Source organism: Ambystoma mexicanum, chromosome 11 (assembly GCF_040938575.1).
Source record: "Ambystoma mexicanum isolate Mex_15411 chromosome 11, UKY_AmexF1_1, whole genome shotgun sequence".
NCBI classification, from domain to species: domain Eukaryota; kingdom Metazoa; phylum Chordata; class Amphibia; order Caudata; family Ambystomatidae; genus Ambystoma; species Ambystoma mexicanum.
Window position 1 is genome coordinate 1,006,715,880 of NC_090934.1, and position 1,153,433 is coordinate 1,007,869,312.

At 46.1% G+C, this 1,153,433-nt stretch overlaps 1 protein-coding gene and 2 non-coding genes across 3 annotated transcripts; 2 read left to right on the forward strand and 1 right to left on the reverse strand.

The window, feature by feature from the left end:
• Window positions 1–204,497: 204,497 nt before the first annotated feature.
• On the reverse strand, window positions 204,498–957,428 carry ADAMTS7 (ADAM metallopeptidase with thrombospondin type 1 motif 7). Its single transcript, XM_069624204.1, has 24 exons — window positions 956,396–957,428; window positions 809,933–810,294; window positions 738,471–738,681; window positions 688,472–688,668; window positions 677,291–677,374; window positions 675,588–675,712; window positions 631,778–631,927; window positions 573,750–573,893; window positions 531,811–531,955; window positions 530,001–530,093; window positions 521,218–521,363; window positions 492,178–492,347; window positions 471,006–471,139; window positions 438,779–438,899; window positions 422,302–422,546; window positions 402,667–402,808; window positions 363,372–363,498; window positions 340,835–341,048; window positions 304,372–306,138; window positions 303,891–304,043; window positions 302,361–302,534; window positions 295,531–295,677; window positions 260,173–260,332; window positions 204,498–206,773 (listed from the first exon to the last, which is right to left on the reverse strand). Exons 1-24 carry the CDS (start codon window positions 956,487–956,489, stop codon window positions 206,610–206,612), a joined length of 5,469 nt encoding a protein of 1,822 aa, XP_069480305.1. The 5' UTR covers window positions 956,490–957,428; the 3' UTR covers window positions 204,498–206,609.
• A 6,785-nt stretch (window positions 957,429–964,213) lies between these two features.
• On the forward strand, window positions 964,214–964,375 carry LOC138505300 (U1 spliceosomal RNA). Its single transcript, XR_011280114.1, has one exon. It is a non-coding gene; the product is annotated as a U1 spliceosomal RNA (small nuclear RNA).
• A 67,086-nt stretch (window positions 964,376–1,031,461) lies between these two features.
• TRNAK-CUU (transfer RNA lysine (anticodon CUU)) lies at window positions 1,031,462–1,031,534 on the forward strand. Its single transcript has one exon. It is a non-coding gene; the product is annotated as a tRNA-Lys (tRNA).
• The last annotated feature ends 121,899 nt before the right edge of the window (window positions 1,031,535–1,153,433 follow it).

The window sequence follows — 1,153,433 nt, forward strand, 5'->3', positions numbered from 1 at the left end:
TTTCAAAAGGTTTGTTGCCCCCTTTCCCTCCCCTCTGAGGCAGCTGTGTGGTGCATAGATGATAACGGATATGTGTCTTAATGCAAACTTCAATGGGTGATCTCCCTGGGTTTATCATTGAGGGTGCACAGCATGAGTACCATCATGAACTTCATTGTTCCCCAAGAATTTTACCTGCACACACCAAAGAGCAGAAAGCAGCATAACACATGGCCGTTGTCATTTAACACTTTTTAAAGACGTCTATCTTTGGCCTGCAAATATGTTTTTTAAAATGGCACAGCCTTCAGCTTGCGAACACTGATGCTTCCATAGAGAGTATGTGCATACCATGAGCCCCATCTTGTGACTTCATTCTATGGCAAAATCTTAGATAAAGCAATGAAGGGAGGTGGCAAATGGCAGCCTATTATCATGGGGCAGATGCACAGGCCTCTGCATAGCAGAACAATGAAAGGCGGCTAGTTAATGAGCATCAAACCTAAATAACACTTAAGAAGAGCTATTCATTTTGCTCAAACCCAAACCCTGGGTGATTATTTTACAGAATGAGGGTGATTTGCTCACTGATTAAATTCTTTACATACACATTTAGGAAGTACTTTTATTTACAAACTTCAGCCAGAGAGATTAATTTACAGTAGTCTTCCAACATTGTATCAAGGGTCTCCACTACTTCCTTATCTGGAAATCGTTTAGTCGCCAGATTCCTTACTGCCACAAGTTGTCTTATTGTAAAGTATCTACGATCTGAAATGCTTCTTGGAAGATACGCCGCCACTGTGATCTTCCCTAAATCAACCCGCACGACAAAGACATGGAGAATGAGTTTTGTGCTGCAAAGTAAAATAAGAATTTTTTCTTTACAGGCTGTAGAGACTGTCAGGTTTCCCTTGTATACAATGCATTAAAAAAAGATTGCTAACATAGTTGAACTATTCTCTTTTTTCCTGGTTGTGCTTGATCTATCTAGTTGGCCTTTATTATTGCATGAAAGTCCCCTGACACAACTACCACAATTGGAGCCCACATCCTCTTGAGTGTCTTTCAACAGGATGGTCGGCAAGTAAACATTAAGGAGGTAATTTTAAAGCCTCCCGTAATTCGGAGGCGGGGACCATTTACGTTTGCAACTTTGCTTAAACAGATCCTTGCCGCTGATATTTTCTCATTTGCATGGCAGAGTGATAAAAGGTGTTCTATACGCTTGTATGCCGCTCTTTTGCATTCCGCCCAAGCAAAAATCAGGCTCTCCAAGCATAACTCTGTCTATCCCCTCCCAGAGCCTACCTGCTAGCTGAATATAAACAACCCTAGGCATTCTTAACTGAAGCTGTCCTAGCACCCAGCCCAAGACCTCTTCTTCCGGTATTTTATAAAGTAGGTTCTCCTAAACATAAGCTTCTCGTTCCGCCTATAGACCCTCCAGACCTTGAAGTCGCAACCTCTGACTTCCTAGCACACACCCGTAGGTACTCCACCTCTACATCAGGTTCCACTACCTCACAAAGCAATATAGACTAGGCAGCCAGAACCTTCCCATGCGGGGAGGGAAGACCCATGGGACTTGGGTAGGTGAATGATCGAGGGGATTAGGGTGCAGTCTCTCTAGAGGACTGGGTACTCCTGGAGACTGCCAACGTCATGAACAGCGAGCTTGATTTCCTTAGGTGACTAGGCATTATCCACACCATGCTTGAAGCCAACTCCGTATGTTCTACTGAACAAAAAAAGAGGAAGTACTCTGGTGGTAGCTGTGTCTTATCTTACATATGTGCATGTGATTTCCATGTCGACTGTATGCTAGCAATCAAGGCAGGTATCCTGCATATAACACACAGCAGAGCCCTCAACTATACACAGTTGTCTTGGGGATGGACACACTGCTTACTTCATCCTCGCCCTCTTTCATGCTGCAGCCCATAGAATACAGCGGAGTCCCATGGAAAAATCTGGTCCAGTTGTCACACAGCCATTGACACCGCTCTCTTCCTTAGGCCTTTGCAATATGCATTGCGTGACTATATATGATTGCTTTGAACCTAGTTCACTCTCTGCTTTTCGATTTTGGAAATAAATGTACTCGCGCATTATACAGTTCTTCTGAAGGGCGTTCACCAACCACAGCGTAACAAGGCCATACAAATGGCAGTAAGCGCTACACAAATATCAAATAACATAACCTAACAAATGAAGTAAACGCTGCCTGCTATGTACGCACCACAGGCAACATTTACAATGTATTCTATAGAATCTGCCTGTTTTTTGCTGGTGTAAAATGCAGGCGGAATCAATAGTATTTTTTCCAGCATTAAAATCCATGCTAGGGCAAATGCTGAAGTATATGTATTGCAGAGAGGAAGGGTGAGGTTGAATCATAAGTTACGATCTGCCCCTCTTCTCTGCCATTTAAATTAATCAAAATGTGGCGTGGTGTGAGTGAGAGGCATAAAGGCCTTACACACGGCTTTTGCGCCTTTCATTTACATTACACCACAAAGCAGAATGATCTCCTAACTGTCCACCTAATGGAACCACAAGGCCATGAAAATCAACCTTGTGGGTCTATTTTCTCCACTGTGACCATAAATGAGTGACTTTTTTTAGTAAAATCAAAACTTCCCTGGATCCTCTTGAGAAACTAGAATTCCAGACTTAGCCATTGGGTGCCAGGAACCTACAACAAGTATCCAGGTGGTTCTCTTGAAGCAGAACTACATTTGGTTTATGCCTCCTAATATATTGCAAAACAGCCCCTCTCTTTGCTTTGATTGACATTCCACACGATACACTATGCTGTCAAATTCTCGGATATATGCAGCCAATCATTACCACAATTGTTTTACATTCTTTCTGAAGTTATTCCTCATAAGAACATGTATGCAAGATAACCTATACAATCTTTAAAATAACCAACCTTCATCCCCCACCAAATTACAAGCATCCGTCGCTCCTTGAGTTAACCTTTAAAAAGCATATACCATTGTGAAATTCAATTTGTCAGAATTGTATTAATCCCACTTCTCAAGGTCTTTTTGCGTTTGCCAACTTCTGTATTGCAGTTGTTCTCACGTTCCTTTTTTCCTTTGGGCTTGCACTATCAGCCTAAGGGGGCCATCCCTGTCCTGTCATACCAACTATTATGAATTGTATTATATGCTTAATCTTCTTTGTTCTATATCCTACATCAGTGAAATCCCTCTTCCACCGGCTGGGTGTGAGGCACGCCCCGTCTGCATGCAATGATATAGTTGGAACAGACACTCATGTAAATCCCCTCACCAGACATCAAGACCATCATACACAGAATTAGAAGTTTGGCTCTTCAGGTATTGCCTGCATATCGCAACTGAATAAATGGGGGTGCGAGGGGAGGCTAATCCAGGGACTTGAAATGCATCTTGCGATTGTTTCATCGGTTCTAGCTCCCCCCAACTTAAGCCATGTCCATCTTCCTGGGAGACTGCTTGGCTTTTCATCCACTTGGCCTCCTAGTGCCTCTTTCTATGCTTTCTGTTGCAGACTTTTCTCCTAATCTTGTGCTTCCACCATTGGAGTCCTGTCCTTCACCTCAGTTGTGCCATCATCTGAGATGACAAAGAGTCTTGCTCCCAGATTTCTCTGGTGTTGTTTTCCAGTTTGGTGCCATTCTTATATTTCTGGACACATTTGTGTAACATGTCAAGCATTTTCTTGTATTGTATACACAGGGGTGGATAGCCCTACTTTCCAGCCCTCATGGACTTCCTGTGTTCTGTGAATATTCATGTCTTTCCCTCAAGCAACACCCTTAAATTTGCTGGGAAGAGGAGCATGCGTTTCACTTTTGTTCCTTTCAGTTAATGTTTTGCCTCCTTGAAGGAGGGTCTATGGTGTTGCACTTGGAGCTGCTCTCATTCCCTTGTCTGAGTATCCCTGCTCATCTGGCCACTTGGAGACTTGCCTCCATGTCCCTATAGTTAAAAAGATTTATGATCATTGCGCTGGGTGGTGCTTCCGATGGAGGGGGGAGGCTTGGCCAGGACAAAATGTGCCCTTTCAATAGAAAAGAATTTCATGAACCTAGAATTTCATCAAATTCTAAACTTCGGTGCACAACTGGGTACTTCTATTCCTACTAGGCAATTAAAGTCAAAGTAGTTCAAATTGTTTTGTGTGATTTCTGGGGCTCCAGGTAAAGAAACTCTCGCTACTAAATCAAAAGAGCTGAAAACATAACACTACAATCGCCTCAGAAACAACTGAGGTGGCAACCTGCTCACTCTAAACGAGGATTTTCACCTCTTCTCAACAATAGTAAATACTGATTAAAGTATTTGTTGACTCTATAAATGAAATAAAAGTACAGACAGGTTAGAACAAGAGTTATTTTTATGTTATGTGTATATATCATACATTGCATGCCATTTGGGCATCAAACACAAAATTCAATGAATTACATCATTCATTTCCACCTTCTTCAAAGGTATGGCTAAATAAGGACATTCAATAAAAAAATAAAAAATGAACTTGAACATAATCCAGTAACATTTCTGTATTGATCTGACAATATTTACATTCTATTGCATTGGGTACAGTTGGTCAATACATAACACTACGTGTTTCGGGGTCCTATGCACCCTTCTTCAGGTGTAGATGTTACTGTTTATTTTCATTTCTGTTGAAGAGAAAGATATAAAGAAATATCACTATTGTATATTTCTCATAATAAACACCTTTGCTCTTATCAAGGTAATCGAATCCCTTCACTAACCTTGCTGCACAGAACCAGCTCACATCCTTCAGGGTGGTAGTTGACAAAATTCTATCTACACATGTCACCAGGATCTGAAAAAAATGATCCATATTGTCTAGAAAATGTTTTGGTTGTGATTGGAAGTATAATCAAACAATCCCAAGTTTCTGCGTATCTGAAACAATTCCCGGATAAGCAGATCAGGGATAAATTTACTAGACTATGATTAAATCAACTACCAACACGGGAACTCATGGCAAATAATAGGCAAATCTCAAAAGAGGAAGCTTTTTGTCAATTCTGTGAGAACAAACCGATGCTCGAAACGATCCATCACATCATGACTTGCCCTGCGTTAGCTGAAAAAAGAAACTGGTTTCGAGAAATGATATCAACACCTGGGCTCGAACTCAATTGCCAGGACAGATGGAATCTAATACTCTCAGGGAATAATAGGAGTCTAACTACTGTTATAATTCAATTTTGGAATCACATAATCATGATGAAGAGGACACAATCATCTGAAAGGGTGGACTAACAGTTGTATTCTATATAGTAAGGAAACGAAATAAGAAAGTTGGGAGAGTATGGTTAATGAAATAATGCGTGTGTTAAAATGTACTTTTTTTATTATTGAGAATTTTGGAATTGTATGACTATGGATGAATGCAAAGTTTTGAATAAAACTATAACATTAAAAAAAATATATATATATCACCTACTTGTTGTAGAATGGTAAACCTGTTCACTTGATAACCTCTGTGTCTGTTTTGTAGAAACAAGCTGCTTTTCTTGCATGGTTGATCTGCAACAAGTTACAAAGCCAACCCCCAAGAAAAGGTCATATACAAAGAAGGAACTCCTAATTTAACCAACAGGAATTCCTCAACGGTTTTGTACTCCTAGTTCTTAACCAGGCTCAAATATTTTCAAAAAACCGAGGTCTGGGAAACGGGAACACGACTGCAGATGCAGCCTCCCATCCCGGACCGCGATTATATTCACCTCCTTGCAATACCACGTGATCATGATTGTGATCATGTGCCCTGCCGATCTACAAAAATGATTCGAAATTAAAAAACTCGCCTTGTTCGTCCGCTCCTTGTTAGGATAGCCCATATATTAACTTGTACATAGTCTATATTCCTGACAAAAAGATAGAATTAATCGTTGTTGTTTTCCACGTCATGTCATGTGTTCGAGTCGTGGTCATGTGACATTTGCACTCGTAAATTACTCACTGTTGTTCAAGGGAAAACTGCGCCTCAATAACTATTTTTTAGCCCATGGAATGCGGGTGAGCTCAATTAAAACCATTTGTGTTTGATGCCCAAATGGCATAAAATTAATGATAGATACACATAACATAAAAATAACCCTTGTTCTAACTTGTCTGTACTTTTATTTCATTTATAGAGTCGACAAATACATTTAATCAGTATTTACTGTTGTTGAGAAGAGGCAAAATTCCTAGTTTAGAGTGACCAGATTGCCACCTCAGTTGTTTGAGGTGATTGTAGTCCTAGAATTTCATCAGCCACATAGACTAAGCTGTACAGGGAACCATTTCTCTATGAATTGGTCTGCCACTCTGCCTTTCTCTCCTTCCGGAAGACCCAGGATACAGAAATTGCATCCTCTTGGCCTACACATCACGTCTTCCATTCTAGCATCAGTTATTCCTAAGGCTCCTACGAGCTCCTCTTAGGACTTTTATTCCAGTCAGTGTCTTCCAATTCTGATATGGGGCACCCTTCACTAACCAAATGCAACTAAATGCAGCTCTACTGTGATTGGAGACCCATCTACTCTAGGTCTGCCAATTTGATTTTCAAGAGTGAGCCAAGATTCCTGCTCCACCCCTAACATGACAATGATTGAGGGCTTTCAGTGTTGGTTGTGGTAATCCTCTGTATAGGTGAATCTCCTGCCAGTCATCGCCTCCTGGACCCCTTTTGCACCTGTGTCTCTTGGTAAAGGTAAATGTGTCCATATTGGGACAGGGGAAGGCAGTTAAGCCAGCGACAAGCCATCAACCAGCAGCAACCAAAGGTAAGTGTAGCATTGGTGGGGAGTAGAGCAATTACTCCGTAAAACCCTACAACTCAACATTACCCTAACTCAGAATTGTGAATGTTAACAGTGCCGCATTCAGTTAGAATTGTGAACATTATCCAGCGCCTGACGCAGTCAGGATTGTGAATGTTAGCAGTGCCGCACCTGTTTTAGAATTGTGAACATTAGCGCCAGACCCAGACAGGATTGTGAATGTTAGCAGTGCCGCACTTGGTTTAGAATTGTGAACATTAGCCTGCCCCAAACCCATACTAGATAGTGAATATTAGCAATGCTGCACTTAGCTAGAATTGTGAACATTAGTCTGCACCAGACCCAGACGTTCACTATATATTATGTCATCGAGATCAATACGGAGATGAGCTTCCTGAGTCATGCTTTTACTACTGTGGGACTTAGTCTGCATCTGATCTAATATCTTCCTTCACAGGTGCTTGATCCATTGCACCTCATTCACACTTAGATGAAATCATGAGCATTAGCCTGAGTCACATCTGGATAGAAATGTGAATGTTAGCATGTCCAAAGGATGCAGAGTGACGGTGGGCACCACGTTGTTTGTCAAACTTGTTATTTTTAACACTCAAAATCATATGTATTTTGAGTTTTTATGGTAGCTTTAGCCTGGAGCAACCAGTCAAAAAGGTCCTATGGCATCAGGACCCAAAAATTGCACAAAAGGAATAAATAAGGTGACTCCACCCTATTATAACTGGTGCTCTCAGTTGGCCCCCGGAAGAGCTGCACAAATATGTGATATTCTTTGATATGGTACTTTTATGACTCAAAGACAATTACTTGCAAAAAACTACGCCCATAGGATCCCATGGGGCCATTGTGGTCCCCATTGCTGTGCCTGCAACTTGTAGGTAGTATGCATCTTTGTATCGGAAATATGAATTGTTGCCTATGAATTCTAAGAGTGCCATAATGAATTCCTTCTGTGCTGGTATGTCTCCTTCTCGTAAGAGTATCCATTCTACTGCCTCTCTGCCCAAATCGTGAGGAATCGAAATGTAGACACTCTTGACGTCTATGGCGAAACAGATGTTGTTGGTATCAAATGGTATAGCTTTCAGATATTGTAAGAAGTGTGTAGAGTCTTTGATGTAGGTGCTGGTTTTTTGAATCAGAGGTTGCATGGAATAATCAATATATTTCCCGAGTGGTTCCAAAATGCTATTCATTCCCGCTACAATGGGCCTTCCTTGTGGTTTCTGCATGTCCTTATGCACTTTAGGGAGAATATAAAAGTGCGGTATCCGTGGGTGTGAGTATGTCAAGAATTTTTTAGTGTTGTGATTGATCCACTCAAGTTCTTCTGCTTTTTCTAAAATTTTCTCTAGGTTGCATTTGATTTCCTCTGTTGGATCTGTACCAAGTAGGGCATAGGTGTTAGTATCACTGAGTTGTCTTACGCATTCTTGCTTTTAATCGCTGGTGTGAGGAGCGCAAGGCCCCCCCCTTTATCAGCGGACCTTATGGTTATGGATTCATCTCCATATAAGTTCTTAATCAGTTTAAGCTCGTGTGGTTTCATGTTCCAGTTTTTCAGGTGTTTAAATCTGATTTTCTCAAGGTCTCTTGTCACTTGTTTCTGATAAATGTCCACTGATAGTACCGTGATTGGCGGAATGAAATTGCTCTTCCCCCTGAATTTCTTAAGATCTAAAATATCTGTGTCTCGAGGATGCTCTTGCTCAAGTTCACTGAAAAACACCTTAAGTTTCATCTTCCAAATGACCTTTACTCACACGCTCCACCCTTTCCTGGCAGGAGCTGTGGTAACAACATCACGATCAAAGACGTTTTTACACGATCAAAGACGTTTTTCGCGCAACAGAAGGTACACCATTACTTTGATTAGGTCTACCCACTATATGATTTTGAGGAATAGCAGCCATGTTGACATAGATTTTCCCCTCTCTCCTATATTTGCATATTGGGACATATTCGTGGATATGGAAATTATGGGTATGTGATTTACATTACTATTGCACATGCATTGCATTGACTGTAACCTTAGTTTCGATTAACGCTTGTTGATGAAAGTGAAGGGTTGGCCAATCAGAATACAAAATCTATCATATATGTACAGCACTGAAGATGGTTTATGACCGAAATGCATTGGCACATGTACATTTAAAAGCCTACCATTATTATTGTTTTGCCTCATGCTACAGGAGTACTATCTAAAGTACCAATACAGGAATGTGAATAAAACAATTCCTATTATCAACTTAAACAATCCCATTGTTTTTCCAGAGGGACTTTTCATGTAAAAGTCCTGTATGGGATCCCATGGGTGTAATTTTTTGCAAGTAATTGTCTGAGTCATAAAATTACCATATCAAAGAGTATCACATATTTGTGCAGCTCTTCCAGTGGCCAACTGAGAGCACCAGTTATAATAGGGTGGAGTCACCTTATTTATTCCTTTTGTGCAATGTTAGCATGCCCCACACCTAGACGGAATTATGAATGCCGGCATGCCCCACACATGGATCGAATGGTGTGTCAGCATGCGCCACACCTAGATGAAATAGCAAACAGCCTGAATCACTTCTAGACAGAAATGGGAATGTAAATGTTTACATGTCCCACACGTGTATCTGTTTTCGTGTTTCCCATGCTCTTGATATATATCCGTATCTCCCCTCCTGTCGCTGTAAACCCAGCCCCCGTCTCTGTGTGTCCCTGCCATACTGTCCACGTGGCTGGTCTCGGGCACTTTAAAGATAACCATCATATCACATCACTACGCTTACTCTCTACTATACACCAGCCTACAACTGGAACACAGCTATACCCCTGATAAATTCAGACTAGCTGTTTACATACGAATACAACCCCATGAACACCTCATTACCCTAATAAAACGCAGCTAGCCAAGCACATTCCGGCCTTGTTGCTCACATATGCATCCCTCAGGTCTAACGCAGCCAGAGCCCAGTCTGGGTGTCCACCCACCAGACTGCACATATCCAACTGATATATTCAGCACCACACCTAACACTAGGATGAAGCTACCATCCAGCAATTGCACCTGCTGCACACATAACTGGTGCACCCCCGCACCCTACGACACTATCTCTCTACTGAGCAGAACTACGGTTCCCGAGGGCGTTCAACCTACCAGCACTTTGAGATCATGTCAATGATATATAGAGCGCTATATGAATGCCAAGTAACATAACGGAACCTAGTATGAGTCCAAAAAATGGTAACGGATGGGTCATACAAGAGGACATTACATTAACCTCTCGCTCATGCTCTTCATCATCTGCTTTGTTTGACGCTGGTCTCGTCCTACCTCACTCCTAGTTACCTCACTTGTACTCTGTTCCGATTACTCTGCTTTCCTTTTCATATTCTGTCTTTTTCCTTTCTTTACCAACATCTCATTTTCCCATTAGTTCCTATTTCTATTCCGCTTTTGCCATTTCTCCCCTTTTCGCACTCCAAATTTTTTATTCAGACCACTCCCCACATCTTTTATTTGTATTCGTTTTCTGCTTCTTTTACCACTTACCTTTAACTATTGTATTAAGATGTGTTTCGCACTTACGTCTGCTAGGTCTGGCCGATTTTCATGGTTGGGGGAGGTTGTGGGGCTGTCGGGCTAGATCGTGTGAGGGCACTGAGATGCAAGCTTTTAGTTCCCTTCTTAGGGTGTTAGGTACTACATACATTGTCAATTGTTGAATTTAAAATGGGATGCCCAGTGCCATGCAAGGATAGTGTAAATCCATCACCTGGGATGTATCGGAACTGAAACACACTGCGTTATCGAGTGATGTCCTAAGGGTGCCCATGCAGTAGATTTCTAGTTAGCTGCAGGATTTACCAAGGTGGACACGAGTGCACCGAATTGGGGGTGTTTGCAGGAAAAAGATGTGGAAGGGGAGGCAACCTGAATAGGGTTAGGGTTAACAAGAACGCACCGAGGTGGTTTCCTTGAGGGAGAAACTGAGCTCATCGCAGGCTGGACAATTGGCACCAGATCAAGGGTGACCCAGAAAGGAAGATCTGACGGAAGATCTGGGTCTAGGGAACACAAAAGAACAGGCCTAATATTCCGGAACAATGGCCATGATGGCATTGTGTTTACTGTTGTTGGACGTGAAGGAAGGTACCTGCCGATGTGGCAATGAAGCACAACTGATATTATGCTGATCCAAAGTATACTTTGTATTGTGGTATGAATATTATTGAGGATCACAGCAGTAAATCTGTCAATTTCTGACTGAAGATGATGGTGAAATGTGGGTCGTGCCCACCCAATAAGGCTCACATAAAAAATATGGGTTAGGGTTGCCAGGGTGCGGAGTAATTCTGCTGTGGGACCGATTTCAGGGGCAAGGTGCTTTCATGACATCCATGAGGGGTTCATAGTTGGGCTGTTGGATTTTTTTGTTGTCTTGTGGTTGGGGCAGCCAGGGATCCACATTTGTGGGGTGGTGTAGTTTGTGGGGGTCAATGGCTGTTGGATTCAGGTCAGATAGATGTGGAGGTTTCAACTTTGCACTAAATTTATATATCCTGAGAGGGCGGGAAGTGAAAGAGAATGGAAAAGATGCTTGTATCTTTTATGAATTTTCTATTCATTTTACCTATGAAGGTTTTCTTGTTTAAACCAAATATATGAATAAAAAAGAATAATACAAGATAACAAAGGTCAAGCACAGAGGAGATATAGAAAGCTACCCTGGATCACAATGTGGAAAGCTGCCTTCACAAAAGAGACTTGCATATGCGGGTAGAGGCAAAGGAATGGGAGGAGAAAGGCGACAGTTGAGAAAAGTAAGGTGGTGGAGTGAAAGAGTGTGTGAGAATTTAGGGGTGCTTCCCTCTTATTCGTTTACGGGGGATTGGACTCACTTTGGGAAAAGCATATGTAAAATATAATACAACATTGAGCCAATTACCCCTCTCTAAATCCAAATTATTTTGGTTAGTGCACCAACTTTCCACCTTATCACTACAAAAATTGTAATCAGGTCCTACAGACTGTCTCCAAACCATTCATATAAAAAACATATTGTATTCATATTTCATATAGCAAACATAAAATCAATTAAGACTACTCGTGTACACATTTACACAGACAAAATTGTACAATAATTCTACATCAAAATATTGAGAGAAATATTTACAGACAGTGGGGTTTAGTAATAAGGACTAAGGTCCTTTTGCAAAATCGCAATATAGGAATAATGGAAAAACAGATATGAATAACTTCAATTCTTAGAATGGTATTCTGTTCTCATTACGTCACACAGTTTTCATATACAGAGATCCTCTAGTGTGGTCTCCTTTGTCTAAGGCTTGATATTTTATGACTGTTCGATGGTCTACATGTGTTTTGGCTTTTATATGCTAAATTAGACACCAACTCTAGTGCCTTTTTTTCGATGTTATAGCTGTCTTCAGGACACAGATTTCTTATAGAATTGCGAATCATTCACAAGAAACCCCTCAAGAAAAGTTGTCTCATATGAACTGCAATGCAAAACCTAAAAACTAATTAAAAACTCCTTTAAAAGGAAAGGAGAGTCACATTTATGTAGCTATTGTGTTGTCCATCTATGTTGGGCACTAACCTGTCTTTTGCAAAACATTCGGATTTGAACTTCTTTTTCAATCAAAGTTGCAATTTCTTTGATAAAGTGGGGAACTTCTTAATTTAACTTACAACAAGTAATGAATATGTTTTACTCTCCTTATTTATCATGGATGTTCAATACCGGCTACCAAATTGTAGTCATCCTTTCGAGGGGATTGGGTCCTCCAACGTATTCCATATCTATGACATGTAATCACCACAGCTGTGCTGCTTCGGAAACATTTTTCTGTGTCCTGCGTCGATGACGTCGATGCGCCGTCGTCGAGGACCTCCTCCGACATCCGACGTCATCCGATGTGATAAGTAGGACGCACGACGCCCGTAGCCTCAGTTCCGTTTTTTCCGCGAACGTGTTGCTTCGTGAATCTCGGTTAACGCCTCGACTCTTTGGAGTTCTGTTCTTCTCGGTTCTTCGAACCTGTTCGTTTTGTGAAAATCCTTCATGTGAAGATGTCTTCTACTTCGTCTTCGACCCCGCGTCCGGGTTTCAAGAAGTGCGGGGAGTGTGGGTCCAAGATGTCGGTGACGGACTCGCACGACGCCTGCCTCTGGTGCCTCGGGGAGGCCCACGACACGGATGACTGTATCGACTGCCAGTCGCTCGCGTCCAGAGCCTTAAGCAAGCGTAAGAAGTTGTTGTCGGTAGGTTGGGTGTCCAAGCCCCGGAAGTCGAAGTCTGCGGGGCTTTCGACGGATGATTCGAGGGGTGACTCTCCGCGTCGTTGTCGGAAGTCTCGTGGGTCTCCTTCTAGGAGTCGGTCTCGCCACTCCTCAGCCTCTTCGAGGCATTCTCGGAAGCGCCGACACCGGTCGTCTTCCAGGTCCTCTTCGGAGGACTCTGCCCGGCACGTCGCTTACCCCACCAGCCGTGCGACGCCGGAGGAATGGGCTGAGGAAGTCGTCGAAGCCGTTGACGCTCAGGTCGTCGAGGGACACGCTCGGGGCTCCGGCTTCGAGGGCTGTGTCGACGCCGACGATGCTGGCGGCGCTGCATCTGACGTCGATTTCCTCGACGCCGATCCTCTCGGCGCCAATGCCTGTTCTCTTGACGTCGGCGCCGATTCGCTCGACGCCTTTCGTGTCGGAGGTACCCCGTGGCACGGGGGAACCCCCTAGGAAGGCTCTGGTTAAGTGCAAGCACTCTCGGGTGCCTTCTTTTCGCCACCTGGAATATATTTCAGAGGCGGATGAGGATTCTGATGGCCTGGTTCCTAGTCAGGTTCCAGATGAAATTGTCTCGGGCCATAGTCAGTTTGACGATTTGAGGCAGTCACTGCATGATGCCAGTGGACTGGTCACCTCTCCGGAGGTGGAGTTTTGTAGGCCTGAGCCTGGCTCTCATGCCGATTCCTCGTACCGGCGCCTTATGGCTAGGGTTTCTGAGTACTTGGGATGGTCTGCTCCCCCAGGGGAGTTTGTGCAGGATGATCTGACGGACATCCTTGATGTTGGTCCCCCCAACTGACCTGGTACTGCCGTTCCATATGGCTTTACAGAGAAGGGTGGCGGCGGCTTGGACTGCTCCAGAGAGTCTCCCGGCGGTGGGCAGATCCTTGTCGCGAAAATACCGTCCAGCCAGTAGCGACCCCTGCTACTTGACCAGGCACCCCACTCCGGAGAGTTTGGTGGTGCAGGTGGCCACGGCCCCGGCAAAGCAGGCGTCGTACCCTACCATCCCTCCTGATAGGGACGACAAACGTTTTGATGGCTGGGCGAAGAAAGTGTTTTCTTCTGGTGGTATGGCGCTTCAGGCGGCCAACTCCATTTGTGCCTTGTCTCATTTCACACACATTCTGTGGAACTGTGTTGCGTTAGCGGCTGAACATATTCCCGAAGGGGACGAACGGGATGGTTTCCTTGCTATGGTCCAGGATGGTAAGGATGCCATGTGTGAGTCCGTTAAGTCGGGTTTGGACTTAGCTGAATGCGTCAGTAGGTCCATGGCGGCGAGCACCGTGATACGCAGGTTTGCGTGGTTGCGGAAGTCGGGGTTTGCTCCTGATGTGCAGTCCCGGCTCCTCAACATGCCCTTTGACGGTGAACACCTTTTTGGCAGCAAGGCTGACGAGAGCCTTGAGAGGTTGCAGACCTCAAAAGCTGCAGCGAAGTCGTTGGGCGCTGCAGTTCGCCAACCTCCGCCTTTTCGTCCTAGGGGACAGCAGTGGAGGGGTGGTTCCTTTCGCTATTACTCGTCCTTCAGTAAAGCGAGAGGAGCTGGCAGTCAAAAAGGCCAACGCAGGGGTACCAGAGGTGGACGACAGGGTACCCGTGGTGCCAAGGCCGCTCGGGCAGTTGCCTCTTTGCCCTCAGGTAACGCTGCAGCCGCTCCCACTCAGTCATGAGGCCATGTCCCATGGTTTGCCGGTTGGGGGAAGGCTGGCGCAGCATCTTGTAGAGTGGCAAGCCATTACTTCAGATGTGTGGGTTCTGGAGATCATAACCCACGGCTACTGTCTTCCCTTTCGGCACAGGCCTTGCGACAATCCACCGGGGAACCTCTCTTTGCAGAGTCCGGATCCACTCCTTGCGCAGGAAATTCAAGCCCTGCTGGAGAAAGGCGCCATAGAACTGGTGCCTGTAGCGGAGAGGAACAAGTGATGGTATTCCCCTTATTTTTTGATTTCGAAGAAAGACGGGGGATTGAGACCCATCATGGACTTGCGCGGTTTGAACAAACTCCTCAGGAAGGACAAGTTCAAGATGGTTACTCTCTCTCAAGTCCTCCAGGCCCTTCAGCTTCAGGACTGGTTGGTGTCACTCGACCTCAAGGATGCTTACTTCCATGTGCCGATCCATCCCAAGCACAAGAAGTACCTGAGGTTCGCGGTTGGTGACTCGCACTTTCAGTTTCGGGTCCTGCCGTTCGGATTGACCTCCGCCCCGAGGGTTTTCACCAAGCTCATGGTGGTGGTGGCAGCGCATCTCAGGCAAGGGGGGATTCACGTCTACCCCTACCTGGACGATTGGTTGATCAGGGGGAGCTCTCCCGAGCAAGTGCTGGATCATCTGTCCGTCACCTGCCACTCCCTTCACAGGCTGGGCTTCTCCCTCAATTTAAAGAAGTCCCATTTGACGCCAACACAGCGGCTCCAGTACATCGGAGCAGTGCTCGACACTTTCCTGGGGCAGTGTTTTCCTCCCCAGGTGAGGGCTCTTCACATTCAGCAGATGGTGCACAAGTTTCAGCATGCCCAGACGCTCCCAGCGTTCGAGTTCTTGAGGTTGCTCGGCCTCATGGCATCCTGCATTCTTCTGGTGCCAGAGGCTCGCCTGCGGATGAGATCTTTGCAGTGGGCACTCAAGACGCAATGGTCGCAGTCCTCCGGTAGGATGTCGGACCCGGTTCAGGTGCCGCCCTCGGTCGCCCGGGACCTTCTGTGGTGGGCCGTCGAAGGCAACTTGATGAAGGGGGCTCCATTTTGGCTTCCCTGGCCGGAGGTGACGATCGTTACGGATGCATCCCTCACGGGATGGGGAGCTCATGCCAACGGGCTGACAGTCAGCGGTCGTTGGTCTCCGTCGGAGTCCAGACTCCATATCAATCTGTTGGAGCTGAGGGCCGTCGGGCTAGCCCTGAAGGCTTTTCTGCCGACTGTGCGAGGAAAGAGTGTCCTGATCCTGACGGACAACACAGTGGCCATGCACTACCTCAACAAAAAGGGGAGGGCAGGGTCACTTCCTCTGTGCAGGGAGGCGATGCAGCTCGAGTTCTGGGCCATCCAGCAGGACGTTTCGATCTCGGCAGTTCATCTGGCCGGAGACGAAAACGTGACGGCGGACGCTCTGAGCAGGCAGAGCGCGATCTCTCACAAGTGGGAGTTGGCTCAGGAGATTCTCCTGGAGTTCTTCGCCCTTTGGGGGACCCCTCAAGTGGATCTCTTTGCCTCCAGTGTCAACCGGAAGTGCGAAAGGTTTTGCTCGCGGGAATTTCCTCCAAAAGGAGCCTTAGGAGACGCGTTTGTGTTGGAGTGGTCATTCCCGCTGCTGTACGCGTTTCCTCCAGTCCCGGTCATCCCGCAAGTGCTGCAGAGGTTACGGAAGTTCGGTTCCCGGATGATCCTCATTGCTCCGGCGTGGGCTCGGAGGACGTGGTACCCGGACCTTCTCGACTTGTCCATCTGCCCTCCACGTCGACTTCCCTACCGAGACGAACTGCTCTCACGGGAGGGGGGTCAGGTTCTCCATCCAGAGGTCAGATCCCTCAACCTTCACGCTTGGCTTCTGAAAGGTTGAGGTATAAGGATTGGGACCTCCCTGAAGACGTGATGGAGGTGTTGCTTTCGGCCCGAAGGCCAGCAACAAAGTCTCTGTACCGTTGCCGTTGGCGTAAGTTCTGCAACTGGTGCAGAGTTCAGAATGTGGATCCTTTTGCATGTGACATCCCCATGGTTCTGTCCTTTTTACTTTCTTTGGCCCACAGGGGCTTGCAAGTGGGTACCATTAAAGGTTACCTGGCAGCGCTGTCCATCTTTAAGCGCTCGTCTGAAGAGTGTTTTTACTTTAAAATCCCTTTAATTTCACAGTTTCTGAAAGGGCTCACTAATGTGTTCCCTCCGTCACCTTTCCTGGTGCCCGGTTGGGATTTAAACCTTGTTCTTAAGTTTCTTATGGGTGCTCCGTTTGAGCCTTTACATTCTTGGCCTTTGAGGCTGTTAACTCTGAAAACTGTTTTTAGTTGCGGTTACTTCCGCTCGCAGAGTGAGTGAGTTACAGGCACTTTCAGTGAAGCCACCCTTCACTGTATTTCACAAGGACAGGGTTGTCCTTAGAGTTCGTCCTTCTTTTCTTCCGAAGGTAGTGACGGAATTTCATTTGGCCCAGAAGGTTGTTCTTCCGGCATTCTATCCTCCTCCGCATCCCAGTAAGGAAGAGGAGAGGCTCCATAGGCTTGATCCCAGGAGAGCTTTAAGCTTTTATGTTTCACGCATGTCCCGGGTCAGAGTGGACGATCAACTCTTTATTGGTTACGCTGGAAAGCGTTTGGGGCAAGCTGTGACGAAACAGACTTTGTCTCGCTGGATTATTTTAGCCATCTCGGAGTGTTACCGCTTGGCGGGTAAGGACCCACCGGCTGGCTTGCGGGCCCATTCTACCAGGGGTGTGGCTGCATCTACTGCCCTGCAGAGGGGTGTTCCTATTCGCAACATCTGTGATGCAGCCACCTGGGCTTCAGTACATACATTTGTACGTCACTATTCCCTCGATTCCATCCGAGGACAGGATCTGGCCTTTGGCAAGGCGGTCCTTTGCTCTGCTATTTGATTGGCTATTCTAAATTTTGATTCTAAATTCTTTCCCTCCTCCTTGCTCTGGTACTGCTTTGGGAGTCTGTCATAGATATGGAATACGTCGGAGGACCCAATCCCCTCGAAGAACAAGTTACTTTCTTACCTGGTAACGTTCTTTCGATGGGATGGTCCGACGACGTATTCCATATCGCTCCCGCCCTGCCTTCCCCGCTGCAGAATTTCTTTTGCGATTGCAGCTTACGTTCCGCAAGGCTTTGTGTCTGACTGGCAGTTGACTAATGTCACACGTTCTGGGGGAAAAAACTACAACTGAGGCTACGGGCGTCGTGCGTCCTACTTATCACATCGGATGACGTCGGAGGAGGTCCTCGACGACGGCGCATCGACGTCATGGACGCAGACGCCGAAAAAAGTTTCCGAAGCAGCACAGCTGTGGTGATTACATGTCATAGATATGGAATACGTCGTCGGACCATCCCATCGAAAGAACGTTACCAGGTAAGAAAGTAACTTGTTCTACTATATTAACTTGAAATCACAAGGCTGTATTACTTGTTTTCTTATCTTGTTCATTTCCCCCGTGCCGTATAATTATGCTGGTAGTTGAACATCATGCCTGTTTTCCTTTATTGGATAGGTGTTCTATCTGTAGAATTCAGAAGGAGAAATTATCTTACTCCATATCCATATGTTAAGTATGTAAAACAGTTTTATCTTCACTTGGTTCTTTTCTACTAAGGATTATTGCACACGTATTTTATAAAAACCGCATTCATGCTAGTATGATTCAGGGTCCTATTCAGTAGACTTTTTCATCAAAATATGTCATACAGAGTATTTGACAAAAAATTCCTTTACTTTGGTGATTTTTTCGTAGTTTCTCCTACGTTTGTATCCGCTTCCGTCAGAGACACTGTTTAAGATATGGATAAATAATCCTCCAGGAGGCAGAAAGCAAAATGTCTAGGTCACAGAGATGGCAGGGTTTGGTAGGTGCTCGGATTAGGAAGAGTGATTCTAATAACTAATGATCCGGCTGCTTTTTTGGACATAGCATGGTGGTTGCGTACTTCTGCCATCACCTTGTATGGTGGCAATGGGGGCATGCTCCAATAGTAGAAGAGTTTAATATTTACCAATGTTGGACTTCAAGCTAATCTTTTATGGAAAAAATGTCTGTGGCATGAACAGAACTTGATTGCTTACAGAGGTTTCTCGAATTTTATCACATTTTGCATTTTTCCTAATTGTGTAGAGTAGCCTCAACTTGCTTATAGCCCATCTGTGTTAGTCAGCCATATCTCGCACTACCTATTTTGTTTAAAACCTCTCTCCTATTAACTAATATCATATGTCTACATGCAGTTAGCCCAATTGTGCCAGCTTGCCAAATTCTGCTTTTAGCCTAATTGTGGTAGGTAGCAATGTTCTGCTGTTAGCCCAATTGTGTCATGTAGCCACACTTTGCATTTAGCAATTGCAAGGAATCACCCACACGTAGATAGATTTGTGAAGTGTAGCCCTGCAGCACATTTAGATAGATTGCGGAGATTAGCCATGCAGCATTTTTAGATACATTTGTTGAAGATTAGCCATGTGCCATTAGGGGATGTATTAGTATAGGGGGGATGTTAGGGGAGCTACAGGGAGAGTCCTCCCGAATTTCAAGTTCGAAATTCGAATAAAACAATATTGGGCATTTTCTGTCTCCATATTTTCTATTGGATCCTTTCATGGACAACCATTAAGAATATTTGGGGAGTGGTTCAGATGGACTTGTCTTTTTTGTTTAAGGTGTGTACCCATTTTACTGGAAAATGGTCTCTCATATTCGCGCTTTTTCTCGGCTGAGAAGTAGCAAGGAGATGGTTCAAGATGAACATACCCCTCTCTATGCTCCAAAATATATTTTAGGGAGTTTACTGGGGATATCTTACATTTGCTATGAGGGAAGAATTGGTCAAGGCACAGGCCTCTAGGCGCAGGCTTGCCTTATAAAGTCAGAGTTTTGGGGTTCCTCAGCCTTCAATCATACCTCTGTGGGCCGTAATTAAGTGCCAAGGACAGCCACCTGAACTAACCTTCCAGATGACATGGGCCACAAGAGGACTGTTGTACTTCGATATTTCTAAAAGAAACTGTGTAATGACCCCTGTGACGGCAGCACTTGAGTGAGTAAAAAGGTTTCTTGGGTGCCTAACGGGACTCACTGACTCTATGCACTGCTTGAACACTTCAGACTCAAAGAAAGGCAAAGGCTGCCTCTTTTCATGGCCACCTCCACTGTGCTTGCTTTGGGGTCCCCACTGCTCTGACGCCCCCCTAGCACGGTAAGCGACAGCACCCATGATTTTGACCTATGAAAGGTGGGCCTATTCCCTGGTCCATTCTGCGTTCATATTTTCCCATCCCCTTAGCATCTTGTCCTGAGAGAAATGCTATGGTTCGAACTGTAGGGGTGTCTGAAGTTGATTGGGGAGCACCAGGCATGGCCACAGAGCCGCCTGTGGGTCTGTGGCTCACGTTTCCCTGGGACACGAAGCTGCACCAGGATCCGCCGCTCTTTGACACATGGGAGATCACTCTGTGTTGTTGGGCCGTCTCTAAGGGATTTGCCACGGCGCTAGCACGAGTGAGGTCCTACATGTGGCAAACGCGCCCTAATGTAACCTCACCTATGGCGTCATAAATCCTAGCACTGGCAGCGGGGCACGCATGCGCCTTTTTTGGCGCTCAACCTCCAAGGTGGAAGCTGGGCCCCCTTCCATTGTATTTTCCGTTTATTTTCCACCATGCAGAAGGAGGATAAAGAGCCTCCGGATCTGCAACGTGTCTAGTGCAGCCAGGAAGGGGGTCGTAGGTTCTTAAATAACGTAACTGGAAAAGCAGAGAGTAATTTGATCCTATGCTGAATATTTTTGCAGCAACCCTGGAAAGCTGCATACTACATCTGCACGACTCTACAGTGGCCAGAGATTCCATCCTGCAGAAGACAGTGGGGGCGCGGGGGGGGGCGGGAGGGCAGGAGGGGGTGTCTTATGTCTTTGGAGGTTCCCTAACCAATTCCTGTACAGCGACCTCACATAATGCAGTGGTTGGTGTAAACCTTAAAGCCACCAGCGAGAGCAGCAGCGGATGGGCCCAATGGGAAATTCAGAGATTTGCATGGGACAGGCCGGGCTGGGGTAGAGTCAGCCTATTATGCATCTTTAAAAACCCACCCAACTTAGTTTCAAAACCACTGACTTTGGATGCAAGGACTAGGTTTTAGTGCAATGTAAAATCTGGACAGGCTTTGTGACATGGAGGCTGTCGGTTATACTGTGCCCTGGAGCGGAACCTAGTCTAGATCATGGCGTTCAAGCGCCTGCTGTGGAGCAGGAACTCTCCCTTTTATTGTGGTGCTGGGAAGAGCCTGGTCATTATGCGCAACCCGTGATGCAGGATCTACACCGGCGCTACTGCTCTAGGAACCGCTTCTTCATCCTGCACAAACCCCAGCGTTGGTGCAAAAACTATTGGTCTACTGATGCACTAGCCATTCTGATGGCTCGCGCTCATTGTGCCCCTCGGACTTAGTGACGATACTGCCCTTCTTGGTTTTCTGTCCAAAATATAGGAGGATTCCAGGCACCTTGGCGCTAATGCCCTTTTTTTTGTGAGATACGCACTTTGGAGTGACAAGTACTGGAATCGGGATTGTTTACAAAATTTGCGAGTTTCCTTCATGAAAACCTTTTTTGTAATGGGATGTGACAACTACCCCCACTCTTCTCTTTTTCCCAATTTTTCTTAGCTTTCTCTGTTGACATTTGTCAGTCTACGTTTATGCTATAATCTCCAAGTTAGGGGGCATTAACAATCAAGCTCGAACGTGAGCAAAGCGAGGGCCTTAATGTGGGCCCTGTCGCCATGCCCTTACCTGTAATGTCTCCTACTAAGAGGGTTATAGCATCAAGCACCCCGGCATGTTTTCTAAGGTGCTAAACTTTTTTTTCTTTAAATTGTAAAAATGCTGCAGTTGCTGTTTCTCAACTTAAAAAAAAAACAACAAAAAAAACGAAATGCTCACCATGGATGCAGGGAAACGGGAAATACAGTCCCTTCTCCTTTCCAATGTCTGCCCTTGTCGTCGTAGACGATAGGGGCAAGACTGAGGCGGAGAGAAAATTGTTGGCAATGTGGGCACAGTTGAACGACGGGGTGATGCGGGCAACAGTTGTCAAGTTTATGGGGAGGCTGGGCAAGCGTAGGCTTTTGCCCCAGGATGCAAGATGGTGGCCTGCTTCTTTTTGATGGGCTCGGAAGACGTGCAATACCATAAAAGCCTGCCTTCGAAGCTCCTTGATTTTCAGGGAGGTACCATTATGTCACCTCCCGGGTGCTTAATATATATAGATGCGGAAAGTTGACTTTATTTTATTGGGCAGTGCCATTTTTTTCTTCGAATTTGTACTTTATGGAACATTTAAACCACTTATAACATGTAACGCAAACAACGGGGGTCCAGGAACTCACTTGAGCCCCTTAGGGCAACCAGAACATTGAACAGCATGAAATAATTCCCCACACTGTCCTATACCCTCCTCCCCCCTGGTACTTCCCCCTCCAACATAACATAGCTTTGTCCCACCAGACACATGCCACATCTAGATTTCGAGTCTGATTTCCGCATTTAGTCCCTCCAGTCACATTAACACATCAATATTTCAAATCTTTAATTTAACATTTCCTCCTAGGTGAGCCCCTCATTAAAGTCTGTGAACTGGTATCCTTGGCTCATGGTGAGCTCCTTTATTACATCCATTAATTCCCACATTCCCGCTCCTCGCCATCCCCCGGTCAGGGCTGTAAAGTCTTCAGAGCTGGGCTCATATATTTCTCAGTGAATTCAGCCCATTCCATCTTAAAAGGACCAGCTTGGCCATGGAGCCCTCTGTAATTCTTTCCATAATGTACGAATTCCTGGAGATATTGCTCCATTCACTTTTACCCGGGGGGGGAGAGGGTCTTGTTCTTCCTTTTGGTCGCTATAAATGCCCGTGCAGCTAGCAGCAGAGCTGCGCCATTTTAGGGAGCCTCGTATAGTCCCCTTCCGCCCCTTCGATACCAAATAGGATCATAAGGGGCTATCCCGTCTCTTTTATCCAACCAAGGACCTTGTCCCAAAAAATGTGCACCCTTGGGCAGTCCCACCACATATACCAGTAATCGCCGTTCCTGTCACATCCCTTACTGTACTTGGGACTTGTATTTGGGAACGTTCTAGAAAGTCTGACCGAGTCATAGTGCCATCTATTAAGTAGCTTGATGGAGTGGGGTTTATATTGGCAAGAGATTGATGTCTGCGCTACACCCCTACACAGTCTATCCCAGAGGGTGGTATTAATGTTGGTTCCAAAGTCCTGTTCCCATCGTCCCCTTAGTTTTTTTGATGGATCCCCTACTCCTACCGACCAGGGCCCCATACATAGCCAAGATCAACCCCCTAATTTCTGTCCTTTTGTCTAATAGCGATTCAAAGGGTGTGAGTTACCTTTGTATCTTTTCCCTCAGGTTCGCCCCTCTAAGGGCCCCTTTAGCTGTTAGTAAGTGAATACTGATAGCTTGCCTATGTCCAATGCCTCCTCCAAATCGGTTATGGCAATGAAGTTGCCGAATCCCCCCCACCCCTCCAGAGTTGACCTATCTTTTCCAGCCCTGCTTCAAACCATTTCTGGAACCTTTCAGGGTTCGGTATCATGTCCTGCACCGTTGGGACCCAGAGATGTCCCAATGAGGAGGGCCATGTGGTGAGCCCCTTCATGTCCGCCCCTTGTCGCCAGATGTCCCACAAAGTACCAAAAATAGGGTAAATAGGGTGGTCAAGAATCCTCGTCGGGATTCTGTTTCTTGGGATCCATAACCATTCGCCCAGTCTAGCTGGGTGCAGTTGTAGGTTATCCAGCACAATCCACTGCAGGCCACGCTGAGATCTAAGATGGGGTATGAGTACTTTAATCTGAGCAGCCTGATAGTAGAGCTTCATGACTGGGAGGCTGACTTCCCCCTTTCTCTTTGGGCAATACCAATGTCGCACTGGGGATACTTGCCTTTTTCTCCAGCATTGGATCTTTCATGGATTCACATGCTTAGAATATTCCCCGTCGTCAGACTGGGACCCCTCGGTACACATATATATCCTTTTCCCATAGGAAAACTTCCGACACTTTTGTGTCCTATCTACGTCCTTTTAGGACCCGCCTACGCATGCTCCGAAGGCCGTCCCAGTATAAGAGGCCCACCCCCGCGGTTCCCCTTCAGATTTCAACCGTCTCCAAAGTAGTGGGATCTCCTCGTGTTGTCTTACTATTTTGTACTAGGTTGCCTTATTGGATTTCGAGTACGATATGTCCTCTGTATCAGGAAAAGCGCTGTTCCGTCCATGCGCGACGTGCGGCTTGAAAAAGGTTTATGAGGGGGACGGACATATGGATTGTATATATTGCCTCCACCCTCACATTCGGCGGATGCCTGCGACATATGCAAGGGGTTTTCTCAAAAAACCCTCAAAGACCGGAACCGACGCCTGGTGGCATGGCTGAATGAGGGTGCGGGGGCATACCCCCCCTCGGAGGTAGGCTCCACACAGTCGGCAAAAACATCACGCCGCGCGGCCTCGTCGGAACCACCGGCGAAGAAATCTAGATAGTCGCAAAAAGAGTCGTCTGGAACTCACTCCACTACAGACTCCTCGTCAAAGAAGTCATCCTCATCAAAAAAGCATGAGAAGGAAAGGAAATCCTCCTCTGGCGATCATCACAGATCGACCATGAGTCGAGAGTCTAGTAAAAGCGGGCACAGTGTGGAGAAGGCGGGACCGCCAAAACCACCTGCGAAGCCTGCGTCGTCGACGGCGATCCAGCCGGCCGCCTTCCCGCCACTAGCGCAAGGGGCATCCTCCGTCCCGTCGACAATGGCGTCGACGAGAGCCTCGCCGACGGGGGCCCTACACGAGGCCTGGAGGCCTGAAGTCCTCGACCCTACCCCCCCAGAGGCTTTGCTACAAGAGCAAGCTATGTTGCTGTCCTCGGAGCACGAGAGCGAGAGAGTGGCTGGCCCAGCAGACCTAGGGCTACGAGCGGCTGCCAAGTCGTCGACGAGGGCATCCGTTACACCGGTATCTGCCCCTCTCCTCAATCCTCAAGCGGTTTTGTCGTTGGATATCCTGTCCTCGCTTCAGTCCTTGCTACGGTCGTTGGACCAGCGACTTCCCCAGGTCAGCCTGCCACAGTCACCCGTCGACGAGCCGGGCCCGTCCCCTCAACCGCCGCACCCACGCACGCCAATCTCAACACTGGCGCAGGAGGAAGGTGAGCTGCCAGATTCGGAGTCGGACAGGGGAGCCAAGTCAGAGGTCTCTTTATCCCCCTCCAGGGATCCTACCTGGGAGTCAGAGGTGGAGTTAGAAAACCCCAGAAGCCCAGCTCACCCGTCCCCTCCGGACGACATTGCGTCATTCCATTCGATGATTGAGAAGGCATGCAAAGAATTTGGTCTGTCCCAGGAAGAACAGAAAAAGGACTGTTTTTTGTTCGACCACATGGGCAAGAGAAGGAGGTCGGTGTTCTCGATACCGATACTTGACCATGTATGGAAAGAGGGGTTGCAGACAATGAGACACCCATTCTCAGAACCAGCAGTGAAAGGACGCCTAGAAAAAAAGTTTAAGGCTCCAGAGTCTACACCCAAGTGTTTATCCTCTCAACCGACACCAGACTCGGTGGTGTCGGCGGCGGCAGCGAGGAAGGCAAAGGCACAGCACAAGTGCACGACTCCACCCGAGAATGAAGCGAGACACCAAGATGCCTTTGGCAAGAAAGTGCTCTCCGTGGGAGCGACCACAGTAAAGGCCGCAAACTCTCTGGCAATTGTGGCCAGATACGATAGGGAGATGTGGCACAGGCTGGCTCCGCTGCTTGATCATCTTCCAGAAGAACAGAGGAAGGCGGCGATGCTACTGGTCCGAGAGGGTGAGGAAGCCTCAAATCACGCAATAAACATCGCAGTGGATCTTGCTGAGTCTGGCTTCAAGCAAGTCAATAATGGGGTCGTATTACGTCGACAGTCATGGCTGAAGTGTACCTACTTCAGGCCAGAGGTACAATACAAGGTCTTAGATATGCCCTTTGAGGGAGACCTTCTCTTCGGTGAGAAGGTGGACGAGGCCCTGAAAGGGATGAAAGAAGATTCGGACACAGCACGTTCTTTGGGTGCCCTCCAGAGTGGCAGGAGCTACAAGTCCTTCGCCCCTTTAGAGGGGCTTCAGGAAATTCAAGATTCTCTTCTGGAGACAGATCCTTTGCCAGATCGGCTTACCCCTCCCAGGGGTACTCACAATCGGCTAACCGTCGACGAAACTTCCAGTCTTCCAGAAAACGACCATCATACCCATCGTCGGCGAGAGACAAGCAAACTAAAGATCAGCAGTGACGTTCCACAACCCGTTCTGGGGGGAAGAGTTTCAGCGTATGTCGACGAATGGGAAAGGATAACGACGGACCAATCGGTGTTAGACACTATAAGACACGGACACTCTCTTCAATTCAAACACAGCCCTCCGCAAATTCCACCTGCGTTCACCGCTCAGTCCCATATGAAGGCACTGCAACAAGAGGTTACACTCATTTTAGCGAAGGGAGTGATAGAATTAGTTCCAACATCACAGAGAGGCCAATGAGTCTACTCAAGATACTTCGTCGTAAAAAAGCCGAACGGCAAATGGCGTCCCATTCTAGACTTATGCGATCTCAACAAGTCCTTAAAGAGCCTGAAATTCAAGATGCTCACTCTGCAGGAAGTGATCCGCGCAGTTCAAAAGGGAGATTTCCTGGCGTCCCTGGATTTACAGGACGCGTATTTCCATATTCCAATGTGTCGGAAACACAGGAAATTCCTAGTTTTGTAATAGGGCGAACCCACTACCAATTCACGGTTCTTCCTTTCGGGCTCAAAACCTCCCCCAGAACGTTCACAAAATGCCTGGCTCCAGTGGCTGCCTGGCTAAGGAAGCAAAGCCACCATGTATACCCATACCTCGACGACTGGCTGGTAAGGGGATCCTCCCCAGCGTCGACCAACACAAGTCTACAAGCCACCATGCAGCTTCTACAACGGCTAGGATTCGTCAAACTTCGAGAAATCCTCTCTGCGGCCATCGAGAATGCTGGTATTCTTGGGGGCACAGTTCGAGACTCAGCTAGGGCTGGTGAAACCTTCTCTCGACAGGACCTCGACTCATTCAACAGGCGGCCTGGCTACGGCGAAACACCAGGATCTCAGTGAGAAAGTATGTTTCGGTCCTAGGGGCCATGGCATCCTGCATCCATCTGGTGAGAAACTGTCGACTCTTCATGAGGCCAGTCCAAGAATTCCTCGCAGACCGATGGACACAGGCTCAGGCATCGTGGTCGGACAGGATAACCGTCGACGACGACAAGCTACTTCGGACCCTTCAGTGGTGGCAGAGTTCCCACAATCTGAACAAAGGTGTGCCCCTACAGGAGCCGGAGTTCCAGAGCACCATAGTTACGGATGCGTCCCTAACCGGATGGGGAGCGCACATGGGTGCTCTCCAAACGCAAGGTCGCTGGTCTCCAACGGAGTCACTCCTACACATAAACGTACTGGAACTCAGAGCGGTACGATGGGCCTTGAAGGCGTTCCTACCACACATCAAGAGGTCGCGAGTGCGAATACTGACCGACAATACAACAACCATGTTTTATCTGAGGAAACAAGGTGGGACACGATCAAGGACTCTCTCCATAGAAGCCCAGAAAACATGGCATTGGGCATCGAAGCACGAAATCTCCCTCGTGGCTCATCACCTTCCAGGAGTGAGGAACTGCCAAGCCGACTCCCTCAGCAGAAACATGGCCCAGATACACGAGTGGGAAATGGACACGGGTCACTTGAAGAATGTGTTCGAGAAATGGGGCCACCCCCCTCTGGACGCCTTCGCGACCAAAGAAAACAAGAAATGCGAGAAATTTGCAAGCAGGTGGCCCCAAGAGGATTCGGTGGGGGAGGCGTTCTCCTTCCCATGGACGGACATGTTCCTCTATGCTTTTCCTCCGTTTCCCCTCATACGGAAAACAATACAGTGGATACGCAGATACAATTGCCGGGTGATTCTAGTGACACCTTACTGGCCGAGGCAACCGTGGTTCTCAAACCTCCTCCATCTATCGCTGGAACATCCCATAGCGTTTCCGAAAGTCCCGTACCTTCTATCCCGGGACAGAGGCACGGTGTGGCATCAGGACCCGGACAGTCTCAACCTTACGTCCTGGCTCCTGACTTCTCGGAATTCGGGGCTTTAGACATTTCAGAGGAGTGCCAAGAAATTCTGCAGGCGGCTAGAGCCCCTTCCACTAACAAATCCTACTCCTATAAGTGGCGGAGATTCTGTGAATGGTGTAGAAGACAGCGGGACCTACAATCGTTGTTGGTGACGCCGGAACAAGTTCTACCTTACCTGCTCCTCTTAGCAAAAAAGGGATTGTCCCCCTCATCGATAAAGGTACACCTGGCAGCCATCTCGAGGTTCACAAGGAAGGGGCAGTCGCCTCCGCTATTCAGTGACAGACTGGTGAAACACTTCATGCGGGGTTTATTTCGAGCTTTTCCCCCGGTGAAACGTTTTCCCCCGGCGTGGAGCCTCAACACAGTGTTGGCAGATTTGATGAAACCGCCTTTCGAACCTATGGCCACGTCCGACATGAAATTCATTTTGTGGAAGTTGGCATTCCTGATAGCTATCACATCAGCCAGACGTATCTCGGAACTACAAGCGCTGGTCGTGGACCCGCCCTACCTAAGATTCTTTAAGGACAAGGTAGTCCTGGCGACTAACCCTACGTTCGTCCCTAAGGTTCCGACGGTATATCACAAACACTCATCCGTGGTTCTGCCTACTTTCTTCGCCACTCCATCGTCAGCAGCAGAAAAAACTCTTCATACCCTGGACGTTAAGAGGGCTCTGAAATTCTACCTACATCGCACACAAGACATCAGGGCTACTCGGCAACTGTTCGTCGACGAGAGGTAAAGCAATCTCGAAACAGGGATTGGCCAGATGGGTCTCGTCGACGATTGCTTTTTGTCACTCTAAGGCCGGGAGGCCACTGCAAAGACATCCTAGAGCCCATTCTACAAGGTCGATGTCATCCTCAACAGCGTTATGGGCCGGAATTCCACTGACGGACATATGCCAAGCTGCGGCATGGTCAGTGCCCCACACGTTTACCCGCCACTATTGCCTTGCCAGGCAGCATGCGGATGAGGCGCAGATGGGAAGAGCTGTCCTGCGCCATCTGTTTCAGTAAGGTAAGCTCCACGTTGTGGAGAGTGTTTTCTACCTTTGATGACAGTATACTTTCAGTGGGAAAGGTTATATGAGTAAGCTTATTACGGCTGCGCATATGTGTTGAGTAGTAGGGTGAGGGTATGTTACATTGCATTCTCACCACCGTCTCAAGTGTTACTGCTATACAATCTATTCTAAGCATGTGAATCCATGAAAGATCCAATGCTGGAGAAGGGAATAGTTTCTTACCTGTAACTCCATTTCTCCAGCATTGGTATCTTTCATGGATTCACATGCGCCCGCCAAGCCTCCCCGGGACTGCAATGTATGTGATGGATAAGTTTAACCCTTCCTACTTTGGAGGGGCCGAAATCTGAAGGGGAACCGTGGGGGCGGGCCTCTTATACTGGGACGGCCTGCGGAGCATGCGTAGGCGGGTCCTAAAAGGACGTAGATAGGACACAAAAGTGTCGGAAGTTTTCCTATAGGAAAAGGCTATATATGTGTACCGAGGGGTCCCAGTCTGACGACGGGGAATATTCTAAGCATGGTAATCCATGAAAGATACCAATGCTGGAGAAATGGAGTTACAGGTAAGAAACTATTCCCTTCCCCTGCCTCAGAAACCATGAAATGGAGTACCGAATCTCTCTGAAGAACAGCTCTGGGATGTGAATAGGAAGCATCTGGAACACAGAGTACTCTGGGGAGAACCACCATTTTGAGTCCTTTGAGGTGCCCCAGCCAAGAGATTGTTCGCTTTCCCCACCTTCGGAAGTTCCCCTTTATTTTATTCACCAAGCAGGGTTGGGGGAGAGTTCGCCTCAAATAGTTCCCCACAAGTTGCGACATCTATGCCCAAATATTTCAGTGTCCAGACTTATCTGCATCCCCAGCGGTGTGAACCTGTCTATGTCCCCGTCCCTTTTCTTATCTAGGGGGAAAAGTACTGATTTAGCCCTATTAATTTTCAATCCTGCCGTACGGCCGTACTGCTTGATTAAAGAGAGCGCTACAGGTATCAATTGCAGTGGGTCCCTAACGTGCAGGAGTATATTATCCGCATATGAGGCAGTTTTGTATTCCACCACCCTGACCTGGAATCCCGCCACCCCAGGGTCAGCCCTAGTTTTTTGGGCTAGTGGTTCTATAGAAAGTGCAAACAGTGTCGGGGATAGGGGGCAGCCCTGCCTCGTTCCTCTCCCCAGTTTAAACCAACGGGAGTATCCTCAGTTCACCATAATACTTGCACCGGGAGATGAATAGAGGCCCATTCTACCCCGTAGGAGTCCCTCCCCCCCCAACTTCCCCATTCCAAATTTGACTAGGACTGCCTTAAAGTCCCACTCGACCTTATTAAACGCTTTCTCAGTGTCAACTGTCAAAAGGGATGGGTCCGCCGCCATGTCTTGGGATGCATGGATCATGTGAAGGGTCTTTCGCATTGTGTCCGCCCCCGTCGTCCCTTAATGAATCCCACTTGGTGTGGGTCATTTAGTCCCGGCATATAGCCTTCCAGTCTGGTCGCCAAGATCTGAGTGTATATTTTCGCATCTATGTTCAGTACGGAAATCGGGTGGTAGAAAGTGCATCCCCGGGGATCCCTTCCTTCCTTATGTATTACTGTGATGAGTGCCCTCCTGAATGATTCCGGGGCCTTTCTTGTATTCAGTATTTCATTAAACAATTCCGTCATGAATGGTGAGAAGGCGGAGAGAAATTACTTATAAAACCCTGCCGTAAATCTGTCCTCCCCCAGAGCCTTTCCCAGTGGTAATCTACCCGCTGCTCTCCTGACTTCTTCCTCAGTTATGGGAGTGTCAAGTGCCTCAGAATCGGCAGGGGAGAGTTTGGGTAGGTGAATCTCTCCAAGGTTCCTATCAAGGTCGTCTGTCTCATAAAAGGTTGCAAAGGCTTCTGCAATCCCTCCACCAGGCGAGTCAGTGGGCCTCATTACAAGTCGGGCGGTAGGTGATACCGGACACCGGTAAGGAGACCGGTCCCGGTAATCCCCTACCGCCCGATTCCGAGGTCCCCTAACGGGAACTGCAAGGGACATGTGGTTGGACCACACGTCCCTTACGGGTCCCGTTAGGGGACCAGGCTGCTAATTACGGGCCTATTAGCAGGCCCGTTAATAGCGCCTTCCCCATTCCCATTGAGCCCTATCGGGGCTCAAATGGGAATGGGGTTTGGTTGATGCAATGGGGACTTACTGGTCCTGCCAGGGTCGGACTAGACCGGTAAGTCCCCATTGCACCACACTGAACTCGGCCCCGTTATTGGTGGCAGTCATGGCGCAAATAGCGCCATGACTACCACCAATCTCGGAATGAGGCCCAGTATCTCTCTTCGCCCCCTCAATTTCTGTAACCCACCTTTCGGCCCATTGCCCCCTGAGCCTGGCTGCCGGTAATGTGTCCGGTTTATCCCCCTTCTCATATAACTTTTGTTTCAAGTACTGGAGGTTTCGGATTATCTTCCCCTCTTCCAGTAGACGTAATTCCTCCCTTTTCCCCTTTGTTGCCGTTAAGTGTTCCTCCCGTCTCCCTGACTGCTCATGTGCTGTTTTGTCCAGTCGTTGAATTTCTTCTCACAGCCTACCTTTGATTAATGCCTATTCCCTCTTTCTCCTTGCTCCTTCTCTAATTAGAATCCCTCTCCAAGTGGCCTTTCCAGCCACCCAGACAATATCTTGTGCGACCTTGCCTGTATGATTTGCTTTGGAGTATTCTCTGATTTCCTTACCCAACTCGGTGTGAAATACGGGGCCCTTCCACAGTGATTCGGTACACCTCCACTTCATCCCCTTGGGGATCAATTCCAACCATTGGCGTTCCACTGTGACCATATCGTGGTCAGACCTCTCCTCACAATTCCCTAGATATATAAATGTAGTCTATTCTGGTATATGTACCATGTGGGGGTGAATACAAAGTATATCCCCTTTCACGGTGTTGGAAGTGTCTCCATATATCTCTCAGCCCATACACCTCAAGTGCTTCCTGGAATTCCCAGTGTCCGGTCCAGACCGGTCCTGGTCCGTATCCTGTAATGTCTGTCTGTCTAATTCTTTATCTGCCCATATCTTGTAGTCCCCACCGATGATGTGACCTGTGCTCGCAACCAGTATTTTCTCAAATGCATTTTTCAGAAATCTTAGCTGACCCTGGTTTGGGGCATAGACCGTAGTAATCTAGAACCACACTCCTCTTATGTTACCCTAGACCACAAGGGCTGACCCTCCACATACGACCAGACCCTGGTACATTCCATTCTAAGCAATCTACTTACCAGGGTCCCCATTCCTGCCTTTCACAATGGACCCGAACCCCAGGATTGACTGCCTACCAGCCCAGTTGGGATCCTCCTCTCCTCCTCCCTAGCGATCTAGTCTCCTGCAGGAACAGGATGTCTAGCCCCGACCTCTGTAACTTCCTTGCTACTAATGACTTCTTCGTAGGCGAGTTAAACCCTTTACATTAAGGGTGCCCAATTTCAACGTGCCACCCTGGAGAACCACTTGTGCCATGGCCATCACGTTATCCCTGTTCGGAGGTTCGATACTTGCCACCCCCAAGGGATGCGGACTTCAGTGTAGACTGTGCTATGTGATTCTGAGCTAAGGAGTAGAGCCTGTACCAATGGTTCCCCCCCCCACCATCCCATACTCCTCCTCATCTGCCCCTCCACATCTGGCGTCTGGTCCCTCCCAGTCAAAGGCACCAGGTTAGAACCGAACCACCTAGGCTCCTGTTCTCGTCAAACTGCTTACCCCAGATTGCCCCCCCCCCTTCCTCACCACCCCTGCCAACTACTTGGAAGAACAACCCTTATCTTCCACCATATGAAAGACCCCTTCAAACCACCATTCGGAAGAAAACAACCTTTGATATGATACAAATAACCTGCAATCATGGGCCCCTGATGGGGGCCCCTTCCAATTTTGAACCCCCTCCCTAGATCGTCGCTCATCAGTCTTCAATCACCAAGTCTTGGGCCCTGGTGGTGTGCCCAGCTTCCTGTACTTTCTGGAGCTCGTAATAAGTCTCCTTTGTGGACCCTTCAATTGCTGGTGACCCTCCTCAGTGTTTTCCCTTTTACAGAGTCTCCTCGGCACCCGTAAGCTCCCTGGTGACCCGGTTTATGTCCTCCGCCATGGAGAGCCTGTATTTGTGAGCCTCAAGTTCAAAGAAAGGAGCGAACAGGAACCCCCACCTACATCTCGCCCGTTTCTCATTGAGCCACTTGGTGAGGGGTGAGCAAAGCCGTCTCTTCATGAGGCTAAGCGAGGAGAGATCCTGGAAGACTTTGATCTTTGCGGAACCATATAGCACTGTTTCCTTTGATCTTGCCCTTTCAAGGATATTTAGCCTATCACTGTAGTTATGGAAGCGAGCTAGGACCGATCTCGGACCTCCGGTTGTGCCACCTGCCCTGTGGATCCTTTCAATCTTTAGCCTCGTCCACCGTATCATTGCCACAGGGTTCAATGATACAGGGTTCTCCTCAGGTCAGTCTCGGTCTTCCCTTCTCTTTCCGGAATCCCAAGAATTCATTCGTAATTTCGCCTTTCACAATTTTCGAGGTCGTTCATTTTGAGTAGTATCTCCTCTCGACCTCCGAAAGACATACGTCCACCTGGGTCTCTAGGGTGTCCAGGGAGGACTGATTTTGCTATACCTCCTCCAGTCTTAATTCCATCTTATCCTTTTATCCTTTGGGTGATTTTATCCACTCTTCCATCAATGTCCGCTCTAATATTCCTGATCTCCTCCAGAAGTGCTGCAACGTCTTTTTTTGATCGCAGCTGATTCTTCCTCTCCCCGCGACATGGTGCTCTGTTTGTCTGGGCCTCTGCGTTCATCCTCAGTGTGTATTGAAAATTGACTAGTTTAGCCCTTGCGTCTATGCGCCACTGCCCCTCACCGTTTTAGCGCTTGGGTGCAAGCAATATCTCCAAAACCGAGACCTATCCTCTTTCCCCTTATGATGGGAAGACCACCCAGGCATCAGTGGTTTTAGGGAGACCTATCCAGAGTTTAGGCCCAGGCACTTATAGCAGGTGCAAAGATTGGGGAGGTCACACTTTGTCCTTCCAGAGGTGCAGCCTACTCCTCTAATCTCGTGTCGTAGGGTTGCTCACCCCAGCGCGACACACCTGTGCCGCCCGGTATCCTACCCACAGTCCTCGTCTGCGTGGGCTCCTCCAACTGACTTTTGCGTGAGGGAGGTGGGCATAATCCCCTATTGAGGGGGCTTTTAGGGAGAATTCTCAAAAATGTGCTAATTCCCTGTACCATAGAGACCCCCAGCAACTTTGCTGGATTTTGAGGACTTGATTTTTTTAACCTGGAGAGTGCGAGACCCTTTTTCCCATTCTCTCATGTATATTATTGTGATTTTATACACTGTTTCTTTTTGGTTATGGAGTCCAACCACAACTCCATAGACATTATCTTCTACAAGATTCACACCTTCAGTGCAGTGCCACAAGGAAGTCTTTCAGATTTCCCAAGGTTTGAACATCTTCTCTGGGATCAACTACTGTTTCCCAGAGCAGTGGATTGAATTTGACTTCGCTTAGTCCTATAAAATTCTAGGCCCAGCACACCCTATCTTACAATAGAGTGCTGAGGGGTTACTTAGTATCCCCTGTGTCTAGTTGCTCATGTAGAATTCATGTTACCCTTTCCTCTCACAATGGCTGGTGGCAGTGGTTTTGCAATGAACTACCATGAATTACCCCGACCGTGAACTGTTCGCAGCTCCGGTAATGTTAAATCGCGGGAGCCATGCTTTTCAAAATGGCGCTGAGCCTCCTTTGTTAAAATGGCCCGTCTTCTTTTTTTGCCATTTCTTTGTGGAAATGTCCTTCTCAAGTTTTTCTCTGCGCGCCAAACCAGGTTTGGTCTCTTTTGTTCATTCGCCTTTGGCGGGCTTCAGGACGGAAACCCGCCTCTGGCTCCAGAGTGTCTGGGGTAGGCAGGAAGTGAGGGAGGTGCCCGAAACTCCCTGTGCTTAGTCTCCTAGGATACCCAAATGCACTCTGTGATGATTGGCTGGTTGACTGTCCGGCAAGGAGAGCCACCCTGCTGGGTGAGTGGCAGCTAGGCTGGAATGAATGGGAGAGAATTGAATAAAAGGCGAGTCTCTTGGCTTGGGAGGGAGTCGATCACTGGATGAAGGAACCGAAGAAGAGCTTGAAGAGGACGGCTGATGCAACTCCCTGACCGTTGGTTTGCCTGGTGAAGCCCTGTTGCAGGTCTGAATCGCCAAGTCTGCATCGACAGAGAAGCCCTGCAAGGACGACTTCTCCCTTTGAGTTGGTGGGACCAATCGACTCCCAAGTAAGCCACCTGGACACCCATCTCGGAGCTGGTTGCATTTCCTCAGAGTGCTGCAGGAAACTGTAGAGCCAGGGAGGGGGAACACCAGATTGTGTGCGTTGCTTGTAAGCTGGCCCAAAAGCTTTTGGAAGATCCTCCGGACTCCAACGAAGCAGGACTGACAAAGCCTGACCCCCAACCCCCTCTGTTGAGTGCGGGACCTCAGATGTGAGGAAAGTCCACCTTGACAGCCAGGAACCATGCTTATTGCTATTAGCTGTACCGCAAGGAGCTGAAATGCAAAACAGCCACTGAAAGTAAAGTTTGCCGGTTGCCAGCTTTGACAGTGCCAATACAATGCAGGAGTCCCCCGAAGTCTTCCCTCTTGTCCCCACGACTGAGGCACAGGAACAGTGAGATCTGCAGAGCTGTACAGGAACAGAAGTCTTCAGCTGCATCTTTTTCTTCTTTACTAAGGTACTGTAAAACTAGCCTAATAGAACTTACCTCTTACTGTGGAATTGCTTGTAACTTCTGCAACTCACAAGTCTAATCAGCTTGTGACCCTACATTTGGTTCTTCTTTTTATCAAAGACTCCTAAGAACTTGTGCAAAGACTTTTCCATTTTCTTACCTGAAGTGCTGCATCCTATACAAAGGCTTAGCCTATTGAATTGAATGACTCTTCTCTGAAAGTATTTGCCCTGCTTAAGAATATTTGTAATTTCTTGTGTTCTAATAACCTTTGCATTTTACAAACTATTGGAAATATTCTGTATGCCAACAGTAAGGTATTAATGTCCCCAGCACCCTTGTTACTGAAGTCACCTGTGGGTGTAGGTTGTGTCTGTGGGCCATCTCAAAAGGGCCTTGTCTGATCCAGAAACTCAGATTGTACAGTATTGAAGTATATTTGTGTGTTACTATTATTCTATTTTTTCCTTCTAAAGAAGGCTTTATAACTGACTGATAAATTGTTTATGCAAGAAACGTTGAGTGTAAGAGTTTATTTGAATACCTGTAACTGTGAATCTTTGTGTAACTCCACTACAGCTCACATTTCCCCTCTTGAGATAAGCCTGGCTGCTCAACACGCTACCAAAACTGTTTAGTACAAGCTTATACCAAAGGTTGGGTTGCCTATACCTAGTGTTCCCAGAGGGTACTGCATTCAAACTTTGCCTAACAGGGGCCCACCCACACCTCCCTTTGCTTCCTCTGTCCTCTTGCCACTCCAGGTGTCCCCAGAATATCCAAACACTCTCTGGAGACTCTTCGTCTTCCCTATCGGTGAGGCCCCTGTCCTGGGGCCCTATGGTGACAGGGCCCCCGCACAGCTTTAAGTAACCCCCCCTCACGTTGCAGGTCGTGGTCAGGACCAGCTGTCACACCTCCCATAGGTCCTGCATGTCCATGTGCAGCAATATGGGGGAAGGTTGGCCTGTCGCTGGCGCTGTGGGCTCACGTGAGGCCCTGAGGTGCAGTTGGTCCATAGTCCCCTTGACACTGGTGGGGTGTTGCGTGGGTCTCCATGAGACTGACTTTTTCTGGGCATGATACCTGGGAGGAGTCCTCAGTGCACCATCCAGGCTTTGGGAAAAGAGTTCAGACTCCTACGAGTGCCGCACTGCCCCTGTACGGTCTCCTCTTGGGTCGCGGTCAATCTGCCAGGGACCCGGGCACTCCCAGGCACAAATAGGCAGGCTCAACAGGTCTGGCCGTGAGGCGGGAGGGGCTCCCACTCCCCCCTGTACTTTATAGCCGGCCAATAAGGGGGTCCAAAGCACCCCCATGTGTCCGAGCATGGACTCTTGAAGGCTAAGTAGCTGGGGGGGAGGGGCTATCGCCCCCTCCTCTCGTCACTGCAGTCCGCACGTCGGGAAACGCCTCCGCACCACTGGGCGGAAGGCCACTCTCCGCCAATCTGCTCCTTACCGCTCCTCCACGGGCACCGGATGATACAGGGGACCACACCAGGCTCGCCGACCCTCGTGACAGCTGGGCCAGTGCACCTCTCGTCGCAATCTGTGCTCCGCGGCCCGAGCTGGATGGAGCACTGTAGTTTCGATACGGCTGTGACATAGCCGTTTTCAGGTTTCCCTGAGCGTTTCTCTTCCGTACTTCGGTCCACCTGCGTGGGGGGTGTTCACCACATGACAGGTCTCAGCAGGCCCCTGGAGGAGGTGGGCAAAAAGTGGGGGCTAACTGGACTTTTCCGGGCCCAGGACAAGAGCATGGCCATGTTGCACCAACTATTATAGATTTCACCTTTTATAACAAAACATTCCCCTACCACCTGTGACCGGAACAAATACAAATAAAACTCAAGAACTTGCTCAGTTTCTTCGTAGAAGAATGTTACTCCTCAGAGATTTTGGAAACCAACACCGCCAAGGACAGAACAGGCTGGACAAACCACACAACACGGGAGAGCCATCAAGGAAATCTTGGAAACGGCTTGCTTCAGATCACCACCAATTCTACTGCTAAATACTCCTCGTGCATCTATGACCTTCTCCCTGAGGACAAAAGAGGCTTACTATTCACCAAACCACAGAGTTTGCCGTGAGAGAAAATTACCTGCCAAAAGACAAATTGGCTTCTCGCCAACAGCTATGCATTTAGAGATCAGAAACCGTTATAGCCAAAAAGCTCCTTGCATCTAACAAATAGTCACACCCAGAAAGAAGTGTTCAAGATTATCCACAAATTCAGAAACACTGCAGCCTGTAACAGCACTGACACCATCTCAAAAGCTCTGGGACTACATTGCAGCACACTTTAGTTACACAATTCAACAAACCCAACTCAACCTAGACAGGAAAGGACCTTGAAATCGCGTATCCCAGCATTGACTGCCTTTTGTCTCTTCTCACCTCCGTAATTCCGAAGCATGGTCAATGCCAACAATCCAGCATGCTCTCCATTAGACCTGTGTCCTCCGTTCTACAAATCAATAAAAGAGCAACCCGGTCTAGCACCCAACCCCTCCTCTGTGCTTCCTACTAACAAGGCTTCATCTCTAGCACATTCAAAACCAGCTTTGACTAGGCTTTCCTTAAAAGAACCTGATGAATCACAATGACCCAGCAAACTATGGCCTATACCATTCGCCACTATATCGTTGGGAAGTTTATTTCCCAGCAGCTATGTGAACACCTTGAAATCAACAGCTTCCCCCACAAGTCATAACACGGATTCAGACCAATAAGAGGAACATACTCCACACTATTCTCTACATTGGATATCCTGAAAAATAATGCAGATGTCACCTCCTCTAGTGCGCGCATTCTACTGAATGTGTTCTGTAAAAGAGTCCAATAAGATGTATTGCTATAGGATACAGTCGCAGGAAGTCACTGCGCTGGCAGACTCTGCCTCTCACCTTGACAGCCATCTTCAGTAACGATCATTTTCAGCAACTCAGCATCCAGTTTTCTAGATTTCCTTGGGTAGAAGGCAAGGATGTTATGGATCTCCCTCCCTAACTGCTATCGTTAGCTGATTTACACTAGTAACAAACAGAAATCCTCTTCTTTACACACTTTAGGGAGTTAAAGACTCACACTTTCTCAACCCTGTGAAGATTCCATATCTGTCCTCCCTTTATGCACTCTGCACCTCAACATCTTCACCTGCACCAGCTCTCCATGGACAACCTCTCCCCAGTATTCTTTTCTTCACCCTTAGCATGTTCTATGCTCACCGACAATGGTTTAACACAGTTGAGGCGATCATGTCATACCTGTGGCCTGTGCTTCATTTGCCTCATCCCCTGCTCCACCCTCAGCATTCTGTCACTCTCCTTTCTTTGCCCAGCCATGGTGGGCACACGCGACTGTGACTCTTCCGCCCTCTGATCAATTTAACCCCATCCCATTCTCAGCAATTGCTTCTTTCTTACCAGTGCTACACACACATTTGCCATGTGTACGGCTTCCATCAGACACTGAATCACCCTTTCCACCATGCCATTAGTTTGGGGATAATATAGAGCAGTCCATTTGTGCTTTATTCCACATGGTCCCCATCCATCTCCCTACTTAGAAGCTGGGTACCATTGTCCGAATAATGGCCAGGGATTTCTCTCGTCCAAACACCTCCTCCAAGAATTATATTATTACTCTAGTGTTGTCTTCTCTCACTATTTTGACCTTCACCCATTGCGAGTACAAGTCCACTAGCACCGCATTGAAGACACCTTTGCTGCCACCCACATTTAAGGGGGCCCATTCATTGGAACATATTCACACACAACTTCAGCACCTCTAGCTGTATCGATGGTTGCTCCTGTGCCCTATGCTCCGAAGCAGAGTTATCGCACTCCACCCACTGCTGGAGGTTGCTTTCCACACACTCATCAAACCCAGGCCATGAGTAGACGGCCTTCGACATGGCCTTCATCCTTGTTATCTCATAAAGAAATGATACTCTGGGAGACAATTAGATAAACAAATGCAATGTAATACTTCCACAGAAGAGTGAAAGTCACAATGTGTATAAAGATTACAATATAATTGCTCAGAGAAAAGGAATGCTGAATGCGATCTTTATCACGGTCTCATTTTTTAATAAAGCTCTTCAATTTCACACTCAAAGATTGGAAATATAAAAAAAACCTAAAGGTCACCAGTGTGTGTGATCACATCCCATCACTAAATATAAAACTTATTACACACAATTACACAAACGTGTAACCAGCAGGGTACATTGAAAAAAATTCAATAGAATTCTTCAATGTGGCCTGTAATTCTTAAGGCCCTTTTGCAATTTTTCACGATCTCAAACACCAACTAGTTTCGGCCGTGCCTTCTGTAGGGCTGCCTTACTCTGGGTGTAACACAAATACATTTTCCACATATCAGGGTCACTTCTGTAATTGATTTCTGTCGGTTTTTCATCCTAGTTATGCCAGTGTCCTATGTGTGCAATCCTAATGAACTTTTCTCTTAATACGCACAGCACCACAGCCCTTCCAGCCTGGTACAGTAGACCGTTCTTCACATTCAACTCGCCCCTAATTTCCCGGAAACCTTGTCTGCCCCTCAGTCATGGATAATCACCTAAGCCACCATTTGCCCAGATTTTGGGTGACTGGGACCACACTACCTCCAACTCTCTCTTCCTAAACATCTCCCTTCTCAAGGTCTCTGCTCATCCACCTCCAACACTCTGAAGGTCAGTCACTTTTCCAAGCACAGAGTTTGGGCAGATCTCTTTCTTCGTCTGGGGCCTCCCCCTGGAACAGGTTCCCTGCCTCTCTCAAACTTGAGCAGAACCACCTCCGGTTCTGGAAGCAACTCAAGACCTTCCTCTTCGCTTCCACTTTCTCTCTTCCTCTCCCCTGCTGAGGACCCGTCTGCACCACGCAGTGGTCACCTGGCCACCCTCTGAACTTGGGCCCAGGTCCTGCCTGTCCAGTTGCACCTCACACTGCCTCTTGGCTCCCCCAGCACTTGTGGTCTGTATCTGTATCCCTACAGTCCCTTCTCTATGCACTTATAAGCCACCCGTTGGCTGCACTTTGTGATTACCTGCACTTATCCATCTCCCCCGCCCCACCTCTCCCCTGCACTTGTGCGATCTGAATGACACAAAGCCTAGTAAGATTGTTTTGTCTTCCCTCTGTTTCCCCCTCCTTGTCTTTCTGCACCTAGAAACACTTGTGTACAGGCAGGTTATGAATGCCAAATTATATCATATATATATAGTCATTTTGGCACTCACCTACTTTTTGTGTCCTATGACGCCATTGTGGGTAACATATACGTGCTTGGTCCACTCATCCTCTACTTGTTCACCTGTTAAGGGTAAGCTAGACAAATGGTACATGGACAAATGATTCCTCCCTGTTAGAATTTCAACCACAAAAAATGACATTGTAACCATGGCATCCAGCCCACTAGGCACCTATACACGTTGTCAATCCCTTTGCACTCGAAGATGTTTTTTTAATGGTTTGTCTGCCCGCAGCACAAAACTACTTTGCCACACAAATGTCGTACACTTCATGGTCCAAAAAGCACCCCAGAGCCACTTTCTCCATCACATGGTAATTTTACTCCAGCCACTTCAACATTAAGGATGCATGCGTTTTTAGAACCTCCTTTCTGTCTCACCATCTTTGGGATAGCCACCTCTAACCCTGCGTCACTAGCATCTGCTTGTCCATTGGGTATTGAACTGCCCCAAAGGGGTGGCCAGGTCAACCTCCCTCTTGATCCTTTCAAATTCTCTCACATGCGGTTCCCCACACAAAGTCAGACTTTGTCTTTAGTACGGCCCTCATATTTTATACAGTTTCTGGGAAGTTTGTGACACATTTTGGTAACGTTTTACCATCCCCCGAAACAGCCAGAGCTCTCCCTTAGATGTCAATGGTTTTACATTATATATGGCATCTACAAGCTCAGTGTTTGAACTCGCCCCTTCTGCCGAGGTGTTGTCCAAGGTATTCCAACACATTGCTTCTGAATGTGCACGCCTCCATCCTCAAACTAAGTCCCCTCTCCTGCAAAATCCTCTGTACGCTGCCCAGTGTTGCATTTCGTTCTTTCATGGTCCTACTGCTAACCAGAATGTCATCCTGAAAGCAATGCACATTGTCAGAATCCCAGAAGAGTTTGTATATTGCCATCTAGAAGACAACTAGTGGACACCAGCCCAAAGGGCATCCTCTTAAATTGGAAAACCCCTTTGCCGATAGGGCTTGCAAATCCCGGCGTAGATTTACCTGGTGGTAGGTGGGCAGCAAGTCCAGCATAGAAAATACTTTGCACAATCTACGCAGCTTACCAACGCCCTCCGAGAATACAGTAGGTATATGCTTCTAAATCCTGAACGCCTTTACGTATGGGAGCCACGTGTAACACCTCCACGGTTTTGAGGTCAATACATATACGGAGATTTTTCTGTGTCTTCCATCCCAGCAGTGCGGCATTCTTCTTCGTGGAATTGACTTTTGCAGTGGCCTCCTGACCATTGAACTCTGGGTTGGCCGAAAAGAACCCAAAGAGCTCAATTCTTCTCAATATTGCACCTGCCCGACACATGTCGGGTGGTACCAAAAGTTACATTTTTTCCCTTTAACACCTTCTCCCCTACCTAACGATGCATGATGGTGATCTTTACCCATGACTTCTTCATCATTAAGACCTCCCAACCGTTGATGCATATACCTGTCATGGGACTCTCATCATCATTCTCATCCCGTCCTGCAACATTTATTGGCAGCACATCCGTCTCCATACAGTCTTCCTGATCCAATGTGATGGCAGAAATTGGCATTCATTCACAACCCTCACAATATTGATGGGGGTTTTCCCCTGCACAAATCTTGTAATAATTTGGCGAACTGGCCCCACCTCTTGCATTTGTTTCCTGACCCCCTTCCTAGACACGTGTTTGCACAGGCATGGTGCATCTCCCACAATATAAGTACACTCAGTCCCCCACATCAGTTCTAGCGGCTGCTGTTCCTTCCCTGCTTTTTTCCATTTTTGTGTTCCTCACGTCGGGTAGTATACACTGCGTTGTTGACTTCTTTGACATGTTCTTTGTCTCAATCCTTTTCCATACTCAGGCTGGCAACCTTTTTGCCATTCTTTCCACTTCCTCCGAGCTAGAACCCTCCTTTAGCCACAACTCCTCCCGGACTTGGTCATTGTAGCACCGTACCGGGATTTGAACTTGTATATGTTCATCAAGTTTGTGCGAAAAAGTTGCATGGCAATGTGTTAAGGTTCCTTAGAGTGGTGATATCCTTCACTGTGTCACTTGTCTCCTATCACTGGGTGGCAAAATTGTATAATTCTAGAATCGTTCTCGTCATTGGGTTTAAGTGTAGAGAAACGTCTTCTAAATTACTTTGATCTCATTCAAAGCATCTATTACGCTTTCCTCTTTAGCGAGGTCTGGTAGTGTTTCATAGATACCGTGGCCCTCTCAGCCCAGACAGTGCATAAGTAAAGCTACTTTCCTATCGACTCCAAAACCACTTCTATATGTCACTTTAAGGTAATGTATGATATGGCATTTATAACGCCTGTACACAAGAGTTTCTAGGCGCGACAAGACAAGGAGGGGGTAACAAGGGAGGACCAAATAACGATCTTACTAGACCTTGTCATTCAGATCGTGCCAATGTGGGGAAGAGGCAAGGGGAGGGGTGCCGGGGGGAGGCGAAGGGGGAAGTGCAGTTAATTCCCAAGTGCAACCAGCAGGTGGCTCATAAGTGCAAAGAGAAGGGACTGTAGGGTTGCAAGGGCAACTGGACATGCAGGAGCCTGGGCCCGTTTTCAGAGGGTGACCAGTGCACGGATCAGTCGGGTGCATCAGCAGGGAAGAGGAAGAGAGAAAGTGGAAGCGAATCCGGAACCAGAGGTGGCTCTGCTCAAGTTTGAGAGAGGCAGGGAGGCTGTTCCAGAGGGAGGCCCCAGCCGAGGAGATAGATCTGCCCCCAACTCTTTGCTTGGAGAAGCGCCTGACCCTCAGAGAGTTGGAGGTGGATGATCGGAGAATTCAAAAAAAGGAAGATGTTTTGGAAGAGAAAGTGGCAGGTAGATCATTTTTCCATTGAGCCCACTTAACCTTTGGCATCTGTGGTGAGGGCATAAACACTGCAGGTGCAGGCACATTCTGCATGTTCCCAATAAGAAATAATAAGCCCCACCGAAGACACAAGGAGAATGGGGTGTGCCTTACACTCAATTAATCTCCATGGTATGTATCCTTTTTGTTTATGCTGCATCCCTCTTCCAATCTGCTCCATCGGGAGTTAACGCTCTCCACTAGTTGCCACAGTGATTGAATGAACTAGCATGGGAGGCTGTTGTATTAACACCACAATGGTAGTGCAGTTCTTCAAACCGGCAACTAGCCCAACACAGTGCATCAGCCGAGGAATACAGGAGATGTGACTCATTTAGGTCAATCTCCTGGCATCCTTTTAACTAAACTGGAACAGCGGGAACTCTCACCAGCAGAGAGAACAACCAAATACTCCATCTACAGACTAACAAGCTTGAACCCAAAGGTTTCCTCTCCCTTAACAATTCCGCTGCCGCCTCTAACGATTCACATCTACATCGCACTCCATTTTACAGTAGTCGCACAATCAACCCTTGCACTTGGCAGAAACCTGCCTACAATTACACTGCATTAAAGGAGCAACATCGCCACTCGCCTCTCTAGCCCTATCCCACACCCCTCTCGCATCCAGCCATTAACTGGGCCCTCACAGTGCTGACTTCAAGTGACTTACCTTAGGCTCTCATTTCTGGGTGAAACGCACATTCAAGTTTGTTCAGCCACCAGCTACCTGGAATCACACGGACACTCACAACTCGAGTACTTCAAGCCTACAAACATCAATACAGGGTTTGCATCTTTTCTCGCAGAGCCACCCACTGCGAGGCTGCTAAAAAGCACACGTGCACCATAGAAGGGCACTTTACTAGACTGCTAGAACTCCCTCCCCCCCCTCATTCTCTTTTGATAGACTTTCCTTGGCAGGGTGTGTCTAACCCTCACACAACCTCCGAGTGCTTTTCCTTGGAAAATGCTGCCTCGGCCCAACGTCTTCAGCCCACCCGGTTTGATGCACAAAGCTTCCTGATTTCTCTTCCCCCTTAATGATGTCTTCTGCTCCAGTCTTGTACAGAATATTAGCAAATATAATTTCTGGTGAAGAGCAGTACATATCGAGGTACATGTCATGGTTACCTTTTGAGCTTAAATTGGAGTGAGCACCAATAGGTGTAAAGCCGATCCTGTGGTACAGAGTTGGACTGGGCCATAGGGAACTCTGGAGATTTCCGTTAGGCCTCTGTACCCTGGGCCTCTTTTGTGTGGTAAACTATTTTATTTCCACATTGAGCCGCTTTGAACATTATTTCCAGGTCCTCTTTTGGTTCCAAGTCCACCCCTGGTGGTACAGGGAATACTAGGAGTGCCAAGAGAAGTGTTTTTGGGGGTGGCCATTTTGGCTACTTCCTTGTAGAGACAGCCTGCTACCATGAAGCTAATAGCAGTTTGTGCATGGACAGTCCCTTGATGGTGGGATTCACTGGGAAGACTGACAATGTTTAATGGCTCCCCTGCCGTGAGTGTCAGGAAAAAGGGTCAGTCAAACTCCACACCTAGATGCGTTGAAATGCAAGCCTGTGGTCCGCAAGCTCTCCTCTTACCCCATGTCCAGGCACCCGGAACAAAACACATGCAAGCAAGCAGGGAAATGACAGCTATTTTATATCACCACTATAGCAAATCGAGATACCCCAAAAGACACACTGAAGAAGTCATAGGGCAATCCAAATTTGGGACCAACTGCCTGCCACAAAAATGCTGGGCCTCCAGCCAATGAAACATTGACTGACCCCATGTAATGTATGCTGCACTATCCAGGGCAATTTCTTTCTTCCAGTATTCTAAAGGAAGATATCCACATTATTAATGCTAATACAAACTGTGATCTTTATTTTTTTGATTGAGTGCTCTTGGCTAATCATAACCTTAGGCACATACATAATTGTTATAATTGTTCTTTTATAACGTGCTTAATTCCAGCTAGTGGTGTCTAATCACGGGATCGTGCTGTAACCCTTGCTAAGGAGGCGTTTCCCTTTAGCCCACTGTGATAGTTTCTTTAATAGTAATGATGCAAATAACTGAACTAGAATCAAGCATGGCGAGAAGTCTGTAGTTGGAGGGATCCTCTCTGTCGCCCCTCTTGTGCACCAGACTCGGGATGGATTCCCTCCAACTATTAGGTATAAGGCCATTTTCCATGAGTCGTCGGAATAACTGGCCTAATTGGTGTGCCCAAAATTCGGGATTTGCCTTTAAAACCACATTTGCAATAGTATCAGGACCTGGGGCCCTGGATGACTTCAGTTTATATATCAATACTAGAATGTCATTGGTTCCATGTGATAATATCCCTGCAAAAAATGTTGGCATACAAGAATGGCGCTGTTTTTTTGCTGCGATATTACCCCATGAAACCTGCGTGAGACACCCCCATATTTTTTTAAAGGGAGCGGGGGACACCCCCTCTCCCATTTACCCGACAAATTATCCCCATAAATAATGTCATCTATGCCGTTTCCTGGCTACTATATGTATAGCAACATTATTTATGGGATAATATTACCTGATACAATATCATCCACGTCCCAGTTTGGGATGGACTCCACAAAGAGGTCATTAGATGGTAAATCAATTTGTTGAGTGTCATCCCAATATAAGGAGGATAGATGTTCCAGCCATGCCTCTTCTGAAACAACATTTATTTCAAGGGCACTTGCATTACATAGGTGTTGTCTGTAGTATGCCCAAAATGGCTTGTCATTGGATTTTTAGAGGCTAAACATGAACTTCTAACTGCCAATATGCTTTGAATGCCTCTTCCATCTAAGTCAGATTTTGTTCTTAGTACCAAGGGCGGTGAGGGATTGATCTTTCATCATCATAAACCTTTATTCAGCATTCTGCCATTAGGTACAAAAACACATCACATAAAAGCAGAAAGATGTTTTTTGTTTACAATCCCATTAAATTGCATACATCTTAAGAGTGTTTCAAGTGCAAGAGTGGTCAATTAATTATGTAGATATAAAACAGTAATTCAAATAAAAAACAAGCAGACCAAAGTGCTAGTGCAAAAAGAGTACAAAATCGGGTTCATACCCTATTTTTCAGTTTTTCACTTCTTTTTAGCCATGATCGATATATGCGCGTTGAAATGAAGCAAACAACATTCAGATTCTCCATCATCTTACAGAAGTGTAGGGCTTCATTGATCATACGTATTCCATACAAGTTGAACATCTGTTTCAAATACATTCTTCTATATTTGTCATAACACTCGCACACTATTAAAAAGTGACATTTTCCGGTGCAATAACACAAGTTGGACAGGTGACCCCCTGAGAGTTAGCCCACTTGCTACTGTACAATCTTACTGGTAAAGAGCCTAACCTAAACCTAATAAATAAGGCTTGAGCATACAGTGTGGAAAGAATATTGTGAGCAAGTAAACTTTATTGATCAGATTTCTCCATTAGCATCCATCACTAAAAACATCATAGCAAAGTTATACAAAATTTAAAATCACTTCAAAACACAATGTTAAGACAATTCTCCCCACTTCCATTTAAATCTAAAACTTTCTTCGATCGTCTTATCATAGCCTTTGTCACATAGGTACCCAAGTTAAAAATAAAGTCAAGATCTGGGCAATTGCAAATGAAATAATATGCCACTTTGCATTCCCTTATGTGATTTTCCAAGAAGGGCCTTAACAGATCTACCACCTACATATTAGCAAAAAATGCTGAAGATTCTCCCCACTTTTACCCACACATACAGTTTTTCAATGGTGCTTCCAGTCCCCGATTGGTGCAGGCTTTTAGTGGTAACATGTTTAAATGCACTAATAAGATAGAGCGCCTATAGTTAGGCGAGGCGATACTACACACACTGCCCCCCCTGCTCGGCATTAAATCTCATAGCCGAAAACAGATTGAGAGCCTAAGGCCTGAACCATGTTCCATTGCTGAGTCAGGTCCCTACTAAGTATCCCCTCTTTAACCTTTAATTTTAACTCTGTCAGGCTCAGGTCTCTTGCTGAGGTCCGGAACTCGATCCCTGCTGTCAAAAGTATGTTAAAACCCTCCCGTAACCGCTTAAACCTTAAACGGAGGCCCGAACCTGCCATCTCTGGTAACTGGTACTGAATTTATCGTGTTTCGGGGTTACCTGCAGAACCTTTGAAAAGAAGGCTCCTTGTCTCAGTTTAGGCTGCGTAGCTATTCTTGTGATCCCCAGCTCCGAACGCAGAGCGCAATTTGGGGTTCCCATTGGGAGACCCATCGGCCTTTTCACAATTCTATTTTGGACAACCTCCAACTTCTCGCAGTCAGAACTCCCCCAGATTTCACTATCATACAGTAGCACATGCCCCACTTTACACATGTAGACCTCTATCGCCTTGCCCACAATGCGCCCACTGGATTTGTGTTAGAATCTAATTAACCCATTTAACCTGGACCTAGCCTTTAGACGTACTGAAAGCAAATGCTTACCCCACTTCCAATTATTGTCAAAGGTCAGCCCCAGATAACAAAATAAGTCCACAACCTCGATTTTCTCACCGTTGAGATACCATGAATAATCTACCTTCTTCCTGCTATTACTAAAAACTACAGTCTTTGTTTTATCCCTATTCAGGGTTAACTTATTAGCCTTAAAATACTCTGCGGCATAATCAAGACCAGCTTGTATCCCTGCTGGGTCAGATCAATCAGAGCTGTGTCATCAGCATATAGCAGTGTCTCAAACAACCTGCCCCCGCCCCCAAACGGGGCGGATTTGTCCTAGAACTGGCTTCTCTGGGGTTAAAGTCGGCTAAAAAGGAACAGCAACGGAGCCAGGGAGCAACCATGTTTAACTCCTTTGTTTGTTGGGAATTCCTCTATTAGCCGACCTTGGATGTTTACCCTTACAGCGGCAGTAGTATCTTGGTAACTGCATAGAATGGCCTGCGGTCGTTTTAGAGGTACATTCAGGTCCCTAGATTTCTGCCATAAAATTCACTGTTAATTTTGTCAAACGCCTTCTCAAGGTCCAAAAAAGCCACATAAAGCCTTCCCCATCTTATTGAACAATACTTCTCAAATACAATATGTAAAACCAAGCAGTGGTCCATAGTTGAAAATCCACTACGGAATCCTTCTGGGGAGGAAGAAAACACTGCATTACTCTCTGGCCACTCTTCGACTCTCCTCTTTATGTATTTACTAAAGATCTTACTGGGGATATCCAGAAGTGAGATTAGGCGGTAACAGTGGGGGTCGTTAGATGTGCCCTTCTTAAAAATGGGGACATTATAGCTTTTTTCCAAGAACTGGGGTCCACATTAGAGTTTGCAGTAGCATTAAGAAGTGTTCCTAAAATAGTGGGCCCACCAAACAGGACTCCACTTCAAGAAGTCTGACTGAAGACCACCGATACACTCCAGGATCTCCCCCTGTGTAAAGACTATAGGCTCCCCCCCCCCCCATCACCAGGTCACAATGCGGGAGAACACCCTTGTTAGGGAGAATTCTCATTTCTTTGCTAATTCCCTTCTATCTTCGAGACCCCCCAGCTCTTTTTCTGCACTTTAGGACTTTTATTTTTATCCTCGAGTGAGTGAGACCTCTTTCTCACGCTCATGTATTTTGGACTCTGTGTTTCTTTTAGTTTTGGAGTCTGACAAACTCCATACACATCACCTTCTTGTATTGTGACACCCAGCACCCTCAGTGCAGTGTCGCAGAAAGTCCTTTTGTTTTCTCTTAAGGTTTAAACACCTTCTCTTGTATAAACTATTGTTTCCAAGAGTAGTAAATTGAAATTGACTTTACTTACTTTTTTTCTCTTTGTAGATCCAGCACACACCATTTTATGTGTAGTGCTGGGGGGGTTACTTAGTATCCCCTTTGTCTACTTTTGCATGTAACATTATGTTGCCCTCACTACAATTAATGGCAGGTGGCAGTGGTTTAGCTTTCCTACCATTGTGCGTTTTTACCGCAGGCTGAATCCTCGCCTGCAGTATTGCCCCCATCGGTGCCCATTTTGTCAAAATGTTCCCAGTCTTTTTATTTTTGCTATTTCTTGCTTGTGAGGTCTTTCTTGGGTTTTACTCTGTGCGTCAAACCAGGTTTGGTCCCTTTTGTTTATTTTGTCTTTGGCGGGATTCATGCGTAAAGCCAGTCTCTGGCTCCAGCGTGTCTGGCAGGGCAGGTAGCGAGGGAGGTTCCCGAAACTCCCTGTGCTTAGTCTCCTTGGTTACAGGAATGCACCAAAAGGTGATTGGCTGGTTGGCTGTCCTTGGAGGCCAGCCCTCCTGCTGTGAGTGACAGCTAGGCTGCGAATGAATGGGAGAAACCTGCATATAAGGTGAGGTAGTTTTCAAGGAAGGCAGAGTCGACCACTAGACGAAGGAACTAAAAAAATAAACTGGAAGAGAAGCTTGCTGCACCTACTGGGCCGTTGGTTTGCCCAGTGAAGCCCTACTGCAGTGCTGAAGCTTCAAATTTCGTATTGACAGGAGAATCCCGGAACGGAAGACGTCTTCCCTTGAGTTGGTGGGACCAACTGACCCCAAGACTAACTTGACTGGAACCCCTCTCTCTGCTTGCTGTACTTCTTTGCTGCTGCTGGACCTGAGTGCCAGGGGACAGGAACACCAGGAACGAGTGCATCGTCTTTAAGCCAGATCCGAGCTCCCGGAAGATCATAAGGATTCCCTCAAAGCAGGATGACCCAAGCCTGAGCCACCTCAACAGAGTGCTGGACCCCAGAAGCAAGGGGAGCCCACACGATGTCCAAGAACTGTGGTGATGCTATTTGCGAGTAGCTTAAACCGCAAAGTGCCGCTGATCAGGAGTAAGCCCATTGCTGCCGCCGACCTTCAAACCTTACTGTAGGAGTCCCCAGATGTCCTCCCTCTTGTCCCCACTCCTGAGGCCCAGGAACAACAGGATATGCAGGACTACAACAGAAACAGAAGTCAGCTGGACCTTTCTTCAGATCTAAGGTACTGTCTAACTAGGGGTACTTAACTCTTGTGTGTAGCTTGTTTGCTCTCACTGGAGACTTGCATTTGCTGCCCTTTGCAGAGTTGCTTGCATCTTTGCTTTTCACAAGCTCCCAGCTTGTGGCCCAACAGTGATTATTTTTTTTACAAACTCTCTATATATAACATTGTGCAAGACTTTTATGCTATCTTCAAGAAGTGGCTCAGCTCACGTACACTTGGTTCAATTGACGTTGACTGTCCTGGCTCCCTCCAGACTCCTCTGCCCATTTAGCTTTGTGTTTATCTGTCCCTCCAAAAAGTCATACATAAGTTACTTGTATAGCTGGAAAAGGGTTAACCTATACTTCATTGGGGGATTGCAATGTACTTACCTGTTCAGAGAAACTTGTTAACCATTGTTTCCTTCCCTAACCTTTTCCTTTTTTCCACAACCTCAGTATTGCATTGTGTTAAAAGTTATATATCAATGTCCACAGTGTGCTAGCAATTGAAGTCACCTCGGGGTGTAGGAAGTGTGTGTGTGTGTGTTCTACTTAACTGAAACTGAAGGAGTGTATTTTTTAAGTGTATTATATTTCTGCATAGCGCTCTTTATAAAGAAGGCTTATTTTAAAACTGACTGTTAAATTAAAAAATAATTATTTTAATAAGAAACCTAGAGTAGAAATGCTATTTGAATACTTGTCACTGTGAATCTCTAGGTTGTACCCCTACAGCTCACATTGAGAAGTCTGGCTGCTCAGTCACTCTACCAACTTGTGTAGCACAGACCTATACCAAAGGTTGGGTTATCTATTGCCAAGAGGACAAGGCTGGTGTAGTCTCCCACAGGGTTACTACATACATGTTTGCCTAACAACCCTCCCCTCCCACTTCTCATAAGATGTTTAGTGTAGTGCGACCCCCACTTGTCACCTGAGAAGCAGCAAGAATCATCCTTATTTGGAGTGTCAAACCCTCTACTAACTAAGCTCCAAAAGAGCTTATAGTTATTATTTGAAACCGCTTGCTCTAACCTTTCCCACTGTTTCTTAGTTTTCAACAGCTTTCTATAATCTGATTTAAGAGCATATAATTGACCGGAGGTCATGTCTCCACGTTTCGTTGCTCCATTTATCTTCCATTTCAGGGCCCTGCAGTCTTGATTGAACCAAACTGCACCCCCACAGTTTGACCTCTCATGCTGATTCCTACACAGGAGCAGTTTCCTGCATTCACCAACAGTTAGCCTCTGTAGTTCTTTGAGGCTTTTAATACATACTATGCCATCCAATCCGGTGTAATAGAACTCTAGCAACTTATCTACAACCCTGGGTACCCTCAGAGTCCTCTCCCAGTGATCCTGCCTTATACACTGTAGGCGCTGGCAAGTCCTCTTGCCGTTTTCCTCCCCCAAAGCAAGGGCCTGTCCAGAAAACTACATAGCCATAAACAGAGGGAAATGGTCACTGTCCAGGCGGGCTACCAGCTGAAATCCGATAATACTTGCAAAGATATAGCCGTCTAACATATAACAGACCCATGTTTGCCCAGACTACAGGTACGCTTTGAGGGAGAGAGATCTCTTTTGCATCTCCCATTTAACTCAACCAAGTGGTATTCCTTCAAAAAAGCACATAACTCTTTACCAAGGCTGTCTTCTCTTGTATTCAACTGACATCTAGCCGGTATCCCATGCTCTTATTCCAGTTATGAGCAGCGTTTTCCAGTGTAATGCCACAAGTTGGACAGATGGCACCCTGAGAGTTAGCCCACTTGCTACTGTACAATCTTACTGGTAAAGATCCTACCCTGAACCTAATAAATAATGTACTTTTGCATCCAAATAATCGTCACCGCCGGAAAGCACACCACACAAAGCCAACAACCTGTCTCTCCTTTAAACTAGAAGCAACCCCTTGACTAGTTCCTTCGCATTGTTTGGAAATAGTGCAGGATAATCCCAATAAACCCTCAAATCAAGTGCTAACAACCAATTTTTCACATGTAAAATCCAGGGTACAGATAAGCTACCCCCTACAAACATCACCGCTTTAAGGGCTTCTCTATACTTAGCAGGTTCAGGGATTCTCCACACCCTTAGCCAGCAAAAGAATGGCCTTGCCTCAGCCTCCTCACCAATAAAATTCATGCCACATTCTAATCTGGCTGCCGCTGTAGGTGTGCTTGGGGGGGATTGACAACAGACTTTTAGGGGAACTTATTTTCTGTAGTGGTCAGGGGTGTGGAATTTGCATAGCCCCATATCTCTGCTCCATAAATGGGCGCAGCCTTGGCTTGCACTTGATAAACCCAGAATGTGGGCTTAAGAGGGCCCCCATCATGCTTAAAGTTAAACTTTTTGACAGCACCACTAGTTCTTTCCAGGTTAATTTGGGCCTTCAGGAGTTGCTTCAACCAACTGGCTTTCCAAGTCCGGCGTAGCCAAAAGTTGTATGCCAATCACATTGTTGTACTCGAAGAGTTCGTTATTTGCCTAGTCTGGCCTGCTGATTCCTGTAGTACCAAGCAAAGCTTCAGTAAGGAATTATTGTTGTCAATAGGAGGGGAGCCCAGAAAACTCTAGTCAGGTTCTCCATCCATGTCAGATAATGGTCATGCAGGAGTTTCCGAAGCAGTTACTGTTTTATTTGTATTATTACCAGATAAGCTGCTGACAAGTAGGCATTTTTTAAAAGTGTCATTTTTGCGCTTTCATCTATGTTGCCGACCGAAGCATCCTGATTAGTTGCCAAAGTTATTTGTGCAGTTTCAGCTACATTATTGGCTAAAACTTCTTTCCTGGGTGCCGGGTTGATGTTTATTGGCAAAGACCGAATCACCGAACTGTGCAGCTTTTTCGTTGCCTTTGGCCTGGCACTACCCATGCTATATTTGGATACTTTCTGTTTTTTTCATTTCAGTTGGGCTGCGACGGATTCGGAGATATGAAAAGTTCAATTTATTTAAACAATCACTTAACAACTCACTGTATTTGCCGCTGGCCGCCATAAATCTCAAAGGAGAAGTCCGGAATCCAAGTAGGCCAAGCACGGCCCAACTGCTCGGCTTGCCCGCTGGAACACTGAAACACAAAGCGCACACCGCACGCTCTGCGCCTGTGTGGGTTTTTTAAAGGCAGTCTCCTGTCGCGGTAAGTGGAAAGTGTAGAAAAGCTGTAACCCAGCCTCAGATGTCCTTCAAAACCAGTAGGGCTCTCAGCAGCACAGCAACACTGAAACACACAGCGCACATATATGCTTTATATGCTCCAAAATATTGCATCCGAAATTACTGGGGGCGTTAGGGAGGTCAAATGGTGGTTATGCAGGGCACCGAACCACCTGCTTCACTGTGCTCTAATCCATATGTAACACAAGAGGAACTGTTCCCATCAGGAATTGTTATAATAGATACATCAAAGAATAATTGTCATAGTAAGATGCAAGGTGGAAGTAAATCCAATTATTTAGATATTAAGGCACTTGGCATAATACATCGTCTCTCCAGTTCCTATTAGAGTTGGAGCTCCCCCTCTAGTGTTACTCTTACCCATATGTGCAGGCCTAGCTCCCTTTCTAGCCCACACAAAAGCTGGTATGCGCAGAGGCTTGCTCTTGGCAGAGGGTCCACTGAGCTTCCCTCCCTCACTATCTGTCTGCCTTCCAAGATAGCAATGGGGTGAATAGTGTTTGATCCTAGTACAGTTTCTTGTCTGTTCTCAGAGTTGTGGCTGATGTCAGATTATGGTTGATGTCTCTGTTCCAGTTGGTGGTGTTGATGATTGACTCTGGTTGTGTTTGGGCCTGACTGTGTTTTGGCTAATGGCTAATTCTCTGTTCTAGTGGTGGTAGTTATTGTCAGATTCTGATGGAGTTCTGTGTGCCTTTTGTGGCAGATATCTGATATCAGCTGAGGTTGTTTGTTCCCGTAGCAGTGGTTTGTCTGATTCTTGATGGTCTCTCTGTTCCAACAGTTGTGCATGATATCCCACTCAGAGTAAGGTCCAGTTCCAGAAATTGTGACTTATGTCTGATTTTGGCTGAGGGCTTATTCTTTTCGTAGTGGCTGGTGTCTCAATAAACTGATAGTTATCTCTGTTTAAGTGGTGGGGATTGGTGTCTCGTTCTGGGTGAAGTCTTTGTTCCGCAAGAAGTAGCTGATGTCTGTTTGAGGACTCTGCTTCAGGAGTGGTTACTGGTGTATCATTCTGCTTGAGGTCTATGCTCTAGTAGTAATGATTGATGTCTGACTCTGGTTGGGGTTGCGTCTCTACTAGTTGTGGCGGATGTCTGATTCGTGTTAACATCTTTGCTTTAGTACTGTGACTGATGTCCGGGTCTGGTTGAGGTCTCAGCTAAAATAGTGGTGGCTGATGTCTGATTCAGATTGAGGTTTCTGCTCCATTCACGGGGGCTAATATCTGAATGTGGTTGAAATCTGAGAGTCAGTAATGGAGACTGTTCTCTGATTTAGAGGGAGATCTGAGCTCTGGTAGTAATTTCCAATGTCTGTATCTGTTTGAAGTCTCTCGATCAGTAGTAGTGACTGATGTCTGACTGGTTGAGATGCCACTACAAAAGTGGAGGCTGGTGTCTGATTCTGCCTGATGTCTCTGCACGCGATGCTGTGACTAATGTCTGATTCTGCTCTAGTAGCTAGTGGTGGTTCTGATTCTGGTGGAAGACCCTGCTCCAGTACTGGTGACTGACGTCTAATTCTGGTAAATGTCCCTGCTCCAGTAATGGCGACTATGACTGATTTTCTGTGGGGTATCCACTCCAGTAGTTGGTAATGTCTGACTCTGCTTGAGATATCTGCTCCGTTTATGGCGTTTGATGAGTAATACTGTTGAGTGCTGCAGGTAAAGCCACCTGTCAGAGGCATCATAAGAGAAGGCGAATGTAGTTCATGCCAAATGGAGGGCCGGTAGACTCATTTCCTACCTTTTGAAGGCTCGCCCTCTGCATGAACCATCAAGAGCTGGCGTGGGCGTCTCGCGTTGCTGGCCTCTCGCCATTACTAGGACATTATGGGACTCTCAGGGTCTGGAATTACACTTTGTTTCTCCGGATCTCTCTGCTTAAAAATGGGAATGAACACACTGCCCGCTTCATTTCCTCCTCACGTCCGCCACCTTAGAGATGTGACGTCAATGGAATTTAGCTAGGAGAGCGGGGAAGGAGATTTAAAGGATTAAATCCTTCTGAAACCAGAACAAGCGTGCGGCGTGCGATGCGTTTGGCTGTGAAAAGTTAATTTTGAACACTAGCCTGAAGGGGGCAGCAGAGGACCGCCGAATCGCCCTTCTGGATGGTACCATGTGTACAGTCCCTTTTGTTGTGCCACATGGCACATAGTCCTCCCGTGAATTCTACCGAATACCTGAGAAGGGGCTCCTGTAAGCTTCACAAGATTTGAGGCTGTGGTACCTCTGTCCAGCCACCAGGGGGCCACCTGGACTAATTGTGTAATTTATCACAGAGTCACAGGCTTGGGTAGCTTTTAAACTGCAGAGGTCGGGCAGCTGGTGTTCCGAGTCTGTATTGCTTTACTACCCAAGAACGGTTGTGGCACCGAGGATACACTCTGGTAACTTGACCAGAGCCTGGGCCATGTACCACATACTGGACAGCTGCTGCCATTTTTGGCCACTGGATTCTAAATTCAGCTTCGAGATGACAAGGGGTGAATTCTTGGAAGGAGCACGTTCTCGCAGAAAGCCGAGTTAGCGGACACGCACAATGAGGCCGAAGAGGCACCAGTGAGGTGGTTCACAAGAAAACCAACACCTTTCATATTTGGCCGCTTTTTTTCTCACACATTTCGTACAAAACAATTCAGTAAACCAATAGTACCGACTATACAGGAACGCCACATTTCGATCAAATAATTTGTGGAGTCATTGTACACATAACATGTTCATCCAATGAAATAGAGCACATGTGGATGAATGTTTCATGTAATTATATGATGCTAGGCCCATACCAATATTCACCTACTAGAGTGGAATTCAGCCAGCCTGTTTAGCATAAAGGTGCTTGATCGAACCTGGGGCTGGGCCGAGTTCGGTCAATTTCAGCAACATTTGGTATCCGTGTGTCTGCTGTCCACGACCAGACAAGTATATTACATTTTGAGAATTTAGGTCTTTATCGGGGATCCCACAACATCAGTCTTGACATGGTATGGGTGCTCTTAAGCGCAGAAACCACGCATAACAAACTGGCAATCCTAGGCATACATCTCCCTCACCACCCCACCCAATTGGAGGCAGTCCAGTCTCTTATTGGGTGGTGCTCTAACAAAAAGAAAAATTAAGGTTTGCGGTAAATACGCTGAATTGCTGCCAATCTCGTTTACCGCTACTGCCACATGGTCCCGTACATTTACCACAGGACTTCGAGTGGTGAAAGCGCAGCGTAAATCCCCATCTTTGGTATCCATAGGACTCAGTGGGGATTTTGGTGGGATTACCGCAAGCGGTAATTGCGTCACGGTGATTCCACAGATTATTATTATTTTTCTTAAGGTAACGTGGAGGATTCACCTTCAGCAGCTTTTCCCTGGAAGTGAATCCTCCACTTTAACGTCAAAATTGGAATTCAGCGGTGCGGTAAAAATGGTGGTAATTTATGTGTCAGTAGCAGAATTATCACCACTTTTTTACTGCATCCCCAAACTTGTAATGAGGCCTAAAGTCGCTACCAACTTCTCTCCCCCGGTTTGAGTAGGGGTCCTGGTGATGCACACTTAATGTGACTTTGGGACCTTTGGTGGTTCTCCCTTCGTCGCCTGTGCTACCTCTCCATTTACTCAAGGATGACGCAGATAGCAGTGCGTTTATCCATCCACTCTTTCTGATTCTACAAAGGAAACCAACAAAGCCGTTGTTATGGATACTCTCTCTCTTTCTGGGTCTCTTCACTGCTGTCACTCAACCTTTTGAGGCTAACTCCTCTTGGTTACAAGGCATCTTACTTCCAATGGAGCTCTCCCTCCGTCCAACGGGTGGATCGAACTCTCGAGTAGATAAACCACTCCTGTCGAAGGTCCAAGCTTTGCCGACGTAAAGTTGGCAGTGTCTCCTAGAGATGGCGAAAGCCAGGAGGGTTTTTAGGTGTTTGCCCCAAATTTACATAGTGTCCGTGTCTCAGGGGCTGGATCCTATTGCACACCCTCCTTTTTTTTTTTTTATTTCCTCTGGATTGACTGCCACTTATGCCAAGAGGCCTATGTATAGGTTTCAACACGGCCATAGGGCTATCTTTTGGCTAACCTCCTCACCACTCCACCATGAGCCCCTACCTCCTCGCACTTCTCCCAGACAGTTGGAGAATGGCAGTGTCTCATTGTATGACTCGTACCGAGCATATACCTCAGGAGACCTAACCACCCCCTCCCCCCCCAGTCCCCCACCACCACCTGGTCTCACGTCTAGCCACTTCTCCTCTCTTCACCTGTCATCCCCCTTGCTCCTTGATATTCTTATCCTCCAGGCTCCTCTGTACTCTCAGTTCTCTCCGTATGTTCTCCTCTTCCAACCTTTGTGCTTTCTTTCCCCCTCAATGTTCTCCAATCTCCTGTATTCACAACTCACTTTGTTCTCCTTTACCAACCTCCTCTGTTCTTCCCCCCTCTCTCTCTCTCCATGTCCTCCATCTCCAACCTCTTTGCTTTCCTCACCTTATTGATATTCTCCTTCTTAAACCTCCTCTGTACTTTCAACCCTCTTGTAATGTTCTCTTCCTCCAACCTCTATGCTTTTGCTGGCTCTCATGATGTTCTCCCCCTCCAATCTGTGCACTCTCAACCTCCACCGTTTCCTCACTTCTCGCTGCACTTTCACCTTCTCCATCACATATTTCACCATTTCCAACTCCTCCTGGCTGCACCTTCAGCTCTTTCCACTCATCCTGCACCTTCAGTTCTCTCCACTCCTCCATCTCCCCCTGAACCTTCAGCTCTTTCCAGCCCTGCATCCCCTCTTAGAACCTCTGCACTCACACCTTCAGCTCCCTGCACTCCTCCGCATCCTCCTGCACAGTTCTCTCTCGGAGCTCATCCACTTCTCTATGCCTTGCCACTTTGCTGCACAAAACACTCACACTGTTTCCGAACACGTACATGCTTTTATAGGACCCTGCTCCCTTCCCCCTGGGTTGGAGGAATGTTTCAGAGATTGCTGCTGTGTCTTGTAATTTACCTTGCTCAGGGATTGGCTAGCCCGTAAACATCCAACAAGATCAGGTTTGTGTAACAGCATGAAGCCACAGTCATCTGCAGTGCGCACCAAGCCTTTAAAATGCTGGCCCAGCATCTTTGAATTGTCAGTCACTCACATGCATGTGCTCCGGAGTGCTTACTTGAAAGTCCCTGCACAAGCCTGCCAGATCAGTGTCTTCTCCATGTCCCCCTGATTAATTGGCTCTGCAACTGTGACTCTATAGCTTATAGTTGGGAGATTAGGAACTTTGTTTCTCCTGGGGATTCTAGGTGATGTGGGTCTGCCTTAGCCATGCCCACCGTTGTCTTCTCTACAGATGGAGCTTGATATAAAGGCAGGCGGCGTACCCTACCATCCCTCCGGTTAGGGATGACAAGCGCTTTGTCGGTTAGGCCCGGAAGGTATTTTCTGCTGGGAACATGGCTCTGAAATCGGCCAACTCCACGTGTGCCTTGGCAAGGTTTTCAAACTCTCTGTGGAACTGTTTCTTTGGTGGCTGAGCATATTACCGAGGGGGGAAGAAAGGGATGGGTTCCTAGCTCTCGTGCAGGATGGCAAGGATGCCATGAGTGAATCCCTTCAGTCAGGTTTGGATACGGCCGACGGTGTTAGCCGATCCATGGCTGCGAGCACCGTTATACACAGAGTTGCGTGGTTGCGGAAGTCAGGGTTTGCTCCAGGTGTGCAGACCCGTCTTCTCAACATGCCCTTTGATGACGTACATTTGTTTGGCAGCAAGGCTGTCTAGAGCCTTGAGAGGTTGCAGACCTCAAAGGCTGCAGCAAAATCTTTAAGCGCTGCGATGCGTAAACCTCCACCTTTTCGTCCTAGGGGACAGCAGTGGAGGGAAGGTTCCTTTCGTTACTACTCCTCCTTTGGTAGAACGACAGGGGCCGCCAGTCAAAGGGGCCAGCGAAAAAGTACCCATGGTGGTCGGGAAATCGTGGTGCCAAAGCCACTCGGGCAGCTTCCCCTTACCTTCGGGCACTGCTGCAGCTGCTTCCAAACAGTCATGAGGCCATGTCCCATGGTTCGCCGGTTGGGGGCAGACTGTCTCAGAATCTCGAAGAATGGCGTGCCATTACTTCAGATGTGTGGGTCCTGGATACCATTGCCCACTGCTACCGCCGTCCCTTCCTTCAGCGGCCTCACGACCATCCACCGGGGAAACTCGGGGGATTGAGACCCATCATGGACTTGCATTGGTTGAACAAGCTTCTCAGGAAGGACAAGTTGAAGGTGGTTACTCTTTCTCAAGTCCTCCAGGTCCTTCAACTTCAGGATTGGTTGGTGTCTCTAGATCTCAAGGATGCTTATTTTCATGTGCCGATTGTTTTGCGGCTGGCGACTCGCACTTTCATTTTCGGGTCCTGTCGTTCAGATTGACCTCCGCCCGAGGGTCTTCACCAAGCTAATGGTGGTAGTGGCAGCGTACCTCAGGCGAGGAGGGGGGGATTCACGTCTACCTCTACCTGGACGACTGGCTGATCGGGATGCGCTCTCCCGAGCTGGCGTTGGATCATCTCAGTGACACCTGCCGCACCCTCCACAGGCTGGGCTTCTCCCTGAATTTCAAGAAGTCGCATCTGACACCTTCCGAACAGCTCCAGTACATCAGGGCTGTTTTAGACACGTCCTTGGGGGAAGTGCTTGCCTCCCAAGGTAAGGCTCATCACATTGTGCAGATGGTGGACAAGTTTCAACCTGCCCAGAGTCTCCCGGCTTTCAAATTCTTAAGGTTGCTCAGACTCATGGCCTCCTGCATTTTTCTGGTGGAAGAGGCCCGGCTGCGGATGAGATCCCTGCAGTGGGCTCTCAAGATGCAGCGGTCTCAATTCTGCGGCAAGATGTCGGCTCCTGTTCAGATTCCACTCCTGGTCTCCCAGGATCTTCTGTGGTGGGCCAACAAAGGGAACCTGATGAAGGGGGAACAGTTTTGGAAACCGTGGCTGGAGGTGACGGTAGTGATGGATGCTTCCCTCACAGGATGGGGCGCTCATGCCAACAACTTGACCGTCATCGGTCGTTGGTCTCCATCGGAGTCCAGACTCCACATCAATCTGTTAGAGCTGAGGGCCATCAGGCTAGCCCTGAAGGCTTTTCTGCCCTCTGTACGGGGGAAAAGTGTCCTGATTATGACGGACAACACAGTGGCCATACATTACCTCAACGAAAAGGGGGGGGTGGTAGGGTCACTTCCGTTGTGCAGAGAAGCAATGCAGCTTGGGTTCTGGGCCATCCAGCAGGAAATTGCTATCTAAGCAGTTCATCTGGCCGGAGATGAAAATGTGGCAGCGGACGCGCTGAGCAGGCAGAGCACGGTCTCCCAAGAGTGGGAGTTGGCTCCGGAAGTCTTTCAGGAGATCCGCGCCCTTTGGGGAGCCCCACAAGTGGATCCCTTCACCACCAGTGTCAACTGGAAGTGTGAGATATTCTGCTCAAGGGAATTTCCTCCAAGAGGAGCCTTACGAGACGCGTTTGTGGTGGATTGGTCATTCCCACTGCTGTACGCGTTTCCTCCAGTCCCGGTCATTCCTCAAGTGTTGCAGAGGTTATGGAGGTTCGGTTCCCACATAATCCTCATTGCTCCGGGTTGGGCCAAGAGAGCATGGTACCCGGACATTCTAGAATTGTCCATCTGTCCTCCACACCGTCTTCCCCACCGAGAGGATCTGCTCTCGCGTGAGGGGGGGGGGTCAGGTTCTCCATCCAGAGGTCAGGAATCTCAACCTTCATGCTTGGTATCTGAAAGGTTGAGGTATTAGGATTGGGACCTCCCGGATGACCTGATGGAGGTGTTGCTTTCGGCCAGGCGGCCTGCAACAAAATCCCTGTGCCATTGGTGTAAGTTCTGCGACTGGTGCAGGGATCACAATGTTGATCCTTTTCAGTGCTCCATTCCTATGGTTTTGTCTTTCTTGCTTTCTTTGGCCCACAGGGGCCTTGAAGTGGGTACGATTAAAGGTTACCTGGCGGCGCTGTCTATCTTTAAGCGCTCGTCTGAAGAATGTTCTTATTTTAAGATTCCTTTGATTTCCCAGTTTCTGAAAGGACTGACTAATGTATTTCCGCCATAACTCTTCCAGGTGCCAGTTTGGGATTTGAATTTGGTTTTGAAGTTTCTCATGGGTGCTCCGTTTGAACCTTTGCACTCTTGTCCTTTGAGATTACTGTCCTTGAAGACTGCATTCTTGGTTACAGTTAATTCAGCTTGCAGAGTGAGTGAATTTCAGGCAGTTTCATCGAAGCCACCTTTTACTGTGTTTCGCAAGGATAGGGTTGTATTGAGAGTACGTCCCTCTTTTCTCCCTAAGGTAGTCTCTGAATATCATTTGAGTCAAAAGGTGGTTCTTCCCTCTTTCTACCCTCCTCATCCTGGTAAGGAAGAGGAGCGTCTCCATAGGTTGGATCCTAGAAGAGCTCTTAGCTTTTACATTTCTGGGATGTCCAGGGTCAGAGTGGACGATCAACACTTTGTAGGATATGCTGGACACCGATTGGGCCAGGCTGTTACCAAACAGACCTTATCTAGGTGGATTATCCTTACCATTACAGAGTGTTACCGGTTGGCAGGTAAAGACCCTCCTGATGGGTTGAGAGCTCATTCCACTAGGGGCGTGGCTACTTCCACCACCCTCCAGCGTGGTGTTCCTATTAGGAATATTTGTGATGCCGCTACTTGGGCTTCAATCCATACATTTGCAAAACATTATTCCCTGGATACAATCCATGGTCAGGATATGGCCTTTGGGAAGGTGGTTCTTTTTTTCCACAATCTAATTGGGTACTCTAAATTCTTTTCCCTCCTCCATTTACTGGTACTGCTTTGGGAGTCTGTCAAAGATGTGGAATGCGTTGGAGGACACAATCCATTCGAAGAACAAGTTACTTACAAACTGGTAACGTTCTTTCGACTGGATATTCCTCCAACGCATTCCACATCGCCCTCCCAGCCTGCATCTCAGGAGAATTTCCTATGCGATTGCAGCTTCCATTTTCCGCAAGGCTAAGTGCAGCCCAGCAGGCATCAGACTGGTTCCACACGTTCTGGGGGAAAAAACCTAAACTGAGGCTACAAGCGCCGTGCTTCATATTTATAACATCCTGTGATGTCGCCCTCGACGGAGGCCTTCGAGGGACATGGACCCGACGCCATCGACGCAGGACGCCCTCTGCCGAAAAATTTCCGAAGTGCACAGCTGTGGACATTACATGTCAAAGATGTGGAATGCGTTGGAGGAACATCCAGTTGAAAGAATGTTACCAGTTGGTAAGTAACTTGTTTGTCTTGGCTTCCGGTGGACTGGAGGCCTCTGGCGCTCACCTGACCATAGAGGCCAATATGTGCCTATCCTTTCCCCAGGGGCTGGGTTACACCAGTGGAAATCTGTAGAGATCCCTATAAGCCTCTCCCCTTTTCCAGCATGGTTTTGTTTACGGTCTCTAATGGTTTCTCTGGCATGCAGTGGGGTCTGGAAGTTAATTTGTCTTTCCTGTGATGGCTTGTTTGCTTTTCTGGTGTGCTGGACATTGTTTGGTTATGGTGAAGGTTCATAGTCCGTGTTAGTTGCATTGTTTCCATTTTCCCATTCAATTTAGTTGTTTCGCCATAGTTGCAGTGAATGTTGGTTCTATTGATGAGAAAAAGCAAAAAGAGAACAATGGCCAGCAACATTAATGTGGTGTTAAGCCCCCGTTCCAAGGGCTGGCTCCGGACCATTAGCCCCTGTTCCAGCATTTGGAACGGGGGCTTAAGGCCATTAGCACCCGGGGTTACCAAAGCGATAACATGGGGTGCTAAATAATGTATTTGCAGTCGTTGAATGGGAAGCCTTGCGTATCACGTTCAATGCCTGAAATTACTGTCTTAAGATGGCCACCATGGAAAGGGAAGGTGGTCCTCCTTACGGAACCCCTCTTCCCTTTCCATGGTGGCCTGCCACTGCCGAAATATGGTAAGTAGGGGGGTGGGAAAGAAAGAAAAAAAAAAAACAATGGGACGAGGGTGGGGGAAGATGGCGGCGGGGGATCCAGCCATCAGGCGGCATGGAACACAGGCTGAGTTTGCCCGTTTCAGCCCATGTCCCTAGCCACTTGATTGGCTGGCTCCCCCCACCAGGGTGCTAATAGATCTTGTACAACAGAGGGAGGTACCAGGCTTAACATACATGCAATAGCTGGGGGGATGGCATTTCTTAGCCCCCAATTCTCTCTCCCCGCCTCTGAAACAGGGCTGCTTCTGGCTTATGTCAAGGTAGCCCCCCGGTCCCAACTTGCGATTGGTCCCAGGTCCCTTTGACAGGATCAGGCCCCTGACTCTTTCACAAGCTACATACAGAAGTCTTCATGTTCATGTACACCCAAGTAGTTACTTGAAACACAAAGACTTTCTAATATGCATATCTGCTGTACAATTTCATTCCATAAACAATGTTTCTGCTGCCAATTTACATGCAGGTGTTTGCAGCTACAGAGCTATACACAGTATTTCCACTGTAGAAGGGCATTCTAACTGAATTCATCCTCTCTACTGCACATGCACACCCAAATGTATCTTCCGCACACAACCTCCTCACGATGCACCCAAACCCAGAGTTAATTAACAGCCAGACAGAATCTTTTTGACAGTGCATGCACATACAGAAAGTTACCAGCCACATAGGTTTGCAAAACATATGCACACCAGCCACCAACACACAAGGCATTGTGACAAATCTTTGGATGTCGTCCCTTCTCCCTTAGGAGGGAGCCCCTTCCCATGAGGCCAGGGAGGTGACGCCGCTACCTGATCGTACCACTTGGGGGGTGATAGCGGGAGGACCTCATGGGGAGGGATCCCTCTGTGGGACTAGGAAAGACCATCCAGGGGAACGTGGTACACTCCACAACACCTCCCCCACCAACCTCATACGGTTGTCCTGTGTATATATGTCGAGTAGCGAATATACGAAGTACTGGGACGAAGAAGAACCTAGTCTACCCTAGGGAGATTACTAGGATGTGTACTGGGATGAGGAGAAGGTGCAGGGACATGAAGAGCACACCCCACAACTACACTGAACGTTCTAGTGATTCCCAAATGCTGATTGGAACAAAAAGAGAAGAAAGGGAAGAATGACTTGAAACCATGAGAGAAGCTCCTCCCTGGACAGAAAGAAGAGGCTGGTGAAAGTTTGCCAGGCAGGCAGAAAGGTTCACAAACGGTCTGACGTGTAAAGACCATACGGGCGAGAGAAGCCAAGAATGTCTAGGTGCGCACAGCCGAGATACCGCCCGGTCGAAGGAAGACACAGAAGGACTGCAAGGGCTCTGGGGCCATAGCAGCATGTCTGAAGACCAGAGAACCCCACAGCAGTTGAGAACAGAGCTTGAGGAAGCCTCTATCGAACGGTACCGAAGCAACAGAAACCCTGAAGGTATCGGGGCTAATGGGGAGATTGAAAAGGGTACCAGGAGGTGCTGGCACCTGCTGGAACTACCATACGGGGGTACCGGGAAAGACCCTGGGGAAAGAACTAAGTCCCCTAATCCCAGACCAGAAAGACAAGAGCCACAGGTCTGGGACCTGCACCCTTATAGGAAGAGCATCACAATCACTCTTCCTCATCGTATTACCTGGCAAGGAAGTACACCAAGATTGCCAACACAGGTCTGGGACCCACACCCTCATAGGTAGAGCATTCACATCCACTCTTCACGTCGCATTATCTGGCAAGGAAGTAAACCAAGTCTGCCAACATGGGTCTGGGACCCGAATCTAAAATAAGAAACCTGAGACAGGCCAGCGGAAGGGAGACATTCCCCCAACTATAGTAAGACTTCTGAGGAAGGTCAGGGGAAGGGAGTCATTCCCCCTTACACTATGAGACTGAAAAACCCATAGTAAAGAAATAACTTTGGACTAGGACGAATATTGCAATTTGTACTGGAGCTTTACCCTTTGAGTTTGACTGAACTTTAATGTTGTTGACATCTCAACCTGGAACTTTGTTTTGATACCTTGGAAAGGGATCGAGACCCGGGGCAGGGAGCCATTCCCTCAGGTAAAGGTCCCACACACAGTTGGAGCTGGGATCCATTGTCCAGAAGAAAAGTTATTCTTCTGGGCCAAGATCTCTTTAGTTTATTTACAAGTGTAAGGTACAGAAGCAGGGTTTTGATACAGGACGTTGGACTTTTAATTTACATGGACATCCTGACATCCTGGACTGAATCCTTAGTACTTTTGGTTGAGGCAGGGAAACCCTGCTTAGAGTTAGGGAAAGGAAGGTTTTCTCGTTTAATTACTCTATAATAAAAGTTTATGCCAACAACCATGCCAACCAGTCTCCTCCTTCTACACCCTTCGACTATGCACATGCAAGGAGCTACCACACTAACAAACAAAATATCCACTGCACTTTTACATATACAAATTTGCCAACCCACACACCAACCATTCAGCATGCACATTGAAAAAACTACACACAAACTCACTGCTGCACATGCACATCAGAACAGTCAGCAGCCTGAAACAACCTTTCCTCTAAATGCGTGCACCAAAGGAATAACCAACCACCTCCAATGATCCCACTGAACATTCATTCTTTCTCAATCTGCACAACCTTTCCTATTTCCTGTCTCAGTCATGGATGTCATTATCCCACCCAATCTCACTCATAGGTTTGGACCCTGAAGGGAGATATATATATTTTATTGGGCCTGGGGTAGAGGCCCAGTAGTTAAGTTGCTAAACCCATAGGAAGACAACTTTTTGGCTGGCTTATAACTTTGCTCCCCCTGGACGAATCCTCACCAAACTTTGCAAAAAGTATATGGCCCGCTCTGAATATTTTTGCAAAGTTTAGTGAGGTTTAGTCAAGGGGGAGCAAAGTTATAGGGGGGTCCCAACATTTTTTGTTCCATAGACATAATGGGAAAAAACTTTGCTCACGCCTACAGCCCAAACGAAACGACGGATTTTCACCAAACTTGCGGCAGCAGCGGCGGCTTGGTCCCGAAAGCGTGTAAATTTGGTATAGATCCGTCCAGTAGTTTTCTTTAAAATGGGTTAAACACAAGTCAATAAAATTAGTGATATCTGTGTCCGGTGCGTGGACCCGTTTCCCTGTTCGGTCCGAGGTAGTAATCTGATTGGCCAATCGGGCGACTTGAAGTCCGCGGACATCGGGCACGTCCGCTGACTGAATGGAGAGAAACGTGAAATGCGTCAGTTTTCCTGAAACGGCCGCCATGTTGGATTCGCAGACTTTTGCCGGTGTCCGCGGGCACTGCGGCGAGAAAAAAATAAAAAATAAATGCATCATTGCACTTGTCAAACTCAAAAAACCATCTCTGTGGAGGTGGGGGGCATGAGATTGGGCTGGGATATGGACATAAGAAGCCATAAAACTGGTGATTTTCATGCCCGAAAGTCCGCGAACACTCCAGATGTCCTGGGACAGTCCTATAGTTTCTGCGGACACTGCAAATGTCCTAGGACATCTGTGCCCATTTCTGCATTATAGGATTGGTGAAAAGCAGTTTTTGGATGGCTTATAACTTTGGCGCCACTCAATGAAACTGCATGTAATTTTATTCTCAACCTAATTCTGAATGGTTTTGCAAAGTTTGGTGGGATTCAGTTAAGAGGGGGCCGAATTAGAGGGGGGTTCCCAAAATAATGTAAAGGCTTATAAAGGTGGTGCCATTTGACGAATCTGCCCAAATGTTGGCAAAACTATTTTGGATCTAGATATAGATGGTTTTGCAAAGTTTGGTGGGATTCTTTCAAGCGGGGGAAAAATTAGAGGTGGGTCCCAAAATAATGTAAAGGCTTATAAATGTGGTGCTATTTGACCAACCTACACAAAAGTTTGCAAAAAGATTTCAGATCTAGATATAAATGTTTTTCTAAAGTTTGGTGGGATTTTCTCAAGAGGGGGCGAAATTAGAGGGAGTCTCAACATTTTTAGATGGCTTATAAGTTTGTTGCCGTTTGACAAATGTGGACAAATGTTTTGAGAAAGATTATAGACCCAACCTTCAATGTTTGTGTAAAAGACTAAATGGATTTTGTCAAGTGGGGGCTAAGTTATTTGACTATTGTATGTACATACATTTTGACACTTTTGAAAAAATAAAACGTGGGCGGATTTCAAGCACACACGTGTAAGGAGCATTGGCAAGGACATTAAAGCATGGTTTTGCCAATGTGCCCGTGTTTTATTTTTTGACAAGTGTCATGATGTAGGTACAAAAAATAGTGTTATACCTTCGGTGACTCAGGTATAGCCTGTGGCCATGGTCTGTGGCCAGATTATCCGGGTCATGGTATTCGGTCATGACACAGACAATCTGGCTACTGGCCATGACCACGAGGGACAAAAAAAATGGTGTTAAAGAGGGACCGGCTATGTGGTAGAGTTATTCGAAGGTAGGATCAGTTTGAAATCGAAATAAAATGTGCTTGTGGTAATATGGTCATAGGGTTCTGCAGGCTGCCATGGAAAGGGAAGAGGGGCTATGTATGGAGCCCCGCCTTCTCTTTCCATGGTGGCTGTCTTGGAAACGGCGTCCCGCTGGAGAAAAAAAAAATCTGTTTTAGCATCCCGGGTTCACGCTTTGGGAACCAGGGGTCGTGATGGCCTTTATCCCCCATTGCAGGGGCTGCAATGCAGGATAATGGTCCGGAGCCCTCATGTATTTATTTATAACGCGCCGAAGTCCACAGACATCAGGGTGCTCATGACACAATTCGCTTGGGCTGATAACTTGGGCTGCTGGGCCATTATTCCCCTGTTCCGGTCCCTGGAACAGGGGCTAACCGGCTTCACTCGGGCCTGTAACTATGGGCCCTGGGGCATTACCTGACTCGGTAATGGCCCAGCGGCTCGGGACATAATGCTTAAATATAGTACCTTTTAGAATTTTTAGTTCCTGACTGTCAGTGAAGAAAACCACCTGGCCTAGATATGTCAGTGAACAAAAAAAAGAGGGAGCCAGACATGTGATGTCATCAGTGACATTGTTGTATTTGATGTCATGGGTGTTAGTCTTAGCAGTGCACAGTGGTGGCACGAGTTATGGTTGCTTAGCTTACCATAACTGGCGAATATCTGGGTTTTTGCAGTTTTACTTGTATCCATAATATGGATATGTTGTTATTAGTGCAAAGTAACTATAATGTCCCTGTAACACGGTTATTCACTGAATTGTATAGGTTTTTATTAGCACAACTTAATCATAGCATACTTTTAACAAAGTTTTTTCATTGAATATATATATATATATATATATATATATATATATATATATATATATATATATATATATATATATACAATGCTGTGTTTAAATGGTTTCTGACTCCAATATATGCCACTCACTGCCCAGCACAGCCCAAAATACACAAGCACCAAGTGCGAAAACATAACTTTTATTGTTGATAAAATGTCATCAGATAAAACATTTAAAGTCAGCACAGACTTATGAATAAGTTGCAGGGTTTCACAACTGCTATTATGATGCCACGCGTTCCATCCCAACTCGGGGACTTCGTTAGGCTTTTCTTACAATCTCCAGTTAACGGGCTACCTTTATTTCTACAAACAAGAAAATCATTATCTCCGATCATGTGACTCATTAAAATACCCATCAATCTGGGTTACACGGGGCGGCCATCTTGTTCTGGTCAATCCTGCCCATGAATTGCTCTGTTTGTATTGTAAAATATCCTTGAACATTCCAATACTTAAACATTCCTGTTACAATATTTTCTTGTTTGTTTTTCATTTAACATTGTTACTTTTGCCCAATGGATAAAATATCCTCACTAAAATCATTTACCATTGCAGTGAATCCTGCACGGCCACGGGTAAAACCTTGCAACTTGTTGAGGCCAAGAATTTGAACGGCAGCAATCATTTTTCACATTCTGTGTAACAATGCTTTACTGCACCTGAAATATCACAGCAAAATATATGTAAAGATTCGTATACAGCATATTGTTTTCCAATAATTAGTAACTTTCAAAGTCACTGTGTGCAAGAATATGACCTCATCAACTAACACTTCATAGCACTGTTGCAATGGTCACAATAACGATGTAGCCCTAGTGGGCCATCCCAGCTTGTAAACAGTAACTGATCAATAAAGTGACTCTGTGCAAAGTGCTATACTCTTGTAATTTCCATTGCTGTAATATAGGCAAGCTCTAACAGTGGAATGCGGGTAAAGGTACGGGAATGAGCCTACCAATGTCATTTAAAGTGCATCTGTGCAGCATAATAACTGGCGTTCAAATACACTGCTAAAAAGCAAAATTTTGCAATCTCAGGGCTATTAGCACCATGACTGTTAGTCAGAAGCTAAAGTGACTGTGTTCAAGTTGTAATGATTTAAGGATGTCAATGTGCCAAAGTGCAGGTAAGTACCTAATATTAATTTTCAAGCCTTTTCAAGCATTCCTCCATCTTTTGCATAACCAGCATTCCCAGACCATTGCAATGGCAACTAGAGAGACTGTACAAATAAGCAATTGTTCGATCAATACAGAGCAAGTCGGATGACTCAGTTTCATGTTTACATGAAAGGCCACCGTGCCTTTAACTCATTATTTAGATTCTAAATCAATCTTCCAAAAGATGTACTGCTAGCTCTTCCCCAGCATTGTGTCCCTTAGAATTTTTAGTATTGAAAGTGATAATTAGTCTCTACTCCAATTTTCTCAACCTTCGCTCCTATTCCCACTTCTTTTATGTATCGGGATATGAGCTAATGCAAAGAACCTGATACCAGTTGCATCATTTGCATGCTTTTCAGAAAAGTGTACAACCAATGGATAGTCTATATCCTGATTTAGAATAGCTCTATAATGAATGTTGCAATATTAAGTTGGCAAATAGTGGATCTAGCTAAACTAAAATCACGTCTATGCGTACAAAAGCATAGCCTGATAAAACAGAGGAAACAAAAATATCGCAATTGGCTCAAGAGTTTCTCTTATCAGAGAGACCAAGAGCGTGGAGAAGAGATGCTGGGTCTAATGAAACTAAATAACACAAGAGAAATATGGAATATTCTAAATAGAGGCTGCATTAATCAAGCTGCTACTCTGGCAAATGGAGTAGCTGAAAGTGACTGGCTGCGACACTTTAACAAAGTGTTCTCTGGGGTTGAGATGACATCGAAGATAGGAAAACAACAATGTCATACTAACTGGGATACTAAGGAGGACAGTGAAGACATTTGCACTGCCATTGCGAAGCTGAAGAATTCAAGAGCGGATGGCACTAATGTGATGCTGAAAAAACATAAACATGCGTGGTTTATATTTATCGAACAGTTGTTTTGGATAATAGCAGAAAGTCGAAAAGTGCCAACATCTTGGACAACGGCAATAACAGTACCAATCTATAAGAAGGGCAATCGGGACGATCCTGCCAACTATCGACCGATTGCCCTTCTGGATACAATCGGCAAGGTATTCGCGACATTTTTGCAAAAAAAACTATCAGCCTGGGCGCTGACAACGGCAAAATTGGATAAAAGACAAACAGGATTCACCAAGGGAGTTGGTACAGACATCAATCTAGCCCTGGTGAACCTATTGAAGTTAGAAGCCTTACAGAAGAAGGACCATTTATTTGTAGCCTTTATTGACATGCAACAGGCTTTTGATACTATAAACCGAGGAAAACTATGGCTGAAATTGGAAAAACTGAAATGTCCTGAGACCTTGCTGCAACCAATAAAAGCACTGCATGAAAAAACATCAATTAGAATTAGACTAAACGAAAGAGGTGTCTTGTCAAAAGAAATCCTTACCAGTAAAGGGGTTAAGCAAGGATGTCCATTGGCTGCCACTCTGTTTAAGCTATACATAGCCGACATTCAACTTGATTTAGCAACTGTGAAATGCTTTCCACCGAAAGTCAATGGGCAACAAATAAGCTATGCAATGTATGCTGATGACTTGCTATTGGTTGATCGGACCAAGATAGGTCTACAGCGGCTACTGGCGAAAGTAGAAAGGTATATGGCAGAAAATGATCTATTAATAAATGTGAAAAAAACAAAAATTATGAAATTTGGACACGCAACAGGTTCAAAAAACAAAAACTTGAAGTGGGAAGTATATGAAGAACACCTTGAAGAAGTCACAGAAATTCGCTATCTGGGAATAACAGTGAATACCTCAATATGTGAACGGAGTTGGGTAGAAGACATTTATCGCCGAACTCGAGGTCTCTCTTTACAAGGTGCAAGAATTCAGACGCTTTATGGAAAATTCTCTTTAATACCAATACGAACATTTTATGTGCAGAAAGTAATTCCAGCAATTACATTCGGGACAGAATCAGGATGGAACATCGACCAAAAGATATGGCCACAATTGGAAGGCCTCTTCTGGAGGCGAGCCCTGAGACTACCCAAATATCTATCAATGACAATACTACGTCATGAATTAGCTCTGGAAAGCTTACACGGAACAGTGATATGGAAATCCATGTCATTATTTAGAAAGATGGTGATCTCAAATCCTGAACCGGCGTTCCAAATACTGGCACCAAGCAGTGATCAACCGCATAAAGGCTTACTCCTGGAATGGTCGGAAAAAGTGAAAGCCATCATGCGAACTGCCGAGATTACGTTAGAAACGTTAGTAGACCGCCCTCAAATTGCACGAAAAAAGCTGAAAGAGTGGCTTTGGATTGAAAATCTTGATAACTATGGAAACATGTCCACAGCTCTGGATCTGGGATTAACGACGAATAAAGTCGACAACATGCCAAAATACCTTCAACAATTTCCTTCACGGCATCACAGAGACAGTTTTCTTCGTCTTCGAACAAACATATACAAATCAAAACATATGATGGCAATGCGTCACTTGGACAACGTAACAGAAAATAGCTGCAGACATTGTACATTGTACCCAGAGACAACAAAACATTTAGTAACTGAATGTGTGGCATTAATGGAGGCAAGAAGGGTACACTTGAGTGAATTTCAGCCTGAAACAAACACAATGGCTGAGTTTTGGTCTCGCATTTTGGGTGGAACCTCGGTTCACTTAACTTGTTCGATAATTAATTTCCTAGACAAAGTCACAAAATGAAGAATAAGGAATTAGGAAAGATGGTTCAAAGACAGCAGTAAGAAACGTGAATGAAAATAATGAAACAAAAAAAATTGTAATAAAATTTTGAAATAAACTAGATGTTACAAAAAAAAAAAATAGTGGATCCTGTGTACATCAGATTACAAGGACAATCGCATAAACTGCAAATTTCGTTAGACAATTGATTTTCTGTTTGATTTTCCAAATCTTTTCCAGATTGGCCCATATATGACCATATCTCTATTCTCTGAATATTTATAAATTTTTCAATGAATGCATTTAGTAAAGCCATTCTTATGATTCTCATTATCTAGCCAATTCTCTGTATGACTTCTTGAGTAAACCATACTAGGGGCTATTGGGTCTTTTAATGACTTAGCCTTAGAGTAAGTGATCAATGGCCTGTCACGAATGGTCCCACCTATATCTTCATCTGCACATAAGATTGACCAATGTTTTTGTAAAATGTGTCCGATCTCCTTGGCTTGTTTACTGTAAGTAGCGATAAATCTAATTTGCTCTGTTACTTTGTTCTTTGGTTGTTTCACTTTCAACAGATCTTTCCTTTCTCTTGGAACAGTTTGTTGTTTGTTGTATGCTTTAATTATGTTATTTTCAGTATAGCCACTTTCAAGAAAGCGTACACCCATTTTATTAGCTTCCATCGGAAACTCTAGGTCAATTGAGCAGTTACGTTTTGCTCTGATCATTTCTGCATAAGGTATACTAGCCTTCGACTTTTCAGGATGATGGCTTTTACCATGGACAATCAAATTCAAATACACTGATTTCCTATAGAGTTTGCTTTCTATTTTGTTTTCTCTCACATTCAGTTCTACATCTAGACAAACCAGTTGCTCTTTGCTACTGACACAGGTTAATCTAAGATTCATGCCATTTGTGTTGAGTATATTGTAATAATGATTCTTGGCTCCCATTCCACACTAGGAACAGGTCATCTATATAGCTATACCAGCATATTACCTGATTCACAAACTGATCCTTCTATTCAGACCAGGCCATGGTTTGTTCCCACAACTCCATCTACAGGTTAGAATATGTGGGGCCTATACATGAGCCCATAGCTGTTCCACATCTTTGTCTGAACAATTTGTTGTCAAAGAGTAACGCATTATGTTCTAAACAAAACTCCGACAATGTCCTATCATATGATTCTATTGTCTAAAACTCACAGACCTAGTGTTGAGAAACATTTTGCAAGCCAATAAACCATTCTTGTGTTGGATGGATGTGTATAATGAGGTAACATCTAATGACACTAACCAATAACTGGCATTCAATTTGAATATCCTGTATTTTGACAAGTAGATCTGTGGTCTCTCACAAAAGAGTTAAGGTCTCTGACAAATGTCTGTAGAAACACATCTAGATATTTCAACACATTTTCTAATAGTGAACATTTAGATGAGACAATAGGCCTCCCTGGTGGCGTCAGCATATCTTTATGGATCTTGGGTATGAAGTACATGATAGGAGTAGTGGGATGATCCTTTTTCATAAATAGTACCTCTTCACTCTCCAAAAGATTCTTGCTCTTAAAGAAATCGAACAGATCATCCAATTCCATTTTGATTTCTTTCAAATATTCCATGTCTTTCTTCTCATAACGGGTTTCGTCTTGGAGTTGTTGTAGGCTTCCACCATATATGTGTTGGAATGATTTTAATGATTTTCTTATGTGTAGAAATAAAGGTAGCCCGTTAGCTGGAGGCTGGAAGAAAAGCCTCACGAAGTCCCAGAGTTGGAATGGAACGCATGGCATCATAATAGCAGTCGTGGAACCCTGCAACTAATTCAGAAGTCTGTGCTGACTTTAAATGTTTTATCTGATGACATTTTATCATCAATAAAAGTTATGTTTTAGCACTGTTTATCCGGGATCGAGTGCTTGTGTATTTTGGGCTGTGCTGGACAGTGAGTGGCATATATTGGAGTCATGCACCCTTTAAACACAGCATGATGTGCATTTAACAACGTTTTTCCCTTAACCGACTAGCACCTGCTTGAGCAGACATGAGCAGCACAGTGAGGGAAAATTTGGAGATATATATACACCCACACACACCCCCCCACAAATGCAACTCCTCCATCACACACAGGCATGATTCCACCAGTTTAGCACTCACAAACAACCTTTCCCCACCAACATGTATTCCTGAAGGGCAGTTGACTGTCAAGTTGATGTCCATACACCAGAAGGGGCCACAAATCAGCATGGCCGCCTTATAAACAAGTTTTGGTTAAAAATAAATAAAAGGAATAGGCAATGGCAAAGTCTGAAGGCAAGAACAGACCGGGTGGAGGGAGTGGGCAATTCCACAGACGATGGAGCTTCAACTTCCAGGGCAGGTGCAAGAGTTTTGCCATCCTAGGAAAATTGTCAGATAGAAGCCCCTTTTCCAAACCTTCCGTAATAAACCTGTACTCCCATCCCATCCCCTTTTGTTGCCGATTTCCACAACCCATCCCTAACCCATTTTTCCTGTCTTCGGCTGTGGATCACAGTGGACAGTCCCCATCTTCCTTTTCATTCACATTGAGATGTTTCAGAGAAGTCAAATTAAAACCTCTGTGTTTCGTGACTGCAGAAAAAGATGTGTGTGTGTATATATTTTACCTGATTAAAGGCTCTTGTCATAACAGACCATTTGTAATGCTTCTGGAGCACCGCATACATGCATTAAATCAATATATTATTTAGCTGGAAGATTAGTTTAGCAATTAAGCTCTTGTTTCAGGCATGGGCCCAAGTTCACCCTGCTTTGGGTACATAAAACCTATGTTTCAGACTTTAGTAGTGTCAGGAATCTGGCATCAAGGAATGCTATATCAAAAAGCCCTGATATTAATAATGCGCTTTAACGAAAAAAAAACACTGCATGCAATAGTTGAAACAAACGTATCGAATTTCCAGCAGCAATTCAACTCTTGCATGGTCTTTTTCTGGGTGCAATGGTAAATAGCCACGACGGCAATTGTCTGGAGGCAGTGTATACTTCAGTACCTTTTTTATTAACTGCACTGGAGCAAAAATAGCACAGCACCGCTGATGGAACTGGCATGATAGTTTTCTATGAGACAATGCACAAACTAAATAACCGAATATGCATACCTAATTGGAACATAAGTAGGACCACACCCAGCAGCAAACAAATCACTGATTTTTTTTCGAAATGTATACCCTTCTACTTCCCTCTATATCTGATTTAAACATCTCTACTAAACCCCCTGTTGACACCTTTTCCCCACAATCTCTATGCAGATACTGTGAGGAATTGCCTTTTGGCGAGGGTGTAGAATCCTTGGCTTTTTTATTTTTATTAGTGAATAAAATGATGTGGTTAATTCCATCTCAGAAAGGGCAATTTGCTAACCAGGTCGCCCTTTCATAAGCTCCATGCCAAAGCATAGTGTACACCTATGCCATGCTGAATCAGTAGCCCGGCTGCAGCACCTGTTTTCCAGTGGTACAGAGCAGATTCCGGTCACAGGTGCCCTCTTTATTGCTACGGTGACAGGCAAGTCACTACAGCACATGGGCTACATTTATGTATTCCACCATCTTGCTTTTCTCTCTCTTCTGCCTGCCTTCCTATCCTTTCCACTTCCTTTAGAACAAAAAACTTTGGGTGTTATGTCAGAAGGCAAAGACCACTTATCTCAAGAACAGGGATTGGACTCCTTAAAGAAGACCTGCTTGCGTTCAATCACCTATGGGCTTTTGCCTTTAGAAGAAGGGGCCCCACACTCCTTCTTTGATTCATCTCTGGACTTCAAACCTTCATGAAGAATTTATTGGCCCCTCTGGGGGAGCAGTCCTATCCAGAATTCTCCTGCTTTGTGGTGAAGTCAGGTGCTCCAAAGCAGAGACAAGCTCTGCCCTTTACCACCCCCATGCACATTGGGTTGACCTTCTGCTGGAGCAGTGCCTGCATCTCTGCCATCCACAATGCTGCCCAGGACTTCACTGTGCTGAAGGACCCTGGAAGGTGTCTGCTAGCCTCCCCTGTGTTTGGTAACCTGAGAATGGCTACTTTTGCCCCTGAGACTCTGCATTGGGACCCGCAGCACCTGAGAGGTAAGACAGCCAGGATCCCTGCAATTCTGTCATCAAACCACTGCAAACCGTTATTTGTGCCTATTCAACCCCCAATCAAACCACAGGACCCTCTGCTGCTGCCTTTGGCACTACCTGACCTTCAAACCATTGTGCTGCATGTACAAACCAGTCCACCCTGCACTGCGCCAGCAAAAGCATGTTGTTGCCTCAGCTTGAACAAAGAAGCATCTCTGCAGCTGCACTGCTTGAACCGCCATCCATTTTGTGCCAATTCAGTCGACCATTGATCAGACCCTGGTGCTCTTTCAGAATTTATATCTTTGTGCACTGCATTGAACTGGCTCGCCCTGCGCATCTTGCCATCAGCTCGCCCACCATCGAACATCGACCCCTGAACGAAAACCTGGTGGTGTCCACGATCTGCAAAGCTTGAGGATTGCGTTGAACCACTGAGACCTTCAGTTCAACCCCAACTCGACATCTGCTTGCTGCCTGGACTACCTCGACTGTTGCATTTGAGCTGAATGGAACATCTGCACAGCACATAGAAGCCTGTTCATTGCTGTCGAAGTGCTGTTGAACAGCAAAGGAATTATTGACTGGTAACTGCCCGCCCGGTCCATTTTGGACTCTAGAGACTGGCTAGATCACTTTCTATATTGTGTAGAATCGCAACGAAGAACACGCGGGAGTAGTCCATCCAGGAATTAAGTACCTTTTAACAAGGGATGAGAGATTCACAAGAACTGCAGTTGGAATCGTTTTTGTGAGAAACCAGAAGTACCCCTAATTGCCCCGACGAACTTATAGAAAAGCCTATTTATTGGCATATATTGAATATATCTACATTTACAGTGAAGATGTTTAGCGAACAGTAATCCTACTGAGTTACCATGGATCACTCACCAGAGCATTGATGTGTCATCACAGGTGATCAGGAGAGAGGAGAAGAGGTGGGCAGTACTATCAGTTCTGATTTCCTTTTATATTGGTTTATTCATGTGTGTTTCTTTATACACTGTTGCTTATATGTGGAGCTACCAGGTTGAAAATAGCCCAATGACACTGGGGCTATGTGCAAACTAATCAACCGAAAAAACAGAGTGGAATCCACCCCGCAAGATCCAGTGATCTTGCTTTGCTCGTTATCAGAAGCTAAATTCATTCCTTTTCAATTCAATGAAAGTCTTCCTTGTGCTTTTAATCGAATTATTCTTTTGTTCAGTACTCTAGAATTTCAGCATTAAAGGTAATAAAAATCCCAAAATACTCCTCAGTTTTTTTTATAAGTAAATTGTGTTTTAATCACACAATATTGTAGGCAAAAAGAAATTTCAAATCCTTAAAGTATAAGCTACTGCCAATGCATTTCGGTGCCTCGCACCATCTTCAGGGCTTAGCTTATTTATGAACTCCGTCTTGTTTTCAAAACGTGTATGTTGGGAGACCCTCCCTTCATTCTACGTCTGTCACCTAGCCTCGTTGATCGCAACCCGATCAACGAGGCGAGGTGACAGACGTAGAATGATTTGGAATTTATTTTCGCCTACAATATTGTATGATTTAAAACACAATTTACTTATAAAAAAACTTCGAGGAGTATTTTGTGATTTTTTTTTTTACCTTTAATGCTGAAATTCTAGAGTACTGAACAAAAGAATAATTCGAGTAAATGCACAAGGAAGACTTTCATTGAATTGAAAAGGAATGAAGTTAGCTTCTGATAAGGAGCATAGCGAGAGCACTGGATATCACAGGTGACCAGGAACATTTTTACATGCCTATAAAACGATCTCAGCCCCTGAGAAATGTGCAGTATTTGGTGACACGCTTGGGACAGAAATATGTAGGGCGACTAAAAATGCAGACCATTGCATTGATACGTGACTGTATTTATATGTCCAAGAATAGATAGATGCAAATCAATATTTGGGATTAGATTAAGCGCGTGCAATAGAAATGTGTATTCTTTGTAAAGACAAAATGTTGTTTCTCTGATTTTAAATTGGTCTGTAATTGTTTAATACAGAACAAGATTCGTTGTATAATAAAGAATTGTGGTTTTTATGGAAAAGTATTTGATTAAGTAGGTCCATTATTTCAGGACACCTTAATGTTATCGTGGGAACGAGCACTGTTGAACTCCAAATCTGTATGATTCTTTCTTTTATTTTGATGCTGTAGGACACTTTAATCCCATTCGCTACAAAACCTATCCTTTTCAAAGAGCATTGTTTTTTTTTAAGCTTTTCCCCCTGCCTCTTTACCCAGAGTTCTACATCTTGCTGTCTTTTTCGGAGTGTTCTTTCTACAGGGGTGGGTGTTTGTGGTGTTTTCTATTTAGTTATTTAATTTGGTGTGTTTAAAGTATATATATATATATATATATATATATATATATTTTTTTTTTTTATACAACCTTGATTGGACTTTTTGACTTTGCCGTTTGGGTTGCTAATGTTTCACATTCACACCCTCTTGAGAGTATAGCCTTCCCTCGGCCCACATTAAAAGAAAAGGCAAAGGAGATATAGCTCTTAACTGTCCCCGTTTTACGTTTGATTGTAGAAGGGTGAGGACTGCGTATGCGCTTTAGCCACTAAGCATCCTTGTACTCCTGCAGCGCATGAGTCAATTCGTCACAAACACTCCATATATCACGCTCACAATCACTAGACCGCATGCTCTTAAATACATCCATAAAGCTATGCACAATCAACATAATTATAAACGTACAGATAAAGTAGCTACATGAGGCATACAAACAATGCACAAGTATATACACATAGATACAAATATACATATGCTGAAACACACATATGTATGTGTCTATGCGTAAAAACACAGACCTCAAAATGTGTACACAAATGTATACACCCGTATAGGACTGTGCCGGGATAAAACTGAAAGGCAGTGAGGGACTCACTGCTGCAATTAAAAAGTGCTGTGAATGTATCAAGCAATAAACATGTTTGCATTACAAGTGAACCAGTATGATCCATCTAATCTAACGATATAATAAAAGGCCAGATGTATGTTTGTCCTGTATGTTTGTCCAATGCAGTAGCTTCACCTGTTTTCACCCGCTAGAAGGAGCTTTTCGACTTACGATATATAGTGGTCCTACTGTGTCAATAAAAACCTGAACTTTATCCGGTGTACACAGGCCTGTACACTAGTTGTAGATAAAGGCCAGATAGTACACATCTACAGTATACTCTACACAGTCCTCCCGACTTCAAAGCTTTTTGGTAGAACATATGATGTTATTGTACTACTTGCACTTGGGAGGTGTGGGAGAGGGTGAGGGGCAGGCTTTGAAGAGCAAATCAGTCCCACTCACGTGAAATAGCAACTTCAGGGCCCACCTATCCAGGCCTGTGAAGCAACCCTACAGGCGTGTCCCTCCCTTCCAAATCAAGGACTTTGTTGAGGGTTGGGGCAGGGGATTGTGAAACAAGGGGGGTTGAAAAGAAAGGGAAGAAATGATGCTTCATCTATTGGAAGCCTATCATGGCTCCATAGGCAGTGCGACTGAATCGCGTTAAGGAGCTTGATGCACGCTCTCGGTGTGTATATATATATATATATGCATTATAGGAAAGAAGGTTGGACGTATTGCATGTATTGTTCCTCTCACCTTCACCCCTTGCACTTCTCTTCCTCCCCCTCTTTATGTTCAGTAGTTGCACGTTCTAAATCGTCTCACGATCTAGTCAGAATGTTTTGTTAGTCATCCCTGCTACCCCCTCATGCTTTAGCACTTGCACTTCAGAATGGTTCAAGACCTTTTAAGGAACATTTTTGTTTTTATTTTGTACCCTTTTCCATCTTCCCTTCCCCTCCTTGTCTTGATGCACCCCGAAACACAATTGTTGCGGTATAGTATGCATTACAACTGACCAATAAACCATTGAATGCTGTAGCCAGGGATGATAATTGCACATAAGTCTGGAAGATTATTGCTCAGAACTGCAGTGTGATAAAATGAGACATAGGGATGAAATCATATGTTGTGGCAAAGAAATGGGTGGATTACAACTACATTGAGATTGGTACTAGTGGAACAGGGACTGCGAACCTGGCACCTGCACTGGATATTAATACAGACGAATCATTTGTATTGATTGGAAAGAAGTAGAGTTTCATATTAAGCCCCAGAGCCGGAGGAAGAGTCCTGGATCAGATGGTGTTCTGGCCGATTTTTAGAAACATGAGCCAAAACTCTATTTTTCCTTACTAACTTTGGCTTTCATGCAGTTATACACACAGGTAATTCCACAGCGTCATGGAATCATATCCATAGATGCTGATAGTTCGCATATATAAAAAAAGTGATCAGGCACCTTTGGAGCCATAGCATCTAAATGATTTGGGAGGATTATTTGTTTGTGATTTATGGAATGGGTGCATGGGAACTATGTACTCTCCCAGACTCGACTATGGTTTCAGCACAAGCTGGGTTCGGATTACCAGTGCACGAATCTCCAACAAATTTGCTTTGAGGAAGTACATGGGAAATGTGCACACATTTTCACAGATTAAAGATAGAACAGTGGCTTTTGATCATCTGGATAAAACACTATCATGGCATACTTTCCTGCAAATTGGTGTAACAAAAAATCTTTTTGCATTCCCAACACCATATTTGAATTCTAGCGTGCATGTTGGATTTGGCTTTGGAGGAGAGCTAATGGAGGTCTTCGCAGTTGGAAAGTTGATGCCACAGGGCCGTATCCCGGTGCCATCGCTCTTTAATATATATACTAATTTACTTCACGGATGATGTTCCTGGCTATTATTAAAAAAAAAAATGACCCATGTTAATCTTTGCTCAGAATTTAGTCCTCCTTGCCAGGAACCCATTAGCTCTTCAGAAAGTAGTTATTGCATACTATTGGGTAACCCACTTACTGATGTTTTACCTCTATTTGTGGACCCCCAACTTTTTGCTTTTTGTTTCAGCCTCCGGTCCAGTGCTTTTCACAAGCTAATGCATGTCACATGTGTGGGTACCCAGGATGTGGGCTGGGACTGCGTGGTCCCAATCCATACTACTGGTGCCAAGATGTCTGGTGTGCACAAGAGCTGCAGTGGTCCCTGATTGGCCCACTGCTAGCATGCATGAGTGGGGCAGATGTCCTCATTGGACAGCTGGGGTGCAGGCACTCTCTGGACTTTAGGATATGAGGTGGGGCTCTGAGTGCAGACCCGGAGGGTAGCCTGAGGTCCAAATTGGCCTCTAGATGGAGCCAAGTATCCTAAGAAGCGAAGCAGATCCAAGGACTGTCCAGAACCATGCAGAGAAGGTTTGGCACCCTGAGCCCGCTGTTGTCTCGTTAGCGCCCTTCTTTTCGCTTGATCTCCGAAGAAGTGCAAAGATGTTTCAACCCTTTTTTGAGTGGTGGGAACAATCGCTCTCAACGTCTCCTTGGTGCCCTGCAAACAAGTCTTCTTGGAAGTGTCCCTGGGCCCTCTAGTGAATTGACCAGCTTGTCCCTTGGCACCTGTGCTAGAGCATTGATGCATTGAGTTTCGGCTCGAGGTTTGGGAGAACCCTAGGTTGCACTGCAAGGCAGCAGCTTGCCAAATCTTGTTGTCCCTACTGCTTTGGGCCGCGAGAGAGAAGCGTGCATCATTCCACGAGACTTGGGTGCGCCTGCATCACTATGCGACAATGGTGGTCACTGCTGGCGCCTTTCCCCACCTTTCTTCAAGTGTTCTGAAGCCAGCTGCATTGGTGTTTTCTTTGTCCTGCATTCATAATGAGAGATACAGCTCCTGATGTAAATCTGACCCTCATCCGCACCCGCAGCGCCTGTGCACTTTGAAACATAAGCAAGGAGGGGAATTCTTAGTCCATGCCAAGTTTGAGCCTGGAGTGAGCTAAGGACGGTGAGTAATCATACCACTTACCGTTGGCCACTGGTTCATTCATACTGTTTTTATGCACAAAGGATCCCTTGTGGTCCTTGTCTTGACTGGGGTGGCTCTTCCTATAGTCATCCCAGAGTTGGGCACAGCTTTGTTCTCTGTAGCAGACCCATCTCTGACTCTTGGAACCAAATTCTTCACTCTCTAGTTTCCTCTTTAACTTTTCCTTCCCATTCGCGCCTACAAACACTTGTGTACAGGTGTGTTATGAATGCCACATCATATATCATGTCATTGAAGTTTGTCACTTGTGAGCTTTACGCATCGGCGGGCGCTTTACGCACAAACTTAACCATTGAGCAGAAGGCTCCAATCTTCCTAGGACTGGACTTCTTATGTTAGGGATATCCATTTCTGGAGTTGGCCTTGGTGTTAAAGTTTGTGTGTTTTACGTCCTTGCAGGTTTTGTTGGGAATCCACACTTCACTGCATTGACCAAAAAGTGACAGTACATATATTTTGCCTAGTGTGTGTTTAAGTAGTAGTATTACTGTGTTCTTCATTATTCACCTGTGTTTATTCTGGGCCTAATAAATTATATATTTTTGATATACTACTGTCTAAGAGTAATTGTGTCCTACTGTGTGTGCTCTTCCAAGACCTCAGATCACTGCCGCTACTCCTGAGATTTAGCCTTGACTGCTCTCCAAGCCACCTTGAATTGTCTTGGCTAACTTTGCAGAAGTGTTCCCTGTTTCATCTGTTCACCAGAGCAGGGTTCAGAAATCCATTCTAACACCTACACAGATAGTTTGAAGAATAAGGGGCTGATAATAGACAGTAAAAAATCAAATTACATGGTAATTTCCAAATGTCAAATAAAATGCAGGCATACAAGTGCTGATATTCAGACAATTTGCAATTTGCCATCGTTTTGATTATCTGGGGATCATAAAAAATAATTTAAACTGGGATCTTCATGTTAAAAAACAAGAATGTAAGATGAAGCAGATGAATAATGGCATGTATAGGTTTTCTAAACATATGCGAAACCACAGCATTGATCGTATGTGAATATGGTGAGTAAGGCTAAAAGCCTTGTGGCGGGTCATAACGGCGCCTTTATCTGGGGTTTTTCTGATCCGTCACCATTGCAACGGGTGCATCGTCTGTCAGATATTGGGGATCTCAGGTTCTACTTCAATGTTCATTAGCCAAACTGAGCTTGGTGCGGCATATATATAGCTGACTTGTCCTTGCAGCTTTGATTCTTTGGTGCATGGTATGGGAAAATCAGGCAGCTGGTCTTCCCACATGCTCTAGCAATGAACAGCTATCACATTCTTTATATTGAAAAATCACACTGGCTAAAATGTTTCAAGAGCATACAATCGCAGCTGTAGTCTGGCCTAGTTGGTTTGAGAAGCCTGAATTAATTCTGGGGAGTGACAGATTCTGTTAAGGGTTTATTTGTTGTATACACCGCGCCACAGATTCTCTCCAGGGCTTATTTTTAGGATACACCGCACCACAGATTCTCTTTAGGGCTTATTTATAGGATACAGTGCGCCACCGATTCTCTCCAGGGCTTATTTTTAGGATACACAGCACCACAGATTCTCTTAAGGGCTTATTTATAGGATACACTGCGCCACAGATTCTCTCCAGGGCTTATTTTTAGGATACACAGCACCACAGATTCTCTTAAGGGCTTATTTATAGGATACACTGCGCCACAGATTCTCTCCAGGGCTTATTTTTAGGATACACCGCACCACAGATTCTCTTAAGGGCTTATTTATAGGATACACTGCGCCACAGATTCTCTCCAGGGCTTATTTTTAGGATACACCGCACCACAGATTCTCTTAAGGGCTTATTTATAGGATACAACGCTACAATTAGATAAGATTTGGATTGTGGAAGAACCATAGCTTGGAGGCATTTGTCTGTTTTCCTTCTATGGGTGCAGCCAATTATTGCAGTGGGTACCCCATTATAAGCATAGGAGGCTACTAATACAGTGTAGACCGGATCTGCTTCCATTAAGGGGGATTAGCCCTAAACAGAAGATTGAGAATGGGGTTGGACTCCAGCGCCCACCGAAGAACCGGGAAATGGCAACAACTGTACATTTTCTGATTTTTGTGAGATCTCAAGAATACTGTAAGAAGTAACATTTTTAGAATGTGTTTTAATAATGGAATTTTGTTATTCAAAACTCTCAAATATGATTCAAATTGTTTTTGAACCCACCTGCCTACTTATATTGGCCACATGTTTAACCACAGCCTTGGCCATTATGCAATCGATGGGAATGCTGGCACCAAATGAGCAATTCATGGGAGTTTACACATTGTTTTAAAGTATTTATTGCATTGTTATGGTGAACGATCAGCGTCATTATTATTGTGCGTTTATAGACTGATATTCCAGGAAATGTATTTCTTCTTTACATGTTCTGTCATTGCAGTGCAGATGAAAACATTGGGCCAGCTCTCAAAAACGAAGTGGTGAAAAAAGTGCAGATGATGCGTTTTCTTTTATTTGCTTTAGTTTCAGGCATGTGCGCCTTGTTCTCTACGGTGACCTGGACAGCAGCGCAAAAAATGGCGCTGGCCTGTCCCTTTGGACATCGTGTAATGTGTGACTGTCTCCCAGTATCCACATTAGTGCTGGGAACACATTTCACCGTGACAAGTCCTCAAAGGGCCTGCCACTGTGAAATGCTAGAAAAAAGCATTTTTATCCCTGTGCATTGAATGGAAATGCAAGCATGCGTCACCTTAAAAATAAACGCATGACACAGTCATGCAACGTGCACTCCCAACGGCTGTTCCAAATAGGCGCAGCCGCGAAGGTATTGATTTCTGAGCATAACATTTTACATCGCATAATTGAATACATGATTTGCTTTAAAGCGCACAAACACACCCCATAATTTTAAAATACTCAAAAGGGGTTAAGAGGCCATTCAAATGTGCGCTTCCATGATGCACAGATTCAAACGCCCTATCAGAGTAGAGCGTAAGAGCATTTTTTGAGAATGAGACCCATGTTTCCTGAGGTATAGCTGCCTCTTGGCCCTCCTAGCCTGATGGGGGCGCTGTGGTATTGCCTATTAGATTCTTCAGTTATGCCCCACCCCCCTTCTCTCTATGCCTGCGACCATTGGTGGGTAGATTGGTGAGAGACAGGGTCAGCAGTTGAACGCAGCCTGTTTCAAAGTCCATCAAGAGGGTGGGATGGGCTCGGTTAGCAAGGCTAGGTTCATGGAACCATGCCAGGATTTTCCAATGATTAAAAAAACATTCCGCTTATTCTGGGCTTGGCTAGACTCAATAAGCTGCACATACGCTCTGCATGCCCAGTGGATAAACAGCTGAAATCATGACTGGAATCTGGAGGGAAAAAAAGCCCAAGTGTTGGGCACACCCTCAAAGTTCAAAAGAAGTTCATTAGAAAGAAGATGAAAACAAATGTATGTTTAATCGGTCTATAAATTCATATGCAATATTTTAAGGAAGATTAAAACGATCACCTCTTTTTTTGGACCATTGTACCTTCTGGATGACCATTCCATGCCATTTCTCTCCTCAAAGGAATTCACCTAAGCAATAATGTACATTCCGAGGACAATTACAAGTTAATGAGGGCCAAGGGATGATACCACCTGGCAATGGCCAGACAAGGAGGGGCATAATTGCTTTTAGAGCATTCCATCCAAAGGCGGTGGAATGCTCTGTTTGAAAGAAGGCAGAAAACAAACAAAGAAACATTTCTTTATAGAAATCACAGGAAAGCAATGGATGTTTAGTGCAAACATGAATACACAATGTAACATTGATAACAGAGCAGCGGACATGGGTCCGTGACAATGGGGTGAATGTGACTTGAAAACCGGATGTTGCAGGTAAAGGTAGAAGCATAAACCAGAGAGGGCAGGACAGAATGATACAGGACCGGGATGGTGGAGGAAGTGCTAAATTAAGGAGGGAGGGGTGATGGAAAAGTGCTGTAGGGTTGTCCCTGAGGGCAGGGAGAGAGGGAAGCAGAGTGATGGAGTAACACATAGTTCTTGGAAATAGGTTCTTAAGAAAGGAGCAGGGCTTTGAGGTTGGATTTAAATAGTGGTAAAGTTGGAGTAGTACCGAAAGGGAGAGGAAGAGCATTCCACAGTAGGGGAGCAAGGAGTGGGAGAGAGCGGAAACGAGGGAGGACAGGGGGCTCGAGTAGTGGCAAGGAAGTGAGCCGAGCCGAGGATGATCGTAACGAGCGACGGAGCGATTAGGCAGTGAGATGAGCAGATATGTACGGTGGGGCAAGTCCATAGATAGTTTTGAAGATAAGTTGTTTATACTTAGCTCTTTGTTTCATAGATAGCCAGACAATCTGGTGACAGGCAGAGGAGGTAGTGGGACAGCGAAAAAGGTTGTAAAGTGTGCAGGCTGCAAAGTTGAGCACTTTGTCCAGAGGTGAAAAAGCATAATTTGGAAGGCAATAGGGGAGACTGGCACAGAAGTCAGACCTAGAAAGGGCTAAGGAGGAGATTAGCTGTTTGCCAGTATTGAAAGGAAGATGACGGCTTTTTCTGATATTAAGAAGGTTGAGTCTGGCTGCAGTGGCAGATTTGGAGAAGAGGTTGTGAGATGGGTCGAAGATGACCCCCTCAGGGGCCCCCGTAACCCCCTCGATGTGGGGGACCCCCGTGCTGAGGGGGGGCCACACAGCCTCTCCCAGCAACATCGCTGCTCAGTCAGAGCCACCCTTACAGCGATACCATAATAACCCAGGCTGAGGAGAAAGGAGGGGCCCCCTCAGCTGGGTGGTTATGGTGCCTTTGGGTGCCACAGCCCCTGAGCACGGCCATCCGTGCACAGAATGGGAGTGCTAATGTAAGCTGCTGGGCTGTTGCGGCAGGGGACAGAAACACACAGCAACAGCAGGCTGTGCCCTGGGCTGGTGAACACTACTGTCAGCTTGCACATTGTTGAGTTGCGTGTAGCCCTGCCTTCCTGCCCCGACGGACGAGCCATCAGGAGAGGCAGAGCTGCACCCTGACACCACACGGTCTGTTGGTCAGACACTGAGATGGAGTGTTGGATCGAAGGACTGGAACATAAGATATTTATGTAAAGTAAGTAACAAGGATGTGAAAGCCAAGCCAATCCCTGCTTGTACCATGGTGTGTCAGTGCATACCTTTTACTTCTGTGAGTATATGCTTGTGACGTGCGTACACGCCGACTGTGCGGCCTGCTGTACTCAGAGACCCCCAACCGGCCCATAGAGTTGGGTTTGCTCAGAAGCACTTTAAGACCAGATAGCAGCACCCATGAGATGGATGGGGTGCAGATTTATTACTCCAACACCAATCAATAAGGATAACTCAAACGGTTTGGCAAAGGGAGTCTGTTTAATGACAAGTACAGAAAACGGGGCGTTATGGATATCAGCAGTGAAGCGATCTTCTCACTTCAACTCCGACGAACTTCATAAAAATTGTAACATTTATACTGAAAACTCATCATTGAAGTGTAACACTCAAATGTTAACATGCAATTCTATTGGTTAGGAAAAGGTAACTTTACTATAGGTACTGTATCTGTATATGGTAACGGAGAGAGGGGATTGGATAAACACTGTCAGGTGGGTATCTAAGCCCTTCCTTTCAAAATGGCTACTGCAGACGTCACTAAAAGTATGACGTCCTATTGGTTCTACGAACTATAGGACCCTAGATTACTTGGTCCATTGTGATTAGGTTGGCATCGACCCCATGCATACTTTTCCACTTTGCTTAGCAGCATGCTAAATGGTCGGGCAGGTGCAGGGTGCCCCTCTGTTACCCGGCCTTCCCCCAATTATTGTTACCATCAATCATAACTTTAGTTGCCATGTGTCAATTAGTTCACTGTGGTTAGCCTCGAGACTGCATCTTCTGTCTGGAAAAAGTTCTGATATCTTCATCTGGCCTGGTGCCATGCGTAGGTGTGAACTCTCGTCTCTTCGCTCTCGGCTGCTCAAGTGGTTCACACACTGTGATTTTGCTTCTTTCTCCATCAATTAGTGTATTTGATTTTCGTTTCACCCACCACCTGCCTTCAGTTTCTTATCTCGACCTTTCAGAGGCAGAATATTCGGTTCTTAGTTTCAATTAAATGTAGCTACTGTTTGTCTTCTCTGTTGATATGATCTTGGCTCTCCTGGCACGAATTGCCTCTGCTGAGTTTCGTTTCAGCCATCTCGTCCCGATTTTTGTTAAATATGAAGCTTTTCTCGTATGGTCTTTAGTAACCTGGGTTGATTCTGCTTCTTGTGCAAAGTAGAAATATACTTATACTAAGGTGCTTCATTTGAGGTAGATTATGTATAATGGCGCTTGTCGCACTATTCTTCTACTAAGCATAGCAAGCGGCACTGTTATCTTAGCTTTCTTGTGGTTCCAAGCATATTTACAGGCGTACACTTGGTCAATATCTTCATTTTGCTTTCAACTTAAGTTTCTTGCATTTTGACATCGTCTTTTCACTTTAGGTTCACAATATCTTTGTTCATGGCATTTCGTCTCTTTTATTGTTCTCTGGTCATCATTTCTTCTATCTGGGAGTCAGTCTGGGCCCTTGTGACGTCACCATTCGTCTTCCATTAAGGCCTTTCTGGTTTCTTCAGGGACTGCATTCAGGCGGTCTTGATTTTGTTTCATTTGTTGATATGGTCTTCTCAATGGATACCTTACTGTCCATGGTTTCCTTGGTATGGGTACTTCAATTGGTGCTGTTCTTCTAATAGGTACTGGGCAGAACCCTACTGCATCTTTCTGCTGGTTTATTGGCTCATCATACGTCGCATATCTCGGTGTGAACGTTCCTGGTACTTCAGACTGGGCGACTGTAGTGCAGGCTTTATTTGAGACCTCTACACTCCCCCCTCTGGGCGATTCATCAACCACTTTCACCTCCTTCTTTGGATCCATTTTACTTGGTTCTTCTGTATTCAATTTTACTTCGTCGCCTGGGTTCATTTCTTCTTCATCTTCTGGGTCTATACAAATGGTCTGAAGAAGTGTCTCTTTGGAGTCCATATCTTTATGACTCCTTTCAGACTTCCTGCTGTCCTTACATGTTTGTCTTTATTCCATGTCATCAGTTGCCATTGTGCATTTGGGCTGCAGTAAACCCATCTTCCCACATCATTTCAATGCTTCATGGGATAGAGAAACTTTGCTCCCTCAGGTACAAGACTGCTAGATTTCACAAAGTCTCTTATTTCTTCATCAGTCAGGTCTTTTGGGCTTCCATCCTGGCTTGACGTCAATCATGATCTTCATTCCTACGGCTTTCTTCGCATTTTTCTGGAACCGAGAGATTATTATCTTGATAATACAGAATCCTAGCAATATCATCACTAATATGGCGCCCAGGAACTTGAATGCATCTGCCATCAATTGTGGAATCACTAAGAATAGTGATCCAAACCAATTATCATCATCAACTTTGTCAGTTTCATCAATCATTTGATTCTGAAGTTTTGTCAGCATACCTATAGCTTCTGTTAAGGTTCCATTCTCCCCGTAGTGAGATGGTATAAATGTGCAACATGATTCTACGATTTTTGCACAAATACATCCATCCATAGCTGTGATCATGTCAAGTACATATCTGTTCTGGAGAGTCATCAGTCGGATGGCTCTTAACTCTTCTTTGATTGCGTTGAATACCTTTATGGTTGTGTTGATGGTTTGCAGTAACTCCCATCTGGTTATCTGCAACCATTTAGTATTTGCTCCAACTTGAAATCTTGACATAAAAATTGTTGTGAACACTGACGAGGTGAGGCTAAACTGTCTGTGTTCATATGGGATTGCATGAAAGGCTTCTTCAGATTTGGCAGAGAAGTAATTTTCCCTCTTCAGTCGAGTCATCAATTCCACAGATCTCTTCTTTCGCAGGTGAGCATCTGCTTTCGGGAAACTGTCAATATTCAAATCGCTTTTTGGGATCACCAACGCTAGAACATGGACATTTACTATTGTGCATATACCTCCCCAATTTCTCGGCAGTCTGATGTATGCTTTGGATCCGCATGCCCAATAATGATCCATAATAACTGCAGTTCCGTGCAACGTTCCTGGGGCATCAAAGATTCGTCCACAGTTCTGATTCTCTCCCATCTTTCTTGTGCCATTGTTCCTGAAGCACAATTTTGAGCTTTTCATTGGTACTATCTGCAAGGGTCCTCCTCTGGCATCGCCCACACCAGCAGTTTTGCAAGCTTTGGCCACAATGACTTGCATATTTGTGAATTTTCAATTGATTCTTTGCAGGCTCAGGGGACCATCCATGCCCTGCAAATCACCACTCCTTTCTCCCATTCGTCTGGAGAAAGCATTGTTCCCCAAATCTGCATTTGGCCTCTGTTTTTCCAATTTCAAGCCTCTTCTGGAGTTTTTCCTTGGACATTTAGCTTCTGGTCTGCTTCTCTTCTGATTTCTGCTCCTTTAACTCCAGGTTTTTCATATCTGATCACAATGTGTTTTCTTTCCACTGTTTCCTGTCTTTATGTCCTGGACATAATCGTCTTCATTTGTATCGGTTGCTTCATTTGCCCGTTTCAGTGAGGCATCACTACCCATGAACTGGCCTCTAGTTTTGCACATGGCTATGTGTGAAATACAGTGTGCTGTCTGGACATCAATTTCTACAGCTACAAAGTTCTTGGACTTCCCCATGCTGTACAGTAGGAGTGCACAAACAAAGCATTCCCCTTCTGAACTTTGTCTTCCCACTTCATGTGCTGGTACCAAATGTTGTTTCCCAAATGTGCTGTGCTGTCCAAGTAATCGTTTAGATCACTCATCTCCATGCATGCTTCTCTTGATTCTTAAGGTCTTCCTGTAGTTTGCTATAACTACACCTCTGAATGCATCTGTATAGCTTCTTCTTGCTGGAGGATTCTCAGGTACCCTGGTCCATGGTGCAGGCCTCCTCATCTATACCATTTGAGTAGATAAAGGTCTAGCAGCTCTTTCCTTGTCCTCGTCTATCTTTTTCTTTCTGGTTAGAAATGCCCATATCCACGCTGGCATTGGTCCTGTATATGGTTGTTGTGTGGAACTTGCACTTGTCCCTTTCACTCGAACATATGGGTTTGTCCATGCTCTCTCTGCTGGTTGATTCTGACTCTTCTTGTTTCTTCAGGGGTTCAACTTCTTCCATTTGTCTTTTTACTTCGCTTGTAGTGGGATTTCTCATAGTCGTCAGTCTTCTTCTCCCATGGTTTGGATTCTGGTTCTGTAGTCATTGACGCTAGGCCTGGTCTATTTGCATTCAATGTTTGCATGCGTGTGTTGTCAGTAACCTTTTCACATTCATACTTTGCCGACCCTGTCTCCGGCTTTTCAATTTGCTTATTACCACAAGTGTGTGTGTGTCATTGCTAATCACATCCATCTCAAGTTCATTCATTCCACCATCAGATCTTCTAGGGACTGGGATGACTATGTAGGGTCTGGGTGCCTTTGTAGGTTTCATGCGCACATCATTAGGTGGGTGCACTGGAATCGGAACGCTCTGTACACCAAAAAAAAACACAGTTCTAATCGTTAATGACAGTAAGACAATGATGAATATAATACCTAGATACATTATGCCTCTATAGGTCAGGTGGCAGCATTTACTTCCAGAAAAACATGGACGTCTTTCCTCCTGAGGGAGGACTAGATTACTGTTCTGGATCCCCATCTCGATCATTCACCAAATGTTAACCTTTTAATATACTCCTTTAACAATATTGTCTTTTGGGTTCTGTACTGAGAGTTGCAGGTATTACACAATTGTCCCCCCTCTTATAAATAATAAATTGTCTATTATCTCGGGGTAAAGTTCTTTTACTAGGCTATGGGAAGTGTCAAAATCAAGCGATAATTCAGCAAGTCTCTTTACTGTGCATGTTCAAAATATATCAGCTCCCAGTCTACGCCTCCTAATCTGCTTCATTCCAGAAGACCTGCTGTGTCCTTGTCAGTTCAAAAAGAAAATAAATAAAATCTTTGACACTGCTCTGATCTGTCCCTCGGCAGAAAGTTTAAAATCTTCTCAAATAGTTCTGCTGATGGTTGGAGAGTTCGATCTGCATCACAATACCATGCAGGAGCATGCCCATCTGTGCAGAATTTGCTGGATCTCTGATGAATGTGAGGATGTCTAAACCTACAGGTGTCCCCACTAGCTCTGGAAAATCAGTGATTAAACGAAAGAAAACATTGCTGTCCAACCTGCTGTCTTCTGGTGACAAGGACATTTGTCCTGTCTTGCTGAGGTTCAGGACTGTATGCTTTCGCTTCACTTATGAACAATGTCTGCACTTCCCATTTGCGTGGAGTGCAACTAAGATCACAATGTTATTTAGGAGTCTGCTCAGACGTTCTGTATTTGCTGGATTATTTAGGAGTCTGCTCAGACATTCTGTATTTGCTGGATCTCGAAGAAACGTGAGGACGTCTGTCGTTCTCCCGACAAGATTTGGACAGTTTTTGATTAGGCGAAAGAACAATACGTTGACAAGCTCATCAACTTCCCTCTTTGTTTGGGACATTTGTCTTTTCCTCGCTGTACTCCGGAAGTAGGAGGAACTGCTCAGCAATCGCATTAAGCAGTCTCCTTATAGTCTTCATATTCAGGATCTTGAAGAAAGTCGGTGACACTTGTGAGCCTCCCCACCAGTGACGGGTATGATCTTAGCACTAGATCGAAGTATGTCACCACATCTTTGGTGATGCTGCTACTGTGGGACACCATAGGTAATTCCGAACAAGGTCTCTGTGTGGAAGGAATCAGGGTACTGTGTTTTCTTCCAATTTGTGTGTCCTCGATCAAAATTTGGCATATTATTTCCTAGTCAAGGCTTCAGTGTGCCTCAGTCCAAAGTCAACAGATTATGTTGTGACTTCCATGTGCAATTTTCTTCTTCACCTTGCAACTAGGATGCACAGTGTGTCCGTTTTGCATGTCCTTATCCTCTTTTTTTGTTTAGAGGAATGTCCAAAGTGAAACCACAACTATTTCACAAAAAGTTCTTTGTTTTTATTTTGCTGCTTACTCATGCGTCCTCTTTCTTCGTCATGGATTGCGTCTGCATGTGCTGTGGTTCTTCCCCGTCGCTCGTAGTCTCCTCGCGCTGCGGTGCAGGCAGGGGGCCTTCTCTGATGTAGAGCTTGATATCGCCCAGAAAAATCCAAGCTCTTCTGCCTTGTAGTTTTACAGCAGAAGGAGTGCAGCCTTCCACTGTAAAGGGACCATTAAACCTTGGCTCGTCCCACCTTTTCCTCGTATGGTTCTTTACAAGGACGGTATCTCCAGGAAAAACGGATGGTACACAAAGTCCTTGAGCTGTGCCTGTAGTAGTATCTCCTTCTGTGTTCTGTGCTGCCCTGCACCCTTTTTGTCGTCGCTGCAGCTGGTCTGAAATTACAGTAAGGCAAGATATCATGCAATTCAGGTAATTTTGCATTTCAGACCCTAAAATTTCTCCTGTCGAATAGGCCTCACATTTAGCTCTGCACGGGGTGTCAGGCGAGTGCGCATTGTTCTTCCTGTGGCCATTTCGTGCGGCGTAAGATGATTGTCAGAACCAGGTTGGTTTCTGAGTGCATACAGTGCCAAAGGAAGGCAGTGCAACCATCCCTTTCTTAGAGTAAGCTTCAACTTGGCTATCCTTTCCTTTAACAGGCCATTGAGCTTCTCACATACCTCATTACCTTACGGATGATACGCCGACGAGAACTTGTGCTTTATACCAAGCAGCAAGCTAATCTGCTCGACAATCTCATTTACAAAGTAAGCTCCATTATCTGATCTCATGACTTCACATACCCCCCCACCTGGGAAAAACCTCCCTCACTAAAAATGTGGCCTTGGCCGCACAGCTAGAGACTGGGTGTGTACGTGGACCTGCTTCTATCCACCTAGAGAATGGACACACCACAACAATTGGGTATCTGTACCCGTTACATACTTTAATCATGTCGACGTAATCGACATGCAAGTGCTGAAAAGGCCCATTTGGCCTTGGGATGACTCCTCTCATTACCTTTAATGTGTGCCCAGCTGTGAACTGCTGGCAGATTACACAGTTCACCATAAAAAATGCAACTTGCTTGGTTAAGTTCGGTATGAACCAGTCTTCTGCGAGCATTGCCGCTAGATTCTCTTTTGTCATGTGTGCTGGATAATGTAGCTGCTCCAGCGCTGATTTTAACAGAGCTATAGTCATTACTGGTTTACCAGTGCTGTCTTGTCACCACAAGTTGTCAGAGGGGTTTAAAGAACACCCTTGCTGCTTCCAAAGATGTTTCTCTTACTGTGGTGCCTCCCCTTGGAGTTCCATCAACTGTGTTTGCCCCAAATTATTATAACTTTCAAGTGCAATCCATGCAACCATCATTCTCTCATTTGTGTGGGTGACCTCCACTTCCATGATCGTCTCACTCTTGATGCCATACGTTTGGATTCTGTGTCTGCTGCTTGATTTCCGCGTGAGATAAAATCTGTCCCTTTCGTGTGGGTGGCGCATTTCACTACTGCTTTGTCCACTGGGAGCTATAGTGCCTTGATCAGCCTGTCTAATAAGGCTGCGTGCTGCACTGGCGTGCCGTCTGCTCAGAGGTAGCCCCTCCTTTTCCAGTGTGCTAGGCCTGGGTGCACGGTTGACGTCACATAGGCAGAGTCACTGTACACAGTTACTTCCTGGTCTGCGTGATTCTCAATGGCGAGTATCAACGCCAATAATTCTGCATCCTGTGCTGAGTAATGAGATGGTATTTGTGTGCTAAGGAGTACTCGAAATTCCCAATTTGCGGTGTGTTTCATTACAGCGACGCCTGTGTATCTTTGCCCATCGTTTTGATCGATTCTTGAAGAACCGTCAATCAAGACACTTTCTCCTTCTGCCAAAGTATTTTCTTTTACTCTGGGGATTTCATCATAGAATTCTTCATAGTTTGCACAGTCATGTATTTGTCTCTCCTTCAGTGACTGGCTCAGCTATAAACATAGCTGGGTTTACTATCTTGCATCTGACTATTTTAATCGATGGATTCGATATGATCACTTCATAAGCAGAAGCTCTCCACTAGATGTTAGCGGGCCTTTTGGTTTTTCTAGGATAGCAAATGGTGAGTGCTCGACGTACAACGTCATGGAGCATCCCATTACAATGGTAGTAGCCTTCCCAATGGCGAACGCTGCGGCAGCCAAACTTTGTTCGCAGAGGAAATGGCCTCTCATCACAAGGTCCAAATTTCCACTATAGTATGCCAGGGGCTTGTACCCCAATGTGGTTCTCTGAGTGAGCACTGTCGTCATAACGCTGCCATTCGTGTGTGAGAACAAGAAGAATTCCTCTGCATAATTGGGGATTTCTAAAACTGGTGCTGTGCAAATTGCTCTTTTGAGTTCAGCAAATCCTTTTTGCATGGTCTCGGACCATTCAATCATTTCTTTCGCACCTTGGCCAAGCAAAGGCTTGGTGTAAGAGCTGTATTCGAAGACCCATGCCCTGACCTAGTTGCACAGGCCTAAGAAGCTCTGCATCTGTTTTATCGTGTGTAGCTTAGCCGTGTTCAGTATGGCTTCAGCCCTTTCTGGGGTCACTCTTTTCCCCTCATGCGAGATCAGCTGGCCTATGTACAGCACTTCTTTTTGACAATATTGTGATTTTACATTGTCAACTTTATATCCTTTCCCAGCCAGTATCGTCAATAGCTGAACAGAATCGTGTCTGTATTGCTCCTCTGTCGTGCTGCAAATTAAGATATCATCCACATATTACAGTACAACACTTTCTAATGCAATATTGCTTAGGTCCATCTGCAGGACTCTGTTAAAAAAAGGAGACTCAACGTACCCCTGGGGTAGCCTCATGCTTTTCAGACACATCTGTCTGAATGTGAATGACCTAAGATCTTATGAGTCACAGTGCAGCGGGATTGAGAAAAATGCATTTTTCAAATCAATCACATTGAAATATTTTACCTCAACAGGTATATTACATAGAATTGTAGCCTGGTTCGGGACTAGAGGGAACTCGGCCTCAACAATATCATTTATTGGGCATAAATGCTGAATTATCCTCCAAGACCCTCCCTTTGATTTCTTGATCGGATAAACCACAGTATTGCATGACGATTCTGACGTCATGAAGATGCCCTGTTCTATCATAGCCGAAATTGTCTTATAAATTCCTTCATCTGTCTCCCTAGACATGGGGTATTGTCGTGCTCTTGGAAGAATTGCTCCTGGCTTCAGTTTGATTCTCACCTCTCCAACTCCTTTCAGTAAGCCTACGTCCTAGGGGCCTGTAGTCCATACTGAGACAGGCACTTGGGCCATGTCGTCATCAAAATATTCAGGACGGTTCTGTGCCAACATCATTCACTGAGGCACTTCCCTTTTGATCATCCTCACCCAAAAGGTGAGACTCACCTCCACTGTTCTCTCCCATATCTGCTTGCTCTTCAAACAGATCATCATCAGTGACGTCAGTCAATCGGCATCCTTCTTCAATGGCAATTACTGCGCACCATTGTCGGCCTTCATCATAACCGTCAATTAAAGCCATTTTCCCTCGTACTGCAGCTGTGTGTATCACCAAGGGAAATACTTGTCCCTTTTCCTCGTGCATAGGTATTCCTGGTCTGAATAGAAATTCATCTGTGGTCCTCATGGTTTTCTCAGCAAGGCCTGGCAGCTCTGCCATTAGCACACGTATGCCATATGCGAATATTTCAGGCTCCAACGGCACAGCCCTCATGGCTGTGTGTCCTGCGAATGCTCTAATCATTTTTCATATGTTTGAATAATGCATTCCTGGAGTTGAACATACTATGCCCTCCTCCGTGAACGAGATTGTCATATTTAACTTTGTCATTAGATCTCAACCCAAAATGTTTACTGGGGTCTGACGTGAATATAATAAAGGCACATTAATTTCACATTCTCCTATAGAGACTGGAAGTTTGTTTGTGAAGGGAACACGACTTGTCGCTACTGTGAAACTCAGAGTATTTATGGCATCGCCGGACAAGGAAAATTTACCTTCACGTATGCACGAACGTGTTGCGCCCGTTTCAACTAAGAAGCAATATTCTTTATCCCCTATAACAACATCCAACCTAGGTTCCCAGTGAGGGTCTGGTGTCACTGATAGGATAGAACACATCAGGGATCCCAGTGAGCTGTCCTAGTACATGTATAGTTTTGGCCCACCTTGTGCCGATGGATTTCCCCCATTCTTAGTGTTACTTCACATTCCAGGGTTCATGGTTTGCCCTGTGCTCATCTGTGACAATTGCATCAGTGACTGTTGGGATTGCCCTTGTGGAAAACTTACTACATTTTGAGGTTGTGGGTTTTGCTGTGCTCTTGGCGTTTGCTGTTGCACCATGTGATTCTGTGCAACTCCCTGTTGTAAAACCGCAGGTGGATTCACCATGCCTGCTCCTATTCCTTGGCCATTTTGCATCGCGCCTTGATTTCTGCATGTGCGTGCTAAATGCCCTGTCATCCCACACAACCAACATACTGGCGGTGGTCGGATCACTTGCCCATTTCACATATCTTGATTGCCATTTTGCATATTTTGAAAACCTCTTTGATTCATTTGGAAACCTCCCTGATTACTCTGCCAACCTCTTCCTCTAAATCCTCTCCCTCTGGGGTAAAACCTTGTGTTGCCCTGATTATTCTGCTGTAGATTATTCACCTGTTGCATGCTCGACCCGTCTGTGCCAGTTATCATTGCTCCTTCGAGAGCATATTTTGATAACTTCTTCTGTACTAATTTTGCCTCTTCACCCTTTCATGCAGCTTCCTTTTTGCGATTCTTTTCTTGCAGCAGCCTGCAATAGTGTGTGATGGTCAACTGTATTTCTGACCATGGCTTGGCCTCGATTCCTACCAATTTCTTAAGCTGTTTCTGTACCGGTTCTGGCAGCCCTTGGCACAATATATGGTAAAACACTGGTATAGATTTCCCCCAAGATTCCCGAGTCTTGAGTACCCACGCATCTTGATAATTCTGGATTTAAATCAATGGATCATCCGACTCCTTCATTTTCCGTGACATGATAGTTCCCATATCGGAAGTATCTGGGTATAGCACTCGTAATGCTTTCCATACCGCAGCTTTGCACTTGTTAAATGGAGCCTCGTCATGCGCAGTATTAACTGTGGTCACACCAGGGTAACCTGCCCGTGTCCACACTTCGTCTGCTCTCTCACCAAGTATGGCGAATAAGAGACCTTTGATATCCCCTTTATCTAGCGTGTTCTCTACCGTCATTTTTTCTAGCTTGTGTATCAATTTTCCGGCTCCCTATGTCAGTATTGGAAGCTTATTTTTCACATTTTCTCGATCCATGTGTGGCCAGGGAATATATTGTGGTCTTGCCCCTCCTTTCTCGAGCAACGGGAATTGGGATGCATAGCCCTCTCTCTTCTCTCATTGTTCTCCTGTCTATCGCTGTGGTGATATTTCCACATCGCCGTCTGCCTGGCAATGTCCTAAGCCTGCTCACATAGGGTGGTGGTGACACCACCCCCTCTGACCGTGAGATGCTTCTTCGTGTCGTCTGATAGTGTGGTTGACTCTGATGCCCTCGGTACAGACTCACTAGTGTCTGACCATCTTATCCCCTTTTCCCTCAAAAATCGCCTTTCGCATCTCCTCTCTTCCTCTTTTTCTTCATGCTCCTCTCTTTCGGTGTCAGACATTCTGTCCCCAGCTCGTGCAACGTCTTGCGTCCTCTTTGTTCCTGCTTATTTCTAATCTATCTAGGGATAGTTCCCTATTCCCACTGCCTCGGGAGACCTCCTCAGTGTCGTAAAGCTGAGTGCTCTCCAGGCGCTCATCTTCCCCCTCCCCTTGGTGTTCTTGTTCTAGCCCCATTTCGCCATATATTCTATTGATCGTTTCTCTGATGCTTCTGGTGTCGAAGTCATCCTTGATATTCGCCCTAGACGTGCCTGGTACTGGATCGTACTCAGGAAAGAATTCTTCTATGTCTTCCCAATCTACTACTGGATTGGGTTTTTTAACCTCTCTCTCTCCAGATATTCGAGATTGCGTGCTCTGTCTTCGCTTACGTTCTACATCATCATCAAACTCTCTGCGCTTTCTTGCCTCTTCTCTGACCCTATCTTCTTCCTCTTTCTTCACGTCTCTTCATTCCTTTGCCCTTTGGATTTCCTCATCCCTTCGTCTCTTTATTCTTTTCTCTCGTATTCTTTGCTCTTCCTCTAATTTACGCTGCTCCTGTCTGTCTTGCTCATTGGTTGCTCTCTGTTTGTGATCGAGTTGTCTTTCTTGCTCTTCATGATATAACTGTTCTTGTCTTTGTCTATCTTTTTCCCTTATTCTTTCATCTCTCAATCCTTTCTCCTTCTCCTTTCTCTGTACATCTAATCTCTCCTTTTGGTTTGCACCGTCCATGCTTTTGCCATTGAATTTCAATAAACTCTGCACTCCCATCCATTCGTTCTTTGCGAATGCTATCTTATCAGTTCTATCCTCGCTTCCTTTCCATCTTTTACCTTCTCTCTCCTTGTCGAGAGATGCATTTGCCTGTCTTGTCTCTTCTCTCTTCTCTCATCATCGCATCTCTCCTTGTCCCTTGGGACTGTGGAGGTGATATCCTTATCTTTACCTTTACCTTGATTTTCATCACTACTTTGCGTACGTGACTCATACGCTGGGTTGCTATACCCTGTGGCTGCTTTAAATTCTCCCAGTGGATATAACCCTTCGTCCTCATTGCCCTCAATCTTTATTTCAGACGCGGCGGGTGGCACTGTGGGCGTCTCACCCCCCTCTGTGCATACATCAAGTATCCAATCTATTGGCGGCTCCTCTTCCTTCTCTTGTTCATACATTTTCCAAAGCTCTAGAATAGCTAGGCGTTTGTCTAACTTTTTGCCTGTGTATGTGGTGTGCTAATATGTCGTCATATGCTGCAAAACAGCTTTAGATAAGGACATGCCCTGCGGCCAAGGCATACACATCTTATGGGCGGTTCCTTTAACCCATTCTGTACTGTATTTTTTCAGCTTAGGCGCATGTTTTGGCAACTTTTTGCACAAGTGCGCTAACAGGGCTATGCCTTCCATTTAAAATTTTGTTCACTTTCGTTTTACTGTGACGCTTTAATGGTTTTGTATTATTTAAAAAATTCCAACAATATGTGCGAGCACCGACACCGCAAGCTCCTATCCCGTTTTTTCCACAACATTTTTTCTGTTTTTACTCAATCAATTTGCATACCACAATATCTCAATAATTTAATCACAAAAATCTTATGTCTGTTCCTTCAACACAATTATTTACTTATGTCACAACAAACAACACATAGAACAGAAGTTTAACTGACTAGATGAACTCCAGCTGGTCACATATATCTCTGCCTCTAGTGTTACTCCGACATGGAGTTTAAACTTCTCCCTTTCACTGCGCCTTTAATCGCTGTGGTAGCCTATTCGTTCCCCTTTATTTGGGACTCTGGATACAAGTTTCTTCTATCCGCTTGTATAAAAAGTGTAGGAATATAAGGCTAATCCTCTCTCTCCTCTGGTGTCCTCCCCGGTACCCTCTCTCTTCTCTGGTGTTCTCCCGGTATCCTCTCTCTGTCTACTTAGTTATTCTTGTTATTATTCCGTTCCCCATATATGTTTATACATTCTTCTCTACTTCTGACTATATTTTGTTTTCCCCTCTCCCTCTATTACCTTTTCCCTTACTTGTTTCTAAGGCATGCACTTTTGCCAAAGCATTAGTCTTTTTCACTCACCGTTCACGTGTTTCCTCTCTGGATCCTCGGGATCACCATCTTCGTCACCGCCTTCTTCAGCTTTTGCCCCGCTCAGCTGCCCGTAGGAATGGGAAGGGGATGTGTGGGGGGGAAGCAAGGGTCCCTTCAGACCTCATTCTGTAGAATTCATTTTTTACACTACCACTGTCTACGGGGAGCTTCACAGTCTACTCAGCCGAATGGCAAAGGACTTGTGATATTGCAGAGGACCTTTATGTCATAACTGCAGAGTTACTTTGTCGACGGTCAATGGGTGTCTTATTCTAATCGATAATTGATAACCACCCGATCTCTGCTACCAAGTGTACTCCGAGACCCCCAACCGCCCATAGAGTCAGGGTTTCTTAGAAGCACTTTAAGACAAGGTAGCAGCACCCGTGCGATGGATGGGGTGCAGATTTATTACTCCAACACCAATCAATAAGGGTAACTCAAACGGTTTGGCAAAGGGAGTCGGTTTACAAGTACAGGGAGACAAGTACAGAAAACGGGGAGTTATGGATATCAGCAGTGATGCCATCTTCCTTCTCGCTTCAACTACGACGAACTTTGTAAAAATTGTAACATTTATACTGAAAACTCGTCATCATTGATGTGTAACACTCAAGTTAACATGCAATTCTATTGGTTAGGAAAAGGTAACTTTACTATAGGTACTATATCTGCTTATGGTAATGGCGTGAGGGGATTGGATAAACTGTCATGTGGTCATCTAAGCCCTTCATTTCAAAATGGCTACTGCAGACATCACTAAAAGTACAACGTCCTATTGGTTCTACTAACTATAGGACCCTAGATTACTTGGTCCATTGTGATTGGGTTGGCATCAACCCCATGCATCCTTTTCCACTTTGCTTAGCAGCACGCAGAATGTTCAGCCAGGTGCAGGGTGCCCCTCTGTTACCCGGCCTTCCTCCAATTATTGTTACCATCAATCATAACTTTAGTGACCATGTGTCAATGTGATGCTCACCTGGACCCCACCGGGGTGTCGATCGGACCCGGACAGCTGCCATCTCCTTCAACGTGATGCGTAGTGCAGAGATGACTGTCTGGACTGGCCCGCCTAGTCTTGTCTGCTGGACCCGAAGAAGTATTTTCCTGCAAGTGGAGACAGGGATTAACCACATGTCGGTTTTAGTGATGGCCTCCCAACTGTTCTCGCTCTCCCCCACTAATCACCTCCGATATCCCCTTAGTAACCTCACCTTATGTTCGTAGAAGATGAGCTCTCCATCCTGCGTGTCTTGCAGGGGCGCGTAGATACCAGTTACTTCACTAGTTTGAAGTTGTTGGGAGAGTTCCGGTAAGTATTGACTCTGAAGTCCCTGGCGGGATTGGTAAGTATCAAGTTCAAAGAGTTCAATGTGCCCGATGTTCACTCCTGTCCCCTTCCTTCCTTAAATTGCAACTGAGTTTGTGAGAAGAAGGTCTTGTAGCTGCTGCTGACGTTCAAAAGAGTTTGTGTTACCCAATGCTGTCCGGTAACTATTGCATGCGTTAACGTGTTGTTTTTCTCCCTCTTTACAGATGCGGCATATGAAAATGTGGAGAGTTATGGAATAATACCACCGGTGGTAAATCAGGTAAGTCTATGGTGGTAGGAGGTTGTATTTGTTGATTCCCTTGGCTCACCTTGTTTTTTCTTGTGTCCCCTAGGTGCCGGATTACGGCGAAGAAATGATGGAGACCGTGCCGGATCGAAAGATGCTGTGAGAACTGGTGAGTATGGCGCCGTGCTGGAGCTGGCGAAGCGACGCGTGCAGGAATGATGTACTTTCCAGGTCCGGAGATGAAATGGTTCTGGAATTTGGTGAGGAATTTGAAATAAGTTCGTTTTCTAGCCTTGTCCTTTTCTTCTTCTTTATTCTAGGATCTCCGGATTCGAGGCGGGCGTGGCAGAAGACTGGATGCTGGCTGCAGGCACGCGGGCGTGGCAGAAGACTGGATGCTGGCTGCAGGCACGGTGAGTGTCACGCTGCTGGATGCAGAATAACACGAAGCAGGTGCTGCTGTTCAGGTGTGGTTTAAATAGCCTAGGGAATACAATGGAGAGAGCCCAAATTCCACAAGTGTGGAGTCCTATCTTGTTTTTGGGACTTAAGACTACACAAGACTCAAAGATAGGACTTGGGCCTTTATCAACAGTTATCCATTCATCTGAATGCCATCAATTAGTTCAAAAAGTACACATTTTAATAGAAATTACAAAATTGTCTAAAATAGATGATTAGACCCTCTAAAAAGATACATATGTATCATATTAACATCATGCACAATCAATTCTAAAAAATCTTAGAGATACTGACGTTACTGATCTCTAATTAAATCCCTGTTGTGTAGTTCTCTCCTGAAGAAAGTCCCAAGACCCACATGGAGGACTGAAACATGTTGAGAATTTTTTTGTCAGTCTAATTAATTAAACTGTCTGAGTGAATTGAATATTCCAGTGAAAGGATGTTCTAATTCTAATAATGGAATAGGATTAGAATAGAAAAGATAACGATGAATCATAATCGTAATTCTGATCTAGAAGAACTACACAACAGGGATTTCTATTAAAATGTGTACTTTTTGAACTAATTGATGGCATTCAGATGAATGGATAACTGTTGATAAAGGACCAAGTCCTATCTTTTCGAGTCTTGTGTGGTTTAAATAGCCTCCAAAGTAGTTCCAGGTAAGAAGTTCCCTAGAGCCACGCCAGAGTAAAAAATAGTCCCTGTAACAAAATAGTCCCATCCAGGCATCATGTAGGCTTGGACTCATTTGCAGCATGGTCTGCATCAGGTAAGTAAAGTCTATGAGCCTGGCGCCTATGACGCCAGGACTGATTTTTATGATGAGCCTGGCGCCTATGGCGCCAGGACTGAACCCAGACAGCCCCTAGCCGGGGCTACTGAGGTTTAAACAAATGTCTGAATGCCTGCTCCCGGAGCTGAGGGCCTTGGTCCTGATGTCCGGGGGTAGGCATCATGACAGTCAATTAGTTCACTGTGGTTAGCCTCGAGACTGCATCTTCTGTCTGGAAAAAGTTCTGATATCTTTATCTGGCCTGGTGCCATGCGTAGGTGTGAACTCTCGTCTCTTCGCTCTTGGCTGGTCACGTGGTTCAGATACTGTGATTTTGCTTCTTCTTCCATCAATTAGTGTATTTGATTTTCGTTTCACCCACCACCTGCCTTCAGTTTCTTATCTCTACCTTTCAGAGGCAGGCTTTTCTGTTCTTATTTTCAATTAAATGTATCTACTGTTCGTCTTCTCTGTTGATATGACCTTGGCTCTCCTGGCATGAATTGCCTCTGCTGAGCTTAATTTCAGCCATCTCGTCTCGATTTTTGTTAAATATGAAGCTTTTCCCGTATGGCCTCTAGTAACCTGGATTGATTCTGCTTCTTGTGCAAATTAGAAATATACTTATACTAAGGTGCTTTGTTTGAGGTAGATTATGTGTAATGGCGCTTGCCGCACTATTCTTCTACTAAGCATAGGATGCCGGACTGTTTTCTTTGCTTTCTTGCGGTTCCAAGCATATTTACAGGCGTAAACCTGATCAATATCTACATTTTGCTTACAACTTAAGTTTCTTGCATTTTGACATTGTCTTTTCACTTTAGGTTCACGATATCTTTGTTCATGGTGTTTCGTCTCTTTTGTTATTCTCTGGTTGTCATTTCTTCTATCTGGGAGTCGGTCTGGGCCCTCGTGAGGTCACCATTTGTCTTCCATTAGGGACTTTTTGGTTTCTTCAGGGACAGTATTCAGGCGGTCTTCATTTTGCTTCATTTGTTGATATGGTTTTCTCAATGGGTACCTTACTGTCCATGGTTTCCTTGGTATGGGTTCTTCAATAGGTGCTGTTCTTCTAATAGGTACTGGGCAGAACCCTACTGCACCTCTCTCCTGGTTTATTTGCTTATCATACATCGCATATCTCGGTGTGAACGTTCCTGGTACTTCAAAAGGGGCGACTGGAGTGCAGGCTTTATTTGGGACCTCCTCTACACTGCATTGGGCCATAAATATGCCTGAGGCGACATGTACTGCAAAGCCATCTGGGGAGAAAACTCAACAATAACATGGTTTAATTACACACAAGAGATGCTTTTGATCAGGACGGTTACTGTAAGAATAGTTGTGAGAAGATAATGCCACTATGTCTTAGCCTGAGTCACCCTTTCGTACTGGGACAGAATTAACCGAGTCACAATAGCCCAAAAGTCTAACAAGGCGGTTCAATGATTACATTGAATACATTACAAACAAGTCCCCCCAAAAAAATCTCGCAGCCATCTAGCGACAGACTGATTATTTGAAATGTCCTTAAATGTAGAGTTGTTTTTTGTGTGTTGCTTATAATTTGGGTGGGAAGTTAGAAGCAGAGCCTGTGCCTTAGTGTACTGCATGTAGTGTGTCATGATGCACCACCAGGAATAATAGGGGTACGTCGGACTGCAGGAGACAGTCCTAGCGAAGTCTCCAAGCCATATAAACACTGTGTGGTCTCTGTCTGTGTGCTCCACGCTCATAGCCGCGCGCACCAATGTAATGCATATCAAAGAGCGTCTTGAAATTGAAGTCCTGCAAATCCATCACACCCAGAAAATTAGATTTGTCGACATTTGTCCTGAAACAGATTGCTGCTCCATAACAGCAAAGGTCTCAACATTGATTCACAGTTTAACACAGCAATTTACATGTGGGAAAAGGTTTGGACATTATGGTGCCTAAATAAAACGTGATAATTTGACGTCCACGGTTTGGTAACAGCAATGAAGCCTAAATTCTGAGGATCTAGCTTTTGGAGTAGGGAAAATTCTGACTGCTGTACACTCACAGGCACCAAGATTGGCCTGATCCGATGTCACCCATGTCATGAATATCTTTATTTGCACAACTACCTCCTCCTCCTCTCCTTCCTCTTTCTCTACATATGTTCCTCTGCTCTTCCCTTACGTGTTTCACCTCATCTGCTCCTCCACTCTGACATGTCATTCCACTCTGCTCCGTTTCTCCTTCTGATTGTACTCCAAACGTCTTCTGACCCCCACACGTCCCCACTCTATATATCGCTAGGTTTTGAAATTGGCCTTTATAATAGCTGTGTCTTTAAATGAAATGACAGTGTATTGATTCTTTTGATCTTTTCATGTCAGGTGCAGAGTATGACATCTGTAGGAAATCCCCCTTTCTTGATTGACTGTGATAGGAATGTTGTTTCAAATGGTGTTTTTAATGCACTCTATTTTGCCACCAGGATGGGTGTCTCCTATGAGAGGACTATAGGGAAGTTGAAAGAAGAAAAATAACATTTAGTTTCTGCACGCACCATAAAGGGGTTGTTGTACAATTTAATGTGATTTGAGTACTGGGTATATTTATGCACATGCCTTACTTCATGCATGCAGCTGATTCTCTTGGGAACAATGATTTCCCTGGCTTCTGCTCTGCAGAGGGTGTGTGCCTTCCTTCCCCTGGTGACAGGAAGGGAATGGGCTGTGTGGATGCCCTTTGTTGGTAGGAAGGTGGCAGTGTGCACATGAGGGTTCCATTGTCCCAGAAGCTGACTGTGGTGGCCCAATCCATGGGAGAGCCTTGTTCAACATGGTGATTGCTTAATGTAAGGTAGAGACAGGGAAAGAGACTAGGGGAGGAGGGCATGAGAGACACTTGGCTGTTCCTGAGGTTGCTCACCAGGTAAGACTGAAATAGTCTCCAAATTTCGTTGGTACTCCGGGCCCTCTCTCCTCCAGGCTGAGAGATGGCCCCACATTATTCTTTCTGATCTGCTGATGGACCGCATAGTTCTCCCTGTTCTGGAGGGGATCTAGTCCATTTCATCATGGGGGTCTTTTTGCTTCATATTTCAATGCATTTATTTTAGGGGGCAAGCACGCCATCCCCCACTTCTGCCCCCACCTGTCCCCCATCTCCCACACCCTTAAATCACGTTTTAATCCCTAATCCACCCACCACTAAAAAGTGCAGTGAAAAATGCAGCAAAAGGACTGTCTCACCAAATGCAGTGAAGCGGCCATGATGAGGTGGTACCGTTCTGGAGAGTAAACTGAGGGAAAGGGAGAAACACTGTCCGTGGAATAGGCTGGGCATGAACATCTGGAGGAAATGTGGCACACAGGGCAGATGATGAATGACTGGACCAAAGGTTAAATGAGAAATCAAGGTGTAGCCTGCTAGGCTTCCTGCTTAGCCATACAAGCTGCTTTTACTAGAAATGGTGGAAGAAAAGAAATGGAGTCGAGCAGAGGGAGGGTGGAGTGTATGGTCGACAGCGATCCAAATGCGGATTAGCCTGACTCCCTTCATTTTAATATGCCAGCTCCTTGACCTCATACAGAGACCCCTCAGCAACTGGGTCCCTGTCTTGATCCGAGGCTATATCTCCCACAGAGGTTGAAACCATCCATCAGGCTTGACACCAGTCCCCATATGCAGCATTGCGCCTTAAACAATGTGCATTTCAGTGGGTTTATACCATGAACGGCTTCAGGAAACAGATCTCTGCCTACATTTGTCCTAGAACCAGATGTGCTGCAGCAATAAATTCACAGCTGGAAACGGAGTGGGGGATTCAACTCAAACAATCATTGGCAGTGCCAACAGTGTGGGATTTTGTGTAGCATTTTGTGTAGGCCTGAAATAGTACCCCATTTCGTCAGTGCCTGGCAAATGTCTAACTGACCATTAATGGTACCAGCTACAAAATGGTATGAGTACCTAGACATATAACGGTGCCTGGCAAAGGCCCATCTATTACCTATTCACATGAAAAGACATTTGGTGAAGCCAATGCTTGTTTTAACAGGACTTCCATGAAGAACAAGCACGCTGCTTATAAATCAAGTAGCTTAAGGCTCCCTACTAAGTTAAAGACATTTTTATTACACCAGAAGCACATGTACAGTTCCAATTGAACCTTTAACTCCCAGATAACATGTTTGAAATAACCCAGTCAGGCACTATGAGCACACCGTTTGATGTTACTGCTAGATAACGCTAGCTCACAGAGACACTAGGAGGATGTGTTTGGAGGGGTGTAGAGGCAGAAAGTGGGTGGGAGTGGCCATAGACCTTATCATGACCAAGTGCAGGGAATGAGTGGGTAAATAAACACACACCTACCAGCTCTGTGTCCCTCCCCATATCCCAGCTAGATGTATTAAAATTCAATAGTTTTGGCTTTTAGATGTCCCTTTATAATTGGCTATAAACTAGCACCACCTAATAGCAAAAAATAAAAATGGAGGATTACATTTATATAGCTTGCTGCTGTACACATTGAATCTTTGCAAAGCGAATTGGCCAGGTTGTGTAAATGTAGAGGGCCTTTTTTTAAAAATAAAGTTCCACACAACAAAAAAAGGTTATCCTTTACATTTGCAAACAAGGTTTATTGGCTTTACCAATGCTTGCTATATATATTTGGTACTGAAGTGAGTTCCCAAAGCTTCCATGTCGTCCTGATTGCCAAGCTCTCCATTTGCCCTGCAGTCTTATTCTTGATGTAATCATTTTGTTTTCTGACCAACACCAATAGTACAAGCTCCATAAATCGGTCAGATCACATCTGCATGCCCATGAAGACCTGCTTGAATTAAACACTTTCATTCTGACAAGAATTTTCAAAAGTTGCTTTAACAGGCGTGATTAGCCATCCCACGCCCAGCTGTCCCTCACCCTGTGTGTACTAACTCCACAGTAAATATCTCCACCACACAAGCATTTGTTTAGCTTTGTCTAATTTATTGGTATGAAAGCATTGTGTTATTAATGCATTGTGCTGCTTGCACATCTTTTTCACAAAATGCTTTTGTGAAACAATGACTTAAAACAATGATGTGCACAGCCGTATATTTACAGCAGTGTTTTTCATCTGTCTCTCTATAGCCTTCAAGGTACAGAGCGAGGCAGCGATGACACTTACTGTATTGAACAGGAGGAGTGTGACTGAGTCTGTGACCAACTCCTTGCAGGAAGTATAGTTCAAGGTAAGACTAATTGACAAAAATGTAAAGACGAAGGTGTTCACATTGTCTAATGTGAGGCTAAATTCCCTCTCCTTGCACTCCTCCTTTCACTACTCCCTCCCACTGCTCTTGCTTCTCTTGCACTACTCTTTTCCCCTGCTCTTCTCATTTACCTTGGAATGTGGAAAACATTTTGCTCATGCACTGGCTTAGCAGGGGTCCCACAGACACTCCCAGTGCTTTGGCAGCTGGATTGCAGTGGTCACTATATATAACAGTGACAGTAAAATGAAAAACCAGGAATTAAAGAGCCACGTTTTTTCCATTGATACTTTGACACGGGTAAAATAACTGTTTAAGGTATATTTTGCTATTGTACATTTAATATTGCTTCTGATTAATACTGCACTCTTCCTTTTGAATGTTGACAACTTGGCATGTATTATAGGCATGAATAATTTCACATATTTCTCCTTACCTAGGCCAACAAAGATCCAGAATAGAGGAGATGGCTTACAAGGGGCACCACACGCACTATTTAAATTAACTACAATCATTTACACATTCACAAAGTAAGAACATTAGTAAACTAAGGAAGTATTTAAGTGGTGCTCAGAAGCGACTTAAAGATAGTGATGAAACTCGTAAGAGCACACAGCCAAAAAGGGAATCTATATTTAAGCCTAGTAGCAGTGTTCATGCATTGTGTTGTGCAGAGCAACAACCACAGATGCTACTGCCATCAGAACAACCATTGTGCTGCGGTCTAAACATAGCTGCTTTGCCTCCAGTACTTACTGCTATATTGCCCACAGTTGAAGTGCCAGTAGAACAACCAACCTGCTCTGACAAAAACTTAGCTGCTTTGCCTTCTCTTGATACTGCTTCATTTCCTGCTGTTGAAGTGCCAACATCCTGCTCTGGCCAAATGTGAGCTGCTTTGCCTCCAGTAAATGCTGCTATTTTGCCTACAGGTGAAGTGCCAGCAGACCAACCATCCTGATCTGACCAAAACCTACCTGCTTTGCCTTCTGAAAATACTGCTTCATTGCCTACTGTTGAAGTGTCAACAGAAACCCATCCTGCTCTGGCCAAGATGTGCCTGCTTTGATTTCTGTAAACACAGATACGTCAGTGATGTTCATAGATCCATTAACTGTTGATGAATATGGAGGGACTAAGACAGTGAGTGTAATGGAATCTGACAGTGACGATTAAATTATTTAATCGACGAGCAAACATCTCGATAGCTTGAACCATAATCCTGCTTTAAAGAAATTAATTCTTAAAAAATGGTCCCTGAAACCAACAGGACCCTTCCCAAGAAATTTAAAGAAGGTGTTTTTCAAATGAATACTATTACACATTAACAAAGGCAGGGAAAAGGGTACCCCGAAATTTGCTATGCTACTCGGTTAAATTGGATTGCACACATTGTGATTCTTGTTGGCTGTCTAGTGACAGAAGACTTTCTTCCCAACAACAATCATGAGCTGTCGGAATAAAAGATTGGCAAGGTATTCCTAGGAAAATTAAAGAACATGAAATGACAATCCCATTTAGGGGCTTGAGTTGTTTGACATGTGGAAAAATGATAACACAGTTGACACAAATTTGCAATCTGAATACCGAGAACAGGTTAGCTTTTGGACTAAAATTGAGAATTATTGATGTCACCCTCACATTGGCTACATGTAATCTAGCTTTCAGAGGACACAGGAAAAATAGGAGAGGCTGATAGTGGTACTTCTTGTCAATCGTGGAGCTGTTAAGCAAGTATGACCCAGCTCCTAATCAACTAATTGAAAAAGACACAAGAATAAAATATCTAAGCCCAAACATCCAAAATTAACTAATCGAATTGCTTTCACATAAAGTACAAAATGAAATAGTTGCCGAAATTAAAGATGCACAATTTTGCTCCAACATCATGGAGAAAAGACAGGCCATAAAAAAACAAGACCAGCTAAGTCAGGTTTTCAGGTACATTACAGTCATCCATGATGAGAATGAAAAACGAATTGAGGTGAAAATCAATGAATGTTTTCACAATATAAAAGATCAAAGCGCAGAAGGCCTTACAGTAGAAATTCTAAAAATTATTTAAAATAAAGGACTGTCAATCGAAAAAATGTAGAAGCCCAGCAGATGATGGGGCTAGCACTATGAGTGCGATATACTCAGGTGTCCAAACTAGGATACACTCCAGAGAGCCAAATGCAGTCTATGAAACTGCACTGTTCATAATTTAAACTTAGTATTAAATGATGCATGAATATTTCTGAAATTAGAACTTTTTATGATGTTGTACAGTGAGATTATACGTTCTTCAGTGACAGCATCAAACAGTGGGAACTTCTTACCAATTCAAGGGAAGTATCTTCATCTTCAAATCCCACGTTGAAATAATTGTCCAACATGCTGGGCATCAAGACATGATGCTCTTCATGCCATATGTTTTCGCTTTCTGGATGTGCTGAAAGAACTGGCTAAAATAATTCTACTGACTAAAAAGATAGATGAATGTACCAAAGGTACTGTGCTTAAATGCATGGAGACTTTTGAGATTGTTGTTATGGTTGTAGAACAAAGCAAAGTTTTAGAAAATTTGAACATAGTTTCAAAATTGCTACAATATAAGGATGTGGACTTTTTGCAAGCAGCTGGTATGTTGAAGAGCACAACAACTTTTGTAAGTCTCAGAGGACAGTTGGACGATATTAAAAGCACTGCCTGTTCTTGTGCAACTGCTTGGGGAATTGAACTAAAATTTACTGAAAAAAGAATCCGTACACAAAAAAACATTTTGACTAATTGTGCGAAAACAAACAATTATCCAACCCTGAAGATAATTTTAGGTTATCAGTATTTTACACCAATATTGCTATTATTGTAACAGTTGCAGAAAAAATCAGGTATAGATACCATTGTTCAAAGATTTAATTTCATGACTCAATCGAAAATTCTTAAAGCAACTGATGATTTGTTTTTTAAATCGGCAGAATCCCTTGCTGCTCAATACAAGGATGACTTAACCTGAAACTTCCCATTGCAACTTCTAAAATTCAGGACAGCACTGAAATGGCAAATCAAAAACATTTCAGGGGGAACAATGAGAGATTTGGCCGATCTTTTATTCTTGAAAAATAGTGCAATTCTGGGTTTTGGATGTTGCAATAGCCATTAAACGTTTCCTAACCAATCCAGTAACTGTTGCTACTGCGGAACAATCATTTTGTAAGCTAAAATTAATAAAAAATCACCTTAGAAGTTCCATGATACAGGAGAGACTGACAGGACTGTCTATTTTGAGTATAGAGAGTGAAAGAGAAAGAAAAGTAGATGTTAGAGCTAATGGAGGAGTTTGCACAAAGAAAGTCAAGGAGACAAGTTTATTCCAACAGAGTACAAGAGTTTCAAAGAAAGGTGCAAGCAACCTTTACATTCTAATCCAAGGATCCAATAATCTACCATCAGCTACTTGTGTTATTCAAGTTAACAGATAAACATAACTTTTCCTTCTTGATTGCAAGTGGGGTAAACTGCTTAATAAAATTCATCTTTTATGTGGTCATAAAAATGCAGGGTTACCCAGAGAAAAAACATGTTAAGCAAACTTAAGTAGCGGAAAAGTAAAACAAAAAAGTCATTTTCAAACTTGGAAAGCTTAAAGTGTGCTTGACTAACAACATGAAAGGGCTTAACGAACTACGGCATGACAACAGTGCTTGACTAACGGTACAAAAGGCGTTTTTTGCTCTAATACTCTACAACTTTAATTTACCAGCAAATCAGTCATCAATATGTAGTTCAGTGTGAGGGCAACACAGTGATTGGTGTAGTCCAGTTTGTCAGCCAGCCAAACAGTCATCAGTCCAGTGAACCAGCCAACAGCTAAGCAGTCAGTCTGTGGTCCAGTTCGCCAGCCAAGCAGCCACCACGCTCTAGTCCAGTGTGCCAGCCAAGCAGTCATAATTTTTCCAGCCAGCCAGTCATCAGTCCACGTTTGCCAGATGAGCAGTCATCTGTTAGGTTTGACAGCTAAGAAGCCACAAGTCTGTAGTACAGTATGGCAGCAAAGCAGTAATTGGTGTAGTCCAGGTTGTCTGCCAATCAAGCAGTCAACAGTCCAGTTGTCCAGCCAAGCAGTCGGCCGTCAAATGTGCCAGCCAAGCTGACAAAAGTCTGAAGTCCAGGTTGCTAACCAAGAAGTCAACAGTCCAGTGTACCAGCCAACAGCCAAGCAGTCATTAGTCTGTGGTCTAGTATGCCACCCAAGCACTCATAATATTTTCCAGCCTGTCAGTCATCAGTCCACGTTTGCCAGGCAAGCAGCCATGAGTCTTTAGTCCAATGTGACAGCAAAGCAGTAATTGGTGCAGTCCAGTTTGTCTACCAGTCAAACCGTCCACACACTTGTTTGTCACGCTCTGAAACACTTGTGTACGAGCATGCTATAATATCAATATCAACAGTCAAGTCTTCCAGTCAAGGAGTCAACAGTCAAGTTTGCCAGCCAAGCAGTCAGTCTGCAGTCCAGTGTGACATCCAAGCGTTTCATAGATATGAGGTATTCATTATTCGTAATGTTCCTTATTTTTCCAAAGATGTCTTTTACAAGTGACGTTGAAATTACTTTAATTAGCAGTTTTGTTTTTAGCAACTGTACACTTAGCATTTTTAACAATGAAGTAGCACATCTGATTATTTGTTAGGAAAAATATTGAAAAGCAGTTCAGATACATAATTACTTTCAAATGATAGGGTAGTTTGCTAGATGGTTAAATGCATGATGTGTATGTTGCTATTAAGGCACTTTATTTAATTCTTGTTTCTTTCCTCAAGTAATAGTTTTGGACTCCAGGTACAAGGATCTGTCACTGCAACACTGTTAATTGAATGGACTTTATTCACTAAATCGATGCACTGTCACACTGTCTAGCCTGGTGAGACTATGTTGCTCTTTCTTTACCCTACTCAGTTACCTTTTCTGTCTCCAATTGATGTTTATGCACTATCGATTGGCATGCTCACATGCCTTTTCTTTGTATTTATATGTGCATATACATATGTCATTAAGATTATTTTATTTTTGGAAACCTGCAATTCCAAATTTCCAATACCTGATTTAGGATAATGACTTTATTGTATTACTGACAAGCAGAAGCACATATTTTATAATATTTGACTCCGATCAAAATACTCTGATTTGTGGCTTGTTCTCTTTCACTCCTTTATGTATATTTGCTTAGTGTGTCGTAGGATAACCTAAGTATTGCATTATATTCTGACTGTGCTATGTATTAGATGCAATACACTGTACATTAATTGGTAGCAATGTTTACAAAATAAAAATAAGTGACAACGTTGTACATGAGTGCAGATGCTCGTCAAGATATGAGTGAGACAAATGGCTGAGTGGAGCATAAATATACGAGAGGGGCAAATGTGTATGGGCGGGGAATATGGTGGTGGGCATGGTCTATATTGGTGGGCCAGGCATAACTATGTTGGGGGGACCCCACATTTTGTGTTACGCCACTGACACCAAGGCGATGAGCAAAAGTAGAATAAGGAAGGTAGTCGGGATCGAAGAGAAGGAGGGGAGTGGAAGAGATGGTCTCTTTGGGTGGGAAGTAGATAACTTCAGTCTTAGTGGAGTTGAGCATGAGCGAGTGAGGCGGCATCCAATATTTGATGGGGGAGAGATATGTTTGAAATTATTGACTACAGCTCTTTGGATAAGGAAGGAAAGGAGAAGAAGAGGTGACAGGACAAGCCGTAAGAGGAGATCAGGGTGCCAAGAGCTGAAGTATTGAGAGGGAATAGAAACATACCAAGGCAGACCCTTGGGGAACCCCAACAGTAAAGGTGGTGAATGGGGATGTAAGGCTGTTCCAGGATAACTGCAAGTGTCTAGGGGCAAGGTATGAAGCAAACCAAGCAATGGCCTTATCCATGATGCCAACGAGAGAGATGTAGAGCGAAGGTCAGAATGGTCAACCGTATCAAAGGCAGCAGAGAGGTCGAGAAGAATAAGAATACATAAACAGTTCGCATGGCATGTGGATGGGGATAGCGTTTCTGCCATTGAGGAGAGTTGTCTCAGTAGAATGTAGAGGTCAGAAACCAGATTGAAGAGGGTCCCAGAGGTGGTGAGTATCCAGTAACTCAGTGAGTCAATTGAAAACTACTCGCTTTGTATGTTAGAGGAGAGACAGATCAAAAGTTGGCAGGACAGTTGGGATCGAGGCCAGGTTTCTTAAGGCGGTGGATGACAGTAGCTGACTCATAGGATGAGGGAAAATAAGCAATAATGGGTACTTACATACAAGTAGCAGGTGTAAGGAAGGCATGGTATCAAACAGTAAGACGGACACAAGTGATCACAGTTCAAGGGTGTTTATTGAATTTCAACTGGGTTTGAAAACCACCTATTTAATCCTACATCTAAAGATGGGAACTAGCTACAGCCATCAAATAATAACGCAGTCCTAGTGGTGTTTTGTCAAAATAAAAGGGCCTATACTAATGAACCTATTGCCAATCCTTACTTCTAAATACAAATAGTGTGTAAAACAATATTATGCAAAAGTGTTCAAGAAATGATATGTCAGGATATTCAAGCCGTTAGCTTCCATTGCCCATGTTTTCATAACGGGAGAAAGCGGCACACTCAAGCTTAGCGCACTCTCTGGTTTCTCTTGCACAAGGGTGCAGTTAAAGACTTCAACATCAGGATCTTCTGTGCCAAAGTCTCTTTGTCATTCAAAAACTCTTATTTCAGAGGGCCTGATGCCACACAACAAAACAGTACAGTTCCTTTCTTCTTAGTATTTTCACTTCTACAACTTCTAGTGTGATTTACTGTTCACCCTGAGTCCCCTCCGAGGGTCTCAGGTCTCCCTCTGCTGGGCTCGGACCAAATTCACGTACTTTTACAAACTTTCTCGATTTCATCCAATTCAAAGGCTTTTGATTATGCGCAGGATTTTGCTCGACTCATCGCAGGACCACTTCGATTCACATTTATTCGTTCACTTTCAGTTGATCTCCCTATGCCAAACTCGGATCAAATCTATCTACTTTTAGCTATTTTTTTCTTGTTTGCTTTTTAGGCGCTTATACAATTGGAACATACTGTTTCAAAGCGCCCATAGGGCAGGGAGGGAAGGAGAGTGGGAAATATATGAACCTACTATGCCTTGTGAGTATTCAGAATGTGCAAGCGCAGAAAGGAAGAGGGGGTAAGTGTTGGGGAGTCCGAGCCCATGGGTGAGCCAAGGACGAAGTGCTACACGGCCTGGGCCACGCGAGGTGTAAGTGCAAGTCTCCAGAGCAGAGGGCGTGCTGTGAAAAGACAGGAGCTTGTAAGTATTTGTGTGGGAGGTCAAGGCACTGAAGACGCATAAGGGCGAAGGACAGAGATTCAGCAACTGTGGGATTAGCAGAGGAGAGGAGGAGGAAAAGAGAAGTCTTACGGAGCTTCTGGAATTTGAGATGATCCTGCTCAAGGCGCAAGGGGTGGCTATTCCAAAGGAGGGAGCCTGCAGAGAAAAGTGAGCAACCTCCTGCCCTCTGTTTAGCAAAACACTTTACACACAGAGTTGGTGCCAGAGGAGAGAAGTGGTCTCGAGGGAGAGTATTTAGTAAGATGAAGTTGAAGATAGTGTGTTCGCCGGGCCCAAACAGCCTTGTGGATGATGCAGAGGGATTTGAATTTAATCCGTGCAGCAACCGGGAGCCAGTGAATATTTAGGGCAGGAGAAATGCGGTCCCTAGGCTTAAGGCCAAGGATAAGTCTTGCTGCTGTATTCTGGATAAGCTCCAGGGGTCACAGTGTGGAAGAAGATTTAGGAGAAGACTCTTAAAGTAGTCAAGTCTAGAGAGAACCAGGGCTTGAATCACATTGAGCCTCTGAGGGAAAGTGAGAAAAGGGTAGAATTCCCTTGAGAAGGAAGAGCTGATAGTTAGACTTCTTGGCAATGCCCTGAGTGTGAGGGAGGAAGGAAAGCGAGGAGACGAACATGACTCAAAGGTTCCTAGCTTCAGTTGAAGGCGCAGGGGCGAGCCCAAGGAGGAAGGCCAGAGTAAAGGAAAGGAGGAGGTAGCTGGATACCTTACAGAGACCTTCGATTGAGCACCCACGCGGTACAGGACCACTCTGTCAAAGGTATTATAACTTGCTTTAAATTTCAATCACTCATCAGCAGTTTAACTTCACTTGCGTCTCTTATCACACACGTATTACCAATGTTCGATCCAGCGCTTGCCGTACCATATTGCTGCTTGCAACCTTGGCTTCAATGCAGAACGGTCTTGTAACAGTCTCTCCAACTCACTGGCTGTGTTGCTTTCACTGTAGCGGCTTTGTTCTTGGAGCCAACAATGGTACCACGGTGACTGGTATTTCTCCTAGCCTTGATTATTGACATGGGAGGGCACCGGGCATCTCCGATGCACAATGCAGAATTCTTCAGCCTGGTTTCCTGGTTTTAGGCTTTCTCTAAAGGTTTTGGGAAAGTAACGATTCCTTCTCGAAAAGGTCGAGGGAATTTCGCTCCTTGGGATCCCCTTTGGTTTTGTCGCCTTTCCTCTCTTGCTCGACTGCCGTCTCAAAACTGCTGTTTCCTCGTGTGCTTTGCCACGCTCAGAGTGTGCTCTTGTGCTCTGCCTTTTATCCGCCTTTTATCCGTGTGGGGAGGTGTAATAGAAATCAGGTGTGAGTGACAGCCCGCTATAATGACTGGCCTCGCCTGACCATAGTATTGGGTCCTAAATATCCTACCGGATAGGATGGGATAAAGGTATTACAGGGAAGGGGATACCGCGTCTCACCATCCGGTGTCCCACTCCCACTCCCCGAAGACCCCTCCCCAGGTGATTCTCTGCACTGGTTGGTCCACCCTTAGGAACTGGATCCAAAAGCGATGGCAGTGTCATGGCCACCTGGATGACATCCCCAGGGACTAGTGGGTGAGACACCTTCTGGTTTCTCAAACAGGACACAGCAAAACAAAGGCTCATAGGGAAGAGGCTGACGAAAGAAGGCTGCAAGATTGTCCTTTACTTCACCATCCTTAACTGAAGACGTCCACATGGAACTACTAAACTATGTGACAGGGCAAAGTCACCTTAAGATGACCGCTGCTTTAGGCTCCAGAACCCTGTTCACATGATCTGCCAACAGTACCACCAACTGGTGGTTAGAATCGAGGCAGGTCTGTGGGGAACAGGTTTCATGGTAGCAGCACTTTAAATAGAAAAAAGTGCAAGTACTCGTAGATCTAGGATTTAAGCCCCGGTTAGGTCCAAAAAATGCTCTTGTGCTGGGGTCCTGTCGGGTCTCCTTGAGCCATTTTTATTAATGTTACTCTGTCTCCTCATACATTTGCATAATTCCCCATTTGTCACACTTTATATTTGTCTCATTCTTTATTTTGATCACTTCTTATTTGTCTCTCCCTCCACTTACCCTGTCACGCACTCCAATCACGCCTACACCCTCTTTCACTCTCTGTGTAAATTACTTTTTTCCAAGCTCGAGCCTTGGAAGCATGGCACGCAAACATCACAGTAAGTGATTTCAAACAAAATCGAAGTATACTCAACTCATTTGCTTGAATTATAATTGACAGCCTAATAGAGCCACCCCTCAATATCTGTCAATCACAGACTGGTTATGCCCTCTTTTGGCTTCAGTATTGTGATGTACAAAGGTTGGCTGGCTTTGAGAGCAAGGTATGTGGGAAAGACAATGAATAGTAAATGATTAACCATAAACTATGGGTGAACGAGCGAGCTCATAGAGGAAAGCCACCCCTAAACGCTTGCAATCAAATCCTGCTGAGGGACACAGGGTGGCTGCATCCCCCTTACAATTACATGTTAGCAGTTCCCCCATGCAATTTTTATAGTTTCAACCACGAAGCACAACTACATGAAAGACAGGTGGACCTGGACTCCATGCATTATTCTCACTTTGTTGTGCAATCATAAAGGCCTCATGCCATGTACCTGCATGGTGTGAGGCATTTACAGGAGTTCCTGTGGAATCCGCCAGCTTTGGCCAGCCGCTAAAGGCTGGTGGATTCCACAGAAATCAATTGCAGAGATCACTGACTCCAAAGGCCTCGGTACTCATTAGAGGCAACACAAGTGCTAAACTTGTTTGAGGTTTCTTGGGACATGCCCATCTCTCATCAGAAGATGCAACCCAGCAGTATAAACCACTGTCTAAGACCTCATTCACCAGTGCACATTGTCATTACTTGTGATTGCTGATATCTTTGACCACGTCCTCACTTCATCCATCAGGTCCTGCCTGCTAGTCAAGATGGCCGCTCCAGCTGTGCTCAGATGGTCTTGGCGCACTCACCTTCAAGAGATACCTTGGTTTTTCCTGAAGGCTTGTTATAGATGTGAGGTGGTCTCTGGCAACCAATAGAAGTTCCTGTGTGACATCAGAGAGTCCAAGACCTGACGGTTTGCAAGGCAAACCTCTTTCTGCACCCAAACCGATGGACATGCCAATAGTGCTTCACAAATGATCAGTCCAGCTAGGCCAAGTCTAGATAAAGGTCTCAACCGGTTATTCAGAAATTGCTGCCATGAATGAATTGGTGACTGCTTTGAGGAAAAGGTAGATGAAAATCCCAGGGGTCGGGGGATGAAAGCTAGTTCATCATTCTCAGTCCACGGTTTTGATCTAGTCCACAGGGATGCCCATTTCCAAATAATGATGCACTCTATCAAATGTAATGCCTCCTACATTGCCCTCATTTTACCTTCCGAGTTGCTGAACGACCATTCTAACTTCATATTCATTATACCACACCTGGGGGGAAATGCATTAACCTGGGCCAGCCCATTATTCAGTTCAGACAATTTCATTCTAATAGGTTATGGCCGATTAAGCGCCTTGATTAAGAAAAGGTTTTCTATGTATTCCTCCTCGCAAGCAAAGGAACTGGCAAGGCTGACTCTGAAACACTGTGCCGTGGATATGCTTCCCTATCTTGCGCAGGTCCAGAGATTAGTTACGGAACTACACTGGTCCAAAAATGATCAGGTGATGTTTTTTCAACATGGACTCAGGGATGAAATTCAGGATGTCTTCAGTACACGTGCACTAATTAAGCTCTTTTTGATATGGCCCTTCACATTGATCAGTGATTCCAGGACCACTGGTCTGAATGAAAGAAACCCAAAAGAGTAGACCTTTGTGTCCTTTCCTGATCAGTGCACCAAAGCCCATTAAGACTGAAGTTGCAGACGTACCTAAACCCATGGAGACAGGTCGACCCTGTGGTCCTCTTCATTCAGAAGAATGGAATAAGAGCTGCTTGAAAGGATTATGCATGCACTGTGGAAACAAGAGCTGCTTTGTATAAGACTGTCCTTTATAGAGTTCGGGAAACCCCAACGCTCCGAGATATTGGGGAACTCCTCTGTTAGCGCATCTAATGCTATTTTCTGTTCCCCGTGTAGCTCTTTTTTGGTTTCCCCATCTTCACACATCTACGTACCTGTTAAATTCGTAGGAGGCACTGCTCCGAAAGTTGCTGCCTTTTTTTAATGTGGGACAACCAGCAACTAGATGGATTTACAGTTCGCCAGGAAACACTTGATACCCATGTTTCTGAAACCTCATACTGTGTCAATCTTTAACGTAGATGGTTCCCCCTGACCCCTGGGGACATCACGCATGTAAACATTGCTTTGCAAGTGCACACGCAAGGCCATCAGGCGTTCATCCATTTTGAAGTCAGCAATGCTTCTCATCTACAAGTGGTGCTGGGGATGGCTTGGTTATTCCATCACAGTCCCAGCATTGACTGGGCTAGATGATAAGTGCATTTTTCATCTCAACATTGTCAGCTAGTCTGCCAGACCCTTGCGTTCGTCAGCGCTGGTGGCCCGGCACACCCAGCCGTGTTTGCCGCTCTGAGTGAGATTCTGCCCGAGTAACAAGCATTCGTGGATGTGTTCTCGTCAACGCAAGCTGAGAAGCCACCTCCGCACTGCCCCTGCAGCTGCCTGATAAACGTCACACTGGTGGAGATTCCCAGTGGACAAATCTTCTTTATTTATTTTGACATTTATAGAGCGCACTTTACCCAGAGGCAACTGGGCCCTTATTTACGTAGAATTGGTGGTTACAAACATGAAAGGTTTACACAGAGAAGAGTGCAGTTGGTTCCAGACATAAATGGCGCTTGTCTGTAGAAGAAGTTGCTCTAAAACGTACGAGCTCTAATCCCTGCAGAAGGGGTTAATGCGACCTTCAGTCTCGCTTGCTGGAGCCCATATTAAGAAGACATCAAGAACCAGTATCCGCTGCTGCTCAATCGAGTCCTCTTCGAGCAAGTTCAAGGTGGATTTGCGAAGATCATACAATCTGGTAATGATCCAAAAAGGAGCAGAGTGGAAGGCCACACTCAGGATCAATTACAGCCACTTTGAATACACTGCCATGCTTTCTGGCCTCTCTAACGCCTTCCAACATTTTCTCACTAATGTGTTCTTTGACATAGGTAAAGGTTATGGAACTGTGCATCTCAATTACTCATCTATTCCCAGAAAAGACAAGACAATGTCCACCACGTACAAGAAGTACTGCATTCATTATGAAAATAAGTACCAGTTCCTCATGAAAAGGTGGCGTTCTTTTGCTACCTGCTCACCCCAAAGATGGAGCACAGGAAGGTGCAAGGCATCCTGGAGTGGCAGACACCGTCTAATCTTATAGAACTACAGCGATTCCTAGGATTCACCAACTTTTAATGGTGATTTATCGAAGGCTTCTCTTGGCTGGTGAAACCCCAAGTCTGCTCCCTTTCTTTGGTAGGATGGCACCTCAGTCTTGATACAAACTGGTGCTAGGCACCCATGTGTAGTAGAAGCGGATGCATCCAGTGGAGCAGCGGGACACGCGCTGTCTGCTACTGCCCCATCTGCTGCAGTAGGAGATGGCAATAGAGCAGTTCTTTCATTCCATGGCCTTCCATTCACAAAAACTCACCTCATCAGAGTGTATTGACCTCCTCTACAATTGTGAATTCCTAGCCATTATAGATGGATTCCCATAATGGCAACATCTATTGGAGGGCGCTTTGCACTTGTGTACGTACTTATGGATCCCAGCAACCTGACTTTCCTGAAGGAGACCAGATGCCTCAGACCCAGGTACTCTCTATGAATGCTGCTTTTCACTTGCTTCAACCACACTGTGCCTTATTTTGCCAGCTGAACACAATTGAAAGCTGATGCTTTGCCCAGTACCAGCCCCAACTCCACGACCCCTTTGGGCGCTCTGTATATTCTGCAGCCTCTTCCAGTGACCACCATCAGCGCTTTGTCAGGATTGGAAAATATAAACCTCATGGGGTCGCTTCAAGCCCCCAAAGTAATCAAGCTTGTGATGCAGCACCCAGAGTTGCAAACCACTCCTGAATGCGCACTTCACTTGCAGGATCCCCCATGTGTTCCTCTGCCAGAGAAGCGTTGCTTGGTGGCCACCCTGGACAATCGAAGAGAAGGAGTTGGTGCAATGGTCGTTCTGAAGGTCCCACATGGTGAAATATATTGAAACCTATGTGCAAGAATGCACGATGTGTGTTGAATTTAAGCGTCCCCAGAAACGCACCCCTCTTGGTGAGAGGCAATAATGGACACAACCCAGAAGGGGAATGAGGCCCGGACCAAGTGCGGGTGAGATCAAAACGAGCTTTAGAAATATATCAATATAGGTCATGCAAAGGACTCTTCAAACTCCGAGAGCACTCTGACAATAGCAAAGGCAGTCAGTTATATTACAAATACACGTCATGCATGAGGTAAGCTATAGGGGCCACAGACTCTTAGGGACTGGGTGGTGATGGCTAGGTGGTATACAATGTATACAGTTGCTTCTCCAGGATTGGCGGACGTTGGTGCTGCGCCACGTGGGGTGGGAGGTCAGCTGGGCTCATCGGGGTGGAGATTCGGGCCGGACATGCCTTGTACCAACGATTGATAACTAAACTAACATTTGCCCATTTGGCCACACATTCCCACCCATTCGTCACACTTCATGTGTCCTGTTGATTTGCAACTCTTTTTTTAATTTTTTTTTTAATTATTGATTTATAATATACACAATATATACAACATATCAGCAACAGTAATATTACAGAAAGTACACAAAAATAAGTACATAAATAAGTAAGAACCAACTCTTGTAAGCGCCGACCTTAGATCAGTACATGTCCAGGAACATTGATATGTGATCTGGAGTGTCTCAATACATCAGTTTGTAGGATACCTTAGGTTCAAACAATCCGGTCTCATGGGCATAGTCGGGGGCATGGGCGGGGGTGCTTGACTAACCTGCCTTGGCAATTTCAGCGAGGGATGGTATTACGATCTGTTGGTACATGTGTGAGCGCCCCCCTTTCTAGGGTCATTACCTCGGCGTCGATGGAGGTACTACTGGCCCGTGGGGGGGCATGTGATTGGTGCCTGAAAGGCGGTGGGATTTAGGACCAGGTAGCTCGTAAGTCATGGAGTCAGGCTGTGGCGGCCCCTGACACGGGGGAGGCGGGCGGATACTTGAAATGGGTCCAGTAGGATCGGGAGGGAAGGCAACGCTGTGCTGTTTGAACACCGGCTATCTCGAAAGGGCCTGGCCAAGAGGAGGGGGAAATGGCCTTGCAGCTCTGTGCGTGGCATCTTTCACAAGGCAGTTTACTGTTGTATGGGTGAGGGGCGACTAACAACACATGGGGTTTCTAAAAGCGCTCATATGCATTTGCATTAAAATGGAATACTAGCTGGGGATCATACTTTTTTACATAGCATTTCACATCTACAGTTGACATACGAACATGAGGTAGTATCAGGCAGGTGTGTGTATAAAGAGAGCAACACATGTTATTGTTTACTGTTATCAGCTGTCCAGTCTTTGTACATCTCTTCATTATATACAATATCGGTTGCATATTTTTCTCTTTACCCATTCTCCTTTACATTAGCAGCGAACGTTAGTCAACAAGGCACATATTACATAAATGGTTTCTACATGTTGCAAGGGGTTTCGGGATGGGTATGGGTGTGAGGCGCCACGCCGTCTATAGTTGGGGTGCTTGGTGCAGGGTCAGGGCCTGCAGGGTTTGGGCTGGTCTCAGTTACATCCTAATGTTCCCGTTCATGGCAGGGGCAAAGCTGTACTGTGGAAGGTTAACAGCTACAGTGTTTTATTTTGTTTGCTCGCATCTGGTGACTTGTGATAAAGAGTCCTCAGCGGATCTGCCATGCAGGGGGAGTTGGGGGAAGTGTGGGCCTCTGTGAGCGCGGTCGAGTGGGGGTCACTCTGCAGCGTTCAGTGTACAGGGTTGCTCTGCCTTGGGTTAGATCTGCACATTTCTAACAAGATGGGGATGGCTTAATACAAGATGGCGTCTGTGCTCTGCCACAAAACGTGGTGGTGCAGCCTCACGTGTCGGTCTGCAGCCGCCCTGCCGCCTGGGCCCGCAGACGAGTCATGAGTCTTCACCAGGGTGGGACATGCAGTGGGAGGGGCGGGTCCTATCGACCTACCCTTCCCTACAGTGTCAAACAGAAGGAAAACTGGCACTTACTTGCTAGCCTCTTACAACTCTTGGCAGTAACCATGCACTTTCTACCTAAGTAGCCCAAACACACATGCACAGTTTTCTGGGCAGTAGTCGACACATAATCTAACATGGAGCACTTTATCCTGCTAATAGTTCTCCTGCCTGCTGAAGACCTGGCTCCTCTGTTCATATACCACATTGCCTACCTCGATGGGTTACCCGACAGGGTGATGTTGCATCCAAACCCTCAGTTCAAAGCCAGGTTTTGGAACACTCTGGCCAGCCGATTAGGTTTTCAAGTTAATTGTTCCACGGCTTTCCATCCTCAGATGAATGGCCAAACAGAATTAGTTAACTAAATGATAGAACAGTAACTCTGGTGTCTTATATCTCATGTCCAATACAACTGGAGTGAACTCCTTCCACTGGCTGAAGTTGCCTAGAACAATCATTATCGCGTATCCATTGGACTGTCTCCATTCTGCAGCCTGAGAGGTTGCAACCTTTGCATATTGCCTATCCCACTGACAAGAACCCGCCCTGTTCCAGCAGCAAAATAACTAGCCAGAAAGGTGGTATCTGTATACCATACAGCCCAACACGCACCACAACAGGCCGAAGACATTTACAAACATGTGGATGATCACCAACGATGACCGGTTCCTGCATATGCAGTTCGCAATCGTGTTTGGCTCTCGGCCAAGAATATTTAGATCCTGCAATGCCGCAGCAAGCTCAAGCCCCACTTTGTCAGTCCCTTTAGCATTCTGGTAGCAGAACACTGCTTCACCCCTAACATTGGTGAATACATCCTGTGTTTCATGTGTCCATCCTCAAGCCTGCACATCCTGCACACCTGCGCACAGGCATCTGATATTACAGTTGATTCCCACAGGCGAGGGCGCAAGCTTGAATACCTGCTTTGTTGGAAAGGTTTAGACCGAAAAAATGAGTCCTGGGAATCTGCCCCTCCTGATCTGTCCCTGTAACTCTGACAGCTCTTTCGACAGTTTCACTCCTGGCACCCTGTAAACCCCGGTCCTTTGGGGTTGGGATGGAGGTGCAGCCAGGAATGAGCTTAGGTTTATGACTCCACAGGCCTCGGTGCTCATTACAGGCATCCCAAGAGTTCATTTTGTCTGAGGTTTCTCTGCACATGCCCAGCTCACAAAAGAAGCAGCCCACCTGTGAAAACTGCTGTCTATGACAACAGGCTTCATGCCCAGGCCCTTCACCTCACAATATAATTTGTCATTGGTGTCTCGGGTGCCGTGATCCCAGCCAGGCCTTGTCCACCCGTGCCAATCGTTATGATTCATACCTTCTGATATCGACAACGTTGGCCATCAATCGTCGGATTTGCTCTGCCAGTGTTGGCCACCTGTAGGACCCTCCACCTTGGTGAGTTTGCGGGAGCCTGAGCATCTGGCCAGTGGAGCGGAACTGGACTAGCCTGAGCACTGATTACATTTCACCTCTTGCAGCCCCACTGGTTTTGCACTGCACAGCTATCCATCCCACCCCTTCCTGCCACTAGGCCGCACTCTTGAGGGAAGGCACCCGTTGCTGTCCTGCCCAGATCGTCCCAGTCCACTCATTATTTACAGGGGGAGTGTTCTCGAGGTGAAAGGATCTGTACCAATTGCCATCAGTCCTTGGGAGACACTAAAGTCCAAAGCCTGACAATTTTTCTCATTGAGCCTTAATTCTATGTATAACCTAATCGTGGTTGACCCCGACAGCTCCCTTTTTATGATTGCTAAATTATATCCCCAGATCAGTGCTTTGAGTGGGATGAGAAATTGAGGAGTGGCCCTTAGTCATGAAAAATAAATTGTCAGGATCCATCCCTGTACTCCACGGGGCATACGTCCCTAGCGGCTTCCATGGTGGCTCACTTAACACTACCAATGATTACTTCACCTAACAGTCCCTACCTCTCCAAACAGAAACGGTGCGCATGACCTCAGTGCCTGTTTCTTTGCAACAGTCTCAATTCGATAACACTAAGACTTGCTTCCAGTCAACGTGCACCGGTTAGTGTTTCTGTACGCTCAACTGATTCCACTGTCCATTCCTGTGTTTTGTTCTTCGTTCCTCCTTGTCTGTCTCCCGTCTTGTCCTTATTAAGTTTTCTTTATCCAAGTTGTCGAACCGGACCAATGCCCGACTTTCTTTCGGAAAGCCCTACCTGCACCGTGCCAATGGTGCCTTACTGAAGCCTCTGCCCTGCAGCCTCTCCCAGTTCCACCTCTCTCACACCTGGGAGCCAGTGCTCCACTTCATACTTGCCCTTTCTTCCTTTGCTCACTTGGGGGTTGGACTCATTGCTATAAATTGGGATGTACCTTCCTATTAAGGTTACCTCTTGTAACCGGTCTCCCCCCTCACACGACCACATTGTATCAGCAGTTTGACCACTTACCTCTTGTACAGACCTATCTCCAGCTTTCCCCTTCAGCGCCCCCCCCCCTGCTATAACTCACCTGTGGGACTTGGACCCTCTACGCGGGAATTTGGTTTTTCTCCCTGGGACTTTCTATGTGGGGCATTTTCACTTCTGCATGCTCGTGCTACCAGGGCAGACCACTTTGTGGATTACCACAGGTTGAGAATCCCCCCGTCTCTCTCACCTCTAGCAGACTATTTGTTCATAATTGTCTGCGCTCCGTCGGGACGAGAGTCCCTACATGTGGACACTGGAGATTAGACCAGGACGAGGACTGAATAAGTTTCTCTTACTATAATCCTTTCCCCAGGTTCGTGTTCTCCCTATCTCTCTCTCTCTCACGTTTCCAATCTGCTTCCAAATACAATCTTGTATGAAAGGGTGAAAAATCTATGAAAATGTAATGTAATCAATCAGTAGTAAACAGATAATCTATTAAAATAGGAAATAAAAGATAGACAATCAAATCATACTAGTTCAGTCCATGTTTAAATCCATATATGATAGCTCACGGCGTTAAGGGGGCCTCTCCAAAAATATGTTGCTGTCCTGCAGGCACAAATGTTCCATCTCCAGTAAGATAGCTCATGTGGTTAATGTTCCGCCTGTAATATTCTATATCACACAGGGCACAGCTCCAAAATAGCAGAAGGCATTATGTGATACTTCAGCCCTCCCCTAAAACAGAAAATAAATCTACTCTAATGCACTGCTCAGAAGGTGAATGCCGATGGGTTGCAGCCAGACATGTTTTCCATTTAGCCTGGGGAATGGATCCTGCTATGCCCCTAAACATGGACAGACTCCCACTCCTCTCTTGGAATGCCGCTGCCTCTGTGTCTCTCTGCAGGGCTAATCGATGCATGGACACCAAAAGAGGCCCTGGAAATCCTATCAGAGTAGCCCCATGATACGCATTTTGAGCAGGCCCACCCCTCTTCCCATTAAAAAAAATGGAAAAAAGCTAGGTAACCACACACGAGAGAGCTACGATGCAGAGGCCCACTGGGAAATCTCCTGAGTTCCCTGTAGGCCAGTCCACCTCTGCTGGAGCCAGGAAGTGGAGTCAGGAAGTGGGGGTATAGACAGTCTGGCTATGGTCCTGCCTCCAAATCGAATTGAAATGCCTTTCCTGTACTCGTCCCTATGGGACCCTGACACATGTAACTCCCTGACAGAGATTTTGTATTTGTCCCCCAGTCCAGTTAGCCCTGCCAAATGGAATAGTTCGTTGTCCCACTGTACCTGGTTAGTTCGGGTAAAGTCTATAGACCGACATTTTAGACATGTCCCTGATAATAGCCAAATTCGCTAGAAATTAATATTGAGGTTCACGGATTAAAAGTAAAATATGAATTGTGTAGTCAGGACATTTAATTTCACATTCCTGGCAAAAGCAAATGTCTTGTACTTGTTAAGGTCAGAGATGTGTGTTGTACTAATATATGGGTTGAAAAGGCAGGATTCGACTTTAGTTCCAACCCCATAGTGGCAGTGACAGCGTGTTGGCTGAATTCCCTATTATGATGTGAGGGGGGTGAGCTGCTAGAGACCGGGTTTGTCTGACTGCTACCCGCTGTTCTTCCCAATGGGTATGGAGGGATCCCCTAGGTTTGCTACCCCCACCGAGGCACATTACTCCACCATCAAAGGTGTTTGAGAATCCTCAACCAGGGATTTTCAGAACTCTACCCTCAGGCCAATTTAACATCTCCGGAAGGCTGTTATCAGGGACCTGGGAAATCTCATCTCACAAGCCTTAAAAAGTAAATCTCCGAAAAGAACTGCTGCACAAAACCGTGCTTGGAGTCAGTAAACATCCAACATGATCGTGCGTTCAACAACCCCAATACAGAGTTCATGGACGGAGCAGATAACGGTTCCAAAACATACTTGGTGTTCGAGGCAGGGGAATCAAGTAACCGCGACCCAAGGTGTACAGACTATGTCCCAACCGGGGAACCAGGTTTCTGCGAAATTCCCACATTGTGGGAAAAAGTTCATGTTTGTCAACCCTTGGATTACAGTGTTTCAATGAGCACAGGCCAGGCACGAGCTAAATCACTCCTCACAGAACTTTAGGCCATAAAACCACGCCAGATAACCTAGCTGACTTCAATTGTACTAAGACACACTACATTTGTCCACCCCTGCTCTCAGACAGTCTCAAATATGAAAGGAAAGCTATATCCACTTTACAACATTAAACATTTATTTTATTTGATGGTTTGTAGGAGAGAAAACAAATTGGTAGAGAAGGGGACTGAAGCACATGGAGATCGTCATTTTCAACAGCTTGGCATTTGACGAGATCTCCTTCATTTCAACTTCTTTCCAATAGTTTCCCTTTAATATAGGAACAGTGGTGGAGACACGTGTGGGCATCCACCTGGAGCCCGATGTGCCCCCCATCCTCTTGCAGGGCTGGCGCTCTGAATTAGCGACAGTCCTTATTAAAAAAACACTGTGTGTGCCGCGCTGCACCACACAGGACGCACACCACTCACTGGTTTTTTCATATATAACTGCCATGGGTTTCCCCCCCACCCCTCCAGTGCCAAGGCCTTTTTTTGGTGATTTTGATATTTCACCAATCAATGCCTTCTAACGTTTTCTGTTTCATTAACCCCTTAAGTGTCAAGGACGAGGTATCTCGTCCTTAGCAACAGGGAGGTAATCCCAAGGACGAGATACCTTGCCCATGGCACTTAAGGTATCGGCGCTGGCTGGCTTGTGAGCGCCAGCCAGCCCTGATATTTAAAAAATCTGTGTAGCGTGCCATGCTGTGTAGCGCACCATTCACAGGGTTGCCATGGCAACCATGTTGGTGTTGTGGCACCCATGGTGGCAGGCCGCTCCAGGGATTCAAATCCACGAGCATGCTGCTTGTCATGTCCCTGCCTGCCCCGGCCAGCAGAAGAACTAACTAAGGTAAGTGTTGTTACGTATATGCGTTTATGTATTTATGGATGCATGTTTATATAAGTATTTGAAATATATGTTTTTGAACATACATACATTTCAATTTGAAATGTATGTATGTGTATGCTTGAATGTTTACATGTGTCTCTGAATGTAATGCACTGTGTATGTGTGCGCGCGCAGGAGTAGTCGAGTGAGTAACTGTGTGTGTATGCATGCGTATATTGGTTTCACTGTGTGTCTGGGCATGTGTGTGTTCATGTGTTTTATAGCATCTCTGCAAAGATAAGCTCTATGGTATGTATAAATGCACCACTTCGGGGGACATCTGCCACAGGCATGGATATCCATCCACTCACAGTAGAATGCAGCCACCAACTATGACAGAATTCGGGCTAGCTGGACAGTTAATGTTTTTAAGCCTACTCACACCTGACTACTCCTCAACAAACCTACGACAAATTTGAGCATGCTGGACACATAGCGAGTCTCTAGCACTCGCAGCATTTCCTCACTCCTTTCAGCACCCATCCACATGCCTGTCTTCACGGGTTGCTTTCAACCAGAGCCTGGCCAGCACTGCTAAGCCTTATTTGGCCAAATGCCCACACACATTCTCACCCTACTCTGTGACCCCCAACACTCTGGACTTCGGCCCCCAAGGGCATTCCCATCGCCAGTGCATTGAGACTATAATGATGGTAAACGGCGCTATATAAATGACAACTACAATAAAGTACACTAAAGCAAGCATGTAAAGTGGTACCACCTGGCTAGACTGGCATTTTATGAACAGACATTATAGCCCTTTCTTACTGTGGCATAAATTGTATTTTTCTGGGCATCTATGATGAACCAAGCATGATAGGAGTTATTATGTTATTACCTGGCTAGAATGGCATTTTGTTGCAGCCAGTCTAGCCATTTCGTATTGTGGTATGGCATTGTATTCTGGGCATCTATGATAAAGTAAGCATGATAAGTGTCTGCATGTGTCTATACTGGACTACTTTGTGCAGCCAGTCTGGACGTGTTTTCTTAATGTGGAATGGTACTTGTAAAGGCAAAGCCAACAGGAGTATGTTCTTATGTGGGGATATTGTCATGTATTGACACAGCCAGTGTGGACGTGTTTTCTTATAGTATGACCCAGGAAATTATAGACAGATATCGTTACTTGATGCAGATAGTAACGTTTTTGCCACCCTACTTTTAAAACTTCCAGAAGGGTGGGCGATCGAAACTTGCCATCTTCAGAAGTGGCAAATGTGCTTTCATAACAAATAAGTACATCTTTGAATGGTATGGTGGTGAATTGTGTTCAACCTATGGTCTGCACCAAGAAATATAGTTCTGTCTTTATAGCGACAATTGATCTCTCAGTGGCCTTCAACGCAGTAAATCAAAATTTATTAATGGCAGAAACTGTGGAAATGGGAGCTTCCGGAGGGTCTTTTGACACTTATCATTGGTCTCCATGATCAGACTACAGTACAGGCCAGGCTAAATGATGACGGAGGTCTATAGTCTAAAATGCCAACATCAATGGTGTGAGACAGGGCTTGGGTACTTGCACTCTGTCTTTTTAATTTATAAATGTCCAATATTGGTGACCTTTTAGATCCAGCTGCCCTTGCTTCGCCTAAGATCAGCGATTTTAAAATAATTTGGTTGTTATGCTGATGAATTTTTATTGTTCGATTGCATTGAGATTGGCGTTCAGCGCATTTTAACAGCTTTGAATGGATTTGCAACTGATCACTCATTGAAGATAAATACAGCCAAAACAAAAGTAATGCAATGCACTTTAACAAAGAAAATTGGTACCTTTTCTTGGTCAATTCAAGGCCAAAAGGTGAAAGATTTTATTTACCCCAGTTTTCCAATTGTTCCTCAACCGGAAAAGATTCCAATCAGAAAGTGATTGAATAATCGTATTAGAGCCCTATCGAGTCAGACAATGTGAGTGGATGCTCGGTATGGGAAATTTTCATTAATTCCTATTCTAAAATGATATGAAGGAAGGGTTTTGCCTAAGATCCTATATGGAATTGAGATTTTTTATTTTCAGGTTTACGAAAATCTGGCAAAAATGGAAGGGAATTTCTGGCAAAAATGTTATTAACATTGAGAAATCAATTCCCCTAACTCTAATCCAGGTGGAGAGCATCTGATATCATTATATGCGGATGATATGCTCCTTTATTTGCGTTACCCAGAGGAAAACCTACAGTACGTGCTAGAGGTAATAGAACGGTACGCTATCCTCTCGAGCATATCGGTGAACCCTGGAAAGTCCAGTCTGTTCCCTTTGGGCAGATATAGGAATGTCCCGGTGCAGAGGCTGCCTGTCCTGCCAATACCATGACAGCCCGTGACATTTAGGTATTTGGGAATAAACATTTACCACAAGGTTGAGGCAGAACACAAGCACAACACGGAAAAGGCGATAGAGGGGATCAAGAACAGCATGGTATTTTGGTCCAGATTGCCCCTGACCATGATGGGGAGGGCGGCCTTGCTCAAGGTGGTGGTCCTACCTAGGCTTTTGCACTTCTTCGTAAACGTCCCGTTTCTGATACCTAGGAGCCTATTCGCGAAACTTCATAGCGTGTGCAGGGGTTTTGTGTGGGGCAGCTCTAGGAATAGGGTTGCTCTGTGGAAGCTCCAGAACCCATGTGACAGGGGGGGGGGGATAGGCCTGCCTAATTTTGCACTCTATTACCTGGCGGGGCAGCTGCAGTACGTGGCCAGGTGGCTCTCGGCTGAAGACTTGGCGGAAGCCAGGCTCCTGCGTGGAGACACAGCCCCATACTTTCTGATGGAAGTGGTGTAGTTGTGCAGAGACAAACTGGTGGGCAAGGAGCGGCTACTGAGGCTGGGCTGGGAGATCTGGCACAGGACATGGAAGATTGGGGGGGACTCTGAGCCGTACTCCCAGCAGGCCCCTTTGGCGGCGCTGTGCGGGAGCGACCCTCAACTACTTGAATCGGCCCGCAGATACTGGGAACAGGTAGGCTTAGCCACCCTCGGGGACATATGGCAGGAAGGGGAGGCAGTGGACTTTCAGAGGTTTTAGGAAGAGACAGGAGTACATGGTGGCCAATATATAACCTACACTAGGCTTGTGAGAAAGAGTAGAGAAAGATGGCCTGAGACAGTGCTAGCGGAAGACCCAGACCTCTCCCTGGAAACCATGTATGATGTATCAGAGGGCGGGCACGAAATATCGAGGATATATGAGCTCCTGCGAGTAAGGGCAGGGAAGGAGTTGCTCCAATTGAGACAAGATTGGGAGGAGGAGGTGGGAGGACCCATGACGGATGGGCAGTGGGAACGGGCCCAGAGGTACCACAAAAAGGTGTCCCGAAACGTGAGATTCCAACAGCTTCAATTGTATGTTACCCACAGGGCTTATTTAACCCCCGGGAAGATTGCAAAGTTTGGGGGACCAGCTACGCAGCAATGCCCCAGGTGTGGAGAGGTGAATGCGGGACTGCTACACATGTTTTGGGCTTGCCCGGAGGTGCATAAATTTTGGGACGAGGTCAAGACGAAACTGTCTCGTGGGGGGCTGGTGCTGGATGTGGAATCGGCCTGGGCATGCATGCTTGGGCTTTTTCCTAGACCCCGGCATTTGAAACACATAAGCAAGATGAAGGACCTGGCTTATGTTTTGGCCAAACGTAAGATTGCCATGGGCTGGAAGGCGGCCCACAGACCTAGGGTGGAGTTATGGTGGACGGACCTCTAGAGGTGGGCGGAAGCTGAATCTGTAGTCCGGTTTGAAGCGGTCACCAGGGGGGGCAAGGAGGAAGTAGGGCCCTTGCTGGCCTGGCGGCAACTGGTGGCCTCGTTGGCAAACCCTCACCAGGGTGACAACGAAACAGAGGACCCGGATGATGACTGCCTAAGTATTGTGCTACCCAATGATGCTCCCGTAAACGACATGCGAGAACCGGCTCTAGTTTAAGGGGGGAGGGGGGAGTTGGGGAGTTTTGATGAAAATGTGCTGGAATATGATGCTTTCTATGTTTTGAAACAGTTGTAGTGTGTTTGTTTGATTTTAAAATAAAAATAAAAACATTTTTTAAAAAAAACTCTAATCCAGTATGAACAGGGTATTAATTCACTTTTTTAGAGTGGAGTGGCGTCTATTAACCATTTTTAGAAATGCTATCTGCCTGGTTGCTGATTCTATATATTGTGATTTGGAAAAACTGGTGAGAGCCAAAAAATCAAAATATTTAAGTAAATTGGCCAGTTACTGTATATGTATACTGAATGACTTGGAAATGACAAATGAGGATCTGGTTGCAAATCCATTGAAGATGCAAAAAGTGATGTATATACGTGATTGGATCGTAATTCCGGAGAAAATGCATACCTATAAAACTCCAGGTCACCTATCGAGGGAAGATGAGAATCGTGGTATTTTGGCACCCTAGTTATCGATTTATCCAAACCGTTCTGTAAGAAGATTTTTTGTGAAATTTCATTGGAACCTCTGGTATGGTTTTTGTGTTAATGCAGCAATAGAAGACTTGAAACATCTAGTCATTGATTGCCCTGCATAAATGGGCAAAAGCACTAATTACTTTAAAGAATTCTTACGAATGTCCTATCAATTATCGAATTAAGAATATTGGACTGATTGCCTGGCTGGAAGGACTTCTTCAATTGTTTTAGCTGTTTTTGGTTTTGTTGAAAGTTTGGATCGAACTGAATGTGTTCTTGAATACGCTGCTATTTTGATTAATTAATTGTGATTTTATTGTTCTGCTGTTTTATTAGTATGATAAATTATCTTAAGTATCTATAAATATAACTCATTTGTATTATTCTCTTTTGTACATGATGTATTTGTTAAAGGCTAATTGGCCATATAACAACAAAAACCTATATATAGCATGATTACTGGCATTATATGCAAAGCAAACAGGAGTAGGTTCTTGTATAGGAGTTCTGGCATATATTGGTGCAGCCAGCATGGAAATGTATGGGCACAGCCAGTGTGAAAATGTTTTTATACTGGCATATGTTGTGGATGGAGACATTATGAAAAAGTGTTGGGAAATGCTTGTGTGTACTGTTGGTGACTTTCAAACTGTCTGCAATTTTTACACAGAAAGTGTGCTGTATAATTCATCATTTTAACCTAATGTCTCTGACTTGGTCGCTTGCGATAATTTGAGGAACCATTTATATCCCTTCACTGAAAACATTCACCACCCGCAAAGGTTTGCTTACCCATAAACTGTTCAGAAATCTTGGTGCCCAAAGTACCTGTTGGGTGACATTGGAAAGGCAATCATAACAATACAACGGCTTTTCAAATGGGTTGTATAATAGCCAAAAAATGTATTTTGCTTAAGTGGAAATCGGCAGGAGCGTCTACAATACAACAGTGGCTAAAGGAAATAACATTTGTGAATGATAATGAAGAGAGATATGTCCAAACCGTTACACCATCCTGTAGACCCAAGGATATCTGGGGTCCGTTCCGAACATATATGAATAAGTATCAAGAATAGATATTGTGTAAAGTATATAGAAAATGTAAGTTGACTACACTGAGACCGTTGACATCAATGTGAATCATATTGAAATGACTCAATGAGAACTGAAAAACAAAACGAGTTGGAGGTAATGATGTACAGTTAGAAAATGCTTTGTAAAATGCGATGAGTACCCTGTAACCCACTGCAAATCTTAAAAAAAGGTTCAAATAAAAAAAATTAAAATCTTGGTGCCCCTTCAGGAGCTATTCACCCCTTCCCCCGGCACCAAATGCTGCCTCCACCACTGTATAGGGCTTCATTTTGGTATTCAGTTTATTATCAAGCAGTTCCACTTTTTCAGGCAAGAAACTAATATAGATGGGGAAAGGTATTAGCCCAGGATCACACAATTCTGGACAAGCGCAGACATTTGGATTAGTAATATTGCCATTCTTTCACCCAAGTGATGGGCACAACCTGGCACTGTCTTTGCTCCCTCAACGGCAACACCGTAAGGGAGATCAAATGACCCTTGACCCAAAGCATGGGCCAGTGCACAATGCTTTTTAGCAATATCTATTGAAAACTAGTGGCTGTTGCATGTTAATAAACAGGGAATGACAATGGCGACCAAAATCCCAATTATCAGACTAATTTAAATATTATGATTTTAATTGCTACATGGAAATGATGTCCATGATTCTAACTACGATTTTGCCACTAAACCACACCTCTTCTAACAAGTCATTTTGTGGAAATATTGTGCAGCATAGTGAGTGGTATAGAGTTTGTTTCTGAGCACTCATAAATATGACCGATTAAAGGGAGATTAAGTGATTTGTTCAGGATCAAACAGTGTTGGTCAAATGATGAAGCCAGGATTGATACCTGGATCCTGTGCCAAAAAGGACAACTTTGCTACTAGGCTGCAGATGTCCACTATCTGCTCCTTTCACATCGTTCAGATTTATTTTCGTAAATTAATATCCAGTTTATTTCTTTGCATCCCCACATTTGGCAGATAAGGACATTGCAATACAGCTAGTTAAATCGATCTACCCAAGACCACACAATTGTGATCAAGTGGGGATGCCATTGGCCGCACCTAATATTTTCTGTTCCAGAATCTGTGGTTTAGCCTCTAGACCACACCCCTTGTGTTATAGGTAATACTTTTAGATGCTTTAAGTGCTTTATAGTTGTATGAATTATATGTGTAAGCTCCCTCGCGTTTGGCAGATAAGCAAGTAGAAGCACATTGAGATAACATTATTTGCCCAAATGTTTTGGTCAAATTGAGAAGCCAAGTTAGAAACCAGATTTCTTCTTTTAAAATCAACATCTTATCCACTAGACCTTTTCTTCACCTTTGTTTAACAACTTCTATTTTACTCTGACCCCTCCATTCCTGTCTGAGCCCCCTGTAAGCAACGGTCTCTTTTGTCTATGGTTGGAGGCAGCCTTACAGAAAAGGGGTTTATATCGGCCACATGTACTTCCTAGAAATCGGCAAATACTCTGAAAAGATCAAAATAGGGAGTAAAAATACTCCCAGACAAAAATTGGAAAGAGAGACAACTGCTGATGTCACCCAAAAAGCTCCATGGATATGTTTTGGACCAGAAGCACATGTGGTGCCAAAGGAAGAAACTACTACTATAGCTGACTCATCTGAAGAGGTAAACATGCATCCTTAAATATGCTTGGTGCACAGAAATATTCATTACAAAAACATTTCTTTTGCAACTTTTAAAAGGCAGCTTTTAGGATGTTTGTTTTGGCCTAAGAATTCTGAGCTTTGTCATTTAGGAAAGAGTTAGCCCAGAGGCTAAGAGACTTGATAAGCTTAGATTGGAATTATTTTTTGGCCATCTTTAGATCTCTTGTTGTGAATTAGAATTGGGTGTCTCCAGCACCACAGAGAATTTGAATAAGTCTTACGAATATGATTTTTAATTTGAATAATATCACAATGGCATCGTCAGGTGTGAGGACATCACCTACACCATCCTACTTTTATGTTATGATTTCCTTTACACCTTTGTTAAACTTGTCCATTATTATTTTTATTTTAGATATAACCCCTAGAGCATTTGCCTTTCCTGACCCTGTTTTAACAAATCTTTAAATTAAGCTTGACCAGCAACGCCTATTTGACTCCTGTGTATCACTTCTCATCATCCTACAAAACCATTTTTACCGTCCATCTATGATAAGGCAAGCATGATAAATAAAATGTTACTCACCGCAGTGACTTAAATACTCAGTCCAAAGTCCCCTTTCCTCTATACTGTATGGGGTACCGGACCTTTTTGGCTGCGAAATAATGAGTGCCCCCTTTAAATTTTGATATAGCGCACAGAGGTGTGGACACTGGTGTGAGCACGCAGCCTAGCTCCACCCTCCATCACCTCTCCTCAGTTCCCTTTTTACATGTCGGGCGCTATAACACTTGGCTTCAGACATTTAAGTGCATGGTCGACATATGGGGATGGAAGGTGGGTCGTATGGAGGAAATGGGACTTTGGACTATCAGTATTTTAGTCACTATGGCGAGTAACATTTTATTACTCGTACGTCCCATACCCTCCATCCTGTATGCTTGAACCCACCATACCTTTAGAACTGGGAGGAGGCAATGTGTGCCTCGTTAGAAGCAAATAGGTTCTTTAGCACAGCTTGCCCAAATGCTGCATCTGCTCTGGAGCTGGTGTCCAAGGAATAGTGTTTGCTGGAAGCGGACAGGGTTGCCCAGGATGCCACTTTGCTGATGATATCCCATGATGCATGTCTCTAAAATGCCACTGCAGTTGCTTTTGCCCTTACTGCATACACGTGAATTCCTTTAGTGACGACCTTTTGCGCTTTATCCACCTCTACAACGGCAGACATCATCCAGCTAGCGATAGGCGCCTTTGACCCATGTGAACCAGGCAAGGCGCCCCAGAAGCTTAAAAATAGAGCTTCTAATTTTCTGATTGACGTTGTACGTGGGAAGTAGACTTTAAGCACTGTGAGGGGTCAGAAATGAGAGGCGGACACAAAGTTGTAATATTCTCAACATCAGACATCTTTATGTCCAAAACATACTAATCTGACCTTCACAATAGAAATGATCAACTAAGGGTGTGAGGAAATATCTTTAATTTATGCTTGGAAAAAAGTGTTCATAATCAAAACAAATAAATAAATCCATCAGAAGACGTTTTCTCCAAGGAGAGAACCTTGGATCCAGAGGGTGGTTCCCTTCCCCTGGATATTTAGGTAGGTTGGCGAAAGTTCTCTTTCAAGGAACAATTTCTTGGGATGGCAAACGTATATTTCAAGCAACAGTTCCTTTAAGATGGCAAACGTGTTTATTTCAGACAATAGTTTGTTTAAGCTGGTAAAAGTCTCTTTCAGACAATAGTTCCTTTAGGATGGCAAAAGTGTCTCTTTCAAACATTAGTTCTTTAAGGATGGCAAAAGTGTCTTTGGTATACTTCTTTACCATATGCTTTGTAAAATAAGTTTCTTTGATGGACCTCATGTTATACTCCCCTGCCAGGAAACCACTAGTAGACTATTCAGATGCCCTGATATAATCCCCTGCCAGGTATATTGCCACAAACCTTGAGTGGATTACTTGGTATACTTTCCTGCTAGGAATCCTCTTTTTGGGTCATGCAAATCCCCTGGTATACTTCTCTGCCAGGTATCTTCCCTCCATTTGTTCACTGCTTGGTGTGTTCCTTTCACCAGGACTACTTCTCAGATTCAATGTCTTTTAACACAACACAGTTGTATTACTTCACTGTGTTTCAGTTTGCTCGAGGTATGACTTGCTCCAACCTTCCCCATATTGACATCTCATATATGGAGACTTGTTCAGGTTCTGCTTTTGTCATTCATTTGCTTGGTATTCAGATATTCTTATCTGTTTTGTTGGCTTACATGCCTGTCGGTATTCCCTGGGGCCCCCTATGGCTTTGGGTGGAATCACCAGTGTTTCGTAGCATTCCTGATTCATGGCACATCGTTGTGATGAAGCTTCCTTTCTGGGACAGCCTCAGTTGCTCTCCAGGCCTTCCTCTGGCTCTCTCTGTAGCTTCCAGCTCACCTGCCGGCTTCTGTCTGGGACTGAGATCAAAGACTGCTCCCTTTCAGCACGACTGTAGTTACAGTAGCTCTGCTGCTGATGCCAGTGTTCTGACAGTCCTGCAGCTGTGCCTGCAGCTTCTCTCATGGTCTCGTGCCTTGCTGGTAAATAGCTCCGGTAATTGCGAGCTGCCTTCTGGAATTGTCTGCCTTCTCGATTTTCTCTGGGATCCTTTTCCAGACTGCCTCCTTCTCCTGCTCTTTCTGCAGTTCGATTGCGAACAGCATCTTTAAATGTCCTGTGCACTCATGGTATTTGAAAACAACTAGCACGCATGTTCAGATTTGAGTTTTCTTCAATCTGCATGAACTCGCTCCTCTTCCTCGTCCCAGTACTTGAGGTTTTATGGGAGCTGGAATTCACAGAATTCCTAAGATTTCTACAGTGATAGTGTTTATTTTTATATGTTTATAACGCACCAAAGCTCGCAAGCATCAGGGCGTGGACAAAGACACATGGACTGGTTGAGGCACAAACAGGAAAAGAGGGAAAACAAGTGTCAGATGAGCGGAGGAGAAACAGTTGCTCAAGGGCTATTTGAAGAGGATAGTTTTTAGCTGTTTCCTGAAAATTTGGAGGTTGCTTTCAAGTCTAATGTGGCGAGGTAGCTCATTCCAGCTCGAAGTGGCTTTTGTAGGGAAAGCTCTGCCCAGTCCCATAGCTTTTTTCTAAGGGGGCCAGAATCCAACAGTCCCTGGTTTTCTGATCTAAGGCTACAATTTGGTTCATACCATTTAAATTCTTGTTTGAGGTAAGCAGGGGCCATTCCGTATTGGCAACTATGGACCAGTGTCAGGGATTTGAATGTGATACGTTCCTTCATTGCTAACCAGTAGGTGTTTTCTGTCACTTGTTATATGTTCTCGTCTGGATTTGCCTGAGATGGACCTAACAGCATTGTTTTGTATTGTTTGACAATGCTTGATGCATTTACTGCTGGCTCCCGAGAGCAGGGCATTTCCATAGTCGAGACATGACAGAATGGTGGCCTGAGCTATCGTGGCACTATTCTGTTTACTCAGCAGTAGCCTAATGAGGCACATTCTTAAGAAAACATTGGAAACAGTTAGGTTTGTGTTATCTGTTGTGAGAAACCTGAGGGTATTCTCACTCCTACTCCCCTTGGATCCTTTGCTCAGGTGGCCAGGAAAAGACCATCACTCTTGGATCCCGATCCAGGGGGTGGAGAAGCGAGGCAGGATCACCTGGTTGGAGGGTCCCTGGGGATTGGGAGTGGGGTACACAGACGAGACATGACATCCCCCTTTTCCTGTTGAAGAGAAACCTAACCCTCCCCCGACCTTTATGCAATACCATAAAGCTGTTCCCCCTCATTTTCCAACATGTGACACTTGACAATACTGAGACAAGGATGAGGCAACTAAGAGTAGTAAACACTATACCAGTTCACCACTCTAGTACTGGGACGAAGAAGATGCCTGCAAAGGGTTGTAAGAGTCAGGCATTTCCCCTTAATCAAAGTCAGGCAGACCCAATTGAGAGAGCACACCTGCAACCTGTTAATTGTTTGGAGGTGTATAAAATGAGACGGTGAACACCAAAGAGAGCAACGGGGAGGCCAGTGGCAGTGAGTCCAGCAAGGGACCCTTGATACAGGGAGGCAGCCGTGGTGGGACTGTAGAAGGAGCCAGGAAGCCAGCATATATCCCAGAGGACTTGCGGTACCTAGAAGAAGTGGGCTGTGTCATTGCAGCAGGTCTGGGAACCTCTGTGATGCTGAGCGAGCAGTATGAGCTGCGAGAACGTCAGGAGAAGAAAGGACGCCGCCTGCATTCGGGAAGCATTCAAGTTGCCGGCGTGCAGAAGGAAACACCCGGCAGATGAGCAGGGCTCGTATCGGTGGGCTTCCCGACTCCAGAAGTGCCGAGGAAGCAGTGGGAACGTCCGAGAGGAGCCACCTGAAGCCGGTGAGTATCGGAGAGGACGCCCAAACACCGGGGCACTCCTATGGTACCGAAATTAAGTAATGGTCTGCGAAATTAAACAAAGTTAAAGCATATTAAATGCCGAACTAAATGGAAACTTGAAATTAATTAAAAGAAATGCCCATTGAATATTGAACTAAATGGGAACTTCAAAATTAAGAAAACACGTACATATTCAGAACATATTGAATAACGAATTGATTGAAAGCTAGAAAATAAAAATATTGAATATTAAATGGAATAAAACCTTGTAGGCAATGCCCATAACTGAGAACTGCCCAGGTGCCCATGTGAAAGTTAATGACAGAAAAGGGTGCAAGTGGGAGAGAACGCCACAAAAGGTGTATTAGGAGCAAAATACCCCCAAAGCGAATTTTTATTAGTGAATGCAGTGCAGCAAGGCCAAAGTCTGGCAAGAGGTGTGTAACTCGTGATGGCAGACATATGAGGCTGACCAGGGGAAGCCAGAGGAGTGTAATACAGCACATAAAGCCAAGAGAGAATTTAAGATAATGCTGAGAAATTGCTCTATAACATTAAACATGCATATGCTACATGTTTAGTCCCTTTGTTTCCTTGCACTGTTTTCAAATCTAATTCTATTGTTCCCGCCCTGTGAATTTCATAGGGCTATACTTGTAGGTCCAATTCAGAGGCTACTGCCACACTACATATGCGTCAGATATTCTGATTGTGGTTATCCCAATTTGAGATGTGTTGAAGGATTCACAATTGCTATAAGTTTATTGGTTAAAGTACCATAAAATAAATATTTCAATTGTGGGATCTATCCCAAGCGGTGTTCCGAGCATTATCTTAAATTCTCTGTAACTGAATAGGAAGGCTAGGGGTACTTCCATATGATGATACAGCCGCAAATAACATACCTTTCTTAATTTAGCGTCACAGTGCAGACTACCAAGGTTACACCCCATTCTTTAATTTAACCACAAAGTCACGAGTCAGATGAAGAGGAGCTAACTGAAGGTGATTTGGTGCACAGGAGGCAATGCCAAAGAACCTGTGTGGGCTGAAGAGCCCAGGGATCCTGGTTGCGCGACCTGTGATGGGTAGGCCGTGTGGTCTGACAACTGCGCCTAGACCAGTGAGCCCTGAATGCTGGAAACTACATGGTGAAATGAAACAATGAGAGCACTGTAAGGGAACGGGTGAGGCAAGCCAGAAGAAGGGTCACATGGACCCTGAGTTGTGTGAACCTTTAGAAGAGACTGAACAGGTATAAGTGGTGATGATAAAGTGTTGGGCAAGGGAACCCTGAGATTTGGAAACCACGTATGTTGCCTTAAGAATTAAGCCTCAAGACCTTTTGTTTTTGAACTGTGTTGCTTTGAACTTGGTGAAGGGAGCCCTGAGGAGTGTTTGGAAATGTATTGCCTTGAACTGTTGAAAGGTAATCTTGAGACGTTTTTGCAGAACTTCTACACTTTGGGACGGGAGCTGAAAGAGAGCTGGGAGCTGGAAGAAACTCAGAACTTTAAGTTAAACACTATTTCTTTTATTATTGACATCCCTACACATTGTTTGGCTTTAGTTGTGAGGCAAGTATAGGTTTTGGACACAGACTTTCAAGTTGAACTCTTTGGCTCAGACTTTCCTTATTTTCATTCAGCTAGGGACATCTTACCTTAGCACAGGGCAAGATCGGCCTTCTACCATCCTGACATTTGATTTAATAAAGTAATTTATTTTTAACTTTAAGTCTGTTATCTGTGCCTTGCTTCATGATGTCTTCACTCTGTGTGAGGTATGAATGGTATCTTGACTAGACTGATTTGCAGGAAGGGGTTTCTGGGTTTTATAATGAGAGGGATTTATTTGGGGACAACAAGTCATCAAGCACTTAGAATTTATGAGGTCTTCTCTAGTAAGGGAAGAATACTGCGTCCCTCCTGATGGGGTCACCACCTTTCCCCCAACAGCCGTCCCCTACTATGTGATCCTCCCTCATAATACCACCCCCAGGGTCAGGACCAAGTAGCGGCTACCATCCCCTGCCACATAGGAAGAGACTGGTAAACCCATTTCTTGATTTATGTGGAATGGAGAAACAACTTTAGGCAGGAATTTAGGGTGAGTTTGCAGGACTACCTTATCCCTGTGGAAAACTGTGAACGGCTCAGATGCCAAAAAAGTCTGAATCTCACATACTCTAGGCGCTGAAGTTAACGCTAGTAACAATACTGTTGAACATGACCCATTTATTATTTATGGAAGCCATAGGCTCAAAGGGCGTATGTGCTAGGGCTGCTAAAACCATGTTTAAATCCCACACTGGTGGAGGACGGTGTACTGGCAGTAACAACTGCAGTGAAGGTGTCATCATTTGAATTCTTGTAGGCACCTATAGCTGCTAAATACGTGCAACACGTGTCCACCTGAACTCCTGCCTGGGCTAGATGTGCTGCAAACGACAGAATATCATTTACAGGACATGTGAGAGGATCTATTCCTTTATCTTCTGCCGAGAAATAAAATCCTGCCCATTTGCTCTTGTATTGGGCTTGAGTGAACTTCTTTGCGCAGTGAATGATGTGTACATTTCTGAGTGATAACTCTAACCACCCTAGCTTTAGTTAATCAGAAGTCAGGCCGACAAGGCTAGGACTTCCGGTCCTGGATAAATGACTGCTCCTTGGTGTCGCTTGAGGAACCCCTGTGATTGAATCGACAATGTGAGGGGACCTTGACTGGCTAGCTGCAATAGGTCTGAAAACCAGACCTGAGATGGTCAACGAAGAGCTATTAGAATCATTTTGCACCCCTTGCATGGCCTGAACTTGCTAATTAACCTCTGGAGCAGTGCAGTCAGTGGAAAGGCATAACAAAGGAGATTGTCCCAGTTGATTTGGAATGAATCTGCCAAGGAGTTGGACCCCTGTCCCGCCCATTACACAAATAGGCGGAATTTGGCATTGTACTCTGATGCAAAGAGGTCCACCTGCGGATGGCCCCATCTCCTGAAGAGTGGTATGAGGGAATTCATCTGGAGTTCCTACTTGTATGTGTTCCCGCCCAATCTGTCTGCCTCGGAATTGCTGTCCCCGGACAGGTGTACAGCTTTGAGCGGGATGTTGAGACAATGCCCATTCCCAGATTTCAACCGTCATCATGCATAGAATTGTGGACCTGGTGCCCCTTGCTTGTTTATATAATACATTGAGGTTGAACTGTCCGTCCTCACTAGGACTGATTTACCCTGCATTAGAGGGAGGAATTACTTCAGGGGTAACCTTTGAATTTGTGCTCCAACACACTTATGTGAAGCAGATAGTCTGCCCTGCCTCATAGATCATGTGTGGAATTGTTGTTCAGGGTGACTCCCCAGTCCTGCAGGGAGGAATCTGTGGTCACAACCACAGGCGGCTCAGGGAGTGATAGATGGGGTACCCACCATTACATTGTTGTTGTCTGTCTAACCACCAGTGATGATCTTGATGGAGACAGATCGAAACAGAAAGCTTGTCTGACAGTGATCATGTTTCCAGATCCCAATGAGATGAGAGATGCAGTTGAATCCTCCTCATTTTCAGCCTGGCATGCGGAATGGTTAAAAACGCATGACACCATGAGCCCCAGTAGATGTTGAAATGTTGAAACCACCATGCTGATGTTATACCCCTGTTCAGGAAATGTAGGGCAGCTTTCTTTGAAGTCTAATAATCTCTCCGCTGTGGTGAACAAGCGCTCCCGTAACATGTTCCACCATATTCTTAGGAAGAGAATATTCGGAATTGTCGAGAGCTACGATTTCTTCAGATTGAGTGAGAACCCCAACTGATGAAAGACATCTCCACAGAGAGCACAGGATTCTTGTCAGAATTGTCCCTGATAAGCCAATCGTTGAGGTAAGGATAGAGGTGATGTCCTTCGTTCCTCAGAAGGACTGCTATTGTGTTAATCAGTTTCGCGAACACGCACAGGGCTGAATTGAGTCCAAATGGGAGCGCCCTGTACTGAAAGTGTTGGCCCATTACCATACATGGTAGATATTACCTGTGAGGTTGATATATGGGAACATGTGGGTATGCATCCTTCAAGTCCAGGGAGCACATCTAATCTCCTGCACAGAGGCAATATGGGCTGGCGTTACCATTACCATCTTGAATGGCTCCAGAGGAAGGAAGCGGTTGAGGAAGGAAAGATCCAGCACTACACGCAGACCAGCTTGATTGTTTTTGGGAATTGCAAAAATTCTGGTGTATAAGCCATTGCCCCTGTCTGGGGCTGGTACAGGCTCTACTGCTCGATCTTTCCAGAGTTGCAATAGTTCTTACAGCAGTGCCGAAGATCCAACCTGTAAGAGCAGAGAAGAGGGAGGATGAACCTGGAGGGGCAGTTTGAATCCTGAAGAAACTATTCATAGGATCCAAAGATTCTTGAAATAGTGATGCCATCTGTTTAAAAAGAGTCAGTCTTCCCCCAACTGGAGAGTTGTGGACCCTGACCTGGATATAATTGTTTTTGGGGCTCTGAGGCTGAGGGAGTGGAGGGGGAGTGGAAACCTCCTTGGTCGTTGAACGCTGTTCTTTCTCCTGTGTAAACTCAGAGAGCTATCAGGATGATGCGCTCTGCGATCTTGGAAACCCTCGAATCCTCAAAAATCTCTAGGCTTTTGCTCTGATCTGTTTTGCGCCTACATTAATGTTTTTGTGACTGGCTTGGTGAGGATAGCCAGTGACTTTGCCGTTGGCATGCAGGTTTTCTTTTCTGAAAGCTCTTTGTCTGTTGAGGAATTAAATAACTCCAACCTCTCAAATGGTAAGTCTGTAATCCTTTCCTGTACATCTGTGTCAAACTTTGTGGTGTGCATCCATGCAGTTCCATGCGTATCAACACCCAAGCATATACGATTACATGTGATTGTAACCAATAACAAAACAACAAATACATTTTTAACGAACCAAAAATCTCAACAACAAAAAAAAGAACAAATTAATTTTCTTTGTTTTTCGGGGGTACCCCTCAAACCCCACCTTTTTTTCTTTTTATTAATACTTTTCCCCACCCCCAAAACTACTATTCCCATTCCCAACTACATATGTATAGTTTTCAACAATTTGTTAGTTTTTATTAGACTTTTTTGGTTCGTTAACAATTCCATTTGTTTTGTATTAGATAAAATCACTGCATACCAGCATATACCCCTACTGGCAGTGTCTGTGTGCTACTGTGGATTCTAGGCGATCCTCTCGGTCCAGCTGTAAATCATGCACAAAATCGCCTATTTCTCTCCATAAGGTCTGATTTGCCGCTGCTAACATTGCATCTGTGATAGTTTGTCTGAGGTGCAGTGCCGGATTGAGGTACACCTTTCTTCCAAAAGCTTCTAAGGGTTTGTTCTCTTTAGTTAAGTATTTTAAAGAGGATGAAATTGCCGATGAACTGGAGGGTTTGTAGTTAAGCGAAGCCGCTGCATCTACAGAGGAGTACGGTTGCGGGTGGGCTGACAGCAACACTGAATCACGTTCCAACTGTCTAAAGCACACCTCCAATCTCTTATTGGTTTGTGTACTGCATTGCAACTTTTCCCACAATGTTTTGGCCAACATGACATCCTTTTGTAGAGGAATGCCGCATCTATTCGAAGCCCTTAATGATAACATTTCTGATGGTACACCAGTTTCTCCTTGAGCTGGCTCTGACTGAGGGCCCCCTAAAACTCTCTCAACCCCACCAAGCGATCATTGAATAATTTGGCTGAAGCTGAAGTCTCCTCTTTGTCATCCCCATCATCATCATCTAAATTTGTAGAACAAGGTTCTTGCCCCACATCCTGGCCACCATGTAACGCACCCGTTTGAGATGTCTGTTACGGGGTCCTGAACTAGCACTGGTAAAGGCGGTGGAGGTGGCGGTGGGGGAGGAGAGGGAAGAGGTGGTGGGGCAATGGAGGAGGCGGGGTTTGCTGAGGTATCTTCTGTAAAAGAGGCACCAGAAGTCAAGCCTGCAATAGAGTATGTTGCGGTACCTGTGGATACACCGGAACTGGAGGCTGTTGAGGTAGCATTTGAGGAATAACCTCTTAGATAAGCCCCTTAAGAATCCTAGACATTTGATGGGATTTCATTAAAGGTAGAAACCTTTTAAAAAAACTGTTCTCGCAGGCTGCCTGATTAGATCACGGACTGATTGGTGATGTGTGTTCTTCTGAGGAGCTGGGTCTTCCATGCTGCATACTGAAAGGATCACTTTGAGTCCTGGTGGGTTCACTTACATGGGGCAACTGGATAGGATATCCTTGAGGCTGTCAAGTATAGGTATATCCCCGAGGAGACCAGCCCTCTCTTGGCACCGAAGGGCCCCCATATGTGTAAGGGGATGACGGCTCCCTCCCCGCCTGAGTCACCCATTCTGAGGGTGATGTGGTGCGCGACAGACCTCTGCGCCTGAGCTGCCTAGTATGCATAGCCACCATTTTGTGTCCTTGCACGGGTACTTCAGGAATGCACGGGAAACTGGAGTCCAGCACAGTGTCCTTAGTGGTAGGCCTCTGCAGGCGCTTGGGTTGTTATTGCCAAGTTAGAGCAGACCTTGGAGGATACTTGTAGAGCGATCGCGAGAGCCCCGCTCTCGTGAGACCTCGCCAGCAAACACAGCTCCGCTTCCGCGCGCTACGCGCGCATTACGGGACGAGCGGAAGACGCGATCAGAGGCGTCTACCCAGCTCCTCCGAGCACGGGACTTCAAAGCTCGATTTATGCAGCCTGAGGAATCCTGACCCTCAGCACAGTTGGGCCCGTTGGCCTTTAGTAATGTTGGCACCTTGTGCCTCTTCAATTCGTTATTGAATTACAGCATCAATAAACCACTGGTGCAACTCAAGCACGGCTCCTGTCTTCACTTAAGGTGGGCGATTTACTACATAAATTGGCGACGAGGATCATCACCAGAACCTACACAGAAGCATGCAAGGAGCCACGCCACCGCCACCCTTTTTGCAAACGCCAGGTAGGCCTGCCATTCCATGGCCACAATGGCAACCCCTGTTCATGACATACGTGGAGGCTATGGGGGGAGCAGGGTTTTCGGCGGCAAGACGCAGGGCCATGTTACTCAATGCCCTAGGAGTGGAGGGGCAAAGAATATTCGAGGGCCTTACCCCGATTCCTGTAGACGATGACAATGAGGATGTGTTCAAGGAGGCGGTCAGGAGAATCATTAAGAGGTCCGCCAGCAAAGAGAACACAGTGCTCCACAGAATGCGGTTTTACACTCGGAAACAAGAACAATCTGAACCCGTCGATGACTACGTCACCAAATTGAGGGAACTAGCAGCCTTGTGTAACTTCGGCACCAATGCAGAAAACCGCATATGCGACATGTTGGTCGTACACACTAACAGTCGTAAAGTCCAAGATAAATTTATCATCGAAAAGGAGCTACAGTTAGAGAAAGCTATCGAGATCGCCAGGGCGGTAGAAGAAACGGTGGGAAGAAGAAAAGAATTTGCAGGGGCCCAGGGTCCCGCGGAAATACAAGCGGTGGGCTTCCACATAAAAAAAGAAAAGTCGACAGCGGACATGAGAGAGGCGAGAGGTTACAAGAGAGAACCCCTCAAGTGCCACAGGTGCACCAGCACGAAGCACCTGGCGTTTGACCGGGAGTGCCCAGCTAGAGACAAGGAGTGCTCCATCTGCAAGCGCATTGGGCACTTCTCCATAGTGTGTCGATGGAGAAACAAGAAGGTCACCAGTTTCACCACAGATCGAACGATGGTAAGAGAATCCTCCTCAGAAGATGAAGGAAGACCCACAGTCATTATGGTGAACAGCACACGGGCCAGGAGAGAGAAGCCCCATTGCCTCATCAAAATCGATGGAAACGAGACAAGGGTCATGGCAGACTCTGGGTCAGATCTCACCATTTTACCCCTCCGCACTTACAAAGAAATGGTGGGTAAGGAGAAAGTGCAAGTTCTCACCACGCGACACAAGCCCACGGTGTTTGGAGGGGCGTCAGTTGAACTGTTAGGCTATATCAATGGAAAAGTCGAATTCAAAGGGAGAGAAACCATCACCCGAGTATATTTCAGTCACGAAGGTCCAGCGGTTTTGGGCTGGGACGACCAGGACAAGTTAAAAATCAAACTAGATCCCAGTACAGAAGATCAAGTCCTGTCTGTCAGTGCAAAGAACGGATCAATTGTCAAGAGCGATTATCCAACACTTTTCTCGGAGGAGCCGGGGCACATCAAAAATTTTCTTCACAAAATTGTGCTCAAAAGAAATGCTGTCCCTGTCAAACACAGGGTGAGACCAGTACCAGCCACAGCAAGAGACACCCTCAAACAACAGCTGGACAAAATGAAAATGGGAGGGGTAATAGAAGAAATTGAAGCGTCCGAATGGCTGAGCCCAGTAGTCCTCATAAAGAAACCCCAATCTCAAGAATTAAGGGTGTGCATAGACCTGCGCAGTTTAAACCTAGAAGTCATTACGGACAACTACCCGCTCCCAAGCATAAATGAACTCATTTTACTAATGAAAGAAGCCAAAATATTCTCTAAACTAGACATGAGAAACGCATACCACCAAATACAGCTGCACGATGAATCAAAACCCCTTACGGCATTCATCACTCCTTTTGGTACATACCAATTCACCAAAATGCCTTTCGGGCTGTCGTCAGCTGCATCTGCATTCCAACGCATGATGGATGTCCTGCTACGGAAAGTTAAAAATGTGGTATATTTCCAGGATGACATCCTGGTGTATGCAGGAGATGAACAGACACACAATGCCACACTCATATTAGTTCTCAACAAGTTACAAGAAGCAGGAGTGCGCCTACGCTACGAAAAATGTTCGTTCGGGGTGAAAGAAGTCGAATACTTAGGGTACAAGATATCGGAAAAAGGGATCAGTCCCAAACAGAACCTCATGCAAGCCATCACCAAAGCTCCGGAACCCACCACTAAAGAAGAAGTGAGGTCATTTCTAGGATTTGCCGAATACTATGCGAAATTCATACCCAGGTTTTCAGAAATCACTACACCCCTCCGTGATCTGCTCAAGAAAGGGTCAGAATTCACGTGGCGAGAGCCTCAGAAGAAGGCGACAGAAACCATAAAACAGCACATAGTGAAAGCCCCATGTCTCCAACCGTTTAACCCAAAGTGGGAAACTGTAATCACCACAGACGCCAGTGCGTACGGACTAGGGGCAGTGCTAACGCAGAAGAGAGGGGACACCGAACATGTAGTGGCCTTTGCCTCAAAGGCACTATCAGTGGCGGAACAGAACTATTCCACCATTGAAAAAGAAATGCTAGCATGCGCATGGGCCGTCGAACATTTCCGAACATACGTGTGGGGCACAAAGTTTAAGCTGGTTACAGATCACAAGCCGCTCATTCACATGCTCAGCCCAGGAGGCACCAAAGCTTCCACGCCCAGACTGGCCCGCATCGCAGCTAAACTACAGGAGTACACATTCGAAATCCAGCACATCTCAAGTTGGAAAAACTCACAAGCCGACTGCATGTCGAGACTGCCAGAGGGCAAAGAGGAGGCTACCACGTTCCTACAAGGGGAATGCATAGTCGCGTCCATCACAGACCTATCGGCACCAGGGTACCTGGAACTCAGTGAAAGGCATTGGGAAGAAGAAGACGAGAAAGACCCCACCATGGCAAAGATTCGCGGATGGATCAGGGAAGGGTGGCCCAATGAAAAAACGCTGCCCGAAGGCATGAGACCGTATTGGAAAGTGCAAGATGAGTTGTCGGAAACAGAGGGGATAATCATAAAGACAGACCAAATCATCCCCCCCACAGGAATGAGACGCACAATCCTCTGTAGGGCCCATGCGGGACATTTGGGGAACACGATGACACGCCGCAGGGTGAGAGAAGCCTACTGGTGGCCGTCTATGGATCAAGAAATTCGCGCTATGATAGAACGCTGCCACGAATGCCTCAATAGCGACAAAAGACTTAAGGTTCGCCAGGCACCCGTCATACCCACAGAGATACCAGAAGCGTTATGGTCCAAAGTGGGCATCGACTTCATAGTGCCCCTGGAGGCGATGGCGACAGAACACAGATACGGCATAGTACTTGTCGACTATCTATCCAAGTGGGTGGAAGCTGAGTTTGTACCAAACATAACTACTGAGACAGTCATAGAAGTACTCACAGAAATTTTTCAAAGGGAAGGCCTCCCCAAGGAAGTCGTCACAGACAATGGTGTACAATTAGTTTCCAAAGACATGGAAGAATTTTTAAAAAGGAACCATATTAAAAAAAAGAAAGCGGCCCTATATCACCCTCAAGCCAATGGACTCGTCGAGAGGGTGAACAGGTTCATAAAGGGCGCCATCCAACTGGCCATGGCTTCCGGTATGGACCCGCTCAAAACCACCAAAGAGGCCATAGCGGCCCACAGGCTCACGCCAAACGGTATTACACAAATATCCCCGTTCAAAATGTTGAGAGGGAGGAGTGCTACATCTACGCTCATTCCACCATGGCTGTCGAAAGTAAGGGAAGATGAAGCCGTGAACATGGCTGAAGTAGTATGGCGCATTGAGAAAAACAAGTCACGCATGAAATCGTGGAGCGACGAAAGAAGGCGGACAAAGCGAGTGCCCAGCATAGGAAAAGGAGACTGGGTGAAAATAAAACTACCAAGAAAAGATCAAACCACAGGATCCCGGTACAGTCAGCCCATAAAAGTAACTCACAAAGGGACAAATCATGTCCGCACAGAAGACGGGCGCGCGTGGAACTTTGAAAGAGTAGCATTATACCAGCGGAGGCAAGAAAAGGCGAGAACCCCAGAGACACCACGCGTGGAAGCCGAAAAGGATTACGGGGGAACCGACGAACGAGAACCCGAAGGAAACGACGGAGAAAGAGAAGAAACCGAGACAGAACCAGAAGAACCCAACCTAAACCCAGAACCTGAGCAGCAGGGACCTTGCCCTGGAACCGGTGAGAGACCCAGAAGGGAACACAGAAGACCGGTGAGATACAATGACTATGTATTACAATGAACTTGTTCTGTATTGAAAAAGGGAGGCGAGAGACCTCGCCAGCAAACACAGCTCCGCCCCCGCGCGCTACGCACGCATTATGGGACGAGCGGAAGACGCGATCAGAGGCGTCTACCCGGCTCCTCCGAGCACGGGACTTCAAAGCTCGATTTATGCAGCCTGAGGAATCCTGACCCTCAGCACAGTTGGGCCCGTTGGCCTTTAGTAATGTTGGCACCTTGTGCCTCTTCAATTCGTTATTGAATTACAGCATCAATAAACCACTGGTGCAACTCAAGCACGGCTCCTGTCTTCACTTAAGGTGGGCGATTTACTACAATACTCTGTTAGGTTTTTTGCCCTCAGTCGAGCGATTGGTAGTCTGGCTCCCAATGCGTTTAGACCCCCCCCCCCAGGCTTACGCCCGGGTAAAGAGCCTATGGGGTGTACAAGGTGCGTGTGGTAGTAGAACTCTTATGCCCCTCAGTGCCAGGCTCGGGAGGACCACTGGATCCCTCAGCACGAATGCTGTTAGCTCTTGGAGCCTCAGGCCTGACACCGGTAGAAGGATCTGTGTGACCCCTCCCAGCTGAAGAACTAGGGGTGCTTTGAGAATAAATTACTTGCCTTTTCCTGCGATCTGAAAGAATTGTTCATGAAGACCTTGATGTGTTTGGGCAGTGACCTGGCGAAAATCACCCTCCACCTGGTTAACCTGTTTTTCAGTGACCTAGGCCTGAGAGCACCGCAGGCTGCACATGCATCCCACCAGTGATTGACTCGCAGGCACTCCATGCAGAGTGTTTGAGGGTCTGATACCAGGAAGGAGCGGTCGCACAAGGCACACCTGGTAATGTCTCCTGCGGCCGACGTGTGCCGGGGGAGGCAATGAACCGGAGGGCGATGAAGAAATGAAAAGGAAAAAAAAAGCTTGGGGAAACTGTGACATAGCAAAAACCCCACTCGCACTGTCACTGCAAAGTCTGTTCCCATCCGTGCTGAAAAGGGAGTGAGGAGAAGCGCTAGAGGGTGGGGTTAGTAGGCGTGCTCATGCCCGCAACCACAACTCTGTGCGCTATATCAAAATTTAAAGGGGAAGCTAATTTTCTTTTGCTGCTAAAAAGGTCTGGTTCCGTCCCCCTACAGGGTGGAGAAAAGGGGACTGGAAGTAAGAGTAGTGTTGATATGTGGCTATCCTGGCATTTTGCTGCAGCCACTCTAGCCATTTTTAAATTTGGAATTGCATTTTTTTACTGGAATCTATTTTAAAGCAAGCATGAGAAGTGTTAATGTGACTAGATTAGGATTTGGTGCAGCTAGTCTAGCTATATTATCTTACTCTGGCATGACATTTTTTTTAATGGGCATCTATGATAAAGCAAGCTTGATAAAGACTATTATGTGTCTAGACTGGCATACATTGGTGCAGCCAGTTTGGACATGTTTTCTTATTGTGGCATTACAGGTTTAATGGCAAAGCCAACAGGAGTATGTTCTTATGTGGAGGTACTGCAAATATTGGCAGAGACAGCTTGTTCATGTTTTCTTATATGACCACTATTTGCATTAAGTGAAAAGCAAACATGAGTATGTTCTTGTATGCAAATTCTGATATATATTGGTGCAATCAGCTTGGAAATATATGGGCACAGCTAGCGTGAAAATGTATTTTATACTGGCATATATTTGGGGGAAAGGTATCCTAAAAGTGCACTTGTAAATGCTCCTGTGCACTGTTGGTACCTTGCATCTTTTGGAATGTATGAGTTACCCGTCCCTCCTGGAATAGGTCCACTTATCCCTTCCCCCACCCTTCGCACTTCCTGTCTGCGCACTTACACAAACTGAATGCACCCAACCCAGTAAGTTCGTTGGCTGTCTGCCCTGCCCCTCCGTCTTCCCTTGTCCCCCCCCCACCCCTAGCATTGTGCACCTTAAACACTTGTGTTAGTGGCACATTATAAAACGACCAACCAACTTAACAATTCCCCTACCCCGATTTACTTCCCTTATGTCAATGTCTACTGTGTTCATTCTAGCAAGAAATGTTCTCTAGTATGTCTGTTGAATTGTTACGTGCCTCCAGCTACCTCCCCCTTCCCTCCTACCTTTACTGCTCATCACGAACTTGCATATTGTGAGTTTGTTGTGCATGTACCCCCTCTCTTTCCCCATCCCTGCTTTCCCCCACTATCTGTCAACGCACTTGAATTAGCTGACATGCTGTCAGGCCTAGTATGCTTATTATTATTATTGTATATAATTCGGAAATTTCCAAGGCCTTATGAATGATTGTATCCAATGTACCCCTCCCGTCTTGGAGCACTTTGAAGCCCTCGTTTTGTGTCTAAGCGCTTTATAAATCAACAATACCAATACCCTTCAAAACCGATTGCAAACTGGCTTTTCACCCAATTTGTCACATAACGTGCACTGTATAATGCACCGTTTCAACTAATTATTCCCAAAAATGTCTCTGGGTGAACCCCCCCCCCCCGAACCCACCTTTTGTAGGTGTGGGCTTCAAGGCTACGATGGGTCACTCTTGTATATTTGTGTCAAATATTTACGCCCCTCTAATTATAACATTGGTACCAGTGGCCAGGTACTGCCCCCTTGTTTCTACGCTAGGTGAGAGATTTAAGCTTTGATTAAAAACCATACTTGCATCCTTCACCTGGTGCAGTGCGCGGCATTCTCCTGCAGCAGTAGCGTCATCTTTGTGGGCATTACATATGCATGGTAGTCCAGGCTGGCGCGGAGAATGGTGATGCCGCTCCTTTGTTTCGGAGCTTGGGGGGAGCCCCCTTATCATGGCCCGCAGCAGGGACCTCAAATTTTGTGCTGCACCACTGCTCAACGATGGTGTGAATACATAAACTGGGAGAATTCCACAAAGGGCGGCTTTGCTGAGAAACCGGTGGGGCTAGAGAGAAGTTTGTCATAAGCCGCGCAGTAGCAATTCCTGTAGGGTAGTTGAATAATTCTCAAGGCTAGAGAGAGCCTCGGGAAGGCCAGTGTGGTTTGGGTGCTGTGTCAGCAACATTTCGGACACAGGCTTTGGCCGGTATTTAAAATGTCCTACGTACAAATTCAGCTTGTCTGGGGTATACATGCAGGAAAAGGCTATTGGAGATTAGACGCAGTGCTTCAATGCCTGGAGGAGGACTTTGTTCTTGCATTGTTTGTATTCAGACCCTCTTGCTTTGAACCATGGTTTTCTGCTGCTGTCTGCTGTTTTCCAGAACCTTCTCCAGTTCCAGTGCTTTTACTCTCTGCCCTGCAGCCATGCACTTTTCTTTTCAGCCCTGTGCTTTTTCTCTGCAGCTCCATCTGCTCCTTTACCTCAAGCCCAGGACCCTCTGTCTTTAGCCACTTGCTCTATCTGCAGCACCTTTCTCTGTCTTCAATGTACTTCATTCCAGTCCAGAATATTAGACCGTATCTTTCATAATTACGAGGTCCTTGAGGGTCCAGGGGATTTGTCTGTAATTTCCTTGATTCTGTTCCAGTGTTGCCATTTGGCCGTGAGTTCAGACTGTGGTTTCCTTACTACAAGTCATTAGTTCAGTCCGCAGTTATTTAGTTCCAGTCCATAGTTTCCAATCTACACTTCCAGCCCTCAGTACCCGTTTTACCCTGCAGTGTTCATGCGTATGCTCACCATTTTCTGTCTTGAACCTTGTTTACTTTAACTTCCTGTTCTTTACCTAGAGATTTTTGTGAAGGTTTATATTATTGTTTTTGTCCTCACTTGTGCTTCTGTAATTCCTTGTTCCAGAGTTTGGCTGCTGCGTTTTCCAGCAGATAATCTTTATTCCTTTTTTTGTCGTACCTCCAATATTGTTGTATCTTCAATAGACCAGTTGAGGCAGGATGTCTGCAACTTCTCAATGCTGAACAGATTATTAAAATTAGAACTAGAAACTAAGCTATTGAAACTAGAATGTTTTATCTTGGAAAATTAATATGCTTTTAGCTCATAACGGAGACTCTGAATTAGCCTATGGACTTATAAATTCTAAAGATGAATTATGGACTATATATGCCTGTTTTAATTAAAGAAAATTGTAAATTCAATGAAATATGTTGGTTTCGCCTTGCAAAGGTTTAATGATTATATGTCTCTGTTTAAGTTGTAATTTTCTAATTTCTGATGAACAAAAAAAAGTTCGTTAGCTTCGTTTTTGTAAAGGTTTAAAATAAACCAAACCAATAAATAAAAAAAATGTAAAAAATTAGAACAATAGATACATCGGCTTTGGACACATGTCTCGTGCCTGAATGCGGAATTGCAATGGCCCGTCCTTCTTGCTTGGTAAAGTATCACTCAGCTGCATATATTGAATGAAAGGACCATGCAATTTACAAACAACTGCAAATAAGATCTTGCTTAGGTTAAATATTACTTAGCTGCTCAGTCTGAATGAAGGGATTATGTAATCCGCAAACAATTGCTGGTCAGATCATACAAGACCTCTCATTGATCCCCAACTTTTGAACTCAGATGGCTAGGGACATTAGACTAGGAACAAGTTCCCATTTCCAAGATGGCTGCTAAGCAGTCTCAAAAACGGACTGAACAAACACGCAGCCTAATTTGTCTCTAGGATGTGCGTGGTCATTGTGCAATATAGAGCGCCCAGGAGCACATTCTAACAAATCCACATTGAAGAGGCATTGTTCGACAAAGCCAGAAGCCCTCAGTCAAGCACAGCGGGAGAACCATAAACGGTAAGAGAACGAATACTCTATATTGGAGTCCCCACCCCCGGCCTCCCATTGGATTGATTGCCGCTATAGTCGGCTCAACGATTACATTGGGTGACAGACTGCAGCGAGCAATAGCCCTGCAGGAGTGGAGAGAGAGTACATTCTTTCAAATGGCAAAAGCATTACCATTTGACAAGGAGACCCCCCCTTCACTTACCAGGTTTTTAATCGTTCCAATAAACGTAGTGGGAATTAGTTCACTGGGCACGTTAGAACGGTATTGACCCACTTTGGGTTGTCAATACTTCGGTGGGACAGAGGCAAAGTTAAAAAGCCTGCCATGGCACAGCTGAAGATTGTTTAGATTTCTGGTGATCCACCCAGAAGAACTGGGTTGAGCAAGATGATTTTTGCCTTTTTGCAGGATTGGTTCAGACCAAATGGGTCATCATTGAAGCAAACCAGAGGGAAGATGACATTTGTAGATGTGGTGATTCCTCTCTGTGCCACAGAGACGCCTGTGATAACCCGTCGGAAACTAAATAAGGTTTCAAAATTTGTCATTTTTGCAACAGGCATCTCCGTTACAGGGGGAACAGGCATTGGGGGTGAGGGGAATAGTCCGCTCCAGGCTGGAATTCAAGTTGCCCCTCAAGGCCCTTATGTTAAGGTAAAGTCTATGTGATTATGGATGAGGAGATGAGAGGTGTTGGGGTGTTCAAGTGGCTCCGCCACATGGAATTTCGGTTGCAATGTGCAATATAGAAAAATTCTTGGATTGAAATTAACAAATTAAAATGGTTTCATACAGTTTTTGAAGTGAAAATGTTTGTTTGTTTCAAGGATTTGAAAACTTCCCTGCAAACCGAAGTTACATGTCCTGAAGATGGCTGGTGTATGTAATGCAGATAGATTAGCCAGCCGAAACTCGAGTCGATGATTTTGAAATTCCTTATGGACTCAAATGTGCGACAGTTTCTCCAAATGGAATAATGCTCACTTTTGTATCAAAACTTGGAATGATGCCGGCCATTAAGAACAAGGATGGTGCATTAATGTTTTGGATAGCACTTTGCACTTTAGGCCATTGTTATTGACCTTATTTTTAGATGTTTGATCTTGGTGCAGTATGAATTAAGTAGAGAGAGAATGACATATGTGGTTTGATTGCGTGATTTTAGGTTTACAGGGTTATGCATTTGTATGTACAATTTAATATTCAAGGGTGATTATTTGCACAACTTAGATGAAATGTGTTCAGAAAAATATATGATTTTATGTATTAACACATTTATGAATAAATAATTTTGTAACAAACTGGGACCCGATCACATTTGTGTATCTGGTCCGTAATATAAAATAGGGGTCAATTGCTAAGAGGGGATGTTATTGTGGATTTGGTTGTTTAGCTATATACCGTCAGCAACATAAAGATTTTTTGGCTAGACGTGTTTTTTGTGTATGCAACTTACTCAGAATGCTGGAATTTCACCTGACATTGTTGGAACCCTTGCTACTGTTCTGGATACACCCCAATTGAGAAACAACTATGGTTGTCTTAGTTACTAGTGCCTGCCATTTTCTTTTCACTGCCTTTGCCGCTAGTCTATACTAGCCTCTCATGTCTACAGTACTCTCTGCTTACTGCCTCTTGTATACTATTCTCTCTTCAGCTTTATCAGTCGCCCTCCAGTCCCTGACACTGTTGACCTTCTCCACAATCTGGGATTGAACATTTGAAAATGATCTCGGCTCCTACAGAAAAGTCAGTTATGAAAAAGGTAAATTAAAACACTCAGTCACGTGAGAACCAAATAGTTATAATATATGAAATGCCCCTTAATCTGGAGCTTAATGGCCCTCTAGTCTCCCCTTCAGAATACCCTCCGCTGGGCCCAATAACAATTTCACTTCCTGGGCTTGCTCGTCTTTCCTCTCACTATGATCTCCTTCTTTGTGCTCATATCCTGGCACCTGCTTGACACTTGGCGGGTTGCTCTTACGTACCTGCTCAGCCCCCCCACTGGCCCAGCACATAAATGGTGTATTGGGGGTACAACGTCCTTTCATCAACAGCAATTTTTTCGATGGGGTTTTTAACAAATGTTTTTTGCTGATAAAAACGCACCGAAAAATATATGGGGGAAGGGCATATAAAGGTTTGGGGGGGGGTCATGAATAGTAAAAAAAAAAAATGGTAGTGGAGGGGGACTTTGGGAGGAACCCCCCAAAAATGTTTTTTCAGCAAACAAGTTTCATTTAAAAAAAAGTCAAAAATAGCTGTCGATGAAATGACGTAGAAGTAGAACGTATTGCGGCACCTTCCCTTTCTGTTTCCACCTGTCTGGGTGTCTCTCCTGAACTACTTCTTCATTACCTGTTCCCAGATCTTTCGCCCTGGAGTTTTCCTCTCCTCCTTGCTCACTATCCCCTCCCTGGCGTCTCTTTCGGTGGCTAGCTTTCACGGGTTGGGGTGCACCTTTCTTCCTTCTTATTGGATTCTTAACCACTTACCCCCCTTTATCTTTCTCCTCTTTTGACCCCAGGTGCTCTGCTTCCTTGGTTCCTGTCCGGCCCCTGTGACTTCCCTTCTGCTTCTTCTGGGTGCTCTCTCTCCCAGACCCATGTGCTGTCTCTCTTCCTGACCTCTGTGGTATCCCTCTTCCCAACCTCTTTTGTAGCTCTCTTCCCCAACCTATCATGAACATTGTGCTACAACTTCTGGATATATCTCTCCCCAACCTCTGGGTATATCTCGCCTCTGAACCTCTAGGTATCTACCTCCCCAACTCCTGAGATATCTCTCTTCCCTATCTCTGGGATATAATTCTCTCCAACCTATGGGGTCTCTCTCTCTCTCTCTCTCTCTCTCTCTCCCTCCCTCTCCCTCTCTCTCTCTTTCTCGTCTGTGGTATCTCTCTCTCTCTTGTCTGTGGTATCTCTCTCTCGTCTGTGGTATCTCTCTCTCTCGTCTGTGGTATCTCTCTCTCTCGTCTGTGGTATCTCTCTCTCTCTTTCTCTCTCTCTCTCTTTCTCTCTCTCTCTCTCTCATCTGTGGTATCTCTCTCTCGTCTGTAGTATCTCTCTGGCAAACCTCTAGTATAGCTCCCTACCCAATCCAACCTCTGGGGTATCTCCCTCTGGGGCATCTGCCTTCCCATTCTCTGGGCTATGTGCTGCCCGAAGCTCAGGGTTACCTCTCTGGGGTACCTCTCTCCTCCACCTTCCTCTTTTGTTCTTTCTCTCTTCCATCTTGCTCCCAAGCCACCTTCTCTGCTCTCCTCCAACTGACTTTCCGCACTCTCTATCACTACCTCTCTTCTCCACCAGCCACCACCAAAGTACTCCTCCAACATGCCTCTTCTCCTTTGCTCCACTCACCCCAACTGCCACACACTGTGGGCTTCTCATAAGCTCCCCACACTGCCACCTATGGTTGGTCATAGGACAATTGGTTGCACTGTGCAGAGTTCTGCCCCAGGATCTGTGATTAGTCCAAGTTTCCTCCTGGGCAATGGTTCTTGCCAGTTTATTATTCTAGCCCTGCCCCCTTTCTCTCTGTGAACCGAGGCTTCTTCTCATTGGTCTGCCATCTTGGATCTTCAGAACAGAAGAGAGTTCTTGTGGCTCCTGAGTGCTCTTATCTGCAGCTTCCAGAAGCTGCACGGCAATGCATGGGAAACGGGTACTTTTAGATTCGTGTGAATCAACACTCACAAATTCTGAGTGTGGGGCTCACTAGCTACCAATCTCTGTTCTGTTGCATGGGTGTCTGAGCGGGTATTCCTCCCATGTTTCTTTGCAACTCTTCCAGCATATGTAACCTTCTTAAGGGGGGCATATTGCCTATGCTGTTCTTGTGACAAGTCCTTGCCAATCCCACAAGTTAATTAGACATGGGGCTCCTCCTATGCTGCACCCAGATCCTGCATCACATTGTGGGTGGCTGCACTTCGCATCCTTGGTGACCATAACCCCAAGATCTAAAGCAAGATGGGGTACTTTGTCACATATCTCCACCATAGTCCATGTCCCCATCCTAGTAGGGATCATTTTAAGGTTTTCGAAGAACAATTGTTGAGGCAATTTGACTGTCTCCCTGGAGTCCCCAATCCACTCTCATGTGATCCTAAATCTCCCTGTCCAGCAGGCCATTACTGCCATAGGTTCATGCTTCCATTTTTTTCTCCCTAGTGCTCCTCCTGTAGTTGTTTTAGCCAGAACCATTCATTTAACTGCAGACAATCCGACCTGATGATGACCTATTCAGGTAGCTTGGCAATCACTGTTAGCTCAGTGTTGAAGTGCCCCTCATTAATCTGGAAAAGAAGGCAGGCTGTGGGCTAAACTCCCTGATCTCCATGGGCATGAGTCACTGGGTCCATTTTACCTGGGAGTAACTGTACATAATGTATCGATACAGCCCTCATTGTTGTTTGCGGACTTCCTGAATCGAGGATGACTGGCTCAGGTTTCACCCTCCTTTACCCTGTGTTAAAGAAGCCTGAATCCCATGTTTCCTAGGTCTTCATAGGGCTCTCTAGTCAGCCACTGTTCCTCTTCTTCCTCTCCCTGCTGTAAGGAAACACAATAACTAGTATCCTTTGGTTTTGGGGGAAGGAGCATAGGGCAGCTCCTTGTCAAGTGTTTTATGCCCTGCAAGCACAGCTTTTGACAGGTTGCCAGAAGGCCTGGCTTCTTCTGCTGTTGTGAACGTGTCAACGGGCTTGGGTAGAGGTTGAATCTAGTGGCTGGCATGGATCATGTTCTTGGAGGAAACCATGTGGCTCTTGTCTCGCAGAAAGCTTAGTAGGAGGGTGTCTTTTGGCCACTGTCACAAGTCCTACCTGCTTCCACTGCGGGTCTTTCTAATAGGTGTTTGAATGATGGCATTGAAGCATGGTGTACAGAATTGTTAGACCTGCCTTTTGTAGGCTTACCAGTAAGGAAGCTATAAATTGTTCCAGACCAACTTGCCTTTCACCTCCTTTTTTTTTTGATTAGCTGCCCTATCAGTATGTATATGATTCACTAGCACATTTGACAAGTTGTTTCTTGGGACAGCAATCACACCACTCTATTTGATATTCCTTGATGATCGCCAGCCTCTCAAGTATCCTGTCTCGTATGGTCTCTTAAGGTCTTTGCCTGTCAGCATTGATTCCCTGTAGTGCTGATTGGGGCTCTCCTTCTACCATTTGGCTACTTTGGGAATTGGCTCCAAATTGCGGAAGAAATCCTCTAGGTGTTCGCCTGTGGCAAACTTCTGCAACAGTGTTATAGTTAGTAGGGGGCTTGGTAGCCACAGTTATAAACTGTTTGAGGTTGACCAGGTCTCTCACCCCCAGTCTGTCAGGATGTTCTACGGAGAGATTTGTTCTCAGTGTAGCTATTGTCAGGCTTCAGCATCTATCACTGCCACATGGTCTACCAATGGCAAAATGTTCTTACAGAGATTATGAAGCCTCCCTCTCTTCCGCAGAATAATTAATGCTGACCTTCTGGGTTAGGATACCGGCAAACTGAAATAATGATACTGCCACTCGTTCTGGTGATATTACAAGTGCTGGTGTCGGTGCTAAATACCCATTCTATAGAGTCGCATCGGACTCCATCGGGGAGATTTGTCGGCATTACTGGCATCAGTAATACTGGTGCCGGTAATACCGGCTATTTTTGATGGTAAGGTGCAGGAATTACCTCTTAGCTGGCAGCAATTCTAGCATCTCATCGGTGAACTTGTAGTTGGCCAGTGCAGAAACGTGCCGGCATATGGTAATTCCAGCATGTTAATTCTGCACCGGTAACCTTGTAATGAGGCCCATATACTTAGATGAAGTTTAAAGGGGAATTGATTTTTAACTACAGGCAGCCCAAATCCCTGTAAAACTTTGTAAAAAACTTCAGAAATATTTCTCATACTTCTGCAAAAATTCCATTGTTACAGAAGTGAAGTCTGCTGGATCTGTAAAAATTTCAGACTGCAAATGATTTCTAAGCTATGGAGTTAACTTTGAAAGTCTGTAGCCATAAGAAATCTGCATCTTCTGCTGAAAAATCTGCCCCACAGATTTGGCCTGTCTCTATTTAAAATTAACAAAAACAAAAGTTTCACCTCAACGGGGGGTGTGGGCAGCCGCCGACAAGATGTCTGCTTAACTACTCCGGTCTTCCTGGCAAATCATGATAACTTTTTAATGGACCTTATTTTTGCAGACTAATGTTATTAAAATGAGTGACAGATATGACTTCTATCCCAAAGAATTAGTTTCAGCATGAATTTCATTGCGTTGTTGCCGAGATCTACTTGAACTCCATGAACGGAATACTGTACGGTTATCTGCACAGAGAAACTCTGTTGATCCTCACTTGCAGGTGCGGTTATAGAACAGTGATTCTCCATCGTGGATTGCCAAGTGAAAGGTGTTAAGGGTACCTCCAGCAGCATAAGAGGTGAGGAACGGCTAATATTGGGCTTGATGCTGCTTCTTTTTGTTCTGCAGTGATGTGATGTAGGCCCTGCCTCTCTGAGGTCATTATACGGCATATGTCTTATGCGAGGCTGCTGCCTGTTGTTATTGCGGTGAGGCCTACTCTAGACCGACACCTAAAATCCATAGTCATTGCTACAGCCACTTTTCTTGATTTTACTACTGATTCTCGATTTCTTTGCTGCACCTTAATGCCTCTTCATTGAGTGTCTGGATTTACACATAATTAGTGATGGCTACTTCCAAAGAACAGTGAAAGCCCATATCTACTCTTGAAGTATCCACGTTAAATATTGGCATGGTAAAAATATTAATGCAACTATATAACTTACAAGCGTCTCTCTTCATGTTAGACACTCGCTCTCTGTCCATTTAAGATGACATTCGTACCTTTAAAAATGAAATTAAAGTTATGTCAGGAAGTCTGAATGAGGCAGAAGAATGCATTTCCTTTGCAGAGAATAGAATTGAAGGTATGGAACACATGCAGCAAAGGCTATTATATTTGGAGAATGAAGTTCTAAACAAGGAAGATGGAAATCGAAGGGACAATGTTCAGATAGACGGAATTCCTGAAAATGCAGCACCAAATGATGTAATAAAATTTCTTTCTGCCTGGATTCCTCAGGCTTTAGGTATTTCCTTCTCACCACCCCTTGAGCTTCACAGAGCCCATAGAATAAGACCTTTTTTCTCTGGCAATAATTCAACTCCTGGACCTTTAATAGCATGGCTTTTACGACATCAACAAGTTTGTCAAGTTCTTATGGCTGCCAAAAAACAATCTCCTTTATTATTCAACGGGCATAAAGTATATATCTCACCTGACTTTTCCAAAGCTACGCAAGACAAGAGGAAACTTTTTCTGGAATTAAGACCTGCTTTACAAAATCTGAGTATCACATATGATCTTCTAGATCCTGCCAGAATGATAATTACCACCCCAAATGGCTCTACCAAAGAATATCTTGAACCTGATGATCTTAAAAAGCTTATCCAAACACTTGAAACATCTTCCATGGAGACATCACCCATTGTAACTTCTCTTGCTGTGCCCTGTTCTAATCGAGACGATCCCCTGGATGGTCATTGATCTTTCAAGCTCAATTCAAATCAAGGAAATATGACATTCCACAAAACAGATCTGACCTAAATGCCTCTACCAAATCTTTGGATGTACATGATAGACCCACAGAAACATATCGATCTCCAATCAAATCAGGAGAGCCAACACTCCCTTCTATTCAAAGTTAATCTCATATATTGAATATTTCATTCTAGTTATGGCTTCTATTTAACATCTTTCCTTCTGTATATATTGACCTCTATCTCATTGTCCGACACCTTCGAAGTTGTGGTGGCCTCTCTTGCTCTTACTAATGGCTGTCCCAAGAAATGTCCTTACTCTTTTATCTTCTTTATTTAACTTGCTTCTATTCCTTTTTATATTATTTGAATACCACTACCTTTAACATTCTCACATCTATATTCCCACCTCATGTGCGTCTCTGGTATATAATTAAAATCTCACAACATAGTTGTCCCTTATGGTTGTCATTCACAAGAACGTCTGTGTATTAAATTCAATGTTTCAATTGCATTCATAGTAGTTATGTTCTTACATCATATGTTTGAATAACCTATTGAACGGCAAAAGGTTTTATGTCATTTGTCAAGAAGTAAAGTTGATATCTCTTGCATCCAAGAAACCCATTTAGATTCAGAAACTAAGAATAATGCCTTTAAGATTATGGATTGGTCATATATTCTTCTCACCATCCATCGGGGAAAAGAAGGCGGAGTTGCTATTTTAATCAACAAACAGATTTCCTTTCAATTAATTCATGAAGAAAATGATTATTCTGGACATTGGACTATTATTGAAGCTATTGTCAATGATATATACCCATTATGATTGTCAACATCTATGCCCCTACTACCTCAAACCCAGGCTTTTGGTGTAGTTTTAAAGCAAAACATTATCTAAAGGGATTTCGAATGTATTATTTTATGTGGTGATAATAATCAAATTTGTGATGTTACTTTAGATCGGAAGTCTAACACTAAGTTTATTAACTCTAAATCTCACAAAAAATGTTTACATTTTAAACATGTTCTAAATCTTTTTGACTCCTGGCATTTTTGCTCCCCAGACCTAAATAAGTTCACCTCTTTTCCCCTCCACACAAATCCTTCTCAAGATTAGATTAGATTTTTGTGAATGCATCCATAGTATCTGCAATTCAAAATTCTGCAATAGGCCCCATTATTATTTTTGACCATGCCCCAGTTTTTACATCCCTTGAATGGATTTTGCAACCTAACTTTTTCTCTAGATGGAGATTTAATTAATTTCCCTTAAAAGATCACTCTTCCATTAATCTCTAATGAGTTACTTCACACCATCAAATTACTAGAAATATCTGGGGGGTAGCAACAGATTTGGTCGCCTGAGCGTGGAGCTGCGACCCCAGTAAAATCGTGAGTTAAATAAATCCTGCTTTCTGCTGTGATATTGCTGACTGGAGACTGCCACGGCTAGCGAATCCATCAGGGCAGGTCCACACCAATTTCTGGAGGGATCGGAGACCGTGTCGTGGTGAGGAGGTATTGTCCCGTGAACGCATGGGCCGACAGCTCGCGACCTCCCGGCTTTCTGGTGGCCTGCTGGTGGCGGGCACTGAGTGGCTCGGTGGGCTCCGATTGCCGGACCGGGTTGCTGATAGTACCCAGAAAGGTAGATTACCCTCTTCTATCCCGTGCTGTCGTCAGCGAGGGCCGGGAGACTCCTGCTGCACTCCTGATGACCAGGCCCCTGATCGCCTGCCGCAGAGGCTCGGATTGCAGATCCTTTTACCCCAGGGGTGGGCTGGGTGGTTGAGTGTCGCTGGCGCCCTGATCTTTGGTTCTCTGCGTTTCTTGAAGCTGCCGGGAGCGCTATTATTAGGGCATGAGAATGCTTCTCCTGTACAACAGTGATTTATCCATTACCATTGCTGATATAGCGGCTTGGTCCTGCAGTGGTCTGCATTAGGGATCCTGCTGCTACTCACATGCGCTTACATTATCAGTGCGGACTCCCCATTCCAAGGAAGGAGATTTTATTGTTGGGCCTTCTGCTCTGCCAGGTGTTGTTCACCTCCCATTGTGTGTAGGGGGTGACACCTTACACCTACATGTTTTTTCAGTGCACCAATGCATACCTGTGGGGTGCAAGTTGGAAATCCTGGAAGGGGAGTGCTGATCTGGTGGTAAGCTTGATTCGTGGTTGGCTGGACCGGAAGGCGTGAGTTGCTGTTACTGCCCATGAATTATTCTGGAATGGCCTAGTTATTGATGTGTCTGGTGTGGGGGTGTACCCTTGCGGTGGCACACCTCACTCTGGAAATGACAAAGGGGGCTCTGAAAAAGGGTGGCATGATGGATTCCTTTGCAAGCACCCCTGACAGAGAGGCAAATGCTGCCCTGCTGCAGAGGGCCCCTACATGCAGGGTGGTGACAGCTGCTGGTATGAAACCTATGATGGCGGCGATGCAGTTTGGCTTTGCCTCAGTTCACACTAAATTGGACTATATTGTTGCCAATGTCAGCTCCCTTAAGGCTAAAATGGATAAAGAGAGTGGGGACATCACTGAGAATGAAACACGGATTGGGAACCTTGAGGATACAGTTGAATCCCAGGATCAACTACGGAAGGGGGTCAAAAAGGAGCTTATTTCTGTCAGGGTGAAGTGTGAAGACTTGCAATCGCTCTCCCACCGTAATAATATTTGCGTTGTTGTTGGAGTGCTTGGGAGTACAGCGAGGGGGGGGCCTATGGAGCAATTTGTAAAGGATCTTCTGAAGTCCGTGTTTGGGGATATTAACTTTTCTGCACAGTTTCTGGTGGAGCGTGCTCACCGGGCGCTGGTGCCTGCTCCAAAAGAAAGGGGGGCCGACACGTACAATTATTGCACAGCTATTGAATTATCGAGACAGAGATCAACTATTGCGCCTATCCAGTGAAAGGGGCTTGCTTCAATCTGACTGCAGTATGATTCACATTTATACAGACTTTTCTGCTGGGGTTGAGGCAGCCAGGAGATCATATGACCCGGTTAAGCGGCTGCTACGTAAGTGGCAGATGCAATATGGTATCCTTTTTCCGTCAAAGCTGTATATACTACATGGTGGCAGGGCACATTTCTTTGAGACTCCAGGGGACGCTATGCAGCATATTGAGGCATCTATTCCTCCTTCCGGACGGCCGGCTTCGAACAATACTGTACTGTTAATTGATTCTCCACTGGCGAGATCTACTGAGGGGAGCTGAGCTCTAGTCATTATGCGGCTGCAGTTTCTACCTGTATGTTTCAGGATTTACGATTGTGTTATTGCTTTGGTTGTTGAAGGCCCTGCTTATTCACTGTTCAATGGCCTGCAAATGTATACTGACTCCAAACCGGGTAGTTCATGCATTTTGTGTTGAGTTGCTGCTGAGTTGCTTGCATTGTATTCCTTGAATGTTCATAAAGGGTTGGTTGAGGGGTGACACGGTCTGGTTTGTGAAGACTGTGAGAGTGGGGGAGGGGTGGCGACGGTGGAGGTGTTAATCTAAAAGGTTTGACAGACGCAATGACTATTATGTGGCAACATGAGGTGCTCTGGGGGATGAGATGGGCCTAGGCAAATGTTTGGCAGGTCATGACAACACTGGGACGGTGGACCCTGTCAGCTTTTCACGTGAAATGTACAGAGGTGAATAACCCGATCAAGGCAAGGAAGTTACTGGCCTACATTACCAGACATCAGCCTAAGATCCTTATGTTGTAGGATACTCATGCTTTGGGGAATGCTCATGAGGCGTTTGCCCCGAGGTGGGGTCACCAAAGATATTACACTAATTATTCCTCTCAGTCTAGGGGCGTAATCACCCTTATACATTGCTCGATTCGGTTTCAGGTCATGGACAATAGCATTGACCCAATGGGCTGATATATGATAGTGTGGGGAAAGATCTATGGTAGGGATGTGGGCTTAAATGATACCTATGGGCCCAATATTGAGGACCCAGGTTTTTTATAGCTAAGTTTTTGATATGCTAGTGAGCAATGCCGACATCCCCCTCGTTTGGGGGGGGGGGTGACTTCAACACAATACTGCCTGATATCCTTATATCCTTGATGGATCCTCCACAGCCCCCGTGCAGGGGCTGCCATAACGAAGGCGCTTATCCAAATTATGCACCAGCTACAGCTTTCTGATGTCTGGGTCCCAATGAGAGAGAGTACACCTTCTATTCCACTGTGCACAACATGATGTCTAGAATAGATTATTGGCTTCTGTCATCTGTACTGGTCCCTAATGTGCAATGGTGTGAACATTTACCACATAGGCTATCAGATCACTCCGTGGTTGCGCTGTCTATAGTTCTGGAGTGGCAGCCACAGCCTTGTTTTATTGAGGATGTCATTGTCCATGCTGCTAGACCCTGGGCTGGCAGTCGCCCTTCAAGATAAAATTGATGACTTCTTTAGAATTAACGCAGGTTCTGTGCCCTTGAAATCTACGGTGTGGTAAACATTTAAAGTATCGATTCAGGGTGAATTGTCAATGTCAGTGGGGACTCTTACATCTGTTAGGGTTGGACTGAGTGAGTGGTCGAACGGCAGCTGAGGCAACTGGCAAACTAATATGACTTGACGAAGAAAAGAGTGTTATTGAAGTGATGAAGGGGAATATGATTGTATTGAAGTTTTAGTAACTGGCAGATAGGGAAGTGAGGTATATGGCCAAGCCAATCAAAGCTCGGACATACGGGGAGGCTAGAGACCTGGGAGATCATTGGCCAAAGCGGTGAGAGCAGAGAGTAATGTGCAATCTATTACTGGCATTCGTGGCCCAACCAGTGAGGTGGGTGTCACCAATAATGGTATAAATAGTGTTTAAAGATTACTATGCGGCATTGTATGCCAATGCAGATGCATGCCCTGAGGTGTCCTTGGAGGAATATCTATCCAATGTCACCCTCTGAGCTTCCCCAGGAGGCCAGACTAGTGCTAGATAATCCAGTGATGGTTGAAGTGTGTGAGACTATATCAGCACTGGCATCTGGTAAGGCGCCTGGGCCAGATGGGCTTGGTGTTTGAATTATGCAAGGTATTCAAATTGACTTTAGCCCCTAGACTACTTCAGGTGTGGGAGGAGGCGTTGGAAGTTGGGGAGTGAACAGCCTGACTTAGAGAAGCCATCATTACTGTTTTGTTAAAGCCCAATAAGCCTCCCACTGATGTTGCTACATATAGGCCACTGTCTTTGATTAATGTGGACGCAAAGGTTTTTGCTAAAATACTTGCCACCCGTCTGCTCCCATAAATAACCAAGCTGGTGCACCCAGACAAGTCCGGGTTTATCCCGAGTAGGTCCACAACACTGAATTTTAGGCAGCTTTTCTGCATTGTGTCTCAAATTAACCAGCATTCCAGGGCTCCAGCGGCCTCCCTTGACTCTGAGAAAGCTTTTCAGTGTTGTGGATATATTTATTCAAAGTTCTGCAGCGATATCAGTTTGGTCATTATTTCATTAATTGTGTATGGCTGGTCTATTCTGTGCCTATGGCTAGGATTTGCGCAAATAATATATTGCAGGTTTTGCAGTTAGGTAGAGGTACACGGCAGGGATGTCTGCTCTCCCCTTTGCTTTTTGCACTCGCCGTAGAAACCCAGGCAGCGTGTATTAGAACACTACATGGACATGGGGGTACCCGCATATCGGGCCGTCCTCATATCATCTCGTTATATGCTGATGATATGCTCCTTTTATGTCCGGGACCTGGAGGTTAATTTGGACACCATAATGGACATTGTCCATGAATTCACCAGATACTCTGGGAATGAGTCAACAGATACAAGTCGAAGCTCTTGCCACTCACTGATGCCACGACTGCTCCGACAGACTTACAGGATTTCAAGTGGGTGCTCTCATGATTTAAGTGTCTGGGTAAAATGGTCTCCAGGTCGCCGCAATCTCTATACTATGATTATCACACAGGATATCTGCAGTTACTTGGCTCCAAATTGAAGGTATGGTCCAGACTCCCTTTTTCATTGTACTATAGACTTTCTCTGCTCAAGAAGATTGTGCTTAAAGTACTATATTATTTTAGCAATGTTCTCATTTGGCTGGGGAGGGAGTTTTTAACATGATTGAGATCACTTGCATTAAGAGTTCCTTGGTGGGGGTGGGCAGCTAGGATAAGCTGGGAACAACTTGTTGAGCCATATGAGCGTGGATGGCTGGCAGTGCCAGACATCAAGCTTCAGTATCTTGTGGCAGAGGCACATTTTGCTGGGTAGTAGTTCTCCCTGATGGTTAAGGTAGTCCACCTACCGCTGGAGCAGTATGGGGCGGTGCCTACAGATATCCAATTGGTAATTTTCAGTGATCGGTATGTAGATTCCTGTTCATTTGACCCTGTGCACACTGCGGTAAATGCATGAGCTACACTATTTCGCAGGCTAGCACTCACCACTCCTTACATTAGGCGGGTGCCTTCATGGAACTACCCATAACTTCCTCAAAATATGATGCAGAAATACATAGGGGGTGGGGTCGAGAAGAACAATTGACAATTGGTGACCTGTTTCCTGATGGTAGATTTGTGGCAGTAAATGACTTTCTGTCCAAATTAGGTGACGGCTTTCTAAAAGTACTGCAATATTACTGGATAAGGGCGGCCGCTCAGCGGTCGTGGCCATCCTTCCCACAAGAATGCGAAATACATGAATGAATCATGGTAATAACTGATGGGGGAGAAAACAGATGCACGATTTCCAAACTTTATAACTTGTCACAAGCTGGGCAGGGTTGCAAAAACAGCGCACGTCAGAAATGGGAGCGAGGCACTGAATTTACAGATATACAGGGGAGGAGGTGTTGTCTTTTGACTTAAGAATTATCTATGAATGCAGGTTATTGGCTGATGCAGTTCAAAATACTTAATCAACTGCACTACACGCCTGACAAAATATCTAAGTTTTCTCCTGATATAGATGCTGCGTGTACGAAATGTGGATTGACTCCTGATAACTAGTTCCGTATGTTTTGGGACTGTCCACCTGTCAACTTATATTGGTATAATGTGGCCGAAATGCTGAGTAACATTGTGGGGGTTCCCCCCACTATGTCCCGATTTTAAAATACTTGTTGGTGGACATCGGAAAAAGTCACAAGAAGGTTTTTTAACCTTGCCTGCATTGTTGCTAAAAAGTGTATCCTTCAACATTGGAAATCGGTATTGGCCCCAACCTGTGGCGAATGACTTGGTCTATACCAACGAGATTGGAGGACTTTACTGCCACAGTAACCCTGGCTTGCTGACCTAAGGACATTTGTGCTTAATTCTGCATGTACCTGGCTCGTGAGGAGAATCAAGACATTGATCAGTAGGGAGTTTCTGGGTGGATCAATATACCTGAGTTTCATCGTAAAGAATGGTATAATGTGTAAATCACTGTTGATATGGTTATCTATACTGATTCCACTCAAGTCGTGTTGCTGCTTGTGTGTACCTCCATATGTCAATGTCATGCTGTCATGCGTGCCCGACGCATGCGGACCTAATTGCCTCGGCTCCCGGCGGCCGCTACAATTATCCTGCAAGAACTCCCGTTAAAGTGTATTATTCCCACCCTGGCTGTGCCTCGGGGGTAGCGGATGCAGTAGAGAACCAGTGCCCGCAAACCCGAAGAAAATCAGAGTAGGAGACGCGAGATCCTTCCCAAAGTCGGCAGACGGACGAGGCGCGGCTGTTGAGGCCCTGACGCAGCGTCCGCCCCCTCCACGACACGGCGTGCACGGGGAACCCTCCTTGAGAAGGCACACAGAGACAACTCGACTCCAAGAACCGGCGCCCTGTAGATACCGCTGGAGACCCACAGCGATCTCCTCTGTCGACCCGACACTGGCAGTGGACGAATGCTCAAGGCGCTTCTCCTGGCCCGTCAGCGAAATGAGCGGATGAGGCTCCGCGGCTGACTGCCTGCGGCTCGGGCCTACGCTGCCGGTCTTTTTCCCCCCTCCCCCCAATCAGCAGGACAGCGACACCGGGGTCGAGCTGCAGCAGGACAAGGAGAATCGGGGGCTGCGCTCCCCCGTGGCCGGAGATACGCTGCCAACGAACTATATTAAGGCGCAGCCAGCATACGGACACACGATGGGCCCCTGCGCTGCGTGAGCACACCCGCGTAGCATACACTAGCCCTTTTCCAAACCCTACACCCACCCCTTGGGTGAACACTTGAAGCGGCTGTGCCCACACTGCACGGGGCCGATCAACCGCGACATGGGGAAGGAAAAGACCAAGCGACAAACACTGCAAAGCAAAATGGACCTCTACAACATGGAGGCCCCTCCACGCCGCGGACCTCAGCCCCCAGAAAACGAAGGGGCCGGCGACGAGCCTCAGGACCCCCCAATTTCCTTGACGGACCTCATGAGAGCGATTGGGGAATCGAGGAGATCGCTGGAACTTAAAATAGGTAGCATATCCACCGAGGTGTCCCTCATACGCCAAGACCTCCGCAATCTATCGGCCAGGGTTGGTGAGGCGGAACAGAGAGTGTCGGACAAAGAAGATACGGTGCACCGCTTGGAGCAACAACTTGCCGCGATCACCCAAAAAATTGCCCAACTGGAATACCGTGCTGAGGACAGCGAAGCGAGAGCGCGGCGCAATAACCTCAGGATCCTCCGAATACCGGAGAAGGAGGAAGGCCCCAGCGCTGAACTGTTCCTGGAGGATTGGCTAACTCATGTCTTCGCCCCCAAAAAACTGTCCAAAGTCTTCTCCATAGAAAGGGCGCACAGAGTCCCCACCAGCCCACCTACCCCGGGCGCCCCGCCTAGAACGATAATTGCACGCCTGCTGAACTACCGTGATCGAGATGCAATCCTACAAATGGCAAGGGCCTCCGGCCTGATCACATACAACGGCTATAGGGTCGGGTTCTACCCCGACTACACCAAGGAAGTCCAAAAGGCCCGCCAATCTTTTGACTCGGTCAAGAAGAAACTTCAGTCGCTTTCTATCAAATATGCTTTATTTTTCCCGGCATCGCTCAAAGTCCACCATGAGGGCACCACTCATCTATTTTACACTCCCAAAGAAGCATGGGACTGGCTGGAAACCCTAGTTCTCTCGGATTCCAGAACAAGGCGCACACCACCGGGCCCACCCACACAGAGGCCCCGACCCGAGCGGCTCTCGCCCCCTCGATCTCCGGCCAACGCAGACAACGACACGACGGGGACCCCCACGGAAAAGGGGTAAGGCCCACGCAGTGGGGGAGACTAAGCTGCAACGTATTAACATGGAAGCGCTCACCTAGCGGCCGCCGCTTCTAATGCGACACGGGTGCTATCGCAGTCAGGGTTATCCCGAGGAAGTTTACCAAGTTATAAGTTTAATGTTTGGGCGACAGGTGCTCCCAGTTTTGGGGGGGGGCGTTTGGGGGACCTAAGGAACCATGGGACAAGAAGGCTTGAAGCCGACAAACGTAGGCAAGGAAAACAAACACTGTCTTTGGCCAGGACCATGGACGCCATTATCAGCCACTCAGCAGGCACCTCAATGCGAGACAACCCTCGGATGTCTCCCCTGGAAGGAAACCGCCATATGTCCCCAGAAAATGCGCAATTGCCACTGATCCTTCTAGATGTCCCAACAAGAAGACTCGCGCAGATAGATTGAATTCCAACAAGGTAACCATACTGTCCTGGAACGTCAATGGCCTTGGCTCCAGCATAAAGTGAAGATTGGTGCTCCAGTACCTAAACACTCGCCAGACATTGCCCTCCTAAATGAAATGCACTTGATAGGCACAAATTCCAACTTTTTCAAAAGGTCCAATTATCCGCATACCTACCATGCCGGATTCACGAAAGGTGCCAGGGGCACGATGATACTTGTTCACAAACGAGTTCCCCTCCAGGTAAGGAAGATCTACACCGACCCCCGAGGCCGATATGTACTGTTGCTAGCCGATATCTGGGGCGAGAAATGGGGCCTCGCAGCAATCTATGCCCCCCCCCACGCTGGCGAAAGAACTACTCTCCGAACTACAGAGCTTGCTCCTGGAAGAAGAGGCCGATACGTGGGTGATTGGGGGGGACTTTAATGAAGTAATGGACGCCACAGTCGCTAGATCCTATAGGAGACCTGGAACCCGCCCCACCTCCACACCGCTCGCCGCGTTCGCCGAGGCCTTGGGACTGACGGACACATGGCGTTCGCTTCATAATAACGAGGCTGGCTTTTCCTTCTATTCGGGCGTCCACAAATCGTTCTCCAGGATCGATTATGCCTTTATCCCCCGCAACATAAATCACAGGCTTCTCGACGCTGAATTCCTTGCAAGAGCAATTTCGGACCACTCTCCGCTCCTCCTAACCATGAAAAACTCCTTCCGCCAACCAGACCGTAACTGGCGCCTAAACGCATACCATCTCCGCCTCCCTGAAATCACTGAGGAGCTTGAAAAAAAGACCACAGAATATTTCGAACTCAATGAAGGCTCCGTGGACTGCCCAATCTCGATATGGGAGGCGTGCAAGACGGTCCTCCGGGGAGGAAGCTATCTCAGCGGTTTCCGCCTATCAACAACATCAAGTCCAGAAGGTCAGAGAAGCGGAAACACGTGTCCTGGAGTGTGAACAGCAAGTCCTAGTACACGGCACCCAAGAAGCAAAAGAGGCGATGCTCACGGCGCAAGACGCCCTTAGCAACCTATCTCTAGATAATGCACGAACGGCCCACCAATTGGTTCGAAGCCAAATATATGAACGGGGTGACAAAGCTAACAAGACTCTGGCCTGGTTAGAGAGATGCGAACAAAGCAGGGGACATGTACGGGCCATTAGATCTCCAGATGCAACACTGCTGACAGAAGACTCTGACATTGTCGAGACATTCGCCGACTACTACAAAAATCTCTACACCCCACCCACTGAGAACCCAGCCAGTTGAACCTTCACGCTACCTCGACCGAATCGAGGTTCCGATACTCCCACAGCACCAATCAGATCTCCTGAATGCTGACATCACCGACACCGAGGTGCAAGAGGCGCTGGCACAGCTCCAGTCCGGGAAAACTCCAGGGCCCAACGGGTTCCCAACGGAAACGTGGAAATGCCTCGGTGGCACACTATCTACCCACATGCACTGCATGTTCCTACGCAGCAGAGAGCTAGGAGCACTCCCCCCAGACCTCAGGAAGGCATGCATTGTAGTCATACACAAGCCTGGAAAACCCCCGGAGGAATGTGCCTCCTACCGCCCGATATCCCTGATCAACAGCGAGGCCAAGGTCCTCGCCAGAACACTTGCCAATAGACTACTGCAGGTGATTGAGACCCTCGTCCACCCGGACCAATGTGGATTCATGCCCAATAAATCGACCTGAATGAACTTACGTAGAGTCCAACTGGCGCTGAGCAGAGCGAAAGAAATACCAGCCCCACTCGCCCTCCTGGCGGTGGACTTTGAAAAGGCGTTTGACTCCGTGGGGTGGGAAGCTCTGTGGGCGATCATGGCTAGGATGAACCTGGGGCAGACATTTATATCATGGGTAAAACTTCTTTATGCATCCCCGGAAGCCACGGTGAGGGTGAATGGCAGGTCTTCCAAATCATTCCCCTTGGGTAGGGGCACGAGGCAGGGATGCCCGCTATCCCCACTTCTCTTCCTCCTGGCCATTGAACCGCTAGCAATTGAGCTTAGAGCCAATACCAACTGGACCGGTTTCGTTTGGCCGGAAGGGGGAGAGGACTGCCTTTCGCCTTATGCGGATGACCTTCTCATATACCTCAGTAACCCGTGCATCTCATGCCCGGCTGTCTCCCTCATTCTCAGGGAATATCAGAATTTTGCAGGCCTAAAGGTTAATGAAACCAAAACCATCATCTTCCCGATTCAGGGGGGCGAGTCTGCGATCCCGGAGACCTGCACATACCATGTCACTATTAAGGAATTTAAATACCTGGGTATACGGCTTAACCCGACACTCGAGGAATATTCCCGACTTAATTTACAACCGGTAATTGAGCGGTTCACCAGAGACACCCCCCATTGGCAATCACTTCCCCTATCGCTAATGGGTAGAGCCGCGCTATTCAAAATGATGACCCTCCCCAGGCTGTTGTATGTCCTTCAGAACGCCCCATTCCTCATCCCCTGAGAAACCTTCGCATTCATTGACAAGTACCTACGCACACTGCTATGGGGCGGGAAATAATCCCGGATCATCCTTGACACGCTCCAGAGATCAGTATGGGAGGGAGGCATCGGTTTGCCCTGCATACACACCTATTACCTTGCGATACAGATAGGAGTGGTAAACGACTGGATGCACGCAGACCCCACATTGCCACACATCCGTATCGAACTGGAGATCATGGCCCCGTTGACACTGCTGCAAATCCTGTACGCCACCCATGCCCAACTCCCGGCGCTGCCCAAAATGAGCCACCATATACGTCGCGCCTGGCGAGACGTACACAAACTAATCGGCTGGAAAGGACAGCCAACGCTATCACAACCCATTTGGCACAATGCGCTCCTCCCGGAAATAGTGAGAATGGGCTCCTTTGACCACTGGCATGCAAAAGGAATACACACACTGGCACAGGTGATACAAGGGGGTCGACTCCTGGGCTTTGAGACCATCCGAGAACAATTCGACCTGGCACCCATTGACCGATTTCGGCACGCGCAACTAGTCCACGCTATCCGCACCCAATTCCCTAATACGACAATCATACCCCCCTGATCCCCCATCGAGACCAATATCCTCCCGCAACGCATCTCCTCTAAGGTCACCTCCACTCTTTACCAGGCCCTCAACTCCTTCGGGGCTACACAGCTAGACGGGCTCAAAGCAAAGTGGGAAAGGGACGTATGTCACCTCAAACCTGAAGATTGGGTTGATGCATTAATGTCTCCTAGAGAAATTTGTATGGAATCCAAGCTTAGGCTAATACAGTTGAGAATCCTCCATCGCTCATACCACTCACATGCTGTAATGGCCAGATGGGGTGGACTAGAAGACGGGAAATGCGTTCGATGCAAAAATGAACCTGCCACCTTCTACCACATGATATGGGACTGTCGGGTGTTACAGGCCTTCTGGGAGGACTGTATTAGTACAATCTCCGCCGCCCTGGCGACACCAATCCCCAGGGATCCCAAAATGGTTCTTAGGCATCTGGGGTGAAGTAGACCTGTCAAAATATGGGAAAATGTTTCTGGCAATCGCATTGGGGGCAGGCAATAGACTTATTGCAGCTCATTGGGGATCTGCCGACCCACTGTGCCTGAACCGTTGGAGTAACGACCTGGACAGGTGCGCAGCTTCAGAGCGCCGGATTTATAACGCACGGGGCTGCCCCCGTAAATTTGAAAAAATATGGGGTAAATGGCTAGATGCTCACTGAGATCTGCTGGTGGGGATAGATTAATATAACTGTTAGCATTGGTTACCTGCCTTGTTTTGTTATTGTCGCACGGTCCTCGGCCTTATGGGCTTCTTCTAACTGTCATTAATGCTATGCTGCCTTCATCCTATGTATGCCGATGATCCATGTTTGTTTTTCTATGTTGTGTTGCTCAAACTCAATAAACAGAGTTATAAAAAAAAAAGTCATGCTGTCTGTCTTATTGAAAATAAAGTAAAACTGCTGAGCTTTAATCAAGTCTATGGAAAAAGGACGAACATACTCGTCCTTAGCACTTAAGGGGTTAAAAAAAACAATGACTAGAAACATCTTACTTTAAACACCCCACTGAAAATATATCCGAACAATTCATGGCTAAACGCATTGAATTCAATAAGATCAGTTTGGAAAAGGCTTGCAACTCCTTACTTTAGATTACAGTAAGGCTCCAAAAAAGCTTGCAAATTATTAGCCTCTTATCTCAAAAAGAAAAAAATATTATTACATCCATTACCGACACTTCGGGCAGAAGAGTCAGAAATAATAATCAAATTAACAACTTGTTTGACTTTTATTCTGAACTTTACTCATCTGATGCTACCATTGATCCCCCTCTCCCCTGCTGAATACCTGTCTGAAACTGCACTGGTTACCTGGCCACCCTTTCTGATCTCGGGCGCAGGCCCCGCCAGTTGCACACCTGCACTGCCTCCATGGCAACGGTTTTCTGTATCCCTACAGTTCCCCTACCAGCACTTATGTCTGCACTTTCCTTGCACTTGCCACCAGCTGGCCGTTTTTATTTATCTTATTTATTCTACTATCCCATGTACTGCACTTTCCCCTCCCCCTTCCCCCTTCCCCCTCGCACTTTTCCCTTTCCCTTTTCCCCCTTCCCATGCACTTGCGTGATCTGAATGACACCTGGCCTAATAAGATCGTTGTCTGTCTTCCCTTTGTTCCCCTGTCGCGCCTTGAAACACTTGTGTATAGGCGCGTTATAAATGCCATATCATATCAATATTGATACATTTCTTCTGGACTATAAAATAAATGATCAAAGAACCAACAGACCTATGATAACCGCATTTCTCGACAAGAAATTCAAAAGGCCATCAGCGACCTTAAAATAGGTAACGTCCCTCCTAGATGGTTATCCAATTGATTTTTTTTATCTTTCCATTTCTAAACTTTCATCTCCTAAACTTCTCGAATTATAGGACCATTTCTTCACTAGAGATCAGAGTTACTGCACTCGGTGTAGCATTACTAATCTTATTTCCCAAAGCGGATAAAGATCCCTGATTAGTTAAAAATTACCATCCCATTTCCCTAATTAATAATGACTCAAATATTCTGGCAAATTATAGCGCACAGATTAGAACATGTAACCTTATTAATGTTGACCAATCAAGTTTAATTAAAGGACGATTTGCTTCCACAAACACAAGATTACTCTTCAATGTCCATTCTCACACACAGAAGTCACCAGATCACCTTATTATCCTTACCTTAGATGCTGAAAAAGCTTTTGATGGTCTTTCTTGGCCATTTTTGTTTGAATCTTTAAGATGGCATGGATTTAGTCGATTGTTTCTTTAATTCGTTAAAATTCTTTACTCTTCACCTACTACACGACTTTTCATCAACAATACATTTTTGCAATCCTTCCCTGTTCGAAGAGGTACACGACAAGGATGCCCTCTTTCCCCTATCTTTTTAATTTTAGCCCTTGAACCTCTGCGACAAAGTATTAAAGGAAAAGATTATAGGAATCCCCATAAATAACAATACAATTAAACTTTCATCTTATGCAGATGATATCCTACTTTATGAATATAATCCTTGTACATCCATTCCAAATCTTATGAACACAATAAATGGTTTTTCAAAGTATCTGGGTACAAATTAAATCTTGATACAGCTGAAATTCTACCATTGACTAATATGCGCTCAGTATCTGATATTCCTTTATTTCGTATGAAATGGTGCCCTTCATCTATCAAATACCTGGGGATTCGTATTTCAAAAGATATTAATTCCACTATTTCTATTAATGATAAAATAATAATGAATAAAGTTAATGTCCTAATCACTCAATGGTCTCCTTTATTTCTCACCTTGTGACATCATTTGGACGCCATTAAATGACTATCAGACCTAGTGTCATATGGTACCTCTCCCTGTTTCTTTGCCCACTTCCTTCTTTAAAAAACTTGAGTCTACTCTCCAAATTTCTATGGAATAATAAGACTCCTAAAATTGCTTTTAATAAACTTCAATTTTCCACAAATAATGGTGTAGTGAAATGTCCAGATTTGCCAACGTATCACGGAGCCTTTATAGTACACATTGTTATTTTTTTAAATAATGAATCTCAGTTGATTAATGCTCCTACATGGGTTAAAAGCAAAGCTCATTTAATAGATCCACTCAACCTATTCCACTTTCTTCAAGCTACATATCTTGGCTGGGTATGAAAAAATACCCCTTGTTACATATTCTGAAAAATGCTTGGATCAGTATACTAGACTCATCTCATTATATAGCTGATTTGAATGACATTCCTATGGTTTAATAAACAGTTCCCATTTAGACCAAAATCTTCCTTGCTCCAAAGATGATACTCTGCTGGTGTCATGTAGAGGGCTAATATACAGAATTTCAGGTGGTAGTCCCTTGAAGAATGAACCCCCCTCCCACTCCCGGAGACTCTGCCGCCCTCTGCCTGATAGACAAGGATCAGAGAGATGCAGAGACCCCAGGGAAGCCCTCTGGGGTAGAAACCCCTGCTGCCAGGAATTGAGATGGTAGCACCCGTAGGTGGTCTTCTAGGCATACTGGAAACTGGTTGTAGAATCTTCAGAGATGGACTGCCTCAACGTGTCTAACAATGAGAAAGGAGAGGTAAGTAATCAGAAAGTTTACTACGACCGAGACACTAGGAATGGAAAGTACCTTTTCAGAGTGAACGGGGGAAAGTTGGTTCTCAGCGATTCCAGGAGATGGACGCGTTTCCTACAGTGCAAAGGGAGTGTAGTAGCATAGGATAAGCAGCAGTTTGTAAGAATGTGAATAAGGAACAATCCGGTTTCAACTTGCCTACCACATTGTATGAGAATGGAGGAGCAAATGGTGGATTTGATCGCTGTGGTACGTGGGAGCAAACTCTCAAGCGGAGATGGCTCCCAGGCTGTCGGAGATTCTGTGAGACGATGATTGGCTGGAATAATGATCAAAGAGGTAAGCATGACAGTGGCGGTCGATGGGAATACCGAGAGAGATACAATGTCGTCCTACCATGCTCTGGCGAGGGAGCAGACGGAAGGAAAGTAAGGTTGAAGTCGATGGCTTGTATGCGCGAAGGATGGACGGAGGAGACAGCCTTTGAAGAATCAGAGTTGAAAAGGGGCGATCTGGGTTGCAGGAGTAGCTGTGGGTTCTGACAGAGTCTAGAGCGAATGATCTGTGAAGACAGAAGAGTTTAGAGCAAGGACGGGTAAAGTAGCTTGGCGTGAGAAGTCCCTAGAATGCGTACTTACGAAGTGCCATTAACTGGAGTAGCGATGCAGAGAGCCTCAGTACCGGGCTGTTAATATTCCGCCTCTGGAGGCGGCAGGGCAGGGGCCTGACTGCAGGCAGGCACGGCGAGCCCGGACAAGGGAAAACTGAGCAACCTGGAAGCCATGTTGGTATGGGCTAGCAAAATAGTATACCGGTATCTCCCGCAGCACCACCAAACCAGCGTTGGTAGTGAGATGTGACAGTATGCCACCCTCCCAGAGCTGAACAACCCGGCTTACCGGGATTAAGCCAATAAAACATGCGAATCAGATGAGGCACGTGGACCCCCGAAGCAGGTTCCCACAATCTGTCAGCTGGAGAATAGCCCTTCCAATCAACCAAAAACTGGAGGCGACCCCTGAAGTATCAGGAGTTGCAAATACCGGACACCTTATATTCAGGACCCGATGGAGTAACCACAGGAGGTGGGCGAGAAGCCGTTCTTTGTTGGAAGCGATAAGGGACATCCGGCTTGTCCTGGGAAAGGTGGAAGACTGGACGAATACGGGACCATGAAGGAGGGAGCTGTAGATGGACAGCCGCCGACCCTACCAACTGTAGGATCAAAATAACGAGGAGACAACTTGGAGGGAACGAGATGCTGAGGCAAGAAACGAGAGGACAGCCAGACAGTCTCTAACTGCCAAGACCGGAGCAGGTGCCCTTTTCATATCCGCATAGCGCTTGACACAGTCTTGAGTCATCTGAAGCGCCAAGTGGGCAGACTGATGGCCTCGTTGTATGTCTGCCAGTTAAGCGTCAATGTCCGGAATCAGGGTGGATGAAGGCAATGTGGTTGGGAAGTAGGAGGGATGGAACCCATAAGTGCAGTAAAAAGGACTTGATCGTAAAACGGAATGAGGCGCGTTATTGTATGCAAATTCAGCCTGGGGCAAAAGTTCTACCTAGTTGTCTTGGGCTGCTGAAATGAAGCACCTCGGGTATCCTTCCAGGGTCTGATTAGGCCCTTCAGTTTGCCCATTTGTCTGTGGGGAAAAACCTGAGCTTAGGGCCCGCTGAAGGTCTAGGAGGGAGCACAGTTTCTGCCAATATCGTGAGGTGTATTGCGGTCCCGAATTCGAGATGGTAGTAACCGGTAACCCATGTCGTGAAAAGAAGGATTTGATGAAAATCCGGGCCATTTTGGCTGCGGTCTGGACCCCAGGTAAGGATACAAATTGAGCCATCTTGGGGAAAATAGTTGATAGTGACCATTATAGCGGTGTGTTTTTCTGAAAGAGGGGAGGTCCATTATGAAATCTGTGGGGATTACTTGCCACGGCCTAACGGGAATCGGCATACGAGAAAGAAGACCCAAAGGGAAGGAACGCAGGGATTTAGACTGCAGACAAGTAGAACAAGCGGAGACGTAATCATGGACTTCTGAAGCCAAGGATGGCCGCGAGTGTCTCTTTGAGTTCTATGGTATTTGACACCCCTCTGTGGCCGGCAGCATGAGAGTCATGGCACATGTGCATGACTTCCGTTTGAAGAGTCGTGGTAGGGATTAGTACTCGGTGCCCATAGAAATAGTAACCCTGCTCAAAAGTCAGATTGTGGTTTTGCAGGAGTTCGAGCCAGTCGGCCTGATGCTCCTGAGAAGACTGCTTGATTTTCTGTAGAAAATCAGTAATTACATGGAGAAATATTGCCTTTGGGAATATCTTTTCAGAATGAAACCTGGCGGTTGGAAGATCCTTTCAGGATAGAGCATCTGCCCGAAGGTTCTGTCTTCCAGGCAAAAAAGTGAACAGTATGTTGTATGGGGAAAAGAAATGGGCCCACTGAGCTTGTCGGCTGTTGATGGTTTGGGTGTACTGGAGTACCGTCAAATTTTGATGGTCAGTCCGGACTTTGATGGGGAATTAAGATCCTACTAAGAGATGCCTCCATTCTTCGAACGCCTTCTTGATAGCCAGTAGCTCTTTCTCTAGAACGGAGTTATTTAATTCTGACGAGTTTAATGTTTTGGACATATAAGCTACCGAAGATTCCAAACCGGAGTCGTTTTCCTGTAACAGGATGGCTCCAAGAGCGTGATGAGAGGTGTCAGTTTTGAGTATAAACTTCTTTCTTTGGTCCGGGGTAATTAGAATCAGGGCTGAAGTAAAAAGGCGTTTCAGATGTTCGAAGAATGTCTGATCCCGAGAATCCCACAGGAAGGGAGTTTCTTTCTTGAGAAGTCTTGTGAGGGGAAGAATGATTTCTGAGAACCTAGGAATTCATTTCCTGTAGAAATTGGCAAAGCCAATAGAAATTGGCGAAGCCGACAAAACCTTAGATCACTTTGACGGAAAAAGGAGACGGCCAATCCAGTACTGCAGAGATTTTGGAGGGGTCCATTGAAATCCCTTGAGCAGACAACACGTACCCAAAATATGTTACACGTGATTGGTGGCACTCGCACTTTCCAGCTTTGCAGTACAGTTGATTGGCTTGAAGCCGGTCCAATACATGGTGGATGTGTTCGGTCTCGCTGGTGGAGAATATCGGGATATCATTCAGGTAGATCACCACAAAATGAAGCAGCACATCCGCAAATAGATGGTCCAGGAACCTCTGGAATATAGCAGGGGCGTTGGAGAGCCCCTGCTATATTCAAAATGTCCAAAGGGTGTCCTAAAGGCTGTCTTCCATTAGTCACCGGGTGCAATCCTTATTAAATGATAAGCCTCTCAAAGGCCCATAGATGGTGGCTCCATTTACTGCTTCAAGGATGTCTAGAATTAAAGGAATAGGGTATCTATCGGGTACAGTGATCTCGTTGAGTCCTCGATAGTCAATGCATGGGCACAGTTCTTCTGTATTCTTTTTAGGGTTAAAAACAAGGATGCACCTGCCGCGAGGTGGATGCAGATATTAGCCCATTTTATAGGTTGGTTTGTAGGTATTCTTTGAGCAGGGCCTTCTCTTTCTGTGAGAGCATATACATTCTACCAAAGGGTGCCTGTTGCTCAGGGATTAGCTCGATGTGGCAATCGTCTCTCTGATGGGGAGGAAGAGCTGAAAACTGAGGGAGTGAAAAAACCATAGCATATTGAGAGTAGCATTCAGGGATTCTGCTTAGATGGCTTAATATCGTGGAGGAGGCAACATGAGATTCTGGAGGAGCCGTGTGGAGGCCAACCGAGCCATGGGAAGCCAGAAGATGGTTCCCGCTGTCCAATTGATGTATGGGTTATGTTGGCGGAGCCAGGGCAACCCCAATATAATGACGACATGGGCGACCTTAATAATGTCAAAGCTGATAAGCTCTTCATGGGATGCGATTTTACATGTAAGAGGTTGGGTTTGTTCCCGATGGGGCCACATACAAGGGGACTGCCGTCTACCCCTGGAACTGATATCGAGATTAGTTTGGGGATGCTTTCAATACCCTTATCCAAAGTCAACTGATCGTCAATGAAGTTACCGACGGCACCACAATCCATTACGGCTGGAATATTCTGAATCTCTGTCGTTCAGAAGCAGTGACAAGAGTACGAGTTGTGATTGTCGCTCTCTACCAAGATGGTGGGCAGGAGCCCACTATTAGTCCTACGACCAATGCCTCCAGGACAAAGCTGATGTACATGATACAAGTTCGTTCTAAAGGCTAAGGCTGCTGTTGTAGTTGCTTACAGCTACCTCTCTGAAGCCTTGGCAGCAGGCCTCAACCTTGATCCCTGCCCAGAATCCACCGCCCATTTAGTGCATTTCACCATTTTTTGGCCCAAAAACATGTGCTGCAACTGTGAAATGGCTGCTGCATCTGGCTTGTATACCGTAGCCTAGCAACAGTATTGACGCGCCGCGATCACTCATTGGATCAGAATATCCTGATCACGTGACCGGTACTACCGATAGGCAGAAGCCGGCCACGCATCGGAAAGGTCGGCATGTAAGGCCATCACCGGTCCGTGCCTCCTGCATTGTGATCATCGCTCTCTACCAAGAGTGTGGGCAGGAGCCCCCTCTTCGTCCTCTGACCGATGCCTCCAGTTCAAAGCTGATCTACACGACATGAGTTTGTTCTACAGGGTAAGGCTCCCGTTGTAGTTGCTCATAGCTACCTATGTGAAGCCTTGGCATCAGGCCCCAACCTTGATCCCTACCCAGAATCTGCCGCCCATTCTGTGCATTTCACCATTTTTTGGCCCGAAAACACGTGCTGCAACCGTGAAATGGCCACCACATCTGGCATTTGTACTGTCGCCTAGCAACAGTATTGACAAGCCGCGATCCCTCATTGGATCAGAATATCCTTATGACCGGAACTACCGGTAGGCGGAAGCCGGCCATGCATCGGAAAGGCCGCATTTAAGGCCATCACCTATCTCCTTGTTGAGCCTCAGCGGGATCGAGCGGTCGCCCGTAGCCCTGTGTGGCCTGCTGTGAGGCTGCCTTCCAAGCTATGTGAAAACAGCAGGTGTCCACAACCTTTGTGGAACACTCCCGTCCCTTGCACACCCTGTAGTTGAAAACACAACCAAATTCTCTTGCGTAATTTCGAAAATAAAACTTTATAAAGGGATGATTTCGTCATCCATGAATTTTGTACCCCAGTTAGGGTTAATTTAGACAAACAATAATTAAACGTTCAATTTGTATCAGTTCATAACCAACATATATAACATAAAGTAAACCGATTTTTACAGTACATGGTACAAGAAGTAACAATTTTTTATAGTCCAGACAACCAAAAACTTTCATTTACAATTCATGTGGCTTATAGTAGACAATTTGTACTTGATTTTAACTCCTAATCCAATGTTCACAGTAATATGTGATATGTTACATGCATCTTAGTAGACAGTCAAAAGTCTTCAAAGTACAGTATGCTTTACGCGTTTCGGGGGTACAAAATTCATGGATGACGAAATCATCCCTTTATAAAGTTTTATTTTCGAAATTACGCAAGAGAATTTGGTTGTGTTTTCAAATACAGGGTGTGCAAGGGACGGGAGTGTTCCACAAAGGTTGTGGACACCTGCTGTTTTCACATAGTTTGGTACAACCCAGTGTCAGGGCTGATATTCTCCCCTGCACCCCGCTAAGCATCTTAATACTTTTACCTAATTTAAGCAAAAGGTGTGCACTAGGCAAAATTGTTTGAGGCTGCCTTCCAAGCCCCGTTGGGCTTCAGTAAGCTTCCAATATTTTTACTGTTTTGTTTTGTTGGCGCTCTGTGCGCATTGTGCTGCCCCCTGCCCCCTCCCTCCACCTCACTTCCTGGTCCTCCTCTCCCCTCTCCCTTCCCGCCTCCCTGATCGCCCACACCCCCCACTCCCCTTCCTCTCCTCCTGCCTTAAATCCCACCTCCCTGAGCAGCCCCTCTGCCCGGCAGCCCCCTCGGCTAAGGGCCCCTTAGGCAAAGGGCGGCTCCTACGGCTGCGGCTCCCAGTGTGTCTGCAGGTGTCCGCAGGGGACGCCAGGCACCGGTCCGCCATTCTTTCTGGTTAGCTCCACCTGCTCGCCCACCAACCTTCCCCACTTCAGTGTTTACCGTCAATTGTGGTAAACTAGGGCTTTTTCTCCCCTCGCAGGACTCTCAAACTTAGGTGGCCTCTACACTGGGTACCTAATTCGTATTTACTGTTGCTCTGTAATTGGTCAACTAGGGCTTTTTCTTCCCTCGCAGGATTCTCAAACTTAGGTGGCCTCTACACTGGGTACCTAATTTGTATTTACTGTTGCTCTGTAATTGGTCAACTAGGGCTTTTTCTTCCCTCGCAGGACTCTCAAACTTAGGTGGCCTCTACACTGGGTACCTAATTCGTATTACTGTTACTGTTGCTCTGTAATTCTGGTAAACTAGGGCTTGCCGCTTCATTCCTGTCCGCTTGCTCTCGTCTGTCTTCCACCCCCCCCCCCCCGACTCCCTCCTTATTCCATGGTGCTCTCTATCTCTCCTTCTCTAACTGCTTCTCAATTGACTATCCTGCTCTCCTCACTAAATCTGGTAGGAAAAAGTTTAAAAAGGATATCCTGGTCTCCAACCCAGGCCTCTCTATCGTTGACACCTACACCAGTGCCTCTTCCAAGGAAACTCTTACTGACATCCTCTTTTTCGTGCCTTCCCCTGACCAATGGACCCTTCATATGGTCTCTGTGCTCTCTCCCTTCTCCTCTTCTCCCATTAATGGTGGCACCCGTTGGGATGTCCTCTTGGCCCCCTTCCGCTCCTCTAAGGCCATCATTAATGTCTACGCTAATGGGACCGTCTTGGTCCAAGGCCCTCACGCCATCCTCCACCTCTTTGATAGACACTTCCCGCGCCTCATCAACTTCCTTTCCTCACCTGCTGTCCCCTCTTCCCTGTCCTCGGCTACCTTGCCTCCACCCTCTCACCCTGCCCTCTCTCTGGCTCCATCTTCTTCACCTCCACGGGGCGTACCTCTGATCTGTACCCCTCCCCGGAAGTCTTTCAAGGATGGCAACCTTCTCCACATTGCCACTCTCAACTCTCGCTCTGCCGTCAAACATTCCTCTGATATCGGTCGCCTTCTTGAGGAACTGGACCTTGACATCCTCGGTCTCACTGAGACATGGTTCACTGCCAGCTCTTTCACCAGCTTTGACACACTCCTACCTGACGGTTACAAGATCCTCTCCTTGCCCAGGCCCAACCGTGCTGGGGGTGTGTGGCCCTTATCTTCCCTGAGTGGATTCCTGTCACTGCCACTCCTGCACAGACCTACTCCTCCTTTGAATGCCTTGTCTGCCGACTCTCTCTCTCTCTCTCATAGCCATTCCCCTACCGTGGCTACTATCTATCGGCCACCTGGTCTAATTTACGCCTTCCTCTCTGAGTGGGCTGACCTCTCCTCCTCACTCCTGTCCTCAACCTCTCAACTCCTCTTTCTTGGAGACTTCAATATTCACCTTGATGCCTCCTGTCCTCCCTCTGGACTCTTTCGCAACCTCTGCGACTCTCTCTCACTCTCTATTCTCCCGTCTGGGCCGACCCATTCTGCAGGGCACACTCTTGATGCTCTGATCTCTTCTGACCTTCCCCTCTCTGTCCCTCTCTCCACTCCTCTTTCCTGGAGTGATCACTTTCTCCTATCCTCCCACCTCACCTTCCCTACCCCACAGGCAAAGCCACCCTCATCACTGCCACCCACCTTCGCGGTCATCCGACCCTTGAAGACCGTGTCAATTGAGGCTTTCGCTACCACCTACTCGCCCCCTCCTCCCCCTTCGGCTGACTCCCACCCTGACACAGCCCTCTCCACTCTCCACTCTGTTATATCTGATACCCTTGATATCCTTGCCCCTGTCATGAGGATCCGCATGAAGCCCAAAGCCAAATGTAACTCCTGGTATGACTCATATTTCGTCACCCTTAAACGCAAGTGCAGGGTGGCAGAGAGGAAATGGCGTGCTTCATGTTTATCCTCTGACAAACTGGCCTGCCGCCTGCTCCAAAGGCAATACCGGCTCTCCGTTCTCACTAAGAAGAGAGCCCTTATCCAAGCCCACATCTCTGCGGCATCTAACAATTCGGCCAAACTCTTTAAAATCTGCAAGGAGCTGGCCAACCCTGCTGCAGTCTCCACCTCTCCTGTGCCCTCCCAGGCCCTCTGCATGGCACTGGCCTCTCACTTAATTTCAAAAACTCGGGACATCCTGTCCTCACTCTCCTCCTATCACCTCCCCCCCTCTATTCCCTGCTCTCCCTCTGGCCCTTCTGCAGCCACCCCTCCTCCCTCCTTCTCTGCCTTTCCCCTTTTTTCTGCTGACGAGGTTTCGAGACAAGTCCGATCTATGAAAGTCTCGTCAAAACAGGTCCACCCCTGTTCCTCCAAAACTATCCAGGACCACATCGACTCCCTGGCCCCTGCCCTGGCTGACTTCTGCAATCACTCCTTCGCCTCTGGAGTCATCCCATCCCCCCTCAAGTACTCCCTTGTGCACCCCCTTCTTAAGAAACCCTCTTCCGACCCCTCCTGCCCAGCTAACTATTGCCCAATCTCTATCACTCTCTTCCTGGGCAAGCTCCTGGAGAAACTGGCCATCTCCCAGCTTAATCTCCATGCTGAATCTGTTGGTAGTCTTCATGACCATCAGTCTGGCTTCAGAGCTGCCAGAAGCACGGAAACTGCTCTCCTGAACATCCGTGAGGACCTGCTCTCTAACCTTGACTCTAACACCCCTTGTGTTCTCATTTTGCTCGACCTCTCTTCTGCCTTTGACACTGTCAACCACACCATCCTGCTCAACCGTCTCCGTGATAACCTGGGTATCACTGGTCAGGCTCTGGCGTGACTGACCTCCTTCCTCTCCAATCGTCCCTCCCAGGTCCAACTGGGTTCCTTCCTCTCTGACATCTTTTTTCTCTACCTGTGGTGTCCCCCAGGGATCTAACCTCGCCCCCTGGCTGTTCAACCAGTATCTGGCTCTTCTTGCTCACCGCATCGCCGCTCTCTGTCCCAACTTTTAGTGCTACGCGGACGATACCCAGCTCATTTTCAGGCTACCCTCGGCCTCCTCTTCCCCTTCCCTCATCTCTGACTGTCTCTCTGCTATCCAGGAATGGTGTGCCGACAACGACCTCTGCCTTAATGCCAGTAAGACTGAGATTCTACTTATCGGCACACCCACTCCCTCCTTCCCTGCAGCTCTCTGGCCTGTCTCCCTTGGCCCTCTTTCTACGCCTACCTGCAAGGCAAAAAACCTTGGGGTCATCTTCGACTCCACACTCTCTTTACTCACATATCTGACGTCTCTAAGAAGTCACACTACCAGCTACACCTCCTCAGAGGTATCCTTCCTTTCTTCTCCTTCCCCCAGAAGCTCACTGTCTCCAGAGCCCTGGTTCTCTCGAAGCTGGACTACTTTAACAGTCTCTATCTTAATCTTCCTGCCTCTACTCTCCGCCCTTTGCAACTCATCCAGAACAGGACTGCGAGACTTGTCCTTGGCCCCAAGCCCAGGGACCATATCTCTCCAGGACTGAAATCACTACACCGGCTCCCAGTGGCTGCGAGGATTAAGTTGAAAACCCTCTGCATTGTCCACAAGGCCTTCTGGGGCCTTGGGCCAAAATACCTTCAACTCTCTCTCTTCTGAAATATCTTCCTTCTCAAGCTCTTCGCTCATCCACCTCCAACTACCTCAGGGTCAGCCGCTTCTCCAAGCAACGAGCTGGGGGTAGATCTCTCTCCGCAGCAGGGGCCTCCCTCTGGAACAGCCTTCCTGCCTCCCTGAAACTTGAGGAGAACCATCTCCGGTTCCGGAAGCACCTCAAAACCTTCCTCTTTGCCTCCGCTTTCTCTCCCTCTCTCCCCTGCTAAAATCACTGAACCTGCACTGAATCTGCTACTGGGCCACTCACCGATCTCGGTCCTTGGCCCAGCCACTCTTCCCTGCACTGCCTACCTGCACTACAGGACTGTCTCTGTATCCTACAGCCCCTTCTCCTGGCACTTACCTTGCACTTGCCACCAGCTGGCCCTATTATTTATCTTGTATTCTACTAACCATGTACAGCACTTTCCCCCCCTCTCCCCTTCCCCTTTTCCCAGTCCCCTGTACCCTTGCACTTGCGCGATCTGAATGACACCTGGCCTAGTAGGATTGTTGTCTGTCTCCCCTTGTCCCCCCCCCTGCCTCCTCGCGCCTTGAAACACTTGTGTATAGGCGCGTTACAAATGCCATATCATATCGGTGCCTGTCGGTGCCATAGGGGCCAGGGGCCATAGACTATGCTCCACCTACGTGAAAGTCCTACATCAGCCTGCAGGATTCAAGGGCAAGCTTCTCCATCGCCCCCTACCAAGCCATCACCTTTACTGCGTGCCCACCCACACTACTCCGCCCCTGCTTCCCACGGAATTCGCCCACTGCACAACTTCGTGTCTCGTAGATGCGCACTTGCTATTCTCCTTACTTTGTCACAATTGGCTGATACACTGCGCTACTCCGAACTCTCTCAGCGCCCTGCACTGAACTCGGCCTCTGCAAGTGACCCTTGCCAGCAAAGTTCACATCACATGATGCAGCCTAGGCTCCAGATAGCCTGTACTGTAAGGTTGTAGACACCTCCTCATGGGCTATAATCATGTGTGCTAAATGTTGTGCTTACCACCATCTTATTTGCTATTGTGACTTCTATTTACTACTACTGTATTCGTCCTACAACTGCCTATGTCCTCTGCTATTATGATTGCCAAAACTACGGTATAGACTAAATACTCTAGTTATTACACTGATACTGTATCTCCCCACTGGTACCGTGTTCGCCAATAACTGCACGCCCCACTGATACTGTAATTGCCATCTAATATTATATCCATCTAATATTGTATTGCCTACCATTTTTATCTCATCACCGCACCGCTACTGTGATAGTCTTCCATTTTGTATGTACCCACTGTGCACACCCCACTACTACTGTGAGAGCCTCCCAGTATTGTACTGCCTACTATTTTGTATCTCATCACTGGACCGCTACAGTAATAGCCTTCTAATACTGTATTGCCTTCCATTTTGTATCCTATCACTGCACCTATTGTGCATGCCTCACACCCTTGACCATGCTGCCTAAGGCTCACAGGCACCCCCACTCACTCTTACTTGCCTCCCACCTCTCAACATATCTGCGCACACGCCTAACGGCACTAACCTGGCTCCCCATTGCAACCTCTGGTACCGCCCTCCTTGCCCTCCTCCACACTGCCCCCCCTATTGCTCATGCTCACCAATCAAACTCTCCACTCCTGGGATCCGCCTGTGCACACTAGCACCTCCACCAAGGCCTACTCGTCACATGCTATGTACACATACAGTCCCTTCCTGGTGCCTCCCCGCCTCAACAGTGACTGCTTCATCCCCCACTTCTCACCCAGCCCACCCTAGGTTTCACGACTCAGGGCCCGCACGCTACCCTTACAGCACCCTAACCTCCCCTTACTCCCCACTACCAGGAGCCTCAAGTTAGGCAATCGTTCATCTCCTACAAACACCTTTACTACTCCGGCATCTCATCTACGGACTCATTCCACCATTCTGCAGCCACCAAACCCACCCGCACCACGAATACATTAACAACCATCCCCACTACAGCCATGCCCAATACACGCCCTGCCAAGAAAAGCATTCCACTTCCCCCACTCAAATGTGCACTGCTAAATGTTTGCTCCCTCCCCGCTCACGCCCTCGAAATCAACAATCTCTTAACTAGCCATGACCTAGACATACTCGCCTTAACGGAAACAAGGTTGTAGGTCATAGGATCGACGGGTCAAAGGATCGAATTTCTTTTTTCTTACTTTTTTTTGGGGGGGGGGGGGTCCCCCCTGACCCCTATTTTTGTGGTTAAAAAAACTTTTTTCACCTAAATGAAACCCCCCCAAAAAATATATAATTAAAAGAAAAATGTGATCCTTTGACTCGTCGATCCTTTTATGTTGATTCTTTGACCCCTCGATCCTTTGAATTCGATCCTTTGACCGGACACCGCTGCACAAAGCATCTGGCCCAGCCATTACTCTAGCCCTACTTTCCGGATACACCATCCTCAGACAAGATAGACCACTCTGGTTAGAAGGAGTAGCTCTAATCATTAGAGAGGCTCTATCTCTGAGACTAAATAATCGCAGATGGGAAGGCAATACTGACATCTTATCTGCTAAATGATCCCAGTCCCTTAACTGCACCATCAATATCCGCATTTTATATCGGCTGCTTGGCCTTCCCTCTGACTTCCAAGGACACCTAATCCATCTACTTGGAGACGATATTAAAAACTCCACTAAAACTATTCTTCTTGGTGACATGAACTTAGGTTTCAACAACCACAAAGATAAAGCTGCCCTCGCCCTAGCCAAAGAACTCAATGACCTAGGCTTCACCCAGAAGGCCGCACCCTGGATTGGGTTGCAGATCACCACTGCTATTGCACCATCACATCCAAGGTGGCCTACCCGTGGACTGCCAACAATTGCATTCAATTCACTATCCCCACTGCCCCAGCCACATAAAAAAACATCTATGCGCCTCCTGCACAGGTAAGAAGCGCTAAAAATATCAACAAGGAGAACCTTCATCCTTTCCTAGAAGTCCCTGAACTCGCGCTCCCTTTCTCTAATGACCCCAACACTTTGGCTGTCATCTACACGGACACTCTCACCAAAGCTATTGAAGCTATAGCCCCCATCGAATGCAAAAAGGAGAAATAAATCTATGCACTCCAACTCCTGGTTCAGTGATGAACTACAGGCTCTATGTTCAAGCAAACGAGAGGCATGAAACAATTGGCAAGCTGACCATAGTGATAGGACCAAGGAAAGCTTCAAACAGATTTCCACCCAGTACAAGGAGGCCATCACTACAGCTAAAGCGAACTCTTTCAACTCCCGGATCACCAAAGCCAACTCACAAACTAAACAAATGTTTGCAATGTTCAATGAACTCATCTCCCCACCCGCTAGCCCAGATGAGATCATCAAAGATGATGCCTGGTTTTCAAGTAAACAAACCGCACTGCTCAGTAAAATCGGCCTGCTCCAAATTAAAATCTAGGAACACTACAAAGCCTTACTCCACCACATCCAGCCCACCCAGCCAGCCCTCAACACCTCGAATTCCAATGGTCCTCTATTCCCCTTCCGTGACATCACAGAATCAGAAGTCATCAACCTCCTCCAGAACCTCAAACCGTCTATGTGCAAAGGTGACATTTGTCCACCCAATATCATCAAAGAACGTGCAGACTCCCTTTCCCCTCTCCTAACAGCATTCATCAAAGCATCATTCAAAAGGGGTATCGTCCCGGCTTGCCTCAAAGAAACCTGGGTACGACCCCCGCCTAAAAAAAACCTACTTTAGACCCTGCCTTGCCCAATAACTACTGGCCCATAACCACTGTCCCTTTCCTCTTAGAAATTTTGGATAAAGCAGCCCCCACCCAGATTCAACACTTCTATTCTAGGGATTAGACAATCTGGTTTCCGTAAAAGGCACAGCACAGAAACCGCACTGGTAGACCTTAAAAACCAAATCTCTCAAATCATGGACAAAGACAAGCCACCACTCATTATACTCCTGGATCTCTCGGCTGCCTTCGATCTGGTCGATCACAAAATCCTTACATCACATCTTACCCAAGAAGCCGCCTCCTGGATCACATCATTCCTGGTAGGCAGAGCTATGAAGGTTTTCTCTAACCAGGCTAGCGCTGCTCCCACCACCATTCATTGTGGAGTCCCCCAGGGTTCATGCACAGCCCCCACGCTATACAATCTGTTAACCAAACCACTCTTCGATAAATTGAATGCACTTGGTATAGCATATACTAATTATGCTGACAACACACAAGTACTCCTACCATTCTCTGGCTCATATGATCAAGACGCCAAAGCTTTGCATCAAATCTACGCTACCATCCAAGACTGGATGGCGGCCAATGGCCTTTGTCTTAACGGAGAAAAGACTGAGATTATCAATCTCGGATCTAAAACGACTTTGGCCAAACTAGGCCAGCAACACCAACACAGTAACTTCAGTATAGACAGCAATATCATCCCCGTATCTTCCTCCGTCAAGACTTTAGGGGTCTACTTAGACTCTACCCTATCTATGAATAGGCAGGTTAGTGCCATCACCTCGGCCTCTGCTCACACCACCAAACTCATAAATGCGGTTAAACCCTACCTATCCAAACAAAACTGTCTGTCAATAGCTAGAGCCACCATTGGGGCTAAATTGGACTATTGCAATGCTCTCCTAGCAGGTACGTCGGCAAAAAATATAAAAAGACTCCAAATCACACAAAATAATGCTCTTAGAGCAGTACTGGGCATTCCCAAAAGAGATCACATCACTCAAGCCAGGCAGGCAGCACACTGACTCCCCATAAGAGATCGTATAATCTTCAAAATCCTTACTCTCACGCACAAATGCCTGTCCCTCACAGCCTCGCCATACCTATCGGAAACCATTGCGAGAACCAACTCTGCACGCCCCACATGATCTTGCTACTCTAACCAACTACACATCCCGCTGATTAACAGGGCCAAAGCAGGCGGGATTGGATTCCCATACCAAGCACCTAAACTTTGGAATGCACTACCACCAGCTCTGAGTGGAGACCTCCCTCACAGCCTTGAGGAAAATGCTAAAAACATCACTTTTCAACTGAACACACTCTGAATACGCTCTTCCCTATCTCACCTCTCCCCTCATTGCTATCCCACTGTAAGTACCCATTGTACTATGTAACTAATTCATTCTGCTTGTAACAGTGCCACTATTCCTCCTGGCTGCTGCGTGCTTTATAAATGTGAATAAATAAATACGACAACCATGCGGTTTTCAGTTATTCCGGCGTTCTGAGATAGTAGTGTTGAGCTTGGGGAACCCAAAACGTGGTCCGGAGTTGCGGTTCCCTTTACGACCGGGTTGGGAAGTTTCCCAACCTCAGAGGTTTGTTCCATCTTGGTGGGGCCACAGGACATTCCCTGACCAAATGTTCAGAGGAACCGCAGTACATACACAGTCCTTGTGTGCGTCTGTGGTCCCTTTCTTCTGGGAGAGAGGACCTCTACCCATCCCAAGCTGCATTGGTTCTTCGGCAGGGACGGCCCTGGGGGGCATCACAGGACCCTCGGATTGTGACCAAAATGGTCTTCCTCTTCTGCATTCGTGTTTGTGTTCCTGGAGACGGTGGTCCAGTTGCATTGTAAGGATGATCATATCTGCCAGGTTTGCTGGTCTGGGAACCCGAGAGACCTCATCTTTAAGGCTTTTGGTGAGGCCGCGTCTAAACAGGGTCAATAAGGCATCATCCAGCCAAGCTGTCTCTGCTGACAGCTGCTTACATTTCGTAACATAAGTCAGAAGATCCTGAGATCCTTGCCTAAAGTCTAGAAGTCTTTCCTGGGAGGAGACTGTCTACTGAACATAGCTCTAAACTATTAACAAAGGCAGGGAAAGAATCTAGTAAGATATTGTTTGCCGTCGCAAGAGGTGTTGCCCAGGCCAATGCTGCCCCAACAAGATTTGAAACCAAAAACTTGACCTTATCCCTATCTGTGCGGAAATATGTGGCTTTAAAAGTGAACTGTATGGTACAGCTTTCCAGAAACTCTAGGTTTATGAGGGTTTCCGTCATACTTCCCACTGAGTAATGAAGACGGAGCGAGTTCGGGGCCCAGGGTCACTCACGCTACTTGTTGACGAAGGTAGGCCTTTTCTTGTTTGAGGTTTTGTACCTCGTGAGTCAGGGACTGCATAGCAGACATCACTTGCTGCATCTGATCAATATTTTCAATTTCTTCAGGGTCGCTATCTGTCATGTAGAGGGCTACTATTCAGAATTTCACTAACCTGGATCAGATGGCAGTCCCATGAAGAATGGAAAACCCCCCTGGAGACTCTGCCGCCTTCCGCCTGATAGACAGGGATCAGAGAGATGCCGAGACCCCAGAGAAGCCCTGTGGGGTAGAAAACCCTGATGAGAGGAATTGAGAGTGTAGCGCCCGTGGGTGGTCTTCTAGGCGTACTGAAAATTAGCTGTAGAATCTTCAGGCATGGACTGCCTCAACGTGTCTAACAATGAGAAAGGAGAGGTAAGTAATTGGAAGGTTTACTAAGACCGAGACACTAAGAATGGGAAGTACCTTTCAGAGTGAACGGGGGAAAGTTGGTTCTGAGCGGTTCCATGAGATGGACGTGTTTCCTACAGTGCAAAGGGAGCGGATTAGCAGAGGATAAGCAGCAGTTTGAAAGAATGTGAAGAAGGAACAATCCGGTCTCAGCTCGCCTACCAGATTGTACGAGAATGTAGGAGCAAATGGTGGATTCGATCCCTGCGGTACGCGGAAGCAAACGCTCACGCGGAGACGGCTCCCGGGCTGTCGGAGATTTTGTGAGACAATGTTTGGCTGGAATAATGATCAAAGAGGTAAGCGCGACAGGTGTGGTCGATGGGAATACCGAGAGAGATACAATGATGTCCTACCGACCTCTGGCGAGGGAGGAGACGGAAGGTAAGGTTGAAGTTGGTTGCTTGTATGCGCAAAGGATGGAATGAGACCGCCTTTGAAGAATCGGAGTTGAAAAGGGGCGATCTGGGATGCGGGAGCAGTTGTGGGTTCTGACAGTCTAGAGTGAATGGTCTGTGAAGACAGAGTTTAGAGCAAGGAAGGGTAAAGTACCTTGGCATGAGAATACGTACTTACGAAGCACCATTAACTGGAGCAACGATGCGGAGAGCCTGTTGATATTCCACCACTGGAGGCAGCAGGGGCAGGGCCTGCCCGCAGGCAGGCACAGTGAGTTGGGACAAGGGTAAATGGAGCAACCTGGAAGCCATCTTGGTATGGGCTAGTGAAATATTATACTGGAATATCTCACGGTGCCACCAAGACCAGTGCTGGTAGTGAGATGTGACAGCTGGTATATTTCAATTTAACCACATATTTAATAATTTGGTTGCCATTCCATTTCCCCAATTATGCTTATATTTTAATCTTTGAGATTCCGATCTTAACATTTATACCACACTTATCAATCTCATATCAAAAACCTTACCTATTGGATCTCACAAAGCATCCTTTAAATGTATAACGTTATTGATTAACTCTCCTCATACCAATGCAGCTAAATTGTTTTCAATACCAATACCCCAGTTAGAATATCAAACATTTTCAACAATGCCTCTAATCTTTGTTGGTCATGATAATCCTCTCATACAGATTTTGTTCATTCCATATTCAAATGTAAATGTGTATTTGCCTTTTGGGGAAAGGTATGGAATTGCTCACAACTTATGTTTAGTTTTCAAGAACCATTAACCTTATGTAATTTAATGATTGGTATCATATTTAATCCTTACATGGATACTTTATCATCTCCTGATCTATTTATTTCTTTCATTTACATTGAATTCCACCTTATTGTCTCAAACTGGAAATCTACTAATACACTACCCTACGATATGTGGTGGATTTCCATAAGCTCCTTCCACAGAATTTAAAAAATGCATGCTTTCTCCAATGAAAATATACCTAAATGTATTCACAAATGAGACGTGTTTACAACATACTTGGGTAAAAATCAAAAACCTTTGTTGTAACTTATCATATGACAACTTTTACCTTCTTTCTCCCCCATTGTCTCTTAGTTCGGTTTGTGTGTGTCCCCCGTTTGTCTTATTATATGCAGCAATTGCCTTGAGTATCTTCTTTCAAAAAGTCAATTGATTCACATTAACTTATTATTTTATATTCTAGTTCCTTTTGATGTGTTCGGATATTTCATATTTTTTACTTGTATAATTTAGTTGTGACCTCGTTGTATATTCTGAGATGTCATCTCTATTAAAATGTTAAAATTATGTTCAGAAATAAAGGTTCAACTCAAGTACAAAATAGAGCATCTTGTCCTCGGGTTGGAATACAGGCAAATAAACAATGCAATGTGTTTTCCATTGGTTGGAGCAAGTCGGAAATAAGAACCAAGTAGACTCAATGTTCGGGTACCCCACCTGGAAATCCGTGGGGGTGGGGAGGCGGTAGTCTTTTTACATACAGACAGTTGTACCTCTCCTTCTCAACAGTCCACTTGTCATAGTCTTTTCTCTTACTTACTTAAGATGACATGCATCAATGGCCCTTCCTGGTTACACTGCAGATGACAGTCTACTTCTCCGAATGTTATAAATGCCACGGACGATCCTGTTGGCTTTTGTCCTGCTCTTAGTTGGTTGGCTGGGATGTTGGAGGGAGGGTCCTCTCTGGCTCTGAACCTGGGGCTAACTGGCCACTCTAGAGACTCCCCTGCAGACTGCCATCCTCCAGGCCCCTTACCAATCCCCCTTCCTGTGTTTGCTTTCATTTCCTCTCACTATGATCTCCTTCCTTGTGCTCAACTCTCGGAACCTACTGAACACTCTGCAGGCTGCTCATCTCCCCTCCTGCCCCCTCTGGTCTGCCAGATGATGGGAATATTATGGGACATTTCCTCTGTCTATTTGGGTTTCTCTCCTGACAGTCTTCTTTAATATCTACAGGGTCTTTCATCTTGGGGTCCTGCTCCCCCTTCATCCTCCTTGCTCACAGTCCCCTCTGTAAGATATTCCCCCCCTTTAATATTTGCTTTCATTGGCCTTACCAGTTCCCTTGCACTGCAGCATCTTTCTCCCCACCCTTAGTGGATAATTTCCCCCTTATCTTTCTCCTGGTCCTTCTGCTGGGGCTCTCCCTTCTTGGTTCCAACACTTACCCTGGGGGCTACTCTTCTCCCGACTTCGGGGGGGACACTCTCTCCCGACCTCGGATGCTTCTCTCTCTCTCTCTTCTGGCGGGTTTTGTTCTTCAGCCTCTGGGGTAACTCTCTTCTCGACCTCTGCGGTATCTCTCTCCCACAATCTGTTCTTCTTCCCCTCTTCATTCTTGCTTCCAAGCTACCTTCTCTGCTCTCACTCAACTGAACTCCTACTCCTTGATCTGTCACCTCCACCATTCTCTACAAGCCACCTCCAAAGCACTCTTTTCCTCCTCCTACATGCTCCTTGTCACAGCTTGCTCCAAACCTCCACACTACCCAATTTCTCTATGCACTTCTTTATAGCTGGTCAGATGGCACAGTGAGCTGAGAGATTGTTCTGACGTCTGTGCACAGCCTGCTGGATGCAAGTTCAAATCCCGTCAGAGGCAACTCGGCCTTTCATCCGTCTGAGGTTGATAAATAGTACCACGCTGTGGGATGATAATAATATCAACTGTTCTTTCAGTGCTTAGATATCTGCAGATTAGAAGCGTTATATAAAGCTAGATATTATCGTTATTATAAGCTCCCAATCCTGATGGGTTTGGTCTCAGGACTATGGAGTACAGGTGTGCAGGGTCCAGCCGTGGGACCTGTAATTTGGTTTAGGTTTCCACCAGAATGATGTTCCCTGACAGTTTTTATTGCTGGCCCTGTCCTCTTTCTGCAGACCAACGCTTTTTCTCGGTGGTCTGCCATCTTGGATCTTCAGACTTCTCAGGTACCTGGAGAGAGAGTCTGACGGATGGTGGGTGGGATCTTAGCGTTCTCTGTAACTTGCTTGGACAGCGTGGTGATGTATGGGCAATAAGGGCTTTTGTTTTGACTCACAAACAAGTTGGTTTTGGTGTGGGCTCGTGAGATACTACCAGGTGTTAGTGCCTTTTAGTATCTCTGCTCTGTCAGGCAGTGGTCTGGGTTGGTATTCCTCCACCGTTTCTCTGCAACTTTCCTGGAACCCTTAACCATCTTAAAGTGGCCAGTTGGCTATGCTGCGTTTGTGACAAGTCGCTGGCAATTGCACAAGTGGGGATGGAGTTGGCCTCTAGACCGGCAACCGCTAGTGGGTGGGACAGATAGCCCTGTTGGTCACCCCATCGCCAGAGTGTAGAAAAAGGGCACTTTATAACTAATTTTGCTTCAGCCACTGGATGATGACCTAAGGGTTGGTGTATGAGAAGTGGTACTGATGGGCTAGTTGTTATGTTTAAAGTTTAAATCTCTTGTCAAGAAAGCGAAGTTATGAGGAAGTTTAAAGTCGACTTCCAATTTCTGCATTCTGGAAGCTCTATTCACTATTCAGTACATTTCTGTAATAAAAATGAACTGCAGAGGTATTTGGAGGAGTTATCAAGCCCAAGAAAGAGGCTTTTATTAAAATGCATCTGGGGCATTTGAATTAAATTCTGCTGGGGTGCTTTGGAGTATGTTCCAAAACATGAAAGACATTGCCGACTTTGCTCTGTAAAACTGGAAACAATTAAACCTGTTCTATTTACTTATTGTGAAATGCAATTTGAACAGAGAAGATTGGTTGGGCATATGTGTAAAGAGTCTGACCCTATTATCATGGAAAGGCCCTCTTAAATATGTTTTCAATGTAGTGACGAACACAGTATTTATTTCGTTGGTTACATTTTTTCAGCCATTTCAGGTTACCTTTTCATAGCAGATAGCCTTTTGAAATGCTGCGTGTTTCCCTTCCTTAAATTGCGTGGGCCTCATTACGGGTTTGGTGGTGCAGTAATAAAGTGGTGTTAACGCCATGACTGCCACGTTTTTTGTTGTTGCAGTAACGCAATTACTGCGGGTTTTATTACTCCCCCAAATTTAGAGTTTGACCTTGAAGTGGAGGATTTACCTTCAGCAAGATGGAGGCAAAACCTCCACTTTAAGGCAAAAAAAAAAATCTGCGGGTTCTGCACCACTAAACTTCCCCATGTAGTCCTATGGATTCGAAAAATGGGGACTAAAACCACTGTGCCACGACTCGTAATGCTGTGGTAAGCCCACGTGACCGAGTGGTGGTAACAATAAATGAATTTGGTAGTAAAATGGCAGATTTACCACTAAACTCGTAATGATGCCTGTGTTTTACATTTTCTCTTGCTCCTTTTTTTTTTTTAAAGGATGAATTTGTGGCGTATGTTTTATCTTGTATACTTGCCATTTTTTTACAGGTATTTTTAGTCCAATATGTATATAGTGTTTATGTTGTTTGTATGGGATTGTTATCCCGATATCAAACATGTTTATAATCAATTGAATTAACTGAGTGTGCTACTACACAAAGTTGCTATATGTGAACATATTGTCATACTGTCCATCCTGGAAACAGACAGTATCAAACAGCACGTGAATCTATGTAAGAATAATAGTTTGGGAAACACCATACTCAGCCCGAGCAATCTCCACAGATGCCCACCACATTGTGCAGGCTAGTCTGCAGGGATGCAAATGTGTTTGGCCTCACTAGTCTCACATGGACACACACGTGGCATGACCAGTCACTTCATATGCAGATGTTTAACCAGGCTAGACTCGAAGCCATGTTTAAGGTAGCTAGTCTTGATAGCTCCATCTTGTCACTGCAGGCAGTAATCTCTTTGCCCCCCCCCAACACAGTAATTCATACTACTCCTTCAAAGTGCTCCACAACAGGAATAACTACGGTTTCATCAGAGAGTGCCAGAGCAAAGGAATCCCTAGTTCCTTCAGAATAATCCATGTAACCCTCTTGGAGTGCAAAAGAAAAGGGATTATTTCCAAACTGCTGTGGATCACCTACCCTGAGAACACTCAACGTTACTCACTCGTCCTCCATACTTCCGCCAATGGTCTCTGCTCTGTTATTGGGCGTCTTTAAGCCCTTCATTATGTGATGCTTAATAAAAAAAGTTATCCCTGATTACCAGTTTGCTGGTATGCTGGTGGAATTACCGCCAGGATACTGGTAAATGGTAATAGAGTTACCGGCACTTAGTCCAGCTGTATTACTGCTGGATTATGAGTGCTGGTGACAGCGGTAAACCCCCTTTCCAAGGAGTCCCTTTGGGCTCCATGGGGATTTGCCAGTATTACTGGCACCAGCAATACAGGTGCCGGTAAGACTGGCAATTTGCACCGGGAAGGTGCCGGAATTACCTCCAGCACTTAGCTAGAGGTAATTCTGCCACCTCACTGGCAAACTAGTAGCTGGCCAGTGCGGATATGTGGGGGTATGCAGTAATACCGGCACGTTGATTCTGCACTGGCCAACTTGTAATGAGGACCAATCTTATTCACGCATGGAGCTCCGGTCTGCATCTAGCTTTTCCACTTCAAACAAACATGCACACCTACCAGTTCAAGCAGTAGACAATGTTGAGCCGAGGAACGAAACAAAGCAACATTTCATTGAGTCACTGTTTAATTTAAAGCGCTGATGAGCACACCAAGTAAAAAAAAAAACACATTAAAAAAAATAAACAAAAATACCTGTATCCTGTTCCTTGGCAGGAAAGGGAGAGCACCAAAATGTCAAAGGGTTATGGGGTAGGGACAATCATTGACGCAGATTAATAAGGAGAGGGAGGCATAGGAGGGATCGCTTGGACGGAATGAGGAGGAGTTGTAGGGTGGAGAATATCTGTCACTGAGAAAATCTACATCTGGTATGAAAGGCAGAAGCAGGGCACACTATACATATATCTAGCCTTCTTTTGGTGACATGCAGGAGGATGGGCATGTGTCCCAGTGGTTATCCGGGAGGGTGTACTCCAGAAGTGTGCAGTGAGATCCATCGCAGCAGCATACCAGCCAGGTTTTCATGGACTCTCACACAGGCACCAGCAGAACATTTCCTGCAGAAATCACCACCATCTCCCAACTTTTCTGGGCTACTGAAGGTCCGTGATCAACGGGTCACCCCATACAATTGTGAGATCATATTTACATATTTAGCTAAAAATGAATACAACTGCATCCCTGTTGTGGAGCAGGGCATCCTGTGGGTGATATCACAATGTAATACCTGAAAACATTATCCTGCACCACCCCGGGATTCTAGCACCATAGTTGTGGGGGGAGGTGGGTGGTGAATCAAACTAATCACTTGAAAAGAGAAAGGTGGTTTTACAGTCATGTGTGGAGCAAAAGCACCACATTCTTTGTGAAGAAAACCTGAAACAGGCAAAGTGGAGGGAATCCATTTATTTGGGATGCTCTAACACACTGGTCTGCAACCTGTGGCTATCCGGATATTTTACTATCCTGGCTTGGGCTGATTGGAGTTGTAGTACAAAACACCTGGAGAGCCAAAGGTTGCAGAGCCCTGCTCTAACGCATGCATTGGGGAAGGAGAATTATCCTGACTTTCTAATCAGTGGTGGGCTGGCTTTTGGAGAAATTGAGAAATCTTTCTGATTGGCTGGTGCCTTTGGCACGTAACTGACAGAAACCCACACCTAATACCCTTCTACAGGTGCTGAGCTATCACGAGCCTGTTGGGTCAATAACTCTGCACCAGATATTTCCTGACAGGCTGGCCTGTTTCTGCTCATAGAGAGCTTATGATGGCATTCAAGGGCAAAGAAGCCCAGCTCGCCTTGGACAATGCAGCACCCAGTGCACGTGGGTTCAATCCCAGAAAAAGGCTAAACATCAAGTATCTGATCCCAAAATAAAGCCACAACCACAGCAGTGCATAGCGCAAAGAGCATATCCCTTAAAAGGAGAATTGTGATAGACTGTATGTAGCCTTCAATATGATTTAGTCATTAATGGTGTGAAAGGGGCGAGGGTTTGCAGGGGAGATCAACCTATTTCTAAAGCATTCATGATAAATGGTTTCACAGACATACAATGTTGGGCCTGAAGCAACTAATGCTGGCCTGCCAGCACTCTGAGAGGCCCACTCACACCGTCAGCCAGGCGTGGTCTTTTGCAGCCTCCACAAAATGAGAAGTGGGTCTGGACTTTCGGCACCAAGAGCAAACCATTTATAAACGAATTAAGTCTTCTGGAATTGGAACGTGAAGTAGTGCATGGGGTCAGTAACGAGGAAAGATTAACAGAAGCACGGCAGCTGCAACCGGCAGGAATACATATGGAAGAAATAAAGAGAGTCCAGCTCAAGATAGGGAGAGGATTAATAAGAAGACCTGGAGCTGCCACTCAATGGTATTGCTTGCTGTGCCAACTGGGAATGATCATGTGTTCACTTCAGGAAAATGTTTGCAAGATGTACTGTAAAGCCGGCATGTGCTGGTCAACAGCAGCAAAAGTTTAGAATATTTCCCGGAAACTTGCTGGTTTCAGACCCCAAAACTCTTCAGTGGGATGTTGGTGGTGATAGGGGAGCATGTCTTAAATGTAGGGGGGGCCCCTTCTTCCAGGCTGGAAGGTACGTTTTTTCCTCTCCACGGTATGATCTTGGAATGGGAATGTCTGGCTGAGGAGTTCAGGATGGGGCATGCACGTCGGGCAGGTCACTGATCAGCACAGGGCCCCCAGGATGGGGACCTCACCTGCGCGAAGCTCGCTCGTTTCCTCGATCGCGAATGCCTGGTCCGTGCGTTTGGCAGGTACGACAGCACTGCACTTTGACAGTCGGCAAGTGGCACCTCCCCAGAAGTCGTAGAGTTTGGCAGAAGCTGAAGGTAAGTCGGTCTCTCTCGCAGATGAAGCCTGCACGGAACACAGGAGAAGCAATTGTTAGGATTCGTATCATGGAGAACCTGTGTTACGTTACATTATGTACTGGTATTTCTAATGGCCTCTTGGCACTGGAATGCACTCTGTTGATACATATCTTGACTATTAAAGCTAAAAGCTGTAGTGTTTCATACCCTTGGGTCACAACTGTGTGAAACTATTTTATCCATGCACCTTGGAAGAAGGAAAAGTCCACCCCTTTCCACCAGCCCACCCTCGAATGTAAGAAACATTATGGAAGCCCTTGTATTCTTCAAACCTGTTTCCCTAGAATCCCATGTTTGTCCAGCCTACATGAATGTAACCTAATCAGAGGTAAGTGATTAGTTAAAGACAGGAACATTCATGTTTTTTCATTTTTCATTCAGGTGCAAAAGAATCGATAGGAGCACAGGAAAGGTGTGCAGCCTGTAGGGTGGGTCCCAAATCAGCAGGGGAGGTGGGAAGAAATGAGTGCAGGAAGGAGAGAGTGCAGCTAGAAGGTGGTGGATTAAGTCAAGTAAGGAGAGAACGCTGCCTCTCATTCTGAACATTTTGGAAGAGAAGAGCCAAAGATGTCTGCTGAGAGGGGAGAGGAGACAGTGTGGATGGGGGAGATTGGGAAGTGGCTAGGAGTGGTGGTAACATGGCTCCCTAGACTGGAGCGTAGGAGAATGCTTGCATGGATGGGAGTGAAGAGATGAGGTATGCCACCACCAGAGATGAAAAAATGTATATGATTCACCAAAGTTATTAAAGTCTGAACCCAGAAAGGTGAAGTCATTAGGGGTTCCTGGTGCTCTCCAGCACAAGGCAAACGGGCAGGCTAGGTGGAGAAAATGCTACCTCCTTTCCATGCCTCTTCAATTCCTTGCCGAAGCTGCCCTCTGCAGGCCTACTGCATATGGCAAACTTAAGTGTCTACATTTTTTTAAAATTAATTTGTGTAAAGGTGTTCTCTAATAGCAAGAACCCTACTCTGTACCATACCTGAATTGTTTTAATGCCCTATACTGTTCTTCGTTTACTCGTTGCACTGTGAAACAATTTCTGCTAGGAGTTGTTGCTACGCAAGGCCACAATAAAATATAAACAACTCTGCACTCGTATATAAAATGAGCCTTCAGGTACACAAGTACACATTACACAGGACTTTGACGTCAGCTCCCCCTCCCCCCACCCCCCACAGTACAGTGGAATGTGTGACTTGAGGCAGGAGCTGCAACTATAGTGAAGCACAGGAAGCTGAATGCAGCATGTTCTAGGCATCAGACTCACAGTGGAGACCAGAGTGCAGAGAAATGCCACAAAATGCAAAAATACAGGTGGGGAGGGGAGGTAGGGGTCACAGAAGGCAGATGGGAACTCTCGAATTCGGATATAAACTTCATAAAAGCAGACAAAGCATAACATGCACTGTATTAAAATACTTTACATTACATGACAGTCTAAAAAAGAGAATAGAAAATGCATGGATTAACACATTATTTACACCTGGTAATTTTATTTCTGATGGATGTTCCTCCCATGGATTCCTCATTTTAGAAATATTCTCCTGCTGTGCAGAACTCTCAAGAGACTTTTTCCAGCAGGGGGTGGTGAGCAGACTGGTGTCGAGGGCCTTCGAGTTGACAGCTTCGGACCGGATATGATGTTGGTACAAATAGCACATGTGGTGTCCCATGACCTCAGTTGTGATTTTTTCCCCATGCACATCTGCATTAGGTATTAAAGACAACATAATGGACGTTTAAGTGTTGAAGGAGAGCGTCATCGTAGAACCATAGGGGGAAACTCCTTAACCGTGAGGTAGGCTGGGAGGGCGATGAGGAATCCGTGGAAGGAACATCCATCAGAAAGAACATTACCACGGGTAAGTCATTTATTTGTTCGTCTAACGGATGTGTCCTCCCATGGATTCATTATCTTAGATAGGCTTGCATAGCAGTAAGTTATCCTGGAGGAGGGAAGGAGCTGACTGCATGGTTACTATGTCACCGATTGTTGAAGGACAGCTGTGCCAAAAAGAGACTCATTGGCGGAAAAGGTATCCAGGCAATAGTGTTTTGCGAATGTATTGATGGAAGCCCACGTCGCAGCACTCCTCTTTGTAGAGTAGAAGTAGCTGGCACACCCCTAGTAGAGTTTGTCCTGAAGTAGGCAGGGCTCTGCGTACCCGCTCTATTGTAACATTTGCAAACACAAAGCACAATCCATTTGGAGATGGTCCATTTTGTTACCCTCTTGCTCATCTTCAGGCCGGTGTAACCAATGAAAAGTTGGCCTTAAACGCTCATTTGGTTTGTCCTTACGATGTAAAAACTCAGAGCCCTTTTGGTGTCAAGTCTATGCAGTCTCTCTTCCTCCTTAGATGGATGAGGAGGTGGATAGAAAGTTGGTAAAAAAATTGTGACAAATGAAACTCTAAAACAATCTTCTGAAGGAACGAAGGATGCATCCTAAGAGCCACCTTGTCTTTGGTAAAGACTGTAAAAGATGGCTTACAAGACAGGGCGTGAAATTCGCTTACTCTTCCAGCTGAGGAAATAGCGCCCAAGAAGGCTGTCTTCCATATACTTACAAGTCTCAGAGGTCACAAATGCAATGGCTCAAATGGAGAAGCCGTAAGAAATGTCAACATCAGGTTAAAGTTCCATGCCGGCACCAAAACGAGGGTCAGAGCCAAGGGGTTTGTTAGGCCTTTTAAAAATGTAACCACCAAGGGGCTTGTGAAATATGACCACTGCTCTGGCATGCACTTAAAGATAGAGCACAGCTATGGTGGTGACCAGACCTGTCTGGTGCAACGGGTTCCGTCCGCAGGGTCGTTGTGTGGCAGTCCGGAAAGGATGCCAGTACTATGCAACCAGCAACCTTATTTCTGGACTGCACACTTGTAATGAGGCCCCCTGTCTTGCTAAATGAGTACCAACTTCGGTTGGGATGACAAATGCATGTAAATATGTTCTATGTACAGCACTTAGGTGTAATCACTATATAAAAAACAAATTATCATTAAATGAAGAAGAAAAGACAACACCTTAGAGATGTCGCATAGAAAAGGTTCCACATCTTGTGCTCTACGCCAGCGACGGAACTTTCTTTCGACGGCAGCGGTACAACGCATTTGCTGCCGGCCTTCAGTATGAAAGCAACACCTCGATCACATCTTTGGAAGGTCCCAATCCTTGTACCTTAGCCTTTGTGAAGCCAGGTTTGCAGGTTGTGCATGTGCATACTAGGGCGGAAGATCCACTCCCCTCTCCTAAGATAGAAGGTCTGGTCTCTGGGGAAACTATGTATAGGACAGATGGCCACATCCAGACAGTCAGAGTACCATGTCCTCCTGGCCCGGTCCGGGGCAATCAATCATGGTTGCTCCAAACCTCTTCAACCTCCTGAACACTTGAGGAATGATTGAAATCGGTGGCAACACATATAGGAGCTGCACGTTCCAGTCCACCACAAATGCGTCCCTCCGTGCCCCTCTCAGGGGAAACTCCATGGAGCAGAAAAGCGTACACTTCCTGTTCACGCTGGATGCAAACAGATCCACTTGTGGGGATCCCAGGAGAGTGAAGCCCTCTAGAAGGACTTCCTGGCATAGCCCCCATTTGTGGTAGACTGAGCTCTGCCTGTTCAAGCCGCAGACACTGTGGTATTCTCCTTCCTGGTGAGGTGAATTGCAGACAAGGAGATCCTGTTCTGTAATGCCCAGAACCAGAGCTGCATCGCCTCTCTGCACATTGGGAGTGACCCTGCACCGTCTCGATTTCTGATATAGTGCATGGCCACTGGGTGGTTTGTCATGATCAGGACAGTCTTCCCCTGCATGCAAGGCAAAAAGGCCATCAGCGCTAGTCTGATTTCCATCAGCTCCAACAGGTTTATGTGAAGTTTTGTCTCCACCAGGGTCCACAACTGGCTCAGCAACAGCCTGTTCAGGTGAGCGCCTCTCAAAGACGCTTCCGTTAATATGGTCGCTTCTGGCTATGGTTGCCAAAATGGTTCTCCCACTATCATGTTCTTTCTGTAAATCCATCACAGGAGATCTTGAGCGTCTCTGCTTGGGACTTGAATCAAGTCTGTCATACTGCAAGAGAACTACGACCATTGAGATCTGAGGACCCATTGGTGCAATCTCATTCTCAATTGGGCCTCTGGCACCAGAAAGATGCAGGATGCCATGAGACCGAGCAACAGTAAGAGGTCTAGGGCTGGCAGGTATTTGGTGTTCTGGAATCTGGTGGCCATCTGCTGTATGTTTATAGCCCCGCCCTTGGGAGGGAAAGCCTTGCCCGAGGGCGAATCCAGGACAGCTCTGATAAATGGAAGTGTTTTAGAAGGTGTCAGCTGAGACTTCTTTAAATTGATGGAGAAGCCCAGTCTGTGAAGGAGGCGACAGGTGCAATTGAGGTGATCCAGGACTGACCATGCCCTAATTAACCAATCGTCCAGGTAGAGAACGACGTGAATCCCCCCCCTTTCCAGAGACTGGCTGCCACTACCACCAACAATCTGGTGAAAACACTCAGGCAGAGGTAAGCCTTAAAGGCAGAACACGAAACTGGTAGTGTGTATTGCATATGACGAAGCTCAGGTACTTCCTGTGCCTTGGATGAACCGGCACATGAAAGTAAGAATCCTGTAAAGCAAGTGATACCAACCAATCCTGAACCTCCAGTACCTGGAGGATCTACGACAGTGTTAACATCTTGAACTTGTTCTTCCTGAGGAACTTGTTCAAGCGCCTCAGGTCCAAGATGAGTCGCAGACCTCTGTCCTTTTTTGGGACCAAAATAAAAGTGGGCATCACCCCCTATTCTTCTCCTTTATTGGTACCTGCTCTATGGCACACTTCTCCATAATAAAGGAACCCTTTTTCAGGAGTAGTGTGTCTGGAACAGGAGATGATATGGAAAGAGAGGGGCAGTCTGGCGGATGCTTTAAAAGGGGAGGAGGCATCCCTGAGAAATCACCTGTTGTGCCCAAGCATCTGTAGTAATATTGCACCATTGTTGAAAATGGTTTGATAGACACCCCCATATTAGTGTGGTGCAGCACAGCGCCCTCAAAGAGGTTTTGCTGCAGGGGCCACACTGAAGGGGACAGGCGCACAAGTGGCTTATGTCTTACTGCCTCTACCTCTTGAAGATCGAGAGAAACATCTCTCCTTGGTGGGAGTTGGCTTGTTTTCCCTTTTGTCTGTAATTATAATACCAAAAGGGTTTGACCTTCCACTATGAGGAGTAGGCAGCCTTACTGCAGCTCCTAGAGACTTAGCTGCGGCCTTAGAGGCCTGTAGCTTCTCCAAGGTATAGTCTGCCTTGGGTGTTATAGGTCAAAGTTTTGACTCAAAAGGGTCAAATTTTGTAAAATGTATTTTGGGGGGGGGGTCACCCCCCTCCCCCAAACCCGTTTATGGTGTAAAAACACCTTTTTTTACCTATACTAAAGCAAAAAAGAAATATATACATTTGAAAAAAATGTGATCCTTTTGTTTTCGGTCGAATTGACTTGACCCTTTTGTCATTCGACCCTTTTGTCATTCGACCCTTTTGAGTCGAAACTTTGACCGGACACCGCTTTGGTTCCAAACAAGTGTGATCCGTCAAAAGGCATATCAAGCAATTGTGCCTGCACATCCTGCCCAAAGCCTGATTTTCTCAGCCAGGCGAATCTTCCTCATGACAAAACTCCTCCCTCATTTCCCCCTCAGGGATGTGCTCTGCCACCTCACCCACCCCAGACCATAGCATGCAGTTGGCAAGTGAACAAGAGGTGGTTTGTGCCTTAAGTGCCATTCTGCCTGTGACAAAGACTTTTTTGGCAAGAGTGTCAAACCATTTATCGTTCCTGTCTGGGGTAAAGAACGGTAAGCACTTGCCTTAGTGCCAACAGTAGTTGCTTGCACCACCAGACTGTCATGTGGCGGATGTCTGGTGAGGAACTCCGGGTAGGAGGAGACTGGCCTGTATTTCCTAGTAAAATCCTTAAGGAGTGCCTGCCCCGAGCATAGAGTTTTCCATAGCTCCAAGAGAGGATTTGTAATAGTATTGTGCAAAGGAAGGACAGGTTCAAAATTAGTGCCTTTGTCCAGAATGTCTCTAAGGTCCCGTTTTTCTAATTCACTTGCTGGAGGGCCCCAGCCTAAGGCATCAGGCACCTTTGCCATCATATTTCTGTATGCCACACTAGGGTGGGCTTGAGGATCTCCTTGAGGAAAATCCACCTCATGGGAGGTATCTAGACCACTTGTGTCATGCAATATGGAGGCTAGATCAGCCAGTGTATTTTCTTCTATGTGAAACTCCTCAGGCTGTCGTGAAAGACCTGTATGCTGGAAGCCAAAGGAAAATGGGTCATCATCTTCGTCGAGGATGCCTTGGAATGAAGACATGAAATCTCTCTCGACTTTGGTGCAAACCTAGAAGTCGAGGGGTCTTCAACTATCGACGCTGATTAGTCCTTCGAGGCCGTAGCCGACGGAGCATCAAAGAATGCAGCAGCTAACAATGACATTGGTGGCGTTGATAATTCTCGAATCCTTGTAGAGGATTTCCAGGCTTTTCGTTGCATGAGGATGTTGGTGAACCGAGTCCCTGCTGGCTTTTTCGGTGGGGTAGTTTCGATGGACTTCTTCCCAGAGTAAGAGAGAACGAGCAGATCCACTTTCTCAAAGGCCTGCATCATTTTGAAATAAAAACTCTTCTGACTTTTCTGCCGAAGCAGTTTAAAAGGTGTAGTGTACCTGTTTCTCCAGTGATTAGTCCATGGACGAGTGCCTCATCCTTCTCTTATAATACAATTTCTGTGGTGGTTGGTTAATGACAATTTAGCACTTTTGAAAACGCAAAGGTTTTGGAGTAGGCATGGTCGACAAAGAATAGAAAAAATGCAAAAGAATTTTTTTTCCAAAAAATGTGCTAAAGATTTCTCAGAGACAAATCAATGTGTTCCTGAGTAGCGTGCTGGGCATGCAGAAAAAGGAACTGAGGTCATGGGGCGCTGTTTGTGCTATTTGTACCAACGTCAATGTCACATCCGGTACTAAAGCTGATGACTCAAAGACCCTTGATGCCAGGTTGTGCAGCGCCCCCTGCTGCGAAAAATGATTGAGATTTCTGTGAGGCAGGAGAATATATCTAAAATGAGGAATCTGTGGGAGGACACAATCCATTAGAAATAGAAGTCCCAAACTGGTACTACACTTAAATTATTATTTGATTGATTATCGATTATGTCAATGATCCTATTAAAAATACAAAGTGCCAGTAGGCAAAATTGCAAAGAACAGGGATAGATCGTCAAAGCACATTCAGAGATACCATATAATCTCAAATGATATGAAAAGAAGGATCCATGCAGGCACGGTTCCTATAGGTTTAAGACTATATGCGTTTACAGTGGTACATTGTTAAAATATTTATGTAGAACCCCCACCCCGCCCCATGAGTTAGTTAACAGGAGCACAGCACCTTCTTTTTTTCTTTTGATACTGGTTTTATTAAAAGTAAACCTTTCACATTTCAACACGTTACAACATAAAAACAAGCAATCAAAAAGTGAAATAAACATACACATTCATATATACATTCTGCGATTCATTATTCAGATTAAAATCTTGCCATAACCTACGTAATTTCTTCCAATCTCCTGAGTGTCTCTACCAAAAAGCTGTGTAAGGCAATTATAAGTGAGACACTATCACCCCACATCAAATGTGCCCAGAAGGGCTGACCTATATCACTTGAATGAGTGAGTGCTACTAAGCTAAAATGTTTAGCTCTAGTGTATTTTAACTGGGTACAGTGTAGGTCCAGGTGCTTCAAGGTTTCGCAAACATACCCAGCATCACAGTCTACAGTGTAATCTGGAATCTGCCTTCAATTTCCATGCACCCACTCGCTCTGTGTGAAGTTGGTTCACACGAAAGCGTATGTACAGTGCTTGTAGTCTGTATCAGGAAACAAATATACAAATTTAGGAAGGTCCTCACATTTTCTTGGAAACCTTGCATATTCACTATATGATTTGTGGCGAGATAAATCATTGACTGTCTTTTTATTTTTGTGACAGGGGGCCTATGAATCAATTCCTCTTCCGAGGAGTCTAGGGTCTCCAATATATCCACATACTTTGCTTTAAACTTATTTAGTGATGTTAAGAATGGGTTCATTAGCAATACGCCCTGGTCCTCATATAAGGAGTTGTTTGGAGGGGAGATCATTTTTGAGTAATTTGACAAGTGCCTCCATTGTATCCTCGCCTGGATAGTAATCAAGCCCAGCTCCTGCCGGATTGATCAGTTAGGGATGGAGTTGGAGAGACCTAGGGTCTCTTTCCATATCACCCCTGAATTGTGTTTAAGTAAGGGCCCAAGTTAAAGGTTCACAAATCTAGCCCATATAAAATAGAAGGCTCCACTTTTGCCAATTAATACTTGATAACAGGCAGGAGAGAATATTTACAGAGACTGGACATCAGTATTCTCATCTGACAGATTAGGAGCCTAGATTTTTCTCTAAGGCGGGTCCTACTTACTGTCATAGAACGAGTATTTGTGGGTTTGTAGACCAAGCAACTTATAGATGCCACCCTCTCCAGAATCTGTTCTCCCACCTTCCATACCATTACTTTAGGTTTACATTTGTTGGAAAACATGATAATCTTAGATTTCTCTCCATTGACCATGAGATTGTTCCTGATGGAATAGGTGAAGAATAGATTTAATTCACTACGGAGATCCATGGGGGATTGATCGCAAAAGATTAGATCATCAGCAAATATTAAGCTGTTTATTTGTGTAGATGTGCAACATAGTAAAAAGTATTTGATAGTCTCTGGGAATTTAAGGAGTTTAAGGTCATATTTGTTAATAAGAAACATCAGTGGTAGCTGTCATAATCAGAGTTTCATACTCAACATCCTAGCCGAGTGGGAAGTAACACTATCCATATATGGTTCAAAAGGGAGCTGGACAGTAGCCCAAGATGTAAAAGTTACTCAGTACAGTGACTACGCACTCCTAGTCCATGGTCCCCTCCTCTCCTCACTGAGGAATGTCCTCACATGGGGAGGACAGCAGTGCCTTATTTCAGCATTAAAAAAAAAGAAATTGTTGCAGACGTGGAGCTCTGCCATTTATTCACCAATGCCAACACACCCCAGTCTGTGACGAACTGCCTAGGCTGGGACACACCTAGAATAAGAAGAAATGATTGCCACAAGGAAGGCTGTTTTCCGGGAGACTAAATTCATGTCTACAGAAGCCATGGATTTAAATGGGCTCTGCATAAGTGCATTTAGAACAACATGTAAATCCCTGGGGAGGATGAGGGGCTGAACAGACAGGTGTAATTGCACAAGGCACTCAACATTCCTCTTGATGACTGTGTTAGCAAAGGAGAGATCTGACTTATTATAATTGTGATAGGCTGCAAGTGCCACCAAGTCAGTCCTGTAGGTATCTGATATGACTCCTGAATGGGCCAGATGTTCAATAAAAGACGACCGTTGATCTGGAATAGCCTCAAGAGGACTACAGTGGTGTTCAATGAACCAGTGACAGAACCTGAGCAGTTTGCTGCAGTACTGAGTTCTAGTAGAATCCTCCCTTGCCGCCTTTAAAACCCATGAAGGGGTTAGTAAGCTGTCAGGCAGGGATCGGGACGGTTGTCAGCTCGAGATGGGAGGCATAGCTGGCTGCAAGTAAAAGCAGACGTAACCCAGAGGGAGAAAGTGGCAGTTGGGAGGGAACCAGTCCCTGCCCCTTCTTTCTGTGCCTGCCTGCTTGACGCCAATGCCACTGTATCTTGCCAAATACTGCAAATGCACAATGCTTGCCAGTCTGCCGCTATCTCCCCAAGGAAAATGCAAGATCTGGCAGACGAGTGAGCAATCAACCAGGGGAGAGAGAACCAGTGACCTCCAGGCTGTGGAAGACATCAGCAAGCAGAACAATCCGAGCTGGCTATGCACATGGAACGCCACTGGCACATGCACCCAAGCGATCTGTATCACTTAGCAGCAGAGAGGGACGGAAGCCAGCAGTTGGCCTAGGGAACCAGGTGAGGGAGGTTGCCAATGAAGCGGGATGGGAGAGAACAAAAGGGGGACCAGGAAAGAGGAGGGTGTGGGTTATTCAGCTAAGGTCGAGGAAGGAGAAAGAGGAAGACCAGCTGGAGGTACAATAGTGGAGAAGGGCGTGGAGAAGAATTGTTGAAGGATTTTGCAAGTTGAGGTGTTGATTAGTGTGAGAAAGGTGTACTGGGTTGTGAGTGTGCATGGAAGGTGCAAGAGTGAGACTGGTCTAGTGGCGAGTGCATGGTAAGGTGAGTGGAAGAGTGATATGAAAAGGGGGAAAGGGGTAGTGGATGAGTGGAGAGAAGGGGAGAGTAGTAGCGTGGGTAGAGGGGTAGTAGAGTAGAGGGAGGGGTATTAGTAGAGTGGAGCGAGGAGGAGTAGTAGTGTGGAGAGAGCATATTAGTAGAGAGAAGAGAAAGGTAGTAGTAGAACCGAGAGAAGGGTGGTGAGAGGGGTAGTTGTGCAGAGAGCAGAGTAGTAGGGGAGCAGCAAAGGGTAGATGTAGTGAGCTGTAGTGGGACAGAGTAAGATCAGAGGGTTGGGGTAGACAGTAGAGAGGAAAGGGGAGCAGAACATCCGAGGGAGAGAGAAGGGGAGATGGAGTGGAGAAGGAGGGACGAGGAATGAAGGAGAACAGGGACATAGATGGAAAGACATAGGGAGAAGAGAAGGAGGGTGTGGAAGTTAGGGACCAGGGGGGCCTGAGTGTTTCATCTCTGCATAACATTTCCAGTTAGTACAATAAAAGGTGTTAAAACTGCTTTTTCATGCGATTTCAAAATTGGACCCACAAAGTGCTGAAATGTTGTTTATTTATGCTGAACAGTCCGGAGAAAAACCTGGAGTCTTTCTAGGAAGGATGGATTTCCTCAAACACCCTCATGGAATGGAGGTTGTAAAACTCCTTCAAAAGGATCTCGCTGCCCACTAGTGATAAGAGGATGAACAGGAGGGGTCAAATGAACTGGTAGATGAACTCATGACAACTTCTGAAAGTATCCAAGTTTGCTAAACAGTTGCCTCCTATCTAGGACATGAAAAGACATGACACTCTCTAACCTGAACTCTAACCCTCCGTCTGTTCTGATCTTCCTTGATCTTTCTTTTGCCTTTGACACAAGCAACCACTCCATCTTCATAAACCGTCTGCATGATACTCTAGGCATCAGGGACAGGGCACTGGCGTGGCTTACCTCCTTCCTTTCAAACAGACCTTCTCAAGTGCAAATGGATCCTTTTCTCTCCTTCACCACACACTCTACCTGTGGCGTCCCTCGGGGCTCTATCCTATCGCAATGGCCCTTCAACATCTACATCTAGCTCCTCCTCCTCCCTCATACGTCATACCTGACTGCTATTCAGGCATGGTGCTATGCCAACAAGCCTTAATGCCAGTAAGACAGAGATCCTTCTCATTGGGACGCCTGCTCCTTGTTTCCCCCCCACTCTCTGGTCTGACTCTTTGGGCCCCCTCCCCTTACCCACCTGTGAGGCAAAAAAACATGGGATCATATTTGACTCTTCTCTCACTTTCTGCCCACATATCCCGGATCTTGCCAAGAAGTCCAACTTTCAGCTCCACCTTCTCAGGGGCATTCTACCTTTCCTCGCCTTCCCCCAGAAGCTCAACGTCTCCAGGACCTTGGTGCTCTTTAGGCTAGACCACTGCAACAGCTTCTTCCTCAATCTGCCTCTTTTCTCCATTCACCCCTTCAACTAACCCATAATAGGACTGCAAGACTTATCCTTGGCCTCAAGCCCGGGGTTTGCATCTCTCCAGCCCTACATGATCTACACTGGCTCTTTGGGACCGCAAGGATCAAATTCAAGACCTGCTGCATCATCCACAAGGCTGTCTGGGGACTGGGACCTCTTTACATCCAGCTCTCCCTCCCTAAATACCTCCCGGCCAGAGTCCTTCAATCCTCTGGCTCCAACTCTCTGTTCAACTCTCAGAGGTCAAATGTTTCTCCAAGCAGAGAGTGGGAGGTAGATCCCTTTCCTCGGCTGGCTCCTCCCTCTGGAACGACCCCCCTCATCCCCTAAGACTTGAGCCAGATCTTCTTAAATTATGGAAACTTCTCAAGACTATCCTTTTGTCTTCTTCCTTCTCTCTCCCCGTCCAATGCTAACTCTCCCTCTGTGACTGGGGCCTGGTCCCTTCAGAGGCATACAGGGACCAGACCACCCCCTACCAGTCCTCCCAGCATCCTTCGCTAGCACTTGCCCTCGGGCTCCCTTCCCCAGACTAGCCCAACTTGGTCCTCCCTGAAAGGGATCTAAACCTGTCGGCTCTAGAGGAACCTTGAAAGGTGTCAGATCGTTATTTGGTCAAGCAGACCAGACACTTAGCTGTCTGGCTAGAAGTCGTCTTCTTATTCAAATCTTCATCTGTTGAAGGAGGGAAAAGTTCCAGGCCATCAAAGGGTAATTCCAAGATCTTTTTCTGCCTGTCCTGGCTGAACTCAGCAGTCCCAATCAAAGCCTTTCTTCTTGCATTGGTTGTCAGGCAGGCACATAACCCTGGAAGTGATGTTAATGTGATGAATGGTAGACTCCATAATATCAGTCCCTATTAGCTCTGCTTCTGCCAATCCTAACCTAAAAGCAAACAGTTTTTCAGGTGGGAAGTAGCTCAAAAGAAATCTGCACTCTCCTATGACATTTGGCTAATAGCCGCTAGCATTACATATGCATTAGCCTAGCATAAGTGGAGAGATTTGGGCTGGTAAACTTTTCACATTAGCCTGTCAAACAGATTTCCCTCTTTATTAAGAGAGTTGGAAGTGTATGTAGTTGTGGATTTGTTCCATACTGTAGCTGCAGCAACCACCCACGATTGGGCCTGAGCATGAGATGCCAGGCAGAGCTGTAATGTAAATCAACCAGCTCAGTGACCAGTTGGACAGAGTACAGTTTTGCCCAAATCTTCTGAGTTCCCACCACAATGGCTTGAATATGGATTTCAGATATGAATTGCATTTTGGAAGAAACAGAAGTCAGAACATCCTCCTATGAAGCGGGTACCACAGGCACTACCAGGCCCATGAATTCCAAAAGGGACTCCATATGCTCACGGAAAGCCCAAACTGATGCTGGAGACTATGTGATCTAAGTCATCTTAATCATCTTGAACATGAGACGGATCATCGCCTTGAGCCACAGGTGGAACAGTGCTGAAGGCCCTGTTGGCATGGGTGCCATCAACGAACGAACAACTGGCGGAAGAGGAGGGGGTGAAGGTGGCTGCAGGAGGAACCACTGGAGGTGGTGAGGGTGGCAGAGGATCCTCTGCTTTCACTGGCTAAGTCTGAACAGGAACATTCGTAACTATTGAGGATTGGACCTCTCTAATGAGGCCACTGAAATAATGTTTCATGGCACTTGGTGTAATACTTTTCTGGAATATACAAAAGAACAAATAGCCTACTCCCTAATGTTGAGGCTGTTCAGTGCAGACGTGGATTTAGAAGGCCACTGCTCTCATATGTCCACATATGTCCCCCCCCCCTTGATATATGAGCTCCTGAAGGTCTGAAGTAGCCATCTGTGACCAATCCACTCCCAAGCGTACAGGGACTCTCACCTGCTCCAGGGGCCAGAGGGGGGGCAAATTCAGAAACACCACTAGATCTGGCCTACCTATGAGCTATAGTCGCTAAAGATCTGCCCACCACTGGATGCACAAATCTGATCTGCATCACATATGGACAAAATACAATGGTGCTGAAATGGCTGTAGTGTTCCAAGAGACTGATTCCTCAGCCTTGCCGGGAACCTCGGGGCAAACCCTGGTGAGGGGGCAAAGGATCTCAGTGACAATATCCCTGGTGTTCGCCCCTTTCTTTGCCATACTGTGCTGAAACACAGCCTCGACAGGCGACCTGGTGACAGACTCTGGGGAGCCCTCGACAAAGAGGGCAGCATTATCTTGGCAAGGGGGAACTTCAGAGGCAACAGTACTTTGGTGGCCAGCCAAGCTAAGTATGTGAGGGACCCTCCCAGACCCAGCACCCCTTTGAAAGGTGTCACTAGGCAGGGGTGCTGTGGAGAAAAGGGAAGAACTTACCTTAAATCTTTTCCTCAACTTGACCTCGATTAATGACTTGACTCTCTGAGGTGGGGGATTCTTGAAAAAGATTTTTTTCAGTGCCGTTTACATTCCTGGCTATGGTGGAGATGGTTGGTTTCTGTCTAAAAGGTCTTGCGTTCTTGGAGGCAGCCCTAAAAGAGGGATGCAGCTTGAGAGCATAGAATGTAGAGTTTAAGGGTAGAGACATGCACACACCAGGGTTTCAGACCAGAGCAGAGCATCGAAGCGATGACCAGTGAGTCACCATGAAATGCTGCTCATTAGCTGTGAGCTCCGAGGCTATTGGTAAGGCTGCATCAGCGCATTATCTGTCTTGACAATGTTGAGATCAGGACAACACGATGTGTGATGCCGGCATGGCATCAAGAGAGGCACAGACTCAAATGTAACCGTTCGAAAATCTTTATTTGTAAGCTTTGTTGGGTTGGTGGAATGCCTAACTGGCCCTAACTCTAAAGGGATGGTTCCCTCAACCGATGCTTCTAAGGGCTGTCGATGTCCGTGAGTCCAAAACCAAAGTCTGCCTGTGTCTAAACCTATACTTTCCTCACTCTTAGACAAAACGTATTCAGGGACCTTCTTAGAGGTAAAATGGTGGTTAAAAAGAAAATGTAAACCACAGCTGGTTCCAGGTAGTCGTACCCATAGGTGTAGTTCTGCCAGTTCAAAAAGAGTTAAACTCAAAACGGTTGCATTTGTATTTTGTATTTGTATTTATTTTATTTATATAGCGCACCAGGCCCAAGGGAAACCGGGCGCATCACTTAGTTACAGGCATGGTAAGATAAAGCATTTGATTAGAATATACATAATATACAAATAATACAGGAAATATACAATGTGCAAGAGCAGGTAATAGCAGTAAGTCGGTGACGCTGTTATGACTCTGGGCGCCATAAAATAGGAGTCACAGCAAGTCTTGGGCAGACAGCCAAGCTGACGCTTTGCGCTTGAAGGCCGAGAAGGAGGTTTCAGCTCTAAGTGGATTGGGTAGCGAATTCCAAAGCTTAGCTGCTAGGACTGGGAAGCTGTGTCCTCCAGATCTTTGAAGGTTGAAGCGCGGGATAGAGAGGCAGTTAGTTTGGGCACTTCTGAGTGGTCTCGCAGTGGTGTGTAGTGCAAATCTACTGGCTAGGTATCTAGGGGCTTGATTGGCAAGGCTTTTGTAAATAATAATAATTTGGCATTTATATAGCGCTACGAACCCTCAGGTATCTGAGCGCTGCTTATTATTACCCACGGTGTGTGGTGCTCATTTATCGACCTCGGAAGGATGAAAGGCTGAGTTTGGCCTTGCCGGGATTCGAACCTGCGTTAGCAAGCTCTGCACGGGTGTCAAAGCGAGCCCTCTACTCGCTGTGCCACTTGACCGGCTATGTGTGTGAGCGCGAGTGCTTTGAGGGAGACTTTTTGGAGATTTAGAGCCAGCGAAGACTTCGTCTAGGGTCAGGAATGTGAAGGTTCCTAGGAATATTGAGTGCCGCACTGATGGCGTTATTTTGGATGATTTGTAGTTTTTTTAATATTGCATTGGTTGGTACCCAGATAGAGGGCATTGCAATAATCAATTTTGGATAGGACCAGGGCCCTGGCTAGTGTGGTGCAGTTGGCTGGTGAGAGGAAGGGGCGGCAAGCTGTGATGAGCTTGCAGGTGTATGATGCCGACGATGATACTGCGTTGGTTTGTCTGGATAGGGAGAGAGTGGAATCGATGTATATACCAAGCGTTTTTGTATCCTTAGCCACTTTGATGGTGTTGCCATCAATGGTGAAGAATTTAAATGATGAGTCAAGTTTGCTAAGTCTTTGGTGGGAGCCAAGGATGATGAGCTCCGTCTTATTGTCATTTAAGCGCAATTCATGCTGCGTCATCCAGGCCTGGATGACTCGATGGCTAGTGAGTCGGTTTTGTGGTCACCTGTGATGGGGATAAGTATCTGGGTGTCATCGGCGTAGTTGGTATACGTGACACCCAGAAGATCCAAGATGTCAAAAAGGGGTTTTGTAAACACATTGTAGAGTGTCGGGGATACATATGATCCTTGAAGGACTCCACAAGTGACTGGGGAAGGTTCTGCGGTGGCGGCGGGGGAGAAAACTCTCATTGATCTGTTATCCAGGAAGGAGGTGATCCAGGCTGTCGCTTTGTCCGAGAAGTGGGCGATAGTTTTAAGGTGGCGGCATAGGATTTGGTGATTTACTAAATCGGAGGCCGCGGCGAGATCTCAGAGGAGTAGGAGGGCCAGTTTGCCCTTATCTTTGAGATCTTCAATCTGGGTTTTACGGTCAAGGAGAGCAGTGTCAGTGCCGTATCGCGGGCGGAGACCAGAGTGCCTCAGTCCCAAAAGATTATTGGTTTTTAGATAATCTTGGATCCGCAGGTATGCAGCATGATCAAGAATTTTCTAAGAGGAAAGGGACAGTGGTGATTGGTTGGTAGTTGGTGGGTATGTTGGCGTCCAGGGTAGATTTTTACAGGAGAGTAATAACCCAGGCATCCTTGAGGTTTTCCGGGACAATCCTAGTGCTGAAGGAGGAGTTTAGGAGTGTGGTGAGGAAGGGCGCTAAATTATGAGCGGCCTCCTTAAGGATGGCAGCAGGCCACGGGTCCCCCTGACAATTGGAAGGTTTAAGGTTATTGATGATTTGTTCAACTTCAATGATAGAGAGAGGTGAGAAGCTGAAAGGTTTCAAGGATTCAGTGTCGGATTGATATTAACCAGGGGGGGTTGTGTTGCAGGCTGGGCTGCAAACAATTTTTTTTATCATTGGTTTTAGTTTGGAGAGTGACGATTTTTCCAAGGAGGGCCTTTTGAATGTTAGCACATCAAGTGCTGTCTTTGGAGCAGATATCAGGGGGAGTGGCAGGGGATTCTAGCTCCTTTAAGATTCTAAATAACTCCTTGGTGTTAGATTGGGCAAGTTCAATGCATTTATTGTACGTCTCTTTTTTTGCCGTGAGTATGGCTTCTTTGTAATTTAGTGTAGCTAAGGCGATACTAGCTTTGTTGGCTTCCGTTGGATTGCTTTTCCATCATGCTTCAAGGGTCCTTTTTTCCTTGCGTGTGGTTCTCAGCTGTGGTGTGAACCAGGAGTTGAGTTGGGCCCGAGGTTTAGGTTTTCTTAGTTTGGAGGGCACGATAAGATCAAGCGCTTTCAGCATTGTCTGATTGTACGTGTCTACCAAGACTGTAGGGTCAGAGCAGGAGGATGAGATATCATTGAGAGTGGGGAGGATAAGTGGCAGTAGTTTGGCGCAAGTTATATTACACTTATTTCTAGTGGCGGTGGCGGGCGCTATATTAGGAGTGGAACGGATGATTTTAGTGGGGATGCTGAAGGTGATAAGGTGGTGGTCGGTCCATGCGCATGGTTGAATGGATTCGACATTAGTGTCACAATTTAAGTCAGCTATCAAGTTGAGAGTCCTGCCCTTGGAATGAGTTGGCATAGTGACCTGTTGTGTGAAACCTAAGTTAAGTAGCAGGTTGTTGACATCCTGGGCAGAGGCGTCATTGGGGTCTTGGTAGCCTAGATTGAAATCACCTGATACAATGATTTGAGACTTGGTCTTAGTATTGTCAGCGAGGATGTGGGAGAGGTCCTCAGCAAACGTAGATAGTGGGCCAGGAGGTCTGTATATGATATGGAGTGTAATGGTCCCTTTGGGGGTAATGGCTAACTTGGCTGTGAGTAATTTTGCTTAGGTGATTTGGCAGGGAGTGGTCAGGCGGAGATTAATTGAGGTTTTGTGGATAATGGTAACACTGCCTCCTTTAGTTTGGTCCGTGTTACGGTTGCATCTAATGATCGTGTAGCCTTCGGGGATAGCTAGGGAGAGCAGAGGTCCCGAGGCAGCGTGGAGCCAGGTTTCAGTAATTGCTATGAAGTCCATGTCATGAGAAGTGATAAGGTCAGCCATGTCGAGCACATGAGCCGTGAGTGATCCAGTGTTGATCAAAGCAGCCTTAAGACCAATTGTGGGGCTGTGCGGTAAGGTACTCGAGTCAGACGTAATGTCCAGTATGAGTAAGGGTGCATGAGGGTGAGCAGAGGCTGTAGGCACGAAGCAAGATGGTTTGGTTGGCAAGTTAGAGTTAGTGGGACGTTGGGAGGAATGGGGGAGTCTAGCTCCTAATCTAAGATTTCTGGCGGACTAGGAGCAAGGTTGGTTAGGAGTGGGCTTCATGGCAAAGTGTTCAAGCCAGAGGGACGGCGAGTTAAGGTAAGGGTTGGCAGGAGGGTCGACCATAGTCGCTGAGATAAGGTGTTGCTGCTGTGTGCTACCCGAGGTGCCATAGAGGCATAGCTCGTGTGAGGTGGGAAGCATGTTAGGTATATGTTGTGATGCACAGGCGAAGAGAAGGTGGATGTGTAGGCAGGTCTGTGGTGGGGCTGCAGTGGGGTTGTTATAACAGTGTGATAGTGGTCCCAGTAATGCTGATAGTTTAAGGGTGAGACATAATGCAAGGTAAATACAGTCAAAGGTAGAACTCTGGGCCAGCATAGTGGCTGGTATATAAGGTTTGCAGAGTCAAGTCTGCCGTAGCAGTGGATGTTAGATAGTACTACATCAATAGATTAGCTGTGGGACTAGGTTGAGTCTTCCTAATTACAGCAAAATTCACAGTAGTGTGTGTATATCAATCCCAGAAGGGCAAGCTCTAAGCTGTATCCTAGTCTGGTTGTGGGTGCGCTAAGTTTGGGTACCGGTAAATGCAGCAACCTAGTCTTGGACTAGGAGCGCACCTAGATTCGAATCTCATAAATATAGCAAAAATTCACAGTTGTGACTATGTAACAATCCGATGTAAAGGTAAACTCTAGACCACTTACTAGACTGGCTAAAGGGTGCGCCTAGATACAATTATCAGTGGATGTAGCAGGAGGCATAATTGAGTCTATGCATAGTAGTCGCGAAAATGTGGCAGATCTTATGATGGTGGCGATGAGCGAGTTGATCGTCGGTGGATGAAGGCGCGAAGGTTGAACGGTGGTCTATCCACGGAGGGTGGAGTGTTTCTGGGCTGATTGGCAGCCTGTCCCGGACAGATGCAGACAGACCCTGGCCTTAGGGGTATGCAGGCCGGCTGATGCCTTCCGGTCAGTTTGCTACCAACAAATGCTGTGGGGTGGCCAATCAGGCGGATCGACTCGGTTGCTAGGCAGCAGGATGCCTAGTTGCAACGTTGGGGCTGCGTAGATGCGGTGGCGGCCATTTTGGCACTTTTTGTGATATTCGGCGGTAGTAATGGGTCAGAAAAGTAGAAGGCAGCTGGGACAGGCACACATTGCTGCCTGGCACATGAGGGCATGAGATTACCCACAATGAGGTTAATCTCGTCGTCATTGTCGGCACAAGGAAGGTGCATTATTCGCGGGTGGCATCAGTGATGTGTAAGGCTGCAGATGGAGGTAGAGGACAGGCTCCTGCCCTCCTCGTTGGGGGCACATTCTGTTCTTTGGTCGTGCACCCTTGCAACTTCCTTTCTTTGTGTCGTGCCTCTTGCACTATCCCTTTTCAACCTGCTGGTCTTTCGTACTCCCTTTTCCTACTTTCGGGTCGCTTGCACCCTTTCTCATTACTTTCTGTCAATCTAATTCACTTTTTCAATCTGTTGAGTGACTCACACCCTTCTTTCCTGTTTCAGGTTGCTCGCACCATTGCTTTGTTTTCTTTTCACTTGTTTTCAATATTTCACTTATTTTCAATCTGTCAGGACACTTGCACCCCCGTTTCCTGTTTCGGGTTGCTTGCACCCTCACCTTACTGTCTTTCGCATTGCACCCCTTGTGCACTCGACTTTTTCCATGCTTTCATTTCTTTGCCGCTTACCGCTTTACTTTCTTCCTTCAAGCTGCCGCTCCAGCCATCATCACGCACCTGGGTAACTCTCATTCGCCTAGCGAGAATCACCCAGACAGCACAGCGCTGGCAAGCTGCTCCCCGGGATATGAGAGGATAAAGAGAGGGAGCAATGAGCTGAAAGTCATGGCTGCGAGCACGGCGCTGCCGTGTTGAGAAGGAGCACCATTCTAACAGCCATGCAGCCAATGCAGTGAGCCCAGAGGAATGGCTACGATTTCCCTCATTGGCCAATTTACGGCTATACGGATTTACTGAGCCATAGCAGCTTGTATAGCCCAAAGTTGGTCAATGGGGGAGTGCCATGTCACTCCCCCAGGACAAGAATAATGATTTTGGGTCATGTATTATGTTAGGATTGCATATTATAACACCTAACAGGTTTGCAGCTTTGCAGGCATTCAGACCCCGTATCATCACCATCCCCACCACTGACTAACCCAAATACTTATGAAGACATTGTCCTGCCCAAATATTCCATGTCTATTTCTTATCCTAGTGCTGCGTTGAATCCAATGTATGGAAGTAGAACTACTGATTTGCCAACTTCATCATCTCAAGTAGTGGCTTTGTGGAAGTGTTGAAACTTGTGTCCACAACAGTTAATCTTGATGTGGACAGTTATTGATTTGCTTAAAAATTCATTGGATGCGGCTCAAGATGCGATTAGGAGTCTCAGAACTGAGGTTAAGCGGCTGAAGGATAGGAAGGTAGAACAAGTGCTTCTGGCCAATGGTTCTTTTACGATAGACAGGGTGGTGCGAGAGGAAAATTCATCTGGAGAACAGCGTAAAGAAGGATCCATTTTAAAATCATTGCACCAGATCAAAAACCTTACTCTGACGAAGGATGTTTTCCAACGAAGGCCCCCAAAGCAGAGTACTACAAGCCAACCACCAGCTCCAGGTGTACTTCCTGCCACTCTTCATGGACTGGCATCACTATAGTATTTGGTAGCTTTGGAAATCTTGCAACAGCAGAGGGTGCCGTGCGTTGTCGAGTCAATGTCCCTCGGCAGCTTCCATTCCCACGCTCGGACGTTGGTATAAATAGCATGCACTGTGCCTGTTGCCTCAGTTCTAGCTTTTTCCCCCGTTCGCACAGCCGACTTGAAGCTACATAACCCTCATGGGCGTTGAAAGAGAGAGAAGTATATATAAACAAAATTCACCCACAGTCAGAGGTGTAGGTTTGGGGGGGGGGGGTGATGAGGAATCAGTGGGAGGAACATTCAGAAGAAAGAACATTACCAGGGGTAAGTAATTTGTTTGTCCAATAGATTGTGAGCTCCTAATGATTCCTCATCTTTGAAAGACTCCCATAGCAGTAAGAAGGAGGTGGGTCAAAAGGATTTTGTTACTGGTTTATGTTGTGCAAAAGAGCTTTCCCATACCTAGCGTCTTGACCCGACAAGGTATACAGGCAGTAATATTTTGACTGTGTATGAAGACCAAGTTGCAGCATTACAGATGTCCTGCACCGGCACACCTCTTTGCAGTGCCGAAGTGGTTGTTACACCTCTGGTAGAATGTGCCCTTACAATTCCAGGGCCATCTTTCCCAGCAAAAGATTAACATTTGGAAATGCGCAGAATGATCCAGCATGACAAGATCTGTTTAGTCACACCTCGACCCAGTCTGTGTCTGGTGTAACCAACAAAACGTTGATTGTCTTGCCTGACATTTGCTATCCTGACAATATAAAAATTTAAAGCCCTTTTTGGATCCAGTCTATGTAACCTCTCTTCCTCTTTGGAAGGAGGAGGAAGCGGATAGAATGTCAGAAAGGTAATCTGTTGTGTCAGGCGATATTCCGACACCACCTTGGGAAGGAAAGGGGGGCAAACCTCTTCTCCTTGAAAAATGAGGGGCAAAAAGAGAGGCAAACCTTCTCCTTGAAAGGAGTTTTACAGGAAAGAGCCTGTAGCTCACTCACTCTATGAGCTGAAGTGATGGCCACCAGGAAAATTGTCTTGAATGTCAATAATCTGAGTGGACAGGAAAGGGGAGGCTCAAATGGAGCTCCCATTAAAAATGTCAATACAAAGTTCAGATCCCAAGCCAGGGCTATAAAAGGAACCAGTGGAAAAATATTTGTCAGCCGCTTAGGAAACTGTACGACGATGGGTATCTTAAAATAAGAGCCTTGCTCTGGCGTGCGTTTGAAGATGGATAACGCTGCCAGTAGCCCTTGGCAGTAGCCACCAGCAGCCCATGATGGCCCAGGTGTGGCAGAAAAAGCACTGTGGGAGTATCACAAGCGAAAGTATCAATATCTTTTGCTCTACACAGCTGCAAAACATATTCCAATGGCAGCGTTATAGTGCTGTTGTTGCTGGTCTTCTGCCCAAAAGCAACGCCTCCATTACGTCTTCCAGGAGGTCCCAGTCTTTGTAACTTAACCTCAGAAAGCAAGTGTGAAGGTTCAGAGTTCTGATTTCTGGGTGAAGAAGACGGCCCCCCTCTTGGGAGAGCAGGTCTGCTCTCTAGGGAAGACGGAGTGGAGGGCAGATGGACATGTCCAGGAGTTCTGGGTATCACGTCCTCCTGGCCTAATACAGAGCAATCAGCATCATGGACTTCCTGAACTTCCTGATGACATGAGGAATGGCAGGGACTGGAGGGAATGTGTAAATATCTAATTTAGAGGGCAAAGATCTTCCTGAGCTAACTCCCACTCGTGGGAGATCATGCTCTGAATGCTCAGAGCATCCGCAGCCGTGTTCTCTTCTCCGGCTAGGTGAACAGCCGACAAAGGGATTCCGTTTTGTAGTGTTCAAACCCACATCTGCGTTGCCTCCCTGCACAGAGGTAGTGACCCTACACCACCTCTTTTGTTGCAGTAATTCATGCCCACTGTGTTGTCCATCATTATGAGGACATTCTTCCACTGTACGGATGGCAAAAATACCATTGGCGCCAGTCTGATTGCCCTCACTGCTAAAAGGTTTATGTGAAATCTGGATTCTGAGGGGGATCAAAGACCGCTGATCATAAGATTGCTCATGTGGGCTCCCCAGCCAGAGAGGGAAGAATCTATCATCATATTCTCTTTGCAAGCCCACCACAGGAGACCGTGGATGAAATTGCTCGGAACCTGAAGAAGGTCCGTCATCCTGCCTGAGATCTGTGACCATTGGGATCTGAGGGCCCACTCGAGGGACATCATCCTTAGACGAGCCTCTGGCACCAGGAAAATGCAGAATGCAATGAGGCCCAAAAACTTCAGAAAATCGAAAGCCGCTAGATGTAGGGCACTTTGAAATCTTTCCACCATCTGCAAGTTATGTTGAGCCCTCAACTCGATCCCCACCACCACCAACTAAATGAAGACCCTTTGGGTGCAGGTCAGCCCAAAAGGCAGTCTCGAAACTGAAAATGAAAACTGCCAATGGCGAATTCCAGGTACTTGATGTGCTTGGAATGTATAGGCACATGAAAGCAAGCACCCTGAATATCGAGTGACACCATTCAATCTTAAAGTTGAAGGGCCTGGAAAATCTGCGAAAGAGTGACCATCTTGAGTCTTTCCTGACAAACTTGTTCAAGCATCTCAGGTCCAAGATGGGTTGCAGTCCTGTCTTTCTTGGGAACCATAAGATGAGTGGAGTACCAACCCTGGGTATTGCTCCGCTACAGGTACCCTTTCCACTGCACCTTTCTTCGGCAGGGAGAGAGCCTCCTGCAGAAGGAGCGGGTCTGGTCCCCGAAGAGATTGCTCGCTCAGGGGACAATCTAGGGGCCTTTTTTTTTTAATGGGAGACAGTACCCAAGACCTACTGTCTGCAGCCCCCAAACATCCAAAGTAATGCTATGCCATTCTTTGAGATGCTGGGTTAGCCTGCCTCCCACCAGAGACCTGTGAGTGAAGCACTCAAAGTGATTTTGGAGCTGTGGCACAGAGTAATGAGGAAATGACTGGCTGGGCTGTTCTTCCTCCACAGCCTCTGGTACCATGTGGAAACCTCCTTTGGCATCTTTGGGCAGTCTGGCCTCTACTTTTCTGTCCAAATGACAAGTAGAAATTAAAAGAATGCCCTGTTCAAATCTGGGAAGACGGTGTTTATGTTGGGGTTTGACGGATGGCTGCACCCAAGGATTTTGCAGCTACCTTAGAAGCTTGCAGCTTCTCTAGGCTTTTGTCAGCCTTTGCCCCAAAGAGGTCTGACACACAGAAGGACATGTCCAAAAGTCTCGATTGGACATCAGTATCAAATCCCGATTTGCGCAGCCATGCAAATCTTCATGCCCTGCACAAATCACCAAAGACGCTGCCAGAGACACCTCACCCTTCATCACAAAGCTCATTAACTTATCCTTCTCCTCAGGACTATCCCCAGCAACCTCAAAGAGTCTTGGGTTCTCCCCCCTTCTCAAAAAACCGTCCTTAGACCCTTCAACACCCACAAACTACAGACCCATCACCACTGTCCCCTTCCTGCTTAAAATACTAGATAAGATAGCCTAACTTCAAATACAACAATACTTAGAAAAAAATCACCTCCTGGGAATCCGGCAGTCGGGCTTCAGACCACAACACAGGACTGAGACAGTCCTCATTGACCTCAAGGCTCAAACTGATACTCTCAGAGACAATGGGAAGATGGCCTTACTACTTCTATTTGACCTTTCAGCGGCATTTGATTTAGTAGACCACAAAATACTCTGTAACCACCTCGACTCGGCAGCCCACTTTTTGCAAGAGGCCATCGGCTGGATTCAATCCTTCCTCAGCAACAGGTCCATGCGCGTCTTCTCTACCACAGCTTCCGCTGACCCTATCCCCATCACCTGTGGGGTTCCCTAGGACTCATACATCTCCCCCATTCTGTACAATGTGTTCACGAAGCACCTTTTCGATGATCTTGGTATCACCTACATTAATTATGCTGATGATACCCAGATCCTCATCCCGTTGGCGGGAGATTGCGACAAGGATTTGGTCTTGGTGAACAAGGTGTACCTCATCATCCAGGCATGGATGGCCTCTCACAGTCTATGCCTGAATGATGACAAGACAGAGCTCATCATCTTGGGCACCACCCTTAACTTCAACAAACTTGATCACAAATACTCAAGCTTCATCATAGACAGTAACCCGATTAATGTAGCCAAGGAAGTTAAAACGCTAGGATTTTACCTTGACGCCACCCTTTCCTTCCACAAACAGGTCATCAGTTCTATGGCCTCTTCCACAGCCTGCACCTGCAAATTATTTAGAGCAGCCAAACCCTTCCTCTCAACCCACAGCTACATCACTCTAGCCAGAGCCCTCATCCTATCTAAATTGGATTATTGTAATGCCTTATATGTCGGAGCCGACAAATATATTACAAACAAAATCCAAATCTTGCAAAACAATACTCTAAGAGCAGCTCTGAGCATCTCCAAAAAAGAACATATCTCCAATACCAGGAGAGCCAACAACTGGCTCACTACTACCGACAAAATCATGCTGAAGGTAGCCTCACTTAGGCATAAATGCTTCAATAATTCAGCCCCAGGCTACCTTGTAGACAGATTCAAGAGGTACACCCCCAACCGATCGACCAGAACAGAAAACTCCAAACTCCTCACAGTGCCCAGATTCAAACAATACAAAACTGGAGGGAATAGCTTCCAGGTGAAAGCGGCCGAACACTGGAACTCCATACCGCCCACTTTAAGGACAGCCCAAACCTAACCTCGTTTCAGGCACAATTATATCCATTGGATAAAGGAAAATTACTGGTAACCTCCTGATCCACGCCTCCTTATGTATATTTTGTCAATTGTTGTTAATGCACCCGCCTTGTTCCTGTACCTATATTACCTTTGTATAAACTTTGTAAATTTTGTACAGCAATGTAACCAAGCTGAGAATATCCTTGTTGCTCATGCGCCCTGATACCCTTGGGTCTGGCGCGCACTACAAATGAATAAAACAAACAAACTTGCTGCCATAGAACGACCAACAGTCAGAAGCATCCAGTCCTGATTGTAGAGCTTGACGTGCGTCCCTACCCTCCAGAATGTTCATAAAGCCATCTCTCATTTCGCCCTCCGGTTTATCAGCAGCTTGAGAGACTACAACCCACAAAGTGTAGGTGCGTTTGGCTAATGCGAAAGGTGCTTTAATGGCCTTAAGCGCCGTACTCCCAGCAGAGAACACCCTTTTCCCCAAAACATCATATATTTAATCATCCCTATCAAGTGGGATGGTTGGATAGGCAGGTGCTTTGGATGTAGAAATAGCTGCTTGTACCACCAAGCTCTCAGGGTTAGGGTGCCTGGAGAGAATATACGGATCAATAGCCGATGGATTAAATTTCCTTATGAGCTCCTGGTTGACAGCAGGAGTGGCATCTGGCTTCTGCCAATTCTCCAGGATATTGTTCCTCAGTGTAAAGTGCAAAGGCAGAACAGGTTATTTGGGGGGTCCCTTGTCCTGGATATCTGTGGGATCATCCTGTGCTAGATCCTTTGCATGATGCCCTCAACCCAAATAGTCTGTGACCTTATTCATCACTGATCTGTACTCCACAGTGGGAAGCACAGCCGAGTCTGGAGCAGCAAATTCCAACCCACTAGCTTCCTTAAGGCAAGTAGCCAAGACCTCAATTTGACATTCCTCTGAAATTAGTTCCTCTGGGACTTTGGGCGTGTCAAAACTTGCAAATTCAAAGGGTAAACAGTCTTCTTTTTTTTCCTCCTCCTCTAAAATCAACCCATGGGTTTAAAACATGGAAGGTGGGTCGTAGGATGACAATGATGACTTCTATGTCGAAGGCCTCAACACTGAGATTTTTATTTGATAGTGAAGAAGTGGAAGCCTTTGTCTTCAATGCTTCTTGTGTGGTCGACACTGTTGACGCCACTCGAGTAGGCATCTCAGGCTAGTGACCCGGGAACTTGGTCGCACGAATCAGGGCCTTCGACAACTCCCTGTCAGCTTTATGAGGCGAAGTGGGGTCGGTAGCCTTTTTTGGCTCTTTCGAGATAACAGGAGGGCCGCCTTTGAAAAAACGTCCATCATTTTGATGGAACTCTTCCCAATCTGCTGCTGAGGCAGACTTGTCTGGGAAACATACCTTTTTTCTGTCGGGTGAGAAATCCAATGATCAAGAACGATGGCGTCTTGTCATGGATTTTCTTTGAGAAGACGCAGATGAAGAGTGATGTGCATCGCTCCTTGACCTCTACTCCTTTGAATGCTTAGAGGGTTTTTTAGACCCCTGAGGGGACTTATCTCTCAAACTCCTGTCTTCGGAAGACTTCCTCTTCGAAAGAGTAGAGGACAGGGATTTTGACACCGACTGACCTAACGGGGGTTTTGACTTCCTCTCGTTCAAGGCCTTGCTAGTCATGGACTGACGAGAACCGCGGTCATCAACCTTGTGCTCTTCACCGAGACACCATTTGTACATTCTGTGCAGATCTGTGATGGACATCTTCGAGTCACAGTCCGCACACCTCTTGAAACCTGTCTTCGGAGTAGACATACTCAAAGAATTTAGAGCAATGTAATAGAAAAGAATCACTGAGGCGAGTCGAACCGTTACGAAGCATGCTGTGCATGCGGAAAAACAGAACTGGGGCAATGGGCACACTGCGTGCTATTTATACCAATGTTGATGTCACATACTAATGTGGGAATGGAAGCTGCAAGGGACAACAACTTGACGACGCATGGTGCCCTCTTCTGCTGTCGAAAAATGTCCTATGCTGCAAGCAGGATATCAGTATATCAAAGATGAGGAATCCGTGGGAGGACAAAATTGATTAGGAAGATTAAATTGTATTGCAATATGCACTGGGAAACATCAGATCCTGCTTATAGAGGCAAAACATCTTACTGGCTGAAACAACCCTGGAAAGGGGGCAATCTATGTAAGATTTCGTTTAGGTTGCATACTTCTTGCAGTTATGGTGGGGAGATGGTTTCGTATTAAGAGCAATAATTTCCGTCCTTTTGGTATTTCATCTGAAACAATTATTTATTGTGCGATTTAGTTTTACATTAAAACATTTCACACACACAACCAATTTGAAAAGCATACTTCATGTTTTGTGCCCCATTTATTCCAATCTAAGGACGGAGTGGTTGAAGCCCCTAATTAAGGATGCCATAATAAGGCACCTCATTGATGCCTTGGTGTGGGCTCGTAGCATCATTTGAGAAGCAGTAATGCTTTCAGTTGCGCAATTTATTTGGAGAGCATTACTATGTAGGAGACGGAGGATGTTAGAAAAGGGGAAGGGGAAGTGGAATGACAACAATATGATTATGGAATGTTGAATTTAGAATGTTGATTGGGAGACTACTGTTATTTTTTAAGTTTTTATAAATGTTGTACTACTTATTGTTTTAATATTGTAATAGCAATATTGCTGAACAAATACAATGTTACTTGATTTGAATAAGGCCTCTCTGTACACTAAATTACTTAGCAACGATTTCTGGGAAAATGCATCGCACACAACAGAAAGATCTCACTTGTGGTCCAGGGCCAAACACTGGAGCCAAAAAACCTAAGGATATTGTCCGGTCCTGATTGCTCTTGTCCACGGAAGCTGCTGAACCCCATAGTCCCCCAGAAAAGTGTGGTCAACAACTGACTTGAAGAACAGCTGAAATCGCAACTTCACCAGGGGAAATGGGAAGTGGGGAAATAAAAAAGAACACAGATTTTGGTCTTCAGATAAGGCACCAATCTGCAGGAGGCGAAAGAACAAAAAAAAATACAATCATTCATCAACGCCTTACTCCCACCACCTATCCCTAGTAAACATTTATACCTGAACAGTTATCCTCAGCGAAGAGCTTAGAGGACTTGATAATAGTTCATAACCCTTTTGAAAGAACTCTGTAGTTTATTTAAAACTGTGGTTGAATTCTTGAAGAAATGCTACTCCCAATTTGCACTCAGGCTGCGAGAAATAACGCTTATTCTTGGCTGCTTTTCGCGACTGCGCGCAGAACATGAACTTCTCTGAGCTGGAAATGGGTAGTCAAACACTACTAGACTCGTTCTGCGCATGCGTGTTAACCATTTGTCAGTCTATAGAAAACAGATAACTATACTCTTTGACCGCTTATGCGCATGCGCGCTTAATGTCTGTTAAACAAGTCAGACGAGGTGAAACGTAGGGTACGGATTGTGTAATAGCACATGCGCACTATACTTGCTCTAGTGTTACGTTGAGTCTGTATTACCTCCACTCTTCCTCGTCCCAGTACTTACTTCATGAGGCCCCTGCCTCCAACACAGGACCTTCTTCTATTTCTTTAAATTCCTATAACTCCTCCCCCACATCCACGTCACTCAGTTTAATTTTTCCTGCCTCCGGCAGGTTGGACTTTTTCTTCCCGGTGCGGGGCACTGGGGAGCACCAATTGCTGGCCCCCTGGGGGGGGATGTGTGGCGGGGCCCTCGGCTCCCTCAGGTGCGGCGCTGCTCCTGGGCCACCTGCGGGGCTTGCGGTCACAGTTGAGCGGGATTGCCTCGCTCGGTTCTTTGCTGGGCTCCGGACCGCAGCGTGAGCATTGTGTCCCGGGTCCTGCATGGCCCGGGGGAAGGTAAGGAGAGGGGAGGACTGGGCTTGATGTTTTTCCCCTCTCCTCCTGTTTTGGCCATCTTGATTCGACAGGCCTTTTCCTCGTGCTCTGTGTACACATCTTTATTGGAAATGATGGCAAGCACTTGGCAGTATGGGCTAGCCTTCCCTTTTGTTGTGTGGCCTCTCTGCTTCTTGTCGTGGGGTGACAGTGGCAGAGAGTCTTTGAAAGTACGGGGGCTCTGTTCTGTCGCAGGCATGTCACATACCACCCGCTCCTCAGACACACACAGCACAGGATGCACCGGATGTTAGCTGCATTCTCTGGGGGAAGGTAAGGAGAGGGGAGGACTGTGCTTGATATTTTTCCCCTCTCCTGCTGGTATGGCCATCTTGACTCCTTCAACATGCCGTTTCCTCGTGCTTTGTGTACACATCTTTGTTGGAAATGATGGCAAGCACTTGGCAGTATGGGCTAGCCTTCCCTTTTGTTGTGTGGCCTCTCTGCTTCTTGTCGTGGGGTGACAGTGGCAGAGAGTCTTTGAAAGTGCGGGGGCTCTGTTCTGTCGCAGGCATGTCACATACCACCCGCTCCTCAGACACACACAGCACAGGATGCACCGGATGTTAGCTGCATTCTCTGGGGGGAAGGTAAGGAGAGGGGAGGACTGTGCTTGATATTTTTCCCTCTCCTGCTGGTATGGCCATCTTGACTCCTTCAACATGCCGTTTCCTCGTGCTCTGTATACACATCTTTATTGGAAATAATGGCAAGCACTTGGCAGTATGGCCTAGCCTTCCCTTTTTGTTGTGAGGCCTCTCTGCTTCTTGTCGTGGGGTGACAGTGGCAGAGAGTCTTTGAAAGTGCTGGGGCTCTGTTCTGTCACAGGCATGTCACATACTACCCGCTCCTCAGACACACGCAGCCCAGGATGCACCGGATGGTGGCTGCATTCTTTGTGTGCAGCCTGTGAAAACAGTGCATATTTGGACGCATCTGCAAGCGGCCTGAAGGGTACCGGCCTGGCATAGTCTACACTTTGGGTTTGAGTCTCTGCGGTGCTGACTCAGCATTTCATCCTTCCTAGACCGACGCATTGGAACAATTTAGAGCTTGGGCTACCAGCTACTGGATACAGGGCTCAAGCCACCTCTCAGTAATGTGGCGAGTTAGTGGTGTGTTTGCGTCTGTGCTAGCTATGGACGCAGACTCCTTGTCCTCTTCCTCTGAACTGCACCAGGGAAGGTCAAAGGAGATGATTTTCTTTTCCCTTGTCCGGCATGGAATTATAGAAAAGGCATCATGGAAGTAATGGCCATTCAGAGGGTTCCCAGTGTCTCTTCTTTTAGGGCCTAGGTCCTCCGGTTCTGACGTGTTGCTTTCACGCCTCCTCTCAGACTTGTGGGAAGTGATATGGCACATGGTGGCACATGTCTGTGCTTAGAAGGGTTCTCAGAGCCCCTGGTGCCGGTGGAGGGGGATGTCACTTCAGTGGGTTTTTCCAGTGTAGGAATACCACAGGTGGGGGGTTGCCTTTGATGTCTGCTATCCGGGATGGATTGCTTTGCCCTGCTTTGTGACAGTACTCTGCCCTTTTGACACCAGCCTGGTGGCTCCTCTGTCGGCTGGGGGGGCCCTGGTCTGCTGGACTTCTGGGCTGTCCTGTATCTTCCTTTTGATAAGTCGGATCTTTTTGTGGGCTGACAAGCATGCTGTTATATTGTGGCACAGGCATGCTTCAACGTCCTGTGATTTTCCTCTGGTGCAAGTGCAGTGACTGGCGGTTTTCCCTGGCTCCTCGTCTCTATCTTCTCTGAGGTGTATGGGACCGGTGGGGTTCGGCTTCCTGGGTAATGGGCTCCTTCCGGAGGGGGGTATCGGTTGCAGTTCTTGTCTCCTCCTGTCCAGGTTTGCATGGTTAGGACTTTGGTACCCAGCTCACGGTCCAAGTAGTTACCGTCTTGCCCGTTCCTCTCCCTGTTCAGGGTCAAGTTTTCTACTTGCGGGTGTTCCTGGTCCCTATGCCTTCTAGGATGTGTCAACTGCTTATGGGTCTCAAGACCCTGCACTGCTTGTCCGGACGTCTGGGGAGAGTGTACTCTGGATGTTGTGCAGGGGGGGCGCTTGCTGGCTGGTCTGCGCTGGGTTCTCAGAAGGCAGTGTGTCTCGGCTCGCCTGTTGCTGAAGTTACGGGGCACGTGGCGTCTTGCGTTTTTCGGTTCCTTGAGCCTGTCTTCGGTTATGTTCCCTGGTGTCTTATACTCTCTCCCACTGGTTTCCGACGTCTCGGCTTTCGTAGTTGTGTTTTCGATGTCCCCAGCGCTGCGAGTCTACCCGCTGTGGTAGCGGGGGGTTTCAGGTCTACAGGCTGAGGTGTGCATGGTCCATCCTCCTGTGGCCTCTCTTACTACCAACGCCAGCAGAAAGGGTCTACATTGGGGGGTCCTCTCAGCTCAAGGGTTGTGTGATCTGGGGAGAGCCGGCGATCATCCAATTGGCAAGAGTTGTGCCATTGTCCAAGCTCTGGTGTACTACAAGGAGTTGCTGGACGGTCGGCGGTTTTGATCTGATCGGACAATACGACGGCCTTGGCATATGTCAACTGCAAAAGGGGTTCCAGCTGTTCCTTGCATGCTCTGGCAGCGCTGATAGGCACCTGGGAGAAATCTCATCTGGTGTCTCTGGTGGCCTCACGTATCAGAAGGGTGGACAATGTTCAAGCGGATCTTCTCAGATGCTGGTTTTCACTCCCCAGCGGAACGGGTCCTGTTGGCCCAGGTCTTTGCAGTGACTTGTGTCAGATTAGGGTCCCCGGTTCTAGACCTGTTTGCATCCCCGGCCTCAGCAGAAGTTCGCCTCTTCTGCTCTCGGTTTCAGGCGGGGGGATTGGGGAATGGATGCCCTCTCTGTACAGTGGCCTTGGGGTTTTCCTTTATGCCTTTCCACCTATTCCCCTTCTGCCCCGCATGGTTTGGCGCATCAGAGTGTCCAGGGTGACTGTGTTGTTGTTAGCTCAGTTCTCGTCCCGCCGGAGTTGGCGCCCCTCTCTGTTGGAGGTTCGGTCCTAGGAACCTTGGCTGATTCCAAGGTGGCCGTGTCCCCTTCAAGGGGATCTGCGGTTGGAATTCCACTGGATGCAATGGGCAGTGTGGCTATTGCTCAGTCTAGGTTGACATCTCAGGGGTTCTCAGATCCTGTAGTTGAGTACATAATGGATGCTCTTAGACCCTCCACTCTGAAGGTGTTCTGATAAAGGGCTTCCCCCTTGGGATCTCCCTCTTGTATTACGGTTCCTTCAAGGGCCTCCTTTTGAGCCCTTTTCCGAGATTGATATCAAACATCTTACACTGAAATCTGCTTTTCTTATTGCCTTCGCTTCTGCCCGTAGGCTTGGGGAGATTGTGGCGCTCTTATGTCACCCTCCTTTCCTGAGGGTGCTGCCAGACTCTGTGCTGCTGAGGTGTGGTCCGAAGTTCCTCCCTTAAGTTGTATCTCGGTTTTCATACCTCTCAGGATCTGGTTCTCCCTGACTTCTTTTATGATCCGAGAATGCATGAGGAGGTGGCTTAACATTATGTCCGGCGGGACGTGTTGGAGTATTTGGCTAGGTTTGCTTTTTCCCACCAATCTGATAGTCTTCTGATTGCTTGTGGTCCGGCTGGGGCTGGGCAAAACGCATCTGTGGTTTCCATTTTCCGATGGTTCCGGGTTGTGATCCCAGTGCCTATATGGCTTTTGGCCTGCCTGTGCCTGCGCACGATCAGGGGCGGTCCCCCAGGGGTTTGGCGGCTTCCTGGGCCAATGCAAGGAGGGTTTTTCTCTGCAAGAGATTTGTATGGCTGCCGCCTTGGCTGGTCTAGGGATTTCCATCAACCGGTATGGGTTGAGTTTCTCCCACTCGGGGGGTTGGTCCCTTTGTGGTTGGAGTTTTATCTGTGGGGATGTGAATTAAGAGTTATTGTGGGTGTGTTTGCTGCACTGTTTTTAGCTCTGTTTCTCATTGGGACCTTTTCCCCGTTGCTGCTTTGGTATACCTCATGAAGTAAGTACTGGGACGAGGAAGAGTGGACGTGGAGGTAATGCTCTGATTACTTACCGGTAATCTTCATTACTCCTAGTCCTACTCTTCCTCGTCACAGTACTGACGACCCTCCTCACCCTCCCTGCGGGGAAGGTCCCATGCTCTGGCTTGGTAATATGAAACTGAGTGACGTGGATGTGGGGGAGGAGTTATAGGAATTTAAAGAAATAGAAGAAGGTCCTGTGTCGGAGGCAGGGGCCTCATGAAGTAAGTACTGTGACGAGGAAGAGTAGGACTAGGAGTAATGAAGATTACCGGTAAGTAATCAGAGCATTCCTCGGCATCCAACTCAGCCTCATCCCGGCAGTTTCGTGAAACAAAGAAGTGTCTTTTACTCGGACTTGCCTAACTGACTGGATTTAAAGGCAACACGGAAACGTGACTTCTGTCAGAACGCACGCATTCATTTGCTGCAAGCCGGGCTTTGAAACAAATTAATTCCTGACTTCTCAAACATGTACTTCCCAAATTCTTCCTGCGGCGGTTTTCAATAAAAAAGAACTTTACGTAGAATTTGTAACTAAATACGCAAAATTATAAAGATATATATATATATACATCCCCCTCCACCATATATGCTGAAAAAAGCTGGATCCAGTCCTTTATATGTGCATTAATTTGCAGAAGAAGGGCTTTTGACAAACAAATGAAATGATAAAAAGCAAATAAAAGATGCTTGGAAAAAGACCGGAAATTGGAGGTAACGATGAAAATACTGCAGGGACTGGCCCCCGTAGCACTGTAAATGAAAATGTACCGATAAGTGTCTATTATTCTATGCTTAATGGCCTAGTGAAGCCTATGGAACAAAACGACTGCTCTACGGACTATCACATATATTGTCTTTTATACAGTACACATCAAAACCATAGTGGTCGTAAAGTGCTGAGACATGTCCATGTGGAGGCCAATTGTGACTCCGCCCAGGGTGACAGCAGACTGGCCTGTTGGGTAAAATGAAAACTGGGCCAAGAAGAGCTGGAAAGGAGAAGAGTGGGAAATTTCAGGGAGACAGAAACGTACAGACTTACCTCACAACATGTAGGGAAAGGAAAACAGAAGGGTGAGTGATAGTCATCATTGTATGGATGTACAGTTTTCAGTGTTTTGAGCAGAAGAAAATGTAATCCAAATAAAGGGACAAAAGCTCCCTTATTGGCTGGCAGACGCTTCATGGAGGCCATTACTAGCGTGGTGACGTTATTAGTTAAGTCATGTTGTGGATGTGTGATGGCCTGTAGGTCTGCTCAAGAGTTCTTGCAAGTTGTGGGAGCTGCTAGCCAGATAATCATATTGGATCCCATCCTGCTGATGGCCGGGGTGGAGGCAGGGAGGGTCTGCTAAAGCCAAGCCCATCGACCGGAGTGTCGGAACCAGGAATTGTCTGTGTGCAGAATGAGTGGTGGGGGATGCAAAAGGAGTTTGAAAAGAAGGATCACCCGCGCCCGAGCCATACCAGGCTGGCCTCCGGTGGAGAAGAGAGAACAAGTGTTACCCTACTTGATATTTTTATGGTGCCTACTTCCATTGTTACGGCCTCAAAGTGCTCTGCCATTGAAATGGCCTCAAAGTGCTATGGGAAGAATGACCCTTCGGCAGACCAAAGTCTGAAAAAACAAGAGAAAAATAGAAGAGAAATACACTGCATGTGACTAATATGTAGAATTTAAGTGACTGTTCAATTACTAGCAGAGATGACAAGTTTAGAGACATGAGGCTATCCATACAACGTAGATGATTTGGGCACAGAGGGGATTGCTATGTCAGTGACTATCTGAGAGCTGGATCATATTATCTGTGGTACTTGGCTGTATTCTATGGGTCGCCGGGGAATAGGCTATTATATTTGAGTCTATCCATCCCCAGGGCACCAACTATCTACAATTGGGAGTGCCGCTATACTTAACATGCTGAATAACATGCAGGCACATGCAAAATACATGCATATTTGCCAGACATGTTGAAGCGGGGTGTGTGGAACTTGTCCCCCATAAGAAAATGCCAATAGAAATGCAGTGAAATGGGCACTGCGGTGTAACGTCCCAGATCTTTATGTTACTATGGTTTGCGGCAATGGCGCACTTTGTTGCTTGTACAGCGCTTTATGCTGCAATAAGGCCAGCTCACAGGACCGAGGAGCAGGCAGGGAATCTTTCAGGTTGCGGGCCAACAAGGAACACCAGCGTGCCTCGAGAACAGTACCGAGTGGCTCCTCAGCCAGCCAACAAGCCAAAGTGGAGCGAATGGGTGTGGAACAGTAATGACTGTGCTCCAAAACGGACTCACAGGCAAGAGAAATGCTGGTCTAGGCAGCATGAACAGCTGGGAACTCTTTTAATAGAAACATATGGGAGGAGTTGGGTATTAGAAACGCAAATTTGCTGTTAGCAACTCCCTGAAAAATGGGCAAGATTGACCATATTTTCCCCTTTCAGGGTACAAAGTTTTTATACTGTGCCAAACCACCACCGCGCTAGTCTGAAAGCACCCAAGCTTGCCCTTTTGGGCAACATCTTAAAGGATACTGTGTGATGTCCTTCGCTTATCATTGGTCAGGCCTATAGGCCTGTCACAGTGCCTGGGTGCTATTATGTATCAGGGTAAGACAGCAACACTGAGAACTATGACGTCTGTGCCTAGTACTCGCTTCCATGGCAACTAACAAGCCAGATATACTAAAAAAAGAGTATTCACCATTTTTACACGATTGTTCAAGTCCAAAACAAAAGAAGTTAAGAACAGTTGGCGTCTCGTGGCCATAAACTAATCTCATTGGTGCAAGGACTGTGATGAGGAAGAGGGTCGGTTGGTGGCAATGTCCCCCCTGCTTCAGAGATGATGCACTACCACAGCAAGTCTGCCTTCAGAAGAGTCAGACAGCTCACATTTCCTCACAGGCCATTCCTCAGACCTCAGGCACTGTTGCCTCATCAGTGATTCCAAGGAATGTCTAGGGGAGAATCCTGCATGGCTCGTAGTGCCGGTGGCTTGCACTGTCAATTGGTTACAAGACCGTGTTACTAATTCGCAGTGTCTTAGAATTCAGGACTGTACCGATGACCAGCAATGCCGCAGTCTTCAAATGTCCTGTTAAGGAATTAGAATGCGTGGTCCTTGACCAAAACTAAAACCTCCAAAGACCAGTGAAACCCATATTCTAACTGGCCTTAGTGATCGCATCAATGGCAGGTGCACCTCTCCCTGCAGCTTTTGTGATGTAAACGCAACTCCCTGGTTTCTAGAAACAGGAATGCCACGTCCTCTCCCGGGAGCTTTTTAATAAGCCTGTAAAGTCAGCAGACTGAAGTTTACTTATTGAGGACATTCCTGACCCTGCTGCTCCTTCTCACTTGCCCAGCTCTCACCCCTCACAGACCGTCTGTGTAGGAACATTATCTGCCAACTAATGCGCCGAATTCCACGACCTCACCAGACTCCACCTCCACACCCTCCGACCCCGGCATCCTGACAGCCGCTTCGGAAGAAATATGCGCGCGCAGCCTTCGCCCTGGTCTCCTGTCCTTAGAACTTTGCGCGCGCAGCCTTCGCCCTGACGCCCTGGTCTCCTATCCTTAGAACTTTTCTAGAAATGCTAATAACGTGCATGCGTTGGTTGAGCCTATAAACCTGTCTTAGCCCCCCCCCACCTCCCCAACACCCCTCCAGGCTCAGACAGGCTCCCACGACCCCCCTCACCTGCTTCTTCGCAAGCACCTGCATTGCATGGAGGTAGTTTGGGGGGGGGGGGGGGGCTGTCCATGCACGCAGCGATGAAGCTCAAAGAACCGTCCAGCCCCAGGGGTCTGGGGAACTTCAAATGACCTCCCAGGGGAGCAGACGTAACAACTTCTCCCGCCCCCTCCACAAAGGCTCCAGGGGAGCAACGACGTTCTCTTCAAGACGGCGCCTTCCCTGCTCCGTTCCTTCTTGACCCATCACGATAACCCATACAGTCGGGGCATGTCGCAAGCAGTGCTACACATGGACGTGCAAACACACACGTTTCTTGTGACAAACAGCACTGTGCTGCAGAGCTTTGTCCATCTCATTAGAATTGTGTTGATCCCCGTCCATGTTTGTAAACGGAACACATAGTTAAACCTCTACGAAATGTGAACTGCGCAGCATATTGGCCGGATGTCACGTAATGCCCACGTTACATACCTGTGAAAAACACCCAGGAGAATGTGATGCAAGGCCCCCATTTGATCGGTCCGTTCTAGTCGACAACTAACCTTTTAAGCTTCGAAGGGGCCAGTCTTCCAGGGAGTGGGTCGCCAAGAACAGATAGTCTGGGGGTTACTCCAAAAGTATGCTCTGCATTTAAAACCCGTGATGGATGTATTGCCTGGGTTTTATATATACAAAATGAACAAAGCAAAGCACAACGGCATTGGCTTCTGGTCAGTCATTTGGGCATCTTGGCACGAAAGCAATGCGTTCAGAAAAGACACATAGACAAACTTTCTCACACAGATCTGAACTAAAGTAGTCCCCCATGGTGTTTTCTGTGCTCGCCAGAAAGAAGCCCTGAAGAAAAGTCACTTCCCTCCTGACGGTCTTATCAGGACATTGCTAACCACCAAGAAGAGGGGCTCGGTATTTCATAAGCATGGAGTCTATGGCCTGGCATTTTCTGTTTTGGCATCTTGGTTGGGTGACCCACTGCATTATGGGTTTTCCAGCATTTAAAGTGGTGGCTCAGAATAATGGAAACAGGCCAGAAGCTGTCAGGTCAGGACAGCCTGACCTAGCACAAAAAGATGTTGGTTATACTAACACGGCCATACAGTCTCAGATCCAGCTGGAGGGTTCTGGGCTTGTGCAAGCCGGCTTGTATACATTAGCCATACATAACCACTGCATCTAAAATGTGAAGGCACACTCCAGCCTCCCCTATTCTAGTTTGCGGGTTACCCGTTGTCTCTCCCACCATAACCACAACAGGGTCTCATGGTCCACCTAGTCTTTCCCTGCTCTCAGGCCTCATACAGGAAAGCGGTCCTAGGAAGAAAGAGATACTAACTCTCCATTGCATGTCTGCCATGACAGCGCGTTTTCCAAGACAAGATCAGCCAAATCGGTGATCCTACCATCGAAAGATGAAAGCATTCTGAAGCTTAGGTGATTACTCAATGTTAGTCCCTTGGGGAGTAGCGCCATCCAATCAAGAGGCTTGGAACACGGATGTGAATCACTGGTAAAAGCGTGCGTTCCATGCATTTCTCCGGTGCCCTCCCACCCCCGAGCCACCTTTCCAATCCTTGCCCTGCAGCCCCCCACCCTCTAACTAGCCCCCGCCATCCCCGTTCCACTCACTTACCTGCCTGCCTTTTACTCCTGCAATGGCAGTACGCCCCGGCTGATCAGCATTGAAAATAGAAGGACAACAATAATTTGCACAACATTCAGACCCAATTTTCATCAAAGAAAAAACTGCCAAAGTAGGGGAACCAAACGGTAGTTAATACTTTATAAGAACATAAAGGGCTGTTCGTAGGTAGCTCACAGGGCTGGCCTTAGCGGCGGCAGAGCCCCGGGTAGTGAAAAAAAATGTGGTACCCATGGTCAATGCCGAGAGGAGGGGGCACCACTTTTTTCTACTCCCTGCTACCCCGCAGGAGAAGGGAGTTGAACTCTGGTATAGGGTGCAGATGTTATTAAATGTGCCCCGCTCCTGCGCTGGAAAGCCTGGCGTCAGCACAAGAGTGGGGCGCATTTAATTTCCCTAGGGTGCCTGCCGTGCCATCTCACAACATGCAAGCTTTGGGGAGACCTTGAAAGACTCCCCGGAGCTGGCCCGGCGGGGGGCTAATTGGTCCCCAGGTAGTCGCCTGGGCGGCCCTGCCCTAAGGCCAGCCCTGGTAGCTCACACAGGAATATGAAGCTGCACTTCATGATAAGCAATACATGTTGGGTTCATGCCTTTAAAGAATGGGAAATGTCAATTTATCAGAAAATATATATCACCAATTACACCTATTGTTGTGAGACCTATCATGGCTTACCAAAAAACAGCCACGTTCTTCTACTAGGAACCTGCCCCTTCATTAAAGCCCTTTCCATTCCCTGAGCACCTCCTTTTCTGCTTTTCTCTAAAAACTCTCCTCTTTAAATGCAACCATATTACCACCTCCCTCCATATTCTTCCCCTAGTTTTCTAACTTCCATTAGGACTCCTGCTCCCTCTTTCTTCTCACTCTGGTCACCTTCTATGCAATCTCCCCCTTCTTCATCTGAAGCCAAAAACCTTGGCGTCATCTTTGAGTCCTCTCTTTCCTTCCCTCCTCTACTGGACCATGTCAAGAAGGCCCACTGTCAACTCTATCTCCTCAAAGGAATCCTTCCTTTCCTCACTTTTCCCCAGAAGATCAATGTCTTAGGTTTGTCTACTGCAATAGCCTCCTCCTTAATCTACCCTCTTCCTCCCCTCCAGCTAATCCAGAATAGGGCTGCAAGATTTATCCTTGGGCTCAAGCCCAGGGACTTCATCTCCCCAGCCCTAAAAACTCTCCACCGACTCCCAGTTGCTGCAAGGATCAAATTCAAATCCCTCTGCATCATCCATAGGGCTGTCTGGGGCCAGGGACCACGCTTTCTATAACTGGCTCTCACTAAATACACTCCCTCCAGATCTTTACGTTCCACCGGCACCAACTCTCTGCGTGCCAAGCAATTTGCTAAACAGCGAGCTGGTGGAAAATCTCTTTCCTCGGCTGGCTCCCTGCTATGGAACAGCCTCCCCCTTCCTCTTTGTCTTGAGCCATATCTCCTCAAATTTCGGAGGCTCCTCAAGACTTTCCTTTCCGCCTCCTCCTCCCCACCCTCCCACCATTGCTAAAACCCATGGTCGGTGAGATTGGTGACCAGGGCCCTTATGTGCCCACCTGTGTCCTGGCCTCCCACCCCCAATTGCCTTCAGCCTCCGCCCACTCCCAGCACTTGCCTTAAGACGCCCACTGGCCTGTGCTGTCACAGGCCTGCACCTATATATTGGCAGTTGACCACTCTCACCAAGTGAACTCTGCCAGTCACTTAACAGTTTGCAATTTAGTCCATAGCACTGCCCTCCTTGTTACTCCTAGCACTTACCTCCCCCAGGCCTGCACCAGCGCACCCCTTTTCCTCATCCCTCTCTCTGCACTTGCAGGCTCTGAATGCTCACAAGGCCTAGTAGGACCGCCTCTCTCTTTCATTGTTATCACAGGAAAGTGTTTGTCAGTCGATATTGCAAATGCCAATTATAACTACTCTTAGCGAACAGTACATTCTAAAACAAGACAGAGGAAGCCACACAGGCCCACAGTAGGTGTACTGTGCATGCCGATTTGAAAACCATGCTGCCAATGAGGGGTACAGGACAGTCAGGATGTTGGCACGTGCAGGGGTGTTGCTAGGTCTGGAAAAGATCCGGGGCTATGCTAATGTTGGGGCTGTCAGGACTCGGGGCTAGCTAGCCTTTTGGTTGAAGCCCCTGAGATTCTATCCGGGGCTACAACCAAAAGACCCGGGGCTACAGCCCCCTAAGCCACCCCCTAGCAACGCCTCTGGGCACGTGTCTCCGGCTGGTGCTGCAATAGAGGCTTTTAATGCAGAGGGTCTTGCAGCTGCAATTTCTTTTTTCACTTCAGAGATCTAGGACTGCATGTGCTACAGTGCATGGGCCATATTGACAAACACTACACAGAACATACACACCATGAGCTTCTTAATGCAGTTGGAAAGGCATATCCCATACTGTACACAGAAACAACCCACACTTCTCGACCGGCCTGGGGACAAATACCTAAGGAGACATGTCCGATCCCATCCCCTGTGTTGGAACACATACCTAATATTGTTTTCACCTTCACTGTTGCAGATGTCCTGGGTCAGAACCGTAACAAATGCCCAGGACCTGACAGAATATATATTGATCGTTTTACAGGAAATTTTGAGGTCTGCACCCCGCTTCTCCTAAATGTCTTTAATGCACAAGCTCATTCTCACTGGTTACAAATTAGTTGGAAACATGCAGTCATAGTTCATACAACAACACATTTTGGCTGATACTCAAATGGGTTTTAGGGAAGGGCTTGGAACTCCCAACCAAGCTTGACTTATTTTGCTTCTAACATTAAAATATTCGATTTTAAAATGGGAATTTATTTATTTGGCCTTTATGGGTTTGCCGACAGCCTTTGGTTTGGTTGCCCGGGAACGACTGTTACTTGTGGAATAGGGAATACCTGGGGTCTTTTAAAATGGCTAATTGTGCTGCATTCTAATTCAGAAGCAGTTGTAAGACAACTGCACCACATTGCACCACAGCATTCCACACTAATAATGACCCGCGACAAGGTTGCGTGCCCCTATACTTTTTAATCTGCATACGAAGGACATTCAGAATTTCTCAGCAGAATCAACCACAGGTGTTCCCTGCATAGGAAAATGAAGATTACTTCTGTTATGCTATGCAGCTAATGTTGTTCTTTTATCCTGAACCCCTAGAGCATTACACAATTCAATACATATCTATTTTTTTAATCAATGATAGGAAATGTTATGAATGCTCATAAATCTGCTGCTTTAATTATAGAGAATGGTGAAACACGAAATGATTACTAACCATACTCTTAGCATGAAGTCACCTTTCCTACATACTAATGGGACGTCCCACGGAACAGGGCAGTGGATCGGAGACTACTGCATAGCAGCATTTTATAGAAGTTTCTCGCAAGGGTGCTCATGCCAAACCCCAGCATGGCCTGCCAACAGTCAGTCCTGTGGTAACTTGGTAACTTATTAGCGGGGATGGTAGGAGGGCACATGGAGGAAAAGGGACTTCAGACTAAGAGTACAATTGCCACTACAGTGAGTAACCTTTTCATGCTCTTATGTCATGTGCAACCTGGCGTGCAGAACCACCGGCACGCAGGAAGCCATTAGGTCCAGCAGTCTTTCAAACTTTATTGCTGGCAGCTGACCACTTTCCAGAAATTATTTTTTACACAGCGTGTATATATTCCTGATTCTCTCTTAATGGGGTAAACTCTCCCTTGAGAGGAGTCCCAAATCAGGCCTACGTACTGCAATCTTTGCTTGGCAATCCGCGTCGATTTCTCTTGATTCACAGTCAGGCCCAATGCAAATGCCAGTTGTAGGACATACTGGACTGAGCATAGTGCTCTGCACCTATCAGCCAGTCGGGTAAATATGGGTAAATCTGTATCCCATTGACGCAGAAGTGTGTCATCAATGCACCCAAGACCTCGATAAACACCCTTAGTGCTTAATGCAGCCCAAAGGGCAAAACCTTGCACTGGTAATGTGTGCTCAGTGTTGAAAAACAGAGATTTCCTGTGCCCCTTTCACATCGGGATGTGCATGTATGCATCCTCTAGGTTTTATTACTGATAAGGTCCATTGGTCCGATGCTATCTGCCTCAAAGATGTTAAATGGAGGCTGACCTGATCACCTACTAATGTGTGATGCTGTTGGACCTGAAACGTTGAAAATCTTTTTTTCTGACTATCTTACAGTGGTACCTAAAAATCCCTTGCCAATCCAAGGGCGTTCTCTTGTCTGTGATCCAGATATTGGGTGATGCCTTTCCCGGCCCTGGGTTCGGGCTTAGAACCCTCTAAACCCACATGTCGATCTTGATGCCTTGCTCTGGAAGGTGGTCTTGTTGTTGGCTTGGAGATGGCAAACGGGCTTTATGCTGTGAGGGTATGGACCTTCTTCTCACACTCCTCATGGGTGCTCTAGTGGAATAGGGAGCCCCCATCAAAGGGTAATGCCTTGAATTTGTCCTGCATTTCTGGCAGAAGCTTTGTGCTTCCCAGACACGCCATTTCGCGCAAGTCTAGGCCAATGCACATACCTTGTGCCGTTGTGTCGACCTGCTCTGCCACTGATTGCAACAGGTCCTGTATCACCTATGTGGTATCACATAAACCTGCGACGAATTGATATTTCCTCTCATCTTTGAGGTCCCCTGCAAAGTCCCCCATTTCTTTCACAATTTATTGTTGCAAGCCGCTAGAATTGCCACCCAGTTTGCTTATCTGAGGGGGAGTGCACTATTCTGGTATGCTATCCTTCCTGCAATGTCCAAAGCCCTTTCTTCTTTGCCCTGTGGTGCAATGGGTACACTGCTCGACCCTGTTTTCGATCCTCACTGTGTTTTCCCATGCGCCAGCACTGCAGACACCACAGCTGAAAGTGCTGACAGAGTCATGGATCTACATAGCTTCTCACTGGCCTGCCTGTACCTGGCGTCTAACTCTTTGTCTATTGGGGCTACAATGTGTGGTTTCCCCAAATGTTCCTGGCTTCTGCCACCATGTCTGGATGCATTGCTATACCTGATTTATCTGGCTTTTTGTATAGTACATCTGCTAGCCCCGGTTTCCAACTGCGCCTCCGGGATTAGTAGCATCAAAGTACTCCATTCTATCAGTTAACTTGTTATGAAAATGTCAGACAGATTGGATGCTTTCATCATGATCATCATCCTCACATGTACCAGTGAGTAGTGCAGATCTGTGGAATACAAAGCTGTGGATGCACCTGTTGCTGTTGGCACAGAAGTTTTGCTGGTGGTGGCTGGTGCTTTTGAAACGGATCCGCCATTGTTTAAAAACTCGCTTGAGGTGGGGCTCAGTGCATCAACATTGGCTCTCTTGCACCTGCACTTGCTGATTTCTGCAACCACTCAATCAGGTGGCTGTCCTAGTGAGGCGCAAGTCTGTTTTTTTTTATGGTTTGGCCTTTCCCGCTTTTCTAACATGCTGGCCTGTGCCCTCACCTTTGGCCAATCTGTGTTGCTAGCTGTATCCTAGTGAAGCCGGTGGGTCTGGATGGCTCTAAAGCCTACTTTTCACTCTGACTTCCAGTCCTTTGTGTCGGTCCCTGCATCGATGCAGGGAATGCAAGTGTTCACACGGAACCGTAGTGGGGTGTGCCCTCCCGTGAATTCTGTCGCAACATCAGGGATATTTCTTCACCTGTGCCAATGCTTTTTGGCTGTCTTGTTGGTCCGATGCAGGGTGCAGCATTAGTCCCTTTATGGGATGTCCAGTCCTAGCCCGGTGCGCTCTGACAATGGGGGGGGTTTCTGGTTCCAACCCAGACAGGATCTCCACTGCATGTGGTGCCCTTTCTGGAAATGTTTTACTTACCTTCTGTGACGAATCGCAGGATTCAGTCACTTCTCCCCAGGGGCGAGCCTTTTCTTGTGAGGCTAGGAAGGTGAGCCTGCTACACAAAACCCTCCCTTGGGGTAGAGGCAAGGCGGACCTCACCAGGGGATACTCCTCCTTGGGGACAAGGACTCCAGTTCCGTAGAGGAACTCCCTAAATTACTCACTCTTAGACCCTCAATAAACACCAAGTCTTCAGACAGGCAAAAATGATCAAGCCACTGTTTGTTACTGTGATATAAGACCCAAGATTCAACCTGAAGAAATGCATTGTAATAATACTGTGAAGAAGAAGATTGAGCGAGTGATACAGATCACTCAACTGTCAGAAAATGGCAATACTGTGAAGAAGAATGAGCGGGTGATGAAGAGCACTCAGCTGAAAGAGAAAGCGGACTATAATCCTGGGGATTGACCAGCCATGTGTCATAAAAAGTGAAGAAGGAACATTCTCAGAGAGTAGAGAAACACAGGAGTTTCAAACCAGCAGTGTTGTGCAGATTGATCGAAACCAGGAAGTCCTGCGTGCTGAGGAGGGATCCAGCTGGCGTGAGAGGGGAAACACCATGAGAGCTGGAAGCAGCATAGAACAGGGAGAGGAAACGCCAAAGAAGAGATCCAGGAGTGGTGGACTGTGCAGTGTGGTAACTGAGCCGAGACAGCTACGACCTTCACACCGCGGAGTGGATGCCGAGAAGCTGAGAGAATCGCAGAGAAGGCAGAAGTCGTCCTGACAACAAGAGGAGGAATCCCTGTCCTGCAATCAGGCCCAGTGATGCCAAATCCCAGAAGAGAAGGTAACGGGGACGGCAGGAGACCCTGGAAGGAGGATGAATATAACAAGTACCCGAATCATACTCGTCCCAATAATATTGACGTAAGAAAGTCAAAGGCCCACTCCTGAGGCCCCTGTCTGTGCCTGTCCGGGCCGAGGAGGGCTTGAAGGCTCCCACCCTTTGTCCCCTTCTTCATTCTATGAAGTGGCCTCCTGATGTACAGCCTGCTACCACCACAACCTTGGGTCCCTTCCCCTCTAGGCTCTCTGTAGATACACCAGTGAATGATGGCTGAACTTTTCCATTGCCTCCTCCAGTAACATCTTTGAACCAAAACTATGTCTACCTCATTTTGCCTTGCTTGCCTCACCTGCTCTACTCCTTCTTTCAGTGCGGTCTTTGTGACCTTTCTGAAATTCGATTTTAGGTGTGTTCTAACATCTTTGCACCCCTTTTTTAATTGAATTTTGTGTCCTTTCTGAAATTCAAATTTTGTTATATTTCTTAACATCCTGCATTGCATTGTGTGTCCTATTTGGAACTACTAGGCTACCTGGTGAGTTGATGCTAGAACTGTGCTGTGCAGCCACTCCTCTTTCCTCAACTATCCTCTGTTGTTCCTATGACACTCACCATCTCCTCTATCTTCTCTAACTGCTACACTATCTCCTATCGTCCCCTTCTCACGAAGTATGGAAGAAAAAAGCATTACAAAGACATCCTGACCACAAACCCTGGCCTACCCATCGCAGACACCTATGTCAGCACAATTTCCAGACTGTTCTTTACTGATATCATCTCCTCTGTCCTCTAACCAGATCTATGGACTCCTCATCTCATCTCTACACACTCGCCTTACACATCCTCTCCCATTAATGGTGGCATCAAGTGGGAAGTCCTCTTGGCAGGCTTTGCATCATCCAGGTGCTTCATTAATGTCTATCAAACTGGCACTATCTTTGTTCAGGGTCCTCAACCCAACCTCCTTCTCATTGACCGGACCTTCAGTCCCTCATCAACTTCCTTCCCACATCTGCTACTTCTTCCTCTACTCTCTCTGTCCCCCCTCCTCCGACTGGTGTACCATGCCCCTGTACACCTCCTCGGAAAACCTTCAAAGGTGGAGACCTCTTGCAACACTTAATGCTCGTTCTGCCATCAAACACTCTGCCGACATCTGCCTCCTTCTTGATGACATTGACCTCAATATCCTCGCTCTTACCGAGAAGTGGTTCAATGCCAGCTCAGTCACTGCTTTTGATTCCCTTATACCCAATGGCTGTAAGATCATCTCCAAACCTCGCCCTAACCGTGCTGGTGGTGGAGTTGCTCTGATCTTCCCCAAGTGGGTCCTTTCTTCCCTCATACCCACCCAGGCCTACTCTTCCTTTGAGAGCTTGGTATGCAAGCTGGTCACCTCACCTTCCTCCTCTCTGGCCATTGCCACTATCCACAGGCCTCCCGTTTTCTACCACCCTGTTCCTCTATGAATGGGCTGATTTCTCCTCCTCTCTCCTTTCAACCACTTCTAAACTCCTTCTTTTGGTCGATTTCAACATCCACCTTGACTCCTCAATCACAGCATCCACTCTCTTCCGTGATCTTTGCACCTCGCTCTCCCTCTCCATCCTCCCCTCTGGTCCTACCCAATCGGCTAGGCACACTCTTGATGCCTTCATCCACACTGATCTTTCCCTCTCCTCCCCCGCTGATCACCCCACTCTCCTGGTCAGACCACTCTCTCCTCTCATCTCACCTGGGTCGTCTCGACCCACTGACTGCACCTCCCCCAGCCCTGCCAACCTCGTTCACTAACATCTATCTGATGAAACAAGTGTTAGCTGCTGCCTTTGCATCTACCTTCACTCCCCTCTCGCCCTACCACAGACTCTACTTCTGACTCTGCTCTCAGCAACCTTCATCTTGCCATTACTAATACCCTTGACATTCTTTCCCCAGTCATGAGGATCCGCCTGAAACATGTATCCAAGCGTAACACCTGGTACGATTCCAAACTTGCAGCACTGAAACGCAAGTTCAGGGATGCGGAATGGAAGTGGCAGACCTCAGGCTCACCCTCTGATAAAGTGGCCTGTCGCCTGCTCCACAGGTAACACAGACTCTATCCATGCCAAGAAAAGGGCCCACATTCAGGCTTGCATCTCTGGTGAATTTAACAACACGGCTGAACTCTTTAAAATCTGCAGGCAACTAGCCAACCCTTTCGCATTCTCCTCCTCACCTCTTCCCTCTGAGGCCCTCTGCAATGTATTGGCCTCACACTTCACTGCAAAAACTCAGTACATCCTAAGCAGCCTTGCGTCCCTCTCCCCTCACCCCACCCTCTTGCCTCCTATGGCCCCCGTCCCCACTCTACCTTTCTCTCCTGTCACACCTGATGAAGTCACAAGATGTGTCCGCTCCATGAAGGTCTCCTCCAAATAGGTCTCTCCCTGCTCTTCCAGAACCATTAAGGAGAACTCTGGCTCTCTAGCCCCTGCACTTGCTGATTTCTGCAATCACGCTTTTGCTACTGGATCTTCCCCTCCTCCCTCAAGCACTCCCTTGCGCGCCCCCTTCTGAAAACATCTTCTGCAGACCCGCTTGTCCAGCCAATTACTGCCCCATATCTGTCACCCCCTTCCTTGGGAAACTCTTGGAGAAACTGGGCTTCCCCCAATTTACCCAGCACACTGAACACATTGGTTGCCTCCACTACCATCAATCTGGATTCCAAGCATCCAGAGGCATGGAAACTGCTCTTCTGAACACTCATGAGGAACTTCTCACATCGCTTGACTCAAACTCTACAACGGTTCTCATTTTACTTGAACTCTCCTCTGCATTTGATATGGTCAACCACTCCATCCTTATAAAACGGCTCCACGATACCCTAGGTATCCTGAAACGGGCACTAGATTGGCTGACCTCTTTCCTCAGTAACCATCAGTCTCAGGTCATTCTGGGATCCTTCTCCTACCCCACCCCTATCTCCACCTGCTGCGTCCTTCAGGGCTCCAACCTTTCTGTGAGGCTTTTTAATAACTATCTTTCCCCGCTTGCACACCTCATTTCCACCTTCTCCCCAAAATTCCAGTGTCATGCGATGATGACACACAGCTCTTCTTCACACTTCCTTCTGATCCTCGTCTCACTTCATCTATCATTCCCGACTGTCTATCTGCCATCCAGTCCTGGTGTTCTTCCAATGACCTCTGCCTCAATGCCAGCACGACTGAGATCTTTCCTATCGGGACTCCTGCTCCCTCTTTCTCTCCCTCACTCTGGCCATCCTCCATGGGCTCTCCTCCCTCTCCTTCATCTGAAGCCAGAAACATTGGAGTCATCTTCAATTCCTCTCTCTCCTTCATCTCTCACATTCAGGACCTAGCCAAGAAGTCCCACTTTCAACTCCACCTCCCCAAAGGAACAAAGGAATTCTTCCTTTTTTCACTTTCCCCCGGAAGCTCAATGTCTTTAGAGCTCTGGTCTTCTGTAGGCTAGACTACTGCAATAGCCTTTTCCTTAATCTTCCCTCTTCCTCTCTACAACCCCTCCAGCTAATCCAGAATAGGGCTGCAAGACTTATCCTTGACCTCAAGCCCAGGGACCGCATCTCTTCAGCGCAAAAAACTCTCCACTGGCACCTGGTTGCTGCAAGGATGAAATTCAAATCCCTCTGCATCATCCACAAGGTTGTCTGGGGCCGGGGACCACGCTATATGCAACTTGCTCTCACTAAATACCCTCGCTCCAGATTTTTACGTTCCTCCGGCACCAACTCTCTGTGTGTTAAACACTTCGCTAAACAGCAAACTGGTGGACGATCTTTTTCCTCAGCCGGTTCTCTCATATGAAACAGCCTCCCCCTTCCTCTTCGTCTTGAGCCAGACCTCCTCAAGTTCCGGAAGCTCCTCAAGACTTTCCTTTTCACCTCCTCCTCCTCTTCCTCCCTCCTCTGCTAAACCTCACTGCTGCTGGGACTTGTGACCAGGGTCCCTCTGTGTCCTCCTGGGTCCTGGCCTCCCATACCCAATCGCCTACAGTCTCTATCCCTCCAAGCATTTTGCCTTGGCACCCACTGGCCTGTGCCATGACACGCTTGCACTTACCTATTTATTGGTGATATATCACTCCACCTAGGTACTTAGAGCTGCTCACTCCGTAGCACTTCCCCCTGATACATTTAGCACTTACCCCCTAGTCCTCCACACCTTCACTCTCTCTGCGCTTGCGCATTCTCAATGCTCACAAAGCCTTGTAGGTCTGCCTCTATCTTACAGAGTTATATCTAATTTTAATCCCATGTCCCCTCCCTGTTGCACTGTGGGCGCTTTGAAACGCCATTTACTTGTTTTATAAGTGCCTTACAAATGCACAATAATAAATACATAAAGTACAGATCACTATTGGCACAATCACACCCACCCCAGTAATAATGAGAAATGGAGTTCAAAAGTGAATCACTATTGACAATTGAACTTGTCCCAGTAATATTGATATGAGCAAGTCAAGTGTGGATCATCAATGGCTTAATCCTGTTCGTATCAGTAAGTGGGAAGGGAGGACCAGGTTGGGCTAGTCAGGCAAGTACTAAGTGCCAGGGGAAAGAGGGAAAGGGAGGAGGAGTGCTGTAGGAAGGGGGGACCAGGTTGGGCTGGTCCGGGACAGGGAGCCCGAGGGCAAGTGCTGGAGAAAGGACGCAGGGACTGGTGGGGGTTGGTCTGGCCCCTGTACGACTATAAAAATACCAGTCCCCAGTCGTAGCAGCAGAGGGGGAGGGTTAGCAGGGGTGGGGGAGAGGGAAGGAAGAGGAGAAAGGAAAGTCTTGAGAAGTTTCCGTAAATCAGTCGAAATCCCTGTGGAGTCCTGTGGACCCCAGAAATTGGGACCAACACGGCCGTTAGACCATGCCGAATCCTGCAGTTAACCTGAGTGGCTAAAGGTCTTCACAGTAATGAAGTTTGTCACAAATCCCGCCACCCTGTACAGATGTACCCCTCCTCTGTGCCCCTCTGTATCCTACCACCCGCTGTATATTTATTCTGTTGTTACCTCTGAAAAGTGCTCCGTTATTTTTCTGTATAGTTGTATACCTCTGTAAAGCGCTCCGTGCTTCTATAAGCTAGGTCCGCGCTCAATACATACTATACTAATAATAAAAACATCTAACTAGGGGTACCCAGTCAATTCATCGTAAACATTACAGAGTGGTACATTTCACCGCAGACTATAACACCAAAATATATCAAGGGTAGTGGGTTAAGGGGTTAAACTGGGCCAGGACGGGGTTGGGGTGGCATTATAAGTGTTGAAAATCAAGGGGCTTGGGGGGACTGCAATGGCATGTAGCACTCTTAATGTCCTCGGCAAAATCACATGTAATCGTAACGAGGCCCTTAGTGTGTATAACCACCATGTTAAGCACTGCAGTTAAGTGAAGTGGTGGCTCCACCATTTCAGGCATGCTGGCATCCTGTGACAACATTACCAGCGTTAATAAGGTAACAGGATTACTACATGTCATTGGGTACACCATGCCCCAGCCCTGGGCTTTAATTTCTAAGCCAATTACATTCTGGGATTTGAAGTCTTGGTGACTACAACCGAATCAAATGGGCTACAGTAGAAGGAAAGCCTGACTGTCATTTGTCTCAGGTGACATGAGGTCATTTGATAACCTGATCTGTTAATAAAGGAAAGCTGGCCCCCATCCCCTGCTTTGACAGGCACTAATGTTGAATGAATGCAGTCCGTCTTTTAAAGAGCTGTGGTCAAGTGCGCTGCCTTGTACTGAAAGTCACACACTGCCAAACCCTCGTCAATGGGCTCAGAGCTGTGCTTTTCACCGTCTGTAGCCATTACCTCATCATTCTCTCACCTAGTTCCCGCCATTATTTCACGGCCTCGCCCTAGGCAGAACTCCCCCACTCCCCCTCCACCCCCCCCCCCAATCACCCCACACACACACACCACCTCTGTTCAAGGAGGCGTTGGGGCACGCACGTCTCATCTCACCAGCTCGGATGTGTTTTGGGATTTTCTTGAAGAAAATATCGTGGTCCAGACACAGCGACGGAAGGACTACGGTGGCAGGGCGGGCAGGTCAGTGCAGGCTGTATGGAAACTCACTCTCCTTGAAACTACTTGCCCAAGACAGTAGCCGAGGGCGTTCGGGCATTTCGGGCCGTAGGCTCATTCACTGTCAGTACAAGACAGAAGCCATGGCCTCAAGGGCACAGCTTCAGTGCCAGACAGCAGGAGTGGCGGCCCGGGGTCGCACTCTCTCCCACAGACATTGCATTCTTTCTTTACACGAAGCGGCAGACAGAAGGCTTCTGTTTTCTCAGACACTCGCTCACGAGGTAGCAGTGATTAATGTCTGGGGGCGACCGACCTGTCTTATCACAGGTGTCAACAACAGAAGAGCGTGTGGAACAAGAAAGGGTATTTGCACAGCGTTCTTTTGTGCCAACGCAAACCATCGGAGCTCTCACAATTCTGACAGAAGCAGAACGAATAGGCATGAAGTATTAGGTGGGCTAAAGCCATACTTTGTCAGGAAAATGGCAGGCCTCTAGGATGAAAGCGAACCTAACTGTTTGCAAGTATTACACAAGGAGACGTTGGGGCAGGCTGATTTTTAGTGAACTCTATAGATTTCTCAGTAGGCTAGGCTAGTAGGAGTCGGGCTGATTAATTAAAATACAGGCATGGCTGATATGGGACTGACTGTTCCCCATCCCTACCGCCTTCCACCACTCCCCTAGTGTTACAAAAAGCCAGTCCACAACAGTGAGGAAAGAATTTACTAGGGGGAAATAATTAGTTGTAGTTCTCCAGTTTTGGTATCTTTCATAGAGTTACAGGATTTGATATATTCCTGTTGTTGGGCTGGAAATCATCAGTGCAAGACAATACCTCAGTGAGCTTGAAATACTTTAATATGTAGCCTATCCAACTCATTGTTTACCTATTTGCTTTAACCAAAGAGGAACAGTCTTTAGACGCTACCCTCATATTCATATCGCTGCATGAAGCACCCATACCAGCTTCGATGGCACAAAGTGCCAGTCCATATAAGACGACAACGCCTGAGAACTACACTTTCAGTAATGCGACCGATTCTCTTCCAGCATTGTATCTTTCACAGATTTGCGTGGGTTGAGTAGATTGCCATGGGTCGAAAGGTAGACACTTGCCATCAAATCTGCCTCACCGGAGCATCAACATGAGCACCACTTGACCCACTGTACGAAAAGTGTGTGGTGTTCTCCATATTGTGCCAGTTAAATCTAGCTTTTCTGCGTCTGGTAGAATGTGCAAAGGATGCACATATTTGCATTTGACTGGCAGGAGTTTATACAGAGGAGGCTGGGGTTGCTTATGCTGCCTAGCAACATGCTCCGTCCTGTCCGGGGGACATCCCAAGAGTATGGAGGAAAGGAGACAGGACGTAAGAGTATCTAGAGTAAAGGAACAGATTGTCTCTCTGCAACATGCAGTCCTTAATCAGCCCCTGCTTGTTGAACTACAGTCCACCAGCATGTCTTCAAAGTGCTGCCAACTCCCCAACATAGTGGAGGAGTATCCCACTCTAGCTGTTGGTCAAACAGTACTGATACCTTATTATAAGCAGATATGGAGTTGTTCACACACCTGTTGTGCCCATAGTGAGCCATGACATCCGCAGTCAACATCATCAGACCCTCCCGACTCCTCCCCCACCACTATCCCCCTCTAGCTCCAGTGACGGGTGCTTCTTACTTGATTCTGTGTGTTCACAGTCCTGAGGATTGCACTTTTGTGTGTTCTCCGGCCATGCCTCATGGTCACAAAGGCTGTTGTCCTCCTCTGTTTCCCCAGTTTTAGTGTTGACACACTTCACAAGGCGTCGCTGGATGCCACCACCACATGATGCTGTGCACTGTAAAAAACAGGACAGGTAAAAAGAGTTAGCCAGAAACATGGCACAGTTTCTTGACTATAAGTTACAGTACACTGGAAGACTGGAAGATAGTGCACTGGTCGTGGGTCCAAAGGTGCCCTGCACAGATACTCACGCTAGAGAGAGCAAGGTGCTTGTCAGGGCTGGCTGGAGTAGTAATCAGGAAGAGTTTGTACATAGAATTAACATTGTGGTTGTGTAAAGACCGGTGGGGGGGTCTGTACTTCTGCTCTCTATATGGTAGAGGAGAGGCACAGAGGACCCCAGCCAAGATTCTCTATTATGGTAGCAATGGGCGAGCAATCAAGGCCTAGCTTCTCAGGAGGTGATGCAGGCTGGTCCTTAAGTACAGTGTATCCCCAAGCCCCCACAAAGGAATGTCCACACACTGTATTACTGAAAACACAGTCTTTATATAATTAATATTCAAGGGTTATGTACACTTATCACAATAACGCACTTTGTGCTCAGGAAAATCAATAATGGTAAATATCTACAATTCTAAAGTGGTACCACTAATATTAGACCTCATTAAAGTGCATTCACAATACTGTAAAAATGGCACACAGATCAATAAGAAGGAAACCAGCAATAGAGAGAGGAGAGATAACAGAGGGTTGAAAACAATAGGCAGAATACTGGCCCTAGCTACTGGACACAGTTCTGTGTGGAGATCCCCCCACCTGGGCAACCTGTAAAATAAAGAGATATATCCCAAGCCCAGTCCATATATTGTTCAATAGTCTTATTCTCTCCTACAATGTTTTTACCCCCCCAATGTACCTGGTGGAGTCGAGTTCTTCGAAGAGGCGTCGACAGATCCTTCTTGAATGACCCCCTTTAAAGCAGGAGTCACGGATCGTCGAGAGGCGTCGAGAAACGTCGAAGACCTCGGGGTTCGGCGACGGGGAATCGACGGCCCTTCTTGAATGCCTTCCCTTTCAAGCGGGAGGCACGGGGCGTCGAACGTCCGTCGACAAACGGGGTAGAACGATGTCGAAGAGGCGGCAGCTTCGTCCGAGCGGTGCTCGTCGGGGCGTCGGCGTCCTGCAAGGCGGAGGTGTGCGGGGCACCTCGATGACAATAGTTCTGGACCGCAAAGATTGTAGAGACGGGAGCCCAGCAAGGGCGTCGAGTCGCTCGAGTCTTTGGGGTCGTGAGGTGGCGGGAAACCCACCGGCGGATTCTCCTCGGCGCGTTGGTCGTCCTCGACTTTCTCCGGCAGGACAAAAGCGGTCGACGGTGCGGACGAGGGAGTCCTTCGAGTCAAATGTTCTTAGGCAAGGAGCGGACGGCTCCGGTCGTCGGCGGCACGGCGTCAAGTGGTTCCCCCGGCTGGGCAACACAACTTCGACGGGCCTCCAGCGGTTGCACAGACCTGCGAACCCTGGTCGACGGCAATGGACTTCGACAGCGTCGATGTCCGGGTGCTTTACTTCGGTCTCCTCGGCAGTCCCCTTCTCCGGTCGGCAGCCTTTCGATGGTCTGGCGTCCAGGGAGCTTCGGCGAAGATTCAGCGGTGCTCGATGGTCCCTCGGAGCACGGGAAGAGGGCGCCTTACCAGGTCCTCTCTCGGGTCAGTCCTCGACGATTTCGACAACCTTCAGTTCCGTCGAAGCAAATGCCACAGCAAGTCTTCTTCTTCCAGCTGGACGTCGAGGATCAGCAAATCCAGTTACTCTTGAGTGGAGACTCAGCTTCTGAATGCTTCTGAACAATTTCCAGTGGTGAGAGGTCCCCAGATATACTATTCTGTCTCTCATCCACACTGCTGGCACACACACAGCAGCCAATCACACAGAAGGGCATTCATGCAGTCAGTCAGCCAATCAGGCACACAGTGCATTCAGGCCACACTCCTCCCTTTCAGACACTCACAACAAGGAATGTGGATTGGGACAAGTACCCAGCCATTCAACACTACACACTGCATTCAGGCCAGTTTCGGGCAGGGCTGTCTCAGTCTTTGTCTCACATGCCAGAAACCAGACAACCACAACAAGAAGTGTATATTGGTCACACACTCCATTCACCCAGGTCCCACCCACAGGAGGTACCCATAACATACAGTCACTGGGAAGGCTCCAGTCAGTCTAGCTGGGCCTTCACAACAACACCATATATGGAACTTCCACCCAACAGCCAGCCAGGGGGAAGGGACAGAGCCAGGGCTTCCCAGGACTTTGGGAAAAACAAGACAACAGGCAATAGAAAGCAAGAGGCCACAGGGGCCATCTTGTTTCTATCAGGAATCAACTGATCCCAATGGCAGGGCCTGGGTATCCCAAAATGGAGGACACCCAGAGCACCTGTCAAGTTTAGCATGGAGCTGCCACCAGCCCATACCCTGCTCTGTGGGCCACCCACAGGTGCCCAAAAACATACACTAGGGGCACAGGGTTGTGCCCCTACCCATGGGTGCCATAAGGGTATCCCATGGGTCTGTTCACCAAACCAAAAGAGAGCTGCACGTCCAGGAGTCCCTCATGGACTCCTGGGCAGAAAACATGACAGAACACACGGTAAAAACAGAAAAAGGACAAGGATTCAGAGGCCCTGTCCCTCAGATGCATTTCCGGCATCACAGGTTGCCCAAGTCAAGATGGAGAGAAAGAAACCTAATCTGATTGGTTGAAGGAACAATAGTATGTTTGGTTTGTCTGATTGGTGGATAGGATAATGGGTTGGATTCTTGGGAGGTGAGCAAGATTCTAAACTGCCTTTCATCCATAGTAATTCAGTGGCTGGTTGTACATTAGTTAAGCTCCTTAAGTAAGGCCTTTCAGAGTTCAGAAGATTTACCAAAGAAGTAAGAAAATCGTTTGCTGGGCCAGAGTGAACTAGAAGACATCTGGTGGGATCGTTCTTTTTAAAAGCTAAAAGATTTTCACAGTGAACTTTCATCTTTCATAAGAAAACTTAAAGAGTTAACGAGTTTTAAAGTTTACTGAGTGAAAAGACGTTTTACAGTTTTATTACTATAAGGAAACACGTCTGAAGACTGTGCGCTCAAGTTTTAAAGTTGTTTACTGCATGAAAAGTGTTTTAAGACTGTTTTAACGCATGTGCGAGTCCACGTGACGTCAGTAACGTTGTTATGGGAGCGCGCGGGTATTCTGAGCGATAGAGCGCTTGTCCAAATGAATAGCACGAGTGGTTTTTGAGCGCGTGCACGTTTTTAACGTGAGAGACGTTGCGTAAGAAAGCGTGTGTTGGGTTGCGATAGAGCGCGAGTCCATTTTTTAACTAAGCGCAAGTTGTTTTGAACGCGTGTACATTTTTTATGTGAGTGGCGTTGCGTATAACCGCGTGTGTTCGGTAGCGATAGAGCGCGATCCATTTGACTTAGCGCGAGTTGTTTTTTTAGCGCGCATACACTTGTTTTCATGCGTGCGTGTATTTGTTAATATGCGCGTGTGAATTTTATACGCAAGGACAATTTTTCACGTCTTGTGATTTTGCGTGTTTATCGCAAACGCGTGTCAAGAAAGAAACTATGCGTTCGTATGTGTAAAAAAGAAAAGGTTCACACGCAGAAGGAGAGCAGCATTCAAGAAAGTTTGAGTTTCTATTTATTGTAATTTTTATGCAAAAGGAATTCAATTCTTCAACGAAAGACTGCATTTCACAAAAGCATTTAAAACTCAAACTTCATAGAGTTAAATGAACTTAAAAATCAAAGCAGAATATCTAAGTCTGTAAGGTGCTTGCAAGGGTCATTACTTTAGGATTCTAAAGAGACTTGAATGGCTTGAGACTATATGCACTAAGCATGATAATTGTTTACAAGATATTCCATACAGATAATTAACCTCTAAGTCTTATACAGAGGGTTAAGAGGTAAAGAAGTTAGAGTTTATTTTAAAATAATTTTAGAAAATAAGTTTATATTAATATATAAGTAACCAAGTGTATTTGTTTACTACAGATACGAGAGCCTACCAGAAGGTTGCAGGGCTGCAGTGTCTCCGTTATTTTCTCCAAATTCCCCTTTCCCTTTCTTGGGGTTCTCAGCTCAGCTTTTATTTAAGGGTTGAGAGGTGAACTCCTGGTGAGGGTCTGTGGGGCCAGCATCAGCTCCTGTGGAATTCAGTTAAGCCGGACCCTGACAGTGCTGGGTACACAGTTCCCTGCTAGTGCACAAGTAGACAAGAAGCTCCCACCACACCAAAGCACACTGGACATGTGCTGGGTCACACAGTGCTCTTCAGCAGTAAAGATGTCGACTGGAAAGGTGCAGTGTTACACCTTGCTTGTCACAACTTTGCATCTCTGCATCTCTGCCCATGGGTGTAAATTTAGGGGGGACAACGGTGTCTGTCCCCCCCAACTTTCGTGCACATCATTTTGTCCCCTTCTTTTGGCAGGGGCCCCTTTTCTTTAGATGTCATATCCCCAACATTTTCAGCAAAGTTACTCCATTGTATCTGCCTCAGGGTGGCCGTGTCTGCAGGAATCTGCGTGATATTTCTGTCATGGAAAAATCTGCGACGGAAATGTTTGCATGGGAAATGTACGCACTACAAATGTTCGTACATTTCCCATGCAAACATCCAATAGAAAACCATACATACATAGACCCCCACCCACACTCCCAACATACCCCCACCAACCTACTTACCTTTCCTACCTTTGCGCTGTGTCCCTGCAGTGCCAGTTCCCTTTCACTTCCGTGATCGGGAACCGGCGCTGCAGGGTCTTTTTCTTTTTTTCTTTTTTTTTGGGCAGCTGCAGGAGTGTCCCCCGCAACCCCTGCTCACTATACTATACTGTATAGTATACTGTATAGTATAGTGAGCGAGACGTTGCAGCGGACACCCCCGCAGCCCCCGGCTTTTCTTTTTCCTTTTTTTTCCTTCTGGCAGGGGGTGGGGGGGTGTCCCCCGCAACCCCCGCTCATTGTAGTGAGCGGGTTGGTAACACCCCCCTAGCCCCATACCGACCCCACCAAAACACCTAAACACATACCACGAAAAGTTCAAACTTTTGGTAGTTAGAACTTTTCGTGGTGTGCGTTTTAAGTCTTTTGGTGGGGTCAGTAATTATTATCCTGACACTTCGTCTGAAACCATCTGCAGAGATGAGCCTGAATCATAATTGAACCTGCCCTTGCGCAAATCTGTATTTCCTGAAACATGGACTGCCATTCTCATAGTGCACCTGCAAGATATCTGGAAAACCTGGCAGCCTAATCCAGAAATTCTCTTGGTTTCTGAATTGCATGACACTGGTTTCAAGGTGAATAGAAGGAGACAGACACATTTCAATAGAATGCAACACTTGGAGTCCCTTAGTATCTGGCAAATGTTCTACAGTGTCTCCCGCTGGTATGCAGTGATTTAAACAAATAGAAAATAACGAATAATATTAATGTGTAAACATTTATGACGAAAAAATTACAGAATTTTGTTAAATATATATAGGGGGAGTGGGGTAAAGGGTTAAAACGGGTGGGGAGGGGGTTTGAGTGGGATTATAAATGAAGGAAAATGGGGGCTGGCAGGGGGAACCCCCCCCCCAAATTAAAAATAAAAATAAAATAAATCGATATTGTTTTCCTTATAAATGTTTAGACATTAATGTTATTCGTTATTTTCTATTCGTTAAAATCACATGTAACCTCCCCAGCTGAACCTCTGTGCATTCCTTTGTAAAGAGATTGGCTCCTGTACGCCAGGAGGCAATCTGTGCCACTTCCTTTGTCTTGTCTGACCTGTAGTCCATAGTGTATTACATGCAACAGAGCGTTGACTGCTGTTTCCACAGAAGTCATCCACTGTATGTTCTAGGATGGTGTCAGTACACTACCTGTGTGTGCCTTAGGCTCCAGACACATAAGCCATTCTTGCTGCCCCACTTCCATGGGATTGCAGGGTATCAGTTAGAGTAACCGGCACAGAGGCATTGAGCTTCCCTTATTTCTGTGGGCAATCTCAAGTCTGCAAGTCTGACCAGCGTGCACCCCTAGCGGGATTCCACATTGTTCCCATCCCTTCTAGGTCACTGTCTTGATCTGCTTCTTCTGTTCCATTGTTCTTATTTACCGTGTCTGCCCTTCCTTCTTGTTCACCCTCCTGCTGCTGTATGTCAGTGCCTGCCCCTTTACATCTGTGTGTAACAGTTTGCAAACCTTAGCCAGGGGGCCTCTGTGCACTTCATGGTAATGTTCTGCACAAATAGAGAAAGGCCCAGACCAGATTGACTGCACATGTACAGAGTTAGGCATTAAACGGGGGAACTATACCAACGCTCAAGGATGAGAGACGCAGGACAGAAGACTGCACATGTACTCAGTCTGACGAAAGCCCCTCCGGGTATACATGCAACGCCCTAAATGCTGGCAAATTGTAATCAGGCCCTGGGCTCTCAGGGGCAAGTTAGACAGACGATAGATATCCCTGTGTACACACTTCTCATGGACAGCCACAGTGGGGTTCCTTAAGATCCCGAGTGGCTTGGAGCTCTGAAAGAGGAGTGGTGGAATGAGTCCATCAGCAGACCCAGCACCCAAGATGGCTGGTCAGAACGGATCTATGGGATTATGAAGCATGCATGCAGGAAGAAATACATTATTAACAAAGTGAATATGAAGAGACCATTGTGACAAAATGTATTTTTAATATTAAATGTGTAATTGCGAAGAATCAATTCTTGATAAATTCCAAAATAAAGAAACCAGTTATTTATGTTTATTTTCACAACAAATTAATCGTCTACAATTTTTTTTCTTTTGGAGCCCTGTTTCCTTCAATTTTTTTTATTTTTTAAACCTTTGCCTTGAAAATGAGCTTTCATTTATCTATGAGAATCCCTCAATGCCACAATTACAAAATGTGAAGGTTCATGTGCATGCTTATATCTGTTATAAAGTCGTGAAGGCCTATCAGGGACCAGGGAGCAACCGAGATTGCCTTCAAGACCATCCCACCAATCACCCCATCGTGTCTCGCACATGAAGGAAACGTGGGCAGGATAAGTCAAGCCAGGACAGATAAACCTAATACAGTCCGTCCAGTATGCAAACACATATGAGTAAAGGAGACTACCTGTAATGGCTCCAGAGCCAGGGGAAATCTACTGGCAAAGGCTGGAAAAATTCCAATGGGCCCATAAAGCAGTCACTCCAACGGCACAAGTACATAGCCCTGCAAGGCTGCCAATTCTCTTAAAGGACGCAGGATGGGAAGATCAGTGGAATCTGCGAGTTTCCCTGTACAAACCCTCTCAATATAAATGTAAATCTAAATCCTATGAAAGCATAAACAACTCACTTTACATAACCAAAAAACACTTTGTAGAGATCAAAAAGTAAATTCATGAGTGTTTACAAATCTGTCAACATCACAAATTAATGAAGACAAATTTGTCTTAGATTTACATTTATATAGAATAAATTGTGTCTATAATAATTATGTTTAAACCTTTTTAATTTGTTTGGTTTAAGTGAATTGTTCTTGTTGGTATTTTTATGTTAACACTTGGTCCCTTAAAGAGTTTAAGAAAAGGGAAACTAATGTTTGGATATCCAATTAAGGGATACCACCAGTAGTACAAATTAAGATTTAACTTGGCTCTACAAATTAGTTTTTTTGCAGCTCTTGGAAATATTAGTTTTGCATCTATATTATATAGTAGCAGTGTGGTCTGATGCTGTACCTAATCCATTTAAATTCTTCAAACATGAATGGAAATGAACATTAAAAGAAAAGGCTAAAACATTAGAGGATTTTCTTAATGCAGGAAGTGAGATCATAATGATGCGAAGATTCTCAGATTCCCAGATTCCTGCAGGTGTTATTGGTAATTACTGAATGCAGAAATCGGAAGTTCAAACCTGCAAGGCTCACAATGAGCACCTAGGACTTAATAATACTTCAGGGTGATAGGTGCTGACAGGAGATTGGGGAGAACTACATTAATCTCGTTGGAAGTAGCTGGCTGTTTCATAGTGGGAAACCCACAAATATCTGAGAGATGTCCACAGTAGTCCTCCATTTTTCAGGAATTTCCAAGTGCCCGTATTGTAGGTAGTCAAGAGCCAGGTTGCCAAATGAAGAGAGGCTATATCATTATGTACAACCTGACTTGTATCTATGGAACACAAAAGAAGATGGACCATGATTCTTTTGGAAGGTCTCACGGACAGTTGCAGCAGGTCAGAATGGCACTCCTGCCAGGGCCAAGCCAGAACTATCAAAATTATCGAGCAAGGGTGAGCTCTGAGTTTCTGCATTAACCACGACTGAAGGTGAATCAGGGGAAAACATATTGAACCCTGATGAATCGGAGTATATGAAAACACATCTCTTTTTGGACTTGCGTTTAAAGAATCTGAGACGCAAAGAGTAGGTATTACTTGTTCTCTCACATTGAAAAGCGATGCACATTTGTCTTCTCTATAGAACAGTGATGCAGAAAATAAGATCCAGTTCCAGCTGCCATTCATGAAAGCAGAAGTGTTGTGGCTTAATGCTTCTGGTAAAGTATTCCTTACCCATGATAGATCTACTCGGAAATCAAATCGATCCTTCCCATAACATTCAAGTGTCTATAAAAGGTTGAAAGATTTATCCAAGTTTTTCTTAATTAGTGTTCCCACCAGGTGCTGTTCCCTGTTGCGATTGGACATTCTGTGAGGTATACTAACCAGTACAGCTCACAGATGAAAGCCTATGTCATACCGATGCACATGGATCAGCAGGCGGAGCTCTCAGTGTGGCGTTCCCTTCATGACAGGAGCGCTACACTAAAAGCAGCCACGCCACCCATACCACTTGCCTCCTCACTCCCCAATTACGCCAGTGCTGCACCCCACAGACGTGGCCCAGGCACTAGAAATCCCTCTCCAAAACTATGCCTTAACTTTCGGGTAATGGCCCGTGCCCCTGACCTTCGTAATCTTCACCGGACCGCACCTGGCAGACGCGGCCCAGCCTCTCTTCCTAAAGGTGACTCCATTGCTTTATCGGGTCACACCCGGCAGACGCAGCCTAGCTATTTACAGAGCCCTGCCCCTTCCTCATACCTGCTCACTGGGGTATTTTGGTTGAAATATCTGTACTTGCTGGTCAAAAGCCTGCAAATGTTCAAATAGATCATAAAACCTATAATAAATTACTTTTTTTGTTTTGTTACTTCACTATGATTTTTCTTACTCCCAGAACAGCCCTCAGGGTACGTCTATAAAGCTTAATTAGCACCCTGGGTGGGTGGCGCAGCCAATCAGATTCCTTGGTTCGCGGGCTGATAGGCCCAAGCTCAGCCCGCTTTCCATGGAGCCTGTTGGCTGCCTCCCTTGCTCCGCTGTGCCATCTTATAGACACCCACACTTTCCCTTTTTTTAAAAAATGTTTATTAATCCCATCCCCACTTACCTGATTGTGGTGGCGGCACCACCGCCTGCCGCCACTGCAACAGCTTCCCTGAATCTTGGTTTTCCGGCCGCCATGGCGGTCATCTTGGCAAAGTATTTTCATTCATTGAGCGGGCTGCGCGTGGGGTTCCATTCAATGAATGAAAATATATTTTTTAGCACCATGGGTTACCACTTTGGTAACCTGGGGTGCCAATGGCTAACTGTGGTAGCAACATCAGCAATGGCAAGCGCTTCAGTATATTTGCAGAAAGAATCCAGCATAGCAGAAACCTCTTGAAGGATGGTACCAGCGCCTCCATATGCTGTCCACTCCCCAAAACCATTTTCCATTGTAAGTCGAAACATTCTTGGACCGACCTCATCCTAAAACAACAATGCCCAAATGCAACGAGACATGACCACTAGCAAGATATTGAACTGACAGGCTAAACATTTGCAAAGATTTTAAAATGTGTTTACCATTGCCAACATGGAGAGTCAAAAGCCCCTGATATGTCGGTGACTTAAACAGCCAGCCATGCAAATAGACTATCCATCTACTCCTCTTCTGAGGTGCAATGGTGCTCGAGCTTGGCAGCTGGTGGACATCCATGGTGCAATTCGCACTCAATGCACGCACTTTGAACTGAGCGTGTTTGTCACTGCGTCAACCACAACAATCCCTAGGAACATAACATACCTTGTGAACTGGAATCTGGAGGTAAGCAACTTCTAAATTGAGGGACACCTGATAATCACATTCTTCCAGGCTGGGAATCGTGGATTATAAGTATCACCATTTTTAAACTTGGAAACTTTTTTAAGTCTCTGAGATCCAGGATGGAATTCAATTATACCACATTTTTGTGAATCAGAAAACAGGTGCCATATAATCTCTGGTTTCTCTTGGGCAGCAGTAATAATTGTTCTATATCATTGTTTTGAAACAGCCAGAAAACTCTTCCAAGAGGATTCCAGTGTAATTTTGTTTTTTGACCTTTAAAGTGGAGGCATGGGGGGTTCTGACTGGATAACTCAGGCATGTGCCCCTTTTGCAGGATGTCTAAAAGCTATTTTAAAGTGGTAATGCCCTCACATGATGACAGATGGTTTGAGATCATGCATCACTTTGTGGGATAAAGGCAGAAATGTTAGCAATGGTGTAGTCAATTGTGTTTTGGAATATTGGAAGAGGATGATCCTCCCTTCCCTCAAATATGTTATGTGCATTTTTGACCTCTCTGATGGTATCTTGACAAGTACCCTTGGGTTTGTTTATAGAAATTGTACCAGGTGAATTTTGTTATTTATTGAGCATTTGTTAGACGCCTATGCAACAGAATAGTGTTTCCAGACGCCACAAGGCAAAGTGGGCAAGGAACAAGAGGAGTAAATAACAGTGGCAAAATAGTAAATATACAATTGTAGTCCTTCTAGGCCTTGTGACATTTGGACGTGCAAGTGTAGTGCGTGGAGGGGTACGAGATAAGGAACAGAGGGGTTGGGAAGGGAGAAAGGTATGGACAAGAACTGGTGGGAGCCTGGGAGAGAAGTGCCAAGGGGAACCTGAGGAGGAGGTCACTGGCTAAGTGCTAGGGCAGGGGAATCCCAGGCTGGGATGTACAGCCGCCAAGCAGGGGGCCTGCAAGGGCAGTGCCGATGGAGAAGGAGGATGATGGTGTCGACTAGGTAGAAGAGGGCCTGGTAACCTGTGAGATTCATGAAGGACCAGGCCACCAGTCTCAGCGGCGGTGGGGTGATTAGCAGGGGAAGGAAAGAGGTAGAGAGAAGTAGAGTTTTGAGAAGTTTCCGGAACTTAAGGCGATCTGGCTCAAGTCTGAGAGGGGCAGGGTGGCTGTTCCAAAGGGAGGCACCTGCCGAAAAGAGAGACCTGCCCCCCATTCTCACATGGAGAAGCGTTTGACAAGCAGAGAGTTGGAGTTAGAGGAGCGGAGGGCTTTAGCAGGGCAGTATTTAGGGAGGGAAAGTTGGAGATAGCATGGTCACAGGCCCCAGAAAGCCTTGCGGATGATGCAGAGGTTCTTGAATTCGATCTTTGTGGCCACCAGTAGCCAGTGTAGAGATTTTAGGGCTGAACGGTGCATGGGCTTGAGGCCAAGGATAAGTCTTGCAGCCCTATTCTGGATTAGCTGAAGGGGGCATAGGGAGGCTGGGAGAGATGAGAGAGCCGAGCTGAAGATGACACCAAGGTTTTTGGCCTCACAGGATGGTGATGGTATACGGCCCAAGGAGGGTGGCCAGAGGGTAATAGGGAAACAGAGCTCAGGTGTCCCACTGAGGAGGATCTCTGTCTTACTGGCATCAAAACAGAGATCATTAGCCGCACACCATTCCTGGATGGTGGTAAGACAATCAGGGATGAGAGAGGAGGAAGAGGAGGCAGCAGATGGAAGTTTGAAGAACAGCTGTGTGTCATCAGCATAGCACTGGAAATGCAAAGAGAAGGAGAAGATCTGCAAGCTACTTGTAAGCTTTTGCACTTTTGAAACCGGATGTATTAAGCCTCCGGTATGTAAGTAAACTTATACTACACATTACCAAAATTGAAAATTCAAACTTTTGTATAACCACTTTCTTACAGGGGAAGCTGCCCTTTGAAGCCCACTCGCTAGAATTCCGTGAAATCAGACATTGGTATTTCTGTGAAATCAGAACAAAGACGCATCTTTTTATGAATTCCGTCATATGAAACATCACATGAATCATTGTCATTTACACACTGATTCGCCCACTTTTTCTCTGCCCCTGATGAATTTCCTCGGAGTAAACCCTTGTTAGAAAAGAAACATGTTGTGCTTGTTTTAACCATTGTTGAAATCTATCTTGTGTGAATGAATGAATAATTTCTCTTGAATGTGTACGAGTGGTATGGATCTTAATGAGTGGGATAATAATCAACCAACTAATAACGTAGTATGATTATATTGTACAGGCTATTGAGCCATCTAGATTCCTGTTCTTTTGGGTACCATGTGTGGAATTTCACTACTATGGCCCAATACAGTGATGTTATATCCAATGTGCATGTTTAATCTTGTTTTACTAGATTTCCCTTCTCCTCTGATTAATTCCACGAGAGGGTAATCTCATTTGTTGATGCACCAAATGTATTTAATGCTGTTGTGTTTGAATATTAATTAAAATGTGTAATACATTTTCGATCCTTTAATTAATTTTTCTGTTACCGTCTATCTTTGATGGAATCCCCATAATTTGAGGATGAAGGTTGGCTTGTGAAGGCTCTGTCCTGGTAAGACAGCAGTTAACGTTAGAGTCACATGCCTTTTTCGTTGTTTGACAAGGGTTCCGCCCTTTATGTGAGGGTTTGCGTGTGACTCGCTCTTTTTCCTCAACCTCCCTGTGTTCTGTCGCTATTCGAGTACGGCCGACAGGCCGTGAGGTTCGTTCAGCTCACTGTTGAACCCCCAATTTGGTTTCAGGAGGCACACTGACTACCAATCCTCTTTTTTCACTGCTGTACGAGAAAACTCTTTTTCCGCAGACTTAAATTTGTAGGGTGTATTGACAATGCTATCTTCTGTACGACACAAGCTCTAGCGCCTACACCGGAGGATACCACGCTCACCCAATACCCCTAATCATTCGGGCTCCAATATGGCCCTTGAAAGGTGCAGAAGTTATGATGATAAATATGTGGCAGACTTATTGGAAAAAGCCTTGCTCCTAAATGGGACCTCTGATACCACAATTAACATCACAAGATGGGACGATTTAACTAATCTGAAAAAACGCCTAATAAGAACGGAGCTGCATGGTTCCATAATGCTGGAATACTTACAGAAAGGTACCCTACCACAAGGCTTAGTAGTACGTAACAAGCCTAGGCTCTTTTTAGATAACCCTTACTTCGTGCTGCAATGGAGTTACATTGCCAATAAATGGGGCCGAGATTGGCTAATCCTTATTATCGACACAGCCAGCGAGATGACCAAGAAGATTCTGGTTGATCTCAACACCCTGGAAGAGGAGATTAAAAGGGCAGTTCCATTAGAACTTTATGAGAAACAACTTGACAATCTAATGACTGAAATGCTGATATTTAAAGAAGACTCACTCAAAGAGCGTGTACGAAGAATGAATAAATATCTTGTGAACTTTAGTCACGAAAAAGCATTCCCCTACACCCAAGAGAATTACCAATTCGAACGGCAAGCAACAGTCTCCACTCCTGGTAATACACCAGGACAAAGTAAAGTGGCATTTGCAAATACCTCATTTAGCTCCAGTGATGGCAGCACACATGCTCCCAACAACCGTGGTAGATCTAACTGATGCAAACAGAATAGAGGTAATAACCCTAGAGGCAAGAACAACACTAACGAGGGCATACAAGGGGCAATCCTACTAATAGGGGCAATGGCCAACCTTTTTTAGAAAGGAGCCCAGAGGCCTGGGATCTAGAACTGAGAGTGACAACGAGGAGTATGCAGGCATTGTGGTAAACCTCTCCACATATATTCCAACCCATATCGAAATGAGACTACTTGAAAGGGGAATGGGCTTTGTTTCTACCAACCTACATAACCCATTACAATTCCGATAAGAATTTCATCAACTAATGAGGAAGATCCACCTACACCAGTTTTTTTCCCTACGACACAGAACCTTCTGAATCAGGTCTCCAAAATAAATCTAACTTCTGTGCGCCTAGCGGCACACGCAGCTCGGAGGCAAAGGTTTTCGAACATAGGGTACTCAAAGATTTTGAGAAACTGGAGCAGTCCAATATGAAAACAACCTTCCACAATACGAGCACCGCTGAAAATATAGCGATGAAAAATCTCCTTAACAATCAGGAAATAATCATCCGTAAAGCGGATAAAGGCGGTGCAGTGGTACTTCTGAATCGGGAGGATTACATATTGGAATGCAATAGGCAATTGCTGGATTTATCATGCTACCTGCCTCTTGAAGAAGATCCAACGTCAAGATTAGCGAAGAACATCTCTAATAAAATCATTAAAGCTAAAGAGAGAGAGTGGATAACAGACGAAGAAGCAGACTTTTTGGTCAAGGATAAACCCCTAATTGCACAATTTTATGTGCTACCTAAAATTCACAAATCTATGAATAAACCACCAGGAAGACCGATTGTGTCTGGGGTCAACTCTGTTCTTGAACCGCTGTCTCGCTTTGCCGATAAGTTTCTCCAACCACTAGTCAAGAAAATGGCTTCATATGTTCAGGACATGACACAAGTCATCGTGGAAATAGAAGGGATGCCCTTTGATTCACAATCCGAAGTACTCCTGAGCTTGGATGTGGTGGCGCTTTACACCAACATACCGAAACAGGCCTCATTGGAGATGCTCGAGGAAAAACTTCTAAAAGACCATGTTGTCATCAAGACTCCCATCTCATTCATCCTCCGGTGTGCGGAGATGGCCTTGACTGAAAACTATTTCCACTTTAATGGCACTTTCTACAAACAAATCCAGGGTACGGCCATGGGTGCTACACTAGCGCCAAGTGTAGCTAATCTTTATATGGAACTTTTTGAAACCAGCACATTTATGACCAACTCCAACCCCTTCTGGGAGAACATTAGGTTGTGGCGTTGCTACATTGATGACATTTTTGTCATTTGGAAGGGCACCATAGAATGATTAGACGAGTCCCTAGGTTGGATTAATCAACAGAATACCTTTCTGAAATTCACCTCCTCCTATAACAAACAGACGATTGATTTTCTGGACATTGCGATCCTTGCAGATGACTATACTAAAGAACTGCTTGTTAAACCATATAATAAACCAACCGATAAGAACTTGGTGTTACACTACGGGACCTTTCATCCGAAACACGTACGGGACAACTTACCTCTGGGCCAGTTCCTTAGGCTGAAGAGAAACAGCTCAAGAAGAGTTGACTTTAAAAAGGAAGCTAACGACATGCAAACTCGCCTAGTGAAGCGAGGTTAACCAAGCAAAACAGTAAATATTGCCCGGAAGAGAGCGGAGAATAACAACAGAGAATCGCTCCTTCAGTACAAACAGCAGAGATCAGACAGAACAGGACAGGACCGGCTGGTATTTGTCAACACCTATAGTCAGATGTCAAATATAATTAAAACATTTTTAAAAATGATCGGGAGACATTGGAATATCCTGGAGAAAGGTCCAAACCCGATTGCAAGACCAATCATAGCGTTCAAAAGGAGTCGAAACCTTAAGGAACAAATAACCAGAAATTATGTGTCATTAAGACCAACAGCCCCCCCTGTCCCCCCACGTTAACACAACTTTGGGGCCTCCAGACAATAACTGGTTATTTCCCGTGTGGTTCCTGCCAATGCTGTGCTTTCACAAAAAAGAGTTCAACCATAGACATCGGTTTAAAAACTCCATGGTTACAGAAAACATTGACCAACTGCAACACCAACTGGGTAATTATGTAATATGGTGCCCATGCAAAAAAAAATATATAGGCAAAACTGAAAGGAAAGTGAAGGTACGCATAGGCGAACATCGCAGCTGCTTGAAGAACCGTACCAAAAATGCCCCTTTGGTAGACCACTGGATAGAGAACTCACATCAGACATGGGACTTATCCTGGTCTGTCATCTACAAACTAAAACCCAGCAGTGATGTCAATCGTGATAGGATTGCCCTTTCTAAAAAAGAGCGAGAATTAATCTTTTTAACAATAAAGTATGTCAGTAGGGCTAAATGAAAGACTCGATTGGGTGCTATTGACTGCACCTGCAATTTGTCTAGGCCTACCTGATGATATTTGATGACAACTGGATAAGGGTTCGCCACTTATGTGAACAAGACAGTGCAACAGATGGACTCAAAGTGACTTAATATCCGCACATCGTGAATTCCATTACCTAGGTTTATTTTGGATTCTGGCAATTGCTCTGCCTACAGCTCACGGTGCGTGATATGATCACCCTAGCTTCCTTTGGGAGTCGGGTTTGGGAATTGGAATACGCTCTGTTGATAGCCTCCGAATTGAAGCACGAATAAGAAGGGTTAATACCCATGGCAACGGCGAGAGAGCCTTCGTCATACTACACCGAACGTTCACGTGATCCCCACGCATACCGAGGAACGTACGGGCTCTTGACTGATTGGCGGTCAAGTAATCACGTGACAATGCTTAAATAAGACGCATCCCCCATGATTGGAACGGACTCGGTGTTGGACCGAGATCAGAATTGCCGAGTGAGACGGCGCTAACAGTCGAACCACTGAAGGCTGGAAACCGGAGACAGTTAATACAGGTGAGCTTGCTAATAAGGACCCAGCACTTAACGTTCATACGCGCTCGTAACGTTGTCGAATTGTATGAGGGACGTGGATTCACTACGTATAAAGGAGGTTTTTATATGTTGTGTGGTGGTCATTCCCTACCCCGGTTGAGGCGAGATACGGAACACTTCCCATTCCTTATGGACTACTCTAAGCAGCACTGGGTTAAGGTACGCACCTACGCTAGGGGAACTTCGTAGACACACGGGGTGCGATGCTTGCTACCGTAATGGACACTCATCCTCCCATGTCCAACCGTATCCCTCACTTGCACTCATGCATTAAGCATTCGGGTATGCACTTTCATGTGAGGCGCTGCTAATACGGCTCGTGCAACATCATCTGAATTCGTTTTGGGGTAACACCGATCCGTTTTTCTCATCGTAGACCCGGTGAAGTGACCCATTTGTTTCGATAGCTTGAAACAGAGGCATTCCAATGACCTGGTACAAGCTACACACTGGATCGATACAGTAAACACGAGCCAGTGACTTTGATCAGTTTTCAAGACAGCACAATCAATATAACCCGGGTAAGATTCTGGAAGTGGTGAAGCAGCTATACCAAATGTCACAGTATCACAACATGCGTATGTATGGCACCTATTTACCAGCTCATTTTAGCTAACTGTTCCGACATTTTCCTTAGAGTTGGCACAGTGCATACACCCCACGTTGTTTAATCCTCCTGAGGACGTTGAACCATATGGATTAATGATCCACCACTGCTGGACATGGGGAGTTGGTGATCTACCACTGGATGAAACACAGATTCCTCTACTAAAATGTAAGTTCCGGACGCAGTTTCTTTCCTGTGGAACCCCCACCATTAGCCTGCCACGACAGCTAGAGCTGGATAAAAAGGGAGGTGGGACCTGGAATTAAGTAGACGATTACTGGTACAATTGAGAGACGAGGCCTACGATGCAGTTTTTCCCAATACTATTGAATAAGGTGCCCCTCATTATAATTAACTCTTTGATATGAACAGTCAGTAAGCGATTTATACACCTCATCGCCAATGACTTGCCACTATGAATGGGCCTGTGTTGTGGCATTCTCTGTGTTTTCCCTGACACTAACCTATGAGAGGTGTGACCGGGGTTATAGAGCAGACTGAATGTCTGTCACCAATAACCCCATAGTCTTTCACCTGGAGAGTGATACCTGCTGTTGTTAAGTTGCTGGATCTGTCATGCCGTCCAGATTGGGCTGTGAGTGACATTGATACACCTCAATCAGTAGCTTTGATCTGAGGCTTCGGAGCCATGATTGCCTTTTTGAAACCTATCATGAATATTAATAATTTGATCTGCAAGCTACTTGTAAGCTTTTGCACTTTTGCCACCGGATGCATTAAGCCTCCGGTATGTGAGTAAACTTATACTACACATTACCAAAATCGAAAATTAAAACTTTTCTCTTGTATAACCGCTTTCTTACAGGGGAAGCTGCCCTTTGGAGCCCACTCGCTAGAATTCCATGAAATCAGACATTGGTATTTCTGTGAAATCAGAACAAAGACGTATCTTCTGATGAATTCCGTCATATGAAACATCACATGAATCATTGTCATTTATGCACTGATTCCCCCACTTTTTCTCTGCCCCTGATGAATTTCCTCAGAGTAAACCCATGTTAGGAAAGAAACATGTTGGGTTTGTTTTAACCATTGTTGAAATCCATCTTGTTTGAATGAATTAATAATTTCTCTTGAATGTGTACGAGTGGTATGGATGTTAATGAGTGGGATAATAATCAACCAACTAATAATGTTGTACGATTATACTGTACTGGCTATTGAACCACCTAGATTCCTGTTCTTTTGGGTTCCATGTGTGGAATTTCACTACTATGGCCCAATACAGTGATGTTATATCCAATGTGTATGTTTAATCTTGTTTTACTAGATTTCCCTTCTCCCCTGATTAATTCCACAAGAGGGTAATCTCATTTGCTGATGCACCAAATGTATTTAATGCTGTTGTGTTTGAATATTAATTAAAATATGTAATACATTTTAGACCCTTTAATTAATTTTTCTGTTATCGTCTATCTTTGATGAAATCCCCATAATTTGAGGATGAAGATTGGCTTCTGAAGGCTCTGTCCTGGTAAGACAGCGGTTAACGTTAGAGTCACATGCCTTTTTCGTTGTTTGACAAGGGTTCTGCCCTTTATGTGAGGGTTTGCGTGTGACTCGCTCTTTTCCCTCAACCTCCCTGTGTTCTGTTGCTATTCGGAGGTCAGGTGAGCAACAGGTAAAGAGTGAGGTGGGGCAGGAGAAAGGGCCCGGTTGCAACTGGGAAGGGTGGTTAGTGAGGAAAGAGGTCAGCCCTTCCAGTGCCCGGGCCGTGATGCTGAGGGTATCACAGAGCCATTTTATGAGGATAGAGTGGTTGACCATGTCAAAGGCTGATGAGAGATTGAGGAGAATGAGAACAGCAGGAGAGTTAGAGTCCAGATTTGTGAGCAAGTCTTCACTGGTGTTCAGCAGAGCAGCTTCCATGCCTCTGGATGCCTGAAATCATGGAGGCACCCAACAAGTTGAGTATGAACGATCAATTGGGGGAGGACCAACTTTTCCAAGGGTTTGCCCAGGAAGGGGTTGGTGGAGATAGGGTGATAGTTAGCCGGGCAGGAGGGGTCAGCAGATTACTTGTTTAGGAGAGGGTGCACAAGGGAGTGCTGAAGGGATAGAGGGAAAGAAGTGGTGAAGGAGTGGTTATAGAAGCCGGCCAGGGCCGGGCGAGAGAGGAGATGTTGTTTGCAATGGTTCTAGAAGAACAGGGGAGCACATGTTTCGAAGAGATCTTCATAGAGCGGACACCTTTAGAAACCTCATCAGGTGCTATGGGCAGGAGGGAGGAGAGTGCAGGGGTGGAGGGAGGGGACCCAAGGGAGGCAGGGGAGAAGGAGCAGGAGTGGAGATGGGGGTGGTGGTGAGTGAGTTCAGCATGTCCTGAGCTTTAGTTGTGAAATGGGAGACCAAAGTGGTGCAGAGAGCCTGGGAAGGAAGGAGAGAGGATGAGACTGCAGTTGGATTGGCAAATTTCTTGTAGATTTTGAAAAGTTGATCCGTGTTTTTAGTGGCTCCAGAGATGCAAGCTTGGATGTGGTCCCGCTTCTTAGAGCGGATAGAGAAATGATATTGCCTTTGGAGCAGGCGACAAGCCAGTTTGTCAGAGGATGAACCCGAGGTCTGCCACTCCCGTTCAGCAACTCTGCACATACGTTTCACAGAGGCTAGATCGTAGTCATACCATCCATTGCACTTGGAGGCAGGCTTTAGGTGGATCCTCGTGACAGGAGCGAGGATGACAAGGGTGTTGGAGATGGAGAGGTGAAGGTTAGCAAGGACAGTGTCAGAGGGAGAGTCAGAAGCGGGGTCGGATGGGAAATTAAAGCAGTGGCAAAAGCAGCGACTCACACTCGCTTCATCGGAGAGGAGGCAGTGGTCAGACCAGGAGAGGGGGGTGGTGACCGGGTTAGAGATAGGGATGTCACCATAGATGAAGGCATACAGAGTGTGTCCGGCTGAGTGGGTCGGTCTGGAAGGAAGAATAGTAAGAGAGAGAGTCACAGAGATCACAGAACCGTGAAGTAGCTGAATCAGGTGATTCAAAGTTAAAATTGAAGTTACAAGGAGGAGGAGTTTGGAAGTTGGGGTCAAGAAGTAGAAGAATAGGTTGTGAATCTTGGGCCATTATCTTGCCATTGCAATAGACATGAATGATGCACCTAGAGGATGAGAAGTATGCCAAGAGTACTTCCCTTCTAGTGCCACCATTTATGGGTGAAGAGGCGAAAGGGGAGAGGGGAGAGACCATGTGGGGAGTCCAAAGGTCAGGGGATGGGACAGAAAAGAGGATGTCAGTGATAGTCTGCCTGGAAGTGGCCTTGACATAGTTGTCAGCAATAGGTAAGCCTGGTTTAGAGGCCAGGAGAGCTTTTAAAAGCTTTTTTCTTCCACGCTGAGCGAGAGGGATAAGATAGGTGATAGAGTAGCAGTTAGAATAGATGGGGATATAGAGAGCACCATGCGAGTGGTGGTAGAGTGGGAGAGACGGACAGGGGAGCTGCACAGTGCACAGATAAACTCATTAAGTCTTGGGAGGATAGCTCAGGGGCAATGTGTTCACCTTTGAAGCAAGACGACACAGAGCACCACAGGTTTGATCCCCGGGACCGCGCTTAGAAACCTCTGGGTATTAAGCATGTTGTAAATAACCTATCATATCATATCATACCAGGCAGTCTAGGTACTCTGTCCATGCTGAAGCCGGGACTGGGTTTACTAGGTCTCCCCTTACTTTCACCAGTTGTTGCCAGATGCCTCTATTTTTTTGTTGCATAGAACCACTAACATTTGCTGCCACTGGATGATCTTTTTGTGTGCTCTCCTTCTTGCTAACCCTTTCTTAGATGTATTTTTGCATTTTTTTGTGAGATATTCCATGGTTTCAAATGGGTCACCAGACTTCTGTATTTGTCTGATGGTGCTATGTAATTCCTGTTTCTACTCTTGTACTCCTTTGTCATATAGGTTTTTGTGTTTATATTTGTGTACTACCACTCTCGTAGTACCCACAGATCCAGACTCAGTGACCAACGCACTCAAACGATCACTCATTTCAGGAACACTGTTCCTGGTGAAATCTTGTAGCTCATGCCTGTAGAGCGGTAGGGTAGCCCTCGTGGCCCTATCGATGTTCTTTTGGGACCAACCTAACCGGTTTTTACTGTGGTTTACATTCACCCCACCTCCAGCAGTTTGCCTCGAACCACATGTACCCATATTCAAGGTCCGAGTGGTTGCTGTACGGTGTACTCTTGACCTGCAGGGTCCCCACTCTCTCTGCACACACATCACTTACAAAAAGGTAATCTAGGGTCGATGTTTTATTTTTCATGGACCCGATACAATTTCCCAGGCAATCCCCCACAGTTCTGCCATTTAGCATGGTGAGTCTCCATTCATGAAGGAACGCTACCCACTTTTCCACCTTAGCGTCCCCCCTACCCTTGATCACACTCACAGGGGGCACTGACTTGAACCCCCCCCACATCTGCCTGCATCTCTACAGTGTGCATTTAGATCACCTCCAATTATTACAAGATAATTTACCTTTGTGGTAAACCAGTCAAAACATACTGTATCAATTGTTACAGACGTGGATTGCAGGTCGGCAAGACCGGGGGTGTTGGAGGAGGGCACATATATGTCGACAAGAAACATGGTTAAACAAGGTTTCCCTTTTCCCACCTCCACCTCAATAGCCAAGACACTGGGCCTCATCACGAGTCTGGCGGTAAGCCTTAAATGCGGCAGTAGCGCTATAACCGCCACATTTAAGGGTCCGCCAGTTCATGACCTTGGCGGATTTCCCCCCAGCTATGAGCTGGGGGGAAATCTGTGGCAAATTTGCCAATTTTCGGCGCGTTTCCCACCGGCGGGAAATCCGCCGGCGGTAATAGCACAAATTTTCCCCCATTGGGCCCAATGGGGAATGAGGAATTCCCGAATGGGCCCAATGGAGAACAGGCAATAACCTTTCCGCCAAACCTGCGATCCGGCGCTAATAGCGCCGGGGGTCTCCACCAGTAGGTTTTCCCTTACACCAATAAGTAGGCCGCCATACGGGCGGCCCGAGGTGCCCATTTCTGCCAACCCCTGGTACCATGTATCCCTCTAACTGTATGGGCTTGGTTAACCATGTCTCCTGCAAAAATAGAACATTATACCCGCAGAGTAAGTTTAGCGAGTCGTTTTGGCCCAAGAAGTGGTTACATCCGCGGGTATTGCAGGATGCCAACTTCATAGTTCATGTGCTCTCCATCAGATTTTTCATCAGGAATTGTTTAAACCCCTCCCAGCCCTGAGCGTCTTCTGTTCTGTTGGCCTATTTAAGAGACCATTGTTGTTTTAAGAACTATAAAGGGGCATTTTTATTTTGAAAGCACATGCAAAGCAGCAATTAGCTGCCTACTATCTGTCCCTTCCTCCAGCACAATTAAACATATTGCACAAAACCGTTTCAGCTATTTGCCTATTTCCACGTGTTTAAATTTCACAAGCCAAAAAGCGTTGAAGTAAAATGTAACATTTTCCTCACATTATATAAGAAGCCTGCAAGTGAGCCATGAATATTTACCAAGGATGTGACGAGTGAGGTTGTCATCCTGGAGACTGGAGGGGATATTTTCTCTGGTTCTGGCCCTGTAATGATTTTCAGGGCACAAGTCGATACATGTGGGTGGACAGCATCCGCCCACTTTTTTCAATGGGTAGACGCAACCCTGGTTCTGTGTTTTTGAGGCCAGCATTAAAAAAAAATGTGCTTGTTCAAGTGTTCAGCTACTAGGATTTCACACCAGGTTGTCATGTTTCCAATGCAGACGCTTGCCCACAAGAACACATACAAGTGCCATTAAAGCGCACATCCCATGTTTGGATTTTGTTTTCTTTGGAATATTTCATTATAAATTGTTGGGCTTAAAAGGTGGGCACCTTTTATACTTTTCTAGTGTAGTTATGTTGAAATTCTCTCTGATTACCATGTTTTCGCTGCTGCCCACATAGGTAGTGGCATTATCTTGTGATGTCACTTCCTGTGATGTTATCACATGCAAATTAAGGGGCCCACACTTAATTTACTGCACTTGGCCCCGCAAATCCTAGCGCCGCCCCTGCATACATCACCCACTCTAAATTAAAAAATATATCTGGATATCAGTAATCCAGTCCTAAATTTTCCAGACTCGCAGTATTTGTTTTAAACGACAATCAGAGCCTTACCAATCCAAGAAAAGTGTAGTGTCGTCCTAAAGTGACGGACAGTATTTCCCAAACTATGCTAATCAAGTCATGTGCATTTTCCAGTCTCTAAGAGGCTAATTTGCATCAGCGCGTAACGTCAATGGAAGACGTAAAAGCCTTTTACAGACTGCAGGACTGAACCAAAAGCGACAGCAGAAAACACATTATAAAAATATTACGAGCGCCGGTGGACATATGATTTACGTTACAGGCCAATCCCAGTGGAAATACACAACGTTACAACTTTTAAAGAAAAACACATATAGTTCCTGATCCAACCAGTAGATGGCAGTATGTCAATCTGCAACAAATGCCTGCTGAATTTTGAGACATGACAGCACCTGAGCACCCGCCATAAAACCTGCTCCGCTCTGGTGAACTCCGTTAATAAGTGAACGTGGATCAGGTCACATTTTCTGGATTTGGAACAGGAACGCTGTTAAATAAGTGAGGCCTTTTGTGTTGGAGAGAAGACTTTCCCTAAACCCGAAGGCCGTCCTACAGACCCAAGCCAGAACTTATTTCGTGTTTGAATCTTTTTCAGTCTAAAGTTGAGGGTCGTTCCATGACATCCGAACAGCTTGTAAAGAGGGGCGTCCCTGCCTCGTTGGATGGGAATTGCGCAGTTGTTCTAAGTTCATATGTGCAGGTTGACGACTTTCGTTCGGTATATTATGCAACCGTAAGATATTAATTAGGAGGCACGTGGGACCTGTCCCATATTTTATACGAGATGCCATTGCGCGAAGGTAACCAATACATCGATTGTGAGTTGGGGGTGTGGAACTCCTTTGGCACAACTAAAACAGTTAGCATTGTCCATGGGTTAAACTCAAACTGTGCACGGGAACTTGTCTTTTTTGGTATAAGAGTTGGCACTCTCAACCAATTACAAATGGCAAACATGCCTCCGGCGGTGTGAGATGTGATTGTACACAGTTTACTATGTGCGCAGCAGCGGTCTCGTGTGCTATGAAATGTGACATTGCAGTGGTTCTACGTACATTGGTTGCTTGAGAATTGTGCTCGGTCGCTGGATAACATTGGTATATGTGTCTTGCGCTGTGATATGTGATTGCAAAGTTAGTAGCAGAGGCCAGTGTGCACTGTTTCCAATAGGCATTTGCCCACGGTGCATATGCAAATGTGTAGAGCAGGCCCAAGAAGGAAGTTATGTGTGCCAGTAAAATGGTTTCACAGAGGCATATTTCCCCAGGTTCATAGGATGGGATTTTTTTTCTCTCCAACCAACAGGCAGAACTTTTTTTGTATTAAGTAAAAGAAATAAGGACGTTTAGAAATCCTAAGGGTAAAAACAAGAACATTGTACTTTGCTTTCACCCATAATTCAAGGCTGAAAGGCACACACTGATTTCTAGCAACAAAGAAATAGCAGCACCATGTTCATCAAGAGGGAATTCGAGCGAGTTGCTTACGAATGTGAGTAGGCGGCCCTCGTTGGAGAAAGCAAAACAAAGAAAAACATCAAAATAACGTTTGAATCCTTACTGCTTTAGCCAATTGAGTCACATGAACGGGACGACCTTTACTGAGTGGCATCAGAGCGGGCACTGCAGTCAATTCAGCCTAACGGTCGGAAGCAAGGATTTAGAAGCCCTTCTTCTAGCCTTCAGCTCCTCCCATGAGTGGAAGCTATTGTATGACCAGGGCAGAGCTGTGTGGGTGGAGGGTAGATTGTCTGACAGTACGGGCTAAGAGCACTGAGCATGCATACAATAGTAAGTGTTACACATCAGTCCCCTCAGTCCTAGGAGTGGGGCATATCCAATGCACAATTCACAGGGAGGAGGACATGAATTGCCTTCAAGCTCGAGGACACAAGCAGGTTTGACAGGATTTGGAAGAGGATCTGGAACTTTGGTTCGCAAACCAGCCCAAAGGGACACTTTCTCCGCTACTGTCTTGCTGATGCACGGCCCCCACCCTTCCTCTCTTTTTCAGTTTTCATTATGCCCCATTAACCCCCAATGGCACCCCTCCCTCGTAGGTACATTTTACCTCCACTACGCCCTTTAATTCTGCACTCCATCCTCAGGCCGGACAGAGTATTTCCTCACACAGCTGAAGCATCAGCTAAATGCGCCAACTAACGATCCCGCTCGCTTGCTGAGGCAGGTACGTCTTCTTTGGGACCAGCATGGGCTCTGAGGGATGAAGAGCGCGTTCCGCTACAATCTGTCTGTTGCTGTTACTCTATTGCCTGCTCGATATACCACCCATTTCTCTCCCTAACCCATTCTGATGTGCCTTGTTGTACTTGTATTGCATGAACTTGCAATACAAACCTTTACAATTAATTTAAAAATTAAAGGAATGTCCACAAGCCAAGCCTAAACAAAAAAACCTCTCAACAGGGTGTGGCCAAATTGATGGCTTCCCATGACGTGGCCAAAATGGAAGTCAGCCGCAGCTAGCTTACAGAGTGTAATGCTTGCAGACAGCACATGGAGTTAGCAGTCTCCAGGAATATGGAATTTGTGTCTTGCAGACAACCTGCTTGATTTGGTCTTCTTCCTTCACACTCACTCTTTCCTATCCCTCCTGTTAGTTATTCTCTTCTCCTCCTTGAACTCTACTCACTCCTTCTGCTAACTCTCCTGTCCCTCAGACCTCTCACTTCTTCTGGCCCTCTCCTCCACCCTTAGATGTTAATACTTACTCACTTCTTTCACTACTTTCCCTCCTGCTCCACAACTACAGCCTACTCAACTCTACTATTCCACACTCCACTCTACTACTCCCTCATACTACCACTCCACCCTCCAACTGCTACTACTCAAACCCCTCCCTACGCTCAAGTACCAAACACTTCAGAGTCACTCCTTGCAATAAGTCTCCAAACCACACTAGCTACACAAACAAGCACACTCATACAGCAATGCTGCTTTCACTGACTAGCCAATGCCTCACATTTTCTCTAAATCTCTCCGTAGTCTGACGCTACTTCCTCCCTCCTGCTGCTTGGTCTGTTGGTCGTCCACCTCCTCTCCTCTGAGCTCACCCGGATAACCCACACTTTCTTCTTCCCTTGATTTCGGTTTATCTCATTCCTGTCTGGGGATTAGGCCGCTGTCCCTTGTAGAGAGGTCTCCACTGAATAAAGATGCCAACTTGAGGATACAAGATGGGGGGGGGGTGGTGCAGCCTGCGCACAGCAGTTTTTAAAAAACACACACGTGCAAGCAAAAGGTGTACTATTTTCCGAAATAAAGCATCATGATTTGTAAACCTACAGATGTTAAGAATATGAACTGTTGATAGGAGTTTGATAAGCTAATGCAATATGAACTGTGGTGTTTTATGAAAAGTAGGCACATTAAAAAGCTGAATTGTGACTAAAACCAACTTTAAATGAAGCCAGCTCTGAATTCTGACATATAGGAATCCTTTCAACTCACAAAGACTCCCAACTCCCAGCATAAAGCAAGGGAGCACAGATCTTCCTTTCCCAAGCTAATCAACTCTTTGAAGCCTAGCCATTTCAGATAAGGTTCATCCTGCAAACAGGCAAAGCAAACCAGACCAGCTATAAGGTTTAAGAGTCCTGTTTTATTACTTGCCCCTTGTGTGTGTTTGGGGTGAACATTTTAAAAAAGAAGTTACATTCAGATGAATCAATGGTTCTGCTAAGTATCACTCGATTAACGCCATCTCACAGGTCTTCCTGAATGAAAGAATGTAACACTTGACATGACTACAGGTCTGCAAATCTCTCAAGGCGAGGCAGAAGTAAGGCTTTTATCATCAGCCAGACCCTGAGCCATACATACCATATGAGCCAGGCCCGAATCAACAAGAGAAGATTTCCAGCCCTGAATCAATAGAAAATTACCATTTTTATAGTCTGGAAAATCTACAATTGTAATGCAATCTTTTTGTATGAACAAAAATGCCATTTATATTTACATTGAATTGTTTATAATGCTTGTATCTCTGGAACCGGACCTCTTAGAGAGCTCATTTAGGTGTTGACACGTTCAGCTGAAAATCTTCAATTAGATGGTCAGAAAATGATTTTTTAAAGGTAGTTTGATTATGCAAATTAGGCGCATTTGTTTTTTGTCACAGCGAAATGGCGCACACCAGTGTGTCATCTAGGCTAACATTCACAATGACAAGCTCACTATATTGAGATGGAACAATGATTTGTACAAAAAAGTATTTATATGTTTATTGAGCATTTGTTAGGCATCTATACAACAAAATGTTGTTTCCAGGCACCGCAAGATAAAGTGGGGAGGGAGCAAGGGGAGTAATTAACAGTGGCAAAAAAATGTGAGTATACATTTGTGGTCCTACTAGGCCTTGTGACATTCAGAAGTGCAAGTGCAGTGAAGAGAAGTGCAGGAGATAGGGTGGGGAAAGGGGGAGGGTGCAAGGTATGGAAAAGTGCTGATGGGAGCCCAGGAGGAAAGTGCTGAGGGGAGCCATGGGAGGAGGCCACTGGCTAAGTGCTACGGTGGAGGAATCCCAAGGGTGTGATGCACAGCCGCCAGGCAGGGGGCCCACAAGGTCAGTGCTGAGCGGGAGGGGGGGTGCTGTTGCTGATTGGGTAGAGGGCCTGGTAACCTGTGAGATTCATGAAGGACCCGGCCACCAGTCTCAGCAGCAGTGGGGTGATTAGCACGGAAGGGAGAGAGGGAAGGAGGTAGAGAAAAGCAGAGTTTGGAGAAGTTTCCAGAACTGAAGGAGGACCGGTTCAAGTCTGAGAGGGGCAGGGAAGCTGTTCCAAAGAGAGGCCCCAGCCAAAGAGAGAGACCTGCCCCCCACTCTCTGCTTGGAGAAGCGTTTGACAAGCAGATAGTTGGAGTTAGAGGAGCGGAGGACTCTAGCAGGGAGGTATTTGGGGAGGGAAAGTTGGTGATAGTGTGGTCCCAGACAGCCTTGTGGATGTTGCAAAGGGCCTTGAATTGTTCCTCATGACCACTGGGAGCCAGTGGAGAGATTTTAGGGCTGGAGAGATATGGTCCCTGGGCTTGAGGTCAAGAGTAAGTCTTGCAGCTCTATTCTGGATTAGCTGAAGTGGGCGTGGGGAGAAAAGGGGGAGATTCAGGAAGAGGCTGTTGCAGTAGTCCAGCCAAGAGAGGACCAGAGTGAGATAATGTGTTGAGGAGAGTGGATAATGCAGAGAGAGTGAGTGGCTGATAGAGACGAGAGAGAGTGAGAGAGTGTGATGCAGAGAGAGTGTGGTGCGGTTGTTATCAGCTCCCAAGACATCTTTGGGAGGTTGAACGATGTGTTTGAATGCTTGCTTGGTGTACTTTTAAAATCCATAAACAAGCAGGTTCTGCAGAACATCCTGTACAGTAAAGACGGAGAGATGCATTTATTTTAATTTGAACTCTGCCCGGGGTCAAATAGTAACCGTGGAGTACTCATTAAATTTTTGTGCCTCACATTGCATTGTTTTGATGTGTGACCTCTAATTTCAGTCCTAGCGCTCTGTGTAAAAGAAAGCTCAATACAGCTCTTTGCGGTTTTTTTCAGTTTTCTTAAATGTACATTTCAGTTATCCTGAGAGAGTTGAAAACTTCGCCAATGCACTTAAAAGCAACAAGAACATATGGTATCCCACTAACATGGGGACCTTTGGTGATTCTATACACAACACAGAAATCTTTAGAAAGATTCTGTACCAGCACAATTAATTTGCACAATTAATACTTTGATGCATCTCTTTCCATCAAAGGTGAACATCTTCTGCCTTTATGTTAGGGACCTAGTGCCACCAGTGAGGGTGTTGCCCCTGCACCCTGCTGCTTTGCCGTGCAAACCCCACAGACATGAGCAGTCCTGCAGCCTCTGACAGGTGAACACCAATGTTAAGTCAGCATTGTTTTGTTACCATTTCACAAGTAGTTCCTAGTCATACAGGCTTGACAGTGACATACTTTCCAAAATACTGTAATCAGCTGAAAATCATAGCTTAAAATTAGCACAACTTTGTTCACACGAAAGAGTTTGCAGCAGTCACCGACAGTCACGTGGGTCTTTTTTCCCTTGCTATTGATGGCATATCTGCTGGAAAGGAGGAGTCAACCTACAAAACCTGAGAGAGAGCGCGGAGCGACGCAGAGTCACTGGCAATTACACTGGGCTTGTTTCCCTTGCTATTACTGGCATACCTGTTGCAAAGCAGGAGTCAACCTACAAAAAGCCACAGTGCGAGCGTGGAGCGCTGCAGAGTTTGCAGCTGAGTTTGGAGCAGTCACTGGCAGTCAACTGCAAAAAGATGCTGGGGGGGCAGCTGGAGGGTGAACATATTTACACAACTTTGCACCCACTTTGTGACTGGGAGCCCTTCTTTACTTGTGCTCCAATAACTGAACATTACATTACATATGTACTATCTAAGGAATAGGCAGCACAGGAATGTACCCACTGGGAACCCTATGGTGGACATTACGGCAGCGCCTCTAATCTTCACTAATAAAAGAGACAGGCTAAGTCTCTCTATGGGTACGCCCCTCCCACTTTTGTCCCTATACAAATTGGTGATTCTCAACCGTTAGCAGGAAGATGAAGAAAAAGCTGAGAACATGAATAGCTGATCATTTCTTGTCCTTTTCTAAAAATGGTGAAGAGATGGTGCAATCTCAAGAGAGTGACCTGTGGGACTTACCGGCCACCATTGAAAAGCAGATTATGGGGCAGTAGAATTGTGACATGGAAGAGGATAATAAAAGGAATAGAGACAATTATTTACCACCTTTTAGTTCCTCAATTCCAAATATACCACTGATCTTCTCAGGATAGGGCCTCTCCAAATATGGCACAGTGGTAGAAGAGTCTTATTTAAGCCAGATGGAATATAACTCCCGTGCCACTTGTGTGGATACCGGAGTGGAGAAAGCGCCCTCCTGGTTCGACTTTCATGAAGTGTTCTCCACTATGGTGCTAGTATGCAAGGGAACTTAAAGGACCATCAGAGCACTTAAATAATATCTACACGCGAATGGGGAATTTGGAAAAGCTTTGGAGGCTGGATGCAGATAAAGTCATTTCTCAAAAAGCACCCACCAGAATGAATGTGGGAAATATTCCGACAAGAAATGAGCAGACAAAGACCACGAAGGGACTGCAAAGCGAGCATGCCAGAACAGATGTGGCATGTACTGCAGAAGGAGATGAGCAGGTAAAAAGCCCAGAAGGGGAATTCTAGTACAACAGGTAAACCTGCAGAAAAGTCTTCTAGTAAGAAGGGAAAAGGCAGTAAAAACAAGAATAAAGGAAAAATCTTGTGTGGCGAAAACATCCAGGAAATGTATGCGAACGATCGAGCACAACGACAAGGTAAACCCCAGTCATGGAAAAACCAGCTGGCCGGGAGGGTTAATAGGACAAAGGAACGAAGGGAAGATCTGTTGCAAAATGAAGAGATGCAGGAGACTAATGTTTCAACCTTGACAGTGGGCAATATACAGTTATATAAGACATTGGGAAATACGCTACATATTACGGCCACATTGCTGGTTGCGCCTAAAATCGAGAGACTGACAGAAAAAGGTGTGGGGATTGAGGGTGGAATTGGGAAAATGTTTGACTATAACTTGGATTTGTGGAGTGGGAGGCAGTTGTAAGATATGTTCCCAAAAAAGTAAATGAATCTGATCCCCCAGCGAGAAAGGTACATTTTAGGGAGGTGGAATGTCAGAAAAGTGGTATCCAAGGACAGCTGGTGTATTGGAGGTAAGTGGGGGGGTGCATATGAATCTGGCCACACGATTGTTATTGAAGAAGTATGAGGATGCGGAATGAGTGTCTAGGCAAAGAACCTCTAAATTGTTGTTAGAATATCTTTCTGAAAGAGGTGGACCAGGGATCTTAAATAGGTCCAGGGTATTGTGCCATTTCCATGAAATTCCTAATTTTAGACTTGTATATATGGAGCTTGTGGAGTTCATTGAGCGAGGTAGAAATGATCGTGTAAGGTTAGATATTCTGTCAAGAATAGTACATAAAATTCTTCTTAAAGGGGCTGATACTGTGTGTCAACTAGGATAAGACTTATCTTCTTATGCAGATCCAGGAAAGGATACTCTGGTAGGGAATGGTGTAAGAATGTAAGGCTGCGAGGATAATAAGAAAGAGAGTGGAAAACCCAGTAATCAAGCTATTATAGGCTTAGAGGGGTTGGGAGAGTGGGAGAAAAGATTTAGCGCCAATAATATAAATGATTGGAGGTGGATGGCTCTGACTCTGAAGGAATCGATTAACCTGCTGAAAGAAATGAAGCAGCAGCTTTAGTATGAGGGATGGGTTGAGAGGCATTTCGTGGAATGTACGTGATTATGGTAAATTAGTGAACAATCAAGACTTATGCATATATTTGAGAACTTATACTCTCCTCTTTCTCCAAGATATATGGTAGGTTTTTCCCCCTGTATTTGATGGGTAACAAATAGGGTTCCAGTCTGCCCTCCAAGGGACTCGAGGGTGTCTGTCTGGAGGAAGTATTATTGCGATTCAAAATGGCATTGGGTATGAAAAAATCCTTAATGTCTGTAGAGGCCTCGATAAAGGACATATTTAATACATATCAAAGTACGACTACCACCTTAATGCAGTGGGTGGAAAGAGATGGGGGGCAAAGTCACCATACTCATAGGTATGATAAGGAAGTACAGGAACGGGAAAAGGCCTCTAGAAAGCAGATAGGAAAAATCAAGTTCAGTGGACTTGATGCCATAACTAGGTGTACCTCTATCAAATGGGAAAGACAGAGACTCTGCAATTGGCTTAAAACCCCACAGGTATCAGCTCATGCAGCAGGAGGGGGAGATGATGCTGGATATCATAGTGGGGAGGAAGGATGTGCATTTCTGGGAGCTTGTAAATGGGGGAGAAAATAGACAATAAGAGGTACAGACTAACCCAATCCCTGAGGAAACATGGGTGTGACTTTTTACTGAGCTATACAGGAGGGATGAAGGTAATGGAGTCCGTTTGATATTGGAAGTGTGGAGGTGTTTTGGACTTTGGATTTTACTATAGAGGATATTGAGAGAATAATTAGGAGGAGCAGAGGGTCCTGTGCATCAGGACCAAACTATCTGTCTAATAAGGTCTTTAAACAATACCCAGAGATGTGGGTTAGTAGCCTCTATATGTTATTTAAGGATATTATACACACAAGAGAAAGCCCTGACACATGGTAAAATGCATTTGTCATCCCAATTTTTAAAAAGGTTAACAGGAACTCTCCTACACATTTCTGACCCAATATTTAATCGATTTGGATTGTAAAATATTCACTGTTATTATTTTGGAAAAAGTAAAAGGTTGGGAAAAGGATAATGGGGTTTTAAATATTTACAACCGGTTTTAGAAGGCATATGGGGACAGACTGCAACGTTTTTTAAATTAAATGTTTGCAGGACCTGGTCTGGTCTGAAAACGCAAGACCTATCTATGCAACCTCACTGGAACAGAGTTCTGCCTTTGATTTAGTTGACAGAAAGCGTCTGTGGCCTAACTGCAAAAGTGGGGATTGCCAAATTGCTTGTTTACTATATTAATCTATTTACACTCGGAAACATCCATTCAGATTTGTTTAAATAATGCAGGAGACATGTCCAGGAGGGTTGAGACCAGGTCAGGTCTGTGGCCGAGATGTGTATTGGCTTCATGGCTTTTTAATCTGTATGTCGCTGATGTGGTTGACCCTTTGGTGAAAGCTACCTTTATAGTCCCAAGAGTGGAGGAAATCAAGGTGTGATAGTTTTATTCTCCTAGATAGAATGGCAATTGGACTACAACGAATGTTACAAGTCTTAGAAAGGTTCACTAGATAGAATAAATAAAAAATCAACTGATCTAAAACAAATATTATGACATTTTGTCAAAGGGATAAGAAAACTGCATTTGCATGGTATGGTGATAAGGAGTGCCTTGAGTTTGCAAAAAGTAGTATGGTGTACTTGGGGATTCCAATTGTGGCTAATCCTAGTAAAATCTTTTAGAGGGAGATATTAAAAAGAAAGCCTGTTTATTGGTGGCACGGATGAGGAGTCTAAATAAGCGATTTGGGAAATGTCCACTAGCCCCACTAATAACATTTTATAGTGGAAAAGTGGTGCCGAAATTACTCTATAGTTTGGAGGAACGTCCCATATGGCTGGTAGATGAGCGTGACTCCTATGAATCTTTAGTTTGTAAAAAATTCTTGTACTTTCTTTCTAAGTGTGTACCGTTAGTAGCCATACAACATGAACTTGGGATCAATCACTAAGAAGCAGAGTCATATGGAAACATCTGTCCCTTTTACTAAAGTTTTTATGTACAGGATGACACCCTTTGTATGCCTATGTAGGTAATGAAGTGGTTAAGCCCAGCTCTGTGGGTAGAGAGTTTGGAAATCACTATGTTGAACAATTGAACACCTTAGATCTTACAAAGGACATTCTGGTCACAGATCTTGTAAGAGTTAAACGGGCAATGGTATTGAATTATTGGATTACTACATGAGAAGCCATGGGGAAATATAACTTGTACTCTCAACTGAGTAAAATTCATAAAAGAGCTGGGGTTGCAGAAACACATGTGCTAAAATGTTAGAATTACGAATATCAAAATAATTGTATGCGATTTCGCTTCAATGTTTCAGGAATTAATGACATTTTATCTATTGGAAATAACTATCCGATTGAATTGGTGTATTGTAGATTCTGCAAGGATATTAGGGAAGGAGGATTTAAAGCAACTTTGCTAGAATGTCCGGCACTAATGCCCCAATGTATAGAAACCTTTTGTAATTTTGTGAAAAACCTGACCTCGATTGAGGTGGACATATTCTGGCTAGGAATGCTGGGGGGAGCAGGGGGTTGGGGGGGGGTGCTGACACAGTAAGGGTGGAGAACAATTTCTTTGATTCTTGCAATCGAGAGATTTTTAAAAAAGATGTTTATTATGCTAATTGTACTGAGACTTTGGGCCTCATTAGGACCCAGGCGGAGTGGGTTTCCGCCAGCGCTAATCGCGGCGGACCCGTCCGCCGTACTACGAGTTCCCTTAGCGCCATGGAGGTTTTCTCTGCCTGGTTTTACCAGGCGGAGAAAACCATGGCGCTACGGGACCTCGTTGTTAATTACGCCACCGTATTTTACGGTGGCGTAATTAACTCCTTCCCCACTCCCATTATACCCTATGGGGCAAGAATGGGAATGGGGAAGGGCAGAATGGGGATTGGGGATTTACCGCTCCGCCGAGGTCGGAATGGGGCGGTAAATCCGCCAACCCCCATGGCGCTATCGACGGCTTTCCGCCGTGCTTCGCGGTGCATTTAGCACCGCGAAATCCGCCTGGGTCCTAATGAGGCCCTTTGTGTTTTGTTCCCGTTTTAATTTGAGATTCTATATTGTTTTATTCCTGTTTTAACCTTGGACTAATATCCTTTTTTGGTCAAAGCATACAATGGTAATTAAATAATGGGAATTGTTGGAAATGATTGTTTTGTATTTTGTAAAGGTCTTGTTTTAAACCAAAACAATAAAATTGATAAAAGAAACAATATAAAAATATTGTACAGACACACTTTTGTTCAGTAACCCTGTGCATGTTACTCTGAAAACTATATCCACTTAATTTTACACAGCACACTTCCGGCACTCTGAATAAACCCCTTTTAGCATATGACTGGTACTAAATAAAAACAAATTACAAATACCTTGAATCTAGAGTCTCACCTGTCCCCAAGAGCCGACGACCCATTTGGTGCACGGATGTGTGTGGCATGGCCTTGTGTTGTTTGGTCGAATATTCTCTTCACAGCGACCAAACTCTGGACAGGTGACAAGTCGCTCCTGTGCCCCTCCACCACATGCTTCTGAGCACTTTGAAGAGACAAGGGATACAGCATAAGACAAGGGAACTGTTAGGGTATAGCACAGTGTTAAGAAAAATCAGATTCCGATCACAACAATTGCTAACTCCATTTCAGAACCATCAGTTAGATATTACCTACTTACGTACAGTAGTGGGTTTACATTCCGAAATCTTCATTGGATGCTCAAATGTATTTGTTCTAAAATAAAGTTCTTACAGTCACAAAGTTAGGGAGGACCTCTATTCATAAGCATAGTTTGTGTGTATGAACCCTAAGAGAGGTCCCAGCAAATATGTTGCTGAGGCTGCAGGCCAAGAGCTATGTGCTCAGTGTGTCCATCCAAGGAGTTCATAGAAGTAGCCTGTGGACCAGACACATTCAGTCAATATTTCATTCATGAAACCTCCTAATTTATTTATCACAAATAGACTGATTGTTTACTTGCCACGAACAGAAAGTGAATGTTTTACTGGGAATGCCTAAAGTGTCAATAGACTAATTCTAAGGCATGACACTGAGCCTCCTATGCAGAATAATTGTCTTTAATATTCATAGCAGCAAGAAAAAAACAAAATAACTACTGTTCCTATCATTCATGGTTCTTGTACTTCATCCACCTCTCCTTTTACTGTGCAGTCTGTTCCTATAAGTATCTCTGCAGCTCTCACATCACTCTTTTCTTGCTGCTTCCTATAGAGATACGTATTGCTCTTTCATCTGTTTTTATGCTCTTGATTTGATTTCACATATAAGAGGTAGCATTAAGCGCTTTATAAAAGAACAATTATGATTGTAGTGGGGGGCTTGCATGGAGCAGTGCTGCATCGGCTCGTTTGGTAGTTGCCATATTCCTACCACCAGACTACTTGTTCAGGGTTCGTTGCATATCCGCGTGTGCTCCCCCCACTAGCAAACATCTCTTTTATGAAGGATGCTCTTTAGGTCTCCTCTTCTGTCGCTCACAGCGACAACAGCGGTTGTGGCTGCTTCTGAGGAAGGGACCTTGCCAAAGGTCTGTGTTTCTCATAAAAATAGAACTCTGCCTCACAGAGTGGGCCTTCAATATTTCAGCCTTAAAGAGACTCAGTGATGTCCAGGGGTGCACCTAAGCTAAAATTTCGGGAGGTGGGGCCTAGGATTAACAATTCAAATGTTGGGAGTTGTTCTGACTTCAGCAACTGCAGGGGAGGGGAAAACATACTTGTGTGCCTTTGTTTTTTCAGCTGAAAGCCGGATCAGAGTACACTGGCAACAGATGCCTTTCTTCAAGCCTGGTTTGCCAGCATGATATATGTATTTTCCCCCTTTTCTCTGATCTCCAGGTCCTTCTTCAGGTCCAGACACAAGGGGCATGTCTGGTACTGGTCATGCCCTTAAAGCTTGCCCAGGCCTGGTATCCACTAATCCTGGAACTACAATGGACGTTCCATTCATGCTTCCCTCTCTCACCGGAACGGTTAACCTCTGCCGCTGTAACGCTCACCTGATTCCCACAGAGGCGCTGGTCCCGGCTGAACTGTTATACTCTCTTCAATTGAGAAGCGTAGAGCTCGGATGACTCTCTGGACCGGGCTTCCTCTTATTGACCGTCTGGCTTGCAGGGTAAGGTTTCTGCAGGCGGAAGAAAAAAGGGTTAATGACCGTTTGGCTGGACTTCCTCCTCCCTAATCGCCAACTCTCCGAAAGCCCAATGTCCTGGTGAGCTCTCACCTTAGGCGTATAAATGCTGGGCTCTCCATCCTGCGACTTATGCAGGGGTGCGTGGGTTCCAGTTACGTCACTGGAGGTCCTCAAAGTCTTTTGTGGCCTTAGAAGTGGCACAGGTGCTGAGATGCCAAAAGGTGATGCCGCCGTTACTGCACGAGCGGATGCCAGTAGGTATAAAGAGTTTATAGTCTTGAACAGATGGGCACCTTTAATGAAGTCTTTGCATTGTCTTTTTCAGGTGCCTGGATGCTGAGGGCGTGTTCACTGAGAGCGCGACACGTGCGGTTGTACGTAGGTATGGGAATTTCAATGACACCTCAATAATGTCCCCTGTTTTCTGTTTTCAGGTCTTGAGATGTTGCGGGCGTTGTTCGTCCGTTGCCGTTGCACGTGCGAAGTACGTGAGTATAATGATCTGTGACCTTATTATAGCACCTCTAACAATGTTCTTTTCTTATTTGCAGGTGTCGGGACCTTGCAGGCGTTTTCCCAGTCGCAGATGCACGTGGGGAAACACCTAAGTGTTAGGCTTTCTTGCAGTCTTTAATGGCACTTAAATAATGTCTTTTCTTGTTTTCAGGTGCCGGGCTGCTGCGGTTGAAGAGACCGTAATACGCGCACAAAAGCAGGTAAGAAAAGTAAATGCGGCCGCCTTCACCCGATTCCTACTTAACAATGTTCTTTGTCTTTACAGGTGCCGTTAGGCTGCTGAAGAGAAGGCCGCGAAGAATCCGTGATAGCACAGATGGATCAGGTAGGCGAGCGCAGCTGCGAACGTGTTGCAACTTGCTAACCTTATGTTTCTTTGCAGGTTCTGCCGGTGTCTGGATTCCTGGATGGTAAGTATAGTTCTCGTGTCTTCCTTCCACAGGTTGCTGAGCTGAGGCTAGAGATTTCACTGGAATGCTGGAGCTGACTCGGTGAGCGTCCTGCTGCAGATGCAGAATAACGCGAAGCACGTTTTCCCAATCGGGTGTGGTTTAAATAGTGTTGGAGTGATTGGGTGTCTTTTTCCTCAGCCTCGCCCTGGTAAAAGAGTTCCTGTGTTCCAGAGCTAAGGAGTGGCACCAGCCCCACCCAGGTAAGAAAGTAGTCCCAGTTCAGGGAATAGTTCCTCCCAGCAGAAGGCTGGGGACTTCATCCTGCCAGCATTTGCAAAGGTGAGTATGCAGCATGGTCTGCTACAGGTAAGTCCACCCAAGCACCTTTGCAAGAATTATGAGCCCGGCGCCCCTGGCGCCGGGACTGAGGTTCCTTATGAGCCTGGCGCCAGAGGGCCCCAATAGGGGTTTGCTGGAGCCGGGGACGAGGGTCGTGAGCCTGCTTCTGGGGATGCTGGGCTTGACTTGGCTTCTCGGGAGCAGTGCTCATGACAGCCGCTCTGCCATTTCCAAGTCTCATGAACTGGTGGATGGTTTCCCGATGGGAGAGCATTCATTAGTCTTTATACTACTAAAGGTCGTGCAGATGGGTACTCCCCCTTCAGCACAGTATTCTAGGCTCTGGGACATTAATCTGAAGCTTACCTTTTTTGAGAAATTGCCTTAAAACGCTAGGTTTTCTTTGAAACGGTTGTCAGCTAAGTTGGTAAGACTGATGTGTTTAGTCACTTTCCGTCAAGTTGCGGATGTCCAGGCATTAGAGCTTAAACGTTGAGTATTCACTATTTCTGGGACCTCCTTTTGCTTGTATAAACATGTATTTTATTTATTTATTATTATAAACATACTCAGACTGGTTGTAGGGTGATTGATACAGAGGTTTGCATGAGAGAGCCTGTAACTTACTAACCCTGCGGGCTGATGTTAAAGCCACAAGAACGCCAGTTTTAAGTGTTAAAAGCATTAAAGGACAGGAAAGTAGAGGCTCAAAAGGTATACAAGTTAGGAATTTCAACACAAGATTCAAATCCCAAGCAGGGATATGAAATGGTACTGGAGGGTACACGTTGGTGAGCCCTTTCAAAAATTGGATAATCAATGGAATCTTGAAATAGGAAACATCTTCTGAGGAGCGCTTAAAAATGGAAAGCGCTGCCAGGTATCCCTTTATTGTTCCAACCTGGAGCCCCAGATTGGTCAAATGTAGCAGAAAAGAAAGCACCATAGGAGTGCCACATTGAAAAGGGTCCACATTCTTATCCCTGCACCAGTTACTGAATTTATTCCAACGACTCAGGTACAAGGATTTAGTTGCTGCCTTCTGGCTGAAAGCAAAATCTCTATTATGTCGCCCGCGAGGTCCCAATCCTTATATCTCAACCTCTCAGAAACCATGCGTGAAGGTTTAGTGTCTTGACCTCTGGATGGAGAACCCAAGCTTCCTCTTCCGAGAGAAGATCCTCTCTTTGTGGAAGACGTATTGGAGTGCAGATGGACCTGTCCAGAAGGTCTGGGTACCACATCCTCCTTGACCAATCCAGGGCAATTAGGATCATGGTTTTCCCGAACTTTCTCAACCTCCTGATTACGTGAGGATTCATGGGGACTGGAGGAAACGTGTAGAGAAGTGGAAACTCCCAGTCCACCACAAACCTGTCTCCTAGAGCTCCTCTCGGCGGAAATTCCCTTGAGCAGTACAGTTCGCACTTCCAGTTGGCACCAATCGCGAACAGATCCACCTGAGGGGTTCCCCAAAGGGTGAAGATCTCTTGAAGGTCTTCCTGAGCTAGTTCCCACTCGTGGGAGACTGTGATCTGCCTGCTCAGAGTGTCCGCAGCTGTGTTCTGCTCTCCGGCTAGGTGAACCGCCGACAGAAAGATTCCTTCTTGTATTGCCCAGAACCAGAGCTGCATTGCCTCTCGGCACAGTGGTAGTGACCCTGAACCTACTCTCTTGTTGAGATAGTACATGGCCACTGTGTTGTCCGTCATTATCAGGACATTTCTTCCCCGTACAGAGGGCAGGAAGGCCTTCAGCGCTCGTCTGATTGCCCTCAGCTCCAAAAGGTTGATGTGTTATCTTAAGCCATGGCTGCCAAAAAGATTCTCCTTTGAGGATATTGTTATTGCAAGCCCACCATGGAAGGTCCTGGGCAACTGTGCTCGTAACTTGCAGAAGATCAGACATATTCCCTGAGAATTGGGACCACTGAGTCCTGAGGGCCCATTGAAGGGATCTCATCCTCAATCGCGCCTCTGGCACCAGAAAAATGCAGGATGCCATGAGACCGAGCAACCGCAGAAAATCGAAGGCCGGCAGGTGCTGGGCATTCTGGAACTTTGTTACCATCTGCATAATGTGATGAGCTCACACCTCGGGAGGCGAGGCTTTCCCCGAGTTAGTATCCAGGACTGCTCCAATAAACTGGAGTCTTTGGAATGGTATCATATGAGACTTCTTGTAATTGAGGGAGAAGCCCAGTCTGTGTAGGGAGTGGCAGGTGATTGAGAGATGTTCCTGAGCTTGTTCGGGGGAACGCACCCTGATCAATCAATCGTCCAGGTAGCGGTAGACATGAATCCCTCCTCTCCTGAGACTCGCTGCCACAACCGCCATCAGTTTGGTGAAAACCCTCAGGGCGGAAGTCAGCCCAAATGCAGAACTCGAAACTGATAGTGAGAACCTCCAACCACAAACCTCAGGTACTTTTTGTGCTTCATATGGATTGGCACATGAAAGTAAGCATCCTGAAGGTCCAATGATCCCAACCAACCTTGCAGTTGGAGAGCCTGAAGGATCTGAGAAAGGGTTACCATCTTGAACTTGTCCTTCCTGGGGAACTTGTTCAAATTCCTTAAATCCAAGATCGGTCTCAATCCTCCGTCCTTGTTTGGAATGAGAAAGTAAGGGGAATACCAGCCCTTGTTCCTCTCTGCTACAGGTACATGTTCTATTGCACCTTCTTCTAGCAGGGTTAGGATGTCCTGCAACAGGAGCGGATCGGGAATTTTGACAGAGTTGGTTCCTGGTGGATGGTTCTAAGGACTTTTTAGGAGGGAAGACAGTAACCTTGAGCTACTGTTTCCAGTGCTCAAGCATCTGACGTAATGCCCTGCCATTCATTCAGATGCTGAGAGAATCTGCCTCCCACCGGGCTCTTGTGTGACAAGGTCTCAGAGTGATTTGGAGGCGGCTGCAGGAGCGTCTGAGGGCAAAGATGTTGCTTCTGAGGCTGATTTCGCAACTCTTCCTCGTCCACCACGAGGGAAATTTCTTTTAGCTTTCTGTGCGACTTGTCCTCTTCCTCTACCAAATGAGGAATAGTATTGAAAAGAACAACCTCTCCAGGAAGATGAGCCCATATCTAGTCTATCTAGACTATTTGCACCCTACTTTTTGACAGATTGGTTATTTGCCACGTGTTCTTTTATTCTTTTCCTTTTTTTGCACCATTGATGCAATGTTTTTAAATAGAATGTGTATTTGGTATGCATGGTTGGCTATGTATGAAACTATGAATATTATACTGCACATTATTCATGTTTATTTATGAAGTAGAGTGGTGGGTGGGATTAGGAGTGCCAGCCTTTCGCCGATCCCCTTCACTCGGCGCAAGTTCTTTCCTCTTGGTTCCCACTTTCCGGCACTGACCCTATATTGGGTCTACACGTAGTATATAATAGCACTTTATTCAGCACTTTAGCCAGTAGTGCTCTGTCTCTATCATCAAAGTTTAAAATGTTCTTATGAAATGAATTTGATATAATGTGACTTTCTGACGATTATGACACTAGAAACTATAACCGCTCAACAAAAAGCGTGCTGCAGAACAGTGCAGTTTCAGTTTTGCTGGGTACTGGAGAGTTTTTTGTGTCTGTAACTCCTAACTGCTGTACAGTGTGACTGTGGTGTAGATCGGCATTGTACACTATATTTAGAATGTAAATTGTATGGACATAGTTATTACACAGATAATTTGCAGTGCAATTAGCCTAACTGTGGTTTTTCTGGGTACTGCAGTTTATCTGTGGGACTGCTGCACATATCTAGGCATTGACCAGAATTTGAAGTATAAATACAGTGTGACTAAAGTATGGCTCACCTCCCTCCAGGATGAGGTGTACCAGTCCATACAGGGCTTGGGCTGGCAGGTGGTCTGCGAGGGAGGTTTGAATAGCATCGCCTGGCAGTGGAAGGGACGAAGAAGCCGCTCATCTCGAGTATCTACACAGGTCACTTCGCGCAGCATTGTCCCTCCACCACAGTTCTTGGAGCACTGAAAAAAAGAAGGTGTCATGTGAGTGAAATAAGGTGTTAAACTGCATCTGTCATGGACAGCCATACTTTCAAAACTATCCCAAATGTCTGACACTTTGCCCCAAATTATACAGACATACAGCAACATGCCCTTTACCCCTATAATCCACAAGTGAGCCCTTTATTCCCAGAAATGACGAGGTATAAAGACATACTAACACAGCGAGACATGGACAAGGACATTGGGCTCTGTTTAGGGAAGAGAGAGATAACTGAGGGCTTGATTAAGGAAGATGGAAGCTTTAGGACCTATTGAGAAGAGAGAGAGTAGACAAGAGGTGCAGCGTTCATCACACACTAAGAATGACCCAGCAGCCATGGGTGGATGAAACTCTGTCCTATGCACAGCTCTCAAAAGCGACTACAGTAAGCAATGGAGGCTGATCGCTGCACTTAATTCTCTTTCATCCCGGGAAACTTGCAAGTTTGCAACTCCCATGACACATCAAGAATGATGCAAGGTTATTTCCTTGTTGGCATGTTCCACTGGAATCACTTTCACATTGTGAATACGCTACTTTGGAACCGTGGGACTACCACAGCGCGCATAAGTATGCATCATAATGCAAACTCATTCCCCTGACACCCGTGCAAAAGGAGAAGACATTTATTTCCTCGCACTTCAGGGATTGTGAAGTGCTGTAACTTTGTTTTGCTGAAGAGAGAGACTTCCCTTACTGCACTGGAGTTATGGGCCAGGCTAGGGAATTTGAAGGGCTCTCTGAAAGCCTCCACCTTCTGGGAAGGAGTTTCTTTAAGTGTCATGGGCAGCCCCCTCTCCCTGCTCTTGTCAGAAATAAGTGAAGATATGGTGATGGGAATATTCAGGCACCAGGCACTGCCCCATCCATGGTCCAGCCTGTCAGCAGGGGTGGGGTGGGGGCCAGTGTTTTGTGTCATACTCATGCTGCAGAGTTAATGGGTGGGTGAGACGTTTTGGGACTGTCAGCTCAGGCTTACTGTCCATCAGCAGGGTTAGAAAAGGACTGAATACCCGTGTGACTGCCTCCTACCATAGAGCGGCGATAAAGGTGGGGTGGGGAGTTTGACTACCCTACCTCTATTACCAAGGTCAGGGAAGGGAATTTGTCACAGCATTTACACTATGTTGAAACATGACAATAACTTACAATGTTTTTGAAGTGTTCTCCATTCTCATCACAAATAAAGAAACATATTTCCCCAAAAATATTTAAGAGACAACTTTCTGTTCCACCTCAGGTGTACAAAAGTGCACTCTAGACAGCAGGTGTGTGTTAAGCAGAGTCTGTCGCTAGCTTATGAGATATGTATTCAATGAGATGTCAGCGCTTGCCTTGGTCCAGTTTCCAACACGCCAGAAAGAACAAGGTCTCAGGTAGCATCGCCGAGCTGGCACAGGCTTGTTGGCAACATCACAGTGACTGTCCTTCCCAGTGGTGCACTTCACTGTCCGCCATATTGCACCCAAGCCACAGGTGGTAGAGCACTACAACAGAAGAAGCAAAAGAGATGAGAGATCAGTGCTAGCAACATGGGAATAGACCCACCATAAGTCAATGCATCTTCCAATCGTCCAATAAAACACTCCATGCTAACAATCACAAAAAACATCTTTTTCTTTATCAGAAGAGACACTTACGGCTGATCTGCCCAAAGGTCATGAAGCAAATAGCGTCCCTTATTTAGTACCTAAGTGAATGCTGTACCGTGACTGCTGACAGGGTGCAACTGATGCACCAAAGTGTACATGCACATACATTTGCACACTCACATATAGACAGTTAGATGTAAACAAACACTGCTGACAGACTTGCCTTTGTCCAGTTTCCGACTTCCCATTGGGCTTTATTTGTGGGAGGCTTTCTTCCAGCTGTGGGAGCTGGTGATGAGAGTCCTGTACCTTCCTCTTTCAGAGTGTCAGCTGTCATTGGCCATGGTATATGGGGCTCGACATTGGTGGACGTTTTAGGGGAGCCATTACCTGGTAGCAAATCATGGCTTATCTCATTGTTTTTCAAATCAGAAGCATTCCTTGGCAGTGGGATGTCTTCCAAATGATAACTGATTTGTACCTCATTAGAGTCTGTCCAGGTGGTGGTAACAATCTGAGAAGTGTATGAAGGTGAAGTCTTTAACGTCGGGGCTAGTGTCTGTGCAAAGTTGCTCCAATCAGAGGAAGAATCTGCACGTGGACCTGCAGAGTTGTGATTGATTGCATTCCGTGACAGTGAAGATCTACTGCCAGGAAATGGGGTCTGGTGTCTGGAGAAAGCAGTTGATGCAATGGGTGGGAGGCTTGTGGCAGCCACTGAGACATCAGGAATCTGCCTGTGAGAATTGTCCTGGTCACCTCCACTCTCAGTCAGGACACGCTCAGTTGCATCAGTGCCTTCTGCTGGGAGATGTTCTGAATATTGTACAGTGGATAGTTTAGCTCCACCTTGTGGGTGTGAAGTTGGAGGAAGAAAAAGCTCAGGTTGTGCGGTCTGAAAGGCTTGGTCAAATGTGACTTTGTGTTCTTGCTCCTCTTCCAGCCAGCGAGAAGAGTCATTCTTGAAGGAACTACCACCAGCGGTAGCATTGATTGATTGGTTGGTACCATTATTGTCTTGAGAATCAGGAACCGTTTCATGGATGCCGACGTTACTCTTATGCCCAACCCTCTCCAGATCCTCCTCCTTGGTTTCTCCTAGGTACACATCACTTCCTGTGTTGCTCTTATCAACGGGTGGAAGCACTGTGGGATGTGACACATATGGAAGTGTAGCTGTAGCTTCCGTGTGCTTGTTAAATACTTCTGGGATCCTCTGGGTGCCTTGGAGTTCTTTACTGGCTGACCTTTCAGAGCCGTTTAACAGGGAGTTATTTTCACCAAACAGTGGAAAATCCTCAGAAAGCTCCTTGTCAGAGCCCTCTTCTGAGCCTTTGAGGTAGGGCATGGGGGAGGTAGCTTTGAAGATGCTTACACCATCTTTTTCAGTCGTGAATAAGGCACTTTCCTTGCTTTGCATTTCCAGGTTGGTCCGATTGGCACCCATCATGCCAATGGCATCACTAGTTTTGTTTGATGTAGTGGGAGGAGTTGAAGTATGTTCCTTTTTGAGGTTCACAAGAACAGGGTCCGCCTCAGTCTTCACTGTAGGTTCATAACTCTCAGTACTGACCCTGTTTTTCTCGGCAGGTGGGTCATAGGACAGATCCTCATGAAAGTTAATGAAGTTGTAATCATAGTAAAAGTCATCCACAAAGATATTGCTGTTACTTCGCCCCCCATTCTTTTTATTATGTACCGACATGAAGCCATCTTCAGGGATGGCATTCTCGCCATGGTGTTTGGGACCGTTTGGAATGCCCTTTGGTATTGGGCGTTCAGGGACATGGTCAATCTCATTGAAAATTTCACGGCTGGATGCTCCACTGCCCAGCCAGTCTGGCCTGGGGGTCAAGGGTCGTTTTGGACATTGTGGTAAGCTGCACGTGGTCTCCGACTCTGGTCTCTCAGAAACATTGCATGCAGCTCCGGTGTTGTTTTTGCAGTAAACGGGGCGTCTTTTCAATCCACTGCCACAAGTTGCTGAGCACTAGACAAATGAAAATGGGGAGAGGAGAGATGAGTGGCTTCAAGTATGTTTTAAAAGGAGTACACAAGATCATAAATTGGACACACAAGACTGCATTTCAAAACCCACCAATCAAAACCATTAATACTAGGAGAGCAAGCAATTATATAAGTCAGGCTATTGAAGGTGAGTAGAAAAAGGCTGGTAGGAAAAGGCCATCTGACCTTGTGTAGATCCACACCAGAGACTATGAGGCAGTGGAAGGCGCGAGGAGAGGCTGTGGGTCTCTGAGAGGTATGAGATGGCTACTTTTGAAATACATGAAGTCTTAGGGTACGTGTGCATAATCAGAAGTGCTTTGTATGCTGTGCCGTTGCTTGTTGGAAGCTCTTTACTATACTTAGTTTCAGTACTTTCCACAGGCTTGAGACAAATCCTTTTAACAGGCTGGCAATCGCATCCAACCCCCCACCCTCCACACTTAAGGTGTATAAAGGAAAGGTGTCTTCCACAATAACAATGAAAGTTCCTCAGCATTGGTATCTTTTATAGTTTCATATGCTTGGGCTTTAATACCCCACACCAGGGGAAAAGATGCGTCCTTGCCGGATGTCGATTGATTATTCAAAGCTTGTGATTCTATGAAAGAACCAATGCTGGAGAAAGGAAATAACATTTTCTCATCTTATTACTGCCAATCTCTCTGTTCATTCGTAGAAAGAGGGGGAACAGAGGTTTTAGTTGGCATTTTACAATGGACCCGCAGGTATGTCATTGGGAGGAGGTGGAAGGAGCACAGGACTAAGAAAAGCAGCAGTGCACAGTGGCTGAAGGCGGCCAATCTTAATAGGCTTGGGATGGGTCAGCAAAACACTGCACAGGATATGGGGACAGCACATGGCTCAAGGGGGTACTATGATGGCTCAGGAAGGGTCAGCATACAGGCTCGGGGTTAGCACACAGGAACGGTATAGAGAACATGCTCGATAAGGAGTTTGCACTTAGACTCACATAAGGGACATGCAGGCTCAGAAGAGGGACAGCACACAGGCTTAAGAAAGGTGTCAGCAGACAGGCTCAAGAAGTGGGCAGTGCGAAGGCTTGGCAAGAGTATCAGTTTACAGGTTCAGGAAGGGGGTCAGCACAGAAGGTAGTTAAGGTAGACAGCACTTTGCACATTTGGTGCATCTTCAGCACTGTAGCAGAACCATCAAATGCCAATGAACCACACATGCCAATGACCAACTCCCCTTATCCCTCACCAGTCTTCTTATACTCTCATTGGGTGTGGTGGTGGTAAAGTCTCTGAAGAAGGTCTACTTTGTGGCATGTCAACAAAGGCTTCAGGGAGAGTTCTGGGTAGAATAATCCCAGTCAGTGGCTCTGGTGTTGTTACAACCCTAATGGACCCTTGCATCTCTAGCCCTGTACACACATTATATGAAATACCTTCCTACCATAAATACATACTGAAGTAAGAAGGAAAAGATATTTACGTGTAATCCAAGTACTCCAACATGGGGATCTTCATTGATTTATTTTTTTAAACTTATTTTTATATTGCTTTTATAAGTAGAGTCTCATGCAAAAACACCAGTTGAAATACACTTTTTGACCTTACTTACATGACCTGCCCCCCCCCCACCACCCTTCGGAAAACAAAGTCCCTGCACACTGTGTGATACATGTTACCCAAAGGCATTCACAACCAGTTAACCATTGTGCAGTAATTTTAGTCTTTGCAGGCATACAGGAATAATGTAGTCATCTTTCAGAAACCATAGGACCACTTCCCAATCCATCCGGAACCCTGCATGATGCAACAACAGCGAATATGTTACCCATTCAAGGGTGACAAAATCCCAAATCTTCCTTATCCAGTCATGTTCAGATGGTACCCACTTCAGATTTCAACCATTCCGCAACCAATAGCCAAGCGGCTGCTAACAATATCGCAATCGTCTTAGCCTTCGCTTTAGAAAATCGAATAGCTTCTGGATCCTGCATCCCAAGTAGGGAGAACAGAAGAGAGTTTTGTAAAGGAACATAAAAGTATTCTCTTAAGATTACTCTTTACCATGTCCCAGAAGGCCTGTAGCTTAGGGCAAGACCACCAAATATGCAACCAATCTCCCTGTGTGTTACATCCCCTCAACAGTTTGGTGAAGTTTGTGGAAACATTGTGTGTATTTTAGTAGGCATATAATGCCATTGAAGCATCATTTTGCACTGTGCCTCCCTAATCTGGATGTGTTGGCTTTTTTGGGGGATATTTCTCCACATCCATTCCTATTGTTGTTGTGAAATGGTTTTATCTATTAAAGTTCCCCACTTACTGACGTATGGACGATCCACTAACGGTGCCCCTTCCACAACCAATTTATAAAGTGAGGAAATACGATTCCTGCTGCCTGATTGTGATAAGAGATACTTCTCAAAGGGGGTAAATTGCCTTGTCACCATTATTATCATGTGTATGCCCATTACCCACTGACCTAATAGATAGTATCTGAAACACTCTTTTTCTGTGAGTTGAAAGGATTGCTTGCAGTCTTTAAATGACCTAACATTGGACACTTTGCACCTATCCCCAAGTCTTTTGATATCTGCCTCTCACCATGCGGCAAACTCTAACCCCTCTAAACTAGGGGTAAACTGTGGATTCTGGAATAGCGGTGTGAACTGTGAGTGAAATGAGCAGCTGCCATATCTCTTGACCAGTCTATACCAAACCACCCCCACCAGCCGTGCCATAACACTGCAGGCCATATTCACTGTCTGTCTCAGGAATCCATAGGACTTATTCTAGAGGTCTGCCAACTACTGCTCTGTCCATTCTAGTCCATGCCCTCATTAGGCGTATGTCAGTCCAGAAAAACTGTTTTGGCATTTCTGTATACAAGCACGTTTCCGGACCGGCATACTCCATGTTTGCCTGGGGGGGTTTGACTTAACCTACATCCAGCCAAGAGCTGGAGGTAAATCAGGCCACCACTGGCAAAATACCGGCAATTCCCCTCATGGAGTCTTAGGACTCCATGGAATGGGGAATGACTGCCGCTGCCGGCATCTGTAATATCCCGGTAATACCGGGATATCAGGCAACGGTAGGTCAGTTTCCCAGTATCGCACCGGAATTACCAGTGGGATACCGGGAAACTTCTAATGAACCCCTATGTCTCCGTCATGTCTGTTGCAAACCATTCCCTAATGACCCTAATTTGCGCAATATCATCATATAACCTGAAGCTTGGGAAAGCGAATCCACATTTGTTTCTCAGGGCCATCAGGACTAGATGGGAAACTCTGGGTCTTTTACACCTGTGAGGAATCTGAGGGCGTCCTCACTTCTTTCCCCAACATATCCTCCTCCTAGGTGGCCAGGGAAAGGCTGTCATTATCGGATCCTGACCCTGCAGTGGATATGCGAGGGCAGAACACCTGGGTGGAGGAGACTTAGGGATTGTGGGTGAGACACCCTTGGATGAGACCCGGTATTCCCAATTTCCCTTTTCTGATGAATCCAACATCCCCCAGGCTTTTATAGGTTGTTCCCAGTCCCTTCCCTATCTTCGTCATGACTTGGCTCCCATTCAACACAACTTTGGTACTGGGACGAGGAAGAGACCTGCTAGAGTCATACATTACATACACGAACACCACTCTGGTACTGGGACGAGGAAGATGCAACAAAGACTGACAACAGACTGCAGAACTCACTCTGTGCAGTCTAGTTGTCAAGGATCTATTCCAGCTGGCGGGATATATAAAATCCAGTGCAGGGAGCCATGAGAGGAACGTGAAGGAGAGGGACTTGTATGCAAGTGCAGTCATGTGGAAATGCTGTGAGAAGTCCAGAGAAGCTGGAGAGGGACGCAGAGCAAGCCAGGTGGAAAGCAGTCTGATGCAAGAGAGCTCTGTAGAGGAAAGCTGGAGCTTCCGTCTGAACCGGAAAAGCAGCTGGAGAGACGGGGGAAAAGCTGGAGAAGCACAGCCGAGCTATCGGTAGCGTAGCAGAGGATGGTGGTGTCACAGAAGCAGTAAGGTGCATCAGCGAGACTGGCAGGCGAGAGGGAACTGTCTGAGGAGCCGTGGGATGTCCGGCAGGATGGAGAATGCCTCCAAGAGACGCGACACGAGTTGCAGCCCCACACCAATCGTCGGACACGTCAAGCAACTCCAGCGATTCTTTCCAGGAGCGCTGAAAGTACTGGGGCGTACCAACACGGGTTTCATTGGGGAGGTTTACAATATATGGCAGGCGGCTAAAGGAAAGAAACTGTAATTACGTGAACTCCCTCATTTAAGTACATTTGAAACAAATACCGAATAAGTGCAACAAGCAAGTAATGAACTGATGAAGCCAGAGAAAAGATTAATACCAATAAAGAGAATTGGAGGAAGCTGAGATGGAAAAACAAATCAACCATACGTGAATGTTTGGGATAAGCAATGCTAAGAGTCAAGAGAGCATTGTCAAGAGTTTAGCATATTGCTCAATATGGGAAGACGTGAAAGATTGAGAACAGTGAACCTATATATATATAAGGAAATACTGACAACCAAAGCATCAAAGGTTTTGGTCAAAAGAGCTGAAACCGTGTACACAAGTTTCCTAGCAGGAGAGTGTACTTTGAAAGTTATGGTGGCTCATGCAAAAGGACTTTAAACAGAGCTTCCTAGCAGGAGGGTGCACTGGGAAGCGTGTGTTGATTATTGAAAGTGGAAGCTAACAAAACAGTGAACAGTGATGAAAGAAGAAACAAAGCTTCAAGAGCAAGTGCCCCCCAAAAGAAGGAACTGGCTATCTTCTTCAGCTCTTTACAAAAGGCATTTGGGATTGGTATAGGAAGGGCCTGGAAATGGTACAGAAGCTTAGAAAGAATCAACATCTTGATGGTCGCCATACGTCACAGCCATGAAATCATAAGGTGGGTCCTTTTTAACAGTTCGTAAGAGCTGAGGGAGATTCGCCTCACAGAATGTCCATAGTTTATTCGCAAATGTAACTGCCAGATAACATATTCCCTTGGATGCCCATGCAAAAGGTGTTTCTGCCTTTGCTACATGGATATCCGGGCCTCTGAGATTTAAATTAAGAATTTCTGATTTTTTTGGTTGACTTTCTGACATGATACTGAAAAACTGTTAGCTCCCTCTGTACTCAGGGAATGTAGTAGGTCTATGAGAGCCAACAGCATGTTATCGGTGAAAGCCATGATCTTATGTTATTCCCCCCAAAGGGAATACACCTAAAATCCTTGGTTTCTCTAACACAAGACATAAACTGCTCCAGGAGCAAAGCAAGCAATAGGATGAGACAGGGCAGCCCTGTTTAGTACCCCTTGTGGGACAGGCATGGTATCAAGAGATACACAGACTCAAATGTAACAGTTTAAAAAACCTTTATTGTCATACTTTGTGGGGTTGGTGTAATGCCTACCTGGCCCTAACTCCAAGGGGTTTGTTCCCTCAACTGATGCTTCTAAGGGCCGTCAATGTCTGGAAGTCCAAAACCAAAGTTCATCTGTATTTTGTATTTGTATTTTATTTGTGGTTTATAAAGCACCTTCATCCAAAGCGCTGAACATTTTAAAACAGAATACGGTACAAAAAAAACTGGTTAAACAGTAAGACCATCAAATCCAGATTGCAATCATTCCTGGATGTTGAATAAGGTGAGTTTTCAAGGGAGCACGAAAGAGAGAGTAAACAGTAATAGATTACGGAGAGTGGAAGAGCATTCCAGATGAGAGGATCAAGAAGTTGAAAAGAGTGAAAGCGAGACTGGGCACATGGTGGACGAGGAACCACAAGTCTAAAGAGAGAGGAAGACCGAAGAGGACGGGTCGGTGTATAGAAAGACAGAAGCACAGAGAGGTAGACAGGTGCACGCCCATGGAGGGATTTTAAGACAAGGCAAAGAAAGTGAAATTTGACATGAGAATGGAAGTGAAGCCAACCAAGTGTAGCAACAGAGAAGGAAGTAGAGTCTTGATAGCGAAGAAAAGAAAGTAAACGAATAGAAGAGTTAAAGACTGGTATTCCAAGCTCTGCTCTTGCCCCACTAAAGACAAAGAGAGTAGTGTAACAATAAAAGAGCCGAGAGAAGATCAGTGAGGAAATTAGAAGTTTAGATGCCTGGAAAGGGCGAGCTTTACGGATATTATGAAGGTGAAAACGACATGAACAGGAGGTGAGAGAAATGTGATGAGAGATGGAAAGATTGGAATCAAAGTGGAGACCAAGATTACGAGCAGTAGTAGAGATTGGAAGATTAGAGTGAGGGAAGGATATAAGCGGGGGTGGAGGATGGGCGGGGAAGAGTGTTGGCAGGGAAGAACAGAACCTTTATCTGCATTAAAAGTGAGAAAGTGAGAAGACATCCAAGATGTAATTGCGGTGAGACAGGCTGTGAGGGTACAGTGAATTTCGGGAGTAAAGGAAGAGAAAGATAGAAAAGCTGAGTATCATCTGTGTAGAAGTTATGGGAAAGACCAAAGGAGGACATAATAGCCGCGAGTTGTGAGGTGTACAATGAGAAGAGGAAAGGGCCTATAACTGACTCTTGGGGTACCCCATCGTCAAGAGGAGAGGATGTAGAGGTTTTACCTGCCCATGAAACAGAGGAGGTTAGAAAGATAAGATCTAAACCAAGATGGAACAGAACGCTTAAGACCAAAAGAGGAAAGTGAAGCAAAAAGCAAAGAGTGATCCATGGTGTCAAATGCAGCAGATAAATCAAGAAGAATGAGAAAGGAATTGTGTTAAGAATATCAAGCTGAGAGAAGGGAATTGAGGACAGAAATCAGGGCAGCTTCAGAAAAGGGGAGAGGACGGAAGCCAGATTGAAATTGAGGAAGAAGAGAGAGATCAGTGACAAAAGATGAGATCTGAGAATACACAAGACGCTCGAGGAGCTTAGAGAGATAGGATAAAAGAGAGATAGGGCAGAAATTGGAGATGATCAGGGGATTTGCTGTGGGTTTTTTAAAGATGGGAATGATAGTTGCATGTTTAAAGGAGCCAGGAAAGACAGACGTCGAGAGGTAGGTGTTAAAGCAAGAGACAAGATAAGGTATTAGAAGAGGATAGACCTTAGGTATGAGAACCGAGGGAATTGGATCAGTAGGAGTAGCAGTAGGATGGGCTTTGTTAAGTAGAAGAACATCAGTGTTAGAAATGGGAGCGAAGTGAGAGTTAGAAACAGAAGGAATAGGAAATGAGGGAGGTGATGAGCCTAAAGGAAGGGAGGCTTCAATATTTTGACCAAGAGAGAGAATCTTTGATGAGAGGAAATGGGCAAGTCAAGAGCGGACACAGTAGAGTTAAAAGAGTGGTCAGGTGCGGGAGGAGAGAGAAGGCGTGCAAGGGTTTGAAAAAGATGCCTAGGGTGGACAGATTGAGTGTGAAGGAGATCAGAAAAGTAGACATGTTTAGCACAAAGTAGACAGTCATCATAAAGAGTATGATAGGAGAAGTAAGAGGAATGATCAGGTCCAGATTTAGATTTGAGCCACTGCCGTTGAAGTTGGCAGAGAAAGCTTTGCATAAAGCGAAGGTGAGAGGAAAGCCAAGGTTGAGAGGGATTTTGTTTAGGTTGGAAAGCAGAGTATTTGTATGTGGGATGTGGGTATTGCCATATTTTTTTTTATCTGGTAATTGCCTTTCAATGGGAAGGTTACACGTTAAAAACAAAAGAGCTGTGAAGGCAATTACCCCTCCGTCAATTCAATTTATTGAGGTTTGTGAACCAACTGATTCCTGAAAACTTTCAAATTTTGTAGACAGGTCATTCAAACTAACTCCACACCATTATAAAACAAATTTCATTTGACAGAAATCTAAAAAGCAGTAAGACAACTGCTGGTATTTATATTTATCACAAACTCGTAAACGATTTATATATATCTCAAACAGGCTTTTGTCACAAAAGGTTTACTTCAAAGAAGTAGGGTTAGTAAGTGATCACACAGTCCTCTCACAGACTCAATTAACCTTCTGTAACCTTCTAATTCTGTAACCCGTGTATAAGCTTGAAGCGCCCAGTTACCCAAGGGTTCGGTGCGCGGTACAAATAAAGAAACTAAACTAAACTAGAGGATTGTGAATCGGAACAATAACTACACAGATCATAATAACTTCTTATTTTATCAAATATGATTCTGTTGTTATTCAATCACGTTATTTTCATCTTCGGAGATTCGGAACTATGATCTCCGTCAATTAGGCTTGGTACTTTTGGCCTATTGGATTGTCAACATATGTTTCGGCTGTTCTAAGATACAAGAGGCACTATCCCTAGTGCCCTTTCTATTGTTGTAGCCGTCATCAGGACATAACAATTTCTTTCAAGATTTGTAGTCAATTCACAGGAACCTCTTATTTTGAAAGGATGTTTCACACCCTCTACAATGCAAAAACATGGATACAAACCAATTAAAAACAAACTAAAAAACGGAATGGCGAAGAGTCATATTATTTAGCTAGTGATGTTGGGCAGTAACCTGTTCGTTCAAGAACAAGTTGAATCTGAGCATCGTGGACTCATTTAAGATTTCTTGATGAGGTCTAGGCTTCTTATTTTTGCCTAAAACGTTTTAATTGATGTATGTTAATCATCTCATTTTTCAATAATTGCGATTATCACTATTTACTTTTAATACATCGTACTGACCAGACAAAAAGGTGGTTGTACAATCATTTTTGTTTAATTTATTATTCTTGTATCATGGATTTATCCAGCGACAGAGTGGAGCAGCTGTCAATAGAAGTCGCTTGTGAAGCAACAAAGAACTTCTTTCAATTGTGGATAGCGCAAAATGCGCAGCCACTGCATGAAATTGCTTAGAGTCTTTCTCTTCAATGAAGGCATATTAAATGTGTTCCGGATTCACAAACTGAAGTGAAGACATAATTCCTAGTGCTCTCTTTATCCGCCCAGCATTTTAATGTGTTAAACTCTAGTTTTCAGTGACAGTTTTGAGAATCAAATATTATTTTGACACTGATAAACTTGGACACTTATTTTTTAGCGCCAGTAGAATCCATTGGGCCTCATTACGAGGTGGGAGGTAAGGGATTACTGGCACCAGTAAGGGCACCGGTGCCGGTAATTCCTTACCTCCCTGCTACAAGTTCCCTTTGCGGGTCCTTCCTTAACGCCTGGTTTTTGCAGGCGTTAAGGACGGGACCTGCAAAGGAACTCTAGAGCTAATAACGGTACCGCAAATTGCGGTACCATTATTAGCGCCTTCCCCATTCCCATTGAGCCCTATGGGGGCTCAAATGGGTGCAGTCACAGTGCAGGGCAAGATAACATTAGGTGCAGTCACAGAGCAGGACAAGATAACATTGGGTGCAGTCACAGTGCAGGTCAAGATAACATTAGGAGCAGTCACAGTGCAGGGCAAGATAACATTAGGAGCAGGCACAGTGCAAGGCAAGATAACATTGGGTGCAGTCACAGTGCAAGGCAAGATAACATTGGGTGCAGTCACGGTGCAGAGCAAGATAACATTAGGTGCAGTCAGAGTGCAGGGCAAGATAACATTAGGCGCAGGCACAGTGCAGGACAGGATAACATTAGGAGCAGGCACACTGCATGGTGGCAGCATATCTGTGGGAGGGTGCTATTGTCAGATTCTGCATTCAGAGGCATTACGTGGAGGTCGGCTGCGAGGGGGCATAGTCCTGGTCCTTTCCAGCGCATGTGGGCGGTGTGGGAGATGGGCTCTTCCTGGACCGGAAGTGCGTGGGGGCATTGTTGCTGGTGGACAAGGTGGAGGCAGGAGATGGGGGAGTACAGGGTTGCGGGAGCCAGAGCGAAAGGGGGTGCGGAAGGGCGTGTGATGTTTGCCGCTGGGGGTGCCGGCTGGCGGAGAGTCATAATGCGCCGGGCATTGTGGCTGAAGTAAGCCGTAGTTGTAGCGGGTAGCCTTGCACGAAGGAGGGAGTGAGGGGGATCCCTTTGAATGTGCGAACATTGGCAGGCATTTCTAACCGTAGTGTTAGGTGTAGCACTACGCATGTATTCAGGTACGGTATCAGAGGTCTTACCTCCCTTCAGCAGCTTGGAGCAGCGAAGAGGGATGACGGCCTTTCCTCCTGGCCTTCCCTACGCGGCTTTGCCTCGCGGCGAGCCTCCTCTCCCTTTAAAGCAGGAGAGGGGGTCGCAGCGAGGTGTGGGGGCCAATCTGGCTTCCCTGGAGCTGGTGTTGTGGCGGTTGCCGTGATCACGGGAACGGCGGCCATTTTATGAATGAAATGGGCCTCGTGGCTCGTTATGGATTTCAAAACAGCTGATTCCTTCGGCATCGGGGGAACGGAGCGCGCAAAATGGCCCCTGGGGTGTCACAAGCTCAGCTGGAATTTTGGATAGTTGAGTGCACTACACCTTGGTGCGTCTGTGGGGCTCAGCAGCTCCTGCGTTGACTCGAAGTTTGGTCATGACAACCTTTTTATGGCACTGTTTCACACGTATGCTCTTCCGTAGGTTGCTTTTACATGGGCACTTTCCGTTTGGCTGTCATCTGCTTATTTACTTTGCACATAAAGTTTTGCTCAACTCAGTACTTAATATGCTTAATTTTAAGTTAGCAGAACCTTCCGTCTTGACTGAAAAAATGAAAGGCAGTTTAGAAGACAGGAAGGACAGAATTCCAAGTTCATAGGGTGAGCCAATCAGTTCTCGGCTGTCCTCTGCCATGTAAACCTGGTACAGCATCAGGCCTCTGAACATTTTAGTCAAAGCCAAAACCAATATGAATTAATATCCACCTAAAACCTAACTTGCGCCTGTTTACACTCCTTAACCAGATCCTTGTGCACTGCTGGCACTGAGCAGGGTCTCTTCCAAAGCTCTAGCAAAGGATCTTTGATGAAAGTATGAAAGCGCAGAACAAGTTCCACCTGTGGCCTTCAGTCAAGGATGTTTGAAAGGTCATATTCTGTTATCTACTTAGTAGGGTACCCTAGCCCAAGGCATCAGAGAACTTAGCCATCATCCTTCTATAAGCAACATTAGAATTGGCATAGGCATCCGGCTGTCGGAACTCCACCCCTGCAGAGGTGCCCCGGCCACTACATTCTTTGAGATTTATGGCCAATTTAGTTAGCCTGTCCTGTCTTGTTTGAAATCCCACTGGGGCCCGAGTCGATGCTAATGGCTTGAAACCAAACAGAATTGGGTCGCTGTCTTTGTCAAAGATACTTCAAAAATAACCCAGAAAACCCTTCCTGGACTGTTGAGTCTCCCTTGACACAGACCATTCTGGTTGGTCACTAGAATGGCCACTTACCCAATTCCACCCAATCCACAGGAAGAGAGAGATAGTCCAGGAATCTGTACGGCCATCACCATTTATGACCAGTATGAATGCTGCCATTGTGGGATCACAAAGAGCCTACATAGTCGGAAGGGCCATTTTATGCCTACTCCGTTGTCACTCTGAACAAAGGAAGCCCCAAACACAAAAAGGCAGAGAACAAGATTTCATTTAAAAAAAAAAAAAACAATTGGTACCCCAATAGGTACCAAAAATGTATATTAGCCTACCACTGCCTTAAAATGGCTTGCACCCCTGGTAAAGCCAAAACTAAAGAGTAGCTGCTGCCAACCTACTCACTAAAACCTAGGCAGGCAGCTAGAATCACTCTATGACAAGTGAAAAGAATAGATGAGCATTTCTTGATCTGTATATTTTTGCAGAACAACACAAATCGCTATTAGAACCGTTTTGTACACTGCCAGGCAAAAATATCAATTCTTCATTTCATGCATTTTCACCCACACAGTCTCAACTTATATTTACACATTGAGCAATTTCTAAGGTTGAAAAGAAACTGTACCCTGATAAAAGACTTACATTAAAGGGCCATGATCAGTGTGACAACTCCGCATCATGCCCATTTACTGACAGCAAAGGATTTTGAACATAATTGCTTTAGGTGGAACTTTAATGTATATACGAATTGAGTACTAATGTTATCTTTGGCATAACATTCCTGTGTGAACTGCTGCACATTGGTAAAACCTGTGCGCAAGTAGGCAGAAAACCTCAGAAAATCTCTTCTGTTTACGGAACTGTTTTGCAGACAAGTAGTAGGGCACTTTATAGAATGTGAGCACACTGAGAACAGTCTGTTCTGGTTTGGTAGTCAGCAGATAACTCCAACTCTCAGAGGAGTGGTCATGGAAAAAATCCTTAATTAAACTGGAACAGAGATGGATATCTTTGAATACAGTAAATGGCAAATTAAGTTTTACACACGTGTTTGGAGTGGAACAGGCTGATTGTAGCCGGATTCAGCATAGTCACCCATATGTAGGTCACAGCACTGCGTAAACAATTGGCAAAAGATCTACATTTTGTGTAGCTATTCAAAAAACAGTAATATACAGCGATCCTGAAGGTGGTGAGCGTTCTTGTTTAAGATTATTGACTCGTACAAGGTTACTATTTTGCCCCAGTGAAGAAATCAATGCATGTAGCTCCTAATATTATCCTGGCTGTCCCCTTTTAGTTCAGGATTGCGACCAAGTATTTCCATTATGGAATGTGAAGAATCACAATTGCTCCATTCAGCACAACAGAATAACATGTTTAGCACTTAACAGATTGATTTGGGTTGTACAAAAAAAGAACGGTGAGTAATGAAGTAAGGATAATAACTTTCTGTTTGAAGTTCGAATTTATTTTAATTGTTTCTATAACTTTTCCTTGCAAACAAATGATGCTCAGTGCCATTAATGATTCAAGATTGATTCAAGAATACAGGGTATCTCTTTTTACTTTAGTGTGGTGTTCAAATATGCAGATCATGTCTAGTTCTTCTATGGCAGCCATTTACACACAATATGGCACCTATGCACTTTGATAAATGACAGGTATAGCTTTGCCACAGTTATTTAGGTGTGCAAGGAATGGAGGAAGCTATGATGTTTTTCCACAGGCCGTAACAACATTTTTGCTTGAGACCCCTATGAGCCCTCTTCCAATCCGGGGGACACCTCTGCAACCTCCATTTGCTCCACCGCCCTCTGCCCTGGTTCCCTTATCCTTTGTTCTGTGGGAGGGGTGGGGGGTCGCCCTTGCAGCCCCAGTCTGCTGGCCCACTCTTCTTCTGGTCCCATTTACCTCTCTCCCCCACTGGCATCCTTAAAGAGTCCCCCCACAGTACTACCTCACCCTCCTCCTTACCTGAAACCCAGGCAGCCGCCACTTCCTGGTACCTCCTCCCGTATGCACGGTGAGCTCATGTGCTCATTCCCTACAGTCCGCCGTCCAGATTTGTCAGAGAACCCTGTTTAAGAAATTGTTGAGAGCACACACAAAGAAATATTTTGACCCATCAGGGAGACATTCGATTGCTGCAAACCTAAAATCATGAATTGGTAAGCAATTTCATGTTTTATGTGCCGGGTGAACAAGGTGGTATGCCAAGGGTGTGTTTCGGGATCTTTTTTATTTTCAATCTACATAAACAAATTAGAAACTTTGATCCAGTAAACAGATTGAGATGGCCCGATCATCGATGGGAACAAAATTGGGACCTTACTCTATGCGGACGATGTGGCCCACATTTCTAAAACACCTGCTGACATCAAAAAGCAAGTCAACATTTTGAGCCAATTCAGCAAGGAATTCCAATTGGATATGAAAAATACCAAGACACGGTTGATGGTGTGTCAACAAATATGCACTAGGAAAATGATAGCACATTTTATGCTCAACAATTAAAAGATTTGCTTAGTCGATTTGTTCAGCTGTTTAGGGATACGGATTTCCGGTAATGGGGAATGGAACAATCAACTGAAACTAAGCGGATGTATTCTTAGGCAAAGGGCTGGGACAACTAGCTCACTAGTGTATACATTTGGGGGTAACACCACTCTTCCTGCTTCTGAAGTGTATAAAGCAACAGTGCGTCCAGCAACACTGTATGGATCAGAGCTATGAGGCGTGAGTTTGGCTTAGCTGAACTTTTTTAAGACTAGAGAATAGCGATCCCAGCATCAGCCCCAATCATTCCAATATATTTTGAAGTGGTGTTTTGTCCAATTATATATGAGGTCTACCTGAAAGCAATACTTTTTGGGGTATATGTGAATTTAAATGGTGAGTTAGCGCCGCATAAAGAAAAACATTAGGGTCTGTTACCAATGACCTTATGGGCAGTAATTGGAAATAGCTCAAATGTATTAAATACGTGATGACTGAACTTGGCTTGGGCCACTATTGGGGTGGTCCTGGCAGTACAGATAAATAAACAACAGTTTAGTGGCTTTTTATGATTGAGCCCTACTTCACTTCACCAACCATAGGGATCTTGGTGTTAAAAAAAACTTTAATGCTGGAATGTTGAAAATGATTTATCATGGAATAAAAACTCCAAATGGGCACATGGTAGCTCTGTGTCTTGCCTGTTTCATGGTAACGTATATTAAACTGTTATCGGTTTTATGTTTTTCTACACTGCATACATTAACCAAAGGGAACATGTATTCTACCACAGCTTAGGTATCGGGGAGGGGACTTATCGAAGAAGCCACAAACTTCCTCGAAGCATGCAACACCAAAGAAATATGCACTGCCTTTACACACTTTCGCCATACTGCCTTTGTAATTAGAAAGCTAGCATGCCATAGCTGACCTGGCCCTGTTACTATGAGACAGATTTGCGCCTAGTCACTTTCTAATTGCAGTGGCCTCCGTTGCACATGAGTTTTTAATATAATTATATGTTCTAGTGAAATGTTATGTATATTTTTTAATTGTGCTTTTATTTTGATTATGAGTGTGCTACAGTTGAAGCAGTTTCGGCTTCCATAAACTCTGTTTGCACCTAGTCACTTTATACTTGTTAAACATTTTTTTATTTTTAATCTGCTATAGTTTTAGTGTATTTAAAAAATGTTTAAAGCCTGGAAGTCTGGAGAGAGAGAACTTCCACTTTGTAGGAATTTAGTATCGAGCAGCATAGAGCCACCCGGTGTGGTACAGGTGTGAGACAACTGGTTATGCTTTCCGTGATGGAGGGGGTGAAGGAGGGAAGGGATAAAAAGATGTGGGTGTCACAGGCAAATAAGTGGTATTGAAAGCCAAAGGATGGGATAGGTTTAAACAGGTAAGATGTATACAGTGTGCAAATGAGTGTCTCTAGGGCTGATCCAAATGAGAGTGGAGTGGGGAGGAGTATTCAGAGTTTACGAGAAGAAGAGGAGCAGTTGGATAGGTAGGAGGCAATCCAGTCAAGAGCAGTGCCATTGAAGCAGAGGGAGGGGAGGGTGTGAAGGGGGAGGGAGGATCTTCCATGTCAAAGGCAGCTGAGAAATTGAGCAGGATGAGGGTGGGGGAGAGGTGCGAGAGGTGAGCAGTTGACAGAAAGTTGGAGACATGGACAGGAGCATAAGGTTAGGTGTTTATTCTGAAATCCTGATTGGAGGGGTTTAGAGTGTCTAAGCCTTGTGGTAGTTCACTAAGTGGTGAAAACGACACACTTTAGGATTTTGGATTTGTGGGGGAGGAGAGAGAGACAGGTTTATAGAGAGAGGGGTTGTTAGGATCAGCAGTGGGTTTCTTCAGTATGGGATTGACGCTGGCTATTTTATAGCAGGAAGGGAAGATACCTGTGGAGATGGATGGGTGGAAGAGGCAGACGAGGTGAGAGGTGGTGATGTGTGCCAGTTCTTTAATAATTTGTGGTTTGAAGAGGCCAATGGGAGCTAATGGATGAAGGATAGATTAGCTGGGCGGAGGATGTGTAGAAGTTTAGGGGTACAGGTGGGAGAGGAGTGGGGTAGTGAGGAAAGGGTGGGCGTGGGTTGTCTTGTTTCTTTGTATCTTGATGGAAAAGTAAGATGCAAAGTCTGCATCTGAGAAAGATGAGGACAGGACCTTATTCTTGCAAGGGGGGAAGCATGGCCTGGATGGTCGGGCATAGTCTAGCTGGGCGGAGGACGTGTAGAAGTTCAGGGGTACAGGTGGGAGAGGAGTGGGGTAGTGAGGAAAGGGTGGGCGTGGGTTGTCTTGTTTCTTTGTATCTTGATGGAGAAGTAAGATGCAAAGTCTTCATCTGAGAAAGATGAGGATAGGACCTTATTCTTGCAAGGGGGGAAGCATGGCCTGGATGGTCGGGCATAGTCTATGGCAAATAGAGAGTCTTTGCAGCAGGTAAGGAGATTAGCAGATCGATCTTTACCAAATGGAGTAGGTGGAGGTGAATGGTTGTTGTCCTTAGCTGATGGCTGGCTAGAGAGATGCATTCTCAGCATGGAAGGGGGAAAAGGAGCAGGCAGGGAGGAGCAGTCAAAGGAGATAGCCTGAGCATTGTTGAATTTGGTGAAGGTCAGTTCAAAAGGAGGGAGGGCTTCTTGACCTGGTTGAGATGGGGGGAATAGAGTTATGTTTGCATATATTTTGGTAACTGCAGAAAGGGAGGGAGACAAGGGGGAAGGAGGATTGTGAAGTGGATAAGTGAGTGGCCCGTGGGTTAGGGGATTAGAGAGAGAGCAGAGGAGTTAAAAGCGTAGGATAGAAAGATTAGATTCCTAGGGTGTGAGTAGGAAGATAATTCATCTAATCAGGGAGTGATCAGAGAGAGTGGAGTTCAGTTGCAGGATATAGGCTTTTGTCATGTTGGAGAGATCTAAGTTACCCATTATGACAACAGACATACCGGCAGGAAGTGTTTCAAGTAGAAGATTAAAATCAGAGAACAATAGGTTGTGGGTTCCAGGTAGGTGGTAGATGAAGGTAATAAGAAGGGTGAGGGGAAGAAGTTGGTCAGAGATGTGTTTCAATGCTGAGGGAGTAAAGTCAAAGGAGGTGGACGGCGAGTCTTTGCTGATCACTAGGCCAATGTCACTGCTGTTTTTGTACTTCAAGGGGAGTGTGAGAAGGTTGCAAGTCAGTTTGGAGGGCAGTGGGAAAGTGAGTGTTGGGGATGATCCATATTTCGGTGGCCCCATTCACAGAGAGTTCAGGTGCATAGGAGTCAAAGTGGTTATTGAGGAGAGATGCTTTATTGCAGAGGGACTGCGCATTCTGGAGGCCCAGACTATGGTTAGCATGAGGGTAGGGGTGCAGAGAGGGGAGCGGTGGAGGTTGTTGAGAAGGTCAGATTGCGAAGGGGCATGAGGTTGCAGCAGTTATGTGCTGCTTGGAGGTGGCAATAGAGGATAGAGAGGGAGAAAGACAGTGGGTCAGAAGTAGGAGAGGGATAGAAGATTAGAGTAGAAAGAGACCACATGAGAGGGATAGAGCGAGAACAGTGAAGATAAGTAAGATACATAGGGTAGATGGGAGCCTGGTGGAGCAGGGATGTAGGGGAGGACATGAGGGAGGGTGAGAAAAGGTCAAAGTAACATGTATTTGAGCTTCTGAAGGAGCCTTGTGGGGGCAGGAGGTGTAGGAGATGTCTAGATGTGATTGTTGTGTGTGTGTGTGTGTGTGTGTTGGTGTTGATTTGAACTAAAACTTGGCTATTCCTTGACTAGATTTATTTCCAGTAGACAATGCCTCTCCAAGTCAAGATGCTGAGAGTAGCATCTAGAATGGATTGGTTCAGCATTTCTAGTCAGGTGGTTTGGAACATAGGTTGTGCCTTTCATCAGAGTGAATCCAAACATCAGGTCCCAATTTGAAGGCTTTGACAGGTTAGCTACTGGGAATAAACAGATAACCAGACTCACATATAAAGGTTTACACAGCTTTTTTCAAGGACTGGGAATAGTTTGGGGCCAAAACCACAAACATGTGGATGAAGAAAACTAAAACGTCCATCAAGGATCATGGGCCGACCCACTACAGGGGCAACTTCCCCGTCCAGTATCTATCTCTCTCTCTCTCTCTCTCTCTCTCTCTCTTCCTCTCTCTCTTCCTCTCTCTCTTCCTCGCTCTCTCTCTCTCTCTCTCTCTCGCTCTCTCTCTCTCTCTCTCTCTCTCTCTCTGCCATGGAAATTCAGTTACAGTGGTCTCATCCTTGCTCTCCAAGGAAGTTTCCATTTGGTTCCAGTGTGGACTTTAGGGAGTACCTGAACCATATTCAGGAAAAGTCCAGAACCATTTTTTCTGGGCCAGTGAAAGGGAGTGTTACAGTTTCTCGTGGAGTGGGCACAGGCTCGGGCTGGCATGATGGACTCCTAGGGATGCTGATTTTGTTAATGGGATTCTCCAGTTTTCCTGGTTCTGGTCAACTTTGCCCCAGTCACCGCTCTACAATAAGCTTCCTCCTCACCACTTCACCACAGCTCATTCCTTCTCCCCCTCTAATGCATTCCTAGGGCCGGTTGGGTACCCTCATACCCCCTCAAGCTGTCTGGGCACCTTGCTTTCCCTAATGCCGCTTTCTACTGTGCAGCTCTCCCTGTCTCCCCACTCTCCCACCATCACCCTTTGATATCTCTTCTCCTCCAACTCTAGATGTTCTTCTACACCTACCTCTGTACCACAACACCCACCTCTGTATCACTCTCCTCCTCAACCTCCAGGGATCTCCTCCAACCACCTCTTTAGTCTCTCCTCCATTTCTCTCATCAGTTCCCTCACAAATTATGTGTCTCTTTATTCAGGTTTCCAATCTATCTCTCTATCTATCTATTCAATTCTTATATAGCGCCATTCGGCCAAGGTGCTCACATGACAGAGACAACAAGAAACATAAAAAAGGGAATTGCATAGAGGTAGGGACAGACGGAGAAAGAATGTAACTGTTACGACTGTTCTGTGTAACCGAACTGCCGCACACTTAGAGAAATCAATACCGGGAACAGCTATGGCTCAACCCGAAATCGGGACTTTCAATATGGAGGATCTGGAGACGGTAAGCCGCGCTCTAGTTGTTTTCACTCCTCACACCGCGGGACTAGCCCCGCCTCCAAGCTTCCGGAATGGTACTTCCGGCAACAGGATCCTCTGCACTACGCGTTGCTTCTCTACTCAGAGTCGCGCTGCGCATCGTAAGTTTTCGCTATCCTTCGCTAAACTTCCTACCTGAAGTAATTCCGCAGCTACCTCCCCGAGGATCATTCTTCTCTCACCTAACTTCTTTTCTTCTTACCCTTCCGTTTTCTTGGACTCATCAGAATTCAAAGTCTTCTCGAGCACAGCGGATAAACGGAAGTTCACCTACCTGTGTTTCCGACTGTCCTCTCCGGTAGTGTCTTTGTTTCTATCAAACTTTCGTTCATCAAGTCTCTCACTAGGATTCCCTCCTTGATCTAACGTTTCTATTTTATCCATATCAGCCTTTCAGTATCTTTGAGCCACAAGCCTTTCACCTGGCTCTGAACAATCTTTTCCTTGGGCTGTCACCATCCGGTCTAATACCAACCTTACCTCCGACTGACTAGAACTCCTCAGTAGAACATAGGCTTTTCAGGGTAAGATCCTTTCTCTTTCCCTACCACTTTACTTACTCCATTTGATATCTTACTCATCTAGATTCTATTCTTCTCTATCAGAAACCACCTTGACAAGATTCCGGAATTCAGCTCAACTAGTGTTTCCCCTCCACCACTCCACCAGCTGCTACAGGAATCCACGCTCTCTAGCAGCTCCTCACGGGGTTTTTCCCTTCGGGGTTTCCCCTGGGGATTTCACCTCAATCTAGCCTTGGGCTGGATTGGGGAGGAGTTTTCAGGTAATTCCCTCTAGCTTCTAGTTTCAAGAATCCCGATCACCACAGAGGTAAGTGTTATTCTCATTTGCCGAAAGATAATTTGTGGCAAGCAATCTTATTTGTATAAAGTTATTACAGTAAGCAACGCCCAGTTGACCTAGAATTCTCTTATCTTCGGCATTTGAGAAAGACGACTTCTGTGATGGATCAACAAATTCAGCAGCTCATAGCTGCAGTACAATCTCTGACTTCAGAGGTACAGAGTCTGAAACAAGAAAACGCCAATCTTCGACAGGCTCAGCATCAGTCTCAGCAACAAACTGCCCAGTTGGCTTCCCAACAGGCAGCAACTAGCAGGGTTCCGCATTGCTCAGAAGTTCCACCTGGTCCCTTACCAGGGGGTCAGTTTGATGGTAATCCACATAAGATAAAGGAATTCCTTGATGCTTGTTCAGTACAATTCGCCTTTAAGGCAGCCTTCTTCCCTACTGATCGTGACAAGGTAGGATATATGATTTCACAGATGGTGGGACCGGCCCTAGCCTGGGCTACTCCCTTGGTCACAACCAATAATGCCATATTAGATTCTCATTCTGCCTTCTGCAATAGCATAAGATCTATGTTTGGTAGGCAGGAGATTCGGATAGCAGCCCAGGAACAACTTCTAGACCTCAGACAGGGAAATCTGGACATTCTGACTTATATTACTAGATTTAAACAGATTGCTAGTGAATCTACTTGGTCGGATGATGCACAGGTTACGTTATTCCGTAGAGGCCTGTCTGAGGATCTCAAGGATGAGGTATCTAGGGTTCCACGTCCCACGTCATTAACAGAATTCATCGCTTTAGTAATGCAAGTGGACTACAGGATAAAAGAGAGGAACAGTGAAAGACGTAAAGGGAAACCCTCTACTCGTACATATCCCTCTACTCCTGTAACACACAGAGGAAACACTAATGAGGAACATATGCAATTAGGATCAGCTAGTCGAGGACCTTTATCTCCTGAGGAAAGATCACGCAGACGGACTCAGGGATTGTGCATGTATTGTGGTTCAAATTCTCACACTGTTCAGGAGTGCCCTATTACTCCTCCGAGACGATCGGGAAACGCCAGTTCCCGGTCGTAGGAGGAACCGCGTTCCGGGATTCTAAAGTTTCTTTAGGTTCCTCTTTAAACATGCCAGTCTTACAAGGTAACCAGCATTCTCACACACTAATGTTTGTATTACATATTACCCTCTCATTTGACAATCAGAAGATGACAGAGATTCCGGCTTTAGTGGACAGTGGCGCTGCTGGTAATTTCATTGATGAAATTTGGGCTAAACAACATCATCTACCCTTGTTTCATAAAGGTGAAGCCATTCCTGTTGAAAGTGTAGATGGTAGCCCTTTAACATCCGGACCTATCATTAACCAAACCGGGTCTTTAATCATGTCAGTTCTTACTCACGAGGAAGTTATTACCTTAGATGTTATACGAACTGCTCATTACCCTATCATTTTAGGATTACCTTGGCTACGAATGCATAATCCTTACATAAATTGGACGGCAGGTTCTCTCTTCCTGGGATCAGAGTTCTGTCTCAATAATTGTTTGGGGAAAGATAACAGGACTGTTCATTCAAGACCAGAGGAAGACAGACAGGTCTCTATTGTGGGGTCTGTCATTGGCCTTCCTGCGGAGTATCATACATTTTCGGATGTTTTTTCCTCCTCAGAATATTCCTTGCTTCCCCCTCATCGCAGAGATGATTGTGTAATCGATCTTATTCCAGACCAACCGTTACCCTTCGGAAGGATGTATATTCTCTCTTCGTCTGAGAAGATTGCCCTAAGGGAATACTTAGATCTAAATCTAAAGAATGGACTTATAACTGAATCTACGTCTCCAGCGGCGGCTTCATTATTCTTTGTACCCAAGAAGAATTCTTCGGAACTCCGACCCTGCATAGACTTTAGAGGGTTGAACAAGATCACCATTCCAGACCGATACCCGATGCCTTTGATTCCAGATATTTTAGAGGCTGTTAAGGGAGCTCTCATTTATACAAAACTGGATTTAAAGGGAGCTTACCATCTAATCAGGATCAAGAAAGGAGATGAATGGAAGACCGCCTTTCGCACCCCTTTCGGTCATTTTCAATACCAAGTCATGCCATTCGGGTTGTCCAATGCCCCAGCTATTTTCCAGCGATTTATGGATCATCTTTTTTCGGATTTACTATTACACTCTGTTATCGTTTATCTAGACGATATTCTGATCTTTTCAAAAAACATTTCTGAACATCAGTTCCAGGTCCAAGAAGTTTTACACCGACTCCAGAACAATCACCTGTTTTGCAATCTGGAAAAATGCTCTTTTCATCAGCCCCAGGTGACTTACCTGGGTTATATTCTTTCGGCAAAAGGTATTGCAATGGATCCAGACAAGATAATGGCAGTTCAAAATTGGGCTAACCCTCGATCAATCAAGGAAATTCAACGTTTTGTTGGATTTTCTAATTTTTATCGTCGGTTTATCCCCAACTTCTCGGCTCTTACTCAGCCTTTAACCAACCTTCTAAAGAAAGGAGTTCCGTATGTCTGGAATGAGAAGACGCAAAAAGCTTTTGATACTTTGAAGAAGAGATTTACTTCGGCACCCATTCTCATGACTCCTGATCAATCTCGCCGTTTCATTCTCGAAACTGATGCTTCCCAATATGCCTTAGGAGCGGTTCTCCTTCAAGAGGATGACCAAGGTTTAGAACGCCCTATCGCATATCTATCGAAGACTCTCTCTCCGGCAGAATTAAACTACACCGTTCTTGAGAAAGAGTTATTGGCGATTAAGAGGGCTTTTGAGGAGTGGAGACATTTGCTGTTGGGAGCTCAGTTTCCTGTAGAGGTCCGTACAGACCATCAAAACCTAAGGATCCTCCAATACGCTCAGACATGCAACAGCCGACAGGCTAGATGGGCTCACTTTTTCTCCCCTTTCAGAATAATCTTTTCATTTATACCTGGGAGATGTAATTTACAAGCCGATGCCTTGTCACGTAAAGAGATCACTCTTCAATCTTCAGTCAAACCTGAACCGATTTTTCCTCGCTGTGTTCTAAATCTCAAAAAGAAATACAAACCAACGGATTTTTTAAAACGCCTGGAACACAGCTCTGTTCCCTCCATTTTGAAGAGCTTAACTAAGAAAGAGTTGAGTTTCTTGTCCAAAAAGGAAGGGTGTTTTTTCCATGGGAAACAGGTTTTTGTACCTACCAAGGCCTTACAGAAGGAAGTTCTAAATATGTGCCACGACTCTAAATCTGCAGGACATAGAGGTAATGCCAACACCCGTGAATTAGTCTCCCGATATTTTTGGTGGCCGTTAATGCGAAAAGACATTTTAACATACGTAAGATCTTGCCCGGTCTGCCTGCAAAATAAGAGTCCTAGACACTCACCTTTTGGAACTTTGGTCAGAATGCCAATACCCACTCGACCGTGGGAAATCATTTCAACAGACTTTATTGTGGATCTGCCCATTTCCGAAGGATGTTCAACTATAATGGTTGTAATTGATTCATTTACCAAACTGGCTCATTTTCTTCCCTTCTCTGGCCTCCCTTCGGCAGCTCAAATGGCACGAACTTTCATTTCCCGAATTTTTTCTCTTCATGGATTACCTGAGACTATCATCTCCGATAGAGGCTCTCAATACACATCAAAATACTGGAAACAGGTCTGTCAAATTTTGGGTATCACCCGGGCCTTGAGCTCAGGGTATCACCCACAGACCAACGGTCAAACTGAGAGATTAAATCAGACCTTGGAAGCATACTTACGAAGCTACATCTCAGCAGCCCACGACAACTGGTTTAGTCTACTACCAATCGCTGAATATGCCTATAACAATGCGTATCATTCAGCAATTAAGACCTCTCCTTTCTTTTGTTCTTATGGATTTCATCCTGCCTCTTTCCCGGACAAAAGATCTTTGGATGACAAATGTCCAGACGTGAAGTCTCTCTTGGAAGGGATACATCGGGGTCAACAGGTTGCCTCTCAGGCTCTTAAATCTACTCAGGAAAGAACAAAGAAGATGGCAGATCGCCTTAGATCTAAGGCACCCGTAATACGACCTGGAGATCTGGTTTGGTTATCTTCCCGTTTTCTACCCAGACACCTTAGGCCTTCCAAATTCTCTCCTAAATTCATGGGGCCTTTTCGGGTGATCTCGGCCATAGGGGCCGCAGCCTTCAAGCTGAAGTTACCCAAGACATGGACTCGGATACATCCAGTTTTTCACGTTTCTCAGCTGAAGCAAGACATTCGAAGTATTTTCCATCCCATGGTTTTTTCTCGTCCACCACCTATTCTACACCAGTCTGATGCGGAATACGAAGTTTCAGAGTTATGTGACTCTCGCTTTCACCGTGGGAAACTTCAGTATTTGGTAGACTGGAAGGGTTACGCCCCTTCAGACCGGACTTGGGAATCAAAATCCAGTATCCATGCTCCTAAACTAATCAAGAGCTTTCACAAGAGACATCCTGGTAAACCAGGGGATAATGACTTTAAGAGGGGGCATACTGTTACGACTGTTCTGTGTAACCGAACTGCCGCACACTTAGAGAAATCAATACCGGGAACAGCTATGGCTCAACCCGAAATCGGGACTTTCAATATGGAGGATCTGGAGACGGTAAGCCGCGCTCTAGTTGTTTTCACTCCTCACACCGCGGGACTAGCCCCGCCTCCAAGCTTCCGGAATGGTACTTCCGGCAACAGGATCCTCTGCACTACGCGTTGCTTCTCTACTCAGAGTCGCGCTGCGCATCGTAAGTTTTCGCTATCCTTCGCTAAACTTCCTACCTGAAGTAATTCCGCAGCTACCTCCCCGAGGATCATTCTTCTCTCACCTAACTTCTTTTCTTCTTACCCTTCCGTTTTCTTGGACTCATCAGAATTCAAAGTCTTCTCGAGCACAGCGGATAAACGGAAGTTCACCTACCTGTGTTTCCGACTGTCCTCTCCGGTAGTGTCTTTGTTTCTATCAAACTTTCGTTCATCAAGTCTCTCACTAGGATTCCCTCCTTGATCTAACGTTTCTATTTTATCCATATCAGCCTTTCAGTATCTTTGAGCCACAAGCCTTTCACCTGGCTCTGAACAATCTTTTCCTTGGGCTGTCACCATCCGGTCTAATACCAACCTTACCTCCGACTGACTAGAACTCCTCAGTAGAACATAGGCTTTTCAGGGTAAGATCCTTTCTCTTTCCCTACCACTTTACTTACTCCATTTGATATCTTACTCATCTAGATTCTATTCTTCTCTATCAGAAACCACCTTGACAAGATTCCGGAATTCAGCTCAACTAGTGTTTCCCCTCCACCACTCCACCAGCTGCTACAGGAATCCACGCTCTCTAGCAGCTCCTCACGGGGTTTTTCCCTTCGGGGTTTCCCCTGGGGATTTCACCTCAATCTAGCCTTGGGCTGGATTGGGGAGGAGTTTTCAGGTAATTCCCTCTAGCTTCTAGTTTCAAGAATCCCGATCACCACAGAGGTAAGTGTTATTCTCATTTGCCGAAAGATAATTTGTGGCAAGCAATCTTATTTGTATAAAGTTATTACAGTAACCTGTATTCATATCAAAGAGGGAGGTTTTTAACAGTTATTTTAACTGGGCACTCGAAACACATCCCTTAAGGACGGAAGGGAGTGGGTTCCAAAGAATCCGTGCCCAGGCATGGGGGTCTTCTTTGACTCCCACTTTTATTTTAAAAAACATGTTCTATACCTTAAGTCCTGCTGCTCTTATTTTATTCACTTGCTGTGGCAGATTCGTCCCTACCTTTCCGAGTCTGATGGGGTTACAGTTGCGGCAGCTATTAACACTAAATTAGAATCTAATTTAGTGTTAATAATTGCCGCAATCGTAGCCTCTCTTTGGGGAAAGTGTAGACTTGGAATAAGGTGCTTGGGAGTTTTAGTTCACTGGTAGGGCCTCTAGTGTGTGCTGGACAGCAACCTCAGAACTATGACTGCCAGTTTAGAGTTCCTAACTCCCTCATTGTGTTTAGGTTTCTGATATAGGCATTGGCTAGTAGGTTGCGCTAATGGTTGCTCTTCCAGGTCTGAGGTTGCGGTTTGGAGCTGGTTGACTGCCTCCTGGATTTGTTGGCTTAGTTTATGTCCCTCTTGTTGCAGATTTAAGACCCGTTTCTGCACTGCGCAAAGGGAGCAGAGCATGCAGCCGGTGCTTGTTCCGCTGGATCGCTGCTCCTTGATCCCCTTACATGGGTCCGCCTCTTTGTCCCATTGGTTCTTCTGAGGCACAGGGGAGAGTTGGAATGATCCTCTTTGTCGATGAGTGGAGACCCTATCTCCAGGGCAGCTCTTAAAAGGGCCAGTGGCAAGGCCAAGAGCCCTGTGAATGTCCCATGTCATGACCACTAGCCAGGGGTCTTCTTCACAATCTCCACAAGAGCATACCTTTTTTTAAGAAGAGCTTTTCAGCTGTTCTTAATAAGAGGACAGCTATCTGAGGAACACAAGTCTGTATTACCGGTGGGGCAAAGTGTTCAGGAATACAGCTTCAAAACACTAGAAGTTTGAGTGAATGTCGTATTGTGAACACTTCACTCCTTGATTAGTTTTCCCCATAAAGGGATTCTGTCCGATGAGGAAGACAAGCCTAAGAGGATATTTGATTAGATCTGGTGTGTTAAATCATAACCATGCATGCTCCAAGCATTCACATTGCGCTCTGAGATTTGGAATACAAAATCAGAGTCTGCCCATCTGTACGACCACAGGATTGTGAAGCTGCTTTCTGAAGCTGGAGTAGTGTCTCATCCTCCATGCAGCTCATGCTATGCTATGGAGTGTTGCAAAGATGTGGCTCTCATAGTAGAATCTCCCCCCATCCCCCTCGGTCCATACTAAGGGAATTGAGTTTGGAGAACTACATGAAGGAGTCTTTATTTTCACATTAGTATCCAGGCAGCATTCTCACCTTCAAGCGGCAGAATTGGGAGGGATATGTTAAACAAAGGAAATAGTAATAAAGACTCAGATTTACAAGCAATAGAACCCAATAGATATGAACAAGAGAAAGATTTAACAGTAGAACCATTTGCCTAAATCAGGATTATCTTGAGAAGCAGGACCAGATGAAGGATATAAAATAAAAAGACTAGCCAGTGTAAATAAATGTAGTGGTCAATTAGTTAGTTTAGGGATAGTTCGCTACGTTAGAGGAGCAATCTGAAAGTTGCAACCGAAAAGATCTTAAGGAGGCTTCAGTAGTCTATATGTTGTTGTCAGGTCCCAGCTTACCTGGCATGCGGAGATTGAAGATGAACCCCTACTGGACTTTACAGACTGAGGATCTTTAAAATCAACTTTAGACTGGACACCATGCTCCCTGCGCTTCAACAACTGTACACCACGCTCCCCACACTCCTTGATCTCATTTAGACACTTCTTCTTTCATCTGCCGTCAGCCGCACTGCACGTGTTTACCGGCTTACTACTACTGATTTAATCACGCACCCGACGAAGTGTTGACAAGGATGCTCACAATACACAGGTCACGCTCCAAAGAATTGCCAAAGACGCTCTTTAATATGCCGAATAAATGTTATGCGAACAAGACAACGTTGTGTATCTTACTCTAAAGGCTTGCGTGCCGTGCGACAGAGCTTTCTCTGTTCTACCAAAAATGCTGCACTAGGACATGATAAAATATAAATGTTCACTGCTAGTCGCAACAAACAAAACTATATTTACAAGTCTTTCAGGAAATAATGTTACGGTCTGGCATCAAGATAAACAGTTGCATGTCAAAAGTGCAAACCACACAATTCCTTTTATCAAGATGAGTCAAATACACTTAAGTTCTCAGCTTTCATTAGTTTTAAATTCTATGTGAAAAATAAAGACTCCTTTAAATTCTCAAACGCTGAGACAAGTCCTCTGACTGACTTCTAGGAATTTTCTTGAGGAGCTGCAGTTACTGTGACCTTCGTAGTTGAATTAATGGATGAAATGCAGTTTAGAATCCCTGAGATGGTTCCAAACAGCCCCAAGCTGCTCCTTTGCCAATCACTGAGAATTCCTATCCTCACCACCTTGGAATGGGACAATATGCTTGTCCTATTAAGCTTTAGTTAAGGAAAAACAATCCAAGACTCTTGCACACTTTTCAAATATTCCAAGTACTACACGTGATCATACACAAAGAACTTCTCTTCCCCAGACTCAACACATCTTATTAGAGGGCATTGACCTGCCAAGGATTTCCTAAAACGCTTCCAGCGAAGCAGCCGAGGTATTCAGCTACTAGGAAGGAGGAGAAAGTAGCATTGCAATTAGAGATGGAAATAGAAAAAGCACATGCAGATTGAATGCCTTCTTGTGTCTTGCAGATCTCTGGTGACAGAAGCAGTGTCCGTTTTGTTATTCTGTCCCAATCCCCTTTCCCCAATGGGTGGTGAAAGTGTAGCAGGATAAACGTATAAATGAGTGGTAAGTAAAGAGTGGTGATGAACGCAGCTCTAAGCAGATAATGCATTAATTAAGTAAAATTGCACTTACACAGCTGGAGATGTGTGGTACATTTGGTAGATGGGGCGAATAGAGCAGGGAATGGGTCTACTGTCCTCCCACCAACTAAATGTGAGTGTAAGGAGTTGGATAAACAATATCTAAATAGTTATTCACTAAATGTATATAAAGCGACACCATTACATACTCTGTATTTATATGCAAATCAACTTGGCTGGAATTCCATGGATCAGAGCCAGAGCTCATGCTTTAATTTGGATAAGTGATTTTCTTTAGATCTGGAATGAGAGTGGACATTTGATGGTGCTTTTGAGTAACCTAAAGCACTGCAGTAGAATCAATATGGTGTTGAAGTTAATTACTGTCCACACCAGACTGTCCAATTGGATTGCATTGGTTGGCTTGAAATTCTGCCTGTCCTGATGAAGGCCACCTAAAAGTAACTAATGGGACAGAGCAGTTATCTTCACTGTTTAAGTCCGAAATGCAGTGTGTGGATTTTTCTTTGTATATTGTGTTTGTTTTAGTAGATGAATGAGGCACTTTTGAGGCACACATGAATGTGTTTGTTCCTCTGTGAAATTAGGAAATCAAGTATTTGAGTACCAGTTACTGCTTTTGTTTATGTGCAAATGATGAAATACCACTGGAACAGTACCCATAATTAGCTTTTTTTAATCATATGTTCAATTTGTTTTTTCACAATTACACATTCTAACCCCACATTTGCGACATAAACAGCACGAGAGATGTGTAAACATTTGAATGCAAGGTGTACTCATTTTGGGAGTTTAATAATAAACCGATCTATGTAACCAAGAGGGACTGATCCGTGATTCCATCATGCCTAGAATGACTTGTTTCAAAGGAATCTAGAAAAAGAAAGCTTTTTGAGAATGTATAACTTACTTTGCAATGAATTATAAGTGTTGCTTTCACATCGGATGTTGAAAGACACTTAGAACATTGCCCCAGTCCTGGCTTTTGGGCTTTGTGTATATTTCTCTGTGGTACCTGGTATATCAAAGCTGTGTACCAGGTGTCCCATATGTTGTTGACTTCCCACAGTTGTGACTGACCACACATTCACAACTCATATGGGGTCCCTCAGGGATCATCCCTGTCCTCGTTGTTGTTTAACATTTATAAAAAGTGATTGTTTAGGGTCAAAAGTTCGTTTGGCATCATAGTATATAATTATGCTGATGACACACATATTGTGATTAAACCCACCTTGCACCGTAAATACCGGACTATGTTGTTTTCACAATGTTTATTCAATTAGCAGTAAGCAAATGGATAAATCTATAAACCTACTATAATTGAACAGTTCAAAGACAGAGATTCCGGTTATCGGAAAGTACAACATTAAGTGGCTAAATAAGATCTGGCCACCTCTATTGGGGGAAGCACCAGAACCCCCCCCCCTCCTTCTACAGTGGTGTAGAACCTGCGGTGGTTGTCTATGCTGAACTCACGCTGCACCCACAGATGATAGACTTTTTTGATTTGAAAACACAGAAAACTATATTCCCTTACCTGATATTTCCAGAAAGTATTCAGGCAGTACTTGCACTATATGTATGTCCTTATAGGGTTGCCTAAATACCAGATGGCTAGACTATATTGATTACAAAATGTGACAGTATGCCTTCAACTCCTGATCACATTTTGGGTGCATTGCAGTCCACGCACCGGTCGCAGTTTACAGTTCGAGCCAACTTTATTTTATTTATTGGACATTTGTATGGTGCCTATACACAAGTGTTTCCAGGCGCACAAGACAAAGCAATGGGGACAGGAGGGTGACATAGGAAAAAGAAACAATAGTAACAAAGTACAACAATAACAACAGTGACGGTTATAGTGGTCTTGTGACAATCCTACTGTGCAAGTGCGAATAACAAAGGTACAAAAGTGCAGGGGCGGTGGGCTAGGAGAAGTGTGGGATTAGGGGGCCCAGAGGGTATGGGCAGGCACTCAGGAGGGTGGGCCCGAGGGCAAGTGCCAGGGGAAAAGGGTATAGGAAGGGAAAACAATTGCAATGGACAAAGTGGACCAGATTCAGGCTAGTCCGGGGAAGGGGGCCCGAGGGCAAGTACTTGGGGGGGGGGGGGGAGAGACTGGTCAGAGAAGGTCTGGCCCCTGTTTGATTCAGAAGGGACCAAACACCAGTCGCAGCAGATGGATAATTAGCAAGGGAGGAGCAAGGAGAAAAGGAAGGTCTTGAGCAGTTTCTGGGAACTGAAGAAGATACAGCTCAAGTCTGAGGGGGGCATGGGGCCATTCCAGAGGGAGAAGCCTGACAAGGAAAGGGATCTACCTCCCACTCTCTTCTTGGGGAAATGCCTGACCTGCAGAGAGTTAGAGCTAGAGTACCAAAGAAGACTAGCAGGGTGGAATTTGGGGAGAGAAAGCTGGATGTAGACAGGTCCCACGACCCAGACTATCTTGTGGATGATACAAAGGGCCTTGAATTTGAACCTTGCAGTCACCGGGAGCCAGTGGAGAGATTTTAGGGCTGGAGAGATGTGGACCCTGGTCTTGAGGCCAAGGATAAGTCTTGCAGCCCCATTCTGGATTAGTTCAAGGGGGCGAAAGGAGAAAAGAGGCTGATTGAGGAAGAGGCTGTTGCAGTAGTCCAGTCGAGAGAGTCCCAGATCTCTGGAGACGTTGAGTTTCTGGGGAAAGTTGAGGAAAGGGAGAATGCCTCTGATGAGGTGAAGCTGAAAGTTGTACTTCTTGGCAAGGTCCATGATGTGTGGAGAGAAAGAGAGAGCGGAATCAAAGATGACCATAAGGTTTGTTGCCTCACAGGAGGGTGAGGGGAGGGGGCCCAAGGATGGTGGCCAGAGAGAGTGGAGGGAAACAAGGAGCAGGCATCCCAATGAGAAGGATCTCTGTCTTGCTGGCATTAAGGCAGAGAACCATGCCGGGGTAGCAGTCATGCATTCAGGTGTGAGAGAGGAACAGGAGGAGGTAGCAGATGGAAACTTAAAGGAAAGTTGTGTGTCATCAGCATAACAATGGAAGTGAGGAGAGTAGGTGGAGATCAAGTAGGCCAGAGGTGCTAGGTAGATCTTGATGAGCCATGGCGATAGGATAGAGCCCTGAGGGATGCCACAGGTAGAGAGTGAGGTGGAGGAGAGGAAAGGACCCAATTGAATTTGGGAGAGACGGTCTGAAAGGAAAGAGGGAAGCCACACCAGTGACCAGTCCATGATGCCTAGTATATCATGGAGGCGATTTATGAGGATGGAGTGCTGACCGTGTCAAAGGCAGAAGAAAGATCAAGGAGGATCAGAACAGAGGGGGGGGAGTTAGAGTCCAGGTTAGAGAGCAGGTTTTCACAGGTGTTCGGGAGAGCAGTTTCCGTGCTCTGGATGCTCTGAAATCAGACTGGTGGTCGTGGAGGCAGCTAGCTGATTCAGTACGGTGGGTCAGTTTGGGGATGACCAGCATCTCCAAGAGTTTGCGGAAGAAAGGAGTATGACTAGAGTCAGTCATAGGGTGGGAGAATGTTTCTCACATGAGAGAGTCTAGATGCTTTTAGAGGCAGAGTGTTTGTGAATTGGTGCTACAAATTGTTTCCTTAACTATAGTAAATCCAGGAACCTGGACCTTTCCCAAGCCAAGATGGTGAATTCAGTTCTGGAAAGTGATTGGAGGAAGGACGGTGTGGGGTAGTTTGGAATCTTTAGGGTGATTCTAAACTGCCTTTCATCCTAGATCTTTCCAAGAGAGGTCGCAGCACTCACAGCTGCAGAGGAAAAAATTAAATGGAAAAATGTTGAGTTGCTGAGTTCAGGGGATACGAGAGAAGAATCAGAAAACTGAGCTAAGTGAAATTAAAACTCTTCACATGGAAATGGCAGTCTGTAAATATTGTTTTTTAGGGAAGCACAAAAGCCAGTAGTTATCCTATTATATTCATTCGTAAGTCTTAAGCAAAACTTGTTGAGAGACTAAATAAAAGCGGAACATTTCTGAAGTAATTTATGAACCTTAAACTTGTTACGGCAGCACGAGAGGAAGGCGTCAGTAATTTCTTCAGGAAGTACAGTGAAGAGAGCGAGATGTTAAGAGGAAAGGATCGTGTCACGCATCAGTGTGTCATTTCGAGCGGCATTTCCCTGGCAACCAGAAGGCGTTGGGCAGTAAACTGCAACGTAACTCAGCGCTCGTTCGCACTGAGTCTCCTACAGGAGAATTTAAGGGTGGTAACTAACAAAAGTGCAGGTTTGCATTGACATAAGTGTGGGCAGCGCAGTAACTAACAAAACTGAAGGATTGCATTGACATAAGCGCGGGAAGCGCAGTGACTAAAGACAAAAGGATGGATTGCATTGACACAGTCTCAGTCAGAGCAGTGACAGTTAACAGAGAAGACAAGAATTATTGGTGATAAGGAACACTGTGAACCTGTTATGGAAGAGAATTCTCAGCAACAAAAGTACTGGGAGTGAATTATTTTCTTCGCCTTCAAGCATTAAGTGGAGGCAACCAGGTACTGAGAAAAACAAGGATAAAGATATTTTTAAGCCAGCATAGTTTTAAACGAGAACACTAATAGTCTTCCCTATGTTGTTGTAGATTCTGATATTCCCATCTTTGAAGACTGAGGTAGCAGGAGAGGGTGAACAATCCTGAATCAGAGAGCTGGGAGCAGAGAAGTTGGAGGTTTATTATGTTATCCCTATCCCCTTTCCTTCCAGGGGTGTCCATCCTGCTGTGAGTTAATACTGAGGGTGGATAGTTCTGGAGGGGTTAGTGGGGCATTCAGCGTTCATCTTCAACCGCCACAGGACAGGTAAATCGGGACCTCACACCTACCAGACCGAGACATCAGGTCTGTTCTCATATTTGTCCTCAATGATCTTAGTAAAATCTTTCACAAAAATGAAGTCCATGCCTTTATTTTGTTGTATGTAACTCTGCATGGCTTTCGACATTATTAACCATAACCACTGAATCCCATTTTCTGTCTCGTATCCACTGATGCTGTTGGCTGAGTGCTCGTCTAGCTCTCCCTCTTCCTCTCAGAAAATATCTCAATACGTTTCTCTACCGCTCTCAGCTGCCCTCTGCGACACCTCACGGCTGCTCCTTTTTCCCTTTACTTTCAATCTCCATCAGCATCTCCTTTTCTTTCTAATCAGATTTTTGCGCCTTAATTCTACTCCTATGCAAATGATGCCAAATTTCTTTCCAAATTGGATAACAACTCCTTTTCCACCACATATATCTTCTTCCGATACAAGGAAGCAATCTGTTCCTGGATAAAGACCCCTTTGCTAAAACTGAACAGAGATGAGATGGAAGTCCTGGTGATCAAACACTGTGTCAACTGCTGAGCCCCTCATTCTGGCCCCTTCTGTATGGAGCCTGCTACTTTTCCAGAAATGAGAAATCCTGGTTTGTGACTCTATGACAGTCTGTTACTGACTCACAAAGGCCAACCAGGTTGTCAGCTCATGTATCTTCCACTTCCCCAACTGAAAAGAGTTCTGCAGTATCTAATGTTGTCTGGCAAAGTTAGCATCATCAACATCTATGTCATTAGCCTCTAGCATGGCGCCTCCACGCCTCTCATCCATGAGGTCCAGAGAACCACTGCCCATCTGCTGCTCCAACTCTGTAAATGTGACCAACGCTTCCATGCATTCGCAACCGTGTATTAGCTTCCAGTGATACAAAAAATATGAATAGAAACCCCTGCCTCGTTTGCAGTGCCATCTATCATGTGGGCCCCTGTTCCCAATTTGGGCACTTCCGCCTGAATCCTCCATTAGCCCTGGTCTAATCTCCTACAAAACCTGCTGCTGGCTGAGCCTTCTCCACCAAACACCTAACCCCTGCCTCTCTAGCAGCACATCAGAGCCATTGATAATCACCTGGCTTTCTGCAAGTCCGTTAAAACTGTACTCTTTAATGTGTAATCATTCTATTGTACCACCTCATTTTGCCTCTTAGCACTATAAGACCAGTTTTGTAATTTATGTTTGTACTTTACACATTCACCAAATAATAAAATTAAATAAAGTATTTAACCAACGATGACTATAGAGCATAATAGACGGCCACAAGGTCCCTGAAATCATTTGCCTGGAGTCCAAGAGCCCATTAGCGTTTCATCTATCCTCTTGGGGGGGTCCGGTGGGTGTGTGTGTGTGTGTATGTGTTACCAGTACAGCAATGCCAGGGGTTGATGAAATTCAGAGAGAGGATGAATTACCATTTGTTTATTGGGTTCCATAGCCAGAACATAGTGAATGGTGGAGGGCAAACACATGGCAATTGGCAGATTTGAAAGCGCATTAATGCGGAAATGTGTTGTCAGGGCTTTGGTTAGCAGTTAGCGCTCTATGATCAGTTTTCTGGAGAGTAGCGAGCATTCTTTCACCAACACATAACAGAAAGGGAGTCCCTCTGGGTCCAATGCCTTGCGTGTATCAGTGTGGTGGACTCTACAGGAACCTCTCACTTATGCACAATCCATTCACTCCCTTTGCACACTCCTTACATGTGTCTTACCTCAGACCAGTTTCCAGCTCCCCAGTCTGATGGGCATGGGGTTTCACGGTTGCAGGGGGCACTGGATTCCGGCTTGGGCAAGTGCTGACACTCGGTGGCTGGTAGGGCTCTCTGCTCATCCAGCCCGACGCTCTGGATGCAGAGGGCGGCTCTCTGCACGATACCCGTCTCCCCACATGTAGTGGAACATGCCTGCCATTCGCCGACCCACCACCTGCGCAGGAATACAAAGGCAGAATCAGACAGCCACATTTACTAGAAGAACTGGTGCCCCTCCCCCTTGATATTGAGAAGGGGCAGAATGTAAGAACTGGAATGTGCTGGGCCCCTACAGACACATGGGGATGTTCAAACTGGGAGTGCAGGTGATCACGCTGAGACTGGGCATGTGTAGACTGGAAGCAGAGGCGTTGCTAGGGGGGGGCTAAGGGGGCTATAGCCCCTGGTCTTTTGGTTGTAGCCCCGGATAGAATCTCAGGAGCTACAGCCAAAAGGCTAGCTAGCCCCGGACCTTTTCCAGACCTAGCAACACCCCTGACTGGAAGTACTACATCCCCTTCAAAAAATTTGATGCAAATGCATCAAGTCACGCTTCCCGGGTCACGATACTGCCCACTGGGAAATCCTTGGGCAGCATTGCCTTCATTTCTTCCTATCTGTGAGTTCACAGAAGTGGACAATCAAAGGAAAATCAGTCTAACCTCACCCCGGACGGAGCAGTGTGGCCCGAACGTACCCTCTTCCCAATCTAAGCTCTACGAACACACACATATATGCCAGTATGCCCTGTTCAATCAGGGATATACTAGTTCAGTCCTACTTTTAACTTTTCGTTCTAGGATTTTTAGTCTTGGGTTTATTATGGGGAAATCCAATATAACAATTCCCAGAATAAGATGCTAAAATCAGGATTACATTAGCATCTCTCAGAATGAGGCAGCCTCTGTGCATGTGTAACGCCCAGCCCAAATGGGCCCTGTCAGTTGGGGGTTATATATTGGTAGAGAAATAAATAACAGGACACCGTTTGTTATAATAACATCTCTATAAACTGTGCATGTGTTTGACATTGGATTTACCTGACTGTATGGCGTTCCCCACCATGGGGGACACAGGGAACACCTGACTGTGGGACACTGGGCAGGACTTCCCTGCCCAGAACTATAGACTTACCTGGGTAATGCTTTGGGGAAGAAGAGAACCATTGGAGAGTGACAGTTAAAAGAAGGAGAGCCAGGAGAAAGGCAGCGACATCAGAGAAGAGTGCAAAAAGGACTGAAAGGAATGAGAGAGCTGCCTTCCATGGGGTGTTGCAGCCTTGAGTAGCCCCCAAGGGCCTCTTGGAGGGGGGCCGGGCAGCGTATGTCAGCTGCAGCCAGGTGCCTGGCATGAAAAGGCGCGAACTGAAGCCCCAGGCCGCCTTGGTAATTGAAAAGGCCCGCGCCTGGGGGCGCATGTGCGGGGCAGTCCCGAAGACGCGAGCATGATCTGGGAGGCAGTGGCCCACCTGGTGGCCAACCCGGGCAGGCCAGAATGTGCGGTGCGGCCAGGGTGAAGATAACGCTGCAGTCCAGGGCCGCGCTTGGCGGCGACCCGAACCGGAGCGTGGCCTGACAGCAACAGGCTGCCCGGGGGCCATTCCTGGCAGCCCGGAGATTAGAGAAGTCCTGGCCCACATGCACGGTCGGTGTGGCCAGTCTGAAAATCATGGCCATGCGGGTAAGTCCACCCGCCCCATGGCCAGGCGGGGCTGGGTTGTGAAGAAGAAGAAGCCCCAATGAAAACGGAATCACCAGCACTGCAGGGGGGGGCTTGCACGCTACCTGCTCTTCCCCGGGGCCAGACGGGAAGAGCGGTGAAAGACTTAAGAGAAGCTGGGCTTGCATCACTTCTGGTACGGCTGGGGCTTTGCGCGGGATGCCGGCAGTGAAGGAAGGCCCCGTCTGGGTGGGCAGGACCTGGGCGGGGCCCAAGTTAGACCTCTCTGCCTGCCTGCAATGAAAGCACCACCATGGAGGAAATAGATTAAAGGACTTTCAGAGCCCTGAGACTTCTCCTACTCTGGAAGTGTACCACCACAGAGGAAAATGAAGAGCTCACAAAGCCCTCTTCAATAGAAGCACCACCACAAAGGAAAATTGGAATATTGGCTCATAAAGTCCTGTCAAGGACTCCGGGCTGCCACAGCCCAATGACATTAAAACCGCCACCACGAGCCGGTGGCACAATCAGTGAAAACCTGGAGTTGCAGTGCAACTGGAAAGCAGGGATAATCCCGAAATTCTGGTCAGCCGGGGCCGTGCTAGAAGGGACCCAAAAATGGTGGCCGCCTAGTGCCGGAGAAAGAGGAGGGTCGTGGCAAGGGCTCGCCGGCACCAGAAGCGAGCAGAGTGGTGGAAGGGCAGGAGAGGCAGCGCGCCTGGACCTGACCCGGGCTGATATCGAGGGTGAGGCCAGGTGCAGAGTGCCCTGTGACAGTGGGGAGGCTCCTTGCCTCCCCATCCAGCAGAGCTGCTTCCCCAATCGGGGACACAGGTACAAGAGAGCCTGCAGTGAGGCCACCAACAGCAGTGGTGGGCTGTGTATCGCCCTGCCGTCAGAAGGAGAGAGCCGGATCGTGTGGCTCTGGGGGGGGGGTAGAGAGAGAGCTATGGGATTGGATCCAAGCCTGAGGCAGACAGGAGTTAAAGTGAGCAGTAGCACAGCCTGAACAGGGCTGCCGGCTCCACGAACAACATGGAGACATTGCTGTGAGAAGGCAGCCACCAATAATCCTGTAAAGAAAGCAAGACCACATTGGCCCGAGGGGCCCCACTAGACACATCAAAGATTTAATAAACAGCAGACAATTGGCAGTGACACTGAGGAAGACAGCCACATGGTCGGAGGCACTGCACACAGCGCCCTGATGCAATAATCAGCTTGCGGGCTGGACAGACCACCATTCCGGGAGCCTGTGTGGAGGAGGAGGATAGAGCCCTCTCATAGCACACCACATCTGGGACACAGCCCAGGGCAGAAGCACTCCCACGGGTACCAGGAGAGGGAGAACTGGTCTTGGGTGATTGAGTGCCCCTCCACCCACCCCAACCCTGGCCACCAGGGGCAGGAGTCTCACACTACCAGTGGTGGCAGCTGTTGAGTGGGAGAAGGTGGATCTAAGTGCCAGGAGTGTGGATGGCACCCCCTGGCTACTGTGGCACAGCACTGAGGCGGCAACTGACAGCCATGTAAAAACCTACAGAGATGACCAAAGACAAGGTGAGGAAGCCTGGCAACCAGACCAAAATGAATGCCTACACCACAGTGGGCGCGGCAGGGGGGAGGAGTAGGAGGCAGGATGAAACGATGATACAGCGAGCCCAACACAGGATATCCTGAGGGCAATCCAGGAGGCAAATAGGAAAGATGCGGTGGGCATAGGTGTAGGGCACCTCCGGCATGACCTCCAGAATATGTCCACCAGAGTTCAGGAAGTTGAATAGCGCATTTAGGCGGCCGAGGGCACCATCACACCATTATAGAGAGACACCCAAGCTCTGCTAAAGAGAACGGTGCTCTTGGAAAGCCAGATGTAGGACACAGACGGGCAATCCCGCTTACGCCTGAGTGGCCTACCGGAGAAGGCAGAGGGCGCTTCAATGGAACTGTTGCTGGAGAAGTGGATTCAGGAGTGGATGGGGCCTCAGGGACTGTCACAGTTTTTCTCAATTGGGCACGCACACAGGGTCCCCGGGCGGGAGCCTCCCCTGGGGGCTCCACTAAGACAAGTGATTGCCAAACTGTTAAATTATCCTGACAGGGACGTCATCATCCAGGTGGTGCGCAGGAAGGGCCCACTGGACTACAACGGAGCAGCAGTAATGGCGGTGTACCCAGACATTACTAAAGAAGTCAAAAAAGTCAGGCAATCCTTTGCTGCAGTGAGGAGGAAACTCAGAGAGAAAGGTGTAAAGTATGCAATGATGTACCCTGCCACCAGCCGCGTCTGCGGCACATAGGGGTGCGCTTTTTCACCATGCCCTCTGAAGCCTGAGACTGGGCTGAAACACTTACCTGTCAACCAGAAGATCGACCGCAGCGGGCGGTGCCAGGCAAGGCTTGAGCAGGGCACCCCAGAACGGGGACCCCAGGAGGCATAGGACCCACGGGCAATCGCTGACTGACAACAAATAAGAAGCAACCTGCCGGAGGACTGGGAAACATGGCCTGCAAGTACTGTATTGTCATGCTGTTTGCTGGGTACATAGCAGTAAAGTATCCGACGTATTTGACATTAATACAACGACTGTTCAACAAGCAATAGGTAAACTGAAGAGATCTCATGCCCCGGGACCAGACGGCCTGACAAATGTTCTCTTGCAAGAAAACATTACACAATGGACGGAAATCCTGACAGCTCTATTTAAGCGAATAATAAAAAATCAAGAAATCCTGTTGTCGTGGAAAAAAGCAATTGTAATACCAATTTTCAAAAAAGATCTGAGATCTAGTCCTACGAACTATCGACCAATTGCTTTACTCGATGTTACAGGGAAGTTATTTGCTACCTTCATCTGTAAAGCACTCAGTCAATGGAGTATAGAATCCAACAATCGTGACATCTGGCAAAGCGGCTTCGTACGAGGCCTGGGAACAACATTACATCTTTTTATATTAAACATCTTAAAAGCCCATACCCAACGAAATAAAGGCAAAAAAATATATGCTGCCTTTATCGATCTAACTGAAGCGTTTGACCGAGTCAGCTAAAATTGAGGAAATGTCCACAGGCAATTGTTAAAAAAAAAAATTCAAGAACTGTTTTTGAACACCTCGATTCAAGTTCGCCTTGATCGGGATGGGACATTAACAAAACCCATACAAACCAACAAGGGCTTAAAACAAGGCTGATCTGTTTGAATTTTTTTTATAGCAGATATTGAATATGCATTCCAACACATTAGATGCATCCCCCAAAAAATTGGAAGCACTTTCATGAATCGGCTTTTATATGTGGACTACATTGTCCTATTAGATCAAACTTATGTAGGATTGCAAAGGCAACTGAATGCATTCCATCATTATGTGCAATCCAATGGGCTCCAAATTAATCCGACCAAATCCAGAATAATGATCTTTGGCGAGAAAATCATCACCTCTAGAAATAAAATTAATAAGTGGACAATCAATGATGAGAACATCCCACAAGTAACTGTGTTCATCTACCTTGGGGTATGTTTGAACACAAGCCAGAGCGATAAACCAAGACTTGACCAACTAATAAACAAAGCTATTAATCTAGCTAGTCATGGCAGGATTCTATTAAAACGGTATTGTGAATTCTCGCTCAGACCATTGATCGTTTTTTACCGCTCAAAAGTCATACCCATACTTACTTATGGTGCAGAGACAGTTTTCACATTTCATGAGTACAACTGGACAGTCGTGGAAGGACTTTTTAGGAAACGAGTGCTCCGTCTGCCTTTAGGAATGCCAATCCAAGCTTTACGCATGGAACTGGGCCTCACGTCTCTCCAAGCAATCATCTTATGAAAATCCTTGGCCTTGTACCAGAAATGTGTTGACTCGCCAAAAAAAAGTGGATTCATATCTATAAACATAGTTTTAACATCTAATCAAGAACCCACTTTACAAGAATGGCATTGAATATGTCTGGAAACTTTGATCGACTGAACGAAACTCAAGATACATTGTGTAACAACCCAGACAAAGTTAAGAAGAAGCATAATACTAGAGACTGGATCAAAACACAGAATGATCGACAAAAACTGACAAAACATGGCAGACCGTTTGTGGATTGTCAGGTTGCTGAATACAATCCCAAAGTATCTAGAAACTTTCACGAATGCTCTATTCAGAGACCAATATCTAAGATTCTGGTTGAATCTCTTCCCTGCTCGTGACATTATCAATGCAAGATCCATAATTAATCAGCAATGCAGATTATGTCACTCACCCAAAAATAAAGAATCACTGAAACATTTAGTCTTGTACTGTCCAGCAGTGAATAATACAAGATATCAACTAATGTCGGAAATGACTGCTAGCTATGCTAACAAATCTGCTGTAGAATGGTGGCTGATTTTGCTCAAAGACAACATCTATGTATTAGCCTAGCTTTGGTGAAATTTCTGTTGGCTATTTTCAAGAAAATTAATGATGATTGCATTCATTGATAGATACTGATATTTTCATGAGTGCTGTCTGAATATGCATTAGGTCTACAATTAACATCGAAGTCTTCATGTATGATTTAAAACTAGCAAAGTCAAGCATTTTTGTGTATGATCGGGACGTTTTTCTGTTTGTTTTTCTATTTGTTTTAAGGCAAAAGGTTTGTAATTACTAAACCAAATAAAAGCCTTATAACATTTTTTTTTAATTAAAAAGTAAAGTATCAAGTCTGACAAAGGCTGGAGTGTGAGAGTAGGGGTAGAGTGACTAACAGGCGCAGCCCCCCAAATCAGATACCATCTTCTGCTGTTGAGGGGTGGCTCAGTAATAAAATGAGGGACCGACAGATGCTTCTATTTTGGGAGACGTATAGGGTGTGATGGGGGAAGTTCACAAAGAGGGTCGTGGGTGGTTGGGGACTGTTGGGGGGGAGTTACGAGTTTACAGCACAATGTGGTATGACCGCTAAAATGTTACGGCACAATGTGGTATGACCGCTAATAAGTTGAGTCCATGGGTTGCCCTGTCCAGTGACCCCTGGAGGTCGCACAGTAAACAGGATAGGGGCGGAACACAGATCGCTAAGATGCCTGACGTGGAACGTCAAAGGCATGCTCAATAAAATCAAGAGGAGCTTGGTAATGCGCAACATCAGAGACCAGAAGGCGGAAAGAGTCCTACTGCAGGAAACGCACCTGATGGGAACAATATGCTGGTGCCTTGGGAAAGGACAGGATCATGCGGTGGAACACTGAGGCTTTCAGAGACTCCTGGGGGGTGGCAATAATGGTGCATAAATCTGTACCCCTACAAGTCAGTAAAGTGCTCAGGAATGGAGGGGGGGCGGTATGTGGGAATCATGGCGAACCTGTGGAGAGAAACAGTCTTAATTATAAGTATTTATACACCTCCACCACTACAAGCCGCCCTCTTGGAGGAGATACCAACACTCCTAGTGACATATGGGACGGAGATTACAGTGGTGGGTGGCGACTTTAAAGATGTCTTAGAATAGGGGCCTAAACAGATGGTCCTGGGGAGTAATTCTCCAGGAGTGGGGGGGGGGACACGTACCAAGTTGGCATAATTCCTAGCGGCGGAGGGGCTGCGAGACATGTGGAAGGATTTACACCCGACCAGATACACTTTTCCTACCACTCCAGGGCTCATGATTCCCGGTTGAGGCTAGATGACATGCTGTTGCCCTGCATTACACTACACAGGGTGGTGAAGGCGCAGTATTTGCCATGGGGCTATAAGACCACACCCCACTCTTCATCCGATTAGAAGGGAAAGCGAGAGCCGGGAGGGTGGAATGGAGATGGAACACATATCATTTGGGGAATGAGATGATTAGGGAGAATATCTGGGAAGGATCTGAGGAGTACTTCACCCTGAACACAGATATGGTGGCTAGTAGTGGAAAGCTATGGGAAGCATATAAAACAGTGATAAGGGGGGGTCGGGCGATGCGCAATAGGGAAACACATAATGGGGAGGCGGGCCAAATCACAGGAAAAAGAGGAGGAGGTGGAAGACGCAGAGAGGTGCGATGCTCGCACGCCACCGGTGAAAACCAAACGGGAACTCGCGAAGGCAGAAAGGGAATATAAGGAGGTGGCAACGGATAAAGCCTGACAGGCTCACCTGGTCAAGCGGGTTCAGGTGTATTACTTAGGGGACAAGGGGGACGCATGCTCGCATTGGCTGGAGAGGAGGTTATTACTCTGATGAATCATTATTAAACAATGAAGGGGAAAACTGAATCGGGGCAAGGGGCTGGTATGCAGAAAGGGGATGTGTTTGCCTGTTTAAAAAAGTTAACAAGGTTTTATATAAAAGCCCACAAGGGTAACAAGACTCCCCCTCCGGTAAACTGTGCCTTATTTAAGATCTGGAACTCAGTATTGTGGTCCAACTCCTGAATGAATAACCTTTTCATTTCCAGGTTGATCAGCGCCACACAAGAGCAGCAGGTCTGGGACGGTGTAGGAGTGTCGGTGTGATCCGATTCTGGGCAGAAGTATTTTCAATCCTGTGCTCTGGGCCAAAAAAACAAAACAGAGGCCACACATACACAGACAGTGCGACTCAATAGAGGGGAGACGATAGACAAACAGGAAAGGGCATGGGAGTTGGCGTCCGTAGGGAGAAACCTGCGGTGTTCTGTTCTGTGGCCTGCACACCTGGCTTCCATTGAGGCCCCGCCCACTAGCCCGCAGACTAACTCCTGACTACCTCCCGTGAGGTGAGAAGGGCACGGGAGTTGGCGTCCACAGGGAGTTGGGAGCTGCCAGCTCTTCGACGATTTCCCAGGATTGTTTTATTGCTTATTGTTTATTGCCGAGTCACTGAATAAGCTGTGTTGCCCCTGGAAATCTGCACAGGTGATAAGCAGATCTATCAAGTATCCAAGCAGTATCCTCGCACAGGTGAGTGACATAGGCCGTTTTTTAAAAATAAATAAAACTAATTGCTAAAACAAGAAGGAATCAAGGTGAATGGAACTTTCGTGCTGATACTGACATTCCTCTGGCCCTAAGCAATATTTGATTTCTGCAGGGCATCTGAGTATACCAAAAAAAAACAAAAAAAACAAAGGGTGCCTTTTGCTCACTTTTTTCCTCAGCATTATGGTGTTTATGTTTATTTTGTTTATATAGCGCTTTAAGCCAAAGCGCTTTACAATATAACAAGATACAATAATGGTAGAAGCAAGTTAGCAATCATGATACAAACAACAATTTAATATGTAGAAAAGTTTCCTTGGAAGTGTAGGTAAGGGAACGGAGAGAAGGAAGGGAGAGGAGGTAGAAAGGAAGAGGAGCAGTAAAGTCAGATATGAGATATAAGGTCAAGTGGATGTGAGAAGGCAGGAGAATGGAAGGTATGAGGGCCAGTGAGATGGAGGGGAGAGATGGAAGAAGGTCAAGGGGGGGACCCTAATGGCAACCTTAATCCCTTCTGTTACTTATACCGCACTGGAACGTACTTACGGTACCTCTGCCCAAACGAAAACTGCTGTGAAGAAAAATAATTGCAGTACTGGCGTCGACCCCACCTACCTCGATGTTATGTCCTGCCGAGATCATCTCCCTTAATTCAATTGGGCACCAGGAAGAAGCTTACACCCTCATTGGTGAAATAAAGCAATTCCTGTGCTCATCTAATGTTCCCGTTAGTTTGGACCCGTGGGTGAGGAGTAACTCTTTGGATAACACTGAGCCCTGTTGTATCCGCCCTGTGTCCCGCAACGCGGTGACGCAGGGCGTCTAAATAAAAGCCCCGCCCCCGCGGATGGGAGGCAGTTCCGGGCCGAGATACTAACGAGGTGTGGCGTGTCTTATTTCGCTCCTGCCGGAGCTGCGCCACTTCGTCGTACTTCCGAGGCCTCCGACGTTCTGTCTCCCCAGGCGCCGCAGCGCGGAGCCAGAACGCGCCAAGAGGAGGTCGAAACCATCCGACCACCAGGTGGGACACCAGGTGGTCATGCTGTGAAACCCGACAAAGTCCAAACTGGACTCCCGCTATGAGTCTCTCCCATGGACTGTCAGTGAGAAACAGGGGACCATGATAACTGTACAAAGAGGACACTGACAGGTGACGCGAAATGCGTTGTGGTTCAAGGCTGTGCCACGCAACCTATGGACCTATGGAGAATGTCTCCAAGAAGATGAAGACCCACAGCCGAACGAAGGAGAACCCGATCACCCTCAGGAAGAAGATGAAGTGAGTGACAGAACGTGGGATCAGTGGAGCGAACCCGACATGGGTGAGCCAGACATGGAAGGTGAGACACCCAATGAGACAGTGGGGCCCAGCTCCAGGGGTGGGAGATATGGTTTGAGAACCGTCACGAAGCCGCCAGCTCGGCTCAAAGACTATGTGTGGTAGTCAGCCCCATGAGAGGGGGAGGCCCCTTATTTGTAGCTGAAGTATTTGCAGAGATGTATGACATGTTTTGTTTGATGTTGAGTTAAGTAAAAATAAAGGAGGAATGTTGTATCCACCCTGCATCTCGCAACGCAGTGACGAAGGGCGTCTAAATAAAAGCCCCGCCCCCGCAGATGGGAGGCAGTTCCGGGCCGAGATACTAACGAGGTGTGCTGTGTCTTATTTCGCTCCTGCAGGAGCTGCGCCACTGTGGCCTACTTCCGAGGCCTCCGACGTTCTGTCTCCCCAGGCGCCGCAGCGTGGAGCCAGAACGTAACAAGCCCCTTATTACAATTGACAGGCCTATGTGCCTTCCCATGTGCAAGCCCAGTGACCCTGGACAAATGGGAAGTGCCGACCATTAGCCTTTCACCAATACTCTTGATGCACTGTCTGCTGTTGCTACACCCCCCAGTCAGTGCATACTTGCGCGGCCCCATCCATTTCCGGGTGCGGATCATGTTATGATAAAAACAGGGACATCTCCCATTGTAATTTCAATTAGGAAACATCTCCATTATATACACAATTTGTATTTCTTTTTATTTATTGTGCATTGATCAATACACTGATCTTTTACACATTTAAAATAAAGTATTCATATAAACATACAGTAACACCATTTCTCAATATAAAAACAAAACTCAAATTTGTCTATACATTTAATAGTTATCATAAAATTCTTGATTAAGACACTCTCGCTATTTTAGAGTGATACTTAATTCATCTAGCATCCTATTAGATCTCAGCAGATAAAAATATCTAATTTCCCATATTCATTGTATTCCAGACTTCCTGAGGACTGACTACATAAAAAAAACGACTTGGATATCGTGCATTTGTCATATATATGAGCTATCTGTGCACCACAGAGCAGTAATGGGACGGGTCTTACCAGCTGTAGGGAAGGCGGCTGTTAAGTTGTCAGCCCTCGGCCTGCGCGCGCGGGGGCTGGCAGAATACTGGTAGGCCGCACGGCCTGTTGCGCAGCTCCAGCGGGAGCCGAAGGATTACACACCCACACCGGTTGCTGGTCGGCCCCGGAACTGCCTCCCGAACGCGGGGGCGGGGCTTTTATTTAGGACGCCCTGCGTCACCGCGTAGCGGGACGCAGGGCGGAACTTAACATTCCTCCTTTATTATAAAACAAACAAAACATCACGCTAACTGCCAAACAACGGCGAAAGTCCAACATGAACTTACAGTCTTCAACACCCAGCTACCCTGCCATTGGGGTTCATGGCACCAGGGCACTAGTTACCACACATAGTCACTTAGCTTGGCTGGCGGTCTCGTCGTTGTTCTCAGCCTGTATCGCCCTTCTCGGGGAGCACTCCCCCTTGCTTCATTCTCTGGTTCACCTTCGCTGTTCGGGCCCTCGAGGCCGGGTGCATCCACCGGCTCCCAGGTTCCATCCCCCGCTCCTATCTCCTCAGGGATGGCCTCCGGCTCTTCTTCGCTGGGATGAGTGTCCTCGCCTTCCCGATGGCCCTCCTTATCGGTCCACAGGGTACGGGGTATGGCCTTGAACCATGACGCATTCCTCGTCACTTGACGGCGTCCTCGTGTCACAGTTACCATGGTTCCATGCCGGTTACTGACGGTCCATGGAAGTTCCTCGTACCTGGTGTCAAGTTTTGACTTGGAGGGGTTTCGTAGCATGATGACCTGGTCACCCACTTGATGATGGGACGGCCTCGCTCTCCGCTTGCCACTCATGTGTGCGTTAGCATCCCTTCTCCTTCTTTCTGTGCGTTCCTCGTTGACCGCGTCCGGGGTCCTGCTTGGGTGATGCGGGATCGAAGATCTAATGACGGTGCCGAACATGAGGTCCGCTGGTGGTATGCCGGTTGTGCTGTGGGGCGTGACCCGGTAGTTCCGGAGGAATCGGAAGAGGTCAACCTTCCAGGGGCTGGCGTTAGCCTTGGACACCCTGAGCACCTTGTTGATAGTTCTCATAAACCTTTCTACGTCCCCATTTGCCTGGGGGTGTCTTGGTGTGATATGATGATATTTAACATTGAGGTCCTGTAGATACTTTTTGAAATCCTCTCCCGTAAACGGTGGCCCGTTGTCGCTTTTGATTGAGATCGGTAGCCCGTGAGTTGCGAACATTTTTTCTAGGGCCGGAATGACCACTTCAGCTGCTGTGGATTCAACTATCTCAACTTCCGGGTATCGGGAGTGATCATCGACGGCCACCAACAGGTGGAGGCCCTCTCGTAGCTTGCAAAAGTCAATGCTGATGGCCTCCCAGCGAGAGCGGCCACGTTCTGCTGATAGGATAGGTTCCGGGTCTGGCGGGGCCCCCGTTATCTGACAGGATAGGCACGTGCTAACGAGTGTCTCGACCCGCTCCTCGATCTGGGGAAACCATACTCGGTGCCGAATACGGGCTTTTGTCCTTACCAGTCCTTGGTGTCCTTCATGCGCTAGGGCCACTATCCTGTCTTGTATTTTGAGAGGGATTACGATGCGGTTTCCTCGTAGTATCAGTCCACCTTCCGTGATTGACAAGTCTTGCCGTACTGTGAATATGCCGGACAAAAACCCTTTTGCTTCCGCTGTTCTGTTGTGCGTGTGTCTCATGAAGGTCTTCCAGTCACCGGAGAGGATGGCATCCTTCACTAAGTCACAACACGGGTCCTTGAGCGTTTCCACCTCGATTTCCTCGATGCTCACCGCCTTGGGTCTCATTGCGTGCACCACTTGACATATGTGTTCCTCCGTCTCTGCAGCTACTTGGATCTCTTGTTGGGTGGCCTCTCGCGGATGCCTGGAGAGAAAATCCGCCGGGTTTCCGCTGCCCGGTTGGTAGATGAGATCAAAGTCATATTGCTGGAGGTGTAATAACCACTTGGTGATTCGTGCCGGAGGGTGTGCTGACGTCCCCATGAAAATGGGTAGTAGGGGCTTGTGGTCCGTGATCGTCGTGAACCGACGCCCATATAAGTAGAGGTGAAAATGCCGGCACCCCCACAGCACAGCAATGGCCTCCTTTTCGATGTGTGAGTACCTTTGTTCGGTCTCTGTGAGGGCTCTCGATGCATATGCTATCGGTCTCTTTTCCCCTTCCTTCGTGACTTGCATTAGGATGGCTCCGAGCCCCACAGGGCTTGCATCCACGAACAGTTCTGTGGGCAGCTCGGTGCTATAGTAGGCCATCTTGGTGTCGGCGGAGAGGGAGTCCTTGATGCTTTCGAACGAGTCCTGGCATGTCTGCCCCCACTCCCACTTGACGTTGGCCTTGGTGAGTTCCCGCAACGGCTCAGATAGTGTGGCCAGGTTTCGGATGAACCTCCCGCAGTAGGCGGCCATGCCTAAGAAACTGCGCACTTCTGTGGGGGTCATCGGTGGGCTTGCCGCCTGAATGTCTGCGACCTTCTGCGGGTCAGGGGAGATGCCTGTGCTGCCGAACTTGTACCCGAAAAAGGTGATCTCCGATTTGAGGAACTCACACTTCTCCCGGTGTATTGTGAGCCCAGCATCTTGTAGTCTGCCCAGTAAAGCGTGAAGCCTCTTGATATGTGTTTCTTTGTCGGGGGCGTGAATCAGAATATCATCGCTCATGTTGAGGACGCCAGGGATGCCTCGGATGACCTCCTGGATGGTTTGCTGGAATACCTCAGCAGCAGACGATATTCCGAAACTTAGGCGTTTTGTATCTCCGCAGCCCCAAGTGCGTTGAGAACGTTGTAATGTAGCGAGAGTCTCTATGGAGTTTGAGTTGATGATACCCCGCCTTGAGATCAATCTTTGAGAATATACACGACCCTGTGAGGTCAGCCACGATCTCGTCGATCGTTGGGGTTATGTGGCGTTCTCTTTTAATGGCAGTGTTAGGGAGACGCATGTCTATGCAGATCCGCACCTTTCCAGGCTGCTTAGGCTTTCGTGTCACCACCATTGGAGAGACCCACGGTGTGGGCCCTGTGACCTCCTCAATGATGCCCGCTTCTTCCAGTGCCTTGAGTTCCTGCTCCACTTGTTCTCTCATGTGGAATGGCGTTCTCCGGTGCCTAACGGCTTTCGGCTGCACTGTTTCATCAATATGAAGTTTGATGGTTTTGCCTTTTAAACAGCCTATTCCCTCTTGCAAGTCAGGGTATTGGTTCAGCATCTGCTCCACCTCCTTGTCTTCGTTGACATGGCAGATGAATTGGACCACTCCCAGGTCCTCCGCTGCGTCCCCACTCAGGAGGCTCTCAACACCTGCCTTCACGACATAGATCTTGGACCATAGTCTGTTTTTTCCGTGTTCCAGCGTAGTGCGGAACCTGCCAATCACCGGCAAGGGCTTTCGACTGCCGTATGCATACAACAGAGTGTCTGTGCTTTTCAGCTCTGGTGGAGGACTTAGAGTCAGGAAGATGCTTTCGGGCATGACGTTCACCGAGGCGCCTGTGTCGATGGTCATGAGAATGCACTGGTTTTGGATGGTGACCATGCATTTGCGCCTTCGGACGGCTTTTCCTCGTGGTCCCCGACCTTGGCACAGTGCAGACACCAGGTATACCTTCCTCCCTTTTCTCTCGATGTCCTTGGTGGGGTCCTGCTGCATCGCCGAGACATCATCCCCTTCATTCTCCGTGGAAGAACTGGCCACTGCGACCCTTCTGGCGCTGGCTTGCTTCTTTTTCTTGGTCGCGTTCTTCTCCGGCGGGTTTTGCGGGGGCTGTATTGGGGTGTCCGCTGATCGACATACCTTTGCGTAATGATCCTTCCGGCCACATGCTCCACATGTGGTGCCTTGAGCAGGACAGTTGCGACGGCCATGTCGTGGGCCACCGCACCAGCCGCACTCTGTGGGCCCCGGAATGCGCGGTTGCCACCTGTTTTGGCCGTAACCTCCACCGTTGTCGTCTCTCGAGGATTGTCTGTTGGTGATCCGGGCCACCATAGCTGTGTTGAGAGCAGGTTGCAGCCTGTGTAGCGTGGCCTCCATGTTGGCCGCTCTGGTGTGGGCCAGTTCCCTCTGACGTCCTAGTTCAAGGATCCGTGGTGGGGAATACCCTTTTCGCTAAGTATCAGGCGCCTTAACTTTTCCGAGTGTATCCCGTTGATGATTTGCCTCCTGATCTCCCTCTCCACGTTCGTGAACTCGCAGGACATGGCTAGCTTTCTCAGACGGGTGTGGTATGCATCAAGGGTCTCCTCCGATGCCTGTAAGGTGGTGCAGAAGAGAAACGTCTCATAGTCTGGGTTTAGTTGAGGGAGAAAATGATCCGTGAGGGCATCTTTCGCGCTTCGGTATGCATCCTGGCCATCATCAACGTTCAGGGAGTTGAAAATGCGCAGTACCTCGTCACCCACGCTGAGTAGTAGGTGTGCCTTCAGTTTCCTGGGCGCCGTAATCTCTTTGCACTCCATCGCCATCTCAAATTTCTGAATCCACAGCTGCCATCTGGGTCCGCTTGATGATGGATCCGTGAATGGGTCAAACGGCTGGACCAGTGTCGACGAAACCCCGTGTGTGCGAGGTGGAGGTGACGTCATGGATAGGTTCGCCGCAATTCTGGACGGCGTGGTGGGCCCAGGCGTGGATGTGCCGGCCGCCATGTTGGCGTGGATCTGATTAGAGTTGTCGTGAGTTCTTCCGACGGCTACCAACGCCGCGACGTCGGGCCTACCTTGGAGGTGCTGCCGTTCCCAGGCGCTGTGTTACAGTTCAGGGCCTGGCGCTCCCGTCACACTGTGTTGCTGCCCTCTGGTGTTGGATGCCAGATGCCACCGGGTTCTCCAGTGCCCAGAGGAAGAGCTTTGGTCATGGTGGATGTGGCGAAAAACGGAGTGGCAGAGAGAAGGAATCGAGGAAAAAAAAAAAAAATTTTTTTTTTTTTTTTTTTTTGGGGTGGGGGGTCACGTGTGTGATTCCACCCCCACCGGGTGTCCAAAAATTTCGCCGCGATGACTGTATGACGTTAGGGTGCCTTCAAAGCACCGAGCGTGTAGTGGAGTTCATCTCGCCTCGTCGCCATTGTTAAGTTGTCAGCCCTCGGCCTGCGCGCGCGGGGGCTGGCAGAATACTGGTAGGCCGCACGGCCTGTTGCGCAGCTCCAGCGGGAGCCGAAGGATTACACACCCACACCGGTTGCTGGTCGGCCCCGGAACTGCCTCCCGAACGCGGGGGCGGGGCTTTTATTTAGGACGCCCTGCGTCACCGCGTAGCGGGACGCAGGGCGGAACTTAACAGCGGCACACAAAAATCATTGTAAATTGCCCATCCGCCCACCCCCGACCAGACCCCCCCACGCCCTCCGCCGCCCCGCGTATTCAGCTGGCGATGGCTGAGTATGTGCACGGGTACGGTAAAAGCAGGGGATGCTGGGGGGGAAGCTTGCATGTGGGCGGCTGCCGCTCAGGCCTATTATGCTGCCGGTTCTTTGGCGGCCTGCCCTCCCGCTCGCCGGGCAATGTCATTCCTTTTAAAGATTTATTTACAGCGCAGCTGAAATGTCTGCACCCGCGTCCCCTGATCTGAACCCATGGCTGAAGTGCTTAGGAAGGGTGGGGTGAGAGGTGACGAGGGGCTTGCAGGAAGGGGGGACGGCGGCACATATTTGTGAAGAACGCTCGCAGCAACCTGTTTGGTCGTGGTGGAAGCCCCAGAAGCATGGCCTGAACTGAACGTGTGCAGGCGTGGACTGACCTATAGGGAACTCTGGAGATTTCCTGGTAGGCCTCTGCACCCTGAACCTCTTTTGTGATGTATTTACAAACGTTCCCATAGGAAAAGGGTTGGGCTTGCAGAAAATGTGTAATATGGGGCCACTTTGAAAATCATTTCCTGGGCCTCTTTTGGGTCCCAGTCCACCCCTGAACGTGTGTACCCTGTAGTATAGTACACCCCTGAATAAACCGGAGTAGAAACTCCGACACTGACAGCAAAACGTGCTAATAATGACTGGTGATGCGATCAGCTCTGGCTTCGTCTCCCGGTATTAACTTCCCCCTCCCTCTTCCTCCAGCCCCTGTACAACAGCAAGCCACAGGAGTAAAAGATAAACAGAAAGACTACTCCCTGCTGGTGCCTCGTGTCATCTGGGTGGCTGCTGCTTGCTCTGACCGCATGCGTCTATTGTCCCCTTCTTGGGAGCACTGTACAGTGGACACCCCCACAGTACAACAGAACTCCAATTGCATGTTTTTTGGTAGTGGAACTCTCAAGAGCCCCTTAGCATATATCTTTCAGGGAGAAGGGGCCTTTGTTGTGTGTTCCCACGGGAGTGCCGGTGTATAATAGTCAGTGGTCTGTCTGTCTGCTCTCACTGCTTGTGTGGGAATATCTACTGCAACATGCTTGACGGCCTCTGCCTTATTTAATAGTCTACCCTTAGTCCCAGTTGCCTGCTTTGACTGTCTGTGTCTGCTTAGGTTGCATGCTTGCTCTTCTGTGTGTGCAGACGCCTACACCTGCGTGTGAGTGCCATGGCTGTTTGTGGAGCAGCCTCCCTGAATGCCTTTAGCGAAACTGAAGGTTTATGGATGGAAGGTTTTGAAATACTCATAACCACTGGAATTGCTCGGGGCAATCCTCCAGGCCATCGTTTTTCAGCCTGCCATTCCATTACATAAGGGGAAAGACCATATGCAAAAAAGGCTTGGACCCACCCCGAAAGAGGCAATCCTCCTGGCCCCCTTTGACTCTTCTAAGGTAATCATTAATGGCTAACTGAATGGCACCATCTTGGTCCAAGGCCCTCAGGCCAACCTCATCCTCTTTGACAGACGCTTCCCACGCCTCATCAATTTCCTTTCATTTCCTGCTGTCCCCTCTCTCCCTTCCCTGGCTTCCTTGCCCCCCCCCCTGCCTTCCCCTTAGCTACCTTGCCCCCCCTTCCTCATCTCCTACCCCCCTCAGGCTCCATCTACTCCTCCTTCTACACCTCCGCAGGGCGTACCTCTGATCTGTACCCCTCCCCGGAAGTCCTTCAGGGTTGGCAACCTTCTCCATATTGCCACTCTCAGCTCTCGCTCTGCCGTCAAACACTCCTCTGACATCTGCCACCTCCTGGAAGAACTTGACCTCAATGTCCTTGGTCTCACCGAGACATGGTTCACGGCCAGCTCTGTCACGAGTTTTGACACTCTCCTCCCTGACGGCTACATGATCCTCTCCGCCCCCGATCCACCCGGTTCGGAGGGGGTGTTGCCTTAATCTTCCCGAAGTGGATTCCTGCCTCTGTCATTCCTATGCAGACCTACTCCTCCTTAGAATTACTTGTCTGCAGGCTTTCTCTCTCTCCTGGCCACTCCCTTACGGTGGCTACTATCTATCGGCCACCTGGTCATATCACCTCCTTCCTCTCTGAGTGGGCGGACCTCTCCTCCTCCCTCCTGGCCTCAACCACTAAACTCCTCCTTCTTGGTGACCTCAATATTCTTCTGAATTAATCCTGTTCCTCCTCTGGACTCTTTTGTGACCTCTGCTATTCTCTCTCTTTCCCTCTATTCTCCCCTCTGGCCTGACCCACTCTGCAGGGCACACGTTAGATGTTCTTATCTCCTCTGATCTCCCCCTCGCCATCCTTCTGACCACTCCTCTCGCCTGGAGTGATCACTCCCTCCTTTCCTGCCATCTCTCCTCTCTACCCCTCAGGCCAAGCCAACTTCAACACTGCTTCCTACTTTCTCAGTCATCCGACCCATGAAACGTGTGTCAGTTGAGGCTTTCAGCGCTACTTTCTCTCGCCCTGACACAGCCCTTTCATTGTTCTAGTCTTCTATCTCTGACACTCTGGATGCTCTTGCCCCTGTCATGAGGATCGGCTCGAAGCCCAAAGCCAAGTGCAACACTTGGTATGACTCCAACCAAGCAACCCTTAAACGTGAGTGCAGGGTGGCTCAGAGGAAATGGCGGGCTTCTTGTACATCCTCTGACAAACTGGCCTGCCGCCTGCTCCAAAGGCAATGCCGGATCGTTGTCCAAACTAAGAAGAGAGCCCACATCCAAGCCCACATCTCAGCGGCATCTAAAAACTCGGCCGAACTCTTTAAAATCTGCAAGGAATTTGCCAACCCTGCTGCAATCTCTACCTCTCCTGTCGCCTCCCAGGCTCTTTGCACAGCCCTTGCCTCTCATTTCATCTAAAAAACCCAGGACATCCTGTACACCCTCTCGTCCTTTCCTCCTCGTCCCCCTTCTCTATCTGCTAACGCTGACCACCCTGCTGCTGACCCTTCTCCCCTTTTCTCATCCTTTCCTCTGTTCTCCCCTGACGGGGTTTCTACACAAGTTGGATCTATGAAAGTCTCATCAAAACAGGTTCTTGCCTGTTCGTCTAAAACCATCAAGGACCACATTGACACCCTGGCTCCTGTGCTGGCCGACTTCTTCAACCTCTACTTCGCCTCTGGAACCTTCCCCTCCCCTCTGAAGCACTCTCTTGTGCACCCTATTGTAAAAAAAAAACACAGCCGAACCCGTCATGTCCGGCTAAACATCACCCAATCTCCATCACTCCTTTCCTGGGCAAAATCCTGGAAAAGCTGGCCATCTCCCAGTTTAATCTTCATACCGATTCCGTTGGTTGTCTCCATGACCATCAGTCTGGCTTTAAAGCTGCCAGAAGCATGGAAACTGCTCTCCTGAACATCCAGGAAGACCTGCTCTCCAACCGCGACTCTAACGTCCCTTCTGTCCTCATCCTACTCGATCTCTCTTCTGCCTTTGACACGGTCAACCATGCCATCCTGCTCTACCTTCTCCGTGATAACCTGGGTATCACTGATTAGGCCCTGGAATAGCTGAGCTCTTTCCTCTCTGATCGACCCTCCCAGGTCCAACTTGGGTCCTTCCTTTCATCTATCTCACTCTCTACCTGTGGTGTTCCCCAGGGGTCTTCTCTCCCTGGCTGTCCAACCAATGCCTGGCACCCCTTGCCCGCCTCATTGCTGCGCTCTGTTCCAATTTTCAGTGCTATGCGTATGACATTCAACTTGTTTTCAGGCTTCCCTCTGCCATCTCTACGCCTTCTCTCATCTTAGACTATCTGCTATCCAGGAGTGGTGTGCCGCCAATGATCTCTGTCTTAATGCCAGTAGGACTGAGATTCTCCTCATCGACACATCTGCTCCCTCATTTCCTGTCACTCTCTGGCCTGCCTCCCTTGGCCTGTCTCCCACCTGTGAGGTTAAGAACCTCTGTCATTTTCGACTCCACACTCTCCTTTTCTCCTCACATCTCTGATGTCACTAAGAAATCCAACTACCAACTGCACCTCCTCAGAGGTATTCTTCCTTTCCTCTCCATCCCCCAGAAGCTCACTGTCTCTAGAGCTCTGGTTCTCTCCAGGCTGGACTATTGTAACAGCTTTTTTCCAGATCATTGTTTTGTCCTCCCTTGTTCCTCTCCCTTGCCTCTCCCTTTCAGATGCTCTGAAACACCTGTGTATGAGCGCGATACAAATAAAATATCATATCAAATCATTATTGCTGGTCCTGGGCCACGTCCCTTTTGCAGGAGACCACACACAACCCCAGGCATGTTTCAGCCTCATTGGGCATTATCACAGGGGCATAGCTTGGATTCCTAGGCACAGCACTCTCACACCTGCCTCTGGGCATCCCCATTCCACATGAGGTGACATTAGAAAAACTGAAGGTTGATGGTGCAAAGGTTTTAAATTAATCATAACCACTGTCATTTCTCTGGGCAACCCTCCTGACCATCACGTTTCAGCCTGCCATGCCATTAACTGCTGTGACTTGCTTGTACTTGCATTGCTGTGTTATTTGCAGCACGGTCTGTTTGGAGCCCGCAATGGGCACAGTACACAGGCCTTAGCCAGAAAAGAAATACATTGGAAGTGAAAAATGAGTAGTTGAGATGGGGGGACAAAGGGGTAACAACCAGACATGTTCACATATTATTCCTTAAATATCGTCAAGCGTGATTTGCATCACAAGATAGGTGAGTTTCAGATGTTACTGGAATCTTTGACTGTGTGTTGAAATGACAACTGTGCTGCATGAGTACAGGGATGGTTTTGTGACTAGTGTCCAAAGTGTGTACAAAGCCTCACACTAATACAAATCCAGCAGTGATCTGAATCATGAAGACAAACATGGCACAATATATTAGTTTGCTCTTGAAAGCAACAAATGTCCTGTGATTCCGTACCTGTCTGCAGGAAGTTGGGAGTAGGTATGATGTTTGGGGATCCCCAGCAAGACCCAAGATGTTGGCACCCTTCTGTGGATTGTAACTCTGGCATGGGCTATGCAAACTCTGTACCTTCCTTTGTCTGCCCACTTCAAAGAGTCTCTTGTAATCAACACTGTCAGGTTGATCATGTAGTAGCGCAGGGTGATGATAAGAGAACATGTGGGATAGACTTGGTCCGCGGTAAAAAGAAGTTTAGTATGACACTTGCTAATGATCTGATGGCCTCTGTCAAAATACCTATCTCTGAATGTTATTACTCTCATGACTGGAACAAATGCCACGCCAATTTTCAGCTCTTATGTGAGGATAAGGCCACACAATTTCCTAATAAAGCCTTGAAACAACATAATCCTTGGTTTTCAGATCATCTTAGCTATGTATCGTAAAAAGGAAGAGATCCAAATGTGAGGCTACTCTTACATTAGAAAAAGTGTCCCTTCGTGATTATACAAAAGCCATTTTCAATGCTAGATCACCCTTCTTTACTAATAAAATCAAATAGAATCAGTTCTGTTTTTAATAAACCTAATGAACTACTAAGAGTGATTTCCTCTTTTAACAATTCTGGATGCTTAGTAAACTCACTTGAGCCTTCTATTCAAGCTACCAATAACGAGAATGATTTTTTTTTGGGATAAGACTATAGATTTGCATACAAATATTAGGATAAGTCAGTGGTCCCTCCAAGTTATATTGGAACTTACAATGAGTCCTCCTGTAATGCCTTTCTAGTTTCAACCCATTATGGAAGAGTCGGCCCTCGCCCTTTCTCGGGCATTGAAAACCACTTTTAAGGAGGAAGACTCTCTTCCTGCACTTATTGCTTGTAAAGATGCAAAACCCTTTGGCAATTTACCCCAAACTCCTTATCCCTAAACCTTTCCTTACCACTACCTTTAAATCAACCCTTAACTAAGTAAGACCTTAGCCTCACCCTGATGCTAGCCCAAGAGTAAATAAAGCTAAACCTAAGCTTGATGATGTGGAGATACATACAAAGAAAAAGCAAGAGGAATGTCTGAAGAATTGAATGTAGAAGAGGTAAATGGCATAGTTTTTGGGTGAAGTAAAGGGGGATACTATCACCAGTATGGCATAGGCTCTGAGGGAGACAGGCGTTTGATGGCACTGAGATTTCAGCTGATGGTCAGATGGCACAGGCTCCAAGAAATTGCTGGTTCCATGTATGTCCATCTCACCATGGTTGTCTGCCCAGTACAGCATAAGCATTCAAGGTTGCATGGTGCTGGTGTGGCTTACCTGGCAGGGCAGGGCTCCTGGCTGCAGATCCGCTGCTGGTCATCAGGCCGGCTGCGTGAGTCGCAGTACCGCTCTTCTACGATACCTGAGAGCTTTTCCACACATAGCACAACCTGCCTCTGTACACCTATGAAGGGACAGAGAAACACAAAGCCAGTTTCACTCCTGCATCTCTGAGGACAACACCTATCTTACATGTATGTGCATTACTGTACATAGCTACTACTCCCACCCGGCTCACTTACAGCTCCAAATTGGTGCCCGCCCCAGCAGGAACAGATGTGTACCACTGACTTGCAGCTTCATACCTGCAGTGTAACCTCTGTGCCACAAGCCTGCAATGCGTTCATTAGCCAACCAATGATTCCTGTGACTCTGGGAAAACAAATTAACTCTCTGATGAGAATACCAGGGATGATATTGATGACACCTGTGTAAGGATGTACTTGCACTCATGCCAGAATATAATAACTCATATGCGGCCATACTGATGACGCAGTTCCCAGAATTGTAATCATACCCATCTGAGGCCCTTATTGCAATACTCTCAATATGTTAATTCAACCCATCCCAGGATGCTTATCACATTCATCTCAGGATGGCAAGCACACCCATGCCGAATGGTAATCACACCAATCTCACCATTCTTACCACACAAACTCACGAATGACAATCATATTGTTGCGCTACATTATTGGGTCTTATAAAGCTTTGACTTCTGACATTTTCATGGTCTCTTGGTGCTTAAGGACCTGTTAGAGGTAGGTTGGGAAATTAGTGAGGGTGGAGAGAAGCTAGCTAAATAGCTGTTGCTGCACTGTTAAAGTGTGCAGAAGGAAAGGAAGCAGATTGTGTGCAGGTAAGCATTTAAATGTTTTTGGAGGTGTGTTGTATGGGCATACCTAGGGATGGGTATTTTTGCTATCAAGTGTGAGTTTGCACAGGGACCTAGTTGAGTTCATGCATGAAGTTATTTCCTTTGATGTTATGGTCCATGGTGTTTGTCATGGACAGTGTCATTTTAATAGTGGTGTAGAGGAATTTGGTGTGAGCTAGGGAGGGAGACTGGAAGGTTAGCCGGTAGACTGGGCTGCCTTTGGCAATGCCCCTGGTAACTTCCATCTATCTGGTCCACTAGCGCATCTTCGAGTGCATAATAAATAGCACAGAATAAGACAATTGTGTAACAGCTACCCCCTAGCATGTTTAAACTTTGCAGACGGGCATTAGCATAACATTGCATGCAGAATAGTATACCACTTCGACAGAATATAGAAGAGGGGCAAGGCTATGTTTTAAAACATAATGAATTGTGTTTATTTTATGTAATATCTGTGATGTATTTTAGATATGTCATGAGGTGGAGTGTTGTATTTGTATTTTTGGATGTCTTTTTATTATTATGTGTGTAGATGATAAAGTGTAAGATTTTATTTTTTGAAACCATATGCGCAATAAGAAAAAAGAATATAGAAGATTAACTCTTACTGTAACCTGCCCGCGTGGTAATTCTGCAAATGGGATATGCGTGGTTGTGATGTGGTAATATTGCAACGACCACTTGCGCCACACCACACAGATTTAAGATATTGTAATATTTTAAAAAATCGGTACATAGTAACTTTACTAGACAGCCAACACGTGTTTCGACCTTATTCAACAAGGTCTTCCTAAGGGCAATTTGTAATTCGTGTTCCTTAATTTGCTAGCTCTCTGGTGTTAATATACAGACATTGGCCCTCATTACAACTCAGGCGTTAAGGGTTAACGCCACCGTTAACCCTTAACGCCTGATTCCCACCTTAACGCCTGCTTTTTGCAGGCGTTAAGTTCCATGGTGCTAAGGCACCTTGGTGCTAATTACGGCACCGTAATTTACGGTGCCGTAATTAGCGCCTTCCCCACTCCCATTATGCCCTATGGGGCAAAAATGGGAATGGGGAAGGGAAAATGGGAAATGGGGATTTACCGCCCCACTCACCTTGTAATGGGGCGGTAAATCCACCATCCACCATGGTGTAAACGTAGTTTACACCATGGTGGTAAAGTTGGTGCACTTAGCACCTCAGTTGTAATGAGGGCCATTAACTCCTACCTAGTTACCTCATTGCACACATATGTTAATGCAAATTCTGATCCAGACTTAGTTCAAGCTCCAGAAATCTCTGGTCTTAATATACAAACATTATATCCTTCCTAGTAACCTCTTTGATTACATATGTTAGTGCAAAATGGTATCCAGGCTTAATTCAAACTCCAGAAAATCTGTTGCAAAGGGTTAATTAGACCCTGCTACCTCATAGGTGTATTCGTTGCGGCGTTCTGCGTGTCAAAAGAGTATCTTTTGATTTCTTTGTTGTGATATGGTTGGGATGTGGTGTGTGGTGGGCTATTTGAGTTGCTAGTGGGTGGTGCATGTCCAGCTGCATTCTATCATTGCTCCATGTAAGGCTGAGTGGCACTGCTGTAGAAATGACTGTGTGGCAAACTCACATTTATAGAGCTGTTTCAGTGGGAGAAGGAGACTTTGGGGGCAGGAGAAGCCACCCAATATGTAATACAACTACTAGAAATCTCTCAGTGTTTCCATGCTTCTTGAAACACAGGCAGATTGTAGGAAACTCCTTCCCGCAAAACTCAAATATCCTACAAAGACCCAATAAATTGTTTCAATGTTACACCCCCTTCGGATTTCAGGAAGTGAATTGTGAGGTACAGGCAGACAGGGGTCTGGAGTCAGATCATTCCCAGAGAGGAAGCCACAAGGGCCGATTCAGTGGCAGGCAAAGACCCTCGTCTAACAAATACAATATCTAGAAGGGAGCTATGCCGTTGCTTTAAGTGGAAGCACCAGCCACACACCCCAGAGAAGAGAGACAAGGTACCACACAACCGAAAGGAGGAAAACAAAATGACTTTCGATCCACTGTACACACATGACCAGTGCCTTCACCCTCACTACGACTGAACAATGCAGTAGAGGCCACCACCCTTTCGCTCCCCAATTCAGTAGCAGGGCTTGCACATGGAAAATACTGATTTTCTACGTAAAATAATTACTTAAAGGGAAAATACATTTCCCTGAAAACTACAATTCAAAAAGGAAGCAGGTAGACCCCAACAATTCGAAATGACCCATTCTGAAACCATTTGAATTTCAAAGAAGGGAAAATAGCTCCTGACCAAACAAACTCTTCAAGCACATGGACAGTTTCCAAGATGGCGACTGGCCCTTTTAAAATATATTTGATATTTGAGATATTTACAACACGCGACCTGAGATCACAATGTAACATTACAGGTTGACACACCAGCCACAGCAGCTGAACTAAGAAATATCTCCCCCAATATAACCTAGAAAGCCTCCCTCCCAATCAGATCACTCTAGGAAACCATCATACAGCTCCAACCAATCAGAGCAGATACCCATAGAAAAGGAAGCATAAAAGAGGCTCTGTTTTCTGAATGTGGGAGCAGGGAATAAGAAATGCAGTAGTAAGCATTCAATACAGTTCCCAGTGAACGTACAGGAGAGCTCAGAGTAGCCAAAGGCACCTGGACAGACTAAGGAGACAAAAGAGGACTCTATATGTATCCCTTACAGAGTTAGAGCCTTAGAGGGGAGCCAGACCCTGGGGGAAAACCAGCCTCTGGAACGGAGCGAGTTAAGCTCAGGAAGGAGATTAGATCATGGAAGAGAGACAGTCCCAAAAGAAAACCAGACCTTGAGAGGGAGACAGAGCCATAGGACACAAAACTCTGGAAGAGAGGAACAGGCAGGGGGCCAGAGTCACAATAAGAAACACACAAGCCTGCTGGGGGCTATACTGCATCCCCTGGCCCGAGGCAGAAACATTGGGGTTATACATTTCCTAGGTTTTGTGATCGGGTTCCAAGGATTGGAGATGGACTCATGCAAAATGAAAGCAGTACTTGATTGGCCAAGCCCAATTTATGTGAAGGATGTTCAGATCTTTCTGGATTGCCACATTTCTACTGGCAGCTTAATGAGAGGTTTTCACAATAGGTCACTCCAATCCCCAAGATGTTAACGAAGGGGCCAAAGTTTGCTTGAACATCAGAGGGAGAATAGGTGTTTCAGCTTTTTAAGGGACCTTATTCATTTGCATCCAGATGTAGATCAACAATTTTTTGTGGCTACAGCTGTTTCTATTCTGGCATTCGGAGCAATCTTGTTTAAGCGATATCTGCCTTCTGGGCAGTTGCATCCAGGAGCTTTTTATTCAAAGTAGCTGTCTTACCCACACAATTTAGAATTGTGAGTTGTTGTCAATTAAATCAGCATTCCAGGACTAGAGGCACTACTTATTTGGGGCCAGGCATGCATTGATGGTATTGACAAACCAAAGGAATCTGTTGTGCGACCTGGAAGAACCTTGACCTTTAGACAGCTTTTTTTGTCTTTGCTTGAATCACCTTTAAGTCTCGGTTGATGGGAAAAGCAAATGGGGTTTCCTGGAATTCTCTGGCAATGAAAAGATCGATTTTGCCCAACCTGGACACCTCATTGCGGAATAATGAGTCTTGGATGGGGGAACAAGCTTAGAGGGAATTTGGAGCCAGAAGGTCAAACAGCAACTGTCACCCTGTGGTTGCAACTCTGGCCCAATAAAGACCCTATCAGTCATATTAAGCAGGGGCTTCCGTACACTGATTCAGGGCTCTACCTACCTTCCAAGGAGGACGGATTACAGCCCCGAAGGAAAGCCATGAATCCCCTCTAGCTGGACATTAAGGATATTGCAAAACCTTGGAAGTCCTTCTGCAAAATGTTTGGTGGGAAAACATGTGGGTAGATGTTTTTAAATTTGTGAAAACCTGCAAGGTAAGTGCTCAAGCCAAGCCTGAAAGAATGAAGCCCACGGGATTGTAGGATATTCTCCCTACTCCAAAGCGACCCTGGCACACCCTGTCAATAGAATGTATTGCTGATCCCCCTAAAGACAAGGGATGTTCTTCAATGTTGGTGGCCGTGGATGTGCTAACGAAGGCCAGACATTTTATTTAAATTAAGGGACCTGTCAAGGCTACCAGTTTAGAGGGTGCCCGAAAAGACAATTGGTACAAGCTAAAAAACGAGCTCGGAACACCAACCGGGACACCCTCCTCCAATCGGAACGGGAGGCTACCCCAGCAGCAGAAAACCACTTGACATGTGTTGTTACCTTTGTCACCCATACCTCACAAATAAAGAAGATTATCAATAAACATTGGCACATAGCTCATTTGAATCTACCGGATGAACAGCCTCCGAGGTTCGTATATAAACGTGCTAAGAACATTAAAGAACATCTTGTGCACTCACTTTACCAACACGACACAGCCGGCAGTGGCTCCCGGACCCTCCACCCTCTATAAGGTCATCACCCATGTGGGAACTGTGTCGCCTACCAGTTCACCAAAAAGATGAAAACCTTCCCTATTGGTGGACGCCAATGGACCCTCAGGGACCTCACTAATTGCAAAAGCCAGAATGCTATTTACTGCATCGAATGCCCATGTGGCCTTCGATATATAGGTCAAACCACCAGGGCAGTTAACATTTGAATCTCAGAACACCGATCCAAAATCAGATGTAAAAATCTAACAGCACCCCTAGTGGAACACAACCTGGCATTCAACCACACCCCCAACGACATCTTTTGGTGGGTGGTGGAAAAAATCAAGGGTGGCCCTGACATCCAACATAGCCTCCTCAGGAAGGAATCAAGGTGGATTCATCGTCTTGATATCTACCACCATGGTCTAAATGAGATTTTTCAGCCCCTTTTCTAGTCTATACGTCTATGAGGGCGTCCGCATACCCTAACCCTTCAGTCTACCCCTACCAGCTGATTCACACTGAGCACCCTGGCAGGCCCCCTCATAACTTGATACATCAGCACCAAGCCTCACTATTTTGGGACACATGCCTCCAGTTCAGTGACCAACAGACCCAACTGCACCCTCTGATGTTTGCTAACACAAGAGTGCACACAACGCACACTGCCTGTCTGTCATGGCTGGTCTGAAGTTTTGCTCAGCCACAAGCATGCAGCACACACACAAGGTTGTATCTAGCCAACCATCTTGTGCCTCTTCCCATTAATTGTTTGTTTTTTACTTCTGAAAACCGACCTGCTCCTGAGTTTATACCGGCACAGGCCCCATGGTTCTTTACAATCCGCACTGTGGACACTCTTCTATCGAGTATACCACGAGTCCCCATGGCAACGCAGGCATCACCACAACCTCAAGAGCGCGCGCATGCACTGACAGACGGCCGTCCCGCCTACCAGTGCTGGATTGGTTGCCGCGTCACCCCTAGCGGAACCACGCATGCGCGGTCTCCAGGGACGACGGACCATAAAAACTGCTGAAGCCGCCCACGCTCACAGTCTTTCTACAGACGCGCACGCCGGCAAGCATACCCCTCATGAGAGGCACTCACGTGTGTATACACCAGGTAAATCCAACCCGTACACTCGATCAGCTGTGATTCTTGGTCACAATGTCCTGTACTGGGCCACAACTGTGAAGCGGTTACTTCTTTTCGCTGGCCTCACTTATTTGTCATTCCAGCTAACAGTTTTTCATGTCTGGATGCGAGTAGAACCCACTAATATGCGGCACATTTTCATCCATACGTGCACCTATTCGCATGCTTACCCTGTAACCAGTGGTGTTCTGTTCGCATGTTACCGGGTTCGCTATCTATCACGAGGTAACACTACCAGGGTATTCGTCCTGTTTGTGCAGTCACAGATATCGACCCTGATGATCTCTCTAGCCAATAGTCCTCTTGTTTTGGGAACGCAACCCCATTTCACACATTGCGGTAACTCACATCTGATTTATCTTTCTACTTGAACCACTGGTCGCTTATTATTTCGGCCCTCTTCTCCTCACCCTTTTGTCCCCTCTTTTGATTTTTCTAGGAGCCAATACCCAGCACCCACTACGACTTCTGGGGAACAGCATTGGCAGCGAGCCATCACATGACACAGCAGGCACATTGATCCAGCTAGCAGGTACTAATTAGTTATGTCTTCCTTCTGCTTGCCTGTTGTCTTGAACACAAATCAGCACTACTGCAAACACCCTCTCCCACTGGGTGTTTTGGTTAACGGGTATCCAGCAGCCCTTCCCACAACTTTGCATTCTTTTTCCCCACACAGAATTCCTTGTGCTCCAAATAACCGTCCAGGTTCCCACCACTTACCTGGGACCCGAGTGATGATCCATGCTGTCCAGCACCAAGCCTCTTAATGACCGACATCCGAGTACTTGGGATACTTGCGCTGCCACTAATAAGATGACTAGTGCCTCTTCAGTATTCTTTGCTGATACTTGCCTTGCCTTTGATAGTAGTATTAGCCTGCCATGCCTCTGGCAGAGGCACCAGCCTTGCAATAACTGCCCTAGACTATGCGTGCCTTATAACTTGTCACTGTACACCTTGCCTTGTTAGTAGCACTCCATGCCTCTGAGAGTTCGACAGCAGCTTTGGCCTATGTGCCCCGCCTTGTAATAGCTGCATCTAACTATCACACTCAGTATACGTGTGCTGTACTCCTGACTACTGCTTTCAGCCCACTTGTGCCGCATCTGCACTAGATAACTGTGCATTAGATTACCAGCACTAGACAACGGACTAGATCATTCTCACCATAATCTTACCTGCATGTTGATTTTCAAACTAGATATGCTGCCAGACTTAGTTTCTATGACCCACTACTTTGTCTGCCTACTCAGATATTAAACTAACAAGCCCTTCACTTAGACATAGGGCACCCTACACATTATATAATGTACCTCATACTGTCCAACCTAGTACATCTGAACACCTTAATTATACTACTGGGATTATTCATCATGCCACCTCTTACTAGTACAACAATACAACAACCTATGACACAATGCAACATAGCCGAGAGAAATGCAAGACTACGAGCACGATTACCTAGAATCTTTGATCCTCTTATCAAATATGAAACTAACAATAATCGAACTATAATGACCACGGAACCGACTCCTAAACTTAGCTCTCATAACTACAAAAGGTATAACAAGTTTCAAATAAATAGAGACAAAAACCTCACCCCCACAGCATTAATAAACCTTACTTCATCCCCACCTACAAACTCCATACCCAAACTTAAAGGAGCCTTAATAAACGCTAGATCCCAAGTCGCCCATGCCATAGAAATGTCTGAAGTCATCACCACTGAAGACTACGACTTCCTAGCCATAACAGAAACATGGCTGCACGAGGCTTCAGGCCCAGCACTATCCTTAGCTGTCCCTGACAACTACACTATCCTCAGAACCAATAGATGTGGAGCCCGAGGTGGCGGACTAGCCATCATCGCCAAAATCAAGCTTGATATGAGACTTACTCCCTCACCAACTATTGAATCTTGCAAGATAATGTCTACTAAAACTCCCATAGCTAACTCTCAAACTCTTAACCTCCACTTGATATATAGACCTCCTGGTCCTATCAAGACCTTCATAGAAGACTTATCTACCATCCTCTCAGAAAACCTCAAAGGCACCACCCAAGCGATACTACTCGGTGACCTTAATATTGGCTTCAATGATATCAATGACCCACAAGCCATAGCAGCATCCAACATCCTGACGGAACTGGGATACACCCAAAGAGTGCTTGAGCCTACGCATATCAAAGGGAGAACCCTAGATTGGATTGCTGACCATAACTGTAAAATCTCCACCCCCACTATCTCACCTCAAATATGGACAGATCACCATTTAATCTCATTTTCCTTGGACACTACAACCCCTAACCTGCAACAACCTTGTGCACCACCTGCACTTACCAGAAACAAAAAAAATATGACACTATAGAAACTACTTCCCGGTATCCTGCCCACGCTGAACGCTCTACCTAACAACCTAAACCCAAATGACTTAGTGGAAGAATTTAATAACATCATGAACAAAACCCTTGATGACATCGCTCCACTCAAGCTGAGAAACAGTAAACCACAGAGCCACCTGAATAACTGGTTCACCCCGCTCCTAAAAAATCTTAGATTAGAAAAAAGGAAATGGGAAAATACGTGGAAAGCTCACCCCACTCCGGAAAATAAACTGAAATTAATTAACATTTCATCTCAATATAAAAAAGAAATCATCTCAGCCAAACAAGAGACCTATAACAACAGAATTACACAAGCCAATTCAAGTACAAAAGAATTGTTCTCCATACTTCGAGAACTGGAAAATCCTATAACGCCCCAAGATAACTGCATTAAAAATAAAAAATGGTGCTCCGAAATTCAGCATGCATTATCTAACAAAGTCCTAAACCTCCAAAAGAAAATAGAACTAAAACGAGAGACCTTAGCCTCTGCCACACTACTCTCCACCAAAATACTTTCCAACCCTAAACCAACCACCCAATTCCACTTCTCCAAAGTCTCTATATTAGAGGTGGAGAAAGTAATACTTGGTCTAAAACCGTCCAACTGCAAAGGAGATCTTTGCCCAGCACAACTCCTCAAAGATGCCGCACGAGACCTAGCACCTTTCATCACAAAGCTGATTAATGCCTCATTCACCTCGGGCACCATCCCAAGCAATCTAAAAGAGTCCTGGGTGCTCCCTCTCCTTAAAAAGGCAACATTAGACCTGGCTATACACACTAATTACAGACCGATTACTACTGTACCGTTCCTCTTGAAGATTCTGGATAAGGTGGCATACATCCAAATTCAGAACTTCTTGGAACAAAACCAACTACTAGGCTCCCGTCAATCCGGCTTCCGTCCACTGCACGGTACAGAAACGGCATTGATTGACCTAAAAGCCCAAATAGACAAAGTACGAGACTCTGGAAAACCAGCTCTTCTCCTGCTATTAGACTTAACTGCTGCATTTGACCTAGTGGATCATAAAGTCTTGTGTGACCACTTAGACACAGCAGCACACTTCTCCACTGAGGCTATAGCTTGGATCCAATCATTCCTTAGTGACCGTACTATGAGGGTCTTTTCACCTACAGCAGCTGCAGACCCCATCCCCATCACCTGCGGCGTGCCACAGGGATCCTGTGTTTCACCAAAGCTATACAACGTTTTCACTAAGCCCCTGTTTGATGATTTGGACCATCTAGGTATCACGTATACTAACTACGCTGACAATACCCAGATCCTCCTCCCACTTACAGGGGACTATGAAAAGGACTTAGCTCTAGTGAACAAAATTTACAGCATCGTTCAGGCATGGATGGCAACCCACGGCTTATGCCTGAACAATGATAAAACTGAACTTCTTATCCTAGGAACCACTTCCCTCATTAATAAACTAAGCACAAACTACTCCTCCTTCGTCATCGATGGAAATTGCATACAAGTAGCCAAAGAAGTAAAAACGTTAGGTATTTACCTCGACTCCACCTTATCATTCTCCAAACAGGTAAACTCCCTAGCCTCATCAACAGCTTACACATGTAAACTAATCAGAGCAGGTAAACAATTCCTATGCCAGCACAGTTGCTTAACATTAGCCAGAGCCCTAATCATCTCCAAACTAGACTACTGCAATGCTTTGTACATAGGAGCCACCAAATCTACTATGAACAAAATTCAGATACAGCAAAACAATGCCCTCCGAGCTGCATTGAACATTCCCAAGAGAGAACACATCTCAGAAACTAGAAGGAAGTACAAATGGCTCCCCACCCACGAGAAAATTAGACTCAAACCGCATCTCTCACATACAAATCACTTCATAATAAAGCCCCACAATATTTAAAGGACAGATTCACCAGAGCACATTCCACAGAACAAACCAGACTAGCCAGCACCCACCGCCTCCAAGTACCCCGATTTAAACTTGCCACCATAGGAGGAGCTAACTTCCCAGTCAAAGTGGCCCAATTATGGAATGAACTACCCATCACTGTGAGGCTAGAACAATCTTTCTCCAAATTCAGGCGAAATGTGATCAACTGGTTGACGACAACAAATGCTAAATGAATGTATGAATTGGTTCCTACTTGACTGCTACCTGTACTACATGCCTGTAACCAATGACTAATGTAACCTGTAACCTATAACTTATTGTAACTTGTAACCGTTCTCTAAGCTATACACTTTCTTATCTTTTGCGCCCTTATACCCCAGGGTCGGTGCGCATAATAAATTCTAAACAAACAAATAGCACCGGCAGGTAAGACACCAGTCTGGAACTGCGAGAATTGATCCACAAATACAATACCCAGTAATTAATGGCATACCATAACCTTACTCTCTGGAGTTCTCTGTACTTCCCACAGGGTCCCCCACATGGAGCCCTGATGAAGGTGGAAGTGGTTTACTCCAACACCGCTGAAACGTGAAGCAAACTGGGAACACCTGATCAAGTCTGTTCCCGGTTTTACAGACCCTGTTTAGTCAGTCTCTGCCACGTCGACAAAGATATCTTTTATCCTATGACCCTGGAACATTTACTGTTCAAATTGAAATTACATCCTCATAGAACATTTACTGTTCAATTGAAATTACTTCCTAATTAAGGAGCCTTAGAAACTCAGCTGACTTACCAGTGCAGGAGATCCACTGAACCTTTAGCCTGCACCCGAGCAACAATTGCTAAATCTATAGTGCGAGTTCATAGGCACTTTGCTCTTCCTTCATTTAATACAAAGTACTTTTGTATTCTAGCACATGTCGAAGTCACAATCGGTACCTGTAAAAGTGCATGCACACTACCTGTGTCAATGAAATAATAATTGATACCTATACTTAATTTTGTATATTATGGCATGTTTTTTTTCACTGTATTTTTCATGAAGTCACTGCAAACTGCTAATTTTCATTTGTATGTTTTAATCTTTAGTATGTCTTTGTCTTATTTGTTTATCACATGTCTCATATGATTAGAAAATAAACAATTGTCTCCTAACACTTTAATATACTAACACAGCGAGTGGTTATTACCTACAGATTCATTCCTTGGATCTTTTAATTATGAGAGCAATCTTTAAAAAAAATGTGGACAGACCTAAAACTCTGTATCTGTCCCCTCGCTCCCCCCCCCCCCAATATCTGGTTTTGCTTGAAATGTTTACTAGCAAGGGTACAAATAATTGTTTACAAGGCTACCAGCACAGGAATTTTAAAAGAACATGGTGCACCTACATAGTCTTCCTTCCTAGGTGATGTCCGATACAGAGTCACAGTTTGTCTTGAGTTTTTGGCAAGCTTTTACAAGGTGCTGGATATTGAGTTGCTCTCACCACGAGATATCATCCCCAAGCCAAAGGACAGACCGAGAGTGTTAATCAAGAGCTGGAAAAATATCTCTGGTATTAACTCAAGGCAGTAGAGAGGTCGATAGATCTAATCTGGCTATAAGAATTTTGTTATAGTAATTCTATCAAGGATTCCACCACTGTGTTGCCTTTTTTGCAACCTAGGGTTTCATCCACACTTTTTAAGGTAGCCAGCAGGAGAGGAGGCTTACAATCCAGAGGTTGGATGATGGGGGGGTGAGAATATGCAGAGAGCAGTAAAAGCCTTAAAACAGAGTAAGAGAGCTTATAAAAAATGTGCTGACCAGTCCAGGCGACCAGTCCAGGCTTCCAGCACCCAATTATCAGGCAGAGAAACTCACCTGATTGTCTACTAAGCAAATAAAGCTGAAAGGAAAAATAAATATTTCATGTTAAATAAGCCCTTTTTCAAATTTAAAAGGTAGTAACTCTAGTAACTATTGCGTGGAAGTTACCTTCAAGTTTAAAGATCCAACTGACTTTTCATATGAGCCTTTGACACCTTGCCTGGAGGAGGCTAGGTTAGAAGAAAATCCCTCTCAGATAGTTTCAGAAGACATAAATGAGAACATGAAATGCAGGCATTTTGAATTCTAGGAATAGCAAGTGCACACTACATTGTTTAATTGATTTTAAGCGGTATGGTTCTGAGGGGAGGTCTCAGCAGGTTGTAAAAGATGTTCATGCTCCCTGTTTAGTAGCTAAGTTTCATAGCTTGCAACCTCTCCAACCCTGGCCCTGGGACAGGGCCTTGCAGAGAGGGTACCATCTGGTTCTCCAGGATCAGAAAGTACAGGGTCAGATTGTGGTATTCCATAACGTGGGAGGCTGTTTTACTGGTGGAATAAGACGAGGTATAGTTATCCCATGGGTGAGAGTGGAAGGCAGAAACTAATTACAGGCTAGGTTGAGTTGGTATATGTGTTTTCCTTGACCAATATTTCTAAAGCAAGGAAGATTATGCTGTTCCATTCCAAGATGGACGAAAGGAATACAGGAACTAACCATTAGTGTAACCTTTTCCAACATTCCAAAACTGTGTTTCATTTGGATATTCAAGACCAGTAGGTCCTAGCTTTCATGGCTCCACAGAGTACCTGAAAATCCTTGGGAAGTACAATTGCTACATAGTATTTGAGGAATGTTAAGAGACGATGGGCCTCATTAGACGTTTGGCGGTATTCCAGTGGTAAATCTTCTGGAATGACCCGGTGTAGTGGTTGGTTTCTGACCCCACCCAAATGTCTTTATATCTACTTACACATAATCTGACTGCTTGAACAGTTCATACTCCAGGTTTGCTCAATGTCTCTGTATTCTCTGCCTTAGGTACCAGTCTGTGTTTTGTTGGGTTGGCCTGTAAATTCTAAGCCCTGTATAATATTGTCCTTCACCCCTTTTTGGAGTGTCTGTTCATTCTGCTTGCTTGGGAGGCTTTTTCAGTACACCTGGCCTTTGGTCCTGCTTCCCACACCCTGCATTGGTGTTAACATTCTCACACCCAATCCTGAGCTCTCCTGTCTTGTAGCCCACCTTAGGTTTTCTTCTCTCTCATCCCACTTTGTGCTGTTTTGTCTTTCACCCCAACTTGGAGTATCTGTCAGGGTCCCATACTATTCATGGTTGAAACATTCTGTCTGGCAAGGTGGATTGTCTAAGAATTAGATTGCTCCTTGGGGAAAGTTTAATGGTTCGTGGTATTAACATGTGTCAGTGGAAATTCCTTAATGCATACTTCAGGAGGGCTCTGTTTCCCAAGGGCAAGATGGAGGTTCTGTGCAGCAGCATTGATTGGCTGTGGTTGGGTGTGAGGTAGCTTGGAATTCTTTTTACAATTCTAAACTGCCTTTCATTCAAGATACCAACAGATCAGGTCATAACTTAAGTAGCTCCAGTTTTTTCAAGTTTATCCAACAGAAGAAATCTACATCAGATGTGGTGAATTTATTTAAGAACTGAATTCCAGAGAAGATTTAACAATACTCTGAAGATCAATGAAAAGCTGCAGTAAGATCAACTACAGAAAAAGAAAGCTAAGTGAACCTTTATCCACAGTGTTCAATGTTACAGTGTACATTTTGATCCAGTGAAATTCTTGCTAATGAACTGAATTGCAAGTGAAAGACTTTGTAAATACAGTTTCTTGAATAAGGTAGAGCGCCAGCAGGCAAAGAGTTAATTCAGCACAGCACGTTGCCGTGCGTTCATTTACTAAGGTAAGCGAACGGAAAAGAAGCATCACTTTGTTCGTACTAATGTGCTAAAAATGGTAATATTGCATGCGTTACTAATGTAGATACGTTTTCGGGTTCACTGAAGTACACGCGAGGAGTTTTTTCCATCGGACCGGTTAGAGTAAAGGACCTGCAGTTTTGTAGACACTTTGGATGACATTTTCTTAGTCAAGCCTATCCTGTCTCCCTGGACATTTTGGGAACAATTCATAAAAAAGTGAAAAAGATATTAAGAAAACAGAAAAATGCTGGTTTCAGCCTACTCGTAACCGCTCTCCCATTCGCTATTGCGCAGCGTATGACCACAATGATGACATCACTGGTGGCACCACTAATTACATCATACAAGACATCCCTGATGGCGTCACTAATTACATCATGCATGACACCAATGATGTCACCGGATTGTTGAATTACATTTTGAAATATGGTAACTCTTTTTTAACCTAACATATGTATACATATTTCATACTTACACAGTACAATGTATTCTGCCCTTGTTTCTTTGAATTTAACACATGGTATACATTTATGTAGCATAAAAAATTGATTTTTTTCATATTAACAAAACTTCAAACTCTTAGATTATATATTATCAAAATGCACATAGGCACAAACTTTCTTTCGTATGTGATTATTTTATTTAAAACTTGTCATTTAGAAAAGAATGTGTTAATTTAATGTTATTACAGTGAGGAGAATTGTAAATTTGAATGTGAACATTGACTTTTTTCATAACACTTACTATTAAACATGTTTCTACTTCTATCTATTCTAATTTTTTTGACTACTACAGATATTAATTATATTATGTTTGAAATACCTGAAATAGATTTACCAGAATCAGGGCATTTCCCTGCAGAAACATTGTAATTGTTTACTGATACATGAAATACAAACCATTTGTATAACATTAAATATTTTTATTTTAAAGTTTATAAATTGATATGAATATGCTGCATGTAATCATTTCATACTTTTGTATCAGTGTATTGTTCCATGTCATGTTGTTATTATTGTTAAGTGTAATACAATAAAATATGTATGAAAAGAGGTCTACAAAAATAATAGAACTTATTTAATCAGTAAGGTCACATTTGATGTAATTATTGATCTCATCGCTGATATCATGTATGATGTCACCAGTGAACTCTTTGTGATGTCATCATTATGGTCATAAACTGCGCAACAGGAGGAACATAGTTAATGTGGACTTGCTTAAAAATGCGATTGCTCAATTTCAGGGGTTTTGTTGCACTAAATCCGATCACCTTAACTCTCTCTTAACCTAAAATCAACCCCATCAGGGTAAAATGGTTACAACAAAGTAGCAACCATATTACACAAAGGAAAAGCCTGCACCAGCCTAGCCAAATGACTAACAGAGAGGAGGTACCTCGGGGCACTCTGTGGTACTCTGTGGTACCCCTCTCTTAGGAGTCATAAGGACACGAGAGGAGAACAAAAAAAGGACTTGCTCAATCAGGCTTTGGATTAAGCTTGACTAAAAGGAAACAAACCACCCTAAACTCAAAGCCCAGAAAAAGGTACAGGGGCTACCACATCAGGTAGAACATGTGCTTTCCATATAAAAGGGTACAACCTGAAGTAGATTCCGGAAGAACAAACCTAGGGGAGTTGACAGCACACACGACCTAACAGTGCAAATTAGAACTGAATACAACAGGGATACCTTTCTACGTCATAACCTTTGGTTTCTGTACAGGTGGGCTCAACATGCAAACTTAATGGACTCAATTAGCACATGAAAGTAGAATGCACACATGTAAGGGTTGACTCAGGATGCCCTTCCACTGGCAAGGGGAAACCAAAAGACAGTGCAGTATAAGACAATGGAGTTTGGCATTAGTTCGGCAGTATCCCCGCCAAACTATGCACATGGCACAGTAATCGGTTTCTGTATAGTGCAACCTTTCCGGAAGGAACATATCTTTCTGGGATTTGCTTTCTACATTTGTGGTTATGCCTGATTGGATGTTATATTCACACCATAGGGCCCTGGGCCTCAGTTGACAATGGTTCAGTAGTCTATGCCTAGCTGGGCTATGCTCAGAACCTAGGCACTCTATTGACATCATATTATGCTTTATGTTCCTACCCGTGGCCTTTGGCGTCTGGGTGTGGGGTTACGTCCACAGCATGGGCACGCCATGCTTAGTATTATTGAGTCTGCCGTGGAGGGAAAATCAGTTTTCCGAGCTCTTGTCAGACAATCCGCACTTGTTAATGTGAGAGGCTTTAAACACGCGGCACTGGCTGCCGTTCTGTCTTGAGGAGAATGCGCAGCTGGGACAATGGCAGCTTTGTACAGAGTGGACTGGTGCTGCTGGCATCATGTTCCACACAGGGATTCCCACAGGCTCTCCGCCTCTCCCTCTCCCAATCCCCCACTTTCGCCTCAGTCCTTTATCCCACCTAACTTCCCTTGCTTCATTCAGTCTTTCGCTGTGCTCTTCCCACCCCTCCTCCCCTTCCTTGCCTCACCCTCCCCACCCCATTTCCTTCCCTCTTACCCTCACTCCTTCTCCCTCAACATCTCTCAGTGATCTACTAACTCCCATTCTCCCCTGAGCTCACCCTCCCATCCTTCCTAATCTCCCCCTCATGTTCTATCACTCCCTTTTTATCCTTTCTATCTCCGGACTCCCCTGATCTCTTCTTTTACTTTCCCTCTTTTCTGCAATCTCTCACTCTATCCATTTGCCTCCCCCCAACCCACTCGATTTCTCAACTCTCACTTCTTCCTTCCATCGCCATCGGAGCCCTGCACCTCCCTTTTGCCCTGATCTTTCCACTTTCTTCCTTGGCGCCACCCTTTTCCACCCTAGCTCCCCCAAACGGCTCCCTCTCCCTTCCACCTCTTATTGAAAGAAGACTTCTCTCCTTCTCCTCCCCTCACTGTTTCCATGCTTTCCCGTCAACTCATTAAGTTCAAATAATCTTTACTGACATGACATGTCATATATGTGTTGACTACTCATAGAATTGTCTCGGGCAGATAGCTTAGGGGCAACGTCCTCACTTTGAAACAAGACGTCACGGAGCAGCACAGGTTCGATCCCCACTTAGAAACCTCTGGGCGTTCATTGCGTTATAAATAACCTTTCATTGGCCCTCATTACGACCCAGGCGGTAAGCGGAAAATGATGCCGGTAAATTAATACCGGCATCGTTTTCCGCTAGGTCCGATTATGACCCGCGAAAGTGCAATTAGCGACATCGTAGTTTACGGTGCCGCTAACAGCACCAAGGTCACGCCCGCGCGACCCACCATGCTGTAAATACCGGCATGGTGCAAAGCTACGCAGATCACAAACCAAGCGGACATGCCCCTAACGCCATCGCCAAGGCCGTTAAGTACCTTACCGCCATGGCGCTAATTCCGCCATCACGAACCAACCGTAAATGGCCATGTGCAGTGTTCCCAGCTGCCACAGGTGCACAGAATCAGCACAGGTGGAGGCAATACAGACTCTCCCAGTGCAAAAAGAGCACACCCCACCCCTACCAGCCCCAGTCACACTCCACAATGATACCAATAGGACTAGCAATGTTGGGGCTGGAGGACCTGATAGCAATGCGAGTGCTACAACTGCAACAACAACAACAACAGGCTGCACAGAGGAGACGCAGGAGGAGAAGGAGGGCAAGGCAGGGCCAGCAAGCCCCACCAGCACAGCCAGTGGCACCACGCAGGCAGCCCCCAATCCCACGCATCATAGCCAGACCATTCAACCTCACCGCAGAGCAGATCCACACCCTGTACCGACTGGACCGGGACACCATCACCAACATTGTGCACATGATACACAACGACATTGTCAGCATGATAGAAACACCCACCGCCATCCCGCCCCTACTGAAGGTAGTGTCCGTGCTCCACTTCCTGGCCACAGGCACCTACCAGCACATAGTGGGCCACTTGCATGGCATATCCCAACCATTATTCTCACGTACACTGATCCAAGTGCTCGATGCCCTCCTCAAGCACACAGACGACCACATCTCATTGCCACGGTCTGCCTAGGAGATTGCCAACACCAAAGTGGGTTTCCATGCACTAGCTGGCATACCTGGTTGCAGTGGTGCCATCGACTGCACCCATGTTGAATTGGTGGTCCCACATGCCATGGAGGTACCATACCGCAACCGTAAACTATTTCTCTCAATCAACATGCAAATGGTCTGCGACTCCAACAGGATCTTCACACATTGTTGTGCCCGATTCCCCGGATCAACCCATGATTCAATGGTCCTTCGGAACTCCACAATATCACGCTACCTGGAGCGACATGCAGGCCCAAGATCCTGCCTACTTGGTGAGTCTAATGTCATGAGCATGGAAATGCGAAGTGTGTAGGTGATCGACATACCAATGCATATTTCACCTGGCAGAAAGGGGGGGGGTGATGCATACGTCACATGGCTGCGACTAGCAGTAGCCAGATCATACCCTGAGGCAGCACTCACGTCATCTGACAACTGTATACATGATGCCTGATCTAATCAGCCCCAACATGTGAATGAAAGTGTACCCCAACCATGACACAACCATCTGCAAGTGCATTGTACGAAATGTGACCACATTGACTCCAAAGGAACGCACCTACATGCACGTCACCAAACACCATCAACTGAAAGGCCTGTCCCCCATAACTGCGCACAAAGGAGGCACATGTCGGACAGGAACATCAATGCACCACTACACAGACAGCAAGACCCACAAACTGTCCCCATTGACACCAGTATTGTTCCCTGGGGTCATAATGAGCCAGACAGCAATGTTGCAATCATGTGAGCTTTGACCTCACAGGACACGTGCCAGGTCACATAAAATAACGGCCTGAACGGACACAGTGGATGGGCACTCACAAGGCAATTGTCCCCCCTGCATTGTGTCTTGGCATGCAAAACAGTACATGAGAGCCATGAACATATACCGGTTGCATAGTGTGAATCCATTAGCACAACTAAATTTGGTGCAAAGTAACAGTTGAATGCAAGGCATGGTGGCGCGTCATGTTCAGAAAGCAATCTCATTCCTGACACATACATTGTTGCCCATTTACAGGTGATGCAGGCTATCCCCTGAAGAGGTGGCTCCTTACACCAGTCCGGAACCCACAGAACCAGCATGAGGAGGACTTCAACCGTGCCCATGCACGTACCCGTGTGGTGATAGAGCAGGCCTTTGGCCTACTGAAGGCACGTTTCCGCTGCCTCAGCAGGTCTGGCGGGGCACTCCTGTACCGCCATGAGAAGGTTGCGAAAATCGTCATGGCATGTGTCATGCTACACAATATGTGCGTCAGATGTAACGTGCCTCTGCCCCCTGACGCAGAACTGCAACCACCTGATGATGAGGATGATGAGGGTGGGGATGGGGGCAGCACCTCAAGGAGGCAGCGATGCACAGGAGGGGCGTGAAATGCGTCAGAATCTCATTGACCAATACTTCTAGCACACACAGCGTGTGCGTGTAACATGTGGACAGCACTTGGGGCACTGTGTGTGTCTGGTATATGCACACTGTAGACTGTACAACAATAAAGCACACATACACAATGAGCAATGTCCACACATTTGGTTTGTGATAAACGAAAAAGTGTATTGTGCTTCTGAAAAGTTATGACACACCCAATCCCCCTTTCCCCTCCCCCCTGAACACCCCAACACACCCAATCCCGCCTCCCCCCTGAACACCCCAACACACCCAATCCCCCCTCCCCCCTGAACACCCCAACACACCCAATCCCCCCTCCCCCCTGAACACCCCAACACACCCAATCCGCCCTCCCCCTCCTCCCAGAAATCCCTGCAAAGGAGTGCCAGTGCCGTGGTGAAGTGGGTAATGTTTCAGTGGTCCACTGGGCGGGCACTATTGCCAGCCCCCTGTCCCGGAACCTGGGGCCCCCCTGCCTGTACTCCTCCGGGTCCTGGATGACCTGCGGACGGGGCTGGATGGGGCCGAACTTGCAGCTGAGGAGGTACCGGCCTGCTCGGTACGCCGTGTGTCCATGATTGTCCGTATCAGTTCACTAATCATATTCCGCACTGCGGCTAGTTCTGTGCATATGTTCGTGCTTGCTGATTGGATGGCTGCCTTGATGCTCTCAGCACACCTCTCCATGCCTGAACTGGCACCTCCACAATCAGCAACATGCTGCGTTAGGAGTGACGCCAGTTGTTCTTGCCTCGCAGATATTTGGTCCAGCACCTGGCTGAAATCAGGCACAATAGAGGTTGCAATTGCAGGCCCAATAGGACTACTCCTCTCTTCCCCTAATCCCACTGGGCTTGGAGTGGCTGGCCATGATTCTCCAGGTGATTGCCCCTGTGTGTCCTGTTCATGCAGGCTACATGGGGACAGGTGTGGGGAGGTAAGTTGGGTGTTGGGGGGACCTTCCATGTCATCATCCACATTCGCCACATCGCTGTCAGAACAGGCTGCGATGTCTGCAGTCTCCCCGACTGTACTGCTCCCCGCAGACACAATCCCCTCAGTGGGCAGCAGTGGTTGTGGGTCTGCCGTGGGTGCTATCATGTCCCTTTCCTCGGGGGGAATTGCTGCTCTGGGCTGTTCGGCGACAGGAATTTTGGCCTGCTGTGGGTTGGCCATGGGTCCAGCAGAGGTGGATGGTTGGTGGCCTCTTCCCTCTGTCCTGGGCTTCTTGGCTGGGGTGGTGCCACTCTCGTCCCTGCCGGTGTCCGAGTGTGAGCCTGTGGTGGAGCAGAGGAGGGAAAGTGTTATTGAGGTTCAGCGGACATTGAGCAGGCATTGTGATGAGTGCCATGGTTTAGATGGATAGATGGTGGACTTTGTAGGCCGTGACATACAGGTTGTCTCCCTTTTGGAGTGTACATGCTGCATGTCTGAAGGGTGTGGGTCTTCTGCTGATGTGTTGCGTTTGCCATATGGGGCGACATTGTGATTCCCATGTAAGTGTGATTCAGGGTGTTTTGCAAGGCTGAATTGGAGGCACCTACCTGTGTCTCCTGATGTCGGGGCTCCTCTCTCCATTCTGCCGACGCCCTCAATGCACTCTATGCCGATCAATGAGGCACATGTCTCCTCCCATGGCTGCATCTTCAGTGGGGAGTCAGCTCCACCGCCAGTTGCCAGTCTCAGGTTGCGGTTTGCTGACAGTATGCCCCTTACTCGGAGCCGGAGGTCATCCCACCTTTTGCGGCACTGTCTGGCGGTGCGTGGGGTGGTACCTACGGCACTGACGCGTTGTGCCACGAGTTCCCATACTGCTTTTTTCCGGGCTATGGCTGGTCTCGTCATCTCTGATGAGAAGACGATGTCTGCCTTCTCCTGCAGCGTTTCTGCCAGCATAGTTAGTTCTTCGCGACTGAAGCGGTCCTGCCGCTGCCTGTCGCAGGCTTTTTTAACAACTTTTGGCATGGTTAGGTGAGGAAATGGGTGGGTAATGGGATTCACAGGCTTTCAGGGTCGAATGTAGTGTGGTTGGGTAGGATGGCAATGGATTGTGTTTTAAAGATGGCCGCTGTGCTCTTTCCCGTTCCGCCGCGATGACGCTACTTCCGGTTCCGCTTATTTATGGTGCCCGCTAATTACGGTGCCCGCTAATTACGGGGCCCGCTGATTACGGTCGGCGCAATGATGGGTGGCGGTAGGTCACCCAGCGCGGTGTTGGATGCCGGTAAGGGCTGTTTACGCCATGGCGTAGTTTACATTACCGCCATGGCGTAATGCTCGTGCGCGATGGGTCGGAATATGGCGCTCTTTACGCCATCGGTCCATGCCGTAAACGATGATTACGCCATGGCGGTAATGTCGCATACTTACCGCCAGGGTCGTAATGAGGGCCATTGTCAACTACGTTCGTATCTAGCCTGACTTGTGTGAAACATATCTTGCAAACCGTGCTAAAGTCTGTCATTATCCACTTTCAAAATGTTTCATCTTCTCTGCAGGTGTGTAGTGTAAGTATATTTCTCTCATATTTCTGTATCCTTGACTGAACAGAAGGATGTTATTGTTGTTTTATAAGTCAACCTGCTGCATAGAATATATACCTGAAAGCGCTAGTCACAGAAAACGAATCAAAAACAAACAATGTAATGTGGCGAAGGCTAATTAAGAGGAGCGAGTACAGTGCATATCAGCAGGGGGGGACTGGCCTATAGGGAACTCTGGTGATTTCCTGGTGGGCCTCTGCACCCTGGGCCTCTGTTGTGTGATAGTTCCAAATTGTCTCATAGGAAAAGCATTGGGTTTGCTGAAAATGTGTAATATGGGTCCACTTTGAACATTATTTCCAGGGCCTATTTTAGTTCCCAGTCCACCCCTGCATATCAGGGTCAGATATTAGGGGGCACAGTACCAGGCGGGGGGTAGCAGTTGAACCTCAAAATAAAAGAGGGGCAGTGCAGGATGCAGTCATGGGACAAAGAGATGACATTTCTGATACATGGTTCAAGGAAAGTGAACGGGCTACACAAATGATAAAACGAAAACACACAAGAGCCCAAATCAGGGATATCAGTGAAATTTAGAAAAAAATAATCGAATGGATCAATGATCGAATTTGTTTGACTGAAAAACGAAAATTACTTTTTGTTTTTTAACTTTAAAAAAAAAAAATGCAGAGAGCAGGCGTTAAAGCACCAACCCGCTAAGGGACCTCGTAGTACGGCGGTAAGGGTTAACGGTCACCGTTGCCATTAACGGTGACCGTTAACCCTTACCGCCGTCCGTGTAATGAGGCCCAATGTCTTTTGGGACAGTTTTCGGGGCAGTGGGGGCATTGGTGGCAGGGACCCTTCCACTTGTATGTTGTTTCTTAAACCAGGTAGGGCTGACTCTGGTGTCAGAAGCGGCTCTGAGTGTTCTGCCTGGGTGGTAGGGCTTCGGGAAGGTGATGACGTGTGTTGGGCTATACCAGTATAGGTTTCTGTCAACTAAACAAACTGATTTGACGGACATTTGATTCTTGATTCTCTTGGCAGCCTTTTGAAGGTTGTGGGTTGTAAAGAATTGGACCCTGGGGTTTAAGCCCTAGTATCATATTGCCTGCTCTATCTTGAATGAGCTGACGTTGCCTTGTGGATGACTTGTTGAGTCACAGGTAAAGGCTGTTGCATTAGTTGAGATTGAAAAAAACAGGGCTCTAGTCAGCTCGACTTTAGTGGCTATCTATAGGAGTGGAGTGATCTTTTTTTAACATGTGGGGTTGAGGACGATGTTTCTTGATAACTTCATTAATGTGAGGGATGCAGAAGCGGGCAATATCTGGGAGCCATGAATTTTATCAATCTTTGTGAGCATCTGCGATGTCACAAACCCAGAAAGATTGACCACATGAATGGGTGTTTTGAGGGAAAGGGTATTAAAAAAAAATAAATAAAAAGTTTCTTTATTTCCGGTGTTGTGGCAGTGGTTGTCTGCCATCCAGTCTTGAACTGCGATAAGGCAGTCTGTGATTGGGGAGTAGTCAGTTCAATCACGTGTTAAGTTGAAAGCGATTTGTGAGACATTGGCATAGAATTGAAATTTGTCAGAAAAGGGTACTATTAAGTCAGCAAGGGGCTTCATTTATGCACTGAATAACCATTGTGGTAGGGTGGAGCATTGGAGAATTCCTCTATCCAATCTTGAGTTGTGGAGATTGGAGGACTGAAAGTTCGACTTCAGCTGTTCTCCCTTTGAGGAAGGATGTGAACCGTTTACTGGCTGATTCCTTAATGCCCATAGTGGTATGGGGAATATGCAATAGTTATGCATAGTCTACCAAGTCGTAGGGGGCTACAGATCTAGGAGGATCGGTACTATGCATTTATTGTGTGAAGGGCTTTGGCTATGTATCATGAGTGGTGTATGAGCTTCTGAGGGCTCTGAAACTTGAACGTAATGTGATTCAATCTTTTTGATGGTATGCAGTCAGTGCGTGGACCTAATACACCGATGTTAGCCCGGCTCGACTGAGTCTTGTCTTCTGTGGTTTACCATGTGCTAGTGGGAGACGATAAAGAAAATAAAAACAAACACACAAGGTTAATTGTTGAATTAATTTAGTTATTTTGTGTGTACTTTTAATGTACATGTAGACTGTGCTTCAGGCATGTATGTCTAGCTAATCTTTTTCAGTATGATGCTTGTGTTCAAGACCAGGTTGTTGTATTGTTGCCCTGTCAGGCTGCTCCATGGTCCCCCTCTGTGGGGGAGGCCTGGGACATTAAGAACAATGGGCATCTGAATGGTTGCCGCCGAGAGGCCTGGGTCAGTGTAATAGCCCAGGAATGTCTGAAGAAAAACGTTGAGAGAGCGCCAAAGAAATGAGAAACACTGGTCCCCTGGGGTGCTACTGCCGTGGGCGGTCCCATCAAGGCCCTAAGGAGAGAGGACTGTGATGCTGATAGGAGGAAGCCTTTCCACAGACACATTCCCAGGCTGCCATGTCTTTCAAGTCGTCTGAGTGAAGCGGGCAAAGTGCAGGACAAAGACTGATATGTTTTGGATATTTCTCATCTGTGAAAGATAGTGAGCTAAAGAATCTGGGTAAGGCTCTCGTAACCGGGACTAATGTCTGACAGAGGGACCCCCAGGATCCCCCTTGCATTTTGCATAATTTAAGTAACTTTGGGTCTCACCATAAGTCACTAGGGGAATCTAGACGTGGACCCCTTGCTCACTATTCGGAGAGAGGCACAGCTCCACCCTACTGATGAGGTCCAACCAGACCGAAACACGTGTCTGGGGTTGCTGTTGGTACTCTTGTTCAGAGGAGAATTGCCTAGCATTTTGGTGCTGGACTACCACAGGGCAGGACAACGACTGATATGTTTTGGATATTTCTCCTCTGTGCAAGATAGTGAGCTAAATGATCTGGGTGAGGCTCTCGTAACCGGGGCTAATGTCCGGCAGAGGGACTCCCAGGATCCCCCTTGTGTTTTGGAAGTGTCTTGAGTACAGAGGCAGGGAGGATGTCGTCTGCATACAACATGGCCTTAGGGGTTGTGTGCAGAGGCGTAGACAGGGTAGGGCCTGAGAGGGCAAGGCCCACCCAAAATCTGTAAATGCCCACTCAGCAGTGCTGTGTGGGTATTTACAGATGTTAATGTCACTGCAGTGGGACCACCTAACTTAGGAGCTTCAGGCCCCACTTGCTAGACACTCCTGGCTATGCCTCTGGTTGTGTGAGGGGTCAGAAATGAGAGGCAGACACAAAGTTGTAATGTTCTCATGGTCAGACATTTTACTTAGCACAAAATGGGTTGGAATAACACCTTTTTAGCCCTATCCTAAAGAAAGAGGTTCCCTGCTTAGGAAAATAAAACTAAGACTCAGTCTGTGTCAAGTAGTTAGTAACTTAGAAACCGTACATGTGTCCGAAACATTCTAAACTGACCCTCACACTAGAAACAAACAATTAAGGATTCAAGGAAATGTCTCGGACTTATGCTCAGTGTAAAGTGTTCATAATCAAAACATAAAGATACATCCAAAAAGTGTTTTCCAAAGAAAAACCCTTGGATCCAGGGGGTGGTTCTCTTCCCCATGGTTGTTAGGTAGGATGGCAAAGTGTCTCTTTTAAACAATAGTTCCTCTATATCACAAGAGTGTCTCTTTATTCAACAATTCCTCAAGACTTTTACTTTGGATTCAGAAGGTTCTTGTTCAAATAATACATTCCAAAACAGTCTTTCTTTAACGTTTTTTGTAACTTTGAAGGATTGTCTGGTGTACTCCTGCAACAGAAGTCCTCTCATGGGTTTTCAGGTTTCCTGGTATACTCCTCTGCCAGGTATTTTCTCAAAATATTCAGAGTTCTTTTACAGATTCAAATGCTTGGTATATTTGACTGTCAGGACTTCTTTTATGGACTTCTTAGATCCCCTGGTGTACTCTCCTGTCAGGTATCTTGCCACAATGGTAAAGTCTTTGAACAACTTTAGTGGATTGCCTGGTATACTCCCATGCCAGGAATCATGCTCTGGGGTTTTACAGATCCCCTGGTATACTTCCCCTCCAGGTATCTTCCCCCTCAAATATGAACTGCTTGGTGTCTTCTCTTTACCAGGACTTCTTATTGGTTTCACTGTTCTTTTCAATATACCACATTAGCATCTGCTTTGTTCTGTTCAATATATTTAATTAGGGTATCACTTGTTTCAATTCTCCCCCACATTGACATCTCATGTATAGGGGTTTGTTAAATTTTCGTTGTTTCAGTTTCTCGTGTTTGTATTAAAATCTTTTTCCTTTCAGGCATCAATTTAACATTAGGTTTTGTCTGTGTTTAAATTGCCTTTGAGCATTTCCACAGTATCAATCTTACGTAATTCATTCACTTAATTGCATGTGGGTTGGTACGCCCTGGGGTCTTCAATGGCTCTGCGAAGACTCACTGGTTGTTCGGGGCATCTCTGACTTATGGCGTGCCTCTGCGATGAAGCTTCCTCCCTGGGTTGGCTTCTGTCACGATGTAGACGTCTTCCCAGTGTTTCCTGAGGTTCTGTGTTCACTTGTCGGCTTCCCTCTGTTGCCTGGACCGGAAAATGCTGTTTCCCGGCATGACTGTACCTCCAGGAGCTCTGCTGTATCTCTTGGTGCTCCCACGTCTTTCAGGAATGTCTGCTGCACCTCTCCTTCCTTCACGTCACACCAGTACGGGTGACTTGCGTTAGCAAGCTGCCGCATGGATGTGGCCATCTTCTCTCTGTCGGTTTTCTCCTGCACGGTTCTCTCCCGTACTACCTTGCTTGATATTGCAGATGCAGTTTTTAAAGGTTCGGGGCACTTCAGAACAACTAGTCTGCACGTTAGCCTTTGGGCTTGGCTTGGTTTGCATCAACTCTTCCCTCAACTTCTTTGTCTCAGTACTTGAGGCTTTATAGGAGTTGAAGTCCATAGATGTAATTGGATTTCTAAATGTTGTTCAAGAATCTCACAAGGAATTGCCAGAAACAAAAGATGTTTTATGTGTGTTGTGAATGTTTGAGGTGTACATAGAGTTTTGATTCAATTGACAGTATGCCATTAGATGTTTGGGTATCATAGGATTTTCTTTAGGAGATAAGGGGAGAAAACCACGTCTCGTCCGATGGAGTCATCCCTTCTCCCTGGTAGTTGTCCCCTCCCATGTGATCCTCCCTCATATAACCACCCCCAATGTCAGGATCAGGTAGCGGCTGCGGTCACCTGGCCACATGGGAAGAGGCTGCAGTCGGGGAATCGGTGATGAGTCCACTGGATTCATCACAGTTGCTAGAATGGCATTGATTTCACAAGATGGGATGTGTAATGTGCTGTCAGTTGTAGCATTGGTGTTTATGTGTTGGCGGATCAAGCTGATCTTATAGATGAAGAAAAAGTTGATGGCAGTGGAGTTCTCGATGGAGTGCGGTACCGGTGGGTGGGGCAGAGGCTTGAGTCAGTGCTTGATAGCTTTGAAGAGGGCTCTGCTTTCATTGTTGGCCTTGGCTATGGTGATTTGGTAGTGGTTGGCCCTGGCAGTAGTAATCAGTCATCTGCGTGTAGCACAGAATCCTGTGATAAGGGCGAGGTTGGATGCGCTGCATGATTTTTGCCAAGTCTTCTCTTGTTTTCTGATGGTTCGTTTGTTGAAGTTGAGTTCTTGAGTGTAGTAGGGTGCAGAAGATTTAGGCTTGAGGGTGCGTTGTTTCACTGGGGCAAGGTGGTTGATGTTGGTTGTGAGGGTGGTGTTGAGTTCTTGTAGGAGCGAGTCGCAGTACTAGTTAGACAGAGGTAAATCAGCCCACGTGAAGTGGAGTTTGGTGAGGTCTTCCATGACAGCCTCCACTGGGAAGTTCTTGAATGATCTGCGTACTTGTTTGCAGGGTTAATGATGGGCTTGCTTGACTGGTGTGGTGTGACTAATGTCAAAGGGGATTGCCAGATGGTCTGACCAGTCGACTTAGCAGTGGAGATCTTCTTTCATTGACATGGATGCTGGGTTGCCAGGGATGTTGAAGTAGCCAAGGAAGAAGTTGTTGGGATGCGTCAGAGACATGGTGGTGGCCAAGTCTGCAAAGTCTTCTATGAAGGAGGTGTTGGGTTTGGGTGGTCTGTAGATGAGGTGAAAAGTGACTGTGTCCGTTGGGGAGAGGAGGAAGTGGCAGGAAATGTTTTCGAAAAAGCTTTTTTCAATGGCTTGGCGATCTTCAGACAGTATTCTACTTAGCAGAACATCCTGCGGCTCAGAGTGAAATGTTGCATTTCACCTTATCCTTCCTTCCTTCCCTCTCCTGATACGAGTAGAAGAGTGTTCTATTTTCAAGACCCATCGCCTCTGTTACATTGCTCTGCACGCCACAAATCTTTCCTTCACGTTCATCTTTTAATTTTGCTTTATTTTCTGAATGCCCAGACTCTTTTGAAGATGTTTTAGAAGACTAGAAAGAAGAAGGTTAACTGAGAACTCTGCGTAGAGCAGTACTAACTGGTGGGACCAAGAATTTATTTTGAATGGTCTATTTTAAAGATAAGATTTTTTAAGCAATTTACCAAGAGAATGATATAGGAGTTATATCCTTCACTGTACAGGTGGGATTCAATGGAGAGCAGTATCCTAGTGCTCTGCTCAGAATTCCCTTTTAGAGTTTAGAGATTTAATGCAACAAGGGGACCAGTGAAGGGGAACAAGTCTGCCACGTGGAAGCTTTACTCTCTATTACGCACTGTAGCATCTGGCATGACCAACTTTTTTGCTTCGCCACATTCGGGCCGGAAGCTCAATCGTGAGAGCTTCTTCGGTATTCAAGTGTTCCTGAGCGGTGTGGAAAAAAAGGAACATATCACGTGAACACACTTATTTGATTAAAAGAGCTTTAGCCATGGTTGTGCATTCGTCGACTAGAGTGTGCCATGTCGTCTTAAAACATGGATGTTAAAAGCCAGGAAGCAAGGACCTAGATGATTTAAGAATTTGCACAAGCATGTACTGTAATTACAGGCAAGTTGTTCCTGGGAGAATTGTCCGAACGTTTGAACTTCAGAACTCAGAGGCACTGCCACAGAGCATCCCTTGACCAGCATGTACCTTCAGGAAGGCCCTGCAAACCTGGTTATTCGCTCCAGCAACCTGACAAACTCTCCCCATTTCACGCTTACCTTCATGACACCTAAGCCGTGACAATGTCAGTGTTTCTGCAGTACACCCTACAGAGCAAGGTAAGGTATCATTTTGGAGAAGACCAGTTGAGCCGATTACACAGCTACATCAGAAGCAAAGCTCCAACTGAGGCTCAAGGTACGTAGTTATGCACCACTTTGGTGGACAGCAGCCACAGGCACGGATGCCCACCGCACACATTTGTCTCCATACACCAGACTAAAACACAAAGCACAACATCTCTGCCATGAGAATGCAGCTATGTCCTACAACAAGATATTCAGTCCAGCTGGACACATAATGAGTCTCTGGTACTTGCATACTCTCCTGACCACCTGCCAGCACCCATTCACATGCCAGACCATCATGGGTAGCTTACTGGGACTCGGCAATTCCATCCATTTCCCTATTTTGGCCAAATGCACACACGCATTGTAATCCTTTTGACAATTTTCCCATACCTCGGACTTCGGTCCCCCAGAGGGCTTTCCCCCCACAAGGGCATTGATGATAAAGGTGCTATATAAATGCCAAACTACTACTACTACTACAACTACATATAGTAAGACATTTTAGGAAACAACTTCAATGAACTACTGTAGAGAATTGGAAACAAAGACCCCAGCATTGTAAATACTAACACGATTTAATAACAGTTCAACTCCAATAGATTGGGTGTGGTTCCACTCAGGGTTATCTCTTCAAAACACCAGAGCTGTTTCTCAGCTTTTAGCAGGGGCAACAAGGTAAAGAAACTTTACAGGGGCTGAATGGGATATGGGTAGGAGTAGTACAGTTGGGTGATAGTTAACAGAACTGTGTATGTTTTGCAGATTACTGACCTGAGCAGAAGAAATTTGAGAAGGTGCGAGAGAGAAAGTGAGAGTGTGACAGGTGAAGAGGGCAGGATCTGGTGTTATTTTATTCACTTCCACTTTTCCCTGTGAATGTCATGGATGCAACTGACGATAAGGGAGCTACAGGCAGGATGTTTATGGGGTGCCTGTGTAGTCTAGCAGCTTCAGCTGGACATAGCCAACTGACATCCTTCCCCTACAGGCCTGAACTGCAGACAGCCTTAGATTGACTTCCAGGTAATTGGGATTAATCCTGTGCACTGCTTCCATCTAGCGGGAAGCTGTGGACAGTGGAATTAGTGCATATACACATTTCAGACGGGACATAACCACAGGGTTGAGTACCACGAAAATAGTACTCAACCCTCCTAAAAGGTACGTGACTATGCTAGTGGTAGAATAGATTTTATGATGCGTGTAGTTATTAATGAAAGATTATTTAGGATGGGTGTATACTTGAAGAGGATACTTTATGATGGGCATCCTCTGATTTAGGGTTTCCTATGTCTTCCCTGATGCTCTCCTTAGGGTATGATGTAGAGGAGGAGGCGGGGTCCTCCTGAACCAGAATTTCCTTGTCTGCAGTGGCAAGGGGACATATCTGCTGCCAGGATTTTTGTCGTCCTTATGCAGAATATGGAAAGGAAGTGTCATCAGGTGTTTTGTTTTCACCTCTTGATCCCACAACCCTGACCATGGTGTTCCCTTCTAGACCGGCTATCAAGACTCCCACAGAGACTTTCTAACTCTTGCTACTCTATTTAAAGGTTAGTGTTCTAATGGGAGTTTGGATGGTGTCTTGCACCTACTCTGTTGGATTCAGCCTAGTTCGGTCACCCACTCGCCACTTCTCTGCTGTTCTTCCTACCACTCACTCGACTTACACCTCCCACCAGTCCTCCATCCCTTAGATGTTTCACTCCCCTTACTCCTTGCCTCCACTCTTTGCTATTAACACTCATCCCATTCTAGCGTACTACTCATGCCCACTAATACTGCTCTTCTCCTCCCACTACTACTCTCCTCCTCTCACTACTACTCTCTTCCCACCACTACTCACCTTCTCCCATTACTACTCTCCCCTCCTCTTCCTCCCACTACTACTCTCCTCCTACCAATGCCACTCAACACACTCCTTTCATCCAGTATCGTCAACTTCACATTCACTCATTACACTCATTTTGTCTACTCACTTGCCGCACAAACACGCACACTCAAACTGCAGAACCACATTCACTCCTCAGCCAGTACCTCAACTGATTTAACAATATCCTCCACAATACACTATTCTTTTCTTCCTCCTGCTGGTTTCTTGGTCGTACTCCACCTCTGACCTCACCCCCCAAAAAAAACTTTCTGCTTCCTATCCCCTATTTAAGTAACCCTCCCTCAGTGGGTATTGACCTCCATTCACTAACCACTTTGTACCCTTCTTCCCCCTGGAGCATGTATTTTCAGGAAGAAGTATTGAAAAGTAAGCTAAACCCAATGTCTCAGCGCATGCTCGGCACGCAATGACAATGGCAGCTTAGCTAGTTCAATTATGAGTTTGTGTTTCGAGGTCCATTCCAATGGAATGTTTTGTTAGGTTTGAGGCAAGGCCCTCCTTCTCTGTCACCCCCCTCTCTGTCCCTGGTGGTCTGATGGAACCTTGCCAGCGGACTGAACTGTGCTCGCAACAAGGGTTCCTGTCAGGTTTTCACATTTTGTACCTCACATTGGCAAGGGTTCTATGAGAATTGGTTATTTCAAATATTTTTCCAGGAAAGTTAGAAAGGGAGGTTTGTTAAAATATTAAATAAAACCTGGTTAGAGAGTAGAAAACTTCATGTGTAAGTTTGATCTATTTCCCTTAACTAACTTTCATTTAGAAAGATGAAATGCTCCCAAGCCAAGATGGTGGAACACTTTCCCAGCAGTGATTGGTTTAGTTTACTGCAGCCAGCATAGTGTTGTCATTTGGAATGTTCTTGACAGTTCTAAACTGCCTTTTATTAAAGTTTCTACCAGAGTAGGTCATGTTATAGTTGCTCCAGTAAATAAAGTTTAAGTTTTCATTTAAAAAGGTTGTAGATAACTTATATTTTAGTTTTCACTACATCTAGCATAGTACTAAATTTAGGTGAAGACTACAGTAGAAGAAAGAAACAAATTCTAAGTGACTCTGATGCTGTGCAGCTGATTCAGTCCTCCAGCTAAAGACAAAACTAAGTGAACTTTTCGATCGTCAGAAATAATTGTATATTGGATTCAAGTGTATTTATTTTTTCTTTTTAGTCTTTTCAACTGGAACTGTAAATTTTGTGAATTGGATTTTAACTTTTTAAGATTGCTTAAACGCGATTTAGTGTATTTAATACTATTAACAAGGCGCGCAGTTCTAATTCGCCGAAGTATTAACATAGAATGTTTTAGAAGAACTAATTTAATTTTTTACGAACGCGAGTCGTGTTCATTTGCCCGCTCGTACCGTGTGTTATTTTTAATGCGCGCAATTAGAGAAAAGGACCTTATGACGTCGTACGTGCGTCACGGCCATCTTGGATTTCGTTTTTTTTTTTTTTTTTAATTTACTTGTATGTAATCAAGGGAAAAATGATTTTTACAAGAAGTTGTTAATTACAGTTGATGTACGTCAGAGAGTGCGTAAAGGTAAGTCTCAAGGTATTAAATTCAAAGGTGTTCTCAAAATTGAACAGGGAGAAAATCCTCTGTAATTAGAAAAATGTCCATTGAAAATCCAAGACCGGCCGGTCGCTTTAAGTTACGACGCCGAGTTTGATGAAGGCTGCTTCCAATATTTTGGCCGTGACTACCGCCCATCGGGACTTTTCGCCAGATATCAAGCGGCACCACCATGTGTGCTCATCAATCAGGACCGAGTCAAGCCACAGCGGAGTCAAAAACGGAGTGCGAATTTGATTCAAAGACGGGCAGTTTAGGAGAAGATGGCGAATGTTCTCAACAGAATCAGGGTCTTCACACAGTCTGCATGTAATTGAGCTGGCCAGCCGTCTTCTCCCTAGGATTTCTCGAGTATGGAGCAAGTTTAAACGTGCCCTTAAAAATGTTGAGCGCAGTTTTTTGTCTGGGAATCTCAGACAGTACGCCACAGGAAGTTTCAATTTATTATAGGTTGGTGGAAGGTGGTTTAGGCACTTGATGGAAGCAGCTTTGTCAATGGTGGTAATCCAATCCTGCAGTTTCAGTTTTTCACTTACTCTTTGCGGGTTCGTTATCAAGTCATTGAGTGAACATTGCAGGTCTTCCAGTTTGGTTTTTTGAAGGTGTGCCCATTTTTGGACCGTCTTGGTGTTAGTTGATTCCAATTCCTGCCCAATAATTTTAAAGATTGGCAAGCTGTCTTTAATTAAGGTTTTCTTAAATAGGGCAAGTGCGGCCCCACTGACGGTGGCGCTTAGCGACAGAAGGCCCAACTCTCGTCTGATCGCTTCAATAGGAATTGCATTCGGAAGGCCTAAAAGAGATTTCCATATATAGGCCTCTAGTTTTCGCCATAGTTGGGGTGGTATGGTGAACATGGCATCCATGCCATAGGTCAGTGCGGGGACCATTTTTCCCTTGTAGAAATTAATGGCCGGCACTAATGAGAATTTGACATACTTCCTGTCAAGTGCTCGTAGTTGGGAAGTCAGTTGTTTAGTTTTAGCCCAGAGATGTTGCTGCATTTTGAGTTCTTGAGGCGACCCATCTATGAACACACCTAGATATTTAAATTGTTGGACCACTTCGATTCTAGTTTCGCACACTGACCAAGATCGGGTGGTTTTCGGAGGGTGGCGAGAAGAGGACAGCACCATAATTTTGGTTTTAGTCTGGTTTATTTGGAGATTGTTGGTGGTCATGTAGGTTGCCAGATTGTCCAACTGCCGTTGAAGGCCGATCGGAGTTTGATCGAACAGGATCATATCGTCGGCGTAAAGCAGACGGGACAGGGGGGAATTGCCGAACTTCGGAGGGAAGCTGCGCACCAGAACTTCCGAGTCTTTATAGTCCCCCAAAAAAGCCACGAAGAGTGCCGGAGCCAGGGGACAGCCTTGTTTAACTCCTCTATGCGCTTGGATATCTCTAGACAGGGCCCCCTGTTTATTCAGTCGGACGTTGAGTGACGTATTGGTGTGAAGGGCTATTATTGGCTGTAGTACGGCAGGTGGACACTTCCAGTTTTCCAGCTTTCTCCACAATCTTGGTCGGTCAACTTTGTCGAAAGCCTGAGAAAGGTCGATGAAAGCCGCGTACACAGTATGGGCGCCCTGCTTTATTTTGGCTTTTAGGATTGTGAGTATGAGAATGTTCAGTGCGGTGCTGCCATTTTTCTTGAAGCCTAGTTGGTAGGGATCACTGCAGGGGGCTGCTTTCTCCCAGCGGTGGAAGTGATCCAAGAGAAGAGTGGCAAACAGTTTGCCCATAATCTCCAATAGGGCAATCGTTTTTTCTTCGTTGCAAGTGCGTCACATCAGTCGAAGGACTTTTGAACTGAAGACTTTTCTTTTTAGAAGCAGAGTATACCGATTTTGAGTTTCATACTACAATTTTGATTATTACCATCATCTCATATAGCATCAGGTACTTAATATTAAGAAAGACTATTTTCTAAGTAAAACCAAAAATTTTAAGACTAGGATAGTAATAGTGATAACATTCTTTGGTGTTTATTTTTAAGGGCATTCATTCATGGTTCTTGTGGAAGAGTTTACTTGAAAGAACTTCTGAAGAAAAAATTGTTCTTTTAAAAGAAAAGATTTTTTGACATTACAAATCGCAAAGAAAAGAGTTGCAGAAGTCTACCATCAATATAGCCACATAACAACTTACGGAAATAAAACAGCCTAACAGCAATTCAAGCTTAGGCTAAAGGTAATAGAATTTAGTAGATTAGGAAGTTTAGTCATTTGTAGAGAGTTAGAAAATGTATTAAAAGGTTGCATTCTATTTTCGGAACTCAACTGAAATATAATTACAAGGTAATTCCAGTGAGGACATACTGAAATGCCAGCAGTAGGAGTTCCAGAGAGTTCCAGAATTGTTGTCTCTCTCTCTCTCTCTCTCCAATTCCCCTTTCCCCTTGGGTTTGCCTGTCCAGTAGTTTTATAGTTACTGAATTGTTGGGCAGGCAGGCTAAGGGGGTTTAGAGGACCAGCTTCACTCCTGCAGGATCCTTCAGCAACAGCGCCCTGACAGTTCCATGCTACCTTTGTGTGTGGCTGCAGAGGTGGTGTATCTCTGTCGGGTAGGTGGGCTCAGCGAAGGAAATGGGCGAGAACAAGATGGAACGGTGCTCTGGCAAAAAATGTCTTGCCGGAGCGCTGCTCTGTCCGCAGACCCAGGGACTAGTTACTGCATGCACAAGCAGACAGCTTTCAGAAGACTCGGAAAGGAGACTGAATACAGAAACTGCCAAAGCCCCACATACCATGTTGCAGCTGCCCAAACTAGCATATAGGTACTGCAATTATTTTTGTTAGTACTGTGACCAATCAAAACCACAGAGCCCATCTTTCATTATTCGCTCAAAAGGGTTTATTACTGAATCACTATAAGACATGTTTCAAATTGAAAATTGTGGTCACTCTTATGTTTCCATAATGAGAGCTACTGTGTTGCATGTCCTGGCTTGGGGCCTGACCCTCAGCCCCACCCCTCCCCCCCCACTGACCGCCCCTCCAAGGGGGCAATATTTCCCCCAAGTATGTTATTTCAATTTCCAGCACTGGGTGCGCTTCTGTGCTCGGGTCTCTGGTTGGCTGTGGCAGCTCTTTTCAGCTTCTCTTCACTATTCAGAGAGTGAGGCTCTGGTGTTGGATCGTCAGCCTGGCTTTCTCTGTTTTTCTTCGAACTTGCTCTGGGGCTTTCTGAAAATATAGAAAAACACTGGCGGTATCTGAATCAGGGGCCAAAGTAGGAGATAAGGAGCTGCAAACCCACAGACTGGTATGGGGAAGAAGAATTGGGCCCCTCTCTGTTGGCACCATCCACTTCAGGGGTAGGATTGGCTCTGGATTCGTAGCTGGTAGGTCTCCCGCTTGTACCAGAGAGGACAGCCTGCTTCGTCCCTTTGACAAGTCCAGGCTACTGGCCTCATCACACAGGTCCTTCCGCCCTTAACTGAGATCTCTGTCTTTTACCCATGACCTTTTGTGCTTTGGTCCCAGTATCTCATCTGTGGCACGTCACAGAAATCTCTGCTGGGTTCTTGGTACTTTGCCTGTGACAGGCTATTGTGTTCTTTTTGACATCACGGTCTGACCTGGAATATCCTGGGGAGCTCTGGTCTGAGGCTAGTCTCCCACATCTAACATGGCGATTACAGCAGAGGTTCCAGTCTCTCACCTACAACAGGTCAGGGTTCTTCGGAATGTGGTACCTGTCTCTCACTTGCGACTGGTGACATTGCTTTACTCTTATCAGCTACAAATGTGCACCTCAGAAGGCCCTGTCTTCCACCTGTGACAAGATAGGGTCCTGTTAACTAAGTACCTTTTATCCAACCATGGCAGGTTGGGGAGCTCTACGATAAGATCCTTTTTGCGTGAAAGATTAGGCTGCCCTCAGTTGAGAACCTTTGTTCTCATGTGACAGGTGTGACAAGGAACGCTGATGGGATTTAGGGGTGCTTAGCAGGATGACCCTAAAACACTGTCACCTCTGCATCACCTTCCCCTTATAGCATGGAACAGACACATGGCTCTCCTAACAGCAACCACCCCAACCTAGGTCACCCATGATGGTTCCATAGGGCAGTCCACAATCCCCTGTTTTCCTGAAGGAATACCTGACTGGATCAGGAAACCAAGACCACAGTCACAGGGGCGGGAGAACTGTGTGGCAGAAAGGGACAACCCACAGAGGTGCTCTATAAGACCCAGTGTGAAAACCACAGGGGAACCCACACCCTAAGCCCCAGGAAGGCATATATGGCCACTGGAGCCCAGAAAGTTGAGCAAGAAGAGAGAAGCTTCTATGTTTGCAGCAGGAGCAGCAAGGAAGTAGGCAGGGGGAAGTCAGCTTATAGCAGCTGTCCCAGTGAGACCCACCCCCAAGCAGGCACAGGAAGGAGGGACCAACAGCCAATCGGAACAGAGACCTCCCATGCAGACACAGCAGCAGACTGTTACTCTGGAAGCCAGACCTGGGGAGGGGTTAAGACTATATCAAAAAGAGCATCTCTGAACACAGTCTCTCAGCATTTGTAGAAGCAGGAGGATGGTGTTGGAGGAGAGCAGAAGAGTAGAGAGCCTGGGGCGGATTTCAGAGCAGGAGACTGGAAGAGGAGTGCAAGAAGGGGGGTGGTAAGGAGGAAGAGGTTTAGTGATTACCTCAATAATATCTCTGGAAAATGAACAGTGTGCTATATCCCTGGAAAGGGTGCATGGACCATTTCCCTCATGGGCGAGCAGGGCACCATATCCCTAGGGGGGGTTGCAGGAGAGGTATTGTATGAGATTGGCGAACAATTGAAGGTGGAAGGTGATACAATATCAGAGGAAGTGGCAGGGTGTTTGTTGGAAGAGTTAGGAAGATCTAGTCAAGAGGTGCAGGAGATGCTGGAGTTCTTTGGAAGTGAAAAGGAGAAAGGTGGACGTTTGTTGGTGAAGTAGAAGGGGTTAAGAAGGAACTAAAGGGATTGCTGGTGGAGGTGAGAAGCATCAAGAAGGAGGTTGAGAAGTTAAGAGGGGAGGTAGGAGGAGACTCCGCAGGAGGTGGAGATACAGCAGAAGGGGGGATATTATGAGCAAATGAGTGGAAAAGGTATCTGGATAGGACGTGGGAATCAAGGAGGTGGTAGATTGTCAGGCGGTGGAAGGAAGAGGAATTAGGAACAGAGGTTACTTTAAGGAAGGACCGGAACAGCAGAGGAAAGAGTGGGGAGAAGTTAAGGAAGGAAGCAGAGTTGAAAAGAAGCGTCATAAGAAGTTCAAAGAGGTTGATGGACAGAGGAAGGAGGTGATATCTGGGAAGTATGAGGACGAGGTGAAAAATCAGAATGGGAGTAGGTATTTTGAGAGGAGCCTGGGAAACATTAGTGCGGGGAAGAGGGGGTTAAAAGATTGTTGGAGGCAAGGAGGAAGGAACCTGGAAGGGAGCCAAGAGAGAGAACTGAACATCAGAGTGAGGAACAAGTGAGTAAGAAGAAGAGTGAGGAACATGTTGGAGGAGATCTGGAAAACAGGAGAAGTGAACACCTGGTTGTGAAGAAGAGCAGAAAGGATCAGAGAGGAGAACGAGTAGTTTTGAAGTTTGTGATTAAGGTGGAGGACAGAGGAGGGACAAGAAGTGCCAGAGAAAAGGTGGGACCTGAAGTGGCCAGGGTGTAGTTAGAGAAGAGACTGTGATTTGAAGGGACAGATCCTAAGGTGGAAGGAGGTACGAGAGTTAGGTGTGGTAGTGAGGATGGTAGAATTGGTCCACTTGTTAGAGTGGGCACTGCAGACCACTCCCTCGGCATTGCTGGACTAGAAACCTTGCTCAGTAAGAAGCCCACCATTGCCAGCAAAGGGGCAGAAGGAGCAACCCTCCCAACCAAAAGAGCACTCCCCTGAAATCAGGTATCATAGTGTTCCTAGCTGATGTCCCTGTCTCTCAACTCTGACAGGACATGGTGCTCTGGATTTCTAGACATTAACCTTAGAATGTGACTTCTGTCTTCCTCTCTGACAGTTTCCTCTCTGACAGTTTGCAATGCTCTTGCCTGAGATCACTATTCCTCACCAGTAACAGGACACTGGCCCCTTAGGGTCAGTGCAATGTCTCTCTCACCTGTTCCGCAGGTAGCAGTGCACTTGGTCCAAGATCCGTATCGCCAGGAGAAGTCTGGAGGCGGAATCTCATTGTCGTCATCCAGCTCCCTGTGAATAATATACTCAAACCGAACTCCTGGATTTGTCTCCTGAAACAGCAGCTGCAACGACACAACTCATGCAAGTTAATCCACAGCACAGCTATGTCTGTTCTCAGTAGTCTGGCCAATAAATCCACAGCATACCCATACAGACCTACAACAACAGTTATCCAGTGAGGGTACTGTCACCAGATCCATAAGATTTTAATAATGACCCAGCCACAGAGTAGAATCCCAGAATTAGACGATTGAAACAATTTTCCTTTTACACTTTTTAAAATGCGAGTCATCACCCTACAAAATGAGAGTGGGTCCTCAGCAACATTGTGACTGAGAAGGCATCGTCTTGGTACATGCAAAAGCAAGCTTTAAAGAAAAAAGGGGGCTGTGCAGGTTACAAATGAATCTGTGGATAATTAGTATAACAGGTAGGTAACTTTACTTCTCCATCAGTTCCTGAAATCACTGAACCATTGATACCCTACAAAAAAATCTCATGCTTCCATTACTTCATGTCAACACTGATAAGATTAATGTTGGCTTTGGTACTTGAGCCTAAACCTCTTCGACTTGGCCAAATTTAGGCTTCAATCAAGCCACAGTCCTTTCCTAAAAAATATTCCCTCCTACTTCTAAGTTGCTGTAGCTTTCAGTTACCTTGCAATACTTTTTTCTTTATGTTGCATAGGAAGAGTTTGGCGCCATGTTAGTCCAGTTTTAAAATCAAACAAAATCCAAGTTTTGATACCTTCTATTGGACTAACTGAAAATGTTATGCTGAGATGGTAGTTCCATTATCTTTCAAAGTCCCAGAGACCTCCCCATCGGATAGTGGTCACACGACATATGAGCAAACAAAGAAATACAATCAATGGTAATACACAGAAATGGCCTGCTTCTAAACAAAGAGTAAATCCATGTAAGAATCCCCTTGGTTGTCACATATCAGCCATAAATAACACACATGATAGAATTATAATGACTTAAAACCAATATTTAATAGAGACGAGAAGCTGAGGGACATTTTCAAGGAACCCCCGTTAACTGCACTGGATCAGCTATAACACCTCTACCTAACCAAACATTAGAGACAACACTGACTTACCGCCCCCTCAACGCCCTACCACGGGGTCCTTGAAGTGCTGATGGCTCTGTACTCTGAAACAGGAGGAGGGTCGGACTGCTCAGCTCTCCTTTTGTTTCCGAGTAAATAGCCATCACCCAGCGGGAGGAGCCCAGAGGCTTCATGCTGGGTGATGGCTTTTTACTCAAACAAAAGGAGGGCTGGGCACTCCAGCCCGCCTCCTGTTTCAGAGTACAGAGCCATCAGGCAGCCCGGACTGCACGGTTGCACCTGCTGCATGCAGGTGTCCGCACTTCAGTTTAGAAAAAAAGAAAAGGCGATACCTTTTCTTTTCTTCTAATCTGAAGTGCTGACACCTGCAGGCAGCTCGTGTAACCGTACAGCCGCTACACGGGCTGTCTCAGGTGTCTGCATGGCTGGGGCTTGTCGGGGGTGTGCCCCGGAAGGGCCCCAGCTCGGGTGCTTTTTCTGGAGACTGCCGTGGCTTGGCCCCGGCTGGCCACGGCCCACTTAAAGCACTGAGTAGGAGTGCAAGATCTCCGAATTCACAAAGAAATTATTTCATTTATTGCTGAAGTAGGAGCACTTGTACTCCGACTTCACACAAAAATGAAATCATTCAAAAATAAATGTTTCAGTTGCAGCGCCCAGCAGCGCTCCGGCCACACTGAGCATGGCAGGAACCAGGAAGCCCTCCTCGCTCCCTGGTTCCTGTCTGCATGATGGAAGCTGGAGCACAGGAACCGCTGCCACAGCAGAGTGAATTAATTCCTCAAGGAAGACAGATTCTGGTCCGAAGCAGGAATTACATTTGTAATTGTGTGTGCGCGCATGTGTGCTGCATGCTTGATGTACGTATGTGTGTATGTGCACGTGCACGCATGCAAGGGTGTATTATGTAATGTGTCAGTGTATGATGTATGGGTGACGGTGTGCACATGTGAATGAGTGAGCGAATGGTGTCTGAATGGTTGGGCGCATGTTTTTGTGCAGTGCCGGCGCCCAGGGGACGATTCTGGTGTTTCAGGGAATGAGTGGATGGGTACACTACTATGGGCCTCATTAGGACCCAGGCGGTAAGGGGTTTACGGCGGCGTAAACAGCGCCGACCCTTACCGCCTGATTCCGAAGTCCCTTAGCGCCATGGAGGATTTAACACCTGCTTTTAGCAGGTGTTAAAATCCATGGCGCTAAGGGTAATTACGCCACCGTAATTTACGGTGGCGTAATTAACGCCTTCCCCACTCCCATTATGCCCTATGGGGCAAGAATGGGGAAGGGTAAATGGGGATTGGGGACTTACCGCCCCGCCAACCTCGGAATGGGGCGGTAAGTCCGCCAACCACCATGGCGTAAACGTAGTTTACGCCATGGTGGTAAAGGTACGACCCAGGCGGTAACTTACCGCCTGGGTCGTAATGAGGCCCTATGTTTTTTAATGGGCATCCATCGATGATAAAGCAAGCATGCTATCTGTTCTGTAGCTACAATACCATTTTAGTGGAGCCAGTTTAGCTATTATCATAATGTGGCATGACATTTATTATTGGTCATATTTATTGTTTAAGAAAGCAAACATGATAAGTGCTATAACCTGGCTAGATTGGAATTTGGGTGCAGCCAATCTAGCCATTTCTTACAGTGAAATGGAATTGTTTACTGGGCATCTATGGTAAAGCAAACATGATGTGTTATTACACGGCTAGCCTGGCATTTTGGTGCAGCCAGTCTAGCTATTTCTTACTAAGGCACGTCATTTATTTCTGAGCACCTGTGATAAAGTAAGCATAAGTATTATTATGTTGCTAGACTGGCATTTAGGTCCAGCAAGTTTAGTAATGTTTTCTTAATGTGTGGCAGGGCACTTTTAATGGCAAAGCCAACAGGTTATGTCCTTATGTGGGAATACTGGCATATATTGGCAGAGCCAGTCTGGACATGTTTTCTTATACTATCATTACTGGCATGATGCATATAGCAAACAAGAGTATGTTCTTATATGGGAATACCAGCATATATTGGTCCGCCTTTATGGACATGTATGGGCACAGCCAGCATCAACATATTTTTATACTGGAATATATTGTGCGTAAAGGCATCATGAAAATGCATTGGGAAATGCTCCTGTGCACTGCTGGTGAGTTTCATCTATTGGATTTTTGGATTGGAGTTACCTTTACAAAACCAATGGCAAACAGTCTCGTTTTTTACAAATATTTTCACAGAAAGAGTTTCTGTATAATGCACCAGTTTAACGCATTATTCTGAAAAGATGTGGGGGTTGAGAGACAACCCTCCCCCACTCCCACCCCGAGTCCCTTTGGTTAGTTTGGGCTTTGTCGCTACACTTGGTCGCTCTGGTATATTTGTGGGAAATGATTACGCCCCACCAAGTAAAAAATTCACCATCCGGCACTGGATGAGTTGCTGGTGAGTGAATGGGTATGAAAGTGTGCATGCAAGGCTGGGGCCCAGGCAAGGGACATTGGAGAATGGAGGTTTTATTACACGCACGTTTACTGCTATTCTTGGGCAAAGTCAACATGATGAATGTTATTACTTGGAGGAGGGTTGGGGGGGGGGGTTATAGCACAACAGGCAGACTGGACATTTTTTTTCAGTAGCATGGCAGTTCTACTCACATAAGGGCCAAAGTCAATATGATGTGTGCTCTTACATGGGGGAATGGGGGCACTTGTGCAGCCATCTAGTAAATGTTTTCTTACTGTGGCATTGCATGTTTTACTGGGGCTAAGGATAAAGTCAACATGATAAGTGTTCTTAGATGGTGGATAGAGGAATTTGTTCGGCCAAACCAGGAAATGGTTCCTTACTGCAGCACTGCCTGTTTTACTGGCATTGAGGGCAAAGTCACCATCAAGCATATTCTTATATGGTGGTGCGGAGGTTGGGAAAGTATTTGTGCAGCAGCAATAACATATTTTCTTCCTGTGGCAGGAGATATTTACTGGCATTAAGGGCAAAGCCAACAAGAGAATTTTTCGAACATGGAAAAGCTGGCATCTACTGACAGAGCCAGCATGAGCATGTTTTCTTATGGTATAATTTCTATTCGTTATGCTACTGGTAAATCACAGAGTTGGCTAGGACATGTGGGTGTCAGAACTCAGGAGCCATGCACAGCCCCTCTTGATTTCTACATTGGGTGAATCATTTAAAGTTTGATTTAAACACATACTTGCATCTTGCATGTAGTGCAGTGCATCATGTGTCCCTGCTGCAGCATGATGACCATGTGCATTGCGTATATGTGTGGCGGTCTAGGCCGGTACAGTGTGGCACGGCCTGTGCTTTCATTGCTGAGTTTGAGGGACCCCCTCAGCATGGCTAGCAGGGGGACCCCCACATTTTGAGATACATGTGACATATGAGATACAATGAGAAGATACAAGTGACATAAATTGCTAGTTGCCTAATGTGGTATACCTCATCCAATGCAAGAAATGTCCATAAGGAAAGTATGTTGGTAAGACTTGCAAGGAACTAAGTGAAAGAATCATGCTGCATAGACACACCCTCTTGAGCCGCATAAACACCAGTTGGCCAACACTTTACACAGGATGGATTCACACTGCAGGACCTGTCAGTGATGGTACTGAAAGGTGGCATCCCAAATACCACACAAAGAAGAACATGGGAGCTCAGTTTTTTGAAGATTTCCAACTTGAAAAATGCTGGTGTGAACATAGACACAGGATTTATGGCACAGTATGGCTTACTTTGAGCCTCTGACCCTCAAGGCAACCACATCGGCAGTACTAGATGATGACCTGCGGTTACCACCCCTCACGTATGACTGTTGGACACAATGTTTAAGAACACTGAATGAGTAAGGACACAGGCATCTTGTATGGTGATTTTGGATGTCTGAGCAGAAATGATTGGTACCCATTATTGAACCGAAGGCATGCCCAGCCAACAGTAGAAATGTCGCCTAAGAATGGCAACGTATCTTTATATCTTTCACATTGTATGCCAGTCAGTAAGGCACTGTCAATCATGAGGCACAACTAGGGTACATTTGGACATGGCACCTTTTAAGCTTATGGGCGATTTCTGTATTGTTTCCATCATATGCATACACAAAGGCCTAATTAACCTGGGTAAGCTACTATGCAACCCTAGAACAGCATGGAGGCCGCAAAAACATGCACTAACCTCTGACAATGGGCTTCATTACGAGTAGGGCGGTAAGGGATACCGGGCACCCTTACCGCCCTACTACGAGGTCCCTTAGCGGGTCGCTCCAGTACCGCCTGGTCTGACCAGGCGTTATGGATGGGACCCGTTAAGGGACCTTGAAGCTAATAATGCTACCGCAATTTGCGGTACCATTATTAGCACCTTCCCCATTCCCATTGAGCCCTATGGGGGCTCAAATGGGAATGGGGAATGGCTTTTTCAATGGGGACTTACCGGTCCCGCCAGGGTCGGACTACACCGGTAAGTCCCCATTGAACGAGACCGGTGCCGAACACGTTACTGGTGGCAGTCATGGTGCAAATAGTACCATGACTACCACCAATCTCGTAATGAGGCTCAATGTTTTAGTCCCAGCACGCTGGTGCACTGTGTTTTTGTTAGTTTGGTTGTGCATTACACTCACTGCAACCAATTGTTTGGCTGTGGCTGCCATTAAGATGTTAATACACAGTGGGCATCATTACGATCCAGGCGCTAAGTGTTTAACGGCGCCGTAAAAGGCTGCAGCGCCGTTAAACACTTAGCGCCTAATTACGAGGTCCCTTTGCGGGACCCGACCTTAACGGCTGGTTTTTCCAGCCGTTAAAGTAGGGACCCGCAAAGGGACCTTGGTGCTAATTACGGTACAGCAATTTGCGGTACTGTAATTAACGCCTTCCCCATTCCCATTGAGCCCAGGGGGCAAAAATGGGAATGGGGAAGGGCCATGGTGGCATGGGGAATTACCGCCCCACCAACCTCGGAATGGGGTGGTAATTCCCCATTCTGCCATGGCGGACACCGGCATGGACCATGGTGCTATAAGCACCATGGTTCTCCGCCTGGGTCGTAATGAGGCCCATTGTATTTTGAAAAACACAAGGCTGTTTAAAACATTGGAAACTTAAAATCACTTCACATGTGAAAAACCTTACACTTTGCAGGGTACGTGTGAAAAAGCATAATCTTTTCTTCTCGAACTATGGTACTTCGAATCCAAAATTTTGGAATTTCTCTGCAAAAGCATCACTGTTTTTTCATACTGGGTTCCACTTATTACAATCTTCGCGCGTAGGTGTTTGGACACATTAAGGATCACATGCAAAACAAAACATCGGGTGAATAGCCAGGCTATGCTTGAAATGCTATTTCTGAGCGATGAGAACTGCTTTGCAGTAATGGAGTTTATGTCTGTTCCTTTCTAACCTTATGGACCTTTGGATAACGGGGCCAGGCATGACTGAATTCCTTGCATATTTTCTTCCTGCAGCCAACAGAATTAAAAGCTGGAGAATCCTGTGTACTTTTTTTCTTCTTTCTATATAAAATCAATGACCAGCTGTGTGTGTGATTTTGTTTGTTTGTTCATTTGTCGTGTGGCCACCATCCAATGAAGAGGGCCCTGGAACTTCGAAAGCTATTGGAAACTACCGCCTCAGCGTAATTTTTTTAGTTAGTCCAATAAAAGGTGTCTTTAACTTGATTTTTATAATGTCTGAAGCCAAGCCAGGGAACAGCATAATTTCGTGGCATCTTACTCCATGAAACACTTTGCCTCCACCGCTGATAAAACTCTCTATTGATCCCTCGTGTCCAATACTTGGAAGATTAGCATTGGGCCCTCTCGGACCCCTGCCCAGCCATGTGCAGTTGAAAGTAAATCTGAAGTATCCTTTAATATATAGCTGTCCTTCCAATGTGTTTATGTCCAACACTGCACGAGGCACAGTGACACAAAGAAGGCTAAATAGGCATCCCAGCCTCTCTTGGGAGACAAGGGGCCTCATTCCGAGGTTGGAGGTAGCCATGGCGCTATTAGCGCCATGGCTACCTTACTGCATACCTTACTGCATACCTTACTGCATACCGGGTCCGGGTTCCCTGAATGGGGAATTACCGGGCCATTCCAACCTTGGAGGATCCGGTATTTCCCCATTCAGGGAACCCATCCCCATTCCCATTCGAGCCCCCATAGGGCCCGTTGTTAGCATGCTGGTCCTTTAGCGGCTCCCACTAAGGGCGCCTGGTAAAACCAGTCGCCCTTAGCGGGACCCGCTAAAGAACCTCGTAATGCGGCGGTAAGGAGTTACCGGCACCGGCACCCTTACCAGTGGCGTTAACCCCTTACCGCCCACCTCGCAATGAGGCCCAAAGTACCCTAGCCTTGCTGGAGGTAATAGTGCTCTATACATGTTCTCTTCCTTTTGTGAGAGCTTTGTTCTCTTTGATTAGGACACATACTTTATTCAACACCAATATTATTTGTAACATTGCCATTGCAACATGCAGTATAGGCCAAGCTAGAGGAGCAGCAGGCATAAGTCAGTATGGCAGGGAGTCTGTGTTTGTAACATGGTGGATGCAATGGAGAGGTCGTAACAACAGGAAAGGCCCAGATGTAGGTAGGTCATAGATGGCAGAGTGGAGGCAAAATAGAACTGTGAGCAGAGAACAGAGAAGGGAGCCCTTTTAGCATCTAGAGATTGTCTGGAGCTCTATGATAAAAAGGGGACTAAGGTCTAGGTAAACTCACTGGTTGTGCCATGACATGCGGTGCAATAGCAGCTGGATATCCCGGCAAGGGTAAAGGCCTGTTTTCAGGACATAGCAATTTCCGAGAACTTGCCACCATCAATTCTGCTGTGGATCAGATGCAAACCTTGATCGGAGTATGTTTGGGCTTTGGCAATGGCCAGTAGTGCAGCTGGATCCCAAAGACACGAGAACTGGCTAGGATTAAAAAGTGCCACGACCACAGTTATTAGTTAGGTTGCATTTAATGAAAGCAGTCTGGTTTCTCGGCATGAAGTGCACGGCTTCACTATCATTGGGGTCGGGAGCACTGCCAACCTAAACTTTGCTCGTCATAAATCAAAACGTTTATCAACTTTTGCGAGTGTCCATTAATCTGAATAGCTAATATTGGCATGAGACAATTCTAGGTAGGTAAAAATCCATTACGCTGTGACGGGGTCAGGGGCTTGATGCCTCCCAACCTGGGGTAGGCGGCCTACAAAGGCAGTTGTCACTCCACACTGGATAGCTATTCATCATATTTGAAGGCAGAAGACCTGAGGCCATGAGGCAAGGAGGAGAACTCCAAACATCCCTAGAGTAAGACCCCCTCCCCCAAAACCCCTGTCCCCAAACTGGGCATTCACAGCCAGCCAATTATTGACACGCTACAGGTTGGATAGGAATACAATAATGGAAGTCCTGTGCCTCAGAGAGGGGAAGCTGGAAAACCAAATCAGCCTAAACACAACCAGAACCTCTGAGTAGAAGATGGCGTCCATGATACAATGCTTTGCCACAAACATATTACAGCACTCAGTGGGCATGTTCCATGGTATGTCACAAACCACGTTAAGAGTGCTCAACAAGGCATCATGTGCCCTCAGTAGCCATGCCTCAGCACACATAGCAGTGCCTACAATGATGAAAGGTATCAATGCCAGGGCGATTCTAGGACATGGAACAACTGTCCAACATGATCAGTGCCATGGACTGCACACGTCCCATTTCTACCAGCCCATGGCCAAAAACTGGTGTACAGGAACCGCAAGATGAAACATACTCTCAATGTGCAGATGATCCGTGACACCAAGCTGGCCATCTAGCACTACTCTGCACGTTCAACCCCATGATGTCATGATCTAGAGAAACAGCTCCCTTCCCACCTAAATGCCCGCCCACAGGGAGCAAAGGACCTAGCTATTGGGTATATGCGGCAACCTCCATGAGGAACCTCATTGGCACATGTACACGTATGCAGCAGGAATGCTGGTGTCCTGAAGGGGGATGGAAATGCCATTCTCTTGAGAAGGAGGGGGAATGGGAATGCTGGGGTCTTGAAAGGGGAAAAATGCAGTTCTCTTGAGGAGGAGGGGGGATGGGAATGCTGGAGTCCTCAAAGGGGGGAAATGCTGTTCTCTTGAAGAGGAGGGGGAATGGGAATGCTGGGGTCCTGAAAGGGGGATGGGAATGCTGGTGTCCTGAAAGGGGGAGAATGCTGTTCTCTAGAAGAGGAGGGGGAGGAGGGTGGGAATGCTGTGGTCCTGAAAGGGGCAAAATGGCGTTCTCTTGAGGCAGAGGGGTGGGAATGCCGGGGTCCTGAAAGGGGCAACATGCCGTTCTCTTGACGAAGAGGGGGAATGGGAATACTGTGGTCCTGAAAAGGGGAACATGGCGTTCTCTTGAGGAGGAAGAGGGATGGGAATGCTGGGGGCCTGAAAGGGGGAATAGGCCGTTCTCTTGAAGAGGAGGGGGGAATGGGAATGCTGGCATCCTGAAGTTGGTGGTTTGGCATACAGTCTCACATCCTCATTCAGACCCTCTTGTGCAGAGTAAGGCTAGCGACCCCTCATGTGTGGCATGAATCATAGAACGACGTAAACCAGTGAAACCCTATGGGCCATTGTACTAGTGTTATCATAGGTGATACTGGGTATCCTCTTTTGCCATGGCAAATGCCACCATATCACAACCCACAAATTGGACAGAGGAGACGATACAATGTAGCAAATATCTGCACAAGATCTACTACTGAGAGGGCCTTTAGACTCCTGAAAGCAAGATTCCGGTGCCTGCTTCGCACCAGCGGAGCTCTGATCTACAGACTTGAAAAGGTGGGGGACATCATCATTGCATGGTGCCGATTGCATAACTGTGCATAAGCAGACATGTGCCAGTGCCTTCTCATGATAACTAGCAGCCTGACAGCAAAGAGGAAGCCCAAGAGAAATGGCCGCAACCGGATGAATGAGATGCTTGCATAGCCAGGCATCACTTGGTTGGGAGTTTCGTTTGAGATCTTGCACCATTGCTCTCTTGCCTATGGCATGGTTCCTCAGGTTAGGCTTAGGCAATGTGTTGTGCATGCAATCTTGACACCCAGGCATGGGGTGCCTCCATTGGTAAATCTGACTTTCAAAACACCACTGATGTCGGTCAGATTTGTGAACACATACCACCCCGAACTGGCTGTGTATTCTGGCAGTATAGAACCTTGACTCTACCATGCAATGGATGTGTATGGCTATTAACAATGCATTAACAGTGCAATTAGAATAGAGTAAACATTCCTGAGATGCACTTCCATGCACATACAGTGGTGTTTTGAAAGTCAGATTTACCCATGGAGGCACCCATTGCCAGGGTGTCATTATTGCACCCATTACAAATTGACCATTCCTTTGTGAGCAACATTCCTTGCACGTCCCCCAACTCTGTTCTGCTCATTTTACAGCCTCTGAGTCGCAGAGCAGGAGCGGGAAGGTAGATGCTTTAAAATAAAACAGAGGTGGCTGTCTTTGCTCTATTGCAGATATATTGACTCTATTTGAAATATTTTGTAGAGTCTTCTTTTAAACCTCTATTCTTTCTGTAACACCGGTTGAAGTCTTGATGGTCGTATTGCAGCTCACAAATCATAAATATGTGCCAATTCAAGCTTTATAATAAATTATTTTTTAAAGAAGTCATAACTGCGATGAAATGTCTACTGCTCTGCAGGAGTGAAGGGGTGAGTAGTGGCTAAAGTGCCAAATGAACCCCAAACTACTACTAAACCAGCAGTGATCCCAATCAAACAGGTGATCCAGCAACAGCCCGACAGGTATATCTCCTTTACCACTTTGGTCCTTTGCACTGACGGTAGCCTATAATATTCAGTAAGAGTGCAAGCTGTTACAAATGTCAAAAGTACTTGAAAGAGTGGGGTCTTATCAGTCACCAGGGCTCTAAGTTGGGCCAGGGGGACAGGACCAATGCAAATACCTAGATTACTTTTCTTGGGCCTCAACAGCCTTGGGCCCTTCTTGGTGATTTTCTGCAGTCACGGTTCCAGTTGTGAGTCAGTGCCAAGGTGGGTTCGAGATGGTGCTCTCTGTGGATCAAGTTGGCATTTCGAGATGGGCTGAATCGATGGCTCCCAACAGGTCGAGTTGGCAGTCTGGTCTGGTCCAGATGATGCTTCTGGTTGGTTGAGTCAACATTCAGATTCATGAGTCGATGACTTCCAGTGGGTTGAGTTGTCTTTCGAGTCGAGATGATGCTTCTGTGCGCTTTACTGGGTTGAGTCAGTGTTAAAACAGTTCAAAGAAGCAGATAAACAGTTCAAAGTTCCTTGAGTGCCAAAGGCAGCACTGCAAATCCTCTAATGGCTCAAAGTGAGTAGAGTGTGGTCAATCCTGCTCTAAAGTTTCTTATGATTATAAACAGGGTTTGGGGGTATCCAGTCAATTTATTGAAAACATTACAAAGCGGTACATAACAGAGCGGCCAATAACACCGAAAAACATCGAAAATATTAAATAAATATATAAATGGAAGTGGTGTAAGTGGTTAAAATGGGTCGGGATGGGGTTGGGGTGCCATTAAAAGGTTAGAAAATTAGGAGACTTGGGGCGAACCCCACAAATTGCCCGCAATGAAATGTATCACTCTGTAATTGTGGTCGGTAAAATCACACACAACCGATTTGGACTACTTCTGGTCTTCAGAATTGCTAGGAGTACCAGTCCAGGATCTTCAGTGAAAAAGCAAATCCCTTGTTTATGCACTTCCACTCCAGGAAGTATTTCTGGCAACTAAAGGATGTCCTTCACCTCCAGTGAGCAGGATTCTGGTTCCAGTGTACAGACAGAAGAGAGGCCTTGGTCTACAGCAGTTTCATCCCAAATGTGCCCCTGATGTGGGTAGGGTGAAGAGATTCCCTCTTCCCTGGTGCCTCCTGTCTTCAACAGCAGCTTGGATGGCATGAAATGTGAACAAACAGGCATTGAGGTGGTTGTATCTCCTTATTCCCTAGCATTCTTAATCTCTGATCTCATCACATGGTTCTGGGTGGAGGTTACAAAATCTCTATCCACCGGCGCCATCTTGTATCTCATACAACTGTGCTCCTGAGCTGAAGGGTCCGTGCCCTCAGTTCAACTGGCATATCCAGATTGTCAATTTCAACTGATATCGAGGCTTGCATGCAACAAATATGCTTTGTGGATGTTTTATCTTGAGTGAAAACCCCAGGTTGTGTCCTTGTTCTGAACAGTTCCCTGCTACACCAGGTTACACCTGTTGTCAAATTGAAAAATTACGGGATTCACCTGTGTGTAGACATTTTCAACCATTATTTTGATCAGCACCATTTTACAACCATAAACAGGACAATGACCTGTGCTAGAATGCAATACCCTTTACTCTGACACACGGAAGACCGAGCTATCACTATTTCAGTCCCTCAAGATGGATTGCAAGATTTGTGACAGGATAGGATCAAACAAATGGTCGCATTCCTCAAAAGCCTTCAGTGGCTCAGGAGAAAAGACAGAATTCAAATCGAAAACTTAACACTGATTAATTAAAGTCTTGTTTCATAATCCCCTCAATGAAGAAAACCACATCTAATCAGCCCGCGACTCCAAAATTAAACCTTAAAACGTTTGGTGGGAAAAAATGACTTTTACTTGTTGCCAAGCCTGGAAAAAATGCAGCTGAACTGCGAAAAAAACTTTTTGCGCTTACATTTTAGCAAAACACCTATATCTTTTATATCCTTCCTTGATTACGGAGTCCTTCAGCACTTGTATACCGCAGCGTTTTGGCATTCAATAAATGGCAGACATAAATAAACCCTGTTTGAGTTTGACAATCAGTGTTTTTCTTCGTTATGTAAAGGAGAGACAGATAAAATGGCTTAGAAAGTGGGGAATTAAAAATTTTGAAGACTGGTCTAGACAATGCTCTTCAAACTGGGGGGCCCAAAGGATGTCTGGGGGGCACAAGACGCTTTAAAAGGGATTAAGATGACAGTTTTGAATATAAAACAGGATTAAGGTGGCAGCTTTTAATAGAAAATATGAGCAGCAGAAAATATGCTACTAGTTTAAAGAGCTTTAATACCACTGGTCTAGAATGATGCATAGCTTGTGGGAAGTTACTCATACCCTTTGATGAAACTGCAAGGACCCCCTTGCTCGAGAAAATCATGGCACAGCCAGGTAAATCCATGACCCTTCTAGGTAAATCCAGGAAACAGCTCAGTAAATGCACAGCCCAACTAAGAAGCACTGCAGCTGCAAGATACAGACACACCATCCTTTGAAGGGGCCATGTAGTAGGCAAGGTGGTGTCATCATTCACTCCTGGCATACCCACAAATGAAGCCGCGTTGTTCTCCAGTAATAAAGGATTCTCTCCAAGTGGTCACATTGTGCATGAACAACGGAAATGTGTCAACATTATATGACATAAATGCTGTGCAATTTGGGAATCACCTCGTGATACATCCGACAGATAGCGTGGGAATGACGTCAGTATGTTCCGTTGAATATTTTGGGAATTACAGGATTCATTTTCCAATATTTTCCACAGACGATTTGTGTAAAAACAGGTCTCTCAGAGACTATGGGCCTCATTACGACCCAGGCGGAAAACCATGGTGCTAACAGCACCATGGTCCATGCCGGTATCCGCCATGGAGAAAGGGGGAATTACCACCCCATTACAAGGTTGGCGGTGTGGTAATTCCCCTTCCTCCATGGCCCTTCCCCATTCCCATTTTTGCCCCTTAGGGCTCAATGGGAATGGGGAAGGCGCTAAGTACGGTACCGCAAATTGCGGTACCGTACTTAGCACCAGGGTCCCTTTGCGGGTCCCTACTTTAACGGCTGGTCTAGACCAGCCGTTAAGGTCGGGTCCCGCAAAGGGACCTCGTAATCAGGCGCTAATGGGTTAACGGCACCGCAGCCTTTTATGGTGCCATTAACCAGTTAGCGCCAGGGTCGTAATGAGGCCCTATGTTTTTAATGTTGCGTGGGATTTTAAGCACATGCATTGTATGTCGTGTGTCCTTTTATAAATCACTGCAGGAGACAGGTCTTTTTTGCAAAAAACATCCATAAAAATAAAGAAAAAACAAAGCAGAGCTTGTCTACATCTGCATCCTTGAAGTGCTATCATAAAGAAAAATGGGGAAAATCTCGAGAAAAGGCCCCCTGAAGCATCAATACATTGCCAGGCCGCACCCGACCTGGGCCTATCTCCGGGATAGGCCCCCTGAACCATCAATACATTGCCAGGCCGCACCTGACCTGGGCCTTTCTCCGGAAGAGGCCCCCTGAACCATCAATACATTGCCAGGCCGCACCTGACCTGGGCCTTTCTCCGGAAGAGGCCCCCTGAAGCATCAATACGTTGCCAGGCCGCACCCGACCTAGGCCTATCTCTGGAAGAGGCCCCCTGAACCATCAATACATTGCCCGGCCGCACCGACCTGGGCCTATCTCCGGGAGAGGCCCTCTGAACCAGCAATACATTGCCAGGCCGCGCCCGACCTGGGCCTATCTCCGGAAGAGATCCCCTGAACCATCAATTCATTGCCAGGCCGCACCGGCCTGGGCCTATCTCCGGAAGAGGCCCCCTGAACCAGCAATACATTGCCAGGCCGTACCGACCTGGGCCTATCTCCGGAAGAGGCCCCCTGAAGCATCAATACATTGCCCGGCCGCACCGGCCTGGGCCTATCTCCCGAAGAGGCCCCCTGAACCATCAATACATTGCCAGGCCGCACCGGCCTGGGCCTATCTCCGGAAGAGGCCCCCTGAAGCATCAATACATTGCCAGGCCGCACCCGACATGGGCCTATCTCCGGAAGAGACCGTCTGAACCATCAATACATTGCCAGGCCACACCGACCTGGGCCTATCTCCGGAAGAGACCGTCTGAACCATCAATACATTGCCAGGCCACACCGACCTGGGCCTATCTCCGGAAGAGGCCCCCTGAACCATCAATACATTGCCCGGCCGCACCGACCTGGGCCTATCTCCGGGAGAGGCCCTCTGAACCAGCAATACATTGCCAGGCCGCACCCGACCTGGGCCTATCTCCGGAAGAGATCCCCTGAACCATCAATTCATTGCCAGGCCGCACCGGCCTGGGCCTATCTCCGGAAGAGGCCCCCTGAACCAGCAATACATTGCCAGGCCGTACCGACCTGGGCCTATCTCCGGAAGAGGCCCCCTGAAGCATCAATACATTGCCAGGCCGCACCCGACATGGGCCTATCTCCGGAAGAGACCGTCTGAACCATCAATACATTGCCAGGCCACACCGACTTGGGCCTATCGCTGGAAGAGGCCCCCTGAAGCATCAATACATTGCCAGGCCGCACCGACCTGGGCCTATCTCCGGAAGAGGCCCCCTGAACCAGCCATACATTGCCAGGCCGCACCCGACCTGGGCCCATTTACCCTGGTTAACTTTGTATACACTTTGCACAAGAGAATAATCATCAACGGGAAACTAAAGAATGTTAGCAAACAGGATTTATTAAATATTTGGTTAATTTAACTAGGGTTTTATAACACACTACATGTACATTGGATGCTTCGGATTGCACGTAAAGCCTACCTACACAGACACGCCCCATTAAAAACCTTGAGGTAATGTGAAGCGAAAGTGAGGAGGGCCAGGGTGGCTCCACTGTGCATGAAAAGGGAAACCTGTCAAATACATTTTAAGCTAAAGTAAATTCAGGATAATTTCGCAGAATGAACGTGAAGCGCCCAGTTAAGGAAGTTGCACGAGAGTATTTCTCATCATAATGCAGGGCATTTACATATGGTAACAAATGTGACATGATTTTTTTATTTTTTTTTATAAAGACTACAGTTCTGTCCAAACTGCCATAGATGGCAGATGGGCACTATACAAGACCGCTTTATTTATACGACATTTCTAGTAAATTTACATTGCCACAAATATTCCTAATTCAAAACACCTCTAACTTTGTAAAGAAGGCACCAATCTTCCTGGAATTCCTAATTTCACAAGCATTTGCAACCACCCAATAATATCCAATAATATCCATGACAACAGATGACTCCATTTTTTCTAAACATAAGAAACTATGGAGTTATTTATGCTCAACGCAAGGAAACCAATGTGTTTAATTAATTCATCTTTCATAAGTCTGCTAAATACCAGAGATCAGTCTCTCTTTGCTTTGTCTTGCTTCCAAGACAAACGCATTGCCCCTGAGCTATGCTCCTGAAACATAACTATCAGTTTAAAAGCAACCATCAAATAAAGTATTCTTTTACCAATGTGCTCACAATCGGTGAACACAATGTTTAGAGTTAAAAGAAAATGCACCATGTGAGTGGGAGGAGGGCGTCTGTTAACTATGCTTTCGCTACTGACAGGGACAACTATGTGTGTGTCTGACTCTACTATGACCGTTCCCCTCTCTCCCCCAGACCTGCAACCACTCCCACAGCGAAGGCACCAGCTGTCTGTCAGGTATCTCCTAATGTCCAGAGCCAGCGGACGTTTCTTTCTTCTTTTTCACCACCTCTCCAGGTCCAGCAGTCTCTCGTCTCGCTGGTGCAGCTCAAGGGTGAGGATTGCAGCCTGCGGATAAGGCCCACCCGGCCTGGTGTCATCAGACCCTCCAGCACCGTCCTATCAGGAGCCAGTCCATTGTCTCCGGCAGTTTCCGGAAAGCATGTGGGCTTTGGCCTGATAACGGCTCCTTATCAGGGCCTGCAGCCATTGCTGCCCAAGGAGGTCAGTACACGAGACGCCCCAGTTCCTAGACTTCACTTGGAGTGTCAGACGTTGAGCAAGCGATGTGGCACTTAGCAATGTATGAATCCACTGCTATGGGGCGCCAGGGATAGAGATTAGGGCGGGAATGTGGAAAAAAAGAGAACTATGAACAATACTGCTCTGGAGGAGCAAGGTGCTGGGCAAACTAGGCGAATGGCCTAGCCACGGGGATGGAGCAGAGTCTGGCAATAGGAGCAGCCATAGGAACCCTGGTGGCTTTACAGTATTAGGGAACTGCCTACATGCATTCTAATTATAATCATGATAATAAATATTTCTACAACACACACAGCAATGTGAATAGTGTCTAGATACTTACATAAAGGAAAGGTTACTCACTGTAGGAACTATTGTACTCCAAGTCCAATGTCCCCTTTCCCCCATACTTATGGGTGTCTGTGGATCAGGGACGGTACCGGAGCCATAGCAGGTCCAAGTGCACTTCCCCTTTAAGAATTTTGCAAGCGGGACTGGTCCACTTGTGTAACGTGACCATGCCCGATTCCTTGCCTCACGCACTCCTTCTCCTCAGTCCCTGAAACGTTAAGAGGACTGGTGAGTAACTTTTCCTTACTCCTACATCCTGTCCTCTTTCCTCCATACTTATAGCAGAGTATAAAGCACTACTCTAACCCAGGGAGGATGCAATTTACATTCTTGCTACGATATTCTTTAGGACAGCTTCTCTGAATTGGGCGTCAGGCCCAGATTTGGAGTCCAGTGCGTAATGTTTACAGAAAGCTGAAGTGGAGGCCCATGTCGCTGCTTTGTAAATGGCCCCCAAGGCACAAATGACTAGGAGAAAGGAGCGTGGGCGGCAGGGAATGAATATACGTGGTCGCACTATGTGCATTTGCCTCGCCTCTGCTCTCGAAATTCTTAAAGGTAAGCGCTCTATGGCTCCGGTCCTCAGTCCACTCCGCAGAAACTTGCATAAGTAAGGAGGAAAGGGGACGGGACGTAGGAGTATACACGCCATTATTGCATCGTTCAACGGTACTCATATTATTGAAAGTGGAAGGGTGAAAGGCTGAGTCGACACTGGTGGGATATGGGTGTGTGTGCCAAATCCACCAAGCAATGTTAACAAATTAATGGTAATATATACCTGGCATCCCAAATATGCAATAACAAGTCCACTGGTCATTGACTCCTTCTGCCCACATGAAGTTGTCAAAGCAGGACGTGAGTCCTTCCCCTCCCTCTTTACTTCTATGGCTGCCATCTGACTTTCATGGGGTGTGGAGAGAAGTCAGTGTCAGTGCACAGTCAGACACCCCCTCGTATTTTAATTTATGACTAAACAAGCTTGGGTTGCAGGTAAGCTTTGATATTCAGGCTTATCATTCATCGTAAGAACCCTCTGGCAATTTTCCTACCAGACGAATAGTGTCCCACAGTACATTCTTTCTTGCATGGTCTAAGGAACAATGATGGTGTATAATATGTCCCATCAATGGCTGCAAAGTAAGTATCTACTTAGAAGAATCAGACATTTTCTCACTCAATCTCCTTTCCCTAAGCCTCTTGGGTCTTGGCAGCTTCTGCAAAACCCACATCTTCTGTGACTGGAAACCTAGTTTTCATCACGTTCCCAAGCATGGCACCAGTGACAAAAAGTTTGGACAATTTAGAGTGAATTCTTGGGAACGTTTTGTTTTCTGACAGAGCAACACTGTGGGTGAAAGAAACACAGTGGGCCTCATTACGACCCTGGCGTTAAGGGTTTAACGGCGCCGTAAAAGGTGTCAGCGCCGTTAAAACCTTAACGCCTGATTACGAGGTCCCTTTGCGAACCCCGACCTTAACGGCTGGTTTTACCAGCCGTTAAAGTAGGGTGCCGCAAAGGGACCTTGGTGCTAAGTACGGTGCCGCAATTTGCGGCACCGTACTTAGCGCCTTCCCCATTCTCATTGAGCCCTATGGGGCAAAAATGGGAATGGGGAAGGGCCCATGGGGAATTACCGCCCCGCCAACCTTGGAATGGGGCGGTAATTCTGCCATTCACCATGGCGGACCTCGGCATGGACCATGGTGCTAATAGCACCATGGTTTAGCGCTGGGGTCATAATGAGGCCCAGTGAATGTTCCAGTGTTAGGACAATGGCTTAATTACAGGTTTGTCGCAAATACTGATACCGCCACTCAGTCCGGCGATATATTACCACCGGATTACGAGTGCCGATGTCAGTGGTAAACCCCAATTCCATGGAGTCCTATTGGACTCCATGAGGGGATTTGCCAGTATTTCCAGCATGGGTAATACCAGCAATGTTTGCCGGTGAGGTGCCAGAATTATCTCCAGCTCTAACCTGGTGGTAATTCTGGCACCTCACCAGCAAAGTTGTAGTTGGCCGCTGCAGAAACGTGCTGGCATACGTTAATACCGGCACGTTAATTCCGCACCGGCCAACTTGTAAAAAGCCCAAATGTCTGGGAGAAATATGGCTGCTCAGATTGAATGAGGTGGTGATTGTTACACAGAGAATACTGAATGCTGTGATATTAGTGGGGTAAAATCGTTCTTCTCTTAGAATGGTTGAAATGCTGAATTTTACATCTTTGGCAGGTGAGAGTGACATATGCTCCAACTGTGAGAAACAAATCAATTTTGGCGTGGCCTAAGAAAGACCAGTTATGGAACATCTTGTACCTGGATCCAGACTGGCTCCTGGGTGGGACCGCGGGATGTGAGGTTTTCCAGGTCTCCCTGACGATCGTAGGTGAAGGTGGTTCCCGCCACTTTGTAGTCTCCATTCCACTGGATGATCCAACCACCATTCAAAAAGTACTTCTCTGGATCTTCACCTCTCAGCGCAAGAAAATTCCCAGACTCGGCCACTTCTTCAATACGGATCTCTCGAGCACCAGATGGGATCAATCCAATGTCAACATACCCTGCAGGCAACATCAAACTATTTACATCGAGCAACTGTTCCACCACCACAGGGGTGAAATACTGTATTTATGTGTATGGCTGCCCATCCTATGTCCTAGGTTTGAGTTATAGTGGAGAACGTGTAGAGGAAATTAAGGAAGAGGGCAAAGAAAGTGGACATGGACATGAAATATACATTTAAAATTAAGAAAGTGTGTGGAGGGAACACTCAAATTCACCCTCAGGTTTAGAGTTCACGAGAATAACATGGAGGGTGAAACAACATGTGCCCTCCTTTTTGACACCAATGCCAGCAATGTATATGACTTTACCTTCCAAACAGCATTTGAAGGAACCATTATTGAATTCAACGTGTCTGCTAATTCCTATCTCACTTGCCATATGTGTAAAGTTCTTATTCCAGGCAAGAGAAAGAATGATGAGGAAAAGAGAAGGGAAAGAAACTGCAAGAGACACCGAGGGACAGATAGATGCTAGGTATAGTGAAGAAAAACAAAAGAGAAAAAATGGTAGAGGAGGAAAAGAAAGAAAATAGATGATAATGTAAAGAAATAGGACACCAGGATATAGGACCTGGGAGAGAGGTGAGAAGAAAGGGAGAAGGAGAAAAGGAGTTAAGATCACATACTCAGCAGAGATATACAACAGGGAACACCAAAGAGAAGGAAGACAGCTGGCAAAAAAATAAGTGGAAGAAAAAAGAAAGATGAGAATGGGGGAAAAAGAGAAAGCTAGAGTGACTAAAAAGGAAGGGTGAAAAGGGGCAAGAGGAAAATAGTGGGGAAATATAGAGAGAAGAAAGTAGGAGGAGAAAACCAACATTAGGGAGAGCAAGGGGTGCAAAACGGTAACAAAATTAGGAAGGGTGTGGCAGAATAGCAGCGTACAAGAGGTACTGTGCAGTATTATTGTGTATGCAAGGACCTGGTGGAAGCCAAACATTTGATACGAGGAAGATAACATGTATTAATCAGCTCAGACTAAAGCTACACCCAAGGGTTACAGTTGAGCAAATTATTACAAGGAAAACAGATCTCTTATGATCCCGCTACTTACCTGAAAAGAAAATAAACATGCAATAGGTGTTTCTTGCAAGTGCTACAATCGATAGCGTATCATGTCATAGAAACTTAAGTGATGCTTAGTCCTAAACCACCCAAAGAATCGGTAAATCTAACATTAGTGAGTAAATATGCGTACGTAAAAAAAACTGCATGTGAACCATTTTTCAATTTGCCAATTTATTTTGTGATTTAGCTTATTCAACATTTCTCATATATGATCCAAGCATCAAAACACTCGCTAAACAAGGTTAACAGCATTACATCAATAAATACCTCAATAAAAACCCATGATGCACTGAGAATATCCATTCACAGCTTCCCCTCATGTTACAATTTCCAAAATATTTACACAGAACTGAAGAAAGCAATACAAGCGTGATGAGAACAATACAAGCGTGATTATTCCTCGTCATGAATTCTCCCCACATCCAATCCGTGAGCAAATTCTGCTCCCATCCTATTGCTATACCAGCCTCCATCCTCAGAGCCCCTAGAGCTTTGCACTGACACGGGAGCTGTCTTACTGATTCCAATACACCCTCCCCACACACGCGACATTCCCTGCTTGTTCTTGGAATCTGACGCCAAGCCCCCTCAATTTCCCAAGTTCTAACCACATTGCACTTCATCTTTAAGTAATCCCATACGTTTTCTTTTCAAGAAACTCTTCATATTCACGTATAGTTTTAGATCAAACCTGAGGGATTTTTAGTTGTGGGATACAAGGGGTGTGCGTGGGAGTTACAGGGCGCACTGGAAACCTCCATTTGTAGGGTGGAGCCTCTTGTAGGTGAGATCTCCTGATGGTATTGTAGTTATTTGTGTTGGGCAACATTTGCAAAGCCAAGCAATCTAGTAAGTGAAGTTGGTGTTGGAGTGAGCATTGACATATTAGCGGTGACTGCTGGGCTTGTACTTTTCCCTTGAGCTGCTGTATTATTTTGCACCCCATCCACTCTCCATATTTAAATCAGGCCAACGCGCTATAGCAAAACATAACTGGCACCGCAGCATTGATTGCAGTGATTGAAAAACACATTGCCTTCACACCATCATCCAGACAGCCGGTGGTCGACGAGGTGAGACATACAAGCAAAGCTGCTATAGAGGTTCTGCTAAGCTCTAGTGAATTTCTGCTTCTTCTCCTCTGCTGATCTGTACACAGGATTTGGAAGGTGTGGTGAGTACCTCCAACCACTTAACTATCAAGACCAATAACACAAAAGAGGTGATGGCTGGAAGGTTTAGAATTCATCTTAACCTCCGACATTGCTCTGGGCAACCCTCCAGGCCCTCAGTTCTTCGACAGTCATGCCATTACAGAAAGGGAAAACCCATACGCAAATCAGGCTTGGTCCCACCCCAAAAGACCAGTGACATTAAACTAAGGAAGCCTCATCATCATCGACATAATGGTTCCAAAACAAACACGGTGACCTGATACCAATCGAACAGTGAAGTCCCTAGGAACATTACTAATTACTTTCTACTTATCTGTGAGACTGATGACAACTCAGCCTCCAAATGTATTACGGATTTTGCAGAACATTACATGACATGTCTGGGGGCCTAAGCTGATGGATTAACTTGTGCAGCATGTAACACTTAGGGGGCCCAACAGTAATCAGATGGTTGTTGATGCACAGCACAAGGAAGACATTAATAACTCATTAGAGCATTCCCCCGAAGCTCTTCTAGATATAAATGTAGAATGCAAGGGAAATGGGGTTGCAGTAATAAAAGACCCTGTGCTGGGGGTATCAAGTACAACATAGTGCATCACACAAGTTTTGATTTGCTTGACAAAAAGCCTATTAATAACCACACAATTGCCTCATGTGAATTCAACTGCATCTGACTCCGAGTTGAAGGCTAGTGGTGTAGAATTGGGCTTAACAAATGGTAATTCAGTAGATCTTCTGAACCATTTGGGCCTCATTACGAGTTAGGCAGAAATTCAGAGGTAAATTTGCCCAAAAATTGCCCTAAGGAATTACTGTTACTGCCACTTGGTCAGGCGGATTTGTTCCACCTGATTACAAGTGGTGGTGGCAGTGTTATTCCCCATTTATTTTGGGTCCATTGGACCCAAAAGGGCTGTTTTTGCAGAATTACTGCTGCAGTCATTCCGCCAATTCTGCCGATTTGTCGGTGTTCAGTGGGAAAATGTACCTCCAGGGTTTCCCTGTAGGTAAATCCTCCACTCACCCAACCTCATAATTTGGCATAGTAGTAAAATTAGTGGCAACAGTTAACGTCAATTTTACCACTTACCGCCTAACTCATAATGAGGATGTTTGTCTTTATTACGAAATTGAAAAAAATAGCCCAATGATTCAAGAAGACGTTATTGCTATTTATAAACATGATCAAAGACATGAATTAGCTTCATGGTACTGAGGATGCTAGTGTACCTCAAACAAAACTGCACGTATTAGACTTTTACCATCAACGGTCAAATTATGTTACTTGGTGTATAAAGAATCTGTTCCACATGCTAAAAAATGAAATGCTTTTAGCTGATTGTGGCAATAAATGTAATATTATAAATAAGTTTGAGAGGCATAATGCTACTGAAGATTGCTATGACTGTGGACAAAATGATGAGGCGAATATAAGAGGTTGTGAAAAGAAGAGTAACTCTGTAGATGGAGTGTGTGGGGTTTAACATGAGGCTTTACAGGAGAGGTGTAACATCACATACATCTAGTTGTTCATTAGAAATCAAAAATAACGATAATGAAACAAAAGAAATTCGGTCAAATGTGATACATTTCTTTCACAGACAAGGAAACATAGGAAGAAAAAGAAGGCATGTTTGTGTGTAAAAAGGTGCAGAGAAATTCTGTTTCTACCGATACTTCACAAATTGTGAATAATGAAGGCAGATGTTATATAATTAATACCCAACAAACTGAACAAGGCTCTAAAATTATGTGGCAAAAAGAAATCCCATTTGGAAGAAAAGGATATTCAGACTTTTTTATTGGTAATTGACAATAAACGTAATAATAGTAATTCGAGTGATATAAATTAAGCGAATAGTTAGGATCTAAGAGAACCTGATCATTCAATACAGTATAATGATTTACAAAAATCTTCTCACACACATTGAAGGAATGTAACCATGAAGAGGTTAAAAGAGGAATGAACGCTAGAGGAAAAAAATAAGTGGAAAATAAGTGGAAACAGTGAACAAAAAACCACGTCTGTGTGAATTGAACAGCCCTGTAGCAATGGGAATGATTGATTGTTAGTTAATAACAATACATTTCAGGGTACGTCAAATAGCATCACAGAGGAAGCCAATTGTATTATTAGGGACTGTGATATCATTAGTAATACTAGTGTTAAATGGAATGGCAATGTGAACATGACAGGGAATTCTAAAAATAACATCAGACATAATTATGATCACAGTGCTTTGACATTAAATGGTCTATTTTTAAAGAAAGTTACGAAAGTTTAAAATTCAAAGCTTTTTCTGCTCCGCATCTGAACACAATTGGAGAGGTCTTGTATAGTATAACTACTGCATACGATCCTCCAATGATGGTTAATACATACTGAGCATATAGCTACTTTTGATTGATGTATTGGAAGGTGTTGCATTAAGAACATCTGTAATACATTTCTGCTACAGGGCCTGCAATAAATTATGCTATCTGACATTCTGAAGCATTACATAAACTAGGATGTGACTGTCAGGCTATGCATATGGATCATATGAATTGGTATAAACAGGTATGTAATGACGTTGGCAATAACTATCAACCATATGGCCCTGAAGAATGTACTCAACTCAGAATAACACAGATGTCCGGAGTGAGTGTTTAACTCACTGAACTATCTTACTGGCCCACCATCAAAGAGATGTACAGATTTTGTAATCAACAGTCTAGTATTTTATCATTACTTATCAGGGGATGCTCTGCACTGAATAGTCTAGTACGTACGTACTGATTAAGCACCACCAAATAATCAAGAGAGGGAGGAGCTGAGAGGACAGTTTTAGTGGAACGATCACAGTAAGCTCTGAAAGGCCTGATGGTAGACGTGGCACTTCGAGCTTGTCAAGGGAATCAGAGGTTGATATATGTGTTTCCTGTCGGGGTATTTGGAATTCAACCTCATTTCTCTGCAGTAGAAGGAATGACGAAGTAAGAGCATCTGAAGGAGATGCCTTAGAAAGGAGCTCAAAAGCTGAAGAAGCTCACAAAGTAGCCCTTCTATCCACCTAGGAATCTACCAGGGTGGCATTAGGCCGGATAACAATCACTGATATTATCATCATCATCAACCTCAAATAGTATCACAGGAACATGGTAATCATGTTTTCAGTTGGAGGTACATTTCAAGAGAGAAGACTGCCTCTGGGTTGAATATCTGTTTGCTGATGGCACCAACTATGATTATATCTGTGTCATATACAATGGCAACAAGCCCTTTACATCTTCTCTTGTACTTAGGGCCTGATTCATGGAAGTGTTTTATAATGGCGCAATCCCATAGGAAAACGTTCCATGAATCAGGCCCTAAATGTTTTTGTGACACCAAGGCAGTCAATGCGTAGGCGCAATTGATATTTGAGCTGTTTACTATAGAGAAAGAATGGGTTGTGTGTTGCACAGTAACGTCATCTTAAGGTATATCAGTCATTCCAGAAGTGTAATTGGAATATAGAGGTTTTTAACTGGGTCCTTTTATACAAAGGGGCACTCTCCAAAATAAATTCCTGGATTGGTCTACTCATTGCTGAGGCTTTACATCGACTGTGAATAATCCCTTGGATGGGATCTCTGCTTGTGAAATTTGTTCAAGAACTTTCGTCTCTGCTGCCCGAAGGCTGTAGGCCTTGATTTCCTACAATGACTGAAAACCTGTGTTTCATTTTTGTGTAGTCACACTAAATGCAGAGATTGAAGAGTGGAGCCATGGTCTGGCTAAACTACAAAAGAAGGCCTGAAACTTTGATGAGCCGAAAGGAAAAGCAGAAACAGATTTTGGTGGGACAATCCGAAAAATTGTAACCAAGTTCAATGAATGATTTTTTTTTTAAAGGGGGGCCAACATAATGTCTTTTCGGGGTCACAGTGTTCCCCCTGGGACCAAGGACACCAAAACTGTGTTTTGTATTTCAGACTTTATTATTAGGGGATTAGACACTGGGATGGCCAACCCAAAGAGAAATGGGATCTTCTCAAACCAACAAAAGGTCAGGGTGCCCTTCTCCAAAGCTGATCGAGTCACTTTCACCTTTGAGATCTTTTTACTGTCTGATATTCTTCTGTGGGATGCAAAGCCCCCAGGTCTCACTGGCCTTAGAAAGGAGTGTCCCACTTAGTAAAATCCTGGAGGGGTTTCCTCCCACCTTTCCTGGTATTGTGGCCTTAAGCATGACCTGAACACTCTTTCTTGGGTTCAACTAGATGTAGGCTTACCGGGATCCCGTACAAGACTCGCTATGGTGTTCATTCTCGTGAGTAGAAGTGTTTGTGGGTGTAGCTGCGAGGGAGAGGTAGAGAGGGGTTCCTGGGGTGTGGTCTTCCCGCGACTCCCTCCTGTTTTCTCTTTCCTCACCTGTCTTAACTTACAATATTCTGCCTGACCCATCTCATTCTTCCTCCAATCGACTGGCTGTGCATAGGGACGAACTGGCCTGACAGAATGTCATGCTATTTCTATTTAAAGGACTGTTCTCTGTCTTCAGCTTAGTCCTACAATTACCTCTTAATGTTCCACCTTCAACCTCCCCTGTACTAATTTTGCTACAACCTCTAACTTGGGTTGTCTCGTCCTCGACCACCGTATCAATCTCTCTCCATAATGTTACCGCCTATGTTTCACTCCAGCTTCTGATTGTCTCACCTTTCCTTTTCTTTTGTCTCACTGGAATGATGTCACTCTATGACCATGCCCCGCTTTGGGTGGAACTTTTGTTTCCACAACGTCAGTCAGGGCTCTAGAGATGGAAGCTCCCAGAAGATATAGTTCAGGACCAGGTCCTGGGGAACATAGCCAGGGCAAATATGATGGAATACTTCTCTCGCAATAACTTCCCCAAGACATCGAGGGAAACCCTTTGGGAAGCCTTTAAGGCGGTAACCAGGGGACACTACATAGCACTAAAAGCAAAAAGGGATAAAAAGAACCGCCAATGGAAAGCAGACCTAGAGGAGAAACTAACAGCAGTTCAAAAGGAAATGGTCCAGACACATTCGACCAAATTAAAAAAAGCCCTGAGGCACGTCCAGGGTCAGATGGCAACCACCCGCTCTAAAAGAGCAGAGAGTAACCTATTACATTTAAGACACTGGTATTATCTTAAAGCAAAAAAAGCAGACAGACTCCTGGCCAGACAACTAAAAGAAAAACAAAACAGGCAAACAGTAAAGGGACTGATAGATGGCAAGGGACAAACAATGACCCGAACAGTAGACATCAGAAACACATTGAGGGAGTTCTACCAGAACCTTTACCACTCTGACCGCACCAACGGGGAGGACCAGGAATGATACCTAAATACCATCTTACTTCCGACTATTTCGAGAGAAGAAAACACTACTTAGACGGGGCAGTAACAGAAGAGGAAGTAAAGAAAGCAATTTGTGAACTACCCAGGAATAAAGCCCCAGGCCTCGACGGACATATTGCAATATTCTACAAGACATATATAGAGATTCTAGCCCCAATTCTTACAGACCTCTTCAATTCCTTCAAAGAAAAAGGCAACATAACCCAGTCCATGAATGAGGCAAAATTGTTAATTTTCCACAAACGGGAAAGAATCTGGAGCTAACAAGCTCCTACCACCCGATAGCACTAATCAATTTAGATGCCAAGTTCTACACAAAAATATTAGCCAGTAGACTTTCGGGTCCTCCCGAAACTAATCCACCAAGATCAGTCGGGATTTGTCCCGAATAGACAGACCCACGACAATATTAGGAGAATAATCCACCTGATAGAAAAAATCGGGATCGCTCACTCACCGGCCATTTCATTAGCCCTTGACATGGAGAAAGCATTTGACCACGTCGAGTGGTCGCTTCTCTTCCGCATACTGGGGAAAATAGGTATGGGGGAATCCTTCATTGACATGATACGGGCAAACTACGTCTCCCCTAGTGTTGTGATAGCAGTAAATGGAAGGTTGTCTGACAGGGTATGGATCGAGAGAGGGACAAAACAGGGATGCCCTCTCTGCCCGCATTCAATATGCAATCTTTCTGGAGCCCCTACTGTCGCAAATAAGGGAATCACAGGCCCTGAAAGACATAGACATGGCAGGCAACCAGCACAAAGTGGTAAAATATGTGGATGACATGCTAGTGGCTCTGGGAGACCCAGAGAGGACTCTCCCACTCCTATTACAAGTGATGCCCCAGGAGGATAGCTCAGCGGCAACATGCTCGCCTTGGAAACAAGATGACACAAATCAACACAGGTTCGATCCCAGGGTCCACGCTTAGAAACCCCTGGTTATTAAGCGTGTTATAAATATGCAACTAAGACATATTCCTGTAACAGCGCCTCGATGCCCCCGGGCTGTGTGAGCGCTTTAAAAAAGCAAATAAATAAAAATAAAAATAAAAAATAACTAGCGACATATGGAGCACTGTCTGGACTCAAAGTCAACAGACAAAAATCAGAAATACTTATACTAGCAGGAGATAGAGAGTCTATCCACAGACAAGCCTCAGCACTACAACTGAAGGTGGCAGACAGAGGGGTAACATATTTCGGAATAACACTGACCGAAACGATAGACAAACTCTATGTGGAAAACTTCCCCCGACAATTAGAGAAGATCAAACAAGACATAGAGAGGTGGAACCCCTTGTCAACCTCATGGTGGGGCAGGATCACAGCGTGAAAATTATTATCCTCCCCCGAGTTCTGTACACATTTCAAGCCTTACCTATTAGAATCCTGGCATCATACTTCAAATCCCTGTCCAAAAAAATAATGGCAAACATTTGGGGGAAAAAGACCTCCTGGGTGGCCAGAGCAGTCCTTACAGCATTGAGACAGATAGGAGGCTGTGCCCTCCCACACTTCCGCAGGTACTATGAGGTGTCACAATTTTGGGTCCTGAAAGAATGGATCCCGGGAACATCACAGAAAATATGGGTTTCCCAAGACAGAGCAGTAGCAACCACACACCTCTGTCACTTGCTATGGAGAGGGAAACAATACAGACACCCAAACCTTCACATCAGCGAGGTAATGAAGGCAACACTAGGAGTATGGGCTAAAGCCACAAAAGATGAGATATTGACAAAAGACCCTTTCCCCCTTTATCTCAATGTTCAACAATCCAGAATTCCCCCCAGTTATGGAAAAGGGTTCATATGAGAAATGGGAGGCGGCTGGATGTAACAAGATAGGAGACATGTATCAGACCCAAGAAATCAGATCCATTTAGGAATGCGAGGCTCAGATGGACTTGAACACCAAGGATAGATATAAATATGAACAGCTGCATCACTGGCTGCAGTCTCCACGGATAAAACAGGTTGCGACAAAGCAACTAACTCCATTTGAGACCTATTTTATGACACACACAGGCACAAAAAATGAGCTTCAGACACATACAGGTTTTTGAACACGCAATTAGAAGAGATCACATGGCAATATATGAAAAGGTGGGAATAAACCCTCAGTGGCACATACTCGAGGGGATACTGGAAACACTTATGGGGGGCAATTCCCAAACTTACTAGAGCAATCCAGATTAGGGAAATGTGGACAAAGATCATAATACAATGGCACTACAGCCCAGAAAGGCTTCACAAAATGTACAGAGCAACCTCAAACGCATGCTGGAGGGAATGCAGAAGAGTGGGGGACTGGAGGCATATGTGGTGTGACTGCCCGACCATCCAGCAATTCTGGGGAGAAGTCAAGACACAAATGCAACAGATATTCATGGGAGCGGGGTCTGGGGGGGAAGAGGTTTGGATGTGTGGGCTCTGGGACCCCCGAGAGAAAGGGGCACAGCCCTTAATTACTTACAGAGTGATTACATGGAGCAATGGTGCCCTCATAAAATAAGGATTCTCGATTTGTTCAATTAAGGGAAAAAAGAACACTTGCCAAAAAAGACTAGAGATTTTCATGGAGATTCCTTCCGGAGAGGGCGGGGGGGGGCAAAAGTGGGGAAGAGGAGTTTATGGTATTTCCTGTTGTAGTCTGATAAAAACCCAATAAAACATATTAAAAAATGCTTTATGTCTCACCACCTCTTCATGAACCCCAAGTCTTCCTATCCCTTCTCGAATATCACTGCAGAGCCTTGCTGTATACCTTCTCCTGGCCTATCACCCTTTACTGGCATACCCTCAGTCTATATCCCCTTATCTTTCACCACCCCTCATTTTCTCTCTCACTCTCATGTTGTTGCCTCATCCTTCACATCCTTAGCTTTCACGTCTTCCTGTCCTCTCCCATTCTCTAGTGTTATACCCTCCTTCTTTACCCCCTTAGCTTTCAGCATGCTGTCCTGTCCACTCTACCCCTCTGCTATTAGGCCCTCCTTTGTCACCGCCTTAGCTTTCACCACCTCTTCCTCTCCTCTCACCCTCTGATGTTATACCTTCCTCCTACACCTCCTTATCTCAACACCTCCTCTCTCCATTCTCCACTGCTGCCAATTGTAAAGTCACCTCTGTCTTTTCAGCCTATTCTCTCTCTAGTACTCTGTAGTCTCCAGTCATCTCCAAACACACGCCTGCTCCTCCTGCAACCTACTCTGAGCAACAGGGGCTAAGTGCTTTTACACTGTGTCCCACCTCCCCCACCCCTGGGTGGCATTTCTAATATCTAATTATCACCTTTGATTGGTAACTGGGTGAACACTGGGAGCAGTTGTTCTCACTTAGTGCCTTTTGGGCTGCTTTGGGCTCAAGGGGATGGAACAAGTCTATAAAAGGGCTGTCTGCCATCTTGAATAATAGTTTTCACCCTGTGGCCCTCCCTGGCGCTGTTTACGCTGACCTGAGAAGGCTTCCTAATTTACAGCATGTAAATCAGAAGCTGGAAACATCCTGGGTAAGTGTGAGAAACATGAAGGTGTCTCACCCACTGTCCCCGGGGATCTGTCACCCAGGTGGCCAGGACAAGCCTATCGCTTTTGGATCCAGTTCCTGGGGGTGGACCAGTGCGGGAGGATCACCTGGATGAGGGGGTCCTCGCGGAGTGCAAGTGGGACACCGGAGGGTGAGACGCTGTATCCCCTTTCTTGTAACACCTTTTCTCCATCCTACCCGGTAGGAAACCTAGGAACTCAACCCCACCCCTTTCCTGACACGAACACTGTTTCACAGCCAGCTCACTGTGAGAGAAAAAGGACTAACACCTGAGCCATATACCTGACATGTCCCAACACAAGGGTGAGGCAGAGGCAGGCAATTACTGATAATTACACACATCTGACTTCCATCACACTTCCCCACACAGATAAAAGGGGCAGCACGAAAGCACACTCTGAGCAAGGCAAAACACACGAGGAAGTAGCAGTTCCCAGATGGCAGTTTAATACGGGGAGAAAAACGGCAAGACCAAAAAGGGTTGCAAGGAGGAAATTGCGCTTGTCCTTTTCAGAGGAAGAAAACCACTACTTTCACAAGCCCTTGAGTATAAGAAATATAATACCGGGAATTAAAGCTGAAGAAAGATGCATTGTGTGTCAAAGGTACCTGGCGCTCTCATGCATCGAGGTGGGAAGGAGCGATTGTCGCCATGGTACTGTGCTTGGCTCCTACAACAAAGCTGCTCCAGTAAAGTCAGCACAGCCGGTGAGTCGGGGAGACTGATAGCAGACCGGTCTGTGTTAGAACAAAGGTTTCAAGCCGCAACATTGTATGAAGAAATCTGAAAAGCACAGAGTGTAAGGCGAATGGGATGAGCGACGTGAATATAATTGAATATCCAAGGAGTGACTGAACTTTTAAAACCAAGGTAGATGCTATATACAGAGTGGTCCGGTGACACGTAGGTACTCATTCGAAGGTCTCTGTTAGGCATCTAACGGAGGGTGTAAAATTGTGAACTGTGGAATCAAAGTGGTCCTGCATTGGGTCAAGCCAAACCCTGTACAAATTCGAAAGTCTTCGATAGCTAATACGAACTGTAATTGACCCAAGCCCGGCTGAGGGAGACTCATTGTGTAAAAGGGATCTGAGCCCAGCTGAGGGGGATCCAGTGTGAACCATAAGTCACCTGAGAAAATATATTCTATAAGCAATAGAGAAGGGGATCTGAGCTCGGAAAGGGGATCCAAGCTAAGGATTTTGGTAAAAAAAGGGATGTGAGCACGGCTGAGGGGGATCCAGGGTGAAGAGTGAATCGCCCTACTTGAATACTTGGAAAGGAACTTTTTCATTTGTTTGATACATCAGGCCCTCTGGATGCAGAAACTTTTAATAATTTAAGAGACTTTATTTGATGTTCGTAGCTTGCTCATATCTTAGATTTAGGTTTATATAGACGTTTATCACAGCCTTGATAAAGTTCAATAAACACCCTTGAACTGTGGTCACTTGTGTCTGTCTTACTTTGATACCAGGCCTTCCTTACATAAGCTTCATTAACACTATATTTCACAGATCCCCCTTGAAAGTGTGGGGAAATTAAAACATTGCATCCCCGGCATGAGACTCTCGACTTGAAACAATGCTTTGACAACTGAATCCCACAGTCAGTGAACCTTCTGCATTTGGGAAGTCGCAAACTGGAAACCCTGGTTCACTGTGTGCCCCACAACCCTAGTGAAATGAATACTTTGAAGTCTGGAGTGAAGCTACAACTGTAACAAAACACTTGCTAGAATCATCCTGTGGAAAGAAACTTTTCCCCATAAAGGGAAAGTTGTCTATTTCACTTGTTACTCATAGGGAGCTTTACACACTCTCAATAGGGGAAGAGTTGAGACAATACTGCTGGATATCTCAAGGGGCTGTAACACAATCTACACTTCCAGAGTTGGTTTGTCTAACTAGTATGATGGGGTGTGAAATGGCTAGACCCCTAAGACTGTCCTGTAAGGGACCTCTGTGATTGTTTCCTGCCATGTGATGGGGACCAAGCTAGGGTGGCTAGGGGATTCTCCCCACACCACCCCATGCCCAACATCCACTGGCTCAGGTGGAACCCAGCCTGTGAGTCACAAGCTTCATTGTCCCCGGATCCAAACAGGGGACTTTATCACACGAGTTAATAAAAGATGTGTGAAAAAGTCCTTGTTTTATAAAGATTTTTATAAAAAATGACGAGGGCTGCATCAGAAGTGAACATTATGAGTGGAACCTGTCAGTGGTGCTATACAGTATGTTCCAATCTAGTACATAGAGTGTTCTATTTTGAAAAACCTTTCTAGTGGTGCAGAAGATATTCAACTCTCTGTCCCCCAGGCTAAGCCCATACCAGCACTGCCACCACCCTTCTCGGTCATCCGGCCCATTAAGCGTGTGCCAGGGGACCCCTTTGATGCTACTTTCTCTCCTCCTCCTATGCCTGCAGCTGATTCACAAAGTGACACAGCTCTCTCTAACCTGCATCTTTCCATCTCCAACATTCCGGACGTCCTTGCCCCTGTCATGAGAATCCATCTGAAGACTACCTCCATGTGCAACTCTTGATATGACTTCAACCTTGCCGCCCTGAAACATAAGTGCAGGGTGGCTGAGAGGAAGTGGAGGGCATCTGGCGCATCCTCTGACAAACTGGCCTGTCGCCTGCCCCAAAGGCAATACAGACTCTCTGTCCTGTCCAAGAAGAGAGTACATATCTAAGCCCACATCTCTGCGGCCTCTAACAACATGGCAGAACTCTTTAAAATCTGCAAGGAGCTGACCAGTCCTTCTGCAGTCTCAACCTCTCCTGTTCCCTGCAAGACCCTGTGTGTACGCTCTGGCTTCTCACTTCACCACTAAAATGCAGGAAAGCCTGCCCTCTCTCTCCTCTTCCTCTCCCTCTCTCAGCCCTCCTCTGGCCGCCTCTCCCTCTACTCCTCCTTTCTTCTCTTTCTCTCCTACAACACCTGATGAGGTTTCTAGACAAGTCCGATCTATGAAAGTGTTGTCCAAACAGGTCCTCTCCTGCTCATCCAGAACCTTCAAGAACCACAATGACACCCTTGCTTCAGCCTTGGCCAATTTCTGGAATCACTCTTTTGCCACTGTAACTTTCCCCTCTCTCCTCAAGCACTCCCTTGTGCACCCCCTCCTTAAAAAGCCTTCTGCTGATCCTAACTGTCCGGCAAACTATTGCCCGATCTCTATCACTCCTTTCCTGGGCAAACCCCTGGAAAAGCTGGCCATCTCCCAGTTTACTCTCCACACTGAATCTGTTGGATGTTTCCATGACCATCAGTCTGGCTTCAGAGCAGCCAGAGGCACAGAAACTGCTCTCCTGAACACCCGTGAAGATCTGCTCACTAATCTTGATTCAAGCCTACCTTCTGTACTCATCCTCCTAGACCTTTGCTCTGCTTTTGACACAGTCAATCACTCCATCCTGATCAGTCGACTCCATGAGAACCTGGGCATCACGGATCAGGCCCTGGAGTGGTTGATCTCCTTCCTCCTGGACTGGCCCTCCCAGGTCCAACTTGGGTCCTTTCTCTCCACCACCCCTCTCTCCACATGTGGTGTTCCCCAGGGCTCTAAGCTCTCACCCTGGCTCTTCAACGTCTACCTGGCCCCTTTAGCCCACCTGATCTCTATCTTCTCCTCTAACTTTCAGTGTTATGCAGATGACACTCAGCTCTCTTTCAGACTCCTGTCAGCCTCCTGTCCTCCTTCGCTCATTCCCAACTGTTTATCCACGATTCAGGATTGGTGCACCTGCTATGATCTCTGCCTTAATGCCAGTAACACAGAGATCATTCTCACTGGGACGAGACCCCTGCTCCCACTTTCCCTCTCTCACGCTGGCCACCTTGCCTGGGCCTTCTTCCTTCGCCTTCCTGTGAGGCAAAAAACCCTGGTGTCATCTTCGACTCCATTTGCTCCTTCTCTCCTCACTTCACAAACCCTGCCAAGAAGACCCACTACCAGCTGCACCTCCTCAGAGGTATTCTTACTTTTCTCACGTTCCACCAGAAGCTCACTGTCTCTAGAGCCCTGGGTCTCTTTAGGCCGGACTACTGCACCAGCCTCTTTCTCAATCTGCCTCCCTCTACTCTCCGCCCTCTGCATGCAACTAATCCAGAACAGGACTGCGAGACTTGTCCTTGGCCTCAAGCCCAGGGATTCTATCTCTCATGCCCTGAAGTCTCTCCACTGGCTCCCAGTGGCAGCAAGGATCAAGTTCAAGACTCATTGTCCACAAGGCTTTCTGTGGCCTGGGCCCAAACTACATCCAACTCTCTCTTCCAAAATATCTTCCATCTCGAGCCCTTTGTTCAGCTATCTCTCAAACTCTCTGAGGGTCAGACGCTTCTCCAGGCAGAAAGTAGGGGGTAGATTTCACTCCTCTGTAGGTGCCTCCCTCTGGAACGGCCTCCTTGCCCTTCTCAAACTTGAGCCAGACTGCCTGAAGTTCCATAAGCAGCTCAATACCTTCCTTTTCTCCTCTGCTTTCTCTCTTTCTCTCCCCTGCAGGCCTACCTGTCTGCTGTGCTACCCTCAGAGTCTCACCGGGTACCAGGATCCTCCATGATCAGACTCCCCTGCACTGCCTCTGGGCCTACTGCGCACTTAAAGGCTGTAACTGTAACTCTACAGTCCCCTGCCTCTTTGCACTTACCCAGAGCCGCACTGCCCTGGCTGCACTTACCCAGAACAATACTGCCCTGATTGCACTTCCCCCTTCCCTCTCCCTGGCACTTCCCCCTTCTCCCTCCCCCTGCATTTTGCGTTGTCACACTTGCACGATCAGAATGACACAAGGCCTAGTAAGATCGTTTGGCTTCTCCTCCCTCTTGTGTACACACACAAACAAATGACATATAATATCATATCATACCTACAACGGTCAAATTGTTTGGGATGAAAAAAGACACAGTCAGGCAAGGTAAGCAGGGAGCCAAGAGAGCTAGTTAAATAGAACAGACAGCAGTAGTTGAGCAGGAGATAAGGAGTTACGATGGGGAGCGGGGGAGATGGGGAAATCAGAGGACGTTGGAATGAGTCATTATACACAGAATCAACAGTCACACTTACCTAGCCCCTCACTCTCTTCAAACGTTTTCTTTATAGTATGGCAGGTAGAAGCATTCCCTTGACAGACCCCACAACGATCCTCCACAGCATTGGAGTCAATCTCATAATCACAGCCAACATTCTGAAAGACAATGACAAACTCAGTGCACATGAAATATTAAGCACCATACCAACTAAATGAACCCGGTGGTAATTTGTCATAGAACTTACTCTAAAAGCAACACTTATCTCCCCCCCTTCCCCAGGAGATTACATGACATAAGCAGCATTCACAGCCTGGTCGTCCCAGACACTAATTGTAGCACTTTCCTTTCCATGGGCTTTGTGACTCTATCAACACTCTGGTGCTGGCCAGCAGGTGCCACTAAAAGAGCAGCACTGGGATTCCCCTTTTCAAGGGGTTCTATTAGAGCAGTAGTTGAGCAGGACTTAAGGAGCTAAGCTGGGGAGTGCAGGAGGTGGGGAAATCAGAGGAAGTTGGAATGAGTCATTATAGACAGAAACAACAGTCACACTTACCTAGCCTCTCACTCTCTTCAAATATTGTCTTTATAGTGTCCCTCAAACCTTGATAAAAGAAATGTTGGACAGTATCCCAAATGCATGGACTGATAGTATCTTATCATTGAAGCAGCCCTTATCCTCATTTGTGAAAAAGTCTTGTGCCTATCCTGGACCAGAGTCTCTGCCTCCTCTGGGGACCAACCAACCCTACAGGTTGGATAATGTTTAGAACAGTGCTTTCCTATTCTCCCACAGAGACTGTTACATCACCAGTCGTAATTACACTGGTCCAAAGGAGTCGCTGAAAGAGCAGCAACTGGCTCATCCATTACAGGTGCTGATACATTGGCAACTCGCAGACAAGGCCAGAATGTGTCCTTATGAGAACCGTACTTGGCTCTCTCTCCTGAAGGTGCATTACTGCAGCAGTGCTCGCAACACCAGCTAGCAGTGTCAATTTGGACAATTTGAAAAGAGTCTATACATGCAAGATACTTTCCTTGATTGTTAATCAGTACATTGAAGTGTATAAGGCTTACCTAGTGAAGGATCTCCATTTTAAAGATTATATATCTATCTGATGCAAACTAGTGAAAAATGAAAGACCATGTATACTTTGAAGGAACTGCATTGATGTAGTTGTATAACCATTGAGAAACCAAATGTGGCAGGAATAAGCACTGGAAATAAGAATCAGAAAATGATATGCCCACATTTCACCGAATTTGTGAAGATTGATACCTCTCTTTGCCCAATGTAACCATTTCATGCCTTGAAAAATCCCTCGTGGGTGAAACACTTGTCTGCACAGACAGTAGCAAGAAGACCAAGAAGACACTTGTGCTTGTGTCCCTTTTGGGCTAAAAATATAAACAAAGTTGTATCTTGGACTAATAGTAAAATAATACATATTTTACTGGCATACAATGTACATGTGTCACTTTATAGGTGATAAATATCCTGGGGTGGTGTGGGGACAATAGACTTTCTATCCAACTATCCGGATACAGGGTTGGACTGGGGCATAACATTGTCTCGGGCACCAATGAAAAAGTGGCCCACAGTTGGAAATGGCAGTTCATTCCTTTTATGACAGATAATAGTACCCAAGGGGGAGTTTACTTAATAAAATGTGATGCAAATTGTGCATTTTAAAGATAATTATTCATCAACACTGATCCAAACGACTAGCCGCATAGTAAAGTAACTCATCAAACTGCCACACATTTGCCAAAAAAGTGACCCACTTTGACAAAAAGATTGACCCACACAAGCATTTTGTGTGTGTCGTAAGTGTGTGTGTTGTAAGAGCATGTGTCAAAAGTGTATGAGTGGGTGTCATAAGAGTGGGCCATGTAAGAAAGTATGTTGTAAGAGCGTGTATCGTAAGAGTGGGTGTCACAAGAGTGGGTGCCGTAAGAGTGTGTGCATAGGACTGTGTGTTGTAACAGCACGTGTCTTAATGCATGCGGCATAACAGCGTGTGAGTGATCGCAAATGTCTGTGTTGTAAGTGTATGTGTGGTAACTGCGTGTCGTACAAATGTGTGTCATAAGTGTCTGTATGTCATAAGGCCAAGTGTTGTAGGATCATGTGGTGTGAAAGAGTGCTTTGTAAGTGTTCATGGCATAAGTGTCTGTTTGTGTTGTTTGTGGTGTCTGCGTGTGTCGTAAGAATGTGTGGTGTAAGGGAATGTGTCAGAAGGGTGTGTGCCTTTAGAGCATGTGTCGTAAGAGTGTTTGTCATAACAGTGTATATCGTAAGAGTGTGTGCCGTAAGTTTGTGTCGTAAGTGTGTGTGGTGTAAGGTATATAAGGGTTTGGTGAGTAAGCGTCTGGCATGTGAGTGTATAGTGTTTACGTATGATATGATAAGTCATTTATAATGCGCCTGTACACAAGTGTTTCTAAGCGTGACAAGACAAGGAGGGGAAATGGAAGGAGCACAAACAACAATCTTAGTAGGCCTTGTGTCATTCAGATCGTGCAAGTGCAGGGAAGAGGGGAGGGGAGAAGTGCAGGTGACTCAATAAGTGCTGCCAGAGGGTGGCTCTTATGCACAAAGAGAAGGGACTGTAAGGTTACAGATACAGACCCTTAAGTGCTGAGGGAGCCCGGAGGCAGTGCGAGGGCAAATGGACATGCAGGAGGCTGGGCCCGAGTTCAGGGATGGCCAGGTGACCAGTGTGCAGAACTATCGTTGAAATTAGTAGGGGAGTGGAATAGAGAAAGCAGAAGTGAAAAGGAAGGTCTCGAGTTGCTTCCCAAACCGGAGGTGGTTCTGCTCAAGTTTGAGAGAGGCAGGGAGGCTGTTCCAGAGGGAGGCCCCACCCGAGCAAAGAGATCTGCCCCCATTCTATGCTTTGAAAAGCGTCTGACCCTTAGATAATTGGAGGTGGATGAGCAGAGAGCTTGAGAAGGAAGATGTTTAGGAAGAGAAAGTTGGAGGTAGTGCGGTCCCAGGCCCATGAAAGCCTTGTGGACGATGCAAAGGGTCTTGAATTTCATCCTTGCAGCCACATGGAGCCAGTGCAGAGATTCCGGAGCTGGAGAGATACGATCCCTGGGCTTGAGGCCAAGGAAAAGTCTTGCGGTTCTGTTCTGGATGAGTTGTAAAGATCGAAGAGTAGAGGCAGATTTAGAAAGAGGCTGTTGTGATAGTCCAGCCTGCAGAGGAGCAGAGCTCTAGAGACAGTGAGCTTCAGGGGGAAAGTGAGAAAAGGCAGAATACCTCTGAGGAGGTGCAGCTGAAAGTGTGACTTCTTAAAGACGTCGGAGATGTGAGGAGAGAAGGATAGGGTGGAGTCGAAGATGACCCTGAGGTTCTTAGCCTCACAGGAAGGAGCAGGAAGAGGGTCCAGGGTGGGCGGCCAGAGAGAGAGAGGAAAGGAGGGAGCAGGTGTCCCGATGAGGAGGCGCTTGGTCTTACTGGCATTAAGGCAGAGATCATTGGCCGCACACCATTCCTGAATTGCAGCCAGACATTCTGGTATGAGAGAATGAGCAGAGGTGGCTGAGGGGAGCCTGAAGGAGAGATGGGTGTCATCTGCATACCACTGAAAGTTAGAACAGAATGTAGCAATGCAGTGGGCCAGAGGTGCCAGGTAGTGGTTGAATAGCCAGGGAGAAAGGTTAGACCCCTGGGTAACACCACAAGTAGAGAGAGAGACAGAAGGGAGAAAAGACCACAGTTGAACCTGGGAGGGTTGGTCAGTAAGAAAGGAGGACAGGGCCTGACCAGTGATACCCGGGTTATCAAGGAGGTGATTGAGCAGGATGGCATGGTTGGTTGCCCCGAGCAATGCCAGTGGTTAAGATTCAGTCTAAACCTTCCAGCCATCACCTCTTTGTTTTTGCTTTGTCACCCCGAGTGGGACGGGTATGCCCAGACGTGGGTCCCGTGCCTTCTGGGCCTAGAGACCCAAGCTACTCCTCACTGATGAGCCCCAACAAGGGTGAAACATGTTTGGGGATGCTTGTGGTCTCGTGCAGAAGGGATGTGACCTAGCAGTTCGGGCTGGACTGCCCCTTTTGGGGTGGGGCCAAGCCTGATTTGCATATGGTCTTTCCCCTTCTGTAATGGCTTGGCAGGCGAAGAACGATGGTCTGGAGGGTTGCCCCGAGCAATGCCAGTGGTTAAGATTCAGTCTAAACCTTCCAGCCATCACCTCTTTGTTTTTGCAGTAAGAAAGGAGGACAGGGCCTGACCAGTGATACCCGGGTTATCAAGGAGGTGATTGAGCAGGATGGCATGGTTGATAGTGTCAAAAGCAGAGGATAGATCATGGAGAATGAGGACAGAAGGAAGATTAGAATCAAGATTAGAGAGCAAGTCTTCACTGTTGTTCAGGATAGCAGTTTCCTTGGTTCTGGCAGCTCTGAAGCCAGACTGGTGGTCGTGGAGACAACCAACAGATTCAGTATGCCGATTAAGCTCGGAGATGACCAGCTTTTCCAGGAGTTTGCCAAGGAAAGGGGTGATGGAGATCGGCCGATAGTTAGCCGAGTGGAAAGATCGTCAAAGGGCTTCTTAAGAAGGGGGTGCACAAGGGAGTTCTTAAGGGGAGAAGGGAAGGTTCCAGTGGCAAAGGAGGGACTGCAGAAATCGGCTAAGGCTGGAGAAAGGGTGTCGATGTGCTCCTTGATGGTTCTGGAATAGCACAGGAGAATCTGCTTTGACCAGACTTTCATAGATCAGACTTGTCTAGAAACATCGTCAGGGGTGAGCAGGGGAAAGGAGGAGAAAGGAGGGGAAGTGGCCAAAGACGGGCCAGGGGTGGCAGAGGAGGGGTGGCAGAGGAGGAGGAAGAGAAGTTAGAGGAAGAGAGAGTGGACAGGATGTCCTGTGTTTTAGTGGTGAAAAGTCAGAGGACAGTATTGATGGTCACATAAATGATGAGAAGCCAGGGGCGTGCAGAGGGCCTGGGAGGGAACAGGAGAAGTAAAGACTGCAGCAGGATTGGCCAGCTCTTTGCAGATTTTAAAAAGTTTGTCTGAGTTGTTAGATGCCGCAGAGACGTGGACTTGGATGTAGGCTCTCTTCTTATAGAAGACAGAGAGTCTGTACTGCCTTTGAAGCAGTCGGCAGGCCTGTTTGTCAGAGGTTGCGCTTGATGCCCTCCACTTCCGCTCAACCGCCCTACACTTGTGTTTAAGGGTAATAAGGTCGGAACCGTACCAAGAGTTGCACTTGTAAGTGGGCTTCAAGATGAAGGTTAGAGGGGGGGGACTGCAGAGTGAGTCGGGCCAGAGTGAAGAATAGAGAGAGAGAGAGAGAGTGAGAGAGAGAGAGAGGTGAAGGGGTTACGAAAGAGTACCAATGAGGGGTTGGTGGCATTCAGGTGGTTGTTCAGGTCCCAGAGGAGGAGCAATTGAGAGGTAGAGGCAAGGAAGGAGGAGGAAAGGTCAGCCCTCTCAGAGAGGAGGAGAGCGACCTGGCCAGGCGACCTGGCGATAGTGGCCTCAGTGAGAGAGAGGCCAGGAGAAATAGAGAGCCTGCAGACCAGGCATTCAGAGGAGGAGTAGTCCTGCGTAGGAATGACAGAAGCAGGGATCCACTCTGGGAAAATCAAAGCTACACCCCGCTGTGAGGGTTAGTTCTTGGTTCAGAGACGATCTTGTAGCCATCAGGAAGGAAAGTGTCAAAACTTGTGACAGAGCTGGCCGTGAACCAAGTTGCAGTGGGACCGAGTACATGCAAATCAACCTCTTCCAGAAAACGGCAGATGTCAGAGGAGTGTATGACAGCAGAGCGAGAGCTGAGTAGCAGCGATGTGGAACAGGTTGCCACCTTTGAAGGACCGGAGGGTTAAAGGCCAGAGGTGCGCCCTGCAGAAGTGTTGGAGGTACCCGAGGATTGGCAGAGGAGGAAGGAAGAGAAGGCAGGGTAGTCTAAGAGGAAGAAGAGAGTGCCAGTGTGTTTGATACAAAGTGATGAAATGCACATGCCCTATACACCTCCTATACATATAAAATCTCACATTGAAGTCAATTTCGACTTTGATGTGCGTTTGTATTGGTACAAATACTTATAAGAGGTGTTCAGTTCATACGTGTACACAATGTACATCTCCTGCGCAATGCTTCTTGACCCCACTGCTGTCACAAAGTTATCCTTGTTGATCAGAGTCTTCTGTCACAAGCTTACTGGTGCTATACCTTTGTAATAAGAGAGCCTTCTCTTTTTCATTGTAATGCCCTCGTCTATAAGTAAATGCAAGCTCATAATCTACAATAAACAAGCAGCACTAAGGTTTTCTTGAAAGCAAAGCTCTAGTAGAATGAAAAAAAAGGAAAGCCCAATGATCAATGTACTCATTCACGATATGTCTAGCCTCAAATAGATAATGCCTCTATCATAAAAAGCTGCCCCAATTGCCAGGAGTTCCTTATCTATCATGGTGTAGCTTATATCAGCGCTCTAGCGTCTTTTAGAAAAATGCAACTAAATGCAATTGATGTCTATCCATGTGCCTTTTAGAAAGTGCACCTTCTACCACCATATTCGAAGTGCTTGCTTGCACAAAGGTTAAGCAATGTTAAGGTGAAGCAGGATTGCTTATGAAATGTACCTTTTCTGTAAGTCTGCAGCCACCTCTTCGTCTCCTGCAACCACACAAATGTTGTTCCTTTCTTTAGCAGACGTGTGATGGGGGAAACCAGCTTAGAGAAGTCCTTGATGAGCCTGTGATAAAAATTGGCAAACCCCCAAAAAATCGAAATTTCTTTCACGCAAGCATTCCCCTTGACAGCTCTCTTTGGGTGTCCATCTAAAGGCCTGAAAGAATGGCGACAGACCCAAAAAACCCCACCTCTTTCATGAGAATCAGAATTTTCCCCAGCTTCGCCTGCACCTGATGAACTCTAAATTTGCAAACGACAGTGTTGACTTGTCCCTGATGTTATTCCTCACTGTAGGAATGTATAATAATATTGTCTATAAATGCTACAATGAAGATGTCAATAGGTTCTTGGGCGAAAGGAGTGTTACAGAGGCCGAACTGGATCAGAGTGCTCGTAGAACCCACATTTTGATTAAAAGGCACTCTTCTACTTATTGCCCTCTTGCACTCTAAAGAAATGTTGCACCTCCTCAAATCTAACTTGTTGAATAGAATTGCACTTTTCGGATGATCTAGCATCATAGAAATGAGCGGTGAGAGGTACCGGTTCTTTACCGTAATCTTATTAATTGCCATATAATTGATGCAGTTCCTCAGTTCTCATTCTGTTTTGAAACAAAGAAAGCAGAATGGCTGCCGGATTGTGGGAGTGCATAATACAATCTTTTCCCGGGTTTTCCACTATGCAGTCAAATCTGGTGCTAAACTCAATCCCACTGAGAATTCAGCTGGCCAGTTCTGCTGTATTTCCTACCTTACGCAAGTTTCAGAGGCAAAGGATGAGGTCAAATCCACAGTGCGTGACTCTCAATCAACCTTTGGATTATGCATGGTCCACCAAGATATCCCAAGAATCAATTTCAGATGATTGGCATCAATCAATTCAAATCTCGTTTTCTCCCAATGCTTCTCTGCACAGATTAACTCCAGAACCCTTTTGTGATGGGTTATAGACCTTGATGTCAACTGTGTTGCATCCCTCTTCCTTCACCTGTTCCACTTGGGTGTTTATCCCAAGAGGGATCGCTAATCATTTGGCAAAACCCCAATCACTGAAGTTCCCTGTGGTCCCTGAATCAATCACAGCAGACCATTGTTTGTACCAACATGTTTTCACAACATGTCAGCATACATTAAAAAATATATGCATGGCTAAGGTCTAAAAGGTGTTAGCAACCTGTTTTTGTTAGAAGACACTGAGAGATGAAACTCCCATTCTCTGGGGTCTTCACGGACATCCATTCAAACAGTAACCCTCTTTACTACAATATAGACACAGCTTGTTTTTCCTTCTCTCTCTTGTCATTAGACAGTGTTCCTCTCACCTTAGTCTTACTTCGGGACTCATCTTTGCCCAATTCTGTTCCTTCTGGTTCCCATTAAGGCCCGTCAGATCTAAATTGAAATGCATTCCCACTACATTCCTCCTACTCTCACCCCTTCATTCACTATCTGAAATGTATTTGAGTGACCAATTCAAACAAGGCATCAGTGGAAGTGGAAATGTCTACTACCATGGCCAAAGCATCCTTCAACTCATCCCTCTGACCCCTGTAAAACTTGGAAGCCCTTTTCTGCAATTCCCATTCACTTCCAGAACTACGTGGTTGAAATGGGCTACACATCCCATTTGGCCTTTATTGGTCTTGTAGGTCTCTCCACATTGTTTCCTACATTAGTGACTTATAACGAACTTGACCAGAGTTTTATCTCTGACGACGCAAAGGCTCAACCTTTCAATTTGTTGAACCTTTTCAAAGATGCATCACCTTTGTATGACATGTATCTGCTTGACTGAAGTGAGCTGGTTAGACTTGCTGAAATAGCTAGAAATACATTTTCTTAGGATAGTCGAACATGAAATTGTACACGTTAACAATTGTGCCCAACTTCTTGTTAGCTTGTCGGGTAGGATGGAAGATTACAAGAAATGGGTTACAGAGCCTAATATGCGAAAGTGTATAACCCACTTTCGATATGGCACATTGTCAATTGGTAAGACTTGCTCACTGGTAGAAATCAGCAGAAACAATTCACGTACGTCCATTTTGTTTGGCATGTGAAGAAACAGATTTTTATTTAATGTTTTTTTGCCCTAGGTATGCGAAAATTTGCATTCAAACTCTAGCTCCTTTGATGAAAACTTTACGGCTCATTACATTAAACTAATTGAGGAACAAACAGTGGTATGGGCCCCTCAAAATTATGAATTGTATGCTATTAGGATTAGGACAAAGGTAATGGGGAATGCGTGTATTTTCTTCTTTTTCATTTTTAAGTATTGCAGTATATTTAATGATTTTAAATTCATTGATAGTGGGTCAGAGTGCAATGTGTTTATATATGTATGTATGACATGCTTTAATGGGAATATTTCCTGAAATAAACTCTAAAATTGTCTTTTCTGTACTGTCAGAATTCCAGTAATTCACTGTCCAGCACTTAAAATAGTTACCTACAATCAGACATGCTTTTCGTTTTGGTTTTTAATAACTCTAAAACATTTTAGAAAAACAGGATCTCTTAAGTAACTAAATGTATCAACATGAAACTGCATCTCCTGTAAGATAGAACATTTCAACCGCATTAGCCTCTGAGGTGGGAATGGCCTCGCCTGCAATGAAAATGAAGGCTATATTGTGACACAAAAGCCTTCTAACAAAAAGAAAGGGTTGAGACTTAGGGCTCTTTTCCCTTACTGTCAAGGTGCGCCCATGGGACTCCCACGTACCTGTGGAACTGGGTTTCCTGCAGTCCAGGTTACTCCCGATACTGGCGCTCAATCCGGTCCTGACGTAGTATGGTTAGAAAGGTAAACCCCCCGTCCCTAGTCTGAGAACTGAACTGAGCCAGAAACCAGCAGTCCACTTCCAACACCAGAGGAAAAGTACCACCCATGTATTTAACGTGACAGTGCTAGTGTGGATGTGGGCGTCCTAGCCAAAAGTATGAAGGTAACAGGGCAGGCGAGAATTCAGAATAACAAGAAGGTAGAATAGGAAAAGAATCAGGGCATAGAATAGAGTGAAAGGTCCAAAGGAGCAGAACACAACAAGAGGGAGAAGGGAAGAGGTAGTCAGGGAGGCAAGGAGCAATTGCAAAGGATAGATACTGAAAAGTTGGAACAGGGACAGTTGTGATAAGCTGATAGATAGCATCGTCTGATTTCCTTAAATGCCCTTGCATCAGAGCGAGGCTTTGTGACCTGGCCTGAAAAACATGGCAACCACAACAAGCCATGTGTACCGTGCATGTACCGAAATGGTCTGCCGGTCTCCACGCATGTGTGCGACACGCAAGATGGCGGCCCCCAAGAGAAGGCCCAGAGCCACGCTCCAAATGATCCCAGGGAAGGCGATCCCGGAGGCGCCAGCAGGCCCTCTATGACAGGTAAACACGCCGCGCAAGTAAAACGGCACCATGATACTAACCTGCCCTTCTTGAATACTTGACCCAAAAGCCCTTTAATAGGTCAGTGGAGAGGGCGACCTCCTGGGTAGTTGGGTATGGGAAACCTGTAGATAGCTTACTCTCCTATTCAAACCCTGTATCTGGCCCCCCAATGCACGATTCTCCACTGGAGAATCTGTAACCTCACTCTGAAGGTCTAATAGCATTTGCCTCAACAATGTCAAAGAAAATCTTTTGACATCCAGAACTGCTTGGGTAGTTTTGAAAATCATGGGACTTTCAAACTGTTAGTTTCTACAGTTCTTCAGATTTCCACTGGAGCTGTTTGCCCCACAGATTCCTAGAAGCCAAATGCCACAGCTCTTCAACTAAAGAATTCTGAAGACATTACACCCAGATAAAATAACAAAAACAGCATCCTCTTGATTTTTGTTGGGCACTAAAAGACAAAAGGGAAAACCTATGTTACTCTACTCTCTTATCTTTCACCTCTTTTTTGCTCCAACATTTCTCCTGGTGTAGTAACCACCTGCAAACGTTCATGTGTAAGCCTGAAGACTTTTCCAAAATGTTCTGTTAGGTTGGATAGTCTTTTTCTGAATGTTGCAGTCTGTTACTCACAGTTCTGATTCTTCTGACTAGAAACTACATCCACTGGTAATGCCAAATGTATTTTTCTTTCAGCTTATTTCCTTTTATACCTTTGTTTCCTAAACAGATCTGGATACTTCTATCTGGATCTAACTCCTACCAAACCTCCAGCCTACCTATCATAACTTACCTAATTAAATGCTATTTCTTAACTAAAATCTTCTAATTCTCCTAGTGGTTCTTTACGCTCTGGTACTTCTCTTCCAAGTCTTGGTTTTCTGTTTACTCTTGTTTGCCCTCTTGTTTTGTACATGTTCTTGGAGTTAAAATGAATGCCTAAATAATTAAGGATGCCAACTTTTTGATAAAATACAATTATCAACACCGAAATATAAAGATGTTACACTTAGCTAAATTAATTTCCATGCCTTAGGAGGTAAAACTATCTTTATATCCAGTCATAAATGTCTCTAGTGCCAAAGATGTATGTGCAAAAAGCACAATAGCATTTGCATAGACAAGGCATTGAATGTGCCTATTGTTAGCATATTGAACCCCTAATGATACTTTTATTAAATACTTTTTTAAGTTTTTCAGATACAGATTAAATAAAAGTGGTACATTCGCCGAACTAAATGGAAAAGCGTTTGGGTTTGAACACCATTTCGGGTATAGGTTTTGTTAACTTAGAATGCTCAATAATTGTTCACCAATTCCCATAAATGACAGTTTCCCACAACACTGTTCTGTCTACAAATGCTAATGAGAGGTCCATAAAAGCTAAAACAACTTTCCTCCACCAGCGATCCGAGTGCAGCGTGTTGCTGCTTGTCACCCACTCCTCCAGCCCATCCTTGCTGCTTTTGGTGGGGCCTCGCTCTCTGTCTGACTGTTCGTGAAATTGGGTTTCCTTGAAATCCTGAGCTGCCGATTTTTATGTTCTCCTTCACCGAAGGTAGCCCCCTATCCCTTCAATGTCTCAGCTTCATTATTGGCACGCCTTATTGTAGTTTCTTTATTGTTTGGGTGTATGCGGATGGAGCCCTCACACTGGAACCCGCCATCATCTTGGAATCTCTGGCATTTTCTTATTTACAAGAAAAATTGAGTAATATTATTAGATTCTTTCAATTTCTAGTCATGTGAGTCAATTCATTCCCTGTGGATTGTTATGAATATATTACACACTCAGTTCTTTTTTGATAATCTTTTAGAAATCAATGGATTATACTCTCTTATTGTCTGAAATATAGACATAATGCTAGGTAGGAATCGAATTGTAAAATATATTATTTCTGTAGCAATGCTAATATTATTATGCGTCCACATAGAAATAATAACTATAATACCCATGAGGTCTGTAGTTCTATAATCACGCAGAGAAGCGTACGGTGTTAAGCTTTCCCTTTCATGGAGGAAGCCAATTGAATATTAGTACGTCTCCACATAGGAAAAGAAACTACAATATCAGTTGGGTTTGAAGTTCTACAGTCACGTGGTCTGGGATACGGATTGAACTTATCTCCCTATATATATATATATTTGTGGTCATGTTTGTGTGTGTTCAAAATATTCAGCATACTTCCCAACATGCTACAAACCTGAAATAAATTTGGCATGTGGTAGGTTCCATGGTGTAGACAGAGTAGCAAATATAAAATATACCTTTTCCTGATTTATTTATTTTTTAAGCAGTCTGCAATGCTTAGCCCTTCCATATGGCTCTTCGCACCGTAGTTCTGCCGTTTTTCTATGTTCATTGTTCCTAAAGTTCACCAGTTCATGAAAACTTCAGCAATTCATTGTTCCTAAACTTTCCACACTATCAGCATTCTAGCTGACATTAGCGGCCCTCACTTTTGAAATCATGCGGGTGACACAAAACGGTCCTTGTGTAGTAATGCAGGTGACAGGAAAAGGTGCATGTCTCTTCAAAAGTGTCCACAATGATGATGCCCTTCACATCGTATCAATTTTCTCATGATAATTACAGAAACTTAATTTCCCACAGAAGTTGCTGAATGTATGCCATCTTAACAGTACGAAGCTTACATGCTTCAGTCATACACGTACGGGTATGGCACTTCAAGCTTACATGCTTCAGCCCTACATGTACTGCACTTATGTTGAGGTCGCTGCTGCCTCGGCTGTAAATCGTGACACCAATAAAATAATGTTGCTGCGCAATCTCAACACTCCAACTCAAAGTAACGGAAAGCGATTTACGGGATTCATGCTTTTCTCATGGTCAGCTTTATGTAGCTTGCTCCAGAGTTGGAAACAGACAATTTGTTCACCCTAGCTCCTATAGGAAAGACTAGCAATATTATCTACAAAGAAGCATTTGTTTAGTTCATTAAATAAACCTCAAACTAGGCCTGAAATAGGAATTATCGTGTGAAGCATGGTTACACCGGCTAGTTCCATATATGGAGAATGCAATTTGGCCACCGTTCTCCATTATGAACTCAGAGAGGTGACACGAAGGAATGTGTTAAATCATAGGCACATAGAGGCAGATCTGCCTATGTGAATAATGGTTCTAAACGTCATGTAGCCATCCTAAAGCCAGTTTTGCAGGGTTTTTTTAGCCAAAGGAAAGACTTGACTAACAATGAGAAAAGATGGTGGAGAATGATGCCACAGCTTGATATTTGCTTAAGCAGGAGAGATTTCTTCATCTGTGCTAACATAAGGTGAGCAGTAGTTGAGTTTTGGTGAATAATAATCTATGATGTTTACTGAGTCACACCCTTAATTAGCATACCATCTTTTGGTTATTTACAGTATTGATGAAGTAAGAGCCCATTCAGAGGGCTCCGAACTAATGATATTAAAATTGGAAACTAGATCAGGTAGGATATGAAGTTTTCATCCCTCCACCTAAATACATGAATACATTATACAATTATGTGTGTATATATAATGGTGTAAATTTGCTCTTTTTGATATTTCTTCAGCCTCTATGACAAATGGATTTTGAAGGCAGCTCGTTACAGACATAGAGCACAAGGAAAATCTAAGAATGCAAAAGTATCTTGATTTAGTAAACGCCATGATGAAAGTCCAGGGCATTTAGTGCTACAAAAAGAACAGAAACCTGTGCATGTTGTTTTTTTTTTTCTTTTTGTTCAGAAAATAAATACCTATGCGTCTTTGGTGAACTAATGGCTATTCCGTTTGTCAGTAATTTGTTATGTGTAGATGGTTAATATTTGGAAATTCTATGAACAATGTTGATCAACTATGTGTCTGTAGATTAAATAATATGTTGATGAACGACAATATTTTTGTATGACATTTTAGATTAAGTTTTCAACAGATATATGTCAAGTATTTTTGTATAGTGTGTCTGTGACAATAATACATTTGATTTGTTTGTATACATACTTTCAAATGTTTGACAATCTCTCAAATGCATGGTTTTGAATGACTATAAATATAAAGCTAGATTTATTAAGAGGTGTATATAACAAGGCAAGCTGTATAATTCTGCATTTAAAAAAAATATATCTACTAGTGATTTTTGTCTGTGTATACCATTGGTTTAAAACCGGTGGCCCTTCCTTAATGTATTCTTCTGTTATATATTCAGTACTTTACGTAGCTGCTTTATCAGCTTTACTGTGAAGTGGATATCAATAGTGATAGAGTTAACCCAAAAACTAGGGATGAAGTCACGTATCTATGCTTTTAAAACTGCTTTTGTGGCTGTTCTGCGGGTGGAGTATGCCTCAATGCATTCCGAAAAGCCACCGACTATAGCAAATCTTTAATTCAGACGTTCCACTTTGGGCATTTGAATAAAATCACACTGATGAAGTGCAAATGGGGTCCAAGGTGCAGGGTGTGGCCCATGCTCTACATTTGTTCTCGTCACAATATGTTGATGCTGTCTGTTAGGAAAAATATCTCTTAGCAACTTTCCCTCCACAGTTTCTATAGATCCCCTTATCATTTTGCTTTGCTTTTTAACCTGTTTTGACTTTTTGAGGTGAAATAAAGCATCCAACTTCACTTCCCATGCCCTTTGCTCAGTTGTTATGGGGAAACTGAACAGTTGAACAAGTTACTTTCTTACCTGGTAACGTTCGTTCGATGGGATGGTCCGACAACGTATTCCATATCTATGACAGGTAATGTCCGCAGCAAAGCTGCGGACATTACCTGTCATAGATATGGAATACGTCGGAGGACCCAATCCCCTCGAATTACCTTTCATATTTTTGTAATTGTTTAACCTTGCCCACAGCATCTTACAATGCAGTGCAATGGGGATACTGTTGTATCACCCTAGCTTTTTACACTTGGAATTTTTGGTTACTTTTATATGTGCCTAAAGACAAGCTCGTGGAAGCAGATATATTTTTACGATTTTTGTTTTATTTCTAGTGTGCACATTCAAGTTTACCACATATGGCTACTAAATGTGGCTAGTGCCCTAAAAAGGCACCCAAGATTTTTGCTTGTTCTTTGGCCATATTGTAGTTTCGGCTTCTTCCTGCCTTGCCAGGTCAGGAAATTTCATATAAGGTCCTGCACATGCCTGGGCAAGAGGATGGTTTCATGTGCTGCCTTTGTGTGTGTGTGTGTGTGTGTGTGTGGCCCAGGAAGGGGGTGGGACTGTCGGGTCCCATTCCACATCTATGGTGAAATGAGTGAGATGAGTGAAACCAATAATTGTCCCTGATTGGACAACTACTGGCTGTTTGACCATTGTAGGGCTTGGACTTGCTTTCAGGCTGGATTTTGGATAAGAAGAGGACTCTTTCAGCCCTTTCTTCAGATCAGCATTGGAGCCAAGAATCCCTCTTAGAAGAACAGCCAACTTAAAATCAAAGAAGACTCCTCAAGAGGCATGGCATCCCTTTGTGTTCCTGGCCTGGTGAAGCCCTGTAGAACTACCTGATCTCTGAAAACCCTGAGCAGTGCGTCAGCCCTTTGACTAGAGGGACCAACTAGTCTCGATGCCTTCTCAACGATCCAGCTGTCCTAAGCCTTCAGAAGTATCCCTGGACAACCTGGTGGACAGACCAGCTCTCTAGTGGGCGACACACTAGAAGCATCACCGTTCCGCGTTTGCACCAGGAACTTTGGTGGTCGCCAGTTTATAGTACAACTCACCTTGCAACATAAGAAGCTTCTTCAACCGCGACTGGAAGGACACCTGTCACCATCTGTGTGTGGTGGCTTTCACAGGAACTCACCTTCCCCCACCCAGTGAAGTGTCCTGAAGAGGCCTGCATCTGTGAATCTTGCATTTCTTCCTCACCAAGGTTTGCATCTTGCATCTTCACCCAACCAGAAGAATCTTTGCAGGGACGGTCGCAACAGTTGCCAGCTATAGCGGGCTGGAGACCCGTGTCACATTGCTACTCCATGGAAGGCGCTGCCCCCCTGAATGCTGTGGGCCTTACCCACTCTCCAGCAGCGGCTGATAATCTTGATGAGAGGGGTCTGGGTCCGCCACGACTGGTCCAAGTGGGATCTGCAGTGGAATGCGGTGAGGAGTGACAACTAAAGTATCTAGTGCTGGGAGGCATCTTGGCCCTCTATAATTCTTACAGCGCTGCCAAACAGGCGTGGTCGGGCCTGGCTCTGTTGAGGTGCTCTGTCTCTGATGTAAGTTGCATGAGAGATGTCCATGGCCCAGTGATCAGTGCATTGGGCACTATTTCTACTGCTGCACGTTTGCAGCACTGAGGAGTGGGGGGCTCCATCTGGGTAACTGTGCATGGCCCTGGATACATCAGGTCATAGGGAACGTTGTGCACGCAGTGTCTGTACCAAGACAAGTGCCTGGGGGTTATAATACAAGGCAGAAACACTGAACAGCACAGTGGCACATGTGGAGTAGTCCTTGCTGATACTTTAGGGCCGAAATATAAAGCTGCAACATCTCCCTGCTACTTTTAGCCTCCCACAAGTCATGACCAGAGGTGCAGGAGGGGGGAAGAAAGCTGGAGCAAAGGATATGTTTACAAAATCAACCCCCCGGAGGGAGGGTGATGCAGCATGTTATAGTGCAGTTGCCCCAGAACAGTCATGGAGAATCTCCCCCTCTGAACTACAGCAAATGTTAGACACCATGACTAAAGGGTTTGCTACTGTGAATGAAAAATTAGATGACATCACGATCAATGTTACCACCATCAGAGCGCAGCTCGCTAAGGAAGTCCAACGGATTAATGAAGCAGAGGAACGTATTGATGCAACTGAAGACATGGTACATAACCTACAATCTGCAGTAAACGCTTTGACAAGGGACATGTGTAGTGTCAAAGCCAAGTGCGGCGACCTTGAATCCTGCTCCCGGAGGAACAATGTAAGAATAGGAGGACGCCCTCACTGGGAACATGGAACAGGCGTTAGAGCAGTTGCTTAGAAAATTGCTTAGTGAGCCACAACTGTTGCCGTTTTCTGCAGTTGTGGGCTACATTGACCCACTGAACAGAATTTCACCAAAAACAAGCTGTATTTGCGCAGAAACAGCAAAATGATTGCGCTGGCTCCTGTGAGCACCATGGCCTTAAAAATGCATTTTGAAGCAACAAAAAGAAGGCTACACCATCTTGCCAAGCACATATTGGCCGGGATGGAACAAGGGGACACACTGAGGGAGCTTGCTAGTGTGTTCTTACATGTACAAAAGAAATAGAGTGAAAAGGCAGCACTGCTTTGCTGACAGCCCAAAATCCCCATTAAAAAGGAAACTTTTTCACCTTTTAAAATAATGCTGCTGACGCTATTTTCATTGGCTGTTCCTTAAACCACTATGATTAATAAGGCCCTGCCATGCCCAGTATATCTCATTGTGCTTCAGCAAAACCAGGCATGATTTCTAATTGACAGGCCTGTCAAACCAACTCTGTGAAAAATCAACAAAGGAACTCCACTGTTACCCGCACAGGAAAACGCGTTCATTTTCTTCACAAAGTATCAAAGATCAGTAGTTCAAAGGAACTCCAGCTATCTGGGCCATGTCAATTTCAACGCATCTGTGCTTCAAACAAAACTCATTCATACAAGAAATAACCATGGCTGCAGAACAGTGTGGGAATCTGATGGAGATGCAAAACCGAATTTAAAAAGAAATACCAGCTTTTCACAAAACATGTAAAAATGGGCTTTGCAGACTAAATGAGAACAATGCCTGTTTTAAAAAGTAAACTGTTGAATGAAAGCATGCCATTACCTAGCAATGTGAAGGTGTTTGCTGCTGGTGAAAATACACACATGGGCTATTTTATGCAACAGGCTTGTTTTAATTCAGGACCTAATATGAGAAAATAAAGGTTTTAAACCACCTTGGCTAGATTTGCAAGCTCTCAAAAACAGGTGATTCCAGCTGGTAGAGCTAAGGCTTCTCTCAAATAAAGGGAACCACCATAAACTCTCTCAGTGGTTACTAACACCCCAGTGATAATTATTAGGTTGGACAGAATCTAGTGTAGGCTGAACCCACTGACAATGGAATTTCCAGGACAAGGATATGTGAAAAGAAAGTTACACGTCTTTGTGATTTCTACAGGAGGCTTCAGAAGAGATCGCCATGAGCACCTGCCCTTCAGGGGGGTAGCTTGGAAGCTAATCCCAAATATGGGGGACAAAGGACTGCCATTTGTTCCCGAAGACTATTTATAAATAAAAATGTAAAGACTTTTATCTCTGCAGCAAGACTTTGTAAAAATGTAGAGATTTCGCAGTTTAAAAGTGATTTTATGGGCTTTCATTTAAGACATGGTAGAATTCACTGACACATTGGGGACAGAAACGATAAAGAATCAGGGATTACAAGGAAAGTATCCATGATGCCAATGCAAATGTTTATACTTACATCCCTTATGATAATCCACACATGTGTACAAAGTTATCGAAATTTAGGCCAAATCTTTCATACTCAAAATTACTGAAAGGTATTTGAAGGGCGAAACAATGTCTCACAGATTGCAGAGTTGGAGTGCTATGCTCTACACAAAATATGTAACCTGTGTATATAATTTGCTAAGAGATTTCAACTGTATAAATGTACCATTTGTGGCAAAATTGGATTTTAGCTAAAATTACTGTGGGAGATTTTTGAACATTGTAAACTCACGTCATAAATCTGCCCTTCTGCTTGGAAATCCAACCAGTTGAGAGCAAGGCGGAAACTAGCACTCCTGACCAATCCCGTGGGTTAGAGGTGTGCTTAGCTAGGCCTGCCAATCCATTTACTTTGATGATGTCACTATGCATTATAAATAAGAGTCCCTGACAAGTCTCTAGACACACACTCTTCCAGATTTTCCTGCGCCAGCGTTCCTGTTCCATTCATCATGCTGAGTCCAAATTCCAACTAAAAGTCCTAAGCATTGCTGACTCTTCCAGCCAGGCCTCAATTCTAAAATCCCAAATAACCAGGAGAAAGCTGTGGTATTCTTTGGGAAGGATCCTGATACCACTAATGGCTGCCCACTAACTGCTGCCCACTAACTGCATCTAGTGGTACCTGTGTCATCCAGTGATCAGAATTACCATCCGGTGACCCGACCTTGCCCAGCTGTCTTTTCCCCAGCTGTCCTTTGCCAGGCGCGCTGCCGTGTGACGACCAGAACCTGTTGACGGTCCAAAAATCCCAAACGAAAAGTGGACTATAAGTATAATCCCTACCCCATAGAAATCCATAGTCTACCTTGTCTTACATTTGTCCTTATTCCACTCTCTAAGCCATCATATCCTGATCCCGATAACTTGTTGAAAGTGTTAGAATTATCCTTGCATCCTGTCCTTAATTTTCAAGTACTAGGGGCATCTCTTTTCAACTTAATCGTGTGTAATCCTAAACCATTAGTCATATTTTGAGTGATCGGACTGGTTTCTGCCAGGGTTGGGCGCTGGGGTGACAGGGTTTAACTTGCGAATCAGCCTTGGATCTTACTGTTTCCATCTTTGGTGGTGTAGCCTGAATACTCTAGTTTAAAGTAAAACTGTTCTTGACACAACTGATTTCCTTTCCTATTTCAGAGCTTCTTTTTGCTCAAAGAAGCACCTTTTTATATCTTGCATAACTCATCCAGTTTCATAGCTAGAGACCTATTTTCACATCTATAGTGTCCCTGAGATAAACCTCTATCCAGAGGCCCAAAAACCGCCTCACGCATTATTTCACCCATTTTTTAAAGAAACCGTTTGAGTAAATTTACACGGAAATTGAAAGGAAATGCAACTTTTACACGTGTCATTTGGCTGCAATCCTTTTTAAACTTTTCGACTCCGTTTTTCAATTGTATGCTCTTGGTAATCCATTGCCGGTGATTGTTAGTATCTATGCATTGTTGCTTTAATGAGAAATTGTATTTACCTTAAAGTTTTAACCGCACATTAATTATTTATTTGTCCATTTCCGAGTGTCATTTCATAACATTGCAAGGGGTTTAAAATCCGTTTTCCACTCTTATTTGGTGAGGGAAGATCGGATTTTGATTCCATTTTCAGCTTCTTATTCCCGATTACCTGCTGTGTCTTTCTATCCATTCAGAATTGAGTATTTGTGGGTTGAGGGAACATTGCAGGAGGAAATCGTTCCTAAATCAAAAATTGCACCTATTCCCTGGTGTTTTGTATATGTTCCACTAGAAGGTTAAATCAAGTGCATTGCTTACATTCTGATTGTAACTATCAACCCATTGGTGATTACTGCCCCATATTAAAAATTGTATAATTTATTTTGAATTTTAAAATAAATAAATATATACTGTATTTTACCAACCAGCCTTGTTCATGGTCCATTGTGTCCCGGTGCATTTGAAAAGGGGGTGTGATACGAGTTGTGTACCATCTTGAATTGAATCTGCATAAAATAAGGAGAAAAGCATCTCAGTTGTGCGCTACATACTAGGCCGAGACCAAGGTGTGTGTTGCCTGATTGAAATCCTTAACAAATTCGAGAGGGCGCACAGAGCACTGACACAAAAGCCGAAGCCGGGTGACTTCCCAAGACCAATAATAGCAAAAATATTGAGCTATCGCGACAGAGACATACTCTTGAAGCTGCCAAGAGACAAGTAACAGCTCTGGCTGGGCTCTCAAGTGATCCGGATCTTTCCTGATGCTTCTGTGGCAGTTCAGCAAGAGCGTCATCAGTTCTTGGGGGGTCAAAAAGATGCTGCGGGAACGCAATATTCAAAACGCAATGCTATTCCCGGTTAGACTGAGTTTTCAATTCCAGGGAAAAGTGTATTTTTTCACGGTTTCGGAGCAGGCGATAAAGTTTATCGAGGCCAAAATACTTATTCAGCAACCACCTATCGAGGCCCCACAGAAGACTTGGCTGCAACGTGAGACTATCACCACCTAATGTTTCGTGGGATGGCAGTAATTAAGAATGTGTTGATGGCATTGAGTTGACTTATTAATGTTAATGTGTAATGTATATCCTATTAGAAACGTGAAGGGAAGTGCCTAGAGCAGTGACGGTGTGCCCCCGTTGCAAATGCATTTTGGTTGTTACAGTTGGGAATCAGCCTTGATGTTGAGACTGCACAGTTGTGGGTTATGGTGGATCAGGAGGACATGCTTTACACTGCTACTTGGGGGGAGGCAGTGAGGGAGGACGGGGAGGAGATGGGGGAATCTCGAGGGCGTACATTTATAAAAGCTTGGTGTCGTATACAATGTGCAAAACGGATTAGGGAGCACAGAGCATGTCAGTTGGCTGTTGGGCCAGTGCAAGGCTCGACCCAGACTAAATTATTGAGTTGGAACGCCTGGGAGCTGGTTAATTGCATGAAGACTTGGAAAATCATTGCTCAAGCCAATAGGTTGGGCGCTACTATACTTTTCTTACAGGAAGCTCATAGTCGAGTCAGTTGCTCAGCAGGTTGCCCAGTCTTGGGGTGGGCAGCAATATTACACGTCATATTCCACCAGGGCACGGGGGTGATGATATTGATTCACAGAATGCTTCCATTATCCTGCCAAGTCCTGACTGTAGATGAGAGAGGCAGGTATGTGCTTGTGCATGGACTGCTTTGTAAGAGAGAAGTAGTCCTGTTAAATTGCTATGGTCCCAACATAGACGACCTATATTTTTATGTGTAGTTGACAAACCTTTTGCTGGGATTCCCGAGGGTGGCGATTTTAACACCATTATGGACACGTCCGTGGATAGGTCGACCACTGTTCCCCGGTACTTGACGAAGGCGGCACAGATTCTCTGATCCGGGTTGAGGGATCTGAATATTGTAGAGGTCTGGCGAATATGGCATGGCGCACAGAGCGGGGATTCACTTATTATTCTGCAGTCCATAATATGCACTCCTGCATAGTTATGTGGTTTCTCTCTGATTTTCTGCTCCCTGAGGTTGTGGACTGCATCACATACCCTAAAACTTTCTCAGATCACTCCCTTTTAATGCTGGTTGTTAGTTGGTCTGCGGAGGGTCGCCCCAGGCATACATGGTGCTTCAAACTCGAGGCATTGAGAGACCCTGCCTTTACATAGGGATTGCAGGATACTGTTGATGTTTTTTTCTCGCAGAATGTGGGGTCGACCGCATCGACAGTGGTGTTATGGCAGGTATTTAAAACCTAAGTGCGGGGGTGGCGATGTCGACTGAACATGGTGATCTCAGAGAGCTTCGGCGGGATATGGCGGTGGCTGAGGCACAAATGAAGGACCCCCAAGACCATTACGCTAGAGATCCCACTCCTTAGGTGCTTTCGGAGACCAAATGTGAGTTAAGTAAATTCAGATACCTCGCTCACAGAGAGGTGAAATTCTTAGACAGGCCTGTCATGGCACGCTGATATGGGGAAGAGGATAGACCATAAAGTTTCCTGGACCAGTTGATCCATAGGAAAGTGAGCAGGGGACCGATTACACATATTGACACCAAAGCTGGAAATAGGGTCTGTTCTTAGAAGGGTATAAATGATACGTCTGCTCGTTTTATGAAAGTTTGTACTGGCCCAAGGGTGAGGTATCTGAGGCTGACATCAGGAAATATCCTGGCGCAATCCCCACTTTATTTTTATCTACAGAGGCTTCAGAGACACTGGAGGTCCCTTGGTTTGTGGAGGAAGTAAAAAAAGCAATTAAGGATTTCCCCTCCGCCAAGGCACCTGTCCCTGATGGGCTAGGGGCAGAGTTCTATAAAGAGTTCCATGATATTCTGGTCCTGCATTTGCTTCAGATGTGGGAGAAGGCACTGGCTAGAGCAACCCTACTGGAGACGGTGCCCGAAGCCGTGATCACGGTTATACTGAATCCGGGTAAGGAGGTTGGTGCATGAGCATCATATTGCCTCCTGTCATTAATCAATGTTGATGCCAAGATATTCGCCAAAGTGATAGTGAACTGACTGCAGCCTTTGATGCCTTACCTCATCCATAATGACCAATCAAGGTTTATACCTGGCAGGGCCACAGCACTGAGCCTTCGATTTTACAACGTGATGGTGCAGGTGCCCCCTGACTCTGATGCGGTAACCATATCCTTAGATATGAAAAATGCATTTGATACGGTATACTGTCCTTATTTGTTCACAGTACTGGAAAACGCGGGGTTTGGGCCTTCTTTCTTGTCGTGGGTGTGTCTGCTGTATAAGGACCCAATAGCTAGAGTCCTCACTAATGGGACGATATCATCGCCCATTAAATTGGGAGGCAGCCACCCGGCAGGGGTGTCCGCTGTCTCCCCTTCTGTTCACACTTGTTCACAGTGTGAAAAAGTGTGAACAAGCTGATTTGGTCTGATCTCAACATGCTAGGTGTGGGCTATGATTGGGCGGTATGCCAAAGGTGATCTCATTATATGCTTTGTTTGAGGGCTGCATCTCAACAAGGATAAATTCGAGGTTTTTGCGTTGGCTACATCTGGACAGAGACAGTGAGAAGGGCATGGGCTGCATGTGGTGAATAACTCTTTCAGATATTTCGGTATTATGGTGCACAAATCGGCGAAGGAGACAACAGCTCTGAATTATACAGCATACATGAAACAGTTGGGCCTAAGCAGGCACGTTGGGGAAACGTGCTGATGTCACTGATGGGACACCTCTCAATAGTGAAAAAGCTGGTACTCCCGAAGGTATTATATTTGTCTATGGACCACACAAAATCTTGCAATGATCAGTAAACTTGAGCGTATCCTGTTAAAAAGGCTACTAAGACTACTGCAGCGCACCTCTATTGACATGATTTTCCTCGAGTTCAACGTGCTACCCAAAGCCTAAAAAAAAAAAGAAAAGTGGATCCTGCGGTGTCGGATCCCACCCGCGTAGGAAGGACGGATCTGATGCCGCAAAGTTAGAAGATGAGTGGACGGCAAAAAAAGGTAAGTAGGGGGGTGGGTGGGGGAGTGTATGGGAATGGGTGTTTTTTTTTTGTTTGGGAGGATTTGGCTGCGGCAAAATAGCCTAGGTGGCCGAACTGACCACGGTCAATTCAGGCACGAACAATTGTGCCATGGCCAAACGGATACATCCCTCGCCAACGCTAGGCTGCTCCATTTCAAGGAGCTGGAGTGCTGCTGGTGTTACCACTTTGGGGTACATGTATGTGCAAGGCAAATGTGTTGACTGGAAAGAATTTAAAAGTTATGTTGGGGCGTCCCCAGTACAGAGGCTACATTATTGGTGTATTCTAACTCCGTTTATGTTATGGTGGCCCGAGTACCCATGTGAGCCTGAAATAAGCCTGGCTGAATCGCATACACATGAAACTGTGGTGGCAGGTTCCATAATGCAGGTGTTAGTGCTGTATGATCGATTGTTGTGTACAGTATTGCATTAGGGCCAAGATATCATAAGAAAATAGAAGCGCCACCTCTGTATGGTATTTACAGACGAACAGTGGGCTGCGATATGCGGGCTGCCCAATAGAATCTCCTATAATTCTAAATTCCGATTGTTTCGGTGCATGGTTCTGAACAAATTGCATTATACTCCAGCGAGGATCCGGCAGTTTGGAAGCAAGAGCTCAGGCAGATGCCCCAGGTACATGGGCGAGGAGGCCAATTTGTTACACATGTTTTATGCCTGCCCTCGTCTGCAATCCTACTGGGATAGGGTGTGTGACATTTTGATGGAAGTGACAGGCCATTCAGAGTCATTCTCTCAAGTGGCAATACTGCTGGGCATCACAGAGCCAATGGTTGAGGAGGGGCGTAGGTTTCTCAATCAGGGATTTTTATTAGCTAAGAGACAGATTTTGTTCAACTGGAAACAACCTGGCGCCCCCAAGTGTAGGACTAGTTAAATGACCTTAAAGGGGCGAATGACAGGGAGGAGTTATATGGAACACTGGTTCATCCCCTAAGTAGACCCAAGACCCAAAGACAACTGGTTGAACTCTCGCTGCAATCTCTCTGATAATTCAATGTCTGCGTTTGGGTTGTCTCCCACTGCAGGTGTTTCTACTTTATAATATTATCTGTGTAATGTGGATTGTGATGGTTGTAGGTCAAAGGATCCAAAAAAAAGGGTTGACAGGACAAAGGATTGACACCAAAAGATCGACAGGACAAAGGATCGAATTTTCTTTTTTTTTTGGGGTGGGGGGTCCTCCCCAACCCCCTTTTTTTTGCTAAAAATCACTTTTTTTCAAAAACGAAAACCTAAAAAAAAAATATATGATTAAAAAAAAAATGCGATCCTTTGTCCTGTCGACCCTTTGGTGTCGATCCTTTGACTAGACACCGATTGTGATATCGCCGCTCTTGAGGTCATTGTGCTGCATTGTTCTCTATGTTGGCACCAAGCTAATGAAAAGTTATTTTTTTTGAAAGCTTGTCCAAGACACCTAGTGCCCTCAGGAAAGGATTGCAATCACAGCCACATGCCATGGAAAGAGAGAAGGGATGTGAGTGTGGATCAAGACATATCCTTGAACACAAACTCACCTGTTTTTCGTGAGAAATTGAAACACTGGAGCAAACGAACAATGGGAGCAGTGTGTAGAGCAATGTCAGAATCCGGCGGGCGCAATAACAGAGCCATCTGATTTCAAGATGGAGCATACCCTTTTCAATCCTTGGCATACAGAACCACCAACTGACAATCAGTAATTAAACACTAGTGGCTACATATGGGGAGGGGATTGGACATGCAACCGTCACCAAAACTCATTGTAAGGCCAATAAATGATTCTAGGCATCTTCAGTGCAGCCCTTAGTGCTCCAATTACTAGCAGGACTGAAGTATAAAAGGGAGTCAAGTCAAGTTAAGCCAGAGTGGGGGGAATATGGAGACAAGGTAGCAGCAAAGAGTCATGCATAAGGAGAGAGAGAGCAAGTAGAGTGGAGACAAGAGAAGGAAAAGGGAAAGGAAGGCATTGGAGGAGGGACAGAGTAGATCAAGGAGGAGGGCAGAAAAGCACAAGCGAAGGAGTAATGAGTAGGAGAGGACTGTTGAAGACAGAGGAAATTGGTGGAGGTTGGTAGTGAGGCCAGGAGAACGATACCATTGCTGGGCAAGCCAAGCAGGAAAACAGCTGAAAACCGTTCTGAAAGGCATAAGGCAAAACCACTGAGGCCAGAGCTGAGGAGCAGCCCTTGTATTAGGGCTTGAAGTGTTGAGCTACTTGTGGACCTGACCCTCAAGTCTTGTTGGGGCAAAGCCTAAAGACCTAAGCAAAGCTGGAGCCATAATCTGGGTTCTGGTGGAGCCAGAAAGACCAAACCCTGACTACGAGCGGTCATAAACTAGAACATTTGGACTCAGGACCAAGGTCCTTATCGCAGGCTGCTTCTTTACTTGTTTGGTGTCTCTTTGAACATGTGTACTGCTATTGGAGAGCGGGGTTTAAGGCCTTACTCTCACCAAAGGTTTTCTATAATAGACCCTTTATTCTGCATTAACTGTGTACAAGTTCTTTGTTGAGCCCTCTGTCTGTGACACTCTAATGAAGCTAATTGCATGCATCACCTTAGAGAAACCGATTTTGGTCTGAAAAAAGAACGAGTACTTGAGGCTTTTCTAGGAACTTAAAATGCAGTATTGCTTTGTGCAACAAACGTACACAGACAAAAATAGTGTTTAGGACTGTTACAAAGTAGAGAATCGGAATTTGCCAACCTGCATTTCAGAAACATTGCTTATTTATTAATGTATCAAACGATTAGAAATATGAAGTGTAAACAAGTGTGAACTTGACATTATTGTATGTTACAAACCTCTAGGAAATCAGACCCAAAGTACAATTTTTGTAGTAACATCTGTTTTTCAACCACATCGAATGGGACCTTGGTCCTGAATAGATTCACATATTTATGTATATATTATTCATGGTTCCAAGTAACTAACTGACAGCCGTAATTCTACAATAAATGTGGTATTCTAGCAAGTTGTAGGTTTCCCAATGCTACGAGCTAACACACTCTCCACATGTAAAATCACACTTATAATATAAATTGCTGGAATAATACTAATAATTTCCTTGATAAGATTAGTACTATAACAACTTTTTGCGCGTATGGTACATATATGAAATAGCTTACCAACTGAGACATTAACATTTTGAAGGAATAACAGTGTTGCAGGCCTACCAATCTAACAGACTTTTTGACTGACATTTCTGTACAGTTTGCAGCTTATCTGAAATTGAGATTTATCTATATAATTATGAAGGAATGTGGTACATTAACTAATCGTTTTAGAATGCCCATGTAGTGTAAGTTTAACAAAACCTAACCTAAGTAGTCTTTCAGCCACTTTGAGACAAAAAATACAATAAATATAAAATCCGGTCCTTTAAAAATATTCTCTGCTTTTTTCTATCAACTTTATAACTGTATGCAGTACGATTAGACATGATCACGTCTAACTCTATTGTACCACGTAGCAACATTGAATAAAAAGGGAGACTTGTTTCACTGTGTTTGCACATTATGGCTGCCCAATGAGGAACAGACTTCCCACTGATCTGGCATGAGTATTGGCTGAGCTTGCAGCATAAATGGCTCTGCTTACTTCCGGAGGAGTGGCCCGATTATTCTAATGTACCCGCTGGGGATCAGTGGAATAAGCTTTGCCCCTCCATTTCACGATGGCTCGGAAGGACAGCACACTGCTGCAAGCTCATCCCTGTGGTTACACTGAGAAGGAGAGAGGAGATGCAGGCGATGGCACAGGGAGTCCCTTGTCGCTCTGAGGCGGGCACCTGATGTCAAGCTTAGTTAGGCCTTTCCATTTACTTTGCTGAAGGCAAAGGAAGACTGAAGCATTTGCTTCTTCCCATGTGCATTGCAGGAGCGGTATAGAGAAGGGGATCTCAGATGAGGGACTGAGTGAGACATTTGTGAGGCAAGTTATTGTGAGTTACCCTTAAACGTAGAGGCCGAGCAAGTCGGTTTTGAGCACCTGCCAACAGAGAAAGTTTAATGCAGCTCGAAAGATGGTTTCACAGTTGGTGGTGAGCTCCCAGTTATGATATTGCTTACTGTCAGGTCTGTGGCAGGGAACACATGTCAAATGATCAGACAAGCACATAATTCTAAGCTTAACATATTTACTAGGCATGGCTTACAGTGTGGGAGTAAAATAGTAAACAGTGCAATTGAAATATCAGGATTGATTCGTTGACAAGGACTAACTAAAGGTTCAGTGAAACAAAATGTTTGAAAAAAGAATGACTCCTCCAGTCTCAGGTAGTTACTAAGGTTCCCTTCCCAGGAAACTGTTTTTTAACAAGAGAAAATCCAACAACAAAGTCTCTTGGTTCAGGATTTACTGTCTTCTAGGTTCTTTGGCAACTCCAGGAGAGTATTGGTTTCATGGCGCTGTCTCCCATTTCTTTCTCCTTCTCTTTGGTGACCTGGTTTTACTGGTCTACTGTCGGTTGTCTTTCTCTGTGATCCCCACTGTTTGACCCTCGAGATGGTTTCTTTCAGTGGACTCGTCAGTCTCTCATAGCAAGGAAAAAAGAGCCTGGGTAGTGAGCATGGCACCTCGGCAAACTACTCTGCATAGAGCTCCTCTGCCTAGGATTTCGGCCGGCAAGAATGGAAGGTTATTCCGTCTTCCCTCTTTTCTTTTGTGCCCCTACTTCCATATCTTCCCCTTTTTTCTGCTTCTAGTTGAGCATTTACTGTATGTATTGCTCTGTTCTAAGTGTCAATTTATTCAATACATTTTTCTATAAACTCCCAGTTCCCCTCTTTTTCCTTTCGTAACCATCTCTAACCGTTGTGTTCCACTCCCCACTAACTTTGTCATCTTCTTCACCTCTTTGGACAACATTCCTCAGCCCGTCTCCTTTACAAAGTCTCTAGATTCTCTGCCACCTTCTTCACCCCCTTGGGCACTATACTTTATACTCACCAGATCTCGCAGTGATTCTCACCTTCACCCCTTTGGGTACTAGGGTTCATGTTCTACAAAGCTGTTCTCTTTCTCCAACCTTCTTTATTCCTTTGGGTACTTTCTTTCCTCTTCTGAGAACCTCATTTTCCCTTTAAATTATCTGCATTGATAACCTCTGTGTCTCTGTTCGGGAAGACTTTTCTTTTTGAATTTTCTTGCCATGGATTTCAATGGGACTCCCAGCATATATGTCTATGTCTTCAACCCCTACCTGAGTTTCGAGGTAAGTAAAGCCTTTTTAGCTTCACTTACCTGCTCACCTCATTTATTTGGGGGCATTGGTGAGCACCTAAGCCTACCATTGCAGGGAGACTCCCACAGTCATGTGTTTTTGTGTTTTATGTATTGTTGCACAATTCAACTTACAGGTACTCTGCCTCCCCCTTTCGCTTTTGTCTGGAGACGCCTTTTATGCTTGTATGATGTGCCTAGGAAAGGCTGGTGGCAGTGAACCAGATTCTTCATCTATTTCTGGTGCTCTACCATGCTCCATCTTTTTTTATCACTTAATGCCATTTTGGGTACAGTATTCTCAAAATGGCTTCCATATGTGGTTTAAGTCAGGTCCTTTGGCCATCTTGATTTTTGTCATCTTCCTGACCTATCGGATTAGGAAATTCAGTTTAAGCGCATGCACTTTCGCAGTGTCCACCCAGGCCTCCCATGAAAATGCCTTTGAGTGAGTGAAGTGGTTAGAACTGGGGTTGGGACTGTCTGTTCCCAATACACATCCATTCCAGGAAGTGCCTGTTACTGGGCAAATCTGGGGTTTGTCGCTGTCCCTTGGAGCAGATCCTTTCCATTGGTGGGCTGATGTAAGCCCCAGCCTGGATTCTGGATAAGAGTAGGGTGTCTGGCACTAATCTGGAGGTCGCGCACTGGAACCAAGAGTCTCAAGACGAGAAGACTTCTCAAGAAGACGCGGAGGACTGCCACAGAAGCGAACTAGGATTACCCAAGCCATCATCTATGTCAGCTGCTGCCCCACTTGCGACCAAGGAAGACCCTCGACGTTGACATCCCAAATTGGAACAGTGGGAATAACTGGTCATGCGTCCTGCACCAATGTCCAGCCATCAGTGGACTTCGCAAGTGTCCTTGGACCATCATGTGGTATGGCCATACATCCACCAGGCCTCTCCACTTCTACAGTTGCCATCCTCAGCTGAAGTGTGGGACTCTGCAAATCTTTGGCTTGTGGCCCAGGCTACATCACTGCCTTCTGATTCTGCTGTCAACTATGAAGAAGAGCCTTCCTGGAGCCTGTTCCATTCTACTGCCACAAGTCAGGATCGGCGACCCCTGAATGTAGTTCCTTCACTGCTCTGCTTCGTACGCTGGTTCCTCCAGGTACATCCTCATCATGGGAATTATTGTGGCTGCTGTCCTGAGGAGTCTGGCCTGTCCAGCTGCCTGTCGTCCCAAAACCAGAGATCTGAAGCACAGAGTAGCTGGACCCAATCCAAGCATCAACTTAAACCACTGTACCTATGACACCTGAACCCCCATCAATGTGCCTCATTCCTGAAGTATTTGTCCCTGGTGATTCTGGGTGTCTGGGGGTGGTGAGTTTTTGTGTGCACATTTCCCTACTCTTGATTGTGCCTTTATAGCCCCATTGAGATTGTATGGGAGCAAAGTTCACTCCCTAGCATTAAGCTTGCTTGGCTGTGATTGGTGGAGTTGTAGCCTAGGATTCCCCCTGGGCATGCCGTGATGTGATGGAACTGGGAGTGTAGCCCACTTTTGTTTGCTTACATGATTTTTCAAAAGAGTGCTTTTAAAAGTAATTGGTTTCTTCACCCATTAGCTTTGTCAACACTTGAGCAGAGGAACTTTAAACACGTTACCAGCCTACCCCTCAACAATGTACATATATGAATATTGACTCTTTGAGCCACTGAATAGCATCCTTACCTGTTACAGAAGGACTGCTCAAGTGAGGTTCCCGACTTATAATTATACGGCATGGTATAATATATTGCTCGTATTTTCTTTTCTTGCCACTTTAATGTTAAGGTTGTGCATTCTTTTATTGAATTGCTGTGTTCAAGGGTAAAGTGTTGCGCGTGTGTGTGTGTCTGAAGACAGGAATGCTTTGCATAGTATATTTAAGTTATACCTGCATGTATATTTCTATGAACTGCCTCATTACTTGTCTGTCTCTATGTGTTGTTAACTGTACTTATACATCTGCCCTGATCTTCGGAAGCATGTCTCACTGTCCTGCCTACGTTACTTCTCTCTTCTCTGTCCTCTGAGCATGACCCTCCCTCTTTCTACTTTGACCCTCTAATTCTTCACCTTTTTGGGTGTCATTCTTCTCCTTGGTACCTCCAATCGCTGCTTATTTACCCTTTTGGGCACCACCCTCCTGCACTCTACTTGCACATTCAAGGATTTGCATATCTCTTCCAGCTTCTCCACCTCTCTGAATAACTTCTTTGCCCCTTTGGGTGCCACCATCATTCACTCTACTTTCCAGCTCAACGGAGTCTAGATCTTCTCCACCTTCTCGGCACATTCTTTCTCGATAATTTCACCCTCTTTGGCTAACCCTCTACTTCTCTTTGCCTCTTGCTCCATCTCCCTTGACTCTTTGGTCTGTACTCCCGGGTCTCCCTTCCAACTCCCAGTATTACCCAGCTTCCTGGAACTCTCCTCTAGTATCCTGGGTCTTGCTTTCCCCTCCAACCTTCTCCAAACAAACACCTGTCCCCACTCTCCAGTCTCGAACTCTTACTCCAAACACCCACATTGCCAGACTGAGCTTGTGGGCATTTATGAGGCTTTAGCTATGCCTTCTAGCCTCCCTATAGTAAAAACGGACTCAAGTGTGTTATCTAGGATTGGAATTGGTTGTCAGGTTCTGACCCTGAATAGCTTACAGCCCTGATGTAGGACTTGGATTGGCTTGTACCTCCCATTGGGCAGCAGTCTACTCTCTCTCTGCCATACCCATGCCCGGCCTCTATCTGGGGAAAGGGAACTCATCTGTGTCTATTCCGGAGCTGGTGTAGGGATTGGCTGGTGCTCATGTTCATAGCTGTGATCGTACTTGAAATATAAGAAACCCTCAAGGTACTGCATATGTGATCATTAAATACCCTTGGTACATTGTCCAGATTGAAAAATGCCCTCAGTACAGCACAATAAGTCACACGTAATTTAAACATACAGTTGCTATACACAGATACCCTCAGCACAGTGATGACAGCTAAGGATGCCCTCAGAACACAGCTGATACCCACCATACCTTGCAGATGCCATTGATGCACATATCGCGGCTGGCGTTCCCCTCATGACATGGTGTCCCATCGATCACAGCATCAAGTAACTTCTCTGAAAAGTACTCGCCCTCTGGTCTGCAGTGCAGCTCACATGGGTTTACTAGGGTATTCAAGAAGATAACATAAACAAATATGTATTTTCTCTCCCTTTCTCTCTCTCACACTCCCCTGTCCCACATAAAACACTGTACACAAGTAGCTGCATAGGTTAAACTTCCGGAGAGGATACAAGGTCAGAATGAACCCTAGACATGGAAGCACAATTACCACAGAAGCAGGGAGGCAATGGAAAAGATGTGAAGTGCAAGGGGAAGTGATGGGCCAAAGTGGTACAAGAGTGCCTTCTGACCAATAGTGTTGAAGCATTATAAGGGCAGCGTGGGTGCATTCCAACAGGAACTGTGAAGCATTCTGACGGAAAGTATCGTGCATTTTGACAGGAAGTGTGAAGGCGTTCTGAGAGGCAGTGTGGGGACATTCAGCTGGGCAGTGTGGAGACAAGTCAACAGAAACTATTAGGGCATTTTGGCAGGCAACGTGCCCAATAAACATGAGCAAGGTTCCTCCCTTGCATGTATGAAGCTCTTCTGCTACTAGCCTCCTCTTTCTTTCCTGCTTTATTATTTTACTTCTTGGACTTTCTCTTGCCTTTGCTTGTCTGCTCCCTCCTCCAGTTCTTTCTTGGGATTTCTTCCTCCCACTTACTGATACTGTCCCTTCTCCTCCACAACCTTTGCCTATTATGAAAGGCAGGCAATATGGTAGCATTTTGATGGGCAGCGCTGGATATTCTGATGAGTAGTTTGAAGTCATAGAAGCTAATGTTGAAACCCCTAGGAGCGTAAATGGAGTGGCTAAAGACAATAGTAACATAGTTATGCCTGTCTTAATGCCTCCATTCACAATCTGGTGGATTTTCAAGGCGAAGGAACAGGGGAGCATTGGGAGTTACGTTTCCGCCTCCGGTTTGCCCACCCTCTTTAAAAACAACTTGGTTTCATGCCAGCATGCATGAGATTTTGCATTGTGCAAATGATGAAAATTGCCCAGAGGGCCCCAGTTTGCATTTAAGTGTAAAGGTAAACTGTCCTCGCTGGGCAATTTATGTTTTATTGGAAAATTAGCTCTGTAGTGAGGCACAGTTTGGGGACCATTCAATGAGCAGGTCAAGTCTATTCTAGTAAACAGTGTTGGGAAATTCTAAAGGGTCACTTTCATTAGGTATTTGTTTGGTCTTAGCCTTTTCCAAATCATAATATTTATAATTGATTTTTTATAACATGCTTAATCTCAAAAAGGTTTCTAGGCGAAGACCCGGGATTCGAGCCTGTGTTGCTCTGTGTCATCTTGCTTCCAAGACGAGCGAGTTGCTAGTGAGCTACACTACCTGTGTCTATTGCCTTTGATATTGAATGTGCTATGTTTGGGTGGCGGACTGGCCTTACATGCCCAATGGATTTAGGGAGTGGCTTGTGTGTCTGATGGGTGTGAAGGTGTCGATGGACTTGGGACACTGTGAACTCCTTTGGGAAGTAGTTTACTGTTGCAAATAGCCACATGATTGTTGCCTGTATCTTCGGGAGTTAATGGTGCTGTTGGGTTTGGGTGGGAGAATTCTTTGTTAGGTCAGCGCGAACCATCCGATTGGGATTGTTAGTTTGCTCTAGGTGTAGAACTACGAGGTTCTTATATACTGCACTTTAAATGTTTGTGCATGTGATAGGGTTTAGCATTTAACTTTTTTCTGTGGTTGATTTTCTCTGGTCCTATATCCAGGAACTGGTTGTGAGGGTTCAACACCTCTTGTAATTGCTTGCCTTACTAGGGATCTTTTTGGGACTGGGTAGGTTAGGTAATGTTTTTGTTAGTTTAATTTAGCTGAGTTTTTAATATGACTACGGATGTCTTCGGTGACTGTCCACTGTTATCTGTGGTCGCTGGCTGCTTTGTATTTTTTATTTTTCTGTGTTACTATGTTTTTGGAATGGGGATGTGGATTATATTTGTTTGATTATATTGTGAGTGGGATCACGTTAGGTTCTAAACCAAAAGGCTTATTTGGCCCGTTGATTTGTAGCGACTTCACCTTCTTCCTCATCTGCTTAGTTAAAGGCAGCTGTGGGCTGTCCGCTAGCTGATCTTCTGCCATGTTCTGGCTTTGGATTGTTTTTGTTCATTTTCCTTTTTTCCTTTTGTATTTGTTTTTGTTAATTACTGCTTAGCTTATTTATTTGTTTTTTCTTTGTCTTTTGAGGGGAAATTTGATATCTGTGTGCTTGTCCCAAATGACTTATGTAAGTAATCTGGTGTGAGTAGGTCTCTTGTAGGTGGGTTCATGTTCCACTGCACATCTGGTTCTGGCCGGTTTTAATTGGACTAGTTTCAAAGAGTATTGTATGTATTTGTCTGGATGTCCGACTGTTTGCACCTCTTAAGTTGGAATGGGAAGGGGGTGAATAACCCAATAAAGTGGCGAAAAATACTTAATTTCCTGGGTAAAAAGAAACCTGATATTGTCTTGCTTCAAGAGACACATCTGCAACAGGATAAAGCAGATTATATTTTAAACAATACATATGTGAAAACGTTGTTCAGTACATTTGCCAGTAATTCTAGGGTGGTGACTATTTTGTTTAGGAAAGACGACTTGTGATTTACTGTGGAAAGAGTAGATCTTGATTCTGAGGGCAGGTATGTGGCAGTTAAATTGCTAATTGAAAACAGGCGTTTGATACTCTTAAATGTTTATACCTCTAACGTAGCGCAAACTTAATTATTTGGAAAATTGAAGATGTTCTGAAAAATATGGGTGATGGGGTTGGCATTATTTGGGGGTCACTTCAACACTATCTTGAATAACGTATTTGATACGTCAGAAGTGTCCAGATCTTATGCAAAGGCCAGGTAGGGTCTTTTGCAACTTATGCATATGCAGGAATTGCAGGATGTTTGGAGGGATCTAAATCCAAAGAAGCAGCAATATAGTGTTCACTCAGTACCACATGAAACTTCCTCCATTCGTATTGATCTTTTCTGGGTAAGTAGAGACCTTTGTGTTGATGTGAGTGCAGCAGAAATTGGTGATGTCCTGATCTCTGATCAGGCTTGCGTGAATTTGGTGATAGACAGATCAATGGAGGTGAGGGGAATGGTTGGCAGTGGAGATTCAATGCTCGTTTGTTGCTGAATCAGGATTTTTCAAAACATATGGACCGTGAGATCTCTTTATTTCTCAATGATAATGTAGACTCTGTTGACAGGTTGTCCACCATCTGGGATGCGCTGAAAGCCTTTTTGCAAGGTAAGATTTTTAGTTTGACTACTTATAAAAAGAAAGAGGCTGAGGCAGAGATTGTGTGCTTAGAATCAATTTCTAAACATTCTGTGGAACAATATACCTCCGCCCCTTCTGCTTTTACCATGTCTGCAATGCTGGGTGCCAAGCGTTCACTTGATAATGTATTGCACCCTAAAAGAGAGAAGGACTTGTTTTATACCAGGCAAGCGTTCTGAGAGCATGGGGAAAAGTCTGGTGTATTTTTGGCTAATAGATTGAAGGGGAGGAAGATGTGTTTTATTTCAGATGGTAATGGGCCAATCCTGAGGAGAAATTAGGACATTTGTGGTGCTGTTCACAGGTTTTATGAGTCGTTATACTGTGACAATTGGCATATTGTTTATGAAAGGATGTCTGTTTTCTTAGATCAGATTAATATCCCCCAAATGGATGAACTGTGACAGCCTTCGTCTGGATAGAGATATTACGGTCCAGGAGATCGTAGATGCAATGGAACTGATGTCGTCTGGTAAATGTCCCGGGCCGAAAGGGCTTGCCGTCGAGTACTGTGCTGCATTTAGTTCCTTGCTTGCACCCTTCATGGTGAGACTATTTACAGAGATGATCAGTTGCAAGGGGGTGGCTAACTCTATGAGGACCGCTGTAATCACTGTGATACCCAAGCCAGGGAAGTATCATTCTACTTGCAGAAACTATAGGCCTATATCTCTATTGAATGAGAATGTCAAGCTCCTGGCTAAGACTTATGCTGAGAGAATTAATCCTTTATTGCCGAAACTGATCCACTGGAACCAGACGGTTTTGTCTTTGGCAGGAACAGTTATGACAATTTAAGGAAACTCCTGGATGTTGTACATCTTAAAGGTAATTCTTGTGAAGCCTATGCTGCTGTTAGTATTGACGGAGGGAAGGCATTTGACGGTATACAGTCTTTTCATCGAAAAAAGATTCATAGACTCTTTTTCCATTGAAATTTATTTATTGAAATGCTTTTCCATTGAAATGAATATTCATTGAATTTTTTTCCATTGAATTTCCAAATGAAACATATCCTAAAAATGTTTTTTTTCAAACCATTTTAAACTTTTAAATATAACTGTTTTAGTCATTTAACCTATTTGAACTATTTTCTTCTATAATGTATACTGAAATATTTCTATAATGTAAAGTAAAAATATATTTTATATAGCATGTTTTGGTATTTATTAATAATAAGTCATTTGAAATGTAGATATCTTTTATTGTCACATGATTGAAAAATGTCATTAAATGCCTTAATTTGTTGTATTTCGTAATCAAGAACAATGATTTCAGGTGTTTTGGGGATAATGTTCTCATGAAGGAATCTACAAATATGCTTATATAATTCTTCCAATTTGTTTGGCATTAGTACATATATCAAAGGAATTAGTGAGCCCTCAATCATTGCATGTATGCTGTAAAACTGTGAAAAAGGCATAGGACACACTTTGAAGGTTGCATCCACATGCCACATTTGCAAATTCTTTAAATGTTCCATATTTCTAGAGGTTCCAAATATCATTAATCTTTGGTTGTTTATTTCTTTATCCATTAATAAGGAGTTGTCATTTTTACCGTTAATTTCAACTCTGGTGGTAATTCGATTCTGTGCGAAGCTTTTAGGTGTTTTTGGAAATTTTGTTTGTACTTGTCTTTGTTTACATATTTGCTGTTGCAATGTTTCAATTTGAGGCATCTGACCAGCAACATGGATTGAGAGAGTTGCGCACACACGTTTTATTACAGATCCACTTTGTTCGTCCACATTTTCTTTTGCTGTTTCTTTCATTTGCGTTATGTTTTTTTTTTATGCGAATTTTTGCACCATCTGGTAAGTGGTGTGTTCCACTTCATGAATTACGTTATCACCATGCGTTACTGCCCTGCCTTTACATTTGTTTGTGAAATACTCGGTACGTTTCCATTAAATTATTTAGTTAATTTGTTTTTCCCTGTTGTATGTGTATCCCTTATGTACTAGTTGTTTGTTTCCCCATTTTGGAAACCCCAAAATCAATACATTCGGTCATTTTGACGGACTGGAAAACGAAAGAGAAATACTTTTTACCTTAAGGAGCATGATAGTTTTCTTTGACTTATATGCTATAACTATTGATTTCATAAACCCCTTGTTTTTACTATTTTAACTAACCTGTATTATTTTGAAATTTTTGTTGTGAAACCGAAAGTGGCTCAGTTACAATCGCCTCACTCGATAGCTGGTGAATGTGAAAGAACTGTTGTTATCAGCTGTCACATCTCATGATGTGTTTAGATAGGGTCCCTTCCTCATAAGGTACTTCGCTTCATCAAACCGGATCGTCATTTCGATACATCACTTTCGATGAATGTTAATTTCTAATTATATAAATACTGTTTCGATGTAAAGGTTTTCAATGAAAAAGTTTTGTTGGAACATATTTCTGATGGAAAAAATTCGATGAAAAGACACGTAACTGCGTTTGACAGGGTTAGTTGGATGTTCCTCCGACAAGTATTGATCCGCGACAGGGTTGTCCTCTATCGCCCCTGTAATTTGATCTCTTTATAGAACCCATGCCAAACGCAATCAGAGACAATGCATGTATTAAGGGTATTTCGACGAGAGACTGCATCTCTAAGGTGTTCCTGTATACAGATGATCTCCTAGTTTTGCTCTCTGATCCTGGACCTTTGTTTAGGGAATTACTTTTGAATCTTCAATCTATTGGCCAAATGTTTGATTATAAAATAAATGTTTCTAAAATGTTGGTCTTTCCAACCTCGACCTCGTGTCACAGAGCACTCTTTGGTGTAGAACGGGAAGCATGGGCAGAAGGTGGGTTCAAGTATTTGGGTATACATGTTTCCAGACAAATTAGTACCTTGCTGGCCTCAAATATTCGGTCTAAATTTGCTGAGATTTACATTTTATGTCTAAAGTGGGGGAGGCTGAAACTGACATTATGGGGGAAAGTTGATGTAGTCAAGATGGCCCTGCTTCCTAACCTGCTATATATATTTAGTATCCTCCCTCTTCCTCTGCTGAGAGATTTGCTTGTGACATAGATAGAGTTTTCCGCAATTTCTTAATGGGAGATGGTGGGAGATCTAGGATCCCTAAATATATTATCATGAAGCCTGTACGCTTGGGCAGCTTTGGTTTTCCCAATGTTAATTTATATCATAGAGCCTTCATATTACGTACCTTACATCTTTGGTTAAGGGATGGTGTTGCTGATTGCCCTAACTGGGTTGCTATCGAGAAAAGCTTCTGTTCCCCTTGTCCCCCTGGATTGCCTACTTAGTATGGATACAAAGCTGACTGTTGATCAGACCCTGCCTTTTGTTAAACACGTTTTGAAGGACTGGAAGAAGAGTTGCGAGATTTGCGATGTGAAATATCGTTTGAGCTTGGAGTTTTCTCTATGGAAAAATCCGGCTATACAGATCAATGATCATACCCTCTTCCTGGTCCTCATGGAAATCTGCAGGTATTTGGAAACTGGGACAAGTGCACAATGATGTTTTTAAATATAAGTTGCACCCTTTGGAGGATCAGTGTTATCGTGTGCTTTGAGATGTTTTTGAGACTCTGTTTTCACCCTTGAACACCTCTTTACATGATGACCCCTCTATTATACATTTGGCCAGTAGCGTGTTCCTTTCAGATTCATTTCTGTACAAACGTCTTGCTCCAATAGGTCTTAACACTACTTCTGAACATGGTAGGGCTGTATGGTGCTTGGAGTTGGGATTTGAGATTTCGGATGGTGAATGGAACCTTATTTGTACTGGCCTATATAGGTTCAAGCTTGAACTCAATCTGACGTATACCCAACAGCAGATTTTGCATTGTATTTATTGGTCCCCCTGGATAATGAAACAGTGTACACTTGTTCAGGATGATACATGTTGGAATTGCAAGTCGGATGTGGGGACTGTTCTACATATGTTATGGTCATGTTAAAATATCAAGTCTTTTTGGGAGGATGCCCTCCATCGTATGGACCTCGTTTTGGGTCTTTTGCTTCCCCATAATCCTTTGCTATGTGTGTTGTGGTTATTTCTGGTTTGATTTCATCTGTTCGTTGGCTTACTCTACTGGGCTTATAGAGCTTAAAATGCTGGAAGAGTGACCTTAGGCCCTCTGTCGATAACTGGCTACATGACTTGTCGATTCTTCCATATAGAGAGAGGGTAACTTATCAGGTCAAGAAAAAATCTGACAAGTACTCTGACATTTGGGGCGTTTTCAATTAGTTTTACACTCAAGGCCCCTCCCCCCTCTGTATATAGAACATTGTTTACAGATTATCATATATTTTGTTCTTGATGTTCTACTGTTTACTTGTTCGGATTTCTAGTGTTGATTTTATCATATTGAAAATGTAATAAACAAATGTATAAAAAAATAATATTCTAATGAGCAGTGTGAGGGGTTTCCAATTGGTGAAATTAGGGCATTCTAATGGTCAGGATGGGGGATGTTCTGATAGGCAGAGTGAATGCACACTAAGAGGGAGTTATAGAGAAATCTGATAGCTAATGTGTGGCAATTATGTAGGGCATGTTGAATGTATTGTGGTGGAGTTCCTACTGTGTAGTCTAGAGACAGTTTGACTGGAATTGTTGGAGCATTTTGGCAGGTAATTCTGTGGCATTTTCAATTGTAGCAGTAGGGTAATCTGATGGAATGTTGGGGGTACTGTCGAGCAGGCTAGCAGCATTGTGGGGGAATTATTGCAGGTGACATGGTACATTCTGATGGGCAGTGCAGTGGCCTTCAATAGGGTAGAATTAGGGCCATTCTAATGGGCGTTACTGTAGTAAATCAAAAGGAGGACTGTAGATATATCATGAATTTAAAGATAATGCTAGCACATATGAGTGCTGTACCAGTGTGAAATACTGTTCAGAACACATTCTATATCACTTATTCCATTTTCTACTCTCTCTCCTGTCACAGACAGCAGGGGATCAAACAGTTACTCTTTCTTACAGCAGCGGCATCATTTCACAAAAATTCCTGGAGAAGCGGAAGTGACATCATATAGCCTATGACATCACCGGAAGTGGCATCAAATGACCTTTGCTTCCGATGACTTCGCCAGGCAGGATGCCATATAACCTTTGGCCCTGGTGAAATCATAGGTAGGGTCAGGGGATGAATCTAGTCGATTTGTCCCTTCTCCCCAGAGGGGACCATCTGCTGTGAGGCTAGTGAGGTGAGCCCAGTCTGCAAGAACATCCCTGGGGTCTGGGCAAGTGGGACCTCACTGGGAGTGACTCTCCTCTCTGGGATAAGGACTCCCAGTCCGAGAAGGACCACCCGGACCAGACCATTGTGTCGACCTACATGGGAGTTTAAAAAACAGGCTTTTCTCATACTTTGACTACAACAACCAGCGATCATCCTTCCACCCTTTTGGCTTCAGGTAATGCTGGATCTCGCATGAGCTCCTCAGACAAAGAACATCAAGAAAACTATCTCAATTGTGATATTGCTTTTCTTTCACAGAATACTGAAATTTCCTCAGACTCTTTTGCTTCTGGTAATGCAGAATCGAACCTGAACTCTTAAGATAAAGACCATCGAGAAAACCCTCTTAATTGTGATATTGTTTTGGTTTCAATGAATAGTGACATTTCCTCCAGCTCTTTGGTTTCCGGTAATGATGTAATTCAATTGAGCACCACAGTCAAAGAAGAAGGACACACCCCTCTTGACCGTAATGATGTACTTAAATTCAGAAGCAACTGTAAACAAGGGATTGAGAGTGACTTGTGAGAAACCTGAAGGTGTCTCACTGACTAGTCCCCAGGGATCTGTCATCCAGGTGGCCAGGACATGGCCATCGTTATTGGATCCAGTTCCTGGGGGTAGACCAGTGCAGGAGGATCACCTGGATGTGGGGCCCTCGCGGAGTGGAAGTGGGACACTAATGGGTGAGATGCGGTATTCCCTTCTTTACAAAAGCTTTTCCCCAATCTACTCTGTAGGATACTTAAAACATCAACCCCCCCTTTCTTAACACAAACACTTTCTCAAAGACCGATTACCCTGAAAGACAACTGACTAACACCAGAGCTGTATACCTGACATGTCCCAACTCCAGTGTCAGGCAATTACCACACATTTCATACACCTGACAACCCTTTCCCTTCGCCATAGGGATAAAAGGCAGAGCACGAGAGCACACTCTGAGCAAGGCGGAACATACAAAAGTCCTTGACACATTGGTAAAGAATAAAGAATTGTGAAATTGGCATGTGCACCCGGCTGAGGGGAATGCTGTGTGAACTGTACAAGAAAGCCTGACTGGGGGCTAAAAGAAAGCCTGACTGGGGCTAAAAGAAAGCCTGACTGGGGCTAAAAGAAAGCCTGACTGGGCCTGGAAGCTAAGTGTTGGTCTGTGCCCGAATGAGGGAGACTAACATTGAGAAACAGATCGGAGCCCGGTTGAGGGGCATCCACGGGTGAAAAGTAATCGCCCGACTTGAAGAGAATTAAAAGGAACGTTTGTTTTATCATTTACAATGTATCAGGACCTCTGAAGTAAGAGACTTTTACTTGAAGGAGTCTTGGACATAGAAGGTCCGAGCGTTGTTGAAAAGAACTGTAACCTCATAAAGGAGAAACCCAGGAGTGTTCTGTGCTTGAGAGTCCTGCATTTGTGCCGTGCTAGAAAACATGGGGAAGGGAGATCCCGGTCATAACATCCTGACCTATCATTTTTGTGAATACTTCTTTACTTTCTTATGAATACTATCCCACACTGTTTTGTAACTTAGTGATAAGGATTGGCAATAGTTTTTTTCTTAGTACAACGAGGGCTGCCTAGTTATTAGTTGATGGTTGTAGCTTGCCCCCATATTAGATTTAGGTTAGGCCTTTTTCTCACCCATTTAAACAGTTTAGTAAACATCCTTGAATTGTGATCACTTGTATCTGTCTTTACTGTTGTCACCATGAGTTCCTTACAGACTCCTACGAAAGGAAGAGAATCATTGCTGCACAGAGGTGAGTCTCTGAGACGACATCCTAGATTGGTGGAGCTACGCCAAGTTTCGGATCCAGATGTGGCGTGGGAGAAACAAGACCCACTATCTGGAGGTGGACTATCTGACCGAGCAAGTGGCTCTGGTAAAGAGAGCAACGGAGAAAAACATGTCTTCGCTGGTGGCGCGACCTTAGGAGAAAAGTGGTGGGCCTGGTGCCCGGTAACCGACGCTGAGTGACCAGGGGGCTGAAAGGAACCTGGATCCCGAGCTCCATATGGCAAGCGTGTTTGCTGATATGAAGAGGACCAACTGTGAAGAGAACGCTCCCAAAGCGAGGAGACCAGTGAACGTTATGAACTTCGGTTACCACGAGTACAGAAACCGACAAAGATACAAGAACCTAAGAAAATGGAACAGGCACAAGACCCAGGTAAAAGAGAGTGAAAGAGATATGAACACTGTGTGTCAAGGTCGGAGAAGGTGACCAGAGCATAAGAGCTTGAAATAACTGAACTGGAACACGCCCTATGTAAAAAGAAGACACAAGGATATATGTGCTTTGTACCAAGGTTGTGAAAACCGACAAAGGTACTAGGAACTATTAAAGAGGAGCGAAAGAGATTCGAGCACTTTATATCAAGGCTGGGAAAGCCGACTTTTGTATTATAGCCTGAAGGAACTGAACGGGCACACGCCGTATGTAAAACAGAGTGACAAGGATACATGTGCTTCATACCAATGTGGGGAAAGCCGACAAAGGTACAAGGAACTGGCAAATAGGACAAGTCTGCATTCTACGTGTACCAACGGTCCTGGAGGAATCTGAAACCTGTTGATGAAAGCTGAGACAAGTAGTCTAAGGAGAACTTTATTTTCCAAAGGAGAAGACAAGACTTTTACGGAGAACATTTGTGGTTTTTACTGAATAAAATCCCTAAAAGACTGACCTTCCCTACTGGCATCCAAGTGTTGGGCCAGGCAGACATTGCTATGGCATCCCTTTTTGTTTTAAGTTTTCTTAAGTGGTAGGACAAGCTAGTCATTAGGATTTGAACTGAAGACTATTTTCTTTCGGTACTTGACGAGCACCATTAGTTTTATTAGGTAGGGAACTTCCCTCATAGCGCTAGGTTCAGATAGGCATTTTTTATTTATTTAAATGAACACCCATGAATCATGACCCACTGTAGTCCGAGTCCTTCGCTGGTACACCATAGTCCCCACAAAAGTGTAAAGAAAACATAAGTGCTATATATAAAATAACAAGCAGTAGTTAAGTGGACATAAGGCTATTTGAGTTTTCAACCATGTATTAACTATGGTGCTGCCTTGATAAGTACTAGCACAGCCATGATATTTTGGGGGCACAACCCTGCAGCACCATCATAAGCTAGTAGCATTGCCTTATTATACCAGTACCACCTCATACGGCCAGTTACTGCCATCTTGTTTCTGCTAAAGCCTCACGTGGCAGGTATAGTAAAAATATGAAAGATACTGCTTCACATGTAAAGAACTGTTCTTATATGCTAAGCACAGCCTCATATAGCCAGGTTGTACCATTTCATACGAGCTTAAGCCCCACATGCCACAAATAGTCTTCATATGCAAGCTACAGTCTCACAAGCCCAAGTGCTGCAATCATATGCCAAGTGCACCCTCAACTTCAAATGAACTGTCAACTTGTGACAGGAAAAGCCTGATATGCTAGATAAATGATTCAGGGTTCTATGTTCATTCATCCCCATTTATTTTTTCACTGAGTTTTTTGCTGAAATGTATTTATTCCCTATCCGCCCACCCTCTACCCCTTATATGCCCTTACCCCTCCCGCCGCCCTATATTTTTCGAGGAGGTTTTTTGCTGAAAAACATTTTCGGTAAAAAACACAGCGGAAACAAAACAGGCGATGAATGAATGTCGTACCATAATTCAGCCTTGCTTGTTTTTTTAAAGTGCAAACTGAACTACAACACTTCAAACTGATCTCAATCTGTAAAGTTAAGGAACTGGGTCCCTATTAAATAAATGGAGAAGCCAGGATGTGGGCCCAGGTGACCTGTTTCACTTTCTCCACTTAGCCCAGGAGATGTAAGCGTGTTTTAGGTTCCCACTTTCCTAGGAAAAGCGGCATTAGCAGACAGGGGTCATCACATTACAAGCATTCTTGCCTGTCTCAGAGCTTTTGTGAATGTTTGAGGAGTATATAACCCTTCACTAATGTATTACGATATGCTGTGCTCCCTGATACCGCTGACTAACATGAAATAGCGCAGCTGGCATCACAGGCTTGGATAGTGGGGCTTTGTGCCCTGCTGGCAACATTGTTTCATTATGATTTCATGCCCTGTCTGGACCACCCCTTCCATTTAAATGCTTGTGTTCATGGGTATAACATCAGGGTGCACAGAGGGAGGGGGTTCTAACTTGCGCCGAAGTCTCGTACTGTCATTGGTTTGTTTTTGTTCTGTTGCTGCTTTTTACTAATACATTGTTCACGAATCCACCAGAATCAGGAGTGGCCACTTTTTTTCCACCACAAGTTGTTTCACTTGCATCCTTGATTGTCACACTAGTAAACCGCACAGCACCCACAACATTTTCAAAATTATTCTCACCTTTTGATGCTGAGGCTTGAACTAGCATATCGTTCGCAATATAGCCATATAAACATATAGGGCCTCATTACGAGTTTGGAGGCAGCCATGCCCTTTATAAGGGCATGGCTGTCTCCAAACTCGGGTCCGGGTTCCCTGAATGGGGAAATACCGGGCCATTCCGACCTTGGAGCGCCCGGTATTTCCCCATTCAGGGAACCCGGACCATCCCCATTCCCATTTGAGCCCCCATAGGGCTCAATGGGAATTGGGAGCATGCTAACAACAAGCCCGTTAATGACAGGCCCATTGTTAGCATGCTGGCCCCCTCATGGGACCCGCTAAGGACGTCTGGTAAAACCAGACGTCCAGAGCGGGTCCCGCGAGGGGACCTCGTAATGGGGCGGTAAGGGGTTAACGGTGCCAGCACCTTTACCCATGCTGTTAACCCCTTACCGCCCCTCTCGTAGTGAGGGCCATAGTATTTTCATGCTTTTGTTGAGTGCCAAAAGTACAGCTTTTTGACATGATGACTTTATAAAAACAACGTTTGATATAGATAAACACCTCCACCATGTAATACTCTGACACACCACCACTGACTTGACTGTCTAGAACATACCTGATTTGCAGGTCAGACCAAATTCCAGCACTCTGAATTTCAAAAGTAGTTTCTAGTCTACTGCAGTGGTGGGCAACCTGCGGCCCTTCAGATGTTTGGGCATACATTTCCCATCAACCCTAAGCAGTGTAGTGAACATTGTGGTATCCTGGGTATTGTAGGCCACATATGTCGAGGGCAGCAGGATTCAATTCTATGTTATTAATCGATTAGATGATAGAAACCCATCCACAGCAACCTGCAATAGAGGCCATGACTTATCCTGAGACATATGTTTGATCCCTTTTTCTACCAGCTGCAATAGAAATTGCTACAATATTGTCCCAATAAGTGATCAAATTAACTCCTCAATGCAAATAACTTGAAAGAAAACACCTTGACAATAGGGTCAATCCTTTTTGACTCCCTATTAGGTAGCAAGGAGGAAACCCATTCAGACAAAATTATGAATTTGCCACATGAACCACCATCAAATCAGCCACCAGATGGTGAAACCAATATGGGGTTCCTCTGTCGCAAGTCTGTATTTCCTAAGCATGTTCCCATTAAAAGCAGATACTGAAGATTGTTATTGCCAGGTTGTGTAGGAATTTTCATGGTACTGCGGGAGGATGTGGGATAGATGGAGATGACGGAGAATGAAACTGTCAGATGCACGACAGAACCATGAGGGGCAGAGGCACCAGGGAAAAGTGATCAGGAGCAACATGCAAGCCTTGTGAACGGTGGTGAGGAGTGCCAGGGGGAAGGTCGGTTAAAGATAGCAGCACTCACATAGAATCGCTCGCCATCAGAGGAAAGGGAGCATTCACAGACACGTAGCGAGAGCAGGGACAGCTACCCAATAATTTGCCCCAGAAGGTCCCGGCACCTATACACACACACACACACACACTACTCGGGATGGAAAAAAGTCAAGAGCTACACTGAAGAATAGCTTCACAAACTAACGGTCTACAGACTATATTGTCCTGCATATCCTGTGATCCTGTTCCTCTTCCAAGTCTTCCCAGCCAGGAGGAGATTCTAAGCTGTATTTGTCCTCACTGTGCCTGCTGCTGCACTCATTGCACCTGATTTCCTATGGGTTTCTGTGTCATCTCGGCCCTCACAGATCCCACTACCACAATCAACGACTGTTCTGGAACTCCTACTAGTAGAGGTTTCCTCATTACTCATTAACCCTGAACGGTGCTGAAACCCAGCAACTTTTCTCAGACATGCCGAATCACAGTTATAAATGCACCTTCAAAAGATAGGAAGGTATGTCCCTCTTTAAGAAAGTTATGCATGTCAGATATATCCATCACCATCTTAGCCAAAATTTGTGCAGCCCTTCTCGTAGACCTTATACAGTGAAATGCCTCTGAAAATGCAATAGGCACTTGTTCATTCATTGGGCGAGGTGGACCCACCACTTGCTCCTGCAAATCCTGAAGTACCAATGCAAAAACATCTTGAGAAGGACCCTCAATATTATGATGCTTCACTGCTGAAAAATATTCTGTGACTCCTATATCTTGTATTCTCACTCCTACTCCCGTTGGGTCCTCTGTGCAGGTGGCCAGGGAAAGGCCATTGCTTTAGGTGGAGAAGTGAGGGAGGATCACCTGGGTGGAGGGTCCTTGAGGATTGGGAGTAGGGTGCCCTTGGGCGAGACATGGTATCCCCCTTTGCCTATTGACAATCACCCTAACCATCCCCCAACCTTGTAGGCGATTATAAGCCAGTTCCCTTCAAATCTTCACATGTAACACTTGACAGTACTGAGATGAAGAAGAGGGAGCTAACAGTAATGAAGACTACACCTTTACACCACTTTGGTACTGGGACGAAGAAGATGACTACAAGGAACTGTGAGGCTCAGGCATGTACCTTTAACTGTGGTCAGGCAGGGCTGATCAGACTTCCACACCCGCAGCCTGTCAAGGGGCTGCTGGTGTATAAAGGGAGACCAGCCCAGCAATGCAGAATGGCGCGACAGGTGAAGCAACAGGCGACCTAAGTGTGGAGGAGCAGCAGGAGACCTGTGAAAGGAGGCAGCCGTGGTTGCCAAGAGAAAGAATCAGGACCCCTGCAGACATCACAGAGGACTTGGGAACCAATGTAAGTGGGCTCTGTATTTCCCACAAGACTGGGAGCCTCCAAACTTCAGGGCGTGCAGCAGGAGCTGCTAAGTAGCCCGGAATGCAGAGGACGCTGTCCGTGTCCTGTAACAAGCGTCAGAGGTGCCGGTCTGAAGCAGAGAGCACACAGTGAATGACCAGAGCTCGTAATGGTGGGTTTTTATGACTTCAAGAGGGAAAGGAAGTCGCAGGAACCACCAGGAGGACACAGAGAAGGCAGGCGAATGTTGGAGAATCGCTCCGGCACTGGGGTCCTCCTAGAGGGCCACAAGTGAGTAACGGTCCATGAGAAAAAACTATTAAGTGTATATTGAATACCGAATTAAATGGAAATAAATTCAAAATTGAAAACCCAATGCATATTGAATACCAAACTAAATGGAACATTAAAAAAACAATGCACATTGAATACCAAACTAAATAGAACCTAAGCATTGGAAATAAAATGAACGCATATTTAATACTGAAGTAAATAGCAACTTAACATTACAGCGAACAAGCATACATTGAACACTGAGCTTAATTATGCAACATAAGAGAGCAACCATCCTTTGCTACTGACCCGGAGACCCTTGCCCTAGCTTATGACTGCCATTAAATCAGCAATAAACTCTATTGCCCCGCTCAAACCCTGCAAAGTCAAACCCACTAGTCACACTAATGCATGGTTCACCCCAGATCTCATCGATCTCCGCACCAAGAAGCGGACCGCACTAACACAATGGCAAACTTCCCGATCTGACTCTGACAAACTTAACTTTAAAACACTCTCAAGAGAATACAAAAAAGCAATCATCCGCGCTAAAGCCATCTCATTTGAATCCAGAATCGCTGAATCCAAATCCAACACGAAAGAAATCTTCCCCATACTCAGAGAACTGGAGACCCACACCCCTGCTCCGTTGAACTTCACCAAAGACAAGGCGTGGTGTGACAATATCCAAACAGCCATGCGCAACAAGCTCAACCTCCTACAAGCCAAAATTCTCACCGCCCAACAATCTCTAGCCAACACCCCCACTCCCATATCCACACCCTCCCCAGACACCATCACACCCTTCTCCTTCAAAGCCATTCATGAACAAGACATGATCAACCTCATGAAAACCATAAAACCATCCAACTGCAAAGGAGACACATGCCCTGCTGCAATCATCAAGGACTGTGCGGACTCCCTCGCCCCCTTCCTGACAGCCTTCGTCAATGCCTCCTTTGCCACAGGGATAGTCCCCTCCTGCCTCAAGGAAGCTTGGGTACGCCCCTTGTTAAAAAAAAAGCACCCTAGACCCTACATCCCCCAACAACTACAGGCCCATCACCACGGTCCCTTTCCTACTCAAAATACTGGACAAAGCAGCCTACCTTCAGGTATAACAATTCATTGAGGAGAACAATCTCTTAGGGTTGCGACATTCCAGCTTCCGCCCTAAGCACGGAACTGAAACAGCCCTTTTAGACCTAAAAAACCAGATGGATGATGCCAGAGACATGGGGGAAACCAGCCCTGCTTCTCCTCCTAGACCTTTCGGCAGCCTTCGACTTGGTTGACCACAGCGTTCTATGCCACCACCTCACTGCCACTGCCAAATTCTCCACGGGTGCTACAGCCTGGATCACCTCCTTCCTTCAGGGAAGGACCATGCAAGTGTTCTTGGACATAGCCGCCGCCTCTCCCTCCATCATGCTATGTGGAGTGCCTCAAGGCTCCTGCCTCTCTCCAACTCTCTACAACATATTTACCTGCCCCCTCTTCCTCATCCTTGACGCTCTGGGTATCTCCTACACCAACTACGCGGACGATACCCAGATCCTCATCACTCTCACAGGTAACTATGACACTGTCGCCACAACCCTTAAGATTTATAACACCATCCAAGCCTGGATGGCAGCTAACGGACTGTTCCTCAACTCAGATAAAACAGAACTCCTCCTAGTAGGAGATCCTGACACACTCAAAAACCTTGACACTCAGTTCAGCCACTTCACTATCGACTCCATTAAGATCCCAGTAGCTGACGCAGTGAAAACCCTGGGGGTCTATCTTGACTCCAACCTATCCATGACCAGACAAGTGAATGCTATAGCCTCTGCAGCAGCATACCATGCCAAACTGCTAAACGCAGTTAGGTCGGTCCTGTCCAAAGAAATCTGCACTAACATAGCAATCCAGAATAATGCCCTTCGCGCAGCCCAAGGCACCTCCAAAAGAGAGCACATATCCACTGAAAGAAAGCAAGTGCACTGGCTCCCAATAAAAGAACGGGTGATGTTCAAAGCACTTGCTGTCACCCATAAATGCATACACCACTCACCACCTGCCTACTTATCACAAAGGATTCAACCATCTACCTCAACCAGGCCAACTAGAACACCATATTCAAATATGCTAACAGTGCCCCTGGTAAAAAGAACGAGAGCAGGGGGCACCAGCTTGCCCTACCTAGCGCCCCTTCTCTGGAACGCACTTCCACCAACTCTTCGTGCAGAAGAATCACTCCTAGCATTCCGAAAAGCCATGAAGACCTCATTATTCACGTAATGAATCCTACACTCCTCCTACTCAATTCATGATACCTCATGGTGCACTCCTAACTACGACATCTATGCATAAATGTACCTTTTGCTTTGATTTCCATGTACTGCATCTATGTTAAGCGTGAATTTACTAATGCCCAATGCCATATATGATGATCCCGCTTGCCATCCCTGTAACTAAGCTCCCCACAAGTAACAGCGCCACTATGCCTAAGGGCTGCGTTGAGCGCTATACAAATGTGAAATAAAAATAAATAAAAATAAATAACTCTGACTTGAAAGTGAACTTTGAATATATGTGGCACAACAAATTAACCCAAACCTTGAAGTTCAATACATTAAGGGCTGAGGGAAGCCAAACAGTGAACTTTAATGGGTGACTGCAGTGTGACAAGGCTACAGGTTGGCCAGAGGAGCGCAAGAATACACCCTAAGCCAAGAGCCCAATAAAAGTAATCCAGTGACTTTGTGCACAGGAACAAGTACCAAGTAACCTCTGTGTGTGTATGTGTGTGTGTGTGTGTGTGTGGGTGGGTGGAGGAACCCAGGGGTCCTGGTTGCGTGACCTGTGATGGGTGAAACGTGGGGTCTGACAACTGCACCTAGACCAGAGAGCCCTGAATGGTGAAAGCTAAGCACACAGTGAAAAAAGCCGATCGAACCCACTGGAACGAGGGTCAGGTTGGCCTGGTGTTTCCGTAAAAACTTTTGAGACTCAGACAAGTTTAATTAAAGGCATTAAAGTCTTGGAGAAGGGAATCCTGAGACCTAAAGGACTACGCTTGTTGTCTTGGGACCAGAGTCTCAATACCGCTTTGTTTTGGATTGTGTTACTTGAATACACAAGGATTGGTTCTGAACTATATTTCCTTGAACTGGAGAAAGGTAAACTTTAAGACTATTTCAAGGAACTTTCTTATGCTTGAGGAAGGGGAGCTGAATGAAAGCTGTGAGCTGGAAGAAGCTCCGAACTTTGAGTTAAACACTGTTTATTTTGACTCTGGCATCCTTACACATTGGTTAATTGATGTTGTAAGGGCAAGGATAGGTTTTGGACACAAACAGACTTTAAAGTTGAACTCTTTGACTCAGACATTCCTTAGGTTTATTCAGGTAGGGAAATCCCACCTTAGTATAGGGCAAGTTAGGCCTTCAACCATCCTGACATTTAAGTTAATAAATATTTTTTGTTTGAACTTGAAGTCTGTTGTCTGTGTCGTACTTCAGGAGGCCTTTACACTACCTGTGCAGGAGGAGTGAATTTCAGGTCTGATCCAGCAGATCTGGGGATCAGGGAAATTACTCTACAGTGGCACCCCCATATAGTCACACATTATTATTTGTGATAATCGTCACAATACTGCAAGACAGATTTCTCCCATAAGATGTGAACAGAGAGTTAGAAGTTAAAATGGTCAGTAGTTTAGCCTGTGCTGAACTCTCCCAGTTCAGCCAGTCTGTGTGGAGAATAGAGGCCCTCTAGTTGACAATCAGACATATTCTTAATCCTCCTAATTTAATATTTATCTTCTCCCACAGATATCTCCAGCAGCAGGCCACCGTAGCAGTGGTGCAGACAGAATGTATCTACATGGCAGGCCTACACCCTATGCACATGGGTCTAGGGCAGTGGCATCCGTAAACTAAGGGAGATATACACTTATTTAATTGGATTCTTTAATTTCGCAGCCTCGCACGGCTAGGCCGAAGTTTGAGGTTTCATAGGATATCTTTATTGAATTGTGAATAACATGCCAGCGTTACCCAACCAAATTGTACATATTTTATCACCTGTGGAAGGGTGAAAGGCGGAAAGGACCAATCCAGAATTTGAAGAAGTGCATGCATTTAACACAAAGATCTATGCAGATCTACATATATGTGACTCTGGCTCAAGGGGTGAACCCTGTTAATTGCCTCTTCTCTCTGGTTGATGCTGTATGCATTCTCCCCACTTTTTCTGTACAGACATACATAGGGAAATATTTTCTCTTCTCTCACACAACAGCAGTCTGCATGCAAAATATGTGCTGAGTACAACCATTCTAAAGCTAGCAGTGCTTAGCTTGTGGGGGTGTTTGCCAGGGCTCACCCCTGGCACTTATTTCTGAGCCCAGGCACTTATTGTCTCAGACTCAGACTGATTTTGAAGTAATGACAGCCAAAGCATCCATCAACCCCAATGTGCAGGTGCGAGCTGTAGTTTAACCCCAAATATGTTGACACTCTGGGGAGCAGCTGTGGGTGTTGGCAGCAATGGTTGGGAACTGCCTGCCCGCAGTGTCACAAGTGTGCTAGAATATATTTGGGACCTGGCACTTATTTTCTTACAAATTAAGAACTGGAAGCTAGTAATATAAATCAACCACTGCCCTCTTTTCTCACACAAACACCTAATTCACACTCTTGTTACATAAACAAATATGCTAAAACAGAGCTTTCAAATAATTTTCTGTAAATCCTGGCATTGTTAGCATATGTCATGTTGCTTTCTTCTCTAGCTTTAAAATACAAGACTACGCATACCAGGATGCATTATGAAATTAGCTTGTTGTCATTTTTTTGAGACACCAGCATGCAAGTTCTTTTTATGTATAACATTCATAATATTTGCAGTTGCACAAAACGTCACACGCTTTTTTGTGGATAAAACAAGCAAATGTGCGCCCTCATCAGCTGTCAGAAACAGCTCTGAGCACAACTAAGCTGAGGCAAGAATGGCAAGCTGTGCCCTGGGTAAATAAGGGTCGGCCTTGCCTTTAATGCCAGACCATGTCTATGCCACTGCAGTGTAGGCTAACACTTTTGTATAAGACAGCTCTCAGCAGGAGACATCTGCATGTCTATTCAATATCACACGCTGATAACGCTGATAAGAGAAGGAGGAATCTATACACTTGTTTCAATCCTAGACCGCCTGCAGCAAGAGTTGTGTGTGTGTGCATGTATACGTACTCATGTTGTGCACAGGGGTCCACTTGTAAAATTTCCCTTTGTAGAGTACTGCATCAAACCGTGCACACTGCATGTCACGAAACGTGGGTTTGTCTTTGGCACAAGGCTTGATGTTACAAACACGATATCGCTTCCGTTCCCCAAGGCAGTATTTACCACCATATTTGGGCCTGCATTGGAGAAAGAGAAGAAATAAAATCAGCCTTTAAGCAGAAATGGACCAGAGTGAAGATAGAAACAGGACTGACAAAGAGAGCAGCAGGCATGGCATGGGAAAGTAATTGAAAAGGCAGCAGTCAGCGAGAAAGCAATGTTGAGAACAGCAAGTACATAAACCGATGGCAAATGATAAAGCAGAAAAAATTGATGAATAGAGCAAATTAAACTGGAGCAAGCATGGAAACGTAGAGGAGCAGGCATGTTGATTAAGCTTAAGAGAGCGAGCAGCAAGCAAGGGCAGAGAAGGAGAGAGCATCTGAAAGAGCAGCAAGCAGGAAGGAGTCCATCTGAGAGAATGTGGAGAAGCAAAGGAGCGGCACGAGTAGTAGTCATGAAGAGGGGAGCAGCTAAACTAGCAGCTAGCAGAAGACATTGAGAAGGAGAGCAACTGAAAGTAGTGTGGAGACTGGGATAAACTGTGAGAGCAACAGGTATGGAGAGAAGGGGTAACTAAGAATAGCATTTGAGGAGAGGTGAAGAGCACCATGCATGGAGAAGAGCAACTGAAAGAGTAGCAGGTACAGAGATGGGGAGCAATTAAAAATGTGTTCTGAGGGAGATAAACCGAAAGATCAGCAATGTGGAGAGCAACTGGAATAGAAGCATGGAAAAGTACCATTTACTTACTGTAGTAGCTCTTGTCCTAGCAGTCCATGTCCCTATACCCTCCTTCTTTCTGAGTCCTGCGATAACCTTGATCTCAGTAGTGAGACCAGAGAATTTCATGCAAAGCATTGAAGCACCAGAAACCTTTGCACAGGGTAGCAACAGACTAGCCTGTGGGTGCTGCCCCATTGCACATTCACCATCAAAGCCTCAATCTCACTCTCTTTGCGATTGCCTCTAGGGAGAGGGATTCATGTAGAGCAGGGTCATGTACGACCAGCATAAGAGTCACCCTGGTGAGTAACCTGTACTTAGTGGTGCATCATGTTCCACTTCATCCAGACTCCTGGGATAGATTACATGAAACCCAGAAGTAATGTTAGGGAGCATGGCATCAACTACTCTATTTAGTGAAAAAGGTTTTCATGAAACCCCTATCCAAAAAGAATATCTAATATGTAGCTAGTTTTGAGTGACTAATGCTTGCCAAAAGGCAAGGGAGCTGCTTTACAGATCCCATCTAGCGGCACATGATGCTGGGACACTACTGATGCTGCATTTGCCCATACAGCATTACGGGATTCTCAGACTCTGTAACTCACTGGTTTCACACATATCTCTCCAGCCGCACAAGTTCGGTTTCTTGGGCTGATCACACTTCTTCCCCTCGCTCGCTCCTCTAAGGTATCCCACAAGGCTCTGTCCTCTGCCCACTGCTGTTCTCTATCTACATTATTCCACTTTCCTCTGTAAATTGAATCCTTTAGCTCTCAAGCCACTTCTATGCGGACAACTCCCAGATCTTCTTCTCTTTTGCTTCCTTTTCTGATGCTCTCTATTGCTCTGTCTCTATTTTGTCTGTTTGCTGTTCAATCCTGCATGTCGTCCCACTTCCTACATCTCAATCTCTCAAAACCAGAAATTCTCTTTTCCAACCATCCTCTCCCTCTCCTCTCCAATCTCCTTCTGGACTCTTTTTCCCTCCTTACTCAATTGAACTCATCTCTTTCCTTTTCATCTCATATTTCTTCAATAGCTTGTATCTGTCTTTTTTTTATTGTTTATAGTTGAATTATACAACTTTTTCAATATTATAATTGACATTAAAAGAACAATTTACAAATTTCAATTTTTTTATTCACATATTAAAAAACAAATGTAAATCACATGCATATGCATGTAACTTAAATACAAGTGCCGAATAGGAGAACACTTCTCTAGTGAACCACTTCCGCTTGTCATTTGGTTTCCATTTTTTTTATACACGTCGGCCACAGACAGATAAATTACTAAACATATTTGCATATATCCATGTGTCATTCTGTCACCAATTTATTGTGTTCACTACATTTACATTTCTTAATTAGTGAAACACTAATCCACACCCGTTCACATATCAGAGTTTTAGGGCATTCAAGTAATTCACAGTTGTTATTCTAATTCCCACTAACAGTGCAGAAACAATTATTTTCCATCGTAAATCCCGATTTACCTCCGCAAGAAATTGAAACTTGTCTGAAAAATGATTTTTTCTCACGGAAACCAAGTCCGAGCATTCAATGATTAGATGATACAAGGTTTCTTTCTTATCTTTTAGTTGGCAAAACCGACAGATCTTATCGGACTCTTTAATCAATCGTCTGTCTGCTAAAACTTCTTTTGTTGGCCATAGATTGAATCTCAAACGCATTATGGCAGATCGAATGGCTAAAGATGTACTTTTCACTAGATAAGATGTCATTGTTCGATACTTTTTATCAATGATGCAATTGCCATCCAAGTGTTTATAGTTTACACAAAGGTCTCTTGTCTGAATCCAGTTAGTTGTGAAAATGTGTAACTTGGCTTTCACCGGGTTCCTCACAAGATGTTCAATTGTTATATTTGCAGTTGCTAATGTATTATAAATGCTTTGCAACCATTTCCTAGCAAACACATGATTAGATTAGAATAAATAAGATGATAATGTTTTCAAAAGAGTTGTTGGATCAATACACATAAGACACTTTCTAAATAAAGCACATAAGCGCCAATGATACTGAGCAGCTAACAAAATCAAACCTAATTCATAGCAAATCCATACAAAAGGTACCCTCTGGGGTAGATGTAAAGTTTGTCTCCAATATGTGGCTTCTAATTTGTCAAATATATGATCATCAACCAATTCCAGTGCTTCCATATTATATAACAACACGGGAGTGCATTTTTGGATGTAGTAGGTCCAAGCTGGCATTATTGAGAATTTGCCATATTTTCTCATTATGAATTTAGTTTGAGATATTGCTGCTAGGACTTTTTGTTGTAGTCTTTGTATATGATGTTGGTTGGATTGACTGAGTCGATAGTCATGGCCAAGTATAAGTATTGACTCACAACATCGATTTTTACGTCCTGTATGGCACAATTCATGGTATTGCAAGCTGTCTTTTTCGGGTGCATACATAAGAATTTTGGTTTTCCCCAAATTGATACTTAATTGATTATTTTGTGTATATTGGAACAAAAGAGTTAATAGAGTTTGAAGACCTGACAGGCTTTTGGAACAAAGCACTAGGTCATCTGCATACAACAATGTTGCTATGGACCTACCATCCAGTTTTGGTGCATCTGTTACATGATTGTTAAAAACCTCTTTGATGTCATGGATGAAGAAGCTAAATAGAGCAGACGCCATTATGCACCCTTGTTTCAGGCCCCTTGCCGTTTTAATTAATGGCAAGAGTAATCCTTCTGCATTGAGTCTTATCTGTATGGAGGTTGCTGAATGTAATGCGAAAATGATGTCTTTTAATGTTTCTGAACATTTTGCTATTGACAATTTAGCCATTAATAACTACGTGAGACTGAATCAAAGGCAGCGTTAACGTCAACAAATGCCAAATATATTGGCATTTTGCTGGCTCGTGCCTGACTCTTGATTGCACTTATACATGTTAGGTTAATGGAGGTGCCCATGCCGGGCACAAACCCAGTTTGATTAGGGTCACGTTTTAGACAAACATTTGTCCAAGAATTAAATTCTTTCAGAACTATTCTTGCAAAAATTGTGCCCGGTGCATCTAACAATACAATTGGCCTATAGTTACTGGGATAAGATCTATCATCCTTTTTAAAGATGGGTACCACTATCGAATTCCACCAGGAATCAGATAAGCTTTTGTTGGCTGCAATGGCTCTGAAGATTTTGTCAAGGACGTTTGCCCAAAGTGGTGGATTTGCTTTGAACATGCAATTATTAAGGCCATCCGGGCCTGCTGCTCTGGATGTATCTGTCACTTTCACCTCTTCAACATCTGCCATATTCACCCCTTTCTGTCTATTCATACCACTAAACTTCTCATTATCTCCTCTATCTTCTTCCCCATTGTTCTGCTTTTCTAATTGGCCTGCCCTCCTCTTACCTTACCCCTCTTCACTCGGTTTTCAATTCTGCTACTCACCTTCCTTTCCCCACTTCCTCCTCAGTCCTCTATTTACGCTTCTCTTCTGTCCATCTGACTCTTTCCCTATGAGTCCCATCTCTTATACCATTTTCTCTGTGTTGTTTTTAAATGCTATCATGGACTCAGACCGCCCTATCTTGCTGGTCTGGTTTCAACATACTCCCCTTCCCATCCTCTCTGCTCAAAACATCTTCATCTGTTATCTTCCCCTAAACCTCCCTGTGCTCTTTTTCATTTTCACTAATTTTACCTTCTTGGCTCTAAACTCTCAAACTCTCTTCCTCCTGACATTCATTCCTCCCTTTCCCTTTATATATTTTGCTCTTGCTCAAAAGCCCACCGTCTTTCTTCCCTTTCACGTCCCTAATACTACTGGTTTGTTCAGTTGTTTTCTCATCACTTCTTATTTTGTACCATTATTGTAAAAAGTGTTCAGCACTTTGGCGAACGCGCTATATAAATTCCAATAAAATACTAATATTGCATGTGCATGGATCCCTTACAGATGAGGTATATTTGAACATTGTAGCAGTCCAGAATACAAGAGCCTATCCACTAGGCCTGAGATGCTGTGGAGCCTTTTTGCGATGAGAGGGGCTCTTTTACTTCACAAAAAGACTATACGAGGCTCTGACTTCCTTGATCCTATACCTCAGTGATGTAGAGATCGTTCTAGTTCCAAAGACGAATATGGAAAATATAAAGGAAGAAAATCTCTTGATATGTGTAAAAGCCAGACATGACTTTCATTATGAAGTATAGATGGATCCCCATAATTACCTTTTTTTAATGAAATACTGTGTATTTTCCCCTGAACCTGTCGCCTTAAGGAATAACCACTTCCCCAAACAAACTGAGTCAAGCCAGTTAGTGGGGTTAAAAAAAACACCTCACACCTAAAAATTAAGTTATGGTCTCAAAACAGTCAGCAGATATTTTGGGGGTCTCATTGTAGTAGTTATGGAAGCTGCAAAACGAAGAATATTTCCCAACACCGACTTCCATAGTAGTACATAGTAGAGTGGGTTCTGACTTCTTTGCTCACATAAAACAAAGCACTAGTATTGTCGGTGTAGATCGAAACCATCTTCGCATGGAACTGACATTTCTTTTCAGGGCCAAAGATATCGTCCTGAGCTCTAGTACATTGATATGGAATGACTTTGTGCTAGTCGAACCAGTGGTTATGAATATCTCAAGCATGATAATGAAAATCAGAATCACCAACATCCTCCATCCACTATTGAAGATCAACCAACAAGACATGGTGTTAAACGTCTGCAAGGATTGCAGAGCTAAGGGATACCAATTCACCACCAGTTGTATCTATGTTTCTAATGGAGTCCTTCTGCCCAGAGATTGGCCATTTTAGATGTAGATCTTCCAGCGCTAGCTGCTTTTCGAAACTTTCTGACAACAGGGGGTGTCATGCTGCTCTGCATTGGCTCCACTATACTCACCTATGCACCTATGATGCTGGATGTGACGTCGGAGGCAGTATATATGACAATATTGGAGCTGTACTGCCTCAGTTCCTTTTTTTCTTCATACTAAGCACACTTCTCAGGATCACCACTAGTTTTTTGCTGCCTTGCTGAATTGGAAGGTTTGCTTCAAAGCCTGCAGGGACTGTGCATAGTAGATGTCCATTTCAAACCCCCACATAGTGTGCCTTTACTGCATTGATGAGGAGCATGTTACAGATGATTGTGCTTTATGCCAATCCATACGGTTCTATGGGATATTGCTGCATATTGAAGACCGAACACAAAAAGACCGATTTAATCAGATCTCCTGCCTGCCACCACCCCTGCCGTGCCATTGGGATGTCTTGATAATCGCGGGGATTCACCCCCGACCACTACTTTCCTCCTCCCTGCCTCCCTTCGATGCACAAAGCATTCCTCCTGTACCCACCCCACCAAGACACACTAACAGTGACACAAACATGCACACACACACGTTTACCCTCTCTCTGCCCCCTCTGTCTCCCCCTCAAATATTACTCACATGCAAACACTCAAACAATCAGACCAAAACACTTACCCGGGCTGCCAGCATCTTCCCTCGTCTGGCTCTGTTGTGCCTGTCAGCTCTGAGTGCACTTGTGTGCGTCACCCCTGTGCGCTCTCGTGTGCGTCGCAGGGGCTGACAGTCCGATTTAGAAAGAGCACTCAGAACGGTCTCTGAGCAGTATATCTAAATCGGTCTTTTTAAAAACTTTTTTTTAATCTTTTTTTTCAATTACTACCATCCATACGCCCTGGAGCGTGCCACAATGCTTTACACATTTTTCCATGTAGGATTCATCTCCTCTTTTCAAGAAAAGCTGGGCAACAGAGTGATGCAGAGGCCCCCACTCTCAAGATCGTAAAAAGAAGTTGAAGAAGAAAAACAGTAAGACATCCCACTCTTCTTCCTCCAAGAAGAAGAGAAGTCATCACCTCTACTGCAGGGATAAAGAGGATAACTCCAAGGAGTCTCCATCGCCTAACATACCATTAACTACAAGATCCTCCAACCCAGACGAGTAGGACAACTTCAGGTGGCAAATGGTGCACTTCTACACCATGGACCCAACGCTTCCAGTTCCTGGTGCTTTTGGCAGTGCAAGGGCCCATCACGCTTGGGAAATCTGGCACAGGCACCTCTCCGGACTGCATCTGCATGTCTACTGGCTCCATTCCTGTGTTGATATTGGATAATGCTCCTCTCAAACACTGCGGCTCTGCCCTTGGGCACTGAAGCCTTGGCACCTGGTACCTTGGCTTCAACCTCGGCACAGGGCTGCATCAAAACCTCAAGAGCATAATTCTTTGCAAAAGCGGGCCTGATTATTGATGATGAGTGGTATGATCCCTTATGGGATAGAGTCTTAAAATTCAGGAGAGGTGGAGTATTTTCATGTAGAGTTTTACAACCTGGATAAAGTACTTACAGAACAGGCATCTGACCCTCAGGATGCCAGTGGTCTGGATACTTCCCTGAAGTTGGATTTCATGCAGGCCTTTGATTATGTGTCAAGTCATATGCGCCCCTTCATCAAACTATTGCTAAGGTATTTAGCACTTTGTGTTTGAAAGCACCAAGGAAAGGATTGGAGTTAGAAGACCGTGACGGAAAGGTTCGAGGGAGAAAAGACGAAGATTATTTTTCCGAAATTAACCTTTGGTCTTTTCTCCCCTCAACATTTCCAACTTTGCCCCTGCCCCCACCCACAGCCACCCCCTAGGAGGAGTCCAAAATAGAGAGTAACTGAAGATTCTGTATGACTCTGAATCATGCAAACCCTCCCCATTACTGCATGACGGGCAAGGTAAGTATTTCCAGAGAACATTGCAGAGGCTATGATCGTCAAACTCGGAATGAGGCCCATAGGTACCTGTGCATTTCCTAAATTTCTGTCATGTCCTAACACGATTCAAAGCACTGTCAGGGGTGGACTGGGAACCAAAAGAGGCTCTGGAAATAATTTTCAAAGTGGCCCCATATTGGACATTTTCAGCAAGCCCAAACCTGTTCCTATGAGAACATTTGGAAATAAAATAGGTTACCACACAAAAGAGGCCCAGGGTGCGGAGACCTTACAGGAATTCTCCAGAGTTCTGTATAGGCCAGTCCACCCCTGTTGTCCATTATGGCAGGGGACTGGCACCCTCCGGGAAAGCAGGCCCAGCAGCATTTTCCCCATCAAAGTAAAAGCAGATGCGTGCAAAGAGGAGGCATTGCCTCGGTCACTGTCCCCTCTCCTACTCCCGGTCCAAAATCCTTCTGAATGGTTCTCTGCAGATTCCTCTCCAGTGTGGAGGAGGATTCCCTGCATGTCAAGGAATGGCAATGCATCATTTTGATGCCTGGGCCTTATAGGTCGACTTGCAGGGATATTATTCTTTTTTCAAGCAACACCCACTGACCATCCCCTGCCTCAGCCTCTGCCTTTTCTGGATTCCCTCATGGAGAGAAAACAGCAACTTCTTGCAAAGAGCGCCACATAGCTAGTGCCTTGGAAGCCCTGCACATATAACAGGAAAGGTTAAACGTTCACAAGGATCTGTCAGGGTCAGCAGCTCTTCTGTATTTCAACGCAACAACCCTAATAGGAAGCTGATCATCTTGAATTAGGTGGTATTCTCTCAGAAGCTGGGGGGCCAGATTCCTGTGTTTTAATGCTGAAAATGTAAAATGTTAGATGGTTTATTAATGGTAGAGTTCCCAAAACAGCATAGGAAAGAGCTCAAGCCAGGGCTCCTACCTCCAGCATTGCTAAAAATGGAACATTTTGAGCTACCTGAAAGGAAGCATTTTCGGGGGAGAATTTGACAGTTGAGAGTTGGAGAAGCCGTGGCTGACTGACTGGGGGAGTGTGGGTAAGGGAAGACCTCTCAGAACTAGATTCCTTTCCTCGAACTCTAAACTGAGGGCCCAGCCGTCTATCAGGTGGCCCCTTTGAGGTGGTCCCTCAAATTGCCCTTCTGGTCACATTCCTGGGACTTCAGGTCCTTCATCCTTGTGATGTACTGGGTTTCCAGCTGGTGAGTCATTAGAGGGAAAACGGCACCAGACCAGAGTTCACATCCACACTGGCATCAGATGGCAGAGTCATGTTTCTGTGTCCCCCAGGGCACAATGAAGCTCAGCGACGCAGGACAATACGGTCGTCCCTACCCTTAGGTGAGTGGAGCTCCCTGGATGCTCGCCTGAAACGATCTGGGAAGAATTGTCACTTTGGGGCACCTGTGACAAGAGGACTGGCGAACAGCAGTGCCCAGTTTCAACAGTAAATCCTGCGACTCCCAAGTTAGGTGAAGCTTAACATACCATGACATATTTTAAAGTGTTGTGCACCATCATTTTTTGTTGTTGTCAGGCAAACACTGACTACGCAGGCTGCAGCTTCGAGCACATCATGTTTGGACATAGACGTCACTTGTTATCCCTTGATACTTTCAATAGTTTTCTTTGTTACTGGGTGGAGCAAACAGCCTTCACTGTGCCCTTAGGTTCCCTTACTGGGTCAAAGACTGAAAGAAATATGTATGTATGTGTTTATAGGTGTTCACTACACTTTCCTTGTTCATGGTTCGGATATAAAATAATAAGTTACTTTTTAGAACCACCATTATGTGTATGTTTATTTGTGAGCCACCGAGTCACAGTATCTTCCCTCAGGGTCACTTGGAGATCCTCTAAATACACAAAGTGGAGGCACACTGTAAACTCACACTTAGGTTTTCTGATCTACCAAATGATTCAAGTGGTCTGCCACAACGGGTTCCGATAGCAGACCCACTCACTATCAAGGGCTACTCAAAGGGGACAAAGCGGTTGCTGCTCCATGGGCTTCCCTGCACACGTTTACCAAACAATGCTCCCTGGATTCCTAATCTGATCAGGGTGCTCACTTTGGTTGTGTGCTGCCAGAGTTTTCAGGTCTAGGTGGTGGTGTTTCGCTATCCTCCCTCCTCAAGAGTTATGTGCTTCTCTGGAAGTCTATGTAAGATGAGGAATCTATGGGATGGGAGGAAGAAGTCCATTAGAAGAACACATTACTTGCCTTACTGTTCTGTTCTTTCCGTGGATAAGTCCTTCCTCCTACAGATTCCTTATTACCCTCCTGGCCTACCCCTCAAGTTGGATAGCTCATTCTCCTCTTTTTGTTCTGCGGTCTATCAGCTGCTGAGTGCTAGGAGAGAAGGCAGAATTGAGGTCATGCGGCGCAAATGGCTTTATATATACTGCCATGGTGTCACATGGTCATAAAACAGAGTGGAGCACAGCCGATTTAGAGATGCATGTCTTCTCCATGCGTGTTGGCTGAAATTGTTTCTAAAAGTAAGTAGTAATAGAAGATATATTATCTAAGATGAGGAATTAGTGGCTGGAAGGACTAAGAAATGTGTTCTTGCCTTTTGGGCTAACAGGCATGAAGTACAACTCAAAGACCGTCTTGCAAAGTAGAGAAGACTTTCCTAGGAGCCTACCTGAACCTCAACCCTTCAAAGATCAAATTCATTCTCATAGGAAACCTACCCAAGCATACCGAGGTCCATAATTGACTCAATGACCTGAAACTCAATGGATTCAAGCCTCCACTCTCATCCAGAGCGTATAATCTATCTGCTTTTCTATCAACTATGACTTCTCATTCAAATCACATCGCCAAGAAAATGGTACCAGCTTGTGCTCTGCTGCAGAATCAAGCCTTTCATCCGTGCCCAAGTTTCAGAATAATTTTCCAAGCCCTGGTCATCTCCCACATGAATGATGGCAACGCCCTATTTTCAGAAATACCAGACGCCACAATGGTCATTCTGCAAGCCATCCAGTACTTTGCAACACGCATCATTACAGGACTTAAAAAAATTCAACCACATCTCCCCATCTTCAATGAGCTAAACTAGCTACACTTTCACGCATTAATCTTATTCAAGACAGCCTGCATCACCTGCAAAGCAGTCACAACCAAAATATCAATCTACCAGGCTGAAAAACTCACCATATCCAGAAGCAAGTGCACTGCCAAAAGCCACAACATCACTAGGCTGGAAACAAAGAACTGCAACGGGAAATTAAAAGAAGCTGTCCGTCTCCTGCTATGCACCCTGTCTCTAGAACGAGTTACCAATGCAGATAATATGGCCGTCTCCATCCAAACTTCTGGAAGTACATGATGAATCTACTCTTCAAAGAAAATCTCAACAATCTCTGATTGCTCCACTCAACCAAAATTATCACCTCTGAAGCACCCCCTCCTCACTCCCCCTATCCATCCCAGCTCCTCTGATAGCCCGTATCCTACCTGTAATACCTGAATGTGTCCCGTATGTACAGCGCTCCGTCGCTTCCCAGTTATGTTTGCGCTTTATAAATCGCACAAGGTGCTCCTCTTGAAGGAAGACTCTGGCCCTAGAGTACCCACCCCAATGCCAACAAGGACCTCAGCTGGTTTACAGAGAAGCTCAATAGCAGTCAAGAAGAGGCTGCAGCAATATGGTGCCCCTAAATCAACCAGTCCTCCACACAGCGGATAAATGCAGATCCACTGCCAACGAAGATAGGCTGCCAGCACTGATATCACCTAAGTGCAGACGCATAGGGCTGTACACAACCGAAACAGAAGATCTTAGTGCTGAGAATACATTTGCACATCCAGTAGCTTAGAAATTATCTGTGAAGTGGCCAGATAGGCATGTGTAGAGAGGCATCTTTCAGGTACTTAGCACACAGAACATCACTCTTGTGCATGTTGCAGGTCTGCGGGGTGCATCTGCAACGTGCAATATGAATCTATACACACAGATGTTAATGATACATATGGTGATCCATTCTTGTATGAAATGTATATCACATTAGTGAAATCATAACCATATGTTTCATAGTGTACTTAGGAACAATGCTATTTGATGCCACTTCCTGTTTTGTCAAGGGGTGAAAGGTCGTGTTTCATCGCTTCCCGGGGTATCACTTTGGGGTGGGGTCAAATGACATCACTTCTGGTGATGTCACCAGAAGTCAAGGGTCGTGAGGCGAGGGGTGGGCCACTTTTTTGAGGCGAGGGGTGGACCACTTTCTTTTGGGTGCCCGGGCCTATTTCTTGTCCCAGTTGGACCCTGCTTCAGGCTGGTACACAATCATTGGACGGAAAGATGGATACTTTAACATGTAAAGTGGACCACATGCAGGTACACTTGGACAAACATGGGGAAAGGCTAGATGAGGTGGAGGGCCGGGTCTCGGCTGTGGAGGACGAATCCTCGACAGCGGCGCGTGACCTTGCCCAAATCAAGAAGGCTCTTAAAGAACTGGCAGCTAAGCAGGAGGATTTGGAGTCATGCTCAAGACGGAATAACCTGAGGATAGTGGAAGTACCGGAGTGCGGGGATCAGAGACTGATGGAGACCCTGATTGAGTCCATCCTACCTGAGGCAGTTGGTCGCAAGGACTTCTCGGCCGTCTTCATTGTACAGCAGGCGCATCAAATCCCTAGCAGGAGAAATAAGATACCTGGGGCGCTGGCAAGACTAATCATAGCCCGTATGCTGAATTACCGGGACAGAGACCTAACTCTGCGTAAAGCCAGGGAGAAAATAACATTGATATACAAAGGGGATTCTATCGGATCGGTATACAGTGTTTATATTGAATCTTCTATATAGAATGAACATATAGCCAATATTTTATAATGAAAACTTTTATAGTGAATGCATTTAGGGGTGGGGTAAAGGGTTAAATATTTTTTGGAAACGTTCAGGTGGGTTTTGGGTACGCCCCCGTCCCCAAAAACATAGCAAATAAAAAAGTGTATTCACTATAAAATGTTTTGTTATAAAATATTCGATATATGTTCATTCAATATAAAAGTTTTTGGTATAAAGACATGTAACCATCCAGATCTTTCCAGACTTCTCAGACCAGGTACAGGCGTCCAGGCACACATATATCAATGTTAAGAAGCGGCTGAGGGAGAGGGGCATGAAATACACTATGCTCTTTCCAGCCAAACTCAGAGTGGAATATGACGGGCGAGTACTGTTTTTTCAAACCCCTGATGAAGCCAACACCTTCCTTGAGTCGCTGCCGAGAGCCCTGAGACGCAGGGTAAATAACGAACATGGGGGTGACTCCCCGTGAAGCTGATGCAAGCTGATGATGTTACGATAACTGTATTGGAGGTTACAGGAGAGGGGAATATATTGTTGTTGGGGGGTTGGGTGGTTGGGTCTGGGAGCAGCCCTCATGCCAGATAATGGGACATTCACTGGTTTAGGGTGGGGAGGAGTTAACTGGCATGTTGGGGTTGCCGGTGGGGTAGTGGGTTGGTAGGGATTGCCCTCAATCGATTTTTAGTTTCCCGTTGTTGTGAGCGGTGGATATACTGGGAAATGGGGTACATGCAAGACCGCTTTGGTATCAATGTGAGAGAGGTGGCTGACTATGGGCAAGAAACTCCGAAGTATGAGGTGGAACGTTAGAGGATTGAACTGTCCTAAATCCTGCAAGGTATTACTATATATGAAAACGCATCAGATTGATATAGCGTTTCTTCAGGAGATGCATTTAGCGACATTGAGTCAAGCACAGTTCAGACAAAGTTGGGAGTACCAACGTCATTTCTCAGCCTATTCCTCCTACTCCAGAGGGTATGTATACTAATACACAACTCAGTGGGTTTCCGATTGACAGAGGTGATCCAGGATCAGGAGGGGCGGGCACTACTGGTTAAAGGGGCTTTCAGCCTCATCACGAGTCTGGCGGTAACCCTTAAATGCAGCGGTAGCGCTATTACCGCCGAATTTAAGGGTCCGCCACATCATGGCTTTGGCAGATTTCCCCCAGCGATTTTCGGCGCGAACACCACCGGCGGGAAATACGCCGGTGGTAATAGCACAAATTTTCCCCATTGGGCCCAATGGGGAATGAGGAATTCCCGAATGGGCCCAATGGGGAATGGGCAATAACCCTTCCGCCAAACCCGTGATCCGGCACTAATAGCGCCGGGGGTTTGGCGGTAGGGCTATTAGCGCCGGCGCTAAAAGCGCCGGCGTTACCGCCCAACTCGTGATGAGGCCCTTTGTATGGTCAGGCAGTCACTTTGGTTAATTATCACAGCCCAAATCCGTATTCGGTAGTGACACTGGAGTGGATATCACAACAACTTGATAAAACCCCCACTGGGACGATCATATGGGTTGGCGACTTTAATGAAGTGCTGGAACCAGATTTGGACAGAACGGGGGCAGGGGGGAGTCCAAAGGTTGCACTCAAAGACAACCCACACATTGCAGGATCTGTGCTGGACATGGGGGCTGATTGATATTTGAAGGGCCAGGCATGAAGAGGAGAGGGGCTATATGTCCATCTCCATGGTCCACCAGTCAGTATTGCGGCTGGATTATTTCCTAATCTTGGATAGGGTACCGGTTTGGGTAACTGAGGTCCCTATTTTAGCATGCACACTATCTGACCACGCACCAGTGGTGCTGGCCTTAGAGATACCGGTGTCAGCAAACGAAATTCTTACTTCTTTAGTTGATCTTCTGAGCTCTGAAAAGGCCTTACTTAAGGAGCTTAACTAAAACACAACCAGCCACTGAATTTCTCTGGATGAAAGGCAGTTTAGAATCTTGCTCACCTCCCAAGAATCAAACCCATTGTTCTCTCCACCAATCAGGCAAACCAAACATATCATTGTTCCTTTAACCAATCAGATTGAGTTTCTTTCGCTCCATCTTGACTTGGGCAAGCACAATGTTAATCCTATGAACAAACTCTTCCTGTTACTAACCCAGCCAGTTCTAAAAGCATAACTAACCCAACCAGCTCTGAAGGCACAATGTTAATCTTGTTACTCTTCCTGTTCCTAACCCAGCCAGTCCTGACAGTACGCCAGGGAGAACAACCAGCATGGGCGCTCAAGGGTGAACGTTTGAGCGATGAGGTGTTCCGTACTGAGATAGCATGAGCGATTGATGGATTCTTTAGGGAAAATGCACGTTCCGTGGATTTGTATTCAACGTTATGGGAAACTTTTAAATGCATGAGCGGGGAGTGTATCTTGAGGGAATCGGGAATACTGAAACAGATCAGGAGGGAATTAATGGCTAACGAAGTGCGTATTCAGGAGTTACAGGTGGCTGCGGAGGGTATGTCTGACCCCACCGTACAAAATAAGATTAGGGAGGAGTTGGACAAATTCATCGATGGAGCTTAAAGGGAAGTGGAGTTTCTGCAAGCAAAAGTTGCTGTTTGGCAACATGGTGAGGGTCAACGCCCCAGTAGGCTACTAGTAGGGGCCGCTAAAGCTGGGTTATCTAGGAAACATTCTATTGATCAAAGACGTGCAAGGGGAATTTAAATTTGCGGATGGAGACATCCTTCATGAATTCTGCGCATTCTATACGTGCCTTTATTCCGCACAGGATCAGGTTTCACAATCAGAGATAATTGGTTTTCTTGATCGGGCAGCGCTATACTGGTGTAGTGATGAGGAGAGGGAATGGCTATGTCAACCCATTACAGCGAAAGAGATCCTGTGGGCGATTAAATCACTATCGTCCGGGAAAGATCCTGGACCAGGTGGCCTGACAGCCGAGTTTTATACATGTTTTGCCGGGAAGTTGGCGCTGTAACTCTTGGAGATGTATCGACAGGCTCTGCGGGATGGCTGATTACCAAACTCAATGAGGTAGGCAGTGGTAACAGTATTGTTGAAACCGAGTAAAGGGGCTGAAGAGTGCTCCTCATACCGCCCTATCTCACTTTTTAATTTAGATATAATCTTGGCTAAACTATCGTAATGTGATTGCCTCCCCGATGCACGAATGTTTGAAACCCGACCAGTTCGGATTCATCCCTGAACGGTCTACCTCCTATGGCTTGTGATGAATAGGCGAGAACGTTGCCCCAGAGCTGTCCTCCAGAGGATCTGGGCCCTTACACCCTTCCATGGTGCCCCCTAGACTGAACTGAAATCTGCTGGCGGGTGGTGCTAGCGTTGTCTATATCCTGCCAACATCTGCGCGTGCTCAGGCCTTACTAACCCAAGCACCAGTCCCGCACAAGAGTAGGCAGCGTTCAAGCATGCATTTAGTGCCATAGCCAGACAGCACCTGCTTGTTGTAGGAGCGGGCTAGCGTGTGGTATGAATGAGTCCATGTTTTGACAGCATCTATTTGTGCCATAGACTGAGACCGAGCATGCGCTGGGTCCACAATACATCAGACGCGGCAGCTTGCTACTAAATCTATGGCTCTAGCTGTACTCTCCCACTATCCCTTGCCTGTAAACATGAAAGAAGGACACATGTGAACGCTTACACCAGGAAAGCCCGGAAGGAAGCTGCATCGCAACGCTTGTTGTTGCCTCGCCTCCAGTGTGGTCACGCAATGCTTATTGCTGGAACTCTGGTGCTTTGATCCTGTAATCGTGAACCCAAAGACTAATCCAAACTGGTGATTTCTTTCTGTCAGGTTCTTTTTCTCCAGGTAGGGGTCTTGCCTATAGCTACAGGACACTTCTCTTGCTCTGTATCTATATCAAAGGTAGCACAGTGGCGTCAGAGAACTAAGAGTCACCCATTGCAGTGGGCCAAGATGGCTGAAGTAGCCAGACAAACCCACATGCTCGGTAATTCTCCCTTCGCCAGCCAGAAGCCTGAAAAGCTGTCGCACCCTAACTGGCCAGGTGAGCAGGGAGAGGTTGTGCCCCCTTACGAGAAAGACTTACCCACTTGGAACAAACTTCACCCAGATTATAGAACTGTTACAGTGGGTACACTACAGCTTTTACCCGGCTTCCTTAAAGCCTTATTTAGTGTGGCTTTAGGTAGTACACGTTTTGTAGGTAATAAGCAACTTGGTTAACATCATATGATTTGTATTATTGGCATATACAAGTGTCATATTGTACCCCACACCACATCTTTTTAGATGCTGGCCTGACTGCTGGGATTTGGGACCCATTTACGAATAGATGTGCTTTGATACTATGGTTTGATTTAAGATCAGGCCACGGTTGCTCAGTTGTCAGAGATCCAAAGTACACTCTCAGTTTTTAGTACACTGATATTTAATGCTCCTTACAGGCCCAAGCCTCTCCTATAGTCAGTCACAAGACATCATTCTACAGTTTCTAACACCCACTGATACGGAGATGTTTTGGTTACATTTGCCTGTTTTGCTTGTTTCACTTTTTTTGTAATCCCTTCTACTATATTGCAGATTTTAGTCGTCTCCAAGTGAGCCAGTGAAAAACTACATTTTAGCTAAATGCACTGCCTAGGTGCTGAGCTCCAACCACACGGTGAATTTTTGGGGGGGATTAATGCTCAGCTCAAAGTGGGCCAATGTAGTTTAGGCCTTCTAGCAAGAGGCTAGAAAACACAACCGGAAGTATCACAACATGTCGCTCAACCATTACTAAGGCGGGATATTTCTGTCATGGGCCAGCCTTTAGTCTTCGCAGAAGCCGGGAGAGGTTACTCTACCTCCTTACATCTGTATGTCCGCCCTTGTGCTGCTCACCTCTAGGCTGTTCGACATTGACCTACATGTGCCCTAGTCGCATCACAGATGCTGCCCGGAGGGCCGCCCCAGCCAGCTGGTGCTTGTGAAAGAGGCGGCTCTCTCATCAGGCAGCAATGCAGCCTCCAGCAGAAAAAAACATGTACATACATCTTGTGGTACAAGTCGGAAGCTTTTATCCATCCGAGAGCAGCCCCCGCTCCTCCGTTGGCGTAAATCCATAAACAAGCGGGCCCACAGTATTCAAGACCGAGATTCGAAGCAATTATAAACTAATTGGGCCTTCACAGCCACATCCTCCACGCAGACAAAAACAGTATTCAAAAGTCGCATCAAAGAGATACGAAAACGAGGGACAGACACTGGTCAGCAGTGGAAACGGCAGTGATGGCTCTGAAAAGGCTTGGTTCATTCTCTCCACACATTGACCAATAACCGTACCAGTAGCCCCAAACACACGCTCCCGAACCATAGCTGCCCCCTGGGACAGACAGCTCACTGCACGGTCTGAACCAGAAACAACAGTGGCAGTTACCCCACTGACACATCTCCCTGAGCCAACTGCGCCAGAGGAGACATGTCACAAAACCAGAACCGCACCAGAACCAGGGCTTTAAGTGGGCTGGGGATAGCCAGGGCTCAGCCCTGGCACTCCTTGAGCCAGGGCTCTCTGAATTGACCTCCCTCACCAACTTTCTTTAAAAATATGAGTGGCAATACTGCTCTTTGCCAGTAGATGTCGCCTTCAGTAATGTTTAGAATCACATTAGTTAAAGAAATGTGAAATTAGGTACTTTTCAAACAGGGACAGGAAATGATAAGAGATTACATTGTTTGATTCTTACTACACATGGTATTCAAGTATTATCATTAGAATGGTGTTAAAAATTGATTTCTTTTAGAACAGTGGGCTTGCATGGTGTACAGACCCCTTTTGATTTGATGTTCTGTTTCATATTTGAATATATTTATTTTGGTCAAAATGTTTATGATATGATAGTTTATTTATATAGCGCCTATTCACAATGTGTTTCAAAGCGCTTCAAGGCAAGGGAGGGAACAAGAGAAACTACAATGACATTCTTACAGGCCATGAACAGTAAGGATGTGAAATTAACTATCGTACTCGGCCTGAGGACATTTCAGATAGTGCAAAAGCTAAAACATAGATAAGGGAGGAGGAGAGTGGGAAGGAAATGGAAACAGACAGGCAACTACCGTACTAGGCCTGATGACATTTCTGGAAGAGCCAGAGAAAAACAAAAGGTGAGGGAGAGGGGTGCAGAAAGGGAGTGGAGGAACAAAAGAAGCAACTGTCTCGCACTCCCGCACGAACTCAGTGGCCCTGCTTCAGACGAGCCCCACTACCTTGCACTACCTTATCTGACATCCACCGCTCGAGGAGGCCTGGCCACTCCCCGCTGCCTTGCCTTAGCTGCCCTGAAACCGTGACGATAAAAACGGATCAAGTGAAAGATGGGGGTTAATTGCTGTGGGGTGACGTTGCTGGAGGCGCTGCATCTTCCAGTGCATCATGATGTCCGTGACACTTCAGGAGCTCTCAAGGATTACCCAGGATTAGATTGTGACCATAGGGTCGTTACCCAGCCTATGTGCGCGTAATGATGTTTCAAGTACCTTGTTACAGCCCTGTGGCTCCGACGTGGGCCGGGACCGTAAATGGGATGACTTCAGGACCAGCCAACTTGGACTCAGGAAGAGACTTTGACTCTGTCATGGTGCCCTTGGGTCCACCAAATATCACTCGACTTTCCCCTGCTTCCTCTCCCACTTTGTGCTATGCTGTATAGAGCCCTAATAACGTCAAATCACTACGTCTGCATTTTAGCACACGGGCCGTGCCTGTTACACCGGAGCGGGACGCGTAGCTACCGGGATCACCCAGATGACAGACTAATGCTAAAATCACACAGCAATAGTGGACCGCAGGGGGCACACTGCAGGGTTCAGGTCACCAGACCATGTGCCAAGGCTTGGGGCACCCAGCTAACATTGTGTGACTTGGAGCACCCTGTCGGCCCGTGGTCACACAGGCTCCTTCATGGCATGGGGGCACCCAGGCCATTACAGTAACACGACCATCGTTGTCCAGCATTGGGCACCAGAAGACACATGCAGAGTTGTCCAGCAAGGGCTCTGCCTGCCACTACTCAAGGACAAGAGGACAGCGTTGTCCATCAGGGTCACCATCCTGGTGTAGGGCCCTACATGGTAGGCCCTCTGCCTGGTATACAGCGCTGCACGCTGCTAGTACGACACATCAGGCAGGAGTCAGTTGGTTCCAAGACTGACAAGCGGGAATTACTTTTATTAGTTTGGTCACGTGGTTACATACAGCACGAGCCCTGGGAGATACCATGCCCCCAGGCGGGGTGACACACCACAGTGCTCACTTGGAATCTCTCTCCGCAGTAGACTGACTGTGTTTCAAGTCCAGTCTTGCAATGACAATTGCTGTTTATAATCGTCAGAGCCAGAGTCTCTTGTTATAACAGTGCCTGCGTGGATGTAGGCAGGTGATGTGGATGGGAATGGGTGAGAGGCCCTGGGGATCCTGCACAAACTGCCCCAGGGGTTGGCATCACAGAACAGCAGCTTCGTCCTACGCCCAGAGTCCCTCTCATCCCATTTCCTGCCCACCTGCGACTATCACAGGATGAACCAATCTTTCCAGTGAGAATCAGAGTGAAGAGAGGCTGAGAGTGTTTGGGGTTCATAGCATCTAGGAATGAAAAGTCGCAGCCTCTGGCTGAAATCTGTCACAATATGATTCTCACTGGAAGCAGCAACAGAGGTCGGATCCTGCAACCTTTGGAAAGACGAAGACCGAACTATGGCTACACTATATTAACTCTCCTTCACACTTCGTTTACTTCCACATCCTTTAGCACTGTGCCAGGTCAAGGGCCCCAGCTGTGTTTTCTACGTTTTGTAAACTTCCCGCTGCAGTTCACCAAACAGAGATTAGTAATGTATCAACAACCCATATAGCTTGCCGAGCAGTGGCTGCCAATGGCCCTCCATCCCCAGCCAGGGCCTTGAATTGATTTCCTGCCACTCAGATGCTACCCATACCGTGCAGGCCCATGATAGTCTCTGCTCCCATGAATGACTCTGAGAGGGGACCCCACCTCCCACCTGGGACTCACACAGTCCTTAATCTAATGAGGCTCTCAATGGCCTTGCATTAGACTCTTGGGCATGTAATATAGACCTCCACTCACTACCCATGTCTCAGACAGCCCTCCATCTAATGTCTGAAACACTAATGGCCATCTACCTCATTAAGGTGCATGCTGACCTTTTATACCATGCCAGTGGTTTGGGAAGCTCTCCATATTTTATTTTTTATTTATTTTATTGTTCATTTATAACGCGCTTAATACCAGCGAGTGGTTCCTAAGCATGGGATCAGGATTCAAACCCGTGTTGTGCCGCGTTGTCTTGCTGCCAGGAAAAACGCGTTGCCCCAGAGCTATCCTTCCTCCCCAGGCTGGCTCATGGACAGGCCCTCCGCACACACATGACTTAGACAGACCTTTGTTCAATGCCCAGAATTTGGATGGCCAGCCATACATTGCATACATATGCCAAATCTCATTGGCAAGGTTCTACAAAGGGGAAGTTTGAAGTCCTTCATAATCATGGATAGAGACCAGGGGTCTAGGGTTATATTTTACCATGCAGTCAGATTTTGGGAGACCCTACCCCCTACTGATGTGAATAGCACTGGACCTGGAAGGGTTCAAACCACGGGTTTTCCAGATTGGGACATCGAAGGGCAGCTGAAGCCCTTACACATCCGAGAATGTTTCTAAGAAGTATCTACAGAATAAGAATCGCGCCTTCTCTGTGACTGAGACGGGAAACCTCTACATCCTGAATATGTCTCCTTTTTGGAAAGAAGACATTAAAGAGGATTTGGTGGCTGATGATTTTGCAATGGCTGGGAGTGATTTTGGCATGAGCACGTTTGCCTTCTTGGTACGTTCCTTGTCTATGGAGGTATGGAAAAGAATGAGGCCATCAAAAGGAAGCAACTGTACCTTCTCCTGGGCATCATTAATCCACTTGAAGCCCCTCTCTGTCTGGCCAGAAATCAAAGTCTAGACACATACCTTATGCTGCAATATCCATGTGGCCGAAAGCTGATTCTAGAATCTCATGCACCACAACCTTTGCTTCCACTAGGGCAGCCAAAATGTGTTCCTTCCTTTCAGCGGACTGGTGATCTAAAAAGTCAACTATCTACCTTCGTAACATCACGTTGAAGGTCCCCAAGATTGTGTCTGAGGTTGCATGCCTAAGATGCAGTGCACTATTAGTGTGTGCCTACATGCCCAATTGGTCCAATCAAAAGGCGTCCTTTGCCAAAGGCAAAGCTGTTGACTGCTGTGCAATTAAGGAGGCTAACGCTGGGGAAGCACAGCCAAGACCACAACCACATGTGCCGGACGGTGGAAGCGCAAACATGTTTTCTCATCGGGAAGGGGAAAGAATTTGGTCTACCCTGTGTAGGGTATCCCAAATTATCTTGGCATTTTTAAGAACATCCCCTTGGAAAGGGATGCCTGTCCTGTATGGATGGCTGAGCACTTCGGACAAACCTCCTTCTAAAACTGAACAGAACATGTCCACCTCTGCACCTTAAACTCCATAACCTGGAGCATCCTTTTGTGGAAGGCTTTGACTGAAGGAGGCAGCTCTTCTGTGTCACTCAAATCCATTTGGGCTAATGGATCCATAGGTGACGAATAAGACTTCTGAGAGATGGATCTCGAGGCATTGGTGGAAATCATGTGGCAATGAAGGTGCAGTAGGTGTGATCAGGACCGAGTCCGGAAGTAGTGCAAGTGGAGACACTTGGTCCTGAGCCACAGAGGAGCCCCCCACCAGAGCCTCTGGAGTGGTGGGTATGACCAGCACATTACGCAATGGGAGCTGAGGTAACACCTCCTTCCTAATTGCATGAAATTCCCCCTCAAAAACAGAAGTAATCAGCCTAAGAAACTTGATCAGAAGAGGTTCCATTTGTAAGGACGGAGGTCCCATCGAGAGACAGGCCAACGTTTCAAGAGGAATAAGCGGATCTGATCTGTGAAAGTGGAGGCATTTGGCTGAAATTGGTTGAGAAAGCAGGGCGTGAAAGTTAGAGGGCTTTGGGTGGAAGAGTCCTGTATATGCTTGGGCATGCTAAACAGTAGATTATATTATGGTGGGAAGAGTGGCTCCATGGAAGGAGTCCATCACCCACTTGTGGTGGGTTCTCACCTGCGAATACCTAAATCAAACCCTCACAGGAACTTAAATGGCTTCCCCAGATGAGAAGACCCCTGGTCCTGAAATCACCCTGGCAGGGAACTAGTTGTAGGATCCTGAGCCTGCACCAAAGCACCCAATCCTAAATTATGGGGATTAAAAGTTCGACCACAGGGAAGACAAAGGGGCCACAGTGGTGGTAAACTTTTGCTACTGTCAGCTGGCCATGTCTCACAGGAAAGACACATGCAAGAGGGTCTTAAGGGGTCCCTTGGATGACAATATACAGTAACCTGTCAATGCCTGAGGGGGCATGTGGTGGTGATGCAGTTGTTCTGCCACTGAGACATTAAAGCACAGCGTGTGGCGTGTGGACATTTCTGTGTTATGCAACAAAAGGGAAGAGCTATCAATGGAGGAAGTGTAAGCCCTTTCAGAGTGAGCCCAGTAAACCCGATAAGTGCAGGGAGAGCATTGTGGCCCATGAATAATCCCAGGTCTGTCCACTCTGTGATGGGAATATGCCGAAAATGGAATTGAATGTGAGATATGGACTGCCTCAAAGCTCCTCAGTACTTCTTTGCATGATGATATGGGCAAACCTTCACTGACACCATTGTTCCATCTCTTTACTGAACCTAGAGGCATGAGTAGGGGTCCAGGGTGCAACCGCAATCAGGTCCAGACACAAACCCTCTGCCCTTACTGGTAATCATCTTCAGGATCAGACTTAAGAGGCATGGCAACCATGGAGCGAGTGCCAATGATACTCTTGGCAGTAATGGACGAAGGAAGCAAGCACAAGGAACAGAAGAGTTGTGACAAGTCTTCCACATGCACTAGCTCCTCTTAAATATGATCTACAACCATATCATAGGAAGGAAGTCTGCTACCGCCATACAGGATCAGGAAGCTCCCAGTGCCAAAATGTCTAATGACTACAAGGTTAGAATGCAGGCATCTTGAAACAGCCTACAATAGCAACACTTCCGAACCGCTGTCCTATACCCAACATCAAGCTTCACGGAAAACATTGAATCCAAGCATTAAGATAAGTGCTCCACAACACTGAGCTGCACCAGAAACCACAGAATGCCGATCAGGCCAAATGTGCACAACCGCAGACTGTGCACACACAGGGGCATGGCAATCCCTGATGCGACTTATCCCCATTAGTATTGCGAGAAATAATATTGGCAGTTGCCCTCTGAAGGCTCAACAATCCACAACGGTAACATTTGGACCACATCTGCCTAGCCTGATCTGGTTGTAGAGTTGACAGGCAAGTAGTTACCAATGTAAATATGGGTGTTGCTTCAATTTATCAAGTCTGGTGTCATGCAAGAATCACCTGAGCAATGTTTACCATTCATCCTACTGCCTGGATCTCAATGTTAAGGAGATCTGGATTCTGACCACTGAGCCAATGGATGCCCTTCTGTGATGCCGGATATGGTGAGGCTCACCTTCCTCTGATGCCAGAAGGCACTTTATTTGCATGCCTATGGCACTGTTAGAGCAGATATACAAGGAACATCCAATGATTATATGCAAAATTGCAGAATAAAGCTGTGCAACAACAAAGCGCATCCAATGATGATTCTTCAGGGTCTCAATGACAATGAAATCCTTGATCTCAATCAGCTTTTTCCAAAAAGTGCAATATCAAGTCTTGTTATCTTCAAAAGCTCTAAACCTGGTGAACTCAATGGTCCATGCCTTCTAATGGCCTGCTTGGTAATCTGTGATGGTAGCCTTCTGACCATACAATGCATTATTGAGTTGCTAACTGGAGCACAAATTCCTTGTTGATTTTGACATGAACTGGACCATCTTCTAACTTAGTACCAGCAGACATTCAACTATATCACAGAGGCTTTGGATCCCACTCGTGCCTTCATTGAATAAAGAGATAGGCCCGGGTCAGAGTAACACAAGCCCATCTGAAACGTGCAGAGCCCTACTCCTTTATGTGGTGCCTCTCAGCAAGCGTGATAGTCAAATATCTAACTTCTTACTCATCATGCATTCCAATATCTTGTTGAACTACTTCATAAGTCCACTGGCTTGTGGCACAGGAGGTCGAGAATTGTAAGGTTACACCACACTCATTAAACATGTTTAATGCTGTATGAAGGCATGAAGGATGCCTGTGCGTAGGCCTCACAAGATCTCTGCAACTCACTACAGCCCTTCATACATAAACTGATCAAATATATGCAGACTGATTCAAAAGTACTGCCTCCAAATTATTTGCAGTGGGTGTGGGAAGCAACAGAGGTAGTTCAAAGGCGAGAGTGTTTTAGATCTATTTCCACTGATGGACTGAAAGCAGTAATTCCCTTTGGAAAAAAACAGAGGTTCCCTGCTCAACCCATGACCTGCAGCAAAATTCAAGAGCCTATAACTATCACTCCCAATTCCAAGTAAATAGGGACTATCATTAACACTTCTCCTTCTTCACCCCCAGCACCCAGACACCTCAAACAAGCTATTGTGACACTATTACTAAAAACATGCCAAATATAGGGTGATATGCAATACCATTGATCACAGAGCTGATAGAACAAGTAGTGATAACACAACTGCAGCTTCATGTGGAATCGCATATCAATCTGAGTAGAAGACAAGCAGGATTTCGGCCCATGCACAGTACAGGATCGATCTTAGACGAGTGGCAGATATTGTGGTATCAGAGCTTTGCTACTGCTGGATCTATCCACAGCTTTAACACTTTTGATCATTGTTAAACTGGATTTTCAAAATCAGCCCTGTGGACAGATTCTGAGTGGCCACTAGCGTCTTGCCACAAGGTATTGTGACGGAGCACTAAGGCTTAGGCTTAGGACAGTGTGAGAGTGGAGAAGCGTTCAGTTAAGCGCACACACAGCATTCTTAATTCAAATTAGGAAGAATGAATAAAAGTACTTAAGCCGTATCAATTAAAAATCACATGTAATTAAATCATTAAACATCAGTACTAATATATACATATTCTCCTTTGGGATGCTCTGGCTACAAAGCACCAACACTTTTCTGTTAAACACAGCGAGATCAGTAACAGAACACTGTAGTGTAGCAAAGTAAGTGAAAAACAGGCAAGGTTCATTTTGAGTTTGGTGGGAAAAAAGTGGGAGGTAATACCGTTTACCTCCATTTTTGTCTGCACCGCCAAACTACAAGTTGGCCGGTATTACCTCTGGACTTAACTCCTTCACTTTACCTCAAAAAATCACCAGTATTTTCTTCTGGTAATACCACTGGAGGTAATACTATGAAAAATCCACAATGGAGTCCTATGGACTCCATTAAATGGGGATTTACACGGGCAAACTGCCACTTGTAATCAGGTGGTATTACATAACACCACCTATTCTTCATTAGTAAATAAATCCACCATTACTTAACCAATGATAATCTTTGCACCTAATGAGTTTATCTATTGAAAACAGACATTTAAAATGGTATGGCCCGGTGGCACAATCTACAGCACAAAGGGCACACACTCACTGAATGAGCTCCCACTACATTTAAACATCAATCAACAATCACTCACCGTAAACAAAGGTCCTAAAGACATTCATTTTCCCCAAGTGAGGTTTCCAGGAGTTGAACAATTAAGTTGTTTGTCAATGATAGTAGAACTGAGAAGCTATTATGCAGTCACAACACTTGAGAAATGGGAAATAACATATTAATGTAGCTTGAAAATTCAACATAGGAAGAACTTTCCAATCATGGTTACAGCTACCACTGGCGCTGTCATGCTCCCGAAAGGTATTGGGCCTCATTACGAGTCTGGCGGGAGCCGTGCCAGTAAAACCTGCAGGCTGGCTGCAGGACTCGAGATTTTTCCGGTGGCAGGCTTCCCGGAATTACAGGGGTATTACAACCATGGCGTTCCGGGAAGTCAGGCACTGGAAAACTGGTATTACCATTCCCATTTAAGTCTCATAGGACTCAATTGGAATGGGGAAGACGGTAGCACCGGCAACATTCATAACGGTGCCGGTGCTACCGTCAAAGACTGCGAGTGGGTGCCGTTCCGCCCGCCAGGTCAGACCTGGCAGGAGGGCATCCGGCCCGCAAACTTGTACTTTGCTGGTCCAGTAACAACGGTGCCGGTAAGCCTACCGGCACCGTTGTTACTCGACCGGTAGGGTCGTAATGACCCCAATTGTCTCTGTATATCATCTGCCAGACTGTATCATACCAAGTATGGACTTGTTATCCAAAGTAGTCGGTAGGTCTAAAGGACCAACAATGGTGATCTCTATCCTCTTAAAGGACAACCCTGCCAGTGGTATTGGAATAAATGATGCCTTGGTTGGAGCCTACAACATAATTAATTAATTTACAGTTCCTCCATTTAAATAAAACCGTTTTTATTGAATTTGCATTTTGGAAGTTGTCTGATTCGCTCGACGGCTTTATGCTCCAGAGATCTGCTTACAGTCTCACCACCTTTCCCCCTCCACGTTGTTTCCTTGACTTGAGGCTGCACCGGCCCGCTCCTGGGAATTCGATTACCCAGGCCTGTTCTTCGACCCCCCCGCCCATTCAGGCCTCAATCTAGGAAGCAGCCCACTTTGCCATGGAGCACACCCAGCCCTTTCACTCTCTCATGCCGACACAGGGCCCATGTCTGGGAATGGTCCACTTCTCCCCTCTGCTTACCCCAGTATTAGGCTCCTTCCTTGTGGAGTGCTGGCTCATGGGGAGACTCCATTGGATGTCCTCTTGTCTCTCCTTTGATTGGGTCTTGCTTGGGTCTCGCTCACTCTCGTCACTGCTCAAAGCCTCTCCCACTCCTCTCCACTCCGGAGCAGCGGTTCCCTCTTTCTTATGGGGTGCAGTCAGGTTCTACTATTTTGGGTCGCGGGCTCCACGGCACTTCTTTTGAGCCCCGGCCACTGCCAGTGATGTGCTTGGGGCTGCTTCGATGCTCTCCGCCGGGCTGCTACCTCTGCCGCTCCGCTCCCTTGCCCTTCCTTGCGGTTCCAGCCTCGCGGCAGTAGGGTACACAGGTACAAAATGGCACTTCTTGGGGCTTTTCTTACGAATCCAGCAGCCCCAAAAGCCCAGAAACAGCCCCACTGTGTTCCCCCTTTAATATTTACAAATTCCACGTGGTTTTAGCGTCATCGAAACCTTTGAGCTGGTCCCGGGGGGCATACATTCTTTATCCTAAATAAGTCTGACCGGACCTTTGGCAGTGGAACCTGGGTTAAGGATTCTTACCTGAACTTTAACCTTTCAAAATATGTTATTTATCATAACCACTGGCATTCAGAATCTCTATAAAAACTACCTGAAGAAGTATATGCTTTGGAAATGGTGTCTTTTGTGCACAAGGACCCAGACCATCTTAGGGTTGAAACTTGTAAAATTGAGGGAAGCTGGTTTGTGTTGATTCTAAAGAGTTCTCCCAATGCCCTTGCATCTGACCACTCACCTGTATTGCACTGGTAATTGATTAATATGCAATTCTATTTCTCCTAAGGGTGGATGTGTATATGTGTTTTATAAGGTTTTGTGTGACAATATTTTCCTCTGATTTTTATCTGCTTAGTGAGTAAACTAAAGGCCTAATAAATAATAGTATTTTCACATACGTATTGTCTAATTTTAATGACTGGTGTTGCTCTGTGTGCAATCATTGTAGCCCTAGACCACTCTCACAACTTTCCTGAGACTGAGCCTTGCCGCTCTACTACCTCACCTCGACTGGAATGCGCTAACCTCTGAGTGTCTCTTCACCAAAATATTATGAATTGATTAAACAAGTTGGTCTTACATAAACACATTTATTTTTTGACATAAATAACCATCACCATAATAGGGAGGCCTCTCAAAATCCTCCCACCACGGCTGATTTTGGAAATCCATTTTAACAATATCTATATATTGAAAACATGTAATTGTTTTCTGGTGTTGGCCTGCTTGCCTTTTTGTAGTGAATGAGCTTAAATGTAGTCACAGTTTCTTTAAATATCCTCATCCTTTGAGGGCTTCTTTTGATACTTGATGTTGATCCATGGTTCTCAACCAGAATACGTTTCCTTGGGGCAATTCCTACCTAGTGTTACCTCAACATGTATATATAGTGCAAACTGAGCTTTGTGCCCATTTTATTTTTCCCACTCACACTAACATTAAAATGTTTGTAGCACTGAACCATATATACGGATTCAGAGAGCCTCATTATTTGGATGTGAGGATAGACTAGCTGCACCATCAATCATTCCATTTGGCATCCCAGCGCTGCTTGCAGAGGTTTCCTTTTGATGTGCAAAATTGGTGCACATGCTCAGTTCCCAATGCACAGATAAAAGATAGGATGTCAGTCTGGAGAAGACCCATGCCATTATCAGAGCTATATAGATGTTTTGCTTTGATTATTTTCTGAGGGCCAAAAGACAAACTTTAGGATCATGGATGACAATAAAAATAAGGAAAAAATGGCTTACGTGGGATTACTGCACTGGCGCTCTGCATGCTGAACTCCTGCACCACATGTCCGTGAGCAAGTGGACCACAAGCTCCAGGATCCCCAGCCTCCATTGATAGACCCTGGACGATAGCCCACAGGGACACAGTCTCCATTGAAGCACCACTAGAAGGAAGACAAAGGGCAGAAGGTCAATGGTTGACAAATCCTCAATATATATGTATTCATTCAGTGTTTTAGAAGGTACAACATGTGTACAAGATACTCAAGGTGGTAACATGGCGAGGAATAAACCTTGGCACACTGTGTACAACGGGATACAAGTGGGGGACTCCTGCAACGACCTGGCAGACAAATTGCACCATCCCTAGCTTATGTTGAGATTAGCAATTCTTGATAGACAGCTGCTCTGTAAAGGCCGATAGGAATTGGGCAAGGAAAAGCAATCTTAATTCAATTTTATTTATTATAGATTTATTTATAAATTTATAACGCACCGGAGCCCGCAGGCATCAGGGCACACAAATACACAGTGGACAACAATATCACGGGACAGGAAAAGGGGGATCAGGAATGGGATAGTCAGGGATCACTCAAAAGAGGAGAGTCTTAAGGGTTCTCCTGAAAGTTCTAGAGTTGTTTTCTAGTCGTACAGAGACTGAAAGAGTATTCCAGGATTTTGCTGAAATTAGGGCAAAGGATTTACCCGGTCCTTTGGTCCGCTTAAAGGTTGGGCAGGGAACCTGTATCAAATTAGATGAGCGCAGTGATCTAGTTGGCTCATAACGTGTCACTAAGGATTCCAAGTAAGCTGGCGGTTTTCTATAGAGACATTCGCGCACCAAGGTGGCTACCTTAAACTGTATCCAAGCTTTCACAGGGAGCCAGTGCAGTGCCTGTTTGTGGGATGAAATAAGATTTCTTCTTGGAAACATTTTTAATGATACGTATCGCATCATTTTTGACTATCTGTAATCTCTGCATGCTGTGCTTGTCAGCTCCAGCGAGGAGAGCATAGCAGTAGTCTATCCTGAATAGCATGACAGATTGTGCTACAGAGGAGCAGGTGTTTTCGGTGAGGAAGGGACAGATGGTTTTTAGGAGTCTTAAGTAGTAGGTGCATTTTTTTGAAACCTTACTGGTATGGGCTTCTGCACTCAGGGAGGAGTCGAGGTGAATACTGAGCGTTTTTATCTCGCGGATACCAAGATGTTACAATCCTGGATGGAGAAGGATTGATAATTGGACTTTAGTTCGGCTCTTGCCTGAGATGATCCAAAGATTAAGAGCTCTGTTTTTCCTCTATTAAGGCACATCCAGTTTTCTCTCATCCAAGATTCAATCAGGTCATAGGTGTCTTCTAGTTTAGCTGCGTCTAGGTTGTAGTCTCCGAAGAGCTCCAGAACCAATTGGGCATCACCTGCATAGTTGGTAAAAAAAGACCCTTGATTTGGTCCGGACACTGCAGAGAGGTATAGCATATAAATTAAAGAGTACCATGGCCATACATGCCCACTGAGGCACCCTGCATGTTAAAGGGGCGGGTGAAGAGGAGGCATCTCCCCACAGGCTCTGGACAGCTGTCTGGTCAGGAACAACTGGACCCATTTAGAGGTCATCTCAGAGCAGTGGCCTATATCTCTCAGGGTGTAGAGTAGGCGCTCATGGTCCAGGAAGTCAAAAGCTGCTGATAGGTCCAGCAGGACAAGCATGCTGGCCTTTCCTCTGTCCATGATTCCCAGCATATGTGTCTGTAGATCAACAAGAGTGGTCCCAGTGCAATGATAGGCTTGAGAGCCTGACTGTCTATGGTGCAGAGCACTGATAGATTCAATGAACGTCTGAAGCTGAAGATTGGCCACCTTATCCATGATCTTTAATAGCAAGTTGCAGTTCGTTATTGGCCTCAAGTTATTTGAGTCATTGGGATCTAGGCATGTTTTCTTTAACAAGGGTGTCATAAATTACATTTTCAAGGTTTTCTGGGACAATACAGGTTCGAAAAGAGGCATTAACAAGTCTAAAAAAGAATGGGGCAAAAATGTCCTTATTGTCTAGGATCAATTTAGGTGGATGGTTATTTTCCGGACAGGCTGATGGATACATCTTGCCTAGGATACCCAGTTGTTCTGGGATGGATACTGGGTGAAAGTTAATTGCAGGGGAGTCTAAGTTTAGAGAAGGGGCTTTAATAGTAGGATTATTCGTGTTATGCCTTGCCCAGTATTTTTACATTTTGTCTCTTGCTTTAGAGACTTTAGCCTCGAAAGCTAGTTGTGCCTTAGTGCAGTCCAAGTTAGAGGGAACCAATGCCACAGATTGTGCTTTTGGTTTTTCTAAGAGTTTCAAAATGTCAAATAACTTCTCAGCTTTATTCTCGGCTTCCTCTATTTGCTTGTTGCAAACGTTTTTATTAGATTCGATGATCGCAGTTTTGTATGCGCCTTCTAAAATTTACCAGGCAGCTTTGTTCTCTGTGGAGGGGTATTTTAGCCAACATTTCTCAGCTTTTCTTTTATCTGACTTTAGCGATTGAAGCTCGAGTGAACCATTTCTTATGTCCTACATTGACTCAAACTGTTCTGTTTTTAAGCGGGCCAATCTATCTAGTAGGCATCCAAGCTTAGTGTTGAAAGAGTCAACAAGTGGCTCCAGGGGTCAGCTGTAGATGTAATGGTCATGAATTTAGAGATGCAGTTCTGAAAATCCAGTGCATGTATTTTTTAAAGTTCCGGTTAGTAACTTTTTTAGGCAAATTACTTACCTTAGCGAGAGGTGAATGGAGGTGGATGAGGAAATCTATTATGTAATGGTCAGACCATATACATGCTGAGGTGTTGTTAACCTGGACAGTGAGGTTCCTTTCCACAATGCAGTCTAGGGTATTGCCTTTGGCTGTTGTAGGATCTTTGTAAGTTACGTGGTACTCTATATTACTGAGGGCTTTTTCAAGGGCAATTGCTTCTGCGTCGGATGTGTTCCCTCTCCAGCGATTTAGATCACCTAGGAAGAGTGAGGCACTATTGGGCCATTGTGATCATCCAAGAGCTGTAACATTTCTTCATTAAAAGAAGCCATTTCCACAGGAGGTTGATAGATCAAAATAAAGTTAACACTGCTACATGGGGTAGACGTGATTTTTAAATGCAGGATCTCACAGTTAGTGCAGTGGCTCGGAAACCTTAAAGTGCTTAATGGAGTGTTTTGCCATTATTGCCACACCTCCTCCAGGACCCTGATCTCTCTTTTGACAGAAAATAGAGTAGTCTTCTGAAGTGGCTGTCGTGATCATCGGACCACTGGCCTCTGTAAACCAAGTTTTTGTTAAAAACATCATATCGATGTCATGATTAACAATGTATTTGTCGACATCGAGAGCATGCGCACTGAGGGCCCTGGTATTTAGTGGGGCTAATTTGAGTGTTTTTATTGTCTGGGGACCGGATGAGTTGTCCTTATTAAGTTTATCAAGTTCAGTATGTGGCAGGCGCAATGCAAGGATACCACTTTTTCTTTAGCAAACCAGTTAATGCAACATTAGCTTCTTAAGTGGAATGGCATCTCTAAACCAAGAGAAACAATAAGTAGCCCATTCAAGTATACAGTCCGCTATAATTGAGCAGAAACATTTCTTAAAGACTATAGATCAGTAGACGTTCCTGTAACGAAGATGTCCCACTTTGCATTGACCATGGATATCAAATTTTCTATGGTCAGCGGCCTCCCATCTTTAAATAGCAAGAAAACGACAATGGGGCAAGTTTCATGTGGCGTATGGGTCGGGCCACAGAGTCGGTTTGCTTAGGAGTGGAGCATTGCTGCAAGAAGGGTGCCTGAAAGACTTGTGTTTATGATCAGCATCAATGTCCGTCATTCCACTGCCAAAAGGCATGGCAGGGAAGTGGGCAGTGAAGATGGGAACCCTTCTGCCTTCATTGATAAAACAAAGGGTTTTAGTGGCATAAAGCAGCCTTTGCTTTAAGGACATTGATTTGTAAGGCTCTCTCCCCACAATCCATATGTCATTCATGACCTCCAAACAGGCTCCTAAGCAATACTCTGAAGAATCTGTATTTATTAAGACCATTGGTTCAAGAATAGGGAGATGACTACCCTAGCAAGGTACAAGATATTTATTGATTTGTAAGGAGAAATGTCCCAACTACGAATGTGGAGACAAAATTTAGTTTGAATTTCAGACCAATGAAACTAATCCTAAAAGGAGAATGGACTATCACTTGAATACCAGAGATCATTGGGCCCAATGCTGTGGCGAAGATATGATGGCAGAAGTGTTAGGAATCAGAAAAAGACTCATGGCCGAAAGAGTATCATGGTGCAGGGAAGAAACAAACACTCAGTACGCCAGGAAGGAATGTCAACACCTTTATTTTTAACGCATGATGGATTCGGTGAACACATATGAAGAACAATGGGAATTATAATTGAATGACATGGTCATTTTGCCTGCCCTCTGAAAGCAGTGCATCCAAGGGGAAAGAGAAAAACATTAGTGCTAGGATGGATTGCCAAAGTCTCTGGACCGAATATGATTCTCCATAGCCAGGATTCAAGTGCCCATCCTATGGATTACTCTCACGCCTTGCGCTTGGGCTTCGGTGATACAGGTTGGATGACTTGACACAGAGACTATGGGACTGGAACTAGAACACAAAAGGGGTATAACTTTATATAACCGTGTCAGGATGCTGGTACAAAAGGTTCAAGGGCCTACTCTAAGCGGACTAAGTGTCCCAGTTCAAGTCCAATTCCCTAGTCTACAAAACCACAGTTACAGAGATATAGCTCCTGACGAATATATTCAGGTCACTCACAGTCACATAATGTTTAGAACACCTGAGCTTGCTGTCTTGGCTTCCCCTTGGGATGCTTTCTTTGCTCAGATATTTCCCTTGGGTTGCACCTTCGCTCAGATATTATGATTCTCTGGCTGCAGATCCTGTTCCTAGTATCCTGAGATGTAGATAAAGCACATGCCTACCAAGCAAGTACTTATGATTCCCCTTCCCTTCAATGATACCCAAAATGTTTCCCTAGAAGGAATTTCTCTCCAGCTGCATGGGTGGTTTTTAGACAAATTATTTTCACCCACCAGCCAAAGCACCCTCCTGGATTTGAGCACACATCAGGTTCTTGGTTTGCTTCTGCCGAGAACTCTCTCAGTACCTCTTGGCTCTGGGCTATAAACCTCCGAAAGCTTAGACTCACCTAATCTCCTTCTGCTCTGTTTTGTGCTTGCCAGGATCTGGGTTGGTGCCCCCAGTAGGATTTTGGCAATCTGCGTTCCCTCGTGCCCATGCTTTATTAGCGACTAAGCTGCACTGCTCAGTAAAGTACTTCTCTCTAGTTATCTATCACTCTTTATGCTCCTACACCACCACCTCACAAGACCTCCTTCCTAACTTCCAATCTGCCCCTTTTTATACTGCTTACCCACTCCTAATAACCCCATTAACCCCCCATTTCTTCTGTGGTTTGCCTCCTCTAACAGTTATTTGTCCTTGCCTGTTATTTTCGTATGCTACCAGTCCCTCCAGCGTGTTGACAGTCTGAGGGGGGTGGGTAGCTTCACAGAGGGTGAGACTGCCACGCGGAAACCAGCAGAATCTCTTGCATTTATCTCTATTTTGCCTTCCAATGAACCAGTGAACCACAGCAACTGTGATCAGGAGCTGCCATTCCATGATGATAGAAATTACATAGCAGCCAAGATGACCGCCTTACAGAGTCCACAAAACACAGTGTTTGTTAATGTCAATAGGAATACAGCGTGCTCAAGCTCTTCTGATGATTGAGGTCTTCCCCCATTGCGCACCTGCACTGCCCTCCAAGACTCAAATAGTTTTCCCCACCATACATGCTACTTTTGTGGCCTTCTCTGATAGGACTGTTAATAAAAGAGAGGTGACAAACCCTGCCCTAACAGTTCATCTTTGCAATTCAATTGAAGTATACCATAGCCCTTTATATCTATGGTTGCTTCCATACTATGGTTAAGTGTCTGGTAAATCTCGGTTTTTGTATATTCACGGGCGCTTTGTGCCATGTACTCTGTACCCTATATCTCTTAGTTGGTGCCAAAGCGCCACACACTTGCAGGCCATGCCAAGTTCCCTAGCGTCAATCACCCTGTCAGGCGCCTTCTCCCAGAATAGTTCCACTTTGGATATTCAGATGTTATTTGTGCCCTATACTCTGTGTCCTGTATTTGCTGCCTTGTTCAAGCTCATCTCACACCTGCAAGGCCCCACTAGGCTGCCTAGTGCCCAATGCCCTGTAAGATTTCTTCTCCCCCTGGCCTGGGTCAGGTGATAAATTGGAACACCTGGGGGTACGGTGATGTACAAATACCTCAACATGGTTAATTGTAGGTATCTCATCTCTCTCCATCAGGGCTCCGCCATGTTTCCTGCTATCTCAGAAGATAAAGATGATGACAAATCCACTGTGAATACCAAACAACTTCTTGAAACTTGCACTGGGTACATATAGATCAATTTCCTACATTTTTGGTTTAGCAACAATTCACACGTATATGGGACAATCCTGGGTTACTCGCTATTTTTGCTGCCTCTGTAACTATTAGGTAGAAAAGCTGTTCCATTCATACGCTTGAACAATTAATAATTGTTTAATAAGGTCCCCTTTTCCCAGTTGCAATAAATATATGAAAATCATGAGAGGTTGGGGGCTTGGTTTTTAAATTGGTTGCAGATTCAATATATTTGGTAAACAATAACACTGCCTGGATATGACAATTTATGCTGGAGGCCTTATTTCATTCACAGCAATACTTAAAATGCACAACTGTAAACAGAAATTCAGCATTTATGTGGTTGACTTATAGCTGTGCTGATCCAATTGTCTCTACGTGGCACCTTGATGTTTCTTGTTACAGACATTGCTGGTGCAAAACAGCAATGAGGGTGGATAGCTCAGGGGCAACGTGTTTTTCTTGGAAGCAAGACAACGCAGTGCAGATTCAGATCACGATCCCGTGCTTAGAAGCCTATATCTGCTATTAAGCGTGTTATAAATAAACAATTATGATAAATTATATATAATTCTATCTATGTCTCAAAAATGGGCAAAGTGTTTTGGTATCTCCTCATCAATGAATAAATAGGAACAAAGAGCTGTTACATCAGTGTTCCACTCCAGCTACATTCAATACATTGCATTCAATTTAGAATATTGCTTGTACAAAATCCTTAGTCCTGAAAGCCCAGCTTGTTGAAACGTTTGATGAATGCTCCAGAATTAGTGGGTACTGGTCATCTACAATGGGGTGAATGGTAAGGTATAACATGAAGCTTTAGTTTATTAGATATCTTCTGAGATTTGCTGACCAATAGGATGCTTAGAACTTTGCTTACAGATCTGTTTTCCTTGCATGCATGCTTATTCCCAATTGGTGGAAGGACTGAGCCTCACTGGACACTAGCAAATGGTTTTCTAAAAACCTTTTAAAATATAATTTGGAAAGGCGCATATTTTCACAATGTAGCTTTGAACTGGATTTTAACTTGGGATGTTTTTTGTGTTGTAGGAAATAATTAGTATTCTGGTACGTTTTTCTTTTTTCGTGTACTGTATTTTATATTTATCATGATTTATATGATGTTTATACGTTGTATAAACTTGGCTATTAGTTATTACAAATATATCATTACATAAAACAAATTAGCATGAAAATGTGCATATCGCCCCTTCCGGGAGAGTTTATGAAAAGATTTCCACCCCAATACCAAGGCACAAGAGGCACCTGTGGATTTGATACGTATCAATGGCTAATGCCCAATTTTAGTCAGTGGAGGTTGTCCAATTCCAGGCCTTGAGGGTCGGATCCATGTTGGATTTTCAGGATACCCCTCATTAATATTCATGAGAAAATGTGCATACAATGGGCCTCACCATGAGTTGGGCGGTAGCCCTTAAATGCAGCAGTAACGCTATTACCGCCCCCATTTAAGGGTGGGCCCAATCACGATTATGGCCACATTCACCTCCAGCTCTGAGCTGGAGGTGAAAGCGCCGGTGGAGACTGCATTTTCGGCACTATTGGGGAATGGGGAATGGGGATTTACCGCCTTACAGCTACTCGTGACCCGGCGTTAATAGTGCCGGAAAGGGTAGCAGTAACACTAATTGCATTGGCGGTATCCCGGCGCAATTACCGCTGGGATACCACCAACCTCTTGATGAGGCCCAATGATTCTAAATGTATGCACATTTTTTCTCATGAATATTAATGAGGGATATCCTGAATACCCATTAGGTTTCTGGCCCTCGAGGCCTGGAGTTGGACAACCAGTGGCTGAGAGATGTTCAAACAAACTATTAAAGCAAAGCGTTGTGTTCCTCTGTGAGAATTGTGATACATGCTGATCTTGTGCATTGATTGTGGGGTGAAAGCATGAGGTGAGTGCTGTACACTGCACTAAACGTTTTCTCACTGTTTTACATGCCATAATACCACAACTTGTTCGTAGCAATTTTTAATTTGAACATTTGCCTCCAAATTAGGCACTACTGCAGTGTGTTGCCTTGACAAGTTAATGACCTTCATTTTTGCAACTCTGGATTAGGTGCTCAGCCCTTCCCCTGGACAACACGTAACATGCAAAGCCCTTCCCACTGGTCTCGGTTTCAGGAGCACTAAGGGACGATCAATATGAGATGCATCCCAAATACACCCCCAGAAGAGCTAGCTGTACATGAGGCTTAGGGACTTCCCTAGCATGTGTGACGCAGCCCCTGCCCCAACCGGCTCATCCGTACCTTGTTGTCGCCGCATTTTGTTCCATCAACAGCAGCGTCCAGCTTGGAGTGGCAGGTAATGCCGACAGTGCACCACAGCGTATTACAGACATTCTGAAGAAGAGAAAAAGAACAGGTGAATACAAGGGGTCCCAGCATCGCAATGGGGGATAAAGAAGGAAAAGAAGGGCTTTAGATTCCACAAGACAGAACAAGATGTCAGCATTTTCAATTTCCCTGACAAGGTTCAGACTGGACAATAGAGTAAAAAGGTGGTGCCCAAGAGCAGGCCGGACAGTTCAGCATGGGGCAGTTTTGATGACTTATTGCACTATGCAGCTGGCTGTTTTCATAAATATCTGATGCCTAATGTGTTTTAAAAACAGTGTGTTTGCCATCATTTTCCCATTAATCCACCCCAGGCACTACTCAGACACTTTTTGTCATGTAAAGTGTTGATTTACAATTACTGAATGTGGGTCACTTGTCTCTGGTACCAAGATCTGTATTTAGCCTCAATCCAACCACATCCCTGATTCTCATTCAAAGAAGAACTGGATCCTCCTAACCCACAAGGAGCGAAGGCTGTCTCCTGGCCTCCCCCTGAGGAAGCTCCCTCCTCACCCACTGAGAGGTGAACCGTCCACTGACCTAATGCCAAATAGCTCCCTTTTGACTCCTTCCTGAAGGTTATCTCCCTCCTGACACATTTATAAGTGAGACCCCTTGACACCCTCCACGAGAAAGATTGTGTTGCCTTGTGAGAAGTCTATTAGGGAGAGCTCTCTCCTGACTCCTCCCAAACCTAAGAGAATTTCCAGCTGACCCCTCCTCGATAGTGAGCTCACACCTGACCCACTGTGCGGGAGCACTTCATGCTAATCTATTCAATTAGAGCACCTTCCTGACCCCTTCTGTGGAAGAGCTCCATCCTATCCCCTTTCTTGGGTAAAAACCCGGTCTATCTCGCCCTGACCCTTTCCTGAGGGAGAGGTTCTTTCTGACCCCTAAAGGATTTAGTAGAACACCCTTATGAGCACTCCCTGACAAAGGTCCCACCTGACCCTTCCCTGTGTGAGAGCTCCTTCATGAACCACCCGTGAAATCGCCTCCTCTCCCCTGGCTCCTTCCTGAGGACAAGCTCCACTCTGACCCATTTTTAGGGAGAACATCTTCCTGACCAATCCCCGAGACATGTTCTCGGGGTACAGAGAGTTTTCACACCATACAGGGTGCATCCAGGATGAAAACACAATGGTTGGATGCGCATATAAGGGCTTGGTGTAACCAAGATGAGCACACAATCGTTGAGTGAAAATAATATCTTCATCAAAGAGCTAGATTTGTGTATGCAAGGGCTGTGTGTATGCATAGTGTCAACCTAGGCACATAAGGCACAATGCAAGGACCAATTGGTTGATGTACACAGTATGTGCACACAAACACTGCACCAAAAGGGACAGGCATAGTCACTGTGTGCGCAGGATGGGTTGTTGCAGTATATTTACAAAACGGTTGGGTTTATGCATCATATTCGCACATTGATTGATTATATGTATGGTATGAACCTGGGTCTAACCCAGGTGTGCAGACGCAGGATGGGCAAACCCAAGACAAGAGTACACAATGCATGCAAAAGGGCTGTGTCTTCACAATCTGCGCACAAAATGGCTGAATGTATGCTGTATGTGCAAAGTGTGGCGGTGCACTGAGTGTGCATGCTGTGTGTCCACCTATGGTCTTATGATGTGTACACACGACTTAGATTACACAGCATAGACATGAACATGATCTCATTGAAGGATTTGTCTGCAACAGAAGCATGACTTACATCAATGTCTTGGCAGAAGGTAGACAGCGTCCCGTACTGCAGCCGGCACTGGTGCCCCACATCATACAGAACTCCTGGGGGGACTGAGGGATAGTCCATCAGCTCGTTGGTGGGTGGATCATCCAGGCAAAGCCCCCAACCACGACTAAAAACACAAAGAAACCGTTCTTGAGTGAGAAAGGTAAGGGCCAGGGATCCACCACAGTATCAAAAGAGATAACATAACAGAACCCAGCTGGGTCAGGCGACTTGGTCCACATTAATCTGCCTCAGATATGAAAGTGGAAATACAGTGTTTACAGAAATACAACATGTTGTTGCTAACTTAATGTTTTATCTTCTGCCTATTTTCTAGCAATAAAAATCTCATCTGACTTATTTTCAACATTTGTGTTTGTATTTTTCTTGCTATGGTTGTCCTACATTTTGTGGTCTGCTTCCAAGCCCATAAAGAGGAAGTGACATTAGAGGAGGAGCAGACGTGTACTCTGTAGATCCATTATAGAGGCAAAAGGTTTAAGCATAGGAGTGAATTTTATTATACTTTACACCAATATAGTTTCTTACCTACTTCTCCTGCCTCATCAATTGAAGCACTTCTATAAGTAGTATTGTTACTATTGATAGTAGTAACAGTAGTATTACCAGCAGTAGAAGCACTACTACCAGAAGCAGTACTATTACAGCTATTACCAGTGGATTACTATCACAGGCCACTGATGATCCTCTGGGAAGGAAGCGGAACGGGGTGGGCCTCGGGATGTTGCTTGGTATGAGGCAAATCACCCTCTGTAACGACTTTCCCTGTACAAGCCCTTTCAGAGGCCAGAGTCTCCTCTGACCGAAGTCCTGTAACAGACCCCGAAAGGTCATTGTTCTGAGCACCAGTAGCAGTCTCCACAGAGACCATGGGGTGAATCCCGGTAATGTGGTGGCTAGCTGCGAGAGGCTGTCTGGAAAGTTTACAGAGGGAAGGCAAAGTTACTCACTGAAGTGACTACTGTACTCTTAGTCCAATATCCCCTTTCCTCTATACTTATGGGAGTTCCCATGGAGAAGGAACACTACTGGAGCCATAGCAAACACAAAGGCACTTCCCCAAACATCATAATGTAGAGAGAGCAAACCACATATGGGTAGCGCGACCACGCCCTGAACCTCCCGTACCGTGCTCAGTCCTCTCAGTCCCTGACCTGCCGAGAGGGCATATGGGCCTATCTACTAGTTTTTTAGGGTGATGGAGGATGGGCATATGGAGGAAAGAGGACACTAGAGTAGGAGAACAGTAGTCACTACAGTGAATACATTTTCCTTACTCCTGAGTTCCATCGCCTTTCCTCTTAAAAGCACGACTCTAAGCCAGGGAGGATGGAATTACTCTCTTGCAAAGATATTCCTTAGGACTGCTTGTCCGAATTGGGAGTCAGTCCTAGAGCTGGAGTCCAGCACATCATTTTTGCTGAAGGGTGGGGCCCATGTCACTGCTTTGTATATGGCCTCCAAGGGCACATGATGTTGAAAAGCTACTGCTGTACTCTCTGCTTTGGTCAAATGGAACTGCAGGACTTGAGGAGGAACCTTGCCATGCACTTGGTATGCGTGATAAATGCAAGAGACAATCCATCTCACAATAGTGGCTTTTGCTGCATGTTTGCTTGGGTATACCCTGCCAAACGTGGCAATCAGTCTGTCCGAGGACCTGAGAGGCCTAGTTCTCCCAAGATAAAACCTCATGGCCCTTTGAACGTCCAACCAATGTAGAATACAATCTGCTTCTGATTGGGGATCTGGAAAAATACAGGATGTGTCTATAATACTACCATGTCTCTGTGAAAGGAGTGACAAGTCTCCCCTATAGGTAAAGCCTGTAATGTTGATACGACAGGCTGATGTGATTGCGACTAGGAAGACTGTCTTCCAAGAAACCAGACCTAAGTCAGCTGACACCATTAGCTTGACAGGGCTTGTGCACGAGATCCATCAAGACTACATTCAGATCTGTTTGCAATAGAAAGTTGTGTAGGAGTGAACAGATAAACAAGTGAAGTATCTCCCCCCTTGCTGGTGAAACTGATTCGGAAAGAGCGGGAGAAGTAGAAGTGGTCCACTTTCCACAAACAGTAAATCTGAGAACCAGTGCCTCTGCCGACAATGGGAGGCTATCAGGAGAATTTCACTCTCACTGGAGGCTCTGAATCTCTTCAGGACTTGCAAGACTTTCGGAATCTGAAGGAGAGGGGGAAATGCATTTGCAAAAAGGTTCCTCCATGAGATTGATAATACATCTCCTATTGACTCTTTCCCTTTCCCATTCCAAGAGGCGTAATGATGACACTTGCCGCTCAGTCCTGTTGCGATTAGATCTACCGCGGAAGACCCATGGAAGTAAAGATCTCCCGAAGAATCTGTCCACTCAAATCCCCTTTAGGGTAGGCAAAAAATCTCCTGCTTAGCTCATCCACTTAAGCATTGTCTGTTCCTGCTAGATGAGTCGCCGGTATCGCTCTGTTGTTGCGGAGTGCCCACTCCCATAAACACATAGCTATAGTACAAAGTTTCACTGATCTGGTGCCTCCCTGTTGTAGAACATTGTCACTATGTTGTCCGTCACTATAAGGACATCAGAGTTCTCTATCACCAGCAAGAATGCTTCCAAGGCAAGAAAGGACACCTTCAATTCCAGGAAATGTATGTGCTCCTGAGAGTGCTCCTCGTTCCACATGTCATGAACTTGGAGATCCCCCAAAGTTGATCCCCACCCGGACAGGGATGAGTCTGCTGTCATGCTAAACTGGTGAGTAGGGTCCTGGAAGGGGCTGTATATCCTGGGTTTCCTGTGATCTGCCCACCACGAAAGATCCAGTGGAGCCAGGGTAGAAAAGGAAACCACCTTGGTTGAAGAACCGAGTCCAACTCACTGCCAGGTGTAGCTGGGTGCGGCTCATTCTATGAACTCCAACCTGTGCATTGGGATGAGTGTAGATTTCTTCATATTGATGATAGACCTAGTGAATACATCAGGTCCAGATGGAACTTCAGGTGGGAAGAAGCTTGGACAGGGGCCTGCGTTCTGATTAGCCAGTCGTCCAAGTTTAAATACAGCTGTATGCATTTCGGGCATAGGCATAGGAACGCTGTCACCAGTGCCATAAGCTTGGCAAAGACTCTTGGGGCCGGAATAAGGCCGGAGGGTAAGACTTTGTATTGATAGTGAGCGTGGCCTATGGAGAAATGCAGGTAATGGCAGTGAGAAGGCCAATGGAAATGTACAAATATGTGTCTTATAGGTCCACAGCTACCAGCCAGTCTCCCGGCTAAAGGGATGATTGGATGGGATCTTGCATAATCATCTTGGACTTTTCTTGGGGGAAGAAAGGATTGAAGGGGAAAAGGGCTAGTATCATCCACAGGCCTTGAATAGAAACCCTGCCCTTCTTCAAAGGAGGACATTTCTTTATAGCTTGTGTATCACCCACAAGAGGGATTCCAAGCCTTTTTGTAGGTGTGGGGGAGAAGGTGGTGGATTGGAGGGAAGAGGAAGGTGATAGCCCTTGTGTACCACCAATAGGGATGAGCTGTAACTGGTTATGATCTTCCTTTGAGCATGATGATGGCCCTCTCTTCCTCCAACCGGTGAGCCGTAGATCTGCTCCCTCACATCCCTCAGACTGTTAGGCTTCTGGAGTGGGGGAGGGCTGGGAGCTTTTGTGCTGTGGTCTCAGAGACCTATACTGTTAATTCATTGTAGTTAATGACTGTCTCTGTAGGCTGTGAGAAACCTGAGTGCGTTCTCAGATCTACTCCCCTTGGGTCTTCTTCTCAGGTGGCCAAGTAAAGGCCATTGCTTTTGAATCCTGACCCTGGGGGCGGAGAAGCGATGGAGGATCACCTGGGCGGAGGGTCCTTGGGGATTGGGAGTTAGATGTCCTCAGGCGAGATGCAGTATTCTGCATTTCCCTTTCAGGAAGAGCCCTCTATCCCCGAGGCAGAAATAGGGGATTGCTATCCCTGTCCCACTGACCTGGAAAATGCCCAAAGACATTACCACTCTAGAAGCACCAGAAAGAGGGTGAAGAATAGAGGGATCAAGGATAAAACAGGTGAGACATGGTATCCCCCTTTCCTTATTGAGGACAAACCTAACCCTCCCCCGGCCTTTATAGGCTACTGTAAAACATCTTCCCTCAATTCCCCACATTTTAGCACTGACAGTAGTGGGACGAAGAAGAGGCCACTGAGAGTAATAAACACTAAAACCTCATTTCACCACTCTAGTACTGGGACGAGGAAAATGCCTGCAGAGTACTGTGTGTGCCAGGCATGTCCCTTTTACTATAGTCAGGCAATTTCAATTGAGACTCCACACCTGTAACATGTCAAGTGGCTGCAGGTGTATAAAGGGAGAGCCAAAGAGCAGCAAAGGGAGCAGCAGGGGGGCCTGCATGGGAGAGACCAGCAGGGGACCCTTCTCTGAAGGAGGCAGCAGTGGTGGGGCCTGAGAGGAAGCCAGGACGATGGTCGATGTCCAAGAGGACCTGTGGAACCCCGGGCAAGTGGCAGAGGCGTAGCAAGGATTTTCTAACAAGTGGGGCCTGAAGCTAATGTAGTTGGGCCCACCGCAGTGACATTAACATCTGTAAATGCCCACACAGAGGTGCTGAGTGGGTATTTACAGATCTTGGGTGGGCCATGCCCACTTAGGCCCTACCCTGTCTATGCCTTTGGCGAGTGGGCTGTGGGAGCCTCTGTGTGGGAAAGAGAGCAGCTGGAGCTGCAAGCGAAACAGAAAGGAGAAAGGACGCCATCTGTATCCGTGCCGAAACAGCAGGTTGCCAGCGTGTGCAGAACAGCACCCAAAGTGCAAGCGGGGCTTGCAGAGGCCTACCCACTGGCCTGAGAAGCAGAAAGGAAGCAGGAGAGCCGCTAGAGCAGAACTCAGAGAACCAGTGAGTGTAGGGGAAAGCCACTTAAAAGCCGGGGTGCTTCTAGCAGGTTGCGCATACAGAACAAGGTGCAGTATGAAGGAAAACTTGAAATCAAGCTGATTTAAGTTTACTGAATACTAATCCAGATGCAAATCTGAAAATAAGCCTATTAAATACCAAAGTGAACACAAATCTGAAACCAAACATATTAAATACCGAACTGAATGAAAATCTGAAACCAAACATATTGAATACCGAACTGAATGAAAATGTGAAACCAAACATATTGAATACTGAACTGAATGAAAATCTGAAACCAAACATATTGAATACTGAACTGAATGAAAATCAGAAACAAAGTATGATGATTGCCGAACTGAATTAATACTTTATCAGCAAGGCTAATAGCTGATGAATGCTAAAAAGCAAAGTGCCCATTTGAAAGTCACATATGTAAAAGAGCCCAAGTGTAAAAGAGTGCGACAGAAAGGTGGGGCATGAACCAGCCCACCACAAAGTGAACGTTCTGAGTGGATACAGTGCGGGAAGGCCAAAGGCTGGCAAGTGGTGTGTGACACAATATGGCAAAGCCAAGAGGCTAACCAGAAGAAGCCAGGAGAATGTGAAGTTGGACATAGACCCAAGAGGCCGGCAAGGAGAAGCTAAGTGAAGGTGAATCAGTAAATAGGGGCAAGTATAGAAAACCCTGTGTGGTCGGAAGAACCAAGGGTTCCTGGTTGTGCAACCTGTGATGGGTGAACCGTGTGGTCTGACAACTGTGTCTAGACCAGTGAACCTAAATTGTGAAAACCAAAAACCTTGTGAAACCAACCATGGAGAAGCACTATAAGTGAACTGGTGAGGCAATCCAGAAGGAGATTCAGGTTGACCTACAGTTGTGTTGAACTTTGAAAGACTGAAACAAATATCTGCTGCTATGTTGAAGTCTTGGGGAAGGGAACCCTGAGACTTGTTGAACTGCAAAAGCTGTCTTGAGGACAGAGCCTCAAGACCCCTTTTCTTTTGAACTGTGTTGTCTGGAACTTGGGGAAGGGAACTCCGAGGATTATGTGGAACTGTGTTGCCTTTAATTTAATAAAGGTAATCTTGAGACGTTTGTTGAACTTTCTTGAACTTGGGGAAGGAGAGCTGAAAAGGAAGCTAAGAGCTGGAAGAAGCTCAGATCTTTACCTTGCTCACCATTTCTTTTGTTATTGACACCCCTACATATTGTTTAGCTTTAGTTGAGAGGGCAAGGATAGGTTTTGAACACAGAAAGACTATTAAGTTGAACTTTCTGACTCAGACTTGCCTTGTTTGTTTGTTTGTTTGTTTATTTATATGGCGCACCTGACCAGAAGGTATGAGGGCGCAAGCATTACAAGAATATTCTCAACTTAGTTACAATACTGTACATTATTTACATTATTATGCAGAGTGAGTAGATGCAGTTACAGTGAGTAGAAGCAGTCACAAGGATACAGAGTAACATTACGACATAGTTACAGGTTGAACAAATTTGTAGTAGTTGCAGGGTGTCATTATTGGTCTTTGTTCTTAAGCCACTGGATGTAGTTACGCCTAAATTGGTGGTAGGTTTGAGGTGCTCTGACGGAGGGTGGTAGTGAGTTCCAATGTTGGGCTGCTTTTACCTGGAAGCTGTTGCCGCCCATTTTCGTGTGCTTGAATCTGGGAACAGCGAGCAGGTTAGCATTGCTATTTCTGGTGTGTCTGTTGGGCGTGTGGTTCTGGTTATTCTGTCTAATAGATAACAGGGAGCTGCGTTTTTAAGACATTTGTGGGTGAGGGAGGCTACCTTAAGCAGAATTATGTCCAAGGTAGTGAGCCAGTTGTGGGTTCTACTAGTATTCGAGATGTGTTCTCTTTTAGGGAAGCTAAGCGCTGCTCTGAGAGCATTGTTCTGTAGGATCTGGATTTTATTGGTAATTTGTTTGTTGGCGCCTACATAGAGGGAGTTACAATAGTCCAGTTTAGATAGTATGAGAGCCCTGGCTAGAGTAATGCAACTTTGGGTGGAGAGGAAGGGTTTGGCAGAGCGTATAAGCTAGCATGTGTAGGCTGTCGTGGATGCCATGGAGCTGACCTGTTTATGGAAGGAGAGGGTGGAATCGAGATAGATGCCAGGGTTTTCACTTCCTTAGCTACCTTTATAGGGTTGCCGTCAATGGTGAAGCTGGAGTAGTTGAGGTCCAGTTTGTTTAGGTTCGTGGCTGATCCCAGGATGATGAGTTCGGTCTTGTCATCATTCAGGCATAGACTATGGGAGGCCATCCATGCCTGGATGATGAGGTACACCTTGTTTACCAAGGCCAAATCCGTGTTGTAATCTCCCGTCAACGGGATGAGGATTTGGGTATCATCAGCATAGTTGGTGTAGGTGATACCCAAACCGTCGAGATCATCAAACAGGGGCTTAGTGAACACGTTGGACAGTGTGGGGGAGACACATGACCCCTGACGGACCCCGCATGTGATGGGAATGGGGTCAGCGGAGGCTGTGGTGGAGAAGACACGCATGGATCTATTGCTAAGGAATGATGTGATCCAGCCTATAGCTTCTTGGGAAAAGTGGGCCGCCGAGTCTAAGTGGCTACATAGGATTTTATGATCAACAAGATCAAAGGCTGCCAAGAGGTCTAAGAGGAGCAATAAGGCAGTTTTCCCATGATCTCTCAGAGTGTCAATTTGGGCCTTCAGGTCGATGAGTGCGGTTTCTGTGCCGTGTTGGGGTCTAAATCCTGATTGCCGGACTCCTAGGAGGTGGTTTTGTTCAAGGAATTTTTGGATTTGAAGGTAGGCTGTCTTGTCGAGGATTTTTGGAAGGAAGGGGACGGTGGTGATGGGTCTGTAGTTAGTGGGTATGTCTGGGTCGAGTGTGGGTTTTTTTGGTAGGGGGAGGACCCAGGATACTTTGAGGTTGTTGGGATGGTACCAGAAGAGAAGGAGGCGTTGATGAGTTTGGTGATAAATGGATATATGTCTCTGGCCGCGTCTTTGATGATTTGAGGTGGGCATAGGTCGCCTTGGCAGTTAGAAGGCTTGAGGCCGAGTATGATTATTTCCACTTCTAGCGTGGAGACTTTGGAAAGACTGAAGCAAGTGGGGGCATTGGGGGGAGGGTGTTGAGGGATGGTGTGTGTGGGGGTGTTGTTAGGTTTGGCCTTGGATAGGGTCTCTTTCTTGTTGTTAATTTTGATTTGGAGGCCTGCGACTTTATTGGAAAGGGCATTTTGGATGCTGGTACACCATTGTTTGTCTTTCTTGCAGGTGTCTGGGACCGGGATGGGAGTCTCCAGCTCTTTAAGGATGGTGAACAATTCTTTAATGCTGGATTTGGCATGCAGTATTCTCAGATTGTAGGATTTTTGTTTGGCGAGGAGGATTTCTTTTTTGTAGGTAGGGATTATTTTGTTGAGGATCAGCTTGTTGCTGTCAGTTGGATTTTGTCTCCAAATTTGTTCCTTTTTTCGTTTCTCTAGTCTGAGGGCTTTCAGGTGGGCCGTGAACCAAGTATTCAGGTGTTTTATTGGTTTGGGTTTTCTCAGCTTTAATGGTGCGATGGCATCTAGGGCTAGGCGCATGCTGTTGTTGTAACTTTCAACCAGATGGTGGGGGTTGGAGTTAGCAGGGAGTTGGTTCAGTGTAGGTAGAATGAGAGGGATGAGTTTTTCCGCAGTTATGTTTTTCTTGCTTCTAGTCGGGATGGCTGGGGCTAGGGAGATGTTAGCGATAGGACTGGCTGCTTTGAGTGTGAAGGAGAGGAGGTGGTGGTCAGACCAAGGTTGCAGGGTGATGGCAGTGATGGAGATTGCGCAGTTGTGGTCTGCTATCCAGTCAAGAGTTCTCCCTTTGTTATGAGTGGGGGTGGACACTCTTTGGGTGAAGCCTAGTTCTGATAGTGAGTAATTAATGGCTGACGCTTGGGTGTCTTTAGGGTCATTGTAGCCAAGGTTAAAGTCTCCTAAGAGGAGGCATTGAGAGGTATTTTTAAGTTGTTAGAGAGGATGGAGTTAAGGTCTTCCTCAAAGGAGCCTAGAGGTCCTGGGGGTCTGTATAGTAGGTGGATGGTGATGGTTTGGGAGTTGGTGGAGGGGAGTTTGGATGTGAGCAATTCACAGGATGAGTAGTGATCGGTATTGTCAGGTTTAAGGTTGAGGTGGGTTTTGGCGATTATAGCGAGGCCACCGCCTCTAGAATGAATTCTGTCTGCTCGGAGGATGGAGAAATTCTCAGGGATGGCTAGCGCCAGGGCTGGGCCAGCTGCTGCATGAAGCCAGGTCTCAGAGATGGCTAAGAAGTCTAGCTCTTCCATTAGGATGAGGTCTGCTATGTCTGTTGCGTGGGCTACTATAGATCGCGCATTGATTAAAGCCCCTCTTATGGGAGTAGTGGTATGTTTACTCGTGGTAGGTATAGAGGTTGATGATCGAGACTTATGTTTGGTGGTAGTATTAGTTTGGGTAGGCTTAGGTAGGTTTGTGCCTTTGTTGGACGGGATGGTCAGGATGTAAGGCTGGGGCCAATTAGATGGTTTGGTATGGGTGGAATCCCTGGCTCTGGGCTCGTATATTTTGGGGAGTCTGGCGTGTAGTCTGGAGTTTCTAGCAGAGCGGTTGCATGGTGTAGAGAGGTGCATGGTGAGTGGCGGGGTGGTAACCATGCTGGTCAGGCCTGGTAGGGGGGGCTGAGAAGACTAGTTGCGTGGATAAGGTGGATGATGACTCTCAGCAGTGCTGAATATATACCTGGTAGGTACATTTTAGTGGGAGGAGGTGCGACCAGTGGGCATGTGTTTAATATCAGCTGGTTCCTGAGTTGTTGGGGTTTACCTTATCTAGGATCAGAATCAGGTAGACAGCTGAAGCACATTGAATTGCAATGACTGAATGGGCCACGGATACACCTAGATTCAAAGTCAAGTGGACAGCTAAAACACATTGGATTGCATTGACTAAGGGGGGGCGAATATACACCTAGATTCAAAAGTCACATAAGCAGCTAGAACACATTGGAATGCATTGACTAAGGGGGGCAAAGATTCACCTAGATTCAAAAGTCACATAGGCAGCTAGAACACATTGGAATGCATTGACTAAGGGGGGCAAGGATTCACCTAGATTCAAAAGTCACATAGGCAGCTAGAACACATTGGAATGCATTGCCTAAGGGGGGCAAGGATTCACCTAGATTCAAAAGTCACATAGGCAGCTAGAACACATTGGAATGCATTGACTAAGGGGGGCAAAGATTCACCTAGATTCAAAGTCAGGTAGAAGGCTGGGGGAATTTTTCGAGCTAGGTTACATTGACTATCCGATTGTCTAAATTGACAGCGATTGAAATGGATGCAGCAGAAAGCACCTAGATTTTGTGAGCTAGGTCTGGGATACTGGCAGTAGAGAGAGCATTCAGGCCAAATCAGGTGTACAAGTCACTAATGTGCATTAATCAGGACATTAGCAAACAGACTGAATACATTTTGGTCAGTAGGCATTCAAGTGGCAGTTTTAGCAAAACAGTCCAGCGGTGCGCGCAGATTTTGCACTTTAAATTCTATTTCCTGCAGTACCACAGGCAAACATGGTAGTGGAGGCAATGGGGTAGCTGGGCGTTGTGCTGTAGTGTAGGTCAAAAGTTACCTGGAGTGTGACGGGCAGGGGGTATGGCAGACGGCAGACACAGGCACCTAACAGGTGATGGCCTTGCTGCAGTGGGCCTTGGACAAAGTGGGCCGGCTTTGCCTTAGTTTCGTTCAGGTAGGGAAATCCCACCTTAGCACATGGCAAGGTAGGCCTTCTACCATCCTGACATTTGATTTAATAAACCCTTTTATTTTGAACTTTGAATCTGTTGTCTGTGTCTTGCTTCATAATACCTTCACAAGGCCCAAAGACCATGGTTTTTCAGGAGGCTTGAGTAGCGCTGCTTAAGACTGTCGTTTCAGCACTTTTTTTCTATAGCTCCAGCTCCTCATCTGTATCGAGGCTGAATAGCTCCACCCATTAAACAGCAGATCCATGATGGCCGGGTGCACTGGGGAACCCATAGAAAGGGAATGAGGAGAAGGAGTGTGGGAGGTGGAGCTCAGGGCGTAGTCATGCTACATGCATGTAGCCCGCTACCGCTCTGTTTCTAAATTCTTAAAGAGGAAGCGCGCTTGGGCTTGCTATGGCTCGGGTCCTGTCCTTGCTCCAAGGGTTATTCCCATAAGTATGGAGCAACGGGGAAGGGAGGGATGAGAAAAATGACTTTAATCACCTTCTTAGCCTTGGCAAATATTCTCAGGTAATTAGTCTCTTCCCAACACACAAACCGACTTTCAAGGTCTTCTTTGAAATTGGGTCACAAACAGAAAATTTGAGGGTCTCCCACTGAAAACGACCCTTGACCGCCTACGCTTCTGGAAAACCATGCTTCATTCAGCAAACATGGGCGGGAGCAAGGGGAGAGCGGGCAAAAAAGACAACTTAAAAGTACTGCAGGGAAGTAGCAAAAGAAAAAAGAAAGCTGCGCCAGGCATCTGACCCATTCATCGTGGAGAAATGGCCGAGGGGAAAAGAGCTAAAGGCATGGCCATGCTCAGGGGGCTGTGCGTCATATCTTGCAAAGGCTCGGGGCCTGTCCCTGCATGGCAAAACTCTCAAAGGTACGGAATAAAGGGGATGAGACATAGGAGTACACTGTTAGCTCTGGCACACAGAAGAATAACAATGGGCTGGAGAAGGATATTAGGGACTTTCCATTTCTTAAAGAGGTTTACATCATAAACCTTTTCCTTCTCTTGCTTATCTGGCTGCAATACTCGATAATCGAGATTACTAACTACCTCAATGATCTCATGATATGCTATTTTGCGACGGGTTGGTCTCCAAGGTAGGCAGGAAAACCAGAACTTTGTCGCCGATGTTAAACTTGCAAAGTCTGGCCGTCTGATTGTTTAGAGCTTGTTTATTTTGGGCTTTGCAAAGATTATCCCTTACAAGTTCCCTGATGAAGGTCATCCAGGCCCCTGTGTTCTGAGTAATTTGGGACAGATTTTCTCTGGGTTGGTCTACACCTTTCTAGTTCTCTTAAAGCATATCTAGCACATCTCATGGGTTTTGCTGGGCAATAGCAAAACACACGGATGGTATATCGAAGATGTTTAAATCAATCACTGAGGAGGGAGAACCTGAATCAACAACTGTGATACATAACAGTGTATTGGTGCCAAAGCGGTGAAAACGCTGCTCTTCAGTTAATCACCACCATCTACCACGTCCCTGCAAGCCTGTGACCCATGCCCGCCCATCCAGAATGTATAAATGTACATGTTTAACCTGTACTATTTCCCTTGTAACTAAGTTCCTCACAAGTAACAGCGCCTCGATGCCCAAGGGCTGTTTGTGCGCTATACAAAAGTAAAAAAAAAAATTCTTTTCAAAAGCCAGCCTTGCCTCTCACAGTGGTCTCTAAGGTGTTCACTTGCTCTGTCCTGGGGTTGGCCATACCCTTGCATATCAACTGCACAATGGTGTCTCTGGTTTGAATGGAGTAGATATCATGGCCATCGTTGGTGAATATCACCTGGACTTCTCCGCTATAGACTCAATCATCGATGACTCCATCCTTAACACCTACCAAATATAGGAGGGCCAGGCTGGACTCCAGCGCTATCCTACCACCAGTTCTGGTGGGGAGCCGGATCTCTAAACCAGTTTCACACTCACCCTACCTCTAGTTGCAAGGACCTTCTGTTCTACGTTAAACAGGTCCAGATCTAAACTAATAAAGCAAACAAACAATTTCAGAGTTTACTCAGAGTCCGGACTATTACTAGTCTTGCAGCTTTTACCAGCTCTCTGAAGACGACTGTGAGAAGACTGGTTTCTGCAGTTCTTTGTATCTGGTTTCTTCTTGTAAGCTTTCCCTCAGCCAATGGGTTCTTCAATGTACGTGGAGTCCCTCAACACACTTTGCATGTTCTAGGTCTCTCCCTGACCTTAAGGTAATCAACATTCACAATAGGTCTCTCCCAGACATCAGGTTTCATCAACTTTCATCATAGATAGGTTTTAGGAACTTTAACTGTAGGAATCTCCCAGACCTTGGATTTCAGCAATTTTCACAATATGCACTTCAATGTGTTTCACCCACTACCCATTCAGCACACCTTCCAGTCACTTGCTATTATGTCAACCACCTGCCATGGGGCTCTCTGGTCAACAAAGCTTCCTATTTCTTAGTGCAGGACCATCAACTAGGTCCACCTCCTTAATAGAATTATTTCCTCTTGTAGGTAGGTGGGTTGACCTCTCCAAAGTAAGTGCTGCAGGTTGGCCAATGCTTAAGCTACATCTTCTCAAAACCCGAGTGTGCCGTGTACCCAAGAACAGTTTGAGCACCCATTTCTAACTTCTTTAACTTTGGCTACGTCTTTCCAGGTAGTGTGTTACTCATACATTCAGGGATGGTTTGGAAGCGCACCTGCTTCCATCCAAACACCTTCTCCTTCTTTCTCCTCCTTCCACGCTCGTTTATATTTCTTCTGGAGAATTGCTACTTATGTGGGCCCTTCAGATTGGCTGTGGCCAATGTGGATTAGTTTCAGGGTTTAGGATTGTTATTATGCTTGTACTTCCCCATATGGATATTTCAATCCCTCTGCTGGGTTTGCTTAACATTGGTTGATAGGGAGCTTTCTCGCCTGTGCATAAGACTTCTACAAATGCAGCTTGGTGTTCTTGGGTTTTGTGAGAAACCTGAAGGTGTCTCACCCGCTAGTCCCTGGGGATCTGTCATCTAGGTGGCCGGGACACGGCTATTGCTTTTGGATCCAGTTCCTTGGGGTGGACTAGTGTGGGAGGATCATCTGGGTGAGGGGTCTTCGGGAGTGGAAGTGGGACACCGGAGGGCAAGACGCAGTATCCCCTTCCCTGTAACAACTTTACCCCATCCCACCAAAAGGATACTTAGGAACACCACCCCTCCCATCCTCTTTCCCAACACAAACATTTCCTCATGGACAGCTCACTACAAGAGAAAACAGACTAACACCCGAGCCATATACCTGACATGTCCCAATACAATGGTCAGGCAGAGTCGGGCAATTACTGCTGACCATTACACACACCTGACTTCCCTTACACTTCCCCACACGGATAGAAGGCGGAGCATTCGAGGAAGCAGCAGTTCCAAGATGGCAGTTTAATACAAGGTGAAAGACGGCAAGAATGAGGATGATTACAAGGAGGGAAGTACCCTTGACCTTTTCTTTTTTTCACTTTCATGAACCTTCTAGAATACGAAACGTAATACCAGGAATCGAGGCTGAAGAATCCTGTATTGTGTGTGGGAGGTACCCGGGGCTCTCCCACGTCGATATTCAAGGCGGGGAGAATCGTTTGCCGCTGTGGTACTGTCCTTGGCTCCTACAACAAAGCAATGCCAGTGAAGTCAGCACAGCCGGTGAGTGGGGAGACTGATACCAGAACGGTCTGTGTTGAAGCCAAGGTTGCAAGCGACAACATTGTATAGTGAAAACTGAAGAGAACAGTGTATGAGGCAAATGTGGAAAACAACGCAAATACAATTTAAAACAGCGGATGAGTGATTGAACTTTGAAGCTACGATACGATACTGTAGACAGAGTGGTCCGGCACAATGTGGGTGCTCATTCGAAAGTCTCTGTTAGGTATCCAGCCAAAAGGTGGCAAATGTGAAGAGTGATAAAGAATTGTGAAATCGAAGTGGTCCTGCAACGGGTCAAGTAAAACCCTGTGCACATTTGAAAGTCTTCGATAGCTGATAAATAAGGTATATAAAATTGGTCTGAGCCCGGCTGAGGGAGGCTAATTGGACAGTGTGTGAAAGAGGATCTGAGCCAGGCACAGGGGGATGCGGGGTGCACAGGAATACACCCCAAACATTGAACTTTGTGTTAAAGGGGATCTGTGCCTGACTGAGGGGGATCCAGGATCTGAGCCCGACTTAGGGTGAACCGAGATCTGAGCCCTACTGAGGGGGATCCGGGATGAACCGTGAGTCACCCGAGAAAGAATACGCTACGAGACATTGGATGCATATATCATTTACAAACATTGTGTTGAAAGAATTGGAGCCCGGCTGAGGCGGATCCGAAGTGAATAGTGAATCGTCTAAGAAATTGAGTACTTGTGAAAATCTGTAAAGTGAAAAGAACTTTGTTTGGTTTTCGCATCAGGCCTTCTGAGTGAAGAGACTTTGACAGGCAAAGAGACTTAGGCACCGATGACCCTGATGCTAATGATTGAACTGTATCCTCGTGCTAGAGAAGCCAGAGACTGTGCTAAGAATGAGTGTACCATCTTGTCCCGTGCTAAAAACGTGGGGTAGAGAGGCCAATGGCCTGAGCACCCTGACATATTATTTTGTGAACACTTCTTTCTTTTTCATAACAATGTTTCCCCCACTATTTGTATTTAGAGGTAAGGTTTGGCAATATGTTTATTAGTAGAGGCAATTTTATTTTGGCAAGACACCACTAGGACTGCGTTATTATTATTTGATGGTCATAGCTTGCTCGCATCCACAGATTTAGGATTAGATAGGCGTTTTCCCAAACCTGTTTGGAGTTCAATAAACACCCTTGAACTGTGGTCACTTATGTCTGTCTTACTGTTGATACCATGCTTTCCTTACAATTCCAACACAGGCGTCTACAGCCTTCTATGTGCACCGGATGGTGAGCTATGGCATCTGAATGCAGCTCTACCTGATGGTGAAGACATTGGCCCTTTGACCTATTCTGGTTGTAAGTTCAGGTACTTCTATGTTGCTTCCGTGCAGGCTACGAGCTCACGTTTTCCAATGCTATGCCAGTTGGCCCGGGAGAATTCTTTCACTGTCTACTGAGGGTCTATCTAGCAGGGGAGAAGCAACAGTACTACGCTCTGGGTTACTTCTTGAGTGTAAAGAAATATTAAGTGAAGTTGCCTAAGGGTTGCATTTATCTGCATGTGCAGAAATCCCAGGAATTTACCTGTGGGTCATTCGAGGCAGGGTTCTATCATTCTTAAAGGGTACAATTCTCTGCCTTGGTGGGGGTAACAAACCTGCAGGATCCCACCTCTTGAACCCTCTGGCAGGCACATCGGTTGCAGCCAAACCAATCCATAGTGGCTTGCCGTCTCAAAAAACAAGATAGGGAGTTCTTGCAATTCACCACAGACTGCAAAATAGAAACATAAGCTGGGGGACCAATAGCCTTATAGTCAAATGTATGCTTTAATAGAAAAGAAAAATAATTTTCTGCAAGTATATTTAAATAAGAACTTATTTACTGTTTTCATCTGGCCCTTCCAGTCTCCAGTGGCCTTGCCGCTCTATTTTGTGTCCATCATCTATAGAGATGCCTAATAGTTCCATTGATAAATAGGAAAAAAAGAAATAAAATCAGGGAAAATTGTTTTTCAAAAAGGCCATGTGAAGGACCACAAATTGTCGTGTACTCCTTCATACATGATAACACTATGGGCCTCATTACGACTGTGCCGGTCCGGTAACAACGGTGCTGGTAAGCCTACCGGCACCGTTGTTACCGGTCTGGCATAGTACGACTCTGGGGGCGGGTGCCGTCCCGTCTGCCAGGGTTAGACCTGGCGGGCAGAACCGCACCCGCCTGCAGAGTTTCCCGGAAGCCCCAGCACCGTTCGGACCCAAATGGGAATGGGGATTTACAATTTACCGGCGCCTGACTTCCCAGAACGCTGGGGTTGTAAGCCCCAGGTGTTACCGGCAAGCCAGGCGCTGGTAAATATTGCAAGACCGGCGGCAACCCGCCGGTAGCATTATCACCAGACTTGTAATGAGGCACTATGAGTTGTTCTAGGAAGGTCACTGGAATTAAAGTACCACACAAACCCCACACTAACAGGGCCACCCAGAAGATTTCCAAAGTGCCCCAGGTGCAGCACTGATGCTGGATGGGCCCCCAGTCAATGGGGCACACCCAGAATATTTGGGACAATAACAGGGATCTATCAGTGAGCGTGGGTTGGCCCCGCAGCCAAGGGGGCCCACCCTGAAGATAATACAATGCTGTGGGGTGCAGCAGTGATTACGAGCAGACCCCCACTCATGCAGGGGACCTTTCAGGACAATGAAAGAGAATGGGATGTGCTGTGAGTGTGGATGGCCCCATGTGGTGGACAGGCCCACCCTGAAGAAAGAAGAGGGGCCATGCCCCAGCCATCATCTTCAGGGGACCGGACCCCAGCCAGTAACACCATAATACAGCCACCAGCCAGCCATGCCTCCAGCTAGCGTTACTATCTGCACAGAGCCAGCCTTGCAAGCAGCCGGCCCATGGACAGGGTCACCACCAGAGGCAGACCTTATGGTACTGAAAGATGATGACTGACTGCAGCAGTCACGCAATTGTGACATAGTGTTTTATGTAGTATATATGTCAATGTATATATCTATGTGTAGAAGTATATATGTATTAATTAAACGTTAAGTAGGTTAAATGTTAAGTAGGGAGTAGTAGTTTTTAATGGGAATGTTATGTAGCTTTAAAGGTTAAGTAGGGGTAGGTGGCTCAATACAAGTAATGAGTTTAATAGGAAAAAAAGTTGAGGTAGTGGGATAGAGTGGTTCCCTGCCTTAGGCTGTCTAACGAGATGGGACCACCCACAGAGGCCATCCTTTGGCCACACACTCCTTGTGGGTGGTACCTGTGAGCCTGTTGCATCAGATTGGCCGCAAGGATCCCTGGTACCCATCCAAGGAAGGGTGAGCTGACGTAGACGCTCCCCATCTAAATGGAGCTCATGCCAAGGGAATCGGAATGGGAAAAGTATTAAATGTTAAGTGGTTTTATTAATAAAGAGCGGTTACCGTTTAGATCCCTATAACATTTACTCTGGTGTCTGCGCTCCTTAGAACCATCTTTGTTATCAGCAATTTTCTTTTGAGGTGCAGCTCCCCTCCCTGCAGCGGCCCTCTGGGAGTTTGGGCGGTTCACATGAGGACTGTCCCTGCTTTGGGGTGAGAGGTACACACCCTTGCTTGGACCAGGTTCGGGAAACAGAGGCTACACAACAATGGCAGCTAACAAGTTATGGCAGGAATCAACCACAGACATCGGAAAAAGCTAGGTGTGAAATTAACGACAATTCATTATGTAATGCACTCTTTAGAGGGTTTATAATCCTATCTAAAGACACGTGGAAACATCGGACCCATTTGCTTTTATATTGAGAACAGGTAGATTGCTGCCTGGCAGCCTGTATCATCTGCATATTCTCTGCAGGCAGGCCCAAATGTTCAAATGTCAGGTCTTCAGGAACCAGGCTGCTAAGCTGAGCAATTGAGGGCATGGGTGAAGAATCTTGCCCTGCTGCTGATGTATCAGTCATGGCAATCTGAAAGGGAAATGGGACCTTCCTTGCGGAAACTCATCAGGTCTGAATACTAAAAGCGGACTGGCCATTTAGTAGCTTTTAGTATGAGTCTGGTGTTTAATGAAGTCCTCAGCTTGGCTAGGACCCTGGGAATCAGAGGGACTGGTGGGAATGCATACATTAAATATGCATCCCATTAGATGGCCGCAGCGTCCCCCGGAGATCCCACTCCGACACTGCTGCGGGAGGCAAAGAGGGGGAACTTGCTGTTCTGGGGAGTCCCAAACAGATCTACTGGAGGGTATCCCCAGTGCTGAAAAAAACACAGGAGAGCTGAGTGTTTGAATTCCCATTCATGGTTGGAATGTTGAAGCAGAGAGATCTTATCTGTTTAGGGCTCCCGCTAGATTAACAGCCCTGAGCACGATGTGGAGCAGTGCCCATTCAAAGATCAAGGCTACCAAGTGACATGGGGAGGTGATCTGGAGCCCCTGTGCTTGTTTGTGTAAATAATTGCATTTGAGCTGTTTGTCCGGATTAGGACAGCCTTCCCGTAAATACTTGGTGGAAATGCCCGCAGAGAACTGAAGATAGCCTGGAGCTTCAGGAGATGGATGCGTTGTGTTTTCTCTTAACTGGATCACACCCAGTGGACTTTGAAACCCTCTAGAGTGGGTCCCCAACTGCTCAGATAGAGTCTGTGGTAATGCCTTCTATGAAGACAATAAGGGGCACCTTAAAGGATCTGGAGATCAGACCACCAAAGAAGATCCTACTCCAGGGATGGCTGTGATTCCTTGTCTGTGGATGGATTCCATCCACCGGCTAAATGAAGTTGCAACCGTCTCATCTTTAACCTGGCATGTGGAATGCACTGAACACATGCCACAATCAGGCCCAGAAGCCTCTGGTACCACCATGCGTCATGTTCCTTTTTGTTCGAAAACTCGTCATCGTCTGGATTCTGTCGGAGATCCGCTGGGCCGAATGAAAAATCCTGGCTAGCCTGGAGACCCTTATGAGTCCGAGGAATGTCAGTCTCTGAGTCAGGGTAACACCAGATTTACCGAAGTTGATTAAAAATCCCAAGCTGAACAGGGTATTCAACAATAGGCAGGTAGCCGCTAGGACTTCCTGAACTGAACCTGCTCTCACCAGCCAATCGTCCAGGTAAGGATTTACATGAATCTCCCAGAAACAAAGTGCACTGGCCACAACATTCCTAAACTTGGCGAATACTGTTGGGGCTGAATTCAGACATAAAGAAAGAGCCCGGTATTGATAGCGATGTTTGCCGACCAAGAAACTGAGAACTTTCTGGTGGGATTTCCAGATCCGTACTTGGAGATAGGCGTCTTTGAGGTCCACCACACAAAATCAGTCGTACATCTGAACAGATGCAAGTATTTGGGATGGAGCGATTATCTTGAACCTCTCAAGAGTGGGAGCGCTGAGGCAGATTCTCCTGGATGCTACAGATAGGACCCAGGGGTCATGTGAAATGGAATGCAAGTTGTTCAGATGGAGGATGAGCCTGCAGCCGATTTGAGTTGGGTGGACCTGCAGTTCCATGTCGTCGTTTTTTTGCATCTGTTGTAGAGTATGAAGATGATGTATGACTCATGAAGAAACCTTTTGAGGAGGTGATTGCATGCTTCCTCCTATGCACACTGGGGGATTGATCAGGGATTCTTATTTTAATTTCTTGGTAGCTACAAAACCCTCCGAAAGACTTTTGTCTAGGGTCTCTGGAAAAGGTGGGTTGATGAAAGGGCCTCTGACCTGATCTTGTAAGGAGACTTGGTAGTTAGGTAGAGGGTTTGCGTTTATTAAGCTCTTTGTCAATGGAGGCGTGGTACAGGTCCTGACCGTTCAATGAAGATCTACAATGCAATCTTGGACCTAATGGGGCTCACAACAAGTTACGCAGTGTGTGAAAAAAGTGGAGGTAATAAAGTTAACCTCCATTTTTCCTGCACCACCAAACTACAAGTGTTCTGGTATTTCCGGATGGGAATACCAGCAATTTTTGGAGGTAAAGTGGAGGATTACCGGATGGTAATACTGGCAGATATCCACAACAGGCCCTATGTACTCCATTAAATGGGGATTTATGCTGGCAAACCGCCAGTTGTAATCAGCTGGTACTACCATCAGTGGTAATACCACCTGACCAAGAAGCAATATCGCTAGAATACCGGCAAACTCGAAATGAGCCCCAATGTGTGAACTCCTGTAACGCATCCATGCCACCCTGCATAAGTCTGCTCACTCACAATGTGATATACGGATGCCTTGAGGAGGTCTTGGGCAATGATCTTTGCTACCGCCAGCCCCAACTCAAATACCTGTTGCTTGTCTGTAGGCAAGAATGCATGCATGTCGCCCAATTCCTTCCAAAGTCGTTGATTTCCAGCTGCAAGGAGTGCATCTGCATTGGCCTGCCTAAGGTGCAGTGCAGCATTGGCATGCACTTAAGGCCATAGGACTCTATGATTTTCTTTTCTTTAGTAAGGAGAGCAGTAGAGGAACAGGGTGGTTTAGTGAATAATGATGCAGAAACCACCACCACTGAGCACTGAGTGAGGCTGGCGGTAGGAGCTGAAGCAGAGCTTCCCTGATAGCAGGGGCCTGTATCTGGCCTCTTCTTATTAGTGGGTTGTAGGGAGTGAGGCTTTTCCCATATCCTTGTGGCCTCCACCAAGATGTCTTTTTGAATTGCAAGGCCTGATTTGTTGGAGGTGTGCAGAGCTCATACCTCAGAAAACACCCCAGACTCCGGTTGGGATTCTTCTGGAGTGGGTACACCTAAGAAGGCTGCTAGACTGAGCATCCTGTTTTGAAAAGCTCTGGCAAAGTGTGGGACATCCTCTTCGGTGTTGCTTGCCGAGTCCTGACCTGTGTCCTGGGTATCCTGACCAGTGGTATCATTTGGTATCATTTGGTATAACGGTGTACTGCGGTTTGGCAGTACCCTCGTTGGGCTGCAGAGCTGGAGGGGGCTTTTCCTGTCCTGTTGGTAGCAGCAGTTGTGGTGTCTGTGGACGTGCTTGTATTGTGGCTCCTGTGGATGTATGGGTTATGGCACTGGTGCCTGGGGAGATGTGTCACGATCCATGTCCCTGACCCCCTCAGGTAGAACAGCCCCCTGGCAGCAGTGAGGTGAAAGCCCTTCAAACTGGCCCCAAGGGCCTTAAAACTCCACCAGAACCATACATGGAGTCAGTCCTGGCGCCTTTGGCGCCAGGCTCATTATCAGGAATAAAGCAATACCAGTTTTGGACCTTAATCCAACAAGAAGGCCTATTACACAGCTCAGTTCTTTAGAACCAAGCCATGTGCGGTCTAGTGTTTTGGGTGTGTCTGGGCCTGGAACTACTTGGCCTGGAACTACTTTACCTGGGCTATTTAAACCACACCCAAACAGCAGAACATGCTTCGCGTTATTCTGCACTCCTGCAGCGTAACGCTCACTGTGTCCAGCTCCTGCTCATCTCTTCGCCGGCGGCCCGTTCCAGAAGCCCTAGATCCGGATTCCATTAATAACCTGGAAGAACAAGAACAGCATTAGCGAGCAAAAACACTTACTGTGAAGTAACCGGCCTTGAATCCATCCTCCGCTTCGCTTACCTCGCCCATCTCCGTAGTTCGCCGCAACCTGCAAAGGTAGAAAAACAAGGACAGCATTAAAAACAATTCTTACCTGGGCAAGCAGTGAGTCCTGGCAGCACCCTGCGCTTCTCTTACCTCGCCCATCTCCGGGTTTCACCGCAACCTGCAAGGGAGAAGGAACAAGGTCAGCATTAACAAAGCACTTACCTGGGCAAGCAGCGCTTCGATCGCTCATCACTCCGGAACATCACCGCAACCTGTACAAAGAAGAGAAGAGAACACAGGTTAGCAATTAACACCAATAAACAGCGCAGTGCTCCGAGCATCAATAACTCACCCTGGTCTTCGCAATCCCTGTGAAAACAAAAAGAGACATTGTTAGGGAACAGCGTAGTGGAGCAAGACGCCGAGAAGACAGAGAAAACGGAGGGAAAGAAAGAGACAGAATAAAGACGGAAAAGACATTATAACTCACCTGAAAGACAGCAAGTAGAGTCAGAGTCACAGCCGGTCTGGACTCGACATAAGGGCACACGGACCAGTGAAGCAACTAGGTCCACGGAACGACCGCACCAACCACGCGCCCCTGCACAGAGACGCAGGACAGAGCGTTTAACGCACAAAAACATAAGGTGAGCAATAACCCCAAGGGAGCGGATTTGGACCAGAGGGAGGTGGGAGTCCATCCATCACAGAACCAGCATCTTAACACTCCATTCTCTTGTTATAGGCGCTACCCAATGTCTGGCACATAACCAAGCAGAAAGGGGTCCGGGATAGCGCTTAGACCTCCATCCAGTATCGTGTGGCGCCCCCGTGGATACCAGATGAGCGTAACAGAACGCAAAACCTCAATTAAAACATCCACCTGGGCGTCATGGAAACATCAGAGACCGACCAACTAGACCAGTTACTGGGAGAATTACGGCCCGAGGTGCACTCCGCCCGGCAAGAAACCAACGCCCTTAGGAGGGAGTTGAATGTCACCAAGGACCGCACCGATGAATTAGCCAGACAATTGCTCCAAACACAGGCTGGGCAGGCTCCATTGCCAGGAAGTATTCCGTTGGTTCCAGCCACATCCATCAATCCTGTGCAGGTGGTCCTCCCTGGGGCAGTTCCTTTGGACCCACCGGAACGTTTTACGGGGGACCCAAGAAAATATGCAGTATTCATGAACCAGTGCCGCCTCCATTTTCTTTGTAGACCCAGAGCCTTTCCTAATGATCAGTCGCGGGTTGCCTTCATTCTGTCATATCTGAGTGGCAGTGCCGCGGATTGGTCCATATCATTAGTAAGCCAGGATGACCCACTCCTGTGGGATTTCAGGGGGTTTCAACAGGAGATGGAGAAGCTGTTCGCCCGACATACCCAGGGCCAAGCTCTGGATAACGAACTTCTGTCCTTCCGCCAAGGCAGCCAAGATTTGTTAACATATATTGCCACTTTTAACAGACTTATCGTTGAAACTGGGTGGCCTGAGGAGAAACGAACAATGTTATTCCATCGAAGATTACAGAGGGAATTGAAAGACGTCCTAGCTCAGGTGATAAACCCCGCCAAAAGACTGTGCAGAGTTCATCAACCTAGTGGTGCAGCTAGACCACAGGCTGCAAGATCGAAGGACAGATCGAGCCCGAACGGAGAATCAGACTGTGTATGTACGCTCAAAGGAGAACAATCCACGTTCATCAGAAAACACTTCAGAACCCATGGAAATTGGGGGGGGTACAGAGCCCATTAACCAAGGCCGAAAGAGACAAAAGGAGACAACAGCAATTATGCCTGTACTGCAGGAAATCAGGTCACTTCCTCAGAGAATGTCCCATAAAAACCCCTAGGAGAAAGTTGGAGCTACAGAGAAAGAAGGAGGAGAACAAGAGTCGGAAAACTTCCAGGCCCGGCAAGCGTAGAGGTCCGTTTGTCGAGCAAAGGAAAAGAGCCACAGACCTCACACCTTGCCCTGCTGTGATTTTGATCAGTCACCAACAACCATCTCGGATGCATGCTGTGGAGGCATACATAGACAGCGGAGCAATTGGTAACTACATAGACCAAGGCCTTGCAACAAGGATGGGGCTTCCCCTCTGTCAGAAAACGACAACTGAGAAGGTCACCACTGTCGACGGCACAGAGATAGCTTCTAGTCCTGTAACTCAACGCACAGCAGAATTGACCCTTTTGTGCCGAGACGGACACCGGGAAGCCATTGCCTTCGACCTTATCAAGGCCCCTCAGTTCTGGGTTATTCTAGGGATGTCGTGGTTGGTGGCTCACAATCCTAACATCGACTGACGAGCCAACAAATTAGCCTTCTCTAATGAGTGTGCTCAGGGGTGCTACCAAGTGGAAATGCCATCGCCTGAACCAGAGACACCTGTCCAAGATAAAGAGGCGTTGGTACTAGGTGCAACAAGTACACTACCAAGCAAATACCATGATTTCCAAGACGTTTTCAAAAAATGAACACGCTAATACCTTACCCCCTCCCAGGCCATATGACTGTCAGATTGACCTCGTACCTGGTGCACAAATCCTGTGTAGTCGAATTTATGCACTCACCGAACCTGAAACTCTCCACTTGAAATCATATCTGGACTAATACCTGGCAAACGGTTTTATCCACCCATCCAAATCCCTGACAGCCTCGCCCCTATTCTTCGTACCCAAGAACGAGGGGGACTTGAGAACGTGCATCGTCTACCGCGCACTAAACCAGGTAGCAGTTAAAAACCGTTATCCTCTACCCCTTATCCCAGAACTGCTGGACCAAGTCAAGGATTCCCAAATTTACACCAAATTTGACCTCAGGAGGGCATACCATCTTGTGCGTGTAAAGAAAGGAGACAAATGGAAGACCGCCTTTCGTACTAAGTATGGGCTGTACGAATATCAGGTGATGCCCTTTGGGCTTTGCAACGCTCCCGCCGCGGTCCAGTACTTCATGAACGATGTACTACGGGAATTGATCGACGTATGTGCCCTAATTTACATCGATGACATCTTGGTGTACTCCTCTTCTAAACAGGACCATGTCAGGCACGTTTGCTCCATCCTTGCAAAACTCTGACAGCACCAGCTATACGCCAAACTTGAAAAATGCTCCTTCCGTGTCACCGAAGTCGAGTTCCTTGGTTTTGTCCTCACTCCCAGAGGTGTCCGGATGGATATGCACAAAGTAGATGCCATCCTTAGCTGGCCTTCATGTCTCCAGTCAAAGGTGTCCAAAGTATGCTTGGCTTTGCAAACTTTTATCGCTGATTCATCCCGGGTTTCTCCCAGATTGTGCACCAGAACACTTCTTTATTATGAAAAAACAACAAGCTGTTCCAATGGACAGAAGAGGCAGAGAAGGCCTTCCAGGAACTCAAGAAAAGATTTACCTCAGCCCCGGTGCTACGACACCCCTGCCCAGATCTCCCATATGTAGTGGAAACAGATGCCTCCAGCATGGCAATCGGGACTGTCCTTTCCCAGAGGGATCCCGAAACAGGCCAGTTACATCCCGTGGCCTTTTGGTCACGAAAGTTTACTACACATGAACTTAACTATGCAATAACAGACAAGGAACTCCTAGCGATCAAGGCAGCCTTTAAGGCTTGGCGGCATTACCTCCTAGGCACCAGACATACCATCACAGTAATCACCGACCATCGCAACCTACAATACCTCAAGACGGCAAAGGCTCAATCATCCCGACATCTCCGATGGGTTTCATTCTAGTCACGACTCGCTCCCTTCGCTCCCGTTCCCACCACTTGCGGCATGATTTGGGGTTTATCCCCTACTGGACTTTCCCTCCGAACCTTATGCTACAGTGCTGTGATGAATTGGGAGCGCTAAATCCCTATTTTCCAAGCTACTTCCCTTCCGGATCCATTCCAGGTTTTCGGCAGCCAGCATGCTTCTTCAATCAAATGACTATGCTTCCCAGAATTCCTGGCCCACTGCTTCACCTCCACCTTGCAGGACAAGGTTGGGTGGAGGATAGGAAATACCTGTGGCTGCAGGTGCAGCAATCAGCAAACCTGAGGCGTGTGCTCGTTTAGCAGCTTTAAAAGCCTTGCTTCAGCCCAGCGATAGTCATTGATACAGTGTTCCCGTTTGGGACTGGTCCCTTGTTCCTGGTTCTTAGCTTTGTGGTTAGTTCCTAGCTTCCATTGTTTGTTCCTTACCCTGGATTTCGAATTTATGAGCTTAATTGATTTCTGCTTTACAGATTTCCCTTTCTGTCTTCCTCTGTTTACAGACAGCTTTTCTCAGTACTTTTCCCTTTGGTGCAGCCTAGTTTGCCTTTGTTCTTTATTTCTTTGACTTTGTCCTTTGCTGCTGTAAACCTTGATGCTTTAGTCTTTCCTCTTAATAGATTAGCTTCCTGCCTTTTTCCTTGGATGGGTGGGGGAAGTTTGCCTTTGTAATTTCGTTTTACCTCCTCCTGCTCCTTTACTTTCTCTTGGAATCCCTTCCATGTTTTCCCTTGCACTTCTGCATTTATTTCCCATTAATTATTAGGTGTAGTGTGTTGTTGTAGCTAGCTCCTGTGTGAATGCCTATGTTTTCCTCACTATTCCTACTTGCCCCTTGTCTTGAGTCTTATGTATTTAGTTATCCTCCCATTGCTGTTATAGCCTTTTTGGGTCCCTGTTTGATCAACAGGGTTCGTGGGTTTACTGACATTCAAGTGGTATTTCTCATCCTCGTGAGTACTGTTTTTAAGTTCTCTTATTCAATACCATCAAGAGTGTTAGCTCACAGATCCTGTCCTTGCTTGCCCTCGATGTGGGCTTAGCACTGTCAGTATCTGTAATAGGATAGTGGGTAAGGAGCTTGCCGACTTTCCTTGCAGTCATAAGGAGTGTCTAAGTGCTTACCCCACATCCCTTTTCATATATTTGTATTGTTGTCCCACTCTGTTTGCACTCCTGGGTTTTAGTATACATGAGTCTTGGTTCCTATGTGCATGTTGTTTGACTCAAGGCTATTCATTGTGTGATGTTGTGCACATTTCCCTTGCCATATTCGCTACCTTAGTCCTCAGAAGACAGAATGACCAGCCCACTATTACCATTGAATATGGCAAGTTTAAGAAAGAAAAGCAGCAAGGCCTCTAAAGTTTGTACAGAAAGCTTCCCCTACATTTACCCGTGACAATCACATCACTAGTCCTGACTTAAATGACCTCCTTGTCACGAATGGGCATTTACGTGCAGAGTATTTTTCCCACAGGATGGCCCATCTTACATTGCCTGATCCTAGTTCTGTCTTTTATTCGGATCCAGATTCTATGTCAGCACAAGCCTTAGCAGCAGAAAACAACACACTGTTAGACTTATTACACAAGAGTACCTCTGTTGTTAAACCCCATGATTCCAGTTGTGCTTCACCTCAGATTGAACAGTTTCATGATACAAAAATAAAGAATGGAGGGGTTCCTTGCATAACTTCTATTTTCCGCCCTCAGTCTAAAGTATATTCCTTTGCACAAGTACATACTGTTGTCCCTAATGCCAAGAGGTCTGAGGTCAATAGTTTGCTTAAGGGAACACAGACCAAGTTGGTAAGAGAAAGTATAAATCACAGAACCTGCAAGCAGTAGATGACAATGTACAATCGGTGCTCATCCAGATTGCCAGTGCAGGATCCAGCCCTGATGCCACCATGCCCCCCCCCTGTGCCTACTGATAGTGATGTACAGTTAATGCAGGGCATGTTAAAAGCTAAGCTTGAGGAGTTAAGACAAGAATTAATTTCTTTACAAGAGGAGAATAAAACCTTGCAGTCTTTAATGAATACACCTCAGACTTTATTCGTTGATGTTGATGTTGATGAAGTGAACACTGTTCATCCCCCGAGTGCAGAGACTTTGGTAAACCCTGATATTTGGCAATATGTAAGATCTATTGGGAGTGAAAGTCTTTCTTCTAGCACAGCGCTAAATCTGGGCACAGTTTCTGACAATTGTCCTGCTGTTTGTCAGGGATTGCAGTTAGCTGAAGATTTACTAGGCACTCCTTTACCTAAGGTTTCCAGCGTAGCAGCACGTCATAAGCCTGAGCTAGCACACATGCAAGCTTCTGCTTTCCAAACACAATCCACAATGGTGGCATACCCAGATTCAGTCGCTATGGTAGGCTTAGGCCCTGCTCTTGATCCAGCTGCTGAGACTGAAGTAGATGTTCAAGCTAATGGGGAAGACGATGTTACCTCTGGGTTCACTCTTCCTTCTGCCAATTCTGATCACAACAAACTGTCAGAGACAGTACAGATTTCATGTTCTGATGGACTCATTCCACAGTATACAGAACCAAAACCCGGCAGGCGATTCCTGAACTGTTGATTGTTACTCTGCCACTTTCAGAAGCTAAGACAGAGGAATGGACAATTGACGAAATCCTGATTAACAGAGACTTTACTATGGTGATTCCACTGGTTGATTTTGGCTTCTACAAAGAAAGAGACTCTGTTTGTCACCCACTAAGGAAAGTGAATGCAAGGGTACAGCTCAGTCTTTGGTTACTGGTGCCAAGGAGTCTACTGCCCTAAAGGTGCCCTCCATTCCTGATCCAGACATTCCTGTGTCTGTCAACTTCTGAGATTTCTGTCTGTCCTCCCACAACCATTGACTCTTCTATGATCCAATCCACAGCGTGTCGTCAATCAATGAACCGCTGCCATGTCTGCCATCTACTCAAGAGCCTCCACCATGCACGTGGTCTGTCCCAAAGACCTTGACATGTTTGTATCCAACTACCGAGATTGCTCCAGCTTGCATGCCTTCAGCCTCAAAGTTCCCTCTGGCCTTACCAGTCTACAGTTTCAGTATCTCATCCAGCAGATCATCCTTCAGCCATAGAGCCTCTGGTAGTCCATCATAAGTGCATGTCTTCAGTCCCAGAGCCTACTGCTTGTGTGCCTTCAGTTCATGAGACACCGGTATCCTGCTTAGCCTCGCTGCCAATATCAGAGGTATACCTGTCTACACCATCAGATCCTGCTGTATTTTCTACTGCTCCAGAGATTCCTCCTGAATCCCAACCATTTACTGCCGATGAACGTCCAAGCCTGCCTTTCTTATGCTTCAGGGGGATCACCAGAATGCCTGCCTTTTACACAAGACGATTCTCCCAACTGCTCCACTTTAGTATCGGAGCCTCCTGAATATGCAGCATCAGAGTTAGAGACTTTTGCCAGCTCCCGCTTCAGAGTCATCAAGTTGGACCAATTGACGGGTCAGAACCACTCATGTGGGTATGCACAGGGAGTGGTGCAGACCGGCCTATTACCTGCAGGACTTGTGCAACAGAATTTCGCCAAGAAGCACCAGTCGGGTGCTAGTAGCCAAAGGAAGGGAATGACTGCTGCAGTTCAAAATGTGCCTGTTATTGCTCCTGCTGCGATTGTGCCTGATGTACCAAGTACTGCGTCTATCACTCCTATTAGTATGCCAAACGTCCCTGCTGTTGTATCACACACGCAACAAAGTGGCTACACTACTGTCACCAGGAGTACCAGCCTCGTACAACCCATTGGACTTCCAGGCCTCCACGGTGTAGAACATGTGCAGTCAAACCTTAGTCACTTTCAACCGCAAGCCTTTTCTCAGATGGATGAAAGAAGAAAATCCGAACCTCTACCTCTGCCGCCACCTTCTTTAATTGCTGAACATAAACATTTCCTGAAACCTCCCGCATGTCCGCTCTCGGTAAAAAGGCTAACAGAGCTTCTACCATTGTCTAATGCATGTTGCACTATCCTGCCTCCCTCCTCAAAGACTTATAAGTGTCCGCTCCCAGTGACTGAGTTTCCTGGGCCTTCCAACTCGGCTTCAGATCCTGCAAGTCCTTCATGACTTTCTTCGACCCTTGAGTATCTTCCTCACCATACGCCTGCCTATGATTTTTCTAGACTGCAGCCTGATTCTATGTATTCCAGTCCATCTGCCTTTGCCCACAGGCCACCATTTCCATCAGTGCCACCTCCAAAGAAAAAGCACTCCCATCATGGAAAGAAGATGTCTCGTGCGGGTGGCGGGCACCAGAAGATGTCCGTGGGAGGGGGTATACTGTCACGACTCACTCCCTTCGCTCCCGTTCCCACCACTTGGGGGCATGATTTGGGGTTTATCCCCTACTGGACTTTCCCTCCGAACCTTATGCTACAGCGCTGTGACGAATTGGGAGCGCTAAATCCCCATTTTCCAAGCTACTTCCCTTCCGGATCCATTCCAGGTTTTCGGCAGCCAGCATGCTTCTTTAATCAAATGACTATGCTTCCCAGAATGCCTGGCCCACTGCTTCACCTCCACCCTTGCAGGACAAGGTTCGGTGGAGGATAGGCAACACCTGTGGCTGCAGGTGCAGCAATCAGCACACCTGAGGCGTGTGCTCGTTTAGCAGCTTTAAAAGCCTCAGTTTGCTTCAGTCCAGCGCTGGTCATTGATGCAGTGTTCCCGTTTGGGACTGGTCCCTTGTTCCTGGTTCTTAGCTTTGTGCTTAGTTCCTAGTTTCCATTGTTTGTTCCTTTCCCTGGATTTCGAATTTATGAGATTAATTGATTTCTGCTTTCCAGATTTCCCTTTCTGTCTACCTCTGTTTACAGGCAGCTTTTCTCAGTACTTTTCCCTTTGGTACAGCCCAGTTTGCCTGTGTTCTTTATTTCTTTGCCTTTGTCCTTTGCTGCTGTAAACCTTGATGCTTTAGTCTTTCCTCTTAATAGATTAGCTTCCTGCCTTTTTCCTTGGATGGGTGGGGGAAGTTTGCCTTTGTAATTTCGTTTTCCCTGCTCCTGCTCCTTTACTTTCTCTTGGAAACCATTCCATGTTTTCCCTTGCACTTCTACATTTATTTCCCATTGATTATTAGGTGTAGTATGCTGTTGTAGCTAGCTCCTGTGTGAATGCCTATGTTTTCCTCACTATTCCTACTTGCCCCTTGTCTTGAGTCTTATGTATTTAGTTATCCTCCCATTGCTGTTATAGCCTTTTTGGGTCCCTGTTTGATTAACAGGGTTCGTGGGCTTACTGGCATTCAAGTGGTATTTCTCGTCCTCGTGAGTACTGTTTTTAAGTTCTCTTATTCAATATCATCAAGAGTGTTAGCTCACAGATCCTGTCCTTGCTTGCCCTCTACGTGGGCTTAGCGCTGTCAGTATCTGTAATAGCATAGTGGGTAAGGAGCTTGCCGACTTTCCTTGCAGTCATAAGGAGTGTCTAAGTGCTTACCCCACATCCCTTTTCATATATTTGTATTGTTGTCACACTCTGTTTGCACTCCTGGGTTTTAGTATACATGAGTCTTGGTTCCTATGTGTATGTTGTTTGACTCAAGGCTATTCATTGTGTGATTTTGTGCACATTTCCCTTGCCATATTCGCTGCCTTAGTCCTCACATGACAATTCTTCGCAGAATATGATTACATAATCACGTACCGACCTGGAGTCCAGAACGGAAATACCAACGCCTTATCCCGCATGGGTATTGATGAGAACGCATATTCAAAACCAGACCCGGTGGCCATTATTCCAGGTGACAAACTATTAGGACTTACAACAACGTTAACTCTGGAGGAACTCCAAAAGGAAATTCCGCTCCTAATGAACACCGAGGTTCTACAAGACTGGACCACTCAAGAGGAACATTACACAACAAAGAACCAACTCCCGTATTTCAGAGGGCCTTTATATCTACCGAATAAGGCACTACAAGAACAAGTCATTTCTGGTTATCACGACCTCCTGATAGAAGGACATCCAGGAATTGCCAAGACCCTAGCCAAGGTGAAAAGAAATTATTGGTGGCCGACCTGGCGAAAGGACATTACGCAGTTTATTCTGTCATGTGGCATTTGTGCACAGAATAAATCCCAGAAACAAAGACCTTCGGGCCTTCTTCAACCCCTGGAAATTCCACCTGCACCTTGGCACACACTCTCCCTCGATTTCATCACAGATCTGCCTCCCTGTCAAGGGTTCAACACTATTCTAGTGGTTGTTGACCTATTCTCTAAAATGGCCCATTTCATTCCGCTTAAGGGTCTACCAAACGCAACCAGTCTGGCAAAGGTGTTTTTAGAGCAAATCGTACGATTACATGGTTTCCCCTCCGTCCTGATTTCTGACCGAGGGAGTCAGTTTGTGTCTTACTTCTGGAGGAAGAGTTGTGCAATTGCCCAAATCGATATTTGTCTGTCCCCTAGTCACCATCCCCAAACTGATGGCCAAACGGAGCGGACGAATCAGACACTAGAGCAATACCTACAGTGCATGTTACATCAAGTGGAAGAAAGCTGGAAGGATGTGCTGTGGATAGCCGAATATGCCTACAACTCACTACACACCAGTACCGGACAGAGTCCATTCTATACCGTATATGGAAGGCAACCACGTACTTCCGAATTAGATACCCCCATGGCCTTTGAAATGCCAGCGGTGAAGACTTTACATATGACCATCACTCAAGCCTTCAAAAAGGCAGCAGAACACTTGATCCAAGCCAAAGAAAGACAGAAAAGAATCTCTGATCAACACCGAAGAAAAGCCCCAGACTACCGAGTCGGAGATGAAGTCTGGTTGGCGTCTCGGCACGTGCCCATAAGAGGAACTCAAACATTTCGTCCCAGATATCTAGGGCCCTATACCATCAAGGCTATTATAATTCCTGTGGCAGTAAAGCTAGCTTTACCACCAAATATGCAGATCCATCCCGTATTCCACTTGTCACTCTTAAAACCTGTTCAGCCTGGAACTCGTGTCAAAACACCACCAAATCTGGTACTGGTTAACAGAGAACCCGAATTTGAAGTCAAGGACATCCTAGATTCTAAACTCACCCAGTCCAAGTTATATTACTTAGTGGACTGGAAGGGATATGGCCCTCAGGACAGGACATGGGAGCCTAGCGAGCACGTCCATGCGCCACGCCTGTTAAAACGATTTCATCGAAACCATCCGACCAAATCAGGGCCAGATGGATGAAATACCTCGAGAGGGGCCTTAGGGGGGAGTGCTGTCACAATCCATGCCCCTGACCCCCTCAGGTATAACAGGCCCCTGGCAGCAGTGGGGCGAAAGCACTTCACAAGAAACATACATGGAGTCGGTCCTGGTACCTTTGGCGCCAGGCTCATTATCAGGAATAAAGCAATACCAGTTTTGGACCTTAATCCAACATGGAGGCCTATTACACAGCTCAGTTCTTTAGAACCAAGCCATGGGGTCTAGTGTTTTGGGTGTGGCTGGGCCTGGAACTACTTGGCCCGGAACTACTTTACCTGGGCTATTTAAACCACACCCAAACAGCAGAACATGCTTTGCGTTATTCTGCACTCCTGCAGCGTAACGCTCACCGTGTCCAGCTCCTGCTCATCTGCTTCTCCGGCGGCCCGATCCTGAAGCCCTAGATCCGGATTCCATTAATAACCTGGAAGAACAAGAACAGCATTAGCGAGCAAGAACACTTACCTGTGAAGTAAACGGCCTTGAATCCATCCTCTGCTTCGCTTACCTCGCCCATCTCCGGAGTTCTTCGCAACCTGCAAAGGTAAAGAAACAAGGACAGCATTAATAACAATTCTTACCTGGGCAAGCAGCGAGTCCTGGCAGCACCCTGCGCTTCTCTTACCTCGCCCACCTCCGGGTTTCACCGCAACCTGCAAGAGAGAAGGAACACGGTCAGCATTAACAAAGCACTTACCTGGGCAAGCAGCGCTTCGATCGCTGATCACTCCGGAACATCACTGCAGCCTGTACAGAGAAGAGAACACAGGTTAGCAATTAACACCAATAAACAGCGCAGCACTCCGCGCATCAATAACTCACTGTGGTCTTCGCCATTGGCGCGGCAACTCCAAGATCGCAACCATCCCTGTGAAAACAAAAAGAGACATTATTAGGGAACAGCGTAGTAGAGCAGGACAACGAGAAGACAGAGAAAACAGAGGGCAAGAAAGAGACAGAATAAAGATGGAAAAGACATTATAACTCACCTGAAAGACAGCAAGCAGAGTCGGAGTCACAGCCGGTCTGGACCTTACATAAGGGCAAACAGACCAGTGAAGCAACTAGGTCCACGGAACGCCTGGACCAACCACGCACCTCTGCACAGAGATGCAGGACGGAGAGTTCAACGCACAAAAACCTAAGGTGAGCAATAACTCCAAGGGAGGGGATTTAAACCAGAGGGAGGTGGGAGTCCACCCATCACAGAACCAGTATCTTAACCCTCCATTCTCCTGTTATAGGCGCTGCCCAACATCTGGCACATAACCAAGCAGAAAGGGATCCGGGATAGCGCTTAGACCTCCATCCAGTATCGTGTGGCACCCCGTGGATACCAGTGAAGCGTAACAGGTGTTGGCACTGGCACTGGCTGTGGCACTGGTGCAGTTATTTTTTTTAAAAATGTTATACCTTTATTTATTGTTGCACACATGTACGACACATATACATCATATACCATATTCAGAACTTGTACATTTCCTTTAACTACAAAGGCGTATCATTGCATGTCTTCATTTTCAGCTTTGTCAGCTAGGTATTGTTTATATCTGGCCCATATATTTCTAGGTCTAGTGGCTACTTGCAATTAGTCTAAATATAGTTCTTCGTTGTTGTTTGTCCAAACCATGTCTCTGTCCCAGCCTTCCTTCGTTGGGGGACTGATGCTCTTTCATTTCAACAGTATCGCCCTTTTGGCTAGTAATAAGCTCACATTCAGTAATTTCCGCCATGTTGGGTTCATCTTCCCCGTGGCCCCCAATAGACACAACATCGGCGACCATTCAATAGGCTGTTCGGCCATCTCATCTAGTGCTGTGCGAATTTCTGCCCAGCATTCTTTCAGTTGTGTACATGACCAAAACATATGGAAAGTATCCGCCTCCTCCCAGCGACATCTCGGGAACCTACTTTCTGCTGTAGGATATATGTGTTTCAGTTTGGCTGGTGTGTAATGTGTTCTGTGAAAGACCTTGTAGTGGATTAGTTTATATCTTGTGTTGCATGATATGTTTCTGGTCAGAGCGCATATGTGTGTCCATTGAGTGTCGCTGATCAGGTGTCCCAGATCTTGCTCCCACTTAGTTTTGGCACTATGTGCCACCTGAGGCGGATCTGGGTGATGGTCTTGTATAGTGTAGATGCTGATATCTTCCCTTTCCCTGCCATGAACATATAACCCAGTCCCAGATTTATTGTTGGTTCTGCTGGAAATTCACTCCATAGCTTAGCAATGGCTGACCTTATACCCATGTATTGCATCTTGTGTTTTGGCGTGTCACCTACTATATCTTTAAGGATTTCCCATGTCACAAAGCGTTTATCTGGAAACAATTGTCCCCACTGGACAATTCCCTTAGCGCCCCACTGTGTGGCTGCTTCCGTATCTAGAGTAGGGGGTATATGGTGAGCGCCCCAGATTGGCATGCTTGGGTGATATAGCATATCTGTACCATATGAATCAGCAATTCTAGCCCAGGCGTTAGCCGTGACCAGTGTTGGGTCAATGGTATTATGTCGTTTAGGGTGTGACATATTCAGAATATGGAGTAGTGTGGTCGAATTCGGTATGGGGGTTCATTTAGTGTTCCCTTAGGACTAAGGAAATCTGTCGCCCATTGAGCGGCATATTGTGCTTGAGCAGCCAGCTAGTAGTGACCACCGTGTGAGTGACCACCCATCTATATGTAGTAATTTGAGTCTGCTTCTTTCTGCACACATGAACCACACCCATCTTCCCAAACCAGTGAAAGGGAATCGCTGGACCTTGTAAAGTCCTTTTTGAGATCACTAAGAAAGGACTGTAAAAAGAAAGTGGTGGGGCAAGATTGTCATTTTGAAGAGATTAACTCACGCGAGAAATGCTAGTTACACCTTAGTCCAATGACTTCTTGGAGGGTTTTTATTCTTAACTTTTGCTTCTTGTACCTGTCAATTAGCAATTTAATTCTAGAAAAAATTAAATACAGCACACTGAGACTCCTTTTGGCTATGGGGTTACGTGGAAGAAATGTTTGGTGCCCTTTCCAGAAGAGGTAATTTCCGTATTGCCTCTTTTCTAGTATTGCATTCACTTCTAATAGAGAGAAATGTTCTGACTTTTTACTTTTGTGCTCGTTGGCAGCACCCTTATCAATTGATTTGGACAGAGTCTTGTTCCTTGGGGCACTGGTGCTATGTTTGGAGGGAGGATGTCAATGGTAACTAGTGACAGTTGATTCTCTTCCAAAGCCATTCCTTCCGCCTCCTTGTGTTTAGTTTTAAGGTGTCCCCTGTAAGTACTGTATTTTTTATGCCATGATAAAAAGGAGAATTGAAAGTAAGTGCCTTAACTTTGTGATGGTCGACCTTGACTTTGTTTCCATTAATGGAGATGCCCCTTCTTTGAAAAGGCCTAGCTGTGAGGGCCTCCAAAGATTTAACCCACCTACCATACCTATTGTACACCTAAAGTAGCCCCCCACACCAAGCGCCATGACCTTGCTAGACTGTGCACCTACTTTAATTTGGTCCTGCGTATCTGTCCACCTGGTGTAGCCCCCCCATACCGTGAGGGGGGGCTCTGCCAGATTATGCTTTTCATGATCCACCTGCATGTTGTAACCCTTATGTATGGTCATGCACCTTCTATAATGTCACTTTGCACTTACTGTCACTAGCATCTAGATGCCTGAGGGTTTGTGCACTGCTATAAATATCAAAAATAAAAATACAATAAATAAAATACGAGCCTACAGAGTCTCAGGTAGCTGCCTGGGAGGTACTGATGTAGCCTCAGTGCCAAGGTCACAAGTAGCTCGTGCCCCTTTGGACCAAAATTCAGTGGTGGGCTCTGGAGAAACCTCAACCTATAGTTCGGTACAAGCCTTGAAGGCCTCTAGGCCACCCTCAATGGGTCTAGGAGGAATCGCCTCGACGGGGTGCCTGAAAAAGAATAGCACTTGCCTGTGGAGCATGTGATGCTCTACTAGTGCGTGAGTCGGTGAAATCCTTGATGCGCTGAGGAGATCTGCCAAAGAGCTCCTTGCACTGGGTCAGACTACGACATAGAGCCAAGGAACATAGCACGCCATAGGAGATACAGGAGTCCCACGGGTGCATTAGCCCCAAAAACCTCAGACAGAGGGTGAGGGTGTCTGAGGAAGAAAGGTTCCTGACGCAGGTGGCGCAGGATGTGAAGCCCACTATCACCGGCACACGAGACAGCATGGTGGTGTAGAGTGGCGAGCCAGAGCATAATTCAAAAATTAAGTGAAGGGTAAAAGAAATGTCAGCGCAGGTGCAACAGCGTCCTGTCCCATAGAGCGGTAAAAAGTACTGACGGGAGAGGCTGGTGGACTGAATCAATGGAGGCGGGTACGCCCTGCAAGCCCTTGCATGCTCTAAACTGAAAGGAACATTTTTTTTTCTGGTAAAAAAAGGCTCCGGCCCCATGCCCAGGGGAAGGGATCCCCATCAGTATTGAGGAAAGGGGATGGGACATAGGAGTTAGGAAGGTTAAGTCCCAGTTACTTCCCACAAGCACCCAGAAGAAAGCAGTCAGTCAGAGGTGACAACAGTGGGGACGCAGAAGAAGAAATCCTGTGGCGGGTTCAAGACCCAGCAGTCCCAGGAACAGAGAAGCAGAGCAGGATTCAGCCCCTCATGTTAATCAATGGGGAAATGCAGAGGAAGGGGACCTGCAGAACCCAATGACCATAGACCACTGGGACCTACTGGATGAGGATCTTGAATAACCCAACAATCCATGGTCCAGAGGTAAGCACGGTATTGGTTCCTAAAACACTGTTTGAGAAGAGGAGAACAAGTAAATGCTTCTTTTTAAATTGCAAAGGAAAGGATCCTGTCCCACAGAGACTTCACCCTTGAGCCAACAAGTAACCAGACTGCCCAAAAGAAAAATAATCACCCTTCACAGGGGTTTATAGTGATTGGATCGAATGCCAAAGCATTGAATGCCTTAGCATCTAAAAAAAGGCACGAAAATAAAAGCCTTGAATGCATTTTTATTTCTTTTTTTTATGGGTGGGGGGGCCAACCCCTGTTTTTCTACCCCTTAAAACCCATTATAATTAAAATAAAACCTTTACCTTTGAAAAAAATGCATTAGATGCTTTTTTTTAGATGCATGTGTTTCGATGCTTTTGGCATTCAATACTTTGTATTCAATGCAATGACTGGATACCTTCACAGGAGTGGGACGAACCATCCAGGAGCGGAATCAGCTCCAGGAGAATAAAAGGAACCTTAACACTACAGACCGAGGCTTCTCAGGAGGCAGTTGTGGATGGCACACCATCAAAAGCATCTGCTGCAGCAGGGCAACAGTGGTGGCAACTAAGATTAGCCCACCAAAGCAGATCTAGTGAGGCGTTGGGGCACCTACACTACTCCAGGTGGCGGTAGCGTCCAAAACCAAACCCGAAGACCCTGGTGGCAAAGAGTGGTAAACTGCGGTAAAACTGCTCAGAAAACAGGCCTGGCCCAAGCCGTTTAGGAAGACCAGCTGCGGGACGATGAACACATGGGAAGGATGCCCAGCTCTTGAAAACGTGAACCAGAGCATAGGCAAGAGACACCAGTCTGACCAGTATGGCAAGACTGGGTGGCAAAGTCCGCTGCAACGGCTTTCGGTACCAAAACCCTGGCAGACGCATGAATTCTTCCCAGGACTCTAGAGAATACTTGGGATGATCCCCAGAAGCAAGAAGGGGTAGGATCCCCAGAAGCAGGACATGCAGGAAACTGAAAAGAATGCTCTAAAACTCTGCTGGCTGCTTCCTTCCCAGCCAAATCTTCAGCTCTATATTACTATACAGTACTGTTGCTGCCCGACCTTTCCATGGCAGGCCTGTGTGAGGATCTTGGCTCATTAGGAGCTCCGAACTACACAAACACACGCACACCTTATGGTTTTTATGTGTGGATCAAACATATTAACAGTAGTAAAATTGCGAATGCACAGCCATCAAGCGAATATTGATTGTCAGCTACACTGTTTAGTTTAACCAATGACGTTTAGAGATAGTATTGAGTCTAAGATGGCTGCCATCAGGATTTGATCTTGTGGCCTGCAAAGGTTCCGATCACGTCTTCTAAGCAGGTGCATTAACCCACGACACCAGGGGCGAGTCACCTCTACCACTCCAGATGTTTTGGACTTCAATGCTCATAAGTCCTAGCCAGCATAGTCAATAGTGAGGGATAATGGGGTGCCGTACAAAACATCTGTAGAGCCCCACGTTGCAGACCCCTGCAATATGCCATCGCCTTGTTATTCTTTTGTGTGGGGTGCAGTGCCGGATTATCCATTAGGCCAAGTAGGCACCGGCCTAAGGGCCCCACTCCTCTTAGGGGCCCCGTGACAACAGATCAAAATAAAGCGGTGCAGAAAATGAAAACCGTATTAGAGATCATTTGTGAGGGGGGGTGTGATATTTTAACTGCCTAGAGGTCTCCACAGGGTTTAATCCTGCACTGGTGGGTCATGAGGATGAGCTCTACAAAAGAGTCCTCTATTCTGCGGTGTGGGGAGACAATACCACGAAAATCAGCATTGGCAGGAAAACATGCTCGTTTTGGCTGATGTCTGATAAAATCAGTGCATGTTTGTACAAAACGTATTCGTTTAAGGAATTCATTGAATACTTTATAGTGTACACTGACTAACTGATTTATCTCCTTACAATTGTCTGGACCTACCCTTTGTGACTGGCGTAGATTGGGAACTCCCAAAACGAAAGTCTTCTGCAGCGGCACTCTCCTCTCCTTGAGTATAATCCCTCACTAGAAACAACCAGGGTGCACAACGATACAATCTTTAGCCGTCCTGCTAATGCTGTCACTCTGGGAGCCTGTCTGTTTGGACTGCGATGCTGAGTCTTAAGAGCAAGAATGTAATGGGGACTGGCCGGAGGCCAGAAAATCATTGAACAAAGTGTTTTCAGGAACAGAAAATCTGTCAGACCATACATAATTCTATTCAACAAATGGCATGTGTTACAGTTATGCAAGTGGCTTAGAGGGAAAGAAGTCTCAGCAACCTTATGTCAAACAGCTGTGAACGCCACCGTCGATACCTGCGTGTTTGTTACCCTGACAATTATATGGCATGTTCTTCATGATCACATAAAGATCAATGTCTTTCAAAGTCCCAGTTGCATGTTGTGAACATTTAATGGAATGCTCATTGTGATATCTTCTTCAGGTATCACTCCAGCACTGGACAGAAACCCAGGAGAGAGGCACACATAGGGGAGAGAGCTAACAGTGTGAGAGACCTACTGTAGTATCCAGGCACATAAGGTAAGTCAGGGAGCACACTGGAGTCAGGTAGGTAAGTGCAGGTTAGAACTGCGTTATTGATTACAGGGCAAGTTAGAAAGATAATAACGGAGAGCAGTTCACGACCATTAAGTTAGAGCTGGTGAAAGAAAATTGCTATGTTACGTTACGCTCTACGGGAAAGTTGGTGTAGAGCGTAACATAACATAGCCATTTTCTTTCACCAGCACTAACTTAGTGGTCGTTTACCTCTGCTTAGTTGGTGCATTTCTTTCAGCTTTCTGTTTCTTTGCAGTACGTTTGTGTCTATGTGCGATCTTCTGCCTTGCATTTTACTCTTTACTCTTTTAGTTTCTTTCAAAGGTCCCTCTGATTGTCGGTGTAGCTAGGTTATTTGAACATATGGTTTTGGAGGTGCTCAAGTATGGCAGGCCCATTAATCAGGGGGTGGCAGCCCCGATGGAAGGTGTTTACATTTTTCTTGGTTGATAGTGAGAGTTGTTGTGTTGGGCCTCCGGTTCTTCTGGCATTAAAGGTATGAATAACTGGGCCTTAAGTTTTCTATCATTAAAGATGGAGAAAGCTGGTACGATTGGGTGTGGCAGGCCCAGATCCGAAGGTGGCAGCTTCGGATTGGACAGTGTATGTGTTTGTTGTCATTGGAAAGAGAGTGACATTAGTAACATGGTGTGTGAAGTCCAGAGAGATTGCAGGATTTTTTTATTATTTGTTAATGGCCGTAGCCCAGAGTTATGAGGGTTCACGAAAACACTATGGACACATCATAACAAAAGGGGTAAGCAAACCTTTCAGTTAAACAGTATGGCTTTAAGACGTCTCCGAAAGATTAGCAGATTCTCTTCTTAACGGTTGCCAACAGGAAGCTTGTGCCAGGCTATGACCACCTAGACGGGAAAAGAGGGCCTGCTCGCCCACACATGTTTAGCTCTCGGACATGTTCGATACATGGTCTGCATAGTGTGAATCTTAGCGGGGTGTGGTCCTAAGATAGGAGGGAGCAGACCCTCCTATCCAGCAGATATGCATGGGTCAGAGTATTCACCTTGAAATAAATTCTAGCTGCCACGGGCAGCCAGTGAAGAAGGTCTTTCCTGTGGGTGGACATATGCTCTCATCTCTGCAGACTCTTGATGACGCAAACTGCACCCTTCTGTAAGGTCTGTAGTTTACGAGCTCGGTTTTGCGTGTTTCCACCGTGAAAGAGGGAGGTGTGGGCAGTGTCTAGCTGAATGCATCTCCTTTATAGAATGATGGCTCTGAAATGTGGATCCTGGAGTGGGGAGGTTCCAGCGAAGACCGTTGCTCGGGAGACCGGATGGGAGCCCAAACTGGAAAGATGTCTCTGTACTGCTCTCCAGTATTATCTTTCTATCTTGCCCTGTAATCAATAAAGCAGTTCTCACCTGCACTTAACTGACTCCAGTGTGCTTCGTGACTTACCTTATGTGCCTGGATACTACATGTAGACACACTGGAGGGAAGAATAGAGAGACGGGGAGTCAGGTGACTAGATGAAATGATGAAATGAGGAAAGAAAGAACCACAGTTGGACAGAAGAGAGAATCATAAGAGGGCGGGATAAGCAAAACCATAGTCACAGATATAGACTCAGAGACGAAAATTCAGTTTAGGGAAAATTAGACAGACAGGAGGAATGGATCAGATATGTGAAAGGTGTTTGATAAAGAAGCCCGGTCAGGGCTCAGTGACTGCCCTTACTCAAGGAAGCGGGTGATGTAGTCTCGGCTGCAGCGGGACCAGGTAAGCGGCGATGTGTCGTACAGGAGCTGCGGGGACATGATGAACGGTCTCTTCCCAATGGGTTCACACTCATTCCCACTGCCATCGTGATGGATTCCGAAACTGCACAAGGGAGAGTAAGAGGCACATTACGTCGGAGCAGAACTAAGACTGCACAACAAGCTGGAATGCGACAGATCACTGGGGCGACAAGTGAAACCTGCAGAATACATGACGTTGGTAAAAAAAATATATAATAACGAAGCACAGGCAAAATACTCCCCAAATACAGAGTGAGTGACCACACACTTGAAGCAGAGACTGTCCGACACAGCTCAAACAAGAAGTCCAGGAAGGACAGAATCTGCCAGCAGTGTGGCTTATGTGAAGGGGAGACTGAGAGACCCTTACACAGGCACTGTCCAGCATACAAAGACACACAGACACACAGGACACTTGCTTTCTCACATTTTGCAAAGTTCAAGGAACCTTTTTGCAAGCAAAACAGGACGAGAACAGCCCTGCATCGCCCTCATACTGCCCCAGAATTAGCTCTCAAGCCAGAACATCTGAAAAGCAAAATGATCAACACTGAAGAGAATGTGACATTTTACATACACCATGTATTTTCATTGGCAAGATCTGTCTAACTTGCCATGTCAATAGCAGGATTTACGTGAAAACATCGAATTTCGAAAAGACCGATTTTTTTGGGGGGTACAATTGCGGGGGAAGAATCCCCGCCCCATCAATCCCCAACCCTCACACACTTTACCTATTTCCCGTATCACACCCGTATTTATTTAAAAAATGTCCCCAATATTGGCGAAATGATCGCAACAAAAAGATGTGGTCCTTTCGAAAGCCGATGTTTTCTTTTCGACTTTTTCTGCGGATACCCGTACTTAGTATCAATAACAGACACCGCCACATCAGCGACAGCAAGGCCGATTCATTCCCAGCATTGAGAACAAGTCTCAATACTGCGGTTCTGACATAACGGCGCCCTCCCCACGCAATGGAAGGCTGGAAACAGGTATCAATCCGCCACGCCAGTCAAAGTAGGCCCCGTTCCCCACCCCGGTGATAGCAGACTCCATTTCCCCAGATCAGCGATACAGAACAGTTATTGACCTGTAAAATTGGATGTCCACTAGGAGAATATTCCACTTATTAATAAACTGTCAAAACGTCCCCAGGAGTCCTCAGACCACCGTTTGAAAGAAAAGTCCAACCCTTAAAACAAAGCCCATAACGTAAGAAAAAATACTGAACCCCTAGCGAGAAAATAAAGAAGAAAACAAAGCTAAGAAAGAAGGCACTTATTGCTCTGTCAAGAAGTATTCAAAGAGGACGTCCTGCGCGCGCCGCTTCTTCTAGGTTTCATTCAACATTCCTTTGCACTATGATGTCATGTTGATGGGCAACTAAGCGCTGACATCATCATGTGGGGTTCCTGTATGCAGATGAAACCGCTGTGTATTGACTAAATGATGCGATCTCACTATTTAAAAGGTCGGCAATAATTATGCACCAGCTTCACAGAAATCCTGAAAAGAATCCGAACTATTCGCTGATCATAGAATAGCTATGAAGTCAGAGGACAACGTGTAAGACATATTTCACTGTCAACATGACAATTAATTACATGCATGGGTAAACGAACTAATTTCAAAAGACCCAGCTATGAGCAAGCAGAATAGTAAAACAATTCGATGGTATCCATTCCAAAGTAACACTGCCGTGCCTAACCTATAGCCAAGCAAGTATCTTTGTTTCCTAGTTTTCTAAACAAACACAATGCAGCCTATAAACCACCGTCTGGGAAGCCAAAACATCATTCCCCCTTTTCCCACTGCTATTGAAAAGGTTCTGATTCACAACAGTAAGCATCCTAAACAGGCATAGTAGTCCCAGTTAGCCTTTGGTCCAGAGGCCTGCAACCTGCAGTTTTCCAGATGTTTTGGACTAGAACTCTCATCATTCCTCACCACTGACTATGCTGACTAGGTGTAGTAGCTAATCCAGAGTGTGATGACATCCTCAGTGTTCTAAAGAATATCATCACGCGCATATTCGATGGTTGGGAAGACGGTGTCTGACTCTGCATGTTGCAGCTGGGGTCACTACACTTAAGTAATGTCACCCAAGCAGGGGGGCATTACTGGGCCAGGTAATGCCCAAGGACAGCAGTTACAAGTCAGAGCAAAGCGAGGGCTTTAACCTAAGCCCTGGGGAATTACCAAGCCCAGTAATGCCCCCCCCAAAACTTGGGTGATATTGCTATTAGTACCCTGGCATGTTGTACGGGTGTACTAATAGTGTTTTGGTGAAACTACCTCTTTGGCGTTTCGCAACTTTAAAAAAACACAAGATGGCCGACATAGATGAACAAGTTACTTACTCCTGGTAACGTTCTTTCAACTTGATGTTCCTCCCACGTATTCCTCATCTTTGATATTCAATATCCAGCTTCAGCTGCTTCGGAAATCTTTTTTCGGCAGAGGGCGCTGTGCGTCGATGCAGTCGACTCGATATCCCTCGAGGGCCTCTGTCTCGAGGATGATGTCATCGAAGGTATATATAGCACGTGTAGTGCCCGTGCAGTGCCCGTTAGCTTCAGTTCGTTTTTTTTCTTTCAGTAGAACTACCTTCATAACCATGGGTTTGACCCTACTAAGCTGTGAAGGAGCAAAAGCTGTAATAGCATGGTAAATTGTACGGTGGGGTAGGCTGGGAGGGCGATGAGGAATACATGGGAGGAACATCCAGTCGAAAAAACGTTACCAGGGGTAAGCAACTTGTTCTTTGAATGGATTGTGTCCTCCCACGTATTCCTCATCTTTGATAGACTCCCAAAGCAGTGTTTGTTTGAGTGGATGGAGCAAGAATTCTATCAATGGTTTCCATGAACCGAATGCAGGACAGCTTTTCCAAAGCTCCCATCCTGACTGAGGCAAGAATCAAGGCAGTATTGTATCGTGAACGTGTGTATTGACTTGTGGACAACATAGCTGCCTCTCAAATGTTTTTGATAGGAACACCTCTTTGCAGAGCCAAAGAGGTAGCCATGCCCTTGGTGGAATGGGCCCTCAAGCCTTCTGGAGGATCCTTGGCTGCCACCCTGAAGCATTCTAGAATAATCAATCTGGATAAGGTCTGCTCTGTCACAGCCTGACCCAGTTTGTGGCCTGTAAAGCCTATGAACAGTTGATCATCTAGGCGAAGTTTGGGCAATCTAGAAATGTAAAAGCTTAGAGCTCTACTTGGATCTAATCTGTGCAATCTCTCTTCCTCCTTGCGGAGGGCAGAAAGTGGGTAATACAATGTTTTGGCCTACATGAAAATCTGAAATAATCTTAGGTAGAAATGAAGGCTTAACTCTCAGGACGACCTTGCCCTTGTGAAGAATCGTAAAGGGTGGCTTAGATGACAGTGCCTGCAATTCACTCAATCCACAGGGTCAAGTTAGTGCTACTAACAAAATGGTCTTGAACGTTAGTAACCCTACTGGACATGAATGTAGAGGATCAAATAGTGCACACATAAGAATATTTAACACCAGATTAAGGTCCCAAACTGGAACCTGGAAAGGAGATGGGGGGGGGACACATTGGTGAGTCCCTTCAGAAATGGTGTCACCAGTGTGATCTTAAAATATGAAGATTCTTCAGAGCGCTTAAAGATGGATAACGCTGCCAAATAACCTTTAATTGTTCCAACCTAGAGCCCCGGATTGGCTAGGTACAGTAGAAAAGATAATACTCTGGTGTTTTGCACAGTAAAGTGTCTATATTCTTGGCCCTAAACCAGCTGCAACATTTGTTTGTTCCAATGGCAGCAATTAGTTGCTGGCCTTCTGTCCGAAAGCAACATCTCCATTACGTCATCCGGGAGGTCCCAATCCTTGTATCTCAGCCTCTCAGAAACCATGCGTGAAGGCAGAGAGTCTTGACCTCTGGATGGAGAACCGACCCTCCTCTCACGAGAGAAGGTCCTCTCTTAGTGGAAGACGTATTGGAGGGCAGATGGACATGTCCAGAAGGTCCGAGTAACACATCCTCCTGGCCCAATCTGGGGCAATTAGGATCATGTGTTTTCCGAACTTTCTCAACCTCCTGATCAAGTGAGGAATGACGGGGACTGGAGGAAACGCGTACAGGAGTGGAAATTCCCTATCCACCACAAATGAGACTCCAAGAGCTCTTCTTGGAGGGAATTCCCTGGAGCAGTACAGTTCGTACTTCTGGTTGACACTGGTCGCGAACAGATTCACTTGAGGGGTTACCCAAAGGGTGAAGATCTCCAGAAGGACTTCCTGAGCTAGTTGCCACTCATGAGAAACTGTGCTCTGCCTGCTCAGAGCATCCGAAGCTGTGTTTTCCTCCCCAACTAGGTATGATATTATATACACAAGTGTTTCAAGGCGCAAAACTGGTGAACTGCTGACAGGGAGATTCCTTCTTGTATTGCCCAGAACCAGAGCTGCATTGCCTCTCTGCACAGTGGTAGTGATGCTACACCTCCTCTCTTGTTGAGGTAGTACATGGACACTGTATTATCCGTCATTATCAGGACATTCTTTCCCCGCAAGTCTGATTGCCCTCAGCGCCATATTGATGTGTAGTTTGGCCTCCGATGGAGACCAGCGACCGCTGATTGTCAGATCGTTGGTGTGGGCTCCCCACCCCTTGAGTGAGGCACCCGATAAAGATCTACCCCTCTACAGCTGTCCACTGGGGCAAAAGGACTGAGGTTGCCTAATAGCGCACATAAAGATTTGGCTACCGCCTTCGAGGCCTGCAGCTTCTCAAGGCTTTCATCAGTCTTGCTGCCAAAAAGGTGAGACCCGTCAAAGGGCATGTTGAGGAGTCTAGATTACACATCCGGTGCAAATCCAGACGTCCTCAACCATGCAAATCTGCGAATTACGGTGCTTCTTGCCATGGCTCTGCTCATGCTGTCAGAATCCAGACCCAATTGAAGAGACTTGCACATGGTTTTTTTGCATCTCTAACAATAGCCAAGAACCGTCTCTTTCCTCCCCCTCTGGAATATGCTCAGCCGCCATATAAATACAGTCCTATAGAGTGAATTAAAACTTTGTTAAGGCGCATGTGGAGTTGGCTGACTTAAGAGCCATCCTCCCGCAGAAAATACTTTCCTTGCCCATGCATCTACTCTTTTGTTTATAGAACTTGATTTGCATGTCACAGTGCACTCGCCGTAATTCTCATCTACATAATACAAATGTACGTTACAAATTGATATCCCGAATCCCATTACAGCCTTTTACATCAGGTGCATATCTTCTCGTATACATACAGTGTGAAATTACATTTAGCTAACAGTTTGGCATGGTGTATCATCCGTGTTTTCCTATCAGAGTTTTCAATGTCTGTTGAGGTTTCATCTAGGTATGCCCTGAACAGGGCCCAAATGTCTTTAGGTTTGCATGGAGCAGGCATTATACCCACAAAGTTTTCTTCACATTCATTGACGTAAGAGTTGCAAGGAACTGTTCTGCTGTTGTAGCCTAACTGCTCTTCCATTTCTGAAGGATGCATTTCTTTTCTCCTGCGCAGGAGACGTTAAACAGTCTCCTCGTTTTTTCCGGGACCTTACCAATGTCGCCAAACAAATATTTAGGAGGGTTGAGGTGTGCAGGGATTTGTGTTATTTCCTCCAGGATATTGGCCACTGTGCGCCAGAATCCCGCTATCTCGGGACAGGCCCAATACATATGAAACAAATCCGCACCAGGGGCATGGCATTTCGGGCAACTGTCGGATATGGTATTGTAGAACTTTGCCATTTTGTCAGGGGTAAAGTGTAGTTTATTCAGGATCTTGAATTGTATTAGTCTTAGGCCTGCATTAAGTGAAATCTTCTTGGATAGGAGACAGTATCTGGACCAGTTCCCTGTCTCGATTGTGATGCCCATGTTTTTTTCCCACGATGTCTTAATGGTGTTTGTTGATTTCGTGTGAGCCTGAACTATATTGTATAGTTTGGATACCCCAGTGCCCGCCTGAGAGTCCAATGACTGGTAACATGCGTGTTCGGGGGGTTCATCTGGGAATGTTGGCCACCTTTCTTTGAACGCTGCTTTCAGACATTGGAATTGTAGGGTGACTAGTTAGTTGGTTTCTCCCAACTGAGTCTGCAAAATCTTCAGGAGTTACAAATTTACCATTGGGGAACATAGTTTTCATTGTGAGATCGTATTCTGGTAACCAGTTTTTCTGGATGGCAATGTCGTATTTCGGCTTGATGCCTGGGAAGTTCCAGAGCGGTGCTTGGGAATCATAAGGGGAGTCTATGTGGAGACGTTTGCTTATTGCGGCCCATGCCGCAACTGTGCAGGAGGCAGGGTCAAACTCGCAATCGTCTTGGTATGATTTTGTAAATATGATGGATCGCAAGTCGGTTGGGCAGACCGAATGACGCTCGATGGGTATATGTGGTGTTCTATCCAAGGGGTCCTGCCAGAACTTCACATAGTGTGCCTGTGCCACATAATAGTACAGTTCAAAATCAGGGGTAGGGAAGCCTCCCATCTCGTAGGGTTCGACCAACTTGTCCCATTTCATTCTGTTCGCGCCACCATTCCACACGAAGGTGGTGGCCATGGAACGAAGATTGTCAAAGAAGGGCTTGCCCGGCCATATAGGTACATTACAGAAGATATATAGGAGCTTAGGGAGTACTGTCATCTTAAGAACTGCTATCCGGCCGGCGAGGGGTATGGGGAGTTTGGACCAAATTTGAAGTTTGGAGTATATGGTTTGTAGCGTGGATTCATAGTTGTCTATATAAAGAGAGTTCTTGTCGTGAGAGACCAGGATTCCCAGGTATCGGATGTGGTCGGGAGCCCATGCCAGGCCATGAGTGTTTGTGGGGCAAGTGGTAGCTTGTGTCAATGGAAAGATCTCGGATTTAGCAGTATTGATTTTGTAGCCTGAATGTGTGGTAAATTCAGTGATCACTGCCAAAATGGGGGATAGGTTCTTTTCTGGTTCCCGAACATAAAGTAGTGCATCGTCTGCATATAATGAGATGGCTTGGTGTACACCAGCCATTTTTATACCCCTCAGATCTTGTACAGCCCTAACTGCAGCTGCCACCGGTTCTATTGTAAGAGTGAAAAGGATGGGGGAGAAGGGGCACCCCTGCCTGGTTCCTCTGCATAGAGTAAATTGGTTGGATAGGGTACGATTGGTTAGAACTCTGGCCTTGGGAGAGGAGTAGAAAAGTTTGACACAGCCTATCAGATGGGGGCCGAATCCGAATTTGTGAAGAACCTCGAACATATATAGCCATGATACCGAATCGAACGCTTTTTCGGCGTCCAGTGATATGGCTGCTGTTGTGCCTCTGGCTTGATCTGTGCTAGGATGCTGAATAGTCTGCGCAGGTTCAGGGCCGTGGATCTCGTTGGGATAAATCCGCATTGGTCGGGATGTATTAAGGTGGTCATTTTGGGGAACAGTCTAGTGGCCAGTACCTTTGCGTAAATCTTGGCATCTGTGTTGATCAGGGACAAGGGACGGTAGGAGGAGCGTTCATATGGCAGGTGTCTGGGCTTCAATAGCACCGTGATGACTGCATCTGACATTGACTCTGGGAGCGAACCAGTGCTCATAGTCTCTTCCCATACGAGAGTCAATATTGGGGCGAGTATCGGGGAGTATGTCTTGTATAGGTCGGCGTTCAGACCGTCCGGCCCTGGAGTTTTACCTGCTGCCAGTGATTTAATCGCCTCAGCGATTTCCTCACTCATCATGGGTTGTTCAAGGGACCAGTTGTCTTCTAATGTTAGCCTAGGGAGGGCAATCTCACTCAGGTATGACTTTATATCGTCTCGTGTGCATCTATTGTGATTGGCATAGAGGCTAATGTAATACTCTGTGAACTCAGAATTTATTTCATCCTCCCCGTGAACAGCCGTTCCCTCATCTGTTAGAATGCTTGTAATAGGGGTGTGGTTATGATCATTGCGAAGTGTACGGGCCAGGTGGTGGCCTGCTCTATTGTCCTCCCCGTATCTGCGTGCCCTGGCCAGGATGGCCATGTATTGTTGTTCTTTGGTGGACAGTTCATTGAAGGTTTGGAGATGTAGGCTAATGTCCGCCAAAGTGCGTTTGTCATGGGTCATACTATAGGCAGATTCAAGCGTTTGCAGGATTGATTCTGTATTGCCCAGTTCGGTTCGGACGGTTCTGAGAAGGCCAGACGTCTTGGACATCAGATTGCCCCATACCCATACCTTAAATCTTTCCTATATGGATGCCAATCTGTCCACCGAGCCTTTGTTCAACTGGAAGAATTCTTCCATCTCGGTGTGTAGAGTTTCTACTACATTCGGGTCCTTCAATATGTTGGGGGGCATCCTCCATCGCTGTGCAGAGCGATTGATGTCGGGGAACAATATGTCGAGAGTGACAGGGGAATGGTCCGAGAGTGTGAGCGGAAGGATGTTGCAGCATTCGATAGAGTTGATAAGAGGGGAGTAGATGAGCCAGTAATCTATTCTGGATTCGGAATCATGGACTGAAGAATAGAATGTATATTTTCTATCTGTAGGATGGATCCCTCTCCATGCATCAGACAGGGTTAGTTCTTCCTGGGCTTGGCGTATAATGTTGGCCGCTTTAGTGAGGGCTCTAGGTTTACTTGAGGACCTGTCCAGTGTGGTATCGAGGATAGTGTTGAGGTCCCCTCTCCACAGAACCCAGGCTTCCGTTGTCGGGCCTATCTCTGCAAGGAGGCGTGTGTAGAATTCTGGATCATCTAAGTTTGGACCATATGTATTAACCAATATAAGTTTTCTGCCTGCCACGGTGGCCCATATCACAACATATCTGCCCTGTGGGTCGATTTAGCTTTTCTCGGTGGAGAACCCCAATGAGGGGTGTATTAACGTGATGACACCTCTGTTTTGGGAGGAGTATTCCGTATAATACCTATTGTTTCCCCATTGCCACAGGATACTCTCGTTGGTGGATTTTAATGCATGAGTCTCTTGGAGCATAGCGATATGCGGGTGATGCCTGTTAATGTATGCCCCTACCTTGCTGGCTTTCGCCCTATTGTTTAGCCCCCGGATATTCCAGGTGAGCAGTTTTAGTTTAAGCCCCCTGGGTGTACTAGTTTTCTGCGCCATTTCCGTGCGTCATAAAAAAGCTTGGGAGGGAGGGTTTTCACATAGAGGAGGACGAGTGGAGCAGTGAGTGCAATTTTATCAGTGACTAAGCCAACTGAACATCGTGCCTGGTGCCCAACAGGGGCTTCCTGAGGCGTTAACATTGTTTTCGAACAATAGAACAGTCCCCTGTTGCCCGTACCCACCCCCACCCACACCATCGTACCCAACTTGATGATGAACCCTTTTAACTAATTTATGGATGTTCCCAAAGAAGGGGACGAGTGCAGCAACTCTGCTTCACGTTCGAGCGCATCTCATCCGGCAGTATTCAAGGATGGGGGGCAGAGGTGTTCCCCTGCTTCACCCTGCTTCCAGGATTTTCAGTGGCCAAAAGAGGCCAGCCATGACTGCGGCTGGGCCCAGTGAATAGTAAGACAGGCTATACAGGTTGTTGCAAATCGTTCTGGTCGAGCTCCCGTCTCCCGGGTGGAAGGGGTATCGAGGCTTCCATGTAGGCCAACGCCGTTGCAGGAGATTCAAAGAAGTGTACTCTTCCACCATGCTGTATACGAAGTTTGGCCGGAAAGAGAAGGGCGTAGGGGACCTGTCTCAATCGTAGCTGGTGCTTGATGGTTTCGTAGGATCGTCTTTGAGTTTGGACACCCGCGGAGAAGTCCGTATATATATGGATGTTGTCATTACCGAACCCAAGGGGTCCTTTCTCTCTTGCCAGCTTAAGGACGGCATCCCTATCTCTGTAATTCAGCAGTTTGGCTATCACCGTGCGGGGGGGAGCCCCCGGCCTGGGTGGCGGAGCGAGGGAGCAATGTGCCCACTCAACAAGGAACTGAGGTGAGAGTGCCTCCTCCCCAAGGAGAGATTTCAAAAGGTCTTCGATTCGGGACTCCATTGGACCTTTGCAGAAGGTCTCCGAAAGGCCGACTATACGGATGTTGTTCCGTCTGGACCGAGATTCCAAATCGTTGCACTTGTCACAGAGTTTATTCATTTCCCCTCTGAGGAGTGCTATGTCCTGAGTGTTTTGCAAAGTGGAGTCCTCATTCGTGCCAATTCTGCTTTCAGCTTCTGTGATTCTGGCACTTTCCTTGTCTAAACGAGTTTTGAGGGAGCCTATCGTGGAAACAATGTCGTCGAGCTTGCCATTGATAGCCAGGAACCCATTTTGAACCGTGGTCAGCAGGTGATCAAATTTGTGTCCTCTGCATTCAAGGATGAGGCAGGGAGTTGAAGATCCGGGCTTTCAGGGGGTGATTGTGAGCTCGTAAAGGAGTCCATGGGTCCTGTCTTCCTGTTTTTGCCTGCGCTTTTTCCAGGCATTGTGAAGGTGAAAAAACAGCCTGAGCCAGGTGATATGAGAAGGCCGTGTGATGAGTTGTAGTGGAGGACGGCTCGGGAGGGTGTGAGGCCCTCAGGGATCCCGGTGTGTCTGCAACGTCGATTGCGCCAAAATAGCATGTTCTGTGGCCTATGCGGGCCAATGTCCTTCAGGGATGAAATGCACGGATTTTCAAAGTATGATTGGATGATGGTAGGCTCCGAACCAGTTGGAGGGAAGCACAGGGCGACCCGGTGGACGCCAGCTGTGCCCATCCGGAGCTGCACCTGGATACGTCTGATTTGGACCAGATAGCCTTGCACTGAATGTATTGTGTCCTCCCACGTTTGTATGGGTACCAGCAATGCGCTTTTCCTGGATAGGAGCTTGTTTTCTGTGCGAACGGCTTTAGAACTTACTAGTGTCTAGGTGAGAGCCATGCTGGAGTCCCGGGCTCCGGATTCCAGAAGGTGGTTAAAGGATGTGTGGTCAGGTCCCCCGATGGGGATGATCGTCAGGGTCCTGTAGTGGCTCACAATGCGGTTGGGGGCATTCCTCCACTGGCCCTGTACACCACTGTTGTCAAGGGGGGGAGGCTCGACCCCCCCCAGCACTCCAAGTTGAATACGAATGTGGCGCGCCACGGGAAAGCGCCAAGACCTCTGTGTGGGCCCTCGTATTGCGCCTCGCGCCCAAACGCAGCGTTAGCCCAGACCTCCGTCCCTCTCACTCCGACGACGAGGAGTGGGGTCGGGGACGTCCGACCCAGGCCGCCGGGCCGTCACCAGGGATATGCCTCGGGCTGCTGTGGAGCTCAGCCGGTAAACTGTGTCCAGCCGCACGGGTGATCGCGCCAGCCTCAGGCGCGATTAAGAGGGAGGCCCAGACGCCGGCCACAAAGCTCTGGGGGGAGATAGGCACGCCGCAGCCCCAGGGCCGCAATAGCGAGGGGCTTGAGGAAGGATTTTGTCGCGGGCACCTTTATCAATGAGGAAAACGTAGCAGGGCGCTCGATGCCGGGCAAAGCGCAGTATGTCCGGAGAATGTGTGCCGCAACGCTTCATGGCCGCAGTCTGCCAGCCCCGCTCCGCCCACTATGCGGCCCGGTGTGGGAGGAAGCAGCGGCTCCCTCGTAGATTCCTGTGGAGCCGCGGAGCGGATCGGGTCCACAGCCTCTAGGTCCACCAGTGTTCCCAAGCTTAGGAAGTCCGATTTCGATCGGGATTTCGCCTGCGAGTCCAGGACTCTCACGGGGACCAGCACGGGTAGTTTACGAGACTTGATGCAGTCTAGAAGCAGGATATAAATTGAACAGGATTCATGCCGGAGAGGAGCTCTTCACTCAAGCGGCCATCTTTTTGCAAAACAGCGCCCCCTCCCCCCTATGCATCTACTCTTTTGTCATCCTTATCCGGAGGGATGGTTGGGTAAGCTGCCTATTTTGAGGTTGCAGTAGCTCCCTGCACCACCAGACTTTCTGGAGTGGGGTGTTTAGACAGGTAATTGGGGTCACAACTTGATGGGCGGTATTTTCTTGTCATGTTCTTGTTTAATGCCATACTTGACTCTGGCGCCTCCCAATTGGCAGATGCCCTTTTTTGAAGCGCATTTTGGAAAGGTAAAATGAAATCCATTTGCGGACCCTAATCAAGGATGTCTGTTAGATCATCCTGCTGAAAGGGAAGGGTAGGCCTACTCCATCCCAAGTAATCTACAACCTTAGACATCAACTGTCTATATGATGTATCTGCATGTTCATCAGATTCAGGTTTACCAAATTCTAGCTCTGGTGAAGTGTCCACTCCACTGGCTGTTTGTAAGTTGTCATAAAGATCTTTTAGCCTTGACTCCTCTGATATAAAGCTATCAGGGACATTTAGTGTGCCATACTGTAGCCCAAATGGCGCATTGTTACCTGATGGCTCATTGTCCTCATAGATCAAGGTTAGTGATTTAAAATGATCCTTTCTAGGTAAAGGAGTATACGTTTTATCAGGTATGGGCATCAGAGGCTTCAAAAATGTTGAAATCGACGCTCGAGTAGTCGTCAATATTTTCAATGAAGTTGTTTTCAACTTTGATGGCACCGAAGGCTTCGATGGCATCAAGGCCGCCATTGGTGTCGATGCCGCCGCTAGCATCGATGGCGCAGCTGGCATCGACGGCACAGCTGGCGTCGATGGCCTTGATTTCTCATCGCATCGAGGCTTCGACGGCTCTCGGTGTGGATCTGACCTTCGTCCCGGGCGTTAGGGCGCGTGGGATTTGGCTCGAGCCCTTTCCTTACCGGCTTTAGAAGGCGCGGTAGGAGCGATGCTTGTCGAGGATTTTTGTTTTTCAAATATTTTTAGCATTTCTAACCTGAAAGCTTCCCATTCGGCAGGAGTGGAGGCCTTTGTGGGACAGGATACAGCTCTCTCTCAGGCGAGGAGTCAGACGAAGAAGTCGAAGTGAGCGACTTATGGTGCCTCTTCTTTGAATTCCTCGACGACGATGAGGAGTGGTTCGAGCCACTCCTCGTCTTGGATCTTTTCACCTCCTTCCTTCGAGGACAGTTGCCTCTCACATCGCCCGAAGAAGGGTTCTTCAACAGAGTAATCAATGGGGATTTCTTAGGGTTTCTAGCTACCGCCAATTTCCCGTTTCGCTCCTTCAGAGCTTTGCCGGTCATCGATTGGCATTTAAAGCAGGGCAAGGTCTTGTGCTCCACACCGAGACATCACAAGAATACTCGATGTGGATTGGTTATCGACATCTTGGAACCGCAGTCCTGACACTTCTTAAACCTGGCCTTCGGGGTGGTCAGTGTCGAAGATGAAGACATTTTCATGTATCGCAAATGAAACTATTGAAGCATGTCGTAGTTCTCGAAGCGTAAGCTTACTCGGAAAACGGAACTGAAACCAACGGGCGCGTGCATGCTATATATACCTTTGATGACATCATCCTCGAGACGGAGGCCCTCAAGGGACATTGATGCACAGCACCCTCTGCCAAAATGTTTTTTCCGAAGCTGCAGAATCTGGATATTGAATATCAAAGATGAGGAATTCGTAGGAGGAAACAATCCATTTGAAAGGAGAGATGGAAACTACATGTAGTCCCTTCTTCCTATTCATGGCAGCCATTGCCAGGTCCGGCGTCAGAGAGCGCTCAGGCCGCACAAGGTAAGTAGGGTGGGGGTGGAGAGATGTGGAAAAGGGGCCTGGGGGGAAGGGGACACGGGCAGCGCTGACTTGCCTGTGATCGGCTGGGGGTAGATGGTGGCCTCCCGCTCTGAGGAGGCTTAGAGCAGGGGCTTTACAGTGTAGTAAAGCCCCTGTTATGAGTCTCCTCATTGGCTGGGAGACCTAAGCCACGCCCCACCGTGTACTAATGTTCAATAAACATACCTTTACATGATGAACAGTGTTTGGAATTATTACATAATTGGCAACTAGGTGGTGGATGTCGTGATGGAGTGACCCCAAGCGCGTAGTGTATTAACTGAAAGAAGTTCAAGGTTGGGCTCACTAACGCGACAAGAGGTAGCAGAAGCATAAATTGCTGATGTGGACAAGGTGCCACAGCATGGATATCCCTGATCGTACAGAGAGGCAAGGGAGCCGTGACAGGGAGAGGCAAGGGAACCACAACAGAGTTTTCACAAGCACAGTAGGCAGAGTTTGGACGAGTGCTTTTGAATTGCAAAGCGCACCGCAACGTTTATTTTGACTTTGTCGCACGTCGTGCAGAAGGTGCTGGGCATATTGGAATCAGGCAGCAAGCCTATATATCCACCTATAAATATATACATACAACTAACTATATAAACTGGTTGCGAAAGAGGGAGAAGAACTGCCGGTCGTGTAGGAAAGGCAATTATGGTGAACAGATATTGCGTCTGTGTTTAGTGAATTGGCCAACACCTTAGAGCAAGGCAAGTCAACTGGAATGTCTGAAGTAGGTGAATGCCAATTTTGGGAAAAGAAAACATACAGATTGTGAGTGAGGGACGGAACAGGTATGAGGTGGAAAATGATGAAGTGAAGATACATATCGTAAAAAGGGAAAGTAAAAAAGGGAGGGTGCAAGCGCTACTGGAGGCAAAGAAGGGGCAATGCCCAAGGTGTGGGTTTCAAAAGCATGCCATGAATGCAAAGGAATACCCTGCCATGAGAGTATCATGCAGGACATTTCGGGAAAATGGGGCATTTTGTCAGGGTATGCTGAACAAATAAACCAGGAGGAGATTACAGGGGTGTAAAGTACGTTGGTGGGGAGAAAGATGAGTGGTGTAACAAAGTGGCAATCATTGTGGGCATGGTGGATGATGACGAGGAGCGGGATTATGTGCCTCCATGGGAGGAAATGAAATTGGCAGGTGAAGTGGTGAAGGTGTTGGCGGACTCTGGATCAGCACACACAATAATACCAAAGAAGGAATACATGGAGTTTCGGTGGGGAAAATATCATATGCTAAATGGGAGTGATATAAGGCCAACAGCATATGGTTGGGGAATAATTGATATCACTGGGTTTGTAAAGGAAACCATCACATGACAAAAAACATTTGAAGGGAAAAATATATGTGCGGATGAAGGGTGATTGTCTCCTCGGTTAGCGACATCAAGGGAGGCTAATATGGAATTTCACCCAGGTAAGAAGGAGCAGGTGAGAGCATTAAAGAAGAGCAAATCTGACATGTTTGCAGAATTAGTGGGGCAGAAAATCAAGAAAGTCTTCGCTAAGGGGATAGGGAAGCTGAAAGGATATTTCACCAAATAAAGTTGAGGGCAGGAGCGGTACCGTATGTGCACAAAGTAAGGTCAGTGACCTTGGGCGTAAGGGAAATGGCTGCTGCTATGAACAGGCTAAAAAAGTTTGCATCTTGACATTAAAAATAGTATCTTCTGCTTCTGATCAGAGTGCAGATATCACTGACTGAAGGGGAACTCCCCCAAAGCACCCCAGCTTTCTCACAAAGGTGCAACACAGGCCTCTTTGTCAAGAGGGACAAATATGACTTTATGAAAGACCTCACTGCCTAAGACAATAGCCCGCTAGATAAAACACAAACATTTCATCCTGAGAGAGGATTAAAAAAAGTAATCCCCACTGCTTTTTATTGACCCCTAAAGGATATAAACGCTTGGTTAAAATGCAAATAGGGAAGCTTTCCACTTAGCAACTTTTATCAACAATTATCAAGCTTTCAAGCTTCAGAGAATTTTCCACCAATATAAATTTACTGGGATGTCATGAAACCAAGACGGTAATCGAAGGTCAATAATATTAAAGAAGAACATCCAAACCAGGAGGTTAAGGGATTCCAAGAGAAACAATGTGGCGCTGGCATTACTAAGAATATCGTATAACCTAGATCTGTGAAGTGTAATCTATTTTTATAAATAATTCTATAGCTCCCTCGGCTCAAAGTGTGAATCAAGGTACTTCCTGTTTGGTGACCAGGCGAGGGAAAGGACAAATATCACCTGAGAACTCACATTAAATCCCACACTCTTCAGATTTCCACCCAGAGTATTAATGAATAAATGGCCTCCCTTTACCAATAATGAGGGGCAGGTAGGTACCCCAAAGTAACAATATTATATGAAGAAAAATACTAAAACATCCCACAGGGAGAACTCAACAAACAATTCCAGTGGAGTCATTATCTAAATCTGTAAAAGAGGTGTTAAAACCAGGTTTAAAAGGGTTATTCCTAGTTTAACATCCATTTTTGTGCTCTGACATTTTTGTAATTTTTGCAAGCAGAGTGGTGGCACAGAACAGGATGACTGTTTCTGCCTCCCTTTCTCCTCTACCTGCAAAAATAGGCAGCATGTCATTCTCATGCTATTGGAAATCCATTGGATTCCTATGGGATCCACCTATATCTAGCACCTGCTTAAAGCTGGTATATTGTCTATGAATCCATTGCAAATGCCGCCCACATGGACACATACTCTCACTGTGGCTTTTCAATATCTACCTTGCCCCCTTGGCCCATCTCATCTCTTCTTTCTCTCCTCACTCCAGTGTTATGCAGACAACACGCAGCTCTCCGTCAAGCTTCCCTCTCCTTCCTCCTCTCTCATACCTGACTGTCTGACTGCCATTCAGTCATGGTGTGCTGCCAATGATCTCTGCCTTAATGCCATTAAGACTGAGATCCTTTCAATTGGGACCCCAGCTCCCACATTCCCACCCTCGATCTGTCCGCCCTCTGTAAGACCCCTCCCCTCACCCTCCTGTTAGGCAAAAACACTTAGGGGGTAATTCATAGTGCGCGTGCGAATCCCTGCGCCAGCCGCGTGCGCTAAAATCCATTTCCGCGCACAGCGAATCATGGATTCCAGCTACCAAAACCAGCCGTGGCGCACAGTGGCGCAGCGACCCTGCAGCAGCACCAGTTACGCCCCCAACAACGCCCCTCGCGCAGGGAAAAGCCATCAAAATCCCCAATCCAGCGCAAAGGGCTGCGCTAACCCTGTACCAGCACGGCAAGCGGGGAACGTGTATCACTGGGGATCGCGGGAAGTTTCACACGCGACTTGCCCTGTGCGAGCGGGGTACGTGTATTACTGGGGTGCATGGGAAGTTTCACACACGATTTCAGCAGGGTACGTGTATTACTGGGGTGCGCGGGAAGTTTCACACGCGATTTCAGCAGGGTACATGTATTACTGGGGTGTGCGGGAAGTTTCACATGCAATTTCAGCAGGGTACGTGTATTACTGGGGTGCGCAGGAAGTTTCACACGCGATTTCAGCAGGGTACGTGTATTACTGGGGTGCGCGGGAAGTTTCACACGTGATTTCAGCAGGGTACGTGTATTACTGAGGTGCGCGGGAGGTTTCACACGCGATTTCAGCAGGGTACGTCTATTACTGGGGTGCGCGGGAAGTTTCACACGCAATTTCAGCAGGGTACGTGTATTACTGGGGTGCGCGGGAAGTTTCACACGCGATTGGTCCTGTGCGAGCGGGGTACGTGTATTACTGGGGTGCGCGGGAAGTTTCACACGCGATTTCAGCAGGGTATGTGTATTTCGGGGGTGCCGGGGAGTCCTACACGTGATTTGGCATTGTGGGTCCTCCCAGGTGTTCCCTGTACACCCACCACGGCCCCTGCAGGCAGCCCACACCACAGGGGACTACCCTGCATCCCTGGTCATGTCCCGCAGGCAGCCCACCCAACATGGGCATGCCCCCCAGCAAAGGCACATGTCTCCTTGCACTACTGATCACCAACTCATGTCCCCTTGCACCCCCACCCCCCAGCATTGCGGGGCACCTGCCCGCAGGCCCCCACTCATGTCCCACTCATGTCCCCCTGCACCCCCACCCCCCAGCATTGTGGGGCACCTGCCAGCAGGCCCCCACTCATGTCCCACTCATGTCCCCCTGCACCCCCACCCCCCAGCATTGCGGGGCACCTGCCAGCAGGCCCCCATTCATGTCCCACTCATGTCCCCCTGCACCCCCACCCCCCAGCATTGTGGGGCACCTGCCAGCAGGCCCCCACTCATGTCCCACTCATGTCCCCCTGCACTCCCACCCCCAGCATTGTGGGGCACCTGCCAGCAGGCCCTGACACATGTCCCCCAGCCAACACGGCATCACAATCTAGATCCCTGGCCCTTATGTGCAGCCTCCACATGCCAAACACCCACCCAAGTATTGCATCTACCCACTTAGAAATGCCAATTACATGATACAACCCCCAATGGCAAGTATGTAAATGAACACATGTCCCTCACATACACACAATGGGTGTAAGTGAATGTCAAAACCCATATCATGATATGCATGAAACCAATGAGATGATACTACACATTGAAGTTTGATGAAAAAAATGTATTAAAAGCAACATAAATGGAATTAAAAATAAACAAACGACAATGGGAATTAAAAAACAAAAGCAGCATGTCCGTAAAATAATGAAAAAACACAAATCATAATCCAAAGGAAAGGTGTCCAAAGTCACAGTTCAAAAAAGTAAATCCAAGGGAAAAACAAAACCGAAAACCATTGCCCCATGGGTAAATCCAAAAAAAACGATAATCCAACAGTCAACTATATACAGATAAACAATCCAGGGTCCATGATCCCAAATGAAGAAATGAAACCTATCTAAAAATACTACCTAATAAAAAAACTATATACAAAAATGTGGTCCATTGTCCAAAAGGTCCAAAATAAATAAAAAAGCAAAGGAAACCTAACACTAACTACATAACTATTTACAAGGGCAGCGGGCTAGTCCGACGGCTCACTGGTTGTTGTCATGGGCCAGGGCATCATCGAACTCCTGTTAAATGGCTTGGAGGCGGGCATGTTCCCTGGCCCCGAGGTCTCGCAGGGATAATGCAGTGTCCAGCTCCAACTCCCTGCGAATACCCTCGAGGCACTCAGCCCGCCTCAGCGCCCTCCGCATGGAGTTCTCCGCCCTGACCATTGTGAGCCGTTCCTCTTCTGCCCGCTGCCGCTCCGCACCTATCTGCTGGCCCAACCGCTCCCACACGGAAGACACTCCCATTCCAGGGTTCTCCTGCCCTCCGGCTGATGCCTGCCCCCCTGATGTTGATGGCCCCGAGTAATGATGCCTCCCACGTCGAGCCTGCCGCTGCCTCCGACGCAACTTCCTGTGCCAGCACGACGGCATCCAGGCTGATGGAATCCACCGACGCCGTCATGCACGTGCCCTGCCCGATGATGTCGTCACATCCTCCATCTGCTGGGGTCCAGTTGCTGGTGTGTCCACCCCTGCTGGACCTCCGTCTCCCGACTGTGGCAGGGATGGGATCCCCACCGAGTTGGCTGCGTTGGTCGGGGCAGGTCCACAGGGGGCCCTGGTGGCATCTGGGCCGGAAGACGGCATGGAGAACGACTGGCGCATAGCCTCCACAGAGGAGGAGAGGGTCGCCAGAGTGCCCTACACATGTACGAAACCCCCGACCACGGCCGCTCCCAACTGGGCCACGTTGGCACGGTGCTCTTCGTGATGACGTGCGTGCTCCCCCCGGGAAGCACGCACCTCATCACGAATGACACCCGTGCGCAACGCGACACCAATCAGGACCTTCTCCATACGGCCAGGGGTCCCCTCGTCCGCCGGTGGAGGGGAGTCAGATGACATGGACATCCCCCCTACCTGCGGACGGGCCTGGGATGGGGCATCCCTGCTGGTGCATGGTGGTGCAGTCACAGTGTCAGGGACAGTGACATGCAAAGGCACCTCCACGGCGACCTGTGCTGCCTCCTGCCCCTGCCCCTGGACTGCACCACTTGCACCAGCAGGGATGCCCCCACCAGGCCCCATGTGTGGCTCAGTAGCGGCCTCCTCCTCCTCTGTGGAAACCACCAACCTGGATGGCTCCACCCTGTCTTCCGCCGTTGCAAGCCCCTGTGGGGGCTCACCCACCCCTTCTGCTGCAGCCGTGGGGGCATCCCCACCGCTTTGCTCCACAGCGCCGTCTCCGCCCTCTTCTTCACTTTGCGCTGTGTAGAGGGAGACATAGAACACAAGCATCAGGGTACTGTACAATGGTCCCCTAGACAGGAAGCAATAGCAGATGAGTGGCACTGTCAAAGATCACTTCCATCATGTCCCTCCACAACACATGGGTCAGTGCAGGCAAAACACATGCAGTAACAGGCATGGTGCATGCTATGGACATTAGCAAACATGTCCAAGGGACTCTTGAAACATACAATGTTGTTTTTGAACTCACATGCATCATGGGTCATGCCTATCACATGCACACACTTCACCGTACTTTCATCCATCTGGACTCGTACACCCCAGACACAGTGGATGCAAGGATAACTAGGCTGCATCAGTGATTCTGAACATTGTCACAGACATGTGTCATGCATCCATGGCATTCACAAGTCACCGACATGCAGGTCAGACACACAGACATGGACACCATACATGTACATGGCATCAGCACCCATCCCTCACCCCCACCCATGTCCAGGAACAGAGACTGGCATGCTCTCATGTGTCCATTCCGCATAGGGCTCCCCATGTTGCATTTAAACACATACACCAACCATGTGCTTCACACATTACTGGTCTCACATGCATGACCATGATGTCCCTGCACACACACACGCGTACATGGCCTATGTCACACATACAGGCAAGTATCAGACAACCAGCACACTGCAACATGCCCTGTCTCACACAGCAATGCTTGGCCACTTACCGCTCGACTCCAGATGGGTCTGCCTCTCGAGGATCTGGGCATGGAGCGCTGGGCGTACGCGTTCCAGGACCCTCAGCTGGATGGTACTCATGCTGCCCCGGCCCCCCTCCACAAGGCGCCGGGCCTTTATGAGGGTCCTGGACCTCAAGTCCTCCCAGCGCTTCTTGACTTGCTTGATGTTGCGGGTTGCCACCCCCTCCGCGTTGATGGCAACCACAAAGTCGTCCCAGATCCTCTTCCTTGTCGGCGTGTGATGATCCGAAGAGGGCATCATAATGCCCCAGGACAAGCTCCACCAGGACACCAACTTCCTTCTGACTGAAGCTGGTGGCCCTCTGCCCCTCTGGCTGGGGGTCGCCAGTGGTCTCAGATGGTGTGTGCCCCGACATGGCGACCCCCGAGGCAGGCGTGGGTGGGCAACTGGGTCCTGGTGCTGGGCTGTAGAGCGATGGTATCCCAGTCGGGAGTCTTCTGTTCCAGCAGGGGTGGACACAGCAACTGGACCCCTGCAGATGGCTGATGGCAGGGCACGAGGGCAGCAGGCAGTCAGGCAGCAGCAGATGGCAGGTGGGAGTGTGCTCGGGGCTCTGGGGGGCAGTGATTCGGCCTTTTGGGCAGAAGCGTGGTCTTCCGTGTGTTTTTGCGTGGCCAGCTTGATACGGAGTGATTTGGCACGTGAAAAAATTGCACGTCAGCGTGTAATTCGAGGAAAGGCCCTTAGCACGCATACGCGATTTCATTGGACCGAAGGCCCTTCAAGCGTAAGCGCCTCTGTGATGTGACGCGCGCAGGCGTGCACGGGCGTTTCAGCGCGCGTGAAAAACTGCACGTCCGTGTGGGAATGCGTGTAATCCGAGGAAAGGGCCCATGCGCGTAAGTGACGTGACGCGCGCAGGCGTTTCCCTCAGCACGGGTTAAAGGTAAGCGGTGGCAGCAGTTCGCTGTACGTGCCTTTCGTGGAGATTGAAGTGTGTTGCTGCTTCCTGTTGTTTTGCACGCCATCACAACTTCACAGCTATCAAGGACGTATCTCTTCTTTTGGCGGGGGTATTGGCTACGCGTGTTTTTCTGCATCGCGCTAGTCAGACGGTGAGTCGCACACGCTATTTTTCCCACTGCGGGTGCCCCTGTGTATCACACCCATTTTCGAGGTCATAGTAGCCTGCGTGTCCCACGGGTACGCGTTATTCGTGTTACTGGGTGCCACCGCGTACTGCGGGAGGTTGATTTCACGCACGTAGGCTGCAGGGTGGCGTGCACGGTTTTACTGCAGTTTTGGGGTGCCTGAGCGTTGCGTGACCCGTCACTACATCACCGGGGTCACATACAGCCTTGCAGGTGCAGGGGGGCTGTTAACATCTTGCTTCCCACCCCTTCACCCCAATTGCCCAGGTCAATTGTGGTGTACACCTTCCATTGGCACTACTCCATCTGTGCCGGCACTACTACATCTGTGCCATGGTTGGGAGGACACCAAAGGTGAGGGGCGCCTCAGCTGGGCGTACTCCTCGTGGCGGGCGTGGTCGGGGACGTGGCCGTGGTGACCAGGGAGTAGGGGGACTCCAGGGTGTCCAGGGCGGCCACAGAGGGGGAAGAGGCAGGGGTGCGCCACTTGAGCACAATGTTGTGCCATGTGTTGGTGCAGTCATGCACCACCCCCTGTGGTTCCGGGGGATGCAGCTTCTGCATCTGGCACTGGCGCCCGTGTGACCCGGCAGTCCGTTCCATCGACTGCCACGGGCCCAAGGGTAGTGGTAGCTGCAGGTGCAGCTGTGGACACCGCCACCCAGGCTCAGGGTCTGCCAGCGCAGGCTGCGTTGGCACTTGAGGAGCCCTTGGTATATTTCCAACAGGCCAGGAGGGAAACCATAGGGGCACGCAGGGCTGCTCTGACCAAGACACGTGTCCCTGGGGCAGTTATGTCATCTGCTGCCCCGAACAGCCGGGTGTTGGCAAGTGCAGGGGCAGATGCACCCAACAACACCCCGGTTGTAAGTCTGCCAATGACCCTGCCACAGCGGATGTTGCTGCGCAGGGTCCATTAGAGGGCACGCAGATGCCACTGACTCAAGTCAGGCCTTTGGTCGTCCCTCCACCTGCCACTCCCTTGGCTCAATCCACCGAACCCTCTGGCCATACTGGTCAGGGCGGCATTAGCCAGCCAGGGTCTGCGCCACAGTCCAAGAGGAGGAAGGTTGCACCTGCAGCACAGGCTGGGACCCCACACACAACCACGACCTCCTGCACGTCGAGGAAGAAGCCTTTCTGCAAGCAGGAACTGGACTTCCTCGTGGACTACGTGTGGGGCCACAGCCGTGACATGGTAGTGGGTGCCAATAGTCAGACTACGGCTGCCCACCGTGACACCCACTGGAAGCATGTTGCGGAACATGTCAGTTCATTCGGCCATGAGGAGCGCATGGCGCAAGAGTGCAAAAAGCATTGGAATGACCTCAAACGCAGCGCTAAGGCTAAGCGTGCTTCAAATTACAATTTGACTCTGGTGACTGGCGGTGGGCCTGCACCAGAGGAGGAAGAGCTTACTCCGCATGAGTCACTCGTTGCGGAGTTCATACCACCTGAATTGGTCGAAGGAGTGGGAGAGATGCTGGACTTTGATGCCCAGTCCAGTGAGTGTTGATGCGTGTTTGTTGAGGACGTGTGCGTTTTACTTGTGGGATGTGTTGTGCATGATTGCCACTACATGTGACGTGTACATGGTTCTGATGTGTAAGTAATGCAATGCTTCCGTGATGCATGTCTGCTCTGCTGGATGCTGGACATGTGGAGCAGATGGGGACTGTCCGCATCACCACTATTGCACCCTACTCACATGCTGGTTACAAGTATGCCCCCCCGGTCCATGTTCCAGCTCACTGGCCCTTCTGCATGTGGCGTGGGGTGACCTTCCTCTCAGCCCAGGCACAATGACATTGCATGACTGACGTGCATGTGTCCTCTGCCTGCATGCGGGTACTCCATGTAGGCATGCTCCCTTGCCCCTCCTCTGCTACTCTGCACCCCAGTTCCACCTTTGCACTGGTCTGCTTCAATCTTGCCATTGTGTACTTTCCTGTTCATGCATCCTGTGCACATGCTAACTTCCAGCGTACAATCTGCCAGACATATGCTGTGTGGTACAGCCTTAGTACTTGATGCAGGGTATCTCACTTGTACTGTGCATAGGTCAGATGTCCCGCAGGGACATGAGTGCCCATTCATGCTCCATGTGCATTGCACGCATGCCCCTATGTGTCCTTGACTGGATGATCACTGTAATACAAGTCCTGGGTGACATACATTGCATGGCATCTCATCAGCCTTCCCATGTCAACTGTGGCTCAGTACTGGGTTGCACACATGTTTAGGTTCTGACAATCTGTGTGGGTCACAGGCCTCAGCCTGTTTAATGGCCAATGACTCTGTCCGACTGTTGTAGTGTCTTCTTCACACGTGGGTGGCCTACAGAGTTTTCATCATGTGTCCTGCTAACTGTCCCATCATCATTTGCAGTGTTGTCACTTGAATCACATTAAGCTGTTGATGCCAGTCAACACTGCCTGTCAATACACAGGTCTATGGTCAGCCTTTTGATACCATGCTAGGCATCCCTGCTTTTGTACTTGGGTGGAGGGGTGCTTTGCTTGTAGATATGCTACCCATTGAATGCACAGTGCACATGATGCCTGAATTTGACCTTGCACTGCCTTCACATTTCCTGACACACACCATGGAATCCTTGTACATGTAGGTAGTGAGTGACATACACATTTTCTGCACTGCATAGACCCACTTCCATGCAAACTGCCACCTTTCAACAGGTCTGATCACAGAAGCAATTCAAAGTTGACCCAGCATGCATGCCAGGTTCTATGTTGTGTGTCACATGTCTGCCTGATGTGTTTGTTGTCGGTGTGTGTGTGTGTTGTGTGCTTCTGACATGTGTAGTGACCTTTTTTCTCTCTATTTTTCAGGTGATGACGCAATGGAGGCGGAGGATGGTGTTGTCATGCCAGACACAGGGTTGTTACCACTACATCAACCCGGCACAAGTGGGGGTCGTGGGGTGGTAGGCCACGAAAACCCCCAAGTGCTACAGTCCATCTTGTCTCTGGCTGCCTATGAGTCCAGCCCTGATGACGACTCTGACGTCCATGTCGAGTTGGATGAGCATCAAGTCCATGTGTCAGGGGTGAGTGATTCTGATGTGGACACTACTCTGTCCGCGACACCTGCACTGAGGGATCAGACAGTCTTGGTTCCTCTGCCCGTGGTGGATCGGGACGCAGGGTCACCCTCCACACCAGTCACTGATGTGCCTGGGACATCACGTCGACGGGGGCATGTAGTCGTGCAGCCGCGGGCGGTGCCAACACAGCGAGGACACCCAGTCCTTGGGTCCCGCAGGGGTCAAGCCCAGCAACGCGGTTGCCGCGCGCAACCGCAGTATACTGAGTGGGAGCAAGACATGACTGCCAATTCAGAACGGCAGGGGGCAGCAATGGAGAACATCGCTGAGAGCATGGAGCGTGTGGCCCGATCTGTGCTCCCCCTGCTAGGCAGGTGCATCTCCAGCAGCAGGCGGCACGGTCCACGGCCCGCTCGCTCAGGCTGGGCATGGCGGCCTCAGACAGGGCACGCCAGGCTGAAATGTCGTCTCTGCGTAAAGCAATTGCTGCTCACGCAGAGGCGCACATGGATGCCCTGAGGGAGGAGTATGCTTCCCTCAAATCCACTCTGGGTGTCCTTATGATGTCCCAGAGGAGAGGTTTGCACAGCTTGAGCGTACCATCTCGGCTGAGCTACAGGCTTGCCGGGAGGTGCAGCGGTTGTCCAGCCAGGCCTTGCAGGAGGAACTCCGTGTTACACGTGCTACCTTGCAAAAGGAAGCACGTGTATCACGTGAGGTTCTGCATGCAGACCTACGTCACATCGCCACACAGAACCAGGCTCACCCGTCTGGCAGACTTGCTGCCGTCGAGGGGCAAGCTGCGGCTAGGCGTGGCCAGGCTACTGTGCCACGTCCTCCTTTCCAGGATGAGCCAGACTCGGACGACCATCTATCTCCCACATAGGTCGGGCTGTGCAGGCGTTGAGCCCATGAAGGTTTTTTTTTTGGCTCAGCATCATCGCATGTGGGTGTTGAGCAGCACCCTGTACCTCCTACCTCCTGGGTGCCTCCCCTCCCCCCCCGGGTCGTATGTGGCCATTTTTGATTTTTCTTTTAGTTTAGTTAGTTAAGTTTCTGTTTGATAGTTAGTTTAATTAGGTAATGTAGGTTTTTCATAGTTAGTGTAATTAGTTAATATAGTTTAAAATTGCTTGTCTATTGTGCTTTCATGTGACGGTGCGGTGCTTTGTGGCTTTTGAAAGCATCCACTGTCTGTTCCAGCTGGGCCCTTCAGGCTTGTCTTGTGTATGTGTTTGCTGCTTGGGGTCCTTGACTCACATATGCCACTCCTGCCTCCCTTATCCATGGGCTCGCAAGGATGGTTCGGTGTGACAGCCTATTACACAAGGGCTTTGGACTGTCATATCTGTGGCATGTCTGGTGCTGTGTAACTTGTGTTAACACCCCTAGTGGGGATGATTGCGGTGTTATTGACCACTGTTCGGCTTTTGCTAGATGGGGTGTTTCATGATTAATGTGTACATTCATTGCTATGCATTGTGTAGTATGTTTCTTATCTTTACTGTACACGTGCTTGTTGCAATTCATGCCGTAGATAGTGTGTTCCACACTTTGGATGTGAAAGACGGACTGATGGTGTGATTTCTGATGTACGTCTCTGACATGGTCCAGTAATGAGATGCCTGAAGAGACACACACAGATGACTTTAAAGCATTAATCATGTGTTTCATGCCCTTTCTGCAGGGGGATGAGCCTCCAGACTACCTTTGCCAGCAGACATGGCACATTGGACGTCTGGATTCTGGACACGTTTGTTGGTGCCCACATGCACATGTGTGCGCAAGCAGAGGCACAGGGATTGCAGACATACATCCTAGAACTGCTGACGTGTTCCAAGGAACTCCAGGCAAGGTGAGCAGCACAGGGGGGCCACAACACAGCAAAGCTTCCACCAGGCCAGTTGCACATGCAGGCTTAGTAGCAGCACTGAGGGTGAGCTCGGACGAATATTGGTGTTGAAGCACACAATAAAGCTCAGATGTGTTGGTGGACTGATGGCTGTTGATTGTAAGGTTGTCTGGGGCACCTGCAGGGGCAGTGGCACATACCCTGCGGTACACCAACGTCCATTGAGGCACTTGTATCACCCATGTAGCCTTCCGAGACATGGAAAGGAGCAGCTCACAGGGACATACAGCAAGGGACATACTTGGGTGCAGTGCATTTCATTTCCATGTACATTTTGAAACATGCACTGCCTACTTTGTTTCGGTCATGGTGGAACACGACTTGTTCTGAAGTCATGCCTTGCTATATGGGTCTGTCTGCTTACCCAGGGAACATTGCATGTTGTGTGAATTGTGACACATTGGTGTTCCATTTGCCACGCACCCACCGGCGGCTGACTTACTGCATTGACTGTGTATGACCCATCACAGGGGTAATGTTACATATGGGTACGAAGCATACACACCAGATTGTCTGTTTGTAGAGTAGTTTGTTGCTATGGGGCATATTTGGTGGTGTGTTTTTGTGTTATGGGCACGCACAGATTATTAACTGTGGCTCTCTTTGCAGCATTGAAGTGCTCCTGTAACCGGACCTGAGAGTGCGCAGGCAGGAGGCCAGCACTCAAAACCAGAGCTAAGTGTCTTGTTGTTTTTCTTTCAGACTGCTCTGCATAGGGTTGCTGGGGGGTGCACTAATGCATGGATGAATGTGTAATTCAATTTGGTATGTTTTTTTTCCCCTAATCACCCGAGTCCTATCCAATTCTAAACCCTGTACCCTCTACCCGGTGTTCCTGCTTCCCGTACCTATCCAACAAATGTTCCCTAACCCTCTTTCCCCGCTGGGGTTGCGGATGCCTGTGTAAGCCCCAATCTTGCAGGCGCCGAAACCCTAGAGGGGGTGGTTGGTTCGTGCCACTCCTAAGCCTGGACTCCGGAAGGCCCTGACAATGATGTACAAGTTTGTTCGGATTGTGTATGTGTTCATGCAGGTAGTACATTTTCGTGCATTCCCTACTTTCACGTGTCATTCCTCCTCCCCTCTCCTGCCACTCATTCCAGTTATCCAGTGTGCCAACGCCTGTCCCGACTGCATATCCCTGACCCTCCTTCTCCACCAGGGTCTCAGAGGCCTGTGTGAGTTTGACCTTGCAGGCACCCGGGCCACGGTGGGGGTGGTTGGTTCGTGCCACTCCTGCACCTGTAGACGGGAGCTGTGACAGTACACATCCGTTCGTGATGCATCATTCTATGTTATGTACCACACATGGTTCACATCCTGTTGTGACATTGTTTTACTGTGCTACCTTGGTTGTTACATCATTGTGCTAGTACTTGGCCTTTGTGAGGTACTGCTACTTCAAGTCATCTACTGGAGGCTGTTCTGGTTCGTTTTTCTGCCTTGGATTTTGTGTTTTTGCAAATGAAGTTGGACTCTGAGGGTGCAGGCACCTTTTTACACACAAGGTGGGAGATGGTGACGAAGGGGAAGGGTGATCCTGTGGCCAGGTGAAATTGAGAGTTGAAGGCTCCATGACCCAGGTGCAGTTGTTCAGTGGGTCATGGTGATTTGTGAGGGAGGGGGGGTGTTTTGTTGTTGATAGTTGCCTTGCCCTGCAGTGTGATGGGAACACTGACATTGTAATTGTGGTATCCTATGTACATGTTGTGTTCTGCTGATCAATGCCTGTTCATGTGTTGTGTTTACCTTTCAGGTGTGAGGGGATAGTTGTGGTTTGACATGCTGGGGTGTACACATGGTGAATGTTCACATGTGATGTGTAGAGGACACTGATGGTCACTTGATTGCACATGCATATGTTGAATGCATGTCCTTACTGACCCACACACTCGCACTATGATGCACTACATGTACAACCACCCTTGTATATCCACGTGCACACTCTGTTTGCCTTCTGGTGCCCACTGTGTCCCTGCAGCACATGTTCTGTGACCAATTATGGATCCTGTACATGCCTAATTTGCTTTTTGATGTGGTTTGTCGCTTAGATGTGATGCTCAGGGTGTGCATCACACACAATAGCTGTTCACTGTGCTGTGCGCTGAGCAGTGTGTTGCAGGAGTTGGACACAGCACACAGAAGCTGCAGTGTTGATTTTGAAATGCACAATGTGCATGTAGACAGGCATTCATTGTTATGTTACGGCTACAACTGTTGTAATGCATTTGGGACTTTTGGGTGGGAGGTTGTTGGTCAGTCATTTCATCTGATTCCATGTCAGGCATCATTGTCTGATGCCAATGTACATTTTTAACATGGCAATGTGTACCTTATTGGTACTGTGTTGGTGTATGGCTATTGCTTGCCATGTCATGTTGTGGATTGGGAGGGTTTGAGTGACATAACAGTGATGGTCATGGCCTGTTTTGCAGGTGTGTGTGATTCACACCTTGCATGTCAGGGTCAGCCGCTTCTCGAAGCAACGAGCTGGGGGTAGATCTCTCTCCGCGGCAGGGGCCTCCCTCTGGAACAGCCTTCCTGCCTCCCTGGAACTTGAGGAGAACCATCTCCGGTTCCGGAAGCACCTCAAAACCTTCCTCTTTGCTTCTGCTTTCTCTCCTCCTCTCCCTTGCCAAATTCTTCACTGAAACTGCACTGAATCTGCAACTGGGCCACTCTCACCAACCTCGGTCCGTGGCCCAGCCACTCTCCACTTGCACTGCCTCCCTGGCAACCCCTGCACTGCGGGACTGTCTCTCTATCCCTACAGCCCCCCCTTCCCAGCACTTGTCTGCACTTACCTTTGCAGTTGCCACCAGCTGCCCTATTTATTTGTTTTTTATTCTACTTACCCTGTACTGCACTCCCCCCTCCCCTTCCCCTTGCACTTTTCCCTTCCCCCTACCCCTGCACTTGCGCAATCTAAATGACACCTGGCCTAGTAGGATCGTTGTCTGTCTTCCCTTGTTCCCCCCTCCCTGCCTCGTTGCACCTTGAAACACTTGTGTATAGGCACGTTACAAATGCCATATCATGTCATGTCATATGTCATATATGTGCCTTTTGGTCACACAGAATAGTTTGTGTTTAAGTAGCTAGGGATGCAGACAATGTGGCACTTCCATGGCAACAATCTCAGGGTGGTAAGGTTGTGACAGTTGACTGTCTCTTTGTCATCATCGATTGTCACCTGGTATGTGCCAGGCCTGTGTGCACTCCGCAGGGGTGGGAGTTTAGGTGAAAAATGTGGCCAAAAGCTGGGTCCGGGCTTCCTCGCCACGTGCCCTGTCCCCTCCCATGGGCAGCGCCTGTGCCTGTGGTTGGGGATGTGGGGGCACCACCATGTCCACCGGTACGCCCTGCCGTGTTGCAACATTGTGCAGGACACATGCTGCCACAATGATCCTGCACACTACTGGGGGTGCATAGAGTAGCTGCCCGCCAGAGCGGTCAAGGGAGCGGAAACGTGACTTGAGCACTCCGAATTTGCGCTCCACTATGGCCCTGGTTGCAATATGGGCGGCGTTGTATCTTACCTGGGGTGGTGTGGTGGGGTTCTGGATTGGCGTCATCATGTGGTTGCTCAGAAGGTAGGCACTGTCCCCTGGGGAGGTGTAAATGGTTGTGATTATTGGGGTTTGTGTATTTGTGTGTGTGTGTGTGTGACATGCATGCATGTGCAAGGGCATTTGTACTCACCTAGGAGCCATGTGTTGCCATGCTGCCCAGCTTCCAGGGCCAGGGACATTCTGTATATGAAACTGTCATGGGTGGAGCCAGGGTAGTTAGCATAGACAGAGGTGATGATTCCCTTTGCATCGCATACCACCTGTACATTGATGGAATGCCAGTGCTTGCGGTTTCGGTAGATGTGCTCAGTGGCCCTAGGTGGACGTAGGGCCACATGGGTGCAATCTATGGCACCGAGCACTTTGGGGAAGTGTGCCACCCTGTAAAAATCCAGGACAACAGCCTGCCTTTCTGAGGGTGTTCTGGGCATGTATATGTGCCTGCGGACTGAGGGGCGCGCTGTCATGATTGCCGGTACCTGGTGTAGGCAGCATAACTGCGTGGCCTGTGAGACCCCCACACTATGGCAGTAGTCCGCTGAAATGACCCAGTGGCCAAGAAATGCAGGACATTGAGCACCTTCTCCAAGGGGCTCAATGCTTGGGAGCAAAGGGTGGGGGATGTAAGGTCATCTTCCCACTCCCTGACCAGGTCTAGGATGATATGGGGTGGAAACCTATACCTGCCATAGACCTGGTCGTCAGGCATCCCAAAAAGGGTTGTCCGTGGTGCAAAAATGCGTGCCCTGGCTATTCTCCTCCTCCTGCGGTGTCCCACGATCAGTGCTGCGACAAATGGGGCATTCATCGTAGCTGTATATACGTGTTTGTTGTTTGCGCGCACTTTTATACTGTGCGCGGGGACGCTTCCGCCTGCCTTCATGTGGCGGACGCGTTGACGCCTGTGTGCGTCTTTTGCCGTGCGCGGGTTTCCCATATTCGAATCCATGAATACGGGTTGTTCGTGTGCGTGTGGGCGTTCCGTGTAGTTCCCTGCAGTACTTCCCCAGTTATGCCTTCTTTTTCACACGTTATTCCCCATTCCGCGTGTTCCGCCCACTGTTCCGCCCACTTTGGTTGTGTGCGCCGCGCTATGTGCGCTTTTGCTGTGCGCGTAGCGCACACCGTTTGGTGGAGTGTGTGCCCGCGTGCGCCATGCAAGGATTTGGCGCACGGACAGCGGGAAACACGTGCAGCGTCTTCCTTGAATCACACGCGTGCGCCTGCGCTGGGTTTCTCACGCTTGCGCCACCTTGCGCTGGGATTTTCGGCGCACGTTTGCTCCATGAATCGACCCCTTAGTGTCATCTTTGATTCCTCGCTCTCCTTCTCTCCTCACACCTTGCCAAGAAGGCACACTATCAACTGTACCTCCTCAGAGGCATTCTCCTTTTCCTCACCTTCCCCCAGAAATGCAATGTCTCCAGAGCTCTGTTCCGCTCTAGGCTGGACTACTGCAATAGCCTCTTCTTCAATCAGCGATCCTCCCCTATATCCCTTCAACTCATCCAGAATAGGACTGCAAGACTTATTATTGGCCTCAAAGCCAGGGACCGCATCTCACCAGCCCTAATTTCTCTCCACTGGCTCCCGGTTGCTGCTAGGATCAAATTCAAACCCTCTGTATCATCCACAAGGCTTGCTGGGGCCTGGGACCCCACTACACCCATCTTTCTCTCCCTAAATACCTCAATGATAGAGCCCTTCAGTCTGCTAGCACTAACTCTCTGCAAATCCATAGTTTCTCTAAGCAAAAAGCAAGGGGGTAGATGTCTCTCCTCCCTCTGCAATGGTCTCCCTGCGCCCCTCAGGCTTGAACCGATATCTCCTTAAGTTTGAGAAGCTCCTCAAGACCTTCCTTTTCTCTTCCTTCTCTCTCTCCCTCCCCTGTTAACTCCTTCCTCCTCCTCTATGACTGGCTTCCTGGTTCCTCTGAGTACTATAGGGTCCCATGCCCCTTTGCTCAGTCCCCACCCCCTTTCCCTGTGCTTACCTGCTTTCCATGGCACTTGACCTTTGGCCTCCCTTAACACCTACACTCACCCCTTCACCTTTCCCACCTTAGCACTTCATTTTACTCAGACCTGCACTTTCCCCTGACCCCCTTCCCTCGCACTTCTTTTTAGCACTTGCTCGATCCGAATGTTACAAGGCCTAGTAGTACTGTTATTGTATCTTTTGCCCTTGTTCCCCCCTCTTTTTTGTCGTGTGGCACCTTGTAACACTACTTGTTGTATAGGCACCTTACAAATATCCAATAAATAAAATAAATACATTGCAAGTGTCATTTAGACCTGTTTGCTCTAAGAAGGACAAAAAAGTGTGTATGGCTGTTTTTGCTAGGTTTTATAAGCATGGTATGCACTTCCTAGTGCAGCCAAAGGAAAACTACACTGAGGGGATACAAGTGCACTCTCCACTTTTAGCAAAAGGACCATGTGTGTATCAAGAGATTTACAGAGTAAAGCATAGGCATAGAAAAAGTATTCACTAAATATTTGCACAACTAAATAAAAATGGAACTATAAATCCACCAGGCTTTCATTTATTCATTAGAGTGTTGTGCCTCTGAGTCATCAACCCAGCTGCGCTAGATGGGAGGTGGGAAAATCGACAGACAAAAACACGAAACAGAATTGCCCTGAGGAACTGAATAACTGCTTTCCAACTGCATTGGCTTTAGAATTGCTGGGCAAGTAATCATGGGCACCCCCTAAAGCACCCTGGAACCCTAGCCTGCCTCCAGGTAAGGGACTCATATTCGATCAAAGGAACTTCAAAGAGCTGAACTGCTTCTTTCAGGTCTCTGTTACTTACTTACCTTCCCAGCCCTCTATTAAACCAATGGAAAGCTGTAACCCTCTATAGGTTATATCCTAAGGTTATCTGCCTCAAGCACTAGGATCGGCCAGGCTAAACAGATTTCTTAAATTCATCCATTAACTAATTGTTAAAGGTTTGTTGTGATCAGATTAGTTTTAAATTATTCACTGAAGGGCCTATTGCCAGCACACAAGGCTTTATAAGCATCTGATGCCATCAATCTCCCCAGCACTTGCACGATCTCAAGGTCACCTGGCCTAGTAAGATCGTTGTCTCTGTCCTCCCTCTGTTCCCCCTCCTTTGCCTCATTGCGTCTTGAAACACCAGTGTGTAGGCGGGTTATAAATGCCATATCATATTATCATATCATATAATATCATATCTGCGCTATTATAAATGAGGGAAACAAACAGCCGCGGCTCAGCAGTATTCAGTGGTTGTCCGAAGACTAAAGGCAAATGGATGAGAGCAGGCTTTCCATCCAGCCGCAAGTAAGCATGTGGCTGGTCTCCATGGCTTTGACACAATCACAGTGGTGGGTGAATAGTCTTTGTTGGCTTTGCCTCATAGTCTGACTACAATTACACTGTGGTCCGCTAGGATATGTAGTCTCTACCAAAAGCTTCTTGCCTCTGCTCTGTCATAATTGCTGGGTATGATGTAGGGTTATTCTTAGTAAGAGAGGGTAAAGACACAAGGGAATACCACTCTGTTCATCCTCTGGGGGGCGGGGGGACTTTGGTTAGTAGCTGGGTGGCCCCAGTCTGGGAGCACCACCCCTCACACAAAAGGATGGGCAGTTTCTCCAACTCACAACAGAAAACCAACAGAAGAGACAGAGAAGTTCAATAGAGGGGTAGTTGGAAGAGTGATGAAACAAGAAGAGAGGGTTGTCTGTGAGAAGTTTATTGAAGCTATAGGGGGAGTGCCAGACAGATAGCAAGACAACACACACTTATCTGTTGTCTGTATAACTGCAAAAAGAGGAGGAAGGAGCATTCACAAAAATGTTGGGAAGGTTAGATGGAAGTCAGCTTGATGCCTAGAGACACGGTCTAGCGACAGGTCAATAGGCACACGTGCATGTCAAGAGGGTAGCAAAACCAGGTATGGATCTTCAGGGCCCTACCACAGGGAGGTGAGCCAGAACACAACCATTTGCCTAGAAACCCTCCTGGCCTACCTCACTTCTCAGGACCCCTTGCCAGAACCTAATGTGGACATTGCTGTTGTTTCAGGATAGGAATGGTAGAAAATACTTTTAGTGATATCGACATTCTGATGAGGGAGCTACTATATTTTAGCAAAGCACAGGGGGGGTACGAACACAGAGACCTATCCCTTGTGTTATTCTCACTTCTTTATGATTCTTCCTTCAGAAGAGGTTCTCTTTCATTTATCCTCACCCCAAGTTCCTGCAAAACCCGAATAAACCTTACTTCCATTTCTAGAAGTGCTCCCCAGTGCCTTTGCGATAGCAGGACATTTTTTGTATGCTTTTCATCCTCTCCAAATATTACTTCAGAAACTCAAACGATCTAAAGGTCAGAGGGTATGGTTCTCAGATCATCTTCACTTGTCATGTCAATCTCACGAACATTACGACTGAAGGGGGACCATATGTCACAAGGTGACATTCGATGCTTGAGTCTGCCTCAGGATAACATGGGCATCCTTAAAGCAGACGGGGAAGAGTCTATCGGGACACAATACTGTAGTAAAATAACCCCTTTTTTGCCACAGGTGTGTTGGGAAGAATATTAGCACTCTTCACGCTCACTGAACAACGTTGTCTCGGATTTGGAAGGTTCTGGTATAAAGAATTTCTTGTGCAGAACATACTTATTGGCTATCTATTCTTAACAATATTGCAAATGGAAACTCTTTTTGTTAGCTAATACAGTTATCATGGTACATTTTAATTGGCTGATTAAACATTTTCCACAGTTTTGTTAACCTCGGATAGCCTGGGACCTCAATATAGTTTTCTCAGAGTGAGTAGTCAAATCCTTTGAGCCTATGGTCTCTGCGGACATCAAGTTTGTCATATACTCGAGGCATTCATTGGGCCTCCCCTAGCAGGCCACCCGCCCCTTCTCCGCAGCTATCGTCGCATCAGCCTTCACCCCCCCCCCAACTTCCACATCATCCAAACACCATCCATCTGGAAGCGCCCACTGCCCCCCAGCTCCCCATCAAAATCTACACCCCTCTACCTCAATCAATCAACCATCTCAGTCAGGCCTTTGATAAGCGCTTCAAGACCACATCTATCTAGGTGTCAGCTTTGCTTTGCTGGAACATCAAGCACAGCATCACAATGGAGCATACCTGTATCCTGTCCGGGGCTCGGCTCACCCACCTCCATACATATGCAATAAACACTGCTCGACTTCACAAATCCAAACACGTCACCACCTCCAATACGATACAGCGGAGTCCCTTGAAAAATTCAGCCTAGCTGTTCACATAATCAGTCTCCTTAACCCTCCTACTCCCCTGACAATCTGCCATGGCACCCATCTTCTCATCCGATATCTATGTGCTGCTTTAGAGACCTAGCCACTCTCTATCTACCTTTGTGCAGGCTAAAAATGCACACATGCATTTTAGAAATTCTTCCTTGACAACTCACATCTCGGACTACGGTCTTCCGAAGGGCGTTCTTCTCCACAGCGCTTTGAGGTTATAACAATGACAGTAGGCACTATACAAATGCCATATAAAATAACATACAAGGCCGACTTTTATGGTGCTTTTACTTCTGAATGCAGAGTCAGTGAGTTTCAGGCATTGAGCATTGATCCATAATTTCTAGGTTTTCACAAGAATAAGGTTGTGCTCTGCATTCATCACAACATTGTTCCCAACATGGTATTACGAGTTTCGTTCATTTATAGCAGGAGATTAATATAGCAGTGTTTTTTCCAAGCCCGGTTTGAAAACAGAGAGGTACTATAGGTACCTCAAGGGCTGTTAAAGTTTATTTTGAGCGATCCAAAGAATTCAGGTACTGCAATCATCTGTCTGTGACATTTGCGAGCTCTGTCCGGGGCACAAAGGCAGGAAAGCTGCCCCCTGCTTGAAGGATTATATAATGTATACTGGAGAGTTACAAATTGAGAAAGGCAACCCTTCCGAAGGGGCCCTATTGCAAATTTGTTCATGGAGAAGGCAACCTCCACTGCCTTCCAGTAGCAGGTCCACTGGAAGATATTTGCAAGGTGGACTTACCACCCAATCCAAATGCATTATGTAAACCTTACTGTATGGACATGAGTTCCAGGGATAATGCATGGCTTGGGTAAGAGGACCTCTGGAATATGTTCAAGTAATCAGAGCCTTTACCATTTTTTGATTGCCTGAGATTTCCATCCTCCTATGTGCTAGGGAGCCAGGATGTGAGAATAAGTAAAGTAAAAACAACTCAGCATAGTGATTACTGTACTCCTTGCACATAATTTCCTTTCCTCCATATGGCCCATCCCTTCATCTCCCTAGTAACAATATTGCCACTGGAAAAACCTATAAAAGGGATGGTGTTTGGCCTCGGGGGCATTCGCAATGGAGGTGCCACTAGACTGGGCTGTGCATGCGCCCTGGCACCTTTTTTGCTTTCATAATTAATGATGCTTTGCAGAATACTTCGATCCATCCACGAAGGATTGAATGTCCAATATATATTGGAAAGGGCACTATGTACTAGGAGTACCGTAGTCACTATGGTCAGAATAACAATTCCATAGATTCCTTAATTACCACAGAATTCACTTAATATCAGGTGCTAGATGACCTTGTAATGCTAGATTAGATAAGGTTATATGCAGCAATGATTACATATGATTGACAACAGTATTATAATTAATAAACGTAAAGTGCAATTTTAAAATTGAGAGGACTGTATTTAGATACTACAAAATTGGCAAGATTACATTTATTTTAAGATCATTCAAATCAAAATAGAATTCCCAATAAATACATCACCAATTAAGAGACTGTGAACTCAAGACCCGTAAGCCTCCATCTATAGATATGACAACCACTGGGTTGTGAGGCAGCGACATCCAAGGCAGTAGGGGACATAGGGTTAGACTGAGGGGCACCCGTTGTGGGGATAAGGAGAGGGGAGTGCCTACTGCCTTGCAAGTGGGGCGTGCTGGTTTTAGCATACAGCCCAGTTGGCGAAGCCTGGAATTCTAACCCCCACAAAGTGTCACTTTGTGGTGATAGTGCTGCATTTCTGGGAGAGGCACACTGCGTGACATGTTTGATCCCCCAGCTGATGTTCACAGGAGAAGCAGACTGTGACTGACGCTCCTGCATTAACCTTGTACCCTGATGTGGACGCCTAGACTCTGCAGTGTTGCATGCCACTCTACGGTGAGGAGATGATCATGGTTGTGATGAAAAGGGCATCCGTGAGTTGACCTTGATGAAGGCCTAAGAGAAGGCCTTGAGGATGTTGGCTGACTAGGGAGGTGAGCCTGATGAGCCTGACATTCTCTACTGCAACCCCTTTTGGGGAAAGGGGACAGTGCCTTTTCCAACTATGGACGTAGGTGGAGGTGGCGAATTGGAGAAAAGAAGCCCTGTGCATTCCCTTAAACAGCAGATGTATTTGTTTGGGGGATCAGATTGAGCGTGGAAGGAGGCGTGGGGAGCAGGGGCAGGCCAGCAGGGAATATAGTTCCACTACTTTTTTTCGTACACTTCGACCACTGTTTAACCAAGAATCTGTTCTTTTCTTTCGCTCTCCTCTCCAGCCTAGTGCCCAATCTTCACGCCTCCATTAAAGCTTCCCATCAAGATGTCTGAAGTCACAGCCACATTTCCATGTAGCTATCCACATCCACCCACACAGGCAGATAGCCCGGGGGAAAATCTCTTTTTGATCTTAACCTACATATATACCTAAGGTGGGGTCAAAAGGGTCCTCTGGGTGATGTGAGACAGGCATGGTATCAAGATACGACACAGAAAAGTGAAACACAGTTTGAAAACCTTTATTCTCAATGGGGAGGACGGTGTAAAGCCTAACTTGCCCTAACTCTAAGATGGGAATGTTCTGTAACTGAAAGAAAACGAAGGGAAGTGTAAGTCTGTCAGTCCAAAACAAAATACTGTCTGTGTCAAAATCTATGCTTGTCCTCACTTCTGCAAAATAATAGGGTGAATGGGGTTTGGTCAACTCAATAGGGTTCAAAGTAAAGTTAATGCGACAATTAAGCCTTTCTGCAGCTCCCTTCCCCAAGTTTAAGGCACTCAGGATTATAACGTTCCTCAAGTCTCTCAGGTTTCACTTGGCAAAGAAATGTTCTCTTGGCCAAATGTTCATTTGGCAAAAGTACACTTGGCAAAAAAGTTCACTGTAGCTTTTCATGGTAAGTTATTTAGGCTTCTCTGGGTCTCTTTTCCGTGAACCCAGAATCCCTTTAGTTCATGCAGCTCCTTGCTTTCAGTTGGTCTCTGCTGGTCATGGCTCAGTTGTCGGATCGCTCAGTCCATCCATTACAGGTCACGAAACCAGGTGCCTTATTCTTGATGGAGTACTCTTTTCCTTATACAGGGGTCTCTGCGGCCAACATGGATCAATTTCCTCTGCCTGGTGGCCACCCCACTGCTTTTCCAACACGCCTTGTTTGTTGTAAAAAATGTTTTAATCAGTTTAGGGAATTCTGCTCCCACTTCATTTCTCGCACAGTTCCCCCCTTTTAGTATCTCTATTTTGCTCACTTTTTGTGTCCGCACAAAGCGCCCCTCTTTGCAGACACTTCCTTTCTTTACTCAGAGTCATTCAAGAAAGTGTAATCATACACGCGACCACTCTGCCACTATGTATCCTTGTAATTACATTTGTCAATTTCACCTGATGAGTCTTCAGTCTTATGTGTTCAGGCTGCAACGTTGTATCTGTGGGGGGTCGCATAACTACAAGGGATCTGCATCCTTCCCGGCTCCCTTCTTTGGACTTGTCTTCTTTGCTGGAAACATGGGTCGTTAGCCACGCTTCTCATGGATGCTTCCTCACACAGACACTCAGCATCTTGGCGCCCCTGTTTCTTCCAGCTGGTCCTGGGCAGCCATGACTCCTTTGCTCTCCTCCCAACTCACTCTCTTTGCTGATTGCTAGTGTTCCTTTTAAACTCTCCTGAAGACATGACAGGCTGCAGGTGGGCATGGTTGATTTCAATTACATGACCCTGCCTGGCCTTGTTAGTGGGACATGGCCTATAAAGATGTTGATGTGTCTCTATCTGCATCTTCTTCGTCCCAGTACCACTATGGTAGTATCACATAAAAAATCTGTACTCTTCTTGATTTCCTCTTCTTCGTCAGAGCACTTGAGTGATACTTGGGAAAAAGAAGATTGTGTGTCTTAATACTTTCTATGAAGGTGGACAGGAGGTTGGGTAGGTGTTACGCTCATCTGGTCTCTGCGGGGTCATTGGGGCATGGTTGCAGCCCTCGCTGGAAGTGGATCACCCTTGTCAGGCTTCTTCCCCTGCACATAAACTATGGGCTGCGACAATTGGCTCCTGTTGATTAATGATGATGAGCTCTCCGTCTTGCTTCTCACTGCAGGGGCGCTTCTTGATGGACCGAGTTCCTTCACTGGCTCATTGTACGTGGCAGCCCAGACCAGCTGTAGCTTAGCCACCCCTGATGGTAAATGTCTTATGGCTTTAAAATATTGTGATGTTAGTTCCTGATTATTGTCTGTGTCTTTTAATGATGTCTCTCTTCTGCTTTCTTCCAACAGGTGAAATTGCAGCCCTGCAGTAGTTGCGGTGCATGAAGCGAGGCCAAAATGGAAGAGAAAGGAACCCACGATGCTCCGACAGCAGGTGAGTGTTGGTTTAAGGTTGAGCGCGAAGATTTGTCAAAAGCGCAACCTTAAATGTAATGTCTTTGTCATTTCTAACCTTGTCTTTATCTTTTTCTCTCGCAGACCCCTTCTTCGGATGAACTGCTCCACGTGCCGCGATGTCAGGGTTGAAGTGCTGCTTTCTGGAGGTCTGGAGATGGATGATGAATGCCAGAGTCAGAAGTGATGCGTGCCGACGAGAACAGGTCCCAAGGTAAGTGCTGAGGCTGGTAGCTGTAATCAAAGGTAAGATGTGCTCAGGCAGCGGTGAGCGTTACGCTGCCATCAGTGCAGAATAACGCGAAGCGCTTGCATGAAGGCTGGGCGGACTTATATAGTCTAGCTCTGGCCACACCCATTAGCCTTGGTTTACCGGCCCCACCCTGCCACTCCTAAAGGATGCTGCACATGCATTCCAGCTTTCCCCAGCAGCCACGCCCAAATAAATGCACATGGAAGTTCCTGCAGGCGAAATAAAGTACTTTTGCACCAAATAAAGTGTGTCAGCTTATATTTGTTCATGAGCCTGGCGCCAAAGGCGCCAGGACTGAGTCCAGCTGGGCCTTTTATGCTTTATTGTCCCAAAGGGACAATTAAAAGTTGTGTTACCCCCTTACCCTCGTTCCCTGATGGTGCGGGGTCTGTGTTTTCAGGCCAGTGGCCATGACAGTAGGTCACTGTCAAGGAAGGGGGCATACCATGTCTTTCACTCTGGTGCCTAGTAAATGAGGTTAACAGGGAAGGAACAGATTGGTTCTCACAGTAGTTTATAACATTAACGTGATGGGAGGATTAAGTCTGGGTTATAGTTACAAAAAGGGGTTTTACATTCTCTTGCTTTCCTCCGAGTGTGAGTGTTCGACAGAAGATCTTGAGGTAGGGTAGGACATGTGTGATGATATCCTATGACACTAGAGGAGAGGTAGGATATATCGGGATTAGGAAAAGGAGGATGCCAGATCTCATCTTCGGGCATCCCACTTCTGTTCTTCAAAGACCCTCCATCCCAGTAGTACCCTTTCGCAGCCTCACTCCTGGGGTCAGAATCTGGCAGTCCTACACTTCTCTTGGTTACCTGAGTGCGGCAGGGGGGGGCTCTTAAGTAGGTTAAATATGGGAACACCCACAGTGGCCTTGACATTCTCATCCTGAAGGGACTACGTCACCTGTCTAGAGGCCTGGAGGATCAGATAATGGGTACTAGCAGATTGCAAAGACCCTGCAGGGTAAAATGGAGCAAACCATCCTAGATATAGCCACATCCTTTAAGACCCCACAGACGGAGAGGACAAATGATCAGGCAGATAGCCTGGCCACCGCCAACAAAGTGGTGGAATTACAGAACACCCTTTTGACGATCCAGTTTTAAGGGGTCTACTCATCATCCTTTGGGGCCCTTGGAAAAAAGAGAATCAACAGATCATACCAGTTTAACAGATACTGTTTATATACAGGAGAAACCATGCTCTTTTAATCACAGAAGAATGTACAATAGATAAAGACAGCTTAAACCAACCACCTTGCTATTTAACCATGGATCAGGTCAGAGGAGCAGGGGGAACCCTGGGAAAACCCCTGGAGCCAGATAAACAAGAGTTGGAGCACAAATTAATTTTCCCTCTATACCCATAAAACACCAAGGACATCTGGGAGATTTCTTTAACCCCTTAACTGCCGAGGGCTTTCCCTCCCAGTGCTGGGCCCTTTTTTGGACATTTCGGTATGTCGGCATTCAATCCCTTGTAAACTTTTTGTTACAGGTGATATCCTGGCCATATTTGCACCCTTTTGTTCCCACATGTAGGAGGTCATAAGGCCACCAACGATTTGTGGTTTGCTGTAGGGGGTGTGTGAGAAAATTACAAAAAAGTTACCAAAGGTTGAGTTTTTTCAGAAAATGCCTATAAAATTATGTACATTGATGTTCTTATACGAGCTAGGAACAAAACGTTTGCGGTTCTAAATTTGCCATTTTCCAAGCTTTCAAGAACAGGTTGAGTGGAAAGAAAAATTATTTTATTTGTTGTGGGAGGTAGGCGATTTTTCCCCTTTATTTTTTTAATAGGACATGTTTGCAAGGAATGGAAGAGGAGAGCAGGAAAGCTCAATGGGAACACAAAAAGGCATATATTTCTGAAAAGTAGATACAATACCAAGTTCAGGAAGGGGTCATTTGCGCAAGTCAGGCAACAAGTATGTGCTGGATATGTTTGCACCAGTTGGGCAATGGTTTCCATGAATATTGAGAAAAGCAATGCACCACTACATTCCCCCGACTCTGCTAGTTTGGAATCACATCATTTTTCGTAAGGTTTCACAAAACAAGCACTACCACGAGACAAAAACCAAGCCATGGTACACAGTATTTTTAAGATGACGGCCTAAAGTGACGTACTTAGCGTTTGAATATAAGGGAAACTAATGTGGTGAAGAATGCCAAGCAAACATTTTTTGAAAGAGCTCAGGTAGACCTCTTGAAGGATAGGGGACTTCTGCAGGTCACAAAAGAGTACAGTGCCTAAAGCAGCGACTAAATGTAGGACACACACCTTTGGGAAATGATAGGGTTCTGTAACAAACTGCAGTAGGAAAATGTATGAAAACGTTCACACAACCAAGAGAAAACAACACGTCTTACATTCCCATATTCCCACAGGTGTCCTGATGAAAATGGTACCTCACATGTGTGGGTGCACTCACCTGGTCGCAAAGCGAAAAGGCTAAACCACTGGTACACCAAACGCCCTGGGGAAGACTGGATTTGGCCTTGTCGACAACCCATTCATTTGGGCATAACAAACAAACAACCACAATTTGGCATGGGGGTTGCAGCCGCTTAAATAGGGAACCCCATGCACTTACGAAAAGAAGACACATGTGGGAATCCAAAGAGGTCTCCCTTGCATGTGTCAAGCAACAATTCATCACCCAGAATGCCTTGCAAAGTCCCAATTTTGAGACATTTGCGACCAGGAAACCAAAACACACGTGCACCACCACATGTCCTACCTTCCCACATTCCCACAGGTGTCTGTACGAAAACTATATCTCACATATGTATTTGCACTGACCTGGGCACAAAGGGAAAAGGCTAAACCACGGGTAAACTAAACGCTGTGAGGAAGACTAGATTTAGCCTTCTGGACAACCCACAGATTTGGGCCTGACGTGTCGCAGCCACCTCGGAAAACAGGAAACCCCATGCATTTCTGAAAAAATGAAGACAACCATGGGAATCCAAAGTGGTCTCACTTGCGTGTGTTGCGCTACAATTTATTACCCAGAATGCACTGCAAAGTCCAAAATGTAGGCAATAAACCACAATTTTGAGACATTTGCCACCAGGAAACCACTGAACCACACATGCAATAACACATGTTGTACCACCCCACGTTCCCACAGGTGTCCCGATGATAACGGTACCTCACATGTGTGGGTGCACTGACCTTGGTGCAAAGGGAAAAGGCTAAACCACTGGTGCACCAAACGCCCTGGGGAAGACTGGATTTGGTCTTCTGGACTACCCACGGATTTAGCATTCGCTAATCGCAGCCACCAAGTAAAACAGGGAACCCCATGCATTTGTGAAAAAAATAAGACACCCATGGGAATCGAAAGAGGTCTCACTTCCGTGTGTCGCGCTACTATTTATTACCCAGAATGCCCACCAAAGTCCAAAATTTAGAGGCATTTGCAAACAGGAAACCACTGAAACATGCTTGCAACAACACATGTCCTACCTTGACACGTTCCCACCGGTGTCCTGATGAAAACGGTACCTCACATTTGTGGGTGCACTGACCTGGGCGCAAAGGGAAAGGCTAAACCACTTGTACACAGAATGCCCTGGGGAAACAAAATGTATAATTTTTTTGGCCTTCTGGACAACCCACAGATTTGGGCCTAGGGTGTCGCAGCCACCAAGGAAAACAATGAAGCCCATGCATTTCTGAAAAGAAGACACTGCTGAGATCCAAAGAGGTCTCACTTGAATGTGTCGCGATACAATTTATTACCCAGAATGCCCAGCAAATTTCAAAATGTAGTGGGGAAACCACCATTTTTAGACATTTGCCAACAGGAAACCACTAGGTCTCACTTGCATGTGTTGCGATACAATTTATTACCCAGAATGCCCAGCAAATTCCAAAATGTAGTGGGGAAACCACAATTTTTAGACATTTGCCAACAGGAAACCACTGAAAAACACATGCAACAACACATGGCCTACCTTCCCACATGTGTCCCCATCAAAATGGTACCTCACATGTGTGGGTGCACAGACCTGGGCGCAAAGGGAAAAGGCTAAACAACTGGTACACTGAACGCCCTGGGGAAGACTGGATTTGACCTGCTGGATAACCTATAGATTTGGGCCTGGCGTGATGCAGCCACCAAGGAAAACAGGGAACCATATGCTTTTCTGAAAAGAAGACTTCCGTGGGATTCCAAAGAGGTCGTGTGTCAGGCTACAATTTCTTACCCAGAATGCACAGAAAAGTCCAAAATGTTGGGGACAAACCAGAATTCTGAGACATTTGCCACCAGGAAACCACTGAAACACGTGTGCAACAACACATGTCCTACATTCCCACGTTCCCACAGGTGTCCTAGGCGCAAAGGGAAAAGGCTAAACCACTGGTACATCGAACGCCCTGGGGAGATAATATTTGTAGTGTTTTTGGCTTTCTGGATAACCCACAGATTTGGGCCTAGCTCTACGGTATTGAAGCCACCAGGGAAAACAGGGAACCCCATGCATTTCTGAAAAGAAGACACTTGTGGCAATCCAAAGAGGTCTCACTTGCACTCTACCAGAATTGTTCCTTGACCTACTATGATAGCAACCGCGTCTGTCTCCTTCTCCTCCCCTTACTTGTTTTTTATCCTCACCCTCCGCCCCTCCAGCACTATCTGAAATGTCGTCAGGACTAGTACGATAGTAGCTTGTTTTGTTCCCCCCTCCATTTCTGCACCCCTCTCCCTCACCTTTTGTTTTTCTCTGATTGTACCACTGTACCAGAAATGTCATCAGGCCTAATACGGCAGTCGCCTGTCTGTTTCCATTTCCTTTCCACTCTCCCTATCCCTCCCTTATCTATGTTTTAGCTCTTGCACTATCTGAAATGTCGTCAGGCCGAGTACGATAGTTAATTTCACATCCTTACTGTTCATGGCCTGCAAGAATGTCATTGTATTTTCTCTTGTTCCCTCCCTTGCCTTGAAGCGCTTTGAAACACATTGGGCCTCATTACGACCCTGGCGGAAATCGTGGTGCAATATGCACCATGGAGCACGGCGGAAAGCTGCCGATAGCGCCATGGGGGTTGGCGGATTTACCGCCCCATTCCGACCTTGGCGGGGCGGTAAATCCCCATTCCCCATTTTACCCTTCCCCATTCCCATTTTTGCCCCATAGGGTATAATGGGAGTGGGGAAGGCGTTAATTACGCCACCATAAAATACGGTGGCGTAATTAACAACAAGGTCCCGTAGCGCCATGGATTTCTCCGCCCGGAAAAACCAGGCGGAAAACGCTCCATGGCGCTACGGGAACTCGTAGTAGGGCGGACGGGTCCGCCGCGAATACCGCTGGCGTAAACCCACTCCGCCAGGGTCGTAATGAGGCCCATTGTGTATAGGCGCTATATAAATAAACTATCATATCATATCATGCGTCACGCTACAATTCAATACCCAGAATGCCTTGCAAAGTCCAAAATGTAGGGAAAAAAGCAACATTTTGAGACATTTGCCACCAGGAAAAAACCAAACCATGCATGCAACTACACATGTCCTACCTTCTCATGTTCCCACAGGTGTCCCAATGAAAATGATAACTCAAATGTGTGGGTGGACTGACCTGGGTGCAAAGGGAAAGGCTAAACTACTTGTACACTGAACGCCCTGGGGAAACAAAATGTATAGTGTTTTTGGCCTTCTTCATAACCCGCAGATTTGGGCCTGGGGTGTTGCAGCCACAAGGGAAAACAATGAACCCCATGTATTTCTGAACAGAAGACACCCCTGGGAATCCAAAGAGGTCTCACATGCATGTGTCGCACTACAATCTATTACCTAGTATGGCCAGCAAACCCCAAAATGTAGGGGAGAAAAAAAACACAGTTTTGAAACGTTTGCCACCAGGAAACCACCGAAACATGCGTGAAACAGCCAATGTCCTATCTTTCCACGTTCCCACAAATGTCCCCATGAAAACGGTACCTCACATGTGTGGGTGCACTGACCTGAGCGCAAAGGGAAAAGGCCAAACCACTGGCACACTGAATGCCCTGGGGAGACAATATTTTTAGTGTTTTTGGCCTTCAGGACAACCCACAGATTTGGGCCTGAGGTGTTGCAGTTACCAAGGAAAACAGGGAAACACATGCATTTCTGAAAAGAAAACACCTATGGGAATCCAAAGAGATCTCACTTGCGTGTACAATTTATTACCCAGAATGCCCTGTAAAAAACAAAATATATGCAAAACCCCACAATTCTGAGATATTTGCAAGCAGGAACCCACCAAAACACATGTCCAACAACACCTGTCCTACCTTCCCATGTTCCCATTCATGTCCCAATGAAAACGGTACCTCACATATGTGGTTGCACTGACCTGGGCGCAAAGGGAAAAGGTTAAACGACTGGTATACCAAACGCCCTGTGAAAGACTGGATTTGGCCTTCTGGCAACCCACAGATATGGGCCTGGCGTGTTGCAGCCCCCAAGGAAAACAAGGAAACACATGCTTTTCTGAAAAGAAGATACCTGGGGGAATCCAAAGAGGTCTCAACTGTGTGTGTCACGCTACAATGTATTACCCATAATGCCAAGCAAAGTCCAAAATGTAGGGAAAATCTACAATTTTGAGACATTTGCCACCAGGAAACCACCGAAACACACGTGCAACAACAAATGTTCTACCTTCCCACATTCCCACAAGTGTCCCGATGAAAACGGTACCTCACATGTGTGGGTGCACTGACCTGGGTGCAAAGGTAAAAGGCTAAACCACTTGTACACTTAACGACGGGGAAACAAAATGTAGTGTTTTTGCCATTCTGGACAACCCACAGATTTGGGCCTGGGGTGTCGCAGCCACCAGGGAAAATAGGGAACCCCATGCATTTCTGAAAAGAAGACACCCGTGGGAATCCAAAGAGGTCTTATATGCATGTGTCGTGCTACAATGTATTACCCAGAATGCCCTGCAAAAAAACAAAATGCAGCCAAAGACCCACAATTTTGACATATTTGCGACCAGGAAACCACAGAAACACGCCTCCAATAACACAGTCTACTTTCCCACGTTCCCATTGGTGTCCCAATGAAAACGGTACCTCACATGTGTGGGTGCACAGACCTGGGCGCAAAGGGAAAAGGATAAACCACTGGTACACCGAACGCCATGGGGAAGACTGGATTTGGCCTTCTGGCAATCCACAGATATGGACCTGGCATGTCGCAGCCACCATGGAAAACAAGGAACCACATGCTTCTCTCAAAAGATACCCGTGGGAATCTAAAGAGGTCTCACTTGCATGTGTCACGCTACGATTTATTACCCAGAATGCCCAGCAAAGTCAAAATGTAGGGGAAAAACACAATTTTGAGACATTCTCCACCAGAAAACAACTGAAACACGCGTGCAACAACACATGTCCTACCTTCCAACGTTCCCACAGGTGTCCCGATGAAAACCGTACCTCAGATGTGTGGGTGCAGTGACATGGGCGCAAAGGGAAATGGCTAAACCACTGGTACACCGAATGCCCTGTGGAAGAGGGATTTGCCCTTCTGGACAAACCACAGATTTGGGCCTCGCTTGTCGCAGCCACCAAAGTAAACAGGGAACCCCGGGAACCCCAGCAGGGTCCCTATCCCTGGCTGGAGGGAAAAGCATTAACGCAACCTAGCCAGTGCTCCAGGATGGTTGGGGATGATGTCCCTGGCTTTGGGTGCCTGTTTCCCATGTGGGTAGACCGTCCCCAAGTCCAGCGGCAGTCCCAGGGAGCCTTGTCAGGGTCACCATTCCTTACCGGAGGGAAAAGCTGTAACGCGACTCGCCCAGAGCTCCAGGATGGTGCGGGTGCTGCCCCCGGGCTTGGGCACCATTCTCCAATGTTGGTCGACCAACCACAAGTCCAGCGGTGGTCCCAAGGAGTCCCGGCAGGGACCCCATCCCTCCCCAGAGGGAAAGCTGTAACAAAGCCCAGCCAGAGCTCTAGAACGGCTGTGGGTGATGTTCCTGACCTTGGGCGTCTGTCTCCCATGTGGGCCAACCGTCTCCCAAGTCCAGCGGCGGTGCTTGGCGCGATAGGACTGCCCAGCCCGCCGCAAGGACCCTTTTGCCTAGCATCAGAGCCATCATAATGAAGCTCCTTTCTTTCGAGTTGAAGCCTGTGCCACCCCAAATGTGTAGGAATCCTAATTTGGGACAGTTTGGCACTGGGGACCCAATGACCCTGGACACCAAGTCCCTAATCGACCTCCAGAAAGGTTGTATACCAGCGCATTCCCAAATCATGTGGATAAAACTGCCAATGACTTTCTTGCCTCTCAAACAGAGTGGATCCATTGCTCTCCCCATGCGGTGTAGCCTATCTCTCGTATAGTATACTCGGTACAATACCTTATATTGGACAATGGGCAATATACAGGTTATGCATGCTTCCCTTGGTGAGATAAGGGCCTCTATCCAGTCCTCTTCTTCCAATGTCCCAACGTTTGCCTCCTGCTTATCTTTAAGTTTGGTCAATGGTTTTGAGGTAAAATTAGTTATTGTCTGGTATAACAGAGGGATTGCTTTTCCGTAATTTCCCCTTCCAACAGGTTAGCTTCTATAAGAGAGCACTCAGGGATATTCCAGCTATCTCTATTTTCTTGCGTCATGGCATGCTGTAATCGTAAATAGGATCTTGTTTCTAGGACTCCCCAAACTACTCTGGCCCTCTATCAGGCTTGCTTTAGTAGGGTTCAATATGGCGTCTGCCCGGTCGGGTTTTCCGGGATACCGTAACCCTTTTGGCTTCTCCAGCCTGGTGTGTCAATGTCTTTCAATTTCCCAATGCTCCCCAAAACCTTCGGATACTCTTGCTTTATCTCTATTTGGGTTTTGCTGGTTTCCGAAACCTATGTGGCTTTCCCAGCCTGGATACTCACTAGTCGCCTCTCTCCACAGTGTTACCTTTTTGGGAGAGTTTGCTTCCTTTCCGCTGCTCAGCTCGGCAACTAATGCACTGCTCTAGTGTAGCGCAGGGATTTGCTCTCACCTCTTCAGTCTGGTCTCAGCGTTGGTTACCGGGCCCAAGGCCCACCACGGCTTCTGTGTGGTTGCACCACTAGGCAAGATGGTTGCTCTACCGTCCCGACTCCTTCTTGACCCCGGCCTCGCTGCTGGCCAGGATACCAGCTTCCTAGCATATTGCGAGCGTCCAGTTCACTCTCCACACTACAGCTAACTCAGCAGTCTAGCGTGGCTCCAGCCCTCCTGAACGTCCTCCCATCAGAGGCTCGCCTCTGAGTAGGATTCTCTCATCTTAGTTACACGTTTCTTGTGGTTTTATGCACATAATCAGAAACAAAAGGGGTGTTTTGTTCTTCTTTGACTTTGGAGTACAGGTGAGATCCAACATTACCTGAAGTCAAAGAGAATGAAGAAATGTCAGTTACCCAAAGATAAGTAACAACCGACTTTCTGATTCCCATATAGGCAGATAATGTAAGCTGGATTGGCAGTTCCTTATCGGAATGGGAGTCCATGTCCCCGAGACAGGAGTCACTCACAGTGAGGTCCCACTTGCCCAGACCCCTAGCGAGGGTCTTGCTGAGCGGGCTCACCTCCCTAACCTCAAAGGGGCTGGCTCCCCTATGGAGAGAAGGGACGAATTGGCCATATTCATCACAGCGCATAAAACTGGCAGCCTCCATAGGGATCCCCAGAATTTGCACCGGCATGAAAATGCATGCCAGCACAAAAACTGACATAGGAAAGCCAGGGGTTATCAGTAAAGCATGGAGGATTGACGGACCCAAGACAGAAACACCCACCGCAGATTGTTTGTTTTTCCATTTACCCACGTATGCTGAAAATCACATATATTTGGGTATTACACTACGAGGCATCCATTCAAATCCTATTGAGATCTTTTGACATGTGTATCATCATGAAAAACTAGTCTTTGACATAATAGATACCCCATTATTTCCTAATCCTTTTGGAAATGTCTTGATTATAACTTAAGAACCCCTAGATGGATTGGGCTCTGGTGCATCCTCTGTTTCAAATATGATAACTTTTCTAAATCTTGCCATGTGGAGTCAATCCTGGAAGCTCCCTCACTACCACATACAAAGAGAGATATGTCTGCCCGAGGACTGGAACAGCAGCCAGCAACGAGGGACTCCCAGAAGAATACAAAGATTTGTAAAACTTGTTAGATCCTAAAGGAGCTAACCCTGAGAGGCCATATTACTGCCAAATTCAGTGGATACCAGCAGAAGGTATTCATTAAGCACAAGAGAAACAGCGGTACTCAACAAGTACATAAAAGACAATTGTGCAAAATGCTTTATAAGACATTCTAAGTCACTTGTGGTAGCAAAGAGAAACCAGAGGGTGTCTGAGCGTCTAGTCCCCGAGGGTCTCTTGCTCAGGTGGCCAGGGCACGGCCATCGCCTTTGGATCCAGACCCTGGGGGTGGACCAGTGTGGGAGGATCACCTAAGTGAGGGGTCCTTGGGGACTGGGGGTGAGATACCCAATGGTGAGACGCAGTATCCCACCCTTTTCAACACCTTTACCCCATGCTATTTTTCAGGATGTTATGATTTTCCAACTCCCCCCCCCCACTTCTTGCACAAACACTGAACCGAGGAAGAGGAGGTCTGAGCGAAGAAAGACTAACACTCAAACATTACACCAGATATGTCATGTTAGTACGGACAGGCAGAGTCAGGCAATTGACCACAATTGCATGCACCTGATGCCTATTGACAGATAGAAAGTGGAGTACAGGGACACACTCTGAGCAAGACAAGGCACAGGAAGGAGCACTTCTTTCCGGGGCAGCAGCGAAGCAGGTGGAGCAGGACACCAGGCCGAGAAGCAGAATCAAGGAGTGGAGAAACCTTGGGAGTCCCGGCGAACGATCGTTACCTTCAAAGAATCTTGAAGGCTGCACAAGTGACACCGACAAAAGAGAACCGTGAATCCGTCATTGTGTGCGAAAGATACGAGCAGCCCTTGTGGGCAAGCGACAGAGTTGGGGAGGTGAAGCAGCAGCTTTGGTATCAACCTTGGATCCTAGATCAAAAACGCGAGCACAGAAACCAGCACAACCGGTGAGTTAAAGAAAGCTGTGAAAGGCCGGTCTGTGTTGAAGATAAAATGTGCACGCGGCAACAGTGTATCAGGAGAATGAAGGTTACACATATACTGAGAAAAACCCCTCAAGCATCTACCGAAATTCTCCCCCTTCGAATTACTGTACGGTAGGGAGCTGAGAGATGTCTTCGACATGCTCAGAGAGACATGAGAAGAAAGAGAAAAAGCCCCAATACCCTTGTCACAGACAGCTACCCGATTGCGAGAACACACAAAGCTAGGTAGAACTCATACTCATATGGAAAAAGCTCAAGCCCAACAAAAACAGGCCTATGATGAGAGAGTGAACCTTACATCAGTAGGTCAGAAAATGTTAGTCCTTTAACCCACCTCTGAAAATAAACTTGTATCAAAAAGCCACAGGCCCAATGAAATACTAGAAAAAAACAGAAACCTGTACCTAAAGCCCAACCTGATAAAACCCAGTTGTATAATCCAAATCTCCTAAAGGAGTGGAAAGAAAACCCAGATGCCTCCAACTCTTACATATTATCGTGTCTGGTACCTGAAGAGATGGATAATATAGACCTAATTCCACAAGATATATCTAAGGATAGAGAGATTTAAATAACCTTGTTAGTACTTTCCCTGACGTATTTAGTGAAAAACCTGGAAGGGTACAGGGTACTTATCACTACATCAGGACTCAAAAAGGGAAGGTACTACATTTAAAACCATACAGACTCCCAGAGCCACGAAAGAAAATAGTGGTTGGGAATATGCTAAAAGCCAATGTCATTAAGCCCTCTTTCAAACCTGTGGTTCTCCCTTATCGTTTTTTTTAATCAAACATGACCGATACTGGCGGTTTTGCATAGATTTCAGGCAGGTGAACGCCATCTTCGCCTTGACGCCTATCCCATGCCTCGTATCAGTGATTTGATAGATAAGCTGGGAAGTGCAGCATTTTTGTCAACCCTGGATTTAACAAAGGGATATTGGCAGGTCCCGGTACATAGAACTGATGAGGAAAATACAGCTTCTTGACGCCAATAGGGCTATTTCAAATTAAAGGCCTCCCTTTCGGGCCTACATGGGGCTCCAGGAACTTTTCAATGGCTTATGGATAGGATACTCCAACCCAACACCGAATTTCTGTGGGGCCTAGACTGACGATATCGCCATATAGAGCAAAACATGGGAAGACCATCTCACCCATCTTTACACTATTATGAGGGCACTCCGACAAGCCAGACTGACTGCCAACCCAAAGAAATGCAAATTAGCTCAATCAGCAGTGAAATATCTGGGCTTCTTTGTTGGGAAAGGTAAGAGCTGTTCTAGACGCTCCAACACCCAAGACCAAGAGAGATCTTCGGGCATTCTAGGGTTTGATTGGATGCTATCATAGGTTTATCTCAAGGTTCTCTGACAAAACATCAAGGCTTAATGACAAACTAAAAAAGGCAGAGCCTCAGAAAGTTTGCTGGACTAAAGAAGACGATATCTGTTATAACAATCTAAAACAGACCCCATGCCAGAACCCCATACTAAAAGTGGCAGACTTCTCCAAAGAATTTATATTACAGGCCGATACCTCCTTGACAGGATTAGGAGCAGTATTATCCCAGGTACATGATGGTCTAGAACATCCCATCGTATTTGCTAGTCGTAAACTATTTCCCAGGGAAAATATTTATTCTGTATTAGAGGCCTGGCCATCAAATGGCCAGTCCTCCATCTTTGATACTACCTATTGGGGAGAAAATGTACACTTGTCACTGACCACACATCTTTAGTATGAATAAATCAGAGGAAAGAGTCTAACCCTCGAGTCATGCAATGGTTCTTGGACATACAACCCTACTGTTTCACCGTGGAGCAACGTAAAGGTAAAGATCAAGGGAATATTGACTTCCTTTCTAGGTTCCCTTGTGAAACAGATGCGTCAACATCGCATAGGGGAAGGGCATGAGAGAAACCAGAGGGTGTCTCACTGTCTAGTCCACGAGGATCTTTTGCTCAGGTGGCCAGGGCACTGCCATCGCCTTTGGATCCAGACCCTGAAGGTGGACCAGTGCGGGAGGATCACCTGGGTGAGGGGTTCTCAGGGTGTGGGGGTGAGATATGCAATGGTGAGACACAGTATCTCTCCCTTTTCAACACCTTTACCCCATCCTATTTTTTAGGATATTTCAGATTTTCCAACTCCCCTTCCTGCTTTCCTGCACAAACACTGAGCCGAGGAAGAGGAGGTCTGGCGAAGAAAGACTAACCCTCAAACATTACACCGGATATGTCCCATTAGTACGGTCAGGCAGAGTCAGACAATTGACCACATTTGCATACACCTGATACATATTGACTTTCCCCTCACGGATAAAAGGTGGAGCACAGGGACACACCCTGAGCAAGGCAAGGCACGAGAAGGAGCAGTTCTTCTAGGGCATCAGTGAATCAGGTGGAGCAGGACGGCAGGACGAGAAGCAGAATCAAGGAGTGGAGAGACCTTGGGCATGCCGGCGAATGATCGTTACCTCCAAAGAATCTTGAAGGCTGCTCAAGTGACCCTGACGAAAGAGAACCGTGAATCTGGCATTGTGTGCAAAAGATACCAGCAGCCCTCCCGGGTGAGTGACTGAGTTGGGGAGGTGAACCAGCAGCTTTGGTATCAACCTTGACTCCTAGATCAAAAACGCGAGCACAGAAACCAGAAAAGCTGATGAGTTAAAGAAAGCTGCAAAGGCCGGTCTGTGTTGACGATAACATTTTCCAGCTGCAACTGTGTATTACGCGAATAAAGGTTTCACGTATATTGAGAAGACGCAAGTGAATGTAAAATGTGAGTAAGCTCCAAAGTATTGCTGCACTGTGAATCGAGCTAATGAGACATGATACGAGATAACAGAGTGGTCCGGCATAGCAGAAGTGCCCAATCAAAGGTCTCTGTTTAAATGTGCATAGTTTTGCAAGCAGAAAAGTAAAAAGCTGAGAAACCCATGAATGACAAATGTCTCCGACATCAGTGGAAAAATTAATACGAAAAGTGAAATGTAATCGAAGTGGTCATGCAGAGGTATTCTAAAACCCCTTGCACATTTGAAAGTCTTTGATGAGCTAAGCGAACTGTGAACAATTGTGATTTGGAGGATCCAAGCATGACCGAGGGAGACCTGAAGCAAACTGTGAGAAATTGTGATTTGGAAGGTCTGAGCCCGACAGAGGGTGACTTGTAGCGAATTGTGAGAAAGTATGATCGGAAGGTCCAAGCCCAACAGAGGTACACCTATGTGAACTATAAAGCCTGAGGTTTGTGAACTATGTGAATCCTGGAGGAAAGGAGCTTTTGTTTTGTTGAATGAACTCAAGACATCCTGCGAATAAGAAACTTTGTGCGAACAAAAGACTGTGCAACCAAGAGACTTTTTTCATGGAAGGCCCTGGTCCGTGTCCTGCACTGCATTCTTGTGTCCAAAGCCAGAGGGTGTTCTAAGACCCGAGTGTGACTCCTTATCCCGTGATAAAAACATGGGGAAGGGAGTTTTGCTGAGTTACCTTGACATATTGTTTTGAACACTGATTTTTCCATAACATATGCATCTTTCCCTGCACAGATTTAGTGTAGTAAAGTAAGCGCAGGCAATAGGTTTTTTAGTATAGGCCATTTTGTTTTGACTGACAAATGACTAGGACTGTGTTTTTCTTTTACTTTGATGGTTGAGAGTACTCCCATTGTTAGCTATAGGGCAAGCTAGGAGTTTTTCAAACCCCCCTTTCAAGTTACAATAAAGGTTTTTGAACTTGACAATCTTTTGTCTGTGTCTACTTGTGATACCATGCCTCCCTTACAGAGCACTTTTCTTTTCTATCCCCAGGAAAGATTGCACTGAACTGAGACCCTGTGTGGACTACCGCCGATCGGTGGCATTATCATTAAGAACAGATACCCACTTCCACTTATTCAGACCCTTATGGATCAAGTTCTGGAATCATAGATCTATACCAAGCTCAAACTTTGTAGGGCCAAACATAAGTTAAGGATTTACCCCAGGGAAAAGTGGAAGGCTGTCTTTCGGACCCAAGAAGGCCACTATAAGGATTTGGATTCAGTGTGCTACTTACACTAGCTTATCTATGGGGGCTGGCCAGTCCATTTCTGGCGCAAGTAATAAAATGTTCTGGAGCATCTTATCAATTGTACCAAAAACAAGTGTTTTCTCTATTCTCAAACGGCGCGTGAATGTGCGTATCACAGGTCTGCCCATTCAAATGTTCTTTTTAACCCCATTTGCGCATTTAGGCAAATAAGGAGATTTGGGTGGTTATGAAAAGCCAATTTAATGAAAAGTGCATATTTCACCTTGATATGCTAATTTCTGGCCACGTCACATGCCATTGCGTTTGTTGATGAGTCCCCCCACTTTAATTTTTAGGACTTGACCCCTGTATCTATATGAGTAGCACCAATTCCGGTTTGAAGTTTTTAAAGCATTAAGAGCCTCATCTCCAAATGGTTTGAATCCTCAAGCCGAGTCAAACCCCTGTTGTTTGGATAGGTTTGAACATTTTGTTTATCCAGTTTGCCCATCCCTAGCTAGATTCTTATCAAATATTCATGCACCTGAAAATATTTGACTGGGTGTGTGCATTTCAAGGTAACGGAAAAGCACTGGATCTTACAGCTGTTTACAGTCCAGATCCACCACTACGGTATTACCCAAATTGACTGAGCACAATTGACCAAATGCCCTAATTGGTCGAATTCTAATGGTCCTAATTGAACTTTTTCACAATTGACCTTTTGTTTTTATATATATATTGGGTTGGTTTTGTATTATAAATAATACAAGGGGTCAAGGGGTTTGGGTGAGGGGTTGCTGGGGGTTTTGGATTGAGTGAGGGGTTGCAAGGGGTTTCCCCCGTATATATGTACCAATTGACCTTTAAAATTCGGCCAACTGTGCAGAAGGTCAATTGTGATTTGGTCAATTGTGATTTGGTCAATTCGTATACAACCAACACTACCAGTGCAAGGTCCTCCCTTTAGGCCACAAATCGGCTCCAAGGGTATGAACAAAGTGTATGGCAGCAGTGGCTGCTTACGTGAGAAAAGTGGAACAATCTTTTAAATCTTTTATAACTAATATCTGGATAACTGGCACATCAAATCGAATTCTCCAGAGAAGACCCAGCAGGATTTCACAACAAGAGTTAAATGTCTGGCAGGTATGGGCTTTGAAGTCAATCTGATGAAATTGACAGCCACTCCAACTCAGAGAATCCATTTTCTAGGAGCCACTCTGGACAGAGCAAGGGCAAGCATGTGCTGTACTATCAGACAAAAGAGGCAGGCGCTACAGCAGTCGAATACAGTTTCTGAAAGAACGATTACTTCAATCCTAGGGACAATCACCTCCTGTGTCTTCTTTGTGTTTCATGCCATTCTGCACAAGACCTCTCCAAAAGCGTGTGGAGTACTGCCACAGACCAGTGGTAACGGGTCCAACTTGTACAGACACGTCATAATAGGCCTGATTCCTCAGACCATTAGCAACTAAAATTGTGGACTGATGTTAAAAGCTCACACTAGCCTAGAGCATTGATAACAGGAGCCAGACCCTAGAATCATTGATTGAATGCCCAAACCCCAATACCAGTGATAGCAGAACAGCACCCCCAGATCATTGATAAGAAACCCCACTCCATATAACCTATGGATAAGAGGGTGTCCCCAAACTTACAAAACCGCTGATAACAGGTCCTTCTCCAACAGACTAGCGATTAACAAACCCTAACCCGCAGACCAGCGATATCATGTTGGACTCACTCAAATCAGCACGAAATTACCTAGACCTCCAAACCAGTGACATCATGGCAACATTCCCACAACCCAGTAGTAATTGGAGTCAGTTTCCTAGCCCAATGATAACAAATCCATCCCTCTTCCTCCAGCCAATCATTAATACTTGCCTTGCTGGATATTAACAGGCCAATCCACAGCTCGAAAAAGAACAGGAAGTCACATAGTAATACTGTGCAATTTCATTAAGATGAAAAATAAGTAACGCATCCAAAAGAGTAACATTACACAAATAAACTCATCACAAGCACCGAGTGTGCCAACTATCATTTGTATCTACCTGCCTTTGTTGCTCATACAGTGCACATACAAGATAGAAGCCTTTCGTATGCGCTTCAAGACCACAAGGAGATGACGGCAAGAAGTTAGGTGTTGGTGGGGAAGGCATGTGTGGACAGCCAGGGCTTGATACACGTGTATTATATGGATTTGTTCCGAAAGGGTGATATGGTAATGTATTAAAAAATAATAAATAGAAATCTGAGGCTGTGCATTTGCTTATTAGGTTGCTTAGCTTCCTTTTCCTTATCATCATGTGGACTGTGATATTTCATTGTTTTCTTAGAGAATATAGTAACGGGAGAAAACCTGTGAAGGCTGGGTTTAGGGGCCCCAGCCATTTCCGAGAATGTTTGCAAATCCTGTACAATGACAGTTTTTCCTCGCTGAGCAGAACTCAAGACACACATGGAGTGAAGGTGCCACAGAGTGCATCTTGCATTCTGATAGTTGTGAGCTCAGGTCAGGGCTCCCAAAGAGACAAGTAAACGTACCTGTGGCCAAGTTCATGTGAAATGGTGAATGCCAGCGGTAGACCGGTGTCCTCATTGATGTTGCAGCTGCGGTGTGGCTGGCACATGCCAGACACATGGGACAGTCCTAGGGTCTCGCAGGGACGGTTCATGGCGGCACAGATATCCCTTCTGTATTCAGAATCAAACAAAAAAAGAAATATTACACATTGTTCAAACCCAGAATATTCTAAACAAATTGCTAAGGGCAGCACCAGCATATAGAACAGTATTTACAACATAAATGTTCACAGAAGAGGTCAGTTTCTACAGTAGTATTGCTAGCCCGAGAAGTAGCGGGAATGCATATGTGCTCCTTTTGTTCACTGTACTCAGGGAATCGCAGATACCTTACTGGTGAGCCCTAACAACGCTGAAACATGTCAGGGATTGCTTGTTTTCCTGTACTAATGCAACATGGACTAGCAGTTAGGGTTTGCCTTTATGCAGAGATGAGATAAAAGATGATGAAATGCAATCCTAGCCAGAGAAATTACCAGTGATTAAGAAGTGCTCCATAACTGACCCTAATTAACTGTCCATGAACTGAATGGATGAGTACGTGGGTGAGTGCATGGGTTGCTGACAGTTTAAGTGAGTGGGTGGTTTAAGTGTGCTTAGTTTGGGTGGGTCAGTGAGTTGTTAGGTACAATGAATGGAAGGTTTTGTGTGGATGAAGTGGTTGAATGAGTGGATGGGATCAGTGAGTGGATGGGTGAGTGGGTAGGTGGTGAGGCTAGTGGGTGAGTGTTGATGGCGTAACAGAGGAAGAGGATGGAAAGGACGAGTGATGGGAAGAGTGAGTGATTGTTAGAATCAGTGGGGCAGTGGGTAGATAGAAGGACTGGTGAGTGATTGTAAATAGGTTGGTGAGTGATGGGAAGGGTGGGTGAGTGAGTGAACAGGATCAGCGCGTGGATGGGTGAGTGAGTGGGTGAATGATAGTGCTGGTGAGTGAGGATGAATGGGTGTGTGGTTGAATGGGATGGTTGGTGAGTGGATGACAATCTGGCTACAGAACACAGTATGGGACTGAAACTGCCCTGTTGGACCTCAAATCCACCCTGGCCGGCATGGTAGACCGAGGCCATCCAGCCCTGCTGATGCTTCTGGACCTCTCTACAGCCTTTGATCTAGTAGACCACTCTCTACTAGTGACGAGACTCGGTGAGGTCGCCCACTGCTCTACCCAAGCCTCTAGTTGGATAGCATCCTTCCTGGGACCTCAGACTGTCCGGGTTTCAGCTGGGGATGAGCATTTGGTACCCATCATCCAAACATGTGGCGTCCCTCAAGGGTCCTGTTTATCCCCCATTTTGTTTAACATCTACATTTGGCCTTTTCTAGAGCTATTAGATGCCCTGGGTCTCTGGTACACAAACTACGCCGACAACACTCTGGTGCTTATGGAGCTCAGTGGTCATTATGAGCAGGACTTGTGTTCTATAAACAACATCTACATGCCATCCAGGCCTGTATAGCATGTAATTCACTAGCACTTAATTGCAAGAAAACAGAACTCCTCATTGTCTCTACTAAAGCACGGCTGAGCAAATTTGGCACCTGGTTATTCCAACTTTCGGATTGTTTGTAACATCATAGCTGTTTCAAAGTAAGTCAAGACCTTGGGGGTGGTCCTTGATGAGGAACTATCCATGAGGCCACATGTTTCTTATATTCGTTCCACATGTGTTCTCATTACTAGACGCATAAATTATATTCATCCTTTCCTCATTGCTGAGAACTGTGCTTTGCTCGCCTCTGCTCTTGTTAATTCAAGATTAGATTACTGCAACAGCCTGTTGGCGGCCAACGCAGCTCTCAACATTCAGGCACTGCAGGTGACCCAGAACAATGCTATTTGTGCAACCCTGGGACTCTGTCGGCATGCACATATGTCTGTTGCCAGGAGAGCATTACACTGGCTTCCTATCAAGCAGAGGATCACACATAAGATCTAGCCTTCAAATGCCACTTCAAAACCTGTCCGGATTATCTCTATGATCGCGTCAAGATACATTCTCAACACAAGGAACATTCATTCCTCTAAGGCTCCCACTTTTGTTCAGCCCAGATTCGGACTGGATCATCTCGGAGGGACTTGCTTTAATGTTCAGGCCCCCATATTGTGGAATTCTCTTCCTGCTCCTATGCGTCTGGTGGCTAATCTGTCCACATTCAAGAAAGCCATCAAAACCCGGACTAATCTAGGATTTTAACTGTCTGCACAACTTCTGAATCTTGATTGTTTCCTCACTTCTCGTTGTTTGTCTTGTTCTGTTTAAAATGCGCTCTGAGGCCTACGGGCGTGTTGGTGCTTTATACATTTTTTAAAATAAATTTAAAATTAAATCTTTGGAAGAGTGGGTGAATTTGTTGGTGTGTGTGATGTAAGTAGGTTGTAATGGGTGAGTGGAGCAGATGAGATGGGTGGTTGAATGCTGTGATGGCTGGGTATGTGTGTGTGTGTGTGTGTGTGTGAGAGTCAGTCAAATGGGTAGCTGGATAAAGTAGGCAAGTGTAATATGTAGTTGGGTGGGTGAGTGGGGTAAGTAGTAGGATGGAGTGAATGTGAAATCTGGGAGGCAGAAGGACGGTGTGAGGGAATGGGTAGAGTGAGTAGGTAAATGTCTTGGTAAATGTGTAGAATGAGTGAGGGGGTGGAGAGGGAGAGAGAGGGAAGAAAGAATAGGTGTATATAGGGTGGAATGAGTTACTGAATAGGTGGGCACATTTACTTCCTGTGACATGGTTTATTATTTGGTTCCTAGGAGTATGAATTCCATTTAAGATTTGTACCAATCATGGTAGCCGGCAAGTACTACAGCATGTTCAATGTTCAAACCGACATCAGGTCAAATAGATTTTGTTGGCACACACTTTTACCATCACAACCAGGGGCTAGTAATCAAAAGGCACATGGCTTTCCACGACAGTACACCGAATTGCATCGTGGAGAAACTCCACCTTTTTCGATTTTACCGATATTGTCTGGAGCCTGCGTGGGTTTACTTCTGCCTATGGTTAAGGGTCAATTATTTTCACTATATTCAGTGAAATTGATCACGTTTTGTTGTTTCTTCTGCCACACCCTTTTTGAGCCAAGTTTTGAACTCCAAATGGAGATGTTGGCTATGTGGCATGATAAGGTGAAAGCTAGAACTGGTGCAACATTCTTTTTGGTGGTCTTAAGCCATCGGGAACATGTCCAATATGTGCATACACTAAATCCTCCAATCATCTGCTTGCTTCATTTAGACCATTGGAAGTTGCTCATCAGGCTAGGCATACTATCTACTCACATCTTTCTTGATTTACCTTTATTTGAGGATTGTATGACAGTGGGGCTTACAGTAGATATCTTTTCAAAAAGGTGCACTGTTCACCCTTGGTCACCTAAAACACAGGAATTGGCTTGAATTATTTAATTTCTGCTTTCATGGGTTGCAATGTGTTGTAAAGCGAAGCCTCACGGGAAATACTTCTGAAGCCAAAGTAGAAAATAATCTTTGTTATTATGTTAATTAAAGTTCGTTTTACTGTTATAATATTATCTTAGAGTAGGCGCTTAGGACACAGACTAACACCCACACACATCCTGGCACACAAGGACAATGCCTAAGTGTCATGCATCAGAACACCCAACGCAGGTTCAATGTAGCCATCACTTACCCATTAACACTAGTGTACAGCATTCTGTAGACAAGCACGGCAATGCAGGATAGGACAGGATATATAACAATAAGTACAGTAATTTCTGCCACAGGTCTGCAATATATGTAAAAACCGTCAGGGCTGTACAGGGAGCCCTGTGTGTTGATTATGCCCTTTCTTCTGGTTATAACGTGCAGGCCAGTGGTCAGAGAGGAATAACCAGACAGAGAAGCAGTACTTGTGATGCATTTCAAATGCCACACAATTGCAAGGTTTTGTTCTTCACCACAGTATTTGCTTATAATCACTTTGTGCAGTGTGTTAATAAGGTAAAGCCTGTCTTTGATTTTTCTCGATTTCATCAAGGAGTGTGACGAAACGACTACTGTTTTGTAGGAGTACAGAGAGGAATAGTAGCTAAACCTCCCACTCAGCCCCACACCACTACTAAACTAGCAATGATCCCAATCATAACGGTACAACAGACACAGCCCAAAGGGTATACCTCCTTTGCCTTTTGTGGTAACGCGGGCCGAGGGCAGGCTACTCTCTCTAGGAGAAACGTGAAGCAATAACAGTAACAACCCAAACAGCAATAGTGCAAAGACACCGACATAAAAGAATGTTCAATCAAGGTTGAACAAAAATATATATACTTTAATTAATCAGAAATGTAAACAACTAACTAAAAACACCAATACAACCCCACCCCTATCGAGAGAAACACAGAACATACAGAACTGGTAGCAGTGGTGATCAGGCAAGCACTTGCAGCAATGTCACTGTTCAAAGGCTATGTCTTTCAAGAGAAATGTACGGATGAGGAGCTTAAAAGTCCTAAAAGTGGACAATCAGGACAGGAACATGTCACAGTACCATATGTCTATCTCAAAAGCATTAAGCCAAGCTAGGCAGTAATTGGGCATTTGGTGGGTGAAGTCTACTGTGTCCAACATGCTGTGCGGTCCAAACAGCAATAGCATGTGGCACGAAGAAGCTTGGAACAGGCAGATGATGTACGAATATGTGTAGCTCACAAGCGATTCAATGTGGGAATCACGGCCCAGAGCTGTTCCTGGACTTACGGTTGGCTGGAAGGCCCAAACCCAGGTCTCCAGGGACACAGCAAGCTCTTTGGGGTCACCCCCACTCTTGGGAGCTTGGCTGGTATCTACAGGGAATCTTTCACCTCCAGTGAATAGGGACCTGGGTTCACTGCAGCCAGCAGTGGTGTCTTGGTCCAATAGCAGACACCCATCCTGTTCCCTAGGGATGGCAAGAGGAGAGCTCTCCTCTGTCTTGGATGCCGTCTGTCTTCACCTGTATGGCAGAGGACTTGGAATGTACTGCACTCCAAACAGAGGTCCAAAAGTGTATCCTTCTTCTCTTGATGATCCAAAGATGAATAAAAGATGGAGTGCGAGACACCTTCCATATGAAGGTTAAAGGCCATAAGGGATTCAACAAAAACAAGCCTGCTGTAAGGGGTCCAATCCCTGTTGATGTGACAAGTTACCCATGCTTTCTTACATATTTGACAAGACCCGCATACCGGCCCTGTCAGGGGAGAGAGGGAGCCCAATCCAAACAACCAGTGGTGCCTCTGGCAAGTGTGTACAGGCCCCCTCCCCTCCCCACTTTACCTGTGATGATGGTGACATCCGAGTTGCAGGATAACACCGACGGGGAGAAGCCAGAACGGGCAGCAGCAGAAGGAAGACACTACACAGCAGCGGTCCGCACTTTGTTGCAAGATGAATCAAGCAGCATAACACCAGCCGCAAGAGAAAGGGACGACGCAGAGACTATAGAGGCCTTATTAATGAAACTCCCACCAGCACACCAGGGAAATTAACATTAAATTGCCCACCAGAAGGCCTTATCAAATGGGTACTACAGTCCCTCAGAAAGTCTTTTACTTTCTTTGCAAGAGATGCTGCCAGAAAAGGGGGTGGAGCTTACCAACCCTTTTGAAGCCTACCTAAGCACTTCCCCTGCCACACCACCTTGAGCCAGGTAAGTGATAGGACAGTGTGAGTATCCAATCCTGGAAGGGTATGGGGTATTTAAAGAGGTGCATGCGAGTTGTGCACTGTGGTTAGTTGGATGAGGACAGGAGGTAGAGCAGGAGGTCTGAGAGACTAGAGGAGACGAAAGTGAGAGGAGTGCGGAGGCTATTGGTGAGAGGGGGTCTGTGGAGTGTTTGTGTTTGAGAATAAGGAGTGTGTGAAAGAGCGATTCAGTAGAAAATAGTTGTAGTTGGGAGTGGTGGTAGTAGCAAGAAGTGGTAGTTAGTATTAGTGGGTGGAAGTGAGTTGTAGCAACAGTATTGGACGTGACAGTAGCGGGAGAGAGTTGGTGAGAGTCGTAGCGGTAGTACAAGTAGTATTCAGTCCCTCTGACCTCCACAGCGCACCTCTGCCACCCATCCTCAACATCCGAGACATGGATGCACGCATACAGCGCATCGAGGAACGGCATGAGCAGATGACTGGACTTGTGCATCAGCACCTGGAGGAGACCAGGTTGATGCGGGAGGAGACCGGTTTACAGGAGAGTGGGCAGGCCACTGGCCAGCACGGTGCACATGCTCTGGGCCGCTCATCACACACATCGTCTAACCTCTCGCCCTTGCTTTTCAACCAGTACCTGGCAACTCTCGCCCACTGCATTGACATTTTCTGCTCAAAATTCCAGTGCTACGCTGACGACACTCAACTCATTTTCAGGCTGCCCTCGGCCACCTCCTCTCCCTCTCTCATCTCTGATTGCCTAACTGCCATTCAAGATTGGTGTGCCGCCAAAGGTCTTTGTCTGAATGCCAGCAAGACGGAGATCCTCCTCATCGGCACACCTTCACCATCCTTTCCCCTTCCTCTCTGGCAGGCCTCCCTTGGCCCTCCTCCTACCCCCACCTGCGAGGCTAACAACCTTGGGGTCATCTTTTACTCCACACTTTCCTTCTCCGCCCACATCTCTGATGTCTCTAAAAAGTCAAACTTTCTACTGCACCTCCTCAGAGGTACTCTGCCTTTCCTCTCCTTCCGCCAGAAGCTCATGGTCTCCCAAGCTCTGGTTCTCTCTAGGTTGGACTATTGTAACAGCCTCTTTCTAAATCTACCTGCCTCTACTCTCTGCCCTCTGCAACTAATCCAGAACAGGACTGTGAGACTTGTCCTTGGCCTCAAGCCCTGGGATCGTATCTCGCCAGCTCTGAAATCCCTCCATTGGCACCAGTGGATGCAAGGATTACATTCAAAACCCTCTGCATTGTCCACAACGCTATCTGGGGCCTGGGTCCAAAATACCTTCAGCTATCCCTCTGCAAATACCTCCCCTCTCGAGCTCTTCGCTCCTCTACCTCTAACTCCCTCAGGGTCAGTCGTTTTTCAAAGAAACGAGCTGGGGGTAGATCTCTGTCTTCGGCTGGGGCCTCCCTATGGAACAGCCTCCCTGCCACTCTAAAACTTGAGGAGAATCATCTCTGGTTCCGGAAGCACCTCAAGACCTTCCTATTTTCTTCTGCCTTCGCTTCCCCTCTACCCTGCTGATCTGTTCTCTCTTGGCACCATGCACCTGGCCACCCTCTGTCCGCCGGGTCCAGGTACCTGCTCACCCTGCCACCCTCCCGCACTGCCTCCGGGCCACCCCTTGCACTGGGGTCTGTATCTGTACCCATACAGCCCCCCCCCTTTTTCTTCCTGCACTTATCAGACCTACCCTGTCTGCTGCCTTAAACCTAGCACTTGCTGGCTGCACTACCACTGTTTGTTGCCTTTTATTATTTTTGTATTTATTAATTATTATTTATCTGTTTCTCCTTTGCTTCGCACTTTCCATTTCTTCCCTCTTCCATGCACTTTTCCCCTCCCCCTCTCCCATGCACGTGCGCGTTCTCCATATCACTGGGCCTAGTAAGATGTAAGATCGCTGTTTTGTTCTCCCCTGTTCCTCACCCTTGCCTTGTCACGCTCTGAAACACTTGTGTACGGGTGCGATAGAAATAAAATATCATCATCATTAATGGTCCTGCTCACACAGAGGGTCCGGGAGGGGACCGAGGCGATCTCAGCACTTGCTGAGTCTCTCACCCTTTCCATGCAGGCGGCACTGGAGCGCAAGGACATGACAAGTTCCGACCCACCCTCAACCATCACCACGCCTGCCAGCTCACAACAAAGCAGCCCGAGGCACTGATCTCTGCGCTGTCAGGCTCACTGCAGAACGGCAAGTCCGGTATAAAGAAGCCACGAAAGTGAGCCAGTTCCAGACATCAAGTGACACTGATGCCACCTAGGGAGTGTTTTTGGGATGGTGTGTTTAGGAGGCTTAGTCAGGGAGGGTTGGTGGGGGTAGGTTATTTGGGGTGGGTCAGTTGGGGTGGGTTATTGATGGAGTTATAGGGGGGTTGGTTGGGGGGCTAGTTATGGAGGGGTTGGTGCGCCAAACGTTTCTTGTTGTTTATTCATGCAATAATACACATGGTTATGCACATGAATTCAAGTCCAGACATTCAATTAGTGTACTGGAGTGCTTTCTTTTTGCGCTGCATCACATGCAGTGTGTGTCATAGGTGAGTTGCAGGTGCTGTGTGATCAGAAGTAGTTCTGTATGAGTTCCTTGTGGGTTGCACGCCCATCCCTGTCATCCCTGTGATGGTGTATTCGCATGTTCTGCCAAATTCACATATTGTGCACCATGGCACAGGCCAAGATTATCTTCCCCATTTTCACTTGCCTGGACATCAGTGCCCCACTGGAGCCCCACTGGAGCGGTGAAGGCAACAAAACTGTGCCTTCAACAGTCCAAAGGTCCGCTCTATTGTCGCCCTTGTTCTGATGTGGGCACGATTGTACACTGTTTCCTGGTTGATCTGTGGATGGGTCATCAGCCAACGTAGTAAGTGGTAGCCAGAGTCGCCTGCATGGAAATGGACACAGTGAGGGCCATATTATTATTGAGGTGACTGGGCAGTGCATAAATGTTGGGATGTGGATGTGTGACATCAGGGTCTGTGTGCTCGCGGGCCATCAGTCACCTTGCTGCACTCTGTGACAGGTAATACTGGACAGGGCATGTGCAGGATCTGACTCCCAAGGATGTGTTGGTGGTGGTGGGTGGGGCATAGTGAGGATATGCTTTGCTTTGTGACATGAAAGTGTTGCATTCTGGTACCAGTGGTGCATTACATGTGCCTGTCCATCCGTGCCCAGATTGTGCTGATGTGTCCTTCCGTTGACTCATGTGATACATGCCAGTCGTGGCCACCCACTCTTGCCTGCAGAATGTGTCCCTGCATTTGCATGCTGCCTGTGTCACATGCACTGGTGACAGTGAACATCCCCCCATGCCCTGGTGCACATGCAATGTGGCGTGTGTGTTGATCCTTTGACTCACCCAATGGCCAAGTCCGCTGTGCACCATAACGCGCCATGTACCCAGGCATCGTGCTATTGTGCAGGACCATGGAGTCATGTGTTGATCCCGGGAAGCATGCACAGCAGTGTGTGATGGTCAGGCCCACGTCACAGACAACCTGCACATTCATTGATTGGTACAGCTTTCTATTTCGATACACCTCCTCTGTGGATTGGTCAGCCACTAGCTCTATGTGTGTGCAGTCCACTGCTCCCAATACATTAGGCATGCCCGCAATGGAAGCGGACCTTGGTGTTGTTCACCTGTTCCTGTGTGGTTGGTAGGGCGATGAGCTGGGACACATCACTCCACCAATGTCATTTGCACCTATAATATCACATAGAATTGGCCTGCTTTAATGGTTCTTTTTTTGGTGGACCAAACATTAATCTTGTGGCTGTCAGTTTGTGTTTACCTAGTACTTGGAAGAACCACCCGTTTTTTACATTTTTCAAGTTGGACCTGTTGAGGTGGATTTGTTTGGTCCTTCTCTAACCAACCAGCATCAACCACCATAAATGGCAATGAGGAGTTTGAGTATCTCATATTTACGATTGGTGGATTTCTCATAAAAAGCTACAGTATTTCTTCTACTGCAAAGATCATCGTGCTAGAGATTTCTGGGAACATGTGGCTTTTGTACATGCTAAATTACTGGCATGGAGTTTTAATAAAAATGTCCTGAAAGCCCGAGGGCTTTAGGGCAGGGTGGCACACAGTCATGGTTTGGGCTCACCATGGAGGCCCAGGGACATGCGGTGACCTGGCAGTTGCATTAGGGGGTGGTAGATTGGGGCATTTGGCCGAGATATGTTGCTCAGAACATCTGGGTCAAGTTAATATGGCATGGCATCAGGGTTCCTGCTGGTGGCTGGCTCCATGACTGTAAATTGAGGTGTTTACTTTTTCAACATGCCCACCATACTTTATGGCATTGTTTCCTTTCTATGTTGAGAAATATAATGATTTGCAAGTCATCATGACCAATACATACTTCCAACCTGTCAGGTGATTACAGACCAGTATAAAAGGAGGAGCTAGAAGGAAGGAAGATGCATTGCAACTCTTACTGTTCTTCACCTCCATGGTTGGTGTGATGGTGATCTTAGCTTGTGCCAGAGCAAAGGTCCAATTCACAAGTAAAATTAAACACTGCCCGACATGCAAGCATTTAATTGTAATCGTACAACGCTGCCTGCCATGTGAGCCTGCCAGGCAGTGCTTACGTACTTTGCATGGTGGAGTGCAAATGTGCAGGGCAAAAGGCAGCGTGCACGCATATACATTGCCTTTTGCCCTACACATTTACACTCCGCTATGAAAATGATTCAAATTTGGCAGCCGGACCTGGCTACGCCTGAGTGCAAACGTACCAGGTCACCGCCATCATATTACGTGTTAGAGCAACATGAGTTCCTTAGTATTAAAGCTCTAAACTCTAAAAGGAGGAGCTAGAAGGAAGGAAAATGCATTGCAACTCTTACTGTTCTTCACCTCCATGGATGCTGTGATAGTGGTTTTAGCTTGTGCCAGACCAAACGTCCAATTCACAAGTAAAATTAAATACTGCCCGACATGCTAGCATGTCGGGCAGCATTTAATTGTAATTGTACCTGCTGCCTGCCATGCGTGCACTGTTCCTGCTCCTATAATCTGGACAGCGCTGGCTGCTGGTGCTGAGGCTGCTGTCTGCCCTGTGACACATAGCGTGGGTCCCCTTGGGTCTGCTGCACTGCTGCTACATCTGCTGTTTCCCTTCATCGTCAGGTTGTCCTTCATTGTGGACCCTAAAGTCCTGATTGTGGCACCTTCTGGAACCATGAGTTTGCGACTAGAAGACAGAACCAACACAAGCTAAATCTAATCCCAAAAAAAGAATTTACATCACAGCAACCTTTCATATAGTCTTCCCATGGTCCTTGGAACCTGCTGAAGTCATTGGTTATCTGTTGTTAGAACTCTAAGGTCAGTTTGCATACCCCTCTTGAAGGCCCCTCAACTGCAACATTTCTCCAGGTGCTCAAGTCCCCTTTAAGCAGCCAACCAGCCCTCCACCTCTGGCAGTGGAATCTGTCCTAGAAATTCTCCTATGGGGCCCTCCAACCCTCAGCTGGATATCTTCTTTCACCTTGCTACAGAAACCTTTAAGTGAGAACTTACCTATGAGGTAATTATAACTGTGGCTGAACTGCTGTCTTTTTTCCATTGTTTCCAATTGGAAGACAACTCTAACTCTTGCAAACTCCCTAAAGTAACCTACAACTTGACTTACCACTGAACATTTGTGAAACACCTGCTCTGAAACTTGGGTTATAAATTTAAAGACAGTTTTTTGTGTAACATTTGGCCCTCTTTAAAACTACAACTTTTGTGTAATATTACATTTGGAAATGATATTCTTTTCCTTGTGTTTTAATCCTCCTGATGTACCCTTTCTGCACCTTTACTGTTTTCACATCTATTCTTGGTATTCTACGTACCCTATGTATATTTAACGTTTATGCACAGGCTGTTTAGACTAAATAGAGTATATGTTTTTCAGTACATACTGCCTATACAGTCTTAAACTGGGTGTGTCTGCACAAATTATCTATACAATACGCTAGATGTGTCGCCTCCTAATAGTGCAGCTCTGTCAAGTTTACCAGTGAGAACTTGGATTAATTTCATGGAAAGCCCTACGCACATATTCAGGCTGATCAGAAAAACTTCATAATAAGTGGATAATGCAGGAAACAATCGACCTAGACATATGTTGTTTAGAAGATGGCGGACCAGTATTAATGGGTCTTAAATTCGCAAAAAGGATTTATGGCCTTTCTGATAACCTTAGTTCAATCCAGAAGGAATATCAATGGCCTTAATGTGTAATGTATGCAATGTCTGTTCAGCAGGAGGAGGAGGATTAGAGATGAAAGAAGGCAGCGATATGGTTTAGTTAACATGGAAATCAGAAAGAAAACATTTTAGGAAGGAAAGAAGGATGTGTTCTAAGGGATCTATGTAAATATTGCACACCAAAATATCACAAACATGAAAATGTGGAATGTTTTTTTCCACACATCACTGAGACCCCCGCAAACCCCTATACTCCCCTCATATTTTTTATTACCCTTACCTCCCCACATATCATTGCAGTGTAATGTGCAGTGCGAATGCGTGTTCGTGATTTTCCCTTTTGGTAATTTGGAATGATACCGATCTAAGTACTACCTTATCCATGTGAAATGATGAGCTTGATTGGCTGACGGGATAACCCTCAAAAAGGCTACTTTCCACATAAGATGTTTTAGATCTAGCCCATGAAGAAGTTAAAAGTGAGCCCAATTAACAATACAATGATACATTCACAAGGTGGAGAATGTCTTCTAAAAGGGAGAAATACTATTTTCAGACCATCACAAAATATTTGATCACTGTGACCAGGAAGACGGAAATATGGAATAGTCTCTTCCAGGAGACAGAAATGGCATAAGGATGAATCCCGAATAGGGAACATTGTAAGCAACTTCTTAATAAATGGAGTAACTATTGCAGTATCTCATGTTTTGACCTTTAAGTGGATACCTTCCTCTATACACACCAGAAGAAGAATTGTGTCAACTTAAACAGACATGACATGTTCTCGTGGAAGGCCACTTTCAGTATGTTGAAAGAGTCTTGAGAGTGAAATGTCCACACTAAAGAACCTCATGAGCCAGGGAAGGTTCAATGGAATAAGCTGCCTCTTCTTTTTGTGAACAAATTCTGTTTGCATGGCAAAATTTGGTGCGGAACGACAGATATCTGTAGCAGATCCGAGTACCACCACTGTTTCAGCCAGGACGGGCATATGAGGATCATTGTTGTCCTCAACTGTTTCATCTTCATAATTATTTTTCTGACAAGTGCAACAAAAGGGAATTGCCCAGAAACCCACGATTATAAAACTTGGAGGCAATGTCTGGGCATTTTGCTTTTTCTGCCCAGTTAACAAGATTTTTAAAAAATACATTGTTGTCAAGTACCCAGTCGTGCTCCTCCACCTGTTTCCTCCTTAATCGGTCTGCTTTTTCGCAGTCCTTACCCAGCATGTACTGCTCTTAAGCTGGGTGTGCAAGTTTGTGCCACAGTTGCTGAGCCGCCGTAGCTCAACATCATTCCTTCCTGCTTGTTGATATATGTGAGGGCAAACTGAGAATTATAATTATAATTGTTCTTTTATAACGCGCTTAATACCGGAGACCAGCTTCTAAGCGCGAGACCATGATCCAAACCGGTGTTGTTATGCGTTGTCTTGCTTCCAAGACAAATGCGTTGCCTCTGAGCTATACTCCCGGTCTCAATTTAAAATGTTAATGAACTCCTCTGCTACTTTGATTTCTTTATAGTTATAATGAGTTTATGCCAACTGCCATGATTAAGAGTGGTTTATTGGAATTGCTGTAAAGGCCATATGCTCTAATGCACATGTCTTAACCAGGAGGGCTTTATCGTCTACTGCCTAACAGTGCTCACATCCATAGTTCTTGTCTCTGACATGATTCCCATTTGGCATACCTGAAGATACACTTTTCTAGGCGGCGTTAGCAGATGGAAGTAGACATTACTAAGTCAGCCAGTATGCCCTGAACTGTGTGAGAAGCGTTCAAGTAGCTTGCACTGCAAGAATTGTAATGTATCATAATATTTCTTCTGCGGACATCCAGATTGTGTTTTCCCCAAGCGTGAGAACTAAGCCTCCGCCTATGATTTGTATGATGGGACAGTGAACAGTCACCTGAAACATTGTTGCTTAACAGTCTCATGCCATTCCTGAACCTCCCCTTCCACTGAAATGCATGGGCGCTCTGCTGTATAAAAGGGCTGGGCACAGAGGGAGGGGGGCTGCTGTGCCGAGCCTCGTACTGTTGTTGGGTCACTGTTGTCCTGTTTATGCTGGCTTACCAGACTGCTATTAAAGATGTTTACCAATCCACACGAAGAGTCTGTGGTTGATTTTCCACAACATACAGTACACAGTGGCTGTGTTGCCTGTGTGGAAGAGAATGGTAATTCTTTATGTAATTAAATAAGTGAACTCATGAATGTAAGTAACGATGATATGATGAGGGTTGAGGGGTCTTCCTTTGCAGAAGGGATTGGCAACTCCCCATATGAACTTCAGCTCTGAATGCCCTTTCCTATGCTATGTGCTGCATATCCTTAGCTATTTTCTTTTGTGCGATTAAAGGGACTCTCCTGCTCCGTCCTGTGGAGAATCCTGTGGATCCCCCACAAAAACCTTGCCTAAAGTCTGCTACCAGGTTGCCAGGAGAGGGCAGACGCTTCCTTATCCCAATCCTGGGAGTGGTGTACTGCGGGAGGATTACCTGGGTGGAGACAAGGCCCAAGGTAGTGGGGTGATTTTGCAGGGTGCGACATAGTATTTTTTTTAAATAGAAAAACTCTTACCACAGACTTAGAGGAGAAATTGGCGTATTGCCAATATAGTGACTAAATCTAGTGTTGAACCCAAAGGACAAATCTTTTAAATCCCTAAATCCCCATATCCTCCACAATTCCAAAGGTATGCCAAAAGGAATGATGAATATATGCCTTTTCCTGTCCCATCTGCCTCTAAAAAGGTTAAATCTCATAACTCCTCATTCAATAATATCAAGGGAGGAAAACCCATCATTAAACCTTTTAAAGAAGTTAGAAAACAGAATCTTTTTAAGGTGGACTGCATGTCCCAGAATCCCTCAGGGACTGCGACGAAGAAGAGGGCTCTGGAGGCATGCAGGAGCCGTGGACAGGTAGGCAGGTCTAATGGCGTTTGGCAAGGTCAGGCAATTAATCCTAAGGGCCTGTACCTGAAGCCAATTAACCCACCCGAGGGGCATAAGAAACACTTAGCGCATTGAAACACTTGTCTAATGGCGCGTTATAAATGCCATATCATATCATAAAAGGCTGCAGCAAGAAGGAACAGTAGAAAGAAGCAGGAGCTGGAAGGTCAGCAGTAGCAGAAGCAGAAGAAGCATAGCACAAGCTTGGCAGTTCACTAGGAAGTGTGACCACAGAAGGGAAGCCGGAGCAGAGGAAGAGCAGAGTTCACCTTCAGGGTCTGAGTTTGTCCTGTGCTCAAGAACCATGTTTGGCTGTGGCAGCATTGGGAGAGGCTGGGAAAAACCGGCAGTCTTTCCAGGTGCACCTAATTGCCGTGAATGCAGGGCTGAAGTTGTGCATCCACTCAGGGCCTGTGTGCAGAAGCAAGCCAAGGGAAGCTTGAGAGAGGAAGATTCTCCTTTAATGAGTCTGGATCGAAGACATCCCTGCAGCAGAAGGGTGTGGTCCCCAAGAGTAAGTAGCAATAGCAGAAGAGGAAACCAGGCCGCGAGGCAGAAGCAGGCCACAACCGCTGTGATTAAGGAGTTGGTAAAGGGAAGCTCTGTACTCCAAATCATCAAGAATACCTTGCTGGTAACTGCAACCAGCTTATTTTATACTCGTGCACATAAAAGCAAGTAGAGGTTGCTCGCAGAAGTGGGAAGTCTTTCTAATAAGGGAATTGTATAACAGGCGCATATTAACAAAGTTGAAGGGTTCCATGCCTTAAAACCGCGGCAAAAATGGCTGTGAATACAGAATATTGCGGAAAAAATGCAGTGGTTTTTTGCGCCACAATCATGTAAAGGATGCGGGGGACACCCCCGCAACCCCTGGGCCCATTATACTATTTCAGGGGAGCGGGGGACACCCCCGGAACCCCTGCTCCCCTGAAATGGTATAATGGGGTACACCTTTACCGGGACAAACCATGGCATTTTTGGCCCGATTTTTTGTAACGGCGACATTTTTGCCGCGATTTTATTACCTGATACCAGCTGAAGTATCTTTGTGTGGAGAAAGCATCTCTTTTCCCCATTGTTAGATGTAACCTGTTGCCAAGCTGTCGCGTGTCTCTTTTTTAAAGAGGACAACTAACCTAATGAAGCCGACTTTAACTTTCCCGCAATATTACAAGTATATTTAACATTAGAAGAAGATGCGCATGAAACAGTGCTTCTCAACTGCCATGCAAACGTAACGCTGACCGAAAGGTGGGAACGCTTGCCCTTTTGAAGTGGTATTCAAAATCATAACAAAATCACGTACACCTTATTTTGTTTCCATTCAAAACCGTGCTGCTTGTAATATACCGAAGATTGTAGAAGTTTTAGAAGTGGCTAAAGTTGAATTAAGAACAAGTTTTACAAAAGCCAGTAAACCAAACCCTGTTAAAGTGAAACCATCTCATCTAAGAACTAAACATCACTACGTTATGGTTGGTGGAGCTGTTCTAAACCCCAAGTCCTCTGATACAAGGGTGACAAGGTTGTGCAAGATTGAAAGAGTGGCACTACAGCACAGGGTCAACTATTGGAGGCAAAAGACATATGAAGCTGGGGAAGGGAGCTGGGTACTTGTTAAAAGAAACGTAATAAAATCTGCATAGCTGAAACTGTCTAAGTCGAGAAGAAACAGTCTGGAAGCTAAAGACAGATTTTGTGGTAGCTGCAAGACGAAAGGAAAGGCGAAGATGCTGCCCTTTCTAGCGATATAAGAGAAAAGAGTTCCTTGCCCACCTGTAGAGGTCGGAGAGTCTTGTGGAAGTTGCCTTAAATTCTAAATTGTATTTATTTTCAAATTTCTTTATTGGCATTTATATAATAAACAGTTGCATTGTAGTCTCGAGCGATCACAGTGGTATAAACCAGGAATAATCAAAATAAGCCATTTAGAAATTAACGATTAAACAGAAACAACAAAACATAAACAATATTAACAAGTCTCCGGATGGTCAATAATGAACGCAACGTAGGGAGGTCAGGAAACAAATAAGTTCAGGTTAGGGACTGCGTAAGTATTCTGAGGCAGATAACATGTATCAATAGGGGCGAGTTTCTCAAGGGGGTTTATCGTCATTGGGGGGGTTAAGTAAGGCCCAGGTGAGAGTTTTCCAGGCTTCAAGTGCTAAGCTCGTGTCTTCAGGGGATGTAGCAACACCATCCTCCCAAGCTGAGGTTTCTGCCCCTATCCAGCGTTCCAATTCGTTACGCCATACTTGGTATCGTGGGCCCCCAGGGCGCTTCCAAGCCATAGCAATGGTCCTTTTGACCAGAATGCATACCAGGTCCATAAGCTTAACTGAGTGTTTGAACTTGGCCAGTCTGGGATACGTTCCAAGAAGGCACTCTTTCGGGGTCCACTCGTATCTGGTCATGTCTGCCTCGCTACAGAGGAGTTCTGCTCTCGCCCAGAGTTGTCGGGCCTGGACGCATCCCCAGAACATATGCATAAGATTTGCTTCATCTCTACCACACCAAGGGCAGTTATGTTGGGGTAGCTCATATATTTTGGCTATTCTAAGTGGTGTCAGGTACGAGCGGTATAACATATTGAGCTGAATCAATTTAAATCTAGAATTTCTAGATACCACGTTAGGAAACGCTAGTGCTCTCCTCCATTCAGTTTCAGACAGTTCATGTTCAAGTCCTCTTCCCATTTGAGTTTGAGGTCCCGACTAGGGGGATTGGGCCTATCGATTAGGTGACTGTATATACGGGACACAGGCCTCCATCCATCTCCCAAACTATATAGATGCGTTATGAAGGGGTCAGTTTCAGGTTCTTCTGGCCACGTGTCCCATTTAGTCCGTTAAATTCTAAATTGTAATAGCAGCAGTAGATCTGTGGTTGCTGATACCTTTCTCAGAAATGTATCAGTTGAATGTAGTTGAAGCAGAAGTCAACTGTGGAGCAAGGGAGCCTGCTCTCACAGTATTATTGGCAGAAAGGAGTTGCTAGAGAAAGAGCAAACCCTAAGAAGAAGCATCCTGACAATTGTATCTAAAGATGCTGCAGATGTTGCAAGAAGAAGAGTTGTTGTTAAGCAGAAGAGGTACTTTTGTCTTCAACTTTACCCATTCTTTCCTGGAAGGAGGTTATCCAGGAATACCATTGGCGCTGTTGTTTTCTTTATGGAACTTGGAAAGGGAGTCTTTTCATCCGACAAAGAAGGAAATGTTACCAGTGTATTTGTGTTTGTATGAACTTTTGTTTCTTTGGAACTTTTCAAGACTTGATTTAAGACTGGAAGAGATTGACTTTAGGATTTTGTTTGGTAACCTTTTATTTATGTTGTTTCTATGTTGCTTTAAATGTTTCTGTTGTTTAGTGTGAGGGTAGTGTGAGGGTTAATTTTTTGTATGCTATGAGGTTTCCCCTTAGATCCTAGACTAGGTAGGGAATCCCCTGGCAGAGTAGGTTTACTTAGGATTTATTTTCTAATTGTGCTTAAAATAAAATGTCATAATAAAACTAAACACAGTTGTGAATCTCACATTACTGACCCCTTCACAGTCTCTTCATGGAATTACTGAAGCAAGGATGGGGGTTCATGTCCAATGGATTCAGCCAGTTTAAACCTGTGCGAACAAGGAACTGCTGTAAAACAACAGAAATGGTCATTAGGGCAGAGGCCGAATGCCACTTAGCTCATTCGGATAACCTGGAAAGTCTCTTTGGGAAGTAATCTCCACCCACGACAGACTACATCATACCGAAACAATGTTTTACTTTTCCATGAGTAAACAGTGCTTGTTGACTCTAGCTATTTGCTACGTCATTGGTTTATCTAGTCTAGTGTAATTCAACAGATCTGTAAGCTTGAATAAAAGCCTTAGTCGATAATATCATTGCAACAACCAATATACCTAATTCCTGGAAAAGCTGTATAATAATACTAATATTCAAGCACAGTGACCGCCTAGCGGCGAGCAATTACCACCCGATATCTCTTCTGGATGCAGACAGCAAAATATTTGCGGGTCTTGTCCTTAGAGATCTTGAAGAATGTGCATCAAAAAATAAAATGATATCTAAATTTCAGAGTGGATTTCGTAGGGGCCTCTCCACCTCACTCAATAATCTTATTTTAACCTGTCCAAACTCGGGTCGTACAGCCAAGGGGGAGACCACTCTTTGGGGCTTGGTGGATTTATCCCAGGCCTTTGATATTGTAAATAGGGAACGCCTGTGGTGGAAGCTGAAAAACTTGGGGATTCCCGAACCGTTGCTGGCAATTCTTATTGAATTACATCAAAACTCTACACTAAGAGTCAGACTATCGACTGCGGGTGATCTATCACAGCTGATTGGAATTCAGAGAGGGGTCCGTCTGGGTTGCTTGGTTTCCCCCTTCTTGTTCAATCTTTATATCTCAGATATATTAAATTCTTTCCTGACTCTTCTGTTGGCCAGTCCTAAGATTGGTGAGACCAAGCTCTCTTTTTTAGTCTATGCGGATGACATCATGGTTTTGGACTATACGCAAATAGGCCTAAAAAGGCTAATGAAGGCACTGGGAGACTATGCATTAGTAAACAATCTGAAAATCAACCCAGATAAATCCAAAGTGATGATCTTTAAGCGCCCACTGACGAAAAAGAAGCCTTTTTCTTGGAAAATCAATGGTATGGTTGTACCGGTGGTGGGGGAACTCACTTATCTTGGCTCGAAGATCACCCCATTATCCACTAAATCAGACTTACATATTAGACCTGAAAGCAGCAACATTGTGATCTCACATGATAAAGATACATCTAAAATACTGCAAATTTACACTTACCCCCTTGATAAGTACTGTGTGGGTAAGGTTATACCAATGCTGCTTTTTGGTCTTGAGTGCAATATTCAAGGTTTCCTTATTAACTGGGAACGTGTTGAGGCGAAGATAAGGAAAAGAGTTCTTAGCCTCCCAAACTCCGTTCCAATGGCCTTGGTTCGATATGAGTTGGGTCTCCTGTCCCTTTTATTCTGCATGGAATTAAGATGGGTCTCATTGTTTAGACTGATAAAGGATCCCCAACGGGACACTCTTTATGGGGATGTTCACTGCCAAATGATTAAGGGGGATAATACCTTTTTGAAAATGCTGAAAATAAAATGTCTTGATATCATCACTGCAGCAGACTCGGATGTCGATACCCTGATTTCCAACCCCTTAAGATCAAAGGAATTTATTAAGAGAAGGGACTGGTCCAGGACTATTGAGGGGGTAATAACAGCTAAATTATCTACTAACTTCTCCCTATATGATAGACCTAGAGCTTCCCTTCCTACTTACCTGAGACAGTTTCCAGACCCAAAGGCTAGGATGAATTTTCTTAGATTTAAATTAAATATGTTACCAACTTTGGAAATACTGCACATTCGCAACAAGCATGTATATCCATCTGACATCTGCCAAGACTGTCATGGAAATGTCAAACAGACTATGAAACACTTAATTCTATCCTGTTCGGGAATAAGGGAACTGGTTCAGGGGAGATTGCAGAGATTTTTGATAGAGGGAGATGGCCCGACCCAATTGACTTTTGGGAAAGATTAATTGCTGGCAATTAAGTTTTTTTGTCAATGGAAGTAGTGAAATTACTTAAAGTTTTAAAATTGGTTGATTATGTGATTGTATAATTTTGCAACAATGAAATGTTTTATTCCTTCCTTTTGATATACTGTGTAAAAAGTAGAAATTCTGTTTGGCTAATATGATATGCACAATAACAAATTTAAAAAAATTAAAAAGTAAGCTGTTCCAACACATTCTGGGCGACGAAAACAATTGAACCTATCACAAATGGTCACCACTTTGGATGTTGAATCCTGGCCCTGGGCTCTAAGGAGAACTATTGTGACATGGCAAAGAGAGATTTGTGCTTTCAGTGGAACGTGGGTTTGTGGAGTTTACATCTTTCTAGGATTTCTACAGAAGCCAGCACAATGTCAGCAGGGTCAGGTTCCTCATGCATGTGAATCACTCCTCAATTGGCTTTTGGATGAATACTACACCCATGCACTATATGCTTAGCAGCCCTCATATATTGCCCCCCAATGGTGTTGAATGCAGCTACTATGAGAAGAAATAGCTCTGAGACAGTTGTTGAAACTGTTGTACTACCTGAATTAACACACATTTCTGATTTGACACAATACTGTTTTTCTGTTTTGCATTTTAGAAGGAGTGGTCAGTGGATGCTGGGGTTGGTGTACTGGTTCAGGAATGGGTCAGTAATCACAGCAGACATGAGCGTCCCCAGCCAAAGAGTTACTATGGCAATTATACCAAATTAATAGAAATCCCTAAAGCAGCTGTAGAATGGAGGAAACAGACAATGAAATGGAAGAGAGTTTTAACAATGACAATGGGCATCATTATATGTTTGCCAGTATCCCGCCGGTAAATCAGGTGGGATACTGGCAAACGGTAATACCATTACTGGCACTTTGGAATGCCAGAATTACTGGCATAATCCAAGTGCCGCAACAGCGGTAATTCTCCATTCCATGGGGTCCCATAATACTTCATGGGGGGGAATTACCGGGATTTCCGGCACCGGTAATACAGGTGCCGATAATACTGCCATTTATTGGTGGTGGGGTGCAGGAATTACCGGCAGCACAGAGCTGCTTGCAAATCCGGTCACCCCACCACCAAAGGTGTAGTTTGGTGTTGCGGGAAAAGTGTTTGTAACGGAATAGCCACTACTTTTTTCTAGGAACGGCATTGTGGCAACAAGAAGGCGTTCAAATGAGCCGCAGGTAATAAGTGAATATGAAACCGGAGAAGGTAATAAATCAGGTGCTTTGGTCCAATAACTGCTTTCCCCTGCAATGGAGGTTACTGAGTTTTTTTTAACAATACAAGAGTGGGTTCTTAGTTGCTGCAGCATTAAAAAACTCAGTAACCTCCATGGCATGGAAAAGCATTTATTGGACCGAAGTATTAAATTTATCATGATGCGGTTGGGGGATCTTACTTTGCAGAAGGGATTGGGAACTCCCTGTATGACCTTCAGCATTCTCTGCCTTTTCCTATGATATTTCCTGCTGGACCTTAGTTTTGTTTTCTTTTTAGCGGACATTGATTAGGCTTCCCTTTCCCCACTTGGCTGAAGGCAATGCTGGACATTTATGCATGCGTAATTAAAGGGTCTGTCCTGTGCAGTCCATTATTGGAGTTGCGAGAGCTAGAACGTTAACACGTCCAATGTATTCAGCCGGTCTAAACCTTTGTGAACAATGAACTGCTGTATAACAATGGAAATGGTCATAGGGTTGGTGGATGAATACCCATCAGCTAATTTGACTGATCCCGATGGACTCTCCCGGAAGTGATCTTCACCCACAGAAGGCTACATCATAAACTGCATTTTACTTTTCATAAAAACAGACAATGGACTATGACTAGGACTATTGTTTTTTCACCAAGGTGGGATATATGTGCCGGAAGGCTTAAGAGGTGGGTTTTCTCAAAGTTTCTTTAGTCACATGAACAGCAAAGTATATAGTCATATGGCTTGGCAGGGAGGTTAGGCTAGTTGGGTGGGATTGCTGGGGTTACTGTGTGGCAATCCTTGACTTGCAAGCCAATTAATAGAATCATCTCTACTATCTACAAAACTTAAGACTGTGACTAGTTTTATTCCACACCTGTTTACACTAGTAATGATTTGTTTATCCAAATCAGCGCAAGACAGGATTTCAGTGCCAGGCAAACTGCTCACATGTTGATGTGGTACAATGATTCTTTAACTAACCATGACCCTGGGGAGGGCAGGTGATCAACGTGAGCTCTCATTCTATGAGGGATGCATGAGTCCCTATAACTTTCTCCACAGTTGGGAGGCAAAATGGGACTTCCACCATCAGGTTTGAAGCTTTTCTCCACCCAGAAAGAGAGACTTTTGGACGTCCTGTGTTTAGATTATTCTGGCCTCCCAACAGTCGGTCGTCTGTTGTCACTGATTTGCAAAGCCTTTTTGGAGAGGGTGCATGTGTAGTTTTGCATGAATTACTATACTATACCAATGCATGATACCATCAAAGTCAGCAGAGAAGTCGCTCGCCTTGCTTTTGGGGACTGAGTTCTTCAAAGTGTCAAATTTTATTTGGATGGATTAGAATCTCCCTTCCTTCACTTGTGTCGACCATTGTGCCATGTACTGCAGTGTGATATTTAATGATTGAATCAAAAAGGTTCCTGTTGAAGCTTTTACCAGTAATTCGTCTAGATAGGGATAGATAAAGATGTTGTTCTTTCTCAGAGAGAAAAGAGCAAAACTGCCCTATGTTCGATGAGCCGATTTATGGCTAAACAGCAACGTTTTCTTTACCCACTCCACTCTGAATCTCAAGTAACATCTCTGGCTCCCTGTGATGGGACATGGAAGTAGGTGTCTTGGAAATCTATTGCTGTGTGCCAGCCTTCATTTTTTTCAAATTAAGCACAATCTGCTGTGATGTCACCATTCGGGATGTTTCTTTTTTTTTTCACCCACTTCTTCACCAACCTGTGATTGAGTATGGGTCTTAAAGTCTTCCTTCAAACCTTTCTTCTACACCAAAAAGAACAAGTACAGTACTTTTCCTCCTTCGCTTACATGGGCTAATGCTACGGTGTTTTCTGCAAGAAGAGTCTCTGTTGATAAACATGAGACCTGGTTGACTTTGGGGAAATGGACAATGGCATGAACCTGAGCATCAGTGCATCTCTGTCTGATGTTTTGGACCACCCTTGAGGCTTTGTTGATGTCTGCCCACACCTGAGGAGGATGCTGAATTACGCCTCCCCCTGGGGCGCTCTTTGTTTCAAGGGCGAGTCCCAAGTCACTGACTGGGACCTCTGTGCAGGAGCGGGCTTACCCGCTGCTGCAGATGTCTGTGAGCATCCCCTTTCATGGCCTTACTGTCTGTGCCTTTGCAGGTATGGAGGACTTTGCATCTGAAATTTCTGGGATGAACCTTTGCTAGGCTATAGGTGATGGATTTACCTATTGTTATTCAAAAGGAGTGTAGAAGCCTCTCTACTGAGAGCAAACATGGGTCAAATGCCCTGTTCTATGGAATTTCATCTGCACAGGAGGGTCTACAACCACATTTTAGCTCACTGCACCCTTCAGAGAGGAGATATTTCCTTAGTGAGGTGAAGCTGAGCCTCTCTAAGGCACAGTGAGCAAGGTGTCCACGTCTGGATTACCCTTGTTACTTAGGGTGAAACTTCAAGTTTTACAAAAATCAAATGGAGTGTGGGAGCCCCTCTACTGAGAACAAACATGGTTTAAATACCCTCGGCCGAAACATGTGTCTGGGGTTGCTGATGCTGCTCTTGTTCAGATGAGAATTGCCAAGCATTTCGGTGGTGGACTGCTCTTGTGGGTGGGACAAAGACTGATATTCAAATGGATATTTCTCTCTGTGAAAGGTGCAATGAGCTAGAACATAGTTGTAGACCCTCCTGAGTCCGACGTCGAAGAAATTCCATAAAACATGGTATTTGACCCATGTTCGTTCTCAGCAGAGGGACTCCTACACCCCTTTTCTACCTATTGTTATTCAACTCAACTGATATCAACAAGTCCACCTTGTAGGGGAGTGCATGGTATCATAAGTATGACACTGACACAATGGATACACTTTGTAATACCTTTATTGATAATGTTGGGGCTGGAGAAACTCAGCCCTATAACTGAGATGGGAGTAATCTCGACCATCAAACGACAAACAAAGCAGTCCTAGTGCAGTCTGACAAATCAAAATGGCCTATACTAACAAAACCTAATGCCTGCCCTATCTTTTGTACAACAAGTGTAAAAAGGAGAAATGTATGCAACGGAAAAATCAGTGTTCAAAGAATAAATGCGGTTGAACCAGCTCTCCTCTCCACGTTAGACCTCACAGAGTAAGGCTGTCCCTGTAGGAGGGTAACTCACTCTGGCTAGGTTTCCAACATAATAAACAGTTCCAAACCGTGGATTGAGGCCTGCTGGCCGTCCACGTTAAAGTCTCTTTTCTCATTTTCCAAAAATAATACTTCAACACAAAGTTCACAAAGGTCCCCCTCTGTCGGGCACAGACCTTTTCACAAACACAGACTGTCAAAGTTCAACACAAACTTGCAAGGGGGCTCCCTTCCCCAAGCTTATTATACTTCAGGTCTCCCTCAATCGGGCTCAGACCACTTTCGGATATCAAAGACATTTGATTGTGTGTGGCTCTCTTCACAGACCACAGCAGGACCACTTCAACTCAAAGTTCACGTTTACCATTGCTTACTTCACTTTTGCTGATCATTCGCTTTGTTGCTTCAAACAATGTACCTTTCACAGAGACTTTCGAGTGGGCTACTTCCTTTCGCCGGACCACTCCATTACTTAGTATCACTGATCTCGCAGCTGTCTTTACTTCAAAGTTCATTCATAGGTCTGCCTTTCTTCACGTCTCATCCACACTCATACAGCCTTCACTTGTGATATAATGTTGCTACTTCATTCGCTTTAACACACACCAGTCTCTCAGATCGCTTGCCAACTCACTGGCTGTGTGCGTCTCTTGTTTTTGCTATTTCCAATTTCACAAGTCAAGGTTAGTATCACAGGCTTGACCTCGCCTCCCCAACTCTGCCGTTCACCCGGGAGGGTCACGGGCATCCTTGAAACACAATGCAGTCTTCACTTGTGGGATCTGGCCTTCTCCACGTGTGTCTTTCACGGCCTGTTGGAGGCAACAACCTCCAGTAGGGAACCTTTTTGATATGGATATTGATATTTTATTTCTATTGTGCTCGTACACAAGTGTTTCAAAGCGCGACAAGGCAAGGGAGGGGAACAGGGGAGAACAAAACAGCGATCTTACTAGGCCCAGTGACATGGAAAACACGCAAGTGCATGGGAGAGGGGGAGGAGAAAAGTGGATGGAAGGGCGGAGAAGTGGAAAGTGCGAAGCAGAGGAGAAACAGATAAATAATAATAAATAAATAAATATTAAAGGCAACCGTGGTAGTGCAGCCACTAATTTGCAAGTGCTAGGTTTAAGGCAGCAGACAGGGTAGGTCTAACAAGTGCAGGAAGAAACAGATACAGACCCCAGTGCAAGAGGTGGCCCGGAGGTAGTGCGGGAGGGTGGCAGGGTGAGCAGGTACCTGGGCCCGGAGGACAGAGGGAGGCCAGGTGCACGGTGCCAAGAGAGAACAGATCAGCAGGGAGAGGGGGAGCAAAGGCAGAAGAAAAGAGGAAGGTCTTGAGGTGCTTCCGGAACCGGAGATGGTTCTCCTCAAGTTTTAGAGTGGCAGGGAGGCTGTCCCATAGGGAGGCCCCAGCCGAAGACAGAGATCTACCCCCAGCTCGTTTCTTTGAAAAACGATTGACTCTGAGGGAGTTAGAGGTAGAGGAGCGAAGGGCTCGAGAGGGGAGGTATTTGCGGAGGGATAGCTGAAGGTATTTTGGACCCAGGCTCCAGTAAGCCTTGTGGACAATGCAGAGGGTTTTGAATTTAATCCTTGCATCCACTGGGAGCCAATGGAGAGATTTCAGATCTGGAGAGATACGATCCCAGGGCTTGAGGCCAAGGACAAGTCTTGCAGTCCTGTTCTGGATTAGTTGAAGAGGGCGGAGAGTCAGGTAGATTTAGAAAGAGGCTGTTACAATAGTCTAACCTAGAGAGAACCAGAGCTTGGGATACCATGAGCTTCTGGGGGAAGGAGAGGAAAGGCAAAGTGCTTCTGAAGAGGTGCAGTAGGAAGTTTGACTTTTTAGAGACCTCAGAGAAGTGGGCGGAGAAGGAAAGGGTGGAGTCAAAGATGACTCTGAGGTTCTTAGCCATGCAGGTGGGGGTAGGAGGAGGGCCAAGGGAAGCCAGCCAGAGAGTGAGGGGAAAGGATGGTGAAGGTGTGCCGATGAGGAGGATCTCAGTCTTGCTGGCATTCAGACAAAGATAATTGGCGGCACACCAATCTGGAATAGCAGTTAGGCAATCAGAGATGAGAGAGGGAGAGGAGGTGGCCGAGGGCAGCCTGAAAAGTTGAATGTCCTCAGCGTAGCACTGGAAATTTGAGCAGAAAATGGCAATGCAGTGGTGAGAGTTGCCAGGTATTGGTTGAAAAGCCAGGGCGAGAGGTTAGACCCCTGGGGAACACCACAGGTAGAGAGGAAGATAGATGATAGGAAGGACCCAAATTGGACCTGGGGTGGTCGATCAGAGAGGAAAGAGCACCAAGATCACAAAGACACCAGAAGGTGGATCAATCAGGGGGCCAGATAGCAGAGCAAGAGCGCAACAATTGCAAGTGCAGTGAAGCATCCACACACCCTTACGGGATGAAATAAGAGAAGCCAGGAAGAGCGACGGTGCAAGCAAGTCCCTGGTGGTAATAATGCAGGCGAAAGAAACACTGGCATTAAAGGGAGGCCGAGGCGCATCTCAGTAGTTTACAGACACATGCCCCAAAGCGCCGGAAAGAAGAGTGAATATATCCAAGGACCCAGTGAATCCAGCAACCTCCTCCCTTTCGCTTCCTGCAAAAGAAGTCGGGGCACCAGGATTACAGAGGCAGGTAGCGGGGCAAGAGGGGGAAAAATGCAAGATCACTGAAGCCCAGAGATACGGACACCAAACTACTACATAGAGAGCCACGCATCCAGAGCCCGGGGGCAACATTCAAGAATCCTAAGGCATATGTGGACTCCAGGAAAACCTAAGCGGAAGTGGCAAAACAACAGCCATAGTAAGTGACTCCAAACAACAATCAAATATACATAGCACCACCTGAACGCCAGTGTAAAGCATCCCAAGAGAAGCACGATCCGCAGAAGAGCCAATCAGAAGCCACGGGACGTACAATTCAACTATAAAGAGTAGCTGACGGCTATATAACCCATTCAGATGCCAAGGACGCAGGGGAAGCTCATCCCAGCACTACAGGGTGCAAATTCGGTCATTAAAGGGGGCCAACTGGAGCAGTGCTGATGAAAACACCTCGGTGATAACCCAGTAAGCGGGACAGACAAGCAACACAAAGGAGAAGAGGGTCCACAGGGGAATAGCGACATGGCGCTCAATAAGGAAGATATGAAGGACTGCCTCAAGGGCCTGGAGAAGAGGATGACTGTGACCATTCAAAACCAAATGGCAAGCCTCAGGGAAGAACTAAAAGGCTCCCTGAATGAGGTCAGGGAAGAAATTAGCACCCTAGGGAATAGAGTAGATGTCACAGAATGTCCATAATCTACAAGGATGTTCAGCAGAACTCTGACCTGCTAGAACAAATTGCTATGGCAACACATCATTTGGAAATTCAGGCGGAAGACCTCGAAAATCGATCGAGAAGGTCGAACATAAGGATCAAAGGCCTTGCGGAAACAAACACATACGCAGACCTAAAATCAGTAGTGCAACAATGCTTTGCAAACCTCCTGTCAGAACAGTCTCCAGAGGACATTCAAATAGACAGCATCCACAGGCTAGGCCCCAGAAGGTCGGACCAGGAGACAGGCCGAGAGACGTGCTGGCGGTGTTGGCCTCATACGAAAAGAAGGAAAACATCCTCTGTTTAGCAAGGGGACAGACGTCCATAACAATAAACGGATCACAAGTTCTCCTGTTTCAAGACCTGGCGGCGACAACGCTACAGAAAAGAATAGCAATGGGCCCGGTTACAAAGGCACTATCCGATAACAAAATTCCATACAAATGCACATTCCCTTTTGGCATATTGTTCTCATGGGACGGAAACAATAAAGGGCCACCACATTCTCCGAAGGCCTCTCAATCCTAGGGATGGAGGAGGCGGAACTAGACTCTAGTGAGGAGCCACCCGGTAAAGAACGAAGCCATGGGATTGTTCGGTCGCAAGGGGGAGAACAAGGAGAAAAACTAAAAGGCCCTCTCACCAAACGGAAGGGAGAAGATGACTGATAAAGAGATGTAGCAGAGGTTCGTGGAGAAACAGACTTATAAGACGTATCAGGTGTACATCAATGACTAGGGGGAGGGAATTCCACCAGCAGGGGCAGGGGGAGAAGGACACAGAGAGCCTAGTCAGCATTATCTGGCCCGTATGGAGGCAGATATCTAGTTACCTCTTGTAATCCTTAGTAGGTTAGTTAACCTTAGCATATCCAGTTTAAAGCGTGGGCCGGTTCCCAAGTTTATTGGGATGAATAGTTGGATAATGTGCCTAGAGCGGAGACGGGAAGGGAACAAATGGTTGTTTTAGGATTGGCTGGGGTGGGGTGATAGAGGTGGGAACACAGTGTTCTACTCTAAGGTGGCGTCAGTGGAATCAGATGCAAAGCCTGCACAAGCAGAAACACACACACACCAGAGTGGGGGGATAGGACTACCTAATAGAAACAGAAATTACGAAGCAGCTCAGTTGAGAGTGGTGAGAGAATGGTTCTCAGAAAGAGCCGGGAAAAGGTCCGGGCCCATGTGGACAGGGCAGTCATGGGTGGACCACTAGCAGGGTTATTATGGCTAACAGAGAAGGATAGGCCCCATAGTGCTAGATGTAGCACAGTGCTCTAAACAACCTGGGACATATGGGACGGATGGATAAAGAAAGGTCACCCATCAACACGCCCCTCTACTTTTACTCCCATGTTTGGGAATCCCAGCTTCTCCCCGGGCATGGAAAAAGTAAAATTCACTCAATGGCGGGAACGCGGGTGCGTGAAGATTAAGGACATGGTGTGGGACGGGGAGGTAGCAACATTTGAAGAATGCAAGGCCCATATGTGACTGAAAGAAACAGATTTGAATAGACACAGCTGAGACACTGGCTAAGACAACCGGAGACACGCCACGCAGCAACAAGACAATTGATGAAATTTGAAACATATATAACTACGCATTCAGGGGACAAACAATTAGTTTCAAATATTTACTCGCTCCTACAGGAAAGTACAGCCCACAAGATCTGCCCATGCCGAAAAGTGTGGGTGGGCACAATAGGTGAAGTTATCTCACGGGAGCACTGGGAAGGGCTATGGAGGAACATTCTGAAACTGACTAGGTTTATACAATTACGAGAGGCTTGGTACAAGATGAAGTTACAATGGCACTGCACACCTCAAAAACTACATAGAATGTTTACCATAGTCTCCCAGGGATGTTGAAGGGGATGCACAGGGGAAGGGAACTGAAAGCATATATGGTGGGACATGCCCAAGATCAAAAGGATTTTGGGATGACATTATGGGACAGATAAAACGTATAATACCAGAACTACATACCCTCTCTCTGGGAGAAAGCATATGTGGACTTTTAGACCTGGAAACACTTAACTTTAAAACCACTAACGAGAGCCTTGATGACGATGCTAATAGCAGGATGGCTGGTGATAGCCAAAGTTTGGAAACAAACAGACCCACCCACTGTGGCTACATGAGCTCTAGGACATAGTGGCAATGGAGGGGATCACTTACCAGATACAGGGAGAAGCAGAGAAATTCAGGAGCAATTGGGGCAAAGTGATAAAATATCTGAAGAGCAGCTACATGCAACAATGGTGCCCACAAAACATCAGAATACTAGATTCAAGCATATCATCAAATGGATTCCAGTGGATTAGAAATTAATTTGACACCTCGTTGCTACTAAATAGCATTTGTTTTGAGTATAGTAATAATTCCAATATATGTAACATTCATTCTCAATAATGAGGATATTGCTCAATTTGCTAAGTACGATTTACAAAAAATGCTGCAATTTATTAATTCATTCAAGTCCTTAGATGTCACAGAAATCTATTCAGAAGGCCTCCTGTTGGGTTGGGACAACAACCCATGAATTCTTCCTCTTATGTTTGGGGACTAACACAAAATACATTCTTGCATTTGTGCAATGTTATGATTATATTCAACAAAGTGGGGTGCAAGCAAAGAGGTACAGATTTGTGGTCTAATAGTGACCTATGTTCATTCCATTTTATCTTAGCTTTGTGGTTTGTTTTTCCCGACATAAAAATTACAACAAGGGCATCTAATACTGTAGATTACGCCTTGCGAGTAACATGTACCAACATTTTGGAAGAATGCCTTTTTTCCACAGTAGCTGGATGAGAAATTAATGGGCCTTTTATAATGGAGTTACAATGTCCACACTGCAGACACGTATAAGTAACTCATTTGGTAGTACTGAATGTAGTCTGGGATGTTTCATTACTGCGTTCTGCAATCACCACTTCTTGTCACAGATTGTGACTTCTTTTGAAGGAAAAAAATAGAAGGTTCGGGAATCGACCATGTAAAGATGGGCCTTCAGAAATAATAGACCAGTATTTCTTATTCGTTTATTTTAACTTGACTACTTTGGTTGGAGAATGTGGATACATAGATTACATATGGTGGTAATTTAGTAGCCATACGCTCAAGATCTCCTATCTTTCAAGATATTTTGTTTCTAGTAAGGTGAATGTAAGTTTTGTCATATCCTTGGTCCAAATATCTATCTGCTAGCCATAACGTCTAATTGTTTATATCGTTCATCTTCCACAGAGATAACGCGCCTGAGTCTAAAGAATTGACTACATTGTACGAGGTTTAATCCTAGCTGGATGGCAACTGTTTGCTCTCAATATACAGTGTGTATCAGTCGGTTTATAATCTTCGTAATAAACGATTCTAGATTGTACGAGTAAGTTATGTCAACATCCAGAAAATGTATGTGTGGAGCGTCTACATTCATGGTAAATTGTAGTCTTGAGTCTATATTGTTTAGTTATAGAAGAAATTCTTCAAGCAAATTCCAAGGATATCATCAATGTAGCGATACCATTTCAATATATGAGGATTCCACCTTTCATTTGGCTCCTCAAAAATTCCTAAACACATTGGTATATGTCAGAGGAGCCGCAGACCCCACTGGGGTTCCGGAAATATGTAAGTAATACTTATTTTTAAATCTGAACAAACTATTGTATAGAACAATGTTCAATAATTCAAATACAAAAGATCTCAGCTCCAAAATATTCCATAGCATTTATCCCTCCCTAACGCGGGATAATGGTGCATAAACCAACTATATCAATGGTGAATAGTAAGTTGTTTTCTTGAAATTTCCCTATGGATTCCAAAGTATCCACCAGACTTTGGGCCTCATTACAAATTTGGTGGTATCTTTGTGGTAAATCCACGGAGATACCACCAAATGGAATTACCGTTACCGACACTTGGTCCGGCAGTATTACTGCCGGATTACAAGTGGTGGTAGGTTGTGTTAGTCCCCATTAATGTGAGTACAGAGGACTCCCTGTGGTAATTCCGCTGATATTGTTCTTTTTTGGCAGAAAGGTAGCAGATTTACCTCCAGCTCTTAGCTGGAGGTGAATCCTCCACCTCTTTGTAAAGCTCGTAGTTGGGCGGTGCAGTAATGCAGTGGTAATGGTATTGTCGCCGCATATTTACCACACCACCCAACTTACAATGAGGCCCCTTGTTTTGAACAGCTCACTGGTGACAGATTTTTTAATTAACTCTGGTCTATAAGTCACTTCTTTTTGATAGCTGCAGTCTATCAAAAAAATGAAAAAAACACGAGAATAAATTAGCACAAAAGTAAAAGAAATGATAGCAAACTTCAGGACACCTAAAAAAAACATTAGGAGAGTCAAAAGCAGGCTTACGGGACTAGACCCACAATACCTATTCCTGGATGATGTATTGATTCGCTGGTGGCTGCTGAATACCTGCTAGGAAGACAGGCCATCGGATGGGGCCTCCAACAACTTCTTCCCTCAAGGTGAATTCTTGTTCTTTCTTTTGACTGCAGATAGGCTTGCAGAGGCTGGTGAGATATTGGCAAGTTGGCAGTGTTGGTGTGGGGGAAAAGTTTGGAATTGAAAATGTTATGTACTCCCCTAGCATGCTTCTGCATTATAATATTGAGTAGGTACTGTAAACTGCCATCTTTAAACTACTGTTTCTTGCCCTTGCCTTGATGAAGGATCTTCACCTAGTGTGTAGCTATGCTCGCCATCACATCTCTCATTACTGACATGTTTCCCTTTTGGCATATGTAACCGTGTTTTAGGCTCCTGCTTTCTTAGGAACAGTGGCTTTAGCAGCCAGAAGTCAGCATGCTGTAAGTGTGCTCGCCTGCCTAAGACCATGTGTGAGGAAAATATACAGCTCAACTAAATGTATCAATTTATGCCGTCCTTCCTGATAACACTATGCCTCATTACAAGTGTGGCAGTCTGGAAACAAGGGTGCCGGTAAGCTCACTGGCACCATTATTTCTGGACCGCCACACTACGAGTCTGCCTCCCATAGATGCTGCGCCTGACAAGGCTGACCCTGCCAGGCACAGTGGCCCCAGCAGGCAGAGTTGCCATGGAAGCACCGGCACCATCAGCAATGGTGACAGTGCTTCCGAGTCCCCGTCCCCATGGGAATGGGGACTTACAAAATCCGGTGCCTGACTTCCAGCGCCGCTGGGACTTGTAATGTCCCGATGGCACCGGGAAATCAGCCGCCGGATTCACTGTTACAGGGTTGGCGGCAACCCGCTGGTGCCGGTGGGTTACCGCCAACCTCGTAATGAGTCCCACTGTCTCCACATGTGAGAACGCAGCTGGTATCAAAAACATGCATGCTGGAGCTTTGTTCCTTTCTTGTAACATTGCTTCAGTATGATTCCCTGCCCTGTCTAGACTTCCGCTTACGTTGAAATGCATGTGTTCCTTTCGGTATAAGAGAAAGGTGTTTGGAGCAAGGAGGGTTCTCACTTGCGTCAAAGTCTCGTACTGTCGTTGTTTTGTTGCTGTCCTGTTGCTTGCTTTTTACTAATAAACTGTTCATCAATCCACCGGAATAGTCAGTGGACATTTTTTTCACAACACTGCTATACAGTCATTGCATTGTTATCTTCATCATTAACTTCATCATTAACATCTTCAGCATACGCGGGAGGACGCCTTATGGGTGCTCGTTGGGCTGTCCACAGAGCCCTGTATCATTTCCTTCATACCGTTTTTTTTAGCTGGCGCTCGCATGTTGGTTTTCTCGGTACTACCTATTTAGACCCCGAAATCTTGTTTCAGGTGGACCCTGGTGCGGAACGCGACATGGTTTTGTCTCTGGGTTCTCGCACCATTTCCACTTGTTCCTGTTGGCAAGTTCTCTTCAGAGGTTGCCAGGTAAGTGTCACGGTTTGGGGGGCTCAGCACTTTGTGCACTAGCTAGTTTCTTAGTGTGTGGAGGAACATGGGGTGTACGTATGATGCTTTTGGATGTCACTGCATCTTCTTAGCGGGAGGGAGTTAAGGGGGAGACGAGTGGTCATACCAGGACTATCCCGAGCAGGAATCTGATCTAGGTGGGAGTGCTTGAACTGCATCATCTTATGTATCATAACTTACTATGAATATTTACATTTTCCAGCTTGCTAGGGGGTGGTGTGTGTTGTTGAGATGTTTTGTTGGGAGTCTTCCGCCAGGTGGTTGGGGCTTTTGGCAGAGGCCCGGAGGACAGGGTGGGGGATTGTCCGATTTGTCGCTGTGGTTTTTTTGCCGTTTATGTTCTGTGGTGAGGTGCCCTTGTTTGGGGTGGTGTTGTGACAGCTTGATACCTGCCTGCCTGCTGCCAGCTGTGAACAGCTCCTGATCATGTAAATCTATGGCTACTGCTTTTTCGGGTGCCCACATTGGCTTTTGTGATGTGTTTGCCTTCAACTTGCCCAGTTTTGCCAGCTGCACAGCTTGCACCTACACTGCAAGTGCGTCTTTCCAGTGAGAGGTGGTGTTGCTTCCTGGGGAGAGGGGAGACCTCTTTGCATATCGAGCCTCTACAGAATGGCCTGAGTTGAGAGATCTTGCACTGCAGATCTGTCTGATCAGCAGGCGAGGGAGGGGGTAATCTGTCCATGGAGTATATCAGTATGACAGCATCTTTACGACCAGTCCATTTTCATTGAATTTGTTGCCTGTTTTGTTTATTTATAACTGAGCATCTACATAGTATTTCACCAGCAATGCCATGGCCGCCTCTCATTACTATATGTTCTGCTTCCGTCCTGGGGTGTCAATGAGATTTAGATTAGATTGGGGTACTACCTAATGCAATATTTCTGTGTTAATTGCAGGTGGAGGCAAGTTTTGCTTGCACAACAAATGTTATGGGTGCCACCGCAGTTTCTACATTGGTAGAAACGGTCTGATGGGTCATCTAGGTCATCACCCTCTTCCCAGCTCTTTTCCTTGCTCTCTGCTCCTGTCCGGTCTTACCTACAGAGAAAGGCTGTCCTGTGAGCTTCCTGGGGTCCCATCATATGGATCGGCACAGGGCTTTCTCAGGTTACCATCCACTGCATCCGGCCAGAATACTGCACAGTAAGGCGCCATGCCCGCTATAATTTTTGTAGGGTCCCTGAGAACATAGGAAAATGTCAGACCATTGATTTTATAATTGTCACACTCACTCTCTCGCCTTCTTCCATGGATGCTATTTAAGTGTGGCTTAGGGCTGGAAGATTTATCTGTCATATTATCCTTCTGTTTCTCTCAACATTCATTCAGCACACAGCCAAATCTTGGCTCTGACACCTCTGTCAATGGACACAGCATTACCAGGTATCTCGAGTACTCTTCACAAGGGAATCCATTATGTATATCCGGTTTGGCAGTCTCCAGAACTCATAGGAACTCGTGAGCATATCTCCAGGCCATCACGCATCCATAACTCTGTTTTCATAATCCATACACATACTGCATGGCTAACTGACCAAATAAGTTATTTGCCCAGTATGGACATTTGCTTTATTCTTTTCATGACCTGTGGTCTAACACGTACCACATTCATGTATCCTAATTATCACTATCACTTTACCACATGTTATGGTTCCCTTTTGTTATGACCTATGTTTGGCGGTTTGGTTCTCAGACTGACTCCCTCTTTGCCGCTTCCCAGCTTACCTTTACCCTGTTTACTTTTCACTCTACAGAGCACGGTCTGGGTTCCACCGGGGGTGGGATCACAGTTCACCCAAACGGATAAGGTCCTCACTCTAAGACCACTACAGTGGTTACGTGCGCAGTATAAAAGCCAATTAAAAGAACATAACATTAGAAATAGCTCAGTGGCCCAATTGGAAGAACTTTTCAGTTATTTAAACACCATTCATTTCAATATTAAATGTACAATGAAAATTGGTCTCAAAAGTGTCAATTTCAGATGCATTAGACAGAAAGCCCACTTTGTAGCCAATGAGGTAGTCCTTGTACTTTCTGTTAGCTTTTCTGGGTTTTGGACTTAGTTTTTCCTACCAGTCAGGCTTAATCCAAAGCCTGCCTGAGATACTAGCTCTGCTTTTATGTGCTCTGCCTAAAGCGTCCTTGTGACCCCCTAAGGCAGAGGTACCCCCAAAAGGTGTAAGAGATCAAAGTAGTGAGCTGGCATAGCGTTTCTCAATTTCCAACTTGTAGGTTTTTCTTCTGGAAACTGGTAATTATAAATTATAAAATCTCAGTGGGGTGCATACCCACGATACGGTGCCTCCGTACTTGGCACACTAATTGTAAAGATAAATATGGAGCCCTAGGCTACATAGCTTTCATTGTGGAATGCACACCCTATAGTCCACTATGTGGTTTGATTGAAAGTGTTAATCTTCATATGAAAGTTGAATGAGTTCCATGTTCATTCAAAGAAATGTGAATGATATTTAGTGAGTAGGCTTCTATATGATTTAATTGCTTGGACAATAAACGCAGATGCTGATCTTGGCAATGCATTTCGGACATCACGTGTCCTTCATTAGGGTCCATAGATCTCATCTGATATGTGTTAATCAGTAATGATAAATATTCATAAACATAAGCCACCACAATATTGTGCCATAATGTCATTAACATCATCATTGATACCCATATGCATTGGCGAAGTAAAAGATTCAAAAACCACAGTAGGCCACGTGCCATAAACAACAGGGCAACATCTAATAGAACATTTTGGGAAATGAGAAAACATGGTAAACATTATTATGCAGTATATCATTATCACAGTCTTCACCTTATTTTGCAATTTTACCATTATGCCGTATGTTAAATTCTACCTCCGTGTACCCATGCTGTATGTCGTCATTGCTATAGCAGAACCTCACTGAATTCAAGTGCTCATGTGTACCTTATAGGGCAACAGAATGTCTCTTGTCGTCCATGTGATAAGTATATTTACAATGGCTAGTGCTCAACTCATGCCCAAGTGTACAAAGGGCTAAATGTTAAGCGCGTGTGCTCCAATCCTCATCTATCAGTGCAAATTTACTGACCTGCATCGAATTCTAAACGATGTACGTGGTGAAAGTCAGATTGGCTTTAGAACAAAGTTAATAATGTAATGCACGGACAAATCTTTTGTTACAATGCATGTTAAATTACGGTCCTGTTGTCATCCTTACCACTGTGTCTGGCATAGGAAATAATTGTTTCCTGCTCTTTGCGTGTAAGTTAATTTCTGCATCGCATTATGGACCATGTACTGAATCTTTCTGCAGTGAGTTCACTCAATGTGGTTGTCTATACATACATATAGAGCTCTAGATGTCTGTTGGGTCTGTGTCATGAATCAGAGTGTGCCCCTTTTGGGCTTCTTGGTCCCTGTCACAGTGGGCTTACACTCATTAATACTCCCAACATGGGCGTCCAGCGTAATCCCTTCTCGCTCCATGCGCTGGACGTAGCCTTTTCTACTAATAGACCACGCCTTCCACGTCTCCGCGCGTCTCAATGCTATTGCAAAGTAGCGACCAGACGTGTGCTCCGTAGCTCGCGGTTCTTCTCCTTTTTCTAATCCCGCTATCCCTTCCTAGTCCTCCCCCTCTTACCTCTGGGATTCCTGGCTAGCGTGCTTCCACTGCCTCCTGGATTCCTGGATTCGGCGTCCCGGAAACTGAATGCATTCTGGATTCAGAAGAGAATCGGGCAGCCTTCTTCAAGACAAGGTCCATCCGCAAGAAGGCATCGACCAAGGACACCAGTAAAGAACGGACTCAGGTGAGAAGGGGGGGAACTCCTTGACAGTCTGTGTAATGAACACATGACTTTGATGGATAGTGGCTCTCTATTGAGTATGGGAAATACAGTAAAGTATAATAAAATAAAATAAAATGAATGGAATGAAACATGTATATTTGTAATGAAATTATGTCCCGAAATATGTGGATCAAATACAATAATGATAAATAAATACAAATTAAACCTCAAAGTAAGACTCGCAACCCAGTATTGTGTATAATACTGCATGTTTAAACAAATGTTCATCTTTATTGTCCAGTGATAGCTTGTCTAGCTCTATATAATATGTAATTCATCTTAATAGCTGCTCACAGGAAACAGTTAAAGTCCCAATCCTCGTTCATACCATTGGGGGGAGAGAGAATCAAGCCTGTCTATCCAATAAGCCTCGCATTGAGCTCTTTTCTTCTTTGTGTTTTGTTTTGTGTTACGCGACTGGATGACTTCCAGTACTTGGGAATTTCAATTGTGTTATGCAGTGTCCCTTTTCTCCAAAGTGTCTTGCTCCTGCTGACAGGAAGTTTTTGTTTCTAATGCAGGATTAATGCTTGTTAATTCTTACACGTATCTTTCTGCCTGTTTCTCCTACGTAGTAGATGCTGCAAGGGCATCTCATACCGTATACCACATTTTCTGTGAGACAAGTAGCGCGGCATCTACAATGAATCTTCTCTCCTGTACGTGGATGAAATACAAATTCGCCTTTGATAATGTTATTACAATTGCCACAATTGAGGCATGGAAAGGTTCCTCATGTCCTACTTCTTTTTTTCATGTTTGGCACTACTTGTGTTGACCAACAAGTTCCTCAGATTGTTACTACGTTGGTATGCAAATACTGGAGGATTTGGGAATACATCGTTGGTTCTGGCATCACTAGTTAAGATGTTCCAGTGCTTAGTGATGCACCGTTTGATTTGTTTGATCTGCACTGAAAAGTTTGATACAAACACAGTTGGTGCTGATTCTTTGGGCGCTTTGGCTTGTAGCAGACTCTCCCTTGTCCGTGCCGCCAGTTTGGTTTTTGCAGTCATCAAGTCTTTCCTCCGGGTAGCCCCTGTCACTGAGCTTCTTGCATAATTTAGAGAGTTCTGTTTCACACTCCTCTGGATTGCTCAAAATGTGTTTGATCTGCAACATCTGTCCATTGGGTAGATTTTTCAGTGTGTTTTGAGAATGAAAACTTAACCGGTGTAATAAGTTGTTTCTATCTGTATATCAAGAAAATAAATATCGGGATTGCCAATTTCAGCTGTAAATTGAATCCTTGAGTCTATTGAGTTGATATACAGTAAGAACTGGTCCAGTGATGCTCGTTTACCATGTCAAACTCCAAAGATATCATCAATGTATCGTATCCATGTTTTGTTATATTTAGCTCATTTTTGATGCCCTAGTATGTTAGTCATCTCGAATCGATACATAAAGCAATTAGCATATGCTGGTGCCATGGTTGCCCTCATGGCTGTTCCTGACGTCTGTATTTAGAATGATGTCTCATGTTGGAAGTATGCAATTACGAACAAAGGGGAACTCTCATCGGACACCCACAGGAAACAAAGGGTGCAGGGTTTAGGACGAAGATCATGGGAGAAGAGGGGTGTAGGGGAGGAATGGTGTTGGGCGAGGTACTTCCTCAGTGACTGAAGGGGGAGCGGATGCCATTAGTGGTTTTAGATATCAGGGTGGTTGCGAGTGGTTCAAGGGGATATGGCGGAAAGTATTAACAGAGTTTCTTTGCTGGGTTGATGTTGGGACAGGGTGGGTGGATTGGGGCAGACTGGGGAGAGGTGGGAAGGGGGAGGGGAGGAGGGGAGTTTGAGATGTAGTTGACAAAATGCCAATAAAATGCTGTTTAAAATAAAAAGATATTGGCATTTATTTCAAGTTCACGCTGCAACTCAAAGCATTTCATCAGTACAATTATGAGTTCTATACAAACTTCAACAGAATTGATCTTATCAATTATTATTAATACAGGGTAATGCCAGGTGGCCATTTGAACCACAACAGTACTTGATAACTCCTAAATCAGGCCCTTTTCCTTGCTCAACATGCTTCAGTTGTGGCACCATTAAAAAGTACGACACTTTAGCACATACAAAACTGGAAACAAATTATAAACTACATGACTGTGCTACATGTTTAGTGGATCATTTTGCGTATGCCTAAATTTGACCATGTGGCAAAGTTTATGTAGGTCAAATATCAGGAAGATTAAGGACATTGGAAAAAAATCTTGAAACTTCCTAATTGCACACAGTGAGCTTTGCTTCGCTATGAACTGGGCTCTTTTGTCTTTATATGTGCAGGCCTTATGGAAGATGTGTTGCTTATTAAGAAAATGTGTGATGGGTTCCATCTCAACCAATATTCTGAATGTTGTTGCCCATTATTTACTAACATCTCCACATGATTTTTTTTGCACATGGCGCAATTTTATAACTGATGTGCTGATAGTTACAGACATCACCTTGGATCTCCTCCTATCCAATCCAGGCAGAGCAAAGATCAAGCTATACCAACATGATTGGCCATGTACCAAAATGTGACCTAGCCATGTTTGGACATAAGACAATTCGTCAAATGGCTGATTATTTGACTAAGTCTCCTTCGCCTCATATTAGAACACAATATGTAAGACTCAGATTAAATCTGTGGTCTACTAATGACATCCTAGCTAGGAGAGGTCTTATATCCACAGAGCAGAATTTGTCGGTTTTGTGCGAATACACTCCAGAAAGAAACGTTACAACACATGATTGTTGAATGTCCTGCATTAAGTGCTAAACGTCAAATATTCTTCAAGAATGTATTCAGGTTATACCGTCCTTTAAACACTATGACTAGACTTTCAGTCAGAATCGCGTTAGTGCAATTTCTGGACTCAGCACTGCCACTTATTTCAATTAAACACGAAAAGGGGTGCTAATAATGCATTTAAAAACAATTGGCAGTCATTCCAGCTCAATAACCGGTATGTTTAAACCCCTTTCTCTTTTATTTGTAATGATGATTTTTAAATAATTGTGTGTATACCAGCTTAGAACTAGGAACCGGATTATTGACCAAAAGGTTTGTAAATGCCCAAAAGAATCTTATTACTGATCATGTACCTATTTATAATTTATGTCCGTGTTATAATCATACAGTACAGTCATTGTAATCAATTCATTTTATTTTTCAATTTCCGTTTTTTTGTCCCTAAGCTTGGTAATGATTTTAGTTTCTTGGTAATGTAATTTTAGGAAGTTTGTGATTTGTATTTGTAACAGTTTGTAATAAATTTGAAAGGTTGATACTCTCAGCCAAACAAGTAAAAAAATACACATATGTCAGGAAGATTAAGGACAGATTAATCGAACACAAATCAGGGTTTCAGAACGTACCCAAAGCTCTACGGTTTCTAGACATTATCAAGAATTGAAACATACTGTTAGTCAATTACATGAATTGGTTTTGGAAGTGATAATACATCTTGAAGCAGGGACTGCAAACTCGGACTACTACTGTGAGAAGCATACTGATCTTTTGTTCTTGAATTAGCATGAATGAGATGATGGCACATGCATTCATATTTTAGATGACTACAGAACTTTTCTTTTTAGGTTAGCCAGTCTTTCCTTTTGTTTTATGACTCTGACTTTTGTAAGGACAATTATTTCACTTCCGTCTTTCTTCTATTTAACCTTCCTATGACATAATTTCCTGGCTATACAGCAGCTGTTCATTTTTTGTAATATTAAATTACATACAGAATGTCACATTCTTTTGCATGACCATGCTTCATAGTGAGAGGTACGAATTATAGTTGCTTGTTTTTCAACATTTCTTATGTATGAAGCAAACAGATGACCTTTCACATTCTCAATTATGTTTGTTTTTGCAACTCTTAATTAACGGGGACTATATCTCCAAAACATGTTGTGCTATCCAAAAAATAAGAATAAAATTGATACAATTTAGCACATGAAAAAATAAAAGAAGTTTTCAACAATTGTCTTGAAGAAGCCTCATGTCATAGCTGCACCACTTCAAGCAATTAAAAACTCAGTGTGGTACAATATTTGAAACAACCACTTGACCAATGGCCCAGACCCTGAAGTTCTTCTGTTGTTTTCTGGCACCAGGTACAGATCCTTTCGGTGTAGAAGACTTAAGTGAAAGAGTAACAGACAATAAAATGGACTGGGCAGATATTTAATGTACATTAGAGTGCTTTGACGATGAGTGCTTCAAAGACTAATGCTTTCACATAGTATTTTGACGGCAAAAGATTGCCACAACTTTGAAGCATCCGAGTGCAAGAGCCCTGAATTGGGACAATACTACTGGGTACTTCGAGGAGAATGAATGTATCTCTGGTGACCCTCTCCATGTCAGAAGAACTTGAGAGAGCTTGTGAGTATCAGGTCTGGTCTTCCTTCAGTCAGAAACAGTAGCATTCCCAATAGAATACCCCATGACATACGATCCAGGTTGCCCTTCGATTCCAATCCTTGCCCTTAATCTCTCAGCCACTCACTCACAAAGTCTCCTCCATGGCATAACCTGGTACAGCTGGCATTACTCTATGTGGTGGTATTCAGGAAAACAGTAAATGCACCCATCATGCGCACCCTGTTCTCCAATTCTTCCCTGCACATTCTGGGCATCTGTCAAAAAGGGCAGGCAAGACAGTGATTTTAGAGAGCAAAGGAGGCAGGAAAAAGTGGGGAAAGAGAATCCAAAGCCTGCTTGAGTTTCTGTCAGAAAAGCCAATCAAAGTAAAAAAGTATTGCATGATCTCAAACTTCCTCTAAAAAAGGACACATTGTCAGCATAAAGACGCCTAAATGTCGGTGGTAATCAGGGATCCCACTTTGTAGATCGGAAAAATTAACTGCGGGCTAATTGTCACTGGAGTGTATAATTTAGTCTTCCTCTGGAGCTAATTCTTAAAGGGGAAAAGGCCTGCCTTAGTGTTTCCCTATGCAAACGCTGAGAATGTATTCTCTATTATTTTCGTCTGTTTTCATGGAGTGGTGAGTGCAAAAGACGCACAAAAACGTCGGTCTCCTTCACTTATTTGAATACCAATAAATGAAAAGATAACTACTGCAAATTGCATATTGGGCATATTTCCAATTTAAGTACTTTGAAGCAAGTGTGTTTTGGAAACCCACTCATGTGCAGAAATATTCTATACATCATTATAATGAAGACCCCATGATGGAGAAAAAACGGTTAGGGCATGCACTGAGTCTGAGAGGGATTTGCCACCCAACTCGCCAGACTCAATCTTTGCTTTTGTTTAAAGTGAAGCTTACTTGGCTTGCTAAAGTTTAATGATCTATGGCTATGCACATGATTTGAATATAAAACATCATACAATACCTGAAACATAAGGGTACAGAAATGCCCAGCTTGGTGTAAAGACCTTGCCGGATAGAAAACTGAGTTAGAACAGGAAACCATGCAGTGCCTCAATACAAGAAAATTCTGTGGGAGTACCTCTCGGTTAGAAGGTAGATTTGGAATAGGACATGATTTAGGACTTGTCACGTAGGGACATAAGAAGTAAGTAAATCGTTCCACAGGATTCTTTGATCACATTTCACATTTAACAAAGGTAAGGAATACCTTTCACTCGCCTGTCTTGCAAACTCTTCCCATACACATCTACAGGAAGTATGAGGTGAGACAAAGGCATTTTAGCCAGATCTGAAACTCCCAGTACCGGAAAGATCCCCTCCTCAGGGTATCTTTCGAGACAAAGCTGGATAAAAGTGCACAGAAAAATCATTTGTGATATACATACAAGAACTGCTACCTGCAGGGTCCAGCATGACAACACCAAAAGAACCTGCACAGGGGAGGGATTAGTCCTTACCTAGTAATTAGGACGGCCACATCGTGATGAGTTGGGTGCGCATCCCCTTTAACGTTAGCCATTTTCTGCCATTTGCAGAAGCTCTTTAGGGTGTTATCGGCATGGTGTGTGATTTTCAGATCCTCCTACAAAAGAAACACAAGCACTTGAAGAATCACTGCAACACACTAAGCAGCCACAACTTCTGCTTCCACTACTGCTACCTTGCCAGCATTACCATGTCTGTCAATGCAATCATCATGGTCAAACCTAGTTTCCACCATCTGTCACGGTACTGCTGTCACTTCTTTCAATGCTGATATCAGTGCTGCTCTAGTACCACTGCTGGCACTATCCTCACTATGAAACTACCATTGCAATCACTGTAACTGCTGTTCCCACTAAATCAGATGCTGCTACGGTCACTGCAAAGACTACTATCTGGTAACTTAAATTGCTTCCACTGCCACCACTTTCGCTCCATTCATCGTAACCACCACTGTCATGCCAGTCATTATAACTACCACCCCCCCTTCTATCTCCACTTTGAAGTCCTTCATCAATCAGCGCCTAAACTTTCACCTTGGTGATGCAACTGTTGCCTTCACTTGCGGCCGTAATCGCCTTTACCACTTCATGGCGACCATTCCTGTCTCGACTGCCACCCCATCATGGCAACAACTGCTATCACTGCTTGAGTTGACACTGGTGTCACTAGAGATTATAAAGTGATAATACAAATGAACAAATATATATATATAATAGGAAAGTCCATTTGAGCCAAATCACACATTCCACGACGCCACTTAGTAGCCATCGCTGGAAGTTCACCTCCAGTTATGAACTACAACAGCAAGGCATTGTGGTTATGCAAATTAGCTCAAATGCAAAACAGTTGTCCTGGCAGACTTGCAAATGTCGGCCTTGGGTTGATTAAGCTATGTATAAAGTAGCAATGCCGTCGAATACAAAGACAATTTCCTGGAGAAAAAGGTTTGCAATTGAGCTAATTTGCATACCCACAATGCCTTGCTGTTGTAGCTCAGAACTGGAGGTTAACTTCCAGCGATGGCTACTAGGTGGCGTTGTGGGATGTGTGACTTGGCTCAAATGGACTTTCCTATTTTCACATTTCAGGTGAGAGCGTTTTTTTTCAAACCTTTTTAAACACACACACACACACCTTACAACATAACCAATAACGAGACTAAAGATCATCTACAATAACTACTGTAAAGGTCCTTACTAAAATCGTGCATGTCTCTGTGCAACCTCAAGATCACTGCCAGTATCAAAACTCATGACCACACCCCAATGTAACCATTTGTGTGATATCTGCAAAACCTCAAGGTTAGGGCTGGTGTAGCTGAAGGACCGGTATAACCTGCAGGATCATTCTGATATCTGAGACCACTGTTGGATGCTATCTTGCATGTCTAAGCGCATACAATCTTTGTTATCTGAGTTGTAGCTATGTTGCTAGTGACATACGTGTTACCCCGTGCATGTCTGAGACATGGATTTTCATGGTCTGTGTAATTTGAGTGATATCTGACATCTAAAGTGTGATCTTTTAAAATCCATTTCATGTTTCAAATTAGCATCTAAGAGAAATTGAACCCATTCTGTGATAGGGTTTCATTACACTCAAAGTAGTTGATTATTCAAGTATTACATATTGCCGAGGCTTCCCGAGCCATTCTGCCATTCAGAACCTTCATTACCTCTTCCGCCTCCAGAAGAACCAGACGTACAATAACGATATTAATGGGGTTGCCGATGCTTGGGTCATGGAACAAACCAGCAACCTGCAAAAGCAAGTTCAGAATGTTAGAGGAAACAGACAGCAGAGCATATAAGTACAGACTGGAAGTATGGAAAATGAAAAACACATGAATGGTGTGCAGCTCAACAGATACTTGAATAATATTTCTTATCAAACATGGACTTGCTGTTGCCATGCAGACACCACATGAATGAAACAGACTGAGAATTGTACAGCAGGTAAGCCTAGAGTTTACCGGTACTCACCATGTTGGTTGCCGGTATAAACAAGACATTTGTTACCACATTGTTTTGCCGCAAATGGGTAGATGGGGGTTTGGGGTTAGGTATTGTGGAAAGTGGAGTCGGAGTACACAAGGGAGGGTTCAGGGGTATCCCCGTGCATTTTGCGTTAAAGAAACAGGTAGTAAAATGTGTTTTTTACCCGCAATTAAAAAATAGTGTTGCTCTAACATTAAACCGTTTTAACCACTGTATGTTTTGTCTGCACCTTTTAATCTATTTCTAATCCTGAAGTTAGTTGGGGGTTTCATTAACACCTCTGGTGAGGGGTTATGAGAGGTCAACCTTAGTAGACGTGTAAGGTTTCTCACAAGATAAACTTAAATTCTCACAGTCAATTTAACTGGTACAGATATACTTATATATCCTAACAACAAGTAAGCCACGAGAACTTCAAGGTATGTAACAGTTCCATATATACATACAACCGAAAGGAACACCTATCACTAGTACTGTAGATGCCAAACAGTGATAACCAGGTTATACTGTTGCAAAGATCAAGTGTCGTAAAAAAAATGCTTAGATTAAAACATGAGCTTTATATAACATAAGGCACATCAATTAAACGCTTATACTGCCTACAGTGTAATAATTAGTTGTATCTACTTTAGGAGACCTTCAAAGTTAGTAAAAAAAAGTGTTCTCAAAGGATTAGCAGGCTAAAGACAGTAGGCAAGCATGGTTATTGTGTCATGTTCTGTACGTTTGTGTTCATGCTTCATCGAGAAAGAAGAGGGCTGCCTACATATCACGGCAGTCTGGAGTCCACACGTGAGATTCCTGTAACCTTGTTTCACCAACAACGAGTTTGGCTGTAATTCCTTTTCTAGGGAAAACCCCAAACCTAGGGAAGCCCGGTCTTAAGGGTCTTAAGGGGAAGGGTATGTGATGAATCCAATGATGTCATCACTTCTTTCCCAGCGGTGACCCCTCCCAAAGTGTCCAGAGGACAGCATCTGCTACCTGATCCTGGCCCTCGGAGTGGCTATATGAGGGAGGATGACATGGGAGGAGACAACCTCCAGGAGAATATCATGGCGCTATCGGATGAGACGTGGTATCCCCCTTCTTCTTTGGCGGATACCCCATCCCTGCCTAATGCCTTTAATGGCATCCTGTTACACCTCCCCTCATCCATCTAGGAAAGATACTAAAGATCTTCTACTGAGAACTGTATGTAAGACATCACCATCTGACTTACCCTCCAAAATTAATGAAAACACCTTCTCAGCCTACAAGTCATCTACAACGAAATTTCCTTTAAAGAATAATTATCCAAACTTTGCCTGTAAAACTTCAAGAATGGCAGAGGAGTTGCTAGGGGGGTCTCAGGGGGATATAGCCCCAGGTCTTTTGGTTGTAGCCCCGGATAGAATTTCAGGGTCTACAACCAAAATGCTACCTAGCCTCGAGTCCTGATAGTTCTGACATTTGTGTAGCCTCGGATCTTTTCCAGACCGAGCAACACCCCTGAAGAATGGACTCCCATTACCATAACTACCAGAAAACTGCAACAAGGAAGATGAATGGAGTAATGCAGATCAAGGAAGGCCAAGAACACAGGCTACGCTCTAGTTGGTGGGAGCACATACCTATGACTGTGAGATTTAAACAAGTGAAGTAGCTGACTGGAGCACGCTGCTGGTGAGAGAAAGCTGCTTCTCTCGGAACGAGCTGAGAAAACGTGAGGCTGGAGAAAGGGCCATGGAGTGAATCGGCTCAGGAAGCAGAGCCAGGGAAGCTGACCGCAAGAAGAAACAAGCTGTGGGAATGCCGGAAGCCAACAACCGGCTCCCGGGCATTCTCAGGTTTTTGGAGGCAGCCTTTGCTTTACTGGAGCCTGAAGACACGAAGCAGACAAGCCCAGCAGGGACCGCAGAACAAAGAGAAGCCAAGAAACTGAGGCAGCAACAGAAGAGGAAATGCCGAACAATCATGGCTTACAGTGAGAGAAGGAAAATACGCCAGCCAGAGCCAGCGAGTCCACCCAGGGGAAGCGGGGGTGCCAGGCATTTTTATGAAGCATATGAGAGAGAAAGAGCAAGGGAATATTTACAGATCAGAAAGAAAACACAATACCTTCCACTTTGTGAGTGTATGCGATACACATGTGAAAAAGCTGAAACAAGAGACTATACATTTTGGAGAGGTGCGCAGAGCCTAGCTGAGAAAATCCCTGGCAGGGAAGTATACCAGGCAAATTGAAAGTGTAAGAAGGACATATATATTTGAAAGCCCTGGCAGGAGAGTATACCAGGCAATTGCAAGTGTGTGCATCCAAGAAAGCCCTGGTAAGAGCCTATACCAGGCAGTTGCAAGTGTTTGTATCTAAGAAAGCCATGGCTGGAGAGTATACCAGGCAGTTGCAAGTGTTTGCATCTAAAGCCCTTTGAAGAGATTATAGCAGGCAGTTGCAAGTGTGTGCATCCAAGAAAGCCCTGGTAAGAGAGTATACCAGGCAGTTACAAGTGTGTGTATAAAAGAAAGACCTGGTAGGGAAATACACCAGGCAGAGACAAGTTGAAGATTGCATAGGACATACCGATCTTTAAAAGCGGTCCTGAGAAAGATATATCAGGAGTAGCAGAAAGGTTGTACTGATCACGAAAAGAAGAGTGAAAACCTAGCAGGAGAGTACACCATGTATCCTCACAAGCTATAAATGAAGAACCAAGTTGTTTTGTTTACTAGTTGGGTTGCTATCCAAAGGAAGAGGAGTGAAAACCTGGCAGAAGAGTAGACCAGATATCCTAACAAGACAAAGACAGTGAGCCAAGTTGTTTTGTACATTTGATCAAGAGAAACCCAAGGAACTCACATTGTTGAATAAGCAACCAAGGGAAGAGAAATCCAGGGGAAGGGAACCAATCTCTGCAACAAGGAACTCTATCCTGTTGAAACCTTTGTGTTGGAGTTAAGCATTTTCCTTTTTGAACATTTATGAACCACTAAAGGCTAAAGACATAACTCTTTCCACTTTAGAGTTTAGTTTGTTACAATGTGAGGGCCAGAATACTACTTTGGACACAGGACAGTTTTGCTTTGGACATTCTGATGTTGGCCGACCCTTAGTTTTGCTTTTAGGTAGGGAAACAACTCTTAGAGCAGGGACAGAGGGTCATTCCCCCCCTTTTATTTTAATAAATGTTTATGGCCAAAACCCTAAGGCCTGATTCATGGAATGTTTTCCTATGGGATTGCGCAGTTATAAAACACTTCCATGAATCAGGCCCTACGTCTCTGTGTCTCATTCCTGGTTCCTCACCCAGAGAGGGGTATAGGAATAGTCTAAAGCATACATTTTCAAAAAATGTGGTATCTAAGAAATAGCACAGAGGATATGCTATTTATAGATCCATCGTTTATGGACATATCCAGGTCACCTTATTCTCGAAGATGACCTACACATTTCCAGGGGGCTGAACAGCAGTGCAAATGATGCACGGACCAGCACACTTGCATACATTTGTGTCAGTGGTCCACTCCTCAAACTAATGTATTACATGCTCGCAGCACCCATTTGGGTGCTAGGAGTGCATTTCACAATGATGGGCCCTTAAAGAGCTTGTCATTTTGCAATGTCAACAAATGCATTAAAGCATGTACTATCCCTGTTTGAGAAACAGAAATGCTAGTGGGACAGCAGCAGTTTAAACAGCTGCTGTTCCACTCAACACAAAATGCATGACAGGGTCAGGAATGACCCTGTCATGCACAGCACAGCCCCCTTTGCCTTTTCCAAACAGGCACAGGGGAATGTGTTTTTATTTCTATGTATTTCAAAGCACATTTAATTTCTTCTAAGTTCAGGATGTGATTTGAAATGTGCAGACAAACCCCTCTTTGACCCATGCTTTGCGCAATTGCACATAAGGGTGGAGGAAAGGGTAGCCAAATGTGTCCATCTATGATGGGAACAGTCTGATGACCTTTGGAAATAGAGCATTCTGTCACAAATGGTGAGGATGCACTAGCATATGCTTACCTTTACGCCAGAAAAACATTTTGAAATCTGGCCTAAAGACACCAAGAATCAGAGCACAAAGAAGAGGTCCCAGAGGGCTGACAAGCCAGAATCACTCAGAGAAGAAGAAACGTCAGGAGAATACGTAATTGGGACAAATGGTTGTGGGGTGCCAAGTGGGAAAAGAGAACGAAGATGGAGGTAAAAGAGAAGCAGTGCAGTAGGTTGAAAAGACAAGCATAGAGGTTCTGGAAGGAGGGCACCTGTTCAACCTGCGTTAGCAATTCCTGTGCCAGAGCTGTGTACCGGTACTCCATTGTGCGGTCCCAAGGTGCCCTCAGCCCAGTGGGATATGCAGAAACACGCCCCAAGTATGGCAAGACATGAAACAAGTCTTGACCCCACAAGTCCAGTAGGCGGGGAGGACCACCTAAAGAAAGCTCAGAATCCTGCCTTTGGCAACAGTGGTGGAATCTTGACTACAGCAATGGCAATGAAAAAGACGCAAGCCAACCAGGAAACAAGTGCAAGGGACACTTAAAACCCCATCGAGTGACTGCCTTTCATTTGAATGCCAGGAGGCCGAAAATCAGGGCAGGGAAGGATTGCTTTTTTGTGTTGCTTTTTTAAAATTCCCTAGCCTTTAATCCAGTCTAACCTAAATTATTTATTTATACACATTTGTATAAAGTGCCACTAACCCAGAAGGCTCAGAGAGCTATAAGACAGACTACAATAGAAGGAAGAAAGAAGAAAAAATGAACCGGCATTTAGCCTGTTACTTTGTCAAAGAGAAACGTTTTTAAGTCTTTCCTAAATCTCAAGGGACAGAACAAATCCCATAAAGCCATTGGCTGAACAGCTCTGGGTGCCCAAACATGGAAACAAATGCCTCCAAATGTATTCTTTTTGAATCTGAGCTGATCAAGAAGAGTACTGTGGTTTGATCCTGAATTTTATTTAGATATTCTTTTGTGAATACGATCTTTCAAATATTGCGGGGCTGTGCCTACGACACATTTGTGCATAGGTATAAGAACTTATTTTCAATTGGGTGCTGTACAGGCAACCAGTGAAGTAGGCGCCGCTTAGAGGTGGCATGATCTCTTTGATTCAGCCCATAAACCGCTCTAACAGCAGCGTTCTGGGTGATTGGAGGTTTCTTTACATCGCTTTTCAAAGTGCCAGCCAACTGACTGTTGCAGTGATGCTAATCTTGGGTTTACTAGGGCAGTCGATAGTACTGCCTTATTTTCCAACATGAGATAAGGCCTTATTTGTCTGAGTAGTCTGTTGATATACATACACAGGCAACTGACAGAATGTACATGGTTAGTAAAGGTTAGTTGGGAGTCAAAATAGACTTCCAGTGTCTTTACACAGAGGGCGACTTGGATGAACAGCCAGCAATGGAGAACTGTGAATAGCGGGAATCGCGTTTTCTAAGCCCATGGCCAGTACCAACAATAAGAAAGTCTGTTTTTCCATCATTAAGAGCCATCAAATTTTGGGCCATCCAGGCTTGTATAAGGGCATAAATCTTATTAATTGCCTGTAGATCGTGATAGTCGGCGTAGTTGGTATATGATACGCCAAATCTGTCCAGCAAATCGAAACAAGGCTTCATATATATATTGAATAGTGAGGGAGATGAACATGATCCTTGGGATATTTTCTGTTGTAAAACAAACTTTTTTAAACCCTATTTCCTGTGTCCTGGGTTGTATGATAATCCCACAGCCTTGGCACTCCAGACTCCCCACTCATCTCCTTCTCTCTCTTATCTCCTTCTGTTTCATCCACTCATCCATTTTCCCTTCTCATGTTCCCCCTCCTGTTTTTTTCCTGGTTTTCCTTCCCGCCTCCTCTATGGGCCTTCTTGTTTGTGCCCTGCCTTTTCTCTCACTTGGCCAATAAGGCATTACTGGTGGAGGGGTTAAGCTGGATAAGGGAGCAAGCTCTGATGATTGCTGAATCCGGTTCCCTTTGCGTCTTTTCTCAGCATACGTGTCCAGCAGTCTAAACTTCAGCAGCATTGCTGTGAGGTAGAGACAGTTTGGGAATGCTCATGAGGAAGACATCACCAACGAGCTCATTGCCTCAGCTGCAGTACAGTGCAGTTTAGTTCAATATTATTTATACATCCCAGACTAAAGCCCCCTAAGGGTGTCATGGCACTAATTGAGCTGATCACTGAACATTTCACATCTTTAAGTATCAGAGGAGTGTGAAATTTATACAAAACCAAACTTTGAAGAGATGCTTGGCATCTTTCCTTAGTAGCGAGAAGACAAGTCCAAACAATCACCGGCTGAACAGAGAAAGCATGCTCCCCACCCCCAATTTCTGCAAGCAAGATTTTAATAGAGAATGCTTATGTAGGTTTCCAGGTAAAAAGGGAGCATGTGGGAATTTATCTCTGAAATGTTTTAAGACAAAACCGTGGGGCCTCCTGATTGTAAGCATTATGCACGATGCACAACAATGAGGCACGGGGAGTCACAAAACTGCTCATTATAACCAAGGGCCATATCTTCAAAAATGCAGGGAATAGCTTTCCAAGAGTCTGCTCTGTCTAAAGACCCCATAGCTGCGTTCCTGAAAAGCCTGTGCAAAGTGCAACTAGCCAGAGAAAGAACAAGCCACCCCCTCCTGCGTACAGGACTGCAAGTTATGTGGCATTTTCAGTAGTGCATATTGTTCATGTGCAAGCAATTTGACCAAGCAATATAGCATTATATAAACTTCTCAGTAAAAAAGTATTTAAAGATGCTCAATACATAATTATTCTATTTTAATACACACACACACACATATATCTATTTTGATAGTGCAGCGGTCGCCGCACTATAGTTACATTGCAGGTTGAGCACCTCAGGAAATCCGTAAAAATAATTTGCTAATCCCCAGACTGGATATTTTAGGAAAGATCCATTCAAAAATAAAAAAAAGTTATTAAGACTTATTAAAAACACAGTTTTGGCCTAGTCCCTATTCATTTTCTCATAGACAAAAAAGGCCAATTTCTGCTCCACTGGATGGAATTGTACCAGGTATGAAACAACTTGGGTGCGAAGCGTTGACTCGAGATCCATGGTGATTTGGGGTTATTATGCCCAGGACCTTTTAAAATATTTGTTGGAGAAGGGGGTGCCCCCTTCTCCCAAAATTATAGGTATATCTCCCATTGTGCACTGCAGCAGAGAGTCTTTTCAGGACTGAAAATCCACCATATGTGTCTTGTTTGATGCAACAGATAACTGCGGTTAACCCGACAGCTACCTAAAAACATAATGGTAGAAAAATGCCATTTGGAGGAAGAAAAACGAATACATGGCACCAGGCTAGAATTGGGGGGGGAGGCACAATGTAAAATTGGAGAGTTAGAGGAGGGCTAGGGAAGAGGTCAATAGCCCAAACAATTTCCTGTAGCCATGGCTATTCGGCAGGATAACCACAGCTACAGAAGAAAGAAGCGAGCAGGGATGAAAGTGCGTCACACGGTACAACAAGGATTTGGGGGGGCATGGGAGAGGGAAACATACGTTTATGGGAGTTGAGGGAGCAGGGTAGATGAAGAGGGTCACCTGGTAAGTGACTGGGAGGGCAGGGAATCATTTTTTTTTCTTGCTGTTTTTCCAGATAACCGCAGCTATCTGATGACTACAGATAACCGCAGCTATCTGTATTACATGCCCATTATACCCGCGGTTATGGGGTAAAAGTTATAAAAAATATATGTATATATATTTTTACAGCTACAGTGGTGTAGGGGGTGAAAGTGGCTTGGGAGTGTTTTAAACTATACAGTGTACACGGCCAAAGGCCGTGATCACTAGCCAAGGTCAATGGGAGTTATACACATGTATAGGGGACAAGGCCATGGCTAGTGACCTGTTAGTGATATAAAATATACAGTGGGCACAACCAAAGGCCGTGCTAACTAGGCAGGGCATTCGCCTGCTACACCTGTATAGTGGACATGGCCAAAGGCCAAGCCAGTGGCATGAAAAAAACGATGGTATAACAAAACCCTTGAAATTCACTGAAAAATCTTTAGTTAAAGTTTAGTTGAGTGACCACATTTATCACAAGAAAATCACTGAAATTCAGCACATTTGGGAAGTCGTGACTGGCGTAACTCGGCGCATTCACCTTGCAAAGCCCAAGAGCACATATATATTATAACAGAAGGGATTCACAATCACATACACAATGGCACTATGGGGGACAGAGCATTATATGCGACATCAACAGGAGCACGCCAAGTTAAGCCAGTTATGACTTCCCAGACATATTTTATCATCATGCAAGGGTTGCAAAGAGCAGCCCAAGTGCAATGATCCAATGAGTTATATCTGAGCACCTGACTGAAAACAGGAACTGTGAGGGTTTTAGAGTCGGCACATAACAGATTTGTTCTGCTGCAGCACATATGTGGTCAGTGAGGCGAGGCCATTGCCAGTGTAAATCTGAACATTGCACAGTGCAAAACCCTGCACAATGCACTCATTTCACTGCCCCAGAACTGCATGTACATTTAGAATTATGAAAGTTCTCAGAGAGAGGATTAGCCAGGGACATTATCCTGCCTCGTTTGCTGTTGGATTGCAAGCTGGCTAGCCTTTATGGGAATTTGGAGTCTCCAGACTTTTTTGATTTCTTTGTTGCCTAACATTGTCATTGAATATAGTGTTCAAATTGTTATTAATATATTAAATATTGACTGGCTTTTATTACCAGTATAAAGATGAGAATGTGGCTGGGGTATCCTGTTTCTTGGATACCATTGCTGTTTTCTAGGTTAAAGAAGTGGCCAGTCTCTAAACAAAGCAAGGTCCTAACCTCTTACTCCAAGGGATTTCTGGCAAAACCATATTCTGTCTCGTAAAGTTCCAAAAAAAACCTCAAATAATACAAGAGAAGAGAAGGGTTCAAAGCAAAGTGTTCCAAAGTTCCTTTCGGTCTTAACAAATGATAAAATATCAAATCGAAAGGTTCATTCCGCATGAAGGATGTTATTGCTCCTTGCAGAATCGAATCAGTTGTGGTCTGTTCAGTGCTCTCCCATCTGGTACCTGCCTCTGTCGTATCTTCCTCAACATATCCCACCAAAATGTTGTCTAATGTGACCTCTTTCTACACAACACTTTGTTCTGTTTCCCTTTTAACATGCTGTTCTTTTTGTATTCCTTTCTCTCTTCTTCTTCTTCCCAGACAACACACTGCATCTCACTTTCACAAGAATTATTTTATTTTGTTTATTTTATTTTACATTTAGGTAACGCCCAGACCCACAGGTATCACAGCGTTTGTACCTAGTAGTATCATGAGAAAGGCTTGACACGTCAAAGTCAGAAGGCAGATTGGATAGGTCATAAATGCAGTGTTAGTCATACTTATTGAACAACCAAGTTTTCTCTGTCTTGCTTCTAACGCAATCTCACTCCCCATCTTTGACTTGAACTCCCCCCTCCAATGCCAACTGATACTCTTTCTTCACACTTAAACATGTTTCCTGCTTCATAGAAATCTTCCTCACACTTCCCAAACAAATCCTTAGGAATCCAGGTTTCATATCTCTCTCTGGCCTTACCTTCAGCTTCCTGTCTGGCTCCAACTCAACAACTCTCTTAACAATCAATTCTGTTAATTTCTGTTTAAATATTTCCTCTTCTAAGAAGAGTAACAAACTGCCAGTCCTTACAATGTTCCCATTTTCTATCTATAGGTTTCCCAATGCTTTTTCCCCTTTACCACACATGAGTACCTGATGTGGTGTTTCCTCCTCTGGCCCCTCTTCTGACCAACCCTTCCTGTTTGGGGTCTCACCGAAACACTAGTCTTCCTGTTGGAAAGAGGGTGATAGTGGTAAGGGAAATACAGAGCAAGTGTGAGGAAGTAACAATTTGTATGATCTCATTCTACAGGTCTTAAAAAACAGACAAGTGTCTAGTTTATTATTGGATCCACTTGCCCATTCCCCCAGGGGTGTTACAAGTGCAGCAGGTTAGGACCATCTGTTGCAAGGAAGAAATTAGCAAGGATCTGTTGAGGAAGCAGCTACTACAGAATTCCACCAGCTGGGACCTGACACCAGGCCACCTTGGGTAGCATTTGCCTCCCTTTATAGCAATATCAACAGAAGGTAAACTTTGCTGAAAGAGAACAGTTGGATCCTGACAATGATGGGTTATTGACTAAATATCATGGAAACCTGAGATGATATGCTAAGGTGGCATAAAATAAAATGGGAATTATTTGCTAAGTGGGTATAATATGTTAAGACTGCAGTCGTTGTGTGGGGGTAGGTGACCTCCCAGCCAATCAGGAAGCTTGGAATGGGGGCTTTACCTCACGGTAAAGCGTGCATTCCGAGCCTCCTCAGAACAAGGAGGCAACCATCTTCCTGGTACAGCAGGTATGTTTTCCCCTGCGTCCCCTTCACCCACCTCTAATTTCCACCTCCCTCACCCGCTCCCTCCACCTCTTTTCTCACCCTGCAGCTTCCACATCCCTCGTGTTCCCAGCACTTCCGCTATCGCAGCAATGGCCATCATGGAAAGGGATAAGTGACTAAGCGTAGTTCCCTTCTCCCTTGTCCATGGTGGCCATCTTGTTTTACAGTTTGTTATAAGTTGAGAAATAGCAACAACTTCATTTTTTTCAAACTTAACAAAACAACTATTAGCATCCTGGAAAAGCCTTCCGGGATGCTATTAGCAATAAATCCTCTGGGCGGGGTCATTACCATGTCGTGTAATGCCCTGGGGTATCCGTTAAAGCCTGGCTGAAATGTAATGCCCCCACCCACAAACAGACATGAGTTGTAAAGCTCTGCATCAATGAGCCACATCTATCCCATAGTGCTCACCATGTTCATCACTGTGAGGATATAGTGCTGTACATTCTCGGTTCCGTGGTACTCCACCATCTTGGTGTCAGCCACTACTAGAGTTTCCACCCACTTCTCCTTGCTGATGGACCTCCTCTTTCTGTGTTGTCTCTTCCTGTGCTTGTCTTCCCAATTCTCCCTCCGGCTCTCTGTCTTGTCCGGTGTCACTGTAGAATCTGAACAAAAGGAACATTATGTTATACAAGAAGGACAATCTTAGTCCATTCGTTTTTATGTTTAGGTTATGTTTAGGTTTCATTTAATCATAACTGTAGGCCTTGTAAACAATCAGCAACATTGTTCTAAATAAAGGGAAAAGGCTGCAGAGAGAGAGAAAGAGAAAGAGAGAGAGAGAGAGAAAGAAAGAGAGAGAGGGGGCAGACAGACAACAAAAACAGAGAGAGAGTGACAGAGAAAGCGAGAGAACGAAACAGACACAGACACAGGGAGATCCAAAGACAGAAACAGATCAAGCAAGCAAGACAGAAAGAAAGGGTGCAGGGGGCCGCTCGGGCTAGTGAATGATGGACCTGGAGAGGGTATATAGGGAATCCCCAAACTACCACAGCTCAGTCCCACACAAAGGCAGGGGGGCAGTCACAGGAGCACTTACAAGCCCACTGACCCTACTGCTACTCATGAATAATATAAGGGAGGAGGGGCATCAGAATGGCCTCAGGATACCCTTTATCAAAAGGTTGACCCTTTGAGAGAGCCATTCAAGCTATTTAGCTAGACCCAAACACCCAGTGCATGAAGTAAAGCCTTAACCTTTAAGGAAACACACTTGCAACATTTCAAAGTCACGCCAAAAGAAAAAAAAAATGCCAAGAGAAACATTTCTGTCTATGGGCTTTATGCGTGGAGACAGAGGAGGTCCTCCAGATTCAAATATACGCTCAAGCACCTTGTCTATTAATTGGTTACCCTCAAATTTCCAGTTAAACAGAGAGGAGAGAAGCAAACAGAGGTGTAACACTAAATTCACAGCCTCAGTATGAATGAGCTCAACTTCGGTTCTTGTGAGATCCTCTGTGATCCAGTTGTATAACCAAAAATTGATTCTCCAAACACCAAAAATGTGATGAACGGGTATGAGTGTGTTTCTGCCTGGCCACAGATCAGACCCTGACCTCGTACTATATAGCTTACATCTACTGCCGAAATTCCCAAGATGTATCTACCCACTTCAGATTCATGATTTCTCTGAAATAGGTTACCAATGATTAAGAAATCATATCTCACCTACAAAGGGGTGCCCTCTATCGGGATCAAAGCAGCATTAACTCACTTGCTCAAAAAAGTCAAACTGATCTGAGTTTATTGCAAAATCTTCACCCTAGTGACTATTGTACTCCCAGTTCATAGTCCCCTTTCCTCCATACTTAAGGAGACATGGGGTCATTAGGAGTTTGCCGGCATCCCACTGGTAAATCCGGAGGGATACCAGCAAACAGTGTTAACGTTCCTGCCGCCTGATATACTGGAATTACCAGTATATTACAGGCAGTGGGAATACCAGGAAATCTCCATTCAATTGAGTACCATAGGAGTCCATGGAGGGGATTGCCGGCATTACCGGCACCAGTAATACCAGCGTTTTTTGCCGGTGGGGGCCTGATTTACCTCCAACTTTTGGCTGGAGGTAAGTCAGTTAATACCCACCAACAAACTTGTAGTTTGCGGGCCCCGAAACGTGCCGGAAAACAGAATTACCCTCACCGGCAAACTTCTAATGACCCCCATTGCTCGTAATGGGGCCAGGATTGGAACATTTTGCACAGCAACTTTAAGCTAAAAATAAAAAAAGAAAATGTGGTGTGCATGCTCATGTAGCAGACATGCCCCTCACTCGGAACCTGCTACCCGTATACTCACAAACACACCCTTCAGCCTAAAGCCGGCGGTTAAAACTAACATGTTATTAGAGGTAAGGGGAGAGGGTTACATAGCGGAAAAGCAACTATCGATTATGAGTATAGTATACACAGGGTGAGTAACTTCTACTTACACCTATGCCTTGTCCCCTTTCTGTCATACTTACGGGATATTTATTGCAAAGCACTTGACTACACAGGGAATGGAACCCTTTACGTACCAAAAACGTTACGTAGAACAACCTGTCTGAAACAAACTTCAGATCTTGCACTAAGATCCATAGCATAGTGCTTGTAAAAAAGCATCTGTTGTACCCCAGGCAGCTGCCCTGAAGACGTTCTTCAGGGGAAAATGTCTCTGGAAGGCAACCATGAACCATGTGGGCATACATTCCTTTACAAGGAGAGACCTTCCTCAGTGTTAAGCATTCCTGAATACAAGACACTAGCCACCGGTTAATGGTGTCTTTAACTGCATTAGAACTGCGGGAAGATCCACGAAAGGTGACAAAAGGTGAAAAAAAGGTTTCAATCGTTCCAGATAAAAGCTAAGCACTGTAGCAACATCCAAGAAATGCAGAGTGCTCTCAGCCTCAGAATAAGGATCTGGGAAAAAGATCAGAAAAAAGATTTCCTGCTTCAGATGAAAAAAAATGACACAATGTTGGGAAGAGAGTCAGTCACCTTAACCCTGTGGACAATCAAGTAAGGCTCAGACGAGCAGAGAGCCTGAATTGCACTGATTTTCCTAACCGATATAAGCACAACCGAAAATGCTGTATCCCATGTCACAAGGCGGATATCTGCTGAAGCCATTGGTACAAAAAGTTTGTGTGCCAGAAAAAAAAGAGCACTATGTTGACATCCCATGGAGGATGTGTAGCATGAGTAGGTGGGTGCAGTCTCAGCAAACCAATAAAGTGTCTGGGTTACTGGGTTAGCCAGCGAAAAGCAGATATCCCTTGCATTGTGGTAGGATTCAATGGACGGAAGGAAGGTTCAGGAGGAGTCAAAAGAAATCCCTGAGTCTGTGAGATAAAACAAAACAAGAAATTACATGATGGAAAGAGGAAGGAAGAGGACTGACCCCATCATTGAGACTCTATCGCAGAAGCAAGTCTGCTTGGCTGGGTACTGCGCACACGTACAGGACTTTCTGGCAGCCTTGATGATACAGGTTTTTTATTTAGGACAGGCTCAAGCTGCTAAGGAAAGCAATTGATAGGATGGATGGACTTGACCCCCCAGCTGAAACAGGAGATTCGGTTTCTGTAGAAGATGCACTGGTGGAGCCGATTTAAGAATAAGCAGTTCTGGAAACCAGATGCTGGTTTGCCAGTGTGGACCTATGACGAGAAGGTGACAGTTCCAAGTGTGTTTCACCATGTGGAGCACCTTTGGAATCAGAGGAAGGGAGCAAAATACATAAAGTGTGTGTCCATCCCAGGAAATGAGGCAGGCATGACCCAGGGATTTCACCGCCTCAAGAGGTACAGAGAGGACTTGTGTTGTGCTAGAAGGCAAAAAGATTGACTACAGGAGCTCAACACTGAGAAAATGTTTGGTCAATGACATCCTGATTAAGATCCCACATATGCAGGGCTTAAGACCATCTGCTTAAGGAATCTACCTGAAAGATGTGTTCTCCAAAAAGGTGGGTGGCCACTAGAAAGATGTTCATCTGTAGGCATCACTGCTAAAAGTTGAAGTCAAAGGTGGAGGGACTGAGTACCACCCTTTTTGTCCACATAAAAGATTGTGGTTGGATTGTCTGTTTAAATGCAGACCCTGTGAACCCTGGGCAGAATCTGGAAGGCTCTTGAGCGCAAGGAAGTGTGAGAAACCAGAAGGTATCTCACCAGCTAGTCCTCAGGGATCTGTCATCCTGGTTGCCATGACACGGCCATCACTTTTGGATCCAGTTCCTGGGGGTGGACCAGTGCGGGAGGATCACCTGGGTTAGGGATCTACGAGAAGTGGGAGTGGTGGGACACCCGATGGTGGGATCCGGTATCCCCCCTCCCTGTAAAACCTTTACCCCATCCTACCAGATAGGATATTTAGAAACACTACCCATACCCGCTTTCCCTTTACAAACACTTTCCCACAGACAGCCCTCTCTGGGAGAAAACAGACTCACACACGAGCATTGTACCTATCATGTCCCACTACTATGGTCAGACAAGGTCAGACAATTACTGGTAATCACTCACACCTGACTTCCATTAAACTTTCCCACATGGATAAAAGGCGTAGCACGAGAGCACACTTTGAGTGAGACAAAGCACACAAAGGAAAAGTACTTTCACAACGGCTGCCGAACGAAGGAAGGAAGACGTCAGACAAAGAAGGGTACGCAAGGAGGGAGATATACTTGACCTTTTTGGCGAGAACCGGTTACTTTCCAGAACCCTTCAGATTAGAAAGCGTAAGGCCAGGAAACCAAACTGAAGAATCCTGCATTGTGTATCAGAGATACCCAGGCGCCTCCTGCACGGCTGACCAAGTCGGGGAGGAATAGCAGCCGCTGTGGTACCTTCCTTGACTCCAAGATTAAAAGCAGCGCCCGACAGATCAACACATCCGGTGAGTTGGGTAGACCGATGCAAGACCGGTCTGTGTTGAAGTCAAGGTTGCAAGCGGCAACATTGTATAACAAGCACAAGAACGAAGATTGAAATGCGTGGGATGAAAGACGGGAGGAAAGCTTAATTGCTGATGAATGTTTGAACATTAAAGGGAAAAGATAGAATACCAGTGACAAAGTGGTCTGGCACCACAAAGGTGCTCAATCGAAAGTCTCTGTAATGTATCCAGCCAAGAAGTGGCAGAATCGAAAGTAGATTATTGGAAAGAGCATTGTGTAAAGTGAATCGAAGTGGTCCTGTGATGGTTTAAGCAAAACCCATCGCACATACGATTTTTGATATCAAGAGGAAAACACAGAAAGTGAGATTACATATTTCCGAGCCCTGGGAGGGAGACCAGTTGTGAACATTGTGATAAAAAGGGGGTCCGAGTCTGAAGCAGAGAGACCCATAATGAACACTGAAAGCGAGAACTTGTGAACGTGAAAATCCTGATAAATAAGGAACTTTGGTGCTTGTTTGTTACGACAGGCCCTCTACAGTAAGAGACTGTTATTGGGAAAGAGGCTTTGGCAGAAGGCCCTAATACCTATGCTTTAAACTCTATCCTTGTGGCAGAGAAGCCAGAGCGTGTGCAAAGATCGAATGTGCCGCTTTCCCTGGTGCTGAAAATGTGGGGAAGGGAAGCCAACTGCTCAACTATCCTGACATATTATTTCCTGAACACTTTCCTTGTTGCATACACTATTGTCCCACATCAGTTTGTATTAAGAAGTAAGGATTGGCAATAGGTTTATTAGTATAGGCCCTTTTATTTTGACAGAGACTCGAATAGGACTGCGTTATTATTATTTCATGGTCGTAGCTTGATCCCATCCTTAGATTTAGGTTTAGATAGGCTTTCAAGCAACCCACTGAAGTTCAATAAACACCCTTGAACTGTGGTCACTTGTGTCTGTCTTCACTGTTTAATACCATGCCTTCCTAACTGAAGATAGCCTTGAGTTTGAGACGATTGATATGATGAGCACACCCCTCTGGAGACCACAAATCCTGTGTTTCCAACTTGTCCATGGTAGCATCACACACACACACACACAGAGGGATCAGTTGCCATGCATCTTGTCAGAGGGGGAATTGTGAATCGGTACTCCCACCAGCAGATTGATTCCTCCTGTTGATCGTTCCTGACCTATGGAGGTACTGGAATCTTGACTGACTGGGGCTGCAGTTCCTGAAACCAAGAGGCTGCCAAATGCAACAGATTCACGCTTATGTGCACCTAGCCTGGGGCACCAACAGGGTGCAGAAATCCATTAGACCCAAAAGTCTTTGTAAGAGCAAGGTGTGCGAAACCAAAGGGTGCCTCACCTACTAGCCCCTGGGATCTCTTCTTCAAGATCCAGAACCTGGGGGTGGACCAGTGCGGGAGGATCACCTGGGTGAGGGGTCTTTGGGTAGTGGGGATGGTGGGGTAAGACAACCGATGGTGAGAAGCGGTAATCCCCCCTTTCCCGTACCTATGACCCATCCTATTCTCCAACGTCCCAAACCTCCACCCCTTTTCTGCACAAACACTGGGCTGAGGAAGAGGGTGTGGTGAAATGGTTTTTGGGCCTCTTAATGAGGCATACAACTTTGTATCCAAGCTAGATAAACATACCTCTTGATGTTATGTCATTGTGATTTATGCCACTGCCATGTTCATGGGCTTTTGCAGTCTGAAAAGGGAAGGGGTTTGAGGGGCTTAGTTAGTAGGATTGAGGAGGAAAAGCGCAAGAGAAGCATTGATGTTCTGTTGGTAGTTTCAGTTTGGAAAAAATGCTCACTGTGTATTTTAGTTTGTCCATGCTATGTGGTGTTTGATGCATGAGTGCGTATGGGGTGCTTTGTGTGCAATTGGTTTTGTTTCCTGTTGGGTGGTGTGGAGTGTCTGTAGGTTGCGATTGGTATTTTTGATGTTGTTTTGCATCAGCGGTCTATGTCTGATCTGTTCAGTGTTTGAGGGTCAGTATGCAGAGTATTTAGAGAGTTTTTAGTAGGGTAGTTGTTGTCTGAGTCTTTTTCTACAGGTTATGTTGATCCAATGAGTTATTATTATTCTGTGGTGATTTGCTGATCGGATGCTTTATTCCTTTGGGTGGCCCTGTTTTGGGCAGTTAGGTTTTTGCTGTCTTCGGTATTTCTTTTGTATTGTGTTGGTGGTTTCCTTCCATGATGTTTCCTATTTAGCTCAGTGAGATGAAGAGCCATGTTTTAACAGAATTCTGAACTTTAGGTGATCTTCTGTTGTTCGGATTTCCTTAGGGAGAGAGTTCCAGAGTCTCACTGCTATGCAGGAGAACGCTGATCCCCGAATTTACACTTCAAGTATTGTTTTGGTTCAAGTCAAATGTCGTTGCTGGATCTTAATGTTCGTTTTGGTTTGTAGATGAAGATTTTTCCCTGTATGAATTCTGCTACTTTGCCGTGGATTTCTCTGCGTTATGCAGAATGTTTTGAAGAAAATTATTTTTTTGACTGGAATCCAATATAGTGTTCTCAGTGGTGGTGTGATGTGCTCTCTCTTAGTGAATCTGAGGAGTATTCTTGCTGCTGCATTTTGTATTTGTTGTTTTTTCATTAGGTATTTTGGCATTCTGAGATACATACCGTTGGCGTAGTCTATTCTTTACATGGAGAGAGAGATGACGGCAAGTGTTCTGTGTGGGAAGGTGAAGAATGTAAGTATCCTCTTGATTGTATGTAGGTGGAAGAAGCATTTATTTACTCCTGCGTTAACTTGTGGTTTAAATGTTAGTTCATAGTCCATTAGTATTCTGAGATTATTGACCACTTTGGAAGGTTCTGGTGGGTTTCCAAATTTGGTGGGCCATGGAATGTGGTGATGGTTGGAAGTGTCATTGCGTGCAATCATGATTTCTGTTTGTCCGGGTTGAGTTTGCAGCTGTTGGTACTCATTCAATGGTTTATTTCTGCGAGGCAGTTGGTATGGGTTGGATTTTGTAGATGCTTTGTGTGTCATCTGCATAGTTGTAGCCGGTGAGGCTGTGTCTTTTGATGGGGTTAATGAGGAGGGTCATGTAGATGTAGAATGGTAGTGGTGAGAGTGATGAGCCTTGTCGGACTCAAAATGTTGTTTTGCAGGGTGTTGATTTGAATGGTGTACATTTCTATTCTTTCTGTCATGAAGGATTTTAGTCAGAGTAGCACTGTGTTGCTGATTCCTATATCTTTGAGTCATTTGATGAGTGTTTCATGGTGGACTGTCGAAGACTGCTGATAGATCAAGTAGTATTAGTGCTGATTAGACATTGGAGTCTGTGTTGGTTTTTAGATCGTCCCATATTGATAGTAATGCTGTTTATGTTCCTCTCATGGGTCTGAAACCTTCTTGCGCCTGGTCTAGTGCCTGATTGTTTTCTATGTGTTCCAGGATTTGTTTGTGGACGTAGCTTTCTAGTAACCTTGCCGTGTATGGGATGTTTGAGATTGGTTGGTAGTTGGTTATGTCTTCCATGTTTCCTGATGGGTCTTTAAGGAGTGGCTTGATGTATGCCGATAAGAAGGCTCATCCACAGCTCCTGTTAGTGAGTGTCTGAGGAAATATTCTGCTGGTGTTTTCTAGGTAAGGATAGTCTTGTATACGTACGATGGGCCAGGGTCTGCTGGAGAGCCGGTTCTGTTGCTTTTGCTCACATGGTTGTTGAATTCTTCTGTCGAGATCAGTGAGAGGTGGTTTAGCCTAGTAGATGGTTCCGGTATTATCTGGTTGGGGGATCAGTGATGTTTTAGGCATGTTCTTAATGACGTGCCGGATGTTTGTGATTTTGTTTTTTAAGTGGTCTACAAGGTTATCGCATAGTTATTGTGATGGGGTTGGTGTGTTTGTGAACCGAACATGAAGGAATGCAGGGGAAGCCCAACAGAAGGGATGCCAGAAACAGAACGCCGAGAAGGAAACCAACTGCCAGCAGTAGAACGCAGCAATATGGAAAGAAGACAAAATGAGAGCTCACTCGGTGCAACCCAACAAGAGTGGGTAAAACAACGATGTCTGGGGCATACAGGGTTCTACGACCATGCGGCTGACAGCCGCGAGACCCGGGAAGTCGGGATCACAGGAGACCCGATTGAAAGTATCCCGACCGTAACCGCTCCCCTATTTTCTGCCTACCCAGGGAATATTCTCCCCGACAAGCGGTACGACAAGACCCAGGATAACAACTGGGCCGGACACGTTCCACGGCAACCGTCGACTTCCTACCACGCGGTTCAGTTCCCAGTACAGCAGAAACACTTAACAGAGACACACGAAGCAGAAACCTTTTTCCGGGTCCTCCACCAGAGCTCACCTTCTGTGTTTCTCAACAGCGTTCCAAGAGCCTTGGCAGTGCCGGCTTGCGTGGAAGCAGGGGTTCCCCGCAGTTTCCCGGGCTTGATGACCAAGGCAATGTGGCAGCCTTCGATACAAGAGGAAGGGGGCGGGGCTTATGGGAATATTTATAGAGAACCGGGAAAAGACCTCACTGATTGGTCCACCCAACTCCAGCCTGTATATAAGGGTAAAACAAATGACGGACTGTGTGTGTCTTTTCCATTCTCTTGTAGGACATCAAGAGAGAGAGAGCTTCACCCGAGACGCTCTGGGCATACGAGGATTAGCTGTCATTTCGTGAAGCCTCACCCTTACTACAGAAAGAAGAAGAAATCTTTCTTGGAACATTGATATTGATTTATTATTTCTCTGTATCCTGAATAAAGGCTCTTTTAAGTTCCACACTCCTGGCTGGCTGCTCTCTCCTTTACAGTGTTGTTGCATAGTTTTGGGTTTCTTAGTTCGTTGCTGATGCTGAACCTCTCTTTCTGGGTGTTGCATGAGCTTGTGATATGTTTGTTGTAGTATTTGGTTTTTGATTTTAGTATTTCAGCTTTGTATAGTAGTATCTGTTTTTGGTATTTTATCTTTTTCTTGTTGGTCATAGTTTTTGCTCCATTGTTGTTCCTGTTTGTTTTTTTCATTGCTCTGAGGTGGGGTCTGAAGCATCTTGCCACTGTTTTCTTTAGTGACGGGGTGAATGGTTTTTCTGGTGCAATGTTGTCTAGTGTTTTCTTGATCCATTTTTGGATTGTCTCGGGTCTTTCTTCTATGCGTGTTGAGTCTAAAACAGTGATTGAAGGTTTAGTGGCTTCCAGTCTGGTGTTTAGGTCTGCAGTGTTTATGGATTTCCAGTTTATTTTCTGAATTGGAGGGTTTTGTGCGAGGTTAGCTAGTATCTGCATTGGTGGTACAATTGTGACCAGGTTTTTGTTGCAGAAGATTTCATCAGCGGTCTGGCCTGCTGTGTGTGTGTGTGTCACTCTGTTAATCAGTTATTAAAGATGCATCATTGCAAGCTGATTTGTTAGAGCTTTGGGTGAATCTGTGTGTTCTTCTTTGAACCAGATGTTGAAATTACCCACTATGATCAGGTGATCATGTTTAATGGCAATTTTGGTGATGGCATCCATAAATGTGTCTGTGAAAGTAGGGTTCTTTGTTGGTGGCCTGTAGGCAACTAGGAAAGATGGGTTGGTTTGTTGACCTAAGGCTAGGTGCAGGAGTGGGGATTTGCAATTTAGGATGTTTAGTTGTGGTGCTCTTGTTATCTGTAGCCGGTCCTTGTAGACAACGGAGAAACCTCCTTTTTGTCCTTCTCGGATGCTGCATCGAAATGAGCTGCTGTGGTCTCAAACAAGTCTAGGGCCACTGACCTGGCGTTTGCTAAACCTGCAAGGAAATTATCATTATTTGTTTTACATTTTGTTTAGGAAATTCTCATTCTTAGCCTTAGGTAGGCATTGGGCAAAGGCACCTATCTCCCGCCATAGCCTGAGGTTACAGGGCTCCAAACGGTATTCGTACTTGCTGAAAAGAGAAGCAGAGCATTATTGGTATACGTTTACTTGCCAATTGCCTCCATAGTGTTGCCCTCTTTTTGGAATGGAGACAGAACAAGTTTTCCTGAGGCTGATGACGAGGAAGGAGTATGGACCTGGGCTAGAGCCGCACAAACCACTGCCCAATGGGCTGGTGAATGGGAGCTGTGGCAGGGCTTCTCCTGTGGCATCAGCAGTGATTTGGAATCCAACTTATGATTGGTGGGCATCACCGAGTGGTGGAATTCCCACTGTGTTTTGGCCTTGTTCAGTAGATCAAGCTGCAGTGGGATGCCGTTTATGAGGTATGAAACCCAATACCTCTGCAAGGCCCCTTCATCCATGTCGGAAGAAAGGGGAAGATGCAAGCCCAGAGCTCCATGATTTGCAGTAACCTTTCGTGAAAGGCACCTACTGAAGGAGACTCTTTGCCTTTTTTTCCTTCAGCATCCGTATCTGCACAGACATGAGAGTCCACCAGTGATGCATTCTTTGGAGCGTTCACAGATTTGGCTGGACTGCAAAGGCCACTATGACAGGCCTATCAGACTTCTTAGTGGGAGTTGAAGTCTCTGGAGGTGATGGTATGTGGGGTCCCAGACTGAGTGGAATTGACTTGGGTGTCTCTGGCAGAGGGGTGTGGAGAATCGGAGCCAGAGGGGCCAGCAGCATCCCAGACAGTAAGGGCAGAGCTAGCATAGAGGGGGTGACCTTTTTATTAGATCTGTGAAACAATACTTCATAGTAGAAACCATAGTAAAACCCATCAACAGGCATAATCTTGCAAAGATAGATATCTCCTGTGTCATAATCCCAGAGGACAGAACGGGCCTGGCCAGTAAGGTCTGGGTAACCATAGGTCCCGGATTGTACACTTGCACGTATGGCTCTGAAAACCTTTATAACAAAGAGCTGTGCATTGGAAAAAGAAGTTCCTAGGTGGCATTAGACCACTCCACCTGTAAATGCAACATTTTAGCCAGCTGGGAGAAAGAAATGCCAAACTAACACTGGAGCCATATGCTCACTCAAAGAGTAGGAAGGAGTCTGGACCTCCTCCTCTGTAGCTGTCTGGAGCACAGGAGTAAGGGCTTAGTCCAGGTTGTTAATACTCATTCCCCTACCCTCACCTGCTGAAGGCTTAGACTTGCTTTCCTTAACCTGTTGGGTCATGACATGGCACAACCTGACGTGATAACATGTGGGGTGCTGTGGTGAGGGCTGACTATGTATTCCTGAGCAAAGCCTGAAAAAAGGCAATCTTTGTCTGAGTAGCAGGGTCCATGCCATGATGGAAAGTAACTGTGGGAACAGAAAGGGGTAGCAAGTGGTGTTTGTTGGTGTTGGAAGAAGAGTTTGGCTGTGTTTGCTACTACTGGACCTTTAACTCCCCTGGAGGCGTAGTCGCTGCACTACATCCTGTTCACCACATAAAACCACTTCCTCCCGCGAAAGAGGAGCGAAAGTGCTAGCAAGTGGTGTTTGCTGGTGTTGGAAGAAGAGTTTGGCTGTATTTGCTACTACTGGACCTTTAACTCCCCTGGAGGCGGAGTCTCTGCACTACATCCTGTTCACCACATAAAACCACTTCCTCCCGCAAAAGCGGAGTGAAAGTGGTAGCAAGTGGTGTTTGCTGGTGTTGGAAGAAGAGTTTGGCTGTATTTGCTACTACTGGACCTTTAACTCCCTGGAGGCGGAGTCGCTGCACTACATCCTGTTCACCACATAAAACCACTTCCTCCCGCGAAAGCGGAGCGAAAGTGGTAGCAAGTGGCGTTTGCTGGTGTTCGCTGAGGGAGCTACCTATTACCAGAGGAGCTGCACAACGTCGGCCCCGAGTGAAGGTCTCTGGGGAGCGCGAATGAGAAAATAATTTTGCCAAAAATATTAAACGGAGGAGAGCCTAAAGTGAGTTGGTGGTATTCGTGAGGGGAGGTAGTGAGAGGCATCGGTAAGGTAAGATTGTTGCCGACGTCCCCCTTTAAACATAAATCCTCTCAATTCTACTTGACACTTGACATTTGACTGCTTAAAATTTAGTTCCCTCCATTCTAGTACTTGTACTCTTATTCCCGTTTAGCTCTTGTGCGTGGAAACGAAAACAGCAATACCTAATATAACACCTGGAGCCGGTGGAGGGGCTTGTCTAATGTCTGTTCCGGATAGTTACCCACAGTTAGCCTCCATCACAGATGCTGTACTTCTGCTATCGAGCAGAGATTAATGCGGGGGGAGCCGGTGGAAGCTTTGTTATGTGAAGCAACGGGCCCCTGTCCGTATCCTGCTAAGAGATCCCGACGCTCTTCATTTAGTAGCAGTGAAGTGCATGTGAATGACTTGAAATCACTAACAATACACAATTCCACTGATACCGCCAGACACAATAAATATCCCCAAACCTCACAAACCCCCCTACCTCTGCATGGAGCGAGTGGGTTGGCAGGGTGCTTGAGGCTGGTTGGTGTCTCCTCCGCTGCCGGGCCCCTGGATGTGTGCGTGGACCGGGCTGCGATGGACCCGTGTGCGGGTGCGGCTGGGTTGGAGCTAAGAGGGGAAGAGCTTCCGTCTCCCGACGAGGCGGTTGCCATAGAGGATGAGCGAGAGCGGGAGGGGGAAGGCTCTCGAGGGGACTTGGTTTGCCGCCACCTGGTGGTGCCGCGGCGGTCTGCTAGTGCTGGCTGTGCAGCCAATGACGTATAGTTCCCTGATACTCTGAGCACCTCACACACTGGAATTGTAATCCTACATGCTCAAGGGTTGAAAAGTTCACGAAATCCCTTTGACGCTCCTGATCGAGTGAAAGTAGTTACGGGGAGCTATGAGGACATAGCAGTTATTGCAGCTCCCGGATCAAATAACTGTGATGTAATTGCTAATACCGCTACTGAAAAAGTAACGTCAGAAAATATCTGTACACCTGTTTTGCCTAAACAAATCGAATCAAATCTATTGTGCAGCAAAGATGTATTGGTCCCTAACAGAACAAAGTGGGATTCTTTTAATTCTCAAACTGGCAATAACAAAAATGAAAATAACTCAGCTGGGATGAATGCTGCGATGGTTGAACTACCTAATGCCCAAATGCAGGCTGATCTTAATTCTTTAACACCTGAAGCTATAATTGCTGAACATGTTATAAATGAGCCTGATGTACTCTTAAGGAGGCTGTATCTAAGGGTCTGGTTGATGAAGCACTGTGTGTGGGGAATAAAAGGTCCTCTTTGGCTGTAGCTGACCAATTATTAATTGACTTGACAACACTAAATAAAAAATTACAATTAGGAAGAGCAACTGGAATTTCCTGTTTTACTAGTGATAACATCAGTGATGTCTTTCCACTGACAAACGGGGCTAAAACTCTGGAGAGAGTGCTTAGCACCTCACCCAAAGAAAGAGCAACCGGCATAACATCTGGAATAGCCAAGAGAAGGCGCTCGGATGTGAGCCCTTCAAATTAAATACTTAGCTCACAGAAAAGAGTGCATGTACACTCCCAAAACCACCTTATTGAACCAAAAGTGACGTCTACTTCTACTAGCCAAAAATATCAAGAAGCTGATGATGATATTGATACATCTTCTGATGAGAATTCTACAGACTCATCATTTGTGGAAAGATCATTTCCAAAGGGCTGAAGGAGGATTGGCCAGAAGTCATTGAAACCTAACAATTATAATTTGTATTTGTATTTGTATTTGTATTTATTTATTTGTATAGCGCACCAGGACCAGGGGCAACCGGGTGCATCACTTAGTTTCAACATAGGAAAAACAGACAGAACCATAATTACAAACTTTACAAGTATAATACAGAATTTACAGGTATAATAATAGCAATGAGAGGACAAGCAGATTATATATACATGTACGAATTGAGCAGAGAACCCAGAGCTAAATGTCCTGGGCAGCCAGCCAGGTTTTCGTGAGGTGTTTGAATCTCGGGAATGAGGGTTCTGCTCTAAGCTCATTAGGAAGCGTGTTCCAGAGTTTAGCTGCCAAGATAGGGAAGCTAATTCCACCTGATCTTTGGAGATTGAAACGTGGAACCTCAAGGCAGTTTAAATGAGCCATTCTGCGGGCTCTAATGGAGTTGTGGAGGGCAAATCGGTTGGCCAGGTAGCAGGGAGCTTGGTTATGAAGGCATTTGTGGGTAAGAGCCAGGGTTTTCAGGGGGATACAGTGTGGGACTGAGAGCCAGCAAATATTGAGTCTGGTGTCGGATATGTGTTGGCGCCTGGGAATGTTGAGGGCAGCTCTAATCGCATTGTTTTGGACAATTTGCAACTTGTTTAGGTTGCAGCAATTGGTGCCTAGGTACAGTGCATTGCAGTAATCAATCTTGGATAATACAAGAGTTCTGGCCAGGGTGACACAATTGGTTGCGGAGAGGAAAGGGCGACAGGCTGTAATAAGCTTGCAGGTATATGCCGCTGCAGAAAAGACTGAGTTTGTTTGTCTGGTCAGGGATAGGGTCGAGTCAATGTAGATCCCTAGGGTCTTTGTGTCCTTGGCGGTTGGGATAATATTCCCATCGATGATGAAGGACTTGAACGCAGGGTCGAGTTTGGTAAGTTTTTGTGGCGAACCAAGAATAAGGGGCTCAGTCTTTTCATCATTAAGACAGAGTTCATGTTGAGCCATCCACGCCTGGATGACCTGGTAGATGACATTGATAGCGAGGGAGTCAGCCGTGTAGTCACCTGAGATAGGGATTAGTATCTGGGTGTCGTCGGCGTAGTTGGTGTAAGTGACACCCAGATAGTCCAAGATATCGAGGAGAGGTTTGGTGAACACGTTATACAACGTGGGTGAAACACAAGATCCTTGTGGCACGCCACAGGAGACAGGTGCAGGTGGGGCGGCTGCTAGTGGAGAGAACACGCGCATAGATCTATTGTCTAATAAGGAGCTAATCCAGCTTGTAGCTTTATCGGAGAAGTGTGCAGCTGATTTAAGGTGGTGGCAGAGGATTTCATGATTGACGAGATCACAGGCCGCCGAAAGGTCCAAGAGGAGTAAGAGAGCAAGTTTGCCTTTGTCTTTTAGATCTTCAATCTGTGTTTTTAAATCTATGAGGGCAGTTTCAGTGCCGTGACGTGGCCGGAACCCAGATTGCCTAAATCCCAAGCGTTTGTTAGATTCAAGGTAATCTTGAATTTGTAGATCTGCTGCACGGTCGAGGATTTTTAGTAAAAGCGGGACCGTGGTGATTGGCCTGTAGTTTGGTGGTATACTAGCGTCCAGGGTAGGTTTTTTCAATAGGGGGATGACCCATGCGTCCTTTAGATTGTCAGGTACGATCCCAGAGCTAAAGGAAGAGTTGATGAGCGTAGTAATGAATGGCGCTAGGTCATGAGCTGCTTCCTTGATTATAGCTGCCAGGCAGAGGTCGTCTTTGCAATTGGTCGGTTTAAGGCTGGTGATGATGACAATTGCTTAAATGTTTCTATGGAAAAGTTGTGTGCGGAGCTGGTGTCAAAAATCTCAATAGCAGTCACAATTGCGACAGTCCCATTTTCCAAAATGTACGAACAATTTAATGAGAGATATAGGGATCAAAACACCCTGCTGGCAATGCCAAATACCAAATTGGCAAACATAGATCTGGAAATGCGTGAAATGAAGTATCAATCTCACAAAGATCTGCGCTCACTGGAAGGGTTGAATGCCCTATTGAGTGAACTCTTACGGAACTCAGCGGATGACAAAAGACTTCTGGCTGATGTTGCACGAGAAGCTTTACTGATTTTGAAAAAATCTCAACAGACAGTTCACAAACATGAAAAAGTTACTACTTCAAAAGAAAGTAGAAATAGCGCTGTAGATTCCAATTTAGGGCAAATAGCATCGGATAAAGCTTCAGCGGAAAACCCTGGCATTAGTGGGGTGATGTTGACTGCTCCCACTATCACAGCCGGCGAGTTACCTGGTCCTTCCCTATTGATCTTACCATCTCATACTGTTCCTATAGACATGATGCCTGTGGCAGCCTTAAACCAGGTATGGTCACAAAATCAGAATGCCACAATAAACGACTTAAATTCCTGTGAGTTCAGGAAAATCACCTCCGGACAAAGATTGGCAACTGTTGATGGAGGTCCTTGTTCTCAAATAAGTGAATGTACCTCCCTCCCCATAGAGGTTGAATTGAACAATACTGAGTTACCATCACAAAATAAGAATGAAGCCCTAAATGACAAAGAGTTGGCTCATTTGAAGAGATCCACTGTCAAAACTGTTGGAATTTATCCTATCTTCAGAACTAAAGGACACAAAATGGCAGAGAATGTGAAGAGCCCTACAGTGAAATCAGGGAAATGTAAGAAAAAAACAAAAAACATGATTGGATTGAAGAAAAAAATAATGGGAGACAGTTCTAGAAAATTCTTGAGAAATTTAAAATCTTTAAATTCAACAGTTAGGACATCAGTACCGGCAAAAGAAGCTGGTCTAGAAGGCTGTAAACCTCAACCAATGTCAGAGGAGAAAAACTATAGCCGTACGCCAACCTCTAACCCAATGAACTCAGATTCTTCTGACGATTTAATGAATATATCAACGTATGAAATAAGTGATGAAGAGGGTGGTAGAAACGATGAAGAGGATGACGCGAGTGAGGAAATATTAGTAGGCAAAAAGGATGTGCCAAACTCAATCAAGCCACCAAATGTTACAACATTGCGTGTCATTGTAAGCCAAAAACATGATAAAAATCAGAAAAGGGACTGTTTGACAAGAATTCTTGAATTTAAAACCTTTCCGATGCAAGAATTTGATGAGGCCATTCAGCCTCCATTTGAGGACACTGTACGATTTCAAACGCTGGAAGAAAAAAGGATAAGCATGTATGAAAAGTCACAATCTGCGGATATAAATGCACAAGAGGTTGAGAAAATATCAGACAAATGTCTGAGTGACGAGGACATTTCCTTTAAAATGATTCAACAACTATTGCTCAACCAATCTACTAAACCAAGGGCCCAGAAAAAGGAAATGAAAGTGAATGATGAAAAGGGTAATAAGGACTCTCATAAATTGACCCAGAAAAACAAATTGGAACAAAAAATACAAAACTAAAGGTTGCATCGAATTATTACATTGAATTAAAAAGGAATCATAGCTTCAGTGATGGTTTAATTCTGAATAGAACTAACGTAATGACATTGTTTCAACATGTCCCAGAGTTACGATCTATATCATCAAGTGACATTAAAACAGTTGAATTTGTCAACGAAACCCAAACTGATAGAGTAATTCTACATATCCACTCAAATTACAAAAAGGATCAAATTCTTGATGGTGAAGCTCCATTAAAACGATTGGGATTTATCCTTTCTGAAGTGAAGCCTGAGAATGTTAATAGGCTGTGTCCATCGTCTGTGGAAAGATCTCCTCAAACTCGTCATCAAATTGGAAGAAAAAGAGATCGGAATTCAATTCCAGAGGGAAAAGAGAAAGTGTCCCCAATTCCTTTGACCCCTATGTCCACACGACAACCGCTGGGCTGTGTCACTGAAGCACAGCAAATGATGACTAACTTGAAGCAAATTAAGATAACAGTGCCGCTTGATGAGTGGGAGAAAAACAAACAAACGGGCTCGCACGATGGCATAGATGCCGTAGCCAATCCATATAATTGGAGTTGGTTGGCTAGTGCTCTGAGCTTCAATAAGTCAAGTTAATGTCAAAGGTATACAGTAAATACGGACATAGAAGTTGGGTCTTGGAACACTAGGGGTTTTGGACATTTATTAAAAGAACAACCCATAGAAGTAAGGGAAGTAGACATATTGTGTTTACAAGAAACTTGGATTTCATCCCTTCCAGTTGTCGATGGATACGAAATAGCAATGAATCCAGCGATTAGACTTTCAAAAGGAAGACCAATAGCGGGCTTGATAACTCTGGTACACAGAAGATGTGGATTTCGGATTACAGAGTCCTTTAACATTTCACATTATATCCAGGTAACAGTAATTGATCGAGTCGGTAAAGAGATTGATAGGGAACAGAGGCTATATCTAATAAACATTTAATGGCAACAAAAAGCGACAGGGACCTGGACCTTTGCTGACATGCTATGTGATGAAATCGACAACATAATGTCAGCTGTTGAATCACCGAACATTATAGTATGTGGTGACTGGAATCTCGACCTTGTTGCATAACTCGATTTGGGCATTGAGTCGCAAAAATTCTCAAAATGTGTAAGAAAAGCAAAATTGGCAGCACATATCCAAGAGGAGTTGAATTGCAGAGAACTTCAGAGGCTGAATGGATTCATTGAAGGAGACATACCCCCAAAGCCAACGTGGAAAAGGAATGATCAAAGTTCAGTGTTGGACTATGTCTATGTATCTAAAAGGATATTTAAGAATATAAGATATCTAAAGGTCCATGCAATGTTAAACAGTGATCATGACTTGGGAAAATTTGGGATCCGAAATTACCAAGTACATAAAGATCTAATCTCAAATGCCCAGGATCTTGAAATAACTCTGGGACAAAATCGTTTGAGATTAAACATTTCAAACATTATTGAGTTGACAAATTGTGTGGCAGAGGTAGGTAATATGAATTATGTTCCGTTCTTAGAACAATACAGAGGAGGAAGGCTCTTGAATGGAAAATATAATTCTACACCTCTCCACTGCTTCGATCAAGAAATGATGTCAAAGAAAAGGGAATTGCGATGGAAAATCCGCTCCCTGAGAGCCAATAAGAAGGAAGATAATCGACCCGAGATACTCAAAATCAAAAGAGCCTACAATAACTGGATAAGAAGTCATAGAAGTATAATGCTACAAAATGATGCAGAGCTAATGCAACAATGCTTAGCGAAGAAAACATCACGAGATTTCTGGAAATTAATAAACAACATGGAAGTGCAACAAGAAGCGCTGCTAAGTAACATGGTGAGCGAAGCACAATGGATTCAGCATTTTTCAGAATTATTCAAGAGTAATGGCCACACAAAGGAAGTTAACTTTGATGAAGATCTGCCATGGAATATAATCATTGAAAAATCTGACATCCTGGACAACATCAAAAGGCTAACAAACCACATGCTAAAACAAAACCCAGATGAGTGGGCTGTGTTTTGTGAAATAGTCTTCAATATCATCATAAAGGAAAAGAAGATACCGATGTCATGGAAGCGTGCTATAATCATGCCGATTTTTAAAAAGGGAGTTCGATCTGACCCTAAAAATTACAGGCCAATTGCACTATTGGATGTTGTCGGAAAAATCTTCGCAACTCAACTCCAGAAACAACTGACATCATGGATTAAAATCTCTGGAGCATTTGACACAAGACAATCTGGCTTCATCAAAGGTGTTGGCTGTAACCTGAGCTTATTTATGATCAATTGCTTGAAAATGGAAGCAATACGAAAGAAAAAAACCATCTTTGCAGCATTTATAGATCTTGCTCATGCTTTCGATGCTGTTGATCGTAATATGTTATGGGAAAAATTGAAAAACAAAAATTGCCCTGAAGGGCTTATCCGTGCAATAAGACAACTTTACACAGGTACTAATATAAGAATCAGTCTTGACAGAAAAGGCTCACTCTCCTGTGCTAAAAAAAACTGAACGAGGAGTGAAACAGGGATGCCCATTGGGAGCGGTCCTCTTTAACTTCTTTATTGCAGATGTGGGAACGGCTTTTGACGATATAAGATCTCTCTCGCCAAAAATTAACAACAACAATATTGACTGGATGCTTTATGCTGATGATATTGTGCTTATTGATATAACAGATATTGGCTTACAACGGAAATTATCCGATCTACATTCTTATATTAAAGAGAATGACATGGTAATTAACAGCAACAAAACTGTGATCATAGAACTAAAGAAATTACAGGGTCAAAAAAGCATTCGAAAAAGAAACTTCCAATGGAAAATTGGCTCAGATACCTTAAAAAGAGTTGCTGAAGTAAGATACCTTGGTACCACAATAAGCGCAAACATCAACGATGACCCGATGGCAAAAGCAATAAGGGCAAGAGCTAAGCAACTGACTTCACAAGGATTGCTTGTTAACAAAAAATATGGTAAATTTAGCCTGAAGTCAGTCATCGATTTGTACAATCTTAAGGTGGTACCAGCCCTAATACACGGTGCAGAGACTGCTCTGGGATGCTCTTACAACAACTGGGAGGTATGTGAACATCTCTTTTGGAAAAAAGTCCTACGCCTAGGAGATGGAGTGCCCAAAGCATGTATAAGGTATGAGCTCAGATTAACATCAATCACAGCGAAAATCACATGGAACTCTCTATCGCTTTATGGCAAAATAACGGATCCGAACTCAACTCCTCAATTTCAAATTCTCAAATTAAATCAGGGAAGTGATGATGAAGCGATTCTAAATCTCTGGATAAGAAGTTGTAAAAAGGTGCTGGAAACTCTTAACACACCTGAGGAATCTCTGTGGCCCAATCCAAACAAGGTGAAATTGAAATTATGGCAATGGGATTGGTTTGAAACCTGTCATCAAAGATCCTTACACAAATGCATGCAAATTGTGCCAATAGAAGCTAGAGCTTATAACAAACCTGCACGATACATTCTAAAATTCCCAGATAAGAACTACTGCGATGTATTTTTAAGATTTAGGCTAAATCAATTTGAAACTAAGGAGATTTTAAGATCAAGGAACCAAATAGCAGAAAATGATCAACTCTGCAGGTTTTGTAAAAATGAAAAAGAGACTCAAACATCTGGTAGCTTTTTGTCTGGCACTACGAGAAAAAAGATCCTTGACCTTTGGAACTGAAATTGGAAAAAAAGATCTACATGGAGCTGTGATGATTGGTGGTCAGCTTTATTTGAAGGAGTAAATAATAAACTGACATATGCTCTGATCCATTTTTTAACTCATGTGAAAGACGCTCTAGAGTCTTGAAAGCACTAAAAAGTTAATTTACGATGCAATAAACTAGGGTTGGGACTTCGTGTGCCTTGGGGATGGATGCATTGGAATTTGGAACTCTGAAGTTACACTCCGGCATAAAAACTATTGAATTTGAGGAATCTATTAAGAGCTGAGCTCTGTGGAATGCTGGAGTTGTTTATTTCTTGACTTGTAGTTGATTAGTATTCTTGTCCTTCTTGCAATTGATCTTTTTTCTTGTGTTGGTTCAAATGTGATGAAGTCCTTTTAAAAGTTTGTAACAAACTGGTATGAAAAAAAAAAGAAAGGGATAAGAAAGGCCTCTGAGTGCCCTCAGCATTGTGCTTCGTGGCCCTTTCAGGGGTCAACCGGGTATGAGGAGTCGAAGGACACACAAAAGTGCTCATAGGACCTTTCCCAATGCGGGAGCAGGGAGAGGCACCCCCTAGGATACCTGGCGAGTCACGCCTGGGACTTAAAACATCAGCCCATTATAAGGAACTAAAATACAAAAAAGATAGCAGGTGCCCCCCCTCTAGAAAGAACATGGCAGGATAACGTGTTCTGTGTTTTTTTTCACAATTTGAGAGTCTGCAGCTATCACTTTTTGCTCATTGTACTTTTCACAAAGGAGGAATAACCATTTGCATATCAGTCTTTGTCCCGGCCACCAGATCAGCCCAGCACCGATATGCCAGTTAGCTAAAGCGTGTTTAAGACTCTGCCGGCTGACATCCACCCATGAACAGGTCAATGGGCCATGTTCCTGCCGCTAGAGGGACTCCCTGACCTCTTAATGCAAATTATAAGGAACTACATAACTTTACACCTGAGGGAGCATCAGTTAGGAATCTGGTAGCAGAGGCCTGTGAGCCACTAGAAAGGTTCATGAAGGTCTCAGATTGGTGATCAGTGCAAGCAGATGCAAAGCCCCAGGGAAGGGCAGAGAGTGGCTCTCTCAACCAGGTCACACGTACGGAACGTGTCCCCATGGATGCAACACCATTGGGCTACTTGGGCACAAGCACCCGCTGCCCTCAATCCCCCAAAAATCTAGGTAATTCCAGAAGGGACCTGCTGGCTTTCAGCCCCGTAAGGGCAGGACAAAATCCAGGTAATGAACAGAGTCTGGATCTGCGCAATCACTTTCCTTTTGATCTCAGCAGTGCCTTTCTTAGACGTGATGCAATTGGCACTGCAATGAAGCATTTGCAAATGAAAGATCCCAGGTCTGACCTGCCGGGAGCACCGGCCACTGCAGGTTTGGTTTTCACGGAAGCACTGGCACCATTAGAAATGGTCCCGGTGCTTCCGTGTCCCCCTTCCCGTGGAGTCCTATGGAACTCCACGAGAATGGGGACTTACATATTCCGCCGTCTGAAATCCAGGGCTGCTAGGACTTGTAATGTCCCGGTGGCACCAGGATCTCAGGTGGTAGAACGGTGTTACGAGGTTGGCGGCAACCCGGGTTACCACCCACCCGGTAATGAGGCCCATTGTATTTTAAAGTGGGAACCACGTTTATTAAGACATACCATAAAAAGCATGTATAAAATGTACACAAACAGTTGTATGCATGCTTTTTACGATGCACCATACTTTTATTCATTTATATGGCGGAGAGGGGTCATGGAACAGAATTGCCTTTTCCGCCATCCCCATCCACTCTGTCATACAAAGGCACGAGCCTTTATGCCAGCATGACATTTTCATGCTAGTGCAAATGCTTTGGATTCTTATGGAATCATGCTGCTTTTTACACTAGCTAAAAGCAGGTGGATTCCAAAGGAATGCATTGAAAACACTGAAAAAAACCTCTGTATTTCCTTTAAGTGCTGAAATCACAGTCCTGCACAATAGGAGATTTTTGAGGCTATCATTATTATGCATTTTATAAATGTTAGTTGTCCATTAAGGGCAGGGTTTGAAATTCAGGGAAGCCGTGAGCTATTTAGCTCCTACTTGTTTCTAGTAGAGCCTGGTAGTTTGATACCAACAGGTACCAGGAGCTACTTTTGGCTCCCCAGGCCCGCAGATGCCGAACAAACACACCTAAGTAAATTTAACTCTGTATTTTTAGGACAACCTATAAATAAACATTTAGACACATCTGTATGAAATGTAAAGCATAAGGGGTCATACAAATTGACAAAATTATGTGTTCCCATCTTATTTGGAATAACGCTATGTACTTAGTCCTCTTTTCCTAGAGGCAGCTCTTGGTCACTGGTTAATCCTGGATACTGTGAAGGCATCATGAAGCAAGACACAGATAATGGTTTCTAAGTTCACAACAGAATAGTTTATTAACTGAAATGTTAGGAAGGTAGAAGGCCTAACTTGCCCTATACTATACTAAGGTGGGATTTCCCTACTTGAACGAAACTATGGAAAGTCAAAGAGTCAAAGAGTTAAAAATCTGTCTGAGCGCTTAGCTTCCTCTTCAGCTCCCCTTCCCCAAGTTCAAGAAAGTTCCACAAAAGTCTTAAAATTACCTTGCACAAGTTCAAACAGTTCGACACAATCCTTGGGATTCCCTTTCCCAAGTTCAAAGCAATACAGCTCAAAGAAAAAGGGGTCTTGAGGCTCCGTCCTCAAGACAGCACTTTGCAGTTCACCCAGTCTCAGGGTTCCCTTCCCCAAGACTTCAACGTAGCAAACAATGTTTGTTTCAGTCTTGCAAAGTTCAACTTAGCTCTAGGTCAACCTGACCCTCCTCCTGGTTTGTATCACCAGCTCACTTACAGTGCTACTTCTTAGTTTGTTTCACAATGTTTTTGGCTTTCGCAATGCAGGGCTCACTGGTCTAGGTGCATTTGTCAGATCACATGGTCCACCCATCAGAGGTCGCGCAACCAGCTCTTCAGCCCACACAGGTTCTTCTGCATTTGCCCCTGTGTACAGATTCCCATGCAGTTAGTTCCTCTTTGCCAGCCTCTTGACTCTATGTGCAGTTTTATACTCTTCTGGCTTCTGCTAGTTAGCCTTGTGGCTTTGCCATAACGTATTATACACCTCTTGTCAGTCTTTGGCCATGCCGCACTGCATCCATTTAGAAGATTCACTTTTCGGTGGTCTTCTTTATGCCCCACCTTTTGTTGCACTCTTCCACACTTGCACTTTTTCCCATAGGTTGCTTTTATGTGAGCACTTTCCCTCTTGACTTTCATTAGCTATTTGCTTTGCCCGTAACGTTGTACTTCAGGTCAGTATTCAACATGTTTCATTTCAGATATTCGGTCAGTTTAGTATTCAATATGCATAGCTAAGTTGTTTTAAACCTTCAATCAGTTCGATATTTAATATGAACTCATCTTGGTTTGAAGCTTTCATTCATACTGCGCTTTGTTATTCATGCGCAGCCCGCCCAGAGCATCCCGGCGTCTGAGTGGACATTCACTGGTCTTCGGCGTCCTGCTCCGGTGGCTTTTGCTGCTTCCTTTCGCTTCTCCGGCTGCCGCTCCAACCTCGCTGGACCCCTACTTGCACGCTTGTTGGAATCTTGCATACGCCGGCATCTTTGTTGCTTCTGTAGGGGCGTGGAAGGAGTCCTCACCTCAGGGAACTCTGCTAGCATCCTGGCTCCTCCTCAGGTCCCACCATGGCTACAACCTCACGGAAAGGGTTGCCTGGTCTCTCCTGCACAGGCTTCCCCGTTTCTCTCCTTTCTGCTCCACTGGTCTCCCTTTATACACCTGCAACCACTTGACAGGTTGCAGGTGGGGAATCTCCAATTAGGTTTGCCTGACTATCATCAAAGGGACATGCCTGGCCTTGCAAGTACCCTGCCAATACCAAAGTGGTGAAATGAGGTCTTAGTGTTCATTACTCTTAGTCACCTCTTCCTTGTCTCAGTACTATCAAAGGTACAATGTGGGGAAATGAGGGGAGAGGTTCTACAATAGCCCAAAAAAGCTGGGGAGGGTTAGGTTGGTCTTCAAAAGGGAAAGGGAAGTCTTCACCGTTCTCGGCCCAGCCACTCTCCCCTGCACTGCCTCCACGGCAACCCCTGCACTACGGGACTGTGTCTGTATCCATACAGCCCCCCATTCCCAGCACTTGTCTGCACTTACCTCGCACTTGCCACCAGCTGGCCCTTGTTATTTATCCTGTATGCTGTATGCTTATAACCCTGTACTGCACTTTCCCCTCTCCCTTTCCCCCATGCACTTTTCCCTTCCCCTCTACCCTTGCACTTGCGCGATCTGAATGACACCTGGCCTAGTAAGATCGTTGTCTGTCTCCCCTTGTTCCCCCCCCCCTGCCTCATCGCGCCTTGAAACACTTGTGTATAGGCGCGTTACAAATGCCTTATCATATCATATCATATCATATCAAAGGGGGATACCATGTCTCGCATGTGGGAACCCTACTCCCAATCCTCAAGGACTCTCCACCCATGTGATCCTCCCTCGTTTCTGTAACCCGCGGATCAGGATCCAAATGCGTTGGCCTTTCCCTGGCCACCTGAACATAGGATCCAGGGGGAGTAGGAGTGAGAATACCCTCAGGTTTCTCACAATGATTTTAAATCTTAATTTCGAGCACTGAAGGATGTGTTAAAAAAGGTACAATGATACTCCTTTGGCTTCACATGTTTAAGTATTTACGTATTGCCAGGTTGCTTCACTATGGGATTTGTGTATTTTCAAGTAAATATTATAAGCCAGTATTACTGTACTCCTTCAAAGCCAAAACGTACATGTTGTACCAAGAAAAGGTCAGAAAGTATGATGCTAAGTGTCTAATTTACAGAGGGTGTTAAAATACTGGGTTCACTGCTTAACCAGTGTGTAATATCACAGTGATTTAACTACAGAAAGTGAAGTCCTTAGTAGTGGTCAAGTTCACATTATTAGAATAAAAAGCCTGCCTTGGATTGGTGCAGATTTAATAATTTTAGTGACAAAATGGTGTCTCCTTTCGCGCCCCCATTAGCGGCACTGAGGCCACTACCTAGAATTGTGTTATTGTTGAAGTGACCATCCCTCAGTTCCATATCACTTAATTTGTCAGGCAGAAATATAGTTGCACTAGCCAGTCACTGCATCAGAGATTATAGCACAGCAGGCTGACATTGATTTTCTGACCTCTTGTTGCCAGTCTCTGGTGTTGCCTGAGCCATTCAGAGTACGTATCCAGTGTGAGAATGCCCAGTTTGATATGCCCGATTGTGCTAGATCATCGAGTCTTACATAATGCACCTCACTTTTTCACGGATCCTTGGAGCTTCTGAATCTGCCAGCAGAGGGCTAAGGGACTAACACAGGGCAGGGCAAGGATGCTTCATTGCAAAGTTGATGTCTGCAGATCTGAAAAGACAAGGCTGTCTGTAATGTGTACATTTCAGCTGTTGTGTGACATGTCTAGAGCAGTGGTTCATTTGTGCTCCGAGTTGCTAACATAAATTGTTTGTGTGATTGACTGTGGAGTCTGTCAGAGTAGTGTTTAAGGAGTGTGGAGAGTTGTCTTTGTGGATCTGTGGTGGGTAGTGTGGTGTTTGGGAAATGTAGTGTAGACATTTGTCTTCAGTTTGTGCAAGTTCCACTGTGTAACCCATGTTTTTTTGCTGTTGGAGTTGTGTATTAAGAATTGTTGTTAGGCTAGGGAATGCTATGCCAGGTGACAATGTGCCATGACACAAATTCAGGGACCATAGTCTCTAGTCAGTTTCCTGGTACCTCTATTCTGACTACCCACTGACACCTAGAAGAAACTTCAACTTTACATTGGATTATGATCCAAAGCAGCTGGATATGCTATGAACTACCAATTGACAAATACAACCACGCACCACAACAAAACCACAGCAATACCATGCTGGCAGTTACCATTCACATTTGCATTTTGTATTTTAAACGTATCATCTTTTTGGGCAATGTCGCTAGCCCAATGGCTATTAAATTGCACCATTGGTTGCAAATTTGACATTAGTTCTCAAAAACATTCCTTTGCGAGAACGGGAATGGGAAACCAAAGAAGAAAATGTGCCCGCCCACACAAGGTCTCTGAAGGTAGCCCAACCATTTGAGGCGTGAACCTCCTTCTCCCAATGTTACGGTATAGTGGCAACCTTCGCGTGTCCCCAGGGGAAGAGGCACAGACGATGTCCCTCAGATTGGAAGATGTGTTTCTACCAGTCTTCTCCCATCAAGACCCCGGTGGACCCTGCACGTGTCATAACAGATGTATCCTTCCATCTCCTCTATTGCAATCCACAACACCATTCGGGGGGAACAGTTAGGTAACCAGTTGTCATCGGCCATCCCCACGGTAGGTGCCCTTGTGCTTGTATGGTTGTGCATATCTGTAGAGTCCCTATATCTTTGTATACCTAACATTGTGTTTTCCCTTGCAGCCATCTGGGACCTGGTGCTTTCTCTGTTCCTGCCACCTGTGGCCCCAATAATCGGTCAGCGAGTTGTTTGTACTTTCTCTGACTGGTACTTGGGGACGGAGGTATACTAATCCACGTTGACCTCGGTTCTTGACAGTATTGCTGTGCAATGCTCTTTTAGGCCGAGCAGGATGGATATCCCCAACCATATGCCGTATAGGGGACAGGACGCAGAAGTATTGTTTTCCCCACCACTTACAATGGATAGAGCAGCCAATGAGAGAAGCACATCTCTAGTCCAGTGGGCGCACAAAAAAACAGACTTGGGTGGATGAGTAGCCGGATTTAAATGATACTGGAAGAAGATTGCTTAAAAAGTAGTAATAAAATATTTCCGGTAAGAAAATGTGTGGTCCCCCAGGATGGAGACTCACCCTCAAGACGTAAGAAATGTGATGAGAAAAGAGGCAACGTGATGAAACAAAACCCTGGGTAGTATACTGGAATTAAACATTTGAAAGAGTCAAAAGAAAGAAATCCAAAAAGAATAAAGATGAGGATGGCCCACAAATGAGATGCCCAATGACTTAATAATGTACAAGATTAGGTGCATCATTCCTATAAAGAATTGTGGCATGTATTTTCCCAGGATAAGGTTCCTAGTCATTGCATCCAATGCCATACCGTCGAATGCCATACCATAGAAAAAAAAGCATTGGAATAAAAGCATTGAATGCATTTTTTAAAAAAAATGTTTTAATCGGGGGCAACCCCCCTTTTTTAACCTTTAAAACCCATTGAAATGAAACGAAAACCTTTACCATTTAAAAAAATGCATTTGATGCATTTTTTTCGATGCATATTTTTCTATGGTATGGCATTAGACGGTTTGGAATTCGATGCTATGACCAGATACCAATCTTAAAGGCTCTCCTCTGAGATCTATGGGATTTATTGTAAAAGTTGTAGTACCAGTTCTCAGATCAAAATATGGTCTGGGCATTCACAATATGCACACACATTTTAAAAAAAAATACAAGTCCTATTCGAGGGGAGGAAATTCAATGTTCTACTTCCCATTGTCAGGAATTTGGTTCCGCTATCTACTCCCCATACATATTTAAGCAGGAGTGGGGGAGCCCCTCCACTGACAATGAACATGAGTCAAATACCCTCTTCTATGAAATGTCTTCAACTAAGAAGGGTCTACAACCACGTTTTAGCTCACTGCACCCTTCACAGAGGCAAAATGTCAATTTGCAGATCATTCTGCTCCCACCCACAAGGGCAGTCCAACACGAAATGCTAGGCAATTCTCCTCTAAACAAGAGTACCATCAGCAACCCAGGCACATGTTTCGGCCTTGTTGGGTCTCAGTGAGGTGAAGCTGAGCCTCTCTAAGGCACAGTGAACAAGGGGTCCACGTCTGGTTATTTAGGGTGAAACCCTAAGTTTTACAATTTAAGGAAGAGTGTGGGAGCCCCTCTAATGCAAAGGAACATGGGTCAAATACCCTGTTCGATGGAATTTCTTCCACTTAGGAGGGTCTACAATCACGTTTCAGCTCACTGCACCCTACACAGAGGAGAAATATGCATTTGCATATCAGTCTGGTCCAATCCCCACACATAACATTAAAAGAGTTACAAGTGGCACACGTTCTACCGTTTGGGTTACAATTAAATCTCTCTGAGACCTCGTCTCCATGCCCCACCCCCTTCCACACGTTCTGCATAGTTGTCTTCTTGGAAACTATGGGTTTCTTCATTCAGAAAGGGATACGCCCACTAGCAAATACAGAATATGTACACAGAAAGGCCTCCACAAAGGCTGGGCAGCCGGGAATATAACACAGAGAGAACACTAGCTCGGGACCAGTAGGCGGAGGAGCGAGGGGAGATGAAAGGGGTGTGGAAGAAGGCAGATGGAGTGGGGTTAAGAGGAAGAGTGGCAGTTGAAGAAATGAGAGAGGAGACAGAGAGACAGGTAGGGTGTGCAGAAAGATCACAAAGAAGAGGGGCAGAAGTGAAGAGGAAAGGCTTAAGAGGGGAAAGGGGAAGATATGTGCATGGGAAATTAGTTAAGCTGGGTGAGCATGGGGGTGCATAGGGACTGAGGTACTGTACCTCAAGGCCTGGCATGAGTTTAAAGAGTTTTCAAAAGCCTACGGGAAAGAAAGGTAGGGAGGCAGAGGAATTAGATGGGACAAAGGGATGAAATGGGAATATGGGATAAGAGTATTTGAGAAACTATAGAGCAGTGAAGGAAGGAACAGAAAGCGATGGCAATAGAAAGGAGCAATGAGATTAGGATAAGAACAAATGAACCTGTTTGGAAAGTGTTCCCTTTTTAGCAACTTACTCTCCATATTGCATGGACCCCCAAACATCTTGCTTTTGTTTTTTACACTCTGTCCTGACTTCTTACAGTGAAGCCTTTAGCTTCACTCTACTGGGATTTTGCTCACATATTATGGGTAAACTGACATGTCCTTCAGGCTGTCAGTAGTAGGAAACGATGGGCCTCATTCCAAGTTTGGCGGTAACCCGCCAGTGATACCAGTGGGTTGCCGCCAAACTCGTAACACTGTTCTGCCGCCTGATTTCCCGGCGCCACCAGTACATTACAAGTCCCGGCGGCCCGGGATATCAGGCAGCAGAAAGTGCAAGTCCCCATTCCATAGGACTCCCTGGGAAAGGCGACACAGAAACATCTAGTGGTGCAGTGCTTCTGTGAAAACCATGCCTACAGCGGCCCCTGCAGGCATACTCGTAGTCTGGCAGTCCGGAAAGGGTGCCAGTACATTGCTACCGGCACACTTATTTCCGGACCACCGGGCTAGTAATGAGGCCTGGTGTTTCCTTAGACTTTTGACTTTATTACTTTTTTTGGTAACTTTTTATCATTACACAATGCATCTTCCAATGTAGTGCAATGGGGTTTCTTTTGTATGACCCTAAACTACACTCAAAGCGATTTTTTGGTTACCTAAGGTATACCTAAGGACAAACTGGTGGCAGAAATTACTTTTTAATATTTTTCAATGTATTTTTTGTTAGCCTTACTGCATTTCCCGTGATTGGCTACTAGCAGTAGCTAGTGTCCCAACATGGTCGTGCCGCAAGTTTTTTTTTATTGTTCCTTGGCCATCTATTCCTTTCACCTTCTTCCTGTCCTGCCAGGTCAGGAAAACCTTTCATGGTCAGGCAATTGCCCGGAAAGGCTGGCTTTTCATTGGCTGCTGCATACCGTGTATTTGGGGTCCCAGGAAGTGGGCTCGGACTGCCTAGTCCCAATCCACATACTGGCACCTGAAAGTCTGTGTGTGCATGCTTGAGTGAAGCCCACTGTGTTTCCTGATTGGACCACTGCCGGTGTGCATGTGTGGGGCTGATCTTGCCATTGGGGGTGATCACTCACCTGACTTTGGGATAAGAAGAGGGGCCCTGCAGCCATTCCAGTAGATCTCCAAGTATCCGGTCGTAGCTGTCAAGACCGCTGAAGACCTGTGAACAATCCTTGATGGGATCTGGCGACAGAATCTTGCTGGAGTCCTGTTGGAGCCCTATCTGGCTACTGATCTCTGAAGACCATTGTCGGTGCTTCAACCTCCTGGGCCAGTGGGAACAACTTGTCCCGGCATCTTCTGGTACCCAGGCAAGTTGGAGTCCTCTGAAGTATCCCTGCACCACCCAGTGGACTGACCAGCTCCAGATTGGACTACCGAGATAGAAGCGCTGTCATTCCAAGTTGTGATTCTGATGTCCAGGGGACTTCAGCTTGTTTGACAAGAGGTCCTCCTGCAAAATTTCAGCTCCCTGCCATTGACTGTTCATGAGATAGGGGGCTTTCTTAGACAGTGACGACTGTGATGTCTGGTGTTGGCATACAACGGTGAACGTCCCTGTAATCTGCTTTACCGTGCCTGGTCAAGTGTCTTGAGGAGTTCTGCAGTGGTGGTTCTTGCATGGTTCATTGAGAAGAGATTGCACCAAGCTTCCATCCCTAACCGGAACTCTTCTTGCTCTCTCAGCTTTTGGCACCAGCGACCGGAAGCAAAGGTGGGAAAACTTACCTCAGGCAAACCTCTGACAACCCACCAAGTCTAAAGAGAAACCGGAGGAAGGGTGGTAAGTTGTAGTGATACTTACCTGCCCCCCATCTCCAACCTTGAAAAGTTTGAATAACTTTTAAACCTTGTACTATTGTTTGGCTTTGGCAAAACTTGTTGTCGACAGCTGGGAACTGTCTTATTCACTAGAATACGTCTTTATCTAACTTTTGGACCCACCTTCACGTCCCAAGGACCCCTCTCCTAATGTTCTCCCAACTCCTAAACAATTGAAAAATGTTGTGATCTTTTGGGCACAAGGCCGCATACAAGTTAGGATTCGACTTCTAAAGTTAGGATTGTAATTCCTGTGGACAGTTGGTGCGAACCTAATGACTTACCTTCCTATACAGGTATAGGGGGTGGGATTGTTTATTTTGCACCAACTACAGTGATTGTGTATATGTTTTATAGTGTTTAGTATGTGTGATAACATTACTTGCCATTAGCAATTTTTCATAGTGTGTTTTCTGGGCCTAAAATAAACATAGTATTTTTTATAACTAACTGTCTAAGTGTAATCCTTGGTGTTTCAGTGTGTGGACTCATTGTGGACCCCTGACCCCACTCACCCCTCTTGAGATTTAGCCTTGGCCTCTCTCCAAGCTACCTTGGTTGGGTTGGTTGCTCCCTGTTCACTATAACAAGGTTGGCCTCCTAAACATCTGCCCACTGGGCCAGAGTTTAGACATCCAATCTAACACCTATTTTACATTTTCTTTGTTTTACTAAAGAATGAATACAGAAAATGGGTCTTACACATAAATAAGCACGTCATAACAGAGCTGATATAAATGTAAAACAGAAAAGCACATTTAACCACAAACAAACCTATGAATGAGTATCGCAAAGACAGGGCTTAAATGAGCCTGTTAAGGCAGGGTTGCGAGTTCCATGGATGATTAGAGAGGAAACAAAAAGTGTGCGAAGGGGAGTAGGGGTCATGGGTTTAAAAAGGGACTCCCTTGGTTAGACAAATATGGGGAAGAGGCATAGAAAAAGGGCAAAGGAGAGTGAATGCACAGCATGAAGGGAGAGAAAGGGTCCTGAGGATCAATGAAAAACCAGGCAGATGAGTGAGGTAATGAAAATGAGAGGATTAAACAGAAGAAAGAAAGTAGAGGATGAAAAGGAGGGGAGTGAGGAGAGAAAGTATAGAAGAGGGAAGAGCCATGCACAAGAGAACGAGGTGGAAGAAGGGCACAGTTGGATTGGGAAACAGTAAACCGGGGGGCGGGGGATGAAAGACACATATAGAAGTGTCAAGAACAGATGAAAGAAATAGAAAAATGAAGAGAAAGGAGAGTAAAATGAGGAGCCATACGAGAAGTGAGCAAATGACCGAGGAGGGACCAGCGAGAATCAAAGATCGAAAAGAGAGCTGAGAGGTGTACCAAGGAGGACAACCACTGAAACTCTGACTATTTCACTGTGTTAAAGATATGCTTTTCTATGCCAGTTCTGCCTATATCTAAAGTTGCTCAAGCACGATACAAAACACGCATTAACTGATTTGTAAGCAGGTATTGAAGACCTAAGGGAAGGCACCTGAAAGTGTACGGCAGGCAGAGCTTAATAAGGAGACACACATTACAGCTTGGGTTTTACAGTGGGATATAGGACTCTGGGTACTCTCAACAGATATAGCAAACACCTTGCCACTCGACAAACTCAGAAAACCAGTCCAGTAGTCGCTTATGATCTCTGCTAGCACCAGCTAAATCGGGATAGGGAGGTTTCATCGCAGGATATTTGGTTGAAGCCAAATCCATCACATTTTTTGGGACGAATTTGACCGCAAATATATGTGGTGGGTGCGTAAGGGTAATAATTAAGGTGGAGGGGAAAAGGGAGGCTGTGGGGGTCTTCCCCTGCAAACATTTGCGGCCAAATGGCTTAAAAGAAAAATGAAATGCAATAGATTTCTATTCAACCAAATCTCCTTGATGAAATCACATAGAGCCGGCTAAGTCTCAAGCTTCTCTGAGAAATAATAGCAACTGTGACTGAAAGCAACAGAGCACATGTATTTTCAACACACTGGGGACCCATTTACAGATACTGAACACAGTATAATCTTACAAGATGCCAGACGAGCTTGCAAAATAGCTAACAGTGCAGAATTGCAAACACAGGCAATTCACGACCAGGTCAAGGATGAGTGACCACAAAGTGGAGAATTTAACGTTCAGGGCCGAGGGCCAGGACTGCAGGACAATGCAATACTTGAGCAGTCAGCAATGTTTTCTGGGGACGTGCAGCAAAAGAGGCTCACTTCCTCATACACTGCATCAAACATTAAAAAAAAGCAGAACCACTGAGAGAAAGTAGCCCTGAACCAGGACGTTCACTTCAAAGAACAGAATACAGCGTTCCTCGATAAACAAAATAAAGCTCCTCCAGGACCACCGGTGTCCCACAAGAAACAAGAGAGCAAAACTGACCCTGCGTGTTACTCTCAATAAATGCGAGAATACCTCTGGACACCAATGCTTCCCTCAAAAGTCAGAAGCGAGCACCCCCAGCTCCGTCGGCCCCTTTAATAAACAACAAAGTACAGCTGGTCATATTCCCACAATAAACAAAAGAGGGCCCCTCTGGCCCCACGTGGGAAGGAAGTACCCCTGGGCCGACAAGGTCCTTTCACTAAATGAAAGAGCCAGGGATCAAAATTGCTGGGAGCCAAGAAGAGCCTAGTTAGCTTGGCAACAACTGCTACCTGGAGCTACTTAGACACTGCATTGCCATACAAACAAACCAATATTGTAATAACGTTGTGTGTTTGGGGATGTGTATAAAGAGCGGTTTGTCCCAGTGCATGAATGCAACAATTACACAGTGTGCTTCTCATGTGAAAGCTTAGATTTGAAGAATTGTTTGCGCTATTATTATTCTTAGGGTATTTACTGAGCGCAGACCTAGCTTCGAACAGCAAAGGAGTGCTTTACAAATCATAGTGGCAAAGACACAGTGAGGAAAGGAGAAGAGATACAAGGGTGCATGCAACCAGGGGAGGAAATAGGCGGGTGCTCTAATTGCGCTAGCTCTAACTTATTTATAATTGATTTATAATGTGCCAGTAGTGAAACACGGTCACTTTTTGTGGGGGTACAAGCAAAAGGGAAGGCGGAATGTGACAAAGATCCTCACAACCTTGTAGCTTTCAGGTCTGGTAAGTGATGGGAAAGGGAAGCGACAACTGCAACTAAGACACTGGCAGGATCCGAGGTCTAGAGAGCACTGCATGGGGTAGGGTTGCAGAAATACAATGGCCAGGAACCCAGATGCTGCACTGTAATACACTAGGAGAAATAAGGGCATACAAAGGGCCAAGGTGCAGGACAGGCAGGACCTCACATGCAAGAACTCAGTATAATAAATAGCCAGACTCAGCATTCCCAGAGATAGTTCCTGCTTACTGAGTTATTCTTGAATCCAGTGTCAGAGCCGGGGGGAGCAGACTTCACCCTGGTGCCCGGGGTGCTCCCCGGCAGAGAGAGTGTGGCTAGTGGCTGCACTGCTATTTTATGTGTTTTACTTTTTGCCGGCAGAGTGTGGCTGCTATTTTAATTTTATGTTTACATTATACCGCGGCGTGCCCCGCGTCACCGCCACCACCCTCACACTGCGTCACTGTCATCACAGTCACACGCGCACACACACACACACACAGACCTGTCACTCACTGCACGCACACATTCAACAACACATACACACACAACACACTGACACAGACACGACTGGTCACTCACTGCATGCACGCATTCAACAACACACACACAACACACTGACACAGACACGACACAGCCGATGCAGCCCGCCACCCGGTCCTGCTGCCCGCATACGACTCACATCAGTCTGTCTGACAGTCATTCACTCTCTCACTGCATACCAGGCACACAACATACATACACACTACACTACTAGTACACACACTAACACACACACAGACAGGGCCAGCGAGCAGCAATCCGGCTGGTTCCCAGCAGCTGAAGGCAGCAGGCAGCATTGGTAAGTGGGCAGGGTAGCATCATTTTGGCATGGAATGGGGTATATAAATATATATGAATATATATAAAATGATGAAAATAATGACATGATTCATTAATTACATATATATATATATATATATATATATATATATATATATATATATATATATATATATATATATATATATATATTGGAGAAAAGGTCACTGAATCTAGAGAAAGACAAAAACAACTAAGCGTTTTACCCGAAGGGCTTAGTCAGATTGTATATATTCTATATATATTCTCACACTTCTGGGTCTCGCCACTCCAACGGACCACGCTCCTTATAGCAAATCTTACGGCCAATTTTGCAGCAGTGACACAGGACGCCTTAGGTTGTCAAAGGTTCATAAATTTACCAGTTGACGTTTTGAAACCATTAAAAGAACGGATAAACGGACATGTTTCACCCTCTCAGAGGCTTCATCTGAGTCAACCATTCACTGTGTTTCTTTATAAATACAAACTTTCTTCTTCTTCTTCTTCTTCTTCTTCTCAATTAACTAAAGCGTGGGCGGACCCACGCAGGCGCTTCCCCATCCTAAAGGATGATGCGCACCTAACCCCCTAATCATTATTTAGCTCACATAAACTCACAGTTCCTCCCACCTCCCCGTCTGTCTCACAAAATCCAACAACACACTGCTCTTCTTCCTGCCACTCACGCTGTCACCTCCCAACAAAGCCTTCCCACTCAACTCAGCCACACCCAGCGCAGACAACCGAACCCTCATCAATTCTCTCTCTGCAACATGTCTCTCACATCTAAGTAGAAAATGTCCCACAGTCTCAGGCACCCCACACACCGCACAGTCCCTCGACTCTCGCTTCCCTACTCGGAACAGACAGTCATTCAGCCCCACATGCCCTATCCTCAATCGGTTCAGCATCACCTCCTCCAACCTCCTCCATTCCAGACTTTTTTGGTCCCTTGTTTGTGTCACCACCTCTAGTGTCACCCATTCTTTAAACTGACCATCATGGCAGCCATCTTTTAACATTATCTGTACAGTCTTGGTAGCTTCTTTTAGCCCCAGGTGCATCAGGTACATGATGCTTTTCATGCTGCCTCTATGGCATGCATAGTGCATATCACTTCCCTCATTATTAGAAATGCACAGAATGACTAAGTCAATAAAGTGCATAGTGCTTTCCATCCTTTCTCTATAAAGTGCATAGTACGTCCCACATTGTTCATAATTCACAATGTTCTCAGTCAGAAGGATGTAACTCAGTGCTCCACTGTGCAAATACTGCAATATCATGATGAGTTAACACTTTACCCATTCTTGACAATACTTAGAGTAAAATACTCAAATGTGAAAGTTCTTCATTTTGGAAGCATATGACGTTATACAACTTCCTTGTACATTCACCACAAAACATTAGAATAATTGTATATGATAACAAGAAAAATGTGATTAAGATTGATGCCTAATGTATGGCGAGACAAATAATATTCTGATAAGACCAAGATTAGGTAAGTGCATAAGGGCAGGTAAGTGCACACGGACAGGAGGATTGGATGAACAAAAGCAGGTTATAAAAAAAAAGAAACGTTCACTGATACGTGGTTTGGACAATAGTAGAGGAGCGATGTATCTATGGACTAACTGGGGGACTGACAGGATACAGACACTGTACAAACGGAAGGAGGGGTAGGGAAGAAGGCACAGTTGCCAAGTTTGCTCATTCATCAATAAGAATATATGCAGCAAGTATTACCATTGGCATAAAATTAATGTGCTACAGACATACAGAAAGACGTCATGAGCCACGAGCAGTCATGTTGTGATAATCTAAGTAATTGATCAAAGGAGCCCATTTCATGTTGTATTTGGGAATGGTATCAAGGTAAGTAGCCATACCATTTTCAATTCTGTGAGTGTGGCAAATGCTGTCCCACCAGCCCTTAATAGAAATGTTTTGAGAATGTTTCCAATTGGCAGTAATAAGCTTGATGGCAATAGCAATAAAAAGGTCATATAGGATAGGGGAGGTGAGAAATTCACTCTCTTCGATAGCGATACTACCAGGAAAAACATCAGCAAAGTATAGAGGAATATGAACTTTGAAAATCACCTTCAGATATTTCCAAATTTCCTACCACAACCTGAAAACAAAAGGATAGTCGTAAAACATGCTTGGAAGAACTAGGGGTATCCCCGCACGACCAACAGTTGCCGTCTGATTCGATTTTAGCCTTTATCAATTTTAGAGGGGTAATAAAGGGTCTGTGCATGAAGAAGAAAACATTTTGAGTGATGTTGGAGGAGGTGGAGACACATCTGATCCGAGTCCATAGCTGAAATCATGTGCTGTCATCGAAGATAAGGCCACAATCAGTCTACCATTGGGATTCAACAAGCCAATTTATGGTAGGAGAGTCAGCAGTAGCCAGCAGTTTGTAGAATTTGGCTGCTCTGATGTCCGTGGCAGTGGCCAATAATTGTAGCGTAGAGGTATCAGGTGAAAGAACTGTGTTGGCATGTGTCTGAAAGCCGTCCAGACAAGCATTGACCACCTTTTTGTAGAAGGTAAAGTCTGATAGAGGTAGGTAGAAGGAACTCTTGAGGTCCTGAAATGATGTTACAGTGTGATTTTGCATAATCTAATAAATAAAACTGATACCCTTGGTGAGCCAGGACATACGGTATAACACTCTGTTAATGATAGTGATAGACTTGTTATGCCACAAATACGGTGAGAGCTCTTGGGACGGGGACTTGATTGACGGGAAAAGGAAAATTCTTAGGGCAGATCTGGAGGCTTTGATAGGGTCAGAAAAAGTAGTGGCAGAGCGGTTAAAGAGATATACCATGTCAACGATGGTATGAGGGGAAACCAGCTGTTTCTCTAGTCGGCACCAGGTGTGGATATCACCAGTTTCAGGTGGGGCATACCAGCAGGTGGCCTGTTTAAGTAGGAAAGAGTAGCGATACAATTTGAAATCTGGAAATCTAACACCATCTTTTTCATAAGGGGACTTGACCTTGTTAAGTGCAATTCTTTTACGTTTACCCTTATCCCATAAAAAGTAGAGCAAAATGGAGTTAATGGATTTAAAAAATGTAATTGGGAGAGGCATAGGAAGCATAATATAGTACAATAGGAGATGACATCATTTTGATAGTGTCAAGGCGTCCCTGCCAGGATAGATAAAAAGGGGAGCAAGTGGAGGATACATCCTCAAGTCTATTGAGTAAGATATCCATATTTATTTTGATAGTGCTACTAATAGGGGGGGCAAACCATAAGCCTAAATATTTGAAGCAGTGATTGCACCATTTAAAGCCAAAGACATATAATTCATGCTTGAGGAAGAATGGGTTGAGAGGAAATAGCTCTGGTTTATCTCTATTAAGTTTGTATCTAGATACAGATGAAAAGTAATGTAATCTGGCCAGCAAATGGTGGGGTTGTTGTTTAGGGGTTTTCATGGGAATAAGAATATCGTCCGCATAAGCAGCTATCTTGGTTTCATGAATGCTGAATGTAAGCCCAAGGGTATTTTGATCAGAGCTGATGAGTTCTACCAGTGGTTCGAGGGATAACACATACAGAGTGGGGGACAAGGGGCATCCCTTCCTGGTTCCTCTTCGTAGCGAAAAAAAGGATGAAGACTGTCCATTAATACATATAGAGGATTTTGGATCAAAATACAGAAGTTTAACTAAGGATATAAAGCCCTCACTACAACCATACCAACGGAACATATAGTCCCAATTGACCCGGTCAAAGGCTTGTTCGGCGTCTAAGGCAATAGTGCCATAGGCCAGTTCATCATTTGTCTTGTAAGATAATGTGCAAGGAATTAAGTAGGAGTCTCGCATTGACTGAAATATTCTTACCTTTGATATATCCCACTTGGTCGGGTTTGAGTAATTTGGGATGGTAAAATTAAATTCTATTGGCAATTAGTTTAGCAAGATTCTTGCTCTCTATATCAATAAGGGATATGGGTCTGTAATTTTTAGGGAGATCATGATCTTTCTCAGCTTTTGGAAATAGGATAAGGAGGGCCTCGGAGAAGGTTCCGGGGCGAGGTACCTTTAGAGATAAAACGTTTTGAGTCTGGGGGTTATGAAACCCAGAAACCGATTAAACAACTCAATGGATAGACCATCTGGGCCCGGAGCTTTGCCCCTTCACAACCTCTTGATGGCATGGTTAATTTCCTGTGTAGTGAGATCTCCTTCCAGGCCGTTATGGTCTATTGATGGAAAAGACTGTCTGCTGATGTTCTCAAAGAAAGCTTTGAGATTAGCCTCTGGGACCAATGTCTCTGGGGAATACAGGTCAGTATAAAAATCCTTAAAGACTTCCATAATACCAGAGGGATTCGTAATGATAGATCCGGAGGGATTTTTAATGTGGGAGAAAAGTGTTTTCTCTTTTCTAGCTTTGAGATAGGAGGTCAGGGCTTTGCCCGCTTTGGTGGAGATTTGGTATATTTTGGATTTATATTTTAAAATGGCTCCTGATGCTTGTTCAGTGAGTTTTCTATTAATTTGAAAACGCAAGAACAGAACGGTACGAAGATCTATGTTTGAAGACGAGCGATAATATTACTTCTCAGCACTGGTAAGCTGAAGGTATAGGGTATCAAGGTCTTTTTTATATTGCTTCTTTTTCATGCTGGAGTAGGCAATTATGTGACCTCTTAAGGCAGTTGTAAAGGCATCCCAATTAGTTGTGATGGAGGTATCATTACCTAATTTTTCTGCAAAAAAGTTCTGCTAGAAAGATCTACATGACTGGATAAAATGTTGGTCCTGAAGAAGACAGTTATTACATTTACATCTAGACAATGTTTTTTTATATCAGAAAGATCAGAGGTAGTGATGACTGGGGCATGATCTGAAATAATAATGTTGGAAATGTGGGAGTCCATAATAGTATTCGTGAGGTATTTAGTTGTAAAAATATAGTTGAGGCGCGAGAGGGTATCATGAGGATGAGAATGGAACGTGTATTCTAGGTCAACCGGGTGGACAAATCTCCAGGTGTCGATGAGGCCTGTCTCTGTTAAGCAGTGCATAAAAGCTGTATGGGACTTGGAACTCTTAAAAGAATACTTAGATTTTCTAGCTAAGAAAGGGTCTAGGACATGATTCACATCACTGCACAAAATTAGGCTGGAGAAGTTTGATTTGAGTATAATCTGTTTGGTAGAGTACCAAAAATCAGCATCAGATAGGGTGGCACCATAAATACACATAACAGAAATAATGTCAGATCCAACCAGCGATTTGACCCAAGCTCACCTCAACATCTTGACTTAATATCTTATATGATAACCTCTTATTAATTAGTATGGCCACTCCATTTTTCTTCGCAACGCTGTGCTAGCAATGACATCTTTGACCCAAAGTTTCATAGCCTCTATAAAAGAGAGGTGGATTTCCTTTATACAAGCTACAGACGGGTTCATCTTTTTGAGATGAGAGATCATTTTATACCTCTTGATTGAGTTATTACAGCCCTTATATAGTCCAGGTAACAAATCTAAAAACCATTGCACTCAAGCAACATCATTAGGACATGAACGCAAAAATACCTAAGGATAAGAGTGTCGTATAGTAAAATAAGCAAAACAGCAAATAGAAAAAGATGAGCAAATTCATAACTGAATGAGCGGAGCACCCACAATTGTCAGGGTAAACACAAAAGGATGACACAAAAGGAAAGGGGGGAAGGAAAGGGATACTTCACCAAGTAGGGTAAGCTAAGCATGAGAGGCATAATACTGAATAGGATAAAAGGTAAAGACATATAGCATATTGAAAGAGCAGACAGGATCAAGTAACACCAAGGAGAAAAAAGGGGGAAAAAATGTAGGAGCGAATGACACTAGCAGGGCAAGACAAAAAGAGGCCCTGGAAGAAGGGTACCAAGCGGTGCCCAGCCCACCATCATTTGGGGCAAATAATTAGAGACTGCAACACACTGTGATAAAAAGGAGTCAAGAACCAGAAGAAGATGGGTTGGTAGGGAGCGACGTGTCCATGCTGTCAGTGTTGAGGGAACGGATGAAAGCCTTAATGTCAGCCGGCTCATCAAATATCAAAGTGTGACCTTCATAAGTCACTTTAAAAGAACATGGATTATAAAGTCCATATGTGATGTTAAGTTGCTTCAATGCGGGACGATAAGAGAGGAATTCATTCCTGCATTGGGCTGTCTTCTTGGCCACATCTTGAGAGATATGAATCCTGTTAGCATGCCAGACAAGGGTATTCTTCTATTTAGCTTTTGAGATAATGACCTGCTTTTTGGGTGTATTCTAGTAGGTAAAAAATCAAACTACATGGTGGAAGATGTGATGGTTGTGCGCTTCTTGCTGGGCCAATGCGATATGCACGTTGAATGTTGAGGGAGATTTCTTTTGGGATATGAAGCAGGGCCGGTAACAAATTCTGAAGAAATAGGATAGCATCATTCCCCAAACATCCCTCATGTAGGCCAGTAATGTGTAGGTTATTGCGCCTGCTTCTGTTTTCCAATTCTTCATTATATTTTTGAAGATCTTTCACCACTTTTTCCAACTGAGACATTCTCGGTGAAACGTCCTCCTGGAGACCAATTCTGTTTTCCAACTCACTCATTCTGTTTTCGAAGACGTTCCATCTTTCATCCAATTGCTGCAATTATTGGTTGGTGTTTTCTATAAAGGTTTTGAGTGACCTAATTTCTTGTAGAATGGCCTCAGTGGCGGTGTCAGAAGAGGGTGGTGGTGGTGGAGGCGATTCACTATTGAGCCTTTTGTGGATGGCAGACAATATCTGTGCATCTTTAGAGGCAGTAGGCCGTTTGTCTGTTTTTACCAGAGGCCATGTTGAATGGTTAAACACCCAATGAAATATCCCACTGGCATAGGAGAGAAAAAGCAACAACAACAAAAACAAAAAAAGTCACCAAGAACAAGCAAGAGGGGGTAACTGAGAGAAGGAGTTGAAAATGTTACCTTAAAAGTTTATTCCAATGTTATTTATTTCTTAGAAAAAATCGTTTATATTTCACCTTGTCTCCTTCACTTTTCTTTCTTTTTCTTTTTTCCTCCTTTCATTTGGTGTCAACAATACTGTGAAATGGCCATGAGGCAGTGCTGTGCGGGCAACGAGGGAGCCCAACTAGGCCCAATCCAGCTGGTTGTATCACCACCGCAGCCGGAGTTCTCCACACGAGTGACAGATGATTTATGTGACAGCTGCCACGGGACTTGAGGGATGAAGGAAAAGGCCCGCCCCTACGCCGGAGCTCACTGGCGTGATCTGCTACAGTCGCCACAGCAAGGTAAGGTGAGGCAGAGGATATGAAGTTGTTCGAGGGTGTTGCAGGATAATGAATTATGTGGTGGGCCGGAGCAGCGCCCTTATGCTGCCATCTTCATCAGCGTCAAGTCACGCCCCTATACATATTGTTTTTAATAACCTCTTCTGTCCACAGTTCAGTATAATGCATAGTGCCTACCATGATTCCGTAATTATTGTGCAAATTCCCTAATTCATGATGATACCTCGGAGTAGAATGTTCATCTGTGCAAATTTAGCAGTTTGTAAACATTAGTTGAACCAGTTATTTCTCACTACCTGAGCATGATTAAAGCGCTAGTGCATTAATGTGTGTCTCTCGCGGCTGCCTGGTCAATATGTCATGCCACACCCTTGGTGCTAAACATTCTATCCTTTACTTAACTTCCACACAGTTTTAGGTTTTTTCTGTTATTCTTAGTTAGAGTTTATCACGTTTGTAGAGTCATCCCCGAGGCCCATGTCTTGTCACTTTGTGGCTTTCTATTCCATCTTTCGACATATGTATTACCTATGAATATAAATAATTCTTCATCCAGATTATGGCCTCTCTGCATTTTGGTGTCCATATCCACAATACACTGATTCCTTTTGTCTCAATTGTAATTCTCTATCATTCCCCTCGTGGATGTTGCAGTATCTGGTGGATGATGAAATATTGTAGTGTTTCCACGCAGCTCCCATGTACTTCACCGAAGTGTTTCGCAAGGGGACACGGGAAGTCTTTATTTTTAATTGCTCAAAGGTGTTGTAATATTCTCAATTTGGGCATAAATTTTGTGCACCCTATATATCATTTCCCAAATGGTATTAAATATTAGTGACAGTTAGTTGGAGAAATGATCCACCAGGCACTGCAGGCAGCTTCTAAACAGCGATACCGGTGACAGCCGAGGACCCGCTGATTGATTGAAGTTGGGTAAACTGCCCTGGGCCCGGGCCGGCCGGTTTGGTTGAATCAACTTGGTTCCTTTAGTGAGTGTCGGTGTCCGTCCAGTAGACAGTCCATTCCATTAGCAAGTCACTGTACATTTTGCACTTCCTTGGATTCATGCGGCCAGGGCTGCTGCACTGCCCTTCAGCAAATTGCATACATTGCGATGCAAATGGATTTCTTGACTTCCATGCATGCATGAGATCATGATGAGAGGCGGTGGCCTGGGGATGGCCGGTGAGGAGGAGAGGACGCCTGGCCTGGTCTGGCCTGGCACAGGTCAGGTGGTTCAGGCGTCGGTGCATCCTGTCGTTGCCTGAAGCCACCCAGACCAGGCCAACCTGATGCACCTGAATAAAGAAATCACACTATGGTGCGATATATGACACTCACTCTCTGACACACTGCATAGAATGTTTCTCAAATTAATTTCCCTCCTGTGCCCCAGGCCGGGCCAGCCTAACCCAGGCCTGCCTGCAGGCTAGAGAGCCTCCAGAATATCTGGAGCCGCCATCCAATCATTACAGGCAAATCTGCATTGATTTGGAGGGGAAGAAAGAGCTGCACTCAGCAGAGGAGACCGCTGCCACGCTGCACACTGTCGACTTGCCACAGACGGCAGGCAAGCCAGTCAGGGCCAGTCAGAGTTCGTCTTCCTTGCTGCCCAGGCCCACTAAATTCTTGCCCTGCTGCCTGGACGGCTCTGCCACTGCTCACAGTGCGCTGCCTGCCCTCACTTATCAAGCCCAGGCAGCTGCTCCAGTACTGTCTCCCAGCCAGGCCCAGGCAGGCCAGCCACAGCGCCGCAGGCCCATGATGGATTTGGCCCCGGGCAGAGAGAGCCACAGCAATGCAGCAGCAGTAGGACTCGCTTGTGATGCCACAGGCACCATTGCCACCAACCAAGTAGGCCTAACTTGCTGCTGTGCTCACACTCACTGCTCAGCCTCAGTCAGAGAGAGTGTGTGCGTGTGTGCGTGCGTGCGTGTGTGTGTGTGTGTGTGAGTGCGTGAGTGCGTGCGTGCGACTATTATAGCTATAAGGCATGTCATAGTGTATGCTGGTGCTGTTGTCAAATTCAATGTGCCAAAAACTCGTTCTGAAAACAAGGTGTGCTCGACTACTGCTCACTTTCTTTTCTTTCAGTCAATAACACAGTCTCGGTTCTGAGGTTATTGATAATCAGTCGTGCTGCTGTAGCATTTTAGGGGTCCACACTCCGTACAGATGTTAAACTTCTTCTTGCTTTTAATTTACATTTGTAAGAAACCCAAACAATAAATCCCAATTACATAAAGGTGACAAATATGTCAGTATATTTTTTTTTAAAAGGAGTAAGAAGTTATTTTCACATAAACTTTAACCAGCCCATGTGACAAGTGCATTTGTCCCGCTCACCTCCATGTTCCCAGCCCCAGCTCGAATTTTTGTGGCTGGCTCGTGGCTGCCACTCCTAATGTAATGATTGGCGGACACAGCTTAGGTTGCTGCAATAGTCTTACATCAGTACGAAATGCATTGCATCACATACCCATTGCTTCAACATTTCGTATACAAATATTCACTTTTGTTCCAAATGCTTTGCATATTTTACTGCTGACTTGGCAAATCAAGTAGAAATCTAGATAGATTCCAAGCGTGCAGGGGTGCTGTAGCCTGGTTCTGTCATACTAGCATTTGCCATAATGTGAAACCCTAACCGTCGAACCGATTGGGTTGGTGGCTTGCATTAACTGAAGTCTAATTAGAAAAGTGAAATCGTAAAGGAGTCTTCTCTTCCCCAGGTCAGACTGTGCAAAGTGACATCCCTGCAAAGGGCAAAGGAGAATGCCAGTCACTGCTAAATAAACCCACTTAAGTAACTCATGCTCCATTTTGATCAAAGAACAACGTTGTTCTAAGCCTGATAATGCGTCTGAAGTGACAGACATCTCTGCTCGAGGTTACCTATGCTTTTTCTTTATAAATCAAAACCTGGTTAAGGGCTTCACTGGAAAATGCTGCATTTCAGGTTTAGATGAAACGTGACCGCGCATTGAGCAGCGGCACAAGGCCCTGTGCCTGTAGCTTTTGAAACTTCCCTTTATTGAAGTATCGACAAGACGGTACATGAAGCTCGTTATTTCTCGAAAGATATATTTTTGCTGTATACTTTCAATAATGCCTCTGTTAAACAGTTTCACTGGATGTGTTTTGTTTTGTTTCTTGTCTTTTAATTTGTAAAGTATTTGCTTTTATGAGGAGGCAATGTGACAAGATTAAAATGTGTATTGCCTTTATATTTCAGCAGAATAATATTTGAATATAAGTCGTTCACTGCTGCAGTGTGTGTGTATCGTCACGTTGTACCTAAGTTACTGTGTATTTGCAGTCCTGTAGCTTATTGCATCGTGGTACAGTATAGCATGGATCCAGGGCCATTCATTTTGGAAACGTATCTTTAACTGCAAGACTGTTGGAGGCATTGGCATCACTAACGGTTTACGTCAGAGCCAATGTCAGACCCTTTTAGTGCACTGCCACTCTTTCTATAGTGCACATGATATGCAGGGCCAGGAAGCAGTAGTGGCCATGCATCAGAATCAGAAGATCTCAAAGACAAACAGGAGTCAATTTCTACTAATCTCTGGATCACTGAGTCTGATGAATCTCTTGGTAGGGGAAGGGGGAGACTAGAATAGAGCAAAAGCTATACTGCCCAAGAATTTGCCTTCCCACCTACCACCGCGCGTGGAACCCAGCCGGCACCTCCCTGAGTCCAGGGAGATGGGCTGAGCTCCAATCATTATTGTAAATATGCATGGTGGCAGTGACACAGGCCCTGATCCATCTGGTGCCAAGCTTGAGGTGACTGGGGTGCCACCGTGCCAGTGGGGGTGGCGTGTATGGTGTGCGTATGGTGTGCGCGGTGGCGTGGCAGGCCAGGGAAAGAAAGGACAGGAGAGTGAACTGTGTGCGTGTGATCAGCTGTGAGAGGCCCCAGAATCTTTCTGACTGTACACAGTCACGTCACAGTCACGCCCTCACATGGCTAGGAGGATTGTGGGGTGCGTGTAACTGTCAGCTCGCTCGCGCAGGGACACAGGAACAGGGTGAGCCTTAGGTGCGGTCTAACACAGTCTTTCTCTATCTGTTCCCTTTCAGCTTTTATTAGATTAGAAACAATAGTTATTTCTTGGCTAATTCTAACTTTGGGTGGTTGTTTTTCAGCTTCACAGTGTATCTTGGAATGTTCATGCATTACAATGTTTTCTGTTGCTTTTTTAAGATTGGAAAAACAACAGCTAGGATCAGACCAAGCCTTTGAAAAGTGCTAATTTTTGTTATTGGCAAATAGCCAACCTGCAAAGCAAAAAAGACAGTTACTTCTAGGAGAATACACTAACCATTGCCTTTTTTTATATACCACTGTGGGCTAAATCTTCATAGATTGGAGTTGTATGGAAATTAGGTATATGCCGTTTCATTGATGGATTGGTTTGTCGATGCGGTTTTGAATTAATATTTTTCAATTAAAAAACTCACTGAATTTCATTTTTTTTATTTTGGGGGTCCCCCCCATTCCCTCATCCACGGCTCAAATCGAGGGCACATGCGGGTGGACGGAGTCCCCCCAATTTTTTCAGGAGTCCCCCCACTTTTTTTTAGAGGGCACCTTGATATGCTAATTTCTGGTGACGCTGCATTCAACTGGTCAGTTGGTATGTTAATGAGTCCCCCGACTTTTCATTTTAGGACTTGACCCCTGAGCCCTATCCCCTATTGTTTTTTCTCCATTACCGACCCCCCACCCCTTATATGCACTTTCCCACCCCCTCCTATATTTTTCGATGCATTTTTTCATTTAACATTTAATGTATAAAAATATCAAAAAAAGTCTGTCAATGAAAGGACGATGTACCGGAAATGTGTAAATCCAGGCTAACATGAACCAGCTCCAAGAAGTGCTCAAACTAAAGGTGTAGACATTTGCCCTGCTCTGAAATAGGTTTGGCTCAGTTGGGTAATCTTGCTGCATGTGAAGTGTTACCTGCATTTTTACATTCCCACTGCATTCCCCAATGTCCCCAGTATCCATATCTTCTTGTACTACTTGGAGGCCAACATTGGTATCTTCAACAGTTTCAGTGCACCTGGATTCTAAACATTTTACTAGGTCAGATAATTCTGACGCATTGAAAGATTTAGCTACATTGTATGCAGGTGATATTTTTGTGCCTGACGCTGTGGAAGAGTATTCATCTTTTTGTGCACTGTATGGGGAAATATTCTCTAACAACAAGCAGTTCTCTAACAACAAGCAGTTAATAATAAACGATGTGCTGCCTTTCTTAATGGCTAATGATATGGAGGGTGTTTACCGAAACCCTTCTAATTTGTACAGAATATTTCTCACTTTGCCAGTAAGTAGTGCCGTTGTAGAACGAAGTTTTAGCAGGCTGAAGTTATTCAAAAGTTACTTACTCAACAATGGGTGAAGAGAGACTTTCAAATGCAGCCTTCCTAAGTACTGAAAGAGACCTGACTGACTCTGTGGACTTTGATAAAGTAATTCAGACATTTGCTTCAATGAAACCATGCAGAAAGGCTTTGTAGCGCATTACATGCTCCATAGGTTTTCTGCTGCGGCAGAGGGCTTCTTGGCCCTAATCTGTCACAGCAAAACATCTTCAAGTACATTTAGTCTTCTGTTGCCTTCCGCCGCAAGGGACACAATCTCATTCTCACCTTGCATTTGAAGGAACAGTTTCATCCTCAATGCATGTATTGTATATGTTTATGTGTATTTATATAGTCATTGTTAAGCAACAACCATTTGATATTAGGAATATTTATTTTCAGCTCAAATGTTTGGCCACAAGTTGGCTTTTTGGTACTAAGACATTTTTACAAAAGATATTGCACTGATGCACTCAGGGAATAATGACAATTACATTGAAAGATGTATACAATTGTACTTAAGTTGTTTGCTAATGTTTAGCTTTGTTTCAGGAGGATCCATATGTCGGTTGCTGGGATAAAAGGTTATTGTTGGTGCCACTCCGAATCTGGTATTATATTGGTATTCATATAATATGGGTATTTTATTTTAAACTAAAATGTCTGGACAATTGGCTTGTGTGTGCGAGGCAGACAACCTTCAGTAATATGTCAGAAAATGTAGGATAATTATTAGAAACATTTTTCTATTGCAGTCTGTGGTTTTTGTATTATTTAGCCTGGTTACCACGAGCACGGTATGGTATATTGCTTGCTTGTGAATGTTTATTGAATTCTTCTTTTTTGCCTTACTGATGGATGGATCTGATTCAGATCTCTAGATTTCATTGTCATATTGAAATTAAATTTTAATTGGATGTTCCCTCCATAACAAATGTGTGGTGTGTAACTGATAATAGATGTGGCTTGTAGTGTACGGTCTTAAAAAGATATATATATATCGGGTAAAAAAAAACCCTGCCAGTTTTCCCTTGAATATTATGCTTCAACAGTTCCTAGTTATACCCGCAAAATTATGTAAATGGTAGTGACCCCCAGCCTGACCCTGACCCCTCTCTGACATGAACGGTGCACTGCGCGGCTGTGCCCCCTTGAGTGGCACTTTGCCCGCCCCGGCACCAAAACCTGGCTCCGGGTGTTTTTAGCTCATTCTCATCAAATGTTTATTTAGATCAATGAAGCAGGTTTGTCTAAACCTACATGCTTCTCTTGAGAAACAGAAGAAAGAACTACTAAGCCCACATTTTCACTCAATAAATAGAAAAGGGCAATTCACATACCATACATTTCTTGAAAACAAAAAAGGAAGCACCACTGGGCTCACATGTTCCACTGAAAAACCAGAAGATGGCACTTAAAAACGAGAAACTCTATAAACTAGAGGGCAGCGATGGCTCACATGCTCACCTCAAAAAACAAAACAGTACCTCTGTTTTCAAAGGTTTAAAGAACATAAGAAAGTACCTCGAACTCCGCAGGTTCCCACATGCTGCTTCTTTTCTGCCTCCTCCATCTCTTTGCTTACATCAGGCACATGGCGCTTGTACACACGGTGAGGCCAGGGAGCGCTGCCTCCTGCAGCAGGACCACCACCTGTAGCTTCACTGGTGCTCAAGCTGGCTCCGTCCAAAGGCTCGATGAAATAGTCATCCTCCGAGAGCTGGAAAACTCCTCTCTGGGGAAGAGAAGGGGGAACATGGTGGGACAATATTCAAGAATGTGGAGGGACAAAAAGTAAAGAAGGTTTACTGTTCATTTCAAATTATAATAAGTAAATTAAAATCATCCAATTAAAAGGTAGCAATGTCACCTGTCCATCTATTGTATGGTAAAGTATAAACACACTTAGCTCAGCAGAGGAGCTGCCATTGGCTTCATGTGCCTACAAGCTCTGCGGGAGGCTTTCACACAATCCAAGCATGATTAGATATTTTTGGCAATCATTTTATTATGCAAGTACTAAAAACACAATGGTACCTATTAAAAAAAGATATATATTATATGGGTTAGTGTATTCTCTGCCGAGTACTAGTGTCACCACCTGTGCCTGTATGACCTTTCTTACTGTAAACTTAAACAGGAGTGGCTTTTCACCCCCGTGGCTGTGTGATATTTTACTGCTCACTGTATGGTAATGGCAGCTGGTGAATGTTTTAAATGGAGCGGGGTAAAGGATTCCCCCAAATATGGGGGATTAACCAAGGGGAGTCTGAACAAACCAAGGGTATTCCGGGTGGGTTCTTCCCCTGAGAGAATTTTTAAAATAATAAGTCAAAATGGTACATTTTACAGCACAATTTCTTTAAAAATTGAGTAAAGAGCTATGCAGTTTGCCCTTTTGTTGGGTAACTAATGAAAAAATCCAATTGATTCAAGTTACGAACAGTGCACAGGAGCATTTTCATGATGCCTTTTCCCACAATATATATACTCAAACATTACCTACCAGTAAGCGTCTTTCTGTTGCGTGTATCTGCTTAGATAGACATGCTTTGCATAGGCCAACATCTAGTGGTTGGTGCAGAGCATTACATTATTTGTCGGATTATTGGTTGTTTGTATAGTGGGAAAAAGAGGCAGCGATAGGGTGTTCCTGCAATACTATCCCTACTGTTCATGCACAGTATCCATGATCCTTCATGCATCAACGTCTTCAGATTGTTATTTTTCTGACCTGGGGTTGCATGAAGAGGTTTGTGGTAGACTGTGTGCTGTAATTTGTATGAAAAGTGAGGATGTTCTTCATTTAGTAATTTTTCATTTTTGAATGCCATTTTGTTTTTATAGGGTATTTAATGTACCTTCAACTCCCGTTGAGGAGAGGTGTGGCGGGCTCATGTGAATCCAAGCAGATACAACCAACAGAAAGATAATTACTGGGAGGTAATGTTTGTCTTGTGAGGCTTGTGGATCTGCTTAGAATCATACGCTTGCATAAACAATGTATTAAACAAATGTTTTAACACTGCCTGCCCCACTTGTGAATCGTTTCTTGTGTAACCGTATGCACCGAGCTCAAAGTTGCTGTCTTACAAATATCTTAAAGTGTCACATTAGCAATGGAGGCAAGTCTAGCTTGTGTACCACATGTGCAATGCGCTCTGGCAGTGAAAGGAAGTCTTCTGCTTGAGAGGTTAGAACACAGTTGAATGCACATTACAATCCATCTGCCTATAGTTGTCTAAGAGACAGGGCACCTCTTCCGGCTGCCAAGCACAAGAAGAATTGGTCTGTTTTTTTAATTGTTTTGTCTTGTTAAGGCAGTGCATCACTGTTCTACATACATCCAATGTATGTAGTGTTCGTTCTCCTGAATTCTGTGTATTTGGGAAGAAGGCTGGCTGTCCAATTAACTGATAAACTGACAGAATGGTTCTGACACGTATAAAGCTTGTAGTTCACTAATTCTGTGAATTGATGTGATGGCTACAAGGGAAGTCATTTTCTAAGTGAGGTATTTCAAAGAAGCCTTATACATTGGTTCAAATGTAGGACCCATGTGTTTGCTTAACACAACATTAAAGATCCCAACCTGGTGGCACATTAGCTACAAGTAGATGCACACATTTACCTCCTTCCAGGAAGGCTTTAATGACTGATATTCTCCCCCAGGAGACTTTATTCTGTGATGTTGTGTAGGGCAACATGGCTACTAGATGCAGTTTAAAGAAATTAAATACTAGACCCGACTCCAGTAAATAAAGGAGTTTCAAGGGAATGTGTGACGGTGAGCAATCAGTAGGGTAAATGTTGAATTTTTACACCATATGACAAACCTTTTCCACTTATTACAGTAGCAGTGCCTAGAGTTGGATTTGCGTGCCTCCTTCAAGAATTTCATGCATCTTTCTAGTAACTTGAGGTGACCAAATTCTATGACCTCAAGTGCCAGCCAAGCTGCCAAGTTGGCCATATGAGGATGCGGGTGTAAGGCCTGCCCCTGACACTGTGCCAAAAGGTTTTGAGTGGGTGTCCTTTTATTGATGGACATACAGACATTTTCAGACGATGGAAGTACTGTGTCTGCTGTGCCCACATTGGTGCAATGAGAATCAAAATCATGTGTTCCTGGTGCAGTTTGTGAACCACCCCCCATGAGAGGGTTGTTGGGGGCAGGAGAGGGGGTGGTGTAAGCAAACATCCCTGACCAATGGATCCATAGTGCATTCCTCAGGGATCCCCTCTGTAGGCCTGGAGGCATAACTTGGGCATTGTGCATTTTCCACTTTAGCAAACAGGTCTATCATTGGCTGACACCATTGTGCAAATAGATGTTTGAGTACATTTGTGTTCAGCTCCCATTTGTGCTCTTGTGTTCTGCTCAAACTGTGTGCTAGACATTTGTGTTCCCCTGGAACCTGTTGAGATTGAAGGTGTATTGTCCTTTCAAGGCACCACCTCCACATGCTTTTAGCAAGTGTGGACAACTGTGGGGAGTGAGTTACACTGTGTTTGTTGATGTTAAACATGGCTGCAGTACTATCTGTTGCAATGAGGATATTCTTCCTCTTTAGCTGATGCTGGAAAGCATACAATGCCATTTTGACCGCAAGGAGTGCCAGTACGGTTTTGTGCTTTTTCTTTAGCGGAACACATTAGGTTCCTTGAACTGTGAAGTGTAAGCAATGAGCACCCCCAACCTGTTAGAGATGCATCAGTTGTAATGGTTAGGTGAATTGGTGGGTTGATAAAATTATTTTCTTTCAAAAAAATGTATTTTGTCCACCATCTTAGTGCCAAGACAAGTGAATGCGAAAACGCTGCTATATCATCCCATTCCCCCTTTGCTCGAGACCACTGAATTGCTAGCCATTCCAGTACTGGGCGCATGTTTGGTCTGGCATGGGGCAGGATGAAGATGCACAATACCATCATGCCGAGCAGGTGCATGACCCTTCCTACTTATCTGTCGACATGGAATGTAACAGGGGATTTGATTTAGTAGTTTGTGTACCCTTTCGTTAGAGGGGTAGAATAGTGCTACTTCTGTATTGTTAATGGCCCATAGAAATTGTTTTCTCTGGCTTGGGGCTGAACTGGAATTTTTCTCGTTGACTGAAAAAACGAGTTTGTTCAATAGAATGACTGCGGCCTGTAAATGTATGCAACATACTTCTGGACTTTCCCCTGTTAGCAATCAGTCATCCAGTGTTGCAAGTCTCTCCCCTTCTCACCTGTCTTTCCTGTTGGCTTGCGACCTTCTTTCGTGACTTCTTCCGCACAGTCCAGGATTTGTATAGAGCTGTGCGCGGGTCTTCGGATTCCAGCGTGCTTCGTTCAGACTGTCCGGGGTGGAACCAGGAAGGAACAATGTCCGTGCACGGACAATGTCCGTGCACGGAGGTACGGTAGCCGTGACTCGAGCGCGGTGAAAATCCAGGAAGTTGGGTAAGTTTAGAGGATGTAAGGAAAGGAGGAGGAATCAAGGAACCGGGAAAGGGGACATTCAAGAGGATAGCCCCGAGCAAACTCCGGCAGCACACGTCCAGCTACGGCGAACAGCAGCGTTGAGACGCGCAGCGCCGCAGGGATGTGTCTGTTTAATAGTGTGTAAAGCACGGAAAGTAAAGGCTGGAAAGCTACGTTTCGTATATGACAGCCATGTTGGGAAGTTATTGCACAGTTCCATTCCTTGCTAAAAGTATCATGTAGTATTTTCTGCTTAATTATAACATTTGCATTCAAGTTGGCGTTCTCAGAACAGTGATTTGGTTTATGCTCTTGTTTTCATTCAGTCCGCTATGGAATATTGGTGCCTTTCACTTTAAGAGAATTTACCAATACTCAGAGACTTTCGAAACTGTTCTGCTTTATGAAACATGACCAATCCGATACAAAGTATTTCTAGTTCTTTGAAGTTCAACAATGGAAAAGGCCTAGGAGCGGAGACCTTCGAAAAAACGTGCTTTGGTGACGCACTCAACCACTTTGCTGCTAGTTACAATGTATTTCACTAGAAATGGAAATGTTCATTACTTTGCGCTTGGTGCACCGGGTTTCTTATGTTACAGAAACTCACCAGTCTCTTCAGTTGCTGTCCTCGCAGAACAGAGCACACAATCTGCATTGTCTGCTGCTTGGGGTCCAACTCCTGCCCCTTTGACACCTCAGGTCTAGCTTCTCTGAAATGGGGACCGAGCGCTTCACTTGAAAGGGTAAGGGGCAACCTTTCCAGCCGGCTCCCTTGTTTGCTGCCAGTCTGTTCCACTGTGCTCTTGCTCCTATGCCAGGCTGTTGCAGGTCACCTCTCCTGGCAGTCTTAAGTGTCTTTGTGCGCTGTACACCTCGGACCTCTCCATAGAAGATCCCTCCAGTGGCTCGCCTTTCTTCCAGCCGGTTCTCTGCTTCTCAAAGAGGACTCCCTGCTGCTGCTCTCTGTGTTGCTTTTTCCTCCTCTTTTTATACACCTGTATCCCTCCAACAGGTTGCAGGTGTGTTCTCTCAATCAGTTTTGCCTGACCATAATTAGGAGGGCATGCCTGACCTTCAAACCAGGGATGGACTTTTTTTCTATTGAGCCTTTGCGCTTATGTTTCCCCACAGTTTTATAATTAATGAAATTAATTGTGAGGTACACATTTGTTAGTCTCTAACCATAGGTTGCACACTTTATTTCATATATTTTTCATTCACGTATTCCACACAAATTAAATCACTTTGTGCTTATTTGATTTTTGTTTCACAGGTATCTATTTTACATAAGTTCATTCACTTCGTGTAATTATTCGTGACATAAATTGTGACTTTTCTGGTGATTGGTGCGAAAATCCTTGGTTTATATACAAATGACATTTGTGCCAACATTTTCTCTGCACGTGCTGCTTTTTCGCCCTTACTTGGGCTTTCTCAAGGCACATTCATTACTTATACTGTGTGTCAATCTTGTGTTTACACTTGACATTTCTGTGCATACATTTCGAATTTGGTGACACACATCAAAAATACATTGGTTGGTAGACATATATATTTGGTGGTTTCCAATAGTTCCTTGTTCCTTTTCTTTTCAAGTGTGAAAACTTCAGTGGTTCTGAGGAGTTAAGAGTGGGAGAGGTCTGATTAGGATGTGCTGCTAGCGTGCAGGAAGAGACGCCACGCAAGTTGGGTGAAATTTCATCGGTGAGTTATATATGTTTCGGCTCACCTTCACACCACCTTGCAGGCATCTTCCTTGTCCATGTCCCAAAAAGGTGAAAGTGTGTGGTTTTCCTTACTCTCAGTTGCCTCTTCCTTGTCTCAGTACTAGAGTGGCGAGAATGTATGGTGTTCATTACTCTCAGTTGCCTCTTCCTATTCCCAGAATCGTCAACTGTCCCATATAGGAAATTGAGGGGAGCCGTTTTAAAATAACCCATAAAGGTCGGGGAGGGTTAGGCTGGTCGTCATTAGGAAAAAGGGGATACCATGCCTCGCCCAAGGTCATCCCACTCCCAATCTTCCCACCCATGTGATCCTCCCTCGCTTCTACGCCCTCAGTGCTAGGATCCAAAAGCGATGGCCTTTCCCTGCCACCTGTGCAGAGGATCCAAGGGGGTTAGGAGCAGAGGCGTAGACAGGCAAGGCCCACCCAAAAGCTGTAAATGCCCACTCAACAGCACTGTGTGTTCATTTACAGATGTTAATGTCACTGCAGTGTGCCCAACTACATTAGATTCAGACCCAACTTGTTAGACAATCCTGGCTACGCCTCTGGTTAGGAGTGAGAGAACCCTCAGGTTTCTCACACCTGGCAAAGCTTTGAAAATGGAAACCATGAGTATTAGCAGGAAAACCCCCTGTTGATAAGGTTTGCCTGAAATTTGCCCTGAAGACCTGATGGTCTTGTGCTCTTTTTTTGCTTCCCCACTGACATGTCAATGAGTGCAGCTTGTGTCAGTGGTCTGAAGTCTGACCTTCCCTGCCAGGCATGTCTTTTAATAACATATCCCTCTGCAATTAGTCTGCCCGCAGTTTCTGCCCAATCCAGAGCATTTTTTATAACCACATTTACAGATTGTTTGCCCTCCTGTAAATTCTTTAGCATTTGGGATTTAAGGGGATCTTGGACTTCCTTGATGAGGTCATCCATCTGGTCCCATTGGGGTCTATTATATCAGGTCATAAGCGCCATTGAATTAGCCAGTTTCAGTTTCATAATGCTTTATTTTGACAATGATGTCATAAAAGCAAACATTTCATCCTGTAACAATTCATTAAAACAATTCAAACAATGTAAAATGTCATTAAAATGGCATATCAATAATAAGAACAAATCAAATAAAAATAGCCTAGCTGAACAATAAAAGATTGCAATATCATTATCAGTGCATCTGTACCTTCTTCTTATCTTACCCCTCAGGCTCACACAAGGCATTAACAAGTAGCATAAACTGCAAACACATTGCTGGAGTTGAGACAAACAGCCATAGCCTCACCAATCATGCGGCAGCCTCAGGCTCTAAATAATGGCCCTAAATAGCATTTTCTCAATAACAGTGTGGCTGAACATGTTATTAGAAAATGGACCATAGTTTCATTCATGCAGCCACCCAGCAGGGATATCAGTAAAATCCCTATGTGCAGTTAAATGAATAGGGCTCTTTCATGTTTTAGATTGACATAATCCAAGTCATTCTCATTGCCTTAATTCACCTTTATGCTCCAATAGCATGTCAGGACCGATGATCCTGCTGCCTTGGAGCAGTTGTCACAGTCGGACTTTAGCAGAGATGCAGCCTCTAGCGCTGCCTTGGCAGAATTGGTTATGGTACTTGGATTAGTCCAGTAGTCTCCAAGACCCAGAGTATGTAGCAACTCCTTGATATGAGAAAACCAGAGTAGAGAAGGACCACCTGCTTGAAAGATGACATCCATCAAAGCTTCTTTATACTTAAGCAGGAAGTCATTCAACCATAGTCGAGCCCAATAGTAGGCAGGCCGCAAACGACAGATAGATTCAAGACATTGCATCCCTGTTTCTAAGAATACAGGTAAGTTGGGCATGATATGGGATAGACCCAAGATGTTCTTTAAGTACTTGTTTTCTACAATAGATAAGGAGATGATACTTATCTAGCCCCATAACTCTGCCCCGTAAATTGCGGCCTGCCTAGATTGGGCTTTATAGGCCTCAAGAGAGACGCGAATTGCGCCATTGCCTTGCTCAGTAGTACATCTCGAGAGGGCATCACTATACTTTGCCAGTGTAACCATTGCTTTATCCAGATGCATAATCCACCCACAGTCCGGTGATACCCTTACCCCCAGGTAATCGTAAAAATCAACCTGTTCAATAAGGCCCTCATCCAACTCTAGCCTTAATGCTCTGGACTTTCGCCTATATCTTGTGCTACAAATCATCGATTTTGTCTTTGCGACGTTAAGGGCCAGGCTGTTTTTCTTACAGAAGTTCACAAATATCCGTAGTTACTTGCGAACGCCGGTAGGTGTTAATGACAATAATACGGTGTCATTGGTGAACAATATGGCCGGAATCTTGTCTCCTGCTAATATGGTGGCATCCGACTGGGAAACCAAAAACTCGTCAATTACTCCATGAATACAAATACAAAATAGCTTGTGGCCAATATGCACCCCTTTTAAGCCCCTTCTCAATCTTAAAGGACCTTGAGGTGCTTCCATCTGTGCCACATCTGACAATGGCTACGTTGCCTGAATGCAGGTTCTGAATGGCATCTAGCAGGTGTGATGGAATATTTAGGCCCCGAAGGACCTCCCACAGGCGGCTCCTGGGCACCGTATCAAATGATGTCCGCAGATCTACGAATATTGCATCAATTTTTTTTCAAAGCACAGAATACTTATCGCATATCAGTCTCAGCCGTAGGCTTTAATTGACTGTGCTCGGCCCACCACAGAACCCGGTTTGGCAATGGTTGGTTATGCGGTTAACAAAGATCCAGGATTCGAGATGGGTGAGAATTGCTCTGGCATAGATTTTTCCCCCAGCGTCCAATAATGAAATTGGATGATACTTTGCCGGCAATTCTCTAGCTCCCTTTTTGTGAATGGGAACTATCTCGGCCTAGGTGCACGAGATGGGAACAGTGTCGTTTTTTTAAAACTGCATCAAATAGCTTTGTAAGGTAAGTAATCCATATAGCGGGCTCTGTCGCATATACATCTATTCGGGCCCTATCTTGTCCTGGCGCCTTCCACAGTTTTTGGCTGTAAAGGGCTCTACCTACTTCCCCACATGTGAGGACACAGTGGTTGTTCCGTGTCCCACAACCCTCGGGCCATGATCATCTTCCCCGGATTTTCCATGAATCAGTGATCTGTTCTCCTTGTTGAGCCCTGAGAAGTATTCAACCCAGGTGGATTCTGTAATACACCTAGATTTGCACCCGAACCCCATTATTCTCCAAAAGCCCCTGGAATCTCCTTTACCTATGGCACTCACCAGTGTGCCCCAGATCTCCTCACTCCAGGCCTTTTCCTTGTTAATCAATAGCTTTCAGTACTGTTTTCTGACTTCCTGCAAGTCTGAAGTGCTAGTTGATCGTTGTAGTCTAGCCTCGCTAACCAATTGGCTTTTGGCCTGCCTACTCTCTGAGTCATACCAGGGGGACCTGGCCTCTGTAAAATTGCACACAGATTTCTGGGGTTTTGAAAATGTAGACCCCAGCTTCCCAGTCAGTTTCTCGTGGAGTTCGGATAGCGCTGGGCTGCGTTTCACTATCCTGCGAGTCCGTAATAACTCATTCCTCCAGGAGTAGGACTATATCATTATATCGGTCAGTCCCAAAAAGGACTCCTTCGTCTCCAGCACCAGGGGATGATGGTCACTTTCCATCGTGTGCTGAATGCAAAAACTGTTTACAGGCGACCAAGCTTCTACATTTACAATGATGTAGTCTATTCTGCTTTGGGCCACCTCGTTATCAAAGGTCAGCTTCGCCAAAGCATCCCCAAGGAACTGACTGTTGCAGGCCCTGAGGTTGGCCGAAAGCAGAAGAATAGCTATCTCCTCAGCTTTCCTATATTGCCTTCTTGGTTTTACAGAATTGAGGCTGCCTATGCCCCAATGACAGTCTTCCTCATCCATTATTTCAGCCATACTATCCAAGGGCTCGAACTGGAGATTAAGATCCCCTATAACCATCATCCTTAAGGAATTTAGTGAGCTTTATCTCCAGTGATTAATTCGGGCAATCACCTTGTGTATGAAGTCAACACCTGCCCCAGGTAGACCTCTGTTACAGAAATTAATGAGAATGATCTTAGTCATCAATAAGTTTCAGGTGCAGTTCAAGTATGTCGGGAGACACACAATCCTGAACCTGTAAGGATTTAAACAAGGAAACATCTACCCATGTCACCCACCAACCCCCCATTTGGACGGCCCTTCTTTCCTTTTCTAGCTGGAATTGCAAAGGTTGCATACCCTTGAATGTGGGTGTCTCAATGGCCCAGGTTTCCTGGAGACTTACAATCCCATGTCCCTGAATGGAATTTCACTATTCGTTGTCCACTAGATATTTGTTCACCCCAGCTTTATTCCATGATAAAGCATGCACCCCAAGCCTCTGTTGAACAGGGATTCCAGTTAGGTGTTGGGGTCCGTTATCCCTCACACCAACAAGCTCCAGCTCCCCTGTGGTCCGAGCTAGTGCCCGTCCCTGGCCAGGGTTCCCAACCCATCAATCAGTATTAGGCCCAGTAGACCCCCGACTCATTGCCATCAATCTGCACTGGAGCCTATACGGACCCTCCTTAGTACGTCATATGAAATCGGTACCCAGGGCATGAGACTCGGCACCAACTTCTTCCATTGATCTCACTCGGGGGAACTGGAATGGACGTTTGCCACCCACCGGACCATGAGGCAGACAGAGCAACAATAGACTATTAGGGCCACTATCTACACCCTGAGTGCTAACGTTTGCTCCGCCACCCACCTGGGACATTTGCCACAATGGTGAAGTCATTTCAATTGTAATACCTAAACCACTCAGGGATAGTTACCGCTGATTCATTGCCAGTTATTTTATACCTTCCTTTGGTCATTTATTTGAATTTTAATCAAGTCCTTACCATGTGGGCCTACCAATCTCACACAAGCTGCTATATCGCTCCAGATAATTTAATAGCAGCCCCTTTTTGCCCTTACCCAATGGGTAACCTTGTTGATTTGATCAAGCTGTCCCCCTGGTCATGTTTTAAGTTTGCTGATTTAGGGATGTTCGGCAAGTAAAAGAAATTAGGCAGTGGGTTACTACCGTTGAAAAGGGGCTGTCTTTGGGTGAGATTTGGGGTGCGTTCCCCTAGGGGGCTTCGCTTCATATCCCTGCCCATGGGATCATATATAGGGGGCCTAGTCGGCTCTTACAATCTCTTGGATGTGGCCTGTCTTATTAATGCAGGATTCATTGGCAGCAACGGTAAGTTACCTTTCTCCCTAGAGTGTACATCTTATTGCTCCCCTTATCAAGTGGGAACACAGTAGATGCTAATGGTGTCCCAGCACATTTGTGTGTTGTAGTTACGACCAGTGAGTCTGGCGTAGGTTGACCCCTTATATGTAGCAGGTTTCCTGGCACATGCTTAAACCTTTCCTCAATACAAGAGTTAAACGGGTTTGTAGGAGCTGGGCTCACAAAGGATGGTGTTATTCTGTGTTTACTGACTGTAACAGGGGAATATAATGACCCATTTGTTTTTTCTCTTTTTAGGTGTCCTCTATGAATCTGTGTCCTCCTCAGATTCATGTGTCTCTTTTTTAAATAACCCTGGTAAGCTCCGTCTTGTGCTGTTTGTTCTATAATGGTATTATAGAGTGGGTGTCCGGCACGAGTGAAAAAACCTTGGAAATGTCACACAAATCAAAATGACATAATTTCACAAGTCAAGAGAATAAGATGCCATGGTTCACATGCTCCACTCAATGACTTTTTCAAGTGAATAGTATACTTTCTGTTTTCACATTGTCTTCAAGTAAAAATCACAACAATTATATTTTGGACTAAAACTATTGTTTTATAGTATTTGGAGGAATATATACCAATGATATAGGGTCTCTTCTAGGTTCTTAATATGTGGAGATATCGTTTTTATGTATTTTAGATCATAACTACATCTCAAATGTTGACATTTCTAGAACCATTTTTGGATGTGATTGTTCGCCTAAGAAATTAGAAATCCCTTTTAGATAGGTGACACACCACTTCAATCTAGGGGCCTTAACCACTATCAGCGATAGTGTATTTTTCTTGAGTAACAGTATAAGTGACTCATGCCCTTGGTGAAGTACAGAAAGCTCCACTTTCTTTGGTGGTAACATACATTTTTTTACTACGTCATAGTAAAAATACATGCAGGCTGGCCCACCAACGCAGGCCAGGCTTGCCATGTAATAACAAAATGGGCATCAAGAGTATATCAAACATGAATCATGTTTGCTTTACCCTTGATGCCCATTGTCATGGCATGTTTTAATGGGCATCAAGTATGAAGCAAAATTAAAAAATGAAATAAAGTACACATTTTGCACCGTAAGTGCAGCTGGAACTGTGGAGGAGACCACCTTGCAGAGCTTCAGGGAATGTGGCTACCTTCTAGCCCACTTGTCTCCACTCGCCACAGAGCGTTTTGTGTAGTACTTTGTCCTGTTTTGCAGAATTGAGAAGTGAAGATCCAAAATAATAACAAATTTGATCTACAGGGTATTTGTCCTCTAGCAAGTTCGTACATCCCATAGCAGTTTGCAAACGAGCTATTATTTTCCACCGAAATCCATTTTATTAAGATGGTGTTTTTCCACCTATTAGCACGTGGTTCATACAGTTTACAGTAGCATAAAACATACAGGTACAATGGGTATTCCCTGCCCCACAAATCAGGGGCTGCTCCATAAATTGATACGAGGCGCTGACCCGCCTGTTGCCCATTATGGAGGAGCCAAAGCCAGCCAAGGTAAAGCGCTCCCAAATGCTCCTGGGCTGGGTTTAACTTTGACAGCAAAGCAAAATGTGGTTTCCCTTTGACAGTTTAAGTTCCCCAGCGTGCATGCACAATGGGCTTTGCAAGGCCAGGGGCGTTTTGCTACCCAAGCCTTGCACAGCTCATTGTGGATACAGGCCTAAATGTGCCTAGGGGGCGCACCTGCACCTCTTTCGCACTTTTAGGACTCCCTGGGTGGCATTCGGGAGATGCTATAGTCTCGTGTGCAGGCCCTCAGGAACCAGGAAGCTCTCTCTGCATCTTGGCTCCTGTTAATTCTGAACAGGAACCAGAGGGCCTCTGTGGAAGATGGAGTCACGACTGGAGCAGCAGGGAAGGACCATGTTTTTTGTATTTATGTATGTAGGAGTGCATGCAAGTGTTTTTACATCACACCATCGACTTAACCCTTTACTTCAAAAATGTACCTCTAAATGCTTGTTCTCTCTTACGATTCTGGGTCCTAGGGAATAGGACTTGGAATGGGAGAACTCTCTCACACTGGAACTCAGCCGCCCCCATGGTCCATTGCCACTAGAGCAGCAATTAGAGTTAATTCTGAGTGGACACCTGGATTGAACCCTGAAGGCTCTTCCAAGGAGAATGACAGCCCTCACAAGAACGGCATTCAACCCCTGTGCCACAAATGCTGCTACTATGTGGAGGAGACCATAAGGTGGAACATCCAATATTCTCATATTTGCTGCCATGCTCACATTTTCCAGATTTTCCAACTTGGTTTGTAGTTGAATAATTGTGTGACAAGCCTGGACCTCCTGAGCCCCATCCACATCCCTTCTAATAACCACACTGAAACCCGGCCACCTCCCTGAGCTTATTCTCTGCCCCTGACAGTACTGCGTCCATCAGGTTTAACTTCGACTTCACAGTCGTATCTTTAGTAACCACGTCCATTTCTGCAGGCAAGGCTTCAACTGATGACATAAACCTCTGCTATCCTTAAGATAGTCCAGCCATGGCTTTGCTCTGTACACAACCTCTCTCTCAACAGGGTTTTATCTGCGCTCTGCGTGTTATGTGAGCGGGGTATGAAGAGGACCTTAGATGTATTTTTCCCAGGAGTGTATCACTTACTTTTCTATCGTATGCATTGAGCCCGAAATGTAGACCACCCCCACGAGGGGCGATCCCACCATCCAGGATCTGTTATTTACTCTAGCGGCAATTGCAAGGGGATGAGTAATATATAAGTAAAATTAATATATTGTAAATATATGTTGTATATATTGACTATATTGTATTTGCCCATTGCTGGACTTTAGCTTGTGTGTGCTGCTGCCGCCCTGCAACATGGTATAGGCACCATGTATTTGCCCATTGCTGGACTTTCACATCTGTGTGCTGCTGCCACCCTGCAACATGGGGTAGGCACCATGTATTTGCCCATTGCTGGATTTTTGCATCTGTGTGCTGTTGCCAACTTGCAACATGGGGTAGGCAGCATGTATTTGCCCATTACTGGATTTTCGCATCTGTGTGCTACTGCCGCCCGGCAACATGGGGTAGGCACCAAGTATTTTCCCATTGCTGGACTTTCACATCTGTGTGCTGCTGTCGCCCTGTAACTTGGGGTAGGCCCATGTAATTGCCCACTGACTTGACTTTCGCATCTTTGTGTTTCTGCCGCCCTGTAACATGGGGTCAGGCTCAATGGATGTTATTACCATGTACTTCTCGTTTGCGCTTGGCGTACGATGTCCCATTGCACTTTACACAATGTTGTAATGCACCTCTTACGCTTACTTTTCTGTAACCTGAAGCACTGAAACTAATCTCTTAAGTTTAAGTACCTAGACACCTCAGGGTTTTGCGCGCTATATAAATAAACAAACAAACAAAGAAACAAACAAACAAACAAACCATAAATGACCAAACCTGGTCTGACCTACAATGTAATATATCTGTCTATGGAATTAATGTGTTGGGCAATGTGAGTGTGGACCCCAGACAGTTGCTCATTATCTGGACTAACAGAATACTATAGATTCTGCCCAAGTTCATTGAAGTTATCACACAACAAAAGTTAGTTTAAAGCTGTGATTTAAAACCAAAATGATGTCAGAATAACCACCTTTGAATGCAAAGATAGTTACAAGCCAGCATTAAAAGGGATGGTGGCTGGTTCCAGATAATGGAATGAAGATTTGCACATCCCCAGGAAAAAGCACCAATACTTGGTTATAAATTAGCCCATGGGAACAATGGCTTCAAATCAGTGCACTGGGACATGGAATAACAATTGAAAAAAAGCAAAATAAAGCAAAGCGCAGGAACACATCTGTACAACTAGAGCATGCATTGATTATAAAGTAGAGCATTGGACTTAAACATGAACTGTTTCATTGATACATAACAATATGGAAATTGAAGCAATGCTGTAGCAGAGTTCATAATGCATTAACACCAGATGGTAAAGCAATAGGAATATAAATCACCACCTCCGACAGTGGGTGCCATGAATGATCAGATCAAAATAAAAGCATTGGAGAGGGTAAACGAAAAAGGGATTGTCTGTCTAGCAACGCTCAATGAGTTCCCTGTGCACGTGAGGTGCAAGGGGTATCCAAACCAGTTACCTGAAGGAGCATCTGGATGCCAGCTAGGGGAATATGAAGTGCTAAGTGCAGAGAAAGGGAGAATAGGGAAATTAGGAAGAAGGAAACGGTGTGAGTGTTAAGGGTGTAAAATGGACATACCTGGGAAATAGGCCAGCAGAAGTAACCAGAGCTAGTTGTGAAGAATGTTGCAAAAACTCAGGTTGTGGGGGGTTGGGTTAGCAGGAGGCTGATATAGATGCGCTCTCTGCTAGCTCCGAGCACTGGCGCCTGAATGGTATCCCTGCCATGGCCTGGGCCACCATTTTATCATGGCTGGCAATAAACACGGAGTGGAGTGTCCCGTGAAGCCGCAGTTCATTGAAGCAGCCCCCAAAAGATGATGATTGTTCCAAGAATTGTCTTGAAAAATGGGTCACAGAGGCCTGTGGAACTCATAAGATAGCGGGTGAGTGCACTCGTTTTGCGTCCCCTTGAGACTAGGAGAGGAGCATCCTGAGATGCAAACCTGGGAGTCAGGGCCTGGTAGATGAGGGCATGCACAGTGACCACCATGTTCACTGGAGCGGATGGACAGACAGAGTGAGAGGAATCCACTCTGTGGCGCGATGCCCTGCTGACTGAGCTATGCGCTTGGACGGTGGCTTGATCCTTCGGCAGTGCCCCTCCCTCCAATCCCCTGCAGTGGCTTGGTCTAGTGAAAGGTCCTGAGGCAAAAGTGAACAGGAAAACAGCCCTGAGACCTGTAAGCACAGAAATGCTGGCGGCTAGTCTCCCGGGTATGAGCATCTACCACTCAGTAGAGGGAGAAGACTCATTGAGCAGGAGTGCACCCTGCCTACTTGACAAGCGCTGGGTGAGGTTCTCACAGGGTACCTGGTAAGAGCATGAGGTTCCACGCCTGAGGGGATTTGATGCCGGCTGGACCATCAAGGGAAGAGGTGGAGGCTCTCTATGGTCATCACCCTTCGTCTTCAGTGACCTCAACCAGATCTGTTGTCTCTCTACAGAGCATTGAATGGGCAAGATGGCTAAGAAGGTAAGCAAAATATAGTGGCCTTAGCAGGTGATATTAAATCTTTTATTCAAGCAAAACAGCAGACAAAAGTTAATGTACAGAAGGTCACACAGGTGCATTCATTGCGCAATGCAACTCAAACCAACGGATAAAATCACTCCAACTGGACATGACTTGCATAAGAATCTCATGGAAGTGAAAACAAACATTAAAGAAGGACAGATGAATTGTCACAATCCATAGCACAACTCAACACCGCCTGCAAAGTGAGGTAAAGAGAGTAAAGGACATGAAAGACACGGTTTTAAGCAGGCACATGAACATGACCTCTTGGAAACAGATGTGATGGAGATGGATGCGAATATCCAAACGATTCTGGAATGGCACGAAGATGGGGAAAACAGGTCCCGCCACAATAATGTACACATCAGAGGCATTACCAAATCGGTTCAAGACAAGCAACTTGAAGAGTTTGTTAACGGCCTTTTCCGATCGGTACTAGATAAGCCTGATAAAATTTAAATGGTCCAGGATTGCACGCACAGAATTTATAACGCATTCCAGCAAAGTCGGGACCTGCTCCCAGATGTATTAATCCGTGTCCACTTTTTCTAAGTAAAAGGCGGCAAGAAAAGCAATAGACAAAAGATTTAGGGATGCTCAAATTATGCTGTACAAAGACTTATCCCAGTTGACTTTAGCCAAGATGCAAGTGTTCGTAGGTAACTCGACTGGCTTCATAAAAAGAACATTGTTTACTGATGGGCCCACCCTTGCAGGCTCCTATTTACTTTTGAGGACAAGCACTGAAATGGTACTCATCTTGAGGATACATATGATCCTTGGGGAGAGGATCACTCAGAATTACAAAATAAGACTGAACTGGATGATGATGCTGGGAAATACCAAACTGGAGGAAGAAGGAAACGTATGATCAGGGAACCATCTAAAGCAAAGGAAACAAAGTGCTAAACGCAGCTATAGGTTTCAATATCCATTAGTTGCACCTCTGACATATCTTGGTGGCCCCTTTTCTGTGATAATAGTTGGCCTGGTCTTCTTTTCTCCTATATGCAAAGACACTTTGCATAGCACCAGGGTTTACTTATGATCACAAGTTCACTGAACAATGTTTCTGGTTATCTTCCTTTTTTCTGTGTAGGCTTTTGGGCCACTCGGCTTTCAAAAGATGTGATATTCAGCGGAATGTAACAAGTTATAGCTCTTAGGGTGGGGAGGAGCATAAGCGGGTGAGGAGTGGGAACTTTAAATTTAAGATTCAGTTATTGTCATGATTAATTGTGAATATGTGTTTTGTAATGATTTTGGTTTCACCGGATAGGTGGCAGGCGGGAGCGAGCCTATGGATCCTTCACTCTGGGTTTGCAAATGATATACAGTCAAGTGGAAGCTGTAAATAAATCAGTCTTTCTATCCCTATGTTCAGGGTCTAAATTCTCTGTCCAAATGAAAATCTTTCAAACAAAGGCTAAGGGAACAAAGGGCTTCAGTGGTGTTTTCACAGGAAACCTATTGATTCTTTCAGATGAAAGGAGGATTACCCATGAAAACTACCTGTTTTATTTTGTTGCATGCAGTGAAACAAAAGGAAGAGGTGTAGCAATCCTGATAAATCGAGACATGCAGTTGGTTAAAAAGGGCTATAAAAAGGATTTCAGGTGGCAGGTTTATAATGGTGAAAGGACTATCGAATGGCCAATTATCTTCCTTAGTATTCATATACATCCGAAATAAAGATAATTACACCTTTTTTTGGGTCTATCCTCCATGAACTGGAACATTTTGGAAAGGCGAAATAGTAGTGAGAGGAGACTTAAACTGTGTTCTTGACCCAGATTTTGATAAAAGGTCTATGACCACTTATTCAGATAAACGAAATGTACAGACGCGTGCAAGAGGGCTTAGGCAATTCTCTTCTTGAACTTTATTGATCCTTCTGCCTCACAGGAAGGGATTCTACTCACCACTCCTTTGCTCTTCACACTTTTTCTACAGTTTATATGCTTTTAGTCTTTTCAACATTGATTCCTAGAGTGGTTAGGATAGATATTGGTCATAAATGCCTGTCCAATCATACCCCGGTGATAGCAACAATTTGTGTGCAACTAGGAACTCACCTAATCCATCAACCCTGGAAACTGAATGGCATGCCTCTAAGGAACTTGCTGTTAGGAACGCATACAGCAGATACATTCAAATAAAATGTGAATGGAGAACTCATTTTGGACACCATTTGAGACGCAAGTAAGATGGTTTTAAAGGGGGAAATAATTAGTAAAGCAGTAACCTTTTCTTGAGATAATCCCAATGAGTTGCTTTAGAGAATACGTTTCTCAACGTTGAGCAAAAACACAAACAATCAAGATCAATAAAGGCTACTCGAACCCCAGAAATAGTAAGAGCCCATTTAGAAAATCATATGGCGCGCCAATCAGCTCGAGCTTTACTTCAGACAAAATATTCTTATCATGTGAGAGTAATAGAGTTCATTGATACCTAGCTGCGAAGCTACAAAAACAAACATTTCATAATTATATTCCCTGTCTTAACGATGGAAGGGCAGGAATCTTATGGGGAAGATAGGAAAGCAGAAATTATGAAATCTGGTTTATAAAGGAATCTTAAAAGACATCCAGGGTAATACAGCGAGCCAATTACGATGCTTAAAATCTGCTCGACTAAAGAAAATGAATAAGGCAGAAAGAGAAGAGTTGAGGGGCAGATCACTCAATAGAAAATGGAGTATGCCATATGTTCCCTTCCTAGCAATAAAGCACTGGCCCAGATGGCTTTGCTAATACATGTTATAAACTATTTCGAAACATTTAAATACCTCCATTGGTGAAACTATTTAATTAATTTATAGAAACAGACAGGGTCTTCGAATATATGGTGGAATCCGCAACAACCTTATTTTTGAAGCCAGTTAAAGATCCAAAAGATTAAACATCATGTCATCGATTTCACTATTAAATGGTAATGCAAAGATATTTGTGAAGAGCTTGCCTAGGCGCCTGATGCGAGTTCTGGCATCAATTGTGGATATATACTTAATGAGATTTATAGTCAATCGGGACACTCACAATAATGTAAGGAGAGTGGTATATGTATCTGATTGGGGGAAAGGCTTAGGACAACAATTTGGATTGGCTAGCCTAGAAGCCCATTAGGCATTTGATTTGATCAACTGGAAATATATTCAACGCCTCCTTGACTGTTTTGGGTTTGGCCGAATTTTGCAAGATTAATATTTAATTTTTAGCCCATACCTAACACTGGGTTCATGGCAATGTATCCAAATCACCTGCGATGTGATACCCAGAGAGACGCCCTGAGTACTGCATGATCATCCTCTAGGTCAGAAATGCCCTATGCTTGCATTTGTTCAACAAGTATAATTAAATCATTTTGTTCAAAGATAATACAAAAAACACCAAATTATATTCACACTTTAAACATAGTGATGATTCAATGGTTCAATATAAGTGTGCATAAAAAGCGAGAATGTAGATAGCCAATGTATTTTGGACCGTCGTCAGTCCATCATCAGAGCTGTATCTGTATCAACTCTCCCTGTATGCATGAATTCAGCAGACCATCAATACAACCCGGGCTAATACAACCACAACCACTGTACCACAGACAAAGGGCAAAACACTGACTAAAGCAAAACTCACCTGCCTAGAACCAATCACAGAACAAACCTTCACCACACTGATCAAGGACACCAATCTTGCAGGATCCCCAAGGGATCCCTGCCCCCCTGACATCTTCAAAGAAATCCTCAACCACAGAACCCCAGCGACACACTTCCAGAACCTAATGCACCTATCACTCAAAAAAGGAATTGTACCAACCGCCTTCAAATCAGCATCCATCAAACCACTGATAAAAAGGAATCAGAAAGTGCAGAAGACCAAAGCAACTACATACTGATATCCAACATGCCCTACCCAGCGAAGATCCTGGAGAACCATGTGTACAAGATCGTACTTAAATCCGTTGAAACAAACAGAATACTCGACCGGTCACAAGCTGGCTTCAGACCGATGAGAGGAACAGAATCTGCATTCCTATCGATATGGGATGACCTGAAAATAAACGCAGACAATGACGCCCAATCAGCCCTCATACTATTGGGCATATCTGCGGCTTTCGACACAATCATCCACGCAACACTACTAAATGACTGATGGAGTGTGGCATACAAAAATATGCATTAAAGTGGCTTACATCATTCCTCACAAACCGAACCGAAAGAACGTACCTACCACTGTTCATCTCAAACACCAAAAATATCTCCTGCGGAGTTGCACAGGGATCCAGGCTCTTTCCTCTGCTTTTCAACATCTACATGTGCCCACTGATGAAAATGATTCGAACCCACACACTAACCACCTACAACCATGGAGAAGACACACAACTAATTGTAAAGACAAACACAACCTAGGAACAAAATAATTGCCTCAACAACTGCCTCACAGACATCTACAACTGGATGACAATGAACAACCTCAAACTGAACTGGGCAAAAATAGAAATAATGCTCTCACCCACAGAAATCAATGCAGCCAACCCAAAACTGGACTGGCCAGCCGGCATGGGAACACAACGGCGACTTCTTGCCATGATTTTTATATGTTTTCGTTCACATTTTCGTTTAAGCTAAGCATTTTCTGTACTGCTGCTCCTGGATACCTTTGGGTCTGGTGCGCATTATAAGTGAATAAAACAAACAAATAAACAGCCCCTTAACCTAGGAATACTCACGGACAATGAACTATCCCTGGTCCTGCAAGTCAACGCAATCAACAAAAAATGATTCTTCCACCTAAGACTACTCAGAGGACTACTCCCATACCTCTCCTTCCATCACATGACCCTCACAATCATATCCCTGATAATTACAAGAATTGACTACACAAACAGCCTCTACCTAAGAATGCTGCAAAGACTCACCAACAAACTCCAAAGGGTGCAAAACAAAGCAGCCAGGATTCTATTAAGATTAAGCAGAAGAGACCACATCACTCCAGCTCTGAAAAGCCTACACTGGTTACCAGTGAAAATACGCATTAAATTCAAAGCACTCTGCATCGCCCACAAAGCCTTGCACAGACAAGGAGCCAAATTGCTCCAAGACAAGATCAGTCACTACCGCCCAAGAAGGGACCCAAGATTAAGCGATGACCTACAAAGAGACAAAACAATACAGAGGGGAATTCATAGAATTCAGCGCACAAGTGGTGCACACAGCTGGCGCACAGTGTGCGCGTGCGACAGCCTGCGCCAGCCGCGTACGCCAAAATCCATGCGCACAGCGTATTCATGGATTTCAACATCCATTATCAGTCGTGGCGCAGCGACCCTGCAGCAGCGCCAGTTACGCCCCCAACCGCTCCCCGTGCACCATGCACAGCGCACAAATCACATACATGGCGCACAGGCCAGTGGACCAGCATACAGCCCCCCAACCACAAAAACGCCTGTAAACCTCCCTGCGCACCCCTCTGAATACATGTACACCCCTGCACGGGGAGTTTCACACGCGATTGGCCTAGTGCGAGCGGGGTACGTGTATTACTGGGGTTCGTGGGGAGTTTCACACGCGATTGGGCTTGTGCGAGCGGGGTACGTGTATCACTGGGGTTAGTGGGGAGTTTCAAACCCGATTGGCCCTGTGGGAGCGGGGTACATGTATTACTGGGGTTCACGGTGAGTTTCACATGCGATTGGGCCTGTGCGAGTGGGGTACGGGTATCACTGGGGTTCGCGGGGAGTTTCACACGCGATTGGCCCTGTGCGAGTGGGGTACGTGTATTACTGGGGTTCGCGGGGAGTTTCACACGCGATTGGGCCTGTGCGAGCGGGGTACGTGTATCACTGGGGTTCGCGGGGAGTTTCACACACGATTGGGCCTGTGCGAGTGGGGTACGTGTATCACTGGGGTTCGCGGGAAGTTTCACACGCGATTGGCCCTGTGCGAGCGGGGTACGTGTATCACTGGGGTTCGCGGGGAGTTTCACACGCGATTGGGCCTGTGCGAGCGGGGTACGTGTATTACTGGGGTTCACGGGGAGTTTCACACGCGATTGGGCCTGTGCGAGCAGGGTACGTGTATCACTGGGGTTTGCAGGGAGTTTCACATGCGATTGGGCCTGTGCGAGTGAGGTACGTGTATTACTGGGGTTCGCGGGGAGTTTCACACGCGATTGGGCCTGTGCGAGCGGGGTACGTGTATCACTGGGGTTCGCGGGAGTTTCACACGCGATTGGGCCTGTGCGAGCGGGGTACGTGTATTACTGGGGTTCACGGGGAGTTTCACACGCGATTGGGCCTGTGCGAGCGGGGTATGTGTATCACTGGGGTTCGCAGGGAGTTTCACACGCGATTGGGCCTGTGCGAGCGGGGTCCGTGTATCACTGGGGTTCGCTGGGAGTTTCACACGCGATTGGTCCTGTGCGAGCGGGGTACGTGTATTACTGGAGTTCGGGGGAATTTCACACGCGATTTCGCTGTCAGAGCGGGGTACATGTATCCAGTGGAGTGCGCGGGGAGTCCCACACGTGAATTGGCAGTGTGGGTCCTCCCAGGTGTGCCCTCTACCCCCTCCACGGCCCCTGCAGGCAGCCCACACCACAGGGGACTACCCTGCATCCCATGTCATGTTCCACACGCAGCCCATCCACCATGGGCAGGCCCCCCCAGCCAGCCCACATGTCACCTTGCATTAGTGATCACCAACTCATGTACCCGAGGACCCCCACCCACCCAGCAGTGACGGGCACCTGCCAGCAGGCCCGACTCATGTCCCCCAGGAGCCCCACCCACCCAGCATTGACGGGCACCTGCCAGCAGGCCCCGACTCATGTCCCCCACGACCCCCACCCACCCAGCAGTGACGGGCACCTGCCAGCAGGCCCCGACTCATGTCCCTCAGCACCCCCACCCACCCAGCAGTGACGGGCACCTGCCAGCAGGCCCGACTCATGTCCCCCAGGACCCCCACCCACCCAGCAGTGAGGCTCAGACCCGGACTCATGTCCCCCCAACACGTCATCATGATCCACAATCATGTGCCTCATGGCCTCCCAAATCCCACCACACGTCACCCCTGTGCAAAGACCCAACCAAGTATCCCATCCACCCCACATTGAAATGCCCATTACATGATACAACCCAAAGGGCAAGAATGTACATCAACACATGTCTGTCACAAACCCACAATGGGTGCTGGTGATTGTGAAAACCTACACCGTGACATGCATGAAACCAATGAGAGAATACCACACATCAAAGTAATAAAACAAAATGTATTGTACAGAAAAATAATGAAATCCAATGAAGACATGAAAAAAATTTATCAAAAAAAGATGAAATGCAGCATGTCCAAAACACAAACAGAAAATCATGAAGTCTGAATCCAAATCAATCGAAATGAAAATGTGTCCAAAGTCTCCGGCCAACAAATCAAATCCAAAGGAAACTGAAACAGTAAAATCCCTTGATCCATGGTGAGAAAAATAATAATAGATAAATCCACTGTTCAACTATGTACAAAGAAGTAATCCAGGGTCCATGAGCCCAACGAATGAAATGAAACCTAGCCAAAAAACTACCTAATAAAGAACTATATACAAAAAGGCGCGGCATAGTCCAAGCGCCCCATATGAATGAAAAAGATAAAGGAAACCTAAAACTACAAACTATATACAATGGCGGCGGGCTAGTCCAATGGCTCACTTCCCGATTACCCGGGCCAGGGCATCATCGAACTCCTGCTCGATGTCCTGGAGGCGGTCCTCTTCCATGGCCCCGAGGGTTCGCAGGGACGATGACATGTTGACCTCCAACTCCCTGCGAATTGCCTCGAGGCACTCGGCCCGCCTCAGTGCCCTCTGCATGGAGTTCTCCGCCTTGACCATTGTGAGCCGTGCCTCTTCCGCCCGCCGCCGCTCCGCATCTATGGCGTGGCCCAACCGCTGCCACACGGAAGACACTTGTAATCCTGGGTCCTCCTGCCCTCTGGCCGATGCCTGCCCCTCCGATGTTGATGGCCCCGAGCCATCATGGCTCCCACCTTGTTGCTGCTGCTCCTGTGCCTGTGCCCCTGCTCTTGCTGCCTGCACGTCCTCCTCTGGCTGGGGTGCAGTTGTCGTGGTGGCCACCCCTGTTGGACGTCCGACTCCCGACTGTGGCAGGGATATGTCCCCCACCAGCCTGGCCACTGGGTCAGAGGCAGCTCCACAGGGTACCCAGGTGATACATTGGTCGGAAGATTGCATGGAGGACGACTGGCGCGTAGGGTGTTCAGGTGAGGAGGGGTCAGAACAAGGTCCAGCAAACGGAGGAATCCAGCCCTGGTGACCAGTCCCAGTAGGTCAACGCGGTCAATGAGGCATTCGAGATGACGTGCAGTGTCTTCACGAAAACACTGCAGGTCACCTTGCATGCCCCGTTGACGCAACACCATCCCACTCAGGACAGGCTCAACCCGGTCCTGGATAGCCACGTCCACAGGGAGCGGAAGGCCAGTTGTTGTAAGCGGATCCCCTCCCTGAAAACGGGTCTGGACGTAGGCATCGTTGCTGGTGCGGGATGATGCAGTCACAGGATCGGGGACAGGATTACAAACAGGCACCTCCGCGGCGGCCTGTGCTGCCTCCTGTACCTGCCCCTGCACTGCACCACTAGCACCAGTGGAATCCCCACCTCCAGAGCCGGTGTGTGTCCCTTCCACGGCCTCCTCCTCCACCAAACTCCCCACCAACCTAGATGACTCCCTGCCATCTTCTTCCGTCAGACCCTGTGGGGTCTCAGCTGCCCCTTCTGCTGCCGAGGAGTCCACCTCCAACCTCCGCCTCTTGGACCTACCCTCGGCAGCTGGGGCCTGGAATGCGGCACCAGACTCCTCACTCTCCGACAAGATGGCAACCTGGGAGGGGAGCCGGGCCTTGCGTCCCGGCTGGTGGTGCGATCCATGCCGCTTTGCTCCACAGCACCCTCTCCGCCCTCTTCATCAGTTGACGCTGCAGACAGGGAGAGATAGAACACAGGCATCAGGGCACTGGACAATGGACAGATACACACATGACAGTTGTACATGAGTGTCAGTGTCAAACGTCAGACATGGCATCACACTCCCCAACACACATGTCCTTTCAACTCACAAACATGAGCAATTCAACAGCATTATTGCACCAGGCAGCACCATCCATACACAAACAACAGCACGAGCAGCCGAAGGTGAGCCTGATGTCACATGAAACACGGGGAGTGCACAACACATGCACACAGGCCACCACACTTGCATGCATGTGTACATCTCCACCAACTGTCGCAGTGATGAGATCGCCATCCATGTCACATCTGCCATTCAGCCTTCTACATGTCAGTGTCATATGCATCCATGTTGCATCACAGTTGCACACTTGTCAAATACACACACATGCACATGTGCACAGTGCAGATGCATGCAGCTAGAACCACCATCCATGTGTGACACCACAACCATGCCAACGTACATACACAGTAATTCAAACATGTGTGCTTCCACACCTGCATTTGGCCTGCATGCTTACCAACACATACACCATCCATGTGTCTCACACATGAGAGGACTCACATGTGTCAGCCTCACGCCCCTGTACATACACATCCATACATGGCCCTACAAAAACACATGTGCAACCTGCACACTACTGGCACACCACAACACGCACAGCGTCCAATCAGTATGCATGTACACTTACCGCTCGACTCCAGACGGGTCTGCCTCCCAAGGACCTGGACGTGGAGCGCTGGGCGTGAGTGTTCCAGGATCCTCATTTGGTGGTCCGACAGGTGGCCCCGGTGCCCCTTGGCATCCGCTGCCTTCAAGAGGTGCTGGGCCTTGTCGAGGGTCCTGGACCTGAAGTCCTCCCAGCGCTTCCGGACATGTTTGATGTAGCAGACTGCCACCCCCTCCTCGTTGATGGCAGTCACGATGTCCATCCAGATCGTGGTCCGTCCTTCATTGTCAGCGCGCAAACTTCCAAAGAGGGCATCATACTGCCCCAGGGCTTGCTCCACCAGGACACCAACTTCCCTGGCACTGAAGCTGGTGGCCCTCTGCCTCTCTGGCTGGGGGTTGCCAGTGGTATCAGATGGTGTTGTGCCCGACATGGCAACCCGAGAGGCAGGTGTGGGTGGGCAACTGGGTCCTGGGGCTGGGCTGTGGAGCGATGGTATCCCAGTCGGTAGTCTTCAGTTCCAGCAGGGGTGGTCACAGCAACTGCACCCCTGGCTGACGTGCAGGCAGCAAATAGCAGGTCACGTGGGCAGCAGGCAGTCAGGCAGCAGCAGATGGCAGGTGGGAGCGTGCTCGGGGCTCTGGGGGGCAGGAAAATGGCCTTCAGGGCAGGAGCGTGGTCTTCCGTGTGTATTCGTGTGGCCAGCTTGATACGGAGTGATTTGGCATGTGAAGAAATTGCACGTCAGCGTGTAATTTGAGGAAAGGCCCTTAGCGCGTAAGTGTGTCAGTGACGTTAGGCACGCAGGCGTTGCCCACAACACGGGTGCATAGTGAATCAGCACGTGAGAAAACTGCAGGTCACTGTGCTATTGGAGGAAAGGGCCTTAGCGCGTAAGCGCGTAAGTGACGTTTCATGTGTGGGCTGGCTTAAAAGGTACGAGTATCACGCTATTTCCTTGTATTTGCTTTTTGTGGAGAGCGAGCGGGTGTATCTTGTACTTCTTGTCGGTTCACACGCGATTACTTCACAACGTTTCCAGTTGGTACTCCCTGTTTCCTCAGACTGCGTTCTTTTCTTCTTTTGGCGGGGGTGTTGCCTACGCGCGTCTTTTTTACGTTCTTTTTCAAGGCAGACGGTGAGTCGCGCATGTATTTTCCAACTGTGGTTGCCCTCGTGTGTTGCGTACCCCTTCAGAGGTCATTGTAGGCTGCGTGTAACACACGAAAGCTCATTTTTGTGTTTCTGGGTGCCACAGAGTAGTGCAGGTTTATTTTTCCATGCACGTGGTCTACCAGGGGTTGCGTGCACGTGTGCTTTTGTTTTTGGGGTGCCTGTGCATTGCGTGACCCGTCATCTTCCCCGAGGGGTCACATACAGCCTTGCTAGAGCACTAGGGTATGAATTCCATCTAGTACCCTACCCCTTTCGCCCCAATTGCCCAGGACAATTGTTTACTGCAACTCCCATACGCACAACAACATCAGTGCCATGGTTGGGAGGCGACCAAGCAGTAAGGGAGGCAAAGGTGGCTGACCTCCAAAAAGTGGGCGTGGTGAGCACGGTAGGGGACGTGGCCAGGATTTGCAGGGTGCCCCTAGCCCCCTGTGTGTGGAGGACCAATCAGAGACACTCATACCCCGCCCCCAGGTTGTGGGAAACGTAGCTGACATCATTCCAGCTCTGCCCTTGTTGGACTGGCCCATTTTGGCACCTGAACCGGCACAGGATGACTCCCAGGCTGACTTCCAGGTCAGCAAGTCTATGCCACGTGTGGCGGTGCAAGTTGCTGTCACCAGGCCACGTGGATCTGGGGCAGCAATGTCATCTGCTGCCCCAAGTAGGCAGGGTGGGGAGGCTGCAGGGGCAGCTGCAGCTCTATCCACCCCAGCTCTGAGTCTCCCAGCCGGGACAGTGTCGGTCCAGGTCCAGCAAACCAACGTTGGCCCTGCCAACATCACCCTGCAGCCAATGCCTGCACCAAGACCTATGGTCATTGTGCATTCGCACACTTCTAGTACCCAGTCCACCTGCGCTTCTGCCCCTACTGACCAGAGCGGCGTAAGCCACTCAGGATCCGCACCACCTTTGAAAAAGAAGAAGAAGGGTGCTCTGGCACTACAGGCTCAGACCCCAGACACAGCTACACACTCCGGCACGTCAAGGAAGCCTAGCTTTAATGACACTGAACTTGATGCACTTGTGGCCTTTGTGTCGGCACATAGCCGCAAAATGGTGGTGACTACAGGGTGCAAGACCACACCTGGTCAACGTAGGGCACACTGGCAGACCATCGCGGACCACATTAGTGCCCTTGAATTTGTGAGGCGGACAGCTGATGATTGCTACAAGGGGTGGAATGACCTGAAACGCAGAGCAAAGAACAAGCTGGCTTCAAATCATACCTCTACTCTGGTGACTGGCGGTGGGTCTCCACCAGAGGACAACCAACTCACTGAACATGAGTCTGTTGCTGGAACCTTCGTCACAGAGGAACAGATCCAAGGCGTGGGAGACCTACCAGATTACGATGCATTGTCCGGTGAGTGCCCATGCATGTGTGTGTAATCTATGTGTATGTTGTTTGGGTGACGGGTTCTGATTGAGTGCCAGGTTAGGGTGTGTACTCCTGAGTGGTATGGGTCACCCATGTGCTTCCTCCAAAACATTCACCGCCCTTGGATTTGGGTATGACAGTATCCCTTCTGCCCACAGTAACCAATTAGCGCCACATTACTGCAGTTGCCCTTGAACTGTCATCTTGCAACAACATTGTTCTGAATTTTTCAGTGTTCATTCAGGCTGATTGTTTCAATTATCCCATTTTTGCAACGCATTTTTCTGCACTAATGCCACATATGTGACATGCTTCTGTCAATGATTACACCCCACATTGGCCCACATTTGTTACCTTGTTATGTGAATGATTAGACCATTCAGGCTGATTGAGTATTGGCCTGCTCACATTAATTTGTGGGGCCTGTTTGAATGTGGAACATGATAGTTGTTTCCTGTCATGTTCAAGTGACCAACCATTGATGTGTACATCTGCCTGCGATCACTGTATTATTGTACACTGGATGTGTTGCAGTGTGTGGCACATGCATATTTTGTCACACTATTTAGCATTTTTCATCTCATCATGTCCATCTCACATGGATGGGTGACAGTACTCATTCAATGACATATGGCTGTACTTGTCAAATGTACCATGGCTAGACTACATGCCATCTGTGTGCTGGCATGTGTCATGTATGTGTATTGGACATGCCACTCACAGGCTAATGTGTGATGCCAGTGCTACCCAGCATGCAGCAAATGTGTTGCTTTTCCATCTTGGTGTCCTCAGTGTCTGCTTTTTGCCTCCCCTTCCAACTCATTGACAGTGCATGCATGCCAGGGTTATTGTCATGTGGGACATGTGTAATTCATGTACTGGATCTCTGGCTTGTCAGGCCTATGTGTGTGCTATGGTGCTCATGCCTGTTTCCATTTGTTGTCTTTCATGTTTTTGCAGGTGATGACGCACTTGATGCTTGTTACGCTCACCTGACTCCCACGGAGGCGCTGGCCAGGATCGTGCTGCTGTGACCTCTTCTAAGGTGTTGCGCGGGGCTCAGAAGATGGACTGGACCGGACTCCCAACTCCTGCTTGTCCGGCTTGCAAAAGTATCCTTCTGTAGGCGAGAATAAGGGATTAACTGTCTGCGGGGAATGCTACCAGCCTCTCCCTTTCCCCTCTCACCCTCCTCAAAACCCTTCTGTGCTTCCCGTGGCGTCTCACCTTAGGGTCTCGAAGGGCGAGCTCTCCTTCCTGCTTCTGATGCAGGGGCGCGTTGGTATCCAGTTACTTCACTGGATTCTTGGTTTATGAGAACCAAACTTGCTTGGCTTCCAGGTAAGTTCCTTGAAAGGTTCCCCTTTTGTCCTTGCATCAATATGCTAATGTCAATGTCTTTTTCCCCATAGGGGCCGGGGTACGGAATGCCGGGGAAAAGGCACCGACCCGAGATGCGAGGTGCAATCCCTGTAGAAATCAGGTAAGTCTTGATGAGCGTTTTTAGGTAATGTTTTTTACATTCGCTCATTGACGCTAATGTCTTTTTCCCCATAGGGGCCGGGGTCCGGAAACGCCTGGATGCGGCACGGACCCGAAATGAAGAGGGAATGACCCAACAGGTAAGTCTTAACATGGAGGTTTAGGTTTCCTCATTCCCTTCTCTCTCTCACCTTTGCTCTTGTCTTTTTCTCCCTAGGCGTGGAAGCGTGGCTGCGAATCCGGGTGATCGCTGCTGAACATGGAGGCGCCCTGTGAAGGTGAGTGGAATGCGGCGCTGCGGCGGTCGATGCGATGTGCTTTTAAATGAAGTGTCTTCCTTTGCAGGATGGTCGGCGAGCTGACTCCGGAATGCGGATCTTGCAGGTAAAGTCTTTTCCTTCTCCTATTCTCTCTTTCTCTTCCTTTGTAGGTGATCAGGATGCTGGCAGGCGTGGCAGAAGTCCGAATGCAGGAGCAAACACGGTGAGCGTCCAGCTGCTAGATGCAGAACAACGCGAAGCATGTGCTGCTCTTCGGGTGTGGTTTAAATAGCCTGTAAAGTAGTTCCAGGTATGTATCCTTCCACTCAGGTATGTATTCTTCCTCAGACCACACCCGAGTGATAAAGTAGTCCAAAAGATAAAGTAGTCCCATTCAGTCCTCAAGAGGGCCTGGATGTAGCAGCACGGTCTGCTTCAGGTAAGTGCACATTAAAACACTTACACACATGTCTTGCTTTATGAGCCTGGCGCCTAAGGCGCCAGGACTGGGGTCCAGAATGAGCCTGGCGCCAAAGGCGCCAGGACTGCGTCCAAAAGGCCCCAACTTGGGCCCGCTGAGACATCCTTGGGGAAAATGATGTCTGCCTCTGGGGTTGCTGGGCTGGGCCTGGCTCCTTGGAGGTAGGCATCATGACAATGCTGTTGAGGTTGAGGAGATGGTGCAGACCCAGGAGGAATCTCAGGCACGACCGGGCACCAGTGGAGGACGTGGTGTGGTGGTGGATGAAAACCCAATCTTACTGCAGACCATACTGTCCAGGGGTGTCTCTGGGTGCACCTCCCCAGACCTCTATTCAGGTGCTGAATCGGATGATGAGACTTATGTGCTGTCGCAGGTGAGTGTTTCTGGCAGGGATTCTGTTCTGTCCAACCCACCTGCACCAGGGGTAGAACCCTCTATGGTGATGTCAGTGTTGGTAAATCCGCCCTTGGCGGTTACGGATGCAGGGTCACACTCCACAACATCTGATCCTGTTCCTGGGCCAGCAGATCAGAGGGGGAATGCAGTCCTGCAGCCTCGGGCAGTGCCAGCACAGCAAGGTGCAGATCGCCTTGCTCCGAACAGGTGTGCTGCCCGCCGACGCGGTGGCCGTACGCCACCAGGCAATACTGTATGGGAAAACTCCATGTACGGTATAGCAGCCCAGCAGGGAGCATCGGTTTAAATGATGGCTCAAGCAATGGAGAGGGTAGCCACTTCCATTCTCCCCCCTGAAAGGCAGATGGAGCAACAACAGCAGGCAACAGACTCCATTTGCCAATCACACAGAGAAGACATGTTGGCGTCCAACAGGGACCGACGGGCGGCACTGGAGACTCTGCGTGGAGCCATATCTATAGAGTCACAGGGCCACAGGGAAGCCCTGAGGGTAGACTCCATAACCTCAGGGAGACTCTGGGTGAACTTGAGGCTTCCCGAAATTTTTGGTCAGAACAGCAGCTGGAGCAGCTCACATGTTCGCTCTCAGCTGAGCTGCAGGCAACTCGGGAGGAGATCTGGGCATCACGCGAGGCCATGCGGGCAGAAATGCAGTCAACCCGTCAGGTGCTGCATGGGGATCTCCGTACTATCATCCTCCAGAACGAGACCTTCCACAACCGCATGCTTGCTGCCATGGAGGACCATACCAGGGCTTTGCGTGGGCTGCCTCCCATAGCACCACCACCTCCTGATGCAGCAGCAGAGGGTGAAGAGAGCGACAGCCGCAGTTCTCCCACAGTAGCTTAGCCGTGCAGGCCATGAGCCCATCGAGGTATTTTATTTTTCGCAACATCCACGCAGGTGGGTGTTGGTGTGCACCCTGTCCTCGAACCTCCTGGGTGGCCTCCCCCCCCTGGCCCCACATGGCCATTTTTGATTTTTTTTTTTTAGTGTGTTGCTTTGTGTGGCTCCCGTTGGCATCCACTGTGTATTCCGGCTGGGCACATGCAGGCTTGTCCTGTGTTTGGGTTAGATGCTTGGGTTCCTGACACACACACCCCTCCTGCTTCCCGTTTCCATGGGCTTGCAAAGGGTGTGACCAAGTGACAGTGACTTACACAGTGACATTGGGGTCCCATGAGCTGTGTGGGCAGTCTGTAGTCATAACTGTGTGGACATCCCTAGTGGGGCTTGTTTTTGTATTGAACACTGCATGGTGTATTGATATGTGCTTGTGCATCCACGTCTTCCTCCTTATTCGCAGGTACCTTCTTCATGTCTTCACAAGGCTGTCTCCTTTGCAGATGCAGTTCATGTTGTATGCCGTACACTGACACATTTGCCTGACAGCAACACTCTGCAGTTGAAAGGGGTCGATGTGCTGGCTTATTCAGGTTGTAAGACTTGCACTACTTTGAGTTTGACTGTCATATTTTGGCAATGTTTCATGCTGTGTTGGTGTATTGTGTTGCTGGTAAGTATTTGGTCATGTGTGCTGTTTGTTATTGATTACTGGGAGCATATTGTCTGTGGCCTGTTTCCATTTGGGACAGTGCACTTTGTGACACTTTTGTCATGTGTTGTGCATTCCTTTGTTTGCTTTCACATTGCATGACATGCCATGGTGTGTTGGGTGGCGGAGATGGGGAGGAGTTGGGTGACATGGCGCTATTTTCATGTTGTATTTTGCAAGGGGGTAGTCATTCATGCAGCATAAATGTGTGTCTTTTTGTGACACAGCATTGGTTGTCTTTCGGTAGGTAGGGATGCACACAATGTAACACTTCCAGGTGACCAATCTCAGGCTGGTATGGTTGTGACAGTTGACTGTCCCTTATGTCATTATCATTGATTGTCAGCTGGAATGTGCCAGTGCTGTGTGCACTCCATAGGGGTGTGATTTTAGGTGAAGTAGTTAGCCACCAGCTGCGTACGGGCTGCCTCACCACATGCCCTTTCCCCTCCCATGCGCAGCAGCTATGCATGTGGTTTGGGATGTGGGGGCACCACCATGTCCACCGGCAGGCCCTGGCGTGTTGCAACGTTGTGCAGGACACTTGCTGCCACTGTGATCCTGCACACTACTGGGGGCGCGTATAGCACCTGCCCACCAGAGCGGTCAAGGGAGTGAAAGCGTGACTTGAGCACTCCGAATGTGCGCTCCACTATGCCCCGGATAGCAATATGGGCTGTGTTGTATCTTACCTCGGGTGGTGTGGTGGGGTTGCGAATTGGCGTCATCATGTGGGTGCTCAGAGGGTAGGCACTGTCCCCTGGGGAGGTGATGATGGGTATCATTAGTGGGGTTGTGACATTACTCAGTATCTGACATGCATGCATGTGCAGAGGCATTTATACTCACCAAGCAGCCATGTATCGCCATGCCGCCCAGCTTCTAGGTCCCGGTTTAGGGTTGACATTCTGAAAAGGAAACTGTCATGGGTGGACCCTGGATAGTTGGCATATACTGAGGTGATGATTCCCTTGGCATCACATACTACCTGCACGTTGATGGAATGCCAGTGCTTGCGGTTTCTATAGATGTGCTCAGTTGCCCTGGGAGGACGTAGAGCCACATGGGTGCAATCAATGGCACCTAGCACTTTGGGGAAGTGTGCCACCCCGTAAAAATCCTGGACGGCAGCCTGCCTTTCTGCAGGTGTTCTGGGCAGGTATATGTGCCTGCGGACTGATGGGCGTGCAGTCATGATGGCCAACACCTGGTGTAGGCAGCATGACTGCGTGGCCTGTGACACCCCCCCCACTATGGCACTTGTCCGCTGAAATGAACCAGTGGCCAAGAAGTGCAGTACATTGAGCACCTTTTCCAAAGGGCTCAGTGCTTGGGAGCACAGGGTGGGTGATGTGAGGTCATCCTCCCACTCACTCACCAGTTCGAGTATTATGTGAGGTGGAAACTTTTACCTCCAATACACCTGGTCATCAGGCATCCCAAAAAGGCTGGCCCTGGGTGTAAAAATTCTGGCCCTGACTATCCTCCTCCTCCTGCGGTGTCCCACGACCACTGCTGCGAGGAACGGTATATTCATCGTAGCGTCTGAGCTTGTTTGTTGTTTGCGCGCACTTTTATGCTGTGCGGGTCCGCGTACGCCTGCTTCCTGCTGGTGTACGTGTTTCCGGATTAGCGCGTCTTTATTGCCACACGCGTTTGCCCTGTTCGATTCCATGAATACGTGTTGTAGGCGCGCGTGTGGGCGTTCCGCGCATTTGCCTCCTGTACTTCCCCCGTAACACCCACATTTTCATGCCTTGTTCCCCATTCTGCGTGTTACGCCCCGTGTTTCACCTACTTTTGTTGTGTTCGCCGCGCTATGTGCGCTCTCGCTGTGCGCGTAGCACACGCCGTTTGATGACGTGTGCGCCCGCGTGCGCCACGCAGGATTTTAGCGCACATCCCAGAATTTACATGCGCACGGACTTCCATGAATCGATGTGCGCGGCTTTCGCACGCTTGCACTGCGATTTTTACACTTGCGCTGCGATTTGCACGCTTTCGCAGAGATTTTCGGTGCACATTAATTCCATGAATCGGCCTGACAATTTTTTTTTTGGGAGGACCAGTGTTCTCACGTCTCATTGCTAACCTCTGGAGCACCATGCCCAAAGACATTAGAACCACATCACCTTCAGGAAATGACTCAAAACCTGGTTATTCAACAGACAATGACAACCCCAAAGGGACATCGCCAACAATAACATCGCAGACCAAAAATAAATACACTATGGGCACAGTCACAGATAACAGCAGCAATATCTTAGAGGATCAGAAGACTGCACCACCTCCCACCTCTTACCAACCCCAAACCATGCCGAACAACTAGAGTGAGCTACGAAAAGAAGGCCGCCCAACCAATGGACAGAATTTAGGCATAGCACCATGCCCAACCTTCACCAAGGAAACTCAGACAGGAAAGCCATCAATACCCTAGCATCACCACAACCGGCCCACCCACTACTAAGGCTGCCATAACTTGCACACCCATAACTAAGGCCCCCATCAGAGCACTTTCCCCACTATATCTAGAACTCCTGCTGCAAACCCTTTTGGGAACCAACCGTGCATCAGGTCCTCAACTAACAGCCACAACTAACCTGGACGTACAACCAGGAACACACTAGCTACAACCGCCCACCTGCCACCACAACCTGCAGGGAAGTCAGCCCTGGCCTAGAGAGGAGGCAAGATGGGCCGACGGACCACAGCCAAGACCATTGGTAGATACAATTAAGTGACAACCAGAGAGTCAGACCAGAAGGCTACACCAAACCGACCAACTTACTACTCATCCCCCCTTCCTGCTCCTCTAATATAACCAAGGCCACTACACTAGACTATGGGCTAGCCACACTACACATAAACACACCAAGAATGAAGATAATGTTCACACCCTACCATCTCTCTGAGATTCTGGACCACACCTAGAGGGAACCCCCGGCACATAGTCCATAAATCCACCAACTACACAATTACACACCAACACAATAGTCAGTCATACACCAACAGCCATCCATGACTCTGGACCCTTATGGATACAACTAACCAGTGCGCACAACCACAATCCACCCCAACATCCCACAACACTCACACCAACACAAACACTAGCACACATCCGAGGCACTGAGTCTTACCCATATGGTTACCACACACAGGGACTCCCGTACCAACTCCCACATGCAATTCAATGCTCACAGATGCCAGTTCCTCCTGGTTCTGAATCTATCCTTTCATCCGATCCTCGCTAACACTCCTAGCCCTCCTCTCTTGCAGAGCCACGTGAGTGCCTGGAGACTGCCCTTGGGTGTTAGCAGTGCGTGGTATAAATCAACATAACATACCAATCATCAGGCAAATATCAACCAGGACCAATCCGGCTGTAACACTAAAAAGCCTAATAGTGAAGTCCCGGAAAAACAATAACATGCGATTTCAGGAAACAATACTGTGACAGCATAGACAGACAGTCCTGAAACCCCGAGTCCTGCTCAGATGGCAGTGGATAGATTCTTGTTAATCTATCCAAATCACTCGCTATTAAGTGGGGAACACAACTACGATGTCCCCTTTCACACCTAATTTTTGCTATGGTTATAGAACCTTTGGCCCATTCAAGTCATAGCAATGAGTGCATAAAAGGAGTTGCTTGTGTGGACAGACCGCATAAACTGGCTCTGTATGCAGATGAAATTGCTTTATTTCTTTGCAATATCAATGTTACGCTTCCAGTTGTATTGAAAAGCTGAGATCTTTCCAGGATATCTTAGGCTTTTCAATTAATCAAGAGCAATCAAAGGGCCTTAACTTTTCTGGCCCCTTAGATGAACTGGGATCCTAAAGAAAATTTCCCCCTTTGATTGGAAAGCAAAGCAATTGGAGTATCAGGGGGTTTGGATATCATTATTGGAATCTCTACATAGGGCCGGTTTACCTAGATTATGGCAGATATGAGAAGAGGGACTCACACATTGAGACCTTCAGTAGAGCTCATGGCTGGGTTGATCAGCTGCCAACAGAATGACCCTGTTGCCATGATTATTATATGTCTTTTGTTCACAGCCCCTTAAAATGTCAGTGCAACTTTTAAAATGTCTCCATGGAAAGATTTTTGTTTTTATCTGCGATAACAAAATAAACATGTATCCAGCAAAAGGTAATGCTTAGATGCACAGCAGTGGGATGTTCCAGATATCAGCAAAAACTTTGTGGCTACTCAGTTTGGTCCTCTGTTTGACTGGAAATTTAGGGCTTGCCTGAATCTATGCCATGGTTTAGAACAATATGTTACATACCTACCATTGGCCTCCCTGCCTTTTCTAAATAAAGGGACAAGAGACCTACACGAGACCTACAAAGTAATTTACTCTGAGCAACTAAAAGAACCCTAGAACATTGTGATACAAGCTTGAAAATAATAAACATTCTCCAGGATTGCGTCCATGTTCATATGTTTTTCAAAATCAGATGTCTCCCCTGGGAATACAAAGGGACCTTTCCTAGCCTGCAAGCATCAGAGTCCTCTCACATTGAGTTAGTGCTACTTGAAAGGAAAGCCACTAATTTTTAAAGAATACAATGTCATATTTGGGGCATGGGGGCTGAACGTCTTTGCAACATCCAGATCAGACATTGGGCAGCCCCCAGAGACACCACCAAAGCAAGCATTGAGCACAAAAAGGGCTAGCAAAATAGATAACAAGGGCATTGGGTAGAGTACAATTTCTAAGGTGTACACATGACTTCAAAGATCCCTCCCAACAGAAAAGCTGTCATATTTGTGTCAGTGGGCAAGGGAGCTAGGGTTAACCAATTCATATGTGGATTGGACAGAGAATTTCAGAAGTGTGTGCCCATCAAGGGATGTGCATACAAGATATGTTTCAGATGGCACCTTTCCCCCCAGAGATTGCACGCTATGATACTCAATATGTCCCTATTTTGCTGGGGAGGTTGAGGTTGTGGTAGGATCAGAGACCCAGGGCAAATGTGGTGTGACTGCCCCACAGTACAGAACACTTCTAGTAAACCACTGTATTACATGGGATTGCTTGTTAGTTTAAACATTCAATATATAACCTCAACAACTTTCTCATAGCGGATAGCCCTCATCTCATATGTGGGCTTCCGTCCTTAGGTATGGCGCGGTGGTATCACCTGTTCGCATAGGGATGGAAAATGGCAGGGTCTTGTCCCTAGTGATGCTACGTTTAGACTACTTAAAACATACTTATCAATGGTGGTTACTGTAGGGCAGTGTCTCAAACACTAGGGCCACATTTCTATGAGGAATTATTTCCCATGGGTAGTGGACCCATCATTCTTTAAATGACCTTCAAGGAAGTGTGTGTGCCCCAAGTTGTAGATCACTTGCTCAATTTAAAAATATATAGATAATCACATAAACATACACGTATACAATGAATTATAATCCACCAGTGAATCATAAAAACTCTTCTATTGAGGCCTCCTAATTAGTGTGGAAACCTGAACTCAATTGTCCAGCCCTATGGTCGTCTCTTAATGATTTGATTTGTGAATCATGACCAATTCTTCAATTCACAGGTAGGAGTCCACAGAGGTACAGAGTTCTTGGGGAGTCCTTTTCCCATTAAAAGAGCATGGTTCCTTATCGGTATCCCAGCTTGTTCGTCGGGATATCCTGCTTGTAGAGGGTCGACCGGTTTCGATGATTTTCTAGTTTATCATCTTCTTCAGGACCGGTTAGTTAAGGCCTGTCTGCACGAGATCAGTATGTCGGGTGGACCAGGGAAACCATCACCCCATCTACCTTTTCCGCAGACCTAAAGGTAAGATTCTGTATGCCTTTTGCAGTTTTCTAGGCGTAGGATGTTCATCAGGAGTCTGGACCCACCCCGTGTGAATCAGGGTCTTCCGTATTGCTTCAGGAAGGGTTCATCTCTATGGAGATGCGGGACGCTATGGCGCGTGCTCTGTGTCCGGCAAACAAAAGGTTTTGTTTGCCGGACACGGAGCACGCGTCACAGCATCCCGTTTACTAGAAGTGTTCTGTGTGTGAAAACTATGTACTAATTAACACTTCAGGGAGAATTGTGAACTGTAATTAATCCCTCCCTGATTGTGCATTTGCCCCACAGTACAAACATTTTGGAAAGAAATACTGTCCCACATTAAAATCATTACAGGCTGGACCCTTCTACTACACGGTATCGTCATTTTATTGCAAACATTACAGAGTGGTACATAACAGAGCGGACAATAACACTGGAAAACACTGAAAAGACCAAATAAATATATAAAGGGAAGTGTGGTAAGGGGTTCAAATGGGTCAGGATGGGGTTGGGGTGGCGTTATAAAGGTAGAAACAAAAGAAAAATAGCTGTTTGACAGTGTTTTGCCCGCATTGAAATGTACCACTCTGTAATTGTGGTAGGTAAAATCACATATAACCCTACTACACCCTTTGGTTCTGGTCCTAGTAATATCGATCCAAAAAGAGGGTATTTACTCACTGGCTCAAAAGCGTCCCTCATTACACACCTATTACAAGCAGTTCACTTGACAATTGCTCAGGACTGGAACATTTCTACTGGCCCAGTTACAGCGCATTGGTGGGTGAGAATCTGGATATGTTATAGTGATTTTTAAAGTATTAACATCTCTGGCAGACAGGTTTCTCCATTATCTTATTACTTGATCACACTTCATCGATTTTGTGGGAAGGAGGGTGCACCTGTACCATAAACCTTTATTACTCAACAAACTTTCCTTGTCATATCACCTCAGAGAAGACTACATAGATTGTAAATGAGGGTTGTTCGCTCTTTATACAAAGAGGGTGATGTTCGAAATGATGACTGTTTGGATACATATAAGTTCCTGTTGGACATTACTTCTGTCAACTTATTTTCTCTAGTTATTTAGGTTTGGTTTAATGTCTTATCTATCTTGTTGTATAGTCTTCTGGTTGATTTGTGGTTCATTGTTGACCTGTGTATTATCACAAATAGATAAATAAAGCTTTGAAAAAAAAAGCTCAGATTGTGGGTGTCCTATCTGAGGCTTAGTCAATAGAGGAAATGTTGCAATCAGAATCGAGATATGTTTGTAGTGTAAACCTACTCATAAAGCTGAAAAGTCAGTACTCAGTGTAGAACAAGTTTGAAAGATATCATGGGATATGATCAATTAGGGAAGGGTCCGTTTTGATGGCTTTTCTAAAGCCTGATTAGGCCAGGATAGCTTTAAAGTCATCTGGGAGCGTGTTCCAGATCTGAGGGACTAAGACAAAGAATGCAGATCCTTCAAATTTCTTTTTTCAATATTTATGCACTCCAAGTCCCTAAATGGAGGAAGAGCCGAGATTTCGAGAAAGTTGGTGTCTTTTTATTTGAATGTGTACCAATTTTCACCACAGAAGTAATTTGAGGACCCAACGTGAGGTGATGCCCTGTTTGTCACTTCATGAGATGGGCTGAGAATGAGTGAGGCATTACTGGTAACTGCTAAGAGATGGGCTTCCTGAAATAATAATTTATCTATTTTCTGCTGGGTTTGTTAGCAAATGGTTGCATGCCATCCAGTAGTCAATTTTCAGACTGCAATCTGTGATGCTGATCGATGGTGAGGAATTGTTTGGAGGTTTTGCAATTAGCTGGATGACATCAGCCTAATTACAATATACAGGGACCAAGTTTCTGTGTAGCATCTGTTAATGCAATGGCTCATCGACATCAAAAACAGACACAGTGATGCCTAACTATGCAATTCTCCAGTGCTCCAGACAAAAATCTCTGCCAGAATCCAGGTCTTGCGCGCAACTGGTAATTAAAATATCTGCATTTCATTGTCAAGTTTGCAGACACATGAAAGCTGATGGTTCCCACCACGGGCTGGTCACATTCGATGTGGGGCAGAGTCCTCTACTAGACCAATAACACGGGCTGAAATGTTGCTGCTCAGATGTCAAAGCCCAAACAAAGGGAAGCTGACTGGTCATGCTAGAAGCAGAGCAGGAGCTTTCAGCAGGTAAACCACATTAGCTAAAGGAAGCTACCCTGGGATGGTAGGGCATGGATCCTCCAAGAGTTGTTCCTTCTAAAGAAAAACAACTGTACATTATTTTCAATAAAAACATAAACCAAATGAAGTAGCATGTCCTTTGTATTCATAGTGCTTTCGTGGTTTAGATCGGTTTATATGGCAGAGGCCAAATACCGGTGCCACTGATAAGGCACTGGATAAGAAAAGATCTCTTCAGCAAGTATCTCAAGACATATGTTTTCATCTGCAAGCTGTAGACGCGTCAATGTAAACTCCCTGTCGGTTGAAAATGGGCAGGACAAGACACACTTGCGCACAAAAGGTTGATTTCCTGTTGCAAGGCCAATGACTTAATGAGCGGCCCCCTTTTATAGTAGTCTGACAGGAAGTGCTAAACGGAATGGTGCTAATTCTCAGAGAATGTGCCTAATCACACCTATGGCCCTGAGCATGCATTAGTGCACACTGTGAGGCTTAATGAAAACAATGGACCATTCACTCTATTCTTACTCGAAACTTTAAAGTATTGCTTCAGTTAGCCAAATAGTGCCAAGTAAGCTGCATGCAAATAACATGTTCTCTCTTATTAAGCTCACACACATCTCAGGCCTCATGTGCGCATTTGCCATCTCTTTCCATATCTCCAAATAATGTGGTAGATCTACAATAAAAGGACACTACTTTCAAGCCATCTTCAGCTCACTTTACTATGAGTGCAGATACGTTATTACCATGACCATAGTACTCTATTTGGTCAAATACCTGTGTGATACTATTAAGCCCATTTTTGCATCTCTGGCTTTTCCTCATTTGTTATCACAGGATTGGTAGCCATTTAATTTCCTTACATTCTTAGATTCCTATGCCCTTTCCAGTACTCTCCACTGCCACAAATGCCCGAAAAATCCAATTGCCTTCTGAAATGGAAAATGACTGGGTTGTTTAGAGCAATAGAAATAGAAACACTGTGCCAGTCTTTATAAATGTACCCCTGCTGCTGGTTTCCATGACCATCTCTCTTGCCCATAAGCGTACTAAATGATCAAGTAATATAGCCTAACACAAGCAACCCTACAATTAAATGTCGCTTTTTGTACTTATTTTCCATTTTTGTACTGAAGATTAAAGTCATATATCAAGAAATGCTTATAGCTGGAGCAGTGCCATTGCTGAATGCCTTACATAGCTATAGTTAAAACATTAAATTGGATGTTGGTGGAGCTGGAAAAAGTAAATGTGGACAGCACAAACCAGACTTCAAATATATATTCAGAAATTACAGTTTTTCAAGCATTTACAGGTCAAACTTATTACATCCAATTTCATCTGGACCCAAGGACAATATCAGAAGTTGATTCTTAGACCAATCAGGTTTAAGTAATGAAAAGTGAAAGACAGGGTGTTCTTTGAATTGACTGTGTATTCCATTGTCATTGCCACAAGATACATATCTTTCAAGTTATTTAAAAAAACGACTACATGATTGCGATTTATTATATTTTCCAGTAATACAGAATTATGTCATTCATATTCTCTCCTGAACCTAGTTAAATGGAGCAGGGTGACTCTTAGTATGAGTATATTGTGTGTGATTTACTTTTACTTTTTGTAAATAATTTCTACAACACGATGAATATGTTGCAGCAGACATTCTAACTCTTAAAAAAGGGATATGATTTGGAGGTATCACTAACAGAGCACATTAAAGATGAAGAGCATGCAAGCAGAAAACATTCCATTTCCATCTGAAGGATTTGTTCCATTACTAAATGAAAACTCTGTCAGAGACAGCAGCTTTGTCCGATTATATTGCTCCAGAGTCTTACTGGTACTTTCAATCCATCCGTTCAAATGTGTATGAAAGTTGGATTAGAAATTCCAATTACATTTGTAACATTTCATTGAAAGCTTTCCAAAATATGGTACACTGATCACATACCAAACTAGAACTGTTTTAATATATTCGAGAAAATTCCTAAGCCATTTCACTGCCCGTAAACTTACATATACACACTGACCAATTTCCACAGGAGAGCCCTAAAGTCCCAGCAGTGAAAGAGTTACAGAATAAATGTGACAATTCAGGGTAAACTTTGTGGTGCAATAAAGTCTGACATCTTTAAAAATGTATTGACTATGGTTATTTTTTGTTTTGATAATTTCAAATCTATAATAAAATATAATGCCACTCAAATCATATGTTTTTTTAGTTGGTACCAACATTAATAATGCAAATCCTTCTCAGTAGATGTTTCTTTTCATATACAAACTGCATGCGTTCAAACATTCTTCAGTATGTCCACAGAAGGCCACAAAACCCAGTGTTTCATTTTAATTGTCCTTTGTCTTCCAGTGTGTCCAAAACTGAGCCTTTACCCCCCCCCCCCCCAGCACTACTTTTTACATTTACGTAATTGGTAGATCCTTTATTATTCCATAACAGATTTGTTTTTTCTGATTTTAATAACCAGAGGCGTCAAAATGTGCACTTGCCATTGGTGTGGGTGATAATGAACCTTTAGCGTGTAAACAATGGTGCACAGTTTGCTTGTGGAGAACTAAAGGGGCAAGTGACTCAGTGTGTCCAAATTTGAACTTGTGAGTGCCCTCTACGCCACCTTTGAGGGTTTAGAGTCCTGGGCCAGAAAATACTTGTCGGTTGGGGTATTCGGCTTAGTTACTGCCTCCCTACCAAATTAAATTAACACATATATATATATATATACACGCCTTGAGCCAAAACACTTTACAATTGATACCAGGGATTTATAGTGAAATTTAGTGTATAGGCCTAATTAAAATGTAAATCACAACAGAAGGGAAAAAACAAAAAAGACAAAAATGGTTGTAACAAATTGAATCAAATTAATGTTTGCAAATAATGAACACAGGGTTCAATCATTATTAATATAATTTTAGAGACATGTCCAAGTAATTAGCCTACCATTTTAATGCTTTTTGTTCAAATGTAGTACTTAATGTTCCTCGGTAGAGGTACATTTCAGATAATTTCCTTCACAGTTAATGCTTTACACTTCTTTAGTAATATTTTTTAATATGAGTGTTCATTCAAAAAATACTTTCAATTAGATATATCACTAGAACTATTTTGTTCTATTTTTTTGATTGTATATAACATTTAACTTTGTGCATGAGTAATAAAAAGTTACTCACTATATTGTTGTTCTTTAGTATAATTGTTCATTGTAGTTGTAATCAGTCTTAAAGTGTTCCATTCCAATTCATGAAGGTTGGTCAGCTAATAAATAAAACAGAAATAGTAAATAGTGTGGAGTGTCCTATTTAATAAGTGGTTCTTCTTTAACAAATAACCAAAGAAAGTTTATCATGAATTCTTATAAGCATTACATTTATGTTGGCATGTCGGAATGCATACAGCCACAGTGATGTAGACTGCGTGTTTCTCAGCGGTCAAACATGGACACCATTTTCAAGCCTATTTCTATCTATCTGAGCCTTGTTGTAGAAACCAGGGTAGGACTACTTTGTTTAGTGTCATGGAGAGTGGCATATTATAATGTTTTTTTCTGGGAAAACAGGACTACTTTCTTTTCTTTTAACTCTTTATTTACAATGTTTTATTCCAGGAGATCAAAGTACAAAATCAACTATGCAACATTATGAACAATATCCCCCTTCCCCCATCAACAATTGAATATACTGTCAACTCATGTAATAAATCCAAAAGAACTATTTTCAAAATATAACAGCAAATAATGTAACATAGTACAAGCCATTTCAAAACACTTTCCCAAATATGAGTTCAGCAAACACGTAAGACAAAAAGAAACTCCACCCACACATACACACATAATTACACAACCCACCCAGAATTCTCACCATTAACTCAAACCTTACACAATGTAAAATAATCCCTACATACCATACAGATTGTTAAAGGGCGGCCATAGTTCCAAATAAAGGTCTTTCCGATCCTGCTTATGAGACAAAACTTCCTCTAAGTCTGACAGAATCTGCACATCATATAACCATTTTCCACCAAGGGGTTTTTCCTGGTCTTCCACAACTTCAGGATCTGCTTTGCCACCACCACCAGAACCTTGTCTATCCATTGTCGATATATTTTACCAATCACACATCTTTCCCTGCCAGACAATAGAAGAGCCTCAAGAGGCATGCTCTAAACATTTTTACTTAATATCATGTCTATTCTATCCAAAACATACCCCAATAAAATCCTTGACCTAGAGCATTTCCACAACATATGTAATAAAGTGCCCCTCTCCTGCCCATAACTCCAGCATATATCACTGTCCATCAAATCCAAGCTGTGCATACGTACTGTAGTCCAATATGGGCGACCCAAAATCTTTTGCTGATAAGTCTCAATTTTAGATCCATTTTACTCCTAAAACCTGCCCCCAACACCTGCCTCCACTCTTTATCTGAAATGTCACAGCCCAAATCTCCCTCCCATGCTGCATGTAGCTTCCCCCAAGACTCAACCAACAAATTATTAATATAATTTACATAATTACATACTTATAATTATAATATAACAAAGGGTCCATAGGCATCACATTAAGGAATATGGATACCATGCGTGGTGGTGACGCAAATATAGCACACCCACTCGGCTCATTTCCCAATTGGGTAGACAAAATATCTAGTCTCAGCAACAAAAGGGACTCTTACTCTTTAAATCTGCCAACCTCCCTATTCCCTAGAACAAACATATGCTGAAGGTCTGCAAAAGGTATCACCTGTCCCTCCTGCAACACATCACCTATCTCCAGAATTCCTTTTGAAGTCCAACTACACCAACGTAACATTTTATTTGCAAGTTGAAGACCAGGGTTATGCCAAAGAGAGGCCCTATAATGCAACCATAAGTTCGGATCAGTGTCAGTCAACCAATGGGTAGGAGCTGCAGGAGTCACAGCCGTAGAAGGTAATCTATCATTAACATTCAGCATTCTTACCATAGAATAAATATTATTCAACCTGAATGGAGAAACCCTTTCCATCTCAATCATCAATCTGTCACATCCCTCGGGGTTCCCGGTATCCCCAAAGTCCCTCCCCAAACCTCCAGTGCCCATACCTCCACTCCAACCCGTCCTCTTGCCCGGGTCCGGGACCCACGTGTGTTCTCCCCGACTCCCCGTGTGCCAAGGCGTGTGTTTCAGCATGCCACCAGCTCGAGGAGACGCCCGCTCCATTGGCATATTCCTTGGCGGTTACGCGACTGGCCTCGCTCCCCGCTTCCGTGTCACGTGACCAACGCCTCCCGCTCACGTGTTACTAAGGCACAATCACGTGATGCGGTCGCGGGTCACGTGACCAGAAAACAATTGTAGCGCCAGTATTTAAACAGCCGCATCATAGTACTCGGTACTTCACAGCTGTTTACTTGGACACTGTTCGGCACTTCGATCACTCATGTTTGGATTGTTTGGGAACTGACCTCGGATTGGATTAAAGGACGGCTATTGGATTTCCCTGGCTTCCGGCTTTTGGTTATTTGGAACTCTTGTTACGGATTACGGATTGCTTTTCTGGACTACTACTGGCTACATCCTTTGGTACTACGTTTCTTGGTTTCCTGCTTGGATTCGAACATCAGGTGGGCCCGGCACACGCATCACCACCTATCTCCAGAGCTTACTGCCCCGTGCCGGGAAAAAGGCACTGGTGGGTACCAGAACCCCTCCTATAGGTTCAGAAGAAACATCACTGTCACCCATTGGTAAGACCGTTCCACTTCTTTGTTGTCTGGTTTGTGAATGTTGTCTAGGCTTGATACTTAACCGGTGATTTAATTGCAGGGGTCCAGGGGTTCCCAGAAGTCCACGGCTCCGGAAGATCATCTCCCCCACTTGTGGCCTCAAAGGTTGTACAGAGAGTGATGTTGACTCTCTCTGTGCGGCACTTGTGGACAGAGGACTCTTCTGACTACACGACAGTCAAGACACAACAGACTGTGAAGCCATCCTGTTGTGTAGGCTATGGAGGGTGCCACGGACGACCCCTTGGCTGCTATGGTCCAAGCCATAACCGTGTTACGTGCAGATATGGCTGCAGCAAACACTGCCATTCACCAACGATTAGATAATATCCAAAGCGCTAGACACCCCTTGCCCCCTGATGCTGAATTCGGGGATGTGCCACCAGCCCCACAGCCTGTCCCGCCTCCTGTTCCACCTCCTCAGAAGCCCATGCCCATGGTACTTCCTTCTCCTTTTCCGTTGGCTGCTCCCGAGAGGTATCATGGGGATCCCAGTAAGTTAAGACCTTCCGAAATCAATGTAAACTACATTTTTTGTGCAGGCCCCAGGCCTTTCCAGACTCAACCGCTAAAGCTGCATTTACCCTTTCATATTTAGCTGGCATAGCCACCGCCTGGGCTAACCCCCTCTTGGAAAACGACAAACCAGACCTTTATGATTTCGACCTGCTGGTCACAGAGATGTCTCGAGTGTTCGACACTCACTACAAGGTGCAGTCCCGGGATCTGGAACTCCTGGATCTGGGACAAGGGAGAGGGCCCTTGATCGAGTATATAACCAGGTTCAACCAGCTTGCAGCAGAGACCTCATGGCCCGAAAGTAAAAAGGACGTCGTGTTCTATAGGGGTCTGAACAACGTCATGAAGGATGCACTTGCTGTTATCCCCTCCTTGCCAACTACGTACCAGGACTTAGTTGATCTGGCCCTACAGGTGGACGCCCGGCGTTCTGAACGCAGGGCTGAGGCCGGTTTTGCTCATACTCCAACGTCATCTGCCACCTCTGCCGCTCCCAATACCAGTCATGACCCCATGCAGATCGGGGGCATACGAAGCCCGATTACACCCACAAAGAGAGAGTGCAGGAGGGTGGACAATGCATGCTATTATTGTGGCATGACTGGCCATTATGTTAAGGAATGCCCTCGCTGGCCAAAACCCAAAACCTCGGGTTTTCGGAATGCTCGACCCTAGAACCGGGGGCTAGGTCGAGCGCTTCTTGCTACCCCTCGAATCCTGTACCTGCATTTGGTTGCAGCAGGCCCTTACAGGTTCAAGCCATCCTTCAACCCACACCTAATGTCTCACACCCGGTCACAATCATCACTGACTCTGGGGCCACAGGCAATTATATTGACATTGCGCTTGCTCAAACCCTAAATCTACCTTTTCTGACTAAAACCAGGCCAGAACCGGTTCAGGCGGTTGATGGTACATCACTGATTTCTGGGCCCATTAAACAACAGACAGCCCCAATGCTCCTGACTATTCATGATATACATAAAGAAACCCTGAGCTTTGATCTTATTTTGTTGCCACAGTTTGGCCTAATACTGGGGATCCCTTGGCTCCAGGAGCATAACCCGTTGATAGACTAGGAAACAGGCTCTGTAAACTTTGAGTCTGACCTATGCCAACACTATTGTCTTCCTGCAATCACAAATCACAATAGACCCGCTCAGGCTTTGGGGGCTATAGCTCACTTGACCATAGGGGATACCACGGTCCCACCAATAGAACACCATACAGTGGGACTGATTTCTACACTTGTTCCCGCCCAATACCAGGACTACACAGGGGTGTTTGACCGCGGTTCCTCCGAAGTGCTTCCCCCACACCGTCCCTACGATTGTCTGATAGACTTGGTCCCAGGCAGAACCGTTCCTACAGGCTGGATATATTCTCTTTCCCCCACTGAAGACCTGGCCCTGAAGGAATACATTCAGAAGTCCCTCCACTTAGTCCATATACGCCCATCCACTTCCCCAGCAGCCAGTCCCATCTTCTTCGTCCCCAAAAAAGAGGGCGATCTGCACCCGTGCGTGGATTACCGCCGACTCAATGCCATCACAGAAAAAAAACGCTATCCAATTCCTCTGATCACGCCCTTGCTCGATCGTCTCACCCACGCTTCTGTCTTCACTAAATTAGATCTTCGCTATGCCTACAATCTGGTGCGTGTACGCCCTGGAGACGAATGGACGACCGCATTTTGCACCCGCTATGGGCTATATGAATATATGGTCATGCCATTTGGCCTGTGCAACGCAACAGCCACGTTCCAAAGGTTCATGAATGACGTTTTTTCCGCTATCCTGGATGTGTTTGTTGTAGTCTACCTAGACGACATTCTAATCTTCTCCCAAACCCTAAGAGAACACATACAACATGTACGATAGGTGCTCTCTTGTCTGCAAAAACACTCTTAGTTCGCTAAACCAGAAAAGTGCCAGTTCCATACAGACACCGTTGAGTTTCTCGGTTTTCAAATCACGCCTGGGGGGTTGGCCATGAATTCTTCCAAGGTACGGGCGGTGTTGGACTGGCCTGTTCCCAAAACCCTGAAGGCGCTCCAGTCTTTTCTTGGCTTTGCCAATTTCTATCTGCGCTTTATCTCTGGGTTCTCGTCTCTAGTGGCTCCCCTCACTTCTTTGACGAGTCCTCGTATTCCCTTCCTGTGGACGGAGTCACACCAACAGGCCTTCGAGGCTCTAAAGACAGCATTCACTACCGCCCCTATTCTACAACACCCGGACCCAGAAGTACTGTTCATTGTGGAGGCCGATGCCTCCTCCTTTGCCTTGGGTGCAGTGTTATCACAGGTCTGCCCCGCCACCGGTCGGCTTCACCCCGTGGCTTTTCACTCCCGCAAATTCACTGATGCCGAATCCCATTACACAGTGACCGAAAAGGAATTACTGGCAGTCATGGACGCCTTCCGTGTTTGGCGACACCACCTCTTGGGTGCTAAACACCAGGTCATGGTATATTCGGATCACCAAAACTTGCAGGATTTAGCATCTCTGAAATGCGTCAATAGCAGACAGGTCAGATGGCATTTGTTCTTTGCGGCTTTTGATTTTGTCATCAAGCACCGTTCGGGCTCTGCCCACGGTAAGGCCGATGCCTTGTCTCGTTCCCCTGGGGGGGTTGCCTTACCGGCATTTCCTGACACCCTCCTGGACTGCGGCAAGGTTGTTTGTTTACTCGAAGCGGTTCGGAACTGGGTCTCCCTACACCCGGATCAATTGTCCGAATGGGATCCGACGTTTCATGACGGACTGCCCTTCGTCTCTGACCGTCTATTCCTACCCACTACAGACACCCACAACATGGCCCTAGAGTCGTCCCACGATGCCCCTATTCACGGACACCCCGGCCAGGCTCATACATTAGCGTTGCTGAAACGATGGTGCTGGTGGCAGTCCATGAAGAGGGATGTAGAATGCTACATTAACACCTGTGCAGTCTGCGCACAATGTAAACATCGTAGGGGTCGTCCCATGGGTCTTCTGATTCCTTTGCCCGTTCCTCCCAGACCCTGGCACACTTTAACCATGGACTTCATCACCGATTTGCCCCGGGTCCAGGGTTTTGATACTTTGTGGGTGGTCATTGATTCGTTTTCCAAGATGGCTCACTTTATTCCCTGCAAGGGCATCCCCTCCGCTTCTGCGCTGGCTAAATTGTTCTTTGAGGGCATTGTTTGTCTCTTCGAGCTGCCCTCGGTTCTCATCTCGGATAGGGGTTCTCAATTTACATCACGCTTTTGGCGTGCGTTGACCAAACTACTTGGTATCGACGTTCACTTCTCCTCAGCTTATCACCCTGAGACGGATGGTCAAACCGAGAGGCTCAATCAAACCTTAGAACAGTACTTACGTTGCCTGACCCTGCAGCAGCAAACGTCCTGGTTGCAAGTGGTGCATCTCGCAGAATTCGCATACAACAATGCTGAACATTCATCCACTGGGTTTTCCCCTTTCTATGTATTGTATGGTCAACACCCCCGTGTTCTGCCCATCCCTGACCTACCTTCCTCCGTCAACCCTGCTGCCACTGCTTGTGTTAGGGACCTGTCCTCCATCCACGCTCAGACCTCGACTCACCTCCTCGAGGCTCAGGCATCCATGAAGGCTCAGGCGGATAAAAAACGGGTGATGGCCCCGTTATATTCAGTGGGGTACCGCGTCTGGTTGTCGACTCGCCACTTGCAACTAGTGGGTTGTCGCAAGCTCTTGCCTCGTTTTGTGGGGCCTTATGTAGTGACCCAGGTCATTAACCCTGTAGCCTATCGTCTTTCCCTCCCGAGGTCTTGGCGGGTTCACCCAGTTTTTCATGTCTCCCTCCTCAAGCCCTGTCCTGGTCCTACAAGGCTTCATACACCTGTGGCCCCGGTGTCTCTGTCCTCCGCCGATGTGTTCGAGGTCTCTGGTATCTTGGGTTCTCGTATCTGTAAGGGCCGCCTTCAGTATCTGGTGGATTGGTCTGGGTTTCGGCCGGAGGAGAGGACCTGGGTCCCTGCAGTTGACGTCTGTGCTCCCCGCCTGGTGACCCGTTTCCATAGGGACAATCCTTCGTGCCCACGGGGGTTGGGCCTTTGGGTGGGGGCTGTGTCATGTCCCTCGGGGTTCCCGGTATCCCCAAAGTCCCTCCCCAAACCTCCAGTTCCCATACCTCCACTCCAACCCGTCCTCTTGCCCGGGTCCGGGACCCACGTGTGCTCTCCCCGACTCCCCGTGTGCCAAGGCGTGTGTTTCAACATGCCATCCGCTCGCTGAGACGCCCGCTCCATTGGCATATTCCTTGGTGGTTACGCGACTGGCCTCGCTCCCCGCTTCTGTGTCACGTGACCAACGCCTCCCGCTCACGTGTTACTAAGGCAAAATTACGTGATGCGGTCGCGGGTCACGTGACCGCAAAACAATTGTAGCGCCAGTATTTAAACAGCCGCATCATAGTACTCGGTGCTTCACAGCTATTTACTTGGACACTGTTCGGCACTTCGATCACTCACGTTTGGATTGTTTGGGAACTGACCTCGGAATGGATTAAAGGACTGCTATCGGATTTCCCTGGCTTACGGCTTTTGGTTATTTGGAACTCTTGTTACGGATTACGGACTGCTTTTCTGGACTACTACTGGCTACATCCTTTGGTACTACGTTTCTTGGTTTCCTTGCCTGGATTCTAACATCAGGTGGGCCGGCACACGCATCACCACCTATCTCCGGAGCTTACTGCCCCGTGCCGGGAACAAGGCACTTGTGGATCCCGGAACCCCTCCTATAGGTTCAGAAGAAACATCACTGTCACCCATTAGTAAGACCGTTCCACTTCTGTGTTGTCTCGTTTGTGAATGTTGTCTAGGCTTGATACTTAACCGGTGATTTCATTGCAGTGGTCCAGGGGTTTCCAGAAGTCACCGGCTCCGGAAGATCATCTCATACCTGTGGCCTCAAAGGTTGTACAGAGAGTGATGTTGACTCTCTCTGTGCAGCACTTGTGGACAGAGGACTCTTCTGACTACACGACAGTCAAGACACAACACAACCAAAGTGGTTCCTATGTATTACTGGGTATTAAGTAATGATTCACTTTCTTCGGTAAAAAACCCCAATGGTATTTAACCAGATCCATGTAGCCAAATCCACCCCCACAGATACTACGCATCCCTATGTATCTAGGGATTTTCAGTTCCTTTCCCTCCCCCACAAGAAATTTCAGAAAATCTTATCAATCCTCTTCAGCAACTTTTTTCGAGAATCGCAAGGGTAATGACTGGATGACAAAGAACTTTTGGTAGTAGGGAAATTCTGATGGCGTCGACTTTAGCCCAAATACCCTCACATCATTCACCAACACCCCGATCAGTCGATCCACATTAAAATCTGCTATCCTCCTCAGATCCTGCATTAAATAAATTCCTAAATATTTCACATGAGAATCTAATCATTTACAGTTCGAAGCTGCAAAATCGCCCCTTCTACAAGTCACAGAAAGCGGAACAATCTCTGTTTTATACCAATTAACTTTGTGACCTCAAAGTCTTCCCACTTTTCCAAACACATTCTTCAAGGCCACAACGCCTCCATCCGGATTAAGAGGGGATAATCGCCATATCATCTGCATAAGATAGCACCCTGATTTCTTTATCACCACAGCCAAGACCTCTGATCCACTGATCCAGACAAATGTAAGCCACCAGTGGCTCTAGAGCACTATTAAATAGAAAGGGTGACAATGGAATACCCTGCCTTGTGCCATGCGTAAGAGGGAATGAATCAGACAAACAGTTAATTATTCACCCAGATCTTTGCCATAACTGCACAATGTAAACATCTCACCACATTTAGAAAACCAGCACTACTTTTTAGGGTGTAAATAACTGTAATACTCAAAGGGTTATTGAAACTGTGTCAGACTGTACTTTCATACAAATGTTTGACCCCACAGTCAAACGGGAACTCGGCCTGTGTGATATTTTAGCACATAACATATTAGCTTCGTTTTTGTTTATTTTTTATCATATCGATATTACATCATAGATAAAAACACAAGAATAAAATCACATAATTCATAAAAAACATTAGATTAATCCATAGTACACTAATGCATAGATAGCACAGGAAATCCAGGTAAAACCATAACAAACAGCACCTAACTAATCCTTGTCATAGTATCAGAAATGGTGATCTTCTTATCCACGCTCTAAAAAGAAATGTAGCTACTAGGTAGGTGGTTGACAAATCATTTGTATGAGCACGGGAAAGCATAGCTTGCTTAGTCGATCTAATTCCATAGGTATGAAACATATGTTGAGATAGAGGGCCTCATTACAAGTCACCCGGTATGGAAATAACGGTGGCGTTAAACCTGCCACCACCGTTGTTTCCATACCAGGTGATCTCGAGTCCTGCCAGCGGAGGTGTCATTCCCGCCAGGTCTGACCTGACGGGTTTAACACCACCCACCTGAAGACGGACGTAGAAACACCGGCACCATCACGAGATGGTGCCGGTGTTTCCATGGTCCCCATTCCCATTGAGTCCTATTCGACTCAATGGGAATGGGCATTTACCGAATTCCGCCTCCGGAATTCCCGGGTCACCGGGGTTGTAATGCTCCGGTAATTCCGTGAATCACGGAGGCAGAATGGTAATATGAGTCCGGCGGTAACCGAGCTGGAAAAACATCAAGGTAGAGATGACACATTAGAAAGAAGTGTGTTCTTTGAGTATTAGAATAAAAAAAATCTATCAGAATTGCCATTGTCCCAATGACATAGGCTGGGGGAAGGATATATAATCTAAATTTCATAAAAATAAGTCTAAAAAATGTAGGCTTCAAAATATCCAGATATTTCTCATATCCCAAAATAGATGTTTTATTTCAATAGACCCCTAGCATTGCTGAGCTTTGCATTAAGTGACCATCATTTAGTCCTAATAATGTTGGTATTTAACTTTTATGAAAGCTTTAGTCGTTTTATTGATATACATTGGGTTTAACCACAATTCTGGATAACTGAAAGTGGCTGTGCGCTTCCTGACATGCAAGAACCACTGTGAGCTTGTCCCTCCCTCTTGTGACAGGACACCTTTAACTGCCTCCATATATTTGATTAATCTAGGTGTGCTCCAAAGCTTAGACCAGTATAGCAACGATTTGATCACTACTAAGCGGCTTATACTGTGTACATCAGTTAACAGTGGAATTGGAAGCCTGCCTGAAGACGACTGGTGGGTTTTTCTTCCAGAATCCATTGTTCAAAATGGGACAGCACAACCTTGGCAAAATGTTTGCCTCCTGAGTCCAATAAGGAAATAGGGTAAAAATGTGCCAGTTCCTCTCGACCCCCTTTTTTATATATTGGCACAATCTCTGTGCTCCTCCAACATTTGGGAACACTTCTGGTTGTTGTAATGGCATTACGAAGCTTAGTCAAGTAGGGTGCCCATATAAAGGGTTCCAATTTGTATAGATCCATGGGGATCATATCAGTACCAGGGTCCTTATTCATTATTTTCTGAGAGACAATGGCCCTGTACACCTCTTCTACTGAGCAAACCAAGGGGTTAGATGCCATAGGCTCAAGCAGATGGGGAGCTTTATATTTAATAATCTCATGGTAATTATCACTATATAGATTTTGAAAGTGAATTACCTAAACACCTTCTGGGATGTTACCATATTGTACAGCATTCTCATCCTTGATGCCAGTACTGATAGATCACCAGAAGCTTACACTATCCTTTTTTTGTAATGGCCTCTAGCAATGTATCCCAGGTTTCTTTTCTGTAGACCATTCTTTTCTCGCTGTAATATTTTTATAATTCATTCTCGCTGGGCTAATCCTATTCTGTCCGGGGCGGTTGTTGACTTGACAGATGGAATCAGAGCATCTTTTGCTTCTCTACATTCCTATAAAACTAGGTAATTGTTTTATCGTAAGAGCCCTGTTGTCAGAAAATGGTTCTTAGCTAAGAGATAGATTTGACTCATGGCTTTGATAAAGGAATATATAACCTGATGGTTACTCTGATCTTTTGTAGCAAGAATCAATCCAAGGAAGGAAGTAATTCTTTATATATAGAGGAAATAATATCGGGTTTGTCAATACCAGACCATCTGATTGAACGTCTGGCTATACCAGCAATATTTATTCTGACTCTGACTCTTGTTACAGGCAAAAGCACATTGTCACCAGATTCCATACATAATCTTAAACCTGGGGGACGGTGATCACTATCTATTCTGTCCAGTGCCTCCATATTTCTTTATGAGAATCCATGACTGCAAATTGACCAATATATATAGTCTGTTACTTGAGCGATCAACAAAGACAAAGGTGGTTTGGCAGGTTTATCGCCCCTCACCTTGCCATTACAAGCTCTAAGTTGGAGGTTTCACCACATATGAGCAACTTATAATGAAAACTTTTGCTGCCTCTTTGGATTATTAGCAATTAATTCTGGGATATCCCATAGCTCATCCCCCTCATCCAAAAGACCCTTCATCAGCATCAGAGGTTCAAATTGGAAGGGTATTTACTAGGGGTGCACTGAACTTCGGCTCCGAGTAAGTATTCGGCCGATTTTCAGCTCAAAATCAGTTATTCGGCTTTGGCCGAATGTTTCCTGGAATACTTACTCGAAGCCAAAGTTTTACCCGTCCCAGTGTGAGGGATGATAGCCAATCTTAGAAAGTAGACAGTGGGAAAGCATCAGCAGCCAGTAGGCTAAAAGCTTACTGGCTGATGCATGCAGCACAAGGAAAAATACCCTGAAGCATTGGGACAGTGCACCGAGACCGGAAGAAGATGGCCAGAAGATGATGCCTGAGGAAAGACGGTCATCAAGGTGGCATCAGGTAAGTGTCCACCTTAAAACGTCTGTTTTTTTATAGGCATTTTAAAAATACACAATAAATAAAAACCTGTTTCAAAACTGCAAAAAAGATCCCCTCCACCCCCCGTGTTTCCTCACCCCTGAACGTAACCATTACACTAGTTTTCCCATTGTATGTTTTGTTTTCCGCATTTAGTCATTCGTTGACCTTTCTTTGCACACAACCTCATGTTCGACATTTTAGCTGTATTTTTTTTTCTCGCCCATTTTGACTTTGCAATTTTCCTTCGCTTTATTTCTGGTTTCTGTGAGTGTTTTCACTCTTGTACTTTGATAGGCGTTTATATTTCGGCTTCTGGCCATCTGGTGTCCATTTCCGCACAGTGCGCACTAGCCGAATGTCAATCAAACGGTTCCTGTCTAATTCTGCTACATGAACACAAGTCTAAATGCGACGATTCGACAAAGCACCCTGGCAACAGCCAGCCCACCTGAAGGCCTCCCTTACAATAAAGCACCAACAATGCCAGTCGTTTCCAGGACTCATGTGAATGTGTGAAGGGCCCATGAAAATGAGCCTGCAGGGACCTGTGCTCTGTCTCACGGCCAAATCTGCTCTGCCACGCTCAGGAAATTGCCATTATTCTCCCCGTACCCACACACATACCAAACAAAGCCCACATCCGATGGAGCTCAGGCGACACGATACCATGCACTGCTTTTGGCTGTAGGCGGGAGGAGGTCAATCCAGAGTGACGAAGCACCGAAAACAGGACTTAAAAATGGTGAAATAGATTTGCACGTACAGAACTGTCATTCTGTGACTCTCGTCGGAGCAGTTCATACTTTCCTGTGTGTGGTGTTTGAGTGCAATTCCTCCCTGCATGGCTGAACATCATTTTGCATTGCTCAGTGCAATGCAAAAATAAAGTTAATTTCATATCCCTACATTTTACATGTCATACATTTTCCCCTCCTGCAAGTGCTGGAATACAGATATCTCCGTCAACGCAACTTAAACTCCACTCTTGCTGTCTCTAAGTCATTTGTGTCTCCAACACTCTCGCTTCAATATTCTGAAACTTGTGCACCAAGGTAAATTATATGAGCACAAAACCAAGTGGCCAGAAAAGTGGGCAGCATCCAACAGGAACTGCCCTTCGTTCTCTCTGCCACCCGAGCATCTCCCCCCTGGGTGTCCGCCATTTTTTTCTCTTTCATGGGGCCACAGGCCCTTACACCACTCCTACCCCCTTACTATGAGCCTCTTCATCCCCAACCTCTGCCAACTGCCCATCCCTACTCACCTGACTCCGTCACTGCCTCCACAGTTCCAGAATGCCTTCTCCGGCACTGTGATGACTGTCATGCAAATAGAAAAAGGACCATCTTTGCTGGTAGTTTAAGGGAATTGGGCATGTGCTCTACTCGCAGAACCAATTTCCTTAAGAAAATATATAAACCACGAACAGTACCCCGAAGGGAGTCGCAGAGCCAACTTGAGGAGCAGCTGTCCAACGAGAGTTGCTGGATTCCAACCGATTGAGCTGAGTGCTGCTCAATGGTGCATGGTGAGCAAGCACTAGAAAAATTATGTAAGCAGCCCTGCCACCAGATATCAAGATCAGCACATGGTAGCAGGTAGCCCCCTGTTTGGAGTTGCAACATGCACGGCCTAATCATCACACAACACAGGTCCAACACGGATGAGGGTATCACCTAGGGCCAAACATTACAGTCCCCCATAGAAGCGCGTTGCCTGCAAAGAGTAGCGAGCACAGGCCTCTGCGGGCAATCGCAAGGGAGCAGGAACAACTGACAGTGGTTGAGCCGCAAAAGAGTGCCAGGAGCCTGCCAGTCCTTCCATGCTTTCCTTGCTATCCTAGCTTTATTTCCTTGACACCCTGGCTAGCTTTCCTCACCGCCCTTGCTAGCTTTCCTCGCCATCCTTGCTTGCTTTCCTTGCTAGACCTGCTTGCTTTACTTGCTGCTGCACATGCTTGCTTTCTTTGCTGCTACACCCGCTTGCATTTCTTGCTACACCTGCTTGAATCTTTTACTACACCTGTCTGCATTTCACAATGATGACCCCTTACCTGCACTTCTAGCCCTGTTTGAGAGGTGGGCTAGAAATGCCTGTGTGACAGCAGTATTTCAAACCTCTATTCTCACACTTAAAAAATAAAATACACAACAGCGTCAAAAATGGTCCATACAGACGAAGGGGAATGCATTTCTGTTTTTCTGTTTTTGCGCATTTATATGCACATCAATGCAAATTTAGGATGTAAATTGAAATGTGTATAAATGCCCGCAAATGCTCGAATGGGGCTGAAAAGGGCATCTGAATGTGTGCATCCATGATGCGTGCATTCACATGCTCTTTACTTTCTTGCGAAGCAGTATTTCTCATGTGCTGGAAAATGTATTTAAAAAAACAACTATTCGGCTCACTATTCGGCTTTGGCCAAATACTTTCGCTAACTATTCGGTATTCCGCCGAATAGTAATTTCACTATTCCGTGCACCACTAATGGGGTAAAGGAATTTGGTGCTTCAGTTCTCTTAGCAGTCACATACTGGCATGGTGATGCAGAATCTGGTGCTTGTGTATTTTGTACTATTTTATTGTTGGAGATAATGGGCCTCATTCCGAGTACGGCGCTAACCAATGGCGCTATTAACGCCTTGGTTGACGCCGTACCCGGACCGGCAGCGCCTTGGTGGATGGCGGAATTACCGCCCCATTCCAAGGTTGGCGGGGCGGTAATTCCCCAATCCCCATTTACCCTTCCCCATTCCCATTCTTGCCCCATAGGGCATAATGGGAGTGGGGAAGGCGTCAATTACGCCACCGTAAATTACGGTGGCGTAATTTACATCAAGGTCCCTTAGCGCCATGGTTTTTAACACCTGCTAAAAGCAGGTGTTAAAACCACCATGGCGCAAAGGGAACTCGGAGTATGGCGGTAAGGGATTACCGCCACCGCTCTCGTTAGCGGTGGCCGCTATCCCTTACCGCCATGCTCGGAATGAGGCCCAATGTACTCCTGTGGTATAATGTGGATCTTTTCTCATTGTAGTATGCCTGTGGAAACAGGCAGCATTTTATATATTTCCTAAGGAGCAATGGCAGTGCACGTATCACGGGCAGTGCAGATCGGCAGCCATGACTAGAGAGGTGACATAGCAAGAGCCCTGAGGTACCATGATTGGCTGGCAGAAATTGGTATGCCCTTAAGGCTATGCAGCTGTGATGTTACGCTCTGTGCGAGGTTCAGGCATGCCCAGTGATGCGTGACACGTCATCCATGAAGATGCAGCCCATTCACGTAAGAACCGGATTAAGGGGGTCAAGTGGGCCCTAAACTCCCGACTGGTGCTCGTTATGTATGATGGATGTGCAGTCTTAATATGTAGGTAAATGATGATATGGGAAGAAGTAGTCTGGGATGATATGTGAATACTTGAATTGCCACTCAGTTCAAATAGCTCGAGCATTTACTATTGTTCTTTTACACTGAACAATTTTACATTGGATAGGGAAATCATTACCTATTGGCCTCTGGTAACCCCGAGAGCTCTCTAAAGGGACATGCACAGTACGACCGCTGGAGTAGCGCTTTCAGAGGCTCTTGGAGTAACTGGGTGAAGGATGTTGGGAAGCAGAGGTGAAAGTCCCAGGCCCCCAGGCATTTTAGAACGAGGCGGGTGTAGAAGCAGATCCTGTAGGGGAGCTGGGAGAAGGGAGGGGGCCTACTCATAGAAGCTGGATTGAAGTGGAAACGTAGTGAATTGTAACATTAGAATCATGTGTCTAATGAAACTCCATTTTTAAAGTTAGACGCCATCTTGAAACTGAGGCCTAGTGCACTCACAGTCAGTCCTGGGTGTTATAAGGGTGTGTGTGAACGTTCTTTGCTTGCAGCCCTGGTAGCTTTGCAGAAGGTTAATTTCTTGAATACACACACACACACATAGTTCTTTATTGCGTCTTATCTGCAGTGCATGCAACCCAGAAAGAATGTGCCCTGCAAGGACAAGAGAGGGCCGGAATTAGTCTTTGAAGAGTTATCCCACGAGAAAGGGGGGTGAGGGTTTTAGGCCTTCATGGTCCCGATCTATAAGTTATAACGGCCCGAGACCCCCAAGCTCCGGACACAAATGTTTGAGTGCACTGACCAACCCAAGACTCCTGGCCATAAAACTGTGAAATGACCAATTGATCAGCAAGATCAGAGAGCAGGGGCAGTCTGCCCCCACTATTAGTTCATGTGATTCGTGGTGCAAGGTGTCAGGGGAATTGAATTGATATTTTATTTCTATCGCGCTTGTACACAAGTGTTTCAGAAGAGAAAGGGAGAAGGTAACAAATGTATGCTGTGCGTGGGAAAGTTGTGGAAGCACCAACGTGTCTGGGATTGAAGCGGGGTTCACATAGTTCTAAGAAGTTATCACAACCTCTAAAGTATCCGCCTCGCTCATGTCCTTGGCACCAGGTGCATTGTAGAGCTGAGAAATAATACATTGTGTAAATACATTGCCAATGACTGTCTCTGAATCTGATGACAACAGAAGAAGATCCCCCCACATGGAAGAAGACAGACAGAAGATGCTGGGACCAATCGCCTGGCATCCCGTATAGAGCAGGCTATATGTGTATAGGGTCACACCAGCCAGCTACCTGGATTTGTAACCTGTGTAACGTACATCCGTTTTGACGCTGTGGATCTTTAAAAGCTATTGCTCATACTGTTTTTGTCAGAGTGCTCCGTGGCAGCAGAGTTCTTTGCTGGCGCGTACTTGTACTTTTTGTGAGATTAAACCTTGTTCTCCTGGCAAGAGGTATGCTAGGCTTTCTTCCCTAGTGCGTTGTATTTCTTCTGGTTTGAGCGTTTAGGGGTTACTCTACTAGGGCATCCATCTTTGGATTTGGCTGGTTCGTACCTGTCAGAACAATAGAGTCTTATTCCTTGCCAGAAACGTGCCATAGGGCAGTGGCCCTACATGCCACACCTGAGGAGGTGGACGCCGGATGTCGTCAGAGCACAGCTTCCAACCCAGAAGTTGATGATCACGTGACAAGGGATGATGAGATGGAAACAGATGACAGGCTCTGGAAAATCACAAGGGATGCCATTGTTCTATTTTGGGCGCGGGAAAGGTTTAACAGAAGTGACATGTATTGCAAGGGGCTTAACCATAAGGGAATATTAGGGGTAGGCAAATTGGAGGCGGGTTGGGTTAGATTGGGTGGTGGGCTTGTTGGGGTACTGTCTGTTCATCTGCTTGCAAGCTTTGATAAATGGAATGCAAAATTGTGCATTCTCAGCTAGCTTCCTTAGTCTTTTTTGTTTGTTTTTACTTTGATACTGCTAAGCCATGGCCTCCGAGGTCAGGGGGTGTTCTATGAGGAAGCGCTTAATTTAACAGACTAAACATATCATGCTTTCTTTCTGTATGAACCTGATTGTGCAGAACACTACAAAAACCCAGAGATGTCTGTGCTTGGGGGGTAGTTTTTTTTAGGATGGGATACTCTGCCAGTTTCTCTGTTCATTTCAGCATAGCTGTTTGACAATAAACCCAAATCTGCAGCCTTTCCCTGCTTTCCTCTACTGTATTTGTTTGTGGATTTCTACATTGCTTATGTTCATCAGTAAGTGAGAGTCCCTTTGTGACAGGTGGAGGGCTAAGCGAAGCACTGTATGCCAGAGATGCAGAGTTTCTCTGCGAGTTAGCTGGGTGACCTGATGCAGCAAGACTTGAAGGTGATTTGTTCGTGCAGTGGGAGCCAGTGAAGATCGATGAGGGTCGGGGCAATCTAATCGTATCTGCGTAGACCCTTGATGAGGCATGCAGCCGCGTGTAGAACACCTCCCAGGGGTACAAGGGAGGATGACAGGAGGCCTTTGAGGATGGCATTGCACCCATCCAGGTGGGATAGGACCAGTGCTTGACTGGTGGATCAAGAAGGGCTTGATTTTTCACAGGAGGGAGAGCTGATACCAAACTGTCTTAATTTTCTTAGCTACGTGTGTCTTGAATGAGAGGGGTTTGTCGATGTGGAACCTGAGGGACTTTGCGCAGGAGGTGAGCACAGGTGTGAAACCCTCAGAGTTCATGGTTGATAGCCAGGTCTGTATGTCTGGGTGTTCAGTGTTGTTGGTGAGGAGTAGGAATTCGGTCTTGTTGGGGTTGAGTTTCAAGTATGCACTGAACATCCAAGACTGGATCAGCAAGAGGCAGGCTTTGAGCCTATGGATGTCCTTGATGGAGTCGATCTTGAGGTATAGCTGTGCTCATCAGCGTATGGGTGGATGTTGTATGTTGCTAGGGGGGCTCCCAGTGTCTCCATTTATCCATGTATATATTGAATATCACTGGCGAGAGGATGGAACCCTGCGGGACTTCATAGGTGACGGGTAGCATTGACAGTCTAGTCGAGTCCATCTGAGCAAACTGCTTGCAGTTAGCGAGGTAGAACTTGAACCAGCGTAGGACAAGGTGCTGATCCCCATGCACCGATGTAGGGTGTCCGTAAGCATCTGGTGGTCTACTCTGTTGAAAACGGCTGAGAGGTCGAGTAAAACCATGAGGCAGGTGTGGCCTTCAGCAAGGATGTTGATGGCATTGTTGACCACCTGTATCGTTGCTGTCTCTGTGCTGCATCTGTGTCTGAATCCAGATTGCAGGGTTTGGAGAAGATTATTGGTGTCAATGTGTTGCTGCAGTTGTGCAGCTACTGCTTTCTCGATGATCTTACCTAGGAAGGGAAGATAGGTGATGGGGCGACAGTCACCTAGGTTGTCGGGATCCAGAGTGGGTTTCTTTAGTAGAGGCAGGATTTGTCTTGTTTTTAGGGTCAATGGGAAAGTGCCTTTGTGGTTAGGGAGCTGTTGATGATCTCCAGGTAGGGAAGGAGAGCTTCTGCAGGGAGGGTCTTGAGGACGGATGCTGGTAGGATGTCATCTGTATACCATGTGGCTTTGAGGGTGGCCAGGGTTTCTACCAGGTCCTCTGTCGAGAGTATCTTGAATGTTGTCCAGAGTGTGGAGATTTCGCAAGGAGGGACGTGAGGTGGGTCTGTGGATGCAGAGCTGGCATCTATGTGCTGGCAAATCTTGCTGATTTTGTCGCTGAAAAGGTGTTGATGGCGGTGGATATTTCGATGGTGTGTCGTATGGCAAAGATGGGCAGCGGGTTGCTGCACTGCTTGACCACTTTGAAGAGGGCTCTGCTTTTGTTATCAGCTTCTGCTATGGTATTCTGAGAGTAAGAGGCCTTGGCCTTTTTTGACAAAAATACGACGCATACACTAATTCATTTTCTGTTATGCCTGTATCACTTTATGCTGTAATATGCTTTAAGAATTGGTTTGTAGTCAAATGCTATACACCAGCACTGAAGTGCAAATAGATGTTTGCGTGGTCTATACCTATTTTTTGTTACCCACGATTGTTTCGCAACTTGTATGTTATGTTTTAAATGCACAACTATGAAAAACAAATGCTAAAACATTATTCATTAAAAAAAGCTTACAGCAGTATATGATAAAACTGTCTGAGATCAATGCATGAAAGCAACCTACGAATGCATTAGTACAAGGCAACACCAATACCAGTCCTTAATTAAACCTCCAAACAATGGTTTTGCTCCATTTATCATTGGTGTAAGGACCAGACCTTGTACTTTGACATTTTGCATTCACCCTACATTAGGATCTTTGAAGGGCTGTTCCAGGGCTGACTTATCCCAGCGACAATTGCGAAAAATTGGTGCATACAAGATTAAAAGTATGTTAAATTGTTAAGTGGAAGGACAGCCTTTATTCCATATCCTTGTTTAGTCCTTTTGTCCTTCCACCCAGGAGCCTCTCTCTAATTTTCTACCTTACATCTTCCGCCAGTGAAGGAAGGGCAGGAGTTCCAAGAGGGAAGCAAGATCCCTCCCCTAAACATCTCCCAGGGAACAGAGGGAGATACCAGACTCAGAGGTCCCGTCCAACTGCTCCAGAACCGGTACTGAGCCAGCACACAGCATGCCCTGCTAGGTTCTGCAAGCAAGCTTTCTAGGTGGGAAGTACCGGAGAGTCTCCGGACAAAGGACAAGGGTGTTGCCTGCAAACACTCCCCTGAGCTTTGGCCCGTCCACCTTGAAAGGACACGAGCCCTGCGAAGAAGCTAGGAGTGCCACACAAGCATCATCCAGCGTCCTTCTTTTAAGGACAATTTCGAGACAATTGAGCCCCCGAACCACGTCCGGCTGCAACGCTGACTGTTGTCACGCCGCAGTCACCAGAGCCGTCCGAGAGGCCTCGACCAGCATTCCAGATCCACCAACCAGCACAGAGACAACGAAGCTTGGCCCTGAGCCACCGTGCTGGACAGCCTGCAGACGTCCGTCCAGCCTCGCTTGCCTAACTGCCTGCCGCCTGGTACCCACAGCTGTCTCAAGGGCTGCAGAGTGCCCTGCAACCGTCCTTGACGCTGTCAAGCACCAAGAACTTCTTTAGCACCAGGTACATTGTGTTTCAGCCCCCCCGGTCCTTCTCCGAAGGCCCCTAGAGACAGTTACGACCCTTTGCCCCTTTGGTGCTAAAACCAATAACCTTGAACAGTAAGCCTGATTACTTTACCAACTACCCTCCTATCAGTATCCAGAGTGCGCCCCTTTCCTCCGTGAAACTGTCTGTCCTCTGTGTTCCTTTACAGGGTGGGTTGTATTTATTAGTGTGCTAGAACTGTCTGTTTTAGCAATAATAAAGTAGATATTTGTATACATCCTTAACTGGACAGTCCCTTTTGGCATTGGTTAATAATTGTATTTTCACTGTGTTGCAACTAACCAACGATCCGCAACATGGCAGAGATAAGCCTGCCGTTCCATCTACATTACCAAAATTGGACAAGGAGGTTTTTTAATTGACTTGTATTCCAATCTGTTCTGATCCCTTCTGGTGTACTAGAGGTGTGGGGTTGATTGATGGTTTAGAAACCGATATTCATCCCTGGACCTCTGGTGCCCCGGCAGTGGATTCGTCACAGCTACTGAGAATGTTGAACTTTTGTTCAACAACCTGATCTGCCTTCTCACCAGTGTTGTACCTCTTGTTTCAAGCATGTCATCATTTTTGGAGTACTCTTCACTTTCTTTGCACTCGTTCTGCATCGCATTCAGCACTAATCACCTATTTCTTTCCTTTCCCTTTTTTAGAACTCTAGATGGTTCAACCTTCGTTGGTCGCTGTTCTTTTCTTCTTATTTATACAGGCCAGGTATTTTCTCAAAACTGCCAGTTGATACCCCCTTTTTGTCACATCAGGCAAATGTGTGATTTTTATCTCATTATTTTATGGTTTTGTTTTTCTTTTGTCGTGCCATACAGCTCTCACCCTGAAGAAGGAACACTTGCGGCCCGAAAACGCATTGCCCGTTGTTGTCTGCCTGCTCATGTGTCAAATAATTGTTACCACCATCTCCATGTGAAACGCATAGATAATTACTTTCACAAATAGTCGAAAAACCCTATAAACCATTGGTTTATATTGCTCACAAAGTACAGCATTTCTAGCTGTTGAACAAGTGTGCAGCCTATACTGTTGGTTTGTGCCCCTGTCTCTGTACCAGTGATACATTTTGATCACCTGATGCGTGGGTGACATTGTTGGCTTGCACCTCTAAGTGTACCATAAACTAGCACCAACAACTTATTTACAATCAAGAATTACAAATAACAGTAGTGAAGAGTGGTGCCCACCCCCTCTCCAATTTTAAATATGAATTTAATAGACCACTTCCTTTCAATAAATGAAAATAGGGTTCTCAATGCTTTGATCCCTGTATTTTGGCCTTGTGCTACGCCTACTAAATGCACCCAGCGTTCTACGTGCTTTGCTCTGCTCATCTGTCTACTAAAAGCAAGCAGGGTTTCTGAGTGATTTGGACTTCTCCCCGCCTACAAAATGCATATGGATTTCTCAGTGCTTTGGCCTTCTCCTCTGCCTGATAAATGCACAACGGCGTTCTCAGAGCTCTGCATCATACAAAATGCATGTGGAGTTCTCAGTGCTTTGGTCTTCTCCTCCACCTACAGAATGGACAAGGGGTTCTCACTGCTTTGACCATCTATAGGACTATCTACGAAAAAGACTAACCCACGACATGTCAAATGCAAGGTCCACACGTTAAGTGGAATCTGCATTTGGCACATCGTGGACAGGTCTTTCTGTAGATAGTGATATGGTTGCAAGCCAGGCTGGGTAAGCCTATTCAGGTGTTTCTCTCCCGGGATACTCCATTAGAATATACTTTGGCCTTCAACGCCTTCTAGATGCACACAGGTTCTCTCTTCTTTGCCCTTCTCCAGCTAATAAATGTATGTGGGGTTATCTGTGTTTTCCCTTTTCCTATGCCTACAAAACACATGTGGTGTTGTACAGCACCACCACCCACAATTGATACATCCACCCACAAATTGTGTGTCACCAATGCCCAACTGCCAAAATAAATTCCAACCTAATTTCCTACCTCTACCTAGGCCTTGGGATATTTTAAACCTACTCTAACCAGTGATGCCCTAACTATAAACCCCTATCCTAGTAAGCCTGAGTTGCTTCAAAGGCCTAACATCGATTGTGCACAGTTTATACTCTTCTGTCTTTACAGACGTGTGGTCGAACTCAGTAGAACCTCATATTTTGAACCTCATGGAAAACCTGCAATGTTCGACTCGAGATCAAAATCTTGGAAATTCTACTGTTTTGAGATTTGATAGCCCATGCTTACTTCCATGTTACAAATGGAGGAGTCAGAAGGTAGGCTCTTGGCCCCTTTTAATATTGACTACTTCCATGTTAATGGTGAATGGGCAGCAAGGGGGCTCGTCACGCATTTACCCTGGACTGCTCCCATGTTACAGGAGAAGGGACCCTAGATGGGCACGCCCCGGCTCTCTCCTCTCAGCTTAGCACGTAAAAAGGCAGCATTGTTTCTTTATGGCATGACCAGGCGGCCACGGACTGGCCTTTTTGCCATTCTCAGCTAAATGTAATGTTATGAAGTGTTGATGTAATGTTATGAAGTGCTGATGTAATGTTATGAAGTGCTGTTGCATAATATACTGATAGGGAAGAAATCCATTAATTTCAAGAATAAGAAACGTTAGCTGATGTAACATAGGTGTATGTTTTTCATCAAAGGAATATACCTTATAAAAAAAACTAATGAAATTCAGCAGAAGCACAAAGCTTTGAAATGCTCCCAAAACATAACAACACATCATAAAATGCACAAAGGATATGCAATATAAATGCTGTTAATGGCTTTTTTAAAGACGTCAGTGTATTTCATAAAGACAGATTCACCAACGAAGGTTACAATTACTGTGACGTGAGATTTGAAGTTGAGCTCGCAAACAATTCAAGTGATTTTTTTACTTCGATCTCCAACTTTGACACACTGCACTGCAACTCTGACCGCATCACATATGTGGTCACTTGTAACATCAAATAACAATGCAGTAGATGAAACACAGGGTCACCAAAAACGGCATCCGGGACTGTTGATGACGTCAGCAATAGCAGCATGCCACTCTGACGGGGTAGGCATCACCCACTCACTCCATGGGCTTCAATGACTTTTGTGAACAGCAAGCTCTAATCAATGGTAACATAAATCGCTGGACATAGGTTTCCTGAACCTGGGCACATCACCTGGGCACAAAAACTGTCTATCTGTTCCCCACTACAAACGAGCCACCATAGGGGGCAACAGCTTTGCGGTAAAAGCTGCCAAGCTATGAAATTCCCTGCCTACAAACCTTAGAGTAGACATGCCCTATCAGAACTTCCGTTCCCTGGTAGTCTCCTGGCTGAAACTGGAGACCCACTAATACCATGAAGTGCCCAGCACTACCTGCACAAACTGTAACCTGTGTGCCCTCCTTGTATGCTTACATGTTTATAACGAACTGCCATTTCTGCTGGTCCATTAATGCTATGTACATAACATTGTTGTATTCAATTCTTGTACTATGTATATTATCTGTACGGTAACTAAGCTTCGAAAATTCTTGTAAAGGTTGCGCCCAGATAGCCCCGGGTACGCTCGATCATTATAAATAATAAAAACAAACAAACAAACGATCACTTGCCTATTTAGCAGGCCCTTCCATTGCCATCTCATAAAAGTGGATTATGAAAAAAGAAAATGAAGAAAACTTCCTCTGGGGAGTGCAACATTAATGCAAACTGAATTTAGACTGCTACACACTCAGACACACTTTACACGGCCTTGTGTTATGTGGCAAGTATTTGTCACCAGGAAACCCCAACAAAGAGAACACGTGACCGTAGAAAACACACTTGTCAAACAGCAGCGAAAAGACACGAGATGAGCTATTATTAACCGAGCAGAGCCGGGGAAGGAAATCCCAGCGCAGATGTTCCCGCTTGGAAGGCCAGGCTTCCGAAGGCCGCCCCAGGGAGGACCATGGAATCATTCTAACAAAGAGATGACATCAAATTATATAAAAACTGGATCCTATGCTTCCGCCGGGCCCACGCCTCCAGAAGTCAAAGGGGTGGTGCTCACATGGACGAGGGATTCATTTGGCAAGCGCAGGAGCCCGTCACAAAGCGCCCACTGTACAGCACAGCTTCAAGAGAGGATGGAGGCCAAACACGAGAACCTCCGTTTACCAGGTCACATACCTCGAAATACTGACAACAGCACAGTGGGACTGTCCCACTGCCACCTCAAGACACTTCCAACCACAGGGGAAGGCATCCCGGCCCAGCTTTCATCCCGAGGCACTGACATCTGCACAGCGTGACTGCGCCCTCAAGACACTCCCAACCACAGTGGTAGGCGTCCCAGCCCAGCTTTGATCTCCAGGCACTGACATCAGCACAGCGTGACTGCCCCCTCAAGACACTCCCAACCACAGTGGTAGGCGTCCCAGCCCAGCTTTCACCTCAAGACACTGACATCATCACCACGTGACTGTGCCCTCAATACACTCGCAACCACAGTGGTAGGCGTCCCATCCCAGCTTTCATCTCGAGGCACTGACATCTGCACAGCGTGACTGCCCCCTCAAGACACTCCCAACCACAGTCGTAGGCGTCCCAGCCCAGCTTTCATCTCCAGGCACTGACATCAGCACAGCGTGACTGTCCCACTGCCACCTCAAGACACTCCCAACCACAGTGGTAGGCGTCCCATCCCAGCTTTCATCTCGAGGCACTGACATCTGCACAGCATGACTGCCCCCTCAAGACACTCCCAACCACAGTCGTAGGCGTCCCAGCCCAGCTTTCATCTCCAGGCACTAACATCTGCACAGTGTGACTGCCCCCTCAAGACACTCCCAACCACAGTCATAGGCATACCATCCCAGCTTTCATCTCGAGGCACTGACATCTGCACAGCGTGACTGCCCCCTCAAGACACTGCCAACCACTTTCGTAGGCGTCCCAGCCCAGCTTTCATCTCCAGGCACTGACATCAGCACAGCGTGACTGTCCCACTGCCACCTCAAGACACTCCCAACCACAGTGGTAGGCGTCCCATCCCAGCTTTCATCTCGAGGCACTGACATCTGCACAGCATGACTGCCCCCTCAAGACACTCCCAACCACAGTCTTAGGCGTCCCAGCCCAGCTTTCATCTCCAGGCACTGACATCTGCACAGAGTGACTGCCCCACTGCCCCGCAAGACACTCCCAACCACAGTGGTAGGCGTCCCAGCCTAGCTTTCATCTCGAGGCACTGACTTCTGCACTACGTGACTGTGCCCTCAAGACACTCCCAACCACAGTTGTAGGCGTCCCAGCCCAGCTTTCATCTCCAGGCACTGACATCAGCACAGCGTGACAGCCCCACTACCCTGTCAAGACACTCCCAACCACAGTGGTAGGCGTCCCAACCCAGATTTCACCTCGAGGCACTGACATCTGCACCGCTTGACTGCGCCCTCAAGACACTCCCAACCACAGTTGTAGGCGTCCCAGCCCAGCTTTCATCTCCAGGCACTGACATCAGCACAGCGTGACAGCCCCTCTTCCCCCTTCAAGACACTCCCAACCACAGTGGTAGGCGTCCCAACCCAGCTTTCACCTCGAGGCACTGACATCTTCACTGCGTGACTGCGCCCTCAAGACACTCCCAACCACGGTCGTAGGCGTCCCAGCCCAGCTTTCATCTCCAGGCACTGACATCTGCACAGCGTGACTGCCCCACTGCCCCGCAAGACACTCCCAACCACAGTGGTAGGCGTCCCAGCCTAGCTTTCATCTCAAGGCACTGACTTCTGCACTACGTGACTGTGCCCTCAAGACACTCCCAACCACAGTTGTAGGCATCCCAGCCCAGCTTTCATCTCCAGGCACTGACATCTGCACAGCGTGACTGCCCCACTGCTGCGCAAGACACTCCCAACCACAGTGGTAGGCGTCCCAGCCCAGCTTTCATCTCGAAGCACTGACATCTGCACAGCGTGACCGCCGCACTGCCCCCTCAAGACACTGCCAACCACAGAGGAAGGCATCCCAACCCAGCTTTTATCTGGAGGCACTGACATCTGCACAGCATGACTGCTCCCTCAAGACACTCCCAACCACAGTCGTAGGCATCTCAGCCCCTCCTTCATCTCGAGGCACTGACATCAGCACAGTGTGACTGCCCCCTCAAGACACTCCCAACCAAAGTCGTAGGCGTCCAAGCCCAGCTTTCATCTCGAGGCACTGACTTCTGCACAGCGTGACTGCCCCACTGCCCCCTTAAGACACTGTCAACCACAGAGGAAGTCATCCCAACACAGCTTTCATCTCGAGGCACTGACATCTGCACAGCGTAACTGCCCCCTGAAGACACACCCAACCACACTGGTAGGCATCCAAGCCCAGCTTTCATCTTGGTGCACTGACATCTGCACAGCGTGACTTCCCCACTGACACCTCAAGATACTCCCAACCACAGTGGTAGGCATCCCAGCCCAGCTTTCATCTCGAGGCACAGCGTGGCTTACGCAAAACAAAAGAGGTAATGGCTGGAAGGTTTGGAATGAATCCTAACCTCTGGCATTGCTCTCGGCAACCCTCCAGACCATCGTTCTTTGCCTGCCAAGCCATTACAAAAGGGGAAAGGCCACATGCAAATCAGACTTGGTCCCACCGTAAAAGGGGCAGTCCAGCCCAAACTGCTTGGTCACGTCCCTTCTGCACGAGACCACAAGCATCCCCAAACATGTTTCGGCCTTTTTGGACCTACTCAGCGAGCAGTAGCTTGGGTCTCTAGGCCCAGCAGGTACGGGACCCACGTCTGGGCATACCCGTCCCACTCCGGGTGACCTACGCAAAACAAAAGAGGTAATGGCTGGAAGGTTTGCAATTAATCCTAACATCTGGCATTGCTCTGGGCAACTCCGCAGACCACTGCCACCTCATGACACTTACAATCACAGTGTAAGGCATCCCAACCCAGATTTATCTCTAGGCACTGACATCTGCACAGTTGACTTGACAGGACAGCAAGAGAGCTACCAGGAAACAATGTCACCACCTGCAAAGTGTGTGACTGAAACCAATACCCATTCTCACCTACAGGTGGACATTGCCCTATTGCCCTATAGCCAGTCCGAGCCTATATGACAGACCAAGACTGATTGACAATAGACTAGTATGCAATGTGACAGTGTAATACTGGTCTTTGGAACTAAACAAATATACTTTCATACTCACAAGCCCGTTGCAACTGCTCACAGCTGCCAGTCCAGTCTCCCCAGCATGATCCCGGATCTCCCCCAGCAAATGGCATGTGTTGGCAACCTTGTGCTGGATCTGCGCCTGCGCAATCCCACCGTACCGCCGCTCACAGACAAATCCTGGGGCAAGAAGACTGGGGTTAACGCTGAGATTAAGGCGCAGCTCTTGGCCCCCGTAGTTGAATCCATAGTAGAGGCGGACGGAAGCACTGTCCATGGAGTCCAGATTCCGCTTCAAGATGTTGCGACTGGCAAGGTCGAAGGTCAGGAAGGATCCGCTACTATCCATCTTTACAGGATGCACAATATCATAGTCCGGATAATGTGGAAGGCGCATTTCTAGATCAGAGAAAAAACACCAGAATCAAAACGCCAGGATCTTAAAACTAAATATTTAAATAGATCACACATGAATCAGGCAAAAGATAATCAAGAAAACCACAAACTTTACAGGACACTAGGAAATGCGCATGAAAGATAGGGAAAAAAGCAGCCCCGGAAAATGTTGTCAAACCAGTCTGCAAATGAGCTTCACCACCTAAAAGGTGGCGCATGGGAAGGGAATTTCCTCGCTGGGGAAAGGTTTTAGAAAACTAGGCCAAATTAGTGCAAGTTTCAACAGATTTTTTTTGCATATATACTGAATGCAAAGCCATGTTTTACATCACAGATCTCAGAGGGCTTCGCGATCTTCAGAGACAGTGTGAAGAAGAAAAGGTGTGCGGAAAGTAAAGGGGACTATTACAGAAAGTCTGGTGTGCCCCGGCCTAAAATGGATGTATACAGTTGACTTCCAATGATTTACCTTTCTGGCTGCAAGTGGAATCCTCCACTCTGTATTTAACAATTCCTAGTTGATCAAGATATCCTTTGATTGGCAGTGGCACCCAATATCACACTGGAAAGAGAACCATGCAGAGGGAGATCTAAGGCCAGGGCCATTTACTATAACCCATGCTGATAATGCAAATAAGACTGGTGCTACTTATCTGCCTCATTTTACTTCTGTGACCAGTTTACGAAAGATGTGCACTGATGATAAAAAGTGAGCACATGCTCTGATAATATATGTGGTTTTCGCGCCTTGAAACACTTGTGTATAGGCGCGTTACAAATGCCATATCATATCATATCATAGAATGGAGCAAACAGGTTTTGCACAATCCGTATCATCTCAAAACATTTGCACTGGGGAACAAATACATCATACTTTTTTTGTACTATGCTTGCTGCATACCATACAAAGAAATCTGTTTGCTACATTTCTTTTCATGTTATATATCAAACATAGTAAATAAAACAGTCTGTTTAAGTTTGACCCTTGTGAATTTATTTTAGATATTACAAGTTGGGGCTAAATCTGTTTGCTGCAATCCCCATTATATAAGCAGTAAAATCGGTGCTAAATTCATTTGCTCCACTTTTTTGCACCAGTGCAAAGCTTTGATCATCTGGCCCTGTAGTGCTAAGTTATACATGGTGGTTGCTAATTGTGCAGGGTGTCATGGTCCCCATTGTCATGTGCATTATTTTTGGTTTTTGGTTGATGGACGTTTAATGATTATGTCCTATTGGCCAGAGAAACTGTGTGGTTCCTTAATGGTAGCAGCTAACCCTGAACATGTGCTCCCCAGTTCCCCCGGCCCCATTTCGCTCCCCTCCCCAACGCCCCTCAGAGAACACATACAACGAAAGCCAAGTGGAAGGTTGACTTGTTTGAGAGACTGTTGTTGCTCAGCCTTATAGCACGTGAAACAGTCAAAATCATGCCCAACAACCTAACCTGGAAAATGCCTGTACCCATCCGGCCCGTCCAGCACTACTTCGGAATGTAGGCAATCCTCGTCAGCAAATGTCTCTGTAGTACAGGCCTGGCCATTGGTTGCCATCCAGTCGTCAATGGGGCATAGGAGCAGGACAGTGCAAGATGGCTTCTACTCCCCAACCCCCGGGATCCCTTGTACCAAATTCCTACCAAAGCACCTCCTCACTGATGTCACTAGGCTTGGGGGCACAGCATCCCAAAAAGGTAGATCAACTTTGCCTTCTGTACAGGACCACAAACCCCAGCTTCCTTCATCCAACACCTCCCACCAGCAACAAGTCCATCACAGCGATTCCATTTCACTGAAGGACTGGGAATCCGAAAGCGCCCTGGATTCTTTCTTTTTAAAACTGGCCGCATATGTCACTATGTGAGTGAGTCCAACCATCTCAGTTAAAAGCTGAGCGACCTCCCCCAAGAAGTATTGCAACAATCATTGGGTGGAACGGTGCATTTTACAACACATTGTTTTATCACCTTTGGAGCTGAAGGATTCAGATACAGTTCTAATGTAAAACTGACCATATATTGCTGCATGTTAAGGACCCCCTGCAGACAAACGAGCAGTTTTCCTCTGTGGCACTTGCCTATCAGACAATGGTGTGTCTTGTATAAAAACTGGTTTCACAGCATACACAATTTTATAATGGAGGAGAAACTGCGCCGGATACAGTAAAAAGTATAAAGCAGAAAGATGGTCCATTATACATGCTGTGTCATGTGAAATAACACGCATTCAGCCCATACCGTTCTATTCAGGATAACATTTAAAGAGCTCTTTAAGGTTTGCAGTGCGATCTCCCCAAAAGAATTGTTAGGCCATTGTTGTGGCAAAGAGATGTAACCCCGTACAGTGTGGTGAAGGGGCTCTCCAGCCATGGGAATTTAGGGATGATGTGTAACTACCCCATCAGGCAGCGTCACTATTGCACCCTGCGAGGTAACATAGGTAATAGTGAACCCCATCACCCAACATCGAGGGGTCTGTGGCAGCTCATATTATGTCTAGCCAGCACCACCTTTACAGTTTCCATTATGCTAAGTTAGCCCATCATTGATATTTACAGTCAAGTCCAATCGGCACATGCGCTATAGTTTCCCACAAGCCTAGCTAGCACAGCATTTGCGGCTTTACTGATATACATCATCGCTTTCAATAATACCCAGTTACACACATTGTGAGTTTCCTATATACCCAATTTTCCAGAATTCATAAGCATGTGTGCATTTAGCATATCCATGAGCTGATAAACCCTTGTCCCGTCTGATGCTGGACGAGAGGAGACTGGGGGGGCTTTGGCGGGCTGGGAAGTGATGATGCAGCATATTTCTTTGAAGGCACCAGAGTGCTGACCATAATGCAGGTACAAACTGCTGCTCGAGGCATTCAGAGCACATAAGCCTCCTTCCGCTCACCGGAGGCGGCTGAAGGCGGTGCACTAGGAGTGAGAGGTACAGGCAGGTGGCTTACAGTGCAGCGAAGACCTAGGGCAGCGATGAGCCACTGCCCAGCAATGTGCAATTCAGCAGTGGCCAAAGTAGTGCATCTGACCTAGGGGGTGCCCATGCGTTGCCATGTCCCCCGCGCTGCAGGCAGGGTGGGTGCAATAGGGGTAACAACTCACTACATAACTGCTGCAGCCCTATAGGAGCGGACTGGGAACCAAAAGAGTCCCAGCCTAGGGACTCAAAGTGGCCCCATATTACACCATATGAGCAAGTCCAACCACACCAAGCAGGGCTTGGGGTTTTCCCACAAGAACATTTGTAATAAATGGGGCCAAACAGTACATTTTTAAACGCATGTGCTCTTATATGTGGATTAAAAGTAGCTAAATATAACTAAAACAGACACAAAACGGGTCTTAAAAGTAAGCAATAACATATTGGAAGCTTTAAAACAAACTGTACTTCAAAGGAATGGTGCATAGGAGAGTGTGTAAGAGGAGCAGAAAACCAGGGCACTCACAGAAGAGGGCGCCTGTGGTGCAGAGGCCCACCCGGAAATCTCCAGAGTTCCCTATAGGTTCGTCCACCTCTGCCTCTCGACCACTGTGCTTGCTGGCAGTGCCCCAGCCGCCCATGCAGCATTCTCGGTTTTTCAGTGCCTACTTACAATCTCATGTTCTAATTACTGCAGGCTGCTATTGGATAATGCACTCGAGGTGGGAAAAGCCAGTGACTGCACAATGCACTGCAGCCTTTACTGGCCTGCCTGCCTGCCTCCACCGCCGGCTCCCAGGCACAACATCAAAACGCATTGCAGGTTTGATAACGGTAGACAAAAAGCTTGGAACTTAGTCACGGACCATTGCACAAGACAATGTAACATATTCCCCGAGGACGACTGGGACATCGCAAGTCAACATCCTGGAAGCGTGAGCTTCCTGGGGGTGGAGCTCCCGGATTGGGAATGTGCACTCGAACCGCCAGGCCTTGCACGCCGTGGGAAGCTACTGTAACACGCCAAGCAGAGGGCGGCGGGGAAGGGATATGAAACATCTATGTGAAGCCCCACTTCACAACAGAAGCAAAGTGTCCCACGTCAGCTATACAATGTGCCTCGTGTGCTGAAGTCTGCGGATGCCTCTGTTGAGCACAGAGTCCCACTTCTTGCCTATAGGAAAAGCGGTGGATTTCTCAAACCGCCATTTTGCCAATCGAGAAGCAGCGCATCAATTACGGGGTTGGGTATTGGAAAGGTCAACGCATGGATCCAAAATCAGTAAGAAGAAAAAACCTGTACAAATACACTGCAAACTAGGAAACGATGCTGAAAGAACACTTGGCACGTCAAACAGGAGCAGAGTGAAAGCTGAAACACTTGGCACTGATGGTTTGGGGCAGTGAATTCCCAATTCCAGCAACGGTGCCCCAAAACAGGTGGAATCCCAGGGTTCAGTGGACAATCTGTGGCAGAGGAAAACATGACATTCCTGGGCAAGAAAACGTATGGGGAAGCCAAGCATTACATTCCCACGATTCGACATCAATGGCTGAGAGGCTTGTCATCTTCAGGGGTAAGATCCTGATCAGAGGCAAGGCAGCCCATCTTGAGGGGAGGGAGCTGAGGAAGAACCATGTATGCCATTCATGAGGCTCAAGACCCGGGGGGATTAAGCGAGGCGCACTGTCCCTGAGCATCAAGACCCACAGTCCCTGAGATACAAAGTCCAGTGAGGCCCTCATTAGGAGTTTGCCGATAATGCGGGATACCCGCAAACGGACCTACTTTTACCAGCACCTGATTTTCCAGTATTACGGGATTTCACAGCTGCCGGCAATGGCGGTCATTCCACATTTCACTCCATGGGGGCAATTGCCGGTATCACCGGCACTGGTAATGCCAGTGATGCTGGCTTTATTTTGGCCAGTGGCAGTCTGATTTACCCCTAGCTCTTGGCTGGAGATAAATCAGTCAAACCCCACCAGCAGACATGTAGTTTGGCGGTGCGGGAAAAGTGCCGGTTACGGAATAACTGCCACTTTTACTGCCACTATTCCTGCACCACCAAACTTATAATGAGGCCCCTTGACTGTAATTTGAGGCAGAGCGGGTCAATGTGTTCTTGTAAATCTACCTGCTAGGCTGTATGAGGCATGGCATTCATGGGGATTGTGACACAAGGCAGAGCAGGGCACATCAATCCTGAGGAATGAGACCTGCGGCTGAGTGAAGCACTCCCTAAGCATTGAGTTTCAGGTCTGAAGGAGGCAGGCATGCAAACCGGCGGGGAATCAAATGCTTAGGCATGTAAGAAACACTGCATCTGAACATAAGGCGAGGCGCCAGCCCGTGGCTTGGGAGGGCTTAAGCCCTCCCACTTTGAGGAGGTTGCCAGTTGAAAGCAGGACTCGGCCAGGATGTTGAGCTTGGTGCTTTAACGGGAAAGGGTGTGCTCCCACAAGAGCCTGTCAAATGTAACACCTGTGAAAGCAGAGCATTTACATTTAAGCAATATTTAACATGGCAGCAGCTGCAAATGTACAGTGCAAGAGGACAAACGCCTGCCCAGGCGATATGCCTATACCCCCTATGATGACGCCAAAGGCTTAACTGCTGGGCTCAGCCTTTAGATGGCCCACATCTCCAATGACTACCATCGCTTTATGAAATTAAATAGCCTCTGAATTGGGGTGAACGATGCAATTAAGGAGTCAAAGGAAGGTGTAGTAGCTGTTCTGCCACCTGGGCTAAAAAGGAAGGGGGATTGATAGCACAATGGGCTAATGGCCCAACTCACGACCAGCTTTCACCAATGTCATCCAGCTCCACCAACATTCTGAGACTGGCTCGTCCCCTGATGAGGGTCATAAAGAAGGCAGAGCGACATGTACAGCTGTCTGGTTCTAGGGTGAATCAAGCCAAAGACTTCTGACATAATCACTGTGTAGAAAACTCAATATTTAGTGAAACATTGTAAATACAAATATAGAAATCATAGGAGGCCAATAGGTTAAAATGTTGAAACCTAATGCAAGAAAAAAGAGGCATTATTTATATTGTACATTTGTATTCAGTTCACTTAAGTAAAGCTCATACCGATTGCCAATTACGACAAATTCAACAGAACAGTAGACTACCGGGGGACAAATTAACAAATGACAGACAAGTTTTTAAAAACTAAATATATTGTAGATTTATGCACTTGACCCCTAATTCCACCCTCTATCGTGGTGCCCCTCCTAGCCTCCTGCTGCCCCTCACTTTGACACAAGTGGCCCTGAAGATCTGCAAGTTACGTCAGGGGAACCCGAACTATAGTTGTAAAATTGCTGCTAAACAGAAAACACCACCATCTTAGTTGAAAGGTGCTATCAAAAACACATTCCCCCTCCCTACTTGTCACGGGATGACACCCTGTAAAGAGAGGCACAGAACACCCAGGAAGAGTTTTGGGTGGTTGTGCCGAAGTAAGGTGGACAGATAAGTACACACACAGCTGAAAGTAATGAGAACGAAGAGTAATCAAGTGTAGCAAGGAATAAAGTACTACAGAATGGATTCCCTCTAGGGGTGTATGCAGATACAGGAAAAGAGTATTCAAGGGACCTTAGGAAAAACTCTAGCCTTCTGCACAGTTTGCTATAACAGAGGCCCACGCTGTTTGCTCATGGCTTAGAACAACAGCTATGGGTGTCTGTAACGTAGAAACGAGACAAGGGAAGGGGCAGAGATTGCCTGATGGAAACCAACAGACAAGCTCTGTACAAAAGGGTCTACAAACAGTACAAGAGAAGATACTTACAGACAAATCCAGGGAAAGGAAGTTGATAGCAAACTAGCAGAAGGAAATGAATGGAAAGTCGTGTAACAGGATTGGATAGCAGAGGACAGTAAGGAACAAGGTTGAGAGCTCAGAGGAGCAGGAAAGCAATGAGCAAGCCCACAGGAGCAGGGCTATAAGGTAGAGAGCCCAGAGGGAAAGGGCTTATGGCAGCGGAGTAAAGCAGGCTGCACGGCAAGGAGCCAGAAGGACCAGGCAATAAGGAGTAAGCTCAGAGGAGCAGGGCCGCTGACTGTATAAGGCTGCAGAGGACTGTAGAGCGCTGCTAGGCTAAGAACCCAGCGGACAAAGATGGGTAGCAAGCAACGGAGCTTGATCGGCTGCAAGGTAGGAAGCCCCGAGTACAAGGGCTGTTGGTAGCGGAGAGAAGCAGGCTGCGCGGCAAGGAGCCAGAAGGACCGGGCAGTAAGGAGTAAGCTCAGAGAAGCAGGGCCGCTGACTGTAGAAGGCTGCAGAGGACTGTAAGCTGCAAGTTAGGAAGCCCAGAGGACAAGGGCTGTAGGCAGCCGGAGTGAGGCAGGCTGCAGAGCAGGGAGCCCAGAGGACAAGGGCTGTAGGCAGCCGGAGTGAGGCAGGCTGTAGAGCAGGGAGCCCAGAGGACAAGGGCTGTAGGCAGCCAGAGTGAGGCAGGCTGTAGAGCAGGGAGCCCAGAGGACAAGGGCTGTAGGCAGCCGGAGTGAGGCAGGCTGCAGAGCAGGGAGCCCAGAGGACAAAGGCTGTAGGCAGCCGGAGTGAGGCAGGCTGCAGAGCAGGAGCCTGGAAGACCAGGGCGGAAGGTAGCAGCTGAGCGTGATCGGCTGCAAGGCAGAAACCCAGAAGGGCAAAGGCAGAGGCTGGAAAGCAGCAGAGTGTGATCGGCTGCAAAGCAGAGAGCCCGGCAGGGCAAGGGCGGAGGCTGGAAAGCTGCAGAGCGTGATCAGCTGCAATGTAGAGAGCCCGGCAGGGCACTGGATCCAAAGCCGGAGTAAGGAGGAACCCCATACAAGATCCGTAGCTCGAAGCAACAAGGTGCCGGAAAGACTCCTAATGCAAGAGACTGAGCCCCTGCAGGCAGCAGCTTTTATACTGCCCTGCCCAGCACAGAGGCAGGCTAATTGGATGCACCTGGATCAGCACACCTGCAAACAATCGGCCACCTCCCTCTCTGTTCCTGAGCTGGTGGAAGCAGAGGAGATCCCTAGGGCTTCTGGGGATTGTAGTTCCGAAGATGGCGAATAGGAATGGCCAGGAAAAGATGGTTATAGCCAAGTGCATTGTGGTAAGTGTAGTTTGTTGGGGAAAATAGAAAAGCACCAAAGTCTCGCAAATGGAAAATAAAGTCCATATTGATCGTAAATGTATGCGCCCATGGCGCAGGCATGACACTCTTTTTCATTCCCCAAACATCCATCAGCAACAACTCGAGACAACTCTCCTCATGCAGCGTCTTGGGAGCCCACTTTCAAACTCTATTCTTTGAGCAATGCATCTGCATGCCATTGGACGGAGCACATATATTGAATCCTTTGTGCAGAACTATAGGTTTTTCAGGTGACAAGATCTTTGTTGTAGATTCTGTGCTCAGAATGGCGTATTTAGGAGCTCCAACTCGTTTCTCCTCTTCTTGGTTGCTGGACTGAAATTACTGGCAAGCTCGTCTTACCGTTAGCTGTGCCCGATATCCTGGTGTTACTGGGACATTACAGGTGCCGGCAAGAGCTGTAAGTACCCATTCCATGGAGTCCTGTGCCTGATTGGGGCAATTCTTTGCCGGGAGGTACCTGAACTCCTGGCAGGTCAGACCTGCCAGTAGTACACTGCCCCTACCAGCAAAATCAGAGTGAGCCAGTCTGGTGAAAATGCCAGATCCGGTACTGCCAGCATTATTTTCTGTATTTCTACCGGACAAGCACACTCATAATGAGACCCATAGTCATTACTTTATGGACAGAAGTCAGCAAGTAAAGTTAGGCCCGTTCATGCTGCCTATAAAGAGTCATGTGAACTGTTGCCCAGGGTTCCACTCTTTCCCCACTTCTCTTCCACACTTATATCAGACCAATGTTCTACATCTTCGATAAATACGGGCTGAGATATCGTTCATATGCTGATGCCACACAAGCACATTTAAAGTAAAAAGCTCTAATTTCACTTTTGGCAGGTTGATTACCTACTTAAAGGAAATTGAGCTCTAGATGCTTTAAAAATGCTCTCCAATTCAGCTCAAGTCCATTTTTTTCAGGCATATACACAAATTAGAGACAACTGCTAACATTTGTCCGTCTCCTACTCTGTTTGATGTTCGGACATCAGGTCTCAAATCAATACATTTGGAAAAACTTCATTTTTCAGACTCTTGTGTAGTCCCTCTTCCTATATCGGAAAAAATGTGTTTCCAGGGCGTGGTCGGCTCTCTCATCAACTCCAGGTTAGAATATTGTACCTCACTCTACCTGTGCATTCAGGACCATCTACTTGAATACAAAAAGTCCAGAATTCGGAGGTCCACTGGATTTTCCCTTTGTCACACTCCAATATCATCTTTTTCACCAGTCACTACATTGGGTCTCGACAAACTCAATTTCAAAGTCTTGAAATTATGGCTTTTCTATTAATTCCGTTTCTGCAATAGTTACCAATTGGTAAAGTTCTGCGCAATGATACAGTTCAGTGTGCAAGTGGGTTGTATAAATCCTAAATCAAATTCTTTTTAAATCAATATTTTTTTCTTCCTTATGATATCTAAGAATTTCTCACGCATATCCTCATGACTAAACTGAGCTAGGCTCCTTGGCCCTCCCCTCTACCATTGCTTCCATTTTGGACCGGTTGATACAGCATTTAAAAATATGCATTAGCAAGAATTCCTGTTCCAGCCTCTATGGGTCTTCAAACCATGCTTCCAATAGTCCCCTCCCCCAACCCCAGGATGTTCCTTCCACTCCTGCAGGGAATCAGATCCCTTGCCTATGTTACCCTTGGATTGCTTCGCAACTGCTCCGTATATTACTCCCGTAGTTTCTTCTCTTTTATAAGGGTGCAATTGGCACCTTAGACCCTTTTTGCCTTTGTGGTTAGCTTCGAGGGTCTGCTCTGCTGTTTTGTACTGCTGTGCCGTACCACCAGCATCGGCGAGGTCAGCTTCTGAACAGCCTCTCTGAGCTTATCAAAATAGCATCAGTCCTTGATGAGGTCTTTTACATTATTTTAGAGGCGCTCCAGGAGTGCATGCATAGAATGGGAGGCATATCTAGCCGATTTCACTCCTAGGGAGTCCCCCCTATGGCCGCCTTTACAGGAGTAAATGTGTCTGACCTTCCATAGTCATCAGTAAATATTTGGAAAGCGGAGAACATTATTTCAGATATTTCTACTTTCCAAACTAAAACCCTGCCCGTATGGTCTGCCAGTCAATAGGACACCTTCCCCATGTTGGCAAGATATTGGGCCTCATTACGACCCTGCCGGTCCGGAAAGAACGGTGGCGGTAAAACCGCTGCCACCGTTCTTTCCGGACCGGCTGATTCAGAGTCCTGCAGGCAGGAGGTCTCACTCCCGCCAGGTCTAACCTGGCATGATTAACACCACCCGCCTGCAGGCGGACACGGAAACACAGGCTCAGTCATAGATGGAACCCGTGTTTCCATGGTCCCCGTCCCTATGGAGTCCTATGGGAATCCATGGGAATGGGGATTTACAGAATTCCGCCTCCGGAATTACCGGGTCACCGGGGTTGTAATGCCCCGATGATTCAGGCAATCACAGAGACGGAATGGTATTACGGGTCGGCGGCAGCCTGCCGGTTTTTCCGGCACGGCTACCGCCGGACTCGTAATGATGCCCATTATCTCACTTAGTGACCCAATTATGATTAACGATAACTGAGTAAGCTCAAATGAGAGTTTCCTTCCTTTTTCTTAGATGGGGGAGGCAACCACTACAGTCGGTGTGTGTAGTGTATGCAGCCTGAGAAGCCCCCCAGTATGTGGGCCCAGCTCACTTTCATTTATAGCCAAAGTGCTGAAGGATTCCGCCACTCCCGCATTGCAGAACTCCATCCACTCACCCTGCCTGATCTAAATATGGCCACCATGTTGTGGGCTTAGCAGGATGCAGAATGTAGGAAATACCTGTCCCCTCAGTGGTCAATATAACTTTACATGCCAAAGCACCAATCACATAGCCCCAGCCTGCATAAGTCCCAGTGCTCCACCTCTGCAATATAAGTTCAGGGCCAGTGCCCTGTGCTGCTGCCTTACCCACCCTCTCAGGCATTGAGCACCAGGAGGCCTGTTCCACTTCTCCCAGGATCCGGCAACGCAAGACACAGGGGATCTTGCTCGGTTCAGTCAGGAGGGCAGCTGGGTGCCCTCACAGTTCGATTAGAGCCATGACTAGATTCGTGTTACTAGGTCATGCTAGAATGTTATTCTGGGTGGGGTGGATGTCAGCACTGACCTAGACTGCTGCTTGCCATGTTATGCTTTAGTTATGCAATGCATTCTGTAACCAAGCAACACCCAACCAGCTCCACATTACCACCCTCTTCAGCTGCCTTCTTCTTAACACAACATGCATCACACAAATCAATTACTTGTCAATTACAACTTTTGACATGAATCACCATCTACAACCACATAATCGGGCCGCCTATACAAACCCGCACAGAAGCAACAGGCTCTGGCCTCCTGAACACCCACACCCATTAACACCATGATAACACACCAGACAAACACCACACAACCATCCGCTGGCATAGAAAAGGCGCCGCCAGCTGAAAACCAACACTCAGCGAAAACAGACAGCACACCTATGGAGGCAGTCGTATCTCCTGGCCTGTCTCATGCAACAAAAATAATAATAATAATGTGTTATTTATATCGCACTTTTGTCAAAGGGCTGCACATAATCATTGTTTGTAGATGTTCTATCGCCCAACCAAAGTTGGTACTCATGTATCGACCTCAGAAGGATGAAAGGCTGTCAGCTGTCAGGATTGATCCTATGGCCTGTAGATCACACACAGATCACAGCAGCGAGCGCTCAACCCCCTAAGCTATCTTAAAGGCATCAAACCAAAAAGCTACCTCAGCTCTGCTCCCACTAACTACCCACAGCCACTTATCTTTTCTCACAAGGCCTAAAGCGCAAAGAGGCCGCGCAAATTAAAAAGTACATACTTTAGAAATGCGTAGTAACATAACAACATGCGTTTTATTGACAAATACACATTCTCAGATAGGACAAGGCTGCGGTGGGCCCAAAATACGTTTTAAAAAATCATGAGAAAAGGCGTGGCATGGGATCCGCACTCTACATTTTGCAGAAGAGCAATGCCCAGCACACGCAGTTTTAATGAGCAGCAGAGGGGCTGGCGGGCCCTTGCTATTTAACGTTATAGTGCACCATCGTGTTAAAGGAACGCTTGCTCCCCCAAAATGTCTGTGCTGAGCCCACAAGACCATGGCTCTTCACTTCTTCAGAGGATGCCTGGACCCCCCTCCTGCCCCTCCTCCCCCCCCAGTATGTGGCTGCATGTAACTGCTCTTTTCTCATCACAGTAAGCATAGCGTTTCAACAGCAGACTCATGGTAATAGAGAGTGGGTATCAGCATGAAATGTAGACACTTACTGAAAATTAAATGTCTCATCAGCAAATATGGTTAGTTTACAGGAAAGAAAGAAATATGCAATTGAAGAAAAGTACAACGCACCGTGCAATGATCTATCTATTGAAGTTAAATAAAGGGAAGAAAGAAAAAGAAAATGTACAAAATCTCAATGCACAGTACAATAGGTAGTTGACCAGAATAGCAAAGACATTCATCAGCATTCCAGATTGTAAAAAAGTCACTAATAAGCAATAAGCCCTGAGCCAGAGGTGCAGGGGGTGGCTGGGGCATTATCGCTTCAGGTAATGCTCAGAGCCCATAGTTGCAGGCCCAGGAGAATCGAAGGCCTTAACACAGGCCCTGGGGCATTACCTGAAGCAGTAATTCTCCCCCCTCCCCCTCCCCGCCGCGAGAGGCTAATTGTGATTAGTAATCCGGGCTCGTTAGACTCAGGTACTAATAGTTTCTTTTTCAATTGTCAAACGCTCCGGCCTTTAGCAACTGAAAAAGATGGCCAGCATGGGAAGGGGATACATAGTCGGTTCTCACTTTCCATGGCAGCCATTCATAAAAGTAAAAAAAAAGTAAACAAATAAGATGGCTGCCATGGAATGGGGAGAAGGGACTAGGCCCTTCTCCCGTTCCAAAAGTAAACAAAGAAGATGGCCGCCATGTGACAGTCACCATGGGACTCTAGTTCCATGGCTGCCATTCGAAAATGTGACAGGAATAGAAAGGCTTTGTGAGGCTGGTAAGAACTCGGCGAGTGCAAATGAGTGCCATTGTAACAAGCTCATTGTCCCTCGCCAGCTACTAATAAGTAGAAATACATTCCAAACGGATGCCATTGTTCTCAAGCTAACCACGGCTTCTATTTAGAAGGAGTATTTTATGAGGGGTGCATATTATCTTGCACCTATCTATATCTATATCTATATCTGGATCAGTCATATAGATCCAGGAAAGAGCCCCAGATCTCTTGGAATTTTCCAACTCATCGCTTTTCTTGTAAATGACAATCTCAAACATTGAAAGGGTCAAGTCCTCAATCCACTCATCCAAACATAAGCAATTGGGTGATTTCCAGGCACGTAGGATTATTTTCTTCGCCATCATGCATCCACGGAACAGCATAGCCTTAACAGCATTATTCAAGTCCTGCATTGGTCTGTCCTCACCCAGAACAATCCGTGAAGCTTTCAATGGCACACTTGTTCCCAATAGCAAGTTCACTCTCTTTCCGACACCCCCTTGCAGAATTCTTTAGTCTTACAACAAAACCAGATTATGAGGCTCAGAGTTCCTCTAGCTTGCTTACATTTCCAACATGTGTCATTTTCGCTGATGTGTCTTCGATGCATTATGTCTAGTGTCCAGTATGTCCTGTACAACAGTTTTATCTGAGAGGCTCTCAGGTCCCAATCCAGAGATGACAATCATATATTGTTGAAACATCTCTTCCAACATCCGGGCCCCAGGTTTTCTCCTAATTCTCTAGCCCATATAATCAGGAGTCTGTATTTTCCTGACTAGTCACCGACAACATCCTGTAAAGCGAGGCAGCTGGATGGACAGCAGCCACACAAGATTCCATTCGTGACCAAGCTTCATTCGAACGGACTGGATTGGGTGTCTGTCCAACTCTTCCTACTAGAATCCCCCTCAATTGCTGATATTCTGTGTAGGTGCACTCTTGCAAGCTGTGACGTTTACACAATTGGGCATAAGGGATCCATCTATCATCTTCAAACAGATCTTTAACATAACAGATTTCATCCAAATACCAATTCGGCCAAAATATAAATTTTCCATTCATTGTAAAGATGGGTTTTCTCCATATTGATGCCTCTGGGAGTGAATAGGGATTGGATCCTACTCAATGTGATACCATATGCCAGCAAACCCATAGGAATTCTGTGAGGGGGTTCCTGTTTTGTGTGTTCCTAGATGTGATGTTAACAACGACTTGGGTTCAAGGAGTGCACTTCGGTTCGATTAATCTTCTGCCCACAGGACAGTTTCAGATCTTGTCATCTTGTGTATATGCCCCACAGAAAATGCCAGATGATAATATGAAATATTTGGTATGTGTATAACTCCCAATCACCTGGGTCAATGCAGTTTCCAAAGTCCTAATCTTGGTGGTTTACCATCCCATAGGAATTTTTGCATCTCATCTCTTCTTAACGAAGGCGAGGTTCGGGCCTTTGCAGGACAGCGGATTACGGACATGGTGCAAGTTCTACTAACTCTTATATCCAGTCCAATTTCCTCCATATTAATCAGATATTGTAAAACACCTTATAATTAAAATGCTAGAAGGTAAAATAACTCTTCAAAAAAGTTGCAAAGGGCAGCGTGTCTGACCTGAGATTATGATCTTGAGCTCCCAGAGCTCCTACAATTCCAGAAGGTATGAGTAGTAGCTGCCTTGTAGATTTCTTTTAGGGGACCATTGCACTATCAAGTGACTGGTGCCCCCATTGCCCGCACTAAGTGAGCATATATGGCATTAGGTGCAGGTGATTTCCTGACTTTGTAGCATTCCAAATGCATGTCAACAGCTAATGCACAATGTTTGCTTTGGATGCCTTGAGGCCAGGGGATGAACTCCCACAAGCCAAGAAATAGAGTTCAGAGGACCAGCAGGTTTTAGTAAGCTCCAGTAAGAACTTGAGTACTCTGGACACATTCAAGATGCAAATTCTGACTTTGAAATATAATTTAGGAAGACAACTGGGAAGGAAATCTCCTGAATCAGGTGGAAGGAAGACACAATCTTGAGAACAAATAAGAGACGCGACCTAAGAGTCACCTTTTCCTAAGGAAACCTCCAATAGGGCTCAATGGATCACAGAGCCTGCAGTGTTCCAAGGCGATGGGCCAAGATGACCACCACCTCAAAGGTTTTTCCAGGAAATGAATCATACATCCGGGGGAAGCTGTGGGCTCAAATGGTTTGTGAGTGAGAGTGGGCAGAATATGATGGTCCCAGGTGGGATTGGGGGCCGTGTGTGAGAAAACGGCCTTAGCAGCCCATTAACATGTATCTTGATCATTGGGTTTGAAAGGGTTGTACCTTCACAAACCACACTGAGATAGGTGCCCACCATTGACAGGTATATCTAGCAGGAATCCAGGGAGAGACCAGACTTTGCCCATTTGGACATATCTAGAGTGGCATACAGTGGCCTGACAACTCTAAAAAACGAGTGTTCAAAAAAACTTGCTAGCATGTGGTGTGCGCACAGAAGATTTTCTGTAAACTTTTGTTATGTCGACGATCTCTCATGGTACACCCAGCCCACAAAGATCAAGTCCTCAGGTACAAAGCTGCTAATGAAAGCGACTGAGGGGGAGGTGAAGAACCAACTATCCCTGTGGTGACAGGAGGGTCACCCCCTGAGGCAGAAAACAAGGGGAAAGCGAAATTCTAGAACCAGATCTTTTTGGGCCAGGGAGAAGCAATTAGAGTGAGTTGGCAACTGTGGTTGCGTTTCAGCTTGTGCTTCAACATTGACAATAAAGGCCTTGGAGGGCATGCACAAAATGATTTAGCACTCCCTGGAAGGAGACACACATCTCCCAGAGTGTCAAGTACTTGACCACTCCAACAGGCATAAAGAGGGAATTTCTTGTTGTCCTAAGAGGCAAATAGGTCCAGAAGAGGATCATCCCACAAAGCACAAATCAAAGGCCAACCCTCAGAAAGAAGGGAATCTGCCTGCATGTTCGGCTCTACTGCTAGATGGGTTGTACTTGGAGAGATGTCCAAATCGAGCAGCCAGTGCACAGAAGAGGAGAACGTGTCCCACCCTGCTTGTCCGTATACAGCAGATCCATATTGCCGCTGGGATACGTCTGGAAAGCTTTGAGCGCTAGAAAATCCAGCAGAACTCCCAGACATTGATATGCAAGGAGTTTTCATCGGGGATCTGAAGGGAACCTAGAGTCACCCCCTCAACCAGTCAAGCAACAGTAAAGTGACATGCTCTTGGTAGGATAGAAAAAAGCACTTGAGAGCCCCATGAGGAGGTTCAGCTTCACCATCCACCAATGAAGATCTTTTTCCATGGGACCAAAGATCGAAATGCTGCCAGATGCACTAGATTCTCATTCATGTGACGTCTCCAGTGAGGGACCACCAAAATGGAGGATTTTACGAGCCCCAGAATCCACTGGAAGCAATGGCCTGGCATATGTGAGTTTACTTCCGGAATTGTGCACTGTCTCCTGTGGGGAAAAGCCTTGACCTTGGCTTCTGTCCATAATGACATTAAAAAAAAAATGAATCTACAGAGAAAGTCAACAGTGATTTGTTGAAATACAGTAAAGGGCCCAATGTAAAGACTAAGTCCAGAGTGATGTAAAAGGATTCCAGCTCTTTCTTCTGGTTCGTAGTCCTCACGTATCAGTTGACCAGACAGGCGTTCATGTGTATGCCTCTCTACCAAACAAAGCAGCCACAGCTGCCCTCACTTTGATAAAGATGGTGGGGCAAAGTGGGGGCCAAAATGGAGGATCTGAAACTGGAACGACTAAGTCAGGGTTGCAAACAACATATACCTGTGGTGAAGAGACCACATGCGGATACGCATGTAGGCGTCCCGAAAGGGTTGTTGCAAAGCCACTCTTTCTCCCTCCCTCAGTGACGCCAGTATCTGACCCGGCATAAGAACCTTAACCTCTCTACCCAAAAGCATTTGTTGAAATAAATTTATGATGTCCAAGATGGTTCTCCAGCCCACCTTGCCTTTCTTCCCAAGAAATAAGAGAAAAGTCCTTCCTGCAGTGTTTGGAAGTGAAGGGGTTTAATTGCATTTAAGCAAAGCAGTCTATCAATCGCCTCTGGTAAGTCCAATGAAATTACTGGGGGGAGGGGAGGGACGAGAGCCGGGGATAGCGAGGAAAGGTGGGGAAGTCTGCCGAATTGATTTATCACAGAATTGATATAAGGATCGCAGGTAAAAAGTTACCAGGCAGCAAGACATTGTGAGAGCATCAACCTCCCCCCACCGGAAATTGATGACACAGCCTGATTGTACAATTTTAGATTTGTCCACAGAAAAAGAAATAGCACTGTGGAAGAGGACTTCTGGCATTTCTGTAAGGGGACTCGAGGAGAGCTGTCTCATTAGCTCCAACTGTGAGTATGAACCTGGAATCTTCTGAGGCCACAAGATGGCTTGTTCCTGTCACCCTTCTGGTAAGAGGAGAAAGAAGATTTGAACACTGACTTGGTCAGATGAGATTTTTCTCTCATTGTGTCTGCTTTCTCTTTCAACAAAATGTAATCTGTGGAGTGGTGGAGAAGCAATACGCCATCAAAAGTAAGTAACTTGACTTTATCCTGGGCTTCCTGGATCAACTTTGTAACCCATAGCCGTTTAAAACGTCTGACATCCAGACCGAGACCCATGCCATGTGGGGCCATTACAACATGGCCTGCCACAGATCCAATGATGTTGTGGGCTACTGCCTTAGTTTGTGAAAGGCGTGACAGATTGTTGGAAAAGTCGTCAATCTCCAGCCAGAGTTTCAGATTGATGGCCACAAGGATGATGTCTGCATTTGCATGATATAGGTGTAGTGATCTATTGGGGCACATTATTGTCCCAGAAATCCAGGAGCTCATCCTTTTTTTCAGAATCAGCGAAGAGCACATAAGCAGAGGCTTAAAAGGTGGACGCAGATGAGCTGAGCGAGGAATGCAGACAAAACGCACTCCTCTGCCAGGGGAAGATGTAGGGAGATTATCTTGGTCTGCAGCCCTGGTGCAAGCCACTGAAGGAGCTCCATCGGTAACACCTGAGTACAGGATGGCCCAGTACAGTAAAGACATATGAAAGGCTCTGGCAGTCAGAAAAACATTCAGTACAACGAGGGGAACAAAGAGTCCCTAGATGGGACTACAGGTCGAACCAGGGTGCTACAGGCCGAACCAGGGTTAAAGATTGGGACTGCATAGAAGTTGTATACGAATTGTACGAATGACAATCGTTCGAATAACAATTGACCTTCTGCACAATTGACCGAATTTAAACGGTCAATTAGGATATATATGCGGGGGGAAACCCCCCGCAGCCCCCCAACCAATCCAACTCCCACCCCAACCCCCCACCCAATCCCCTTATATTATTATTACACCAACCCAACCCATAATATATATATAAATGACCATACGGTCAATTGTGCAGAAGGTCAATTCGGACCCCTATTATTCGAACAATTGTGTCATTCGAACAATTGTAAACTAACAATTTGGGTAATGCCGTATAGAATAGAGAAGCTTGAATCTCCTCTGGCCTCCTGGCCAAGGCCCAGTTTGTCTGAGCACTCACAAAGGCTGTACTAGCATGCTTGCTCCATTTTGACAGGTAACAGCCTTCTGAGGAGGCAGCTTGTATCTCCTTGTGTAGACTGACCTCCCTTCTGTTGCAAAGGGCCATGAAGCGGCCTTAGAATGTGTCCCTTGGACTTCACCATGTGCAGGTCAGACCTTTTTGCAGAAAATCCTCATTTGGGGGGCAGTGCTGCTCCTCCAATGAAATGTGCTGAAGCGCATTAGTGCTGTGACAGGCGGTCACCCCGAGATGTAGCATGTGTGCAGCAAGTAACTCCTGTTTGAGTCTCACAGTAAAGGTGGGAACTTGTCAACTGTGAACTTGTGAACTTCTCCTGGTTTGATGGCAGAAGTGGAACCAGAATGGGCTACCGGGTTAGTCCCTAAGGGACCCTCAGAGGAAACCTTAGTAGAAGGAGCTTTGTTAGTCTGTGAGCGAACCTTTGGACACATCACTGGCATACAGAGCCTTTTGGCTCCGATTAGTCCCTGATGGAACACCCTGAGAAGACCCCTGTAGAAGACGCCTTGCAGAGAGCCCTCCTTTCTGGGAGCATGCTAGAAACATGTCGCTGGGCCAGGTTGCCTGATTAAAAAGTGGACTTATCTTTTATGGAATCGACAAACTCCTTAATGTGCCCCTGTGGATGAAAGTGACTTTTTTAAGAGCAGGGAAGGAGTCATGTCAGAAAAAGTGTTGCGGCTCGAGAAAAGGTTGTGGTGCAGACCTAGGCACTCGAGGCAGAGAGCATGCAGAAACACGGTGGAAACCCAACAGTAATAGGATGATCATGTGCAGCATTTAAACCTGCAGTCATGTAGAATTAGCACAGGAGACAAAAAAAGAGAAAATTACTTTCGGGGCCAGTAAACACAGCTACTGTGTAGACCTTTCGTTCAGAGGAATTCTGCATATGTGCAAGCTCTCCTTCAGGCACGCTTCTAGGGGCAGGCAAACTGGGCAACAGTCCATTGCACAGCAGGCAACCTGTTACAACTCCGACCTGGGAGTGCAGATTTCCATCACATTTAACCTCATTGAGCACTGCATGGACAGAGGCAGGCAACAAACGTCTACCCTGCTCTTATCCATCTACCTCTCATGATACAGTCAATGGCTTAATGCTCTGCTGAGAGGTGTTTTAAGAAGGCTCCCAAATTAGCATATCCATGTGAAAATAATCAAACGATGTATTTTAAAGGTTTGTATAAACCAAAAAAAAATAAAGAAAAAAAAAAAAAGAAAATAATCAAAAGTAAATGTGTGATCATTTCTGCATAGCCAGAATGGAGGATTGGCCGTTTATGGTGGTTTGAAAGGATTTTTTTTCCTGGTTTAATTAAATGAGCCAGAGACTGCGTTTAGGAGGAGGGCGTATGGTTGCAGGGATGAGGGACCAAAGTAAATGATCAGAAGAAGGCATAAAATGAGCAGGGGAGGAATTGGTATTAATTTATTGTCTTTTAGCAGGTAAATAGGCTCATTTTCTTGTTTGTGGGATGTTTTAGGGCAATCAAAGTAGAGTAACTCCATGTCATCTGAACACCACTGGGGTTTCTATTGAAAATCATTGTTTGTTTTCTCGTATGTTAATCCAGTTGAAACAAAAGAAAACAACTCGCAGAATGCATTGATTTGTTACACGAAAGACCAGGACTGGAAACACGTACTCAGGTGACAGAGTACCCTCGCCAAACTATGCTCTTTACTGGGAGGCAAAAACCATTTAAGTATGGAAAAAAGCAATATTTGTAGACATTGTTTGTTGCTGCCATTTCAGTTTTGGCAAACAGGTCAGTAGTTGGAAAAATTGAAGTGTTGAGGGCATTGCACTTACAAGGTTGATTGTGTTTGATGGGGTGTATTTAGACTACTGTTCAAAAATGCACATGCAAAATTAGAAAACAATTATTGTAGCAAAAATGTATGACAAAACCAACAGTTTTTACATGTGTCTAGTGAAAAGGTTTTCTTTCTTGCTACTGTAGTTACTGAGATCACATGCCCATGTACATTTACGATTAGCCTAGCCTTATAATTGTATGTACATGTTACCATCATTTCATAGGTTTCCCCATGATTCACTAATATAAGACCTATTATAGGTATTGTCATCATACAATAAGGTATTCACATTGTTGCCAGGTATTTACACAAATGGTCATCAGACAACAGCAACTAGCACAATGTACTAGGCATTTCAATATGTTGGCATTGTACTTTCATCATATAATCATAATGTTGTGTTTTTTAATAGAGCTTCATGTATATGGGCCACTTCTAAGTTCTGCATAAATCAATGTTATTATTAACCACTGATGGTATTTGATTAATCGCACTGTGGGGTTTAATCACAGCCCAAATAAATATAACTGAAAGGCCCACTGGAAAAAAGACCTGCCAGCCTTCAAAAACTTCGACACTGAAAATGGGCCTATTAATGCAGACAGTGTGTGTTTCTCCAAGTAACACAAGGAAGAGTTGGGATTAAAGGGAAATGCTAAGTGAATGGCCAAGTATTGGAAATCAAAAGGCCTATCTTTCATTACAAAGGGAAAAGTCGAACTGAAGAAAAGGCAGCCTTTAATTCGCATTTGCAAGAGAAAATCAACGGTCTCTTCTACATGAAAAGCAAGGTTTTCAAATACTGAAACTAAAACGGCCATGCATGTGCATTTTGCAGTTTTAAATCAAGACATGAAAAAAAATGTTCCCCATCTAAAATAAATATATCATGGAAAAGACTTGGTGTGTGTTGTCAAGATGCCATGTATTAAAACGTGTAATATGCTTCACGTGCAAAATACCAGCAACAATTGAAAGAGGCTATTTTGTTTCCATGGGTCACATGTAAATTTCATTTAGGCCTGAGACAGACCATGATTCTTGTTTTTGGGCAGATTTTCAAGGCCTGCCTAGCTCCTTATCTGGAAGGGAAATCTCTGTGAAGCTGATGTACACCAAATGTATTTTTGACAGGGCCAGATCAACACAGTCCCAGCCCTAGATGGGGAATATGCTTAGAAATATAAGGTTTGAGATCAAAATTGTGGTCAACTTCAGATGACAGGACAAAGTGCCAGATGTCAGCATGGCCTCATGGCATCACATGGCAGAGATGAACTGTGTGCTGCATGATAAGCATCTCCTCAGTCCATCAACGTTGAAAGAAAAAAAGGATAATGGCTAATAACTCCTAGCTTAAACTAACATTCAGCCCAAGAGGTTCTGGTCATATGCTTGCAGAGAAATTAAACTTACATGGAGAAATGAGAGTTAAAATGTGCAAACATGCTTAAGATTTCCCATTCATTTAAATGGACTATCATAACTAGTGACTTTCTCAGCAACGATAAGTCACACTGCGTCCATTCATATGGCATTTAAAAGCTAGTAACAAACTGTTTATTCTGATGTCGATTTGATCCACATGCCATTTTAGGAGATCATGTTATCACCTGAATTCTGATTCTAGCTTCCCAGAAAATATTAAGAATTTGAGAATTGGCGGGCTTATGGGTCATACAATTAGGTATCTGGAATTAAATTGCATGTTCATAACTATTATACTTTTTGTAAAAAGGGTGAATAATCATAGTGTGCCTGTGCAATAAGGTGCCAAAATGAAAGTAAGCTTCACCGATCCATCGTGAGGATAGGAATATTACTATCTATATATCATGGCATTTATTGGTAAATTACACAATTTTGCATGTAGGGACTTTTTGGATAAAATTGGACATGAAAAAAGTGAATCTCAAAGGGGAGCTGTCATATTTCTGTTCCTGACTCCTGAACCAATCCTTAGAGAGGGGCTGGATTTGGGGGATGGAGAGAAATGTGAATGTCCAATCCTGGTGTGAGATCATACGATAGCACTGCCTAATGTTCAGTTTCCATGGGAGGTTCTTAGAGCATAAAAAGGTCTTACACTATAGAAGATGGAACAGCAACCAAAAATAACCCAACCTCCTTTGGGTGTAAATATTGGAAGAGGGCTGGAGATTTATATTGCTGGGGAGAGTAGAAAACAGTGGTTATGATACTTCCCTTAAGCCATAGAGGGAGGATTGCTATGGAATCCCATTGACTGAAGTGCTGGTCACAATCCTGTTTTTCCCTACAAGCAAAGCCATGCTCAGTCTCCATTAGTGCCAAGCCCCAAAATGTTCAAAGGTAGATTGTCCAACAAAATGTCAGCATGGGGGTGGGGAGGTAAAAGTGTGTAGACCCTTAGCATATTTGAATGTATATTCATTTAATTAACTCCCATATAGATTGACGCAGGGGGGAGCTTGGAAGAATTGTACATTTTGACCCTCTCTCCTAGCAGGAAGATACAAGATGGTAATTTAAAGTAATTGGGGTGTTGTGGCTTTTCCTGTTCTTGCCTGACTTCTCTAATGAAAAGGGGTTGTCCTTCCCTAAAACGAAATGCCCAACTGATGCTCCTTACCAAAACTTGTTTTTAAACAAAAGATATACTTGCCACCAAAACGAAATTGATAATAGTCACCATCCCCAAACCTTGCCTTTCAATTCAAAAGATACCTGCACCAAAACAAAATGTCCCACTGAAACCCCGTCCCCAAAACTTTCTTTTACATAAAAAGTATACCTATCTTAAAACGAAAGTCCCAACTGTCACCACACTTTAAATATTGTATTTAACAAAGAGGTGACCTTGGCCCCACAAATGAAAATTCTGAACTGTCAAATGCCCCAACACAGGCCTTTAAATGAAGAGGGGGGGGCTGAAAAATGAAAATTCTATTCGGTCCCCACTCCCGAGACCTGGTCTTTGACAGAAAGGTGCTGCATGTTAGTTATTGACGCTTGGGTTTTGGGGCTGAGGGGAGAAGTGCATTTGCAAAATTGAGACCTCATATTTCCACCACTGAACCTGTGATGTATGTCTTGTTTTAAAATCAAACCTGTGTTTATTCCTAAGCTAGATTTTGGTGAAGTGCATTTTTACAAATCTGTAATTTCAAACTGGTAGCATTTCGAGTTTGCATGGAACTCCATCTATCAAGCCTTGAAGGTGAACACGTTTTCATAAAATGAAAATTGTGCCTATGTTTTAACACTAAACTCGCAGCAAGTAACGTCGAAGATTATGGTGTAGTATTGTACCATAGTATTATTATTGGAATTCAACATGCAACGAAGTTCATGGGGAAAAAAGTTTTGATAATTTATTTAGCCTGTGTTCCATGTTTGTGAGACAAAAGTAAATGCAGAAGAAGTGTGCTTAAAAGTAACATCCTAAAAAAAAGAGTGTTTTGAAATTGAAGCTTTGTTTTGTGCCACAAAGAAGGTGGTGTGTGTAATTAAACACACTTATTGATTTAAATTATAATTTAAATAAATATGTATTCTTTCTATACCCCAGCCTGGATCTTGGCTCACTGTGGGCACAGGGGGGAGATTTATGTGGCTCTGTATGAGTCTTCAATAGGGCCAGCGCTAAAATAATGTAAGCAAAGTGTTGTAGGGCTCCTTGATTGGGGGGGGACTTCCTGGGTTAAGGGTGATCTCAACATAATGCTATAGCCCTCAGAATGAAGAAGGGTGTAGTCGGCGCCACCAGGGTTTCAAACTTGTGAGATGGCACTGATCCATTTCCAAAACCAGCACGTTGCGTATTTGCACATGAGCTTTCCAGCATGCAACTATTTGCCAGAAGTTAACATTATATGCCCAGGAACTCACCCCATTAAGTAGTTTTCATCATATGCCATTTTCTAGATATTGCCATCATATACAGGTTTTCCCAGTAAATACTCATACACTCACACCATTTGGCAAGTATTGTTTAGGTACGCAGACCATATGGGAACATGACAGATTCACCTCATCACGTGTTTCCCTGTCTTTATATCTGAGGTTTCGTCAGGAGGTGCAATTTTACTCTTGCTTGTGGACAAATTGTGTCTGCTTAAGTTCTAATGGTCAAACTCCATTATTTACAATTTTCAGATCAGTAAATTGTGGTATCATCATTAATTTGGTCCTCCTTTTTAGCTTCTGATTGTAGTGCGTCTCCTTCCTCGTGGTGCGATTGCCCACCTCAAAATTACAAACAAATTATGAAGAAAGCAGCAACCTTTGTTCAGAAATCCTTAAAAGTGTAGAAAAAATGTACAAAAACTGCTGTCTGAGCTCATTCTGTGATTCCTCTTCATGGAAAAGTAAGATTTTTACAACATACAGCTTCTTTGCAAAGAATAAAAAAAAGGAATAATGTTTATGTTGATCTAGAAAGAACAACTTCTGTGTCCGTGAAGGAATGGAGGGAAGTATTCAACAGCTATGAACCAGGCCAAGAATCGAACATAAAGAAACAGCATTACATCAAAAATGTACTTCAAACACGAAATCTAAACCCTTGCCTCTTGTTATTTATTGAAACATGGTGCACCTGTGCGCTTCCAGTATCTCGATTGATGCCACAATGCTGCCAGACAGGGGCGCTCTGGTGCCGGGGAAGCCACCGGAGACCCAGAGTAAGACCTGCACGCTGCTCGCTCGCTGCTGCCAACGTTCTACACTTCCCCACAACCTGGACACCGGCACGCCCCGTGAAATTCAGAAGCTGTCCCCCAGACCCAATTTTCCTCATCTTGAGACAGAAGAGAGCACATTAAGTAACCAACAGAGGTGGACTCAGCTCCCGGTGTCAGCTCAGTGGCATCTAGAAATCGATACGTCACCCTGTATCGACTACCCTCTGCGAGTCTATGCTCCATAAAAGACCCGCCCACCAGCACCATCCCAGGCCGCCAACTCTCCCTTCTCAAGCTCCTGAACTGTCCGAGTTTGCAGATGTTCTGCAATGCCAGGGCAAGGCCTTTTTCCACTAACATTTCTGATGCAGGCACTTATGACATCACCTCCAACCATCAGCGGGGTTCTATAGAGGATTTTACTGAGGTTACCGAGGTGGGTATGGGTGGTCCGTGTTTGTGACACGCTCATAGGGGCTTCGCCCCTCGACATTATGTGCTTGCTAATGGCGTAATGAGGCGGGTCGGCCGGATACACAGTATTTTGTACACCAGAGTATGCCCACCATGTCATAATGTGAGTTGTGGGCTGTGATGTCATGGACAGCAGAGTGTGTGGAATGTGACTATGTCATAGTGGAGTGTTGATGTGTGAGTGGCAATGAGTATTATTTGAGTGTCAGTTGAGATCTGGAAGCTGGCTGGAGGGGATGTGCCAGTGTCTCTGTACTATGTAAGACACTTGGAATAAACTTACCTTGAAACATACTTGCTGGCTCCGGCGTGATGTGTGAGCCTGAGAACCCCATTAATTCACACTTCTTGAAGTGAGTTTAGCAGGGGAGTTGACATTAAGAGCCTGATTCACAGAAGCATTCTATAATGGGGCAATCCCATTGAAAAACACTGTGAATTTGGCTCCCTTTGAAGTTTAAGTGCTGGCGCTAACAAGTAAAAAGGCAAGAAATATATTTTGAAAACTTGTGTTTATTTGTAGATTTGTCTGGCCGCAAAGTGATTGTGTTTTGTAAGTTGTAACTTGAGCCCAGGTGCACCTAAATAAGTAACAGGGACCTAGCAGTTGCAGTCTAAGACAAAGGATGTGTAACACAAGCACATCTAACAAGCATTTAAAAAGTTAAAAGGCATTTTTTTATTGTAGAAAATAAATCCTGGGTGTTCAGTACGAAGGTACTAGTCGGTTAGACAGCCCAGTGTGTTAGGCACTTATCTAGTGACCTGGTTTCCTTGTTACCCTTGCAGTATGCTTGGAATGTTGGGTGAGTGACATGGAATGCAGCCTGTGAGAATGTTGATGTATGAGTGGAGGTTCTGAATGTGTCAGTTGCTGAGATGTAGACCCCTAGAGAGGATGCCCGTGCATGTTGCCCTAAGCTTGAATGCACCTGACTTGATGTACTTAATTAAATGTACAAGAACTTAAATAAAGAAGTTACTAGTACATTCCATGATGTCAGCGTCTTCATTAGAGAACCCAAGCTTGGGGGCTTGGCCAAGCGCCGAGAGAGATGGCCGCCTTACCCAACTGCTCCTTCCCGCCGTCACTTATTAATGCATTAAGTGTGCCCTCTTTCCCATTTTACTTACTCGATTGAATGCCGTATTGCCTTAGAATCACTTGTGAACAGGAACGGAAGCTCTGACGTTGTTTATTCCTAAAAGAAGCCTGGAGCACGGTTCGGTATCTCCTCACCGTGAGCTTCCCTTTGACGTGACCACCGTGGAGACGCTCGCCGTCACTTCCACTGTAACGTGCCGGCTTGGGCCCAGGCGGCAGCTCCTCCTCTACACAAACGCCACCTGTGGTGTCATCTGAACACTGCAGTTACTGTGAGAATTTGTTTCCATCTATATTTATATTCCATTCACGAACAATAATATAGTGGCTTTAAAGCGAACTGTTACAATTGAATGTATCTTTGCTGTATTAACTCTTTCCATATCACTTTAAGCATTACGAATAAGCGCCTTGCTATCACAATTATACATTTATTAAGGAGTCCTCTCAGCGCTGAATGCGGCTAGCTTAACTTCATTCTTGTTTCAAGTGGAGATCTTAGTTTTGTCTTACAACACCTCTAACAATGCCAATTTAGCTTTGTGACCAATCCTACTGACTGTGTTGTAGTATTACTCTTCCTCATACAACAGTTTGGCAACCATTGAATCAGAAACCATCTGGAGTTTTTGTTTTCTAATCAATCCCAATCCAGTCATTGGAGCTTCATGGTTACACATCTCATCATAGCTGGGAGTGGGCAATATAAATAATTTGGACCAAATAATTACAAATTGGAACATGTTTCTTTCAGCTGCTAACCACCAGGAATCCGCTAATATTTACAATCCCAATTGCTGATCTTGACTCAAAATAATAAAGCTACACGCACCGACTTCTGTAGCCATTCAATATATGCGCAGTTTAGTTGTTTGGAGCCTCAGGTCATCTGTATAGTTATATGGACGTTGCTTATCACCATACAATTAATTACTGCAAGTATGGCTACCAGCAAAAACACTAAAAAAAAAATGCTCTGGTCGCAAAGGATTCTAACTCTACTTCAACAAACCTTAAAAGGCCCAAATGTGACTCACCACCTCCGCTTGGCGTCTCTGACCCAGCCATTGAAGCCATTCTGTTAGAAATCAGAGCTCTCAAACCTTTAATTGAGACAACGAACCAAAAGCTACAGCAATTGGATGACAGATGGAAAGGCTTCGAAGACAGAATGGAAGAAGTAGAAAGAAGAGTAGGTCAAGTGGAAGACGTATCGCTTGAGAAATCCATCAAGGAGCTTCAAAAACAAAATGAAGATTTAGAAAACAGGAATAGACGTAACAACCTTCGAATTTCAGGCTTGACTGAGGGATGTGAAGGGTCAGACCCCATTGCTTTCCTGCAAAAATTATTGGCAGCCATTCTACACTTGCCCATAGAGACCGTACTCAATATACAACAGGCTCAACGTATTGGGCAACCTAAGTCCACTGCGTCATCTCACACTCCTCCTAGAACACTCATATTCTATCTACTTGAGTATACTCAGTTCCAACTCATCCTAACTGCATCCAAGGAAAAATAATCTTTTTCTTGGCATGGAAATAAACTTTATTTATCTCAAGATGTTGCAAGAAGCACAGCTTTATGTAGGAAGGAATTCTTATCCCTCCGTCCTGTGCTCAAACAGCTTAATATACGGTATGGTCTCTATCACCCGTGTTCCTTCAAGGTCACACATGAAGGTCGCTCTACTATGTTTGACGACCCAACAGATCTAAGAGCCTTTATTCGCACCATAAAGACTGATAATATGGATACTTCTCCTCCTGTGAATCCTTCATCATCCTCCGGATCATGAAGTGTTATCTCTACTATAATTGATTACAGTTCGTCACTTAATGCAACTTTTATCGGTAGGAGGGGCGCTGGATTGGCATCCCTCGCTCACCATGTGCCGTCTTTGTCTTTTTTGACGGCCCAGCAATCGTTACCTACCCTTGTTACACACTCTACCTTTTTTTCTCCCTTGTCCTGGTCTGCTATCCTTTTCTATAATGCTAAAGTCCTTATCCTCGCTTATTTCTATGTATTTCCTATGCTCTCTATCTCAATGTATACCTTTCCTCATCAGACCCCCCTTCCATCCTCCTGTCTCCTCAGGTGTTCTCCCTTTGTGTCCAGATTCATGGGATTATTTTTGCATTTTGACATTCTTTATACCGGTTGCCTTGATGATGCTAATTACTTTCAATTTTTAATTTATGCCCTGTTTACTATGGTTCTACATTATGTCTTTGAAACTAACTAATCTAGGTTATGTTACTTAAATGTGTTACATGGAACATTAAAGGATGTAACAATCTCATCAAAAGATGCAAGGTCCTTTCGCATTTAAATAAACTGAAACCATCTATAGCATTGTATCCAGGAGACCCATTTATGCAGTAAAGAGGACATGAAACTCAAATTCTTATGGGTAAAAGAAGTTATTTCTAGTCCTGCAGTAGCCAAGAGGAATGGAGTGGCCATATTACTCAGCAAAAAACTCCCATTTAAAATTATTGATCAAGACGCTGATTGTGAGGGTCGATGGATATGGGTGAAAGTAGTGGTAGATTCTCAACATGTCTCTATTTTGAATATATATGGACCCACCTTACCCGACTCGGATTTCTGGAGATCTGTTAAAGAGATGATCCTTAAGAATGGCTTCATTAATCGTATTGTTTGTGGAGACGTTAATCAGGTTCTTGACCTGTTTATGGATCGAAAATCACGTTGTTTATTTAAAAGCACCAAAACGCACAAGTCCTTTCTGAGTTGTCTGGTCAAGCTGGTTTAATTGATTCTTGGACACTATCCCATCCCACACAACTGGATTTCACATTTCACTCATCTCCTCATAATACACTCTCTCGCTTGGACTATATATTCACCTCTAAGTCTCTTACAGGTACCATTATCGATTCCACAATTTCCAACATCATTATCTCCAACCATCCCCCTGTTAGTACGTCTTTTGATTTTGAAGACATTAGCAAACCTTCCTCCCGTTGGAAATTCAGCAATCACCTATCACAAGACCAACAATTTACTGAGTCTGTTCAATCATTCATACATCAATACTACAGAGAAAATCAGGATAGCGACACGTCCACAGTAAACAACTGGGATGCTTTCCAAGCTGCACTTAGAGGCCACACCATGGCTTATTTAGGAAAAATGAAAAAAACGACGTAAACAACATCTTGATGATCTCTACTCTCAGCTGACATCCTCTGAACAACTCTATTATCAGAACCCCAACCCTACGAACCTTCGTCATGTCCTGGCTCTATGCTTTCAAATCAACAAAGATTACCAACTTGGCTGCAGGAACCACCCTAAAATATAAAACGAAGATTTATCATAGATCTAACAAGGTCGGCAAATCACTTGCCTCATATCTAAAAACAAAGAAGGAGAAATCTTATATCTCAGATAAAAGACACTTCTGGCACCCTACATAAGCACCCAAAAGACATATTGAACTGTTTCAAGTCCCTTTATGAAAATCTATATACCCCAGAATCCTCTGTCCCTTTAGAGAACATTGAGTCCTTTCTCACCTAGATAACCACATTACTATTTCTGAAATTGCACATGCCATTAAGTGCCTGGGTAGGCGAAAAGCCCCTGGACCAGATGGTCTCTCTGCTGAATTCTATAATGCTCTCGCTCATCCCCTTACTCCCAAACTTAAATCTTTATTTTCCTACGTCATCTCTCAAAAATCTTCTTCTGGCGCCTTTTCTGAAGCTCTACTCATATCATTTCCTAAACCTCACAAAGACCCAACATCACCTGGTAACTATCGCCCCATTTCTCTTATAAACGTGGAAAGTAAGATTTTCGCTAAAATTCTCGCCAATAGAATAGAGTCCTCACTCCCCGCTTTGATCAGAACTGACCATGTTGGTTATGTTAAAGGTTGTAATATCTCTTCCAATGCAAGACTGTTACTCAATGCCATTTATGCAGTGTCTAAAGACAAAAAAGTCAGACATGGCTATGCAGCTATTTCATTAAACGCTGAAAAAGCCCTCAACCGTGTCAATTGGCACTTCATGTTCAAATCCCTCCAATGGCATGGTTGTGGTGATAAATTCATCTCCCTGGAGAGACTCCTCTACTCGTGTCCCAAATCCTCTGTCAATATTAACGGTCAATCCTCATCCTTTTTTCCTTACTTAGAGGTACGCGACAGGGGTGTCCATTCTCTTCCATTTTATATATTCTTTCCTTAGAAACCCTGTTAGACCTCATTAGATCAGATAGAAATATTCCAGGTATTCCTGGAGGCTCTTCGCATATCAGAATTGCTGCTTATGCGGACGACGTCCTCATCTTCATCAAAAATCCCAAGCTCCATCTGCCATACTTACCTAATATCCTTCATCCTTTTAGCTCAGTATCAGGATATAAACTCAACAAAGACAAATCTGAAATCCTCCCCCTAAATTCCTTCTGTTTCAAACACAATCTAGATGTCTTTCGTCTTAAGTGGTGTATAGATTCTATCAAATATTTGGGTATTCGTTTTGCCCCTACTATTCATGATACAATCAAACTCAACACACAAATACAGCTGGACAAACCTAAAGACTTAACTTCTAAATGGTCCCCCCTTTTTCTCTTTTTCTGGACAAACTTAAAGACTTAACTTCTAAATGGTCCCTTCTTCCTCTCTCTCTTTTCAAATCTATGTATTCTATTCTTCTTAATTTCCTTTGGGATCATGGAAGATGTAAAATAATTGCTGTACCCAAGTTAAAGGCTCCTTATGATGTGGGAGGAGTTAAGTTCCCCGACTATAAATTGTATCACCCCGCATTCCTTCTCAAACAATCCTGTTATTGGTTTATATTGTCCTAAAGTTCAGAACTTCCTTCCTGGTTTAATGTTGAAAAATGTCTGGTTTACCCATATGAATTAGCTGACGTTGTCTATGTATTCAATTATAATTATGTTCCTATGTCGGACCCCATCAAAGCCTCTATTTCTGCACTAAGGATATTCCTGTTTCCAAATCCCCTAATAAAAACCTGTCACCACTTTTGTGGCACAATAAAAATATTGTTATTAATAATAGGGCCCTGAATTGAAGAACTTTGTTAAAAAAAGGCATCAGGTTAATACAACAAATCATTAACGGCTCTTCTATTATTTCCTTTCAACAATTAAGGTTTGCAGTGCATTACTATGTTCATTAATATGTCTCTCTTGTTTTTTTGTATCTTACCTTTGTATCACCTCGCTTTCAAAGACTTCTGCACTGTTGTGTATGATAGTTCTAATTATAAATCTAATAAAAATTATTAAAATAAAAAAAGAGAACCTGCATGCGCCGTGCACTTCACAGCTTTGATTTAAGGCAAGGTGGGCTCAGCAGATAATCAGTCGGAGGATATTTATTGGAGTATTACTAAACCGTAGAGCAACAATATACAATGATGGCATGTGCCAGAAGCTGCTTCTCAGTAGGACTGCGATACATTTCATTGGACAGTAAAATCACATATCAACATGGACAGTGACAGCACCTCAATTTAAGGCAAGCACCACCAATAACAGATACTTCTAGTAAGAAATCTGTGGAAAAGGACAACATTAGTGCAGAAAAAAGGGTGGAACTCATAATAGAAATAACATTTCTCACAGAAACACGAAAAGCGCCATCACAAATCTCTTCTTGGTTTTAGCCCCATTTTGTCCTCTACATCTTGTGAGTTAAGCCTGCACGTTTTTATCTTGCTGACTCTTCCCCTTTGCTGCTCTCCTAGGCACGATTTCCTTTTCACCCCACAGACCACGGTCTGGGCGCCAAACTGGACATGGTCACGATTTGCCACTAGACAGACAAGGCGAGGCAATTTAGGACCACTATACTCAGTGATGATGTGTGCATTGTTACAGACACATGACATCATAGCACATCATTTAAATGTTTAACGTTTACTAATATGTTGTTGCTTTCTATTTTGCTGTGGGTGGCCTGGAATGCATGGACATGCCAAATCAATGCCGGTCACGTGGCACAGCGAGTAGAGCACTCGCTTTGACATTGGTGCAGAGTCTGCTAACGCAGGTTCGAATCCCAGCAGGGCCAAACTCAGCCTTTCATCCTTCCGAGGTCGATAAATGAGCACCACACACCGTGGGTAATAATAAGCAGCGCTCAGATACCTGAGGGTTTGTAGCTATATAAATGCCAAATTATTATTATTATTAATGTCATACCGAGGCTAAGCACAGGTCCGTTGAACTGAAATGAGTGGAAGACAGAATCCTACATGGACAAAAAAGATGACTGGCCTGAGCGTTGTTATACCGGGTTCTACAGTGGTTTGCACAAGGGATGCTTAGAAACCTCTTATAAAATGACGCAACATAAAAAAGTGAACTTAGAGTGGCCTCAAACCTCTCAACATGGACTTTAACTGGTGGGCTGTGTGAGGTGCATGCATTGCTGTGAGGGGCATTCAAACTACAGCGCTCATAACCTGTCCCTTTTTTACGACCTTTCCGTTTCCCTGATGTGTGGTAGCCACGTGGCTGAAGAAGACGCTGCTGGCCCATGGCTTCTTCAGGTATCCATGCTCCAGACTACCAGGTAAATCACTATCCTGACAGACACTGGCACATCCAACACTCTCCAGCATCCGGATCTGCCTTTCTCAGAACACCAGCATAATGGCATGTTATCCCAAGCTGGCAGACAGTTTTTTTCAATGGACAACGTAGAGGAGACTATGCGCGGCTGAAAGACTACCTAAAAACTGTTTCACGTACATTCATGTTTTCATTACTGCACATAAAAGCATTTCCCTCAAAGTAGAGCAGCTGTCATATTGTAGGACTCCAGAAACAAATACTTTAGCCATTGATAAAGCAAAGCGCTTAGAAGGATCCTGTAGCACTGTCTTTGAAACTTTGAAAGAGGTGTTTACAAAAGGTACACATAGAATGATGATTCATAAACATACAGAGCCACAAAGGTTTGATATTTTTCCTAAAGTAGGATTAAATCTGAACACATTAGTAAAAGCCGTCTAACGAATTAGACGGTCTAATTTAATCAAGGGACCTGCAAAGCTAAAATCTATTGCATTACAAGAGCCACGTTTATATACATTGAAGGTCAGAAAAATGGCTTGGAGAACTTCACAAAAATACATATTAAACTCTGATCATGGCTGTGGCACTGAAATTAAGAAAGTACTCATCTTTAAATTGATATTAAAGGGTAATAATTACGCAACTGCGGAAACAGGATCTACAAATAGCCTGATATTGGGTGAAATCTCACTTACAATGGGAATCCTATGTGAATTTGTGCAGTCAGTCACACTCTTCTGAATAATGAGTACACTAAAGTGAAGAGGTGCGGTTAATAGATATGATAGGATAAGTCATTTATAACGTGCCTGCACACAAGTGTTTCTAGGTGCAACAAGACAAGGAGGGTACACATAGGGAGGACGAAACAACGATCTTACTAGGCCTTGTGTCATCCAGATTGCGCAAGTGTGGTGAAGAGGGAGGGGAGAAGTGGCGGGGTGGGGGCGGGGGCCAGGGAAATCATTTCACCAAAATGCCAGGGGTAGCGGGAGTGACATCACACGACCCTTGACCCCCTGATGACATCACAGCAAGTGATGTCATTTGACCCCACCCCGAAGTGATATCACGGGAAGCGATGCAACACAACCTTTCACCAGTTGACAAAACAGGAAGTGGCATCACACAGCATTGTACACTCCGAAAAATATGGTTACGATATCACTATAATGTGATGTACATCTCATACAAGAATGGATCGCCATATGTATCATTAAGATCAGCGTGTATAGGCCCATATTACCAAATTACTGTGAATGCAAGCAGACGTCCATGACCAAATGATAATGATGTGTTATTATATAGCCCTTACGCTTAAGCGCTTTATATAGAAAAAATATACACCCAATATCACCCAACCTGTGTTAGTACTCATTTATCGACCTCAGAAGGATGAAAGGCTCAGTGGAGACATTTAAGAACAGATTAAATCAGTGACTCACCCCCTGAAGTGTGCCTGAAATAAACCTTTAATGAGTCTACCAATTATTGTATAGAATTCCAGAAAGACACATTATTTAGTATTCTTATTCTTTCTTATTTAGGGTCAGTGCTGAAAGTGTTAGACTTGTGGCACTCCTGTTCTTATTTTTCTTCTTTTTTTAAGGGGCCTTAACAAGAAAGCCAGCCACTCCAGAAGTGAAGAGCCACATGGTGCTGGCCACCGCCCATGAGCTTGCATTACAAAAAAATAAAAAAATAAATAGATGTCTTTTTTTTTGTTTAGAGGTCGCAGTTGCGACCTCTGGCGACACCTAAATGACGTCCCTGGCGGGGGCGGAGAAGTACAGGCAACTCAATAAGTGCTACCGGGGTGGATCATAAGTGCAGAGAGAAGGGACTGTAGGGTTGCAGATGCAGACCCCTTAAGTGCTGGGGAGCACGGAGGGAGGCAGTGCAAGCGTAACTGGACATGTAGGAGCTTGGGCCCGAGTTCTTTGTGTGGCCAGGTGACCAGTACGCAGAGCAGTCAGGGACATCAGCAGGGGAGATGAAGCGAGAAAGTGGAAGCGAAAAGGAAGGTCTTGAGTTGCTTCCCGAAACAGAGGTGGTCTGCTCAAGTATGAGAGAGGCCGGGAGGCTGTTCCAGATGGAGGCCCTAGCCGAGGAGAGAGATCTGCCCCCCACTCTTTGCTTGGTGAAGTGTCTGACACTCAGAGACTTAGAGGTGGATGAGCGGAGAGCTCGAAAAGGAAGATGTTTAGGAAGAGAAAAAGAGGTTGTGCGGTCCCAGGCCTCAGAAAGCCTTGTGGGCGATGCAAAGGGTCTGGAAGATTCCAGAGCTGAAGAGATAAGATCCCTGGGCTTGAGGCCAAGGACAAGTCTCGCAATCCTGTTCTGGATAAATTGTAAAGGTCGAAGAGTAGAGACAGGCAGATTTAGAAAAAGGCTGTTGCAATAGTCCAAGCCTAGAGAGGACCAGGGATCCCCCAGTTAAAAAATTCACCAGCCTCCACTGCAAATTGAAAGTTATGGATGTTAGGGACATCTTAACAGAGGGAGTTGATTGGAGAAACAAACCTGTTCATCATCATAAAAAATGATACTCTATTCTGATAAATCACTCTCACGTAGAGCGTCTCGAAAGATTTGTGAGACCTTTAAATCACTCTCACAATACTTTGGAGATTGTGAGACCTTTTATTAGACCAGCGTTAGTGATATGTCACAACTAAATGTATACATTAAAAATAAACATACCATATACTTGTTGGACATCAGTAAGAGTGAGTGTGTGTAAGCACACAAAAGTATGTAGTCATTAGAGGCACGCAAGAAGCAGCTGCCTGATACCCCTGGGGAGTCACCACAGCACTCTTTGATTCAGCGTCTGCCTCTCTCGTGCAATATCAGGGAGGAGTGGAGCCCACTTTCATTTCATTGAGCTTTGGCCACCAGCATTGGCTATTTCCGGCATGGAATGCTTGCTAGCTTATCTGATTTGGGCGAGCAGTAACATTTGGCCTCAGCACAGAAATGCACGTGAATGCAGGAGCCCAGGCATTTTCCTTAGTTTGCATTTGTTGATAAGCACGTGTCACTCTACATGCGGTCTGCCTTCTGTCTATGCAGGCGAAGTGATGTGTGTACATGCCCCACTATAGCCTCTCTGCAGCTTCCTAGGTGTCGCTGAAGAGCTAGGGGAGAGGCACGTGGCGGGGACACGCTTTCTATCCTCGGCGCATTGACAGGACATTGCTGAAGTGATATACGCAGGTTGAAGAAAAGTTGAAACAAGCAGCGCGGGTTATCAGCAGAGGGAGCTGAAAGGCCTTGCGTCCATTGGGCAAACCTGGGGTTGGGCAGATAAGCAAGGCGGAGGGACAGCAGCGGCTGCACATGAGAGGACAGAACTTACATAGGGTGGCCAGGTGGGCAACGGGCACACTGTACCTTCAGGGACGTCATTTCACCAAAATGCCAGGAGTAGCCAGGGACGTCATTTCACCAAAATGCCAGGGGTAGCAGAAGTGACATCACACGACCCTTGCCCTCTGATGACAAAACAGGAAGTGGCATCGCAAAGCATTGTTTCGAAGTACACTACGAAAAATATGGTTACAATATCACTGTAAAGTGATATACATTTCATACAAGAATAGATCAGCATATGAATCGTTAATATCAGTGCGTATTGGCCCATATGACCAAATCACTGTGAATGCAAGCAGACGTCCAAGGCCAAACGATAATGATGTGTTATTATATAGCACTTATGCTTAAGCGCTTCATATAGAACAAATATACATACAATATAACTCAATCTGTGCTGGTACTCATGTATCAACCTCAGCAGGATGAAAGGCTGAGTTGACCTTGCTGGGAGTTGAATCTGCAACCTGCAGATCACACACACATTACAGCAGCCCGCACTCAACCCACTGAGCGATCTCACCGGCTATAGCTTTTAGAAAATCAGCCACTCCAGAAACAAAGAGCCAAATGCTGCTGGCCACAGCCCATGAGCCTCAATTTTTTAAAAAAAATGAAATAAACATTTTTTTTTTTAGTCGTCGCAAGGGAGACCACAGGGGTAGCAAGGGAGACCTCGAGAGGTCGCAGTTGCGACCCCTGACCACCCCTAAATGACGTCTATGGGGGTAGCGGAAGTGACAGACGACCCTTGACCTCTGCTGACATCATGGGAAGTGATGTCATTTCACCCCGCCCCGAAGTGACAACATGGGAAGCGATGGAGCACGACCTTTCACCCTTGACAACAGGAAGTGGCATCAAATAGCATTGTTCCTAAGTACACTACGAAAATATAGTTACGATATCAGTGTAATGTTATATATTTCTTACAAGAATGGATTACCATATGTATCGTTAATATCAGTGTGTATGGGCCCATATTACCAAATTACTGTGAATGCAAGTAGATATCCAAGGCCAATTGATAATGATGTGTTATATATTATATAGCACTTACGCTTAAGCGCTTTATATAGAACAAATATACATATAATATCACCCAACCTGTGTTGGCACTCATTTTATCAACCTCAGAAGGATAAAAGGCCGAGTTGACCTTTGCTGGGATTCAAACCTACAGATCACAAACATCACAACAGCGAGCGCTCGTCCCACTCAGCTATCTTACCGGGTATAGCTATATTACCGGCTATAGTAAAATGAGCAATTGCATGTCTGAATGTTCTCAAAGTGAGAAAGCAAGTTACCCTCTGTAGTGATACCATTAAACTTGTAAATGAGATTCAACAGCAGGCCAGTTCATCTGCAGGTCTGGTGCAAAGTTGGCCACATGTCAAGCCTGCGTGGATCTACTTTTCACGCTTCAGAGGTTGGCAAAATACATACCATTGGGAGGGTTCATAACTGTGTCCTAAAGAATTTAGAGTGGTGCAGGGAAAGCAGCGCACTCACACGGCATCCCATACTCTGGGCACTCGTTACCTCATACATGCACATAAACACCCTGAACAGCATGCCAGAGAGATAGGAAAGATTGACACATTATAACAAAGCATTAATTGTAGCACAATGAAATCAAGGGCCACTTTATGTGCTATGGTCAAACATTTCTACACTGTACACAAGCTTTTAGGCACAAGGATTTTGTCAAGTGACCGATGACACCGAGATGGAATGTCTTGTGATGATCGTAACAGAGACAACGGCAGAAAAAAACATGCTATAACTGCAACTTGCAAAAAGCAAAATACATAGTCCGAAATGGATGCTTATTCTACACTAAATGCTTTTTGGAAATTTTTGTTTACATTGTGAATTCGAGGTGTTTAAGAAGAGACTAAATCAGTGACTCACCCGCTGAAGTGTGCCTGAATTAAAACTTTAATGAGTCTAGCAATTATTGTATAGAGTTCCAGAAAGACAAGTTATTCATTATTCCTATTCTTTCTTTTTTAGGGTCACTGCTCAAATTGTTACACTTGTGGAACCCCCTGTTGTTTACAGAGGCCTGAACAAGAAAACCGCCACTTCAGAAACAAAGAGCCACATGGCTGGCCACACATTTAAAACAAAACAAAAAACTTTTTTTTAGGGGTAGCATGAGAGACAACAGGGGTAGCAAGGGAAACCTCAGGGGTCACAGGTGTGACTCATGGTGACCCCCAAATGACATCCCTGGGAACCTTATATATGGGGACTCCAGATATATGATGCATGAACTGGCATTGAAGGGCCTTACTGGGGCATTTGAGGCTATGCTTACCATATGACACTATCAACTGGACATGTGAGGCTGCACATTACCCCATGCCTATGGAAGATAGCCGAAGGCACAGCCACCTACACGCACGTATCTGCCATCTGCTATCATACGCTACTTAAGACACAACGCACAAAACACCTGCCATAAGAATTCAGTTCCTGCCATAAGAATTCAGTTATTCCCTACGACGTAAATTCAGTCTAGCTGGACACATAATGAGTCACCTGCATTCGCATACTCTGCAGGCTACCTCACAACACCCATCCACATGCCAGGTCGACATGGGTAGCTAACAGGGACTTGGCCACCCCTACCTACCTTTGTATTGGCTATAATGCACACATGCACTCAACTCCTCTGACGAATTTCCCATACCTTGGGGACATTGGTCTCCCCCAAGGTCGTTCACCTACAGCACTTTGAGGCCATAACACTGGGAAAAGGTGCTATACAAATGACAAATTACATTACATGAATATAAGGCATTAACTTTAGTGGCAATACTGGGGCATGTGACGCTGCACTTGGCTCATGATGGCAGCACCTGGACCTATGGTAATCAGGTAATATTATCCCCATAAATAATGTTGCCATACATATAGTCGCCGGGAAAGGGCATAGTTCACATTATTTATTGGGACAATATATGGGGTAAATGGGAGCATGGGTTGCGGGGGAGTCCCTGGCTCCCATTAAAAAAATATGGAGGTTGCAAGGTAGTCCACGGCAGGTTCCATATAGTAATATCATCGCAAAAAAATGGCGCCATTCTTGTATATAAGTTTCTGTCCTGTAGCTGGACATTCCTCAGGGGCAGAAGATGTATAAAAAATGTGTTCTTATATGTGGTGGGGGGAAAAAACAATTCCCTCTGGTTGCTCCTCGTATAACTAGTCAGAGTCCCTGAATGTGCCTGCATTGATAATTCATCAGGCAACACAGCAACTCCAATTGTTGCATAGAGATGCTCTAACGCTAAGCTCACTCCCCCTCCATTCACTACCTTCCCCATCAGAAAATGGCAGGAAAAAGAGACTTTCAAGGATATCTGTTCCTCAATCCCTCATTGTTAACACACTTGCAATAATGACTGATCACTTAGAATCCACAACTCTTTACAATCAGGGGTGAGAATCACAATTTCTTTCCTTAAGACACTCGGGTTGACCTTTCAATAAGGCACACTCCTCGCTACCATCCGACAAGTAAATGCATTGCAGCCAAAATCTTCAATTAGGAGTAGTTATCGTACATTATTTTCTTAGAACACACAAATTGTCCTAAACACAAGGAGAATTCCTTGCCCGTTCGAGTTTGATATGAGGAAGTAGGTGGTTCTACTTACCTTTTGATGTATTTAATAACATTTGTTATATGTTTTACCAAAGGGACTATATATATTTTGTCTATCTTAGTGTTATCTCCATGTATTTGTTAAAAGGTAGATAGCCAGTGTCCTTTGTGTTAAGTGGGGGATCATACTGTGCTACTGAGGGGTAATGACCTTTCTTTTGATTGATAACAGATATTATTCCCATTTAGTAGGAAGGCTCGCACCGTGCAGTGGGTAAACGCCTTTGTAGAATATTGTTTAGGACAATGCTGTAACAGCTCGAGGAGGCTATACCAGAAAAAGTGCATGTTTCAATGAATTCAGCCAGAACATCTTCCTACTATAGACCACTTCAAAAACGGGAGCAGGACCCTTTGAACTATTTTTCCTTAAGAAGATCCCACTACCTAGGTGAGATACGGTCCGAAAAATGTACGTGCAATCAGATATTTCTGGATGTATTGACTTTTTCTAATGTGCCCCTTGTCCTTGTCTGTGTTTCTGCACATAGAAATCTTGATGTCCAGTCACCTCACGGGCACTGCTTACACATGCCTTCATACAGCACATGCTTTCATGGAATTTGCCTCTATAATGTGCAGCCAGCTCATGTAGGTAGCCTCTATAATGTCCAGTCAGCTCATCCTCTATAATGTCCAGTCACCTCATGGACAGTGCTCACACATGCATTCATGCAGTTAGCCTCTATAATGCCCAGTCACCTCATGCAATTAGCCTCTATAATGTCCAGTCACCTCATGGACAGTGCTCACACATGCCTTCATGCAGTTAGCCTCTATAATGCCCAGTCAGCTCATGTAGGTAGCCTCTATAATGCCCAGTCAGCTCATCCTCTATAATGTCCAGTCACCTCATGGACAGTGCTCACACATGCCTTCATGCAGTTAGCCTCTATAATGCCCAGTCTCCTAATGCAGTTAGCCTCTATAATGTCCAGTCACCTCATGCAATTAGCCTCTATAATGTCCAGTCACCTCATGGACAGTGCTCACACATGCCTTCATGCAGTTAGCCTCTATAATACCCAGTCACCTCATGCAATTAGCCTCTATAATGTCCAGTCACCTCATGGACAGTGCTCACACATGCCTTCATGCAGTTAGCCTCTATAATGCCCAGTCAGCTCATGTAGGTAGCCTCTATAATGCCCAGTCAGCTCATCCTCTATAATGTCCAGTCACCTCATGGACAGTGCTCACACATGCCTTCATGCAGTTAGCCTCTATAATGCCCAGTCTCCTAATGCAGTTAGCCTCTATAATGTCCAGTCACCTCATGTAATTAGCCTCTATAATGTCCAGTCACCTCATGGACAGTGCTCACACATGCCTTCATGTAGTTAGCCTCTATAATGCCCAGTCACCTCATGCAATTAGCCTCTATAATGTCCAGTCACCTCATGGACAGTGCTCACACATGCCTTCATGCAGTTAGCCTCTATAATGCCCAGTCAGCTCATGTAGGTAGCCTCTATAATGCCCAGTCAGCTCATCCTCTATAATGTCCAGTCACCTCATGGACAGTGCTCACACATGCCTTCATGCAGTTAGCCTCTATAATGCCCAGTCACCTAATGCAGTTAGCCTCTATAATGTCCAGTCACCTCATGCAATTAGCCTCTATAATATCCAGTCACCTCATGGACAGTGCTCACACATGCCTTCATGCAGTTAGCCTCTATAATGCCCAGTCACCTCATGCAGTTAGCCTCTATAATGTCCAGTCACCTCATGGACAGTGCTCACACATGCCTTCATGCAGTTAGCCTCTATAATGCCCAGTCACCTCATGCAGTTAGCCTCTATAATGTCCAGTCACCTCATGCAATTAGCCTCTATAATGTCTAGTCACCTCACGGACAGTGTTCACACATGCCTTCGTTCAGTTAGCCGCTATAATAGTATTTCTATGTGCATCTGTTTTGTGGGGGGGGGGCTACAAATATGGTCAATGAGTAAATCTCATGCAAACTACACACTGTATTCAGAAGTCTCCTTAATTGCAGGGCAATAACCGATCCATCAAAGGGCTGGTCTCCAACAATTATTTACAACACTGCTGTATGCATGGAAATAATTCAACATTGATCACCAGAGCCTGAGGAAGAGACAATGAATTCCCCTTCTATTATTGCACTGTTTTTCAACCCCAAAGCCCTCTCGCTTCTGTTCTTTGTATTCACCCTATTGCAGGTAGTTCAATTTGGGCTGCACTTGCTTTCCTTTTGGCATGGGCACAGGCATGGATCAGCAAGTTATCGGATACTTATGGCACGGCAGGCTAACAGCTAACACCTGGCATGCTGTGTGCAGCTCCTTTGTAGGAACGAGACGAGCTACGTGACGCCAGCCCCACAGAGGTCCCGGTGATGGCAGCAGCCTCCCTGCTTCCATTGGTACGTCTCGATGCTCAGGTTATCCCAGAAGAAGACCCCAAGTGAGGGATAAATTAAAGGCCCCAAAGGGGGGAGAATGAGCACTAATCTCACCGCTCACCTCTAGGTCCCCCATGGGCACAAGTAGTTGACCAACACAGGGTCCTCTGATCCCTTCTGGCTAGCATCGTTCAGCTCAGCAGCTGTGACAGTGCATGACTGGCTTACAAGGTCTGCATTTTAAAAAGTAGTCCACTTTATTTAGGAGTTTGGTCAGCATAGTGCTCAATAAAATAAATAGTGGGAAGATAGCATTGCTGCTCACAGACTGGATGAAAGTGAAGCAGGTTCCCACTGTGCCTGGCGCATGTCAGCTCTGGACATCGTAACATTACACAATGCATCCGGAAAGTTGAACAGAAATGGGCGCAGGCCTGGTCGATGGACCCATACATGCCTTCAGTGGATGTCAGACACACAGAAGAGCAAGAAAGCACTGGGGTGGCCAGAGCAGCAGATTCATCAGGAATACTACGTCTTAATCAGGGCTTGAGTCAAACTTTGGAAACAATCATTCTAAATAGTGTCACTGAGGTCTGTTTCCATGTAAAAGGCAGTTTCGTTTTGAGCTCGTTGATTACATTCGCCGTTTCTGGGATACTGGGGGCCTTGGATTTTACATACATTGTGAACCCCACAATGGTGCTAAAGGAGTGTGATTAATGAATGACAGCCCAGAAAGAATGATCAGGGTCTTTCAACATGCAAAGCACGTTGTCTGCAAACAACGCCTCCGTGTGTCTGACCACCCATTTCCCCCACACGTATAGTATCAATTGCCCTAATTGATATGATATGGTATGATATGGCATTTATAACGCGCCTATGCACAAGTGTTCTCTTAGCTAGCACCTGCATGCATAACACGCACATGGGGGTGCGGAGGGGACATGCTAGCCTCTAGCTCTAGAAAGCAGTAAAAGTTATTCAGCTTGGTTATGGAGGCTGCATGGGAATGGAAAACTGCTAAGATGAATTGATGAAAACGTGGGCCTTGCCTACATTCACCAAGAACAAGCTTGAGAAAAATACCAGTCAACTCCATCGAACGCCGAAGGCAATATGGGATATGATATGATACGATATGGCATTTATAACGCGCCTATACACAAGTGTTTCAAGGCGCGATCATATTCATCCCTCCTCTGGTATCGTCAAAGTCTGTCGCATTTTGGTAAAGCCTGCTTGATCGGGATGGATCAGCAGAGACACCAGCGATTCTAAGCGGTTATCGATAATTTGTTAAAAAAAGTTTTGGCATCCAGATTTAAAAATACGATTGGGCGGTAAGAAGAGCAATTCAGTGCATTCTTCTAGGGTTTAGCTATCAATGTTAACTTGGCAACACACCTTAGTAGTAGATTTATGTACTGGGCTCGCCAACTCATTCGTCTCTTTTCATTAAATAAATTCGGGCGTTTTCTTTTGCGACCTACACAGAGATCTGGATAGGTGGAATAAACTGGACATTTCGTGGCTTGGTAGAATTTTTAATATTAAAATACCTTTCTTACCCAGATTACTGTCTGCACTGCAAGCCGTTCCTATAAGACTGCATCCGGGAAGTCGTGCACCAAATTTAGACAAACTGATCCAGTTTCATATGGGCTCATCGGAAAGTTAGGGTTTCATGGAAAATTCTTCTGAGAACTTCAATAAGGGAGGACTAGTGGTACTGGAATTTGGGCGATACGTAGCTGAGGCCCAGCCTAGGGGGATACCTGAATGAATTTGCCGTTCGCAGAAAATAAAGCAATGGGTCCTAACCCAGAAGGGCATTCCAGCTTTGATATTGAAGTGAGGTATCGGGATTGATCGTGCTTCTTGGCCTTCCTCGATGTGATCTACTGCGCAGCAGGTAATGTGCTTGAACAATGGATTACACTGATTCACGCACATTTCCTTCATTCTGTTCCCCTCTGACCACGGTACTCAGGAATCTGGACTGAAAGCCAGTCTTCATAGGTTCATGCTTCAGAACCCAGAAAAGAAAAGGCTATGCAATTTGGCCAGCTGGACTCGAATGGGACACCTCTAGATGTTCCGACCAGGAAGACACGGTTTCACCGGATGGAAGCTGAAAGGTTCCATTATGTACTGTTGTGCCGCTGGATCATGCAGGAAGAAGCCAAAAGGGAAGGTGCACAGGTTTTTGCAGGCCTGGAAACCCTGACACAACTGGGACTCTTAAAATATGCGGAATCTCATGCCTACAAGAATCCGTTTTCTACAAGAAACTGATGATTTCTACAAGAAAGTGATCCTTCACATACATGTTAAAATGAAAAGAGCAATAGCTCAAGGCAATAGCTCACGGAGACTGGATTCACATTGAGTCATGGGTGAAGACATGTTTGTGATGTGTGCAACACAAGGGATATTAGTATCAACAGTGTTACTGTGGGGACGTGAACCCAGGGAAGAGCCTTACCATTATTGACTGGACAGTACTGGACAGGGTGACACACCTCAGGAACAGTGGAGCACATATGTTATGACTGCCTACAAATACAGATATTTTGCAAAGAAACCAGCCTCTATTAAAGACATCACAAGCATCTCCCTAGAAGGCGACACAATGATGGTTCCCCTGAGGGATTGTGAGCTGAATCATTCCTGCTCTTTACAACTCATTATGGACCAATTTATCACAAATCTTCTGTTTGCATCTCACATATTCCCGAGTCACTGATGGAAAACAAGCAGGTCCTTCCCTGTTACAAGTATGGACGCTAATAGCAATGGACAAGATTTCTCCAACACTGAAAGAAAGGTGTGACACATTTTGGGCGGTCTGGGATCCCGTTTTAGTTTGGGCTATTAGGTGGAGCATGCGCCACCTATAAGCCGAAACTATTGGCATTAGAGAACAGATAGGGAGAAATGGCATGTGAGAAGGGACACACAGCTTGTAGGTGTTGTTTGGTTATTTTCCTGCAGATGGTCATCCCAATCCCGATGGCCAATCCCACCCAGTTCCTGCCCCTCGCCACCCCAAACACCTCCTAATGGGAATGCTTTGAGCTATTTTAATCAAGCCTTACCATCAAACTTTGCACTCAAATAGCCTGCCGTTTTATTTTTTTTAAAAAAAGCAGTTTTCTGAGATTTAATTACTTAATTGGAGCTGTAAACTGGCTATTGGTGTAATCCAAATGTCTTAACCAGGTCTGCCTTCAGCCACTTTATAAGCACTAGGTTTATCCTTCACTGAAGTCCTGTTAAAACAAGCAGTGCCAAAGCCAACAGCTCTGACTTGTGTATACATATTAGTCATTTGCCAGGCACTGCTATTAGATGCCCAGGCACTAGCACCTTGCATCTGCTACCATCAATGGCCACTTAATACAACCACAGCAGTGCCTTTCCTATGCCTACACAAAAGCCCAAACTGTTGTCATTGCTAACACCTGTTAAAATGTGCCAACTGTGCTGTGGGACGTTTCACACACATAGACATTCAGGGATGTGCCACATGTTGGACCCAACCTCGAAAGTGAATGATTATCCCCCGTTCTGAAAAAGAATAATTATTTCTGGGGCCTGTGTTTCTCCCTTTCCTGTGAGCACAGAGGGGTTGTAATGTTATGCTTGGCCTCAGGCCAGATTACAGCCAGTCTCTCGAGGAATGGTGGGGCGGCCTCTTGAAACAGGCCAATCCACATTATATTTCCTTTTCTCGTCTTTTGTTTGCCTTTCATTTTTCGTGTTGCTTTCTCTCGGTTGCATTTTATGGGGCTATAAGGAATACAGTTGAAGTCCTTTGTCGGACCACTGTATATTGCAACGCATTGTTTGAAGAACATTTTAAGAATGAAATAAAAAATATACGTGAAAAGAATAGTTGCAAACAATCTCTTTGAGTGGAGCGTCTAAGAGGAGACCTGCTTTGGGATGTTCCATAGAAAATTGTTTCTAAAATCGTAAAACAATAGCAGGAAATAACTAGCAACAATTTAAATAATGTGTCCATCCCTTTATTAATTTTAGCTGGTTACTGTAAATCTATATTATGGAGATGTGGGAGTTACATGGCGGTTATCGTGCCTCTAGGGATTCCTCGCCATTGTTTTTGCATCTAGGTTTCGGCTACTCTACTCTATTCTGGGTATTCCCCCACTGCATATTGCCTCTAGAGACTCCCCCACTGTACTTTATTCTAGACATTCACCCACAGTAGCATGCAGAGGCTGCATATTGGTTCATCCGAGCTGTATTTTGCACAGAGGTATTCCCTGTTTTTTCTTTTAGGTGTACCCCTACTGTATTTCCCCAACGCCTGTTGCTTCAGGGTGCAACCCATTGTATTTCCATCCTACTTTACTCCACAGTGTTTCTCTTGGTTGACCCTTGTGTGATTTACACCTGGGTGCTCCCCTTTGGGACTTTGATGCTAGGCGTCCACACAGTAAATCACGTCCAGGTGTTGCCATTTTGATTGCCCTATTTTATATCATGCTCATGCCCGTGCCGCGACAAGACCCGCCAGCACAGGCCTCCTCCACTCTCACTCTTCAAGATGAAGCATCAAAAGTACAGGATGTTTGTCATCCCAAACCACAGTGCTATCCTAAAAACCTGTATTTGCAAGAATAACCAAAGCATCCCCAGCTACCACATAGAAAGGCCAATGTCCTGGCCAAGGGCTGGACAGATAGTACGAGACGAGCTGAACAAATTCTGAGAAAATCTAAGGTGTTTTCTTTCAAAACACTGAATCAATCATCGAGAACAAAACAGCAGTAATCTTTACAGCAACCTGACAAGGCCACTGACTTCCTTCACTTCCTTCAGCTCAAGGTATCTTGTTAGGTCTCTTCTCCTCCAGGAATAGATAATCCCTGCTCCCCAAAACCATCAATACAAAACAGAGAGAACCATGCTGAAGCGAGACATGTAAAACCGACCCTCCAATACTGCCATCTATGACTGTCACACAGGTCTTACACGGACCCGAACAGCCAAACTAATAACCTCAAACGTCACACTGACGCCAAGTGCACCCATCCTACTTGCAAGGCCCTCTAAAAGGAATTAGGGCATAGAACACAAATATTTAGGCCCCACCCAAAACAATAAATGAAGGAGTCTAGGAATCTCTGGTCGCCCCCCACTCCCTTTGTCACGACCACAACCCACAGCTTGATAGGCCCAGCAACAGACATAAGAATGGGTACTTCATTCAAGTTCCCTTATCCCCATCAGCCTTTCTGGAATCAAAATAATAAACAAGAGACATTTGAAGCAGCTCACAACAAGGGTACTTGTGTTCTAGCTAAGGTACAGGACACATTCTAATTATAGCAGTAATGAGGGAGGTATACAGCGGTAGTATAGAAGCAGGACACAGTTCGCTGTCAATATGAAAAAGGTACTTATTTCCTTGCCTAGACACAAAACCTAGATTAGCAGCCTCATAGAATGTACAGGTACCAAACCTGGATAAAGGAGACGGATAAAGGAGACGGATTGGAAGCAACTAGAAAAGTACAAGGAGGGCAGTCAAGATGGCCGACAGATAAATCGCTCGGAACGGTGCTCCACATCCAAGGAGAAAATCTCCCCTTAATCCCCCTTTCTGCTGCTGCCTTCGACTCCCTCTGTGCAGACCATGCCACAGGTATTACTGTTACCTTTATTTGTATTTGTTTCATCATATTCTGCTTTCTCCCATCTACCGGAGATGCTATTTTCTTTTGTGGTGGCAGGCCAGGTCTTGTCAGACCTCTGTTGCACCGGATCTACGTTAAAATACTGAATCCCGAAAAGCTCGAGTTTCAAAATTGCAAAGCTGCATTTTGAAACTCTAACTTTTTAGATTCTATCCATGTGTCCCCTGCTTTGCATTCAATGTAAGCGGGGGACAACCCTGCAACCCCCGAAGCCCATCATGCTGAACTAGGTGTGCGGGGGACACCCCCACAACCCCTGCTCACATAGTTTGCCACTTTGGGATTCGTCATTTTTTAAATGTTACTTTGGGGCAATATTGTTGCGCCATGCTGAAATAATCCATTACTTTTGATAGGCCAGAAGTGATGCTTATTGCAGAGAGGGGTTAGTGGGTCGCTCAGCAGCCAGCCATTGTTTGTGGTGGGAGATTGTCATGATGCTCTGCAGATAGCATTCTCACAATGGTGGCGGTCTTTGGGCCCTCGACATTCAAGGTGAGGACTGGATCAAAGGATCTTCTTCATAGCCTGTGGGCTGAGGTTTGAATACTGCTGGGGGCTGGATATGAGCGGTGCAGAACCAAGGCAAGGGTGCGCTTCATGGGGATCATTCCCTATGTGGCCTGGAAAATGGGAATTCTGCAGATTGCCGGGCAGATGAGCCATGGAGTTGATGATGACTAGTGGGGTTGGACCTATGTTACTTCCATTGCGCGTGGATGAGGTACTGTGTCTGAGGAGCAGTGCGAGGCCCGGCCAGTAGTGGAAGCATTGACAGGATTAAGAGGGATATAGCTCCAGGTGATTTGTGGGAGGATTCGGTGCCTCAGCACTGAATGGATGTCTGTGGGTTTGAATGCAGATGGCGGGTTGTTAGAGGCCTTTAAGAAAATGTTAGTCACCGTAGTGACTAATGTACTCCTAGTCCATAGTCCCTTTCCTCAATACTTGTGGGATATTCCGTCTTTCGGGACGGGACCGTAGCACTTTTTGGTAGCATTAAAAAAACCTTGTTCTTTTTTTTTATATATGTGGGGCCAGCACGCGTATGGCTCTAGCCCTGCCTTCCTGAGCCCTGCCCAGCGCATCGCCCTTCAGTCCTTTTCGATTGCCAAGGTCGGTAGACATATTAAAGGGAAATTTTTAGAGGGGGCGATGGGCAGGGGGATGGAGGTAGGGGGCTATGGACTAGGTGTACATTAGTCACTACTGTGATGAATCCTGCTGAGTCATCACAGAATCCCAGCCTAAAGTCTCCTCCCATGTGGAGAAAAATCATTATCGAATCCCAGTGATAATACAAGGGAAGACAATTTGGGCCCAATTGGACACAGGAAGTAGAGGACGTGCTATAAAATCGGATATTCTTCCTGGCTTGTCTGGGAGTTGCCAGTGTCCATATCTTAGTGAGCGAAGGAAAGGTAATAGGGATTACCAGAGACGTATTTATGGGAGGGCAAAAGGGGCACTTGCCCAGGGCCCCCACCTTGGAGGGGGCCCCACATGGCAGCCTGATCTGAAGAAGTAAGATCCCATTACCACACTTCAGGATATTTTATGGGGTGCTGCTGAGGCTCTAAACCCATTGCCTTTCTGTTTTGACAAGTACATTTGGCCTTGATCAATTCATCATATTGCTTTCTCCGTTCACTGTAGTATACATAGTTTGTGTGTTCCTTACGGCACAACTCTGTAGCATTCTTTCCTTCCTGTGGGAATTATGTTGAACATGTGCAACAGGCAACGGTGAAATGCATATTGATAACTTGAGTGCCACAAAGGTTCAGAAGTTAGTTAAGTGTGTGAAGCACCCATTGCATCCATTGCAGATATACGTGTTCATATGCAAAATTAGAATATCACATTCCAGCAAGGCTGGCTGAGCCTTTCCTATGTCTGAAGTTTATAAACTCGCCTGCATATGTACTTGGTTTTGCAGAACAACATCTGCTATTATCAGCAATGTACCTGCACCAGATAGGGGTTGCTATAAAAACGAACATATCATCCGTATGGTAAAGGTCTAGAAATCGGTTTGTTCAGATGGGGCGTTGTAAAACCTGGGCAATCGCTTCCAACGATGGCATAAACTGTTAGTCCAAGAGGTGAATAAGTATCCAAATCCAAGACTATGGAATGAAAGCGTTGATTCTTGTATCCTGGATTTGCCAGCAGACGATACAGTGATCCTGGTCAAATCATCTAATAAATCTTACATTACTGTGCTGTCTTCTGTGAGGTTTGCCTTCTTGCATGCTGCTGGTATCGTTTAGCCCTTTACTTGATCTTTCTTCTTATGTAAGCCATTTGGGTGGAAGGGCTAGTAGACGGAAGAGAGCGGACTAGATGTTGCAGGCCTCAGGCAAGCATATTGTAAGGTCTGCTTGTTTGACACAGGAAACAGTTTGCTTTTTGGTAAAAGTCAAAGATCTTTATGCACGTTTATAAATAAAAATGTCACAAGCCATTGTTTTGGAAGTATTTAAAGCTTTAAAATACGCAAGACAAACCCAGATTAAATTTGTTAAATCACATCGATTGGTATGCTGGTACTTATATACTTCCCTTGATGATGGAGAGAATGAAGCTAGAATCATTTCCCATTTTGCATAATACCCTGCTATAATATTTTGTTTAAAAATGGTCATGTTTGGTAATATGTTGGTCTACAAATGCTACTTGTTTATCATTCTTATGTCTCGGGGGGATAGCTCAGGGGCAACATGATGGCCTAAAATGATGTGGTGCAACACAGGTTCGATCCCCGGTCCGCGCTTAGAAACCTCTGGGTATAAAGCGCGTTATAAATAACCAATTACAATTAGAGAAAGAATGAAGAGGATAAGGGGACTTAAAGGGAGTAAAAGTGCTTATTAAGCTGCAAGACAGCATATCAATCTATAGGTTGTGAGCGCAAAGGGTGGGTGGCCTTAGGCACAACCAGTATTCTTGATCCCTTAACTCCTTTGGTTTGGTGGAGGGGGGCCCCCAAAGATGTCGGTGCCCAGGGCCCCAAAAGTGCTTAAGATGTCCCTGGGGATTAAGGATTGGAACGCGGGTGCAGGAGTAACAGGCAATGGAAGGGGGTGATGTAGCAGGGAAAAGGAATGTTTGTGATCGCTTGAGTGGGTGTGGATCCGTTCAGATGGACCGTAAATCTGAACTGATGCATGCAGGTAAATTATAAGAGTATTTGGAATTATACACCAAAGATCCATAGGTCTGTAATCTGACGTAGTGTTTGTGCAATGGGCTGAAGTAGTACTCACAGTCTAAATCTAGATGCCCTGAACTAAGAGGCCAAGCATGGAATGTGTGAAAGGTGAATGTAGCTGGAGACAAAAGGTGAGGGTGGGTTGTTGTCGATCAGCTGATGACATTTCCAGATATCGGTATACAGTGTTTATAATTAAATTAAAATAATGACAACAAAAGTGTTGAATTTTTAATAAAAGTATATGTGGGGGTTGGGGTAAGGGATTAAAAAGGGTGGGGGGTTGGAGGGCGGGGTTATAATAAAGCAGGGAAAATGGGGGGTTTGGTGGGGGCCAAAATAAAAAAGAGAAAATAATGTGCCATTTCATCGTTATTTTAGAGTCACTGAAAAAGTTTGTCACTATTTTTCTTGTCATTATAAAGACATGTAACCCCAGATATCACAAGCCTGGCACTTAAGTGTGAGGAGATTGTGTGGCCACAATGTCCTTGTTCCTGCCTCGAGAGCACACAATGCAGAATAGAATGATCAAACTAGGGGAGTAAAATTGAAAAAAGACTGCCACTTTGTTGTCCAAAAAGGTTACTATTAAAGGTTTGTGCTGTGCCATGCCATGCTAGACTTTATTTTTGTTCACACCGAGACAGTGTGGTGACTTACTTGGAGGTAGGCTTTCAGACTGCAGTCTTAAATAGCCAACTACAGTGAGAAAATATATTGTGAGCCACCTGTGCAGTCTGAGTTCATTAGACTCTTTGAAAAGGCAGAGGTTGATGTGCAGCAAACAGGGTTGTTAGGGAGAGAGAAGAGCCATATGTCTGTCTGTATGCAGTGACAGTCTGGGACTCTTCTGTTATGTTATGTTGCTGTGCTTTGGTTGTTCAAAATAAGACTATGGCAGTGCCTTATCCCATGGTAATGCCACCTCACAGGACTAAGGGGGCAAGAAAAGAATATTTCTGGTTGCAAGCCAAGAATGTGAAAACCAGGGAGCCCAAGCTATGAGGGTCCCCTCAGCCAGCCAACCAGCCAAAGCGGAGGGAATAGGGGGTGAAACAGAACTGCGTTCAAAAACAGGCTGACAAGCAAAATAAATGTGGATGTGTACAGCTTGTACACCTAGAAACACTTCTAAGTAAAAAAAAAGATCGGGGAGGGGTTGTATATCAGAAATGCAAATTTGTCATATTTGCACTTCCCTCAAACATTTACAAAATGTTCATTTTTGTTTTCCCCCTTTAGGTTACAAAGTTTTCTTACTGCCCCAAATCAACAAGGAAGAGTTCTCAGAGCACTTATGCTCGACAGACCGAGCACTGTCGTTGGTGCGGATGTAGTCAGGCGTTTAGGCCTTCCACCGTGTTAGGGTGTCATTGGGAGCCTGGTTATGTTGAAACCATGCCCCATTAAACAGGAGGGCAAAGCCCTTCTACTTACTTCATTAGGTCTCAAACGGCCAGGTTCTATACACCGGAAAGCTGGAAAGAAATATGGACACTATTAAATTAGGGTGGGTTTTAGACCATAACTCATCTGGGAGCCACGCACCGGACTGGGTTTCCTGGAACTTATTGACCACTGCTGGGAATATTATGGGGATGATTAAAATGGTGCGTCAGGCAGGACTCCTAAGGCAGAGGCTGGTCTCTTCTGGGAGTTAATCTGCATATTAACCCCTTAAGTCTTCTCGACCTAGGCTGCAGTTATCCTGTCCTGTTAACAGAGGCCAGCATGCAGATCTTAGGTCAAAACAAGGGTGTAGATCCACTAAACCAGATTACAGTTCTACTTTGGGTGTCATGATGCTTTTTCATAAACTGAGTGCTACTTATGTGTTTTTATTTGAGTGTTTTGGGGGCTGCCATCTTGTGGGTGCTTCAAAACACTTGAACATTAGCCATTTAATACAAAACAATGTAACGAATCATCAGATAATCTATTCTGATATTAAAATTACCTAACCAGCTGGTATAGCAAAGACCAATATCACGCCCCCCTCCAAAGACAAAAAAGAAGGGGTGATAAAATGCATACAAATTCAAATAAAAAAGCTCCCTTAAAAAACAAGCAATTCAAATATGGCTACAAGATTCCAATTTGGAAAGGAGAATTAAAAAACTCACAAGAGAGGAGCAAGGTTAGTTGTAGTTCCATTAGGGGAGGAAGTGAAAATCCAAAATAAGGGTTGGGTGGGGCACATGCGCTTGTTTGGATATGGTGGTAGGAGGAGCACCCACCTAAAAGCATGAGGTAAGTGTAAATCAAAAGCATAGGCTCATGTTAATATGGCTATCACCCCCAAGTCAGGGGGGGCAACAGGACCTAGGCAGGCCCGAGCAAAGCCATGTATGCCCCCCGGCAAGGGGGTGGACACCTCTCCCTTATAACATTCCAGAGCTCCTCCCTAAAGTGGCATTCATGGCAAGAAAAAAGCTTTCACGGGGCCAAGAACTTTCTTTATGACAAATCCAAGGAGAGAGGGGGGGTCAAAAAAGCCTTCTTTTTTGTTAGAGGGGGGCTTGACTCAAAAAGGCACTATACTGTAGTAAGGAAAAGAAGAGTCATAAGCTACCCCTGTTTAACCGTGTAAGGGAGGTAGGCTTAAAAAGGCAGATAGCTAGTTTGAGCAAATACTAGCTATGGAAGGTCACAAGATGATTTCAAGGGAATATTATGGTAAATCAGTGTATTCATAAATTCATACACACATCTAAAATCTGTAGGTTCACCACGAACAACTGAACCTATAAACGATACATTTGAGCCAAATTGAGCTCGAAACAGAATTTATAAACTGTTCTATACATCACAGTTTAAGTGAGTGAGGGTTAGTAACATATAGTGCGAAAATTCAATACTACTTGTGAACTGGTAGCTATCTGTCTTTTTAAGCCTACCTCCCCTACACGATTAAACAGGGGTAGCTTATGACTTATGACTCTTATGACTCTTCTTTTCCTTACTTTATGACAAATCCTCCAACTCCACAATGACTCTTTCCAACAACCCCAAAAAACAGAAGTATACCTATCCATGACTTTATTGAGATCCTTGACCGCAAAAGTTCTAATAATAAATGATCTCCTAACCTAAACCTCCTTAGCTGTTTGCACTACTCTCAAACTTTGAAGTCAGGACAGTGGGCGCCTTTATTTATATACGTTTTAGAATAATATCTGCAGCCCATTGTTGGAAGATGGAATTCAGTGCATTCCTTGGTGAAGAACAGTGGATCTGGACTCATGCTCTGAAAAACATTTATACGAGTGGCTCTTTGTCAATCAAAAATACTGGTACTAAACCGTGTCGCTTAGACACCTACCAAATTACTCTAATGCAAGCTGTTAGACTCAGATACATAGATAAAACTTTATTTCGGCAATGCCCATAAAAGTACACTGAAAACCCACATCACAAATGTTATATAACTCAATACAATAGCAAAAAATATAAAACATCACAATAAAATTACATATGCTACAATAAAGGCGCTCTCAATTCCAACACATGCTCAACATAAACATATATTTGTTGCGCATAGATAACACTTGGCGGAGATAAAATCCTGTTAAAACCTGTACGTGCACTTCTTAACCCCTGATCTCTAAACAATGGACAGAGATATTTGCGCCGCAGTTTCGCGTATAGAGGGCATATTAACAAGAAGTATAACAAATCATACACATCATGTTGATTGCAAGGGCACCTATTCAAACCTTTCCTTTTTTTGTCCTGCAAGGTGCCTTTCGTAAAAAGTAGATTAGACCTTAAGTGAAGGAAGACTGTCCTCCTTCTTGTGTCATTAAACCAAAACATGTATTTTGATGGTCCCAGATCGTTCTTTCTGCTAACATAACCCGCATTGCTTCTTTTATAAGATTGACAAACCTCTCTTTCAATTTGTTTTAACTTGTAAAAGGCCTTGGTCAGGGTTTCTGCAGCCCTTGTTGAGACATTGAACAAAAATGGAAGATGGAATTCAGTGCATTCCTAGGTGAAGAACAATGGATAAATATCTGCTACTCGTGCTCTAAAAAACATTTAGATTAGTAGCTCATAGACTCATCCCTATGCCGTTATTGTAAATTGCCAGGGAAAACCTCTTTGGCATCTTCAACTGTAACCAAAAAAAATACATTTCTATTATCTATCGGGCCCACTATCACGTCCATTTGTAAAATCGAAACCTTGCTCTCACCCTTACACACAATCGTGGACTACCCAATGACAGAGACCGAACTAAACTATCAGCCACACAGATCGTTAGATATTTTAATGAGCTCCAACCTAAAGATAAGTGCCAATGGATGGAGAGACAACATCTTACAGTAATTTGAGTAACATTATTTGTTACACACTGCGCTCGGACTAAACCAACACTTAGGCCCTCATCACAAGTTTGCCAGTAACCCACCGGTGCTACTGGTTGGTTACCGGCAAACTTGCCTTACCATTAATGGCACCCGATATCCCGGTGTTACCTGGATATTACGGGTGCAGGCAACAGTGGTAAATTCCCATTCCATGGAGTCCGCTAGGACTCCATGGAATGGCCTTGCCTCGATCACCAGCACCGGTAGTAACAGTGCTGGTGATACAGGCTATTCATTGCCAGTAAGGACCTGAACTCCCGACAGGTTAGGCCTGCCAGTAGTTCAATGCCCCTACTGGCAAACTCGGAGTGTGCAGGTCCAGAAAAAATGCCAGATCTGGTGTTAACGGCATTTTTTCTGGACCTGCACACTCGTCATGAGGGCCTTAATCTAATCCCTACTGGGTCTGCCCAAATCCCTGGTTCCTGGCAAAAGACTACCTTAGCACTGGTGACCAAGGAAAACTATTACCACACAATTCCACTCTAATTCCTCACACTATTCAAGGTTTCCCTGTCTGCCTTTTACATTACAGCTGATGTCCATCTGTAGAAGTTCTGAATGGCAAACCTGCCTCACCAGGAAATACCTGCCCAAGCCTGCGCGGTTGGCCTTCGCTAGCACCCAAATCCTAATATATGCAAACTATCCTTCTGTCCTATTTGCCGCCTCCTTTCCCAAGTCTACATTCTTTGATTGCCCATCTGCTTCCTTTTTGTTTAATGCAAAAACGATCCTCTAAAAGGTCATATAGAATGAGAAATTATAGATCACATTTAGGAGGTATAAATGAATGTTATTCTTTTGAACTTTTTTTCTAAAACAAAGTTGAACCAAAAAAAGTGAGATACTGTGTGCCCTCAGAGGAGCAAGAAAAAAAAGGATCGCCCGCTGCAATCTGATACTGTGAGAAAAGATAATGTACAGGGCGGGCCCCTACTCATAGGGTCTGCCAATACTACTTTACAGAATGCGCTAACGACGGGAAAACGTTGCCGCCGTAATAACCACTGTACCGTCAGTCAGCCAAGTCGTGCGTTTGGGTCGTGCTTTCAGGCTGCGATGCCTTGAGCCTCTGACACACGTCTGGAAGCTGGAGAGGGTGGCTGGGCCACTTCCAACCACTTAACCCGCAGTCAGCGGTTTCCAGTTTAGTACTCCTTATAAATGAATTCATTTCATTGTTAAACGCACCACTGATTCATATTTAACTAATAAGGAATACTACATTGTTTCTTTTTTTAATTAACCAAATTCTACCCAATTGTCCGCCCTGCCCTCTCGCCTCACCGCCCCCTCAATATACCTTGCACTGGTATAGCTCTGTTTTCCAAAGGCACCATATTATGTGGACGCCATCAATAATCGTCCATGGCCCCAGCACCACCAATCATTTCGAGGGTCCGGCTTTGCCCACAGCAGCAGAATGAATTCCTGGGAGGCTAAATTAAAATGTAGTGTCCATGACTAGCTCTGGTAGTTTGTGAGGGGGTCTATGAAACGAGTTTCCAGAAGACTAGCCATTGTCGTCTGGAAATATTCAATTTGAGGCCTCCCTGCAATGGATGTGAGGACGGAGACACATCATGTGCCTGCTATTGGGCCCATTGAGTCCCTATGACCATTCCCACCCCATCTCTACCCCCTACCTGCCAACAATACACACCTGGGATACCCTTGAGCTAGCTTTGGGCTGTTGAAAGATGATCTCTCCTTTGGGCAGGCGACCTGGATACTCTGAGCCAGTGTGATCGCTAAGAGGATGATATTGAGGGTTCCATGTGATTTCATCGCCTGCTGTTTCATCGTGGGGGTTTTTAACGCTGATTTTTCTTTTTAAATCATCGATTTTTTTTTTGGGGGGGGTTAGCCCCCCGAATCCCAATCCCCTTTAATTATTTTTACTGTTTGCAGTGGTGCCTGCCCTCGCGAAGGTGGGCAGTGAGAAAAGGACGGAAACATCTTCGTGTCCAAGAGATAAAAATGGTGCTGAACTTGCACGGGACGCAAAGAAAAGGGGATAGAAATGCGGAAAAGAATATATAGACACGCTTGCCCATACAGTTTCAGATGTCCCCGCAGGATGTGGTCTGAATTCGGAGGAGCTCCCATGCATCCGACACAGATCCGACAAAAAGTGCACCCCAGTGTGCCTGTGATGGACAACGGTAGTATCCCCATATGGGTGAACCTGAGGAGAACAGAAGCCTGAACACTGAAGCCAGAAGTATGCGAAGGAACGGCGCCTCCAGGACGAAATATTTGAGGAGGGTCGCACTCGGATAAATCTAAGATGGCGGACACCAAGAGAACAATGAGACCTGGACCGCTCTCACACCAGTGAGCGTTGTGGGCGATCGGGGCTACAAGACATTGAGACACGGTGGTGGGACCGGGGCACGGAACGGCACACCACCTCATCTCCAGGCGGTGCCCCGCATATCATCCTGCAGTGTGTGCGGCTACGAGCGACCCCCTATACCCCGGAGCGGAGCAGAGTCCGGAGAAGTGCGCTGACGGCGCCCCCAACCATCCAGGGGGAAGAGCGCGGCCTCAGAAGGGAGGAGCAGCCAGAGGACGTGTGTGTGGAATACCACGGAGCTCCCCATGCAACAATGTTGCACAAGGAATAGGAGCTCCGATACTGGCTGAGCGCGGAAGGCGCACATCAGCTGTAGCTGACGCGGCAGCCCGAGGGCGAAAGGGACCAGAAGGAGTGCACAGGAGACAGGCTGGAGCGGCCTGCAAAGGTCGTACAGATCCTCGTGCTCGCCCGTGACCACCATCCAGCTAGGGGGACCTGCTGGGATGCAAGTGCATTGGAGATACCGATACGAAAAAATAAAGGGCAGTGCCGCGAGGGAGAGAGCGAGCTGCAGCTGTACCCTAAGGGGAGACTATAAAGTAGCGCCAGCAAGAGCAGCCGCCCGGCAGAGCCCCGCTTCACCATCAACGTGTACACCTAGACTGGACCCTGGGGTTCAGGTGCTACATACAGCAGAATGTAGGGGAGGTAACACGATCTCAGTTATGCCATACACAGGAGTGGACCCAAAGTAAATGGGGCAGCAGAGTGGATTCAGGGAAGTACTGGGCCTCAACCAGCATACAACCCCAACCATTATTGCAACCGTGTTGCACTGTTAGTGTATGGCTGTGTGGCCTGAGTATACTCGCCACTCTTAAATTGTGTTGTGCCTTATGGTCGTTTTCAGCCCACTTTAAACTGTGTTGTGCCTTATGGTCGCTTTCAGACCACTTTAAACTGTGTTGTGCCTTATGGTCGCTTTTCAGCCCACTTTAAACTGTGTTGTGCCTTATAGTCGCTTTCAGACCACTTTAAATTGTGTTGTGCCCTATGGTCGCTTTCAGCCCACTTTAAACTGTGTTGTGCCTTATGGTCGCTTTCAGACCACTTTAAATTGTGTTGTGCCCCATGGTCGCTTTCAGCCCACTTTAAACTGTGTTGTGCCTTATGGTCGCTTTCAGACCACTTTAAACTGTATTGTGCCTTATGGTCGCTTTCAGACCACTCTTAAATTGCGTGGTGCCTTATGGTCGCTTTCAGACCACTCTTAAATTGTGTTGTGCCTTATGGTCGCTTTCAGACCACTCTTAAATTGTGCTATGCCCTATGGTCGCTTTCAGACCACCCTTAAATTGTGCTGTGTCCCATGGTCACTTTCAGCCCACTTTAAAGTGTGTTGTGCCTTATGCCTTTGTCAATTTCTAAGTGCCATGCCCCACTATATTGGCATTACTAGCCACGATTAGGACTTCCCAAGCCTGAACCCTTGCTGTAGCATATCCGCCTTACAGATACTAACAGGATCTTCCAACCTAGACTGATAGTACATTTGCACCCCAATCCCCTCCGAACTCACCAAATACAAGCATTATCTTGCCACTCCTACAATATGTACACTACTACCTGCTTCTCACACTCACGTGGGACCATAGCCTGGACTCTCCTAACCATCACCATAACAATGGCCCTCACCAACTCTACACCCTGCAACTTGCAAGAGAGAAACCTGCGACTTAGAGCTAGGCTCCCACGACTTTATGACATCAAAAATAAGAGAACCTACCCACCAGTACCCACGCGCACCTCCACTACCATTAATCCTAACCTCCTAGACCCTGCGACGATAAATCGTCCTCAACCACTTGATTACCCATACTACAAACAGAGGAGACCCAACCACCCCAATCCCAGAACTGCCAAAGATAACACGATAAATCCAACACTATCAGGAGCCCTTATTAATGCTAGGTCTCTTATAGCACACAATACCGAAATAGCAGATATACTGTCTTTGGACAATTTAGATATCCTTGCTGTCACTGAAACCTGGCTCCATGATGCAGCTGGCCCTGCCCTCTCGACTGCCATACCAGATAACTTCAATATCCTTAGAGTCGACCGACCCAACACTAGAGGAGGTGGCCTGGCCATCATAACCAAAACACATCTAGCTGCCAGACTCACCCCACACCCAGCTATCACATCGTGCGAACTTCTCTCAGCTAAAATACCTATCTCAAACAACAGCACACTAACAATACTTCTTGTGTACAGACCACCAGGCCCACTAGGCAACTTTGAGGAAGACCTATCTAGCCTCCTCACTGACAGCATTAAAGACTCCACTCAGCTCCTTCTACTAGGCGACTTTAACCTAGGCTTTAATGACGCTGAAGACAAACAAGCACAAGCAATCCAATCTATTCTAGCCAATCACGACATTACCCAAAATGTCCTAGCTCCTACACATACAAAAGGCCGCACGCTAGACTATAGCCAACCACAACTGCAACATCACCATCTCCAGTATCCTACCTCAAATATGGACCGACCATCATCTTATATGCTTCACAGCCAACATCGAACCTCCCAAACTCAATAAGAATAAAATAGCACCCCCTATGCCAACAAGAAGTAAAAAAGAAATCACAGCTGAAAAACTACTTCCACTTCTCCTACCAACTCTCATAGCTAGTCCTAATGATTCCAACCCTAGTGAGTTAGTTGAATCATTTAACAACGCCATGACCAAAGCTCTAGACTTGATTGCCCCTACCAAACTTCATAAAAGTAAACATGAAACTCACCTTAACTCTTGGTTCACCCCCCATCTCAAAGAAATGCGTATCCAAAAACGCAAACTCCAAGCTATTTGGAGGCATACTCCCTCTGCCGACAATAAAACCACACTTGCTAACTTTGCCAAAAAATACAAAAAGGAAATTATTCAAACGAAAAATGACTCATTCAATCATAGAATCAGTAAAGCCAATTCTAACTCCAAAGAGCTCTTCACTATTCTTCGTGAATTGGAAAACCCTATTGCCCCCACAGACAATGTCCCCAAGGAAAAATCCTGGTGCACTAGCATCCAAAATGCTCTAGCAAATAAAATCATAACCCTTCAATCTAAAATTGCTGAGAAAAAAGCCTCCTTGCGCCCTCACGGTACTCACACCACCCCATTGAAGGAGTTACCCAGCACACCCCCCCAAAACAACGGTAAACCCTTCAGGTTCACCAATATCTCTATATTGGAAACTGAAAAGGTCATTCTGTCCCTTAAACCGTCAAATTGCCAAGGCGACAGTTGCCCTGCGCAAATCATTAAGGATGCAGCTAGAGATCTAGCACCCTTCATCTCGAAACTTATCAATGCCTCCTTCAACAAGAGCACTGTACCTAACAACCTTAAAGGATCCTGGGTTCTCCCCCTCCTCAAAAAACAGACACTTGACCCAGCTATCCCCACTAACTACAGGCCTATTACTACGGTCCCATTTCTCCTTAAAATCATTGATAGAGTAGCCTACCTCCAAATCCAAAACCATTTGGAGACGCACCAACTGTTAGGTACACGGCAATCTGGCTTCAGACCACTGCACGGTACCGAAACAGCCCTCATTGACCTCAAGACACAAATCGACGAGCTGAAGGATAAAGGTAATACAGCTATGCTCCTCCTCCTTGACCTGTCAGCGGCCTTTGACCTTGTGGATCACGCAGTATTATGCAACCATTTAGCGTCTGCCGCTCACTTCTCAAGTGAAGCTATAGCATGGGTACAATCCTTCCTAGCCAACCGTTCGATGAGAGTGTTCTCCCCTGTAGCAGCAGCGGACCCAATCCAGATCACTTGTGGTGTCCCACAAGGCTCATGTGTCTCCCCGACTATGTACAATATCTTTACTAAGCCTCTCTTCGACAAACTTGACAAATTAGGGGTAACCTACACGAATTATGCGGACGATACGCAGATTCTCATACCTCTATCAGGCAACTTTGTCGAAGATACAGCTCTAGTAAACAAAATCTACCTCCTCATTCAGGCATGGATGGCCTCCCACGGCCTCTGCCTAAATGACGACAAAACTGAGATATTAATACTGGGTTCCGACTCCAACCTAAAAAAACTGAGCCCCAACTATCGTAATTTTAACATAGATGGCAACACAATCAAGGTGGCCACCGAGGTAAAAACCCTGGGCTTTTACTTCGACTCCACCCTATCCCTCAAAAAACAAGTTAACACCCTGGCATCCTCTACAGCGTACACCTGCAAATTAATCAGGACCTGTAGACCTTACCTCTCTAAAACCAACTGCATCATGCTTGCCAATGCATTAGTCATGTCCAAACTGGACTATTGCAATGCCCTCTATGCAGGTGCCAACAAATCCATCATAAATAAAATGCAAATCCTTCAAAACAACGCTCTTAGAGCAGCCCTTGACATACCCCGCAAAGCACATATCTCAAACGTTAGGAAAGATCACCACTGGCTCAAAATCAGCGACAGAGTCCTGCTCAAGACACTATCGCTTACCCATAAAGGGCTCAACAACACTGCTCCCCCCTACATCTCAGCCAGACTGACTAGAAAATCATCCAGACACCATACTAGGGCTACTAACCACTACCTGCTCGAAACCCCTAGATTCAGACGCTCCAAAGCGGGCGGAGCAAGCTTCCCTGTCAAAGCTGCCCAGGCCTGGAATGCACTGCCCACTGCACTGAGAGCTAACTTACCCTACTCCAATTTTAGATGCAAGGTAAAAAACTGGCTCTGGACAAACGACAACTAACTCTCATGGCACCCAATGACCATGATACCGTTGTCCAAAATGATTCTGTTCTCATACCTATACCTGTACACTCCCTCAAAACTACAATATGCTAGTTTTTTTTCTTCCACACGGCGTGTATTGATATGTTCTTACTGTACTGTTATGTTGTTTCTCTGTTATGTTGTTTCTCGCCTATACTCTGTATGTAACCCAAGCTTAAGTAACCTTGTACCTGCTGCGTCCGGCTACCCCTGGGTTTTGTGCGCATTATCAAATAAACAATACAATACAATATAATTTTTTAACCCCCCCCAAAAAATGCGATGATTTTTTCGTCGGAAAAAAATCCATGGCAAAAAACCCTGCGAAAAAACATGCGGTGATGAAATTACGTCGTACCGATATTGAGATCATGGAAGTCGAGCAGCTCCTTTAACACTGATGAATGGGTGGATGAATGTTTGACTGTTTCAACTTATGAGAAGGCAATTTACAAGAATGCGGATGATATTGAGAAATTCTTGGGACATTTGGAATAGGTTCCTGGAGGTCTACAGTTGAATTTTATTTTCTGTACACAATGGGCTGTTTCTGTAGTTGGAAAATGCTCTTGCTGTGTCAATTCATACTTGTAATTTTTTGGTTTAATGTTTCATTGATTCTGCATTGATGATACCATTGGCTAACCAATTGCTTTCTGGTTTTCTGTCCTTTCCTGGTTTCTGACTTTCTTTCTTCTATCCTCTTGCTTTCCTTTCTTTTTAATTTCCTTCATCTGCAGATTTGGTTTTTCTATATGCCTAGGAAATAATTATTTGTCTAGAAAATGTATTGCTCGCTTGTGATGTTTGTATTTTGTAATTTTGGAAAAGATTAACACATTTCTAAACAGTCTTCTGAATGATAATGGCTTAATTGCAGCTGTTTATCAGCCCCTGATGTAATCAAAAAATTGTAGCTAAGTGTCCCTCCAGCCACTTGGATTTATAAGCAATGTGTGTCTCCTTGCATGTGTTCTTTGTACTGAATTCTGGTTAAAACAAGCATTGGCAAAGGCAACAGTTTTGAGTCTTGTATAGGCATTGGAGGGCATGGCCATACTATGCCCAGGTACTAACACAATGGGCCTCATTACGACCCAGGCGCTAATGGGTTAACGGCACCGTAAAAGGCTGAGGCCCAATTTGTCAGCTCTTGGGAATCTTTTGGCCAGGTAGTACCATTATGGCAATGGGCCTCATTACGACCCAGGCGGAGGACCATGGTGCTATTAGCACCATGGTCCATGCCGGTGTCCACCATGGCGGAATGGGGAATTACCACCCCATTCCGAGGTTGGCGGGGCGGTAATTCCCCATGCCGCCATGGCCCTTCCCCATAGGGTTCAATGGGAATGGGGAAGGCGCTAAGTACGGTGCCGCAAAGTGCGGCACCGTACTTAGCACCAAGGTCCCTTTGCGGGTCCCTACTTTAACGGCTCCCTACTAAAACCAGCCGTTAAGGTCAGGTCCCGCAAAGGGACCTCGTAATTAGGCGCTAATAGGTTAACGGCGCCGTAGCCTTTTACGGCGCCGTTAACCCATTAGCGCCTGGGTCGTAATGAGGCCCAATGCCTGTAAAATGCCTAGCCCATGCCTACACAAAAGAAAGACATGCTTGTTTGTATGGTGTGCATGCCAATGTTCCCCCAGACATAACCTGCTATTGAGCTTCCTGCACCAATGTCACAAACAGCAAGAGGCTGCAGTCCTGCAGGGTGGTCAGGCCATGCAGGAGAAATTACCATTCAGAGGTGCACCAAACAGCAATAGGCTACAGTCCTATGGGGCGGTCAGGCCATGCAGGAGAAACGACCATTCAAGGTTGCACCAAACAGCAAGAGGCTGCAGTCCTGCAGGGCGGTCAGGCCATGCAAGAGAAATGACCATTCAGGGGTGCACCAAACAGCAAGAAGCTGCAGTCCTGCAGGGCGGTGATGCCATGCAGAAGAAAAGACCATTCAGGGGTGCACCAAACAGCAAGAAGCAGCAGTCCTGCAGGGCGGTGATGCCATGCAGGAGTAAAGACCATTCAGGGGTGCACCAAACAGCAAGAGGCTGAAGTCCTGCAGGGCGGTCAGGCCATGCAGGAGAAACGACCATTCAAGGGTGCACCAAACAGCAAGAGGCTGCAGTCCTGCAGTGCAGTCAGGCCATGCAAGAGAAATGACCATTCAGGGGTGCACCAAACAGCAAGAAGCTGCAGTCCTGCAGGGCGGTGATGCCATGCAGAAGAAAAGACCATTCAGGGGTGCACCAAACAGCAAGAAGCGGCAGTCCTGCAGGGCGGTGATGCCATGCAGGAGTAAAGACCATTCAGGGGTGCACCAAACAGCAAGAGGCTGAAGTCCTGCGGGGTGGTCAGGCCATGCAGAGAGAAATGACCATTCCAAGGGTGCACCACGGTTGGCACATTTCAACCACCTGTTCTATAGCACAACAATGATTGCCCTTCTGTAAACTGTGTTGATTCAGAAACGACGGAAAAGCAGAAAGAAAATAAAATGTGAGGTCAAGCATCAAGGAACAGCAGCAAACAGATACCAACACATCAAAGTTGCAAAGTCAGCAAAACTCAAACCGCAAGTGGATGCCTCCCAGTGACAGAGAGGCTGGAACAAAGGAGCCCGTGATGCAAGTGAAACAAACATCAAAAGCAAGAGTTGGAAGAAGAAGGGAGGGGGGTCTGGGTGAGACAGTGAGCGAGCGCCAGCAGTCATGTTGCGGTAAAGCAAGAAGGGAATGGATCTCCAGGGCACATTTCAGTGCCCCATGATGCAAACAGATGCAGCGCTGCAAGCCACGTGCAATGTAACAAAGAATGGGGGAAGCCGCCAATATTCAATTGATCATACTTCTAATTGTGAGTGATTTTCTATCTTTAAAGAAGTATATTGGCGTAGAGAAATCGCCATGCAAACCCATCCTGTAGTCTGTGGTAGAGGAAAGCAGGATTAGAGAAGGAAGCGAAGTGGACTGTAACACGTGCAACCAGCGGATAGCCTTATTACATTGGCTATGCCATTGGCTTTATTTCTTATTTTTCATTTTTCAGTAGTGGTTGTAAGACATTAAGGTAGTACAAGCCAATATTTTCTTATCATAACATGAGCCTTGTGAGTACAGGGGGCAACATATTTAGACACACATTAATTTGTAATTCCACAGTTGGATACTTAACTGTTCCAACAGAGAAGAGTGCATAGCATAATTTGACAGCATTGTAAACAAGAACAAATACAACTTTACATAGTGGTAATAATCCAAACAGAAAAATTACTTTTCAAAAAAAGGAAAACAGGCAACAATAGAAAGCAATAGGCTAATGAGCATCGCTTCCTGCCACGGATGTCCAAGAAGATCAAGCAGTTTGAATAGACTAATTAAATCCACATCATATACTCCTGAAACCTCCTAGGAAAGCCGGCATTCCAACAGGCACGGGAAGAACTCCAAACTAACTACACCGCGCCAGCTCCACACTAACAACGACTGTATCCAAGCCTTCATGTGCTACCTACGCCAATCATTATTCAGAATGTTACCTGTATCTCTTCCACTAGCTATGATGACTGCAACCTGTTGTAACTAAGCCCTCATGTAACAACGCCCACATGCCCCCCCCCCCCGGGGTTTGGCACGCTTTATAAATGCCTAAATAAATAATAAATAAATAAACTCTGAATAGCGACCTGTTCCTACGAGGCAAACTCATGACTGGGCTCATTCTAACCCCCTGGTGCCATGCTAGAGCTTACTCTGGATGATTAGAAACAGATACGGTGTCCAGTCAAAGGATCGAAAATAAAGGATCGAATGACCATTTGCTCGAATACAAAAGGATCGAAAAAAAGGATTGCATTTATTTATTTATTTATTTATTTATATATTTTTTAGTTTGGGTTGGTAAAAAAGTGTTTTTAATAAAGAAAACAGGGGGTTGGGGGGAACCCCCCCCATAAAAAATAAATTAAAAAAAGGCATCCTTTTTCCGGTCCTTTGACTGCCGAACAAATGGCATTCGATCCTTTTGTTTTTGAAACTTTGACCTACAACCAACAGATACACCTTCAGCTACTGGTGCCAGATCAGCAACAGGCACCTGGACATGCACCATCGCATGTTGGCTCATGCATGAGTTCACCTTAACCACCCTAGTTATATTCCATCTTCAGCCATCCTCTAAACACACACATGAACCCAAGACACTGGTCACTCTCTTTGGCACGGGGTACTGCGACATGCCTTCTGCCTTGTGTCTGAGCACCCGGTCGATCATCAGCGTATATTTTCAACTGTTGTTGCTTTGCTGTCACCGTCTGCAGGACCAGCTTCCAGTCCCAATTGTTAGCTAATACAATGTTCACATTGTCTTTGACTACCCCATCAAACCATTCACACAAACCATTAGCTTGAGGTGGGTCAAATGATATGGTGGAAGGCTCTAGTTGTCTAAACACCATAGATCTCCTTTGAAGTGAACTAGACACCTTTGTCTGTTAAAATGGACGCATATTAACCCTCCAACTCAAACTACGACTCTAGGGCTTCAATTAAACCAGCTGTTTTCATCTGGATCTCCGGGGCGCAAGACTCGACAGAGGAAGACACTGCCTGATTGGGCACACACACAACAAGATGACCCTTTCTTCCTACACACCTTGTCAAGCAGGGCAGTGAACAAGTCCCCATCCTTGATCCTTGTCTCCACAAGCTTTGTGACACTGGCGCAGTGGCAAACACACGTACTACGGCCTGGGATGTAGAAATACACTTTTAATGGCTCATAAGTCAGGAGCGTACATTTCCTTCAAGTAATTCACCACAAATGCCTCCCCGAGCCCTCAACCGTCACCCCCTGAACTTTCCCCTCGCCAACTTTCTAAATTCTCACTGTGCTAAGCGCTAATTTGCAATAACCTTACAACATAAGCTGTGGTGGGGTACTGTATTTCTTACAACACGTGGCCACATCATTAGCCCCTTAAGTACTTGATCGTTCTTCCCTCGGGTGAAAAAGATCTTCCAGTTGTGATGTGGAATGCATTTAGAATCTGGTTGGAAAAACACACTGATATGCGGCTTGTAATTCTAGCCAAACATCTTAAGCAGTTTAATAAAAACCCATTTAATAACCAGCATTGTGGTTTAAAGTAAGCAGCAACATGCAGATAGATTCCCTGCTTTCCCGTCTTGAATCCCAGCAGCCTGCTAAATAGACACACCACCTCAAGTACTCCATAGTCATCAAACAATGGCGGTGACTTGACAAGGAAAAGGAATTTAATAAACAAGAAATCAAAAAAGCGAATGATTGCTTTCTGTGTGTAAGTTAGTGGCAGTTGGCATTCTGCTGAGAGAGCTGCCTTTCACACAGTGTGTTGGCACTTGCTGCAGACAGGGCAGTGATGTCAATGTCCTCCTACGCTACGTCATAACGTTAGAGAGATACTGCAATAAGGATATTATGGAAAGCTTGTATAGATATTGCAGGCTTCTGTGCATTGTAAGAGCAGCATGCAGAGGTGTGCCTACAGATGTTGCAGGCTGGCGGGTCTTCAGTCTCATGCTTGGACCCCTAGTCCTAGGAATGCTTTCCCTCTCTGGGATGCAGCCTCTCTTAATGCTGCCATGGATTTCAGAAATGTCAGTGGGCCTCAATACCACTACGGCGGTAGCCGTGCCGGTAATTACTGGCACGGCTGCCGCCGCAGTCGTTTTTTTACCGGCACCCGACAATGGGGATATACCGGGGCATTCCAGCCCCGGCGCACTCGGGACATCCCCATTGCCGGGTGCTGGTAATAATTACTCCCCATTCCCATTGAGCCCCGCATGGGAATGGGGAGGTCGGATGCACCGGCACCATTCACGAATGGTGCCGGTGCATCTGACATGCTCTGCTCGCGGGTGCTTGTGTGCCCGCCAGTACTGGCGGGCGAAAAGGCACCCACGAGCAGAGCTCGTAGTTTGCCGGTCCGGTAGTAATGGCACCGGTAGCTTACCAGCGCCGTTACTACCAGACCGGCAAGCTTGTAATGAGGCCCAATGTCTCTATCCGACCCCTTCAGTAACTGCCTGCCCCCACCTCCCACCACCTCTTTGTACGCATTTCTACTCCCTCTTTGTCGGTGGGAGGTGTGGCCCAGAACAGGGAGAAACTGGCGTCTGTGTGTGTTGGCTTGCAGACGAGTTGATTGCATGCACTGGCTTGTTGTATCCTATGAGTAAGGCCCAATGCCTGGGTTATTTTTCTTTGTGATTGTTTGTATGTTGGGAGGGGGCAGGGGTGGGGGGTATGTGTGTTTTGTGTTTAGTTTGGCTGGTATATACGTTTGTGCACACTGGTTTGTTGTATCGTATGGGTACGGTCCAATGTCTGGCATTGTTTGTTGTATGCAAGTGTCACTTATGTTGGGCGTTTGAGTGTAATTTGGCTAGCCCAGTGGTCTAACAGCGCGGAGGCAGAATTGTGCCCCAGCCACGGGCATGCACCCCCTGTGAGAGAATAGAAGAGGCCAGCAGTGGGGGTAAAGGGAGCGAAAGGTTAGCGCACATGGAATGTTTGTACAAGAAAGGGAATGAGGTGCAGGGGTGGAATTTGTGATGGTTTGCGTGCCTGAAGTGTAAGCAAAGAATGATAGAAGGCCAGCCGCTATGGCGAGTTACTATTGGTTCCTTTGCGTTCGGCTGCTTTAAACGCCAGCTGCCACCTCACTGAGCATCCCTCCAAGGCACCGTAGCCTAAGTCACACCTCGGGTCCCCACGGTCTTCCTCGGGCATCAACCCTATGACAGATTAGTGTATCACAGCAGCCGAGGAACCCTTCCCAGCATAACTGCATTCAGTGTACCGTGTTAAGCTACATGGTCTAGTGACTGGTTTGAACTTGCAGACACAAATGAAGATGACCTGTATATATGGAATGCAGGATGAGTGGCCACCAGAGGCGCCCTGGCACGTGTGGCAAAGCTTGGACAGCTCTAATGCCTGCCCTGGCTCTGGGTGGCCCTCCCGCCTCGCAGGGTCCTCCATCTTGAGTGCAATGTTGTGCGTGGTCCCTTTGCTCCGTCACACAGAGGCTTTCTAGGAGTCACGCTCGCAGTAAGAGTGAACCATCATGCATCGGGGTTTCTCCCGTCACCGCCCATCTTTTCACACTCGCTGCCCCCTTCCCCGGCGGCCTGAGCTCCCTCTGTTTGAACAGCAGGACAGGGCCAGTGTCCCCTCTGTAATGTGGACCCAGCTCCCCACCCCACGGGGGCCATGTTTGCACAGCTGACCACATGATTCGATGACAGATCCATGGATGCATTAGCAGCTGGAGGAAGAGGGAGTCGGAGGGGCGCAGGGGGTAAGAAAAACAATGCCAAGAACATAACATAAATGCCTGAAATGTGGCTGAACAAAACGTTAGGCTCATGGGGAAGAAACATGTCTGCTGACTTTCAATGCAATGGATTGGCGAGGGAGGGGCAATGCATCACTTGGCAGGGGCACCACTCTACTACCGACCACTCCATCTGGAGAGATGGCGTGTTCCTGGTCACTGACTGAAGCTGGGGGCACGGCTGAGAGAAGGTGGCAGAGCGGCCTCGCACTGAAAGTGGTTGGTCGCACTGTAACCCATAGCCACTCCCTGATGGCTTGGCCCACACTGCTGATGCCTGGTGAAGGGTAGTCTGGCACTGGTCACACACCTAGAGGCGGGGTTACCCACAGTGCATCTATTCACACATCGAGAGTAGGAGGGAGGACTATGTAAACTCGTTAGCTCTCAAAGTGTCTCCATTGGTCAGTTTATAACATCTTACTAACACAGGTGCACAGTCTAGAACAGAAAAACACCCACCTGATAACAGTGTTTGCGCTTCTACCCTCACGAGAACCATTTGCTTAGATGCATTTTCTGTAGTCAACGAGAAATCAGAACCCTTTCAAAATATATAATGTGCCTTTTCACTCTCCTTTTTTCAATAAAATACAACTGGAGTGTTGAGAGTGGTCAGAATTGAACCATGCCTTATCCCTTTCAGTTCTGTTGATCATTCGGTGAGATGTCAGACTCCCATGGTGCTATGATCCGCGAGAACACACTAAGGTACTTTCAGATGTAGGATGACTCATCACCAGTTCTCAAAACAAAGACGACGGACAAGCCATATGTTAATTTGGGGAGGAAACCTCGCAATGGAGTTTCAGTACAGCTCCTGGTGGTATATGCAGTGAAAATCCAAGAACAGGTAATATTATATATATTTTGCGTCCTGTGTTTTGTGTTACGATTTTTGCCAGATCACCATGGGGTTCACTGCAGTAAAGCTGGATCTCGGGAGGATAGCACAGGGGCAACGTGCTCGCCTTGGAAGCAAGACGACATGGAGCAACACAGATTCGATCCCCGGGTTATAGTTAACCTATCATACCATAGCTAAGGCAGAAATATTACACCAGTGGAGATCTGTAGGGCTACTACCAGGAGGTCCATCTTTAGCTTCTTGAATAATTACTGCTTGGACCCTGATGCCAAAACTATCATGCACGTTACAGATTGACTACCCCTCTCTAGAGGTCCTCTATTTAGCACAGGATAGGGTGAAGAGCAACTACTCTTTTAATAGGTAGGATTAACACCTTAGTGGGGACAGTTATTTAGACTGGATACATTTATTGCAAAACAAAAATATCTTTAATAGTTTTTTATATATTAAAACATCTTTAAAAAACACAATACAGCATTTGATTTTATAATCATCAATCATACCTTTCATACAGCATACAACATGTAGAGTGATGGGGTTCAACAATTTAAATATTCTTTAAACATAGCAGTGACTGGTGATATGAAAATAAGACATAGGAAAAATACATTAGATTTTCCTTTCTCGGTCGACATATGTTTCGGCTCTTGGTGGTGTACCACCTTTGTCTGTGGTGTCACTAATATAAATGTTGGGCCATCTTCAGGACATTGATTATTTCTGGAAGATCAGTTTCGTTCCCCATTGACATACAATAAATGATCTGGGGTCCATAAACTGCGATTTTGGACGTCTGAGCTTAAGGTACTGGAAGTGTAAATAGATTAGCATCCAGTATCAGGAACCCTACAGAAATAGGGATAAAGGGATAGAACCACTCACTAGTTCATCCTTTGTTCTAAATGAGTTCATTCGACATAGTGTGCAAAAGAAACTTACAGAAAAGACACGTGATGTCTGTGTATTCTGGGCAAGTCTCGAGCTAATGGAGATCGACGGCTACTGGATATTTAAATTGGTTAACATCCAGTGTCAGGAACCAGTAAAGACATGTGACTATCTGTGTCTTCTGGGGAGTCTCAAACTGCCAGCTAGAAACGAGTCCAGCAAACACGAGCAGACAGAAACCACAGCAAGACTCTATTTCTGAAGTGCCGCTTCCATTTCTGGGGCATTTCTGGGGCTACCCACCGTCGATCTCCATTAGCAGCCAAAGGGTTATTGGGAGTACACTGTTAAACTCCCAAGCACTGGTTTTTATGCCGCAACTGGCATTAAGGGACATCTCCATTTGTGCTGTGCACTTTGGTAATACTAATAACTACTAACATTGCTATTAGGGTGAACATTTGTGCTTCCCTTTTCAGGAAAGGCTGGATGACTGACAGATGAACTCTAAAGGAGGACTATTGAAGATCCACCTTTAGGAGCATTACTACTCCATGACCTCTAAGAGGATTGATTCAATCATCCACATATAAAAAAGAAACCGCTCCGACTTCAGTGAAAAATAGGATTTTAGAGTAAGACCTTATATTTCTGAGCTTCATGACACTGGTATAGGAGTGCGTTCTTCTTCCCTATATTAGCAGCATGTTTGCATTTGCTCCCTTACTTCTGCAGAGTAAATCCCTGACCACTGTCTTGTGCCCAATGAGGGTACTCAAATCGGTAATACCAAAAAGCAAATGTAGAAATCCTGAGGAGAAAAACAACACATTTTAAAAGTCGAATTGAAGTGGGATGTTAGTACTTTAAAATGAAAAACAGATGGTGGGTATATATAAAGGTAGGGGCATGTTGAGGGATTCTGAGGGGCCACCTGTGAGGAATTTGACCATACGCATGGTGGGTGCGCGCTCACCAGGGCTTTTTTGAAATTGTATATAAAATTGATAGATACCTTGTAAAGCCTGCGATAATATGTTGGCAGTAGAGGGTGAATATGGAACAAAGGTTAATAAGGAGAAGTTCCTATTGATAAATATATATAACTCCCCGCATGTCGGGATTAGTGAAACCATTCAAGAAGCCCTCCATGAATTATTGGCCTCTTGGTCGGTTCTACCTGGGAATCGAGCAGTTATCGTCGTGGGTGACCTTAATTGTCGTATACCTTCTGACACAGGGAAATATCCTCAAAATCCTAAGCTAAGAGAGAAACATCTCCTAACTCACACTAAAGCTGATATTGAGGGACCACGTTGGCGCCGGCTGCTTGATGAATGGGACCTGGAAATGCTGAACGGTTATACCTATAGCGACTACCCGGGGAAACATACTTGGTCCAATGGGTTATACAGTAGTATTTTAGATTATATTTTTATGTGCCCTAAAATGCTCCTGTTAGTGGAAGACATGTGTGTATCATCAAATAAATGGAGCGATCATTCTGCTCTCTGTTGTGTATTAAACATCCAACAGAGAGCAGTTGATAAGAGCAATATGGGCACAGTACATGCGAATAAATCAGGCTCTAACATTAGGTGGTCGACAAAGAACATTAACCAGGCTGCATGGGCACTCGAGACCGATAAATGGCCAAACTTACCTGATTTTCATTCCATGTCTATTGAATCAATAGAAAATTGGATAAGAGCATTTTCCCATACACATGCAACGGTTCCGACCTCGAGCATGATTAGACCGGTGGCTGGGCCTTGTCCTTATAATAATGAGATTAGAGATGCCAAGAGGGATTTGAGACGGGAACTGCGTATGAGTAAGAAAAAGTTAGGACCCTCTGATGTATTACGAATAGCTGCGAGGAAAATCAAAAATAAATATAGAGCTATTATTAAAAATATAAAAACTGCCATACATACCAGGGCCTATCAGAAATTAGTGCAGACGATTTGCTCTAAAAACACTCATAGCATTTGGTCACTTCTGGGGGAAGCCAGGGAGTCATCAAAGGGCCAAATGGTTAATCCAATCAAAGCTGAGGAATGGGTTAAGTTTTTACTAGCCCGCAACACAATTATACAGAGAGACGAAGTGTCCCCCCAGATGACCTTGGCCCCCTACATGGCTTTTGATATTTCATACGCGGCCATAATTACTAAGATAAAGTCTCTTAAATCGTCGAGAGCTCCAGGACCTAACGGTCTAGCCAATATAGTCATTAGAAATCAGCCCGAGTTCTGGGCGAGCGTACTGGCTATACTATTTAAAAAGATAATGATACAGGGGACCATTCCGTGTTCATGGCAAACTGCAATACTAATACCAATTTTTAAAAAGGGTAATCGTTTAGATCCCTCTAATTATCGGCTCCTCTCCATGCTGGACACAACGGGCAAATTGTTTGCCTCATTACTGCTTGAGGACTTACAATCTTGGGTAGAAAGGGCCAACATTTTATCCACCTTCCAGTGTGGATTCAGGAAGGGTTATTCAACGAGCTACAATCTAATGGTCATGAACCTATTGAGATCTAAGGCACGCAATAAAGGTGCACCACCCCTTTACGCATTATATATAGATTTTAAAGCAGCTTTCGATACTATTCCGAGAGAACGTTTATGGTCTAAACTTAACGACCTCGGTTGTCCAGCAGGCATCCTGTATTACCTAAGATTGCTGCACCATAATACTTCAGTTAGACTGAAACTAGATCAAGAGGGACACCTGACTGATAAAGTGCAGCAGAATCGGGGGGTGAAACAGGGATGTGTGACGGCCCCTTTGGCATATAACTTGTACGTCCATGACATACCTATGGCCATCACGGCCGTCTCAAATTGCCCACCGAAGATTGGGGAGTTGGTATGCACTGTCCTGGCTTACGCAGACGACTTGGTCATTTTTGACCATACAGTCAGTGGCCTGCGTAGATCGGCTACAGCTCTGTGGGAGTATGCGAACCGGAATGGCCTGACTATCAATCTTGATAAGACTAAGGTATTACGATTTACCAACAAAAGAGTCTCACGCGTAAATCTCACGGTGGGTAAGATCATAGTCCCTTATGCCCCACAATACCGGTATATGGGTATAGACTTCGAGCCTAGCGGGGACTATGGTTCATGCAAACACTCTCGGAAGATGCGCGCAGCACAAGTTACATCGTTGATTGCGAACTTCACTAATAAGCAAGGAGGCTTTACGCTTTGGGGAACACGCCAACTCTATGTACAGGTTTTTATACCCATGGTAATATATGGATTAGAGGCCCTGTTTGATTTAGATCTTAGCTGGTTACAAGTTATAGAAGGGAAATTCTGGCGGCGGGTTTTAGGCCTAGCACCAGGAACTCCAATGGCCATTATACGTTTAGAGTTGGGATTACCTTCATTAAAAGCTATAGTGCTGAAAAAGAGATTGGGGCTTTTTATTAAAATGGGTAGTGGTACATTAAATCCAGTATTGGCTGCTGTGGGTAAGGAACTATGTAAAAAACAAAATTCCCTCTCATTTGCTGCAATAATGTCAAGACAATTAGCTGACATTGGATGGTTGTATCGTGGTGAAGGGGAATATACTAAGCAAGTTCAGAGGGCCCTTGACAAGCAATTGGATATGTGGGATTGGTTGGAGAACTTTGCCCACCTCAGTACACTGAAAAGTTATGAATTTGTGAAATTCAGGTTGTACACCCATATGAAACCGCAAGAATATCTTAATTTATGCCCTTGTAAAAGACTGCGACGTTTTATACTCCTACTAAGACTGGATCAACTTCCGACATTATGGGTTACGGGCCGGAGAGACCAAACACCTGTTGAACTAAGGATTTGTAGATTGTGTAAAATTAATAATGCTTCGGAGACAGCACATCATGTCCTGACACAATGTAGTAGCATGACAAATATAATACAGCAATATATGGGAAAGTATACTCACGATCCTGCAGCAATCTCTAAGGCATTATTTTGGCATCATTGTTTAAATTCGGAAAATATCTATATTTTAACCTCTTTATATAATATTTGGTTAATCATTGAGGGAAAACTGGGCATTAAGATCTGAATAGGTGGGTTTTTTTTTTTTTTTGCCACACTTGGGATTAGTGATGAGAAAAAACTATATGAGAACTCTATTTTGTGAAGTATTACTATATAATTATGAATTATAATTCTTAATTGTCCCTTCTCAGTTACAGGTTGATACTCTGTATTTTGTTGATTTGATGTATTTAGGGCTTGATTTAGGTTGTTTTAGGTTCTAATATGCATGATGTTATTTAGGTCAGATTCATTATTATCACTAATAGTATTGTTATTTTATCTAACTGCGTAATTTAAATGCCAAATGGTTATTAATTGTGATGTATGGTATCTTTTATTCAATGTAATGATATAATAGCTGATTTTGAAATTAATTAATTAATTTGATTATTTATTCATGTTTCTAGATATGTGTAAAGTTTATTAATTTAAATTATAACACATTAAATAAATAATAATATATAAAATTGAATGATGGTAGGTCAACCTTTGGAAAATGTGTGGGGCACATAGACCTGTGTACTCTGGATGGACACGGCCTACATGCACAGTCCTCCCCGTCAAATTTAGTTGGGATCTGACATGTGGAGTACATGATGCATCTCTGAAGGGGAAGGGCCAAAACCTTCCTCCTGCCATTGCCTGCCTAATTAACTATCAAATCCTCCATGGATCCGCTCTGCTCTATTGTTTACCCTCTGCAGATGGTGGCAGGAATTAACATAATTAACATACTAACAAGAGCATATTTCAAACAGACCCACATGGGGCCTGGCTGCAGAGGTTAACAAAAGACAGGAAAACCCCAACAACCTTTGATATGCACTGTGTCAACCTGAAGTCAGCTCCCACCACTCAGTATCAAGGGCAGTGACCTGTTGTGTCAGGGACCATGCATTTACAGTAGTCATGCCCGCAGGTGGACCCCGTTCAGAAGGTACGAGTATGCGGTTTGGCGGCAACCAAAAGTCTGGTCTCGCCACAGCTTCAAGGGAGATCCGCAGCTTTAATCACGAACCACAGAGAGGCCAATTAACCATAAAGACCCTTTAATCCACAACAGACAGGAAGATTAGAGGGACTTAGTATTACATGTTTTCACCCCTTTACCTTTTCTGTTGCAAAGCACTCTGAATATGACCTAATGCATACAGAAGACTGTTGGTGGAGACCCAGGATTGATTCATTAAGGTAGGCTTAACCTACACCATTCAATGGGGCCCATTTCTCTTTAAAAGAGGGTTGAACCCCTCTTTTGGCAGATCATCTGAAGACTTTGGAAGGAGTAACAAGAAGAACTCAGCATTGGTCCCTGGCTGAAGGTATAGTCTGTCTTACAGCTTCCGCCAGTAAAGGAAGGCCAGGGTTTCCAAAGAGGGAAGCAAGATCCCTCCCCTAAACACCTTCCAGGGAACAGGGGGAGATACTGAATCCAGAGGACCCTCCAGTAGCTCCAGAACCGGTACCCAGTTAGCACACATCATGCACTGCTAGGATCTGCAGCAAGCTTCCTAGGTAGGAAGTGCCAGAGAGTCTCTTAACCAAACCAAGGACAAGACAGTTGCCTGCAACACTTTCCTCAGCTTTGGGACGTCTGCCTTAAAGGACGACACAAGCCCAGTGAAGATGCTAGGAGGAGTGTATCGACAAGTATCGACCGACATCCACCTTAAAGGACATTTTCGAGCCAGTCGAGCCACACGAGCTGCAAATGACTACACTGCTGACTGTTACGCCGCAATTGCTCACGCTGTCCGAGACACATTGACCAGTGCTTCAGATCCACCGACCAGCACTGAGATGATTCCTGACCCTGAGCCGCCACGTAGGCCAGCCTGCAGCCATCCTTCCAGCCTCGCTTGTCAAACTGCCTGCCGCCTGATACCCGCAGCCGTCTCCCATCTTGAACTCTGTGGCAGAAGCTGCAAAGTGCCCAGAAACTGGCTCTACACTGTAGAGCACCAAAAACGTCTACAAGCACAAGGTGCATTGTGGTTCTGTCCCCCTGGTCCTTCTCTGAAGTCCCCTAGTGACATCTTACGACCCAGTGCTCCCTTTGTGTTGAAACCAAGTATCCTTGAACTACTGCGATTAATTACTATACCGACTACCCTCCTGTCAGTATCCAGAGTGCATCCCTTTTCCTTCTTTGAAACTATCTGTCCTCTGCGTGCAGGGTAGGTTTTATTTTGTAGTGTGGGTGGTTGGGTTGTATTTTGTAGTGTGTTAGAACTGTCTGTTGTGATGATAATAAAATAGATATGTTTATACAACCATGACTGGATAGTCCCCTTTTATCTTTGGGTAATAACTGTATTTTCGCTGTGTTGCCACTAAACAACGATCCACAACCTTTCGGAGATAAGTCTCCCATTCCGTCCAAGTTACCAAAATTGGACAAGGAGGTTTATAATTTGCTTGCGTTTCCAATCCGTTTAGATCCCTTCTGGTGTACTAGAGTTGATTGATGGTTTAGAAACCGATATTCCCCCTCTACCACTGGTGCCACGAAAGTTGATTTGTCACAGCGCGAGTGAAGGAACAGAATCCTGCGACACCGTTGAACACACAAGGCTGTGCAATCCAAAGCCATCTGAAACCACTGTCCTGTAGAGATGGGTGAGAAAGAAAGATGTGCCATGTCCTCAGTAGTCCCAAACCTCTCAGTCAAGGGGGAGTTTTCTCCACTGTCAAAATCAGCACAGGTCCAATGACAGAAAATCATTGGTGTTTTAACATGCACGTCCCCTACTTGGGAAGCACCATGACAGATGCAACAGGTTGCAACTCAACCTGCTGCAAAATGTAAAAAAAGAGGAAGCAACAACAAGCAGAATCCTTTTTTGATTTGCAATAAAATAGCTAGGAGGCGTGACAGGTCATTCTGAATACATATTCTGGACAAATGTGGCTGACATTATGACCTATGCAGCCGAAATATGGTACCTGACAGTTGGAGGCAGTTGGAGAAGCCAAACAAAAATGTGGGTAGAAAACAAGGTACGATGGTATGTATATTGCTTTGTGGTGTATTGAGTGCACTTGTGTGTATGAATTATTGTGTTCAAGCTTATTAATAAACTAGAAACACAAATAATGAAAACGAGGTTCCAGAGTTCCAGAGTCAGGCGCTGCCCGTACATTAAGCAGTGCTTAATTTATAAAAAAACAATAAGTGCTAGGACCCAAATATTTTCTAGCACTCCAGTGACACTGCGGGTGGGCAGTTCCCCACCACTGCTACCACCACCCATTGCTGATCCCCAGTGTCGACATATTTGGGGTCACACTGCAGCTCGCACCTGCTCAATGCGGTTGATGGATGCACTGACTATCACCACCTCATAATTAAAGTGAGATGATAAATGCCAGGGCTGATCCCTGGCAAACACCCCCACAAATTAAGCACTGACTAAGTCTCCTCACATGTGTTGCTTGTGGCTGCCTGTGACTATGAGGCAGTGGAACTGAAGATACTTGAAACAGCTTAGGTACCCTCCATCATCGCTCTTCCCTAAAAATCCAGTTGGAGAAGGAAGCAGCGGAAGAGGAACTTCGAAGTGCTCTCTTCGTGGCAGGAACAAGTACGATTAACGAGGCCCGAGGTCAGGTCCAAAACAAGATGGTTTATTCAAAAGTGTAAGAGAAATGGCGCTGGGGCGCTAAAGGCAGTCAAGCACATGCCCTGAAAAAGTGGCTTCGGAGAACCAATGAGAAGAGACTAACTGCTGACTCTTAAGACAAAGAAGAGAGAGGCTGGTTCACCCCACGTCGCAAGAATGGGCCAGCCGGAGGCAAATGACATTAGAAGGGCAGAATCTGGCAGAAGATATATACAGAAAGCAGCCGCAATTTAACAGCTACAGCTCGCAGAAAACAACGGGAAAGAGACAAAAAAATAAAACATGGAAAAAAGGCTACCCCAACATATAAACATCCAACGAAAGATCACCAAATGAAACATCTGTGGAAACTCGACAAATGTAAAATCGATGAATGAAACTTTTGAGGAAAAAACACGTCAATTCAGGACACATTGTTGTGCTCTGAGAAAAACGAACCACATGCAGAGAACAGGGGTAACAAGAAAAGACAAAGCAGGCATAGGTTAACAAAATCAAAGGAAATCAAGAAATCCAAGACGCCCATCTAAAAGTTACCTACCTAATAATATCAATTATATTTTACTTCATGCCAGATAACGTCTGCTTCTGAGTTTTGCAATAACTTATTTTTAGTTCTCATTTTATAGACCTAGAAAGGATGAAAGGTTGAGTCGGCTCTACCTGAAATCGAACATGCAACGTGCAGGTATGCCCCATGTCCTATGCAAACACCTAGCTCATTAACTGTCTTCCCAAAATACAGTTGGCCAACTAGGACTGGCGATCAGGCCGAGTGGTGGCATGCCATGCCAGGAACTTGATGACAGCCCCGCAAAGCACGGAATCAACGGAAAAAGTCACTGGCAAAGTCAACAGTTTTGGTTTCTGTGCAGGCCTTGAATAGGCATTTTCCAGGAGTGCCATAACTGCACTACACGGGCATAAAATAGTAACATCTGGAAAATGGAATTAGTACATGGGCTTATTATAGAAGCGCCTGGCAAACCCTATGTAACACCTACACAAGATTCACAATTGTTGGCTTTGCCAGTGCTTGTATTTAAAGGACTCCAGTGCAAGGAACAGATGCAAAGACACACATACTATTTATACATCAAGTGGCTGAAGGATGAATTGGTGAAGAAATGTGTATTACACTCAGATTATTTACACCTGCAATGAAGCAATTAGCTCCCAGAAGATTACTTACAAAGGGCACTGGCAGGCCCTATAAAGCAAAAGGTTTAATGTTTGCATGATAGAGCTAGATCAAAGACCGACCTCCCAGGAGGATGCATTTTTGGCGCAGGGAAGCAGATAGTGGGTGGGAATAGCTATTGGTACTACCATGGCCCTAGGCGGTCAATGAGTGAGTAAAAGTCATATATACCCTACGGCCTGTGCGTCCCTCCTCAAATCCCAACTCTCTCCAACCTTCACTTCCCATGCCAATAGTTTGTGCTTTTAAGCAGTGCCTGCAGTGCCACCTAACAGCCGAAATTATCAAGCCTTGGCAAAGCCAACAGTTTGGGCTTTTGCGCAGGAATGGGGTGGACATTTGCAAAGCACTGGCATCATGGTACAACATAGCCATAAAATAGCAACAGCTGGAAAAGGGAGTGATTACCTGGGCATTTGATGTTAGTGCCTGGCAAATGCCTATCTATTAACCCAAGCCAAAACTGCTGGCTTTGTTGTTGCTTGTGTTTAACAGGACTTCAGTGCATGGAAGAGCTATAAATCAAATGGCTGAAAGCACACTTGGTTAAGACATTTCTATTACACTAGCCCCGTTTACCGCTTAATTAAGCCATTAACTCTCAGCAGACTGCTTAGAAGAAGTTTGATTTTAGTGCTTGATAGAGCATGCTCAAAGAGATCAAAGAGGATGGGATTTTGGGCAGGAAGGAGCAGGTAGTAGGTGGAAATAGTCATCCGGATTAGCATGGCCATGGGCATCAATGGGTGGGTAAGTACCCAAAAAACACCCACAAGTTGTGTTTCCCTCCTCCCATGTCATTTCCCTCCTACTTGTACTCCCTAACAATAGTTTCGACTTATAGTTGGTGCTTAAGTGCCACCTAATAGCCCAAACTAATAAATGACAAGCACTTAAAAACTACAAGCATTTCAGGGGGTACCTTCCCTTTATGTGAACCCTCCAGGTCCCAACCACTCCCTCAGCCCCACAATTCCTAGACTATGATGTATAAGCATCTAGCACAGTTTGCTCTCATTACTACTTACTTTACTTACAAAGGCCCTCAGCAGATTGTGATACAGACTTGAAATTGAGCTTTTACCAGAGAAGACTGGTCTCCATTCGCAGAGAGGCTGTAAAGAAACGGGAAAGTCTTCACTGTTGGAGTAAATCTAAAGAATTCGAAAAAGGAAAGCCTTTTCCCAACCCATCATCAAGATGATGTGCGTCTCTGGTATCCGAAGTTCGGTACTTCGGTACTTGCCCACTTCTACTGCCATACCCTTTGTGAAGACGCGCAGGGTTAAATTCAGGCCAAAGCGGAACACCTTGTACTGAAAGTGAACCCTCTCCACGCAAAACGAAGGCACATCTGGCATGATTGCCATTTAGAATGTGGACATACTCTGTCTAAAAACGAATGTGAAAACTGAATTAAAAAAAAACAAAAAAAATCGAATTAATGCGGGATCTTTGCACTTTTTTAAAAACAAATAGATGGGGGTGTGGTAAGGGTATATATATAAAGATAGGGGGTTTTGGGGAGCCTGTGGGGGGCACCTCCCGCATTAAGAGGAAAAAAAGAAGAAAAACGTTTTGTTTCGAAATTCGAATTTTTAAAATACTGTGTTTTGGGCCTCAGGATTGTTTTTTCATTATTCGACGTCGTACCATCTAAAAGACCATGACACACCGCTCATCCTCAAGCTTGAGGCAGGACACTTTTAATGGCAGTGTGGCCATCTTAAAAGGTTGTTTCGGTTGACATAGATAGAAGAGTTTGATGTCTAGACTACATAGATCTCCAGTGCTCTCGGCCATGACCAAAAGCAACAGCAGAATCCAGGACACAGGATGATTGGGGTTGGGGCACCTGATCTATGGCCTGTGACTCTACTCACTTTTGCAGATGCCCGCCAGAGAAAGTGGATGAAGATGGGGAGTGCAGGGGAGGCATGGTTTCACAAGTATGACACAGACACAGTAGGGACAATTTGTAAAACCTTTATTGATGTTTCTGGTGTTAGAAAAACTCCTACTTTGCCCTATAATTAAGATGGGAGTAGTGTGACCATCAAACGCTAAACCAAACAGTCCTAGTGGAGTCAGTCAAATCAAAATGGCCTACGCTAACAAAACATAATGCCTGCCCTATCTCTTGTAGAAACAGTGTATAAAGGAGAAATGTATGTAAAGGAAATATCAGTGTCCAAAAGAATAAATGTGGCGGTCTCAGCTCTCCTCCCCACGTTAGACCACACGGAGTAAGGCGGTGCCTGTAGACAGAATGGCACACTCTGGCTCTGTGTTTCAACACAATAAACAGTTCCAAAACGTGGATCGAGGCGCGCCTGGCCTTCCACGTTAAAGTCTTTCTTTCTCTAGACGTCCAAATAAGGTTTCAACAACAAGTTCAGACCTCTTCCAAACAAAGTTCAGCGAAACTTGAAAGGGGCTCCCTTCCCCATGCTTATTACACTTCGGGTCTCCCTCAGTTGGGCTCAGACCGCTTTCGGATGTCGAAGACTTTTGAATGTGAGTGGCTTTCTTTACAGACCTCTGCAAGACCACTTTGACTCAAAGTTCAAGATTCAACTTTCCCTCTCCCCTTCCCTACGAGTTAATTTTGCATACTTCGCTTTTGCAGTTCATTCACTTTGTATTTACAAACAATGCACCTTTCAGTGAGACTTTCGAGTGCACTACTTCCTTTTGCCAGACCACTCTGCTACTCAGTATCGCTGATTTCACAGCTGTTCTTACTTCAAAGTTCATTCACAGGTCTGCCTTTCTTCGCGCCTCATCCACACGCGTGCAGCCTTCACTTGCGATACAATGTTGCCACTTCAAACATTCTTGAACACATACCGATCTCTCAGGTCGCTTGCCAAAATGCGGCTGTGTGCGTGTGTGTTTCTTGGCTTTACAATTTCCAATTCACAAGTCAAGGTTAGTACCACAGGCTTGGCCTCGCCTCCCCAACTCTGCCGTTAACCCGGGAGGGTCGCTGGCATCCTTGAAACACAATGCAGCTTTTTAGATGTGGGATCTGGCCTTATTCACGTGTCTTTTGCGGCCTGTCGGAAGCAACGACCTCCAGTAGGGAACACTTGGGGTTTTCGGCCCTCTGCTCTTGTCCCTTGGTCCGCCGCTCTGCTCCAGTAGGTCTGCCTTTGACCCGGAAGTTCTGTTCATACTCGTGTTCTGCCTTGCTCAGAGTGTGTCTAGAGGTTCTGCCTTTTATTTGTGTGAGGAGAGCTAATTGGCTAATTGGTATCAGGTGTGTGCACTTAAATTCAAGTGCCTGACTTTGCCTGACCCGCCAACCCTACTCCTCGAGTCAGCCAGTGCAGAATCCAGATGGTGAAGCCTTGCCAAATTCCGGTAATGGTCGGGATTGGCCACAGGGCCACACTGGTGGGAACCCAGGATCTCGAGGATGAAGAGGAACAATACTTGCTATGAGATCTTTCAATGAAACTTCTTATTATGGGTGTGGGGGTGAAGATAACGGGTGTGTCATTGGCGAATAGTTAATCAAATCCCAAAGTTTACGCTGACATCTGAGGAGGATGCTGGATTAGGAATGTGCAGCAGAGACTTGTCAAGAAGTTGGGGAGGATGGAGGAAGGAGGTACAAGGAGATGGATTCAGGGCCTCCCCTAAACACCTAAGGCACGTTATTGTTGTAGAGAACTACTACATGCTAAAGAACCCTAAATGCTTTGTGATAGTACTGGATGCAAAATGCCAACCACAAATAGGCTTTAGAGTTATAGGAGAGGGTGCATGTGGGCTACAGGGAATTTAAGGTTGAGCCAGGACCCTCGGCAAGCAGCCAGTATTAGTCTGTGCTCCAGTGTTAGGCTTTGAGTGGCACCTTGAGATGAGCCTCGCTGCTCCGGCAAGTGGGCACGTTGGACGAAGTTCGGTTGCAGGCTCATAAATTAATCCCAGTGTTGGACCAGATTGGCACAATCCACCCCTGCGACCATCAGAGTCCTTTCTCGCTTGGGGTCGGGGGCTGTCTAGGTGAGAAAGGTGTTCAGGGCTGGGAAACTGGGTAACCAGGAGCCGAGTCACCTTCTACTCCAGAGCAGTACATTCCTGGAAATACAGAGAAGTGTGCACTCTGGAGATATCGGCGTGTCTATACAACAGTGCTTCATTAGTGCAGGTGTTTCCAGAGCGGAACCACAGGACTTTTTTCCTAGCACTTACACTTATATTCTCAGTTCCATTGCCATGGACAAAATCTGGTTTGTGCATATGTTTGCAACTTTACTTCATTCTATTTATTTTCAGTCCGTGAGGCTCAGTGTGTGAAGTCGATACTTCAGCAGGGCAACATCCATAGCTAACGGTTGACTGACTCCAATGACCCGTCAGTCTGGAATTAACGTGCCGTTAATTCCGTTTACTGGCACATTAACGCAACGGAAGAGCTGGAGGTAACTCTGGCATCCCACCGGCAGAAAACAGCCAGTAATCCCCCATGGAGTCCTATTAACCTACCGTTGCCGGCACTTGTAATATTCTAGTAATAACGTCCGCCTGTATCCCGCCAGACTTACCGGCGGGATACCGGCAAACACGTAATGAGGGCCTCTCTAGCTAACTGATGGCGGCACTGTCCCAGCTCTCCCATTTTCATGAAGGCATTGAAGAGGAAGCGCTTTCTGATAACACCACCCGCATATTGCTCAGTCAGCCTGCCTCATTTATGCTGCTGTGGTGCAGCTGTTACTTCAAAACAACCAGAAGCAGCCCGGTTTCCACTGAGCCCAGGGCGGGTGCCACGAGGTGCAGGCGGCCAGCCACTCACATTATTGGGGGTCGTTCACATTATTGGGGGTCGCTCCCATATGCTTTCTTTGGCTCGACAGGTTGCCGTGGCTTGTGCGGGTTTGACAAGCAGCATGTGTCCCCGCACTTGTATAGATGGTGAGGGGTAACTGGGCATATGAAGAGAGAAGCTGAGCTGTGCAGGGGCACGCCATTATGCAGAATGAGTGAGTTGTAACATATCCAAGCACGTAACTGCAGTCAGCCCGGCACCGTCACTGCCCAGGAGGGTGGGTGTCTGAGGAGAGGGCTACTGAACCTGCAGCTCCAGGCAAACCTAGGGAAAGGTTCCTAGTGCTAAGTGTGGTGAGTGCTTGGGCTCCCGACCTTTAACAAAATAGACTTATAGACCAATGGAGGGTTATTGACGCAGCATAATGACCCCGAAGGCCATAGGTTGGGGAAGGGTCATTATCCCAAGTCATAATGACCCCTCCCAAAGTCTATAAGGTTATTAGCACATGGTGGAAGCCAGGGATGTCATTTCACCAAAATGCCAGGGGTGGTGGAAGTGACATCACATGACCTTTGACCTCGGATGACATCACAGGAAGTGATGTCACTTGACCTGACCCCAAAGTGACATCACAGGAAGTGATGGAGCATGGCCTTTCACCCCTTGACAAAACAGGAAGTGGCATCACATAGCATTGTTTCTAAGTACACTACGAAAAATATGGTTACAATATCACTGTAAAGTGATAAACATTTATACAACAATGGATCACCATATGTGTCATTAATATAAGCGCGTATAGGCCCATATTACCAAATTACTGTGAATGCAAGCAGGCGTCCTCGGCCAAACGATAATGTGTTATTATATAGCACTTATGCTTAAGCGCTTCATATAGAACAAATATACATACAATATCACCCAACCTGTGTTGGTACTCATTTATCAACCTCAGCAGGATGAAATGCTGAGTTGACCTTGCCTGGAGTTCAACCTGCAACCTGCAGATCACACAAACATTGCAGTAGCGAGTGCCCAACCCACTGAGCTATCTTAACAGTTATAGCCATCAGAAAAACCGCCACTTCAAAAACAATGAACCACATGCTGCTTTTTTTTAGTGGTAGCAAGGAAGACCACAGGGGTAGCAAGGGAGACCTCAGGGGTCGGAGGTGTGACCCCTGCTAACCCCTAAATAACGTCCCTTGTGGAAGTAGCAAATGTTGTTTTGGAGTTTTGGTGGTGAAGTAAAACATGTTACTTTAAGATTGAGTGAAGTAAATAGACTTAGTAAATTAAATGTGGTTTTATTTTGTAGCATTTCAATAACAAGGTAGTCTTCATAAATTAAGCATTTAATTTTTAACTTGGTTAAATAGCATGTTGTAGCAAAAAAATGGTGCGCCCAGAGAGGAAGTTTCTTGTTGAAAATGTCTTCCCCTTCTGCTTCTGAAGATAGAATGTTCAGTGTGCAGTCAATACCTGCAATTATTGGGTGCACTGTAAACATTCCGATTGGCTGAGAGGAGGTCAATAACTATATCCATGTAATCATTTGATATAGTGTGTGCCCTCTCTGACTCCATCCTGCATCGACCACTCTGAGATTTGACACTTGGAACATGTATTTAAAGCAGATGTTTTTTATATATTTTAGGTAACCTTGAAACTAACACACGCTTGAAATAGAGAATTGTGGCATATCCTATGGTCAGTGCGGCATCGTTTGCTGCACGTACACTGGAAGAGGTTGGTGCAATATGTTTTGCCCTCCAATGTTATATTGTTTCACACAAACCCGGAAGAGCAGCCACACTAATTTATCTCCTAAGGTTACTGGGAAGCCCAGTCGCCCAGAGAAGAGGCAGACGCTTTGATGCTGCCCAGAGATGTCAGCAGTGTGGTTGGGACTTTGTAGCTTGGGTATTGTAGGCTATCCACCTGCAGCATACATCATTCTAAGGTTTCCCAGCATTATTTCATTGTAGTGCATTTGCACTGCTAGTCCTGTTCCAATAAAAGCAGAAGAGTAGGTATACATTATCTTGCATTCCCACCAAATGTAGTTAAGCCCTGCTGAAAGTGACAGGTCTACTCTTTTGTACAAACGAAATGAGACTCTGATAACAATTATTAAATTATTTCCCTTTACAAGCACTTGCAATAGTATTTTCTTTTTTACCATCTGAACTGGTATTGGAGGGCTCAGTGGTGAGTGGGGCCATAAGAGGCGAGTGCCTTAAGGGGGTGGGCATGGCTCACGTGTGCCGGAAAATATTTGGGTCCAGGCACTTTTTGTTTTGTTTAAACTAAGCACTGCCATACAATCTTTCTTTCGAGTTCTGGTAGAAAAGTAATTCTATATTAACGATAAATGCATGGGGCGATGCGGCCCTAGGCAGGCACTCCAGACAAGCGAGCATCAGCTTTCGCGAAATGGGATCCGCAGACTTGACATTCCTTAAAGGCAGTGGCCTGCGGCGGCGGCGGCGGCAGCAGCAGCCCGGTCACGAATGCGCGCAAGACGGGGGTGCAAAACACCGCACGGAAAAGTGCACCGGAACAACGACCCACGCAGGCGGGATAAAGGTAGGACAAACTTCTGCGTGGCGACGTACAAACACCCGGAAACGTTATGCTCTGCAAAGGGCTCCATTATCGTTCAGGACTCAGTTCCCATCTCCAGTGTAAGGTCTGCCTGCGGTGGGAGAGCATAAAGGATATATACACCTTTTCCCTCTTGTCCATCCTCCTTCCCTCTGCAGACTACGGTCCGGTTACCCATTTCAGGATATGCCAAGGCTGCCATGGTGGCGATTCATTGCACTGTAGAGCTTCGCGCCATAAAAAGAAGCGTGGGCAGGGTAGGGCCTGAGCGGGCACGGCCCACCCAAAATCTGTAAATGCCCACTCAGCAGTGGTGGGCCCAACTACATTAGCTACAGACCCCACGTGTTAGACACCCCTGGTTATGCAATAGGGACAACAGGCCGGGCCGGACTAGAGGGGCCACAAAGACAAGCCCGAGCCAAAAGCTAAAACAAAATAAAAAGAACAGAGGAGGGCAGCACCCAGGCATTGCAGCGCCACCAGAAGCTGCATAAGGGCCATGGATGAAGCCAGCAAAACACGGCCACAAATCCGCTCCCCTACATACCAGGACTTAGCCGCATAGATTTGCCTGAAAAAAGTTCGAGGTGGTACGGAGTGGGTGCGTTCTTTACCCAAGAACCTTTTAAAACAGAGCAACCAACAGAATATGCACAAAGCAGTTGTACGGTTTGGATGAACCCAGTTTGTTTTGCTGCCCCCTACGGGAACAGTTGTATAATCCTGTATTTTTGCCAGGAGGCAGTTGCCTGCCACAGCTGTGCCCCTCTGGGGAGAAGTATTTTGAACCCAACCAGTCCCGCGTATGTGCTTTGACAGTAGGGGGAGAAGATACAGAAAATACCGGGATCCACGTTCATATTTCCTCTTTCCCCCGAGGGAGCGGAAAGGAGGCCGGTGCTCGGCATGACAATGGGGTGGCTGTGCTTGAGGCCACACGAGGTCGAATCCTGTCCAGACTGCCCCTTCCAATTACAAGAGGCAGGAAGGAGGACACCTGGGCTGTCCAGGTAATACCAGAACAGGTGGCAGCCTCCCTCCCTGGGGCTCAGTCCTGAGCCAGGAACACCTGGCTTCAGGGAAAGAGTAGGTGCTTTCATAACCCTAGCAGGCAATCACAGCAGAGCCGACTCCGATTCTCCTCCTTCACAGACTATAAACTGAGTCTAATTAAATTGTGAAATGGCAAGTGATATGGGATGACAAAAACAGTCATGCAGAATGCATAAGAGCGCGCCGCATACTTGGGCCGTTATACTCTTCATTCTCTTTAAGGGCATTCATTATAGCTCTCACGAAAACTCCAGAGAGCTGGAAAGTATCGAACACTGTCCCTGTATAGAAAAAGGGTAATACGGGGAGCACCTAAAATGACCTACTTATAGCGCTGCTGGACGTGCACAGCCATCTGTTCGCAGCACTGGTACTTAGTGAATGGGAAACCTGGGCTAACCATAAAGGTACCAGCGGTGCACAACCGATTTTGACAGAGGGACGAAAGTACCTTACATGATGGCTATAGTGGGCCGAAAAGTAAATGTGGGTGGGGTGGTAGGCGGGGCGTGGCAGGAGGCTTTTTCAACCCCCAATTTGTATTTAACACATGGGAAAAGAATACGTTTTTCCATTGTTATAATTTATTTCTATTTAGTTATTGTATATCGTCTGTTTAATTACATTATATATATTTTATTGACCCTTTATTGGACATTCCGTTATGTTGGACTGCTATACTTTGCTGTTTGGGTTGCCCAAGGAGTATGGCCTTCGTTGAGTCAGGTTTCCATGTCATGGCCCCCATCCCTCAACCAAACACTATGGCCCTCATTACGACCCTGGCGGAAAGTGACTGACCGGACCGCCACAGCGTAAATAGCGTTTCCGCCATTGCACGAAGGAGCAAAGTGCGGCCCATTCCGACCCATCGGGCACGAGCACCACGGCATGGCGGAAGTGCAAAGTCCGCGATGGCGGAAATGACCCCAAAACGGCCCACACCGCCGCCGTACGGCGCCCTAGGTGCAATACCGCCACCCATCACAGCGGACACCGCAGTGTGCGCCTACCGGAAAGTACGGTGACCGGAAATATACGGAAACGGAAGTTAAAACATGGGCCCGGAACGGGAAACATCCCGCCGTACACCTATAAAACCACTAAAACCACACAACCACTAAAAACACTACCCTGAGACACACCCCAACCCGTCATCCACCCTAGCGAAACCAAGAAAAATGGGAAAAGTAGCGAAGAAAGCGTGCGACCGCAAGCGGCAGGTCCACTTCTCCCGTGAGGAACTCACCGTGCTAACAGAGACCCTCCAGGAGAATGCTGCCGTCGTCTTCTGCACGCAAATGACCAGGACGGCACTTGCAAACAAGAAGGCCATATGGGCTCTGGTGGCACAGCGGGTAAGTGCGGTGGGGACCGCACCCCGCACCCCACAGCAATGCCGTAAGCGATGGGACGACCTGCGGATACGCATCCGCAGCATACTCTCTGCCAACCGCAACATTGCCACAGCCACCGGGGGAGGTCCTGAATCACCCATCAAGTTGACCCCCTGGGAAGAAATCTGTGCCTCCACCATCGGAATGGAGAGCATAGAGGGAGTCGGAGGGATGGAGAAAGGAGTGCAGACATCCGAAGATTCAGGTAGGTGGGCCAAATCAAACAATGCCAAATCCACAAAGTCCATCCATGTGAAGTACCATGCGTCCACATAGTGCAACAGAAACACATGTCCAGGAGAACGTCCACACACATCGGCCTGATAGCGCACGTTAAAACCCACAATAAATACATAAATAATTAAAACCCCCTAAAACACGCACTACACGTGCAGCAGGCACACCCTAACTGCAGGCTGCCAAACAACTGCACCCTCACTCCACACACAAATGAAAGCACCTCCAAGGCCCCGACCCAAATCACCCTCAGGTACCACCCCAATGCATGTGATACAATGCCATTCCAATTCCCACAGACCCATCAATAACCCTCGCCCTCCTTTACTCCACCACAGGGTCCGATCCAAACGACGAGCTTCAGGACACCCCTACCAGCACACCTGCAAAGAGGGCCAAGACCAACGGCCAAAGACCTCCCACCTCAGCTGCACGCATCAAGACACGGCAGCAGCACAAATCAGGTGGCAGCACAGAGGAGGGAACATCAACAGGCACCCCAGCAGCCAGCATGCCCACAACACCACCACCACAGGTCCCCCCAACGGATGCCACAGAAGGCACTGCCTCTGGTGGCAGCAGCACCATAGGTGACACCCCATTGATGGCAGCATGCTCCGACACAGAAGACGGGGATGTCGAAGTCAGATCCATCCATGACCTGTCCCAATCCCCCTGTCTGTCCCATCCCGTACAACATGAGGATACCACGCAGGGGCACCCACAAGACGACGACTGGCCATCCCCCACAAGCCCTGTGGCAAGGCAACATGAGGACAACAGCCCCTCTGTGACACCCCCGCAAATGGCCATGGACCAGCAGAGGCAACAGTCCCTCGACCAGTTAATCGTGCAACAGCAGCAACTGGCCACGCTCCTCAAGGACCATGCCGATGAATGTGGGGGCACTAAGGCAGACATAGAAACATCAACTGAGACACTTAGGGCAGAAATGGAGAGAGGTACAGAGACACTAAGGGCACAAATGGAGAGTAGCACCGAGAGCCTGGGAGTCCAAATGGAGAGATGCACCGAGAGCCTGAGGGGGGAACTGCATGCGACGTCCAAGGACGTATGTGCCGAACTTGCCGCAGTGCGCCGTGTGCTCACTGAGCTCTCGCAAACCCTTAGGGACATGCATGGACGTGAGCAGGCAGAGACATCATCCGTTGCAAGTTCCGTCCAGGGCAGCCCCCAACGTAGATCTGGGAGGAACCTGCGCTCCACAGGCAGGGGTGCCCCTGATACCCGCAGAGGGGGCTTGCAATAGCGACTGCCCACTGACAATGAGCATCTTTGGACACTGGTGTTCGGGGGGGAGGTAGGAGGGTGGAGGGGGTGTGTTGGGCTCACTTGGGTGGCGGGTCGATAGGGTGTACAACATGATATCACATATGCCATAAACAGTGCACGATCAACCAATGAGATGTGTGGACATTGATCTTTGTGTACTAGGCCATCATAGGCGTACAGTCCATATTGTGCATGTCCCAGACACACACAGTGCCACGAGTCCCGTGTCCATGTATCAGCCACCAGGCGTGAGTGCTAGAAGCATACATCAATGAGATGCTGACGAATGTCACGGCCCTCCGGTGCCTCGCAGACTCCTTGAGGTGCTGCCACATCCCCACCCTCATCATGACCATCATCAGGTGCTTGCAGTTCTGCGTCAGGGGGCATGGGCACATTTCTACGTACCACATGTTGTGGAGCATGACACATGCCATCACCATCTTTGCAACCTTCTCATGGCGGTACAGGAGTGCCCCGCCAGACCTGCTGAGGCAGCGGAAACGACCCTTCAGTAGGCCGAATGCCTGTTCAATGACCACACGGGTACGTGAGTGGGCATGGTTGTAGTCCTCCTCATGCTGGTCCCGTGGGTTCCGGACTGGTGTGAGGAGCCATCTCTTCAGTGGATATCCAGCATCACCTGTATGTGGACGAGAAACGTATGATGTGGAATGCCATTGCTACGTACGCCCCCCCCCCTTCCTGCCAGGTCATTGCCGAATCACATACCCCACATTATCATGCATGTAATGAGACTCACCGAGTAGCCAGGATCTGTTCCCTGCGTGTCGCTCCATGTAGCGTGGTATTGTAGAGTTCCTCAAGACCATAGAATCATGGGTTGATCCAGGGAATCTGGCACAACAATGTGTAATGATCCTGTTGGAGTCACACACCATTTGTACATTCAGAGAATGAAATTGTTTTCGGTTGCGGTACTGGGCCTCCATGGCATGTGGGACGACCAATTCCACATGGGTGCAGTCGATGGCACCAATGCAACCCGGTATGCCGGCAAGTGCATGGAATCCCACTTTTGTGTTGGTAATTTCCTGCTCCGAGCGTGGTAGGGAGATGTAGTCGTCTGCGTGCTGCAGGAGGGCATCGAGCACTTGCAATAGTGTCCGTGAGAACAGTGGCTGAGAAATGCCATGCAACTGTCCGACTGTGTGCTGGTAGGTGCCTGTGGCCAGGAAGTGGAGTACAGACACCACCTTCAGTAGGGGTGGGATGGCGGTTGGGCTATCTATCATGCTGACAAGGTCAGCCTGTGTCATGTCCACAATGGCGGCTATGGTGTCCCGGTCCAGACGGTAGAGGGTGTGGATCTGCTCATCAGTGAGGTTGAACGGATGTGCTCGGAGGCGTGGGATTGCGGGCTGCCTGCGTGGTGGTAGTGGCTGTGCTGGCAGCCCTTGCTGGCCCTGCCTTGGCCTCCTCCTCCTCCTGCGTCTCCTCCGTGCGGCCGGTTGTAGTTGGTGTTCGTCTTCTTCTTGGAGTTGGAGTACTTGCAGTGCTATCATGTCCCCCAGGGCCAACATCGCGAGTCCTGCCGGTAGCATTTCGGTGTGGTTGTGGGAGGAGACTGGCTGTGCAATTTATGTGTTTTCAGGCTGAATGGCCTCCACCTGTGGTGATTCATTCCACCTGTGCAAACTGCTCTCCCCTTTGGCCGAGCACGTCCCGCGCATAACGCTGCAATTCGTGGAATGGCATCTTGCTATTGCAATCATGTATTTGTACCCGATGGCCGTGTAACATTGGTTGATGTGTTCATTCTGCTGTGGTCCCATTGTTTCACATACTATCTGTGCAGTCGCGAACAGAGTTGTGAAGGGTCAGTGGAACGTAGTACTCGAGTAACGGTGGGCCCTCATGCATCACTGTACCGAGTTGCAACGACGGGCGGGGCGTCCCATTCGTGGGTGAAGGCAGTTGCCATTTTCACACACAGCCGCACTCGATGGATTAATTAGTGTTTTCAAACGGCCACAGATGCCTCTTCGACGTGATGTTGCAAATGAGGAATTCGAAGGGCGGCGCTTTCGGTTTTCAGCTAGCGGCGAGGAAATGCCCACAGGTCTGACTGCAAATATAACGTACTATTGTTCAATGTCCTTGAGACAGGGGCCATGGCGAGAATGCAATGATTGATATGAATGGTTTGGGATGCGCAATAGCGACGTGGGCGATGAGGCCGGACGTTCCCAAATACATGTTACTTCACTACACTGGAATTACGGGCTGGGGCACTGTGGATTTTGCAGGCTGCATAACGCACAGACTCAATGGATATTTCTAATGTTATGTGAGTAAGTATTCAGGCGTTTTAATCCCGGGATGAGGGAATGATGAATGGATGCATGGGCAGGTGATTTGATACAGAGTTTGCCATGTACAGGGCTTCTTGGGATCTATCCGCCTCCCCTACGCTATGTGATGCAGGGCTGCCATAGTGGGACCATCGTCTATCTGGCCTTGTTGAGCCCTCCCTGTCTCGACGCGCCTTCAGACACTTGTGTCTATGCACGTTACCAATCCCATCTGATGGATTCTGTTTTGACAGACGCATGCACAGGTACACTCGTTTGTGATGGTGTTTACACCTCGATATAGATAGTTATGAGTCGCAAGTGGTTTTTGGGTGGTGATGGACCTTTGGAGTGGGCTAGCATGCATATGGCTGTGGATTTAGTGTGATCATTGCAGTGAGTTGTTGGAATGTAGTACTGATGGCCATTCTGTTCTTTTTCTTTTCTTTTGGTTGACAGGTATCTCCTCCCCTTTTGCCACTGCCATCTGTATGCCACTCCTGCAGATGGGTTTTACTCCCGACACCTGCTGCTTCGTGTTAATCAGTGGAGCAGCATTACGATCTTATGGGACGATCGCCAATGGGCCACATGCCCTTACGCAGTACTGGTGGCTCGGAGCAACATTTCGGCCTTTCAGCTGGACTAGTGCCTCCCCATTGGGACGGCCCTGCGGTTCTGTGCGCTTCCATGTTGCCTTTTCGTACGTGAATGTGGCTCTGTGTACCATGAGGGAACAGGGCGTCACACAAGTAGTGGCTGGTCATTTCTTGCGGATGCAGCCCACAATGGTGAAATGTGTTTTGGAGTTCATGGCCTGATGGCTGTATGGGCTTGGTGATTTTGATGTGCATTAAATTTCTATTCTGATTTGGCCCGTGTAGCGTTCTTCTTTGCAAGTGATGTGGCATATGCCTATTTGGGGGGCGATGTATTGAGAGGAGATCTGCACTGGGTTCCAGCTTCGGAGTTTAGTTGCGTGGTACTGTACTGGGCGCGTTTGCCTACGAAGCCCGTGAGGTCAGGGATGGGGGCTGCCAATATGACAGTTTGAATGTTGTCATGCTCAGGGGCGGGGGATTGGGTTTTGTGTAACAGATGCCGGTCAGCCAGGTGGACTGGTGGAATGATGTGATTTTCGGAATATTGCTGGTCACAGGTGCCTGTGTTTGCGTGCGTTTCTTGGTGGGGGACTGTGGTCATGTCCATTGGGATGGCTTCTGTATTCGTGCCATCTGTGCCCTGCAGCTCCCATTGGCCCCTGTTGTGTTTCTTTTGTTCGTTGGCATGCATGGGTGACTTGTACATTTCACTGGTTGCATTGTGACTTCATTGCACCTACGGGGAGTTGTACTTTGTGGGCAGGGAGCGGTGTACAGGCACTCAGTGGGGCCGTTTACGGTTGATTCGCGATGCCGTACTTCTCACCATGGCGGAATGGTGCATTCCGCCATGCTTGATGGCGTTAGGTACATGTCCGCTAGGGTCGGAATTGGCGTACCCTTGCGCCATGGTGGTGTTTACGGTTTGGCATGGCGCGCGCGCGCGTGCTTGGTGCAGTTAGCGTTGGCGTTCACTACGGTGTCGCTAATGGCATCGTACTTTGCGGTGACGGGTCATAGTCGCACCGAGCGCTATTCGATGGCGGTATTGCATTTCCGCCATCGTTTTCCGAATTCCGCCAGGGTCGTAATGAGGGCCAATGCCTCATGGCACCCACCCCTCAAACAACCACTTTGCCTCATGGCTCCCACCCCTCAACCAAACACTATGCCCCATGCCCCCCTCAAGCAAACACTATGCCCCATGGCTCCCACCCCCAACCAAACACTATGCCCCATGGCTCCCACCCCCCAACCAAACACTATGCCCCATGGCTCACACCCCTCAACCAAACACTATGCCCATGGCCCCCAACCCTCAACCAAACACTATGCTTCATGGCACCCACCCCGCAAGCAACCACTATGGCCCATGGCTCCCACCCCTCAACCAAACACTATGCCCCATGCCCCCCTTCAAGCAAACTCTATGCCCCATGGCTCCCACCCCTCAAGCAAACACTATGCCCCATGGCTCCCACCCCCCAACCAAACACGATGCCAATTGGCTCCCACCCCTCAACCAAACACTATGCCCCATGGCCCCACCCCTCAAGCAAACACTATGCCCCATGGCTCCCACCCCCAACCAAACACTATGCCCCATGGCCCCCACCCCTCAAGCAAACACTATGCCCCATGGCCCCCACCCCTCAAGCAAACACTATGCCCCATGGCTCCCACTCCCTACCAAACACTATGACCCATGGCCCCCACCCCCCAACCAAACACTATGCCCCATGGCCCCCACCCCTCAAGCAAACACTATGCCCCATGGTTCCCACCCCTCAACCAAACACTATGCCCCATTGCTCCCACCCCTCAACCAAACACTATGCCCCATAGCCCCCACCCCTCAAGAAAACACTATGCCCCATGGCTCCCACCCACAACCAAACACTATGCCCCATGGCACCCACCCCTCAACCAAACACTATAGCCCATGGCTCCCACCCCTCAACCAAACACTATGCCCCATGGCCCCCACCCCTCAAGAAAACACTATGCCCCATGGCTCCCACCCACAACCAAACACTATGCCCCATGGCACCCACCCCTCAACCAAACAATATACCCCATGGCACCCACCCCTCAAGCAAACAATGCCCCATGGCTCCCATCTCAAGCATGCACCCATACATACCCGTACCCCCCACCCCCAACTCAGCACACAAACTCTCAAGCATGCACCCATACAGACCCAAAGCCCCCACCCCCAACTCAGCATACAAACTCTCAAGCATGCACCCATACAGACCCAAAGCCCCCAGCCCCAACTCAGCACACAAACTCTCAAGCATGCACCCATACAGACCTGAACCCCCAACCTCCCAACTCAGCACACAAACTCAAGCATGCACCAATACAGACCCAAAGCACCCACCCCCCCCAAATCAGCATACAAACTCTCAAGCATGCACCCATACAGACCCGTACCCCCCAACTCTGCACACAAACTCTCAAGCATGCACCCATACAGACCTGAACCCCCACCCCTGCATCTCAACATACACCGCACTTACACTCCAAAACAAACATTCTGGCAGACACGACCCCCCCCCACATCTCAACATACACCACACTTACACTCAAAATCAAACATTCATGCAGACCAGACATCCCCCAGCCCAGCATCCCAACATACACCACACTCACACTTAAAAACAAACATTCATGCAGACCCGACACCCCCACCCCTGCATCTCAACATACACTGCACAAACATACAAAACCAAACATTCATGCAGACCCGACACACCCCCACCCCCGCATCTCAACATACACTGCACAAACATACAAAACCAAACATTCATGCAGACCCGACACACCCCCACCCCCGCATCTCAACATACACCACACTCACACTTAAAAACACAAACAGACCACTTACCGGACGTGCTGGAAGGCAGGCTAGCTGGAACACTGGTGAGGTCTCTGGCACTACGGCTGGCGTGGCAAGGCTGAAATGCCTTCCGGCATCAAACCTTATTGGCCACGCCAGCCGCAGTGCTGGCCCTCCATTGTTGCAGCACACACGCACTACGTGGCTCGTAGGAGCTACGTGGTGCGTGTGTGCTGAGCCAATGAGGGCCAGTGTTTTGTCCTGCCTCAAAGAGTTTCAAAGACTTTCCTAATGGAGGGCGGCCGATGCTGCTTGCGGGCGTCACTCCATTAGGAACGTCTTTGTTCCTCGCAGGCCGGACAAAACAGCATGGCGGGCCGCAACTTGCCCGCGGGCCGTATGTTGTGCACCCGTGCTTTAGCTAAAAATCAAACAAGATTTAGGCAAGGGCTGAACACATCATTGAACAGCTTTATCCTCAATGTATTGAGTCAAACTGCTGTGATAAAAGATGCACCACCAATATATGTTGGACATGATAAATAGGGGCAAATTGTGGCAGAAACTCAAAACATGGTGTATTTCAAGCAGCCTAGTAAACATTCTAATTTACACACTTTTAGAAACTAAGTTGAGGTTTAGATTGGACATGCAGAAGTATGTCTCGTGAAGGGGTTATCCATAAAGATATTTGTCAGGGCTGCGTACTTACTCCATGCCTATTTAATTTACAGATCAGTAACATGGGAGAGACTTTAAAAAGTCAGCCTTTGTCCCACCAAAAATAGGATCCATAAGGGTCAGCTGGCTCTCCTATGCGGATGACATTATGCTTATAGATCACACCCAATTGGGTCTAGAACGCCTGAAAAACGATTGTGTATTATACACTACTGGCAGTGATCTTAAACTGAATCACAATAAATCAAAAATCATAAGATGTACGAAAAACTACAAAAAGAAATATGGATTTGTATGGAAAAGCAGTAACTGACCATTGGAAATTACAAATGAACTGATTTATTTAGGGCTTCAGTTGAGATACAATCCTACTAAAGAAGTATTTAAAGTCTAAGGTAACTAACTGGCTTTGGTGCAGAGAAGAAGCAGGTTAACTTTAGATGCAGGCACTGTACTATTCACCCGCTTATTGACTACTACAAAGGGAAAGTACTACCTTTATTAATGTATGGAAGCAAAGTAAATCACTTTGCTGACCAAATAGATTTCAACATGATAGAGGGGAAATTATGAAGGAAAGTACGAAAACTACCATGTTGTTCCTGAAATGGTAATTAAAACACAAACTGGGATTAAGTTCATTAAGAGGTTGGTACGAATGGAAGTTATTCCGATTCTATAGGAATTTCCCAATACCACCTCCAAATTCGTTTTCTATGGATTTTGGATCCCAAAACAATGACAAATGAAATGTGCCTATGGAAGTCATTAAATCGATAAATGAAAGCCTATTGACAAGAAACGATTTGTCCATACGACTACTAATCGAGAGCCCATATGAACTTAAAAAGAAGCTATTGGAAATGGGCTAGTTAGATACAAAGGAAGGAATTTCAAAGTGCAATCTATATAAGCATCTTGCTAGGATTACAGAAATTGTGGAACTACTCCAACATATCTACTGAGTAGTCCAAATTCCTATTGGCGGACTCAGTTCTTAAGGTTTAAAACAAATATCCTGCCTACGGCGGAAATCAATAAATTAGAAACGAGGGTTGCAATGGATTGAATACCTGCAAACATTGTACAAATCAGAACAACAGAGAATCCCTTTTTTGTGTATTAATTTAATAGCCAGACTGAAATGACTTCAGGCATAATGCGCTCGATAAATTTGTCCATCATAGTGATTGGTTGAATAGCTCTAAATTCTAGCAGTGATTAATAGCTGGAAATGGCCTCTCATTGTCAATCGCAGTGATTAGATTTTTAGATGCCATTGGTCTAATCACGCTAAAACAAATATGACCTTCTTTGATAAGTTGATGTGACTAATGAATTCTATCATAGTATCTGTACCTACAGTTATCTAGGTACATTTTATCATGGAATAGGCAGACTCTGAGTCTAAAACGTGACTTTTCATTATGAAGAACATTTTGATCGCGTTTTTCCCCTCTGAGAACCTTTATCGTGTATTGTAATATTATGTGTTTCGTTTGGCTAGTGTGCAACGTTTAATGTAAACTATATCACAAGTTAATTTAAAAAAAAGGATGCATCGCTATATGTAAAATAGGGTACAATTTTACAAACTGACGAAGTAATCAGCAGCCACCCACAGCCCTATGACACTGTATGGAAAAATGAGGGAACCCCTTTTCCATTCCACAGTGCTGAAGAGTTGCGCAGTTATGTTGCCACCTTTACAATGATCATGTTATTTTATATGATAGGTTATTTATAATGCACTTAATACCCAGACGTTTCTAAGCGCGGACCCGGGGAGCGAACCTGTGCTGCTCCATGTCGTCTTGCTTCCAAGGCGAACACGTTGCCCCTGAGCTATCCTCCCTTAGCATCCTGCGCGGCGCTCCTTTTTCTTCTATTACAGTATATATTCTTTGCACACGGCCTAAAGGGGTCCCATCACATGCGATATAGACACGTGGCCCTTTCTGTCTGATTGCTTTAATAGGTCAGTCCAAATCACTTTGCATTCTGGGATTTGTAGTGTTTTCGGTTTTCAGTAAAAGTGCTAGCCTAGACATCTTGCCATCCAAAGTGTTGGTTAAACACCAGAACTGGCCGCAAGTGCCATATTTCTGTGAACCACTTGGCAGCTAAGCCCAAAACAGAGCAATGAGTGACAACAGAAAGCGAGTGGTTAGTAGAAAGATGGTGATGAGCGGGACATCACAGGACAATTACAGCACACACATCCAACATTAGAGTTCAGAGGCTGTTCCGTTAAGAGGGAAAAGGCGGAACACATTTGGAACACCCCCAGCGTTTCCCGAGTTTTCTGCGCTCCACCCCACCTCTGTGCTACTACACTTTGACCGCGGGCTGCAGAGCGACCCTGAGCCAATGGTGATTCCCACGGCCAGTCCTGACTTTCTAGCCAGTAACACTTTGCATAATGGGACTTTTTTTCCCCTGCTATAAGCAAGGGCAAAGAAGCACAGTGTTGCTAGCTGGAACACAAAGGCTGAAGGGGTCGCACGTGACATGGGGCCACCCAGCAGCTAAGTTCTCCAAGAAATACATTGCCACAAAAGTATGCAAGTTATGTGTTCTAATGATACCGCTTGACCCTCCATTTCGCACCCCGCCCCCAATCCTCGCTCTAATTTTAGCTGCTTCTGAACTACCCTGCTAGAAATGTATGTTGACCAGTTACAAAGGGTTTCGGCTGTATCCAGTACATGGCAACAGCATCTTTAAAAAAAATGCATATTGAACTTTTGTGGAGACAGTTCCAGTTGATCTGAATTGCACCTTTGCACCGATCTTTCCCCCGACTCTTTTTTTCCCCAACAGTCATTTATAGTCCAATGTCCATAAATGGAAATTCTTTATCTGGTTCCAGTAGAAACTATGTGTAAGGGTCACTTGAAATGTATAGCGGGCTCGGTAGTGCTATAGGGCATTCATAGCTGCCATTTGTACCCATGCCATGTGTTGTACCATGAAACGAGTCCTGGGTTTTCAGCCAGCAGAACTTTGCATTCTAAGACTTGTAGTTTCGCGATTGTCACATTATAAAGCCAGGTCCTGAAATACCAGCATGCAAAAGTGTGGTTGATTAAAAAGTCGGGACCTGCGGAAGGTATCCTCACGACCCGAGTTTGGCTGTAGTATTCCATTGGCAACAGCCACAAATGCATCCGCCATTATTTCTGCACAGCCCGCTACATAGCACCCACAATACACTGGTACCCTTGACTTTTACAACTGACTCCCATGACCTGGATACACACATACGGATGTTGGGGCAGTTGCAGACCAGCTTCAAAACCAGGAGGCTCCTCCTTCTCCCGCCTGGCCGCAAAAACCTGGAACAACATCCCAAAAGAAATAAGAAACACCAAAGACCACCAACAATTCAGAAAACTACTAAAAGCCTGGCTCTTCAAAACCGCAGAAACAACTAATAAATCAAACAGGAAACACAGAGAACAGGTCGACAGAAATTAGGATGACGCAGACAACGGCCAGAAACGCCTACGGGAATGTCCAAAAATAACAAGAGAGACAACGCTTTGTTGAATAGGACACAATCAACAACCCCATGAGGACAGAATTAACACTCCTGCCCAATTCCATCCTACAACCTCACCCACTCCAAGGACGCCACCAAATGGCAATTATGAATGTTAGCAGCTGCACCTTTTGGACGGAGCTATGGACGTTAGCACGCGCAGAGCCCGGACGGAGTTGTGAATGATGGCAGATGCCGCACCTAGACGTAGCTACGACTGTTGCCATGTACCTCGCTTGGATGACAGGATTGGGAGCAGTGGCCTGCGTGAGCAGCTGGGTAGGATTGTGATTGCCGACCATTTCCCCATCTGGATAGAGTAGCGGTTGTTGAGCGAAGCCACGTCTGGACTGCATTGTGAATGCCACGGAGGCCAGGTTAGGATGGAATCGCGAATACCAGCTAGCCCCGCGCATAGACAGGTCCAATGGTGGGCAGAGGCCGAATATGGGCACAGTTGAGAATATTGGCGAGCGTCATTTATGGAAGGGATAATGAATATTGGCTGATGCTGGAGCTAGATTGACATGCAGTGATGTTCGATTGCGCCACACCTAGAAAAACGTGGAAATTCAGCACACTGCTTATAGACAACGAAGCCTATAACCTATCCACTAACAACTTCACCCCTCTGCCTGCACCTCTCAAAATCTAACCAGCCACAACCACAACCCTATACCACAACAAACCGCACACACTTCACTACACCGCAACAACAAAACAAACCTCATATAGACTCACACAACAGCACACAACGTCTACTGACCGGCAAACACCCCAAGCCCAGCGAACAGTGTTAACCGTGTTGTGGCTGCCAACAGCACATCACTGCTCTCTTGCACTTTTCCCGCTTACTCCCACTAACTCACCCCCTTTCCCGTTTCAGAGCCACCAGGGGACCACTCCGGTGGTGATAGTGCACGGTACAAATATCTTTTAACATTAACATTCAAATCTAGGCCCTGGAAAAGGTTTAGTCAGTCAGGCCCTGGAAAAGGTTTAGTATGTCCGAAGCTTAATCAAGCAGGTCCATCGCCTGCATTTTCTGTTTGGTTTTTTCTTTGTTGGCGAGACCTAAAACATATGAGCCAGCCCATAACATGATATTTAAACCCCCCATTAGCTCAAAAACAAATATTGGGCCTAATTCACAGAAGCGTTTTATGATGGCAAAGCCCCATTGTAAAACGTTCTGTGAATTAGGCCTATAATGTTATGTCCCAAAATATGACTTTTCAAGTTATAAAAATGTTGTATCTACCATCAATTGTATCTTACAGGATTTGCTCCTTTGATATGAAAGAATAAGAGTAAGAAACGATTTTGTTTATTTGTAGAGCGCACCAAGCCCTGGGGCACCTGGGCACGTTTCTTACATAGTTACATAGTTACATACAGATTCGTAGAATACTACAGGTACAGTCACAGTGCAAAAAGGGGTACAAGCAAAAGTGGGCACTGGAGAGAGAAAACTTCTAATTTCCTTGCTCGAGAAGCCACATCTTTACATTTTTCCTGAATACATTATAGGTGGGTTCAGATCTTAGCGTTATAGGAAGAGTGTTCCACCTTTTAGCTGCTAATACAGGAAAGCTGCTACCTCCTGCCTTCTGTAATTTATTTTGAACCTAGGCAATATGCCTGTGCATTTCTGGTAGGTCGATCTGATTTGTTACATGAGAAACTGTTGGTCAGGTATCTAGGCGCAAGATTTGCAAGGCACTTAGGTGTAAGTAACAGGGTTTTGAATGCAATCCTTGGATTGACAGATAGCCAATTCAAATTGCGTCTGGATTCGGAGATGTGTTGCGATCTCGGGATCTTCATCGCTGATCTAATGGCATTGTTTTGTATTACTTGAATCATTATCTTTACTTTTCGGTCAGCCAATATGTTGTCTCCATGTATAAGCGGACATTGGAAAAACCAACAGCTTGTTATTTTCTATAGTCAAAATGCTATTTCAGTGGAATGCCCAGCACTCGCCTTTAACATATTACATAATGCCATCATATGCCAAGAAATCACGCTAGGTATTTACTCTAAATGCCTGGTACTTACGTACCTTCATGCCAGCCATTACTGTCAGGTGATGGGTACTGCCTTTGCCTTGTGCCTTATTTTAAGAAGATGGTTTGCTAACTGTTGGCGTGTCTGCTGCAAAGCAGGATATGGGCATTAGTGGTACATCAGCACTAAGCATGACTATAGAGCGAAAGTACCCCACATGTCCATGCTTCCATAAGACGTTTCATTTGTTTACATAGTGCCATTATGCAACAATTTCCATATAATCAGTGGCACTTTCTCAAGGTGTTTGGCAAATTGTGCCCTAAGTTAGTGAAATAAAATTGTGAACTGGAGGATGCCGACACTTCGGCTTTAGCCCGAATGTTGAAGCGGATTGCAGGTATTCACATTATATGCCAGTTATTGCCATCAAAAGCCCAGGTACTTGCATTGCGTTGCATGCAATGCCATCAAATGCCATGTACTTTGCCAGCAGGCCTGGTATTGGCCTCAAATGACATCAGCATATCATATGACAAACATTCCCATTGCATGCTCAGGTACTTGAATCACATGCATTACCATGAAGCACCAGGAACTTCTATTGTATGCAGGTATGGCGGCCAATATGCAGATGCTGCTACTATGCCTGGCATTCCTATCAAATGCCAGACACTCAGATCATGTGGCAAGTATTGCCATGAAATGTTATGTACTCAAATCAGATGTCAGCTGATAACATAAAAAGACACATATATATCATTTTTTTTCACTGAAAAAACTTTGTTAAAAGGGACGTTATGGTTAAGTTGCACTAATAAAAAGCAATACAATTCAGTGAAAAAACGTTGTTAAAATGGATGTTTTGGTTTCAAGTAAAATCGAAACCCCCCAGAAATTCGCCATTTATGATAAGCTAAGCAACCATAACTCACACCACCACTGTGCACTGCTAAGACTAACACCCAGGACATGAAAGATGAAATCACAAATGTCATTGATGACATCACATATGAAATTAATTTTGATGAAAAGTCCCTACAAGGGGTTGTGTTTATAATGTTGGTAACAAGATGTTAGGGGTAATCGGGACACCTATCATGAACTACTTAATGTATTAAAGAATGTACTCATCTAAACAAAACGTTCTAATGGAGTTTTGTTGGTAATACTGAAATCTAATCATACATACACATCGGCAATGGCTGCAGCATGCACCATAGAAGTACAATATTTTTATTCTGGTAATTTTGTATAGTAAAATAATGAATGCTACCTTATCAGTGTTTTCAGTAATGTTAAACATGCAAGGAATAGCTAACAATTCAAGACTTACTATACACTTGTGTTAGTAAAAACAATACATATGTGTCGCGCTCACCTGATTCCCACGGAGGCGCAGGTCTGGCTTCGAGTGCTGATGCTTCTTCAATGGTGAAGCGCAGGACTCTGAAGATGGACAGGTAGGGCCCCTCTACTCTCGCTTCTCTGGCTCGTAGGAATATTCCCCTGTGCGTGAAAAGGGAGTATTACCTACTGACGGAATAATGCTCAAGCCTCCCACTTCCTTCCAACCCTCCACGATACCCTTCCACGATTCCCCGTGAAGTCTCACCTTAGGGTCTGGAAGGATGAGTTCTCCATCCTGCTTCTGATGCAGGGACGCGTTGAAACCCAGTTACTTCACTGGATTGAGGTTTGATGGAAGTTCAAATAAGCTTGACTATTCAGGTAAGGCGCTGTAAGAGTTCTGTTGCAAGTTCAAAAGTTCAAGCTTGATAATAATGTTCATTGTCTTATTGCAGCAAGCGCTAATGCTTATGTCTTTTTCCCCATAGGGGCCGGGTTCCGGAATGCCAGGAAGCGGCAGGACCCGAAAGGAAATGGGAATGACCCAATTGGTAAGTCTTAGAAGGAAACTGAGCTTTTCCTAGTCCCTTCCTTCTCTCACCTTGTGTTCTTGTCTTTTTCTCTCTAGGCACTGGGAAGTGGCTGCGGATCCGGATGATCGCTGCTGAAGATGGAGGTGCCCAGGAAAGGTGAGTGAAATGCAGCGCTGCAGCGATCGAAGCGAAACGCTTTTAAAAATAATGTCTTCCCTTTCAGGATTGTCGGTGTGATGTCTCCGTGATACAGCTTTAGCAGGTAAGGTCTTCTTTCTATCCAATTCTCTCTTATCTCCCTTTGCAGGTGACCCAGGATGCTGACAGGCGTGGCTGAAGTCCAGATGCAGGAGCTGACACAGTGAGCGTCCAGCTGCGAGGAGCTGAACAACGCGAAGCAAGAGTTGCTGATCGGGCGTGCTTTAAATAGCTTTGGAAGAAGTTCCAGGTATGTATCCTTCCACTGATCAGGTATGTATCCTTCCCCGACCACACCCAGGTGGGAAGTAGTCCCACAGGTAAAGTAGTTCCATTCAGGCCTCAAGAGGGCCTGGATGTAGCAGCATGGTCTGCATCAGGTAAGTGCACATTGAAACACCTGAACACATGTCTAGCTTTATGAGCCTGGCGCCTAAGGCGCCAGGACAGGGGTCCAACATGAGCCTGGCGCCTAAGGCGCCAGGACTGTGTCCAAAGGGCCCCAGCTTGGGCCCGCTGGCACTTCCCTGGGGGGAATGATGCCTGCCTCTGGGGTTGCTGGGTCGGACTCGGCTCCTTGGAGGTAGGCATCATGACAATATGAAGACCCACAATGCATACAAATCAGAGGCACATACACGGAAATTAAAGTAAGTAAGAAAAAAACAACAGCACCACAAAATGTCCACAACATTAAACTTTATCTTGTTGTATACAAATTAATTGTGTGTTTGAAGCCTACTTATTTCCCCCTTGTGTGTGCACCATGAACTGAGACCAAACTTTAAGAACATTCAAAAAGGTTAATGCGTAGTTATATAGCAGCTTTTACATTTTCATATTCTGAGTGTACGTGAACAAAACCACCTGCCCTAAATTTGTCCGTGAACAAAAACAAGTGGCCTAGAAATGTAATGTCATCAGTGATGTCATCAATTACATTTGTGATGTCATCTTTCATGTCCTGGGTGTTAGTCTTTGCAGTGCACAGTGGTTGCGCGCGTTATGGTTGGTTAGCTTACCATAACTGGCGAATTTCTGGTGTTTTTCAGTTTGACTTGTAATCATAACGTCCCTTTATAAAATAGAAATAAGTAGACACATTTTAACGAAATGCCCTGAATTACCAAGACTATGGGCCTCACCACGAGTTGGGCGGTATCCTGGTGGTAATACCACTGAGATACCACCCAATGCTAATAGCGCTACCGCACCTCGGTCCGGTGCAAATTGTGCCGGATCATGAGTTGCAGGGGGGGCAGTAATTCCCCACTCTCCATTGGGTCTATAGGACCCAATGGGATTGGGGAGCGCTATTACCACCAGCAGTAATTGCACCGGCAGTAATAGCACCAAAAATGGCCGGAAACGGCCTGAAAAAAAGACATTTTCCGCCCAATTCATGCTAAACCAGCCTTAAATGCCGTTTAGGGCTCAGGCCAAATACGTTATGAGGCCCTATGCGTAAAAGAGTATGAGAGGTTCATGGAAATGTTTGGGGATTGGCATTCAGACCAATTTTGGTCTATGCTTTACTCGGCTGAACCTCTTATTGTTGTGGCAATGGAAGGACACTTGGGACATTGTCAAAACTATGCTGATTTAAGAGTATTAACGACCTTGTGAAATTAATTGTTCCACTTTCTTGTACTGTTGTGAAATGTAGGTCTATTGAACATCAATGAGTCTTCCTTTTTTCCTCCATTTTGATTGAATATGGCTTTTATTTATTTTAATGACTCCCAAATGTGCTTTTTATTTTTTCGTATCTTACTGTGTATGTGATTGTAATTTTTACTCTATATGAAATGTAAAAGGCTTTAATTAGTCATAAGCATAAATAAAAAAAATAACGTCCCGTTAACAAAGTTTTTTCTGTGAATTTCATAGGTTTATACCAATGCACCCTAATGTGCTATAACTTCTTAATATCATACTTACCCCCATTATATAAGCATTTTCAACCAATCTAAACAATTTCAAGTAAAATCTGTTCCATTCACCACCACCTAGCAACATATTTAACACTTCTATTAACTTCCTACAACAACTTTTCTGCAGCATTTACTGTTCAGCTACGTTCCGAGACATCTGACGTCACTGGGCACTGTTCGGACAGTGTTGCGCGTTCACCTGCGGCATGATGACGTGTTCACAAACAGATCCATGCTTTTCGAACAGTTATAAACTGTATTTTCATATGATCTAGGAGTTTCACATTGAAAATGTACCCTTGCACAGATCCTAGACATATTCTTCCTGATTTTCCATCTGCAATCCAGGAGAAAGCACATGCTTGGAACAATATTAGCACAACTACTATTTAACTTGGAAAGTGGCATCAGCCATGCCCATCCCTCCAACGGAAAAAATGCAATCATGCACAAAACAATCAAGACAACCAGGAATACGAGGTAGAGGCAATGCCTACGTCCAGCACCCAGAGTGAATTATGGGTGTGGCAGTTTTGTACCACCGTTGGGGATGTACCAAAGACTAAGACTAGAAAGGTTAAATGCACTGAGTGCATTGTACTCAGTCGCAGAGGACCTGGGAAGTACTCCTATGGGACCACCTCCATGCGACGCCACACCAAATCCAACCACCAGGATGTCCTCAGAAAGGCTGGTCCTATCTCAGGAAGTAGTAAGCTCTCTCCCTCTACCTTATCTTCCTCAACAGCTACTGACACCACAGAGGCCACTCCTGTGGGGCAGAAAATCCGAACAGCCACATTGCAAGCCATAAAATAAGCTGTTGATCCATATCTTTCCAAGACAACAGTATTCTGTATATACTGCACTACATCACTCTGCAGGGGGGAGCAGTTCCAAAGTGCTTTCGAGACTGTAATTAAGGAGCATGATAAACACTGCCCCCACCTTACATTTAACGCATGCCCAATATCTTGCCCTATGCACCTGCCCCTCCTTATCTGTGGTTGGTGCCTCTTCCCTCACTTCCCTCCCCACCTTACTACCTGGCCTCTGCTACAAAAAACACACAACAAATACAAAATCAGAAAACACCCAAAAAAGGTTCCTTTAGGAACCACCTTTCACAGTTAAAAAATAGAACATAATAAAATAATCTTGTAGACTCCATGTACTTTACATTTGTCAGTAAAGTAGTTAGACTCAATAAGATTCTCCAACATTTCCATTAGCATTTTGTATTATGCTAATGGCAATAATGGACAATTGTTTGATAGAGAAAAATTGTAAAGAACAGAAAAATGTTTCTGTCCCAAATACTTTTCTCTAGCATACAATGAGCACCATAAGCCACGTACCTTTATATATCAGCGGTATCCTCAGTCCCCTTTCCAGGCCATGCATCATTAAAACACCCGGATGGCACGTGCACACCATCGCATAGGACAGCCCTTCTAACCTTTTTACTTTTACATTTGTAACACTCCCTCATTACCTACTTTTGAACAGTCACACATCCATCCACCAATCACTTCCGAAAACTCTACATATAACCCTATCAACATATTAAACTTCCACATACCAACTGCCACTCAACAAATAAACATATACATTGTGCAGTGAGAGAGGTGCATAAATAGAAAGGGCACTATGGATGGGCAAGTGCTCATGCGAGCTCAGGAGGGAAGTGTCAAGGGATGCCAAGGTGAGAGGCCACTGGTTAAAGTTTTTTCTGTCAATGTAATAGGTTTCTATAAATGAAAATGTTTCATGATGTTACATCACTATATATACGTTATTAATCATTCCTATGTTTATATATATGAAACAACTATAAACTTCTTTTAACAAACATATTTTTTGCAACTCATACTTATGTTAATCATTATCAACAGTGCATGCTGCAGATGCAAATCATCATTGAATTGCCAATGGCATGAGGATCAACTATAACCCCCCCCCCCCAATGTAGCAGCTGTATGGTCTGTGGCCAGTACAAATCATAAACTTGTCTGCAAAATTGGATGAACTAAGTAATGACTTTAATGAACTTTTACATTATGTCAAAAATGTGATGAAAAAGGTTTACTATCACTGAGCTTCTTGAACCTGTTCCCCTTGTCCCCAGCAATCATCCCCATCAAATTACCAAAATTTAAATGAAAAACGCTTTGATGAAACCTCACGCCCTTCCTCCCCTAATCGAATTGTACAGAAATTCCTAATTCTCCCATTTATGTTTCTCTTTCCGACACTCCATCGCTTTCATAAATATATTTATTTGTTATACTATAAATGTGTTGTCTATTGTTGTGTGATATATTTATTTTTTAAAAGCCCAAATACTAGTCTGCGGACTATGCGACTGTCCAGAGTGTCCATTTTCACATGACGCACTTTTAATTAGTCCGCGAACAGCACACGTGTTTTACGGACACTCACGCGCATGCGCCCTGTGTCTCCCACCCGATAGGTGTCTGCGGAAGGCCGTCAGGGCCACGGGTGTACCCAGACGTTATTATGTACCTGCACCCATGCGCTGTGATGGCCGGACCACAAATGGTGTCCGTGCTCCGCGGACAGTTTAAAACAACATTTTCCGACAATCTACAGTGTTTCAAGTCCAAAGTTTACCCTTCCAGAGCTCCTAAACCAATTATTAGTTAATTTGGCAACTTTTTACTACTTTCCAAGGCCTATTTTCGACTTTATAGTCAGTCATTCCAACATCTCGCAAAAAAGCACAATGCTTTATTCACATTGCGCCATGCTTTTTTCCCATTTGCGGACAAAATAAATTCCAACTTTCCAAATGTATCCTTCAATGCAAACTGCAATTAAATTCCAGTAACATACCCTAAACTGTTCCCTCCACAATGTACAACAATGATATCCAGATGTTTGAAGTGTCATGGTATAGAGTGCGAGGAATGAAGTGGGCTGACTTACTCCCGTTTTATAAGAATATGGTTCACTTAAAATTCATGTAATCCAAGATTTTCAGCCAATCCACAGTGCTCAGAATAGACCTTCAGCCAATGGATCCAAGAGTCCCCCAAAATCCATACACTCGGCCTCCACAAACACATAGCCATAGCCATCTTCAGTGCTCTCACCAAACAAAACTCGTGCTACCCTCTCTTCCTGTATACCACACACAGGAAATCTAATTGGCTGATCCCCCGGTGTCTGCGGACTACCACATTGTCTGTGGACAGAACATTCAATCGCAGAGGGTGGGGGGAGTTTTAACTCAATTTCAGTTATTTATTCTTTAGTGTGGGCTCTGAAAAGAACCTTTGCTTTTTTGCTGATTTATTAACAAACACCTTTTTTTGCTTTTCTTGCTTTTATGTAAAGTAGTACTGTACCCTTTACAACCAGCCTTCCAATTTTGTTAAAGGAACTGTTTCAATGCATTCCTAACATTATAAAGAAAAATCACATTTCTGACATCTGTGAAATTAACTCCATCTTCACAAAAACGATTTACACCATCAGACCTTATTTTGTCATTCTCAAAAATGTACATTCATGCAGCATATAAAAAAGCAGATGCAGCTTTATTCACAAGCTGCCATGATTACTCCATGTGTACACTGAAAATGTTTACACATCTCCATGTTTGCCGCTGATGTATTTGAGAAAATATAAAATTTGCAGAAGGAAACAGTTCCATTAGACTTTGGAACAAATCCTTCATGGCAAACTGCAAATACATTGCAGTTACATACCCCAAACTGTTCCCTCCACAATGCACAACTATAATGTCTGTACCTTTAAAGTGTGCCATACTCCGACAGAATGACAGCAAGCTTGCCCAGTTTAACTCACAAACTGCATGCCACAAAACTTCCACTTCATGCAATTGAATACTTCCACAGATGCAATGATTTTCAGCATACAACTTCAATGACTGGATCGAAGAATCTCCCAAAATCCATACACTCTGCCTCCTCAAAGACATAGCCATCTTCAGTGCTTTCACCAAGCAAAACTCCTGCTCTTCCTGTACACCACACCCAGAAAACCTGATTGGCTGATCCCCTGATGTCTGCGGAACATACACGACTGCTGCAGTCTCCGCAGTCCCCTATCCATGCCAGGCATCCTTAGAAGACCCGGAGGTGGCACGTGCCATCCACAGACTACCGCAGTGTCCGTGGACACCGTAGCACAGGCAGTACCTATAATTACTATACACATATTACTATAATGTTTGTGGCCACTGGCCATAACCATATAACAAGTACATAACAAAACTCGCCCTGAACCCCCTGCCATTGAAATGATGTAAACGGATATCAAATGTGACTGCAGACACGGCAGCACCTGCATGCACTTTTTCCACCATATCATCTTTATTCCACTTGCCCAAATTTTCCAATCCCACTTTCGGCCACCAAATAGCCCAAAATGTGTTTTCCAGACTTTTACCCGAGCGCGCTATCCGCTGACACATGCGGCTGTCTGCTAAATCCAACATGGCGGCCGTATCCAAAAATATGATGCACCTCATGCTTTTCACCAACCAATCAGTTGGTGCGTCCGATGTCCGAGGACATCACGTCGCCCCCTGATTGGCCCAGGAGGGTGTCCGCAGACTGAATAGGGAAGTGAGTCCACGGACTGAACTCAGATATCACAAATTTGACCTACTTTTTGCCCAATTACCAAAAAACTACTGGATGGATTTACACCAAAAGCACTCTTACGAGACCAAGCCACCGCTCCTGGCACACATTTGTTGAAACTCCGTTCAGCGTTTGAGCTGTAGGTGTGAGCAAACATTTTTTCCATTGCGTATATGAGGAAAACCACACATTTTGGGACTCCCTATAACTTTGCCCCCCCCCCGATGAAACTTCACCCAACTACGCAGAATCAATCCGAGGAGGCCATAAACATTTCTTGCAAAGTTTGGTGAGGATTTGTCCAGGCAGGGTGATGTTAAAGGCCACCCAAAAAGTGCTCTTTCTATGAGTTGAGCAACTTAACCACCACTACAGAGCTGCTACCGCTGGCTCTGTAAAATATATACATATACACACACACACACACAACACCAAGAAAGTTATGGTGGTTTTAAAAAGGTTTGAAAAAAATAACTTTCACCTGAAATGTGAAAGTTGGAAAGTCCATTTGAGCCAAGTCACATATTCCACAATGCCATCCAGTAGCCATCGCTGGAAGCTATGTATAAAGTAGCACTGCCCTCTTAGACAAAGAAATTTCCTAGAGAAAAAGGTTTGCATTTGAGCTAATTTGCACGCCCACAATGCCTTGCTGTTGTGGCTCAGAACTGGAGGTGAACTTCCAGCGATGGCTACTAGGTGGCGTTGTTGAATATGTGACTTGGCTCAAATGGACTTTCCTACATATATATACTTGACATGAACGATCTCTGCCTCACTAATAATGTGTTTATGTTTAATGATGAATACTTCAGACAGCTACAGGGCACCACCATGGGCACGACCTTCGCACCCTCCTGTGCCAACCTGACCATGGGGTTCTGGGAGAAATGTGATTTATGGACGGATCACAATGAAGCCATAAGAGAAGATATCATTATATGGCTCTGAGATATTGACAGACTCTTCATTATTTGGAAAGGAACACAGTGAGAATGGACAGACTGTCAATTTGCTTAACGTCAATAATAACAATTTATGATTTACTAATGAACAAAGAGGCTCATAAGGAGGGGGGTGCGGGGAAGCAGTGGTCAAAATTGGCTGTATAATGGAACTGTTGTAAAATAAACTGCTGGTTTGGTTTGTATTGTTGTTTGGATTGGAAATTAATAAAATCTTTAAAAAAAAACAATTACGATTTACTGAAACATACAGTCGTACCTTCATCACTTATCTCGATGTTAATTTGAGAGTTGTGGACAAGAAACTCACCACTGAGTTACACAGGAAACTCAGGGGGTCCAATGCACCACTCCATGCGTTGAGCGGGCATCCCAAGAACCTGATATGGAGTGTCCCATATGGCGAATTTGTAAGACTTCAGAGAAATTGCTCCACTTTGGAAGCCTTTGACAATGAGAGTAAAATAACGGCTTGGGGGTTTCAAGAACAGGGTTATCCCAAGATAGTCATCGAAAGAGCATACATAAACGCACGCCTGTGCGAACGACAGAGTCTCCACATAGTACCTAACACTGCTAAGAATTCCGACCCCGGCAAAGCAGCTACTTGACTCATACTCATGTTCAGCACTGAAGCCCAAACCATTAGACATATTATTAAAAGACATTGAAAGGTTTTGCTGGCTGACACTGATCTTCTCAATTGATTGAATGCTAATCCTGATATTAGCTTTAGAAGGAATTGTTCCATTAAGGATACTCTTGTTAACAGTTTTATGAAACAAGAATGAAAGGAAGGAAACAGGATGTGGCTCCATGACCAGAGAAAGGGTTTTTCCAAGTGTACCAGATGCAGCATTTGCCAATACGCATATAACTGTTGTTCTTAAATACACCCGTACTTGGACTGAATACTTCCATAGTCGATTTAATCACTTGTGAGTCTGAATATGTTGCGTATGTCCTGAGATGCACATGTAGCAAATGGTATGTCGGAAGCACCAACTGCAAGCTAAATGTTGGCATACAGCAACATGTCAGAGCGATCATTAAGAAAGATACTAATTCTCCGATGACTAAACATTTTGTTGACTCCCACAAAGGTACCCTGGAGGGTTTCAGTTTCTTCAGCATACATAGGATTGAAATTGGGCAACGAGGAGGAGATAGAGAACATGCCCTCAGACAACACGAAACACAATGCATTTTGGATTTCGAGAGCAACCACCCCAACGGTCATCATACTGATGAGGAGCTGTACACATTTCTGGGACAATGACATACTCCTGACTGCCGTGTTGCTTTCCAATTCCTTCTCAGGAGTGGACTGTCGTTCGGTTGTTGTTTTTTCCTCAAACATTAGTATTCATTTATTCATTCATTTGTTTTCTTTATCCATTTTTACCTCATTTTACTTATGGTTTTCTTTTCCACAGGATTTGGCTACTTATACTTCTCTACATTAGATCTGACTATGGACATTATCTCATTCAGTCTTATGGACAGATATTGTTTACATTATCATGTTGAAGCATACAGGGTTTCTTTTTCTTCATTTATATTTGGGAAAACTCTTTGTCACCGGTTGTCATTAGGTTATTTCCTTTTTCTTGTTTCTTTTTTTCTTCTTTTCTTTTTTCCATTCTTCCTGTGTTATTTCTATTTTCACATTAGTATAGGCATTTGTGGCGACATGTCTGCATTGTTGTCTCCATACTGGGTGAAGTGGATAGGCGCCACTCTGAAGTGTGATTGATGCAATTAACAGTGACACTACTCCGTAGCGTCACATTCCAGATATGACATAATGATCTGCTCTGCACCACCCCTGTCAGCTGGCTATAGGTCCATGCACTATGCACTCTAAAGTTGGTATGATGATTTTTCGACAGCAGGCGACACTGTGTGATTTTGATGGCTAAGGAGTAGAATTTTATCAATGTTATATTATCTTGTGCCTTTGTGTTTTTGATACGGTGTTGCATTTTATCATTATGCCACACGGTGTACAGCACTTTTCACTTTAGAGGAACATTTGCATCAGGAACATGCACTGCTGTTAGTTATTACTGCAAGCTGTAGGCTCTAGCATACTATATGACAGCATGTCTTGCTCTGCACAACCCTTGTTAACTAACTATGGGGCTATGCACTATGCATTTTAGAGTCGGGATTATGGCTTCCTGACAGCATGTGCTCCCGTCACCATGTGATTTTATGGCTATGGAGTAGGATTTTAATTGATGTTTCATTACCTTGTGTCCTTATGTATTTGATATGGTGATGCATTAGCACTGCCATATGTTGCACAGCACTATGCACTTTAGAGGAGCATTTGCACCAGGAACATACACTTCTGCTACTCATTATTGCTAGCTATAGGCCACAGCACTTTGGGTCTTAGACATGACTATGCATTAGCACTTTACCTTTTTGCAATGGGTTGCACAGTACTATGTACTTTGGAGGTGTATCTGCATTAGGTACATGCCCTGCTGCTAATCCTGATAGCTAGCTATAGGCCATAGCATTTTGGCACTCTACCATTTTGCGTCAGTGCATTCATGTCCCTCCTGCCCACTGCACAATGCATAGTTCTCTGGATGCAAGATAAGCATACGCATGCGGAGGAGCCACACTCACTGTGATGCTCCAGTCCTCTGCAGTGCACAATATTGCATTATGCACCTTATTAAATTGCTGGGTGCTGTATAGTAACAGTCGGTGCGCCTGCTTTTTGCAACAAGGAGTCACAGTACTGCGAGTGGCCCTATTGCACTAAGCCATTAGACAAGACACACATGCTTAGGCATTACGGCATAGCGGGATAGGCAATGCACACTTACCCGAATGACTGGGGCAATGTAATTCATTGTGTGCGTGATGCCATGGAGGGTCGAATATGCCATGCTGCAGGGTAAATACATCGTTGTGTACATGCTCCAATGTGCTCGATCACCCAACATACTGGTAGACTAAAACCACACATGAGTTTGTAGTATAGGGCTCCTTGCTACATCAGTGTGGGTGATATGCAACATGGCTGACAGTGAAAATGTCCATTGCAGTAGAGTAGTCCTTTCACTATGTTTAACCACTTTTCTTACTCGTCACTCCTCCTTTATATGCTCACGGGTTGAATGGGTAGTGGATGTGATCAAGCGACGAGCAAGTCGCGGAACGCGTTATTCTGCTGAACCTTCGGGTTTCACTGTTTTTGGGACGGCCATATGTTGATGGCTTTTAAAATGTCTTGGATGCGCAAATAAAGGCAGTTTTCTGATAATTGGACTCTGTCCTCTGTAGTATGGTGTTGATGCTTCGAAGAGTGCAACTCAATGCCTGTTGTTCCATCAGCAGAATTCCAACAATATATATATATATATAGCAAACTTTAACTGTAACTCTGTGAAGTGCACTTCTGTATAAAAAATACTCGTCTTTATGTATTTTAGGTAAAAGGTACAGTATAGGAGTAGTAGGAAAGTCTTTCTTAACAAACAGTACTTCTTCTGGCCCACTTGGGATGAACAACCAATATATAAAGAGCATCTGTGGCTGATTGAGAACCTTATATGTGCGATACGAGAATTGAAACTAAGCGCAATTCTATTGCACACTTATGATTATCAATGTAATGCCGGCATATTTTGAACTTATGTTTTGGAATGGATATGAGAAAGATCTATAGGCATTAGATATCAATTCAACAGTCGGAACAGAGCAAACACACCCACTTGGGAGAAATGAGCGATACACAAGAGATTCTATATTGTGATAGACTAATGAGCTGCCGCTCATCTCCAGGGTCTTCTAAGTTGCGGGCTCTGTAACGTAGCCATGCATGATGTAATGCATAGGTTTCATAGCTATTTATTAGATATTACATCTTTGAGCCGAATAATTTTGATATTTAAATATTAGAATTGGGAATGCAATCTGACACAAGATAATTGAGAATTAAATGATTAATTCTAACATGTTGTGAAATATTGAACTAAAAAGAGTATAAGCCAATACAATTTGACTAGTCCAATATGGCTGCCAGTTTTTAGTATCTAATAAGGACAACACAGATTGATCACATGATTGTGAGAGAGTTGGTTTTACTGCCCGTTTGACCCTAAATAAACGTCTCGGAAGCCTTTGGCTGTAAATTTAGCCTGAAGAAGTCCCTGAGTTGGGACGGAATGCGTGGCACTAATACTACGCCTATTTTGTAAGCCCATGCTGACTTGTTTTACTTTTAATGTTTTCTATTGAATAAAAATTATATTTTAGCACAATGTTTTGGGATTGAGTGCTTTTGCTTCAAGATGTACAGTGGGAGTGTGTTTTGTATACAGAAGTGCACTTCACAGAGTTACAGTTAAAGTTTGCTAGAAATGTGAGGTTTGTTCCGACCTGCAAAAGCACCCGCTCACAGAGGTTTGAGTGTACCAAGGAAATATATATCTTGCCATCTATTGCCATTAAATACTGAGTTCTCACATCACATGCAAGACACTTGTCTCAAATGCAAGGTATTCTATCAAATGCCCCGGTACCTGGATCATATGGCAATTATTGCCATCAAACTGCAGGGCTGCACATCACATGCTATGTATTGTCATTGAATACCAAGTACTTACATAATATGGTTGGTTTTTTGATACAAGGAAAATACAGTACTTTACTGTACTGCCCATACATCACCACAAAGGCAGCAGGACTGGCAAGTCAGTAGGAAAGGATGAATGCACTGTAAATGGTATGCAGTCATGGATTGCTACCTGTATCCTGGCAGAGCAACAGCCCTACCAGCCTTTAAGGTGTACTGCACTGCAATTTAGCTAACTGAGCTGACTCTGCAGTTCGACATTCTTGGGTGGGGAAGACAAAAGAGAGGGAGAGCACCTTGCGCTCCTTATCCTTATACCCCACCCGTGACCCCTCTGCACTCGGCGCCCCACCATGGCGTTGTCATGCCGCCCGGTGCCAGTATGACCCTACCCCATTTGTGTGTCCCGCCCTCCTTGTTCCGCCACCGTGCCTCCCAACCCGTCACCGGGCTACGTTCCAGGGCTGCTATTGTAAGGTGTACTGCACTATCCCAGCTCTTCAGTGGTGACAGATACCATTAAGTTTCTACTTCAAATGACTACATTGGTGACTGTAGTCTCGGGTTACTGGGCATCTAATCCCTCCGCTTGACCATAATGTGTATTAGTACATGGCAGGGATGTGATTGCAGTCTCCCAGCCAAGCAGGAGGCTCAGAACGGGTTTTTACCACGAAAAAAGAGAATGACTATGTGTAGTTACCTTCTCCCTCATCCCTGGTGACCATCTTGTTTTGTAGTTTTTTTTTCAAGTAGAGAAACTTCAAACACGTAATTTCTGAACTTTAAAAAAAAAAAACACTATTCGTATCCTGGTACAACATGCCGGTATACTAATAGCAATGAACCCCTCAGAGCAAGGGCATTACCGGGGTAGGTAATGCCCCTGGCTAAAGTTAAAGCCCTCACTTTGCTTGGGTGTCTAACTGGCCGGGGCCTTACCTGGCCCAGAAATGCCCCAAACCGTCTGAGTTTATTTCTTAAATCTTGGGCAAACTACTTTCCCTTCATGTACAAGAGTGTTGTTATCTGCCAAAATTGGAAGCACTTTAAATGGCTAAATACCAGTAAATTAATATAATAAAGAAATATAATTCAATTAATAAAATCAGAGCTGATTCACATGCTGCCTTCCATGCATGCAAGTGGTGCAGGATTATAGCCCATATTCTTAACATTGCATTCAGATTAAACACAATACAAGACAAGTGGTGTTTCCATGAGTGAGCTGTGAGTTTAATTACTTTGTGATGTTCAATATATGAGCCGTCACTGTTAGTATTTAGGAGGTAACACTATAGTGAGTCTTTTTTTAAGTGTACGTGGTGAACTGAATCACTTCCAAGGACTGGCAATTTGAATATGTAAGGCACATTGGCATTAACTTAGTTGCTCAGGATCACACACTTTGGTAAGTGCAACAATGGCATTTTTGGGTACTGGACCACATCATTTTCAAGCTCTAACTGTACACCGAAGTACAATTATTTGTGAATGTCTTGTTTTCAAGAGCTAAACAAATGCTTTGTTTTATATGGTAGACTTGACAATATTCTAGGTAGTAATCATTAGGATACTTTTCAAAAATTGCAAAGCTTGCTTGTAATAAATTAACGCAAATTAATAAAAAACAAAATATTCCATGTAGCCTTATAGACATATTTACAGCAAAAAAATAGCACGACGAGCACGTTAGTTTCTGTTGTTTAATTTTCCCCATCTTAAATCTGCGCATACAGTCTTGTCTCGTTTTTAATGATGTAAAAGACATTAAAAGCCAGGAAAAGAAAGTTTAAAGAAAAGCACTTCATTTGTGATTGAGGTTCAAAGTGGCCTTGGAAGAATTCACAAACCTGCTAGCTAAGGAGAGTTGTGTGCAGCCTTTTTGCACGCGAATGCTCACAAGGCACCTGCAATCACCAGAGCTGCAATCACCAGAGCTGCAATCACCAGAGCTGCAATCACCAGAGCTGCAATCACCAAATCATTAGCACCTTTTCAAGAATTATTTAGTACTTCATTCGAAACATGTTCAGTATTCACACGGCCAGAGCAAGGCGCTGCCTGCAATCTTTTGGGATACCAACAGGCTTGGGGTTGACTAAAACGACCCCAGGAAGACATTCACCGGCATTAGCCCCAAGAGGCAACTCCTGATTTCGCTATGGGGTGGTCCGCCTGTGTGTTGGCACGCATTCAATGACCTAACTATTCTACAGGGATCTCACGTACGGAGAAGCATAGCCGCAAGAAGAAAATCTGCCACGTGTTGCCCCAATATAGGGAACCCCACAAACGGCAGAAAGCACTCAGCACCAGGAGGCTGTGTAAGCAGCCGTTGCAAAACAGTGGCACCTAGGGTCAATTTAATCACCCATCTTGCATATTTTCTTCTTCATGCTTGAAGGATTCCCCTTTTGTCTAATGTTAAATTTTGACAGGTGGACAAGCCCCCTATTTCCGGTCTTAGTCCTGCCCCCTTTGGATGTGCTTTGATATAAACATAATATAAAAATGATATAAAAATGTGTTATTTTTATTTCAAATGCATATTTTTATAGGAAGTGTTTTCTAATTTATACTAGTTTTGATATAAGTGAATATAAATTTTATATGAAATCGATATAAAGATGGCAGCAGCTCTCAACGATGTTGCTCAGTCGAGTACCAAGAGCAAAGTGAGTTCTGAAGATGGGGATTGTGAATCTAGGGTTTTGCAGAGTGATGCGTTGCTGAAAGAGGGCTGTCCGGGGTGATAGGAAGCGGATATACATTTTATATCAAATTGATAAGCCCCCACAAAAAAAGTTTTCATAGCAATTTTATTGAACCGCAATATTTTTCATATATATTTTATATATTTTATGAACCCCAAGAATGTTTGATATAAATGTTGCTATAAAGGGATGGCTCTAAGGCTATGATGGCGTGCGATGAGGGGCATTCAATTCAGATATATAGCCTTTGTGATAGGCCTGGGAAACGCATGCGTTCTTTCAGATTTCCGGGGGCTACTCAGGAAACAACGAATATGGACAGCTACAGTTACGACGAAGGGAAACCACCCTTGGATGCCCCAGGGGTTATGACGATAGTCATATTTCTGATTATTTTACAGTGTATGATGGGATGGAAGATGCCCAGGAATGAATGGCCGACTATAAACCCGAAGAGTTTGGGGACGACGATGATGTGCTTTTGGCCAATGTGTATTCCAAAGACAGGGACTGTGAATCTAGGGTTTTGCAGGCAGTGATGATGCCGGAGACTGATCTAGCCCCCCAGAGGACTTGATGAAAAACAGGGTCCTGTGTGCAGGGGTGAGGAGCGCCATGCTGTACCAGAGACTATCAATAGTTACTGTGTTTGCTGCTCAAACCAACTTGAAAACCCGGTGGATCCTGACAATCACCTATTTAAGGAATGTGTTTCGCTAAAGGAGACCGGTAGCGTTAAAGACAATATTATTAGTTGTGCCTGCTGTTCAAAACAAATTGGAAGCCCAGGGCATAACAGTCTATGTAAGGAATGTATCTCGCTAACAGAGACCAATACGGACATGCCTGCTCTCTCCGGTGTTGCTATTCAGCCCATACAATGGTTTACGGCCATAGTGCCTGGGGTGTGTTTAAAACAACACTTTTACAGATGGTGCTATGACATAAAATGGATGATCTCCAGCAGGATGTTCACAAATGTTTGGAAAAATCTTACGCGGATAATTTGCTACATTAAATATGTTACGTGTTGAGCCCTAAACGTCTAGTAGATTTGCTGCGTTTGACGCAGCCACTGACACAGATAAGGATTGGTGTAGGGACTGAACAATGTGTGTCTAAAACATTATGGGGTATTGAATCGGAGAATAAGCCCCTTTTGAAAATTAAGCAGTTTAGATGCATGTATCCGACGGCTGTTAGAAACATCATTGAGAAAACAGTTCCCAAGTGGGCATGGATAAAGGATATTTTATTGAACGCCTAATGGAATGTCGACCTGTTTGCTTATCGAGGCGGTGGCGTGAAATTTATCTGTGCAGTAATCGCATGTACTACGAAGCCTATAGCAGGATCGATTGTTCTCGTATTGTAATGCAAATACATTTTGAATAAAATACATGTTTTAAATGTTAATAAAAATCTGTTGTTTATAAAACCAGGTTGCGTCTTTATGTTGAGCCGTTATGGGTGAACATGTCTGGCATGTGTAAAGATTGCATGGTATCAATAATAGACAGACACAAGTGATCACAGTTCAAGGGTGCTTATGAAACTTTATAGGTAGGGTGGAAAAACACCTAATCTAAACGTAAATCTAAGATGGGAGCAAGCTACGACCATCCAAATCAAAATAAGGCAGTCCTAGTGGGGTCATGTCAAATAAGAGGGCCTATTCTAATAAAAAACTATTGCCAATCCTTACGCTAAATACAAAAGAGCGTGGGATAGGGTTCAGAAGAAAGAAAAGAAGTGTTTGCAAATGATAAATCAGCATGCAGTAATCGTGGTCTCACTTCCCCACGTTTTGAGCATGGGTCAAGGTGGGACTCTGGAGCACAGCACGAGACAACAGTTCCGTTCTTAGCTATCAGGACTGTTGATGGCCAAGTCTCTTTCTCTGTCAAAAATCTCTTGCCTTCGAGGACCTGATGTGTTCAAAATAACAACAAAAAGTTCCTTTGCAGTGGTACATTGCGTGATGCCTTTTCACCCCTGTATCCTCCTCTTCCGAGTTCAGATCCCTAAACAGTTCTTGGCAATATCAGGACCTTCGGCAGTTAGCTTTCCTGCTTCTGATGGCCTGATGAATTCAAAATAATTAAACAAAACATTCCTTTTTGGGTTACACTACAGGTGATGATTCTTCACTCCTGAGTCCCCCTCTTCCAGGCCTCAGACCCCTCTCGAATATCTGCCTCCTTCTGTCGGGTTCACTCTGGCTTGTATTCAAAAATGATTTCTCAGTTGCAGTCACATGCTGTTGGGGTGATGGTTTCTCACCCCTTGATCCCCCTCTTCCGAGCTCAGATCCCTTTCAACTGTTTGCCTCCCTCCATCGGGTTCATTACAGCTTTTCTACACAATCTTTGTAGTGATATTCACGAATCTTAATTTCTTAAACAGTTCACTGTGGACAACCCTCTGCAGGGTACTTTTTTGTCAACACACTGTTCTTTCCACTTTCTTACAATGTGGGATTCACTTCCCTTAGCTTTATGATCATCTGCCGGTCAAAGACTTTCGACTGTATAGAGGATTTTACAAGACCCCGGTATGACAACTTTGACACTCTTCTTACCTGTCCCAAGGCCTTCTGGTAACAATAGTTTCAACAATCGGGTAATCACCCAGAGATTCTCTAGTGAGCACCCACGTGGTGCCTGGCTCCTCTGCACCTGGCTTTCCCCTTTCACATTAACAGTTATTTGTTCTTTCAGCAATTGGTTGTTTGCTTGAACTTGAGTTCGACACACTTCGGTTTCTTTATCAGTTCTCCCTTCGACTCACCAGCTGTGATGAACCGCCTGGCTTTCTTCATATCAGGAGTCAAGGTTGGTACCATGGTAGCAGGCGTCTCCCTCTGTCCTTTTTATCAGCGTAGGCACGATCCCTGTACCGTTGACATCTGCTGCAACACACTTGGGGTATTGTACGCGGTCTTACGATTCTTTCTCTGAAGGTTGCGTGGGCCTGGGTTAGAAAGGACAAGGTCGCTTCTCTCCTTGTCAACCTTTCCGCCTTTCTCCTTCTTTTGAACTGCCTTGTCTGGATAGCTGTCTCATCGTGCAGTCTCCCTTGCTCGTATTGTGCTCTCATGCTCCACCTTTTATCCCTGTTTGGAAGGGCCGTCAGGTGTGTGTGATTCTGGTCAATTGCCTGACTTTGCTTGACCCTGTGTTGGGACATATCAAGTAAACGGCTTGTGTGTTTGTCCGTCGTCTTTCGCGGTAGGAAAAGGGGGGTAGATTATTTGAATATCCTACCGCGTAGGATGGGGTAAAGGTGTTATAAGAAGGGGGATACCGGTGTTCCACGTGTACTCCCCGAACACCCCCATCCAGGTGATCCTCCCTTACTGGTCCACCCCCAGGAATTGGATCCAATAGCGATGGCCATGTCCTAGCCACCTGGATGATAGATCCTCCGGGACTAGTATGTGAGACACCTCAGACGGTTCCGGTACATTCTAGCCATCATCGATGTTCTATCAAAATATGCCTATGTTGAGGCTTTAAGGAACAAGACAGGTTACTGTGGCAACAAGTTTTAAACACATTTTTAACAAAGGCCTAGACCCCGCTAAACTACAGAAGGATGCTGGAAAGGAGTATTAAATAAGTCTCTACAGAGTGTTCTAAAGAAATACGGGCTGCATCACTTCGAAACACACTCCAAGTTAAAGCCTCTGAAATTTGTATACAAACTTTGACAATACGGCTGTAGTGATTTTTCACAGCTAACAACACCTGTAGATATGTGGAGGTGTTACTGCCTTTCATAAATCTGTATAACAACATGCATCATAGATCTATTAAAACCACCCCGCTGATGTAACACCGCAGAATTCCTTGGACGCCTGGAAAAAACTGTACGTCGACAGACTTTTCAAAAGACGACATACCCCTTAAAAAGGGGGATCATGTACGTATCTCAAAACACAAAGCCGTCTTTAGCAACGGTTATGAGCAGAACTACAGCAACAAGATCTTTATCATAGATGGAGTGACTCAAAGGGAGGGCATCTATAAATACACACTAATTGATTATTCGAGCAAGGGTGTTCATGGTGTTTTTTTTACAGGGAAGTGATCCAGAAAGTCAGTAAAGACCAACAGTGAGTTTATAGAATCGAAAAAGTCATAAAGAGTAAAGGTCGTGGAGCCAGGAAACAGCATCTAGTCAAATAGTTACGATGGCCTCACAAATTCAACGGTTTGGTGCCCGTCTGATCCCTAGAGGCCACGGGTGTGTAACAGGGTGGCATGGCGTCTGCACCTTTCTATATTATGCTCCTCAGCAACGCTTCAGCCGAGATATTCCAAGGGAACAAAGTATCCAACTTTACCGTGCAGCTGACCAAACCTGTAAATATGCAAGGGCAATGGACAGTGGTGCTCACTGAAGTTCAGTACATCCGATCATGGGACACTTTAGCCCCAGGGGAAGCCAGTTTAATCATAAAACAAACAAATCTGTCATGGCCAGGTGGGTTCCCCGAGGGGCATTACCCAAATATACAGGAACTTGTCAGAGTCATCAACAAAGCTGTATCAATCATACCCAAGTACAGTGATACGATGCTACATCTAGACCCGCATCTGCGTTTAGTTTATTTACAGGGTCCAGACGCATTGGTTAAGTTTTTAACAGCAGGAAGACCGTGCAACATATTGAGAAGCGTGCAGCACATTGGAAGTAAAGAACTGTGGGACAATACCTGTGCTGACATGGGGTTTTTATAGTTTACTGCTTCACAGCGATATTGTGTAGTATCAAAGGGTGGGGGGTAGCTACTCCCCACTGCTTAAAACCATGGAGATTCAAGGGAACAATAACAATATTGTGAACATTCAATACATCAAGCCCAATTACGTCCCCATGTGTAAAAACCATTTCGACACCATCTACATACAGATAAGAGACAACCAGGGGGAGTTTGTATCATTTAAATACAGAAAGATCTGGCTGTGATTGCACTTCAGACCGTTCTGGCTGAAAGACTAATAAAACACCGTTCTAATGGCTGTGGTGAAGAACTATGGAGACCCTGGGGCCTACATGGAATACATACATAAACGAGGCCGGTTACAGCGATCAGTCGTATTTTAGCGGAACCCCCGTAATGTATGGTGCGGGGCTCAGCTGTATCTTTAGAAAAACCTAATACACAAGATAGGAGGGGAAACAGAAGAACAAATCTAAAAACATGCAACTCATGGTCAAAGCAAAATGGATCAAGATCTTTTCTTCGAAACTTGGCGACCCCTTAGCCTCATAAAAAGACTCAGATGATCTCACAGAAATGGAATGGGGATTATCTAATTGTAAAGCCTAAAGTGACTGTGCAGTCATTAATGGACTAGGAGGACCTGCTTCAAAAGGAAAACGAACGTAGGGAGGCCCTCCTCCTATTGGATCTGTCTACCTATTCGGAGGTAACAAAAGCATGTGGTTGTTAATCCCCACCCCCGCCCCCAAGTCAAACATACATATGAATGGATGAAAATGCAGAATTTTACCCCCATCAAGCCAACCTCTTAGGGAATTCGACGGCTGAGAGCTGGAATATTGACGTAAAGGAAGATACTATGCCTCTGTTTCAAACGATGGAGGAGAAGAGACGTGCCCTAGTCACAAAGGCAACTGTTGTAACTAAAAACATTGCGGACAAAGGAAAGAAAGAATATGTCGCAGCATTCTCTCAAAAGAGGGATAAGAAGAGTAGAGCATCCATGGAAACATTAAATAGGGACAGAATTACAGACGGAACCAGAAGGGCAAAGAAAGAGGATGGCACAAATAAGCAAGCACATTCCAGGAACTATCAAGGTCAACTCACAAAGCTTCAAATTGTGAATGAAACTCGCTTGGATTGGGTGACTCTGCACTTATCTTCCATACAGATAAAAAACACACCTCTGGGGTTTGAAATTGCAGAAAAACCTGATATGAGACCAAATGAAGTAAATGAAGATCAAGAATCTCTCAAAGAAAAATGGCTACACAAGCATTCTATGGGCCCTGATGTTCAAGGATTCAGACTTGCTGGAAAGGTTCCATCTCTGATATTCACTGGCAATTTATCGGCCCCAACCCCAGTGGATACCCAATTGCTGCTATTAAAAATCACATTTGATTGGACTAAAGGTGTTTTGAGAAAAGTCATGGAAGAATCCAAAAGCATGGCAACAATAAACTCAAATCAGGACTGGCCATGGCTTGTATGAACATTAGCACATACCAGCACCAATTAACAACCAAACAACCTGGAGATCCATTCCTTTAGTATCGGTTTATGGAATACCAAGGGATTTATGTATCTCTTTAATGAGGAAGCCTTGATACTTTGTGATGGCTTTGAGGTTTATTGTAAATATGCCAAAAAAGGGAAAGCTGGAAGACCATCGGCAGGTCTAATGACTTTGATCAGAATGAGCCATGGTTTGAAGGTAGTCAAATCAGAAAAGTCAAATCCCTTAATTCAGCCGACTATCCTTAAATGGGAGAGGCCGGGATCGACCTGTCCCATCATAATAGCTCTGTTTAACTTATATTGCGACCCAGCTGGTATTGGGGATGAACAATTTGTCAATACTGGAATTTCGTTAATTGATGAGGTATATATGCAAGGAAGTGATCCCAAAATTGTGATCAGTAGATCTGTAGGGATCGTAATATAAACCGTGTGGATAAAGAGGGAGTGAGGTTGCTGTATGTTGCCTAGACAAAAAAAAAGCGAGATTATGGGTGACAGAGCTAAATGAATGTGATATAAACATACTGAATGGTCAAGTAAATGGGGACATACCAGCTAGAGCAACATTGGTGTTAAGACGGATTTCTGAACTCTGTCCTGGTGGCGCAGAGGTTCAGAAGGCCAACCTAATTACTTGGAACAGGGTAACCTCTGGACAAGCCAGACCAATCAAGGTAGCGATCGCGGCGGTCAAGACTAGGTCTCAAGAGGGGTGAGGGTGACTGAAAGCCCGCAATGAGCACACAAAGCAAGAGCGCTTACAAACTACTCCAAACAGTTGTTTATATCAAAAATAGATACACATTTATTATAAGGCCTCAAAACTAATGACCACAGTAAAAGCAGCAACATACAACGATATTAAACCAACACATACACTATCCACCCAATATATATACAGAATACACAGTTTCACAGCATTAGCAGCACGAAATATGTTATCCACCTGCAGGGGAAGGAAAACAGGCAGTGCGAACCAATGCTTGTGATATGTCCGCCTTCTGAGGCCCCTAACTAGATGGTAGTCCAATCCCTACGAAGAGTGGAGCCTAGCGCTCAAAAGTACCTGCACACGCCGGTGCCAATGGGCAGAAGGTGAAGCTCTTCGGAGGACGTTGGACGCTCTGTAGGGAGCTCTAATGAAGGAGAACACGGTCCGCGACTCTAGCGCAGCCTCCACTGTGAGGCAGAAGCAGGGCGCGAGTACGGACAAGGGGTGCTGTATTTACAGCGGGGAAAAGCAAGGGGCACTGCAGGAGGGCGACCAGATCCTAGCTAATCTACTCACCGGTCCCCGAAGCAAGCAGGCCCGAGCTTCTCCTCGATAGATACAGCTTCTGGCAGGTTCTGAAGAGCAGGGAACGTCTCGTCGTCGTGCAGAGTAAAAAGACGTCCCGATCGAAGAAACAAGCACAGTTTTGTCGCCACAGCAGGGCAACGGAACGGCCGGGTGTATTCAAGCCAAACGAGCACTGCTCACCTCTAGCTTAGGACTGCTAAGCAAACGAAGCGTGTGAGCATGCCCCGGACTCAGAATACCACCCAACCTGTCGGCGATTACAGAGCAGGCCTCCTTAGTAAGCTGGTCAGTCAACTGGATGGCCCAGAGACACTTCCGAAGGCTTACAGCAGGAGTTGATGAAGGTGCCGGGAATAGCTGGTCCTGCTATTCCAATAGGTCGAAGCGCCAGTACAGGCCTTCTTGTTCGATCTTAGGTGGAAAGGGCTTCACCGGACAACAGCAATGAGGAGCAGAAGTTCTTCAGGGGGTCACCAGCGATTCCTCGGTCCAGCCTCGTGTTCGCAGGATACTTGGCTCCTGTATCCCTGGGTTCGTAAGAACTCAGGAGATCGACATGGCAGTGGTGTTTCCAGCTCCCTCTTATCCACGGTTCCCTTCGCGCCAAAACGGAGGGGAGCCAATGGGAGATCCGCTCATCAACACACATACCATACGTGGACCAATCACGGACCACGGTGGTCCCAGGCATTCACACCACCCTAGACTCTCTGGCACCCAGGATGTGTATTGGGACCAGACAGCCCATCCCACATCCTGGGGGCACTCAAACGACATGTAGAAGCCCGCGAAAGCAACCGTGTTTCGCGGGAAACTACATGCCCAAATAAGGAAGGCCCCGGGTCGCCTGACCCGGGGGAAGGTAAAGGGAGCAAGACGGACAGTGGACGAGACAAAGGAGCCTCGTGGTCCGGCCATTTTGTGTAGCCGGGCCACCCTTTTGTGTTCGCGGCAAAAACGTGCTCAGAACGGCAAAAGGAGCTCAAAATAAACCAAATGATCGCTGCCACCAGCCCAGTCCCTGAATGACTTGCACCGATCCAAAAACCATCCTACAAGAGTGTCTAGGGTCTGTAGAAGGCTAGAGACCCAAGAGAGCTGTAACTTAGCTTACAGTGCCCTCTTGTGTCGTGTTGCACTAAAATGGCGACACGATAAAAGAAACTACGGGAAACAGCGTTCCCCGGTACTGACTGTCTTAAGGGCATGTCAGTTTCCCCGTAAGAAAGGAGCGAAAGCCCAGAGGAGTACAGCAGAAGGCTGCACTTCTCTGGCAAAGTCAAGAAAACAGGTTGAAAACAATAGCAAAAAGTTTAGGGGTTGCCACATGGAAGGAAAGTTCCCTACAATAACGAAATCTTTCCTAACAATTGGCCAGAGGGGACCAGGAAGCAGGGCTGGACTACTTTTTTGTGTCAGGAAATGTGGCCAAACGATGTATTTCACTGAGGATAAAACTAATGGCAAATAGTGACCACCGTCTTTTAACTTTAAATTGATCGGGGATGGGGGTGTGGGTCTCTTTGAAACAAAAAGCAATAAAAGAGCATGTCCAGGTAAATCAAGGTGGCATTCATCTTAGAGTACCCCCAAGAGCCGTCCCCAAAATAGTGGAAGACTATAGATGTGGCCTGACAAGTGAAGGGCCTGGACTGGAATATCTTGGGTTGTTAATGAAATTTCAGGTACACCCGAAGGAGGGCCCTAGACAAGGGGTGAAAAAACTGCATTGCTGCAACAAACAACTAAGAGAATTGAGGAGAGTTTATCGAGCAGACCGAAGAAAATTAACCGCTTACAGTTGGGTGATAAAACCGCCCTGAAAAAAAAGGAAACAGCAATATAAAAATTGGCTCCTTTCGACAAAGGCCCTCGGGCTTCAATTAAATGCTGAAGAAATAATGAAAATAATTGCAAAAAGAAATACGAGGGACCTTTGGGCACTACTTAATAATAACACCATATGTCAAGCGGCCGCTATGGCTTCAACGTTAATGGGGGGAAAAGTGGGTGTCCCATTTTTCTACACTGTTTGCGGGTCCAGAGAAAGTAGCTAAAGCAAAGAAGCCTTATTCAGGTGAAAAATGGTCTATTGACTTTGATAGGGATGGCATTAGATTCCTAATAAGAAAATGGAACGCTTCCCGGGCAGCTGGCCCTGATGGGCTTAACAATAATGTTCTGAAACAAAACCCAGAAGAATGAGCATATTTATGCCTCATGCTGTTTAAGGAAATTCTTTTAGCAAGAGAGGTTCCTGCCTCGTGTAAATCTGCATTGAGCCTCCCAGTATTCAAGGAGGGCGATCAACCAGATTCTAATAGCTACAGATCGACCTCCCTCTCGGACTCGTTGGGTAAGATCTTTGCATCAATTCTGTTGTGACATCTAAATCATTGGGCCAAGTTATCAGGTCACATGGATGACAGGAAATCTGGTTTTGTCAAGGGAGTAGGCACTAGCCTGAATCTCTTTCTGTTCAATATAGATAAGCTGAGGGCCATTAAGAACAAAACGAAAATTTATCTTGCATTTATAGACCTCGAACAAGCATTTGATAGCATTTCCAGAGAGTGGTTTTGAGACAAAGACAAACTAACCTCCTGGGAGTGTCCTACGGACCTTTTGGAAGCTATCAAGGCCATGTATACGTCAACCGCAATACAGGTCAGATTATCTATAGGGGGTGCCCTCTCAGAAAAAAATTCCCACTTCCAGGGGGCTTAAACAAGGTTGATCCCTGGCCCTCACATTATTTAATCTTTATTTGTCAGATCTTGTGGCTAGTCAAGTAGGGGTTAAAGCATTTCCTCCAAAGATATGTGGTCAGAAGATATATGGTCAGCCACTTCCGTGGAATATGTATGCAGATGATCTGGTCATAATTGACCAGGCGCCAATCGGACTGCAATGCCGATTAAACCAACTTGTAACTTACCATAAAAGAAATGGTCTTAGGATACATTTTAAACAAACTAAAATAATGGTCCTATCGAATGCCCATGGAAAGAGGAGGCCTAGTTATAGGTGATGTGTGGGAAATGAGATGCGGGACTGTGTGGAGTCATTTACATATTTGGGAGTGTCCATTAACTCTAGTGTAATTGAAAAACAATGGATGGAGGTGGTAAGACTGAAGTGTAAAAGACTGACCACACAAGCTGTAATTTTTCCAAAAAGGTTTGGGAAATTCTCAATAATACTGAGTATAACATTCTATAAACAGAAGGTGGTTCCAATCCTTAAATATGGAGTAGAAGGGACCGCGAATCTCTCCACCACCTTCTGGGAGGTGATGGAGGGATACTACTGGAAAAGGGTCCTTCATCTCCCGAATGGCTTACCGATTGCATGAATTAGATATGTGCATTCATTAGATACGAACTGGGTCTACAGTTCATGAATTCGATCATTCGTTGGAAATCTCTGGCTCTTTACCGGAAATGCACAGCGATGGAGACATTTCCGCCCTGGGAGATTCTGAAGAAGAAAGATAATGGGAGCAGAGATGGCCTCGTTGACAGATGGAAACAAGACTGTAGGGATGGGGTAAGTGATCGTGATTTAGCAAATGATATCTCCATAGTGAACCGGGGAAAGGTAAAGGACCAGGTAATGATGCTAGATTGGATAGGGACAAAGGCCAAAAGACTGTCATATAAATCTGTTTTTGAAATTGGAAAATAGAGCCATCATCTACCTCTCTAAGTTTCCAAGTCCCAAATATTGTGACCTATTTATGAGACTCAGATTGAACATCCTGCCGACAAGAGAGGTGCTTAACAATAGAAGACAATGGGGCTCATTACATGTATGCCGGTCTGGAAACAATGGTGCCGGTAAGCTTACCGGCCCTGTTGTTTCTGAACCGGCATACTACAGATCTGCCAGCCAGAGCCGCCGTTCCTGACAGGTCTGACCGTGGGACAGCGGCCACGGTAGGCAGACCCTCATGTAAGCACTGGCACCATTGGCAACGGTGTCGGTGCTTCCATGGTCACCACTCCATGGGAATGGGGACTTACAATTTACCAGCGCCTGACTTTACGGCCACCAGGATTGTAATCCCCTGGTGGCACCGAGAAGCCAGGCGCCTGTAAATATTTACGGGTCTAGCGGCAACCCGCCGGTATCACCAGCATGGTTACCACCGGACCCGTAATGAACCCCACTGTGATGAAATGGGCGCAATGTGTAGGTATTGTAACGTGGAAGAAGTTATTGAATCATCAAAGCATCTGTTGGTAGAATGTACAAGTCTGATGCCACTGAGAATGAAATATTTGTATGATTTTGCAACCGGTTTAAAACATTGACAACGGATGAATGGTGGGACATGTGTTTAATTGGGGAGAATCCATTGATGATGCTTATGGCTCTGAAATTCATGGAGGAGGCCCTAATGTTTTAAATAAAGGGGATTATATGTATTTTTTTTATCTTCTTGGAAGTTTTAACTAAGTTAATCCGATGAGGATAAAGGATGGAAAAAATGTAATTAAATGGATGGATGTCATTTTAATTTTATGAACGGTTTGTAATAAACCACCATAAAAAAATGTTTTAAAAAGAATTATGTTCCTTTCCCCAGGCCGGAGCCATTAAGCCTCCCTCAAAATACCACAGAAAATGAAGTATCGTGGGGTCCAGTTCAACTCTGATCTGTTCCTTTTCCAAGAGCTTGCAGCCATCAATAAAAATATTGGCTTTCAGTTCAAGCTGCTGAAGGATCCTCCCCCTCCTCCAGACAACGCCTTATCTCGAGTTCACCAGGGCCTGCGAGTGCTGGCCGTATTATTGCAAAAACAATCTATGCACAGGCGAGAGAAAAGGAGACCAAGAAACTAAGCAGGATCCAAAATGTGCACAGGCTTTGTTTGGACATAAAGAAAGCAGACCACAAAGCAACAAGTGAAGCAAAGGATACAGTTCAAAACATAATGAGGAATCTACAGTGCATGCATTTCATTTGATTGCTTATGAGGCTAAACTAGCTCAAGTGCAGCACAGCACTTTACAGGGAGGGTGCCCGCATTGGGCTTGGCATTTTATACAGTAGCCAGTACTGTGGGTCCAAGGAGGCCAGAATGTGCATCCATCTGGCAGCTTTTGTTGAAGGAGCGACATTTGAGAGGGAAAGGGCTGCTCTACATGGAGATGATGCCCTCTTATAGATCAAACTGGGATTAGCTTGCAGCTCGATTTGGTTTAAAGTACAAGGAATGTGTTAGGCCCTTCTTTCTGGAATGCCCTACCTCCACATTGGAGGGACCAACCAAACCTACGACTTTCATGAAAAGCCTTAACAGTGCACCTATTCCCAAAAAGCTTCCGTCACCGTCCCCACTATCATTGGCATCCTCTCGCTCTCGAGCCACATATGATGATAATTACCATGTTCGTGATGGCGGTGGGTAAGTAGACATCTCCCAGAGCTCTCCGAGGCAAAGGTAAGACGTCTGTTTTGTATCTGATGGTGTTTGCGTTATCCAACCTTTTTGGATGGTCTGCTGCCCTTGGACAGCATATTCGGGTGGCATACAGTCTATTTTTCTTCCTATGGGTGCTCATCACATAGTTTCTTTAACAGAGTCTGCCCTTTGCTTTTCACCCTGCTCCGCCATGTTGAGCCCTGGCCTATGGTTAGGCCATTAATTGACTTGCTTTCTAGCAGGGCTCTGGCATTCTTCGGGCCACGGATCTGCAAACTCCCTTTGGCAGGAGAGTGAGCATCACTTGAGCGATCGCGGAGGTGCCCTGGCCTATGGTTGGGCCATTAATTGACCTTCTTTCTAGCAGGGCTCTGGCAGCCTTCGGGCCATGGATTTGCAAACTCCCTTTGGCAGGAGAGTGAGCACCACTTGGGCGATCACCGAGGTGCAGTTGGTGGACTGTGGCATTGGCGTGGCCCTTCCTGGGGATGTAAAGGAGGTTATCGGGGCAGACGGAGGGCCCTGGAATGTGCTCTTGACACAGTGTTCTTACAGTTGGATTTCAACAGCCTTACACTGGGAGCAGACAACCGCAGCTTGCATGTCACCAGGGGCTGAAGAAAGGTAGACCCATCTGGAGAGCTTTGGCTGTCCCTTGAACCTTGGACATTCACCTTTGTTGGTCAGGTGCTTTGCCTAGGGAGATCAGATGTAGATCAAATCTCGGGATCAGGTCCTGGACCACCTGAGATTGGCCGGCAATGTGAGGAGGCAGTGGTTATTGAGCAGATTTCGGGGGTTGGGGCAAGGGTGGAGGGAGGAGATCTGTATCCTTGATGCCCTGCAGAGAACGTCCCCTCAGCTTCTCCCGTGCAGTCTTATTAAGACCTGCAGCTCCCTATTCTGGAGCTGACACAATCGGACACGTTTGGACATGATCATAAGGAGCAGGTCTCTCAAGTGCTGTCCCTTGAACGAGACTCTCGAAGGTAGAAAGAGACTCCTCCTCTGGGCTTCTCAATGGGCAAAACTCTTGCGTTCACTGTTATGTATGAATAAGCATTTGCAGCACATCTGCTCCTTTGAGGCAATATTTCTTTTACTTAGCGCTATTTGCTATCTGCCGATTGGCTGCCATGTTTAAATTAAATGTAATGTAGTGCTTGATCCTACTTAATCCCTCACCATATCGCCATTGGTTTTCGAGAACCTTCTCAAAGACGAAACTTAAATTGGGAAACCATTGTCAGGCTGCACATTCCCCCCATGACCTCACATTGCATATTCCTCTTTCTGTCATTTCACGAGATTATTTACATCCCCTTTTTATCCATTAGATGGTAAAAGTAGAATAAGCCAATTGAGCCAAGCCACAAATACCGTGGTGCAACCCAGTAGCTATCATGCAAGTTCACCTCTAGTTAAGAGGCATTGGAGCAAAGGATTCTGGGTATACATAATAATTAATAATAATTAATAATAATACATAGCCCATACGCAAATCCTTCACTACAGAAAATTGTCTTTGTCTTGCAGGGCAGTGATATTTTATATATGACTTCTGCAACTTAATACAGACAGTTCTCAAAGATGCTGACAATTGCATACTGGTCTCGCCATTATGGATCATCAGTGCAGTATGGTCTGACGGTTCTATGTGATTTTGTCGAGATTATGTTCTCGACGTAGATTTCCTCTAATTTCTTTTTTAGGCCATCCCAGCTCATTTGTTTGCCTCTCCACTGCAACCCTCCCTCCCCCTAGACACTGCCCCCTCCTCCTCTCTCGTTGACTCATACATACCTCCAACACAAAACTCAACCGGACTGGCTTACTCCATCCATCAAAAAGGTGCCGGGCCCTGTAGTCCATTAAACAATATTAACAGCAGTCATCTCAACCTTACTGTACAACGCATAGCTCACAATTTCAGAGCTGGATTACTTCACTCAACGACTTCACGGACTTCGGATCCAAAAACTCTGCCTTCCGCACAATACAAGCACACAATATACATTTCACTAGACATTCCAACCTTAAAGGCCTTCCACCACTGGTATGTGCTGCTTGCACTCATACCCCACAGGCCAAACTGCTAGGGTTCTCTGGTATGAGCGTCTGACATGCATACCCTTTACATTTACATTGCTCAAGGAACTCACATCTTATTAGAACCTTCCATACTACCTCCAGAACTCCAGAAACACTCAGGCAACCCTTTAACCCCCATCCCTACTTCAAACATATAACTGCATAGTCTAGGACTCCTTCACACCCACAGGCATTTGCCTCGGCACTTATCACAATAATTCACCATTGGATGTGTGTGCTGGTTAGGGTCCTGATTAGGACCCTAACCTAAGGTCTAGAAACCTCATATTTTTATTTTTATTTATTTGCATTTTTAAAGCGCTCACACAGCCCAGGGGTATCGAGGCGCTGTTACAGGAATTCTTTGTTTTTAGTTGCATAGTTGTTTGTCTTAGTTGCGTATTTATAACGCAATTAAATACCCAGAGGTTTCTAAGCATGGACCCGGGGATCGAACCTGTGTTGCTTCGTGTCGTCTTGCTTCCAAGGCGAGCACGTTGCCGCTGAGCTATCCTCCCGGGTGGACATATCCCTCCACCCGGGAGTCCACCCATGACCTAAGAGGCCTTTCTGCTGCAGGGACTCCCACTGATGCACCTTACATTACTCCTGCACTCGGCTGAGCCAACAGGGCCCAGTGTGGGGGAAAATGGTCAAGCCAGGCAAGAACGCAACCTCCCTGGACCATGAAGCCTCCCACACTTGCCTGGAAAACCTTTAACAAAGACGGACATTATTAATCAAACATAAATTCAGCTCACCACACATTGCACAAGAATCAAAGACACAAACTTAAGACAACACACCACTACTACACCGTTCTCATTCTCTGTCTAGAACCCAGAAGGTGGTGCACACATCCAACTAGCAATACAGGTAGAGTGCATTATCTCTAAAAACAAGAACATATACTTCATCCTAAAATGTTACCACAATGGCTAGATAATCTGGCCGAAAAGAACCTAAAAGCGCTCCGTTATGCATCTATACTGTTGTATTCCTCTGTGGCGCGCTCTGTTATGCATCTATACTGTTGTATTCCTCTGTAAAGCGCTCCGTTATGCATCTATACTGTTGTATTCCTCTGTAAAGCGCTCCGTTATGCATCTATACTGTTGTATTCCTCTGTAAAGCGCTCCGTTATGCATCTATACTGTTATATTCCTCTGTGGCGCGCTCCATTATGCATCTATACTGTTGTATTCCTCTGTAAAGTGCTCCGTTATGCATCTATACTGTTATATTCCTCTGTGGCGCGCTCCGTTGCTTCTCGTAGCTAGGTCCGTGCTCAATAAATACAATAATATAATTATGAAAAAGGGCATACATATATAATTAGCAGTACAGGCCTAGTCAATGCGAAAATTAAACTAAACATTTCAAAGTACATCTTACCAAGACACCAGAAGCCTATATAGTTCAGCACATTGAATTCACCCATGTACAGATGCCATGATAATATGGAGTTGTCAATGGGGATTCCAACTCCCCTTCTCGCCTTTCACTTTGCATCCCCCACATTCACCGGTTTGCACTCCCAAAAACAAGTCGTGGGACAACTGGCCTGCAAGGAAAGCTGAAACAATAAGATAATTGCTTCTTTTTATATTTATATTACGGAGGTTGCCCTGGACTTCTCTGGGTGATCGCTTTGCAACTCTTCTTCAAACTTCCCTCTGACCCTCCCCTTACTTCCTCCATCATTCCTGACTGCCTATCTGCCATCCAGTCCGGGTGTACTTCCAATGATCTCTGCCTCAAGCAAGACTGAGATCCTTACTATTGGAACTCCTGCTCCCTTTTTCCTCCCCTCACTTTGGCCATCCTCTATGGGCTCTCTCCCTTCTCCTTCATCTGAAGCCATAAACCTTGGAGTCGTCTTCGACTCCTCTCTTTCCTTTCTCCCTCACATTCAGGACCTTGCCAATAAGGCCCACATTAACTCAACCTCACCAAAGGAAGTCTTCCTTTCCTTACTTTCCCCCAGAAGCTCAATGTCTATAGAGCTCTGGTTCTCTCTAGGCTTGACTATTGTAAGAGCCTCTTCCTCAATCTTCCTTCATCCACCCCCTTCAACTAATCCATAATAGGACTGAACGACTTATCTTTGGCCTCAAGCCCAGGGACTACATCTCTCCAGCCCTAAAAACTCTTCACTGGCTCCCGGTTGCTGCTAGGATCAAATTCAAATCCCTTTGCATCTTCCATAAAGCTGTCTGGGGCCGGGGAACATGCTATCTACAAATTGCTCTCACCAAATACACTCCCTCCAGATCTTTGTGCTCCTCAGTCACCAACTCTCTGTGCGTCAAGCGCTTCGCTAAACAGCGAGCTGGTGGCCGATCTCTTTCCTCAGCAGGCTCCCTCCTGTGGAACAGCCTCCCCCTTCCTCTTCGTCTTGAGCCAGGATCTCCTCAAATTCCGGAAGCTCCTCAAAACTTTCCTTTTCACCTCCTCCTTCCCTTCCTCCCTTCCTCTGCTAAACCCCACAGTCGCCGAGATTGGTAACTAAGGCCCTTATGTGTCCTCTTGGGTCCTGGCCTTCCAAGCCCAATCGCCTTCAGCCTCCGCCCGCTCCCAGCTCGTCTCTGCCACCACAGACCTGCACTTATTTATTGGCAGCTGACCACTCCCACCTTCACTCTTGGTACACCTAGCACTTACCCCACACTCCCTCTTTCCTTTTTCTCTCTCGCTGCACATGTACGTTCTGAATGCTCACAAGGCCTAGTAGGGCCGCCTCTATCTTTCAGTGTTATATTTGCTTTTCATTCCCACCATGTCCCCTTCCTTCCTTTTGCCCTGCAGGCTCTTTGAAACACAATTTACTTGATGTATAAGCGTCTTACAAATCCTGAATAAAAGAATCATTTAAATTAAAATTGGCATATCTTGATTGGCAGGAGAGGTCTCTCCTGCCAATCTGTCATTCAGCAGCACAACCTGTAAGGTCTATATTTCCACACAGGCCTCCAAACTAGCATAATCCACCTGACCCTATTCTTCACCCTTTTTACGTTTTTTGTTGTGCGTCTACCTACTTTTTCTCACCTCTACCATCTCACTCTGCACTTCCTGTTGTCCTCTCTCCTTCCTCTACCACCACAGACTACGGTCAGGTCTAGGCCAGGTCTGGGCACAAAACACTAATCCCTCGGACAAGGCGATGGCACAGTAAGACCATGAAGGAGGTGATTGTTACACGAGATGTGTTCTGCAACATAATATAACATTCCCTGACTGAATTATGGGAAAGCCTCTTTTGAGATGAGAGTCTTCTACAGCAAAGTCACACATTTTAGAGCACAATGTAAGGTGTGTAGCAGGGCTGCCAAGAGTTAAGCTATGCTGCACCCTTCATCACATTGCACCCTTAGGTTAAACTAGGGGAGTAAGATTCAGCATATCTACCCGGTGCACAATAGACGTATTCTCCTCAGAGTGCTAGTATTGTGTGTTCATGCTCTAGCAACTTGTATTTGTGTGAAGCGGTTGGAGAATGAGATCTAGAAGTTGGAACTTTGGAAATCTGGATTACAAATACGACCTCCCCATGTCCCCACAATCATTGGACCCAGGCATCAAGTCCTAAATAATAAAATAAAAAGTCGAGGGACTCATTAACCTACCAGTTGAATGTGGTTTCGCCAGAAATTAGCATATCAAGGTGCCCTTTGGGGGGGCTCCGTCCACCCGTGTGTACCCTCGACTTGAGCCCTGATCTGACCCTGTGCAAATCCCCTCTCACTCTTTGCTTCAGTTCAATCGTCTGGAAAATTGTGAATGCATAAAACAGTGACTACTATAAAAAAAAAATAAGTGATATATGAAACTAAATAATTGCCAGTCCGTTCTGGCTGGGAGTGCTTGGGGGATTAAGCTTGGAGCTCAAGTCTCCTCAACTGAAAACTGGCTTATACAGATCAAGACTAGGAATACTAAATGCGCATGGACCAGGGTTCCAAACTCTGAAGAAGCTGCAAGGTTGGGCAGCTGACATGGCAGGTTAGGATTACGCCATGCCCCCAGAATTAAACCATGGCCATTTCGTGGTGCTTTAGGATTCACCCATCCTTGCTAAAGGGGCGGAGGGCGGTAAAGTCAGGGAGGATGCCCCTCTCAGCCCTCTCGCCATATCCTAGTGCTCCCCGCCAATCGTGCAGGCCTGGGTGCATCAAAGCTAGGTCCAAGAGGGCTCCAACGCGCTTTACAGAGCACATATTTACATACAATATCACCCAACCGAAATTGGTACTCATTTATCGACCTCGGAAGGATGAAAGGCTGAGCTGGTCTTGCCGGGATTCGAACCTGCGACCTGCAGATCACGCTCAGATTGCAGCAGCGAGCGCTCAACCCGCTCAGCATTCTTGTGTTTGCAAGAAAGCTTGAATGAGTGTTTGCGTAAGTGAGCCTCTGTGCATAGGATATGTGCTTGTATCGTATTACACCACAAATATGTTTTATAGGGGCATACATTAGGCACTCCGCATAGGCAGCATCCAAATGCTGTCACCCGGCAATGTGGGCATTAGTTTGGGATAGGCAACATCAAGGTCAACGATGTCAGAATTGAGCAACGGCAGAGTGAAAGTGCAGGCATGTCTTGTGGGCATCATGGAAGTGTTTTACATGAGCAAACTTTGCATATACAGTGCCATCATGAACAAGGGGTTTACAGTGGCAAATGCTCTCATATCTTGTGCGCACATGCATTATGAAAGTGTGTTTTAAAGTGTCAATTCTGGCATGTATCATGGGCATATGGGCACTGGCATAATGACAACGTTGTAAAATGTTCCTGTGCACTGTTGCTGACCTCGCATCTATTGGAGTTTTGGATGGGTTGTTACCTTACAAAACCAACCGTGCATGATATAGCTCTTCGCCCAAATTGTGTCCGAAATTGCGCTGCACAGTGCACATTTCAGCACACTCATTCAAAAGTGTTCTTGGAGAGAGCACACCCCTGAAACTCCGATGTTGATCTGGGCACCCTTGCAATGTCTGGTAACCCGTGCATATGCATTGGGCGAGGGGCGGGGGGGGGCTTCATTTAGTATGAAGGTGCCCCTCAAAAGCCCCCCACGTACTGGCATAAAAAGTTGCATCTATCCGGTTAACCCTACTCCTGCAGTATCAGGGAAAAGGGGGGACGTATGACTCGCTTCGGTTTTACTCTTGCACTTTTGGCATTCAGCTTCTATCTCGAGTCTCGTGGTTTGTTTTTGGCCAAAAGCTGATTGTGGTTTCTCAGCAACCGAGAGTCTAATGATTGTGGGAGTCGGCATAGCTTACAAATGTTACTACACTTTCGCACTGCCCACCTGTTGCCCTTTACACTCCCACTCACGTGCCATTAGGAGGGCAGAGAGGCTGGCACATGCTCTGCACTGCTACGCTATAAGCTGGAGCCTGGCTGGCTGCGGCAGACTGTTAATTGTCATGAACATTTCTTTAGTCTGCGTTTAATTTGCTGACCGAAAAACAACGGAGCAATCACGTGTGTGAACTCACACATCAGGTCACAACTGCATTCTGCCCAAAGTTCTTGGTGTTAATAACAAACTCCAAAATGCTCGGGTTTTCCCCTCGATCAACACATTCCTCTTTCTCCTACTCAGCTCATTCGAAAGAAATGCTGATCCTCGCAGTCAATACTTGTGTTCATCTTAAAAAGGTCCCTGTGATTAAAACCACTGCATATCCGTTCGCACTCCGTCAATTAAGTGGGATACGAAATTGAGGGGGGCTCTGGAAAGGGGCATGGCCAAACTGAGTTGGGCTTGGCCTAAAGGAAGTGCAGGTGACTTAGGCAAGGGCCAGCTGCCCCAGACTTAGGCAAGGGCCAGCTGCCCCAGACTTAGGCAATGGCCAGCTGCCCCAGACTTAGGCAAGGGCTAGCTGCCCCAGACTTAGGCAAGGGCCAGCTGCCCCAAACAAACATGAGGAGGGACCTGCAAATGCAAACACCTACTTTGGGCCACCCAGCATGGTATCCCGTGGCCTTCTTCGCATGCATTATGCAGACTGTAAATAAAACCCCTCATTTCATTTCCAAATAAACTGCTCTCTGTAAACAATTCCTGCCTTACCCGGGATATAAGCAAGTCAATGGGCGAGAAAACACTCGAATTCTGTAAAAAAATGACCTATGCACGCTATGTTTAATAACCTTTGCGTGCCTATTTAGGGTTTCAGCTCTCCTGCTGTCTTCCGGTTTTGTGATCATCTGAATCTATACACTGCTGTCAAGGATGGGCAAACAGTATGTACATATTTCCTAGGAAAGTGCACCAGCCTTCTCAAACTTAACTCTGTGAAAATATTAACTGCATTATAATGAATGCATGTGGCCCACGTGTTGCGGAGGCGTTGCTGGGGGGCAGGGGGGTGAGGTGGGGGGCTAAGGGGGCTATAGCCCTGGGTCTTTTGGTTGTAGCCCCGGATAGAAGCTCAGGGGTTAAAACCAAAAATCTAGCTAGCCCCAAATCCCGCCAGTCCCGACATTAGGGTAGCCCCGGATCCTTTCCAGACCTAGCAACACCCCTGTGTGGCAGCCCAATCGAGCGTGCGGGATCTCTGCAGAACCCCTGCCAACAAGTCGAATAGGAGAGCTCACTCTTGTTCTTGTTAGTCAAGACTAAAATGCATGAACTCCTGCCTTTCGCTGGGCATAGTCTCAGAGGACCTTGAATTTAAATGGTGTCTTCTTCTGTCTTCAAGGAACTATGAGTGTTCCCAGACGATCAACACAATTCCCTCCCACCTCACATTTGCCAAACTCAGTTGAGATGTTGGAACGTCCATTTATCAGACCCAAGCTTTTATGGAAGATAGCCACATACTTGGATATCATCTGGCATTGATAATAAGTTGCTCAGTGTCTCAATCTTGAACCATGTATGGAGGGCAGGGGGAGGCGGGAGGGCCACGGCGTGGACAGCGCTGTTTGAAATTTTCACCACTAAGCACAATTATCCTGATTAAAATAAAGTTACTGCTTGGATGTGTCCCTTTGTGCCTAAGCGTTAAAAGGCCATTCCCTAACAAAATGTTTCTCCTGACCAACCCCCTTCACCAGTGGGGCCCTGCAGGTCTCCACGTCCCTCAACCTCATGATGTTTAGCCAGCAATGAATGGATCATAACTGGTATACTCACCTGTTGGTGCACACCTCAATGCGTAGACAGAATCAAGCATCAACTGCACATGAGTTTAGGTGCAGGGGAGGAAACATGACCCTGACACGAGGTCAAAAAACAAACAATAACTATGCTATGAACCCTCCCGTCCCCAGCACACTTATATGCTAAATATCAGCTGTAAAATCTATTTAGAACACAAGTAAAGCAGGATTACAAAGAAATACATTGATACAAATCGCTCAAAGTTGTTTAATCCAACAATTTTGTAGACTCATGCTACAATATGCAAATTCTTGTAGAGGCCAAAGACCAATCCAGTCTAGCACGACGCATTTCGGGGACTCATAATGCTACAGACAAACTACAGACACAGGCTCACAGTCGTGCAGCTTAGCCCAAGTGAAATTTAAAATGACTACAACCCCCATGATGTCCCAGGTGACTGAAAAAAAAGCCCAGGGTTGCATCACTGCCTCGCCCCCCTCCCCACTCCCTGACATGGGAGTCACCTGGTAACTCTAACCCATTGACAATGAAGTGCAGACATTCCTTTTCTTTTTTTAAACAGAATATCTTTATTATGGCTTTTTTTTAAAGTAGGTGGGGATGGGGAGTGGGATAGTTCCCTCCCTGGGACAGCTCTCCCCCTTCGCACAGACATTTCATGATATGCCATATATAGAGAATACAAATAGTAATGACACCGAAGTGCACTCCTGTTTGCAGCCATGGCTGTCCCATCAGGCGCGTTGGAAGCTGGAGCTGGGCACCTCTATTCTAAATGATGCGCTTGGGCACATAGTTTACCATGGGTATTCTGGGCTTTCCAGGCTTAGTAGTAATATCGTTTGGTGCAAAGGCCTGCACATGATGCATCTTTTGAGATGGGGATATCTCCCTGGGCCCAGCAGGCGATAGGAGGCGTTCCCACTGTCCAGCAAGGCATGGTGTCCGTGCGGGCGGGTGGGTGTTCTGGTGACCCCCACTTGTGCAGCAGGACGGCGGCTTTACTGGGACAGTTCACTACTGCCCATGATATCCACGTTTTATGTTGCTATCCCCCAGGGGTGTTGCTAGGTCTGGAAAAGATCAGGGGCTAAACTCGTGTCAGGACTGGCACTCTGGGCTAGCTCTCCGTTTGGTTGTAGCCCCTGAGCTTCTATCCGTGGCTACAACCAAAGGACTCAGGGCTGTAGCCCCCTCACCCCACCAACGACCTGGGTGGGGGGGTGGGGGGAGTGAGAACTCTGCATCTCTGTTCCCCATGACGCTCTCATCACGTTAAAATTGTACCACGTTTGACTCTGCTTGACTTAAATAACATACATGAGGGTGGGTCACTTGGGGGGTGGGACTGTGCGTTCCCATTAAGAGGTCGGCGATTGGCACAGTGCCCACTCAGGGATGCGTCGCGAAGCCCCCTCCCCCTTATAAAGAAGCACCCTCTCAGTCTCTTGCAGCTGAGCACACAAAGCTCCCCCAGAGCTCTTATCCACATTCCCTTGTAGGGGGGGATTACGCAAGGGGGGGGCTGCTCGCAAGGGGGGCAGGCGCATCTGTTTCACAGCTCCCATCTTCGTCCTGAGCGCCTGGGCTTAACTAGATGAGCTGCCATACTGTGCGGATACAGTTAAGGAAGGCTGGGTACCCCGCAAACGGCAGCCATTCTCAGTGCGCTGGCAATGTCACGGGCTATGCTACCCTGCGCCCCCTACAGGCCTCGCCATACGTGTGGTGCCGGGCTACACCTGGCGCAGTGGCTGGCTAATCAGTGAACACCTGGGCACGCAAGAATGCAGAGGAGAAGCGGCCTGTCAATTAGGCCATTAACTGGGGGAACAAGAAAAACTTCGGTTAATGCAGGTGTTTGTGCTTTCGCAGACTGTGTGATCCTTGGCAATTTATTTTAATCACACCGGTCTTTTTATCTATCCAAAATTGGAATGCCGTTACAACCCGGATTAACCAGCATTAAGGGCTGTAGACAACATGGGCATTTACCACAGAAGGTCGCTCCTCACAGGAGCCCTGGTACTCGGGACAGGACTCCCGCTGCACATCCTTGCAGGGTCACGGCCGTGGCTGTTGCTGGGTCTCTGACACGCTCTATTGGGCTAAAACGTATTAGTTTACCGCGCTGGTTTAATATTTACTAGAAAGCAAAGCTGGTTGGAGGGATGGCCGTTCCCTTATCCCCCGCAACACCCACAGCCTCCCCGATCCACAGAGAGGAGGACGCCCCGGCGCGCGCACGTACCTTCTCCACTCTGTGTCCCTTTGGGGTGGCTGCGGCAGACGGTCAGCAGTCCGGCGAGCAGAAGGGGGGCTGCGGCGGAGCTGAGGAGGCACATCCTGGAGTCTGCGGGGTAGCACTTGCACCGGGGTGGCACTGGGGCTTAATGCCTTGCATGGAGTGGCAAAGGACTGGCAGAGCGAGTGAGGGGGGCGGTTTGACAAGCAGCAGTGTGAGTGTGGGCAGGCTGTCCCGTCTGCGGGATTCTGTGTGTGTGTGTGTAAGCAACACAGCTCGGCGATCGCCTCGTACAGCCTCCTCTGGGGGTGATGTGTGACCAACGGGGCAGGGACAGCCCCCTTGTGTGAAGGGCTTTCCCGGTGCTCCTCCTTCCTGCCCGGATCACTTTCACTAGCTCCTTTGCATAAAACCACTGGACAATGGCACCCCCAGCGCAGGGACTCTGTGGCTGAGCTGCCCCCTCAACACCTCTGTCCCCTCCCCACCGTCCAAGCCGGCATCGCCTGCACTCCGTCTCCGACCGGCCAGCATCCCAAGCACGTGGGGAAACTTAGAAACGCTCCAAGGAAGTTCAGGAAACGTCCCAGCAAGCCCAGTAACTTCACAGAAAGTCACAATTCAAGGGACAGCTCAGAACGCCCCAGAAACATTTCGAGACAAGTCACAGCGGTTCGGGGTTTTCGTAGAAAATCCAAGACGTTGTTTGTCTAGAAAGCGAAAAGTGCCGGGCATCCATACCGTGAGGTGCAGTGAGCGCACACACAAGCGCTACTCGAGTGTGTAGCTCTGACCCAAGCCTCCAAGTGCAAGTTATTGGAGGGCTCGAAGAACCGTAAGTGGGGGGGGGGGGGCTCGGGTTGTGGGCTCTGGTGCTAGCGCTGGGCACGTTACCACTGATTGAGGGCTCGGGGCGGCATGGCAAGGCAGTGTACCGCGGATTGGGGGTTCAGGATGAGGCGAAGGCTAGCCTAAATTGGGGACTCGGTGTGCAAGAGGAGCAGGGGAAGGAGGTGGGTTGGAGAAGGCTTCCTTGGCACTGTTTCCGGGGGCTGGGTGAGCACACTTAAGGACAAGGAAGAAGGAATTCCCTTCCAAGGAATGAGAGGAACGGCGGGACAGCGTTCAACTATTTGGCGGAGGATTCACTAGTGTTCGAGCGCCACCAGCTGGAAGAATACAGCGTTGCACTTGAGCAGGCAGTCACCTTTCGCCAATTATGCAGCGTGGGCTAATCTAGCAGCTGTTTCTATGCAGTGACACAACGGGGCTTTGTAGTGGTTTCAAAGCCCTATGAAGACAGAATTCAACATGCCAACAGTATTTTTTTTTCCTTCAGATGGCATGCTGGATTCAACATTGACTTTAGCCAAACAGAAGGAGGACGGTGTTTCCGATGGAAGGCGTCCCATATATGCAGATACATGTCCTGCATAGAGAGTTCCTTTTGGGAATGGAGGTCCTTGTCCCCTAAGGGTGAGTCACTCCCAATGAGGTGCCACTTCCCCAGACTCCTAGGCAGGGTCTTGCTGAGCGGACTCCCCTCACTAGCCTACAAGGGGGTGGCTTCCCTCTGGGGAGAAGGGACGAATAGTCCAGATTAGTCACAGAGTGCGTGCGAATAGAGATGCAGATGTGTATGTGTGTGGGTGTCAACGAGCTTGAGTCCAACTGGGCAAGTGAAGGGCACTCACCATGTCCCAGAGAAGAGTAACAACTGACTAGAGTAGAACATTTTAGGACATCTCTGAGGGAGTTTGGACAGCCTGCACTTCGGGAACCACCAGTAACCTAAGCGTGCTATTAGAGAGTAGGGGGTTATTGATCAGTAGCACTAAAGTGGGGCTATGGATGCCAGGGTTAGGGACGGATCCCAAGAGAGAGGGACTTCCCTAGGGCCCACAAAGCTAAATAAAAACCCTTGGCCTGTACTTGTGACTCAGTGTTTTCTGTGCCATTTGTGACAAAAGAGAGCAGACACTGCAGGTGAGCCATAGCTGTGCCGGCTCATTGACAACAAAAAAAAGGAGACGGTGCCACCCCCCACACACTCGTAGTATGGGGGATGGTTCAAGCTATGTATTTGGGGCCAATTCTAGGCATGTAACATGCCATGCACCCTTACTCAGAAAAATCAGAAGGGACCTAAACCGACACAATTGCTACATCAGTCTTCAGTTTTCCAAAATACTTCAAGGCAGGAGTCCCCAACCTTTTGTGGCCAACGAGCACCAATTGCGTATCAAGTGAAAAGATGAGTAACACCCATGCTTGAAAGAAACATATCAGAGACAGTTGTTGGCAAAATGATTGCAACACAAATTATAAATGTAAAAAACGTAATATAGGGAGGGGGTGGCCGAGCGGTGAACAGTGTGGAAGCTGGTGCCGTCGGCTGAGACCACAAAAGACTCCTATGCTAGTGCCACCCCCCACAGATATGAATTGGTGGGGGGATATGTATCTGAATTAGCCCCAACCCCAGAGGACCACCCTGGGATGGCTCTGCAGCTTGAAGACTTGGTCCACCGTGACGCTTGATGAAGCCCTCATGGCCAAGATTGTGGCTCCCGCCGCCCTGTGGGGACTCCGAGACGGCTGCGGGCTCATCAGAGTTCTGAGGAAGGGAACCACTACCCAAGTGTCAACGAAGTGCGGACGGAGAGGTGGCTCCCATCTGTTGGCAGAGCAGCCGGAAGACTGCACGGGTGGGAGTAGGAGACCCGGTGACAGCGGGAGCAGACGGCCCAACACCCGCAGCAGCGACAGGCGCCTGATGGGACTCGGCTTCCCTGGCTGACCCCCATCGGTTTACCCACTCTGGTGGCTGGATGGCTCCAAAGACCTGGGTAACCGCTCCACCGACTGAATGAACGCCCTCCCTGCGCGGCAGCCAAAATGGTGGAAGGTGGTGCTCCTTGGGTCCGTCCCGTCCGTTAGCCCAAGGGCACACCAGTCAACGGTGTAAGGAGCCAATGGGAGGAAACCCGTGTCGCACACGCAGAGCCCCAGTGCTCTGCAGGACCTGATCTGAACTGAGAAGTGCTCTGCTGCTGTGATGCTGGAAATACCTTATGGAGGAACAGGACCTCCTATCCTTGTCCTACCACTTCTCTGTGTGTTTTCTCTATGTTTTCTGCAACTGAGGTCCAGCCTGGACCTCTGGCAGTGTAGCTCTTCATTTTATCTTTTGGTGAACAACACCCATGGGATATCCTTGTGGCACCCATGGGTGGGGGGGGGGTCACCCTTGTAACCTTGTGTGTTTTTGGGAAACTGTGTGTCGCCCACAGAGAAGGGTATGGGCTGGTGGCAGCTACATGCTGACTTGGCAGTGGCTCTGAGTGTCCTCTATTTTTGGGACACCCAGGCGCTGCCATAGGAATCAATAGATTCCTGAAAGAAGGCAAAATGGCCACTGTGGCCTCTTAGTTTCTATTGCCTTTTACCTTGTTTCCCAAAGTGCTGGGAAGCCCCAACTATGTCCCTTCCTCCTGAATGGCTGTTGAGTGGAAACACCATATATGGCTCTGGGGCTGCCTCTTGTCAGATTGGCTGGAGCCTTCCAAGCTTTTGTGGGTTGTGGGTACACCCTAGGGGTGGGACCTGTGTGAATGGAGTTGGGGGTCAACGCACATTCTCTGGTTTCTGTATGTGTGACACAATGAATGAGACAGCCCTGACTGAAACTGACATGGATGCAGTGTAGTGTGCTGAAAGACTGGGTACTTGCCCCAATCCACATTGTTTGTTATGGGTGTCTGGGTGGAGTGAATGACCTGAATGCCTGTGAGCCTGATTGGCTGCCTGCCTGCATGACTGCCCTTCTGTGTGATTGGCTGACTGAGCCTGGCTCAGACAGAGTGAATGAGGGACAGATGTGTAGATCTGGGCACCTCTCACTTACCAATTTGTTCAGAAGATGAAGTCGAAGCTGAAGCAAGAAGAAGCTGTTCTTTGAAGCCCAGCTCGAGGAGAAGTCTGCTGCTGCATTTCTTCATTTATCTGAAAGTTGTCATGTCTCCCAAGGACTGATCCAGAGAGGGCCTGCAAAGATGACCTCTCTCCGAGCTACGAAGGACCATCGTGCAAAGCTGGTGCTCTTCATCGAAGTATCCTGGAAACCAGTCCTGTGTGCCTGCCACCCAGAGAAGGGGTCTTCGAAGTCCAGAAGAGGAGTGTCGGACATCTCGAGCCAAAGAAATCCATTGGTGTCACCCAAGGTCCAGAGGTGTGTTTCGTGACCGCTGGAAGCCGTTGCAGTCTACCACCCAGAAGAGGGGGTACCCTGGCATAATGCTGCTGGACACCCGGGGCCGCGAAAGTTCTAAACTACCTAAGAACATTTGAAAGGACATCCTTGCGGTCACCACTGCCCACTTTGTCCCGCCGGAGAGAGCCCAGAGTCGTTGGGTGCAGTAGAAGGTCCATCAGTGAGTTTCCCACCACAAGAAGCAATGAAGATGCCCAGAGGGTCTCAACTTGGTGAGGGTCTGAGGTCCACTCCATTGGTCTAGCCCAGGTCACCAGAAGCCGTCCAGAGGTCAGGAAAACCGCAATATTCCGAAACCTGACACCCAAAGCACCTGTCGCCGCCCGAAGTCATTGCAGGGACCCAGAGGTCTTACTTTCATCTGACAAACCTTTAAGGAGCCCACAGCAAGTTTAATCTTCCCAGGACTTCTACAGCAGAGAAATCGTCGAGCAAAGGAGAGCACTGCGAAGAGCCAAACTGCTGCACTCCAGAAAGACTTTGGTTCCTTTTTATTCTTGGACTCAGCATCTCAGTGGCTCCTTCTTCGAAAGGGCTCCATCCTCAGAAGTAATCGTTGAGTAAAGCTGAGAAATTCAGCAATTTCCCCTGCCAAGGCACCAAAGATACTGTGATGAGGCAGAGCATCTTCTAGTCTCAGGAGTCGAACAGGGATCCCAGTAATGTCTTGGATCCAGTTCTCCAGTGGCCTCTCAGGTACATTGGGGTGGTAGAACTTTTTAAAGAAAGCACAAGATTATTGAACATTATTGGACTGGGCTGTAAAAGACAACATAAATTGCTCCCTAAATGTTACCTTACAGGTTGGCCAGGTACGGGGCTCCTCACTCAGAATTACTTGTCTAGTCTAAAGAAAGCATCTGCCACTGTTCATATCTCTTTCCTACTCTATGCTGTTACACCTTACTTAAGAATCCACCTGCCTATTCAAAACGGTCTGCAGTTAGTGCATCTATTACTGAATTTAAGTCATGTGTGGTACCAGCCACACAAGAGTGTATGTACATGTATATATATAAATATATTACACGGCCTGCGGTAGCGGCCGTGTAGTTATGGTTAAGTTGCTAAACCCATAGAAAAGCACTTTTTGGACGGCTTATAACTTCGCTCTCCCTGGACGAATCCTCACCAAACTTTGCAAAAAAAAGTATATGGCCCGCTCTGGATTTTTATGGCAAGTTTGGTGAGGTTTCGTCAAGGAAGGGCAAAGTTATAGGGGGATCCCACATTTTTTTTTTCCATAGACTGAATGGAAAAAACTTTGCTCACGCCTACAGCCCAAACCGCTGGACGGATTTTCACCAAATTTGGAGCAGGAGCAGCGGCTTGGTCCCAAAAGCGTGTTTCTGTAAATTCGATGAAAATCCATCCAGTAGTTTTTTTAAAAACAGGCAACATGTAGGTAAAAAGAATTTGTGATATCTGGCGGCTCTGTTCCGCGGACCCATTTCCCTGTTCGGTCCACGGACAGGCATATGATTGGTCTAGAGCAAGGTTGTCCAACATATGGCCCGCGGGCCACAAAGCGGCCCGCCAAGCCATTTTATGTGGCCCGCGTGGCCGTAAGTTGGACAACGCTTGAGTAAGAAGAAAAAACATTTTTTTTTTTTTTTTTTTTTTTAAATGTGCCTGTGCGCAAAACTACTCTGTGCTCTATTCGGGACACATAAAAGAACAAGACAAATGAGAATTCTGAGCGCACACTCACTCTACTGGACTGCTATCAGCATCATCAGTCACAATATTTTTGGGGGGAGACTTGGAAACATTGGCACAAAAGGAGCCGCTCTGTGCTGGATCACCATCCTTTCACCAGTAAACCCGATTCAATCACCATGGCCCCCTTACAAATCCCAGCCATGCTGTGAATCACCTGTGGACACATAAATAATCGCATCAATAAACTTTCTCTGCATTTTTTATGGCGAATGCTAATTTCGCCACATTCATTTGGGTCAATTTTATTGCTTTTATTACCACAAAACCGGTGGCAGAACCCCAGCACCCTCACTTTCTATATACCTTACCCAAAATTATCATCTATATTTTTTTGGTAAAAAAGCGTAAAAAAATGCGGCAAAACATGTTTTGTCGAAATTGCCATTCGGCAAAAGTGGGCAATAGCAAATAATCTACACACTCAAAAACAACCTTTCAAAAAATGCTCTCCAGAAATGTATAGAAAGGAAACACAATCCAAATCCAAATCAATGGGAACCAAAGTTTTCTTTTGTTAGTGGATTGAGTTTGTTCACAAAATGGATCGGAGTACACTTCGAATAGTTGCTGCAGCTCTGGAGAAAATACGAGTGGAAGCTGAGAAACTTAACCTTTGCAGTGCTTTTTTTCCTCGTCTCGAGACAAAGAAGAACAGCGGGACCTCAGTTACGTTTACCTCTAAGCACAGTGCGGAGTGATGAAAATGTCCATGCATTATACCAAGTACATTGGACATTATAGATGTGGCCAGTGGGGTATCAAAGCATGGCGAATACATGTACAGCACAATATGTTACCCTAGTAGTGCCCCAATAACACACTGCAACCTGCAAATGGGCCTCAGTGGACCACCTGCCAAGGTTTCTGGAAGTTGCTTATCATCTTGATCTATGATATGATCTGATATGATAGGTTATTTATAACGCGCTTAATACCCATGCAGCAGTGATCCCAATCATAAAAGTAAAACAGGCAAGCCCAACAGGTATAACTTATTTTCACTCTTTTGGTAGCGCAGTCTGAGGGCAGCCTATACCCTTCAGGAGAGGTGTGAGCTGATACAGTTGCAACAAAAAAAACAATAGTACTATGTTCCCAAAATACCTTAGTTCCTGTCTTTCGGATCTCAGCAGAGCCAGGCTTTTCAGCATCAGATAAGAAGCATGTGTGCCTTTGCACTGGGCTGGGGTCAAGTCGGAGAGCAGCAGCGATGGGCCCCAATGATGCAGTTCTGTTTGGCAGTGGTGCTGATTTGCGGGTAGAAAACGCTGGGAACAGCAGGCCATGCCAAGTGGATGGCACTGGAAGACTCAGTGACCTCTGGGCCCTGACAAGGGAATACTTGTCTTTGGCGCTGTGCAGGCTCGGCTGACACAACACTACATATGGTAACGGCAAAGATGTCAAAGCTTCAGCATTGTCATTGAGCAGAACTCTGAGATTCAGGGGTGGTGGAGCGTCGAGGTCCAGGATGATTATGATGGTGTCAATGGGGCCAGCACTGAGCAGCTACGCTCAGGAGGGCCATGCGCCCGTGTGGGGCCGACAGGCCAGTGGGCAGACTGCAACAGGCCTGCTCGAGCCATCCTGCTATTTATACAAATCTCGGGCCGAGCAGCGCCTGATGGGAGAAAGGAACTGCGCTACAATCTGCTCTTCTGTTGGGCTTTGCCTGCTGGAGCTTCCCACTACACGCGGGACAGGCAGCTCTGCAGACGCTCAGAGCTTCCGGGGATTGGGGGGTTGGGGCTGGGTCAGGGCCTGCCTTCTCACCCTCGCTTAGCGGGGCTTCCCAGAACTGACCCAACCCCTGCCCTCTTGCATGCAACTCACTTAGCTGGCAGGGGAGAATCTGATCTCAAGGGCAGATCTCCCAGGGTGAGGCTTACCCATTGCACATCGGATTTGCTGACCCCTGCTATGTCCCCAAATGCGGGATACACGACTGCATTATTTCTGGTAGTGGGGGACTGCGTTCGCGCTCTCCCCCCGATTTATTGGTGAAAGAAAAGGTAAAGTGTGCACTAGGCCTGCTAGGTTGCATACTTTTAGATTGTGCTCACATTGCGTTTCTTCAATTAGGTTCACCTTTGGGTGATCGCTTTTCCACATTTTATCTGTTGAATTGAATTATGCTTCTTTCATCACCACAGAAGTAATGTGTATTACAGAGATAAGCTGCCATATGTATTGGGCACACTGCACATGCTCAGGCAGCATCAATCATGCTTTGTACAGGACAATGCTCGCCTAAATTGGGAAAAGCCAGCATAGACATGGTGCTACAGAGGCATATTTTGGGTACAACCAGCATGACAATGTGTTACATCAGTGACAGTGCTGTCTTACACTGTGGACACATTGATCATTAAAATGTGTTGTGTTGTAAAATGTTCTTTTCTGCTGTTGGTGACATGGAATGTTCATGTTCCCCTTTAGAACTGATTGTAAACTTATGGCTTTTTGGTCACCTTTTCTGCTGTAAAATGCACCATTTCAACCCCATATTTGAAAAAAAATTCTTGGGGGGAAACCCCCCCAAACCCTCCCTAGAACCTTGTAGCTCGGTCGTCCCCACTATTTCAGAAAAATATTAACACATAGACACTGAAATAAATCACAAGCAACTAACCTTTGATCACTGCCCATGACACCAAAAGCTATCCTTGGGACTGCATGGCTATCACTGCCTGTGATGCTATTGTGTCAAAGGTCACACAATATCGCTTTTTAATATACTGCTTTGGGTGAGGTTGTTGACTTTTGGCTTGCCGGCCCACTGGGTGACAAAAAGTTAATGCTTCGGCCCCATATTCAAAAAGGTTGGACAAGCCTGGTCTAGAGGGTGACGTGATGTCTGCGGACGCGCCCCCTGATTGGATGGTGAAAAGCGTGAAGTGCAACAGATTTCTGGAAACGCCCACCATTTTTGTCCGCAGACATTGCGGTAAAAACATATAAAAATACACAACATTACACCTGTCAAACTTATCAAACTTATCAAACAATCTCTGGGGAGTTGAGCTGTGATGTGGATGGGATGGCATATGGCAATAAGAAGCCAAAAAACGGGTCTTTTTCACCCTAAAAGTCTGCACATGGTCCGGATGTTCTCAAACACTCCTGTGAAGTTCGGGGACACTTCAGATGTTCAGGAGCAGTTCTTAGATGGCTTATAACTTTGGCACCACTCAATGACGCTGCATGATATTTTGGAATTCGATTTTGGACCTGGTGCTGCAAAGCTTTGTAAAGTTTGGTGGGATTCTGTAAAGTGGGGGCAAAATTAGGGGGGTCCCAAAATAATGTAAAGGCTTATAAATGTGGTGCCAATTGATGAATCTGCACAAAAGGTTGCAAGACGATTTTAAATCTAGATATACATGTTCTTGCAAAGTTTGGTGGGATTTTCTTAAGAGGGAACGAAATTAGAGGGGGTCTCAACATTTTTAGATGGCTTATAACTTTGTTGCCGTTTGACGAATGTGGACAAAAGTTTTCAGAAAGATTATAGACCCAACCTTGAATATTTGTGTAAAGTCTGAATGGCTTTTGTCAAGTTGGGGGCTAAGTTATATGACTATTGTATGTACATAGATTTTGACACTTTTGAGAAAAAAACATGGGCAGATTTCAAGCAAACTCCTGTAAGGAGGTTTGGCAAGGACCTGAAAGCATGGTTTTGCAAATGTGCCTGTGTTTTATTTTTTGACAAGTGCCATAATGTAGGTACAAAAAATAGTGATATACCTTTGGCGACTGCGGTATAGCCTGTGGCCATGGGCAGTGGCCAGATTGTCCGGCTCATAGTATAAGGTCTTGACCCACACAACCTGGCTACTGGTCTTGACTGCGAGAGATGAAAAATTGTGTTAAAGTGGCCATGTCCACCTGGGACCGGCTATGTGATAAAGTAACTTTGTTAAAGGGACTTTATGGTTAAGTTGGACTAATAAAAACCTATGAAATTCACTGAAAAAAACGTAGTTAAGGGGACATTATGGTTAAATTGCACTAGTAAAAATCTATGATATTCAATGAAAAACGTAGTTAAGGGGACGTTATGGTTAAGTTGCACTAATAAAAACCTTTGAAATTCAATGAAAAAAACATAGTTAAGGGGACATTATGGTTAAGTTGCACTAGTAAAAATTTATGAAATTCAATGAAAAAACATAGTTAAGGGGACGTTATGGTTAAATTGCACTAATAAAAACCTATGAAATTCAATGGAAAAACGTTGTTACAGGGACGTTATGGTTACAGATAAAACCGAAAAACCGGAGTGTGAGCTTGTTCCTTGGAAGCCTGATTACTACAGCTACCAGAAGTCCTTGCAGCAGAATCATCATTGCTTGTGAACACATGCACTTGCTGTGAGCTGCAAGCTAAGACTGCCTCCCTGATGATGTGAAGAGCAAAGAAACTGGTAGGAGGAGAACACCAGTGGCTGAGTAGGTTAACTGTGCAGGGAACTAGAGTGCGCCCCTCTCTCCTGTTCATCATAAATATTTCATGGCCTGCGGTAGTGGGCGTGTAGTATGGTTAAGTTGCTAAACTCATAGGAAGAGCACTTTTTCAGCAGCTTATAACTTTGCTCACCCTGGAGGAATTCTCACTAAACTTTGCAAAAAAAGTACATGACCGGCTCTAAATTATTTCAGCAAGTTGGGTGAGGTTTCGTGCAGGGGGGAAAAGTTATAGGGGGGGTCCCATATATATAACTTTAGTAAGTTCAAACCCACTGAGAAAGAAGGATCAAGAGCTGCGTGTATCGCAGCAAAGAAGTAGCAGTCTTTTGCCTGGTATCAAAGTCGGAGCAAGCCAATGCCGGTCGTCGATTCTCAAAGGCAACACCATGAGATGCTGAATCATCCCTTGTTAAGGTACAAAGAAAGAACACCACGAGTGCCAAGTTTATTAATTCAAGACAATTAATTGCTACAAAATGGGCTGAATTGCGGTCTCCTGTCACATGAGCCAAGGATGGAAAAAGGAGTTGGGGATGCAGAGCAGAACTGTGATTAGTCACTGCGGGATTTGACTCGCATGTAAGGAACAGAACAGGTAGCTGAACTAGTAAATTAAGCCGCCATATCGCGTTTGCCGCATTTTGACCCTTAAGGGCATTGGAGCCAGCATGACATTTTAGAACGACAATTGACGCCTTTTTACATAGAAACTTCGGGCAGTGCATTAAGCATGTCCCATTATAGAGCCACGAACTGGGACAGATCCCATTTATAATCATTACCTCATAAGGAGAACATTTTTGTAACCGTGAACATACGGATTATTTGATAACAGAACTGTCAATCCTGGAGAATTGTACAGACTATGCTCTGCCAGGAATTTCGAAAATTGGGAAAATTTGCTGCGAGGACGACCGTCTGGTCAAAACATGTGTCGCTCTGTTCGTGTTGATCTTGAGAATAAATCAAGATATGAATAAAAATACTTGATACTAATCAAATTATTCATGGACTTAATAGAATTTTGCTAGTTAACCTGCATGCATTTTCATTTAGAGAACTGTGATAAGCGTGTGCCCAGACTCCCTTATATTCCCACAGACGAGAATACACTGCAAGGCCAAGTTCAAAGACAATGTTCATGGCAGAAGGCATGGACGATGAGAGATGTTGGGCTAATTAGGTGCGGAAGTACAGTCAAGTCCACCTCCCGGCACCTTGGTATAAGATTATGTGCTGCTAAGGAGCCGAATGTTCCAGGCATTGCACAAGTGTGCCAACCAATTGTAGAGGGCCATATAATTAAGGGCCTTATAGTTTAAGAGCCAATAGTATTCTGTGTGCTTAATAAGTGTTGAGGATGGCTTGCACTAGAGGCAGGCTTAAGTAGTCCACCTGACAGTAGATGTCCTATCACAACCCAACCCTGTATAGAAAGTATACTTAGATGTTCCCCGTGAGGCAACCACAATCCCCCGTAGGATTTTCTTATTTACCACATAGTATGACGTCGCTTATGACACATTTCTAGTATATAAGTATGTTTTTATGTAAAATGTCTGTCGATGTCCATTGTAACTCCCTGTTTTAGACAATTGATATTAAAACAGTTGAATGGGACTTTGCCAACTTCCTGAGTCGGTCTGATTATTTGGTGTAAGAGTTACACTGCATCCCATCCTTTGCATGACATGTTACAGACGAAGGACCTTATGCTCGGTAATATGCTCACCAGATGCTCTTAAAGTAAGCTGTATATATGCTTATTAGTTATTTGTGTATTCTTCAAGAATATCTTAAGAATAAGTTAAGCATCGCTTAGTTAAAGATAGCTTCCAGATCTTTAATCTTATCAAAAGCAGTATGCATCTCCAGATAATTGTCTAGGCAATGTGAGCCAATGCATTTTGGAACTGATCCCGTCCTCGGGGCTAAGTGACATGTATCTTAAATCAAATGTACATAAATATAATCAACAGTTAACATCAGTGTAATACATACAATGGAAGCAATAGTCACACAAAATTAATTTCAGAGGAGCATGGTTACCATGTTTGAATAAGTACATACCCATAATATAGCTTTTTCCATATTCGTTCCACACAAGAAGGGATAAAGAAAAAAAGGGAAAATAACGTGTATGTCAGTATATGTTGCTGCCATGCATAACCATAGTACTCAAGTGGTAAAAATAATTACCTGGTTGCTTCTTAGGTCATAAGATCTATGTAGAAGATAATATGTTGTTAGAATAGAGGTCAAGTCCATATTGCTGTATAAATGAGATTATCCCGATATAAAGAATGGTAAGAGTTACCTGGAAATCTAATATCATGGAGTTAACCATCTGGGTGTGGTCCTTAACCACAAAGGTAAGAACCTGGGTGTTAATATATATTCTCTCTGCTGATGGAAAGCGCGATGTTCGCTTGTCATTTACAAACTAAGTGGGTTATATTGAAAAACATACCTGTCGCTGGGAAGCGTGCTACGCTGTAGCGTGCAGGGTTGGAAGGATCTTGCGGGTCTCGAACGCTCATGGGCTAAGTTTACATTGCGGCCCCCGTTGCCTGGCGACAAGCTGTCTGGCATAGGGTTACATGGTGATTGGATGTGCGCCTCGCATCCCGTGTGTCCATGGCAACGGGCACACGGGATGGTGGCCATATTATGGTTGGCACGATTAGATTATGTCGGTATGAGCAGCCATCTAATGGATGGGAGAATATATGTGCATGCAGTTCTAGGGCAACAGAATTGGGCTGTAGGTGGAGGTCGGGCTTCTGGTCGAGCCAATTTGGTTAATATGCGATTTAATATGGCAAAGGATACCCTAACCCGATCTGCAGTGCAAAGGCAAATTGGGGCTATGTTCATGCATTGTGTCCGCTTTCGGAACCTCAGGGGCTAAGTTTACATTGCGACCACCGTTGTCTGGCAACAAGCTGTCTGGCGTACGGTAACACGGTGGCGGGATGTGCGCCTCGCCTCCCGTGTGTCCATGGCAACGGATACACGGGATGGCGGCCATATTATGGTTGGCGCGATTAGGTAGTGCTGGTATGGGCAGCTGGCCAATCTTTGGAACAATATGTGTGGAAGCAGTTTTTGGGCAACAGACTTGGACTGTAGGTGGATGGGCTGCTGTGAGACAAGGGGGCAGGCGTTGATCTAGTGGTCCAGTCAATATGCAATTTAATATGGCAAAAGGTACCCTAACTTCATCTGCACAGCAAAGGCAAGTTGGGGTTATGTTCATGAATTGTGTATGATCCATAAGGGAGCTGAAGGATGAATTGGTCATGAGACTTAATCTGGGTAATGGGCAACTAGCATTAAGTGTAAGCGGCATGTGACTAGAATGTCTCCTAAGGACGAAATTAGTCCACTTCTGTTGTTACGATCAGTACGGTGTGATGATTCATTATTCATATATAACACAAGAAGTTGATTTCTTCATTAATTTCTCCTGGGGTCATTGCGTCTAAACAGTCTATCCAGTATGTCTCTCGCTAGTCTAATTTAAGTCCCACATTTTCATGTGCAGTGTGTCCAAATATAGTTTCAACTATTTGGTATCAGATTTGACTAATGTTATGACTCATTTCTATCCAATGTCTTGAAACCGCAGAGTTCATATTCTTGTTCCTTATGCAGTACAAATGTTCATTCCATCTGGTTGTCAACCTGCTGTTTTGATTGTCCGATGTAACACATGCCACAAGGGCATTTGATTGTGTATATAATGTTCGATGTATCACACGTGGCGTAGTTGCAAAGTTGAATCTTTTCTCCTATTCTGGGATGATTGTGTCACCCTTTGTCACGAATCCGCAATTTCTACAATGTAAGCAAGGGAAAGTTCCCTTTCTTCTGGTTGTAGTCTGTTGGTCTACTGATTTGGTTTTGACAAGCTAGTCTTTCGAATTCCTGCTGCGTTGGTACGCAAAGACAGGTGGGTCTATGGACAATTGTTCGACTCTTGAATCACTGGTTAATGTTCTCCAGTTCTTTGTTATAGTTGATTTTATTCTGCAGCTTTGTAGGGTGTATTGAGAGACAAATACCGAAGGGGAGATGTATTTTTCTTTCTTCCGGCCATTTTGTGGTGTGGCATTGGGTTGTGTGTGGTGAGGCGTTCAGTTGCTGCGATGATTTCCTCCTGTTTGTAACCATATGCTAGAAATTCATCTCCCATGATGTTGATCTCTTTCTCGTGATCTTCAGGGTCGCTGGCAATCCTCTTAATGCCTAGCATCTGGCTGTAAGGCAGGTTTTTAATGAGGCTGAGTTGATGAAAACTTAATCTGTGGAGTTGATTATTGTGATCCGTCTCTTTGCAGAATATATGGGTCACAAATTTCTCACTAATTTTCGACTTAGATGATAAGGCTACATCTGCATCTATGTCAAAGCATGCTGAATTGAAATCCCCAAGGACAATAGAAGGTGGTCAGGTCTTCAATAAAAGAATCTAGCTGTTCTATGCCCTCAAGCCAGTAGATATTACACATTAAGAGTTGCAAGTACATCAGTTCAGTGTGGCTTTCCCACTCAGTGGCCAATAAACCTGTTCTGACATCATGTATTTTTATGAACTTTAGACCACTATCAAATCTGCACATAGTCACGAGGCCCCCTTTCGGCCCCCCTCACACCGTTGCTTGCCAGTTGTGCTGTCACAGTAAAACCATCCATTGCGGGCGCTTCCATCAACCAAGTGTCCTGGAGACAAATTAAATCTTGTGTTCTCAGCACGAGCCCCACAGATGGATTAGTAAAGAGGTGCATGTGACTTCTCGTGTTCCAGGTGGCTAATCTGAAGGCTGGGGTGCTAGGGCCTACATGTAGGTTTTTGTGATTCACGACTTTGTTCTAGAGTCACTGCCACCCAGGACCAGTCCAGTTGGCACTCTGTCAAGTGCCCCCCTCCTGTCCTGTTTGCCCATATTCATTGTGCTAGTGATTTTTTGCGAAAGAGTGTTATCTTGGCGATGCTCATCACTAATAATGAGAGCACTCCACATCATGTGTGGATCCCTAGTCATGTCCATGGTTTTAATGGCAGATCCAAGTCACCTGCGTGTCTCAGCCTCCTTCAGTATTAGCTCAAACACCTCTCTGGATTCGAATCCAAGCACTACTCTGTCAGTGTGGCATTGATCTACAAATTCCACACTCTCAATGTCACTGGTCAATATAACACTCAGGTTGCCAATTTCAGAGAACAGAGACAAAACTGCAGAACGGTTCAGAACCAACCCCGTCTTGGTACAGTTAGCCCTCCAAAAGGAGCCGATGCGGGCCTTTGTTTCCAAGCCGCCATTTTCAGGGCCTTACAACACTTTTCTTCCTCTTATGATGTCAAGCCTGGGTTTGTCCCCCAATTCATTGCTGTTAGTCTGTGTGTGTTGTAATGAGTTATGTTGGACAAATCCATGGCACCCCTCAAAGCCTTGTCTCGGCACTGTACCGTCGTTGGGTCCACAGTGACCAACACAACAGACATATACATTTGGTCGATCATCAATAATGTTAGTCAGCAAGTGTGATGTGTTAGTGTCCCTTTGGGTGGTTTTGTGGTTTGTTCAAGTTACTACCGCGTCTCTCGTTGCTGCAGCCGGCTGCACTTTTGTTGCAAACATGCAGAGGAGTGTTTACATTGCTTGGCGCTTCACCACACTGCGAGACAGTCGATTTCATTATTGGGACGATAGCCAGTGCGGGTTCCTCAGCAACCTTGCAGTTGGAGTTTCTCGTTGCCAGTTACCTGCATTCATGGAGCCGGCCTTTGACCCCACCCTCTTCGTCCGAAGCATACATGATTATTGAGTCAGTGTCTGGCTCATTGGCAACCATCTCCACTGGACAGGAGAGTGTTTTCTCCTTCTCCCGGGCAGTATTTCTGGTAAGGTTAAATGCTGCGTGGGTTTCACCAAGGACTGTGTGGTGGGGCTTTTTGTCCCTTTACCTTTACCTTTATTTATTTTCCCCTTTTTGCAGGACCATTCCTGATAACAACTTCACTGCTGATGCCACTATAGAAGGGTGTGTCCAATCCAACTGCTCCCATTTTTTCCATTGCCGAGGGAAGGACCATGGGAAGGACCAAAGTGCCGCCAGCGAGGTGGGCTGTGACGGCAGGAGGCTGTTTATGTTGCACCACATTGTTGGCAGCTTCCAGCACCATGCTGTCAAAAATAAAGACCACTTGGTGAGGCGTCCACTCGCCTATTGGAGAGTTTCTGCTGCAAGAAATCAAAAGAGGTGGGTCTGTTGTTTTCTCTTTCAATCAATTATACTAATTGAGTTAGATCCATCCCCTTTGTGGAAGGGTCCTTCCTGCAACTGTATTTCAGGACTTGCAGGTTTTTGGTTCATACGGTCTAACTTGTTTTGAATGTCCAACAGCACCGTTGTGTGTTGGCGAACGTCCATTTTTAGATCTTCATACAGGCCCACTAGTGTAGTAATGACCTGGTTGATTGAGGATAATGCAGTCTGTGCATGCAGTTCATTGGTCGCCGATTGCCGCATGCAGGGACAAAATGAGCTCCGTCTGGAGGGCAACTGTGGTGTGGAGGCATAAGAGGTGCTCATTTTGGCTGCACGGCCGTCGTCCCCAGAGCCCATGTAGAATATTGGAGATGTCACCTCTGTTTGTCCACGCCCTTGTTCTGGTCTTATTGCAGTTGATCTTGACTCCTCCTTGTTTCCTGCGTTGACATCCCTGCCCCCTCGATCTATGCAAATTTGAGCTGTATTAAGCTCATAACTCCCAGCATTCATGAGGTTAGCCTGCTCTGACGTAACTACATTCTGGAGGCTGAAGCTATCCGAGTGGTGCTCAGGGGGAGGAGGACTTGAATTCTCATTGCTAATTGTTATAGGTGATGCCGGCAAAGGCATTTCACTGGCTATTTCCAGCATTTGTTCCGGGAGCGACTTGTAGGAGTGCTTCGACAGGCTTCTTAAACCAAACATCTGTAATTGCGTTGGGCAATGTATGGTATGCCTCACTACTGTTCTTATGTGTGGCTAATTGAGGGAGGAAGAATTCACACATGAAGGTTCACCTTTACTTTATGTCCTTGTGTCCCGCAAAGAACTACGGTAAACCACTCTTGCGCTGCGCCTCTGAGGGTTTTAATAGTATGCTCTGCTTCCAGGCAGTAAAAGATAGGGCAAACAGACTCAGTGCTCAGCAAGACTCCACGGTAAACCACTCTTGCTCCACCCGCCGTGGAAATGGAAACTATTGCAAATGGTAAAATTACTAGGATGAGCTTAAAGGCTCTCCAGAGTGCTTGTGAAGATAGCGAAATAAAATGTGTTTGAAGTTAAGTCTAGGGCACAGCTTATAGCTGCCCTTGTGGATTACCAGACAGATTGTGATGAAAATGCGGGCCAGGGGAGGGGGCTCAAAGATGTTGCAAATGGGATTGCCACCTCTCCAGTCACTTTTATTCCAAAACCCAGCAGTGCTTTTCGGGGGGAATGCCCTGAAACTTGAACTTTTGAAATTGGAGCTACAAAGAAAAGAGTATAGACTTTCAATATAAAAAGTTAGAGACTGAAGCTGAGTTAAAGAAAGAGGAGTTGGCCCAGCAAGTAATACTCAAAGATAGAGACACCAAACATCAAAGTCTCCAGCTAGAGAAAGCTAAGGTGGAAAGCTCAGCCAAAACAGTTGAGTGTGTCAGGTCTCCAGCAACCAAGTTTATGAAAGATTTGGTTGGTGTGTATGTGGAGGGTTCTGATATCCTCCAATGGATAGAAGCATTTGAAATTGCTTGTGGTATCTATGATGCTGATGATTGTATTCTAAAACTGAGTGTGGAGGAAAGAATCTAGTATGAGTGCATGAAGCTGCTTTGATTGCTGAGTTTGGCAAAACACCTTAAATGGTTCAGGGATTATAAGAAGAGAGAGGGCTGATTGGGTGAGTGCTGGACATATGAATATAATGTGATGGGTTGATGGTTACAAAGCCAAGTCTTTTTGTGAATTGTCTCACCTCCTTTTTCTTAACACTTTTCTGAAGCTTGTTCACCAGACCTGCGTCACTACATTGCTGACCAGAATATTTTGGATCCCTTTAAGTTGGCCGATAAGTGTGTCTCCCACAGGGTGTCCCCTGAGGATCCCAGTGGAATGGACAAAGAGAAAGGAACCCCTCAGAAGGCTGAGGAGTCCAAGAAGGAGCCACATCCAAAAAGATCTAAACATTCTCCCTCTAATGTCCAAAAATCTAGCGTGGATACGTCTCATGGGGGTGGGAGCAAGAGTAGTGGTGCTCCTGCTGCAAAGCAGGCTCCCAGTGGATCCAGTTCAGTCCCTCACATTCCTGGTACCTGTTGGGGCTGTGGGGCCTTGGACCACAGAAAGGGTGACCCCCAAGTGTAAAGGTAAGACACTTGGTATCCAGACTGTCAGCCTGACCTACCCTTACTACATGCCTGAGGTGGAGGCCACTGTCCTCCCCTCTTCTCCAGGAATCACCTTTGGTGCTCCTGTAGAGATTTCCTTAGTGTCCCTTGGGGCCTGGGACCAGTACTCAGAATTACTGGCTACTATACCACAGCACACTAGAAGTTCTGTGAGAAGTGTCCTCAGAAATTACCAGCCTTCCACTGGTTTGAGAGACAATGGGGCTAGCATGACAGTGGTGGACATGACCCTGCTCAGGCCAGAGGACTATGTCGGTGCTACTCTGAGAACCACTAGGTTAGCTGGTGGGCCTCCCAAATTATCGCCTGTAGCCCTAGTCACCATTCATACTGATGACAAAACAGCAAAGATTCCTGTCCTGGTTCAGGACAATCTGCATGCCAACATTTTGTTGAGGAATGACTTGGTCAAGATGGGATTAATTTCAGATGGTTTCCCGCTTACTGCTGCTGCAGTCACTAGATCACAGGTACAACAGGGTCTGACTGATAGTCAGTTACCCAAGCCAAAGTGGAAACCCAAGAGTAAGAGTAAGACCACCTCTGTGAAGGGGGCTCCTTCTGTTCCTGCTGTTTCTGCAGCACCCACTGTGGTCCCAGCTCCCGAGGGACTACGCTCAGTGGTGACACTTGACTCCACTCCAGTTCAGAGGGAGAAGAGCCAGAGTACCCGCATCAGGGAGAGGTACTCAACCCAGAGGATCACCCTGACCTTCAATACCTGCTGGCTGAAGGTGGTCCCTCTAGGGTTTCTTTTTGTAAGGGTCAAAGAGAGTGCCACGCTTTTGAGGGTCTAAGAAAACTGGCCCAGGCACAAGGTGAAGTCCCTAGGACCTTTATTATTTATTGGGAGGGTGAGCTCTTTTACAGCAAGCCCACCCAGACTGAACCAAGAGCAGTCAAGAGGTTGGCTGTACCCCAGGTATACAGGCCCTTCCTGTTGCAGTTGGTGCATGAGGTGCCCTTAGCTAGTCATCTTGGGACCAAGAGGACCAAGCAAAGGCTCTCAGCCTACCTTTATTGGCCCAGAATGAGAGCAGAAGTGGACGCTCACTGCAAAACCTGTCCCACTTGTCAGTTGTCTGGCAAGACTGGAGGCAGTGTCATTGCCCCACTGCAGCCTTTGCCAGTGGTTGGCACCCAATTTGAGAGGGTGGGCATCGACATTGTTGGACACTTGACCCTCCCACATCAGGTGGACACCGGTTCATCCTGGTAGATCATGCCACCAGGTACCCTAAAGCTATACCTTTTTGGACTATAACAGACAAGGTGGGTGCCAGGGCAGCTTTACCAGAGTTGGATTTCCTAAAGGGGTGATCTTTGACAGAGGAACCAACTTCATGTCTAGTTACATGCAAGCTATGTGGAAGGAATGTGGTGTAACATATACATTCTCTACTTCCTACCATCCTCAGATCAATGGTCTGGTTGAGAGGTTTAACAAAACTCTCAAGGGCATGTTGGGTGCTTTGGTAGAGCCCCAAAGGACGAAATGTGATCTCCTGCTGTTTGCTTACAGAGAGGTGCCTCAGGAGGGTGTTGGTTTCAGTCCCTTCAAGCTCCTCTTTGGACATCCAGTGAGAGGGGCCCCTTGCCTTAATACGAGAAGGTTAGGAAGCCACCCCTTCAGGTCCTGCCAAGCAAGTGGGGGACTATGTGTTAGGCCTCAGGAGGATGGCACAGATGATGGGCCAGGCAATAGCAAATCCTAAGGCAAGCCAGGAATGGAACAAGTACTGGCATGACCTTAATGCCTCACAAGTGGATTGGACTCCTGGGCGGGAGATCCTTGTGATGGAGCCTACCAAGCCTCAAGCTTTGACTGATAAGTGAACTGGACCCTTCAGGATAATCTCCAAGATGGGTGAGGTCAATTTCTGGTTGGCAAGGGTGTTCCTGAGACAGCCCCTCAAGTCTTTCATGTCAACAGGCTCAAGCCTTTCCACAGAAGATGAGAAGTCTCCGGCCTCTAGCTAGCTTCAAAGCAAGAAGAGGATGAGAGTGAGCCCCTTCCTGATTGGCTGCATAGCAGCCCTCAGGATGGCTCAGTGGAGGGAGTGCAACGCTATCCAGATCTGATGCCGGAGCAGCAGAGGACCTGCAGGGCTTTGCTCCAGCAGTATGCCCCTCTGTTCTCACAGACACCAGGCCTCACCCCATGGTGCAAGCATGATATTGACACTGGTGACAGTGCTTTTATAAAGAGGGGATAATTGTATTTTGTGCCAACCAAAGTGTTCAAAGTAATAATAATGCCAGTTGTTAATAAAGACATTTCTTTCCAGTCTTTGTTGAGTATTTTTTCAAAAAGAAAGGTGTTTATTTTCAAACTCTCAACTCTAACAACATTAAGTGTTCAGAATGGCTCATTAGGAGAGATTTAACAATTGTATCCATCAATTTAGTTATCCCATTGGTTTAGTATTTCTGTGAGGGTATGAGGATATTTCTTGTTATCAAGTATCAATCACAAATGTGTTGCTATATTCAAAAATGAGTCTTCAGTAACTGGCAATAAACGTAGTTTTCTGTTTATAGTGTTAAAGAAAAAGGCTTTTGTTTGCTTGTTCGCTTTTGATGCTTCCAACAGGCGAACAGGCGAACAAAAGTATTTTTCTTGAACACTATAAACAGAAGACTAAGTTTATTGCCAGTTACTGAAGACTCATCATTTTCTAATATAGCAACAAATTTGTGACTGATACTTGAAAACAAGAAATATCTCATGGGAGATCAGTTGCCCTAACCTCAGTATGGGGACCTGGGGGTGGGGAGCGCATGTGGTGCTGGAAATACCTTACGGGGGGACAGAGCATCCCGTCCTTGTCCTACCACTTCCCTGTGTGTGTTTTCTCTATGTTTTCTGTCACCAAGGTCCAGCCTGGACCTCTGGCAGTGCAGCTCTTCATTTTATCTTTTGGTGAACAACACACATGGGATATTCTTATGGCATCCATGGGTGGGGGGGGTAAACCCTTGTACCACTTATGTGTGTTTTTGGGCACCAGTGTGTTGCCCACAGAGCAGGGTATGGGCTGGTGGCAGCTACATGCTGACTTGGCAGTGGCTCTGAGTGTCCTCATTTTGGGACACCCAGGCCCTGCCATAGGAATCAATGGATTCCTGAAGAAAGGCCCGACTCTGTCCCTTCCTCCTGAACGGCTGTTGGGTGGAAACACCCTGTATGTCTTTGTTGTTCCCTTCCAACGGACTGGCTGTTTGGCAAAATTACCATATATGGCTCTGGGGCTGCCTCCTGTCTGACTGACTGGAGGCTTCCCAGGTGTTGTGTGTAGACCCTAGGGGTGGGACCTGTGTGAATGAAGTTGGGAGTCAACTCACATTTTCTGTTGTGGGTGTCTGGTTTCTGTGTGTGTGACACAATAAATGAGACAGCCCTGACTGAAACTGACATGAATGCAGTGTAGTGTGCTGAAAGGCTGGGTACGTGCCACATTCCACATTCTTTGCTATGGGTGTCTGGGTGGAGTGAATGGCCTGAATGCCTGTGAGCCTAATTGAGTGCCTGTCGGCATGAATGCCCTTCTGTGTGATTGGTTGACTGATCCTGGCTCAGCCAGAGTGAATCAGGGACAGATGTGTATATCTGGGGACCTCTCAATAACCAATTTGTTCAGAAGCTGAGCAGGAAGAAGCTGTTCCTTGAAGCCCAGCTGGAGGAGAAGTCTGCTGCTGCATTTCTTCACTTTAATCTGAAAGTTGTTGTGTCTCCCAAGGACTGATCCAGAGAGGACCTGAAAGGGAGACCTCTCCCAGAGCTACGAGGGACCATCGTGCAAAGCTGCTGCGCTTCATCAAAGTATCCTTGAAGCTAGTCCTGTGTGCCTGCTGTCCGGAGAAGGGGTCTTCGAAGTCCAGAAGAGGAGTGCCGGACATATCGAGCCAGAGAAGTCCATTAGTGTCGCCCAGGGTCCGGAGGTGAGTTTTGCGACCGCTGAAAGCCGTTGCAGTCTACCGCCCAGAAGAGGGGGTACCCTGGCATAGTGCTGCTGGACAGCCAGAGCTGCAAAAGTTCCAAACTTCCTTAGAACATTTGAAAGGACATCTTTTCCGTAACCACTGACCACTTTTTCCTGCTGGAGAGAGAGGCCAGAGTCGTTGGGTGCAGTGGAAGTTCTGTCGGTGGGTTACCCACCACCAGAAGCTAACGAAGATGTCCTGAGGGTTCAGACTTGGGCAGGGTCCGAGGTCCACTCCACTGGTCAAGTCCGTGCTGCGCCTCCAGCACCGAAGAACCGAAAGTCGGAAAACCACGATATTCCGAAACCCAACACCAAAAGTGACCTATGCACCCATTGCCGTCCAAAGTCATCGAAGGGTCCCAGGGGTCTTACTTTCATATGCGAAGCCTTTAAGGAGCCCACAGCAAGTTTCACCTTGCCAGGTCTTCTACAGTCCGAGAAATCACAGGCCAAAGGAGAGCACCGCGAAGAGCCAAACTGCTGCACTTCAGAAAGACGGAGGGAATCGTCAAGTAAATCAGAGAAACTCTGCCAATTCGCCTGCCAAGGCACCAAGGGTATTGTCATGAGGAAGAGCATCTTCTAGCCTCAGGAGTCATCCAGGGGTCCCAGATTCATCTTGGATCCTGTTCTCCCATGGCCTCTCAGGGACTTTGGGGTGGTAGAGACATTGAAAGAAAGCACAAGGTTATTGAACATTATTGAACTGGGCTGTAAAAGAGAATGTAAGTTACTCCCTAACATTTCCCTTACAGGTTGCCCAGGTGGGTGGCTCCACATTCAGAATTACTTGTCTAGTCTAAAGAAAGCATTCTGCCACTGTTCATACCTAACCTGCCTTTCTTTCCTACCCTGTGCAATTACACCTAACTTATAAATCCACCTGCCTATTCAAAACTGTCTGCAGTTAGTGCATCTTTTACAGGATTTAAGTAATGTGTGGTACCACATAGAGTGTACATATTTGCTATTCTTTGAATAAGTATTCCAAGTACAAAGTGTTATTATTTATATGTATATATATGGCAGAAGTAGCAAACCTTATTTTATATAAAGAAGCTGTGTTATCACCTAACATAGTATGTGGACATTCCGTTGCGGGGGCTTTTGGGAAACAACGTACTTAAGAACCTGCCTGCATCACATCCTGAAAGCTTAAGCCTGGTTGCTCGTCCACTGTTACCAAACTGAGAGCTTGCTGGGGTGTTTTGTGCCTTTACCCTATAATATAGGGGGCAGAAGTACAAGTCATATGTGATGTCCGGCCCTCCTCTGCCTTTCTGAGTGATCCTGGGCAATCATGAGCAGCGCCATGGTGGGAATTGCACACAATCCCCATTGCGAATGGCCAGGTCTGTAGATCTGGCCCTGTTAACACGCAGGCCAATTCTGGAAGGTGCCCGCGGCTGTGAATAATAGTACTGGAACACTGAAGAGATCCTCCTGCGAATGTCTATAGCTAGCCGTCCAGGCATAGTGCTGGAGCCTGGTAGTCCCCTGTGACACTTTTATTAGAGCCAAATAGAGGGATCGGTGAGGAGTTACCCTTCCCCTATCTCTCTGAGTGAGTGCACTCCAACCACTGCACAAAGAGTGCTTTCTCCTCTCCTCCGGCCTGAGTAGTTATGACGTCCAGGTGGGGTCACCCAGGGCACCCGCCTTACGGGAACATTAAGCAGATGCTGGCTGCTCAAGAAGGGCCCACTAAGAAACACCAGTTGCAGACCAGTGCCCAAGTCCACGCCCCAGAGTCCTCACCAGGTGGGGACCCCTATGGGATTCCAGCAACAAAGGAAGATATCCAAGGCATGTTGACGGAACTGAAGCTCGAACTCAAGCAAGAGATTCACGGGAGCATAGAGGAGCTGACACAAGCAGTGCTGGACCTTCAGTCTAGTGTTGTAGGGGCGGAATCTCGGATTGAAGGGTTGGATAGAGTGTCAACTGAGCAGACCCACGAGCAAGTCGTGCTGTCGGATAGGATAGAGGCACTGGAGCGACAGCTGGAGGAGGTTGTGGTCAAACATGAAGACAAGGAAAATCACTCTAGATGTAATAATATTCGGATTAGAGGAATTCCCAAGCAGATACAGGACCAAGATCGAAATTCCTACATCGCAGCCCTGCTTTGCTCCATAATGCAACTGCCAGAGGGTGAGGAGTTGATCCGGGACCGCACACACCGGGTATACATGGCGTTCCAGGTTAAAAAAACAGCCTGTGCCCTGATGTGCTCACAAGCGTGTACTTTTATGGTGAGAAGGAGCGGGTGATGCGGGAGGCCCGAAAGTCAAAGGCAGTTCAGCTCAGAGGATCCGACCAGGATCTCTCGCAGGCCACCTTCTACAGGTGCAAGAAATTAAATGTGGTTACGACCTGGCTGCGAGACAGGAATATCCCTTACAGGTGGGGATTTCCGTGCAAGCTGCTTTTTGAAGTAAATGGGAACAAATACTTTGTAACAAAGGAGGAGGACGTGGCAGCACTGATGGACGGATCACGCGAGGTGGAGGGTCAAGAGGGCTAGTCGGGCCCCTCTCAAGGGAAGAGGCGTCCTAGGCTGTATGTCCCCTCTAGCAAAAGAAGAATGACTAAACTGGGGGTGCGACAAGAAAACATGCCTTGATGCCCTCAGCTCTGGACATAATGGATGGCATTGGAATGAGGCGGACTTCTACGATGGGGCGCATTTGCTGGGGGTCATTGTAGAGGTCTAAGGTTGAATCATACTGCCCATGGTAACTTTACTTGGGTCTGTGGGCTCACATACCGCCTGGGGAGTAACAAGCTGATAGCAGAACATTGGTTGTTTCTCTAGGGATGGGGGGGGGAGAACTAGACACTAATGAAAGGGAAGGGGAAGTGCCTCGACGTGGGAGCTTTCTGCTATTTGGCCCGATTGTACCCCTACGGAGTGGTTGTTTTTCGTTGTGGTTTCTGCCACTGTGGGCAACACAAATTTAGTGTTCACCAGGATCCAAGTTGTGGCGACATGTGAGGGGCGGGCTTGTGCATTTGGGTGGCTGCCTTGTGTCGAAACTCAAGAAGCATTTGTAGTCCAGTACAGCACTGCAGCTGAGTACATGGAATGACTGTGGGCTTAAATCCAGTCCCACATGTGGTAGACCACCAGTAATATGCATTCCGCACTCGCGATGAACAGAAGTTAAAACAGCTAATAACACGAACCACCACACCAGACTTTCAAACACAAGCCTCGGAGGAAGAGCAAGGATTGCTCGAAACACGTGTCAGGCTGTATCTGTTCCTATTAAATAATTCTGCAACTAAAGCAGTCTCCGCAACTTTTTCCTTGGTGGCGCAGTGAGTCTGGAACAAATGTCAAATTGTGCTATCCCTGTGGAGTACTAGGGCAACGTACCCACAACCTCCAGCCACCTGCTGCCTCTTTTGTCCTAACGCACCTTGCAAGCGCAGTGTCCTATCAGGCTTTTTTGCCCTACTCTCTTGCTTTCCTAAGGGGTGGGTCTGCATTTGATAACATTCTGCGCGCACTAAACCTAAACCTGAATGAGATGGGGGCTCAAACAGGGCCGAAGGCAGTAGTGCTGCCTCTGAACACGAACACGACGCAGTAGTGCTGCCTCTGAACACGAACACCGCTTTTGATAGGCTGGTGTGGCCATACCTGCAGGAGGTATTGGTCGCCTATGTCTTTAGCCCGCACCTCTGTGGACTGGTGTCTGCCAACTTTGTGGCTCCTTCCACCCAGATAAAGGTAAATAAAACATATACAGGGACGATAAAAATCAGTTGAGGAACCAGACAGGGCTGCCCTTTGTCCCCATTATTATTTGCCCTAGCCATTGAGCCCTTAGCCCACTTAAAAAGGAAAGATTACTACATTGCAGGAATCGCCACATGAATGGCCAACATAAGATCGGCGCTATGCAGAAAACGAAATTCTATTTCTAACTGACCTGAGGCGACCCGTCCTTCGAGCAATAGAGGTGATTGAGCAGTTTGGTACCAACTCTGGCTTGGTTAATTATGGGAAATCTGTGGTTATGAGAATTGGGGAATCGGCAGAAACACTGCAGGACATAATCATTTATTTCGTTCGTTCATAAAGCGTGCAAACAGCCATGGGGCATCGAGGCGCTAGTTACAGTAGCACGTAAGCTACATTCCGTTTCAGTAAAATATACAGTCATGTGTGGTTCAGGTGCAGGAGCAATGAGAAAACAAAACAGTCTATTCAAACAGCTGAGTTCTTAGGGCTTTGCGGAATACCCGGTATGATTATTGCGCTCTGAGGAAAGGAGGAAGGGAGTTCCAGTGTTTGACTGCGAACAAGGGAAACTTGTTTCTCCGGCTTTTGCTCATCTCACTTTAGGTAGGGGTAGGCAGTGGACATAGAGTGTCCTGGTAGGTCTAGTAGAGTGGACTTTGGCTATTGTATGGGTGGGGTGGGGCAGTGATAGGGTTTTGAAAATGATGCGTTTGTGGATGGGCAGCCAGTGGGCATCTCTTATGGCAGCCGAGATGTGTTCTTTTTTTAAAATATTCAGTACTGCTCGCAGGGCATTGTTTTGTACGACTTGTAGTTTCTGCAGGTTTCTGTGAAGAAGACCTTGCCGTAGTCGAGCCTCGCGCCGATGACTGCTCGGGCAATAATAAGCTGTCTTTGGAGAAGAAGGGTCTTAACGCATTTAGGAGTATGGTGGCGTACGCTGCTGAAGAAGCAACAGCGTTCACTTTGTGGGACATGGAGAGGGTGGCATCAAGGTAGACCCCTGGTGTCTTGACTGGCGATGAGACAGGGACCAGGATGTTGTCAATGTATTGGCCGTTGAGATCTTTTTAGAACTATTGGGGATCCCAACTAGCAGGATTTCTGTTTTGTCTCCATTTAGGCACAGGTGGTTTGCCGCCATCCAAGCCTGAATTGTAGAGTAGGTGTCATTGAGGGAGTTGGAATTGACCTTATACTTGCCAGTGAGTAGGAGTAGAATCTGGGTGTCATCACCATAGTTGGTGTACGCTATGCTGAGGAAGTTAAGAATGTTGAAGAAGGGCCTATTGAAGATGTTATATAGTGTCAGGGACATGCATGAGCCTTGAGGTACCCCACATGGAACGGGGGATGGTGAGGCATTAATGTTTTCAGCAAATACCTTCCAAAAAGGAAGCGATCCCGGTGGTAGCCATAGGTGAGAAATTGACAGAGGTGGTTCGGTGGTGGCACAGGATTTTGTGATCAACCAGGTTGAATGCAGCGGACAGATCCAGAAGAAGAGGAAGTGATGGCTTTCCCTTATCCCTGAACTCATCCATCTCATTATTTAGGTCCAGCAATGCTGATTCCGTGCCATTGCCTGGGCGGAATCTTGACTGCTGCATGCCGAGGATGTGGTTGGCTTCTAGGAATTGTTGGACTTGCAGACAGGGCACCCGGTCTAGGATTTGTAGCAAGAAGGGGACAGTTGCTATAGGCCTGTAGTTGGTGGGAATAGTAGGGTCTAGGGTCTACATACCTCCCTCCCTTTGCCTCAACTGGATTTTGGACAAGAATCAATATTTGGGGGTCCACTTGACACCTAGGGTTGACATGTTTGGCAAAGCAAACTTCCCAGGCCTGTTCAAGGAATGTGAGGAGGCGCTCCAGAGATGGGAGCAGCAACAGGTTTCCTGGCTAAGGGGGGGTGGGGCAGCAGTGGTCAAGATGTCACTTATCCCCAAGCTGCCGAATGCGTTCCATGCCCTGCCGGTCAGGATCCTAGCAAAGCCGATTTTCCAGCTACAGGGGAGGATTCTGAATTGTATCCGGTGTGGGGGACCAAACTGAGCAGGAAGGTACTAACGCGATCTCCTTGGCAGGGAGGCTTTGGGATTCCCTCTCTTAAAAGATATCTAATAGCGGCCCAGATTAGTTCTTTATTGGACTAGGGCGGGATGGCGGGAAAAAGTGGGTAGAGCTGGAACAGGAGCTTACATCTAACCCCCTAGACCATATGCCATTTCTTACACCCAGAATTCGAGAGGACAGAGGCAAACTTCTATGCACTTCTAAATCTTTTCTTGGGTATTGGGATATGGAGGGACAGGATGCTGAGGATCCCACTGGGGCTGCGCCCACAGACCCTGGTGATCAAAAATCCAAAATTTAGCCCAGGAATGGGGGGCTGGTCTTTTGCAGCATGGGAGTACTCTGGGAAGCTCAGATTGGGTCATATGTTTGCAGGTATGTCCACGTTGACTTTTGAGGCTTGTAAGACCAATTTTGCCATAGATGAAGGGGAAAGGTTCCAATACGCTCAGCTCTATCACTGGCCACCCTAATAGGGAAGTTAGACGCAAGGGGACGAGAGAACCTAATGGGCTTGAACTCACACTCACCGAGGGACTCACTACAAAGCACACTGTCAGCTGGTCGACCCATTTGATACCTCGTATAGACTACCATACATGCTGAAATGGGAGGCTGAGCTGGGAATGAACATTCAGCCCAAAACTTGGCTGCATATCTTGGAAAGAGCATACAAAGCTTCTTGCTGTATGGGGATGAAGGAATGTGGGTATAACATCTTATGCAGATGATACATGTCACCAAGCAGGTTGCATGAAATTAGTTCAAATGTCTCTGATATGAGGAGGAGATGTGGGGAGAGGGGAACGTTGGATCATTTTTGGAGGTCTTGGCCTCTTTCTCAAACATAATGGAAGGAGATCCTCTTGCATATAAGGGACCTTACAGGGTTCCCCTTCCTTGGGATCCAAGGGCGATTATACTGGGTAATTCTGATGAAGAGGCTGGTTACCCTACAAGAGGTAAGAAAGCATGAGTGATCATGCAGCTTCTGATGGCTGCCAGAATGACACTAGCTACCTCTTGGAAACCACCTGAAGGCCTGATAATTGCACAATTGTGGATTAGGGTGTGGATGCTGGTGAGATTGGAGAAAATAACTGCTATGACTCATACCAAGCTTTCTATGCGGCCTTGCTCCCCATGGTTCAATTCCTAGGGTCCAATGAACATCGGACCCACAAACCGCAGATTCTTCGACATATTGAACTATTATGATTGTGCTGTGATATGTTGCTGCTACTGGAACTGGTGAACTTTTTTGTTATTTTTGATTGAATTGTTGATTTGTTGTCCAGACGATTGCTTTGACATTGCGGTAATCTTCAGAAAATTATAAATAAAGCTTAGAAGAAAAAGAAATGACTTCATATTGCGGATAGAATATCTTAATGTGCAGTAATTAACAGAAACCTATACCAGGTGCAGTTCTAGTCTAGGACTGTGGCAATGACATTTCAAATTGCATTATCTGGGTATTTACGCGGAAGGTTTAGGAAATTATGTGGTAAATCGGCCTTTTTAAAAAAAAAGTTTTAGACCTGAGGCAAGTCAAATTGTTCAATATTCTGGTAGGATTTATGAAACATTACCAAACACTCCCCCAAATGATTTTCACAACGCTTAGTTGCAACTGGCTGGGCAGTTGGTCACATGTTGGAGCATTGAAAATAAAGTTTTCAGGTGTATTTTGTGGGTCCTGGCCAAAGGAATTGTGGGGCTCTTCAGAGGCAAATGGTCCACCCCTAAGCACATAAGACCAGCAATACCGGTCAACATATGGTAGGATTTATTTCAGGTCACTAGGGGTTTGGGGGTCACCGCCTAAGAATTTGTGTGATATGTAGTGATAAATAGTGAATTTTGAAGGATACGGGGAATGTTGAATATGTGGCTAGAAATAAAACAAAAATTTTTCTGAAGGAGTTGGGGGCTTTTCACCAACTCAGCCCCATGTATTTTCCAGGACATTTAATAGTAAGTGATGCATTTGTAAGCACATGAGGTCAGTAACATTGGTCACATCCTGGAGCGTTTGAAGACTACAGAAGGTTACGGGGTTTAACTAGTTATGTGGAGATATAAATTGGCATGTTACTTAGAAATCATCAACAGTAATACTTGGATTTCAGTCAGTTATGCAAATCAATTATGGAGAATTTGGCACATATTTGCAATATTTCACAATTATCGAATCCATGTGTCAGGTGGACAAAGTAGAACACAATGATGATTATTCCACAAGCACACTAAATAAAGTTGTGCTGGCATATCACTTATTTGTCTGTTGTGCCCTTGCTAGCTGTACACAGAAACATAAAACAACTTTCACCAGGACACAAAAATGGACAAGTGGTTCATTTATTTTGGCCATTAATGCATGTGCCAACTGGCCAAAGTATCTGAAGATGACAATATATTAATAAGGATACTGGAATGTATAAGGATCATTTCCACCATTTACATAATTTGAATGATGGCCACAAACTCAAATCCGGTATGTACAAAATAAGCCAATCAAAATGTATTCAATCGTGGACAGCATGCCATTCATGTGACTTCTTTTTCTATTATGCATTTGATAAATGTCTGCCAATAGCCCCATTAAGCCATACCCGAGTACAGCAGGGGAATGTTCAGTTTGTTGCAAGAGATCCTGCACAGAGATTGTACCTGGTCCGACCTGCAGCGCATCTCCTTGTTTGCTGCAGCTCTAAGTGGTGCGTCGACTTCCTATACGTGTGGGTTCACTGCTAGGTCATTGTACTGCTTATTACAGTGTGTAGGGGAGGCATGGTATCACAGACACAATTGGTACAATTTGTAAAACCTTTATTGAAGTTTCTGAGGTTGGAAAACTCCTACTTTGCCCTATAACTAAGCTGGGAGAAATCTCGACCATCAAACGATAAATAAAACAGTCCTAGTAGATTTGTCGAATCAAAATGGCCTATGCTAACAAAACCTAATGCCTGCCATATCTCTTGTACAAAATGTATATAAAGGTGAAATGTATGCAAAGGAAAAATCAGTGTTCAAATTAATAAAGGTAGCTAAATCAGCCCTCCTCCCCACAGAGTAAGGCGGTCTTTGTAGGCAGGATGACACACTCTGGATCGGGTTCATAGTACAATAAACAGTTCCAAAATGAGGATCAAGTCCCGCCTGGCCTTCCACGTTAAAATCTCTCGTTCTGACCTCCAAATAACGTTTCAATACTAAGTCTATGGGCATGATATAAATAAAATATTAATTCAAGTTCACGTAGGTCTGCTTCTGTCGGGCTCAGACCTCTTCAAACACAAAGTCCATGTATGCCCCCCTCTGTCGGGCTCAGACCTCTTCAACACAACCAACTTGTAAAGGGGCTCCCTTCCCCAAATTCATTACACTTAGGGTCTCCCTCAGCCAGGCTCAGACCACTTTCAGTTGTTGAAGATTTTCGAATGTGTGTGGGTTTCTCAACATGACCACTTTGACTTATAGTTCAAGATTCAACCTCCACTCTGTTAGACAAGATTGGATGCAGTATCCCTGTGGGAGACTACACCAGACGTGTCCTCTTGGTAATGGGTAACCCACCCATTGGTATAGGTCTATACTGCACAAGTAGGTAAAGTGACTGAGCAGCCAGACTTATCTCAAGAGGGGTAAATGTGAGCTGTAGAGAGGTAACACTTGAGATTCACAATTACAAGTATCCAAATAACACTTATATTCAAGGTTTTCTAGTCAAATCATTATTTAATAGTTAGTTTTAAATAAGCCTTCTTTAAAAAGAGCAATATGCAACCATAAAAACACACTACATAACACTTCCTCAGATTTAAGGTAAGCAAGTATATACCCTTTTGGGATGCCTCATACACACTTCCTACACCCTTAGGTGACTTCAATTATTTAGGATAGGGTTTGGAATCGATGCATCACTTTTTGTACTTAATGCAACACTGAGGTTGTGGAAAAGGAAAAGGTTAACAGATTCTCAGAGCATGTGAATACTTTTCAATCCCCCAATGAAGTCTAGATTAGATCTTTCCCAGCAATACAAGATACATTTATGTACCACCTATAAGGGACAGTTAGAACCAAAGTCAATGGATCAGAAGAGTCTGCAGGGAGCCAGGACAGCTAAAGTCAATTTGAACAATGTCTAGGGAGCTGCGGAACTTCTTTAAATAGCACAAAAGTCTTGCACAATGTTATTAGAGCTGTAAGGCTTGTGGAGGGCAGAGCTGGAATCCACTCTGCAAGAAGCAGCTACTGCAAGTCCAGTGAGAACAAGCAAGCTACAGACAAGAGGTAAGTACCGCTTAGTCAAGACAGTACCTTAAATTGGAAGAAGGGGATCCAGCTGGCTTCTGTTCTGGTTTCAGTCTTGCAGATCCTGGGTTCCTGGGCCTCAGTCGTGGGGACAAGAAGGAGGATGTCTCGAGGACTCCTGCACTGCAGTGTGAAGGACGGCTACGGGCTCTTTCCAATTCAGCGGCACTTTGCGGTTTCAGCTACCGGTCAATAGCACCACTGCGGTTATTGGACACTTGATGGGCTTCCCTTGCTTCTGGGGTCCAGCACTCTGGTAAGGTGGGTCAGGCTTGGGTCATCCTGCTTTGGTAGGGTCCTCAGGATCTTCCTGGAGCTCAGGCCCAGCTTAAAGACGATGCACTCAATTCTGGATTTCCTGACCCATGCCACTCGGTTCCAGCAGCAGCAAAGAAGTACAGCCAGAAGGGAGAGGATTTCCAGCAAAGTTCGTCTTGGGGTCAGTTGGTCCCACCACCCTAAGGGAAGAAGTCGTCCGTTCCGGGCTTCTCTAGTCGACACGAAATTGGAGCTTCAGCACTGCAGCAGGGCTTCACCGGGCAGTTCAACGGTCCAGGAGGTTGCAGCACGCTTCTCTTCCAGTTTCCTTCGTCTGGTGTTTCAAGGACAGCCAGCCAGCCAATCAGCACTGGGTGCATTTAGGTAACCAAGGAGACTAAGGACAGGGACTTTCAGGCATCTCCTTCACTTCCTGCCCTGCCAGACACACTGGAGCCAGAGGCGGGTTTCAGCATTGAAGCCTGCCAAAAGCAAAACGAACAAAAGGGTTAAACCTGGTTTGGCTCGCAGAGTAAAACTCAAGAAAGACCTCACAAGCAAGAAATGGCAAAGAAAGGAGACCAGGGCCATTTTGACAAATAGTCCCCCATGGGTGCTATCCTGCAGCTGAGGATTCAGCCTGTGGTAAAAATGCACAATGGTAGGAAAATTAAACCACTGCCACCAGCCATTAAAAGTCGTGAGGGTAACATAATAAATGTTACATCAGTAAGTAAGAAAAGGCGATACTAAGTAACCCCCCAGCACTCCACATAAGATGGGCTGTGCTGGACCTACAAAGGAAAAAGGTAAGTAAAGTCAATTTCACTTTACTACTCTTGGGAACAGTAGTTAACCCAAGAGAAGGTATTTAAACCTTATGAGAAATCCAAAGGACTTATCTGTGACACTGCACTGAAGGTGTTGTGTGTCACAATAGAAAAGTAGATGCCTATGGAATTTGACAGACTCCAAAAACAAAGACAACACAGAGTCCAAATCAGATCCAAAATACATGAGAGAGTAAGAAAAAGGTCTCACACACTCCAGGATAAAATGTAAAAGTCCTAAAGTTCAGCAAAAGAGCTGGGGGTCTCTAAGGTTGAAGGGAATTAGCACAGAAATGAGAATTCTCCCTAACACACTCTCCCCTTCTTTATGAGGCATTCTGCTTACTTTGCTTTTGCACTTCATTCACTTTATTATTACAAAGAATGCACTTTTCACTGAGACTTCCGAGTGGGCTACTTCCTTTCGCTGGACCGCCCTGTTACTCGCTATCGCTGATTCCACAGCTGTCTTTTTACTTCAAAGTTCATTCACACATCTGCCTTTCTTCGCGTCTCATCCACACGCATGCGCCGTTCACTTGCAATATAATGTTGCCGCTTCAAACTTTCATTAACACACGTCGGTCTCTCAGGTCGCTTGACAACTCACCAACTGTGGGCGTTTCTTTCTTGGGTTTACGATTTCTAATTCATGAGTCAAGGTTAGTGCCACAGGCTTGGCCTCGTCTCCCCGTTCACCTGGGAGTATCACTGGCATCCTTGAAACACAATGCAGCCTTCACTTGCGAGATCTGGCCTTCTCCATGTGTATTTCTCAGCCTATCAGAGGCAACGACCTCCAGTAGGGAACTCTTGAGGTTTTCGACCCGTTGCTCTCGTCCCTTGGTCCATCGCTCTGCTCCAGTAGGTTTGCCTTCGCCACAGAAGTCCTGTTCGTACTCATGTTCTGCCTTGCTCAGAGTGTGTCTTTAGGTGTTGCCTTTTGTCGGTGTGAGGAGAGCTAATTGGTATCAGGTGTATGCACTTGAAGTCAAGTGCCTGACTGCGCCTGACCCGATTAACGGGACATGTCCAGCACGATGTATGAGAGTTTGTCTTGTTACTCTCAGTCACCCTCTTCCTCGGCCCATTGTTGGTGTAAAAAGGGGGGGTGAGTTGGGACCTCAGACAATCCTACTAAATAGGATGCGGTAGATGAACAAAAAAGGGGGGAATAACGCATCTCGCCATCTGTTGCCTCACCCCCAATCCACGAAGACCCCTCACCCAGGTGATCCTCCCGCACTTGTCCACCCCCAGTGTCTGGATCCAAAGACGATGGGCGTGCCTTGGCCACCAGAGAGATCCCCAGGGACTAGCGGGTGAGACACCATCTGGTTTCTCACAAAGTCGCAGACCTCGTGTCTTCACAGGAATTGACAGAAGGAGGGGTGTGCTAAGGGAGGCACAACAGAATTAATAGGATTTCTCAAACAATTTTCAATGTTCAAATGGTGATTCACAAATTCATAAAAATGTATTAAGTTACTTCAGGTGCAATAGGGTAAGCCTTGAGGCCATCATTTTACTGTATCTTTGGATGACATTAATTGATCACAGTTGGTCATGCTAGTCATAAATATAAACCTTGAGATTATTCCACACTGAACTTTCGTCCTTACCTGATTCTTTACTTATGTTGTTAAGACTAATACATTTCTTTCATATGGAAATGGTCCGAGAGTTAGTTATTTATCAAATTAAGATGAATTAGATACTGTTCATTATTTACCACTATGGTCTATTATGAGAAGCCCTTGTGCTGGTACCTTCTTATTTCTTTAGAGCAAAAGCTGCCCTGGGATTCTATGTCCATCAAGGAGTGCATTTTAGGGTTATTGATTGGCAACAACTGGTTGTGTTTTGTGCGGTCTTCACAGGAATTACCACACAGGCCTACTTTCTTGGCCTATTGTTCCCTAAATGGGTACGGCACTAGGTTCATGCACATTGCCAGGCTCTGTGAGTGCAGCAGTATTAGATGATTGTTTCTCCTGATTGCAAAAGTAGTCATGTGGTTGTCATGGGGCTCTCTGAATCTGCAAATTTAGGCTCCTCTCACACCCTTTGCCTATGTGCAATCTCAACCCACCTAGCCACTCATTGTGAAAGATCAAGAGCACAGTGTCTATGCTATATCAGCCCCTCAGCCCACTCTGCTGATACCTCCACAACCAATAGTATGTCCATGATTGTCTGCCAGAGCAAGCTGGCTAATAGGCTAACTTTCCAGCAGAGTCCTGGCTATTTAATTTTAAAATTCAAAGAAATCACACACATTTTTATATTGGGCCGCAATCACCAATGGGGTAATAACTACATTGTAAACCACTGAAATACAATTGGTTAACCTTCTACAAGAACATATCAAAAGCACAAGTGAATAGGAGCACTTTTTCAATTAGGATAGATAGCACCAGAGTTAAGGTTTCCCCCTGCAATGTTCCCTCAACCCATAATTAACCAGGAAGTCAGGAAGATTATGCAGTAAACAGAATCAAAATCTGACCTTCACTCACGAAATAAGAGATTTCAAAACCCTTTTCAATTGCTAAAAATGGCACTCGGATTTTGACAGATAATTCATTAAATGTGTAGTTAAATAATGAGGTTCATCCGTCCTTATGAGCTACAGATAGTCCTCTTTTTAGGGGCTGGGTGGGTGAGGACAATTAAATATCAAAACAGCAAGTTCCCACAAACCAACTTCCTATCCTTTTCACTAAGAGCGAGTGTTCACAGATACCAATGTATCAAGTCATGATAACCCCCTACTCAAAAGAAGGCCTTCTTTTGAGTAGGGGGTTATCATGACTTGATACAGTGGTATCTGTGAACACTCGCTCTTAGTGAAAAGGATAGGAAGTTGGTTTGTGGGAACTTGCTGTTTTGTTAAATAATGAGGTACATATGTTTGATCACAGTATCCAGGATGTCATATCATTAGCAACTATAAGGCAAGGTTTCACAAATGGCATACAGTTCAAAAGCAATTTGAAAGTAAGAACACAATGCAGCCGAATCACACGTTGGAAAGTTGCATTTTTCTACTTTGCAGTTTTAAATGTCAAAAACGTTTTTTCAGAAAAACGGGTGGAATACTCAGAATTGGAATGCGGTTTTTGGGCTGGAGGATAGAGGCACATCACAGGCACAATATAGAAGTGAAAGGATGGCTATAGTTGAAGAACTGGATGCGATTTGCACGATAAAAAATGGTTCAGTTTTGGTAAAATAAAGCCGTTAAAGAGAGGAGATCGGTTTGGAAAGAGAAAGGACAAGTTTTACTTAAACTAGATTATTAAGACTAGATTGTTAAAGAGAGACACGGTACGATCCCAGGTTAATTTGCAACTTAACACTTTCACCCCGCGTTCAGATCTATGTGGGAATTAATTTAAATTATTCAAAATATTGCTAAGGAGTTACAAGATGGGATGAATGAAAGAATTGTGCTAACACTAGAAAAACAAGGACAGGGTGCACAGAGAATTCTAACAGTTTTAAGCAAGTTATCAGGGTATGGATAGGATTACTTAGAGAGTAAAACAAAGACAAAGTATCAAGATGGGGTAGGCTATGTGTTGTTATGGGAGGGGGAAATACTCACAATGCGCTCTTGGATTTAGGATTAGGAACAGTCATCCGGGTTCTGGGCTCAAAGGTTCGGGTCACCAGGTAGCAGCAGACTCTCCTAGCAGAACAACAGCTAGGCATGTCTGGTCACTGGATAGCAAGTACAGCTAGATGGCAGGGGTCAGCGGGCATGCAGTTAGTCGGCAAAAAGCTGGTCTGGTCACAGGATGCTCCCCAAAAGGGTACCACAGCTTTTTTCCTTTTGTTATTGGGGTTCTTAGTGGGATTTCTAGATCAATGCCTTGCTGGATAGGGTCAGCTATGCTTTGGCCTTGCAGTGGAATATGGAATCTGGCAAGATGGATGCAGAATATCAGGATACGCAGGTGCTGGAAATTCAGGAGAGAGTCTGTCCAGAGTTCTGTCAGCCTCCCTTATTTATAAGGCATGGTGACATCATAAGATTATATGGTGGGGCAGGCTTAGCTGGGCATGCCTCTAAACAACTGGATTGATCAGGGGTAATTGTTACCGCCTTGCTGTCAGCTGGTTGTATTTCTAGGGACATGACATCAGCGTTATGAGGTGGGCTTTACAATGCAAAGGATCATCCCACAGTTACTTTAGCTAAAGTAATTCTTCACATAGATCACACATTTAGGCAATTGTGGTATTTTTACAAATTATCTAGGCAGATTACATAATTCACACAGAGCATGACAGTCCAACTAGTTTGTAAGACTTTGTTTCATCCATCTAATCATTTTTCATCATTTTCAGTGATAAATATTCAACCTAAAATTCTATAACTTTATACATGGGTATAGATTATCATAAGGCATGTAAGTATTGAATTTCAAAGTGACATCATGTACATTTTCGTCAGAATATCCAATTCTCTGCCATTTCTGTTCCCAATATGGCAGTGAAGGCTACCATGTCTTGTTTAAAAACCACAAAAATTACATTTAAAATGTTAACTTTTTACATTCCTGCAAAGTCCTGTTGCAGAGATAAAAGTCTTAAAAGTTTATTAATAAAATAGTCTTTTGAAACAAATGGACAGCACTGTCTCCCAAATAAGGGCATAGCTTACAAGGCTGCTCTTGAGTTGGCTTTGAAGCTCCCAGTAAAAGTTGCAAGGACGTGTGATTTCCTATTTCACACACATGTGTCCCAGAATCTTTAATGTAAGAGGCATCTGCCCAGACAAAAGTCTGATGGGCATGGGACGTCTAGTGCTTTTGGTCCATTCAACGTTTTCAATGGTAGCAATTGGCACGCATGTTTCCTAGAATCTATTGTAGCTCCTTTTTTCGGGGGTTAGGCCACTCCTGTTGTCAGCCAAATGTCCCTTGAGCCATGGCAAAAAACCTGTTTGGGCTGATTTCCCCAGTGTAGCCACTACCATTATTTATTTATTTTATTTTGTTCTGAATCAGAAGAAAGCCTGTTGAATAAAACATCCCATATATGTTTCCCAGCAAAACCCCTTTAGATTACTAGGCAAGGACAAGTTTTTATTCAACATTGTACTTTTAAAACAGGCATTTTTTTTCATTTGCAAAAGCCCATTTTGACACATGGTGAAGGCTGCTGGGGTGTCTCTTTTAAACAATATTATTTTGCAGCCCTAGTCAGTTTCTTTTATACAGCAATTTGTTCAAGACACAGGTTCACTGAAATTGACATATGCCCATAAAGCTAGGGTTTCTTTGAAGCATTGATTTTTGACATTTTGTAATTCAAAAGTCAAGCGTTTTCCCTTGCGGCTGAAAGTAAAAGTTCCCCAGTTTTGGCCTGTCATTCAGGGATAATGCTGTTTTCTGCTGGAGCACATTCTCGGTATGGGTGGGAATGGCAGGGCCTCATTGATAAAAGCAGTGTGATGTTGAACAGATGGAAATAGCGTCAAAGCGGCATCATTTTAAATGTAAAATATTTCCCTTTTTTCAGGGGAAATGTTGTGCTAGGAGCAACGCAGTGCTGCTTTTCCATTTTCTTCTTGGGTGCATGTAAGTAACACACTGGCAGGCTTTCTCAGTGTGCCCCCTTGTTCCATCCTGCCCAAGAGGTGCTTGGCAAACAGTGCAGCCATCCTTTTGTAGCTGCAAAATGCAGTTTCGATGCGAGGCAGTGGTGCTCAAAGGAGCCAGCGCAGACATTTTGCTGTTAACTGCTGAAGTGCAGCTTGGTTATGGATGGGAATGCTACTGAGTGGTTCAATATATCTCACACCGTGTCGGCTGTCCTAATTCAGGTACATGTTAGCAGCAGGGAGCAGGAAAGGATTCCCTCCGAAAACACTTGCTCCAGTGTAGTGAGTGACTGTTCCCTGGGGTAAACGATTTTTCTCCCATGCCTGTACCAGTGCCTCTGCTAGCACGGTCGGTTGAAATGCATATGTCTGTGCAGCCCCAGGCACCAGGTTCTGTTCAACCCGTACCTGCTGTGATTGCACAGATATGGGTGACAGTCAGTGGTTGCATTTGCTGGGCACCTATGTTTACATACTGTGGCCTCCTTCGACAATCTCGTGCCACGTGTCCCACCCTTCCACATGACCAACACTGGATCCCATACAATCCTCGATAGTTACTTCCGAGCAGCCTGTTAAACCGGGGCACCATTCCTCCAAACCCGTCAATTGATCCATCTCCTCCTGAAAATGTTTCCCTACCCCACGCAAACCCTCTCATTTGCCTTTGACTGGGAGCATACCCTTCCAAAAAGATCTAAACTAGCTTTTTCTGAACAAGCTTGGCCTCTGCGTTTTGTGCCTGCTCCACACTCTTTTTTCCTTCTCTTGCCTCTTCCAAAAATGCAAAATATGTGCTTGAATTTCTGGCCAACCCTTGGCCTCCATCCCTAATACTTTATCAAGATCATGCTGGACTTTTTTGGGTAGTCCCTTGTTTAACATATGGTAAAGAATCGCCACATTCTTATCCCATGGTTCTCCCATCTCTGCCCTCCACTTCTCCTTAATTAACTGGATTTGTGCAGCAGGATCGTCATCCAATTTCTTTGTTTTAGCCAAAGTAGAATTTACATCTGGCCTACCGGGGTACATAACCCACAGGGCCCCCTATACCTGTGCCCTGTAATTATTGAATGTTGCTCCGTCATGGGTGTTCATTCATTCAACTGACTACTGGATACCCCGATTGCCTCCAAAGCTTGACTGACTGTTTCCCCATTAGAGCCATGAATAAGCTTTTCATGTCCTCTGTGGCCAACATGACACCGAAAGTATGCTTCTCTAATGCATAAATCCACTTCCCTGCCCCTACAATAAGCGAAGGAAGTGTCTTCATCAAGTTATTTCGGTCCATGTGTGACCACGGGACGTAATATGCCTTTCCCTGACCCTTCTGGAACAACAGAAATTGAGTAAGACTCGCCTTTACTGGGGCTTTCCCGTCTTCCCCTTGCTACTCATTACAGCCATACGAACATGACTGCATGTCCTACAACACCATGGTGTGATCTCTGTCACTGCTGCTAGAACGGGAGTTGGGGCTACAATACCCTGTTCGGCCTGCTCAACATCTGATTCCCACTCATGCTCGTCTACTGTCCCTCCTACCACATCCCCTGGCATTTCAATGGGCACGGAAACATACTCAGCGTCTGGTGCCAGTTTCAGTTCTCCTTGCTCAAGTCCTATACCTGTTGCAACACTTCGTCCTCAAGGTTATCCTCCATAACTCTAAGATATTTAGACAATCCTCTAACTTTGATCCCTTTGCCTAGTGACTAAGAAAGTATACAGGTTTACAACATTCCCTTATCATTAGGTCCCCTCATTAGGCCAAGAATTGAGCAGTTTACCCTTAGTGTCCCGTAGCCATTCTCGATGTTACTTTAAAGTCTTTACCTTATAGCCAGGAAGTACCTGACACAAGTGATTCAGTGGAGTCGCCATACTCCAAACCCTGTCTAAGTGTAACAATTTCACCTCAAAAATCAAATAACTTAAAACGCAGAAGCCGAACCTGTGGCACAAAACTTCAACCAAAGGAACCCCTTTTTCCCCCTTCCCAGTTTCTTAATCTTCCCCACAATCACTCATCTCATTTGCTTTCATCACGTTCACCTCACTTAGTTATTCACTTTATTCTTCCCACTCTTATACAAAAGACAGCATAATATCAAAAACACAATGACAGCCCAAATACTCTTTTCCTCATCAATATATCTCCTTCACTCGAGTACAAAGGCGTGCAGTGTTTTTCACTACAACATTGCTTTGTCTCGCTTTTCATCACTAATACAGCATTTTCACCTACAATGCTGTCTTTACCTGACTATAGGAAGATACCCTTCACTACCTCGACTAACCAAGAAACGTAAGGCGAGGGCTCCATCCACACAGTCAATACAGAATGAAGGGTACCAAGGGTATATTCCAGAAAGGTATCTACGACTGGAGTTACTATACAGATGCAATCTCACCCCCAGGTTGAGGACTTCAGCCAACGAGACAAGAAATCTGAAGGGTATCAGGGCAAACCTCACAATGGGCTTGCTGGTGGGGATACCACCTCACAACTCTAAAATAACAGACAAGGTAAAATAAATATAGAAAAAAAGACTTACGACATGAAACAGTTCATTCACTCCTCCAAAACACTCATCCTTTCAACCCACCTAATCTTGTCTAACCCCACACATACAAGCCTACTTTATGATATAAGTAATTTATAACGCACCTGTACACAAGTTTACTCTTACCAAAACCCTTAAATCAAACAAAAACCCTCTTTTTCCCCTATCACTCTCTTGCTTTACCCGCCAAAGTGAACTTAGGTGAAAATGGCTCCGAAGTACTGTGAAGTGGTGCTCCCTCAATTCGCCCTGCACAGCTGGACCATGTAACCATGCCGCCGGGGACCAGACAGACCTTTAACCAATATGGCACCTGTAGACCTCTCCTTGTATCTTGCACAGAAGATTGGTTCTCACAGAGAAGAGCTGCAGCCGAGTTGTACAGACAGGAAACCCCCAATGTCTTGGAAAGCCTAGTGCCCACCAAGGGACACCAAATGTGTGGATGGATCTCTGATCACCAGTGCCCCAGATAGGATTTTGGAGTGAGAGTAGTTTCCTCCTAATTTTAAGAATTAGAGAGTAAAATCAATTTCAAGAGAGTAAAAATGAGCTTCCTCCTTCGCAAGAGAGTAAAAAGTGTCTGACAACTATCCAATTTGTGCATAATATTTTAATTCTGTTCGGAAACATTAGTGGCAAAACAGCTGTATTTTCAAAGTGGTTCTAAATAATGTATTGCACATGTGGAAAACATTTTCCACACACAAGATTCTTGTAGATGCATACTACCAAGTTTCATCTTCATGATAACATACTCCGTTATGAGCTACTACAGATACCAGCTAGTTACATCGGGTGATTCTTAAATCAAGTTCATCACTCTGCCAGCATCACTTCTCTGCCTCTCGGGCCTACTGTTGCTGCCTGGCACTGCCTGCTTGACAGCCACTCCATGTTTTTGCTCCATCTCTCCTTCCCTTTGCTCACTTTCTGATGCTCTGCCTCTCAACCTTAAGTGTTGCGATACCACTTTTGCAGTCTGTTTCTCGGTCACTCTGCCTCTCCCATCTCTGCATTGTATTGTTGCTTCTTCCCTCCTGTATCCTGCTGTATCGGTGGATATAACTCCTCTTCCTCTCTCATGTCATAACTCTGGCTATATCTGTTTTTTTTATTTTCTCGGTTGTGGTTGCTACTTCTTTTGATTGTCTTTCTTGCACTGTCTTTTATGTTATTGGCCAAGTCTAGCCTTGCTTCTATTTCCATCTCTCGCCACCTGCTGTTGATCTGTGTTTTATTTTACTGTCCCTAAAGGTCTCCTTTGCTCCATTTCTATTCCTCACTCCTATTGTGTGTTTGTCTTGTCCTATTATTAACTCGGTTTCCCGTCTCGCTTTCTCTCTTGCCATATCATGTAGCTCATTGCTCTCTCTTCCTGTTGCTCGACTTCCTGTTTTGGATTGTCTATGGACAGTATGTTCTCTGTCCCTTTCCCCCACCCCACCCGCCACCCTGCCACACCTTTGTTTTCCTGTATTGCTTAGTTTCAGAGTTGCTCTTCCTCTCCTGTTTTTCTGTGTGTCTTTTAACATGGCATCAATAAATGTCCAAAAAGCTGAAAATGCCTTTTCTTTTTAAAACTCTACTGCAGCTTTACCATTGGGTGCTCCTTTTTAGATGTGTACAAACCTTCTTTTGGCTATTAGCCTGGGAATTATAGAGTTAGAGGTCTGTCTGACCAGATGCAGCACTTGCTTGAATGCAGATGCTTTAATAACACTGTATGCCATTACAAGTATAAGAGCCCATATGAGCTGTGTGTTCAGAGCCATTACAAGTACAGCAGCCCAAATGAGATGTGTCTGTTCTGAGCCATCACAGGTATAGCAGCCCTGATGAAGTGTGTCTGTTCTGAGCCATTACAAGTATTGCAGCCCAAATGAGATGTGCTTCTTCCGAGTCATTTCAAGTATAGCAGCCCAAATGAGTTGTGTGTTCTGAACCATTACAAGTATAGTGGTCCTCATGGGATGTGCGTGGTCTATTTCTGAAACATTGCAGGCATAGCAGCCCCGGTGAGGTGTGTTTTCTGAGCCATTTCAAGTATAGAAGCAAAGGTGAGATGTGTCTGTTCTGAGTCATTACAAGTTTAGAAGTCCTCGTGGGATGTACTTTTTCTGAGCTATTACAAGTATAGCAGCCCTAATGAGATGTGTCCGTTCTGAACCATCACAGATATAGCAGCCCCGATGAGGTGTGGGCTCTGAGCCGTTACAAGCATAGCGGCCCTGAAAGGTTGTGTTCTGAGCCATCACAGATATAGCAGCCCTGATGAGGTGTGTGTTCTGAGCCATTACAAGTTCTGAATCACTGAACATTTAGTAGTCCTTTTGATAAGTAGAAAGTTAAGTCAACTCTGCTACAATTGAATGCCATCTGCATCTTTAATGTACATCTCTGATGCAGACTCATTAGCTCACCTATCAACAGGATGTGAACTAACAGGTTACACAATCTTTGCAGCAGGATTATTGATCCATTGAGCTCGCTTTCCGAACAGGCTGTTGACACTGAAAGGCACATAGGCTTAGGGCACTGGCAGTTCCGTGTGAAGCTTGCCTGACATAAATGGCTTTTCAAAAGCTCAAAGCCTATTTGGACTATCCTAAATTGGTCAGGAGATTCATAATGAGGCTTTGAAATGTGCTAGATTGTTGGCAGTTGAACTCAGTAATTGGACATGGGAGAAGCAGACGTTTTGAAAAGCGCAAGACCAAATAGAAGGGATTGAAGTATATGACAGCAATGCCATCTTCTCACACTGTTGGAGGTTGGTGGGAAGAGCTCAGATACTGTTCTTGCTCAGTACTTTAGCTCGCTGCAGAAAATGCCAACACATGTTTGTGCTTTCTTAACAGCAGCTCTGTTAAGAAATTCAGATACTGTCGCAAAACATAGCAGTCCTGCTAAGAAATATGGGCATGATGCAATCAGCCCTGCTGTGAATATTTGTGATTGTGCCATGACATGGGTATAGCAGCTCCGTTGATAAATTAGGCTACTTTCCCTGAATATATAGCAGTCCTGTTGAGAGGTACCAGTACAATCTAGGCCACTGAAAATATACACAGCACTGCTTCTACCGGTATCCATTATACCTGCTTGCGGTGGGTGGTCAGAAAGGGAGTTAAAGTTCAGACCACATGCCTAGCTATTTGTTGCTCTCTAAAAAAACAAATAATGTATAGTGCCCTTTCATGCACGCGAACACATGCAATCGTACGACAAAAAAAAGAACACATCTTCATATATAATGCTTTTCCTTCTCACAAAAGCCAAACAACTGCTTGCTGGGAGGCTCTCCTAAAACACAAAAGAGATCAAGAACCCCAAGCCATTGAATGCAATTGAAGTGCTTCTGTGATGGAAAGAAAACAAAGTATGAAATTTCCATGCTGCTGTAACTGCGCTGCCTCTATTAAAGCGGATTAAGACCAAGGAAAATGAAGCATAAACGCAGCCCTTGTTTAAGACAATTTTCATTTTTACACAATACTACCTGTGTCCTAAAGCAAAGTGAAAAGATGTCCATGATTCAAGATGCTTTAATAACACTGTAACCTACAAAAGGCAGCCATTTGAACAAAGTGAACTAAAAACTAAAATTCCCTTTTGCATTACTCAGAAAGTATTATCTTGATACAATCATTAACAGAGGAGAGTGTTAAAAAAATGAAACAGACCAGGACTCATCCCAGTTGCTTCTTTCACGGAACTGTGTGGAGTGCTAAAGTAAAGAGTGGATTTGCACCTGCTGTTCCATGATTTATGGGGGTGCTGCTCCTCTAACTCCCTCAGGGTCAGTCGTTTCAAAGAAACAAGCTGGGGGTAGATCTCTGTTTTGGCTTGGGCCTCCCTCTGGAACAGCCTCCCTGCCACTCTAAAACTTGAGGAGAACCATTTCCGGTTCCGCAAGCACCTCAAGACCTTCCTCTTTGCTTCTGCCCTCTCCCCTATTGATCTGCTCTCTCTTGGCACAGTGCACCTGGCCACCCTCTGTCCCCTGTGCCCAGGTCCCTTCTCACCCTGCCACCCACCTGCACTGCCTCCGGCCACCCCTTTCACTGGGGACTGTATCTGTACCCATACAGTTCCCCCGCCCACATTCTCTTCTTTTTCTGCACTTATCAGACTTACCCAGTCTGTTGCTGTAAACACAGCACTTGCCACTTGCTGGCTGCACTACCACTGTTTATTGCCTCCATTATCTATTTTTTATTTATTTATTATAATTTATTCTGTTCTCCTCTGCTCCGCACTTTCCACTCTCCCCCTTTCCATGCACTTTTTCCCCTCTCCTTTTCCCATGCACTTGCGCGTTCTCAATGTCACTGGGCCTACTAAGATCGTTGTTGCTGTTCTCCCCCGTTTCCCCTCCCTTGCCTTGTCATGCTCTGAAACACTTGTGTACGCGCACGATGCAAATAAAAGATCATATCATATCATAAATAGCCTGTGTAAGTGGTACGCAAGGAAGAATTGAAAGGACCGTATCGACAAGATTTCTGTGCGTAAAAAGGCCTAATACAGACCTTATCGGGAGGGCTGCTGATCACATTAACCCAAAATGGGCCCACATCTTAAGAAGCGAGTACACGATTCCAAGATGGCCACCAGTCCGTGAGGGCGCACAACTCCAGTGTTCCGTCAGGCGGGAACCGAAAGGTGAAATTTGCAGCTAAAAGAAGTGAAAACCACACCAAAAATGTTATTCCTGGAAGCGTACCGGTTGGGGTGAAAAGAAGGAAAACAGAATCAGATCTGCTGCATCCCCGACTTGCAGCTCGAGTGGCAAGCACGCAACGGGGCAAATGCACCGGGAAGAGCCCGGCCCGCATTAGCAACCCGCAGTAGAGGACGGAAAAAGCAGCTCCCACCCGCTGGAGACCTTGGCGTGGTGTGGCTGAGATATCGCTTACCGAACCAGAACCCCCTGAACACCACGACACCTGCAGGAGGGGAGATGCCTCTCTGCGGAGCCAACAGCCTGTAATGGAGCTGCGGAACAACAGCAGAGTGCAGCTATCGGACTGCACAACAAGTGCGCAACTGTGATAAATGGGGAGAACCACGGAGCCCAACAGGGCTGAGGAAGTGTCGCCCTCGACCCATAAGGGAATCCGCAGCAGGACCTAAGCCTGCCCAGAAGAGAGTCACCCTGAGAGGGAGAACGGGCCGGCCCGCATCAGAGTATTTTAAGACCATCCAAACAGCAGAACGGGTAGATCCCGGTCCCCGGGTAATACATCAGGACCACAAACCAGCCGGCTACGGAGGGAAAGTGAAACCCAACAGCCCCCAACGAAACTATAGGGCTGCTATACGGATAAGGTGTTAAGAAACGTTGCGCACTTCGCGCCAACATGCATATAAGGAAGGGGTGAAATCACCCACCTCCCAACATAGGCGTACCAGCAGGTGCATATAAACGGACAAGGGAGTACTGAGTATATCGAAAGAACGCGGCACAAGGACAACCTGGAACGTTCCACAGGGCCAATATGTGCCCCAGAAAAGGCGAGATCAACTTTGTACTGTCCACACAGAACCGCAGGCCGAATCAAAGGGTTCAACGATAGAAACAGCCGAGGAAGAATAACATGGAACAGAGTCACCCGTCCCCGAGACCCATCAAATAACCTCAAGGGCGTACCTCTACGCTGCCCCAGCAAATACAGCGAAGGGCAAGCAGACCCTAAATAAATAAATGAAGGAGAACGCTGAGGAAGCAGAGCTACAGAGAATTATACAAGGGCCACTCCGACCACGACAATACTCAGCGGAATGCGCCTGGGAGGGAGCCGGACAGCTAAGGTACCATACCAATACGATTAAAACAACCTCCTGGGCAAGACCCGGAAAGTTGAGGAGAAAGGAAATGGCATGAGGGGGGAGAACCCAGCTGAATGTAGGAGTCGTAGGGAGCAGGACTCAGGGTGCCCCCTAATCCCCCAATGCCGAGCTCCAGAGGAAGGGATGACCGAAAGGACCGCCGGGAGTGGACGGCCCTGGAAAACGCACAACTCTGTTTACAGTAAGAGTGGGCATAATCCCTGTGAAAGGCTCTGATCCAGGGAGAAGCAGATGTCGGAGGCTAAGTCAGCAGGGAAGCCCACACCTAGTGCGGCAGCTAAAAGGAGAGATCTGGAAGGAAGTGCTCTCACACTGAGGCAACCGTAGGCCTGATCCGGTCACGAATACACTGCGAATACACCAGGAACATGCCAAATAATCAAAATATTACTACAAAGAACCGGAATTAAGCCTGAAGTAACTACAAAGATCTCGGCAAACACAATAACCCAACCCCACCCCCACACAAACATAAGGAATCCGCTCCTCCGCAATTTCTGATCATTGGAGGGAGAAAAGACAGACAGATAAGCGAGACAGAGTGCCCGAAGACTAACCATTGAAAGCAACATTCTGAGGGATAGAGGAAACAGGAACAGGGCATTGGTGCCGAGGATTTCAAACCTAGACCCGCCCTTGCAATACAGTGAAGAGTAAAACCAGCTGGCACACTATCCTGGAAAGGAGTCGGAGGAGGCAAAGTACAGAGCAGGCACAATGGAGGGGTAGGAGGTGCTCAATAAGGGAGGATAACCACCAAGACATTACTTACACAGTATACCACAAGCTACCAACCCTCTTGAGAGAAACAAGGTCGATAGTCCCCACAGGTTCCATCCAAAGAGACCCTGATGCCAGAGGCCAAACCGATAAACGCCCCATCGAGAGGCAAAGGGACAACAAAACGCCAAGAGGGACAGCTGGAAAGGTGCTGGAGGCAGAGACAGCTGGAAGAAGACCCAACATCCTCACCATCACAGGAACCAACGGTGCCAGACAATAACAAATCTCCAACCACGATGGCCACAGATAAAGAAGAACTGTTGAACTATCTAAAAGGCATGGAAGCCAGGTTGACGAACACGTTCCAAGATCAAATGGGGCAAATGTAGGAGGAATAGAAATCAGCCCTACAATAGGTCAGCAAGGAGATGACTGAACTGGGGAAAAGAGTGGATGTCGTTGAGAATGGCCTCTCTAGCATGGCGGAAGAAGCGAAGCAGTGTAGCGTTTTGCCGGATCAGGTGGCCAGGGCAACAAACAATCTGGAATTACAGGCCGAAGACCTGGAAAATAGATCCCGAAGGTCCAACATCAGAGTCAAAGGCCTGAGTGAAACAGTGATGGACAACGATCTGAAGGACACCATGCAGCAATGTTTAGCAGCCTGCTGAAAGATACCCAACCGGAAAAGATCTTGTTAGATAGGATACACCGAGTAGGCCCCAAGAGAAAAGAACCGGGAGCAAGACCCAGAGACGTGTTGGTCGCCCTGTCATCCTATTTCCTGAAGGAAGACATTTTGAAAGCTGCAAGCTCGCACACTGATTTGACAATCAACGGAAGCCGTATCCAGCTTTATCAAGATTTGGCGCTCTCAACACTCCACAAGAGAAGACTAATGCAACCGGTCACAAGGCCCTACTGGTAAAACACATATTCTATAAATGGGCCTTCCCTTTTGGGCTAAAATTTACCTGGGAAGAAAAACTAAGGAGAATTAGAATATGTGAGGAGGGACTATCACTACTATATATGGAAGAGGACCAGAACCATGCAGAACACAGCCCAAAACAAAACACCTCAAAAGACACAGACAACCCATGGGAATGGACAACCGAAAGAAAGAGGAGAACTGGAAGAGAAAAACAAATCTGACTGGCCCCTACAAGAGTTCAAACTGACCCGTGCAGATGCAGAATACAAAACAAGGCACTCAGGAAATCAGACTAGTAAAATGGCCAGAAAGAAAGAGGAAGACTGCAAGATACAACGTATGAGATCCCGGACAGAGGCAGGAGGGCATCACAACTTGAAATCCAACTCAGTGTATAAGAATATACTGGCACAAAGAAACCACGGGAGGGATCGTGGCCCAACACCCTTGGGCGATGCCACGAGGGATTCTGCTGAACCCAGGCCACAATGGGACTAAGGGGATGGGTGAGGTTTGGGAAATGGAGGGGGGGAGAAAATGGAATGAAGGTAGGAATAAGAGTTGGTTCAGAGTCCAAGGAGCGAGGTGGAGATGCAAAGCTGCGGAGGCGGGAAGCCTAAGCAGGAAGAAGAGCAAAGGTTGGGGGCAGCATATCTTAACCATACTAAATGGCTGAAGCGAAAATAATAACAATGAACGTGCAAGGGCTGAACTCACCTACGAAACGCTGTGCAACCCTGGGAAGACTGGTGGCGATGCTAACAGCGATAGGGATCTTGCAGGAAACTCATCTTCTCCCAGGGGACGAAAGAAGGATGGCCCATAAGGCCTTACCCCACCAATTTTATGCATCCAGCGGCAAAAAGACGAAAGGAGAAGCCATATTGATCAATCGAGACCTGGGATTCAGGAAACAACATCTGCTCAAAGACACAGAAGGTAGATACCTGGGGCTCAAGGGCACAATTAGAGGTCAAACCTACACGATAATAGCACTATTTGTCCCCAACGAGAAACAGGACACATTTATTACTGGAATATTGCAGAAGTTGGGTGGCTGGTGTGACGGTCAGCTTTTTATAGGCGGGGATTTTTACTGTGTGATGGACCCGACACTAGATAAAACACTCCCACCAACAGCAGCAGGCTGGAAAAACAGGCAGGCATTGGGGAAACTCTTTGGAGACCTGGGGTAATTGAAACATGGCGTTTCTTCCAGGAAGAAAACAGGGAATATACGCATTACTCAGCGGTACACAAAGGCTACTCTAGGATAGACATAGTACTAGTCTCAGCGTCTCTGATCTCCTTGTGACGAAAGTAAAAATAAGGGTGAAGTACCTCTCAGACCACACCCCTGTGATGGTGTGCATTGAGATGGGCGTAGAGGCTGGGAAGGCAATCATGCTGGAGATTAAACGAGATGATACTAAGGGACATTGCACTCAGAGCACATATGGAGGGTACAATAAGGAACTTCTTTAAAGAAAATGATAATGGTGAAATGGTGAAACAGACTGGAGGATAGTCTGGGACGCGGGGAAGGTGGTAGTGCACAGAGAATTCATCTCACAAGCGGCTGCATACAATAGAGAGAAAGCTCTCATCACACAGAAACTCGAAAGGGAATTAAAGGAGGCAGAGAGACAACATAAAATTCGACAAACACACAAGTCACTACGAGAGCTAAGGAAGATTAGAGCCCAGTTGGAAAACCACACAGCAGACCGGGTGGCACAGACACTATTGAGCACCAAACAAACATACTACCTAAACGGAGGGTAGGGAAATACATTTCTAGTAGCAAAACTAAAGAAACAAAGAGCGCATAACTACATAACACACCTTAAAAATGGACAGCGGGAGATATGTACGGCAGAGAAAGGAAAACAGGAAATAATGGTGCAGTTCCATGAGGAACTGTTAAAACGTGAAAACCTTGAGCCCGAAGGCCAGAGGTCATACATGTTGGTGATGCCCCTGCCCCAGATCTCAGAACATGACAGGAACACACTAGGGGTCCGATAACGGCCCAAGAGGTCAGTGATGCAATTTCAGCGTTATCAATAAACAAAACCCTGGGCCCTGACGGTTTGGGTAATGGATACCATAAAACATTTCGCACACAACACGACTCCTCAATATCATTAAGGAGAAAGGGTCAGTCACTGCAGATATGGGGAAATCCACGACAATATTGAGCCTGAAACAGGTAAAGATCCCACGGAATGTGCCAATTACTGCCCCATCGCACTCTTAAACCCTGAGGCAAAGATTTATGCTAAGATACTGGCAACCAGACTGATGAAGGTTCTCTCAGATATTCATACATGAAGACCAGGCAGGGTTTATCACAGGGCGACACACACAAGACAATGTGAGACGGGTCATTGACATCATTAACCTGGGAACAAGAATGAGACAACGATTTTCAGTGGCTGCACTAGACGCCAGATGTACTTTGATAGTCTGGATTGTGAATATTTGAAACTAGTATTGCAGGGGTTCGGATGTGGGCCTGATTTCACTAGGATGGTGTTAGCAAACTATCAAATCCCATCTACGAGTTTCCTAGTAAACAGACAGGGTTCGGAATAGATTAAAATAAGGAGAGGCACACAACAGGGTTGCCCCCTCTCCCCTCTGATCTTCGCAATGGCGATGGAGCCCTTCGCGGTACAGATCAGATTACACCCGGAAATTAGATGGGTGACATGTGGGAAGGCAACCCTTAAAACTGCATTATATGCGGATGACATAATGCTTTTTATGAAAGACACCAAAAACACACTGCCCAGAGTTAAGCTAAAATTACAAGAGTTCACCAGGATATCGGTGTTCTCCATAAACTACTCTGAATCAAAAGCACTAAACATAACGGAACAGAGCGAAGAGATCATTGTACTGGAGAAAATATACCCCTTAATCTGGGAAAAAGAAACCTTAGAATACCTGGGGATAAGCTTAACAAGGGATACAGGAAACCTATTTGGAGCGAATATTAAAACCCTCCGGAAACAACCACAAGACGATATGCATAGATGGGAATCCCAAGAATTATCCTGGTTTGCGAGAATTGCAGCAGTAAAAATGACCCTCCTTCCCTGTTTGCTCTATGTGGTCGGCTCGATACCCATAGACTTACCTTCCCATATGATTAAAGAGCTGCAAAAGGCAATATTCACCTTCATATGGCAAAGCAGGAAACCTAGGATACAAAAGAGAATTTTGATGCGCCCACCCCTCCTCGTGGGTATGGGGGTCCCTGACATAAAGAGATACATACTGGCGGCTCACTCAGCACTGATGCTGAAATGGGCAGGACAAGACAAACTAAACGGGTGGTGTGGGATAAAGCAAGCAACTACTAGTATTGCTCTGAAAGCACTACATGCCCTCAACATTGGAGCCCGTGAGAGGGGAGAAGTTTATTCAAAGCTACGAGGATGTCCTTACGCAGTTGGGACAAGACGATGGCTATGAAAAAGATTCGGCGGGGGATGGGTCCCCTCTCCCCTTTGGCACATAATGCTGACTTCACGCCAGGCCTTCAACAGAAATTCTGGGTGGGATGGACGGGTGCGGGGACACTGACCCTAAAAGATGTGTACCGGGGTGGGGCCCCTCTGCAATTCAAAGAATGTAAACAAAAATGTGGTATTGGGGAGAATGAGAGATACGAATACACGCAAGTCAGGCACTGGATCTCCCACCCAACGGTGAAGAGGGCAGGCACTAGAACCCCAGTCGGGCTGGAATTAACCATGTAAGAGGGCACGACTGCGAGAGCAATAGCCAGAATATATAGATTGTTGAACAACGTGCAAATAGAAGACAAACTTCTTTATAAAGAGAACTGGGAGAAAGACGTAGACAAAACAATCAGGAAAGAGGAATGGGGACAGATCATCCAAATGCACTGTGATAAAGGAATCAGCTTATAAGCTGTGCTACAGGTGGTACATGTCCCCCTATCGCCTACATAAAATGTATGCAAAATGCCCCCCAGAATGCTGGAGACGATGTGGTGGGAGGGGGGACCTGTATCACATGTGGTGGACACGCCCAAAAGCAGTAATGTACTAGAAAGAGGTTCTGGGGCACATAAAAGAGATAACGGGAGAGGCTATACCAATGATCCCAAAGGTAGTCCTACTAGGAGTGGTATCAGAAGGCACATATACAGCATCGGGGCATAAAGCTACCCTAATCACACACTTATTGATGGCAGCGAGAATGACGTTGGCACAAGGATGGAGGAATGAATCGGGACCGAAAATAACTTGGTGGTGGGTCAGGATCTGGGGGGTCATGGCAATGGAAAAAATATGTGCCCTAAAGTCAGGTAAATACTTGAAATTCATGGCGGTCTGGAACCTCTTCCAGGACTTTGTAAAAGACAGAGAAGCCCACTTCGACAAACCGTGATTACTTAAGAACGCTCACATTTGAGGAGACCCTGAAAACCGGCAATGGGCCGCCCACTCAGGCCGGACTGGAACCCAGTAATGGGGAAAGGACTGTGGAACCAATCAAGTTGAGGAAACAGGATGGGGGGGTACTTGTTGGGGGAAAGGGACATTTGTTCGGGAATTACTGAAAAACCATGCGGGCAACCAAACTGATGTAAACATATACAATGTCTGAGCACTAAATGACATGTTATGCAAGTGATATGCCCATTAATGACTTTAAATGTTGTAACCTGCACATGCCCTTGATGAATAAATAAAACTGGTTTAAAGAAAAAAGAAGCAAGTACACTTTTGTCCATAAAGCAGGTCTATTGTACAAACGGCTGGGAGGAGCTAGATTACGCTGTGGAGTCAAAGTAACCTGGGATCTTTCTGTGGTAGATCATGACGTCATATCATAATTACACACACATTCACACAACAAACAATCCATTACAAGTTCCAACTGGCCGGGGACCTCCAAATCAGAACGTGATGCACATGGTATTTTCAAGGACACTTCAAGAATAAGAGTAGGGAGAGGAACAAACTTGTTCCCTTTAAACTGGTGATAAATATCTTATCCGGCAAGACTTGCTGACATCCTTATTTCACACTAATCTATATGACTACCAATTCAACACGCATGGCCTCTGGACATATGCAGAGTACCCGATCGAAACCCATAAACCATTTGTCAACTTTGCCCTTAAGCATCCCTTGCACTGGGTTTATAAATTGATCCCAAACTGACTCTACAAGATAGCCAGACTTCCCTGGACAAGGAATAACAGGCTCAGAGGTACTTAAAAAGATTGCATCTCCTGTTCACAATAGTCATAAAAAGCAAAGCCTGAACTGACATTATCGCAGCTGCCCACTGCCTTTCCTCAACCTTCAACCTTGCTCAACCAGTTTTCCCACTCACACAGAGTTCATCTCGCCAACCCAGGTGTCTGGACCTGCACCATTCCTAGCTTGGACTTGCGGCATACAGATTTGTGTATTCACCATGTACCCCAAACACATGTCCCTAAAGACCCCCATGTATGTATGTCTGTGCATGTATGTTCAAGACTACAGCGTCTTTCACAGTGGTTTCTCCATTAGAAATCTCCTATCTCGGGTGCGCATATGAAGCGCCTTGCTGCCCAACTTTAGGCACTACGTGGCACACCACACACCTTCATTGTGTTTATGTTGCATCGGCAGATTTGAAATATTTCTTGTTGCGCACGTGTTAATCTAAAATGTATCAACTTAGACACAAACACTAATATTAACACTAATATTAACACTTATCCCTTCCTTACTAACTACACTAGATACAGGCTAAATCGCAACATTGTGTCCACATCACCGTCACCCCAGTCACCAATATGGTGTCGCAACACAAACCCTGCTCTCATTGGTACCTTTATCAACGACACCAACAGATGATGAACAACTGTGCTTTTACCCCTCAAAAACTGAGATTTACCATAGGTCTCCCATTTCCCCCATTTAGCACTCATGTGGTCTACAATCATGTGTGCTGCCCCTTCCCTATTCTGTAGGTAGACATATTGCCTTTACCCTGTGTACTTCTTTGTTATTTAATTAGTGGACCAGGGTAGACATGATCCCTTCCATTCTCTTACCAATCACTTTCGCCAAAATGTTGACGTCCGTGTTCAGCAAGGAAATTGGGCGGTAGGAGGAGCACTCTGTTGGGTCTTTGCCCTCCTTAGGAAGTACCACTATGATGGCTCCCATCATCGTTTCTGGCAGATTGTCCCCCTCGAGAACTGCATTAAAGACCCTTGCTAGGTGTGGGACCAGGTGGACCGAAAGAGCTTGAAAAACTTCACAGAGAACCCATCTTCCCTGGGCATCGTACCTCCCTTCATCGCCTTTATTGCATGGACGAATTCTCTACTTAAGAGGGATCTCTTTGTTGATAAGTTCATGCCCCTGACATTTAGGGAGCCTATCTCCAAGACGGGCAAAAAGTCAGCCACTTAAATGCACGGTCATCTCACTTGCCCCAACCTGATTCTGAACCCCCGGAAAATCCCAGCATCCACTTTCACCATACCCTTGCCTCATAAATAAGGCTTGCTGTGTAATTGAAACCACCAACACCGCCCCCCCCATGCTCCCAACCCATGAACCCCCCTGGGTGGAGCCTGACCCCAACTGCCTACCCTCCCCAACTACGCAACCCCTATCCCCTTCCCCCCCCCTTTCTCCCCTTGCCCCTCCCCCGGCACCCAGCCAAAAATCCAACCATTCCTGGTGCTTGACTGGTCCACTAGTTTGCCCGTTCTCTCTGGGATCTTCCATATAAACACTGCTTGGGTAGAGCCCCCCAATTTTCTATTTTGTTTTATTTATTCCCCCCCTGACCTGTCTGAAATTCCTCCTCACCCCCCGCCGCCCCCAGCCCCCCCGCAATTATCATCTTCTTATTAACATCACACTGCAGTTCTCCCCCCATACTTGCTGTTAGCAGGGGGTGCGAACCAGATCTTGGCTCATACGCTGGTATGTTTTCCTTTGCCCAGTTTATGGCCTTCTTCACTCATTGGAACCTCCTGGGCCGCCTTTGTGGAGGTGTGGGGGGTGAGGGAGTGTTCAATTTCTTAAACTTACTCGATCCTGGAATCCGTCTCCTGTCTTTCGTGGTCGCTCTCCCGTTTGTTCCTCTCGCCGCCTCCCCCGTGGGATGTCTTTGCTCCTCCGTGCTGGCCACGTACTCTCGGATTGCCCCTTTAATGTCATCCTCAGTGGCCAGTCGTGATCGTTGGCCCATGTATTCGAAAGAAAGCGAGAAGGAGTTGCCCCACCGGTATCGGATTCCTTTCGCCCGCAGGCATTGTGTCAGTGGGCCACACATCCGTCGTTTGGCCAGGGTGAACACTGAAAGGTCCTGAGAAATTGTTATTCTCGCATTGTTATATGTGATGGTATTGGCTTTTCTGGCTTCCTCCAAGATTTTCACCTTTTCGGCGTAGTAGTGGAAGCGGACGAGGATGGAACACGGTCCCCCATCCTATGGGCTCTGTCAATAGTTGGGACCATTGTTGCATCGTTCCCAAACAAGAGGCGGATCACATCCTTGACCGCTCGACATATGTCTCTTTCAGTTTCCTGCTCTGCCTCCGGAAGGCTGAATAACCTCTGGTTATTTCCCCTTTCCCTGTTCTCGAAATCGTCCATTTGCAGGGTCCTCTCCTCGTCCTTCCTCTCCAGGGCGGACAGTCGCATGTCGATCTGCATTTCCAGGATGTCGACCAATGATTGGTTGGCCTCCAATTTATATAGTCGATTTTCTACCTTATCCACCCTCTGGTCCATCTTCTTGAGCCTATGCCCAATGTGCGCTCGCGTGTCTCTTATTTCCTGCACTATAGTTGCAATGTCTCTTTTCGTGGACATGGAGTCTTACACCTGTTCCACTGCTCGGTCCGTCATTGTGTCTGAGTCTGGCCTTTCCCGGCTTCATGTAGACCCCTGGTAGTGGAATTCCTGCAGTGTCTCCCTCCAACTCATTCACCGTGACTGGGAGCATTCAATCCCGTTAGGGCCACACGGGGCAGGCGGGGTAAGAGGAGGGGAGCCTGCTCCGTTACTTCTCCTCCATACCGTCTTCTCCTTCTTTCCTGTGCCGTGAGGATGGTACCTTCTTCCAACGGATGTCATGGGCAGGGTACCCAGCAAGGCGGGCACACGCCCCAGAATGGACCTGGGGGCCCTCACATGTGCTGGCCTCTTCCCACGTTCCTTTTATGGTGCCACTCTTTTCTCCTTGAGCTGGAGCAGTTCTGCAGGACCTCCTCGGGGCAGGCACACGCCCCAGGGATGAGTCTGGGTGTCCTCACCTCTACCGATGCCCCCTAGGACAATTGGGCTCTCAATGCTCCCCACCATTTGTCCCAGATTGCCTCGACTTCATTTCCACTCCTTGTGGGCTTGTTCCAGGCCTCACCCTCCTCTTCACAAGACCTCCTCTGTATCAGCTTATATGGGGGGTAAGAGTATCCGCCAGCTTAGCCAACCCAGCCTCCGGCATGGCGGATCGCGCAGGCCCCTTTTACGGGGCCATTCTCTCTATGAGGGGTTTGGGGCCTCCCCTCAAGATAGTCTGAGGTGTTCTCTCACTGTAATATTAGGCATCCACCTCACCCACCTTTGTTGTATGGGGGCCTCCTTTCTCTAAGTGCCCTTAGCCCTCCTCCGTGCCTCCTCTTTCAGTCCCTTTTTTAAAAAAATTGTTCCCCCTTTGTGTTGTTTGATTTCTTCCCCCTCGCAGCACTGGTTGTGTCCCTCCTTTTGGTGTCTTGTCCCAGGCTGGTACCGTACCCGCTTGTGGCAGGCTCGGTTTCACTGCGGGGGGATGGGGCCTCTCCCGCCACCGGGCAACGGTACCACCAGCCCCAATGGGCCTGCAGGGCCATGCGCCCACTTTCCTCATGGGAATCGTGCCGCCTCCGCCCTGCTCCTCCTCACCTCGCAGCAGTCGCTCTCCCTGCTGCGGGCCTCCCGCTACCCCAGCGGGAATCTTCATCGGCGTAGTGCAGCCTCTGCTGCCGCCGACAGGCACTAAATGAGACCGCTAACCCTGGCTGACTGGATCTTCGGGGTACACCGGCCACCCTGCTGACTTGGGGTGGGTCCTCCACACCTCACCAGTCCACAGTGGGGAAGCTGACTCTCCTTCCGTTTGGGTCTTCACCTCCTCCGTGCACCATCTGCTCCCCATTGTGTGTGCCTCTCAGTCCCTGGTAAGCCGCAAGGGAGGCTTCCCTCATGCCTTGTGGCATTGTCAGTCGTTTCTCCACTTCCCTGGGCCAATTTTGCCTGCTCTTTCACCCCCTGTTGCCCCCAGGGATTTACTTCTTGGGGGGAGGTCAAAGAGATGGGGGGGGCTCAGACCAGACCTCTTTTACCAGCCCATGAAGCAGGAAAACTACGCTGAGGCTCCCGCCATCAGCACGCCCCTTGGTGGCCTCCTCTTGTGACTTTTTGGGCACAAGGCCCCATTCATCTTAAGGATTGGACTGCTGAAGCTAGGCAAATCACTTGCAAATTGGTTCTATCATACACTGCATGATCTACTTGCCTCCTGTATGCATGTAACGCTCACCTGATATCCACGGGGACGCCACTCAGCCGGTCCGGACTTCCAACCACTTCGAACCCTTCCCTGGACTTGCTCAACCAAGCACTGGGCCTGAAACACAGTATTATCAGAAGTCAATTTCCTATTGGTCTTGCTTGTCTTGCCCCCCTTTTCTTCCCTGGGTCCCAACCTTCCCCCGGACCTCTCCTCAGCTTGTTTTTTGATATGGGGCGCTCTCCGTCCTGCCTTCGATGCAGGGGTGCGTTGAGTGATGCGGGCTGGAGGGTGCCTAGTTGCTTCACTGGCACGGGCCCGGCGGACAGGGCTTGCTGCGGCTTCAGTCCGACCTGTAATTGGAATGAGTCTTACAAAAGTTCTCATGGCTATAGTCCCTTTAATACTGTGTCTTTCTTTCCTTAGGTGATGAAGGTCTTGAGGATGGCGATGCGCTGCTGAAGTAAGTAGGAATGCGGAGCGTGATGCTTATTGGCTTCCTTAGCACTAACCAATGTTCGTCTTTTCCGTGTCCTTTTAGGTGCCACAGTAACCCAGCATGGAAGCGAGCTGAGGAGATGAGCTGCGGTGAGAAAGCGCGATGTGCGGCACCTCTTAAATGTTTTGCGCTAAACTGATGTGTCTTTTCCCCTTTTTCAGATCGGCGGGATGCTCCGGAGCAGAAGTTGTCCGATCGACGGGAGTTTAGGTAAGGATTAAACTCTATTTGCAAATTCGAGAGAGCTAAGTATTGCAGAATGCTTACTAACGTCTTTTCTTCTATTCTTCTCCCCTTTGGTAGGGCACGGCGTGCCGAGATGGAGATGACTCTGCCGTAGGAATCCGCAAGACTGGGAAGAGCTGAACAGAAGTTGGATGCTCTTCGAGGTGAGTATTGGCAACAAAGTTCTTATTCTTGCAGGTGCGCTGGCGCTGAAGAAAAAAGTGGGCCTCTTCAGGAGATCCGAGCACGGTGAGTGTCACGCTGCAGCTGCAGAGAAACGCAAAGCATTTTTTCAGGCCGGGTGTGATTTAAATAGTCTGTAGGTATCCCAGGTATCCCTGGGCTGAGCCACACCCGAAAGACTAGACCGCTCATCCAGTTCAAGGAACTGAATTACATGGGGGCATCCATTGCCCCATAATACATTGCAAGTCCAATACTAAGTGGATCTCAGGACTGTGTGTGAGCTTGGTGCCAAAGGCTCCAAGTCTGAGTCCAAGTAGGTGTCTGGGGAGATGGAGAGCCCTTAGGGGCCGACTAGGTGGCCGTGACCTGGCTCCAGCCTGATATGTCGGGGGCCTGGGGGCAGGAATCGTGACAATGCATCAAGTCACTTGAATGCATTGTATGAACCTATGTTGAATATATATATATGTTTATCATTGAGTATTGCGCAATAATATCACCTGCTAGTTTCATTTTTACTGCGTGTAGAAGGCCTAGAATAAATCATATTTGTATACATTCCTGTCTAAATTGAGTTATGATTCCTGTCTAAATGGAATTATTATATATTATATGATGTGGAATCATGAAGGGCCCCTGACCCCACTCACACCTTCCTGAGAATATTATATTTATTTGTAAAGCACCTACAAACCCATAGGCATCAGTGCGCATAACATGGACCATTGAGACGGCATGGGCCAACAAAACAAACTAGACAGGACGCAAATAGAACATTAAAGGAAGTATTAGATGCATCAAGTCGGAGAGCAACAATAAGATCCAGGAAACACAAAATCGGTCACTTAAAAAAATGAGTTTTCAGGGCACGTTTGAATGGCGAAATAGCTTTGATTTGTCTCAAATCAGGTGGAAGAGAATTCCATAGCACTGGTGCTATGTAGTCGAAGGCAGGTTTACCAGCTCGCTTTGGACGATATCTGGGTTGGATCAGTTGGCAAGTATTGTTTGAACATAATGCTCTGTAGACAGGTAGACAGTCAATTGTCTTCTTGAGATAAGCTGGGGCTACTCCATACATACATTTGTGGTTAATAGTAAGCAGCCGGAACATAACCCTTGACTCCACTGGGAGCCAGTGAACTTCAGGGCGTGCATTTGAAATGTGTTCCTTGCATGGAAGATTGTAAATGACGCGCACTGCCCCATTCTGGGCTGTCTAAAGCTTTGGGAGATTATCTGAACTAGTGCCCGCCAAGAGAATGCAACAAAATCAAGCTTGGAGCAGATGACGGCTGTGGCAATGATGGAGCAGCTTGTTTTAGCCAGAAAGGGATGAATTTGTTTTACCAGCTTAAGATAGTATGCACAACGGGACACAATACTATTGACATATGGTCTCATGGAGAGATTGGAGTCTAAATAGACTCCAAGGGTTTTAATCTTGGTAGCAACCTTAACACTAATACCTGCAATTCCAAAGCTCTGATACTCCTCTCCCAATTTCTTTAAACGAATAATCAGCAGCTCAGTTTTATCATCGTTAGCCTTGACTGCTCTCCATGTGTACCTTCATTAGGTCTTGGCTAACCTTGCAGAGTTTCCTGTTCATACAACTAGGGTGGCCCAGAGGCTTAGGCAGGGTAGGGCCTGAGTGGCAAGGCCCACCCAAAATCTGTAAATGCCCGCTCAGCAGCGCTGTGTGGGCATTTTCAGATATTTGTGTGAGTGCAGTGGGCCAAACTACATTAGCTTCAAGCCCCATTTGCTAGACAATCCTGGCTATGCCTCTGGGGTGGCCTCCTAAAATCGGTCCACCAGGCCAGATTCTAGAAATCCATTTTAACAGCAGGCACCTGAACTCTGCGGGAACATTTCTATGGAATAACCATCCCATCTGCACAAGAGCACTGGATAAATATCTCCAGCTCGGGAAACAACTGAAGACTCTACTGTAAGCTTTCTCTTAATTCATGACACTGATGATGGCTCCGCTCCTAAAGATGTTGATTCCAAGATCCATACACAATCACTAGTCTTTTCACTTTTCATCATGGCGTTTGATATTCTGCTGCACTTCTCCACATGTTTGTTTTGCAATGTATCTATTTTTGTATGCATTTACCACTTGTGTGGAATCCAGGGAATATGTCTCTTCTCCACAAGGAGGGGGAGGAGGGGCACTCCCTTTGTGGCTAGGAAGGTGAGCCTGCTATGCAATAGCATCCCTAGAGGACAGGACAAGCAGGATCCCACTGGGGTTGACCCCCCTCCCTCTGGGGACAAGGAGTACCCATGTATGGATTCCATTTCACCTACAGTGAGGGACCTAAGTACACAAGAGAACAAAAGAGAATCACCCAGAGAACGAGAAAGGTGAATTCACGCAGCTCTGCAGAGGAGGGAGCCTCTCCCTCACAGGAGGAGCAGAGCCGGAGAGCCTCTGTGTGGTGGGTGAAGACCCAAGCACGTGGAACACTGCTGCTTCGACAAGGGTAGAAATCCTGACGACCCCTGGAAAAGCAAGCAACACTAGCGACAAGAGATGTACAGGCAGCCTACTTCTCTGACACCGAAGAGAAAAACTGACGTGAAGAAGCTGACCTTGCAGTCCCGAGTCAGGATGAGAATGCTGACCCATGCTGGCAAGAGAGATTCCTCCAGTGAAGACCCCAGAAGGAGGTGAGAGAAACCACAACCACAAAGCAGGGCGGAGCAGGCCCGTAGCCCACACATGACTGATCTGAAGACCCCAGAGTGGGGTGAAAGAAACCACAACCAAAGCAGGCCTATAGCCCACGCTGGGCTGATCATCCAAAGATCTCAGAAGGGGGTGAGAGAAACCGCAGCCAAAGCAGGGCTGAGCAAGGCAGTAGCCCACACTGGGCTGATATTCTGAAGATACCCGGGAGGGGATGAGGTAAACCATAACCAAAGCAGGGCTGAGCAGGCCCATAACAACCAAACTTGGGTTAGGCAAGCCGCAACCTACCCAAGTGTCAGGCGACGCACAGTGTTTTTGTCCAAATACGAGAGTCGGAGACCAAGCAGGTGAAGAATATTGGTCTTTCCTCTAATACTGCAGTTCTCAAGAAAAAGAAGGCAACTAGAGAAATACCGCACTCTGTGAAATTTTTGGAGGTGACCGAATGGTTCCCGCAGACAGTAGGGAGAGAAAAACAAAATATTAGGCGCTAACTGATACTAAGAATTCACCACAATACCTGAACCCAAGAAAGCCAGGAACGGATAGGGGATGCCCAAGCTGCATGGACAGGTTCCAACTGCACAGGATGGCCAGAGAGGACATCCCCCGATGGTTCAGTCCAGCCAGTCCAGAAAAAGAAATGGACCTACAAAGAAACAGGACAAAAACCTCCAGACCACAATTCACAGTTCCAAATAAATCCAGAGACAGAAGACTCAGTCAATCCAAGGGCAATCCAGAATCCACACAAGGTAAGTAATCCAAAGATTCAAAATTACCAAAGGCAATCCAGGAAGAGATGAAATTCTAGAGACCAGCTAAACAATCCAAGTACCATAAATCCAGAAGCAATCCAGGGGCGGTCAGAGTTCAAATAACCAGGTAAGCCAAACCAAAAATGCCAAACCGAAGAGGTAAAATCCAGGAGAGTACACAAAGAGTGGGCCGATGTCGATACTAGGAAAAAGAGTTCAGGAATAGTAATAGCAGAGAGGCCACGCAACTGGTGCTAGTTGAGAAGCGAGGAGGTCCGGAATCAGGAGCCCTTTCTTCTGGGTGACGTAGGCACGCCTATGTATGGCGGTGTGCCTACCGTCGGTGGCCGCCAATCCTGCCGGGAAGCGTAGTTCTTTGGCCGCGGTGCTCCAGGAGAAACCACAGCATCTTAGAAGGCTGGATCGTGGCATAGACAGGCCCCATATGCCGGTGGCCCATGGCACAGAGGCTGAAAGTAGAGATATTCGACAACGGATAAAGAGAAAGTTGTATTTTGTGAATATCGACTGATACAATCAGAGGAACCTGTTATGTTTTATACATCCCTGAAGAGGGGATAACCAGAAACTGTTCAGACTAGTTCATAAAACAGTTGAACAAATGCACATTGATAGATACATTTGTTTGTTTGTTGAAACTATCAGGCCAAGAGCTGGAAAGGACTTTGGAAAACTCTTTAGTGGGGGTCGGAAAACCAGCCACCACTGACTTATCCAAGGGGGAGAGTAATCCTATTCCGAGTCAAAATTTAGACTGTCCTTCTTTCTTTTCTTTCCTTTCATAGTAGTAGGGCAGCTGTTAGGATAGCATAGTTTTGACAAAGGACAGATATCCTGACAAGCATCCGTTTGTTGTTTTTTCGATGAAGGACCTATTCATAAAGGAGATTTTCTTTATTTTCAAAAATAAAAGATCTTGTTAAAACATGCCCTCCACCTGCCCGTCTTCTATATCCGACTTACCACACACCCTAATCCTGCACCTAACCGTTTTGGGTCCCAAAGCTTGAAGGTTCAGATACTCCTGTCATTCTTTCCCCCACCCTTTGCCTTTTTTCCCCAAATTTCCACCAGGGGCATTGTGAAGCGACTATGTTTGCGACTGGTGCCTTCTAAAACAATAAACAAACCAATTCAAGGATGGCCTCATTAAAAACCTAACAAATACGCTTTGATCAAAATAAAATACGTGTCAGCATAATACGACTCTTAAAAAACAATAACAAACTACATGCCATTAAGCGCCTTCATAGATGGCAATACGACCCGGTCAGGCTCTCAAAGATGTTCCAGTCGACTAGTCCCTTCTGCTGGTGCCTGTGTGGAGAGAGAGACGATTAATGGCACATGTGTTGGGAATGTCTCCGTATTAGGCTGTTATGGGATGAGGTGTTGGGGTGGGTTAAAGAGGTAGACGGCATCCACCGTACTAAAACGTTGTTTCTGATATTATTTGGGATGGAGGAAATCGATGGGGAATTCATAAGGTTGGGGGGGGGGGTGGCTGGCCCTCTGCTGCTTGCAGTGCAGGCCTGCCTTGTTATGCAAAGGAAAGGTGACCGGAAAGAAAGAGTGGATCAATATTGCTATAAATATATGCAAAATGGAGAGGATAATGGCAGCGCTTCATGGGAAGGCAGCTCCACATGAGTTGCTCTGTGGTGAATTCATGACCAGATACTTGAAAAATTAATAATGGGCCGCTGTGTAAAATAAGATTGATTAGAGATGGTAATATACAGCTGCGCACATCGTGGGATTGATCAGTCTCACCATCCGTAGATGCTACCCCTCTGCACACCTTGACACTAGCTCATTTCTATGAAAGCCTCCCCCGAGGAGGCCAAAGACACTAGCGCACAGCAGGTGATAAGACTATCCACAGACCACAGCTGAAAGTTTACAGGGTTGTTGTATTATGTTGAAGAAGGCACTGTTCAATGGGGGTGGGGGTGTGAAAAGTAGTAGAAGACACAGGAGTGACTTGGGGGCGTGGGGAGGAGTAAGGGAAGTTTCAAATTGTATAATTGTCATATTCTCACTGTTGATGTTTTTAATGTATAAAATCTGCAATAAAAACAAAGTTTAAAAAAAACAATAACCATTAGTTACTCAAACTAGAGAACAAAATATGCCACTTCTAAAGTGCCATTATGCCCATTCACCACTACGCACCTGAATAAAATCCATGTTCCATTTCCCCTAATTGATAATGAACCCACCAAACCTAAAAAAGCCCCAACTAAACGTTAAACCTTACACAATTAAGAAAGAAAACATTAGAGCAATTTATAATACATGAGCTCTTAACATTAAAGCAACAAGTGACAATACACAAAAAAGGAACACATCAAACATATGGTCTGAAGTAGACACACCTAATGACCATGGGCCACATTCTGCGGTGTAGGGAAAACAATGGGTGGTAATTTTGGTACTGACACTTTTCCCACACTGCCAAAATACCGCTTTGGTGGATTTACTGTGCAGTAAATCTGCCAAAAATCCCAATTAAGTCGTATGGACTCCAAATATGGAGAATTACCCCCACTTGTAATACTGTGGTAATTCTACAGGACCAAGTGCCAGTAATTGAAATTGAGTTTGGCAGTATTTCGGAAGATTTACAGCCGGAATACCGCCAAACTCTGTCTTTCTAAAATGCAAGTATTGTCAATATAAGTAATAACCTGTCAAAAGAGAATATGCTTCGCAAAACATATTATGAACAATTACCCTAATAGGCCATGCTACATTCCTTTCACTTCCACATACTTCCAGAACAGGCCACCCACCAATCCAATAAAAACATTAACAATATGGAAATAAATTAGAACGTAACGAAAACATCACAAAAAGTCAAATCCATTCCACTTTATGTTCCACTACATAGATCAATCGCAAAATAATCTGCACACACTAACAAGAAAATGTGCAATAATTCATACAAAATATATGCTTGTAATGAAAACCTTGGAGATATAAAGCTATCACCTATTATTAAACACTAAACCTACAACAATAACAACATTGTTGGAACTTTCCTGTAACCTTACAAATGATGAGCAATGAAGTAGTATCAATACATATGTAGATCTTTACAACATATACGCATAGCAAATATACAATAAATTCTTTTTTTTGTTTTGAAACATCTTTTTATTGAAGTGTGATGCACAAACAAATAGATCAACACAATACATAAACAATTTGCATGGCTTACCAACGAAAAAGGGTCCGGTATCCAGAGTACCCCCCATTCCCACCCCCACCACCCTCTACACCCTCCCCCTCTCTAAGTACATCATCGCATCGGAACCATTCCTCCTTCCCTATTAAACTCATTTGTGACCCATGTCTATTTACCTAAAGTAGCAGTTACGCTGAACAAGTAACACCCAACTAATAGATTGACCTACAAATCACAGCATCATTTGATGTATGAATCAGCAAGTTCCTTGATTTGGTCTGCTTATGTGGTTCTACCACACCTCCCCAACCCTGCACATTCTAATGTACACACCTTCATAAAGATGCCTAGGGTAGCCTGTTTGGTTGGTTACGGCCGCTTTCCAATGCATAATCAGCAGAGTTCACGTGCAGAGAATAGCAACACGTTAGATATATGTCTCACATTAGGATCTGTATGCCAGTCTGTATTATTAGTACCAAAGATCATAGGCCCAGGAGCGAGATCAATGGAGGTGTCTGGGACTCGAGAGATCATCTCATGTACGTGCTTCCAGTAGTGTATTATAATCGGGCACGCCCGCATGATATGGCCTAGCGTGCCCAGTCCGCCACATTGTCACCAGCATGCTGTGTAGTTTTCTCTGGGTGTAGTAGAGCTGTTCATTTGGTTTGTATTGAATTTCTCTATTGCGTATGTTACATGACATGGCAGAAACATTCTCTTAGTAATCGTAGATGTCACCTGCATCAACTAAAGTTTTTAAGTCGCTGGACCATTGTACTGATAGGTGATGTTACCTTTGGTGTTGTTAGGGGTGCAAATAGTGTAAAATGAGTGTAGCCGTGGATATTCAGTAAGGTTCCGTCCCATTTCCTGTTCTCCTGTTCAGGGGGTATCTTGTAATGACTGCCTGGTAGTGTTCCCTTTTATCACTCCTGGTATGGTGTGATAGTGTATCCACTTGGTATTGCGGAGGTGACATACTCTGCTGGCCTCCGGAAACCCCATTGGCTCTTCTCCCACATACAAATCGGCTACTCGAACTTCTGACCACAGGGAGGTCTGGGGCTTGTGTAGGACATGGTCAAGACCTATAGATAGGATAGCTTGCACACTGATCCAGGCAGGGGCAGCACGGGTGTCAGCTCCTAATAATGCCCTCATTCTATATCATTGGGTCAGTGTTGGGCCTAGTAGCAGGTGTGTTCTGATGTGTTCCGTCAGTTTGCACCTTGGAATGGTGAGAATTTCAGCTGACGTACATGGCGACATCAGCGAAAGTTCAATTTGATGCCAACTGGCCAGGTCAGTCATGTCCAACTATCTTTTTGCGCAGCACAAGTGAGTGGCTTGATAATAGTTGCGCCAAACTGGTACTGCTAGTCCGCCATTGTTTTTGAAGGAGTTAGGACCTATAGCAGGACCCTGGCCTTCTTACCCTTCCACAGGAATTTTGATAGTTGTTTGTCAAAATCTTTATACATTTTCTGCGAGGGAGCCCATGAAAGCATAAGTGCAAGATAGATCAACTTCGGGAGCGAGTTCATCTTAAAAGCGCTAATACGCCCTATCAGTGGCAGTGGCAGTGTGTTCCATCTTGTAAGATCCTCGGCTATCTTTGCCAGTATAGGTGTGTAATTTAGGTTACTAAGTTCCTGGATGGAGGGGGCGATACAAATACCTAAGTACTTGATGGAGTGCTGTTGTAAACGAAAGGGGGCAACGCACCCAGGGTCCCATGGTATGTCCAGTCTTATAGGGAGAACTACTGATTTCGATCAATTCACCTGATAGCCCATCATGGGCCCGAATTCCTGTAGCAGGTGGCACAGGCGTGGCAATGATATCGAGGGGTTTCGCACATAAACCAGCAGCAGGTCATCAGCGTAAAGGGATATGCAATGCTTCTCCATTCCCCTGATCACACCGTTCCAGGATGGATCATTGCAGAGTTTCTCCGTCAGCGGCTCTATAGACAGTGTATTCAGGCGGGGGGACAGGGGTATCCCTGTCTGGTGCCTGAGTACAGGCAAAATTGATCAGAAGTATTTCCATTTGTGGTTACCGTGGCTTGGGGGTCGGTGTAGAGTAGACGTATATACCCTATTAACGTCAGCAGGAATCCGTAGGTCACGAGTGCATTGAACATAAAGTCCCATTGGACTTTGAATGCTTTTTCGGCGTCAATTGTTAGTAGTAGCTCATCGGGGCTGCCTTGTCCCGCAAGGACATGTAAGAGACGCTGAACATTATCCACCGAGTGACAGCCAGTAATAAATCCAGTCTAGTCCTTGTGTATGAGTTGGGGGAGTATTTTGTCAATTCTACAACCTATACACTTAGCTAATATTTTGGCATCAGCATTTATGAGTGAAATTGACCGATAGGATCAACAGTCTTCGGGGGCACGCCCCGGCTTGTGGAATCAATAATATTGGCCGCCATCATCGAGTTTGGTATGTGTCTCCTAGATAGTTAATGCCGCAGCAAAAAATGATTCGAGCAGTGGGGCCATACAGTCATTCATTATTTCATAGAGGTCTATTGGTATGCCATCCGAGCCAGACGCCTTCCCCCCGGATAATGAGTGTCATGATCCCAGTCAGTGGGCATAGCCCTCATTCAGGCTAGGCAGAGAGCATTATGAACAACTGTAGGTCAATGGTGGGTGTTAGCCTGGCACACGTGGCATTTACATCATTCTCAGCATACACTTCCATAGACTTTTGTGATGATTTACAGTAATTCCATACACTTAACATGGCCGCCGCAAGGTCCATTCATAAGTTTCAGCACATACTATTCATATTGCAGAGGGAGCTATTTAAGCCCCGCCTCCGCTGGAATGTGCACTTTGTGTCTGCTCCGCTGATAGCGGGTAACGCTACTAGCGTTTCTCCTCACAGAACCTGTAAAAGGAGATAATAGAGACATTAGTTTTACAACAAACTGCAGAGTCCAATAGTTAATAGAATAGACTTACCTGTCAAAGGTTATCTCCAAAGCAATTATCCCCCGTCAGAAGTTTCGCTCACCTCCGCAGTAACTTCAGCCAACAGTTTTTGTTCATAGTCGCAGCATCTTCAGTCTGAAGTTTCTTCCGCAGGTACGGCATCTTCCAAAGGTATTTTTCCTCAGCTTTCCGAAAATCTGCAGACAAGACAAGAGGTATTTAAATGAACAATAAACAAATGTAATAGTTAATGAAAGAAGACGTTTACTAAGCATTTTACGTACATGAAGGTTCTTCAAGATTTCACCTCACAGTTGTTTCCACGCGCTTCCCTGAAGGCTGCAGTAACTCCGTATAGGCGAACTTACGTTTAAAAACGTTTTCTCATCCTGAGAAACTCCGCAGCCCTCCGCAGCCATAATTCCTTTTCCTAAATTCAGAGAACCTGCAAAAGAAGGGAAAAAGGAGCAAGTAATTAGAAAGAGAGATCTCTCCAACGTAGGAATTAACCCAAATCCTTATCAACGACAAGAAATGAAAAGGTGCACCATGCTACAGGAGCAGTGCTGCCCTGGTGTTTGACCAGGCCGCGGCTCTACATATGGGAACGTTTTTACAAAACCAGGCTGCACAGATGGAGTGATGGGATGTCTCGCAGAAGTAATGGTTGGGCTAGCAGAAGAAATTGTTTAATTTTTTAACAGCAAGTGCCTTGCTGATTGGGGGAAATCCACTAATTTACGCATATGCATTGATGTCAACAGAGAACATGTGCATATGCAAAGAGTAACAACCCTATCATTATGTTTTAGAAACAACGGCACGGTACATATTGGAAAAAATACAGGTTGTAAACAAATTATGAATTTGCCAGGTATGAAATTGGGACCTTTATTGGTCCTGTGGCACACACGCATACATGCACCTCCCACTATGGTGGAACAGTATTTGTTCTCTTGCTACCACGCACTCACCACTGCTTGCAGTTCCAGAGGCCCGTTGCGCCCATCAGTGAACATCTCACTTTAATGGAAATGGCCAACAAGAGGGGGGCTCGTAGGAGTATGTGTTTACAAAGTCGTGAGAGAATTATTTCACACAAGATTACGCAGATATATTAGTGGGAAGACCCAGCAAGATACAGGCAATTTAGTAAGGCAGGTGTTTTTTTTTTTGCATCCCTGCCGGCCCCTGGAGTACAGGCGGCAGCAAATGCGAAATAGCTCCAAATAACAAGGTGAGAATTGTTGCAATTGTCCAATGCCATAGAGAAAGGTCTGAATGCCATAAAGGAAGAATCACAGGATGTCAGGCCAACTGCTCTCCAGAATAGTTTGCGCCTTAAAACACCATTTGCTAAATAGGTGCATTATAAATATCCAATACATAAATAGATATGTCGTATAACTCCTCATTGCTATGGCAGGAGGAGTTTGTGCAAAAATAGGGGCCCCAATAGCTGCAAACGACGAACAGAATGACATTTTAACAGATGCTATATTTGCCTTGCACACGAGTGTGAAAAAGTATAGTACTAAAGTAGTAGACGAGGACTGGTACCACTGGCTGTTCTCATTGGTGCCTCCCTGGTTAGGTAAAATATTTAAAGTAGTAGTGCCTCTTTTGTTGGTATTACCAATAAGTATGTTCATCTTACACACAATAATGGGATATTGTAAAGTAGTGAAGAAGGGGAAGGAAGAAATTAACATGATGTCCCTTACTATTGCTACTATAGAAGGACTGCTGACCCAGTGCGCACTGATGCACAGAGAGATGAAGATGAAATTAAGATGGTTCCGAGAGAGACCTATCGGACCACCCAGAAATAGGTATATGGCCCTTTTCAATTCCGCAAATTATACTCAATACTGGGTAGATTGTGAGAGCGATAGGGATTGCTGCTTTATGACCTGTGGTCCAGAAGAATATGTGAAAAAGAGGAGGTAGCTTGAGGGGGGTCTGTAGAGCTTTGATCCCTAAAGAGGATTACGATAAGATGGCTGATTGAGGGCTTTTTGTCAATAAATTGACCAGAGGGTGATGGTGCAAATAAGACCAGTAACGCGCAAGGCCACGCTCCCGCCTGTTCCCAAATTATAGCAAGCATGGAAAGTAGACTAAGGTGCCATGTTCTGCCCCCGCCATGTACAATGCAACACAAGCAGGATAAGAGCTTGTTTGCTACACTGAATGGAGCTAGTTTGCCACATTATAGGGAGAGCTAGGTTGCTGAATTCACAGAGAGGGAACGTAGCAATGGTGGTATGCACAGTTAGGTAAGGTACATATATATATATAGCAGTATTATAAACAACATGAAAAGCTCAATGTTTCCATTTGTAAGGCCCAGCACAGTACACGGTTAAAAACAGTCACAGCATTGCAGTCTAAACAGCTTAATAAGGATTTCTATTGGTTCATGATGGTGTTCAGACGACTGGAAGAAAGGAAGGCTAGCTGAAACTGCACAAATAGCCCTTCGTCGTGGTTCCAGTTCAGATAAGCAACAATGAAGTTCGTTTTTGTTGCTAGCAGACAGAAATATATACAAGTTTAATTGCCAGGTGCACAGAGTAATGCTGCCAATAACAGACTAGCAAAATATATCCACAGCGCCCCAAAGGTGAAAGCAGTTCAACGCACACACGAAGAACACATTAGCAGGTTGAATAAATTGGGGGTAGCAAGTCTCATACACTGGCCTCACACTAAAACAAACAATCTATGCACATCATGACCCAATTAGATCAAACCCCTGCAAAAAGCAGTACATATCAAACGGAGTAAAGGACGAGCTGTCCAAGGTTGAGCAAACTATCTGGGAAATTGGGGCCCAGCGTCGAACGATGAGATGGGAGTGCGTTTGATAGTTCTTTGGCCAAGGCAACGTTTGATCTCTCCTTTCCCACCAGAAGTTAATTGGACTGTTGAGGATAAGTGTAACACCCAAGGCAACATCAGTAACAGGCAGCAGTATTGTAACAATGTCAGCAGGTTGTGGTGCCAACCAATTAGAGCTTGGTCCGAGGCATGATGTCTTGCCTCGTGGATGGGACCCTGGGCAGGCTTGAAGATGATTGTCCAATTGAAAGAAACTATGTACATAGAACTATAGGCGATTTATTTTAACCAATAGTAATTTGTAGATGTTTTTATGAATATGACATTGTAATATAACCCCTTGACAGGAGTAATTGAGAACATCTGTGGACCTTCTACTGGCCGAATGTATCAATAAAGCTGGTGTCTTTGTGCATCTTGGTTTGCTCCCTTATTTTGGTTGGTTTGGATTATTGGGAACAAGTTTACAGCTGAATGAGCACTCTCCTGAGCAAGATCTACGCCCAGGCTAAGCACGGCGTGGCATGGAGTAGGCCCTGTGCACTCAACTCACCCGTGCTCAGGCATGTCGAGGAAGTCTGTGGTAGGCGGGCCTGGACCAAGCGCATTCTCCGTCTCGAAAGCTGCAGCCAGGCACGTCACGCCCCTCCTCTGTCACCTCGTTGTTACCCCTCAGTGAGTAAGGCAGCGGCCTGCAAGCCTCCGTGTGCAGCTGTGTAGGCTGCCTGCAGGGCCGACGCTTCGTTGGGATTGCCGCTTCCAAAGCGGTACGGGTTTGTTGCGGCACCCCAGAGCATAGCTCTCAACTCACCCGCTTTTGGCGGGTGTTACCAGCCTTGCAAAGGGCTGACTCACCCGCCAAGCCTCCTGCACGCCCATTCATTCCAATGGGCGTCTCACCCGCCAAAAACAAAATCGGGTGATTTCACCCGCCTTTGCAAGACAAATGGTTGAGAGCTATGCCAGAGAGATGGGACACCAAGATCCGGTCACCATCTGGGAACCTTCACCGCCTCATTGCCAATTTTTCTAATGACACCGGGAATAACCACAGACACTCAGTACGCAAAACACTGCCCCGTGAGACGGCTGGTCCCTTTCTTAACTTTGTGACACGCATGCAGGTACATACATGCCGGGCTCACACCACCACAGGGTGATTCCATTGTTTTCCCGAGATACCAGCAAAGATATTTTTAAAACTCAGCAGTGGTGGTCTCCCATCTGCCAAAAAACTTGGCCCATATCAACTGAAGTCTAGCTAAATACGCCTGTGTGTTCAGAAAGCAACATTTGCCTCTTCATCTTTTATGGTCACTACTATTGGTTAGCCAGAGATCTTTTGACATTGGACACTTCCTTATTTCCTGCGAGATTCACGCTCAATGAAATTCCCTCTGCAATCCAAATATCACGTTGATCATTGGTCTCAAACCTTGGTTTCAAACTAAATCCATGGAAATTTCGCACTCCAAATCAGAAGAGGGAAAAACAGGAGCACCGAGGGCGTGATTCAGAGCTCCATGTAAAATAAGGAAAAACAAACGGAATAACCGTTTTTATATTTGTTCATTATCATATAGGCAGATACAATGGAGCACTTAAGAAAGGTGTTCCACCACGAAAAGACACTTCTCTTATTTTATGTGGAGTGCAAATCGTGAGTGCTCGACAGGAAAGGAAGATAAACAACGTGCGTACTAACCATGGGTTTACAATCCCACATTACACCGGCAAAAGTCGGCGAATGAAAGGCGCAAGTAACCCGCTGCGACTGCGAGCCTGCTGCGACTCAGTGAACAACACACACAGACAAGTACACAACTGTTGTTTCCAACTACGTAACGTCACGGGAACGCCGACCGACCGACCCCCCCCCCCTGTCTTCCTAGTCGAATCCTCTTTCTATGTCTTTTTCTATGTCTTTGTTTGCTACGAATAAGGCGGGCTCAACCAGAGTCAGAGAACGTAGGGAGGAGTCGACCAGAGGGTGATGGCCGGTAACGTGTAGGGTATAATCAGTTCTCCGAGAGAATTCATAAAATAAAAGCTAGTCCACTGGACAATTTATTCCACTAAATTACTCATTTGTGAAAGGGGATCTACCCATTATGAGACACTTAAGTAAGGACTTATTTAGTTAAATTCAACGGTGTCCATGTACTCTAATGCATACGCTTTCCAGTGAACATACATAAACAAACTACATTTTTTCATTTTCTCATGGTAAGCAGATTGTGTCCTTTGATGGAAACCTTCCCTATTGGCGGTTATTTCATATTCGTTCTCATGTGCCCGGCTAGCTCAGTCGGTAGAGCATGAGACTCTTAATCTCAGGGTCGTGGGTTCGAGCCCCACGTTGGGCGACACACTTTTTCATTTTTTACATTATATACTGGACTGTACGAAAAGTACTTTTAGAAATGTACTATAGCTGTACTGTTAAAACATCCATGGTAAGAGCCCTACGTTGGTCGACAATTGTTTTTTAAACATGTACTGTACGAAAACTCTACTTTCAGAAATGTACTATAGCTGTACTGATAAAAACATGCATGGTAACGGACAACACGTACTTTTAAAAATAATGGCAGGCAAGACCTTCCTTTTCACGTCTGCTTTCTCTCTCCCCTGCTGACTTACCTCTCTGGTGCACTGACTAGTTGCTTGGCTATCTCCGACATGACCCATAAGTAGCCCTTGCACTGCCTCTGCACGCTTGGGGCTGTATCTGTATCCCTACAGTCCACTGACTCCTGCACTTCCCCAGAGCCACGCTTCCCTACCTTGTCTTGTCGCGCCTTTGTGTACAGGCGCGTTATAAATGATGCATCATCGTATATCAAAGTATCTGCTTAATCTTCACATGGAAATACACCATTAGACAACAGCATAAATGGAAATCCCCAAAAAACGAAAATTGAAATAATACATTGCAGATTTAATTTTGTTTAGTAATTCATCTTACAAAATAAATATTTTAATGTTATTCAATTCTCTTATGTTCTTGTTTAGCACAGTTTCCTCTGGTGATGTTGTGCATGCTATTGACCTTTATTGGGATTTCAAAGAATACACTTCAAACACTACAATCCCCATCATCAGGAACCAATCAACCCATCCAAAACTGCCCCCTCCTCCTCTTTCCCTTCCACCCTTGTACATATAAAAAAACATGAACTCCTCTTCAGACCGCTGCAAAGGCCTAAGGCTTGTCATTGGGTCATGTTGTCTAGATCGCAACCGGTACCCTGGGATGAGGCATAGAAGCCTCCTCTCAACCAATTCCGGTGGCCTACCCCATACTGAGGCCCCCCACGTCTCTCAGCGACCGTACTTCTCAAAAAAGGGCACCCATTGGCCCTCAATATTGGTCCACGACTCATCCAGCAAATGTGTTAGGAACTCTATGTCATAAATGGCGCAAACCTTTGTCACGCATTCTTTTTCCACAGGAATACGCTGACTCTTCCACATTTTGGCCAGGCAACATCTAGCAGCCACCAGCATTACCCGCACCATGTGCCCATCTTCCACCTCCTCCTCTAGCCGCACCCCAAAAAGGAGGAACCACAGCAAATACCTCCAGTGTATCCCATCAACCCCCTTAATCCATGACAAAACCTTTTTCCAATAGGCTTGCACCCTAAAATAGCCCCACCACATGTGACCGTAGTACCCTTTCTTCCTGCTATACTTCCAACAATGCAGGTCATACTCCTTACAAATTTTAGCCAACACCTCTGGCGGATATTGCCACCTGTGCAGCAGTTTCCGGGCCTGATGTCTGTAATGCAGAGAAGTATTCGAGCGAGAAACTCTTCTACACATCCACGCTCTCAAACCATTGTTTTGGTCCTTCCCCAAATCTTGTCCCCATCGAATTCTAGCCGGGATCGGGTCCCTAGGCTCCGCTAACAATATTGTCTTATACAACCGTGCAATAAGCCCCTGCAAAAGATTTTTGCCAATATAGACGAGTACGTGAAGCCACTCCGAGATATATATTGGCATATCCAAGCCCTAATATATTTCGGGTCTATCTTTTGTTGAAATTTAATACATCTGTGGCATTATCACCTAAAAGTTGGTCGAATAAAATTGAATACAACCATAAATATTGTAGATTATGTGGCAATTTACTAGAAGAATCACTGTTTCACCTATTAATTATATGTGAAAGCTTAAACTGTCTCCGTCTGCAATATTTTAAATCATACACCAATGCTGTCATCATAACTGATTTTCCTTGATTATGGTATGAATTTCTACAAGGCAATGACATTAATTTGATCTATTTTATTGTTAGATTTTATATGCACATTGTTGAGATTTTTAAATGTTTATACTGAGATTAGCTGTAAAACGACGTAATATATTCTAAGTTGTTAGCAATGATTTGTACTATTTATTGGTTAACTGTAATGAGCGTGTGTTAATTTTTAAATCAAATGTTATACAAAGCTTTGTGCTATATGTATATTCAATAAAATTTAAAATTTCAATAAGCCCCTTGAAGCCCGTCCTTGCAAGCAGAAGTTGTTCAAAGTAGGTCAGTCCCCTGCACAAGTTCTCCTCCCACTGACCGTCCGTTAGTACACTTTTCAACAGCAGATATCCCAATACCCAGGTATTCCTCCAACCTTCCCTCTGAGATAAAAGCCCCCTCCTCCCACATTTGACCAGCCCTGCTCAACCCTTCCTTATACCAAAGCTGGACCACCAGTGGTCCACCCCTTCCCGCAGGGGTGGGAACCATATACAATTCAGGGGCCACACCCATCTATTCTCCCCTCCTTCTTTCCAAAGGGTCCACAGGACCTCCTAAACTGGATGGTACAGCACCCTCTTCTGGATACGGGGCCTTGGCACCCATAACCATTCCCCAAGGGAGTACGGGGCAAGGACTGTATTGTCCATCGGCACCCATTGTTTGTGGGTCAGCAGGTCCAGATGATCCACCAGTACGCGAAGCTGGGCAGCCCTATAATAAGTAATGAGGTCCGGGAACCCCACGACTCCCTCTTCCTTCAGAATGTTTATGTTTATGTTTATTATTTGATAATGCGCACAAAACCCATGGGTAGCCGGGCGCAGCAGGTACAAGGTTACTTAAACTTAGGTTACATACATACAGAGGATAAGAAACATGTCAGTACAGTGCATACATGTCAATACAAGCAGTTGAAATGAGAAGAATCAATAAACATTCCAAACATAAGATATGCTTAGTAGGCCCAATTCATGCCTCACTATACACATGGGTTGATTCATAGGCAGAGACAATACTTGTTTATAAAACAAACTCTCCAATTGCAACCAAAATAGTTCCGTCCTCTAGGCTCTGGTTTCAGCACCATAAATGTTTATGGGTACTACCTTCTGATTATAAAACTTAAATAACGGTTCAACAGAGTATTTACCATATTTCGAATGAATGATATGGGCTTGAGCAGCAGTTGTCTGTACTTTTCTCCTCAGCTCAAGAGAATAGGGTAGGTCAGAGATGTGGTTGTTGGTATTTATACCTAGATAGCGATATTCATTGACCACTTCTAAGCGAGTACCATAAAGGTGCCAGATATAGGAGCATTTATTAATTAGGCGCTTGGGTGCACAAATAGGATTTTCGTTTTTTCTAGGTTAATTGTAAATTGGTTCAAGATGGCATAATTTTCCAATGCAGTAAGAAGATTTTGCAAGATATTTGGGATCTTAGATAGGAGGACTAAATCATCTGCATACAGTAGCCAACGCACAAATCGCTGACCAAGCTTCGGAGAATCAGAAATGACGTTGGCAAAATGGTGTCTCATATCAGATATAAAAAAGTTAAACAAGGCGGAGGCTAAGATGCAGCCTTGTTTAATGCCTCTAAAAGGAGGAATAGGGGACGACAGTCTACCGTCTAAAGTTAGACGAATTTGGATTGTTGTTTCAGAGTGTAGTTGCAAAACCAGAGCCTGGATATGAGCCAGACAAGCTGTATTGAACAGTTTGATCCTTAATAAATCACTAGAAACAGAGTCAAAAGCAGTCTTAAAATCTATGAAGGACATGTAAACAGGCTGCTTCGCCTGTTCATGCATTTTTATTGCATTGATGGTTAATAAGTTAACCGCTGTGCCTAGGCCCGGAACAAAACACGTTTTTTTAAAGTGTCATGTCAATGGTGCGAGGACATCCAATGATTAAAACCTCTTAGGATTGGTCGGCCACCAGCGGGCGCAGGGATGGAGTTTGCTTGATTGTGCTCCTCCATCACACAGGCCCCTAGATAGAGTGGTTGCCCCCACCTATGCCCCCGATTGTGCTTGGAGGACCCTGGAGCAGACTTATTGAACCTGCAGGCTCTGGTTGATCTGAAACCCGACAAAAATCGGTGCTCACTAAGGGGAGTTTGAGTCTTTCTTACGGAGACCGCTGAAGCGGAAGAAGAAACTCAGGATGGGAGGCCCGGAGCCTTCTGACGCAGGAGTGGCAGTGTCGGCGCACATCAACCTTGAGGGTAGGCTCACCCCCCCCCCTGTTTTCCCTGAAGGGCGGCCATCGGCGATGGGGGGAGATGTAGGGACAGAGGCGCCCCCCTCTCCACCGCAGAGACACCCGGGCCTGTGTGCGGGCTGTGGGAGCTCATCCGGCACACAGGCTGATACTACCTGCTCATCGATACAGGCAAGCGCTGTGGGACACCCTGGGGGTGCAGAACTGGGAGCGGTGTCCCTGGGGGCTAGAGGAGAGGTGTGGCCACCAGGTCTGGGGCGTGTGCCCACCTCTCCGGACCATTGTCGGGGGCCGGCATATGGGACCTGGAGGCCCTTGACTGAGGATGAGGTACGGAGCACCCTGGAGACCTGGGAATGAGGGACACCCCGGGCCGTGGTGAGCACAAAGAGCAGACCAGATCCTCAAGAGGCTCAGAGAGAGGTGCAGGCCCCCTGTCCGGGGGCGTGTGCCCGCTCCCACTAGCCCGGATCAGAAGGCCCAGTGGAAATGTGCTGAAGCAGATGTGGGGGCCCAGAACTGGAGCCCCGAGCCCCCCAGTGCCTGGTGGGATTTGAGGCTACTGCGCCCACGGGGACACAGATGTCTCTGATGATAAGCCCAGGCTGGTGTTGACACATAGGATCAGACCTCTTGACTCTGAAAGGTGGCAACTGAGGTGAGGGCCCCCAGTTTTTGGGGCATGTGCCCACCTACTTGACCCGGGCCATCGGGACTGAAAACTTTGAAACCCATTTCCAGTGGAGCTACAAATTGGACCTATTGCTCTGGAGGCAGCTCCGGCAGAGGGCCCAGAGTTAACTTTAAGTCAGCTATAGGCGAGGGGGAGGCGCCCGGGGCAGGGTGTCCTACCTGGAACACGGTGATCCCGGTTGCTGGAGGTCGCACAAGGGGAACCGCAGAGAGCCCTATTCTACCAACTGGAGCGGAAGGAAAGGTGCAACACCCCAAGCACAGGTGACACCCAGCCAAATAGTTGCGTGGAAGCGAGGTGAGTGGCACGTAACCACAGGATGTTTGCCCCCCCCGGACCAAGCCCCACATAGGGGGAATTACCACCTGGAGGAGGAGGTTTTGAAATGCAAAAGCGGGGAACGAGCTAATCAGGGCCCCACGGCATGATCTAATCGGGAAGGACTACAGGATTCTCCACCGTCAGGTTTCCCTCTTGGTCAGGTGAGTCCTACGCCGGGGTGTACCCTCATGGAGGTGTGACTCTTTATGCATTTTAGTTCCCGGCTAGCGGATTTTGTGTATCAGGACAGGGCTGTAGGAGGACATATCGAGTTAGGAAGATGGCGGCTGGAGGAGAGGATTTCATGGCAACGAAAAAGGACGTGGCCTCGCTACTGGAGGAAATTAGAGGCATGAGGGGCGATATAGGGGGCAAAGTCGACAAGATCAATGTCAGACTTGACAAAATGGAAAAGAGGTTACAAGAGGTAGAGCACAACCAATCCTCATTGGACACGCTGAAAACCCACATGGATGTGAGAATGAGCGAATTGGAGAAGAGAGAGGCAGATATGGTGCTAAAAATGGATGATTTCGAGAATCGTGAGAGGAGAAACAACCTTTGGTTCTTTTGGGTCCCAGAAAAGGAGGGGGAAACGGAAAGATATCTTGGGCGCAATATACACGAGATTACAAAACTCCTCTTCCAAGAGGAATCGATTGATGAGACAAAAATAGAGAGGGTCCACAGAGCGGGCGGTCCACCCGGAGGCCCGAAATCAGCCTTGGCACGATTCCACCACTACAGAGAAAGGCGCAAAATTCTGGAGAAGGCAGAGAGCAGGGGGGGTGAGGATGGGCATGGCGAGAGTTAGTATTTTCCAAGATCTCTCTTCACTGACCCTTACGAGGAGGCGGCTGTGCCTCCCTCTGACAAGGTGGCTAAACGACAAAGGAGTGTGCTACAGGTGGGGATTCCCGTTCTCCCAACTCCTTTGAGCTGGATGGGCAGAGACACAGGCTCGTTACTGAAGAAGAAATACGTAAAGTCACAAGGGAGCTATAAGCAGAGGAAGGAACAGTCCCGGTCCCACAGGAAGAGAACAATGTCGACAGAGGGTGGCATATTAAGGACCTGAGGAGGAAAAGAATCCTGGGCTCAAGGAAGTTTATGAAGTTGAACACGACTGTGATGCTGGAAATGCATCAGAGGGACAGGGCCTCCGTATCCTTGTCCTTTACTGCTTTTTATCGTGCGTTCTGTCGTGTTTTCCGTGCAGGAGTTCATGTGGGACTCCTGGCAGTGCAGCTCTCATTCTTTTGGTTTGGTGAACGGACCCGTGGGATACCCTTATGGCACCCACGGGTGGGGGTACAGCCCTGTGCCCCTAGTGTATGTTTATGGGCACCTGTGGGTGGCCCGCAGAGCAGGGTATGGGCTGGTGGCATCTCCATGCTGAATTTGACAGGTGCGCGGTGTATCCTCCATTTTGGGATACCCCGGCCCTGCCATTGGGATCAGTTGATTCCTGATGAAAAACAAGATGGCCCCTGTGGCCTCTTGCTTTCTATTACCCATTACCTTGTTTTCCCAAAGTCCAGGGAAGCCCTGACTCTGTCCCTTCCCCCTGACTGGTTGTTGGGTGGAAATGCCATAAATGGTGTTGTTGTGAAGGCCCGGCCAGACTAGCTGGAGCCTTCCCGGTGATGTATGTTGTGGGTACCTCCTGTGGGTGGGACCTGGGTGAAAAGAGTGTGTGACGAATATGCATTCTGTGTTGTGGGTGTCTACTATCTGGTGGTTGACTGTTACGCTCACCTGACTCCCACGGAGGCGCTGGCCTGGTTCGCGCTGCTGTGACCTCTTCTAAGGTGATGCGCAGGGTTCGGAAGACGGACTGGACCGGGCCCCCAAATCTGGCTTGTCTGGCTCGCAGAAGTATCCTTCTGTAGGTGAAAATAGGGGATTAACTGTCTGCGGGGTAATGCAATCGGCCTCCCACTTTCCCCTCTCACCCTCCTTGAAACCCTTCTGTGATTTCTCGTAGCGTCTCACCTTAGGGTCTGGAAGGACGAGCTCTCCATCCTGCTTCTGATGCAGGGGCGCGTTGGTATCCAGTTACTTCACTGGATTTTCAGATTGGTGAGAACCAAACTTGCTTGGCTTTCAGGTAAGTTTTTTTTGATAAGAGGTTCCCCTTGTGTCCATGCATTAATGTACTAATGGTAGTGTCTTTTTCCCCATAGGGGCAGGGGTACGGAATGCCGGGGAACAGGCACCGACCCGAGATGAGAGGTGAAATCCTGGTAGAAATCAGGTAAGTCTTTAATGAGCGTTTTTTGGTAATGTCTTTTCATTCGCTCATTAACGTTGATGTCTTTTTTTCCCCTTAGGGGCCGCGGTCCGGAAATGCCAGGATGCGGCGCAGACCCGAAATGAAGAGGGAATTAATCAACAGGTAAGCCTTAACATGGAGATTTAGCTTTCCTTATTCCCTTCTCTCTCTCACCTTTTGTTCTGGTCTTTTTCTCCCTAGGTGCTGGGGCGTGACTGCGAATCCGGATGATCGCTGCTGAACATGGAGGCGCCCTGTAAAGGTGAGTGGAATGCGGCGCTGCAGCGATCGACGCAATGAGCTTTTAAATTAAAGTCTTCCTTTTCAGGATTGTCGGCGAGATGTCTCCGGGATGCGGATTTACCAGGTAAGGACTTTTCCTTCTTCTGTTCTCTTCTTCTCTTCCTTTGCAGGTGATCCAGGATGCTGGCAGGCGTGGCAGAAGTCAGGATGCAGGAGCAGACACGGTGAGCGTCCAGCTGCTAGATGCAGAACAAAGCGAAGCACGTGTGGCTGTTCGGGTGGGGTTTAAATAGCCTTGGAAGAAGTTCCAGGTATGTATCCTTCCTCCAATCAGGTATGTATCCTTCCCCGACCACGCCCGGATGGTAAATTAGTCCCACAGGTAAAGTAGTTCCTTTCAGGGCTCAAGGAGGCCGGGATCCTGCAGCATGGTCTGCATCAGGTAAGTGCACCCAAGCATTCCCATAATGAGCCTGGCGCCTATGGCGCCAGGACTGATGTCTTTTATGAGCCTGGCGCCATAGGCGCCAGGACACTGTCCAAAGGGCCCCTATATGGGGTTGCTGGGTCCTTCCTTGGGGACTGGATGTTCGCTTTCGGGGACGCCGGGCTTGAACCGGCTCCCCGGGAGCGGGCATCATGACAGCACTCCCCCCCAAGGCCCCTCCCAAGGTTGTTCCCTCTGGGGGTTTTGGTTTGTCTGGGAAGAGTCGGTGGAATTTTCTGACTAATCGAGGTGCATGCACATGGTCGCTGGGTTCCCACTACCTCTCCTGAGGTCCGTACCCCTTACAATCAATTAGGTAGAACAGTTTTGACCTAAACATTTTTGAGTCTAAAATGTTCTTCACTTCGAATTCGGGCTCCCCATCTATTAGAATAGGTTCTGGAGGTTTGAGTAGTCGGGTTCCGGGTACCACTGGTTTCAGAAGTGACACATGAAAAACAGGGTGAATTCGCATACTAACTGGTAAATCAAGTTTAACAGCCACTGGGTTAATTATTGCCGTAATAGAATAAGGTCCCAGATATTTTGGGTTAAAAGTTTGAGGCCCTTTGAGTGGTAAATGTCTGGTAGCTAACCACACTTGATCCCCAATCTGATACGGAGGTGCTTCACTCCGATGTAGATCAGCATTCTCCTTGTATTTTCTCTTGGCTTGTTGTAAATGCGTAGTTGCCTCTTTGAAGGCTTGGGTAATTGTAGAATGCAGATGTTCTACTGCAGGCATTCCGAGGTTCTGAGGTGAGTCAAGGTTTGAGGTTCGAGGGTGATGCCCAAACAAAGTATAAAAAGGACTGTGGCCAGTTCCAGAGTGTACCGAATTATTATATGCGTATTCGGCTATCCAAAGAATGTCTTTCCAGTTGCTTTCAGATTGCTGTAACATACACCGTAAGTACTGTTCAAGGGTCTGATTTGTCCTCTCGGTCTGACCATCGGTCTGAGGGTGGTGACTGGTCGATAATCTTACGTCGATCTGCGCCATTTGACAACATTTGCGCCAGAAGTGGGAAATGAATTGGCTTCCCCGGTCAGAGATTAGTATAGATGGGAATCCATGTAGCCGAACAATATTTTCGAGGAATTCTTTGGCTAGGACAGAAGCTGAAGGTAAACCTTTCAAAGGAATAAAGTGGGCCATTTTGGAAAACAAATCCACAATTACCAGAATAGTATTGTACCCCGAACAAGGAGGCAGGTCCGTAATAAAATCCATTGATAGGGTGTGCCAGGGTGCTGGTGGTATGTCTAGAGGTTGAAGGAAACCGGCTGGTCTTTTCTTTTGACTTTTATTTTGGGCGCAAACACCACAGGACATCACAAAAGATTTAACATCTTTTCGCCAAGAGGGCCACCAAAATTGTCGTTTCACCTTTTCCTCTGTCTTGGCAATACCGGGGTGTCCCTCTATTAATGTATCATGATAACCGGAAATAACTCGTTCGTGTAATTCCTTATGTGGCAGGAATAAGCGTCCTTGGAAATAAGGTAAACCATTATCTATGGTAAAGTCTGATCCCTTTTGTATCCATTCCTGTAAGGTTGTAGGGTCCAGGAGTTGTTTCACTCTGGCTTGAATGTCTTCAAGCGTCTGTAACAAAGTCATGCCTAGAATCCTCTGTTCGGGAATTATTGGTACTGGTTCTGAGTTTGTATCAGATTCTCCCATTCCAATTCGGGATAAGGCGTCTGCTTTGCCATTCTTGCAGCCAGGTCGATAGGTAATCACGAAATCAAATTCAGCGAAAAACAAAGCCCATCGGAGCTGCCGTGATGACTGAGCCTTGGCGGTTTTCAAATACTGTAAATTCCGGTGATCAGTGATCACTGTGATGGTATGTCGAGCGCCAAGCAGATAATGCCCCCAGGCTTTAAAAGCGGGCTAAATGGCTAACAGTTCTTTGTCCGTGATTGCATAATTAACCTCGGGTGCCGAGAATTTTCTGGACCAAAATGCTACGGGATGCAGTTGGTTGGTTTCGGGATCTCTTTGGGACAGGACAGCTCCCATGCCTAGGCTGGATGCGTCAGTCTTGACGACATAAGGGAGATCTGGACGCGGGTGTTTCAATATAGGTGCGGAGGTAAACTTAGCTTTTAAATCCTGAAAGGCCTGCTCGGCTTCTTCAGACCATTCAAAACGTTTATTTTTCCTCAAGAGTGCAGTAATGGGTTGTACCACGCGTGAAAATTCCGGGATAAACCTGCGATAGAAATTGGCAAAGCCGAGCATGCTTTGAACCCCTTTTACAGAGCTAGGTGATGGCCATTTGAGGATGGCATCCACTTTTCTTGAGTCCATTCGGACTCCTTTGGGTGTCAGGATGAAACCTAGAAACTCGACTTCTGTGGTATGGAAAACACATTTCTCCAATTTAGCAAATAGTTTGTGTTGGCGCAGTTTTTCAAGTACTGCCCTGACGTGTTTTCTGTGATCAGATTCCGAAGAGGAGTACATCAGAATGTCATCGATATATACGACAACACAAACATCGATGAGTTCCCGAAGGACACCATTCATGAAGTATTGGAAGGCAGCCGGCGCGTTACACAATCCGAAAGGCATCACCTGGTACTCGAATAATCCGTATTTAGTAAGGAAGGCAGTTTTCCATTCGTCGCCTTCTTTAACTCGTACCAGATGATAAGCCCCCCGGAGATCTAACTTGGTGTATATGCAAGCGTCCTTCACCTGGTAAAGGAGTTCAGGGATCAGAGGCAGAGGATAACGGTTTTTAACCGTTATCTGGTTCAATGCGCGGTAATCGATACAAGTTCTAAGGTCGCCTTCTTTTTTGGGCACGAAGAACAAAGCCGAGGATGCTGGGGACTTTGACGGGCGAATAAAACCATTATCTAGGTATTGATCCAAATATTGTCTCAAATGCAGATTCTCAGGTTCGGTAAGGGCATAAATCCTGCTACAAGGGGGTTGTGCACCGGGCACCAGATCGATTTGGCAATCGTACAATCTGTGAGGAGGTAACGTGTTGGCCTGTTCCTTTTGGAAGACGTCCTGAAAGTCTTGGTATTCCGGAGGTAGTTGCATGGAGGCAGAGGTTACAGATGCTAGATTAATCTTCAGGTTTTCTGGGTAGCAGGTTTGTGTACAATCCGGGAAGGTTATTCTCTTAGCTCGCCAATCAATTTGAGGATTATGTGTCTCTAACCAAGGGATTCCAAGAATAACCTGAAACTGTGGAGCCTTGATTACATCAAACACAACACCCTCCCGATGGCCGTCGGGACCAATAAGAGTCACCTCAGTAGTGGAATGTGTTACCGGTCCAGAGGCAATTTCAGTTCCATCGACTGTGGTGATGACATCTTTGCTGGTTTTAGGACGGAGAGGGAGGTTAATCCTAGAGACCAATTCACGATCCACATAGTTTCCAATAGCCCCACTATCGATGTATGCCTTTATTGCATGCAACCGCTTAGGCTGTTCTGGATCTACGAGAACCATTGGCACAATGAAATGCGAGGTCTGAGAGTTAGTTTTCAAGCTCGGCAAGCGGACCCCTACACTTGTCGGGCGGAGTCGTTTCCCGAAACAGAGTCTTCATGGTTTTTATCAGCGGCTCCTACCGCCTTTCGGGGCGGTTTTGCTGGGCAATCTCATAGAAAGTGTCCAGAATTCCCACAATAAAGACATAATTTTAACTGCCGCCTCCTTTCACGTTCCTTTTGAGTTAAGGGTCCTTTAACCCCTCCATTTTGCATAGGCTCAGAGACATCAACTCCCTTGGGATTAGCATGGGTCTTGACCAACACCCGGGTCTCAAACCTGAACCGATCTGCTTTTCTGTTTTGAAGTCTGTGATCCAATTGGACCACTAAGTCTATATACTCTCTGCATTCTTGGGGCGGATTTACAACTTGGGCCAAGACATCTTTAAGTTCTCCGCGAAGGCCTCGATAAAACAAGTTGACTCTTTTATCCTCTGGCCATCCCGTTTCCACAATTAGTCTATTAAAGGTTGCAATATAGGATAGGAGGTCCTGATTGCCCTGTCGCAGGGATAGAAGTTCGTCATCCAGAGCCTGCCCCTGAGAGTGTCGAGCAAATAACCTTTCCATGCTTGCTTGAAACCTTTGAAAATTACGGAGAATCGGGTCATCTTGAGTAACCAGTGGACCTGACCAATCGGCAGCGCAGCTGCTGAGATATGACAATACAAAGGCTACCTTGGTCTGATCATTAGGGAAGGCCCCAGGTCTGCATAGGAAGTGCAAACGACACTGATTCATGAATACGGCGAATCGTTTGGGGTCCCCAGCAAAGCGTTCGGGTGGGGCCAGCGGCATGTTTCCAGGTAGATTAATCTGCACTGGGTTACTGGAAACCACAGGAGCGGGGTTCCCTCCAGAACCGGGTAGAGGAGTTTGCCCAGCTTGACCTTGCAAAAGCTGTCTGGCCAGGTCATCAGTTCTTTCCTTTGATATTATTAATTCCCTCCTGAGGGCATTAGTCTCTTGACGAGCGGCATGTACTTCGGCCCGTAATTCCCCCAGTAATTGGGCCAACTGATCAGTCTCAGAACTTTCCATAGCGCCTGGGTGGGAATTTGTAGGAAGGCTTCGCGTTCTGTTACGCTCACCTGACTCCCACGGAGGCGTTGGCCTGGTTCGCGCTGCTGTGACCTCTTCTAAGGTGATGCGCAGGGTTCGGAAGACGGACTGGACCAGGCCCCCAAATCTGGCCTGTCTGGCTCGCAGAAGTATCCTTCTGTAGGCGAAAATAGGGGATTAACTGTCTGCGGGGTAATGCAATCGGCCTCCGACTTTCCCCTCTCATCCTCCTTGAAACCGTTCTGTGATTTCTCGTAGCGTCTCACCTTAGGGTCTGGAAGGACGAGCTCTCCATCCTGCTTCTGATGCAGGGGCGCGTTGGTATCCAGTTACTTCACTGGATTTTCGGATTGGTGAGAACCAAACTTGCTTGGCTTCCAGGTAAGTTTTTTTTTATAAGAGGTTCCCCTTGTGTCCATGCATGAATGTACTAATGCTAGTGTCTTTTTCCCCATAGGGGCCGGGGTACGGAATGCCGGGGAACAGGCACCGACCCGAGATGAGAGGTGAAATCCTGGTAGAAATCAGGTAAGTCTTTAATGAGCGTTTTTTGGTAATGTCTTTTCATTCGCTCATTAACGCTGATGTCTTTTTTTCCCCTTAGGGGCCGGGGTCAGCAAATGCCAGGATGCGGCGCGGTCCCGAAATGAAGAGGGAATGAATCAACAGGTAAGCCTTAACATGGAGATTTAGCTTTCCTTATTCCCTTCTCTCTCTCACCTTTTGTTCTGGTCTTTTTCTCCCTAGGCGCTGGGGCGTGATTGCGAATCCAGATGATCGCTGCTGAACATGGAGGCGCCCTGTAAAGGTGAGTGGAATGCGGCGCTGCAGCGATCGACGCGATGAGCTTTTAAATTAAAGTCTTCCTTTTCAGGATTGTCGGCAAGATGTCTCTGGGATGCGGATTTAGCAGGTAAGGACTTTTCCTTCTTCTGTTCTCTTCTTCTCTTCCTTTTCAGGTGATCCAGGATGCTGGCAGACGTGGCAGAAGTCAGGATGCAGGAGCAGACACGGTGAGCGTCCAGCTGCTAGATGCAGAACAACGCGAAGCACGTGTGGCTGTTCGGGTGGGGTTTAAAGAGCCTTGGAAGAAGTTCCAGGTATGTATCCTTCCTCCAATCAGGTATGTATCCTTCCCCGACCACGCCCGGATGGTAAATTAGTCCCACAGGTAAAGTAGTTCCTTTCAGGCCTCAAGGAGGCCGGGATCCTGCAGCATGGTCTGCATCAGGTAAGTGCACCCAAGCATTCCCATAATGAGCCTGGCCCTATGGCGCCAGGACTGATGTCTTTTATGAGCCTGGCGCCATAGGCGCCAGGACACTGTCCAAAGGGCCCCTATATGGGTTTGCTGGGTCCTTCCTTGGGGACTGGATGTTCGCTTTCGGGGACGCCGGGCTTGAACCGGCTCCCCGGGAGCGGGCATCATGACATTGACACAATGACTGAGACAACCCTGCCCGAAAGTGGTGTGAATGCAGCTTGGAGTGTTGAATGGCTCGGTACTTGTCCCAATACACATAACTTGTTGTGAGTGTCTGGAGAGAAGTGAATGGCCTGAATACCTTGTGTGCCTGATTGGCTGCCTGCCTGCATGACTGCCCGTAGTCGTGATTGGATGCTTGAGTGTGACCCAGCGGAATGAATGGGAGATCAACAGTATATGTGGGGACCTCTCACTGCTAGGAATCGTGTTCAGAAGCTGAAGTCCACTACGACGAGTAACTGGATTAACTGACGCTTGACCATGAAGCCCTGCTGGACGAGAAGAATTGCTGTTGCTCTCCTTCACAATCTGAAAGCTGCTGTGCCTCCAAGGACTGACCCAGAGAGGACCTGGTAAGGCGCCCTCTTCCCGAGCTACGAGGGACCATCGTGCACAGCTGATCTTTGCCAACGCTCCCTGGTAGACAGACCTTCGACAGGCTGCCGACCCGATACGGGGACTGCTGCGGAACTCCAAGGAGAAGCACTCGGACTGTTGTCCGCCACTGTCGACGACCGACGTCGCCGACCGGAGCCGCCGTGCTCCCGTTTGCCTAAGAACTTCCATTGATCATCGGACGCTCTCATCTGCATCGTCACCCGCTTGTCTACCGCTGGAGAAGGCCCGACTGTCGACGTGCCGAGGAGCATCCACCGGTGGGTTTCCCGCCACCTAAAGACCACAGAGACGCCGACGACTCGACGCCCTTGGAGGGCCACAGTTCTTCATCTCTTTGCGGTCCAGAACTATTGTCACCGAGGTGCCCCGCACGCCTCTTCCTTGCAGGACGCCAACACGCTGTCGTCGACGAGCACCGCTAGGAACAAAGCTGCCACTTCCCTGCTATAGTTCACCCTGTTCACCGTCGGACGTTCGACGACCCGTGACTTCCACCTTAAAGGGAGGGCACTCAGGAAGGGCCGTCAATTTCCCGACACCGAACGCCAAGTTCCCCGACACCACTCGACGATCCGTGGCTCCCGCCTGAAAGGGAGGCACTCAAGAAGGATCAGTCGACGCATCGTCGGAGAACTCTACTCCACCAGGTACATTGGAGGGTAAAACCTTAATAGGAAGAAGTGAGACTATTGAACATATGGACTGGGCTTGTGCTATATATCTTTATTTACAGGTTGCCTAGGTGGGGGGATCTCCACACAGAACTGTGTCTAGGTAACGGGGCCAGCATTCTGCCTATTGTTTCAACCATCTTACGTTCCTGCCTATCTCTATTGCTGGTTTACTCGTTATTGATCTGTGTGACATTTTAACCGTACAGTTGATGCACTTTAATGAGATTCGATAACATTGGTGGTACCACTTTAGAATTGTATATATTTATCATTATTGACTTCTGAGTACAAAGTGCGTTATTGTGATTGTGTACATACCTTTGAATATTAATTATATAAAGACTGTGTTTTCAGTAATACAGTGTGTGGACATTCCTTTGTGGGGGTTTGGGCACTACACTGTACTTAAGAACCAGCCTGCATCACCTCCTGAGAAGCTAGGCCTTGATTGCTCGCCCATTGCTACCATATAGAGAATCTTGGCTGGGGTCCGCTGTGCCTCTCCTCTACCATATAGAGAGCGGAAGTACAGACACCCCCTACCAGTCTTTACAACGACCCCTCCCAATACAGGGGTGACACGGGGAGGGCGGGTTGAAATGGTGCACTTCAGCCCTGACCCCTGGGGGACACCCAGGGGGAGGCGGGGCCTGTACGCTGTTTACAAAATGTAATCCAAAAGTTAACTTGTGGGGTTTGGGGATTGTTTAAGGGGTACGAATTCTCTGGGGGAATGTAGCGGTTCAGGGGCTGGGGTGGGCGCAACCCGACTTGAAGCTGTTTGGTTGGAAGGCCTGGGTTTTGGGATCATTTGGTGGCTAGGACTCACCTGGTGGTAGTAACCGAGAGGGGCAGGGCGATGTGGGGGAAGGGGAGAGTGGGGAAAGGGGTCGGGGAGGGAGGGAATAGGAGACTTTGTTTTTATACAAAGGCTCATGTTTTGTTCACTGGTGGAGTAGAATTGTCAGTCGATGGGGGAGTGCTTTTGTTCTGAGGGTCATATTGGTCAAAGGAATTGATTATGGCTGACAGAGTCAGGGCGGTGACGGGGGACAGTCTGCAAGTTTGTACATTGAGTGTTAAGGGGCTTAACTCCCCTACCAAGAGGTCTCTGGTCGCGTGTCGTGCTGCAGTGCCAAGATGAAGATTCCGGCTTCCGGAAAGTGTAAAGATGAATGCTCGGTTCGCCGAAGAGATGTACAGGTAAGAACAGATTCCCCCAGTTGGTAAGTATGCTGGCAGGAAGCAGGATGTCCAGGATGCAGGGTCTTCAAATGTAAGCAGGTCTGACCTCAGGCGACAGTGAGCGTTACACTGCTGGTAAGTGCAGAATAACGCAAAGCGTCTGTCTTGAGGATCAGGGCAGCTTATATAGATGTGAATCCATTAGCAGCCATACCCAAGAATACACTTGGGGTTGCTTAATGGATGGAATGTTCAAGGTTAATGCATCTGAAGTGCTTAATGGACGGAATGTTCAAGGTTAATGCATCTGAAGTGCTTAATGGATGGAATGTTCAAGGTTAATGCATCTGAAGTGCTTAATAGATGGAATGTTCAAGGTTAATGTATCTGAAGTGCTATGTCCATAGTAAAAACTTTTTGGTGTTAAATGGTGTTAAATGGATGTTCTTGTTTACTTTTGTTCATGAGCCTGGCGCTAAAGGCGCCAGGACAGTGTCCACCCAAGTCTCCTGTGCATGCGACCCCTGCATGCCTGTGCCCGTGACTTCATGACCATGACATCCATTTATTATTGGATATCAAACCCACAAAACACCCATAATGTCATCAAGGGTCACTTGTTGAAAGCCAGGGAAGCCACTTAAAGATTTGCAGATCGGAAACGCTGCAATCCCCTTTGTATTCTGTGGGTGATAAGGTGTTGGTGTCTTCCAAATATCTTCCTAAGCATTTGAGACCCACCAAATTGTCTCCTTGTTTCTATGGACCTTTACAGTGACAAAGGTCATAAATCCTGTGGCTTTTCATTTACTGTTGCCCATGTCATGGAAACGCATACATCCGGTGTTTCACACTTCTCTTGAAGCCCTACAGATGTTTCTCTAGAAAGGCATTAATTCTGTTATTACCAAAGACCAGCAAATGGAGTATGAAATTGCCAGACTGTGTGACTCGAGATACCGGAGAGGATGTCTTCAGTAGCTTGTTGATTGGAAGGGCTACCCCCCTAGTGAGCGTTCCTGAGAACTAGCCAACAATATTCACGCACCACACCTGCTCCAGCAATTCCATTGCCTACACCTGGGTAAGCCCAGTGGAGATATCCTTTGGAGGGGGCATACTGTCATGCTTTTCCACCCTACGACACTCTGGTATGGCTGAAGGCACTGTTGACGATTCGCGGGCGCCATTTTTCCTTTCAACATGGCCGCTGTGTGCCATTCCTGGCTAAGCAATGCGCGGTCTTTCTAGACATCGTGCTTATGTGTGCTAATGGTGCCGTTGTGCCTCGCGTCTCAATGCTTGGCTTTCCGTGCCTTGCTCAGTGATTCGTGTGTTCTTATCTTCTCTTGTCCATTCCTTCCTGGTTCCTTCTGTTTCCCATTCCTTGTCATGGCTCCCTGTCGGCCACAACGCCTCTTACCTGCTCCTTCTGCTGACTTTATTTTTCCTTGACTACCTGTTGGTTGCTTCGACTCTCCACGCTCTTGGAATCAAGTTGCTGCCTTCTCTGAAATTGTCAGGACTTCCCACAGACCATTCGCGCAGGTTTTTTCCCCTTGGCTAAGGGTTTCCTGCATGCTAGGTTGTCTCCCCAGGGCTACCCTGCTTGATTGTTCTTCCTGATTGGCACATGGAAATATGCCATGTATTCTCCTCCCATTATCATCGATATTATAGCGTGCAGAGTGTCCTTCTTGAAACTCTTGTTGGCCACAGAGAGATTGAGGTAATTGAGGTCCAGGACCAACCTGTATTTTCCTGATGCCTTCATCACGAGAAATGATGATGGGATAGAATCCTGTCACTTCCTGGCCCAGAGGATCTCTCGTGAGCTATCCTTTCTTCAGTATGTTCCTTTTCCCTTCTAGGAGTCCTTATCTCTAGAATAGTTCTTTGGATAAGGGGGTAAAGATAATCACAGGTGGCGGTGGAGGAGCCAGGAAATTCAATCTCACAATCCAAGTATCTACTGATCCTAGGTTATCCTTGTCAATTTCTTGAGAAAACCTGATAATGTGCTCCCCACCAAGATGCTGTAGTTGTGAGAGTCTTTGCTGCTTAGGCATGGAAGTCACTTTGCCGCAGGGCTGGCGTGTTTTAACCCCTTCTTTCTGATCAGGCATGATCTTGAATGTAATGGAGGAACTGTACAGTGTCCTGTAACTATCTGATCACTGTGAATGCATCATGAAGTACGGAACAGACAACAGACTTCAAGTTTAAATAAAATAAGTTTATTTAACTGAGGATGGTTGAAGGCCTAACTTGCCCTATACTAATGTGTGTTTCCCTAACGGAATAAAACTAAGGAAAGTGTGTGTCACAGAGTTCAACTTAAGTCTGTTCTTGTCCAGAACCCATCCTTGTTCTCACAATTATATTAAACCAATGTGTAGGGATGTCAAACTCAAAAGAAACAGTGTTCAACTCAAAGTTCTGAGCTTCTTCTAGCTCCCCTTCGCCAAGCATAAGAAAGTTCCATGAAAGAAAATCTCAAAGTTTACCTTCTTCAGTTCAAGGCAATATAGTTCCAGAATGATCCTTTGATTACCTTCCCCAAGTCTTAATTAGCTCAATCCAGAACAAAAAGGGGTCTCAGGATTCTGTCCCCAAGACAACAAGTATAGTTCAAAAGTGTTGCAATGATTTTGTTGAACTGGTGTCGTAATGTCTTTAGCTCCCACCAATCAGGATTCTCTGGTCTAGGCGCAGTTGTTAGACCACACGGTCCACCCGTCACAGGTCACTCAACCAGGATTCCTTGACTCCTATTGGGCTGGTCTTGGGGTGTCCTTCACTTTCACCATTCAGGGTCCTCTGGTCTAGGCATAGTTGTCAGACCAAATGGTCCTCCCATCACAGGTTGCACAACCAGGTTTCCTGGACTTCTCAGTCCAAAATATAAGTTGCTTGGCTCTTGCTCCTATGTACCAAGTCACCTTTACTTGACTCTGCTATGTTGGTCTTCCGGCTTTTAGGGTGCAATCTTGTATCATTTGGCTTCTTCTGGATTGCTTCGTGGCACTACCACAATGTATCACACTCCCTTCGCCAAGTAGCAGTCTTGCCACATTGCATTCATTCATTAAAGTTCATTGTTCACGCTTTCTGTAGTCTTTATTGAGGTCAGTTGTGAGGTTAAAAGTACTTCACTGTGCAACACTGCTTTACTCTGATTAGCCTTTCAATCCAAAATTCAAAAAAGTATTATGTTTCTTAATCAAATTCAAATTGGAAAGCACACTTTTATTGTTTCAAGGTAAAGATGATTTAAAGTTCATCATTCAATATATTTGTTTACCTCAATGAGAAGTCTCTCCATAATGCTTTGTTCAAAAATCAAAGTCTCATATAGGTCAGTATTCAGTATATTTGTATTTCCTCGGAATGTTAAGTTTTCATATAGTTCGGTATGCAGCATATATTGGTTTCTTGAAATGTTAAGGTTTCATGGAGTTTGGTATTCAGCATACCTTGGTTTCATACAATGTTAAAGGTTCATATAGTTTGGTGGAGATAGTACTCAATAGGTGTTCATGATTGTCGGAGTATAGGGAGGTTTTTTCCCCCGACACGATAATTCCCAGGTATCTTATTTTAGTGGGGGACCATTGCAGTCCATATGTGTTGTTCAGGCACCGCGTGGCAGGGGTTAGGGGAAAGATTCCGGATTTAGATCTGTTGGTCCTGTAGCCTGAGTATTCGGCAAACTCGTGTATGGTTTCCATCGCCGGACCTAGATGTATATCAGGTTCCCGGACATACAGCAATGCAATGTATTGTCCGCGTATAAGGATATTGATTGAGTTAGGCCGGCCATCTTTATGCCCCTCTGTCCCTGATGTTCCCTGATGGCTGCTGCGACTGGTTTCATTGTGAGGGCAAACAATATGGGGGAGAATGGGCATCCCTGTCTCGTACCCCTGCCCAGCCCGAACCAGTTGGACAGCGTACAGTTAGTCAGCACTCTAGCTCTGGGGTCAGAGTACAGTAGCCTAACACATCTCAGGAAGTACGGGCCAATTCCGAATTTCTCAAGTACTGTAAATAGGTACGTCCATGACACTGAATCAAATGCTTTTTCAGCGTCAAGGGATACAGCTACCGCCTGGGCTTCAGGTTTTATCTGGGCCATGATTCCAAACAGTCTCCGGAGGTTTAGTGCTGCCGACCTGGTGCGAATGAAGCCGCACTGATCTGGGTGCACTAATGTGGGCATATTTGGTAGGAGTCTCGTGGCCAGGATTTTGGCAAAGATTTTGGCATCATAATTTATTAGGGACAGGGGTCGGTAGGAGGACATCTCGTTGGGTGGTCGCCTAGGTTTCAAAATCACTGTTATTATAGCCTCTCTCATTGATGTTGGGAGGGTTCCTAATTCCATAGCCTCCTCCCACACCGACACCAGCACCGGGGCCAGTTCCTCCTTTAGTTCCTTGTACAACTCTACTCCCAATCCGTCTGAGCCCGGCGCTTTCCCGCTGGCCAACGACTTGATTGCTTCTGTGATCTCATCAGTCGTTAGGGGTTGGTCGAGCGTGAGTCTATATTCTATGGGTAGTGTTGGGAGAGTAATATTATCGAGGTACTTTCTTACATCGCTGGCTGATTTCAAATCATGGTTAGAGTATAGATCTGAATAAAAACGGGTGAACTCTCTATTTATCCCCTCTTCACTAGTGGTCACTGTGCCGTCACTTGCTAATATGCTGGAGATCAGTGTATGCTGTCTCTCGGCTTTTAACAGGTTGGCTAAGGTGCGACCTGCTCTATTCCCCTCGCCGTATCTGCGTGCTCTGAGCGGAGTTGACATATATAGTAGTTCCCTAGCTGCTAGTTTATTGAATTCCAGTAGACTGCTACTAATGTCTGAGAGTGTTTTGTCTTCATGTATAACTGCATACCGCGCTTCCAGATCTCCCAAGCATTTCTCTACACCCGCCAGTTCTGCTCTAACTGACTTCAACATACCCGTAGACTTAGAGATTAGTATTCCTCTCACCCATTACCTCATGACTGCCATACCGGACAATTACAACATCCTAAGAGTCGACCGGCCTAACACTAGAGGAGGCGGCCTGGCCATCATAACCAAAACGCAGCTAGCTGCTAGACTTACCCCACACCCAGCAATCACATTGTGCAAACTTCTATCAGCCAAAATACCTATCTCAAACAATAGCAGACTAACAATACTTCTAGTGTGCAGACCACCAGGCCCACTAGGCAATTTTGAGGAAGACCTATCTAATCTCCTTACTAACAGCATTAAAGACTCCACCCAGCTCCTTTTACTAGGTGACTTTAACCTGGGCTTTAATGACGCTGAAGACAAACAAGCCCAATCTATCCAATCCATTCTAGCCAACCACGACATCACTCAAAATGTCCTAGCTCCTACACACACAAAAGGACGCACACTAGACTGGATAGCTAACCATAACTGCGACATCCCCATTTCTAGTATTCTACCTCAAATATGGACGGACCACTATCTCATATGCTTTACAGCCAGCATCGAGCCTCCCAAACCCAACAAGAATAAAATCGCACCCCCCATTGCAACGAGAAGCAAAAGAGAAATTACAGCGGAAAAATTACTCCCACTACTCCTACCAGCTCTCACCGCCAGATCCAATGATTCCAACCCTAGCAAGCTAGTTGAGTCATTTAACAAGTCCATGACCAAAGCCCTAGACTTGATCGCCCCTATCAAACTTCACAAAAGTAAACGTGAAGCTCACCTTAATTCTTGGTTCACCCCCCAACTCAAAGAGATGCGCATCCAAAAACACAAACTCCAAGCTATCTGGAGGCATACTCCCTCCGCTGATGACAAAACCACACTTGCCAACTTTGCCAATAGATACAAGAAGGAAATAATTAAAACTAAAAAAGATTCATTCAATGATAGAATTAGTAAAGCCAACTCGAACTCCAAAGAGCTCTTCACTATTCTCCGAGAATTGGAAAATCCAATTCCCCCTACAGACAATGTTCCCAAGGACAAATCCTGGTGCACTAGCATCCAAAATGCCCTAGCAAATAAAATTACAACCCTTCAATCTAAAATCGCTAAGAAAAAAGCCTCCTTGAGCCCTAGCGGAACTCATACCACCCCACGGAAAGAAACACCGAGCACACCCACCCAAAGCAAATGTAAACCCTTCAGGTTTACTAACATCTCTATATTGGAAACTGAAAAGGTCATTCTATCCCTTAAACCATCGAACTGTCAAGGCGACAGCTGCCCTGCGCAAATCATCAAGGATGCAGCCAGAGATTTAGCACCCTTCATCTCGAAACTTATAAACGCCTCCTTTAATACGAGCACTGTACCTACAAACGTTAAAGAATCTTGGGTATTGCCCCTACTCAAAAAACAGACACTTGACCCAGCAATCCCCACTAACTACAGGCCCATTACCACAGTCCCATTTCTCCTTAAAATCATCGACAGAGTAGCCTACCTCCAAATCCAAAACTATTTAGAGACACACCAACTACTAGGTTCACGACAATCTGGCTTCAGACCACTTCACGGTACTGAAACGGCCCTTATTGACCTCAAGACACAAATCGACGAGTTGAAGGATAAAGGTACTACAGCTATGCTCCTCCTCCTTGAATTATCAGCGGCCTTTGACCTGGTGGATCATGCAGTATTATGCAACCACTTAGCGTCTGCCGCCCATTTCTCAAGTGAAGCTATAGCATGGGTACAATTCTTCCTAGCTAACCGTACGATGAGAGTGTTCTCCCCTGTAGCGGCAGCGGACCCAATCCATATCACTTGTGGTGTCCCACAAGGTTCCTGTGTCTCCCCAACAATGTATAATATATTTACTAAGACACTCTTCGACAAACTTGACAGATTAGGGGTAACTTACACCAATTATGCGGACGATACGCAGATTCTCATACCACTATTTGGCAACTTTGTCGAAGACACAGCTTTAGTAAACAAAATGTACCTCCTCATTCAGGCATGGATGGCCTCCCACGGCCTCTGTCTAAATGACGACAAAACAGAGATACTGATCTTGGGTTCCGACTCCAATCTAAAAAAACTTAGTCCCAACTATAGCAATTTCAACATAGATGGCAACATAATCAAGGTGGCAACCGAGGTAAAAACTCTAGGTTTTTACCTCGATTCCACTCTATGGCCCTCATTACGACCCTGACGGTAAGTAACGTACATTACCGCCATGGCGTAATTAACGTTTCCGTGCTGGGTCGAAGCTGTAAAAAGCGGCGCATTACGACCCATCGGGCACGAGCATTGCGCCATGGTGGTAATGTAAACAGCGCTATGGCGTAAATGCCCCCAAAACGGCACCTACCGGCATCGAATGCCGCGTAAGGTGCACTACCGCCATCCCGGCCACCTATCTTAGCACTGACCGTAATTAGCGGTCACCGTAATTAGCGGTGACCGCCAGTAAGCGGAACCGGAAGTAGCGTCATCGCGGCGGAACGGGAAAGAGCACGGCAGCCATCTTTAAAAACACAATCCATTTTAATCCTCCACTACCACTGCACATCTGACCCCGAGACCTTGCAGAAAGCTACAGCCACATCCACGCATCCCCACAATGCCAAAAGTTGTTAAAAAAGCCTGCGATCGGCAGCGGCAGGACCGCTTCAGCGGGGAGGAACTAACAATGTTGGCTGAAACGCTACAGGAAAAGGCGGACATCATCTTCTCCGCAGAAATGACAAGACCAGCCATAGCCCGCAAAAAGGCCATATGGGAACTCGTAGCACAACGGGTCAGCGCTGTAGGAACCACCGCACGCACCTCAAAACAGTGCCGCAAAAGGTGGGATGACCTCCGGCTCCGAGTAAGGAGCATACTGTCGGCCAACCGCAACATGGCCATGGCAACTGGCGGAGGAGCAGACTCCCCAATTAAGATGCAGCCATGGGAGGAGATATGTGCCTCCACGATCGGCATGGAGAGCATCGAGGGGGTCGGTGGAATGGAGAGAGGAGCCCCGACATCAGGAGACACAGGTAGGTGCCTCTAATTTAGCCATGCGAAACCCCCTGAATTCCACTTACATGTGCATGACAATGTTGCCCTTTAGGGTTAACTCAACACATCAGCAGAAGACCTACACCCTGCACACATGCAGCATGCACACTCCACAGCAGGCACCCACATTCCTGCATGTTCAACCCACCCAAAAGGGAGACAACCTGTATGTCACAGCCTACAAAGTGCACCATCTATCCATCAAATTCATGGCATTCATCACAATGCCTGCTCAATGTCCGCTGACCCATCAGTAACACTTTCCCTCCTCTGCTCCACCACAGGCTCCCAATCGGACACCGGCAGGGACGAGAGTGGCACCACACCTGCCAAGAAGGCCAGGCCAGAGGCAAGAGCCCACCAACCCTCCACCTCTGCTGGACCCAAAGACCAACCACAGCAGCCAAAATTGCCTGTCGCAAAACAGCCCAGGGCAGCAATGATCCCCGAGGCAAGCAGCATGGCACCACCCACAGGAGACACACAACAACTGCTGCCCACTGAGGGGAATGTGTCTGCGGGGAGCAGTACAATTGGGGAGACTGCTGCCATCGCAGCCTGCTCTGACAGCGATGTGGGGAATGAGGAGGATGACACAGAAGGTCCCCCCACTGCCCACCTTCATTCCCCCCACCTGTCCCTAAGTAGCCTGCACGGAGACGGCACACAGGGGCTATCCCCTGAAGAGTCATGGCCAGCCACTCCCAGCCCAGTGGGAGGAAGGGAGGAGGGGAGTAGCCCAATTACCCCAGCAATTGCAACATCCAATGCCCCAGATTTCCAACAGTCGCTGGACCAAATAAGGACGAGGCAACAACAACTGTCCTCACTACTCACGCAGCATGTGGCTGATTGTGGAGGTGCCAGTGCACACATGGAAAGATCTGCTGAGACTGTCAAGGCAGCCATCCAATCCGCAAGCAAAGACATATGTGCGGAACTAGCCGCGGTGCGGAATGTGCTCGGTGAGCTTGTACAGACAATAAGGGACACGCGGCATACCGAGCAGCCCAGTACCTCCTCTGCTGCAAGTTCTGCCGCAACCAGCCCCGTCCGCAGGTCAGCCAGGAACCTGCGGAATACAGGCAGGGGGGCCCCAAGGGCCGGGAGAGGGGGCTGCCAATAGTGGCCGCCCAGTGGACAAATGGAACATTACCCACTTCATCACGGGCACCGTCACACCTTTGCAGGGAGTTCAGGGGGAGGGGGGATTGGGTGTGTTGGGGAGTTCAGGGGGGCGGGGGAATTGGGTGTGTTGGGGAGTTCAGGGGGGAGGGGGTAGGGGGGATTGGGTGTGTTGGGGAGTTCAGGGTGGAGGGGGGATTGTGTGTGTCAAACCTATTCACATTCATAATACACTTTTTCCTTTTGCACAAATCAAATGTGTGGACATTGCTCATTTCGTATGTGTGCTTTATTGGTGTACAGTCCACAGTGTGCATGTCCCAGACACACACAGTGCCCCAAGTGCCGTCTCCATGTTACACACACCAGCCGTGTGTGCTAGAAGCATTGGTCAATGATATTTTGACACATTTCACGCTCCTCCTGTCATCGCGGCCTCCATGAGGTGCTGCCCCATCCACACCCTCCTCATCCTCATCGTCAGGTGGTTTCAGTTCAGCGTCAGGGGGCAGGGCCACATTTCGTCTGACACACATATTGTGTGGCATGACACATAACATGACGATCTTTGCCACCTTCTCATGGCGGAACAGGAGTGCCCCACCAGACCTGCTGAGGCAGCGAAACCGTGCCTTCAATAGGCCAAATGCCTGCTCAATCACCACACTGGTACGTGTATGTGCACGGCTGAAGTCCTCCTCGTGCTGGTTCTGTGGGTTCCGGACTGGTGTAAGTAGCCACCTCTTCAGGGGATAGCCTGCATCACCTGTATGTGGGCGAGAATGTATGTGTCAGTCATGACGTCAAACTCAAAACTTGACGTGCCACCATGGCTTGCATCCAACTGTTACTTCGGACCACTTTGACATGCACTAATTGATTCACACTATGCGACAGGAATATGCTCATGGCTCTTATGGACTGTTGTGCATGCCATCAACCAATGTATGCAGGGGAGTCATGTGCCTCCTTCGTGCGCAGTTATGATGGACAGGCCTTTCAGTTGATGGTGTTTGGTGACGTGCATGTAGGTGCATTTTGTTGAAGTCATTGTGGTCTGAATTGGTTCAATGCACTTGCAGATGGTTGTGTTATGGTTGGGACACACCTTCATTCACATGGTAGGGTTGCATACATCAGGCCTTAGGTTTACTGGTGTCAGCTGAGGTTTGTGATGCATTAGGGTATGATCTGGCTCCGTTGTCTTTGCCACTCACAGCCAGGTGGAGTATGCATTGGTACGTCGTTCGCCTACCCACTTCGGAATTCCATGGTCATGACATTAGACTCACTGAGTAGCCAGGATCTTGGGCCTGCATGTCGCTCCATGTGACGTGCTATTGTTGAGTTCCTCAGGACCCTTGAATCATGGGTTGCTCCGGGGAATCGGGTACAACAATGTGTGAAGATCCTGTTGGAGTCACAGACCATTTGCACGTTGATTGAGTGAAATAGTTTACGGTTGCGGTACGGTGCCTCCATGGCATGTGGGACCACCAATTCCACATGGGTGCAGTCGATGGCACCAATGCAACTAGGTATGCCGGCTAGTGCATGGAAACCCACTTTGGTGTTTGCAATCTCCTGGGCAGTCCGTGGTAATGAGATGTGGTTGTCTGTGTGCTTGAGGAGGGCATTGAGCACTTGGATCAGTGTACGAGAGAATAATGGTTGTGAAATGCCATGCAAGTGCCCCACTGTGTGCTGGTAGGTGCCTGTGGCCAGGAAGTGGAGTACAGACACTACCTTCAGTAGGGGTGGGATGGCGGTTGGTGTTTCTATCATGCTGACGATGTCGTTGTGTGTCATGTCTACGATGGCGGTGATGGTGTCCCGGTCCAAACGGTACAGGGTGTGGATCTGCTCAGCGGTGAGGTTGAATGGACTGGCTCTGATGTGTGGGATTGTGGGCTGCCTGCGTGGTGCCACTGGCTGTGCTGGTGGGGCTTGATGGCCCTGCCTTGCCCTCCTTCTCCTCCTGTGTCTCCTCTGTGCAGCCTGTTGTTGTTGTTGTTGTTGTTGTTGTAGCACTTGCATTGCTATCAGGTCCTCCAGCCCCATCATTGCTAGTCCTATTGGTATCATTGTGGAGTGTGACTGGGTGTGGGAAGGGGTGGGGTGTGCTCTTTTTGTACTTCCTGAGTCTGTATTGCCTCCACCTGTGCTGATTCTGTGCACCTGTGGCAGCTGGATTCACTGCACATGGCCATTTACGGTTGGTTCGCGATGGCGTAATTAGCACCATGGTGGTAAGGTACTTAACGGGCTTAGTGATGGCGTTAGGTGCATGTTCGCTTGGGTCGTGATTCGCGCAGCTTTGCGCCATGCCGGTATTTACGGCGTGGCAGTTCGCATGCGTGCAAACTTGTTGCAGTTAGCGGCAGCGTTAACTACGATGCTGCTAATGGCATCGTAGTTAACGGTCACGGGTCATAATCGGACCTAGCGGAAAACAAGTTAACTCCTTGGCATCCTCCACAGCGTACACCTGCAAACTAATCAGGACCTGCAGACCGTACCTCTCCAAAACTAACTGCATCACCATAGCTAACGCATTAGTAATGTCCAAGCTGGACTATTGCAATGCTCTCTATGCAGGAGCTAATAAAACCATCACAAATAAAATGCAAATCCTTCAAAATAACGCTATTAGAGCAGCCCTCGACATACCCCGTAGAGAACATATTTCCAACATCAGGAAAGACCTCCATTGGCTTAAAATCAGCGACAGAGTCCTTCTTAAGACACTATCGCTCACCCACAAAGGGCTCAACAACACAGCACCCCTCTACATTTCGGCCAGACTGACCAGAAAAACGTCCAGAAACCACACTAGGGCTACCAACCACTTCCTGCTTGAAACCCCCAGATTCAGACGATCCAAAGCGGGCGGAGCTAGCTTCCCTGTCAGAGCTGCCCAGGCGCGGAACGCATTGCCTACTGCATTAACGGGCCAACCTACCCTACACCAACTTCAGGTGTAAGGTAAAAAACTGTCTCTGGTCCAACGACAACTAATTCGCGCAGCACTTACGGCCATGATACCCCTGAAACCAGTCCATGACTATTCTGCTTTTACCCATTCACCTTTTGTATACACCTTCAATACTGTAACATGTTAGTCTTTCATTTTCAACTGTTTGTATTGACATGTATGCACTGTATTGTTATGCTTTTTATCCTCTGTATGTAACCTAAGCTCAAGTAACCTTGTACCTGCTGCGCCCGGCTACCCCTGGGTTTTGTGCGCATTATCAAGTAATAAACATAAACATAAACATAAAGGTTTTCCAGAGGGTTGAGTTCCTATCCACTGTTCCCCTGTTGGTTTCAAGGAAATATTCCACCTCTGTATGCAGTGCATCAGCTACCGCTGGGTCCTTAAGAATGTCTGGTGGCATCCTCCACCTCCTAGTCGGGGGTTTTACATTTTCTAGTTTCATTTCCACTGTGATGGGGGAGTGGTCTGACAGGGTGCGGGGAAGTATCTCACAGTTATCGATCTGGTGCATAAGGGATGCGGACACCAGCCAGTAATCTATTCTGGACTCAGTATCGTGCACCGAGGAGTAAAACGAGTATTGTCTCTTATGTGGATGCAATGATCTTCAGGCATCAGCCATTGTCAATTGTGCTAGGATTTGTTGTAACATTGCTGCTGTCTTGGAGGGATTTCGGTGTTTGGTAGTGAAGCGTTCTAGCGTGATGTCCAGGATGGTGTTAAAGTCTCCTCCCCACAGTATCTGTTCACACCCCGTGTAGCCTATTTCATGTACCATGTCTATGTAAAAATCAGGGTCGTCTAAATTCGGGCCATAGTTATTTACAAACACCATCTCCCTCCCTGCAATGCTGCCCCATACTATGACATAGCGACTCTGAGTGTCTATTTTACTTTTACCAAATCGAAAGCCTACGGAGGGATGAATTAGAGTAAGAACACCTCTTGCCTGTGTGGAGTATTCAGTGTAATATCTATGTTGCCCCCAGTTCTTCAAGAGTTCTGTGTTTACCTTCCGGAGTGCATGAGTTTCTTGCATGATCACCTGAGGGTGGTGCCTTGCTCGATTTAGTTTGGTTGTTCAATCCTTGAACATTCCATGTAAGCAGTTTTAGCTTCGGACCCTGAGTCATTGCTCCAGTGTGTGCCATGACTGTGTGTCTTTTACTGTGTTCCTTATCCCAATGTTTCTTGGAAGCATGTCATATATAGCGGCGCAACCACAAATTTTAGCTTGTAGGACCCCTCTAACTGGGTCCCAGAACCACATCCCCCCAACCCAAATCCCATACAGCTCAACATATCGAAGTCTCATATGGCAATTTGACCCCCCCACCCGCATCATCTCCCCCAACATGACAATGCTGCCCGATAACTCTCAAAACCTTCCCTCTGGGCATTCCCCAAAACTGTTGGAGCTTTCCTGAGGGTAGCCTGCTGCGGCGATCTGGCTTACCCTGCCAGGGGATCACGGCTCAAAACTCCAATAAACCTGTGTCCAGGCCATTCTCTGCAAGTATTCCTTTCTTCCTGTGACGGGGAGCAGATGGTTTACTCCGGTCAGTCTGCTGAGTCTCGCCTCTCATCTCCCGGCCGCGTCCTGGCGTTTTGATCTATTACCCGGTCTCTGGGAGGCAGCGGCATAGAGGCCTCCACGTATGCCATGGCTTCTGTGGGGTTTTCGAAAAAGTGAGCTCTACCACCATGTTGGATTCTCATCTTCGCTGGGAAGATGAGGGCATATGGTACGTTGCGCATCCGCAGCTGTTTCTTCACCAGTTCGTAGGATCGTCACTGTGCTTGTATACCAGCGGAGAAATCTGGATATATGTGGATTCTGTTGTTTTCAAAGTGTAAAGTGCCTTTCTCTCTGGACAGTCTGAGTATAGCATCCCGGTCCCTGTAGTTAAGGAGACGTACTATTATTGTGCGGGGTGGTGCCCCAGGCTTCGGCGGCAGTGCCAGAGTGCGGTGGGTCCTCTCCACGAGGAAATGCTCTGAAAAAGATTCTGCTCCCAGGATTTCTCTCAACAGGTTTTCCACTTGTTGCTCCATGTCGCCCTTTCCAAAAGTTTCTGCGACTCCAACAATCCGGATGTTATTCCTTTGAGATCTCGATTCTAAATCTTCGCACTTACTTTGGGTTTTACGTAGTTCTGTTTGGAGTTGGGCTATGTCACGGCCATGTTGTGAAATTGTGTTTTCGTTCGTGCTTATTCTACTCTCTGCTTCCGTGATACGCATGCTCTCCTTCTCCACTCGAGCTTTCAGGGATCCAATCGTTGCCACTATGTCATCCAATTTGACATTGACCGCCATAAATATATTCTGGACTAGTGCTGCTAGGCGCTCCAAGGGATCTTCTTCCTGTCTGTCGGGCGCCTGTTGCCCCCCGTCGGCTGCCCTGTGTGGTTGGGAGCTGCCGAAGGAGTCCATTGGGCCAGTCGTTTTCCCTCCTGTGCCCATCCTCTCGGTGCGGCCCATGTGTTGCAGTGTACGGCCTGAGAGTGGACTGTGTTCTCCCACGTAGTAAAGTCGGCCGTGTAATTGTTCAGCGGAAAGAGAGTGGAAAGTGCTTGCTCCTCTACACCCCTGCTTCCACAGGGCGTCTTCGCACTTATTTTGTTTCTTCTATGGAGCCGGAATCTTTACCGGGTGACCCCGAAAGTCTGATCAGAATGTTTATCTTAATGCAGTTCTCAGTGGGGTGCCCCTTTGCACCACTCCGGGGCAAACAGGGTTTAGCCCGGTGGGGGCCACCCCTTGTGCCTCCTCAGCAGTGCCAGCACTGGTCCGCAGCGACCACTCAGGGGCACTCCCAGCGATCCCCACCACTTTCCGTGTGTTGTATACTCAGGGCCTTGTGATCATTCAGTCGTTGTTTCAGTACCGGCTTATTGCGTATATTAAGGAGCTTTCCCCGTGGTCCCCACCACGTTGGGTTTAGTTTCCGCCCTGGTGTATATCGTTGTGGGGGGGTCTTCCACTTACTTGGTGTGAGGGAAGGGAGTTCGCTCCGCTCCACTATGCCTTCTACAGTGTGCCTTCGCGGGGAAGCAGGGGCCAGTCCCCCGGCGGCAGCCGCGGCGTCACGCGTAGCATGGCAGCAAGAGAAGTGTACAGCTTCTCCGGCAGCTCCACTGGCTTTCCGCTTCTCTCCTTCTCTGCCCACTCAGCTTCGGTCGTCCACGCTGTACTCCGGCGGCAGCACAACGCACCAGGCTCGGGGCGGCCGCACCACCTTTTCCTTCCCGTGCTCTGCGGTATGGCAGTCACTGCTACACCCCTCCCCCACTGCAGCCTGTTCTTTCCCACCGCACCTCCGGCACAGAGTGAATGTCCTACGGAGCTGCTGGGCGGCCACGCCAACTCCTCTCTGCCACCCAAGCACTTCAGGCAGGATAGCACAGCGATCTCGACACGTATGTGCTCGGTTTTTTCAGGCTTTGTCCAGGAGACCTTCCGCCACATGAATCTTCCTTCTTTTAGCGTCTGGAACGGCGTTAGAAGGATTTATTTAGATCAGGATTTTCGTTCGAGCCGGAGCTCGCCTTTCAGGCAGCCATATTCGATGCGCGCAACCAACCTGCTCAATTTTCCACTGGACGAGCGAAAAGAAGACGAGCGGTGCTGCTGTAGGGTGCTGAGGGAACGGGCCGTCTCCGTATCAGTTTTGATGGCCTGGCGGGACTTGTCGACGGCCTTCCTGAACAAATTCACCCCATCAAAGAGCATGTCCAGTACATTCACCTGGACCTCCTAACAGAAGTTAGTGGCCTTCATCCATCCCTGTCGACGAAGGCAGGCACCGTTCCTCATCCGATGGAATCCCTGTCGGCGACGTCCACTGTAACTTGGATGGCATGATCCGATGCCACTTCTCCTTCCTGGAAGAGGACGAGGGCTTCCATCTTCTTATCATCAGGAAGGAACTCCAGAATCGGTCGTAGCTTGTACCACAATTCCCAGTCGTACCTGGCTAGGAACGGCAGGGCATTGGCCGCCTTGATTGTAGATGCCGCTGTGTAAATCACTTTCTTCCCCATGGCGTCCATCCTTTTCTCCTCGCTGTCCGGAGGGACTGATGATGATGAAGACTGATTAGCCGATCGTTTTCTTGCAGCAGCCGACACCACCGAGTCTGGCAATAGCTGCGACCTCAGGCACTTGGATGCGGAGTCAGGCACCCTATACTTCTTCTCTACCCTGTCCTGCTTCCCTGAAGCCATGCAAGGGTTCTTCATGAGGGCCAGGCCCTCTTCCCAAATATCGTCCAGAAAGGGTACCGCCACGTTCGTTTTCCTATTGGCCTCTCGCCTTTCATAAAATAAGGCGGTTTCCTCATGTACCAGCTGGAAGAGCTTTGATGCCCTGACGATCATGGAGTGGAACGATCCCACCTCGTCCGGTGGGGAAACCCTATGAAGAGCATCCAAATGTGGCGATTCATTGTCCACTGGGACAAAGTCTTTGTCCTCATCCATAGTCGTGGCCGTATCCGTACCCGTACCAGGGTCAGCTACCATGGTCTGCTGGGTGAGTTGAGGCCCGATGTGGTGGAGGAGGTTGATATGGGGGCGTTAGATGACTCCTTTTTTCGGCAGTGCATGTTCAGGGACATGGGGTTTTGCAGGTACCAATGCCAGGGGCATCCTCATCTGGATCTCTGACACCAAGGTCTGGCGAGTCGATAGAATATCCAAGGAAATGTTCCTCGGCTTAGAAGGCAGAGAAGGAAAACTAGGCCCTGCGCCGTTATCACTGTTGTCCTCGTGGACCATATGCATGGACTCTCGATCCTTGTCGTCCGTGTATGAAACCTCCATAGTTTGAGTGGCGACCTGGGAGGACTGTTTTGGGGCCTCCTCTCCCCTGCCCTCCATTTTTCCACCCTGAAGGGCCTGACCTGGGACCTGGGTCGGCGCCTTGACCCCTTCTGGGGTGCCTGAAGCCTTTGCCAAGGCCTCTGCAGCATTGTCGTGCCGTGGGGACAGGGACACTTTCTGCGCCGCTGAAGCCACCCTCGTAGGATGAGTGCCCGCAGCTGCTGTGGTAGTGGTAGCCATTGAAAAAGTCGCTGACGAAGTCTTTGACTGTGCCGGTTGAGCTTGCTTGGGCTGCGCGGCCTTCTTCTCCTCCGCCCTTGGATTATCGGATCCCTCCCATAGCTTTTCTGGGGTGGATGACTTCCTCTTTGAAGAGGAGCTTGATGGTAGGCTGGCTTTGCAGGCAGAGGGTAATGTCGATCGCACCCTATCCAACTTGGGACCTGCATCAGCAGTGAACCCGGTAGACTCGGATTTGCAGATCTTGGCCTTATCTTGGACCCCTACGGATGGAGCAACCTCAAAGGACTTAGAAGACCGCTCCTCGGACGGACGGTCATGGGCGAGGCATGACCCCGCTCGGAGCACAGGTCAGAGGCCTTGTTCGAGTTAAGCCATGCCGCCAGCCTACTATGCCTGTCTTTCATTGTCGTTTTATAGAAAACTTGGCATATCTTGCATGTAGGCAGTAGAGGCATTGTAGGTGCTTGCCTTCCACAAACACATTCCGTAGCCCACATTTGGTGCAGGCCCTGAAGAGTGACCTTTCCTCTTTCTTCTCCTTCATCATGGTCGGAGGGCGCGTTGTAGGCCCAAGATGGGCTTCTAGAATCTTCGATGAATCTTCATCCTTGAGGGGCGCAGAATTTCCCTGACAATGAATCCCTGTTGCCGGCAGATGGGGAAAATAGCACACAGGATCTTTGGAACAAAAATTGAGCTTTTCTCAACAAAAAACGCGAAAAAATGTACAAATAGCTCGGACAGCAAACCGAGGACTCCCAACACTGAAGCGTGCAGTAAAAATCTGAAGATGGCTGCCAGAGGTAGGGCATAGAGAGACGACTGTCATTGGATGGGAGCAGTATGACCCAGAAGAGAGTGATTGGTTTAGAGGAGAAATACAGTTTAACATTTTTTTTAATTTTTTTTATTTATTTGCATTTGTACAAGCGCTCACACAGCCCAGGGGCATCAAGGCGCTGTTACATGAATATCTCTTAGTTGCATCATAGAAAAGGGCAATCAGTTACATTAGCCCACGTACATGTGTTGGTACAGTGTTTTGGTTAGTGGCTTGGTTACAATTGCCTTTCATTGTCAGACAGTCTTGAGTGGTTAGCTCATTAGAGAGTGGCTTGTATACATTGTTAGGCAGCAGTGTTACAAATGAGCTGCAGACATCCTGCAGAATCATTTTTAGATAAACAGTCTGGTTTTCATTGCCTTGCAAAAGGCAAGATGAGAGGGTTCATTTCTGATGGACTGAGGCAGTGAGTTCCATTGTCTGGATGCAATGAAGGGGAAGCTTGCGCCACCGCCTCTTGCCCGTTTAATCCTTGGTACCGGCAGTAGGTTGGCATAGGGGGTTCTAACAGGTCTTGCCGCTGGAGGCAGGAGGACTCTATCAGAAAGTTAAGGAGGTGCGGTGTGGTGGATGCAGCTAGGAGTGATGGCTAGTGTCTTAAACAGGATGCGCTGGCGGACAGGCAACCAGTGAGCATCTAGTCTGGCTGCGGATATATGTTCCCTTTTGGAGATGCCCAGTGCTGCACGGAGGACATTATTCTAGATAGTTTGCAATTGGTCTACGTTTTTTGCTGAGGTTCCTGTGAAGAGTACATTACAGTAGTCTAGCCTCAATCCTATGATGGCTTGCGCAATTGATAGTGAGTTTGTGATGGATAGGAACGGTCTGGTGGCACTGAGGAGTTAGGAGTAGTAGGCTGCAGAGGTAGCTATTGCGCTTACTTTTCTGGACATAGTGAGGTTATTATCTAGGTAAACTCCTAGAGTTTTGACTGACTGGGAGACTGGGATGGTGATGTTGTCAATGGTGAATGCTTGGTATTTGGCGTCAAGGATGATGTATGCGTCGGTGGGGGCTAGTAGAAGTAGTTCCGTCTTGTCCCCGTTCAGACACAGCCAATTCTCTGCCATCCATGTGTGGATGGTTGCGTAGATGGCATTAAGGGTGGTGGAATCATTTTCATAGTTGTCGGAGAGAGAAATGAGGACTTGAGTATCGCCGGCATAATTGGTGTACATGATGCCGAGCGAGCCAAGTAGATTGAACAGAGAGATAGCAAAAATGTTGTATAATGTGGGCGAAAGGCACGAGCCTTGCCGTACTCCGAAGAGGATGGTGTCTGGGTTGGCAGCAACAAGGTATAAGAAGACACGCATGACTCTACCTTCGAGGAAGGATGCAATCCATGTGATTGCGTTCGGGGAGAAGAAGTCAGAGGAGGAGAGATGTTTACATAGTAGATTGTGCTCCACAAGGTCAAATGCTGCTGATAGTTCTAATAGCAGGAGATGGGCAGGTTTGCCAGAGTCCCGGATATCATCTATTTGATTTTTAAGGTCCAATAGGGCAGTCTCAGTGCCATGGCCAGGACGGAAGCCGGATTGACGGGTGCCTAGGATGTTGTTAGCTTCTAAGAATTCCTGGACTTGCAGGTATGGTGCTTTGTCCAGAATCTTGAGCAGGAAGGGTATGGTGGTAGGGGGGTTCTACTTCCTTGGAGGGCTGCAACCGTGCCCCAACGTCCCCGCAGTGACTAAGTGAGTATAACGGAATGCGAAGCCACTACGAATCTCTGCCTGGGCGTTATGGATACCTCAGAGACTGACCAATTGGCCCAACCTTTGGGTGAAGTACGGGCTGAAGTTCATGCTTCTAGGCAGGAAACCAATGCCTTAGGAAGGGACCTTATTGTGAACCGAGAGCATACTGATGGTTTGGAAAGACATTTACTCCAGGCACAAGCTGGCCAGGTCCCATTGCCAGGGCCTACTCCCACACCACACCAGTCACCACCAGTTCAGGTGGTTCTTCCAGGAGCAGTTCCTCTGGCACCGCCCAAACGTTTCACAGGCGACCCTAACAAGTACGCCATATTTATGAATCAATGCTGCTTACATTTTTTGTGCAGACCTGGGGCATTTCCCAACGACCAAGCCAGAGTGGCGTTCATACTCTCGTATTTGGGAGGCAGTGCAGCGGACTGGCCAATACCTTTGGTAAATCAAGACGATCCTTTGCTTCAGGACCTTAGGGGTTTTCAGCATGAAATGGAGAAATTGTTTGCACGACACACTTAAGACAGGCCCTGGACAAGAAATTACTGTCACTCAGACAGGGAAATTAGGATTTGTTAACCTACATCGCATCCTTCAATCGTCTTATAGCTCAAACAAATTGGCCAGAAGGAAAAAGGACTATGCTCTTTTACTGTGGATTGTGTGGAGAATGCAAGGACATTTTAGCTCAAGTGGTAAATCCCCCCAGAGGGCTTTGTGGAATACATCAACCTAACTGTACAGCTCGATCCCAGGCTGCAGGATCAAAACATTTATCGAACAAGGGCTGAAGGGCGACCGGTCTATGTGCGGCCTTGTGATAATTAACCCAAGTCACACGAACAGACCGAACCCATGCAAATTGGTTGTCTATGGAGTCCACTCACCAAGGCAGAACAAGAATAAAGGAGACAACAACAACTCTGCTTGTACTGTGAAAAAGCAGGTCACTTTCTTCGAGAATGCCCGGTGAAGCCGCCCAGGAAACTAGTCGGAGCAACCGACAAAGACGAAAAAGGAGAACAAGACTCGGAAAATTCCAACACCCGGCAAGCGTAGGGGTCCACTTGTCGAGTGGTAAAAAGGAACTTGTACAGACCTCACATCTAGTCATCCAAGTGCTCTTGGTAGAGCACAGACAACGGTCAAAAATACATGCTTTGGAAGCATACATTGACAGCGAAGCTGTTGGAAACTACATTGACCAAGATCTGGCTATCCGAATAGGCCTTCTTCTCTGACAAAAGCAGAAATCGGAAAATGTCACAGCAGTAGATGGATCTCAACTTTCATCCGGCCCAGTAACACATTATACTGAAAAAGTCAAGCTGTTGTGTCAGGATGGCCACCAAGAGAACATTACCTTTGATCTCATCGGTGCTCCTCAGTTCCAGATGATGTTAGGAATGCCTTGGTTGGGGACCCACAACCCTAAGATTGACTGGCGAAAACGAGTTCTGACCTTTCCCCAAGACTGTTTTGACACCTGTTACACTCAGAGGCCTATCAACCCGAAGACTAAGAAAGGAATCGTACTGGGTCTCACTGGCTCCTTGCCACTCGAATACCTAGATTACCAGGATGTCTTTCAAAAGGATCAAGCAAACGTCCTTCCTCCCCACAGGTCTTACGACTGCCAAATTGATCTCGTACCCAAAGCCCAGATACCCTGCAGTCGGATTTATGCTCTAACTGAGCAGGAAAATCAACACCTTAAATCTTACATAGATCAGTACCTAGCCAATAGCTTCATCCGTCCATCCAAATCCCCTGCTTCCTCAGTGCTCTTTTTCGTGCCTAAAAAGGAGGGCAACTTAAGAACTTGCATGGATTATAGAGCACTAAAGCAGATCACGGTGAAGAATAAATACCTGTTACCACTTATCCCAGAACTCTTGGATCAGGTAAAAAACGCTGAGATTTACACCAAACTACCACCTTGTAAGGGTCAAAGAAGGAGAGGAGTGGAAGACGGCATTCCGTACTAAATATGGCCTCTATGAATACCAGGTGATGCCCTTTGGGCTATATAATAGCCCCGCGGCCTTGCAGTTTTTTATGAACAACGTGCTCCGTGAATTACTGGATGTTTGCACACTTGTCTATATTGATGACATTCTCATTTATTCAACTTCCAAAGAAGAGCATATTGGTCATGTCCGGGCAGTTCTAGAAAAGCTTCGGCAACATCGACTGTTTGCCAAGTTGGAGAAGTGTTTTTTCCATGTAACAGAGGTCAAATTTCTTGGCTTTATTCTCACACCACGAGGCATTCGCATGGATACACGCAAAGTGGACGCTATCCTTCAATGGCCCTCACCGACGTCTACAAAAGGAGTACAAAGTGTGCTCGGATTCGCCAACTTCTATCGTCGGTTCATACCCGGTTTCTCTCAGATCGTCCATCCTATTACCTCTCTGCTACGAAAAAACAAACAATTCTGCTGGTCCCCAGAGTATGAGGAAGCCTTTCAGAAACTAAAATGAGCATTCACCACAGCATCAGTTCTATGACACCTACAACCAGACTTACCGTATGTGGTTGAAACTGATGCCTCCAACATAGCAATGGGGGCTGTATTGTCACAACAGAACCCTGAAACCGGACAGTTACACCCTGTGGCATTCTGGTCCCGTAGGTTTTCTGCTCCTGAATTGAACTATGCAATCACTGAGAAAGAATTGCTAGCAATCAAGGCAGGGGTTACAGCATGGAGACATTATCTACTCGGAGCCAGACATACAGTCACTGTCTTCATGGATCACCGCAACCTACAATACTTAAAGTCCTCTAAGGCGCAATCTTCGTGCCAACTTCGTTGGGCCCTCTTCTTTGCGTAATACGACTTTATCATTACCTATAGACCAGGAGTTCGTAACGGGAAAGCAGATGCTCTCTCCCGCATGAGCGAGGAAAAGAAAGCTTTCACTACACCGGACCCCATGGCTATAATTCCTGAAGAGCGGATCCAAAATATGATTGTCGCGGCTACCTGTCGGGGCGATCTACATTCAGACTTGCGATGCCAGATGAGCCAATCTTCCCAACAGGAATGGCTTAAAAAAGGAGACCGATACACCATTAAAGATGATCTAACCTACTTCCAAGGGCGACTGGACATTCCGGATAAGAAACTGCAAATCCAAAACATCGCCAACTATCATGATTTTTTGGTGGAAGGACATCCAGGAATAGCAAAAACTCAGGCTAAAATAAAGAAACACTATTGGTTGCCCACTTGGAGAAAGGACATTACCCACTTCATTGCGACCTGTGGTGTCTGCGCTCAACACAAATCCCAAAAGCAAAACCCTGCTGGTCTACTACGTCCATTGATGGTACTGCCAGCACCTTGGCACACTCTGTCCATAGATTTTAGTACAGATCTCACTTCCTGCAACAGTTACAACACCATTGTGGTTATTGTGGATTTGTTCTCCAAAATGGCCCACTTCATTCCTTTGAAAGGACTCCCCACCGCTTCTGCTCTCGCGACAGTGTTTCTGGAACAGATTGTGCGACTGCATGGGTTCCCATCGGTATTAATATCAGATCGTGGAACTCAATTCGTTTTAGCATTCTGGAGAAGGTGTTGTAAAATTGCCAAAATCGACCTCCTGCTGTCCACAAGTTATCACCCTCAAACCGATGGCCAGACCGAATGAACCAACCAGACCCTAGAGCAGTATTTATGATGCATGTTACAACAATCTGAAGACTCCTGCAAAGTCATCCTCTGGTTGGCGGAGTACACATATAACAATTCCATTCACACCAGTACAGGGCAAAGTCCGTTTTATACTGTGTACGGATGGCATTCACGAACATCTGTTTTCGAGCCACTCAACACATTAGAAATGCCAGCAATTGTCATGCCGCGGCAGGGTTGGCGGAAGTGGAATCGCTGGCGGTTCTGTCCGCCGTAGCATTCCGCTCCTCGTCTTCCGTTTACCGCTCTAGTCGTTGTACGCGTCCGTGACCCGGAAGTATATAATCCTCACTTCCGGGTCGCATACGCGTTGCAACGTTTCCGGGTTTCCTCCTGTGTTGCTGCCGCTCCATCTCCCGGTGATATTCTTGACTTTCTGCATTTAGTTTCGCTGTTTTCCACTCAGCTGTTTTCCACCCTGCCCAGTGCTTGGTCTCGTCCTTGTCTAGCCTTTTTCTCCTTATTTTCCTTTTCCTTCCTTTTCTCCTTGCTAATTTTTCCCCTTTTTTTTCAAATTGAATCTACCGGTTGCCAGACCCCTGCCTGCCTACCGGACTGCCTGTGATTATCCCCGGTATCTACTTGATTCTACCTGTTGCCAGACCCCTGCCTGCCTACTGGACTGCCTGTGATTATCCTTAGTATCTCATTGAACTTACCTGTTGCCAGACCTTTTGCCTGCCTACTGGACTGCCTGTGATTATCCCCTGAGTCCGTTGGATCTACCTTATTCCAGATTCGGTGCCTGCTCATCGGATTGCACTCTCTTCAGCTAACTCATCTTCTGGAATCCTCCACCTGCAATACTACGTATAGGGGGTTTTTGTGCCTTCCGGCTTTTTTCCCCCTGTGAGGCGTTCTCGGTAGGATAACCCCCGTTGGCCCTATCTTAGTGGCACGGTGGCATCCTATCGAGGGCGTCCTTATCTTCACAAGAAAAAAGAGAAGCCTCCACGACATAAGGACGGAAGGATTAAGCAGAAAGAGGAAGGTGAGGAGTTGGGGGAAGGGGGAGAACTTGTCATCTCATCAGAAGAAGAAGACATAACCGACAATCGTGACAGTTTGCAACGCCAACAAGAAACTGAGATGGCTACCCCCCAACAAGTTCAGGAACTAGTAGCCGCAGTCCAAAACCTTAATTTGGAGGTCCAGAATCTTAAGACAACCAACGCAGCATTGCAACTAAGAATGAATGAACGGGAGCGACCCTCTGCAGACCTACCTTCATACCCTTTGGTTTCAGGCAAGTTTGATGGATCACCGAAACGAGTCAAGGAGTTCTTAGATGCCTGCAATCTTCACTTTTCCTTCCGTCCGCAGACCTTCACATCAGATCATGCCAAAGTAGGATTCATGATTACCCATATGACGGGTAATGCCCTGGCGTGGGCCACCCCTTTGGTTAATCAGCCAGATCCTGTGCTGCAGAACTACAATGATTTCAAGACCCTGCTGCAGCAAACATTTCTACGCACAGAAAGTACTTTTATGGCCTCGGAGGACCTCTTAGATATCTGCCAGGGAAACACAGATCTTCTCTCCTATATCACTACGTTCAAACAGATAGCCGCCGAAGCTGGCTGGCAGGAACAAGCCCAATATGCCATCTTCCGTCGAGGGTTGAGAGAGGAACTCAAGGACGAACTAGCTCGTATCGACCGTCCATCCTCCTTTTCAGATCTCATCACGGCCACTCTTCGGATCGATTTCCGACTCTCGGAACGACGGTCAGAAAGAAAGAAGAACAAACTCTACAGTCTCCTTCCCTTAGAAGCCCAGATACCATCTTCTCAACCACCTTCACGCCAAGGCAAAGAAGAACCGATGCAGATCGGTACTGCTCGTGCACCACTCACCCCGGAAGAACGGAAGAGACGACGGGATGGCAACATGTGCATGTATTGTGGAGCCTCTGACCATCTGTTACGGAACTGTCCTAACGTTCCTCCGAGGCGTTCGGGAAACGAGCGCCCTCGGTGAGTATGGGGACGCACTCCCGAGGGGCCATTCCTAGTCCTTATGCAACTTTGTCAATAGCCTCTTCTGGTTTACTAGAGGATTCTAGGTTGATGGTTCTGTCAGTCACTCTTACTGTAGGCAGGACCGAAGTCCCAACTCAGGCTTTACTAGACTGTGGTGCAGCCGGCAACTTCATAGATACCTTGTGGGCTAAGCAAAAAGGTATAACTCGTCTGGCCAAACAGGAGGATCAGAAAGTCGAAGGAGTGGATGGGGAACCTTTGATTTCCGGCATGATCACGCATACCACTGAGGAATTACAACTATGTATCCAGCAACATACCGAAAGGATCTCGTTTGACATAATCCGAGCAGCCCATTTTCCTATCATACTAGGGATAAGCTGGCTACGAAAGCACAACCCTCACATTGATTGGGCAAAGAACGTACTCTGTTTTCAGTCCACCTTTTGTAGATCCGAATGTCTGCCTGAACCAAAGTTTGAGACAGTACAAACTACCAATGTTTACGACTCCAGACTCATCCATTGTCTTCCACGCCATCTACAAGAATATACAGAGGTAGTAACAGAAAAGAAGCCTAGTGATCTTCCTCCCGGGCTATACTACCGGTCTCTAATGTCTCCACCTCTTTACCCACAGTTGACTCCACTCTCGCCTTGTTGAAAGACGTCCACCTACAGGCTAAGCACAATCTTAGCAAGGCTCAAATGAGATATAAGGACCAGGCCGACAAACATCGAAAAGCGGTGCCTGACTGGGGGGTAGGATCTCAGGTCATGTTGTCCACAAGGTATCTACCACGATGGGCACACCCTTCCAAACTCTCCCCTAAATTTCTGGGCCCATACGAAGTCACACAAGTCATCAACCCGGTGGCCTTTCGTCTAAAATTACCCAAAAGCCTTCAAAGAGTCCACCCGGTGTTTCATGCCTCACAACTCAAACCTTTTCTTGCAGACATCTGGTCTCGCAAAAAGAAGAAAACCCCCTTGCCTGCTACTTCGACCCAGGAGGAATTTGAGGTAGCCCAAATCTGTGACTCCCGGTATCGCCGGGGAAGGTTGGAATTCCTTATACGGTGGAAGGGGTATCACTGGTCGGAAAACTCTTGGGAACCAGCCTCTCAGGTACATGCCCACTGTTGGTCCGCAAGTTTTTTCGCTCTCATCCGGGGAAACCGGGGGGAGGTCTCCATAGGAGGGGGCATACTGTCATGCCGCGGCAGGGTTGGCGGAAGTGGAATCGCTGGCGGTTCTGTCCGCCGTAGCATTCCGCTCCTCGTCTTCCGTTTACCGCTCTAGTCGTTGTACGCGTCCGTGACCCGGAAGTATATAATCCTCACTTCCGGGTCGCATACGCGTTGCAACGTTTCCGGGTTTCCTCCTGTGTTGCTGCCGCTCCATCTCCCGGTGATATTCTTGACTTTCTGCATTTAGTTTCGCTGTTTTCCACTCAGCTGTTTTCCACCCTGCCCAGTGCTTGGTCTCGTCCTTGTCTAGCCTTTTTCTCCTTATTTTCCTTTTCCTTCCTTTTCTCCTTGCTAATTTTTCCCCTTTTTTTTCAAATTGAATCTACCGGTTGCCAGACCCCTGCCTGCCTACCGGACTGCCTGTGATTATCCCCGGTATCTACTTGATTCTACCTGTTGCCAGACCCCTGCCTGCCTACTGGACTGCCTGTGATTATCCTTAGTATCTCATTGAATTTACCTGTTGCCAGACCTTTTGCCTGCCTACTGGACTGCCTGTGATTATCCCCTGAGTCCGTTGGATCTAACTTATTCCAGATTCGGTGCCTGCTCATCGGATTGCACTCTCTTCAGCTAACTCATCTTCTGGGATCCTCCACCTGCAATACTACGTCTAGGGGTTTTTTGTGCCTTCCGGCTTTTTTCCCCCTGTGAGGCGTTCTCGGTAGGATAACCCCCGTTGCCCCTATCTTAGTGGCACGGTGGCATCCTATCGAGGGCGTCCTTATCTTCACAAGTAAAAAGAGAAGCCTCCACGACATAAGGACGGAAGGATTAAGCAGAAAGAGGAAGGTGAGGAGTTGGGGGAAGGGGGAGAACTTGTCATCTCATCAGAAGAAGAAGACATAACCGACAATCGTGACAGCAATAGCAAACCTGCACAAAACCATCACCCAGGTTTTTAAAGAAGCAGCCGAGCATCTGGCCAGAGCCAAGGAGAGACAGAAAAGGTTTGCAAATCAACATCGAAGAGAAGCTCCAAGTTACCAAATCGGAGACAAGGTCTGGTTGGCATCAAAAAACATCCCTCTGAAAGTACCAAGAGCTTTCCGCCCCAGGTACTTGGAAACCTACACAATCAAAGCCATAATCAATCCTGCCGCCATGAAATTGGAGTTGCCATCCAACATGCGGATTCATCCGGTGTTTCACATTTCACTTCTAAAACCAATGAAGCCGGGTTCACATATCGGCATTCCACTAGATCCTGAGATAATTGAGAGGGAGCCGGAGTATGAAGTCAAACCTATCCTAGACTCTGAGGTGGTCTGATCCAAATTATACTACCTCATAGACTGGAAAGGATATGGACCTCAAGACCGAACCTGGGAACCCAGCGAACATGTCCATGCTCCCTGATTGGTTAGGCACTTCCATCACGACAACCCCACCAAACCAGGACCAGGAGGAGGACCACCCTTGAGAGGGGCCTTGAAGGGGAGTGGTGTCATGGCCACTTGCCCAGGATCACAGGAGCTGCACCATCAGGTTGTGGGATCAAGGGGTAGCATGGTTCACACACATCCCTTTGGGACGTTTATACACAGGGGGCCCGGTTGGTCTCAGTCCTGGCGCCTTTGGCACCAGGCTCATGAAGAAGCATAAGCAAGACTCTTTATTATGGGCAGGAGTGCTTTTCAGGAACTTTCCACATGTGAGCAGTCAGTCCGGGTGTGGCTTTCCATCTATAAGCTGCACGTGCAACTTCAAAGAGTGGCAGGGTGTGGAAAGCAGAACAGAACTAGCGGGCGTGGCCTTAAGAGCTCAGCTATAAAAGCCAACCAACCCAACCCCAAGGCGCACGCTTCGCGTTAATCTGCATTTGCATGCAGCTTAACGCTCACCACCGCCTGGGATAAAGCAGCACGTACCTGTGGGAATCCAGTCTCCTGCCCATACGCTTACCTCTTGGAGTCAGCATTCACCTGCATTCTTCACCGCTGAGCCTGGCGTCCATTCTTCATCCTCCGGCACGCAGAACTTCAGCTCTGGGCACCACAGCATGCCATCTTCCTCATCCTCTGGCACGCACGACTTCAGCTCTGGGCACCGCAGCATGACATCTTCTTCATCCACGAAGGCGGACCCTGTAAAAGGAAAAAAGGCAAGGTTAGACATTACAAACTTTCAGTTTGAGGTCGCACTTGCAAAATTCTTCATGCTTATCCTTTAAAGCTCACTTACCTGCTGCCGTACCGCCGCGGGATCCTCCACTCCTCATCTGGAGCCACCTCGTGCTCTGTAGATCTGCTGGGTCGCAATCACACCTATTTGGTAGAAGGATAGACATTATTACAGAGCTGACAACAGGCTGTGAGAAAGACAATACAAATACTTCAAGACAAAGAGAAAACTGAAAAACACTTACCAGAAAGGCATGGAATAGTCGCAGTTGTACTGGACACCACGTATGAAGGACCAGTGAAGGAACTCGGTCCTCATCCTAAAAGCGGCCGTGCCAGAAGTAGCAGCACGGAGAGCTCACCATTAATAATCTACAGGTGAGCCTCAATGGGTCGATGCATGCTCACGGAAACCACGGTATGGGAAGAAGGGTTTGAGAGGGAATTCACTCACATGCCAGCAAACGTAAGTCCTCTCATATCTACGCAGGAGCAGTGTTCCAATTCTTTGCAGCAGCCCACAACCTATTTGCAGCTAGAGAAAGCAGACAGGGGGGTTCTACTTCCTGGGAGGGCTGCAACCGTGCCGCAACGTCCCCGCAGAGACCAGGTGAGCGTAACACTGCTAGTATCCATGGAGTTGCATGAGTGAAAATAGGGCAAAAGGTTCTGTGTGTCCGTTTGCTTTCTTTTGTTGGCAGTATTTTTACCCTCCATTTGTATTTTTTGGGAGTATTTGCCTATTTTTATGGAGTAAAAGTGTCCGATACACCCCTTATCTGTAAGGCTGGCTTCAACACAGACCGGTTTGGTATCAGTCTTCCCAACTCACCGGCTGTGTTGACTTAACTGGTGCTTGTTTGTTGTAGGAGCCAAGGACAGTACCACGGTGGCAAGTGATTCTCTCTGGCTTGATTATCGTCGCGGCAGAGTCCCGCGTACCTCCGACACACAATGCAGGATTCTTCAGCCTTGATTCCTGGTCTTACGTTTCCTATTCTCAAAGGTTCATTAAAAGTAGCAGTCTTGGGGGCGTGGTTAGCCGGAGACGCCGCAAGATGCGACTCAGCTGAGTCCCTGTTCATCGATCCCGTCCCGGCACAATTTTTACCCCTTCTGAGCAGGTAATAGCTCAGCTATTGAAGGTATGGGGCTCCCATGAAGAAGAGGCTTACTGGTCTCACGCTGGAGCAGTTTACAACGGGGCGAAGGCAGTATTGGATCCACGAACAGAAGTGAAGTCAGAGAGGCACAAGATGGCGCTCACTTACCTGAGCGCAATGGAGGAGCTCCGGTGTGGCGGCCAAAGCAAGTAGAGGCTCATGAAGAAAGCTACCTCCCAATGAAGATCAGCAGGCAGGCGGTACTGGGAGACGGCCTTCGGAGCACCCGCACCCCTGTGTAGCTGAGAGCTAGTGGAAGCAGAGGTGCAGGTCGCTGCACCCTGGATGTTACGGTGACAAGCTACAGGCAGAGAGAGATGCAAGGAAGTTGCTCGAGTGGATCAGATCTGGTCCGCTGTACTACCCATGCTGCCCCCGACTGAATGAAAGGGCGCGGAAGACACAGTAGAGAGATTAGACACGGCAGATTGTAACAACAAAGCGGTCAAGTGTATCTCCCCCTTCTTTTCCGGGCACAATTACGGATAGCTGCGGCAGAGGTCTGTTATAGGGAACTCGCACCAGTATGGAACGTTCTTGGCCGTGAGCAAGCACACTCAGGAGGCAAAGGGCAAGTTTATATCAGCCCTGATAAACCGGACAGCCTGCAAAGTGGGCGTGAAGTGGTGGTTTACCCTCGGAAGGGAAGGTGAGGAGCACGGAGCCAGCAGGTTGGGGGAGGCACCACAGAGCCACAGGACAGAATGGCTGCAGAAAAAGGGCGCTTCACCAGACCAGCGAATTACGCAAAGGAGTGGCGAGTGGGGCTCTCTGGATCTGGGTCAATGGTACTGACGCCTCACCCGGAGGTCGAGGTCGATAAGGGAGGGAAGCCTCCATGGTGAGATCAGAAGCTGGAGGGGCCTGAGTGGGTCCTTGGAATGTACAGGCGGCTGATAATTGATCCAGGGAGGTCCCAGGGGTGAGGCCCCCAACATCCTCCTAGTCACACTACAGAAGTAAGCCAGTGAAGGGGTGGCAAGAGCGAGTACCCTTATGACATCTCATATGTGGGAATAAATCCCACTGCAGGACGAGACTCAAAGTTTAAAGTACTAACTGAACAAGCATGGCTAAAACACAGCAAGGAAAACTTAAGGGCCCACAATCGTGCGATATAAAGGTGCTTATGCGAAAAGGCCGCAACAACAGACAAGTGCACAGGTCCACTCTCCTTCACCTCCCCCCACACCGGTGGATGATGCCCCGCTTAGAAGATCAGATCTGCAGGATATGCTGAGGGAACTCAAAAAGGACATTAAAGATAGCACAGCGGATCTGACGAAGGCCATTTCTGACATTAACAAAAATGTCATGGCGGTGGAAAGGAGGGTGGACGAACTAGAGTCGCTCACATGTGAACAGGGGCATGACCAAGACACTCTAGTGGAGCGGGTGGAAGCCATAGAAAATCAAATGCAGAACATTCTAGACAAACAAAAACAGATCGAGAAGAAACAACATAAGGATCAGGGGGATCCCGAAGATAATCAGGTATCAGGACCTTGAGGAGTATGAGCAGGGGCTGTTCCAGTCAATACTGGGTGGAGAAGGCAACCAAGAGATAATACTGGACCGTACCCATCGAGTGTACTCGTCATGGCAGCTAAGCAGAAACCTCATTCCGGATGTTCTCACCATGGAGCATATGTACCAGGTGAAAGAAAAGATTATGAGGGAAGCTCGAAAGCAAGAACCGGTGCACTTCAGGAATGTAACTCTGACTTTGTTTCAAGATCTGGCGCAGGCAACACTGCTTAAACGAAAAAGGCTGAGAATAGTGACTGATTGGCTTTGCTCTAATAAAATTCGGTATCGATGGAGCTTCCCATGTGCCTTACGATTTGAATGGTGAGGTCGCAAGTTTACGACTTCCAAAGAAGAGGAATTGACCTCCATCATGGGTCAGGAAGTGAAGAGACAGACAGCGGAAGGGAACGGGGTCCAAGAGGAGGTAGAGATGGACATGCCATCAGGAAGAAAAGAGTGCTGGAAATCAACGAGGCCGCAGCTAAAAGTAAAATGCAAGCTGAAGACAGTGGAAGAGGGGTCATCGACTTTAGTGTACCCAGGCAGTGTTCAACCGACTGCAGATAGATGAGAGCCGAAACAAGGCGAACTGGTAACTTAAGCGATTTAGAGGTGGGGTGGGGAACAGGTTCGGAGGGAGTGAGAGAGGGACATGATCAAGGGTTCAGATAAGCCCTCAGAGCTACGGGTGCCGTTTACAACCAGGAGCTAATTATGACATGTTTTGGGGTTTGTTGGGGGGAGGGTTTTGCTGGCATTCTCACCTTTTGGGAGGGAAGGGGTATAGTAGTGGTAGTAGGTAACAGGCAAATAACTAATGGTGGGTTTGGGGGGGGCAGAAAGAGCTCATGGGCTGCATCACAGTGGGATAGGATGACTTCTAACATTCAGATGGTTTGCCTGAATGTTCAGGGTCTTAACTCTCCGGTTAAATGGCGATCGATTTCGCATCATTTGGTAGAACTGCAAGCCTCTGTGGCTTGGTTACAATAAACCCACTTATTAGAGAAGGACGAGGCACGCTGCAGACACAAAAATGTCCCTAGTCAAAGGTGGGTAGCAATCAGACTCGCGAAAGGTGGAGCCTTTAATAAGCGGTTCATCCACAAAGACCCAGAAGGGAGATTCCTAGTAGTGGGGGGGGGGGGGCTGTTAAGGAGTCAAATGGTGACTCTGATGTGTATCTTCTAACCAGGGTATTGAAGAAAATAGCAGGGTGGTGTGTGGGGCAGGTAATTGTGGGAGGGGACTTTAATTGCGTCATGGACCCACAGATGGACAAAACCCTCCCGCCGACGCAGGCTGGTGGTAGGAATAGGCAGGCGCTGACCATATTCCTCAGAGAGCTTCATCTGATAGAAAATTGATGTTTTTTTAAACCGTACTCATTACTCTGTGGTGCACAGAGGGTTTTCTCGTATCGATATGATTATGGTCTCTGACACATTTATACCCGAGGTGACAGGAATTGAAATTGGGGGAAGGTTTCTATAGGACCACGCACCAGTGGTGTTATATTGTGAACCTCAGATAGAGGCCCAGATAGGCGGAATGCCTGGCGATTGAACCCCCTCATTTTAAAGGATCAGTCGCTGAGGGCTCACATGGAAGACACATTAAGACATTATTTTAAGTAGAATGACACAGTGGAAATTAATTGGGGGTGGTGTGGGACGCAAGCAAAGTGGTAATGAGGGGGGAGTTTATTGCGCAAACATATGTGAGAAAGAGGGAAAGTGTGAGACTGGCTTTAGAGAAAGAGGTAAGGGAAGCAGAGGCAGTACACAAGGAAATGGGTTTGTGGACGGCTTGGAGGGCCCTTATGAAGGTTAGGGCTAAATTAGAAGCCCATTTGGCCAAAGGATCAGCGCAATTATTAATTCACTCCAAACAGTTATTTTACATCAAAGGGGACAAGGCTAATAGGCCCTTAGCAGCCAAATTGAGAAAACGGCAGGCTGATAAACATATTACACAGCTGAGGAATGGGGAGGGGCTTTGATGGTGTGGGGAGAAAGAAAAGCGGGAGATAATGTACACATTTCATGCCGAAGATTTAGCGAGTGAGGGCCTTAAAGAGGAAGACCAATTAAGATTTCTGGAACGCTGTGACATGCCTAGATTGTTAAAGGAGGATAGGAGGGTATTGGAAGGTCCCTTCATGGAGGAGAAGGTTGGAAGGACTATAAACATGCTGCCCAGAAAAAAAACGCCAGGCCGGATTGAGTTCGGAAGCGATTATTATAAAACCTCCCACCTATCCTGGTGGGCCAGCTAACAAGATTCTTCAACTTTATAAGGGAGACGGGGAAGATATCAGGGGTTAAGGGTGCATCCACGACAATCTTATTAGTAAAACCGGATAAGGATCCCACCCTTTGCTCCAATTACCGCCCTATATCGCTACTCAATGGCGATGCCAAACTATACTAAAAAATGTTGGCACTTAGACTGATGGCGTACCTCCCTAAAATTATCCATACAGATCATGCGGGATTCATTATAGGTAGGCACACTCGGAACAATACCTGCAGGGTGGTGAATGTGATTGAGTGGGGCAAACGGACAGGGCAGAATTTATCGGTGGTAGCTCTAGACGCCACACGCGGTTTTGATAGTATGGATTGGAATTATCTTAACCTTACACTGGATCATTTGGGGTGCCGAGAAACCTTTAAACAAATGATTCTGGTGAATTTTCAGACTCCCTCCCTGAAGCTGTACCTAAACAGGAAACACTCTGACCCCTTACCGATACATAGAGGCACGGGGCAGAGTTGTCTTCTATCCCCATTAGTCTTCACTATGGCCATGGAGCCCTTGGCGTTTGCGATAAGAGCAGACCCAGAAATAAAGGGCGGGGTGGGAGGTGGAATGGAGCATAAAGCGGCATTAAACTCGGATGATATTCTCCTGTTCTTGAGAGACACTAGGGATTCCCTCCTGAATGCTCTGGACCCCTTGGGTAAATTTGCAGAGCTCTCTAGTTTTCAGATTAATTTCCTGAAGTCCAAGGCATTAAATATTTCAGACAATTTAGGAATGGGGGAGGTAAGGCAATGGGGGGGCCCACTGGACTGTTAAAAATAACATTTGGAATACTTGGGGGTAAAGGTAACGCCCACACAACAGGGAAACTATGAGGCTAATGTCCCAGGTCTCCTTAAAAGTCTTATGAAAGATTTAAAAAGGTGGGATCTGCATGAGCTGTCTTGGTTCACCAGAATTACTGCGGTTAAGATGACACTCCTTCCCAGATTTTTATATGGGGTAAGTATGTTACCTTTGTGGATCCCATCCAAACTTAGAGGGAGGCTGCAGAGAGAGATATCACATTTCATTTGGGGAGGGAAGAAGCCATGGGTGGCTAAAAAGATGTTATATAAGGTTCCCGGGATGGGGGGTTAGGAGGTCCCGGAGATGTCTCGCTATCTCATGGCCACCCAGCTGGCGCCCATGCTGCACTGGTCCTCGGGAGAGGTGGAGATGGGGGTTGTTAATTGGAACAACACGTGAGAAGCATTCCACTGAGCTGATTGGGCTTTTTAAAGGCTAAAGTAAAAGAGGCCGGGGGCAACTTATTAACTTCCACAAAAATCACACTTCAGTATTGGGACAAGGCGTTAGCAGCGAGGAAGCTCAACCCGGGAAGGGTCCTTTTACTCCAATGGGCCATAATGGTGAGTTCACTTCGGGCTTAACTCCGGGGTTCTGGGCAACATGGGAGGGTTGGACCACTCTAACCTTGAAGGATTTCTTTCATGAAGGGGTCCCATTGCAGTTCGAAGCTTGCAAAGCAAAATTCAATCTCCCTGAAAGCAAAAGATTCCAATACATCCAAATTAGACATTGGATTACGTCCAATGAATGTCGAGAGTCAGTTTCCAGAAGTCCAGTGGTTCTGGAACTCACAATGAAGGAAGGGGCTTCCAAAAACAAGATCTCGAGATTATATCCCCTACTAGACAAGGCGACTATAGGAGATGTATTGCCATTCAGGTCGAGTTGTGAAAAAGAGTTGGGCATAACCATCACAGAGTAAGAATGGGGGCAGATCTGGGGTAGGGCACAGAAAAGTTTGAGATGCTCTATCATGAGAGAATCAGCTTATAAGATATTCCTACGATGGTATATGACCCCATTGAAAATGCATAGGGCAAACCCAGGGATTCCAGGAGAGTGCTGGAGGGGTTGTGGGCAGACAGGGGATATGGCACATATGTGATGGACGTGCCCTAATGCGAGCAAGTTCTGGAAGGAAATCTTAAGCCACTTTTAAGACATTTTAGACATACAGTTACCAATGTGCCCAAAGGTGGTCCTCCTGGGGGCGGTGGCAGAAGGGATATATGGGGCAATGGGGGCGAGAGCAATGCTGATAACCCATATGTTAAAAGCAGCGAGAATTACCCTTGCGCATAACTGGAAAGGGGTGAAGGGTCCGATTGCGGTGATGTGGTGGGTACGCATGTAGAATATTATGATTATGGAAAAGGTATATGCGTTAGCGATGAATAAATATCAGATCTTTGTGAAGGTATGGCTTCCATTTCACAAATTCACAGCTGAACGAGACGCACAATACCACAAGCAAGCCATCCACAAGAACTAAACGGTGCTAGAACCTGAGGGGGAGAGCGCTAGGAGAGAATGACAGTTCTACTCAAATCTTCAGAGGTACACCTATCGTGCAACCCACAGAGTCTATGCAGAACTCTTTTGAGAAATATTGTTTGGTCACCTACAATACCACCGAACCTATGTTGGGGGAAACAGGGGGAGTTGGATGTTGGGGTGGGGAGGTTTGGGGGGGTTTAGGGGGATAGAATAATTAGGCCACTGATTAACCTAGGATTATGTGAAGCTGTTTCAATGCTTTGCTTGTTCTGGTGACAGCCGAAAATAATAATAAAGAAAAGTTTGTTAAAAAAAAAAAAGTAGCAGTCTGTAGATGAAGAGGTCAAGGGCACTTCCCTCCTTGCGATCCTCTTCGGTCTTGCCGACTTTCCCCTTGTATTAAACTGCCATCTTGGAACTGCTGCTTCCTCGTGTGCTTTACCTTGCTCAGAGTGTGCTCTTGTGCTACGTGTTTTATCCATGTGGGGAAGTGTGATGGAAGCCAGTTGTGTGTAATGGTCAGTAATTGCCTGACCCTGCCTGACCATTGTATTGGGACATGTACGGTATACGGCTCGGGCGTTAGTCCGTTTTCCCTCACAGTGAGCTGTCTGTGAGAAAGTGTTTGTGTTGGGAAAGGGGGTGGGGTTTGAGTTCCTAAGTATCCTACCGGGTAGGATGTGGTAAAGGTGTTACAGGGAAGGGGATACCGCATCTGGCCATCTGGTGTCCTGCTCCCCAAACACCCCTCACCCAGGTGATCCTCCCGCACTGGTCCACCCCCAGGAACTGAATCCAAAAGTGATGGCTGTGTCCTGGCCACCTGGATGACAGATCCCCGGGGACTAGCGGGCGAGACACCTTCAGGTTTCTCACACAGCAGAGTCTTTGCTCAAGGGTGAGTGATTGTCATTACACCAATCACAGATGTTCAATACCTCAGTCGATACTCAGTTTCCGGACCTCTGAAGGATGTTAGCCAATAAGATAATTCAGACGGTTGAGCACTTGTTGCTGCGATCTATGCTTGATCTGTAGGATGCAGATTCGAATCCGATAAGGCCAACTCAGCCTTTCATCCTTTCGAGGTCAATAAAGAAGTACCAACTTCAGTTTGGTGATAATTGTGACAAATATGTTCTATGCACAGCGCTTCGTCAACAGCGCTATATCAATAACCAATTGACCATGAGATTAGGTATAGAATTTAGCATGGAGTCCTTGCCTCTCTGCACTGTTGTATCATAACATTGGCATACCATTAGGTAGTAATAGCTCCAGGAAATTAGGACTTTCATTAAACATCAAAAGACAATTATGCTATCGAACCTCAAAACACACAATACAATTCATGTTTGCTTTACTATGTAATTGGCTAGGGTTTTGTGTTTTCAACATTTAAATATATATAGGAGAGATCAAATGGCCAGACCTTAGAGAAATAATGAAAGATTTATTCTGTCACAATGCAGAAAACTGCTGCATGGTAATGATTTCCATAAGTTTTTGCACACATCGGCTGGATGTCACATACATTTTACTCTCTTGCAAATGAGAAAAGTCATTTTTACACTATGGAAATCACATTTATTCTCAAAGTTTAAAAATAGGCAGTAAAGTACACCTATCTCAAAATCTTATCTGGAGCACTGATACTACCCCCTTTATTAATTTATTAACAATCAACTGTGACCCTTCCTCTTTTGCCCTATCATAATAATATTTGGGAACCCAAACTCTATAAACTCCACGCAAGCTCTGCCCGCTTGCTTCATATTTCTCTGGGGTGCATGGCAAGAAATTACAATCTCCATCCGCGTCACAATCTACCCATGTTTCGATGTATTCAGTGGGATCTGTGGGGGCCAATCGGGTTCTCTATCCTAACCATACAATTTTCAATCTGGTCGGTTTGATGCGACACTGGTTTGTGAACGTAGCTCTAGATATAAGTGTCAACTTTATTGTACTTGTCAGTTTTAGAGACATCGGGCTCATTATAAGTTTGCCGGTCCGGGAACTACAGTACTGGTAAGCTTGCCGGTACCGTAGTTCCCAGACCGGCAAACTATGAGTTGTGTTCACAAATGCCTTTCTGCCCGCCAGTTCTGAGCGGGATTTATTCTCCAAAATGGCCCATTTCATCCCTCTGAAGGGACTCCCAACTGCGTCGACTCTCGCTACTGTGTTTCTAGAACAAATTGTTTGGTTGTATGGATTCCCATCAATAATAATATCTGATCGTGGAACTCAATTTGTTTCTGCCTTTTGGAGAAGGTGTTGTACAATTGCCAAAATAGACCTCCGGTTGTCCACAAGCCATCACCCTCAGACTGATGGGCAAACCGAACGAACTAATCAGACGTTAAAGCACTTTTTAATGTGTATGTTACAGCAATCCGAGGACTCCTGGAAAAATATACTTTGGGTAGCCGAGTATGCATACAACAACTCTGTTCAGACGAGTAATGGACAAACTCCATTCTATACTTGGCACGGAAGACATCCGCGGACATCAGTGTTTGATCCACTCGATACTTTGGAAATCCCAGCAATAAAAACCTTGCATAAAACCACCACTCAGGAAGCAACAGAACATCTGACTCGGCCAAAGAAAGACAAAAACTGTTTGCTGATTGGAACCGAAAAGAAGCTCCCGATTACCAGATTGGAGATAAAGTTTGGTTAGCATCCAGATACCGTTGAAAGGGCCAAGGGCCTTCCGCCCCAGATACTTGGGCCCCTATGCTATCAAGGCAATAATCAATCCTGCCACCATGAAATTGGAGTTACCCTCTCACATGAAGATTCACCCAGTATTTCATATCTCTTTCCTCAAAACAATGACACCTAATACACGGATTAGCCCTCCACCAGAGCCCGAATTACTAGATGGGGAGCCGGAGTATGAAGTGAAATCCATCCAGGACTCCAAGGTGGTTTGGTCCAAATTATATTACCTTATAGACTGGAATTGTTACGGACCCCAAGACCGAATATGGGAACCCAGTGAACACATCCATGCTCCACATTTAATCAGGCAGTTCCATCGCAATAATCCCACCAAACTAGGATTGGGAGGAGGACCACCCTTGAGAGGGGCCTTGAAGGGGAGTGCTGTCATGGTCATTGGGCCGAGAACGCAAACATTAAAGGGCCACATACACAGTTGGACTGGATGGACACAGTCCTGGCGCCTTTGGCGCCAGGCTCATGAATAACAGTAAGCAAGAACATTTATTTGGGACAAGAGTGCTTTATTATGGACATAGCACCTCATTTTGGGTGCAAAGTGCATTTAACATGGGAACTTCCATTCACTAAAGCAGTCCCACGTGTACTCTTGGGTGTGGCTGCTGCTATTGGGTTGCCTTGCACGTGCTGACTCTCTAGGTGTGGCAGGGTGTGGCAGACAAGCCAGGCCTAGTGGGCGTGCCCACGATCACGGCTATATAAGCTGCTCAGATCCCCGAGGCAGACGCTTTGCGTTATTCTGGAATTCCAGCGTAACGCTCACCGTCGCCTGGGATCAGACTTACCTTTGGAAATCCTGCTTCTGGCCATCATACTTACTACCTGGGGAAATCTGCTCTCACCTGTGCGCGTCTTCGTTGATCCTGGCATTCATCTTCACATCTTTTCCCGGAATGCTGACATCTTCATCTTGGCACCACAGCTCATCTTCAAATCTTCCGGAAAGCTGAAATCGTCATCTTGGCACCGCAGCTCATCTTCAAATCTTCTGGAACGCTGAAATCTTCATCTTGGCACCGCAGCATGATGCTCTCCATCTGCGACAGCAGCACCTGCAAGGAAAAACGAAAGACAAGGATAGACACTTAAAAGACATTGGGCCTCATTACAGGTCGGGCAGTCCGGAAATAACAGTGCCGGTAAACCCGCCGCCACTGTTAATTCCGGACCGCCCGATCCCAGCTCCTGCAGGCAGGAGGTAGCGTTCCCGCCAGGTCTGACCTGGCGGGTTTACCACCGCCCGCCTGCAGGCGGACGAGGAAACACCAGCACCATCACGAGATGGTGCCGGTGTTTCCATGATCCCCATTCCCATTGAGTCCCATAGGACTCAATGGGAATGGGGATTTGCACCAGTCCGCCTCTGGAATTCCTGGGACACTGGGGTTGTAATGCCCCGGTAATTCCGGGAATCACGGAGGCAGAATGGTAATACGAGTCCGGCGGTAACCAGGCGGTTTTACTGTCTCGGTTACCGCCAGACTCGTAATGAGGCCCATTAAGTTTAAGGTTGCGCTACCACCGAACCTAGCGCTTTTCCTTAAATCATCACTTACCTGCTGTCGGACATTGCAGATTCATCCATCTTCCACCCGGCAGCGCTGCGCGCCCCACAGCTTTTAGGCCACATTTCCACCTATTGAGAAGAAAACAGAAGAGAAACATTATTCAGGAATTGACCACAATATTGGGAGCAATAATACAAAGACATTAAAACGAGAAGAGACAAAGAGAAAACAGAATGGGAAAGCGATAAGAGACATTGAGAGACACTTACTACCAACCAGGAAAAGCATAGTCGCAGCTGCACTGGACTATTACTTACCGGGGATCAGTGAAGGAACTAGGTCCCATCGACAAGCGCCCCTGCCAGAAGTAGCAGGACAGAGAGCTTATCATCAATAATTAACAGGTGAGCCTTATGGGCCGGTACATGCTCACAGAAACCACACCTTGGGGAGAAGGGTTTCAGAGGTACAATAGTCACAGATCAGCGCACTCATCTTCTCTCATATCCATGCAGGAGCAGTGTCACCAATTGACGCCGCTCACAGCTTATCTGCAGAGGGAGAGGCCTGACGGGGGTGATCTAATTCCTGGGAGGGCTGAAACCGTCCCCCAACGCCTCTGCAGAGACCCGGTGAGCTTAACAGTGGGGGCTGTGGCTGGAGTGCTTACAGCAGCAGTAGTGGCAGAAAGAAGAGAGCATTGTGTTGGCAACCCAGGCAGAAGTTGCAAAACCGAAGGGACGCCGGCCCTTTGTTCAAGCAGATTTCAACTGCCTGTCCTGAGAGGGTCCTGTGTCCCCAATCTCTGAAGTGCACAGTGTGAGAAACCAGAAGGTGTCTCACCCGCTAGTCCCCGGGGATCTGTCATCCAGGTGGCCAGGACGCGGCCATCGCTTTTGGATCCAGTTCCTGGGGGTGGACCACTGTGGGAGGATAACCTGGATAAGGGATCTTCGGGGAGTGGGAGTGGGACACCGGACAGTGAGACGCAGTATCCCTTTCCCTGTAACATCTTTTCCCTATCCTACCAGGTAGGATACTTAAGAACTCAACCCCCCCGATCCCTTTCCCGACACAAACACTTTCTCACTGACATCTCACCGTGAGTGAAAACAGACTTACACCAGAGCCGTATACCTGACATGTCCCAATACAATGTTCAGCCAAGGTCCGGCAATTACTGATCATTACACACACCTGACTTCCATCACACTTCCCCACACGGATAAAAGGCGTAGCACGAAAGCACACTCAGAGCAAGGCAAAACACAGAAGGAAGAAGCAGTTCCAAGATGGCAGTTTAATACAAGGAGAAAGAGAGCGAGACCAGAGAGAGTTGCAAGGAGGGACTTGCCCTTGACCTTTTCAGACTGTTACTTTTGCGAACCTTGGAAAGTAAGAAAACTAAGACCAGGGAAAGCTGAAGAAACCTGCATAGTGTGTCAGACGTACCCGGGGCTCTCCTGTGTCGATAACCAAGGCGCGAAGGAACGGTTGCAGCCGTGGCACTGTCCTTGGCTCCTACAACAAGCAGCGCCAGTAAAGACAGCACAGTCAGTGAGTCAGAGAGGCTGATACTAGACCCGCCTGTGTTTGAACCAAGGTTGCAAGCTGCAACATTGTATGAAGAAATCTAAAGCGAACAGTGTGTGAAAAGTATGTAATGGGAGACACGAATATAATTGAAACCCAGAGGAGTGACTGAACTTTGGAGGCCAAGAAAGATACCATAGACAGAGTGGTCAGGCGCCACATGGGTGCTCATCTGAAGGTCTCTGTAAGGTATCCAACTGGTTGGCAACTGTGGCAGGATATTTTGAAATCAAAGTGGTCATGCAATGGGTCAAGCTAAACCCTATGCACATTCGAAAGTATTTGATAGTTTAATGTGAACTGAAATTGGTCTGAGCCCGGCTGAGGGAGACTAATTGTGTAAAAGGAAGGATCTGAGCCTGGCTGAGGGGGATCCGGGGTGACCCGTGAGTCACCAGGGAAGGAATATTCTCCGAACATTGAAAAAAGGGGGCTCTGAGTCCGGAAGAGGGGGATCCAAGTTGAATCACATGACGTGAGTGCTTATAAGACCAGAAAGTCAGACCAAATCCCAATCACCAAAAATGGTTCACTGCTGAAGCAATTGAGTTCAAAAAAGACAAAAGGAAATGGCTAAAAGAACCCACTGAAATAAACAAAACAAATTGGAAGATTGCAGACCACATATACAAATCTAAACTCATAGATTTGAAGAAAAACTACTTGACGACATCATTAGCACTGCAGCCAACTCCACCGGAAAGCTTTTCCAGATCCTCAAATCCATAGACAAACCCACAACACTTACTCCACCCTTCCAACCCACTGAAAAAGATTGCGAGAAAGTCCAAATTGCATTACAAAATACAATTTCCAAAGCTAGAGAAACCATCATTAACTGTCTGACAACAAACACCTCACTTAAAACCCACTTCTCAGAAAATTAAAACTAGATAGAAACCTCAAAATTCCAATTCAGACCGATCACACTCGATGTAATGAAGAAAACACTCACCACCATGAGGTGTACCTCATGCTCAGAAAATGTTTTACCACCTAAACTCATTCTAGAAAACCCTGACATCTTTGCCCCTTTCTTCACAAGAATGGTAAACGCTTCTTTTAGGGACCAAACTGTACCCAACATTATCAAAACGGTCACAGTCACTCCTCTACCAAAAAAACCTGATCTCAACCAACAGGACCCGGCCAATCTCAGACCCATTACTAACTGCAATTTTCTGCTGAAAATTCTGGATAAAATAGCCACAGAACAATTTCAAAGCTATGTAGATGAAAACAACTTATTGCATCCACATCAGTCCGGATTTAGATCCAGCCACAGTACTGAGTCTGCGCTGTTAGACCTCCAGACAGAAATGCTGTCTATTTTGGACAAAGGCAAATCAGGCCTTCTAATATTATTGGACCTCTCGGCAGCATTTGATCTGCTCGATCATGCAAAACTCCGAGAGGCCCTTGAATGCTCAGGCAACTGCTCACCAGGAACAATTGAATGGATAGCCTCATTCTTGCAAAACAGGCAATCCAGGATTGTCTGGGGAGACAAAACATCTAACACCAAACTGGTCGTTTGTGGTGTCCCCCAAGGGGCAAGCTTTTCTCCTTTGCTTTTCAATCTCTACATGCGCTGCCTTTGCACCATGCTAACCCAGTTGGGTATATTTTTTACCAATTTTGCCGACGATACCCAACTAGTGTTTGAACTCAGTGGGGATTACAAAATGGATAGTGACAAACTCTCACAACAGCATAGAATGCTGGATGAAAGAAAACTGGATGTGCTTGAACAGCTCCAAGACCGAGCTTATGATATTCGGCTCCACACAGGCCAGAAAGAATTTGAGCCCATCCTACTCATCATTCCTAATCAAAAATACCCAAATCCCAACATCAGAAAAAGTGAAGACCTTAGGAGTGTATCTTCAAGCATCATTAGGCGCTGAAGCACACACAGCCTACCTAAAGAAAAACTGTCAGTACCACCAAATACATTTGAGAAAAATCAGACCATTGCTAGATCAAAAAAACAGCACGACCAACGCTAGAGCCACTATACTGTCCAGATTGGATTATGGAAATTCCCTGCTACTAGGAGCTAACAGCAAATGTGTGCAAAGATGCCAAGTAATCCAAAATAATGCCATCAGAACGATCACAGGAAAAACTTGGAGAGAACATATCACCGGAGAAAGGAAGGCTCTCCATTGGTTGGCTATGAAGGAGAGAATTTCCTTCAAGTTTCTCACCATGGTTCATCGCTACCTATATGGCAAAGCCCCGGTCTACCTCAAGAAACAATTCAAGTGGTACCAGCCACCTAGGCGACTTAGATCCTCCAACACGGGTAAATTGCAAATCACTAAAACAAAAAGCAGCACGGCCTTGGCAAGGCCTTCCCGACCTTAAGTATTGAAAAATGGAACGAACTTCCCACCTCACTGAAGCTTGAACCCAATTACATTCTCTTGAGGAAAAAATTGAAAACATTACTCTTCAATTGAATCCTGGAAGTAGCTCTTACCAAGTTTGAAGCAACACTGGTCACTCCACACCTTGTCCCGTCTTAACCTGCTATTGTCCTGTCTCTTCGTAAGCGCTCTGATGCCCGCAGGCTTTAGCGCTAAACAAATAAATAAATAAAATAAAATAAAAATATAAGAGGAAAGGAACTTTGTGTTTTGTTTTGGTACATCAGGCCCTCTGCAGCAAGAGACTTTGATGAGTAAAGAGACTTGGGCACTGAAGGCCCTGATGCTGGTAATGGACCTGTAACATCGTGCTGAAGAAGCCAGAGTGTGTGCTTTGCTCGAGTGAATCGCCTTGACCCGTGCTGAAAAAGTGAGGAAGGGAGGCCAACGGCCTAAACATCCTGACATATAATTTTGTGAACACTTCTTTCTTTTTCATGAATATTACCCCCACACTATTTGTATTTAGCACTAAGGTTTGGCAATAGTTTTTTTTAGTATAGGTCATGTTTATTTTGACACGACACGACTAGGACAGCATTTTCTATTATTTGATGGTCGTAGCTTGCTCCCATCTATATATTTAGAGTTAGATGAACAGGTTACTTACACCTGGTAATGTTCTTTCGACTGGATGTTCCTCCCACGTATTCCTCATCTTTGATATTCAATATCCAGCTTCAGCTGCTTCAGAATTTGTTTTTCAGACGAGGGTGCTGTGCGTCGAGGCAGGCGACTCGTTGTCCCTTGAGGGTAACCGTCTCGGGGATGTCATCATCGAAGGTATATATAGTACACACAGCGCCGGTTGGCTTCAGTTCTGTTTTTTCTTTGAGTAGAACTACCCGCATAAACACAGGTTTGACCGTACTAAGCTTTGATGGAGCGAAAGCTGTAATAGCATGGGAAATTCTACTGTGGGGTAGGCCGGGAGGGCGATGAGGAATACGTGGGAGGAACAATCAGTCGATAGAACATTACCCGGGGTATGTAACTTGTTCTTCGATTGTGTTCTGTCCTGCCACATATTCCTCATCTTTGATAGACTCCCAAAGCAGTGTTTGTTTTGGTGGAGGGAGTAAGAATGGTATCAATGGTTTCTATGAACCAAATGGAGGATAGATTTTCCAAAGCTTCCATCCGGATTGAGGGAATAATCAAGGCAGTAATGCTTTGTGAAGGTGTGTATTGAAGACTACGTAGCTGCCTCACAAACGTTTTTAAGGGGAACACCTCTTTGCCGAGCCGAAGAGGTAGCCATGCCACTGGTGGAATGGGCCCTAAAGCCTTCTGGAGGATCTTTGCCCGCCAGCCTCTAGCATTCTGAAATTGCTAAAATGATCCATCTTGATAAGGTCTGTTTTGTTACCGCCTGACACAGTTTGTGGCCTGTGTAACCTATAGAAATTTTATAATCCAGACGAGGTTTGGACAATCTAGAAATGTAGAAGCTTAGAGCTCTACGTGTATCTAATCTGTGTAACCTCTCTTCCCCCTTGCCAGGATGAGGTGGCGGGTAAAAAGTGGGTAACACAATTTTTTGTCCTACAGGAAAATCTGAAATGATCTTAAGCTAAAATGAAGGCTTAAACCTCAGGACGACCTTGTCCTTGTGGAATACCATAAAGGGAGGTTTAGATGATGGTGCCTGCAACTCACTCACATCTCAGGGGCAACGCACTCACATTGGAAGCAAGATGATGCAGGGCAACACAGGTTCGATCCCCGGGTCCGTGCTTAGAAACCTTTGGGTATTAAGCGCGTTATAAATAACCAATTATAACTCACTCACTCTACGGGCTGAAGTTAGTGCTACTAACAAAATGGTCTTGAACGTTAGTAACCTTAATGGCCATGGATGTAGAGGTTCAAATGGTGCACACAACGGAAATCTTAACACCAAATTAGGGTCCCAAACGGAAACCTGAAAAGGAGATGGAGGAAACACATTGGTGAGTCCCTTCAGAAACTGTAGCACCCTTGGTATCTTAAAATATGATGTTTCTTCAGACAAGCGTTTAAAGATGGATAGTGCCGCCAAATAGACTTTAATTGTTCCAACCTGGAGCCCCAGATTGGCTAGATAAAGTAGAAAGGATAACACCTACAGTGTTTTGCATAGCAAAGGGTCTCCATTCTTGTCCCTGCACCAGCTACAGAATTTGTTCCAACAGCAGCGGTACAAGAACTTTGTTGCTGGCCTTCTGGCCGAAAGCAAAATCTCCATTATGTCATCCGGGAGATCCCAATCTTTGTATCTCAGCCTCTCAGAAACCATGCGTGAAGGCTGAGTGTCTTGACCTCTGGATGAGAACCCGACCCTCCTCTCGCGAGAGGGTCCTCTCTTTGTGGAAGATGTATTGGAGGGCAGCTGGACATGTCCAGAGGTTTGGGTACCGCGTCCTCCTGGCCTAATCCGGGGCAATTAGGATCATGTGTTTCCCGAACTTTCTCAACCTCCTGATCACGGGGACTGGAGGAAACGCATATAGGTGTGGAAACTCCCAGTACACCACAAAAGTATCTCCTAAAGCTCCTCTTGGAGGAAATTCCCTGGAGCAGTACAGTTTGCAACTTCCGGTTGACACTTGCCACAAACAGATCCACTTGAGGAGTTCCCCAAAGGGTGAAGATCTCTTGAAGGACTTCCTGAGCTAGTTCCCACTTGTGGGAAACTGTGCTCTGCTTGCTCAGAGCGTCTGCCGCTGTGGTCTTCTCCCTGGCTAGTTGTACTGCCGACAGGGAGATTCCTTTTTGTATTGCCCAGAACCAGAGCTTGCATTGTCCCTCTGCACAGTGGTAGTGAGCCTACACTGCCTCTCTTGTTGAGGTAGTACATGGCCACTGTGTTATCCGTCATTATCAGGGCATTCTTTCCCCTTACAGAGGGTAGAAAAGCCTTCAGCGCAAGTCTGATTGCCCTCAGCGCAAAAGATGGATGTGTAGTTTGGACTCTGATGGAAACCATCGACCGCTAATTGCCAGATTGTTGGCGTGGGCTCGCCACCCCGTGAGTGAGGCGTCCGTCACTAGTGTTATCTCCGGCCATGGTTGCCAAAAAGATTCTCCCTTCAGACTATTGTCCTCGCAGGCCCACCACAGAAGATCCTGTGCGACCCTGCTTGGAACCTGAAGTAGGTCTGACATATTGCCCAAGAACTGAGACCATTGAGTCCTGAGAGCCCATTGAAGGGATCTTATTCTCAGGCGAGCCTCTGGCACCAGAAAAATGCAGGATGCCATGAGGCCGAGCAACCTCAAAAAGCCGAAGGCCAGCAGACTCTGGGCACTCTGAAACTTGAAGACCATCTGCAGAATGTCTTCAGCCCTCACCTCAGGTGGCGAGCTCTTTCCCAAGGATGTATCCAGTACGGTCCAATGAAGTGGAGCTTTTGAGATGGTTCACAGTGGTAGTTACCCTACACTGCCTTTCTTGTTGAGGTAGTACATGGCCACTGTGTTATCTGTCATTATCATGGCATTCTTTCCCCTTACAAAGGGTAGAAAAGCCTTCAGCGCAAGTCTGATTGCCCTCAGTGCCAAAAGATGGATGTGTAGTTTGGACTCCGATGGAGACCAACGACTGCTGATTGCCAGATCGTTGGCGTGGGCTCCCCACCCCATGAGTGAGGCAGCCGTCTCTGGCCATGGTTGCCAAAAAGATTCTCCCTTCAGAATATTGTCCTTGCAGGCCTACCACAGAAGATCCTGTGCGACCCTGATTGGAACCTGAAGTAGGTCTGACATGTTGCCCAATAACTGAGACCATTGAGTCCTGAGAGCCCATTGAAAGGATCTTCTAAGCCTCGTCAAAGGTGTTTACAAGAATGCTGGCATACGGGTTAGGCTTAAACAGAAGGGTGATATGTCTGCTAGATTACAAATGTATTGTGGGGTGAGACAGGTGTCACAACCCTTACCCCAGACCCCCACTGGCAAGCCCTCTTGCCAGGTAAGGTCAGAGTGCAGGGCTCCATTAAGGCCTTGGAGGCCTTGCATCCACTCCCAAGACTCTATTGGGGTTATTGTGGAGAACATGTTTGAAGGGGGACTACTTTTTCGTTGGGTCTGCAGTTAACATGGAGGCATTAGCATAGCTTGGTTCCTAAGAACTAGGCTATGCGGTATAGTGTCTTGGGTGTGGTGGCCTGGGACTACTTTACCTGGACTACTTTGTTGGGAGGCTATTTAAACCACACCCAAGCAACAGAGCACGCTTTTCGTTACTTTGCAGATTGCAACGTGACGCTCACCGTGTCCTGTGATACCAGCGAACCTCAGAGCAATGAACCTGCAGAGGAGACAAAAGGAACATCATTAGCAGAATCTTACCTGCAATCTCCATCCTGTCATCCGCTCTCCAGCTCCAGTGAACAGCTTCTTCTGGGCACTGTATGCCTACCAGAACGAAGCGACCTGCAAAGGAAAAGGAGAAAGACAACATTAGAAAAGGCATATCCGGCATTCCTAAGCTACGAACAGCACGAGAAGCTTACCTGGCTTGTCACCTCACGACCGGCATCGCTCCGGAGTTCCACAACCGCAGGAGAAGGACCGCAACCTGTAAGTAAGAGAGGAGACACAGGTTAGCCAAGGCAAGACAAAGCAGCGCAGCGCATAGCGCTTTTCTTACTGCATTACAGCGCACCTCACGCGCCATCATTTCCGGCGGGACTCAAACTAACCAGTTCGCCACGTTGAAGCGCCGTACGCCTAGGAAGAAAGAAAGGACATTATTAATCAAGAGAAAGGCAGGCAAGAACAAACAGCGCTATACAAAAGTGCTGCAATAAGACCTACCTTAAAAACACTTGAACGGGCACGCGCCAGTGAAGTAACTGGGTCGCCCACGCCCACTGAAGACAACGCACCCCTGCAAAGAAGGCAGGACGGAGAGCACGTCTAATACCACAACAAGGTGAGGAGAGGGGCTGGGGGCTGGAGCCAAAAGGGTGGTGGGAGGATACTTACCTCAGTCGGCCAGTCTTGAACCCAGCCCTCCTGTGTTTTCAGGCTAGACTTTCTCCGAAGACACCATCCAGAAATTGGGGAGAAGATTCCGGCAACCAACCAGGGCTGAGTGGCATCCCCGTGGATAACAGGTGAGAATAAGAACAGGGCTGTGTACTGGCACCCTGGATCTTTAAGCAGTACCTGTCCGATGTGGCAGAGTGCTTGTCTAAAGAGGGGTTGGTAGCTCCAAGAGTGGGCCTAAGTAAGGTCGTTTGGCTGGCCTATGTGGACGACTTCTTGTTGTTCGATTTGACCAGAGTGGGCCTGCAGCGTCTTCTCGCCACCTTTGCAAAATATGCCATGGATAATGGCCTTGTCAGCAACCCGAGCAAGACTAAAATCCCTGCATTTGTGAAGGAAGAACGAAAGAACTCACGTCCTACCTGGATCCTGGAGGGGTGTAGGGTGGGCATCTCCCCTAATGTTACCTATCTGGGCTATCATGTTGGTGCATATAAGGGGTCCAGAAGTCAGTTGGAGATTCTCGCATACAAAGCTAAATTTTAATGGGAAACCAGATATTGAAAATCGACAGTAAATATGGGAGATTCTCTATAAAACATGCACTTATGTTTTTTGAAGGGAAGATAGTCCCCAAACTGGTTTATGGGTTGGAATTGTGTTCTGATGTAACAATGCACAAGTTGAACCAAATACAAGGTGGAATCTGGAGATGGATCCTTGGCATCCCCAACGCCGCACCCATAACTGCTATCCAGTACGAGCTGGGGTATATCTCACTATGGGCCCGTGTCCAGTGGAGGATGCTCACGCTATATGCCAAAATTGAGTACCCTACCGCAAGAACTCTATATGAGTTGGTAGGGAATAACATAACGGGCTCTGGATTTTTACTAAAATTTAGCAACAGTTGTGAGAAGATCATACATATTATAGATTCAAATTTGGTAACCTTAATTAGCAACCCAATGCTAACAAAAAAAAAGTTACTAGATTACGATTGGATCGCCACGATAGACACCTTCCACTCCTATAAATCAATGAGTGAACTATCACAGGACCATAAGAACAGAGGATCCCTCTCCAAAATTTTAACTCTGTTCCCAAACCAATAAATATTATCGTGGCCCTCTGCTGAGGCTACGATGGAATATCCTTCCTACCAAGGACATCCTACTTAGAAGAAATATAATGAACATAGAGAAAAGCCTATGCAGATTCTGCAACCTAGAACATGAAACAGCCAAATACCTTATCTTGAATTGTGTACAACTAAGTGACCTGAGGAGCTCTTTTTTAAGTTCTCTGAAGGATTCATATTCCACTGATCTGGTCTGGAATCGCTTTCTAAAGGTGCAAAACGCATGAGAAGGTTTGGCTCTAGCCGGCTTTCTTAAGGGCCTCAAGTTGGATTGTCTTAGATAACCTAAGGGGGTATGATCGTTGATGGAAGCCACCTCCTTTGGTTTCTTTTCCTTTTCTTTGATTATAATGCTTTGCTGCGATCATGGGCTTCTGTCTGTATTTCCTTTTTATTTCAAATTAATGTCATGCGACGCCGTTTCCGTTGGACATTATGGCACAAGTAGAAAGGTATTGCAGGCATTCACACTCCTCTTCCTCCTCCCAATATGGCGCCATCAGATATCTGCAGCATTGCAGTCCGAGAATGGTCACATGACAGCAGGACTCCACACCCCCCTTCGGAAGGAGTATTTCTGTCTGCGAAGCCGGAAGAACGCCGCGTTGCTACTCTTCATAGCGAACGCTACGTAAGTTCGGAATTCCCCATACTAACAATTCTATCATCCACTCCTCCTGCTAAATTCTATCCTTTACTTTCACAGAATTCTGAGGTCCCTTCCCTGCTGGAACTACACCTTCTTCCGCCCAGTAGTCTTGCGGGTGAACTACCATTAAGGTACTACGTTCCTTCTCCTCTTTCAAAAACCTTAACCGATTCTATTTTGCCGGCGAGACTCTCGATCACTTCACTTCTCATACCTCTTATGATCTGTAGACTTCCACGATCCCGAGCAGAGTATCGATCCTCGGAAGACTGCCCTCCAGGTTCGGTGGACGCTCCACCCCAATCCTGCCGAGCTACAACTAATGAGAAAACCACTTCCTTCACAGTCTCATTTTCCCGTCTCCCTGGGTAATGCACCGTAGCGAAAGAGAAGCATAATTCTTACATTCTAAACTAACCCTTGTAGTGTAATTATTTTCTTACCTCTTGTTTATATAGACGAGACACGCTTCCCTTCTCTTCGCTCCTCGGCTATTCCTGCCTTTCAGCAAACCTCCTGTTTCATCATTCACAGGTGACAAGTTACTATCATTATTCGTAACATCCATTACCTACAATTTCCGCCCCAGTTAACCCTGTACTGTTCTCTAACACCCATTACAGCCATGACCTTCCTCTACCACATCGCCTGACAGTGAGAAGAGAGAAACATTGAACGCTAGTCCTGATTCCTTAATGAGGGCGCCCCCCTGACAGACATCCAGTGTTTTCTTCCCCAGAGGGTTTCCCTGGGGGGGGGGTCTGGGTTCTGGCGGCTATTTTTAGCGCGGGAGCTCAGGGTCCACAGGGAGATTCTTAAACTTCCTCGAGACTGTCTTGGTACCAGTTTTCCAGAAGGTGGGTCAATTGTTGAATTAGGAGGCTTATTTTATATTGATCGTCTCATAGTAATTAATCATTACAGATAGCAACGCCTAAAGGAGCATTTCTGATTGACCCACAGGAAATCATGGATCCAACACAGCAGTTGATGGCTGCAGTTCAGTCCTTATCGACTGAAGTACAGGCCTTGAAACAGGAGAACGCACAGCTCCGCCAACATAGATCCCCGCAGAGTTCTGAATTTACCCCGGGACCACTCCCCTGCGGTCGTTTTGATGGGAATCCTCATAAACTTAAGGAGTTCATAGACTCCTGTATGGTCCAGTTTACCTTCAAGGCAAATTTTTTCCCAACAGATCGGGACAAGGTCGGGCATATGATCTCCAACACGAGAGGCCCAGCTCTTGCCTGGGTGACACCATTGGTTGTTTCCAACAAACCTTTGTTAGATGGTTATCCGGCCTTTGTTAACAGTTTGAGAGCAATGTTTGGACGTCAGGAAATTACTGTGGCCGCCCAGGAGAAGCTCCTAGATTTCCGGCAAGGAACACAAGATCTCCTGACCTATATCACAGTCTTTAAACAAATGGCCTCTGATACATCCTGGGCAGACGATGCCCTGATAACTCTTTTCCGCAGAGGGTTGAACAAAGAATTGAAGGACAAAATAGCCTGTGTCCCCCGTCCCCCAAATCTTGCAGAAATGATAAACTTAACTATGCAACTCGATTATCGGGTTCGGGAACGACACTCTGAAAGAAGAAAGAATAGGGGTACCCGTTCGACTTTCGATCCCTCCCCCTCCTCCAATCGAACCACTACACAGGGGAAGACTCTCCCGCCTGAGGAACCTATGTAGCTGGGTTCTGCCCGGGGTCCTTTGACCCCGGAAGAACGGGCCAGGAGAAAAACCCTTGGTCTATGTATGTATTGCAGAGCGACACACATACTTTGAGAGACTGTCCTATCGTCCCTCCAAGAAAGTCAGGAAACGTACGAGACCGACCGTGATGGGAACTACGGATCGGCCAGCACAAACAAGTTCCCCAATTTCTATATATCTCGTATCCCCTCCTAGTTCTGTGGAACCCTCTATGGTAGTAATGAGGATCACGTTATCATGGGGAAATATAGAACCTTTTCAGTTACCGGCATTGATTGATATCGGGGCAGCCGACTGTTTTCTAGATGATGCATGGGCTCGGCAACACCAAGTGCTACGCGCCATAAAGTCAGCAGCGATTCCCGTGGAAAGCGTAGATGGCAGTCCCCTAATTTCGGGTCCGATCATAGAACAAACCAGACTTTTGAATATGTCCATGTCATCTCATAAGGAACTGATCTCTTTCGATTTAATCCGAACAGCACACTACCCTATCATTCTAGGCCTTCCATGGTTAAGGATCCATAATCCGTATATCAACTGGTCAGCAGGAACATTTTTTCTGGGTTCAGAACATTGTTTGGCAGAATGCCTGACACATGGGGTCATTGGCTTTCCCCCTTTGTCACCCTTGGTCCGAGACATCGCTCCTCCAACTTGACTAAACCAGGTGCAAGAAATTCCTGAATCCTACCTCAAATACCAAGATGTCTTTTCAGTCTCTGAGTATTCGGAATTGCCCCCGCATCGGCGTGATGATTGCGCTATAAACTTAGTCCCAGATCAACCACTACCGTTTGGGAGGATGTACATTTTGTCACCAAGGGAGAAAGAAGCACTTAGGCAATATTTACAAACCAACCTTTGAAACGGTTTGATTGTAGAGTCCACCTCACCTGCAGCGGCCTCCCTCTTCTTTATACCGAAGAAGGATACGAATGAGTTACATCCTTGTATCGATTCTCGTGGATTGAATAAGATCACCATTCCTGATCGGTACCCCATGCCTCTTATTCCTGATATCCTGGAGGCGATGAAACACTCTTCAATATATACCAAGCTGGACCTGCGAGGGGCCTATCATCTAATAAGGATAAGACCAGGAGATGAATGGAAAACAGCATTCAGGACCCCCTTTGGACATTATGAGTACCGAGTGATGCCCTTCGGTCTGTCCAATGCCCCTGCAGTTTTCCAACGTTTCATGGATCACATATTTGCAGATTTATTATTACACTATGTCATCGCGTATTTGGATGATATCCTTGTTTTTTCCTCATCCTTCCCCGAACACTTGCTTCATGTCCAGGAAGTCTTGAAAAGGCTGCAACAGAACCATCTATTCTGTAAACTTAAGAAATGCGAGTTTAACAAGACCTCAGTTTCATATGTGGGGTATGTACTCTCAGCCAAAGGTATAGCCATGGACCCTCAGAAAATGACCGCCGTCCTTCACTGGCCACCTCCTTCATGTGTGAAGGACATACAACGTTTTTTAGGATTTGCCAACTTTTACAGGCGGTTTATTCCTTGTTTTTCGGAGGCAGTCCTCCCCTTGACTCAACTGTTAAAGAAAGGTGTCCCCTTTTATTGGTCTCGTCAGGCTCAGGCCACCTTCGATGCTCTAAAAGAGGTCTTTACATCTGAGCCTATTCTTCTATCTCCCGACCAAGGGCAACCTTTTATAGTTGAGACTGATGCTTCCCACCAAGCTCTGGGGGCTGTTCTACTCCAAGAGGATGATCACCAGAACGAGAGACCTGTGGCTTACCTATCTAAGACTCTTACTCAGGCAGAATTGAACTACACAGTCCTAGAGAAGGAACTGCTGGCTATCAAGAGGGCTTTTGAGGAATGGCGTCATCTCCTTCTGGGGTGCCAACATCCCATAGAAGTCCGCACTGACCATCATAACCTGAAGGCATTACAGTATGCCCAGACTCGGAACAGCCGCCAAGCCCGGTGGGCTCACTTCTTTTCCCCTTTTCGCATTGTGTTCAAGTTTATCCCAGGGAGGACAAATCTTAGGGGGGATGCCTTGTCTAGGAAAGACTACAATCCAATCCAAGGGTTCAGATCTGAACCTCTGTTCCCCAAGGCGTTGTTTGTCAACCTGATCCGAGACTTTCTTCAACAACTCAAGCTGGAAACCGATACATTTATTCGACAGAACCCACAGTTCTTGCACTTTCATAAACTGGTAGAAAGCCAGGGTTGCCTATACCACGGGCCACATGTTTTTGTTCCCACTTCAGACACCCGTACAGAAGCTCTTCGTTTGTGTCATGATACTCCTGTAGGGGGTCATAGAGGTATAGCGGCTACTACTGATCTCCTCCAACGATACTTCTGGTGGCCTTCTCTGAGCCGTGATGTCAAGGATTACGTTTCTTCCTGCATTACCTGTCAGCAAAATAAGACGTCTCGTCGTCGTCCTTCCGGCAAACTGGCAAGGATGCCCATTCCGCATAAACCATGGCAAATTATTTCCACAGATTTCATTGTCGATCTCCTTCCTTCATGAGGCTGCAGCACAGTTATGGTCACCATCGACACTTTGACGAAGATGGCTGTCTTTGTCCCACTTCCGGGAATTCCTACGGCAGTAAGAATGGCTCAAGTCTTTATTGAACATATTTTCTCTCGTCATGGGCTTCCAGAAAGGATAATTTCGGGTAGAGGCTTGCAATACACTTCTAAATACTGGAGACAGGTGTGCAAGACCCTTCGAATTACAAGGGCATTAAGTTCTGGTTACCACCCTCAAACAAACGGTCAGACGGAGAGATTGAACCAGACTTTAGAAGGCTATCTTCGTTGTTATATTTCAGCCGCTCAAGATAACTGGGTTGATCTGCTTCCCTTGGTGGAATTCTCCTATAACAATTCTACCCACGCCTCTCTAAAGACCAGTCCCTTCTACTGCACCTATGCAAGGGTTTCACTTTTACACTATTCCCGAATCTAGACCATCTCCTTTACCGGATACAGCATGGGCACAAATTGGCTCGGACTGCATTACTGACATCTCAGAAGAGAGTCAAACGTTTGGCAGATAGACTTCGATCTACAGCGCCTGTTCTACGGATTGGTGATAGTCTTTGGCTCTCGTCCAAATTTCTACCTCGTCATCTGGTACCCTCTAAACTTTCCCCAAAGTTCTTCGAACCTTTTCGTATCCTAGAGCGTCGTGGAGCTGCAGCTTTTCTTTTGCAGCTACCACCTTCCTGGTCTCGGATCCACCTGGTGTTTCATGTCTCTCAACTTAAACCGGCGATTCTTGATCGTTTCTCTCGGAACGAGAAGTCCCAACCTGCCCCGTACTTACTGACTCAGGTCCTGAATATGAGGTGGCGGGGATTTGCGATTCCAGATACTTCAGAGGCGCGCTTCAGTATCTGATAGATTGTAAGGGATACTCACCAGAGGACCGTTCGTGAGAACCTGCTTCTGCTGTACATGCTCCTCGTCTTGTGCTGTGTTTTCATTTGTTTCACCCGGGTAAGCCTGGGGAGGCTCCCCTTCGGAGGGGGCATATTGTCATGCGACACCGTTTCCGTTGGACATTATGGCACAAGTGGAAGGGTATTGCAGGCATTCACGCTCCTCTTCCTCCTCCCAATATGGCGCCGTCAGATATCTGCAGCATTGCAGTCCGAGAATGGTCACATGATGGCAGGACTCCACGCCCCCCTTCGGAAGGAGTACTTCTGTCTGCGAAGCCCGAAGAACGCCGCGTTGCTACTCCTCATAGCGAACGCTACGTAAGTTCGGAATTCCCCGTACTAACAATTCCATCATCCACTCCTCCTGCTAAATTCTATCCTTTACTTTCACAGAATTCTGAGGTCCCTTCCCTGCTGGAACTACACCTTCTTCCGCCCAGTAGTCTTGCGGGTGAACTACCATTAAGGTACTACGTTCCTTCTCCTCTTTCAAAAACCTTAACCGATTCTATTTTGCCGGCGAGACTCTCGATCACTTCACTTCTCATACCTCTTATGATCTGTAGACTTCCACGATCCCGAGCAGAGTATTGATCCTCAGAAGACTGCCCTCCAGGTTCGGTGGACGCTCCGCCCCAATCCTTCCGAGCTACAACTAACGAGAAAACCACTTCCTTCACAGTCTAATTTTCCCGTCTCCGTGGGTAATGCACCGTAGCGAAAGAGAAGCATAATTCTTACATTCTAAACTAACCCTTGTAGTGTAATTATTTACTTACCTCTTGTTTATATAGAGGAGACACGCTTCCTTCTCTTCGCTCCTCGGCTATTCCTGCCTTTCAGCAAACCTCCCGTTTCATCATTCACAGGTGACGAGTTACTATCATTATTCGTAACATCCATTACCTACAATTTCCGCCCCAGTTAACCCTGTACTGTTGTCTAACACCCATTACAGCCGTGACCTTCCTCTACCACATCGCCTGACAGTGAGAAGAGAGAAACATCAAACGCTATTCCTGATTTCTTAATGAGGGCGCCGCCTTGACGGACATCCAGGGTTTTCTTCCCCAGAGGGTTTCCCTGGGGGGTCTGGGTTCTGGCGGCTATTTTTAGCGCGGGAGCTCAGGGTCCACAGGGAGATTCTTAAACTTCTTCGAGACTGTCTTTGTCCCAGTTTTCCTGAAGGTGGGTCAATTGTTGAATTAGGAGGCTTATTTTTTATTGATTGTCTCATAGTAATTAACCATTACAATTAAGCTTTGTGCTAAGATTATATTCATATATCTTCACAGTGAGTTATTTTACACAGGAATTCCTATGATCTTAGCTTGATATATCAGTAGATTTGTATCTCATTCCCAACACGTGTCTCCTTTTTATGCTATTCTTTTTATATTGTAAGTTTTGTAAAGGTTTGATTAAACCAAATAAAAAATAAAAAAAATAAAAATCAAACAAGGGATCTTATTCTCAGGCGAGCCTCTGACACCAGAAAAATGCAAGATGACAGGAGGCCGAGCAACCTCAAAAAGCCAAAGGCCAGGAGACGCTGGGCACTTTGAAACTGGGAGACTATCTGCAGAATGTCTTCAGCCCTCACCTCGGATGGTGAGCTTTTTCCAAAGGATGTATTCAGTACGGCCCGATGAATTGGAGCTTTTGAGATTGTGTAATATGGGACTTCTTGTAATTGAGGGAGATGCCCAGTCTATGAAGAGAGTGGCAGGGGACGGTGAGATGATCCAGGACTTGTTCGGGAGAACGCGCCCTGATCAGCCAATCGTCCAGGTAGGGGTAGACATGAATCCCCCCTCTCCTGAGACTCGCTGCCACCACTGGCATCAGTTTGGTGAAAACCCTTGGTCCAGAGGTCAGCCCGAAAAGCAGAACTTGAAACTGATAATGAGAACCGCAAACAGCGAAACCTCAGGTACTTTCTCTACTTCAGATGGATTGGCAAATGAAAATAAACATCCTGGAGGCCCAATGACACCATGCAATCCTTGAGTTGGAAGGCCTGAAGGATCTGAGAAAGTGTGACCATCCTGAACTTGTCCTCCTGAAGCACTTGTTCAAGTATCTCAAGTCCAAGATGGGTCTCAGTCCTCCGTCCTTCTTGGGCATTCGGAAATATGGAGAGTGCCATCCTCTGTTCCTCTGCACTACAGGTACTGGCTTTATAGCACCTTTCTCTAGCAGGGTAAACATTTCCTGCACAAGGAGCAGATCATGAACCTTCAAAGAATGGTTCTCCGGTGGATGGTTCTGAGGTCTCGGAATGAAGGGAAGGCAGTAACCTTCGGCTATGGTTTCTAATGCGCAAGCATCCGAAGTAATGTCTCGCCATTCTTTCAGATGCTGAGACAGTCTGCCTTCCACTGGGGTGTTGTGACTATAGACCTTAAAGAGGTTTTGAGGCAGATGAAGCAGTGGCTGTTGGTAAAGGTGGCCTTGCTTGAGCGAGCTTTGCACCTCTCCCTCGTCCACCACGAGGGAATCTTCTTTGGCCTCTTTGACCAGCCATTCCTCTCGCTCTTCCAACTGAGGAGTAGTAGCGAATGGATCTACTCCTCCAGGAAGGGCCACTGGGGCGAAAGGGCTGAGGCTGCCTAAAAGCGGGACCTAAAGATTTGGCTGCAGCCTTCGAGGTCTGCAGCTTCTCAAGGCTTTCGTCAGCCTGACTGCCAAAAAGGTGAGACCCGTCAAAAAGCATATAAAGCAGTCTAGTTTGCACATCCGGTGCAACTCCAGACTTCCTTAACCACGCAAATCTGTGAATTACGGTGCTTGCCACCCTGGCTCTGCTGATGTTGTCAGCAGAATCCATACACGATAGAAGAGACTCGCACATGGCTTCTTTGTCGTCTAGCCAAGAAACCGTCTCTTTCTTCCCCTTTGAGAATATGCTCAGCCCCCATTGAAATACAGTCCCATAGAGTGAATGAAAACTTTGCTAAGGCACATGTGGATTTGGTGGACTTAAGATCTATGCTCCACGCAGAAAATACTTTCCTTGCCAATACATCTAACCTTTTGGATAAGCTGCTTGTTTTGAGGTTGCAGTAGCTGCCTGCACCACCAGACTTTCTGGGATGGGGTGTTTTGATAAGTAGTTGGAGTCACTACTAGATGGGCGGTATTTTCTTGTCAAGTTCTTGTTTACTGTCAGAATTGACTCTGGCATCTCCCAATTGGCAAACACCCTTTTTTGAAGTGCAATGTGGAAAGGTAAAATGAGATCCTTTTGTGGACCCCTATAAACGATGTCTGTTAGATCATCCTGCTCGAAGGGAAGGGTGGGCCTACTCCATCCCAAGTAATCTACAACCTTAGACATCAACTGCCTATATGATGCATCTGCATGTTCATTAGATTCAGGTTTACCAAATTCTAACTCTGGTGAAGTGTCCACTCTACTGGCTGTTTGTATATTTTCATGTAGGTCTTTTAGCCTGGATTCCTCTGATTTAAAGCTATCAGGGACATTTGGTGTACCATAATGTAACCCAAATGGCGCATTGTTATCTGATGGCTCACTGTCCTCATAAATAGAGGTTAGTGACTTAAAATAATCCTTTCTAGGTAAAGGAGTATACGTTTTATCTGGTAAGAAAGTCGAAAGTTTCACATATTTTGAACTCGCCGCTCGAGGAGTTGTCGATATTTTCAATGAAGTTGTTTTCAACTTCGATGGCATAGATGGTGTTGAAGGTGCCATTGGTGTCGATGGCCTAGCTGGCATCACTGGCACAGCTGGCATCGAGGACGCAGTTGGCGTCTATGGTGTTGACGACCTCGACTTATTCTTTGATATTCGCTCGAAGGATCCTTCGATGATTCCTCATCGCATCGAGGCCTCGATGTGCATCTGGCCTTCATCCCGGGCTTGTGGTCATGTGGGATTTGGCTCAAGCCCTTTCCTTACCAGCTTTAGAAGGCCCAGTAGGAGCATGGCTTGTCGAGAGTTTGTGTTTTTCAAAAATGTTCAGCATTTCTAACCTGAATGCTTCCCATTAGCCGGGAGTGGAGGCCTTTGTGGGACAAGATATTGCTCTCTCAGGAGAGGAGTAAGAGACAAAGAAGTCGAAGTGGGCGACTTATGGTGCCTCTTCTTCGACTTCCTCGACGACGGCGAGGAGTGGTGGAAGCCACACCTCGACCTGGACCTTTTCACCTTCTTCCTTCAAGGAGAGTCGCCTCTCGCATCGTCCGAAGAAGGTTTCTTCAACGGGGTAGTCCATGGGGATTTCTTAGGGTTTCTACCTACAGCCAATTTCCCCTTTCGCTCCATCAGAGCTTTTCCGGTCATCGATTGGCATTTCGAGAAGGCCGAGGTCTTTTGCTCCACACCGAGACACCACAAGCATACTTGATGCAGGTCGCTTATCAACATCTTGGAACCGCAGTATTGACAGTTTTTAAACCCAGTCTTCGGGGTAGTCAGTGTCGAAGATGAAGACATTTTCGTATTTCACGAATGAAACTATTGAAGCGCATCGTAGTTCTCGAAGCGTAAGCTTACTCGGAAAAACAGAACTGAAGCCAACGAGCACTGCAGGTGCTATATATACCTTTGATGACATCATCCTCGAGACTGAGGCCCTCGAGGGACATCGAGTCGACTGCATCAATGCACAGCGCCCTCTGCCAAAAAACATATTCTGAAGCAGCTGAAGCTGGATATTGAATATCAAAGATGAGGAATACGTGGGAGGACACAATCCATTCGAAAGGTGTTTAACGCAACATTGTTTAAGTTCAATAAACACCCTTGAACTGTGGTCACTTGTGTCCATTTTACTGTTAATACCATGCCTTCCTTACATGTGGTGTTAGAAGTGGGATGTGATTCAATTGATAAAAATTGAGAATACATGCTGATAATTGTCGTACCACCAGAAGGGGAAAATAGAATCGTTGAACTCCTAGACTCTGATCGTGTATCCACTCTGAAAGAGGTTTTGCTCTCTCAATTACACATCCCAACTAGTCAACAAGACCTGTTTTTTAAAACTCAAGTGCTATTAGATACCCTCCGACTCTCTCATTATAATATCCAACAGTGGGATTGAATACCATTGAAAATCCGACCAGCGTTTACCTTCATTAGACCTAGTGTCCTAAATCCCCCCGCCCTTGAACCTTTTTTTGGTACCCAATTACCATCAGTTGCGGGGCCATCAAGGTTAAAGACCAACATACCTAAACCATTCCCTTCGGCGGAATCAGACTCAGAAGGATCAGACGACTTCGAAACTTTATCCAAAGGAGTTGACACCTGTTTTTCTCCGATTCAGAAAAAACACAGAAGGAACCCTTACCCCACCGGGAGAAATGGCTCACCTAGCAGCTGTCGATGCCCAATTGGCGGCCCATCAAATACATGCCGAGGCTAGGCTTCAAGAAAACTTGACGAAATTGGTCCAGTTGCAAGCCAGACTCCTCCTTCCATGGGGGATACTTCAACTCTACCTAGAAGGCGAAGATCTAGGGAACTTCTTCCTGAATTTCAAACGGTTAGCTGAACAGTTAGGATGGGAAGAAAACCTAAAAAGATGTTATTTCTGGCCCCTGTTGAAAGGTGAACTACAGACCACCTACAAACTACTCAAGCTTGCCCAGGGAGCCACCTTCGTATCCATGAAAGAAGGGCTATAGAAAAGAGTGGGCCTAACTTGTATCTTCTATCGGCAAAAATTGATGGCAATTACATTAAATCCTGGTGAAACCCCCCTTGAAATGGGTGAACGTATCAGAAATACTGTAGCCCTTTGGATCAATAACAAATCCCTAGAAGAATTGATAGAAATGATTAAGTTAGAACAGTTCACCATTCCTTACCCACTTTTCTGCAAAAGGCTGTATTACAATTAAATCGACCTACCCTAGCCATGGCCATTGAAACTGCACAAAACCACTCGGATGCAGCCAAACACTTTCTCTCAGTACATTGAGGTGAGGAATGGAAAGATTACAAACCTACCCACCAACCCCAACCTCAGGAAGTAGACAAACAAGGAGGGTCATATAAAATCAAGGAATGGATACCGAAGGAAAGAATAGAAGCCAAAACATCAGACCCTAAAAGTAGAGAAGAAAGTAAAAGGGAGGAGCCTAAAAGAAGCAGACCATGCCCCCTTATCTGATTTTCATGTAGGCATTAGGCCAGACACTGTCCAAAACATTTAAAAGAAGAACCTATGGAACTAGGCTGTTTAAAGGGGAAAGAGTGGGAAGAACCTGAAGAAGATCTAGAGACCTTCAGCATATGTTTATGTCAGTCCTTTGCTGACTTCACATATGAAAAGGCTTGGGTGAATGGGAAACAAGTGAAGGCGTTAATTGACTCAGGTAGCAAGCAAACCTCCATAAGAGCAGAATTGGTTACAACAACGGACCTCGAGACGGGGACAGTGAAATATACCCCAAAATACCTGTGTACATTAACATCAGGGGCGAGTCATGTTTAATATCTTCAGCCATCATTCCTGGGCTCCCCATGGAAGTCATTGTGGGTTGGGATTTCCCTAAATTGTCCATTCTTTTGCAGGAATCCCCTCCCCCCTATAGAGTTTTCACCCAGGTGTTAGGAATCTTCCCAATTCATGGTCCTTGTGGCAGCGATGGAGGCGCAGACACCCTAATGGGATCTTCACCCCCTCAAGATGGCGTTTCCTTAATGGAACCTTTTCACTCTGAGGAGCGTTCTAGCCTTTCCCCAAGATGGCCACTGCCGTCCGTTGTCAGGGCAAAGGTATGTGCTGTACAGTCTACTAAAGAGAACCGAGATTGTAGCCAGTTGCGTTGCTTTGCCCCGCTTGGCCCTTGCTCCGCCCTGTTGTTGCTACGTTTGATGTTCCTCTCTTGGGTGCTGGCTCCTCCGTCACCTACTGGCTTCACCTTGTTCGTGGCTTCCCTGAGTCGGGCTTCTCCCCTCTCGCAGCTGAACACCTACCTTGGGTCGCGTCTCCTCCGGTACTCGATTCCCTTGCTTCGGCTACACTGGGTCAGTCTTCTCCCTTCTCGCAGCCGCAACCTACCTTGAGTCCTGGCTCCTCCAGGAGCTCACCTTCTGTTCTCTCTCTCTGCATCGCTGGGTTGGGCTCAGGACACCTTTCCTCCTAGCGTTAGCTATTCTGTTTTCCTTTTTTCCCCACGGGTTTTCATGTCTTTCTTCGTGGCTCCCACTCTGGCTCTCACTCTGAGATTCTCATTGCTCTTTTCACTTGCTCCCGCTCCTAGTCAAATTTTCTTTCAAATTCCCTGCAGACTTCCCCATTGCTCTGTTCTTACATCATGGATCTCGAACACATCAACTGGACTCCAACACCTCATATCAGCCGGATTCCTACAGAACTAAGGGTTTTTTTCCACTGTGGTTTCCCCCTATTTCTGGGCTTGGCCTGGTGATTACTATCCTCCCAGATTTCTCTTTCGGGAGGTGTGTGCTTACCAAGGCCATGTCTTATCTTCATTCGGAGGATTTACCACTCGACTCCTTCAGACCAGGTCAGTCTGCATTATCAAAGTTTCACAGTTGTTACACCAGGACAGCTGGCACTCTAATTACTAGTCCCAAAACTCTCCAATATGGGACTAGGAAAAGACAGGATCCCATGAACCCCCCTCAAGATATAAAAAACCCACAAAACCAGAGACAAACCCTAGAGACCAGTTTGTTGGTTATTTTCGAGAGATCAATTAAACCACCTCGCTTCTACATACACAGTCAAAATAAAATCAGTGGAATAAGCGAGAGTCCTTGGATATCACATCCCTGTTCTTTTACAGGACTTAACAATGAAGAACCTGGACAAAGACCAGTCATATCCACCTTGCATAGGGGAAGAGTATGTGAGAAACCAGAAGGTGCCTCACCCACTAGTCCCTGGGGATTTGCCATCCAGGTGGCCAGGACACGCACATCGATTTTGGATCCAGTTCCTGGGGTTAGACCAGTGCAGGAGGATCACCTGGGTGAGGGGTCTTCGGGCATCCCCTTCCCTGTAACACCTTTTCCCATACTACCAGGTAGGATACTTAGGAACTCAACCCCCCACTCCTTTCCCGACATAAATACTTTCTCACGGATAGCTCACCGTGAGCGAAAACAGACTAACACCTGAGCGTATACCTGACATGTCCCAATACAATGGTCAGGCAAGGTCAGGCAATTACTGATCATTACACACACCTGACTTCCATCACACTTCCCCACACGTATAAAAGGCGGAGCAGGAAAGCACACTCGGAACAAGGCAAAACACACTCAGAAGCAGCAGTTCCAAGATGGCAGTTTAATGCAAGGAGAAAGACGGCAAGACCAGAGAGTGTTGCAAGGAGGGAGAGGGACGTGCTCTTGACCTTTTCAGACTGTTACTTTCACAAACCTTGGAAACTAAGAAACCTGAGACCAGGGACTAAAGCTGAAGAAACCTGCATAGTGTGTCGGAGGTACCCGGGACTTTCCTGCGTCGATAACCAAGACAGGGAGGAACGGTTGCCGCTGTGGTACTGTCCTTGGTCCTACAACAAAGCAGCACCAGTAAAGACAGCACAGCCAGTGAGTCTGAGAGACTGATACTAGACCAGCCTGTGTTTGTACCAAGGTTGTAAGCGGCAACATTTTATGAAGACATATAAAGCGAACAGTTTGTGAAACATATGTAATGAGCGACACAAATATAATTGAAACTCAGAGGAGTGACTGAACTTTGGAGGCCACGAAAGATACCGTAGACAGAGTGGTCCGGCGTCTCATGGCTGCTCATTTGAAGGTCTCTGTAAGGTATCCAACTGGTTGGCAACTGTGGAAGGATATTTTTAAATCAAAGTCGTCCTGCAACAGGTCAAGCTAAACCCTGTGCACATTCTAAAGTCTTCGATTGTTTAATGCGAACTGAAATTGGTCCTAGCCCGACTGAGGGACACTAATTGTGTAAAAGGAAGGATCTGAGCCCGGCTGAGCCCGGCTGAGGGGGATCCGGGTTGAACCGTGAGTCACCCAAGAAAGAATATTCTCTATACATTGTAAAAGGGGGATCTGTGCCCAGAAGAGGGGGATCCACAGTAATGATCGTGATAAGAAGGATCTGCTGAGGGGGATCCAGGCTGAATCACATGAAGTGAGTGCTTATAAGAGGAAAGGAACTTTGTGTTTTGTTTTGGTACATCAGGCCCTCTGAAGCAAGAGACTTTGATGAGTAAAGAGACTTGGGCACACAAGGCCCTGATGTTGGAAATGGAACTGTATCCTTGTGCCGAAGAAGCCGACTGTGTGCTTTGCTCGAGTGAACCGCCTTGTCCCATGCTGAAAACGTGGGAAGGAAGGCCAACGGCCTAAACATCCTGACGTATCATTTTGTGAACACTTCTTTCGTTTTCATGAACATTACCCCACACTATTTGTATTTAGCGGTAAGGTTTGGCAATAGTTTTTTTTAGTATAAGCCATCTTTTTATCACATGACACAGACAGCGTTTTCTATTATTTGAGGGTCGTAGCTTGCTCCCATATATGGATTCAGGGTTAGATCAGGGTTAGATAGGCGTTTATCACACCATTTGTTGAAGTTCAAACACCCTCGAACTGTGGTCAGTTGTGTCTGTCTTACTGTTGATACTAGCGGAAGGCATGAAGGAATATTGCTTTTCCCGTTGTGAACCCTATTGAAGAGAGTGCAGAGAAGGAATTGTAAAGCAGTTACAAACAATATAACCATAAATGTTAAGTGACTGCAATTAACGTTGCGAGGTATAGAGAGCAAACATTGCCCAAGCCAAGAGCGATAGTCGTGTTACTCTGGCCAGAAGAGAAACAAGCCTTTCCCAAAGCCAAAGTGTTGTGCAAACATTTCTCTAAGCCAAACAGACTACCAGCATTGCCCAAGCCAAGAGTGTGCAAACACTGCCTACAGCCAAAAGAGACTGACAACAAGCAAACTACCCTGGTTGGCAGGGTGCAAAGAGACAAATTCAAGTTTGGGGAAAGGGAAGCTGGCTGCTTGTGATTGTTCTCTAAAAGCGGATACAACCTACACTGCTAAAGCCAATAGGACAAAGATGGAATTATATCTTAAGGGCACTTTTGGGTTGTTGTTGTTGTTGCGGACAGACAAGAGTGGCAGAGAGGCTGCCCTTCTGAAAAGTAAATGTTTAGAGGAAGAGTGCCCTGCTTACTTGAAAATGTTGAAGTGCACTAAAGTGAATCTTGTTCTTTGTATCTAAAAATGTGTTCAAAGTCACAAAGATACCAAGTACTGAAGCTGTGGTGGTGCCTATGGTTGTCAGTAGATTTGAATCTTCACTAGCACAATTTGATGTGGAACACTATGGGGCAGACAAGTAGACCCTCGTGGTGAATTCCTGCAGACGTTAACCTGAGCTGAGAGTTATTCAGGTAGAAGTGGAAGTGTTGGGAAGTCATCCTGACAAAGATAAACTGTGATTCCAAATACTCCTCATAAAGACTTCAAATGTATTAACCAGAAGTTGTGTTTCATTAACCTTATCAGAAGTTGTGTCTATTTGAGTCTAACAAGGAACTGTGTTTCTTCTTTGAAATGTATAAACTGTGGCAAAACATCTCAGCCTGAAATAACATTGATGTTCTTTGATGAAGTGGAAAGTCCTTGTTCAAAGAAGAAAATACGTTTTTCTGTTGTTTCTTTTTGTTGAACATTGGAACTAAATCTACCTTGAAACCTGGGGAAGGGAGTTCACCCAGATTACCAAGAAAGACTGTGAAAGACTGTGAATACCATTGTTGATGTTTATTGTGAATTGCCATATATTTCTTTGTGTTTATTATGTTTAAGCGTGAGGGCCAGACATCCGCCATTAGAGTGTTTTCTTTAGTTTTGATAGGCAGGGAAATCCTCATCAGAGAAGGGATAGTGAGGCGATTGATGAAACTTCTAATTTAATAAACTGGCAAAATTTGAGAAATCATCAAAGTGTTATCCGTCTCACATTTCAGACCCCTCACACTACATATAAAAAAATCAACGAAACACAAACAAAAACACTGTCCCACACCCGGGGACAAAATAACACTTCCTCTACTTCTATACAGCGCCGTCATTCCCCATATAAGAGGATATCCTACATTAAAGCGCATCTCTACTTATGACATCATCATCTCCCACAGATGAGGAGGCTCTCCTCAATACCTTTTGTAACACATAAAATACTGCTACTACGCGACGTTGCCTTTGACCTTTTACAAAAATGAGCAATCCCTGTTCACCTCAATATACTTCAAAATATCAAAATAATCGATATAGAAAATATACACAATATCATATGCAGAGGTATATGTCATGGTGCATGCTCCCAAACCCCTGGAACTGATGGTCCCACCCCAGTGACTGACACCCATAAGGGCTTTATCAAGCCCCAAAGGAGTGTCCCAGAACCTCCTGGACTCAGTCCTGGCGCCGTTGGCGCCAGGCTCATAAGATGGATTGAACTGCATGGGACTACTTACTCAGCCTAGTGAGGCTGAGCCTTTCTGCATACCCTGGGTGTGGCTGAGGGACTACTTTATCTGAAAAACAGGGTGTGGTAAAGGGACTACTTTATCCGGAACTACTTGCAAGGCTATTTAAGCCACACCCTGCAGGCAGAACACGCTTCACGTTATTCTGCACTCCTGCAGCGTAACGCTCACCGTGTCTGCTCAATCCTCAAACTTCTACAGCCACGCCCGTTCTGAGATTTCCATCCATCTGTACCTGAAAGAAGAAAGAGAAGAGAACAGGAGTTAGTACAGCAACGAAGGCCTTACCTGCAGTTTTCATCCAATCAGTCGCACCATCAGCTGATCTTCAGATCGCCGTCCTTGCTGAAAAGAAGGCATCCGTGGAGGCATCCAATACTCACCACGGGGACTGCATTCCTCCGGAATACGTTGGAGCAGTTCTTCCATTAGCCGTCCTGGAGCCGCGCCGCGCCTGCACAGAAGGAAAAGAAACAGCAGGTTAGTCGCGCATGAAAATGAACAGTTATTCAGACATTCAGCGCCACTCACTCACGCCAATACTCACCTGAATGGAACCTGCTCAGCATTCTAGGAAGAGTCAATTCTTCATCCAAATTCTGCACATGACCGCGCCTGAAAGAAAAGAAAAAACACGTTTAAATCTGGGGCAATAAAGACTTTGAGAACTTATACCAAGCATCCATTGGCATAGAGACTTACCTGTTAAATCCAGATATTCCAGACTCTGCGACAGCCACACTGGACCAGTGAAGAAACTAGGTCCGGGGAAAGACTGTGCTACTGCGCCCCTGCTAAAAAGACAAGCAGGACGGAGAGCCAACCTCACAAAACACCAAGGTGAGACATAAGAGGAGTTGGGCATCAGGAGGTTAAAGGAGGTGTGACCTAACCACCCCCAATCAATAGCTAATATCTTGTTTCGACATTTCAGACAAAAGTCTCCTGGGGTGATAACAAGGGAGAGGACATCATCATTCAAGCAGTGCTACGCCAGTGCAGACATCATTCGTGCGGCTATGTGCTACGCCCCCATGGAGACCAGGTGAGCCTGACAGAACGCAAAGCCTTTTACAAATTCTCTACCTGGGTGTCATGGAAACCTCTGAGACAGACCAGCCAGCCCAGCTTTTGGGGGAACTCAGGGCCGAGGTACATTCAGCCCGGCAGGAAACCAATGCTTTGAGGAGAGAACTGATCGTGGCCAAGGATCGTACCGATGAGCTTGCTAGACAAGTGCTTCAATCACAGGCGGGGCAAACACCGTTACCAGGATTGGGGTCAATGGTTCCGACTACACCAAGCAACCCAGTTCAAGTGGTCCTTCCAGGAGCCGTACCTTTGGCACCTCCAGAACGCTTTACAGGAGACCCAAAAAAGTATGCGGTTTTCATAAATCAGTGCCAACTACATTTCCTATGTAGACCAGGAGCTTTTCCAAGTGACCAATCTAAGGTAGCCTTTGTGCTTTCGTATCTCAGTGGCAGTGCTGCGGACTGGTCGGTACCTCTAGTCAATCGGCACGATCCCATCTTGCGAGACTTCCAGAGGTTCCAATTGGACATGGAGAAGTTGTTTGCCCGCCACTCTCAGGGTCAGGCATTGGATAATGAACTCTTGTCCCTGCGCCAAGGCAACCAAGATCTGTTGACGTACATCGCAACCTTTAATAGACTGATAGTGGAAACCGCTTGGCCAAACAACAAAAGAACAACCCTGTTTTACTGTGGTTTGAGAGGGGAGTTGAAGGATGTTTTAGCTCAAGTAGTCAATCCTCCCAGTGATTGTGCTGAATACATAGATTTGGTGGTTCAGCTTGATCATAGACTACAGAACCGTAAGGCAGATCGAGCTAGAATGGACACTCTGGTATTTGTGCGCCCAAAGGAAAATGCATCCAAAACCACCAACTTGGCTGAGCCCATGCAGATTGGAGGAGTGCGCGGGCCGTTAACCAAGGCAGAAAGAGATAGGAGAAGACAACAACAGTTGTGTTTGTATTGCGGGTCAGCCGGCCATTTCCTCCGAGAGTGCCCCGTAAAACCACCCAAGAAAGCAGTTGGGGTTGCCGGCAAAGTTGAAGCAGAGCCAGAGTCGGAAAACTTCCTCGCCCGACAAGCGTAGAGGTCTGCTTGTCGAGCGAAAAGAAGGACTCCCAGACCTTGCACCTAGCCTTGCCAATGATCCTCATAAGTCACCAACAGCGGTCTCGAATGCATGCAGTCAGAGCATATATCGATAGCGGAGCCATTGGAAATTATATGGATCAAGAATTGGCTATAAGGATAAATCTTCCTCTTTACGAAAAAAGGCAACAATAGATTTAGTCACCATTGCCGACGGAACTGAGATCGCTACGGGTCCGGTAACGCACTCAACGACAGAGATGACACTTTTGTGCCAAGACGGACATCGGGAAGCCATTGTGTTCGATATAATCAAGGCTCCACAATTTCAAATAATTCTGGGAATGCCATGGCTAGAATCACACAATCCTTGCATCGACTGGCGTGCTAAGAGGCTGACCTTCTCAGTGGAATGTGCTCGTACTTGTTATCAAACAAAGGAAGTGACAACAATCATGAGTCTGACTAACCCGCTACCTCCGGTATACCAAGACTATCAGGATGTTTTCCAGAAGGATCAAGCTAACACTCTTCCTCCCAATAGATCGTACAACTGTCAGATCGACCTCATACCTGGCGCACAGATGGTCAAATCTATGCACTCACTGAACCTGAAAATCTGCATCTAAAAAAATATCTAGACCAGTACCTGGCTAACGGCTTTATCCGCCTGTCAAAGACCCGGCAGCCTTACCCTTATTCTTCGTGCCTAAGAAGGAAGGAGATCTTAGGACTTGCATCGATTACCGCGCATTGAACCAAGTTACAATTAAAAACCGTTACCCATTGGTGCTAATTCCTGAACTATTGGATCAAGTTAAAGATGACCGAATTTATACAAAGTTAGATCTCCGAGGAGCGTACCACCTGGTACGAATTAAGAAAGGGGACGACTGGAAGACTACCTTGCGCACCAAATACGGGCTATTGGAATACCAAGTGATGCCCTTTGGCCTTTGTAACGCCCCAGCGGTGTTCCAGTATTTCATGAATGACGTCCTGCGAGAATTAATTGATGTGTGTGTCGTAGTATACATTGACCGCATTCTGGTATATTCCCCATCTGAACAAGAACATGTGAAACACGTCCGTGCTGTTCTGGACAAACTTCAGCAACACAGACTATTTGCAAAACTGGAAAAATACTTCTTCCATGTTACTGAGGTCGAGTTCCTTGGATTTGTCCTAACCCCCCATGGTGTACCCATAGATTCGCGGAAGGTTGATGCCATCCTCAACTGGCCTTCTCCAACCTCAATTAAAGGAGTTCAGAGAATGCTTGGATTTGCAAACTTCTATCGTCGCTTCATTCCAGGCTTCTCGCAACTAGTACATCCCATTACCGCTCTACTGCAAAAGAACAAATGTTTTCAATGGTCAGAGGAGGCAGAGAAAGCCTTTCAGGACTTAAAACAAAAATTAGTCTCAGCTCCAATCCTGAAACACCCGCGTCCAGACCTAACGTACGTGGTTGAGACCGACGCTTCCAGTTTGGCAATGGGAGCGGTCCTCTCGCAAAAGGATCCTGAAACAGGTCAACTTCACTCAGTGGCCTTTTGGTCACGGAAATTCATGGCACCAGAACTGAATTATGCCTTTACGGACAAGGAACTTTTGGCCATCAAGGCGGCCTTCAAGGCTTGGCGGCATTACCTCCTAGGAGCAAGGGATAAGATTACAGTAATCACTGATCGCTGCAATCTACAGTACCTGAAGGTGGCGAAGGCTCAATCATCTCACCAACTCCGATGGGCATTATTTTTCACTGAATTCGACTTTGTGATTACTTACCGACCTGGTTGTCGAAATGGCAAGTCTGATGCCCTATCTCGTATAGGGGCAGAAGAGGAATCCACCAACCCCGACCCAGTGGCCATCATTCCCGGAGAAAAAATCTTAGGAATTACAACGTCTCTAACATTAGATGACATTCACGAGGAAATCACACATCCCATGGATACTAATACTCTGAGGGATTGGCCCAGCAAAAGTGCTCACCATTCAGTCTCAAACCACTTACCACGTCTCTACCTACCCAGCAAAGAACTTCAGGAAAGGGTCATCTCAAATTACCATGAATCACTGGTAGAAGGTCATCCTGGGATAGCTAAGACCGAAGCCAAGATCAAGCGACACTTTTGGTGGCCAACATGGCGTAAGGACATCAAGCAATTTGTACTATCCTGTGGAGTTTGTGCACAAAACAAGGCCCTAAAGAAGAGATCACCAGGTCAACTGCAACCACTGGATATTCCACCTACACCTTGGCATACATTGTCTCTTGATTTTATAACTGATCTTCCTCCTTGTAATGGGTTCAACACAATTTTGGTGGTGGTGGACTTGTTTTCTAAAATGGCACATTTCATCCCACTGAAGGGCTTACCCACAGCTTCAATCCTGGCTAAAGAATTTTTAGAACAGAAAGTTCGAATACATGGATTCCCTTCCATCCTGATTTCAGATCGTGGCTGCCAATTTATCTCACGATTTTGGAAAACATTTTGTTTAGTTAGCTCAAATCGATGTAAGACTTTCCACCAGCCATCATCCCCAGACTGATGGTCAGACTGAGAGGACCAACGAGACTTTAGAGCAATATCTCAGATGTATGTTACACCAAACGGAAAGCAGTTGGAAGGACATTTTATGGATAACCGAATACGCCTACAACAATTCCCTGCACTCCAGCATTGGACAGAGTCCTTTCTATACCATTTACGGGGTGCATCCACAAACCTCTAATCTTGACCCGCCTCAACTTCTGGAAATGCCAGCAGTAAAATGTTTGCACACTACTATTACTCAAGCCTTCAAACAAGCAACTGACCATCTGAGACAAGCTAAAGAAAGATACAAGAAATCGGCAGACATGCATAGAAGTGAAGCTCCAAAGTATCAAGTTGGAGATGAAGTCTGGCTGGCGTCAAAGCACATACAATGAAGGAACCCGCACTTTCAATCCCAGATATGTAGGTCCATACACCATTAAGGCCATCATCAATCCGGTAGCTGTGAAACTGGATTTACCCCTGCACATGAGGATTCATCCCGTGTTTCATGTCTCACTTTTGAGACCAGTGCAAAAGGGAATCCGAGTACTGAAAGCACCAACACCGATCATGGTCGACGGGGAGCCTGAATTTGAAGTTAAGGATATCCTGGACTCAAATCTTCAAATCAAAACTATTTTATCTAATAGACTGGAAAGGATACGGACCACATGAAATATCGTGGGAACCTAGCGAACACATTCATGCCCCACGGTTGTTGAAAAGGTTTCATCTTAATAACCCAACAAACCGGGACCAATGGAAGAACCCACCGTTAGGTGCATGCTCCCAAACCCCTGGAACTGATGGGCCCACCCCAGTCACTGACACCCCTAAGGGCTTATAAAGCCCCAAAGAAGTATCCCAGAACCTCCTGGACTCAGTCCTGGCGCCGTTGGCACCAGGCTAATAAGATGGATTGAACTGCATGGGAATACTTACTAAGCCTAGTGAGGCTGAGCCTTTCTGCATACCCTGGGTGTGGCTGAGGGACTACTTTACCTGAAAGGCAGGGTGTGGTAAAGGGACTACTTTAACTGGAACTACTTGCAAGGCTATTTAAGCCACACCCTGCAGGCAGAACAAGCTTCGCGTTATTCTGCACTCCTGCAGTCTAATGCTCACCGTGTCTGCTCAATCCTCAAACTTCTACAGCCACGCCCATTCTGAGATTTAAATCCATCGGTACTTGAAAGAAGAAAGAGAAGAGAACAGGAGTTAGTACAGCAACGAAGGACTTACCTGCAGTTTTCATCCAATCAGTCACGCCTTCAGCTGATCTTCGGATCGCCGTCCTTGCAGAGAAGAAGGCATCCGTGCAGGCATCCAATACTCACCCCGGGGTCTGCATTCCTCTGGAATATATTGGAGCGGTTCTTCCATTAGCCATCCTGTAGCTGTGCCGCGCCTGCACAGAAGGAAAAGAAACAGCAGGTTAGTCGCGCATGAAAACGAACATTTATTCAGACATTCAGCGCCACTCACTCGCGCTAATACTCACCTGAAGGGAACCTGCTCAGCATCCTAGGAAGAGTCAATTCTTCATCCAAATTCCGCAAGAGGCCGTGCCTGAAAGAAAAGACAAACCACGTTTAAATCTGGGGCAATAAAGACTTTGAGGACCTATACCAAGCATCCATTGGCATAGAGACTTACCTGTTAAATCCAGATATTCCAGACTCTGCGACAGCCACACTGGACCAGTGAAGTAACTAGGTCCGGGGAAAGACTGTGCTACTACGCCCCTGCTAAAAAGACAAGCAGGACGGAGAGCCAACCTCACAAAACTCCAAGGTGAGACAGAAGAGGAGTTGGGCATCAGGAGGTAAAAGGAGGTGGGACCTAACCACCCCCACTCAATAGCTAATATCATTTCAGACAAAAGTCTCCTGGGGTGATAACAAGGGAGAGGACATCATCATTCAAGCAGTGCTACACCAGTGCAGACATTATTCGTGCAGCTACATGCTACGCCCCCGTGGAGACCAGGTGAGCGTGACAGTATACTTATGTCATTCTGAGCACCCTTGATGCTGGGACCCCTATCAATTGCCTGCTCTGCCTGCGTCAGCTGCTCACCCCAAGGGATCAGACAGGCCTTTTCAGTAAAAGAGGCGCCGGCACTCAGCATCAGGATGTGCGCACAGGAAGCTGGTCTCTATAGGCCAAAGCCACTTCTACCAGCCATGCGACGGGGCAACCCAGCCCCTCGGGGACAGCTGGAGGATCTCGCTGGGGCCTCCAAATGTAAAGGTGGAGCTGTCACAAAATAACCCAAAAGTAGGAGACAACAATTGCTTAAAAATGGAGTACACAAACTGCAGAAAGAGCACAGTTTTATTTATGGAACAGCCGGGAGAGAAGCACACCGCATAAAAACGGACCCATCTTCTCAATACGCTCATAAGGGCCAAACCATTTGGCTGCACGTCATACATTATGCATTTTCAAAAGGTGTTACAACAGTTCAAAACCTAAGAATATCATAGACTATGCATCACAAAAAACACTATCGAACACTATAGATCATGCATACTGATTGGCCAATTCTCCCTTGCCACCTCAAAAGATACCCACCCACAAGCCATGACCTCATTTATGTTCGGACTGTGCTCTTATTGGGTGACACGTGCAAGGTATTCCTGACAAAGATGGTCTGTCCTAATTGGACCATGAAACTTCTTATTTAACTTTGAGCCTTCGCATTCAATCGCGATCTGACTATTAAGGGTGTGGGAAACAATAGGGAGGACAGATATGTTGGAAACCCTTGAACATTATAATTGGGCTTCTCTGCTCTCCCAGCTGTTCACCTGCACGCCATGCAACTCAAGTCTCAACACAAGCCACAAACCAGTACATCATGACCTTCTCGCTATCTTTTTGATGAACAGCCAAGCTGAGACAATGCTGTAATTGTGTCTATTTTCTTCAAATGATCAATGCAGGTACAGCACAAAGACAGGGCCTTCCGTGATACTGGGGCGCTGTGTTCACGTTCTCATTTTGTAAACTGGCACTAATGCCATGTCATGCCCCTAGTGTATTTATTTGCCTCTCACCTTGAACGGTACCTGCTTGTCTGGGATTGTCTTTAAAGTTAAGGGGGCCGCTTCCTTTACAACAATTGATCAATGTCTGCTTTTCCTATCAAAACATCCTGACCTTGAGGTGCATGCACTCACCACATGATAAAATTCAATTAAAAGGGGCCTTAGTTCCAACAAACAACTCAACAAAATAACCTGATCAAGTTTGTGGCATGTTATCCTTTTGATAAACTACAACATGGCTGTTCTCTGGCTCACAAGAAACAACGGCAGCTGATACTATAAAAACACACACTTCATAATGAGGGCAGTTATCAACTCTAACCTAATATAGCACTATAGATTATATCAATATTTGTATGTGTTGCCTATCAAATCAACATACAAGTATACATCGCTTCAATTTATTTTTCATTATTCACTTATTTAAATTAGTCATGTACTAAGATGGTAAAATTATGTGTTTTTGTTCTGTTTTTCACTTCTATATGTCCCTAGATCCCTGAACTGATGCACGTTATCTACCAAACTTATACAAACATTGTGAACATTATTAATTTTGCGCAATTGTAAATATTGATATAATCCAAAAAATGTACCAATATACCTATTTATATCTTTATATTTTGTATTCTTTATTTACATTTTTATTTACATTGTATACCTTTAATTTTGGCATTTATTGCTATTAACTTTGTGTTATTTCACATCACTGTCCGTTTGTCAGCCTTGAGAATGACCAAGGTCGAAACACGTGTCGGCTGACCATATCAAGGAATAAAATACTTCTATAAACTATCTGGTTGAACTGTATAATCAAATGTCTATCAATAACTCTGGAGAAATAGAGCGCGATTCACCTGAATCCAATTCAATTTTTGCTACAAATCTTTCAAAGCTCCAGTTGGGTGGGCTTTGTGGAGAGGTGGACGCAGCCTATCTATTAAAGCAAGAACAGTGGTTAATTGCGCACTAGTACTATTATCGAACCCACACAATTCACACCTTAGATAATATAGCACTATACCCTACTGTGTATATATTGGATTGCTTTGCTGCATGTGTTGTGTTTCTATGCATTACTGCATGTGAATTTTTCGTTGCATGTATATCCGACTATGATCCTAAAGCTCTATTATAATGATGCTAATCTATAGCCATGCCACCTCGATCATTTAAATGTACACGTGCCCACCTAATAACCATGTGGCCATTAAAAAAGACCTAATATCTGGTGGGTGGGGGTTTTCTTAACTTGCATCTGCGCACAACATGAATTTGCATATTAACATTACCACCTAATTGTTCTTTTCATATACCGACCATTATCTATCAAATACAAGGTAGATAGATAATAGGAAAACAGATTTCGACAAATGCGAGGGGATTGAGTCATGGGGGAAACTCGTGTGGGAGCCTGAGTTTGTCAGATTGGGGCATTTTTTTGAGAAATGTCAGTTGGTGCGATGGCCTTTGCATAATCTGAATCAATGTTCCAGTTGGGAAGTGAATGCACAGATATACAACTTGTCCCTCCTTACATTTAGCAAGTGAGGAATAACATCCCAAAGCAGATCCACTGAACATTCCCATGTCCTTCTCATACCCAAACAAACCACCTTGCCAGGTCATCACAAACCTACAGCGATGCCATGGCCATGCTTACACCTCTGATGTTATTAGACTTTTAATAAATAATAATAATTTATTTTGTATATAGTGCTACACATCAATAGGTCTCAGAGCGTTCAAATAACAGAAGACATTATTATCCCACAGAGTGGTACTCATTTTATCGACCTCAGAAGGATGGAAGGCTGAGTTGACCCTGCCGGGATTCGAACCTGCCACAGCAGGCTACACACAGATATCAGGGTGACTGGCATTTTGTGATTGGTCCTCATGGTTGACTTCAGTAGTCTTGTTCCTTCGAGTGACAGATGTCATTCAATGCTAAGAAAGGGTACCCAAGTCGAATAAGTATACTAATTATTAGAAGTTTGCTCTATATTCTCCAGTTCTACATTCCTCTTATAGTGAGGAGCATGAACACAGGCAGCTACTTTTCTAACCTTGACCACAGTTCCTGTTAGTAATGTTATCTGGAAAGGGCCATGCCACCTCAACATCAGTCCAGTCTTGCATTGGAAATGTTGCACAAAAATGTAATCTCCTGGCTTGATGACGTGGCATGCCTCTTCGGGTTGCCTGGGTAAGGCCTCTTGTACCTGTATATGGAGATATGTGATTTTAGTAATTACCCTCTGACTGTAATTGAACATGTATCATGAAGCAAATATAGGGATCCAAATAAGGATCTGATTAGCAGGATCTGAAAGTATCTCATGGGTATTTCGCATCACTCAGTAAGCAGGAGCTACCTCTGGGGAAACAGGAGCTATTATTTTGTGTTGCGCAAAAATGTAAGTCCCATACAAGATGCAAACTATAGTCTTGCCAATTATACATGACAAATAAGCCATAAATGCCTTCTAGATGTGTCCTAATGCTCATTTAAAATAATTCCCAAACACACAGATTTATAGGCCGATTCATGGAATCAACGTGCGGCGAAAAAACGGCGCACGCGTGCGAAAACGTGCGATTCGCAGTGAAATAGCGAAAATCGCAGTGCAAGTGCGATTATCGCAGTGCAAGTGCGATTATCGCACAGAAAACATCGCACATCTATTCATGGAAGTCCGTGCACGCGCGAAATGTGGGATGTGCGCTGAAAAAGTGCGCGGCGCACGCTGGCGCACAGGTCATCGAACGCCGTGCGATAAGGCCACAGCGAATTCGCACATAGCGCGGCGCACATAACAAAAGTAGGCGTAACACGGGGCGTCACACGCAGAATGGGGAACAACTTGTGAAAATGTGGGCGTCACGGGGGAAGTACAGGAGGCAAGTGCGCAGAACGCCCACACGCTTGCCTACAACACGTATTCATGGAATCAAATAGGGAAAAACAGCGCACGGCCAAAGACGCGCACAGGCCCATACATGTCCGCCACACGAAAGCAGGCGGTAGCGTCCCTGCGCAGGAAAAAAATGTGCGCCAAAGTCCTACACGCGCGAGAAGGCCCACACGCGATCGGGCCTGGGGGAGCGTGTGCATGTATTTCAGGGGTGCGTGTGAAGTTCCACACGCGATTGGCCTGGGCGCGTGTATTTCAGGGGCTCGCGGGTGTTTCCACACGCGATCGGGCCTGGGGGAGCGGGGTACGTGTATTTCAGGGGCTCGCGGGTGTTTACACACGCGATCAGGCCTGGGGGAGCGGGGTACCTGTATTCCAGGGGCTCGCGGGTGTTTTTACACGCGATCGGGCCTGGGGGAGCGGGGTACGTGTATTTCAGGGGCTCGCGGGTGTTTACATACGCGATCGGGCCTGGGGGAGCGGGGTACGTGTATTCCAGGGGCTCGCGGGTGTTTTTACACGCGATCGGGCCTGGGGGAGCGGGGTACGTGTATTTCAGGGGCTCGCGGGTGTTTACACACGCGATCGGGCCTGGGGGAGCGTGTGCGTGTTTTTCTGGGGTGCGCGCGAAGTTTCACACGCAATCTGGCCTGGGGGAGCGTGTGCGTGTATTGCAGGGGTGCGCGTGAAGTTCCACACGCGATTGGCCTGGGCGCGTGTATTTCAGGGGTGCGCGAGAAGCTTCTCACACGCGATTGGCCTGGGCGCGTGTATTTCAGGGGCTCGCGGGTGTTTTCACACGCGATCGGGCCTGGGGGAGCGGGGTACGTGTATTTCAGGGGCTCGCGGGTGTTTACACACGCGATCGGGCCTGGGGGAGCGTGTGCGTGAATTTCAGGGGTGCGCGTGAAGTTCCACACGCGATTGGCCTGGCCGCGTGTATTTCAGGGGTGCGCGAGAAGCTTCTCACACGCGATTGTCCTGGGCGCGTGTATTTCAGGGGCTCGCGGGTGTTTTCACACGCGATCTGGCCTGGGGGAGCGTGTGCGTGTATTCCAGGGGTGCGCGAGAAGTTCCACACGCGATTGGCCTGTGTACACAATTCCATTGGACCAAAGGCCCTGACAGCGCAGGCGCCTCTGTGACGTGACACGCGCGGGCGTGTCCCTGTACCCACGTCCGAGTGTCAGCCTGCGTGATTGGAGGATAGTGCCTCAGTGCGTATACGCGGAAGTGACGTTGGACGTGTGTTGCGGTTTAAAAGGTGCGTGTAGTACGTCATTTCCTTGTACGTGCTTCCCGTGGAGAGCGAGTCGGTGAAATCTGTACTTCTTGTCGGTTCACACGCGATTTACTTCACAGCGTTTCCAGTTCGTACTCCCTGTAACCTCTGTCAGTATTTTTCTGATAATCTTTTCGACCTGTTTCCTCAAACAGCGTTGACTTCTCCTTTTGTCCTGTCTCCTCAGACAGTGTACAATTCTTCTTTTGGCGGGGGTGTTGCCAACGCGCGCACGCGCGTATTTTTCACGCTCTTTTCCCAGGCAGACGGTGAGTCGCGCACGTATTTACCAACTGTGCTAGCCCCGTGTGTAGCGTACCCCTTCAGAGGTCATTGTAGGCTGCGTGTGACACGCATACGTTCATTTTTGTGTTCCTGGGTGCCACAGCGTAGTGCAGGTTCCTTTTCCCACGCACGTGGTCTACGAGAGGTCGCGTGCACGTCATTTTCGGTTTTAGGGGTGCCTGTGCGTTGCGTGACCCGTCATCTTACCCCAGTGGTTACATACAGCCTTGCTAGAGCACTTGGGTACGAATTCCATCTAGTACCCTACCCCTTTGACCCCCAATTGCCCAGGACAATTGTCCACTGCAACTCCCATACGCACAACTCCATCAGTGCCATGGCTGGGAGGCGAGCAAGTGGTAAGGGTGGCAAAGGTGGCCGAGCCTCAAGAGGTGGGCGTGGTGGGCACGGTAGGGGACGTGGCCAGGATTTGCAGACTCCCCCAAGCCCCCCAAATGTGGAGGACCAGTCAGGGACACACACCCCCCTCACCCCCATGGTTGAGGGAAACGTGGCTGACACCATCCCTGCTCAGCCCTTGTTGGACCGGCCCGTTGTGGCACCTGACCTAGCACAGGGTGACTCCCAGGCTGACTTCCAGGTCGCCAAGTCTAGGCCACGGGTGGCGGCGCAAGCCAGTGTCACCAGGCCACGTGGTACAGGGGCAATCATGTCATCTGCTGCCCCGAGTAGGCGGGGTGGGGAGGCTGCAGGGGCAGCTGCAGCTCCGTCCACCCCATCTCTGACTCCCCCAGCAAGGACAGTGTTGGTCCCGGTACATCAGACTGAGGTTCCCCCTGCCATCATCACACTTCAGCTAATGCCTGCAGAAAGACATGTGGTCAGTGTGCCATCGCACACTACTACTACACAGTCCACCGGTGCTCCTGCCTCTAGTGTCCAGAGTGGTGTAGGGCACTCCGGATCCCCACCACCCACAAAAAGAAAGAGGAAGAGTGCTCGTCCAGTACAGGCTGATGACCCCGACACGGCTACACGGTCCGGCACGCCAAGGAAGCCTAGCTTCAATGATGCCGAACTGGATGCACTTGTGCAGTATGTGTCCGAACATGACGCCGAAATGTTGGTCACTTCAGGGTGTAGGATTACACCTGCTCGACGTCAGGCACACTGGCAGTCCATCGCGGACAGCATAAGTGCCCTTGGGTTCATGAGGCGCACAGCTGTTGAGTGCTACAAGCGCTGGAACGACCTTAAGCGTAGGGCAAAGAAAAAGCTGGCCTCAAGTCATGCCGCAACTCTGGTGACTGGAGGTGGGTCTCCACAAGAGGACATAGAACTCACTCTACATGAGCATGTTGCTGGGACCTACGTCACAGAGGAGCAGATCCAAGGTGTGGGAGAACTGCCAGATTACGAGGCATTGTCCGGTGAGTGCACATGCATGTGTGTGTGATCCATGTGTATGTAGTGTGTGGGAGGGGATTCGGTTGAGTGCCAGGTCAGGGTGTGTGTGCCTGAGTGTTTTGTCCCACCCATGTGCTTCATCCAATGCATTCTGCGCCCCGGGATTTGGGTATTACAGTGTCCCTTCTGGCCACAGTAGGCGTTTTGCACTACATTGCGCCAGTTGCCCTTGAAGTGGCATCTTGCTACCACATTGTTCCGTATTAAGCTGATTAAGCAGGCCGATTGTAGGAATTCACCTGGTTCTACTGCGCATCACTCTGCCCCATTGTCACATATATGTCATGGACATGGTACATGCCATCTGTGTGATGGCATGTGTCATGTATGCGTATTGGACATGCCACTCACAGGCCAATGTGTGATGGCACTGCTAGCCAGCATGCAGCTGATGTGTTGCTCTCCCATCTTGGTGTCATCAGTGTCTGACATTTTCCTCCCCTTCCAACTCATGGCCAGTGCATGCATGGGAGGGTTATAGTCATGTGGGACATGTGTAAATCAAGTACTGGTACTGTAGCTTGTCTGGCCTAATAGCGTGCCATGGTCCTAATGCCTGTTTCCATTTTTTTTCTTTCTTGTTTTTGCAGAGGATGACGCACCTGATGCTGTTGAGGGAGAGGAGATGGTGCAGGCCCAGGAGGGATCTGAAGCACGACCAGGCACCAGTGGGGGACGTGGTTTGGTGGTGGGGGAGAACCCTCTCTTGCTGCAGGCCATACTGTCCCGGGGTGTCCCTGGCTGCACCTCCCCAGAACTCTTTTCAGGTGTTGATTCGGATGAGGCCCATGTGGATTCGCAGGTATGTGTTCATGGAAGGGATACTGTTCTGTCCGACCCACCTGCACCAGGGGTAGAGCCCACTATGGGGATGTCAGTGTTGGTAGGTGCGCCTGTGGTGGTTACGGATGCAGGGCCACACTCCGCAACATCTGATCCTGTTCCTGGGCCAGCAGTTCAGAGGGGAAATGCAGTCCTGCAGCCTCAGGCAGTGCCGACACAGCAAGGCGCAGTTCGCCTTGCCCCAGACAGGTGTGGTGCCCGCCAACGCGGTGGCCGTCCGCCACCAGGCAAAACCGCATGGGAGCAATCCATTTACGGTATGGCCAACCAACAGGCAGCATCATCCGAAATGATTGCTCAGGCCATGGAGAGGGTGGCCACTTCCATTGTCCCCCCAGAAAGGCAGATGGAGCTACTACAGCAGGCAACAGACTCCATTTGCCAATCAGTCAGGGAGGACATGTTGGCGTCCAACAGGGACAGACAGGCGGCCCTGGACAATCTGAGGGAATCAATTTCTATAGATGCTCAGGGACAGAGGGTAGCCCTGAGGGGAGAGGTCCGGCACTTCAGGCAGACTCTTGTGGACCTTGAGGCTTCCACTGTCACCAGGACGGAACAGCTGCTGGAGCGCGTCACCCGTACTCTCTCAGCAGAGATGCAGGCAACTCGGGCGGAGGTCCGGGCAACACGTCGGGTGTTGCATGGGGATCTCCGCACCATATCCCTCCAGAACGAGGCCTTCCAGGCCTGCATGCTTGCTGCCATGGAGGACCAAACTAGGGCATTGCGTGGGCTGCCTCCCATGGCACCACCACCTCCTGTGGCAGCAGCAGCAGAGGTTGAGGAGAGCGAATCCAGCAGTGAATCTCCCACTATTTAGTAGCCGTGCAGGCCATGAGCCCATGGAGGTGTTTTTTTTTCGCAACATTCACGCAGGTGACTGTTGGTGGGCACCCTGTCCTCGGACCTCCTGGGTGGCCTCCCCCACCACCCCCTGGCCCACACATGGCCATTTTTGATTTTTGATTTTTGATTTTCGATTTTTGATTTTTGATTTTTTGTTGCAGTGTGTTGCCTTGTGTGGCTCCCGTGGGCATCCACTGTATTCCGGCTGAGCACATGCAGGCTTGTCCTGAGTTTGGGTTAGATGCTTGGGTCAGTGAGACACACACCCCTCCTGCTTCCCGTTTCCATGGGCTTGCAAAGGGTGTGCCCAAGTGACAGTGAATTACACAGTGACGTTGGACTCCCATGAGCTGTGTGGGCAGTCTGTAGTCAATACTGTGTATACATTCCTAGTGCATATTGTTGTTGTATTGTGCACTGCATGGTGTATTGATGTGTGCTTGTGCATCCATGTCTCCCTCCTGATTTGCAGGTTCATTCCTCATGTCTTCACAAGGCCGTCCACTATGGAGATGGGGCTCATGTTGTGAGCAGTGGACTTCCAGATGTGCGTGGCAACAACACTGTACAGTTGGAGGTGGTGGATGTGCTGGCATTCTCATGTTGTAAGACTACGTATCCTTTGCCTTAGTACTGTCATGTTTATGCTATGTCGATTGTATGGTGGTAAGTATTTGGTCATGTGTGTTGTTGTTTCTACATTCATGTGGGCATATTGTGTGTGGCCATTTTCCATTAGGGACACTGTACTTTGTGACATGTGTCATGTTTGGGGGATTACTTTGTTTGCTCTCACATGGCATGTCATGCCATGGTGTGTTGGGTGGCAGTGCTGGGGAGGAGTTGGGTGACATGGCACTGTTGTCATGTTGTGTCTTGCAAGGGGGTAATGATTTCAGCAGCATAGAAGTGTGTCTTTTGAACGCAGCATTGGTGCTGTTTGTGTAGTTTGGGAAGCACACAATGGAACACTTCCAGATGTACAATCTCAGGCTGGTATGGTTGTGACAGTTGACTGTCCATTGACACATCATAATTGTCAGTAACAATCATCATTGATTGTCAGCTGGTATGTGCCAGGGCTGTGTGCACTCCACAGGGGTGTGATTTTATGTGAAGTAATTAGCCAAGAGCTGCGTACGGGCTGCCTCACCCCGTGCCCTTTCCCCTCCCATGCGCAGTGGGCATGCATGTGATTGGGGATGTGGGGGCACCACCATGTCCACGGCCAGGCCCCGGCGTTTTGCAACGTTGTGCAGGACACATGCTGCCACTATGATCCTGCACACTACTGGGGGAGCGTATAACAGCTGTCCGCCAGAACGGTCAAGGGAGCGGAAGCGTGACTTGAGCACTCCGAATGTGCGCTCCACGATGCCCCGGGTTGCAATGTGGGCTGTGTTGTATCTTACCTGGGGCGGCGTGGTGAGGTTCCGAATTGGCGTCATCATGTGGGTGCTGAGAGGGTAGGCACTGTCCCCTGGGGAGGTGGTGATGGGTATCATCAGTGGGGTTGTGACATTACTCAGTATCTGACATGCATGCATGCGCAGTGGCATTTATACTCACCGAGCAGCCATGTATCGCCATGCCGCCCAGCTTCTATGTCCCGGTTTAGGGTAGACATTCTGTAGATTAAACTGTCGTGGGTGGAGCCTGGATAGTTGGCGTATACTGAGGTGATGATTCCCTTGGCATCACATACTACCTGGGCGTTGATGGAATGCCAGTGCTTGCGGTTTCTATAGATGTGCTCAGTTGCCCTGGGGGGACGTAGAGCCACATGGGTGCAATCAATGGCACCTAGCACTTTGGGGAATTGTGCCACCCTGTAGAAGTCCTGGGCAACAGCCTGCCTTTCTGCAGGTGTTCTGGGCAGGTATATGTCCCTGCGGACTGATGGGCGTGCAGTGATGATGGCCAAGACCTGGTGTAGGCAGCGTGACTGCGTGGCCTGTGACACCCCCCCCACTATGGCACTTGTCCGCTGAAATGATCCAGTGGCCAGGAAGTGCAGTACATTGAGGACCTTCTACAGGGGGCTGAGTGCTTGGGAGCACAGGGTGGTTGATGTGAGGTCATCCTCCCACTCACTGACCAGGTCGAGTATTATGTGAGGTGGAAACCTGTACCTCCCATACACAGGGTCATCAGGCATCCCAAAAAGGCTGGTTCTGGGTGTAAAAATTCTGGCCCTGACTATCCTCCTCCTCCTCCTGCGGTATCCCACGGCCACTGCTGCTAGGAACGGTATGTTCATCCTGGCGTCTGAGCTTGTTTGTTGTTTGCGTGCACTTTTATGCTGTGCGGGTGGACGTACGCCTACTTCCTGCTGGCGTACGTGTTTCCGGATTGGCCACGTTCGTTTCCATGATTACGTGTTGTAGGCGAGCGTGTAAAACTTCCCGCGCAGCCCTGGAATACCCGCACCCAGCCCAATCGCGTGTGAAACCACCCGCGAGCCCCTGAAATACACGCGCCCAGGCCAATCGCGTGTGGAACTTCTCGCGCACCCCTGGAATACACGCACACGCTCCCCCAGGCCCGATCGCGTGTGAAACCACCCGCGAGCCCCTGAAATACACGCTCCCCCAGGCCCGATCGCATGTGAAACCACCCGCGAGCCCCTGAAATACACGCACACGCTCCCCCAGGCCCGATCGCGTGTGGAACCACCCGTGAGCCCCTGAAAAACACGCGCACAGGCCAATCGCGTGTGGAACTTCTCACGCACCCCTGAAATACACGCACACGCTCCCCCAGGCCCGATCGCGTGTGAAACCACCCGCGAACCCCTGAAATACACGCACACAGGCCAATCGCGTGTGGAACTTCTCGCGCACCCCTGGAATACACGCACACGCTCCCCCAGGCCCGATCGCGTGTGAAACCACCCGCGAGCCCCTGGAATACACGCACACGCTCCCCCAGGCCCGATCGCGTGTGGAACCACCCGCGAGCCCCTGAAATACACGCGCACAGGCCAATCGCGTGTGGAACTTCTCGCGCACCCCTGAAATACACGCACACGCTCCCCCAGGCCCGATCGCGTGTGAAACCACCCGCGAACCCCTGAAATACACGCGTACAAGCCAATCGCGTGTGGAACTTCTCGCGCACCCCTGGAATACACGCACACGCTCCCCCAGGCCCGATCGCGTGTGAAACCACCCGCGAGCCCCTGAAATACACGCACACGCTCCCCCAGGCCCGATCGCGTGTGAAACCACCCGCGAGCCCCTGAAATACACGGGCACAGGCCAATCGCGTGTGGAACTTCTCGCGCACCCCTGGAATACACGCACACGCTCCCCCAGGCCCGATCGCGTGTGGAACCACCCGCGAGCCCCTGAAATACACGCGCACAGGCCAATCGCGTGTGGAACTTCTCGCGCACCCCTGAAATACACGCACACGCTCCCCCAGGCCCGATCACATGTGAAACCACCTGCGAACCCCTGAAATACACGCGCACAGGCCAATCGCGTGTGGAACTTCTCGCGCACCCCTGGAATACACGCACACGCTCCCCCAGGCCCGATCGCGTGTGAAACCACCCGCGAGCCCCTGAAATACATGCACACGCTCCCCCAGGCCCGATCGCGTGTGAAACCACCCGCGAACCCCTGAAATACCCGCGCACAGGCCAATCGCGTGTGGAACTTCTCGCACACCCCTGGAATACACGCACAGGCTCCCCCAGGCCCGATCGCGTGTGAAACCACCCGCGAACCCCTGAAATACACGCACACGCTCCCCCAGGCCCGATCGCGTGTGAAACCACCCGCGAACCCCTGAAATACACGCGCACAGGCCAATCGCGTGTGGAACTTCTCGCGCACCCCTGGAATACACGCACACGCTCCCCCAAGCCCGATCGCGTGTGAAACCACCCGCGAGCCCCTGAAATACACGCATACGCTCCCCCAGGCCCGATCGCGTGTGAAACCACCCGCGAGCCCCTGAAATACACGCGGACAGGCCAATCGCATGTGGAACTTCTCGCGCACCCCTGAAATACACGCACACGCTCCCCCAGGCCCGATCGCGTGTGAAACCACCCACGAACCCCTGAAATACACGCGCACAAGCCAATCGCGTGTGGAACTTCTCGCGCACCCCTGGAATACATGCACACGCTCCCCCAGGCCCGATCGCGTGTGAAACCACCCGCGAGCCCCTGAAATACACGCACACGCTCCCCCAGGCCCGATCGCGTGTGAAACCACCCGCGAGCCCCTGAAATACACGCGCACAGGCCAATCGCATGTGGAACTTCTCGCGCACCCCTGAAATACACGCACACGCTCCCCAAGGCCCCATCGCGTGTGAAACCACTTTCCTTTGCGGCTCCCGCTAAGAGACCTCGGAATAGGGCGCAAAGGGATTACCGGCACCGATGCCCTTAACGGTGCCCGGTATCCCTTTGCGCTCACCTCGTAATGAGGCCCAATGAAGTCGATAAACAGTGTACAACAAAATTGAATCTAATACTGAGTAAAATTTCAAAACATAAGATATACTGACGCAGTAGAAATTACCTCAAAATAACCTTCAATCTGTTCCCACAACTATTCTGTATCTCCGGTGTGTGGAGTCCAAAGAATCAACATTCTAAGCAGCAGCAACACCAGCCAATTGGTCCTGATGGAGTACCATCAGTGCCTAGACGCCTTCTCGGAACCTGAAGCCATCCGATAGGCCGTATGATTGTGAAATTTGGATCCAGGAACACAAACCAATCCCACATGGGAAGGTGTATTCTCTAACCACTAAGAAAAGGGAGGATTTATGGACATACCTGGATGACTGTTGTAAGGAACCCATGGTGGTAACAGTAAAGACAGGCACAAGAGATCATAGTTGAAGGGTGTTTATTAAACTGTATGCATGGGTGAGAAAAACTCCTAATCTAAACCTAAAGCTAAGATGAGAGCAAGCTACGACCATCAAATAATAATAAGGCAGTCTTAGTAGCGTCTTGTCAAATAAAAAGGACCTATACTAAAGAACCTATTGCCATCTTTACCACTAAGTTACAAAAAAGAGAGTGGGATAATGTTCACCAGGAAAGAAATAAGTGTTCACAAAATGATAAGTTAGGATGGTATGGCGGGGTCTCCCTTCCCCACGTTTTTAGCATGGGACAAGGCAGAACTCCTGTTACGCTCACCTGGTATCCACGGGGACGCCACCCAGCCAGTTGGTCGTTGGTGCCCTTCCCAATGATTCCCTGGTGTGGTCTCGGTGTCGATGGGATTCTGCCTGAAAATTAAGACTATGTTAGGACTGGGCGACCAAGGTAAGTTGTCCCCCACCTCCCTTTTGTTTCCAGCCCCTCCAGGTTCTCTTCTCACCTGGTTGTCGGAATCGGTGGGCTCTCCGTCCTGCTCTCTGGGCAGGGGCGTGTTGTCTTTTGTGGACGCGGCCGGTCCAGTTACTTCACTGACTGCTGCCCTTGTAGTATCTTTCAGGTAGGTCTTATTGCGAATGATGGCGTCGTAATTCTTGCATGCCTTTTCTCTGTTCTAAATGTCTCTTTTTTTATCTCCCTAGGAGCGCGGAGTGTCCGCTTGGAGAACTGGATATGCTGGTTTTCACCGGGAGATGATGGCGCACTATAGGTAACGAGGCGCTTTGCGTAGTGCAGCGATGTCTTGTCCTCACTGACCTGTGCTTTTCTCTTTTCGTAGGTCGTGGTGAGTTCCCAGCGCAGATGGAGTTCCGGAGCTATGCCGGCCGAAAAGCAACCAACCAGGTAAGTCTTTAAGCGCTTTGTGGTTGTAATGTCTCCACTACCTCCTTTAATGATGTCTTTCTCCTTTTCTCAGGTCCTTCGATCCGGGCGGTGAACTCCACCAACAGAGCTGCCCAGGAGCTGCGAGCAGTGAAGGATGATGAATGCAGGTAAGATTCTGCTGCTAACGATGTTCTTGGTTTTTCTGCAGGTCCGGAATTCACCAGGCTCGTGAGAAAGCTGGACACGGTGAGTGTCACGTTGCTAGAAGCAAAGTAACACAGAGCGTGTTGTCTTGTTCGGGTGTGGTTTAAATAGCCACTGTAAAGTAGTCCAGGTAAAGTAGTCCCTAGGCCACCACACCCAAAACATTAGACCGCATAGCTTGGTTCTAGGAATCAAGCTATGTGGATGCCTCCATGTTGGCTGAAAGCCTAAATAAAGTAGTTCCTCAAGCAGATGTCTTTCCTTACTGATGAGCCTGGCACCAAAGGCGCCAGGACTGGCCCCAAGAGGGCCTGAGAAGTGGATGCCAGGCCTTATTAGTGATCCGAGCCCTGATTCCACCTGGCCAATGGGCTTGCCAGTGGGGATCAGGGCTGAGGGTCGTGAGAACACCTTAGCACAGCACACCCCTGGGCCTCTCCAACATGAGGTTCACAAGTCGATTTAACGATATCAGAACCTTCAAGGATCATGTCTCTTTCCTCAAAGTCTCTTGCCTTAGAAGGCCTGCTGGATCAAAAAAAACAAACAAACGAAAGTTCCTTCAATGGTCTTGCTCCTTTGAGCTGTTGCTCTTCGCCCCTAGGGCCTCCCTCCACCGGGTTTGGATCCTCTTTGCAAAATGGGCCTCCCTCCATCGGGTTCACTGCAGCTTTCTTAAACACAGTTCATGAATTTCTAACACCGTTCATGATTTGCTTATTTCCATGAGAAAGTGTGGATTCCCTTCTCCTAGCTTTGTTTCGGCATCCCTCTGTTGGATTGACACTTGCTTTATTTCACAGTTCACAATCTTATCAGAAAGCGGGGCTCCCTTCCCCTAGCTTTCTCTCGGTAATGGGTCAGAGACTTTCGATTGTACAAGGGATTTGACATGACCCTTGTAGGACCACTCTGACATCTCATGCCGTCCTTTCCTAGGGCCTTCTGGTACTTGCACTCTCAACACACAAAGGGGCCCATCGAGAGTCCTTCGAATGAGCACTCCTGCGGCACCTGACCACTCTGCAGCTGGCCTTTGTCTGGGCTCTTCCCAAAAGTGAAAACACACACACACGTCTTTCTTCTCAAGTTCCTTGCATTCATATAATGTTGCCACTTGCAACCTTGGGCTCAGTTCCGTTTGATATCAGCTTCCTCCGACTCACCAGCTCTGTTGAACCCATTGGCTTGTCTTGCTTATGGAGTCAAGGACGGTACCACGGTAGCCAGCATGCTTCCCCACTTGTGTTATCAATGCGCGAGGCCCCCGTGCACCATTAACATCTGTTCCCCCACACACCAGCTGTGACTCCCGGTCTTATGGATTCCCTTTTAGAGGTTTGCAGGTCTGAGTTGAAAAGGGCAAGGGCAGTTCCACCTTCGTTGTCCCGCCAGGACTCGTCGTCTTTCTCATCCATTTGAACTGCCGGTCCGGTACAGCTGTGTCCTTGTGCGTTCATCCTTGATCGTAGTGTGCTCTTGTGTTCTATCTTTTATCCCCTTAGAGAAGGTAAAGGGCTGTCAGGTGTGCGTGGTTATTCTCAATAGCCGTTAGGGAAGTATATGTTATCACAAAGAACGTTACTAGGAGAAATCTTTTCACAGGGGAGAAAAGACAACAACCCTCTCTTATTCTTGACAACACACACATGCAGGCTGTGAACACTCAGAAGAACACTCTGCCCTTATTCGGAGGGTCTCTCCCTAGGAGCTCGGTGATGTGCCACCTATCTAAAAGGGATAGCGAGGAGACTCTCCCTGATCAACTAGTATACACATACACCTAAAGAAATGAGTTATAAAAAAAGGTCAGACACGAGTGTATGGGTACTATATCAAGATAGTATACATTGGATTATGTCTCTTCCGTATGTGACAGGAAAAACACTGCTGCCTGGAATTTCTATCTATGTTCTAATCACCAAATTGAGCAGTTGTCCTGTCGTATTGGAACTTGTTCTGATCTTGTTAAAATAACAGACCCGGGGGGCGTGGCTTGGAGCTGCCGCAAGTGGCATGTCTCCCTAGGAGCTCCTGGCTGGCGTTACGCACCGGATGAAATATCGCCGGCCCCTCGCCCCTTTAAACCCTGACAAGCGAGGATGTGATGTCAGAGTATCTGGTGTGGACTTCGCTTGCAGAAGTTTCCACGAAGGTACCGTTCATTTTGATAACGGGACAACTTAGTCCTGGGATTTGCGGCAATCGACAAAGAAAATGGCGCCTGCCATCGGGCAACCCGAATACCAACTACGAGGGGGAGGAGCAGGCATAAATGGATAGCCCTGGTCACCCGACGCAACTGTTCAGAGCAACTACCTTCAGGATCCCGAGCTGACGGTCCCTCAGCACTGTGACTGCAGAGCTAGGAGCAGCGATAAGACCACCTACAGCCTTCAGCTCATGCTGTGGGTGTTGGTTGCTCTTCCCTGGAACACACTCAGCTTTTCGGCCCACAGACCACCCTGGTGAAGAAACGCTTGCCCCCAGTCAGCACGCACCACACAGCGACGCATCACCTGGGAGACCACTTCCCCTCTCATCAGCAGCAGCCCCGGATACCCGCTGCTCACGGCCTTTGATGCGCCGTCCTTCTGTGACTCTTACCTGCCCGGGGCTATACATAGGGAGACGCGAGGTATCGGAGATTCAATATGCAGCAGTCCTACAAAAACTGACATTGAGGTGAGCGGAGGGAAGAGGGGCGTGCTCCGCAGCACCAGTAATCTCAGAAAAGGTGGAGCCCCCCCGAGCAGCAGCGAAAGTGCTCTCACTGATGTAAGCATCTCCCCATAATATGTGCACCGTATCACCAGCATAGTACAGTTCCTGACGGTTGTGGTCCATAAGCGTAGCAGCCCTCTGAACGGACACCTGCCCAGCTGGCAGCCCTACTCTCCAAGCTAACTCCATGCCGCATACCGCAAAAGGGGGGGTACCCTCCCAGGAAACACTGCATTACTAGGAGATCCCATCCCTAGGCAAGCGAGAGGCGCTGCATGGGATCCCTAGCAGCGGGAGATCCCCGGGGACTCTGAACTGTGAACCCACCGAACCCTCTTCCTTAGGAGTGCACTTCCCCTAGCACTGGGGCGGTGAGACACAAGCAAAGCCTGACTGAAGCGCCTCATCACCACTGAACCAAGCAGTGGAGCACCAGCGGAGAATGGCAGACTAGGAAACCTGCAGTCTCAACCAGCGCTGCAGATCCAGGCTCTCTGGGCCCTCTGCGCTAAAGCAGAGAGTGTGGGCACAGATTCTTTGAAAGAGTAAGGTGCGGGTTGCCGCCCACTGTCGCACAGCGCTACGCAACCAGGAGAGATGGCGAAAGCGGGAAGGCATCCAGACAGCCGGACATTGCAACATTAATGCGTGGGGCAGCTGCAGAAAAAGCGAAGAAGGGGGACCCGCCAGGAGAACTAATGCCTAGCTTTGGCCTTGGGCCGGAGAATTTGGACCCAGCACAATCTGCCACCAAGTCAGACCTGAAAGAGTTATTATCCACCCTGACGAGAGAGATTCAAAAAGGAACCGAGGAGGTTAGGCAGAAGATCCTCTCACTCGACAAGCGGGTCGTGGCGGTGGAAACCCGAGCTACTGAAATTGAGAACAAGCTTTGTAACCAAAAATTCGAATGGGAGAAGGGGCAGGACAGAATAGCAGCACTCGAGTCGAGATGTGAATCGCTAGAGGCGAAACAGGAGGACGCAGAAAACAGGTTGCGGCGAAACAACATCCGCCTCCATGGGGTCCTGTCCTCAATCCCGGACGCAGACCTGAAGAGCTATGTGTCAGATCTTTTTAGATTTATAATAACACTCCCCGATGACTCTCCTTTGGAATTGGACCGAGTACACAGAACGGTGCAGAGGCAGGCATCTTCATCGGACTTTCTCGCAAGAGTGCACTTCTATCAGATCAAAGAAGAGATTATGTGTGAAGCCAGATAAATGCACCAGATCAACTTTCAGGGCTCCACGATCCTACTCTATCAGGATTTAGCAAACTCAACTCTCCAAGAAAGCTCTTAAGGTGTTAATGGAATGGCTGCGAGGATGAAAAATCCTGTACCGCTGGGGTTTCCCAACGTCTGTGAAATTCACCTGGGAGGGAGCTGAGCAGCAGATCCACTCCCTAAAGGAAGCAGAAACATTTATGGGCATTGGCGGGGGAAGTGAAGAGTCGGAATCGGAGGGGATGGCCCGAAACACCCCCAGGAAGCAGACAGGGACATCTTGGTCTAGAGTCAGTCGAAGGCGCAGGATCCGCGGTCCTCCCCGAAAGGCACCTAACCGAATCTGATCAACACCATCTCTGCTTGATTAATAAGGTTGGTGGACTCCAACCAGGAATTCATGTCTCTTCATGAGCGCCAACCCAGAGTAGGTGCCAGGTGGGGAAGAAGGGCGCCGGCCGAGGGCGGGGGGGGGGAATAGAGGAATACACAGGGGCACTTGTGAAATGGGACCTCGGGAGACTCTCTGCATAATCGTCCTTATGATCTAAACTTGAGTTGCTATGATACACCACAGTTTATGTATTGGGCCCAGTTGGCCATTTGATAGGTGCGGGAGCACCACCAGTTACCCTGTTAAGTGGGATGAGTTTTATCCTGATAGGTTCTAGGGGGGGGTAAGATGGGGAGGGAGGGAATTAGGAAGCACTGGAAGAGCGGACTCACCTGTTCCGCCATCTCAGATAGCCACACAACACAGTACACCATCAGTTGAGAACACCTCAGAGCTATATCGCCAGCAGGCCACAACACACACGGTTCACATGGGCACTAGAAACAGCAGGTCCATCGCCAAACTTGCTATTGTTTCTCTTGGGGATGGCTGACAAAAACAAAATTGTAGACCTCACCTGGAATGTCCAGGGCCTTAATTCCCCAAGGAAGCGCAAATCAGTGGAGCACGGGTTGGGGTGACTATCAGGAGACATAGTTCTCCTTCAGGAGACCCACCTACTGCAGTCGGACGAAAGCCGAATCAGATTTATAGGGTTTAAGCTAGCATTCTTTGCCTCTTCCGGGGAGAAAAAACGAGTGATAGGGTCCCCCTAACAAATATTACGGTTAGAAGGGACCCCGGGGGCAGATTCCTCTTATTGAAGGGACTTTTCGTGGAGCAGCCCATCACCATTGTGGCAGTATACTGCCCAAACACTGCCCAGAATAAGTTCATCACAGGCCTGATCCCAAGTATCTTAACATTTAAAGAAGGGTTCCTCCTCAAGGGTGGAGATTTTAATATGGTTCCCAACCCCCAAACAAAACCCTACCCCCCCACCAATTCGGACTTCACGCAAGCGCTCTCCCTAGCAAAGCTCCTAAGGGAAACAGAAACAGTGGAGGCATGGTGGTTGCCTAACGGGAAAATGAGGGACTCCACCAACTACTATGGAGGATTTTCAAGAATAGACCTCTTATTAGTCTGCAGTGTCCTGTCCCCTGCCTAGACAAAATAGAGATCCACTATTGGCATGACTTTGGAAAAACGCAGACGGCCCCTCGATTCCGCTATGGTGGTCGAAATGTTGGGAGATTATTGTAGCGGAGAAGGTCACGGCAACCCGCTCGGCACTCTTGAACAATTTTCGGACTGTATGGGCACCCTTCATGGACTATAGTTAAAGTGGTTTGAGAGCTTGTTAGGACTGTGGGTCTTGCGCTAATGTGTGCGTTGCTATCTTCTTTATGTTGCCTGCCGTCTGTCAGGTGGATCTAAGAGGGACCAAGCTCCTAAGGTCCCAATGTTTGCAAGGGTTGTTCTGGGTTACTGAGATCCAAAAGCTTGAAATTAGGCGCTGGACAGTGGTTCCATAATATCCAATGAGTATCAATTTCCACACACGTTAGGTGAGCGACACTGAAGCAGATCACCGCAAGACCAGGAAACTACACGGACACTCACCCGAGAGTAAGAGGTATTACCCTCACCCTCTACCATTACTGAACATAACAATTTCAATTCCAACCACTCTGGAACACGCTAACCCTACATTTGCCTTGAGAAAGACCTCAAAGATTGAAACACGTGTCGGCACTAATGGAATCAAAGTATATCACATACTCTGTTCCACATATGAAGTTTTAGCAAAGAATATGTTGGTCACAAGAGTGACAACCAATGTGTGAAATACTGAAGGAAAAACAAATCAACAAATGTTGCAAACACCTAACGTGTGTGGAAATAGATACTCATTGGATATTAAGGAACCACTGTCCAGCGCCTAATCTCAGGTTTTTGGATCTCAGTAACCCAGAACAACCCTTCATGGATTATGCTGAAAAGTTCCCAGCGCTCACTAAGAGGCCTCCTCTCACGGGATGGCTCCAGAGTGGTGCAAACTATTAAAGTAAATATTCAGGGGGGGGCTCTGGGGCCTCGAAGCATCCTGCTGGAAAGGGATGCTGAGTGATGGACAACCTGACTCACTGTCATTTCTGGAGGGCTAACCCTAACACGAAGCTTGAACCGCGATGTTATGTTGATGAATAATGCACTGTTGATGATGTTGTTGTGTACCTATGCTGGAGAAAAACTTAATAAAATGTTTTGTGAAAAAAAAAACAACAGACCCTCGCAAGAGGGCAAATAAAGGACCTAGAGGCACACAAGCCTGTCTAGTCACAGAAGTGCTTCCTTCCTCTCTGAGTGGGCAAACCTCCCCTCTTCCCTCCTGGTCTCGACCACTCAACTCCTCCTTCTTGGAGATTTCAACATCCAACTAGATGCTTCCTGTCCTTTCTCTGGACCCTTTTGCGACCTTTGCGACTCTCTCTCACTCTCTATTCTCCCCTCTGGCCCGACTCCCTCTGCAGGGCACACTCTGGATGTTCTGATTGCCTCAGACCTTCCCCTTTCTATCCCTCTCACCACTCCTCTCTCCTGGAGTGATCACTTTCTCCTTTACTCCCAGCTCACCCTCTATACCCCTCAGGCCAAGCCAACTCCATCACTGCCACCCACCTTCTTGGTCATCCGACCCATGAAGCGAGTGTCAGTTGAGGCTTTCGCCGCCACTTTCTCACCCCCTCATCCCCCTTTGGCTGACTCACACCCTGACACAGCCCTTTGCATGCTCCACTCTGCTATTTCTGATACTCTCGAGGTTCTTGCCCCTGTCATGAGGATCCGCCTGAAGCCCAAGGACAAGTGCAACTCCTGGTATGACTCAGACCTCGCCACCCTTAAACGCAAGTGCAGGATGGCTGAGAGGAAATGGCTTGCTTCATGTACATACTCTGACAAACTGGCTTGCCGCCTGCTCCAAAGGCAATACCGGCTCTCTGTCCTCACCAAGAGGAGAGCTCACATCCAAGCATGCTTCTCTGTGGCATCTAACAACTCGGCTGAACTCTTTAAAATCTGCAAGGAACTGGCCAATCCTGGCGCAGTCTCTATCTCTCCTGCCCCTTCCCATGCCCTCTGCACAGCACTGGCTTCTCACTTCATCTCTAAAACTCAGGACATCCTGTCCTCTCTCCTCCTCTCCCCTTCCTCCCTCTACCCCCTGCTCTTCCTCTGGCCCTTCTTAGTCCACCTCACCTCCCTCCTTCTCTGCCTTTACCCTGTTCTCCCCAGATGAGATTTCTAGACAAGTCCGATCTATGAAAGTCTTGTCAAAACAGGTTCATCCCTGTTCCACCATAACCAACAAGGACCACATTGACTCCCTGGCTCCTGCCCTGGCCGACTTCTTCAACCACTCCTTCACCACTGGAGTCTTCCCTTCCCCCCTGAAGCACTCCCTTGTGCACCCTCTTCTTAAGAAACCCTCTGCCGACCCATCCTGCCTGGCTAACTATCTCCAAATCTCCATCACTCCTTTCCTGGGCAAACGCCTGGAAAAGCTGGCCATCTCCCAGCTCATTCTTCACACTGAATCTGTTGATTGCCTCTATGATCATCAGTCTGGCTTCAGAGCTGCCAGAAGCACAGAAACTGCTCTCCTGAACATCCGTGAAGACCTGCTCTCCAACCTTGATACCAACATCTCCTGTGTCCTCATCTTACTTGATCTCTCTTCTGCCTTTGACATGGTCAACCATGCCATCCTGCTCAACCATCTCCTTGATAGCCTGGGGATCACCGGTCAGGCCCTAGCGAGGCTGACTTCTTTCCTCTCTGATCGACCCTCCTAGGTTCAACTTGGGTCCTTCCTCTCCTCTTTCTCTATCTCTATCTGTGGTGTTCCCGAGGGGTCTAACCTCTCTCCCTGGCTGTTCAACCAATACCTGGCACTTCTTGCCCACCGCATTGCCGTGCTGTGCCCCAACTTCCAGTGCTATGCGGATGATGCTCAGCTCATTTTCAGGCTACCCTCAGCCACCTCTTCTCGCTCTCTCATTTCTGACTGTCTGTCCGCCATCCATGAGTGGTGTGCCGCCAATGATCTCTTGCCTTAATGCCAGTAAGAACAAGATTCTCCTCATCGGCACACCCGCACCATCCTTTCCTGTCACTCTCTGTCTGGCCTCTCTTGGCCTTCTTCCTGTACCCACCTGTGAGACTAAAAACCTCGGGGTCATCTTTGTTTCTACTCTCTCCTCACATCTCTCACGTCTCTAAGAAGTCACACTACCAGCTGTACCTCCTCAGAGGTATTCTTCCCTTCCTCTCCTTCCCCCAGAAGCTCACTGTCTCCAGAGCTCTGGTTCTCTCTAGGCTGGACTATTTTTTTTATATTTTTATTTATTTATTGTAAAACTTCAGTTTAATACAGAGCACTAAACATTTGTCACACTCCATCGTTTAGTTAATCTTAAATCTTGTCAGTAAAGCAAATCAGGAAAAATAGAAAGGGCCTTATTACACGGATGGCGAAGAACCATGGCGCTATTAGCGCCATGGTTCATGCCGGTAAAATACCGGCACCGCCTTGCCGGAAAGGGGAATTACCGCCCCATTCCAAGGTTGGCGGGGCGGTAATTCCCCCTTCCACCATTGCCCTTCCCCATTCCCATTTTTGCCCCATAGGGCTCAATGGGAATGGGGAAGGCGCTAATTACGGTACCGCAAATTGCGGTACCGTAATTAGCTCCCTGGGTCCCTTTGCGGGTTGGTTTTTAACGCCTGCAAAAAGCAGGCGTTAAATCCCCCAACCCGCAAAGGGACCTCGTAGTAAGGCGGTAAGGATTTACCGGTACCGGTATTTTACCAGTACCGGTAGATCCTTACCGCCATCCGTGTAATGAGGCCCATAGTCAAAGGAACAAACAATAAAACATTAGAAGCGTGGAGAGACATCGTCTCCACAATATCACTCATATCGTGCAGCATTGTATCATGTTAGATTGTGTTTCTCTGGTCTAGGTGACTTTCCTATTTTCCCTTCTCCAAAATCATATCCATATAATCGACTATGGGCCAGGACAGTTTTGTGTTGTTGCCTGAAATTAAATACAACCACCAAGCTTCCATATCGTCATTGATGGGGGCAAATCTTCCAAGATGTATGGTTCCTGTACAGGCAATTAGTAAATGTTTCAAAGATTCTATGGCTGACCTACAGAAGCGACACTGATTGTCTTTTACGTCTTTGTCGCGTCTTAGCCACAACAGGGCCTCATTACACGTTGTGCGTTAAGGGATTAACGTTACCGGTAATGGAATACCGGTATCGTTAAATCCCAACGCCAATTACGACCCGGGTTACCGCTATTAGCGGCACCGCTAAGTACGATGCCACTAATAGCGGCTAGTTCGCGTGCGCGCGACCCTTCATCCCGTAAATAGCGGCATGTCGCTAATAGCACACCATCACAAGCCATGCGGGCATGCAAATAGCGGCATGGTAAAGTCCCAAAAACCCCTTACCGGCATGGCGCTAATACCGGCATCGCGAACCACCTGTTAAGAGAACTGAGCAGTGTTCCCACCTGCCACAGGTGGACACAATCAGCACAGGTGGAGGCAATGAAGACTGTGCCAGCACAAAAAGAGCACACCACACCCCTTCACACACCCCTTCCCACACCCAGATGGTTCCAATACTAGCAGCATTACATGGGCTGGAGGACAGGATTGCATTGCAGCAGCAACAACAACAGGCAGCACAGAGGAGACGCAGGAGGAGGAGGAGGAGGGCAAGACAGGCGCAGCAAGCACCACCAGGGCACCTAGTAATACCACAGAGGCAGCCACCAATCCCCAGGATCCGAGCCAGTCCCATTCACCTAACCCCTGAGCAGATACACACTCTGTACCGTCTGGACCGGGATACCATCACCAGCATCGTGGACAAGATAGATGACAACATTGTGAGCCTCATAGACATCAGGACTGCCATCCCCCCTCTACTGAAGGTGGTGACCGTGCTCCACTTCCTGGCCACAGGCACCTACCAGCATACAGTGGGGCAGAAGCATGGCATCTCACAACCAGTATTCTCACGCACGCTGAACCAGGTACTCGATGCCCTCCTGAAGCATGTACGTGAACACATATTCCTGCCACGGACTGCCCAGGAGATCGCAAACACCAAAGTTGGCTTCTTTTCACTGGCAGGCATCCCAAGTTGCATCGGGGCCATCGACTGGACACATGTGGAATTGGTGGTCCCACATCACAATGAAGTAGTCTACCGAAACAGAAAGCAATTCCACTCCCTCAATGTCCAAATGGTATGTGATGCAAACAAGATAATCACACATTGTTGTGCCCAATTTCCCGGATCAACCCATGATTCAATGGTTCTGTGGAACTCAACCATACCACGCTACATGGAGCGACAAGCCGGACAACGTTCGTTGCTACTTGGTGAGTAGCAGGGCAAGCACATGGCAGTGTGAATGGGGGGGGGATACATACTCCAACTGGGTGTGATGGCAGGGGAGAGATACATACTCCAACTGGGTGTGATTGGGGGGGGAGAGATACATACTCCAACTGGGTATGATTGGGGGGGATACATACTCCAACTGGGTGTGATGGGGGGGGGAGATACATACTCCAACTGGGTGTGATTGGGGGGGAGAGATACATACTCCAACTGGGTGTGATTGGGGGGAGAGAGATACATACTCCATCTGGGTGTGATTGGGGGGGAGAGATACATACTCCAACTGGGTGTGACTGGGGGGCAGAGATACATACTCCAACTCGGTGTGATTGAGGGGGGGATACATACTCCAACTGGGTGTGATTGGGGCGGAGAGATACTTACTCCAACGGGGTGTAATTGGGGGGGGGGATACATAATCCAACCGGGTGTGATTGGGGGGGAGAGATACATACTCCAATTGGGTGTGATTGGGGGGGAGAGATACATACTCCAACTGGGTGTGATTGGGGGGGAGAGATACATACTCCAACTGGGTGTAGACAGTCGTCCGTAGGACAAATGGACATACAGATGTACGCCAATGTCCATCAGGGAAGGGCACAATGTACTTGAGAAGAACCCACATGCAATTTTAAGCTTCACAACAATGAGAACAATCCAGGTTTCCAAATATTACACATCCATCCACATCCACATTGCACATCATGACACACCACATAATACACAAATCAGCAACATGGTGTCAAGATAGTTATACAGAATTAGCGCAGCACAATATCAATACAGCAATGTGCCCTTGAATGCATGCAAAGGGATCACCCCTAGCCATAGCATTGAACCACGCACCTATAGCACCACTGAAGTGAGGCTTCACAGCATTGCAACATCGATGTCGGAATGGCAGTACGCTAGCAGTGTGGTACCAAATTTGCCTGCGCCCAGGGACAACTAATACCTGGCCTCACCCAGGACATGTCAATTACTGTCGGAGGCATGAATTGGGCATGTCCACTTGCAGGGTCAAGCTCATCTTTGCACATTGCAGTCACACAGATCGTCTGCATGCATGCTGGTAATCGTGGATTTCAATCACAACGCAAAGTCGATTTGTGTGATATGTACAGGCCGTTCTTGGGTACAGTAACAGGTCCCCATTCTTCCCCCCATACAGGTGATGCCGGCTATCCCCTGAAGAGGTGGTTCCTTACCCCTGTACGGAACCCACAGAACAGGCACAAAGAGGACTACAATCGTGCACTTACCCGTACCCGCGTCGTGATTGAGCAGACATTTGGCCTTTTGAAGACACGGTTCAGATGCATAAGCAGGTCGGGTGGGGCTCTCCTGTACAGCCATGAGAAGGTGGCCAAGATCACCATGGCATGTGTCATGCTGCACAATATGTGTATCAGACGGAATGTGCCACTGCCCCCTGACGTTGAAATGCAACCACCTGATGAGGATGATGATGGTGATGAGGACGGAGGTGACGGGGATGGTGGTCATGCAAGAGGCGATGCCCAGGAGGGACGCGATGTGCGACAGCATCTGATCAACCAAATATTCTGAGACACACTGTTTAACTCTGTAGGATGGATATGGGTATTAGTGCACTGGTTTCTGTGGTGAAGCGCAAAATGGACCCTGTCATCAATAAAGTACACATACACAATGACAAAATCCAAGCCTGTGTTTTGACTAGTCACCAGTGTATTAATGTATAATGAGATGATAAAGTGCATGTCCCCAACTATCCCACCACCCTTTCCCACACCCCTCCCGCCACAACACTACTGAAACACCCTTTCCCCCTCCCCCCCACAACACTCCCGAAACACCCTTTCCCCCGTCCCCCTACAACACTCCCAAAACACCCTTTCCCCCTTCCCCCACAACACTCCCAAAACACCCTTTCCCCCTTCCCCCACAACACTCCTAAAAAACCCTTTCCCCCCCCTCCCCCACAACAACCTCATGTGTGCCTTGCACACTGTTGGTGTCCTGCTGCACACGTGCCAGCTAGACCTGCTGTCCCTAATGGCCATTGCCACCACCACCATTTGGAGGTTGGGATGATGTGCGCCTAGTGGTGCGCATGGAGCGGCGGAGGGGGCTTGTCTGCCTTGAACTTGCAGATGATGAGGAGGCTGTCTGTCCCTGTGGTGGTGGTGGGAATTGGCGGTCCATCGCGTCCGCTATACGCGTGAGGACCTGCCTCAGTTGGCCAATCTCAACGCACAGCCTGTTGGTACAGGCTTCCATCGCCTCCCTCGACTGCCTAGCAGTCTCCGTGATGTCCCCCCTGAGACGGGCAGCCTCTTCCACATGCTGTCCAACCAGCACTGTGATGTCCTCCTGGCGCTGCCTGATGGTGGCCAGGTCATGACCACTGTGGCCAGCTCGTGGTGTGGCTGCTGCGCCTACATCTACGTCCCGGTCATCAGGTGAGGCCACCGGTGGGCACCAGCTCCCTCCCGTGTTTTCCTCGCCAGACTGGCCATGGACACAGGATCCTGGTGTTGGCCGCAGAGTTGCTTCTGGGCTTCCTGGGGGGCTGGGAGGGTGCATTTGCATGCTGAACTCCATAGGGTCCTCCACATCTGACAGCGGCGCTGTGGCAGCTGCCTCACCAGTAGAACTTGTGGCAGCAGAGTGTGGCCCCTCCGTGAGTGGGACCTGTGGTGGGGGGTTCATGTCAATGGGTGTGGTAGTTGTTGCTGGTGTAGACTTCGGTATTGGCGCAGTGGCGATCTTGAGATGTTTGCCCCTCTGCAGGGGCTCACTCCTCCCTGTGCCACTTGCTGTTGTGGGGGTGTCCCGTCTCCTGTGCCCTGGGTTTTTTCTTTAAAGGGGGGGCCTGAGTCGCAGTGGAAGGTTCTTCGCTGTATGGATGTGAGCCTGTGGGGGACAAAGAGTGGGATGGCATTGGTGATGGTTCAACGTGCTTCATGCAGATTCAGTTCATCATGCTGTTCTGTGCATTGGGACTTCATTGGTGGGAATTCAGGTGATGGGGCTGTTGAGTGGGTCTTCCATGCATGGGTCTGTGTGGCACTTGTCTGTGGTGATGCGTGCATGTGTGTGTGTTGGGGTGTGACACTCACATGGGCAGGATTGTGTGCATGTATGATTGTGGCCGCATCCATGAGGTGAATGTGGCCTCACATTTGGGGGGTGCCTCAACATTCACAGTGCATTGTTTCATGTGTACACTTACCTCCATCTGATGTAGTGGCCACACCATGCTCCATGCTCCCGACTCCCTCGATTGATTCCACGCCAATCGTGCTGGCGCAGGTCTCCTCCCACTCCTTCAATTTAATTGGTGAATCCGCGCCACCTCCTGTGGCCATGGCCAGCTTGCGGTTCGCAGACAGTATGCTGCGGACCCGGAGGCGGAGATCGTCCCACCGCTTCCTGCACTCCCTGAGGGTGCGGGTGGTGGTGCCCACCGCACTCAATTTCAGGGCGACCTCTGCCCAGATGGCCTTTTTCCAGATCAGGGTCTCCCGCCGCATGTCGTTGGCAAATACCACTTCAGAGTTTGCTGCTAGTGTCTCAGTCAGCACAATGAGTTCCTCGTTCGTGAACTTCTCTTTACGCTGGCGGTCAGTGTTTTTTTTATGGCCTTTGGCATGGTGAGGGGATCCTCATGGCTTTGGGATGGCACAGTTGTCGAAACAGGTCCGGGGGCGGAGGATGGCAATGGATTGTGTTTTTAAAGATGGCCGCCGTGCTCTTTCCCGTTCCTGTGCGATGATGCTATTTCCGGTTCCGCTATTTAACGGTGACCGCTAATAGCGGTGTCTGCTATTTGCGTGCTTCTGGAGGTCGGAAGTGCTATCAGCGCTTTCGTCGGTGCCGCTAAGGGCTTTTTTGGGGTCTTTAACGGCATGCCGGTAGGGTCATTACCGGTATGGCGCTATGCTCGTGTCCGTGTACTCGTAATGCTACGCAATTAGCGCCCTCTTGACTAGGCGGACACGTTAATAACGCCATGCCGGTAAAAGCCATTTTTTACCGCGTACTGTGTAATGAGGCCCTCAGTCTGAATCTTAGGAATTGTTCACGATGGTGTCGTGATGGACAGTGTTGCAGGAATCTAGATGGAACGTTTAACTTGTTTCCTCCTTGTCCTAAATACAACGCAGAATGGGGTTTTGCATGTTTTTCTAGGTTTATTATCCAGCACCAGGTCTCAAATTTCTTCTTTGCAATTTGTGGACATTTCAGTCAGCTGCTGACAATATTTCGTCCAGCAGGGTTGTCAAAGTTGTTAGAAGCCTGGTCTGCGCGCCTTCATTTCCTGTTGCAAATATCTGATAGGCCGGGATTTGAGGATTCAAGTGCATTTTTCGCATTGCGGCCAATGATTTCAACATTACCCTGGCATACAAGAATTAATAGACAGTTCATATTGTATTGCTGTCATTGAAATGTACTGTGGCAGTTTTAGTACCCGTCGCCAAAAACGGCCTTCTAATCTATGCAGTTGTTCTCATGTATGTTCCAGTCAGCTTCCGCACCAAATGCAATTGCTGGAACTACCTTTTGCAGATAGAAAGTCAATACTGGAGCTAAGGTGAATTTGCCATAATCCTTATATATTTTGGCTCCCTGTAGGCTGAACCTCGTCATCCGGTTTGTTAGGTCTTGGATCCATGAATGTTCGCAAAGTGAGTTGTTATACATGATTCCTAAGTACCGTATTGACGTGACTTTACTCAAGGTTTCACTGGCAATCGTCCATCTAAATGCTTTGTCTTTCTTGTTGCCTTGCTGTATTTATTTCAAGGTCATTGGCTCCCAGATACTCATACAGTTTATTTAACAGCTGTTGTGAGCCAATCTGGGTACAATCCATCAGGACCAAGTCATCTGCGTAGGTTATACAGGTTATCGGAACACTGTTTATCTTTGGAGAAAAACACTGTACTTGGGCAAGCTGAATTGGCAAATCTGATATAAACAGCTTGAACAGCTCTGCTGCAAGTGGGCAACCCTGCTTTACACCCTTCTCAGTTTTTATTGTGTCCGACATATCACCCTTGTTGTTTAATCTAACTCGTATAGAGGTGTTCATATGTAGGGCCTTTACTGGCTCTAACAGTTCAAGGGGACACTTCCAGGGCGATGATTTCAACCATAGCTTTCCACGATTGATGCTATTGAATGCCTGTATCATGTCGATAAAGGCCAAATGTAGTTTTTTTTTTCCTTCAGAGCTTCAAGCTTTGATATATTTAGGATCATAAGATTTACTTCCACTCCCACCCCCTTTGTGAAACCAGTATGGTGAATGTCCGTGATTCTGGCAGACTCTGCCCATGCCGCCAACTTCTGCCGTAGGAAGGATCCAAAGATTTTGCCAATAGTATTGAGAAGGGAAATCGGGCGATAGTTTGCAGGATTGTCTCGATTACCCTTCTTGTA

Coding starts and splice junctions, on each gene's coding strand:
- ADAMTS7 (XM_069624204.1), bottom strand. CDS start 956,489: ATGTGCCTCCTCAGCTCCGCCGCAGCCCCCCTTCTGCTCGCCGGACTG. Junction 521,364..530,000: donor CAAAATGCGGCGACAACAAG/GTACGGATGAGC, acceptor TCTTCCTTCTAG/TGGTGCTTCAATGGAGACTG. Junction 260,333..295,530: donor TCGTCGGCTCTTGGGGACAG/GTGAGACTCTAG, acceptor TGTTTTTTACAG/TGCACAGCATCATGTGGTGG.